General features: G+C 37.1%; 10 protein-coding genes and 1 pseudogene across 25 annotated transcripts; 6 read left to right on the forward strand and 5 right to left on the reverse strand.

The window, feature by feature from the left end:
• Positions 1 to 47,552: 47,552 nt before the first annotated feature.
• LOC130851969 (uncharacterized) lies at positions 47,553 to 48,590 on the reverse strand (annotated as a pseudogene).
• Positions 48,591 to 306,976: 258,386 nt separating this feature from the next.
• Positions 306,977 to 326,603, forward strand: CCDC196 (coiled-coil domain containing 196). Of its 2 annotated transcripts, none has more exons than XM_057733073.1 (11): positions 306,977 to 307,042; positions 309,069 to 309,138; positions 309,243 to 309,395; positions 316,108 to 316,204; positions 316,881 to 316,931; positions 318,926 to 319,003; positions 319,206 to 319,289; positions 319,816 to 319,875; positions 320,248 to 320,389; positions 326,174 to 326,232; positions 326,403 to 326,603. In XM_057733073.1, the coding sequence occupies exons 2-11, from the start codon at positions 309,089 to 309,091 to the stop codon at positions 326,520 to 326,522; spliced, it is 894 nt and encodes a 297-aa protein (XP_057589056.1). In that variant the 5' UTR covers positions 306,977 to 307,042; positions 309,069 to 309,088; the 3' UTR covers positions 326,523 to 326,603. The 2 variants fall into 2 exon arrangements, with proteins under 2 accessions (XP_057589056.1, XP_057589057.1); XM_057733074.1 differs by having other exon boundaries at positions 307,021 to 307,042; positions 309,077 to 309,138.
• Positions 326,604 to 335,434: 8,831 nt separating this feature from the next.
• On the forward strand, positions 335,435 to 932,260 carry GPHN (gephyrin). Of its 8 annotated transcripts, none has more exons than XM_057732172.1 (24): positions 335,435 to 335,911; positions 461,142 to 461,220; positions 569,282 to 569,339; positions 612,998 to 613,090; positions 650,588 to 650,682; positions 692,394 to 692,460; positions 698,303 to 698,575; positions 699,926 to 700,033; positions 726,104 to 726,238; positions 741,677 to 741,733; positions 780,458 to 780,500; positions 822,211 to 822,348; positions 842,880 to 842,972; positions 851,658 to 851,713; positions 857,405 to 857,539; positions 859,022 to 859,080; positions 860,155 to 860,308; positions 876,777 to 876,898; positions 904,186 to 904,273; positions 915,587 to 915,660; positions 919,854 to 919,918; positions 923,186 to 923,289; positions 930,051 to 930,147; positions 931,254 to 932,260. In XM_057732172.1, the coding sequence occupies exons 1-24, from the start codon at positions 335,848 to 335,850 to the stop codon at positions 931,385 to 931,387; spliced, it is 2,391 nt and encodes a 796-aa protein (XP_057588155.1). In that variant the 5' UTR covers positions 335,435 to 335,847; the 3' UTR covers positions 931,388 to 932,260. The 8 variants fall into 8 exon arrangements, with proteins under 8 accessions (XP_057588155.1, XP_057588151.1, XP_057588154.1 ...); XM_057732168.1 differs by lacking the exon at positions 741,677 to 741,733 and adding an exon at positions 773,531 to 773,614; XM_057732171.1 differs by lacking the exon at positions 741,677 to 741,733 and adding an exon at positions 773,531 to 773,614 and having other exon boundaries at positions 857,405 to 857,524.
• Positions 596,212 to 597,076, forward strand: LOC130851615 (chromobox protein homolog 3-like). The gene has a single exon (XM_057732177.1). It carries the CDS (start codon positions 596,525 to 596,527, stop codon positions 597,074 to 597,076), a length of 552 nt encoding a protein of 183 aa, XP_057588160.1. The 5' UTR covers positions 596,212 to 596,524.
• LOC130851616 (ATP synthase subunit g, mitochondrial-like) lies at positions 669,520 to 669,831 on the reverse strand. The gene has a single exon (XM_057732178.1). The coding sequence runs from the start codon at positions 669,829 to 669,831 to the stop codon at positions 669,520 to 669,522; it is 312 nt and encodes a 103-aa protein (XP_057588161.1).
• A 17,270-nt stretch (positions 932,261 to 949,530) lies between the features above and the next one.
• Positions 949,531 to 978,299, forward strand: GARIN2 (golgi associated RAB2 interactor family member 2). The gene is made up of 8 exons (XM_057733268.1): positions 949,531 to 949,540; positions 950,214 to 950,389; positions 952,907 to 953,106; positions 953,803 to 954,337; positions 956,942 to 957,189; positions 969,166 to 969,194; positions 978,111 to 978,152; positions 978,252 to 978,299. Exons 1-7 carry the CDS (start codon positions 949,531 to 949,533, stop codon positions 978,143 to 978,145), a joined length of 1,233 nt encoding a protein of 410 aa, XP_057589251.1. The 3' UTR covers positions 978,146 to 978,152; positions 978,252 to 978,299.
• An 11,256-nt stretch (positions 978,300 to 989,555) lies between these two features.
• Positions 989,556 to 1,085,784, forward strand: PALS1 (protein associated with LIN7 1, MAGUK p55 family member). 7 transcript variants are annotated; one of them, XM_057731386.1, is made up of 16 exons: positions 989,556 to 989,683; positions 1,017,132 to 1,017,212; positions 1,019,958 to 1,020,049; positions 1,022,654 to 1,023,205; positions 1,035,940 to 1,036,148; positions 1,045,765 to 1,045,842; positions 1,046,400 to 1,046,546; positions 1,047,754 to 1,047,915; positions 1,051,210 to 1,051,287; positions 1,066,837 to 1,067,020; positions 1,071,166 to 1,071,237; positions 1,071,602 to 1,071,673; positions 1,074,197 to 1,074,364; positions 1,075,005 to 1,075,207; positions 1,076,160 to 1,076,270; positions 1,082,836 to 1,085,784. In XM_057731386.1, the coding sequence occupies exons 4-16, from the start codon at positions 1,022,839 to 1,022,841 to the stop codon at positions 1,083,010 to 1,083,012; spliced, it is 2,028 nt and encodes a 675-aa protein (XP_057587369.1). In that variant the 5' UTR covers positions 989,556 to 989,683; positions 1,017,132 to 1,017,212; positions 1,019,958 to 1,020,049; positions 1,022,654 to 1,022,838; the 3' UTR covers positions 1,083,013 to 1,085,784. The 7 variants fall into 7 exon arrangements, with proteins under 7 accessions (XP_057587369.1, XP_057587374.1, XP_057587371.1 ...); XM_057731391.1 differs by having other exon boundaries at positions 1,022,918 to 1,023,205; XM_057731387.1 differs by lacking the exon at positions 989,556 to 989,683 and adding an exon at positions 989,695 to 989,812.
• LOC130851292 (U6 snRNA-associated Sm-like protein LSm8) lies at positions 1,056,360 to 1,056,862 on the reverse strand. Its single transcript, XM_057731397.1, has one exon. It carries the CDS (start codon positions 1,056,808 to 1,056,810, stop codon positions 1,056,520 to 1,056,522), a length of 291 nt encoding a protein of 96 aa, XP_057587380.1. The 5' UTR covers positions 1,056,811 to 1,056,862; the 3' UTR covers positions 1,056,360 to 1,056,519.
• A 1,869-nt stretch (positions 1,085,785 to 1,087,653) lies between the features above and the next one.
• On the reverse strand, positions 1,087,654 to 1,100,662 carry ATP6V1D (ATPase H+ transporting V1 subunit D). The gene is made up of 9 exons (XM_057731396.1): positions 1,100,503 to 1,100,662; positions 1,095,922 to 1,096,039; positions 1,094,722 to 1,094,801; positions 1,093,310 to 1,093,377; positions 1,092,502 to 1,092,546; positions 1,091,253 to 1,091,356; positions 1,090,733 to 1,090,799; positions 1,089,476 to 1,089,554; positions 1,087,654 to 1,088,359 (listed from the first exon to the last, which is right to left on the reverse strand). Exons 1-9 carry the CDS (start codon positions 1,100,541 to 1,100,543, stop codon positions 1,088,218 to 1,088,220), a joined length of 744 nt encoding a protein of 247 aa, XP_057587379.1. The 5' UTR covers positions 1,100,544 to 1,100,662; the 3' UTR covers positions 1,087,654 to 1,088,217.
• Positions 1,100,663 to 1,101,129: 467 nt separating this feature from the next.
• EIF2S1 (eukaryotic translation initiation factor 2 subunit alpha) lies at positions 1,101,130 to 1,120,538 on the forward strand. Its single transcript, XM_057731395.1, has 8 exons — positions 1,101,130 to 1,101,289; positions 1,105,274 to 1,105,515; positions 1,111,325 to 1,111,404; positions 1,112,910 to 1,113,061; positions 1,116,784 to 1,116,890; positions 1,118,222 to 1,118,319; positions 1,119,062 to 1,119,205; positions 1,119,991 to 1,120,538. The coding sequence occupies exons 2-8, from the start codon at positions 1,105,275 to 1,105,277 to the stop codon at positions 1,120,114 to 1,120,116; spliced, it is 948 nt and encodes a 315-aa protein (XP_057587378.1). The 5' UTR covers positions 1,101,130 to 1,101,289; position 1,105,274; the 3' UTR covers positions 1,120,117 to 1,120,538.
• Positions 1,120,539 to 1,123,325: 2,787 nt separating this feature from the next.
• On the reverse strand, positions 1,123,326 to 1,147,780 carry PLEK2 (pleckstrin 2). Of its 2 annotated transcripts, XM_057731392.1 has the most exons (9): positions 1,147,291 to 1,147,780; positions 1,133,526 to 1,133,690; positions 1,129,799 to 1,129,980; positions 1,128,586 to 1,128,677; positions 1,128,082 to 1,128,269; positions 1,127,748 to 1,127,849; positions 1,125,898 to 1,125,981; positions 1,124,602 to 1,124,680; positions 1,123,326 to 1,123,853 (listed from the first exon to the last, which is right to left on the reverse strand). In XM_057731392.1, exons 1-9 carry the CDS (start codon positions 1,147,330 to 1,147,332, stop codon positions 1,123,726 to 1,123,728), a joined length of 1,062 nt encoding a protein of 353 aa, XP_057587375.1. In that variant the 5' UTR covers positions 1,147,333 to 1,147,780; the 3' UTR covers positions 1,123,326 to 1,123,725. The 2 variants fall into 2 exon arrangements, with proteins under 2 accessions (XP_057587375.1, XP_057587377.1); XM_057731394.1 differs by lacking the exons at positions 1,133,526 to 1,133,690; positions 1,147,291 to 1,147,780 and adding an exon at positions 1,133,029 to 1,133,497.
• Positions 1,147,781 to 1,153,433: the final 5,653 nt, after the last annotated feature.

Raw genomic sequence — 1,153,433 nt, forward strand, 5'->3', positions numbered from 1 at the left:
AATGCGAATGTTGGTGCGTTTAACATTGTCCCAGAGGTATCTTAGGCTGTCTTCAGTTCTTTTCATTCTTTTTTCTTTATTCTTTTCTGCATCAGTGAGTATCACCATTCTGTCTTCCAGGTCACTTATTCATCCTTCAGCCTCCGTTAATCTGCTATTGGTTCCTTCTAGTGTATTTTTCATTTCAGTTATTGTGTTGCGTATCTCTGTTTGTTTGCTCTTTAATTCTTCTAGGTCTTTGGTAAACTTTTCGATCTTTGCATCCAGTCTTTTTTCAAAGTCCTGGATCATCTTCACTATCATTATTCTGAATTCTTTTTCTAGAAGGGTGCCTATCTCCTCTTCATTTAGTTGTTTTTCTGGGGCTTTATCCTGTCCCTTCATCTGGTACAAAGTCCTCTGCTTTTTCATTTTCTCTATCTTTCTGTGGCTGTGGTTTTCAGTTCTGCAAGACGAAATACTGCTGATACTGCTTGATACTGCTGTCTGCCCTCTTGTGGAGGAAGCTATCTCTAGAATCTGTCTTGAATCACACGCAAGCCTTATGAGGAAGAGGCTGCACAAGCAATCTTGCTTTGGAGACTTTGCATAACTAGGAAGAAATATTTCTTCAAAGCAGGGATAAAGGATCTTTGGCTTTGGGGCCTGTAGAACTGTCAGAGTTTGTGTGTGTGATATTACGTTCATCTAGCTGTGATAGCTATTAATAAACAGGACTCGTGTGTGTACAAATATAAAAAGCACCTCTGGGTTTCTAAATCTATTTGGGAAAAATAAATTTAGAAAAGGCTGAGATTCCAGCAGCAAGCAGAAAGGCTCAGAGCCATGAAGATTTGGATATTATTGAGATTACATCTTTATTCTCAAGCTCACAAAGCCAGAAATATCTAGGATATATGTGCTTACCAATCTTGCCCACCACAAATATGTTCAGTCTGTAAGGCATTGATTTCTTTTGTCTTTGTTGATTTCTTTTCCCCTTTTAAAGCCAATCCCTCTACATGTGACTAGATCCTAATCCTTTCACTTACCCAAAGATTTTGCTCCAGCAATTCTCTTCTTTTTCTTACATCGGCAGCTCTTCTCCTCCTATTGGGTCATTATCATGAGCATATGTGCATGCTATTATTTCTCCATCTTTAAAGCAAACAAACAAACACACAAACATTATTTTGGCCCTATTCTCCCCACTAGCATCCATCCTGTTTTTTGCTCTCTTTTGTATCAAACTCCTCAAAAGCGTTATGTGTACTAGTCAAGCACTTTCCTTCCATTCTCTCTTAAACACTCCAATCAGCTTCTTATTTCCCAAATTGCTCTTATAAAGGTTACCAGTTACCCACACATTCCGAAGTCTAATAACTTTTAGTCCTTTTCTAACTTGATCTACCAGCTGCATTTGGCATGATTTGCCATGCTTTCCTCTTGGACTCACTATCCACTGGCTTCCTGGGAAATATCCTCTCTGCTTCTCCTCCCACCCCCATGGTTCTACTTTTAACTTTGTTTTTCTTTCCTTTCTCTCCAACCTCTTAATGTTAGAGTGGATCTTTTATCTATCTACACTCACATCCCTTGATGATCTGATTCACTCTCATCAATGTTTTAAATCCCATCTATTCCCTGGTGACTCCCAAACTTAATCTTCAGCACAGAACTTTCTTCTCAACTCCAGACCCATATTATATCCAAATGCCCACAGAAAATCTTTACATTTTCACTTAACGTGTATAAAACTTAATTCCTGATCTGTGTCTGAAACCTATTTCATGTACATTCTTTCCTGTTTCAGTTGATGGTAACTCTCTTTTTCCAGTTGCCCAACCCAAAACCCTCAAGTTCATCATCAGCTCCAGTGTTGTTCTTATACTCTCCACATATAATATATCTGGAAATCCTACATTTCAAAGTATATCTAGAATCTGACCATTTTTTACTGCCTCCACTGCTACCACACTGGTCTGAACCGACATCCTCTCTCTCTTGAAAGACTGTAACAACACCTTAACAGCTCTCCTTGCTTCCACCTGTGGCCCCTCCAGTCTATTTTCAACTTAATAATCCCTTTTAAAAGGGAGAAACTGGTTTAATATTCGAAAATCCACCAACGTAGTTCATTGCTTTAACAGAATAATGAGAAAAACCACATAATTTTTTCAATAAATGCCAAAAAGTCATTTTATAAGATTCAAAACCAATTCTTGATTAAAAAAAAAAATCCCACTAAATGAGTAGAAAGAAGTGTTCTTAAAATATGTGCAAGATGAAGAGTATCTTTAAAAACAGAGAAACAAACCCCAAGCTGCAACTTCATACTCAGTGGTGATACAATGAAATCTTTCTCCCCAAGGCCAGGAATAAGATAAGGATGTCCAGCAATACCATTTCTTTTCGACATAGTGCTGAAGGTCCTAGCCAGTGCTGTGAGGCAAGAATAAGAAACACAAGGCTTAAAGATTGGAAAGGAATAAGTAAAACTCTCTTATTCACAGATGACACAATAGTGTATGTTGAAATTCTTAAAGAACATTCAAACTATTACAATTAATAAGTGAGTTGAACAAGGTCACTACATACAAAGTGAACATACCAAAAAAATTAACTATTTCTATATACCAGCAAAAAAACAGCTGGAAAACTAAATGAAAAATACCATTTACAATGGTATCCAAAATAATCAAATACCTAATAAAAATCTAACAAAAGATGTGTAAGACCCCTACACTAAAACCTACAAAACATTGATGAAAGAAATTAAAGAAGATCCAAATAAGGGGTAAGTATTACATGTGCATTGAATGAAAGATTCAATATTAAGATGCCAGTTTTTGCCAAATCAATCTATAGGTTCAACTCACTCCCAGTCAAAATCACAGCAAGATCATTTAAATTAACAAGGTGATTCTAAAATGTATGAAAATGCAAAGAACACACAATAACCAAGAAAATGCTGAAGAAGAGTAACCAAGTTGGAGGACTGTACACTATCAGATTTCAAGACTTATAAAGCTACAGCAGTTACAGCAATGTGGTATGGATGTAATGTAGACAAATAAATCAGTGGAAAGAATGGAGAGATCAGAATACACCACACATGTGTGATCACTTGATTTACAAAAAGCCACTGTGATTCAGTGAAGAAAGAATTGTCTTTCCAAAAAAATGATACTTAAGTAACCAGATATTCTATGAAAAAAATTAACCTTGACTTCTACCCCATACTATACCTACAAAATAATTCAAGGTAGACTATATACCTAGATGTAAAAGCCAGACCATAAGCATAAAAGGAAAAATATAAGAAATTATATTTTTCTAAAATTAAGAATATCTGATGGTCAAATCACATCATTAAGAAAGTTAACTGGCAAGCTACAGACTGGAAGGAGATTTTGACAACACAAATATCTGACAAAGACCTTATAACCAAAATATAACAACTTCTACAAAATAATGAGAAAATAAACCACTTTTTAAGTGAGTAAAATGCTCAAACAGGCACCTTATAAAAGATGCTTTTCAAATGGCTGAAAAGCATATGAAAAGGGGCTCTTACTCACTGGGAAAGTGCAAATTCCCACACCCACCAGAATGGTTAAAATTTAAAAACTGACAATACAAATTGTGGTGAGGATGCGGAGCAACTGGAACTCTCATACATTACAGGAAGGAGTGAAATCATGTCAACCATATTGGAAATATCTATTGAAGCTAAATACCTACCTATTCCATGCCTTAGTGATTACACTTCTGGATGCAATACTCCTGGGTATACATCCAAGAGAAATTAGTGTGTGTGTCCACTAAAAACATGCACAAGAATGTTCATAGTAGCCAGCAATTGGAAACAACTCAAATGTCAACAGGAGAATTGATAAACTGTCGTGTATCCTAACAGCGAAATACTATATATCAGTTAATGAAATTTGCGAACAAAATGATGAGGTGAGCTAAAACAGCCAAACATGAAAGACTACATTTTGTGTGATTTCTTCTATAAAAAAATTCAACAACTGGCAAAATAAATCCGTGATGATAGAAGTCAGAATAGTGGTGGTGGTGGGGTTATGGATTAGAAATTGACAAGGGAATCTGGGGTGCTGGAAAATATTTTACATATTGATCTGGATGGTGGTCACAATGGTATATATATATATGAAGCTGTACTTTAAGTTATACCCCAAAAAGACATTATATAACTGAAATGTCTACTGGTTAAATGATATTATATCTGGAATTCAGAGAGGAGGAAAAGTGAATGGGGGTATAGATACAAAAGACAGACAACGAGTCAGTAATTGTAATTGTATTCTATCTGCTTTTGTTTGTTTAAAATTTCCATAATAAAAAGTTTAAAACGAACCAAAGATTAATGAAAAAGTAAGTTAGTTCATGTCACTCCTGGGCTTACAGTCTGCCCTCGCCTTCCATCTTATTCACAATAAAATGCTAAGTCTATACAATGGCTACAAGGCTCCACGTGCTGTGTTCTTATGGCCCCTGTTACTACTCTCTGTCCTCACCCACCCATCCCAGTGACGTTGGCATTCTCTCTCCTTAGAGTCTTTGCTGGGTCTGTTCTCTCTGCCTAGAACGCTCTTCCTCCACTTACCTACACCTCCTTCAATCTTTGCTGGAATGTCATCTTCTCAATTGGACCATACCGCCCACCATATTTAAAGCTGTAATCCATTTCCCTGAATTCCAGATCCCCTTTACCCTGATGTATTTCCCCGTTATCCCCCATGGAACTAATAACTTTCTAATGTACTGCATGATTTACTTATTTATTATGTTCATTGTTTATTGTCTGTCTTTCCCTTACTTCTGCCCTAAAATGCAAGCTCCTCAAAAAAACAAGTATCTTTGTCTCTTTTGTTTACCAAAATATCTCAAGCACATAAAAGGGTATCAAGTTTGCCCAAAAAGTACCTGGAACATAATATGTGCTCAATAAATACTTTAATAAATCAACGAATGAACAATAACAATAACACAACAGAAAGACTCATTCTGACTTGACCTCCCAAGCATCTTGACTATGGGAAGAGAATGTGCTGGTCATGCCATCATAATTGCTTCTGGTCCATATAAGAGTCATGCTTTTTTTTGTGGTTGTTGTTAAAGTGGCATAGGTCAATCTTTGGTGGTATTACAAAGATGTTAGGTAATGTGCCTGTTATTCTCACCTTCCTGCATATCTTAATGGAGATCTTCAGAGCCCTGAAAGAGGGAGATCTAGGAGCTTGTCTTAGTTCACACTGCTATAACAAAATACCACAGGCTGGAAGGCTTATAAACAATTTATTTTTCATAGCTCTAAAGGCTGAAAATCCAAGATCACGGTAGCAGTGTGGTTGGTGAGGGCCCTCTTCTGGGTTGCAGGCTTCTTGCTGCATCCTCACATGGCAGAAGAAGCAAGGGAGCTCTCCTGAGTCTTATTTATGAGGGTTCCACCCTCACGACCTCCCAAAGACCCACCTCCTAATACTATCACCCTGGGGGTAAGATTTCAACATACAGACTTGGGGAGATATATTCCAACCAGAACAGAGCCTGACTGACTTGGCTTCCTCAGCTCCACTCAGTTTGACTGAGAGTAAACCCAGGACACAGGCCAGTAACAAATCTGACCAATCACCTTTCATCTCTCAAGAATTTGGACCACGAAACACAGAAACCAGTCAGTGTGGTGGATGCTGTATCTGAGTAAGTTGGGTCCTGCACAAGCAGGGAGTGAGGTACATGTAGCAGTCAGGCAAGAAGTGAAGAAGGAGGACCTTGGCCTCTGAGGAACAGGAGGGTGACCTCTGTCCCGACTCTATTCCCACTTACACTCCCTGTCCCCAGATGGCCCAGCAGGACTCTCTCGTCTGGTCTTGGATGCCCTTCTGAATCCTTAAAACAGACCCTGTTTACTGAAGCTTCACTGGCTCTGTGTTCATTGAAAAGGCACTCTCACATCAGGGCACCTAACATGCCTGTTCTGTGGGGCATTCAAACAGAAGCAGTTCCAGCCAGCCTCCCCTTACATCAGTGCTTCCCAGAACACTGGTCCAACATGATCAATACAGACTCGTGGGCTGAATTCTCAGAAATATAGATTCATGTGGAAACAGTAAGAGATAGGGCATAGAATATTCTAATTTGCAAATCAGTTTGGAAAATCACTACAGGTGACTATTTCCAGATACAGACTCTTATCTCATTTCTACAGTGCCAATGCAGCTCTGCTTACAATTTGGGACAGAATTTGCATTGCAAATACAATGTCACATGTTATTACACACATCTATACCATCTCCCACCCCCACTTAAGTGATACACAAATGTGCAAAAACCAACCTCGGAAACCCTCAGGTTTCCCTGAGAAAGGAACTCTCTTTTCTGGCAGTATCACCTTGGTCTGTATATGAAAGTTCATAGAAATGAAAAAGAACAAAGCTCCTCACTTTGTAAGCAGCCAGCCCTGTTCTCGTTCCCTGGAGGTTGCTGAGTCCTACACCAGGGTCACACTGACATAGGGGTGGACAGGGTGGGACTCTAATTTTATGACCTGTTATAACAGTCCAAGTGATGCAGCAGAGATAAAAGTGCTAATCAAATTTCATGCTTCAAAGCATGAGCTGATTACTGCTGGGCCAAGAGGGGATTTATTTTCGGTGGTTGTGACAGGCACAGGGGGCCAATGCTCTCTGCAGCTTCACACACTATTGACCACTTCCAAAAAGGAGGATCCATGAGTCGGCTGCCTGATACCCACCCACTGGGCTTCTGCGGTTTCTCAGATCAGAGGCAGAGGGATGCCATAAGAGAAGGTTCACAGGCAAAAGATTTGCAGAGAAAGAATGACAGGGGTTATGTAGAGTATGAACCTGGGAAGCCCTAGAGGACTTGTATGCCATGTTCTGGTCCAATCTAGAGAGGAAGGAGTATCCTGATGACCTCTGCTCCTTTTTATTTGGTGTCTTAACTTCTGTTAAGAATCAGTTGCACCATCTGTGAAACTGAGATAACATAGTACCTCCTTCTTGAGGTTGTTGTGAAGATGAAAGTGGGCAAGACTGGATTATGGACTAGGATTACAGGTAGTGCCCCCAAAACTATTCAGCTGGCAATTTCGGAGACATCAGAACACAGGCCTTGGCTGCAAGGCAGCTATTCTTAAGCTTAATATCTTTGTGTAGCTAAGATCTTTGGCTCCGGATCAGAGGCATATAGATAGACCAAAAGTCTAAAATGTTTTTAGGGTAATTATAAAGCCAAAGAATCTGTAAACCTAGCAATTATTCAAACCCTAAGGCAATTCTCAGGTCCCAGAATTTGTACCAACAGGAAATGGGCTGCCAACACTGACATCAAAAACTTTATTTTCCCAGTGCTCACCTAGAATGTGGCCACAGAGGACAACAAAGTAGAAATATCCTTCCAGAAGCAGACCTGGGCATTGTGTAGTAACCCAACCATGGGGATATCAGTCATAAATCTATCCTACCTCCAGAGCTCCTCTAGCCTTGGGGAGCCTCTCGGTTGGAACTCAGGTGAAACTAAGCTATACCTCCGAGTGCACCCGTCAAGTCCACTCCAGGGTGCTGGAGTTCAAGCCAGTCCCCCTGCAGGTAGGCTGGTTCCTCTTTCCTCTCCATAACTCATCCTACTCATTCTCTAAACCTTCGATAAAAATCACTCCACCTCTACCCAAAGTCTCTAATCATTCCAAGCCAAAGTACACTTTCCTTCTTCAGAATTCCTTATGACTCTTTATAAGTATCAACATTGTACATGGCTATAATCTCTATCCCTATTAAAATGAACAAATACAAAGGAAATACATTTCAGAGGAAAGAGCTCTGGCTTTGAAACAGGCCCTGGCACCACGACTTGTTACCTCAGTGAACTGTGGAAAGTCTGTATCTTCTCTTAGACTCAGAGTTCTCTGTTAAATGCAGATAATAAAATTTTTCAAGGTAATTTTGAAGAGTAAAATAATACATGTAAATCCCCTGGCACACAGTAGGCATCTAATACATTGAAGCCATTAATACTTGCATCATTTAATTTTTCATATGCTCTGGTTTTATATATCTAACTAAAGTTTAAGCTATTTAAGGATAGAATTGAGCCTTGTACATTTTCATAATCTTCATAGGTTAATGCCCACAATTAGTGTCAAGAAATATTTGTAACTAAGGACTAACATAACATTTGGGACAAGGCTGTTTTTCTTCCCTTTGGGACTTCCAAAATACTAGACTGAGGAGATCAAGCCTAAGTCTGTGTCCATAACAAAAGCAGTGTCCTTTTCCTAATAGTTCTGGAAGCAGATCAGCAGATCAGTAGAAATAAGAAGAGAGCGGGCAAAGGATCCCCAGAAGGAATCAGGACAATATATTCAAAACTCAGAGACCAGTGGTAAGAAAGACTTAAACCAGGTTTTCTGACTCAGGCTCCGTTTTTATGTGGTAGCTGTAGAGACAGGCATCAATCCTGGTCTGATCGCCAGGTGAAGCATGAACCTGGAGGCACCTGACTGAAGTGTATTCCCAAAGCTTACCCCAGGCAGATACTGACATACGCTCTCTCTTAAAAACTAAACAAGGAAGAAAAAAAAAAAAACCTCTGAGGCATATAATCTGATCTATTTTTGATCTTCTCCAAGAGCAGCCATGTTCTCTTTCTATATTTCTTTAAAAAAAAAAAAGTCAGAGAAAAGTATTGAGCTTCCAAAACACAAACATAGAAGGAAAGAGCTACTGCTGTTGGGTGGTATCTAGGAATCCAGTCAGCCTAGTCGTTCCACATTTGCATCCCAGAAAAAGCAAACAGCTATCTTCCATTCATCCATCAACTTCCAAGTAATCCTTGGGCCATTCCCTTCTTGCTTTCAGTGGTTTAATGATCTTTCTTGAAAGACTTCTGTGTGTATCAGGAGTAAACATGCCTCCTCAGGCCAAGCCCTGCTCTCCCATGTCTGGGGTGGTCTCCCTGATTTACCACTAGAGCGCCTCATATTTCCCCACCTTGACTCCCTCTTCTGCCATCACACATTGCATCACCATCTGCCTTGGAAAAGCCTCATAACTCACGATGACAATATTTAGACCATTAAGCCTACATACATCAGCAAAACTGCCTTACTGCTGTCTCCACTCCAGGTTATAAAGATATGTCACAGTGCACACAGGCCCCTCAAGCACTGGACTTGACAGGTTGTGCTCAGAAGGCCACTTCCAAGACCAAAGCCATTTTTCACTCAAGAACGCTGTCAGTGGGGGCCTCAGAATACTGCACAGCTTTGCTGATGGTGATAGCCATGGGGTATCACCCCATAGCTCACATCTCAAAACTGGTGATCAGATCTAGTTTGGCCTATTTTAAAACACATACTCATTCATACACGTACACTGAAACATGAACATCGATTTTCCCTTACTCATGACTGGGGAAAATCCATAGCCTGTAGTATAAGAATTCACTCTCCTGGCTTATGGATAAACTGATCAGAGGGTATGAAGTCAAGATGCCCAAATCAAGTCTAATAATCCCCCAAATTTCCAAATAAGAAGAAAAATTTCTGGAGCCTGTGAAGAAGACATTTTTCCTGGAGCCCATAAAATTTGACCTCTATTGAAACTACCAAATTTCAATGGCCCTTGACCTACAGGCTGCCTTCTGAGCCCCCTCAGCTTCCTCTTGTCAGCCCCACATCCCAACTTCCACCTCCAGGCGGATTAGCAAAAGTTGATGGATGACAGCGTCAAAAACACAGTGATGATTTAAAAGCAAGTGACAGAGTCAAGAGTATTCTCATCAAAATTTGCAAATGTACGTGACATTTGCCTAGAAATCTGTCCACTTTCAGTGCCACTGTATCCAAAATCTACACGAGGATACAATTTCATCTCTTGTCCCTCCTGAGGGCCTGATGATAACATCTTAATTGTGAAGTGTTGTGAAGACTTCAAGATTTTAGTTTAATATACACTGGCATTTATTTTGAATTACAGCTCTCCTTGATTTTCATATCATATCCCTACCAGTTTAAACTTTCATGACAATCTCCATCCAAATCACCATTGTCCAGTACAACTTTTGCAAGGATGGAAATATTTTGTCCAATAAAGAAGACATTTGAAATGTGGCTAGTGCAACAGAGGAATTAAATTTTATTTACTTTTAATAAATTTAGCCACATGAGAGTTGTAACTATTATATTGGACAGCACAAATTCTAAATGCTCATGACGTGGGACTATGTTTGCTTCCCCAGCATTTAGCAAGCCCTAAAGTGATAACCTGGCCCAGAATGGTGATGCATGGGTGAAGAAGAGGAATGTAAATAGAACTCAGACACATCAAATATCGAAATGAATCTATGACAGCCTCCCCAGATTCAGAGTTTACAAAGGAAAAGATTAATTGAACTGGTTCAATGATTTTTGCACCCCCCTCAGCAAGATGAAGGCTATAAAAAGGAATCAAAGTGTAAAGAGGGGAGAGGGTGTGATGAATAGAGTCTTTGGAGAAACTGGCTCTGAATGCTACCTTGTGATCTGTCTGAAATCCTTTCAGTTTGGTAGGACAAAATATGATAAGGATTACCTATAGACACAGGAGGGAGATGGACTAGAGCTGATTAAATCCCACTCAAGAAGACTGCCTGGGAGAGCAAGGGAACTCCAATAGCAGGGGCCTGGGCTAGATGGGCCCAGCGGTGTGCTGATAAATGTTTAAGATCCAACTCTGGGGGAAAAAAATATGCTTTGATTTTTCTGCATTTTGCCAATTTCCCGAGTGTAAATCCTCCCATCATGGCTAATTTTCAGCTACCAGTCTGAAGTCCATGAATGTACAGTCGGGAATGGATGTGCACGATCAGATTTTGCGAAGCCGTGCAAGCCAGCTCCATCCAGCACACCCCTGCATGGACCACCAGTGAGCCAGGCCCTGCCAGGAAGCTTCTTGCTTGGAAAATGGAGGGCATCCCCACAGTGCGAACTTGCACATGAGAGGTTCCCAGTGATGAGTGTGTCTGCACAACCCAAGAGAAAGAATGAGTTTGATTACCTTCCAGACAGTGAGCATAAGTCACCAAGCTGAGTCAGAGCTTTTCTTTCCTCTTATCTGTTCCCTCCTCTCTACCCCTTCAGCCCTTGTAGGATATAAAATAGCAGTTTGGGAGTCTGTGAGAAGGTGAGTGGGAGAAAGAGCAGAAACCAATCACAGTCCCTTCCCTAAAGTCAGGCAGCTGCCCAGGAAAGATGAGGGGAAGTCTTTCCTCTGAATGAAGATGACAGAGGCACTGATTGATGTCATGGACTAGATTTATTTCAGTTACTGAATTGAGACTGTGTTGGGACTGAAAATGACCATAGGACCATCTACTCTCTGCCTTTTTTTTTTTTTTTTCCTGTGAGCAGAGGATGAATTTAGAGGGACAATGGGAGCCAAAACTTAATAATGATAAGGATGAGCTTGTATTACATCAGGAGTTGAATATGCACAGCATTAAAAAATAGAACCAGATTTGAGTGTCCCTTCTTCCCATATTTTCATCTTCACAACATAAGAAATCAACACCAGCAAGGATAATCTGAATCATGTTTTTTATTTAGAGACAAGGTCTACTATTTGGAGCAGGATAGCAGCAAACAGGCCACATATTCTAAAGTCCCTGACTTTAACAATATGTGCATTTGGACAGCGGGTTGGAATTTAAATAAAACCACCAAGATGGGAATGTGCATGACCCCCTGATATGTAGGACCCTTAATCCTATGAAATCTTCAGCTACTCATGTCTGATAGTTTTATTTTTCTTTTTAAAATAATTTTTACAAAGTTAGTGGAAAAGAAAATAGCAGTTATTTCATGAAGTATTCCAAAGCTCTCAAAATTAAAGGAAGGTTTGTTCACCTTCAATCTCAAAGTAAGCACCCACCTCCCTACCCTTCAGGGTGCAAGGTGAAGGTGGTGACCTCATACAGGCAGTGGTATACAGGCAGTGGTAGACAGTCATGGTAGACTGGTCATGGGAGCTGAAACCCCTGGCCAACTTCTGGGCTCCAGTCTGGCTGTCACACCAACAAACCATAAATTCTAAGACAACACAAAAAAATGAGCCTATAGGGTGCAAAGGACCCTATAGTTAGACTAGAGCTACAGGAGCTTATTCTTAAAGGACTATTTTTCTATTTATGGCTTAAGTTTAAATGTGAATGATGTCTGTTGGCCCTAAAGTGATTGATTCATTGCCATCAAAATCCAGCCTGATGACCAGGGGAGAGTTTCATAACTCTTACATCAAAGTCAACAGCTGTCCAACTGGTAAACTTCTTCCTAAAATTCAATGTCTTTGCATGAAGATTTTCCTCCCAGATCTTCTATGGTGAAACTACTAAGAGAAAGAAGAATGCAGGCACTTAACACTATGACATGAGATAAATATGAATGCATATCCATTCTTTTCGTCTGGTCCCAGCTGCTTATTCTGGACATTCTTCTTTGTCTGCTGGCTAGGTACTTTTAGGGCATGGATGTTGCCTTGTCTAAATTCCGATAGAAGGCAAGAATCAAGCTGAGGGCTCAGGAAAAATAGTAAGACTTGCTAAAGTTGGGTAACCACCAAAAGGTGCCAATCTGGAGAGAATGGCAGAGTTTGGTCTGAAAAAATAACCTTTTTTTCTCCCTACCTGAGAGGCAGAAGTGATGGGCGATGTCACACAAAGTACTGCTGCTTCCTCTTCCACTCATGGCCAAGTGCCACCCTGAACCCTCCATCTTCTCCTTCTAGCTTTCTAATTTTAAGCAGAAATTCAAATGATTCTAAACCCTCTGGGTCTTGGAATTTTTTGAGAATTGCCAAAAGTGCTGAGATCCCCAGAATAAGGTATATGTGCCCATATTCAGATATTTCCCAAATCCTGCATATAATTTTAAGAGAGGCTCACAGACAACACTCACCTCTACCCAGAGTCTGTGGACCCAGATTCTGGGGAACTGATATTCAGAAGCCCTGTTTCAAGGCAGGTGCTCTGATGCTAATGCCCTCTGAGCGCACCACCCTGGAAGATTATCCCCCCTCCCCAATTCCTTCCCACCTTCTCCAGATGGCCAGGTTTCAGCACAAGATTGTTTGCCAGCTGAACTGGCACCAAAGACCATTCAGTAGTTGTATCCTGAGTATAGGGGAAACAGCCAAATTCCTTTCAGCAAAACATGTTTTAATTATTGATTTTTTTCCACTTGAAGTTTTGAGAATCCCTGATTAAATCATAAATTGCTGCATCAGCCATCTATCTGCTGCTTCAGTCTCTTGAACCAAACTTCAATTTCTTTGGGGCACTTCAACCCCAATGCAGCAAGTTCTGGATCTACATACATCATTCTTTCACTCATTTCAGCACTAACATTTATTGAGCATCTATTAAGTGCCAGGAACTATTCTGAGCATCAGAGATACAGCCGTGAACAAAACAGACCTCACCTTAATTTATTCTCTTCCAACATAGCAATTCTAACCATTGTTGCTTTTTTAGAAATGATAGGAATTATTATAATAACTACATAAGTTACAGGCTCTGTTCTAAATATTTTATATGTATTATCTCATTATTTCTCAGAAGACTTGATGTAGTAGGTATTATTATCATCTCCATCTTACAAATGTGAAAACAGAACCAAAAAAATCTACTTAAGTAATTTACCTAAGCTAGGGAGGGGTGAAGACAAGATGTAACATCAGCCAGTTTGACTAAACACCTTTAGATTCAATATCCCAGGTTGTAGTTACAAAGCAAAGTTAGAAAATGCAGCACCATTGAAGTGTGAACAGATGTCCCACAAAAAATAGTTTGGCAAGGTGCACGTACTTAGGTAGGCCCAGGGGTTACCTGTGGTTCCCAAGAGTCTCATAGTTAGCATAAATATTATCAGGAGGCACTGACAATTTTGTTAACCAGAGATGATTTGGTGATCCTAGGAAAAAATAAGATGTGCATGGCTGGGAATGCAGTGCTAAGAATTACTGGAGTTGAACTGGCAGCCAAAGGGCAGACAAGTCAAAAGTTATTTAAAAATATGTTTTAAAATTATTTATATTTTAAAAACCACGATGGATAGAAGAGATGATTATAAGTCTAAGGCAATAACTAGGGAAAGTAGCGTAGGTACTAAAAGGACGAACCAGTCTGAAGAAAATATTTTAAAATAGCAGTTTCCTGTATCCATGGCTTCCAAAGATGCCAGTTAGTGCTAACAGACACTGAGATGAAAGTTGGGGCTCGGAATGATTGAAAGTGATAGCTCCTAGATGGGGTGAATTCATGTTTTGCAGGTTCTGAAGGTTGTACAATTTGGGTATCCCTCCATAAAAAATTTTGCTCATACCAAATTAAGTCCAGCGCTTTGAAAGGGGCCCTGAAGCTTCAGCTACATTAGCCTCACAGCAAATCCATCTCTGCCAGAGTGGATATCAGACCCAGAGAGGAGGTTGCTAAGAAACACATACCTCCTTAGCATTAGGATAACAGTGGCTGAGATAAGACTGAAAGCCCAATTTTGAAAACTTTGTGATCCAGAGGACAATTATTTAAAGGCACTTTGATAAGAAGATGTGAAAAAATAGTGGGGGTGGTTTGAAAGGAGCCTTTGGCAATCCAAACCACTGAAAGAGACACTTAATGTAAGTTCAAATAAGATACCAATCTGTCAATTAAAAAAAATCATACTGTTAATTCAGTCCCCACCTAGTACACATAGCACCTACATAGGCACCTATATAGGCAGACAAGGTAAAAAGACAAATCCTCTCTGAGCAGGTAGAGCCTCTATAAGTAAATGTATAGCAATCAGGTGGAGATTTCGGACAAGATAAGAAGCATTTCTTTCTCTCTATGTGGGCCCTCACTTGCAAGGTGCAAAGCTGGGCAAGGGAAATACAGACTGGGTTTCAGCAATAATTCATCTTCTCATCTAGGCACCTTTGTGCAGTATCCAAACTGCACAACCAAAGTGGCAGTCCTGTATCTACAAGCATAGTGATTTTAATAATGCACCTAAAGGGACTTTAAAATGTGCAATTCTCTGGCCCAGAAAGTCCACTTCTTGTAATCTATCTTAAGAAAATGATCAGTAACAGGACAAAGATTTATGTAAAGTAAAGCACACAGATGTAGCATTTATATACTGAAAAACTGAAAACAACCTGTATGTCCAATAGTAGAAAACTGGTTAATTAACTTGTGACTCAGCCTTATAACAGAATAGTGACCATCTACCATTCATTAAAAGACTTTTCAATGACAGGAAGAAATGTTCATGACATGATTCTAAATTAAAAAGCAAGAAAGGAAACTTTGCAGAATTTTAAAATGTGTGTGTCTGTTAAAAGACTAGAACATTTCCAAAACATTAAAAGTAGTATGTATGGGTAGAGAGATTAAAGGTGATTTTTATTTATTCACACTTTTCCATATTAAATCTTTTTTTTTGCTTTGTAAATGTCATGTTAATATCCTCATTGCAAATACACATTTTAAATTGATATAAGACTGCAGGGCAGAGATAAAGTGGGAGCAGGAAGTAAACGCTCTCTTGACGTCACAGGCATATTGTTTGCAACTCATTGATTTCCACTTATCGAGCCCCAGCCCCTGGTTGTCTGGCTGCACTTTGCTTCATTGCTCTCTCTGACCTGAGTGATGGATGGTCATTAAAGGAACATGACATCTCCCTATGATTGTCACTACCTTTCAAAGCCCTAGGAGGTCTCTGTGTGCTTGAGCAGTATGACAAAACAGCTTCGAGTCACTAAAGACACTCATCCAGGAGCCACCGTAGGTGAAGACAATGTGAGCCAGGCTGGAGCAGCTAATTGACTTAGCTACTTACTTCCAGATTTATAGGACACCACTGCTGAATAATTAAATTTACTGAGCTATTTCCACAAGATATTAACTTTACGTAATCCTCACTAAACATAAATAGAGAGCTGAGTTTGGGTTTTGTTTTGCTGTTTTTTCATTTTGGAATCGGTAATTAAAGATTATTCAATTATGATAATGTGTTTCACTTAGGAATGGTTTTTGTAGCTGAAGCCTGATGAACACTAGGCAGCTTGGGTAATAATAACGACGTTAGAAATTCTCCTGTAAAGTTCCAACCAAAGGAGTCGTGCTCTATCATTTTTCTATGGCTAGTTGTTCTCTAAACTTCATTCCAGAACCATCTTTATTTTAGGGCAGATTTTCTCTCCAGGGTTAGAGATGGACAGAGTCGGGCAGCATGTGTTTGTCTTGGAGCCCAGTTACACCTACACCCCCTGGGGATCACTTTCGTACATTGTACGAAATGGGAAAGAGCTTTAATCATGGTTAAATGATGGCATTAAATGGTCAGAGAGAATAGCCCAGGATCCCAGGCCCACAAATCTCCAAAGGATGAAGGAAGAGGGCCCACTTGGGCCACTCTGGCAGGTAGGGCTACACAGCCTGGACTGGCCCCTTCTCTCCCAAATTGCTCTTGCCTCAGGCTTCCCCAGCAAATGTTCATTGAGTGCTAGATGCAGATGCACATAACATCCCCAGTGAGCATGTTATCAGCACTCTTTCTGGTGAGCACTTAGCAACCACTGGAGCAGAAGGCAAATCCAGTACAAACAACTGACAGGCAGCAAAATTACAGGAATCAGATCGCTCTCCTTGTTCTAAGCTTTCTCTTGGAGGATCAGGGTTGCTGCATCATATAGCAGAGGGAACACAGGCTTTTAAATAAGGCTACACCTAGGTTTTATGCTTCCCTATCTTGGTCAAGTTTGTTTTGGTAAACCTCAATTTTCCCATCTATAAAGTAGGAATGATACCACATAACTCCTGGAGAGTATTGTGAAGTCAGCAAGATACCAGATGTAAGTGTGTAGCATGGTTACTGATACACAGTATCTGTTCCCTTCCACAGTTCCCAGCCAGCTATCAGGCTCCTCCATTCATTCAATCCTTGATACCAGTGGCTACACTTTAGCAACACCTGGGAAACTTGTAAAAAATACAGCTGCTTCAGCCCTGTATTAGTTAACTATTGCTGTGTAACAAATCAAGCCACAGTTTAGTGGCTTAAAATACATTCATTTACTATCTCACAGTTTCTGTGGGCCAGGAATCTGGAAGCAGCTTAGCCAGGTAGTTCTGATTTAGTTTCTCATGATGCTGCAATCAAGCTGTCAGCTGCAGTCACCTGAAGCTTGCCTTGAGTGGCAGGATACACTGGCAGGATATACCTCCAAGCTCACTCACATGGCTATTGGCCAGAGTTCCTCACCACGTGGGCCTTTCTATGAGGCTGCTCATGACATGACGTTCAGCCTTTCCCATAACAAGTGACTTGAGAGAGCCAGAAAGCAATGCCACAATGTTTTTATGACCTAATCTCCAAGTCACATACTTTCACTTCTACCTTATTCCTTTCATCAGAAGCAAGACACTAAGTCCTGCCCATACTCAGTGGGAGGGAATTATAAAAGGGTGTGAATACCCAGGGGGAGGATCATTGGTGGCCACCCTGGAGGGTCACCTCCACCAGCCCCATCCCAAAGATTTCAATTTAACTGAATTGGGGCCCAAGCATTTTTTTTTCTTCGCTCTCTAGGTAACTCCAATGGGCCACCAATGTCAAAGACCACACTCTATTCAGTTCCTCTTAAGTTGCCTTCTCTTCAGCCCAATGTTGTCAATTTAATCCCTTCCCTCAGCATGTCCTTAACTGGCTCATCATTTCTTGTTGCGAAATACTCTCCGATCATAAGCATTCGGTCCAGAAACAGGGGCAGCAGGTCCCAGAGAAGTAGGGCCTTCAGAGTGCAGAGATAGGAGCGGCAATGAGGTTGGAGGCCAGATACACACCCAGCACCTGAATTCAAGATGATATAAACACTGGAAGGCCCTGGAGCTCCTGAGTACGTGTTTAGGCAAGGGCCTGGCAAACTCAGACATCAGGAATGCTGGAGGGGCTGTGCATGTGCAGCCAGCAGGCCCAGGAACAGCGACGTGTAACCAGCAGTAAGGCGTCCCCCAGCGCAGAGGCAGTCTGCTGGCTCAGTTCCAGCTCCCTACTGCTCTTTACCCTCACGAGATCCATTCTAAAACACCTCCCTAAAGTGCCTCAGGTGATGCCAGCCAAAAACAGCCTGAAGTGTGAATTCAGAGGAGAACAGACAGCTCCAGCTTCCTGGCAGAGGCAGTTGCCCTAACACAAGCTGCCCTCAAGCCCTCTTCCAGTAAGCAAGCTTTCCTGGCTCATTATAATGTTGGTATTGCCAACCACGAGATGAAAGCTGCCTACCATGAAAACAAACATGAAATGATTATGATATACACATCACTCGGGAGTGAGGTGTCCATCATCACAGATGGCTTACTCATCTTTGTATAATGAAACCCAAATTGTATTTGTATGTAGTTCTAGCCTGATCGCTCTCCCCCCTCACTAAAGAGGTGTCTGACTTTGTCCATCTGATCAATTGCTGCTTGCTCTGGCCCTCTTCTGGTCCTTTGGCCTTTTGTAGCACAGAATCTAGAGAAGAGGGAGCAACAGAAGAACCAGAGCGAGGGCTCAGAGAGGGCTAAGCAGGGGTGACTCTGAAGAGAGGTGGGGAACATTTACCATATGTGAGAAAGCTGGATGGAAGGCAAAAGGAAGAAGAATGTAAAAAGAAGAATGTTTCTTAGGACCAGGAGTCCCTTTAAAATGTTCAAGAATAGCAATTTTTTAAAAACTTAGATATTTGTAAATTTCTTTTTAGTTGATGAACTATGTTTTTTGATCATGATCATGTAATGAGATTGGATCATGGGGGCCCCCACTTTAATGCGGTTACTTTAGTAACCACATTGGTGTCCACATAGAGTGTAAATGCTACAGAGAGCTCGTGGCACTCCAAATAGGCACAATGAATGAGCTGATGGTTAGACAGGAAGCCACATTGTGAACATTTATGCCTTTGAACTGTATCCTGTCAACAGTGGGGAGCCAGTGAAGGATTTCAAACATAGGAGTCGCAGGATTCCATCTGGGAGCTGCGGATGATGGGATGTTTATAGAACTGGAGGCAGGAAAACCAGTTAGTAGGTGTTAGTCCTGGTGAGAAATGATAAGGACCTGTGCTAAGATAGTAGCAAGTGGAAACAAAGAAAGGAACTGGGTATGAAGAACATTTAGGTGATAAGATCAACAGGACTTAGTGATTTACTAGATCTTTGATGGGTACTCTTCGGAGGTACTCTGAAGAAGAGGGAGAAGTGGAGGATGACTCGAGGGGTCCAGCTTTGGTGTCTGGGGTAGGAGGTCATGACAGACTTCATGAACATAAGGAGTTCAGGAGGAGAGCAAGTACTGAACACTGGTTATAGGCAAGACACATTAGGAAGCACTTGATCACACACAGTGACGGTGCATGGTCCTCATGATTCTTGTTACCATCATATTTCAGTGTTTACAACAGGTTTCTCTGAACATTAGAAAGATGCAATATTTTTTTGCAATTTTTTTCAATAATGATTAGGTTCTGCCGTGACTCCCCACTGTTGACAGGATACAGTTCAAAGGCATAAAATGTTTACGATGTGGCTTCCTACCTAACCACCAGTACACTCATGGGGCCTATTAGGAGTGCCATAAACTCTTTGTACACTTGTACCTCTGTGCCTTCATTCAGGTTCTTCCCCCCACCTCACTGCCATTCCATCATCACTGCCAGCACCCCAAGCCTTTATCTAGAGGGGCACCTACTGTGTGTGTACTGCATCAGTACAATTATCAGCCATCCTAGATACAATTAATTCCCTCTTCATTTTCCCCACTGTGCCCCCATAGATAATTCTACCCCTATATTTATAACCTGCTGCACCTATTATTTTGAATCTGTCTCACCCCATGAGGTTGAAACCTTCTCAAGGGCAGGACCTTATCATGATAGTATGTAATAATTATAGCTTTATTGTTATGAATACTATTCATGGCCATTTGTTGGACACCTAGTTTGTGGAAGAGCCAACGATCTTTCCAAAACCATACTGCCTTTTTCTTTTTTTGCCTTTTTTATTCCCTATGCCTAGCAGAGTCTGACATATAGTAGGAGCTCAATAAGCATTTTTGAACAAAAGAATAGGTATTTATTTGTTGAGAAACAGTAATAGGGAGTTTGAATTTGACTCGTTCCTTCTCTTCTTTGGTAGACATGAGGCCTATAAACTGATATCCTACTTCTAACCCCCAAAGTGGGTTTTTAGGAATAAATAAAGCAAATGTAACAAAATCTTTTAAAATATATATCTATATGCTTGTTTCTGGAACAATAACAGATGATTAGGGAATACTTTTAACTGTATTTCAATGAGAGGAAGGAAATACAAATGTGAATATGAACTTTCAATCAAGTATAACCCATAGTGTAAGACATACCAGCCTAGTAATTACATCTTCTTTTTTTGTGTGATTTGATCCTTCAGGTTTGGGGCATTATTGTAAGTTTTTCATGGTGCAATATCTTAATAATTGTTGAATCTGATTTATGGGCATATGAAGCTTTATTTTACTATTTTCTCTGCTTTTGAGTGTATTTGAAAGTTATCACAAAAAGATGAGAACTTTTTAATGCATCATTGTTTAAGGATCTCTCCTTGCAGTAGACTTGATCGTAATCACCTAGTGGTTCCCTGATGCCTCTCCCAAGCCCTTCCTTTTCCTAATGAGCAACCAGACCACCCACAGCAAGGTCGCTCCCGTGAGCGCTAGATCAACTGTGACACTTCATGTATTTTATCTGGTGAAATCACTCTTCAACATGTGCAATGAATTCACTCTTGGCTTGATCTGATTTGCCTGGGTGATGTATGCAGCAGTGACTCAGGCCTAAGCAGTCACCTGGAGAGGCAATCCTTCAGGGGACAGCCTTGGGCATATGAGATGTGGCTATCAACAGGCATGATGACAGCAAGATTTATCTGCCAGGTGGGGATACGGTTAGTGATCTTTTCAGCTCTAGGAGGGGCCCCAGACTCAGCAGCAAAGCTGCTCAAAGTCTGAAGCCTGAAGCAAAGAAAATTTCCCTTAGTCTCGGAAAACACTCAGCCAGACCTCAGAGACCGGGAGAGTTGCAGCTTGAAGCCCAGCAACCCATTAACCACTCCTGAGGGCAGGAGCTGTAATGAGAGGAACAGATGTACACATAAATTTGATAAATCATCAAACTTTCCAAATTCTGGAGGGTGCAAAATTGGGTTCAGATTATTTTGTTGAGTTTTAGTGGAAAAGTAGAAAACGAACACACCTAGAGACTGTCACACAGAGTGGAGTCAGAAAGAGAAAAACAAGTATTGTATATTAACACATATAGGTGGAATATAGAAAAATGGTACAAATCAACTGGTTTGCAAGGCAGAAATGGAGACACAGATGTAGAGAACAAACATATGGATACCAAGTGGGGAAAGTGGGGAGGGTTGAGGGGGAATGAACTGGGAGATTGGGATACCAAATTGTACACTCTAAATATATGCAGTTTATTGTCTGTTAATTGTCTCTCAATAAAAGTTCTTTTTAAAAAAAAAAGAGAGAGAAAACGAACACAGAAAGAAAAGTTTTATTAGAGTGAGTCAGATATAGTCTCATATCAGAAAGGCCACTACCAATTTGTGACCTTGGACCCTATTTAAGCAGCCCGAGTCTCCACTGTCTCAGGTCAAAGATGGTGACAACCTTTTAGAAATAACATATATAAAGAACCAGCACAATGCCTGGAACACAGTAAGTTCTCAACAAATGATACGTGTACTGTTCTAGAAGATTCTGAAAAATGTTTGCAGTGTTCCAAGAGGCACACCAGAGAAAGTAAGTCTTGGCTTTCTAGATTAGAAAGAAAACACTGAGGAGGGCAGGGAAATCATCATTATGTGAAGACAGGAGAAAAAGAGATCAGAGAAATTAACAGATTCCAACAAGAATAGAGGTAAATACCTAAGGCTAAGTTTCTCGTATGCAGATTTCAGTTTTTCAGGACTTGCTCCTGGTTTTACAAGACGTTAAATTATTAATGTTGAGCCAAAGTCTTCTGAACATGCAGAATCTCACTGCATGGGTCTGGAAGCTTTTAGCACTGGCATGTGCAATCCCCACAGAGATGTCCAAGTGCTGGAACAGCATTTGCCTGAATGTTGACCTCAACACCCACTGTACATAAAAAGATGCAGAACAGACAGTAGCTTAGGGGTCGCTAAACCAAGCCATTTTCCTAAGTTATACTTCTTCCATTTCGCCCATCTCTGTAAAAACTTCATAGTTCATTAATTTTGTGGGATTTCAGGATCCCAAGTCTGTAATTCTTGGTTAGCACTGTCCCATATGCTCTGGCAGGGAAGACGAGCATAAACAGTTTCCAGCCACACATCAGTGCCAGCCCAGAGACCCTGGGCTCAGTCCGAGAGATGTGGCTTCAACTAGGATGTTTAACATCTGCCTGATTTATGACCTCCTTGCTTTATTAGGAGAGCTGGTAAAAGCTGTTGGGGAACATTTTGATGACACTTGCATTCATTTTCAGCAATAAATTGTAATGATGTTGCAAAAGCAAATGTATCAGACCGTCTGAGTCTATTATGGTGTAAGGCCAGCAGCATCCTGGGAAAATCACACTATATATGGGATGCAAAAAGCTACCTTCAAGTATCATTTAGGCCATATTTTTAAACACACAGGAAATTAGGAATATGGATATTAAGGTTCCCATAGCCACACTAATTGGGCCACATGATTATCTAACCATCAGGTTGTGTATGGCATTGAGCAGGGCAGATGACTGTCACAATTAGACCCTAAAGTCAATCAACCATCTGCAGTGTGGAACTGTCAGCCTTAATGGTCTGATTACACTTCGTGTTCGTGTATGACATTTTACATGGCTTATGCATTAGCTCGCAACTTGTTAAATAGTGTCATAGTCACATTTCTCCCTGGCTCTCCTTTCCCCAGTTCTTCCCTGGTTCAGGAACCCTCATTGCTTTTTTACCACAAAGCTTCACAATATTCTTCCTGGCAGCAGTCACTGACCCCTCCAATCAATCTTTCTTACAAGTGAAAGCCAAATTAATCATTCTAAAGTAGTTCTCTATTCATATCAACCACTGCTCAAAAACTACCAATGAACTTTCACAGCTACAACACATTTCACAGCTAATCTTCTGTATGGACCTAGTCTTCTGGGCAACCTTCTTCAGAGCCCAACTGTAGTCAATTTTTGTGTCTTCCGCATTTGACATTACTCTCCAATAGCAGAGACAGTGCCAGCATATAACAGGTACTCATTAAATATTTGCTGAGTGACTAAATGAATGAGCCTGTTCATACACAATTCATCTTGGCTGGCAATATGAACTATTAAAAATTCTTCTAGAAAGCAATTTTCAAGTATCAATATTCATTAAAATAGTCATAATCTTTGACCTTAAAATAATATTTCTGAGAATATATTCTAAGGCAATCATTCAGTGGGGAAATGATGTTTATAAAGTATTGCCTGTAATAATGAAATGTCAGAATGAGTTTAAAACAATAATAAGAAAATCGTTAAGTAAATTAAGGTAAATCCACTAAAATGACTATTATAAAGTCAATAGTTATTATAAAAAATTATTAGTTACCGGGAATATTATTATGACTTATTTCTTTTTAAAAAGTATTGAAAATTAAAACTATATCTTGTTTTATCCACATTGCTAGCAGGATGGTTAAAAAATACTTAAAAGTAAAAATGGTAGTATTTTAGAAAAAGTTTCCTTTTATTTGGATTTCTGTTAGTATTACAGTGTAAGTGAAAAGATCATCTTTCTACCTAACAAATGAGCACTTCAATGGCTCCCTATCCTATGGAATAAAATTCAGATCCAGCCTAGCATTCTAGACACTGACTAGCCACTTCTAAACCTATATTTCTAGGCTTACTTCTTTTTCCTTTATGGCTGTGAACAATAATATATAACATATAATAAGCACAGAAATCAAAACTGAGTGGTTCAATGATTTCCCCCAAAGTGAAGTCTGCATGACTGCCACCTAAATCAAGAACTTTCAGAGCCCCCTCCCAGCCCCTACCCCTTCCCTCCACAAAGGAAACCACCATCTTGACTTTTGTTGTAATCATTCCTTCTGTTTATTTATACTTTTGTCACAAATACATTATCCCTGAATATCACAGTTATAGTTTGTTTTGAGCTAACTTAGATGGAAACATTACAATCGTCCCTGGGTATATCCTGAGGGATTGGTTCCAAGAGCCCCTGCAGATAACAAAACCTGTGGATGCTCAAGTCCCTTATATAAAATGGTGGGGTACATATATTTATTTTAAAAAAATCTGTGTATGAATGGATCTGCCTAGTTCAAACCCACATTGTTCAAGGGTCAACTCTATTTAAAATTTTGGGCTTCTTTTCACTCAACATTATGTTGTTTCCATTTATCCATGTTGGTGTGTGTGTCTATATTTCTTTCATTTTCTTGATTGCTTAGTATTCTATCACATGAATATACATCATTCATTTATCCATTCGACTGCTGATGGATATTAGTTAGGGTTCTTTCCGATTTGAGGTTATCATAAACAATGCTGCTCTGAACAGTCTTGTACACATTTTTTGGTGCTTTTGTGTGTGTAATTCTATTGGATATATAGCTAGGAGAGGAAATGCTGAATCATAGAGTATGTGTACTTTTAACCTTAGTAGATAATGTCTAATTATTCTCTAAAGTATTTGTGCTAATTTCCATTCCCACCAGCAACGTATAAGCATTTGTGTATCCTTGCCAAAACTTGGTATTATCACTCTCAGGTTTTAGCCTGTTCCAGTGACTACGAGGCTTTATTTTGTTGTGGTTTTATTTTGTATTTCCCATGAGTAACTAAACTTTTCTATGTTTATCACTTATTTTAATATTCTCTTTTATGAAGTACCTATTCAAATCTCTTGCCCATTTTTCCATGGTGTTGTCTGTTACTTTCTTAATGGTTTATAGAAGTCATTTATATATTCTGGATGCAAGTTTTTTTGTTATATGTTACAAATATCTTCTCTCACTGTATTTCTTGCCTTTTAACTCTCTTAATGACCTCTTTTAATGAACAGAAGTTTTTAAGTCTAACAAAGTCCAATTTGTAACTTTTCCTTTATGATTGCATTTTACTGACCTGTTTTAAAAGTCTCTTCCTACCCAGAGGTCTTATATTAGTTTGTAGAAGTTCTATTTTTTGCTATTAACATTTAGATCTACAATCTATAGCCTGGAATTTATTGGGGGACAGGGTGACAGGGCTGTTTCTTTTTTCTTTTTTTCTTTTCTTTTTTTTTTTCCCCATAATGCTCTTCTGCCCCCCTTTCAGTTCCCTACTTGGAGCTTTTTCTTTCTTTCTGCACACTGCGTTCATACCTTCCTCCCCAACTTTGCATTCCTTTCCTATCACCAGCTCTTTAGGCTCTACCCATCCATCAAGATCTGGCATATATGCAATCCCAACTCCAGTGCTCAGTCCCCAGAATTAATTTCCATGCTCACCTCCTCTCTTCACCATATACTCCAAAAGCATGTTTTTAGTATCTCTCATTTATCACTTAACACATTTGTATATTGAAGACATGTACAAATGATTATTATTAATACATCTAATCAAACTTACTAAATAATAAGTTCCCTGTGGGAAAGTATTGAAACTGAGCAGGACCTTGTGGAGCTCCTGGGCATGGAAGCCTTTTTGTGTCCCCCATTTCTTGTTTTTAGGAACAGACTCCAGCCTCCATGACCTTCCCTGAGTTCCAAAGGGCAGATTTGAATAGTTGCTAATCAAGGAAGGAAGGGGATGCAGAGACAAGGGAGGAGCAGCCAAGAAAGGACAGTGCAGCCTTGGGGCAGGGTCCTGGTTCTGCCTCAAAGGACACACATAACAATATCTTTAAGCTCTTTATAGAACTAAAACCTCCAACAAATGAAAGATGTCAGCATTCTTCATTCCAGAGAAGACCACCTGAGGCCAGATTAAAAGAACCAGATAAGCACATCAGGAGATTACCTGAGACTAGATTAAAGGAGTGCAGGCCCTGTACACACCCTAATCTTACCAGCAACCCAACCTTTGAACTATTACTATAAAACTCCTCACCAAGTCCTCCTGGGTTGGGATACACAGTTTTGGGAGGCAGCAGCCTGCTGTGTCCTCCTTTGCCTGGCAAAGTAATTAGGTTATTCTTTTCTACTTCACCCAAAACTCTGTCTCCAAGATTTGATTTGGCACCAGTGCACAGAGGCCGAGTTTTTGGCATCAGTGTCTGTTTGACTTTTGAGTTATCTGCAAACAATAAAGACCTGATATTTCCTACCAGCTAGGAGCATGAGGGCTCAAAACAGATTTAAACTGATCAGGGAAAATAAAGGAATGCAGAGTTGTGGGATTAGAGCCACACTCCCTTATCTGTCTTATTTTATCCTTAAAACGTTTCAAGGGTCCACCAAAGCCTAAAAGTTCCTCAAAGACAAGATTCAGCATAGCCCAGGGTATGCCCAGAACAGCATGGGGTTTATAAAAGGTATTCAGATACTTGATGACTAATAACCAATAAACTTCTAGAAAGGTATTTTAAGACACAGAGAAGCAGTTAATTACTTAAGACAGCCAATCTCGATTATTGAGGAGAAGTATCATTCATTACTTTACATTTATTCAACAAGTTTTCATTGAGTACCTACTGTGTTCTAGTCACAATTCTAGGTGCTGTATGTATAGCAATAAATAAAACAAAGTCCCAGTCATCATATAGCTGACAATCTCATGAAGAGAAACGGATGATAAACTCATCAAATACAGGCATTGATAAGTGCTATGAGGAAAAGCGAGCAGGGAGAGGAAGGAGAGAGTGAGGGCAGAATGGGGTGGTGGGGCACAGACTTGAGAGTCAGATATTTAGGTGACACTGACTGAATGGCTGAAGTGAGTGAGTGGGTGGTGGGCAGAAATTTGGTCCTGATTATCTCCATTCCCTGGCGTCACTTTCATGAATATGTTGCTATGTTGCGTTTATGACAATGAGTACTAATTAAGATTGCTAATCAGTTGACCTTTAAATAGGGATATTATGCAGGAATATGGACTCAACACATGAGTCCTTCAAAACAGAAAGTTGGAGCAGAAAAGGAAGTGCAAGGACTCAACGTACACTATTGCTGGCTTGAAGATGGAGGGGCAATGTGAGGACTGTGGGCTGCATCTATGAGATGAGGGGCAAAGAAAAGGGAACCTGAGTCCCACAGCCACAAGGAATAGAATTCTGCCATCAACCCAAATGAGCACAGAAGCAGATTCTTTCCCAGATCCTCCTCAGAAGATCCTGGCAGCCAACACTTTGACTTCAACTTTGGGAGACCCTGAACAGAGAACCGAGCCACACTATATCAGACTTCTGACCTACAAACTGAGATAATGAGTAAAGGCTATTCTAGGCTACTAAATTTGTGGTGATTTGTTACTACTGCAGCAATAGAGAGCTATTACAATGGGCCATCTACTCTCTGAGAAAAGGGGGTCTAGCACAAGGAACAGCAGGGTAGCAGTCCTAAGCTGGGAGCACACTCAGCATATTCTAACAGCAAGTTGGCCAATGGGGTAGGTGCAGAGTGATGGAGATGGAGAGTGGTCAGTGATGAGGTCAGAGATGCAGCTAGAGGTCTACTGTGTGGGGACTTAAGATTTTACAGGAAGTTATTGGAGAGTTTTGAGCAGGAGAATGATGTAAGAAGATTTACATTTTAAAATGACTGTAAAAGGATACCTCTTGCTGTCACACAGTAATTCACTACAAGGATGCAAGTGAAGATGCAGGAACAGTTAAGAATCTGCTGCAGTAGACAAGGAGAGAGATCATTATGGCTGGGACCAGTTGGTAAAGGCAGGTGAAGAAAAGTTGAATACTGAATATATTTTGAAGATACAGCCAACAGGACTTGCTGATGGAGTGGATGAGCAGTAACAAAAGGTGAGACATGGAGATTTGAGTAGGTGATTGGATGCACAAGTTTGGAAACTTGTACAAGGAACTAGCAGCGGATAGATGCTATCTAAAGCCATAATACTGGAGGAGATTTCCTAGGGAGTGAGTATAATTAGAAACAAGGACTTCACTCTGTAGCAGGCAATATTTAGAGATCTGGAAGAGGCACAGTGAGCGAATGAGGTACTAGGAAAAACAGAAGGGTGGTGTCCCAGAAGTCAAAGGTTGCAAGGAGCAGGGAGAAGACCAGGAGATTAGGACTGTGGGTGATTCACTGGGTTTGCAGCAGGGAGGGCACTGGTGGCCTTAACGAGACTGTTTTTGTGGAGTGGTTGTGTGATCTCAAGAGGACTGGAAGAAGTGGAGACAGTGAGTACAGACACCTCTTGCTGAAACATTTTACTGCAAAGAGAAGCAGAGAATTGAGGCTACAGCAGAAAAGAAATGCAGGGTCAAGAGAGAAGGTAATTTTCCCTAAGCTGGGAGCTACGACAGCATGTGTTTGATGTTAATGGGAATGACCTAGCAGAGAGCAGGGATTCCTGCAGAAGGAAAACGCCAGAACAGGGATCCAGGGCCTGGGAGAGGAGGCGGAAAGAACAATGCAGAAGTCAGCAGGTTGGAACACAGGTCAGGAGAGTGCAGATGTGTCTGTGGAAATAACTGTAAGCACGGAACACTTATACAGCAGCAGGCACTTTACAGAGATACCCCTTTGTTGCTGCACAGGAGTCTCAGTCTTATTTCACGTGCAAAGACAGAAGTTAAGTAACTTGCCTCTTGTTATCCATCAGTAGGGTCAGAGTCAGATGGTAGGTCTTTGAGACCAACTTCAGAGAGAGGACCATTCAGAGGCTTTGATGAATTGGTTTTCTCGGTCCCGGGGATGATTCCTGCTTAGAACAACTGGAGACTCCTGGAGAAAGTCAGGCCTGGACGGTGAATAGAGCTGAGAAAAATCAGGAAGAAAAAGATCTTGTAGCTTTTGACTCTCACCACAGAGGAGGTGAGAGTCAACATATATTAAATAGGCTAAGGTATGTCAAAAAAGAAAAAAAGATAAAACTAGGAGCAAAAAGCTAGAAAATTCTAATAGAGGCAAGATTTTATAGCTGAACATACTTTATAAGGTTTGTGCTCAGAAAGCTCACCCACTGTAACAAAGCCTCTTGATGTCTGTGCTCCAAATGTTACCTGGATCACATCACAGTGGTTCCAAGGCCTCACTCCCGCTGAACCTTAGCTACCATCACTATTTTTACTTCGGGATACACATAGCTGCCCACAGAGCAGCCTGTCAGCTTCAGAATCCCTGGCTTATGCCTTGTTCTTTCGAGGCTCCTGTGCCTCCCTGTTCATAGCCACAACTATGCTGCGCTTCTCTGCACAGCCTCTGCTGCCCCTGTGCATCACAGGATGCCCTGTCTGGGCCAAGGACTGGCTTCTCTGCCTGGCCATGGGTAGCCAATTGCTGCAGAATCCTCTGCAGAGTCAGGGAGAACATCTTACTTTCCAATCTGGGACACATTTTGTTTCCAGATGTGGGGCCCAGAGCCTCTGTGTTTCATGTGAGGCCCTGGCCTCACCCTTGCCCCAGTCTGCCACAGTCCATTTTAAACCTTAGAGGAGTCAAGCCCAGTTCAAAGGGATGGACAAGGAGTGGACACTACACCATTTCCCCACTGTTCCCTCTTCCCTTCTCATACCTGCTTCCAATCCAAACCTCTCCTTTCTCTCCATTTAAATCAAGGTTGCCAACAGCTGGGGAAGAAGTTGAGGTGCTCTGCATGCCAACAACGTCTGTGCCCCAGAGCAGCCGCAAACTGCTTCGTACAGCTGTGGGTGGACTGGCTGCAGGTACCTGATTAGAGTGAGAAAATGAAAAGAAAAAAATGGGAAAAGATGGCGGTTGGTAAAGAACATCTCACCTTTCTCTTTAAGCTCTGTGAAAGGTTGGGGTTTCCCTGGGTCTTCTTGCTTAGAGCTAGTGAGCAAAAGAAAAAAGGTTGCAGCTGGATTTTCTGTACCTTACAAAGGAGAAGATGCTGAGACTGACTTCCTTTTAGGCTGTAAGCTCCTAAGGGCAAGGACCACTTTTTTGCTTGACCTAGTGGAGTGCCCCAAACAGACAGATGTAAACATTCCACTACACCGCGTATGACTCAAGGGCAAGGAATGTATCTGACACTTTTCTTGTTATTTCCACAGGGTCTGAAGAGTTCTCATTTACATTAAAGGCCCATCATATGCCTACTGACCAGTTGTCATTGGGAAGCAGCTGGGATATCTGGCCAAGAGTCCAGGAGTAGGAAACAGAGGAGCTGGCTTCCAGTCCCAGCTCTGCTCTGTGACCCTGAGCAAGTCCCTCCACCTCTCTGAGCCCCATTTTCACATTTGTAAATAAGGACACTGCCAGTCCCCAGGGCTGTGTGAGGTCAGATGAAACAATGTGCGTGAAATGTCTAGATACAGTAAACGTGACGCACTGGACAAAGAAAAGGTATTTCTACTCTGCCTTTCCCTCTCTCCCACCACAGTGTACAAAAAGGACATCTTAGAAAACCTTGGAACTGGTGAGCCTGCACCTTCCAACCAGAGGAGACAGGCCTACAATTCAAGGCTGTTAGCACAATGACAAAGAGGAACACAGAAAACGGAAGCTACATCCACGCACTCTGGAAGACAGACAGGAGGGCACTGAAGAGAAACCCAGGATCCCAGACAGAGAACTTATCCCCAAGTCCAGGTCACACAGTTGCTTCTGCAGAGGCCAAGTCAGAATTAAGTGAGTGGCAAGTTAGGGGCAACAAGAGGCTTTATTTAAGGAGACACTGGCAGTTTTTACTTTTCCTGCAACCAGATATGTTAGAAATAAAGCCTCATCTGGGGTCTCCCTAAAGTTAATGAGACTGAGCTGACAGTTCATTGACTCGCTTCGCAGAACTTATTTTATGAGTGTCTCTAATGCACATGGCTTCTCTTGGCTTTGGGACTCAACCAAGGGAAACTCCCAAAATCCCACCAGCTTATTTATACTTACCACATCACCTCAGACGCAGTGTGCACTCAATCAACATAAATACTATTCCATTCTGAGAGAGAAAACACTATTTTAGAGCTGACTTTAATCCACATGAGCTTACACACGCATGTATGCAATACACATTTGTGTGTGAGAGAGAGTGTGTGTGTCTGTGTGTGTGTGTGTGTGTGTGGTGTGTGGTCTGAATGCTCAAGGTAGTCAGAAATTTCCCAAAGGTAGTCTACCATCTAGATGAATTTTATAGGGGAAGGCTATCCCCAATTACAAATCAAAGATTTCCCCACTGGCCCAGGAGCAGAAGAGAAAGACCTTGGACCACTGCTCTTTTCCAAGACAATATCCCCAGGCAAGGGCCAGACCTCAGAGGGGACATCTATCTGCATGCCACACTCAGGAAAAGAGGCCCTGGTCCTGGGCTTCCAGCCACAGTGAAGATTCTGATGCCCCAGCACAGTGTGGGAGGTGGGGAAGATGGGACTGAAGCGACCATGGAGATCTCAGAACGGGCTGATTATGTGCAGAGACAACCAGTGCCATTCCCGACACTCTACACCACTTGGGACAGAGGGCTTCAAGGATGACTGAGGTTAAACTTCCTCCTAGCTCAACAAAATGGGAACTCAGGGTCAAAGAAGGTAAATTAGGGCATATAAAAGTAATTTTACACTCTCTGAGTTTATGGATGAGACATATCTATTCCAACGGGAAGATGATTTATTACCAAATGAACACGGTTTGCTAGATTAAACCTTTTCAAACTAAGTGTCCATGGGGAAGAATAAAGGGGTTGAAGTGTGGGGGTTTCTTGGTGGTGAAGACATTGAAAATCAAGTCTCTGCCATAATCCCCAAGCACACGGCACTTTCTCCCCGTTGCTCTCTTTCCTGCTGGTTCCTGCACTCCCGTGAAAGAACCAGTCATGGTGCACTGCTCTTGGGCTTTAGGGGGCAATGCTGACTTGCTTTGCTTCAGACCATCTTTTCATTGTCTTAATTACTTCATCACCACCCCTCCCCACCCCCCCAGGAAAGCTATCTCTGAAGAGCATGTCCAACTAAAAAGCAGGATAAATGCGCTGGCGTGTTTAGCCAGGATCTTTGAGCTGCAAGAACAGAGACCCATTTAGGTTAGTTCGCATTATGGGAGTCTGTCATAAGGATATGCATGAAAACAAGGGGTGCCAGAAAGTCTGGAAACAGCTGCACACCAGGCCTGGAGGGACTACAGAAGCCTAGTTCAGATGTTCTCTTTCCTGAAGAATTTCATTAATCCCCACTCAGAACTCCACCATTAACACTGACGCAGGTCCTCTCCATCTCTGTTTCTGCTTCCCCATAAGCCAAGTCAGTCTCTACCCTAGTGACTCTCAGCTACCTCCTAACTTGCATGCTCATGGTTATGACATACTCCTGGACTCTTCTATAGCCTGATACCTGTATCCTACCTTCTCTCAGGGTGCTGTCCCAGTTCTTTCCTCCTACAAACTAATCAACACTCTCTTGCTAATTCCAGTCCAAATTTCTAAGGAAGACTCATGCTATCCTTGCTCAGCAAAGCTCTCATGCCACATGACATCACAGGCAGCCGTTTGCCAGCCTATGGATCTCCTAATCTACACATCAGACACTTGTTACCAGTCTAATCAGTTTAAGCTGTGGCAGTGAGGTTCCACTATATGGAGAACTTGGCCACTACTTCCATAATTAGAAAGCAGTGCATGGGAATCCCTTCATATGAGGCTATGGGTCATGGCAGACTTTTAGCCTATTTGGAACAATTAGGAAGTCAGAGATCATTTTGTCAATAGCTGAGCATACTTTTGCATATTTCTTGCATTGTGTTAAATAAATAATTTTTAAACCCCTATTTTACAGGAGCTCAACCTCTCCATTTTAAGAGAGAGGATAACTATAGATACTTGACCCAATTTCCACTTTAAAGTTGAAGATATCACTGAAGCAGAAGAGTGGGCTTAGATGTTTGACAAGGGTCCCAGTTTCAGGGGCCTCCTACAGAAGGTTTCTCAGTGTCAGCAGAGGGCACAGCAATTCTCCCTGAATGGGGAAATACCTTTTTCCCAATAACCAAAAGCTCATGCATCTAGGACAGTTCAGAAGAAAACCTGCCTAAAAAGGACTGTCCTTGCCACTTATTTAATTCCACTATCTCCTCGGTCAGCAAACAGAGCACTGACCTGGGGCTGAAGCTGTCATGCGCCTTGTACAAGACCTGTGCCCCAAGCCAACACCCTCTGGCATCAAATCTAAGGTGATAGCCCAGCAGAAAAAAGTCGATTTGGTCGCCAGACGCCTAGACAGTGCCTCTGTGGCCTCCTGGGGCCTGTGGATGGAAGCTGCTGCCTCCAGCCTCCTTTACCCACCAAGTGCCACTTGAGTTGAGCACTGCAATCAAACGGGCTGGCAGAATGAGCGCACTTGTGCTTGGTGGTGCGTCTGGAAATTGGCCTTCTTTGGCTTTTAACAGGACATTTCTCCAGCGGTTTTATGATTACCAAAGACAATCAGGGCAGTTGGAAACCTGGAATATTTGTACCCTTTCCTGTGTTTGGGCCTCAAGCACCAAAAACATTAAGTCAGTGCCCTAGAGGGTCCCTCCCCTTTAGAGAAAATGTATAGTAATTAAAAAGCACTGTATTTCTGTACTCATTAATTTTAAAATATTCCCCAGTCAATATTCTTAGCAATTAACATGATTATTTACTGCTTAGTGATAAGCTGAAGACATGACAACAGTCTTTCTTCTACCACCTTCTGTTTTCTATCAGGAATAAATAATAGCACTCAACTATTCACAATATCTATTGCAGCCAGTGTGATTTTAAATTATAGACATAAACATCTATTTTTTTTGTTTGTTTCATCAACTTTTGGTAGTATTTCCTGACCACCACCTATCACTATAAGTTAAGGAATAGTAAGGACTACTCCTAACTTACTGTCCCTATCACTCTTCTATTCTTATTCATATTTCTGCTGTATATTTTCTTTTACATGATTAATTATAATAACATTTAAATACTCTTCCATAACCTTACTTCTGTCTTCCACACTTTGATTATAGGTTGAGTCTAAAAACTAACAAGCTAATACATACTTTTTTGTTATAATTACTATGTAAATATTATTCACCACAGAGGCAAATGGTATCATATAATTACTTTTCCTTCTCTACAGGTAAAATGTCATAACCCCTGGGACATCTGGAGAAGAAAGTCATTAGTGTCAAGATGAAATAGATTATCTATCTTGACACTCAACCAATGCTCCGATCATCTCACAATACTGTAAACTTTCTGTGTGACCCTTGACTTTGTTATAAAATGATTTGGTTTTTCCCAAGATTTCTAATTGGGTTTCTTCCACTCAATTATAGGGTTGCACGGAATCCCCATTTTACCCAGAGACCACCTTCAAGGACCTTCCCTCTTCCTGTGGACCAATTATTCTCCAGGCCTGATGCATACTTGCTCTGCTGGGACTTTGTTTCACCACCCTATTGGGTTAGCACCACTCTTTACTTAATCATGGCTTTCTTTCCCCTCGTTTTTGCTAGAACAACTCTCTTATTTTGCCAACTAAATAGTCTGAATTCCTATAATATCTAAGAATTTTACCCTCCCACTTGATTGACAGTTTGGCAGGATACAGAAATTCTAGATCAAACTAAATCCAGTTCAAAATAATTTCCCCTTAGAACTTTGTGGCATTGCTCCATGACGTCTATCATCCAATGTTGCTGATGCCAGCTGATTTTTGTTACAATGCAGGCTACCTAACTTGCCAGTTGTTTTACTATGAAGGCTTTCAGGGTGTTCTTTTTATTCTGACCTTTCTAAGTATGATGAGATGACTCTTATGTGTGGATCTTTTTTTTTTCATACTGCTCAACACTTGAAGAGCCCTGTCAAGCTGAAGACTTGTACCTTTCATCAACTCTTGTAAAATTTGTCACAATTAAAAAAAACAACGACCCTATATTACACAGTCTAAATTCTGGAACTACCATTAGTCATATGTTGAACCTGTATTGATCATTCTTTCATGATCTTTTTTTTTTATCATGTTTTCCATCTATCTTTTTCCTTTATAGCTTGGAAGATGGCTTTTACTTTACTATTAAAATCTGCTATTGATTTAAAATTTTTTAACATAATTTTCTATTACAAAAGTTAATTCTTTGACTATTCATTTATTTTATCATTCTGTTCTTGTCTTGAATACAATGTCTTTTCAATTTTCTGTGAGGACATATTCAGATTTTTTAAAGTTACCTTTTGTTTCCTGAAATAGCTCCTCCAGGATCAGTTATATTTGTTTTGCTCCTTCTTTTATATACTGATCTTCTTCCTCATATATTGTTCATTCATATTCTAGAGAAATGGACAAGGCTGATTATTTCAGGTACTTACTATACCTAGAAGTTTCCTTCTGTTACTTTATAGGACTGTATGATTATTTCCCTAACAGACCTCAGCCATAAATTGTAAGACTGACTGTAACTCTTGCATATCTGGATGGGATAGGTTTAATGGCAGGCTTTGTTTTAGGGTGATCAGCGAGAAACAAACTGCCCAAATTCCAGAAGAAAAAAAATGCTTTACTCTGGGACAGCAATACTCACTAAGAGTCTTAGCTCTCTGCAGATTGCTTATTCTCCTTCTAGAGAACATTTTTCAGTTTTGCTTGGTTTGCTTTTGGTTTTGGCTTTTGCTTATTTGTTTTTTAGTAAATTTAAGCTACTAATTGTTTTCTAAAGGGAGACCAAGGAGAAAGGGAGCATGGGGCTGACTTCTGCAGCTCTTATCTTAAAAAAATCCTTTTCTTTTCAGTTCCCTCTCACTACTACTCTCTACACCTATTGACTCAGAGTCTAAAACCTCTTACGGGTTTCACAGGTAAGAATAGCTTCTACCTCTCCTGCAAGCTCCACTTGCCCTGTGGCTTCCTCTGCTTTGCTCACTAATCAACACATTTTCATCTTCCCTCTTCTGAAAATGTCTTGAAATCATTTATTCATCAATGATCTCTCTTGCCAAACTTTTAGCCATTAAATACTTATTCCTTTTCGAGTTTCTCTAAGTGCTGAAATTTTAAGTGGCTCTCAGGGAATAAGGGGAGTCCATGAGTGAACAGGTTTTGAATCCTGAATCAGAAGACCCCCGAGAAGAATCAAGATGGCAGAGTAGGAGGAAGTGCGCTCACTCCCTCTTGCAAGAGCACCTGAATTACAACTAACTGCTGAACAATCATCGACAGAAAGACACTGGAACTCACCAAAAAAAACACCCCACGTCCAGAGACAAAGGAGAAGCTGCAATGAGACGGTAGGAGGGGAGCAATCGCGTTAAAATCAAATCCCATAAATGCTCGGGGGGGGGGGGGTGACTCACAAGCTGGAGAACAGTTATACCGCAGAAGTCCTGAGGGTTCTGAGCCCACGTCAGGCTTCCTAACCTGGGGGTCCAGCAATGGGAGGAGGAATCCCCAGAGAATCAGACTTTGAAAGCCAGCAGGATTTGACTGCAGGACCTCCACAGGACTGGGGGAAACAGAGATGCCACTCTTGGAGGGCACACAAAAAAGTGTGCTCATCAGGATCCAGGGGGGAAGGAGCAGTGACCCCATAGGAGACTGAACCACACCTACCTGCTGGTGTTGGAGGGTTGCCTGCAGAGGTGGGGGTTAGCTGTGGCTCACTGAGGAGATGGGGTCATGGGCAGCAGGGGTTCTGGGAAGTGCTCATTGGCGTGAGCCCCTCCAGAGTCCACCATTAGCCCCACTAAAGAGCCTGTAAGCTCCAGTGCTGGGTCGCCTCAGGCCAAACGACCACGAGGGTGGGAACACTGCTCCACCCATAGGCAGACAAGCAGATTAAAGTGTCACTGAGCTCCACACACCAATTCAGATTAAAGTTTTACTGAGCTCCGCCCACCCAGCCCTACCCACCATCAGTCCCTCCCATCAGGAAGCACCCACGAGCCTCCTAGACAGCTTCCTCCACAAGAGGGCAGACAGCAGTATCAAGCAGTATCAGCAGTATTTCATCTTGTGGAACTGAAAATCACAGCCATAGACAGACAGAGAAAATGAAAAGGCAAAAGACTTTGTACCAGATGAAGGGACAAGATAAAACATGAGAAAGACAACAAAATGAAGAGGAGATAGGCACCCTTCCAGAAAAAGAATTCAGAATAATGAAGGTGAAGATGATCCAGGACTTTGAAAAAAGACTGGATGCAAAGATCGAAAAGTTTACCAAAGACCTAGAAGAATTAAAGAGCAAACAAATAGAGATATGCAACACAATAACTGAAATGAAAAATACACTAGAAGGAACCAATAGCAGATTAACTGAGGCAGAAGGGCGAATAAGGGATCTGGAAAACAGAATGATGGTAATCAATGATGTGGAAAAGAATAAAGAAAAAAGAATGAAAAGAACTGAAGACAGCCTAAGAAACCTCTGGGACAATGCTAAACAAACCAACATTCGCATTATACGGGTCCCAGAAGGAGAAGAGAGAGAGAGAGAAAGGACCTGAGAAAATAATGGAAGAGATTTTAGTTGAAAACTTCCCTAACATGGGAAAGGAAATAGCTACCCAAGTGCAGGAAGTGCAGAGAGTCCCAGGCAGGGTAAACGCAAGGAGAAACATGCCAAGACATATAGTAGTCAAAATGACAAAAATTAAAGACAGAGAAAAGTTATTAAAAGCAACAAGGGAAAAACGACACAACATACAAGGGAACTCCCGTCAGGTTAACAGCTGATTTCTCAGCAGAAACTCTGCAAGCCAGAAGGGGGTGGCACGATATATTTCAAGTGATGAAAGGGAAGAAGCTACAACCAAGAATACTCTACCCAGCAAGGATCTCATTCAGATTCGACAGAGAAATCACAAGCTTTACAGACAAGCAACAGCTAAGAGAATTCAGCACCACCAAACCAGCCCTACAACAAATGCGAAAGGAACTTCTCTAAGCAGGAAACATAAGAGAAGAAAAGGACCTACAGAAACAAAAACAAAACAATTAATAAAATGGTAATAGGAACATACATATTGATGATTACCTTGAATGTAAATGGACTACATGCACCAACCAAAAGACACAGACTGGCTGAATGGATACAAAAACAAGACCCATATATAAGCTGTTTACAAGAGACCCACTTTAGAGCTAGGGACACATACAGACTGAAAGTGAGGGGATGGAAAAAGCTATTCCATGCAAATGGAACTCAAAAGAAAGCTGGAGTAGTGATACTCATATCAGATAAAATAGACTTTAAAATAAAAAATGTTACAAGAGACAAGGAAGGACACTACATAAAGATTGAGGGATCAATCCATGAAGAAGAGATAACAATTATTGTTATAAATATAGGAGCACCTCAATACATAAGGCAAACGCTAACAACTATGAAAGGGGAAATAGACAGTAACGTAATCATAGTGCGGGACTTTAACACCCCACTTAAACCAATGCACAGATCATCCACACAGAAAACTAATAAGGAAACACAAGCTTTAAATGACACAATAAATCAGCTGGATTTAATAGATATCTATAGGACATTACATCCAAAAACAGCAGATTACACATTCTTCTCAAGTGCACATGGAACATTCTCCAGGAGAGATCACATTTTGGGTCATAAATCAAGCCTTGGTAAATTCAAGAAAATTGAAATCATATCAAGCATCTTTTCTGACCACAACACTATGAGATTAGAAATCAATTACAGGAAAAAAAATGTAAAAAACACAAACACATGGAGGCTAAACAATACGCTACTAAAAACCAACAGATCACTGAAGGAATCAAAGAGGAAATCAAAAAATACCTAGAGACAAATGACAATGAAAACACAATGATCCAAAACCTATGGGATGCAGCAAGGACAGTTCTAAGAGGGAAGTTTATAGCGATACAATCCTACCTCAAGAAATAAGAAAAATCCCAAATAAACAATTTAACCTTATACCTAAAGATACTACAGAAGGAGAGCAAACAAAATCCAAAGTTAATAGACGGAGAGAAATCATAAAGATCAGAGCAGAAATAAATGAAATAGAAACAAAGAAAACAATACCAAAAATCAATAAAATGAAAAGCTGGTTCTTTGAGAAGATAAATAAAATAGATAAACCTCTAGCAAGACTCAGCAAGAAAAAGAGGGAGAGGACTCAAATCAATAAAATTAGAAAAGAAACAGGAGAGGTTACAATGGACACTGCAGAAATAAAAAGCACTATAAGAGAATACTACAAGCAACTATATGCCAATAAAATGGACAACCTGGATGAAATGGACAGATTCTTAGAAAGGTATAACCTTCTAAGAGTGAATCAGGAAGACATAGAAAATATGAACAGACCAATCACAAGTAATGAAATTGAAACTGTGATTAAAAATCTCCCAACAAACAAAAGTCCAGAACCAGATGGATTCACAGGTGAATGTTATCAAACATTTAGAGAAGAGCTAACACCCATCCTTCTCAAACTCTTCCAAAACATTGCAGAGGAAGGAACACTCCCAAACTCATTTTATGAAGCCACCATCACCCTGATACCAAAACCAGACAAAGATACTACAAACAAAGAAAACTACAGATCAGTATCACTGATGAATTTAGATGCAAAAATCCTCAACAAAATACTAGCCAACAGAATCCAACAACACATTCAAAGGATCATCCACCATGATCAAGTGGGGTTTATCCCTGGAATGCAAGGATTCTTCAATATACACAAATCAATCAATATGATACACCATATTAACAAATTGAAGGATAAAAACCACATGATCATCTCAATAGATGCAGAAAAAGCTTTTGACAAAATTCAACACCCATTTATGATAAAAACTCTCCAGAAGGTGGGCATAGAGGGAACCCAACTCAACATAATAAAGGCCATATATGACAAATCCACAGCAAACATCATTCTCAGTGGTGAAAAACTGGAAGCATTCCCCTAACATCAGGAATAAGACAAGGATGTCCACTCTCACCACTCCTATTCAACATAGTTTTGGAAGTCCTTGCCACAGCAATCAGAGAAGAAAAAGAAATAAAAGGAATCCAAATTGGAAAAGAAGTCAAAGTGTCACTGTTTGCAGATGACATGATACTATACATAGAAAATCCTCAAGATGCCACCAAAAAACTACTCGAGCTAATCAATGAATTTGGTAAAGTTGCTGGATACAAAATTAACACACAGAAACCTCTTGCTTTTCTATACACTAAGAATGAAAGATCAGAAAGAGAAATTAAGGAAACAATCCCACTCACCATTGCAACAAAAAGAATAAAATACCTAGGAATAAACCTAACCAAGGAGGTTAAAGACCTGTACTCAGAAAACTATAAGACACTAGTGAAAGAAATCAAAGATGACACAAACAGTTGGAGGGACATACCATGTTCTTAGATTGGAAGAATCAACATTGTGAAAATGACTATATTACTGAAAGCAATTTACAGATTCAATGCAATCCCGATCAAATTACCAATGGCTTTTTTCACAGAACTAGAACAAGAAATTTTACGATTTGCATGGAAACGCAAAAGACTCCGAATAGCCAAAGCAATCTTGAGAAGGAAAGACAGAGTTGGTGGAATCAGGCTTCCTGACTTCAGACTATACTACAAGGCTACAGTGATCAAGACAGTATGGTACTGGCACAAAAACAGAAACAGCGATCAGTGGAACAGGATAGAAAGCCCAGAGATAAACTACGGTCAACTAATCTATGACAAAGGAGGCAAGGATATACAATGGAGAAAAGGCAGCCTCTTCAATAAGTGGTGCTGGGAAAATTGGACAGCTACATGTAAAAGAATGAAATTAGAACACTTCCTGACACCATACACAAAAATAAACTCAAAATGGATAAAAGACCTACATGTAAGGCCAGACACTATAAAACTCCTAGAGGAAAACATGGGAAGAACACTCTTCAGTGTAAATAACAGCAAGAACTTTTTTGATCCACCCCCTAGAATAATGGAAATAGAAACAAAAATAAATAAGTGGGACCTAATGAAACTTCAAAGCTTCTGCACAGCAAGGGAAACTATAAGCAAGATGAAAAGACAACCCTCAGAATGGGAGAAAATATTTGCAAACGAATCAACAGACAAAGGATTAATCTCCAAAATACATAAACAGTTCATCCAGCTCAATATCAAAAAAAAGAAACAACCCAATCAAAAAATAGGCAGAAGACCTAAATAGGCATTTCTCTAAAGAAGACATACGAATGGCCAAGAGGCACGTGAAAAGCTGCTCAACATCACTAATTATTAGAGAAATGCAAATCAAAGCCACAATGAGGTATCACCTCACACTGGTTAGAATGGGCATCATCAGAAAATCTACAAACAGTAAATGCTGGAGAGAGTGTGGAGAAAAGGGAACACTCTTGCACTGCTGGTGGGAATGTAAATTGATACAGCCACTATGAAAAACAGTATGGAGGTTCCTTGCAAAACTAAAAATAGAACTACCATATGACCCAGCAATCCCACTACTGGGCATATACCCAGAGAACATCATAATTCAAAAAGACACATGCACTCCAATGTTCATTGTAGCACTATTTACAATAGCCAGGACATGGAAGCAACCTAAATGTCCATCAACAGAGGAATGGATAAAGAAGATGTGGTACATATACACAAAGGAATATTACTCAGCTGTAAAAAGCAATGAAACTGGGACATTTTTAGAGACATGGATGGGCCTAGAGACTGTCATACAGAGTGAAGTGAGTCAGAAAGAGAAAAACAAATATCATATATTAACACATATATGCGGACTATAGAAAAATGGTACAAATCAACCGGTTTGCAAGGCAGAAACAGAGATACAGATGTAGAGAACAAACATGGACACCAAGTGGGGAAAGTGGGGAGGGTTGGGGTGGAATGAATTGGGAGACTGGGATACCAAATTGCACACTCTAAATATATGCAGTTTATTTTAAAAAATTAAAAATTAAAAAAAATTGTATAAAAAAATAAAAAACAAAAAAACCCCAGCAGATTATATCCTAAGAAGATTTGAAAATGATGAAAAAGTCCTGGAAATAGTGGTGATGGTTATACAACATGTGAATGTACTTAATGCTACTAAATTATACACTTTAAAAAGGTTAAAAAAATAAAAAAGAAGAGCCCCGACACTTGTTTTGGGGTATGCAGACAAGATGAGAGCAGTATTTCCCCTCTCGCAGGGCCAGAGAGAGGACATCAATGGTGGTGGCCTGTGGAGGGCAGCTGTGCCCAGCAGGATGGCTGTATCATAAAAGTCACGAGCCACAAAGGCTGTGTGGCTGCAGAGCAAAGAAGCCTAAGTACAAGATCTTAAGAAGTGATTGTGGCTCGTGAGTCAATTTTATGTCAGTCAACTGTCTGCGGAGCTCTCATAAGTAACTGGGGGCCACTTTAAAGGGGGTAGAAAAGAGGGGATTAATTTCTAAAAATGGGCAAGCAGAAGTTCATTTCAACATACACTAGGATAAGAAAAGAAGTGTAATTTTATACTGTAGTCTTGTTGTCCTTTTAAAAATTTCTTCCATAGAAGTGTTAGCACAGTGAAGATCAATCTTTAGAACATAGAAGGCCACCTCCAGGGACAAACTTTTGTTTGGTACATCTTGCCTATTACATAATGTGTAACTGAAGGTGAGGTAAGGAGGGTGTAGGGGAAACCAATACTTACTACAATTCTACTACATGTTAGGAATTTGAGATATATTATTTTGCTCCATCCTCACGAGAACTCCATGAGATTTATTCATTCATTCCATCAACCAACTAAATTTAATGAATATCATACGTATATCTGGAACTGTGCTAGGCACAGGGGGAAAAAAGGCATATGAAAACAGATATTTGTGTTTACAAACTAGTGTAGGAAAATAGACAAATAATCACATGAATGGATGTAAAGTTAAAATGAGAAGTTCTACAAAGTGCTATATGATGCCATAAGAATGCAAAAATTGAGGAAATCTGAGCTAATATAAAGGGAGGATGAGGGAAGGTATTTCTGAGAAAATGACAGTTGATCTGAGATCTAAAGAAATAATGATAGTTAACCAGCTGAAAGAGAAAGGGAAGAGTATTCTAAGTAAAAGACATACCTGTGCAAAGGCCCTGGACAGGAAAGCACGACAGTTTTAGATACATGAAAGAATCACTATTTGGCAAGCACCATAGTATAATTATTTTAGGCAAGAATCACCAATGGATTTTAATATTTGAAGATGAAAGTTTGGTAAGTAACAAGACTCTAGATAGTGTCAGAGTATTTTCTCACAAGATTTTTTTAATTAATAAGGGGAAAAATAGTAACATCATAATAGTGAAACCTGACAGACATCACTTTAAGTGATCAAAGTTAACATCATAATCAACAGTAATGGGAGGGTCAATATCATGTTCCTCTTGATATGATGCACTAAGAAGAATACAAAATTGCTTCTGTGATATTACTGCTCAAAATATATAACCTGTATCTAATCATGACAAAATATCAGACAACCCAAAAGGAAAGACATTCCACAAAATAACCCACAGGATTTTTCAAAAATGTCAGTGTCATAAAAAACAAAGGAAGACTGAGGGACTATTCCAGATTAAGGAGTTGAAAGAGACATGGAACGTAAGTGGAAAGTGTAGTCCGGGATCCTGGAGCAGAAAACATTTTTACTTTTGCTATAAAAGACATTAATGGGATGATTAATGAAATTTGAAAAAGGTTCATAAATTAGAAAACAGTACTACATTCATATTAATTTATTTTGGATTCTCTCAAAAAATTCAGAAAAATATAGTGAATGATACATGAAGTAAAATTTAACATTTGAAGAATATGAATGAAGTGCAGACAAGAATTCTTTGTGCTATTTCTGCAATCTTTGTGTAAGTCAAATTATTTCAAGATAAAAGGTTAAAACAACAAAAAATATGTGCAAGATGACTCCTATGAGTGGAAATCAATAAACAAAAGAAACTAGGAGACAGGATGAAGCTGAACTTGTAGAGAAAGGCCAAACCATGCTGGCCTTGAAAATCATATTGGTCTTTATCGTAAAAGCAAAGGGAAGCCACGGAAAGGCATGGACAGGAAATGACATGATCAGATTAGCATATGAAAAGCTCACTCTGGTTGCAGGACAGAAGAGAGACTGTAGAGGATCTAGAGTAACTAGATGGGAAAGTGTCACATACAGTACAGCAGAGTGGCAGCAGTGGGCCTGGAGAGCAGTGGATGGATTTAAGAGCCACTTGGGTGCTAACATTCACAGTGCTTGGAATAGACTGGAAATGGGAGAGGAGGGTGAAGAATGGGAATGGGAGGAACACTGGACTCCCAGATTTCTGGTTTGCACAACTGGGTGGATAGTGGAGACTCTCTGTCATATAGGGAAGACAGAAAGAAGACCCAGTTGGGTGGAAAGTCAAGAGTTTGATTTTGGATGTGTTGTATTTAAGTTCCCTTTGAGACATCTAGGGAGAGCTGTTAAGTAGGCAGTTGCATCTGAAAGGTGGTGGGAATGAAAGGATGTGGCTGAGATCTCCAGGAGAGCAGGGCCTAGGAGAGAGCCTTGAAGACCTCTGTTGGTCTGTCTGTATATCTGTGTTCTTACCCTCATTTCATAGATGAAAACAGAAGGCAATAAGTGACAGAGCAGAAATTGAAATGGAGGTCTGTCTGACTACAAGCCTTTTGCCTTTCCCAGTAAGCTCTCAAAAAAGAACAAGATGCATTTGGTCCTTTTCCAATTTTATGCAAAATCATCCTGAAGGAATCAAAATGTATTAAGAGAGAAGTGACATGGTAGAAACGGTTTTTAGGTGTTCCTTTCTCCAGATGCCTAGTTAGCAAGATTTTTATTAATTAGGAAAATCAAAAAGCCACACTTTCTTTTATAGGTTTCAAAGTTTGCTTGTACTTTATCTCCAGAAGCTTATTGGAAAGACACTTTTCTTTTTAATGTAAACAAAACCTTTGGTAATGGCATGGAGAGTCAGAAAAATCTATCCCTGCTTTGGGATAAATTTCCATGGTCAGGCTTCGCTGAGTTGGTTCGTCCCTGAACTTTAACATTCATCTCCCATTAACATGTAAGAAATGAGAGAATTGGAGCCTGCAGTGGGCATTTTAGCAGAGACCCCAACATAAAACTGCAGTAATCCTGCTTCCCCCTCTACCTCCTCATCCAAGGTTATGGCTGTATAAGTGAAGTGAGGAGTTTCATGTGTTATTTATAAATTTCACCTGTTACCTAGAAATTTCACGTCCGTGATTCCATTAACCTTTTCTGAGTTAAGCGAAACAAACTCACAGCTATCCTTTGCACATCTCATAAAGAAGCGTGTAATAACTCCTGGCTTATGAGGTCGGCTGCTGGCAAATCCCTCGGGCGCTGTGGTGGAATATGAGAGGCCAGCCACAGAGCCTAGCTAACAGAAGTGCTTAGGGTGGTGAGCTGAAAGTGAGAGATTCAATGATATGAGGCTCTGGGATGACTCAGAAACCCACCTGGTTTTTTTAGACAGTTTTTAACCTTTATAAGTGCATTCACACATTTACTTGATCTCCTACTGGGCTTTGCCAACAGCAAGTACGCCCACATCCATATTCTCGTGTGGCTCTCACGCTAGCTCTAGGACATCTTCCCTAAACTCACAGTTATCTTTTGAAGAACCAGCGTATTTTTTCAGAGAAGCAAATAAATACAGGAGCTTCCAGCCCTGTGCCCAAACTATGTTAATTTGAGTTTACATTCAGCTGTGGTCTTGAGCCCTTTGGTGCTGACCATCCCTTGCACAGGCTTAGACCAAAAACCTCGAGCAGAAATAGCATCTCTTATTCTCACTGCAATACCAAGACCCCCCTACTCAAAGAAGCATCCCCCAAGCACTATTACTAAGCTTAGTCTGACCCAGGATAGAATCCTCATCAAATCTCTCAGGTCTAATGGGTTAACCTGGAGAGGTAGTGGGGCTGATTATGTTGTACCCAAACTCCTCTTTATGATATCCATCCTCTACTTCCTGTTCATGTCACAGAAACACAATTAATTATAATCTGAAAACATGTCAGAACATAAGCACACTGAAAATAATAACAGCTAATATTTACTGAGCACTTACTGAGTGCCAGGTACCATGCTGAGCCCTTCACAAACACTACTTTATTGGTTCTTCCCAACAGCTCTATAAGGCAATTACTATCAGCGTTCCTATCTCACTGATAAGGAAATAAGACTTGGCAAGACTAAGTAACATCAGTCAGTGGTGCCTCCCCAAGGGGTCAGGGTAAAACATAACCCTAAGTAAGCCACTAAATCTCCAGATGGGAACCCCCGAAGCATAATTTCATCCAGTTTCAGTAATGACCAAAATAATTTCATGACCAACAGTCAGCCAGGATAACACTGAACACAGTCTCATAAAATGAAATTCAGCTTGTAAGCTCACTTCACAGGGGTGTCAGCAATCTGATCTTGTGCCACAGCAAGCATTATTTCATAAGTGACTGTAAGTATGTACAACAAAACCACTTAGATCCCTGTAATAATTACTCTTTGTACAAGAGTTCTCACTGAATTTTTTTCAATATTTTTGTGCACATTCACACAGAAGGTGCACAAAACCTAACTGTACAGTTCTACGTATTTGCACAAAGTAAACACACATCTACAACCATCACTGGTCAGGAAACTGAATATTATTAACACACAAGTTTCTCCCCTTTCCTCCCTACATATCAAAAGGTAAACTATTCTCCTGACTTCTATCACCATAGATAGTTTGGCTTGTTTTTTAAATAAATGGAGTCATACATTAGGCATTCTTCTGTGCCCGGCATCTTTTGCTCAGCACTGTGAGATTCATTGTGCGTGGTTGTAAGCCATTCATTTTCATTGCCTCATGGCAATTCATTGTATGAAAAACTATGATATACTTACCCATTCTGTTCTTGACAGACATTGAAATTGTTTCTAATTTTTGGTTATTACAAATAACGTTGCTATGACAATTCTTACACATGTATTTCGGTGCCCATATTATGCATTTCTGTTGAGTATATATCTAGGAACAGAAACAGTAGGTTATAGAGTATGTGTAGCTTCAATTTTAGTAGATGGTACCAAACTGTTTTCTTTCTTTTTTTTTTTTTAAATATATGCAGTTTATTGTATGTCAGTTGTATCTCAATAAAAGTTCTTTGAGAAAAAAAAGAGTACGTTTTTTAAAAAGCAGTTTTTGTGACTAACTTTAGTTTCAGAAATTACATTAAATGTTTCTTATTTTCATAGTTCATCCTTTACAAAGAAGATAAGAAATTTCTGAAGTCCACCTCTGGATTCTTTTCGGATTCACTCTAAGCAACATTTTTAGTTGAGAGAAGTGCTTCTTGGTTTTGTTCACGTTCTTTGAGGGTGTTGACTGTCCAGATGTAGGTGTTCTGAAAATCAGCGCTGGGCTCTTGCCTTTGGAACCAGACATAATCATGATTTAGCTCTGAAGAACTTAGAGTCTTTCTCTCTGGGGTCTTCAGGCTGAGTTTACTCGTGGGAGTGCTAGGATTGCTCTTCAATGCTGATAGAAAGCTTCTACTTTTACCATGAAGTTTAACTGTTCTGCTGCATGTTTTACAAGTAATCAACAATACACTTTTGGAGTCTTTGTACCTTTTCAAAATTTTTGCTTCTTTAAAACTGAGTGTATAATTTCTTGCTTCTCGACTAAGAAGTTTCTGTGTTTGGGTGTCAGTTTGGGTTTGGGTTTGGGTTTGAGGCGCACTCCAGACATACCGTGAACCAGCAACTGGAAAGAGTATGGACATGTTCCTTCAAAAGTGCTTTTATCATCGTGTGACGAACTGTAGACCCAGAGGAGATAGAGGGCCTGGCCCGGGCAGCTATCTTGTAAATTCCACGCCACAGCCTCAAGGTAGTGCTTCCGCCTTGTCGCCACCGCCACCTTTACGCTGCTGGGGCCCGGTGACAAAAGCAGACTCCCGGTACCAAACTGTTTTCTAAAATAACTATTCCAATTTGTACACCCACCAGCAGTATCTGCCGAATGTGAATGTTTTCAATATTCCATATTCTTATAAATACTTGGTATTTTCAGTCATTTTTATTCTAGCCATTCTGGAAGTTGTAGAATCATGTTATGATTTTTTACTTGTATTCTAATGAGGTTAAGCATTGTTTTCAAAGTAACTGGGATTTGGTTTAATCAGGTAAGATATGTAAACAAAGAAATGACAGTCATGAAAAAAGAAGTCTCGATACTCACAGCTCCCTAGAAGCAGCAGGCAGGGCATGTCACACAGGGAGGTACCAGGGTCGCTCAGGAGGCAGAGCGAACTGGGGAAAACGTGAGTAAGAGCGTCTATGGTATTTCTGCCCATTGTCCCCAGGCCCTGGGTTGATTAGGTCATAAGTATAGTGGCCTCGAATGTGAGACACCGATGATGGTAGCTGGGGGTGTGGGCTCTGGATTGGTTGGTTTGCATATGAAAGGTGCCCAAAAGGCAAGTTATTTACTATTTCTAGGAATTAGCTAAACTTTGGAAGGGAAGTTCCTCCAGTCAGCAAGGTCCCCAAGATGTCAAAACACCAGAAAACAGAAAATAAAAAGACATGGTTAACACAAGTACCTTTTCACATGCTTATTGGGCATTTAGAGATCTTCTTGTGTAGCCATTCAAGTCTTTTGTCCATTTTCCTACTGAATTGCCTGTCTTTCTCTTACTGATTTATAGGACTTCTTCCTATATTCTGGATTTGAGAACTTGGGCAGCTATGTGCATCACAAATATCTTTTCTCATTCTATTTCTTTTTCACTCTCTTAGTGCTGTCTTGTGATGAATAGTTCTTAATTTTTATGTAGTTTATCAATCTCTTTCTTCATGGTTAATACATTTGCTTAAGAAATATTTGCCTACTCCAAGGTCACGAAGATATTATCCTCTGTTATCTTCTAGAAGCCTTGTTTTACTTTTCATGTTGAAAACTACAATTCATCTGGAATTTATGTACATGGTGTAATATGGGGTAAAAAAATTTTTTCCATAAAAATATCCAATTTGACCAGTACCACTTATTGAAAATCAATCCTTTTCCCACTATTTTTAGTAGGAATTTGTTATAAATTAGGTGAACATTTATGTGTCTGTGCTTTTTTAGACTTACTATTATGTTCCACTGGTCATTTGTTTAGAAGATTTTGCCAACACTATCTATCTTACCTACTGGTAGTATAAGATCTCTAGCCTTGTTCTTCTTCTTCAGGAATATCTTGATAATTCTTGGTTCTTTGAATTTTTATATGAACTCTAGAGTTAGTCAATTTCCACAAAAAAATAGTACCCACTGGGATGTCTTGAATCTATAGATCAGTCATGGCAAGTTGATATCATTACAATATTAAGCCCTCCAATTGATGAACATGGTATGTCCTTCCATTTATTTGTCTTCTCTAATTTCATTCAGTCTTGTTGTATACTTTTCTTTGTACAGGTCTTACACATCTTTCATTATATTTAGTCCTAGTTATATGTGTTTTAATGCCTGTGGCAGTCATAGAGCTATACCACTTGGGTCTCCCTTCACAAAAGGACTTGCTGTTGAGCTGCGAGAAGTTCTGTTAGCTGACATCCTCCAGCTATTAGCACCTTTGGGATATGCTTCATCTTTTGAGGTAAGAACAGGTTATTCCTGAGAAGTCCCCAGACAATGACTGCATACAGTAAGGATACTTGACTCTGGCCATTTCTGCCCAATAATGGGACCCCTTTAACAGATAATTTTTGCTTCAGTGCTCCCCACTGCGTTGGTCAAGACTTTGTGAGATCATTACGGTCTGAGGCTATCCTTTCCCAGTTGTGCTTCCTTCCTCTTTTATCTTTCATGGATGCTACCTCCCAACAAACATCTTGCACTCCTCAATCTGTCTCAGTGTGTGCTTCCCAGAGGATCCAACTGATAATGCTATTATTAAGGACCTTGTTTATTAAACTTCAATTTCTACTTGTTTGTTCCTGGTACATGAAAGCACAATTGATTTTTACATGTAACTTTGTATCAGCAACATTGCTAAATTTACTATTAATTCTGATTCTTCTGCATTTTCTATGTATTATAGATTCCTTATATCTCCAATTTTGTTTCTCCTGCTTTATTGCACTGGCAAAGACCTATAATAGAATGTTATAAAATCATAAGACAGTGTTACCATTTTTTCTTTAACTAGTTCTTTATATTTTAAAATAAAAACCATCTTCTATATTTACCTAAATACTAACTATTCCAAATGTTCTTCACTTCTTTCTAAAGATCCAAGTTTCCATATGGTATAATTTACTTTCAATCTAAAGAAATTCCTATAGCGTTTTGTAGTGCAAGTTTTCGAACAGTAAATTCTCTTACTTTTCTTTTTTTAATCAGAAAATGTTCTTATTCCACCTTTGTTCCTTTTTTAAAATGGTTTTATTGATACATAATTCATATATTATACAATTCACTATTCATTATAAGTATATAATATAATGGTTTTCAATACATTCACAGAGTTGTGCAACCTTTGCCACAATCAACTTTAGAACATTTTCATCACTTCCTACCAAACAAACCTCATACCCATTAGCAGTCAGTCCCGCTTTCTCCTCCACTATTTCCTTCCAGCCCTAGGCAACCCTAATTTACTTTCTTTCTCTATGTGTTTGCCTATTTCATAAAAAGTGGAATTATATAATATATGGTGATCAGCAACTGGCTTCCTTCACTAAGCACAATGTTTTCAAGGTTTATCTATGGATATTCAACTGTTTTTACGAGTAATGCTGTTATAAAGATTGGTGTACATGTTTTTGTATGGACATATGCTTTCATTTCTCTTGGGTATATGCCTAGAAGAGGAATTGCTGGGTCTTATCAAATTTTTGAGAAACTGCCAGACTGTTTTTCAAAGCATCTAACTGCACCATTTTACATTCCCACCAACAATGTATGAGGCTTCCAGTTTCTCCACATTCTTGTCAACATTTGTCATTATCTGTCTTTTATTTTTTTCTTTCAATAATAGCTATCCTAGTGGGTGTATAGTCTTATCTCAGTGTGGCTTTGATCTCAATATCCCTAATGGCTAATGATGTTGAGCGTCTTTTCATTTGTATATCTTCTCTGGAGAAAGTATCCTTTACCCATTTTTAATTGGGGTCTTTTTATTATTGGGTTGTATAACTTTGTTCTTATATTTTCACTGGATATAAAATTCTGGGTCAAAAAGTTGGCTTTTTGTTTGTTTGTTTGCTTAAGCACTTAAAGATATTACTGCAGAAATCTCCACTAGGCAAATACCACAGCAAAAATTTTCACAGACAAGATCCATAGACAGATACTAATGAAAGTTTGAGGTAAAACAGGATACCTGCATGGTCTCAAAGCATTTCCTACAAGACATTTTTAACTACAAAAGGAAAAATAATAACTTTGCAATGAAGAAACATGACCTTAGCCAACTGATCAAAGTTAACATCACCAGGAATGAGACATTTGACATCATGAACTCCCTAATATGATGCACTAAGGAGAATACAACATCACTTCTATGACATTCTTGCCAAAAGTGCTAATTCCAGTCACCAGAAAGCTTCAGACAACCCCAAACTAAGAGGCATTCCACAAAATATCTGACAAATACCCTTCAAAAGTATCAAGGTAATGAAAGACAAGCAGAGACCAAGGAATTGTCACAGATGTTAGAGATGAAACATAACAAATAAATATAATGTGGGATCCTCAATCAGATCCGGTAACAGGAAAAAAAAAGAAAAAAGGGATATTAGTAGAAAAACTGTGAACTTCTAGTAAGGTCTGTAATTTAGTTAACAGACCTGTACTAACATTAATTTCTAGGCTTTGATAATTAATAATACTTATGTACGCTGGCAATAATTAGGGGAAGCTGGGTGAAAGGTAGACAGAAATTCTCTGTACTATTTTTGTGACTTCTCTGTATTTTCTGAAATTACTTTAAAATAAAAAGCTTTTTAAAAGATGTTATTTCACTATCTTTTGGCCTCTAACATTTCTGATGAGAAGTGAATGATAATTCAAATCATTTTTCTTCTGATATGTCATTTTTCTCTGACTGCTTTCAATATTTTCTCTTTAGCTTTGGTGTTAGCAATTTGCCTTTGATGCAGGTAGACAAAGCTTTTTGATGTTTATCCTTTGTGGTGTTCACTGAGATTTATGAACCTCTAAGTTTATGTCTTGCAATAAATTTGGGAAATATTCAGCTGTTCTATCTTTAAGTACTTTTTCTGCCTCATTTTCTTCTCTCTTTGGGATTTTATTCATATAGATGCTATAGTTTTTGTTATCGTCCCTTAGTTGTCTGTGATTATGTTTATAATATTTTTCAAACTTTTTTTATCTCTCTCCTTCATATTGAATAATTTCTATTGATATATCCTCACATTCACTGACTCTTCTCTCTCATTTCCATGTTTTCAGTGAAGCCCACTCAGTGAACTTTTAACTTCAGTTATTGCACTTTTCAATTTTAGGATTTTGTAGGTTATTTTCTATAGTATTTCTCTGCTGAGATTCCTCTCTTTTAATTTATTACAAGCTTATTTTCCTACACTGAGCATACTCATAATGTCTAATTTTTAAATTTTGTAAGCTAATTCCAAGGGTTGATCTTAAATTTCTCAGTATTGGTCTAAGTTTATTGTCTTTTATCTTAAGACTGAGGCACATTTTCTTGGTTTTCATATGTCAAGTTAAATTCAGTCGTGGATCTTATAAATGCAATGTTGTAGAGACTAGATTTATTTACATGCCTCCAAGAATGTTCATGCTTTGTTTTAGTGTTCAGTTAATTTGATTTGTTCAAATTGTAAACTCTGTCTCTTGCACAACAGCTCAAATCTCACTCTGATCTTTTCACTTTCTTCGAGGTACTTGGAGTATGTCCCAGGTACGTATGGTTCAGGGGTCAGCCACAAACTTGGGCATAGTTTATACAGAGGATTTGAGGCTCTGACTCTCTCCTTTCCAGGATTATAATCACACTTTGCAGTCACTGTGATAATCTGTCCCCTGATTCTTTAGGACAGAAAGACAGATGGACAGGTCTTTTATCAGAGTCTTTGTCATCTTACATAGCACCAAACTGGTCTACCCTCAGACTAAATCATAAAAATGGGGATCTCCCCCTTATTGGTCCCTTCTTTTAGGTTTTATCTCCCCTCCAGACGTCCCCCCTAAAAGACTGTAGTTGTTATCTGTGGGATGGTGACATCCAGTTGGAGCCCATTCACTCTTACCCTTGGCTGCTGTTTCCTGATTTGCTTCTTTCTGGGCCAGTGCCACTTACTACTTTGCAAATGCATCAAAGAGAAGCAACTCAGACTGTTAGGCTCATCTCTCTGCACTTCCCTTTGTAGCAGCATCTTCAAGTGCAAGTTTACTCAGAAGTCTTGAATGCCAATTGTCATATCCCAAGCATCACACACTGTTGAAAACTCTGCTCACCTTTTTTCCTCCTTAGCAGGTGTCTCTTCTCTTACTTTCAGTCCCTCTTCTCAGACCACTTATAAACTGGCAAATATCTCATTTGGAAAATAGCACAGACTGTCACGATTACCACAAAGAGTTTCCCTTCTCTCCAGAATTGAGGCCCTCCTGTCCTGGCTGCTTTGTAGCTCTCCAATGCTTCAAACACCAAGTTTTGTTTTGTTTTTAATCCATGATTTCTCTACCACAAGCTAGTTTGCCACTACTGGAAGCTGAACATCACCCAAGTTTTTAAAATTAGTTTACGTCATTCACTTAGCATATAGCAACAAGAACGCAATTTTGATAAAATATTTATGTAAGATGAAAATAAGTTATAAAAATCAGAGTTTTAAAGGTTTAATTCAAGTCAATGAACTCCTTGCATCATAGTGGATAACAGCATTCACTTTCAAGTAGCCAGAACTGACCTCAAATCCTACTCTGCTGCCTCCTAGGCAAATAACTCTGGGCAAATCACTTAAGTTTTCTCACCTGTAAAAGGGAGATAATAGTACCTATATCCTTGTTATTATGAGAGAACTAAATAAATTATTATTTGTAAAGACCTAAGGATAAATATACCTAAGGTTTAGGTATCACGTGTGTGTATGTGTGTGTATATATATATATATCTTCACCACTACCATCTAAGGACTTGAGGCCTCTTCCTTTGTAAGGTAAATTCTTTGGGCATGGTAACCTAACCATTGTAACCCAAATCAGAGTGGATTAACACAGTTAATGCTATTTCTCTCTCATGTCACAGTCCAATGCAGTCTGGCAGGAAGTATGGGGGAGCCCTATGTTTCACACAGTCATTCAGGGACCCAGGCCCTTTCCATCTTGAGGCTCCATACTCCTCCGGCTCTGTGGCATTCTCTCTACTTAGACGCTAAATGGAGAAAAAGAGAGAAGGCTCACACATGAGAGTGTTTCATCGACCAAGCCTAGAAGTGGCGTATGTCACATCTGCCTACATCTGGCTAGCCAAACTCCAGTCACCTGGCCACGTCTAATTAATTACAAGGGAGCCTGAGAAAAGAGTTGCCAGGAAGAAAATAAAAATACTTGGTGAACAAGTAGCCAGTTTACACAGCAGAGAATATTATATTATGTTGTATAAGAGAGCATATCATATGATGATATTGATAACATAAGACCTGTGTATCATCTATATTCCTAGCTAGATTTTGACATCTTTTAGGACAAGGATTTTGTATCACTTTTTTTAGAACAGTATCTACCACTTACAGTAGTTGCCTGATAAATGTTTGAAGGATGGGTTGTACTATATTGAAGCTAAAAGAGTCCTTGGAGATTTTCTAATCTAAATCCTTAATTTTAAATGTGAAGAATCAGAAATCTAGAGATGCTAAGCAATTTGCCCATGTTTACTGGTAAGGCTGGGGCCCATTTATCTCATATCCCAAATCAAATGGGAAAATCTTTTTAAACCAACTTATCACGCTTCCCACACCAAATGAGACTCTCTTTTTAACCAACTTATCAGAACTCGCACATCTAAACAAAAATTATTTGTTCTAAACAAGTCTCCTTGGAGTTTCTATACTAGTCAGGTACTACTGCTATTTAAAAAATTCACCAAGCTTCATTATAGGAGTTGCTTTCATAGCCTATGGCATTTTCTTTAGAATTCCATTAACAGTGGCTGATAAATACTCATCCCCCTTATGGATTTGATTTTGAGAAACCGAAGTTGTTTGGAATCCCATTTGATAGATAAAGGTGAGTGGAGGTGACATAGCTATGCAATACTGGTTCTGATTTTTTTTAAAAGGTGAGGCTGTGTTACATGATTTGCCAGCCAGTTTAGGGGACAACTGCAGAAGAGGGGCTGTGTGGGCATTTTGAGCAATGGCATCACTGTTGCAACAAGTTCATGGAGTCCTAAGGGTACTGGTTTGAAGAGAAATTAATAATAGTCATCTTAAATGTGTACATTCTAGTTTGTATAACCCATGTCAGAAATGCCAGTGTTGTCAAATGCCCATGTCAATTTCTAACGCCTAAGATTCTAGTAAGAAACTTAGATGATTTTTAGGTCCATACTAGTGGACCTAAGCAGCCACAAGGTGAGAGAAAGAATTGCTATTAGAAGAATGGGGAAAAGGTTTCTGGATAAAATAGCAGCAAGTTGGTAACCTTATCCACCCTTTTCTTGGGAAATAGGAAAATACAAGAACAAAAACTGCAAAATGCTAGGAAATTGTGCAACTAACCCTTCAGTTCAGGAGCTGAGAGGATTCTAAAAGCAACCACATGCTCAGTGACAGGATCCAAGAAGAAAACTTCTGACTTCTCCATCAACAAGCCTCAGATGAGGAGAGATCTTTGCTTCTTAGATGCTAAACAAATAAACAAGAAGCAACAGGGACCTTGATGAGAATTTGCAAAATAAAACAGAAAGAACAATGCTCTAGCAAAAGGTGTCCAGGGTTCTGCAGTAATTACCCTAAGCTAATCTGGGGAAGAAGGAAGTCAGAGTTCAGAATGGTTGCTTTTGTTTTGTACACTTTTATAGAAATGTAAACATCAGTCTCATTACCTTACACTCACACCTGGCCTATTTTGAGACACTCCACAGCATCTCCTTGACAATCAATTGCATAATTACACTCTTTTGGTAAATTACCATCTTGAGCAAAGATCCACGTGGAAAGGAAAGGACTGTTGAGCAAGCGCTTCCTGGGAAAGTGCTGTTGTTCTGTAATAGGAATCTTTTCAGAAGTAAACATTTATTTTAAAAAATAGAAACATGTGAAAGTGTGACCATAAAATAATTACCCAGAAAATTCTTTACCCTCACAGTTACACATAACAAGAACTCACACGATTGATTTCACCGTGTCTAAGCCACCTTTTTCTCAGGCTGAGCTCTCATGCCTCTTGGATGTAGCATTTCCAAGAAAGTGGGAGATATGCAAATACATAGGTGGATGAATTGTCCAACCACAACAACCCAGTTATCTGCCTCACCTCAACAGCTGAGCTTCTTAAAATTCTTTTTTCCCTGGGCCTTTTAGATTACACTTAACTGAGGAAGTGCTGAACCCTGATGTATACTCCTGAAAGGGCAGTTATTCACAGAAACCAACATCAGGGGGGTTCAAATTTCATCACCCTGCAATTACCTCCAGGTTAAATTGTCCTCAGTTAACAGTCAAAAGCTGCCTCTATGTGCCAGTCCTAAAAGCTTCACCTGGGATGAGGGACCCAGCTGTGCTCTTTCCTGCCTCTCACATCTTCAAAAGTAATAAAGCCTCAGCAATTGGAATTTAGCTGTCAATTTTGCTGATGAGGCAGCAGGAAAATTAGAAACCACTTCCTAGCCTATAGCTGTGTTGGACCCAACAAATGCTAACCAGAGCAAAAAGTTGTGGCTGCACACTTAAGTCAGCAGCCAGGAAGGGCAAGGCTTGGAGAGCCTTGACTGAGAAAGGGGCATTTTAGAATAGTTACCTTGCTTCCCAGAACTCCTCTTTTAAAGGGGGCATCTCTGATCATTGAAAGTTGTTTAAAATCCGGCCTTCTCCCTTAAAAACAAAACAAACAATGTAGAAATGCATCAAGCAGATTCCCTGGAGACCAATATAACCCAGAAAATGTAATAACGCAAAGCTTAGGCAGCTGAGTTTTTATTTGTGCCTAGCTTCAGAAAGCCAAACCCCTAAAGGGTCTGAACCTAAGGTTCATTTATTCTTAATAAGCTCAGTTTCAGGGGTGCTGTCAGCCTCCAGCTAATGACAACCCAGCAGCTTGGGTAGCTGGATTCCAAAGAGTGAGGATCTAATTGAGATAAGAAATATGTGTTGATTCCTGTCGGCATTTATTCATGTCCAGACCCCCACGTCTTATGTTTCCAACAGTTCATTCGGCATGGATTCTCCAATCCCCCTAAAAGAGAACACTTCTTGGTGCTAATCAAGATGGCACTGGAAACAGAGGCAGTAAGAGGAACTTCCTTGTAGCTTCCCCTTCCACAGATCCAGTGTCACAGCCACACAGAGGAGCTGATCCTGGCCCACAGGACACACAGGGGACTGCCCAATGTCAGGCTCCAAACTGGCTGTCTCCTGGTCATGAGAGACATCAACCCAGATGATAAGTCATGAACTCATATTTTACTGTCTTCCCAGAGATTTGGTTTCCTCCCTGAGGAATCTGAGGCTACCAGACACCATATGGAGTAGAGAATCTGGGGCAGCAGCTTAGCTGCAAGTCTGGTCAGCTTAGTCTTGTAATGCAGCCACCCTAACACAGGTCTCACTCAAATCACCTTCCCTGGGCTCCCAGACTGAGTAATTCAGGTTGTCCTCCCTATTCTCCTGGTCAGCACCATCTATAGTGAAGGTGAAGCATTTCCAAAATGATGTGAGCAGCAGAGACAGTGGCAAAGGAACAGAGTGAAGTTAACTGGCCCATGGGATTGGTTCCCTCTAGATGGGCATGTGTTGCTTCCCTAACAGAACACGAAGAGGGGTTTCCTGGCTGAGGATACATCAAAGGCAGACAAGAAGACATTCTTGGTAGAAATAGCAGGGTAGACACACTACGTGTAAGAGGCTTTTCTGATTTCTGACTCCTACATGTCTTCAGTCTAGCCCAAGTACAAAGCCTTATGCTCTAGGAAGTCCTGGGGTCTCACTTTCCACTAAACTCAGGATTCTGTAGTCTGACTCACAGAATCAAATCTCCAGTGTGAACCTCTCCTTGGACCTCAGTCTGCAGAACCATTGTCTACTCAACATCTCCACTTAAACATTTCAAATGATTATTGAATTTAACCCATCCAAAATGAAATTTATGATACTTTCCAAACCTTGTTCTCTTCCTATGAAACCTCCATGGACGTGCCAGTCACTTTAGCCAGAAACTAGGAGTTGACTTTCACATATTCCTATCTCCCACCCCTGATATCCAATTGATCATGGGATCCTGTAGATGTTATCTCCCAAACGTCTTTCAAATATACCCTCCTCTCCATCTCTACAGACACTCTCTCTAGTCCATGCAATCGTCATCTTGATCCCAGGCTACCGCCACTAACTCCTCTTTGGTCTTCCTACTTTCACCCTTGCTTCTCGGCATTCAATTCTCCACACAGTAGCCAGCGTGACCTCTTTGTGTACAGATCTGATATATCACTGCCTTCATGCCCTTCAATTGTTTCCCATGGCTCTCAGGGCAAAAGCCAAATCCTTGGTTCAGTTTATAAGGCGTCCCACAGACCGGTTGCTACCTACCTCTCCAGGTCCACCTGCTCCTCTCCAGACACATCAACTGTCCTCAGCTCCTCACAGGTCCCCTGTCTACCTCTCACCACAGGAATTTTACACTCCCAGCTCCACCACCCTGACGTGCTCTTCTCCCTCTGCTTCACAATCGCTACTTCAGGGGCTCCTCTCTGACCTCCTGACTAGGTCAGTCCCCCTGTTACATAAGAATCCTGTGTCTCCCTTTCAGAGTCCTTACCACAGTTAGTTATTGTTTGTTTGTATGACTACTCGATTGGTGTCTCTCCCTTCCAGTGTGCTGTAAGCTCCATGAAGTCCATTTTTGCTCATTACATATCCCCTGTACAATGATGCGCAGCTGGCTTTCAAAAATTGTTGAAGAAGTTTATTGAATTAAGTGTTAGAGGCAATAAAACAATGTCTTCAGAATCTTGAAGGAAAACTGCTATGATCCAAGACATTGCTTTAAATTTTAATTTTACTTGGAATGTTTCACACCCTCCTTGCTTAGAAAAATTAAAATCCTACAGTTGACACTAACAGGGTCTTTGACCACTACCCACCCCCAACACCACACACACAAACACATAAACACATGTGAGTGAGCACATACACACATGTCTGCACACACCCAAAATACCTATTCCTTAAGAGATAATTACTGTCGAAAATTTGGTATGTACTTTCAGAATTTTCTCTATATTTTTACATATACACACATACCCAGAAAAATACTTAATACTAGTTTATGAGAATGAGGGAAAGGTCCCCAAGAATTTTCAAACTGGATAGGATGTCTATTTGGGAAGATAACAAAAAGACATTTCCAGATACACAAGCACTAAAAAAATATACCACCCATGTATCCTTGAAAAAAAAGCTTTTGAAAAATTATTTCATCCAAGGGAGATAAAAAGTGTGATAACAAAGAACTCATGCGTCATCTTCACACAGACTCTAGAGCTGTACTATATGTTTTCAGATGAGGTCTGTGATCAGAGGAAAGCTTTCTTTACCATGTTTCTCATTATTTTTCCCTTTTTGTTTTCACACCTTCTAGTGCCAGGAAATTTGGTCTTGAGCCATATTCCTCACTCCCCAGTGACTGCTAATTTTGTCTAATAACATCATAAAATAATAATATTGCTGCTTCAGTCCTTGCTAATAATGATCAAACTCCATGTGGATAGGATGCTGTCCCAGGAGAATTGCTAGAAAAATCTATTTTCTCTTTTCTCCACAAAAGCATAGCTGCAGGAAGAACATATTGTTCATTTCATTGCCAAGGAAATTGAGATAAGATTAGCTGCTTTAAAACTCATACAGCTTTTTTAAGTGGTAAAGAATAACAAGCCAGATGCTGTCTGTCATTACACTTTTTCTTTTATCATTTTTCATCTAATATCTATGAAGATATCTGTGTAGTTGATGCTTTAAAATCAATACACAAGTGAATTACATTTTTAAATATATATATAAATAAATACCCCCAAAATGTTAATAATTACTATATGTGAATTTAATTATTCATATAAACAAATACTATTGTATGACAAGAATGGAGCAATGGGTAAGACAGGAAAGAAAGGGTGGTAGAATTTTGGCTGCTTTATCTCTATTTTATACTTTATAATAACTTACAATTTCTACAAATTTGAACATTTCTCATACTTTTGGGTTCACTGCCATTAAGCTATTTGTAATATTCCTTTGTAATATTCTTAAACTTGTCTGTATCAGTAGTTTTGTCCTCTGCTTCATTCTTGATATTATTTCTTTGTGGTTTCTGCCCTTTTTCCCCTTAACTCTGCCAGAAATTTGTCAGTTTCTTAATGCTTTAAAAAAAATATTTTAGCTTTGTTAATACCTTTACTGTAACTTTTTCCCCTGGATCATTAATCTTTGTCTCTTGTTGATTATTTTCTTTCTTGTATGTTTTTGGAAGTGTATTCTATTCTTTTTAACTTTGTAGTTAGGATGCTAAGCTTACTTATTTTCAGCGTTGTTTTCTAATATGAGCATAATAAGCTATAAATCCCTCTTTAAGTACCACATACACTCTAGACTGTAAATTTCCTTCTGAGTACCACTAACTACCACATGTTTTAATATGTAGTATTTCTTTGTTGTTCAGCTCTAAATGCAAAACAATCCTGTAAGCAATACCTACAATCTGTATATTGCTAGCAGTTTACAACAATCACAATCTGTCACAGTCTATACCTGATCTAAATTTTCCAATAATTCCCAAACAAGAAGCCATGCAGCACTAAACAGCAATAGCAGTATTATAAGTAAGTACTAAGCTCTGTCTTTAAGATCTGAATACAAAGACTGGCCAAATAGGCTAAGACTACACAGCATTCATTCCCTGTGAAGTTGCCAATCCACTAATTTGGTAAACAACCTAATTACTTTCCCTCATCCTGAATAAAAATTCTTTCTTTCATATCCTTAGGAAGTCATTTTCCTATCTGTATCTCAGGTGTACATCTGTGTTTCTGTTCAGGTATACAAGTCTTTAATAACAATTTGGCTAATGCTCAGTGCAGTTACTGCTTTTTGCTTTAGCACACATTTTTCAATATCCATTATTTCTGACATTTAGATTACTTAGAAACAAGTGTTATAGTATACAAATGTGAGTTTTCTTAAGTTATCTTTTTGGCATTTAATTTCTAGCTTAGCATTGCAGTCACTAAATATGATCTGAATAATACCTAATCATTAAAATTAGTAAAGACTTGCTTGCTTAATTACTTAGAATCAATTTTTATAAATGTTCCATGAGAATTTAATACAAATATATATTTGCTGTTTGTTGGGTGAACTGCTTTATATGCCCATTGGAAGAGGCTTGCTGTTTGTATTGCTCAAATCCTCTGTTTATATTGATTTCTTTTTTAATCTGCTTGATCTATCAAATATTGAAGTGTTTTAAAATCTGCTTTGATTATGGCTTTGTCTACTTCTCCTTGGTGTTTTATCAGTTAAAAACTATGTAATTAGGTGCATTCCAGATTAAAATTGTTATATCTTCCTCTTAAACTTTAATACTTAGACCCTTCTTCATCTCAAGTAAAACCCTTTTGCCTTAAAGCTTATTTTATCTGACAATAAAATGCATAGCTATGCCAATTTTCTTTTGATGACTATGTCTGACTATATTTTTTTCTCATGCCTTTACTATCAACCATTCTGTGTTCCTGTGTTTTAGGTGTGTTCATGTAAACAGTCATTGGGTGGATTTTTTTTAATTCAGTGTGACAAGCTTTGTCTTTTGAATAAAGAGTTCAATTTATGAAAGTTTATTGTATTAATATACTCTCTAATGTTGTCCCTCCTCCTATCATTCTTTCATATCTATCTACAGATAGGTTGCAAAACTAAACCCCTATCTTCCTTCTGGGACTCTGATTAAACATATATTGGAGCTTCTCTTTCTATTGCCATGTCCCTTAATTATCTTATATTTGCCATCTTCATGTCTCCCTAAAAGAAATCCTAGGAAATTTATTTAAATCTATCTTCTAACTTGCTAAATCTCTCCTCACCTGTATCAAATCTTCTATCCATTAGTTTTCTAATTTTTATCATTATATTTTTATTTCTAGAAATTCTATTGTTTCTTTTTCAGATCTGAGAATATACTGCTCCTTCACAGACTTTCAGTGACCACTCTTTCATTTCTTTAAACATTGAACATACTTTTTAAAAATATTCTATCACTGATGATTTTAACATATGCAACCTTTGATGGTCTTATTCAATGGTTATTGGTTTCTGCTGACTCTCCTTTACATCTTTTTTCATCATGTGTTCAGTGATTTATACCTGTAATCTCATATTCCTTGGAACTTTATCTGTGGAATTCATTGAGGCCTGAGTTTAAAGTGAGTCTTATCTAAGACAATTTGCACTTGCTCCTGCCAAGTACATGAGGACACAACTAATCCAGAATCACTCTCAGGTAAATTTTCAAATTGGGGTTTTGTAGGCCAAACAATAGCATGAATTACAACCCTAAATCTTTTCAAATATAAGCTTATGGCTTAGGAATTCATAGGGAGAGTTTTTTCTTTGCCCTTCAACCTGGCCCACAAACAGGGCAGGTTTTTTCCTAGCTTTGCCTCTTCCCTAAGTATGTTGTCTTCCAGGGAGTCTCAGCTCTGCTGGGGGGGAGTATTCTTTGAACTTCCATCTGTTTAAACCCCTATCTTATCTCTGCACTGGTAGGGGCATCTCTGAACATCTACTCTGACATATTGCCAGAATCTAAAACTTTTTATATTTTTTTGTATTTTCAAATTTTCTACAAAGAATATGTTTTACTTTTATAATTTTAAAATCAGATATTTTCCCCAAAGAGGTATATACAATTTTGGATATAACATATGATCACAGCAACATTGAAGAAAATACAACCAAAAAGATTAAAAGAAAATATGCTAAAATGTATTCTAAGTATGAGAATTACAGGAAGTTTTTCCTTCTATTTTTCTGTATTCTATTTTTTTATATAAAACAAATACTTAGAGTAGGAAAAAGACAATTTTTTAATGAAAAAGAATGAGATTAAGAGACAGAAAAGGGTATCGTATCAAGAAACCACTCGTGTGCCCCTCTAGAAAATTATAAAGCTATACTTTAGTTGGAAAAATCCATTTCTAACAATATTAACTCAAAAAGCTGCTTCAACTTGACCTTGGTTATGGTTTCAGCCTATCTTCCCACTAGGTTCAGATCATCCTGAAATCAGAACTGCTCTTTCCTAATGCATTTATAGTGACACGCACTGAAACCAAGGAACATCTGCTGCATGAGGAAGATGTCAGTGCAGATAAATAGCCTAAAACTTTAATTCTCTACAGAAATATTATGCTTATATCATAGGATAAGCATAGTCTACTTTCCTTTTGATTCCACAGCTCTGGAAAATCCTAATCATCTAACTAACTAGGTTTTAAACTGGCATGCATCACACTGAGCCCATGTCTTTTGTATTCTCCTGGAATGTAAGTTTCATCCTTCAACTTATACAAAGGGGGAGTATATGGAAGGTAAACAACACACTCCTGAACAATTAAATAAGAAGGGAAATTTTAAAAATCTATGTCTTCAGAAAAATATAAAAATGGAAACAGAGTATACCAAAACTTAATGGAATGCAGCAAAAGCAGTTCTAAGAGGGAAGTTTATAGTGATAAATATCTACATTAAAAAAAAAATCTTAAATTATGCCTCAAGGAACTAGAAAAGGAAGAACAAACTAAGCCCAAAGTTAGCAGAAGGAAGGAAATAACAAAGATTAGAGCAGAAATAAATTAAATAGAGAACATGAAAACAATAGAATAGATTACCAAAATTAAAAGTTGGTTCTTTGAAAAAAACAAAATTGAAAATCCTTTAGCTAGACTAACGAAGAAGAGAGGACCCAAGTAAATAAAATCATAAATGAAAGAGGAGATAGCACAACAGATAAGACAGAAATACAAAGAACCACAAATGACTATTATGAATAATAATAGGCCAACAAATTGGACAACCTAGAAAAAAAAAATGGATAAATTCCTAGATACATACCACCTACCAAGACTAAATTTGGAAGAAACAGAAAATCAGAACAGACAATAGCAAGATTGAATCAGTAATTAAAAACCTCCCAACAAAGAAAAGCCCAGAAAAAAAGTTAATGCCAATCCTTCTCAAACTCTTCCAAAAAATTAAAGATGAGGGAGTACACCCAAACTCATTTTATGAAGTCAGCTTTACCAAAGCCAGATAAGGACACTATAAGAAAACCACATGCCAATATCCCTGATGAATACAGATGCAAAAATTATCAACAAAATACTAGCAAACCAAATTCGACAGTGCACTAAAAGGATCTTGCACCATCAACTGGAAGTTTTTTTCCCTGGTATACAAGGATGGTTCAACATACACAAATCAACAAATGTGATACATCGCATTAATAGAAAAATAAAAATTGCATGATCATCTCAACAGATGCAGAAAAGGCATTTGAAAAAAATCAACATATATTCATGGTAAAAAAAAGAAAAACCTCTCAATACCACAACATAATAAAAGTCATATATGACAAGCCCACAGCTAACATCATACTCAAGGGTGATAGGCTGGAATTTTTTCCTCTAGGATTGGGAATAAGGGAAAAGTGCCTACTCTCACCATTCCTGTTTAACATAATGCTAGAGTCCTAGCTAGAGCAATGAGGTAGGGAAAAGAAATTAAAAGCATCCATGTTGTCTGTTTGCAGATGATATATTATCTATACAAAACCCTAAAGACTCCACCAAAAAACTGTTCAAACTAACAAACATATTCAGTAAAGTTGCAGGACACAAAATCAACATCCAAAAATCAGTTGCATTTCCATATACTAAAAATTAACCATTTGAAAAAGAAATAAAGAAAATGACCCCATTCACAATTGCACCAAAAACAATAAAATACTTAAAAATAAATTTAACCAAGGGGAAAGAACTATCCACTAAAAACTATAAGTCACTGATTAAAAAAAAACTGAAGACAGTGCAAAGGAATGAAAGATATCCCATGATCAGAGATGAGAAAAATTCATATTGTTAACATGTCTCTACTACCCAAAGCCATCTAAAGATTCAATGCAATCCCCATAAAAATTTCAATGACATTTTTTTACATAAGTAGAAAAAATAGTAATAAAATTTGTATGGAACCACAAAAGACTGCAAATAACCAAAGTAATCTTGAGAAAGAACAAAGCTGGAGGCATCATACTCCTTGATTTCGAACTATACTACAAAGCTATAGTAATCAAAATAGTATAAATGGCATTTTTAAAAAAGACACATGGAACAATGGTCCAGAATCAAGAACCCTGAAATAAACTCACATATACATTTGACTAATATTTGACAAGGGAGCCAAGACTACTCAATGGGGAAAAGACAGTCATTTCAATAAGTAGTATTGAGAAAACTGAATATCCATATGCAAATGAATGAAACTAGACCTCTGTCTTACACCACTCACAAAAATTAACTTAAAATATATTAAAGACATATATAAGACCTGAAAAGGTAAAACAAGGGGGTGACCTTGACATTGGTCTTGACAATGATTTTTTTGGCTATACACCAAAAGCACAAACAATAAAAGCAAAAATAGACAAAAGGGCTACATCAAGCTAAAACTCTTCTGCAAGGCAAATGAAATGATTAGCAAAATAAAAAGGCAATCTACAGAATGGGAGAAAATATTTGCAAACCATATTATCTGATATGGGATTAATATCTACAGTATATAATGAACTCATTCAACTCAAGCAAAAATAATAATAATAATCCAATTAAAAATGTGCAAAGGTTCCAGTGTTGGTTGAGAATGTAAATTGGTACAGCCACTATGGAAAACAGTATGGAGGTTCCTTGCAAAACTAAAAATAGAGTTACCATATGACCCAGCAATCCCACTGCTGGGCATATACCGAGAGAACACCATAACTCAAAAAGACACATGCACTCCAATGTTCACTGCAGCACTATTTACAATAGCCAGGTCATGGAAGCAACCTAAATGTCAGTCAACAGATGAATGGATAAAGAAGATGTGGTACATATATACAATGGAATATTACTCAGCCATAAAAAGGAACAAAATTGGGACATTTGTAGAGACATGGATGGACCTAGAGACTGTCATACAGAGTGAAGTGAGTCAGAAAGAGAAAAACAAATATCGCATATTAACGCATATACGTGGAACCTAGAAAAACGAATAAGTTTAGGGGATCTAATGTACAGACCAACCGGTTTGCAAGGTAGAAATAGAGACACAGATGTAGAGAACAAACATATGGACACCAAGTGGGGAAAGTGCGGGTGGGGGGAATGGGGGGGGTGAATTGGGAGACTGGGATTGCCATATATACATTACTACCAAGAAAAAAAATATCAAATCGTACACTTTAAATACATGCAGTTTATTGTATGTCAATTATATTTCAATAAAAGTTCTTAAAAAAATGGGCAAAGGACTTGAATAGACAATTTTCCAAAGAAGATATACAAATGGCCGGCAAGTACATGAAAAGGTGTTCAATATTACTAATCATTGGGGAAATGCAATTCAAAACCACGAGATACCAACTCGCATCTGTTAGAATGGCTATTATCAAAAAGGCATGAGAGGAGTGCTGGTGAAAAAGGAACCCTTGTGCACTGCTGATGGAAATGTAAACTGGTACAGCCACTATGGAAAAAAGTAAGGAGGTTCCTCAAAAAAATTAAAAATAGAACTACATATGATCCAGCAATCCCACTTCTGGGTATATATCCAAAGGAAATGAAATCACTATCTCAGAGAGATAGCTGCACTTCCATATTCATTGCTGCATTATTTACAAAAGTCAAGACATGGAAACACCTAACCATTTGTCACAGGTGAATGGATAAAGAAGTTGAGATACACACACACACACACACACACACACACACACAGGAATACTATTGAGCCATAAAAGTGAAGGAAATTCTGCCATTTGCAACAACATGGATAACTTTGAGGATACTATGCTAAATAAGTCACATGAAAAAAAGGCAAATATTATATGATCTCATTTATATATGGAATCTAAAAAAGCAAAACTCATAGACATAGAGAGCAGACTGGTGGTTATAGGAGGATGGTGGGAGATGAATGAAGGTGGTCAAAGGGTACAAATTTCCAGCTATAAGACGAGTAAGGTTAGGGAACCTAATGTACAGCATGATGACTATCATTAACAATACTGTGCTGTATACTTGAAAGTTGTTAAGAGAGTAAATTTGAAAAGTTATTATACACACACACACACACAAACAATAACCATATAAGGTGACAGATAACTAGCCTTATTGTGGTAATCACTTTGCAATATATCTGTATATCCTATCATGTTGTACAGCTTAAATTTACACAATGTTATATGACATTTATATCTCAATAAAACTAGGGAAATTTTTTCTGTGTTATTCCATATTGATATAGGGCTGGAGGTAGCTTTATTGTTTTTCCTGAACCATTCTACCATATAGTAGTATATTTCTGGGCATGGGATGGATCTGATTCATATACATTTGACTACTTACCTATATTTCTTTTTCTGTGACTCCCTCCTCACTTGCTCTCCTGCTCTCACCTGCACTGACTGGTTCCCTTTTGGTCTCTTCCTTAGACACCCCTTCCCCGACCCCACTCCAGACTCAGCACTGAGAATCCTTATATTCATCTTAAATTCCCAGGGTCTAACACAGGCCTGAACTGCCGAAGGCCTTCAATAAACATCTGGTTCACAGTAGAAGGGTAATCCCACGGTTATATGAACACTGGACTTCAGTGGCAACTGGAGGATTGTTTCCCCTTACCTACATACAAATAATTCCCCAGTGCAACTAGCCTCAAACTCCACCATCACAGAAACATGCTTTTTTTAATGGCCTGTTGTTTGAGATCTTTATTAAAAATAAAATGCAAGAAGGCCAGTAGCCCTGACAGAAGCAACAAAATCAGTTTGGTTTCACTCATGGCTGCCTTATCTCTAATGAATTAAACTAGGAAGATAATTGGGAGAGAACTATGAGGCTGGATTCAATTCACAATAGTCCAAACAAATGCTTGAGATTGTGTCTGCTGGGAATCAGGAAGGTAGGAACAGGCCAGCTAAAACCTAGAGGCAGGTCCAAGTGGAGTAACAGGCAGGAGGGAGCAGGTTTACTGTAGGGTGTGGGGTCTGCCTAGAAGGAGCTTCAAATGACACTAAATATGCAAAAATCTTGGTGAACTAAAAAGCCATAAGCAAATCTTGGGGGGGTATTATTATTGTAGAAAGAAAATGCGAACTTCTGGAGAAACTGTCACCCCATCCAGGATTCCCGTTGGGCTGGCCCCGATCAGCTATGGGTGGAGGGAAAGCATGGACCCCAGGGTATCTTTGAGAGGCTTCAGACTTTGTGCTCCACTAAGCTGCCACCCTCCTGACAGAAACAGGTTTCCTGTGTAATTCACATCATGGGGAGCGATTACAACACATCCCACAAGTGCTCTCAGGGATTGTGAGTCAACGGGTTGTGCTCCTTTAGCCCTGGTTAGCTTCCCCTCAGAAACCTGAGCACTAAGCAGGTGAATCCCCCGCAGCCCACCCCCCACCTCCACGATCTTTTTAAAGGCACCTTAAAGAGCAATGAGCCAGCAATCAGCCCTTCAGGGCCCAAGGAGTGCTCTGCTTTCAAATGCTTAACCAGCACACCAGGGTGACGAGGGAACAGGAGGCAAAAAACTGTTTCCCCAAGCAGAGCTGCTCTGGTAATTCTCTCAGCTCCACGGCTCCCTCCCTCACAGTTCTTAGCTAGTTTTTTAAAGACAAAGACTAAACAAACAGATGATTCCTTAACACCCAATGCTTTATCTGTTCAACATGAATATGGGAGTTTAGCATAGATAGCGGGAATTAAAGAGGCTTGCATTTGTAGTCTTCCATTAGATGGATCAAATCTGTGTTCAAAAACAGTGGGTGCGAAGGACCACGAAAGAAAACGGAAGGAGAAGTCCAACCCTCTAATAATTGGTCCTTGCCCAGATGTTCTAAACAGGAATTTTAAATATTGGATACTGACAAATTAGTAAAGATCCTTTACCCCTTGCGAACTGTTTGGCAAGGATGGCAGCTTCTTCACAGCCAAGGCCCCTTCCTCCCACTGTGTCTCCTTCTATAAGCCTGTCCTGTCCTCGTGCTGTGTCCCTCTATCACTCATGTTGTGGTCACTTGACAAAAGAAAGCCCAAGCACATCTGTTTGGTTTTCAAGTGCCTCCTTGGGCAGATCCTGCACTGACTTTTCCAGCCTTTTCTCACATGGACTCTGGAACCACATTGCCCAGTGCTAAATCCTGCCGCTGCTACTTACTAGTGGTGACCTTGGAAAGTTACTGGGGTTTCTCTGTGCCTCAGGAGAATACAATATTTCACAGGCGCTGTCTTGACCCAGTTTTGAGGTCATGGCTAAAAAGCTCTCAGTTCTCTTTTGCAGAGAGTTTGCTAAACCCCCACTCCCTTATGGGGCTCTAACATTCCTGAGCTACTGACATACATACCCCAACTGCCAGAGGCCCAGTACCAAACTTCAAAGGACGGCCCCTTCTTCCTTGCACTTGCAGAATCATGAAAAATACCTAGTCCACAAGAAACCTAGGAGACCTAGCTAACCCCACCCTGCTTGTCATACACATGAGCCATGTATGGAACTCCTACAGTTCCAGCCGTCACTCTTTCCCCTGGAGCAACCCCTTGTGCAGCTCTGTGTGGCAGCCTTCTCTCTTTGGGAGCTATAAGTAATAAAATGTTCTGCCTTCCATCTACTCAGGGATCATCATCTTGTGTCCTGCCATTATCTGAACATAACAAATGTTAAAACAAGAAAACACTGTTTCCTCATCTGTAAAATGAGTATAATTACTATTATTGGTTATAGCTACCTCACAGCAATGACACAAGAATTAAAGGGGTTACTATTCATAAACCCCTTAGAAGCTATACCAGTATGCTATATAAAGAAAAGAAAAGAAGACATCAAATCTAACTACAGGAGGCTGCCTGGGCTTAGTAGACATATTCCATCTCTGCTGCTTACTCCAAGATTACTGTTTTTCCCATCCACACTCTTTTTCTGTCCAAACCCTTCCGATTCCATAAGTCCCAGTTTAAATCCCATATCCTAATGTCAATTAGGTTGTGTTTCTCTTGCTCTGACTGGTTTCCTCTCAGAAAGCTGAGCATGAAGCTGGGGAGTCTCCAGCAATCCTCCCCTAATTTCTTTTGAAAGATATTTTAAGGAGCAATTGCGCCAACAATGATGAACTTTGATTTCTACAACCAAAGTCACCTGTCCCTCCATTTAACTCTCATAGCACCTAGCTCTTTGTTGCATGAAATTATGGACCTTTGAAGCTGAAAGTAAGCTAAAGTTCAGCGCATTCAAGTGGAAGCTCTGTCTACCACACTCCCAGCGTGTGGCCTGGCAGCCTCTGCTCAAGAACGTCCTACCTTCAGTTCAACCTTGTAGCTCTGATTGCAGAGGAACGCTGGCACTCCAGAACAGCATCCGATGCCCTTTGAAGCTTTAAAAGGTCTAATGCTTTCTTCTTCCCCTTACCCAAATCCTGGTCCTACCTCCACTCAATAAGGTTCTAGAGTAGAGACTGTACAATGGCAGCTTACAGAGACAAACCTGTGTTGTGTTTATCCTAGGTAGTGATTTTCCACTACCTATTGTTTTTTAATTTGTAAAATTAATTGCCAGCATAAAGACTTGAGAGGTTTCATGTAAATTTCTGTATTTCTGATTCCTCTTGAAAAACTGAAAGATCTGGTTATGTTGAACCCGTAATTTCAAGAGATAATTATCACCTGGCGCTGCCCCTAAGCAGGGCCACGTGCCCCCCACAGTTCTCACCCATCCCTATAGCTTCCCTGACACAGGGCACTTCTGCTTGGCTATGTCACCTAATGGTTTCTTACGAACACTTGAGTTTGAAACGTTTGCCCTTGAGAGTCTGGCTCGTACACACCACATCTACTTGCACACTCAAATCAAAAATATAACTCAGGGAATACATGAAAGAGGAGCATGGTTCTTCCACCCTTGTTGCAAAAAACAATTTCCATTCAAAATGGGGAAAACCACAGAGACAGTGTTGAAATCCTCAATTTCTAGGAACTGGGGAGAATATTTTTATGGAGCCATAAACAACGACACAGGAATAACCACATCCTGCCCAGACAGTCATCCTAGACCTTCATCCTGCCCTGTCCTGCCCCTCCTGAGGGAGCTCTGCACAACCACACAGTGCTAAGCAGAAAACTAGGACAATGGGATTAGAGATGTAGGCTGGATGGAAACTGTAACAAAAATCTCATCCTCATGTTGTTTCCTAGTTGGGTTACAATTAAACAAATATAATGAATTTTCTGCTTTAGCCAGAAACAGTTGCAGATTTAGCTTTCTGGAACAGACACTAATTGCATTAGAAAGAAAGATGGGAATGTAATTTGGAGTAGGAAAGAAAAAAATATTTGAGCTCAAGGGAAAAAAATAAACTATTCACAAACTTAAAATGGGGATTGAGAGAAGCCAGTGACTTCACAAAGGCACCCAGAAGCTATCCACTGACAAAGTGCCCCTCACAGAACCCCAGTGCATTTCCGTGGAACCCCAGGGTTCTAGAAGAAACGTTTGTGAAATGCTGCACTAGCAGTTAAAACAGCAATGGCAGCAGTCATGCTGAGTGAGGCCAAAGCATCTGACAAGAATTACAGACACCTGAGCAAAGCAGTTGAGAGCAGTTGAGGAGACTAACCCTCCCAGGTCAGACACAACACTTCCAGTATTCCACTGCTGCAAATTCCACCCATAGATCTGAATGCAAATCCAGATGCCCTGACTTACCCAACTGAGCAAACAATTTCTCTGAGCCTTGGTTTCTTCATTTATAATAATATTACCTACCTGAGAGGGCAAATGTGAAGGTCAAATGAAGAAAGCACTTAAATGTTCTATCTAGGCACCAGCTCTCAATAAATCTTGGCTAGTAACTGTAATTATTATTGCTAATGTTATCAGAAACTGTAGCATGTTTGGGTCAAAGGGAGTAACTTTTTGTGTTTCTTGCAGTTTAAAGCCATATTTTCATCTATTCTCTGCCTCAACAATCCACAATCATAATGCCAGGGTCTCTCTTTTTGTCCACTGACCTTCCCCTAAACTGGCCGACACTGTGGAAGTGTCTCCTCCTGATGGTTCAGGATTTTTGTTTCAGCCATGAGTTTGTTATCTGAGAGATGAGCTTCTGCTTTTAAATTTTGGGGGTAGGGTGGGGAATAAAAGGTAGGAGATGAAGCCCTTATACTGTCTTATGTCTTTTTGAAGTTTCTTTTCTGAAGTTGCTTAAGCGCTTTGAATCTCTCTCTCCAAGGACACATGAGAAACAATATGGGGTATTCTAGTCTGGATTAATAGTAAAGACCTTTTTTGAGGCCAGCTACAAAGCACTGCTACTCCTTAATGTGATGCTTGTGCTGCGTTTTCAATGCCTGCCCTGTTAAATATACCTTTTGTTTTAAAAAGCATATCCTTGCTCTTCAGTGGGGTTCTGTTGGTGTAGTTTCACTGAGAACAGAAACCTCTAGGATATTAGAGAATCATGTTTTGGGAGCTGGAAATGATCTGGAAGACTGTAGATGTAATAGTTTTTAAAAAGTAAGGCCCAGGGAAATTATGGAAAGTAAGATCACAGGTCTTATCAGAGGCAAAGTCAAGACTAGCACCAAATCTCCTTGGTTTAGATTCAAGGCTCTTTGCATTACCCACATTCAGATAGAGAATGGTCAGGATTTCCTATTTTCCCCAAACACGCATTTACTCCCAGTTTGCTCCTGGATGCCTTGGAGGCAACCCTTGGCGGCAACCTTTGGCCATCACTGTCCACCCCAGCTCTGTGGTGGTGAGAGCTGCCCAGTGACTTCTCTGCAGCTCTTCTTTTCCCATTGCTACACTGGCACTGACATTTTCCAGAGAGCCGTGGTTCCCCAGCCCCACATTATTTGTCCAAATGGAAATGAAAATCTGTATTTTTGACCCCTACAAGAAAGGTTAAAAGCCCTAAGGTTTATTTTCCCTGGTCTCTTCACGGTGCTAATCAGCAGACAGCCTTTGAACTGCAGTGTTTGGATCCCTGCAGGCCTCTGCCACCAGCTGCTATAGATGTTTTGAAGTAAAGAAAGCTACCTAGTTTTGCATCTAAAAAACTGGAATTCCCAGAAACGGGGAGTCTGTTTCCTGAGGAGACTTTCCTCCTGATTGCATTCTGCAAGGAAATGAAGAGGTTCTCTCACTGAGAGCAAGAAGAAGGACCAGAAAAGGGAGAGGGGCTAAAAAACAAAACAAAACTGAGAAATTGATACTAAGACAATAAAAGGCACAGGAGAAAGAAGAGGAGCAAAACAACCATACAAAACCAGGAAGAAATGAGAGAGCTATAAAGTAAAACTGGAAGCTGGTGAGGCTCACATAGCATCAGGGACAAAGATGATGGTTCTTCCATAGAAGAGACCATTGGTAACATCATGGGTCTGAAGTACAACAGAACATGCCGCTGCTAAATATGCCACTTTGGCATAAGGATCATCTTGAGTGAAGGCAACTGAGAAGAAGCAGATACAAGAAAAGCTCTCTGTCCTCTCCCTATTTGTCTACAATCAGGACATGAATTTGTAAAGGTGCCCCTTGTCGCAGCCAGGAAGGACAAAAGTTAATCGCCAGAGACAACTTAAGACCCTCATCAGCCCAGAGATGGCACCAGAGGGATCTACACATAAACCATGCTAATGCTAGCCCTTATCCTCCATTAGTTTCTCCACGTATTTGCCTTCCCATAACTTGCCACCCTACAAACTCAAAGTCCATTTTGTCTTGTCACTTTGCTAAAAAATCTTACTGTTCTTTTGTTAAGATGCTATATAAGCCCAAGTTCTAACCACTCCTTTGAGTTACTCATTGCTAAGTGTTCACTTGTATTCAATCAATTCAGATGCTAGTAAACTCCTGTTTGTTTTCTCTTGTTTATCAGTCTTTTGTCCATCTAATTTACAAGGCTCCAGCCAATGAACCTAACATGGTGCTACAGACAGAATGTTTGTGTCCCCACAAAATTCATATGTTGAAACCTAGCCCCTAACCTGATAGTATACAGAGGTGGAATGTTGGGGAGGTCATTAGAACATGAGACTAGAACCCTCATGAATCGGATTAATACCCTGATAAAGGAGACCCTAGAAAGAGCCCGCACTTCTTCTGCCAAGTGAGGACATGGCAAAAAGATGACCATCACCAGACACTTCCCAGCCTCTAGAACTGTGAGAAATAAATTTCTGTTGTTTATAATCCACCCAGTCTATGCTATTCTATTACAGCAGCCCAAATGAACTGAGACATGTGGACAGAGAGAAAAAGAATTTTTCTTCTCCCATAGGCCACACCAGCCAGGGATGATGGTTCAGCCTTTAAGACAGAAAGGAATTGCACATCTAGACTTCCATGGTTTGACAATTCTTACCACTTCCCCAAGTGAGGTGGGAATACATGATGCAGGCCATGGGGTTAGATATCTAGATATCAAAATAACAACACTCAGTAAATCACAGTTAAAATCCCATCCAAACATCAAATGTCATTTCAGACATTTTGGGGACATTAGGCTAATGCTACTGAAACCATTTCCCAAGGAGGATTTAACTCTCTGTACCCCTGACCCACTCGTAGTAGGCAGAGGCAGGATTACAGAATAGAAATTTGGATATAAAAGGCTGCAGTGAGACATAAATGGGATTGAGTTCTTATGTTCCCAAAGTGGAGGACAAAGTACTCCAGATGATAGGCAAGGCCTTCCAGAGCACTATGTACACGCCTCACACGTCTCAGCCTGTTTCCCTCTCAAAAAGAATAGAAAATCTAAGAGAAAAAAGCGTAAAAGAATAACCCTCCTGGATCAAACACAACACTTCAAATATTCCATTGCTCCAAAGGCCACCTACAACACAAAAGCCTCTAGCTGTCAGATTTTCAGATTTAATTTTCACTCCAAAAAAAAAAAAGAATGAAGGGAAAAAATTCCTTCCATGTATCAACTCAACTTCTTGGGCCTTTCTTTCCGAACAACTCGGCATGCCTGAGGAATTTTTTGAACTTGGAGCTCTGCTTCACAATCCTCCCAGTAGCAGGTTGAGTTTTTATATTTAAGCTCAATGTTTTATAGTCTTACCACTATATTTGCAGTTAGCTGCATGTAACTAATTATGTGTCTTTAAAGACTTAAGTAAAAATTTATTTATAGTATTAAGTGGAGAAACTTTTTAGGATCCCGATTTGAAACTATGGATAAGGGATTAGGAACAGTAAGGCAGATATAGACTGGCTGCCTCCAAACCACTGGCTGCCCCTTTTCCCTTGTTTTCCTCAGCTACAGAAAGCAAAAAGCCAGAACACGTACTTCCCCAGTCTCCCTTACAGCTAGGGGTAGCCATAGGATCCCTGAGGAGCTCTTCCCTTTCCAAATATGAAGAAAAAGTCTCAAAAGGAGAAGAATTAAGGCTCTTCCCCTTCCTTCTACCTGGAATTCAGAAAGAGCTGCCTGGAGACATAGCAGCCATCTTTTTTTTTTTTTAACAACTTATATTGAGATACAATTGACATACAATAAACTCATAGCAGCCATCTTGAAACCACAGGGATGAAACCAAGAATGGAAAGCAGGAGATAGAAGGAGACTGGGTCTAATGCTCTTAAAAACCACAGCAGCAGCCTAGGGCTGCTGAGCTCCAGGCTTCTTGGGACATGAGAAAAATGAATGCCTTACTGATTTAAGCCATTGTCAGGTAAAAGTAAAAATATGAAAGACTTTAAAATGGACCACTTGTCTTCAAAGGAAAGTTAGGCATTGTGTAGTATACTCTTCCAGGTTGTCTGATTCTATGGGGTCTCTGCATCATTCAGTGTTGTTAAACTATTTTACAGCTCTGTAAATTATCTGGAACTGACAACAAGGCAAATGATTCTTGTCCTTAAACATGCAAATGAATTTTGTCTGGCAGAGGTGCAACTGATCTCCCACAGTTCTGCTCTACTAAGCAAACTCATTTTAGTATTCCTGATTGGTTATATATGTCTCTATTCTCTGGATTACCCTTTGAATTGGTTGTAGTATCTTACTGGTTCCCTTTTTAATTAATGAGTTACATAAAATCATTGGCATGTGTTCATTCTATATTTGTATGGATATCATAATTTTACCTTTTTAAAAAAGGTATATTCTTTAACAAGCATCCTCTATTACTTGCAGTCTTACTAAAGTAATCTTAACTGATATATATACCTAGCGTGACTACATATCTAAGTAAACTGGTAAACAGGTGAAAGCTGAAGCCACCACCACCAACACAGAAAAGCACAGCAGGGAAAACAACTCATTCTAGCAGACTCTGATCAAACCAGTGTCATCTTACCACACACAGCCAACTTCCTATTCAACATCCCCCACAGCAGAGAATGAGCAGGGACAGTCTCAAAAAGAGCTGACTTCGCCTACAAATTCCTGAGAAATTTTCACAGAAGGGGAAAACAGCTATAAGAGAGTCTGGAAGAGCCTGTGTGGGTTTTAGTTACCCTGTAAGTGCTGACAACTGAAGGTTTGATTTTGAGGTAGGCATGTGCACACCAAGAGAAAGGAAGCATCATTCCTGCTCCATCCACGCTTTTCCTCTACCCACAGCAAAAGACTCTATAGAAGAGAAGAAAGGTTCATCAGGGTTCAGTCTCTTTGATCTCCGACACAGGGAAAAAAGTTCAAGTGCCCTTCTCCTTCTCTTCTGTATTACTTGTCTGACCCTCTATGGCCCCAGAATGTGTCTTATCTTTCCTTGATGGAAATTCCTTGAGGGCTGGAGCAAGTCTCTGTGATGGATCTCATAAAGCATCCAGCACACTGGGGGCATTTTATTTGAATTAGAGAGCATACTGGTAATTGGAATAAGAAATTAGCATTTTTTTTCTCCCAGGGATGTCTCTGCAACAGTTCCTAGAGATGGGCTAAGTTTTATCCTAATAAACATGGGGACATTTTGCATGAGATTATTAGACCTCGTCATATTCCATCTGACCCCCACCCTCATCTGACCTTCAGGAGGCTCTGTGAAGAACTGAATATCATTGTCTTTGTTTGAAGATATACTCTCTTCTGTATTAACATGTTAAAGGTTGATGCCAGCCCAGAAAGCACTTTCTAGAGTCTTGGGTAAACAAGGGACCAGAGTTTGAAAGGGAATATCTTAACATTTGAAAGAGAATATTTTAACAATAATGCTATGTAAGCCAAACTTGATCTAAAGGACAACCAAAAAACTACCCTGGGAGAAAGAATGCTTAAGAACTGTCCTTCCCTCAGAGATGTGGCTTCTAAAGTAATCCTCTACTAGCTGGACCTGAAGTATTATACTTTTTTTTGGAAAGCCAATTAGGCTTTTAAGATACTAGCATCTGAGTGATGGTAAATGGTCCAGGACAGAGCTGGGGAGTCAGACACAGGTTATTACATTAAATTAGATAAGAGGGGGAGCTTGACAGGATGCTTGGCAGGTAGTACCAGTAAATAATGGTCATTATTGATGAGGCCAGCATAAGTCTATCCAGCTTATATGACCTTACCTTGGAGGACTTGTGACCTGGAGTTAACCAATGAGGTTAATTAGATGAAAGACAATCTTTTAAAGAGAGGATAGTTAAGACAAAATGCACTGGAATCAATTTGAGAGAAATAAAATGAGGGCAAGGACTTTGTCCTATTTACCCTGTGTCTCCAGACAGGGCCTGGCTCACAGGAGGCAGCAAGAGTCACTTGTTGAGTCCCTGAAAGACTAAACAGCATGAGGTCCAGCTCCCTCCTCAGCACTTCTGAACCTCAAGGGGAGGTGGGTTCTTCCGTTTTCAAGGTGATTGTCACGAGCTCCCTCTGAGCTCCATTCCAGGCACATCCGCTCCTCTCTCTTGAGTCTTGTTCACCAAGTGTGGATACATAAGCACTGGCCCCTTTCTCTTTCCGTCCCCCTAATATCTCTAATATAAGGCTGGTGTGTGAAGCTTACCTTTTCTCAACAGCACATGAGGATCACAGCCCAGTTCAGGAAAACATGGCCCTTGGAAATCAGACGGACATTACGGCTCCTCCAGCCTCTGGACTATTCCCGCCACAGGAGACTCGTTTTAGACCAGCTCTCTCCCTCACTCTCCTTTACAAGGGCTCACTGCCCCAGGCGCACAGAAGCTAATACTACGGCATTGGCACCGGCTTTTCAGAACAGAAAGGGCTTTATCTCAAGGTCTACTGGCAAGGAGCCAGGAGACAGGACTCAAAATCTGTCTCTCCGATCTGAAGTTCAGTCAAACATTTTTGACTTGGGGGAGCAGGGTTGGTGTGCAGAAGAACTGGTGGGGCAGGTTTCCACTGGAGGGCTTTGGAACTTCGCCATTTATGGTAACATGTGGCAAACGTTGCTTCGGCAAAAGACCGTCGTGGACGTCGGACCCTCTGCTTCTCAAAGGGTTCCGGCTTTCAGGTTCCGGTCGTGTCCCTGTCCTTTCGTTCCGTGGGGGGGGGGGGGGGGGGGGGGGGGGGGATGGAAAACTTTGGTTCCGGCGTTATTTGAGGTCAAAATTTTCTCCTCTGCGCTTGCTTCGCCTGCGCGAGTGTTATGTCTCTGAAAAACAACTCAGTATCTTGTTGGAAACAGGATACAGCCTGTTTGAACTGGTTCTACGGTTACACCCTGGTTGGCCCCTCAGGTGCTTGGGGCTGGTTCCCGCATCTCCTCCTTGGAGAGACTGCCGTTCTTGGCTCCTACACTGACACACTGAGGGTGGCAGAGTGGACGGAGGGGCTCGATAATTCCGCTTGGACAGAGCAGGGAAACCCCTTTTGCCAAAAACTCTTTCAAACTGCACCAAAACCTTGTCCTTCAGAACCAAAAAGGTTATTACCCTGTTTCTCAATATAATCATCCCTGTTTCATCTCCCCTAATATTACCACACTTACCCTTACCCGTACCCCCTCCCCCAAGTTCACTGGTACACATTTTAACTCTTTCTCTGTTTTTTGGTTGGTTGGTTGGTTGGTTGGTTTTTACTTCCGTATCTTTTAACATGATGCTTACACTGCTATTTCTTTTTTTTTTTTTTTTTGGGGGGGGGTACACCAGGTTCAATCAACCGTTTCTACACACATATCCCCATATTCCCCCCCTTCCCTGACGCCCCCCCCCTCGAGTCCCCCCCACCCTCCCTGCCCCAGTCCTCCAAGGCATCCTCCATCCTCGAGTTGGACTCCCCCCACTATACAACAACTTCCCACTGACTATTTTACAGTTGGTAGTATATATATGTCTGTGCTACTCTCTCGCTTCTTCTCAGTTTCCCCTTCACCCCCCGCCCCCTCCCATACCTCGAGTTCTCCAGTCCATTCTCTGTATCTGCTTCCTTGTTCTTGTCACTGAGTTCATCAGTACCATTTTTAGATTCCGTATATGTGAGTTAGCATACAATATTTGTCCTTCTCTTTCTGACTTACTTCACTCTGTATGACAGATTGTAGTTCTATCCACCTCATTACATATAGCTCCATCTCATCCCTTTTTATAGCTGAGTAATATTCCATTGTATATATATGCCACATCTTCTGTATCCATTCATTTGTTGATGGGCATTTAGGTTGCTTCCATGTCCTGGCTATTGTAAAGAGTGCTGCAATAAACATTATGGTACAAGTTTCTTTTGGGATTATGGTTTTCTTTGGGTATATGCCCAGGAGTGGGATGACTGGATTATATGGTAGTTCTATTTGTAGTTTTTTAAGGAACCTCCAAATTGTTTTCCATAGTGGCTGTACCAACTTACAGTCCCACCAACAGTGCAGGAGAGTTCCCTTTTCTCCACACCCTCTCCAACATTTGTTGTTTCCAGACTTTGTGATGATGGCCATTCTGATTGGTGTGAGGGGATACCTCATTGTGGCTTTGACTTGCATTTCTCTGATGATTAGTGATGTTGAGCATCTTTTCATGTGTTTGTTGGCCATCTGTATGTCTTCTTTGGAGAAATGTCTATTTAGGTCTTCTGCCCATTTGTGGATTGGGTTATTTGCTTTTTTGGTGTGAAGCTGCCTGAGCTGCTTGTATATTTTGGAGGTTAATCCTTTGTCCGTTGTTTCATAGGCAATTATTTTTTCCCATTCTGAGGGTTGCCTTTTAGTCTTGTTTATGGTTTCTTTTGCTGTGCAAAAGCTTTTAAGTTTCATGAGGTCCCATTCATTTATTCTTGATTTTATTTCCATGATTCTAGGAGGTGGGTCAAAAAGGATGTTGCTTTGATGTATGTCAAAGAGTGTTCTGCCTATGTTTTCCTCTAGGAGTTTTATAGTGTCTGGCCTAACATGTAGGTCTTTAATCCATTTGGAGTTTATTTTTGTGTATGGTGTTAGGAAGTGTTCTAATTTCATTCTTTTACATGTTGCTGTCCAATTTTCCCAGCACCACTTATTGAAGAGGCTGTCTTTTTTCCATTGTATACTCGTGCCTCCTTTGTCAAAGATAAGGTGCCCATATGTGTTTGGGCTTACTTCTGAGTTCTCTATTCTATTCCATTGATCTTCCTTTCTATTTTTGTGCCAGTACCATACTGTCTTGATCACTATGGCCTTGTAGTATAGTTTGAAGTCAGGAAGCCTGATTCCACCAACTCCATTTTTCCTTCTCAAGATTGCTTTGGCTATTCGGGGTCTTTTGCGTTTCCATACAAATCGTAAGATTTCTTGCTCTAGTTCTGTGAAAAATGCCATTGGTAATCTGATCGGGATTGCATTAAATCTGTAAATTGCTTTGGGTAGTACAGACATTTTCACGATGTTGATTCTTCCAATCCAGGAACATGGTATGTCCCTCCATCTGTTTGTGTCGTCTTTGATTTCTTTCATCAATGTCTTAAAGTTTTCTGCATACAGATCTTTTGCCTCCTTAGGCAGGTTTATTCCTAGGTATTTGATTCTTTTTGTTGCAATGGTGAATGGGAGAGTTTCCTTAATTTCTCTTTCTGCTCTTCCGTTGTTAGTGTATAGGAATGCAAGAGATTTCTGTGCATTAATTTTGTATCCTGCTACTTTACTAAACTCATCAATGAGTGCTAGCAGTTTTCTGGTAGAGTCTTTAGGGTTTTCTATATATAGTATCATGTCATCTGCAAAGAGTGATAATTTTACTTCTTCTTTTCCAATTTGGATTCCTTTAATTTCTTTTTCTTCTCTGATTGCTGTGGCTAACACTTCCAAAACTATGTTGAATAACAGTGGTGAGAGTGGACACCCTTGTCTTGTTCCTGTTCTTAGAGGGAATTCTTCCAGTTTTTCTCCATTGAGAACAATGTTGGCTTTTGGTTTGTCATATATGGCTTTTATGATGTTGAGGTAATTTCCTTCTATGCCCATTTTCTGGAGAGCTTTTATCATAAATGGATGTTGAACTTTGTCAAAAGCTTTTTCTGCATCTATTGAAATGATCATATGGTTTTTATCCTTCAATTTGTTGATATGATGTATCACGTTGATTGATTTGCGTATATTGAAGAATCCTTGCATCCCAGGGATAAACCCCACTTGATCGTGGTGTATGATTTTTTTAATGTGCTGTTGCAGTCTGTTAGCTAGTATTTTGTTGAGGATTTTTGCATCTATATTCATCAGTGATATTGGTCTGTAGTTTTCTTTTTTTGTGACATCTTTGCCTGGTTTTGGTATCAGGGTGATGGTAGCCTCGTAGAATGAGTTTGGGAGTGCTCTGCCTTCTGCAATATTTTGGAAGAGTTTGAGAAGGATAGGTGTTAACTCTTCTCGAAATGTTTGATAGAATTCGCCTGTGAATCCATCTGGTCCTGGGCTTTTGTGTGTTGGGAGATTTTTAATCACTGCCTCAATTTCTGTACTTGTGATTGGTCTGTTCATGGTTTCTATTTCTTCCTGGTTCAGTCTTGGAAGATTGTATTTTTCTAAGAATGTATCCATTTCTTCCAGGTTATCCAATTGATTGGCATATAGTTGCTTGTAGTAGTCTCTCATGATGTTTTGTATTTCTGAGGTGTCCGTTGTGACTTCTCCTTTTTCATTTCTAATTCTGTTGATTTGCATCTTCTCCCTTTTTTTTCTTGATGAGTCTGGCTAATGGTTTATCAATTTTGTTAATCTTCTCAAAGAACCAGCTTTTAGTTTTATTTATTTTTCTTATGGTTTCTTTCCTTTCTTTTTCATTTATTTCTGCTCTGATCTTTATGATTTCTTTCCTTCTGCTCGCTTTGGGGTTTCTTTGTTCTTCTTTCTCTAGTTGTTTGAGGTGTAAGGTTAGGTTGTTTATTCGATCATTTTCTTGTTTCTTAAGGTAGGACTGTATTGCTATAAACTTCCCTCTTAGAACTGCTTTTGCTGCGTCCCATAGGTTTTGGGTTGTTGTGTTTTCGTTGTCATTTGTTTCTAGATATTTTTTGATTTCCTCTTTGATTTCTGTAGTGATTCCTTGGTTGTTTAAGAGTGAATTGTTTAGCCTCCATGTGGTTGTATTTTTTGCAGTTTTTTTCCTGTAATTGATATCTAGTCTCATGGCGTTGTGGTCTGAGAAGATGCTTGATATGATTTCAATTTTCTTGAATTTGCTGAGGTTTGATTTGTGACCCAAGATGTGATCTATCCTGGAAAATGTTCCATGTGCACTTGAGAAGAAAGTGTAGTCTGTCGTTTTTGGATGGAATGTCCTATAAATATCAATTAAGTCGAGATGGTCTAATGTGTCATTTAAAGCTTGTGTGTCTTTATTTATTTTCTGTTTGGATGATCTGTCCATTGATGTAAGTGGGGTGTTCAAGTCTCCCACTATAATTGTGTTTCTGTCGATGTCCCCTTTTATAGCTGTTAGCATTTGCCTTATGTATTGAGGTGCTGCTATATTGGGGGCATAGACATTTACCATTGTGATATGTTCTTCTTGGATGGATCCCTTGATCATTATGTAGTGCCCTTCCTTGTCTCTTTTAATAGTCTTTACTTTCAAGTCTAATTTGTCTGATATGAGTATTGCTACTCCAGCTTTCTTTTGACTTCCATTTGCATGGAATATCTTTTTCCATCCCTTCACTTTCAGTCTATATGTATCCCTTGGTCTGAAGTGGGTTTCTTGTAGGCAGCATATAGAAGGGTCTTGTTTTTGTATCCATTCAGCCAGTCTGTGTCTTTTGGTTGGAGCATTTAGTCCATTTACATTTAAAGTGATTATTGACATGTGTGTTCCAATTACCATTTTCTGAATTGTTTTGGGTTTGTATTTGTAGGTGTTTTCCTTTTCTTGTGTTTCCTACTTAGAGAAGTTCCTTTAGCACTTGTTGTAAGGCTGGTTTGGTGGTGCTGAATTCTCTTAACTTTTGCTTGTCTGGAAAGCTTTTGATTTCTCCCTCAAATCTGAATGAGATTCTTGCTGGGTAAAGTATTCTTGGCTGTAGGTTTCTCTCTTTCAGGACTTTCAGTATATCCTGCCATTCCCTTCTGGCCTGCAGAGTTTCTGTAGAAAGGTCAGCTGTTATCCTGATGGGTTTTCCCTTATATGTTGTTTGTTGCTTTTCTCTTGCTGCTTTTAATATTTTTTCTTTGTGTTTAATTGTCGTTAGTTTGATTAATATGTGTCTTGGTGTATTTCTCCTTGGGTTTATTCTGTATGGGACTCTCTGTGCTTCTTGGACTTGGTTCATTATTTCCTTTCCCATGTTGGGGAAGTTTTCCACTAGAACCTCTTCAAATATTTTCTCAGACCCTTTCTTGTTTTCTTCTTCTTCTGGGATGCCTATAATTCGAATGTTGGTACGTTTAAGGTTATCACTGAGGTCTCTGAGGCTGTCTTCTAGTCTTTTTATTTTTTTATCTTTTTCCTGCTCTGTGGCGTTTATTTCTCCCATTCTATCTTCCAACTCACTTATTCGTTCTTCTGCCTCAGTCATTCTGCTGGTTATAGCATCTAGAGTATTTTTAATTTCAGTTATTTTGTTATCCATTGCTGTTTGTTTTTCTGAGTTCTTATGAACTGTTTCTTGTACTTTCTCTATTTTGTTATTGAGATTTTGTATCATTTTTACTATCATTACTCTAAATTCTTTTTCAGGCATTTTTCCTATTTCCTCCTCATTTATTTGGTCTTGTGGGTTTTTTTCCTGCTCCTTTGCCTGCATGGTGTTTCTTTGTTTCCTCATGGTTGTCCAAGCTTTTGGGGTTGCTTGTCCTGGTGATAGAGGTGTTTATAGAAGACTGTCCAAGCCTCAGACTAATGTCCAAGTATTGGAGTAGACGAATATTCAGTCGGCTATGTCAGGCTCCCCGCAGCCCTTTCTGGTGTCCAAGGCCGTCTGCTGGTGTTCAGCTGGTTCTCTGTGGGAATGACTGCGTCCTTCCGTGCATTCCCAATGCATCTGTGGAGAGGGATGCACTCCACGTCTCTCTACTTCGCCGCCATCTTTGATCTCTGCTATTTCTTGATTTATCAGTTTTAGACATTACTGACTTCTGTACCAGTCAGACACCATAAACGTATGCCAGATAATTTAATGGAGGGAAATCTAATACAGGATATTAGTTAGAAATTGTTAAAATTGGTGAAAGATCAAACAGAGATCAGTTACTCCAGCTGCTGTTTCCCCCAAGGCTGGAGGGACCAGGAGAAGGTGTTCCCAGCTGCTGGACAGGAGGGGAAACCCATGCGGCCACCTGGCAGGTTATGTAAATATTATTAACTGCTGAGTCAGTACTATAATTACATTTTATTTCTCATACAATTTTTTTTCCTGAAATAATTTCATTTCTTGTGATATGCTTAGTTTATTGTGTAACCAGTGCCAAGTGTTCCCAAACAGTCTGTGAAAACTCTCTCAATGCTCTCCTCCTCTTGGTCCAACACACAGAAGAAGGGATTCAGAACATGCCACCCCAGGATCTGCTGCTTTGGCATATTGATTATTTTGAGCTGAAGGTACTTGAGAAATAACAAATGCAGGAAAGGGGGGTTCTCTCAGCTTCTCCTTTCTACCTAAAAGCAGGTCTTAAAAGTTCCCATGAGAAAGATGCCCTTCCTATAGCAGGAAGAGAAGAGCAATCTCACCACCAGAATGGACCCATGCAAACAAAACTACTAAAATAATCCTTATCTTTCGTTAGTTCCTCCCCCTCACCCATACACCCCAGTCACTGCTCCACAATTGATTGTCCCTTTGTCTTGTCACATCCCCACAATTTATCCTTCTTTGTATAAAAAAGTGTATAAGCTTTAGGGCCTGTTGGCTTCTTTGGGTCTTCATTTTTCCTTTTGAAGATGACCATGTACACAGAAAAATATTAAATAAATTTGCATGTTTTTCTCCCGTTAAAATATCTTATGTCCGTTTCATTCTTAGGCCAGTCAACAGAACCTAGAGGGCAGAAGGAAGGTTTCTCCTCCTACATAGACAAGCCATTGGCTCCCTGTACTTTCCCTGGAGACCCTCCTCCCTTCCTTCCCCTGCCCCCAACCCTCCCTGCTCCTGCCTAGATTGACTGCTTTGGCCGGGGGGGGGGGGGGGGGGGGGGAGGGGGCGTCCTGTCCTGCCAGTATGTCCCATAAGAGAGGCCTCCATAGTATCCTCTTCCTTGATTTATGCCCTTACTGTGCTGAAGCATAAGTTCCACAGATGAAAAAAAGTAGTTTTTGAGTCATGGCTGTCTGAAAATACTTTATCCTATCCTTACACTGGATTGAATTCCAGATTGAAAGTTGTTTCTCTCACAGTATCTTGAAGGCATCACTCCACATTCTTGTAACCTTCACTGTTGCTTTTGAAAAGTTCAATCATATTCTGATTTCTGACCCTTTCTGGCGTCTCTTAGGATTTTCTCTTTAGAGTCTCTTAGGATTTTCTCTTTACCCCTGGTGCTTTAAAATTCACCGTAATGTCCTTGACCTGGGTCTTTGTATATTCATTGTGTTGGCCAATGCAAGGATCTTTTTATCCAGACCAGGAATCAGCCAGCTTTTTCTGTAAAATATGAGATGGCAAATACTTTAGGCTTTGTGAGCCATAGAGTTTTTGTCACAATTTCTCGACTCTATCATTGTAGCAAAGCAGCTGTGGATAAATATGTAAATAAATGTCCTAGTAAAACTCTATTTACAAAACAGGTAACAGCATGAATTTGACCCATTGGCTATTGTTTGCCAAGCCCTGATTTAGACTCTAGATACTCATGACCCTCAGTTCAGGGACATTTTCTTGTGTTATTTCTTTGATAAAATCCTTCCTTCCATCTTCTCTTTTTTCCCTTTCTAGATCTTCGATTAGTCAGATGTTGGCTTTCTTAGATTTTTCAAATATTCTTATCTTTTCTTATCGTCTGTCTTTTTGTTTTACTTTATGGGAGATTTTCCCCACTATTGAATATTTTTGTAATTCTATTTTTTAATTTCTTATATCTCTCTTGTTCTTCGATTCTTTTTCCAAACATTGGCCTGCTTTTGTTTTACAGGTGAAATATTTTTATCTTTCTAAGAATATTACTGTGGAGGATTTATTTTTACATTTTGTTCTGCTCTGGGTGTATCTCCGTTTCCTCTGAATAACTCCTCCCCAACCTTTCCTCAATTGTTTTGGTTTCATTTTGTTTCTCCATCTTTTATGCTGGATGCTTTCCTCAAACTTCTGCTGTTAACTCATATTTAAAAGTAAGGTGGAGAAAAGTGATGGCAGAATAAAGATGACCAAATAGTAATAACTATCAAAAAACACTTCCTATCAGCTCTTATTAGACCAACCCTCCTCCAGAAGACCACTGTAAATCCTGAACAAAATACGACAAACAACCACCTGAAGGCACCATAGTGTGACCAAAAGTAGCCAGATACTGGAGAAGAGTTGACATTGGGAATTACTGGGTCATTTCTCATGTTACAGCTTCTAGCCTGAGAACAAGTCCCAGTCTATACCCTATGAGGGTCAAAATATGAAAAGAAACCCACAGACTTGCTGACTTGCATAATCAAAGTGAGGGGCAATCCAAAAAGGAGAGAATTAGAAAAAGGAAACCCCAAATTCTGTGCAGAAATTCCCACCCCATCTCTGGCTGCCCCCAAATCACAGTGTATCAGGTGGACTTCAAGCAACTCAGCTAAGGCTAAATTCTGGGACCTAAATATCAGCTGCTGCCCACCACAGGGGGGGTTGCAGTTCAAGTTCAGTCGGGTTAACTTCCTGGAGATTTTTTAAAAATAATTAATTTAAAATGAATAAAAACAGAAGTGATGAGAAGTTCTGAATGCCTAGGGCAGGCTTACCAACTTCCAAGGTTTAAGGGAGTCCTCAAACATCAGGATCTTGTAACATTTTCTGTTCAGTTTCCTCAGAGAAGAAGCCACCTCTTCTGCAGGGGTTTAGGCCCTGGCTGCCAGCATCCGGACAGCAAGGCAGGGGAGAGTAGCTGGAGGGAAGACATATAATTGATCCCTGTATTTTACCTGTGTGTGTGTTACCTCCACCACCTTTGGTGCATGACGTCCTTGTAGCCTGAGCCTCTCTTCTATTTCTAAAGAGAGAAGTTGGGAGTGTTAAAGGGAGGAATGTAATTATCCCCTCTCTGCAGGTATCGGGAGGGACTGGGGTTCTAACTGAACCCGGAGAGATTTTCGACTCACAGCCTGGCTCAGACCATGTCCCAGGCCCCCTGCTACACTTCTGGGGCCATCAGCTTGCTTCTCCTTGGTGCCCTTCTCTGTGGGCACTGAAGCCATAGCTTCTCCCTCTCTGGTAAATCAGTCGCCACTCTTTCATTTACTTTCCATCCTCCGAGAAAGTGTTGACATCTTTCCTAGTTTCCCTCATTTGCTCTATCCTATGGCTTCATCACGTTTTTTTTCCCCTTTGGCAGTCACTTTAGTGAGGTTTCAGCAGGAAGAAGAGCTGATTGCATGGGTTGAATGGCCATGTTTAACTTGAAGGAACTATGACTTGGGAATATGCAGGCAACTAGCTGCACACAGTCATGGCATCGGGCAGCCCAGGAGAGGATGTGACTGGAGTGCTGACAAGCTCAGCCAGTGGCTGCCCTGGAGAGGCAGACACAGACGGAGAGATTTAAAGAGTCACTTTCGGAGGTTCATAGTTGTCCTTTATTTCTGTCTGAAGAGCTTAGTAGCTGGACCTGGGGTTTTCAGCTCGAAAGGTCTGATTTGGAGGCAAAGGAAAAGGAAACACAACCCAGTTCCCTGGCAAGTCGTCAGTGGCTAAAAGCCAGGAGTTTTCTAATGTTCTAGTTAAACCTGTCCTCCTTTCCTGGCATCCGTGTGATTTATGCTAGGGCCTCTCTGAGGCGACAGCTGCCCCTCTGTTCTCCAAGCAGCTTTTCTGGCTGCTTCCAGACTCCTTTTGAGGAAAGACAAAATAGCGTTTTTCACAGAACATGAAGGGCCACCTTGGGTCCACGTTTCTTTCCCAATTAAACTGTTAGCGAGGAAAACTGAGCCACCTCCCTCCCATCTGTACCTTTGGCAGTTCTCACACATCCAGAACAGAAACGGAGCCAAACCTGCCTCACAGGTGTGTGAAGATGCAAAGATTTCCCAGGAATTGAGCCTGGCATTCCCTGGGCAGCAACCGCAGACAGCAGTACTAGTGTTGGCTGGACTTTATAGCTGGGGGTGAACTGTGATGCTCACCACTCACCCTTGGGGCCCAGCATAGTGTCTGGCACATGTAGTAAGAGCTCAGTAAAAAAAAATTTGTGAATATAGAAATCAATGAGGCAAGGTTAAGGATCCAACTAAGTCCACGTAGCTGGCTCCCAAGGGAAGGGGAATTGGAAGCCAGGGCTGTCTGACTCCCACGCTGAGGTCAGAACCACAGAGCGGTGTGGACTGGGACAAGGTCTGGGAAGAAAGAGCCTTTTACTTGAGCTGCTGAAGACCTGCAGGCTCCACCCACATCTGACCCCAGCCCAGCCTGAGTCGGCCTGGCTGAGCCTCCTCGTTGCCTCCTTACCTAGCCAATGGTGCAGAGGTTTTCTACAACTTGAGCAGATCAACTGAAGCAAATCGATGTCTTGGATCAAGAGCTGCCACCTTCCACCTGCAGGAAGGCTGCCTTTCAGCAGTAAAAGAAATCAATCCCTCCTGTAGTTGTTTAGCCCGTCTTCTGGGATGATAGCTAATGCAGCATCTCCTGCCCAGACTCAGGTGCTTCACCCAGCAGGGCACAGGGAAGGCATCTGACCAGGGGCCCCATGCAGGCTCTCTGGGGCACTTTCTGGAAGAAATAGACAATGAAATTGGAGGCTGCAGAAGGATGGACAATACCTCCAGTTATGAGCTGTGCCTACTCCAAGCCTCTATGCCCACAGCTTAGGCAAGTCTTCCTGTGCTGACCAATAAACCACTCCACCGGTTCACGCTTCCCCATCAGGGATGTCTCTCATTCCACCCGCACTAAGGAGCCAGAGAGAACCTTCCTTTCCTCAGTAACACCATCTCTGTTTTCCCTGACCACGAGCAGAAAACCAGCCAGTCCCAAACACCCCAGTAGCTCTAGCAAGCTTCTGAAAGTGGGGAGAAAAGCATCAATCAACAGCATTCCTTTCAAAGGACAGTGCTGGAAATCAGCTTCCTTTCAGCATGGACAAAGATCTGCCCACTCTTCTTGCTTCTCTCCTTCCCACCCTTTTCTCCTGCTGACAGGCCATGGTCTGTCTGCTCCAGGAAAAAATTCTCTTTTCTGCTAATCCCTCATGGAGGGAGATTGTCCCTCTGCCGTTTCAGGAGCCTGGAAAGCCTGAACCTCATTTTGAAACAGACCCTAATTCCCAAAGAGCAAAGGGGTCATGCACTTCAGACATAAAATAGGATCTATAGGGGGAAAACATAGAGAAGCATCTGAGCACATGTAACCGCCGGGCCTCTTACCATCCCACAATTCCAGCCAAGTGTCGACAGCCTACATGCTCCATGGCAAGACACCCATCAAAGGGGCCCATCCCAGGACCTTTGTGTCCATTCTCATTTCATATGCACAATAGTTATTTAATACACACCTAGCCAAATGGATGGGAGCTGCACCAAATGGGTGGGAGATCCTAGCATAATAGCACTTAAATTTCACCCAGATGTCTGCTACCTGTGTGTTCCAAATTATCAGCTTTCCTGGGTCACCCTTTTCTTCAATTTGAAAAATTAAATGGATTGAGCATCACTCCCTCATTCCATTAAACTCCAAGATCTCTATGTGTTTTTGAAAGGACTCTTGTCCTCATGGTCATCTCTCCATCTGGTTTCTCCTCCCCACTAAACTCTTCCTGCAGAAGCCCCTCTCTAAGTTAGTGTTCCTTCACTGCTCCACTCCCTCAAGAATCTTGGCAATAGTTTCCCATTAGAACAAACTCCAAAAGATTGTCCACATTTTTATTTAGGACAAAGTTTCCCCTCATTGAATACTACTGATATAAATAGGCCATTGAGAATCACTGGGATGCAGAGACTTTCAGGGCAGTGATATTTGCTATGTGGGATTGCACCCACGTCTGAAATTTTCCATTGGTGTCAAATTGAATTCCTTTCTCTGACCTTCTAGAAAGTGAGATGCAATTGCCCTAAAACATCATTACAATATTTAATGATATGGAGCTATCTAACTCCTCCCCCTAAAGAAGCAACTTCCCTTAGAGTTCCAGGAAATCTGATGAAGACAGCTGTATAGCCATGCACAGTATTAGGAAAATTCACTGACCTCACATGCAGGTTAGCATCTCAGAAGCAGCCAATACAATGTCTCCAAGCCTGTCTCAAAACAGTAAATTTTGTCCCCAAATATACATGGGTCATGTTCTTCTTCATATTATATTTTTCACAATGCCCACTCAGTTCAATATTTCCTGACTTCCAAAACAACATTCTATTAAAAGCAGTAGCTTTGTTATAAACAAAGATAGAAGGACAAGTCTTCAGACACAATTTGTGCCTTATTCAAAAGTGCTTATCTTTAGGCATAGTATCTAATGTTATTTGAGGAGTTCTTGGTCTCTTATGAGAATCTGTCACCCACAGAAAAGGTCCTCAGACAGTCACAAGCATTCCCAATGTCTTGGTTATCAAGGCTATCGCTATATGCCCTCCCCACACAAACACACACACGCGCACACCTCCTCTCAAAAAGGAAAGTGTCCAGCAAACGCCAAGTTCACATAAGTCCTAAAAATCATAGTTGAGACAACCTACTATACCCTAGTGATGAAGATGAGTCTATAAAATGCTCTAAGTGACCTTCAGGGCAATGCAGGAAGTCACTGGGGCAGGGGATTGCCTACCTCAAAAGCATTTATGCGAAGGAAATAAAAGGAAAGAGCATTACAGGCCAAAGTACATGTGAAATGTCTAGTGAATGCAGGACTGCCCCTTAAGCTTGGTACTTTGTATAATTTACCTCAATTAAGTATGAGCATCTCACCTTTTAAGACTCTACAACCTACGTCGCCTAGCTTTGAGACTACCAACTATCCCTGTGTTCAGTCATCATCAAGAACCTGCTTAAAAGAATCCAGCTCGTGCTGGCTGACAACGTGTGAACAATGGCCAGTGCACGAGTCTGTGTGCGCAGGGAGCCTTCGAATCCATTTCAGTTGGGTAGCTGCTTATCAAGACTTTTCCCCAGAAACCAATTTAGCCTAATGATTGTGAGTAGCAATGACTTCTGCTTAATTAGTATAGTAATCAGTGCAAATTCCCCCTAAATACTAGAGATCCATTTGGCAGGTGCCAAGTGATGCTTAACCAGGTGCTAAATAGGTGTGAAAGCCTCAGTTCTGGTCTTACCCAGCTAGTTGCCAAATACATAAAGATGAAATGGGGTTCTAAGTATGCCTGGATGGATGAGTTGTTTACAACGTACCTCTAATTGCTGTAACAGACCCTCCCCATATTCTTGTTGCAACGAGTCCTTGTGAAGGCAGAGACAGCATCAGGGACAGAATAGAGCAAAAGAAAAGTCAATAGCACATTGAAGTCTCTTCTCCCGATTCCCAGTTCCTCCTCTTTCCCAGCCCCAACTCAGTATTCCATTCCTGGTCTAATGTCCTAATTTCTGCCTTTGTACATAATAGAGGAGCTGCCTTTCATGCACTAAACAAGCCCAGGCCTACCATCCCAACTTGTGCACTGCCTTGTCATCCATTCTGATAGGAAGTAAGATTGTGCCTCTGGACCAAAGGAAGGACTGAAGATAAACATTTAAAGAGAAAGGATATTCCATATACAGTCAGGTGTATATGTGTAATTGACCCAAATAATACTCTCTTCATTATTAGGAAAAACTAACTACCTTTTACTGAGGGCTAGCTATGGTCTGGAATATGCCCAGGGGGTTGTACAATTAAATCCTTCCTGACACCCAGTACATTCCATGCTTAGCCAGCCCATCCATGGCATTTCACTGCTGGCAGTTGTCCGTGGGTGGGTATGTGTTCTAAGAGGGTCCAAACAGACGGATGGGAAATGCATTCATTCAACTCTTGGGGCAGAGGCTGTGCTCGCTCCTTCACTAGATGAGAGGGAGAATGCATGTTACCCCAGTTGCTGCTATTGACCCTCTTGCAAACGCAGAGGGAGCCAGCCTGACTACAAAGCTGAAAATCAGAAGAGGACAGAGACAACGGAACAGGAGGAAACACTACTGGGGCCCCAGTTGCATTCTGCCTGGAGCCCTCTTTACCTCTGAACTTCTCCCTATGTGAAGAAACACACTTCCACATTGTTTAAGTCCATTTGGGTTGACCTTTCTGTTATTTGCTGCTGAAAGCATCCTAATTAAAACTACAGCACTCTGGGGAAGGAACTGCAATATCCTGTTTCTAGCTGAAGGACCAGAGATGGAGTGGGGTTAAATTACTTGGCCAGAAAACTGGCCGAGGCAGGGTTCAAACCCAGGATTGTCCAGTGTCTGGGTTGTGCAAGCTGTCTCCCTAGGAGTAAGAAGAGCCTGCGAATACCCTCAAGAGTGGCAGAACTTCAGCCCTGTGAGGGCTAATTTTATGTCTCCACTTGACTGGGTCACGGAGTGCCCAGATAGTTGGCTAACTTTCATGGCGTGTTTATGGAGATGTTTCCGGATGAGACCAGCATTTGAACTGGTGGGCTCTGTAAACAGATTCCCCTCCCCAGTGGGGATCCAACCTGGGGACTAAATACAATAAAAGGCAGAGGAATGGAAAATTCGTCCCTTTCTGCCTGATGTCCATCTTCTCCTGCCCTTGAACTGGGATTTTCACCATCAGCTCCTCTGGTTCTCAGGCTTTCAGACTCAGGCTAAATTACACTACTGGCTTTCCTGGAATGTATTCCTGGAATATATGTATTCCATTGGTTCTGTTTCTCTGGAGAACTCTGACTAATATAATCCCTTACAGTTTTGTTTTGTTTTGTTTTGTTTTGTTTTTTAAATCAAGTAAGTGATTTGGAACCTAGTTTGGAAAATCAGGTGCGTGGTCAGGCAGAGAAATGACATCTTGGCTAAAGTTAGGAGACCTTCTTTGTGGCCAAAGGTGGTCCTGAAGGAAGAGTTCCCAGTAGTTTCTAGCAATGACAGCATGGTTGGGACAAGACCACAGTCTCCCAAGGTTACTACTTTAAAGGACCCTATGTCTCAGATGCACATTCTCCAGTGCATTGAATGCGTCATGGAGTCCTGGCTGTCGTCGCTCTATTTTACACACATTCCAACCCTAGGCTTGAATCTCTGGACACATCTCTGAGTTCTCCCTCTCTATCTTACTCAAACACTAAGTCTTGACCATTCTCATTCCTTCATTGTGTCTTTGGAATTCATCTTTCCCCTTCCATTCTCCTCAACTTTCATGACAAACCCCTTTCTCATTTCCCTCCTCACACTGCAGTCACCACTTCATTGTTTGGCCTGTTATAATAGTTACCCTACCTCCAGGCACTTTCTGCTCTCACATCCCCCAACTTCCATTATTCCTGCCTCTAAAAAGACTCAGAAAACTGCAGTGTAGCAGCGCACAAAAAAAATGCAGGCTTTGTCAGAGAGATGTGGGGCCAAATCTTGGTTCTGCTATTCATTATCTGTGTGATTTTGCATAAGTTCCTCAGTCTTATCAAGCCTCGGTTTTCTCATCTTTAAAATGGAAGTAGTAACAAGTACCTTATTGGATTATTGTAAGAATTATAGTGGGCAATTAATACTTACTGATTTAAAGAGTTGATTAAGTGAGAAATTACATCAAATATCTACTACAGGACCAGGTAAATGTTAGACATTTAATATTGGCACCAATCATCATTACTATTGTATTTACCATACTTAGTTATCATATAGTATACGGTGGCTGTCACCAGTGATCTAACTTCTTGGTTTGGCATTTGAGCTTTACCTAGATTCCTAGGCTTATGCTTCTGCTGCCCTCTCTTACAATAACATTTCACTCAGTCTTACTCTTCATCGTCTTCTAAATATGACTCATACATCCCCAGGTCTAAACTCTAGTTTCTTCTACTACCCCTGCCTACAACATTCTTCCCCAAGTCCCTCCACTTATCTAAATCCTATCCTTCACTCAAGGTTTTTAACTCTCCTCTCTAAGTCATCTCTGACTGCACCAGACCATCTACTAAGACTTTTCTCCATACCGGGCATATTCCACTCAGCCTAAGTGGGTCTTCCCAAATTGAAAATAAACTGCTTGAGGGCCTATACCTCTTGGACCCCACAGTACTTAGCAAACTTCCCAGCACATAGTAAGAACTCAATACATCTTGACCAATATCATTATTATTATTACAATTTAATTAGGCCACGACAAATTTTTTCAAAAATCATTATCTTACAGTACCAAGTATCTATACTAAGCAAAAAGTTTTTATCCCTGATTTTTGAGGTTCTGGGTATGAGTGTACATTTCTGAAGCTAAAAATATTATTCTACTATAAGTTCATTCAAATAGACCTTGAGAGAATTGATATCCATAGAAGCTGTTTTAGGATTTACTGACTCCAACCTCACATGTCTAAAGATAGATATAGATAGAGATTTTTTTTTCCTGTAGTTTGAGGTTTGGCTCATTCACAGGTGACAGCCCTGGAACCTTTGATTGAATCAGTAGTAGCAGAGCCAGCTTCTCTGTTTATTCACGATAAATCAGTATGGAGCAAAACTGCTGAGTTTCCATTCCAAGGAAAGGACCAAGGGAAGAATGAGTTAATGGCAGGGAAAATACTTTGTCAAGTATAAAACAGCAGTCTATGAATGAGTATTTCCATCATCATCACCATTATTCCCCTGATAACAACCAAATCACAAGGATTCTCTTAAGGATGGGGATGATGTTTACTTCTCAGAATCACTCCTATCACCAAACTGGGTTTATTCAAAGACAGCTCAGACTTCAGTACCTCTCTCTTTATAGTGACCAAGTAGGAAAAACTTTGAAAAGTTTTGCTTATTAATAACACTCCCACAGAGAAAGAATATGAGAGCTTAGGTGTGAGTGAATAAATGTCTGTGTGTGTAATAAACGGTCCAGATTTCTTTAGAAATTCCTGGAAAGGAACCCCATCTTCTGAAGGTGTCATTAACAAGCTGTGTGCATTCATTGTCTCCATCCTAGATGCTTTCCACCACGAGCTGGAATCTGTCGTCTGGGACCAGCTGCTCTGCCGAGCATGGATTTCAATGAGGGACTTTGCAATGGGAAGCAATAGCTGCCATTGTTTTTACACTACTAGGGGCTGCTGACTGGCACCAAGGAGGCTTGCCAAGGTCTTGGGGTGTGTGGAAAAAGCAGTATACTGTGTGCAGATAGACTTTTTACATGTTGTTGATACCCAGTGAGAGCAAGCTTTACAAACACAGCTCCTGGCCCTATGAAGCTTGCAAAATTAAACTCATCTGGATAGAAAATACAAAATTAAAACTTAATTTCAATCAAGCTGAATGCCATTGCATTTTAGGCAGAAAAGAGTTCAGTTTTTCATGCAGACCTGTCTTCCCCCCAACCAAAATTCTTCTCAATAAATTAGCGACAGCCAAGATTTGAAGTCAGAAGCTCTGGATTTAAATCCCAGCTCTGTGCCTTACTTATTAGTTGTATGGTCCTGGACTCAAATTCTAGGCATCTCAGTTTCTTCATCTATAAATAAGAATAATGAAAGTAAATTTTTAAAACTTTAATTCTCACAGAATGGCTGTGAGAATTCAGTAAGATTATACTGTCCTGAGTCAGGTTTCCCAGAAGGAGAGCTTGAGATGAGGACTCGTGGGCAAGCGATCCAGTATGAAATGCTCCCAGTAGAAGCAGGCAAGGCAGTGGGAAGCAAGATGGGAAGAGAAAGAAACTAAGCCACAGTGAAATTTCAGGCAAAGCCTTATGGAGAGATACTTCTGCCTGATCCCACAGAGAAACTTGCGAGCATAAATTATGCCTGAGTTTGTTTCAACCCAAGCAAGGGAGCTGGTCTTTCATACTTCACACCTGTCAATTATTGGCTAAGGGCTGCGCCAGGGACCTGAACTCCAGGCCCTGACAACTCTGTGTGGGGACAGAGGACTCTAGTGGCTGGGGACAGTCTTAAGAGAAGAAAAGCAGGAGCAGACTGATGGAAGCAAAAGTACACGGAACCCAGGAGGGAAGTGCATAGTTATGGTGAAAAGGTTATCAAGAGTAGACCTGGCCTGGCACACAGTAGGCACTGGATCTGAACCTGCCAGTGAGCAAAAGGTGCCTCATCTATTCTAGGTCACAAGATGGAAGATTCTATGCAGCTAAATACCAGAAGCCTGCAGGATTTTCTGAACTATTAACCCTACCCGAGAGCTGCATGTGCAATGCCCTGGAGAGATTCTTAAAGATTCTTCCTCATTGTTAGTCAGACTGTGAGTGAGAAATCAAGATGAGGTTGACATTAAAATCATGAACAGGAAGCAATTCAAGGGAAATGAACTCAATTCTTCTTGAACCTTTGGAGATTTTTGGCAAGGAGATGAAAAGGGGTCAGGAAATGGCTCCAGCCTTGCTAAGAGACAAATCCCCAGAGCTGACTCCTGGGACAAACTTCACACATCCTCAGTAAAGACGTCTCTAACCACACCTGTGAAGCTGAGCCAGCTTTGACCAACACGTACAAAGGGGTCATCAGGCAGGCCCCAGCAGACATCTCATTATACCGTCAGCAGCTTTGTGTGGGGCATTTAACCTTTAAGGGACAGGAGGAGCCAAAACTCCAAAATGAGAGAAGCTTAGACATAACTTTTGATTTCATCAGTCTCTGAAATCAGGATGCCCCAATATCCCAGGATCTTTGCCCTTTATCTCTCATGAGACACTGAATTGAAGGATTTATTGGGTCCGTGAAAATTTGACTCCTACTTTGTGAACGAATGACTCTCCAAGCACATTAGTTTTTCTTCTTCCAGGTGGAGAGATGACATGCCAAAAATACTCAGTCTTTCTGGACAGAGTCATGAAGAAGAGAGAGAGCTGAGGGAACAGAACCCTGAAGCTCCACTACAGCCTCACATTTTGCTTCCAATCAACAGATATTTATCGTGCCGTTACTGTATGCTAAGGCTCTGCTACACGCGGGGGCATGGGTGAGCGGTGCACAGCACAGGTACCTCTCGGGAGAATGGACTGACACTGGAGGCAGAGACAAGTATCCAAGAAGGAGGGGTAGCCATGTGGGACAAGCCCCCGAGCGCAGGAGGAGAGAGGGGATGAAGAAAGTCAGAGGGGTTTTGAGCAGGTGGAGAAACCAAGAAGCAAGAGTGGGTGGCTGGTGAAGGAGCAGAAGCAGCAGCAAAGATTGCTTATAGCAAAACGATTTCTCTCTCAGCATTCTTACCTTGAAGCTCCTACTAAGCAATCCTAGCAGAGAAATATCTGCCTTTTGGGGAGCACCAGGGAAAAGAGCTCCTGCCCTTCATTCCCTGCCCTCACTCCCTCTTTCCCAAGGCAGGAGGTACGTCTTCCTAAGGGCAAAAGCACAGCCCAAGCCCTTAAAGATTATCACAAAGAAGGTTCACAATGAATGTTAATGAGGGATTTGGTTTCTAAACAGATGAAAAGGAGAGACTGAAAAAGATACTGAAACAAAGGCTATTGGAGAAGAATCAAAATCTGAAGGTAAGGAGCAGGAAATAGAAATGGTGACAACCGTATGTCCAACTTTTGCTATTGTCCTGGCTTCATTATTAATAATGCCCCCTTTTACTCACAGTGATGTCCCAGTTTGGATAATAAGTTATATGGCCATAATAAAGAAAGTGTGATCAATCAGATAGAAGGGAGAGCAACTAGTCTTGGTAGCAGAACATCTACTCCTCAGATGAAAGAATAAGGAAAAGATAAAGATTTATGGGTGAGAAGTCAATTCAAGTGGCCGAAAGAATAGATTATTATACCAAGCCAAAAAGCTGGTAATCCAGATTGTTTCTAAGGCCTCTTCCAGCCCTAAAACTCTATGTTCCCATGGTTTTTCCCAATAACAAGGGTAGAAAGTAATGTTGGGAACTTTAATGGGTTGGTAGCTTGGCAAAGAGTTACCAAGAGATAATTATCTTCTGATTCTCTCTACCTAGTATCCCACTGGCAGGGCATAACTCCCCACCCCACCCTAAGAAAACCCTAACTGGAAGAGTTTTAATCTCCAAGAAACAACTTGGAACCTAATTAATTGTACAGAAAGTTGGGTGTAAACAGAATGAGAGGAAGTGGTTTTCAAAGAGTCTAGGCAAATAGAGGCCAAACAACAAGAATTTGCTGGCACATTTTCAGCACTGCCCAGAGGATGATGTGGCCTTTTTATGGGCTTGTACTTAACAACTTTTAAAATTTTAACTTATGGATTTGCCTACAAAGAGAGAAGGTACAAGCCAGCGAATTCAATATTTACACACACGCACAAATACACACTCACCCCTGCTCCACCCCCAAAATTTTATGTTCTCATTATAAATAAGTATCTGAGATTTTCTACTCACACATCAAGCTCACATGAGTTTGGTGAATGTGAGTCAGTTCCCTGAGTCTAGCCTTGTCAGAAGAGACAAACTCATATTTCTGAAACCACAAAGCTTAAAGCTGACCCCAAGTTTCGCAAGGTCCCACGAGACCCTGACTGAGCTGCCAACTCACTTCTTTTTTTGGGAACTCTGTCGATTCTCTCTTCAACCCAGGAACTCTGAGCAACTCTGGAGCCTCTGGGGTCCCCTTGCTGTGGGTAAAGACTGAGCAACACAAGGAGGATCTGTGGTAGGACTAGAGCTCTGATTCTTCCTCTCTAAATCCTCCAAGCATTGCTGGACCCATCTTCCTTGAGTTCCCACCTGAGTAGTCTAAAGTCTCCAGCTAACTCCTTTCTCTCTGGGACCAACTTCCCAGAGTGTGTAGACTGCTAGTTCTTGCCCTCCCTTATGTTTTCTGACTTTGAGGAGCCTCCTCGGGCAAATAGAAGTTTTCACTAAAACAGTGTGAATTTCTTTCTTAATTTCTGGTTTTTGCCAACCCCACCTGACTTAGCAAATGTTATTTCCTGCTATTCTGCAAGTCAGGCAAACTTGGCCAGTGCCATGTTCCCACCATTACCCTAGTCCCTCTCCTGCAGTATTCTCTCCCTTCCTTCCAGGCCCAGCCTGAGCGCCCCTAAGTCCAGGCAGCCTTCTCCATGAACTGGTTCCCTTTTCTAACCTCCAAGAGTTCTTACTCATTGCCAAACCAAACAGCTAGCACTTGCCCACACCCCAACAGCAAAGAGAAGCTAGAATAAGGGAGGTGAACTTGGTCAGGGAAGCCTGGAGCCCAGGGTATAATCTAGTAGGAGCTGTGTCACTGGCTTAAGGTCACCCAGCCAGCCAATGGCCATTATAGATTTTTAGGCATGCTGAAAGCAATGCTTTATGAAGGAAAAGGACATTTTCAATAATACACTGGCATAGAATGCTGTTCATGTAGAAAGCAGGCAGGAAATGCCTACTCGTTTAGTATGCCTCTGAGTGACTGCATCTTTCAAGCTTGATTAATACTTAATGTGATTATCTTTAAAATCTGTCACTATTTGGCAGTGATCAAGATGAGTGCCAGTGACAGAAGCACAAATATTTGTACTAGGGCTATGCCATCCGCTAGGGTTATATGATTAATAAGTTTTGCCTGGTCACCCGCAGAGATTTTGTTTTCTTATTTATCCAGCAGAAGTGTTAACCAAAAATGCTCAAATCAATGTGAAAAAAAGGAGAGGAAGGGCAGGTTGTTAGTAGCTTTGGGGGTTTCCCTTTAATTATTGAAAGGGTAGCCCATTGCTTATAGGGACTGGCTGACAAATTCAAAAGTCCTCAAAATCCTGCTGGAACCAGAGCAGACAATCTCGAAACCTGAATTTCTATCAAGGCAGATACAATCTGAAGAGAGCAGGAATGCCAAAGAAATGCTTTAAAATTAAAAGGGGGTGGGGTGGGCAGAGAGAGAGACAGAGATTTTGCTGCTGAGAGAACAATAACAATTTTCTTAACTTTCAGAGAAAATGCACACAAAATACCAGATGCTGTTACTTTAACAATTCAAATAGAGCCACACTAAATATTTCCGAGCAAGAAAGAACTTCCTGAGAGGAGACAGAAAAGAGAGGTGCCCAGGCTGCCGTGACCCTGTGAACAGCTGTGACGTGATGACAGAAAGCTCTGCCTGCTCCAGGCAAATATTTCAAGGTCCAGCTCTGCCTGTAACTCTTCAGTGCTCACAAGGTGGTCACATGGGGCACCGTGTTCTAGTTTTCCTCATTTCAGGTGGAAGAAAGTCCTACAGGAATCTCTCCAGGGCTTCCTGGCTATTTGTTCAAGCCAACTACTCAGAATTGCTGTGTCCTGGAGGGTTTCAGTCACTCAAACCTAGGTTTGAATCCTAGCTCTATCACTTACTAAGTATGTGATCTTGGCCAAGTCACTTAACTTCTTTGGGCACCAGTTATCTCATCTGTAACCAATAAAGACAATACTTGTGTTATTTTGAGGTTTAAATGACCTATAAAATGAAAAACAGTAACCGTTATCCCAAGAGACTCATTCCTTCCAAATCTCTCATTTCTGCCTCCTTTGCTTCCTCTCGCTATCCTTCCCTCCCTCCTACCTTCTCATGCAGCATTAATTTCCAGCCATCCTACCAATACCAGCCCATCAGGTCTGCTGGCTTACCTGGGAATTCATTTCCATGACACACGCAATCAGCTTTCAAGTGCTAATCCAAAGACATTGATCCAAACAAAGGAAGACAGCCGTCCCTAGAGGATACAATGCTAACAGAAAGTGTCTAGTTCAATCATCACTATGTCATCATCATCATCATCATCATCATTAATTAGGTGTCTGCTGTGGGCTAGTTTTATAAAAGATGACTAACCACCCATGTCCTATAAGACCAAGAAATTTCTAGCAAGGCCAAATTACTCTGTGCCAAAAGCCACATATTGTACAGGGTGGTGAGGGTGCAGAAAAAAGAAACCAACAGAGAAGAGGGGTTTGGGCTCAAGGACCAACTCTGAAAGCTGACAATTGCATGAAACGAGGCTAACCAGTAATAAGGGGATAACTCTGTAGATTTTTCCCCCAGCTTTACGGATATGGAATTGACATATAACATTGTATAAATCTAAGGGGTACGACATGATGATTTGATACACATATATACTGTGAAAAGATTACCACAATAAGGTTAGTCAACCTCATCACCTCATTTTTTGGGGGAGTGGGGGTGGTGAGGATTGGTGAGAACTCAGATCTACTCTCTTAGAAAATTTCAAGTATGCAACGTAGCGTTGTTAACCGTTATCAGCATGCACCGCCTTAGATCCCTAGGACTTACTCACCTTATAACTGGAAGTTTGTACCCTTTAACCATCTTCACTCATCCCCCACCCTCCTATAACCACAAATCTATCCTCTGAGTCTATGAGGGCTTTTTTTAAGATTCCATATATAAGTGAGATCATATAGTGTTTGTCTTTCTTTGTCTAACTTATTTTACTTTGCTAATGCCCTCAAGTTTCATCCACGTTGTCCAAAATGGCAGAATTTTCTTCCTTTTTATGGCTGAATAATATTTCACTGAAAAAATATATACACCACATTTTCTTTATTCATTCTTCAATCGACGGACACTTGAAGTTGTTTCCATGTCTTGCCTATTGCAAACGATGCTGAAATGAACATGGGGGCACAGGTATTGCTTCAAGATAGTGATTTCATTTCCTTAGGATGTATGCCCAGAAGTGGGATTGCTGGATCATTCTGCAGCCTTGAAATAGCCAGTGACAGACCCACAATGGAATCACATCCACAACCTAAATCTACATTCCAAAGAAAAATTTTGAACATGATGCTTCAACGTATGTAAAGGCAAATATGATTACACACACATATATAAATACATGTATATACATGTAACTGTGCTAATAATTGTATCTATTATAAAACATACTCAAAAACAGTAATTTAAGTGAAGGGATAAAGAACAGTTATATCCTTAAATAGCAATTCTAATATTTCTTTTTTCCGCCATGGAATCATCTTGTGCAACTTCTGAGATGTATGCACTCCACTTTGGAAATGGTTGTTCTAGCCATCTGAGCCTTCAGCCCCATCAATAAGGAAAGTCTGTTTTCAATCAGTTCTGCTAAGTTGAACAAAGCAAATCCTAAGTATAAACATCTTCTATGAGACCTGCTAATAGTGCTGAAGAGTCAAAGACAAACAAAACAGACTCAGTGCTGGCCCTCAAGGTGTTCACAGTCTAGTGGGAGAAAGCCACAGGAAACAGACCTAGTCAGTGGAACGCTGGAAGTTTGTCTGCAGGCACCTAGCCCAACCTAGGGAGGAAGAGTGAGCAATGCTTCTGGGAGCACACCTGAACCTGGGGGTGGAGCATAAGTAGGAGTCAGGAGTTGAAGGATGCTGATCAGTTGATTGACTGAAAATTTGTGTTTCCATGTAGACTTCCAAAAAACACATCAATGAAAAGGAGAGCACCAGCTAAATGAACCAGAGAATAAACTGAGAATTAAAACCCAGAAAAGAATATAAGAAGGCATATGTAACATGTCTTGACCTCTGGATAATTAATTTGGAATTACATTAAGTCTAAAAGCCAAAATCTTGGCATCCCATTCCTAGCTTGTTAGCCAAATCTCTGAGAAACAGGAAGTAAAAGCATTTAAAACGTCTTGAACTCCATGACCCCATCTATAAAATGGGATGTTGACAAATCATTCACTAACTGTAGAAAATACTTTAATCACTAAATATACAGAAATCTCTTGTAAATGTATTTTGAAGCTTCTAAATCTAATCTAAGACCTTGTCTAAGAATCAATTAACAGAACTTTATGATCCCAATGAGATAAGACTAATTTTCAAAGGGGAAAATTGAGTCACAATATTGGCAATAGCCTATCTACACTGGCACTGCTGAAGCCCAGACTTGTGGTCAAATTCTGTAACATCCATACTCCTACTGTCCCTGTGGTTTCTGCCTTGGGCCGTCTTCTCTACTCTACCCTCTTCCTGGTGCCTTTACCTCTCCCATAAATATGCTGAGAGCTCCCACATCTCTACCTGTAGCCTTGACTTCTTTTATGACTTCCTTACCCCTTTCTCTGACTGCCTTCTGATCGCTGCACTGTTGGATGTCCCAATTGAATTGTCCAAACTGATATTATTTTCGCTCAACAAACCTGACCCCCTTCCTGGTTTCTTACTTGGGGAAATAATAGCCCCATCTACTAGATTCCCCCAGCCAGTTATTATTCACTCCTCCCATTTCTCACCCATCAATCACCTAGGACAATAGACTTCCTCTTCTAACTAGTTCTTAAGTCTCAAATCTCCCACGTATCTCCATCCCTGTGGCCACTGCTACTAACCCATTGGCCTTTGCTGAAATAGCCTTCTTCCTTTCCAATCTATTTTATTTATTATATCATAAATTATTTATTTATTGGCTGTGTTGGGTCTTCATTGCTGCATACAGGCTTTCTCTAGTTGTGGCAAGCAGGGGCTACTCTTTGTTGTGGTGTGTGGGGCTTCTCATTGCAGTGGCTTCTCTTGTTGTGGAGCAAGGGCTCTAGGTATGTGGGCTTCAGTAGTTGTGGCACACAGGCTTAGTTGCTCCACAGCATATGGGATCTTCCTGGACCAGGGCTCGAACTCATGTCCCCTGCATTGGCAGGCGGATTCTTAACCACTGAGCTGCCAGGGAAGCCCCTCCAATCCATTTTAACAGGTAAATTGTATCATGGCATTCTCTTGCTTAAAACCCTTCAAGGTTTTCTATTGCCCTTAGTACAAAGTCCAAATGCCTTAACAGTCCTGTTAAGGGCTTATATGGTCCTTTAGGACCTCTCCTCTCTACATGTTCAGATTCATCTCTCACCTATTCCTTCCTCAAACTCTAAGTCCCAGCCATGTTGAATTCTTTCTACTCCATGAATGCACTGTACTCTCACTACTGGGCTTTCATAGACATAGTTCCTCTGCTTGGAATACTCCTCTCTCTTCACTTGGCTAATTGCTACTTATTTTTCAGATCATCTTCCTCTAGGAACTCTTCCCTCATCCACTAAACTAGCTTGTTAGTCATGTAATGTATTCCCAATTGCATCTATACTAGTCAAGAAAGTATAGGTTGTGCTATGGCAACAATAAACCCCAATGCCTTAGTGACTGAATAACATTTTAATTTTTAAAATTTAATTTGGAAATAATTTGAAACTTACAAAAAGTTGCAAACCTAAAAACAGTACAAGGAACATCCTATACCCTTTACCCAGATTTGCCTATTGTTAATATTTTACCCCCATTTGCTTTTATATTTGAGGGTACATGATATAGATTATGGCCCTTTGTCCCTGAATATTTCAGTATGTATTTCATAAGAATAGAGAGGTCTCTAGAGAGATAGGATCAAGATGGTGGAGTAGAAGGACGTGCGCTCACTCTCTCTTGCAAGAGCACCAGAATCACAACTAACTGCTGAACAATCATTGACAGAAAGACACTGGAGCTCACCAAAAAAAGATACCCCACATCCAGAGACAAAGGAGAAGCCACAATGAGACCGTAGGAGGGGCACAATCACGTTAAAATCAAATCCCATAAATGCTGGGTGGGTGACTCACAAACTGGAGAACAGTTATACTGCAGAAGTCCACCCACTAAAGTGAGGGTTCTGAGCCCCACATCAGGCTTCCCAACCTGGGAGTCCAGCAATGGGAGGAGGAATCCCTAGAGAATCAGACTTTGAAAGCCATCGGGATTTGACTGCAAGACCTCCACAGGACTGGGGGAAGCAGAGATGCCACTGTTGAAGGGCACACAAAACAGCGTGCTCACCAGGATCCAGGGGGAAGGAGCAGTGACCCCATAGGAGACTGAACCAGACCTACCTGCTGGTGTTGGAGGGTTGCCTGCAGAGGTTGGGGTCAGCTGTGGCACGCTGAGGAGATGGGGGCACTGGCAGCAGGGGTTCTGGGAAGTGCTCATTGGTGTGAGCCCTCCCAGAGTCTGCCATTAGCCCCACCAAAGAGCCTGTAAGCTCCAGTGCTAGGTAGCCTCAGGACAAACAACCAACAAGGTGGGAACACAGTCCCACCCATAGTCAGACAAGCAGATTAAAGTCTTACAGAGCTCCGCCCACCCAGCCCTACCCACCATCAGTCCCTCCCATCAGGAAGCACCCACGAACCTCCTAGATAGCTTCCTCCACAAGAGGGCAGACAGCAGTATCAAGCAGTATCAGCAGTATTTTGTCTCATGGAACTGAAAACCACAGCCACAGAAAGACAGAGAAAATGAAAAAGCAGAGAACTTTGTACCAGATGAAGGGACAGGATAAAGCCCCAGAAAAACAACTAAATGAAGAGGAGATAGGCACCCTTCCAGAAAAAGAATTCAGAATAATGATAGTGAAGATGATCCAAGACTTTGAAAAAAAATTGGTTGCAAAGATCGATAAGTTTACCAAAGAACTAGAAAAATTAAAGAGCAAACAAACAGAGATATGCAACACAATAACTGAAATAAAAAATACACTAGAAAGAATCAAAAGCAGATTAACTGAGGCAGAAGGGCGAATAAGGGACCTGGAAAACAGAATGGTGGTAATCAATGATGTGGAAAAGAATAAAGAAAAAAGAATGAAAAGAACTGAAGACAGCCTAAGAGACCTCTGGGACAATGTTAAATGCACCAACATTCGCATTATAGGGGTCCCAGAAGGAGAAGAGAGAGAGAAAGGACCTGAGAAAATATTGGAAGATATTATAGTTGAAAACTTATGTAACATGGGAAAGGAAATAGCTACCCAAGTGCAGGAAGCACAGAGAGTCCCAGGCAGGATAAACCCAAGGAGAAACATGCCAAGACATATAGTAGTGAAACTGACAAAAATTAAAGACAGAGAAAAGTTATTAAAAGCAACAAGGGAAAAACGACAATTAACATACAAGGGAACTCCCATCAGGTTAACAGCTGATTTCTCAGCAGAAACTCTGCAAGCCAGAAGAGAGTGGCATGATATATTTCAAGTGATGAAAGGGAAGAACCTACAACCAAGAATACTCTACCCAGCAAGGATCTCATTCAGATTCGACGGAGAAATCAAAAGCTTTCCAGACAAGCAACAGCTAAGAGAATTCAGCACAACCAAACCAGCTCTACAACAAATGCTAAAGGAACTTCTCTAAGTGGGAAACATAAGAGAAGAGAAGGACCTACAGAAACAAAAACAAAACAATTAAGAAAATGGTAATAGGAACATACATATTGATGATTACCTTGAATGTAAATGGACTAAATGCACCAATCAAAAGACACAGACTGACTGAATGGATACAAAAATAAGACCCATGTATATGCTGCCTGCAAGAGACCCACTTCAGACCTAGGGACACATACAGACAGGAAGTGAGGGGATGGAAAAAGATATTCCATGCAAATGGAACTCAAAAGAAAGCTGGAGTAGCGATACTCATATCAGATAAAATAGACTTTAAAATAAAAAATATAGCAAGAGATAAGAAAGGACTTTACATAAAGATCAAGGGATCAACCCAAGAAGAGGAGATAATTATAAATAGATATGCACCCAATATAGGAGCACCTCAATACATAAGGCAAATGCTAACAACTATGAAAGAGGAAATGCAAGGCAGAAATAGAGACACGGATGTAGAGAACAAACATATGGACACAAAGTTAGTAATACGGGGAGGGTTGGGGGGGAATGAACTGGGAGATTAGGATACCAAATTGTACACTCTAAATATATGCTGTTTATTGTCTGTTAACTGTATCTCAATAAAAGTTCTTTAAAAAAAAGAAAAGAATAGAGAGGTCTCTTACATTACCATAATACAGCTGGCATCTTCACAGGTTGACAATACAATACCTTAAAATATATAATACAATGCTTTAAAAAATCTAATCCAACATTCACATTCCATTTTTATTAGCTAATCTAATTATGTCCTTTGTAGCACTTTTCCCCTTTCAGTACACAATGTATTCTAGGGGCAGATATAGCATTTAGTTGCCTCCTTTAATCTAGAACATTGTCCCAGTCTTTCTTTGTCTTTTATGATGTTGATGTTAAAAGTTTATTTCTCATTCACATCATAGTCTGAAGCAGCCTCAGCTGCCCTCCTCCATTTGTAGCTATGCTCTCTGACATGTGTGGCCTCCAAAGACATCAAGGCTAGGTAAGAGTGAGTATGGAGAAAATATGCCCCAGATGAAGGTGACACATTCCTTCCACTTGCACGACTTTGGTCAAAATTAATCACACAACCCTACCAAATGCAAGGGGCTCAGAAATGTAGAAACGCAGACACATGAGTGAGTCTAACAATCTCTGCCATCCCTCCTACATTTCCTGTATTGTGAAATTTATCATTTTCTATTGTAAATGCTATGGAACTAGTTGTCACACATGCAGATTTTTGACTGCGTCATAGCAGGGTTTCCTTAGTCACTGCCATCTCCCTAGCACCTAGTATAATGGCTGGAACATAGTCAGAGCTCACTAAATATTTGTTGAATGAATGAACGAGCAAGTTTGCTCAGTTTACATGTCATTTCAAGTATCATGCAACCTCAAGAACCCTAACAGCACTAGAATGCTCAGAATAGAGTCTACACGTTGAGTTTGGTCAAAGAAATTTCCTTAAATTCCCAGAAAGACAATCAATCCTAAAAACAAGATGCAAGCCACACTAATGACCATAAATAAGGCCAGGAAATAGTTAATAACCACCTAATTATGGTTTGAAAATTGTTTCTGGAATAGCCACAAATTCTAAGATGCCCACCAACTGCTGGGTAAGATATGTGAATTAAGGGGAAGAAAAGATTCCATTTGTCATATAAATATTTCCAACCACTCTCTTCAAAGCATTTAACGATTTGTTAGAGAAGATTCTCTATCTCTTCCTTTAAAGTCCTTGGTTGGAACTTAATTCTTATGTGGAGGTTACTAAGAATAATATGTAAGACCTTGAAAACCTCCAGCCCACACGGCCGTAGAGACTCACCAATGTCATGAACCTGGCAAAATGAGGCCAACAGCAGAACTGAGACTTCCGATTCCACTGTTTATGATATCCTTCCCTTATACCTGGTGACCTGGTCAAGTTCTAGCCCTGGTGAGCTGTTGCTGCCTCTGTTTATCTGTTCTTATCTCACCATCCAAATTCATTAATATGCCCCCATAGTGCTCTATCTTCAGGTTTAGGCTTAGAAATCTCTCATTGCATTTGAGATTGGCTAATTCCATGTCTGTTTCTCACATCAAGCTCTGGGAGACGGGTCCCCGTTTTCTTCACTTACATGTCCCCACAGTGGGCATGTTAATTGGCCAGAGTTGTTATAGATCTGATGGCATAAACTTGAAGGGTTTTGCACTGTTCTGTGGTTTCCTAGTCAGAAACCTCAGCTTTGAACTACCCCTGAAATTGGAACTGGGACATCTAAGCAGATATGACATGATAGGCAAAGGTTAAGGAAATATATACATCATCCTAGCTCCGTTAATGGTGGCTTTCATCATATATCTTCCCTTAACACAGCACAGTCAGCTCTTTTGTAAAGACTTTGCCTTGAATATCTCTTACTAATTAAGCCCATTCCTTTCTGGCAGTCTCTCTATACTGCAAATCGGATTCAGCACCAGCTGCTGTGTGATTTGCAGCCACAGGAGTTACAAAGAGCAGGGTGCCCAGAGAGCACTCTGGAAGTGGTGGGAGAGGAGGAGGGGTGTGAGAGGAGTGATAAATTGTTTATTTGTTCCAAGCAAAAATTACATATCCCCTCCTGGACTTTCTCACTAAGCACTGAATTGTTTTATTACCAAGTCCTGAAGAGAGCCAGAAAATGAGTATTAGACATGTGGCAAACCCACTTTAAGGGAATAGTTCACCTGGCAAATAATTTGAAACATCGCTTTTTTTCAACCTTGCTTTTTCTTAACAACTAACATACACATGGTGATTATTTTATGCCAGGAACTTTTTAAGCTCTTAATGTATACTAATTCTTTAAATCTTTGTATCAACTTTTTGAAATAGATGCCATTATTATGCCCATTTTAAAGATGGGAAAACTGAGGTACTGGGAGACTGAGTATAGTCAGATCTTATAATGTTAAGGGGCAAAGCTAGAATTTGAACTCCACAGTTTGATTTGAGTCAATGCACTTAACCACTACATCAAATTCTTACAGAAAAAAGATAACTGTCACAACATTTCTTTACTTAGTAAATGTTTTACTTTGAGCAAATTGCTTAATCTCCATCTCTGTCTCCTCACCTTCATGAGGCTAATAGCATCCACTTTGCAGTTTTGATAGAAGAATTAGTGGCTAAGTCTATAAAGTACCTATTTCTGGAACCCATAGCATGAACTCCTTAACAGTAGTTACTCATTTTTGTCATTCTTTATATATCAAGAGGGACTCCACAACAACTTCTTCTGTAAACAGAATCACTGTGCAAGATATAATCATTTATACCCAAGCCCAGAGGCACCGAATAAATATTAATATTTACAGTTTCAGGATTGAAAACCTCACCTCAAGTAGACAAATGTCATGTATCCAAATACCTAGGAGAAATTTCCTAAAATCTTCACCTCAGTCTTCCTGTCACTCATCAGGTTCTGGCCAGTTCCCAGGGCCAGCCTTACCCTGGGGGCACGCTTGGGCAGCTAGGTCAAGTCCGGGCCCTCTGGGCCCATTCAAGATGGGCTTGAGTGTTGGTTCAAGGTCTCCCCAGAGTGTAACTCATTCCACACATACCACAGCATTCAGCCTGGAATCCTCCCCTAGCCCCCCAAGAGCTCTTCAGATTGGGTGTGGTCTAGGGTAACCACCTGGAGAAGATCTAGATTTGAAAAAGCTCCCTTGGGAAGGAGGAGAAGAAACAAAGCATCATCCCAAGGCCCTCAGATTTCCTAGGCCCAGGTTAAGTCTTGCACCAAGTAGGCTAGTCGAGCTCAAAAGTGCCTTTCAGCCTTCATGCAAACTTCTTTCATTGAAGGAAAAAGCCATAAAACACACAGCTTTCAGCCAGGGCCTTGACCACAACAGGCTTTTGGCCCGAGGATGGAAGCCCAGAGGAAATGCAGGTGGTGGAAAGGGAGATTAAACAAAGTGGACGTCCCTTGGAAGCCCAGCCACAAGGAGGATATCCCTGAAGAACAGCAAGGAGGGTCAGACAGAGTGTCTGTCCTGCCTGGGATCCGCTGAGGCAAAAGGAGGGCTCAGAAGCTTCAGACAGCCTTGTTCTTTCAATGCGGGGAAGTCGATGAGCCGCACTGAAGCTGATGCTTTGAGGGTGAAATTGAAAGGGGTAATCCTGATGTGTAGATTTGTCAGAATAGAATAAAAACTGTCACTTAAAAAATAAAATTGCTCATGAAAGGGCATGAGCCTTTCCCGTCTACTCAGAAGAGTGAAAGAAAATGCATCTGCTCAGCTGCTGAACTTTGCTTAAAGAGCAAAGAAAAATCGGTGAACCAGGAGAACCAGCAGTACCTCTGTACAGGGTGAGGATTCATGGTCAAATTAAAACTTCAACTTGAAGAAATTGTTGTTAAAGCCCCTAGACATGAAATTAATATAATTAGGTAGTAGCTCCTGAACTTAAATCTCTCATCAAACGAAGAGTGGGGAAAAGGGAGCTATGCTGGACCTCATTAAAACTAAACGAACAAATGCCGGCTTCCCGAAGAATGCCAACAAGAAAAAAATGCCAACGAGAAAAAAATGCAGTGAATGAAAGCTCAGGAAGGGGCAGAGGCAAAGCCATGGAGCAGAAGGAGCTCTAAATTGGGTGCCAGGAAACCTGGGTTTGGGTCCTGCTGGCAGCTGTAAGACCTTGGACAAATGGCTCAAGCCAGTGTTTCTTAAACTATAGCATAAATCAGAATCCTCTGGAGGGCTGGTTAAAATGCTGGGCCCCACCCCAGAGTTAAAATGCAGATCGCTGGGCCCCATGCCCAGAGTTTCAGATTCCCCGGGTACAGTATGGAGCCTGCATGTCTGCACGTCTAACAGGCTCCCAGGGGAGGCTGATACTGCTGGCCCTGGGACCACACCTTGGGATCCACTAGGCTTACCTGGGTCTCAGTTTCCATAACAATAAAATGACAATGAAAACTAGGTGATCTCTAAGCTCTCCTCCTGTTCTAAAATTCTATGAGATGGACAACCCGAGAAAGAAAAAGAGTAGCAAAAGATTTACTCTGCAACAGTAGGAGCAACTCTTCATGCTGCCTGAACCTTCAGCGAGCTATCAAGAGGAATGTACTCTGGTTCAGTCGATCTACTGAAGACCCAACAGCAGGACAGGACCCTGAGCAACACATCCTAGATGGCAGCAGCAGTGCCGAGCAGAATCAGGCACTTCCTCCCCACCTGGGAAAAAAGGAAAACGTGCAGGAAACATCAGAATTATCATCAGTCAAAAATGATATTAATTTGGTTAGAGTTCCAGTCGTTTGTGAGGAAGGAGCAGCCACTAGCACCTGAGGAAAGATACTCTTAGATCTGATGATCCCAGGGACCAGAGAACCATTTGAAGAGATATATGTGATCCTGTTTTAACTTTAAATGCACAGTCAGTTGTTCATTTTTGTCACTTTCATATGCTTCTATGTGAACATGTTGGCTATGCTTGGCTTTTGGGTAGGAAAAATAAAACAAGTACTGAAAAAAAAATACATAAACTCTAGAGCCCACTCATGGATCTGAGAGCTCATTGCTCACATTGCAGTTGTTCGTTTATCTAAGTGAATAAGGTAATAAACTTTGAATCTTTGATATTCCTTGATTCATCAATCTTTTCCCCTTGTATTTATTAATATACATTTGTATTAATTTATTAATAAATATGTATCTCTTATAACCATAATATGTATGTAGAAGTATGTAAAGTTGACATAGCTAAGGGCTAGTGAGCAAATTTGATAGAAATGTGTATTTTTATTCATATTTATAACTAGTTGAATTTATATATATGCATACAGGTATGTATAATTAAATCTATATACATTTCTTAGAAAAACTTATATAACTTTACATGTAATACTCATATGCTAACTCTTTTACAATGTCTCCCCTGATCACTCACAATCAGTTTCATGTATTAAAAATTCTTGCTTTTAGGTGAGGACCTTATCTAATATATACGTATATTTAATTTTTTGTATGGTTAAAAACCTGACTTTAGAGTGAAGCTGCCCTAAGTTTACATTTTGGCTCCACGGTTTGGCAGCTAAGAGATCTCTCCCTACTAGGAGAGGTCTAGGCAAGTCACTCAACCCCTCTGAAACTTAATTTCCCTCCAGAGAAAATGGGGGTAAAAAATACTTACTTCATAGGGTCATTGTGAGAGTTACATGAGTTAATGTATAATAAAGCACCACATTTATAAATTGGTAGTTATTATTATAAAACAATGTGACCTTTCTTCATTAAAATGTTTAGTAAATTATGTATGGAGCTTTAATAAATATTAAATTAACATAATAAGTTTCTAACTTGAAAAATCAGGTTTCTATTTCCAAGGTTAACTTCAAAAATAATGTGGAACCTGTCAGATGGCTCCCAGCAGGGGAAACGTTGATAACTGTGATAATCTAACAAGCCATGACCGTGACCTAAGGGAAACAAGATCATTCTATGAATTTGCTGGATGGTCTTTGCTGTTAGATTTTTAGCCATGACTTAGAGCCAATGATTCATGTTTGAAATGGTCTTTTTGACCAATTCTCTGACCTTACCTACTTGGGAGTCTCTCACCGCCACTATCTGCATGACATTCCACTGCCCATTTGGTATTTCTGCATACATCCTCTTCCACATTATCACCTGGGCGTAAGTGCCTGCCATCAGCCAGTCACATTTACAGATATCACAATGCTTTGGATTCACCTGCTGTGAGCAAAATATGCATAAAGACCCAGGCTTGCCTTGAGCTGCAGTTTTTGTCTAAGGTCTTCAATTTTACATTTGGTCAATAATTATGTTTCTTAAATTGTCAAGCATTTAGAGAACTGCTCCATGGACAAGGCTCTGGGCTGAGTACTCTGGAGGGCTACATTTAGGGGAAAACATAACCTTAGCATCTAACAGGAGAAATGGTATCTAGATGCACGTAACTATCACAGGTAGAGAGTAGAATGTAATGAGTATCACAAAGGAGTGCACCAAACTAAGACATGCAATTCAGAAGACAAAATCTCTCCCTACTGGGAGAGGTCTAGGAAGGCAGGACACGGAGCAGTTTTGAAATTTTGTATTTCTCTAGAACAGCATAAATTGAAAGAGGAAATTGCAGGATGAGGCAATGATATTTACAAAGATATTGACATATAAAGATGGGATTTCTTTTGGCCACAAGTAACATAGGAAATGTAAAGGAATGGACAATGGTTGATATTGACGTACATTTGCTGAATGCCTGCTGTGTGCTTTATGTACTTTTGTCCATTATTTTGTTTGATCTTTATAACAACCTTATGAAGTAAGTATTAACTGAAACCAACACACTTTCCCATCCTTGAAAACAATACTAGGAACAGGTAGAAATAGCTTAGCTACTTGTTCCTGAAATACTCCTGGAAGATAAGACTGAGAAGCCCATAAAACACCTCACATCAAGACCCTTGCCTCCTGGTACCCACCAATCCAAAGCTACTGTCATAAGCTGCCCAATCCCAACCTCTCCTGCCTTTTAAGACCTGCCTTAAATTTTTGCAGCCCATCCCCTAAAGCACTATAAAAACCCTTTCTTGACTTCCCCCTTCTGAAACACTATGTTGTTTGCTAAGAGGTGATCTTTCCTTAACTGTAGTAAGTCTAATAAACTTAGCTGTGCTTGATCAACAGATTTTTTGGTTGTCTTTTGAGGACAACTGCTAATACTACTAATATTGAGGATGTATTACTATTATATCCCCATTTTACAGATAAGGAAACTGAGGCATAGAAAGGTGAACTAACTTGTTCAATGTTTCAACACAGTCAGTGGCAGAGCAGGGACTGAAACCCAGATTTTCTGATCCTTAAGTCCAAGCTCTTAACCAGACAGTGGCAAGTTGGGGAGTCTGAATATTTTTGGTACTCAAAGGGATGATCAAAGACCCCTCCTCCTAAAGCCTTCCAACTCCTGACTGTTACAACAAATCCCTGAGGAACAACATCTACAACATTGCTAGCAAGAGGCCGTGGAGCTTCTATTTCAACATTTCCAGATACGGGTCCTTGCTGACTCAGAAGACAGCATGGTTCAACAGAACTAAGTGTTCTTTAGCACTGGGCATTTACAAAAGAAAAGAAGTCTATTCATTAGGAGCATGGACTTACCCTGTATTCCTTCACCCTGGCCCAAGAGTAGAAGATGCTCCAGTGTCTTTCTCCTTGGAATGGAGTTGGTTTATGGTGTCGTGACTTTAATCACTCCATCCAAACCATGGTTCAGCTTAGCAGGCCCCTTGATTTTCATCCTGGGGTATCCAGGGAAATAGAGTTGGGCCTTCATACATCACTTGATGCTACCAACCACAGCACTTCCAGTTAGTTCCCAGGGCTCAGATGTTTATGCTGAATTTCCAAACTTCTGTCCATCAGAGCACAGCCAGCTTCTCACTGATCCTTTGCCCCAAAGCTCTTACTTCAGAAGCGCGGAGCATCAGCTAAGGAGGCATGGAGCAAGGTAACTCATTGACTTATCCTTCCTGAAACTCAGGCAGAAGATTCAGGATCTAACTTCTATTTGACCACTTCTTTTTTTTAATTAAATAAGCAAGAGCATCCTTCTGGCTGAGCTGTGCACACTGGTACAAAGTTAACTTTGTGATCACTTCTGAGCCAAAATATAATTAGAAATTCCTTGGCTTCTATCTTTTCCAAAGGGATAAACATACACAAAAGAAAATGATCATACATAAGACGATATCTCATTTGTCTTTTTTCGTTCTACCTCAAGTTTAGAATTTCAAGAAGAATTCACCACTTCAAAGATACTAGCTTAGTTCCCAAATTCACATAGACCATAAACTTGGGCATCAAGTCTTCCACCAAAATCATTAATTTTTTTAAAAAAGCATGAGAGCAATGACAGCTTCTGGAATACATCTCTCTTGGCTCCCTGAAATGAAATACACCTAGGCTCAGAGACTTCAGCTCAGTTTCAGAAACTACACTCTTATTACCACCTCCTAAGTCTTGTGCTTTGGTTTCCTTCATAATTCTTAACTAGAATTGCTTTTCCTTTCTGAGAAATTGATATCTCCCTCCTCCATAAACATATAGCAATTTTTTGATATTTCTATCCTAACACTTACTCCTGCTCTTGGCCATAGTTCATTATAAGCAGCTTAAATGCAGGGGCCATTTTTTATGTCCTTTCAGTACCTACCACTGTGTGGATAGGATCCCCAACACTGTTGGCTTGCTGAATGGAGCTAATGAAAATGACATTTTGAAGGAGTAGTTCAAAATGATTAACCTGGCTGTGGCATGTGGGAGAGCTGGGAAAGTGTGCAGAATAGAAGTAAGAGAATCACTTAATTAGAGATGATGATATCTTAGTGTGAGATTAGAAGGGTCTGAACCAGAGGGGTGGTAATGGAATGGAAGTAAAGTACCAATATGAGAGAAAACTGGGGAAAGAATAGGCATGGTTGACAAGTGATTGAATCCATGGGGTGAATGAGCCCAAGATAACTATCTGATGACCAAAAATTCACACTAACCCAGAGCATCATCAAGAAGTGACTGCCCCACCAGCGACTACATTCCACCCCCCACCCCACCCGCCTTGCACCTAAGTGGGGCCACACAACTAGCTTTTGCCAATAAAATGTGAAAGGAAGTACTGTGTTGCTTCCAGATCAAAGTGGTTAAAAAGTGGGTGAAAAATCCCCATGATTTTTTTGTCTCATCTATCACCTAGAAGGAGAGAATTCCAAGGTCCTGGAGGAGATTGGAGACACCTTGGAAGACGCCTGTGTCCTTGAGGGACCACATGGAAGGCTGCCTACAAACTGAGAACAGAGAACGCTGATACTGTACTTTACATGAGTGAGATGTGAATTGCTATTTTGTTTAGTTTACCTATTACAGCAGCTAGTGTTATCCTAATTAAAATAGGAAGGGGTAGAAAAAGCCATGGATGCATTTTGGTCCCTCATGGCATCCAGTACTTTGGAGCATGGTGCACTGTCTCAATATAATGAGGGGTACCAAGAGGAGGAGCATTAAAGAGGGGAATTTCAATACACAACTGAATGATATCATGATGTGAGGAAGATACCAGAAACTGGAAGTCAGAAGGCTCAGCCCTAGACTAAGTTACTCTGCTTAAAAAGTGTGTCCTTAAACAAATCCCTTAACTTTTCAGCCTCAATTTCCTCATCCAGAGTGTAATATATGATGGCAAGTCTTACAAACAATAAATAGCTATTCCAATGTAAAATGGTATTATTTTAATGTTATCACCCCCTTTTAAAATGACAGGGGAAATTGCAGATCATCTGAGCAAGAAAAATGCTAAATCTCATATATCAGTTACTATACATGGGCACTGTGTTAACTCACATCATTTTCATGACATAGATATTATTATTATTACCATCACTAATTTATAGGTGAAAAAACTGAAACATAGAAGGGCTAAGTAATTTTCTCAAGGTCACACCACTAGTAAGTGGAAAAGTAGGGATCAAACCCAGGCAGCCTGCTTCCCAAATCTGTGCTCTTTACTACCACGGAAAGATATCCTCTCTAGGTACAGCTTCTTCACTTTAGATGTGGAAACATAGGTCATGTCACACAGGTGGTTATGCACTAAATATAGACTACAGTGACAGAGAAGGCAATTTTCTCCCCGGGAAAATTCTAGTTTCTCATAAAAGCCTGGTTCTGCAGAAAATCACTGAGCTGAGAATGCATAAATTACTAAAGAAACTGAGCCAGATATTTGAGCAGAATTTATGTTGATAGGAGAAAAAACAAAATGAGCCTTACCCTTGCCATATCTTTCAAATATAAAACAGGAGGCATAAGCAGATGGATTTATTTAAATGTTTGCCAGGCAAATTTTTCCTGTGAGTCTAAGACATATCAAGGTCCCGAGAGAAGTGAACTCCCGTCCCTTGTACCCTTTCCAATCTGGAGCAGCAAAATGGCCCCAGGGTGGCCACGAGGCCAGATCAAGCTCACTTCTTCTTCTGAAAGCTCTTAGCCTGGGTAAACCAAGTATGAGGAGCTGCTAGGAGGGCCCACAACATGCCTCCTCCTCCTTGATTTCCTGAGATTCTCATTCCTGGGGAACCTGAAAGTCCAAGCAGATCCCGTGACAGGTGAGTGATGCCAACTGAAACTCTCTTTGGACAAAACCAGCTGTGAACAAGACTCTGCCCTCCAGGTGCCATCTGCAGCCACCACATGAAAGAGTGGCTTCTTCTCATGTGAGACCCTTCACACTTGCTCACATTCAGGTCAGAGAAAATCTCATGTATCTGAAAGCCCCCGGGCCAACATGGTTCTCCCCTGGAACCAACTGATGACAGGATCCACAGGGCTTACTCCTTCCTACTGATCCAGTTGGTGGAATGTCATCATTCTCTTACGACACAGGTGGCACATATTAGGTGAATTTCCAGATGGCTAGTCTGCCCCTTTCCATTTCCCACGTTGAAAGAGACGCAGGTCTACTGATGGCTACAGACCCGCACAGACACTTTTGAGTACGTTTGTCATCCTTATACGGACTGTTTATCTCTGACCAGTCAATGGCCTTGATTAATTCAAGAAGACTCAAAAATCAAAACACATTGTCAAAGATCTTTGTTATGAAATGTGAAGAAATAAGATAAAATCAAGAAGAAAAAAAATCATTCAAAAAAAGAGAAGAGAGTTAAGTAGGGGCATTGGGAACCTATGATAAAGAGAAAGAGACCAACTACTGCACAGATTTTTTTCCTCCCATCCCAATGCCAGGAGTCTAAAGATACAGATAACACCTGCCCCTGCATCACAGGCTATTGCATAAAGGCAGAGAGAACTGTTATTTACTTTTGGACTGCACCACTTAAAAGCCTCTCCTATATCTTACCTAGCTGGTTCTCCCAACAACCCATTTTATAGAAAACGGGGGTCAAATTATTTAAGTGACTTACTCTAAGTCACAGAATTCTAACCAGAACATGTCTGCAAATTCCAACCCCAGGTTCTTTGTCCCACAGTACACTCCCTCTTGCATTACCAAGTGAATTTGTGGGGAAAAAGCACAGTTCCTGCCATCAATCAGCTCAAGGATGAATTACAGCTTCTTTAGGGCCTCAGTGTCTTCACTTGGAAAATGAGGTTACTCTAGAAATGGATGATCTACAGTTCTGAAAGTCTATGAATGCAGAAGTCTGTCCTCTATCAAGTTTAACAAGCCAGTATTTTTTAAATTGCCAGTTATAATTTATTCGTGGATCATGAAATTAATTTAGTGGGTAGCCACAATTTCCTCTTTTTTTCTAAGTGACATAGAACAGAAAAGGTTTGAATAGAACAAGGAAGGGTAAGACAGGAAAAAATGTCAGCATGCATCCCATGAAGTAAGGGTGAACACTGTTTTGTAAAACTCAGTATGTGCAGAGTCATAATGTAAAATTTATTTTTTATTATGAGACAGTCAAAAATGATTGAAACTCAGGTTTAAATTATAGAGTCATATGACATATTACAGCAGAGTTTTACTATATTCCAAAAATACATATACACTTGCTTTGGCGGGGTGGGGGTGGTGTTGTTTCTCTGTTTGTTTATTTTTGTTTTTGTGATTCATTTGGCTCTGGTTTGACTTTCTCTTTCCTTTTTTGTTATCTTTTCCCCCAACCAGGAGTTCTCATTCCCTTCTTCCCTTTCTCACTTGCTCAGCATCCACCTTCTTTGGGGAGGCTTCTGGCTGCTGCTAGAGAGGGGAGTTCTGAAGGAAGGGAAGGCATTGAGGTGTTAAGTGGAATTGCAGGTTCTGCTAAGCTCAATGCATCTGGTTTCCTGAAAGGGGGAAGCACAAACGATAAAGAAAGTCTAGTTGGAAGGACACTGAAGGCCCCAGAGATTCTGGACAATCATGTTGTGATCTAGGATGGAGGGGGACTACAGTTAATACATCTCTGTCTCTTCCATCTTCTCCTTGTAGGAGGGTGATTAACATAAATGTGTCCCAACTCTTCAAATAAGGGTCTCTCAGAAGGGGCCTATGTCAAGGGAAGTGGGGGTTGTGTCTGCATTCCCAAGACTGGCAGCCTAAGAGAAATTGTTTAAATGCATACAGGGAATGGAAGTTTGGGGAGGAATTTGAGGACTAGGGCTTCCAGTCTGTTGCTCAAAACCACTCTCTTCCCCCAAAAGACTGACCCCTCTAGTTCAAGTTTAAGCAGGTGAGACATGTAGTTCTATGGGACTGGATAGAATTTCCATGACCCTGGAGCCTCCCACTTGTTGCCCTTTCCTGGATCCTCTTGGGAACAAAAACTCTGACTTACTGTGCAATTCAAAACTTGAAGTCAAGGTCAGTGGCTAGAAAATGGAGTCTGCTCTGCTATCAGATTCTCAGTCATTCAATGACTGAGATGAAGGTCGGTAAAAACATTTGACAGAAACCTTTCATTCTTAATCATTTGGCTGAAAGCACGAGATATGGCATCCTAATTCTTCCTGTCAACCTGGTCTCAGGACAGTTTGGTTTGGAATAATGTCCAGGAAATTATTAATAATGAGAAACTTTTGTTCCCAGCAGGCCCAATCTATTAATAAGGATGTGAACTGTAAGTGTGATCTCACGGGTTCTGCATAAATACTCTTTTGGGCTCTCAATGACAAAAATACCAGTGTTTCCTTCAAGGGGCTGCAGATGGAGGTGAGACCGGGCAGTCCCCACGTGCTAATTGGCTCCCTGCACTGAGCTCTGTGCATAGAGTCACCGTGTCCACTTCGGATCTGCCTGGCAATGATGCCTTGTCGAGGGCTACCATGTTGAAAGGCCCCTGAAGCTTTATAAAATGGTTGACCTACTATTGACCTGTTCTGTGTCATTGCAGCTCAGGAGCAGTCTCTTTGGCTAAATACTTATTGGCCCCATGATAGATTATAATGAAGATTACAAAGGCTCAGCTAAACCTAATGTCTCCCAACTGCCCCACAGTACAAGGAGCAGTTCCTGTTAGAGGAGTTCGGGTGAGCCCCTCCAGGGAGGTTAGGTCAATAGCAGTGACTCCAGAGCTGCTCAGTGACACCCCCCTCCTAACTCCTAACCCTCCAAGGAAAGTCAATGGTCTATCAGGATCAGCCCCACATTTTTTCAGAACGCAAACCTTTCCTTCATTTATTCCCAGATCCAAAAGTGGCTGCAACAAATTTCCACAGGTAAAATCCTTAGCATTAGAAGTGAGTTGCCAGGAATTATCCTTCTATGCTTTCTACTGGGTGGGGATATTTAGCATCATTCCTGCCCTGGCCATAGTCAAATAAGTTCAGCACTTGCAGTTGATAGAACCATAGCACTAAAGAGGTACTTAGGTTAGATAAAATCAGCGTTGACAAGCAACTTCCTGTGTATGACAAGAAGTTCACCAAAGGAGCTGGGTAGCTGCAATAGCTGAACCTCGGTTTACTGAGTATTAAGTTGCCTGGCTATCAACACAGAGGGAGTTTGATGAATTTCCCAGCTTTGTTCGTTCAAAATGAAGGAATTGTGCCAACTCCTCAGAGGAGCACGTCCTTAAGTTTTTACCTACGATAAATTTCTCCCATGAAAGCTTCATAGTAGAGGTACTGAATGGGCGATGCCCTCAACAACAGGAAATGCAGTCACAGTTTCAACAAGGCACTTGTCATCTTTCTTGGTGAAAACCAGCAGGATAACAAAACGCAGCTCCGTGAAAGCAGTCTGCTGGAGGCCAAGCAGGATTGCCTGACCACATCTTTCCTATGGTCTGGCTTGATCAAAGAATGAAGAATAGAATATCTGAAGAAATAAATGGGCCTTTCAGCAGTCCTCTATAAAGAGTACTTTCTTTGTGGAAAATACTAGAGTGGTCAGTCATGGCCTGCCCTACCCTCCAAGTCTCCCTCCCCTAGGGAATATACTCCGTGGTCAAGCCACCATGACCCCACCTGCAGTGGACACAGGTGGTTAGAGCAGGGCAGGCATTTCATCAGATGGTCAGATTCCTTCCTGTGAGGCCTGACTTGAAAGATGAGCAGAGCTAATCAGATTATTCCCCAGGAGCTTGAGTCCAAAGCCCCAGCTGGCATCAGGAATGGTTCTGAGATCAGATGTGGGAAAAGCTGTGATGGCCAAGTACTGAGGTTGAGGAACAGGGAAGGAGATGCCGTATGATATTAGAAAAGACAGCTGATAAAGAGTTAGAACAGAGCACATCTACACACAGAGATAGGAACCATGCAAATCAGAGGCCATGCAGCTCTTGAGAGAGATTGTGATCATATACTCTCCTCCAAAGCTGCCCTGGATCCAAACCACCTCCGATTTCCAGACCTGGGTATGATGATCCCTGGGGGAGCCCTGGATTCTTAAAATAAACTCTCATTTTCTCAGATAAGTTTGACTGGGTCTTTATTTCTTGCAAATAAAGAGCCTGACCAAAATGCAGGCTTTTTAATAAGAGTTGAAAACAGAGAGTACTAGGTCCCAGTCTCTACACTGTAAGCATCACGTTGTAGAGTGAGGGCAGATCCAATGCACAAGAAACCAAAGGCAGATTGTATGACAACAACTTGGATGAGTCTCAAAGACATTATGCTGAGTGAAAGAAGCCAGTCTTAAAAGATTACACACTGTATGACTCCATTTATATGTCATTCTTGAAAAAACAGATAATAGTGATGGAGAACAGATCAGTGGTTCCCTGGGGCAGGGGTGGGAGGAGAGTGTGACTTTAAAGGGACAGCACAAAGGGATCTGGGGGATGATGGTGCTAGTCTATATCTTAATTGTAGTGGTGGTTACATAAATCTATACTTGTCTTTAAAGACATAGAACTGTAAGAAGAAAAGAAAATAGGAAGAAGGAGGGAGGGAGGGAAGGAGGACTCTCTCGAGTTAGCAGCGTTACTGAATGAGATCTTCAGCCAGACCAGAAGGAGGGCCAACTCTAGGCAAAATCATCTTGGCATAGGCTCTTCTCAGTGCTCTTAGCCTTATCTTTTTATCCCTCAATGCCTTCTCTTCTTTCTGGCTGACATTGCCTTCACAACAAAATCAAACCAAGGAAATGAGCAATGAAGGTGGAATTTCAGGTATCAGCCAAGAAGTGAGGGAGGTTTTGAGCTGGGATCAGGTCTTGCCGTCTCTTCTAAAATCTCACTGTAAGTCAGAAGTAGTTCACATGATTAGTTCCAGCTATAGGCTCTTCTGGGAAATTGAGTATCTGGCTTTCATTTTTTGTGCTCAGTTGTCCTCTTTTCCTGCCATTATTATCAAATTCACTTTTCCCTTCTCTTTTTCACCCATCAGCATATTTTTTTTGACCTATTCAGGAAGTCACTTTCTCAGCTTGCTAAAGAGACACTTCATGATATTTTCCTTGAACACAGGACCCAGAGGAAAAGCTTGGACTTGAAGCTCTCAGTTATTTTTCAAGTCTCCTCTTTCCTAGGAGATATTGGTATGTCCTGACCGACAGCAAAAGCTTGAGCAAGATAACTCTGTGTGAAATAAAAGGAAGCCTGTGTTAGCACATAAAATAGTAGCAATCAAAAAAAAAATAGTAGCAATCACATCGTGGAAGATCTAAACTGTAACTTGAACAGAATCCTCAGATAAGCAGCAACAAAGGACTGTCACGATTTTTTAGAGGGGTAGAAGGTAACTCCGCAAGTCAGACAGGACTCAGAAAACGGAGGCGAAGGAGATTGAGAAGACCACATACACCAGGGCTGGCCACCTGCTAGTCACCTGCCATCTTACATGGCCATTATCTTCCCAGCAGCTGAAATGCATGGAAGGTAATGAGGCAGAAGAGCAGTGGCTCTGGAGCCAGGCCCTGGCAACCCCACATCCTAGAACCACGATCTTTGGCAAATTCCTTGGGCAAGTTTCCTCAGCTTCCCCATCTATAAACGGAAATAACAATAGTACCTACCTCATGGAGTTGTGGAGATTAAATGAAATATACATATAAACGTACTTTAACAGTGTCTGGTTCAGTGTGCTGCACCCCCTCCAACACACACACTCACATCATCACCATCACCACAACCACCACCATTGCAAAGTCATTCAAGGGGATCTGGGTGGAGCACTGCCATTGTTCACTGTACAGAAGCACTCAAACATGCTAATTCTCGTGATGAACCCCACAATGAGCCACCCCTGCTCCTCACCAGGAGAGTCAAATGAAATGAATTAGGAGACATTCTCTGTGAGGAGATTTACACCAGTAACATAGGGAGCAGTAAATAAAAGCAACAGACTAGTGCAATATTACTAAATCCCATCATTTAGGTTCCTGCCTGGCAGATTCAATAAATGAGATCTATCTCTTCTTGGGGGATGCAGTAGCAAAAGTACCATCTAAATCAGGTCTGCAGAGAATCAAGTGACCTGATGGATATCTATCTTTTAGTTCAATAGCAGTAATGCATGGAGGACTTGGAGGGATTTGTGCCAGGAATTAGAGAATGCAATGTTTGTCTTGAATTAACTAATTTTTATAATCAATGTACTGTGAGTGATATGCTCCTGCCAAGGTAGATTTGTGACCAGCCTGAAGTACCAATTATGTTCCAATTTATACAGTAAATCTATTTGGTAATATAAGGTGTTGCAGCAATTTTAACACATCAGTAAAGATGGAAATCAATTTCTTTTCCTTAGTAAGCTTTGTAAATAAAAAGGAAAATACATGGTTTCCAGGTCCAAGCCAGCCTTTTGCTTCAGCTTTTTCTCCCTCATGGCTGCTAACTGAGAGCCGGGTTTGTCCCCCCTCAAAATTCCACTCTGACACAAGACCAAGCTGGCACCCCTTGGGCAGCAAACCTCTTGAGTTTTGGGAAAAGTGGGATCTTCGTCAGGACAGGCCTGTTGCTGGGTTGATGGGCTGGAACTGAGCTTTAAAAGTATGTCAGATACTGTCACACATATTATCTCACCTGGCAAAGGAGGCTGGGCAGATATTAGCATTCCTACTTTACCAATAAGAAAACTGAGGCTCAAATTCAACAAGGGACTTACTGAGGATCAAGGTGAGACTCAAACGCTACATCTTCAGACCATAAACCCTGATATTTGTCTATGACTCCACAAAGTTTTTTAATGGTTGAATCTTTGTGTAAATGCGCCCCTGTCTCCTGAGCAGATGAGAACAGGAGGTCACTGACACAGGTAGGAAGTTGCCAAGTGGAGGAAAGAGGAGGGAATCTTGGGCAGAGCAAACAACGTGTGCATAAGCAGGAGGCTTACAAGTGCACGTGAGATGGAGAAAGCCAGAAAGAGCATCAGTCCCACACTTACAAAAAAACCCTTTTACAAAGACTAACGGCACATCCAAAACTTTTCTTGAAACCACCAAAAAGCTGAGGTGGCAGGACAACCAACTCACCCAAAATCTGAGGAAAGACAGGCTCTTGCAAGGAGAAATGAATCGTGAGGTCTTGCTTACTTGGGATGCATTGAAGAATTTAGCTAAAACCGTCAGCAAATTGGAAGAGGACAAGTGGAGTGGTTAGAACCCCTGGGGGAAATGGATTTCCCTGAGGTAGAATCAACACCCACTTGCAGTTTCTTCCTCATGGATCTCACCAGGCACTCACAGAAAAGTCTGGCAAGAGTTCTGAGGAAGCGTCCCTTGTCCCACAGGTTTGTGGGAAGGAAACAGACGCTGATGCAGGAAACATGAGAAATCCCGCCCAGATCCTGCTACTCTATCTCCCCAACAGAACAAAAGCTTTAAACTGTTGGAGGAAGAACAACACACACTGTCACTCTTAGGGCACAGAAGAAACCTACTGCAGCTGAGGGAAGAAAACAGAAAAGATTCCTCTACTCCTGGGGATGGGGTGGGTACACCTGCTGGACCAGAACTACCTCTCGGAGGGGGCAGAAGCGCTGAGCCCCAGGGACATAGCCCCTGTCTGACACCTTCTAATGAGAATGACAGAGAATGCCCTTCCGCTGCCCAGCACTTCCTATGACCAGGCTAACAAGCAGCAGGTAACAAATAACAATCGAGTATTGCTGAGAGACTTACAAAAGTGTGGACAGAGACTCTCCCTGAGGAAAACTCAAAGAGGAGATGGAAACCTGAGGATAGAGAAGACATTAAGAAAAATCCTCTGACAAGCCAGCCCCTACCCTCAACACAAGGCAATGCCAGAGGAATTGTGTCTGCAACGTGCTGTGGCTAACCGTGGCGGCAACAAACCCCCAAGCTCAGGTCACCAAAAGCCTAGCAGAAGGAAAGGTGTACTCATTTACAGGTTCAAAAACTATTTACAGTCTCTACTATACTATATAAGATGGCCAGATTTTCTTTTTTAATTATAAGGCACATTAAGAAGAAGAAAATAACACTGTCAAGAGGTAAAGCCAAAAAACTAGGCGTATCATATTAAAACCGCTGAAAATAGAAGACAAACTTTTTAAAAAATATTTACTAGAGCCAGGGGAAAAGATACATTATATACATAAGAACAAAGATGAGAATTACAGAAAACTTCTTGTCAGAAACCAAGCAAGCTAGAAGACACTGGAGTGACATATTTAAAGTGCTAAAAGAAAAAGACTATTAACCAGAGTTCTAGAACCAGCAAAAATATCTTTCAAAAATGAAGAAAAAATTTTCTCAAAAACAAACAAACCAACAAACAGAAAACAGAGAGAATTCATTGCCAGCAGACCTGCACTATAAGAAATATTAAGGGGAAAATGTCAGGCAAAAGCAATTATAATACCAAGCAGAAAATTGGAGCCACACAAAGAAATAACAAGCCCTGAAAATGGCATGAATGAAAGTAAAAATAAAATTCTTTTTTTTCTTATTTTTAATGGCTCCAAAAAATAGGTGATTATTTAAATAAAAATAGTAGCAATGTATTATATATTTATATTATATGTAAAAGTAAACTATATAACAACAATAGTACAAAGGATGAAAGGAATAAATTGGCAATATACTGTTTTAAGGTCCTAACAGTATACACAAGGAGGTATAATATTATTTGAAGATAGACTCTAATTAATGACAGATATATAAAGTTGTATGTTGCAAACCGATTGGCAATCGCTAAAAAGTTAAGAAAGGGCATAAATAATAAGTGAATGGTGGTAATAAAATAGAATCTTAACATATATTTAATTAATTCAACAAGGGAAACAAAGAGGAAAAAAATTTAAAACAGATGGGAAAATGGGAAACATCTATCTAGATGGTAGATTTTAAGCAACCATATCAATAGACATACTTATAAATGGTCTAAACTGGTCAATTAAACTGTTGAGATTGTTCAGTTGTATTAAATTAAAAAAAGCCAGACCACCTATAACACAAAAAATAGTTGAACTGAAAGGAGAAATAGACTGATCCACAATTATAATTGGAGGTGTCAACACTGCTCCATCAGCAATGATAAAACGGAAAGACTCAGTCAGTAAGGAACAGCACTCTCCACCAACTTAGGCTAATTGGCAGTCACAGGATACTTCACCCAACAAAAGCAGAAAACACATTCTTTTCAAATGAACATAGACCAGTCAGTGTGATAAACCATGTTCTGGACCAGAAAATAAACCTTAATAAATTTAAAGAAAAAGAAGTCATACAAAGTATGTTCTCTAACCAGCGCAAAATTAAACCTAAGTTTTATAAAAGAGGGACAGACAGTTTAACTAGAAACCTTAATTTCACCAGCTTAGGAAGGAAGCTAAATGGGCTTCTAGGACTCTGCTGGTCTCAAAGCACTTGTTGCACATGCATATAAAGACAGGCAAAAGCTTTATAATTTACTGTGAAATTAACCTAGCAGGAAGACTATTTTTGGTTATCACATTCCTCCCCATCTATCAGGAAATACCTATGATTTGCTTTGACTTGAGATGTATATAGAGTCAGCCCTTTGTATCCAACCAACTGTGGATCAAAAATATTTTTTTAAAAAATTCCAGAGTTCCAGAAAGCAAAACTTGAATTTGTTACATGCTGGCAACTATGTACATAGTATTTACATTGTATTTACAACTATTTACATAGCATTTACATTGTATTAGGTATTGCAAGTAATCAAGAGATGATTTAAAGTATACAGGAAGATGTGTGTAGGTTATATGTAAGTCCATGCCATTTTATGTTAGAGCATTTGAGGATTTTGGTATCCACGGGGGTCCTGGTACCAATCCCCTGCAGATACCAAGGGATAAGTGTACAGAGAAAGGCAGTGAAAAATACATTGATGTCTGGGGGCCCAAATCCAGGGCCTCCTGCTAATCATGCCCTGCTTTTTCCTTTCTTCTATCAGACCACACAGGACAAGCAATACAGTGTGATGATTCAGCCCTCAGACCTTAAGGACCCAGAGAGCGAGGCTCAATCCATGCTCCCCTGCTCACCAGCTATGTGGTTATGGGTATACTGCTTAACCTCTCCAAACTTCATTTGCTCGTCTGTCAAGCGCAGACAGCAGTTGAATCTGTCTCAGACAGTTTTTGTGAGAGTGAAATGGAGATGATGTATGACAGTACTTAGTACAGGGTGTAGAGACTGTAGTAAGTGCTCAATAGAGATAGCTAGCACCATTATCATCCATTATTATTATTCCTAAGGAAGACATTCTCCTGGGAAGCTCTCCATAAGGCTAAAACACTTGTGCTGTTTAGAGACTATATTTAAATTTGGAATCTGGCAAGAGGCATAAAATCTATAGGTAGGAAGACATTAAATCTGCTGTGGTTTCCCATTTCCTCTCTGGGAAGGTTGGGGAGAATAAAATGGAGCCAAAATATTGGACTACCCTGATACAGACTCTCACAGGAAGACCCTGTCTCATCCCATATCCCTCCAAAGCTGCTTTCCCTACCTGATTGTTGGTGCTTGAATTCCTTTAACTGGAACCAATCACTGTCATTCCACAGCAGAAATATGACTTAAAATACAAACAGTGCCAGGGTGGGTGGTACAGTGTGTTACATTCCTATTAAGATAAAAATAGCAGATTTTATATAAGGGGAAAAGAGGCCTTGTTTACACGAAGAGTGGGGAATTGGGAGGTCCTCACGGAAAGGGGAGACAGTATATCCTAAAGACCACCTGAAGAACCCAAAGAAAAAGGCCAACAAGTAAAACTAGAAGGCTCCTGGAGGCAGGCAGATTGGAGGTTTCCAAACACCAGCCCTCAGACCAGTTTGTTAGACTCTCCTAAAGAGACTGTGAAATACGGAGACTCCTAGGCTCCACCCTGGGCCTGCTGAATCTGAACCGGTTGGGGTGGAGTAAAAGGATTTTAACAAGCAGGAGGAGCCAGATGGAGGAATCCCATATCAATACCAACCTTTCCTTTCATAGAGGATGAAACTGAGCTCAGGATAACGAGGCAACTTTGCCCAGGTCATTTCACAGTTGTCCTCAATGCACCTGGCTTAGCTGTACTTGTGGGAGTGAGAAAGCAGTGTGAGCAGCAACTCTAGTCACCTTCCCACCTGCCCCTAATGGTTCACTCGAGCATTTAACACATGGACAGTGTCACCTTCCTGTGATCCCAGTCTCTCTGTGCTATTCATGGCGACAACTCTCTTAGGATGGCTGAGCTAAGCCCCACTCCTCTGTAAGTTCAACTTCTTGATTGCAACTTTTCTCCAAACAGAAAAACTATCAGCACTAGAAATGTCACGTTTGGTCAGTAGCTGGCCGTCATGATTGGAGCAGCACGCACTAACAGGAGGAAGTAGCAAGAAGTGAAAAATGAATCTAAAGGGAGCAAAGTGACCTCTAACCAACAAGAAAACACAAGCCAATCAACTGAGAAAATCGATGAGGTGAAAATGGTCTGCTCGGGAAAATCAATAGGGTGAAAATCGGCTGCACTCAGCCCTGTGGCCTTGCACCTGGCCCCAACCCCAAAGTTGAAGCACATCATTTCTGCTTCTCAAAGACATCTCCTCACTCCCACCTCAATCTCCTCCCCTCAGAATCTTCCTATTTACCAAATTTTCTCCCTGAAATACCCTAAATCTTGTCAACACATTAAAATGTGATTCTCCATCCTCTCCTGGCCACCACTTTTGCCCAGAACCTCATCATTTTGTATTTAGATTATTTCCAGAAACAGCTCCTCTGCCTCCATCCTGTCCCATGTAAAGCTCAGAATAATCTGCCTCCTTTGTTTACATCACTCCCTTATATGACCGCTCTGCCAACAAGTAAGATCTCTTCTTTATCCTCGCCTGAAACTCAAAGTTTTTGTTCAGACTGGTCCTTAGAATGCCTATGCTCTTCTCTCTTTGAATATTCAGATCTTCCACCCACTTTGGGGCAAGCTAAAGTGTCCCCTTCTTTACCAGGCCTTCCTGGAACACCAGTAGCCCCCAAATATCCCCTCCTTCTCTCAGCACCTGTGGAACCTCTCACCTGCATCCCTCATGTCTACAGTAAACACATGTCTACATTCACTGTTACAGTGCTGGGGGTGGTGGTGAGGGGAGGTATCGCTACAATATTCTAAACTTCTGGAGGAAGGCGGTGTAGAATGAGAAGTACACTGTGATGAGAATTGAGAGTTCTTGGTCGGGCCCTCCTTTGCCTTTAATTACTGTGGGTCCTTGGGCAAGTGATTGAAACTCTCAAGGCTTTTCTATAAAATGACATGGTTGTATGGGAGAGCTCTAAGTTTCCTTCTCATTCAAACATTCTACACCTCTAAGGCAAAAACTGTCTCTCTTTCATATCGTCCATAACACTTACTAGCTCTTCGCCCTTAATTTTTTTAAACCTCTTAAGATTCTCTTTCCTTATTTATTAAATAGGATTAATAATAATACCTTTTTCATAGAATTTTTGAGAAGCTCAAAGAAGATACTGCTTGTAAGATACTTAGCACAGTCCTGGCACAAAGTAAGGGTTTTATAAGTTTTTGTTATTAGTATTAAAGAAATAGAGGAGCATATTAAGTATCTGTTGAATAAATGAATAAAAACAACTATGCCCCTCCCTCCAAGAAAACCTCAATTTAATTACTATTTAAACAATAAGGTATGTTACCTTTCCTTCAAAAACAGAATGTATTTTCCTTTCCTTTCTCTGAGCTAGAAATTCCCATTTATAACTGCTCTTCTGCGTCCGCATTGAAAGCAGAAGCTCAGAGCTATTTCTGCAAGCCTCTGTGCTGGACAGTGGGTCCCAGGAAGGCTAGGGAAAGATGTGCCCATCCCAGATAGCAAAGGTCAAAGCCGCTGCACATCCCAAAGAGGAAGACCAAACATCCCATTTAAAAAAGCCACGGTTGCTTTAACCTGAGACACGAAGATGGTGTTTCCTTGAGAATAAAACAAGGTGAAGGCTGCAGTTCAGAGGCCCCTGGTCCCTGGTTGGCAAGATGTTAAATGTCAGTGAATTCACTGAGTCCTTTACCTTCTCAAAGTGGATCCACTTGATGATGCATCTCTCAGTTAGAAGATGGAGAAATCTCAAAATCTCACACACTTAGTGCTCATTTCCTCAGACAGCCAAGTCCAAAGCAGAGGAAGTGTGTCCTGAGGTAGGCCCCCAGGGATGAGATCACACCCGGAGCCAACCAGCTGGGCGGAAGAGTCCCAGCTCGACACACTGGAGAGTTTCAGGAGGAACCATGACAAGGCCAGTTGCCCCTGTGACTAAAAGCCAAGACGGTCATGCCAGAAAATAGTATTCACGGAAATGGAGTTAGGCTGCCTGGAATAGATTAGGAAGCCAGAATACATGGCACTCCAGAATTCAAATAACCCAGATAGATTTAGGGAGAGTGGCAATGTCCTCTTCAGAAATGTAACAACTTAGTAAGTCTACAGAACAAAAAGCTTCATAGAATAAAAAAAATTTCTTTACTACTGTTTATGATTCCAAACCTTTAAAGTATTGCTGCAAGTGCTAACATAAATAAGTAAATAAATAAATAATAATCAAACACTTCCTATCCTTTGATAGAATAGGAAGGGAGGGAGACAGGTATGAGTGTAAAATATACAGCATGCTTTAAAAAGAAATAAATACCTTCAAAAATATATTACTCAGTAACTATGTTATAGTTAAGCAATTGGTCAAAAACAATTTGTAAAGGAACAGTTACAGTATCTCTGTAACGTTACTAATGTTGCGTATGCCTCCCTCTTTCCATAGGACACACATCAATCTTGAAGTCTAATCCATTCCGGACCCTTTATAGGTTGATGGCTGAAATGACAGCCACAATGCCTTCCTTCACTGACTCATGGTCACTGGAAGGTAGAAAAAACACCAGGTTCTTTGAAGTCTCTCAATCGGAAGTTGGATGGTGTGATATCTGGGGATAAGGTTAACCACTGTTCGATTGTTTTTATATAGGGTGTGTGTATGATATCAAACATATAAGACACATATGGGAACTTGACCAAAATTACTTGGTGACAAGGAAAGAAATGATGAAAGTGTATATAGTGTACCATGGTGAAGTCTCAGGAGAATAAGTGGGAAAGAGAAGAAACATTATGGGGATGTTACAGAGCAGAGCAAGGGCCCAGAGAATAGAAATATGTCATTGCTCTTCCTCTTGCCAATTTTAGGACCTTCCATAAGTCCTTCATAGTCTCTAAACCTCAGCTTCATCGTTATAAAATGGAGAAAATAGTAACTGTTCTTTGTGAAATCAAAATATTGCTTTTCTCATGCAGGATCTCAGAGAGCAAAGTATAAAGACAAATCAGTGATAGACTCAGAATTCTGATATTTAACAGATTTCTTGATCTGTCTGGAAGATCTGTCTCAGAGTGGCCTACATGGTCCTGGACATGAAATAAAGTATCAGCCCCTGAATCCCTGAGTCCCTCAGTCAGGAAGGCCCCACAATACCGTGAGAACTTGCGCCATGGAAGTTGGGACTGAACAAGTGGGTACTCATGTCTTTTCACCTGTTCTGGCTATTAAGATACAAGGACAAGAATTCGTTTTTATTTTCATACAGAAAGCCTCCTAGGGTGGCCTTGTCTCCTACATACTGATCACATGCCCAAAGGAGGAAGATCAATAGGTTGGTTCTACTTTTGTAACAGACACACCCATGACTCTACTGTATTATGTTCCTCCACAATCTCTAAGGGCACGCACACGTGAGTGTGTGTATATGTGCGTGTGAGTGTGTGTGTGTGTGCATGTCAGCCACAACAGAAGTGCTCTGGGTGTAGAAGGCCACTGACCCTCTGAAGGAGAGAAGGCCAAAGTGATAAACTTAATCTAGGTGCCCGTGGGAATTCCATTTCTGACCAATAGTGACTGTCTCCGAGTCCGTCTCGAAAGTGGTTTCAGCAAGCCTGAGAGCCCTGCCCTCCCCTCAGAGTCCAGCCCCTCTGTTGTGCAGAGGCTGCCAGCCAAAGGACCAATTAGTGTCAACGATGATGTCAACACTTGCCTGGTGGGTCCTGCATTCAGCACATCTTCCTAATGAAGCTCTGGGCTATTTAATTAGTAGCTGCTCTGACAATTTTGTCCTTGTCACATCAGCCATAGATTGGAACACAAGGGAGAAAATTTCCATTGAACCCATGCCACGGCATTTGCTCTTTAAACTGAGATGAGTGGGATGCGTTCACGTTGCTAATGGACAGAAATAAGAGGTAATGCAGTTTCTCACCGTATCAGGTGGAAAGATACAGACACACAGCCGTGCATAAAACAAAGGACTTTGTTTTTCTCCCCATCCAAGCAGTTGTCTGCTCATCTCTCCTTTTTGAGGCATACATGCACTGCCTTTTAGGGCACTGTCCTTAGAGTCAGAGGGACCTGAGTTTAATTCTGCTCTGGCCTTTGTTAACTGCCTGACTTTGGGCTAGATTCTTAACTTCTCTGAACCTCGGTTTTCTTACCTGTTAAATGAGAATAATAATGCCTACCTCTGAGATTGTTATGATTCAAACAAACAAACAAATGAAGCATTAAGCATAAGTACTAAATACTCAAAAAAGAACTTTTCATATTACTGTTACATCTGAATGTCCTGCGTTGAAATAAGATTAATTCCACACTGTGGTGAGTATAGCGTTGGCTTATTCACCTCTCTTCAGTTTCCCACTCCAGACTCTCTTTTTCCAACCCAGCTACTTCTCCACTCCTTACGCAACGTACATTTCAGCCATCTCACCACCCCAATTGTCTTCCTCTATAAATTCCAGTTTGTAGGTAATTTTCAAAAAATGTGGCTCCCAAGTTTAACCCCAAGCTCCCTTTCACAAAGTACAATGGGACTTTTATTTCCCTTGAGCTAGACAACTTGCTGACTAATTCAGTCTCAGATCCCATTAACTTCGCAGCAGCTATTCCACACAGGATGGGAAAGGGCCCTTCTAGCCCAAGGGCCAAGAAAAGGCAATTTATTTGGAAGAAACCACCAGACTCCACCCATTTAAATTTTGATTAAACGGAAAGAAAATGAGATCTTGAGTGATACAATTCATTTGTGATTATTAGAACTTTTGAAAAGGTTAAGGTGCTTACCACAAAATGTAAAACAGAGATCTGCATCTTTACCACTGAAATTTCAGGAAGGAGATTTAGAAATTTTGGAAGGCAACCATCCATTAGAGTCTCGGGAGACCAACGGTGCTGGGATGGAATCTGACAATCAAGGAAAAGGAAGGTAAAGAATAAAGTAGATCTATAACTTCACTGGTTCCTCCCTTCCAGTTAAAACAAAACAGGTCATTTCAAGATGTAAAATTGCCTTTAAAAAAATAAGAGAAACTAAGATGGGAGTTCTTTCTTTTTCTAAAGATGAACTTTTTAAACACTGCCCTTTTACCCTTGAAGCCACCACTCCACCTCCCTGAAGAGGCCCAACCAGATCACGCTGCCTGTCAGCAAAGAAGGACAGTTGCAACCAAGAGATCTATAAGGATCCTGTGATCATAGCACAAGAGGAGATTAACTGGGAGGAAAATCCATTTAGAATATTTTTATTCCTCACTCTGTTTGTACACAAGTCAATAGTAATATGTTTTCAACTGGGCAGGAATTTCCATGTGCCACGCCATTCCAGTGCATTCCATGCCATTCTGCACCTGGCACATGTGTGAAGCTTCACTTTCCCGCAGCGCCAGGCAGAAAAAGAAGAACGTGGCTTTCCTGTGCTGAGCTTTGCGAGAGCCACAACCTGTTGGCAAAAATAGAACCTGACAGTCACAAGAAATGGGAAGTAAACACTCTTACATGCTAGCAAAGGAGCATTTTCACTAATAACTAAGAGGTAAGTAAGAGTTCCTGAACTCTCCCATACAAAGGCAGAGCCAAGAAAGAAGGTAAAATCATCTGTCTCCTCAACCTAAACATGGAACCAGAAATACAGAGGCCTCAGTGCTCTAAGCCAGGGACTCTCTTTGGAAGATGTAACAGGAAGGCAGAGAAAGAATGACAGACAGAGACCTGAGGAGCCCAGAGAGAGAAATGAGACAGAGAAGGTATGATTTAAAGAGATAAAGGAGAGAAAAAGATGGGGAGACAGAAACACACGAGGCCCAAAGTAACGGCAAAAGAAGAGCTGCAAAAAGGAAATCAACATCAGAATGAAAGTTAGAGAAAAGGCATTTGATGGGCAAGCCAAAGGAAACCAAAAGGAAAGGGAAAATAATAGGAATCAAAATGGAAGGTTAAGGATTGCTGGGTGGGCTGAGAGCCACTGAGAACCTGATGAGGCACCTGATGTCCTCCATGCATTTCTTTAGGGGGCCTGGTGATTGCAAAGCAAGGTTACTAACATTTGCTCACTAAGAGTATGGACTTTGGCATCAGGCAGATCCAGATTCAGATCTCTGGACAAGACACTTAACCTTTTGAGTGTTAGTTTGAGCAAATGCAAAATGAGGGTAATAACCTGCTTCACGGGATTGTTGTGAAGATTAAACATGACAAAGTATATGAAATGCCATCATGATATCTGATACATACTGGATGCTCAATGGATGTTAGTTTCCCTTCATTTCACATATTAGTCATTCTATGCTGGCCTTTTTAATCATTAATAATTCTCTGTACTGCCTCCTTACCCCTACTGCAGACCCTGGCTTTCAATTGTAAGTCCTTTAAGGCAAAAACCTGTGTCTTCACCAGAGAATCCTTAGTGACTTTCAGTGCCTGGCACAAGCCCAATAGTCAATAACTAAATGGTCAAGTATTTGTTGAATGAATAAATAAACAAACAAAAGAACTAATGAGTTAATGAATAACAATCTTCTTTGAGAGGTGTTTAGTTACTATATAATCAGAGTTGAGTGCAGATAACAGAAAACTAGTCCAGATCGTTCAAGCAGAGAGCTTACTATTGGGTAATAGGGGCTTACAAAGACATTGGCAGAACTGGAGGAACATCAATCAGCCAGGGAGCTGCCACTAGACTTATAGATTTCAAAGTCACCCCACCATGACAAGCTACAGATCAGGAAGCTGCTGCTTTGGCCCTGGCCACAACTACTTTCATACCTACAAATCTGGTGACTACATATATATATGTGTGTTTGTGTGTGTATATATATATATTCTTTTCCATATTCTTTTCCATTATGGTTTATTACAGGATATTGAATATATTTCCCGGAGTTATACAGTAGGACCTTTTTGTTTATCCATTCTATATATAATAGTTTGCATCTGATAATCCCAAACTCCCAATCCAACCCTCCCCTGCCCCTCCTCCCCCTTGGCAACCATAAGTCTGTCCTCTGTAGGACATGTAGTTTTTTATAGTTTCCTAACATATAAAACTAGAAACAGCATGGAATGAGGATTGGAAGAGCCAATCCATGTCAGGAAGTTCTTTCAATCTAATGAGAAAAAAGAGTTAGTCATGAGAGAGGACAAAGCAAGAGAAGAAATAGGAAGGGCTAAGAGATACACATAATGACTCTATGGCCTTGATTTTCTAGTATGTTCCAATTCAACTCTTTGAGTCTATCATCAGACCTCATGTACCTTTTGGGGGTTTGTAAAACTTGCTCACATCAGATACAGAAGAAAAAAATTCACCCCATTCCCCAAATATCATTTCTGCTATGACTTCATCCATACAGAAGACAGCCAGTTTTCCGGAAAGAAATTACAGTAATTAAGACCGGGGTCTGTCTTGCCAAATGTTTCCTTGGAATCTTGAAAACCTTCCCATCTGTTGCATAGAGGAGGCGGGCTTTCCAAACCAAGATCTGAATGAATCACAAGCTGTGATGGCCATGATAGTGGGGCTCACAAACTTCCAACTGCAGGGAGTGAAACTGCTCAAGGGCCCCAAGCTACTGCTGGCTCTGACACCCACTGAAATGCATCACTGCTGTGGCACCAAGGCCACTCTTCTCACAAGCTGCTCCCAGGGAATGACTAAGCACAGCAAGGAGCCTAAAGCAGGCTCTTTCCTGGGAGAAATGGGACTCCTTTAATGACTCGAGGACTCCCCCAGAACCTTGCCAAACTTTCCTTGGAACTTTCCTTAGCCTGCTCAGCATCTAGGTGCTCCCACGCAACATTTCTTTCCTCTGCCCTTCACTCAAAGTCAGATTTTCTGTGATGGCTCTACCAGTCTCTCTCAGCTTCCTCCCATTGTCCCAGGAATTTCCCTTAATAAAATCCTGTCTTCTGCCCATTTGTGGATTGGGTTATTTGCTTTTTTGATATTGAGGCGCATGAGCTGCTTGTATATTTTGGAGATTAATCCTCTGTCCGTTGCTTCACTGACAAATATTTTCTCCCATTCTGAGGGTTGCCTTCTAATCTTGTTCATGGTTTCGTTCACTGTGCAAAAGCTTTTAAGTTTCATTAGGTCCCATTTGTTTATTCTTGATTTTATTTCCATTATTCTAGGAGGTGGGTCAAAAAGGATCTTGCTTTGATGTATGTCATAGAGTGTTCTGCCTATGTTTTCCTTTAGGAGTTTTATAGTGTCTGGACTTACATTTAGCTCTTTAATCCATGCTGTGTTTATTTGTGTGTATGGTGTTAGGAAGTGTTCTAATTTCATTCTTTTACACGTAGCTGTCCAATTTTCTCAGCACCACTTATTGAAGAGACTATCTTTTCTCCATTGTATATTCTTGCCTCCTTTGTCAAAGATAAAGTGCCCATATGTGTGTGGGTTTTTCTCTGAGTTCTCTCTTCTGTTCCATTGATCTATATTTCTCTTTTTGTGCCAGTACCATACTGTCTTGATCATTGTACCCTTATAGTATAGCTTGAAGTCAGGGAACCTGATTCCTCCAGCTCCATCTTTCCTTCTCAAGATTGCTTTGGCTATTTGGGGTCTTTTGTGTTTCCATACAAATCATAAAATTTCTTGTTCTAGTTCTGTGAAAAATGCCATTGGTAATTTGATAGGGATTGCATGGCATCTGTAAGTTGCTTTGGGTAGTATAGTCATTTTCATAATGTTGATTCTTCCAATCCAAGAACATGGTATGTCCCTCCATCTGTTTGTATCGTCTTTGATTTCTTTCATCAGTGTCTTATAGTTTTCTGCATACAGGTCTTTTGCCTCGTTAGGCAGGTTTTTCTTAGGTATTCTATTCGTTTTGTTGCAATGGTAAAAGGGAGTGTTTCCTTAATTTCTCTTTCTGATCTTGTGGGAAGGAGTCATGAGAGGGAGGGGATATGAGGATATATGTATAAATACAGCTGATTCACTTTGTTGTACAGCAGAAACTGGCACAACAGTGTAAAGAAATTATATTCCAATAAAGAGCTTAAAAAAAAATCCTGTCTTGGCATTTACTTTCTGGAAGACCAGGACTATCACATGAGTCATGCTAGGAGAAGTCTTACAGCTGATCTTTAATATCCCAAGCCCAAGTATGTCCATGGGATGGGAAGGGAGATGTGAAGGAGGTGGGGGAAGAAATCATTACAAGACCATCCAGAGTAAGCCTCATACATAGGCAATGGAACCATGGTTTACATATACGTATATCTAATGAGAGAACAGCTCTCCATCACAGACAGGAGGAAGACAGAGATGAAATAGGAAGAGCTAAAAGATATACATGGCTACTTTATGACTGTGAGTTTCCAAGATTGTTCCAATTCAAATATTCTGGCCCATCACTAGACTTTGTGTACCTTTTTGAGCTTGTAAAACAAGCTCATATCAGGTACAGAAGAACAAAATTTATCCCAATCCCTGATATATACACATCTGTGTGTGTGTGCATTTATACAGAAGCAATTATTAAAAGGAGGACATTTTATATTGTTAATCCTTGCCAAGAAAGGTAAATCTCCATTCTTGAATAGGTAAAACAATTAAAATGTTTTAAAGCTTTTTTCTCCTGCCTGTATTCAGGCAAAATTTTCTTTCCTTTTGATGAGTTTTTTCAGTACTTTTGCTTAAACTGTCACTCAATCAGAGTTTCCCTTGATTATTTTATTTCTAAGTATATTCCTGCTTAGCATAGGGAAGTAGGAAGGTAGATAGATAGATATAGATAGATGATTGATAGATAGATAGATAGATAGATAGATAGATAGATAGATAGATAGATAGATTAGATAGATAGATAGATAGATAGATAGATAGATAGATAGATAGATGATAGATAGATAGATAGATAAATAAGGATAGACAGGCAGATAGACAGACAGGTCTATCTCACTATCTTAGAAATCTAGTCTGCAAACTCCATGTCAGTCTAGTGCAACACTGTCACCTCAGTTCTTAGCACTATGCACACAGAAAGCACTTTAAAAAATTGTTACGTCTCAAGCTTGATCCTTATGAAAGCTGACTTGACTCAACTCACAGAAGATTCTCTTTGCATTTATCTTCTGTCATTTGTTAATCCCCTAAACAAGAACATATCTAGAAGGAACTACATTTGGAGCTGACTTTCACGGCCCAGATCATGTAAAGTAGAGAAAGGGATTGCCACATGCCCACATGGGAACCCCAGTGTTACCAAATAACTCTAAACACGGTCTGTCCAAAGGCAGTGACTCAAACCCTTGTTCAGACACCCTTGGAGATCATTACAATGTGAAATGTTCAGGGGTACCCAGCACCCTCTGATCAGTCTAAGAGGGTCTGGAATTGCTTTTATACCATTGTTTCAGTTCTGGAAGATAAACCTGGAAGCAGAAACTGCTTCTTGCCCAACCGAGATTCGGATTCATTGAGCCCACATACCCAGGGCTCCCTTGGCCGATACAGTTTAACTCTAAACAAAACAAGAACCACGGTCTGGCCAAGATAGTCCCATGACCTAATTATTAGCATCTTTATAGGGTAAATTTGATTATGTAGGCCAAGAATGCCATTTCTTTTAGTAGTCTAGGACTTGAAAAAGGAGAACAAAGAATTTTGAATGACAAAGTAAGACTACTGTGATGAGTTTGCGTCTTTTGTTGTGATTTCTTTTCTTTACCCCTCCTACTATTTTTTTCCCACTCTGGATCCTGCCCCTACTCAACAAGGCACACTTATGAAGTAGGAAAATCCTGACCCTTGGAAATTCATTCAAAAATTATTTATTGAGCTCATACTACATTCCAGGCCTGAAGTTAGGTTCTGTGTAGACCATGATAAGCCAAACTGACACACTTTCTACCATCATTAGAGCTTTAAGTGTGGAAGGGAGGTCATCAGTAATTAAGTAATCCCACAAATCAATGTCCAGTTATACGCTAGAAATGTGTGATAGAGCAGGATGCTATGAGTCATCCCAGAGGAAGTCAGAGATTGAACTATCTGTGAAACAGGAACAGTTAACTCAGAGGAGCCAGGTAGATAAGAACAGGTTGGGTAGGGAGAGTGGCTCCAGGCAGGCGGATCAGCATGTGGAAAGCAGGAAGGTTTAAACACAGAGCATTTCAATAACTGAAAGAAGTCTGCGATGGCTGACCCCAAGCATGAGAGGGAGTGCAGTGAGATAAGACCACAGAAGAGGCCACAGCCAGATCAGCAGGCCCTTGTACACGTGCCAGAGCCCTAAGGATGTTCTCTCCTTTGGCTTTTCTTTATTCCCTTACCCCAAAGCCCAGTGTCCTCCTGTTCCCTCAGATTTGCAACTGACTATACACTCTCTTCAAGTACTTCAAAATTCTCTTACCCTCCTTCCTCCACATGAAAACACACAGGCTCGCGTAGAGCCTCTGTCCTTTTCTGCTATCAGTTCTACCACCTTGGCCTTGCTGCTTTCCCAATTCCAAGTGTCTTGCTGTTTTTTCTCCCCCTTAGCTCAGATTTATTCTCAGATCCTCCCTTTACTGACTTATAAATTCCAGGCTAGCACCTACTGTGTAATCCTTCCCAAGGATAGTGGACATTAAAAGGGAAAGCAGGGGCTCTCTGCTTTAACCCACAACAAGGAATCCCCAGTCTCCAGGGGGTTTGTCTTTCAGGGAGGAGAGACATTTGTGGGCACCACATTTCTGGTGCTCCTTAAATATGCTGTGTAAGCAAGTGCCATTTCCCCCAAACTACAGTTGTCTAGCTCCTTATAGAAAAATGTAAGAGACAAGATTATCTCTAGCTGACTTTGATAAACCAGTGGTTCTTAACTGGGGGTGATTTTGGCCCCCAGGGAATTTATGACAATGTCTGGGGACATTGTTGTTTGTCACACTGGAGTTGGGTGGTGATGATACTGGCATCTAGTAAATAGAAACCGGGAACACTGCTAACATCTTAAACATCCCACGATGCACAAGACAGCCCCCACAGCAAAGAATTATTTGGCCCAAAACATTAATAATCATGAGATTGAAAATCCCTGCAATAAACTCGTCCATCTTTGAAGTGACAGTTCAAGGTTTATACCCCTCAGCCCTGATTAATATCAGTAATTTATCATAATTAATATCATTCCATGGCTAACCACCTCCACAATGCATTCACATAATTACTGCCTATATTTGCATGTATTTTTATTGATTACAGTTTCACCCCTTTTGTCTCTTTAACTTGGATATTTAAGGTCTTCAAGCAGATGATGTAACCCAGTAAGACATGGTTGAGCAGTTGGCATCCAGTAGTCTTACCCTGTGTTGAGAGAGACGCTTAGGTTTCTGAGAGGCACTAGGTCTCCCTTCTGCTTTGCACATTCCTTTTACACAGGACAGGGAACTGCTGCAGGGGAGCCAGGGGCTGCCCTGTGCAGAGGGAAACAAAGGTGTTTACTAGTCAGGGCAGAATTGAGCGCGCTGTTACAACAGTGATCTCCACATCTTGTTGGCTTTAACACTTCACGTGTGTATTGCTCACTCACACTATGTATTCTTCACAGGCCAGTGGGGGGTTCTGCTTCCCTGTGTCATTCAGGGGCCCAGGCTGGTGAACACTCTGCCATCTCAAGACTGGGCTTCAGGGTTCACTTCAGGAGGGAAGGAGATGATAGAGAAGCATGCTCGAGACCAGAACTGATACAAGTCACTTCTACTCATGACTCGGAAATAGCCACATAGTCCCATCCAGACTAGAAATAACAGCAAGAGAACCAGGAAATGTAGGGGAACTAATAGAATATTAGCTGAGTCTGAATTCCAGCTCCGTCACTTACAAGCTGGGGTAAGTTATATAAGCCTCAGTTTCTTCACTTATAAAGTGGCAATAATAATAAATATTTACTTCATAGAGTGGTTGTGAGGATTAAATGAGACGCTTTATATACAACCCATGGCACACTTGAGGCATATAAGATTGGCCCAATAAACGAAAACTGCATTGTTATTACAGTGATGACAGTAATGCAAATGTTGTTTTGGTTCTTCAGGCCACAAGCATGTATAAGTCCAACAGATCATAATATAAAGCAGACCCAAGAAGAGGTCTGCTTTACACACTGACTGGCTTTTTCCACTGGGATAACATGGTGATTTGTCAAATTTTCTTTTGTATTCCTGAGAATAAATAGATTTACTTTTTGTCATTCATCCAACATCATTTTTGAATACCTACTATATTCCAAGCATTATGCAGATGGTACAAATAGGAAGATGAATAAGACCTGTCTTCGAGGGTTCATAGTCTGGAGAAGGGGGGTAGCTGAGGTCCATGGAAGCTCTGTGATAGCACCCCACAGACCAGGGAGGCAAGAGTCAGGTCACAAAAAGCAAACGGATGTTATCAGGGAAGGGGATGGTTTGGACAACGGAGAACAACCTAGCCAAGGAAAGAACATGGCAAAGGTACAGAGAAAGCTTGGTAGATTCCATCATTTAGCAAGTCCAGAGCACTGAGGAGGGGAAGGGGCAGATGTGGAGGGGTCTTCTATACAAAGAAGGGTTCATACAGGACAGTGACATGATCAAGTTTGTTTTTGAAAGAATCTATTAAAGTGGTTACATTAGTCTGCTCAGGCTACCGTAACAAAATACCACAGACTGGGTGGCTTAAAGGACAGAATTTTATTTTCTCACAGTTCTGCAGGCTGGAACCCAAAATCAAGGTGGTGGTAGGTTTGGTTTCTCCTGAGGCCTCTCTCCTTGTCATGCAGATGGCCATCTACTTGCTGTGTCCTCACGTGGCATTTGGTATTTTCTCCGTGGTCTCTGTATCCCTAGTGCCCTAGTGTCTTATGAGGACACAAGGTATATCAGATTAGGACCCCTCCCTTATGACCTCGTTTAATCTTACAAACCTGCTTAAAGGCCCTATCTCCAAATACAGTCACATTGGCGGTGTTAGGGCTTCACCATACGTATTTGGGGTGGTGGGGGGAGATGTAATTCGATCCATAACTGTGGGCAAGCTTGGTTGCAGGCAGCTAGAAAAGTGAAAGCTGCAGCAGCAGCTCAAGCAAAAAGCTGCGTGGAGAAAATGGGAGTAGGGATGAAGAAAAAGGGAAGCATCTGAAAAATAAAAAGTTAGTAGGATTGATGAGACATGAGCCTCATACATGGTGGTATGACTTGGGCAACTGAGGAGGGAATAATCAAAGCAGGTACTGAGATGGAGGGTGTGAAACTGTATTAAGGAAACCAAATTTAAAATTGGAATAGGGAAGCTATGAAGTGCAGGCTCTCGTGCACGTGCCCCTGTGCGGCTTGCTTAGTGCAATAGGAAGAGGGAAGATTTCCTTTCTCGGATGAAACAGTAAACTGTCCTCCTCTGCAGCCAATGAGAAGCTGCCACCACCTTGAACTCTCATTTTCCTCCAATGAACTTTTGTTCAGAACTACCACTCCAACTTTCTCCTTTCCTCTATAAAAGAATGCTCTCCTGTGGCATATATACACAATGGAATATTACTCAGCTATAAAAAGGGATGAGATGGAGCTATATGTAATGAAGTGGATAGAACTACAACCTGTCATACAGAGTGAAGTAAGTCAGAAAGAGAAGGACAAATATTGTATGCTAACTCACATATATGGAATCTAAAAATGGTACTGATGAACTCAGTGAAAAGAACAAAGACGCAGATACAGAGAATGGACTGGAGAACTCGAGGTATGGGAGGGGGCAGGGGGTGAAGGGGAAACTGAGACGAAGTGAGAGAGTAGCACAGACATATATATACTACCAACTGTAAAATAGTCAGTGGGAAGTTGTTGTATAACAAAGGGAGTCCAACTCGAGGATGGAAGATGCCTTAGAGGACTGGGGCGGGGAGGGTGGGGGGGACTGGGGGGGGGAGTCAAGGAAGGGAGGGAATACAGGGATATGTGTATAAAAACAGATGATTGAACTTGGTGTACCCCAAAAAAAATTAAAAAAAATTAAAAAAAAAAGATTGCTCTCCTCATTGGTTCTCCAGGCTTGCCTATGGTTCACATAGTTTGTACTAAATTGTGATTCCTCTGCTATTCCCAAATAACTTCTTTTTTTTTTGCTTAAATAAAATTGCTCTTCGCTCTGTTTAAGGTTGACAAGGGAAAGCAGTAGGCAGGGGACAGAAGAAGTGTTCATGTTTTAACTGCTCATTTTGAGATTCCTGGGGGACATACCAGTGGAGAAATTAAACGTGTTGTAGGTATGTGGTCTGGCTCCAGAAAGAAATCTAGGCTGAAAATACAGATTAGGGAATGGTCAGCATAGATTGGGGCTGATTAAGGACACAACAGTGGATGAAATCACCCAAGGAAAGTGGGCAGAGTGAAAAGAAGAGGTGGCCGATGGCCAGAAGCCAAACCTCAGAAGAAGAAACAAAATTTAAGAGTAGATAGAATGAGTTGCTTGTGAAGGTGCCCGAGAAGAACCTGGAAGGTGATTGGGAAATCAAGAGCATCTGAGGTCACGAAAACCAGGTGAGGGGAAGATTTCGAGAAAGTCCTGGTCAGCAGGGTCCAAAATGCCACCAAAACATTAACAATGTGGATCTTAAAATGGACTAAGCGTGCAGATATCACAAGTGACCCCCATCAGAACAGTTCTAGCACAGAGCGTGAGGCAGAAGCCACGCTTGGGAGGGTGTGAGCAAGGGGCATGAGGAAGAAGGGATGCTGAGGTAACCAACCCTTTCCATTTGCTTGTGTGAAGGAAATGACAAGGAAAGAATGGAAACTAAAGGGGAACTTAAGAGCAAATTAAGGACTTGCTTTTGTTCAGGTAAAAGGCTTAGGCACATTTATATGCTGAGGGGATGTGCCAGCAAACAAGCAGATTGAAAATATAACCAAGTGAAAGAAACTGATAGCATAAAACCACAAGGAAGTAAGAGGATGCCATCCAGGGTCCATGTGGAAGAAACAGTATCAGGTATAAGGATCTTTTGCATGGACCCAATTACATTCCAGAAATCAAAAAAGAAAATCAGTACACCCAGGCTCCAACCTCTCCGTCCCCTGTCTACTCAGACATCCCCCTCCTTCTCAGGGCAAACTCATTTTTCTAGGTGGGGCTATTGTTAGCTAGATATCTGGGACTTAGCATAGTCCCAAGCACTATTGAACCTAGTAGGTTCCATAAATATTCACTGAATAAATGAATCTAGGAGCAGAATCTTAGCCTTTTCAGTGCAGACCTTGTACCTCCCCATGGTCACCAAAGAGTGGACCATATCGTGGTCAGGTGAAAAGAAAAGGTAGGCATACTTGCAGGGAAGGTCTCTAGGAAAGATTCATTATTCATCCCACAAACCTCTACTCGTTGCATGGTGCCACCCTCGGCCATAGAACAGATGGCCCAAGGCAACGGGTCGCAAGGACGCTTCCAGACTGGAGGATTCCCTGCTTCCTGCAAATGACAGATTGGTGGCTTCTCCACACACCCATCTGCTGTGATCTGGAGCCCAAATGTTCTCTCTAAATCCCCAGCATTGGGAAGCGAATCACTACCAATTTTTCTTTCTGTCAACAGGAGCTGAGGAATAATTATGCCCAATTGACACAGGCAGCTCCAATTGCCTTCAGAATTTGGCCTGAAGCCCAATTATATTTCTCTAGCTTGTGCCACAGTATATGAACAGTACAATTTATCTCACTTCTTTCTCTTGCTTCTTAGAATATTCAAAAAATTTTGGCTCAGTGAAACCAACCAAGCATGTTCTTTAAGAATAATTTTGAGCACAACGCATAAGCCAAGTTAATACGATATATTCTGAGAAATTCAGTTGAAAGCATCTAGATGTATTATTTTTAAATTATATGCACATGAGTAAAGTATACTGCACACAAATAATTTTAAAATGCTATTGCTAGGTTGAATATAAATCAAGGTTGTAAATATATACATGCACACACACATGGTCCCAAATTCACCAATGAGCTGTTTTGTAAAAATTATTTCCTAAGCTGGTTATTTGAAATTTACACTGTATGTTTACAGAAATAATGCCGTGAATGGTGAGCAGTTTCCAGCGTTATCTCCAAAAACCCCTCACCTATATCATTCAGAAGAATTGGTGGGACTGCTCTGGTTCCTGGGGAGAGCGCCCTGTGTGTTCAGAAGGGAAGAAAAAGAGGATAGGAGAGTATAGAATTGAAAAAATGATATCAGTCCCAGCTAAAAATTGTTAGAGAGTGGTGGTCTGTGCACCCTCTCCTTCCCAAGACCCCCATATTGCCCTAATTCTCAGGTTCTGGAATCCTTTCTCCAAGCTCAGACGTCCACTTGATACCAAAGGCTTCATGCACCAACTGTGCTCATTCCTGCCCATGACCAAAAACCACATTCCCTCAGGAGCACAAATCTTACCCTATAACAGAGCAGCACTGCCCATGGGCTTGTCCTCAGGACAGGTCCCAGTCTGGAGCTGCCTGGTGACTCTCACGCCAAGGGAGGGTTCGTTTGGCTCATTCAGTGAAGGCTTGTTCAGGGACTTCCCTGGCAGTCCAGTGGTTAGGACTTCCTGGTTCCACTGCCAGGGCCCGAATGTGATCCCTGGTAGGGGAACTAAGATCCTGCAAGCCGCGTGGTGCGGACAAAAAAGAAAAAAAAAGAAAAAGAAAAAGAAAAGACAATGGAGGCTTATTCAGTCTTGTTCCCCTCCCCCCCCCTTTTTTCTTTTTTCTTCAAACTGTATAGCTGCTAACACTAAAATCAGGAGTAGAGAGTAGATATTATTAATGCTCACCAACCTCCACTTCAGCTTTTCTGGACCTACTTCCCAGTCTCTTGGTGGTCAGTAGGGCCACATGACTGCTTCCAGCCCATGGACTGTGAGCAGAAGTGACATGTGTCTTTGAGACAAAGTCAGGGGAAACTCCTGTGTGTGTTCTCTACTCTTTTTGTTTCTCAGTGTATTGGTTTCCCAGGGCTGCTGTGACAAATCAAGTGGCTTAAACAACAGAAATTATTGCCCCACAGTTCTGCAGCCTAGAAGCTTGAGATCCAGGTGTTGGCAGCACCAGGCTCCCTCCGAAGGTGCAGGGAAGGATCTGCTCCAGGCCTCTCCCCTCCCTTCTGGCAGTACCTGGGCCTGTGGCAGCACAACCATACGTCTTCACATGGTGTTCTCCCTGTGAGCATGTCACAGTGTCTAAAATCTCCCCTTTTTAGAAAGACACCAGTCAAGTTGATATAGGGCCCACCCATTGGTCTCATTTTAATATGATTACCTCTGTAAAGACCTTATCTCTAAATAAGGTCTCATTCTCAGGTACTGGGGATTAAGCCTCCAACATATCTTTCTGGGTGGATGCACATCAATCCACGACACTTGGCCACTGGTTACATGGAAACCTAGTGTTGAGCTGGTAGAGCTGGCTTGATGGGAGGCAAGCTGCTCTGGAGACTTGCCCAGACTCCCAGAGAACTTCACATGAGGGAGGAAAAATGTTCGTTAAGCCACTGGGACTTGGGCTTATGTTTGTTATCACAGCATAGGCTAGCCTAACCAACCATCGATACAAGATTATTTCATGTAAAAATCCAGATCTCTCCCTTGGATGATCTAGCCTGCTGGGCTTACATCTCACACTGGCAGCTGGAGAATAGTAGTTTCACTTAGACTGAACACAAGACTGCTCCCCAGTCCCCAGTTCACTGCACTCCCCACTGCTCCCTATCACCGCCCCCAACCATGACATCCATCACCATTTTCCATTACATGTCTGTTACTATTTCTCTTCCTCTTACCCTGCTTTCTTTGTTTATATTACCTGCCTGGCCTCTTTAAGCTTGTGAATCTGCCACCCCTGCTTTAAACTGGTCGTATTATTCATAGCTGCCTCCTTACTTCCCTTTCTGAAACTTTAAATTATAATTTTTGTGTGTGTTCTCAAATAGCTCCCTAGGTAGCTGCAGGCGATAATGGAGGAGTAAATCCCTTCTAGCTCAGAGTTCATAATTATCTGTTTTTCCTGTTCTCTTTTAATGGAGAGGCATAAACACGTTTCAAGGGCAATTTCAAATATATGTTGAAAAATCATCATAATATCACAAAGAAAACTTCATACCTATTTTCAAAGCATTGTTATACTAACAATTCTAAGTTAGAGGTAGACGTATTATTATCATTTCTTTATCAATGAAGAAACAAAAGACTAATGAAATCAGGTGATATAACCACAGTCCCAGACCTGGTGATTGCTGAAGATGGGATGAAGTCTGCAGCTCTCAGGACTCAAAGGCAGTGTTCTTTGAACCTCTGGGTCTCCATTTCCTCACAGAAAAATGAAGTTATTAGACAAGAAGTAGGAGTTTCCAATTACGTTTAGTTGTGTATGTTTTATTCTGGTCAAAGCTCACATAGAACAGCCAAAAGTACACAAGTGGCTGTGGCTGAAGTAGAAGTGACCTTCTGTGTCAGAAAAGTGACATTTTGATATTGGCAGATGTTTTGACCAAGGAACATTTTGACTCAGGAGAAAATACAGCCAATTAAACTTTCAACTTGAAAAGACAATTACCAATTTTCTTTTAAAATTACCAAGTGTAGGGGTTCAATAATGGCCCCCCAAAATGTATATCCACATCCTAATCCCCAGAACTTGTGGGTATTACCTAATATGATAAAAGGTTGAATGTTACCTTATTTGATAAAAGGTCTTTACAGATGAACTTAAGGACTTTGTAGTGAGGTGATTCTGGATTATCTGTGTGGGCCCTAAATCCAGTGGAAGTGTCTTTATAAGAGACTGAAGAGAAGCCACGGGCATAGAGGAAACGGCCATGTGAATACAGAGGCAGAGACTGGACTTTCGCAGCCGCACGCCAAGGAAAACCTAGAAGAGACAAGGAAAGATTCTCCCCCAAAGCCTTCGGAGGAAGCACAGCCCTGCTGACACCTTGATTTTGGAATTATTGCCTCCAGAATTGTGAGAGAATACATTTCCATTGTTTTAAGCCACCCAGAGTGTGGTACTTTGTTACAGCAGCCCAGGAAACTAATACACCAAGTAACGTGAAACATCAGTAAGCTCACCTTATACCTTAGCTTTACCACACTGCCAGTACCATTCCAGGAGGAAGAAGTAGGGGTGAGGTCAAGATGACAGATGTGGTGAGGGTGGATGAGGTTCAGAGACGGGGTGAGACCCAGGAATTCTTTAAGAATTTACTTATACCTCGGCTGTCTCAAATTCTCTCATTCAAGCATCAGAGTTAAAGACACTGTGCATACTGATATTCAGCCCCTTATTCTCAGCTCCAGACTGCGCAGGAAATTGCCAATTATATTTCCAGCAGTTCTCTCAGAACTCGTGATAACATACGTTTTCATTTCATAATATTCCCATGTAACTCTGGTTTGGGGAGATAAGCCTGATGCTCCTAAGAACCTATCCCAGTGTAATCAGACTTCTAAGAAATATTTTTAATATTTTTTTCTGAAGAAAAGTAATAAATATGCATAAAATTCAAACAATAGATAAGTGAGCGAAATAGAAAATGAAAATCACCACAACAGGGGTCAGTGTTGGGACAGAGTAAGGATCAAGGGTAGCCGTGCACACTTTACTGATGATAAGGGCCCGGGGTTTTATGATTTTACAGGATCACTTTGTGCAGCCATGCCGTGCCATAACACCTGTATCAAATAATATATAATACCAGCTCAATCATCTTGATTGACCCAAGATGAATTTTGTATCATGATAAGCATGTCAGAATGCCCTGCTTCACCCATAGAACTGTATACTGTCTGACCTTCCAATACTCAGAAAGTCCCTTAAGAGATTTCCAAAAACCCCTAACAGACCTTTGGGCCACAGTTTGAAAAATGCTGGGTGAGGTGTCCTTCAAGTCCCTCTCAGCTATAACTCAATAAATGTGTGTGGATGTGAATGCATTTGATAGACAGTCGTAAAATAACACAATACAACAGAAAGCTATTGGAATGGATACCCATAAACCAGTTAATGCCTGTCAGCAATGAGAAAACTAGTAGCTGCTGCCTCTACTGATACTTGCAATTCCAACTTAATGAAGTTTTTACTTAACTGATGGCAGCTGTCTCCACGAGAAGCTATTAGCACATTAGGTCTTTATTAAGACTGGCAAAGTAATAAATAATGTTTGTGACTTCTCTTTTGTTCACAAGGTTAATTGTTGCTTAATAATATTCTTGTGATGTATTAAGAGCTCCCAAGAAATTATGTATGCAAACCGTTAGACTGAAAATGGAAGTCTCAACAATCTACTAATTTACAAATTGTTGATGGACCCAAGACACACCTGGCAGTAAGATATTGGGTATTATGACAATTACCCAGGATTTTGCATTCATTCTGATTTTTTCATTTCAATTAACAGATACTTATTTAGCAAAACACTAAGTTAGAAACTCTGGGAGGTACAAAGATATATACCACCAACACTCTCCAATGTTGCTAAGGAGGAAAATATACATGTGTTAAGTGAATTATTGAATTATTGAATTATTCATAGGATGCAAAGAGAAAACTACTCCAGCTTGGTTGTAATATGTAATCTTTTTTACACATAACTGAATACACTTTGCTAAAATTTGCTTTCAGAACTTTTTTAAAATCTATGCCATTTGTTTAAGTCACTGTTAATTGGTTACTTTGTTACTTGCTGCCAAATACACGCTAACTTACTTAGGTGTGGTCCGTTAGACACCACTTCCCTTAAAGCAGGACTGGACCTAAGAGATCATTCATTTCTACCTCTCTTTCCTACCAAAGAGGAGGGTGGAGCCTGGGGAGATGAAGGGATTGGTCCAAATCACATGACAGCATCAAAGCCTAGACCAACCAGGGTTCAGGTCAGGGTTCAGGTCACTCAATTTCTTATTTCCTTGAGGTCTTAGAAGATGGACTCACTTGTGCTAATACTGTCCCTTTTAGTTTGCCCAGTTTGGACACAATACTTCAAATTCCAACACATAAATTAGATACACAGGCAGAAAAAAAAAAAGATGGTGATGATGGTCATAGTGATGAAGACGGTGGTGGTGGTGGTGAAGAAGGAGAAGGAGAATGAGAGGAAGTAGAAAATATCTCTATTGAGAGTATACGATAGACCAGGTGCTTTACAAACACATCTGTTATAATCCTTATAGCATCTTTCTGAGGTAGCTACTGAAATGATTCTAACTCTACGGACAAGGACACAGTGACGTTGAATGCTGAGGTTGCACAATAAGTGGCTGCTAGTAAATGTGAAATCCCAGACTGGTCTGACTTCAGAGCCTGGATTCTAAACTGCAACACATATAACACTATAGGCTATGCAATTTCTGAAAAACCCTGCTTACCCTACCAGTCTGAGAGGGACAAGACAGGGACATGGGACGGTCTTTGCTGGTGTCTGAGAAAGCCCTAAGAAAGACTCAGATTGCGCCAGCAGCCCCAAGTGGTATTTCTAATGTTCTTGCTCTCTGTGGTGCTTTCAGTTACCGAGACAATCATCTCTAATAGGAATTCCAATGAAGCTCAGAGCAAATTAATTAGCCTTGCTGCAGACACATTAAAACTCTGCAAGCAGTTATCATAGTAGGTAACCTTGCATGTTTTACAAAGTGTGGCATTTTTATTTCATCTCACGTTGAATAATGAATAATTTTCCCTGCCCCCTACTAAACAGTGAATGATGAGAAGCCCTTTGGTAATTCAGTGATGTTGAATTAAATTGATGGTAGAATATCCACATTTTCCCCTAGGCTGCCATTCCCTTTTCTTCTTTCCCTCCCCCACAAATTCCATCACAGACCTTGAAAGGAGATGGTGCTACATTCCTGGCTACAGAGGCAGCAGCTGCTGGCAACACTCAGCTGGAGGCAGGCTCCTCTGGGAATTTGGAGGCCACCAGGCACTCCAGGCAACCTAGATGCGGTGGTACTTCCAGGGACCTCGGCACCCACTCAACCCTCAGAGCATCACCTCTGAGGAAGTCAATTCCAACATTCTCTGTTGCTCTCTAGTCCCTGCCCTGCTTTATTTGTCTTTAGAGACGTTATATATTTATTTGATTTTAATTTTATTTTTCTCCACTGGTTATAAATATCATGACAGCAGGGACTTTGTTTTGTACTGCTCTGCTGGGGAGAAAGCACCTAAAGCAGTGCCTAACACATGGAAGGAATGCAGCAATATTTGCTGAATGGTTGAATGACTGCCAAAAACATTGGCCAATAATGTCAATTTTACTGAGGATTTCCTGGGGAAGGTAGACGAGAAAATGAAATCACATTCCACGTAGCAAGACTTCACCCAGTCCCCCACTGGACATCTTCCTCTGATATAACTCCTCTCCTTTTCCCACCCAACCTCCACAAATGCACTTCAACTGTCCCAATAATTAAGGAATACCTACAAAATATCAAAACAAAAGCCTAGAGTCTCTGCACATGTACCCCACCGCAACTGCCACCTTAGACATCACTTCAGCCAAAGACAAAACATCCCAAACATCAATAGGGAACTGACTAGATAAATTATGGTACATTCATAAAATGGAATAATATGCAGCCATTACAAAGAATTTGGTCAATGATAGATAGGTAGGTAGATAGATAGATAGATAGATAGATAGATAGATAGATAGATAGATAATGGATAGAAAGAAAGAAAGAAAGAAAGAAAGAAAGAAAGAAAGAAAGAAAGAAAGAAAGAGAGAGAAAGAGAGAGAGAAAGAGAGAAAGAAAGAGCAGAAAAAGAAAGAAAGAAAGAAAGAAAGAAAGAAAGAAAGAAAGAAAGAAAGAAAGAAAGAAAGAAAGAAAGAAAGAAGGAAAGAAACAATGGCCAGGACATATTGTTTAATGAAAAAAGCAAGCTGTAGTACCACATATATAGTATGATTATATAGGTGAAAGAGAGAGAGTAATACACATATATTAATATATACTTAGTAGATCTTTGGAAAGATACATAAGAAACTGCTAATGGTAGCTGCCTATAGGGAACAGAACTAGGAAACTTTGTGTCAAGGGAAGAAAGAGATTCTACTTTTTAGGGGGTTTTTGGTACTGTTTGAAGTTTTAGTTTTTGGGGGGGTGGTTTTGGTTTTGGTGTGTTTGAATATTTTTACATACACTAAATAAATGTAAATAATTAGAAATTAGGAAAGTGTGGGTGGCAGGCAATCAGACAGTTAAGCAAGCCATAGATCAATTTCACCATGCCCCTCAACGACTTCATCCAACCAAACAGGAATATCATGCCTTGGGGGTGTCTGCTAAAAAGTTAGACTTGAATCTTCACCCTTCCAATCTCTGCCAAAGTGAAGCCTCAGAGCATGTAATGGCACCCACTGGACCCCAAGGCCAAAGAAACTCAGTGAGCTGACAATTAACTTATTGCATTTGCTCCACAAAAACTATTTTTCTTCATAAAAGTTATTTTAATGTAACTATGAGGTTGGTCTCCCCAGAACTTTTAGTTTCCCCAGCCATTCTTTTCATAGAAAATAATGCTTAAAACCAGAGTGAATTAGCTTTTGTGATAACAATATAATGTAATGAGTGTTTGGAAATGTTCTATTTATCAAAGGAGTCTCCAGTCACATCAGCTTGGTTTTCTGGAATGTACATCTTACCAAAGTATTGAGTATCTGCTAGTCCTGTTGCCTGTATCCACTACTTGCTAATATGTCCTATAAAGTTGCCAGGTCAATTGTTGAAGTAAGAGAGAGAGCAAGGGCAGGGATTTTCCAATTTTGTGCTAACCCCCTGGGAGGAATCCTGCCTCCCCTCAGAAGGGTATTGGGAACTCTCCCAAGGTGTGGGGGTGTTGACTCCCTACCAGGGAGACCCCATGCTGGCTGACGACCACCCTCAGTGGCTGACCACGCCATGCTCCAGAGCCACGGACAGAAGGCAGAGAGTTAAGTCAGGATCCAAGAAACATTCAGTCCAAGCCATCCTCATCTCCCACAGATTCTGCCAGGCCCTTCATCTATGTCTATACCTACACTTACACCTAACCTGTACCAAGATATCTATACCCTCTCTCTTTGACCGAGCCGGACCAAAAAAACCAAGGGAGATTGAGCAGAGACAAGAGAAAGAGAAGGCTGGTGAAATTCACTCCTGAGAGGAACAGGGGAAGCCCTTCTTTGAAAGTGATTCTACACTATTCAGCACCATTAAGAACACCATGGTGGAAAGAGCAGTTCCTGTCTGACTGCCAAGGAACAAACACGATGGGATTTTATACCTCCAAGCCAGCTGAAAAGAGAGGGGGCTGTGATAAAACTGAAGAGAAAGTCTTCTTCTATGAAATTCTGGATAAGTCAGGTGAGATTGTCAGCAAAATTAGATGATTTAAACAGGGCAAACAAGTGTAGGTTCATATCTTCGTAACTTTCTATTTTGTATCTTCCTAGAATTAAAGAAAAATTGCTAACGTAATCAGCAAATTCCTAGATCACTGACAATTCCAGAGGATAAATGAACACTGGCATTTTAATTTAGGAGCTGATTAGCTAATAAAAGAGGTTCTATTTAGAGCTAGACGATCCTGTGTTTCTAGCCTTAGAGCTTCATTCCTCTAATTTAAGGTCTTAACAATCACTTACAAATCATTCAAGACAGAGCCCACTTTAAATCATCAGTCAATCACATCTAAAGGTGAATTAATATAGTTTAGATCTCCCCTTAAGAATAGTTTTGTACAGGAGGAAGAGGGACACAATGTGGTGCTGCGTGTTTGAGGGAGTTGCAAAGGAGGTGCCCACACAGACTGGAGTAACCAGGAAGAAAAGATGGGAAGCATAGAATAGGCACCAAACACAAATTTCACTACTTTCTTGGGGAACAGGGCTTTCAGGCAGCAGAGAACTTTGCCCACCTTACATGCCTCTGTATTCTGTCCAGTGGCAGAGAGCATGGTGGTTTTCTGACATCTCCTGATTCATATCTTTATCTTTAGATCTTTATGTGAAGTGGAACCTCGTTCAAGGGTATATGTCAGCCCCCCACACTGTGGTAGTGCTTGGCCCATCCTGCTAACTAGCAGCAGAATAGCATCACCTCACTCTGAAGTTTCATTCTCTGCTGCAGGGTATCACCTCCTTCTGGCCACTCCCTCTCCTTCTTAACCACAGTAACATGACCTTGAGCATCCTTATAATACAATAAACATAGAACTCATAATGGTTTATGAATTCATCTGCATGGTCTATTATGGGCAACCTCTTGAAGAATCAACCCTAATGTTAAACATGACTTCATTAAGAAAGCTTTTACACTAAAATCAAGCAGGCTCCTATAGCCAGAGACCCAACACTTAGGGAAATTTTTGTCCCCCAAATTCGTATGTTGAAGTCCTAAACTCTAGTACTTCAGAATGTGACTGTATTTGGAAATAGAGTTTTTGTAAGTGATGAAGTTAAAATGAAGTCATTAGGGTAGTCCCTAATCCAATATAACTGTGTCCTTATAAAAGGGGGAAACTTGGACACAGGGATACACACATACACACAGAAAGAATGCCACATGAACATGAAGGCAGAGATCAGGGTGCTGTGTCTATAAGCCAAGAAACAACAAAAATTGCCAGCAAACTACCAGAAGCTAGGGAAGAGGTATGAACAGTTTTTCTCAAAGCCCTCAGAAGAAACCACCTCAGTACTAACACCTTAAGTTCAGACTTCTAACCTCCAGGACTGTGAGACAATCAATTAAGCCAAACAGTTCATGGTACTTTGTTACAGCAGCCCAAGCAAGATAATACACTAAACTGCAAAGCCCTGGCTCAAGATCCATTGCCTTAAACCCTAAAATCTAAAACTGTTCCTTTCTCTACTTTGCCCAACCATTCCAGGAATCAGTCTTCAGCTAAAAACTCCAAACTGAGACAGGTCTTGAGTTTCCAACTAGGGAAAGATAAATTTGGATTTTAGTCCTCGTTGACACTTTGGGTGAACTTGAACAAGTTATTTCATCAGTTTCCTGATTGTCAAATGAGGAGGTTGAATAAAATTCTGCTTGGCAAATAGATGGCATCTCTTGTGCCTATTCTAGCTGAGTTGTGGCAGCTACCTAGAGCACTATCTTGAGGACTCTAAGAGGACCGTATTCCTGACCCACTGGTTCTGCTCATCTCATTAGAGGACTTCCAAATAATTTAATGAGTTCTACCCATTCTTTTCACAGTGTTCCAATAGGCTGCAGGTGAGACTCTTCATATTCGCACAGAGTTCTTCAGCTATGGGATTACTCTGCCTTGCCACTCAGATGCCTTGACTGAATAGAAAGAATACAAGATTGATCAGCAATGTCTGCTGTGGACACAAGATGGGAAATTTGCCCCACGTGACCTATGTACTTGCCGTCCCTGGACTGAATCAAAAAACTTTACAGTTTCTTTCTCCACTGATCCAGAGCTTCTTGTTATTGCCCTTAATATGACTTTCAACCATTGCTGCTGCTTTATGCTATTCTCTCCCAAACTAGCTGCTCTTTCTTTTTCCTTTTTTCTCTCCAACTGTGACGATTAATCTAATGTGTCAATTTGACTGGGCTAAGGGATGGCCAGATAGCCCATTATTTCTGGGTGTATCTGTGAGGGTTCCTCTGGAAGAGGTTAGCATTTGAATAGGTAAACTGGGTAAAGTGGATCCCCCTCGCCAATGCAGGTGGGCATCATCTAATTTTCTGGGGCCTGGAGTAGAATTGAAAGACAGAGGAAGAATAAATTTTCTCCCTGGTTGCTGGGACATCCATCTTCTCCTTCCTTTGGACATTGGTACTCATGGTTCTAGGGCCTCTGGACGCCACCCAGGGCTTACACCATTGGCTTCCTTGGTTCTCAGGTTTTGGGATTCAAACTGAATTATACCACAAGCGTCCTTGGTTCTTCAGCCTCCATAATCATGTAGGCCAATTCCTGTAATAAATTAATAAACCCATCTTTCTATTAGAATATATGCATATATCCTGTTGGTTTTGTTTCTCTGGAGAACACTGCTCCACCAGCCTTTTCTTACTCTCACTCTCCTATGCTTTATGGCTTTGGTGCTGCTGGGTTTGCCTATTGTAGCTATCACCAGCCAATGAAAATACACTTTTCCTTCTGGGCTGGTAAAATGATCAATTACAGGACATTATCTATGACCTTTTTGGCTTAAGCTCTTGGCTGCTTTCCTCAGTGGTTATACTAGTCTTTTGTTGTTGTTGTTGTTAAGTCTTCTAAGGGTTTGTGGTAGTCCTAGGTGGTTACAAGAACTGGATGCTGATACACTGGGGCAGTGTTGTGATACCACAAAGAGACTTCCTAACACTCAGTGATTGACAGGAGGTAAAGCCACATTTATGATTTCTGAAACGGAGGTGATTACATTACAGCAACAAAGTTCTATCTTTATCTAGAGCTTTCCATACATTATCCTGTTTGATCTTCACAACTTTGTGATATAGGCAGGACAAATATTCTGTTTTTCCCACATTACATTTAGGGATCATAATCAGAAAGACTAAGTGACTCAACTACACAGAATTAAAAGATTTCAGGTTGTGACATCTTACCAATCACTCAGCAAATCATTTAATTTCATTCACAGAGATGTTATCATATGTGAGTAGACCCTCTCTGACAGCCATCAAGATCCACCAAATGAGTAGCGGTAGATGATATTGCATTGATTAAAGACCACCTTTAATGGAACCTTAAACTGTGGCCAAACAGCTTTTCCCCAAAGCAGCAGGATGGCTTCTCTCTGAAGTACTCTCTCTTTGAGTGAACCAGTTTGCTATAATTTCATGCCTGATTCACAGGCTCTGCTTGCCTCATCAGGTGTGAGTCAGATAAATTAAAGAAATAAATTCATTTTGCACATGGTTCCAGGTCAATAGGCTCAGAGTGAGGGCCCGTATTTTACTCTACACTTATCCCACAAGGGTAATGGGCTTTGGGGTCAATGTTTTCCTTGCTACACAGTTGCCCTTTACACTATCAGTCTAGAAACCATCAGTGTATCTGGTAATCAAATTCAGCATAAGTATACAAACACTTTGCCAAGTGCTCCCAAGGGAAGCAACCAATCTTTAATGTTTTCTAGGAATATAAGGAGATCATAATGAGGTTTATGCTTAAATATTGGCAAACAGAAATAACAGGTTCTCCTTTAGCCTAAATTTTCCTCTGTACCATTAACTAAAGAAAGCTACCCTGAGAGTTTAAATAGTACAGGCTTGCAGTGAAAAAGCACACATCTCTAGGATGAGAAATGAGCATTTTCTCTGCCTCCTGGCTCTGGGGAGACATGCAGCATCAGAGGGAGTTCTGTGGGATGAGCAAGGCAAGCTTGCCTCAGGAGGTGCAGCTGTGCTCTGGCTGAGAACACGAACTACAGGTTTGCTCCCTGAGGAGCCAGTGAGTATTGGAGGGAGCAGGAACACCACCATCCTTTTTTGCTCTTGACAGGTATTACCCAAGTTATTTGCCAAAAGGACACAGCACAGGTTTCAAATAAGTCTTTGAGGTTGAGATAGCACAGAGCTCATGATCAGATTAGAGACTGAAAGCCACCAGGGTGATGGCTGCCAGGCAGGCCTCCCACAGCCTTGCATCACTCTTTCTGAGGCTGTCCGCCCACTCTACTTCCCAAGTACGGCCATCCATCAAGTGTCTCCGGTATATTTGTGAGGCTCAAATGACCAGAAACTTTTTAGGTCTTATTTTGTCAGACTTTTCATCAGATAAATCATATTTGATCTTTCTCTACTTCTTTAAATTCTCTTTCGTCTCTGCATCTATGACACTATACTCTCATGGGTATTTTTCTACGCCTTTGACAACCTCTTCCTAGTATTTCACTCATACATCCCCCTCCAACTAACTTCCAAATGCTGGAGTTCCTAAAAGTGCATTCCCAGCCCCTATTCTTTTCTCTATCTAGACTTTCTTCTAGGTGATCTCATTAATTTCATCATTTGAAGTGTTATTTATATACTGCTGTGCCAAAAAAAAAATTTCTCCATGGAGATTCTTCTTCCTGAGGTCTAGATTCTGTTTATCCAACCACTTTTCTATTATCTTACCTGAGATGTCTCAAAAGCTTCTCAAATTTAACAAAAGGAAAACTGAAGTCTTGACCCAAAAAAAGATCTGAGACTTCCTGCACAGATTTTGATCAAGGACAGACAGCCACCTATTCCAGGAGAATCACTTCTGGTAATGGGGGATTAGATAAATCAGCCCAACCCTTTCACTGAGAACAGCTACAAAAGCCAGAGAAAATACTTCCATGTATGTTTGAGGGCCTCAAAGAACTAACACAGCAGTGAATAATTATGAGGCCAAGATCCAAGAAAAGAAAGAAATCCAGAGAAATGAGCCTAGCTCTGAGGACTATTTCCCTGGGGAGATCTTCCAAGCCACATAGAGATGGCTGAGAAGCAGAGAAACTGAACAAAGCATTTAACGAACTGATAAGGCAAGGGGACAAAAATGAGAGTTTGGGGCCTTCCAAGGAAGGGAACCCTCTTAAATTTCCCTAAGCTTTGGGGTTTGATTTGGGACCCTGCGTTATTCAGGGTTCTCCGGAGAAACAGAACCCATAAGGTGGAGAGAGAGAGATTTTAAGGTATCATCTCATGCAAGTTTGGCAGTTGGCAAGTCAGAAATCTGCAGGACAGGCAGGCCAGCAGGCAGGAGACCAGAGGAAGAGTCGATGTTACAGCTCAAGTCAGAAGGCAATCTGCAGGTAGAATTCCCTCTTCCTCAGGAGACCTCAGTCTCCTTCAACTGATTGGATGAGGCCCACCCACACTGTGGAAGATAATCTGCTTTACTAAAAGTCTACTGATTGAACTGTAAATTTATCTAAAAAATACCTTTACAGTAACATCTAAACTGGTGCTTGACCAAATATCTAGGTGCAGAGGCCTTCGCAGGTTGACACACAAAATCAACCATCACAGTTCACAGACCACTGCTGACTCAAGAACCACACTTTGAGTAGGACTAGCCTAAGACTGTTGCATTACAGTCAACCCTTGGACAATGGAGGCCCACTAATATGCAGATTTTTTTCAATAAACACATACTACAATACCACACGATCAGCAGTTGGTTGAATCCACCGATGTGGAACGACATATATGGAGGGCTGATTATAAGTTATACTTGAATTGTTTACTGCATGGAGGGTTGGCACCCCTAACACCTGTGTTGTTCAAGGGTCAACTGTATTTGGTATTAGGAAAATATGTTAATTTATATTAGGCTTTAATAAGTCAAGGATATATAATGTGACCTCTAGGATAACCAATAGAAGAAGAGTAAAATAATGTTTAACTAGGAATAATAGAAAATAATCTAAAAACAAAGGAGGATTAAAAAAGAACATAAAATAGATGGAATGAATAAAAAAGCAAATACTAAGATAGTAGATTTAGGCCCAAATATATCAATAGTTCCCTTCAATGTAAATGAACTAAACATTTCAATTAAAAAAGAAAGATTATCAGGATGGATTTAAATATACATGTGTATATATACATATAAAATATATACATATGTATACGTATATATGTATATACATACACACACACTGCTTAAAGACAGGTATTTAAATATAATATAGACAGGTCGAAAGCAAGAGGATAAAAAAAGTATACCATGAAAATACTAACCAAAAGAAATTACAATAGCTATACTGCTAACAGATAAATAAAACTTTAGAATAAGAAACATTATTAGAGTTAAAGAAGAACACTGCATAATAGTAAAGAGTTCAATACACCAGCAAGATGCAACAATCCTACATTTGCTTATTCCTTGGAACATAACTTCAAAACACGTAAACAAAAAAATACAGAAAGAGAAGTCTGTGAATCCATAATTACATCAGAAGAGTTTAACCCACCTGTCTCATAGTTAGAACAAACAGTCAAAAAATTGAGTAGGAATACAAAGATCTAAACAACACAATCAAACTTTTCCTAATGGATGTATTTATAGAACACTGTACCTAATGACTGCAGAATACACATTCTTTTCAAGGACACACAGGACATTTGCCAAAACTGACATATTCAGAGCTGTAAAGCAAGTCTCAACATATTTCAAAATCAAAGTCATATCAGAATTTGTTCTTTATTTTCAGTGGAATTAAGCTGAATAAGTAGAAAATCCCCCAATTTGGAAATTAGGAAGTAAATTTCTAAATACCTATGGGCCAAGGAAGAAATCACAAAGGAAATTATATAACCAATATTAACCCAAAGATTTTTTTTAAAAAATACATATTCAATATCACACTTATATGAAAATTTATAGCTCTATGGATATACTATAGAAAAGAAGAAAGGCTGAACATTGATGCACTAAGTATCCACTTCAAAAAGCTAGAAAAAGAACAGAAAAGTCAGCCCAAAGAAATAAGAAAGAAGAAAATGATAAAGAGAAGAACACACATTAATGAAAATGAAAACAGAATAGTAGAGGGGATGATCTAAGAAAACAGTAGGTTTGCTGAAAAAAACTAATACGGTGATAAACTCCTTCAAAAAAAGGCACAAATAATTCATGTCAGGAATGAAAAGGGGATACCACTGTATATCCTACAAACAATGAAGGAATAATAAGATTTTTTTAACTACACGCCAATACCTTTGAAAATTTAGATGAATTAGGTGGTATATTCCATAAAACACATACACAACCTAGCAAAACTAAAAGTAATTTAAAAAAGTAATTCACTGTTTAAAAACCTTCCCACAAAGAAACCTATAGGCCTAGATGACTTTGCTGTGAATTCTACAAAATATGTCAAGAAGAAACAATGGCAATTTTTCCACATATTCTTCCAGAAAAGAAAAAAGGAAAGATCACTCAGTTCATTTTTTAAGGCCAGAATAATCTTGATACAAAAACTGGCCAAAGACATTACAAGAAGAACATTCATGACCCAACTCACTTAGGACATTGATTTTTTTTCTTTAAATTCTAAACAAATTCTAGCAAATCAAATTTGGCAATGTGTGAAAAAGATTATACATAACAACCAAGCTGGAAATGCAAAAACTGCAAAGTTTGTTTAACATTCAAAAATCATTCAGTGCAATCTGCTGGATTAATAATATAAAGGAGATGAATCCTGTGACCATCTCAATAGATGCAGAAAAAATCAGTTCAGAGGGAAAGATGGCAGTGAAGTAGAAGCACATGGAATGCATCCCTCTCCACAGATGCATCAGGAATACACCAAAAGATGCAATAATTCCCACAGAGAACCAGCTGAACTCCAGCAAATGACCTCGGACACCAGAAAGGACTGCAAAGATCCCAACATAACTGGGTAGGACAGGGGGAAAAACAAAAAAAAAAAAAGGAGAAAGAGGAGGAGAATAAAGGAAAGGGATGGGTCCCACACCCTAAGGTGGGGGGATCTGAAACAGAGGGGAGTTTGCCGAACTCAGGGAAACATCCCTTATCTGATGGGGAAACTCTGTCTCCAATGGGAAATTTCCCTGGGTCAGAAGGGAGGCATTTAGGACTGTTCAAAGAGGGTGAAGCGGCTGAGCTATGGCAGATGGGAAAGAGTGAGAAACACATGGAGGGTCTGGAGGGTCTGCACCATGGCTCAGCGTGTCCAGACTGAGTCATCAATTCACAGCTGAACAGGGGGTCTGGGAGTTGGAACATGGGAACTGCAGAACTGATTCAGGGTGTGAAACATTGTTGGCAGTGCGGAGATAGACTGAGAGAACAGGAGGGAAGAAATCCACAGCAGAGAGTGCCTACCATGGAAAGCTGCAAGGCCATAGTGGCAGCTGGATACTGCTGACTCCCAAGCAGAGGGGAGGAGCTGCGGGTGTAGCCTCTCTCTCAGCACCTGTGACAGACAAAGGAAGGACCCCTGTGGGCCTAGCTAACACACTCAGGGATAACAAAGGCCCCCTGGCAGGGCTGGCCTAGAATGCCTGCAGCTGAGAGCCAAAGGCCCGCAGAGTGGCCCAGCTCTGGAGACATTCTGTTTACACCTGAGCCAGTGGCATCCCTCTGCAACAGGCACCGCCACAGCTGACTGAGCCACCATGACACAGGCAGGGCACCGCAGTGGAGTTGTAGCAGGGGAGAAGAGCCACGGTTGGAGTCACTCTCTCCGCCGGAGCCGCCCAAGCCACCGTGACCCAGCCAGGGTGCCACTGCTCACTCACTCCCAGGGGACGGAGCCACTATTGTACCCTCTCTTTGCCCACACATCAGCACTTACAGATGAACAATAAAGGAAGCTCTGCTGGTTGCAGAATAATACAAAAAGCCCAAGGCTCATAGAAGGACGCTTACAGCTGAGACCCCAAGGAAACAAAAATATTAGTATTAATTCTATTGATCTAGTCCATTCTGGGGTCAGTTCTAGTTTCCTTTTTTTTTTAATTATGATCTTAGTCCTAAGGGATCTACATGTTTTATAACATATTTTTTTATTCTATTTTTAGTTTTTGGTCTTTTTATATATTTCTATTTCTAGCTAAGTTTTTTGTAGTGCTGGCTGTATCTCTCCTATCTTCTTTTCATCTCTATCTTTTATACATTTCTATTTCTTTCCTTTTCTTTTCATATTTCCAGTCACACTACGCTCTTCTGTTGCCCTGTCTTCTATCCTTTTTAAGTTTATTTTATCTTAACATACTTGAAAGCAATATTATTGGTCTGCTCTGTTTCCTTGCTTATTCTCCAGATGACACACTGCTTTGGTATTTATTATTAAGTTTTGCCTTTATCTCAGTTCTAAGTATAATTGTCTGATTTCATTCTGAGAATCTTCAGTCTGTCTGGTGGTACTCTTGCTCTTTATTATATTTGATCTTAGCTTTCAAAATCTCCCTGGATTTGTGTTTGTGTGTGTGTGGTGCGTTTTTGTTCTTGTTTTTGTTTTGCTCTGTTTTGGTTTTGAATTTCTGTGGTTTACTCTTTGATTGTCTGATAGCATACTGGGGTTCTTCTGTCAGGTCTTTCTAGTGCCTTATGATCTATTGGATTCAGTATTTGTGTGTCTTATACATGTATATGTTTCCTTGACTTAGTATTTGTTTGACTCTACACTCTGCCATTAGTCTGGGGCTTGGACAGTCTTCTTTAAACTCCTTTATTGCCAGGACAAGCAACCTCTGAAGTTTGGACTACTCCATCAGAAGTCAAGTAGGAGGCTCTGGGGAGATAGCACTGAATCCAGGATGCTAGACTACTAGGGAGTCCTCAGACAAAGGGAAGATTAACTGCAGAGAACTCTCACAGAGCCTCATATCAGAGTTTAAGACTAGGCTTCATCTGACTGTCTGCAAATGCCACTGCTAGACACATCACATTAAACTACAAGCAAGACAGGAACACAAACCCACCCATCAGCACACAGACTACCTAAAGCCACATTAAGCTCACAGATACCCTAAAACACAACACGTGACATGGCCCTGCTCATCAGAGAGAAAAGACACAGAGCCACACACCAGAAAGCAGACACCAGACCCCCCCACCAGGAAGCCTACTCAAGACACTGGAAAAACCCCACCACAGGTGGCAGAGGGAAGAAACAAGAGGAATTACTACTAGGCAGCATAGGGAAAGGAGACAGCAAATCCTATAAATTAGACAAAATGAGAAAACAACGAACCACCATGCAGGCAAAGGAGCAGGAAAAAACCCCACAAGACCAAATAACTGAAGAGAAAATGGGAAAAATGCCTGAAAAAGAATTCAGAGCAATGATAGTAAAGATGATCCAAAATCTCAATAACAGAATACAGAAAATACAAGAAACAGTTAATAAGGATTCAGAAGAACTAAAGAGCAAACAAACAGTAATGGACAGAAAAATAACTGAAATTAAAAATACTCCAGATGGTATAAACAGCAGAATAACTGAGGCAGAAGAACGAATAAGTGAGTTGGAAGATAGAATGGGGGAAATAACTGCCACAGAGCAGGAAAAAGAAAAAGAATAAAAAGAATGGAAGACAGTCTCAGAGACCTTGGTGACAGCATTAAGTGCAACAACATTTGAATCATAGGCAACCCAGAAGAAGAAAAAAGGAAAGTGTCTGAGAAAATATTTGAAGAGATTATAGTGGAAAACTTCTCCAATATGGGAAAGGAAATAATTAATCAAGTCCAAGAAGTGCAGAGAGTCCCATACAGAATAAACCCAAGGAGAAATACATCAAGGCACATATTAATGAAACTAATGACAATTAAACACAAAGAAAAAATATTAAAAGCAGCAAGAGAAAAGCAACAAATAACATATAAGGGAAAACCCATAAGGATAACAGCTGACCTTTCTGCAGAAACTCTTCAGGCCAGAAGGGAATGGCAGGATATACTGAAAGTCCTGAAAGAGAAAAACCTACAGCCAAGAATACTCCACCCAGCAAGAATCTCATTCAGATTCGATGGAGAAATCAAAAGCTTTACAGACAAGCAAAAGTTAAGAGAAACCAGCACCACCAAATCAGTCTTATGACAATTGCTAAAGGAACTTTTCTAAGTAGGAAACACAAGAGAAGGAAAGACCTACAAAAACAAACCCAAAACAATTAAGAAAATGGTAATAGGAACACACATGTCAATAATCACCTGAAATGTAAATGGATTAAATGCTCCAACCAAATGACACAGACTGGCTGAATGGATACAAAAACAAGACCCTTCTATACGCTGCCTACAAGAAACCCACTTCAGACCAAGGGACACATATAGACTGAAAGTAAAGGGATGGAAAAAGATATTCCATGCAAATGGAAGTCAAAAGAAAGCTGGAGTAGCAATACTCATATCAGACAAATTAGGCTTTAAAGACTATTACAAGAGATAAGGAAGGACACTACATAATGATCAAGGGATCCATCCAAGAAGAACATATCACAATGGTAAATATCTATGCTCCCAACATAGGAGCACCTCAATACATAAGGCAAATGCTAACAGCCATAAAAGGGGAAATCGACAGTAACACAATAATAGTAGGAGACTTGAACACCCCACTTGTATCAGTGGACAGATCATCCAAACAGAAAATAAATAAGGAAACACAAGCTTTAAATGACACATTAGACCATCTCAACTTCATTGATATTTATAGGACACTCCATCCAAAAACGACAGAATATACTTTCTTCTCAAGTGCACATGGAACATTCTCCAGGATAGATCACATCTTGGGTCACAAATCAAGCCTTGGTAAATTCAAGAAAATTGAAATCATATCAAGCATCTTCTCTGACCACAACACCATGAGACTAGATATCAGTTACAGGAAAAAAAATCCTATAAAAAATACAAACACATGGAGGCTAAACAATATGCTATTAAACAACCAAGAAATCACTAAAGAAATCAAAGAGGAAATCAAAAAATATCTAGAAACACATGACAATGAAGACACAACAACCCAAAATCTATGGGACGCAGCAAAAGCAGTCCTAAGAGGGAAGTTTATAGCAATACAGTCCTACCTCAAGAAACAAGAAAAATATCGAATAAACAACCTAACCTTACATCTTAAACAATTAGAGAAAGAAGAACAAAGAAACCCCAAAGTGAGCAGAGGAAAAGAAATCAAAAAGATCAGATCAGAAATAAACAAAAAAGAAATGAGGGAAACAATAGCAAAGATCAATGAAACTAAAGGCTGGTTCTTTGAGAAGATAAACAAAATTGATAAACCATTAGCCAGACTCATCAGGAAAAAAAGGGAGAAGATGCAAATCAACAGTATTAGAAAAGAAAAAGGAGAAGTAACAACGGACACCACAGATATACAAAAGATCATGAGAGACTACTACAAGCAACTATATGCCAATAAATTGGATTACCTGGAAGAAATGGATACATTCTTAGAAAAGTACAATCTTCCAAGACTGAACCAGGAAGAAATAGAACATATGAACAGACCAATCACAAGTATGGAAATTGAGACTGTAATTAAAACTCTCCCAACAAACAAAAACCCAGGGCCAGATGGATTCACAGGCGATTTCTATCAAACATTTAGAGAAGAGTTAACACCTATCCTTCTCAAACTCTTCCAAAATATTGCAGAAGAAGGAACACCCCCAAACTCATTCTACAATGCCATCAATACCCTGACACCAAAACCAGGCAAAGATGTCACAATAAAAGAAAATTACAGGCCAGTATCACTGATGAATACAGATGCAAAAATCCTCAACAAAATACTAGCTAACAGAATCCAACAGCACATTAAAAAGATGATACACCATGATCAAGTGGGGTTTATCCCTGGGATGCAAGGATTCTTCAATATACACAAATCAATCAACGTGATACATCATATCAACAAATTGAAGGATAAAAACCATATGATCATCTCAATAGATGCAGAAAAAGCTTTTGACAAAGTTCAACATCCATTAATGATAAAAGCTCTCCAGAAAATGGGCATAGAAGGAAATTACCTCAACATCATAAAAGCCATATATGACAAACCAAAAGCCAACATCATTCTAAATGGTGAAAAACTGAAAGCATTCCCTCTAAGAACAGGAACAAAACAAGGGTGCCCACTCTCACCACTATTATTCAACATAGTTTTGGAAGTTTTAGCCACAGCAATCAGAGAAGAAAATGAAATAAAAGGAATCCAAATTGGAAAAGAAGAAATAAAATTGCCACTCTTTGTAAATGACATGATATTATACATAGAAAATCCTAAAGACTCTACCAGAAAACTGCTAGCACTAATTGATGAATTTAGTAAAGTAGCAGGATATAAAATTAATGTGCAGAAATCTCTTGCATTCCTATACACTAACAACTAAAGAGCAGAAAGAGAAATTAAGGAAACTCTCCCATTCACCACTGCAACAAAAAGAATAAAATACCTAGGAATAAACCTAACCAAGGAGATAAAAGACCTGTACTCAGAAAACTATAAGACACTCATGAAAGAAATCAAAGACAATACAAACAGATGGAGAGACATACCATGTGCTTGGTTTGGAAGAATCAACATTGTGAAAATGATTGTACCACCCAAAACAATTTACAGATTCAATGCAATCCCTATCAAATTACCAATGGCATTTTTCACAGAACTAGAACAAGAAATCTTACGATTTGCATGGAAATGCAAAAGACCATGAATAGCCAAAGCAATCTTGAGAAAGAAAGATGGAGTTGGTGGAATTAGGCTTCCTGACTTCAAACTATACTACAAGGCCACAGTGATCAAGATAGTATGGTACTGGCACAAAATCAGAAATATAGATCAATGGAACAGAATAGAGAACTCAGAGAAAAACCCACACACATATGGGCACCTTATCTTTGACAAAGGAGGCAAGAATATACAATGGAAAAAAGACAGCCTCTTCAATAAGTGGTGCTGGGAAAATTGGACAGCAACATGTAAAAGAATGAAATTAGAACACTTCCTAACACCATACACAAAAATAAACTCCAAATGGATTAAAGACCTACATGTAAGGCCAGACACTATAAAACTCCTAGAGGAAAACATAGGCAGAACACTCTATGACATCCATCAAAGCAAGATCCATTCCACAAATGGGTAGAAGACCTAAATAGACATTTCTCCAAAGAAGACATACAGATGGCCAACAAACACATGAGAAGATGCTCAACATCACTAATCATCAGAGAAATGCAAGTCAAAGACACAATGAGGTGTCACATCGCACAGGTCAGAATGGCCATCATCAAAAAATCTAGAAACAACAAATATCGGCGAGGGTGTGGAGAAAAGAGAACTCTCCAGCACCGTTGGTGGGAATGTAAGTTGGTACAGCCACTATGGAAAACAGTTTGGAGGTTCCTTAAAAACTAAAAATAGAACTACCATATGATCCAGCAATCCCACTACTAGGCATATACCCAGAGAAAACCATAATTCAAAAAGAAACATGTACTGTAATGCTTATTGTAGCACTATTTACAATAGCCAGGACATGGAAGCAACCTAAATACCCATCAACAGATGAATGGATAAAGAAGCTGTGGCACATATATACAATAGAATATTACTCAGCCATAAAAAGGAATGAAATGGAGCTATATGTAATGAGGTGGATAGACCTAGAGTCTGTCATACAGAGTGAAGTAAGCCAGAAAGAGAAAAACAAATATTGTATGCTAACTCATCTATACAGACTCAAAGAAAAAAAAATGGTACTGATGAACCCAGTGGCAGGACAAGAATAAGGATGCAGATGCAGAGAATGGACTGCAGGACATGGGGTTGGGGGGGCGGGGGGCAAAGGGGGGGCAGGGGGCAAAGGGGAAGCTGGGACGAAGTGAGAGAGTAGCATAGACATATATATACTACCAACTGTAAAATAGATAGCTAGTGGGAAGTTGCTGTATAACAAAAAGAGATCAACTCGATGATGGGTGATGCTTTAGAGGGCCGGGATGGGGAGGGTGGGGGGGAGTCGCAGGAGGGTGGGGATATGGGGATATGTGTATAAATACAGCTGATTCACTTTGGTGTACCTCAAAAGCTGGTACAAGAGTGTAAAACAATTATATTCCAATAAAGAGCTAAAAAAAAAAGTTCATAAAATTCAACATACGTGATTAAAAAAAAGAAAAGCTAGTAGCAAACTGGAAAAAGAAATTAACATCCTTTATCTGATAAAGCATATCTACAAAAACCTAAAATAAAACTTAGGGCCTTAATCATCTGCTCCAGAGCCACTCTTCTTCAAATCTTCCCCATCTCAGTAAAATGACATCTCCATCCATCCAACTGCTAAAGCCAAATATCTGAAAGTTTAGAGTTCAGTCTCTGTCTCCTACCAGCCTCATACCCAATCCATTGTCAGTCTATTGATTCTATTTCCAAATATTTCCAGGGTTCATGAACTGTTTCCATCTCTTTCATTACCACTCTGGGCTACTACCATCTCTCACCTGGATTGCTACCATCGACTTTACAACTGGGCTCCCTGTTTTTATTCTTGGTTTCTCCCTCCAAACCATTGTTCAAATCCACAAAGCAAGCAGAGTGACATTCTTAAATCGCCCATCAGATTACACCATTGCCTGTTTAACAACTCTCTAAGGTGGTTGGGAAAAAAATCCAAAATCCTTACCAGGGTCTACATGCCTCCATGCCTCATCCTAGCATCACTTTCCCCCTCACCCACTGTGTCACGCTGGCCTTTTTCAGTTCTTTGCATTTGCCCAACGAGTCCCCTCTTCAGCATTGCTCCCCCTACTGGCAGTGTTTGCATCCTCTCTTCCCACTGGGCAACCTGACCACCCCTTGGTTTCCTTTCTCAGAACCCTATACTTTCCCTTCAGAATTCTGATCATAATTTGCAAGTCTATATTATTCTTTTACTTCTTAAATTTCTGTCTTCTTCACTATCATAAATGTCACAAAGGCAAGAATCATGGCTGTTTTGTTCTCTTTCGTTTCATCTTAGGGCCTAGTACCTAATAAGCGTTCAGTGAATCATTGTTAAAAAAATGAATGAATGAATAAATGAATGAATGAATTCTTGTATTCCAAGTATATTAAAAGTGTGTGCAGTTTTTTCAGTAAATTCCTCCCATCATGCATAGTTTGAGTCACCATTGCTAATAACTCTGACTGTAAGCAGTTTCAGGCATATAACCTTGAGCTTCAGACAACCTGAAGCAAATGGGCACTGTGTCTCACTTAGACCCCTGCAATTAATTCTAACTCCTAAAAAACCTTATCTACTGACACTATGGCTTGCTTTGCCTGGATCTTATGGGAAGTTATTGCAAACAGGCATAAAAGCAACCAAAGACAACATATCAAGAGTTAAAAGCTTTTATTCAGCTACAAATACAGTTTTCTAGCTGAGCAGACTTCAAAACCTTCATTTTCATGGTAAGTAAATAATGTTCCTGAAGTAAAATAAAATGTGCAGCCAGTGATATTTATTTACAAATGCCCTATGACTATCTTCTAAGAAATGCTAGATGATGGTAAAACTTCAAAAGACATCAGTGCAACCAACACCATCGTTCCGATAAAAATATTTTCATCTTTATGCGATAACCCCAGGAAAACAATCTTTATTAATCTCACAACTAATCACGAACTCCAGAGTGATGTAAAATTAATTTGGTTATGCCTTAGTACCTCATTTTTTCTACCTGCAAAAGGTGGCAGCTAATGCTATGTGAAAATAGAATCTATAGAGACCCCGTGTTCCTAATACACTTTAATGGTGGGGTCAACTCCCCCAGTATCCCAGAAAGAGAGGAAAGAAAATTTTCATTTTTCTTCATAGGTTCAAAGGCATAGCCAGACTTTGTACCATGATTGGAACCAGTTCTTTCTAGGATTAAGCCAAAATCAAAATCACCAGGTTGATCACATGATCCAAAAAGGTAGTTAACAGTCCCATAGACAGGGGAAAAGGAAAGGCATCAATCACTCATATCTTTACTCGAAGGAAACAAGAAGAGTTCAAATTATCAAGCTGTGGACTCAAGGGCACTTAAGGTTCTGGAAGCTGCAGCAACTGGTGAGGGTGACAAGGGCTTTATATTCTCGTGGTGATGAATTCAAACCCCTGCTCCTCCACATGCAAGTTATAAGTCCCTAAGCAAGTTACCAAACCTTACTCAGTTTCAATTTCTTCATCCATAGAAAAAGGAGAACAATGCTGTCTCAAAGTTTCCTTTGAGGAATTAGAGATTATCTACAGAAAGTACACGGCACACAGTAGGAGGTCAATAAATGGTAGTTTTTCAGTGGAAGAGATATTGGCCTTTCTTTCTATTCCTCATTTGTTAAAAACAAATGAAGGAGGGGCTTCCTAGGTGGCGCAGTGGGTAAGAATCCACCTGGCAATGCAGGGGACACGGGTTCGATCCCTGTTGTAGGAAGATCCCGCATGCCGCAGAGCAACCAAGCCCGTGCACCACCACTACTGAGCCTGCGTTTTAGAGCCCATGAGCCACAACTACTGAAGCCCACACGCCTAGAGCCCGTGCTCTGTGACGAGAGAAGCCACGGTAATGAGGAGCCCGCGCACCACAACAAAGAGTAGCCCCTGCTCGCCGCAACTAGAGAAAGCCCGCGTACAGCAAAAAAAGACCCAACACAGACAATAAAATAAATAAATAAATAAATTTATAAAAAATAAATTAAATAAATGAAGGAAAGGAGAATGAGAACTAGCAAAAGCTATTCTTAAATACTAACATTCCTCCTGGGGATGTTCAGCCCTGCCAGAAAACCTAAAACCCATCCGAAAAGGAATGTGAATTAGGTATAAAACATAGCTGATCCCTAGCACTTTGTTATCTCACATCCCCGAATTAACAGCATCTAAGAAACTCCATGACATCAAATCTGTATTACACTGAGAATAACTTTCAGAACCCCACCAGTAAGAGATAGAAAGGAAGGGAGGAGGGGGCGGATATGGAAATAAAAGGGAGGGGAAGGGAAGACAAGAAAGAAAGAGAAGAAAGACAAGAGAGAAACCAACCAATTCCATCTGGATTAAAGTTTGCTTATAAACAGAACATTGGGACTTTCTCCTTTCTGCTCTGTTCCCTGTGAAAGTTAAGACCGTAGCTGCTTTGTTCACTTCTGTATGCCCAGTAGCTAAAACACTGCCTGGAACATCATAGGTATTTAATAAATAATTGTGGGATATACAAAAACATAAATGAATGAGTGCTGTGTATGTCTCCGTAGTCATAAATATTCACCCTGCATCCAAGAACTTGAAAACACAAAGGACTGATTTTATGCATTGACTCCGGGTACTTGGAACTGGAATTCCAGATATGAGTGTCCGCAGGTGTGCACCATCTCTCTGGCCCTGCAAAATGGCTTTTTCAAATAAAGATTTGAAGGTCCTGTGGGGTGGCCTCAGTTTCAGCTCTCACTCTGCCAATGTTCTCAGTTGCTTTATAATACAGTTTCTGGTACTAGATATTAAAATGCAGAAAGAACTTTTTAGAGACTCTGACTTGTATACAAAAAAAAAAAAAAATCAAAGATAGAGCTGAGCAGTTAGAAATCAGTCAATACAGTGTGCTCATTATTGAGAGATGCTTAATCTCATTATTCAGTTTTGGGAGAGAACAGAAGGCATGTAGTGAAATTCAATAAGGACATAATATATAGCTTCAAGTTAGCCACAGATAGGTTAATGTCGAAATTACCAATTTCAAAATAAGTTTAACTGTCAATAATTATAACTATCTAATCAAAACGCTGTAAGAATATTTTTGGTATATTGCATACTAAAATTTTTTAATGTGTGAAACACAAGTCAAATGCCCCATAAAATATAGAAGGGCTACAGAAATTTCACCTGGTTGATATAAACCACTACATTTACATTTGGGGACTTTTTCTAGAACAATTCACAAAACACAGCTCTGAGGATTCAATTTAATTGTGTGTGTGGAAGCATTTTGCAACATTATGTCTTTTTTTTTCTCAGAAAGATCTAAGACATTTTTGTTTCTCTCTCAGCCAGCTTGCATGTAACATGTAATGGAATCAGCTTCCATTTTTACCTGCCTCCCTATTAGAGGCAGGATTTTTCTTCTTTCCCTCTTAAACTAATTAGATTGTGAAAAAAGCAATCTCATCCCATCAGAAGCCACTGTATTTCAGAAATGAAGTGATTGATGGGTGGTAATCGCATTTACAAAATGTTTATACATCATTTGGGCATTATTCAGGGGAAAAGGTAGAGTGTGTTGCTGCTGTTATTAAACCCCAAAGACCCATTGATGAAAACTATAAAGATCAACCACTTGTTTTGTTAAGTAATTAACTTAACGCTTCCCCATAGCTCCCATTCAGGCTTAGAACCATCCAGTTTCTCATTGGAAGGAGAGTCCCCAGCAATGTAGTGAAAAGGGCTACTAAAAGGTGATGCCAATTAATTGCCAAAAGTAATTGTCATTCTGTAATCACATTATTATCTAATTTGCTGCCACTAGATCATTAAAGTGCCAATTATGCATCTCTGCTTTAATGTATTAATAAAAAAGCAATCATGCATTTATTGCCTTTATAATTCCTGAGATAATTATACAACAGGCTGAAGGTATATTTCTTCTGTGATGCAGCAAACTTAGCAACCACACTGGAGACTCCGATGGTTAGGAAATTAATACACCAGAACTGACTATTAGAGCTAAAACCAAATATTCTCAGCTTCTTTATTCAAAGTGCCATAGGGACATTGTATGGAATGGAATTGTGAGGAAGTAAGCGTTTGCCTCTGTAAAATCGTCTCTATTCCCTCCTCCTCCATTCTCTGCCAGGGGGGAGTCAGATAGAAGAAAACCTTGTTCAGGAACAAGAAAATGGTTTCCAGGTTGGTTCTTTTCTTTTCTTTTTTTTTTTTAAATGAGAATCAAGAGAAGTGGTCTTAAAATCCAGGTTGGTTCTTGAATGGCATGTGGCCCAGGAGAGGCTATACGTCTCAGCTGTCCAGTGAACCACTCTCATCTGGAGTAAGTCCCATCCCTGCCTGAGGAGAGGTTAAAGCATCTCTATAGCATGGAGAAGGAAGTGCAGGTTGGCAGGGGCGGGGGTGAAGTGGCAGTCTGGAGACATTTTCAAGTTTGGCTTCATTATTTTTCTTGAAATTCCGTGAATACCCAGATCATAAATCTCTTCCTTAACATAGATATAAATCCATTCTGCAGATAAATAGAAATAAGTTAAGAAATCTCTATTTTGGATTATTTGTTCTTTCTATTCTTAGTATAAATATGAGTTTTAATCCAATTGAAGTGTCCTTTCTTACCAAAAAAAAAGTTATGGCATTGCACATTTTTGGTCCACTCTTCTCCATATTTACCACATTTAAGACTGAAGTGGAAATAAAAACACAAATAAGTCAGATCTAATGAAACTAAAAAGCTTTTGCACAGCAAAGGAAACCATAAGCAAGACAAAAAGACAACCCTCAGAATGGGAGAAAATATTTGCAAACGAATCAACAGACAAAGGATTAATCTCCAAAATATGTAAACAGTTCACGCAGCTCAATATTAAAAAAACAACCCAATTAAAAACATGGGCAGAAGACCTAAATAGGCATTTCTCCAAAGAAGACATGCAGATGGCCAAGAGGCACATGAAAAGCTGCTCAACATCATTAATTATTAGAGAAATACAAATCAAAACTACAATGAGGTATCACCTCACACCAGTCAGAATGGCCATCATCAGAAAATCTACAAACAGTAAATGCTGGAGAGGGTGTGGAGAAAAGGGAGTGCTCTTACACTGTTGGTGGGAATGTAAATTGATACAGCCACTATGGGGAACAGTATGGAGTTTCCTTGAAAAACTAAAAATAGAATTACCATATGACCCAGCAATCCCACTACTGGGCATATACCCAGAGAACATCACAATTCAAAAAGACACATGCACCCCAGTGTTCATTGTAGCACTATTTACAATAGCCAGGTCATGGAAGCAACCCAAACTTCCATCGACAGATGACTGGATAAGGAAGATGTGGTACATATATACAATGGAATATTACTCAGCCATGAAAAGGAATGAAATTGGGACATTTGTAGAGACATGGATGGACCTATCATACAGAGTGAAGTAAGTCAAAAAGAGAAAAAAAATAATGCATATATGCAGAATCTAGAAAAAATGGTACAGATCAACCAGTTTGCAAGGTAGAAATAGAGACACAGATGTAGAGAACAAACATATGGACACCAAGTGGGGAAAGCAGAGGGGCAGCTGGGGTGGGACGAGTTGGGAGATTGGGATTGCCATGCATACATTACTAATAAGAAAAAAATACCAAATTGTACACTTTAAATATATGCAATTTATTGTTTGTCAATTATATCTCAATAAAAGTTCTTAAAAAATAAAAACAAACAAACAAAAAAGACTGAAGTGATTGTATTAAGTGTTCCCTGTAGCTACACATATGGAAGAAGGATTCCCCAGCATATTGCAGTGGCCATTCTCTTCTCTCAAAAAGGATTCTGTGCAAGTTGCTTCTCCAGCTATCACAATCCCACTGATACTCCTTTATTCATTCCTGACATTGTTCTAGCGTAGAGGTCAACAAAATATAGCCCAAAGACCAATCCAGCCCCCTCTTATTTTTGTAAATAAAGCTTCATTGGAATACAGCCAGGCCTATTGGTTTACATATTGTCTCTATTTGCTTCACTCTACAACAGCAGAGCTGAGTAGTGCAACAGAGACTGCATGGTCCATAAAGCCTAAAATATTTGCTATCTGGCCCTTTACAGACAAAGTGTGTCAATCCCTATTCTGGTGGGGTTTTTTTCATCCGACTATTACAGAATCTCCTTCCCCTCAAATAAAGACCTTTATTTTTACATTGCTTCATGTTTTTCTTTTCTTCTCTCTAGATAATTCTTTCTAAATTACAGCATATTCTTTAACTTCTGAAATTTAAATCTCTGCAACATTTCATCTACACACTCCCTGGCTGCTTTGAGAACACGTCCCCAAGGATGCTCACAAAGGCGATTGATAATGTCTCCTTTCAATCTGCAGCCTAATAAGGAATCACCCTCTGAATGGATCTAAAAATTTCATTCATGCCATCGAGTAATAGACATTTGACGTAGGTCTTTTTTATGTGACAGGCACTGATGATAGATACAAAATTCCATAAGACACAATCTCTCCCTACCTAGAAACTCACAACCTGGCAGAGAAGACCTCATACACATCAGGGTGTTATTGTCTTGCAACTGTTGTTTGTTTTAACTCTTTCTGAGTTACATGCCAAGAACTGTGTTAAGAGCTTAACATATATTAATTCATTTAATCCTTCTAACAATCCTATGAGGAAGATGCTATTATTATCCTCATTTTAAAGATAAAAAAATTCAGGTATGAATAAGAGAACTTAATGTAAGGTAGGAGTATAGCAAAGGTTTAGTAATTTGCCCAAGGTCACATATTTTTTAAGTATCAATAGCCAAGATGGGATTTGAACCTACGCAGTCTGGTTCCAGAGTCCAAAATCCTTACTTTATAAGTACTAACATTTATTTCCTCTGCCCAGGACCTGAAAGGAGACACCCCCACATGGGACACTCCTGAATTTCCCATCACATAACATGCAGAGGATCTGAGTTGTGCATTCTTGACTGAAACAAAAAATGCACAGTGTGAGAGCTGTGACTTTCAGGTTTATTTGGGGACCTTTCTGAGGACTATAGCCTGGGAGACAGCCTCTCAGACAGCTCTGAGGAACTGCTCCAAAGAGTTAGGGGAGGAGCCAGGATTATATGACTTTTTTCTGGCTGGGAATTACATGTAGTCAAGGGATTCATCTTGGTAAAATATTACTATTAATCACACGGAAAAACGGATATTTCACGTTAATGATTTTAGTGCCTATCTATACATGGGAAGATGGAAGACTCTGGGGTCATTGAAATTCTTCCTTAGATATGCATTTTAACTATCTAGGAGCTCATGTACCCAAAACATGAAATGCTTCATCCTGTTTTTGTCCTGAATTTCTTTCAGGGCATGCTGAAGGCAGCAGACAACCATGGCTAATGACTTGATCCTTGTAGAACTGGATGGCAGGCACTTTCTACACCCTGCAGGGTCACATCACTTGGCAGCATCATCCTGCTTCACTTGAGCACCAGCACCTTCAGACTCCCAGTGTAAGGACAGGCAACCTGGGGATATTCTGATTTCCCAGATAATGATTCTTTTCTCAAACTAGAGCCTCTCTAAAAAGAAAAAGCTGGGTTTTAATTTCTCTGTAGTGGGAGGGGGAGGACTACTAACCATGAGCAAAACTGACGGCAGCTACTTCTGATTTCTAGGGGAGAAGCAAAATGCCTCTCCAGAGAGACAATTCTTTAGTCTAGGAAAATACTTTGATGCATCTTAACGGGGTGTTTTTATTTAGCTCCTGGTTTCCGTTCATTTAAAAAATTCTTTGCTGTTACTGTAGGCACCTGAGTTTAAATGGATAGGAGTGGCTGAGACCATGAGAGTTGAACTGCTTTGCGTAATAAAGTGAAGAAAATTTTGAGGGCACCCCAGAGATATGATAAGAGACTTGACTGAAAATGGAAGAGGTATAAGGCCAACCTCGAGAGAGAAAGAGGCTCAAGAAGATGCCCAGGCATTGGGGCCATCAGAAGAGAAAATTGGCCAGGGAGAAATCCCCCATAGGGAGATGGTCAATGGTCTTTAGGACAATGTTGCCTGATACCAAGTTTAAAGTTGTTTGCTGTGCTATGTGATCCTGAGAGAGGGCAACAGCCCCAGAGGAGATTAGGAGCAGTGATGGGGGAGGGGAAGATAGTGGGAGCAAGACTGGTTATAAAAACAGCCTCCTAACGTGATCAAGATTCGAAAGGAAGAAGTAACTCTATCTCTATTTACAGATGACATGCTCTTGAACATAGAAAATCCTAAGGAATCCACAATAAAACTATCAGAACTAATAAAAAAATTCTACAAAGTTGCAAAATATAAGATTAATATATAAAAAAATCAATTGCATTTCTATGCACTAGCAATGAACAATCCAAAAATGAAATTAAGGAAAGAGTTCCATTTACGATAACATCAAAAGAAATAAAATACTTGGGAATAAATTTAACAAAAAAGTACAAGACCTATATACACATTACATTGTCTGTAAACAGACCATTATTGAAAGAAATTAAAGAAGGCTTAAATAGAAAGACATCCTATGCACATGGAAGACATTATGATTAAGATGACAATTTACCCCAAACTGATCTACAGATTCAATGCAATCTCTATAGAAATTCCTGCCTTGTTCACAGAAATTGACAAGCTGATCCTAAAATTCATATAGAAATGCCAGGGACCCACAAGAGCCAAAACAATTTTAAAAAACAACAAAGTTGGAGGGGACTAGTAATTCCTGATTTCGGAACTTACTACAAAGCTTCAGTAATTGAGACAGTGTGCTGACATAAGGATAGACATACAGCAAGAGAATACAGTTAAGAGACCAGAAATAACCTCATATGCCTATGGTCAATTGATTTTCAATAAGGCGAGAGAATTCAGTGGAGAAGAATAATCTTTTCAACAAATGGTACTAGGACATGCAACAGAATGCATTTGGACCCTATCTCATACCACACACGAAAGTTAAGTCAAAATAATGCAAAGACCCAAATTTAATAGCCAAAATTATAAAACTCTTTGAAGAAAACATATGCATAAATATTTGTGATTTGGGGTAAGGCAATAGTTTCTTAGACATGACACCAAAGAACAAGCAACGAAAGGAAAAATAGATAAATTGGATTTCAAGAAAATTTAGAATTTTCATGTTTCAAATAGTATCAAGAAAGTGAAAGAGAAGCCCACAGAACGGGAGAAAAATTTTGCAAATCGGGTATCTGACAAGGGACTTGTATAGGGAATAAAGAACTCATAACTTAGCAATAAAAATCCAATCCAACTGAAAAATGGTCAAATCACTTTGCTATTTCTCCAAAGAAGATACACAAATGATCAAGACGCACATGAAAAGATGCCCAATATCATCAGTCATTAGGGGAATGAAAATCAAAACCATGATTATACAATTCTCATCTACTAGGATAGCTATAATCAAACAAGTGCTAGGGAGGATATGGAGAAGTTGAAACCCTCATAAATTGCTGGTGGAAATATAAAATTATGCAGCCACTTTGGAAAACAGTACGACAGTTTCTCAAAAAGTTAAACACGAAGTACAATACGATCTGGCAATTTCACTCCTAGATAGATATCTAAAAGACCTGAAAACATACATCCACACAAAAATGTGTACATGAATATTCACAGCATTATTGCTTTTGGCCAAAAAGTAGAAACAACTCATGCGCCCATCAGCTAATGAGTGGGTAAGCAAAATGTGGTATAGCCAAGTGATGGAATATTATTCATCAATCAGAAAGAAAGAATGATACATGTTACAATATGGATGAACCTCAAAAAGATTAAAGAAGCCAGACACCAAAGGCCACATATAGTGTGAGTCCATTTACATGAAATGTCCAGAATAGGCAAACTCATAGAAACAGAAAGTAGAAAGGTGGTTGCCAGGAGCTGGGGGGAGGGAATAATGAAAAGAGGCCACTGATGGGTATGAAGTTTCTTTCTGGAAAGATGAAACTGTTCTGGAATCAGATTGTAGTGATGGTTGCACAACTTTGAAACATACTACAAACCACTAAATAGTACAACTTTAAAAGCACGAATTATATGATATATGAATTATATCTCAATTTAATAACATTCTTTGAAAGATTTCTTTTCACCAAATACAACCAAAAGAAGGTGACCCTGCTAAAAAGGTAGGAAAACAGTTGGTAGGGGAGGAAATCACCTCATTCCTAGAGAAAGACCCTAAAAAACAAGTATTCTTTTTTCTTTAAATTCAAAAGAATTAAAGTTGGCTTCTACGGCATTCACACTTGAAGTACTGCACCAAATAGCAATTTCATCTAGCTACAAAGTGGTTTCAGACAGTTCTGATGGAAAAGGAAAAGAGACTTCCAAAATGCTGCATTGTGGGCAGATGTTTTTGGCTTTTCAGAGTGCCAGGAGTTCAAAGGAGGTGTGTGTAGGATTCTCTGGCTGCAGAAAAACCTTTGATCTCATAAAACTAGGAATGTGCTCAGAAAGAGCAGCCCCAGTTAGGAGTCACCCCAGCAAAGTGGGAGGGAGCTCAGCCCTGGGCAGGCCCAAGGTCTGGCAAGAGGAATTACCTGGGCAAGGCTGCCCCGCCCACCCCCGGCCCACTGCCCTCCATGGACCTGTGTTGGGACTTGTCGGTTCACGAGGCTGCAAACCACGAAGGTACCTCGATGAGACTGTGACAGAGCCCGCTTCTGCGACCTGTGACGTGGTTCATTCCTTGAGCAAATAGGGGAAAATGAGCGTTCTTTCCAGTTCAGTCCTCAGTTCCCCAGTTTACAGTTCTCTTGTCACTAGAACTTACTTTCCGGAATGCTATGTTAAGAATGTTTATAATTTAGGGAAAGCCAAGTTTAGCACAATGCATTTTCCCTGGTTTCTGTTTCAACACCAAGGCCAGGCAACCTGACCCCTCCTCCACTCGCCCTCTCAATAAAGTAAATAAAATCCCACTGAGATGGTCTTTGCCAGAACAAGGAGGGATTGCATACATGACAACTCCCTGGCAGAGAAAAGAATGAAGAACCAGCAAGCAGTTAGATGTGTCTGGAAGCAGGGATCCCCCTGCTTAAGAATATTTCCCACTTCCTACCAGGCAGAAATTCACTTTTTCCATAGGTGTTGAACGAGGGTCATGGCTGCTGGCTGTCCTCACCTCTGTGTCATTTGTTTTCATCTGATCACTCATTGATTGAACAGTCTCTGGGCTTGGGGCTAGGAAGCCAGAAAGAAAAGAAAAAGAGACCACACAGGAAGAAATAAGCACCTATGCAGGTCAAAATTTGCTACTAACCTTGTGAAACCAATCAGGGCTCGATGGGGCTTGAGACTTCATTCTTCCTGAAGGGAAGTATGGACACTGAAGGAGGGAGGAGTTAAAGGGAGAGGACGGCAGAAACCAAGTTCAGGGGGAACTTCCCTCGTGGTGCAGTGGTTAAGAATCCACCTGCCAATGCAGGGGACATGGGTTCAAGCCCTGGTCTCAGAAGATCCCACATGCCAAGGAGCAGCTAAGCCCGTGCACCACAACTACTGAGCCTGCGCTCTAGAGCCCATGAGTCACAGCTACTGAAGCCTGCATGCCTAGAGCCCATGCTCCTCAACAAGAGAAGCCACTGCACTGAGAAGCCCGCGCTCTACAACGAAGAGTAGCCCCTACTCTCCACAACTGGAGAAAGCCCATGCAACAACAAAGACCCAACGCAGCCAATAAATAAATAAATTTATGCAAAAAGGAAGAAAGAAAGAAACCAAGGTCAGCAGGGTGGGGTAGAAGATACGGAACACCCTCAGAAGACCTGAGAAACATCCCATGGGCACCCCAACACCAACACACACACACACACACACACACACTTTATTCCTACCCTCCACCCAAGCTGGAGGCCTCTTTCTGACACAAGAAAAAGTAAGAGGTAGCTAGATCAACACCAGAACACCAGCATTTGAAAACTGAGCCATAGGAAAAAGGTATCACCTACTCCTGCCTCTTCACCAGGGAGCGGCAACACTCACCAGGGACAGCCAGCAGCACAGTCTCTTATCTGAAGCTCAGCCAGAGAATCAGCGAGGCCCACATCTCCAGCTTTTTCCTCCTCAGAGGACACCCACCACTGTTAGGGAACCGTTGACCGAAACCACCCGCCTTGGCCAGGCACGGGAATAGCCGCTTGCATGAGTTGCCTCACAATAGGAGGTCCCAATAAGGAACAAGGAACTGACAGCTGCCACCAAAACCAACCAGAAGAATCTGGGAGGTGCCAAAAGGAGGGAGGAGTCGCCAGCTCCTGATATGTCCTTCCAACCTCCCAGAAATGCTCACGCTGGAAACCATCTTGACTGAGAGATGCACGTGCCACCAAGAAGGGCAAGAAGGGCCCTGGGCGGGGCCAAATATGGGCACGAGCAAGATGATTGGCCAGAGACAACCCGGAAGGCAACTCCCACCACCATAAAACCTGAGACTCGGGAGTCAGGAGGCAGAGCAGGTCTTCTGGGTTCCTTTACCCTGCTGCTCCCCTCAAGTGCCCTTTTACAATACAGTAAGGTCCTTTGCTTTGTCAGTATGTGTGTCTCCTCAGACAATTCATTTCTGAGTGTTAGACGAGAGCCTATTCTCAAGCCCTGGAAGCACTCCCCCACCCCCAGCACCACCACCGTATGACACAAAGAGAAGAGGTCGACTGCTTAGGCTCCAGCCCCTTTACCTTGAGCATCTACAGAACCACCTTCTGTTAATGTTGCAGGCTTCTAGCTCCAGTTCTGAAATCAAGTAGTCAAATATGGGCACAGTTCAAGCCTCAGTTCTTCTAGCAAGCTAAATAACCTTGGGAAATTACCTTCTCAAAAACATCTAAGAGGAGTTGTCAGGTAAGCATACAGATGTACAGGTTTGAAGCTGAGGGAACTAGAACAAAGGTATAAACTTGAAAGTCAGCTGATATTGGAGGTAATCGAAGCACAGGCTTAGGTGAGATTGCCCAGGGAGAATGCAGGATGATTAGAGAGCTCAGGACTGTCGGAGAAAATGATCAAAACCTCATAAATGGGCCACAGAGATTACTGAGATCTGGACATTGTCCAGTGGACCCTCTGGAGATTATCTGATTCTGTAGAGCTGTGCACACCTTTGATTGTCTTCCTATTGGCCAGGCTATTTTACAACTTTCTGAAGATAGAGGTTAATTTGTAGAAAACTGATAGTAATGCAAGTGATTCTTGTCCATAGCATGGTGAATAAATTGTGTCCCAATAGAGAGACAACTGATTTTTACCCTGTAGAAAAGATGCCCCCAAGAATTACATTTTACTGTTCTATGTTAACCATTTTGCAAATTCATTTCAGCATTCCTGAGTATATATGTCTGGTTTTCAATTTCTCCCTGAACCTGATTTTAACACCTTCCTGGTTTCATCATTAATTAATGGGTTACATAAAATCTTTGATGTGTCCCTTTCCCATTTACGTGAGACTCTTGATTTTCCCTTTTTGAAAATGCTTTAGCAGGACCAAGTCCTTGAGGGAGACCAGCAGATGGTGGAGGAACATGATCTTACAAAGGAGGGAAGGAAAATGCAGCCAGGGAAGCAGGGGAAAGAAGCAGGAGGGTCTGGGCACAAAAGTCAAGGTAAGACAAGTGTTTTGAAAACAGGGAGTGCACAACGAAATCCAAAGGGTAATTAACTTTCATCTGACTTGACCACACAACTGCATGTAGCACACAGCCCTCCTGCTGCTATTCTGCGCCAACCATTCCTCCCACCGGATGTGAGGCAACCTTTTCTAAACCATTCAAAGCACAGGATGTCCTGTCACTCCCTTCTATTGGGACCAGAGGCCAACTCATCTGACATTTACATAACCAAGGGAGCCTACTCAAGCGTCCTTTGTAGAACAAGGAACATTTACTTCAAGGTGATTTTTTGTTCCCAACTTGAATCAAGTGGCACTAAAAAGAAAAGAAAAGGCCTCATTTAATTTGTCAGTACACCTCTTTAGAGTATATATTTAACTGCTACTCTAACATCCTTAGAAGTTGTCCCACCACCTTAACACCTTTGGAGAACAATCAGTTGGCAAATTCGATCATTCCCTTCATTTTCAACTCACAGGTGGGAAAACTGAAAAGAATTATGCAGCTGTGTCTGGACATGTGTAAGTTACTTACCCCTCAACCTTGCTCTTACTTCTTATGTAAACTTGAGATCTCAATAAGCCTAATTTGCCCCTTTTTCCATGCTCTGACCTTCAGATAGATTGCATATATCATAGCGACAATCTTCCCCTATCATTTTCCAACTCCTACAACCTGTAGAAAGCAGGAGCAAGTTGTGATAAAAATCACTGAAATCCAACCAATAGGGTTTTTTTTTTTTTTTAAGCAAACCCAGATGTTCTCTAACCTTTAAAAAGCACAAGCCACCAGGAACGCTTAAAGATGTTCTCATTTTTTTTCATCCCCATGTGTCCAGGTTGAAGGGAAATCCCCCAGCCCCCAGCAGGCATCATTACTTTTTATGTGTTGAGCACCCAATGGACAGATCAGCCTTGTGAATTGGGTGCGCTACTGCACCACCTGCTATGATCTTTCCAGGTGCACCTGCAAATGACACTTTAGCTAACAAGCCTGAAGTTTGTCTGCTCATCAGAAGGGTGCTTTAAGAAATTACCCATTTGTCTAGAACTGGAGGCGGCTGCAGTCACTGGCATCCCAGATGGTCCCAATTTTCAGCATTACAGATTCTAGGGGAGGAACCTGACAGCACAGTATATCTCCCTCTCCAGCATCCACCTTCTCGTCTGCTTCCTAAAGACAAAGATGCGCTGGTAGTCGTTTTCAAGCTTTAGAGTTCTTAGTATTATTACTGAATAACCACAGCTCAAATTTAGGTGGCATTTGTGAGTGCGTGCAAGTAACACCTCTGGTAAATTGCAACAGTTGCCATTCTTCAGCTTCACAAAATGTTGAGTAATTCCACTGAGTAGCCACTAGATGGCAGGCTTCAACCTCCTAAAGGATCTCCAACTCTTCCAGTCTTCTCTGCCTGCAGGGCTGGGGGATACTGAAATGACAAGCTGTGGGCAGAGGCATTTCTTCCTTTTATTAATATTCCCAGGCACAGCTCGAGCAGCTCCCACTTTACTTTAGGGAGCTGATCTGTTTGGGTGTTCATTTGGTTTAAGAAGAAGAATTCCCTAATCACTTGTCAGGTGACGTAATTTTACATTTAGCTTCTGCCTTTATAGAAAAAAAAAATGTCTACCTGGAAGATTCATGATAAGGGATGTGTATGTGTGCAGAATAGTAACCTGTGTGTTTTCCAGGGGTTCCAGGGAATATAGACTTTACCCACTGGCCAAATAAACGTGGATATATATTACTGGAACACACATACACAAACCAGAAAAAAAAATCACTTTAACAATAGCTTGTGAATACTGTTTCAAGTTCCAACCATAATTATAACGTTCACCATCAACCTTGCTTATTCTTTCTGACTTCTAACGACTCAGTTGCCTACTCAAAGATGAGAAAATAAATGTGCAAGAACTTTTAGTATAAGGTGTCCAGTCACATCTTCAAAAAGCAGAAAACAAAATCTTAACCAACTTGTTTGGAAAGAGAGAATTATGCACCTGTTCCCATAGGGAATCTACCAGCTGGGGAGGGGGCTGATGAGGAGGGAAGGCAGGGAACAAATGAGCACAGGGGTCTACACTGGGGGCAGTGGTTACACAGACGGAAATAATCAAGGTTCTCTTGGACAAAATGAGGAGGTAATTTAGTTGTAGCTGGATCAAGATTTCAGAGCAATAAGAATCAGATAAGGCAACAGAGAAAGTTAATAGGGGACAGTTTAGACTCACAATAAAGACATAATTTCCTTAGGGCCTTCAAAATAATAAGTTTCAGAAGGTAATTAGCCTGCACACTTGGAGATTTCTTCAGCTTATCCTGTTCATCAAGACATACACATGGGCCCACCCACAAGAGCCAGTAATTAGATTCCACCACTCCCTGTCCCAAGTGGTCTTGGACAGTGACCATTAAGCCTCCGCTCCAGAGGCAGGAGAAGTGATCTGGGAATGCTGTGTGCACAGGCCAGGGTTCATCACGACAGTAGCAAGTACCCTCCCTCTGAGTGTGTGCCTGCCTCAGGGGGGACCAGTGCACTTGGCACATTAAAGAGCATTTATAAACAGTAGGTTAGAAGAGCTCAGGGGAAGACGAACCGTATAATGAGCGATGGTTATTAATGGCCATTATTATCCTAGTTCTGACCCAAGAACGATTCCTCTGAGAATGTTTACTTAGTATGCAGGACTGGAGCTGAGTCAAACATGAGGAGCTGTTTTTAACTCTGCTATGAATCCACCAGTTTTACAGAGAAAGGAAATAGCACCACGAAGTGAAGTTCTCTTCTTAAAAATTGATATATAAAAGTGAAAATTTTAGAGTCCCCATGTTCCACCAGAAGAGAAACAGATCGATTCTCTGTGTGGCGAGTCACATAATGGAGGGCATTAGGGCAGGTTTAACGTGAATAAGATATTGATTTCCCCTTGTTACTTGATTCAACTTTATTCCTTTTGGACTGCCAAAGGCCTCTGTGACAACACAGGCTGTATTCTGGAGGGCAATGGGGAACTGTATTCTCTGGTCCTTCATTTATTCATTAAAGTTTTGCGCTAACAACCTCTGAGTGAAAGAGAGGTTCAGTTAAGCCAACAAGTATGCCTGAGCCTTTTCAGACTGAAGAAAGAGTGAACAGGTTAATTACCGAGAAAAGGGACAGGCAGGCCATTCTCAGTACGGTTTATGATATTTTGGAGGGGTTTGGTTTACTTATTGATTTTTTTGCTTGTCAAAACTTCATAATTCATTAATACGATTCTGTTAATATTTCATATCATACAAAAAGACGGTGAGGAAAAAATGAGCATCGTCTTTCACACACATGCTCCCCTCTCCCAATTCATACGTCTTCCCTAGGTAATGCTCTTAACACTTAGATATGTCTCCATCAAGGATTTTCTATGTACTTGCATCCATATACACATATATAGTTTTGTTTTCACAAAAATGGAGCCATACCATACATATTGTTCTAGAATATAATATGTCTTGGAGATCTTTCCATGTCAGGATAGAGAGACCCCTCGCACTTTTTAATGGCTACATGGTATTCCCTAATGTGAATATGCCTCATTTACTTAAGCCTTCTCCCACTGATGGGATTTCAGAATGTTTCCAGTTATTACTGCAGTGATCCATAGAGATCACACATCTTGGCCTCATCGAAGGTCTCTTGACACATGGGTGGCCAGAGGAGAGGCAAAGTGGTGGTAGGATAGGTCTGTGATAGCAGAGGTATGTCCTGGGACCACCATCTCCTGCTCTGGTAGCCTATGGCCCCAGAGATAGGTTCAGGACAAGATCGGAAAGGTTTCCTACTCTGCCCTGCCTGACTCCATCCTGCCCCTGCGTTGCTCAAGACAGATACACAGGAGGCTGAGAGTGAGCTGGTGGCCCTGGCTAAGAAGCCTCACGGTTAAGATGAGGGTGTTGAAGTTTAGTAAACTGGTTGGATACAGTGACCCGATACAAGGGGTGGCATGGAGAGTGGACACTTCAACAACAGACATGGGACATTCAGAGCTAATGTAACAAAGGAAAAAGAGACGTCAGCAAAATCCAGAGAGGACAGATACCTCTGTGTAGGGCCACAGCCTGGTGAGAAAGGCAGGAGGGAAGAAAAGGAGAGGAAAATAGGAATTGCTTGAGTATTTATTCAAAAGAGACTGAATTCACCTGAAGACTCCCAAATTTGCTTTGAATTGGCATGATCAAGTTTATCACCATCATTGAAAAAAGAAGATTTGAGCATTATATTGGTTTGCTAGGGCTGCAGTAACAAAGCACCACGAACTGGGTGGCTTAAACAGCAGAAATGTACTCTCTCATGATTCTCTCAATTCTGGAGGCAAGAAGTCCAGGGTCAAGGTATCAATAAGGTTGCTTCCTTCCAGGGTCAAAAAAGAAACTCTTCCATGCCTCTTCCCTAGCTTCTGCTGGTTTGCTGGCAATCTTTAGTGTTCCTTAGCTTTAGAAGCATCACTTTGATCTCTGCCTTCATTGTCACGTGGTGTTTTCCCTGAGCACATGTCAGTGTCCAATTTTCCCCTTGAGGTAAGGACATAGAGCATATTGGATTAGGACTCACCCTAATGACCTCATTTCAACTTGATTCCCTCTGTAAAGACCCTGTCTTCAAATAAGTTCATGTTCTGAGGTACTAGAGGATTAGAACTCCAACATATCTTTTTGGAAGCACAAAATTCAATCCACAACAAGTGTTAAGTTCAGCTAAAGAGAAATAAAGTTCTACTTTTGCATACCTGAATTATGTAGACTGATATTTGAACCTCCAAAACTCTTTCACTTGCATTAAGAAACAGGAAAACTAATGAAGAGGTCTATTCTTGAAAATGTTTGACCTGTAGCTTAGAATGTATCTCATGCTAGATTGTCTCTAAGTTTAGCAGGATTTGAAAATCCACTGCCTCACCTCTACAGGGGTATGACCCTCTAGGCTCCCAAGAACGCTCCTCAAGGAAGACCCCACAGGCCACCAAGCTCACCAGAGAATCAGCCCTAGGAGGCAGCACAATAAGTTACCATGTGTTGGGTCTTACACTGAAGAAGTACCAGAGGAGATACCTAAGACCAGCCAAGGGGGCCTCCCAGTGTGTCTGCGCAGAATGGCGATGCCTAAGAGCAAGGAGCAGGATAGAAGCCAGGAAGTTCCCATGAAGCATCCATTTGACATGCAGCTTTCTTAGGCTCCTAGGACTCTTCTCATGATTCACTTCCTTGTTCAACCCAGGAAAAGCCAGAGAATGGATTCAGGAGGTGGGCTTCAGGCACCTGCTCCAAGGAGCAGTCCAGGTGCCCATGCCAGCTCTTTGAATGATCAAGTAGAAAGCAGGGAGCTTCCAGCCCAAACTCAGAGAGGAAGAAGCTTGTCAGAAGTCAATCCACTCTCAGCTAGTCAAAATCTGAAATGAAGGCATCAACTCGGCAGCAGCAGGCATTTTGTGGAGCTTCTGAAGACTGTAGTACCTGCCATTCTGTCTTGACAGTTTTTATAAGACCTCGTCCAGTTAGGGAGTTGGTTATGGAGCTTTGTGCAAAGCTATCATTTTCTTGTATGTGTCAGAGGTTGACAGTTCTTGGAGAGCGTTTTCACCACAACAAGTGGTTGAACTGTTGGAGGCTCCTGCAGTACCTTCTACCCACGAGTGGAGCTTGGACAGCCTCTTGTGACAAAGGCAACAAAAAACACAGAGACAAACCACCAGGAGTTGGTGAGAGGCTCACACCTACCTGCTAGATGGGGTTTTCTCCAAAAAGCACAAATTGTGTATCATGGGCATTGCAGGCTAGGAGTGCTAGAAAAGCAGCCTCAAAGGATGACCAATAGAACGTGGTAAATAAACACCCAGCTCCCACTCCAACTGGGAGAACTCCAGGCATCCTTTGGACAATGGCTGTAGAGTTCCCCCAGGGCATAAACTCTAGTTGCCCAAGTGGGCGCTTGATAATACCGCTTTACTGGCCACCTCCCTTCCCTGTCTCACTTCCCTCTTCCTTTACTGATGTTTCTTGGAATCACTTCCCAAATAAACTCCCGGTACCCAAATCCTTGTCTCAGGGAAGACCCAACCTAAGACAACCACCTGCTGAATCGGATTTTTCCTATTTCACCAAGATGTAAACCCAGGTCTCAACATGGATTTGCTGAGAAACCTACTCTGTGTTCAGCACTGTGTGGGCTGGGGAAACACAACCTAAGCAGAAGACAACCTCCAGGACAGCAGGTGAGAACCATGGTTGAAGGTACCGAGAGAAGTAGGTTTCACTGAGGAAGAAGAAAATGGATGTAGAGGAGCCATTTTCTCCTCTAGTCCTGAATCAGATCTTAGAACAAAAATGTATGCCCTCTACCCCCATCTTCCCTTTGAGTCCCATCTGCCAATACAGGGAGGTGTCCTAAGCATGGAGTAGCTGTCATTGGCTCTCTTTTGGATCCAGCCCGCCACATGTCTCAAGGAGTCTCCAGACTCCAGACTTTTCCATGCCTTGAAAGTCTGCCTTTTACTGCCGTGGAATCTAGCCACCCTGTTTGTGATGGGGTCATAAGTTCAATTCAGATGGAGAAGACTATTCTCCTTGGATTGGAATAAGGCAGGTGCTTTGAGCCCTTTTGGACTCCTATGCCTGGTCCTCAACTGGTCCAGGATCCAGGCAGCAGACAACATGAATAGTTGGCTCCTTCAAACACCTACAGACACCAGATATGCTACTTTCATGATGGAACAGTGAGAGGAGAATATTTTCACTTACTGTGTTGGCAGAAGGACTGTTTCACTGCTACATTTTGTGGGCAGAAGGTCAGATGATCAACCCAGGAACAAATTAGCAGCAGCAGGTGGCAGGAGTCACATAGCTCAACTCCAGCTGCAAACACCTGGCTTCACTCTGACTCATTTAATGAAGATTAGTTCTCCTCGCCTCCTCAAGTCAGCTCCACTGGAAAGCAGGTCCACCTGATGGGTGGCACAGGAAAGAGAACTATGCATGTGTCCTTAGCCAAGCCATGTCATCTCTCAGGGCTGCAGGGAACTCCCCTCCCTTCCCCTGCCTTCTTCCCCAATTCCTAATTGCCTAGGTCTCCAAGAACAAATGTGTTTTCCTCTGCCAAGTCTTTTTCCCCTTGACCCTGAGCTGCAGTCAGAACCTGAAGGGTCTCACAGCAAAGCCATCTCCAGTGGCACAGGTAATCCTGACCCCCTTCCAGCTTTAGAACTCTATGGCTCTGAGTTCCCAGAATCCCTTATACATAGAACTTCTTTACACTTCAATTCCCCAGCCTGGGAGTCACTGCCCTTCTCCCACCTGGAAGTTGTATAACTAACTATAAATAACTCCCTGAAAATCCACTGCAGAGGCCCAACCCCCAAGGCTCCAGGGAAGACCCTACTGGTCACCAAGTTCACCAGAGAGGCCCTAGGAGGCAGCAGGTTACGTTACTACATGATGCATTGCGCACTGCAAAGGACGAGAGCCCTGTGCTGTGTCACCCAGGCGTGAACAGAGAGACAGAGGTAGAGACAGGGGCAGGCCATGACCCCAGTAGACTCTACTCCCTTTGAACTATCAGAAACTCATTTCTATGAGAAGGATACAGGGAGGAAGGAATGTTCCACCACAGTGAAATCATGTGAAACAAGTATTTCTAAGCCCCAGGCGTTGGCCTACGTAACTCAAGTGTGGTTGACGTGCATTAACACCAAGGGAGTTTGGCCAGGCGTGGGGAGTTCACCATCATGGGATTTGAGCAGAAGTATGTTCTCCCCTCCTCCTAGGTACTCTCATTCTCCATAAGCTGACACTCCAGGAAAGCCACCAAGCTTTCCACTGGGGCAGACCATGAGGGAGGGCCTACACCGGAGCACAAAGATCAGAAGAACTGGAGCAATTCTGAGCCAGGAGAAAGGACACCAACTAGTTGTCCTTCCTCTGTGAAATAGGCACAGTTGAAATTTAACACAGCAGATGTTTTACCTCCAAGGTAAACATCTGAAGTGTCATTTATGCTCTCTGACCCAAATGCCCTTTGACAGTGTGGGCAAAAATGATGTCCCCTTGGCCTAGGGCCTTTGACTGCTTCTGCCACCTTTACCATCAGGTTGGACTTTGAGGCTTAGTATTATACTTAGAATACCATTCTCTGCCTCCACCGTAGTTATTCATGCTCGTATCTTATCCTTAGCCAAGGGGTGAGGAACCTGACTGGGAGTTGGGAACTCTGGGTTTGATCTTGGCTCAGCACTGAAAAGCTAGAGATCAAGAGGAAAGCTTTTACCTGTTCTAAATTCCACTTCCCTACTTCAAGAAATAAATGGATAAACCAGGAAATCTCTAAGGTTTCTTCTATCTCCTAAAATATCTCTACTTTTATTCAATTTAAAGACACACAATGGTTTAATTGCTTGCATAGGCCATATTCAGGAACAGGGGTAAAAGAGGCAGATGGCTGCGAATAACACCTTTTCAAGACACCATTAAAAAGTAATTTATATTTCAAGACTCCCATTCTGTCTTCTTGGAAAGCCTGAAAGAAATTTCTTCTTTTATCTGGTTGCCAGACAACCTTTCTATTGAGGCTTTCATTTCCCTTTTTTTAAAAGAAATATAAATCCGGCTTTGGATACCTGGTTAGGAGTGAAAGCTGAGTTCAGGTGTCCCTCAGCAAGAATGTGAATTATTGTTGCCTATCAGGAGTTTGACTGAAATTGAAAGAATTTAAGGAGAATGCTTTAAGGCAGCTGATGAAACTAAAAATGGCTAGTAGATACTGGAGGCTAGAAAAGGCTATAGAAAGACTGATAATTAAATGGTGCATTGTATTTAGTGATCCTCTATGTTGCAAAAATATCTTCCCAAATTATATTTCATCCTCATATTAGCCTCTTGAGTAAGAAGGACAGAGAGTCTCTTTTTAACTGACGGGCAAATTACACCCAAAAGGAAAATGACTTGCCTTAATTTTCATTTCTAAGCAATGGCAGAGCCCAGGTTTGCAGGTTTTCCAGTTTGGTGCTTGGCTTTTGGGTAAGCATCTGTGGAAGACAAAAAAAGTTTATTTTCATCAATCAGCTTCCCTCAGACGAGCAGTCCAAGAAGAGCCAGGACAGAGAAAGATGAGAAGCACCGAGGCAGATTAGGCCATGTACCTCTAGGCCGGAAAAACCAGGGTTACTTTTCCAGGGGACAAAAAGAACCACGTTTCCCTTGTCTCTCAAGTCCCTGCCCAGCCCCTAGGAGAACATTCCCTTCTAGGCAACCAGGGCACCTACACTTGTCAGGACTCAGCACAATGGTTTCTGTTTTTGTTTTTGTTTAATAAATTTATTTATTTATTTATTTTTTATTTTTTATTTATTGGCTGCATTGGGTCTTCGCTGCTGTGCGTGGGCTTCTTGTAGTTGTGGAGATCAGGGGCTACTCTTCATTGTGGTGCATGGGCTTCTCATTGCAGTGGCTTCTCTTGTTGTGGAGCACGGGCTCTAGGCATGCGGGCTTCTGTAGTTGTGGCATATGGGCTCAGTAGTTGTGGCACACGGGCTTAGTTGCTCTGCGGCATGTGGGATCTTCCTGGACCAGGGCTCGAACCCGTTTCCTGCATTGGCAGGTGGATTCTTAACCACTATGCCACCAGGGAAGCCCCAGCACAATGTTTTAAGAGAAAACAGAAGTTTATCTTTTGCGGCCCTAAGATTAGGGCAAAGCCAAATTCAGCAGAGATCATTGTTTTATTTCAGTTCCCTAGCACCACCCTGCCAGTCTATAGAAATAAGAACCACTTGTCACATTGTAATATATTTGTTTATATATCTGTCTTCCTATTAGACTGTAATCCCACTGAAGGCCAAAGACTGATAAAGCATACAGGTAGGTTTAAATTGGCAGGGAGAAACCACATTTGCTTAATCTGTAAGGTTACGTGCCTGATTTCCTTGGCCAAGAATGCCAGAAGCAGTGGGGCAGCCACCCAGAGCAGAAGCAGATGAAGCTGTTTTTCGCAGCTTCCCTTAGTGCCCAAAGCACCTGAGGGGCTGGGGGTCATGGTGTGGCCCATGTCTAATCCTTTTATACCTGGGACTTGCATCACTATTCAAGAATATATGCAAATAATTCATACCTTTGATAGGAAATATTTCCAGATACCATCATCCTTTTGTTTCTTGAGTCAAACCCAGCATCAGCAAGGCCATATCCAGAGGTAGAATTGGGGTGAGATGGGAGGGAAGAAAATAAAGGCAAGTATCCAAGCTTTTCCTGGATAACATCCTTGCTTCCAGGTGCCCAGCAGACTGGAAAGTCCATTTCCCTGCCATTTCTTATTCTTCCTGTTTCCCAGTGTCTATATAATATCTGGTCCATGGTTTGTACTTCAAGTGCATTTTTGAATTGACTACTGTAGTTTTGTCTTAGACGGATTTCCATCTATACGCCTTTTTGCTACCATCCTAACCACACAAATATGAGCTTTGGAGACATTAAGTGATTTGAATAATGACCCAGCTAGTTAGTGGCATAATCCAAATCTACAAGCATTAATTCCATCATTTTTTTCTACTCTACCACACAGCTCCTCTGCTTCTAAAAACCCACAGTAGCTCCCTGTGGGTTCTAAAAAGCTATAGGGGTACCTCATGGTTACTACATCAAATTTAGATGTTTCTGCTCTTTTCTTTTTTTTTTTTTTTTTGGGGGGGGGTACACCAGGTTCAATCATCTGTTTTTATACACATATCCCCGTATTCCCTCCCTTCCTTGACTCCCCCCTCCCTCGAGTCCCCCCCACCCTCCCCGCCCCAGTCCTCTAAGGCATCTTCCATCCTCGAGTTGGGCTCCCTTTGTTATACAACAACTTCCCACTGACTATTTTACAGTTGGTAGTATATATATGTCTGTGCTACTCTCTCGCTTCGTCTCAGTTTCCCCTTCACCCCCCGCCCCCTCCCATACCTCGAGTTCTCCAGTCCATTCTCTGTATCTGCATCCTTGTTCTTGTCACTGAGTTCATCAGTACCATTTTTAGATTCTGTATATGTGAGTTAGCATACAATATTTGTCCTTCTCTTTCTGACTTACTTCACTCTGTATGACAGATTGTAGTTCTATCCACCTCATTACATATAGCTCCATCTCATCCCTTTTTATAGCTGAGTAATATTCCATTGTATATATATGCCACATCTTCTGTATCCATTCATTTGTTGATGTTTCTGCTCTCTGTCTTCTCCCCCAAATGCTGCCTATCTCTCCATCTTTTTCCCATGTCACAAAATGCTCTCTTTGCTAGTCAATCATACCTGCTGGTCATCTCCTCATTCTTTCATTCTTATAAGCCCTTCAAAGGGCTGTAAAATATTCCCCTGCCTCTTTCTATGAATTCATGTCTCTTTTCCTTTTTTTAGAAGGCTAGGTCAGATTGCATTCCTCCAGGAAGCCCACCCAAACTAGTACCACCTCTCTCTGCTCTATTCTGACCACTCCCGTGTCAGCATCAGCAGTACTTATATTCTGTTCATGGTTCATACTGGCTGACACACAGCACAGACTGAATAAACTTGTTGAGTGAATGAATAAATAGATCCTGTTGATTCTGTCTCTGAGCCATCTCTCAAATGTGTCCCTTCATCCCAGTTCCCACGGTCACAGCCCCAGGTAAGGCTCTCATCACTGCTCCCGTGGACCATCCAGATAGTCTCCAAAGAGCTTCCCCTCCTTGCCATCTTCCCTCTATTCAGACTCCACAGTGCCACCTGAGTAAATTTTCTAAAAGAAATCTGATCATATCTCCTATTTTTCATGGTTCCCCAATGCCTTTGGGATAAAGTCAAAAGTTCTTAGCATGATCTTTAAAGCTCTTAACAATCAAATCTCAAACAATTCTTCCTGTCTCTATTACTTCTCACTACTGATATACCCATCTTTGAGTTAACCCTTCAAGCACAGGGTGTGGGCCTTGTTAATGCTGCTCTGTTTATCGGAGGCATCCTCTCTTCTTTTCTACCTGCTGAACTTCTGCTTATGTTTTGGGGTCTATCACACATATTACCATCATGGCCTGGATGGCTGCCCCATCTCAGCCCAGAGATAAGCCTGCCCTCCTCTGAACTCCCAGTGATTTAGTCTCGGGGTTGGGTAGGGGCGGGGCACACTGAGTACAGTGCATTTTAATTGCTAGCTGCTCAGTCTTGCTCTTGCTTTGTGAGCCTCTTGAAAGCAGGACCAAATGTTCCTGTCTTTTGTATCCACAGCCCCACTAGAGTACTTAGCTCTTAGGATGCTCTCTGTGAATATGTGAACAAAGCAGTTTGTTCACACCATGTTAGTCTTCATTCACTTGAAACCATACACTTTTAGAGCTGAAAAAGATATTAGAACATGTATTTTCTAACCTGCTCATTTTTCAAATGAAGAAACTTCAGCCTACAGGGCTTTAAGGGACTTGCCCAAAGTCATAAAGCAACAGCAAGGGCATTGACCCTGGTCACCTGACTCATACCACCTTCTACTTTATTGCAAATGTAAAGCTGTGATGCCAAAAGACAGAGTAAGCTCCTCAAGGGAAAAAAAATGAGTATCTTCTTTCTTTTGCATTTTTCTATACAGGGCACTGTACACCCTCATTTAAATTCAACAAATGCCACTGAATTAATGACATTTACAGACCTGCATCTCTGCTTTGCAATTGTGCAGTTACCCCTTGATATAATTTTGAAGTGCATTTTATTTTTTTTTTTAAGCTCTTTATTGGAATATAATTGCTTTACACTCTTGTATCAGTTTTTGAGGTACACCAAAGTGAATCAGTTGTATTTATACATATATCCCCATATCCCCTCCCTCCCATGACTCCCTCCCACCCTCTCTGTCCTGGCCCTCTAAAACATCACCTATCATCAGGTTGATCTCCCTTTGTTATACAGCAACTTCCCACTAGCTATCTATTTTACATCTGGTAGTGTATCTATGTCTGTGCTACTCTCTTACTTCATCCCAGCTTCGCCTTCGCCCCCCAGCCCAGCCCTGTGTGTCAAGTCCATTCTCTACATCTGCATCTCCACTCTTGCCCTGTCACTGGGTTCATCAGTACCATTTCTTCAGATTCCATATATGTGAGTTAGCATGTGGTATTTGTTTTTCTCTTTCTGGCTTACTTCGCTCTGTATGACACTCTCTAGGTCTATCCACCTCATTACAAATAACTCAATTTCATTTCTTTTTATGGCTGAGTAATATTTCATTGTATATATGTGCCACATTTTCTTTATCCATTCATCTGTTGATGGGCATTTAGGTTGCTTCCATGTCCTGGCTATTGTAAATAGTGCTACAATAAACATTATGGTACATGTTTCTTTTTGGATTATGGTTTTCTCTGAGTATATGCCCAGTAGTGGGATTGCTGAGTCATATGGTAGTTCCATTTTTAGTTTTTTAAGGAACCTCCATACTGTTTTCCATAGTGGCTGTACCAACTTACATTCCCACCAGCAGTGCGGGAGAGTTCTCTTTTCTCTACACCCTCTCCAACATTTACTGTTTCTTGATGTTTTGATGACGGCCATTCTGACCGGTGTTCCTGTCCCACTGGGTGTTTGGCCTGAGGTTTCAAGCACTGGAGTTGGTAGGCTGTTGAGTGTAGCTGGGTCTTGGTGTTGAGGTGAGAACCTCTGGGAGACCTCACTCTGATGAATATTCCCTGGGAACTGGGTTTCCCTGTTAGTCCAGTGTTTTGGACTCAGAGCTCCCACCTCAGGAGCTCAGGCCTGACCCTGGGCTTGTGAATCAAGATCCCACAAGCCATGTGGAGCAGGAAAACGAAAAAAAAAAAAAAAAGTAGGAGAATAGCAGATCAATAGCAAGATAAAAAATACGATAATAGGAAACTAACAGATGTGTTAGAAAAAATTTAAAAAAAAAAAAGATGGAGCAACAACTGGAAGGAAAAACAATTGCAATAGCCTAAGTGAGGAGGTGGGAAGAAAAAAAAAGAAAAATAAAATAAAATAAAAAGCCAGAAAAGGCCTTGGCTGTGGAGGGGGAGGCTTAGACAAGGGCGGGGCCGGGGCGGGGGGAAGGTTAGGCACTGGGCAGGGCCTACGCTTAGGAAAGGCCCTGGGGGTGGTGGGGAATGGGGCTTAGGCCCAGTGAGGCAGAGGGGCCCAGGAATGCCTCTGGTCCTGGGAGCAAAGGACCAGGTCCATGTACCCAGCGGGCTCCCTGGGCCCAAGTTGGTAGGAGAAATGCTAGGCACCTCCCCTAGTCCTGCAATCTCGGAGGGTCCCTCCCCCTTGGGTTCTCTTCTTCCTCACCCCTTCTCTCCTATTCCCCAAGGACCCTCACAGCTTCAGGAGGCACTGGAAGGCAGGAACCAGACTCTGATGCCCAACAGGCTTCCCAGGGCCACCTGGGCTAGGGTAAGGCCTGCGGCACTTCCCCAGATCTCCCAGTCTCGTAGGGTCCCTGTCTGTCTCTCTTCCTCTCCCCTGCCCCCCACTCTCCTAGGTCCCAAGCAGCTGGAGGGGGCCCTGGAGTGTGGAAGACCAGGTCTGTGAGCCTAGCAGGCTTCCCAGAGCTACTGGGCAGGGGAAATGCCTTCTTTGCCTCCCTTGATCCTCCAATCCCAGAAGGCCCCTTCCCCTGCCCGCCTCTCCTCTTCTCCCCTGCTTTCCTTCTACACCCCTAGGACCAGTGTGACCTAGAGGGGCCCCTGGAGGACCGAAGACCAGGCCTGGGTGTTCAACAGGCCTCCCAGTGCCAAGTGGGTAGGGAGATTTCCCGCAGCATCCCCCCGATCCTCCGGTCCTGCAAGGTCCCCCCCACCGCTGTCTGCCTCTCTTTCTCTTCTCCTCTCCTCCCTCCCTCCCATGCCTGTACAACCCACTCAGCCGGAGAGACCGAGAGACCAGACTCAGGAGCCCAGCAGACCCACTGGGCCCAGGTGGGCAGGGGAAAGTTCCTTCACACCTCCCCCAGTCCTCTGCTCCTGGAACGCCCCACCACCAGTCTGCCTCTCTTCCTCCTCCCCTGCCACGCTCCAACGTCCCTGGGACCAACGCATCTGGGAGGGGACCCTGGAGAGTGGGAGACCAGGCCCGGGAGCCCAGCAGGTTTCCCGGGTCAGTGGGCAGCGGAAATGCCTTCTGCTCCTCCCCCGATCCTCTGATCCCAGAGGGTCCCTCCCCACTTCCACTTCTCTTCTTCCCCCGCCCCACCGCTTCCCTCCTATACTTCTAGGACCAACAGGTCGGGAGGAGCCGTGGAAGGTGGAGGACCTGCCCAGAAGAAATACCCGGCGGCGCCTCCCCTATTCTTCTGACCTGGTGAGATCCCTTCCCACCCCCACTGTCTGCCTCTCTCCCTCCCCCTCTCCCCCCAGGACCCTCGCGCCGGAGTGGGGCCCAGAGAGTGAAGGACCAGGCCCGGGAGCCCAGTCAGCCTCCCTGGCCAAGAGGGCAGGCGAAACGCCCTCGCGCCTCCCCCTTCCCACACTTCCCCATCCCGCAATCTCAAAGCCCCCACCCCCACCTATCCACCTCTCCACCTCCTCGCCCCTCCTCCCTCCTTTGCCCAGGACCCAGGCAGCCCGGAGAGGCCCTTGGAGGGTGAAGGACCTTGCTGGAGAGCCCAGCAAGCCCCCAAGCTGGGGACCTCAGCAGGCTTTCTGGCCTCCTGGGTGGGAGAAACCCAGTTGTGGGTTCCCCATCTTCCCAGCCCCCAATGGTCCCTCCAGGAGGGAACCTCCCCCCTCACACAGCCACCCCCCCCCAGGGGTGCCGGTCCCGTCTGGCTTCCCCTTCCCCGCTCCTCTGACCTCCCCCAGGTCCTACCCAGTTGCTCTGGGGTTCCTGCGGTCTGCTTGGGCCTCAGGTCCCCTGCTGGCCTCTGGCAACTTGAAGTGCATTTTAGTGAGTCAATTCAGTTGACTTAAATTTTTTAAAAATTCTTCAGATATATTGAAATTCTGCAAAACTCCTCTTAGGATGATGTATATTAAAATACTGAAGTTAAAGTGTTGGCGGGGATGTGGAGAAAAAGGAACTCTTGTGCACTGTTGGTGGGAATGTAAATTGGTATGGAGAACACTATAGAAAACATACAGAATTTCCTCAAAAAATTAAGCATATAACTACCATGTGATTCAGCAATTCCACTTCTGGGTATTTATCTGAAAAAGAAAAGAACATATTAACTGGAAAAGGTATATGCACCCTCATGTTCATTACAACATTATTTAAAATAGCCAAGATATGGAAACAACCTAAGTGTCCATCGATAGATAAATAAATAAAGAAGATGTGGTACATATATACAATGGAATATTATTCAGCCATAAAAAGAAGGAAAGCTTGCCATTTGCAACATGAATGGACCTTGAGAGCATTATGCTAAGTGAAATAAATCAAAGACAAATGCCACAGGATCTCACTTATACGTGGAATCTAAAAACAAAACAAACAAACAAATAAGAAACCAACTTCATGGATACAGAGAACAGATTGGTGGTTACCACAGGTGGGGGTTGGGTGTACAAAATAAGTGAAGGGATTAAAATATACAAACTTCCAACTATAAAATAAATGTCATAGGGATGTCATATACAGCATGAGGGCTATAGCAAATAATACTGTATCATATATTTGTAAGTTGTTGACTGAGTAAATCTGAAAAGTTTTCATCACTGGAAAAAATTTTTTGTAACTATGTATGGTGATGGATGTTAACTAGACTTATTGTGGTGATCATTTCACTGTATATACAAATACTGAATCATTAGGTTGTACAGCTGAAACTATATAATGTTATATGTCAATTATATCTAAATTTTTTTTAAAAAAGAAGAAGAATGGTAAAGCAAGCAATATCTGAACCTGAATTTTCCCATAAATTTCCTTTGGCCCTCCTTTATACTTTACTGTTCACAGCTGAAAAACTTTGTATTTGCAGACAATTCCTTCAAATGTCCCGTTAATGCTTGAAAGGTATTTGCTTTCTACATAAACTGCACATCTACAATACAGAAGTCAAGCTTAATTTTGATTCTGTTTTGCTTAGATTTGATGCTTATTTTTAACTCCTTGTTTTATGTAAAATTAAATAGAAATTAAATGGCCAAAATACTGGCCAAAAAAAAAAAAAAAGGTTTACCTTAAACAATTATGGACACTGACTTCTAATACCCAAGATCAAATTACAAAGTTCCCAATTTGTGCCATTAACGTAGACAAACACCAATGTCTAGCTATTCCATGCAGACTTCCGTCTCACAATATGATGCCCAGAATAAGCTGCTCTTCTCAGATGGGAAAAGTCAAAGAAAGATGATCCTAGTATAATCATGGTAGTAACAGACATGTGGAGAAGCAAAGGAACTGACACTGTCAATCAGTGGGAAAATAGGGCACCCAGATTCGTCCGTTTTTCCAATCTTCTACAACACAAAGAGAAATGCTTTTTTTTTTTTCAGAAAAAAAAAAGAAAAGTAAATGAATTCAGGCTTTACTCTTTTGAGCTGTGCAAGGCACTGTGCCCTCAGGATCATCACTGCTTCCTGCCTGTTGACCCCACCGGTCACGAGTTTGCGTTCTTCTCACAACAGACGGCAAGTGTGTTAAAAGGTTCTAAGAATTTTGTTCAAGTAAATACACAACAAAGATTTTCATTCATTTGCCATTGAAAGGGAAATGGCCACTTTAGAGAGATTTAATAGCTCTTAACAGCATATCCGTGCACTGACATCTGCATAGCCTGCAAACGAGGAGGTTATCTTCTACACTCTTGCTAATACACTCCATTTCCCCCTTTGTCCTGCTTATAGTTCAAGCAGGCTTCAGTAGTCACAGGGCTGTCATTTGGTGCTATCTCAAAGTTAAATCATAATGAGCTTTGAGATTGTTAGTTGTTTCTCTCTTGTTTCTGCAGAAATGCAGGCTCCTTTTCCATTTTGGAAGATCTGGGCCTCCAGGTTTCTATGATTGCCTCTCACGCCTTCGCTCTCCTTTTATTCTCTCCTCTACTTTGGCTCAAAAAGCAAACTCATTACCAAACCAAATGTATAAGCCTCCCACACAGAATCTGGAAAAGAAAGTCATCTGATTTAATTCAGAGGAGCCTTTTCAGAGGATCTCCATGGTCATCCGCAGCTTCACAGCCTGCAGGCCACGTCACGTGTCACCTGACTACATACAGGACTGTCTCTTCAGCGCCTGCTCTGTTGTCTGAACAAAGTCACTGACATGGAAAAGTAACTAATTTTCTATGGAATACCCTCACTCCCAAACAGTTTACCATCTAAAAATTAAAATTAGTACAATAATAATTACAACGATACTAATAACAAACACATTAGCACTTTGTGTTGGGCGCTCATCAAAGCGCTTCACATACGTTACCTCATTTAATCCTCACAACAGCCCTATGAGGTAGCTGCCCTCATTATCCCTATTTTACCAACAAGTGAAGTGAGGCTCAGAAAGGTTATTAACTTGTCCAAGATCACACAGCAGTGAATGGCAAATGCAGCCTAAATTTCATACACTCTGGTGCCATGTTCATTCTCTTTACCACTATGCTGTGCTGTCTCAAATTAAGGGACAAATGTATCCTTTTATAACAGAGGCAATAATAAAAATAGTAAGAACAAACATTTATTGAGGGCTTATTATGTGCCAGATACATAACTTATAGCAACTTTCTGGTGTTGTCATTACCCTCATTTTCCAAATGAGGAGAGTTAGGTTAAGTAGCTGGCCAACAATCACACAGCTAGTAATTGTCAGAATTAGGAACTGAACTCATGCACCCTGACTCCTAAGTCATTTTGGTATACTTCTTCTCCATCTTACTTCCATAAACATGAGGAAAATGAGGCACAGAGGGGTCTAGTATTTATATAATAATAACCTGATCTGATTATTTTCAAGGTAGTTTTTCAAAAACTCAGACCGCATTCCAGGTCTTCTGAGTCTCAGTTTTGTGCTTTTCTCATGACCGCTGCCCTTGCTATGTCCCTTCTCAGTGAATGGGGCCCCTCCAGCACCTGGGAGTCCATGTTAGACTCCGGAAATCATTCCTAGTTCCTCTGCAATGCTCAGCAGCCTATAGCCAATTTGTCACGAGGTTCCACTGAATCTACCACCAAACGCTTCTTCAGTCTATTCCAAACTCCTTACTGTAGCCACTTAAGGTCCTTCACAGTCATACCTCAACCTTCTTTGGAAGTCTCTCAACACCACAACAGACCCCACCCCACACAAAACTCACACACACACACAAAATGTACATTGCACAGTAGTCATGCTAAGCTACGTGAAAGCCGTTTCTTTACACGCATGTTTTTGCAAACACTATCCTCTTTGTTGGCCATACTCTTTCCCAACCTCTGCATTTTGTAAACTCCTATACAATCCTTAAAGCGTTCTTTTACTTACCCAGGCAGATCCAGTCTCTGCTTCCTTGATACTCCCATGTCACTTTTACAGTATTTGTCACACCGTGTTGTCATTTCTTATCAGACTATAAATGCTAGGAGGGCAAGAATTTTGTTTTAAATTCCTTTGCATCTCTGTCACCTAACACCATGCCTGCTTCATACTCAAAGTTCAATAACTGAGAGTTCAATTAAATTGAACTTCTCTTCCACAACAGCTGCCTTTATTGGTCTAGCTCCTTGCTACTCAAAGTGGGGTCTAATAGTAAGGCCCTATGGGACTAGTATTTGAATCTCCTTTGTATTTAGTTACAACTTGAAATACTCTGGAATGTTTTTTCCTTTCTTACCCACGTAGTATAACTGATATTAATTTTACTAATACCAGTCCTCTAAAATTTGTGGGAGTTCACAGATATGCAACATTTTGCAACCAGACATTACTTCTTTAGGCTTGGCCAACAATGAGATACTATATTAAGGTAACTTTCTGCTCTCAGTAAAAAACAAAACCATTCACAAAAAATCAGAGTTATATTGAGGAGGATAAATAAAAAATTTAAAGTTCTCTTTCAACAATAGGAACAATAGAAATATAAATACTCCAAGTTGAAAGTTTAAATTGGCCTTGGAATTCCAACTAAATTAACACATGCATTAAAATACACAGAGTATGTTTCCTTATCAGTTTTTAGGCACAGAAGATGAACAGCAGAAGGAGTTGATAGTGTTTCACAGTTAGAACTGCGAAGAACCTAAAAACGTTTTTTTAATTAGTTTTTCTTCCCAATTCTGGGTGGCAGGACCATATGGCTTCCCATTCATTTTAAAGATGAAGAGAATAAAGCACAGAGAGTTAAATGATTTGCTGAAATTACCCACACTACCACCCTCTGGTAGTAAAATAGTAGTAACCACCTATCAGGACTTCTTGTGTGGCTGACAAAGTGCTAAGACTTTGTATGAATTATCTTGGTCACCGCATGCATACCATGAGGCAGGTGCTGGCCTTCTTCCTCAACTGTAATATCCTTTTATTAAAAAACATTTTAACATCTCGAAAATAGGTGAATTTTACAATGTTGTGTCATAGTTTGATTGGCAGTCATTTTTCTTCATTAGTTGTTAAAAAGTAATGTTAGCATCCTAGATCTAAGAAAATACAGCCCCATTTCTGCAGGTGAGGAAGCGTAACCTTGGAGAAATAACATTAGCTTATCCAAAGTCAAGCAACTAGTAGGTGGCAGAGCCAGGATTTGAACCCAGGAATTTGACTGTAAGCCTGCATGCTCAGCCATCTATGGTACCACCTCCCATAGGTAATTCACTCTCACAACATCTGAAGTTGCAGGTACAGTAATCAATGCTCTACATTGCCCCGAGAAGACAGTCATCTCTGGCTGCCAGGGTCATTGGAAGAGTGATGACTGATGAATAAATGAAAAATTGTTTCCCTTAGCAGGTGGCCTTTTGACTTCTTGTGGGTTCCTGCAGTGATAAAAGCATCTGTTTGTAGGAAAGGCTGTGGGAAGTGCATGTTCCCAGAGGCTACAGTTGGGTAGCAACACCTTCTAGCAGGTGCCATGGTGTCACACCCCTTGCTTTCATCCCCCAGCTTTGCATCTCTGTCTTGCAAAGGTAGACAAGTAAGGACCCAGCTCTGATTAGATCATCATCTTCTATGAACTTACATCCTCTACTTCCTAACATAAAGCCTGACTTTTCTCTAATCTGTGAAAACCCCTCTAAGACCATAGTTGTTTCCATTATTGGTTATGTTTTAGAAAACAAACTTGGCAAGATGTAAACCTGGCAATAACAAAATAGATCTATATTTTTCACTAATGAGAGTTAGAATGCAGTTGTCTGCAGGAATTGTCTGTGTCAGCTGCACGGAGAGAGACACAGTTGATCCGGGCAGCAGTGTGACTAATTAGGTTTTCTTTTGTGAAGGAATTGGTTTGTATTGATTCATTTATGTCTGATGTAACTCAGCAGTCCTTTGCCTGCCCAGGGAAGCCTGCCTGAACTGGTACGTGATAAGAAGACTGAGTCATTGGGGCTATGTCTACCTCACTGGTAAATCTAGTTTTCAGGGCCACAGTGACCAGATCACCTTTGCTGGTGTCCATTCTCTGCTTAGACACAGGCCAGTCCTATCCCTGCTAGCTGGATATGGAAGCCCTAACACCAGGGCTGCCTTGAAAAGTCACTGGAGAATGCTCAGACTCTAAGCTACAGAGAGTTTGTGCTTTCCTATTCAATAAACTAAACCAAAAGGGACCCATCCTATAACTTATGTTGGGAAAAGCTCACTGCCTCTCTAGGCACAGGGCTCTACCATCATTCCCATCACAGGTAGGAGAATCTCTCCAGTGACAGAACTCAGCACTAGAGTTAATATATCAAAAAACTATGCAGACAAAGCATTCAAAGCAACTTTTAGGATCAATAGTGCTTTTCAAAGAGAACTAGGATGAGTGAAAGTCAGATATGGTTTTGTAACTAATGAGCTGAATGTCCTTGGTCAATTGACTGAACTTCTCTAGGTCTGTGTCTTCTTGTGACATTTCATGGTAAAGATGACACCAGTAAATTAATCATCTCCAGAGCCCGTGCAGAGTCATTTCTCCCAAGAGAGTAGTGGTTTTTGCACTGAGTTATCCATACTCTTTTGTCCATAAACTGTTGTCTTCAATACACACCAGTACAAATTCACTAAGAGCAGTCTGAAGTTCTGCAGCCATGAGTAGCATTTATTTCTGTAAAAACAGGCTCAGAGAGATTAGGTAAAGTCACCCATAAGTAGTGAGAGTGAGGTGCTAATCCATGTCTGTCCCAATCCCAGAGTCACTCCTTTGTCACTGCTCTACTGCCAGCAGGCTATGGACCTGGGAGAGAGGAGTCCTTGAAGCAGTGAATCTCCAGGAAAGGAGAAGGGAAACCCTGCTTGGGCATGCCATGGAGTTTATAGAGAAACTAGAAGACTTTTAGAGAAGCCACCAGAGACAGAATGCATAAACTTTTTAGTACCAAACAGGTGGTAGAACAGAGGCAGTTTCCTGGGAATGGAAATGTCCAAAGAAGGCCAAGCCCAGGTCAAAGTAACCAGCCAGGCAGAGCATGGGAAATGCTGCCAGATCAGGTTCAAGTGAGCACAGAGAGAACAGTTTCATCCCCACACTCCGTGAGCAATCTTAGGACCCAAGCAGAAGGGGCTTTGTCATCTTACTGACCATAAGACCCTGCCCTTGGCAGCTGTGATTTCAAATAAGTAAGGAACTGTATTGATTAAGGTTCTTTGGCTGCAAACAGCAGGAACTGACTCTAGCCAATTTGAACAACAAATTAAAAAGAAACCTGGGGAAGTACATGGGGCAGTACACAAAAATTAAAGGAAAGCTAAACTTTAGATTTTAGAGCAGTTCAAAATAAGGGCTGCTTAAACCATCTCAATAGCAGGACTACTAGACAGTCACTTCAGATCACTCCTCCAAACCCAATCCATCCTTGGGTCAATTTGTTTAAGATTTAAATTCCTGAAGAGATTATCTGATCAGGCTGGCTTTTCGTGTGTGTGTGTGTGTGTGTGTGTGTGTGTGTGTGTGTGTGTGTGTTAGGTCTTAAAAGATTATACTAATTATTTAAAGTAGTTATCAGCTTCTGGGTTATATAAACAAGTTTAACAGAAACATTCAAGAGGGCATCTTTCCCATTGCTCCCAAGATATCATCTCTTTCTGCTGCTATAGGCATAGATGGCTTCACTCCATTTTGTCTTCTCTGGACCATGACAGAATTTCAGAATTTCTCACATTTCTTGTACTTGGAGAAGTGGAACACCTTTCCCTGTCATAATTACTTTCATCCAAACATCTATAGAAGTATCAGATTCTGACAAGCACATGTGTGCACACAAAGAAAGGACATGCTTCAGGTGGAAGTCTCACCAAGAGTTGCTTACAGTGTGGGAGAGGTAGTTTTACTAGCAGGAGGGAAAGATGCAGGGCAGGCAGAAACAGTGGGCCTCCACTGCAGGGTCCCTGACCAGCAGTTCTACAACAGAACTAAGAGGGCAGATTGTGAGATTGTGTGCCTTTCCAGGAGCTATACCTGGAAAGTTCCTGGGAACCAGAAGCTATGCAGAGCTGCAAGAAAATGCACGCATGCAAGTAAGTGCTGGGGAATAGGAGGGACTCAGGAATCAGATATTCAGAGCAGAAGTGGTGGACAACAAGCCTGGACAGTGTGACAAAATGCCACCTCAACCAGAATCATCTTAAATATGTCTTGCTATGGTTGGGTCCATACAGAACCTGGGTTAGTTGAGAGAGAGAGAGAGAGAGAGAGAGAGAGGCAAGGAGGGAGAGAGACGTGAGCTGTTTAGGAGCTGGGTAATGGAAAATAATAGTAAGTCTTGCCAATGATAAGATAGAGGAAGCTAAAACTAGTTCTGGAGAGCAGGTTGACTGGAGTCAGGGCAGGAGTTATCTCTGGGAGCCCCTGGTTGTACCCCAATGCACACTTATAGACACACACACACACACACACACCCCACCACCATCACCACCCTGATTACCCCCGATAGATGCTACTGTCCTGTTTCTTGCTGTTGTTCTTCAAGAACTTAGTGTCCTTGACTTTCAAACTCTTCTCCCTCATGTTTTTTTATATTAGCAAATTCAATCACATGTTATGCTTTTGCATTTAAGATATTATCTTTTATTCTAACTATGGAATAAAATATTTTATTGCTAAAATACAGTGGGAAGAATATCTTATTTGGTGTTAGAGGACTTGGGTTTATGAATCTAGGCCGGACATGTATCAAGCTGTTCTCCCCTTCGTTCTCCATCACTGCAGGGTGAAGGGCAAGGCGAGGAACTGTGTTCCCTCATCTTTCTCTCTCCTTGGCCACTCCACTCCTCGAGGTCTAGCCTTCATTCTAAGCTGCTCTACCTTATAACTAAATCATGCCCAGCCCAAGTGAAGACGGTGTGGCATAGAGGAAAGGATCCAATTGCCCCAGTTCAAGCCCTAGCTCTACCACTGGTGAACTGGAAAGCTTTAGACAAATTACTTTACCTCATGGAGGCTCTGTTTCACAATCTGTAAAAGCCTCTCTTTAAGAAGTTCATGAAATAGTTTATGCAGAAAGAAATGCCCACTGTACCACCTGATGGCTATTATCATTACCTCTCACACAAAGCCTTCCCAGACCAACCCTTTCCACCCATCTCTCCTTTCTCTCCATACCTTTGGATGAATTCTCTGTTATCATTTAGATAGTCATAAAATGCTCTGGGCTGCTAAAATATTACCTTTCTTCTAACACATACATCAAATAATGTCCCCAATGTATTGTTTTAAAGACCTATTTGACAATGATCTGGTGTCTTCTTTTTCTAGGAAATATCCTTTTAATTAAACCCTCCCATCAGCATGAAGTCCTATGACTTAGCAGCATGAGTAAGATGTTTAAAAAAGACCATTCTGAGTAAGAGGTTTATAAGTATATGCTAAAATACCTAAGACTGCTCCTTTTCCCTTTTAATTTAACCCAGAAAGCATCTTCATGCACGTATACTCTTAATTTCTGAACCTTGGGGTAAGCATGTATTTCCTTACTACCCAAAGTTAGTCGCTTCTCTTTTCCTGCTCTTAATCCTGTCTGCACCATCCACAGCCTGGTGGGCCTGTGTCCTAGTTGTGCACCTCACCCTCTGTGTTTCATTTGTGTTCAGCATTGGGATTTGTTAACGTAGGAAAAATGCAGAAGTGGGTGGAAATAAGAACCAGGCTTTGTTTGAAACCCTGCTTCCTCCTCCCCTTTTACACCTCCCCAGGCACCACAGCCCTCTAAGGAGTTACTGAATTTGAGTCTCATTTCATCAATTTCATCAAAAGTCCAGCAACAGCTGCTTCATTTGAGTAAAAAGGCAATGAGTGAGGAAGTTTAGAGCCCTAATATCAATTCAGCAAGTTCAAGTCAGAGACATAATCTGGCTTTCATGGAAGAGATGAAAGGGCATGGTTGATGGCTTCCCTGGGTGGGAGGGAAATGAAGTCTGAAGGCTGTTTCTGCTGAGTGTGCTTATTGTCAGGTGCCTGGGAAAAGATCCCTAAAAGTTGAGCAAGATCAAAGGACTCATCAAAGAACTATTCATCAAAGCTGGAATCCCATGCAGTCTGCATTAGAAACCATGTTCCCTCTTCAGACCCAGGAGAATCTGCACAGGTGAAGACAGTCTTCACTCCTGCTTATTGGTGTAAGTCAATGAAACTCAAAATGGGTAGGGGAGAGAAAGATAAATGCCAGGAAAATCAAGGTCTCTGAGAGCTTCGTGGCCTTTTGAAACTCTTAAGAAAACCTCTACCTCCTTCCTTCCTTTTCTAGGAAGGCTCTCACTAGCACCAAAAATAGGTTTATAGTTCTTACTATTTGCAAAAGGTAACACACTGAATGCCAGCAGTGATATCACACAGTGTACAGTGAGATCCGATCTCTATTCTGTGGGCTCACATTCCCACTGAGATATAAATGAGAGAAAAGAAACAAAGGCCCTCAGGAGCAAGTATGTGCATAGTATTTACACATGTTTTCTTGCTTTCTCCACCAAGCTGCAAGAGAGTGGTGAGCTCTGCATCCAAAATAGCCCCTTGCCTTTAGGAGGTTCTGCAAGAATTGGAAGAAGAGAAGTTGCACTTTGTTTTAGCTACTCTTGAATGCTAGATGAAAACTGAGGGGAGTTGCCATGGTCACAGACAATAGACAGATAGGCAGAAAGGAAATGCCAGAGGCTACATCTATCTATGATGAAGGACAAAGCCATATTTGGCACACAAACGTCCCACCACATTTTCTTCCTTTTTTAAAAAAACTATTTATTTATTTATTTGACTGAGCTGGGTCTTTGTTGCAGCACACGGGATCTTTGTTGCAGCATGAGGGATCTTTAGTTGTGGTATGTGGGATCTTTTAGTTGCAGCATGCATACTCTTAGTTGCAGGATGCAGGATCTAGTTCCCTGACCAGGGATTGAACCCAGGCCCCCTGCATTGGGAGCATGGAATCTTAACCGCTGGACCACCAGGAAAGCCCACCCCCCCCCCCCCCCCCCACATTTTCTTGAGAAGCAGAATGAGTGTGGTGAAAGATTGGTTTGGATACAGACTTGCAACAGACTTGATATTGCAATTAAAGTTCATGATCTTCACATGATCTCCAAGCCCAAGACCAAGTGGAAAACAACAATGGATGAAATGTTTCTCCTTAAAAGATCTTGGTGAGACAATAGTTGATGATTCAAGGTTATGGATTAAAGATTATGAGCCCAGACGTATTTTCCAATAAGGACAGAAAAATAGGAGTCAGTTTTGGACATTGCCAAACAATGTGATGCCTTCGCCAGACAACTCTTGTCTTAACGTCAAAAGCATTTGAGAAATGGGATGCTTCTCTACAGTATAGCTTCCCGTATTTTTCACAGAAGAAAACCAAATGTGCAATTTGAAGGAACCAAAAATCATACCGTCCAATTAACTTTCCAAGTGAGAACTGAGTTCTCTCAAATGAGGTCTTTTCAAGAGGAAACTGGATCCTCATTTCCTACAATATCTGGAGCGTGGCTACAAGTAGCCTTCTCTTCCTATGGTCTCTGACTCTCTTCCAGGAAGTAACAGCTAAATGCAAAATTAGGATATCTTACTGGGAGGGCAGTCACAACTGGAAGACTGTTCCAGGGAGTAGTGCCTCTGGAAAATAAATCCACACACTTCAGTGACAACAGTGGGAAATGCTCTCAACAGACTTGCTACACAGCAGCCACTGTGAGTGGGGTGGGGATGTCCCTGCCTGTCAGACACACAGCTTTTACTTATGTTTCTTAGGAAAATAGTACATGGCCTTCCTGTTTCCCACTGAGAGTGAATTACTCTTGCCTGCGCTCAAGCAGAGAGAGGCTGACAGGGCTGGGAGCATTCAGCTACAGCCTATTAAACTTGCCTTTAAAGTTGGTTAATGATGAGAAAAACTCTGTGCTCCCATCTATCTATATATCCAAGCTCAGATAAAGGAGAAAAAAGTTGGTGCACAAAAATGCCTTCATTTGACAAATTTAAATATGTTACTGACTTGATATCTAAAAACTCTTAAAGTTGTTGAGATGAAAGTTAAAATGCAGCCTGAAAATGATTAAATCTATATTCTCTGATAGTTCAAATGTCTTGCCCACTTGCACACACACCCACAAACAAAGTGACTTTCCTGGAGGTCAAACTGTACACAGCCTAGTTCAGCAAAGGAAACAGCAAACCTTTCCTCCCACTCTGCATCATTATCTTTGGTGTTTAGCATTTACACAGCACTGCACTTTGGCTGTTCTTTATAAGCATTCCTAACAGCTGACCCTGTGCAGCAACCTTCTTTTAGATGTCAGGTCAGAGAATGCCAGTTTGCAAATGAGACACATAGATGCCAAGTTTTGAGCAGAATCTCAAATCAAGAAACAATATTTGGGTACATATTTTTGAAACAAGAACTAAAAATAAGGTAGATAACCCATCACACCCCCCAACCTGGTTGTTAATCGGTTTGATCGCTTCTTTTAGAAAAATTTTCAGACCAAATCCATAGCAGTTTTATCACTCAACTCCTAGTACCTTTGTCTTTATTCACTATTACAATCAGCTCTAGGCACTTCTAAGATGAATTTTGTGTTATGAAATAGCATTAATATAAAGCCTACATACTTGAAATTATCCTTCCATCAGTCTTACAAAGCCTGGTTTTATCTGTTTTGCTATTCAAAGGCCATATTTGTAGCTTTTTTTTAATTAACAAATATTTTTATTGTGGTAAAATAGATATAGCATAAAATTTACCATTTTAACAATTTTAAAATGTACAGTTCAGCGTATTAAATATACTCACATCGTTGTGTAACCATTACCACTACCCATCTCCAGACATTTGTACCTTAATTGTCCAAATCAACTGACCTAATTATTGTTGACATATTTAACCATTGTTTAATTAGTCCAGATAAGTAAGAGTTGGTAACTGTATATGTCCCTGTCACAATTTTAAAAGACAAAGGAACAATTTCAACATTTAATAATTTAGTATTAGCTTTTAAGGGAAAGTAGAAACAGTAAAGAAAAAGAAAAGCAAACTTAGCATCACATGCCATGATTCATGGACTGTAAAGCACAATACAAATGTTGGTTGGTGTTGATGCTGGTGAAGGGAATGATGAGGAAGAGGAGAAAGAGGAGGAGACAGTTGTCATTTCCACAGAGAAGTACCAAGCATCATTTCTGGCCCTTAGTTTCAATGACATAGACAATCAGCCTTGACTAATCTCAAAGTGGTTTTGAAAATTTTAGAGGTACAACACAGCTGGTGGCCTGGTCTGGGAGTCTAAACTTCTGACCAGAGATAAGTTGACCCCATAACATAGGTATTTTATTGGAGTGACAGGATCGCAATTGTTTATCTAGTCTTTGACCTTGGAACTCCCCAAATGGCAGAAAGATGCAGAATGTCATAAAATCTAGCTGGAAATAACCTGAAACTAACTTGTTCTTTTCTGACGCAAAGGACACTGAAAACATCTGGTTCCTTTTCAGAATCAGAACATCCAATAACCTGCAGTGATTTTAGCCAGGTACAAAATGTGAACATTTTGAACTCAGATTGTAACCCATTAAAGCTTTCCTATCTGAAATTCTGCAGCAACCATGAAAACAAGCACTAACTTTTGTACTTTGGGCCTAAAGAAAATTAGACAATAAGCTGCAAGTAGCTAACTCTGGTTTCTTTCTTTGTGCTATTCCCATGAATGTCTGTACAGATAGCCTATAAACATCGTGCAAAAAGCACCTCCATCCCAATCAAATGCCCTCTTTTCTGGTACAACACCCATTCCCATCATTACCTCCAAGTATTTATTTTCTTATGCTGCTGCCTCTCCACCTACACACCACCCTCACTCTACCCCCAATTCCAGTTATCTGTCTCAGATCATTGACTCTGAATAACTGCCTGATCAAACAACCACTTCTGAGACATGGGTAGTAAGGCTGTGTCATGTGGTGAAAGGGCCACAGACTCTGGAGTCAGACTGCCTGGGTCCAAATCTCAGCTTTGCCAGTTTCTTGCTACTTGACCTTGGGCAAGTTACTGAACTTCTCTGGGTCTCAGCTTCCTCCTCTGTAAAATGGGCATGATAAAATTGCCTCCCCCAGAGGCTGTCATAAGGATTGAATGAGTGAATACATGTAAAGTGTGTGGAATGGTACCTAGAATATAGTAAGCATTATACAAGTCCAAGATATTTTTCATCATTAAGGGCAAATGTTGAACAACCTTGCTGATGTCCTATTTCTGAAAAATACTCGGCCTCTCTCTGGACAGGCAGGCAGCTCTCTGAACAACTTTTGGCCTCTGACACTCCCTGGCCCTCCCTACCAGTGGGACCACAACCACCAGGCTGTCTAGTACAAGCACTCCCTGGACTCTGTTCACCCAGCTGTCACTCAAATGCCTCCTAACCAATCCCTGTGGCCACCACTACTCACAGGTGTCTCTAGAATGGGTACAGATTCAAGTAAAATTTTGTTGGGCAATGAAGGAATAAGATTGCTAATATTAGTAAGAGAACTAAAGCAAGGCTTCTTGTCTGTCTCCTGTCTGAATAGTCCAGAGAGTAAATAGCCTAGAACTCCAACACGTCTTTGCCAAGAAGCACTTTCCTTTCAGCATCATTCATCGTGTGATACTGCATAAACATTCTGCCCCTCTCCTCCTCCTTGGCAGGAACATCCATTCTGTTCTTCTCTAGCCAAACCCCTGCTGCTTGCTTAGAGGCTGGATCTCAGCTATCCCTATTAAGGCTTTTTACCCTCTCTGAAAAGCTCTAAATAGGCCCACTTGTTCCCAACATTTCCTGCAGGTAGAAATGTAAAGCCATGAAGGAGGAAGGAAACAGAGTCCAGTGAAGAAATGATCTTAAGCGAGCTGCATTCTCATTGCACCTTACATTTCTGAGCAGCCAGTTTCTGAGCATGCTCATATCACATTTGCTACTTGTGCTGTTTCCTTAGAAGGAACCAGAAGAAAGATAGTGACTAGGAGTGGTAAACACAGCAGGTGCATTTTGAAAACTGACTTTAGAATGACTTTTTTCTAACAGTAAAGATTGGAGAGCAGATATCAACATGCAAAGTGCTGGTTGTTTTCTGCTTATAAAAATTGAATAACAGGATGTAAAGCAACCTGTCCTGTAATATAAGATGTATTATGTTCTACCATGAGGAGGAAATAGTAAAAAATATTTTTGAAAATAAGATCTTAGGATCCTCCAGTATCCACAAGGCACTTAATTACAATTTTCTTTAATTTTGTGACTTTACGGCAATTACGTCTTTAAAAAAATAGTGTAGGCATTATTATAGACTGAATGTCTGTATCCCCCCAAATTCATATGTCGAAATCTAATCACCAATGTGAAGGCGTTTGTTGGTGGGATCTTTGGAAGATGGTTAAGCCATGAGTGTGGAGCCCTCACAAATGGGGCTGGCACCCTTACAAAAGAGACCCCAGAGAGTGTCTCTGCCCCTTCTGCCATGTGAGGATATAGCACCAAGAAGCCAGGCCTTCACCAGACATCAAATCTATTGGTGACTTGATCTTGGACTTCAGCCTCCAGAAGTGTCAGAAATAAACGTTGTTTTTAAGCCACTTAGTCTATTTTTGTTACAGCAGCCCAAACAGCCTAAGACAAACATATTCTGGATCTCTGGCTTCCAAAGTCTCAAAAGCCACTAAAGATTGAGAAATCTGTAAAACAGTTCACTCTTGAACAGAAAATACGGGAAAAGTGTATAAAATAAACTCTAACAGATGCAGATGAGAAAAATGGCAGCCAAAATAAAAGTATCTTTGAATCGGTTCTCTCATTCTTTTTATGAAAATTCTCAATTTTAGTTCAGATAGCGTCACTTTTGCACACTCTGTCCACAATTTTTATGGGAAAGATTTTGCCTCACAGTCAACTCAGGTGATTCTAATAACAATTTCCAAGCCCTGTCTCATGTCTGATTAGGCTCAGCTGAAGCTGATAACCACATTCCGCGAGTAGTTCCACCTCTACCTTGTAGTCTCTCCGAGATTCAGTTTCCCACTTGTGAAATGGAGATGGTGGTTTGAAATAGAAGTTCTTTGTCAACTCTAAGTGATGCTTGTATTCTAAGACAACGTAGTGTTCCAAGGGGCATGTATACTCTCTGAAAAGGCTACAAGGGCAAATACTCAACTAACTTTTTGTACTTAATTTTGGTTTGAGGTTTCCCAGTCCTTGATCCTCTAAATTATTTTAGTGAAAGATGCATCCCTCCCTTCTTCTTGAATCCTTATGAATAATGGAAGGTTTTTACTGGTTATTAGGGGAGGAGAACAGCTATTCCCACACCAACATTTTACAGAACCAGAAAGGTAGGCCAACAAAAAGAGAGATCGCTAGGTTATAAACTGAATCAAGATACGGAACAAAAAGAAAGACAGGAATTTCTTTAATCACAACCTCCATAATAAAATCTCTCCTCTCCCATTAATTAATTGGCTCAGCCATCTTTTCAACAAATATTGCTGGCAATTATGATCACAGGCACTATCCTTGGCCCCAGATATCCAGCAGTGACAAAACCAAGGCCCTGCTCTCATCAAATTTACATTCTAGTTGTGGGAACAGGTAGAAATAGATAAGAAATAAACATACCAGGTGGTGCAAAGTACTAGGAAGAAAAATCAAGCAGGCTTAGGGAGCAGAGTATGATGACAGGAGGGGATGTTATGCAGGGTGGTTATTATGCCTTTCTCATTAAGCAAGACTGCAGCTGAGGCTTGAAGACTGCAAGGCAGCAAGAACCTCAAATGTGTGGGGGCAGCATATCCCAAACAGAACAGCATGAGATCCTGGAAGCTAGAGGGTGATTGGCATGTTCTAGGAAGAGTCAAGAGGTCTGTGTGCCTGGAGTGGTGGTAGCGAGGGGACAGGGATGACCCATGAGGTGAGGGAGATGGCAGAGGGACAGGGGTGTGCAGTCTTAGAACTCATGGTAAGGATTCTGCATCCTATTCAGAGTGATAAGAGAAGATTTATAGGTTTTAGTGCATAGGAGTGACGTGATCTGATTTATATTTTTAAAAGATTCCTCTGTGGAATATATATGGGGAGCTGGAGGGGGTAGGGAGGAGCACCAATGGGGAGGAGCACAGGTAGAAAAAGAGAGAACAATTAGGAGGCTGCTGCAACAGTCCAAATGAGAGATGATGATGGCTGAGATGAGCATGGTAGCAGTGGGGGAGGCGGAAGTGAGAATTCTGATTTTATTGCGAAGATTCCATCTCTGGGGGGTGCTAATGGACTAGATGTGCAGCAAGTGAGAAAGAGGGGTCAACTGGGGGAATGGTGATGCCATTGCCCAAGGTGGGGAAGACTACAGGGGGAATAAATGTGGTGGGAGGAAAGGAAATCAAGATTTGTTTTGGGTGTGGCAAGTCTGAGCTCCTGTTAGGAATCCAAGTGGAGATATTGAGGCTATAAAATATGCAAGGTTGTTTTCCCATCTGTAAAATGTTCAGGAGATTTAGGCTGGAGATAGAAATTTAGCAGTCATCAGGGAAAAGACTGGATGGTCAAGGTTGCCAGAAATAGAAAACAAAATTACAGGACTAAAAAATTATTGGTTGTCTATCTGAAATTCAAATTTAACTGGGAATCCTGGATTTTATCTGTCAGCCTTGTGGGTGAGGCTCGCTGAGATCACATAGGAAGTTAGTGCAGACAGAGGAAAGAGTAGTGGCCCAAGGAGTGAGCCCTTAGGCATTGCAAGAGAGTAACATTGACATATATACACTACCATGTGTAAAATAGATGGCTAGTGGGAAGCTGCTGTATAGCACAGGGAGCTCAGCTCGGTGCTCTGTGATGACCTAGAGGGGTGGGATGGAAGGGTGGGGGTGGGAGGGAGGCTCGAGAGGGAGGATATATATGTATACACATAACTGATTCACTTTGTTGTACAGCAGAAACTAATACAACATTGTAAAGCAATTATACTCTAATAAAAAATTAAACTAAAAAAGAGAGAGAGAGATCAGGAAGGCGAAGGGGAGCCAGCAAAGAGTCTAGAAGGAAACCCAGTAAAAAAAAAAAAAATGAGAGAGCGTTTTAGAAACCAAGTAAAGAAAGAGTTCTAAGAAGAAAGGAGTGATCAACTGTGTCACAGTTGCAACTAATGGTACAAGGAGAGGAAAGTCTGACTGGAGTGGATTCAAGAAAAAAATGGGAAAAGAGAACAAGAACATAGGCAATAGTTTTTGAGTCTTACTACAGTGGGGAATATGGAAGTGGGCAGTACCTGGAAGGTAATTTGGGGTCAAAGGAAGTGTTTTTATAAGATGAAATAGTGGCCAGCAGCCAGCACAGGTGACTGAATTGGCATCCTGTCCCCAGAGTGGCCATGCACTTGACACAGAGAAGCTGATACTCTCCTGTTCATAAACTCAGAGCTTTGGCAGCCAGGTTGGTGTGGAAGAACCACAGTGGGTCCCAGACCAGGAGTGTCCGAGATGTGCACAGTGTAACAGCAAGTTTAACTTAATCCCCAGAAAGTACCACTGTCTCTGGGGTAGGAAGTGCTTCTGCATATAAATCCCTTGCTCTGGGGGTTTCTGGTGGATGTGTGGCTGAGCACCTAGGGCGCTAGTATCTCTGACTGCTGGAGAATAAGAGAGATCTGAAATAACGGTTTGTCGTTTTTTCAGCAGTCAGAAATCTTGCTTCTGAATAGAAACAGGCATTATGGAACTGAAATTACATATAGTTCTACTGCTTAGGGCTTTGAAGAGGCAACACAAGATCTCAGGCATGTCCTTGCAGTATTCAGGTGCCAGAACAGAGGATGAGACCCAGATGAAGGATGTACCTGGGGGAGACTCGAGGTCCAATAGGAGACAGTTGCAGGGCTGGCAGCCATTTACAGGGCAGCCAGGTGCCTCCATGACTCATGGGACAGAGATGAGAGGCACCAATGAGTCCAGTGACCTAGCTAACAGAGCAATCTGGCACCATCATACACCTTCCCCCTATATCCTCACAGGTGATGAATCTTATCAGTGCTGAGAGACACAATTCAAGAATTTGGAGAAACAGGTGTGTACATGTTTCTTCGCATTGAAGAATGTGCATATTATCTTTCTGGTACTTTCTTAGGAATGGGAGAGTCTAAGCTATACTACTTCTAAACTTATTTTAACATTACCTGTATCAAAGCTATATGGTTTCCTAAGTTTACTAGAATTTTATGGTCTATCATTGTTGATTTTATTCAATTCTTCCATGGAAACCTGATAATAATGCCTGTTTCTGCTTCATATTGGAGTCTATCCAGCTTTAATATAACAACTAAGATTTGCTTTAGCCTGAAACTCATTCATTTTTCTTAGTGGTTCCTTTCTTCTACCCTCTGGGAAGGTCACTACTTTATATAATAACCTTGCGTGTAAATCTTTTTTTTTTTAATAAATTTTTTAATTTATTTTAAAAAAAAGATTTGCTTTAGCATATTTTATAGATTGTCTATTGTGTCACTAATTTTGAGCTTTGAAGAAACGTTTTATACTTCACTCAGGGAGAGGATCCAGCTTCATGTTTTGCACTTTTTCACATAATATTTTCCCTTATTAAAATGACTGTAGAGCAATTTGTTTATATAGCTTATAATTAATACCAATACTGAAATTTTTTTAAAGATGGGTTATTGCAGCACGCATGTATGTTCATGGTAATGGTTGAGTAAAGGAGGAGGATCACGCAGGAGAGAGTGTACAATTGTAGAAGTGTTGTCCTTGAGTAAGCAAGGGTGGGGGAGGTGCAGGAATCTAGCCCACAAGTGGAAGGACTGCCCTACACAAGTGCAGGGAGAGCTCACCCACTGCAGCAACATGAAGAGCAGGTTTGCGGGTACATGTGCAGCTAGGTTATGAATTTGGGTGGTGAGAGCATATGGAATTTCCTTTCTGAGTGCTTGTATCCTTTCACTGAAGTGAGAAATTAGGTGAGGAGTAGGGAGGGATGTTGGAGGCCGGAGGGGAGAAGGTATGAGAAGTTGTTCTAGCAGAGATGGGGGGAATTGACTAGGGAAATGCTGCAAGACTAGCTGGCTACCCTATCCACTTAAGGTTGTGATAATTAATTCAGAGTAGGGTGATGGAGAAATAAGGGGGCAAGGGAACAGAAGATACCTGCCAGGGAATTAGAGGGGGTGTAAAGACTTGAGGGGAGGTAATGATCAGTGCAAAGGGGACAGGGTCAAAGGATTGGAGGTGAGGCAGAAGAGCTATTGGAGTCCAAACTACTGAAGGGAATGTGGCTAACAAATAGGAGATGGTGGTAGGACTATCGAAACATCTGAAGTTGAGATTACGAAGGGAATGCATTTCCATCGACACTCTCATTGCCTGCCATTGTTTCTAAGGTTCAGTAAAAGTCAGTTTGATATTCCCCAAGAAGACTGCACAAATGCCAAGGGACGTGGTTCAGAAAAATTTTCCCTTCCTACCCTCCTTCTTACCCCTTCTTTCCATCCCCTTTCCTCCCTCCCTTCACCCATCCGCCTCATAAATCTGAAATGGAATAAAACTGCTCAAATTTGAATTTACGTGAAACAGACTAAAACCAACCCCTGATGAAAGAGCATGTTTCAGTTGCTCTGAAGATGTAGAGAAAACACAAAAAGAGCACGTTGCTGATAGAAGCTGAGAGGAAAAACACAGGAAATAGTTGTCTCTGGCATCTAAGCAAGCCTGATGCTGGGTGGTTTTAGATTTATATAACTGATAAATAATACAGGATTCCCTGTAGAGGACAAATCCAAGTGAAAAAATAACCAGTTGAGAAGAGAGGTATGTGGTTAGCGATCTCAACAAGAAAAGATGAGCTACTCTGAAATCCAAGATATCAAATGATGATTTCTCATTTGTAAAATTATACCCCTGGCAATTATCGAACTGCCTCTCCTCTCTCCCACTTTCTCTCTCCCCATCTCTTCCCTCCCCCACCTTAATGGATTTACATCTTTATCCAATTAAACTGAGGTCCCATGTGTATTAGCAGGAATTAATCCTGGAATGTTATTTTATTTAGAAAATTCTTTGTTTTTTTAAACCTTTCTGTTTTTCTTCTCATTCAAACATTTCAGCAAAATTCTTCTCCATATCTGGCGTTTCCAACCCGTGGAGTAGGGGGGTGGGGCAGGGATTACTGTGCTTTTCCTTGGGAGTGATCTAATTTCAAAAGTGAAAAAAAAAATCCATCCACTTTTTTTTTTTAAGTGCCAATGTTGTTTTATATTTTTTTCATTCAACAAGTATTTATTGAATATCTTTTTTTTTTTTTTTGCTTCTTAAATTTTTTTTTTAAACTCTTTATTGGAATATATTTGCTTTAGAGAGAAGTAAGCCGGAAAGAGAAAAACAAATACTGTATGCTAACACGTCCACTTTTTTATACTAAGAATTAAACACTTGGACTTTCGTATTTAGCAGAAGAAATGCAAATGGTTAATAAATACATAAAAGGATGTTCAGTATCACTGGGATGCATTTATTTAACTCATACAGTGCATATTATGTCAGGCACTGCTCTAAGCACCAGGCACCATTCTAAATCTTTACAAATATTAACATAATTAATCCTGTTAAGATATTATTTTGCAGATACTATGATTGTACCCATTTTCAATGGGAACAATGAAACTGGGTCACAGAGAAGCTGTGTAACTTGCCAAGGTCACACAGCTAGTAAGCAGCACAGCCAGCCAGGTGGGCTGTGGGTCTGTGTTTTTAGATGCTGTACTGTACAGTCTTGCCAAGGAAACGTAAATGCAAGCAAGCTACCACTTTCTATCCAACAGATTGGCAAAAAACTTTAAAGATGGGTATCATCAAGTGTTGGTAAGGATACAAGCAAATGAACACTCAAATATTGTTACACCCTTTTTAGAAGGCAATCTGGCAGTATTCACTAAAATTTGCAGTACACAGAACCCTCTATATAACATTCTACTTTGAGGACTGTGGCCTACAGAAATAAAAGCATCAGTCCATAAGGCTGTACATGAAATTGCAGCATTGTTTGTGGTGATGACAAAACTGGAAATAGCACAAACGTCCATCACAGGAGCTATGGTTGAATAAATTATGTTATAGCCACACTATGAAATATGATGCAGCTATTTTAAAAGACTTCAATCTATATCTATTGATCCAGAGAAAGCTTTAATAATGTGTATAGTACAATCCCACTTTTGGGGGTATTTTTCTAAGCATATTTAACAGTTATCTCAAGAAGTAGGATAGGGCAGACCAGACTATTAACTTTCTCCATGTATATTTCTGAATTGTTTGACTTTTTATACAACCTTGTATTGCCTCTGCAATTTAAAAATCTAAGTTAAAAATAGTTATAACATAAATGTAATAATCAGCCTAGAAAATAGGTTTAAGATCTTTAGTTCCACCTAAAAATTATATAAATAATATAGCCTTTCAGATCAAATGTGAAAGACAGATTTATATTTATGGAGACCTCATGTACAGGCATTGTAATTTATAGTCCTCAGCAATTACAGAATAAACATTAATTTTCTTTACAGGGCACTTCTGGCAATAGAGAGCAGAAGGGATAGTCTCCTCATTCTTTGCTTAACAATATAACTAGCTAGTGAAGGGTAGTATTTTAAAAATCAGTGTATAATCTACAATCTCCTTTTCTATTCCTTCAGTTTCACCCTCAAGTAGAGAGAAAATCCACATTTAGGAGGGAAATGGAGGGGCTGGTGGTGTTGAAAGGTTTAAAAATTCCTTTCTTCTTTGATAAAGAGGATTAGGCAGACATTTGGGGGGCTTCCCTTCCTTCTTTCTGTACTCTGCAGTGTAGGGCACAAACAGGCAAAGTGGAAATCTGAAATAGTGGCTGGAAATGTTGGTGGGGCTCAGGGAAAACAGAAAGATTGCCCGCGTCATTTGATTTCTGGTTGTGTAAACCACAGGCCCTTCCTGGGCTGGTGAAATTTAAAGTGCTGCTGCCATCTTCAGGAGTTCACCACTGTCATATTTGAGCAAAGTTACAAGTAAGTTAGATACAGCCTATAACCCACTCCAGGAGTTCTGAATTGCAGCTATAAAACAGACACCCCAGGTTACTGTAGTTTCTCCTAAAAGCTTAAGACAGTTACCTAGTAAGGCACTTTTTGGTGTATATGTTTAACATTATGAAGTAGTAAGTCTCTCCTTTTGAGAGGCAATATGAATTAAATTAAGATTTAGGATCCAAAAAAAAATCCTAAAATGTGACTGAGAAGTAAGCTAAAGCTTTATAAAAAAAAAAATTAAAAAAAAAGGGCAAGAGGTTAAGTTAGAGCAACTTGGTTGCACCTAGTGGCTCTGAAGCCAATCAAGTCAGTCTCCTGGAGGACCACATCCTTAATTTCCACAGCCAACATTAAGTTTAGAGAACAGTTGATAAAAAAGGAATCTGTGGCTTTCCACTTTTACCCGATTTCTTGAGTGGTTTGTTCATTAATTCTGAGCTTGTCTCTCTTCTCTGATTTCTTGAGCTACAGCTAATGGATAGGAAAGGCCAAACTGTCTAACAGTACTCTCAGAACAAAGCTCCACTTCTTCTTTCCCAGAAATAATTTTACTTCACTGCATTGTGAAGAAAAAGTAATTAAGCCCTAAAGCGAAAATAGGTCCATTCCACTGTCTTTCTCCATGATGGTTAGAGGTGTCCGCAAATAGTACAGGAAGTCCGTGAGAACAGGAATACCCCTGGTGGCTCTCAGAGGGGCAGTAGTCCAGTCTTCAGGTCACGACATCACAATATTTTCTGCAAATGCCCTTTTGAGACACTGAAGTGTTCAGAGAGCTCACTTCACACTGTTTCTTTTTTGTTTATTCATCATTTTAAGCAATCTTATGTTCTCATGGCAAGTTGGAATGTACCTTATAGAGTCCATTTTTGCTCTTGGTTTACATTATTAAAAGCAGCGAGTTAAGTCCCTTTCAATTCACCTTTAGAAAAATTTCACAATGTTTTAGATATCCAAGTTCCCTTTCACCACAAATCTGGCAGTTAAGAAATGTATATTGAAAGAAAGTGTTATAATACATAGCCAATGCTATACCGCATATGTAACCAGCATGACACAATGAAACTTTGCTGTATTTGGAAGACTGCCCATGTCTTCTGAAATGGATACCTTTAATATGCTAGATATCCTGCTAGGTACTTTTTATATGTTTTCTGTTCATTCTTCACAATGATTCTGTGATGATCACACACTCCCATTTAGCAGATGAGGAAACTGGGATGTAGGTAGTTTAAGTAACCCGCCTCTGATGGCTTAGGATTAGAACCCAAGTGTGCCTTACTCTTATGCCTTCACTGCTTGCACAATAGCATTGCCAAAGCCAGGAACATTCTGAGCTCTTTCCTGCCTGCTGTGATTATGAAACAAGTCATTCAATGAACAGTTGACTCTTTGCTACATTCAAGGCATTGTGAATTTTTATTAATATATCAGTAAGAGAGGAAAAAATAAGTCAGGCCTAAAATTAGACTAAAACAAGCAAAAGTGATAAAAATGGAAAGTATGACTCAAAACATATTGAGCTATTTGCGCTCACTGCCACTGGGGGCATTGCGGACTTAAAAGTGGACGGACGGAGGACAAGTGAACAGATTACACACCAGAGAAATCCCATACCCTTAGGATAATTTTCAACCCATCCTCAATGCCACATAGGAAAAAAAATGTTTAGGTAAAAACCTAAGACATACTGAAATGTACCACACCATATTTTGGCATCTGGGCCAGGGTATAGATTATAATTTTTATTTCTACTTTACTTCCTATCCCTATTACACCTGACCACTTGAAATGGGAAAACAAATGCTCCATTGAAAAATTTATCCCATCTTGTTTTATGTATGATGCTGTTACTATTTCTGGACCTCAGAGCCTATAGCTTTAATTCAATATTAGGGCAAATCTGGCCGTGTTCAATTCCACCACACTCACTGTTCTTCCTATAGAGCTCTAAGTGGCCCCAGATAAAGAAGTTAAACAGTGAAGCCACCATCTCAGCCCATTGCCCTAAGAAGCCTCTGGTGCCACTATACAGCTGCTTACAGCTTAATGAACCACTGCTTAGTGTGGTGCTAAATGAGGTTGCAAAGAGCAAACCATCTCTAATGGCATCAGCCTTTCACTCGAGGAAAGCAATTCTCATCACTTACCAGACTTCACCAGAAGGACAAAAATCCCCACCCCCCAAGACCTTTGCATTTGGGTAAACTGGAAACTCTGTAAGGAGCAGATCTGACTCTACCTGCTGATCTGACTTACTGCTCTAGCAGCCAGCATTAATATTAATGCTAACTTGGAAGGAGAGACATTGGGGTCCTCAGGCAGAAAGTCAGCACAAAAGGCTGAATGTGAATTAGCCAGGATAGATGGGCCACATTGAGTGCTAATAATGATGAAAACTTTATATTGCTCGAGTGCTTTTTGAAGAGCACAGACAAATGCTACCCTGATTCAGCCTAAAAGCAGTGAAATCACTAGTCCTGTAATGACATTACACACAGAAAAATGAAAAGTTGAGGAAATCATTTGGATATCTGTCTAGTGATACGCTCCACGTTCAAGGAGACCCTCTACCCTAGAATTGCCAGGGCCATTTATCTGAACCCCTTAATGGAAACGGCCTCAGACATTAGGCATGTTCATTTTTTCTTATCACCGCAACCTCAGCATGTCTAGAATATCATCTGCAGCATCCCAGCCTCCTTCAAAGCTCACTCATTACCTCAGCCATCCCAGTGTATCCCCAGCCTCAACAGTGGGCTCTCCCCCACCCTCTGCCTTGGCCCCAGCATTCAGAGTCATCAAGTCTTCCTCAGTGAGGTCAATTTGAGCGTCCTTCCACCTGCCTTTCCCCTTGTCCAGATTCTCACCATTGCAGTTCTGATTCTGCACTGACTTGACCCTGATGGGAGCAGAACATGCCACCCCAAAACAGGCCACTGTGGTATATTAATTATTTTGAACTGTAGGCACTTGAAAAACAGCACGTGCAGGAAGAGGCTTTCTCTGAACTCCCCTTATCTGCCAAAAGTCAGATCCTCCGAAAGGATCTCACTTGTCGTAAATCTCCTCCCCAGGAGTTTTCATCAACAAGAGAAGATTGATTTTTATCATAGGAGAGGAGTCTAGAAGTCGACACCACACCCAGACACACTTTGTCACAAACTATCAAACTTCCCATCTGTTCTTCTAAAGGCTCGTTCATCTTTCCTAAAAACCATTTAGTCTCCCCTTAAGAGGCCTATGTAACCCTCCTCTTTCTCTATTAAGATGGTATTTAACCCTGAATTCTAAGCCACCTCGAAGAGTTATTCATTTTTCCCTGGGCATCTCCCATGTACACGTGAGGGCTACATGTTAATAAATTTCCATGTGTTTTCTCTTGTTAATCTGTCTCTCACTACAGAGATCTCAGCAAAGAACTCAGAAGGGTAGAGGGAAAATTATTTTCTTCCCCTGCAACCCACAATCAGTCTCCTGGCCTTGTAGCATCCTTCACAGATTTAGTTTCCTAATGTGCCACACTCCCCCATTCAAACACCCTCTGTGGCTCCCAAGTCCTCAGAGTCTAGTTCTGACTCCTCAACCTGGTAGTCAAGGCCCCCACGAGCATCCCAACTTACAGCTTCAACTAATTCTCTGTGCTCACACAGCTCCAGGGAGACCAGCCTCTCTTCCTGCCCCTGTAAACGGACTCCATCATTTCCATCCACTATTATTCAGGCCATTCTGCCTGCCTCTTCTCTCATATAAATCCTACTTCTTTTCAAAGACAGAGCTTACACAAGTCACCACCAGTAAGTCTCCCCAGTTCATCCTTCTGTGTCCTTTTCTTGTCAACACGACTTCTTTATTTATAACACTGTTTCCCAAAAGGATTTACAGCTAACTCCTGCAGGATTGCGGACTATGCCACTCGTTTACCACTTTCCATAATAATAGTAGCTAACACATACAGTGCTTACTAATGCCTGGCTCTGTATAGTGCTTTACATATATTAATCTATTTAAACCTCACAACAAACCTAGGAGGCAGGTACTATTAATATCTCCCTTTTACAGATCAAACACTGAAAGCTCTCACAACCTGCCCAATGTTGCCCAGCTAAACAACTGCACAGCCAGGATTTTGACCCAGGCAGTCAAGCTCCAAAACTATGCTTTAATAGTTAATCTTTTATTATTCATTAACTTTTTATCCCTGCTCCTATCTTTCCACATAGTAGTCACTATGTCTCATGCCTCATCTTACCCCTTCCCATAACTAGTACAGAGATTTGCACATAATTCATTCTTTACAGTTTGCTGATCTTATCTGCATTAAAGTAGTCTTAAATTCTTTCCGGGGAAAAAAAAAAGATGGATATAAGCAAATAAGTTATGAAGTCTTTCACACACCAGTCTCCCTGGAAATGTAGGACCAGACCTTATAAAGACTTATCATCTTCTCTGAATCATGAATGCAAATCACATAGTCTGGAAAATCTGACTTTCCAGAATATATGAATTCTAGTAACAACGGCTGTGAAGTGAAACCCCCTTCCATACATGCACCAATTTCCAATATGATATTAAAAAGTATTTTCACAGGGAAAACAATTCCCAAGAAAATAATTCTCAGATGCGTTAAATACAAAATTATTGCTGAAGGAGATTTGGGGAGGGTAGTCAGTCTCTTGCAATGTTATCCTAAAAGAAGTTTTTGCAGCATTTAGATCTTTAGAAGTTATTATTCAAAATACATAATCACCTATGAGGTCAAGAACATTTTCTGACATCACATTTATATTGTCCAAGCACCTAGCATAGTGATAGACACATATTAGTTCTTTAAAAATTCTCTGAATTGATTTCTCCAACTTTGGGGTTTTCTTGCCATCACTGGTTGCTTTTCCTATCCTCCCCTGGGATATATTCATTTCTCCCTAGCCTGTGGATGCCTCTCCTCAACCCTTCCAGCTTCTGCAGATTTGTTGTCTTTGCTTATCTTTTCTGGGCCATTCCATCGCCTACTAGAGTTAGCCTGTAATATCATATTTGCCAGCAGGTGCTGCCATTCGCCTTAGGATTTGCTAAATTTTCAAAATTCCCTAAATCTGAGACTCCAGATTGTGTAAAATAGTACTGTGCCTAATTTATCAACTTGGCAGGTTTGAAATGCTATAAAATCAGTTACTTAAAATGAGTGAAACTTGTAATGTGCTGCACAGTTTTAATGAGCAGAGCTCCACTGCTCCATTAAGACAACAGGAGACCACATTGAGAAAACAAGCAGCAAGACTGTGTGGTTAAGAGAATAGCAGGAAAACCTGCTTCTTGCCCACAAAATCCCAGTGGGGACAATATGTTCAACGAACAATCGACCTTCTCCTTGGCAAGTGAAACAGACTCATCTTAATGTCTTTCATATCTGTCCTTCCTCTCCATTTCCATACAAGGTCAGACCTTTATTACCTCCTATAAAATTATTCCAGTCGCCTTATGTCTTTGCTCCCTGCCTCCAGGCTCTTCCCACTCCAAATCATCCTGTGCATTGCTGGAATAATTTTCCTAAAATGAGGCTTGCATAAACACCTTCAGTGATGCCCACAATCAAGGCAGCCCTCTTCAGTGTGACACTCCAGGCCCTATAATCCAGTCTCAGGTTATCTGTCCAATCTTTCTTTTATTCCTGGATTCTCCACTTTGACAAGGCAAGGGATTTTATTGTTCGCCACAGATTAAGCTCATTCCGGTTTTAGCGCCTTTGTGCCTGCTAATCCACACACCTGAAACGCCTTCCTTCTTCTCTTAACTCCTTAGTCAACGCTATCGCTATAGTAATTTCCCAGGAGTAATTAAATGCTTGGAATATTGCTGGTTAACATAATTCCTTCTCCCAGTGTCCCTGGGAACAACTGAAATGTAGGACGAGCACTCTCTGACAAAACAATATTAATGAAATACAACACTGTGCAGCACTTATACAGAGCACTGAGTGAGCAGACAACGCACAGATAATTCCTGAGGGACCTCAGTCAGCACAAGCCCTTCCACTTGCTGATTTTTGCATTCCCAGGTGAAACGGGATTTCAAAGGAGCCTCCCCACCTTCTCAGGGCTTGCCTTGATTGCGTAAGTGGACTCTTAGAGGTAACAGGACGAACTCTCTGCTCCATTTTAGCTCTATCTTTCCTCTCTGCCAGCCCAACCCATGTTTTCTTACTCTCCTGACTTCCTGAGAGTCACAGGCCACACCATGTTGTTCCCTACCCCACTCCTCTGGACTTAAGACACACAAATCATGACATCCACTAGGATCACCAGAAGGAGGGCCAGCTCCATAATGTTCCCCTTTTCAATATGTTCATATGCTGACCAGAGTCACTTCCCAATTCTAGATATCCTCCAAGAGCCTCTCCTGCCCACCCAGAGCCAACAACTCTCTCCTCTATGACACATCCTTTATTTATTGTTTTTGGATGAATATAGTCTACTTGGAATCAGAAATCAACAGGGTTAGATTTAAGTTCAGCTCTGCTACTTTCTAGCTGATGTATTTGAACCTCTATTTCCTTAGTGATAAAATGGAAATTATAATTTCTATAAATTATCCCTGGCAGTCCAGTAGTTAAGACTCCATGCTTCCACTGCATGGGGCGCGGGTTCAATCCCTGGTTTGGGAACTAAGATCTCACATGCCACATGGTGCAGGCAAAAAAAAAAAAAAAAGAAATGAACTCAAAGAAGGTAACATATATGAAGCACACTGAAAACTATAAAGCACCATACACAAGTACAATGTCAAGTATTTCTGCACTCACTTGGTAGCAGTCACAAACATACAGTTCACTCCATGAAGAAAAGACAATATGAACAAATCTAAGACCATGATAGGAAGGATAAACTCTCTAGTTATTTTTGCCAAGCACCATTATGCTATAGAAACAAGAATTTGTCCACCAGCTCTATCTGAATGTCATTCAGTGGGCACAAAGTTCTTATGAGAATGGAAGTACTGCAAATTCAAGTGATGTTTCCTAAGGTATGAACCTCTGTCAGTATTATTAACACACAACGTGAGTTGTGTATTCAGCCTTAGGAGAAGACAAATTAGTGGCCACCTATGAGGTGCAATATAAAAAATTCTGGATAAGGTTCTGTTTCTTAGTGATTCTCCTCCCCCATTCTCCAATACCCCCCAAATTTCATCATTAGAGCTTCATTTATTCAAGCTTTGGAAGGTTTTTAGTCTTCAAATGTTCCTTATTAAAATTAAAAAATCTGGTAGCCCTTAAAACTCTTCCATCTCAAACCTTAGTAGAGTTTAGCTGAAGGTAAAGAAGAGCAAAGTCATACAGGAATAGGAATCAAGAGGGGGAGGGAAGAGTGGAGGGCCTTGGAGGGTCATGAGAGCATCAACGAGGAGACTATGAGGACCAGAGACAAAGTCCATACTCACCTTATTTTTGCTTTAGCCAGACCTTATTAATATGTTGTTTGCCTGATTTTCATTCTTTTTGTATCCAGCAGCTTACAGTTAGCCTTGACAGCTGATGAAGCCTATATTCAAGCAAAAGTGAAAAGAACATGTATTTTTTTTCAAGTTTTAAATGTATCTCTGGAGCTATCTTGGCACACACACAGGCCAGAGAAGAGGGTGGGGGCTGCGGGCAAGAGGGAGACCTGCCTTATGATTTGAGTCCAAAGCTGATGGGGCTTCCCACCAGCAGCCCTAGTTCAGCAGCGTGGCACTGGAGGCATGCCTCTTTGGAAACGTATCGGAGCCCCACTTAGCTGTGTCTGCTCCTCCTCAACATGCTTCCTTTTCCATCTACAGTATTTAGGAAGATGAGAGACAACGCTGTGAAGAACACAAGGCTTTTGCAAACCGTCTCTGGCTTCACATTCAAAGCTGTTGCTATCAGGGTTGGATTTAGCAACTTGGCATTCACTTCATAGGACCACCCCTGTTGGCGGCCATCTGGAGTCTTTTGCAGAATTTTTAAAGAGACACTGCTTGAAGAGCTTTTTGTACTGGAGAAAATATTAGTGTTCAATCCAGGAAGCCTGGTCTGAGCCTGCTCTCAGTAGCTACGTGGCCTTGGGCAGTCCACTGCACTTCCTTGAACCTCTGTTTCTTCATCAGTTCGGTGACTTGTCAATTCCTTGCAAGATTTAATAGTCTAGGGCAGAGGACCCCAAAGTACGGTCTCTGGAAGAGTGCTATCAGTACCACCTAGGAACTTAGCAGAAATGAACATTCTCAGCCCCCACCAAGGTCTCCTAAATCAGAAACTCTGGGAGGAGGACCCAGCAATCTGTGCTTAAGAAACGCTCCAGGGAATTCTGACACACAGTCAATTTGGAGAACTATTGCTGTAGGGTTCCTTGTTCTCCTTTTGCTGTTCCTAGTGTGCCTGGGTGACACTGATTTGCAGCTGGTCAAAAGTGTGCTGACTGGTGGCCAAAGGAGGCACTCACTCGCAAACGATGGCTGAACAGGCAGCTGCAGAGGTCCAAATCAGAGTGTCACGGATCCTGAGGGAGACCTTTCCATCACTTTCTCAGCCCTTCCCATGGCCAGAGTTCCAGAAAACTCCAAGACTGTCTACAGAACAGATATCTTTTGGGCCATGGTCTCACAGCACATTTTTACAACGTCAAAAGAAGCAAAAGTGGTTTTTGTTAATGATGCCAGCCTCCCCTCTGACTATTTTTGTCTCTAGTCTCCATAGATACATGTCATTTAGTGCTGGGCAAGGAAAATTACTTCCTTCATTTTAGCTTTCTGTTTTTCCCCCTACCTTTTCTGACAGCTCTTGGCTTCCTCTAAGTTATCAGGGACAACTTGTAAGTGTTGTGCTGGGTTCCACCAGGGAACTGTGGTTTCCTAGCAACAGCCAGGGCCTGCTGGGCCATTCTCTGAATCACCAGCTCCGGGCAGCTCCTGATAAGCTGTGTGGCTTGCAGAGGAACCCTCTGAGGACCCCGCACTGGAGCCTGCCTCAGAGGGTGATGGGATCTGTGGAGAATAGACCATCGATAGGACCTAAAGAATGACATAAATAGGGCATTGTTTATTCTAAACTAAATGTATCCTTCTTCCTGATTATTCCATGGTGTGTTAAGAAGGGAAAGAAAGGAGGGAGGGTAGTAAAGGCAGAGGTAGAAAGAAAAGAAGGGAGGGAGGAAAAAAGAAATGTTTTCAAATAAACATCCCCTGAATATCTGCAATGTATACTTTAGCTACATACTGGAGGTGCAAAATCAAATAAGATGTAGTCCTTGACCTCAGGAAGCTTGTCATCTAATGGAAGAGTTCAGTAAACTCAATTTGCATTCAATGCTAATAGATGTCATACTCCTGTTTCCATGACACAGTATAACTGCAGGGCTTCATGAGCCATAATAAGACCTCTTTTAGTTTTATAATATTTTTACTTCCCTCTAAAATCATCCTTACCATTGAGATTTTTAAATGTCTGAGGATTAAGTCATATACAGTATTGCACTTACAATGTATTTAATCTCTGTATCTGTGGTTATATTACCTTTCTTATTCTTAATGCTGTGTATTTGTGTCCTTTCTCACTTTTTTGTGATAAGGTTTTCCAAGAGTTTGTCTCTTTTATTGATCTTTCTGAAATAGGCTTTTGGTAAATTTATCAATTTCACATTTCTTTCAAATGTATTGATTTCTGTTTTTGTTTTTATCGATTCCTTTCTCCTGCTTTCCTAAGATTATATTTGTTTTTTATGTCTCCTTGAGTTGGAGCCATAATTGAATCCATTTATCTTCATTTTTCTTGTGTATTAATAAAAGCACTTAAAGCTGTGACTACCTCTGATTTCAGGTTTGGCTGCTGCTATATGTCTTAATATGAGCTCTTGTTGAATGTCCTTATTTACTTTTGTCTGCTTGATCTATCACAGGGATTAAAGTCCCCTTCTATGATCATGGTTCTTGTGGATTTCTCATATTTCTAAGAGGTTTTGATATATATATTCGATGCATGCTACTTAGCACTTAAAGTTTCAATGATTCCTTCGTCTTTGTTATGGATTGCATCTGTTGGTAACGGAAAAAGAAAAAGAAAAACCCTTCTTCGTCTCATTTAATGGCCCAGGCCTTGAATTCTACATCATCTGATATTAATTTTGTCACCACTGATTTACTTTTATTGTCTATACTATCTTCTACTTTAACGTAGAGGTGTGTCTTGTATCTTGACCAAGTGGACTTGGTCCTAGACCTGTTTTCCCTCCGATTTATTCCTTGTCCTTCTCTCACTTAGCTCTGCATCATAGTGGGGTCCCTACAGACTGTCAGCTAGCTTCCCACTGGGTTTGGCCAATGGAAGAAATCAGTGAGAGAAAGAATAAGCAGAGGTATTCCTCTTCCCCCACCTCTTATGTATTCTTTCTTCAATAGCTGCAGCTCGCTCCGGCTCCAGCTGGGCTCCAGCTCGGCTCCAGCTCCTCCTGAGGGAGACTGTTCTGCCTTCTCCCTTGTCTTTCTAAAGATTCCTGGATAATAATTTCCTGAGGTTGCTAATCTCCGGGCTGCCTCACTGTCCCCTGTGTAGCTTCCATACTCTTCAATCTCCTGTGTAACTGACTTACTTCATTAAATTCCCTTTGTGGTAAATATTCAGAGTGGCTTTCTTTTTCTTAAGTGAGCCTTGATATACCCACCCTTTTTATGTTAATATGAAGATTTAACCTACTCATTTTTGCAGCAAGTACTGTGGGTTGACTTAACATCAATCCTAAACCCCCTTTGCCTTGCCTGCCTCTAGTACAGTGGTTCCCAACCTTTTTGGTACCAGGGACTGGTTTTGTGGCAGACAATTTTTCCACAGATGGGTGGGGGTGGGGTTCAGGTGGTAATGCAAGCAGTTGTGGGGGGATGGTACAGATGGTAATGTCAGCGGTGGGGAGCAATGGGAAGTGGCAGATGAAGCTTCACTGGCTCACCCACTGCTCACCTCCTGCTGTGCAGCCTGGTTCCTAACGGGCCATGGAACCGGTATCGGTCTGGGGCCCGGGGGTTGGAGACCCCTGCTCTATTATAAAATCTGCAAAACCCAGAACTAAACTCTCTTTCAGCAAGCAAGGCCATGTAACACAATGACATATGTAGAAGACTACCAGGTATTTTTGGAAAAGTCTTGCTTTCCAAAATAGAGATATCACCCTTTCTTTCCCTAGCCCTTCTTTTTCCTGTCTGGACACTGGATTTGATGGCTAGAGCTTCAGCAGCCATTGTGATACTATGAGGAAAAGACAACTAGAAACACAGTGAACTGAGGCCAGAAATCCTTGAGCCACTCTTGAACCTATACCAGCAACCTCCAGACTTTCTGTTACATAAGGAAAAGAAAATGATTACTTGTTTAAACAATTAATAGTAGGATTTTCTGTTTTCCTCAGCAGAATGAAATTTCTAACTCAATATTTCCTAAAAAGGACATAATGGCACGGTGGGCTGGTCAATTCTTTATCTGTAGGGACAGACCTACAAATTATAGGATATTTAGCATCCCTGGCCTCAGGTACTAAATGCCAGTAACACCATTCAAGTATTATGCAAATCTAAATCTCCCCCCATCCATTTCATAATGCCTTTGGAAGGGTTGTGTCCTTCCAAAAATACAATGTGCGTACACAGCAGACACAGGAAATTTTGTTTTTTTAATATCATGTCAGAATTACATGGACCAACTTCCTCCCCACTAGGAACTCATCAATCTTCTAATGAAATCATTGTTGTAAGGACATAAAGTTAGATACTTATTACACTTTGGGGGGAGTATGAAAGGTTTTAAAAATAGAAAACTACAAGAATAATATAACAAACACCCATGTATTCACTGTTCGGAATTAACAAATTGTTAACATTCTGTCACTGTGCTTTAGATTTTCCTGACTAAAAGAAAAAAAAAATATTATAAAGTTGAAGTCTTTTATTTCAAACCACAGTCTCAAAACTCTCCTACCCTTCTTCCCCAACATTTTTGACTATCATGATTTTGGCATATTTCCATTTAGTTCTTGTTTCTTACTGTTAATTGCTGTCTGTGTAGGCAAATTCATAGTAATATGGGTATGGCTTTGAGTGCTTGTTAAATGTGCATGAATGCTAGCATGCTATTCATACTATTCTGGAGTTTGCTCTTTTTTTTTTCACTAACTTTATGCTTTTCATATTTAGTTAAAACACAAATGTAGTTCACTAATTTCAACTAATGTATATATTCAATTTTGTGAATTAATCAAGTTTATCTATTCCCTTTGTGGTGGACATTTAGATTGTTTCCACTTTTTCACTATTACAAACAATGATATCGTTGGAAGAGTTCATGAGGAAGCACATTTACAAGAGTTTCTTTAAGATGTATACTTAGAAGTCAAGGGACTTCCCTGGTGGTACAGTGGTTAGGAATCTGCCTGCCACTACAGGGGACACTGGTTCAAGCCCTGGTCCGGGAGGATCCCACATGCAGCAGAGCAACTAAGCCCGTTGTGCCATAACTACTGAGATTGCTCTCTAGAGCCCATGCACCACAACTACTGAAGCCCATGCACCTAGAGCCCATGCACCGCAATAAGAAAAGCCACTGCACTGAGAAGCCCGTGCACCACAATGAAGAGTAACCCCCACTCACCACAACTAGGGAAAGCCCGCACATAGCAACAAAGAAACAGCCAAAAATAAATAAATAAATAAATAAATAAATAAATAAATAAATACATCTTTAAAAAAAAAAGTCGAATTACTGAGTACACACATCTTCAATTTTGCTTCATAGTACCACATCTCCAAAGTATTAGTTCTAATTTAAAGTCTACTGAAATATTAAGAGAGTTTCTTTTTCCCCATATGGTCACCAACACGTGGTATTGTCAGACATATTAATCTTTGGAAATCATATTGATGGATAAGAATTAATATGTCTGTTATTTTAATTTGCATTTTCCTGATTACTAGTTAGATTGAGTATCTTTTGGCGGGAGGGAAGGGGCATTTGGCTTTTATGTTCTTCAAATTGCTGTAAATTGAATTTTCCTTCATCTTTCTATCAAATAGTCTTTTTATTATTGTTTCATGGGAGTTTTAAATTCTAATTGATTATAGAGATTTGGCAGACTCTTTATTCATTCATTAAGCACCTACAATATGCCAGACACTATTTTAAGCCTGGGGATAAAATAGTAAACAAATCGGACAAAACTTACATACTCACAGAGCCTCTATTTCCTCTCTCTTTCCTCCACACTCTCAAGTTTTCATCTGAATAATCTGTTTTTTGGATTGGATTATTATCATTTTTCATATTTTTGCTAAATTTTATAATGTTAACAGCAATCATTTATACATTTATTGGTTTCATTTCTTGCAATAAGTTCTGTGATGCTCTGGCTTCCTCCAGTTTGAATTATTTATTTTGATTTCTTTCTTGAACTGCTATAGGACTTCTTCAAGGAATTTTTCTCAGGAAAAGGAATATTTTATGAGTTCTTGGACGTGTGAGACTAGATTTTTCTATTGCTGTCTCACATAAACCAAATAAGAAATTCTCAGGCAGCAATGTTTCCTTCAAAATTCTATGTATGTTATTCCGTGTCTTTCAGAAATTAGTATGGTAGAAAAGTAGTATGCAGGTGCTCTTTTTTCCCTTTTCCAGGTAATCTGTTTTGTTGTTCTTCCTTGAGAGCAGGAAGGGACCTGCATTGGGCTCTATCTTAGTGCAGTAGTCTATACACTAAGTTTACCTGATTCCTAGTAGGTGCTTTCAGTCTTTTTAAGTTTAGATTTTTTCTATTATTTCTTTTTTTTTTTAAGCTCTTTATTGGAATATAATTGCTTTACACTGTTGTGCCAGTTTTTGCTGTACAACAAAGTGAATCAGCTGTATTTATACATATATCCCCATATCCCCCCATATCCCAGCCCTTTAAGTCAATACCCATCATTGAGCTGATCTCCATGTGTTGTGCAGCAGCTTCCCACTAGCTATCTATTTTACATTTGGTAGTGTATATATATATCAATGCTACTCTCTCACTTCATCCCAGGTTCCCCTTTGCCCCCCAACCCCCACTCCATGTCCTCAAGTCCATTCTCTACATCTGCATCTTCATTCTTGCCCTGTCACTGGGTTCATCAGTACCATTTTTTTAGATTCCATATATATGCATTCACATACAGTATTTGTTTTTCTCTTCTGACTTACTTCGCTCTGTATGACACTCTCTAGGTCCGTCCACCTCACTACAAATAACTCAATTTCATTTCTTTTTATGGCTGAGTAATATTCCATTGTATATATGTGCCACATTTTCTTTATCCATTCATCTGTTGATGGGCATTTAGGTTGCTTCCATGTCCTGGCTATTGTAAATAGTGCTGCAGTGAACATTGTGGTACATGTATATTTTTGAATTATGGTTTTCTCTGGGTATATGCCCAGGAGTGGGATTGCTGGGTCATTTGGTTGTTCTATTTTTAGCTTTTTAAGGAACCTCCGTACTGTTTTCCATAGTGGCTGTACCAATTTACATTCTCACCAACAGTGCAGGAAGGTTCCCTTTTCTCCACACCCTTTCCAGCATTTATTGTTTCTCGATTTTTTGGTGATGGCCATTCTAACCAGTGTGAGGTGATACCTCATTGTGGCTTTGGTTTGCATTCCTCTAATGATTAGTGATGTTGAGCATCTTTTCATGTGTTTGTTAGCCCTCTGTGTATCTTCTTTGGAGAGATATCTATTTGGGTCTTCTGCCCATTTTTGGATTGGGTTGTTTTTTTTTTGATATTGTGCTGTGTATTATTTCTTTATTGTTACCATTTCTGTAGGTGTTCTCTCCTTTTGGTATTTTTATTATGCCTAAGGTGGATCTATTGGGTTTATTCCCTGTACATGTTTCCTTTACATGCATTATGGTTAAGTTTGTATATTTTCCTCTGTGATCTAGGAGAATTTCTCAACTTAATCATCTAATTCACCAATTCAATTTACTGCAGGATTCAATTTTCTCTATACTGCCTTTATTTAGAATTTTAATTTAAAGATTATATTGCTGGTTTTATGGCAATATTTCCTAACCTCAGATTGTTCCATTTTCATAAATGCAATGTCCTTTCTAATCTTGTATTGAAATATTAAAAGGAATTGGTGATTCACCTAAGTTTTTTCTTCTTCTAATTTCTTGGAATAAGTTCACTTCAGAGGAACCATTTCCTTGGATTGCTCTAACTGGCCTCTCTTCTTTGAATAATTTAAATAATTATTGAATAATTTCTCAGGCCCAGCCCAGTGGTTTTTCCCTATTTACCCATCCTTGTGGCTCCCTGATTGCCCCATGTTTTCTTTTGTTTTGTCTTCAGGTGTTTGTATATGATGCAAAATCTCTGAATGAAATCTTCATTCTAGCATAATGCCTGGCACATAGTAAGTGCTCAACAAAAATTTGTTAACAAGCGAATGTATACATTTTTCCTGTTTGGGGATTTGAAAAGTGGCTTATCGAAACTGTACAGGTCTCTATTCAAACTGTTTCATTTCAGACAAAGGAGGAAGGGAAAATTTCATATTTTTATGGCTTTATTTTTATAAGATTGGCAGTCTATTTTGTACCTAGAAGTTAGGAAAAAGTGTATGTAAAAAAGTTTGTCTGCTTAGCCCATTGTACTTAGGGGATGCTTTTCTATTTTTGTTGTGGTCCCCCAAGCCAGCCCCTTCTCTGACTGGCACAGCTTTCCTTAGTACAAACCTGCTGTGAGGATGCTTCCATTTTACTTGATGTGGCAGTTCATGGCAAGGATGGAGTCAAGGTCCAACTTCCCAAGGTCATTTGTAGGGTTCAGGTGTGTCCCACATTTACTTGAGCCCCTGTTGCCTGAGTTTGGAGATTATCTGAGGCTCTGCTAAAGGAATCTACCCACTTATTTTTCAGGTGAGTCTTTTCTTCATATGCATTGTAGTCACTACTCCTCTAAATCCATTTTTTAAAGTCTTCAATCAAGCTTGCATCAGTTTCCTGAGGCTGTCATAAATTGCCACAACCTGAATGACTTAAAACAGTAGAAATTTATCCCCTTATAGTTCTAGAGGCTGGAAGTCCAAAATTAAGATTTTGTCAGGGCCATGCTCCCTCACAAGGCTCTAGGGAGGAATCCTTCCTCGCATCTCTCTAGCTTCTGGTGGTTGCTGGCGTCCTTGGCGTTCCTTGGCTTACAACTGCACCACTCCAATCTCTGCCTCTCTTGTTGCATGGCCTTCATTCCTGTGTGTCTGTTCCAAATACCCCTCTTCTTATAAGTGCACCAATCATTGGGTTAGAGCCCACCCTCATCTAGTATGACCTCATCTCTGTTTGATTACATCTATAAAGATCCTATTTTCAAATAAGGTCACATCATAGGTACTAGGAGTTAGGGCTTGAACATATTATTTTGGGGGGAACAACTCAACCCACAACAGAGCTTTTAAAAACAATTCATAAAGTAAGAATTTTTCATTACTAAATTGTAAGGCCCTAAATTTAGTTTTATATAAACTATAGAAATGTCTCAAATTTCTGGCCTCTGGTTGCATCATTTTCTGTTTTCTAGTTCTGCTGCAGATATTTGTTAATATTTCTTGAGCCATTTCAAATGGAAATGGGGTGAAAAGAAGAGTTAAATGTGTGGATTCAAATCCCTGTCTTAAGTGAAATAATGTTATTTCACAAACTTTATCAACTTTCACCTAATGATAAATATTAAATGGGATTAATAATGCTACTAGGAGAGAAAAATGGTGCCATGGCTTTCAGCCATTAAGAAAAATACAGATAAAATGATTGATGTTATCAAAAACCTCTGCCCTGAGATTTTACTGAGCAACAGCTCAAGGCACACTGCTTCCCTCTGCTGAAGAATAGTTTTCTCCCAGAGAACTTGCTTAGCTGCCTAGCTTAGAAAATATCTAAGGGTGTTTCTCAAAATTTTTCTAATGTCAGTAAAAATGGAAAGATAATGTGCAGTGACATTTTCTCATTCTTCCTGCTAAGGGAGGAGGGAGGCCTCAAGCTCAGGTTGAACTTCGGGAGTACTGCAGAGGGGGCAGCATGGATGAGGCAGGTGGCTGGAGGTGAGGAGAAACCAGGCACCTTCTCTGTGCCCACACTTGACCAGGCACTGTTTGTAGTAGACTAATTCCTTTCAACTTCATGAGCCTGGAAGACGAGTGGTATTAGTTCTGTATTTACAGATGAGGGACCAGGCTCAAAGGGGTTAATTTCCTCCATAGACATATAGCAGGTAAGTGGCAGAAGCTAGGGGAAAGGGGTGGGTTGCTGAGATAGAAGTAAGTTCTGGGCTGAACAATGAGGCAGGGATCCCATACCTTAGACACATCTTTGAAATCAGACATGCCTCCTTCAGTCTTGCTTCTGCCAAGTACCAACCAAAGAAAAACTTTGCACTCATCTTCTCTGAGCCTTAGTCAACTCATCTCCAAAATGGGAATAACACCCACCTTGCTGGGGTTAAATGAGACAAAATATGTGATACCTATTTCAGAAGAACGTTAGTTCTCCTCTCCCACTTTTTCCAACCTAGAAGGGGAAATGTCTCCAAGTGAATCCCAACCTGTCTAGCTTTGTTGTGTGAACAATACTTTTTCCTTTCATTTTCAAAGTACTTTCATATGCATTATCCTAGTCATTTCTGGTTAGGAAAGTCTGACACCCACCCCACTGCTCTGGCAGATGAAGAAACAGTCTCAGAAGCATTGAGAAATCATCCCAAGGTCATAAGCTCTGGCTGGAACTGGACTCCAGATCACCTGACTTCTGGTTACAGCTACACCTAATGGAGCTGTCCCAACAGTCTGACACCCACCCCACTGCTCTGGCAGATGAAGAAACAGTCTCAGAAGCATTGAGAAATCATCCCAAGGTCATAAGCTCTGGCTGGAACTGGACTCCAGATCACCTGACTTCTGGTTACAGCTACACCTAATGGAGCTGTCCCAAAGAACCGCATTTGCTGAATTACAAAGTGCTGTAGCTGTACATCAAAGCCAAAAGCTATAACAAGGTGCTGTGACAGCAATTTCAGGTTGAGTTTCTATTGACCTGTTAGCTGTCCACCCTGACTAAGGCATCAGCTATCTCACCTATTCTGTGTACAATGTGGGTCTTCAATAAAGAGATAGGTGGGGACCATCCATCAGTGTCACCTGCTGTGTCTGGAGGCTCTCTAGGAGACAGGAGTGGCGGGGGAGCAACACTGCCCACAATATACGAGCTGGGAAGCACGCTCACGTAACATTTGAATTGCCGCTCCACGGGGACTTGGCCACCTAATGCCACCTCTCAGATAGAGCCTTATTTAGGAGATAGAAATGAAGACCCCTGTCCCCTTAACCCCACAAGTAAAACAAAGAATAATCATAAATTATTATAAACAATGTGGAGTAAATCAATCATTATCTACCATTATTTACCTTGCATTCTCAGATTTCTACACCAACTACTTAATCTCTGTCTCTGTCTCTCTCTCTCTCTCACACACACACACACACACAGTTAGAACTCAGGTTCAAGTTTGCTGGTGTACATTTATCTTGACTTTCACAGAAAACAAGGCAAATGTTAAATCCTTCTTCCCATTTGGATCCAAATCAATAATTTTTGAGAGCCTTAGCTCTTAATACTTGGAGGCAAGCTCCAGAGCAATGCTCAGTTAAAATGCTGCACAGCCAGCCTCATTTCCATCGCAATATCTTAAGCTCCTGATTGTTAAACCTTCTGTGATGGGAATCCTTTGCTTACTATCCCCCGCATGTGCAGCCTGCACGATTAGCTGCTCAAACGTGAGTCATGCTTTATGCCAAGGTGATCGCAGGCTACTGCACACATTACACAGACTTTGCATATCAAGGGAATAAATCTCAATGACCCTACAATCTTTCCCTCATAATCAGTTTTCTTTCCTATAACTGCATCTCTCTGAGGACTGTCTGGAGCTTTACTGCAACAAATAAGTTAATATAGGAGAGGAAACAGATGGGCTTGACTGCATTCTGGGATTTTTATAAAGCAACTCATTTTGGAAAGTGTAAGTAAGGTTTTGTCTACAAATTCCCCAAAGGCGTGAATAAAGAATGGGAATTTGGGTCCCAAAATAACAAGAAAGGACAACAATTATGGTACCAACCCACAAGTGACCTGAGAATGCAATCAATAGCACTGAGGTTCCAAATGCAAATTCCAGATGGTCACTAACTCACTTTATGATCTTACACAAGTCAGTTAAAACTCCACATTGGGTTGGAGTTTTCATTTGCAACACAGGTTTGATATTACAAATATCTATTCAAAGTGAACATGTTACTTTTTACTAGCCACTAGAGATTTTTGTGCCTTGTCTTAAAGAAAAGTTTGAGGCTCAGTTTAATTTAAAAGAAATAAATTGTCATCAACGGACCACTTCCATGACTCAGGACTATTGATCATAAAGGTGGTATGCTGGGGCTGAGGCAGGGGTTAGACAGAAGGGAGAAATTCCAAAAATACCGAGACCACTCCTTCTTTTCTGAGAACTGTTCCATGGTGGGCCTCTACGTGACTGTACCATGTGACCATTGTATTCTCACACACAACTGCCCATCCCCAGCCTGGGCCATATTGAACAAAGTAGGTACCTGACCTAAAGGGAACCCATCCTGAGATTGAAATGGGATAACTGGATTCTAGCCCCTAGAAATCTGGGAATCCAAAAAGATGCACCCACTATGGAAAACAGTATGGCAGCTCCTCAGGAAGTTAACAGAGAATTGTCATATGACCTAGCGATTCCATTCCTAGGTAAAGAATTGAAAACATGTTCCTGTAAATACTTGTACACAGATGTTCATAGCACCATTACTGATAATAGCTCAAGAGTGGAAACAACTTAAATGCCCATCAGCTGATAGATGGATAAACAAAATGTGATATTTCCATATACTAGAATATTATTTAGCCATAAAAGTAATGAAATACTCTTACATGCTACAACATGAATGAACCTTAAAAACATTATGCTAAGTGAAAGAAGCCAGACGTGAAAGTCATATGATTGCATATACATGAAATGTCTAGGATAGGCAAAGCCAAAGGGACAGAAAGTAAATTAGTGGTTGCCAGAGAATGTGGGGGAGGGGATAGTTGGGACTAGGTGCTAAGAGATACAGGGTTTCTTTTGGGGTGAAGGAAACGTTCAGGAATTAGATAGTGGTGATGGCTGGACAACATAATGGAAATACTGAAAACCACAGAAGGGAACACTTTAAATGGTGAATCTTACATTATGTGAAGTGTATCTCAATTTTTTAAAAAATACTATATTAAAAACAAACATTGGGATGAAGTCAGATAGAGATGGGCTGTGGACAGGAAACTTCCTATAACTCAGAGTCTAAGGGTACCATTTACGGGTATCCATAATGAGCCAAACACAAGCTCAACAGAAAAAGCTGGTCTTCAAGGGAAGCAGAGAAGGGGCAGATTGTCCAACAGCAGCAGAAACAAGGTGACTGGCAGCCCATGGGGTGCGAGCTCTCCAAGTCCTAGTGTGGCTGTTCGTGAGATCCGGCTGAATAGCCTATCCTTGGGAGATACCCCTGTACTTACTTAATAGGCCCCCTACTTTTGCTCAAGCTTGTTTGAGAGGATTTTTGTTACTTGGAACCAGACAAGCACTGAAGTCCAAGACAAACACCAAGTAAATGGCAATACAGTTAAATCATGTATCCCGCTCCCCACCCCACTGAGGTGTTAAAAGCACTTTCCAGGCTTCTTAAACACCCATATGAAAATAGAAGTACCATCAAGTACAAAATACCCAGTTCTATTGTGTTGGTCAAAAGGTTCATTCAGATTTTTCTGTAAGATGGCTCTAGTAGCACTTAGTTGTCTTTAACTTCATTCAAAACAATTTTGTGACAGATGTCATAACAGCATGCATTTTAAAAAACTTATCAAAATTGGTGAATTTTTGTGTAGCCATTTTAATATTGATGATGGAAGAAAAAAAAGCAACATTTTCAGCATATTATAGTTTATTATTTCAAGAAAGGTAAAAACACAACTGAAACACACACAAAAAGACTTGTGCAGTGTATGAGAAGGTGCTTTGACTGTTCAAACATGTCAAAAGTGGTTTGTGAAGTCTTGTGCTGGAGATTTCTCGCTGGATGATGCTCCATGATTGGGTAGACCAGTTGAAGTTGATAGAGATCAAATCAAAACAATAATCAAGAACAACAAATGGTATACCATGCGGGGGATAGCCGACACATGAAAAATATTCAAATTAAGCGTTTGCACCAGCTTGGTTATGTGAACCGCTTTGATGTTTAGTTTCCACGTAAGTTAAGCAAAAAAAACCTTCTTGACCATATTTCCACATGCAATTCTCTACTGAAACGTAATGAAAATGTTCAGTTTTTAAAACAAATTGTGACGGATGATGAAAAGTGGATACTGTACAACAATGTGGAATGGAAGAGATCATGGGGCAAGCAAAATGAACCACCGCCAACCACACCAAAGTCCAGTCTTCATCCAAAGAAGGTGAGGTTGTATATGTGGTGGGATTGGAAGGGAGTCCTCTATGATGAGCTCCTTCCAGAAAACCAAACGATTAATTGCAACAAGTACTGCTCCCTGTTAGACCAAATGAAAGCAGCACTCGATGAAAACTGTCCAGAATTAGTCAAGAGAAAACGCATAATCTTCCGTCAGGATAACACAAGACCACGTGTTTCTTTGATGACCAGGCAAAAACTGTTACAGCTTGGCTGGGAAGTTCTGATTCATCCGCTGTATTCACCAGACATTGCACCTTTGGATTTCCACTTATTTCAATCTTTACAAAATTCTCTTAATGGAAAAAAATTCAATTCCCTGAAAGAATATAAAAGGCACCTGGAACAGTTCTTTGCTCAAAAAGATAAAAAAGTTTTAGGAAGATGGAATTATGAAGTTGCCTGAAAAAATGGCAGAAGGTAGTGGAACAAAAGGGTGAATATGTTGTTCGATAAAGTTCTTGGTGAGAACGAAGACTGTGTCTTTCAGTTTTACTTAAAAACTGAAGGCACTTTTTGCCTACCCAATACTTGAAGAAAGGGAAGCTCACTTTCACTTAAAAAGCTCTGAGGCCCAACATAGCAGGAGCTTAGAGGAACATGTGTCTAACCCAAGGGGCAAGGGCATGAAAGACACAGCAAATACTGGTCTCACATGATTCCTCAATTAGGGCTTGAAGAAGTCCCCCTTCAGGGTAGCTGCAAACTACCCAGAGAACCCCTCTCAAGTTTTCTCCTCCAACTCTACCTACCCTGGGGATATCCTTATTTCCCACTGAAGGGCTAAATGGTAAATGTCAGGCAGGACACTCAGTCAAGTATAGTAGAGAGGGTTGGGCCATTCCCACGTCTGTCTTTTTTTTTAATCACATACATAAGATCTTAGCTGTTCTCTCAAAGCATAAAGTAACGTGATATATGATAGGAGACAGGCTTGTTGAACACCCTTCCTAATAGCATCCATGAAAATTAACTTTCATTGATCTGCTATTAAAATTCTACATCCATAACTACTTTGTATAATGATTTACTCAGTAAGGCTGATTTTGAGTCATGAGCTGGCAGGTGCATAGGTACATTTATAGCAGAGAATTCAATCCTTTTAAGGATGCTGGGAGATGCCTAAACTCAGCATCACTCTTCACCCCAAGGCTCCTGAAGATTGGAATCTCAACATCTTCCAGAGATGCAGCTTACGGAAACTAGGCTTGCAAAATCAGAATGTTGCCTGTGAGGTCATTGGACCTTGGCCTAAATCTAATTTGAATAATTACATTTTGTTCCGCCCTGAGTCAGTAGAGGCCCGTGATTAATAATCAGCATTTGCTACATGCCATTGAAGTGTTTGCTGCTATAAATAGACAGTTAACAATCTAATTAACTATAGGAACTGGCAAGATGAACACTCCATTCAGGGAGAAAGATAGATGACAATATTTTTAAGGTCTGTGAGCACTGAGCCGTCCCTGACCCTAATCCATTAGCAGTTATTGTCAAAGGTCACTCTGTTAACCCTCATTTTTAAAACCTCCTTCCAAAAGCTGTCACCTTTTCTTCCTGAGGGCAGGCATTTCAGTAATAAATATTCTGTAATGATACTATAGAAACTTGAGGTGCCTAAGGATAAAACATGACTGGAGAAGCATATGTCACTGTCATTCTAACACTTCTAGCCACTGATAGTTCACAGCCCTTGGACTTGCTGTACTCAGTGACCAAGGCCCATCCTCTGGGCCAGGCGGGGACAGTTCTGCCATCGACTTTTTCATATCAGTGCTTGGCTCTCATGGAGTTTCTTTGATGCTTTCCTCTACCCAGTTGTAATGAAATAAAATCCAGTAAAGGGCAAGCCTCCTGGCGAAAGAGTGTGTTCTATTAAGTGATTTATAATCTAAGCTCCCACTCCGATTTCCATCTGAGAGCACCTGAATTTGGTCTACTACATAATTAAAATAAACATTTTGCCAACAATAGGACTCTTGTCCTTTTTTTCTCTCTCTTTTTCTTTAATTTGCGATAATCTGTCTCCTTCCCTTGTCTTGCCCCCCAACAAAGGATGCCTGAGCCTTAGAGTACCAAGTCAGGTAAGCTGTGGCCTCACCATTAAGTCAATCTCTGGCCTTTATAGAATGTTCTAAAGACAGGATCTTGGTTTTTCACACACTAACTAAACGCACATATCACCCCAGTGGCTGTGAGCCCAGGGCCTGAGGTCCATCTTCACATTTGGCCTTAGACTATATTTCTCTCCTTTCTTATTATCAAACCTCTTATTGAGTGGTGCATATCTGTTGCACTGGGCTTCTGCCTTCACTGCGGCATCAAATGTCGCCAGTGGTGTCCTAATGACAAAACCTCATTTCCATGGCTTTAGGGAAGCATCTGCCACCACTGAGCACCTTTTGCATTCTTGTAATTCTCTCCTCCCTTGGTTCAACTAACATTCTTTTGATTTCCATTAACTTTGGTGATAGGGTTGCCAGATTTAGCAAATAAAACTACAGGATACTCAGTTAACTTTGATTTCAGGTAAATATGCATGGAATGTATTTATACTAAACTGTTATTTGCTAGTTAACTGAAACTTGAATTTAACTGTGTCCTGTATTTTACCTGGCACCTCTACTTGATGATGATATTTCTTTGCCTTTCTCCATCCAGGCTTTAGTCTTTGTCCCTATCATTTCCTTTATGTCCACGTGCCCCTCTATAAATGTATCTATTCTACCAGGCTCAACCATCATATCACTTCTAGGTCACCTCTCTCCTTCCCCTGAACTCCTTAAACATTTTTGGCAATTTAATATTATTCCCTGTCACATACATCTCTTCTGTTGTCTTAAACTATTATTTGAATCTTTCATGTGTTCGTTATTTATTGCTTACACGATTTTAGATTCCTAGAGGTCAGGATTCTTCTTCGTATACCAAGGTCTGCAGCATGGCTTCCATGGATGGGCTTGTTGACAAATGTATAAAATTCCCATCCTTTGGCTTCTATTCAAAAAATAACCCCTTACCTTTTTATATTGGGTTGGCCAAAAAGTTCATTCGGGTTTTCCTGTAACATATTATGGAAAAACCCCAATGAACTTTTCAGCCAATCTAATACACTGCCGCCTGAAAATCCTACCACTATGCTTTCTCAGTCCTTTCACTCTCCCACACTTCTGAGTGTTGTACCTCTTCATAATTCCAGCTCCTCCCCCTCCTCGCTCCTAGCCGATGGTCTTTCTTCCTACCTTGCTGGGATAATGGAAACATTCAGAGAATACTTGCACAGGCTCTCACCTGTGTCACGAGCAACCTACTGGTGTCTGTACCCATATATTCCACCTTTCCCCCTGTGACAATGACTCTGCTCTGTGCTCCTTTCCAAAGCTAATCTCTCCCTTATTCAGTGGATCTCACCTCTCCCACTGACTCAAGGACATCACTGCAGCAATTCTTTCTCTCCCCTGTACATTCAATTTTTTCCTTTCTAAGGATTGTTACCATTAACTTGCACTAGTATTTCCCCTCTTAATAAGCAAAGAGACAAACCAACCTCCCCCTTCCTTGACATCAAATTACTCTCCAGTTACCGCACTATTTCTCTGCCCCTCTACAGCAAAATTCCTCCAAAAGGGCATGTATTTTCTGTCTCCACTTCCTCTCCTACTCTTTTCTCCTGAATCCACCGCAATCAGAATTTGGTCCCACCTACACCTAAACTGCTTTTGTCAAGATTGCCTATTAATTACTTCCAAGTTGTCATAATAGGTGGAAACAACTTAGTCTCACGTACCTAGGGCAGTCAGCATTATGTGAGTTGAGTTCATTGCTTCAGCAATTGTCCCCCTCTCTTCTGTGTGGTAAGTTCCAAAACATTCTTAAAACAGCATCTCCCCTCAGCTTCTACATCACTCTCTTTTGGTTTTCCTCCTTCCTTACTGGCTGTTCCTTCTCAGTCTCTTCTGCCTATTTTTTCTCATACTCCTGACCCCTATAAGGAGGAATGCCCCAGGACTCAAGCTCTGAACATATTCTTTGTCTATATGCAACCCCTTAGGTGATCTCATCCAACCTCATAGACTTAAGTACTTTCTACATGCTAACAATTCCCAAGGTTTTGTCTCTAAGCAGGACCTTTTTCTTGAGTTTCAGACTCATGTATCCATTTGTGTACACAACATCCCTATTTGAAAGTCTACAATGAATCTCAAGTTAAGATGTGCAAAATTACATTGGTCTCCCCACCCTTACCCCAAACCTACTTCTCTCATAGAATTCACCATCTTAATCACTCTTTTTAAAGCCATTCTTCCGGTCACTCAAATCAAAACCTTGGAGTCATCCTTGACACATCATTTTCTACCACACCCCATAGCCAATCAATCATAAAATCCTGTCGGTTCTACCCTCAAAATGTATTCAGAATCTGACCACTCTCACTACCTCCACAAACTCTTGTCATTGATCTGTGACGGTCACATAATCTGGCATCCCATAACTTTCTGACCTCCAATCCACTTCTTCCAACTGGCTTCCTTGCTGTTTTTTTGACAATCCCAAGAAAACTCCTTGGAATCGCTTTTTATTTGCTACTTCCTTGGCCTGAAATAGCCTTACCTAGCTATCCATCACTTCCTTCACAGATCTGCTCCCAAGTCACCTTATCAGAGAGCCCATCCTGACTACTTAATGTAAAATAACATCCTACCTCCCCTCTCTCCAACCCCATAATCCATATCTCCACTATTCTGCTTAATTTTCTCTCTAAAAATTTCATGTCAAGACAGAAGTTTGTTTACTGTCTATCTCCCCCACTAGAGTGTAAGCTGTACCTGAACAGGGACTTGGTCTATTTTATCACTGCTGTATGTCTAGCACCTAGACCCATGCCTAGCACTTGGTAAACATTCCACAAATATTTTTTTGTATATAAATGAATGGAACTGTATATTCTGTACTTTAGTATCGGACCTTAAAAAAAACAGTTATTTTACCAGCAAAATAAGTTTAAGAATAGTAGGGAATTGCAATTCAGGACAAGCAAACTATGGCAAACCATAGGCAAGTCTGGAGAACAGAGGAGAGTGGAAAGGAAAGAAGGAAACTGAGGAGGGCTGTGATGGTTTTTCCCTGGCTGCAGGCACTGGGCAGCTTGTAGCTGTTGGGTGGGAGGGAACCTTTCCTCCTGCTGGCATCGATAAGCAGTGGTGAGTGATATGTGTGTGAGAGCTCCCCTTCAGGGCTTCCTGACTGCATTTTAAATGGGGTTCCTTTATTCATTTGCACAAATAGATTAGCCCTCTCTCAGCTGAAATGCTTTAAAATATTCACATGTGTAAGTATCAGAAGACAAAGATTCATCCATTCCTTTATTCATTCCACAAATGCATATTGAACATTTACTATGGACCAAGTGTTTTCCTAAACACTAGATAGTGAAGCATATAGACACCAAAGTCCTGTCCCGAGGATTTACCAGCTATGTTGCCTTTGACAAGTAAACAGCTTCTCTAAATTTGCCTTGATCAGCAACATTAGATCAAGAAAACTATCCACCTTGTTGGGAAAAACAAAGAAGGTAATGTTTTACCAGGATGTGCTTTGCAAACATTTTAGTGGCATGTAAATCATCACCGATCCTCATCACAATTTTATGAAGTGAACAGGGCAGTCCTTTTACAATAGTCCCACTTTTTAGCTAATTTTTAAAAACTCATAAAGGTTAAGTGATTTGCCCCCCAATCACAGAGCTAGTAAGCAGCAGAGTTAGAGCTACATCTCAGGTTTCCAGGCCTGTGTCCTAACTCTATCTCCATGGTACTCTTTCACACAGTTCAAATTATGTTGCATGGATTAATGGAAGTATGTTTATAATTCCTTCAAATGTCTTCAGCGAAAGACCTAGAGAAGTATCTATATTATTTTCCTAGGGCTGTGTGTGGTTAGGCCATTTAAGGTGGCTGTTCTCTTGCTCTCTCTACATCGCCTGCTCAACCAGTCCCTGCTTTACTCACAAGACTATCCAATCGTCTTAATTATAAGCCTTAATTAGCCCCTGGGAACTAACGAGCCCATAGGACATTAATACCTCCTATAAATGGCAGCCTCGTTCTCCCTCATTTGAGTAGCAAAGACAGTTGCTGTGTCCTGCTTGCCATCTCCCACACGCAGTGGGGTGTCACTCCAGGTATGTAAGATGCCCAAGTCCACTAAACCACAGATGTCTCTGTCATTGACTCCAGGCTCTTTCTTCTGTCTTGAAGCTGGCCAACTGCAAGGCTTGCAGGCCTGCAGGGTGCAGCCCAACAGGCTGCCATAAGTAAGTATCACAAACTAGGTGACCTGAGACCACAGAAATGTATTCTATCACAGTTCTGGAGGTTAAGAGTCTGAAGTTAAGGTGTTAGCGGGGCTGTGCTCCCTCTGAAGGCCCTAGATAAGACTCTTTCCTTGCCTCCTGATAGCTTCTGGTGTTTGCCCACAATCCTTAGAATTCCTTGGCTTGTAGAAATATCACTCCAATCTCTGCCTCTGTCATCGCGTGATGTTCTCCCTATGTGTCTGTATGTTTGTTTAAAATCTCTCTTCTTATAAGGACACAAGTCATGGGATTAGGGCCAACTCTATCCTGCAATGACCTCATCATAACTCGATTACATCTGCAAAGGCCCTATATCCAAATTAGGCCACTTTTGCAGGTACCGAGGGTTAAGACTTGAACACCTTTTGGGGGGACACAGTTCAACCCACAACAGTATTTAAAGGGCCTAGAAACATCTTTCAAAGAACATGCCAGGGAGGAAGTTAACATCAGTGGAAAGTATGCAAGTCCAAAGACAGTCCAGCTATACACTGCTCAGACACAAGTCAGAGTTTCTCTTGCAACTGACAAACACAAAACCTAAAGGCATGAAATTGTCACCCTGGTGGAGAAGGGTTTGGCAAAATGCCCTCATTTCTCTGAACGGCAGATTGATTCATAAAGTAATCTACCTTAATCAGCATTATATAATCCCGCAAAAGGACGTGCAGTGAAAGCAACGATGCAAGCAGGGCAGAGCTCAGGGAGGAACTTGCCCTACATTGTTATGCGGTGCCACTGCGCAGCTGGCACACCTTCCAGCTTGCTCTGCCTCTAGCACCTCGCACAGCAACTAACCCAGTTTAGTCAGACCTTCCAATGTTAAGGGAGCTTCTATATTTAGACAGTGTTCCCTGCCTGAGGATGAACTGTACTGGCTGCAGTGTCACACCTTAACACAGCTCTGTTCCTGCCCTTTATGTTTGTTGGGGGAACCAGCAGCCTTCCCTGGTGTGTGGACTTAAGGTATCCTTAGAGCTAGAGAGACCCCCAGAAGCTCATCTAATTCAACTTTCTTTTAACAGCATCCACGTGCGGACTTTGGGTTTGAATCAGAGTCCCAGCAATTCCTAGCTGTGTGCCTTTGCCTCAGTTCCTTAACCTCTCTGTGCCTCATTGTTCTCATCTGTAAAATGCAGGCAATAGAAGTAGTATTTACCTGAAAGGGTTATTGGAAGAATACATAGATTCATGTAGGGTACTTAAAGTAGTGCCTGGCACATAGTGAATACAAAAGAACTTTTAACCATCACTGTTTTCATCCTTTCAGATGAGTGCCATCAGGCCCAGAGACATGATGTGGGCTACCCAGCTTAACCAGCAACCAAGTGCACAGTCAGACTTGGAATTGGTCTGCTGGGGCAATACCCTCTCATTTGGTCCACAGTTAGCGCACTTAAAGTAGCTCCTTTGAGACGGATAAGAAAGGTAGGAGCCATGCCTCGCCAGCTCTACTGCTCTGTCTTGAATTTGTTTCCCAGATTGCCTGATTCTGAATGTCAGGAGATGGGCATAAGGGGATGAGATAATAATAAAAATAGCAAGTTAGACTGGAGGGGTGTGAGATTAAAGGCAAGGGAACCACTTAGTGGCCATTACAGTAGAGCAGCTGGTAAATAATTAGATGAGAAGGGAAGAAAGAATGGGGAAATAGTTTATTAAAAAAAAACCACAATAAACTAAGGTGGTTTATTACCAGCAAAAGTACAAAGCAAGCAAGTGAAAGTATAAATGTCTTCCTGGATCAGACCATGAAGGAGGACTCCAGGCAGGTAAAACTGGTTTGGTAAAAGCATGTGATCACTTCAGCTTGTTAAAGTTAGACGTAAGGTTGATCTGCTGAGGTACCCAGGTGGAATCTTCTCAGGTTTCAGCAACTATTTAAATCATATGAGGAATGAGAGAAGAGAAACTGTAGGAGGATTTATTCCTTCACTCTACATCTAAACAATTGAGCGCTGACAAGCCTAAGAAAACACCCTGACCTTCATAACATAGGAGAGCCTTGTGTGGCACTGAAAAGCAAGGTATCTTGGGGAAAGGTACAAATGAATTTTTCTCAGGAAAAGAAAAACTAATACTTTAAAAATATCTCTGAGCTCCAGACATGTCAATTCACCTCGTCAAATTGAATGAGACCTCAAATGATAAAGGGGTTAAGGAAGTGTGTCCCCACTTTATGAGGAAGGAGTGTTGATAGAACCTGGTAAATTATGGGATGTGGGGGTAAAGGGAAATAAAGCCTTGAGGATGACACCCAGAAGAAGGGTATTTTCCTGAGTTTGGAATTAACAACTCCACATCACTTCTCATTTCTCCAAAGTACCTTAAAAGACAGGTAATCACAATAACAAACATTTGTTTTTCATACCTACTTTCTTTAATCCTCAAAAGATCTCTACTAGGTAGACTTATTCTTATCTTTATTTTACAAATGAAAGAATCAAGATTCAAAGAGGTCGCAGAACTCTCGTTTTCTGATACCACATTTGCTGACTCTCAGTTCTGCCAGGGTGAAGGCAATGAGTCTTGTGAGGATGGAGAACCAAATATGGCACTAACTGAGGAAGCCACGCTCAGAAACTTTGGCTTTGAAATGCCATATCTATCAGGGCCAAGAGAACATTCTAGCTTTACACTCAGAAGGTGGGCCTCTAGAAAATCCTGACACAAATTTATTCATTCATTTGTACATTCAGAGATACTTCTTGAGTGCCTGCTTTTGCCAGGCTGGTCCTGTTCTAAATGCTGAAGATACAGCCAAGGACAACACAGAAAAGGGTCCAGTGCTTTGGCTCTTAGATGGGGAAACAGATAATAAACAAGTAAACAAATAAGATCTTCAGACAATGCTGCAAAGAAAGTAAATCTGAGGCAACTGGTACAGGGGTTCTGAGAGGGTCTTTAGTGTCATGAGGTGAGTGGGTCAGAGAATACATCCTTATCTACATAGCACCAGAAATTCTTGTGCAGGAAAGGAGTCAGCCTGGCTGAGAACTCAGTAAAGCACTTTCCAGGCAAAGAGATGGACAGATACGAAGCCTGAGGCTCAGCCAAGTCAGAGCTAAGGAAGGACAGTAGCAGATGAGGCTGGAGAGGTGGGCAGGGGCCAGTCTACATAGGTTTTGTCATGGTCATAAGTTTAGATTTTATTCCAAATTAAAAAGAAAACCAGTGGAGAATTTCAGGTGAAAGAGTGATATTATCTGATTTGTTTTTAAAAGAATCCTCTAGTTGCCATATGGAGAATGGATTGGAGGGCAGCATGAATGACAGATGGGAGACCAGTTAGCGTATTCTACAGCCTGAAAGGAGAGAGGATGTAGCTTGGATTAGAGTGAAAGCAGTAAAAATGGGAAGAAGTGGATGGATATGGCACATCCCTTTTTTGAGCAGATAGCTAATGAACTAGATGTGGAGAGTAGAAGAAAAAAGGGACTTTAGCAAGGATAATTCACGGAGCTAAGTCTTTGCTGTCTGTTCTGGTGAAAGAGAACACCGTTAAGCCTAGGCAATGAATGCAGTAAATCGATGCAACCAAGGCAGCATAGAAGATTAGGAAGGACTCAGGCTTTGGCTACAAATCTAACTCAAGTTCTGGTTCCATCACAAGTAACTAACTTTGGGTGAATTTTCCTATGTCCCTGAGCATATACTTCCCTCATGTATAAAATGGTAATGATAGTGCCTTTTCTCCTAAAATTGTTGCTAGATAATTCATGGGAAATACTTAACACAGTAGTGGCATATAGTAAGTGCTCATTAAATGCTAGATTACCATTCTTTTCCATTAAGAATTTTACTTATAGGAAAGCAAGCTGACACCTCTTTGTGCTTAGCTTCCAGGTCTCTTGCTTCTTATCACATACCAAATCACATCATCCTCGGATCCGAAAGCAGCATCTCTTTGAGTTGGGTCCACAAAAGAAAGGCAATTGATCACCCACTCTCTGGGTGTTCACCTTATAGTAAAAGGCACAAGGTTTCTGGGTCTGCCCCAGGCATCTTTGCCAGGGATTTCTGGCAGGTAAGACATTTTCATAAGCTACCCCTGGCCAACTCTGCTCAAGCCAACTAGGAGTTCCTTGACTATACTTGGCATACTCAGAAGCAGTACTCAAGTGTTTATGCTATATAATACATAATGAAGCTTGGTTATTCATGAATGGAGTCATATTGTGATATAGTTGCACTAGTCATCTGCTAGATCAGCATCTTTGGAAAAATGTTTAACCATGATCTATAGTAAGAAATACATCATAACCCAGTAAACAGTGTGTAATAGAACAAACCATCATGAAACAGCATTTATTCTTACTACACATGGTGCACTCTGAATATGTCCTGTTCCTGTTCCCACCTTTTGTTTCAAATTCTGGTCAAACCCATTAAATTGATTTCATAGCCTGTTAATGGGTCATGACTCACAGTTTGAAAAGCTGTGCTGGAGGCTCACAGCAGACTGTTCTATAGCTGAGTATATATTTATTTCTCTAAACCCCCTTCTTCAGAAAGTTTGTTTCTCTAGCCTCACCTTGTGTGGTTTGCTGTGATTTTCATGTGTTTGAACTCTCTACATCTGTAAAAGGCATTCATTGCTTGTAATTTTTCAAAGGATGCTTCTAACTCAAGTGTTAGCCCATCTGTTAAGACCTATTTATTGCTTTTTAAAAGAAAAAAATTAAAAGCAAATTAGGAATTCCAGGCTTACACTAACTAGGATTTTTTTTTCTTTTTGTAAAAGCTTTCCATCTGTCTGCCCTCTTTTGGACATAACTCAAATAGGAGCATACATCTCATCAAATCAAATGTGGGCGCTGTCAAAAAGCTGCCAAAATATCATACCAGTTGCTTTATTTTTTAAGGAGAACTCAAATCAGATTTAACATAATGAGTTGTTTGTTTTGTTGCTTTTCTTTCCATCCATTATAGAAACATGGACCTCAATTTACTGCATGTAAGTGTATGCAGTAGCCTTCCAGGGGCTGTCCCAAGGTACTCTAAGATAAATCAGGATTACATGATTCTGCCAGGGCAAAGATTAGTGGTGGTGAAACAAACCACTGGAGAAGCTGAGGTAGATCAAAACCTCTAGCTCTGAACACTAGGAATACCAGGGTGGGGGATATTATCCCATCTGACTTGTTTTACTCTCTCCCACAGAGCCTAGCCCAGAGGAACTCAACACCCTCCAATTCCATTCTCCTGGCAAGTCATTTAATCTTTGACTAGTTCTCTTTCTTGACCTAACCTTGAGATTTAAAATAATAGCTGTCTATCTATTCCCCCAAAGAGCTTCTAAGAATAATTAGGAATTAAAGAGTAGAGTATAAGTAGATAGAGGGACCAAGAAGTTACTGCCCAGTTATCAAATGACAGAGCCTGAGGCCTCTCAGAGAGATCTCCCTCTCTTCCTCCCCAAGATGGGTGGTCTCAGGACTGTGTACTCAGGACTACTACCCTACCACCAACAAGGATGCCACATCAGGAGGGGAGTCTGTTGGTATGCAATGGTTAAGAGGGATGACTCTGCAGTCAAGCAGACCTTTCTGTTCAAATTCTGACCCTACCGTTTAGACCTGTACGACCTTGAAAAAAAATCATATAATCTCTGTAAACCTGTTTCCTCTTTGTTGTGGGATTAAATAAGAATAAATCATATATAGCACTTAACATTCTAGTGAAAAAGAAGCCCACAAATAGCAGGTGCTATTATTTTTGTTATTGTTACTGTTATGAAAGGAAGAAACTTTAAGTATCATGTAGGTAAAGAGCAATCAAAATATAGAGAAATCTGTAAGAAGAGAGAGATGGCATGCTCATGATGAGTATGATGAGAAAGCCAAATGCTTAGATTTGAAAAGCGATGACATAATACAAAATAAGTGATTGATGAAGCTGAAAAAGGAAAGCTGGAAAATTATTTTAAATGGAGTTTTTAGGAAGAATTGCTTCCCTAAATCAGCCTAATTAATGTCTTGGTGGTTGGGCCTTATTTAATCATGCATATATCTTGTTACCTAATCATAGGGGTTCATTAAAGCAGAAGCTTATTTTTCAATTTCACTTCACATCATTTTCATCTCTTTTTGTCACATTCTCATTCTGAAGAGTCCTTCACAAGAAAGCTAATTTTTGTTTATTCAAAATATGCCTGTGATGGACCCTATCACTTCTTCTCCACTAATCCTTTAATATTTTATGATGTTAAATCTCCTTCTGTGGTTCTAATCAATGTACCTCTTGAGTAGTACCTGGGTATCCCATGCATATCTGAAATAGAAGCAATTAAAGGGAAGTGGGGCAGGGGATCTTTAAGTTAGAAGACTCTGATAGAGTAAATATAACTATGACAACATTTTTAGTCGATTTTGAGCAGCATTTCTTTACCTATAGAATTTAGTATAACCTATTTACCTGGTCTTCCTATTTCATAAATAAGAATCTTGTCTCTGGTTTTCATTTCAGTTCAATGACTCTGCTAATGACATCTGACAGGGTTCTTTTCAATGCAGGGCTTCTAAAATACATCTCCTGACCACCTAGGCAAGAATACCTTTCCAGCCCAAATCAATCCACTTCTAGGATACATGTATTTGTGGAAAATGGAATATATGTAGTTGTATTTTCCTGCGATTTATTTTATTTCTCCAGAAATTCTTTATCCTCATTTCTGATTGATCGGCGTTTGGCCGTGGTTCCCCAGACTCTCCATCAAGTAACTAATGATCAATAAACAAAATATGCCAAGGAAATTGTAATTTAAAGAAATCTTGCTATTTAAGAAAATTCATCTGTAAAATAAGTATTACTTTATAATGTAGATAAATTTTTTGTTAGACTTCCATAGAGCACTTTTCTTAAAGGGGAACCTCAAGACTACATCATAAAGGAAAAACAAGCCCATATTAAAATCCCAGTTAATGTCTCTTGTGTGTAGTCTTGGACAAGGTATTTAGCTTGTCAGAACCTCATTTTCCACATCTGTTAATGGTAATGATAATGGGTACCTTGACTGTGGTAAGGATTAAAACTGATAGCTAACACAACATTGTAAACCATCTGTACTTCAATTTTTAAAAGGTGATAATGTTCCTGGCACATATTAGCCACTTAATAAAGGCTAGCTATTTTCTTTTAGAAACTCTGGTCATAATGATAAGAGACGGCATGATGGAGCTGAAGAGTAAGTCAAGCAGGAAAATTATTTTAAGTGAAATATTCAGGAAGATCTACTTTCATGAATCAGTCACATGTCTCTGTGGTGCCAAATCATTCAGACTAAGCAACCAACCACCATGTACTCAATGGTGTGGCCCTTCAGGGGAAATCCTGAAAGCTTAGACTTCTGTCTCATTGGAGAACTTTGCTGCCATGCTGATTTCCTCCTGTGTCATTTAGTAACCAACCTCGTTTGATTTACCCAAGTATTACCTGGGTCTGATTCTTTATTGGAAGCTAGTACTGATATTTGTTAATGTGGTGGTTAAGCAGAATTAAATGGGATAATGCAAGGCTGGCATCTTAAGTGCTCACTTAATATTATTATTTCCTAGCAGGTAAAAATAGTTGGATAACATGACCCCTGAATTCTCTTCTATTTTTTAATGTTTCATGATTTCAACCCAAAGGACACTAGCATAACTCACTGAATACTGTGCAGTCTTTTATCCACAATTACAAAACACAAAGTGCTCTTAAAACTGAAAGTTTTCATAATTCATCTGTCAGCAAACTTGACCTGAATGGCTGGGAAGCTATTTATAGTCCTTACACATTTCACTGCAGAAATATTCATGCATTTGATTGCAGAGTACTTGCCCCCGACCCTGCTGGCTGTGTTATATAATATACACAGATTGTGTCATTCCTTTACAGTGGCCTGTAAACACTATAATCCAGGACCATATCTGGAAATCCTGAGATTCGCCTGTCACCAGCTCTTTTCCTACAGAGTTCAGCACAGTGCCTCACCTATGGCAACCTTCCCCATGCAACTGATTAGATTCTTGTGAAGTATATTCCTGCCTTGCAACTGTCCCTGCAACCCAGGTTTTAGCCACTTGACTCAACAAATTAAAGACGGGAAAGAGAAAGGAACCAAAATTAAATCAGTAAGTTTGTCTAATTATTGGGGAAAAAAACCCATTTTTTTAAAAACCTGAAATTATTGGTAAAAAAATGAGACAGGCATTATATGGAGACTTCACACAAACATCTTTCTAAGACACTAACACCACTCACCAGACATTTCACTAAGTTCTTTCCAAAGAACTTCTACATACTATCTTCCCCAAAGTGTATATAGTAATTATAGAAAACATAACAATTTTTACAAACCAAAAAACCTAGACCCAGCACAGTTTTCTAATTACCATGGTTAACATCAACAACAACAAGAATGTCTTTGTGTGAAAGCGTACAGGTTACTGGCAGACTGACATACGGTGATTTACTGTCTCAGTTTGCCTGGCATGAGGGATTTCCCAGAACTGTGGGACTTTCAGTGCTAAAAGAGCAAAGTTCTGAGAAAACTGGGAGGAGTTGTTTATTCTCCTCCTAAGCTATTTTAGTCATGATTTCCTTCTACTCTTTCTCTGCTTGGAAAAATAGCCATATCACTTTTGAGTAAGTAGCTAGCATATAAACTGCAAGAGAAGGTCATCACAAAAACTACTTTCAGATGCCACATATATGCAAACTTCATATTTAAACATTATCCTGTGCCAGGTAAGAAGCACAGAATAAGACTGGAGAAACAATTTACTACTAATAGGCAGACTTTGTTTTTATTGTTGTTGTTTTCTTCAAGCTTATCTCTGTATGTTCATTCTTTCATAACAGTCATGCCTTATTTAAGCTTTTACAAAATCATCCTGTCACCGTATGATCCAGCAGTTCCACTCCTAGGTATATACACAAAGGAACTGAAAGTAGGGACTCAAACAGGTATTTGTACACCAGTTTTCATTATAGCATTATTCACAATTAACAGATAAATGAATAAACAAAACATGGTATATACATACAATGGAATATTATTTAGCCATAAAAAGGAATAAAATTCTGATACATGCTACACCATAGATAAACCTTGAAGACGTTATGCTAAGTGAAATAAGCCAGGGACAAAAGGACAAATATTGTATGATTCCACTTGCATAAAATACCTAGAAAAGGCAAATTCATAGAGACAGAAAATAGATTAATAGTTACTGGGAGTTGCCGGGGGGGAATGAGGAATTATTGCTTAATGATTAGAGTTTCTGATTGGGGTGGTAAAGTTTTGGAAATAAATAATGGTGGTTGTTGCACACTTGTGAATGTAATTAATGCCACTGAATTGCACATTTTAAAGTGGTAGATTTTATATTACATATATTTTACCACAAAAATACCCCCCAAAAAAATCATGTCTAAAGACTGAAAAAAATGAATTAGGAAAATGTAGGCAAAGTATTTGAAGTCTATGGCTAATGCATTAATAGACCATTAAACCAGTTGGGTGTGCTAAACCCAGAATTATAACTGATAATATAGGAAATATATCTTTCTTTCATTCCTTCAACATATCTCCCCTTTCTATATACAGGTCTCTAGTCAAAGGTTAAACATTTTGAAATATAGTCAGAGATTTCTTCTATATTCTTTATTAAAAATAAGTACTTAGTGGGGGTGGGAGTCAGGGGAGGGAGGGAATACGGGGATATGTGTATAAAAACAGATGATTGAACTTGGTGTACCCTCCCATAAATAAAAAAAAAAAGTACTTAGGTATTGTGGGTGAGATTAACTGTTTAAAATACCAGAGGAGAGGCAGCTTTTCAACTCAAACTAAGTAACAAATTATGTACTTAAGAACAATAATCTTCAAAAATAAAAGTTATCCCCGGAACTTGAGGTTCCTCAGAAATGTAATATACCAGGAATAGACCTTGCCCAGGCATCATCCTCTAAAGCTCCAAAACCCCTGAGTCTTGTTTCCAATTGTCCATTCATACAGTGACTCTCTTCTAAATCACACCCGAGGGATTCTTTTTGCATATAGATATTCAATTTTTCTAAGACATTTGCTGTAAAGATTAAGTTTTCTAATTAAATAACTTTGGCAATTTGTCAAGAATCAGTTGATCAAATATATTAAGGTACATTTTAGACCCTCTATCCTGTTCTGTTGATCTATTTTTCTATCGTTATGCCAAAATCACATTATTTTGATCATCTTAGTGTTAGAGTAAGTATTAAAATCAGATACTGTAAGTCCTACAACTTTGCTCTTTATTTCCAAAATTGTTTGTCTATACTAGGTCTTTCATGTTTCTGTATAAATTTTAGAATCAGCATGTTAATTTCTACCAAAACAAACAAACAAACAAAACAAAACCTTGCTAGGATTTTTATGTCTACAATATTGAGTCACTCAATTCATGAACATGGTATACTTCTCTGTTTATTTAGGTCTTTAATTTCTCATAATTAAATAGTGTGTATTTTTCAGTGTACAGGTCTGGTACGTGTTTTATTGAATTCATTCCTAAGTGTTACATAGTTTTTGATGTTATTGTAAATGGTATTTTTTTTTTAATTTTCGATTTTTCATTTTGAGTACTGTTGATTCTCATTTTTGCAGTAGTTATGTTCTATGAAGTCATCACAAACACTGAATTAGTGCATACTGAACTTTTGCTCCTAGGGAAAATACAGAATTAGGTTCCTGTGCACCTCTGTTCACAACATTTCCATCAACTGATCAACAGATAAGATTGTTTTATGTCTATTTCTGTTTAAAGACATCTTAATATACATTGTTGTCTCCTTAATGTTGAACTCACAGCCAACAGCACTATAAGTCATGCCTGAATAAAGCTTATCCAAACCAAGTAAGTGTTTCTTGCACTTAGGAACACTACACAACATTTTAACACAATTTTTGGTGTCATTTTAAACAGCAAATTCATCAACAAAAAGCAAAAAAAAAACAAAGAAAAATGTGACATTGGAGCCCAAAAAGGAAACATTTATAATGTGAGAGCTGAAACAAGAAAGCAAAGCATCACCTTATTCAGCTTCATCTGGGAATGTGAGTGTTGGGTGACAAATTTTTCACTGCTCTGTGCATGTCTACAAATGATCACAAAAGCACTATTAAGTATTGATTTGGGGGTTATAAGTAAGTAAATTTTAATGAGTAAGCAAGTTTGCAAATACAGAATCCAAAAATGAGGATCAATTGTATTTATTTATTTATTTTTAATTTTTATTGGTGTATAGTTGATTTATAAAGTTGTGTTACTTTTTGCTCTATAGCAAAGTGAATCAGTTATACATATACGTATATCCACTCTTTTTTAGATTCTTTTCCCACATAGGTCATTACAGAGTATTGAGTAGAGTTTCATGTGCTATACAGTAGGTCCTTATTATCTATTTTATATATAGTAGTGTGTATATGTCAATCCCAATTTGTCCCTCTGCCCATTTCCCCCCTGGTAATGATAAGATTGTTTTCTACATCTGTGGCTCTATTTCTGTTTTGTAAATAAGTTCATTTGTTTAGATTCCACGTATAAGTGATATCACATGATATTTGTCCTTCTCTGACTTACTTCACTCAGTATGACAATCCTTAGGTCAATCCATGTTGCTGCTAATGGCATTATTCTGTTCTTTTATATGGCTGAGTAATATTCCATTGAATATATGTACCATATCTTCTTTATCTATTCCTCTGTCAATGGACATTTAGGTTGATTCCATGTCCTGGGTGTTGTAAATAGTGCTGCAATGAACATTGGGGTGCATGTATATTTTCCAATTATGGTTTTCTCCAGGTATATGCCCAGGAGTGGGATTATTATATCATATTGTAGCTCTATTTTTAGTTTTTTAAGGAACCTCCATACTGTTCTCCGTAGTGGCTATACCAATTTACATTCCTACCAGCAGTGTAGAAGTGTTATCTTTTCCCACACCCTCTCCCGCATGTATTGTTTGTAGATTTTTTTCATGATGGCCTTTCTGACTGGTGTGAGATGGTACCTCATTGTAGTTTTGATTTGCATTTCTCTAATAGGTAGTGATGTTGAGCACCTTTTCATATGCTTTTTGGTATGTGTTCTTTGGAGAGATGTCTATTTAGATCTTCCACCCATTTTTTGATTGGGTTGTTTGTTTTTTTGCTATTGAGCTGCATGAGCTTTTGTATATTTTGGATATTAATCCCTTGTCAGTCACTTCATTTGCAAATATCTTCTCCTATTCTGTGGGTTGTCTTTTCATTTTCTTTATGGTTTCCTTTGCTGTACAAAAGGAGGATGAATTATATTTAGAAATCCAATTGGTTTTTCAAGTTGTATACACAATGGACATTTACCTTTACTCCTGTGACCTTACTAAACCTATTGATAAGGTTTAGCAGTCTTTTTGGAGATTCCTTAAGGTTTTCCACGTTGATAATCATATAGTATGCAAAGTGTTCTATATCCTTTCTGATATTCTGTCACCTACTGCTATCAACTCTGAGAGAGGAATATTGAAATCTATGACTATAATTATTGATTTCTATTTCTCCTTTCATTTCTATAAGTTTTGACATCATGTATTTTTTAATCTTATTATACATCAGCATACTTAGGATTGTTATATTCTCTTGATGAATCAATCATTTATCGTTGTCCATGATAATATTCCTTGTTTTGAAGTTTACTTTATCTGATATTAATAATAATCACTTCAGCTTTCTTTAAATTAGTATTTGCATGATATGTCATTATCCTTTTATTTTTAATTTATCTGTATCTTTAGAGTTTAGACACTTTTAGATAATATATCATTGGGACTTTATTTTTAATCCAATCTGACAACCTGGGCCTTTTAGTTAGATTGTTTACATTAGTATTTACATTAAATACTATTAATGATTATTGATGTGGTTGGATTTATATTTACCATCTTGCTATTTGTTTTGTATTTGTTCCATCTGTTCTTTGTTCCATTTTTCTCTTTGCCTGTCTTCTTTTGGAATAATTGAATATATTTTATGATTCCATTTTATCCTCATTTTTGGCTTATTATACTTTGACAGGTTGCTCTAGATTTGTGAAGGGAAGATGAGACCAACACTCAATACCTGAAATAAAAGAAAAATAGAAAGGAAGAGCTTTGTTGATCAGGCACAGTATCTCAGTGCAAAGCTGATTACTGATTTTGTATTTAGTTTGGGGAGGTGTGGCATTCAGGGACTGGTGGACTTTGAGGGGTAGAAGTCGAAATGTGATAACTCAGGTGAAATTATTGTTGATTGGTTGACACTCAGTGTCATGTTTATGGAAGTGAAACTGATAGGTGTCATTTCAGGGGTGGGGGCGTGGCTCCAAAGAACCTGGTCCTTCATGTGCCAGCACAGAAAGAATTCAGCAAGAGGCAAAGTGATAGATAAGAAGCAATTTATTAGAATAGGAGACTGGTGAGGCTTAGAAGCAGGCAGGCAAGAGGGTGCCACACCCTGAAAACTTAGTGGGCTACAGTTTTATAATCAAAAGAAAAGTGTAGGGTGGGGGGAAGGCTACTTTATTCTTCATTCTTGAGTAGACGTCATGTTTCCATCATCAGCTCCTCCTCCAGGTTGGGCAGGGGAGTTTTTTGTCCCTACATGGTCAAGCCAGGACTATAAAAATTGTTTCAGGTCTCTGTATAATCAGTACCTTTCCATAAATTACTGTTTTTAGTGTGTGTGGAGGAGCATGTCCTAGGGATCATTAACTTACTGAGCTCACTGGGCAGGATGTGGGTCTCATGCCACCATTGTTTTATTGTTTGGGGACATGTCTCGTGCTTCTGTCTTGTGCTTCTGTCTCGTGTATTTATTAATAGGCAAGCCTGCTTGGTTTTGTGGTTAAGTAAACCTGCTTTCTTGAGTGATCATTAACTTACAGGAGTCTCCCATACTTTTTTCTTTACTTGCAATACCCTAGTGGGATTAAATATTTAATTACCTAATTTGTCCCTTTGCTCTGTCCCTATCAGAAGTGAGCTCATCCCAGATTAACCCACTTCAGTAGTGAGGAGCTGGCGCTGATTGGTTGGCTTGTGAAAGCATGTTCACTGAGGTGAGTTGTTGATTGAGTAAACAGGTCTAAAGCCAATTTTTAAAAAACATTTTAATTTTATTGGAGTACAGTTGATTTACAATGTTGTATTAGTTTCAGGTGTACAGCAAAGTAATTCAGTTATACATATAGTCATTCTTAGATTCTTTTCTCATATAGGTTATTACAGAATATTGAGTAGAGTTCCCTGTGCTATACAGTAGGTCCCTATTGGTCATCTATCATATACTGGGTTGGCCAGAATATTCTTTCAGATTTTTCCGTAAGATGTCACAGAAAAACCCAAATGAACTTTTTGGCCAACCCAATATATAGTAGCATGCGTGTGTTCATCCCAAACTCCTGCTTTATCCCTCACCCCTACATCTCTCTTTTGGTAACCATAAGTTTGTTTTTGATATCTATAAGTCTGCTTCTGTTTTGTAAATAAGTTCATTTCTACATTTTTTAAAATTAGATTCCATATATGAGTGATATCATGTGACATTTGTCTTTCTTTGCCTGACTTACTTCATTTAGTTTAATATGATAATCTCTAGGTCCATCCATGTTGCTGCAAATGCCATTATTTCATTCTTTTTTATGGCTGAGTAATATTCCATTGCATATAAGTACCACATCTTAATCTATTCCTCTGTTGATGGCATTTAGGTTGCTTTAATGTCTTGGCTATTATAAATAGTGCTGCAATGAACATTGGGGTGCATGTATCCTTTTGAATTATATTTTTTCTCCAAATATATGCCCAGGAGTGGGATTGCTGGACCATATGGTAGTTTGGTTTTTTAAGGAAACTCCATACTGTTCTCCATAGTAATTGTACCAATTTACATTTCCACCAACAGTGTAGGAGGGTTCCCTTACTCCACACCCTCTCTAGCATTTATTGTTTGTAGATTTTTTTGATGATGGCCATTCTGACCATTGTGAAGTGATATCTCGTAGTTTTGACTTGCATTTCTCTAATACTTAACAATGTCGAGCATCTTTTCATGTGTTTGTTGGCCTTCTGTATGTCTTCTTTAGAGAAATGTCTATTTAGGTCTTCTGCCCATTTTTTGATTGGGTTATTTGTACTTTTCACCATGGCCAAAGACCTTTTATAAGTTTGTAGGAACTTTTTTATTCTCAGATTTAAAACATATATTGTAACTTACCACACTCTCTAATACTTTCAAATAATATCATACTTCTTCATGTATATTATAAGAATCTTACCACAATACATTTCCATCTCTCCCCTTTCATCCATTGTGCTAATCTGGTTCTATATTTTATTTCTACAAAATTATTAATCCCAAAATACATTGTTATTATTTTAAAATAATCATCTCATAGAATTTTTAATGCGAAAAAAGTTTCTATATTTACTCATATATTTGCTGTTTACAATCCTTTTTACTTCTTTGTGTAGATCCAAATTTCCATTTTCCTTCTATGTGAAGAAATTCCTTTTACATTTCTTACAGTGTAGTCTGCTGGTGATGAATTTGTTCTATTCTTGTTTTTATGAAAATGTCTTTTTTGCCTTTGTTTTTTGAAATATATATTTAGCTGGGTATAAAATCTTAGGTTAGGTTGTTTTCCTTCTGTACTATAAAGATAGTCTATTGTTTTTTGACTTGCATGGTTTTTAACAAATCTGTTATCATTTCTTTGTCCCTCTTTATATAATAACTTTTATCTCTAGTTGCTTTAAGATTTTGTCTTCATCACTGAATTTCATCAATTTGATTATGATATTGTAACAGGGAAGAGCTAAATTGGACTCCATGTTGGATCTGTTTCTTTGATTTTAACCTTTGCTTTTTGCTGCTTTTTCTACTATAATCATACATGATGGCCTGCCTCAGGGACCTCTGCCCCTCAGCTTGAATGTTAAACTAAAGTGCCTCTGTTCAGCTCACAGGCAGACAATCTGCCCTGCCTACCTGTAAATGGCTGCAAGAAAGAAGAAATTAACACATCCCCTCACCAAGGCTTGTCATTCCTGGAGATGTTTTGCAAGACTGATGGCCCTTTTACTTTACTTCCCTGCCACTTCTCCCTCTCTATTCTGCCTTTTTACTTTACTTCCTCTCAGCTTCAGTCCCTCTGATTCTATGAAAGAAACTGGCATCCAGACCCCAATACTATAAGATGGTTTTACAGAGACACTAGTGTGCCATCTTCTCAGTCTGCTGGCTTTACAAATAAAGTCATATTCTTTGCCTCAACACCTATTGTGCAGCAAGCAGAGCAAGCTTGGATTCAGTAACAATATGGCTTGTGGTTTTCTTCCATTTCTACTACTTGAGGTACATTGAACTTCTTGGATCTGTGGAATTTTGGGGTTCATTAAATTTGGAAATTTTTTACCATTAGTCAAATATTTTTTGCCATCCCTTCTTGTTCTCTCTTTCTGGTTCCAATTACAGGTACATCAGGCCATTTGATAATGTCTCTGAAATCACTGATTTCTTGTTACTGATTTTTTTTTCTCTGCATGCTTAATTTTGGATGGTTTGTACTGTGAGATATTCAAATTCGTGGATCTTTTTTGCTGCAGAGTTCTAATTATCAATTCCAGTCAATCTGTTTTTTATTTCTGATATTGTATGTTTCATTTCTAGAAGTTCAACTGAGATGTAATTAATCTTTCTTTTCTCTTACTTTCATGCTTTCCCTTCTCAAACATATGGAGATGAGAGTTTTTATTGACTTTGACAGATATAATTCCATCATCTCTGTCATTTCTGGGTATGCTTCTATTGATTTTTCTCCTAATTATGGATACTATTTACTGCTTCTTTGGATGTCTGGCAATTTTGGGGGGGGCAGGGGGACAGGGATGTAGGCCCTTTGTATTAGAAATTCTTACCAGTCTGGCTAGTAGAACATCCCAGCCCTATGAAATCTACCTACTTTTTTCCAGAGTTCTTTCCCTGACCTCAGGTAATTTTTTCAAATGCAGAAGTAGATAATTACTCAACCAAAGACTCAAGGAATTCCTTCTACAGATATGTAAAGAGCTCTTTCTGTGAAGTTCTCACCTCTCCCACATCTTTTCCTGAATATTCTGACCACCTTGGTCTGCCTAAACTTCAGACTGTCTTCTCATCTCAGCAGGACTGCTAGTCCCTGTTTGGATTCCCCTTCCCTGTGCTGCAGTCTGGAAAACTCTCTCTAGGTAATAAGCTGTTATAATTACAGGACTCACCTCATTTGTTTCCCTGGTTTCAGGAAACAAATCGTGCCACCTGTTGTCCCATGTCTTAGACCCATTGATTCATTTTGTCCAGTTTTATAGTTGTTTAAAGAAGGTGAGTGAATATGGTCTCTGTTACTCAGTCATGGCCCTGAGGGGTTCTTTTAAGTGTGAGACATTTTAGAGATAAATAAATGTATTAACTGAAACTAATTGAACTGCTTTTTGAAGATAGGTATTTTGTTTTGTTGGTTTAATAAACAATTAGCTAGGACATAAGTTAATGTTTAATCATGCATAACAGTTCAGTGCATGGACTCTGGAATCAGGTTGTCTCAGTCTTGGTGCTGCCATTTATAAGCTGAATGAGACTGGTCTGTGTTCTCATTCCCTCTTTGCCTCTGCTTCCCCATCTGTAAAATGAGAGTGATAATGTTACCTATTTTATATGGTTGTTGTGAACCTTAAGTAAGCCATATGTGCATAAGATGCTATAGCCATTACCTATTGCTGAGTAACAAACTTCTACAGCCAGAGTGTGGATAATTTTTGACACACCCTCATATAACAGAATACTCTAAAACCAAGTGACTTCATATATGCGGAATATAGAAAAAATGGTACAAATCAACCAGTTTGCAAGGCAGAAATAGAGACACAGATGTAGAGAACAAACATAAAGACACCAAGTGGGGAAAGTGGGGCGGTTGGGGAGGAATGAATTGGGAGATTGGGATTGCCATATATACATTACTAATAAGAAAAAAAATATCAAATTGTACACTTTAAAAAAAACAAAAACTTAATGACTTAAAAAAACCTACTCAGCTCACAATTTGGTAGGTCACAATTTTTTAAAAATTTATTTTATTGAAGTATAATTGATTTACAATGTTGTGTTAATTTCTGCTGTACAGGAAAGTGATCCATATATATATATATATATATACATGAATATATATATTCCTTTTCACAGTCTTTACCATTATGGTTTATCACAGAATATTGAATATAGTTCCCTGTGCTATACAGTAGGACCTTGTTGTTTATCCAGTCTATATATGGTAGTTTACATCTGCTAATCCCAAACTCCCAATCCAGCCTCTCCCAACCCCACCCCCACCCCCCGTGTTAATCACAAGTCTGTTCTCTATGAGTCTGTTTCTGTTTTGTATATAAGTTCACTTGTATCATTTTTTTAAGATTCCACATATAAGTAATATCATACAGTATTTGTCTTTCTCTTTCTGACTTACTTCACTTAGTATGATAATCTCTAAGTCCATCCATGTTACTGCAAATAGCATTATTTCATTCTTTTTTTTATAGCTGAGTAGTGTCTATATATATAAGGGTGCATGTATCTTTTTGAATTACAGTTTTGTCTGGATATATGCCCAGGAATGGGATTGCTGGATCATATGGCAACTCTAATTTTAGTTTTTTGAGGAACCTCCATGCTGTTTTCCATAGTGGCTGCACCAATTTACGTTCCCACCCACAGTGTAGGAGGGTTTCCTTTCCTCCACACCCTCTCCATATTTGTTATTTGTAGACTTTTTAATGATTCTGACTGGTGTGAGGTGGTACCTCATTGTAGTTTTGACTTGCATTTCTCTAATAATTAGCATTGTTGAGCATCTTTTCATGTGCCTGTTGGCCATCTTATGTCTTCTTTGGAGAAATGTCTATTTAGGTCTTCTGGCCATTTTTCAATTGTGCTGTTTTGTTGTTGTTGTTATTGAGTTGTATGAACTGTTTGTATATTTTGGAAATTAAGCCCTTTTTGGTTGCATCATTTACAAATATTTTCTCCCAGTCTGTAGGTTGTCTTTTGGCTTTGTTTATGGTTTCCTTTGCTATATAAAAGCTTGTAAGTTTGATTAGGTCCCATTTGTTTATTTTTGCTTTTGCTTCTGTTGGGTAGGTCACAATTTTGATTGTACTTCTCTGAGTGTTGCAGTCTCAGTGTGGCTTATGCATCTACAGTCAGTTGCCAATGAACTAGTTGACTCTGCTTCTGGGGTTCAGCTCCTTTTTGGCTCTACTGATGGGAGTAAATGGACCAGATGTCCCTCATCCTCCCACATGGTAGCCTGAGGTTGTTCATATGACTGCTCAGGGTTCCAAGAGCAGCAATAGTGGCAGCTCCATTGCTCAAGTACTTCTCAATTCTCTGCCTCAGTCAAATTTTCTACTTTCGCATTTACCAATACAAGTCATATGGTGTAGCCCAGAGTCAATGAAGGAAGACACCATCAGGAGGTGTGAATAAAGAGAAGGGGCTAATTTGTGGCCATTTTTGCTATATACTATAGACTCTTAGCAAAATTATAACTGTTTAATACATGTTAGTTATTTTTTATTTTATTGTAATATATTACAAATACAATAAGCACATAGTAGTTATTATTTACAGATAATAGACATTAATAAGAACCAGGTAGCTGCGGTATTAACTGTTAACTCTATCTCATCAGTATATGGTTACAGCTAAAATAAATGTGTTTGTCTTGGCTCAGCTGATATTTTCACCCTGCTTCTGTGCAATCATTACAACTTCAGGGGACATCTCTTGCCTCCAATTGCACAATCTGCTGGAATTTTGCACGCTCTGCTGCAAAATTCCTTCTCTCTGCACTCTTCAGTGGGAACAGTTGTATAAATCACCAGAATGTTGGCAAGAAAAGAGCAACTTCTGAGCTGAGTGCTTTTTGAAAAAAATCTTCCCTGCTTACCCAGAAGTCATTTACATAGGTTAATTCCTGGGAGTTGATATCCACAGCACCCCTTTTGCTGTAGCAACTGTGGGAGAAACTTTTTTTTGCAGCATCACAGAGGGTTTACTGCTTAAACATTTTATGCATACATATGTGGGAATGCCTGGCAACAGAAATGCTATGTATTGTTCCTGTCCATTTAGGACTGAAAAGCTCTCCTTTTCTGGATGTGTTACTCTCCTGACACCAAATGCCACAATTACTGTCCAGATGAAGTATTGCCTGAATCTTCCAGGATCAAGCACTCATCTGCAAATCATTGGTCAGTCTTTCTCTGGCCCTACATTCCCAAACTTGATTCAATCATTGATAGTATGTGCATATCCACAAGTCTTCACTGAACCTCAATAACCTACAAGTCGGGACTTCCCTGGTGGTCTAGTGGTTAAGACTCCATGCTTTCAACACAGGGGGTGTGGGTTTGATACCTGGTCAGGGAACTAAGATCTCACACACCACACGGTATAGCCAAATAAATAAGTAAATGAATAAATAAAAAATTTAAAAAAATAACCTACAAGTCACCTTCTTCTCTGTGGCATGATGATTCATTGAGATATTAATTTTACCTTGTTCTTGCTGCAATAGGAAAATGCAAAGAATAAAAGGGAAATTTTCCTCATCCTGCCCCCATTCCAAGAATAATCATGCCCCTGTGACCAGCCTCACTTGCACTGTGGGAATTATTTTAGTAGCTTTTTTGTGATTCAGAAGAGATCTTGAAAGCAACACCCCTCTCACACCCAGACCTCTAAGAAGAAGCTGGTGCTTGGAAAACAAGGATTAATGGCCTGAATTCTGAAGAAAGAGAAGGATTCCTGTAGAGTGGGAAGTTCTTGGAGGGAGGAGATAGATACTGTGTGTTTCAGGTGTAGATGGGAGACTTGGCCTTTACTCCCATGCAGTGGCCCAGGAATGGTCAGACCCCTTATGTGGCAACACATGGAAACCAGGTATCATGGTCTTTGGAGACATGACCAAGTTTGGTACAAGGGAGTGTTCATATTCAAAAGGACCAGATAGGCTTGGGCAATAAACATCTTAGCAGCAACTATAATAGAATAAAAACTGAAGGCCTTTCTCCAAGTTTCCTACATTGTGTAAATCCTGGTGGGAGAAGAGCCCTGTCCCTTCTCACCTGTACCATGTGCCTGCAATTAGATTTGCTGCTAGACCTAACGTGACCAAGCCAGTAAACAAAGCATGAATTACCTTTCTTACATCTTAGCCAAAGTGCAAAATTACACTGATATACTCATGAAAATGAAATCTTCATCAACAACTTCCTAGGAGCTGGTGCTCTAAGGTATTTTCCATCCTCGCACTTTTTGGTTTCAAGCTAGTCACCAGAAATCCCTGGGATAATATGATACAGGAGTTGGTAGGAGTCTAGTGTGTCAGTGCTAAAATCTCCTCTGGATCTGGTGCACAGTAACTAGCTAACTGGCACCAATAGGCCTGTTAGCAGGTGTGAGATAAAAAGGATTCAGATCCTAGCATGCCTGCAAAAGAAATTACACAGAAATGTTGCTGCAGGACTTAACATTAGAAACTCTCCATCAGTTCTAGTTGGCTCTATCCACTAGTCCAAAGGCAATTTCCTTCCAAACTTTTAGCATTACAGATTCCCTCTTTCCCCTTGAACTTGAAAATCCAGCTGTGTTCTCTCGCCTCTGACATCAGCATTATTGGCTTAGATACAGCCAACCATCTGGTTGATGAAGCATGAGGCAGAGTGGAATCCAGCTCACTGTTCCCTGCTGTTTCCACATGAACACTACCAAATCAACTGGCATCAATATGGATGGTGAGCTGTGACTCAGACTCACAAAGAATGAACGTATTAAATGACCCTGGGCCATAATTTCCAATGACCATCATTGACATTTTCAGGTTGAGAATGAGGCATCTGTTCTTGTGATATCATAGAACTTTTAGAGGATGCTTTTAGTTAGGTGATCTCCCCAAGAAGTTTACCAGATGATGGGAGATCTTTAGATAATCGCATAGAGATCTAGAAAACTGAGAAAAAGAGCAAACGTTTTTAGCTATTTTATTGTTTAAGTATGAAATGTATCTCTTCATTTACTGTTTGAATCTATATTCCTTCTAAAGCTGCTCTTTATTTTTTTTTCTACTCCTTTTCAACACCTTATCTGTAAGTAGGAAAGTTCTACCCATTGGCATTAACCATTTTCTTCACCTCCCACCCACGATAACTCACTCCCCCAGCTTTCCCGTCATTTATAACTTGGGGAGTCATAAAGGGAAAAGAGAGGCAGCAACCACTACAGAAAAGGAGTAAGAGTACAAAGAGCCAGCATGATGGTGGAAACATTTTGCAGTCAGAACCTGGATTTAGTCTTCATTCCGCTACTTACTAAATGATTGTATATCTTTCTGCAACATCATTTGAACTCTTTTCACCTCAGATTCCTAATCTATAAATTAGGGAATAATAAACAAGGTCAGGTGTGGTCTGTGCAAATCCTTATTGATATTATTTATTAAAGGAAAATTGAGAAAAGGATTTTGAACTTTATATTAGACCAAAAATAGAGGCAATAAAATGAAAGTTGCTAAAGAAAACTAGTTTCTCCTTCTCATTCTCCCCATGAGCAATGAAGTAGTACTTGTTTGGTTTAGCACTTTCATTATGGAGATGAATTCTTTGAATAGATTTTCCCTGGTAGGGTGAGGATTTCTCTCTCTCTTCAGGGAATAGAAATGTAGGATTTAGGAAACAACACCAGGCCCTCTACTTATTTATCTGCCTGTGTCCCTGGACTGTCCATTTGCCCTTCTCCAGCTCTCCTTTGAAACTGAAATGTGAAAAGCAAAGGGCCATCCACAGCCCTTGCCCAATGTGACTATGCAAACCTTTTTCGTTCTTACTTTGTATTCAAGACACACACGCTCCTCCTCCTGTAGTATTTGCTGATATACTTTGCACTCCAGCTGCTGCAATATTTAAATCAGTGATCAGTACACAAACCACACGAAGCGCCACTACACTCCAACAAGCAAGGTCTGTCTCTCCGTGGGGACAGAGGATCTAAGCATCTGTCATTCTCCTCCCGTCGTTTATAATTAATCACACACCCCTTTACACACATAAATATTTATGTGCAAAAATAAAACTCCCTGGTGCTTTAAGCCAATCTCTCTTCTCCTCAGTGAGCTTTGAAAGTTGCCAAAATGAAGGTTTTACTTAATTTGAGACTCTATAAGAAACTCTTTAGTGTGAAGAACTTATAACATGTAATTATCGTCCCAGAAAATAATTTTAAAACATTGGACTTAGTAGTAGGATACATGCAAACTTCTAGAATGTGAGCTCCATGAGGGAGCAATCTTTATCTATCTCATTGATACACCCCAAGTGTTTAAAATAGTCCCTGGTATAAAGTATGAGCTCAATGAATATTTCTTGAATGTTGAATGAATGAATGTACAGAAAGCCCAACCATGAGGCATGATTCTGCTGTTTAGGATGAAAAAAGACTAGAAAGTCTAGACAAACATTGTGGAACCTGAAAATAATAAATAAGTGGGGGAGGAGTAATCCCTCACTTATTTATTAATTGACTCAACAAATCATTTAACTGTTGTCAAGCAACATTACATCAAGTCCTGAAAATTTTATAAAAAATAAATAATGGTCCTTACCCTCAAGGAATTCTTGGCTTGTGTGTGATTCTCAGAGGATGGTCCATGGATCTCCTATCAGTATTTGTTAAAAGTGCAGATTCCCAGGTCCCACCGCAAACTAACTGAATCAGAATCACTGAGGATGATCCTGGGAATCTGTATTTTCAACTTGCTAGCCAGGCACTTACAAGCACTATTTGAGAAGCTGGTATAGTGGAGCTTGTGTTATTTTACTGTTTCTCAGCAATTACCGTTCAGGTAATATTTACATTGTCACAGCCAAACATCCCTTAGTGAATCAATAGAATGTAATAATATTAAAATAACATGACCGTTTTAGATTAGTTGTTCAGTATCGTATTGATTGGAGCCTACGAAATGGTCCTCTTTAAAACCAGTCCTTACTGGGACTGTAATTTGAGGTGAGTTAAAAAGACAAACATGTGGCACATGTAGACTTTCAGAAACAGGTCTAAACCAAATTTCCCGCGTGTACACCAAGGTCCTAAACTTTTGCAAATAGCGTTTGAAACTTGCCTCAGGCCTCATCAATTTCAAGTATTCCAGTGTCTCCATTAAACTGTCCTGCTCAGTACTAACTCCAGAATTGACTGACACCTGCACACCTTCTTGAAAAGACTAATTAGGTCCTCTGTGCCCAAGGTATAATCAGAGTCAACTACCATCTGTCTCAGGATGACACAGCCTTAACATTCTGAATGTTTAGCTTTAATTATGTGTTTGTGTAATTTAATGCAAGTTTTTATGACTACTGACATAGCACATCTTTAAACAGCTTTGCTGACCTCCTGTGCAGTATAAGATCTGTTTCCCAATTGTTCTTCCCCATTGGAATATCTTCTTGGACCTGGCTTCAGTGGGCAGAGCCTTTTACATCTTTAATTGTATAACGTCTTGTTCACTTCTACTCTTGCATATTTCCACATTGTTCAACTCTGTGATTTCTTCTGGCTCATGAATCATATTCTTTATAGATCCTGACATCTTTAATAACCACTCTCCCCATTTTAACATTCATGCCAATCTTTCTCCAATTCCTCACCAATTATTTTTAAATGATTTGCAAAAGTTTAATATTTAATTATTTTCCTAGTTCTATGACTCAGAACTGTGTTGTTCATTTCACTAAGTAGAGAGTACAAACTAAGAGTTGATCACATACTAGCATTGGTTATTATTTATATATTAGTATATTATACTCTTACCCTTTGTGGGAAAGGTATATTAAATTTAATGCCAGCCAGAAAAATGAAAATGCTTTGGGGATTGCAAACATTGGTCACTGAGCTAGCTGCAAACACCTCCTCAACATTTTAAAAAAACAGATTAATAATTATTTGAGATAGCACCATTTAATGTCTTAATGTTAAACTGTTCATATTTGCTGTTAATCAAAACAATTTTTTCAACTCAAAGTGATGGTACTTAATGTTCTGTTAATTATGCAAGGAGCTAATCAATTTGTCCCTTAAATGGATGTTCAACTGATTAAGAGAAGCTAATCATCAGTTATGAAATCCACATGGCTCAGATGAGTCAGTGATAAAATGCTTTCTGCTAACTTGGGGCCAGTAACTCTATCTCCTTAAATTACCTTTTATTTCAGTTGGGAGGAGTTTTTTTCTTTTCTTAAATATGTAAGTGTTATACTTTTACTTGTAGATTGGAAATTAAAGCCCAAGTTACCCTATAGTTTAGTAATCAAACTGAGGATAATGCTATGGTAATTCAATTTCTTGTGTAATCCCTAACTAGGCACAGGAAATATAATCCAATGTTAGAATAGATTACTGCGAATAAAGACTATTTATAAGTTTAACTTCCCTCAATGCTATAAACAGGGGTTAGGTATGTAAATTGTTCAATACTCTAAAAAGATCATTTTTCTGATAGTATCATCCATTCAACAAATTTTACTAAGCATCTATTAAATATCAGGTACTGTGCTAGATGCCGAAAATGTAAGTAAGGACATATAAGCCTAAGTTCCTGATCTTAAAAGGCCAACAAAGAAACAAACAGCAACCACCATGGTAGAGCTTAAAATCGCTCATCACAAGAAAAAAAAATCCTATCTATGTATAGTGACAAATGTTATCATTTCACCATATATACAAATGTCAAATCATTATGTTGTACACCTGAAACTAATATGCTATATGTCAATTATACCTCAATTTAAAAAAATTTAAGCAACCAAAATGATAGATACATTTTTACCTACGAGTCACTCAAAAGTAAACAAATAAAACAAAAAGAAAGAGAAGCAGAGTCATATTGCAATGTGCTAAAGTTTATACATCAGAGATTAACAGGTGGATAAAAGCTACTCATGTCAGAAAAAGGCATAGTTCAATGACTCCAAATTCAATTGACTGGCAATCAGAATGCCTGGCCTCTAATTCTAGCTTGTAGCTGTCACTAATGTCCTATTTAACTTTGGGAGCATTTAAATTCTCTCTGTATTTCAACTTTTTCATCTGCAAAAAAGGCAGTGAACTTTCCACCATGCAGGATAGGTCAATTTTAGATCACTTGGAGGAAAACCAGCACATCCTCAAGGGCTTCTGTACTCAGAATCAAATGTAAAGTGCATTAGTCGATCAATCATTCAGTCAGTAAGTATCTATTGATTACCTACTGAGTGCTCTTCAAGATGCCAGGCCCTGTGGGGGAAGAGGAAATGAAATGATTATTTTCTTAATTAGCTGCCAGCCTTGTTAGAAGAGAAAACAATTAATATACAACAATAATGAAGAAGGAAGGAAGTAAATGAATGGTTATTGGGTGACTACTATATGCCAGGCAATGTTATGCTCTTTAGATTGTAAGGCTTTTTCACATGCTATGTTATTTTAAAGTGAGCAAGCGTATACAATCAAATATTAGACTGTGTAGTCTGTTAAGAGCTGTATAAAGTTGGAGCAGAGAGATACTAGTTATTGCTACATTCAGGGATGGCTGCATTGAAGTTAGAGGATTTGAACTGAGCCAAGATGTTGAACTGTTTGGAGCAGATGAAGTTGGATAGAAAGCAGCACATTCCAGAGGAAAGGGATCAAATCCAAAGAGGCAAGGAGCAGAAGCTGATTGTGGTGTCTTAATGGGCATATTTACTGAAACAGGGCTTATAAACAGATGATGGGAAACTAGAGGTGGACTTTGAATGCCTAATATAAATTTTGCAGAAACGTCAATTCAGGAGAAAGTGTGTAGAAAGAAAGCAAATATTTGAAATTGGGATAGGATGAAATTTCTAGAGTACTCACATGATAAAAGAGATTTAAGGGAGATTGATCTGGTAATGGCATATTAACTAGATTTTAGGGTTCAGCAACTAGACCATCAGGAGATTGGCTTTTTCTGATCCCATATTTCCGATTTTTGCAACACCCGAATCACAGATTTTGTCCTTATCTTTTGTAGAATAACATATCACTGAGAGATTTTAGATCTGCTATTTGATTAACTGAACCTGCGGTAACAGATGGCTCATGCAATATAAAGCGTTAATCCTACTTTGTCCAATTTGAGATTTGTCATGCAAAGATTTTCTCAAAAAGAGAACAGTTGTTTATTTGCCCAACTTATATTTTTTCATGGTCTTCCTATCTATCTTTTGGTTCAGGGTTGAACTAAAACAAAGTCAGCAAAATAATGCCATTAATCCTTTTCTTCTGTCAATATCCAGGCACAGTGAGTGCCTGGATGAAGTGAAATGGGGCCATGACTCCTGTGGGGTCCTCAAAGCTTTTCCTGAAATGAGAAGGTGGAGGTCAAAGAATCAAAATGAAAGTTGCCACAGCAACTGCTCTCTCTGCACAATGACTGAAGAGGGCTTGGAAAGAAGAAGAAGGGAGGAGCAGTAAACAAGAAGAAGAAAAGTGGAGATAAAGTGGGTATTCTTTTCAAGTGTAGAAGAGGAGCCGTGGGGCTAGTTCAAGACACAAGCTCAGTTCAGCAACTGCCTGGAGCATCTTAGGAAACTCTTGGGCAACACAAGCAGCAGAAGCATTCGCCTTCTGTCTTTCCTCCTCTGTTTCCCCTCTCTGTATATATCTCCAACCCACAACCCCCCTGCTCTGCCAGAAACCAGCCCTTTTCTATCCAGACCTACTATTTAGAGGGGAAAAGGGAGAGTTCTTTGGTTGCACACAGGAGAGGCTGACATTTGATTTTTATGAAGAGTACATTTTTATAAGTTATGCTTTATGTCTGTGTACCTATCTATCTATACGTCTATCTAAATGTGTATTAACCTGATGCCCTTTTACAAGCAGGGCCATAGGAATCTTGATTTAAGGAATCCTCAAAGATATTCCTTACTGCTGTATTTTGTCCCTTATTTTTCCTATCCCTTCCTCCCTGGCTCTTCTCTCCTCACTCTCTTCTCTTCTCCATTCATGGCAGAAAACACACAAAGCAAAAGAAAATATAGGGACTTCGCTGAAGGAATATTGGCTCTAATAGAGGAGACTCACTTTCTGGAAAACATAGACTGTGCAGGGGGACACCCAAACAGCACACTCTTGTTTCTTCATCGTCTTTGTCAATGGCCAAAGGACTTCCCTCTTTCCTACACTGATGAATCTGAAAGTGGGTCACTTTAACTACGGCACTATTCATCAAGGTTTCAAGAATCACTGTGCTGCAACCCTCGTACTCTTTTCTTGCCTCTCACAGAATCTCAGTGGGGATAAGGTATTCTCACGTCTACCAGAAGTGGTTTATCACTCAGGCATGGGCTCCTGGCCACTGAACATTACACAGAAATGCTGAGATGTTCCTGTGTTGGAGAGTTAGAAGAGAAGATCATCTAGTCTAGAGTCTGGATGGAACTTTCTGAACTCTTTTAATATTCAGTTTTTTGATTTCTGAAATCAGACATATTCCTATCATTTCTAATTTTTTGTTCTCTTTCCTCCCTCTCCCCACTCCCTCTGTTTTATACACACACACACACACACACACACACACACATTCTTTTATTCTATTTTACAGCAAAGAACTCCTATCTAGTTCCCTGTATTTTCCTCCATTTTGATTGCATGTAAAAACATCAGCAATGATTCTAAAGCCATAAAGTTTATGATTTGGAAATACTATATTCTAATTAGGTAATAGGCATGGAGCATCTGTACACTGTTCCAGACCAAGTTTTGACTACTATGTTTCCAATAGTGCCATAAGCCCACTCTGTGGTCAATTTTGTAATAGGAAATGATAAGTTTTAATAAATATTATTCAAGCTTACCCATTCTGAACTGGTCTTCAGATTTCTTATTAGTCCCTGGTTTTCCAACTTACAGGTATTCATGAAGTAATAGTTTTCTATTGCTAATCAATAATAATTTTCCATTAACTAATCAATGAGTTTCCTCATAAGAACTTTGACAGATATTGGAATATCAAAATAGAGGAATGGAAAAAAAAATAGAGGAATGGGATGGAGTAGAAAAATCAACATTTTTTTTTTTTAAGTTATTTAGGCCTACATCAGATACGTACAAGTTTTCATCTTAACCTCATTGTGATGATTTGAAAACAGAATAGGACTCTAGTAGCCAAGGATTTTTTTTAAATTAATTTATTTATTTATTGGCTGTTGGGTCTTCATTGCTGCGTGAGGGCTTTCTCTAGTTGCAACGAGTGAGCAGGGGCTACTCTTTTACTCTTTGTTGAGGTGCATGGGCTTCTCATTGCAGTGGCTTCTCTTGTGGAGAACGGGCTCTAGGTGGGTGGGCTTCAGTAGCTGTGGCATGCAGGCTCATTAGTTATGGCTTGTGGGCTCTAGAGTGCAGGCTCAGTAGCTGTGGCACATGGGCTTAGTTGCTCTGCAGGATTTTCCCAGACCAGGGCTCGAACCCATGTCCCCTGCATTGGCAGGCAAATTCTTGACCACTGTGCTACCAGGGACATTCTAGCCAAGGATTTAATGGCTTAAAAATATACTGGCTCTATTTGTCCTACAAGTCTGACAAAGATATATTTTCACACTTTTTTTCTAATGCAATAATCTAGTATCATACCCGTTATATTAAATGGTATTCCATTTTAACCTATTTAAAATTCATTTTTAAAATTAAAAATACTTTTTGACTCTTCTGAGAATGTTTCAGACACATACATTAGACACATTTCACACCCATATTAATCAAAGCTCAGAGAAATTATTACTAAAGATATGAGATTGATAACACTATCTTTTGAGACATCTAGAGCAGACACCATACTGCATAGAAGATAGTGTTCAACCCAAACCTCCATCTGCCCTCCTTCCATTTCTCAACAAATCTCTACGAAAAGTTTTTACTTATAAGCCAAGGAAGCCACCACTCGAGATAAGAGAAATTGTTGACATCTTTACAACCAGATCTATTTTTTATTTTACTGAGTAAACAAGCAAAACAAAAGAATCATCAATGGCAGATGTGGTTATATTGTAGAAATGTTGCCTAGTTGGAAAAGTCCAAGAGAATGGAAGTTATTTTTCCCCAGAAAGCCATATTGCTCTCCATTAGCAGTGATGTTGTCATTTACTTTTACAAAGCTCATTGACATCAAGGGTCAGCAATGTTTTTCTTGAAAGTGCATTCATTCTTTACTCAAAAAATATTTGGCATCTATTATGCACACAAATTCAACATACTGGGGATACACCAAAGCAATCTTGAGAAAGAAAAACCAAGCTGGAGGTATCACACTCTGACTTCAGGCTATACTACAAAGCTACAGTAATCAAAACAATATGGTTCTGGCACAAAAATAGACATATAAATCAATGGAACAGAATAGAGAGCCCAGAAATAAACCTATGTGCTTATAGTCAATTAACCTGCAACAGAGGAGACAAGAATATACAATGGGAAAAGACAGAATCTTCAATAAGTGGCACTAACTGGACAGCTACATGTAAAAGAATGAAATCAGAACATTTTCTCATACTGTATGCAAAAATAAACTCAGAATGGGTTAAAGACCTAAGTATAAGACATGGTACCACAAAATCCTAGAAGAAAACACAGGAAGAGCACTCTTTGACACAAACCATAGCAGTATTTTTTTGGCTCTGTCTCAGACTAAGGCAAAGGAAACAAAAATAAAAATAAGCAAATAGGACCTAATTAAACTTAAAAGCTCTTGCACAGCAAAGGAAACCACCAACAAAATGAAAAGACAAACTGCTGAATGGGAAAAAATATTTGCAGATGTTATGACCAATAGGGGGCTAAAATCCAAAATATATAAACAGTTCATGCAACTCAGTATCAAAAAGCCAAACAACCTGATTATAAAATGGGCAGAAAAAAATAAATAAATGGGCAGAAGACCTGAATAGACATTTTCCCAAAGAAGATATACTGATGGCCAGCACATGAAAAGATGCTCAATACTGCTAATTATCAGAGAAATGTAAGTCAAAACCACAATGAGATATCACCTCACACCTGTCAGAATGGCTATCACCAAAAAGACCACAAATAACAAATATTGGCAAGGACGTGGCAAAAAGAGAATTCTCATACACTATTGATGGGCATGTAAATTGGTGCAGCCACTATGGAAAACAATATGGAGGCTCCTCAAAAAAATAAAAATAGGATTACCATATGATCCAGCAATTCCACTCCTGGGTATATATCCAAAGAAAACAAAAACACTAATTCAAAAAGTTATATGCATGCCAATATTGTAGATAATAACAGCATTATTTACAATGTCAAAGATATGTAAGCAACCTAGGTGTCCATCAATAAATGAATGGATAAAGAAGATGTGGTACCTATATACAATGGAATACCACTCAGCCATAAAAAGGATGAAATTTTGCCATTTACAACATAAATGGACTTGGAGGGTATTATGCTTAGTGAAATAAGTGGGACAGAGAAAGAAAAATACTGTATGTTATCACTTATATGTGGAATCTAAAAAATAAAACAAACAAGTATAACAAAACAAAAACAGACTCACAGATATAGAGAACAAATTAGTGGTTACCAGTGGAGAGAGGGGAGAGGGGAGAGGCAAGACAGGAATAGGGGATTAAGAAGCACAAACTACTATGTATAAAATAAATAAACTACAAGGATATATTGTACAACACAGGGAAAATAGCCAATATTTTATAATAACTTAAAATTGAGTATAATCTATAAAAATTTAGAATCACTATGTGGTACACCTGAAACTAATACAATATTATAAATCAACTATACCTCAATAAAACGTTTTTTAATTTAAGAAAAAGGAAAACCTGTTTAAAAAAAAACTGGGGAATACAGGATTCCTCTTTTTCTGGGACTGATATTGTAGTGCAGTATTATATAATAGAACTTTCTGAAATGATGGAAATGTTCTATATCTCTGCTATCCCATGTGGTAGCCACTAGCTACACCTGGCTATTAAAAACTTGAAATGTGACTAATGCAGTTTGAAAACTGTAGTTTTTATTTATTTTATTTTGTTTTAATTAAATTAAATTTATATTTAAATAGCCACATGTGGCTTGTGGCGATATGTTGGATTGGCCAAAAAGTTCGTTCAGGTTTTTCTGTAGGATGTTACAAAAAAACGGAACGAACTTTTCGGCCAATCCAATATTAGTGTGGTTTAGTGCATGCATGAGTGTAGGGGATGTGTGTGTAGTGAGGGGGCAGAAACAGACTCCATAAATACTTAACTGAATAAGAAACATCAAATTATACTAAGTGAAAAGCAGACAATTAAAGTAGGGTGATGCGATAGAGAGTGTTTGGGAGGTTATTTTAGAATGGGTAGTTGAGGAAGGAATCTCACAGAGCGGCGTTTAAGCTGCCATCTGAATGACAAAAAGAATCCATACAAAGACCAGAGAATGAGCATCCTAAGGAGAGGGAACAGCTAGCGACAAGCCCTGAGATGGGAACCAGTTTGATGTTCCAACACCAAGGACAGAAGGGAGGCCAGTGTGGCTGGAGGGTAGAGAGTAAGAGGAGAGCAACAGAGTTGAAGCTAGTGAGTTATAAATACACCTGCATTTGTTTCCTAAGGCTGCTGTAACAAAATACCACAAACTTGGTGGCTTAAAGAGTGTAAAGTATATTCTCTCACAGTTCTGGAGGTCAAAAGTCTGAATTTAGGGTGTCAGCAGGACCTACATCCTCTAAAGGAACCAGGCTCTAGGGGAGAATCTTTCCTTGCCTCTTCCCAGCTTCTACTGGCTCTCAGCAATCGTTGGTGCTACTTGCCTTATAGCTGTATCACTCCAATCTCTGCCTTCGTCTTCATGTGGCCTTCTTCTCTGTATCTCCTCTGTCTCTGTGTCCTCTCCTCTTCTTATAAGGACACCAGTTATTGGATTTAGGGTCCACCCTACTCCAGTATGACCTCATTTTAACTTAATTACATCTGTAAAGCTCCATTTCCAAGTAGGTTCCAAGTAGACATGAATTTTGGGGAGGACAGTATTTAACCCCCTACAGCACCAATTTTGTAAGACTTTGAAAGCCAGAATAAGGAGTTTGACTTTTATGTTAAATATGATAAGAAGCTGTTGGGAAATTCAAAGTAAGGGAGTGACTAATATGCTTTACTCTTTCAAGAAATCATTTTGGCTATAGGGAGGAGAAGTAAGGTGGAAAAATGGAGACCAGAAAAGAAACCATTGCAGGAGGCCAAACATGAGATGACAGTGGCTTGGATGAGGCAGTGCTGGTGGAAATGGAAGAAGTAGGCAGACTTGAAATATGTTTAGGAGGTAAAGAAGATGGGATTAACTGATAGATTAGATATGGGAATGAGGGGAAAAGAAAAATCAAGGAAAACTTTTTTCTTCTTTTTTCCCCCCTGAGGAAAAAATCAAAGATGTTTATTAACAATTAAAATCGAACCAAATTTGGTTTTTGGGTGGTCAGATGGAACAATAACAGACAGATTTCAAAGGCAAGGTAGCCAATATGCTGTTTTCTTGAAGAAAAGGACAGTGGGAACGTTTCCTGTGATCTGATGTCAAGAATTATCAAAAGAAAAAAAAATGGTACTGATGAACCCAGTGACAGGACAAGAATAAGGATGCAGATGCAGAGAATGGACTGGAGGACACAGGGTTGGGGGGGCGGGGGGCGAAGGGGAAGCTGGGACGAAGTGAGAGAGTAGCATAGACATATATATACTATCAACTGTAAAACAGATAGCTAGTGGGAAGTTGCTGTATAACAAAGGCAGATCAACTCGATGATGGGTGATGCCTTAGAGGGCCAGAATGGGGAGGGTGGGGGGAGTCGCAGGAGGGAGGGCATATGAGGATATATGTATAAATACAGCTGATTCACTTTGGTGTACCTCATAAGCTGGTACAAGAGTGTAAAGCAATTATATTCCACTAAAGAGCTTTAAAAAAAAAAAGAATTATCATAAGGCTATAGTTTTCAAGATAAGGGGATCCCAATGTAGGGATATTTAAGGAAAACTTTTAGATTTGGGGTTTGAGCAAACAGTAAGTGGCGTTGCCACTCATAGGCCAGGGCAGAGGAGGACTAAGGCAGGTTCTGTTGGTGATGTTAAGTTTGAGATGCCTTTTAGATAGCCAAGTTGAGTTACTGCTAGGTAATTTCACATGAAACTATAGAATTCTGAGTAGTCAAGTCTGGAGATGTTGATTTGGAGACTCAGATGAAGAAACTAAGGCACAGAGAAGCTAGGGAAGTTTCCCCAGGTCACACAGCTAGTAAATAATGGCAGAGGTGGAATTAGAGCCTGAGAAGTCTGGCTCCAGAATCCATTCTTTAACCACTTTGCTGTACTACTCATTAGCACTTAAAAGGAACTAACTGGATCATAAGAATATTTCCAATAAGAATATACTCAATAAGAATTCAGCAATGCCCTGATCAATTACAGTCACACAAAAATATTTATTTACACCAACTATCGGAATTTAGTAACTAAACTGTAGCAACAGTTGATGCCATACCTTATAATTAACACAGATCAATTTTTAAAATGACATGCAGGATTAGTGACAAATAGTAAAATACTTCAGTTTATAGTCACTGTATTTACTACCAAGAGAGAATGTGGCATTGGTAAAAAATTCAAACTTTTGAAAAAGAGAAAAGTAGAAGATTTTAGGAAGATGTAGTGTGCACTGTAGACTCTTTTCTGTAGGAACTTTCAGGAGGCAACAATGCACAGTGGTTAAAAGCACAGATGGCTCTGTGCTATGCCGTGTCCTCGATGTGGGACACTGGGAAAGTTATTTAAGTTCTGTTGCTATCTCTTAGAGTTATGGTAGGAATAAAGTGAGATAATACACAGAAAATGCTTACAGCACTGCCTGGCACATAATAAATACTCAGAAAATGTTAACCATTTTCAGATTCCCTCTGCCTGTCTTTTTGGCCTTCATCTGAAATAATTGTCTAAGTATAAGGTGGCAAATGTTAGACCCTCTTCAGAAGTTCCGCTGGTATGAAAGGGTCCACTCAACTACCTGTGTCTCTTCCTTATCTCTGCTCTTGGGAGCTAAATGTTTTCTTCAGGAAATCATTCAAAATCCCCATTGTCAATCGTGAAATTCCACTTTTAGAATTTGCTAAATTTATTCTAAAAAAAGAATGAAGAATTTATGCTCAGATTTAGCTGCAATGTTGTCAATAATAGCGAAGAAATGAATTCAGAAAAAGTTAATAACAACAGAGGATTGTCTGGATAAATTGTGGAGCACCGCACACATGATAGAATCTCAAGCAATTCTAAAAAGAATGTACAAAAATAATGAATGACAGGGAGTTCATAATACATATTTTTTTAATTTTTAAAAAACTTGCTACAATGTAGCATATGCTCTATGGTGCTATTTTTTCATGTATAAGTAAATATAAGCATAGAAAATGCCTCGAAGGCTTTCACCAAAGTGTAGAACATCATCTAATCACTCCTCCCACTAACACTGCAATGGTCTATAGCTAATCTAGAAAACCAGCCATTCTTGTGTAAACTCAGCCTAATCCTTCTCTTGCGAAGCAGAGACTGGGAGAAGAAAGGGGACCCACTGGTTTCAACTAGAAGGAAGGAGCAGCAGTCTGCACCTTTCTAATTTTTCCCTGTATACCTCTTCATTTTGAAGGTTTTTCTGCTGAGGTTTCTCTTGTGTCAATGGCCACAAGTAGCTAAAGGAGTCATGGATGACAACAGAAGCAAAAGTTATTATATTTCCTCTGTAGGACTTTGCCTATAGACACTGCTGAGATTCTAGGACCATTGTCCTAGCCCTGACCTAGGCTGTTCAAATGATTTTATGATTATTCAGGGATTTGAAATTGTTCAAATAGTGAATGATCAAAATTAATCTCCCTGCCTTGTATCACTAATGGCAGTATTTTTAAAAACAAATTATAGATTCAATTTTTTATTGTATTCTTAATTATGAAATACATGCAATCCTTTTTAACCATAATAATTGAGAGTGCTTGTTTTAACTTCGGAAATGGAAGGGGCTTCTATGTGTTAATCAATATTTAAGGTCATTAAATCTTTTTACAATACATTCAGATGGTCATTCCACAGTCTCTGGTAGGAGATTTATGATTAGCCATAAAAGTTCGTAGTAAAAATGTCAGCTTCACATATTTTAATGAAGATGCTATAATATTTGTTCTAATTTTTGAGATCAGTTTCAGTCCCTGGCATTTGGAAGCAAAAAAGAGCCCTTTTAATGAACATTAAAGTACATTTTCTCCAAGCTTCAATGTTGCCATCACTTGGAACTATAGGCATAAATGAGCTGGTAATTTATAAACTAAGATCAAACCAAATGAAATTGGCAATTTTTGACCTACAAAAAAATGACAATTTCATGTGATTCATCCAAATATGATAATTAAAGGTATATAAATGATTTTTAAAATAAAGCCTCCTAAAAATATTTTTAAACAATTAGTTTTACCCAGATATATTTGTTACATACAACAGATTTATTTTTTTGTTTGTTTGTTTCTAATCTGAAATTTACCTAAAGTTTTATAATCACTATGTTCTGAAGGAAACACGAACAGGGAGACATTTAGTATAAATCATGTAACTTGCTCTAGGAAGCAAACGGGTTAAATGGGCAACCAAGGAAAGAGCCTCAGAGCTAAAATAATCTTTTTTATCCATTCAACAAATATTTTTTGAACTTATATATGTGGCAGGCACTGTACCAAATGCTGAAAACACACCAGTAAACAATTCCCTCATGGAAATTGTGGTCCAACTTTTTTACTTAATTTTATGCAAATATTTTTGCACTAGTATATTTCTTGTTTAGATTCTAGGGAACATTTAGCTACTAGTTATAGGTTTTTCTCACATGAATAAAACATTATTTTTATTGTTTATATATGACATCAAAAATATTATTTTTTGCAATGAGTTTATATTCTTACTCATGTACCACTGTCACCCCTGTTGCATTTTTTTTTAATTGTAGTAAAATGCATAGAAATGTACTGTTTTAACCATCCTGGTAATATGGTTTTTGTTATCAAATGTGTAAGATAAGTGTTTAAACTATGTGCATTTAATTCTATAGCGCTATGTGCATTGGACATTGTGGATCTGTCTAATGCAGTTCCAAAATTCCAAAAAGTAGGAAGCTAAATCAAGAAGAGAGTGTACCCTTTGGGCAACTGGCAATCAGAGCATGGTAGGAACTTGGCAGCAAGTTCTAGATCAGTGTTTCCCAAACATGTTTGATCTCATTATAATGTGGTGATAAAAAATCAACAGGAGCTCATAAAATATAATAAGCATTTAGATTAAAGTAGACAGTAAAAAGAAAGGTCTCTAGAAAGACACTGGAACTCACCAAAAAAGACACCCCACATCCAGAGACAAAGGAGAAGCCACAATGAGACGGTAGCAGAAGCGCAATTGCGTTAAAATCAAATCCCGTAAATGCTGGGTGGGTGACTCACAAACTGGAGAACAGTTATACTGCAGAATTCCACCCACTAAAGTGAGGGTTCTGAGCCCCACATCAGGCTTCCCAGCCTAGGAGTCCAGCAACAGGAGGAAGAATCCCCAGAGAACCAGATTCTGAAAGCCAGCAGGATTTGGTTGCCGGACCTCCACAGGACTGGGGGAAACAGAGACTCCACTCTTGGAGGGCACACAAAAAAGTGTGCTTGCCAGGACCCAGGGGGAAGGAGCAGTGACCCCATAGGAGACTGAACCAGACCTACCTGCTGGTGTGGGAGGGTTGCCTGTGGAGATGGGGGGGCAGCTGTGGCTCACCAAGGAGACAGGGGCACTGGCAGCTGGGGTTCTGGGAAGTACTCATTGGCGGGAACCCTTCCAGAGTCCTCCATTAGCCCCACCAAAGAGCCTGTAAGCTCCAGTGCTAGGTGGCCTCAGGCCAAACAACCAACAAGGTGGAAACACAGCCCCACCCATTGGCAGACAAGCAAATTAAAGTTTTACTCAGCTCCACCCACCAAATCAGATTAAAGTATTACTGAGCTCCACCCACCCAGCCCAACCCACCATCCCTCAGGAAGCACGCTCGAGCCTCCTAGATAGCTTCCTCCACAAGAGGGTAGACAGCAGTATCAAGCAGTATCAGCAGTATTTCATCTTGTGGAACTGAAAACCACAGCCACAGATAGATAGAGAAAATGAAAAAGCAGAGGACTTTGTACCAGATGAAGGGACAGGATAAAACCCCAGAAAAACAACTACTTGAAGAGGAGATAGGCACCCTTCCAGAAAAAGAATTCAGAATAATGATGGTGAAGATGATCCAGGACTTTGAAAAAAGACTGGATGCAAAGATTGAAAAGTTTACCAAAGACCTAGAAGAATTAAAGAACAAACAAACAGAGATATGCAACACAATAACTGAAATGAAAAATACACTAGAAGGAACCAATAGCAGATTAACTGAGGCAGAAGGGCGAATAAGTGACCTGGAAGACAGAATGGTGAAAATCACTGATGCGGAAAAGAATAAAGAGAAAAGAATGAAAAGAACTGAAGACAGCCTAAGAGACCTCTGGGACAATGTTAAATGCACCAACATTCGCATTATAGGGGTCCCAGAAGGAGACGAGAGAGAGAAAGGACCCAAGAAAATATTGAAAGAGATTCTAGTTGAAAACTTCCCTAACATGGGAAAGGAAATAGCTACCCAAGTGCAGGAAGTGCAGAGAGTCCCAGGCAGGATAAATCCAAGGAGAAACATGCCAAGACATACAGTAGTCAAACTGACAAAAATTAAAGATAGAGAAAAGTTATTGAAAGCAACAAGGGAAAAACGACAATTAACATACAAGGGAACTCCCATCAGGTTAACAGCTGATTTCTCAGCAGAAACTCTGCAAGCCAGAAGGGACTGGCATGATATATTTCAAGTGATGACAGGGAAGAACCTACAACCAAGAATACTCTACCCAGCAAGGATCTCATTCAGATTCGTTGGAGAAATCAAAAGCTTTAGAGACAAGCAACAGCTAAGAGAATTCAGCACAATCAAACCAGCCTTACAACAAATGCGAAAGGAACTTCGCTAAGCGGGAAACATAAGAGAAGAAAAGGACTTTCAAAAACAAAAACAAAACAATTAAGAAAATGGTAATGGGAACATACATCTTGATAATTACCTTGAATGTAAATGGACTAAATGCACCAATCAAAAGACACAGACTGGCTGAATGGATACAAAAACAAGACCCATATATATGCTGTCTACAAGAGACCCACTTCAGACCTAGGGACACATACAGACTGAAAGTGAGGGGATGGAAAAAGATATTCCATGCAAATAGAAATCAAAAGAAAGCTGGAGTAGTGATACTCATATCAGATAAAGTAGACTTTAAAATAAAAAATGTTACAAGAGACAAGGACATTACATAAAGACCAAGAGATCAATCCAAGAAGAAGAGACAACAATTATAAATATATATGCACGCAATATAGGAGCCCCTCAATACATAAGGCAAATGCTAACAACTATGAAAGAGGAAATGCAAGGCAGAAATAGAGACACAGATGTAGAGAACAAACATATGGACACCAAGTGGGGAAAGCAGGGAGGGTTGGTGGGGAATGAATTGGGAGCTTGGGATACCAAATTGTACACTCTAAATATATGCTGTTTATTGTCTGTTAAGTGTATCTCAATAAAAGTTCTTAAAAACAAATGGTCTCTAAATAAATGTAACTGCTGTCAAACATAATCAAAATTTTATCTGTATCACCAACAAGAATAATATAGGCTGAAGATCATGGGAAAGTCGACATATATTGCTGTTTTGATTAAGTTAGCAAAATGTTCAAATCTGACCCTGCATTAACAAATTGAGCACCAGTTAATGATGCTTCAGGTGACACATGCAACTTCCTTTGCTCTTAGAATTGCCCACCATTTCTTGAAGACAGACTTTTGCATAAAAAGAGCAACAGAAATGTGCTTAGTGTTCTTCTCACATATATTTTTGAAATGCACTTTTGAAGTAAATATTGCTAACACCAGGTTTTGGGGGTTGTTTCTGTTTTTGCTGAACCCATTAATATCTTAAGACTGTTTGGGGACATCGTTTTATATGCCATACAAAGCTATAAAGGATTAATAAAAAGGTTTTGATCATGTGTGGCACCTCACCTTACTTTTTTCAAAAGGTTTTATGAACACTGAGAACATCTTCCAACTTATGTGGCTGTAAGTGATCTCCCCCACTTATTTATCAGGTTGGAACATTATAGAAAGCTAAGATGATCAGTTAACTAATTCAAGGGTTCCTTCTTTAGATTACAAACTTGGAGAGACAAGGAGAGAATCACCTCCTGTTTTATATCCCTAATCAGCTCCTTATTTAAAGTACCTAGCATCATGCCTTTCAATGCTTGTGAGAAAGAGGCAGTATGGCCCAGTCAGACACACCTGAATTCAAATTCTAACTCAATCTCTTAATAGCTGAGCTACAATGGGCAGATTCATTAATCTCAGGATTTGTTAATCCTGTTTTATCTGATGGTGACAACTTGTTCCACAATTGCTGTGAAAATTAAGTGAGGTAATGCATCCAGTACAAAACTTGGGCACACAATGGGGACTCAATGAATGTAGGTCCTTTCCCTTACTTTACGTGTTCTTCATACCAGAGTCAATCCTAGAAAAAATTATAAAGTGAAGCCCCTTTGCACTTTCCCTTTTAGTACCCAAAGACATTTTCACTTGTGGTGGGTTGATTTGGGCTAAGGTACAATTCTTGGATGTTCAAATTCCCTCTTTTGTCATTACAGTTAATTTGTTGAAAAAGGTGGTGACCTTTAAGGTTTCTTTCAGCGCAGGAATTCTTTCAGCTCATCATTCCCCTCCTCTCCTTCCTACCAAATTTCAACTTAACCTGATAAACTAGGCATCAGGGAAAACCTACTGCATATTGCCCAAGGCTTCCAGAGGCAATTTTCTGGGCACAAGCAATTAGCTGCCCTAGGCAAAATTGCACAGTAGGCAAAGCTTGCCTCCTCCCTCTCCTGCGGTATCCACCCCCATACCTGCAGGATTCCTCAACTGCCTTCAGCCTGCCAGAGCACTCACCCACCGACAACTTTGACTTCTACCAGAGCCTCAAGCTCTAAACTTTCTCCCTTTATAATCTATCCTCTCTTTGGAGTTCATCTCAGCTAGGTTATACAAGGTAATCTGATTCAAACTTTTCTGATTGACACCTGCATTTTAAAGAAGAATGTGTTGGCATAAATAGTGAAATGTTTATGGGAAATATTTCTGAACCCTTGAACCATTAAGATGCCCTTTGCATACTCTAGGCTACCAGATCTTGCTCTACCAGTTTTCTCTCTTCAAAAGAATAGAGGCCATTTCTTATATCCTTGTTTATGAATATTACCAATTATTATGATGTTATTTTTTTGTTATGATTCCTACTCATCTTGTGTGAACCTCACAGGATTTAAGCTATATTAAGTAATTCAAGATGGAGTCACAATGGCCAAAGCGAACTTCTGTATTAGTTGTTTTGAAACGTCTGGTATAGGACTGCAGTGTTTCAGTCTAAAAAAGAGGGCTACTTTAGATAAGGAATTTGTTAATGTCCAAGGAAAGACGTCATTAGAAAAGAAGGAGGAAATGGAAGAGACAAGAGTCCCTGGGGCATGACAGTTACACCCTACTGGCAGACTCCTTAAAATGAGACCACTGAGCCCAGTTACTCTTTGCTGGAGAACCTCACTCCAAGCTGCTGAGATGCAGATGGAGGATGTTAGAGGCTTCTCCTTGGAATGGGTAGTGTTCTCATTTCACTACTTTGACTAACCTTTGTTGTATGCTAATTGTGTGCAATAGACCAAGTAATTCATAAATTGAATATTAGCTACATTTCCTCCATCTCCAATCTCATGATTCTTACCGGGCCTTACTGCTGGGCCCTGTGTCAAAACACCAGTCCTCTGATAAATTAACCAATGCCAGTAGAGTTCTTAGCGAATACGCAAGTGTCAGTGACTTCTTTATCATATTACCCTTCAATCTGTAATGCCTCACAATCCTTCCTCCATCTGTATAAAATCAGGGGTCTCAAGCTGGTCACCTAGGATTTCTGTAGGGCCCTGGATATGTTTGCTTGGCTATTTCATTGGGCCTATAAGGCAATGAAGCACATGTTATTCTTACCCAACAATATAAACAGCTTAGCACCTATTGTGTTGTATCTAGTCTACTTCACATATTTATGTTAACTGCACAAGGACTTGAGTTTGTCAACCCGTAATCATCCTTCAAGACCTCTCATCCTAAAATCATCTTTTCATGAAGATTTGAGAATCAATCTTTTGCATATTTACAGCAAGTTAGTTGCTAGTTGCATTAAGTTAAAGTGCCTAATCTTACACAAGGTTCTGAATAGAACAGTTGACTGCAAATGCAACCCAATGGGGTAGGTGTCATGGTGGAGATTTCAGACTGTGGCATCCAGGAAGCAAGAGGTATTTTGAGGCTAATTGAGCTTTTCTGTGCCCTTAAATTGCCCAGTGTAGGATCTAACCCCTTTACATCTAGGAATGTCTAGTACAGCCTTGTACCTTCTAGTGGCTCTAGAGGCAGTATCTACCCTTATATCCAATATATACTGTGTCAATATTTATACAAATTTCATTTGCATTATGCTAACATCACTTTTCCCCCTCACATGCATAAGCTGAACTATTTGGACCATTTGGACACAGCCAGGACCCACTCCTTTGTTACCCTTCCCCTCATCTAAGCAAAATAAGCAAAAACAGCACACATCCTGCCCTCAATTCCTTCCATTGCCATGACCCTCCCAAGAGGATAAACATAATAATAATGAAAGTAATCACAATTTTCTTTTTAAGGCATAAATCTAGTGTCTTGGAACTTTTCTTTGGGCCTACCGTGTAAGAACCATTCTCCTGGTATTTTGGTAAGTGAACCTCCTTGGACTGGAGATTGAAAGGACATAATATTATTCTAAACCATATTCTTTTGCAAAAAGCATAATGGCAAAATTCCAGCATAATAATACTGGACATTTACAAAATGCCCTTTTTTACAGGCATTCATAGTGCTTTGCAAAATTTTTATGCATTTTTTTCAATATTAGATAAGAAGAGAGGGGAAGATGATTGATTTTAGATGGGGAAAGAGGAATAGGTAAAGCCTGGGGAAAAAAAGTGTGAAACAGAAAGCTTAACAGTGGATTACTGACTCTGCACCTAATGTTTGTTCTCTCCATTATCCTTCTAATAGCAAAGGATTTTTTTTCCTTGAGTCTGCTATTCAATAGAACCAAGTGAATATTGAAAAGCAAAAGAACATTAAAATGGCCCTTAGAATTGGTCACAGACGAGACGTTTAGAAAGCAGGGTTTATTAAAAACAGGTCCCAAATAAGCCTATTTTTTATGAATTAAGAAACCAATAGCAAGTCAAAATTAGGGGAAAATATTACATACCCACAAAACAAGCTGTATCTTTGTGTATCCTAATGATGGAAGATATAGGAAATTGTTAACTAAAAAAAGACTAGATTATCCTTAAATAACTTAGAGATAAGCAGTAATGAATTACAATCCATCTGATACATTTCTCAAAACAAAAATACATCCAGCTTGGACTCACTAGGGATTTTTCAGAATACAAGATTTAGAAGGGAAAAACAAAGTACCTGAAATAGAAAAGTGGGGTGGAGGGGGGGAGGTAAGGAATATATAGAGTGATTAAATTCTGAGCCTGATTTAAAAAAAAAAAAGGCAGTAAAAAGAACTAGTGATGTAATAATAGCCCTAAGGATTTAAAAAGAGTTTCCTCAAATATATCTGGGGGATAAGAAATATTGGTGAGAAAACAGGCCCATTAATAAATGACAAATGAGATGAAATGAGATTTTGAAATAGTTGGGCTACTGAACTGCTTTTTTAAAAAATAGATCTTTTAAAAAGAAAAACAAAAAAGGGGATAAGGACAGAGAAGGAACAAGACTTGTCAGCAGAATGCTGATAAATAGCAAGCAAGGAAATTCAGTCCTTGCGAAAAATAATCCAAATCAGCAAACTTGGGGGATATGCCTTCTACTGGAGATAAGAAAGAATTGAGTAATGTACATTCTGAAGCACATTTTCTTTTGCATCTTCTTCTGGCCAGGATGATCAAACCATATTATCAACCCCAGAAACTAGTTTAACTTCATGCAAATCACCTGCATTGCCTTCTCACTTCTAATATCCTCAGATAATCTCACATGCTTTTAATAAACATTAATTATTAGTGCCAAGCACTGTATTAGGTACTGCAAATACAAAGACTGAAACATTAGCACCTATTCTAATTCATCCAGCTTACCTTGAGCCCCTCAGTTTTGTTCAGGACTCCATCTGCCTTTCGACATGCACACATAAGAACACAGGCACACACACATCAACCCAAAAGCATACAAGTTAATACCTTTTTTTCCTTTGTATGACATTTACTTATCTTCATTCTCAAATTGAGGACTCTGGAACTAAATACCCGTGACCTTGAACAAGCCAAACATAGCCCTGAAGCTCTCAGAAAGCCAATCAACTTTCTTCTAAAACACATCAACAAGTTTTAACTGAAAAAGTAATTAATGTATATGGTTAACATTTCAGACTCTCAAAAGGATCAGTATATAATTAAAAGTATGTATTTCCCTCTACCTAAATCACCAGACCTCTTCCCCAAAAGTCTCACTAGTGATTTATTTATGTAGTAGTCTTCCATATAATTTTCATTTACAAACATAGGTATAGGAATAATTTTTTTTAAAGAAAACATAAATGAGCTGGTTTTAAACCCTGTTCTGCATTTTTGTCTTTTTTTTTTATGTTACACTGTATCTTGGGCAGCCTTCCATATCAGCACATAAAGATTTTTTATAAAAACTGCATTAAAAAGTAGCTGCATAATATAGTATTTTACTGTACAGATTACTATAATTTACTTAACAAGTCTCCTATATTTCACATATTGATCACTTCCTCTTTTCTACCATTACAGCAAAGTATGTTGTTTATGAATTACAAAAAGGAGATAATAATATACTTTTGTGCAGAGTTAATGCAAAAATTAAATGAGATAATTTATGTGAAAGCATCTAGAATCCCTAGGACATGTTAGGCATTTTTGGTATGTGTTAGCTAAATGAATGAATTGAATGAGGGAATAAATGAACCAACAATACTCCCTGTTTTGTTTCCTGACCGATGTCAGTCTCCACCCACTAGAGTGAAAGCTTTATGAAAGTAGGAATCAATCTTGTCTGTCTTTGGTCATGGCTGAATTCCTATAGCTTAGAATAGTGCCCTGTGTATAGTAAATGTTTAAATAAATAATTGATGAATGAATGAATATCATCAGCCATCATTCTTAGTTTCCTGTTACTCAGTTTTAACTTCAAGATAAAAGGGCCTCTTTAAGATGAGAAACAGCACAGCCTCCTTTCAAATGAGATTATTTGTAATTTGATTCTGAGAAGAGTTAAGGAGCAAGGCCACTCCCAGATCAGTGTGGGACCCTGGCAACTCAAACTGTCCTGCCTGCCCACGCTTATCTCACTTGGGAGGAAGTTACACTGTCAGCAACTTTCATAAGCCTCTTGGGATATCATTATAGGCAGAAGTTTTGAAAGTGATTTTAATGACATTCGTAAAAGAGGAATAGGTGTAACACCTACACAGACCAGCCTCCAAGTATGAGGCCCGGGGGGACTACCCTACTTGCTCTACCCCAGGGATGAGCCTGTTAAGACAGCCATCATTTGTGAATTAATCACTATTTTCAAATATGGATCAAAGTCCAGTCAAAGATGTCTTTATAACAATATTATATTCACTTTCTGTGTTGCCAAAAGAAAAAAAAAAATGACAACCACTGGTCTAGAATAGGGCTATTTAACTCACGTGAGAAAAAGTTGGTCAGATCTCTAGAGCCATGTAACTACATATCTGGGATAAGCAAAGTCTTAAGTTTGGGAATGATGTGATAATTCAATAAACTGTGTTGGGCCTCACTTGGCTCATTCTCCATTTGTTCTCATGTACAGGCACAAACAGCTGGGAAGTCACAAAGTAATTATTAGTATAATACTGTATTCTTTTCACTCATTACATCTCCAGTGGAGAAATATATACCTCAAAGTGGAGAGTGCATGCTGAAGGCACAGTGAGAATCTTTTAAGTCTTTCCTCCATTGCTGTCCCTTTCCATAACCTCACACAGAAGGCAGCTGCTCCCAAAAACATTGTCTCAATTCCCAGCTTCTCCAAAACTCTACCCGACACCTAGACGGTGAGTTTCTCTCTCTTCTTCCTCACCTCCCTGATGGCATTATCAGTCAGTCTGCTCTGTCCTGTACTCACATGGTGCATAGTTTTCCCTTCTTGACTTCAATGCTGATTGAAACTGAAGTGACTTGAAGGGTTTTTGTTTGTTGTTTTTTAATTTTGTATTATTTTTCTAAATATAGGTGTTTCAGTATTTTCTTCCCTTTTCTTCATTCTATTTTTTAATTAGAATATATTGATCCTATAATTTTAGAAAGTTTTTAATTTTGAAAGTTTCTACATGCCCATTTGAGAAACTTTAGAAAGTCCAGAAAAATAGAAGAAAAATATAATCACAGAGAGAACATTGATTTTAGTGTATCTTCTTCAGTCTTCTAAACACACACACATATATACACACATATATAGACTATGCTCTTCCATATTTTTTATTTCATATTGTATCTTGAGTATTTTCTCTTTTTATTAAATACCTTTCAAAGTAAGATTTCTGTGGCTCATTGCATTCTGTTGTATGGATATATCATAATTTATTCACCCATTCCCCTGTTGTTAGAAATTTAGATTGTTTCCAATTTTTCATGGCTTTGTAATGAATGTTCATTAATCTTTGAATCTGTAATATTTCCTTAAAATAGATCACTAACAATTAGAATTCCTGAGCCAAAAACAACAAGAATTTCTTAAAAGATTATGAAAATTTCAACTGTAACCCAAAGTAGGGAGACCAGTATAATGAATTTCCCTATGCACATCACCCCACAGTCAACATTTATCAAAATTTTTGCAACATCTTTATTTTTAAGGTTATCTATATGCAGTATATTGTCAAACCACTTTGCAGAAGTCTGCCAATCGTTATTCTCACCAGCACTATGAAGCTCCCACAAGTACTCTAATCAGTTTTGAGTATTTTCAATATCTAATCTCTGCTGGCTAATTTGATCAATTATTTCAAACCTAACTTGTCAGGATCTGGCATTATATTGTCCCAGAGTCCAGTTCAGATCGTTTGAGAATTCATTTCATCCCACAGTGCAATTTCTATTTTTCCAGATTGCCTGCCTATCTTCAATTGAGCAAAGGAGCTCAGACTTCATCTGACAGTCCTTCAGCCTCTGGAGAATGGATGTAGCAGCAGCTCTGTCTCGATGAGACTGTTCTCTGTGTACTTGGGCAATACCACTGATCATCCTGTTACTCATCAGCACTCACTGTGAGTAATGATGATTGAAGGTTGCTGGCAGCTTTTAATCTCATACTAACAGTTTCCATATGTCAGCCTTCTTCAAGGTCTGCATCTTTGCTGAATAGACTAAAATTTAGAATATATAATTAAGTGTGACTTCTTACATGCATTATCAGAACTAGGTCAGTCTATTTATAGAGAAATTGAATATCTTACGAGCTTAATGTTATATTTGAGGCTAGATGTTCATAAGCAAAGAATTATTATTGTTGTCGTTGCTATTGCATAAATAATATAATGGCTTTATGTTGTATTGGAAAGATCACTAAATTGGGAATAAAGAGTCAAAGTGTAGACTTGACTGTGCTATGAATTAGGTTAGTTTTAAAATCATTTAAGATTTAATTTTGCTCTACTTTCCTAAAATCCTTACAGTTCTAAAATTCCACAACTTGAGAATGTCTTAATATAATTCCTTACCCATTTGTTATTAAAAATTAATTTTAGGGACTTCCAAGGTGACGCAGTGGTTAAGAATCTACCTGCCAATGCAGGGGACACGGGTTCGATCCCTGCTCCAGGAAGATCCCACATGCCGCGGAGCAACTAAGCCCGTGCACCACAACTATTGAGCCTGCGCTTCAGAGCCCGTGAGCCACAACTATTGAGCCCATGTACCACAACTACTGAAGCCCACGTGCCTAGAACCAGTGCTTCGCAACAAGAGAAGCCATGGCAATGAGGAGCCCATGCACCACAACAAAGAGTAGCTCCTGCTCGTGGCAACTAGAGAAAGCCTGTGTGCAGCAATGAAGACCCAACACAGCCAATTAAATAAGTAAATAAGTAAATAAATAAATAAAAATAAATTTTTAAAAAAATGCATTTTAAAAGATGATTGATAGCATAGTAGGTATTATTTCTTACCTATAGGAATAAGGTAAGTCACCCAGTAGTGTGTTGCTGATAAATGTTTAACAACCGGCTTTCTGGGAAAAAAAAAAAATCCTGATATGTATCATTGGCCTAGTCCCATAGTGTAAATAGTCCCATCATAGGTGATTTAAAGCTACTGACAGCAGGATTGGGAAGAGACAGGCACAGTCATCTCACCAGCCAGTGTGAGCCAGTTCTAGCACGCCACTGACCCTGCATTTATATGGTATTCCAGGTAGAGGCATTAAGCTGCAAGCAACAGGAAATCTAGCTGTCAGTGGCTTAAACAACAAAGGCATTTAATTTTTTCATGTTATAAGAAGCCTGACAGTAAGTGGTTCAAAGGTTGCTTTCGCAGTTCTACCTTGTCAGGGCGCTGGGTTAGTTTTTTTTATAATTCTCCAGATCTTCTACCTCGTTGTAAAATGGCTGCAGTAACTCCAAGCTTTCTGTCCTTTTAGGACAGTGTCCAAAGTAAGAAAGAAAAAGGTAGAGAGTACCCTTGTCCTTGCTTTTTTATCCTCTCCTTTTATTAGGACAGATTTTGCCCAGAAACCCCAGCAGTCTTCCCCTTGAGTTTTGTTAGCTGGAACTGAATCACATGTCCATACTTCAATCTATCATTGGCAAAGAGGATCTGACCAGCTGTGATTCCAACCCTGGAACTGGACACAAGGAAGAAAGAGTAAGTAGCATTGTACATAAACAACGGTGTCTGCTACATACAAAAAGATTTCAAGCTGAAAAATGCTGATGTTTTCAGCTGTCAATTTCAATTCGATAATTCTTGAATCTGTTCAGCAGGCAAGACAAAAGAATGTATGTCTCTCTTTCCTCATGATCACATGCTCACGAGTAGTTTTATAGAGAACTCCCCAGAAGAGCCATTAATATTCTCAACCTTTTTAAAGCTTTTTTATGTTCCAAGGGAAGTAGTATTTTTAAATGCCAATCCATATCATAACTTAAAATCCAAAGAACTTTTACTTAATTAATGTGAAACTCTTAAATTAAGCTTTGTGACCATTTGGACACAGGAGTAAACAGTCCTTAATTGAAAAATTGAGAGTTAGCATCTATTTTCAGGACTTTTATTGTCATGATACATTACTACATAATGCACTTCATTTTCTTTTTAGTAAATGCTGCTTGGTTTACAGATAAGTTTATAATACATGTACCCCAGTAATAACACTTCTTTTATGTAAAACCATTCTATTGTTCAGAAATAATGTTTTATTTGATGCCTCATTTTGTAACATTCAGAAAGTTTGCTACAGTGCACTCACACTAAAATTGGAAAGGGAGTCTGATTTGGTATTTTAAACAAGTCTCTGAATAAAATTTTTTGTGCATGGAAAATAGCAGCTTATAAAGCCAGAAGATTTTCAATTTTGTCACCCAGGACTACACAGCCTTTAAAAAATTACAATCCCTGCTCAGATTTTGTGTCTTTATATTTCCTAATTATCATTTGTAATCCTCTATTTATTTTCAAGTGCAAATGAAAAAACAGAAAAAATGCTGCAATGTAGAAGAAAGACAACATGATAAATATCATCTCTTATTTTTAGTATTTGATATTGAAGCAGTATAGGTGACAAGGGTACATAATTTGGTATTTTTATTTTGTAGTGCCTAAAATCATACGTGGTTATTATTAAATTTTTAAAACTTCGGTAGAGAGATACTTTAGGTTGTTTGGTTTCTTCAGCTGAGGTCTCATATGAGCCTATACAAACAGCTAAACCAGAATCAGAGAATTCTCTGCTCAGTCTAGACTACTGAGCCTACTTCTGATTTTGGCTATGCAATATGACTAGATTATCTAATTTGAGATGCATTGTATACCCCCTAACCCTTTACAAATATTACATTTTATCTATGTAAGATTTTTTATGTCCCCTATAAAACGCCTAACAATAAATGTCAAAAAATATCTGTTGTTTTGGGAGTATGGTTTTCATTTTATTTTGCAGAGTGTAACCTCTGTCATTCACTCTCTGACATACTGAATCTAAACATATCAAATTAGGAAATGAGATCAAACAGGCATTTCATACAATTTAAGCAAAACACTACTTACATTACCTGGATCTAAATGCCTTCTTTGAAAGTGATCATTTCAATACAAGAAGAAAAAAAAAAGAAAAGAAAAAGAAAGAACAGAAAACAAATTGATTTATCCTGAATTGTGGTTTCAAAATGGCAGTCTGCAGGCCAAATGAATCCCATAAATGTTTGTTTGGTTCATGCAACATTTAAAAATCAAGAGGTAACATAAAAATTCAGATTTTCATTTTCTCTTGAAAGTCATTAAGAACTGGCAGGAGTGGGTCTGCATTTTCAGCCGGAGCTGAGTGGTGGCTTCCATCCCCACACTCACTGTAGATGAGGCCTCTGCTGCCCCCTACCCCCACACAGTCCCCACCTTGCAATGAGCTCCAAGTATACACTTAGCACCCATACACCCCAGCTTCTCTCACCCAGGAGGCAAGTGAGGGCTGCCGCATCCCCTGCCCTTGCCAGGCCTTGCACCCGAGGAGCCTAATTGCCAACACAGGACATCTGTTTCTAATTTACGAAAGGAGACCCATGGCTAGCAGCTCTTGCAGAATCCTGGTCTATGCCTGGAAAGTCCCAAGAGCAAGAATTTTACCTTCTTTGTCTCATTTGACTTTGTAACCCTGAGACTGGGCACGTCTAGGACATACAACAGGGTTTTTAAAATATAGAACAAATAAATAATCCTTGAATACATACCTCTATCTTCTACCCTCTACTAAACATTATTCTCAAGGACTCCTAAAAATTTTAAGGTATATTTGGTGGACTATTGGTACCTTCAGTCACCTGTCTGTAGGACCTGGGCCTCTTTAAGGTGAATTTTGTGGCCATCATATCTCCTTATTGACTGATGAGACTGCTCCATATTAAGAGATTCTACTTTTCCTGTTTGCTATGTACTGCAATTCCTCAGTGGAACTGAAGCCTGAGCACCAGCTAGTCTCCCAAGTTCATCTAGTTTGTCCAGCTCCCCCCATCCCATTTTTCCAGTTGTGCACCTGAAATCCCAATATGCCTTACCACTGAGTACACCCAAAATGTAACAGTAAATTTCATCAATCCATTCTCTACTTCCATAAGCAAAGCAAACTTGCTTTGCAGATGTATACACACACCCACACACAAATACACACATAGATGAATGAAACTAGAAAATGTTTTGGTTCCAATCTATTGTATCCATATGTATTTAAAATATATACAAACCAATAATTTTTTGCTATTTGTTTACTTATTTGTACTTCTCTAGAAAGAATTTGAGGTGATCCATTAAAATAATAAAAGAGGGAAAAAGTCATTTCAAAATCAAGACCCAGAAAAATATTAATTAGGTTAGAAGGTCATAAGCAGGGGTTAGGACCCAAATGTCCAAAGTCACAAAATATCTCTGAGAGTCCTAGTAAACCCGAAGAAAAGAAAAACAAAACTAGTTTACTGACTTACCCCTAAGGAAAACTACATACCGATAGTTCTCTGAAGAAACAACACTTTCTTTAGTACCTAATTCTGAGTGAAATTTGTCATGTGTGGTCACCTGTGGGCAGCAATGGTGGCCGGGGAGAGTAGGTGAGAGAATGATGTCTTGGATAATCTTCTTTACAAATGCAGGAAGGCTTCATAAAATGTAGTCAAGACATCCCAAGTGAAAGGTGAAGGTGTGACACAAAATATGACTCAGACGAGGCAGGCAGTTCTACAAATGGCCCAGGAAAAAAACAATTCAAGAAAAAGCAGCTTTCTGCTGATGCATTGTGATCTAAGAAGAAAACTTGAAGTGATATTTCTCAAAGGCAGGTCCACAGATCACATATCAAATCACCAGGGAGTGCTTGTTAAAACTGTACTTTCTCCAGATCTGCAGAGTAGGGATCTCCGGGGGATGAGCCTGGAAACCTGCACCTTTTATAAGTTTCCCAGGGGATTCTTAAATACATCAGAGCCAAGAACCATTGCCCTGGAGCAGTGGTCTTTAGACCTATTATTTTTTGCTTGTCTATTCTAAAAGAATTTTGAAACACTAGGAAACTAGGTATCATTTCACACGTTTTTAGATTGACATCTAAACTTTTTGATTGTAAGTTTAAGTGGTTAAAAAAATACAATTTCTGAGGTAATATTGATGTTTTCAAATAAATCTTTTATATCACTTTAAAATGTATACAATTAATCTTAAAAATCCACATCCAATAAAATCTAAATACATGAACAAGCTCTTCTTTCGCATTCAAAATTTTTACATTTTCTCCTTTGTCTCCTGAAACTCAAATTTCCATCCCATTTCCCCCACAGAATTTTATTCAAATGCAATGTATTTTATGCTTGAAGTCTTTTTTTTTATCACCCCATCATTCTTCTCTGCAAAATATGTATGTACATGGAAATTTTATTTTTTTATTTCCTGTGACCTTGTTTCTAAATGTTAAAATTTCTTCAGAATTGCATTAGCATTGTAATTATTAGTAGTGCACAGTGACAAAAACCAGACATTTTCATAATAATTTTTAATTATAATGAGTTATTTTGGAAATGCTTCTGTTAATTTGATGGGTAGACTGTTTTCCCCGCATTTAATTTTTGTATTCATAGGTGAATATTATCTATGGCTAGAATAAGACAGACTTTAGCATCAATTTTATTCATATCTTTTGCTTTACATACAATACTCACTGAGAAAACTTGTTTACACAAATAAGCAGATAGGAATGGAAGGTGCTTTGTTATAGTAGTGTCACTCAGATCTTTGAACTCCTTCTAAATTATAAGCCAAAACCCATATAGTAATTTATCATCAAAATTTATATTTAATAAATTTAAGCTGACAATTTGATTAGGTCATTCTTTGATTTTGTTGAAAGCAAGGATTGGAAACCATGACCTGCAAAAGAATTTGTAATTCAGTCATTAATAATCATTCACTCTATTTAACCCCCACACCAACATTATGGTCCCTTGAAAACTACCCTCATTTCCACATTTCCTGAAAAGTCATTGTGAAAGGTCACATACCTCAGTTTGAAGACCATTGTACTAAGTGTTTGGACACATTGAGAGAATACTTCACTTTCAAAAAGACCTCAACAATAACAGAGAATTCAAGAGTTCCAAAATTTAATCTCCATCTTCTTAACTAGCTGGATTCACTCCAAAGGTAGGTACACCCTAGCCTGGGACAGCTAGAGCACAGATTAAAGTGAAGTAGACCACAAAATGGTCCCAGCATACAACACAGGGAGACATGGGTGATCTTGAAGTGCCTGCAAGTTTTGCTATTATGATTTTGCCAGCACTTTTCTCCTCATTTTAGTTAATGGAATTCTTATAATCTCCTCAGGGGTTGAACTGGCTCTGGGTCAGAAATGAGCAGAAGGTCCTCATGTTTCTTCCCTGAGGAATTCTGTAATTTTGTTGCTACAACCAAAGCTGAGGGTGAGGAGGATAGGAAAACTTTTTTCTTTTTTTGCTTTAATGTGAAAATAATTGCCTCTGCTCTTAGAGACCTGGCTTAATTAAACTAATCTGATTTTCTACTGGTAAAACTAACACAAAAATGCTATTGCTCTGAGTTCTCTAATTATAGAGCAATCACACTTTTTCTTAACAGATACTAAAATCAAATGCTATAATGTTGCATGAGGTCATTGTGAATAGCTTGTTATGAGGCCTATTTTGAGGTACCACATGAATTTCAGTGAATATTATGCAGTGACAGAAAGCAACAGAAAGCTTACAGCAAAAAAAAAAAAAATTATGAATTGCTACTAGAATTTATCTAAATAATGATGAGCTTCTACAATTTATTTATTTCTACATTTATTTCATGTTCACCGACCATAACCTCTTGTTCTTCCATCCCAAGCTCCTTAAATTCAGCCCCTTCTTGATTTTCCCCTAGCTACCCGATTCTTCATTTTTTCCCCTGCATCACCTGAACAAGGTGATCAACCTTTTGATGGATACTCTCACCAGCACTCTCAGCCTCCTTACTCCCTTGAACTTCTGCACATCCATTCTGCCAAGTCGAGCTCAGAATCAAACAGCCATCTGCTCTCTCTGCTACTGCTTCTAGTTTGCCAAGTACTGCTGGTGAAATCGTCTGACTGCTGATTCATCCATGACAGATCTTCAAGTCCCAAACTGACCTTAACCCTTAGGACTACTTGGCAACCCTTTCACTCTTGCCTGGTTGGGTTTCTTTTCCACTGCTCAGGTGCTATTCCAAACCTCAAGTTATTACTCTTCCAAAGTTTCCTACCATGCTCCCTCAATCAACAGATGCCCTAAACGTCTACCTCAGGAAAAATTAGTGTTCAACTTCTTTCCTTTCCACTTCTAACACTATAGCTTCACCCTCCCTACCTCTGTCCCAGAGATAATGTAGTATGTCAATTATTCCCCCTTTAATACTGTTGTTTTTGTTTGTTTGTTTGTTTGTTTGTTTGTTTGAAGCTCTTAAAGTCTGTGAACAGATATTCTTCTTGGAAGTCATATTCCAAGTTGAAGAAAGAGGCATCAGAATGTTAGGAAATTAAAGGTGCTGATTGGCTGTAGAAGAGAGCACGTCAGAATAGCAAGTGTTCTACTTTCAGTCATTCCCAACCAAGGACAGAAAGGAAGGTGAGTTGAGATGCTGCCTGTGCATTAAATGTTTTAAAATTCGAACATAGTTCTGCCAACCAAATGTCAACATGAAATTTAAAGAGGTCATGCTTTAGTGATCAATGCCATTTTTGTCCTCTATTTGCTACCACCTGCCACATCTGCAGTCTAAAAAGCCACTACCAGCAATTAGTCACTTTGTTCCTTCTTTTAACCGAGTGGAGTTTGCTCATCCTCATTCAATCCAAACTTTTCATGGGAACTCCTAGGGCAACCAATGTGAATTACATTATGTTTCACTTGATATGGCTGTTCTAATTTAATGTCATATTACACTAGCTATCGTATAAAACTTACAAGTGACACATATACGCTTTAGAAAAAGTATTTGTAAAGACTGCCTAAAGAGAGATTTTGATGTAGAAAATACTTAAATACACCTTAAAGTGTATATAATTGGGGGAGTTCTCTCCAAAAAAGAATACAAATTATGAATAGAAAATGAGGCACAGGGCCTTTGGAAGAGGTCTGTGAAAATAAAGGGCTCTGAAGCTTAAGCTTCATTAGCGTAATATAAATCAGCTTTTTTGTACTCGACCTCTTAGGACATTAAACAATCCCTAAACCCAAACCATCCAAAAATTCACTAAAATGTAAATACCTGAATTCTCACAACAAACCTTCTAATTTACCATTCTCATTTTTATAAAAGTGGAAACTGGGACTTAGAGAATATAGTAACTTGCTCACAGTCAGCCCACTGCTCACAGTGAAGCTGAGATTCAAAACAAGATCTGACAAACTAAATCTTGTGTTATTTTCATTACAATACTCTGCCTTTAAGGTTTCCCAAAAGACTACAATACTCTGCCTTTAAGCTTTCCCAATACTCTGCCTTTAAGTTATTTTGGAGAATGCCCCTAGTAAATCCCTGAAAAGGCTCAGTTAATACTTGAAATTAACATGACAATTCACATTTGAGAACATCATTAAAAATATTGCCCTAATAGGATGTTTAAATAACATAAAAGGGAATCTCTTGGTGCTCCAGTGGTTAGGACACTATGTTTTCACTGCGTGGGCCTGAGTTTGATCCCTAGTCAGGGAACTAAGATCCCACAAGCTGCACAGTGCAGCAAACAAACAAACAAAAACAAAACCAAGAGAGCATAAAGAAGCAAATGTATAACTCAGAGTTCTCTTCTGGTCACTAAGTGAATAGATGAGGTTGGGAGATGTTATGGTCTAGGAGAAACATGATTCTAATAAGGAGAGGAAAATGGAAGCAAAATCAGAATCTGGAGGTAAGTCTAGAATTACAGCCTCTCAGGAAGGAACTTGGATATGGAATGACATACTGACAGTATGATCTTTCACAAATTATATCTTCTTGTTACATGTCCAATATGATTCTACCTTGCCATTGTGATATATCACGTTTTAAAGATAGGCAAGTAATGACAATTGGCTCATGTATTATATTACTCAGTATTATACCCATACCTTGTATTTGCCAGTTTGGCCTCTATTTTTTTTTAATGTATCCTAAAGGTATCCCCTCTTCCTCCTAAGACTCCCAGAGGTAGGTGCTTTGTCTTTATCTTTTCCTTACTAACAGAATCCAGTGCTCTGTCCTACAGATAGGAGGTATTCCATGGAGGTCAATTGCCATGGAAGATAGTGCTGATGAGTTATTTTTGACAAGCCATCATTTTCTAACACAATAGGAATTCCATAATAGAGATATGTTATAGTTCTAGCCTATTCAATCAAAGACTTCACAATAAAACTTTTGGCACTGGTTAAAGCTAAGGCAAGAACTGATCAGATGTAGTTAGTAGTATTTTCAGTCAACAAGCTGTCACTGATGTTGGAGTTACTTAAAAGATCTGTTAAATCTGTGGTCTTAGCACCATTGTGACCTCAACCTGTAGCTAAAATCAGTCCAATGCAACAGGAGTTTCAAGAACAGCAGCACAAAAATGACTTAACTTGAAAGGAACAAGAAGGCACATATTTTCAAGAAGACCTTTTTTATTCTTAGAGTAGAAGTTTTCCTTCAAGATGACAAGTGCTTCAAACTCTCCAGGATCTTACTTATCCTCCAAAGCAAGGTGAGTCTTTGATGGAAGATGCCAAGTGGTAAATATCCAGGAGGGAAAAGAGGGTCTCGATTATTAGCCCAGTCTAAAGACAAATATAGTGTCTCTTCCCACAGAAGTTCTAAAACAGATGACAACTACTTGAAGGAGTTGAATGAGGACTTAAAACTAAGGAAGCAGGAACTGCTACAGATGCTAAAACCTCTAGAAGATAAGAACAACCTGTTATTCCAGAAGTTGATGTCTAACTTGGAGGAAAAACAAAGAAGGTAAGGGTTCCCTCCTCAGGATTTCCTAGAAGGGGAAAGGCAGGAGAACTTTAATCCATAGGATTTAGCAATGATTATTTACATTCTCTAAAAGGTTTAGACATTCAGCTATAATAAATTAAAAAGAATGTAACCACAAAATCAGTGGCAATTAATTCTTTTTCTTTTAGTAGAATTAAATATGACGCAGCTAATCTCACAGAGCTTTTTCTTCCCAAGAAACAGATAAGAGACTTTAGTATCCTCAGTCTATCATGGTCACACAGATAGCTTCTCATTCATGTTTGTGGAATCACTTTAGGATAGATAACTCTGCTCTTCCAGTGCCAAGCAGTGGAATGGTAATAGTTTCTGAGCATCAAAGTCCTCTGGATTAGGGTCTGGCATTACCAAATGTACTAGGCAGTCTTAACTTTGCTAGGGCACCCACTGTTCCTGGGATCCACTAACTCTCTTTTTCCTTTCTAGTCTCAGAGAATCTCACCTTAATGTGTCTACCTTTATTCTCTACCCTTACCACAAGCATCTCAGGTAGCTCAGACCTTTGGAGAGTGAAAGCCAGGCAGAAAGTTGTGAGAACAAAAGCCAGGCAGAAAATTATGGTCAAGTACCAGCTGTTTACAACCCAGAAACTCAGCCTTCTCAGGGCAAGAGAACACAAAGCCTTGCTTCTCCACTTATAATTAGAGAGGGAAAAGTACAAAGAACATAAGCATAATTAACTAACATCTTTAAAGAATATCCTCTCTTACAGTCATTGATTTGATATTGATTCAGATTTTGTCAGAAACTTCTTGATGGCTTGATTCTCTAGAGGCTACCATAAGTGGGTTCCCCAACTAACTCAAATATTTTTTTTTTTTCTCCCCTCCACCCTCCCTGCCCCAGTCCTCTAAGGCATCTTCCATCCTCGAGTTGGACTCCCTTTGTTATACAACAACTTCCCACTGACTATTTTACAGTTGGTAGTATATATATGTCTGTGCTACTCTCTCGCTTCGTCTCAGTTTCCCCTTCACCCCCCGCCCCCTCCCAAACCTCGAGTTCTCCAGTCCATTCTCTGCATCTGCGTCCCTGTTCTTGTCACTGAGTTCATCAGTACCATTTTTAGATTCCGTATATGTGAGTTAGCATACAATATTTGTCCTTCTCTTTCTGACTTACTTCACTATGTATGACAGATTGTAGTTCTATCCACCTCATTACATATAGCTCCATCTCATCCCTTTTTATAGCTGAGTAATATTCCATTGTATATATATGCCACATCTTCTGTATCCATTCATTTGTTGAGGGGCATTTCGGTTGCTTCCATGTCCTGGCTATTGTAAAGAGTGCTGCAATAAACATTATGGTACAAGTTTCTTTTGGGATTATGGTTTTCTTTGGGTATATGCCCAGGAGTGGGATGACTGGATCATATGGTAGTTCTATTTGTAGTTTTTTAAGGAACCTCCAAATTGTTTTCCATAGTGGCTGTACCAACTTACAGTCCCACCAACAGTGCAGGAGAGTTCCCTTTTCTCCACACCCTCTCCAACATTTGTTGTTTCCAGACTTTGTGATGATGGCCATTCTGATTGGTGTGAGGGGATACCTCATTGTGGCTTTGACTTGCATTTCTCTGATGATTAGTGATGTTGAGCATCTTTTCATGTGTTTGTTGGCCATCTGTATGTCTTCTTTGGAGAAATGTCTATTTAGGTCTTCTGCCCATTTGTGGATTGGGTTATTTGCTTTTTTGGTGTGAAGCTGCCTGAGCTGCTTGTATATTTTGGAGGTTAATCCTTTGTCCGTTGTTTCATAGGCAATTATTTTTTCCCATTCTGAGGGTTGCCTTTTAGTCTTGTTTATGGTTTCTTTTGCTGTGCAAAAGCTTTTAAGTTTCATGAGGTCCCGTTCATTTATTCTTGATTTTATTTCCATGATTCTAGGAGGTGGGTCAAAAAGGATGTTGCTTTGATGTATGTCAAAGAGTGTTCTGCCTATGTTTTCCTCTAGGAGTTTTATAGTGTCTGGCCTTACATGTAGGTCTTTAATCCATTTGGAGTTTATTTTTGTGTATGGTGTTAGGAAGTGTTCTAAGTTCATTCTTTTACATGTTGCTGTCCAATTTTCCCAGCACCACTTATTGAAGAGGCTGTCTTTTTTCCATTGTATACTCGTGCCTCCTTTGTCAAAGATAAGGTGCCCATATGTGTTTGGGCTTACTTCTGAGTTCTCTATTCTATTCCATTGATCTTCCTTTCTATTTTTGTGCCAGTACCATACTGTCTTGATCACTATGGCCTTGTAGTATAGTTTGAAGTCAGGAAGCCTGATTCCACCTACTCCATTTTTCCTTCTCAAGATTGCTTTGGCTATTCGGGGTCTTTTGCGTTTCCATACAAATCGTAAGATTTCTTGCTCTAGTTCTGTGAAAAATGCCATTGGTAATCTGATCGGGATTGCATTAAATCTGTAAATTGCTTTGGGTAGTACTGTCATTTTCACAATGTTGATTCTTCCAATCCAGGAACATGGTATGTCCCTCCATCTGTTTGTGTCGTCTTTGATTTCTTTCATCAATGTCTTAAAGTTTTCTGCATACAGATCTTTTGCCTCCTTAGGCAGGTTTATTCCTAGGTATTTTATTCTTTTTGTTGCAATGGTGAATGGGAGAGTTTCCTTAATTTCTCTTTCTGCTCTTCCGTTGTTAGTGTATAGGAATGCAAGAGATTTCTGTGCATTAATTTTGTATCCTGCTACTTTACTAAACTCATCAATGAGTGCTAGCAGTTTTCTGGTAGAGTCTTTAGGGTTTTCTATATATAGTATCATGTCATCTGCAAAGAGTGATAATTTTACTTCTTCTTTTCCAATTTGGATTCCTTTAATTTCTTTTTCTTCTCTGATTGCTGTGGCTAACACTTCCAAAACTATGTTGAATAACAGTGGTGAGAGTGGACACCCTTGTCTTGTTCCTGTTCTTAGAGGGAATTCTTCCAGTTTTTCTCCATTGAGAACAATGTTGGCTTTTGGTTTGTCATATATGGCTTTTATGATGTTGAGGTAATTTCCTTCTATGCCCATTTTCTGGAGAGCTTTTATCATAAATGGATGTTGAACTTTGTCAAAAGCTTTTTCTGCATCTATTGAAATGATCATATGGTTTTTATCCTTCAATTTGTTGATATGATGTATCACGTTGATTGATTTGCGTATATTGAAGAATCCTTGCATCCCAGGGATAAACCCCACTTGATCGTGGTGTATGATTTTTTTAATGTGCTGTTGCAGTCTGTTAGCTAGTATTTTGTTGAGGATTTTTGCATCTATATTCATCAGTGATATTGGTCTGTAGTTTTCTTTTTTTGTGACATCTTTGCCTGGTTTTGGTATCAGGGTGATGGTAGCCTCGTAGAATGAGTTTGGGAGTGCTCCGCCTTCTGCAATATTTTGGAAGAGTTTGAGAAGGATAGGTGTTAACTCTTCTCGAAATGTTTGATAGAATTCGCCAGTGAATCCATCTGGTCCTGGGCTTTTGTGTGTTGGGAGATTTTTAATCACTGCCTCAATTTCTGTACTTGTGATTGGTCTGTTCATGGTTTCTATTTCTTCCTGGTTCAGTCTTGGAAGATTGTATTTTTCTAAGAATGTATCCATTTCTTCCAGGTTATCCAATTGATTGGCATATAGTTGCTTGTAGTAGTCTCTCATGATGTTTTGTATTTCTGAGGTGTCTGTTGTGACTTCTCCTTTTTCATTTCTAATTCTGTTGATTGGCATCTTCTCCCTTTTTTTCTTGATGAGTCTGGCTAATGGTTTATCAATTTTGTTAATCTTCTCAAAGAACCAGCTTTTAGTTTTATTTATTTTTCTTATGGTTTCTTTCCTTTCTTTTTCATTTATTTCTGCTCTGCTCTTTATGATTTCTTTCCTTCTGCTCGCTTTGGGGTTTCTTTGTTCTTCTTTCTCTAGTTGTTTGAGGTGTAAGGTTAGGTTGTTTATTCGATCATTTTCTTGTTTCTTAAGGTAGGACTGTATTGCTATAAACTTCCCTCTTAGAACTGCTTTTGCTGCGTCCCATAGGTTTTGGGTTGTTGTGTTTTCGTTGTCATTTGTTTCTAGATATTTTTTGATTTCCACTTTGATTTCTGTAGTGATTCCTTGGTTGTTTAAGAGTGAATTGTTTAGCCTCCATGTGTTTGTATTTTTTGCAGTTTTTTTCCTGTAATTGATATCTAGTCTCATGGCGTTGTGGTCTGAGAAGATGCTTGATATGATTTCAATTTTCTTGAATTTGCTGAGGTTTGATTTGTGACCCAAGATGTGATCTATCCTGGAAAATGTTCCGTGTGCACTTGAGAAGAAAGTGTAGTCTGTCGTTTTTGGATGGAATGTCCTATAAATATCAATTAAGTCGAGATGGTCTTATCTGTCATTTAAAGCTTGTGTGTCTTTATTTATTTTCTGTTTGGATGATCTGTCCATTGATGTAAGTGGGGTGTTCAAGTCTCCCACTATAATTGTGTTACTGTCGATGTCCCCTTTTATAGCTGTTAGTATTTGCCTTATGTATTGAGGTGCTCCTATATTGGGGGCATAGATATTTACCATTGTGATATGTTCTTCTTGGATGGATCCCTTGATCATTATGTAGTGCCCTTCCTTGTCTCTTTTAATAGTCTTTACTTTCAAGTCTAATTTGTCTGATATGAGGATTGCTACTCCAGCTTTCTTTTGACTTCCATTTGCATGGAATATCTTTTTCCATCCCTTCACTTTCAGTCTATATGTATCCCTTGGTCTGAAGTGGGTTTCTTGTAGGCAGCATATAGAAGGGTCTTGTTTTTGTATCCATTCAGCCAGTCTGTGTCTTTTGGTTGGAGCATTTAGTCCATTTACATTTAAAGTGATTATTGACATGTGTGTTCCAATTACCATTTTCTTAATTGTTTTGGGTTTGTATTTGTAGGTGTTTTCCTTTTCTTGTGTTTCCTACTTAGAGAAGTTCCTTTAGCACTTGTTGTAAGGCTGGTTTGGTGGTGCTGAATTCTCTTAACTTTTGCTTGTCTGGAAAGCTTTTGATTTCTCCCTCAAATCTAAATGAGATTCTTGCTGGGTAGAGTATTCTTGGCTGTAGGTTTCTCTCTTTCAGGACTTTCAGGATATCCTGCCATTCCCTTCTGGCCTGCAGAGTTTCTGTAGAAAGGTCAGCTGTTATCCTGATGGGTTTTCCCTTATATGTTGTTTGTTGCTTTTCTCTTGCTGCTTTTAATATTTTTTCTTTGTGTTTAATTGTCGTTAGTTTGATTAATATGTGTCTTGGTGTATTTCTCCTTGGGTTTATTCTGTATGGGACTCTCTGTACTTCTTGGACTTGGTTCATTATTTCCTTTCCCATGTTGGGGAAGTTTTCCACTATAACCTCTTCAAATATTTTCTCAGACCCTTTCTTGTTTTCTTCTTCTTCTGGGATGCCAATAATTCGAATGTTGGTACGTTTAAGGTTATCACTGAGGTCTCTGAGGCTGTCTTCTAGTCTTTTTATTTTTTTATCTTTTTCCTGCTCTGTGGCGTTTATTTCTCCCATTCTATCTTCCAACTCACTTATTCGTTCTTCTGCCTCAGTCATTCTGCTGGTTATAGCATCTAGAGTATTTTTAATTTCAGTTATTTTGTTATCCATTGCTGTTTGTTTTTCTGAGTTCTTATGAACTGTTTCTTGTACTTTCTCTATTTTGTTATCGAGATTTTGTATCATTTTTACTATCATTACTCTAAATTCTTTTTCAGGCATTTTTCCTATTTCCTCCTCATTTATTTGGTCTTGTGGGTTTTTTTCCTGCTCCTTTGCCTGCATGGTGTTTCTTTGTTTCCTCATGGTTGTCCAAGCTTTTGGGGTTGCTTGTCCTGGTGATAGAGGTGTTTATAGAAGACTGTCCAAGCCTCAGACTAATGTCCAAGTATTGGAGTAGATGAATATTCAGTTTTGGAGCTAGGACTTGCAGCTGGCAACTGGGCAGTGATTCAGGAGGTAGCTGAAGCTTACCGCAAATGGTCAAGTTCCAAAGTCCTGTCAGTGCTTCTGCATTCCAAACCCCATCCCCCCAACTCATAAAGTTTGACTGCATTGAAGTGTACCTCCTGTCTCCTTGCTGGTTGACCCCACAATAAACTTTTTTCTTTTCTCAAAAGCCTGTGCCACTGTATTGGCTTCTACGTCAGGCAGCAAGCTTTTTGCTTGGTAATGAGACAGGAGGGGATCAAATATTTTTATATGGAGAAGCAAAGTAGGGGATATGGACAGAGATGGGGTAAGGAATAATTCTGAGATTTATCCTTAAGACAACAGGTTCTTCAACCTCCTTCTTCACAGAGGTGAAAAAAAAAAAAAAAAAACAAACCCAAAACAAAAAACAATGCCCCTTTCTACCCCAAAAGTCATACACCAAAACTTTCTTCTGAAGGGGTGGAGAGGAGTTTCACTAGCTGTTGGAGACCTAAGTTTTGAGCATTACAGAACACAGAATTCATTATAGAGCACATACCTAAGGCAAATGTTGATTAGGAATGAAATTGTCTTTTGGAGATCTTCTATGTCCAGAAGGACTTCCGTAACTCCTGTAATTTCAGCTGCCATCTCCCCCTCATGGTAGAGTAGTTTTTGACTACTTAATAATATTTCTCTTTAGGAAGTATTATGTTTTATGGTATCTCTTCTTTCTAGTCTACAGATCATGATGCAGATCATGACAGGGAAGGGAAATGATGAGTCCTCAGTCATCGAGCTCATTAAGGAAGCAGAAGAGATGAAGCAGAATCTGGTGAGAGGTTGCTGGGCCCTCCAGGGAATGGCCTTCTGAACAGGGCTCTCAGTTCCACTGGTGTCAGACAGAGTGCTCATCTCCAGCACTGGGGTCCGACATCTATAGGTTCTTGATCTAGAAAGTCCTGGGTGAACCGAAGGGAGTCAGGTGAATTGTTGGGAAGAGTAAGAACTAGCTAGCGAAAATTCTATTTCTCTGACTTTTAGAAAAACTTTTCATCTAAAGGTTAATGAATACAAGCATATTGACCCCTCGCATTTCAAAAGAAATAGAAAATACCAAAGTAAAAGAAAGGAAGGAGTTTGCTCTGAGAGATTCTTTCAAGGTGTTTCAAAATCAACAATGTAAAGGATCTTAAAAATTAGAAATCAGTGGTCTAAGCCCCAAAGAAACTGCCATCTAATCAGAACATCTTAAGTGTTTCGATCGTGAGGAACTCACTACCATATCAATACACCACAATTACCATAATGAGAGTTACAATTCCAAACTGTTATTGTTTTTTATCATCAGCATCAAGCTCATCTCTCATGTTCCTGGGGTTGGGGCCAGGCCCATTTAGTGCCTTCCTCTGTGGTTTACCATGCCCCTGCCCCCTAGTCCACCTATTAGTAATTTCTTCCAATGACTAGACAAACATATTTCTGTTTGTTTGGTTTTTCCCCTCCAACAGGAAAGGAAAAACAAGATGCTTTGGAATGAAATGGAGATTCTATGGAACAAGGTGTGTGTGCCTCTAAGGATCTCTTGAAAGTGTCTGTCTTACAAACCATAATGCAAAGAAACTTCCCTTTTTTCTGGTCCACATCCTCATTTTTTCATGTCTCTGATCCCACCCATGCCTCATTCCAATTCATTCTTTGATCTTATTTAAAACAATCAAGTCTTATGAAAACCCTTTGCAGCCATTCCTTATTGTGGCATAATCTGGCTCTTGCCTACCTTTCTAGTCTCCTCTCATAGAAGTCCTCCCCTCCCGCACTGGCCTCCACATGCTAAGAACTTTCCTTTCTCAAGGCTTTTGCTTTTTCTTTTGCATTATTCCTGGGCTGTAATGCTATTTTCTTATAATTGGCTCATTCTTGTCCTTTAGGTCTCCACTTAAATGTCACCTCCTTATTCACCCCATTTGAAAAAGAGAAAGGGAATCATCCCCTCCCCCCCCACTTTCTTTTATTTATTTATTTATTTATTTATTTTGGCTGCATTGAGTCTTCATTTCTGCGCACAGGCTTTCTCTAGTTGGGGCAAGTGGGGGCTACTCGTCGTTGTGGTGCACAGGCTTCTCGTTGAGGTGGCTTCTCTTGTTGCAGAGTATGGGCTCTAGGTGATGGGCTTCACTAGTTGTAGCATGTAGGCACAGCAGTTGTGGCTCACAGGCTCTAGAGCTCAGACTCAGTAGTTGTGGTGCACGGGCTTAGTTGCTCTGCTGCGTGTGGGATCTTCCCCGCCCAGGGATCGAACCCATGTCCCCTGCATTGGCAGGCGGATTCTTACCCACTGCACCACCAGGGAAGTCCCCTATTTTCTACTATACAATTCTGTTCATGTCTTCCATAGCACTTTTTATAATATAAGCTCATTATTATTTTTATTTTATTGTGGTATTATTATGTTATTTGTTTCTTGTCTCCCTGCCCTGCTCTGGAATACATGCTTCTCCAGTATCTTGATTGCTTTTTTCAGCTTGGAATCTCTAGCATGTAGCACAATGCTTGCCACGTAGTAGACAATTGATAAATGCAAGTTGAATGAACAAATAGCTAATTCTAATTCCCCTATGACTTTGCAACAATCACAGCGTTGTTTAGTATAAAAATAGTATAGCCTTTTGCTGGGAAACCAAACAGGGGTAGAAATTCCTTCATGGACTAAGCCTTTGGGATCCAAGTGCTTTTTCACAAATTATGAGACTAGAATAGCAGATTGTCTTGTGATATAAACAGGTGTGAGTGTGATCTCTGACTGCTTTTTCTATCTCACCTTTCCACAAACAATTATGATACTATCAAACCCTGCATTTGTACTGAGATCTGCTCCTAGTTCTCAGTGGCAGCTACAGATCAATTCTTGTGTGAGAAGTTTTAGTTTCTGATTCTTGAGTCCTGGTGATAGGAAATATGCCAGCACCATTACTCTGTCAAAATCCAGTTTCTCCAGAGCTCCCAAAAGACTTTGTATAAGGGATGTCCATATACCTGAGCTTGTGATTGACTTTCCCTCTCCATACTTTTAGACAATGAGAAATAGAGAGACAAGGTCATATGCCTAGTGGTTAAGAAGACAGGCTTCAGAGTCGAAGAGATCTGGTTTGATTTCCAGCTCTGTACTTTCCTACTGGAGTGACCCTAAACAAATGACATAACCTCTCTAAGTCTCAGTTTTCTTACCTATAAAATGGAAATAAGAATAGTCCTGCAAGGATTAAATGAGAATGTTTGTAATGTAGTAGCATAAATAAGTAATGTAGTAAGTAGCTTACAGTAGTGATTGCCATATAATAAAAGTTCAGATAATAGTTTTTACTATTATAAGGTTCTCTCAAAAGACCAGATGGAAGGGCTCACGCCATTCTGAACTTCCTTTGGTAGTACATTTTTCATATCAGGTCCTGAGAGGTTTCTGACTGGCAGGAGCCAAAAGCCTTTGCCCCTATTGGCTTTCCACTTCCCTTATGAAGTCCCAGTAATTTGACACTTTGCCAAAATATCTCTGCAGACATTCAACATGGAAGAACTTGGCGATCAACCAAAAGCACTGCTAATAAAGAACAAAGCAGACGTACAGGACAGAAAGGCAAGTGGACTGCATGGTGCTTAGAATTTCAAAGTTGTTGATGCCACACAGATGGAAACAGCCTGTTGACAATCGGGACTGATTAGGGTAGACATATAGGTAGAATATGGGCCTTAAGGGTATATTGGACTTACTGTCTGCGGAGACATTGCATTTCTTTCCTGGGACCTCCTATTCCTTTAGCTCTCTTCTTTCTTCCCAGGCTCCTAAAACCCCCTCATCATCTAGGAAGACCAAGAATGAACTGGAGACACTGTATGCAGAGAAAGTGAAGGAAATAAAGAAGGTAGTATGATCTTTCTGAAAGTAGTGGCTTTTAGAGCTGATAGATTAGAAATCTTTAATGCAGCAATGATCTACCTAAGTGTGCTCCTGAACGGATACAAAATTTTATAGGAGATTGGTTCCCTTGGGATATTACATTTGAGTCAGAGTGACACTGCGTGTTTCTGGTAAATCATGATAGCTAGGGCAAAGTCGGAAAAGCTGTACCAATAATGACAACTTCGAAATAGTTATGTGATGTCAAAACACTTGTTAATTTGTTTTTGAACATTTATTTACAGATATTATGCTTGTATCTAATCTTTCCACAACCCACTCATTGATAGAAAATGATCCTATTCATTTAGCTTTTAGCTTTTGAGAGTGGGTTGTACAGGTGGAGCCAATTAAGAGGACTGTGCAGTTGAAACCAATATATGAGTGAATCTATGACACTATAATTTTGCTACAAAGTCTTTGCAGCATGTTGAGAAAACTGATTTCTGATCTCAATTTACTTTGTTACCAGAGGCTCTTTCTTCCACCAGGAAAAGCAACAGAGGAAAGTGGAATGGGTCAGGTATCAGGAACAAGTCAACATCATTCAGGTACAAAGTCTTCCAAGGCTGGACATAGGGTACAATTTCATTCATGTAATATAGAGGCTTTTAGTTTCCTAATGGTAAAACTGATCCTCTCAACTGGATTACCAGTTGTCATGCTAAAAGAAATGTTTTGTGGGAAGGTGATTGGAGAGACCTATCTCCAGCTTCACCTTGAGTATAGCACTTTTTTCCTTATGATCTTGATCTTGCTGTATTTGAAATGGGAAAAAAAAAATCACAAATACTTTCTGCCCACTTTTAAAGGCTGAGCGTGATAAGATCATTTTTAAACTTCTGAGTAAAAAGGATTCAGGTAATAGTGGAGTTAGAGAAGCCAATACTATATGAGTAGTTTTGAAAAATGTTCTCTTATAGAGTGACTTTAATGGCAAAGTGATTGAGCTGAGAATTGAAGCCTTGAAGAACTATCAGAAGGCCAATGATCTAAAGTTATCGCTGTACATACAGCAGAATTTTGAACCAAAGCAAGCATTTTTGAATCTTCCTGGGTCCCAAGGTAGTTAGATTATCATAGGTACACAGTTTGTCTTGTCTTACATTGGAGATCCCATTACTTGTAAAGTGATAATACAGTGCCTGGCACACAGTAAGTTAGTTAGTAGGGTTATAATAAAAGTTATTACTATCATCACCATTATTACTACACTGAACCTCTTGTATCAAGATAAGGATTCCAGACTTCCCTGGTGGTGCAGTGGCTAAGAATCCGCCTGCCAATGCAGTGGACACGGGTTCAATCCCTGCCCCGGGAAGATCCCAGATGCCACAGAGCAGCTAAGCCCTTGAGCCACAACTATTGAGCCCATGTGCCGCAACTACTGAAGCCTATGCACCTAGAGCCCATACTCCACGAGAGAAGCCACAGAAATGAGAAGCCCATGCACCACAATGAACAGTAGCCCCCGCTCACCACAACTAGAGAAAGCCCATGTGCAGCAACAAAGACCCAACACAGCCAATAAATAAATAAATAAATTTATTTTTTAAAAAAGATAAGGATTCCTCTAGAGGAAATAAAATTTTCCCTTGTAAAGACTGAGTAGTATATTGTGTACTTAGCACACACAGATGACACCTGATAAAATATTAGTTTTCTCCTCACCTGCTTCCCCTTCCTGGGAATTACAGTAGCTTGATCTCACAAATCTTTTTGGAATAGATTCTGCTACTTCAGAATAGAAGGCCAAAGAGACATCTGACAACGTTCGTGAGTTTCACCAATCCAAATATTCCTCTGGGAGTTTCAGCATTTCCCTACCCCAAAGAATTTATGGCATCATTAGAGGAAATCATGTAGCTTACCATAAAAAGATAAAGGAATGGTTCCTGAGGGTCAGCAAGAAAGGGTTCTTAAATTTTCATGGATCTATGAACCTGAACTCTGTAATTTAGAAAAGAGACATGCAGTAAGAAATCACAGCTAAGGGATGCCAATGTTTTATCAGTATTAATATGTATGTCTTTAATTTCTTCTCAATCTTATTCCATAAGGGCTTGAATAGCTTATAAAACCACACACAGCACAAAGAGCAAATAAATAGATGACTAAATCAAGACAAAGGGAAAATAAGTTCAAGCCAGGTAAATACATGAAAACGTATAATGAAATTGCTATAGTTGGTACTGGTAGGCTTCAAACTTGGTTCTGCATTCCCCAGAAAAAGAGACATGGATTTATGGTGTCCACAAAATAAAAATAAACCAACTGCTCAGAAGAAACATAGCTTTTACTGGTACTGAAATAAGGCAGAAATTTCTCCCCCAGATCCTCCTCATGGGGACAGGACACTCTATGTGTGTCACAGTAGCTAATGTCCTCAACAATATTTCTAAAGTGAATTCAGAATCTAAATTTCCTAGGCTTTTTCTTATCTGTTCCTTGGCACAATATGACAAGAAATTACTGATTTGAAATTTTTGCAAAGCGAAGCATGAGCTAACGATGATTTGGTCCAGGTCCATAGCACTCTGTTGGTCTGACTTGATGCATATTTAAAACTTAGAAAATCTAGAAGATTGGAGGAATGACCTATTCTTCAGCCAGTGTTCCATTCACGTTTTTCTCTTAACTGTTGTTTTGATAAGAATTGGAAAGCAGAAAGCTTGAGGTTTTCTTCTCCAATAAGAACACTGAATACAACCAGAAACAATATAAAGTCATTAAGACATGAATTAAAAAGATAGAGGAGGGGAGGGTGACGAGGGTAAGAGATCCATGTCTTATTTCATTTAAAATCAGCTGAAAGTCATCTCAAGGGATCCATAGAGTAAGGAGCCAAAAATCTTTTCGTTCTGGATTCAAATCAAGCCGAGATAAAAAATAGTGAAGGGTTCCATTCAACATGATCACCTCAGAAGATTTTTTTTTTTCTCTTGCTTGCAGAACACTGAATCGTTGAACTCTGAGCTAGAATAGCCCACAGATCAACATCCTCTTTTCTCTTCTCTCTGTTCATGCTTCTGGAGTATTAAGCTATAGGGCACTAAACTGTTCAATTACCACAAGTGCATGTAGCCACAGGCATGCACGACCATTGCTTGTATGTTATTAACTGCACATGATTGAGCACTGTTTGTAGGCCAGTTTCATTTTCTGACACACACATATACAAAATCTCTGAGTTTGAGCCCAAGTGGATCTGAAATCAAAGTCCTAGATTTTGGTTATATTGACCTATTTATAACCTAGTGCTTAATTATTGAAAATAAAACAAAAGAAATATTAGTTTTCTTCATTGAGGGATTTTTAAAGTAATTATATTAAGATATTATTACCAACAGTGATATGATAGGGAGATGGTTTGGTGGTGCTCAGTGTTTCCCAACTTCTGTGTCACTTGGACTATCGTTTATTTGGTATTTTTCTGTTTACATGGATTTCTTATTTCTTAAATGCCCTTGGAAATAAAACTGTATTGCTGTTTTAAATGAAAAACAAATGTGGTTTTCTATAATAGAAAGGAAACATAATAAGTGTACAGAAAAAAAAATTTTAGTATTCTAACATGATGCTGAAGCCTAAGGCTTGTTTTATCTTTATTAGGAAGTGAGATTAACAAGATGTAGAGAGTTTTAAAGAAAACCAGCACCAAAGGGAAACTTTTTCCCTTGATGCCATCAAGGCATCAAGTTTGAAAGAACCAAAAAAGGAATAATTTTCTCCCTGTGATTTATAGTATTTAATGCTGTGTTCCAGCACCTCCTAAATTTATTGCAGTTGCCTCCTAAAATAATCTCACCATCAAATTTTGGGCAATAGCAATTTACAGGGGAAAGCACTGGATTTAGAGTCAGATATATGAGTAGCAGACCTTACTCTGAGGCTAACCATTTAGATGACCTGGACTAGTTATTTTGCTTCAGTGTTTCTCTTTATCTAAAACAAACATAACATATTACAGAGCATGTTGAAAACATTGTTTTGTGAAACCCTCACAATGACTATATGGGGTAGGTATTATAGAACAAGGAACTAGTTCAGAGAAGCCAGGCTTCTGACCGCATATCCAAAGCTCTCCTCCTAAAATATGCTATAAAGTGACAGTATTCCAGTATGTGATTTCTGATGATTCTTCTACCGCTAAAGGCCATGATTTGAATCCAAGCTTATCACTTGTTTAATGTATAATCCTCCCAATAAATAATCATACCCCAACATTAATTTGTTCAGTAATAAAAGAAATACTAGTTCCAAAAGGGATTGACAGATTTGTAATTCTGCATTTATCCCAGTAGATGGCACCAATCACATCCAGGCCTCTAGTCCACAAATGGTGGTAATTCAGGAAACTGCCGGAGCTATTGGTCTTCTATTGACCTTAGGACAAAATATGCTACATTTACATGCCAAATGAAAAAATTGAAAAACCTATTGGTGTTTTCTGCCATGCTTTGTGACACTGAGGTGTATTACTGGCAACCTTGATTATACCATATTAAATTCAGTATTCTGGGGCAAAATCTGCACCTATTATTCCACTCCATGAACCACAGTGTCCTCCATGCCAAAAACAGCCACTGTCCTGCCCTCCACAAACCCTATCTAACACTGCTTGTTTTTTTTCTACCACAGATAAATCAGGCGATTAGGGCAAGGAATTTTTAAAAAATCAGGCAATTGTGCAAGGTGGTAATTTTTTGAAGTTTAAATACTTAATAGTGTTCCTGGATAATGTTTCTTTTCCTCTAGTTTCAAAAGAATTGAAATTTCACAAACATGTCTTAAAGGAAGGATGGAATGTAATTTTGGACACCTCTTCCAGCAAATCAGGGTACAGGCCCTTCTGTTACAGGCATTTCCAAGTAGAGGGAATGTTTTTTCCCATTGCTCCTCGCCAAGGATTCCTCCTCCCACATCAATTGTCCTGTGTGCTGGTTGGCTGCATTGCAGTAGTGTGATCTATTTGGTTGGCAAAATATAATCCTGTGTTAACACTGACTTTGTAACACTGCAAGCAATCCCAACTTGCAAAATCCCTTGAGGGCCAGGTTGTAGCATTGTCGTTGTCAGTCTCATCTGTTCAGCATACTGCATCACCTCGTCTTACAGAGGAGAAAAATATTTTGTGCCCAGGGTGGAGTCTTTCCTTTTGATCTTTCCAGACAAGGGTCACATTTGAGGGGACTTACTTCCAGACCAGTATAAAATTACAATTTAACCCAGCGTGTGTGGCAGCACTTCCTAAGCTTCTGTAGAGTTAAGAGAGCAGTTCTTGACCTTTGGCAGTTACCTATCTTAGAGAGCACAGGCTTGAAGCAATCTTTAAATTCAGCTGAGTTTCCCATCACACCTACTAGTGCTTAAAGGAGAGGTTTATCTTCCGTAATAATAGAACTGGTGAAAAGACATTTAATTCTGACAGCCTTGCTTTTCTCTCCTCCCCTACCCCACCCCCTAACCCCCACCCCAACTCTTAGCATTTCCTTGAGCTCTTTTAAGAAGCTGAAGGTTGCGTGTGAATATTTTGCTACATTTATAAATTCAGATGAAAGCCCAGTGCAATGGGAAATGAATACTCTTGAGACCTTATTTATTCTATAACTCCCTCTGTTCTGAAAGCAAGTCATTCTCCCTAGCTTTAACCTTTACTTCAGTTTAGTGTTACTCTTCCTGATGGCTGAAATATACTCCAGCAGGTGCTGCTGAAAGGAAAATAATAGTGTTAAGCTAAAACTCTGAAAGGCAGGGGCGGAAACCTGCAGCTAGCTCAAATCCCGGTCCTTGATAAATAACATTGCTCTCAAATACAGGATTTTTAAAGCTTTGCAGCAACTTGAACCTTTTGAATGTCAGCATTAGGTTCATGGTATTAGTAGGTCATGAAGTTAATTTCTAAACTAGGTCATTCTTTCACTTCTTATAAAATCCCACAGATGTCCGGAGAGAACAAAAGTCTTCTTTCCTAAACATAAATTTTGAAGGTTGAAAAAGAAAGTAAACTGTACCGTTACTAATAGTATGATTATTTCAGTAAGTGACAATAGCTTCTAAACTTTTATGCACCACACACTCAGGAGAGCAGAAGGTTGTCTAGGATTAGGTTGCCATATTTAGTTAATAGAAAGAAGATTCCCAGTTAAGTTTGAATTGCAGATAAACAATAAATTTTGAGTTTAAATATGCCCCAAGTATGGGACATACTTATACTAAAAATTATTTGGTGTCTATTGAAATTCAGGTTTAACTGGGTGTCCAGATTTTAGTCTGACAACCCTCACCTAGGACAGACTCACCACAGAGCCTGTTTAGCTCCCTTCCATCCTCCCTCTTTCCCCTTAATAAAAAGGCAGTAAAGCCTCCCGTCTCCCTTCCTCTCTTAGTCTGTGCTGATCTTTCTCTCTGCCTCCTCTTTCTTCTCCCCATTCCCATCTTTATCTTTTGTTTGTTCTCTGTTGTCCACGGTTGGCCATTTTTGTGGAGTGTGTATCTAAGTTATCAGAGGGTGTGCAGATATGGCGTCACTTATCTCATTTCTTCATTTAAAAGTTGAATTGGAAGCACACTTTGTAGGCTCGCAAATAAAATTGTTTTTACTTGATGTAATCCTCAAATGATTTTTTTTTTCCTGTGGGACATGAGCTCTCAACAGAAAAAAAGTTTTGCCACTTTGACTTTAAAAATATTGTTTGATGAAGTTATTTTCTAAAACAATTAGAAAATCCACATCAATGCTAATAATACCAGAGTCAGTCCTACAATGATATGCTAATAGCCTTGCAACTCAAAACTAGGTTTTTTTTACTCAGAGAAAGCTCTCATTTTCCTAATTTTCCCCATCAGGTGCCATGGACACTACAACTATGAGCAGAGAAACTACTGGCAAAAATAAATCTAATGTGGTGAGAATTACTTTGATTTTCGAAATCATTTCAAAGGCTTGCATAGATAGTGGGTGTAGAATTTTGGAATGCATTTGTTAATGCATATTTAATATTTTTAGAGGATTTACAAAGTAAGTACCAGGACACTTGGTGTTTTAGCTGTCATTTTTGTCTTTTTCCTGTCTTAGAGGATTCTGGGATCAAAGACATACACAGAACAACAAGGAGCTAAAGGAAGTCGATTTGATGATGGAAGAGGGAGGCTCTTTTTTCTGAGGTCAAGGCCAGACGAAGCACTGAAGGATTAGAAAGCTTTCACTCCATTTGCTTTGGACAGATTTAAAGACTAGGCACAGCCTTTTGTGTTAGTTAAAATCTCTCAAACCTTTGTTTTACTGCTCTTTCCACTCCTTCCCCCCTCCAAAATGGTTGGGAATGCTAGTTGGATGCTTGGCCTTAAGCATGTCAGGAATTTAGTCATTTAGGGATTGTAAACAGCCTCTGATTATTTTGATAGCTTTTGATTTTTGAAATGACTAGATTCAAACCACATCGTATACTGTTAACAAGTCCATAAAAACCTGTTCCTCTCCACCTCTGAAGTGTTTAATTCTGGGCAGATCCTCCACTGGCAAATGAGCAAAAGAGTTACAAAATAAGGAAATAATACTCTGTAGACTCCTCTTACTCTTCCATCCACCACATCCATCTGTCCTGTTGATACTGCCGCCTAGTTATCTATTCCTTGAATATCTAGTACTCTCCTAGTACCACTATTTTAGTTCAGGCTCTCTTTCCTGCCTGGATTACCACAGCCTCTTAATTAGTTTCCCTGCTTCCAGCCTGTCTGACCCATCTTCCACAGCATCACCAAAACTATCTTTTCTAAAAGAGAAATGAGATCATGTCACTTCCCTACTGATTTCCCCTTGACTTTGGTATAAAGTCTAGACTCCTTCACAAAACACATAATGATCTGCTTCTTGCCTACATCCCCAGTCTCATCTTTCACTGTAACCCCCTTCCCTGATACACCTAAAGTGAGATGTACAGAACTAGTTGCAGTCCTCCTGATGCACCGTGAGTTCTATTAGCTCCATGCCTTTGCACAAAGCTGTTCTTCTGCCTGAAAGACTCTTCTCTTCTTGTCTGCTTGACCATTGCCTATTTATTCTAAGGACCAAGTTTGGTACCCTTCTTCTATCCCAGTAATTCTCAATCCTAGTTGATATCCTTGGGAGATTTTAAAAACACCAATTCATTAAGCCCCTTTCCAGATCATTTAAATTATGATCTCTGAGAGAGAGGGCAAAAGCATCTGTATTTTTTAAAAAGCTCCCCAGGAAATTCTTATGTGCAGCCAGGTTTGAGAATCATTGTTCAGGCTCTCTTACCTCTATCATAGCACTTATCGAACTATGTTGTAATTGTTTGTTTACCCAGCTATTAATCTCCCTTACCAAATTGTGAGCTCTTTGAGGCCCAGGACTGTGTCATCTTCCTTTCATTTTGATCACCTAACACAATACCTGAGATTTGACAGAGTCTCAGATATTGCATGAGTTAATTCCAAAGTCCCAGGTTTCTTGACACCCTGTCTTGTGTCAGTATGATACCACTGGATCATATTGTAGTCCCTGAGATCTTCAGATCTTTTCTTTGATTAAGTTGTCATTAATTTCTTATCTCATGTCAATAGGGGGAAAGATGATTTGTTACAAAACACTACATGACCTGTAGGAATCCCTCGTATGGTATAATGAGTAAAGTAAGCCAACCAAACTAAAAAAAAAAAAAAAAAAAAAAAAATCTTCCCTCTCCCAAGGGACATTTACATTTTTAAAGGTGGCTTTAAAGGTGGAATTTTTAAAATGTACTTTTGGACTGGAAAACTTCACATGAAATCATAGATTTTGGGCATTAGATGGGATTTTAAACAAGCGATAAGTCTCTGTCACTTTACAGAAGAGGACACTGAAGTTCAGGGTGTCCAAAGGATCACAGTTAACTGAGGCTATTAACAGTTAAGCTAATTCCAATTTAACTCATATCTTTCCTCTCTTGTCCACAAAAATAACAGGCTCTGCAGTCTTGAGACAATTAGTTTCATGTTCTACCAACTGAGTTAACTGAGTGTGTAATCCACATTCTGTTTCAAGAAAGCCACCTCTGTTCTCATTTAGGCCCTCTGTGCTTTGGCAGTCCTGAAAGATTTTCCAAGTCAATTGGATTAGACAGAGCAGTGAGAATAAAAATCAGGAATATAAATCTGATTGTACCACTGACTATCTTGAATAAGTCATTTAATCTCAAGGCCTTAGATTCCTGTTTTAAAAGTTGGATTAAAAGAACACCATTCAAATGTTTTAAAATCGTTTTTATGTTTGTTTGTTTTTACCATTGAAATGGGTTGAGATGAGTACCTGACCTTTTTACTCAATTTTTATTTTGTTGTTAACCAAGGCATGAAATAAACAATTCACTTGCTAGCAGAGATGTATAACTTCTTTAAAAAAATGAATTATTTGTCATCTCTAAACTATTAAAATTGTATGTTAATTACTACTAGGCTTATGGCTTTTCCCTCAAAAGCTCCAAATCTTTCAATTTCTTCAAAACACAAAACTGAAATATTCTAGCCTTTTTTTCTACTGTCTTTAAGACTTCACATTGGATTCCGACTTTCACCTATATGGCAGTGCAAAGTTATCAGACTGGCTGGCTGTACCTGCGTGTCTGCATTTTGATAAGTCTAGAATATGGATCTCAGCTTTGTGGGTACAAATTTATTTGGTCAACTTACCCAACAGATCAGAGACTCATTTGAGATACCCAAACTCCCAAGAGAATCACTGATAAATCCATTATTAGTTTAAATTACAGAGAAGGCTATACCTTCCAATGTGGCTGGAATATGTCTATATTTAGGGCATTCCCATCTCAGAATCAAATTATTAGCAAAACTGAATTAGTAACCAGAAAATATCGATGGCACTGAAACATTACAATTTTCTTTATACTCATAATATTCCAGTTATGTTTCTCTGAGAATAAAATCCCTCATACTCTTGTCTGTATTTGGGAGATACTCTTCAATTTTAAGTTCAACTGAGGAAAACTCTAATCCATCAGCAAAACATTTAATAACCATAATCTTGGATAGTACTGTTTTTGTGGCTTAATTTATTTTACCTTGACATTCTAGCTATGCAAAGAATATCTGCTAACATTTCACCCCCAAAATTTGCCTTTTTGCAATGATCACCAAGTGATTGGTGATGTTTGTCATACTTCTTTCCTAAATGAAATAAGGCCAACAACAACAGTCTGCTATTTTCATCTTTAGTCTAGAATTGCAGTTATCAAAGGGGCAAGGGAGAGCATGTAACATTTTGCCTTATGCTTTTAGATCCGGGGCAGAAAAATCCAGCTTTAGTATTGTTTGTGTGAACTCTGGCCACGTTAGGCAGCATCTCCTTTTATAGGCCGAGGCTTCTGCAAGCTGTTACATGCCAAGGCAAATTTCTAACAGCCCCTCTGGTACCTTGGGAGGAGCCTGTATTGCTAGCAATTCAAAGTCCCTATTGCTTCATATGTTCTGTATTTAGTCATCAAATATTAGGAAATGGGAAGAAGACAAGGTTCTGTGTTGGAAAGGGATACTTGCTCTGCACCCAATCAATCCCACAGCAGGCGATACACAGGCAGATAAATATGAAATGTAACTATTACATGGTAAAATGAGATTTTTCAGGACAACTGAAAAATCTATCATCTCTGCTTCCTTCACCAATTCATTGATGCTTTCTAACATTTCAAAATTCTACTGAAGGTTCATTTTAAGCTAAAATACTGTATAAAAATTCCTATCAACCATATTTCCTCCAATTTTAAGTCAACCTGGGAGAAAATGAGGTTAGTTAGGTTAACAAAATGACTTTTTGTTTCTTTTATAGAGACAAAACGATTTTTATAGGGTAATTGGGCTTTGATTATATGGATACCAATTAATAATTTAAGAAAAGCATGATGCTTTTGATTTTTTTTAAAAACTCAAACTCGATCCATGTCAGTGGTTAAGTTTTGGACTATTTTTCCTTTACTTGTGTATACTGAATCCTAAAAACTGAAGGCCTTGTAGACAGAGCCCTTTTAAGAAATCAAATAGCTTCTGGACACTTAATGTTTCTTTTCCATTTAACAAATCTCATTCTCCTTTCCCTTACCTAATAATTCCTTCCTCTTCTAGCAAATACTTTCCTCCTCTCGTCTACACTTTCTTTGAATTAAGGAGGGAGGAAAACCAGTGCTTTCTTTAGAAACAAAACTTTTTTGTTTCTGGTTTCCTTCTTTATCAGGTAAGCAGCCATATCAATAAGTGGTGACCTTGTACATTTGTAAATTGTCAGGACACACAGGGAAGAGCTTCTCTAGCTTATGAATATTAACATGAAATAATGTGGGTGGTATCAAAGGTATAAATTAGAGCCCTCAGAAAAGATGCAAATCTATAGCAATGGTAGAGAGCGATAGGAGGGTGTGGTGGGGGGGCGGGGGGGGGTTATACATTTACTTTCCCAACAGTTATTCTAATTTAGATACCTTAATGGAAGTATCATCCAGCTTTTCCACTTTTTATTACCAGAAACAATTTTAAGTCTCAGCTGATATTTCAGTTTAAAGCCATTCTAACTACTAACCTATCAAGGCACTAGCCTTACATATGGTACCCAGATGCATCCTCCCTTGATCTTTGTCTATTTGGTAGGGGTTCAGCTGATCCTGATCTTCTGGGTGAGTACATGACTGAGACCTAACCAATCAGAAAATGCTACTCTCTTTGCCTTAGTGCTTTGGGATGGAAACATGATCTAAGCCTGTGGTTTCCAAGATTTTGGTCTCTACTCTTAAAAATTACTGAGGACTCCAAAGAGCTTTTATTTGAGTAGGTTATACCTATTGATATTTACTATATTAAAACTTTTAAAATATAGAAGTATACAAACATACATTGCATTAGCTATCAGAGTGATGATATCACTACACATCATGTAGCCGCTGGAGAATTCCATGGTATCTAATGAGAAAATGAGAGGAGAAAGACACATAATGGCTTAGTATTAGTAAGAAAATACTTTTGACTTTGTAGACCCTCTGAAAAGGTCTTGGAGTCTCCAGGTGTCCCTAGATGGACTCAAAAAGTACTGATCTAAATTATAGCCTACAGAAGTCAATACTTGTCTGACCTTCCTAGCTGCGTGAGCCAATGAATTCCTTTTGGCTTAAACTAGGCTCAGTCACTTGAAACCAAAAACATCCTCATACATCTGGATTTCCAGTTGGGGACCTCAGAGGAAGAGAGTAAGTGTGGGGAAAAATACAAAGGACAGTGGCACAAAATTATTCAAGCAGCAATCTGGGCAGCAGAAATATAATATCAAAAGCCCAAGGAAGGAAAAGTTCAATTTATTTTAATAAACATGGCAGATGTTGGAAAACATTGTTCTAGTTGTTCCCAAATAAGTGTCATCAGACTCCATGAGAAATTGAGGTGGCTCAGCTCCACTTCACTAAAAGATAACAGGGGCATCAGAACTAAAATCAAAATGTCAATTTCATTAGTAGGACTGAATACATTTATCTTATTAGACTTTAGAAATTTCTAATTTAGAAAACTACTTCTGGGGGAAAAGCATTAGGCTATTTAGGTCAAATATCAAAAATTTCTGCAGTATTCTTTATTCTATAGAACTGTATTTTCTCTAAAAATGTGTCTAATTTCTAAATCTCAGCTTTTAAAAAAACTTTTGAACATTCCTTCTAATAGGCTCAATTTCTAATTTATATGTTTACACAGTAATGTAATCTGTCACTGCCTGTACTGAGTTGAATAGTATCCCCTCAAATTTCACATCCACATACAACCTTGAAATTTGGAAATAAGGTCTTTGGAGGTGTGATTAGTTAAGATGAGGTCATACTGGATTAATATGGGCCCTAAATCTAATGACTAGTATCCTTATAAGAAGAGCAAGTAAAAATACACACAGGAAAGAAGGCCATGTGAAGATAAAGGCAAAGACAGTGATGCAACTATAAGCCAAGGAACGCCAAGGATTGTAGGCAACCACTGAAAGCTAGAAGAGGCAAAGGAAGAACTCTTCTCTAGAGCCTTTAGAGTGAGCATGGCTTTGCCAACACCTTGATTTTAGATATCTGGCCTCCAGAACCACGAGACAATAAATTTCTGTCGTTTTAAGCCACTGCGTTCGTGGTACTTAGTTATGGCAGCCCTAGGAACTAATACATTGCCTAATTCAGTCAGTCAAAAGTTCATCTTAACTCTATCACACTTCCTTTGGGGAAAATACTGTTAAAATCAATGAGAGCTTCATCTCACATCCATTTTTAAAAGAAAATTGTCCTAAATACACATAACAAAATTTACCATTTTAATCATTTTAAAGTGTACAATTCAGTGGCTTTAAGTATATTCAAAATGTTGCTTGCACCCATTTATAATCCACTCAGTTGTGGCTAGTAGCCAATCAGGAAGGAGTTGCAGGAGGGAGAAGATATGGGGATATATGTATAAATACAGCTGATTCACTTTGTTGTACAGCAAAAACTGTCACAACAGTGTAAAGCAATTATATTCCAATAAAGGGCTTAAAAAATACATAAATTAAAAAAAAAAAAGAAAAAGGCAAGAGTAGAATAAGCCTTAGCCAAAGAATAATCCATTACCAAATTTGTTCTTGCTTACATCTGGTGCTAATGAGAGTCTAACCCCAGAAAAGCCAATAAACTTTTGCCTTATTTATATTGAAAGTGTGATTAACCACAGGAAAACTAAAGTATTAGGAGGGCTAAATGTAAATACACCATTACCAGAGAAACTCAACTTTCCTTCATTCAGTAATCCATTTCTACTGATAAACTTTCCTCTTTATAATGAAAGTCATTATGACAGCCAAATGTTTACCCATCTTTCATGTTAATTCTCAGTTAGTGTAAACTCATTTAATTTTCATTATTAAAATCTCAGGGATGGAGAGACTAAATCCCTGGGCACTTCTAATTCTTTATATACAAACTCAACTTTTTCACTTTCTACCCCTCCCTCCCCATATGTTCCTGAGACATTTATCAATCTTTGGAAACGCTACTCTCTTCTTACTTTCCAGAAAGTTTTGTTTGTTGTAACACTTGATTCAAGGATGAATTCTGAAGAAATGTTACACAGTAACAGGAGTTAAAAAGCATGTGCATCTGCAATATTCATTCAATAACCAGCAGTAAAAGAAACTGCTGTCACACTAGGCAGCAAGGTCACTGGGCTTTTCCTGTGTAAATTTTGTTACAGCTTCCTAAATTCAGAGATGAACATACTTGAAGAAAATTGTTGCAAGACAAGCATCTATTATAATTTGGTCCATTTTAAATTCTATTAATATTACTTCTTTTCAGCAATTTTAGTAGTTTTAACAAACAAACCTCCATATACTTTAAAAGGCTTAATTCATCTTCACCCTTCTCAATTAAATTTTAATGAATTTCACCATTACCTCTTTTATAGATAAAGACCCTTGTTTTCTATTTGTGAAACAAAAGTGCCAGTTTCTTTCCGTGAATAATAATGGAATATTCTAAATTGAAAGGGTGTTTATCTACCAGCTTATTTAAAGGATAAAGAAAAAGGCCCCAATTCATTTAAGGTTACAGAACCTATAGTAGGCAGGATTAGAATTTCTCTCTGAAAATTCAGGATATTTTAAAATCATTTCAAATTTGGGGGCACTAGAGGGAATAAAGATAGAAAGGTAATGTAACCAACTATTTGCTCATCCTTAGTTTGAAATAAAGAAAACACACTTTCACATATATATCTCTCATCTGAAACCAGTTAAGAATCCATTGGCTCCCAGGCTCTACGGTGGTAGATTATCATAAGAAGTGGGTTCATGATCTGGGTTCAATTTTAAAATCACTGTCAAAAATACAAGCAATAAACATACTCAAAAGAAATTTTACTAATTAATTTTACCCCACCTCAATTCCAACCATCATCCCCTTTGTACTTCCATTATTTAAAATGAAATACATAACAATGTGAATCTTCAGAGGATAAGTTCACGTTCTAGCTGGCACAATAAAACTCATAACCATCAAACTGAGATTTTAATTGTATACAAATGTTGATGATTAAACATTTTTTGGACATTTTGCTTTTCATTTTTATGCTTCCCGGTTTTACCATAGCTGAGAAGAAAAAAAAAAATATACCTGTGTGTGCATGTAATGTTTTTTTATCCAGAAGTTGAAACGGCCAGAACGAAAGGGAACTAAGAAACCGATGTGAAATAGCCACAGGTGATTAATAACACACTTCATGAAAGACACATGAAAGTAAGTGGCAACAAAAGCTATTTTTGTGGTAATCTCACATCCCACAAATACCGGAATGAAAACTGCCATCACCGGGGTTCTATTTCCAATTTCGTGACTGTGGCTCAGGTGGGAGGAACATTCCCTAATCTCATTCTCAAAGACTGGTGCTTTTCACCTAAAAGTAGAGCCTTTAGCGAAGAAGCCCGATGCCGCAAAACTGTGGGACAGCGAGAGAAAGAGAAGCAAGGTATCTCTCTTCAAGCTGCTCTGCCGCAGGCTCCTAAGCTTCGCTAATGAGGATCCTCCTGTAGATACAGCTCTGGAGTTGGGAAATCCTCCGGTAGGGCGAGCCGACTTAAAAGCAAGCGGGACGAAGAGGCGGGATAGGATTCCGCCTCCTTCGCCCACCTCGGGCTGTCACAGTAGCTGCATTTTGCCACCCACGCAGCTTTCTAAGGCACCTCCAGTCTCCCTGGAGCCTTTCCTCTTCCTCTCGGGAAAGCGACTCCGCCACTCCAAAAGCTGGGCGGGGGGAGTCGCCGGCAAAAGACAAGGCGCCGGGCTCGGCAGGGGATTGCTTCTGTCTGGGGCTCGGCGGAGGCAGCGTTCGTGTCTCGCGCGCACCCGCTACGCGTTCTCCCAGCCAATCCGGGGCTACTCGCGCGCCCAGGAGCGCTCCCCGGTCCTGCTCGGGCTGGGCCGGCTCCTTCCCGCTCCCAGCGCCCTGCTGCCGAGCTCTTGCTCCTCCCCTCACTCTCCAAGAGTACCACGATTCTGGGTGTAGCTCCGCCCCTGTCCCCGAGTCCGCCCCCGCAACCTCCGGAGCTTGTGCTCTCCTTTCCCCTCAGTCTCCTGCCGTCTAGTCAGCCTGGGTCTCGCGCTCCGCAGAGCGGCACGAGTCGCTCCCGCCTCGCTAGTACGCCTCCGCGCGCTCTCCCTGAGCTCTCCCTGAGCAGCCACCGCGTAACCCACCCGCAGCTCGCCGCCTCCGATCCGGGCTCGGGGTCGCGCGCCCTGACTCCGCCCCTTCGCCCCCCGCTGCGGACTCGCGCACTCCGGGCCCGGCCTCTCACTCGCGCAGGCCGCCGAGCGCTCGGCCGCCTCCCCCCACTTCCCCGCTCGCCTCACGCTCCCCGGCCGCTCTCGCTCTCGCGCTCTCCGAGGCGAGCGCGTTCCCGGCCCGCGCGCTCTGGGCTCGGGCTTCTCCAGGCTCCTGTCAGTGCAGTGACTGCGCTGGGAAACATGGCGTCCGAGGGAATGATCCTCACTAACCACGACCATCAAATCCGGGTCGGAGTCCTCACAGGTAATCGGGGAGGAGGCCCAGGATAGCCGCGGCCGCTGTTCCCGGCTTGCCTCAGGCTTCTCGCTTGTGGTGACCCTTCTCTGCGGCCTCGGGCGGAGGGAAGGCTGAGGAAGGGGACGGGGTTGGGGGGTGGGGGGGGGCGGACGTTTTACAACCGTTGACAACTGCTGGAGGTTGGGGTGTTCCCGCGGGGTCCCCCGGGAGCTGGGGCCGGCTCCGGGGGGTGTCAGGCCCCAGTGCCTTCGCAGCCGAAGTCCTGGGCCCCTGGGGACAGAGGGGCCGGTGCGGCGGGCGCTGCGGGGCTCCTTGCTGCCGGTGCAGGCGGCGGGATCCCAGCTCCGCAGTCTGAAGCACGCCGCTCTCTGCTGGCCCGCGCGCTTCCTCTGTTGCCGCTCTTCCCAGAGAGGGGGGAATCCCATTCCCACCCCCTCCGTCCTCTTCCTTCCCCCCGACCCGGGAGGCCCCACGCTGCTCTAGCCGTGCTTTCGCGGGGCACCGGCCGGAGACGACACGGGTGCGCGTTAGGCGAAACTGCTCCGACTCAGGCTGCCCCTCGCGAGCCGGGAATCCCCTCAGCCACCCATGGGACACCCCTCGTCTCCCCCGGGAGGTGGGGGACCGGCTTGCACTCGGACCTCGGAAAGTGTTTGCATTCCGCCTTCCCAAGCAAAGGGCCCTCTGCCCGCCTCTTCGTTTTTTTAGAGGGACAGGCTGTAGCCTGCGGCCGGAGATCCAGCCCTTCTTACTTGAGAGGGAAGGATTCCCCCACTCGGGCTCTTCTATCCCCCTCCCTTCTGGGACCCCCCCCCCACCACGATGTTCCCGAGGCTTGTGAGGAGCTCACTTTTTCCGGGTAGCGTTTCCCTCCCTCGCGGAAGCCGTGTGTGCTCTGCATGTCTGATTCCGTTGCGTTGTATTTGGATAATATCCCTCAGTTCGGCGACAGGCAGTTGCTGCAGGGCATGACTTCCGAGATGAATAGCAAGCGATTTGTAGGGTTTTCTGCTGTGGTTCTGTAGTTGGTAAGGTTTATATGTAATTGAGTGGCGAGGTTAGGGTTAAAGAACTATATTTGGAATCTGAGGGCTTAGTTCGGAGTGAAGGAAATCCAAGACTTACTGATTTCGGAAAAAGAAGCCATGTAGACGAGAATCCTGGTGTTCTCCTCGCCGCTCCCGCCCCCGACACACACACACACACACACACACACACACACACACACACACTTAAAATTTTTTTTTCGCTTGTCAAATTCTGACAGGTTGAATTGAGACTGTGCTCGAGAAAGGACTAAATTGAATGAGACTTGCTTTTATTATTAGGTAGGAAAAAATATGTGTTGGTAAGATGAAGAATGCAGAGCTTAATTTGGCTGCTGAGTTTTATGAAAAAGATATCCATAGTACGCCTTCCTCTCTTCTAAGTAACTGAGTCGCCTTTCTCGGATATTGTTTCCAGATGTTAATGGTAGTTTATTGAATTTTCCTAATTGAAAGCCCCTGCTATGGAGAAACTAGTCTAAACCAGTTGCAGGGAAGGGAACCAAACACCCCCACCCTCCACCCCACCCCCATTGGAAGATGCGCTGTTCCCTTCTTTTGGTGCTGAAGCTCTTGTCTTGTGTGAAGATTCAGTTGTAACTCAGAAGTCTTGGAGTTGACATTGATGATTTTCAAAGAACCTAATTGCAGGGTGTAAAAGTGTATACCCTATATCAACCCTCAACTTGCACTTTAAATTCTAACCATGCTTTGAAAATCAGAGTAGTGACAGTGAAGCTTAATAGAAACCAAAGTATGTCAGCTGTCCATGGAAATGAAAAGTAATAGATGTTTTAAAGTTAAACCATAGAGATTAAAAAATTTTCTTTTCGTTTATTTAAGCTCTCTCTAGTAGTTTTATTTAGTGACTCATCTTACCTGGGTCAAGTGACATTGTAGATAGCTGTTGTGCCGCATGCTTTGAAAGATGCAGCCCTTAATCTATGTCTCTTCAGTCCGATAGGGATGACATTGATATGCAAACAACTGAGGAAACAATGTATGTAATCACTGTGCTAAAATTGTCTAAATAAATTACTTGTGTGATTGAGAGCTAAATGTAAAAGGTATTCCATACCGAGATGGATTAGGAGCAAATGTGATTACTCGAAGGGAGAATTTGTTACCTTTACCAAGGGTAAGAAGAAACTGACATTTTAAAGGGGAGTTGAAAGTCAGTGGCAACCTTATAAATGAATACGTTGCTGAGGGGTGAGGCTCTTAAGTAGAATAAAAAATGTAATGCAAAGGCCCTGGAATGCCCAGGTGGGTGGCATGAGCAGAATGTCAGTGAGAGAAGATAACTTTGGCAGTTGAATTTAAGACAATTTAGGGAAACCATCTCATGAGAATGAGGTACAGTAGTTAGGGGAAAAGTCTAGGATCAGGAGTAAGGATACAGCTGAAGAAATGAAAAGGAAGTTTCACATTTGGGAGAAGTGGTAACAGAGGACGATAGGATTTGGTGGTAAAATGGATATTTGAAGTCAGAAATAACTTTGAGAGATTTTTACTTAAAGTTATTGATTTAAATATTGTCTGCTATGATAGAGCCTGGGAACATGGAGAAGAATCAGAGGAAAGAGCACCAGCCCCCAATCTGTGAATAGTGGATTTCACTACAAACAGCTTAATATTTATGGTCTTAACATTCCATGTGATTTTGCACACACAAAACCTACAAAAATAAAGCCATGTTGCACAATTTTGTCTTCTGGGATTTCTAACTATTGCAGTTCTACTGTGTAAAATTATTCTTTACTGAACTTAAGTACTATGATTTCATGCTTAGGAAAATTGAATTGAGGCCACACTTAAAATCGTGATTTTATGAGTTATAATTTGTGGCTCTCTTAAAGGTGGAGGGCTTGTTTTATGAAATATCGTCTCCATGCTTCATAATAGTGATTTTAAGTATTTTATCTAAGTTTGTTTTACAGAGGTTTTAATGGTTTTTCATATTTTAGAGGAAATGCATAGATTTTACAATATGTTAGTATTTTGGTGAATTGTGTTGTCATTTCTAAAATCTTTAATTGACTTCATTGTGACATCTTTGATTATCTCTTGAAAGATAGTTTTTATACCACTTTGAAACTTTTCATCTTCTAGATGTTTTTGTAATCTTTATCTCAGCTATGAATTTGGCAAATGTGATACGCAGTCTATTGAAACTGCTTATCAAATGAATTAACTGTTAGAATTTTGAAAGAATATGGTAGGGCAAGATTTAGCAAAGGCATTTCTTTTCTGTGTGACTATCTTGAATCATTCAGAACTTGGAAATCAGAGTATGATAGTTAGTGTAACATGGATATTTTAGTTGTATTATTTTTTTGTTCAGGAAAATGGGAACATTTACATAGGTTATCATGGAAACATTTTATGTTGAAGATTATTGTCCATCTCTAAAAACAATATCTTTAGTAGTAACTATTTTAAGTTGATTTGTTAGAAATGAAAGTTATATGGTCTTTAGTGATCTAAGATCTTGCTTTTAGTGTATCTGTGTCTAATGTTCTTCTATTACTATTTATAACAGACTAAAGACAACGTGATGATGAATAACATGAGGCAAATAAACAAGTATCTATTGCTTTGAAACTTACAAACAAAATGTAGGAATTTTTACTTTTTATTTCTTTTTTACAACTTCAGTAGTAATTATACTTATAGTCAGTCTTAACAATTACACAGCAGGCTAACTATATCAAATGTGTCACTTTTCACCTATTTTTTTTTTTCTATTTCTAAAGAAGCTGTTTAGCAAGGGAGCACACTACTTCTACCAGTGTAAGCTCCAGGGAACATCAGGAAGATCATGAATATATATATGTTTGTGATATAGAATGGGATACATTATGTTCCATTGGGTACTAAATATCATATTAGCTGGCCAATGCTAATGTTTGGTATACCAAAGCATCTTAGCTAAAAATGATAATCTGTTACCTAAATTTTCATTAACAGTGGCATGGATGAGAAAAAGACGCATTTTTTAGGAAAGAGCATTTTAAAATCATGTTTTTGCTCTAGTAATATACATTTTATTGCACTGTTATATATTTGTAATCAGTAAGAGATATTAGACATATATAAAACTAGATAAATAGAGATTAGATAAAAGACTAACTGTAAACTAGAAACCAAAAATATTAGTTACATGTAGGGAGTATTTCAGTCATTTATAAATAGTCATTCAAAATATTAAAAAAAAAATTTCTAAGCCACAGAGATAATAATCATACGACTCTGGAATTGTTCAGTCATTCAATTTTATTTCATTCCTCATGCTTATCCTTGTACATTATGTGTGTCAATATTATGAAAAGCCCACTTATTGATAAAGATATATAACTATATCTTTTGAGAATGCATGTCGTCAAGTAAGGCAAATGACTGTTGCAGATAAAACCTATATCCTATGAAATGGAATTGTATGTACTGACAAACATACCAATATTGATCTGTATGGCTATTATTAAAAAGAAGCCTATTTCTCAAACGAGGTCATTCTTTCATGAATTTTTGGTTGGAAACAATGTATTTGTGGTTAAAGTAAGAAATCATTACATTAACTTCTATTGAATACATTTAATACTATCACCAGTGGCCAAAGACTTTATATACTAGTTATACATAAACATAGTTAAGAGTTTTAACTATATTAAAGATATATGTGACTATTTGGCTTTAAGGTATGTGGTGGAGAATCAGCAGTATGTTATTGGGGAGGAAATGAATGAATCTTTTTCTCTTACTGGTGATAGATTCCTGGTTAAGGTGAATAGGGTGCTTTTTTGATACAGTGAGTAAAATAGAAAGTCTATACTTTGCACCTGTAAGTAGGATTGAAGAACTAAGCATATTTGGAATTTGAATTGTTAAAAAAAGAGATCCTAGGTGCAGAGAATGGGCTGGAGAACTCGAGGTTTAGGAGGGGGCGGGGGGTGAAGGGGAAGCTGAGACGAAGCGAGAGAGTAGCACAGACATATATATACTACCAACTGTAAAATAGATAGCCAGTGGGAAGTTGTTGTATAACAAAGGGAGTTCAACTCGAGGATGGAAGATGCCTTAGAGGACTGGGACGGGGAGGGTGGGGGGGACTTGAGGGAGGGTGGGGGGGGAGTCAAGGGAGGGAGGGAATACGGGGATATGTGTATGAAAACAGATGATTGAACTTGGTGTACTCCCCCAAAAATAATAAATAAATAAATAAAATTAAAAAAAAAAAAAAAGAGAGATCCTAAAAAGGAAAATAATGAAACCACAAGGGGTTTCTTCCTTCACATCTGGGCAGAGAAGATAAATATCAAGGAAGAAGAAGAGATTATTTAACTTGTTTAAAAGTAGTTGGATCTGTTGTTAATATGAATAGCATGCAACCTTACTTAATTTTTGAGTGACCTCCCCCAAAAGCAAATGTCTGATGAGGTATTGTGATGTATAAATTCCATCCAGGTTGTTTAACGAGTTCGTAAGTGAATTTGTATTTAATTGATTTAAACCAGGTAAGTATGAGGGTTAGTCAAAAATTATCTGCACTCCGGTTATATTAAAACTTCTGTTGGCCACACTGTCTTATCAGCGCTTTCTGTTTGTGGCAGCTGTCTCCCCAGTCACTGCTGTGCAGATGTGAACGTGTTACATCAATTCATTTGTAACTGTGGTGAGAGCAAAAATGGATGCCCCACTTGTGATTTGCATGAAAGAAGAGCAGTGTGCAGTGATTCATTTTTTGTGGTCTGAGGGTGTACCTGGTGCTCTTTTTTATCGAAGACTTTGTGTACAGTATGGAGAAGGCGTTTTGTCACGAAGAAGTGTGTATGAAAGGTTAGAGAAGTGCAAAGAAGGTCGCACAAGTGTTAGCCATCAAGAAGGAGCCGAATTTACTTCTGATGAAGTGGTGAAGACATTGGTACATTCGTGGCTCACAGTAACGTAAAACAATTTTTAATGAGCGAATATGAAAGCTTGTTGACAGATGGGCAAAGTATATTGAAAAGCAAGGAGGTTGTGTCGAAAAATGATGTATTTGTCTTTTCTAAAAGTTAATTAAAATAAATTCTGTAGCCAGAGTGAGGATAATTTATTGACTCACCCTTGTAGAACTTCTTGAAAATGTTGTAATTAAAATAAACAACTCTAACAACTTTTACTATAGCTTTGCCAGAAAGTATACATTTTGAAAGAATGGAATTAAACTTACTGTGCTTTAAAAAAAAGGTTCTAATTTGAAAAATAAAGGAAAAAGTAAATGTGAAAGGAGCTTTACACAATTTGTGCCCGGCTTCTGGAGTTGGGATATGTGACATTGTGTTCAAGGGATACTCTAAGGATTCTAAGCCTTAGAATCTAAGCTGTGGGAACAAACATAATAATTATTGAAGTATCAATTTTACTTAGAGTACGTAATTTAAACCACTTTAATATTACGGTAAGTATGAGTAAATTAGGCATGAATGTAGAATTTTGAAGGAGCTTTTGGATAAAATCTAACTTCAAAGACATTTTGAGTGAACCTATTATATAACTGCAGACCTCATTGTTCTTCTGTTATTGGTACTTTGGTGAGAAGAAATTAAGGAGCACAGGGCCACAGAAAGAACTCTAGAAGACTGATCTAATAATGCTAGTCTGGCCAGTAAAGTTCTGTAACTTTGAGCAATACTCTTTAACTCTCTCCCTCAGCTTTTCTCGCCACTAACATGAAAGAGGCTTGCATGGCAATATGTTTCTATTCTTTAGTCTCTTGACCAGCTGGAAAGAGAAATATAGAATATTAGGCTTAGGGTTGGTTTCTTTGGTTGGTTTTTTAAGTCTTTATAATGGGAGTCATTATGGGGGTGGGGTAGATTATACATTAAAAATGCTAGAGAGGACTTCCTAGGTGGTGCAGTGGTTAAGAATTCGCCTGCCAATGCAGGGGACATGGGTTCGATCCCTGCCCCAGGAAGATGCCACATGCTGCAGAGCAGCTAAGCCCGTGCGCCACAACTATTGAGCCTGCGCTCTGGAGCCTGTGAGCCACAGCTATTGAGCCCATATGCCACAACTACTGAAGCCCACATACCTAAAGCCTGTGCTCTGCAACAAAAGAGAGGCCACCACAATGAGGAGCCTGTACACCACAATGAAGAGTAGCCCCCCGCTCACTGCAACTAGAGAAAGCCCGTATGCAGTAATGAAGACCCAACACAGCCAATAAAATAAATAAATTTAATAAATAAATAAATAAAAATGCAAGAGAATACAAAATGGAAGAAGAGATGAAAAATTTCAATGATTAGGTCCAGTCAGTATAAACCCAAGGGAAAATATTTAGATTTTTTTCCGTTTAGAAATTTTTGTGGTATTAATCACAAAATTAACAGTAGTTTCAGTTTTACACTTAATTTCAGACTCAGCTTACATTTCATTTCTCAACAAAATCTTTCCTAGGAATTATTCTCTACAATGATGTCTTTCTTTGTTTTCCTAGTGTTTATAAATGTTGCTATACTCTGTAATCATGCACATGTGGGAGGCTGTAAGATGTAGTTTAAAGAAGGAAAAAAAAAGGACTTTGGAGTCAGACTTGTATTTCAGACCCTGATTTGCCTTAATTTTGGGAAGTTATTTAACCTCTCTAAATTTCAGTTTCCTTCTCCAGAATGAAGATGGCGATGCTTACTTCACAGAGTTGTTAAAAACTGGGATAATGTATGTGAAAATGCCTACAGTTTATGTCTAACTTGGATTTTACAGCTGACTCTTGAACACTGGGGGGGATAGTAGGGGTGCCAACCCCTCCCACCCCACTCCCCCCTTCACCTGCAGTCCAAAAGCCGAGTTTAACTTTGTAGTTGGTCCTCCATATCCAAGGTTCCTTATACATCGATTCAACCAACCTTGGATTGTGTAGTACTGTAGTACTTACTGAAAAAAATCCTGCTGTGAGTGGACCTGTGCAGTTCAAACCGCTCTTGTTCAAGGGTTAATTGTGTATGCAGTAGTCTTCTTTTCCTCTGCATATGTTGTTTGGCACAATTTGCTAATAGCTTCATGTATAAACATCTTATTTAAAGTAGATTTTCAAATTCTTGAAACAGGTATTCATGTTCTTCACTTCTGTGCCCTTTTGTCATAGCACCTATTAATGAAGTATTTGCATAGAAGATGTTTCATTAAAGAAAAAAATTGGATGGTGTGACAGACAGTAGTTTAGGAAGCAGCTACCCAGAAACATTTAAACTAGATCTTCACAATTATTACTAAAAAGATAGTTCAGAGTAGATGGAGTAGAGTTTAGTATTTTTCTATATATTTATTCCTGGTAACAGAATGATATCAATGATGTGTGTTTGAGATATTTTATACTGTCAAATTTAATATTTTATATATTTTGTTTATATTTTTCTTATGTATTTCTTTATATATTTTATATGTTTTCTAATTTATATATATATTCTTAGTTGATGGGCATAATCTGTCTGAGGATTATTTTAGAGTAGTTTTAGAGTAATTTTTAAACTGTCATCTTAAAAATTAAAATTACAGGTAAAAGATTCTGAAAATTGTTAATTTTGAAGGTTAATTCCGGTGGTCAAAATAGCATAAAATAGGAGTCAAAAGTTCTACATCTTCTTCCACTTTCAAGACATTTAACCACATTTTACCTCAGTTTCCTTAGCTTTGATATTTTTTTTAAATTAATTTATTGGCTGCGTTGCGTCTTCGTTGCTGCACATGGGCTTTTTCTCTAGTTGTGGCACATGGACTTCTTTCTAGTTGTGGTGTGTGGGCTCCAGAGCACGCAGGCTCAGTAGTTGCAGCATGCAGCCTCTCTAGTTGTGGCTTGCAGGCTCCAGAGCGCGCTGGTTCAGTAGTTGCTGTGTGTGGGCTCTCTGCTTGTGGAGTGTAGGGGCATGCGGGCTTAGTTGCCCTGTGGTATGTTAGTTCCCTGACCAGGGATTGAACATTTGTCCCCTGCTTTGGAAGGCGATTCTTAACCACTGGACCACCAGGGAAGTTCCAGTTTGTGATCTTTGCTCATACATATTCTTCTTCTTTTTCCATGATATCTTGGACAGCTTTTCATATTAGTGAAAAGAATAATAGTTTATTGAGAGTTTACCAAGTGTGAAATAATTTTTTAGAGCCTGCCATAGAACCTGTTAACTTGTTTAATCCTCATAATAGTATCACCATTTTACACTTGAGGAAGTTGTAGCAGAGAGGGATTAAGTAATTTCCTCAAATTACTGAATAAGAGGCCAAGCTAATAAAAGGTCAGACTGTGAGTTGAACCCATGTAGTCTGTTCCTAGAAGGTAAGCTCTTAACCACTACATGATACTCCTTGGCATTTCATAATTATTTCATATAGATACACATCTTTCTTTTTAATGGCTCTATAATATTGCATCATAGGTTACACTACACCTCAACTGATGAACATAGTGGTTTCTAATTTTTCATATGACAAATGTGATAGAAAATAACATTATACATTTATTATTGCATATTTGTGAGTTTTTTTTAAATGTAAGATTAATTACTATAAATAGAATTTTAGGGTCAACAGTATTTGTTTAAAAAATTTGTTAGAAATCACACCCTTTTTGAAAGACGTTTGTACTAATTGTAATTAATATTCTCACTGTCAGTATTATTTTTTTAATCTTTAAGAGTGCTTTTGAGTTGCAACTCTTTCTTGAGTTATGTACGTGGATTAGGGCCTTAAATTGCAGACAGCAGACACCCAGCTTACAACTAGCTTAAGTGAGAAGGGGAATTCATAGAGTATAGAGGAGGAACTGACTTTAGATACTCAGGCAACATGACCAGGGAATTATTGTGATCATGGACATTTATTCTCCATTTCAGTGCTTTGATTTTTGAGTATGTTGCAGCTAACTTCCTTTATGTATCCCAAAATGGGGTGGGGAGGGGACAGGTTAGGAGATTATAGTAGTAGGCAATCAGGTTTTCCCTACCCAACTAGTGAATCCAGAGGGAAGATTTTCTTTTTCATGGCATTTGTGTATAAAATTCCAGGATGCTTCTTCACCTGGCTTGGCTAGTATGTCCATTTTTGGGCCAATCATTGTGACTAGGAAAGTGAGGACTGTGATTGGCCAGGTCTGTATTTCATGTCTGTTTTGGGATTGGGACACTAAATAGGCAGCCTGACCAGAATCACATACAGAAGGGGACAGGGAAGCCTTCCAAAGAAGAGTTTCTGCCACTAGAAGGGCAGAAGTTAGAGGTTTCCTGAAGTCTTGATGCCTTTTTGCTTTTCTTTTTTTCCTCCCTAAGAATATAGTTTATCTGCCCCATTTCCTTTCTCCTGTTTCTTCCAGGAGAGAGGTCCTCTGGTAGATAGTTCTAATTGGAACTGGAACAAGTTAATGTGTGAGAACTAGTGGGTTAAACTCAGTGCCCCCTAATGTCAACAGTGGTTAATTTATTAAGAGCATACACAGTGACTTAACTTCCACTTTTTTATACACTGCGTAAGTGTGGTTATCTAAGGACATTTTAGAATAGTAGTATGCATGTAATAGTAAGATTTTACTAGTTTGTACAACAGCTTTTATGCTGCTTTATTTAAATTTTTGATCAGCTGTGAGTCTTTAGTCTTTTTTTTTTCCTACAAACGATCCCTCCCAGTGTTTCCTAAGTTTCGTTCTAGTAGCACTTATCTGGGAAATGTTATAATAGGTGTGATATTAAGAGATTTTCATATGGTCAAATAAATTTGGAAAGTACTATATAATATATCCCTCCTTATGGAGATTAACAGTATACTAGAGCATATTAAGATATTAAAGATGTGAATAATGTTACATTTGTGGAGCCTGTTGAATTTAGTCAGCAGGCTCCACAAGTGGAGTTAGTTATTTAGTCTAGTATTCCCAAAAGTTTTTGAAAATGGAACATTGTTTCAAGACATATCAGAATTCTGTTCAACTCTTCTTTGGGAAATAGTGGTCTTTCCCCCTGCAGATGGTCATTTGGAAGTCTATATAATACCTTTATATTTTGTTAGCTTTTTGCTGTAGAAATAGTGGTTTCCTACAGTAATCTCTACTATGAAAATTAATTCTTTTCTTCTGGATTTCTTATCTTTCTTTTTTTCCCCAGTTATCTCCTCTGACTTTTTTTCTTTTTCTTTCCACAGTATAAGATTGGCTGAATATATTATTCAGAATATCTATGATAGCAAAGACCAGTCTTGCTTCTGTTACTACTATATGGGAAAAGAACACTGGAATAAGTTCTATTTTGGATTTTTCCAGTGGGCGTTTAGTATCATTATTTGTAATATGTAAAGATGAAGAGATGCTTTCTAAAATCTCTTTCAGCTCTAAAATCTTAATCGCAATCTCAGGAACATACCTCATGTTTACCATTCTCTCATTGCTTGTATTCACGTTAACTGCAGTCTGTTACTCACAGCAAAATTATTGATTTGAAATGTCTTCCTTGGTTGAAACAGGAAAAACTGCTAGAAAAAGACACTGACATTCATACCAAGTGTAAATGGAAATAATAAATGTCTGTTACTTCCATTGCAAAATGTGTGCGATTTTTATTTCATTCACTGTCACATGCTACAGAGAGTTCAAATTGCAAAATGCTTAAGATTTAGAATAAAAATTACATATATGTAAGTGTAATAACTGATTCATACAAGCTTAGAAGAATAATAGTGATTTAGAGGTTTTGAGGTATTAGCTTTTTCTTTTAAAATTTAAATTGTAGTGATATGCCAGAGACCTGGAAAGCAAAAATTAGTATCCCTCCAAATGTTATGATTATTTTGCTATTAAATATTTAAAATGAAGCTGTTGTAAGAAAATAGGACATGTATCTTCAATGAACAATATTATATTTTAGGTTCACACAGTATTCAGGATAGTAGGTAAGCTCTGGATTAGACCGCCTGGGTTTATACCCGAGTTACTTAATTTCTCTAAGCTTCAGCTTTCTCATCCATGAAATGGGGAATAATCCGTTGTCTGCCTTAGAGGGTTGTTTTGATAAGTGAAATAATAAATGTAAATGTTGACCGAGTGTGCCCACGTAAATACTCTTTAAGTGTTTGTTATATATTGTAATAAATTTGAATCTAATTACCTTTGCAAACATGATTAACAGAAAGCAACCAACATAACTTTTAGATATCTGACCCAATCATAGTTTATTTCCATGCTGTTTTTATATTTTATTTTATCTTATTTTAGGAGCATCATTAAAGATCATTACTGTACTGGGGTTTTCCCTGACCTAAATTCTTATTTTCTAGCTTAATTTTGTTGACTCTAATTGTTGTTAGAGTCAGAAGATGCTATTTGTAGTGTAGTAACTAAGGACAAGAATTTGAGTTTTTTGAGGTGTAGGTTTAAAGTATATATGGGAAACTGCTTCTCTAAGGCTTGTTAAGATCTGTGAAGAAAACTGCCTCTACATACAACTATGTAGGTATTTTAGTTATGGAATACTATACTATAGTTAAGAAAGTAGAGAAGTTTTAAGTGTTATACAAATGGTGCAGTAACACAGGGTGGTAAAGTGATAGCAAAATGAAACTATTTACATAGATAATTGTTGATTTGTAGAAGAGCGAGTTTTAATTGATGTATGAGGAAAACAGTAAACCCCAGGGACAGTGAGCCAAGGCTTAGACTTTGTTGTGTTTGGGTTGACTTGAGGCATAAGGCAAATGAATATTATATATAAAAGGAGAGAGATACTTTATAAAATATCAGATACCAAAAGAAAATCTATGGAATTTAAAGCATCACCAAAGATGATTTTGGGCAGAAAAGTTTGAGAATCATTTTTTTTTATTTCAATCTTTATTGGAGCATAATAGCTTTATACTGTTGTGCCAGTTTCCACTGTACAACAAAGTGAATCAGCTGTACTTATACATATATCCCCATATCCCCTCCCTCTTAAACCTCCCTCCCACCTTCCCTATCCCACCCCTCTAGGTCATCACCAGTCATCAAGTTGATCTCCCTGTGTTAATGCAGTTGCTTCCCACTAGCTGTTTTACATTTGGTAGTGTATAGATGTCAGTGCCACTCTTTCACTTTGTCCCAGCTTCTTCCCCCCTCCCCATGTCCTCAAGGCTGTTCTCTACATCTGTGTCTTTATTCTACCTCTGCCACTGAGTTCATCAGTACTATTTTTTTTGGATTCCATATATATGTGTTAACATACAGTATTTGTTTTTCTCTTTGTGCCTTGCTTCACTCTGTATGATAAAATCTAGGTCCATCCACCTCACTACAAATAACTCAATTTCATTCCTTTTTATGGCTAAATAATATTCCATTGTATAGATACGTCACATCTTCTTTATGCATTTATCTGTAGATGGACATTTAGGTTGCTTCCATGTCCTGGTTATTGTAAATAATGCTGCAGTGAACATTGTGGTACATGTATTGTTTTGAATTATGGTTTTCTCTGGGTATATTCCCAATAGTGGGATATTGACTTTGGTCAATATTGGATTTTCTAGTTTTCTTTGCAGATGGGTCTATGAAGCATTATTAACTTTAAAAAATTGTCAATTATGCATCATAATGAAACATCCTTTCTGATTATTAATGCAATTCAGAAGTGGGTCATATCTAATACATGAGAAACTTGAAATATAGAACCCCTCCCACCTTCATAAGTAGGAACTTTTAAACAGCTAAATAGTTATGGATCTGATTTTCTTACTGTTGTTTTCCTGGCCTGTCATTTCTTGTTGATTAATCTGTTAGTCTAACCATAGCCTGACTTATTAACAGACAATGCAGTCCAATTCAGTAACTGTCTTAGTCTATGTAGCTTGCTGTAACAAAGTACCATAGACTGGGTAGCTTGTAAACACAGAAATTTACTTCTTACAGTTATGGAGTATGAGAAGTTCAAGATCAAGTTACTGGCAGATTCAGTGTCCAGTGAGGGTCTACTTCCTGCTTCATAGACAGCCATCTTCTCTCTGTCTCCTCACAAGGCAGAAAATGGGAGGGAACTCTCTGGGTCTCTTTTATAAGGGTCTTGATCCCATTCATGAGGGCTGTGTCCTCATGACCTAATGACTTCCCAGAGGCCCCATATCCAAACACCATTACACTAGGGAAATAGATTTCGGCATATGAATTTGGGGGGCTGGACACAAATATACAGCCTTTGGCAAGTATGTGCCATGTGATGTGCTTTGTGTTTTGTTAAACTAAAACTACTGAATGTTTATAGTGTTATCTTTTCGGTATGAGGAGTTGCTTGTAAAGTAGGTTTACAGGTTTAGTCATTTATATATTAAGACACTTGCCAAGTACTGCATGACAGGGTTTATTAAACTTTTTCTGTAAATGGCCACATAGTAAATATTTTAGGCTTTGTGGGCTATGTGATTTCTATCACAGCTACTTAGCTTTGCCCTTATAGCATAAAAGCAGCCATAGACAATATGTAAATAAATGAGCATGACTGTGTTCCATTAAAACTTTGTTTACAAAAAGAGGTGGTTGGCCAGAGTTGTCCCAAGGGCCATAATTTCTCAGTCCATGCTCAAAGACATAGTCTGTGTTAGGAAAGCGTAATTTTAAGTTACCTGCATGTGAACTAAACTTTTATATTAAAATTATAAACCACCACAAAACTTAGTGGCTTAAAACTACAATTTAATGTTTCTCACATTTCTGTGAATTAACTCAGTAGTTCTGCTTTATGTGGCATTGGTTGGGGTTTTGGTATAGCTGCAGTCATCTGGAGGCTTGATTGGGACTGTTGTCCAGGGCCTTGGTTCTCCTGCATGTGGATTTCTACACATGGCTGATTCATTAGCCTCATGGTATGATGGCTGAATTCCAATAAGTATTCCAAGAGCAAGCATTGTGAGAGGGAGGAAACAGAACTGCCAGGACAATTAAGGGGTAGGCCTAAAACTGGCACAGCCTTACTTCTGACATTATTCTATTGGTTAAAATACTCAGAGGCTCAGTCCAGAGTCATCGTGGGAAGAGACTAGGAATACTAGGAAGCATGATTAATTTGGGATCATCAAAGTAACAGTCCATCACAGGATTGTTTTGGTTGCCAGTGACAATTCAAATTGGGCTAGCTTTTAAAAGGGGAAATTTATTGTAAGAATAATGGGGTGTCTATCTCACAGAACCTAAATATGGGGTGAGGCCCTAGAAATATTGGACCCAAGGTTTGAAGGTCCTCAGGACTGTTTCTCATCTTTGCTTCACTCTGTGAGGTAAGCTCCATTTTCTCTTACCATAGATCTGCCTTTTTCACAACAGAAAAAACAATACCATTGACTGCTCCTGAATTGTTTACATCTTCGCGTTTCAGCCATGCAGAGAAGGACTGACTTTATTTTCGCAGTTGTGTTTCTAAAATACTTGAGGAAGAACTTTGTCCTGTGATCAGAGGATAAAGGTTATGTTGTACCAACCATGTGGGCAGGAGCAGGGTCAGTTAACAGAACAGGGATGCTGAATATTTAACCCCCAAATTGTTTGCTTGCTTTCTCCCTAACCATCTATTCCTGATGTAAAATAATTTGGTAATTATTTTAATAGTTTGTTTCCCCATTTCAGGCCTAATTTACTTTTTTCTTCAGCTATCTGCCTTTGGCTGTTTCATTGTTTTACTGGAGAGTAGTAGTCCTTACTAAAAGTAAGGACTGGAATTACTTCAGTATTTGAATACTCATTGTAATTTCTTCCTGCTTTGAATAGGGGACAGCAGCATTTAGTATCTATTATTTCACTTTGCCACCATTAACATAGACTCAGATAGGAAGGTGATCTTACTACTATGCTGTTATTCTTTGATTTCTAAGGTTGATTTGGGTGATCTGGTTGGCTGAGTGAGTATATCCTTCCTCTGGAAAGGGTCCACTTGCATACAAGAATGCAAGGAACTATAATACAGAATGAAATAAGAGCTATAATAGAAGTACAGGCAACATACTGAGGGTGCGCAGAGTAAGGAACAATTAAGTTTGACTAAGTGGCTGTAGGAGGGGTGGTATTTTAAAGGAGATAGTTTGAGCGGGGCCTGGAAGAATGAATAACCCATCCTTAGAAAAACAAGGAAAGGTAATCTGGCTGTCAGATTTCTTGGCTGTTGAAGGGGTGGCACCAGAATGTCTTGGCTAAAGTAGATGAGCTTAAATATAGGTATAGAGGATTCAGGATAAACAGCAGCATGTACTTCTTTAAACCTTCTTCAGTTAAAATGACAAGAGCTAATTTGGTTTTGCTACATTCAAGCCTTAGGTAACTATGTGGTAGTTTTAAAAATTTGAGAATCTGATTTTTTAAATGAAACAGTTTATCTCAAAGACCTAAATTTTTAGATATAGAAAGAACTTTAAGGATTATCTGCTCTAACCCACTCTAGTATATAAAGAAACTAAGACCCAGTTAAATGACTTATTTAAGGTTACACATCTAAATGATAGAGTTGGAGCTAAAATCCAGGCTACCTTATGGCTAGTCTTGGTTATTTAAAAAAAAAAAAAATTAAAGCGAGAGAGTAGCACAGACATATATATACTACCAACTGTAAAATAGATAGTCAGTGGGAAGTTGTTGTATAACAAAGGGAGTCCAACTCGAGGATGGAAGATGCCTTAGAGGACTGGGACGGGGAGGGTGGGGGGGACTTGAGGGAGGGTGGGGGGGGAGTCAAGGGAGGGAGGGAATACGGGGATATGTGTATAAAAACAGTTGATTGAACTTGGTGTACCCCCCAAAAAATAATAAATAAATAAATAAAATTAAAAAAAATTATATTGTGTATCCTTTGTAATAAGATTTGTCCCAATTATCCCATTTGAATTACCTACTGTAGGAATTTTAAAATTTGAGATATAACATATATAGTAAAATGCACAAATGTTAATTATACAGTATGGTGAATTTTTCATATGTATAGATCCTTGTGAGTACCACCCATGAACATTTCCAGCACTCCAGAATTTTCCTTCATGCCTTTTACTAGTCAGTATCTAATTCCTCTGCCACCCCAAATAATCACTATTCTGATTTTTATCATAAAGGATTAATTTTGCCTGTTCTTCACTTTATATTAAGGTAGTGACTCTGTCACTCATCATTATGTCTGTGATACTATCCACATTGTGTGTAGCAGTTACTCGTTCTTTTTATTAATATGTGGTATTCTACTGAACGAATTGGATTATAATGTTGAGCACCTTTTAATGTATTAAAAATATATACATTTTTAATAGGGCTGTCTTTGTCTTATGGATTTGTAGGAATTCTTTATAATTTTGAATATGGGAACTCTGGGTATATGTACAGCAAATATCTGTGGGTAGTCTTTTCACTCTCTTAATAATGTCTTTTAATAAATGAAAATTCTTAAGGAAGTTCAATTTATTAAATTTTCTTTTTATGTTTAGTGGATTTTTTGTGTCTTGTTTAAAAAGTCTTTGCATATTACAGGATCCTTAAAATATTATGTAAAACTTTCTTGAAGCTTTGTTGCTTTCCCTTTCACTTGAAGTTCTGTGATATGTTTCAAATTAATTTGTATGAATGACATGAGGCAGAGATCAAGAATTTCTTTTAAATTGGAAAGAAATTCTTGATATAGCATCGTTTTTTGAAAAAGGCATCCTTTTCCCACTGGATTGTAGGGTATCTTTGATATAAATCAGATGGATTTGTTTCTAGAGTGTTTCTGTTCCATTGGTCTATTTGTCTATCTTTGTACCAATATTACCCTGTCTTAATTACTGTAGATTTATACTAAGTCTGTTATCTGGTAGTATATGTTCTCCAGAGTTTTTCTTCTTCTTCAGCTCTTTTTTTGTGTGTGTTTTGTTTTTTGGGGGCAGGGGGCTGCACTCCATCATTTGTATTGTCATACATGTTTAGAATCAGATTACAATTTTAAAAATCTGTTGGTATTATGACTGGGATTGCATTGAAGCTGTAGATCAATTTGGGGAGAATTGACATGTTACAATATAGAGTCTTCCATTCTGTGACTATAGGTTTTCTGTCTATTTCCTTTGGTCTTTAAGTTCTCTCAGCAGTGTTTTATGGTGTTCAGTCCAGATGTCTTGCATATCTTTTGTTAGGTTTGTGGCTAGGCATATAATTGAATGAAAGATTCTTTAAATTCTATAGTGCTTTACAGTTTTCAAAAGTTTTACACACATGGTTTCATATAATCCCATAAGAACCCTTTTCCTCCACTCCTTTATTGCCCCTCCCCAGCTTTCCTCTCCTCTGGTAACCACTAGTTTGTTCTCTATATCTAAGTCTGCTTCTTTTTTGATTTATGCACTAGTTTGTTGTGTTTTTTTAAAATTAATTTTGATTGGAGTATAGTTGCTTTACAATGTTGTGTTAGCTTCTGCTATACAGCAAAGTGAATCAGCTATATGTGTACATATATCCCCTCTTTTTTGGATTTCCTTCCCATTTAGGTCACCACAGAGCATTGAGTAAAGTTCTTTGTGCTATACAGTAGGTTCTCATTAGTTATTTATTGTATATATGGTAGTATATATATGTCAATCCCAATCTCCCAATTCACCCCCCCCCCACCTTTGCCCCTTGGTATCCATATGTTTGTTCTCTACCTCTGTGTCTCTCTTTCTGCTTTGCAGATAAGTTCATCTGTATCATTTTTCTAGATTCCACATATAAGTGATATACGATATTTGTTTTTTTCTTTCTGGCTTACTTCACTCTGTATGACAGTCTCTAGGTCCATCCATGTCTCTGTAAATGACACAATTTCATTCCTTTTTATAGCTGAGTAATATTTCATTGTATATAGGTATCACATTTTCTTTATCCATTCCTCTGTTCTGGACATTAAGGTTGCTTCCACGTCCTGGCTATTGTAATTAGTGCTGCAGTGAACATTGGGGTGCATGTATCTTTTTGAATTATGGTGTTTTCTGGGTATATGCCCAGGAGTGGGATTGAAGGGTCATATGGTGGTTCGATTTTTAGTTTTTTAAGGGTAACCTCCATACTATTCTCCATAGTAGCTGTATCAGTTTACATTCCCACCAAGTTTGTTGTGTTTTAGATTCCACATATAAGTGTTACTGTGTCCAAGCTCATACTGCTTGCCATGCAACAGGCCAGTAATTCGAGAGGTGACTTGTTGGGGCAAGGAATAGTGACTTTATTTGAAAAGCCAGCAGACTGAGAAGATGGTGGACTAGTGTCCCAAAGAACCATCTTGCCTGAGTTAGAATTCAGGCTTCTTTTATAGTAAAAGAGGAGGAGGTGTGGCTGGTTGTGCAAACTTCTTGATGCTTTGTTCCTGCAGCTGTCCACTAGGTCTGGTAACAGTGTTCCTATAAACCTCCAACAAGACAAATGTTATTCTCTGTTCTGCAACTTTTATCTCTATATGAATGGAAAAGTTTTAAAGGTCAGAGCCTTGAGAATGGGCTATCCTGTATATTTCAGGCTATAGGCAATATTCTTTTATTTATTAGTTTGTAGGAAAAGCAGTAGAATACAAAGGTTAAAGTAAATGAAACAGATCCAATATGGAGTCAGATTAGTTCTTCCCTATTTCATAAGTGGTATCATACAGTATTTGTCTTTCTCTGACTTATTTCACTTAGAATAACGCCCAATAAATTAGCTTGTTTTTAATATTTAGTAGTTTGTAGATTCTTTTGTATTTCCTGTTTATAACCGTATCATCTGAGGACAATGATAATATTACTTGCTCCTTTCTAGTCTTTCTACTTTTTTCTTTGTTTTTCCTTATTGCAATGATCAACACTTTCAGAACAATGTTTAGTAGAAATAATGATAGTTTTATTCTTGAACTTAGGAGGGAAAATGTTCACTATTTCAACATTAATTATCTGTAGGTTTTTGTAGGTACCTCTTATCAGATTAAAGAAGTTTTCCATCTATTCCTAGTTTCTCACTAGCTCTTTTCTAGTTTTCTGAGAGTTTTCTAAATTATTAGTGGCTAAATTTTATTTAAATGTATTTATATTTCATTTAAATATAAATTAATTATTAATGGTTACACTTTATGAAATGGGTTTACTGCTTTTACTGAGATAAATCATATGATTTGTGTCCTTAATTCCATAATATGGTGAATTACACTGATTTCAATATTAAACTAACCTTGCACTCCTAGGATAAATCCCACTTGGTTGCAATGTATTGTATCACTGGATTCAACTTGTTAATATTTTGTTTAGGATTTTAATGTCTATTCATTAGCCTGTAATTTTCCTTTCTTGTAAAATTTTTGTCAGGTTTTGGTATCAAGGTTTGCTGGCTTGATAAAAAACTATTGGGAAGTCTCTGTCTCTTTTTTATTCTCTGAAGGAGTTTGTGTTAGATTGGTACATTTCATCTGTGCTAGCTAGAAAAGAATGTTTATTCTGCAGTTTGTTGATGTTAGTGTTATGTGTCAACAAGGTGAAATTCGTTAATCATGTTGATCAAATCTTTTAATGATTTCTAATGGTTTTCTTGTTTTGTCAGTTATGACAGAAGAATCTTAAAATTACAAACTATGACCATAGATTTTTCCTTTAAATTCTTTCAACTTTCCTTTATGTATTCTGGAGCTCTTGTTAGGTGTATGAAAATTTAAGATTGTTATAATTTACAATTGAACCATTATGTGATTATAAAATGTCCTCTATCTCTAGTAGTATATCTTGTCTTGAAGTCTACTTTAGAATTTCTGTTAATATCATTGCTCTTTCATCAGTATTTCTACAGTTTATTTTTTCCTTTTTATTTCAATCTATCAGTATTCCTGTGTTTAAGGTATATCTTTTGGAAGTAGCATATTATTGGGTCATGTTTATTTGATCCAGTTTGACAATCTTTGTGGTTTTTTTTTTTTAACTTTTAATTTTTTTATTTTTTACAATAAACTGCATATATTTAGAGTGTACAATTTGGTATCCCAGTCTCCCAATTCATCCCCCCCCCCACCAACCCGCCCCACTTTCCCCACTTGGTGTCCATATGTTTGTTCTTTACATCTGGGTCTCTATTTTTGCCTTGCAAACTGGTTGATTTGTACCATTTTTCAATAGTCCACCTTATATGTGTTAATATACAATATTTGTTTTTCTCTTTCTGACTCACTTCACTCTGTATGACAGTCTCTAGGTCCATCCATGTCTCTAAAAACGTCCCAGTTTCATTGCTCTTTACAGCTGAGTCTTATTCCATTGTATGTATGTACCACATCTTCTTTATCCATTCATCTGTTGATGGACATTTAGGTTGCTTCCATGTCCTGGCTATTTAAATAGTGCTGCAGTGAACATTGGAGTGCATGTGTCTTTTTGAATGATGGTGTTTTCCAGGTATATGCCCAGTAGTGGGGTTGCTGGGTCATATGGTGGTTCGATTTTTAGTTTTTTAAGGGTAACCTCCATACTGTTCTCCATAGTAGCTGTATCAATTTACATTCCCACCAGCAATGCAAGAGCTTTCCTTTTTCTCCACACCCTCTCCAGCATTTACTGTTTGTAGATTTTCTGATGATGCCCATTCTCACCGGTGTGAGGTGATACCTCATTGTAGTTTTGATTTGCATTTCTCTAATAATTAGTGATGTTGAGCAGCTTTTCATGTGCCTCTTGGCCATCCATATGTCTTCTTTGGAGAAATGCCTATTTAGGTCGTCTGCCCATTTTTTGATTGGATTGTTTGTTTTTTTGTTATTGAGCTGGATAAACTGTTGATATATGTTGGAGAGTAATCCTTTGTCTGTTGATTTGTTTGCAAATATTTTTTCCCATTCTGAGGGTTGTCTTTTCATCTTGCTTATAGTTTCCTTTGCTGTGCAGAAGCTTTGACGTTTCATTAGGTCCCACTTATTTATTTTTGTTTTTATTTCCATTATTCTAGGGGGTGGATAAAAAAAGATCTTGCTGTTATTTACGTCGAAGAGTGTTCTTCCTATGTTTTCCTCCAGGAGTTTTATACTGTCTGGCCTTACATGTAGGTCTTTTATCCATTTTGAGTTTATTTTTGTGTATGGTGTTAGGAAGTGTTCTAAATTCATTCTTTTACATGTAGCTGTCCAGTTTTCCCAGCACCCCTTATTGAAGAGGCTGCCTTTTCTCCATTGTATATCCTTGCCTCCTTTGTCATAGATTAGTTGACCATAGTTTATCTCTGGGCTTTCTGTCCTGTTCCAATGATTGCTGTTTCTGTTTTTGTGCCAGTACCATACTGTCTTGATCACTGTAGCCTTGTAGTATAGCCTGAAGTCAGGAAGCCTGATTCCACCAACTCTATCTTTCCTTCTCAAGATTGCTTTGGCTTATTGGGGTCTTTTGCGTTTCCATACAAATCGTAAAATTTCTTGCTCTAGTTCTGTGAAAAATGCCATTGGTAATTTGATGGGGATTGCACTGAATCTGTAAATTGCTTTCAGTAATATAGTCATTTTCACAGTGTTGATTCTTCTAATCCAAGAACATGGTATGTCTTTGATTTCTTTCATTAGTGTCTTATAGTTTTCTGAGTACAGGTCTTTTACCTCCTTGGTTAGGTTTATTCCTAGGTATTTTATTCTTTTTGTTGCAATGGAGAATGGGATTGTTTCCTTAATTTCTCTTTCTGATCTTTCATTGTTGGTGTATAGAAATGCAAGCGATTTCTGTGTGTTAATTTTATAACCTGCAACTTTACCAAATTCATTGATTCGCTCAAGTAGTTTTCTGGTGGCATCTTTAGGATTTTCTATGTATAGTATCATGTCATCTGCAAACAGTGACAGTTTTACTTCTTCTTTTCCAATTTGGATTCCTTTTATTTCTTTTTCTTCTCTGAGTGCTGTGGCAAGGACTTCCAAAACTATGTTGAATAGTAGAGGCGAGAGTGGACATCCTTGTCTTGTTCCTGATCGTAGAGGGAATGCTTCCAGTTTTTCACCATTGAGACTGATGTTTGCCGTGGGTTTGTCATATACGGCCTTTCTTATGTTGAGGTAGGTTCCCTCTATGCCCACCTTCTGGAGAGCTTTTATCATAAATGGGTGTTGAATTTTGTCAAAAGCTGTTTCTGCATCTATTGAGATGATCATGTGGTTTTTATCCTTCAATTTGTTAATATGGTGTATCACATTGATTGATTTGCATATGTTGAAGAATCCTTGCATTCCAGGGATAAACCTCACTTGATCATGGTGTATGATCCTTTTAATGTGTTGTTGGATTCTGTTGGCTAGTATTTTGTTGAGGATTTTTGCATCTAAATTCATCAGTGCTATTGGTCTGTAGTTTTCTTTTTTTGTAGTATCTTTGTCTGGTTTTGGCATCAGGGTGAAAGTGGCTTCATAAAATGAGTTTGGGAGTGTTCCTTCCCCTGCAATATTTTGGAAGAATTCAGGAAGGATGGGTGTTAGCACTTCTCTAAATGTTTGATAAAATTTACCTGTGAATCCATCTGGTCCTGGACTTCTGTTTGTTGGGAGATTTTTAATCACAGTTTCAATTTCATTCCTTGTGAATGGTCTGTTCATATTTTCTATGTCTTCCTGATTCAGTCTTGCAAGGTTATACTTTTCTAAGAATCTGTCCATTTCATCCAGGTTGTCCATTTTATTGGCATATAGTTGCTTGTAGTAATCTCTTACGGTGCTTTTTATTTCTGCTGTGTCTGTTTTAACTTCTAATTTTATTGATTTGAGTCCTCTCCCTCTTTTTCTTGATGGGTCTTGCTAGAGGTTTATCGATTTTATTTATCTTCTCAAAGAACCAGCTTTTCATTTTATTGATTTTTGCTATTGTTTTCTTTGTCTCTATTTCATTTATTTCTGCTCTGATCTTTATGATTTCTCTCCGTCTACTAACTTGGGGTTTTGTTTGCTCTTCTTTCTCTAGTTCTCTAGGTGCAAATTTAGATTGTTTATTTGGGATTTTTCTTGTTTCTTGAGGTAGGATTGTATTGCTATAAACTTTCTTCTTAGAACTGCCTTTGCTGCATCCCATAAGTTTTGGATTGTTGTGTTTTCATTGTCATTTGTCTCTAGGTATTTTTTTATTTCCTCTTTGATTTCTTCCGTCATCTTTTGGTTATTTAGTAGCGTATTGTTTAGCCTCCATGTGTTTGTGTTTTTTACAGTTTTTTTCCTGTAATTGATTTCTAATCTCATAACATTGTGGTCAGAAAAGATGCTTGATACGATTTCAATTTTCTTGAATTTACCAAGGCTTGATTTATGACCCAAAATATGATCTATCCTGGAGAATGTTCCATGTGCATTTGAGAAGAACGTGTAATCTGCTGTTTTTGGATGTAATGTCCTATAGATATCTATTAATTCAAGCTGATTTACTGTGTTATTTAAAGCTTGTGTTTCCTTATTAACTTTCTGTGTGGATGATCTGTCCATTGGTGTAAGTGGGGTGTTTAAGTCGCCCACTGTGATTGTGTTACTGTCAATTTCCTCTTTCATAGTTGTTAGCATTTGCCTTATGTACTGAGGTGCTCTTATATTGGGTGCATATCTATTTAAAATTGTTATCTCTTCTTCTTGTATTGATCCCTTGATCTTTATGTAATGTCCTTTCTTGTCTCTTGTAACATTTCTTATTTTAAAGTCTATTTTATCTGATATGAGTGTCACTACACCAGCTTTCTTTTGAGTTCCATTTGCATGGTATATCTTTTTCCATCCCCTCACTTTCAGTCTGTATGTGTCCCTAGGTCTGAAGTGGGTCTCTTGTAGACAGCATATATATGGGTCTTTTTTGGTATCGATTCAGCCAGTCTGTGTCTTTTGGTTGGTGCATTTAGTCCATTTACATTCAAGGTCATTATTGATATGTGTGTTCCTGTTACCATGTTCTTAATTGTTTTGTTTTTGTTTTTGTAGGTCCTTCTCTTCTCTTATGTTTCCCACTTAGCAAAGTTCCTTTTGCATTTGTTGTAGGGCTGGTTTGGTGGTGCTGAATTCTCTTAGCTGTTGCTTGTCTCTAAAGCTTTTGATTTCTCCTTTGAATCTGAATGAGATCCTTGCTGGGTAGACTATTCTTGGTTGTAGGTTCTTCCCTGTCATCACTTTAAATATATCGTGCCACTCCCTTCTGGCTTGTAGAGTTTCTGCTGAGAAATCAGCTGTTAACCTGATGGGAGTTCCCTTGTATGTTATTTGTTGTTTTTCCCATGTTGCTTTTAATAAGTTTTCTCAGTCTTTAACTTTTGTCAACTTGACTACTGTATGTCTTGGCGTGTTTCTCCTTGGGTTTATCCTGCCTGGGACTCTCTGTGCTTCCTGCACTTGGGTAGCTATTTCCTTTCCCATGTTACATAAGTTTTCAACTAGAATCTCTTCCAATATTTTCTCAGGTTCCTCTCTCTCTCTTCTCCTTCTGGGACCCCTATAGTGCGAATGTTGGTGTGTTTTACCTTGTCCCAGAGGTCTCTTAGGCTGTCTTCAGTTCTTTTCATTCTTTTATCTTTATTCTTTTCCACATCAGTGATTTTCACCATTCTGTCTTCCAGGTCACTTATTCGCCCTTCTGCCTCAGTTAATCTGCTATTGGTTCCTTCTAGTGTATTTTTCATTTCAGTTATTGTGTTGCATATCTCTGTTTGCTCTTTAATTCTTCTAGGTCTTTGGTAAACTTTTCTTGCAACTTTTCGATCTTTGCATGCAATCTTTTTTCAAATTCTTGGTTTATCTCCACCATCATTATTCTGAATTGTTTTTCCAGAAGATTGCCTATCTCCTCTTCATTTAGTTGTTTTTCTGGTGTTTTATCTTGTCCCTTCATCTGGTACAAAGTCTTTTGCCTTTTCATTGAATGTGCCTTTCTGTGGCTGTGATTTTCAGTTCCACAAGATGAAATACTGCTGATACTGCTTGATGTTGCTGTCTGCCCTCTTGTGGAGGAAGCTGTCTAGGAGGCTCATGGGTGCTTCCTGATGGGAGGGACTGATGGTGGGTTGGGCTGGGTGGGTGGAGCTCAGTGATATTTTAATTGGATTTGGTGTGTGGCGCTCAGTGACACTTTAATCTGCTTGTCTGCCAATGGGTGGGGCTGTGTTCCCACCCTGGTGGTCTTTTGATCTGAGGCTACCCAGCCCTGGAGCTTACAGGCTCTTTGGTGGAGCTAATGGTAGACTCTGGGAGGGCTGATGCCAATGAGCACTTCTCAGAACCCCTGTTGCCAGTGCCCCTGTCTCCTCGGTGAGCCACAGCTGCCCCCCACCTCTGCAGGTAACCCTCCAACACCAGCAGGTAGGTCTGGTTCAGTCTGCTATGGGGTCACTGCTCCTTCCCCCTCGGTCCTGGTGAGCACACTTTTTTGTGTGCCCTCCAAGAGTGGAGTCTCCGTTTCCCCCAGTCCTGTGGAGGTCCTGCAATCAAATCCCGCTAGCTTTCAAAGTCTGATTCTCTGGGGATTCCTCCTCCCGTTTCTGGACGCCCAGGTTAGGAAGCCTGATGGGCTCAGAACCCTCAGGACTTCTGCGGTATATCTGTTCTCCAGCTTGTGAGTCACCCACCCAGCATTTGTGGGATTTGATTTTAATGCGATTGCACGCCTCCTACCATCTCATTCCAGCTTCTGCTTTGTCTCTGGATGTGGGATGGTTTTTTTTGGTGAGTTCCAATGTCTTTCTGTCGATGGTTGTTCAGCAGTTAGTTGTAATTACTGTGCTCTTGCAATAGGGACTGAGCGCACCTCCTGCTACTCTGCCATCTTGATTCTTCTCCAATCTTTGTGTTTTAATTGGAATGTTTATTTACATTTAATGTGATTGCTAATATAGTTGTGTAGAATTCTATCATCTCACTGGCTCTTTTCTATCTATCCATCTGTTCCTTGTGCTTTTTTTTTCATTCTTACTTTCCTGCATTTTTTGATTTGTCAACTTTTATAAATTTCATTTTTACTAATTAACTTTTCAGTTATACATTCGTCTGTAATTTTTTTTAGTCATCCTAGAGATTTTAATAAACATGTTTGATTTTTTAGTGTACCTTAATACTTTTACCACTTCCCAAACAATGGAAAACCTAAGACAGTTTAATTTCATTTACTCCTGTGTGCCCTTTGTGCTATTTCTTCATATATTTTAGTTCAACATGTGTTATGAACCACATAGATATAATTTTTTAAAACTATGTATATACTCTTTCTAGTGGTCTTCATTCATTTTTACAGTTCTTTGCTATTATCTGGGCTAATTTTCATTTATCTTGAGGTAATTCCTTTAATGTTTCTTATATTGCTGATCTCTTAGAGGCAGTTTTTTTAGCTGTTGTTTGTCTGCAAACATCTTTAATTTTTCTGTTGCAGAATTCTCGGTTGGCGTCTTTTATTCTTTCTACGGTACAAATATGTCATTCTTTTTCTGGTTGTCATACTTTCCTTTGAAAAGTCAGCCATCAGTCTTATTGTTGCTTCTTTAAAAGTAATATGTATTTCTTCACTGCTTTTAAGAATTTCTTTTTGCTTTTAGTTCCTAACAGTTTGACTGTGTGATATCCAAGCATGGTTTTATTTGCATTTATCCTTTTTGGCGTTTGCTGGGTTGATGTTTTTCACTAATTTTGGGAAAAGTTTGGCTTTTATGTCTTTGTTACTTCTACTCTAATCTCTCTCTTCTCTCCTCAACCTTGTTAGATGTTTTGACTCTATCCCATATGTTTCTTGTGCTTGTTCTCTTTTCTCTCTGTGGGTTATTTGGGTATTTTGTATTCATTTGTTTTTTAAGCTTACTCGTCTCTCTAGATGTGTCTAGCCTAATACTGAAGTTACTTCAAATACCTTATTTTTTCAGTTCTAGGAATTAAAAAAAAATTGAGTCCCATTTCTAAAACAGTCTTTTAAAATAGATTCCCATTTTTGTTGACTATCTTTATCCCTTCATAACTTTTTCTAATTGTTTTCTTTCATGAAAATATTGATAATTGCTATTTTAAAGTGTTTGCTTATTCCACTATCTCATCAGCTCTGACTGCTTCTGTTTTCTAGTTTTTGTTTTGATTATAGGTCATATTTTCTTGTCTCTTCACATATGTTGTGAAGGAGGGAAAAAATATACCTTGAAAATATTGATGAAAAGAGTGGTTATATTAATAGAAGTTCAAATTTTTTATTATATACTGAGCATTCTATATTATAACTTAACTATGTAGATGCTGAAGAGGTTAGGTTATCTTCCTCCACAGGATATCTTCTCTTTTTCAACTGTTAAGCCAAGTAGGTGAGGTGCTGACACCTTAATTTAATTAAGTATTGAGCTGGATTTAATTAGGGTTAGTCTGGATTGCAGTTAGAGTAATATTTTAGTAAGATTTAATCATTTGTCAACCTTGCCCTACTAGATTTTTTTTTGATTTTGTACTTTTTTTTTTTTAATTATTTTTTTTTGGGGGGGGTACACCAAGTTCAATCATCTGTTTTTATACACATATCCCCGTATTCCCTCCCTTCCTTGACTCCTCCCCCCTCAAGTCCCCCCCACCCTCCCCGCCCCAGTCCTCTAAGGCATCTTCCATCCACGAGTTGGACTCCCTTTGTTATACAACAACTTCCCACTGACAATCTGTTTTACAGTTGGTAGTATATGTATGTCTGTGCTACTCTCTCGCTTCGTCTCAGTTGATTGAGAGACTGTCAGGTGTCTTCTCCACAGTCCTGAAAGTCTACAGGAGATTCAGGTCTGTTCTTTGGAGGTTTTGAGGTTGTCCCTTTGATCGCTTGCTTCACACTGCTTCAAATTCAGGCAGTTTGGAGACCTGTCATGTTTTGCTCCTGTGATTCTCCCTTTTCTAGCAAGTTTTCTCCTAAGTACCATGAAAGTAAAGGGAATTTCACTCTGCAATTCTAGCTCATTCCCCTAGCCTCCTGCATCACTATAGAACTCAGCAGATGTCCTTTTTAGCCTTGTATTTGGAGCTTTCTAGTTTTCCATCCATCACACTTAAAAACTCTACTGCTTACTGTTTTCTCCAGTCCTCCTGACTGGGCCAATCTCAATTCTCAATCTATGCCTGGAATCTTTAAATGCTGCTAGGAAAGAAGTAGCAGGTGATTGTCACCTCACCTAAAGAGAGCTCTTTTCTTTCTGGAATTTCAGTTTATCTACTTCTTGTTACTTCTTAAGTTCTCTGATGTCTTAAAAATATGATCACACTTCCTTTATTTTTTTCCTCTAGTTGTTGTTGAAATATTATATACCTACTGTCCTTAAAGATTGAAACAGTGAAATCTGTTTTTTTCTGATTATAGAAGTAATACATGCTGTATTAACTTTTGCTAACTTATAATGCATAACAAATGACCCCAGTATTTCACTAGCTTACAAGAACAAAGGTTTATTGTTTGCTCTTACTACATGTTACCTGAAGGTTGGCAGTGGCTTTGCTCTTGCTCCATTATCTTCTAATTCTGAGATCCAGGCTGGAGAACAACTCCTATTTGTGCCACTCTGTTCTTAAAACAGGGGAAAAAAAGAAAGAGATTTGGCAGAAATACATCTGGCTCTTAAATCTCTGCTTGGATGTTTGTTTATATGCCATTGACTCTTATTCTCAATGGGGCAGAGATGTTTACTCCTATAAAAGCACTATGTTACATAGGAACAAGTAGAGGTGATTATCCTTTTGAAGGAAGATAGAATGAATAATTCCAAATTGTGATAAAACTTACTAGCCATGCTAACGGAATATAAATACAGAGATATATAATATTTATAGTTGAATTCTACCTTCTGTCTTCCAGGGTCATCAGTGATGATATTTTGGTATATATTCAGGATTGAAGCCTTTTTATTGTCCTAACTTGATGGTTTCTTTAAAAATAATAGTCTTGACATAAATTATAAATAAGACCATTGTCTTTTCAGCCATTTACTCAATAACAGAAGAGCCCTCAAACTGGCTACATTTAGTTCTTGCTTTGCCAAGTAGCTTCAGAGTTACTACAGTGTTCAATTTACATTTCTAAGTATAAAATATCTTTAACACAAGTTTGGGTCTGATTCATGGCTTGTAGTGTTATCACTTTCTCATTCTCTGAGAGAAGATAAAATTCTGTATTGTAGGATTTTATAAAGGATATATTTAAGGGAGCGAGTGCTAGAAATAATAAGTCAATAAAAAGTTCTTACACAGCTCAATTATTTTACCTAATATGGTTCACATTGGAGTTTAAAGTGGGTTAACCAGACTCCCTGTTAGAATGAGAATACCCATGAAGAGGATTTATTTAGCCATTTATATTTATAGATATTGGGTTGGCCAAAAGTCCGTTTGGGTGCATTCATAACATCTTACGGAAAAACCTGAACTAACTTCAATATTTTTAATTCAGAGCAATTCTTAGTGGTTCAGATTTTCATGAAGGGGGGTCCATTGGTAGGGAAAAATGAAAGTAATTTTGTATAAATTGGGAGAGGGTAAGACTCATTTGTGAGTTTGGACACTGAAGGGCTCTTAGCATTTGAGACATGAAAGAAGAGGGAGGTGAAAGAGGCCTGGGGAAAAAATTGTCTAACTTGTAATTTGTTTTAGATCCAACCTGGCAGAGGGTGTCATGCCAATGAAAATCAGATGTACAAGACAGCTTGGTGCCATTGGTATGGAAAGAGTGACTTGAATAAAGCACATCTGAGTTCATATTCTGATCCAGTTATGTAACTGAAAAGATGTGTGATTTGGGCAACTTAAGTCTTATTTATAAGATAGAGATAATTGATTTATTGCTTCTACCATCTTTTAATTTGTCCCTCTGTCCCTTGAGTCATCACTTCCTCTTTTATCCAACTTAAATTTCATGGTCCTTCATTATTTGTAGCATGCATTCTCAACTGCGTGGCATGTACCCTTCACTTTCTTGTCTCACTCTAATCTGGTCCCAGTCACTTGGAAAAACTGTAACCCAGATTAAACCCAGGCTTCTTTTAACTCCAGTCTGTATCTGTGGAGCTGTATGTGCCTAGAGGAAGATGCAAAATCATGCTGACGAGTTTTACTTTAATTTCATCTCAAACATCAAGTGAATCCTTAATATTACATTTTCCTAGATCACTTATTTTCTGTTCTCTTAAATGACTGATTTCATGTTTTCTCTTATCATACCTTCCAACAATCTCTCATCCCCCATCTTGTCCTCAGCTGATGATTTTGCTTCCTACCTCACTGAAAAAATTGAAGCAATCACAAGAGAACTTGCATAGACTCCTTTTTACCACATCTACCTACTGCCAACATCTCTTGTCCCTATAGTCTGTATTCTCATCTGTTACTTTCTACCATTCTAAAGCCAATTCCCTCTGTTTCTTTATGCCTAATTAAGGACATTAGTGCTCCACTCTCACTATGTCATAAAGTTTTCTCAATACTGCATCACTGTCATGAGAAGCCAAAACCTACTGCTCTTTCTATCTTTAAAACATCCTTTTTTTTTTTTTTTGCCCTACTTACTTACCAGGTAACAGTTTATTTGCTCCCCACTTACAATAGACTCCTTGAAAGAGTTGTCTATGTTCACAGTGTCCAATTCTCTTCTTCCTATTTCCTCTTAAATCCAATACAATTAAGCTTTTGCCATTACCATTTCATTGAAACTACTTTTGATAATGTTACCAATGACCTTCATATTGTTAAATCTCAAGTTAATTTTTCAATACTCATCTCCCTTGGTTTAGCAGCAGCATTTGACAAAACTGACCATTCCTTCTTACCTATACCCTCTTCACTTAGCTTCTAGGACATTATAATTTTTAAAAACATTTATCACTTGTTTTCCTCCTCTTCTCAGTCTTAAATATTGGAGTATTTGTTTTAGGTTCTCTTCTGTATCTGTACTCAATCCCTTGATGACCATGACTCTAAACACCAAGTATATCCTGAAAATTCCTAAGTTTATATTTACACTTGACCCTTGAACAACATGAGTTTGAACTGTGTGGGTCCACTTATACTCAGATTTTTTTCGATAGTAAATACTACAAGTACTACACGATCCACGGTTGGTTAAATCTGCGGATTCAGAACCAAGGATACAGAGGAACCTCGGATAAGGAGGGTAAACTATAAGTTATACTTGGATTTTCCATCGTGTGGAGGGTCAGGTGCCCCTAAACTCTGTTGTTCAAAGGTCAACCATATATCCCCATTTAAGAGCCCTCTCTTGATTTCCAGACTCCTATATACTGTATACAGATCCTCTACTTGACATTCCCATTTGGATGTCTAATTAACATCTTATAATTAATGTCTCAAAACCGATTACTTGTTCCCTGCTCAAAACTTACTCTTTCCACAGTATTTTTTAGTTCAGTAAGTGTTTACTACATTTTTTCCAGTTGAAGCCATCCTTGATTCTTCTTTCTTATTCTCACAACCAATTTGTAATCAAAATCTTGTCAACCCCTACTTTCAAAATATGAAAATATATTTAAGATATGTCAGTTTCTCCCTACCTAAGTGGCTTTCACCCTGGCCCAAACCACTAGTATCTCTTGTCTGGATTACTGCTGTAACCTTGTAATTTGTCTCTCAGTTGCCCTCTTACATGCCCTCTAACAGTCTTTTCTAATCATAGTAGCTGAGTGATCCCTTCAAAAAGTAAGTAAAATATTTCACTTCTCTGCTTAGAACTCTCCATTGGCTCCCAGGAACCACACAACCAACTTCTTTAAATGTCACCATCTCAAACCACTGTAATTAGAATTGCATCCTCATCTCTTTTTCACATATACACCTCCCCTATATACCTCTAATCCCCCTTACCTGCTCTGTTTTTTTCTATAGCATTTTTTTGCCATTTTACACATTTCTTAATTTACATATGGAATTCATTGTTTATTATCTATCTCTTCTGTTTGGATAAGCTTCACCAGGGTAGAGATCTTCATCTGTTAGTTCTGTTTACTAATATATTCTTAGTACCCCAACAGTGCCTAGCACATAGTGCCCAGTAAATATTTGTTAAGTGAAAGAATTGCCTACTTCTCAAGATTGTGTAGATATTAAATGTGATATTGTACTTGTATGAACCTCATACAATAACTGGCAAGTTGTACATGCTTTTTAATTTTGTTCTCTTTCATCCCATGTTTCTTAGTTACCGATACTTTATGTAGGTTATCTGGAGGTATTAGCAGTGCTGTAGTCTTCTAGATACCATATTTTATCCCATTCTCCCTGGTGTAGCCTTTGCAACTGAACCCAGCTTTTCCTAAGTCTTCTTTTTGCTCTCTTCCTCTATCCAGCAGAGGAGGGAAGGGGTTAGAATTAAAGGAGTAGAAAGAGGAGAAAGAGGTCTCTCATCTTCTTGTAGATGGGTGAAAAATTGATCAGACTTCTTTTAATGATTTCTCTCTCTCATTTTAGTAGGTCTCTTTTTTTTTTCTTTCTCTGCATATATTTTCTGGTTCACAGTTCCTAGCATGTAATTGATGCTCAACAATTTTTGAATGACCATATTTCCACTGTTCAGTGGACTTGATCTTTCCAAGCATAGAAGAACTTTTCTATGGATCAAAAGAAGCAGAAGATTCTGAGAACTAGGGGGTTAATTCAGAACAGCGAGTAAAAAGCTGACATAGTCCTATGCTACACGGGCCAAGGGGAGAAAGTTTAGTTATGCAGTGAATCAGAGGTAAACAGGTTTTGGCACAAACAAGGTGTTTGAAAAAAGTACAGCCCCTTAGGTTTTGTAAGTCATTTTTTGTTTTATTCTTACAAAACATTTTGTTATCACAGTATTATAAATGGGGAAACTGAGACTCAGAGTTGTGATATAGCCTATAAAAAGTCAAATAGTAAGTATCAGAGTTGGTGCTCAAAATTTGGTCCTCTTGATAGCTAATTTCATGCTCATTCTAGTAGAACAAGGAAACAATGAGGAATAACACAAAAATAATATTCTGAGGCATTTATGATCTGGCTCTGCAGGTTATAGATCAGATCACATTCTTTCTCTGAGCCTGATAACATTTTACAGGGTGATGGTTGTGAGATTTAAATGGGAGGATGAATGTAAAAGTGCTATAAAAATGTTGTGTTGTTGCTGTTATTATTCTATCACAGGGTGGCAGACCATGACTGTACTGATTATAGGAAATTGTATGACTGAATAGAAGCAAGTAAGAATAAAGTTGTATCATGCTCCTAGGAGAATGTCACCAGAGGTGAATAAGAAAAAAAAAATGGGGCTGATGAATCTGAAGAACATTAGTAAATATTAAAATGAATGAAAATAAACGAGAAGTTAAGGGAGAAAGAAATAATTTCAGAATGAGCAGGGGAAAGAGATGATGTGGGCTCCTACTTTAATAAAAGAGAATGTGAGTTTTCTCCATAAGCAGAAATTCTCAAACTGAAAGAGACCTTAGAGTCTATCATTTTATAGGTAAGGAAATGGAGGAGTCTCAGAAGTCAAGCAGATTGCTCAAAGGTGTAACAAGTGGTGAAATTAGAATTTAAGCCCCAATCCAGGGCTTTTCCTATATAACAGGAGAAATATTTTAATAATCATAGTTAACACTTACATCATTATGATTAGTATATATCAGGCTTTGTACTGAGCACTTTATATGTATTAACTAGGTTAAAAGTAATCATTACCTAAAATACTATGGCTTATTCAGTTTTGTCATGTGAGGAAAATGAGGCACAGAGAAATGAAGTGGTATATCTAAGTCACAGAGTTTACTGGTGGAGCTAGAATTTCAACTTGGGTGGCTTAGGTTGTCCACATTCTTAACCCCACTACATTATATTACAATTTTACTTCATTGAGATAAATGAAATAATGTTAATAACATAATTAGCTCTTTGAATGAAAGTAGTAGTTTTGAAAATGATTAGGTGATAATTTTAAATGTGTTGGTATAACTGAAATTAAACAGAAGATGGCATTGAAATACCTGCTTTTCCAGTGAACCTGGTAAAGTGACTCACCTGTCTTTTCTAAAACAAGTGTTATCAATTTGAATTAATACAAAAGAAATATCACTGAAATTTTATTCCTACAAAATAATGCTAAGGTAAGATATTGCCAAGCATGCTACTATTAATAAGTCATCCAGTCTACTTTGGTAGCATTTTGTGAAGTCCTTGAGTTACATTAACATAACTAAAAAAAAGTCAGGTTTTATTTTTTTATTTTATTTTTTTATTAATTTTATTTATTTATTTATTATTTTTTTGGGGGTACACCAAGTTCAATCATCTGTTTTTATTGGTTTTATTTTTAAATGGAAGTTTAGGCAACCCCATTTAGGGTTTCTCATGGTAATTATTTCAGTAGTAAGGATAGATGATATGCCATTTCCAAGGCCCTTCATTTCTTCTAAAGAAATCCTCATCAAGTCTCAGCTTCCAAGTTTCTTGGTTGTTTTTTGGTACCTAATTTACACTTGTTCTTGGGTCCTGTCAGCTTCACTTTATGTTTTGATTACTGTCGACTCTTTGGCTTCCCTGTTAGGTAAGCTACCTCTTTTTTCTTCTGTATCTTTTCTTTATTAAACATACTGTGATAAATTGCAAAAATGGCCACATTTTTTTGTATCTCCTCCCATTGTGAGATAGGGCCTTTTATCTCATCTCTTGAATCTGGGCTTGTCTTGTTACTTGCTTTGAGAATATGGCTAATTGTGCAAGTGCTGAACCTAGACCTCAAGAAGTCTTTTGCTGCTTTTTTGGAGCTTCTCCTCTCCTGTTGTGTATAAAAGCCTGGATGAGCTTTTAGCATGATGAGATATGCACGTGACCCCTGTTGCCCCACGTGATAGCCTACATACTGGCAGACATGTCAGTGAGGCCATCATCCATGTACCAGCTGACAATACCAGTTGATATATGAGCAAGCCCAACAGAGATTTGCTGCTAACTTTTTTAACACATATAGGATAAGCCTTTTTTAACCCTTATGGGTAACTTTTCCTATAATTTTTCCTGAACTGTTCAGTTGTTCCACAGGATTTTGAAGTAATTAAATGGTTAAATTTTTTAAAAAATTAATTAATTTATTGGCTGCGTTTGGTCTTCGTTGCTGCGCGCAGACCTCTAGTTGCAGCAAGTCCGGGTTATTCTTCGTTGTGGTTGTGCAGGCTTCTCATTGCGGTGGCTTCTCTTGTTGCAGAGCATGGGCTCTAGGTTCATGGGCTTCAGTAGTTGCAGCACATGGGCTCAGTAGTTGTGGCTCATGGGCTCTAGAGTGCAGGCTCAGTAGTTGCAGTACGCAGGCTTAGTTGCTCTGCTGCATGGGAGATCTTCCGGGACCAGGGATTGAACCCATGTCCCCTGCATTGGCAGGCAGATTCCTAACCACTGCGCCACCAGGGAAGTCCCTAAATGGTTAATTTTTAAGCTAACTGAGTGTTAGAGTGGTTTGTTAAACATATAGCAGAAGGTGAGAGATACACTTGCTTTCCTATTTTGTCAAAACTCTCCCTTGATTCCATCACCCACCTCTGACTAATTTTAAAGTTGTCTCTTTTTCTACCCACAGGTGAGTCACCAGGTTCCATATCCTATCTGAGGGCCAATGAGCTATGTTTTCTAGTTCTTCTTCATGAAAGGATAGCTTCTTTCTGACTTTTGGCTTTGTGCAAGAAGGCCAGTGCCAGCTATCCTCCAACTGCCATTCTTTTGGGAGTAAGCATTAAGATTTACCTACAGGGGCTGCTGAGTGTGAGTCCTACTTACTACTGTGGGTTTGAGTTTCAGTTTTGCTTCTGGCACCTACAGATTTTCTTTTCATTCTCTCACATTCATCTGCTTATCTTGATTTAAAATCTCCACAGGATTTGATCTGCTACTCAACCAATTCTTTAAAACTTGTTTATCCTCTCTTTCAGTGAAACTGTTCTTTCCCTGCTTATCACCTATTTTTGTGGCTAGTTCTCATTCTTTAAGGTGTTTTTCTTCCTTTGTACTAACTATCTGTGTTTATTGGAGCTCTATCCCTGGTTCTTAGCTCATCATACTTTAGGTATTACTTTTGGATAACCTTTCCTATACTTACTACCTTAACTACCACTTTTATGTTCTTGCCTCCTATCTAAGCTTTAAGCTAGAAAGTTGTTGACTGCCACATTCTTACATTACATTCCCTATTCTTTTTTCCACTTGATTATTCTTTTTTTTAATATATTTATTTATTTATATATTTATTTATTTATTTTATTGGCTGTGTTGGGTCTTTGTTGCTGCACACGGGCTTTCTCTAGCTGTGGCGAGTGGGGGCTACTCTTCATTGTGGTGCGCAGGCTTCTCATTGCCGTGGCTTCTCTTGTAGAGCACGGGCTCTAGGCGCGTGGGCTTCAGTAGTTGCAGCACATGGGCTCAATAGTTGTGGCTCACGGTCTCTAGAGCGCAGGCTCAATAGTTGTGGCGCACGGGCTTAGTTGCTCCGTGGCATGGTGGTATCTTCCTGGGGCAGGGATCGAACCCATGTCCCCTGAATTGGCAGGCATATTCTTACCCACTGCGCCACCTAGGAAGTCCCTCCGCTTGATTATTCTGTAGGCACCTCTACATGCCCAAACCAAAACTCATAAACTTTATGCTTGAAACCTTCTTTAACCGTAGCCCCCAGTGTGGTTAAGAGAGACTGATAGCTCTGTAACACAGAAAACTTGAAGTCATCCTAAATATCTCCCTTTCATTCTTCTCAACGTTTATTTACTCATTAGTGCCTGACTCACTAGTATGTCTGGAAATCTATTTACTTTCCTTATTTCTTTCCATATAACTACTACCACAGGCAAGGTAAGAATATTTCCATCTTCTCAGAAAGTTCTCATATTTCATACCTCACACTTCCTACATCACTCTGTCTCTCTCATTCTCCACCTGACCCACCCTGTTTCCTGGTTCCAGTTTTCCAGTGTAAGACCTTACAACAATATACAGTCATCCTTGGTATCCAGGAGGATTGGTTCCAGGACCACCCGCATACCAAAATCTGCAATTGCTCAAGCTCCACATATAAAATGGCATAGTATCTGGGTATATCCTATGCACATCTTCCCATTTACACTTTAAATCATCTCTAGATTATTTATAATAACCTAATACAGTGTGAATGCTGTGTAAATAAACAGATGTAAATATAATGTAAATGCTTTGTAAGTAGTTACCAGCACATGGCAAATTCAAGTATTGATTTTTGGAACTTTCTGAAACTTTTGTTTAATATTTTTGATCTGCAAATTGAATCCGCAGATTCGGAACCCATGTTTACAGAGGGCTGATGGTAATTCCATTTCCTTGCCCCTTTTTGTGTGATTTTTCATCACATATTTTACTTCTCAGTATGTTATGAACCCCACCTTACAGTGTTGCTATATTTTGCATTTAACAGTTATTTGACTTTTAAGTGATATAAGAAGAAAGAAAACAGAGTCTTTATATTTACCCACTTATTTACCATTTCTGGTACTCTTCATTCCTTCCTTTAGATCTCAGCATCCATTTTGTATCCTTTCTTTTTGACCTGCAGGGCATCCTTTAGCGTTTCTTATAGTGACGATCATGTGGCAAGTATTCATTCTCTCAGCTTTTGTTTATCTGGAAATGTCTTTTTTCACCCTCATTTCTGAAGGATATTTTACTGAATATGAAATTTTAGGTTGCTACTCCCCGCTCCCAGTACTTTAAAGATGTCATTCTATTTTCTTCTGACCTCTGATGAGAAGTTGTTAGTCATTCTTATCCTTGTACATGATGTGTCTTCCCAACCCTCTTTTTTTCTCCCTTTACTGGCTGCACTCAGGATTTTTTTCTTTATCTTTGGTTTTTATCAGTTTGACTATGATATGCCTAGATGTTGTTCTGTTTATATTTATCCTGGTTGGGATTGGCCAAACTTCTTGAAATTGCTGTTTTTCATCATATATGGGAAGTTTTCAGCCATTTATTTTTCAAATATTTCTTTTGCCCCACACTCACTGTCTTCCCCAATGCAACCACAGTTGTACATATTTTAGATCCTTTGATAATGTCCACAGGTTCCTGAAGCTTAATTCATTTCTCTTCATTTTTTTTTCCTCTCTGCAAGGTTGGTGATTTTAATAATTGGTCTTCAACTTCAATTTCTTCTGCCATCTCCAGTATATTATTAAGCCCTTCCAGTAAAGTTTTAATTTCAATTAGAGTACTTTTAAGTTCTGGAATTTCCTTTTGGTTCTTTTTATATTTTCCATTTAGTTAATTTCTCAGTTAATCTAAATTATTGGCTTTTATATGAGTAGTTCCCTGACTTCTTTGTCTTCCTTTTGTTTAATTTCATCAAAAGCCCTCTTATTTCATTTCATCTTGATTATAAAATGGTACTAGATATAATTTAGTATGAATTAAAAATATTTGGCTAATTATCTAAAAGTTTACATTTTGGGGATATTTTACTTTCCTGAACTTTCTGGTTTTTATTGTTTATAATATTTATTATTTGGTTGCACTGGGTCTTAGTTGCAGCAGGTGGGCTCCTTAGTTGTGGCATGGGAACTCTTAGTTGCAGCATGCATGTGGGGTCTAGTTCCCTGACCAGGGATCGAATCCAGGCCCCCTGCATTGGGAGTGCAGAGTCTTAACCACTGTACCACCAGGGCAGTCCCTGGGTTTTATTGTTTAGAAACCACATGGATTTGCGATTTATTTCCCGGGATGGGTGTGTGTAATCAAGGGCAGAGACGGGGACAGAAATGAGATTAAGGTTAGATTCTGTAGAAAGGCCAGTGTGACAAATGGGGCTATCGCTTTAATGATGTTTTAAATTAGGTACTGGTCCCAGTAAATGATTGGATTTTACCTGTGTTTTTATCTTATACTGTCAATTGTACAGTTAGGGAATCATAAACTTTTAGCGCCTGAATAGTCTTTAGAAGTGATCCTAATAACCTCATTTTCATTCTTTTTTTTTTTTTTTTTTTTTTTTAAATTTATTTATTTATTGGCTGCATTTGATCTTCACTGCTGCTCACAAGCTTTCTCTAGTTGCAGCGAGCAGGGGCTACTCTTCATTGTGATGTGCAGGCTTCTCATTGTGGTGGCTTCTCTTGTTGCAGAGCACAGGCTCTAGGTGTGTGAGCTTCAGTAGTTGCAGCACATGGGCTCAATTGTTGTGGCTCATGAGCTCTAGAGTGCAGGCACAATAGATGTGGCACATGGGCTTAGTTGCTCTGCGGCATGTGGGATCTTCCTGGAGCAGGGATTGAACCTGTGTCCCCTGCATTGACAGGCAGATTCTTAACCACTGAGCCACCTAGGAAGCCCGTCATTTTCATTCTTTAAAAGTATGTAAGGATTTCATTCACACTAAGTTGAACAGATAGGTGAAAGATACTTCTAATGCAGATTGATAAGCAAAAATACAGAGTAAGGGTATAATATAAAGATTTCAATAGTTTTCAGCCAAATTGTGGCAGGTAATATAATTAATAGATTTAAAATATTTGAACAAAGAATTTGAAGGATAAACAAGTCACTAGTTTAAAAACAGAAAGCAAAACCCAAAAGATAGTAGTAGCATAAGCACCTAATTTTTTTTAATACATCACAAAATAAAATTTCTGTAGCAGATTGTGAATATATGGTAGATTCCATAGCATGGTATGTTACATGTATGGTATATTATACCAAATATATATATGCACATTTATTTATGTACACAGTTACCTAAGTTATATTAAGTTCTATATTACCAAGTAATAATTTTCATCTTCTTTCCTATATTGATATAGGATTCCATAGATGTTTATCAATAGGGAATGAAGTAACTATTTTGCAAATATGTATATTATCACTCTTATCTCCCTGGCATTTATTACAGTGTCTGGCTATGGTAGATGGTTAATAAATATTTATTGCATGAATAAATGAATGCATACAATTTTTGAAGAGTCATTCTTTTGAAAGAGTGCATAGAGAGATGGATTTCATTTTTGTACTGACTGTACTACCAAATACATTATTATCATTATAAAGTTTAGGCATAAGCCCACACAAAATGCTCTGATATAGAACTATTATCCTCAAAATTTGGGGTTTGTCTTAGTATTTGGGATTTCTCTGTAGTCTCCTTCATGAACATTAACTTACTTGTTAATGGACAGGTAACAGCTAAAAGTTTTTTATGTGATGTGTACCTAAAATTTTCATGACCTTTTTAACCCCCACTTTCAATGGTTTTTATTCACTTTGGCATTTAATCACCTTTTATCTTGTATTATTTGCTATTTAAATGTTCCATGTATATGAATGTTATTTAACTAGGTTGTGTACTTCTTAAGTATGGAGACTCTCTTTTATACAATTATTTGCCACATAGCATAATATTACTCATGTAGTTGATGGTCAATACATGTTGAATGATTTAAAAGGAGGTTACAGAGCACAAATATGTTTGAGAGTTGAGTGGCCTTTAAGCCTAGACTCTAAAGAGATGTTAAGTGCCTTTCTACCCATATCTTTCTAAGGGAAACAGCTTCTTTACTGTTATATAGCCCCTGCCAAAATGGTATGCTGAGGCACAGTGCATTTTTGTATCCCTTGATACCATTCTTTCCAGCTATAGCCATTTGGATTTAAGAGGAGGCACCTGTTTCAAGAGATGCGCAATAAATAGACTGGCCTGTAATGTGTTTATCTTCTTGTGTGTAAAGATGATTTTATCTAATCTGATGGGAATTAAAATGAATTATTTAGCAGGACAGCTGAACTAATGAGATTTCATGAGGTTGAGTTAGTTTATGTTAAGTTGAGTCTTGTACTAGCTGAAGTCATAGGAAGCAGAGAAGAGAAAGGATAGAAGGTAAAGTAGCTTGTTAGTAAAGCGATCAGGGCAATAGCTATGTGAATACTTAGATATTATGACACATAAACTGGCTTCACTTGAACTGTTATGTTTTAAATTATATACAATAGGGACTTAAGTATTTGAAGTTTTATACTTAAGAAAACAGGAATGACATTGTGATGTCAAATACTTATATGCCTGTTTTGTGACTCATCTTTTGTGATCTTATTCAGGATTAATTTTAGGCTCTATTAGGGCAGATTTATTTTACTGTTGCTCTTGTTCCATGTAGTCCTAAATCCAGGCCATTCTGAAGTCTCAGCTTAAAGCCTGAGGTACTTTATCAAGGTCCTTTTTAACTCAAATTACATTCTTACCAACATTGTGTAACTACTGAAACCTCGTCTCAGATCTTTAGTTTCCCAGCTGTCATTTTCTACTGGTATTCTTGGAGTTTTGCTCTGTGCATGTGAAGGTTAGGAGTAAGTCAACAACAGGTTTTTAGGCTCCTATTCTGGAATTCCTTTAAAGTCTTAGTCCCAGTAGTGGTTTAATAATTGTTTTATTTTTTTTTCCCTCAGCCTTCTTTTCAGAAGCTAGGGTTGTGGTGGTGTGGTAGTGGTTTGAGGTGTAAGTTCAAGCAGTGAGTTTAGCTGTAGTCTTTGCTAGAGCTAGAGAACTTTAGTTCCCATTACTCTACAGGAATTGACTGATTATCTGCCACTGCTTTCTTCTGTACAGAGGAGCTCAATAGGTCTGTAGCTTTAGCTCACTCACTTTACGTTTTTATTTTATTTCCAGACCACAGGATAGGAGTGGGGGGAATATGTATACGGTAGGCCCTTGAACAATATGGGTTTGAACTGTGGGAGTCCACTTAATATGCAGAGTTTTTTCAATAATAAATACTATAGTAGTACATTATCTGAGGTTGGTTAAATCCATGGATGCGGAATTGTGAATATGAAGGAGTTAAGGATACAGAGGGCCAACTCTGTGTTATACACGGATTTTCAATTGTGTGGAGTGAGGGTTGGCACCCCTAACCCTACGTTGTTCAAGGGTCACCTGTATGTTTGTGTGTGTGTGTATATACATACACACATAAGTATGTATATATAAATATAAAATATAAATTCATAACTATAAAATAAGTATTTTATGCAATATTTATATAAATATATTTTTTTAATGAATTTTGAGTAAAATTGACTTTTTTGGTACAGTCTGTGAATTTTAATACGTGTATAAATTCACATAGCCATGACCACTGTCAGCATACAGAACAACCTCATCATACCAGAAACCTCCCTTGTGCTGTCTCATTTTGGTCACCTTCTCCCCTATAACTTCTGGCACGACTGATCTGTTCTTTGTCACTATAGTTTTATCTTTTCAAGAATGTTATTTCAATGGAATCAGACAGTATGTAACCTTTTCTAGACTACTTTCTTTCATTTTGCATAATGGCTTTTGAGATTCATCCAAGTTGTTGTATTTATCAGTAGTTCATTTCTTTTTATTGCTGAGTTGTATTTCATTGTACAGATATACCACAGTTTATCCACTCACCAGTTGAAGGACGTTTGGGTGTTTTGTTTGTTTTTTGTTTTTAACAAATCTGCTCTAAAAATTCATATTTGGGTTTTTGTGAACATACATTTTCGTTTCTCTAGGGTAAATACCTGGGAGTGGGATTGATGGGACCTATGGTAAGTGTATATTTAACTTTTTAAAAAACTGCCAAACTGTTTTCCACGTGGCTGTGCCATTTTTGTCCCCTCCAACAATGTATGAGAGTTCCAGTTGCTCTGCATCCTTGCTATAGTACCTGTTCATGTAAATATTTTTTATTTTAGTCATTCTTTTAGGTATATACTGGTATCTTATTGTGATTTGCATTTCTCTGTTGGCTAATGACATTGAACATCTTTAAAAATGTACTTATTTGACATCACTTTATACTATTTGGTGAAATATCCGTTCAGGTCTTTTAAGTCTTTTGCCCATTTTTCAGTCACAGATTTTTCTTTTTTTTTTTTAAGCCAAGCTAAATATCTTTTTTCCCCCTTCCCAATTTTGTTTTCTCTTTTCAGTCACTACCATGTGTTTGTGTTTGGAGCTGATGCAATGAGTCTATGTATAAACTCACTATACCCTTTTTTTTTTTTTTTTTTTTTGGCCATGCTGTGCGACATGTGGGATCTTAGTTCCCCAACCAGGGATCAAACCTGTGTCTTCTGCATTAAACATGGAGTCTTAACCACTGGACTGCCAGGGAAGTCCCGCTCACTAGATCATTTTGATAGAAAGTTCAAGGCAGAATATCTTCAAAGGCAGAATTTTTCATATGAAGGGATTGCAAAAAAACTACAGGAGTGGAAATGGAAGCACGTAGTCAGGAATATCTAAATAATCCCCCCTAAATATTCTTTTGCAGGTATATATCCTGATCTAGAAAATGGAATGAAACTTGTTTTTATTCAGCTCAATATAAGATTTTGAGATATTAGTTGTAAGCCTAACTTTTGGTTCCAAAATTTTAAATTCCTGTATTTAAAAACTAGTTTTAGAGTCTGTTTATATAGTTTGGTATTAAATATATTGAACATTTAACATTGACTTCATTGAAGAATAACAGAAGTACTGTTGTACTGTTATGTCATATATGTCAGACTATGCTGACATATGTTTTATTTCATTACCACTTTAAATTGGCGTTCCTTCATGGCAACTGCCATAGTATCTTTGGGTACTAGAATATACAAAGACTTCTACTTCAAGCGTTTGTTCCATGTCTTAATTAAACAAAGACTGATAATGTTTAGTGAATACTAAGATATTAAAATGTTTTCCCAAGCTTTGTTGAGAATATAATGGTAAAATGACAGTTTAATGCAAAAGCAGCTTGTAATTACCACTTTCAGATAAAAGACAAGTCATCACTGATTTAAGTGAACAATGACAGATACTTGGCACCTGTAAATAGAGTGACTGCTTATGTAAATTATATCTTTAGGAATTTGTCTTTAGTTGTATTGGCAGAATTATGATGATTTCTAAGGGAAATATTCTAAGGGAAAGGAGATAACATTTTTTACATTAAGTCGTAAGACGGAACATGCTACATAGTTTTTGAAGGCATGGTTTTGAATTTTTCAAAGCCTAAATGGTTTCTCATGAATAAAACCAAAATATTAAATTACAAGAAAAGAAAGGTCTCACTGTCAGATTATCTGTATGTTCTCTTATGAATACACTGGATTCTGTGATTTAAGTGTGTTTAAACAAGACTGTCATCAAAAGTCATCTTGACTTTTTAAAGTGTATTCTACTTTGGAATTATATGTAGAATAAATCCCTTAAAACTGAGTTATTTTCCAGTTATGTGAGTTACTACTATAGTAGTTGTGGAATTCCAAATTGTGATAATCCTCTGGCTCTTGATTCTCATTTTGGTTTGAGAATATTTCTTTGACCTGGCTGCATACTAATAACTATCCACTGGAGACATTAAGTAGATAATCATTATTTTAGGAGTTTAGTAATTTATTTGAAAAATTACTAAAAATCTTCACAATAAAATATTTCTAAAAACCTGAAAAAATGACTTTTTCCCCCCTCTTAAATGAAATCTTTCAAACTAACATGGGATAGGTTTCCAGTTGAAGAGTTTTGGTAATCTTCACTACTGTGTGCTAGCAAGTGTCACTATATAAAAACTAAAGGTTTGTAGATTCCTGGAGAACCTATAGCATCATGATAACAAGTATTCCCACTCAGAATTTATTTTAAGAAATGACATAAATACCGTGTTATAATTGATCTCTTGTACAAAGAGTACTTAAATACAGTGAGGGGAATACACAAAGAAGACAACATACAGTCTTTTTTTTTTTCTTTTCAACATACAGTCTTGAAGATCAAAAACATTTTTTCTGTGAAATTCTCTACTTTGAACAATGAGAGAGAATGTGTCAGAGTGAAAAAAAAATCTGATTTTACTGTCTGTCTTAGATAATGATACTCATCAGATCCATATATATTTTTTTATAAATTTATTTTATTTATTTATTTTATTGGTTGTGTTGGGTCTTTTTTTTTTTTTTTTTGCTGTGCACAGGCTTTCTTTAGTTGCAGTGAGTGGGGGCTACTCTTCGTTGTGGTGCACGGGCTCCTCATTGCTGCGGCTTCTCTTGTTGCAGAGCACGGGCCCTAGGCGTGTGGGCTTCAGTAGTTGCAGCACATAGGCTCAATAGTTGTGGCTCACGGGCTCTAAAGTGCAGGCTCAATAGTTGTGGCACATGGGCTTAGTTGCTCCATGACATGTGGGATCTTCCTGGAGCAGGAATTGAACCGGGTCGCCTGCATTGGCAGGCGGGTTCTTAACCACTGTGCCACCTAGGAAGCCCCCATAAATTTTTTAATATGGCTTCTTTCAAAAAAATCTTTGTTTGCTCAGCCCTGAAATTTGATCCTTCTGTTAGGGGCTTTGTTACATATTTTAAGTCATTCTCTTAATTGCTTATGTCATTTAGTATAGATTTCATTGTTATAAATGCAATTATGTAATACTATTCTCATTAACAGAATCTTAAATTAATAGCTCTTTGTATTTTCTGTTTAATCCTCAGGTTTCTGGAGTCTAGGATAGTATTGACTATAATTGCTGTTTTGATTTATTTCATAACAATTGCTCATGGGTTTCATATTACTGATGAGGATATCACTCTCCTAATGGTAAAGAAATAGTTTACCCAACATCACACAGATATTTAGCTGTTAGACTGTGGCTAGAATTCAGGTTATCTTATTCTTAGTCTAGTGTTTTGCTTTATATATGTTTGTATGTGTATTATCTCTAAAAATAAACTAAGTTGAAATATCTTAATTTATAAAACTGAAGTTAGAGAACATATATTATGTTTCCAGTTGCTGCTGTAACAAATTATCACACAAATGGCTTAAGCAATACAAACTTTTTAGTTATAGTTTTGTAGGTCAAAAGTCCAACATGGTTCTCAACTGCTCTAAAGTCAAGGCGTCAGCAGGGCTGAATTCCTTTCTGGAGGCTATAGGGGAGAATCTGATTCCTTGCCTTTTCTAGCTTCTAGAGGCTGCCTGCACTCCTTGGCTAATGGCGTTGTTCCATCTTCAAAGCCAGCAGTGATGGATTGTGTCCTTTTCATACTGCCATCTATCCTGTTTTCTTTCTTTGAAAACAACTGAGAAGGGTATCCTCTTTTAAGGACTCAAGTGATTAGATTGGGTCAACCCAGATAATCTAGGATAATCTCCCCATCTCATGGTCCATAATCTTCAGTACATTTGGAAAATCCCTTTTGCTATGTAAGGTGACATATTCCTAGATTCTGGGGGTAGGATATTTACAGCTTTTAGTGGGGAGGCACATACAATTTTTTTTTCTTAAAGGATTTTTATTGATTTAAATGTAATCTGTGAAGAGGTTCTTATTAAACAAAATGTAATGCTCCAGAGCTCTCTAAGAATAAAAAATTTTAAGACTTAATGAACTTAGTTTTTTGAATGCTAGAAACATAATTTTAAAGAATAATACAGGGTGTAACATCTAGCATGGCTAATTTTGTACACACTAAATTAAGATGTAATTTAAGCCTCATACTAGTATGTAAGGTTTGGTACTTAGTGGGTTTATTATATACATACCTAATTCTTTTTTGATGGTTTCACTTTTGTCCAGAAAGCAGAATGAAGAATTCTTTATTATTTCTGAATGCTAGGTTTCATTTAAATGACTTCACCCATTTTCCTTTTAGCTCTCTAAAGTTTTCATCTGAGGCTGTTTAATGCTCATTTGAAAGTTAGGTGAGACCTTAGTATAGCATCAACTTCTTTCTAGATAAAGGAAATGTAAGCAATCCTAAGTTAGTAACTAAGCTTGTTATTATATTCTTCCTTTACATCCCAGTTCTAATATTTTTCTTTATATCTTATAACCAAACCGTTTTCAGTACTTTGGCTTCAGTAATACGTATTATGTCTGATTCATCACCACCTCTTTGGCCAACTCATCTTGGTGATTCTGCTTGACTGCTTGCATTTTTTTCATTGGACACTTGTATATCTCTTTCTAATCGCAATTGCTGGCAATTTCTAGTCTGGCTTTCCTTGTCCGCTGACAAATCCTTGGTTCTGCTGTTCAGAGTTTAAGTGAGACCATAGCAAGTTTTTATTAATGTTTTACGTTACTGTCAGTGTGGGTACACAGAAAGTACTTGATGAATAAATTAAGTGCATGTGCCATTTGAAGCATTCAGAGGGCATGAAGATATATTCTTAATAATTTCCTGATGACTTCTCAAGTTCCTATTCATCTTTGTACCTTTGGAGAAATAGATAGCTATTGCTATATAGATGTGGTTCCTTATTAAAATACAGAAAGATTTAAACCTTTCATTGGACTCAAAACATAACACTTACTTTAGTGGTTGGATTTCATGGACTAGTAAAATGTATTAAAAAGTTTGGAGAATGGACAAAGAAGTGCCAACTTTTTATTTTTCTGAGAGCATAATAAAAACCCAACTGTTATCAGCTATCACTGTCATATTATAAAGGAATGTTTGAACGTCTGAAACAGGACAAAGTCACTGAATTTAAAAAAGTCCTCTAAATTTAATAAAGTTAGTTTTATAGAAAAACTCAGTACATTGTCATTTGCTTTTCTAAGTTTACTGAGAATGGTGAAAACTTAAAAAGAATTGGTCTTGGGTATGACTAATGTAATTATTCCCTTTTATTAAAATATATTTTCTTTCAATGGTTGAAAGAAAAGGCTAAGAGGAATTTAGAAGTATATAGCAGTCTTTTTCCTAGGAGGACTTGCTTTGATTATATATCCAACATTTTGATATAGTAAATAGCATTTTATCCTTTCTGCTTCCCCTACTCTCCATTTCCTATGAAAATATCACGTTCGCCACTATGTATTGAGTACTGTGTAATCCTCTGTATTTTGCATACCCTTGAGCCTTAATTTTGTTGTTGTGGCTATCTAATGCTTCTTTTTTCATGGTCTGCTTGGTACTTTCTGATTTATTTGATGTATACACACATCCAGTATAGCACAGAAATGTTTAAAATGGAAACATTTTCAACCTCAATCCCTTGTCCCTTTCTTTAAAGGTAATCACTGTAAATTTCTAGCATAACTTTTTAAAAAACATTTTATGCATATCCCAGTAGCTGGCTATATTTAAATATGTCTTCTAATATATACATCTATTAAAACATACAGAAATGGGTTTACACTTACGGTACATTTTTAGTTTTATTCCTGGCTCTACTTTGGCCTCACCCTTGTTTTTCTGTTTTTAAGAGTTCATTTAGTTTATGCTTTCATCACATATTTTTTTTTTTAACACACTTGTATTTTAAATTTTTCTTGGTACAAGTAAGGATACAAACAAATAGTACTTTGTTATATTTTTGGTATGCTACAATTAAATCTAGATGGGTAATTATTAATTACTCCTTTACAAGTGCTAATGATTATAAGCCAAGAATTTTTTTTTTTTACCAATTAAAAGTATTAGAAAGCATTATTCCTTGGCATGTATATCATTAAATCTTTTCCTCAAATTTTATAACAAAGTTATGTGTAAGAAGTAAAATTTGCTATTTCTGGTTAGTTTCTGTGTTGGGTGAGTCATCTATAAAGTGGGGAGGAAGAGAAGGGTAAGTTTGTATGTCAGATTTTGTTTAATTTAGGAAGGTATTAAATTGTCACAAGGAGAGGGTATATTATATGCCAACAACCATGCCCATTCATAAAAATGCGATTTATCATAGCAGTCATAGTATAAACATTTGGTTCTTTTTATTATATATGTATCGTCCATTCCATTTGCTTGTGTTCTGTGGCTAAATGTTATGTACTGTTTTGATTACATTTCTCTTTCCTACTGAGATATAACTAGTTTGAGCAAATTGTTGAACTGTGGGCTGAGACATCTTCTCTGATAACACTGGACATCTTTCAGAACAGAGTGGTACTTTGAGCATCATAGGCCTGTTTTATCTGGACTTGACAGGTTTCCTAGACAATGAATTTGGTGTCTTGACGGAAGAAATCTGCTAAACTGGTGTAAGATGCATATGTTTTTGGCATATTGTTTCTTATTGTGTTAGTTTAATTTAGATATGACATTTATATTGAAAATCATTTCTCAGACAGAAGCAACTAATATGAGATTTAATGCTGGGTGTTTGACCTTTCAAGATTAAGTAACAGTAGCTAGGTGAAAAAAAAAGTTTCCCTGTTTATAAACTGGATAATCCTGAATGATTACACAATCCAACCCAGATAATCTTGAATGAATTGGTTGCATGGTGTAGTTTATTTATTTATTTATAATAGTATTTTTTAATAAATTCCTAGTATTTACAAATTGGGAAAACTATTACTTGCTCTTAGGCATTGCCTGATGTACTTTATATATTAACAAAAATATACAAATAAAAGATATTTTTAAAGGTTATCTAGCTTGAATACTGCTTGTCAGATTTCTTTTTCTTAAGTTCTAGTTTGGCTTAAAATGAATGTAATTATGATTATGACTTAATATATTTAAAGGGACATATAGGTTAACTTTACAACATTCAAAGTTAGGCAGGGAATTTCTGCTTTGTAGGGTATGGGAAGCTAATGTTAATTTATTGTCAGGGAATAGAACTTAAATAATAGTAGTTTTTTGATTTTGATTCTGAACTTTTGAAAAACAAATTTTTAATGAGCTAGCAATATGATTATTGTATTCATCAGCTAAGAACTGAATAACTGTAGTTTCAGCCCTGAGTCTGTCATTACTTAGTTGTATGACCTTGGGAAAATCCCTATGCGCTTTAGTTTCTTCACTTTTTATTTTATTTAAAAAAAAATTTTATTTGAAGTATAGTTGATTTGCAATATCTTGTAACTTTCAGATGTATTGCACAGCAATTCGGTTACATATATAACTGAATATAAATATATATATATTTTCTTTTTCAGATTCTTTTCCCTTATAGGTTATTACATAATATTGAGTAAAGTTCCCTGTGCTATAGAGTAGGTCCTTGTTGGTTATCTGTTTTATACATAGTAGTGTGTATATGTTAATCACAGCCTCCTGATTTATCTCTCCTTCCATCCTCCTTTCCCCTTTGGTAACCATAAGGTTGTTTTCTGTGTCTGTGAGTCTCTTTCTGATTTGGAAATAAGTTCATTTCTGTCTTTTTTTTTTTTTTTAGATTCCACATATCAGCAATATCATATGATATTCAGTTTTTAAATAGTAGGATTGAATTCCTAGTTTATCTCTGAAATACAGATCACTTCTGAAAGTTGGTGACATTTTATGATTCTTACCCCCCAGGCCAAAATAGTTTTGAATTACATTTAAACTTACATATATATATGTGTGTGTGTGTATAGGACTTAGAAATTGAGAGGGTATAAGTTCTAAACCAGAGAGAATCTCCTTAATAATCCCTTTGCTGACCACAGTGTGTGACTTAATGAAGGAATTAAGGAATTAGGGGTTCTAGGCTAGTGTGAGGTGGGAATAATATTTTATGTGTATGTATGTATTTAAAAGCATGTATATACATGTATGCATGTAAGTGTATATAATTCACGCTCCTACTATCAACTAACGTTATCATTAAGTTCCAGTAGGCAGGCATTGTGAACCTGGATATAGGGATTAAGGCCTTTACAAGTGTTCCTGTCCCTCTTCCAGCTGTAAGGCTGGAACTAGCATGTGTTCCTGCTCCTCCAAGAGTAGAGTCATCCCTTCCCCCATGCTTCCCTCTCCTAGCTACAGTGAGTTTCCACCAGGCTATTATGGTTTTGATGTACTTCTCCCTATATATTAAGGATTCTGCTCCTTACGTTAGTGCAGGGTAGGTTCTTGTTTCATCACAGAAAGAATTCAGATGACACATGGAGGCCAGGTAAGCAAAATGAGAATTTATTGAGCAACAGTACAGTCTCAGAAGGGAAAGCCGGCAGGCTCAGGTGAGCAGCTGCCCAGAGTCCCTTTTGGCAAGATGGTTATATGGGATGTGAAAATGATGAGGTGGAATATTCATTGATGAGGGAGGAGTTTTGAGGGTAATTTCCTGCTTTTCATCCCAGCTCCACCTTCCTAAGGGGAGGGAAAGTTTTTGTCTTTATTTGATCTTCTTGAATCTGCCATGGTGTCAAGTACATGATGGCTACTGCTCTGGTTGCAATGCTAATTCTGTGGAAATGAGGGAATAATAAGCAAAAGGTTACTTTCAGATTCTGGAGGTTCCTGCCCTTCTTTTTTTGCCTCTAGGACCCCTGTTATCACAAGATGTATGGTTTCCTGTCACAAGACCTGTGCCTTCCTTCTCTGCTCATATCTGGCTAACTGCATGCTCTAACACTTAAGGGATATAATCCAGATGAGTCTAGTGAAAGTTTCCCACCTACATTAATTAGCAATTTTATTCCAATTTGTATTTGAACTAAATTATTTTTTGACTTCTTAACTTGCTTTATTCTGTCGGCTAATGTTGAAGCATATTTGTTCTAGGGACTGACAATTTTAGAGATATTGGAACTGACCTTCTTTGGCCTGGATGTACTTTGATTCTTTTGATCACAATGAGATTTAAATTTCAGTACACTAGGAAACAGAAACCTATGAAAAGGTTTCTCCCACCCTTTATTTCCTATCCAAAGGAATGCAAACAGTACCTCAACTTTTCTGTACCCACCTGAAGATGGGAATTGTCCAAAACGTCCTTGTACTGAGAACTAGCTTTATTAGCTCAAAAATCGTAGGTTGACCAATAGGAGACTTTTGCCTTTAATCTGTAGGTTGACCAGTAGGAGAGTTTTGCCTCTAGTCTGTGTCCAGGCATCTGTAGATACTAGCAAATAACTGCTCCCGCAAAAGAAAATGTTCTGACCTTTATGGCAGAAATTGTGGGGTCCAGTGACAACTTCTTTTTGCCTTATTTGGAAAACTAGGAGATGTGTTTGTCCTAATGTATATAGGGGGACAAACATATCAAACATGAAAAGGGGCAATAGGAGATATTTAAACAGGAAATTTGCAAAAGTTATTCTTTTTCCCTTAGGGGAAAAATATAATCCATCTTGTAGGAAAGGGTGCAGGGGCTTTTTATACCTTGCCTGGGAATGAGTGTTATGATTTGCTAGTCCTATTTGTTTCCTTCTACAAGGTCAAATTTTTACGTGATGGTACAAGGAATCTTAGACCCCAAGTATTATTTCTTAATTAATATAAAACTAGAGAGCTAAAATATTTTTAAAATAGAGAATATTTTTATCTAAATTCTTGAGATATGAATAAGAGGACCTAACAATTTGTTTTCTTTTGTTCCATTGGTGAAAGAAAAATGATTAGGAATAAGGAGATGTTTCTCTCAAATTTTTAGTTAAAATTATATAACTTCTGATTACCATGAGATTTTTGTTCCAGACTGTGAAGGCACTGAACACTGAGATGCGTGGTCAAATAATTTTATAACTAATATGTTAACAGTTTTACAGTTAAAACAAGAGTATCTTATGTTTCAAAGTATAAGGTAAAGTTTGCTTTACTATTGTAACACTGCCATGTTCTTACCTATTATTCGTTGGCATTTAATTGTAGAGAATTAGGCTTTGTTCCTTAGAAATATATGACCATTGGAAATAAGAATCAAAGGGTTTTTTAGTTTGTGTTTTGGTCCTCCCTCCCAATTTTTTTTTTTTTTTGGTAGTACTAGTTTTTGATCTGTTTTGGTAGTTGCCAAAAGTTCACTCTAAATTTCAGGTAAATGCCACAAAGTAAGCAAAGTAAGAAAAACAGCATAACCTCTGATATGCCATTATTAGTACTGAGTTGCAAAAGCAAAGCAAGGGCTTGAAACACACAGTATAGTCATAAAATGTTAGGACTGAAAAGGGCTTTAGAGATTATCCACTCTTAACTCCTTCCCTTTTAAAATTATCATCTTTGTCTAGATGACTAACCGTTTTGAAGGTTGATTTACTTTTTTATCATTTGGCAACAGACTTGTTGAGCCTTATCTGATTGTTAGGATTAAAGTAATTAATATAGATGATGTTGTAAAATGTTAATGATTATTATTGTCATAGCTATTACTACCCTAATTTTTAAAAATCAAGAAAAACTGTAGCAAACGATATCACACATAAAACTACAAAACATAAGTAACACTTGAACTGAAAGTTTTGACTCCAGACCCTTCCTTTTGTGTGTGAACTAACAGATATTAACTTATACTTTTTATTTTTAATTTCATCTTAGTCATTTTATTGCACTGCTACATAAATAATCTGAGATTTAAAGTAGGTAAGGAAATACTGAAAACATGAAACAAAGTGTTAGATTTGAGAAATTCTTTCAAGACTTTCAGGAAAAAAAGGAAGCAGTATAAGAGGAAAATGAAAGAAAAAACAAAAAGAAAACTCATATTTCTACTTTATTTTAGGATTTTCTGTTTTTTAATACCACCAGTTTATCGATCCTAAAGATTCTTCTTGTCTTCATTAGGAGTGATAATAATTTTTAACACCTACCAAACTCATATCGTCTCATGTCATTTTTTTAAAAAAAATCTTCCTTTGATCCCTTGCCTTTAAATTTTATATTATTGGGAATTTAGTTAATTCATCTTCTTGCCTTAAAGAACCTTAAAGTATTTTTGACATTTGAGTTATCTTTAGCCTACTTTTAAAAATCTCTGGAGAAAGGGATTCCACCATTTCACTGAAATCCATTCAAGTATTTAATAGCACTCATTGAAGAGATATTTCCATTTAATAAAATAGCTGGGCATGAAAGAGACGTAAATCCTTGTATCTTGGGTATTTTCTTAATTCTGCAACTGACTTCAGAAGACAGCTAGGCTGTTTTAAGAGGGAATAAAAATACTAAGGAATTGTATTGACTCTGACACATAGTAAGCAGATAGTAAGTATTTTTTTTTTTTTTTGTCTACGTTTTTCCCAGTCTAGGTTGTATGGGTTCCTAAACTATCCATACTGTTAACTTAGTGTAAATCTTTTGACCCCAGTAGGCTGAACTCTTTGAGAGAAGGAATTTCTTCTTCATCTGTAAGATCTTTAATTAGGCCCAGCACTGGGAGGTAGTCATTCAGTTTTTATTCGTTGGTTTGTTTTCTGAACTGGAGATATTTTGAGTTTTAGAGGCTTGAGTGTTTATAGACTCCTAAACATTTTGTAGAATAAAGCAGAGGACATCACCTTTTGGGGCAATGACAAGGTTTCCCTTGGCAACACAGGGCTGTTGACAGTTAAGAAGTGTGAGACTTAACAGAGACTTAGCCTCTTTGAAACTTTGTAGCATAGATTTGCCTGTAAATGCCACTTTGGAAAATAAACCAAATAGGCAAGAGGGTGTGGCAGGCTAGGTTGTTTTTAAAACAGTGTTGTGGGCACTACATTTTCAAATGGAGCTAGCACCAATCAGGTAGGCAGGACATTTCAGGAAATTGAATATACGTAACCATCATGGAGGGATGTAATTATTACCTTGGAGCCAACTTTTGGCATTTAGCAGAGTCCTGGGATATGAATTCAGAGCCCCAGATAAAGAACTGGCAAGAAAACAGAAGCAGGCACAAAAGCAAAGTACAGCCCTGGAATTTTGTGCATACTGGGTTAGAGAAAGCCAAGATTCCAGAGCAACATTCGAGTCTAGAGGTGGTATCTTTTCTTTAAGGGGACTTGGGGTAGTGGCGCAGCTTCGTCAGCAGTGACTGACAGGGTGGAAGGGTGACTAATGCTAAGCCCTAATGGGTAAATAGGTAAGGCTATTAATACTGAATTGCTGTTCATAAGAACTCAGAAAAACAAACAGCAATGGATAACAAAATAACTGAAATTAAAAATACTCTAGATGCTATAACCAGCAGAATGACTGAGGCAGAAGAACGAATAAGTGAGTTGGAAAATAGAATGGGGGAAATAAATGCCACAGAGCAGGAAAAAGAAAAAAGAATAAAAAGAATAGAAGACAGTCCCAGAGACCTCAGTGATAACATTAAACGTACCAACATTCGAATCATAGGCATCCCAGAAGAAGAAGAAAACAAGAAAGGGTCTGAGAAAATATTTGAAGAGGTTATAGTGGAAAACTTCCCCAACATGGGAAAGGAAATAATGAACCAAGTCCAAGAAGCACAGAGAGTCCCATACAGAATAAACCCAAGGAAAAATACACCAAGGCACATATTTATCAAACTAACGACAATTAAACACAAAGAAAAAATATTAAAAGCAGCAAGAGAAAAGCAACAAACAACATATAAGGGAAAACCCATGAGGATAACAGCTGACCTTTCTACAGAAACTCTGCAGGCCAGAAGGGAATGGCAGGATATCCTGAAAGTCCTGAAAGAGAGAAACCTACAGCCAAGAATACTCTACCCAGCAAGAATCTCATTCAGATTTGAGGGAGAGATCAAAAGCTTTCCAGACAAGCAAAAGTTAAGAGAATTCAGCACCACCAAACCAGCCTTACAACAAGTGCTAAAGGAACTTCTCTAAGTAGGAAACACAAGAGAAGGAAAACACCTGCAAATACAAACCCAAAACAGTTAAGAAAATGGTAATAGGAACACACATGTCAATAATCACCTGAAATGTAAATGGATTAAATGCTCCAACCAAAAGACACAGACTGGCTGAATGGATACAAAAACAAGACCCTTCTATATGCTGCCTACAAGAAACCCACTTCAGACCAAGGGATACATATAGACTGAAAGTAAAGGGATGGAAAAAGATATTCCATGCAAATGGAAGCCAAAAGAAAGCTGGAGTAGCAATCCTCATATCAGACAAATTAGACTTTGAAGTAAAGACTTTTACAAGAGACAAGGAAGGACACAACATAATGATCAAGGGCTCCATCCCAGAAGAACATATCACAATGGTAAATATCTGTGCCCCCAACATAGGAGCACCTCAATACATAAGGCAAATGCTAACAGCTATAAAAGGGGACATCGACAGTAACACAATAATAGTAGGAGACTTGAACACCCCACTTACATCAATGGACAGATCATCCAAACAGAAAATAAATAAAGACACCCAAGCTTTAAATGACAGATAAGACCATCTCGACTTAATTGATATTTATAGGACATTCCATCCAAAAACGACAGACTACACTTTCTTCTCAAGTGCACACGGAACATTTTCCAGGATAGATCACATCTTGGGTCACAAATCAAACCTCGGCAAATTCAAGAAAATTGAAATCATATCAAGCATCTTCTCAGACCACAATGCCATGAGACTAGATATCAATTACAGGAAAAAAACTGCAAAAAATACAAACACATGGAGGCTAAACAATTCACTCTTAAACAACCAAGAAATCACTAAAGAAATCAAAGAGGAAATCAAAAAATATCTAGAAACAAACGACAATGAAAACACAACCCAAAACCTATGGGAAGCAGCAAAAGCAGTTCTAAGAGGGAAGTTTGTAGCAATACAGTCCTACCTTAAGAAACAAGAAAATTATCGAATGAACAACCTAACTTTACACCTAAAACAATTAGAGAAAGAAGAACAAAGAAACCCCAAAGTGAGCACAAGGAAAGAAATCATAAAGAGCAGAGAAGAAATAAATGAAAAAGAAGGAAGGAAGCAATAGCAAAAATTAATAAAACTAAAAGCTGGTTCTTTGAGAAGATAAACAAAATTGATAAACCATTAGCCAGACTCTTCAGGAAAAAAAGGGAAAAGATGCAAATCAACAGAATTAGAAATGAAAAAGGAGAAGTAACAACGGACACCACAGATATACAACAGATCATGAGAGACTACTACAAGCAACTATATACCAATAAATTGGATAACCTGGAAGAAATGGATACATTCTTAGAAAAATACAATCTTCCAAGACTGAATCAGGAAGAAACAGAACATAGGAACAGACCAGTCACAAGTACGGAAATTGAGGCAGTGATTAAACATCCCCCAACACACAAAAGCCCAGGACCAGATGGATTCATGGGCGAATTCTATCAAACATTTCGAGAAGAGTTAACTAAACCTATCCTTCTCAAACCCTTCCAAAATATTGCAGAAGGAGGAACACTCCCAAACTCATCCTATGAGGCCACCATCACCCTGAGACCAAAACCAGGCAAAGATGTCACACAAAAAGAAAATTACAGACCAATATCACTGATGAATATTGATGCAAAAATCCTCAACAAAATACTAGCTAATAGAATCCAACAGTACATTAAAAAAATCATACACCATGATCAAGTGGGGTTTATCCCAGGAATGCAAGGATTCTTCAATATATGCAAATCAATCAACGTGATACATCATATCAACAACTTGAAGGATAAAAACCATATGATCATTTCAATAGATGCAGAAAAAGCTTTTGACAAAGTTCAACATCCATTTATGATAAAAGCTCTCCAGAAAATGGGCATAGAAGGAAATTACCTCAACATAATAAAAGCCATATATGAGAAACCAAAAGCCAACATTGTTCGAAATGGGGAAAAACTGAAAGAATTCCCTCTAAGAACAGGAACAAGACAAGGGTGTCCACGCTCACCATTATTATTCAACACAGTTTTGGAAGTGTTAGTGACAGCAATCAGAGAAGAAAAAGAAATAAAAGGAATACAGATTGGAAAAGAAGAAGTAAAATTGTCACTCTTTGCAGATGACATGATATTATACATAGAAAACCCGGAAGACTCTACCAGAAAACTGCTAGCACTAAATGATGAGTTTAGTAAAGTAGCAAGATACAAAATTAATGCACAGAAATCTCTTGCATTCCTATACATTAACAACGGAAGAGCAGAAAGAGAAATTAAGGAAACTCTCCCATTCACCACTGCAACAAAAAGAATAAAATACCTAAGAATAAACTTGCCTAAGGAGGCAAAAGATCTGTATGCAGAAAACTTTAAGACACTGATGAAAGAAATCAAAGACGACACAAACAGATGGAGGGACATACCATGTTCCTGGACTGGAAGAATCAACATCGTGAAAATGTCTGTACTATCCAAAGCAATTTATAGATTCAATGCAATCCCGATCAAATTACCAACAGCATTTTTCACAGAACTAGAGCAAGAAATCTTACGATTTGTATGGAAACGCAAAAGACCCCGAATAGCCAAAGCAATCTTGAGAAGGAAAAATGGAGTAGGTGGAATCAGGCTTCCTGACTTCAGACTATACTACAAGGCCATAGTGATCAAGACAGTATGGTACTGGCACAAAAACAGAAAGGAAGATCAATGGAATAGAATAGAGAACTCAGAAGTAAGCCCAAACACATATGGGCACCTTATCTTTGACAAAGGAGGCAAGAATATACAATGGAAAAAAGACAGCCTCTTCAATAAGTGGTGCTGGGAAAATTGGACAGCAACATGTAAAAGAATGAAATTAGAACACTTCCTAACACCATACACAAAAATAAACTCCAAATGGATTAAAGACCTACATGTAAGGCCAGACACTATAAAACTCCTCGAGGAAAACATAGGCAGAACACTCTATGCCATACATCAAAGCAAGATCCTTTTTGACCCACCTCCTAGAATCATGGAAATAAAATCAAGAATAAACAAATTGGACCTCATGAAACTTCAAAGCTTTTGCACAGCGAAAGAAACCATAAACAAGACTAGAAGGCAACCCTCAGAATGGGAAAAAATAATTGCCTATGAAACAACGGACAAAGGATTAACCTCCAAAATATACAAGCAGCTCATGCAGCTTCATACCAAAAAAGCAAATAACCCAATCCACAAATGGGTGGAAGACCTAAATAGACATTTCTCCAAAGAAGACATACAGATGGCCAACAAACACACGAAAAGATGCTCAACATCACTAATCATCAGAGAAATGCAAGTCAAAGCCACAATGAGGTATCACCTCACACCCGTCAGAATGGCCATCATCACAAAATCTGGAAACAACAAATGTTGGAGAGGGTGTGGAGTAAAGGGAACTCTCCTGCACTGCTGGTGGGACTGTAAGTTGGTACAGCCACTATGGAAAACAGTTTGGAGATTCCTTAAGAAACTACAAATAGAACTACCATATGATCCAGTAATCTCTCTACTGGGCATATACCCAAAGAAAACCATAATCCCAAAAGAAACATGTACCATAATGTTTATTGCAGTACTATTTACAATAGCCAGGACATGGAAGCAACCTAAATGCCCATCAACAAATGAATGGATACAGAAGATGTGGCATATATATACAATGGCATATTACTCAGCTATAAAAAGGAATGAGATGGAGCTATATGTCATGAGGTGGATAGACCTAGAGTCTGTCATACAGAGTGAAGTAAGTCAGAAAGAGAAAGACAAATATTGTATGCTAACTCACATATACGGAATCTAAAAATGGTACTGATGAACTCAGTGACAAGAACAAGGATGCAGATGCAGAGAATGGACTGGAGAACTCGAGGTTTGTGGGGGCGGGGGGTGAAGGGGAAGCTGAGACGAAGCGAGAGAGTAGCACAGACATACATATACTACCAATTGTAAAATAGATAGCCAGTGGGAAGTTGTTGTATAACAAAGGGAGTCCAACTCAAGGATGGAAGATGCCTTAGAGGACTGGGACAGGGAGGGTGGGGGGAACTCGAGGGAGGGCGGGGGGAGGAGTCAAGGGAGGGAGGGAATATGGGGATATGTGTATAAAAACAGATAATTGAACTTGGTGTATCCCCCAAAAAATAATAAATAAATAAAAAAAATTAAAGAAAAGTACTGAATTGCTTTCATCTGGAATCTTCTGGGGCCCTTTTTCTCCAGATATAGAGGAAGAAAATGAGAGAGGAGAAGGATGTATAGCTGATAAATCTAGGAGGATTGCATTGATTCCTGTTTAAATTCCTAGGGATTTGTTTGGATCTTGACTGTAATGTTACATAGTACATTGTGGGTTCTCAGAAACTGTTTGTTGAATGACTGACTAAATGTAAATGGTCACTTCAGTGTCCTCAGGCCATTAATACAATCTAATTTAAGTTACGTGGATCATTTCCTTTATGTGATTATGGGAATAATAAACTCATCACCTCAGAACTTGAGTATAAAATCTCAAGTTAAATTACTGATCTGGGTAATAGGTTTTATTGGTATCACTTTTGTTGCTTTTGTTCATTGATATACACCCCATTCAGTAAATAATTATTGGATACATTTTGTTGCTGTATACTATGTTTAGTGATTGATTTTATTTTTTGCCTTTGTTCAGTAGCTGTTTTTTGAGGGTCATGTGTGTATGTTCATGTACTAAGCACTGTGGGATCCATAACGTGTAAGATGTACTCTCTGCCAATCAGGAGCTTAAGTTACAGTGGCTAACTCAGAGGAAGTTAGGTAACTATGCAAGTCAATAAATGAAGAGTTCAGTGAGTGATGTTTGAGAAGAAAATAGTTGTAACTATGCATTCAAAACTTCATAATGGCAGCCTAGTTAGTATTTTGAAAACATTATTCTCTAATATTCTCTTATTTTTAACAAGGCACTGTTAAAAGAAATAGAAAGTAGTGTTATTTCACATTTTAATTAGAGGAAAGAGAACCGATTTATTTTTCAGTAGAGGTGTTATTAGATCACTTGTTAATATTTCCAAAAGAAAATTTATAGAATTGTAGTTAAAAGCTGCAGTAGGAAAGAAGTAAATAATCATTCACTATATTTAAGATTTGATTGGTTCAGTGCAGTAATTAATACAGATGTTCAGGATACTGTTTTACATTTTTAGTAAAAGCACATTAGTATTGGTTAAGTTTGTGTGCCCTGTTTTTTGTATTAGATCCGTTTTGATTTAATGGGAACAGTACCATCTACTGAGTCACGAACATGATATAACATCTATTATTTACAAGGAAAAAAAGAGGGAAATAAACATTTATTCAGTTATTTTTATTTCTTATTTTATTTTAAAATTTGTTTAGTCTCAAAAGAAGTTTTAATGAAAAAATATGAGTAAACAGGTGCTTTGATGCTAAAAAAAATTCCTTGGTTGGAAATAGCAATTGAATTTGAATTTTAAATACACAATTCTTCAAATACATTAAACAGATTGAATACTGTCAAAAGCCTCTTGAATTACTTGTAGGATATATCACTATCCATTGTCACCCCTATGCTTTTACTTTTATACTCCATATGCCAGAAGCATATTTTTTTTGCTTCTTAAGTCAGTGTTTTTAATAATGGATTGAATTCTTATCTTTTCAATTCAGTGGGATAATTCAGTGAACTGTGAAAATTATCCTGATATCCCATCATCATATAAATTCATTCATAGCATGTTTATGAACACATGGTTACATTTGGCCTTGAAAAGATATTCTAGGAAATCGCTATTTCCAAGAATAAAAAAGCACTTTGAAGAAAATATGTTGTGATATATATTGTAGCTAAATTCAAATCATTCTAAGCACATGAAGTAGTATATAATATATATATTTTTTGATTTGCCATTCTTAATTTATTGGTAACGTTGACTGTTTAAACTCCTCTGTTGATAGTTATAATCCATGACTAATAAAAAAGTTACTCTTCCTCAGAAACGAACCAAACCTGTTTTCCCCTGCATAAATAAATCTATCGGTATCCTAAAGAATTGGTTATACACAACTGAAAGGGAAAACTGTCACTATCATTGTGAAATTGAATTAAAATGTGGTAGATATCACTTTTCTCTGTTCCATATACTTCTCTCATTTCTGTTAACAGACCCCCTTCCTCCCCCCCCCCACCATTGTGTTTTTGTTGAGATTACCAAACAATACTCTACTCTTGTTTACTGAGGTGGGGACTTAGTCTAGATGTAGTGAATTATAATGCCCCATCCCACTGGCTATGGCAGTATATCCGGGGCGAACATGAGTTCTAACCTACCAAAGGTCGTGCTTACCTTTCCATCTCCCACACCATGTAGATAGATAACCTGTGTTTATTTTTTTTAAGCTCTTTATTGGAGTATAATTACTCTTGTACCAGATTTTGAGGTACACCGAAGTGAATCAGCTGTATTTATACATATATCCCCATATTCCCTCCTCCTGCGACTCCCTCCCACCCTCCCTGTCTTGGCCCTCTAAGGCATCACCCATCATTGGAGAGAATGAGATCCACTCACAGAGAGACTGATGAGGCAGAAATAATCCTGGTTGCGCGGTCAGTTCGTAGGTTCTAGTTCCTCTTGTCCCTATAGTGGCCCTGTATCTGGCCAGTTTTTAATACACTGAGATGTCTAGATATCCTGTAATAACCGTACCCTACCCCTCTTTTTAAAACTTAAGATGTGTCATTTACAATCAAAACAAATCTTTATTTTTCATACTTAATGTTGCCAGTTCATTTTTTAAGTACATTTGCTGAGAAAGCCAACTCTGCCTTAGTCCTCAAATTTAAATCTTTCTCTATGGGCTAGAAATGATAAATGGCCTCCATTTTATCATTAAGTCAAGAGTTTAGAAACAAAATTTTCAGCTCAAGGGTTACTTGTGTTTTGTATTTTTATTGCCACTCTTCTTTCAGTCTTAGAACATGTGTAATACTTCTGATTAGTTCAGAAATGAGGGTGGGGATTTGGGAGGAAACCTGTGAAATCAACAGATGTTTGAGATTCCAGGCATGGGACAATTCTTGTAGTAATAAAAGAAGTTTAGAAAATTCTCACTATGGAAGGTTCTGAACACAGCCACCTTCCTGAGAGGATCCTCTGCCTCTCTACCCTTTAACTTGGGACAGTCTTAGAAATGTGGGTGGAATTCTGGGTGGATATCTTTGGCAGCCTTCTCCTTGTGGAGCATTTTTGGGCAAGTTATCTCCCTAAATGTGTATGGCCCTTCCTTCCCTGCTTCCTCCCTACCAATCTCTTGTCCTTCTGACCTTAAATAAAATGTCAAAAGGATTGCTTTGCCTTAAGCCTTTCATTTGACATCTGTCTTCACCGCTGTTAGATTGAGAACTAAGAAATTTCAGAGTCCCTAAAAACAATTCTGAATATTAGGTTAGTCACTTACTGTCTTGATCCTTAACATTCACATCTTTAAATGAATAAGTTAAACTAGTAGGTTATCTCATGAGTCTTTTCAGCTCTAAGTCAACAATACTAAATAAATTGCTTGTTTTAATGACTTTTCGGTTCACTTAAACATATCATTAGGTGCTTACTGTATACCAGTTACTGGACTATGTGCTCTGGGGAATTAAATATATTCATTTCCTGTCAATAGAATTTTAAGCTATTTAGGGGATTAACCAGAGAAATGTTAATTGAGACATATGGTGTGGTGTAGTGTTTTTCAAAGCGTGTTACATTCAGATACTTGGGATGATGATAGGGATGTTCGGGACAGCATTAAATAACATGACATTGCATAAAAAGCTTTTCACCTTCTCTCTCAATCCTTTTCATTGTATCTATAATCATAAGCCCTTAACACCTCTTAAACACTTACCATTCTCCCTTTTCAAAAAAGAGGGGCTCAGGCTCTCAGAACTTTCTGTGGGCAACATTCTCTAGTAGAATTTAATGATATTCTACTGTTATCTTTACTGTTATCTTTTAAAAAGATTTGTATTGGAGTATAGTTGATTGACAATGTTGTGTTAGTTTCTGCTGTACAGCAGAGTGAATCAGTTATACATATACATATATCCATTCCTTTTTAAAAATTTTTTTATAAATTGGGAGATTGGAATTTACACAAAAACTGTTATCTTTTATGGCAAGCCATACATTTTTCTCATTTGTGGTAATGATGTAAAGGTTTTGTTTGGAAATTTTTGTTTTAAAAAGTGAGTTGAATAAAAATGGCAAACATTGGAAAGCTGGTATACTGTTTTAAGAACTGCACCTTCCTTTTCTTGCCTGGATTGTTTTAATTTCTTTCAAATCACAACAAAATAGAAATTTTAGGAGAGATGGTTCAAAGATACTCATTCTTTAGTCCTTATCAAGTGTAATGTCTTTTTTTTTTTTTTAACAGACAATAAACAGCATATATTTAGAGTGTGCAATTCGGTATCCCAATCTCCCAAGTCATTCCCCCCCCAACCCTCCCTGCTTTCCCCACTTGGCGTCCATATGTTTGTTCTCTACATCTGTGTCTCTATTTCTGCCTTGCAAACCGGTTGATTTGTACCATTTTTCTATGTTCCGCATATATGTGTTAATATATGATATTTGTTTTTCTCTTTCTGACTCATTTCACTCTGTATGACAGTCTCTAGGTCCATCCACGTCTCTACAAAGGTCCCAGTTTGTCTGCTAACTTTGGGTTTTGTTTGCTCTTCTTTCTCTAGTTTCTTTAGGTGTAAGGTTAGATTGTTTGAGATTTTTCTTGTTTCTTGAGGTAGGATTGTATTGCTATAAACGTCCCTCTTAGAACTGCCTTTGCTGCATCCCATAGGTTTTGGATCATTGTGTTTTCATTGTCATTTGTCTCTAGGTATTTTTTGATTTCCTCTTTGATTTTTTTTCTGTGACCTGTTGGTTATTTAGTAGTGTATTGTTTAGCCTCCATGTGTTTGTGTGTTTTACAGTTTTTTTCCAGTAATTGATTTCTAATCTCATACTGTTGTGGTCAGAAAAGATGCTTGATATGATTTCAATTTTCTTGAATTTACCAAGGTTTGATTTATGACCCAAAATGTTATCTGCTGGAGAATGTTCCATGTGCACTTGAGAAGAAAGTGCGATCTGCTGATTTTGGATGTAATGTCCTATAGATATCTATTAATTCAAGCTGATTTATTGTGTCATTTAAAGCTTGTGTTTCCTTATTAATTTTCTGTGTGAATGATCTGTCCATTGGTGTAAGTGGGGTGTTTAAGACCCCCACTATGATTGTGTTACTGTCAATTTCCTCTTTCATAGTTGTTAGCATTTGTCTTATGTATTGAGGTGCTCCTATATTGGGTGCATATCTATTTATAACTGTTATCTCCTCTTCTTGGATGGATCCCTTGATCTTTATATAGTGTCCTTCCTTGTCTCTTGTAACGTTTTTTATTTTAAAGTCTATTTTATCTGATATGAGTATCACTACTCCAGCTTTCTTTTGAGTTCCATTTGCATGGAATATCTTTTTCCATCCCCTCACTTTCAGTCTGTATGTGTCCCTAGGTCTGAAGTGAGTCTGTTGTAGACAGCTTATATATGGGTCTTGTTTTTGTATCCATTCAGCCATTCTGTGTCTTTTGGTTGGTGCATTTAGTCCATTTACATTCAAGGTCATTATCGAGATGTATGTTCCTATTATCATTTTCTTAATTGTTTTGTTTTTGTTTTTGTAGGTCCTTTTCTTCTCTTATGTTTCCCACTTAGTGAAGTTCCTTTCGTGTTTGTTGTAGGGCTGGTTTGGTGGTGCTGAATTCTCTTAGCTGTTGCTTGTCTCTAAAGCTTTTGATTTCTCCCTTGAATCTGAATGAGATCCTTGCTGGGTAGACTATTCTTGGTTGTAGGTTCTTCCCTGTCATCACTTGAAATATATCGTGCCACTCCCTTCTGGCTTGTAGAGTTTCTGCTGAGAAATCAGCTGTTAACCTTATGGGAGTTCTCTTGTATATTATTTGTTGTTTTCCCCTTGTTGCTTTCAATAACTTTTCTCTGTCTTTAATTTTTGTCAATTTGACTACTGTATGTCTTGGAGTGTTTCTCCTTGGGTTTATCCTGCCTGGGACTCTCTGCGCTTCTGCACTTGGGTAGCTATTTCCTTTCCCATGTTAGGGAAGTTTTCAACTAGAATCTCTTCCAATATTTTCTCGGGTCCTTTCTCTCTCTCTTCTCCTTCTGGGACCCCTATAATGCGAATGTTGGTGCGTTTAACATTGTCCCAGAGGTCTCTTAGGCTGTCTTCAGTTCTTTTCATTCTTTTCTCTTTATTCTTTTCTGCATCAGTGATTTTCACCATTCTGTCTTCCAGGTCACTTATTCGCCCTTCTGCCTCAGTTAATCTGCTATTGGCTCCTTCTAGTGTATTTTTCATTTCAGTTATTGTGTTGCATATCTCTGTTTGTTTGCTCTTTAATTCTTCTAGGTCTTTGGTAAACTTTTCGATCTTTGCATCCAGTCTTTTTTCAAAGTCCTGGATCATCTTCACCATCATTATTCTGAATTCTTTTTCTGGAAGGGTGCCTATCTCCTCTTCATGTAGTTGTTTTTCTGGGGTTTTATCCTGTCCCTTCAGCTGGTACAAAGTCCTCTGCTTTTTCATTTTCTCTATCTTTCTGTGGCTGTGGTTTTCAGTTCCACAAGATGAAATACTGCTGATACTGCTTGAAATTGCTGTCTACCCTCTTGTGGAGGAAGCTATCTAGGAGGCTCATGGGTGCTTCCTGATGGGAGGGACTGATGGTGGGTAGGGCTGGGTGGGCGGAGCTCAGCAAGTCTTTAATCGGATTTGGTGGGCGGAGCTCAGTGACACTTTAATCTGCTTGTCTGCCAATGGGTGGGGCTGTGTTCCCACCCTGTTGGTCATTTGGCCTGAGGCCACCTAGCACTGGAGCTTACAGGCTCTTTGGTGGGGCTAATGGTGGACTCTGGGAGGGCTCACACCAGTGAGCACTTCCCAGAACCTATGCTGCCAGTGTCCCCCACCTCCACAGGCAACCCCCAACACCAGCAGGTAGGTCTGGTTCAGTCTCCTGTAGGGTCATTGCTCCTTCCCCCTGGGTCCTGATGAGCACACTTTTTTGTGTGCCCTCCTAATGTGGAGTCTCCGTTTCCCCCAGTCCTGTGGAGGTCCTGCAATCAAATCCCGTAGACTTTCAAAGTCTGATTCTCTGGGGATTCCTTCTCCCGTTGCTGGACTCCCAGGTTGGGGAGCCTGACGTGGGGCTCAGAACCCTCACTTTAGTGGGTGGACTTCTGCAGTATAACTGTTCTCCAGTTTGTGAGTCACCCACCCAGCATTTATGGGATTTGATTTTAATGTGATTGCACCCCTCCTACCGTCTCATTGCGGCTTCTCCTTTGTCTCTGAATGTGGGGTGTCTTTTTTGGTGAGTTGCAGTGTTTTTCTGTCGATGATTATTCAGCAGTTAGTTTTAGTTTCGGTGCTCTTGCAAGAGGGGGTGCAGTGTCTTAATATTTATGTGCTCTGCTTTCAGTCATCTGTGTGAACGTGGGACTTGTCCAAAGGGTGTTGGTTCCAGATATGATACAGTTCCTTCAGTGATTAAGGGTAGAGGAGTACAGAAGGATTGTGCATAACCTTTACTAGGATAGATATTGTGGGTCCTATAGTGAAATTTAGTCATAAGTCTGTCCCTAGTGAAATCTCATTAGGCTTCTCCTCAGGCAAAATTCCTTTAGTTTTTTTCTTTTGCTTTATTTGGTAAGCAATTGGATAAGTCTCTCTCTAAAATATCTTACAAAGAGACTGGTCAAAACAGCAGGGAGCAGAATTTCTTAATTTCAGAAGGAGAATTTGTATGTGTTATTCATTTTCCCTTTGTGTAGGTGTGACCAATGTAATTTAGACCTTGATTGGCAAATCTTGCCATAATTTAATAATACGCTAGGTTACTTGAAGAAGGAATGACTGTACCATGACCTATTTGAGGGATTTTGGATTCCCTGTATAGATTTAATTGCCTTGTAATTGCATATAAGTAATTGAAAATTGAGAAGCGCTGGTGTAGTGGAAAGTGCACGGAATCTGTTGTTAGGATAAGTTGGATTTTCTTTGTCTTTACTATTAGCTATGGTGAACTTATTCAGGACCCTTAAGTTCTCTCTGTTTTTTGATGGATTATAAATTTTGTGAAGCCCTTTCCAGCTCTAAAGTTTTATAATAACCTACTATATACTCTGTTTTAAGTTCGTTGCTACTCTTAAGTGTAGCCTGTTGGCTAGTAACAGTGTCATCTGGGAGTTAATTAGAAGCGGAGTCTCAGGCCTCAATCCTAGACCTGCTGAATCAGAATCTGCAATTTAACAAGATTCCTGGGTGATTACATGGAAATGAAAGTTTGAGAAGCACTGCTGTAAACTACTTATGTATTTTAGTTTTTATTTGAATGTTCAGTTGCATCCAAAGAATATAGATGAAAGTGTATTAGAAGGCATAGGAATTGGTTTGAGAAAAGGGAAATGTGGAGATTTATGTTCCTTAAGATTGGCATAACTGAAGAACAATTTAACTTAATACTACTTAAAATTATTAATTATTTAAATGGTTAGAATTAATTTTGGAGAAAAAAGGGGATTAAGAAAGTTCATCTTTTTAATATGGGAGAGAAAGATGATAGCATTTATTAAGAATATACCAGTTTTGGGAATTCCCAGGTTGTCCAGTGGTTAGGACTCCATGCTCTCACTGCCAGGGGCTTGGGTTCAGTTCCTGGTTGGGGAATTAGGATCCCGGATGCTGTGCTGAACGACCAGGGGGGAAAGAAAAAGAATATCCTAGTTTTAATTACATGAATGTATTATTCTGTTGGTAGCACCATGGGATTGACATGAGGGTACTTTAGCTTTTCCTGTTATTTCCACCAAAAATTCCCACCCCCACCAAATCTCCCAAGTAAATTTAGATTGCATATAGAAAGTGTGCTTGCTGTGAAAATTTAAGATAGTCTTTTAGCTTTATACTCTTGCAGGCAGATTTCTATCCTGGAGTCCCTCTTATATAAATATCACTGGCATCATTATACACATTTTCAAGATAAGAAGACAGGTTGCAGAGGGTTCTAATAAATTGAGTAAGGTCTCTCAATTAATAAATGGCTGAGCCATGATTCATATCTGAGGCTTACTGAGTTCACTTTTCCTACCATTATACCATACTGTTTCTCTCTTGAAAAAAAAATTCAAATTTATTACAAAATAGCTAAAGGCTGAACATTTACTTTATAAAAGAATTATGCTTCCTTTAAAAACCATCACAAGGCTTTCATAATCCTTTGTAAAACAAAAATGACTTGCAACTTTTTAATTTGTCTTTAACTTTTAGGGATACAGGTAATGGAATAAGTGAAGTATGTCTGTATTATCAGTCAGAGTTCAGTCAGGGAAGCAGAACCATCATGAGTGTTTTGGAATCAAGGATGTATTGCAGACATAAAACCTTGTATAATTGTGGGAGAAACTGGCAAGTAAGAATCCTACAAGGGGAATTGGAAGTGCAGAGGAGAGTCACTAATCACCTGTTCTGAGACAGTGATGTGGGTGTATTAATTGGAGCTTGCAAGGGAATATGGGAAGCCAGGCATTTCAAACTATTAGAGTGGGATCATAAAAAATAGCTACTGGTTAAGTCTGTGGAAGGCTGTTGCCTGTGCTTCTGTATCTCATCACATCTAACCATGTTGATCTTCAGAAACTGATGGTTGCTGCTTTACATCCCCCTTACAGGTCTCACACACGTTTCTATGGATTAGCCCAGAGCTAATCGGAGAAGAGGATTTGGGGAAACATAGTTTTGGCTTATCCAAGTGGACATTATTAAATCACTACAGCGTGTCTTATGACCTAAAACTGAAAAAAGTTGCTAAGTAATTGGTTGATGTTGTTACGAACTATCAGCAAGGAATATATTGACAAACTCCTTTCATGAATAATTCAGTGTGAGATTTTGGGTGAAACAGCCGTACTTTGGGGACTTCAGATTCTAATCATATCTTAGATTTATGGCCAAGTTGCTTAATTGTAGTCATGTTCTCTTCTATAAAAAGAGCCAGCTTCATTTGATAAATATTAGTAAAATAAATAAATAGAAATCTCTCTACTTCCCCCTAAAACTTTATTATAAAAATGTCCTAACATACAGCAAAGGTGAAAGAATTTTACATTGAATATCCATATAACACCATCTAGATTCTGTTACTAATATTTTATTTTTCTTGTTTCATCATGAATATCTAGCCATCTGTCTATCCCACATTCTATCTATTAGTCCATTTTATTTTTGGTGCATTCAAAGTAAATTGCAGACATCAGTATAGTTCTTCCTGAGTGCTTCAGCATGAGTATTATTAATTAGATTCAGCATTAATTTACAGGGTGTTTTTTTTTAATGTAAAATTTACATACGGTGAAATAAACAAATCTCGTCTTTTTTTTCCCTAAGTTTTGACATGCTATATCTGTATAATTGCAATCCATGTTGCCATAGACTGTGTCCCCCGCCACCCAAATTCATAAATTGAAACCTAATCCCTAATGTGATTGTATTTCAAGTTGGGGCCTTTGGGAAGTGATTGGTGCCCTTATAAAAAATTTCAGAGAGCTCGCTTATCCCTTCCACCACAGCAAGAACATGGCAGTCTGTGAACTAAGAAACAGGTCTTTGCCAGATACAGAATCTGCCAGTGACTTGATCTTGGACTTCGCAACTATGGGAAAAATTTCTCTGCCCACAAGATATATATGTTTTACTATAAAAGCATTATAATTTTAGACCTATTTATCGCAAATTAATTTTTGTGTATGATGTGAGGTAGAGGAAACCTCTATACTTTTGTTGGACCAGTGAATGGTAATCACTGTGGGTTGTATTTTACCCAAACACATTAGGTTTTATTTTTCCCCCAAATATGATAAAACAGATGCTGTGGATGTTATTTGTTTAATGTGTTTCTGGGTTAAAAAATTTGAGAGTGGAAATGATCACAAATCATATGACAGAGTCTTTATAGCTGTCTCTAAGTTGACATTAGAAAATCAAGACCACCCTGGGAAGAGAAATCTACATGTGGTAAATAATTCTGCTAGAGTAAGGGGCTGACTATGGTGAATGACCTAATATAATTCTGGTATAAAAACACCGTATATGAACTTTATTCTGATTTAGTGTCAGAAATGAAATGCCTGCTTTAAAGTGACCAATTATGTGTGTGTTGAGACATATTTTCTTATATACTTTTATTTTTTCAACAGACAAAGCAAATGTGGACTTTCAAAAAAAACTAACAGGAGTATTATCTGCTATTGTCATACCTACTAGGTGATTCAGTTTGTTTACCTTTGGTGGTGAGTTTCATAGCCAGCAAAAAGTGTCATTGTCGAACTATGTAAAGAAGCTGCTCTAGTATTGAAAAGTTTATGTCAAGTTGTATAAGTGTTTTAATCTGCTTCTGATGTGCATTTTATCTTTCTTATACCAGGCACAAAAATATTAATTTTAGCAATTTTTAGATCACAGTGTTATTTACGAGTGATAGGAAAGAAATATAAATGTAATGAATGAAAAATAGCACTAAAATTACTCATTTAAGTATATTTTTCCAGTGTTTGGGTCTTAGAAGTTATCAAATTTTTATAATTATAAAATCTTTTATATGTGTAAAAATTAAAGTTTATGGTAAAAGTTCTTGGGCATATAGTAAATGCAACCATTATATTAGCAAAATTGTCATTTTTCACATGTCCTCTTTAGAACACTGAGATGATTTCTGTTTTTGTTTTTTTTTTTTTCTGGGTTAGTTGATATTTTCATATCAATTTTCTGCCATTGATAAGGCAGATTACACTGATTTTTTTTTTTTTTTTAATTTCTGAGTATTGAACAGTCTTGCATACGTAGACTACATCCCATTTGGTCTTGTGTAATTTTTTTTATGTACTGTTATTCAGTTTGTTAATATTTTACTGAAGATTTTTTTGCATCAAAGTTCATGAGAGGTATTGCTGTGTAATTTTCTTTATACTATCTTTGTTTTTGGGTTCAGGGTAATATTAGCTTCATAAAATGAGTTGGGAAGTGTTCCTTTCTCTTCTCTGTGTCGGGAGAGATTTTGTAAAAATGTTCTTTAAATACTGGTAGAATCTGGGCCTGGAGATTTTTTTTTTTTAACTTTTTAAGTTATGAATTCAGTTTCTTTAATAAGAAACTAATCAGATATTCAGGACTATTTCATCTTGATTGTATTTAGCAGCTTGTGGTTTTGGAGGAATTAGTTCATTTCTTGTAGTTTGTTGAATTTGTGAGTATAAAGTTATCTGTAGTATTCCTTTATTACCTTTTAATGGCTACGTGATCTTTACTGCTGTTATGTTTTATTCCTGATTTTAATTATTTGTATCTTCCCTATTTCTTTCTTTGTCAGTTTTGCTTACAGGTTTTAAAATTTTATTAAGCTTTTCAAAGAACCAGCTCTGTTTCATCGATTTCCTTTATTGTTTTCCAGATTTTAATTTTAATAATTTTTGGTCTTATAATATTCTTCCTTTTGCTTGCTTTGGTACATTTTACTTTTTTTTTTTTTTTTTTTAGTTTCTTGAAATAGTAGGAGCTTGGGTTACTGATTTGAGGCTATCCTTTTTTGTGATATAAATGTTAAGTGTTATAAATTTTCCTCTTGGTACTGCTCTGGCTGCACCTATAACTTGATAAGTTGTATTTTCATTTTTATTTAGTTCTGTGTATTTTTTAATTCCTTTGAGGGTTCTTTCTCTCTCACACACACACACACACACACACACACACACCCACACCCACACCCACACACACACACACACACACACACACAGCCCCGGGTTATTTAGGAGTATGTTCATTGATTTCCAAGAGTTTGGAGGTTTTCTTGTTGTTGTTATGTTATCGATATCTAGTTTGATTCAGTTATAGTCAGAAAACATACTCTGTATGATATCAATCATTTTAGTTTGTGAGTTTTATAATCCAGGATATGTCTATCTTGGTGATTGTTCCATGGAAACTTGAAAAAAAATCCTTATTCTATTCTTATTAGATGGAGTGGTCTATAAATGTCATTTAGATTCTATTGCTTGGTCATGTAGTACAGGTCAGTTCCTTCATATTGTTGCTGATTTTTCTGTCTAGTAGTTCTTTCTTATGCTTCATGTGACATCTTCAAGTCCCCAACTAAAATGTGACTATGTCTATCTCTCCTTTTAGTTCTCAGTTTTTGTTTTATGTATCCTGAAGCTCTGTCATTTGATTTATATACATTTAGGATTCTTATGGCTTTTTGATGGGTTGATCCTATTATCGTAAGGTAAGATCCTGCTTTGTCCCTAGTAATTTTTACTGCTCTGAAGTTTATCTGATAATAATATATCCATCTTTGCTTTTTTTATTATTAATTTTTGCATGACATCTCCTTTTACATCCTTGTCTTTTAACCTACTTTTTTTGAAGTGAGTTTCTTGTAGATGTACAGTTTAGTTATGTTTTTTAAATCCATCTTGCCAGTTTCTGCCTTTGTGTGTGTGTTTGTGTGTGTGTGTGTGTGTGTGTGTTTGAACTGTTTACATTTAAAGTAGTTATTGATATGTAAGGGCTCACCTCTGCCATTTTATTTTTCTCTTTCATCCCTTGTTTCTCATTGTTCTATTTCTGTTTTCTCAGCTTCCTTATGGATTACTTGAACACTTTTTAGAATTTTGTTTTAATTATAATATATATAGTTATAACTCCTCCAAAACCAAAACGATAACCTTTGTATAGTTTTCATAGTGGTTGTTATAGGTAGTAAAATAAACATACATAATTTATTATAATCTACTGGTAGGTGTCAGCATTTTACCATTTCAAGTAAAGTATAGAAAACTTAGTCATTTAGACCACTTTGCCCTTATATTTATATTTAAAATATAATTGTTATAAGTATTTCCTTTACTCGTATTGAGCACAAGCGGTTGTGTTATAATTTTTGCTTTTGCCATCAAATATGATTTTATAAATTCATGAGAAGGATAATCTGTTATATTTATTCCTATCATTACCTCTTTCCTTTCTAAATTTCCAAGACTTCTTTTCTATTTAAACACCTTCTTTAATTACTCTTTAAAGGTATGTATGCTAACGACAAGTTTGTCTGAGACTGACTTTATTTCCCATTCCCTTCTGAAGGATATTTTTGCTGAATGTAGAATTTGTGGTTGATGTTTCTTTTCATTCAGCGTTTGAAAAATGTTATGCCACTTCCTTCAGGCTTCTATGATGTCAGGTTAGAAATCCACTGTCATTGGAATTGGTGCTCCTCTATGCACTGTTTCTTTCTGATCTCTTTCTTCTTAAAAATTTTTTTAAAAATTGAATATATTTGATTTATAACGTTTCAGGTGTACAGAGTGATTCAGTTTTATATATTTTTCAGATTTTTTTCAGTTACAGATTATTACAAGATATTGAATATAGGTCCCCATTCTATACAGTAGGTCCTTGTTTGTCTATTTTATATATAGTAGTGTGTATATGTTAATCCCAAACTACTAATTTATCTCTCCCCTTCCCTGCTATTATCCCCTGTAGTATCCCCATCAGTTTGCTTTCTATGTCTGTGAGTCTATTTCTGTTTTGTAAATAAGTTTATTTGTATCATTTTTTTTTAGATTCCACATATAAGTTGTATCATATGATTATATGTTTTTGTCTGACTTCACTTAGTATGATAATCTCTAGGTCCATCCATGTTGCTACAAATGGCATTATTTCATTCTTTTTTGTGGCCGAGTACTGTTCATATATATATATATATACACACATACACACACACGCATATACATATACAGATATATACACACACACATATGTATATATGTATATATACACACACATACATACACATATACACCGCATCTTCTTTATCCACTCATCTGTCAATGAACGTTTAGGTTGCTTCCATATCTCAGTTATTGTCAATAGTGCTGCTGTGAACAGTGGGGTGCATGTTTCTTTTTGAATTACAGTGTTCATCTTTTCCAGGTATATGCCCAGGAGTGGGATTACTAGATCATATGGCAGCTCTATTTTTAGTTTTTTGAGAAACCTCATACTGTTCTCAATAGTGGCTGCATTAGTTTACATTTCCAACAGTGTAGGAGGGTTCTCCACATCCTCTCCAGTACTTACTATTTTTCTGATTTTAAGATTTTTTTCCTTTGACTTTTATTTCTAGAAGTTTAATTATGACATGGCTTGGAATGGATTTTGGGGAGGTTATCATGATGTGGCTTGGCATGGACTCTTTTGGGGGTTTGACCTATAGGCTTTATGTCTTTTGTCAAATGGGAAGTTTTCTCCCAGTATTTCTGTAAATTCTTCTCAGCCTTTTCCTCTTTCTCTTTGGCTCCAATGATATGAATTTAGGTCTTTTGATATTATCCCACAGATTCCTCAGTCTCTGTGTATGTGTTTTTTAAAGTCTGTTTTTGCTTTATTGTTCAGAGAGCTTAATTGCTATTGTTTTATCTTAAGTTCACTGTTTCTTTCCACTCTCATCTTCCTTTTATCAAGCCTATCCAATGAGTTTAAAATTTTGGTTACCATATTTTAGAGTTCTGTAATTTGCATTTGTTTTTTTCCTGTATTTTGTATTTGGTAATATTTCAAGGAATATTTGTAATTGTTGTTGAAGCATTTTTTTAAGATTTTTTTTTTTTTATGTAGAGCATTTTTAAAGTCTTTATTGAATTTGTTACAATATTGCTTCTGTTTTATGTTTTGGTTGTTTAGCCACAAGGTGTGTGGGATCCTAGCTTCCCAACCAGGGATCAAATACACACCCCCTGCATCAGAAGGGTGAAGTCTTAACTACTGGACTGCCAGGGAAGTCCCTTGAAGCATTTTTATGATGGCTACCTTAAAATCCTTGTCAGATAATTCCAACATCTGATTCCTGATAGTATTTGTTGATTTTTATTCTCATTAAAGTTTTGATTTTCCTTGATCTTGTATGAGGAGTGTTTTTTGGTTGTGTCCTACTAGTGTTGGATAGTATTGATTCTATTTAAATCTTCTAATTTAGTAAGCAGACACACTGTGTCAGTTTAATGTATAGGTCTTGGCCTACTTTTGGGAGCTGTGGTTCCAATTACAGTTTAGTGCTCAGAACTTTTAATAATGCTATTCTGGTCTCCTTCTTTCGCTTAATGCTGCTGTGCATCCTGTTTGATCCTTAATGGTGCCATCCTCAGGTGTGGAATGAATGTCCCTGGTCTGGATCTGCTAAGGTCAGAGGCAGATGTCAGGCCTGTGGGTGCAGAAAACTCTTCCTCTGGCTTCCTGCTGCTGGCAGGACTCCCACTCCATCCCAGTTGGTGCTTTTGCTGGAGCCTAAGGTGTTTCTCAACCTACCTGGGCTGCCTTTTACCCCTGAGTGTCAGATTGGATAACGTCAAGCCTGGGGTGCCTTTTTTAGTTAGGTGATAGATTGAGAATGCTGAGTTGTTCTTAGCAAGGAGAAGCATGGAGAGATGAGTCCATGACATTTTGCCCCAAACTGAAATCCTAATGTTTTTAAATAATAATTTTCAAAAGGTAGTAGTACTGTAAATGAGGATTTGAGAGTTTTTTTGGTGATGCGTATATGTTTAGCAATATTAACCATTAGATTTATTTATTCTACTTTCTTAAATTTGCTTGGATTTTTTTTTCAGAGATAGAAAGTACTAAAAATGGGTTTTTTTAATAGCAAGAAAACACAATAATCAAAAACAAACTTAGTTTTCATGTAGTACCACTTTAAATCATATTATATTGGAGAGTACCATTAAAGCAAATTATTCTGAAACCAGATAAATTTTAGATGTTAATTCATTTCTGCATCTTATATTCTGTATCCCTTCAGTCATCTATGTGTTTTGGCTGCACCTTATTATTATAGAACTGAAATGTGTATGATATTGGATTAGCAAAAAAACTTCAAAGTGGACCTAATAAAAAATATTGGTAATGTTATAATTAAAGAACAAAACCTTTTGTTAACACATTCACTGAGTGAACCTTTTGTTTCTGGGAAGCAACAAAATTTTTTGATAACTAGGATAAAAGTAATTTGATGACATGGTAACAAGCCGTCTTTTTAGTATGTTTGTTGATTTTGTGGTTAGTGGATTCTCTCTTCTTTGAATAAGTACAATTCAGTGGTATTTAGTATATTGTATATATTGTGCAATTACTGCCACTCTCTACTTCCAGAACATTTTCATCACTCCATAAAGAAATTTTGTACTCATTAGCAGTCACTCCCCATTTCCCCCTCACTTCACTTCCTGGCAACCACCAATCTACTTTCCATATAGATTTGATTATTCTAGACATTGCATATAAATGGAATCATACAGTATGTGTTTGTTTTGTCTAACCTTTTCCCCTTGGCATAGACTTCGGATTTATCCATGTTGTAGCATATATCAGTACTTCATTTAAGTGCCAAATAACATCCCATTTTATGAATATACCACATTTTGCTTATCCATGGATCAGCTGATGGACATTTGGGTTGTTTTCACTTTTTGAGTATTATGAATTATGCTGGAAGGATATACAAGTTTCTCTATAGACATGTTTTTGTTCCTCCTGAGTAAATACCTAGTAGTGGAATTGCTGTGTCATACTGTAACTTTGTGTTCAGTTTTTTAAGGAACTGCCAAACATTCTGAAGTGGCTGCATCACTTGATATTCCCACCAATAAATGTTTGAGGGTTCCAGTTTCTCTACGTTCTTGTCAAGACTTGCTATATCTGTCTTTTTTATTTTAGTCATTCTGTAGTATCTTATTGTCATTTTGATTTGTATTTCCCTGAGGACTAACAATGTTGAGCATCTTGTTGTGCACTCATTGTCTATTTTAATATCTTTTTTTGAGGACTATCTATTCAGGTTCTGTGCCTACTTTTTAACAATAGGGTTTTTTTTTTTTTAGAGCAGTTTTAGGTTCAGCAAAATTGAGAAGGTATAGAGATTTTTCATGTCACCCTGCCCCTACATATATACAGCCTTCCCCACTCTCAAAATCCCACACCAGAGTGGTACCTTTGTTACAACTGATTAACATACATTTATACATCATTATCATATCATATCATATCATATCATATCATCAACCGAAGTCATAGTTTACATTAGGGTTTACTCTTGGTGTTGTATGTTCTATGGGTTTTGACAAATGTATAGTGACATGTATTCACCATTATAAAATCATACAGAGTGGTTTCACTATTCTAAAAATCCTCTACACTCTGTCTACTTGTTCCTCTCTCCCATAGTCTCTGATCCTTGTACTGTCACTATAGTTTTGCTTTTTTCCAGAATGTCATACAGTTGGAATCATATGGTGTTTAGCCGTTTCAGATTGGCTCCTTTCACTTAGTAATATGCATTTAAATTTCCTCCATATGTTTTCATGGTTTGGTGGCTCATTTATTTTTAGCACTAAGAAATATTCCATTGTCTGGATGTACCACAGTTTATTTATCCATTCACTTACTGAAGGACGTCTCGGTTGCATCCCAGTTTTGGCAATTATGAATAAAGCTGCTATAATCATTCGTGTGCAGGTTTTTTGTAGGTATAAGTTTTCAGCTTGTTTGGGTAAATACTAAGGAGTGCAATTACTGGGTTATATGGTAAGAGTATGTTTAGTTTTATAAGGAACTGCCAGACTGCCTTCCAAAGTGGTTGTACCATTGTGCATTCCTACAAGTAATGAATGAAAGTTTCTTTTGGTCCACATCCTTGCCAGCATTTGGTAATGTCACTGTTTTAGATTTTTGCCATTCTAATAGGTGTGTAGTGGTGTCTCTCTGTCATTTCATTTTTTAAAAAATATTTATTTTTATTTGTTTGCACCAGGTCTTCATTGTAGCTCATGGGCTCTGTAGTTGTGGCACATGGGCTCCTTAGTTGTGGCAGGAGGACTCCTTGGTTGTGGCGTGAGAACTCTTAGTTGCAGCATACACGTGGGATCTAGTTCCTGTGACCAGGGATTGAACCCGGGCTCCCTGCTCGGAGTCTTAATCACTGTGCAAGTAGGGAAATCCCTCTCTTTTATTTCATTTTGCAACTCCCTAATGACGTATGATGTTGAGCATCTTTTCACATGCTTATTTGCCACTTGTATATCTTCTCTGGTTAGGTCCAATAAAGTCTTTAGCCCATATTTTAATTTGATTGTTTTCTTATTTTTAAGTTTTAAGGGTTCTTCTCCTGTGTATCTTCTAGGAGTTTTATACTTATAGTTTTATGTTATACATTTAGTTCTATGATGTATGTTTAGTTAATCCTCTGCCCATTTTTAAATTGGGTTGTTTTTATTGTTGCTGAATTGTAAGAGTTCATATCCCTCCTCATATAAATGATTTGTAAAATTTTTCTTTCATTCTGTAGCTTGTCTTTTCATTTTCTTGATGATACCATGTTAAAATTTTGATGATGTCTGGTTTGTCTGTTTTTTTCTTTTATAGCTTGTGCTTGTGGTTTCCTATTTAAGTAACTATTGCCTGATACAAGTTCATGAAGATTTACTCCTATGTTTCCTTTTAACAGTTTTAAAAGGAAGTCTGTTAAAACTTATCTCTTACAGTTTGGTCTATGATCCCTTTAGAGTTAATTTTTTAATATAATGTGAGGTAGGGGTTCAGCTTTATTATTTTGCATGTGAATATCCAGTTGTAATAGCACCATTTCTTGAAGATAGTATTCTTTCCCGATTGACTGGTTTGGCACTATTATCAAAAACCATTTGACCATAGATGTATAGGTTTATTTCTGAACTTTCAGTTCTGTTCCATAGATCCTTAAGTTTATCCTTATGCCAGTAACATACGATTATTATTCCTGTAGCTTTCTAGTAAGTTTTGAAATCAGAAAGTGTGAATCCTCTAGCTTTGTTCATCTGTTTCAAGATTGTTTTGACTATTCAGAATTCCTTGCGGTTCCTTGCAATTCCTATGAATTTTAGGATAAGCTTTTACATTTTTGCAAAAAAGGCCATTATGGTTTTGATAGGGATTGCACTGAATCTGTAGAACATTTGGATTATATTAATGTCTTAACAATAGTGAGTTTCTCAATTCATGATTGTGCAATGGCTTTCCATATAGTCACATCTTATTTAATTTCTTCAAAAAATGTTTTCTAGTTTTGGGGCTTCCTAGGTGGCGCAGTGGTTAAGAATCCGCCTGCCAATGCAGAGGTCACGGGTTCAATCCCAGCTCCAGGAAGATCCCACATGCCGTGGAGCAACTAAGCCCGTGTGCCAAAAAAAAAAAAAAAAAAAAAAGTCCTACAGTAGGGCAAAAAAAAAAAAAAAGTTTTCTAGTTTTCAGTGCACAAGTCTTGTACTTAAAAAAAAAAAAGCCCTAAATATTTTTTTCCTTTTGTTAATAGAATTGTCTACTAAATTTGACTTTTGGATTATTCATTGCTAGTGTATAGAAATACAATATATTTTGGTATATTGATCCTGTATCCTGAAATCTTGCTGAATTTATTAGTTCTAATAATTTTATTGAGGTTTTCTATGTAGTTTCTGTGTACATGATCATGTTTCCACAAATATAGATAGTATTTTAGTTCATTTTCAACTGGGATGCCTTTTATTTCTTTTTCTTGCCTAGTTGCTCTCGCTAAAATTTCTAGTACAATGTTCAATATGTCATAAAAGTAGGCTTTCTTTTTCTTGTTCCTTATCTTACAGGGAAAGCTTTAACTCTTTTACCATTGAGAGTAATGTTAAGTGTGTTTCTCGTAAATGCTGTTTTCATGTTGTGTAAGTTCCTTTCTGTTCCTGGTTTATTGAGTGTGTTTGTCATGAAGTGTGTTGTCAAATACTTTTTTTTGCATCAATTGTGATGATCATGTTGGTTTTTGTCTTTGTTAATGTGGCCTATTACATTAGATCTGGTTTTGGCTACATTTCTTTATCCTTATCAGTTTCAGTTTTCTATAGTATTTCATTCTTTTATTAAAAAATTTTTTTGTACATTTGTTAGCAGGCACTGTCCTAGACATGTACTCATCATTTTTGCCCAGTTTTAAAATTCTTTTATATATACTGTTGTTTTATACTGTTTGTTTAGATTTGCCTTTATATTGATCAAGTTTTTCAGTCATCATTTTTATTCACTTTGAGTTTTCTTTTAAGGACATATTTCCTCTTCTTTGGCATGCTTTATTGAGAAATTCTTTTTGAAAGCTTGACAAACTCATTTATCATTTATCTGAAAATGTCTTCGTTTTGGCCTTGCTCTTAGGGAGAGATTTTCCCCTTTCACCAAGGTACACCATTACCATTTTAAGATGGTAGTTATTTTTTCTTAGCATTTTCAAGTTGTTATTGCATTTATCTTTTAGCTTCATTTGAGCTATTAAGTAGTCTTTCATCAATCTAATTGTCATTCCTTTGTAAGTGATCTGTCCTTTTACTTGGGCTGCTTTAAAGATCTCTGTCTTTTTGTAATACAGTTTCTGTATCATATATCTGGATTATATTATATATAGTATGGATTTCTATTTGTCATCGTTTATTCTTCCTGTATCTGTGGATTCAAGTCCTTGATCTGTTGTGGAAAACTCTTTTCCATATTCTTTTTGAATGTTGCTATTTTTTTATTCTTTCTAGTCTCTCCTTATTGTGCCAAGTACTATGGTAAGTAATTTGCTTGTATTGTCTCATTGAATCCTTACAACTGCCCTTTTTTACATATAAGTATACTGAGATTCTGACAAAGACATTAGTTAACTTGTTCATGGTTATATGTCTGGTGAACCCAACAGTCTTACTTTGGATGAATGTTCTTAGCCAAAGGACACAGTGCTCCTTCTCTCCAGTTTCCACCCCTGAAAGCCAAAAGTAAAATAAAGAAATGGAAAGAAACTCAGTGGTCATTTTATCCAACCCTGTAGTTTATGTGGTCTTTAGCTAAACACTGTAATAGTTTGGGAGGAAAGGCCATTAGTATAGTTTTGTGTATGTTGAGCTTAAGAAGCTTTTGAGACATGAATCTTTGCTAGTTGCCTTACTTTCAAGTATAATATTTTCCAGGCTCATTTTGTGCATTTGGAAAGAAGTTTTTTAAGTTTTCCTTACTCTGAGTTCACTTATTTCTATGCTATATATATGCCTTTGTATTTTATTTTATTATTTTCATTATAGGCAGAGTCTTCTCTTCATTTTTTTATCTAAGTAGTTTTTTTGGGGGGAAGGTATATATGAAATTATATACTTCCTATATGTTAATTTTACATCTTATTTACTGATTCTCTTGTGATTTGTTATAGATTTTTATTGGTTATTTTTGCATTTTTATGATGTAATAAATTATACCATAAATAGATTGCTCTAAGTAGAGATTGCTTTACGTCTTTTTTCCATTTTTTTTTGCCTCTGGTGTTTTCTATTGCATTGTTTAGTACTGCCAATAAATATTAAATAATAGAGGTGATAATGGACATCCTTATCTTGTTCCTTGAGTGAAAAAGTATCTAGCATTTCCCATTAAGTAAGATGCTGGTTCTTTAGAGACACACACACGTTCAGGTTAAAAAAAAATCTCTAAATTTCTATTTTAAACCTTTGGGAGTTTTTGTTTGTTTTTTGTTTTTTTGTACATGAATCATGTTGAATTTTGTCAGTTGAGTTTCTAGCAGTTATGAAAATGAATATATAAACTTTCTGCTTATTTCTGTTAATATAATGGATTTTATGAATGGATTTTTGAATATTGAATTACACTTGAATCTCTGGACTATACCCCACTTTTTCATGGTTTTTTTTAGTGTTTTGGATTTTTTTTTGCATAATATCTTAAGACTTTTACTTTTTTTAAAAATAAATTTATTTATTTGCTGCATTGGGTCTTCATTGCTATGCACAGGCTTTCTCTAGTTGCAGTTGCTGCACACAGGCTTTCTCTAGTTGTGATGAGCAGGGCCTGCTCTTCGTTGTGCACGGGCTTCTCATTGTGGTGGCTTCTCTTGTTGCAGAGCACAGACTCTAGGCGCATGGGCTTCAGTAGTTGTGGCATGTGGGCTCAATAGTTGTGGCTTGCAGGCTCTAGAGGATTCTCAGTAGTGTGGCACATGGGTTTAGTTGCTCTGCAGCATGTGGGATCTTCCCAGCCCAGAGCTCAAACCCATGTCCCCGCATTGGCAGGCGGATTCTTAACCACTGCGCCACCAGGGAAGCCCTTACATTGTTTTTCATATGTGTGATTGATCTGTAATACTCTTTTGTAGTTTTTGTCAACTTTTGGCATCAGCCATACTTGTTTTATAAAAATCATTTGGAAATATTTTTGTATCTGGTGTTTATTTTAATTTTATTCAGGCAGTAATTCAACAGAGGTTTGAGTACCTGCTATGTGCTATGTGCTAAATAACAATTAATGGTAATTAATACCAAGCTCTCACTATGTATTTGTCAGTATTCTAAGATACTCATTAACTTGCAGTAGTTTTGTATTATAAAGATGCCACATATACTGACTTAGTAGATACTGAACCATTGCTCCTAGAGGAATTGCAGGGATAGGTTCCTGAGAGTCTCTGGTCACAACATTTTGGTCAACTGATCAATATTTAACCTTCTTTTATGTGTGTTTCTGTTTAAAGTACCTTATTTAATGTGTAGTTGATTCATTAGTGTTGAATTCATGTCCAACAGCATTGTGACTCATGCCTGAATGAAGCTTATCTAACACATATTTTCCCCTTAAAGCATATCACAACCTTCTTGCACTTTGGAACACTAAGTAGCGCTTCAGCACGATGCAAGGGGGCCATTCTGAATAATGAATCACCAACAGAAAGCACAAAAATGTGGCACTAAATAGACCGTGTAAAGGATACTGGTTTACAGTATGTGAACTGAAACAAGAGTATCACCTTATTCGACCTCAGTTGAGGTCATGTAAGCCCACTAAAGTTTTTCTCAATTCTGCATATTTCTGCAAAATTGCAAATGTACAGTGAGTATTGATGTTGGGGTTACAAATAAATTTTAGTGAGTAGGGGAATTCACAAATACCGAGTCTATGAATAATGAGGAGTGACTGTGTTTCTATGCATTTAATATGTATTCATTCATTTATTCATCACAGTAATCCTGTGAAGTATATTCCATTGCGGGACTCTGCAACAAAGAGGTTAAGTAGCTTTCCCACTGTTGAACAGTCAGTGAATGATGGACTTAGGACATTGCTAAACCAATAGAACTGATACCAAGACATGGTATCTGCCCTTAGGGGTCCTTTCTGTGTAAAGAGTTAATAAGGTGTTTTGCTAATATAACTAAATTCAAAGTAATTTTTGTTAAGTAGCATAAGGGTAATACCACCAAAGTATAACAAATATTCAGAGGAAGGATTATTTGAGAGATCTTGGAGGGGTTTTGTGTAGGTGATAGTATCTAAAATAAGCCTTGAAAAATCAATAAAAATTTCACTAAGTGGGCTTCTGAGGATGGATGAGATCACTTAAATTCAGAATGTGCTCATTTTTTACATAATGGCTGGTTCTAGTGTTATTGGAGTAAGGAAGTGATAGTGGAGGGTCAGCTTCTTTAGTTTTCAGGATTCATATCATCACTTTGACCATTTTTCAATTGCTGTCTCTTTTTTTTCTTGTTCTTGTAATGTCAGAGGATAAGACAATAGCACCCTTAATTGGAAGAGGAAAATGGCAATTTGAATGTAAATCCATGAGTTTCTTATTATGGAAGATGGAGAAATATTGGCTAGACAGAAAGATTGGCTGAAACCAATTGGCATTTTCAAGTAGGACTGCAAAGACTGAATGTTTTGTGGCAGAGTGAAACAAACAAAAAAATTCAAGTAATTATTAAAAATTGCTAAAATACAGAGATTTTTTTCCCCTAGACTCATTGTCTTCAGCTACATCTTATTAAACCATACCTTTTAATTGCATCGTAAAACCCAGAAAATTAAGAGGAGAATTTTTTAAGCTCTATTTTAAACCAAATATTTTAATAGGCAAAATTGTGATTATCTTCTTGGAATTGGGTTCTTATAATTTAGTTGATTGATAGTAGGTGGTATATGTTGAAGTCTACTGGAGTATAAATTAGTTGAGGCAAGAATTGTGGCTTTTTATCTTCTACATTCCTAATGCCTAGCAAAGTTTTTATCACATAGAAAGCCCACAGGAAATATTAATGATTAAATGAATACATCCAAACCCTTTGTGACTAATGTAATTAGAAGTGACACATATAATTAGAAATGTGAATGTTATTCTCATTTGTGTATGTTAAGGAATTCAATTTTACTTGTTACTTAAATCTTCATAAAATCTTAAGTTAGTGAAGGAGCTTTAGAAGTTATTCCAATTCCATTTTAATGCCTATAGTAATAAGCATTTATTTATGATAAAGCTATTTAATTTAGTTAAGTAATAGGTAAAATTTAAGGTCAGAAAGGCAAATTACCACCAAAATAAAGAAAATAGAACATACTAATATGACTTGCAAGAATCTTGGACTCAAATATTTTAGGGAGGAGAGGTGAAAGATGAAGTTTAAGAATCACAAAGACTTCAGTCTAAGGCCAAGAAAATTGAACATTTTGAAATAAGAGTTATAGACTACTTAGTATTTGTTCTTTGTCCAATTTTTTTTGTCTCCCAAGACATTGTTTTTTGATCCAGTGTTCGGTTTGGTTCTGTTAATCACAACAGGTTCATGAGGCTGAAATGGAGATCACTGAGCATGTATTTCATCAAAGAAAACTGAAAAAATTGTTTTAAAGCATGGGATCCCGTTGTGAGTCTCATAGGCTTTGAAATCCTTGTGGTAGGAAATTTATATGTGGGCAAAAACCAAAAGAATAGGATTTCTAAAACTTCTAACTTTTAAATAATAAAGTAATAAAATTTGAGAAATGCAAGATACACAGAGAAGAGTAAAAATTCTTGTAACCCCTCTATCCAGAAATAGTCATAACATTTTGATGTTTTTCCTTCCAGTTTTGTTTTCTCTGTGTATTTTACAAACTTTGACTCAAAACGTAGGAACTCTTTTGTTCCTTGCTTTTTTCAGCTTCGTGAACATTTCCTAATGCTATTAAAAATTCAGCACAAAATCATTTAAATGGTTATATAATTTTGTATTGAATACCTGTATCATAATATAACTGATCTCCAACAGTTGGACATTAGTTATATCCAGTTTTCAGTATTATACGCAGTGATATGCTGAGCATTATTCATAATTTTTATATACTTTTTTAAGATGAGTGGAATGGGATTTTAATTCATGTATTATGTCTTGCAGCTATGCTTCTATTTGATCTTAAGTATTTTCAAATTATATCTTTAAATATCTATCTTGGTGATATGTATTAAACAAATACTTGATAGATTAGGTCACTTTTGTCTAAGGCAAAATGTTGTTTATTTTCATTTTTCTATTTTTAACCTGTCAGTTGTAGATGTATGAAGGAATCTTTTCTTAAATCTGAAACTTTTAAATATATGGAAGGAAGCTTATATTTCTTCACATCTAACAATTTGATTACACATCTTATCATCAATGTTAATAGTCCCTGAGAAGAATATTCCACTGTCCTTTATGTACAGTCAATTGTACATTGTCCACTGTGATAAAATATGCCTCTGTGATATCCTCTGAATGTATTAGTTGTCAAAGTCTTAGGTTATGAACACTTTGTTTCAGTATTAGCCAGTATGTCAGACTAAGCATTTTAATTGGATTATCTCATTTAATTTTCACAATATTACATGAAGCTAAGGTAGTATTTTGTAGATGAATTCTGATTCTTAGAGATTTTGCCAGAGTTTGTACAAAGTATAAGTGGTAGAATCACTATTAGAATGTAGGAATTGGCTCTAGCATCTACATTTGCAAACATACAACAGAAATGTATGTCACAGTACTGTTTTCTTCCTTCTACTCTCATTTAGGTTTATTTTCTGAAGCTTATGGTTAATCTTGTGGATTATCTCCATTAGTGCAGATTTAAAAATTTACTAGATATACAGGGATGAGTCAAAAATTATCTGCACTCTGGTTATATTTAAACTGTAAATTCTACAACCAGAGTGCGGATAATTTTTGACTCAGTCTTGTAATATCTGGGCATATATTTCTGTGTATGTATTCAGGTGTAACTATACATCCACAAGCACAAGTTAATGTTAATATTTTAATATTAAAAATATTTAAACAGTTATTTTGTAGACACAAGTTATAGGATAATATCCATTAAATGAAGTCTTGTTTCTGGCTATAATTGGAGTATAATTAAAATACAAATTTAAATGTCTCTTTAAAAAATATTTCAGAAAAACAGATTTTACTATTTTCTTCAGAAAATTATTTCAATTATGTATGTAAGTATATTTGTACTCAGAAATGCTTATGTCTAATTTAAAATTATCCTTCAGTTGTAAGCTAATATTTTTGTTGTCATTAGGATGGACAGTAGTTATTTGTCCTTATAAAGCCCTTCAAATAATAAAAGCAGATTTCATGATTATGAATTTGACCTTGAATAGAAATTTTCCAAATGGAGAACTAATATAGACTAGGGATACGCAGGGTGATTTTTTTTTTCTAGTAATTTGGTTATGTGTTTCTTTTTTTTTTTTTCCTGTAGAAGTTGCATGAGGGTAGTGGTTACTTCTGTTGACTAAGGTTTATTGCTTTGAAAGTAAAGCATTATTTTCATGGCTAAAGCCATTGGTGGTGGTGATGGGGCTTGTAATAAAGAAATTTATTGGATAAAATGCCTTTAACACCAGTATAAATTCTTCTTGTTTTAACAGCATTTCTGTAAAGGCAGTAAAGCATAGAAAGTATACTTACTGCTATTTGGGGTACTTTGTTGCAAATCTGGAATCCCTGCTTGTGCTTTTATAGTAGTTCCATAACAAGGCTATTTTTAAAAACAGCTTACAAAACTGAAATTCCAACATTAACTGAATTGACACTTCTAGTTGTAAATTAACACTTCCAGTTGTAAATCTTGAGGAAATTGGCATCAGACTTCAACATATTCTGTTTTCATTTAGTTAGTGTTCTCAAGTATTATATTGTGCTAAAGAGAAGAATCTCAGTGCTTAAACCTCTTTAAAGATATATAACTTGATATTTGTTCTGCTGAAAATCTTAACCATCAATTACCAATTCAAATGCCTGTGTCCCTATTCTTCCTGTCATTGCCTTGTTACAGCATTATTGTCTCTCATAGGGACATGATAATGCTTCCATACTATCCTTCATATTACTGCTAGATTAAAAGTTTCTAAAGTTAGCTCTAATTTTGTCATTTCCAGATATGAATGTGCAAAATCATTTCCTGTTGCCCAGTATGTTTTCTGTGGCCCCATGTTTTAGGTTGTTTTGATGATTTCATCTTCTACCTACTTTTTCAGGTTTATCTCTCATTGTTTTCTCTTGGCCTTATACTTTAGCGAAACTGTTCCCTAAGTAGCGCAACACCAGTAGTGCTTTTGTGATTTTGTTTACACTGTTTTCAGTTTCCACATCATGGACTTACCTTGGCTTTGCCTGTAAAAAATCTACCAAATCTACCAAATATATTCAGTTCTAATGACTTTTCCATGAAGGTCTTCAAATCAAGTTATCACTTTAGCTGTTTTACTTTTATAAAGCTCATTTTCTCTCCTGTAGTTACTCTACATACTTGCTCCCCCTATTATTTTTTAAACTTTTCATTTTGGAAAATGTAGGGAATATAAAAAAAACCAGTATGATATACCCCTCTGTACTCATCACCCAGAAATAGCAGTTAGCGTTATGACATTCTTGTTTCATTAATATGTTCTTCCACTTTCCACCTTCCACTCAGTTATTGTTAATTACTTAAGATAATGTATATACATTAAAATTCACAAGTATTAGCTGTATAATGTTGACAGTTATGTGCATATGTGAAACTCCTCCCCTTTCATAATACAGAATGTTTCCATCTTTCCAGGAAGTTTCTCCTGCCACTTTTCAGTCAGTCCTCCCACACTGAAGCACTTTAATTTTTTTCACCATATATTTGTTATACCTTTCTTATTCTTTCCATGTAAATGGAATTATACTCTTTGTGTAGGGCTTCTTTTGTTCAGCATAACTTTTCTGATATTTATTCCTTGTTATTCCATTTTATTGCTGAGTACTATTCCTTTGTATGACTATTCCACAATTTATGTTTGGTTAATGGACATTTGGGTTAGTTTCAGTTTTTGGCTGTTCTGAGTACAGCTGCTATGAATATTTGCATATGTCTTTTTGAATATAGTTGATTCTCATTATTTGCAGTAGTTATGTTTTGTAAAGTCACTGTGAACATTGAACTAGCTAATACTGAAGCATTTCTTCTAGGGGAAATACAGGGTTCAGTTCCTGTGAGCTTCTAATCACAATATTTTTGTCAGCTGATCAATACATAGCCTTCTTTTATGTGTGTTTCTGTTTAAAGACGTTATTTAACATATTTTGTTGATCCATTAACACTGAATTCATGTCCAGGAGCACTATAACTCATGCCTGAGTGAAGCTTATCTAATACTTGTACTTTCTCTTAAGGCACATCATAGCCTTCTTGTACTTAGGAATGCTAGAGAACACTTCAGCACTATGATAGGGGGACATTCTAAACTGCAACATCACCAACAAAAAGCAAACTAACGTGAAAAACGTGGCACTAAAGAGACCACAAAAAGGACTCTCATTTACAGTATGAGAATTAAAATGAGACAGAGTGTTGCCTTGTTCAGCTTGAGCTGAGAATGTTTGTGTCAGGGAACTCAAAGTTTTCTCCATTCTGCACATGTCCACAAATTATTGTGAGAGTGCTGTAAATATTGAATATTGAAAAGTTCAAATGAATTTTAGTGAGTAGGTGAATTCACAAATATGGATTCTTTGAATAATGAAAATCGACTGTATGTGTTTTCATTGGTCTTGGATAAATATTTACAACTAGAATTACTGGGTCAAATAGTATCTTGAGCTTTATAAGATACTGCCAAACCTTTTTCCAAACTAATTGTACCATTTAAAATTTCCACCAGCAATACATAAGAGTTCCAGTTGTTTCATGTATTCACTAATATTTAGTATTATCGGTCCTTAATTTTAACCATTGTTGTGTTCATTAGGTTTTTACTTGCTGTAGTTATTTGATCATATCTTTCCTTCCCCTCCCACGTGGAAACTTTTTGATGGCAGTATATAATTCACCTTTGTGTTTTCCAAGTAGTGTTTTTCAGAGGTACTATATAGCCTTGTTGTTAAGTGCAAAAACTTTGGACCCAGATTGCCTAGATTCAAAGCTCACCTCTTCCACTTACAAGTTTTGAGAACTTGGGCAATAAAAATAGCATAGTATTAAATGAACTTTTCATAATTAATTAATTGGGTCTCCCAACAGGTAATTAATTTTGGAAATCAAGCTTCTTTGAAGTTAAGTAACTTGTCTCAGAGCCAATGAGTGGGAAGTACTAGAACAACATTTCAAACCCAGGCTTAACTGACTCCAAAGCGTATTCTCTTAATCACTATACAGCATATTGCTGTCACCTAATCCCCACTTGAAAACCTACTATATATCAATAAATTACTGTTTACTATCCTCAATTAAGATGTATATGAATGAAGGTACATCTTTAAATGTTGAGCATTCCAATCCATGAATTTGATGTATCCCTTGTTTTAGATATTTTAATTTTTTTGAATTAAATTGCATAATTTTCAGTGTGGAAATTTTGCATATCTTTCTATGGTACCTGGTTATGTGACATTTTTGGTGCCTTTGTAAATGATGTCATTTTGAAAATCTCTATTCATAATTGTTATTTTTTTTTATATTGACCCTATATCCTTCAACCTTGCTAAATGCACTTACTAATTCTAATAGTTTATCTGTACATTCTTTGCATTTTTTTGCCATGTTGTACTGTCTAGCACCACCAGTTCATTTTTGAATAGAAGTGATAATAGCAAATATTTTTGTCTCATTCCCAATTTGAAAGGGAAAGTTTTTAACATTTTATCATTAAGTGTAATGTTTTGCTTTTTTGTAGATATCTTTTGTAGATATCAGACAAGGATATAACTAATTATAGATATCAGACAACTTCGTAGTTGGCTCAGAGTTATTAACATGAATGGATGTTGAATATTCTTTAAACATTTTTTCTTTAATTTTCTTTTTTTAAGATTAAATTTATTTATTTTTAGCTGCATTGGGTCTTCATTGTTGCGTGAGGGTTTTCTCTAGTTGTGGTGAGTGGGGGCTACTCTTTGTTGCAGTGTGCAGGCTTCTCAGTGTGGTGGCTTTTCTTGTGGCAGAACATGGGCTCTAGGTGCGCAGGCTTTAGTAGTTGCAGCACGCGGGCTCAATAATTGTGGCACACAGGCTTTGTTGCTCTGTGGCATGTGGGGTCTTCCTGTACCAGGGAGCGAACCCATGTCCCCTGCATTGGCAGGAGGATTCTTAACCACTGTGCCACCAGGGAAGTCCTAAACATTTTTTTTCAAGTATGAAATGGTCATATGTTTTTTCCCCTTAAAAAGGAAATATTGATATAGCAAGTTACATTGATTTTTTTTAAGCCCTTTATTGGAATATAATTGCTTTACACTGTTGTGCCAGTTTGATTTTTTAAAATATTAATCCAACCTTATATTCCAGTAAACTTGGCTGAGGTGTATTTTGTAATCACAGGATGTAACATGCTAATATTTAGAATTTTTCTAATATGATTATGAGAAAGGTTGTCTTTTTTTTTTGTCTGATGTTGACATCACGGTTATATTGGAAGGGGTCACTCTTTTTTCTGTTTTCTGGAAGAGTTTGTATACGACTGGTGCTATTTCTTTCTTTCTGAACTTTATTACTCTTGTTTGTCTTTTTGTATGTTATTACAGTGTCTAGGATCTTCAGTACAATATTGAATAGGAGTGGTCAGAGTGAATATCCTTGCTTATTGCCAGTTATTAAAGGGAAAGCCTTCAGTACTTCAGTATTATGAGCATTTGGTTTCTTTATTGGATTTTATTAGGTGCTCTATACTAGATTGAGGAGGTTTGCTTTTATCCTTAGTTTAATGAGAGTTTCTTTTTTAATCATGAATTTGTGTTGAATATTTTCAAATTTTTTTCAGTCAGTATCCATTGAGAACGTTATATATTCATTGATCTGTGTAGAGGTTTTAAAATGTTAATCCAATTTTGTATTTGTGGTTTAAACCCAGTTGGTCATGATGTATCATCCTTTTTATATATTGCTGGATTTCATTTTCTATTTTAAAATTTATTTACTTATTTTATTGGCTGTGTTGGGTCTTCATTGCTGCACACGGGCTTTCTCTAGTTGCAGCGAGCAGAGGTTACTCTTCATTGTGGTGCTTGGGTTTCTCATTGTGGTGGCTTTTCTTGTTGCAGAGCATGGGCTCTAGGCGCGTGGGCTTCAGTAGTTGCGGCACATGGGCTCAATAGTTGTGGCTCACGGGCCCTAGAGCACACAGGCTCAATAGTTGTGGCGCACGAGCTTAGTTGCTCCGCAGCATGTGGTATCTTCCTGGGGCAGGGCTCGAACCCGTGTCCCCTGCATTGGCAGGTGGATTCTTACCCACTGCGCCACCTAGGAAGTCCCATTTTCTATTTTTTAAAAGGATGTTTGCATCTGTACTCATGATGGGTACTGGTCTGTGTCTGTTTTTTGTTTTCTTGTGATGTCCTTGATCATTTTGTTGTGGGGATTATGCTGGCCTTATAGATAAATTGGAAAGTTAAAAATTTAATTGAATTTACCAATAAAGTCATCAGTGGCTGGAATCTGGGTTTGGAGGTTTTGTATATGGTTTTTTTAGATGGGGTGAGGTAGGTGGAAATTTCTTAATTAGGGAGAGTATCATTTCAATTTTCTGTTTCTTCTTGCGTCAGTTTTGGTAAGATGTTTTTCATGGAATTGATCCATTTAATCTAAGTTTTCAAGTATATTAGCAAGCAATAGTTCATAATTTCCCCTTATTATACTTTTAATGTCTGTATAATCTTTCATGATGTATGTGAAATCTTTTAATCATAATATTGATTGTGTGGATTTTTCTTTCTCACTTTTGCCACAGGTTTATTAACTTTATTAATGTTTTCGAAGGCCCAATTGTTGATATGATTTTTCTCTATTTTTGTCTATTTTCTGTTTCAATGATTTCTGTTCTTTTATTATTTCCTTCCGTTTACTTTGGGATTAATTTTCTCTTCCTCACTCCACCCCCTAGCTCTTAAGGTAGAAACCTAGATCTCTGATTTAAAACTTTCTTCTTTTATGATATAGGGCTTTAAAACTCTGAATTTTCCCATCAAATGTTTTATATATCTCCTGAAATTTTTGATATGTTTATCATTTGTTTGAAATATGTTCTATTTTCTCTCATGATTTCTTCTATGGCATTGTTATTTAGAAATACATTCTTAAATTTCCCATTATTTGGGAAATTTTCTAGTTACCTTATTATTATTTATTTTTTAAAACATAATGGTCTTGAGATCAGAGAATATACTTTGTATAATTGCAGTCCTTTGAAATTTATTGAGACTGTCCTTCATTGGTTGAATGGTTAAATGAACTCTGGTATTTTCAAAGAATGGAATAGTACTCAGCAATTAAAAGGAATGAACTATTGAAACATGAAACAACCTGGATGGGCCTCAAGGACTTTAGGCTTAGCAAAGAAAGTCAGTATCAAGCGATGATAACCTATATGATTCTATTTATATAACATTCTACAAAAAAAAATATCAATTGAGATGAAGGACAAACTAGTGGTTGCCACAGGAGCAGGGGCAAGCATGGTGTGGGACATAGGTATTAATACAAAGAGGTAATATGAGAAGTTATTTTGTAGTTTATAGTATTGTTCTGTATCTTGATTGTGGTAGTGATTAAACAAATTCATACATGGTATAAAACTGCGTATAACTATGTAAGCCCATATACGCTAATGAATACATGTAAAAAATATTGAAAACAATAAGATTTGTAGACTAGTTAGTTTGTAGACTAGTTTGTAGACTAGTTTGATGTTGTACTATATAACATATCACCATTGGGGGAAACTAGGTGAAGGGGACACAGGACTGTAGTATTTTTGCAACTTCCTGTGAGTCTGTGATTATTTCAGGATAAATAGTTACATTATGATGACATTTAATTTATCAGTTTGTTCTCTAATGGACTGTGTTTTGGTATTCTAAGAAATCTTTTGCTAAACCAGGGTCACAAATATTTTCTTCTAGGTTTATTTGTAGAATTTATACAATTTTAAACTTTAGGTCTGTAATCTATTTTGAAAGATTTTTATACATGATGTGAGGTTTGGATTGAAATTCTTTTTTTTTCTTTCTATATCTTGTCCAATTTTCCCAGCATCATTTGATGAAAAGACATTTCTCTACTTAATTTCTTTCACCTTTGTCTAGAAACAATTTTTTCCACCTACGTCAGGGTCTGTTTCTGGACTTTCTCTCTTCCTTTGATCTATTAATCTGTTTTTACACCAATACCACACTAGTTTGATAGCTGCATCTTTATGATAGTTCTTGAAATCAGATAATGTTAGCCTTCAGATTTCATTCTTTTTTCAGATTTTTTGTGGGTATTCTAGAACTTTTGCATTTCTATATGAATTTCAAAAGCAATTATCAAATTCTACAACAAAATCTGCTTGGATTTTTTACTGGAATCCACATAGATCAATTTTGGAACAATTGGCATTGAGTCTTTTACCCACAAACAAGGCATGTGTCTTATTTATTTAGATCTTTAATTTTTCTCAGTAACTTTGTGTAGTTTCAGTGTATAAGTGTTTCACATTTATTGTGAGACATATTCCTAAGCATGTCTGTGTTTTTGACGTTATTATAATTGGTACTTTAAAAAATTTCCCTTTGTTCATTGATAGTATATAGAAGTACAACTGATTTTTTTGGTATATTGACGTTGTATTCCATAACATTACTAAACTTACTGTTAGCGTTAGTAGCTTTTATGTAGTTTTGATGAGAGATTGGGATGTTGATAGAGATGTGGCTTTAGGGAGGAAGGACAAATTTCCCCATTGGCTAGGTTAAGAAACGTGAGAAGATTCCCTGGGACCTGATAGCCAAAGCTTTCACCTATGTGTTGAGCATGAGGGCTGGGTGGGGAGGGAATTCCCCCCTTGTCCTACTGATTAATGGTGTATAGAGGTTAAGCAGTGAGTTCAAAGATTTTAACAAGCTGCCTAAATGGTACTTTGGTGGTTCATTCTCTTCTGTGTGGAAGAAAAATGGAGGTTATCCTGATAATGTGGTAGCAAGCCCTGCAGCCCTAGTCAAAAGACAATATTGCTTGGCTGCTGAGTCAGCAGGTCCCCCAACCTGAAACAAATTGTGTCAGCTGTGAGGATATAGACCTTTGGGTGAACTATCTAATATTAGAAGTTGGTTTGGTTGAACCATGGGACTGGCTGCTCAAAACTGAAAGTTAATGCAAAGGCATGTTTATTGTTGTGTGCCACTTTCTCAGCCTGCATCCTCTTATCCTATCTTCCCCGTGTACCTTGACCTCAGATGCTTCAAAGGAAAAACTAAGTGCTCTTGGGAACTCTGAAGGAGAGGAGGGACTCAAACTTTTATGGCTCCGTTGAATACAGGTGCTGAATACACCATCCTTCCTGGTCCTATGTAAGGAGGAAAGGATGGCCACAGGTGTTGCTAAAAGTGCCAGCCACTGAAGGGAAGAGCCTCAGTGATATGTAGGTTCCCTGAGCTGGGGTGCTTTCCAAGTATCGGAAGTTACATAAGGGAGGAAACAATGTCAGAGCTTGAACCCAACTGTGGAGGGTGCAGCTGAAGGAGAGAAAAAGCCTACCTACAGCTCTTGGTGTCCCCATCATCCTTTTTCTCTCCTGCTACCTTCTGTTCCCTGCAGTTACACCTGGGAGTGTCATAATCATTAGTGGCTATTACTGTAGCTCCTGTTTTGTGCTTATGAGACATCTTGGTCATGTTTTGGTAGGTGAAAAAGTACCTGAATTCAACTGGTAGATTGAACAAAGTTTGCAGCTGGGAAATAATGTTCAATTGACCTTCTGGGTAAAGCCCTCGGACTGGTTACATGTACAGAGTTTACCTTAAATGTTTGGGCCTGGTTCACTGATGATTCAGCTAAGTGAAAAGCTGATAGTGTCCACTGGGTGGCAGCCACTCTCCAGCTCCAAGGATAACTCTGGAAGACCAATTGTGGTAAGGGCTGATTATGGTTAGCACAATAGCTAAATTGAAAGTTGTTTTGTTTACCTTAGATCGGGAGTTGGCAAACTTTAGCCCATATACCAAATCTGGCTGCAGCCTGTGTTTGTGCTGCTCTTGAGCCTGGGAATGTTTTTTGTTTGTTTGTTTGTTTGTTTCTTACAGTTTTTAAAGTGTTGGGAATAAAATGAATACACACCAGAGATTATATATGGCTTATAAAACCTAAAATGTTTACTGTTTGCCCTTTTCGAAAATAAAAAAAATTAGCCCATCCCTGCTTTAGACAATACTCCAAAAGATCAAGTATGTTATATTTTTCCTGAGTGGTGGACTATCGACTGTGGCCTCACTTGGGTAAAATTACAGAGTATCAGATTAAAGGCACATCTTCAATGAGACCACAAGCTATGGAAACAAAAAAAAGCTGCCATTTGGAAGGTCTTGGTCACTTATGTTGATGCTTAGAGTAAGGGCCTGTTTTTTCATGAGAGTAACTGGAATCATACTGCTGATTAAACCTGCACTCCCCAGGTCACCACCATGGCCACCTGAATCCATCATTGTACTGGGTGTGGTTAATGTATCCACCACTGTAGACAGGCCAAAGATATAGTATTATGTGCTTATAATGTACAAGCCATCACTGCCTGCCAAACTTGTTATCCTGGCAGAAATTAGCCTGTTTTTCTCATGGTGAAAGACTTTTGACTCCATCTTGTGTCTGTTGTTGGTGCTTCAGATAACTTTTTCAGGAATGGTTTTGTTGTCCAATCAGATCAGATTTCAGGAATGGCTGTATACCATTGTGACCCTTGAAACAAATGTGTCATATTTTTGGCCTTCTGAACTGTTTACATTCTGACATTGGTGTTCTTTTTGTCACAAAGGCCAAACTTGCTGGGCTGATAGTCAAATTGATGGAAGTTCTGTGTTTGGTACTATCCACAGGCATCTAGTATTGTTGAGCACTGAGTTGGCCTCCTCCAACCTCAGCTCAAAAAGAATTTTGACTGACTCAGCTCCACCTGGTGCACAAACCGTGGTAAGGCAGTGTGACACTAAATGTGGCCCTCCTCAGAAAGTGATCCTCTCTTTACTGCTTCCTTGCTAATAATGATCAGGGCTAAAGGGGCAGAAGATTATGTAGACCTGTTTTGAAAATTCAGGATTTTGCCTTAACTATTCCTCAGCATAATGCTTCTTTCTTTCCTCTAATAGTTTCTAGGCTATAATGGTTGGTATACCCTCAAGGTGTCAGCTTAGCCAAAACGGGGAGAGTTGGATGGCAGGTGCAGACTTTCTTTTGTGGCTGGGGTTTTAGAGAGTCTAACCATCATGCTAGCCTACACTTGTCTTTAAATATTTGTTAAAATTTTTCTGGTTTCTTCTTGTCCCCATGGTGACTTCTTCCTGTTATAGCTGTTCCAACAAGGATGAAAGGAGCTCTTCCCTTCTTCCATCGTCTGGATTTTACTTCATTTAGGTTTCTTTGCCTCCTAGCTCTATGGTTTATTTTTTTTAAATAATGACTTTTTGGTTTATTGAACATATTCTTATTTTTAGGTTGAGAGTGATACTCTCTTGTGACTGTAACTTATGCAGAAGAAGTCTCTAGGGAATGGCTTTCAGATGATATAGAGCATAGAAAGCACTTTGGTGTGACACAAATAGGAAATACTCCATAAATGTTAGTTTTTATTTGTCTCATTGCTATTGTTGTTACTGATACTATCCTTATCTCAAAGAAATAGATTATGCAGTCACATTTCTTTTATTATGATCCCCTCTGTGATCCAAACATTGTAGCTAGGCAGAATCAGGTAAATAGATATGGAACAATAAATATTTTAAATCAGATAGAGAAAATGAGTATCATTTTAAAAAGAATATTTTTTTCTGTGTTTTTATCTTTGAAATCAAGGAACTGCATTGATATTAAGTATTAAATGGAAATTTTTATCATGAAGATTCAAAAGCAAAAGAAAAACACATTTTGTTACTTAAAAATGCACTGTAGCTGTTGCTGGTAAGATGTGACAACTTTTTAATATCGTACCAGGTATCATGATAGGGTGGAAATCAGAGAACACATTACCAAGATGTTTGATACTACAAGAGGAAAATCAGAGGCAGAAAAATATGACTTTATATAGAATGCCAACATATTAGAGTTAATTCCCTGGGCAATATATCTAATCAGAACTTTGATAATTATATGATATTCACATGGACTATTTTCTGAACTATTTTCATAATTCTTGCCAACCTATTTGGTTATTATCTATATGGATATCAAACATTATACATAAAAACTTTTAGATCCCAAATTTATTTGTCCCCGTTGAAAAACTAGGCTTCATATGACATGATTGTATTTTATCTAAAATCAATGCTTGTCATTTGGGGAGATTTTATATATAAAAGTAAGCAGTGCTCATCATATTTGTGTTTAGAAGGGTAACTCTTGAGTCTATTGGAGGTTAAGTTATGGCCTCTTAGAAGAAAGTTTAAATGTAGGGATTTAATGAGGGATTAGGGATGATAGGGACTGGAAAAAGGCATTGGTTTTAAAGAAGAGGAAATGCCTAGGTGGAGTGGATCATATTATTTTGTTTATTCCTGAGTTGATGCGTGTGTGTGTGAGATAATCTTTTTTTTTGGCACAAGAAGTGGTTTTAGAAGACATCTGTAATAGTTGTTTTCCTAGGTCACATTAAAAATTAATATAAGATTGTTTAACTTACTTTAAATATTTTTTATCCTTTAGAATTTTAAAAGTGTACCACTACCTTATTATTAAGGTGCCACTAGAACTTGCTTATTGGGGCAAAGATTATTCAGAGACTAAGTTTGACTTTGAACATCATTTTGGATTTAATATAGGCTTTCAAGTTAAGTATTTGATGATGTAGAAACCTAAGTTTTGGAACTGCTTTTGAGTGCAGTGGAGTAGCTGTCAGCAAATGGGCATTCTTACCTAGAACAACAGGATAAAATATAGACATCACCATTCGCAGCTGAGTTTATGTTAGGGGCATATTTTAAGTCTTAGTTGCCTCTGTGGTAAGTCTCAGTCTACCTATTCTGCTCTAATCATATGGGCAGTTACATTACATATAAATAGACTAAAATTCCAATTGAAACACTAAACTTGTCAGATTATATAAAAGAAAACAAAACCCAATTATATGCTATATTCAAGAACCACATCTTAAAGACCAAGGGAGGTTGAAGTAAAAGGATAAAGATCTGCCGTGCAAGCTCTTAAAGGAAATCTGGTGTAGCTACACTAATGTCAGACAAAGTAAACTTTAAAATCAAGACTAGATATGAAAGATGGATGATTACAATGATAAAAGGGTCAGTGTTTTAGGAAGCTATCACAATCCTAAATCTACATGTAGATATTAAGATATTTTGGCATTACATATTTTAAAACTTGTTAGAAACAAAAGAAGAACTGGACAAATCCCCAATCATAATGGGAGAATTTATGATACCTCTATCAATAGCTGATAGAAGTAGATGATCAAAAAATAAGAATATAGAAGAATAATCAGTGACCTAGTTAATAACTCTACAACATGTCACTGTAAAATGATAGAATATACATTCTTTTGAAGTTCATATGAAATGTTAAATTGACCATATAGGTATATAGATTAATAGCTGTAAAGACTAGTGTAATTCCAATTAAAATGTCACATAGATTTTTTTGTTTGTTTTTGTAAAATTGATGATCTAGTCTAAAATTTCTTTGGAAATTCAAAGGGCCAAGAATAGCCAAGGAAATCTTTTTTTTTTTTTTTTAAGAACTTTTATTGAGATACAGTTAACAGACAATAAACTGCATATATTTAGAGTGTACAATTTGTTATCCCAATCTCCCAATTCATTCCGCCCTAACCCTTCCCGCTTTCCCCACTTGGTGTCCATATGTTTGTTTCCTACATCTGAGCCAAGGAAATCTTAAGGAATAACAAAGTAATTGGAAGACTTTAGAGTACTGGATATTAAGACTTTCTGTAACACTAGAGTTACTAAGGGTTGTTGCAAGGGTAAACTAATAGAACAGAGTAGAGTGTTCATTATAGTCGAGAGAATAATGGTCTCCAAAGATGTCCAGCCCTAATCCTTGGAACCTGTAATACGTCACATTACATATATACAAATTTGTCTATAACTATACAAATATAATTAGGGATATTTAGATAGAGGGATGATCTTGGGTTATCTGGGTGTGCCCAATCTAATTACATGAGCCCCTAAAAGCAGAGAACTTTGGCTGCAAGCAGCAGAGACATGTGTAGCAGAAGTTGGAGTCGGAGAGATTTCACGTGTTGGGAGGAGTCTATGCACTATCATTGATGGCTCTGATATTTAGGTGTCCGCGTACAAGGGCTAGAAAGAGGCCTCTACTTGCTAAGAGCAGTCCCCAGCTGACAGCCAGCAAGGAAACAGAGACGTGAGTCCTGAAACCCAAAGGACCTGGATTTTGGAAACTTGAATGAGTGTGGAAGTGGATTCTTCCCAGAGCCTCCTAATAAAAGCCAAGCTGACAGACAGAAAAACCAGCCAAGCCAACCCAAGCTTCTGTGAGATGGTGAATTGGTGTTGGTTTAAACTACTAAGATTAAGTTAGCTGTGTTAATTTGTTACAGTAGCAACAGAAAACTGTTAAATCTGGGAAAGGATTTATACGCGGGTGAGTCAAAAATAATCTGCACTCTGGCTGTAGAATTTTAATTAACTTTTAGAAAAGACAAATACATCATTTTTCGACACAATCTCCTTGCTTTTCAATACACTTTGTGCATCTGTCAACAAGCTTTTGTATTCCCTCATTAAAAAATGTTTTAGGCTGAGCTGCGAATGCACCACTGACTTCACGTCTTCACGTGGATGGGCATCCGGGTCCTTCTTGATGCTAACACTTGCACGACCTTTCTTGAACTTCTCTATCCATTCATACACACTTCTTTGTGACAAAACACTTTCTCCATACTGTGCACGAAGTCTTCAGTAAGTAACAGCACCAGGTACGCCCTCAGATCACAAAAATGAATCACTGCATGCTGCTCCTCTTTCATGCAGATCACGAGTGGGGCATCCATTTTTGCTCGCACTGCAGTTACAAATGAACTGATGTAACACATTCACACCTGCACAGCAGTGACTGGGGAAGACAGTAGCCTTGAACAGAAAGTGCTGATAAGACAGTGTGACCAACAGAAATATTAATATAACCAGAGTGCGGATAATTTTTGACTCATCCTTGTACATGTAGTATCGTCTGATTTACAGCAAAGATAACACTGGATATCCTTATGGAAAGGACGGACCACCACTTCACATTGTGCACAAAAATTCATTTCAAATACATCATAGGTCCAACTGAGAAAGATAAAAAATAAAGCTTTTAAATGAAAACATGGGAAAATATCTTCATGATCCTGGGTTAGGCAAGGGTTTCTTAAACAGTAAATAGGGAAATTTGATAAATGGGATCACATTATTACAACTTAAGGAAAGATACCATAAAATTGGATCACATTAAGAACTTTAGGAGAGATTCTATAAAATACTAAAATGCAAGCCTTAGAATGAAAGAAGGTATTTTATTTATTTATTTAATAAATTTATTTATTTATTTATTTATTGGCTACATTGGGTCTTTGTTGCTGTGCACGGGCTTTCTCTAGTTGAGGCAAGCAGGGGCTACTCTACATTGTGGTGAGTGGGTTCCTCATTGCAGTGGCTTCTCTTATTGTGGAGCACGGGCTCTACATGCATGGGCTTCAGTAGTTACAGCACGTGGGCTCACTAGTTGTAGCTCACGGGCTCTAGAGTGCAGGCTCAGCAGTTGTGGTGTACGGGCTTCGTTGGTCCGCGGCATGTGGGATCTTCCTGGAGCAGTGATCAAACCCAGGTCCTCTGCATTGGCAGGTGGATTCTTAACCACTGCACCACCCAGAAAGTCTGAAGATATTTTAAATACATATATTCAACAAAGGATTCATTGCTAACAACCCAGTTATAAAATCAAAAGATGTGTGATATACTTCACAAACAGTATGTGGTCAATATAAACATGAAAAGGTGCTCAACACCAATAATCATTAGAGAAATGCGAATTAAAATCACCACAAAATATATATCTCTATACTTTCACCATGGTGGCTGGATAAAAAGATGGCATTTCCAAGTGTTAGGAAATTATACAGTTACCTCATACACAAATTGATACTACCATTTTGGGAAGCTGAACAGTGTTTGCTAAACCTAAACATATTTTCTGTGATCCAGGAATTTCACTTATAGGTATATATCTAGCAGGAATATTTGCTTATGTTCACCAAAAGACATGTGCAGTGTGTTTATAAGCAGTGCTGTTTGTAATAGCCTAGGTTGAAAACAACCCAAGTGTCTACCTGTGGTAGAACAGATAAATAAATCATTGCATTTTCATGTCTTGGAATACTATACAATGAGAATGAACAGTGTACAATTAAATTTAAAAACGTAGATGAATCTCATAAGCATAATGTTTAGCAAAAGGCACTAGGCAGAAAAAGCGTGCCTATAGTGTGATTTCACTTGCATAAAGTTCAAAAATAGGTGAAACTACTGTGTAGTTTCAGAAGTCAGATAGTAATTCCTGCTGTTGTGGGTGGAGTAGTGACTGGAAGTTTTGTTTTTTTAAAAAGTAAAGATTTACACCCTGCTTACAACCATATTTATGATTATACTATGGTTATATTAATATATGGTTATATTATCCTCTAATATGGTTATATTAGAGGAATTGGCCTTTTAATTCTTTCATTTTCTTAGGTATATGATATATACAGTTTATTTTCTGTTTCACTTTTATCAGTTTAATGGTACTGATTATTTACACTTTTACTTGTCTTGTACCTGTGCCAGGCAGGTACTTAGGAAGGTATATGCATAGTCAAAGGTAACCAGCTGAGATTTTATGTATAAGTAATGGGTTAATTCTATTGGGATTTTCTTTTTTTTTCTTTTCTTTTTTTAAAATTTTTATTTATTTAATTGACTGTGTTGGGTCTTCTTTTTGCTGTGCTCGGGCTTTCTTTTTAGTTGTGGTGAGCAGGGGCTCCTCATTGCCGTGGTCTCTCTTGTCGCAGAGCACAGGCTCTAGGCGCGTGGGCTTTAGTAGTTGCAGCACATGGGCTCAATAGTTGTGGCTCACGGGCTTTAAAGCACAGGCTCAATAGTTGTGGCACACAGGCTTAGTTGCTCTGCGGCATGTGGGATCATCCTGGAGCTGGGATCGAACCCACGTCCCCTGCATTGGCAGGCGGATTCTTAACCACTGTGCCACCTAGGAAGCCCTCTACTGGGATTTTCAATTACTTCTTTTAATTAACCAGATTTTTAGCCTTCATTGGAGTTTACCTTTAAAGTTGCCTGACTGTTGAAATTTGGATTTCTCTATTACTTAGATTTATGATTAGTTGTGTAAAATTTCCAGTAAGCCTTGGGTTAAATTGTGCATTGGGGAAGAAGTGATTACAAGTATATAGTAAGGTTCTAAAAAAAATCTGTGTATTGCCGATACCATCCTTCTTAAATTTGTGTATATAAATTATAGTGTAATCTAGTGGTTCAGTATACTTTTTTAGATATTCATGATGCTTTCTGAGACTAATTTTGTTCTCTGCTCACATTAGTATCTTTTCTGATTGCCTTGTTAATTAGAATAAACCTTTAACTGTGCCACGTACCATCAAAAGTGTTTCACTTTTGCTTTTATCCTTTTAAGGGAATTTATCATAAAGCCAAAGCAGAAATAATAGTAATGATTATAGTAATAGAAATAATAGCAGCAAACATTTATAATGTATCTGGCAGTATTCCGATCACTTCATCTATATTGACTTATTTACTGCTTGCAACAACTCAGAGAGGTGCTATTGTTAGCCTCATCTTAAACATGAAAAAGTCAAGGAACAGAGGTTAACTTGCTGAAGGTCACACATCGATTAAATGGATGCTAAGATCAAATCCAGGTTGTCTGGCTTTAGAGTCTTTGTTCTTAACCGTTATACAAGTAAAAGAAGGATAAGGAAATTTTAAAATTAAAATTCAGTCGCTAAGTAAACAATTCAGAGGTTTTTACAAGTTTTTCAAAGTTTTGAAGAGGTTAATGATTATATTTAAATAGAAGTGGTTATTCTTACAAAAATTTATAATTGCATTTTTAAAATACTAATTTAAAATTTACAGTAAGACATGCAAATGTTTACTACACTTATTTCATGTTTAGAGGTTTTGCTGTGATTATCTTTTCTCTGTTGAAAGAAAAAAGTAATTCATAGTGTATCCTATGGAAGAATGGCAGGTTGTTCTGTAGCTCCATGTGATGTAGTTGATGTGGAATTCTTTAATTGCTCCTTGGAAATTCCTGAGTATTTAGGAACTTTGTAAGAGTATTCTGGAAGCAAGCATTAAATGGAGAACATGGTACTTAAAAATCTATGAGGCAAATGAAAAATGGAAAAGAGTTGATATGAATGATAAGAATGACACTAATCTGAAAGATATTTATCTGGCTCCATTTATCCAGGTTTTTCTGATTTATTTATTATACATCCCAATCCTCAATTACTTTCCAGGTTGATACATCTTTATTTTAAAATTTTCAAAGCTTTGTAAACTGATTTGGATGCAGCATGTATTTATATAACTTTATTTTATAGTTTCACAATTGTCTTGTTTGATATTCAGGCTACCCCATGAGATCAGGTAGGGCACATATAATTGTCCCTATTGTATAGCTGAGGGGCATAATGCTTAAAAAGATTATATTGTATATACAAAGTCACCCTACAAATAATGTAACATAATGGCATTTTGAAATGAGATATCCTCCCTTCTGATGCAGTGATTTTTTTTCTACTGTTATGGTTATTTTCCATATGATTAAAAAATACTTACATATGATTAAAATCACATTGTTAAGAGTTATAATTTAGTTGCAAAAGATTAAATGCAACTTAACAGTGAAAATCAAATAATTGGATTGAAAATGGGGAAAAACTTAAATGGACATTTCTATAAAGAAGATACAAATGACCAACAAGCATATGAAAAGATATTCAACATCACTAATTATTAGGATAATGCAAAATAAAACCACAGTGACATATCACCTCACAGCCATTAAGATGGCTACTACCAAAAAATCCAGAAGATAACTAGTGTTGGTAAGGATTTGGAGAAATTGGTACCCTTATGCACTGCTGGTAGCAAAGTAAAATGGTGCAGCCGTTATGGAAAACTGTATGGCAGTTCCTCAAAAAGTTAAAGATAAATGATCATATGATAAAGCAATTCCACTTCTGAGTAGATATCCAAAATAACTGAAAGTGAGATCTTGAAGAAATATTTGTAGACCTGTGTTCAAAGCATCATTGTTCCCATTGGCCAAAAGGCAGAGGCAACCCAAATGTCAGTTGGCAGTTGAGTTGAGTGGATAAACAACATGTGGTATATACATAGAATGGAATATTATTCAGCCTTAAAAAGGAAGGAAATTCTAACTCAAGCTACAGCATGGATGAACCTTAGATATTAGGCTAAGTGAAAAAAGCCAGTCACAGAAAGAAAATACTGTATGATTCCACTTACATGAGATTCCTAGAGTAGTTAAAAGCATAGAAACAGAAAGTAGAACTGTGGTTGCCAGAGGCTAGGGGTACGAGAAAATGGGGGATTGTTGCTTAATGGGTATAGAGGTTCAGTTTGGAAAATGAAAAGTTCCTGAGATTGGTTGCACAGCAATATGAATATATACTTAAAAATGGTTAAGATGTGAATTTTATGCTGTGTATTTTACCATAATTAAAATTTTAAAAGTGAATTGTATACATTTTTAAAAAATGTAAATTGGATTATGCCAACCCTCCAAAGCCTCCCAGTATACTTTAAATAAAATTTAAATCTTTAAGAAAAAGATCAGGGACTTTCCTGGTGGCACAGTCATTAAGAATTCGCCTGCCAATGCGGGGACGTGGGTTCGATCCCTGGTCTGGGAAGATCCTACGTGCTGCAGCACAACTAAGCCTGTGTGCCACAACTACTGAGCCTGTACTCTAGAGCCCATGAGACACGAGCCACAACTACTGAGCCTGTGCGCCTAGAGCCCCTGCTCCACAAGAGAAGCCACCGCCAAGAGAAGCCACCGCCATGAGAAGCCTGCACACCTCAGCGAAGAGTAGCCTCTGCTTGCCACAACTAGAGAAAGCCCTCATGCAGCAACAAAGGCCAAATGCAGCCAAAAAATAAAGTTTAAATAATAATAATAATAGAAGGAAAAAGATTAAAAACTGTACAGTAAATGTGTATGTGTTTCTTACAGTTAGGTCTGCTCCTTCCCTTGTATAAAAGATCTTTTAATTTTTACAAGAAACCAAATGTCAGCAGGTCTTTTACTTTTGGATGTATAACAAGTCAAAATACTTTATGAAGTATTTATGTGTGTTAAATGGAGAATAAAGGAAGATTTAAAATATATATATTCAAATATCATCTTAAACAGATTGCTGTCTTGATTTAAAGATCCACTTGCAATGGCAGTCAACTTGCAAATCCAAGTGAATTTGCTATTACCTGTATTTTTTCAGTTTTACCACAATGGAGCTGTTCATAATGTGATATCAGAAAGTTAAGAATCATGGTTTGGTGGTATGTATGTAGATCAGTTGATTTTGGAACCAAATAACCCGAATGTTACGCTCTTTTGGGGATAAGTTTTATGACTGCAAATAGTTGGAAATGATTGTGAATGATGTGGAGGGAAGGATTTTAACTGGACACTCAGACTTTGCTGCAGTGAGTTTAACTCTGTATACTGAATACAAAATGAATGAGGGAAACAGAGCTCTAGTGAAGACAATTTGGGATTTGCATGATTCCTCAAAGTCCTTTACTATAAAGGAATCCTTACTGATGGTCATTGTCATGTTAGGAGAGATTTTTTTTTTTTTTTAAGGAGAGATTTTTAAGAAAAGACATATTCAGAAATTTATAAAATAATTATGTTTACTCTTGAAAATATTCAATAATGTCAGTCAAAGGAACCTTGAATATAACTATACACCCATTGTACATTTATCAGTCCTGTTGATCTCTTTGCATTAGTAATGTTAATCATATATCTTATTTATATGGTATCTCACAGGTCTCAGCATGCTTTAACATATATTACCCATTTTCAGCAATTCTGAACATTAGGTAGTACAGATATTCTTATTCCTGTTGTGTATATAGGTGAAGAGTCTGAAGCTCAGAGATTAAGATATACATTCATGCTCATGTGGCTAGTAAATGATAGAACCAGACTTAAGGTAGGTATTCAGACTTTAATCTTACTGTTCTTTCTATTGTACCATTAATTTTAAAACCTGACTATACCCCAAAATCTTAACTCCACAATTGCTGTGTCAGAAGGAGGTTCTGGTACTTAAAAAAACAAAACCCCCAAAATTCCCTAGATGTTTCTGATGCATGTTATGGTTTGAGAAACATTGCCCTTTACTATAGTTAATTAAATTGATTGCAGCAAACATTGCTCTTAAACTTTTTTTCAGAATACAATGTACAATTTTGGGGGCATCTTTCCAGGAGATTTGGTGACTACTCATTTTATTCCATAGCTAGTTATCTGAGATTTGTCTTCTAGAAGAGAAGGAGGTAGAATTTCTGCTGCGCCTGCATTTCCATATAGAGAAAACTTTTGATTGCTTAAAAGATCTTACAAATCAGAGTATTTTTGTCTTCAACAGAAGTCTCAGGACTGATTTCTGATTCCATGTGAACTGATAGTAGACAGGACTTTTTATTTATTTATTAGAAATTATGATCTAATAATTTCCACAAGGTGGAAGCAGGTACACACACATGCAGACACACACACACACGCACGCACACACGAATAGTTATTGTTAAAAGCATTCGGTACACTTTACTGTAATTGAGTACTAGATTTGACTCCAGGTATCCTGGGAACCAAGGAAAATGGGAACAAAAGAAATATGTCCTATGGATATCATTATCTGAAAAGAAGAATCATATCAGTTTTTCAGGAGAGACAAACTTCTCTCTTAAAAAAGAAAAGTTTAAGAGAAATATTCAGCATAAACATTTTAAAAGCATAATGGATAAAAGGTATTCAATTATGGACTTATAAAAGATACATAAATGTTTTTTTATCACTTTTACTATTATGCTTTGGTAAGGAGGTGAGCAGCAGAGGTCTTTCTTAAAAGGAAGAAGGTTTGACTGTTTTAAAATACATGCAGACATGTTTGGTTGTTCTGAAAAAAGAATTTTTGGTAGCTTCTCCTTTCGCTTTTCTGACAGGATTTTTCACGCAGCAGAAGTTTTTAGTTTTGATGAGATACAGTTTATATATATTTCTTTTTATGGATGGTACTTTTTGTTTTAAATCTAAGAATTCTTGCCTAGCCCTAGCCGATAAGATTTTCTCCTGTTTTTTTCCCTAAGATTTTTATATAGTTTTACATTTTCACATTTAAGTCTATGATCTAGTTTGAGTTATCTTTTCTTTAAGGTGTGACACAGATGGAGGTTAAATTTTTTTGCCTATGAATGTCCACTTGTTCCAGCATCATTTGTTAACAAGATTGTTTTTCCTTCATTGAATTGCCTTTCTACTTTTGTCAAAAATGACTTGGGCGTATTTGTGTAGGTCTATTTCTGAATTCCGTATTCTGATTTATTGACGTGTATGCTTATCCTTCTGCTAATACCACACAATCATGATTACTGTATATGTCTTGAAATCTAGAAAAGTGATTCCTCACACAGTTCTTTTTCAAAATTGTTTTAACTATTCTAGTTCCTTTGTCTTTCTATATGAATTTTGGAGTGATATTGTCTATGTATACAAAAAATTCACTGATTTTGATAGGAAGCATGCTAAATCTGGATATCAGTTTGGGAAGAATATGTATCATTACTGTGCTGAAACTTCCAATCCATGAACACCGCATGTCTCTCCTATTAGGTCTTTGATTTCCTTCACCAGCATTTTGTAATTTTCACTATACAAGTCCAGTACAATATTTGTTAGATGTACTTATAAGTATTTCATTTTCTTTTGAACAATTGTAAATGGTATTATATTTTAACTTTAATGTTTTCATGGCTAGTACATAGAAATACAGTTGATTTTTATATGTTTATCTTATATCCTAAGATCTGGACGAACTCACTCATTAGTTTTAAGAGTTTTTGGTAGATTTTTCTGTGCTGCTGCTGATGTTATCTGTAATGAGGTGTAGCATACTTCTGTCTTTGCAATCTGTATGTCTTTTGTTTCCTTTATTGTCTCTTGCACTGGCTAAATCTTCCATTACTTCGTTCAGTAAGAGTGATGAGAACAAACATCTTCATTGTATTCCTGACCCTTAGGACAAAGCATTCAGTCTTTTTACCATTGAGAAGATTTTTGTAAATGCTGTTTATCAAAGTTGATGAATTTCCCTTTTATTCATGTTTTTTTTGAAATTTTTTTAATCATGGAGGGATGCTGAATGTTGTGAAATGCTTTTTCTACCTCAGTTGAATGATCATGTGATTGTACTTCTTTAACCTGTTACTGTGTTGTATTACATTAATTGTTTTTCAGATTTTGAGACAGGCTTGCATCCCTGGAATAAACCCCATTTGGTCATGGTTTGTAATCCTTTTTATATATTGCTGAATTCTGTTTTGTGACTTTTGCTTAAGGATCTTTTGAGTCTATATTCACATGGGAAATATTTGTGGGATTCTTTTGTTTTGTTTTTTGGTACTGTCATTGGTTTCTGCATCAGGGTAATTGTAGCTTCATAAAATCAGTTTGGAAGTTTTCCCTCCACTTGTTATCTGGAAGAGATGGTAGAGAATTGGTATTAATTGTTCCTGTAGGTATTTGGTAAGATTTTCCACTAAAGTTATCCTAGCCTGGAGATTTCTTTTTTGGGGAGTTTTTAAATTGCAAATTCAATTTCATTAATAGTTGTAGGACTATTCAAGTTATTTATGTCATGTTGGGTAAGTTGTGAGTAGTCTGTGTCTTTTGAGAAATTGGTCTATTTTCTTTATGTTGCTAAATTTAACTCCTTTAGAGTTGTTTGTAATATTCCTTTATTATTATTTTGATTTCTGTGGAGTCTGTAGTCATATATCTCCTGTTTTATTCCTGATACTGATAATTTATGTCTTCTATTTTTTTTTTTTGTCAGTCTTATTAGAGGTTTGTCAACTTAATTGATCTTTTTTCAGACCCAGCTCTTTAGGGTATATGTGCTGGTGATAAATTTTCTTAGTTATACTTCATTTGAAAATGTCGTAATTTCTTCTCCACCTCTGAAGAATGTTTTCACTATATATAGTATGTAGGCTCACAGTTCTTTTATTTGAGGACTTGAAAAAGTGCTTCCTTCTGGCCTCCCTGGTTTCTGATCTGATTTGAATTATTTTTCCGCTATTGGTAAGGTATAATTTCTCTCTCACTGTTTTCGAGATTTTTTCTTTGTCTCTAGTTTTCAGAAGTTTGGCTATGATTTGTCTTGGTACAGATTTCATTGATTCCCCTGTTTGAGGTTTGCTCAACTTCTTGCATCTGTATATTTGTGTCTTTTGCCAAATTTGGGAAGTTTTCAAGCCATTATTTCTTCAAATACTTTTTCAGCCCTCTACTTTTTCTCTGCTCCTTTAAAACTCCAATGATAGGAAAGTTAGGTTTTTTATTATTGTCCCATAAGTCCTTGAGGCTTTGTTTGTTTGTTTTTTGGTCTATTTTTCTCTGATTAAACATCTTTACTATTTTGGTGTTGGCACCTATCAGTTATCTTTTTCATTCAGTTTGAGATCTTCCTGGTTCCTTTTATGACAATTGACGTTTTATCTTTTTTTTTAATTGAAGTATAGGTGATTTACTATGTTGTGTTAGTTTTTGGTGTACAGAAAAGTGATTCATTTTTTTTTTTCCCCCTAAGTTCTCAATTTTATTTATTTATTTATTTTATTTAGGCCGTTTATTGGAATATGATTGCTTTACAATGCTGTGCCAATTTTTAAGTTACACCCAAATGAATCAGCTGAATTTATATACATATACCCACCCTCCCTATCCTGGCCCTCTAAGTCATCACCCATCATCGAATTTGTCTCCTTATGCAGGAACTTCCCATGAGCTATCTATTTTACATTTGGCGGTGTATATATGTCAAAGCTACTCTCTCACTTCATCCCAGGTTGCCCATTGCTCCCCCCATCCCAACCCGTTCTCTAGATCTGCATCTTTATTCTTGCCCTGTCACTGGGTTCATCAGTACCATTTTTTTTTAGGTTCCATATATATGAGTTAGCATACAGTATTTGTTTTTCTCTTTCTGACTTACTTTGCTCTGTATGACAGACTCTAGGTCTATCCACCTCATTAAAAGAGACTCAATTTCATTCTTTTTTATGGCTGAATAATATTCCATTGTATATATGTGCCACATCTTCTTAATCCATTCATCTGTTTATGGGCATTTAGGTTGCTTCCATGTCCTGGCTATTCTAAACAGTGCTGCAGTGAACATTATGGTACATGTTTCTTTTTAGATTATGGATTGCTTCAGGTATATGCCCAGTATTGCGATTGCTGGGTCATATGGTAGTTCCATTTTTAGTTTTTTAAGGAACCTTCAAACTGTTTTCCACAATGGCTGTACCAAATTACATTTCCACCAACAGTGCAGGAGGGTTCCCTTTTCTCCATACCCTCTCCAGCATTTATTGTTTTTAGTTTTTGATGATGGCCATTCTGACCGGTGTGAGGTGATAACCTCATTGTGGCTTTGACTTGCATTTCTCTAATGATTAGTGATGTTGAGCATCTTTTCATGTGTTTGTTAGCCATCTGCAGGTCTTCTTTGGAAAAATGTCTGTTTAGGTCTTCCGCCCACTTGTGGATTGGGTTATTTGCTTTTTTGGTGTTAAGCTGCATGAGCTGCTTGTATATTTTGGAGATTAATCCTTTGTGCATTGCTTCATTGGCAAATATTTTCTCCCATCCTGAGGGTTGCCTTCTTGTCTTGTTTATGGTTTCTTTCTCTGTGCAAAAGCTTTGAAGTTTCATGAGGTCCCATTTGTTTATTCTTGATTTTATTTCCATTATTCTAGGAGGTGGGTCAAAAAGGATCCTGCTTTCATTTATGTCATAAAGTGTTCTGCCTATGTTTTCCTCGAGGAGTTTTATAGTGTCTGGCCTTACATGTAGGTCTTTAATCCAATTTGAGTTTATTTTTGTGTATGGTGTTAGGAAGTGTTCTAATTTCATTCTGTTACATGTTGCTGTCCAATTTTCCCAGCACCACTTATTGAAGAGGCTGTCTTTTTTCCATTGTATATTTGTGCCTCCTTTGTCAAAGATAAGGTGCCCATATGTGCGTGGAGTTTTCTCTGGGCTCTCTATTCTGTTCCATTGATCTATATTTCTGTTTTTGCACCAGCATCATAATGTCTTGATCACTATGGCCTTGTAGTGTAGTTTGAAGTCAGGAAGCCTGATTCCACCAACTCCGTCTTTCCTTCTCAAGATTGCTTTGGCTATTTGGGGTCTTCTGCGTTTCCACGCAAATCATAAAATTTCTAGTTCTTGTTCTGTGAAAAATGCCATTGGTAATTTGATAGGGATTGTGTTGAATCTCTGAATTGCTTTGGGTAGTAGAGTCATTTTCACAATGTTGATTCTTCCAATCCAGGAGCATAGTATGTCCCTCCATCTGTTTGTGTCGTCTTCAATTTCTTTCATCATTGTCTTATAGTTTTCCGAGTACAGGTCTTTTGCCTCCTTAGGCAGGTTTATTCCTAGGTATTTTATGCTTTTTGCTGCGATGGTGAATGGGAGAGTTTCCTTAATTTTTCTTTCTGCTCTTTCGTTGTTAGTGTACAGGAATTCAAGAGATTTCTGTGCATTAATTTTGTATCTGCTACTTTACTAAATTCATCATTTAGTGCTCGCAGTTGTCTGGTAGAGTCTTTAGGGTTTTCTGTGTATAATATGTCATCTGCAAAGAGTGATAATTTTACTTCTTCTTTTCCAATTTGGATTCCTTTTATTTCTTTTTCTTCTCTGATTGCTGTGGCTAACACTTCCAAAACTATGTTGAATAATAAAGGTGAGAGTGGGTACCCTGGTCTTATTCCTGTCTTTAGAGGGAATGCATTCAGTTTTTTACCATTTAGAACGATGTTGGCTGTTGGTTTGTCATATATGGCTTTTATCATGTTGAGGTAACTTCCTTCTGTGCCCACTTTCTGGAGAGTTTTTATCATAAGTGGATGTTGACCTTTGTCAAAAGCTTTTTCTGCATCTATTGAGATGATCATATGGTTTTTATCCTTCAATTTGTTAATATGATGTAACACATTGATTGATTTGTGTATATTAAAGTATCCTTGCATTCCAGGGATAAACCCCACTTGATCATGGTGTATGATCTTTTTAATGTGCTGTTGGATTCTGTTAGCTAGTATTTTGTTGAGGATTTTTGCATCTGTATTCATCAGTGATATTGGTCTGTAATTTTCTTTTTTTGTGACATCTTTTTCTGGCTTTGCTATCAGGGTGATGGTGGCCTCATAGAATGAGTTTGGGAGCGTTCCTCCTTCTGCTATATTTTGGAAGACTTTGAGAAGGATAGGTGTTAGCTCTTCTCGAAATGTTTGATAGAATTCGCCTGTGAATCCATCTGGCCCTGGGCTTTTGTTTGTTGGGAGATTTTTAATCACAGTCTCAATTTCCATACTTGTGATTGGTCTGTTCCTATGTTCTATTTCTTCCTGATTCAGTCTTGGAAGATTGTACTTTTCTAAGAATTTATCCATTTCTTCCAGGTTATCCAATTGATTGGCATATAGTTGCTTGTAGTAGTCTCTCCTGATCTTTTGTATTTCTGCAGTGTCTGTTGTTACTTCTCCTTTTTCATTTCTAATTGTGCTGATTTGTGTCTTCTCCCTTTTTTCCTTATGAGTCTGGCTAATGGTTTATTAATTTTATTTATCTTCTCAAGGAACCAGCTTTTAGTTTTATTGATCTTTGCTATTATTTCCTTCATTTCTTTTTCATTTATTTCTTCTCTGCTCTTTATGATTTCTTTCCTTCTTCTCACTTTGGGGTTTTTTTGTTTTTCTTTCTCTAATTGTTTTAGGTGTGAGGTTAGGTTGTTTATTCGCTATTTTTCTTGTTTCTTGAAGTAGGATTGCATTGCTATAAACTTCCCTCTTAGGATTGCTTTTACTGCGTCCCATAGGTTTTGGGTCATGGTGTTTCCACTGTCATTTGTTTCTCGGCATTTTTTGATTTCCTCTTTGATTTCTGCAGTGACATCTTGGTTGTTTAATAGAGTATTGTTTAGCCTCCATGTGTTTGTATTTTTTACAGTTTTTTTTTTTACTGTAATTGATATCTAGTCTCATGGCGTTGTAGTCAGAGAAGATGCTTGATATGATTTCAATTTTCTTGAATTTACCGAGGCTTGATTTATGCCCCAAAATGTGATCTATCCTGGAGAATGTTCTGTGTGCACTTGAGAAGAAAGTGTATTCTGTAGTTTTTGGATGGAATGTCATATAAATATCAGTTACGTTGAGATGGTTTAATGTGTCATTTAAAGCTTGTGTGTCCTTATTTATTTTCTGTTTGGATGATCTGTCCATTGATGTAAGTGTGGTGTTCAAGTCTCCTACTATTATTGTGTTCCTGTCGATGTCCCCTTTTATGGCTGTTAGCATTTGCCTTATGTATTCAGGTCCTCCAAGGTTTGGTGCATAGATATTTACAGTTATTATATTTTCTTCTTGGATTGATCCCTTGGTCATTATGTGGTGTCCTTCCTTGTCTCTTGTTAATAGTCTTTACTTTAAAGTCTGATTTGTCTGATATGAGTATTGCTACTCCAGCTTTCTTTTGACTTCCATTTGCATGGAATATCTTTTTCCATCTCCTTACTTTCAATCTATATGTGTCCCTAGTTCTGAAATGGGTTTCTTTTAGACAGCGTATATAAGAGTCTTGTTTTTGCATCCATTCAGCCAGTCTGTGTCTTTTGGTTGGAGCATTTAATCCATTCACATTTAAGATAATTATTGACATGTAAGTTCCTATTACCATTTTCTTAATTATTTTGGCTGTGTTTTTGTAGGTCTGTTTCTTGTTTTGTGTTACTGCCTAGAGGAGTTCCTTTAGCAGTTATTGTAAGGCTGGTTTGGTGGTGCTGAATTCTCTTAACTTTTGCTTGTCTGGAAAGCTTTTGATTTGTCCTTCAAATCTGAATGAGATTCTTGTTGGGTAGAGTATTCTCAGCTGTAGGTTTTTCTTTTTAAAGGCTAATTTTAATTATCTTCTGCCACTCTTTTCTGGCCTGCAGAGTTTCTGCAGATAGATCAGCTGTTATCCTTATGGGTTTTCCCTTATATGTTATTTGTTGCTTTTCTCTTGCTGCTTTTAATATTTTTTTCTTTGTGTTTATTTTTCGTTAGTTTGATTAATATGTGCCTCGGTGTATTTTTCCTTCGGTTTATTCTGTATGGGACTCTCTGCACTTCTTGGACTTAGGTTACTGTTTCCTTTCCCATGTGAGGGAATTTTTCCACCATAATCTCCTCAAATATTTTCTCAGACCCTTTGTTTTTTTCTTCTTCTTCTGGAATGCCTATGATTCGAATGTTGGTATTCTTCATATTATCCCCGAGGTCTCTGAGACTGTCTTCCATTCTTTTTATTCTTTTTTCTTTTTCCTGCTCTGTGGAAGTTATTTCCCCCATTCTGTCTTCCAGCTCACTTACTCGTTCTTGTGCCTCAGTTAATCTGCTGTTTATACCGTCTAGAGTACTTTTAATTTCAGTTATTGTGCTGTACATTACTGTTTGTTTGCTCTTTAATTCTTCTAGGTCCTTAAGTTTTTCTTGTATTTTCTCTATTTTGTTATTGAGATTTTGGATCATCTTTACTATCATAACTCTGAATTCTTTTTCAGGCAGTTTTCCAATTTCTTCTTCGTTTATTTGGTCTTGTGGATTTTTATCTTGCTCCTTTGCCTTCAAGCTGTTTCTTTGTTTTCTCATTTTGTCTAATTTATCATGTTTGCTGTCTCCTTTCCCTGTTCTGCTTAGTAGAAACTCCTCTTACCTCTGTTATGTTTGGCTTGCGGTGTCAAGCACTGGAGGTTGCTGGCCTTTGATTGGGTTTGCAACTTGTGGTTGAGAATGGGAACTCTCGGGGAGCACTTTCTGATTATTATTCCATGGGATCAGGAGTTCTCTGGTGGTCCAATGTCCTAGACTCCACTCTGCTGTCTCAAAGGTCCAGGTTTGGCCTTGGCCAGGGCACCAAGACCCTGGAAGCTGCATGGCACAGAGGAAAAGGAGGTAGAAGCAGAGCAAAGAAAAAAAGGAAGAAATAAGGGAAGAAAGGGAAAGGGCAGACAGATCCCCAAGATTGGTGGTGAAAACAACTGTAATCAGTCAAAATCACACAAGGAGATGTGCACACTTGCACTTGCAGAAAGAGACGAGGAAAAGAAACCAATGAGAAGAGAAAACGGGAGAACAAAGAAGATAAAGGAGAGAGTACTCATATAAATTACAAGCAAATCCACATGCACATATGTACAGTAAATATTTAACTAATGAATACCTAAAACCAGAAATAAAATAAGCATACCAAAAAGTCCTCCAACATTTCTAGGTATGGCTCTGCCCCTGCTGTGGAGAGGACTGTGGAGAGCTCAGACTGTGATCTGGAATTAGTCTTGTGTGTATTTGTCCCCACAGTCCCCAGTTGTCCCCTATGTCTGCAGTCTCTGTTGTAGAAACACTCATCTAATCAGGTGATCCACAAATCTCCAGGATTGCTTGCAGTGGCAGAGTTCAGTGGGCCTGAGATGTTGGTGGGATTCCCCTGATGCCAGGAGTGTGTGGCCAGTAACTTGCTTTACACACAGGGCCCTTGGTGGCTGTGGCTGTACTGGCTGCGGACCGGCGGTGCGGCAGGGGCAGGGAGACAGGCCTGTGGGCAGGTGGGCGGGCGTTCAGTGGGACCCAGCGGTGCACAGCGCTGGCTCGGAGCTGCGGACTTTTTGAGCCGGCAGCCATGAGTCACATTGCTTCGCTGCCGCCTGTGGGTCTCCTCAGAATTGTCTCTTTTTCTTTCCCCCTTCTTTCCTTTGCGCTACCCGATTACGTGGAATTTCTCTTGCCTTTTTGGCAGTCTGAGGTCTCCTGCCAGCATTCGGGAGGTGTTTTCCAGGAGCCACTACCCAGGTGGTTGTGTTTTTCAAGTATTTGTGTGGAGGAGGGTGATAGCCATGTCCTGCACCTCCGCCATCTTTCTCCCTCCCTCGATTCAGTTTTATATGTGTTCTTTTTCTTCTTTTCAATTATGATTTATTATAGGATATTGAATGTAATTCTCTGTACTGTACATTAGAACCTTGTTCATATATTTTGTATATAGTAGTTTGTATCTGCTAATCCTAAACTCCTACTTTATTCATCTCCAACCCCTTTGGTAACCATATTTGTTCTGGTTTTGTTTTATAAATAAGTTCATTGTATCGTATTTTAGATTCCACATATAAGTGATATTATATGGTATTTGTCTTTTTCTGTCTGATTCACCTCACTTACCATGATAATCCCTAGGTCCATCCATGTTGCTGCAAATGGCATTATTTCAGTTTTTTTTATGGCTGAGTTGTATTCCATTGTGTATGTATATGTATGACATCTTCTTTATCCATTCATCTGTCAGTGGACATTTAGATTGCTTCCATGTTTTGGCTTTTGTAAATAGTGTTGCTATGAACATTGGGCTGCATGTATCTTTTTGGATTAGAGTTTTGTTTGGATATATGCCCAGGAGTGGAATTCCTGGATCATGGCAACTCCGTTTTAGGTTTTTTAAGGAATCTTCATACTGTTCTCCATAGTGGCTGCACCAATTTACATTACCACCAACAGTGTAGGAGGGTTCCCTTTTCTTCACACCCTCTCCAGCATTTGTTATATGTAGACTTTTTAACGATGGCCATTCTGACTGGTTTGAGGTGATACCTCATTGTGGTTTTGATTTGAATCTCTCTAATAATTGGTCATGTTGAGCATCTTTTCATGTGCCTGTTGGCCGTCTGTATGTCTTTTTTGGAGAAATGACTGTTTAGATCTTCTGCCTGTCTTTTGATTGGGTTGTTTGCCTTTTAGATATTGAGTTGCGTGAGCTGTTTGTATATTTTGGAAATTAAGTCCTTGTTGGTTGCATTGTTTGCAAATATTTTCTCCCATTTTGTAGGTGGTCTTTTCATTTTGTATATGGTTTCCTTTGCTGTGCAAAAGCTTATGAGTTTGATTAGGTCCCATTTGTTTATTTTTGCTTTTGTTTCTATTGCCTTGGGAGACTGACCTAAGAAAACATTGGTACAATTTATGTCAGAGAATGTTTTGCCTATGTTCTCTTCTAGGAGATTTATGGTATCATATGTTATATTTAAGTCTTTAAGCTATTTTGAGTTTATTTTGTGTATAGGGTGAGGGAGTGTTGTAACTTCATTGATTTACATGAGGCTGTCCAGCTTTTCCAACATCAATTGCTGAAGAGACTGTCTTTTCTGCATTATATATTCTTGCCTCCTTTGTCAAAGATTAATTGACCATAGGTATGAGGGTTTATTTCTGGGCTCTCTATTCTGTTACATTGATCCATAATGACAGCTGATTTTTTAAAAATTAATTAATTAATTTAGTTTATTGCCTGTGTTGGGTCTTTTTTGCTGTGCGCAGGCTTTCTTTTAGTTGCAGTGAGTGGGGGCTGCTCGAACTGTAGTTTGAACTCAGGAAACATATCTGTTGCAAATTTATTGGGAAAGGAGATTTTGCTTCTTGTTTTCACTTTTCTCAGGGTGGGAATGTGTTACCTTTTGACAGCAAAGTGCATAACAGCTTGAAATTACTTAAAATTACTTAAGATTAAAACAACATTGGTATTTGTGAAATGACTATCATAGTAAAAGTTTTGCATGTTAGCATTATTTTGGCTTGTAATTTTAGGTTGGATATATTAAGAAAATTACTTAATTTCCATCGTGACAGTTTGCTCAGTAATAGTTCTTTGTAATTACTTTGCATCCTTCTTAGGAGAATTCAGGGAACTTTTTTCCTAGGAGGTAGAAAATGGTAGGACTTAGACATGGGGAAAGTTATAAAGTGGTATATGAAGATAAATAATTGGTAATAGTTTTAACATGAATCTACTTAAAATGGGGACAAAATTTGGTATAAGAAATGGATTAGAATCCTGATACTCATATGGAATTGCAAGGGATGCTGAGTAGCCAAAAATATCTTGAAAAAGGAAAAGTTGGGGGACTCACAGTTTCCAATTTAAAAACTTATTACAAAGCTACAGTAATAGAAACAGTGTGATATTAATATAAGGGTAGACATATAGATCAGTGGTATAGAATTGAGTCCAGAAATAAGCTCAGTGGTTATGACTATTCAGTTTTTCAGAAGAGTGCCAAGACCATTCAATGGGAAAAGAACAGCCTCTTTAATAAATGGTGCTGGAACAACTAGATACCCACACGTAAAAGAATCAAGCTAGACTCTTACCTTCACACCGTGTACAAACATTAACTCAAAATGAATGAAAAACCTAAATATAAGAGCTAAAATTATGAAATTCTTACAGGAAAACATAGGGGAAGTTCTTCATGACCTTGGATTTGGCATTGGTTTCTTAAATGTGACACCAAAAGTACAAACTATCAAAGAAAAAACAGGCAAATTGAACTTCCTCAAAATTAAAAACTGTTGTGCATTAAAGGACATTATCTAGAGAGCATAAAGACAACCCTCAAGATGGGAGAAAATATTTGGAAATCAAATGCCTGGGTCTAGTATCCAGAATTTATAAAGATGTCTTACAACTCAACAACCTAATTAAAAATGTATAAAGAACTTAAATAGACATTTCTCCAAAGAAAGTATACAAATGGACAACAAGCACATGAAAGAATGCTCAACCTCATTTATCATTAGGGAAATATAATCAAAACCACAGTGAGATAATACTTCACATTGCACTGTTATGACTAAATTTTTAAAAGACAGACAACATCTGTGGATGTGGGGAAATGGAATCCTTGTACATTGGTGGTGGAATGTAAAATAGTGCAACTTCTTTGGAAAACAATTTGGCAAGAAGTTAAACATGGAATTTCCAGATGATCCAGCAATTCCATTCCTGGGTATATACCACAAAAAATTGAAAACAGGTACTCAAATATTTGTATGTGTATGCTTATTTAGCCTGTTCACAATAACCAAAAGGTAGAAACAGGTCAAATGGCCAACAGAGGGTGAATGGATAAACAAAAGTGGTACTTACATACAGTGGAATATTATTCAACCATAAAGAGGAATGATTTTTCTCTGTACATGGATGAACCTTGAAAACATTATGCTCAGTAAAAGAATCCAGACACAAAAAGTCATATATTGTATGCGTCCATTTGTATGAAATATCCAGAATAATTAAATCCATAGAGACTCAAAACAGATTGGTGGTTGCCAGGGATTGGTGGAAGGGATGGGAGGAAAGGGACTTGCTGCTTCATGGGTACCAGGTTTTCTCTTGGGATGATGAAAATGTTTTGGAAATAGACATGGAGGTGCACAACATTGTGAATGAACTAAATGTCACAGAATTGTGCACTTTAAAATGGTTAATTTTGTGTTATATGACTTTCATTTGAATAACAAAAATACGGATTAGAGATTTATCTTAAAAAATGAAACCAAGAATTATGGAGTTAGTCTGATTTTTCTTATATCAGGTATTGATTGAACTGATATATTTTCAAAATAAATTAAAACAAATTAAGTGCTTGTATTTTAGGGCATATTTTAAAATTACAGCATACTGACATTTTCCACTAAACATTTAACTTTCACACTGTGATCATAGAAGGGGACATTTTTTGAAAAATATGTATGTTTCTAAGAGCCAGCCCTTAATTTTGTAATATTTATTCATCACTGGAACAAAGAGCATAATAATTCCTTTTGTTGGCATATATGGGGGGAAATCAACAGAAAAATATGATGACCAAACTGGTTGATTTTGGCATGATTTACACATGAAAAAAATATGTTCACTAGCTTCTTAAAATGTGTCATGTTCTTATTTATAATTCAAAAACAAAATTTGTTGCATTGGTGAAATATATCTTAAACTAAAAATAATAACTGTATTTTATTAGGCAGGTGAAGTCTCAGAATATTTGTTAAGAAACTATTGATATTTCTTTAGATTTCTTGCTCCATTTTTAACTTAAAATTTGGATGGAATATGAACTTTAGAAAGAGCCTCCTTTAGCAAAACTCATTTTCACTAGCTGATTGACAAGGTTGTGTTATAGGAGCAGAGGTTTATTCTGTTTCAATTAAGCCTCCAATACTTTCAGGCTCTTGAAGTTTTTAAGCTCTCATATTTGTCAAATTATTTGGTCAAGAAACTTTGAGAACAAATTTTATAGTATATAATATAACTTCAATATTAGTTCAGTGCGGCTGGAAACCAACTTTTCTTATAGTGTGGCAACTTTTTTTTTAAAGCTCTTTATTGGAGTATGATTGCTTCACACTGCTGTGCCAGTTTCTGCTGAACAACAAAGGGAACCAGCTATATTTATACATATATCCCCTCCCTCCTGTGACTCCTTCCCACCCTCCCTATCTCACCCCTGTAAGTCATCACCAGTCATGGAGTTGATCTCCCTGTGTTATGCAACAGCTTCCCACTAGCTGTCTATTTTTTTCCTTTTGGCTCTGATTAGGAAATGGTGTAATAATGAGCATTTATGTTAAAATTATGAAAAGCAGAATATTAGTCTCAAATCTGTAGGTTGAAATCAGTGTCTGTTAAATATGGAAAGAAAATTATATATTGATCAAAATTACTTATCTCGTGGAAAAAAAAAGTGGGGGATATCTTTTTCGAGTTAATAAAAAGAATCCAAACTTGATTTCAATTTCAGATCCTTTAAATGCATCTTTATATACATTTATCATTTATGTTAGAGGCAGATTCAGATTTAGGAAGCTTATAATTTTGAGCTGTAAGAAAAGGGAATATAAAATCCAAATAAAATATTAGGTAATGAATCTTTGGAAGGAACAAGGCAAGTGTTGTATTCTTCATGCTCTTTATGAAGATTTGAAATGGCTAGGAGATACATAATAAAACTGTTAAATTGAAATAGAAAATAATCACTTAATATTTATGCTAACAAATATAAAAATATTTTATGAGTAGAGTTTTATTTCACCTTTAATTTCAGGATGGTTATTTTATCAAGGTGTAGACTTAGATTCTAGATTTTCCCCCAACATTTTAACTATATTGTTCCATTGTCTTCTGTATTCCATAGTTTATGTTGGGTACTCAGCTGTAAGTTTTATTGTTTTTCCTTTGATGGTGATGTGTCCTTTTTTCCCTTTGCTGTTTTTAAGATTTTCTTGTTATCTTTGATTTTCAGCAGTTTGACTGTTGAGTGTGGTTTTCTTTCACATTTTCCAGTACAGGGATGGCTATATTCCCTGAGTCAGTAAGTAATGTATCAATTTTGGAATATTCTCAGCTGTTTTTTCTTGAAAATATTGCTTCTTGCCCATTCTCTTTCTCAACTACGAATACATTGGCTGTTTGAGTCCAACATGTCTCTTACGTCTCATGCTCTGTTCTTTTTTTTTTTCCCTCTCTTTTTGCTTCAGTTTGGGTCTTTTCTGCTGATCTCTTCAAGTTCACTAATCCTGTGTTTTGCTGTGTTGAGTTGGTGCCCAGCCACAGATTTCTTAATTTCACACACTGTGTTTCTCAGTTCTAAAGTTAATATTAGATTCCTTTACATAGGCTTTAATTTTCTATTGAAATGTTCCTATATTCATCTACTGTGAACATTTTTCTATATCTTCTTTAATTTACAGTTTTCTTTAGGTTTTCTTAAAGTCCTTGTCTTCTAATTCTGTATCATCTGTGGGTTGGCATATACATTATTTTTTCAACTGGTTATTGGTCACATTTTGTGCCCTTTCCTCTACTTTGTAATTATTATTGTATAGCAAGTACTGTTTATTATAGGATCATAGAAATTGATGTAAATGTTATTTTCTCACAATATTGTATTAGAAAGAAATGATTAAGTGTTAACCATCTCAACTCAACCACAGACTGAGCTGGGTGGTTTGAGTGACAGCTTTAGGTACACTCAGTCTAATCTCTGGTTATAAATGTCTTAGGGGCCAGACCTATTGTGTTGCAGTTACTTCTCTCTGCTGTGGCTTTGTACTAATGCACTGTGAAATTGTTGGAGATTTTACTGTACCATTTGGCTTCTGCTCCCTTTTACTCATCTTGCCTCTCAAGGTGGGATGCTTTTGATTGAGAACAGATATCTTGAGAGGAGACCTATTGAAATTCTACACTGAAAGTGCTAGGCTCCATCTGTTGTAGTGTGACTTTAACTTCTATTCACTGCAACACTGCAGAAAACATTATTTGCCCTGTGTCCCATTCTCTTCTTCCCCCAAATCCTCTTGTGCACTCCTAACCCTTAGCAAGTCTCCCAGAAGAAAACTGTGTTTTGTGGGTCCCATAGGATTCCAGTCCGTCATTGCTAGCACATGAACTATCACAAATTATGCTGGTTTCTCTTTACCCTGGTAATGTCCCTCTCTCTGATTCTTAGTTCTAAGTGGCAAATTCTCCCAGAAATGAACCGATCAGCAGACTCAGGTTACATAAGAAGAGATAGCACTTTTCTCCTAATTTATCCTTTTTGTATCCAAAGTTCTCCATTATCTTTAAAAATATGATTTTGGGGAATAGTTTGTTTTTTTTTTCCTAGTTGTTGTGGAAGCAGTGACTTGTCACCGTGGACTGGTAAATTAACCTTGTAAAAGTAAAATAAAATTTAGACCCATATGTTTATTCTTTTATGTATTGTATTTATATAAAGTCTGTGTGCTTAGATTATTAGCTTGTTATTGAATGTTAATATTTGCTGGTTAATCTGCCAGGCCCAGAATTTGATCATTCTTAATGTTCAGAAAAACCCTATCCAGAGAACCAATTTTAATTTCAGAATTCCTTTGGACAGCAGTAATTTAAATGAAACAAAAATTAATTTTCTTTTTCTTTCTCCTTTCCCTGTTTAGTGAGTGATAGTTGCTTCAGGAATCTTGCAGAAGATCGCAGTGGGATAAATCTCAAAGATCTTGTACAAGATCCTTCTTTGTGAGTATTTGGTTTTCAGTATTAAGTATAAATTAAAACTTTATGATTGGCGTGACTTTTTTCAAAAGAGTTGTAACTGAGAACTGATTTAAGGTGGAATAATTTCTTTTTTTCTAACAATTTGTGTTGTGTATAGTGAAGCACATAGAACAGTTTAAACAGAAGTGAAGTTATGAAATACTTTGTTTAGAAATAGAGATTTTAGAAGAAGAGATAATGTTGTGATTAATGATTGACTTTCAAAGAGTATGTGGCCGTAGATACTAGGCAGGGAAGATGATTAGTAGTTTATTTGCTTCGAAAGGCAAGATCGAATTTGTTTACATCAATTTTAAACTTTTTTTGAATAATTTATAATAATTGTAAGTATAATTACAGGTGTTATTTTTAATAACAATATACTTGACTGTATTGAATATATTTCTGATATTTTACATTAGAAAGCTGTATATAGTACCATATTTTTGAAGAGTTTTATAGGTTTCAATTTTTAATGTTCTTGCTCATGAGTCAATTCCATTCTTTATCAGAATATATTTCATATCAGAATATAATGTCACTTTCTATTTCTATTTCATGAATCAATTTTTTGCAGTTTTATATTAACTGCAAATCATGTATACTGTCTTCTGTAGGAAAATTTCCTTCCAGTAAGATCACCTTTTATTAAAAAAATAATCAATACTAGTTAAGCCCTGGGCAGCAGGGAAAGAAAACTGAGTGCTGACAGATGCTTTCTTTAATGATATTTAATGCATTCAGTAAAATATAATAAAAAATTAGTTATAATTCTAAATCACATGTAATCTGTACTCATTCAAGTTTTACTAGTGATTCATTTAAAATTTTTTGAGGAATAAAACACAAGAGTGTATTGAACCTGGAGGTTATTGATTTCACGATTATTTTCCAAGTAATTTTAAAAAATATAGTTACAAGACAGAATGGTGAAAATGATTGAATATTGAAGTTATTATATTGAACTCATTATTGTAATGAGTTTGGAAATGAATTTCCAATCCCAACTCTCTAAATTTTTTTTTAAATGTCTTTCTTTTCCTCATTCAAAAGGATTGTCAGTATTCTTTCTCCTTGATTTTTACTGAATTGAAGATTGACAAGTTGTCGCTTCAGTTCTATAAATATTTAATGAAGAATAGAATTATTCTATGTGGATATAAATATTCTCAGTAAATTAATATTGAATAACACGTGCATAAGAATATGGGAAGAAACTTTATGATATTGAAAGATTTCACCCATTTGAATGAATAAAATAAATTATTCCATTGTATTATTTGTAAGTTACATTTTTGGTACAGTGGAATTATATATCTTTTTAATGCAGTCTTTGTGGGGGAAAATGTGCTTATATGGACTTCAATGATATAAAAGCTGTGGAGAATTATACTTGAAAAATTGATTATAATAATGAGTTGTAGTGTTTTGAAATACTTGGGGTACTTCTTCCTAGAATGTAAAATAATATTAATCATGTCACGTATCACTAAAATATGAATTTAATCTTAGAGAAAATTTCTAAGAGAAGTTTATCTCAGATCACTATTTCATTGGGTGAACAAAATAATTGAGTCTCTTTTTTAGAGTAGCCAGATATCTTAACATCATTCTCTTAACATGGCATTGATCTTTTGACATTAGTCTTGAACGTAAAGAACTCAGTGAGTAAGAATTTGTCTTTGCCCTTGACACTTGGATTTGGAAAGAATATTTTTCTTAATAAGAATTGTCAAAATGTACTATTAGTGACTCTAATTCATATTTTAAAGATATGTTTCTTATTTGGTAAAAATCTTTAGGGAAAGAAATGCCTTGTGTGGAAAGATAATGTATTTTTTCAGTTGTTATGATGGGAAATACTTTATTCTGAGTTACTATTCTATAGCAATATTCACTTAGTACATACCTCATGGGTAAGGATTTTTTTTTAAAAGCCAATTCCCTCTTTTCTAGCTCAGACTCCCAGACACTTGGCATAATTCTTTACTATTTGCTCATCAATTCACGTACACGACTATATGGTTCTATATGAATTGTTTATGTTGTAACATTAGGTAGGTAATATGTCAGAAATAACTTTTCTGCAAAAATCCCTGCAAAAAATCATTTGATGAGTATTCCTGACACGTGTAAGAGTTGCTAAAATTGTATAATGTTATTTTAATAAATGTTCCAAATAAAAAATAATATTAGAGTAAGATATGTGTATTGAATGAATGCTTTATGTGTTAATGTGCCTGGCAGATCTATGTGTTAATGTGCCTGGCAGATTTGTATTATGCTTCACCTACGTGAGCTCCTGATGCTGAAAGGAGTTGATGTGTGAAGAAAAATTAAGTACTGTATTTCAATCACTAATGCTTTTACAAAGGAAGACAGAATAAAGGGAGAAGGAAAAAGTAGGTTGAGAAGAACCCAGGCTAATTTGATCAATATTGACTCTCAGAGTGGTGTGTAGAGTGTTGTAATCAGATAAACAAGCAGGTATGGAATATCTGTGGACAAAGTACAGTGATAAAACTGAATTGTGTGTGTGTGTGTATGAATGAATGAATGAAGTTTGAGGAGGTTACTGCCTCAGAGGAGAACAAAGGGCAGAATCAAAAGTGACTGATTCATACTCTTATATCTGTGGCAACCTAATGGAATAATATTTTAGATCCTGTGTTGTTTGTCTAAACTGTGTATAGTACACAAACCGAAGATGTTTAGTAAAATCGTTGTAGTAAAAGTAATATTGGGCTTGAGTGAACCGAGTGAGCTGCATTGTGTGAACATGATGGAGGGATGCCATAGGAAGAGAAAAGAAAAGAGAAAATTGTGAATTTCTAAGCAAGACTTTTTGGTCTTATTTCTAACTTTTTATCTGTTGTAATAATAAGAGCAGAATCTGACTTTTGTGGCAGGGTTGTGGTGAGGGGAATACCTGATGAGCTGTCTTCTTTGGGTAGTTACTTTAAGAATATTTGTTTCTGTTGTAGTCCTGTAGGTGTTACGAGTAAGTTCAAGTAGAGGAACTTGACTTTCACTTTTTGCTAATAACAGTGCCTGAGGCTTGTTTGAATTAGTGATTTGCATGCATGTAAAATTTTGAAATAATTTAACTGTTTTAATTATCTTCTGTTTATGATTATAAACAGTTTAAGAATGATTTCCTCTGCTCTGTGTGTGATTTCTCAGTTTGTGTCTTATGAGACTTCTTGTTTTAGTTGTGGTCTTCAATGACACATTGAAAACTGTTGTCAGATTTAACTTGGATGTTATCACCATGTTAGAAACGTATCTAATGTGATACATAATTTTCATACATACAAGAAATTATTCTTAGCATGATACAATTAATTTTTGTTCTCTTTAAGTGGAGAGTTATGTGCAACTTAAATCATAAAATTTTATTTATGCTTTTTCTTGTTATCTCTACATTCTATGAAAAAGAGATACTGTATATAGCATACTTTATATCAATTATGTTCTCTGTAGTGATAATTCTCAAAAATGCTTTCAAATTTCCATTGTCTACTTGCTGAAGATGAAAGATGAAACACATTACCATATTTATGCTTTAGATTTGTTATTGCTTATTTATAAACTATTTAGCACAGATAATTATTTGAACTCAGATTCATTTATAGAAATCATTAAAAGCTGTTTAAGAATCAAAAGAGGAAATATAAGAATGAAAAGGACTAACAGAAATTGAACACCTGTTTGTACTACTCATTGTGTTGATGCTGATTGTGTGTGTGGTAGGGGGCGTAGATGGATGAGTCTTGTTTAACTTGCAAAAGCTCTTAAAAATTACATCCATCATAGATATGTGATATGTAAATCAGTTAGAGGAAGAATTGTTTAATTCGCAGAAGAATAGGCCATCTCTGAATACTAGAAATATAATTCATAATGTAGGATACTAGTAAATTTCTTTATAGGGCTGATAGGGAAAGTTTATATTCCTTGAGAATTTTGCAAGCATGACACTTACATCAGTCTTTGTTGCTTTTCTTTCTGTTACTCAGAGTATATTTTCAATTGTTGCAGCGATGTCAAGACTTTGAAAAAGATTTTTACCAAGTTATGACCTCTTGTGATTTTTAAGAAAGGATGATTCAATAAAATAAAAGAGAACTTAATTATAAAGCCTGGATAAATTGTGTTATGGATGAGGAAATACTTCTTGTCAATATTCTTGGTGTGTTTTTTTTTAAATTGTAAAATAAGAGTAAAATTTACCATCTTGACCAATGTTACAATATATAAGTGTACCGTTCAGTAATGTTATGTATATACAAACTGTTGCAAACTATCTCTAGAGTTTTTCATCTTCCAGAACTGTAACTTTATACCCATTAAACAATAACTCCTTATTTTCCCCTCCCCCTAGCCTCTGGCAACCACCGTTCTTTCTGTTTCAGTAGTTTTGGAATACTATAGGAATCTCATAAATGGAATCATACAATATTTGTCTCTTTGTGACTGGTTTATTTCAGTTAGCACAATTGCCTCAAGGGAGTTCTAGCATGTGTCAGAATTTCTTTCCTTTTTTAATGCTGAATAATGTTCCATTATGTATATATGTCACAGTTTGTTTACTTATTCCTTCATAGATGGGCACTGAGTTGCTTCTACCTTTTGGCTGTTGTGAATAATGCTGCTCTCTATACATGGGTGTGCAAATATCTCCTTGAGACCCTAGTTTCATTTCTTTTGGGTGTATACCCAGAAGCAGAATTGCTGTATCATATGGTAATTCTGTTTTTAAGTTTCTGAAGAACTTCCATAGTGTTTTCCATAGTGATTGCAACAGTTTATATTCCTGCCAACAGTGCACATGTTCCAATTTCTCCACTTCCTCACCAACGCTCATTTTCTGTTGGTTTTTGTTTTTTAATATAGTGGCCATCCTAATGGGTGTGAGGTGATGTGTTCTTGGTATTTTTAATTGAACTTCACTTCTTTTATCTTGTCTTTAATAATTTTGATGCAGCTCATCTAGAGAGTAAAGAAAAATAAAAGGTAGTCTCTCTGATTATTATGATCCTTCGGTACCTTGTGAAGTAAACTGTGTTACTTATTCAGTAAAATAAAAATTCTTTCCACTATCATTACAAAGATTATAAAGTACAGATACATCCAGGGTAATTTTGTAACAATAGCATTTTAATCAATCTTCCTTGTTGTGTATTGTATTACTTGTATTACTACTGCTCTTATGTCTAATCTGTAAAGGATTATTTTTGGGTAAAAAAATTTTTTCTTTTTCAGTTAGAGGTGCCAGATTGGAAATGAAGCATACTAATTAGATAATGACAGAAACCTGCTAGCTGAAATGTATTTTGATAGTATAGATCATTAGTGTTTGATAACGGCATTTAATGTTTAAGAACAAAGATAAAATTGGACAAAATGGTTGTATCTGATTGTAAATTTCTTAGACGTGAAAATTTTATTTACCTTTATGTGCTTCTTTACAAATCTTACCACCTTTGGTGGAAGCTATTCTTTTCATGGTTCTGAAACACAGCCTCATCCCCCTGAGTATACTTGTCTTCACACAACAATCTGATTGAATGATATTTTGGTCCCTTGGATCATGACATTAAATATGAAGGAAAGGCAGGATTGCCGTCTGGAAAGCAATCATATCTAAATATAGCCTGTACTTATCTGCTGGTGTTAAGACAGGTTGCTGTGGTGAATTGAATTTCTTAAAAATGCCAGTCAGCAGAGGATAAACAGTGGTTTTTGAAGTGGTTATTTTCCGTAGAGCTGTACATTCTCATACTGCAGGTAGATGATTTTAGTTAATGTTTTTTATTGCTTATTTATTAAATTTCAATTTTAGGGTATCTTGAGACCTTTAATATTTATTAAACAAAATAGAAGAGTTTTTCTATTGTTATCCTTTGTGTCTCTGAAGATAAATTTCATTTAATGTGGAAATGATTTTTCCAAGGACAGCATTTTAAACATTACAACATTCATTTTGCTCTGCTGCCAATAATTCTGCTAAATCTAAGGCAGATACCAAAGCTGTCTTGTCTGTTACAATATCTCTAACTGTAAGTTTTTATCATTTTAAATCAGATTCCTTTTTGGTTGTATGGTTATTGGACTATAAAGTGTATATTTGGACAGTACAGCTTAATCTAAGCTGGTGCTAAGGTACTACAGTATTGTGCTCTATGTCAGAACGGCAAATCCAAACTTTTGGATTTTACTTTACTTTTAGAAGACTTTTTCTCATTTCCATCATTCCATATATTCCTAAGAATGTATGTTACAGTTTTTGTGGGTTCATTTAAGAATTTAATCAAAACACTAATAGATGTTCATCTTACATTCTTCAGCAATTAGGTTTAATTGACATTGTTCTTGTAATTAAGGAACATATGATTTAATCTGAGTTGTCTGCCTGAGGCATATAGATGACCAATCCAGTATTAGAATTTTTTAATGAAATCAATAATGTATTGTTTTTATTAGTTGATTCTTTCATTTTCAGGATATAGACATGTAAGTCAAACTAGCTTAAAAAGCTAGTTTGTGATTTGATTGGCATATGTAACTAAGGAGTACTTCTCATGGAATCAAGAAAAAGTGTCAGAAACCAGGTCAAGGGTGGGAGCCTCAAAGAATAGAATTAGGGAGTTTGTGCAACTGGGTTTGTTTCTTTCACCTTCTGTCATCGTCTCTGGTTTTTCTTGGTTTTAGTCTCACTTATGGCAGTCAGGCTTTCTCCATGAAACTGGCAAGATGGCTGCTAACTTACTCTAATTCTCTTCCTTCTAGCTCCATGGTCTCTCTTCACTTCAGCTCTAAAATGTAAAATCTCATGGAATAATTCTGATTTTGTTAATTTGGTCATGTACCCAAACCTCAGCCAATCACTGTGGCCAGGGGTATAGGCTATCTTAATTGCTCAGTCATGGGACAGATACCTGTGGTCAGAATGGATACCCTAATTAAATGGGAGAGAAGAAAGTCCCAGAAAAAGAGTAAAACTAAGTGATATCGCTCCCCTGGTGACGCAGTGGTTAAGAATCCACCTGCCAATGCAGGGAACATGGATTCAATCCCTGGGCCAGGAAGATCCCACATGCTGCGGAGCAGCTAAGCCCATGCACCACAACTACCAGAGTTTGTGCTCTAGAGCCTGTGAGTCACAACTATTGAGCTCATATGCCATAACTGCTGAAGCCCACATGCCATAACTACTGAAGCCCACACACCTAGAGTCTGTACTCTGCAACAGGAGAAGCCACTGCAATGAGAAGCCCATGCACCACAACGAAGAGTGGCCCCTACTTGCTGCAACTAGAGAAAGCCAGTGCTCAGCAATGAAGACCAAATTCAGCCAATAAATAAATAAATAAAGTTATTTAAAAAAAAAACAAAAACTAAGTGATAAAACTAAGAGATGTCTACTGTATTGATACTCAGCTGTTAATTTAAGGACAAATTGATACATTGTCAAGAATTGTTATTATTTAAAAATTTTTAAAAAATTTTTTGGCTGTGTTGGGTCCTCATTGCTGTGTGTGGGCTTTTCTCTAGTTGCAGTGAGCGGGGGCTACTTTTCGTTTCTCATTGTGGCTTCTCTTGTTGTGGAGCATAGGCTCTAGGCGCGTAGGCTTCAGTGGCTGTGGTGCGCCAGCTCACTAGTTTTGGCTTGCGGTCTCTAGAGCGCAGGCTCAGTAGTTGTGGCACATGGGCTTAGTTGCTCCATGATCCTTGGGATCCTGGCCAAGGGTTCGAACCTATGTCCCATGCATTGGCAGGCAAATTCTTAACCACTGTGCCACCAGGGAAGTCCTGTTATTATTTTAAAATAGAACATTTTGCTTGCCTACACATATCACCTCAATTAGATAGATATTGGTAGTAATAGCTATAATAATTTTAAAGGACTACCTAGTTCAATTAATTGATAATAGTTGTTCCCTATTTCCTTATATTATTGACTGTTCAAGTAGTACACACGCACAAATGTGAAATGACTCAGATGAATTCATTACTTTAATTACAACTGGCTAGACAGCAGGTGGAATAACAGCAGATTATTTCTTTCTTTGCATACTTTCTTCTTTCTTAAAAAGAGAAACTTTACCACTATCAGTCAAAAAGGGAAAATGAGTCAAAGATTCTCATTCCCCATTCCATTATAATACCTTAACTGAGGAATATTATTATAGAGGCATATAAAAGTTTAATGGGAGCACTGACAAAGTATTTTAAAAAGAGGTGATCCTTGAAATGAAACTTCTGTTAAGGGGGAAAAAAAAAGAAAAGTAGAAAAAGGAAAGGAGGAAGGGAGGGAGGAAAGAAGAAATAACAGAGAGAGGGTGAGAGACTGATTATGAGGTTGAATAGAAACTCCAGGGGTATATTATGCGTTTTAGAAACTCAGTTTGGCTGATGATGAATGAGAGTCTATGAGATTAAAAGTTTTGATATCCGTGTATTTCATTTAACAAGAACACACTGATACACCTGATGGTCAGAGTGAAAAAACAAATTATTGCATTGTCTACTTATATTAGTTTTATATTGCCAGTTTAACAAATTACCACAAACTTTCTGAAAACATGCATTTATTATCTCAGTTTCCATGAGTCAGGATTTTGGGCACAGTTTAACTGGATCCTCGGCTCAGAATCTCCCAAGATTGCAATCTAGGTGTTGGCTGAATTGCATTTTCTTCTGGAGGCTTGACTGGGGAAGATTGCTCCAAACTAATTCAGGTTGTTGGCAGAATTCATATCCAAGTGTTGTATTACTGGATATCCTGCTTTTTGGTGGATGTTGGCTAGTTTCCATCTGCAGCTTCCGTCATCTTAGAATTTATTGCCCAATACATTTGAAATTTCCTTTTCTACATGGGAATTATACTCAGTTAGCTTAGCTCTGTCAATTTAGAGATGTAAAACCTAAAGCTCAACTAAGTTGTGATTTAAGGTCCTAAAACTACGTAGTAATGGGCCTTCTAACAACCAGGCATTGTGTTCTTTCTACTGCTTGCCTTAGTTTTGACTTTCTTGGTTTTGTTATCACAGTAAAATTTGTTTTCCAGTTTTATTGAGATATCATTGATGTACAGCACTGTATAAGTTTAAGATCTGTAGCATGATGACTTCACATTTGGTTTTACTTTGTATTGCTAAGTTTATTAAAAATGTGATGGACTAACATTTTAGCACTGGCCACCTAGGAACTGACATTAAAATGTTTGAAGATTTTTTTTCTGTATGGCCTGGAAGTATATGATTTTTGATCATTTAATTGTTCTCTCACCATGAACTTTTTTTTTTTTTTTTCTCAACTTTTGTGAGGAGGAGAAGGAACAGTGTTTTTGTTTCCTTTGGTTTTGGTTTATGTTGGTATCTGAAGTGTAAAACTGCAGAGACTAAACATGAGATTGAAAGTGAGATTTAACACCTGCGAGTGAAAAGCCTCAATAAAATAATGACAGTTGAGTCCTATATATGAACTCCTCTATGGGTTTTTCAGTGGAAGGTTGCTGGCTGTGGGCTGGGAAGACAAACAGGCAGGTAAAGAAGCTTGCTAATCAAAAGTCTGCATTAAGTATGCTTCCCTAATGAGTTTCCTAAGAAACACCTGCTTGTGACTCAGCCCAAATGAGGAAAATAATGACAAAAGTAAAGCTAGGAGAGACCCATTTGTTTCTTTTCTAGATGTTTTAAGAGTTTAAAGTTTTAAAATACTATTCGTTGAGAAATTATGAAGAATTAAATTACCTCTACCCAGCTAGGAAAATGTCCATAATACTAGACGACTGGGCAGCAGTTTCAAGGAGACCAGCCCTTGCTGTTCTTTCTTTCCACTCCTACCTGCGGTAAATGTTAACTACCCTAATCTTTATTTACCCTCTGAGAGAAATTAAATGAAAGTTAAGTTTAGAAGGAAGCCTAAATTTTAACTTTAGGGTAATCCATTTAGGGAGGAAGGATGGTTGAGGTGATTGAGCTTAGGTTTTTATTTCCTGGAGCCCTCTATGATCTCCCATGTGCTCCTCTTACATGTTGCTTAAGCTCCTATCATTGCTTTTTACACTATATTATCATTGTCTGTGTATGTATTGTTGTATTTCTCAATAAATTATAACTTCCATAAGGGCAGAGATTGCCCACATTTTAATCTTACATAGCTACCACCTACAACAGCAGACCCAACCAGACATATTCCTTAAATAGATGAGTGAAGGAATGCATGTGTAATTTAGTGACTAAGTGAAAGAATGGGTAATGAAAGAGTAAGAGAGTAACAAACTGGGCTTGCGATTTTCCCACTTTTTGGTATTATGAATAATACTGCTATGAACATTAGTTGTAAAGGTTTTTGTATGGAAGTGTGTTTTCTTTACTCTTTAATATATAGCAAGGGATGGAATTGCTTGGTCATATGGTAACTTCATGTTTTAACCTTTTAAGGAGTCCCCAAGTCATTCCTTTTCCCCCCAAATTTTTTGTATTGTGGTAAAATACACATAATAAAATTTACCATCTTAACAATTTTTAAGTGTATAATTCAATGGTATTAAGTATGTTTGTATTTTTATGCAATTATCACCAACATCTATCTCCAGAAGGTTTTCATCTTCCCCAAATGAAACTTTGTACGCATTAAGCACTAACTTCAGTTCTGTGCTTCTCTCCAGTTCCCAGGAATTGCTCCTGGCAACCAGCATTCTACTTCTATCTCTGTGATTTTGACCACTCCAGAAACCTCATATAAGTTGAATCATACAATATATGTTGTTTTGTGACTGGCTTATTTCAATTAACAAAATATCTTCAGAGTTCATCCATGTTGAAGCATATGTAAAAATTCCCTTCCTTTTTAGGGCTGAATTATATTCCAATGTATGCAAATACCACATTTGGTTTGTCAGTGTACACTTAGATTACTTCCACATTTAAGCTATTGTAAGTACTGCTGATGTGCACATTGGTATACACATATCTCTTCAAGACCCTGCCTTCAATTCTTTTTTTTGTTTGTTTTTTGTTTATTATTTTTTTGGGGGGGTACACCAAGTTCAATCATCTGTTTTTATACACGTATCCCCGTATTCCCTCCCTCCCTCGACTCCCCCCCACCCTCTCTTGAGTCCCCCCCCACCCTCCCTGTCCCAGTCCTCTAAGGCATCTTCCATCCTCGAGTTGGACTCCCTTTGTTATACAACAACTTCCCGCTGGCTATATATTTTACAGTTGGTAATATATATATATATATGTCTGTGCTACTCTCTTGCTTCGTCTCAGCTTCCCCTTCACCCCCCGCCCCCACAAACCTCGAGTTCTCCAGTCCATTCTCTGCACCTGCGTCCTTGTTCTTGTCACTGAGTTCATCAGTACCATTTTTAGATTCCGTATATGTGAGTTAGCATACAATATTTGTCTTTCTCTTTCTGACTTACTTCACTCTGTATGACAGACTCTAGGTCTATCCACCTCATGACATATAGCTCCATCTCATCCCTTTTTATAGCTGAGTAATATTCCATTGTATATATATGCCACATCTTCTTTATCCATTCATTTGTTGATGGGCATTTCAGTTGCTTCCATGTCCTGGCTATTGTAAATAGTACTGCAATAAACATTATGGTACAAGTGTCTTTTGGGATTATGGTTTTCTTTGGGTATATGCCCAGTAGTGGGATTACTGGATCATATGGTAGTTCTATTTGTAGTTTTTTAAGGAACTTCCAAATTGTTTTCCAGGGTGGCTGTACGAACTTACATTCCCACCAGCAGTGCAGAAGAGTTCCCTTTTCTCCACATCCTCTCCAACATTTGTTGTTTCCAGATTTTGTGATGATGGCCATTCTGATTGGTGTGAGGTGATACCTCATTGTGGCTTTGACTTGCATTTCTCTGATGATTAGTGATGTTGAGCATCTTTTCGTGTGTGTGTTGGCCATCTGTATGTCTTCTTGGAGAAATGTCCATTTAGGTCTTCTGCCCATTTGTGGATTGGGTTATTTGCTTTTTTGGTATGAAGCTGCATGAGCTGCTTGTATATTTTGGAGATTAATCCTTTGTCCGTTGTTTCATAGGCAATTATTTTTTCCCATTCTGAGGGTTGCCTTCTAGTCTTGTTTATAGTTTCTTTCGCTGTGCAAAAGCTTTGAAGTTTCATGAGGTCCCATTTGTTTATTCTTGATTTTATTTCCATGATTCTAGAAGGTGGGTCAAAAAGGATCTTGCTTTGATGTATGGCATAGAGTGTTCTGCCTATGTTTTCCTCGAGGAGTTTTATAGTGTCTGGCCTTACATGTAGGTCTTTAATCCATTTGGAGTTTATTTTTGTGTATGGTGTTAGGAAGTGTTCTAATGTCATTCTTTTACATGTTGCTGTCCAATTTTCCCAGCACCACTTATTGAAGAGGCTGTCTTTTTTCCATTGTATATTCGTGCCTCCTTTGTCAAAGATAAGGTGCCCATATGTGTTTGGGCTTACTTCTGAGTTCTCTATTCTATTCCATTGATCTTCCTTTCTGTTTTTGTGCCAGTACCATACTGTCTTGATCACTATGGCCTTGTAGTTTGAAGTCAGGAAGCCTGATTCCACCAACTCCATTTTTCCTTCTCAAGATTGCTTTGGCTATTCAGGGTCTTTTGCGTTTCCATACAAATCGTAAGATTTCTTGTTCTAGTTCTGTGAGAAATGCCATTGGTAATTTGATCAGGATTGCATTGAATCTGTAAATTGCTTTGGGTAGTACAGTCATTTTCACGATGTTGATTCTTCCAGTCCAGGAACATGGTATGTCCCTCCATCTGTTTGTGTCGTCTTTGATTTCTTTCATCAATGTCTTAAAGTTTTCTGCATACAGATCTTTTGCCTCCTTAGGCAGATTTATTCCTAGGTATTTTATTCTTTTTGTTGCAGTGGTGAATGGGAGAGTTTCCTTAATTTCTCTTTCTGCTCTTCCGTTGTTAGTGTATAGGAATGCAAGAGATTTCTGTGCCTTAATTTTGTATCCTGCTACTTTACTAAACTCATCATTTAGTGCTAGCAGTTTTCTGGTGGAGTCTTCCGGGTTTTCTATGTATAATATCATGTCATCTGCAAAGAGTGACAATTTTACTTCTTCTTTTCCAATCTGTATTCCTTTTATTTCTTTTTCTTCTCTGATTGCTGTGGCTAACACTTCCAAAACTATGTTGAATAATAATGGTGAGCGTGGACACCCTTGTCTTGTTCCTGTTCTTAGCAGGAATTCTTTCAGTCTTTCCCCATTTCAAACGATGTTGGCTTTTGGTTTCTCATATATGGCTTTTATTATGTTGAGGTAATTTCCTTCTATGCCCATTTTCTGAAGAGCTTTTATCAATGGATGTTGAACTTTGTCAAAAGCTTTTTCTGCATCTGTTGAGATGATCATATGGTTTTTATCCTTCAATTTGTTGATATGTTGTATCATGTTGATTGATTTGCATATATTGAAGAATCCTTGCATCCCAGGGATAAACCCCACTTGATCATGGTGTATGACTTTTTTAATGTGCTGTTGGATTCTGTTGGCTAGTATTTTGTTGAGGATTTTTGCATCAATATTCATCAGTGATATTGGTCTGTAATTTTCTTTTTTTGTGACTTCTTTGCCTGTTTTTGGTCTCAGGGTGATGGTGGCCTCGTAGAATGAGTTTGGGAGTGTTCCGCCTTCTGCAATATTTTGGAAGACTTTGAGAAGGATAGGTGTTAGCTCTTCTCTAAATGTTTGATAGAATTTGCCTGTGAATCCATCTGGTCCTGGGCTTTTGTGTGTTGGGAGATGTTTAATCACTGCCTCAATTTCTGTACTTGTGATTGGTCTGTTCATAGTTTTTATTTCTTCCTGGTTCAGTCTTGGCAGATTGTACTTTTCTAAGAATGTATCCATTTCTTCCAGGTTATCCAATTGATTGGCATATAGTTGCTTGTAGTAGTCTCTCATGATCTTTTGTATTTCTGAGGTGTCTGTTGTTACTTCTCCTTTTTCATTTCTAATTCTGTTGATGTGCATCTTTTCCCTTTTTTTCCTGAAGAGTCTGGCTAATGGTTTATCAATTTTGTTTATCTTCTCAAAGAACCAGCTTTTAGTTTTATTAATTTTTGCTATTGCTTCCTTCCTTCTTTTTCATTTATTTCTTCTCTGCTCTTTATGATTTCTTTCCTTGTGCTCACTTTGGGGTTTCTTTGTTCTTCTTTCTCTAATTGTTTTAGGTGTAAAGTTAGGTTGTTCATTCGATAATTTTCTTGTTTCTTAAGGTAGGACTGTATTGCTACAAACTTCCCTCTTAGAACTGCTTTTGCTGCATCCCATAGGTTTTGGGTTGTTGTGTTTTCGTTGTCGTTTGTTTCTAGATATTTTTTGATTTCCTCTTTGATTTCTTTAGTGATTTCTTGGTTGTTTAAGAGTGAATTGTTTAGCCTCCATGTGTTTGTATTGTTTGCAGTTTTTTTCCTGTAATTGATATCTAGTCTCATGGCGTTGTGGTCTGAGAAGATGCTTGATATGATTTCAATTTTCTTGAATTTGCCGAGGTTTGATTTGTGACCCAAGATGTGATCTATCCTGGAAAATGTTCCGTGTGCACTTGAGAAGAAAGTGTAGTCTGTCGTTTTTGGATGGAATGTCCTATAAATATCAATTAAGTCGAGATGGTCTTATCTGTCATTTAAAGCTTGGGTGTCTTTATTTATTTTCTGTTTGGATGATCTGTCCATTGATGTAAGTGGGGTGTTCAAATCTCCCACTATTATTGTGTTACTGTCGATGTCCCCTTTTATAGCTGTTAGCATTTGCCTTATGTATTGAGGTGCTCCTATGTTGGGGGCATAGATATTTACCATTGTGATATGTTCTTCTGGAATGGATCCCTTGATCATTATGTTGTGTCCTTCCTTGTCTCTTGTAAAAGTCTTTACTTCAAAGTCTAATTTGTCTGATATGAGGATTGCTACTCCAGCTTTCTTTTGGCTTCCATTTGCATGGAATATCTTTTTCCATCCCTTTACTTTCAGTCTATATGTATCCCTTGGTCTGAAGTGGGTTTCTTGTAGGCAGCATATAGAAGGGTCTTGTTTTTGTATCCATTCAGCCAGTCTGTGTCTTTTGGTTGGAGCATTTAATCCATTTACATTTCAGGTGATTATTGACATGTGTGTTCCAATTACCATTTTCTTAATTGTTTTGGGTTTGTATTTGCAGGTGTTTTCCTTCTCTTGTGTTTCCTACTTAGAGAAGTTCCTTTAGCACTTGTTGTAAGGCTGGTTTGGTGGTGCTGAATTCTCTTAACTTTTGCTTGTCTGGAAAGCTTTTGATCTCTCCCTTAAATCTGAGTGAGATTCTTGCTGGGTAGAGTATTCTTGGCTGTAGGTTTCTCTCTTTCAGGAATTTCAGTATATCCTGCCATTCCCTTCTGGCCTGCAGAGTTTCTGTAGAGAGGTCAGCTGTTATCCTCATGGGTTTTCCCTTATATGTTGTTTGTTGCTTTTCTCTTGCTGCTTTTAATATTTTTTCTTTGTGTTTAATTGTCGTTAGTTTGATAAATATGTGCCTTGGTGTATTTTTCCTTGGGTTTATTCTGTATGGGACTCTCTGTGCTTCTTGGACTTGGTTCATTATTTCCTTTCCCATGTTGGGGAAGTTTTCCACTATAACCTCTTCAAATATTTTCTCAGACCCTTTCTTGTTTTCTTCTTCTTCTGGGATGCCTATAATTCGAATGTTGGTACGCTTAATGTTATCACTGAAGTCTCTGGGACTGTCTTCTATTCTTTTTTCTTTTTCCTGCTCTGTGGCATTTATTTCCCCCATTCTATTTTCCAACTCACTTATTCGTTCTTCTGCCTCAGTCATTCTGCTGGTTATAGCATCTAGAGTATTTTTAATTTCAGTTATTTTGTTATCCATTGCTGTTTGTTTTTCTGAGTTCTTATGAACTGTTTCTTGTACTTTCTCTATTTTGTTATCCAGTTTTTGTATCATTTTTACTATCAGTACTCTAAATTCTTTTTCAGGCATTTTTCCTATTTCCTCCTCATTTATTTGATCTTGTGGGTTTTTTTCCTGCTCCTTTGCCTGCATGGTGTTTCTTTGTTTCCTCATGGTTGTCCAAACTTTTGGCGTTGCTTGTCCTGGCGATAGAGGTGTTTATAGAAGACTGTCCAAGCCTCAGAGTAATGTCCAAGTATTGGATTAAACAAATATTAAGTCTAGGAAACACATACATGTATAAGACACACAATTACTGAATCCATTAGGACATAAGGCTCTGGAAAGACCTGACAGAACCCCAGTGTGCTATCAGATATTCAAAGAGAAACCCAACAGAAATTGACAACTGAAACAGAACAAATCAGAGACAAAAGCAAAAGCAAACAAACAAACAAATAACACCTTACACATACAAACATTAATCCAGGGAGATTTTGTAAGCTAGGATCAAATATAGAAAAGAGCCAGAGTACCACCAGAGAGAATGGAGATTCTCAGAATGTAATTAGACAACTGTACTAAAAACTAAGATAAAGACAAAAGCCTAATATTAATTACCAAGGCAGTGCGTCATCTGGAGAATAGAGCAAGGAGTCTGAGCAGACCTATAGTGGTGCTTATATGTATGTTAAGATAAAATAAACTTAAAAAGGCTGGAAGAAAGGGGAACAGAAGAGCGTAATGTGGTTGGAAATATGCAAATAAAAAGAAAAGAATAGAAATGTATAAAAGATAGGGATGAAAGGAAAGTATGAGAGCTATATTGTCCGTACTACCAAAAACTTAGCTAGATATAGAAGTATATAAAAAGGCAAAAAAAAAAAAAGAATAAAAAATATCATTAAAAAATTATGTTATAAAACTTGTAGATCCCTTAGGGGTAAGATCGTATTTAATAAAGAGAAGAAAAAAAAAGAGAGAGAAAAAGAAAAAAAAAAAAATCCAGAACTGATCCCAGAATGGACCAGTTCAATAGGTATTGATACTACTATTTCTGTTTCCTTAGCGTCTCAGCTGTAAGTGTCCTTCTCCTTGCCTTGGGTTTTTTTGCATTATTCTGTGACCAGCAGAGGTTCCTTTATTGTTCGTCTGTAAGCGTCGGTGTCTGGGGAGGGAGAGGGCACAATAGTGGCTCCTTCTCCTGGGAGTGAGTGAGCAGTGGTGTACTGTTGTTTCAGTCGGGCCTGGAGGCGCCTGTTGCAGAGGGACGCTGGTGGCTCAGGCATAAACAGAAAGTCTTAGAGTTGGGCCTCTCTCGGGGTTTTTTTTTTGTTGCTGTTGTTGTTTTTTTTTTCTCTTGGCAGCCTCCCTGCTGCTGGTGTTGCAAGGGGTTTTAATCTAGCCCCGCCCAAGCGCCTGAGGGTGCTTGTTATCCCTGAGCACCTTAGGTGGCCCGCAGGGCGTCTCTCCACTGCCTGTTGCAGAGGCGCTGAAAGAGAGAGAGAGGCTACATGCGCGGCTCCTCCCCCCCCCCCCCCCCCCCATGAGCCTGCAGCCTCCAGCCGCCATCATGGCTGGGCAGCTCTCAGGGACGGGCACTCCTCTCCGCGGGCCTCCTCCCTCCTGTCCTCTCGGTCCATCACCCTACCGGCAACAATGTTTCTCACCTTGAACCAGCTCTCCAGTTCCCACGCTCCCGCTCCTGGACCCTCCGTTCAGCCGCGAATCAACGACTCGGTCCGGGAACGCTGAGCTGCGCTGCGGACCCTCCGTATGTTTCTCACTCCCTCCCGTCTGCCACAGCTCCGCCGCTTCACCCTCTTTGAGCCTTCGTAGATGCCTCTCTACCAGCTATGTCGGGCTCCCCGCGGTCCTTTCTGGTGTCCGAGGCCGTCTGCTGGTGTTCAGCTGGTTCTCTGTGGGAATTACTGTGTCCTTCTGTGCATTCCCAATGCATCTGTGGAGAGGGATGCACTCCACCTCCCTCTCCCAGTTTGATGGAGAGGTCTTATTTAGGAGATAACCCTTATCAATCAGGCTAGCCTGAGCTTTTAGTTTTCTCCTGGATCTTTGTGATTGTCCAAGCTGCCATCTTTATTTTCAGTGGTTTCTAGTAGTTGAGGTATGCCAAGTCGCATTTCAGTGTTGGTAATATGTTTATTTTCTTGTTCATCTAAGGTGTAGAATTTACTTATTTTCTGGATTTCTTTTAGAGGGAGTTGCTTTGTGGGTAGCTGTAAATTTGGTGTGTCCATGGTAGGTATTAAGATCAGGAGGCTCCTATGTTGCCATCTTGGCCAGCTGTATTGGGGTTTAGTACACTAAGTAAGGACTGGGTGTTGATAAAATAAGTATCCCTTAAGGGCTTTTAGAGTTCACTCCAAGATGATAACATAGGAGCCTCCTGAACTCATCTCTTCCCATGAACACTGAATGTACAGTTAAACATGGAACAATTTTCTTTGAAAGAAATCCTAAAAAATTCTTTATCAGTGCAATGGAAAACTATTACCTAGTACTCTGTTTTTCTTTATGGGAGGAGATGAGAGAATGAGGTTTAGTTGGATGTAAATGTGAACTTTCAAAGGGAAAGACAATTAGCTATTGTAAACTCAACTCATATTTTTATTTTTAGCTGCAAGTACTAGACTTTCCAGATAGAATGACAAGTAAAATAATTTTACAATTAAGATTCAATGGGGGAGAAGAATCAAGATGGTGGAGTAGGAGGACGTGCACTCACTCCCTCTTGCAAGAGCACTGGAATTACAACTAACTGCTGAACAACCATCGACAGAAAGACATTGGAACTCACCAAAAAAAACCATCCCACATCCAGAGACAAAGGAGAAGCTGCAGTGAGATGGTAGGAGGGGCACAATCGCATTAAAATCAAATCCCACAAATGCTGGGTAGGTGACTCACAAGCTGGAGAACAGTTATACCGCAGAAGTCCTGAGGGTTCTGAGCCCCACATCAGGCTTCCTAACCTGGCGGTCCAGCAACGGGAGGAGGAATCCCCAGAGAATCAGACTTTGAAAGCTAGCAGGATTTGATTGCAGGACCTCCACAGGACTGGGGGAAATGGAGACTCCACTGTTGGAGGGCACACAAAAAAGTGTGCTTGCCAGGACCGAGGGGGAAGGAGCAGTGACCCCATAGCAGACTGAACCAGACCTACCTGCTGGTGTTGGAGGGTTACCTGCAGAGGTGGGGGGCAGCTGTGGCTCACTGAGGAGACAGGGGCACTGGCAACAGGGGTTCTGAGAAGTGCTCATTGGCATGAGCCCTTCCAGAGTCCACCATTAGCTCCACCAAAGAGCCTGTAAGTTCCAGGGCTGGGTCAGCTCAGGACAAATGACCACCAGGGTGGGAACACAGCCCCACCCATTGGCAGACAAGCAGATTAAAGTGTCACTGAGCTCCAGCCACCAAATCAGATTAAAGTTTTACTGAGCTCCACCCACCCAGCCCAACCCACCATCAGGAAGCACCCATGAGCCTCCTAGACAGCTTCCTCCACAAGAGGGCAGACAGCAGAATCAAGTAGTATCAGCACTATTTCATCTTGTGGAACTGAAAATCACAGCCAAAGAAAGAGAAAATGAAAAGGCAAAAGACTTTGTACCGGATGAAGGTACAAGATAAAACCCCAGAAAAACAACCAAATGAAGAGGAGATGGTTACTCTTCCAGAAAAATAATTCAGAATAATGATGGTGAAGATGATCCAGGACTTTGAAAAAAGATTGCATGCAAAGATCGAAAAGTTGCAAGAAAAGTTTACCAAAGACCTGAAAGAATTAAAGAGCAAACAAACAGAGATATGCAACACAATAATTGAAATGAAAAATGCACTAGAAGGAACCAACAGCAGATTAACTGAGGCAGAAGGACGAATAAGTGACCTGGAAGACAGAATGGTGAAAATCACTGATGCGGAAAAGAATAAAGATAAAAGAATGAAAAGAACTGAAGACAGCCTAAGAGACCTCTGGGACAATGTCAAATGCACCAACATTCACATTATAGGGGTCCCAGAAGGAGAAGAGAGAGAGAAAGGACCTGAGAAAATACTGGAAGAGATTCTAGTTGAAAACTTCCCTAACATGGGAAAGGAAATAGCTACCCAAGTGCAGAAGCGCAGAGAGTCCCAGGCAGGATAAACCCAAGGAGAAAGATGCCAAGACATGTAGTAGTCAAATGGACAAAAATTAAAGACAGAGAAAAGTTATTAAAAGCAACAAGGGAAAAATGACAAATAACATACAAGGGAACTCCCATCAGGTTAACAGCTGATTTCTCAGCAGAAACTCTACAAGCCAGAAGGGAGTGGCACGATGTATTTTAAGTGAAGACCGAGAAGAACCTACAACGAAGAATAGTCTGCCCAGCAAGGATCTCATTCAGATTCGAGGGAGAAATCAAAAGCTTTAGAGACAAGCAACAGCTAAGAGAATTCAGCACCACCAAACCAGCCCTACAACAAATGCGAAAGGAACTTCTCTAAGCAGGAAACATAAGAGAAGAAAAGGACCTACAAAAACAAACCCAAAACAATTAAGAACATGGTAATAGGAACATACATGTCAATAATCACCTTGAATGTAAATGGACTGAATGCACCAACCAAAAGACACAGACTGACTGAATGGATACAAAAACAAGACCCATATATATGCTGTCTACAAGGGACCCAGTTCAGACCTAGGGACACATACAGACTGAAAGTGAGGGGATGGAAAAAGATATACCATGCAAATGAAAATCAAAAGAAAGCTGGATTAGCAGTACTGATATCAGATAAAATAGACTTTAAAATAAAAAATGTTACAAGAGACAAGAAAGGACACTACATAAAGATTGAGCGATCAATCCAAGAAGAAGAGATAACAATTATAAATATATATGCACCCAATATAGGAGCACCTGAATAGATAAGGCAAATGCTAAGAACTATGAAAGAGGAAATCAACAGTAACACAATCATAGTGGTGGACTTTAACACCCCACTTACACCAATGGAAAGATCATCCGCACAAAGTTAATAAGGAAACACAAGCTGTAAATGACACAATAAATCAGCTAAATTTAATAGATATCTATAGGACATTACATCCAAAAACAGCAGATTACACATTCTTCTCAAGTGCACATGGGACATTCTCCAGGATAGATCATATTTTGGGTCATAAATCAAGCGTTGGTAAAGTCAAGAAAATTGAAATTGTGTCAAGCATCTTTTCTGAACACAATGCTATGAGATTAGAAATGAATTACAGGGAAAAAAAATTGTAAAAAACACACAAACACGTGTAGGCTAAACAATACACTACTAAATAACCAACAGATCACTGAAGAAATCAAAGAGGAAATCAGAAAATACCTAAAGACAGATGACAATGAAAACACAATGATCCAACACCTATGGGATGCAGCAAAGGCAGTTCTAAGAGGGAAGTTTATAGTGATACAATCCTGCCTCAAGAAACAAGAAAAATCCCAAATAAACAATCTCACCTTACACCTAAACAGACTATAGAAAGAAGAGTAAACAAAACCCCAAGTTAGTAGATGGAGAAAAATCATAAAGATCAGAGCAGAAATAAATGAAATAGAGACAAGGAAAACAATAGCAAAAATCAATAGAACGAAAAGCTGGTTCTTTGAGGAGATAAATAAGATCCATAAACCTCTAGCAAGACTCATCAAGAAAAAGAGGGAGAGGACTCAAATCAATAAAATTAGAAATGAAACAGGAGAAATTACAACGGACACCGCAGAAATAAAAAGCACCGTAAGAGATTACTACAATCAACTATATGCCAATAAAATGGATAACCTGGATGAAATGGACAGATTCTTAGAAAAGTATAACCTTGCAAGACTGAATCAGGAAGACATAGAAAATATGAACAGACCAATCACGAGTAATGAAATTGAAACTGTGATTAAAAATCTCCCAACAAACAAAAGTCCAGGACCAAATGGATTCACAGGTGAATTTTATCAAAATTTAAAGAAGAGCTAACACCCATCCTTCCTGAATTCTTCCAAAATATTGCAGAGGAAGGAACACTCCCAAACTCATTTTGTGAAGCCACCATCACCCTGATAACAAAACCAGACAAAGATACTACAAAAAAAGAAAACTACAGACCAGTATCCCTGATGAATTTAGATGCAAAAATCCTCAACAAAATACTAGCCAACAGAATCCAACAACACATTAAAAGCATCATACACCATGATCAAGTGGGGTTTATCCCTGGAATGCAAGGATTCTTCAATATACGCAAATCAATCATTGTGATACACCACATTAACAAACTGAAGAATAAAAACCACATGATCATCTCAATAGATGCAGAAACAGCTTTTGAGAAAATTCAACACCCATTTAGGATAAAAACTCTCCAGAAGGTGGACATAGAGGAAACCTACCTCACCATAATAAAGGCCATATATGACAGACCCACAGCAAACATCAGTCTCAATGGTGAAAAACTGGAAGCATTCCTTCTACGATCAGGAACAAGACATGGATGTCCACTCTCACCACTCCTATTCAACATAGTTTTGGAAGTCCTTGCCACAGCAATCAGAGAAGAAAAAGAAATAAAAGGAATCCAAATTGGAAAAGAAGAAGTAAAACTGTCACTGTTTCAGATCACATGATACTACACATAGAAAATTCTAAAGATGCCACCAGAAAACTACTTGAGCGAATCAATGAATTTGGTAAAGTTGCAGGTTATAAAATTAACACACAGAAATCGCTTGCATTTCTATACACCAACAATGAAAGATCAGAAAGAGAAATTAAGGAAACAATCCCATTCTCCATTGCAACAAAAAGAATAAAATACCTAGGAATAAACCTAACCAAGGAGGTAAAAGACCTGTACTCAGAAAACTGTAAGACAGTAATGAAAGAAATCAAAGATGACTGAAACAGATGGAGGGACACACCATGTTCTTGGATTGGAAGAATCAACATTGTGAAAATGACTATACTACCGAAAGCAATTTACAGATTCAGTGCAATCCCCATCAAATTACCAATGGCATTTTTCACAGAACTAGAGCAAGAAATCTTACGATTTGTATGGAAACGCAAAAGACCCCGAATAGCCAAAGCAAGCTTGAGAAGGAAAAATGGAGTTGGTGGAATCAGGCTTCCTGACTTCAAGCTATACTATGAGGCTACAGTGATCAAGACAGTATGGTACTGGCACAAAAACAGAAACAGCGATCAATGGAACAGGATAGAAAGCCCAGAGATAAACTATGGTCAACTAATCTATGACAAAGGAGGCAAGGATATACAATGGAGAAAAGGCAGCCTCTTCAATAAGGGGTGCTGGGAAAACTGGACAGCTACATGTAAAAGAATGAAATTAGAACACTTCCTAACACCATACACAAAAATAAACTCAAAATGGATAAAAGACCTACATGTAAGGCCATACACTATAAAACTCCTAGAGGAAAACATGGGAAGAACACTCTTCGATGTAAATAACAGCAAGATCTTTTTTGATCCACACCCTAGAATAATGGAAATAAAAACAAAAAATAAATAAGTGGGACCTAATGAAACGTCAAAGCTTCTGCACAGCGAAGGAAAGTATAAGCAAGACGAAAAGACAACCCTCAGAAAAATATTTGCAAATGAATCAACAGACAAAGGATTACTCTCCAAAATATATAAACAGTTCATCCAGCTCAATATGAAAAAAATAAACAACCCAATCAAAAAATGGGCAGAAGACCTAAATAAACATTTCTCCGAAGGAGACATATGGATGGCCAAGAGGCACATGAAAAGCTGCTCAACATCACTAATTATTAGAGAAATGCAAATCAAAACTACAATGAGGTATCACCTCACACCGGTGAGAATGGGCATCATCAGAAAATCTACAAACAGTAAATGCTGGAGAGGGTGTGGAGAAAAAGGAAAGCTCTTGCATTGCTCGTGGGAATGTAAACTGATACAGCCACTATGGAGAACAGTATAGAGGTTCCTTGCAAAACTAAAAATAGAACTACCATATGACCCAGCAATCCCACTACTGGGCGTATTCCCAGAGAACACCATAATTCAAAAAGACACATGCACTCCAATGTTCATTGCAGCACTATTTACAATAGCCAGGACATGGAAGCAACCTAAATGTCCATCAACAGATAAATGGATAAAGAAGATGTGGTACATACATACAATGGAATATTACTCAGCTGTAAAGAGCAATGAAACTGGGACATTTGTAGAGACACAGATGGACCTAGAGACTGTCATACAGAGTGAAGTGAGTCAGAAAGAGAAAAACAAATATTGTATATTAACACATATATGTGGACTATAGAAAAATGGTACAAATCAACCGGTTTGCAAGGCAGAAATAGAGACCCAGATGTAGAGAATAAACATATGGACACCAAAGGGGAAGGTGGGAAGGGTTGGGGGGGGGAACAAATTGGGAGACTGGGATACGAAATTGTACACTCTAAATATATGCAGTTTATTGTAAAAAATAAACAAATATAAAGTTAAAAAAAAAAGATTCAATGTAAGAAGTGCATTTTTAATTTAGATTTAGGGGGAAAATCTGACAGTAATATAGTAGACATGTTGGATCTTGTTTTGATTTTATTTCTCTATTATAAGTTGATTTATATATGTTTTTGTACTTAGTATATTATTGCTTTTGTACAACTCTTCTGGACTCTTTCTGGCCTGAAGTTCTTTATTTCTTTCCCTAAATTTGTATTGTGTTACTCTTTTTGCTTTTAATCATGTATCCTAGAATAGGATAAATGTTCACTTAAAGATTTTTATTGTTTCTCAGATATTTTTATTTCAGTTCTTTTGGTAGTATGTAATATGTGCTTGTGAAGCTACCAAGCACACACACAAGGTTTCTGCCCAGCCAATATATATGCATTGTGTATGTGTTCGTGCACATCTCTTTTTTAATAGCTTCATTGCATTTCGTTCTGTGGGTATGCTGTAATCCAATTAAGCAGTCCTCTATGGTCGTTTTAATATTTGCTACTCAAATATTGATGTAATAAAAATGCTTGTGCTAATGCCACATTTTTTATATGTGCTAGTGTGGAACTATAGGAGGCATTTCCAAAAGTAATTTGTAACATAGAGGAAATGTAGTCAAAGTACATTGTGACGTGTTAGCAATAACATCATCACTGAATTCTTTCCAAAAATTCCAGTTATTCCTGCAGTTCATATTAGAAGGGTCATAATGTTGATTCTTAGAATACAACATTTCATTCAGTCTTAAGCCAATTTTGCTCTGTTTAACATGATTACAGCAGTGAAGTTTGGACTCTCTCTGTTCAATTGGTTAGTGAACTGGGGTCAAATAGATATCAGGCAGTTGACCTGTAGGCAAAATGTATAATTTATCATTCCTAATAATGTCATGTTTGAGAGAGAAAAGGACTTTAAGACAAAATTATAAATGTTTTGAAATATATATTGACCAAAAATTTGGATTTTATATTAGTAGATCCATAAAACCAGTCTACTGAAAAACTGTCTTCAAAAATAAAACCATGTCTTAAAAAATAACAATTAGGCATGTACTTTAATATGACAGTTAAAAATTTTATATATAGTGATTATCAAAAAAAAGTGACAAAAGAATAATATTTTGTACATATTTAGATACTTTCAGCCGTTTTTTAGCCATATCAATCTGTAATATTGTGTCACTGGTATTTTATTAAAAAGTATAATATTCTTTGTTTAAATTTTTAAAATAAATTGCCTATAATTTTCCACAAAAGGTTTTGAAATGTTTGTTTTAGCCCAAGTACTTTTACAGGCAGTGTCTTTTGTTGCTCCATTCAGAATTCCTTCCTTTGACACATATTTTTAGAAGATTAAACTCCTTAAAATAACTTGTGTCTATGAGTCTTTGTAATGTTTTACCATAGTAAGATGTTACAGAATTGTAGGCTTTCTCAGTTTTATTCAATTCTGTACAAAATATAGATTAATTTCATTTGAAAATGAGAGCTCCATCAAAAAGACTCTTTTGATAAGTCTAGATACTGCAAAGCACAACTATACAACTTCAGAATTAATTCTTTTATCCTGTATGGGCTTTTATTCTTTGAGTTGTCAAATTCGTCCTTTGCTTTTTAAAGGATGAATTTCAACTTCTTCTGTTTACAATTCACTAAAAGGTTTCAAAAACTATAGTTTTGGTGCTCCATTAATTGAGCACACTGGTGAAAGTTTTCCAGCTGATTTTGGAAAACATGCACCCACATTTAAATGATTCATTTATAGAAGTGCTCAGTAACATTGTATGGCACTTAGTTGATTTACAAAATAGTTCTTCAAAAGGCTTAAGCTATTTTGTTGTATTTAATTTGGAGGCATCTCAAAGCTCCAAGTCTTTCTTTAAAAAACAGTGAACCCAGCAGACTAAAGTTTATCCTTCTTACTTGTCTTTCCACCTTCCCCCCATTGTTGGGGGATATAGTAACATTAGAGAGAGACAAAAGAGAGAAAAGCCTGTAATACTGTTTAATATCTGAAGTATTTTGAGAATTTTTGAGAGAACATACAGTAGGTGAAATATTACCTCATTATATATATGAAAATTCTGTTATCAGTTTAACGCCTTCTGTCTATAGGTCACAAGAATTGAGCCACATTCAGACACAGCCATCAAACTTTTCTTGAGCATTAATTTACAAGATAAAATAATTCCCTTACGAGAAACACACATTTTACATGTTTAATAATGTTAGTTTGTAACAAAACATGATAAGAAAATATGAAGAGATATAAATCTATAGTTGTAATTTACTGTCGGAGGAAAAACTTTTCCTCTTTCCTCTTTATTTAATACTGTGAATTAAACTAAGAGATTAGCAAGACAAAAGACATTTAATTACATATATATGTACCAGAATCCACAAAAAAAATGTGACTCAAATAGGTGTTAGAATTTGGGGCTTATATACTTGTCTTAAAAGGGGAAGGGGAGGAAAAAAAGAGTGCTTATATGAAAAAAATTACTTTTTAGAAAGGGAGGAAAAAGGTCATTGATGAGAAAACAAAAAACTTTTTTGAAAGACCTACAGGCCCTTGGAAGAATAGATGGGAGATATAATAGTTTTGTGACAAGGTCTGGGTAGTGTTGCCTACTTCTTTTCCAAGATTATATTTGCTTGGGGGTGGGGAGGGTGGGGTGAGAGAGTGGGGGTAGTGTTATGACACTAGTTCTTTTTGAGTTCTTTTGGGAGGCTCCACTTTTAGGCAGAGAATTGATTTCAGGAACTCAAATGCCTTCAGCTCAAAATAATTTTTATGTTACATTGGCCTATTCAGGACCACTTCAACTGAGTCTGAGAGTGAGAGGTTGCCAGTTTTCTTGGATTTGCCTGCTCTTCATTATTTAGAATGGAGTCAGAATGTTGTTATTTTATATTTTTAAATGTTAAATTAGTAGGTCTAAATAGGTAGTTTTCATATAATATTATGAATCTGTTCTTACTGGTAAACTACATGGTCACCTGTTTTTCTTTAAGTAGAATTTAATAGGAAGGTCACTATCACCAATACTTTATATTGAGAAAGCCTTCCTAATGATTAATAGAATATTAAGCTTTTAAATTAGTGGAAGTTGAACATCTGAAAAACTCTTAGTGTCTCTTACACATAGGGAATCAAAACATAAAGTAATTTATAAAACGGATTCAAACTTTAAAAAAAACACAATGTAGTATAATGTTTCATGAGATCATCACTTTAAAATGCTTATTTTTGAGAAAGTTAATTTTTCTAGGAGGATAATATATAATGTCTGGTAAAGTTCTTATTATGGCGTTATGGTCTGATAGTCTTTTTACAAATTTAGATTAGTGGAAGATTAGCAGGCTTCTGCTCCCCCTGGAGCTTGTGCAATCTTAGTTCCCAGACCAGGGGACCAGGGATCAAACCCAGGCCTGAGCAGTAAAGTGCCAAGTCCTAACTGCTCCACCACCAGGGAATCCCCTAGGAGGCTTTTCTAAATAACCATTATTTAAAAAATAAAACAATACTATAAAACAGGATTAGAATTCCTTATCAGATTGAAGCCATTCTGAGGGGAGGAACCTCATCTATCACATTCAAACTGTTTCTTCATTGCTTGACAGTCCCTCACACTTAGTAAAAAATTTTCTTAATGAAGTAAGAATGCCTGATTTTAAGTTTTAGCCCTCCCACTTATAAGATGTGTATCAAAAAGAGGTGTAGAGTATTCCAAAGGAAGAGTCTGTCTCCTTTTGGCCAAAGGCTTCATTAAGGAAAGAGTACTTGAATTTTCAATATCCAGAGATATGGTGGATTGTAGGAACACAGTTGTGGCTATTTAAAAAAAAGAAAAAAAGAATAGGAATAGTTTGGGAAATAATAAATATCCAGAGCATTAAGTATATAAAAGTGATGGGAAACTACTGGAGGAAGGGACTTGAATAGCAAAGAAAGGAAAACTTTTGAGCAGGAAAGTCATATTTGGAGTTGTCATTAAAAGGATAATTAACTGACAGTAGTGTGCATGAAATGGGCTGGGTCCAGGAAAGCATGGAAGTTATTAATGCAATACTTTTCTGTTCCCATAAATCACCCTGGGTTCTAAGTTATTGATATTTCAAAAGTTAATAGCTTTGTATATTAAGTTGCTGAAATACTAGAATTACTTCTACAATACAAGTATATGGTACATAGATTCCAGTCATCAATCTTGTAATAATTTGCTCCTCTTTGTTTATAAATCCCAGAATATGTTCAGTGTTTGGAATCTGAGAAGTCTGTTTTCCAAAGCACTTTACGTATTATATGAGCTCTGTTAAAGTGAGTCTAATCTTAGTCTGTGCATCATCACATTTCAGAAGCTGCTGGTAAGGCAAGGTCGTGATATGTCTTTTTCACATATACATGAGTATAAAAATAGCACTATATGTATAAATTTTCTTTTTAATGTGCTTTACAAATATTACTTCTCCCTATATTTTATACTCCCTTTTATTTTATTTTATTTTATTTTATTCTCCCTATATTTTATTTTCTCCCTGTATTTTATATTGCTTTATTTTTTTCTGTAGTGAACTTAATCAGATCTGCTTCCTTACCCTCAGGTAGAACATCTGTTAAGTAGTGTTGATGGTGCAGTAGTATCTGGGAAAATAATTGACATGGGAGACAGTATAGCACAAAAGTTAAGAGCATAGATCCTAGCTTGACAACCTGGATTGAAGTAGTATGCTTTCCACTTAATAGGGCTTCTTAACCACTGGGCCTCAGTTTCCATGTTTGTAAAATTGGGGTAATAATCTTACCTTAAATGTGAGGCTTAAATGAGGTAATATAAGTAAAACCTCTTAGAACAGATGCTGCTAAGTGGAAAGCACTCAGTAGATGCTGTCAATCATTTTTATAATTTGAGTTATTTAGATAATCTGAGAAAGCACTATATGTACTTTACTAAAATAGTTCTCAAACTTTATTGAGCAAATTTTATTGTACAAATGTTAGGAATTTATATATTCCTAAGTCATGGCTGAGAGATTCTGATATTAGAATAGGGGTAAATTCCAGAAGTTTGCCTTTTTAAGAAGTATCACAGGTAAACCCATTATTGAACGTATTTTCAGAAATTTTCCTTGAGTGTCAGAAAAAGTAACACTTGAACTGTTGTAAAAATTGATGCATTGGATATTACTAGTTTCCATGTAAATTATACAACTTTGGAAAGAATTTTGGCATTTCTATCAAAAGCTACAAAAATGTTTCATGATTTGATTCAGTAAGTCCATTTTTTATTATTTTTACTAAGAAAATAATCCAAAATGTTATATTAGATCATCTTTTATTTTAAAATTTTGATATCAAATATGACAATATCTAAATATAGATTACAATCTAAATTGTTGTTTATCTGTTTAGTGGATCATTGCATAACCAATTATAATTAAATTTATAATTGTAAGTGCTACAGTATCATAGGAAAATATATAGAAAATTCAAAAGCATAATTTATGCTTATATGCACACAATATTTGCAATTGTGTGAAAATGTAACTTGGCAGGTGTTACAAAGACTGAAAGGAATATGTTCAAATTGAAAATAGTTGGCCTAAGACTAATTTAAAAGGAGGGTATATATGCATATGAACCCATAGTAGGCCATTTGGACAATGTATGGATTAAATTCAATGAATTATCCTTTTAGACTCAGCTTTCTTTGTATTGTATAGCCTCTCCCAAGATAAAACAAAAGCAAAACTTCACAAGTTTTATTGTGAACACTTTGCTATAAACTTAGAGATGCTGGGTCCTCTCTAGGCTATTTGCTGAGTAGAGCCCTGATATCAGGGATCCCTCTGACTCTCAAAGATAGAGAAAATGTATTAATTATCAGCACAATTCTGGAATGTTACATTAAGGATTAATAATTGCTTTCTACTCGTCTGCTGGCTTATGAAAAGAGAGCTGACAGGCATTAAGGATATGACATTACACACACACACACACACACACAAATGCAAATACCATAAGCCCAAACATAGCCAGTTAGTATGAATTTGTTACTCCCACCCCTTGCTGTTATCTTTTAGTAGATGAATAATCAATTAGTTAAATGACAGCTTTGATGGTAAATGGTAAAGCAGAAGATAGGGTATGGCATGATACAAGAAAGGTTCTGTTTTCTATCATATAGGTTGTTTTTATTTATTCTTGTGGGACAGTTTGAGTCTTAAGATCTTTCTGGATTATCATTCTAAGAAAGTTAATCTACTAAATTGTGTTTTTGTCAATTAGAAAACAACAGAAAATGCAACTCAACTTGGCTTAAACAACGAAAGGAATATATCAGTTCATAAAATTTAACAAGTTTACAGGTAGTTAGGCTTCAAGTATAGTTTAATCAGAGCTCCAGCTGTGTTTTTGGTTTTGATTGATCAATTGGTTGATTAGCTTATTTATTTTTTATACTTCTCTCAACTCTGCCCTTTCTCAGGCTGACAAAGTAGACAGCAATTCTAGGTTATTGATAATGAGAGAAAGCTTCAATGTCTCTGAATTCCCAGTGGAAGATCATAGACTCACTCTGATTGTATTGGCTGGCTTAGGTAATACACCTGAAGTGATCACTTTGGCAAAGGGTTAGAATGTGCTGATTGGTTTAACCTACTTCATACTTCAGCATTGAAGCTGGAAGTCCAAGATCAGACTACCACTGTGTGAGGACAGCAAGGTGGCCAGGCAGACCAGGAAGAGAGCTCTCACCAGAACCTAACTTTGCTGGTGTCTTGGACTTCCATTTTCCAGGACTGTGAAAAAAGCAATTTCAGTTTTGTAAGCCACCTAATTTATGTTAGTTTGTTATGGCAGCATGAGCTGACTAACATACCTGGCAAGCTTAAATGTTATACAACTGTCAAGTTTAAGGAGTGTGTAGTTACTGGTATCTTGATTTAGTTGAGTCTTTATTTAGTTCTGATCTTTTCCCTCATACTCCTAGCCTTTACTGGAAAATAATGTGTTTCACAGTGTGGCAGTAGATCCTTGAAAATAATGTTTTTAAGTGCAGAAAAGACTGGTCGTTTTAATTGTCCCATTTCTACATTCTTCTGTAAATACAGAATATTGAATCTAGTTTTTGAGTATTAGACTAAAATTTTCCCTCAGGTTTCTTAAAAGAAAATATTTTCATTTTTAGTGTTTGGCTTAGAATTGCAAGATGATCATACAATTCATACATGGTACTAAATAGGTCAGTAAAGCCTTCTGACAACTTACTGTTGAAATCACTACTATATCTTGACATTTATAATCTACCAACATGATAAATCTGGTCCTTAGCATCATGATCACTATTTTTGTCATCAGCTCTAAATCAGTTTATTATGGGTTCTTAAATCAAAAGAGGTGAAATAAAGACTGTTATTATTTCAACTGAAAGACATACAAATAACAGCTACTGCCAAAGATTTTTAAAATTAGAAAACATAAATTATCAAACAGTGCCACAAAGTAAACACTTCTTTGGAAGACAGATTAAATATGTCTTACCTGTTCTCTATTAAATTAATACGAATACGCTATTCCTAATCATGTGCTCTGGTACTTTCTTTTTAGCTTTATTCCAGAAAAATATGGAATCATTAGCACTCCAGGCTCTCAGGATGGTGTCTGTCAGTAGAAGCATAACAGCAGAAGTGGAAGCATTTTGAAGTTTATAAAATGTAGCACTTAATTAAATTCACAATAAATTCTAATTAGAAGCTGGTGGTGTTATAAAGATGAGTTCTGATGAAGAGCTAGTAATTTTTTTCTATCAGTGATGAGCAAGTCAACCCCAGTAATGAGTTCTCCTTTATATTTTTCTTTATTTAATTGCACTTGCTAGGTAATCTTCCAGAGATATTATGGAATCCGTTAATTATTATTGGCTGGAGAAGGGATAGAGTACTGGTTGATGATATGATGATTTTATGTTATTACCGGTTTGCATTTATATAGCATGCTTCCTCTTAGGAGGTCAGATATTTCATAAAAGTTAGCAGTTAATATCAGAAAATCCCTGTGAACACAAGAGAAATACATATAGCTAAGAGAAAATCCCTACTTGCTCACAACTACTAGAAATAATTTACTTATCTGTCTGTTAAAAAATTATGAATAAATATCTGGTTTGTGTGTAGTAAGTTGCAATCTCAACTCCAAAGCAAATTGAATAAATTGTGTAATCTTAATATTATATAATATAATTTGTGGTGGTGGAAATCTGAAATTGGGGGAGAGGAAGTTCACTGGAGAGGGTCATGTGGAAACAGTCTGGGGTGATGGAAATATTCTGTATCTTGTTTGAATGGCAGTTTCACAAGTATATATAATTGTCAAAATGCATCGAATGTAACACCTAAGATCTTTGCATTTTCTTGTATGTTAACTTCTTATTTGGGTAGGGGTATAATATGATTAAATTTGCATTTAAGATCAGTTTAGCAAAGGTGAAAAAGGTGGGATATATGGAAAAAAAGGTTATGTCTTTTGTGGGCACTAGTGGGTTGTCAGAAAGAAAAGTGACAATTACTTTTTTTTTTTGGTATGAAACAGATTCTGATAGAAAATGTGTATATACACTGTAATTCTGGTCTGATTTCTCACCAAGATTTTATAAAGGAGTGAAAACCTCTTCAACTTTCTGCCAGTAATTTCATTTGTCAAAGCCCTCCAGCTGGTGGTCCCCAGGACTATTGTATATCTACTCCTGATTAAGTTAATTAAAAAAAAAACGTATAATACTGATAAATATGTCAACATAATATTGATTGCTGCAGCAAGGGAGAATATATATAAGAGGAACGGGGGTACCATGGTAAGAGGGATTTAATAGGGATTTATCATAGGATTTAACCTTGTGCCTACATGTGTTTCCCTTGTATTCAGTTTCCTTAACCCAGAAAGTCTGCTGGGCTCCACCTGGGTTCCTACTCCTGAACCAGCCACCTGGAAATTCTCTCAAGGCTTTAAAATAGGCATAAAGTGTAAGGCTCATCTACCTGTTTCCTGTCTCTCTTAGATCACCTTCCTTCATGCTTGAGTTCCATTATTTGAGTAGTGTGGTCTTATATATTTTGCCTGATTTTTTTTATGCAGTAGGGATAATCCAGTCTCTGTTATTCCATCTTAGTCAGAAGTAGAAGTTTTGGTTGTTTTTTTTTTTTTTTTTAATTATTGGAGGAGGAGGATGTGTGGGTGGACAAAAAAGTTAGTATGCCAGTGCTTTTTTGGAAGACATGAAAGGCCACAAAAATAAAACGACAGTAGAAAAGTAATATTAAAATAGCCATAGGTAGTTTTTTAAAATTAATTTCAGGAATAGATTTTGATCTGTGGAAAGAGATGCATTTTAGCTAAGTTGTACTAAATAATAAGCATGTATGAATTAATGAATTGCAAGCACTTTCAAAGGAGTATTTATTGATTTAAATCTGAACATGTTGCATATTTTGTTTATATATTGAATGCTCAGTAAATAAATGTTGAATATGTGTTTCCAGAATCAGAGATCTAGCATTCGTAATATTTATCCTGTCTCTTGAGCTTAATGAAGATCCATTTTTAGGTAAGATGAGAATTAATGCTTATTTGTATAAATCCAACCAAATATATGATTTTACATTACGAGTTTTAAATTTTACTCAGTTTTTAAAGTCTGTTCCTTATTCTAATCTCTCTTCATCTGCTGATTATCAACTTTGTCTCTAAATATTCACTCATTTACTCATTAACTAAAGATTTTGAGCACTTACTTTAGTGATCAAAGATTAATATGATTCTTGGTCTTCTGGAGCTTATAGACTAGTGGAGAAGGCACATATTAATCAAATAATCACTCTAATTTCTATATAACTGCAGACTGAGATAACTATCACAATTAAGGAAAACCTTTTGTTAAGACTGAGAGAATCTATTAATTTTAATATGTAGGAGAGAAGGTGTTTTGGATGGTATTACCAAAGGTAATTTAGCATCATCCTTATAAAGAACAAAGAATATGTTTTAAAAAACATAAGAGCATGTATTAAATAATTTTCAAGCAGATAGTTACAGTTTTGAGTTGTTTTGATAGTAGGTTATTGAATACCAGGTACATAATAATCCTCCCTGGTTACTGTACAAATCTTTCTCCATCATTCTGTTTAATTTCAGTAAATGGAACAAACATCTACCTAGTTACTCAGTCCCCAAATCTAGGAAACACTTTTGATTTTTGGTCCCTTTCCTTTGATTCCACTGCCACAACCACCACCACCACCACTCAGTCCATTATCAAATCCTATCTGTCCTACCTCCAAAATGATATCAAATATATTTATTTCATCTCTTATACCACCATCCTGGTTCAAGTGAATGTTATCTCTAACTTTATTGCACTACTTCTAAATATCTGTTTCCATTCCTGGTATCTTCTAATCCATTTTCCATACAGCAGCCAGAGACATCTCTTAGAAATCAGATCATGACCAGTTCTCCTCTTAAAATCTTTTAATGGGTTTCTATCAATATTCAGAATAATATCCAATCTATTAAAGATTCTCTAGTATTCCCTCTGTGATCTGGTTCCTGACCTTTTCTCCATCTTACCTCATTACCATTTTCTCACTCTCTTCGCACAAGATATGCTGACTTCCTTTTTATTGTAAGAACTTCCTTTTATTCAAAGCCCTTTTCTATCTTGGTGCCCTTCATTTAAAAAGCTGTCCATTGTTCTTTACATGGCTGCCTCATGATGTTAACTGATGTCATCTCCTCATGTAGACTCTCAAATTTGCCTAAAGTGGTTTCTCACTGTAACTTTACATCATTGACCTGAGGTTATCCTATTAATGTATTTGTTTTCTTATTTAATTTTTACCTTCCTAAATTCCATGAGAACTGCAGTTTCTTTCTGCTTATAGTGGTTTTAGCTAGAAGAATTTTCACTTTAGTTGCTTAATAAATACATTTTTTGCATGAGTATTTCCCCAGTCTTCTAAGTCTAAATTATAATGCAGGATCATAACCACAGAAGACAGTAGCATAGCATTCATGTGAATTAATAACATTGAAAATTGATGATTTCTGAAAATTATAATCCATGTCAACAGTTTTAAGGTAGTGAGCACTTTGGATTATAGCTGAAAAAAATCCTTAATTTTTAGAATAAAGAAAAAGGTAAGAGTTGATATACATTCACAAGTGTAAAGTTATTTGCTAGTTCAATTCAACAAATTTTTTTAAATTTATTTATTGGCTGCATTGGGTCTTCGTTGCTGCACATGGGCTTTCTCTGCTTGCGGCAACTAGGGGCTACTCTTCATTGTGGTGCATGGGCTACTCATTGTGGTGACTTCTCTAGTTGCAGAGCACGGGTTCTAGGCACGTGGGTTCAGTAGTTGCGGCACACGGGCTCAATAGTTGTGGCTCATGGGCTCTGGAAAACAGGCTCAGTAGTTGTGGCGCACGGGCTTAGTTGCTCCACAGCATGTGGGATCTTCCTGGGGCTGGAATCGAACCCGTGTCCCCTACATGGGCAGGCGGATTCTTAACCACTGCACCACCTAGGAAGTTCCAATTCAACAAATATTTTAATTCAGTATATACTTTGTTCACCATTGTGTTAGGCAAGCTGTCTAGCTTGATTAAAGGACAGGAAATGTTCTCAACATGCATTCTAAATGTGGCAGGTAATTGGTATAGAATTTGGGTGAAACTCATTATTTTCACAAATCATAAACATCAACTAGTTTTAGTTGTTATTTACTATGAGAAGCCATAAAATAGACCCACATTTTTCAAGGTCTGCACCAGGATACCTCAGGTTGCTGCCCTACCAAACTCTAAGGGACACTGTATGGAATAGTTAAAAATTTTAAGGGAAACTCAACAACATTTGTCAGATACCACACAAAAAAAGTACTGGCTCAAGGAAGTTCACAATTTCAGTGTTGCACCTTTGATGATGTCAAGTTTTTGTGATGATACGTGCAGTTACTGTGATAAAAAGCAGACACTGCAGAAAAATCAATCTGAAACAGCAAATGAGGGCAGTGGTATCCAGTATGATTCCAAAGTTTTAGGATATGTGCAGGGCTCAACAGGTGTACCCATTCCATTAGTAAGTAAAATTAAATGTTATTTTTCTTTTCATTTTTGTCTTCTTTTCTTTTTAAATAGCTACTAAGTTGTTATGACATACAGATGTATTAAGTTGTTTGAAACTAACTATTTAATAAACAGAGCCTTAGTAGTTCTTTTGACTTGGGAATGCCTTGAAAAAATTATTAAGATTCTAAGGACACCTTGAACTGAGAAAGTTTGGAAACCTCTCATGTGGCCAAATTTGCATTTTTATCCCCCCAAATATGATTTTAGTCATTTTTGATGACATTTTTCTAGAGATCTTGTCTTTGGCAGACACTCTGGAGGACATTTCTGTTTATAATAACTAGTGTCTAAAGTGCTATGGAAGCACAGAGAATGAGATAATATTTTCTGGGAGCTTATTACTCATAGGCATCATTTTTTAATCTTGGTTAATACTCAAAGCAATCCCTGAGACATGAGTAATATTCCCATTTTATAGGCAAGGAACCAGAGGTCAAAGAAATTAAATATTTTGCTCAAGGTCACACAGCTAAATGGTTGAAAGTAGTATTTAAATCTAGTTCCAAACCTTGTTATATTTTCATGATAAACAACAAGTGCTTTTCATGTTTATGGGAACCCTATAATGAAGGCTTCTTGAGGTGATACTTCAGGTATTATTTTCAATATAGGGAAGTTATTTGGGCGGGGGATCAAGGGAATCAAGATCTACTATCTTAGGGTTGGAAGTAAACACATAATATTGGATTTATGTGTTAGTTCTTAGTCCCTATTGTACATACTAGCTTTTTGCTTCATTTGCTGGTTTATTAAATTTGTTTATCTAATAATTCTGATACTTATAGTTTTTTAAGGTCAGATTCTGTAGCTCATTTCTACATATACTTCTTGCAGTAATTTTTTGTTTGCTTTTAATTTGGTGACTTTTGAATGTGTGGAGTTTGCTTCTTTATGAGAAATGTGATTCTCCCGTGCACATGGGGATAGTACCAGTCTGGAACCACTTTAAATTTTGGGGTGGTATGAATTCAGGCCATAAGCCTGCATAAATGTGGTTATTAATTATCATGGGAGTCTTTTTTTCCTTTTTATTCTACCCAGACCCAGGGCAGACAGGCATGTATCTCTGGCAACTCACTGTTTGGGTTTTTGTATATTTTTTTGTTTTTCATAGTTTATGATTTGGAGATTCTTGACTGTGTGTGGATTTTATATGGTATGGCTTCCTATCCAAATTGAACTCTTAAGTTCCTGGCCCTCAAAAATGGCACTCTTTAATACCTACACTCTAGGCCACACATCAGCAGATGCCACCGGGGTCCAGCAAATATTGGCCTCAGAACTCTTTAGCTATCTGGATTTCTGCCCCTTTTTTTTCTTATGGTCCTTTATAAATTCTTTAGTTTTCAACCAGCCCAGCCATGTGTTTAATAGTTTTGTGGGGTTTTTTTAAATATGTTTTATTCAACATTTTTAGATAGTAGTATGCTTGGAGAGGAGCTAACTGAATATCTTGGTCTGCCGTAGTACACAAAGACAACCCATTGGAACCCTGACAGTAATCTGTGCTCACTGGAGTCAGAAGCAAGTTACAAACATTAGAGCTCTTCTGTATGGATTTGCTGTTACTTTACCCAAAGGTAGAATTAGAACTCTTTGACTGCCCTGGCCTTAGACAACTGACTCCTACCTCTAAGGAACATTTAAAATGGTGCAATTTTCCTAAAAAATATATCTCACAATTATAAGGCTATTGCATATTTTGAAAAGATACACTGGGGTAGTAGTGGTGATAGGAAACCCGTTGTTAGGTGTTCTATATTCATTCTTTAATATTATGCCAAAACAGTAACATAAAATTCAAGCTATAAATTCACTGTTAATTCAAAACTGTCTTTTCTGTTTTATATTAAAGTGTTAAGCTAAAACAGATTTTCTTCCTACCCCAAAATAGTTACATAAGAACAGTCTGTTGTCACATAAGTCATCCTATTATAAAGTTATTCTATTATAAAGGGTATAGTCTTTATTTAAAATGTTAAGCTACAAATATTTATCCTTTTGAACCATCTGCTCTCCTAAATACCCATAAGTATTTTAGACTAAAATCTGAAAAATGGAAATAGTTGAAAACCTTTGCATTGTTGACTCGATTTTTTATAGCATGTGTCTTGCTTTGAGTAGAAATAGATTGATTCAGTAGGCTTACTGGCAAAACATTACCCCTATTAAAAAACAAAAACAAAAAAAACAGTTTTAAATCCTCTTATAGAAAGGACTCTCTTTATCTGAATGAAATTATTTTATTAAAAATATCTAATTTGTTATCTAACTAAACAGATAAAAACTCAATGTATTTATTCCCACAATAAATATATTTAACTCTTTTTTTGTTTGCTCTTGACATTTTGTATATATATTTAACTCTTTAAGTTTAAAATTCTGTTAGGTGAAATTATATTTAAAATCATTACCTTAATTAACTAAGAAAGTTTCTGTTAGGAATGTGTGGAGGAAAGTTTGCTTCTTACTCCCTCCTAATGAAATAATTTTAATGTTGTCTTTATAACTCCAGGGAAGTAGTCTTTAATTAGCCATCTTATGAATATATGTTTTATTGAATGTTTACCTCATGTTTCCTTTTTGGATTTCATTTCTCTAAACATTTGGAGAAAGATTAGTCACTCTTGTACTACCTCTACTCACCCATCCACTCACCCCCCCCACCCCACCCCCAAACACAAACAGACATATATCCATTCCCAGAAGACTGAAAACTGGAAAGAAAGATGCATTACAGCTGGACAAAATAGGGATTTAAGAAAAGTACCTGAGAGGTAGTAACCATGATCTTAGAATGAATTTTCAATTCAAATTCTTATCACCTGGACCGTACAAAAAACTTAAATGTGTAAATGTAGTTTAAAGCAGTTCGTGATTGGTAGTGCTTCTGAGCACCTGACAGAAACAAATGCAAATGCCCTGGTGAATATATTTTATCCTAAAATTCAGAGAAATACCACAGTTTATTTCCTAATGAATATGAAAAGCCACAAGGAAATAATGTACCATGAATGAAAATTACCACAAACACTAGACAAGTGTGTGTAGTTTGATTTGGAGGCATTTGCATTGTGGATTCTATTCTGTTTGGATGGGATTGTATATGCCCCCAAGGCAAGGAATTTATTAATCTTTTACTGTTTAGTAGCTTATCCCCTATTAGGATTCATTTGTGGAAGCAATGGTCCAGTATCCAGCAGCCATGATAGTGTCCTGAGGTTGGAGAAATGTGTTCCAGAGTCTAAGCCATGCTGTTTATTCCACTAAAATATAATAGTTATTTTTCCTGCTTCCTTTGGAGTTGATTTTGTTTCCACTTGTCTTCTAAGCCTGACTTTTCTGGTCTTAATTTGGTTTTCCAAGCTTCTATTTCTTGTTTATGCCCTTTTTTGCTTAATAAAGATAGGGTTAGTTTCTTGGTTGTTTACAACCAATTATTCTGATTGCTGCACCACTGCCTTCACATTAGAAGGATGCTGTGCATTTTCTCAACTGTTCGCTCCTTGTGAACACATACCAGGAAAACTTGCCTCTCTTGAACTGTGGTCCCTGAATAAGTCCATAGGTCCTCCTTATGTAGAGAGGATTTTTGGTTCTTTTGTTTGTTTGTTTGGTTGGGTTTTTGTTTGTTTTTGGTTTTGGTATTTTTATGGCTCCAGTTTATACTTCTGGTTGATTTTTAATCTCTATTTTCCCCTCAAAGTCCCAGTGAGCCCCACTATCAATTTAAACACTGATAGTGTTCTATTTTATATCCAAACACTTAAAAAGACAAAACTCATTGCTTTTCAAGGTAACATATGCCATTTCTTTTTCTTTTTTAAAAAAATGACTCCAGTGTATTCAGCAACCTCTCTAGTATTGAGCCCAAATTTATCTCATTGCTGATTCTAAATCACTGAGCATCCAGAAAAGCTTACTCAGTCTTCTATATGAAAGCTCTTTAATTACTTGAAAATAGCTAACAAAGTCTTAACTCCTTTTTTTCCCTCATATTATCTTGTCAAAAGGGAAAAAACTTTAGAAAAAAATTTAATGTTTGGCAAGTCAGTATAGGGATAAGTCATCATTAGTGAAGAATAAACATTAACCATATTGTTATTTTAAACAAAAGTTACGTTTTATTTTTGCCTTTAGAATTCTACCTATTTACTGCTTCTCATCCTTTTTCCTAAAGTGTCCCAAGCTTTCAGCCATCTCAGTTAAAGCATAACTTACAATTTTAACTAGCACAACTATATGTAGTTGGTTGATGCTACCGAATCCAATTGTGTATGTTCTGTAGCTTTCTATCTACAACTTGATTATAAAATTGCTTTAAGTAAGAGACTAATGAAGGCCTACTCTGAATTACTATAGTATACAAAGTTTAATTTTATTACCTCTACTTTCCTTTCCACATCCTTTCTCTCCTATCCTCATTGTCTTTGTGATATCTCCCTCTTCCTTTTATTAAATCTTTTCTCAGGAAAAGATCTGATCAGCTAGTTGATTAAAGATTTAAGTGGCTGGTGGTCAGAAACAGATTCTTCCTCTGGACTCTCTGCAGTTTAAACAAGGAGTGAAGTCATATACTGTTTTTTTTTTGGGGGGGGGGGTGAGATATTTTCATAGCAACCATTAAATCACACTATGCATACAACTGTCTACTTGTAAGTCCAATGCTTAGAATAAGCAGTGAGTTATTTAATACATTTTGCAATTTTTTTATACCCTGAAACAATGTATTGGTACTCAGTTCTTCCATATTGATTAATTGACTAAAATTTCAGAATACTAAAAAGTTAGGCATTGTAGTTGACAAAATATTTTAAGGTGCTATTATACACAAGTTAACAAAAACACTGGTTCTCCAGATTGGACTCTGTGTTGATTGATACTGTCTAGAAAAGCAGTCACATACTTGAGCAGTAGTTTAGTTGCTGTTTCTGTTGGAGATTTAATATAGTAATGAATAATTTATCTCAGAAAGCTTCTTTATGAGGGATTGTGATCCCATGTAGTATTTGACGCTTGGATAAAGTATTGTATGGTATAGGAGCTTCATCTCCAGTGTACATGCCTATAAAGCCTTAAGTCAAATTGATTCTATTTACACTTCAGATAGAAGGCCACTTAGGACAAAAGAGAGTGAAGAGACTAAACTTTCAAGTGTAAAAAATTCTACATCTCAGTAGAGGTTGTAGATACTACATTAAGTTTATTGGTTGTGAATTTATTATTTTCTCCTTTTTATTGTTGTTATCTCTCAACTCTTTATTTTTTCAGCTTTTTATTTTGAAAACTTTTAAGCTTTCAAAAGAGTTGAGGGAATATGATGAACACCTATACAGTGCACACCTAGATTCATGAATGTTTATATTTTCTAATAATGCTTTATCTATACATATATATGTCTCACTTTTTTTCCCTCTACTACTTGAAAATATTTGCAGATATCATGACATTTCATCCCTGCATACTTCAGCATGTGTCCCTAAAAATACATGCATTGTTCACAAAACCCTTATCGTATGCTAGAAATTTAACATTGGTGTAATAATATCACCTGTTATACAGTCCAGTCTATATTCAGGTTTCGCTAGTTTTCCAAAAATATTATTTATAGATTTTTAAGTTCAGTATTCTGTCAAGGATCATGAATAGCAAGAGACAGTAATATCTCTTCACTCTATACAAGTTGTCAGAAATTTGATGTAGAATAATTCCATGTTTTAGCAACTATGAAACGTGTCTTTCCAGTCATGAAAAAAAAATATAAATCCAGGTAATTTAGAAGTATTCCACTATAACTTTTATGATATAATTGAATTTATTATGTAAAGTGACTTAACATTCCTTGAAAACAGTTTACTTATAGATGTATATGTTCGTGTTGCCCTAATTAAAATTCTATTCTCTTTTTAAACATTTATTTTTTAAATAATAATATAATGAAACTGACTTTCTTTTCTAATTACCACTGCAATCAGAATACAGAATAGTTCCATTATACCCCCAAATCTTTTGTATTATCACTTCATAGTCACACCATGACATTCTTATCCTATGTCTGACAAACACTGATCTGTTTTCCATTACTATAGTTTTTTTTCTAGAATGTCAAATAAATTGAATCAGATAATATGTACCATTTTGTGACTGGCTTCTTTCAGCGCATTGTCTTTGAGATTCATCCAAGTTGTGTGTATCAGTAATTTATTCATTCTTACTGAACAACTGTGGATCACAGTTGTTTATCCATTCATTCATTGAAGGACATCTTGATTGTTTCCAGCTTTTGCCTATCACAAATAAATTTGCTGTGAACATTTATATATAGTTTTTTATGTGAATGTAAGTTTTCATTTCTCTGGGATAAATACTCAGAAGTATAATTGCTTGGTCATATAGTAAATGTGTATTTAACTTCATAAGAAACTGCCAAACTGTGTTCCAACATTTGCATCATCTTGTCGCTGGAATTAGTTGATCGTCTTTTTCCGTGTGAATCTGTATGCTGTATTATTTTATAAGACCCTGGGTCTTATTTAGGTCCTATGAATAATGATATTTTTGTGGCCTTCTGTGGGCTGTGATTCTAATATCAGCTCTGTTTTACAAGACTTTGCCATGCTGTTTGGGTTTGTCCTTCAATGCACCCTTAATGGCCACTCAGGACCTGCCTGTGGATTTACTCATTACTAAAGGTTCTTTAGATCTTTGATATGCTAATTAGGATCTCAGATTCATCCATAAATCTTCAGGTCAAGAATGAGTCTGGCAGTTCACAACAGCTATATGGGGTTGCTTTCTTGGTCTCCCTTCTCAGTTGTTTCCCAGGTATTCTCTGCTTCCTTGGTGTCTGCTGTTTGTTCCTCCGGGAAGAAACTGCTCTGTTCTGCAGTTGCACTACATCCAGAGCTGTGTGGTGGGAAGACAGTGACATACAGAAAAAACCTGCAGGGTTTGGTCCTCCCCTTTTGGTGTCACTGCCTCCCTGAGAGTTAGTTACACCTTCCTCAGAGTTTTGGCTCCTGTAGGCTCTCATTTCTTGGCCTCCCTTATCCCAGGGGTTGTGGTATGGAAAAAAGGAGAAGGAAAAAAACTAAAGAACCTAGGGATTTCTCCAACTCTTTCTTTCTCTGTGCTTTAAGAGTTTAGAGAATTTCTCCTGGATCTTACCCGCAACACACAGTACTCAATTCTGGGTTCCAGGCTTCATTGAGTTCAAGCAAGAGGTAAGAGGGGAAAAAGTATTAAATTCACCACTGCTTCAGTGGTATTTTGAATTTTGATATTCTTTCCTGATCTGCCTGTTAGCATTTTCTTTGCAGTTTTCAAATATCCTATCCAGGTTTTATAGTTGAATTGGTGGGAGATAAAAGGAGACTGATCTTTATTCCATCTCATTGGAACCAGAACCGCTAATTGAATTTTTAAACGGTATTGAGGATATAATTTACCCATCTACTTCAGTAAATAACTTCTAAGCTATGGGAAAAGCAAATTTAAAACAAAATCAGGCTTTTTTTGTTGTCGTTGTTATTTGTACCTTTGACATGAGATAAAGTTTGTGGAAGGTGTAACTATCATAAGAAGAAATTGATCCCAAATGAAATATTAATTCATTAATTTATTCATTCAGCAAAAATTTAATGAATAGCAGCTCATGGCCTGGGACTGGATATATGATAATGAAGAGATAGGTAGAGTTTATTTTCTACAAGGGGTAACAGATATGGGACAGGCATTTATAGTACACTGTAAAAACAGTGTTTAGAAGTGTGAAGTGAACCCTTAAATTTTTTTTTTTCTTAAAGTATTTTATCCTTTAAGACACAACTTCTAAGGGTTTGGGGCTATATTAACGTCAATGTGCATTCATACATTTATATAGGAAATAGCTGAAGATTTTTAAAAATTCATTTAAAATAATTTTATAAATTAAATAAACAATTGGGCCAGCAGCTAAAAGGAAGCTATTTCATATTTTTGTAATGAAGCCATATATATTTTTCTTTCAAAACTTTAAATAGCCACATTATTTACTTAGGTAGTGAACTATAACTTCAACATTAAATATACAATTTCCAAGCTTCTTAACTGCCAGACTGGAAAACAGAAGTCCATAGTCTTTTTAAATTGTCTTTTATCAGTATATAAAAACCTTATATCATTGTGTACATTATACTTTTTGTCCCTAGGTAATTTTCTTTTTAAGCTCTTTATTGGAATTTAATTGCTTTACACTCTTGTACCAGCTTATGAGGTACACCAAAGTGAATCAGCTGTATTTATACACATATCCCCATATCCCCTTCCTCCCGCAACTCCCCCCCACCCTCCCTGTCATGGCCCTCTAAGGCATCACCTGTCATCGAGTTGATCTCCCTGTGTTATATACAGCAGCTTCCTACTAGCTATCTATTTTACAGTTGGTAGTATATATATCTCTGTGCTACTTTCTCACTTCATCCCAGCTTCCCCTTCACCCCCCGCCCCCACAACCCTGTGTCCTCCAGTCCATTCTCTGCATCTGTATCCTTATTCTTGTCCTGTCACTGGGTTCATCAGTACCATTTTTTTTTCTTTAGAATCGTGTATATGAGTTAGCATGCAGTATTTGTCTTTCTCTTTCAGGCTTACTTCACTCCGTATGACAGACTCTAGGTCTATCCACCTCATTGCATAAAGCTCCATTTCATTCCTTTTTATAGCTGAGTAATATTCCACTGTATATATATGCCACATCTTCTTTATCCATTCATTTGTTGATGGGCATTTAGGTTGCTTCCATGTCCTGGCTATTGTGAATAGTGCTGCAATAAACATTATGGTATATGTTTCTTTTTGGATTATGCTTTTCTCTGGGTATATGCCCAGTAGTGGGATTACTGGATCATATGGTAGTTCTATTTGTAGTTTTTTAAGGAACCTCCAAATTGTTTTCCATAGTGGCTGTACCAACTTACATTCCCACCAACAGTGCAGGAGGGTTCCCTTTTCTCCACACCCTCTCCAACATTTATTGTTTCTAGATGTTTTGATGATGGCCATTCTGACTGGTGTGAGGTGATACCTCATTGTGGCTTTGACTTGCATTTCTCTGATGATTAGTGATGTTGAGCATCTTTTCATGTGTGTGTTGGCCATCTGTATGTCTTCTTTGGAGAAATGTCTATTTAGGTCTTCTGCCCATTTGTGGATTGGGTTATTTGCTTTTTTGGTATGAAGCTGCATGAGCTGCTTGTATATTTTGGAGATTAATCCTTTGTCTGTTGTTTCATAGGCAACTATTTTTTCCCATTCTGAGGGTTGCCTTCTAGTCTTATTTATGGTTTCTTTCACTGTGCAAAAGCTTTGAAGTTTCATGAGGTCCCATTTGTTTATTCTTGATTTTATTTCCATGATTCTAGGAGGTGGGTCAAAAAGGATCTTGCTTTGATGGATGCCATAGAGTGTTCTGCCTATGTTTTCCTCGAGGAGTTTTATAGTGTCTGGCCTTACATGTAGGTCTTTAATCCATTTGGAGTTTATTTTTGTGTATGGTGTTAGGAAGTGTTCTAATGTCATTCTTTTACATGTTGCTGTCCAATTTTCCCAGCACCACTTTTTGAAGAGGCTGTCTTTTTTCCATTGTATATTCGTGCCTCCTTTGTCAAAGATAAGGTGCCCATATATGCTTGGGTTTACCTCTGAGTTCTCTATTCTATTCCATTGATCTTCCTTTCTGTTTTTGTGCCAGTACCATACTGTCTTGATCACTATGGCCTTATAGTATAGTTTGAAGTCAGGAAGCCTGATTCCACCAACTGCATTTTTCCTTCTCAAGATTGCTTTGGCTCTTTGGGGTCTTTTGCATTTCCATACAAATCATAAGATTTCTTGCTCTAGTTCTGTGAAAAATGGCATTGGTAATTTGATCAGGATTGCATTGAATCTGTAAACTGCTTTGGGTAGTAGAGTCATTTTCGCTATGTTGATTCTTCCAATCCAAGAACATGGTATGTCCCTCCATCTGTTTGTATTGTCTTTGATTTCTTTCATCAGTGTCTTATAGTTTTCTGCATACAAGTCCTTTGCCTCTTTAGGCAGGTTTATTCCTAAGTATTTTATTCTTTTTGTTGCAATGGTGAATGGGAGAGTTTCCTTAATTTCTCTTTTTTGTTGTTAGTGTATAGGAATGCAAGAGATTTCTGTGCCTTAATTTTGTATCCTGCTACTTTACTAAATTCATCGATTAGTGCTAGCAGTTTTCTGGTAGAGTCTTTAGGGTTTTCTCTGTATAATATGTCATCTGCAAAGAGTGACAATTTTATTTATTTATTTATTTATTTATTTTTAAGAGTGACAATTTTACTTCTTTTCCAATTTGGATTCCTTATATTTCATTTTCTTTTCTGATTGCTGTGGCTAACACTTCCAAAACTATGTTGAATAATAATGGTGAGAGAGGACACCCTTGTCTTGTTCCTGTTCTTAGTGGGAATGCTTTCAGTTTTTCACCATTTAGAACGATGTTGGCTTTTGGTTTCTCATATATGGGTTTTATTTTGTTTAGGTAATTTCCTTCTATGCCCATTTTGTGGAGAGTTTTTTTCATAAATGGATGTTGAATTTTGTCAAAAGCTTTTTCTGCATCTACTGAGATTATCATGTGGTTTTTATCCTTCAATTTGTTAAGATGTATCACGTTGATTGATTTACGTATATTGAAGAATCCTTGCATCCCATCCCCTAGGTAATTTTATATCCAGTCTCTAAGAGATGAAATTGGTCATCAGGCATTTTCCTAAATCAGTATTTTGATGTAGAATTGATAAACCAGATATTAAACTTACAAGAAAATATTGTCTTAGATCTGTCAAATGTAATATGTTACTGATGACTTTTTAAATTATAAAATATTAAAGATTAAGTGAAGTTGTAAGTTTGGAATTTGGTGACTTTTGCTAAGATCATTCATCATGCCCTTTCGTAGTTACCTCCATTTCTCAGGGCCATTTCCCCCAGTATCATTTCTTTACTATACTTTACTCAGAATGCACTTCCCAGTATTTCTGACTTAAGGTATTTCTCTATACCAGGACACATATTTCATATAACAAGATATGGGTATTCTTATTGCCATTTTATAAAGGCAACTTGATGAGTTATTAAGACATCTCAGCTTTTTCATTCTTGCAGTAAGCATACATAAATCTCTTCCTGTAGTTGGGCATAGTTCTAGGTTTTGGAGAAACAAAGAAGTAGTTCCTGATTTTAAAGACCTTGTGTGGGAAGGTAGAAAACCATGATGATAAAACAGATGAAATAAAATAAATAGCAAAAATAAGGAATACAGGGTATAATACATGCAAATTTAATAAAATTCCCTTTAACCAATTAACTTATTTTCTTAGTTGCTTCTGTGAAACACACTGACAGATGTTTGTAATATACTAAACCTTTGCCTTTAGAATTACATGCTACTCTCTAGCATAGCTGCATACTTGTTCCCGGCAACTGGCATTTATGCTTCCTAGAATCAGTTGTATTTATTCCAGACCAGTTTATCCTGATAGAACTTTTTATTATAATTCTGAATTAAACAATAAAAACTTGAAATAATTCATTTGTGTTAAAACTAAGCTTTAGAAAGATTGTAAAGTTGGGTTACTTAGAAATTTCTTTTAAAATTAGATATTATATTATATGGGATAAAATCATACAAATCTATTCTAATGTTAGTTCCATAAGAAATTATAGATAATTATCAAAAAAACCTGATGCAAAACTCCAATAAGAAGAACCATACTCAGAGAAAAACCTTAGCCCCACATCAGAAGATTGGTGAGTAGATGTTCATTTATATGTTTTAAGGTAAAATAAAATGTGTAAGGAATTGTTTTTATAATTCCTTACCTTAACTAATTTTATTGATTAATCAACCAACACACCCATGTTGAAATAGACAGCTTTCATAGTCAATGAAACAATCAGTTCTGCTTTTTCTAAGGACTTCTGTTTCATTGCTGTATGAAGCATTTTCAGAAAAGATTTTGAATATTAAACAAGTGTGAGGCTTTTTGTTAGTCTTTTTTTTTTTTTTTTTTTTTCTCCCCTTAGTTTTTGTCTCCTGAGTCCATATGCCTTTCTATTCAGTTGAATACTAGTATCTTTGGAGCAAAAGTTTAGTGATTACTTTCCATGGCACTAGTAGTCATTAACATACAACCCAATTACTTTGTTCACTCTTTTTTTCTAGACAGTTTCTGGCAGGTTAAAAAATGTGCCTGGTATTATCTCCCTTGATGTCTATTCTACATGTCATGTAACTAGGTGACAAAAGCATTATGTTGAAGTAGAATACTGGAATAGGAGCCAAGAGATATGATTTCTATTCCTGGTACAATGTTACTGGGATGACCTTGGACTTAGCATTTATTTATGACTTTTATCTAAAAGAGTTAAACTAAATTACTTCGGAGCTATTTTTCCTTCATAAAACCCAAACAAAATAACCCAAATAAATCCAATTGCCCTTTTATAGATTATGACTTCTTTCACAAGGCATTCCTTTCTAAGGTTCTAATTTTTGACACTGCAAAAAGCATCACTATTCTGATACTAAAATCAGACGTACAATAGCTCTGTTTTATGGATCTGGAAATGTAGAAAGGGCACAAATTAGTAGCCATGGTCTTATAGGAAAATGTGTTAATTTGCGGGGAGTGAGGAGGATGGTTTCAGTGCCTTTTTTTTTTTAAACAGAGGTAAAGTTGACTTATAATAATGTCAAGCTTTATTTTGTTCCTACTACAAAAGAAAAAAAAAGTACAGACTACTACTTTTGCAACGTATAGTTCTGCTGTACAGAACAGTGCTGCTTTTAGGGGCCTTCAGAAGATCATGATCAAAATGTGAGTGCTGCCAGTTTTCAGTATCATTGACTGCTCTTCTGCTGTTCACTTTTTAATTTCACAACTTCTAGAAAAAAAGAATATTATAAATATGAATCTTACATTGATATCAAAGTAACACATAATTAGTTCTGAACCAAATCTAATAAAACCAGAAAATCAGCCAAATGATATCCCAGGAACACAAACAGAAATTTTACTCTCAGAACAATTGTTCCTGCTTGCCTGGCTTGCTGGAATCTAAGCCAAAGCTGTCTACCACAATTAGGAGTAATAGTAACATGGGAAAATAAGTCAAAATGATGAAGTCTTAGAACATATTCAGTCCAGTCTCAGAGTCATTTAATTGAGGATTTAATCATCAGATTTTTCTGCATGGATAAATGCTCCTAAAAGAAGCATTGTTCTGTAGTACATTGGTCTTATAATACCTATCCTTGTTCCTTTTTTAAAAAATTTTTTTCTATAAATATTTTTTATTGAAGAATAATAGTTGATTTACAGTGTGTCAGTCTCTGCTGTACAGCAAAGTGACTCAGTTTCATGTATATATATATACACATACATATATATATATATATATGTCTCCTTGTTTCTTTTTATCTTTTTTTTCTTTCTGTACTTGAAACAAATTCTGGTTAGAGGAGAGATTAGGGTACCTTCCTCCTTTTACAAGCTTGTGGGCATTTTGAATCTTGTATTTAGAACCAGAGGTCCGCAGCAGTTTTTGTCCAACTATGATCTTGGACCACGTACATCAGAATCACCTGGAGTGCTTGCTTAAAATGCTTATTTCTGGCCCTCATTCAAAGCCTGTTGAATCAGAATCTGCAGGGATGGAATTCAGGAATCCGGATTTTAACAAGATCTCATGTGGTTCACAGGCCCACTTAAACTAGAGTAATGGTCTCTGAAAGTGGGTGGCATGTACTCCAGAGTACAGCTTTTTGAGACCATTGTGGCAAAGACTAAATCCTTTACACCAAAATCTACTCTCCTTTTCTTCCTTCCTAACCTTCCGTGCAGTTAGGTATAGCCATGTGCTGACTGCCAGCCAATGGAATATGAGTTTACATTATTTGCTACTTCCCCTCCTGGCCCTTATAAACTTCTATGCATATTCTTTTGTTTTTTTTTTTCTTCCTCTTGCTAACCAGAACTGAGATGACCATTATTAAAAGCTTAGAAGCAAAATGTTGAAAATAGTAGAGCCTTGTCACTGAATTTTGGGGGAGACATTATATCGTCTTAGCCTACCTACCCTATCTAATATGTAATGTTTCAGATTGGGAAGAAAATGTTAAAACTTACATTTATATTTATTTTTATGGTTTGTTTTTTTTAATTGAGGTATAGTGTGAGTCAGGATTGGAAAGGTACTAATTTATATATGGTGTACTGTTATTGTCTGAAACAAGGAGAAGGAAATGAATAGTTTAAAAGGGAGGTTTCTAAAATGGTACCCCAAAAAATACTTGGGCTGGTGAATGACCAGAAGTACAGGGTAATACATGTCAAAGTTTGCCTCAGGTTCCGACCTTCAAGAATTTCTCCCCACCAACTTATCACAGTTATGATTAATTAATATGTATGCAGTTATGTGCTTAATGTCTCCTTCCTTTTATTATAAATTAAATGAGTGTAAAGATTGTCTGTCTTAGTCTCTTCTTTACCCCCATTCCCAGAACATTGTCTGATACATGGTAGTATTTGCTCAAAAAAGTTATTTGTTAAAAAAATTCATGAATTTGAATGTTTAGCTTACAAATTAATTTAAAAAGTACTTATGGAGAAATTGTAGATTTAGTGTGAATGCTCATTGCATGTTTACATGTCAGTGTTTTAACAGCTAGCAATTATTTAGTGCTTATTTAGAGGCTGTAAATGCCGTAACACTTATTATTTGTTGTCAGTAGTCCTGTAAGGTAGATGATAGTACTATTTCTGTTTTACAAGCAAGCAATGTGCAATTTAGATAGAGCAAAGAGTTTGCTGCAAGAACACATAGATTTATAAATGACAGATTCTGGACTTGAATGATTTGTTTTTAGTATCTTTTGGATTCTTATACTAACTTTGTATCATATATGCAGTTGTTCATTAACTAAGGGATGGTTGCAAAGTTAAGGTGTATATAATTATCATTAAGGTATACAAATAAATGAGTAGTTTGGATTATTTCACAGGTGCCGAAAATAATAGTCATCTTTGATAATGAGCATGAAATTTCATAAATTAGGTTGTGTTCATTTAAATATGAATTACATAAAAGAAAACAGAGCAGCCTTATTTCTGAATTAATTCTGCAAAGCAGAAATAGAAATCCATGGCAATTAATGAAAAAGGAGCACATAGTGTTCTTTGAAGTACCTAAGTTATTGTCTTGCTTGTTCTGCAAATACTTGAGTTCAGCTCATTAAATTTTCTATTATTTCTTTAAAACCAATGCAATAGGCAATAATACAAGGAGTGAAAGGAGATGAAACTGAGTAGAACAAAATATGTTGAGAGTGTGCTTGTGTGAGATGGAGGTGGATAATCTAGGAAAAGCCATGGTATGAAAAAATAAAACTTTCTAGTATATTTAATTTGGACTGAGAATCTTTAAGAACTAAAGAACTAAGAACTAGAGATATAAAGGTATTCATTATATAGGATCATTTTTTTGGAAAGAATATGTCAATCTTAATTACTAAAAAGTTTGCAGAAGTGGTATAAAAAGGAATAAAAAGGAATTTTTGTATAAAGAAGGAATATCTGTGTATATATCTCTATCTATCCTACACAGTTGCTTTTATATGCATAGAGGAGCACATAGGAAACTGGTGTATCAGGATAGGGAGGAAGGCTTTTTACCATGCTCTCCTAACTTTGGATTTTTTTCCCCCAACCATTTGAGTGTATTAGTTATTCCAGAAAGTAATTTAAATGAAAAATAATGATTTCTTAAAACAAGTTAATTTTTCTACATGATGGGAAAAAACTGTAATAAGATCGAATTTGTGATTTTTATGATTTTCAATTGAATTTTTTCTGAGAACTTTCTTTTTTAGTTATTAGCAATTTTGATATTAGCCATGGTGTTTTTATAGATCTATTGTGTTCTGTTTGATACTAATAAAAATGTTTAAGATATATCCTTTTTCTTTACCTTTTTTAAATAGCTGTTATTTTATTCAGTTCTGCCTGTGAACTGAATTGTTTGTTCCTCGTCACATTAAGTATATGTTTGACCCCTTTAATTATGCGTGAAGCCTATTAATAATTATTAACTATTTTACTTTATATCAGAAATGAAGTTATAGAATTTTTTAGCTTTATTGAGATATAATTGATATACTAAAAATTGCACACATTTAATGTATGCATCTTGATGAGTTTGGGCTTTTGCAAACGTCCATGAGACTGTCACCATAATCAAGGTACTGAATATATCCATTACTTCCAAGTATTTCTGTGTTCTTTTGTGTTGCTATTTGGTAAGAACATTTAATATGAAATCTGTCCTCTTAACGTAATTTAATAAATACCATGTAGTTAACTATAGATTCTATGTTGTACAGTAGATCTCTAGAACTTACCTTGTATAAAGAAACTTTATATCCGTTGGGAAGCAATTTTTCATTTCTCTATCCCCCCAGCCCTTGGCAACCACCATTCTATTTTCTGCTTCTGTGACACTATGTTAGATACCTTATATAAGTGGAATCGTGCAGTATTTTCCTTTTCTGACTGCCTTATTTCACTTAGCATAATATCTTCTAGGCTCATTCATACTGTAGCAATTTTCAGGAATCCTTTCATTTTTAAGGCTGAATAATATTCCAGTGTATGTATGCACCCTGTTATCCTTATCCATTTATTTGTCAGTTGACATTTGATTGCTTCCATATCTTGGCTATTGTGAATAATGCTGCAGTGAACATGGTGCAGATCTCTTCGAAATCCTGATTTCAGTTCTTTGGGATATATACCCAGATGTGGGATTGCTAGATCATATGGTAGTTTTATTTTTAATATTTCATTTCTCCACACTCTGTCCAACACTTGCTAGACCTTGGTTTTTTGACAATAGCCTTCCTAACAGGTGTGAAATGGTATGTCATTGTGGTTTTGATTGCCATTTCCCTGATGTAACCAAGAACATCATTAGTGCTGATGAATGGTTTCATATGTCTGATGGCCATGTGTATATCTTCTTCTTAGGCAAGTCCTTTGTCTCTGTCTTAATTGGCTTATCATTATGATCATCATTTTTTTTTTCCTATTGTGTTGGAGATTCTTAAACATTTTGAATATTAACCTCTTATCAGATAAATGGTTTGCAGATATTTTCTTTCATTCTATAGAATACCTTTTCACTCTGCAGATCGTTTCCTTTCCTATGCAGAATCTTTTTAGTAATGTAGTCTCTTCCACTTGTCTATATTTTTGACTTGTTGCCTGTGCTTCTGATATCAAATCCAAGAAGTCGTGGCCAAGACAAATGTCAGCAAGCTTTTCCCCTGTGTTTTCTCCTTGGAGTTTTACAGTTTCAGATCTTACATTTAAGTTTTAATTAATTTTGAGTCTCTTTTTTATATATGGTATAAGATCAGGGTTCAATTTCATTCTGTTGCATGTGGATATCTAGTTTTTCCATCATTTTTTGAAGAATCCACCCAGTGCCATTTAATATTATTAGCACTTTTGTCAAAGAAAAGTTGAATGTATGTATGTTGATCTATTTCTGAAGTGTCTGTTCTGTTTCACTTCTCTGTGTTCTGTTTTTGTGCCAGTGTCATACTGTTTTTTTTCCCCTTCTAGTTAATTTTTTAAGAAGTTTTATTGAGATATAATTGACATACAATAAACTGCATATATTTAAAGTGTACAATTTGATTTTTTTTTCTTATTAGTAATGTATATATGGCAATCCCAATCTCCTAATTCATCCCATCCCAACCCACTCCCCCCCCAGCCCCGCTTTCCACCCTTGGTGTCCATATGTTTGTTCTCTACATCTCTATCTCTATTTTTGCCTTGCAAACCGGTTGATCTACCATCTTTCTATATTCCGCATATATGCATTAATATATGACATTTGTTTTTCTCTTTTTGACTACTTCACTCAGTATGACAGTCTCTAGGTCCATCTGTGTCTACAAATGTCCCAGTTTCATTCCTTTTTACAACTGAGTAATATTCCATTGCATATATGTACCACATCTTCTTTATCCATTCATCTGTTGTTGGACATTTAGGTTGCTTCCATGACCTGGCTATTGTAAATAGTGCTGTGATGAACACTGGAGTGCATGTGTCTTTCTGAATTATGGTCTTCTCTGGGCAGTGTGGACATTTTAACAATATTAAGTTTTCCAATCCATGAACACATGATTCCTTTCCAATTATTTGTGTCTTTTGAAATTTCTTTCAGCAAGGTTTTGTAGTTTTTACTGTATGTTAGTTCTTTTTGTAAGTTTATTTCTAAATATTTTATTCTTTTTGATACTGTTGTAAATGGAATTGTTTTCTAAATTTGCTTTTCAGATAGTTCATTGTTAGTGTATAGAAATGCAGCTGATTTTTGTTTGTTGATTTTGTTTCCTGCAACCTGGCTGAACTCATTAATTAGTTCTAACAGGGTGTGTATGTGTGTGTTCTTTTTCTGTATAAGTTTATGTTGTGTGTTGGCTTGGCCAAAAAGTGCTTTTGGATTTTAAGTAGAAATAAAAGATACATTTTTCATTTTCACCTAGAACTTTATTGAACAATGTATTCACCCTTTTGTTCCACTACCTTCTGCCATTTTTCAGGGGACTTCATAATTCCGTCTTCCCAAAACCTTTTATCTTTTTGAACAAAGAACTGCTCCAGGTGCCTTTTACAGTCTTCCAGAGAACTGAAATTTTTTCCATTAAGAGAATTTTGTAAAGACCAAAATAAATGGAAATCCGAAGGTGCAGTGTCTGGTGAATACAGCAGATGAATCAGAACTTCCTAGCCAAGCTGTAACAGTTTTTGCCTGGTCATCACAGAAATATGTGGTCTTGCGTTATCCTAATGTTGGCTGATACCGGACGCTTTTCATCAAGTGCTGCTTTCAGTTGGTCTAATTGGGAGCAGTACTTGTTGGAATTATTCGTTTGGTTTTCCTCATAGAGGACTCCCTCCCAGTTTCACCATGTACACAACCTCACCTTCTTTGGATGAAGACCGGCCTTTGGTGTAATTGGTGGTGGTTCATTTCGCTTGCCCCATGATCTCTTCCATTCCACATTATTGTACAGTATCCTCTTTTCATTGCCTATAACAATTTGTTTAAAAATGGAATGTTTTTGTTATGTTTAAGTAGAGAATCGCGTGCAAAAATATGGTCGAGAAGGTTTTTTTCTCTTATGTGGAACTCAAACATCAAAGCGATTAACATAACCAAGCTGGTGCAAGTGATTTTCAACGCTCACTTTAATATTTTGAGTATGTCAGCTATCTCTTGCATGGTATAACATTGATTGTTCTCAGTGTCACAGTTTGATCCCTATCAACTTCAACTGGTCTACCCAACCGTGAAGCATTGTCCAGTGAGACATCTTTAGCACAAAACTTTGCAAACCACTTTTGACATGTTCAGTCAGTCACAGCACCTTCTTCATACACTGATCAAGTCTTTCATTGCATTTTGGTTTTGTTTTTACCTTTCTTGAAATAATAAAGCATAATATGCTTAAAATGTTGCCTCTTTTCTTCCATCTTCAATACTAAAAAGGCTAGTCAAAAATTCACCAATTTTGATGTCTTTTTTTAAACGCATGCTGATAATGACAGCTGTCACATACAATCTAAAAATTGTTTTGAATGAAGTTAAAAACAACTAAGTGCTACTAGAGCCATCTTATGGAAAAAAATGAATGAATCTTTTGGCCAACACAATGCAAACATAGACAGTGTCATATTTCCTTTCCAATGTGGATGCCTTTTATTTCTTTTTCTTGCGTAATTACGCTGGTTAGGACTTCCACTATTATGTTGAATAGAAGTGGTGAGAGTAGACATACTGTCTTGTTCCTGATCTTAGAGAAAAAGCTTTCAGTTTTTCACTGTTGAGTGTGAAGTTAGCTGTGGACTTTTCATATATGTCCTTTATTGTGTTGAGATATATTCCTTCAGAATTTAATTTGTTGAGTGTTTTTATCATGAAACAGTGTTAAATTTTGTCAAATATTTTTTCTGCATCTATTGAGATGATCTGGTCATTTTTATCTTTTTTTCTGTTAAATGTGGTGTATAACATTAATTGATTAGGGTATGTTGAACCATTCTTGCAACCCAGGTATAAATCCCACTAAATCATGACATAATGATTCTTTGTTGTCATGGTGAATTCAGTTTGCTAGAATTTTGTTGAAGATTTTTACATTTCTATTTTTAGAATATCATTTTCTATTTCTGTTGGTTTCCACTATCTTTGTATAGTCTCTTATCACATATGGTTTGGAATATTTCACTATCCTTCTGACTTATCTGTCTTGTATCTTTCACTAATTAGATCATTTTGCATGCTATTCTTATAAAAGTGTTTTCCACCTTAGTCAAAAAACCGTAAGTTCCCTATGCTTTCATAAGTTAGTCCCTCCTTATTTACATATATTTATTTTCCACTAAATTTTGCACAGTTCCAGTGTTTTGCTGCCTTCTGTTTTCCACATGTACAATTTAAATTTCTACCTCTGGACTTTAGTTCATATTCTTCTTTCCCGTTTCAGGGTTATCTCCTGCTTTGTCCAGTCATATCTGGTAGAGACATAAATATATTAAAATATTTGCAACATTCTCTAACCTTTATATCTCCCAACTCCATTTCTGGATAATAGTTAGAAAGGCAAATGGGAAAAGCCACTAAATTGCTTCACATAATAAAAAGGTGGCTGAAGAAGGAGGAATTGAAAGGAGATAAAAACATTAAAGTAAGAGGTAAGTTTTGAGTAAGTTTTGGAGAGAAAGGAGGACAGAGATTGCAGTTAACTGATGACACTCTTCCCTAAGAAATTGATGAAAAGACCTTTTAAGAAATTTTGCTCTGTGCAGGTAGTAGGCATTGTAATTCCTTCATTCACATATTTTATATTTAAAATAGTTTTTCCTCATATTTTTTCATATATGTGAATTTTTCTCATACACATGAGAAAATGACAAAAATATATTAATATAAAGTAAAAACATTACATTTTATGTTATACAATACACAAATATATATACAGTTACATAGTTTTGCTTCTCTATCAAGATGATAAAGTTCATGGAGCCAAAAACCATCACTTTGTATCCCACTCAGAACCCTGAATATTACTAAAGTGAGTTTCCATTGCTTACTCTTTTAATCTTTGTATTAAAGAGTATATCTTTCCATCTGTTTGTGTCATCTTCAGTTTCTTTCATCAGTTTCTTAGAGCTTTCTGGGTACAGGTCTTTCACCTCCTTAGGTAGCATTATTTCTAGGCATCTTATTCTTTTTGATGCAATTTAAAATAGGGTGGTTTCCTTAATTTCTCAGTTTGTTGTTAGTTTATAGAAATGCAACAGATTTCTGTATGTTAATTTTATATCCTGAAACTGTACCAAATTCATTGATGAGCTCTAGTGGTTTTTTGGTGGCATCTTTAAGATTTTCTACGTAGAGTATCACGCCATCTGCAAACAGTGACAGTTTTACTTTTTCCTTTCCCATTTGGAATTCTTTTATTTCTTTTTCTTGTTTGATTGCTGTGGCTAGGTTTCAATACTGTGTTGAATAGAAGTGGTGAGAGTGGTCATCCTTGTCTTGTTCCTGATCTTAGAGGAAGTGGTTTCAGCTTTTCTCCATTGAATATAATGTTAGCTGTGGGCTTGTCATATTATAAATGAATGTTGAATTTTGTTGAGTGCTTTTTTTTTGCATCTATTTTGCTGAACATCTGATTTTCTGATTTTTTTTTCCCTTCAGTTTGTTAATGCCATGTATCACATTGATTGATTTGTGGGCGTTGAACCATCCTTGCATCTTTGGGATAAATCCCACTTGATCATGGTTTGTCATCCTTCTTATGTGTTGTTGGAGTTGGTTTGTTGTTGAGGATTTTTGCATCTATGTTCTTTGGTGATACTGGCCTGTAATTTTCTTTTTTGTATGATATATTTTCTCATTTGGTATCAGGGTAATGCTAGCCTCATAAAAAGCTAGTGGAAATTACTTTCTAAAGTTCCAAAAGGCTGGGGTAAATAGATACTTTACTTTTAAAGGGCATACTCAAATGAGTTTGGAAACATTCCTTCTTATGCATTTTTTTGTTATTTTTTTTGTCTTTTGGAATAGTTTGAGAAGGATAGGTTTAACTCTTTTCTAAATGTTTGGTAGAATTCACCTGTGAAACCAGCTCATCCTGGACTTTTGTTTGTTGAGAGTTTTAAAATTACTGATTCAGTTTTATTGCTGGTAAGTGCTCTGGTCATGTTTTCCCTTTCTCCCTGGTTCAGTCTTGCCAGATTGTACATTTCTAGGAATTTGTCCACTTCTTCTAGGTTGTCCATTTTATTGTCATATATTATACTTGTTCACAAATCTCTTATGATCCTTTGTATTTCTGTGGTATTGGTTGTAACTTTTATTTCATATCTGATTTTATTGATTTGGGCTCTCTTTTTTTTCTTGATGAGTCTGGCTAATGGTTTATCAATTTTCTTTATCTTTTCAAAATCCAGCTGTTAGGTTCACTGACATTTTCTCCTGTTTTTTAGTCTCTATTTCATTTATTTCTGCTCTGATCTTTGTGGTTTCTTCCCTTCCACTAACTCTGGGTTTTGTTTGTTCTCCTTTTTTTAGTTCCTTTAGGTGTAAGATTAGGTTCTTTATTTGAGATTTTTCTTGTTTTCTGAGGTAAGCTTTGTATTGCTATAAACGTCTCTCTTAGAAGTACTTTTGCTGCATCATATAGATTTTGGGTCTTTGTGTTTTCATTTTCATTTGTCTCATGATATTGTTTGATTCATTTGTCTCCTCTCTGATTTCTCCAGGGATCCATTGGTGGTTTTGTAGCATATTTTTTTAGCCTCCACATATGTGAGTGTTTTGCAGGTTTTTGTTGTTGTTGTAGTTAATTTCTAGTCTCATTACATTGTTGTCAAAAAAAGATGCTGGATAGAATTTAAATTTTCTTAAATTTACCAAGGCTTGTTTTGTGGCCTAGCATGTGATCTGTTCTGGAGCATCTTCTATGTGCACTTGAAAAAAATGTATATTCTCCTGATTTTGGGTGGAATATACATTATACACACATACACACACACACACACACACACACACACACACACACACACAGAGTCAGTCCATCTGGCCTGATGTGTCATTTAAGGCCAGTGTTTCTTCATTGATTTGCTGTCTGGGTGATCTCTCCATTGATCTAATTGGGATGTCAAAATCCCCTACTATTATTGTGCTACTTTTTGTTTTTCTTTTTATGTGTGTTAATATTTGCTTTATATATTTAGGTGTTCCTATGTTGGGTGTGTGTGTATTTACAGTTGTTACATCTTATTCTTGGATCGATCCTTTGATCATTATATAATGTCTGTCCTAGGCCAGAATCTGGCCTGCTGGTGTGTGGGCTGCATCTGTAGGCTGTAAGGTTGTGGTTTTGTTGTGCCTGGTATCTACCCCCTGATGAGCAAGGCTGGTACCAAGGCTAGAGCAGGCTTACAGAAGGGTGGGCCTGGGGCCCAGGGGAATCTGGGGCTGGTTCATGCCCACTGGTTGATGGAACTTGGTCCTGGAGTCTCTGGCTGGAGGGCCCTTGGGTCTTGGTTCTAGTGCCTGTGCATTTGTTTGTGGGGACAGGTTCTGGGCTCTCTGGTGGGCAGGGCTGTGTCCAGGGGAAGTTAAAGGCTCAATGGGTTGTAAGGCAGCCTCTCTGCTGGTGGGCATGGCTGTGTTCCTGCCCATTTAATTGCTTGGCCTGAAGTGTCTTAGCAGTGGCAGCTACAGCCTATTGAGCCAGAGCAGGACTGAATCCTGCTAGAGGGAGGATTCCAAAATGGTGCTTGCCAGCACCAGAGTCACATGGTAAAACAAGCTACCAATAATGGTTGCCGCTAGTGTCTAGGCCCCCCGGTGGGCTGCAGTTGCCTCCTGCCTCTCCTGGAGACTCTTCAGGATCAGCAGGTAGGTCTGACCCAGGCTCCTTCCAAATAGTGTTTCTTCCCTGGATCCCGGAGCTTGTGAGATTTTGAGTGTGCCATTTAAGAGTGAAGTCTCTGTTTACCCCAGCCTTTTGGGACTTTAGAAAGTAATCCTCACTGGCTTTCAATGCCAAATGATTGGGGCCCCCTTTTTCCTGGTGCAGGACCCCTATAATGCGGAGTCCAACATGGCGCTTGGACCCCTCACTCCGTTGGGAGAACCTCTGCAGTTGTAATTGTTCTTCTGTTTGTAGGTCACACACTCAGTGGTATGGGAATTGACTATATCATGACTCTGCCCCTCCTGTCTCCTGGTGGTTCCTTCTTTATGTCTTTGTTATTGATCTTTTCTAGTAGGTTCTGGTCTTTTAAATCAGTGGTTATTGATTTTAGTTGTAATTTTGGTGTGCCCATTAGAGGAGGTGAATTCAGGGTGTTTCTACTCCGCCATCTTTGCCAATTTCCCATAAAATTACTATAAAACTAAACCATTAGAAATGAATATATATGAGTATTTGAAATAGTTTATTACAATTCTTTAGTAAGTTTTAGTTTTAACAGAAGGAAAATGTGTAACTGTATAAATCTGATCTAATAGCAGATAAATTTTTATTTTTATTTTTTAACCTATTATAAGGAAATAAAAAGATTCTAATAAAAAAGTAATTTAGAGGAGAAAATTTATGTTACTGGAAAGCTCTCAGTTGACACCCTCTTTTTCCTTTCCAGTAAGAATAGCTGGGCATGGTAGAGCTGCTGCAGGTTTATTTTTGCAATTGTAGCAGATGGTTATCATTATTCTTCCTTAAAACAGTAAAAGAAGAGACTAGACATTAGAAAGTAAATTTATGCAATGATTTATTCATGTTTTTGTTTTATGAAGAACAGTGAAAATAGGAGACTTTTGATTAATGGGGGGGAGTCCATTGCCATTATAAAAGTATATCTGTTGTCTTGCGTAAATGTTTTAGTCAGACACTTAAACACCATGCTTTTTAAATAGCGTTTTTGAAAGAATCTTCATAACTTCAGAGATTTCTTATGGCTTTAACTATAGAATTTTTTTTTTTTATGTTAAATTTTCCCTTTTTTCACTCAGTGTAATTTTCCCTTTTATTGCCTATTTCTTTCCTTTTACCACCTTGGAGAAATTTAGCTTGGTGTCAATTTTTCTAGCCTTTGATTGTATCAGTCAAGATTCAGCCAGGAAAAGAGGAATCACTCTGGCTTTTTCAAGCAGGAAGTGATTTACTGGAATTAATAATTTACAGAACTTGTTGAAAGGCTGGAATGAAAGTCAAGTAAGACTTTTACTAGACCTTAGTTTTACTGCTAATATTTAGGGCATCAGGAAATTGAAGCAACTTCAGGAATTTTAAGGGATGATTATTGCTGCCTCCAATGCCAAATGTGTAACTTGTAGAAAAACACCTAGAAGGAAGTGTTACTGAGTTAGCAAAAAATTAGACACTATAGTAAAATATAAAAGGATATATTTAATTTTTGAGAGGAAAGTTAGCTCTATAAATTCTGTTAATGGGCTAGGATAGCACTTGGTTTTTTTTTTGTTTTTGTTTTTGTTTTTTTTTAGTGCATCATGTTCCATGTGGCTATTTCTCACACTTTTCTTACTAAGCCTATATATTGTGACTCAGTTGGAAGTCACCAACTCTTTGCTGTCTCATGTCATTGAATCCCAATCGTATTGTGCAGTTTTTTTTTAAACCATGCAGTACTGAAGGTAAACCAAATATGCCACATTTACAAGATGGGACTATTGAATGTGCATGAAAAGGAAAACTTTTTTCCCCAGAAAAAATATTCAAGTATTAGTAAAAGTAAAAAATAAAGGAGAATATCATCAGGTTCTTATATTACATTCAAAATTACCATTTGTTGCTCAGCTTTAAGTTTTCTACTGGAGTATGAGAAGAAAAGCCGATGGTTTCATAGACATTGAAAAGTGCAAGTACTCAAAATTTCAAAAAATCACTAATTTGGAAGGCTGTGTAACCTATCTTAGTCAGTTGCAGTATGATACACAAACCTTTTCATAGAAATCCTAGAAGTCCCCTTTTAGGTGCTTACTGTCTTTGTCATTTCACCTCATATAAGATTCTCTATAGGAGAGAAGATTTATCTCATTCTGTCACAGCATTCCTGTTGATTCTAAGTATTCAAGTGCTATAATTATAAATGCTTGAACAATGTTTATTAGCATGGTTGTGACCAGCATTTTAATTAACCATGACAATAAGTGAAGAGACAAGAAGAAAAGGGCTGTACCTTTTTTTGAGTGAGATTGTGAACATAAGCCAGTATTCAGAAAATCATTAGAACTCCAAAGTGAATTTGACCACAAAAGGCAAGAGAATGTTAGATTTGAGAATTTTAAAACCTAATAAATTTTCTCTTTTAATTATGTAGAGATCAAGTAGTTTGGTCTTTTTCTGGGAAGTCAATACCCATTTATTTACCCATTGAAAAAAAATCTCAACTAAACAAAGGATTTTTTTCCTTCAAAATCACAAATATGTCTTCATCGTAAAGAAGACAAAATTGATCTAAAAGGGAATTTCAAAATTTTATTTCTACTCTGAAGTGTTTCTGTTTTTCTTATAACAATTATGAAAATCATTAATACTTACTGAAATGGAAGTAAGAATAGTTATAAAGACTTTTTTTCCCTATCCTTATTTGTTTTAGATATTTTCAGTTGGTCTCAGTAACAAATATTTTTCTTGGTATTTTTATGTCAAGTGTGTATTTCTTTATTAAATTTTACCTTCACAATAAGAAAGATTTGTTGATGGAAAATGCTCCTGTGGGTGAAAGGTGAAATTTGTGCTTACCAGCTTCAAAATTTAGGAAACCAAATTAGATAATATATGTGAAAGTATTTCTTAATCTGTAATTGTCATAGAAATGTTGTGTTTTTATTAATCCCTACTGAATAATCATTTAAAATTGACAGAGTATTATGTTTCTCTGTTTCAGGTCCTAAATCAGGAGTCACAAACTCAGGTGCCTATAGGAGGGTATTAGAGTGGCTCAATGCAATAGAACTTTCTGTGAAGATGGAAATATTCTATCTGTACTGTCCAATACTGTAGCCACTAATTCTCTGTGACTGTTGAGCACTTGATATGAATGAGTATAACTGAGAAACCAAAATATTTTACTTTAATAAATTTAAATAACCACAGGTAGCTAATGGCTACACTATTTGGACAGCACAGAGTTAGAGTAACACTAGATTCTATACAAATAAACCTAAAATTTCAATGATTTAAGTTTTATTTCTTTTTCATGTAATAGTGCAATGTGAATATTTCTCTATGTCTGAAGCAGGTCTTTTTCTTCTTGTGGCTTCATCCTCCCTTAAGACCTTGGAGCCGTTGCTTCCAGATGGTAAAGGAAAGGAAAGCCCACTTTTTAAAAAACCCCAGCCTAGAAGTCAAAAAGATCACTCTGCTCATATTCAATTATTGAGAACTTGTCATGTGGTCACATCTGGATCCAAGGAAGTGGAAAATGTAGACTAGGCAGCCACTATCCAGCAATATATTTGACACTGTTATAGGAGGAACGCAAATTTTTGATGTCCTCTTCTGCCAGAAAAGACTAGGCAAGTAATATACAAAAGTGAAATGGGCCAGATATCAATGCATATGCATTCACTGTGTGAGGGGAGGCAGAGCTGTGGCACGCCCTGTTCATAGACAAGTTGCTATTCATTATCAGCTAGTGTCCTCTCCCGAGGACATGTCTGACCCATGCTGCCAGATCTTTTAGTTTCAGGGGTTTGTGGTTTTTAATGAAAATTTGAAACCCCTGTTTTTATGTGAAGACTATGAATAAAACTACTGTAAACATTCATGTATAAGTGTTTCTATAAACAAGTATTATGTTTAACTTTTAAAAAATTGTCAAATTGTTTTCGTAAGTTTCTGTACCACCTTACATTCCCACCAGCAATATATGAGGGTACTAGTAGCTCTACATCTAAACTTGCTGTTGTCAGCATCTTTTATTTTAGCCATTCTGAGAGGCATGGGGTGGTATCTTATAATGTTTTATTTCACTATCATATTGGCTAATAATTTTGAACAGTTTTTCCTGCGCTTATTTGCCACCTGTATATCAACTTTGGTCAAGTATTTATTCAAATCTTTTACCTATTTTTGAGTTGTTTGCATTCTTGTTGAATTTTAAGAGTTCTTTTATATTCTTTGTAAAGATATATGCAAGCCCTTTGTTGGATTTGTGAGTTGCTAATGTGTTTTTCCAGTCTGTAGTTTGTCATTTTCTTAACAGTGTCTTTCACAGAGCAGAAGTCCTCAATTTTGATGAACTCTTTGCCTAACTCTAGGTCACAAAGATTTTTTTCCTGTATTTTCTTACAAAATTTTATAATTTTACATTTAGTTAATTTTTATACAAGTTGTGAAGTTTAAATCAAATTTCATTTATTTGCATGTGGACGTCTAATTGTTCTAACACTATTTGTGGTAAAGGAAATGGATTTTCGCAGGCTGCCAGGAAGGAAAAGATATTTCTTAACTTCTCTATTCTCACTAGGGAACTTCCTATAAGGTTTTATCGTTCCCATTGTGTAGCAAGCTCATTTACTATAATGTGTTGACATTCTTCAGAAATGCCTAATTTTAATCAAGAGCATGTGTGTTTACTAATGCTTACCATAGTAAATTCTAACTATGCTATTCCTTTCCCATATCATTAGATCATGCGTGTAAGCCTATAACCAAATGCTAGAGTTTATCTTCTAGGAAACATGTGTAAAAGGCAATCAAAAAGAATTTAGAAAGCAAATGTTTTAATACTTTAAATGTGTAAAATATATAGTTATTTTGGACATTATGTACACAGCTGTTCTAACACAAATGTGGTTTATAATCTCCCTGAAATCATTTAAAAATCAATAAACAAGTAAATATTTATTGAGCATCTGTTTTCTAGGAATTGTGTTATGTTCTGTGGAAGATAAAAATACATACTTCTAATGTCCTTAGAAATTGTGCACTCAAGTTGACATATAGTAAAATCTAGACCTACAAACTCAGATGTCTTCAGTTTCCAGAGAAGTATTATAAACATTCCAAGTTCCTTTGTTAACCTAGAGAGTTCATTCATGATTAAAGGCATTCACATAAAGAAACATACATACAAGCGTTCAAAGAAATCACTTTAAAAGATTGAATCCAGCCTAGGCTATAAGTTTGCAGCCAATCTCTGACTTCGGGGATCAACCTTTAGATGTCTGGAAGGACTCTGAATTTGAAAGGAGTGCCTTTACAGATATGTGCATGTGTACACACATATAGCTTTCTTTGGTTAAAAAGCAGATTTTTCAAATTTCTTATTAGCTTTATGTATGGGATGTGTGTGTGTGTGTGTGTGTGTGTGCGCGCGCACACACACACGTGCTTGTGTTTGTGTATTTCCTGTAGTGAACATAGTCCTTTTATTCTCTTGCATTTTCTTTTTTCTTTCTTTTTAATATTTAATTAATTAATTACTTTGTGCCAGGTCTTAGTTGTGGCAGGTGGGCTTCTTAGTTGCTGCTCACCTGCTCCTTAGTTGCAGCTGGTGGGCTTCTTAGTTGCAGCTTGTGGGCATCTTAGTTGCAACTTACAGGCTCCTTAGTTATGGCATGCGAATTCTCAGTTGTGGCATGCATGTGGAATCTAGTTCCCTGACCAGGGGTTGAACCCAGGCCCCCCCTGCTTTGGGAGCTTGTAGTCTTAACCACTGAGCCACCAGGGAAGTCTCTCTCTCTCTCTTACATTTTCTAATTGGTCATTTATTGGTATTTTGAGTTTTGCTTGTTAACTTTCCAACTCTTACTTCTTCTAATAAGCCCTTTAATATGAATTCAATTACAATTGAAGATAGTATGCTTTCCTGACTTTTTTTAGTGAGAATGTTTCTGACTTCTCACCATTTAGTATGATGTTAATTTTGATTTCTTGTTTATCCCCTTAGGAAATTTCCTATTCCTAGTTTACTTGAAGCTTTAGATTTTGTTTATTTAAATCAGGAGTGTATATAGAATTTTATCAAGTACTTTTCCAGTATCTGTTAAGATTGTTTTGTGTTATTTAATTTACATCAAACCCTACTCTAGAGATAAACCTTACTTGGACATGTTATTTAATACACTACTAGAGTCTATTTAGAATTTTTATATCTGCACTTTAAAAAGACATTAACCTGGTTTACTACTGAATTGATGCTAGCTTTAGAGAACACGTTAGGCAGCTTTCCATCATTTTTAATGCTTTCGGATTGTTTATATAGCATAGGAATTATCTATTAATTCACTGTTTTATAAGACTCGTGTAAAAACCATCTTGCTTCTGATTATGATGCTTTTTTAGAATTAGATTTTACCTGTTTTTTTAATATCTTCATTGTTGCTGGCTTTTTAAAAAACTTCTAACCTTCATCCTGTATCAATTTTTATCATTCATATTCTCCTAGGAAATCTTTCATTTCCTTTATATTTTTCAAATGTTTGACCATAATATTGCATATCAAATTATTGGATAACTTTATGTTTTGTCTTTTCCTTTTATAATTATCTCTTCAAAGTCAGTGTTCTTCCCACTATACTACAGTATTTCCATATCATCTGTTTTGTGTAAATCTGTAATAAGAAAATACATGTAATTGAAGGTCATTTTTGTATTCAGAAATGTATATAACAGACTATCAAAATAGGTCCATATTTATTATAATTATTAAAATGATCAGATACTGTTTCAGCTTTTCTTAATTTAAATGACAATAATAATTTCTATAGCCTTTAATTAGACTTTATAAGGTATATGTATATATATTAATTAATTTGCTTCTGGCAACAAAGGTGTGAGGTAGGCAGGTTAGTCACAATTTTGCTTATTTTACCAATAATAAAACCTGAAAGATTAAGCAGTTTACCTAAAGTCTTATAACTTGTTAGTAAATGGAACTGTTATTAAGCTGGGGTTTTTTGATTCTCCGTCTGGTGTTGTGCAGACATATCTGAACTATATATTTCAAACTTTTCCTAAACTATTAAGTGCAAAATGTTTACTCTTCCTTTTTAAATTTTTTTAAACAAACAAGTCCTGAGTGTTCTCCCTTAATTTAGTGTTCCCTGCTTCTCTCTTCAGGCATCCCTCACTTTACTGTGTTCCTCAGATGCTGCGTTTTTTAAGAGGTTGTAGGATTTTGGCAACACTGTATTGTCAGATGATGGTTAGCATTTTTTTAGCAATAAAGCATTTTTTAATTAAAGTGTGGACATAATGCTAATATACCCTTAATAGACTACAGTATAGTGTAAACATAACTTTATATGCACTGGGAAACCAGAAATTTGTGTGACTCACTTTATTGCAATATTCATTTTATTGCTGTGGTCTGGTACTGAACCCACAGTATCTCTGAGGTATGCCTATAGTCTGTTCTTTCTTCTAAATCAGAGCTTCATTATCACATACTTGAATTATTGCAGTTACATCTTTTCTGATGTTTCTGTAAGCATTCTTCCTTACACTCCAGTACTGTTTTCAGACTAATCTTCCTGTGGTGACTTAATTTATTTGTCAATTTGACAGGCTTAAATAATGCCCAGATATCTGGTTAAACATTTCCGGTTGCATCTGTGAGAGTATTTCTGGAAGAGATTAGCATTTGACTCAGTAGACTGAGTGAAGAGTTCCTCTCTCACAAATGTGGGCAGGCATCACCCAATCTACTGAATACCTGAATGGAGCAAGAAGGCCAAAGAAAGGTGAGTTTTCTCTGTTGAGCTGGCACGTCCGTCTTCTCCTGCCATTGGACACTGGAGCTCCTGGTTCTTGGGCCTTGGGACTCTGGGACTTTCACCTGCGGGCCCCAGGTTCTTAGGCCTTCAGACTCTGTCTGAATGATACCACCTGCTCTCTTGGTTTTCAGGTTTGCAGATGACTGATCGTTGGACTTCTTGGCTTCCATACCCATGTGAAGCCATTCTTGTAACAAATCTCTATCTCTGTATCTATATACATGTCCATATGCTATTGGTTCTGTTTCTCTGGGGAACCCTAATTCACTTCTTAAATCTGCTTTCGTATGTTATTTCTGTCTTCAAAGAAATGTCAGTTGCTCCTTATTGACTTCATAATAATGGCTGTTAGCTTAACACTGAAGACCTCATTGGTCCTGCCCCCTTCTGTTTTCCCAGCCCTATAGACTACTTCATTTGAATATCCAACTTTTGCTCTAGGTAATCTCTATAGCTTCTTACTACCTTAATTCATACTGTGCTTCTCACATCAAGTACTTTTCTTCTTTATCTCTGCCTGTCTAAATAAATTCAAATGATTTTAGGTCAAATAAGTTTTATTTTCTCTGTCAGGTCTTGAATAGCCATTCTAGTGCACCCTGATTTTTTTCTGTATTCTGTATTCTACTACTATTTGATAGTTCTCAGTATCTGTATCATTCATTTTAGGTTTAATTACATGTTATTATAATTAATTATATCACATTCCCCTAACTATTGGCAGTTCTTGTTAGACAAGGATGATGACTTAAACTACTTTGTGTTCTAAACTTTTTTAAAATTCAGTACACAGTATGGTGCTTTGTGTATTATAGGTGCTCATTACAGTTTTTGAATTAAATAAATGAAATTACATACTTATTGTTACAGTTAAATTAGTATGTTGGAAAGGAGAGACTGGGGCATAACTAATAGACCTTAATTTGTATCAGAATCCATGATAAATATATTGTAGATACTTCTAAGAAAATTTTCTCATTTCCTATTTGGCTTCTCTATTCCTTTAATGCAGGATTTCTCAGTCTCAGCACTATTGACATTTTGGGCTGGATAATTGTGTGAGGCTCTCCTGTGCATGGTAGGATGTTAAGCAGCATCTCTGGTCTCTCCTTACTGAATGCCAGTATTACTATCTAAGCTGTAACTAATGAAAATATATCCAGACATTGCCAGATGTTCCCAGGGAACAAAATTGTTGCCAGTTGAGAGCCACTCTGGTAGTTTTAGCAGACTTTTTTTTCAACTGAGCATAAGAATGTAGATAAAGCAATTAAAATTATAATCTTATTGAAAATACCTTTGAGGTTTTTTTTTAAGCATTTTGTTGAATTTCCATGCTATTACAAATGCGTGTTGCTGAACTATAAAGAATGCTATAGGAATATGCTCCTTCAGTGCTATTCAGATTTATAATTTCAGTAGCTTATAATGTCTAAGGTAAATTGTCAGAATGTTGAATTAGCTTTGGCAGGAAGCCTGGATGAACCATTTAGCAGGGAACAGGGAAAACATAGGAATAGAGAGAAATCAAAAGAAGAGAATGAACAAGTTCCGTCCTTAATTGTTCATCTTTCTCAATGCAAAACGTCTCCATATTATTTATTCAAGTTATATATAAAGTGCCTTATGTTTGCATACAACAGTGCTAAATACTGAATATAAGATCTTTTTTTAAAAAGTTAGGTCTGTGTCTGCTAAGTAATTTTTAATGCATTATGAAAATAACACACACACACACACACACACACACACACACACACACACACACACACACACACACCAGAAACAATAACAAAAATAAGACAGTATGTGTGATTACGTGACAAATGAATTGGGATAACCAGTGAATGTGAAAAGTCTATAGAGAAAGGATATCATCTTGTTTTGGAATGGTCTTTTTCAAAGGAGTTTTCACTTGGAGCATTTTGCTTTTACTTTGCTTTTTCTCTAAAAATCAGACTGTCTTTGTACTATTATACTCCTCATTCAAATTTTTACCAGAGTTTAGAGCTCATTTCATGGACTTGAAGTTGGGATATTCTCCAGCCACACATTCCTCTACCTACAAGTTTCCAGTCAATAATATGGGTTAATACAGTACTATGAGTTCTGTTAACCTCTCTGCAACTAACTTGCAAGTGAAAATAAACTATTTTACCGCTGAAAGTCATGATTAGCAGACCTTTCTTCCTGATAGTCCTATTGCTTATTTTATAGTGTTAGAATTTGAGAGGGAAGAACAAATATGTTTGAGGTGAGGAGAACAGAAAAGTTTGAAAGATAGTTGCTGGTTAATGCTAAAAATAAAAACAGTGAAAAGATCAGCTATAGCTCAGCTTAGGTGAATCTTCCACTCTCACTCCTGGCAAACATTCAAAGAGCAAACAGATTTTTCTAACATACAACGTGTTTAGTTTATGTTGTTTTCCTTTTTGTTTAACTTAATTCTTATTTTTCTTTGAATTAATGCATTCACACGTTGTAAAAAACCAAACAATGCTAAAACAACATTAAAACAATAAAAACCAGCTATCTGCTTTTTTCCTGCTGCTTCCAGAAGCAACCACTTTCTTGTAGTTATTTCTTTTGATATTTGCATATATATTTCACACTGTGCCCTTTGCTGTATCTGTTGTACTTTAGACATTATATGTTGACTTCTGTGTTAGTTTTCTTTGGCTACCAAACAAATTATTATAAATGGCTTAAAGCAACACGTATTTGTTATCTTACAATTTTATAGTTTAGTAATCCTATACAGGATCTCACAGGCTGAGATCAGAACGTGGGCAGGACTACATTCCTTTCTGGAGCCTGAAGGGGAGAATTCATTTCCTTGCTTTTTACAGCTTTTGGTGGCCACCTTCTTTCCAGGGCTCATCACCCCCTCCAACTTCAAAGCGAGCAACATAAGGAGGCCTAGTCTTCACACAGCCATTTCTCTTCTGCTTTTAAGGTACCCTTATAATTTTACATTGGGAACCACCAAGATAATCCAGAATAAATTCCCTGTTTTAAAGTCAGCTCATTAGCTTCATTCCATCTGCAAGTTTAATTCCACTCTACCATGTAGCTAACATATGCACAGGGGCATTATTCTACCTACTATACTTTCCCATTATGATAGATAAGAATATTATTAGCTCTCTTAACTTCCCCTCACTTCTACCTATTGTCCCTTTATAGTTTATGTCACATTTTTATTGAATCCACATTCAGCATTTTCATTGTTTAGGCCTTATAAATATTAGTGGCTGAACCAAGTGGTATACTTCATTTATGCACAACTTTTTGTTTTTCCTATTATGTATAACAATCTCATTTTTTTCCTTGTTAAAAATGTTTTTCAAATTCTGGCTACATTTTCTCACTTCCTTCTACAGCTTTGTGAAATCTGTCTCAGTACTTTTTACCACTTGGTCAAACTCATTAAATAATCTGACTTCTGCTTTTTACCTGGAGACCTCTCTCCTGTTCCTTCACCATCAGAGTAAGTAGTTGTTTACTTGTACTGAGGACCAAAGAGTCTTTATATATAAGCAGTCTGCTAGCTTATGATTCTCCACCTTCTACAGTACCCTGTACCTACAGTTCCTGAGTATTCAAGGAGTTCTAAGATGAATCACTTTGTCATTGGTATTTCCTTCTGCAGGTGCTTTGGTGATGCCTGGGGTGACCATACAGTTGATCTTTATCTAAACACGGTATAATATAGGAGTAGGAAAGAGAGATAAAGGAAAGGCAAAGAGGAAGGAAAGGAGGCAATAGAGATAAACTCAGATTACTTTTAGCCTAGGCCAAGAGATACAGAAATATACAGTCTCACTTATTTAAATAAAATGTAGATAAAGTTGGCATTTAAAATAGAGAAATTTTTGAATTATAAATTTTTGCTTATTTTTAGAATAGCTTTCTAACTTTAAATATGGACAATAAATATCAGACCTTATTTTAAGTTATTACTTTCTCAGAGCTTGACTAGTACTATCCAATCTTGTGTATACTAACAAATCATGCTGGTTTTTGTGTTTTCTTTATAGCACTTACTGGATTGAAGTTTTCTTATTTATTTGTTTATTGCCTGTATCCCCCGATAGAATGTAAGATCCATAAGTATAAGTACCAAATCTGTTTTGTTCATTGCCTTCTCTCTAGTATGTGGAGTAATACCTAGCGAATAATAAGTACTCAATTAGTATTTATTCAATGGATGAAAAAAAGTGTTTAGGCATGTTATTTTAGCAAATAGATTAACAGAATTTCAGTAGCATATCAAAAGACCCTTAAGGCTTTAGAGACTCACAAATGTTTCTGCCTTAGATAATTTAAATAGTACTCTCTAATGTCATTCAATTATACTCTTTGCATATCAACAAGAGGTTAATTTATGTTAATCCTGAGCAAATTATCATATAATCTATGAGTTCTTCATGGTTACAGTAACTATATTATGTGAAATACATGCAATGGAATTTCACTAGTGTTTATTAAAAATAAGACTACAAAACAAAACTGCAAATAAGGGAAACAACATCCTTATATATAAAGGCTTGTATCGAATATACTAACTAGTAGTGGTTTATGTCAAATTGTTAAAGATCTTAAAAAGATTTTCTAACTTCTTCCTAAATTTCTCTATTTTAATTTATAAGGCATAATAATACAAACTAATTGTATTCCAATAGTCAATCTATGAGAGTTGTTTGAAATTAAGAATATATTACAGATAATTAAGTTTTCTATTTAAATAAACTAAAGTCCGAAGAATATTCTCAGTCTTTAGAATAACATTTATATATGAAAACTTATTTCTAAGAAACATATTTTCTGACGCAGGCAAGTATGACTTGGTAAAAATAAAAGTTTGGTCATTCTCCTTGCTAGCTGTCTATATCCTTAAGCAAATTAACCTTTCTGAACCATAGAGACTATACTGAAACAGTATATGTAAAAATGTCTAACAACGCCCATTATAAATAATAAATTCTAGTTCTCCTTCCTTCCTAGATGAAGTAGGAACAGAAAACTCTTCTCATTTACCAAAATAGTGGAGAAGAATGACGAGGTTAAAAAATACCCGTTTAACCCCACTGTGATTGGCTATGTTCACCTATATCAAAAGACAGGAATTTCTAATGAAAGCCATTTAGGAATCAAAGTTTGACCATATTTTAAAAAGATATCTCATTTATTTTTAACTAATTTTGGTCTCATCTGTCTCATTTATCCTTATTTCATCACATTCAGACATGTTCCTGCACCAAGGCTGATTTGAGTTTTAAAAACTCAGAAAGTTAAAAGTCAGCCAACCTGGATACATCAATCTGTAGCTAATAAGGAATCTTTGGGACTGATTTCTTGATTTCATTTGTTCAGGCAGAATTCCAGTGACTTCTCTGATGCAACACAAACATCTCTAAAAAATAGTTTCCTAGACCTGTGGCCCTCAAAATGTAGTAGGCACTCATTTGGAGCTCCCTGAGGTCAAAACTATTTTTATAATAATAAGATGTATTTGTACTTATCACTGTTGGAATCCTTAATGTTTTAAGAGTAAAGGGGTTCTGAGACCAAAAGTTGGAAAACCACCTACCATGACATTTTGAAAAGTTTTAAAGAAAAAATATGTGAAAGTGGGGTTTCTAGAGCAGCTAAAATTTTATCTAGGATTGTGTGAAAAAAAATTATTTTGGTCTTTAAGCCATAAATTATATGACAATACAGTTCAGAATGCCCTCTATCCTTAATTATGGCTATCAGATGGAGCTGTTTATTGGTGGTTAGATATACAGAGTGGCTATAAAATCTAGAAACATAGATAATATTATTTTATCACAAATTGTAATGTGATATATAACCCTTTATTAGATATTCAACTAATGTTCTAGACTTAGTAGCCACTCACAAGAATTAAGGGTTGGAGATACAGATTTGACTTAGGCCAGCATGGGAGTAAGTGAGAGAACATCTGAAGAGAGTATACAAGGTGAAAAAAAAAAAAAAGAAGGGAGGTAAGGAAGCATCATTTAAGTGATGAGTACAGGAAGAGTACCAAGCAGAAGAGACCAAACATGATGTCATGGAATTCAAGGGTAGGAAGTTTCAGGAAGTAGGGGTGGTTAATATCTAGCTAAAGAATGTGGTGTTTGTGTGTAAAAGTGGATAATAGAAAACAACGTAAAAGAACACCAATAGGTGAGTGGTAAGTGGTATATTCAGAAATTGAATACTATACATTGGGGAAAATGAATGAGCAGAGTTCCACGTATTAACGTGGATGAATTTCAAAGACACAATATGGAGAGAGAAAAAAGCAAATTGCCAAATGATACTTATATTGTAATACCATTTAAATAAAAAAAAAAAAAACTAATTACTGTTTAAGGTCCTAGGAGGTAAAACTGTGAAGAAAAGATTTAAACTACATATAGAATAGTGGGTGCTTCTTTGGGTCAGGGAATTGAGGATGATTATGTGATTAGAAAGGTCTAAATAGGGACCTATAACTGTATTAGTAATGCTGTATATCATAATTTAAGTAGTGAATACAGGATGATAGTCATATTGTTTATTGTACTTTGGGTATTTCTCAAAATTTTTATAATTTAAAATTTTCTGAGACCAGGAAATTGTTCATAAGAATTTTTTAAAAATCTATAATTTTAACATATTTAAAAGAATATGAAGCCTTGGTCTCATTTTTTTCTATAGGTATAAATCAGTGAAATCAGGTGTAAGTCAATAAATCAGTGAAATTCTTGATACTGGTGATCTAGTGAAGTGATCTAGTGAAACTAGGAGCATTTTAAAATTAAAAATGGATTAGTGCATGCAGTATTCTTGCTATTTTAAAAATTGAAAGGTGGTAGAGAATATTTATTTCAGATTTTCACCTTCAGCATATCTTTGAAACTATAGAGTTGATTCTGTTTGTTTAAAAAGTACTTTACTTTTAATTTGATCCCAGAAGTTTAAGTTCAGTGTAACATTTGATATTAATTGAATTAATGTGAATAAAGGACAAAAGTAAACTAAACCAAAATTAAGATCAGGGCTCTGGACAAGAGGGCAGACAGCAGTGTCAAGCAGTATCAGCAGTATTTCGTCTTGTGGAACTGAAAACCACAGCCACAGAAAGATAGAGAAAATGAAAAAGCAGAGGACTTTGTATCAGCTGAAAGGACAGGATAAAACCCCAGAAAAACAACCAAATGAAGAGGAGATAGGCACCCTTTCAGAAAAAGAATTCAGAATAATGATGGTGAAGATGATCCAGGACTTTGAAAACAGACTGGATGCAAAGATCGAAAAGTTTACCAAAGACCTAGAAGAATTAAAGAGCAAACAAACAGAGATATGCAACACAATAACGGAAATGAAAAATACACTAGAAGGAACCAATAGCAGATTAACTGAGGCAGAAGGGCAAATAAGTGACCTGGAAGACAGAATGGTGAAAATCACTGATGCAGAAAAGAATAAGGAAAAAAGAATAAAAAGAACTGAAGACAGCCTAAGAGACCTCTGGGACAATGTTAAACATGCCAACATTCACATTATAGGGGTCCCAGAAGGAGACGAGAGAGAGAAAGGGCCCGAGAAAATACTGGAAGAGATTCTAGTTGAAAACTTCCCTAACATGGGAAAGGAAATAGCTACCCAAGTGCAGGAAGCACAGAGAGTCCCAGGCAGGATAAACCCAAGGAGAAAGACGCCAAGACATATAGTATTGAAACTGACAAAAATTAAAGACAGAGAAAAGTTATTGAAAGCAACAAGGGGAAAACGACAAATAACATACAAGGGAACTCTCCCATCAGGTTAACAGCTGATTTCTCAGCAGGAACTCTGCAAGCCAGAAGGGAGTGGCACGATATATTTAAAGTGATTACAGAGAAGAACCTACAACCAAGAATACTCTACCCAGCAAGGATCTCATTCAGATTCAAAGGAGAAATCAAAAGCTTTACAGACACGCAACAGCTAAGAGAATTCAGCACCACCAAACCAGCCCTCCAACAAATGCGAAAGGAACTTCTCTAAGCGGGAAACATAAGAGAAGAGAAGGACCTACAAAAACAAAAACAAAACAATTAAGAAAATGGTAACAGGAACATACATATTGATGATGACCTTGAATGTAAATGGACTAAATGCCCCACCAAAAGACACAGACTGGCTGAATGGATACAAAAACAAGACCCATATATATGCTGTCTATAAGAGACCCACTTCAGACCTAGGGACACATACAGACTGAAAGTGAGGGGATGGAAAAAGATATACCATGCAAATGAAAATCAAAAGAAAGCTGGAGTAGCAATAGTCACATCAGATCAAATAGACTTTAAAATAAAAAATGTAACAAGAGACAAGAAAGGACATTACATAAAGATCAAGGGAACCATCCAAGAAGAGGAGATAACAATTGTAAATAGATATGCATCCAGTATAGGAGCACCTCAATCCCTAAGGCAAATGCTAACAACCATGAAAGAGGAAATGCATGGCAGAAATAGAAACACAGATGTAGAGAACAAACACATGAACACCAAGTGGGGAAAGTGGGGAGGGTTGGCGGGGGGAGGAATTGGGAGCTTGGGATACCAAATTGTACACTCTAAATATATGCTGTTTATTGTCTGTTAACTGTATCTCAATAAAAGTTCTAAAATATATATATATATCTTGTTGCCCTTGCAGAAAGAAGTTTCGGTTTCTTAGTGTGGGTGGAGGACCAGCCTCTAGGTTCTTGACCTCCCAGGACCACCACATGCATTCTTCTTCAGCATCTCCTCATCTGGGTCACATTCTAAGACCACTCTTCTTTTGATAATTGAAATGCCAACACACAACTCTCTAAGGACTGTTTTCTATTCCCGTAGTTCCTCTACACCCTCAAAATCCCCTAAACTCAAAAAAAAAAAAAAAAAAAAAAAGGAAAAGAAAAAAAAGATAAGGGCTCTGGAAAAAGATAAAAGAATTGGTTTAAAGAAGTGAGAATAAACCAAAGAAAATTCTTAAAAATATAGAAAAAATACCTCATGCTTTATAGACACTTCAACTTTTCAAATAAAATTTTATTATTCTAGAAGCACCGAGAGAAATATGCTTCCAGAAAAGTAAAACAGTCTACATAATTCCCTCAGTAATATGTAGCAAAACTAATTTTATCAAACCCTGTATTTTTCTTAAGTAGTTGAAATAGTAATTAAAAACATAAATATCATTTATAGAAATACAATTTAAAATAAATTATTGCTGACTGTGTAAGAACTACTAATGCTTGTGGAGGTGAATTGTGTGTGGGGAGTGAGAGGTAGAGGATTAAAGAAAGAACACTGAAGGGGGGTGGAGTTCAGTGAGGTGAGGAATATAGGAAATTGTGGAAAAACCACAGAGTTTTTAAGGAATTGCCATTGGTTTGAATGATATAATGATAGAATTGTAATATGTGGCTTCAGAGACAGGACCCAGATTATAAAGAGCAAAGGAATTATAAATTTGTTTCTTTATTGTGGTAATATATACCAAACATAAAATTTACCCTTTTAATCATTTTTAAATGTAAAATTCAGTGACATTAAGTACATTCACAATGTTGTGGAACCATTGCCACGACCTGTTTCCAGAAATTTTGGATCATCCAAAACTGAAACTCTGTACCCATTACGCAATAATTCCGCATTTCCCTCTGACTCCAGCTGTTGGTAACCCATAAGCTACTTTCTGTCTCTGTGAATTTAACTAGTGTAGGAACCTTATATAAGTGAAATGATACAAATTTTTTTTTCTGTACTGACTTTTTTCACTCAGCATATTTTCAAGGCTCATCCACGTATAACCTGTATTAGAACTTCGCTCCTTTTTATGATGGAATAATAATCCATTGTATGTGTATGCCGCAATTTGTTATTCATTCTTGTGTTGATGGACACTTGAATTGTTTCTGTGTTTTGACTATTGTGAATAATGCTGTGAGGAACATTCATGTACCTGTTTGAGCTCCTGTTTAAAATTATTTTGGCTATAATACATAGTTCTAATATTAACCTCTTTTGAGAAATTGCCAAAATATTTTCCAAAGTGGCTGCACATTTTATGTTCCCACTGGCAATGCATGAAGGTTCCCATTGTTCATATCCTCCCCAATGATTGTAATTTGATTTTCTTTTTGTAGTAGCCATCCTAATGCACATGAAGTGGTATTTCATTGTGGTTTTTGTTACATTTCAGTAATGACTATAGATGCTGAGCATCTTTTTATGTGCTTATTAGCCTTGCATCTATCTTCTTTGAGAAAGTATCAATTTAAATCCTTTGCCCATTTTGAATTGGGGTTTTGTTTATTGTTGTCATTTCTATATTCTGGATATTAATCTCCTTTCAGATATAAGATTGCAAATGTTTTCTTATTCTGTGGGTTATATTTTCACCCGCTTTACAGTATTCTCTAATGCACAAAAGTTTATAATTTTCTTGAAGTCCAGTTTATCTGGTTTTTTTGTTTCTCATGCTTTTGTTCTTATATTTATTAAAACATTGCTAAATCTATGATCATGAAGATTTTTCTCTATGTTTTCTTCTAGGAATTTTATTATTTTAGCTCTTAAATTTAGGTCTTCAATCCATTTTAGTTAATTTTTGTGTATGGTGTAAGATAAGCATCTGGGTTCATTCTTTGCATGTGAATATCCAGTTTTCCCAGAACTGTTCGTAGCAGAGACCAGTCTTTGCCATTTGATCCTCATTAAAAATAAATCAGCCATATGTGAGGGTTTATTTCTGGCCTCTCAATATTATTACAGTTTTTTGTATGTCAGTCTTTATACCAGTACCACACTATTTTATTACCATAGCTCTGTAGTAAATTATGGAATAGTGAAGTATGAGTCCTCCAATTTTGTTCTTCCTTTTCAAGACTGTTTTGTCTTTTGGGGTCCTCTAGGGATTTGATATAAATTTTAGGATGGGTTTTTCTGTTTCTGAGCAAAACTCAATTGGGATTTTGATAAGGATTCCATTGAGTGTGTAGATGGCTTTGGGTAGCATTGTTATCTTAACAATAAGTCTTCCAGACCATAAACATGGAATCCTTTCCATTTATTTATGTCTTTTTTAAATATTTGAGTATGTTTTGTAGTTTTTGGTATACAAGCTTACCTCCTTGGTTATCTTTATTACTAACTATGAAGATGAGTCAAAAATTATCTGCACCCTGTCTGTAGAATTTATTTTAATTAACTTTTAGAAAAGACAAATACATCATTTTTTGACATAATCTCTGTACTTTTCAATACACTCTGTCTGTCAACAAGTTTTCGTATTCTTCATTAAAAAATATTTTAGGCTGAGCTGTGAGCCACAAATGTACCGCTGTCTACACTTCTTGATCAGAAGTGAATCTTCATCCTTGTAGGGCTCCTTTCAGGGGACCAAACAGGTGAAAATCCGATAGTGCAAAATCAGGATGCTTTAGCACCTCAAAACGAAGTAATCCACAGCAGACTTAGATCTCTAAAAGTTTGTGCAAGAGGGGTACCGAAACAACTCAGGAAGAGCATAAACAGAAGTGTTTGGATATCTGCAAACAAAATTTGGACTGATACGCTAAGGAAGATGAACGTTTCTTGAAGAGAATCTTTACTGGTGGCAAGACATGGATTCATCACTACAAGCCTGAGAGTAAACGACAGAGTACGGGATGGAAACATCCTCAATCACCGACCAATAAAAAATTCAAAAGTCAACCATTAGCTGGAAAATTGATGTTTACAGTTTTCTGGGATTCTCAAAGGCCAGTATTGGAACATTATCAGGAAAAAGGTTCAACAATCAACAGTGCTCATTACAGTGAGATGCCTATTGAAGATCTGAAGCCTAAACTTCAGATAAACACAGAGGAATGCTGTCCAAGAGTGTTGTGATCTTGCATGACAATGCACATCTACAGACTTCTGCCCACACTTTCGACACTGCAGAAACTTCATTTTGATATGTTAAAGCATCCTCCCTATAGTCCTGATCTTGCTCCATCAGAGTTTCACCTGTTTGGTCAACTGAAAGCAGCCCTGCAAGGACGAAGATTCACTTCTGATAAAGAAGTGATGACAGCAGTGCATTCGTGGCTTGCAGCTTAGCCTAAAACTTTTTTTAATGAGGGAATAAAAAAGCTTGTTGACAGATGGACAAAGTATATTGAAAAGCAAGGAGATTATTTTGAAAAATGATGTATTTGCCTTTTCTAAAAGTTAAAATAAATTCTACAGCCAGAGCGTGGATAATTTTTGACTCAACCTTGTATTTTAGTCTTTTTGATACTATTATAAATAAAATTCTTTCTTAATTTGCTTTTCAGATTGTCCTTTGCTAATGTGTAGAAATACACCTGGTTTTTGCATGTTGATTTTGTTTTCTGCATCTTTGAGATATGTTCCCTCTTTACCAACTTTGATGAGAGTTTTATCATGAATGGATGTTGAATTCTGTCACATGCTTTTTCTGAGTGCCTTGAGATGGTCATGTGATTTTTATCCTTTTGTTAATGCAGTGTGTATCACATTGATTGATTTGTGGGTGGATATTCAGCCATCCTTGCATCCCTGGGATAAATCCCACTTGAGTTTGGGGTATGATTCTTTTTATGTATTGCTGGATTCAGTTGGCTTGTATTTTGTTGATGATTTCTGCATCTGTATTCATCAAAGATATTAGATATTAGATTTCTTCTTCTTCTTTTTATAGTGCCTTTGTCTGGGTAACAGGGTTACGGCAGCCTCATAGAATAAATTTGGGAGTGTTCCATCTTCATTTTTTGGGAAGAATTTGAGAACATAGGTATTTTCTCTTTTATGTTTGGTAGAATTCCCCTGTGAAGCTGTCTGGTCCTGGAATTTTGTTTGTTTGTTTATTTATTTATTTCAAATTCAGTTTCACTACTAGTGGTCAGTCTGTTCAGATTGTGTATTTCTTACTGATTCAGTCTTGGAAGGTTGTACATTTCTAGAAATTTGTCCATTTCTCCTAGGTTGTACAGTTTTTTTGGGCAGATAACAATTCATGGTATTCTCATATTTTTGTTTTTGTTTTGTTTTTTGTGTCTCTGTGTTATTGGTTGTTAATTCTTCTCTTTCATTTCTTATTTTGTTTATTTGGGTTCTTTCTCTCAGTGCACCTGGCTAAAGGTTTATCAATTTTGTTTATCTTTTCAAAACCCACCTCTTGGTTTTATTGATCTTTTCTATTGTGTTTATGGTCTCTTTTATTTATTTCCTCTTCCTGTTGACTTTTTGCTGTTTCTACTTTTTCTGATTCCTTTAGATGGAAGCTTAGGATGTTTATTTGAGATTTTTCTTGTTTCTTGAGTTAGGCCTGTATCACTATAACCTTCCCTCTTAGAACTGCTACTGCTACAACCAATAGATTTTTTGAAAGTTGTGCTTCCATTTTCATTTGTCTCGAGGTATTTCCTGATTTCCTCTTTGATTTTTTCATTGATCCATTGGTTTTTAGTAGCATGTTCAGTCTACACATTTGTTCTTTTCCCATTTTTCTTCTTGTAATTGATTTTTAGTTTCATACTGTTGCGGTCAGAAAAAATGCTTGAGGGAATTTCTATCCTCTTGCATTTGTTGAAACGTCTTTTATGGCCTACCATGTGATCTGTCCTGGAGAACATTTCACATTCCATGTGCAATTGAAAAGAACGTGTATTTTGCTGTTTTTGGATCTAATGTCCTTTAGGTATCTGTTAGGTCCAACTGGTTTATTGTGTTATTTAGGACCACTTTTTTTTTTTAAAGTTGTTAAAGTAAAAGCTTTATTGATGATTTTTATAGATGATAATGGTATTGGGGTTATTTTTTTTTTTTTAAGTTTCTGTTCTTTAGAAATACATGCTAAAATAAAGAAATGCTTTTTTAAAAAATTTTTATTGGAGTATAGTTTGTTTACAGGACCACTCTTGCCTTATTGATTTTCTTTCTAGATGATCCATCCATTGATGTAAGTGGGGTGTTAAAGTCCCCTACTGTTATTGTATTGTTGTCAATTTCTCCCTTTATGTCTGTTATTTGCTTTACATATTTAGGTGCCCCTGTTTTGGGTGCATGTAAATTAACAAATATAGTATCCTTTTCTTATACAGATCCTTTATCATAGTATATTGCCCTTCTTTGTCTTTTGTTATTGACTTTGTTTTAAAGTCTATTTCGTCTGGTATGAGTAATGCTATCCCCACTTTCTTGTCATTTCTATTTGCATGAAATATCTTTTCCCTTTGCCTCACTTTTAGTCTGTGTGTGTCTTTAGTTCTGAAGTGAGTCTCTTGTAAACAGCATATAGAGGGGTCTTGTTTTTTTCTCCAGTCAACCACCCTGTGTCTTTGATTGGAGCGTATAGTCCACTGACATTTAAAGTAATGAATTGTATATATATGTGAGCAACTGTTACAACTTCATTGATTTACATGTGGCTGTCCTTGAGGTGTTTTCTAATTTCCTTTGTGATTTCTTCTTTGATGCAGAAGGGTGTGTTGATTAATTTTCTACATATTTGTGAATTTTCCAGTTTTACTTCTGTTACTGATTTCTAGTTTTATCCTGTGGTCAGAAAAGATACTTAGTATGATTCTAATCTGTTAAAATTTATTGAGGCTTGTTTTGTGACCTAACATATGGTCTGTCCTGGAGAATGTTCCATATGTATTGGAGAAGAATGTATATTTTGCTGTTTAGTGAATTTTTCTGTATATTTCTATTAGGTCAAAGTGGTTTATAGTGTTGCTCAAGCTCTCTGTTTCCTTATTAATTTGTCCATTTATTCTATCCATTATTGAAAGGGATGTATTAAAGTCTCCAGCTGTTAATGTAGAAAATTTTATTCTTCTCTTCAGTACTGTCAATTTTTGCTTCATATATTTTGGGGCTGTTTTGTTAGGTGTGTAAATGTTTATAATTTTCATATCTTCTTGATGTATTGAACCTTTTATTAGTATAATTTCCTTCTGCATCTATTATAACCATATTTGGCTTAAAGTTTATTTTACATTATGATAATATTGCCTACCCACTCTCTTTTGGTTTTCCATTATTATTCTCTTTCTCCTTTATACAGTCCTGTGTATTAGGGATATGATAATTGTGTTTTTTTAAACTGAATAATGCTAAGCAGTTAGTACATGCTTTATCTAGATCATTTATAGCTTTCAAGCTTATAATAAACAAGAGCAATGTTTCTGCTTGCAAAATAGGGAAAAAATACTGATGTGTTACAAGAGGGACTACTTCAGCAGTGCTGTTTTGTATCTTTTGATTCATTCAGTATACACAAATAATTATAACAGATGAAATAATATTAAATGTGAGCCAAATGCTCAGGTAGGAAACACAAGAGTGGTTATAATTCTTTTATCTTTTATAGAAGGATCTGTTTATTAGACAGTATTTCAGAGTAAATATTCTTTTCATACTGCTTTTGATAAAGTGCCAGACTTTTGTGTGACAATAGCTTCTATCCATCATCTTTTCACACTAATAATTGGTAAAGAATGACAGAGAAATAAATTATCTACCAGTATTTGTTAAGTGGGCTCTTGAGGTCCATGTTTGAAGTGATATCTTGTAAGTATTTTTGGTTTAGGTTGATCTCTCATGCCTGTAAATCTTTATGTGAAAGCACACTTCAGAGTTACAGATAAGGCCATATATTATCATGAGGTGGATGATTTTTAAAGGACCTCTTTAGCTCAATTAGGTATCTACTTACTTGCAGAGTTGTGAATTCATTATTATTGAGATGTATATTTCTCAATGCTTTCATTCTTTCAGGAAGATTGCACAAGCTGTTAAAATGAGTATAAGCAATAATTCCCTGAGTGAGCAGTATAGTATGTTGGTTAAGAACATAGTCTTAGTGGTCAGGCAGCTTAGCTACTTAGCTGTTTGATGCTGGACAGATTACTTAATCTTTCTGTGTAAGAATTTTCTCAACTATAAAATATTACCTATACTACAGGATTTTTTTTTTAAGACATATTCATATAAGACAGTGAATGGCACTTAGTAAGCGCTCCTTAAGTGATAGTTGATATTATTAATATTGCCAGGCCCAATTGTAGACACTGGAGAGAAATGAATAATATATTCATTCCTGTTGTGAAACCCCAGGAAGTAGTAGAGACAAATAACTAAGAAGATAATTAAAATTCAGTGAGATAAGAGCAATTGAAGTATTGTATGTATCTTGACTCTGCTAATCAGGTATAGTCTGTAAAGTTCAAGCACTCATATAGTGCATTTCCTGGAGATGATTCTAAAACTTAGAATTTTGAAAATGACTGAACTTGCACTCTAATGAAAAAGCAGTATAATTTCTTATCTATGTGCATAGAATTATCTTTTACAATGAAATATATCTCTAGATAATTAATATCAGTTGATATGCAGTTCTTTGCATCAGTCTTTCTCATTCAAGAAATGATGGTAGAGACTCCAGTTCCAGCAATGACAGAGTTGCTTGAATTGAGTAGCCTTTGACTGAAAATAACTATGAAAGCTGGGTAGAGTATTGGGTTGACCAAAAAGTTCGTTGGGTTTTTCAAAGAATCTTATGGAAAAACCCAAATGAACTTTTTGGCCAACCCAATATATAAAACAAGTGTTTGATGGAGTTGAAGAGCAACCAGTTTAAGCAGGACTTGAGAGATTATGATGCTTGGGAGAATAGAAGCATGGGAAGTGAACCCCTACATTCACCCTGGCTTTTTCCCTGAGGACAGTTTTTAGTTCCTAGTATAGAAAACTAGAACCCAAGTGAAAATGAGTCTTACCTCATTAGCCAAATTTTACCAACTCTTAAAATCTGTATGTACAGGTTGAAATTCCAGGAAATTCATCAGAAACTGGTCTTTCGGAAGGCTGAAGAGGTTAGTAGAGATTTCAGCAGCTGCACAACTGAAGGAAAGGTTGAATTTAAGCCCTGCCAAGATGGAAGGGCCTTTCTAAACTATACAAACTTAGTTAACACCATGGAGGATCACACACTTTTAGGAGTGAAGGCAAAATATAAAATACATCAACCCTAATAATGACTAAAACCACTGGTACTCCCTCTGCCTGCCAGAAGAAAACTGTAACCCTTTTGTATGACAATAACATCATTCAGAGTCTATAGAATTTCTCAAACTTAGTATCAGTCATGGTCATCTCATTAGGAATTAAAAAGCATGCAAATAAGCACTCCTAAGTGATTGAAAATCAAGAGGGAAAAACAGAACCCCAGGTGATTCAGATGTTGGAATTATCAGATATTTAAAAATAATTGCAATTAATATGTTATAAAATTAAGGAGAAAGATGGAGAATTTTACCTGAGTTAATCTGGTGTGGTTTTTTTTCTTAAAGAGTTAAACGGGAAGTATAGGAGTGAAACACTCCTTAAATGACATGAAGAGTTCATTAGATAGGTTTAGTGCATGATTAGGCACAGAGCAATAGTGAATAAATGAGCAGAAAGAGACTTGAGTCAAAAATAGCCATATTGAAACACAGAAAGAAAAAAAAAAGATAAAACCAGAAAGGATCGTAAGACACATATGGCATATGGTGAAAATGTCTAGCATTTAGAAAGAGAATGATAGAGTAGCAATATTTGAAAAAATACTGATTGAGAATTTTGTAAAATTTAATATGTCAATCCACAAATTCAAGAAGCAAGATAAATATTATATGTATATATACACAGCTAAGCATGTTATAGTCAAGCTGCTGAAAAACAAAAACAGAGAAAATTCATTGACTTTGTTTTCTGCTTATTCAGTCTTTTGGAATAGTCAGTACCTTTAGCAACAATAGTTTTCCTGTTTAACTCCAATCTTATCTTCCATTTTAGGGAAATTCAGCATTCCTGTTGATGGCTTCCAACACAGCTTCTCAGCATCCTTGTTCCTAAGGATGCTTCATTATTGCCTTCGAAAGAGTCACAGCATATGAGCTGTTAACTTCCATAGTGTATCAAACCGTTGATTCACTTTAGTGTACCTCAAAAACTGGTACAAGAGTGTAAAGCAATTATATTCCAATAAAGAGCTTAAAAAAAAAAAGTAAAGAATTATTTAAGGTATCTTGGGATGTACAGTAAGCATTCTACTCAATACTAACTTTACTCGAGTTAGTTTAAGACAAGAAACATAAATCTGTAATCCCCTTAGCAGGTCTTAGGTTAATTAAGTTTCTCATAAAGTGCGACTGACTAAGGTTCTCATATTTTTAAACACATTTTACTGGTACAACACAGCCTCTGAAGTCAAACCAGCTACTTCATTCTTGGCTCAGTTAAAAGAAGCAATAGTCTGTTTTGATTCTGAAAGAAAAACTATGTCTAAGTTATAATATTGAGGAAGATTGTGTGCGAATTTTCACAGTTATTTTCTGAGGTATTTTTGAGGACAATTTTGACCTGTTTTTTGCCTTACATGTTGATTTCAAGTAATATGGGATTCACATTATTTTTTTCTAACTTAAAAAGGTTTTCAGTCTTTTTCTTTTTTAATTTTTATTTCATATTGGAGTATAGTTGATTAACAATGTTGTGTTAGTTTCAGATGTACAGACAAGTGATTCAGTTATACATATACATGTATCTATTCTTTTTCAAGTTCTTTTCACATTTATTACAGAATGTTGAGCAGAGTTCCCTGTGCTATGCAGTAGGCCCTTTTTGGTTATCTATTTTAAATATAGCAGTGTATATATGTCAGTCTCAAAAAAATTCATGTAATTTAAATGTCTGCCTTCAGGATATCAACTTTTAGGACCCTTTTCTGACCATTACATCTTATTTGGATCTTTTTCCAATTTTATTTTTCCCATGAAACAGGTTTTTCCCATGAACTTGTCATGATTTCCAGTTCATTGATTCTTTACAATTCCTTTAGTTTTTATGGTTGGCTTTATTACCAGCCAAACCCCAGGATCAACCAATTCAACAGTTCATTTACTGCCACATGTAGGCTCTCCTTCCCTGGGATTTTGGTCATTTTCATATTTGTAGTCACTAGCCTAGGTTATTTTTCTGTAACGTTCTTTCCATTTTTAATCTGGGCTGTGAAGGAGTGCTGGAGAGATTATCATTCTATAGATTTGTTCCATTGCTGACTCACCTTTTTCCCCACAGAAAGAAAATAAAAGAGTGAAGATACACAGAAATTCTACAATTGAGCATGGATAAACAGAATATTATTAGTAACACCTGTCATTTTAGTAAGACAAAAGGCAAATTTGCCTGATGAAAGTAAGAGAGATAAGCATGGTTTAAGTCTTGGGCAAAAATGGAAGTTTAGAGTACTTGGTATCATATGCACAAGTAATGTATGAGCTGGTCGTATATAATCAGAATAACTGTTAAGCATTAGTCATGTCCAAGCTGCCGTTAAGTAGCATAAATTTATAATAAAATCTATCACTTTCTTTTGTGTTTCCCACGTGTATATAACAATGTTTTTACAAAGTAGGTGCTCAAAGGATAATTAAATAAAAGTAATTGTTAGTAGTATTTCTGGAAATTACTAAAGAAGAGAATACTTGCGTATATCAGGGAAAACATCTAACACTCACATTGAATAATGTATTTTAAGTTTATAATAAAAGTTTAAGAACAGTATAAATAAGGATAAACAAATAATTTCAATTGTTTATTAATTTAGGATATGGATCTATTTTATAACTTTGGAGATAATTTAGAAGAGACCTATAGGAATACTCAAAGATTTAGAAAGTCAAATTTATGATAAACTGGGAATATTTAAGTTACTGGAGAGAAAGCTGAGAAATGATTAACCATCTAGTACACAGAGTTGACATATATATATATATATATATATATGAATATCTGTTTGGTATATACACCAAAGACAGAACAAAAGAATTGCAAAATGAGGGATTTTTACTGTATATCCTAAAGGGAAAAGTATACACTATGAGATGCTGGAATAGATTACTACAGAAGATTATGTAATTTCTTCTCTAAATTATTAAAAATTACAATAGATTTTATAAATTTATTTCATACCTACCTTACTGAAAATTAAAATAGATTTTATATGGTTATGTCATACCTATTATTATAAATACTAGGCCAAGTTCTGTAATAGACACCGTGTTCCTGACTTTTCAGAGTTCTATAGGGGAGAGTTATACAAGCAGTAGGTTTTAGAAAGGGACGTTTTATATTGATAAATTAACAGGGAAAATTAACAGTTATAAACATACACATGTATCTAACAACAGAGTTGGCAATACATGAAGCAAAAACTGACAGAATTCAATGGACAAGTAGATAATTCAGTAATAATAGTTGGAGACTTCAATACCCTTCTTTTAATAATAGAACAACTGTGTATAAGAATAATGCATTACAGTCTAGATTTATAAAGCACAACAATAGAAATGATACGCAGTGTAGATAAACTGGAGTTCATGATTAACTACTCAAGGGGGAAGGAGTAGCAGAGGGGTAGGAGAGTAATATCCAAAATATTTTCCCGGAAAAATTGACTTTCAGTTTAAAGAACGTATAACTGTCTGCCAGGAAGACCAATCAGAGAAGAATATTGTAGGCAATGTATACAAAGATATGGATGTGTGAAAAGCTTTGGCTCTTTGGGCATCTACGTGTGGTTTTAAGTTGTTGAGACTTCTATAAGTGCATTGAGGTGGAGTAGGAGAAGCAATAATACTGGGAAATGAGACTGAAGAGTTGTTATTCTGTTTCAAAACAGTGAAGAATATAGGTAATTTACAGTATTTACTTACAGTACTTTTAAAAAATTGCTAAGCATGTATGAAATATGAAGAAATTGAGTTAGAAAGGAATCAGTTTTTAATTCTTACTGTTCTTTCACTTCTTGAATATCCTAGTTATGATCTTGTATCTGATATATTTTTAGAAATAATTTTAAATTTTTGATCTTGTGTGGGGTTTTCTTTATATATTAACTTTAACACTGAAACCTATAAACCCTGACTGTTGCTCTGTAGAGAATTAGAACAAAAATCTATTGCAGTCCTTCTATTTGCAGTTATCACAGCTTTCTGCTTTTACTAGTAACTAAGATGTGCATATTTGTTAATTCTGCATTTTTCATACTATGTTTTATGAAACTGATATTCTAAAGATATTAATAAATTATTCAAGTGGGAGGAATAAAAGAGTTTGTAGGTCTCTCATTTCCTTTACCACCTTTCACCCAGTGATATCCTTCACCCTTTCTGAACCACTGGTTCCAATGATCATACCCTAAAGCTTTTTTTATTACTAATTACTATAACCCCTCTATAATTTTTATTTCAGTTATCCCTCTCACCAGTCACCACTTCTTCCTCTAACTCGTTTAGTAACTCATCTGCAGTTGGTCTCACTGGGACCTCCAATTCACTGCCCTTGGATTAGTTCTTTATCCTTATTTCCTTTCTTACCTAACTCACATTCTATGGTCAATCTTTATAATTATTCCTTTGAACACATCTTTAATTTTAATAACTTACTCGTTTCACGGTGTTCACTTGGCTGGAAAATGTTCACTCAAAGATAAATGATACTAATCCTTGGGACTTTTCTACCTTATGATGAAAACAGGTATCTGCAGATATGATTAAGTTAATGATCTTGAGGTGGGGATATTATTTTGGATTATCAGGGTGAGCCCTAAATCCAATCACAAATGTCCTTAGAGAGGTAGATGAAGACTTCATACAGACAAAAGAAGACACAAACATACAGGAGAAGGCCATGTGAACTGAAGCCTAAGATCAGTCATGTGGCCCATAACCAAGGAATGCCGCAGCTACCAGAAGCTGGAAGAGGCAGCAAAGAGCAGATTCTCCCCTAGAGTCATTGGATAGAGTATGGTCCTATTGACACTTCAGTGATTATCTTGTATCAGTGATTTCTGATTTCAGATTTTTGGCCTTGTGAACTATGAGAGAATACATTTTTGGTTGTTTAGCTACCAGTTTTGTGGTGATTTGTTACAGTAGCCATAAGAAACTAATACACTTGGCTAATTCATAAAGCTGATGAAATCCTACCTCTCCGTCTATTTTGGGCCTGCTTCCATGCTAAATATAACTAGAAAAAAACATGTAACCGTACTGACTCATCTGTCCTTAGATTCATGTTTGCTGAATTCATATGGGTCTGTCTATTTCAGCCTAACAATTTATTTCTCTAGTCCAGAAGTTGACAAACCTTTTTTTGTAAAAGATAGTAAGATTTTTAAGACTATAGGCCATATGGTCTCTGTCATAACTATTCTACTCTGCTATTATAGCACAAAAGTAGACACAGACATATAAGCAAATGAATGTGCCTATTTTCCATTAAAATTATTTTTAAAAACAACCAGCAGGGCTGATTTTGCCAAGCCCTGCCCTAATACATTCTCTCGCACACAATATTAAATGGCAGTTGTGCCTTCCTCTAGATCTTTAATTCTCCAGCACCTCCTTCCCAATCCTCTCTGTTAGCTTGTGATCTTGTTTCTTACGGAGTAAAGAACAACAATCTAATACAACATTCCTATTTTTTCATCACATCTATCTATCTTCCTTCATCTGAATCCAGATAACTCTGCCTTCTTGTGCATTACCTGTGAAAATACATATACATGAAAAACCATGTAGGCTTCTACCAAAGTTCAGGCCGTCCATTTGTGTACTAAATCTAATCCCTTTTCATCCATCTAAATATGTAGCACTCAAAATTTACAAGTCTTCTGGATCTTTTCTCTTTCTACTTGATTTTTCTCCTTAGCATACAGTTAAGCTGGTATTTTCCCACCCTTTAAAAAGAAATCTTTTGATTCCCTTTCTTTTTACAGTTATTGACTCATTTATCTTTTTTCCTTTTTAATAAGTCTTCCCTTTATAGTAAAATGCTGTACTCTCTATCTGTAATTCCTCTCCTCCCATTCTTTTTCTCTCCTTTTAAAAATTGTGTAAAAATTCAAACGTGTAAAAGAGAGACTACTGTAATAAATGCCAATTTACCCATTACACATCTTCAACATTTAATAATTTATGGCCACACTTGTTTCATTTCTACCCCTATTCACTACATACACCACTGGTTTATATTCAAGGAAATTCCTGTCATCGTATAATTTAATCCACAAATATTTCAGTGTGTGTCTCTCAAAGGCGAAAACACTTAAGCTTTTAAACATAATCACAATACCATTGTCATACCTAAACAATTAACATTATCTTGATTAACTCAGTATATGTTTAAGTTTTTCTGATTTGTCTCATAATCAAACAAATCTTCATTTTTTACTGTTGAATTTGTTAGAATCAGTATCCAAACAAAATTGTTTTGACTTCATGTGTTCAAGTATTTTTAAATCTATTCCTCAACTTTGAGGAAAAGCTTTCAGTTTTCCACTGTCGATTTTGATGTTTTTCATTGTGGACTTTTCGTATATTACCTTTACTATGTTGAGGTACATTTCTTCTACACCCAGTTTGTTGAGAGTTTTTTCATAAATGTGTGTTGAATTTTAAGTGCCTTTCTGTATCTATTGAGATAATCACATGATTTTTATCCTTTATTTTGTAAATATGGTGTATCACATTAATTGACTTGGTTATGTTGAGTTATTTTTGCATCCCAGGGATAAATTGCACTTGGTCATGGTATATGATCTTTTAATGTGCCATTGAATGTGGTTTCCTAGTATTTTGTTGAGGATTTTCGTGTGTGTTCATCAGGATTATTGGCCTGATATTTTCTTATCTTGTAGTGTCTTTGTCTTGCTTTGATGTCAGCGTAGTGTTGGCATCATAAAATGTGTTTGGAAGTGTTTCCTATACTTAAGCTTTTTTTGAAGGGTTTATGAAGGATTAGTATCAATTATTTTTTGAAAGTTTTGTAGAATTCACCAGTGAAGTCATCTGGCCTGGGCTTTTCTTTCTGGGGAGATTTTTTTCATTACTAATTCAGTTAATTTACTAGTTAAATGTCTGTTCAGGTTATGTATTTCTACATGATTCAGTTTTGGTAGATTGTATGTTTCTAGGAATTTATCCATTCTACATTACACAATTTGTTGGCCCGTAAATGTTTATATAGTAGTGTCGTGATTCTTTTTATTTTTGTGGGATCAGTTGTAATACTTCCTTTTTTATTTTTATTTTATTTGAATCTTTTTCTTTCATAGTCTAGCTAAAAGTTTGTCAATTATTTGTTTTTTCAAAAAAACCAACTTAGTTTCCTTGATTTTAAAAATGGTTTTCTATTACGTATTTTATTTCTGCTTTAATATTTGCTATTTTTTTCCTTTGACTAACTTTGTGTTTATTTTGGGTTTAGTTTATTGTTCTGATTCCTTGAGGTGTAAAGTTAGATTGTTTATTTGATATTTTTCTTTTTTTTGACATACAATAAACTGCATATATTTAAAGTGTACAATTTGATATTTTTTTTCTTATTAGTAATGTATATATGGCAATCCCAATCTCCCAATTCATCCCACCTCAACTGTCCCCCTCCTTTCCCGCCTTGGCGTCCATATGTTTGTTCTCTACATCTGTGCCTCTGTTTCTGCCTTGCAAATCGGTTGATCTGTACCATTTTTCTATATTCCACATATATGTGTTAATATACGGTATCTGTTTTTCTCTTTCTGACTCACTTCGCTGTGTATGACAGTCTCTAGGTCCATCCATGTCTCTACAAAGGTCCCAAATTCATTCCTTTCTACATCTGAGTAATGTTCCATTATATATATGTACCACATCTTCTTTATCCATTCATCTGTTGATGGACATTTAGGTTGCTTCCATGACCTGACAGTTGTAAATAGTGCTGCAATGAACATTGGGCTGCATATTCTTTCTGAATTATGGTGTTCTCTGGATATATGCCCAGTAGTGGGATTGCTGGATCATATGGTCATTCTGTTTTTAGTTTTTCAAGGAACCTCCATACTGTTATCCATAGTGGCTGTATCAATTTACATTCTCACCAACAGTGTAAGAGGGTTCCCTTTTCTCCACACCCTCTCCAGCATTTATTGTTGTAGAATTTCTGATGATGCCCATTCTCACTAGTTTGAGCTGATACCTCACTGAAGTTTTGATTTGCATTTCTCTAATAATTAGTGATATCGTGCAGCTTTTCATGTGCCTCTTGGCTCTTTTTTTTTTTAATGTAATATTTGTCACTATAAAACTCCCTCTTGATACCACTTTTTCTGTATCACATAAGTCTTGGTGTGCTGTGTATTTCTTTCATTTGCCTCAAGTTATTTTCTAATTTGCCTTTTGATCTATTCTTTGGCCCAGTGGTTTCTCAACAGCATGCTGTTTTCCCACATTTTTGTGAATCTTCCAATTTTCCTTATGTTATTGATATCTAGGTTCATTTCATTGTGGTCAGAAAAGATACTTGCTGTAATTTCAGTGTTCTTAAATTTTTTGAGACTTGTTTTGTGACCTAACATGTGATCTATCGTGGAGAATGTGCTGTGCATACTTGAAAAGAATGTATAGTCTGCTGATATTGGATAGAATATTCTGTATATGTGTATTAGGTCTGTTTGACCTATAGTGTTTTTGCAAATCTACTCTTTCCTTGCTGATTTTCTGTATGGATATTCTGTCTACTGTGTAAAGTAGGGTATTGAAATCTCCTACTATTATATTGTAGTCTGTTTCTCCCTTTCAATCTATTAATATTTGCTTTATATGTTTAGGTATTCTGATATTGAGTGCATATATATTTATAATTGTTATATCTTTATGCTGGCTTGACTCTTTAACATTATATAATGGCCTTCTTTGTCTCTTGTGACAGTTTTTATTTGAACTCTATATTATCTGATATAAGTACATCCACCACTGTTCTCTTTTGGTTACCACTTGCATAGAGTATCTTCTTGCATCCTTTCACTTTCAGGCTATATGTGTCCTTATTTCTAAAGTGAGTCACTTGAGGACAGCATGTAGTTTGGTCTTTGTTCTTTTCTTTCTCTTTTTTCTTTTACATTGAGTCACTCCACGTGATTTGATTGGGGAGTTTAATCCATTTACATTTAACATAATTATTGATAGCTAGGACTTACTATTGCCATTTTGTTCATTTTTTTCTAATATTTTGTAGTTTTTGCTTCCATTCTTCCTCTCTTGCTTGTGACTTGATGGTCTTTTGTTATTGGTATGCTTTGAGTCCTTTCATGCATCATATGTTTTTGTGGTTACTATGAGATTTTCATTAAATATATTTATCACAGTCTATTTTAAGATGATAACAGCTTAATTTCAATACCACACAAAAACTCTTCACTTTTACTTTTCTCTCCACCATACTTTGTGATTTTCATATCATAATTTGCATCTTTTTTTATGTATCCATCTCTAATTTTTTAAATCTTACTGCTTCTTTTAACTTTGATAATAAAATTAGAAGCGATTTACATACCACTGTTGCATTATTATGCACTTATTGTGTTATTATGATAGTCTGTATTTGTCTATATATATATATATATATATATCTTTACCAGTGAAGTTTATACTTTAATATGCTTTCATGTTACTATTTAGTTTCATTTTGTTGCAACTTAAAAAACTCCCTTTAGCATCTCTTGTAATTCAGGTCTAGTAGTGATAGGCTCCTCAGCTTTTGTTTCTCTGGGAATCTTTATATTTCTTTCATTTTTCAAGGATAATTTTGTCAGGTTTAGTATTCTTGGGTGGCAGTTTTTTTCTTTCAGCACTTCATTGTACAATTTCCTAGTGCCTTTATTATGCTAATGAGAATTATGAAGAATATATCCAAAAGAGAGATTTATCATGTTGGCTTCCTGTGTTCATTTGTATATTTAACTTTGGAATAAGAAGGGAGTGTATTTATTAACACCTCAAAGAACACAATTGTGGGAGTGCTACATGAATTTAATTATTCATTCGATAGAGATTTATTTAATACCTGTATGGCATTAACCTAGACACTATATGGAATTCAAAAATGAATAAAATCTTAATCCTACTCTCAAGGAGCTTACATTTATTCAGTCTTTTCTAAATATGATTTAATAGCTGGCCACATTAAGAAAATTAGTGTAATGACCTTTATAATCAAAGGATAGTTTTTTCTTTCCTCCGTCCTCTCTTTACATGTGCATTATACATACTGAAGACTGATAACATGGGTATAATTGAGAACCATAAATATTAGACATAAGAAGATTAATCACTGTCCTGTTAAGATCCACTTTCCAAACTGTTGCTTTTTTTTTTAACTCCATTAAATAGCACATTTACAAATTATACCTGCATTTCAAAATGACATTGAAGTATATACTTCTTTAAAATCTGGGAGAATCTCATAGTGGCTTGCTTTTATAAAGTTGTATTTTCCAAGGACTGTTGATTTATAGACTTCTCTCTGAAGAAACCATTTTTGAAAGATTGATGCATATTAGTATTTTGTATTAAGTATGACCAATTATATTTGGACTTAGACATTGTTTAATAATTCACTTTTAGAAAAGTGTGGTTTTTCAAATTTTTTGAGGTCTCTCTGCAGCAACTGGTGATTTTCTAGCATTCAGTAAATGTTCTGTAAGTTGAAAGTATTTTGAGAAAGAAATAATTGTTGAATGAAGCAGTAAAACAATTTAATAACAGAAATATAATTGAGAAGACTCCCAGTTTCTTCATTTGATAATTTTACTATTCATTTTCTTAATATTTTATATTTTAAAATAAATCAGTAATAAATCATATTATGAGGAGATATAATTTCTTGAAATAGTTTTATTTTTTTAAAGATTTATTTTTTTGATGTGGACCATTTTTAATGTCTTTATTGAATTTGTCACAATATTGCTTCCGTTTTTTATGTTTTGGTTTTTTGGCTGCAAGGTATGTGGGATCTTAGCTCCCAGACCAGGGATCAAACCTCACCCCCTGCATTGGAAGGCAAACTCTTAACCATTGGACCTCCAGGAAAGTTCCTTGAAACATTTTTAGATTTGAATTTTAATTAGAGCTGGAAGCAGGACTTTATTACCTACAAAAGAGACTTAAGCATAGAAAGCTCTAAAAATAACCATTTATAGAATTTATTGAATATGTGTGTATTAAGTTATACTAGTAGTCTCACTTTTGTATTTAATAGAAGAAGCTTTCTAATGGGATTAAAAACTAGCATTATTTAGACAACATGAAAAAAATAAAATTGTTACTTAATTTTAAAGTGACATTTGATAACTTCTACAAATGGCAGGAACCAAGCCAAGTGCAGAGATATTTTTAGAACATTGTCTAAGTAATAGTGATTCATTGAAGTTTAATGTATGAATCAATAATGTGGCTTCTTATGAAAATCACTAAAGATATCCTGCTTGCTTCTTCAGTCAAGTTTAAAGCATTGAGAATATAATACTGTTCAAACTAAGGTGTCAAAAAATTATTTTATAAAAGAAGTAAGTTTGCATAACCTTGTGCATACCACAACTGTATAATAATATTAAAATAGAGATAATGATTTTTATTTTTTATTTTTCAAATATAATTGACTAACAATATAATATTAGTTTCATGTGTACAGCATATTGATTGTATGTTTTTATAGTTTATACTCCATTTAAAGTTATTACAAAATAATGGCTATACTTTTCTGTACTGTACCATATAGCCTTGTTGCTTATTTATTTTATACATATACCTTTCTCTTTCTGACTTATTTTACTAAGCATAACATCCTCTAGGTTTATCCTCATTGTTGCAAATAGCAGGATTTCATTTTTTTGGCTGAATAATGTCCCATTGTGTATATAGTTACCACATCTTTATCCATTCATCGGTTGATGGGTACTTAGTTTGCTTCCATATCTTGGCTATTGTAAATAATGCCGCTATGAATATTGGGGTGCATGTTCTTTTTAAATTAGTGTTTTCATTTTCTTTGTATGTATACACAGAAGTGGAATTGCTAGATCATATGATAATTCTATGTTTAGTTTTTTGAGAAACATCCATACCATTTTCCATAGTGACTATACCAATTTACATTCCCACAAACTGTGCAGAAGTTTCCTTTTCTTCACATCCTTGCCAACATTTGTTATTTGTATACTTTTTGATGTTAGCTAATCTGACAGGTGTGAAGTGCTATCTTGTAGTTTTGATTTGCATTTCTCTAATAATTAGTAATGCTGAGCATCTTTTCATGTGTCTGTTAGCTATCTGTATGTCTTCTTTAGAAAAATGTCTATTTGTGTCTTCTGTTTATTTTTTATATTGGGTTTTTCTTTCATTGAGTTGTTTGAGCTGTTTATATATTTTGGATGTTAACCCTTTATTGTTTGTGTCACTTGCAGTTATTTTCTCCCATTCATTATGTTGTCTTTTCATTTTGTTGATAGTTTCCTTTGGTGTGCAAAAGATTTTAAGTTAATTAAAATTTACTTAATTTTAATTGATGTCTTATTTGTTTATTTTTACTTTTCTTTTGACTTAGGAGATAGATCTAAAAAAATATTGCTGTGATTTAGGTCAGAGTGTTCTGCCTGTGTTCTTTTCTAGGAGTTGTATGGTTTCAGATCTTTACTCCATTTTCAGTTTATTTTCGTATATGGTGTTAAGAAATGTTCTAATCTCATTTTTATACATGCAGCTATCTAGTTTCTCCAGCACCACTTATTGAACTATCTTTCCTCCATTGTATATTCTTGCCCCCTTTGTTATAGATTAATTAACCATAGGTTTGTAGGTTTATTTCTGGGTTCTCTGTTCTGTTCAGTTGATCTGTGTGTCTCTTTTTGTGCCACTATCATGCTGTTTTGATTACTGTAGCTTTGTAATGTAGTATGAAGTTAGGGAGCATGATACCTCCAGCTTTTTTCTTTTTTCTCAGGGTTGCTCTGGCAATTCTAATTTTAGAATGATCTGTTTTACTTCTGTGAAAAATGTCATGGATATTTTGATAGGAATTGCATTAAGTCAATAGATTGCCTTGGGTAGTGTGGACATTTTAACTATTCTTCCAATCCATGAACATGGGATATCTTTCCATATTTTTGGTATCATCTTCAATTTCTTTCATCAGTGTCTTATAGTTTTTAGGGTATAGGTCTTTCACATCCTTGGTTAAGTATATTCCTATATATCTTATTCTTTTTGATGTGATTTTAGAGGGATTTTTTTTCTTTTGGCTTTCTCTTTCTTTTCTTCATTTTTATTTTTTATATTGTTTTTTATTTTTGGCTGCATTGGGCCCTTGCTGCTGCACATGGGCTTTCCCTAGTTGAGGCAAGCATGGGCCACTTCTCAATGCAGTATGCTGGCCTCTCCTTATTGCGTTGTGCTCCCCTGTTGCAGAGCATGGGCTCCAAGCATGTGGGCTTCAGTAGTTGCAGCACGTGGGCTCAGTAGTTGTGGCACACAGGCCCTAGAGTACCTGGGCCCAGTAGTTGTTGTGCATGGGCCTGGATGCTCCACAGCATGTGGGATCAAACCTGTGTCCCCTGCATTGGCAAGTGGATTCTTAACCACTGGAGAAGTCCCTGCTTTCTCTTTCTGATAATTCATTATTAGCATATAAAAAAGCAACAGATTTCTGTATGTTAATCTTACCTGCTACTGCTTTACTGAATTCATTTATTAGTTCCAAGAGCTTTTTGGTGGAGAATTGAGGGTTTTCTATATAAAGTATTATATCATCTGTAAATAGGGAAAGTTTTATTTCTTGCCTTCCAATTTGGATACCTTTTATTTATTTATCTGGTAAATTGTTTATTTCTGTTTCATTATTTCTTCAGGGGTTTTCTATTGTTCTTTCAATTGAGACAAATCCCTGTGCTTTTTCATTTTTCTGTCTTTGTGAATTTAGTTACCTGTTGCAGTTTTGAAACACTCCCTACGTGGGAGTGTCTGTATACATTCTGTGTGTGCCCAGTGCCTTTGGTGAGAGAGCTAGATTTGACGTGAACAGAAGTTACATCTTTCCTCAGGGTGTAGTGGCAGGTATCACCTTGGTAGGGGCTAGGGCTGGAGATGAAGGGGCTAGGGCCAGAGCTAAGTGTAAGGCAGTGCTTCACCTCTGCTTAGTGTGCCTCTCTGCCCTATTTGGGGTGAGGTGAGATCCCAAGTTTAAGGAGCAGAAGCCCTGAGCATTGATTATAAGCTGGCTTTGTTTCTTTAAAGTGTGTGCTCTCTCCTCTTTCAGCACCTGGGATCCTTGCCCCAGGGGAGCAGTGCTGGAGCAAGAGCAGCCATGCAGGCTCTGGGTTCATGATGGGGCATGGGCTTCTGCAGGTTGGCCACAGACAGAGTTCCATGCTGCCTCCAATTTGCTGCCTGTGATGGCAGTCCCCGCTGCATCTGTGTCTCCTTTTTCCCCCATAGCCACACACTCCTCCCCAGTCTCTACTAACCCTGTACTGTTGTAGGGCTATGTTGCAGGGCAGGCAGGAGCCCACATGGCCTCTTGATGTGTATCAGGAGGCAGGCTGTGACAGTCTGGCCAGTGTCAGAGATTGCTTCTGATAAGCTTTCTCAGTAAGCACCAGCATTGGCCACCATGCTGTGCTCAAACACTGCCCAAGTCTGAGTCATCTCTGCATTCCACACCTGAGCCTTCCCAGTTGTGGCAACCCTTACTCCAGCATGAAGCTTTGAGGTGAAGTATAGTGTGGGTGGAGCATTCTCTCAGCTCAGATTGGGGTGCACGCTGGGGCCATTGTGGGAAACTGGGTAGCCACTCATGCTGTCCTAATTTTCCCTCTCTGTTCTGTAGTGGGAGCAAGGCAGTGCTGGTTCACTTTTCACAAATAAATTCCATACTGCCTATAGCCCTCCTGTTACCCAGCAGAGCTCAGCCAGCCAAGGGGGCTTATCTTCCCTGTGTCAGACTCCAAGACTAGGGCCAATATGTACCTGGAACCACTCAGTCTCCAGGGTGAATCTTCACCCCTATAGTCTCCCTTTTCTTCTGAGTCCCTTCTCAGGGGCACAGTTCCTGACCTGATCACTTCTCTTCCCTTGCTACCTGATTCCCTGTGCATCCGTCTTACGGCCTTTGTTGCATAGAAGTCTTTATGCCAGTTTTCAGTTAGTTTTTATTAAGAATTGTTCTTCCTATAGATGTGTATTTTTTTTTATTGGAGCATAGTTGATTTACAATGTTGCTTTCTGCTGTACAGGGAAGTGAATTAGTTATACATATATCCACTCTTTTTTAGAATCTTTTCCCATATAGGTCATTAAAGAATATTGAATAGAGTTTCCTGTGCTACACAGTAGGTACCTGTTAGTTATCTATTTTGTATATAGTATATATATGTCAATCCCAATCTCCCAATTTATCCCTCTCCCCTTCCCCCTGATAAGCATAGATTGTTTTCTACATCTGTGACTCTATTTCTGTTTTGTAAATAAATTCATTTTTTCCATTTTTTTAGACTCCACGTATAAGTGATATCATATGATATTTGTCTTTCTCTGTCTGACTTACTTTCCTCAGTATAACAATCTCTAGGTCCATCCATGTTGCCGCAAATGGCATTATTTTGTTCTTTTTAATGGCTGAGTAATATTCCATTGTATATATATACCACATTTTCTTTATCACATTTAGTTTGCTTTCATGCCCTGGCTATTGTAAATAGTGCCACAGTGAACATTGGGTGTATGTATCTTTTCGAATTATGATTTTCTCTGAGAATATGCCTAGGAGTGGGATTGCTGGATCATATGGTACTTCTGTTTTTAGTTTTTTAAGGAACCTTCATACTGTTCTCCATAGTGGCTGTACCAATTTATATTCCCACCAACAGTGAAGAAAGGTAAGAGAGAAATTAAGGAAACAATCTCATTTATCAGTACATCAAAAGAGAGTAAAAACACCTAGGAATAAACCTATCTAAGGAGGCACAAAAACCTGTACACCTGTACTTGGAAAAAACTATAAGATACTGATGAAAGAAATCAAGGATGATACAAACAGATGGAGAGATATACCATGTTCTTGGATTCAAAGAATCAGTATTATCAAAATGACTGTAGTACACAAAGCAAGCTACATATTCAATGCAATGCCTATCAAATTACCAATGGCATTTTCCACAGAACTAGAAAAAAAGTTTTTACAATTTGTATGGAAACCCTAAAGATCCCAAATAGCCAAAGCAATCTTGAGAAAGTAAATGGAGCAGGAGGAATCAGGCTCTCTGATTTCAGCCTATACTACAAAGCTACGGTAATCAAAACAATATGATACTGGCACAAAAACAGAAATACAAATCAATGAAACAGGTTAGAAAATCCAGAGATAAACCCATGCACCTGTGGTCAACTGACCTATGACAAGGGAGGCAAGAATATACAATGGAAAAGAAAAACAAACCTGTCTCTTCAATAAGTGTTTCTGGGAAAAAGAACACTCTGTGACACCACACACAAAAATAAACTCAAAATGGATTAAAGACCTCAGTGTAAGGCTGGATACTATAAAACTGTGAGAGGAAAACATAGGCAAAACACTCTGACATAAAGCAAGATCTTTTTTGACCCACCTCCTAGAGTAATGTAGATGTGTTTGTGCAGGATGGTGACTCCCACATCCTCATATTCTGCCACCTTGATTCAAAAGTCTGAAGATACTGCTTTTAAAAAAGACTTTATTTAAGATCTTGGTGGAAATTCACATGTCTAGCTCCTCTAACCTCATTCATTAATTTCCAAATGTGTGCTGATTTCTCAAGCTTTAAGTACTCACTATTTGCCAAGTATAAAAAGTAATTAAAAGTATAATCTGTACCTTCATAATCTAGTGGAAAAAATAGATCTCTAAGCAGATAATTACAACAGTAGGGCAAAACTATAATGCAAATATGAGTAAGACACTATTCACAATAGAAGAGGTGCTTATTTCTGCTTCCAGAGTTTGTATACATGTTCTGAAAGTGGTATTTGACTTCTGATGGGTGATTTGGAGTTTTGGGGTGGAGAAAAGTATTCAAGATGCAAGTAATAGACATAAAGCAAGGGATTGTCTTATGCATTTATGAAACTAGTGACAGTTGGCATGGTGAAAACAAAAGAGGTACTGTGAAAGGGTGACAGGAAATGAAACAAGAAATGGACTCAGGAATTGAGCCTATAAAGGGGATTTTCATCATACTGCTTAAGATATTATCCATTAATTAATTAGTAAGTATATGACATGACAAAAATTACATTTTAGAAAGATATGGCTTGTACAGCTATGATGAGGATACTATTAAAACTGTGGTTAGAAATGATAAAATCTTAAAGTACTAAAGTGGAAGTGGAGGAATGGATATTTTCCAGATAAATTAAGGCCAATAAAAATATGACTTATTCATTATTGTAGGGACTGAGAAAGATACAGACATTTATAAGATTTCCACACTTGACATAAGCTACTGGGTCAGTTAACATTTATCATGACAAAAACTAGGGAGAACTGTAGAAGAAGCAGATTTGAGTTGGGGAGAAAATGAAAATATATCTGAGCAACTTTGAATTACCTTTAAATATTTCTATTCCTAATGAATTTGGACCAATATTTTTTCTTCTGGAATTGTTTTCAGTAACAGCAGTAATCACTATCTACAAATTCCTTTGTTTTTATTACATAGATTAATTCATTCAGAAAAGTCATATAATTAGAAGCCTATGAAAGGAAATTACATGAAGGAAATGTATTATCACATTTAATTATTAGAATAAACTAACAGAGACAAGCACAGTCATATTTCAGAAGAGAATTGCTGATAATATACAAAGGAAGACATGGAACATTTTACAGGATAAACCAAATGTTAGGCCACAAAAAAAAAAAGTCTCAGTAAATTGAAAGAATTGAAATCATACAAAGTATTTTCTCTGGCCACAGTGGAATGCAGCTAGAAAAAAACAAAGGATGGAAACTAGAAAATTCACAATATATGGAAGTTAAATAATTCACTCTTAACCTAATGGTTCAAAAAGAAATCACAAGTTTAATTAGAAAATACCTTGAGATAAATGAAAATGAAAATATAACCCACCAAAAGTTGATGGGATGCAGTGGAAGCACTGCTCAGAGGGAAATTTACAGTGATAAATGTCCACACTAAAAAGGAGGAAACATCCTCCCTAAATATGCTATCTTTATACCCTGAAGGACTACGGAAGAGAAAACTAAATCCAGAACTAGCAAACTTAGCTGTGACAACAGCATAAAAGTGGGAGGATAGACTTGTATAGGAGCAGACATTTTGCAATGCTAATTAAGTTGTTATCAATCAACTAGGTTGCAATAAATTTAGGATATTAAATGTATTCCCCATGATAACCACCAAGAAAATACCTAAAATATATAAAACAGGAAATGAAAAGGGAATTAAAATGATTCACTGCAAAAAAAAAAAAAAAAAAGGAAAAAATCAGCTGAAACACATGAGAACACAAAAATTTAAGGAAGGGAGGGAGGCAGGGAAAAAAGAAAAGATTAAGGAAGAAAATAATAAGGATCAAGGTGGAGATAAATAGAGAATAGAAAAACAGTACACAGGCAACAACAGAAAAAATTTGTTCTTTGAAAAGATTAACAAAATTGGCAAGCAGCTAGATTGATTAACAAAAAAGAAAACACAAAAACATCAGAAATAAAAATGTGAATATTACTACTGACCTTACATAAATAAAAATGATTATTAAAAAATCCTGTGAATAGTTGTATGCCCACAAATTAGATAGATGAAATAGCCAAATTCCTAGAAACACATGAATTACCTAAACTGACATAAAAATAAAATCTCAACAGATCTGTAACAAGTAAATAGATTATCAGTAATTAAAAATCTCCCACCAAACTAACACCAGTTGTAAAACAACTATGCTCCAATAGAAATTAATTGGAAATTAAAAAAAAAAATGAACCCTCCCACCAAAGAAAAGTCTAGGACCAAATTACTTCACTAGTAGATTATTCCAAACATTTAAAGAAATAACGTTATACTCTTCAAACTCTTCCAGAAAATGGAAGAGGAGAGAATACTTTCTAACTCATTCTGTGAGGCCAGAATTACCTTGCTACCAAAGCCAGATAAAGACATCACAAGAAAGAAGAATTATAGGCAATATCTCTTATGAATATAAGTGCAGAAATATGCAGAGAAGTATTAAGCACTGAATCCAGCAACACATTAAAAGGATTATACACTGTGACCAAGTAAGATTACCCCAGGAATTCAAGGATAGTTCAACATAAGAAAATTAATCACTATAATAATACCACATTAATGGAAAGATTGAAAAGCAAAAAACTACATGATCATCTCTTTTGACACAAAGCATTTAACAAAAATCTATCATCCTTTCATGGTAAAAAAAACATTCAGAAAACTAAGAATACAAGGGAGCTTCCTTAACCAGATAAAAGACATTTGTGAAAACACCACAACTAATTTCATGTTCAGTTGTGAAAAAAGGAAAGTTTTCCCCTGATCCTGGAACAAGACAAAGATACCTGCTTTTACCACTGATACTGAACATTGCACTGGATGCTCTAGCCAAGGTATTTAGACAAGGATAAGAAATAAAAAGGCGTCCAGACTGTTAAGTGAGAAGTAAATCTATCTCTGTTCACAGATAACAGGATCCTGTATATAGAAAATCCTAGAGAATCCACCAGAAAGTTACTAGAGTCAATAAACAAGTTTAGCAAAGTTACAGCGTACAAGATGAACACACAAAAATTATTTGTTTCTATACACCAGCAATAAACAATCTGAAAAGGGTTCAAAGCTACTCCATTTAAAATAGCATCTGAAAATAAATGCCCAGGAATACATTTAACCAAGGTGGTAAAAGATTTCTATACTGAAAACTACATAAAGATAGATCAATAGAATAAAATTAAGGATCCAGAAATAAACCCATATCCATGAAAAATTGATTTTACACAAGGATGTTAAGTCAAAGCTTTGACAACAGCTTTGGGAAAGAAAATCTTGTCAACAAATGGTGCTAAGTGATTGGATTTCCACATGGAAAAGAATTAACTGGGATCCATATCTCATACCATATGCAAACATTAACTCAAAATGGATCAGTGTCCTAAATAGAAGAACTAAAACCATAAAACACTTCGAAGAAAACATAGGGATAAATCTTCAAGACCTTGATTTGGCAATGAATTCTTATGCATGACACCAGTAAGGTGAGCAACAAAAGAAAAAAATACATAAATTAGACCTCACCAAAATTTAAAGATTTTGTGTCTCAAAGTCTATTATCAAAGTAAAAAGAAAACATACAAATGAAAGAAAATATTTGGAAATAATATCTTAGATAAGAGTTTAATATCCAGAATATATGAAAAACTCCTAAAACTCAACAGCAAGAAGACAAAGAACCGAATTTAAAAATTGCCAGACCACTTGAGGGACTTGCCTGGTGGCACATTGGTTAAAACTCTGCGCTCCCAATGCAGGGGGCCCTGGGTTTCAATCCCTGGTCAGGGAACTAGATCCCACATGCATGCCACAACTAAGACTTTGCATGCCACAACTAAGGAGCCTGCCTGCCACAACTAAGACCCAGTGCAACCAAATAAATAATTTTTTTTTTTAATTATTGGAGCACTTGAATAGATATTTCTTTAGAGACGATATACAAGTGGCCAATAAGAACATGAAAAGATGCTCTGTATTACTGCTTATTAGGAAAGTGTGAGTCTCAAAACTATGAGTTACTAGTTTACACCCATTAGGGTAGCCGTTAAAAAAAATAGAATAACAAGTACTGATGAAGATGTGGATAAATTGGAACCCTCATGCATTCTTGGTGGTAGTGTTAAAAGGTATAGCCGCTGTGGAAAACTGTTTGGCAGTCCTTCAAATGGTAAACATGGAAGTACCGTATGGTTGAGCAATTCCACCTCCTAGGTGTATACCCAAAAGAGAGATGCAGGTATTGTATGCTAATGTTTATTGCAACATTGTTTATGGTGGCCAAAAAATTGAAACAGTCTGTGTCAGTTAACAGATGAATGGATAAACAAATGTGATATATACATACAGTGGATTATTATTCAGTCAAAAAAGGAACGAAGTTCTGATACATGCTACAATGTGGATAAAGCTCAAAAACTCTGCTGAGTAGTGAAATTTGCCAGACACAAAAGGACAAATATTGTCTGACTCCTCTATGTGAGTTTCCTAGAGTAGTCAGATTCATAAAGACAGAATTGGTTAGGAGTTATCAGGGCCTGGGGGAAGGGGAAAATGAGGAGTTATTCCTTAATGATACAGAGTTTCTGTTTATGTTATGGATGAGTTTTGGAAATAGATAGTATTTATGGTTGCACATCATTATGAATGTAATTGTCAATTGTACAATTAAAAGTGGTTAAAATGTTAAATATATTTATTACAATAGAATAAAAATGAAAATAACAACTAGTGGACCATAAATGTGTTTGTTTCTAGACTTTGAGTTGTTCTCTATTGCTTTTATATGTCTGTCCTAATGCCAGCTCCGCATTGCCTTGATTATTGTAGCTCTGTAGTGACTTGAAATCAGAAAGTATAAATCCTCCAACTTTCTTCTTTTCAAGATTGTTTGACTATTATGTGTTCCTTGAATTTGCTTATGAATTTTAGAATTTGCTTATCAATTTTTGGAAGTGAGTTCTTAAACCCTAATTGTGGGACCTTTGAAAAATTGCTTACCTCACTTTTTTTCATAATCCTTATTATAGGTTATGAGAGTTAAATGAGAAAAAAATATATAAAACCTGACAATTTAATGCTTGGAGTATAGTAACTACTAGTGTACTACTTGTGGTAGTATTACTACTCTAACTACCACTGTTACTGCCAATGTAATACCACTTTTAGATATTGACTAGAATAAAAGAGCACTCTACCTCTAGAATGATTCTTCCTTTAGTGAGGAAAGCAGTGTGTTGTAAGGGAAAGAACATGAAATTTGGAATCAGTTGGCCTGAGTGCCATACTATAGAATACTGATGATTTTTTAAATTAATAGGTATTTTAAACCTAGGTGTGCTTCATGGTGCCATGAAAACAGAAATGTCTGCTATTGTTCTTGATACATCTCAGCTGTGACAGAATCTATCAGTAAGGGTGGCAGTTTGAGCATCATTAAAACCATCAATAAGAGAAGTTTAATTGTGGTTAAAAATCTAATTTATGTTTCCTCTTTCAGTAGTCATTCATTATCTACCTTTTTAACTACTACATAGAAAACCTGAGTACAAAATGGTTGTTTTTCCTCCATGGTTATTGGGGTGGGTAATGGGCAATTATTGGTGGTACTCTGATGCTGATAGCAGAAATAGTCCTTGTTTTTAATACACTGTTGCTGGTTTTGAGAATATTTTTTTCTTCTAATTTCAGGTTGGGTGGGACTATATCAGCATACAAGATAGTACCAGATGAAATAGAAGAAATCAAGGTATAGTATGGCATTTTTCACCTCTACAAAGACTTAATATCTTGGTGGGAAGGTGGGCAAAGAAATGTTTTTTTCTTTATACTGTTGAATCTTTGGCTGTGTTAGGGCACCATTTAATTCCCAATTATCCTGTTTGTATTAAAATATACATATCAGATAATCATCATGAGATTTCATCTACCATCATCAATACATGTTAGGAAAATCAAAAAAGAAATTCTTCCTTGTAAAATTCTTTGAGAATTTACTTAAGAAAGCACTGTATATAAGCATTAGTATGCCTAATGGATTTTTTTTCATCTCGTTTTAATTTCTTTTCCCTAGAATCTTTCACCAATTATAAATAATAATCTCCTGGTAAATATTTCCTGTTTCCTTTGATAACACAGTAGGCCAGTTTCAAATTAAAATTTACAGTACAATAAATGAAAAATTGACCTTACTTTTTGAATATTACAGCATTGGTACACTTTTCTGTCTCTAACATTTTACTAAATCCTGTGGACTATTAGTCTTCCAGCATAACGTGGCCCATCTCTAAAAGCAGTTTACAGTCTGAGAACTGAACTTACTGTCTTTTCCATGAATAAAATTTAACAATTGGATAGCAACAGTCAAGGGTAAACAAGACTGAGTTAAGCTGTTAACAACAACATGTAAAGATCTCAACAAATTATTGTTTGATTTGATCAAACTTTTCTAAATCAAGTTCAATAAATTCAAGACAGTAAATAGTTCTTTAAATTGGTTACATTATTTTTAAATAAGTTAAATTCATTGATCTTTATGTTATATACTGTTACTCTCAGTATCTCAGGTATTTTGTATAGGCATCAGGAATTAATACCATGATTATATTCTAGCAGTAAGTAGGGAAAAAAAGGAGTGTCAAGAGGCTCTTTCCAACTTGATATAAATTCATAAAGTAGTTTGGCTGGGAGGAACCTTAAGTCTAATCCAGATCTCTCATTTTTCAGAAGATAAAATGGGAATTAATAAAGGTGAGCTTGTTGAAATTAATTTTTTGTGATGCTTAAAGGTGCTCTGTCTTATGTTACAGTCACAACGTGTGTTAGTGATAAAGGTAAACAAAGTATTCTATGGAATACATAGGAAGGATATTTGGTCATTCTAAAAAGATAATCAGTAAAATCTTTCCAAGAGGTATACTGAGCAAATTGGAATTCTGTACAGAAGCAGAAGCACTTGTGAAAGCATAAATAGGAGATAATATGACAGCAGATCACAGGGTGTAAAATAAAGATTGTTGAGATGTAGAACTTATCAGTGGACCTTTATGCCATGTTCAGAAATTTCAACTTTAAACTGAAAACTATGGGGTGCCATTATGTGATTTTAAGAAAGGAAAGTGGCATAATCAGCTGATGATTTTATTAGATTTTTCTTTGATGAGTAAGAAAAATTATTTCAATAGAGAAGAGTAGGTTCCATCTATAAGAAAGGAGACCAGATTGCGGGAATATAGGCAGTGATTGAAACTTGAACTAAAGCAGTTGCAGTAAGGCTGAAGAAAAAAACTCAGGTTCAAGAAATATTATTTAAGAAAATAAAATCAACAATACTTGGTAATTTATTGGATGTTTAAGGGAAGATGGAAATTTTGACCCACGTTTCTGCCTTGGGAATCTCAGTAGATTGTGTCGCTCTTAACCTAAAGAGGAAATACAAAAGAAGGAATAAACTTGAGAGGAAATATGGTAATTTTTGGACTTAAAGAATTTGAGCTTCCTCTTGGAAAACCATATATCCACTAAGCCATTGGGTAAATCAGTCTGTGACTCAGAAGGAAGATAATTCTGTCTTTCAGTTGATAATTGAGATTTGTCATTATGCAAAAGTTAGCTGAGGCTATGCTAGTAAGTGGAATTGCCTAAGAGTTTTATGAGATCATAATAGTGGACCAAAACTGTTGCTGTGGGGAAGGCACATCCTAGAAACAGAATAATATACTCTTTTATTAGTTTAATTAATTAGCAGAAATATTGCCTACTTTTTAGTAGTGGCTACTCTCTAAAGGAGTAGTTTTTTTGCATTGTGGTTTTTTTAAATTCTAGAATTATAACAGTTCTTCCTCAAGAGATTCCTTGAAAAAAACATGGTTCATGGATGACATGTAATAAGTGGGTGACATGGATGACATGTAATAAGTGGAAAACATGGTTCATGGATGACATTCCATCAGTTTCTGTTATTGTATATGAAACAGCTTCAGAGAGTTTGAGGCCTGAGGCATAAAAAATGTGAAATTGATTCTTCCTTTCAAAAGTGTTGGAAGAAAAACTGTCATGAAATATTTCATCAGTATTTGTTGGCACCATTAGTATTTCCAGCTGATATCTTTCTGTTTTGATTGGAGGAAATGTGAAATATCTGGTTGTAATGTTTATTTGGCTAATATATGAGTAATTTTAAATTATCTAAATAGTACAATTGAGTTTAAATTTGAAATATACTCTCTATAGTATACCATGTATAAATAAATATACATGTGTATACTTACTATTAAAAAGATATAAAATGGCACTGATGAACATAGATGCAAAAATCCTCAACAAAATACTAGCTAACAGAATTCAACAGCACATTACAAAGACTATACACCATGATCAAGTGGGGTTTATCCCTGGAATGCAAGGATTCTTCAATATACGCAAATCAATCAATGTGATACGTCATATTAACAAATTGAAGGATAAAAACTATATGATAATCTCAATAGATGCAGAAAAGGTTTCCGACAAAAATTCAACATCCATTTATGATAAAAAAAACTCTCCAGAAAATGGGCACAGAAGGAAATTACCTCAACATAACAAAAGCCATATATGACACACCAACAGCCAACATCATTCTAAATGGTGAAAAAACTGAAAGCATTCCCTCTAAGAACAGGAACAACACAAGGGTGCCCACTCTCACCTTTATTATTCAACATAGTTTTGGAAGTGTTGGCCAGAGCAATCAGAGAAGAAAATGGAATAAAAGGAATCCAAACTGGAAAAGAAGAAGTAAAATTGTCACTCTTTGCAGATAACATGATATTATACATAGAAAACCCTAAAGATTCTACCAGAAAACTGCTAGCACTAATTGATGAATTTAGTAAAGTAGCAGGATACAAAAGTAATGCACAGAAATCTCTTACATTCCTATACACTAACAATGAAAGAGCAAAAAGAGAAATTAAGGAAACACTCCCATTCACCATTGCAACAAAAAGCATAAAATACCTAGGAATAAACCTGCCTAAGAAACAATTTGGAGGTTCCTTAAAAAACTACAAATAGAACTACCATATGATCCAGTAATCCCACTACTTGGCATATACCCAAAGAAAACCATAATCCCCAAAGAAACTTGTACCATAATGTTTATTGCAGCACTATTCACAATAGCCAGGACATGGAAGCAACCGAAATGCCCATCAACAAATGAATGGATACAGAAGATGTGGCATATATATACAATGGCATATTACTCAGCTATAAAAAGGGATGAGATGGAGCTATATGTAATGAGGTGGGTAGAACTACAATGTCATACAGAGTGAAGTAAGTCAGAAAGAGAAACACAAATATTGTATGCTAACTCACATATACGGAATCTGAAAATGGTACTGATGAACTCAGTGACAAGAACAAGGAAGCAGATACAGAGAATGGACTGGAGAACTCGAGGTATGGGAGGGGGCGGGGGGTGAAGGGGAAACTGAGACGAAGCAAGAGAGTAGCACAGACATATATATACTACCAACTGTAAAATAGTCAGTGGGAAGTTGTTGTATAACAAAGGGAGCCCAACTCGAGGATGGAAGATGCCTTAGAGGACTGGGGCAGGGAGGGTGGGGGGGACTCGAGGGGAGGGGAGTCAAGGAAGGGAGGGAATACGGGGATATGTGTATAAAAACAGATGATTGAACCTGGTGTACCCCCCAAAAAAACAAAAATAAAGAAGGGTATCTTTTTCACACTAAAAAAAAAAAACAAAAACAAACAAAAAAAAACCTGCCTAAGGAGGCAAAAGACCTGTATGCAGAAAACTGTAAGACACTGATGAAAGAAATCAAAGACAATACAAACAGATGGAGAAACATACCATGTTCTTGGATAGGAAGAATCAATATTGTGGAAATGGCTATCCTACCCAAAGCAATTTGCAGAGTCAATGCAATCCCTATCAAATTACCAATGACATTTTTCACAGAACTAGAACAAGAAATCTTATGATTTGTATGGAAACGCAAAAGACCCCGAATAGCCAAAGCAATCTTGAGAAGGAAGTTGGTGGAATTAGGCTTCCTGAGAGACATACCATGTTCTTTGATTGGAAGAATCAACATTGTGAAAATGACTATACTACCCAAAGCAATTTACAGATTCAACACAGTCCCTATCAGATTATCAATGGCATTTTTCACAGAACTAGAACAGAAATCTTACGATTTGTATGGAAACACAAAAGACCCTGAATAGCCAAAGCAATCTTGAGAAGAAAACACGGAGTTGGTGGAATTAGGCTTCTTGAATTCAGACTATACTACAAGGCCACAGTGATCAAGAGAATATGGTACTGGCACAAAAACAGAAATGTAGATCAGTGGAACACAGTAGAGAGCCCACACACATACGGGCACCTTATCTTTGACAAAGGAGGCAAGAATATACAATGGAAAAAAAGACAGCCTCTTCAATAAGTGGTGCTGGGAAAATTGGACAGCAACATGTAAAAGAATGAAATAGAACACTTCCTAACACCATACACAAAAATAAACTCAACATGGATTAAAGACCTAAATGTAAGGCCAGACACTATAAAACTCCCAGAGGAAAACATAGGCAGAACACTTTATGACATAAATGAAAGCAGGATCCTTTTTGACCCACCTCCTAGGATAATGGAAATAAAATCAAGAATAAACAAATGGGACCTAATGAAACTTCAAAGCTTTTGTGCAGCAAAAGAAACCATAAACAAGACAAGAAGGCAACCCTCAGAATAGGAGAAAATATTTGCTAACGAAGCAACTGACAAAGGGTTAATCTCCAAAATATATAAGCAGCTCATGCAGCTTAATATCAAAAAAGCAAATAACCCAATCCACAAATGGGTGGAAGACCTAAAAAGACATTTCTCCAAAGGAGACCTGCAGATGGCTAACAAACACATGAAAAGATGCTCAACATCACTACTCATTAAAGAAATGCAAATCAAAGCCACAATGAGGTATCACCTCACACTGGTCAGAATGGCCATCATTAAAAAATGTAGAAACACTCAGCAATCCCACTGCTGGGCATATACCCAGAGAACACCATAATTCAAAAAGACACATGCACTCCAATGTTCATTGCAGCACTATCTGCAATAGCCAGCACATGAAAGCAACCTAAATGTCCATCAACGGATGAATGGATAAAGAAGATGTGGTATATGCATACAATGGTATATTATTCAGCTGTAAAAAGGAACGAAATTGGGACATTTGTAGAGACATGGGTGGACCTAGAGACTGTCATGCAGAGTGAAGTGAGTCAGAAAGAGAAAAACAGATATCGTATATTAACACATATATGCGGAATATGGAAAAATGGTACAAATCAACCAATTTGCAAGGCAGAAATAGAGACACAGATGTAGAGAACAAACATATGGACACCAAGTGGGGAAAGCAGGGAGGGTTGGGGGGGAATGAATTGGGAGATTGGGATTGCCATATATACATTACTAATAAGGAAAAAAATATCAAATTATACACTTTAAATATATGCAGTTTATTGTATGTCAGTTGTATCTCCATAAAAGTTCTTTAAAAAAAAATGTAGAAACAATAAATACTGGAGAGGGTGTGGAGAAAAGGGAACCCTCCTGCACTGTTGGTGGGAATGTAAGTTGGTACATCCACTATGGAAAACAGTTTGGAGGTTCTTTAAAAAACTAAAAATGGAACTGCCATATGACCTAGCAACCCCACTTCTGGGCATATACCCAGAGAAAACCATAATCCCAAAAGAAACATGTACCATCATGTTCATTGCAGCACTATTTACAATAGCCAGAACATGGAAGCAACCTAGATGCCTATCAACAGATGAATGGATAAAGAAAATGTGGCACACATATACAATGGAATATTACTCAGCCATAAAAAGAAATGAAATTGAGTTATTTGTAATGAGGTGGATAGACCTAGAGAGTGTCATACAGAGCGAAGTAAGTCAGAAAGAGAAAAACAAGTACTGTATGCTAACTCATGTATATGGAATCTAAAGAAATGGTACTGGTACTGATGAACCCAGTGACAGGGCAAGAATAAAGATGCAGATGTAGAGAACGGACTTGAGGACACGGGGTTGGGTGGAGGGCGAAGGGGAAGCTGGGACGAAGTGAGAGAGTAGCATTGGCATATGTACACTACCAAATGTAAAATAGATAGCTAGTGGGAAGTTGCTGCATAACATAAGGAGATCAACTCGATGATGGGTGATGACTTAGAGGGCTGGGGTAGGGAGGGTGGGAGGGTGTCATGGGAGGGCGGGGATATGGGGATATATGTATAAATAGAGCTGATTCACTTTGGTGTATCTCAAAAACTGGTACAAGAGTGTAAAGCAATTATATTCCAATAAAGAGTTGTAAAAAAAAAAAAAGATATGATTGGTTTATGAAAATTCAATTTTTGTCAGATGTGGTAATCTTTCACAATGTTTCTGGCACCAGAAATCATTATTTAGTTCATACCTAGTTTGAATTAAACATACATTTATTAATTACAATTAACCACCTCATAGTGAATGGCTGCTTGGCCAAAGCCTTAAGTGATAAAAAGCAAATACATTCCTGGCCCAATCACAGCCATCTCTTTCACCCAATATCCTGAATTTTTATCCTTCTCAGTTCCTTGCTTTTATTTAGTTTTACTATAAATGTATACATACCTAAATATTATCATTTATTTTTGTTTCTCTTAATTTTTTGCTGTAAAATAGTGCATTGTACCACAAATTATTGAGACATCCTTCTTTTGCTGGACATTCAACTTATTTCCATTTGGAGCTATTATGAAAAAACGATGCTATAAAATTCTTATAAAAATATCCTGCGTAAGAGTTTCTCTGAAGTACACAGTGAGGAATGGGATTCCTGAGTTTTAATAATGCATATTTTCTGGATGAAATCAAACTATTTTCTAAGATAGTTATGCCAATTTATATTGCCACTTGGGTGAATTTAGAGATATTTGAATATTAACTCTTTAATCTATTTGTAATTTATATTAGTATAAATTTGTTTTTATTTACAAATGGGATGACTATACTTTCATAATATTTTCCAAAATGTCTATTTTCCCAGCCCAATTCATTGAAAAATCAATCTTTTCCCCCATTGGTTTGAATTGCCTCGTGTACCATATACTAAATTTTCATATGCCTAGACACACACATACACAAATCTCTCTTTCCCTGAACTTTTGTTTCATTGATCTATCTATTGTTCCTTTGCTAGCACCATACTATGGTGATCATAGTGCTTTTTTTGGATATTAGGAAAGGTTGAATGTTGTTTTTCTTTTTTATTCTGTTGCCTCATGTATTAATTGTTCCAGATAATATTACACTAAGTTTGTCAAGTTCAAAAGTGTACCTACTGAGTAGACTTCTGGTTCTAGCCAAGGCGGAGTAGCCCTGTTGCTCCAAAATCTTTCCTCTTACAATTAAAAATCCCTGGACATTAAAAAATAAACAAGCATAGAAAGACTCTGAAAAGTAGGAAGAAGAAAGCTGACTGCCTAATGACTTCAGGATTTGAGGAATGACATGGCGGTGAGTTACCTGGGTTTCTTTTTGTCTCCCGTTTAATCCAGCCTCCAACCTGGAACCACCAGCAGGCAGAGAAGAAAAGCACCTAGAAAAGTCTGTTCCCTCCAGCCAGAGGACCAAGACAGGGGTGGACTAACAGAACAGAAAGCCTTTTTGGCATACCCTCCCTACTCCAGCCAGATGACAATGGGGAAACTACTTAACTTCCCCACAGTTTCAACAGACTCAGGCAGGGAGCTGATCTTCCACCTCACCCCCTGCCACCCCACAGAAGCAGGAGGCAGATCTCTGATCCACTCCCCCTCCTCCCAGGGTGATCAGGGAGTTAGTTATCCTTCCATCTCTTGCATGGCAAAATAGGCAGTTCTCTAATTTCCCTGCCAGAATATGGAAGGGGGACCAAGTGGGCAGTTGATCTTCTGTCACCAGCACAGTGGAAACAGGTTATGCTCTGATTCCTCCTGCAGGGTAGTGTCAGTAGGTTCCAGTGATGAGCCAAGACTCCCCCCACCCAGCAGAAGTAAGGCAAAGAGATATTGCAAGACTACTGCTAAGAGACAGTAGTCACCACTCTACTTCACCCTCCCTTTACTGTGTTAATGAGAGCTTTAAGGGAGATGACACTCCACCGTCGTATGCATCAACATCAGTGGAGATGTTGCTGCACTCTGGGTATGAGTGAACCTTCTGCTTCTCCTCTCAGTGTTAACAGGGTCCAGCAGCGAGCTGAACATCTACTCATATTAACAACAATATGGAGCAAAGCGATACCTCACTTTCACCGGAAAGGTTTCAGCAAGGTTAAGAGAAGAGCTAAACTTCTACCTCAGTGTCTTCAATGAGGCAGTGGGAATCAGTGTTTCACTTTTGCCGGAGTGGTGTCAGTGGGGCCCAGCAAGAAGCTGAACATATGGCCCTTATACTACAGCTCAATAAGAGAACGTCTGTTTAAAAAGATTAAATAGGATTCACAGTCTCATAATATAATATCCAGAACATCCTGGGAACAGTCAAAAGTCACTCATCATACCAAGATCAGTGAAAATCACAACCTGAATGAGGAAAAAACAGTCAACAGGCATCAACATGAAGAGTAATCACGTGCTGGAATTATCTGTCAAGGATTTTAAAGTAGCTAATCATAAAAATGTGTCAATAACCAATTACTAATTCTCTTTGAACAAATGAGGAAAATAGAAATTACAAAAAGGAACCAAATGGATATTACAGAACTGAAAAGTACCATCAACAATAAAAAACATTTAAGGTGGGCGGGGTGGTCATTGACTCCAGAGGGAAGTGGCACAACATTTTTCAAGTGCTGAAAGAAAGAACTACCAGGCATAAAGTCTACATCCAGTCAAATTATCCTTTAGGAATCAATGGGAAATAAGCAGGTACTCAGACAAAAGAAAAATAAAAGAATTTGTCACTAGAAAACCTACCTGAAAGAATGGCTAAATAAGTTTTCCAAAGAGAAAGGAAATGATAAGAGAAAAAGGCTTGAAAATTCAGAAAGGAAGAACAACAGCAGAATGGGTAAATAGATTAGCTGATATTTTCTTATGATTTTCTCAAATCACATTTGAAGGTTGAAGCAAAAATTATAACACTGATGTGGTGCACAACATATGTTAAGTAAATAATGAACATAATCATATTTAAAATGTGAGAGGGTAAAGGTGCCTAAATGGAAGTAGAGTTTCTGTATTTCTCTTGAAATGATAAAATGCCAATACCAGTAGACTGTGATAAGTTACATCTGTATATTGAAACACTCAGAGCAACCACTAAAGAATTCAAAATAGTGTACTCAAAAACACTGTAATACCTAGGAATAAACCTGCCTAAGGAGGCAAAAGATCTGTATGCAGAAAACTTTAAGACATTGATGAAAGAAATCAAAGACGACACAAACAGATGGAGGGACATACCATGTTCTTGGATTGGAAGAATCAACATCGTGAAAATGACTGTACTACCCAAAGCAATTTACAGATTCAATGCAATCCCGATCAAATTACCAATGCCATTTTTCACAGAACTAGAGCAAGAAATCTTACGATTTGTATGGAAACACAAAAGACCCCGAATAGCCAAAGCAATCTTGAGAAGGAAAAATGGAGTAGGTGGAATCAGGCTTCCTGACTTCAAACTATACTACAAGGCCATAGTGATCAAGACAGTATGGTACTGGCACAAAAACAGAAAGGAAGATCAATGGAATAGAATAGAGAACTCAGAAGTAAGCCCAAACACATATGGGCACCTTATCTTTGAAAAGGAGGCACGAATATACAATGGAAAAAAGACAGCCTCTTCAAAAAGTGGTGCTGGGAAAATTGGACAGCAACATGTAAAAGAATGACATTAGAACACTTCCTAACACCATACACAAAAATAAACTCCAAATGGATTAAAGACCTACATGTAAGGCCAGACACTATAAAACTCCTCGAGGAAAACATAGGCAGAACACTCTATGCCATACATCAAAGCAAGATCCTTTTTGACCCACCTCCTAGAATCATGGAAATAAAATCAAGAATAAATGAATGGGACCTCATGAAACTTAACAGCTTTTGCACAGTGAAAGAAACCATAAACAAGACTAGAAGGCAACCCTCAGAATGGGAAAAAATAATTGCCTATGAAACAACGGACAAAGGATTAATCTCCAAAATATACAAGCAGCTCATGCAGCTTCATACCAAAAAAGCAAATAACCCAATCCACAAATGGGCAGAAGACCTAAATAGACATTTCTCCAAAGAAGACATACAGATGGCCAACACACACATGAAAAGATGCTCAACATCACTAATCATCAGAGAAATGCAAGTCAAAGCCACAATGAGGTATCACCTCACACCCGTCAGAATGGCCATCATCACAAAATCTGGAAACTACAAATGTTGGAGAGGGTGTGGAGAAAAGGGAACTCTCCTGCACTGTTGGTGGGCATGTAAGTTGGTACAGCCACTATGGAAAACAATTTGGAGGTTCCTTAAAAAACTACAAATACAACTACCATATGATCCAGTAATCCCACTACTGGGCATATACCCAAAGAAAACCATAATCCCAAAAGACACTTGTACCATAATGTTTATTGCAGCACTATTTACAATAGCTAGGACATGGAAGCAACCGAAATGCCCATCAACAAATGAATGGATACAGAAGATGTGGCATATATATACAATGGCATATTACTCAGCTATAAAAAGGGATGAGATGGAGCTATATGTAATGAGGTGGATAGAACTACAATGTCATACAGAGTGAAGTAAGTCAGAAAGAGAAAGACACATATTGTATGCTAACCCACATACACGGAATCTGAAAATGGTACTGATGAACTCAGTGACAAGAACAAGGATGGAGATACAGAGAATGGACTGGAGAACTCGAGGTATGGGCGGGGGCGGGGGGTGAAGGGGAAACTGAGACCAAGCGAGAGAGTAGCACAGACGTATATATACTACCAACTGTAAAACAGTCAGTGGAAAGTTGTTGTATAACAAAGGGAGTCCAACTCGAGGGTGGAAGATGCCTTGGAGGACTGGGGCGGGGAGGGTGGGGGGGACTCGAGGTGGGGGGCGTCAAGGAAGGGAGGGAATACTGGGATATATGTATAAAAACAGATGATTGAACCTGGTGTACCCCCCAAAAAAAATTAAAAAAAAAATTAAAAAAAAAAACAAACACTGTAAATTAAGATGGAATCCTAAAAAGTGCTCAGGTAATCACAATAAGGCATGAAAGGAGAAATAGGAAGGAATGATAAACAGAAGATACAAACAAAAGGTAAATAATAAAATGGCAGTTTTAAATCCTAAGGTATCAACAATTACCTCAAATAATCTAAATATACCAATTAAAGGACAGGAATTGATGTAATGGATTTTTAGAAGTGATCCAACATATGCCATTCTCAAGAAATTCATTTGAAAAACAGTGACATAGGTTGAAAGTAAAAGGACAGAAGAAGATATACCATGAAAACACTAATTTTTAGAGAAGAGGAAAGTTCTCCAGCCAGTAATCTATGTTTCTTCCTCAAGAAACTAGATAAATAAGAGCCAAATATAGTCAAAGCAAGAAGACAGGAAATACTTAAGAATTGGAATCAGTGAAATTGTGAACATTAAAACAACAGGGGACAATCAATGAAATTAAAAAGCTGGTTCTTTTAAAAACTCAATGAAATTAATAAACCTCTTATTAGACTAAGAAAAGTAAAGAAACAATCACCAATATCAGGATTGGACAAAGACTATCACTACAGATCTTCTAGTCATTAAAAGGTTAATTAGAAAATACTTCGAAAAACTTTATACTCATAAATTGGACAGTTTAGAAGAAATGGACCACTTCCTCAAAACCCACATGTTACCAAAACTAACCACGATATAGACAATCTGCATAGTTGTATAACCATTAAAGAAATTAAATTTGTAATGAAAAAGCTCCTAATGAAACCTGCAGTCCCAGATGGTTTCACTGGAGAAGTCCACCACACATTAAAGAAGAATTAATATCTATTTTACTCAATTTTACTGAGTCATTTCCCTGCTTGTTTTATGAGGCTAGTATTACACTGATACCAAAATCAGAAAAAGTACAAAAATGAAAACTGCAGACCAAGATCTCTTATGAAGTTAAAATCCTCTTATAAATGTTACCAAATCAATCCAACAATGTATAAAAAATTATACACTACTACGAAGTGAGATTTATTTGAGGTAAAAATTTGTTCAACATTGGAAAAGCAGTCAATGTAATTATCATATCTACAAGCTAAAGAAGAAAAATTATATCAATTGATGCAGAAAAGGTGTTTGACAAAATCTGAAACCCATTCTTGAGAAACTACAAACTAGGGATGGGGGGAACCTCCTAAACTTGGTATAGAACATCTACAAAAAATTAGAGCTAACATTATGCTTAATGATGTAACAATGAATGCCTTCCTGCAAAGATCAGGAAAAAAGCAAGGTTGTCTTCTCTCACTACTTTCCTTCAACTGAGGACTAGAAGTTCTCAGTAGCACAAGCCAAGAAAACGTATTAAAAGGCACAAAGATTGCAAAGTAAGAAATAAGACTCCTTATTTGCAGATCACATGATTGTCTATGTAGAAAAAAGCGTCTGTGAAAAACTACAACTAATAAGTCAGTTCAGTTAATTTGGGGCAAATAAGATCAACATCAAAAAAGCCAATTTGATTTTTATGTAATTACAACAGTTGGAAGCTGAAATTTAAAACAATACCATTTACAAGTACTTCAGACAAAATTAGATCACACTTAAGAACACACATCTGTATGCTTAAAAGTACAAAATGCTGAAGAAATAAAAGGACACTTAAAGAGATGGACAGACATACCATCTTCTTGCATGGAAAGATTAAACGTAGTAAAGATATTAGTGTTCTTCAAATTGACATATAGGTTAATGAATTTTGTATTTAAAAACCCAGCAAGTTTCTTTTTAGACATATAGTTACATAACTTTATTTTAAAATTGTATGGAAAGGCATAGGTCCTAGAATAGCTAAAACAATTTTGAAAAAAGAACAAAGGGAAGGGCTGGCTCTACCCAATGATAAAGTTTATTGTTATCTACAGTAATCAAGACAGTGTAGCATTGGCAGATAGATAGCTATATCAATGAAACAGAATAGATAGCCCATAAGTAGACTCACACAAATATGTTCAATTGATGTTTAATAAAGCTACGAAAGCAATTCAGTGGATAACCTTTTCAACAAATAATGCTGGAATAGGTGGACGTCCATAAGCAAAGAAATTTAACCTCACCCATTTTAAACTTCTTACCTTATACAAAAATCAACTCAAAATGGATTATAGACTTAAATGTAAAACAAAAACTGTTAGAGATTAAGTGGGAAAATGTTCAAGACCTATGGGTAGGCAAAGAGTTTATGTCCTATTTTTTGTTTCCTACTACAAATGGAATGCTTCCTCTATTTTTATTTTAACTCCTCCTCTTTTTTTTAATTGAAATATAGTTGATTTACAGTGTTATGCCAGTCTCTGCTGTACAGCAAAGTGACTCAGTTTCACACATATATACATTCTTTTTTAAATATTCTTTTCCATTGTGATTTATCCCAGGAGATTGGATATAGTTCCCTGTGCTATACAGTAAGAGCTTGTTGTTTATCTATTCTATATATAATAGCTTACATCTGCTGACCCCAATCTCCCACTCCACTGGCAACCAGCAGTCTGTTCTCTATATCTGTGAATCACTTTCTGTACTGTAGATAGATTCATTTGTGCCATATTTTAGATCCCACATATAAGTGATACCGTATGGTATTTGTCTTTCCCTTTCTGACTTACTTCACTTAGTATGGTAATCTCTGGTTGCATCCATGTTGCTGCAAATGACATTACTTTGTTCTTTTATGACTGAGTAGTGTTCCATTGTATATATATACCACATCTTTATCCATTCATCTGTCAGTGGACATTTAGGTTGTTTCCATGTTTTGGCTATTGTGAATAGTGCTGCTGTGAATATGGGGGTGCATGTATCTTTTTGAATTATAGTTTTGTCTGGATATATGCCCAGGAGTAGGATTACTGAATCATGTGGTAATTCTATTTTTTGGTTTTTTTGAGGAACCTTCATACTGTTTTCCATAGTGGCTGCACCAACTTACATTCCCACCAAATGTAGGAGTAACCCCTCCCCATCTTGATGGAAACTTCACTCTGAGTAGATGTGGCCTAGAGTATGAGGCTCCCTATCCCCTCAGCTCTCAATTAAGCATTATGGTATCTCTCCAAGATGGGCAGGCCTTCATCATTTCTCATGCCTCCAACTCTTGACTTGCAGAGGTTAATTCCTGATGAATGCAGTTGAAAGTCAGGGGCTCCCTTCCTTTACGCAGCCCCCATTCATTGGATGGTAGCTCTAGTCCAGATGTAGCAGGCTGAGAATACTGGGGGCCTTATCACCCTCACTCCAGCTGGCTCATAGGGCAGAACATCCACATTAGGAGAGGCAACCCAAGCAAACCACCGCTACACAGCACTTGTAACAATGGCTTAAAGATTTTATCCAGGGTAGTCCATAAGAACATATTACTTTGAAGCTATTCCCAAAGGAAAGGCATTATTTAAAACAGAGTGTGGGGAAGTTCAAGCCTAAGGTCACTTTCAAAAACAATGGATATTTTGGTGGTAAACAATTCAGAGTAGGCTGATAATCTCTCTAAAAGAGCAAGAAGCTAAATTAGTTTATCAGAATGAACCTGGGAAAGAGTCAGCTAAAAAGAATCCTCCTTGGATCAGAACAGATCTCAAAGATGAACTGAAAAGCTACTGTCTGAATTTAATTGATCAGCCTGAGGAGCAGTGTATGTCCCCAGGCATTCTTCATCACAGTAGTGTCATTAGTGGAGCATAACAGCTGGATGTGCTAGCAAAGAGGCAAATAGCTTAACAGATCAAGGAAAGAAAAAACAGTTGAAGAAAACCCTACTAAAACCACTGTCTTCCCAAGGTGACTTTGTGTATGCCTTGGCCGTGCTCTCTGAGGAGTAATATCAGAAGTTTCCTACAGGGCGAAAATAGTCTTTTTAAAGTAGTGTAGCCAATTTGGTAAACAAATAAGCAAACAACAAAGCTTCTGAAGAGGGAGAAAGGTGTCAGTATCCCAAGTTGCTACAGTATATTATATAACATGTCCAATTTTCAACAAATATTTTAAGGCATACGAAGAATAGGAGAGTATGCCCATACACAGGAAACAAAGCAGACAACAGAAACTGCCTGTGAGAGGTTCTAGGTGTTAAATAACAGATTTCAAAGCAGTTTATTTAGATATTTTTTTTAAAAGAAAGAAATCTTATAGGAAGCCATACTGAAAAAGTAAAGAAGCCATGATGACAGTGTCTCATCAAATAGACTGTTAATAGAAATATAAATTATTTTTTTAAAAGAACCAAGTGAAAATTCTGGAGTTGCAAACATAATAAATGAAATCAAAGATTTACTAGTGGGGCTTACTCAACAACAGTTCTGAGTTGACAGGAGACTTAAAGATAGGCAAATCAACAGAGCCTCAGAGAAGTGTGGAACACCATTAAGCAACACGAACATATGGATAATAGGAGTACAAGAAAGAGATGAGAGCATAAAAAATACTAAGAGATAATGGCTGAAAATTTGCCAAATTTAATTATAAACACTAATCTACACATCCAAGAAGCTCCACCAATTCCAGATAAGATAAACTAAAAGAGATCCATACCCACACACCTGGTCTTAGTAAGTTCAGGCTGCTATAGCGACGTACCATAAACCAGGTGGCTCATAAACAAGAAAATTCATTTCCTGCAGTTCTAGAGGCTGGAAGTCCATGATAATGCTGTCAGTATGGTCAGGTTCTTGTGAGGACTTTCTCTGGGTTGCAGACAGCTTTCTTCCCATTCCTCACATGAAAAAGAGAGCTAGCTAGCTCCCTCACCTTTTGTTATAAGGGCACTAATTCCATTCATAAGGACTTCAGCTTCATAACCTAATTGCCTCCTAAAGACCCCCACCTGTCAAATACCATAACACTGTGATTAGGGTTTCAACATAGCAATTTTGATGGGAGACAAACTTTCGTTTCATACCACAGATCATAGTGAAAGTGCCAAAAGGCAAAGATAAAAAGTTTTAGGGCAGTAAGATAAATGATTCCATAAAAAGAAGTGAACCCTGATAAAATTAACATGACTTAACATCAGTAAAAATGGAGGCCAGAAGTATGACATATTCAAAGTACTGAAAGAAAAAAACCTGTCAACAGACTAAGAATCTTATATCCAGGAAAACTGCCTTTCAGAATTGAAAATGAAATACATTCCCAGGGAAACAAAAACTGAGAGAATTTATTGCTAACATATTCACCTTGCAATAAATACTGAAGAAAAATCTTCAGGCTGAAAGTAGATGGCCACGTAAAGTAAATGCACACACAGAAAGAGCACTAGTAAAGGTAATTATGTAGTTATAAAAGACAGTATAAATGCGTGTTTTTTGTCCTTTCTTCTTACTACTGATTTGAAAAGCAATTGTAAGATGACTAATAAGAAAAAATATCAAATTGTACACTAAATATATGCAGTTTATTGTATGTCAATTATATCTCAATAAAACTTTTTAAAAGGAAAAAAATAACAATTGTATAAAATACATATACAACTTTTGTTGAGCCTATAACATAGAAATGTAACATATTTGAAAACAAAACAAAGAAGCTAGGTGAGAGAGCAAAGCTGCATTAGAAAAAGTATATAATATCAGATGATATCTTGAATCCACAAGAACAAGTAGGAGAACCATAAAAGAACCATAAATAGTCAATAAGAAGGTTAATATAAAAAAGCTCTATAAATATATATTTGTTCTCTTACTTTTCTTGGCTTCTTCTATAAACATAAATTATATAAAATCTTAATTATAGTGAGGTATTATTGGATTTGATGCGTGTTTGTATGTACAAATGTGTGTGTGTGTGTGTGTAATGTGGATAACAATGATAGCAGAAAAAAGAAGACAATAGAACTATGTAGGAGTAATGGTTGTATATCTCATGAAATTAAGTTAATAAACTCTAAATCTGAAGTAGATTTTGATAAGACATAAATAGTAAACCCTAGTGCAATCACTAAGAAAATAGCTCCAAAACATATATAGTTTCTTTTTATGGGATCTAATTTTATATATATGTGTATATGTGTGTGTGTGTGTGTATAATATATATATATTAGGCCTTTTGAGACTGTCGCACATATCTGTTTTGTTGTTTGTTCATTCTTTTTACTTTCTCTAAATCAATTTGTACTTTTTTGTTGATTTGTCTTTGAATTTAATATTCCTTTTGACCTGTGTTTACATTCTTCAATCCTAATAAACCTACCCATTTAGATCTGAATTTCAGCTATTGTAAGTTTATGTCTTAGTATGTCTAATTTTTTATAAATTCCATTTCCTGATGAAATTCCCCATCATTTTATCTATTTTATTTATCGTTCTATTTTCTTGAATATATTAATCATAATTTACTTTAAAGTTCTTGGCTGCAAACTCCCCATGCATCTGTTGTGGGGTTTTTCATCTGTTTTTTTCTTCTTAATATTGTGTCCTATTTTCTTGCATGCCAAGTAATTTTTATAAATGTATTGTCTGTGTAAAAGAACCATATTGATTATAGACAATTTATCATTTATCAGTGTCTCTCTCTCTACAGGGAGGCAGAAAATATGAGAAAGTGATCACCCTAATTCAGTCAGGAATTTCACTAGGTTAGAGCTGAGTTGGGAATATAGTGCGTTTTCATCCCTTCCTATTACAATAGGAGATTTAGCTTTTTAGTCAGGTTCCAGCCTAGCTCTCTTGCCTCCAGCCTAACCAATATAAGCCTCAAAAACTAGCAAATATCTTGAAGTGGAAACTTTCATTGTTCTTTGGTCAGGCTTATTTCCCTAGCAGATCTTTCTTAATTAAGCACTATGAAGAATGCAAAAGATTTCACTCTGCCTTTCATAAACTTTGTGTCTAGTTTTACAGGCTTGTGTACAACACTGCCATCCACAATTGTTCCAAAGGAAGAAACAGCCATGTGTTTAAGTGTATTCAAGTTTCCAACTTCTGAATGTCTAAAAGCTTTCTGGTTTCTCTTCCTCCCAGCAGAGGTTCCCTGCCTAGAAAAGCTGGTGATCAGCCCTGTGACCAAAATCAGCAAAACCCCCAGTGTAGGTGGGTGTGTAGGTAGGAAAAGCTAGAGATTATCAGTTGAACTTAGAAAATTTTCCCCATTTCTAAAATTTTGTCTAATTTATTGGCTCTGTAGATCGTCAGTGTGTTTTAAAAGTAGGATTTTTGTAATTATTTGATTGTCTCTACTCCTTAGTGTATGTATTGACCTGCTATGATCTACTGCACTGTACCTGAAAGCAGAACTCTTGTGTTATATTTTTAACTCATTATTACTAAGGTATAGAAAAGCTGTTTGATTGGTGTATAAATCTTTTACCTACTTTTTGTGAAACGTTATTATATCTAGTAGTTTTTCAGTTGATTGACTTAAATAAACTTTAGTAAAGTGAAATCACAAAGTCAGATCCTTTTGCCAGGACTCTGGTTTGTTTGTTTGTTTAATGTTCAATGTATCAGGCACAGTGGTAATTGCTTTAAAACTACTAACCCATTTTAATCCTCATAACAAACATGTGAGGTGGGTATTATTATTGTTCCTATTCATAGGTGAGAAAAATGAGGCAAAGATCATTAAGTGATTTATCCAAGGTCACACAGCAAGTACTGGTAGAGCCAGATTCAAGCCCAGAGTCTGAATTTTTTTATGATCATGAGAATTAATAGTAGCGTAGATACAAAATATCATTCACCCAATCTTTCTACATGAATACTGCAAGCCCACTTAGGAAATGTTTACTTCAATATGTGTTACTTTCTGATACCCCTTCTCTTAATTGGATTGCTGTTCTTAATTTTCTTTAAATCTCTCATTTATCCATGTATTTATTTGATAATAGTTTATTTAGCATTCATTTCTTCTGTACTTAAAGTCACTTGGTTATCTCATCCAGTTTCATAGCTTTTGTTTGGAATCCGTTTCCTAAAATAAACTTTTTAGTGAAGTATAATATTCAATATAAGTTGTACATAAAGGACACAAATCATAAGTGTAAAGCTTGTTAAATTGTCACAAAGAGAACACATCTGAATATCACCACAGATAAAGAAATAGAGTATCACCAGCATCCCAGAAATCTCCCTATGGCCCCTTCCAGTCACTACACCTTCCCTCTTCCTCAGAGTTAATTCCTATCTGATCTCTATCACCATGAATTGTCTTTATCTGTATCAGACTTGATAGCAATGGATAATTGCTGTGTTTTTTGTTTTATTAAATGTACAATTTAGTTATGAAGGATGTTTGCATTATTTCCAGTTAGGGGCTTTTATAAATAATGCTGCAATAAACAGTCTTGAACATGTCTTTTGGTGCACATATATACACATAATCTCATTAGATATCCACCTAACAGACAAGTTAGATGTGACCTAGAGATACTGGGTATATAAATGAATAATTTTACTTGATTCTGCAGTTTTCCCAAGTACATGTATGAATTTATATTCTCTTTAGCATTTTAGGAGAACTCTAGTTAACTTCACATTCCCAATAATATTTAGTATTGTCAGTCTTTTTTCATTTTAATCATTTCAGAGAATTGGGACCAAAAAATGTTTTTAATATATGTATTTCTCTAATAGCTAACTAACGATGTTGAGCAATTTTTATATGTTTATTGGCCATTTAGGTATCCTCTTTTGTGAAGTGACTGTTCGTGTGTTTTGTGTTTTAAAATTTAGGTTAACTGTCTTTTTCTTATTCATTAGTAGGCATTCCTTATATATTCTTGATGAGTCCTTTGTTTGATATGTTTATTGCACATTTATTCTCACACTCTGTTGCTTCCCTTTTTACTCTTTTAAAAGTGTTGAATAGAAATTCCAAATTTTAATGTAAGTCGGCTTGTCAATCTTTCCATTTATAATTAGTGATTAAATATTTGTTGATTAAATGAATGATCCTGAAGATGTTCAGTGTCTGGTGCAAGAGACAATCTTATTTACTATAAAATGTAATTTTTATATTAAATGTATATATTAAAAAGTATTTCAGAGAGCAGAGGAGACAGTGACTAATTCTGGCTTAGAGGGTAAAGGAATTCTTCATGAGGAATATGATAAGGGCTTCTAAGCAAAAAAAATAAAAGTTTGAGCCAAAGACACTATACATGAATAAACAAGGTTTTTGAGAAATGCAAGTTTATCTAAGGTCAAGGGATTATTAAGAATAACTTTAGTAGATGATGCTGGAATATTAAGTTGGAGTCACATTGTAAATGATTTGTATGTCTTAGGGAGGGAAACTTTTAAAGATTTTGAAACAAAGACATTTTCAGGTATATTTCAGAGGATTTACTGTGCTTATCAAAATGAATTGGAAAGAAGTGTAGAGGCAGAACACTTAGGATGCTCTATACCAATCTAGATGAATGAAGATAAGGACAAGGCTCATATCTTTCCAACAGTAATGGAAAGTATGGGAGGTACATCACAGTGGTTAGTAAAACAGACTCTGTATCTTAATTGGATTGTGACCTTGTGTGTTTCTTAACCATTCTGTGTTTTCCTAAAAATATGAATAAAATAAACCTACCTTTGTTGAATTACAAAACCTGCTGTTATTGTGAGGATTAAATATTTATTTATAAAGTACTTAGCACAGTGCCTGGTACATAGTAAACATACAATAAATGACGCTTATGTGATATGATCCAAGTAGACTTGAGAAGTGAGGAATAGAAATAGATTGATTCAGATTTTTAGTTTAGACGACTTCATGGAGATAATGCCAATCCCTGAGCTAAGGAATTAAAAGGAAAATATTATATTTGGGAGGAATAGTGAATATTGGGGGTCTTTAAGGCATACAGGTAAGAACCTAAAACTGGAAGTTTATTCACCTCCCTACCCAATTAATTTACTGCTTTTGTCTGGTTTGTTCACTGTTGATGATTTTCATCTCTTCTTTTCTGGTACTATTCAGTTAATTGAGAGCACCTTTTCCTATGTTGTCTTCTCAGGATACGGGCACCCAGAGGAATGATGGAAAAAACACATATATTTAAAATATTAGAAATATCAAATTGCTGCAGGTTTTCTCTCTACATATTTCTGATCATTTAGTCCCTTAAGAAAAATCAAAAGACAAAAACAAAACAAAAAAACCAGACCTAGCCTTACCATTGTATTTTGTGGAGTAGGTAATTTTCCTCTCAACATCAGAACAATCTGATCTGGTAAAAGGAACAGTTCTTGGCTGTCTTTGAAAAGATAGTTTAAGCCTGCCTCTCTTTCTGCTGTTTTTTGCTGCCTATAGATAGATCAATGTTCTGTTGTTTCTCTTACTAATTATTACATAATATCTTTACACAGCAGTCTTGGAAAAAATTCCATCCAAATACTGTACTTTATTTAACCTTACTAAAATGAATTTCCTCTGCTATTCTTTACTAATAGACATATAAATTATATTGTAACATCTTAAAAATGTTTTTACCACTGATATTCTTATTGAAAACTAAACCATAGTGATAGTTATTACTACTAAAGTTATTAAAAATCAGACCTTTTATGTTCCACATATGGCTAAATATCACTGACTAAAATTGTTTTGAGATCACCCTTGTTAAGGAGATTTTTAAATAGAATTAAATGAATTACATAATATATGTTATCTATGTTCAATTATTTACCTAGCTATATTCAGCCTGGAGTAAAATGTTCAAAGGAAGACCACTTTGTCAGAGTCATATCATTGATGTTTGATAGAAGGCAATGTAATTAAAAAAGAAATTATTTTATGTCTTACTTGTTATATAAATACAAAGATGGATTTTCACACCAAATTTTATACATGTCAGTAATAAATAATGTGGTTTGACCAAATATCTTTTCTTTCTTAATAGTTTTATAATGTGTATGCATGTGCATCCATGCACATACAAACAGGCACTTATTCTTTAAGTTCCTATTATATACCCAGAATTATAATAGATGTTTTTCATGTTTTCATTTACTTTACTCCTCTTAACAGTGGTCCAGCTTTCAAAGAGTTTCAGTAATTTGACTGTGGACAGAAAGCTAGTAAGTCGACTAGAACTGAAACAGGCACCCAGGTCTGTCTTGCCTCCAAGCCTGTTGCCTTTCTATTACCTTTTCTTCTGCCCCAGTGGCTCACAGTTAGAAAATTTATAAAGGTAAATAGTGTTGTTTATAGATGTGAAAAACTGAAAGCAGCATAAATATTTATCGATAGGGTTTTTAAATTAAAATATATAGATGTATATAGATTTAAAAATCATTATAGTGCACTTATTGATATATTGTCAGACTGAAAAATGAAGTTAATAGCACAGGTGTGTGTGTGTTTATGAAAATTTGTATAGAGGTATGATTAACAGGTTTTAAATGGGTTATCTGGTAAAGTGTTGGTGATTTTCAATTCTTTATACTTTTTTATTTTGATTGAATTATTTTTTCTTTTTTTAGTGAGTATGTATCTTTAGAATGATAAAAATCACTAAGGCTATTCTCACTTGGGGCCCCAAAACTAAAAGTGTTACAAAAATAGGAAAGGTTAGAATACAAAACATTTATTTTTTTCACCAACTGTCATTTCTAGAACCTAGTTTGTAGTTGTATAACAGATGATACATGTAATCAGACTTCTCTCACATAGCCATTTCTTTTTTTTTCTTTTTCTTTTTTTTTTTTCATATTGCCTATTCTACAGCCATGAGTAGAATGGCTTTAAATGCCAGATTCATAGAGGTGATACTAAATTTTATTGATAAACACAATAATGTGTTTAAACTGCTTTGAGAGGAAGCTCTATTCCTGGACATCACAATAGCTCCTATTAGAAGCCCACATCTATTTTCACAAATAACAGTTAAAACTCTGGACCCAAAAAACATAACTACCTGAAAGCACTGGAGAGTGACCAAAAGCAAGTAGATTCTGACATTTGGAAGAAGGGACTAGTTGGGTATCCCATTTTTATAATGCTTAGCCACATAATAGGCCCCAGTTTGGCTTACCTGGCAGCTGAAATCTGCAGGCTTACAGGCCAGAAGAACAGATTTTGGGCAATCACAGCTGCTTTAAAGTGAGGGAGTACCACATCACACCAGTCAGTTGGTCATTGTTAAAAATCTACAAATAGCAAATGCTGGATAGGGCGTGGAGAAAAGGGAACCTAGCTGCACTGTTGGTGAGAATGTAAATTGGTGCAGCCACTATGGAAAATAGCATGGTGGTTCCTCAAAAAACTAGAGTTGCCATATGATCCAGCAGTCTCACTCCTGGGCATATATCAGGACAAAACTATAATTCAGAAAGATACATGCATGCTTCTGTTCATAGCAGCACTATTCACAACAGCCAAGACATGGAAACAACCTAAGTGTCCATCAACAGATAAATGCATAAAGAAGATGTCATATATATACACATGGGAATGCTACTCAACCATAAAAAAGAATGAAATAATGCCATTTGCAGTATTACATGGATGGACCTAGAGATTATAATACTAAGTGAAGTAAGTAAGAAAGAGAAAGACAGATACCATATGATATCACTTATATGTGGAATCTAAAATATGACACAAATTTGAACTTACTTGCAAAATAGAAGCAGACTCACAGATATAGAAAACAAACGTGATTACTAAGGGGAAGGAGGCTGGGGGAAGGATAAATTAGGAGTTTGGGATTAGCAGATACAAACTGCTATATATAAAATAAACAACAAGGTCCTACTGTAGAGCATAGGGAACTGTATTCAATATCCTGTAATTAACCATAATGGAAAAGAATATGAAAAGAAAAGTGAGCAGGGAAATCCTGGAAAGGATAGAGCCAAAGAGAGGAGCCTCAAATTCTGTAAAGAAGCTCCCTAGATCTCTGGCTGACCTCTGAACCTTGAATATACTGAGTAAACTACAAGCAACACAGCTATGGCTAAAGGAATTAAATTAAATATTGGATTGCCATCTACTTCAGATAGAGTTTTCAGTTAGGTCTACTCAAGTCATCTGCTTAGTGAAATAGAAACAAATCAACATTCTTTGAAATAATATAACAAAACCTAGTATCTCTTCTACATATCATTCATCATGTCCAGGATGCAATCCAAAATTATTTAACATATAAAGAAATAAGAAAATACGACCCATTTTCAAGAGAAAGACAATCAACTGATATTAACCCCAAGATGACCCAGCTGTTGAAATTAACAGACAAAGATTGTTAAAGGAGCTCCTATAACTAGGCTCAATGAGTAAAGGAAAATATGCTTATAATTAGTGAAGAGATATGAAGTCTTAGTAAAATAGAGACTATTAAAATGAACCAAATGAAAATTTTAGAGCTGAAAAATACAATAGCTAAAAAGTGTTTTGAGAATATCTTTTTATCTTTTTTTTAAATTTATTTTATTTATTTATTGGCTGTGTTGGGTCTTCGTTGCTGCACACAGGCTTTCTCTAGTTGCTGCAAGCAGGGGCTACTCTTCATTGTGGTGCACGGGCTCCTCATTGAAGTGGCCTCTCTTGTTGCAGAGCACAGGCTCTAGGCATGTGGGCTTCAGTAGTTGCAGCACACGGGCTCAATAGTTGTGGATCATGGGCTCTAGAGCACAGGCTTAATAGTTGTGGTGCACAGGCTTAGTTGCTCTGCAGCATGTGGAATCTTCCCAGAGCAAGGCTCGAACCCATGTCCCCTGCATTGGCAAGCGGATTCTTAACCACTGCACCACGTAGGAAGTCCCTCTTTTTAACTTTAATTCAGGGTCCCACATAAGCTAATTTAAGATTGAGAGCAATAAGATCATGTAATAAATGTATAGAGTTATTAAATAAAACTATAGCATGTTGGAGTCACTTTCAAACCAATAGAATTCATGCTTAGTTATTGGCATTTGGAAAGTTTTGGTGTTGTTTATTACTGGAACAATACTGTGGAAATGCAGAATAAAAGGAAAACTGGAAAATATTCACAATTCTTACCCTGAGAAATTACCTTTGGGTATGAGACAGAGACCACACTAAAGATAACACACTGTTTTACCCTGGCAAATTTCTTACATAATATAGCATATCTATTTGGAATTAATAGTGGATAGCAGAATAGCTAGTCTTAGAGCTTTGAGCTCCCACCCCTCCAAAGAAACACTATAAAACAAGCAGAAACTGATTGGAGAGGATCAAGATGGTGGAGTAGGAGGATATGGAGCTTACCTCCATCCACAGACACAGCAAAAGTGCATCTACATGTGGGAGAATTCTCACAGAAAACCAACTGGAAATTGGCAGATCTCTTATACAATGAAATCTTCAAGAAGGATAACCATGTAAATGGGTAGGACAGGGGAGAAAAAGGCATCAGGATGGGATCATCAACCCTGGGAGGGATCTGTGATGGAGGGAAGCTCCACATGTACAGTCCCTTGCCCTAGGGAGCCACTTTGCCTGCTGGAAGGACTGCTGAGATACCTAGAGGGGCTGAAGGGGCCATGACCCTGCTTGCAAGGAGTGTGCTCATTAGCAATCAGGATAGAGATCTACACTGACAGCTGCCATCTTGCTGCGCTTGCCAGCCCAAAACCTGCACTGGGCAGAGCTACTAGTATGCACAGAGGCTAGGTGCTGAATCTCAGAGGGAAGAGCTCTGGAAGAGGACTCAGTCTAGCTGCACAGAGGCTGGAGGGCTTGGGGCACAGTCCAGGCCAAACCTTGGAGCCCATTGTCAGTGTATGCACAGGGAAAGGGCACAGATCCAGCATCAGAGCCATGGTTAACACTCGTGGTGAGGGCAGGTCCAACAGCCAGAGTTTGTTGGTGCACACACCAGGTGGAACCACAGAAACTTACATCTCAGGTGGACAGCCCCGGAGGAGGAGTACACAAGTGGTTAATTTTCCAGCAGGAGTACACCAGTTCTGTCCATCCTACGCCAGTGCTTGAAGACAGGTCCTGAGAGAAGCCTGCCACGGAAGCAACCCAGGTCCTAGACCATAGCACAACCAACTCAATTCCTGCAGTGACAACACCCTAGCCCCCAGCACCAGCCTAGTACTGGGTCTGGGATGAACACAACAGAAAAAGGGATGCAACCTTGGGCTGCTTCTGGACAAAACCACAGACGCCTGCACAGGCAGCACATCGGTTTGCTGTGACCACACAGGCCTCACTAGCTTCAGCGCTCTCACCTTCTTAGGGACAAATCATGCACTTAAATGCAATGGAGCCTTATAAAACCCAACCTTCAGGGCTTCTACTCCAACTACTGTGAAACAGACCTCGCCCTCTACAGGGCTGTGAGCAAAGAGGAAGCCCCACCTAACATTCAGTGCAAGCTCTGAAAACAATAACACCAATTATACCCTATCAAGGGGATAATGGCCAGCATACTCTGAGGAAAGATGTGGCTGGCATCCATACCAGAAACAGCCCTTGCACCAAAAATATTGAACTCACACAATATTGAACTCTATTGAACAAATATTTAACTATACACAGGGATGCTCCCACATAAAAACACCCCTTCAAGAGGAGACTTTGGTCAAGGCTCCCACCCACCCTCTTCCTCTCTCTCCCCTCCGGGGACCACCAGGCGCCACGCTGCGAACGTAATAGCTCTTCAAGTCTGCAATGAAAAATGGCCTCCAATAAAACTACATTGCAAAAAATGAGAAAGAAACAGAATGGAAAGAATAAAAAAGTTGAAGAGGCAGAACCTGAAGAATTTGTAGTAGAAAAAGTACTGGACCTACATGTAGTGATTGGGAAGTTGGAGTATTTCCTGAAGTGGAAGGGATTTACAGATGCAGACAATACTTGGGAACCTGAAGAAAATTTAGATTGTCCAGAGTTAATGGAAGCATTTCTTAATTCTCAAAAAGCTGGTAAAGAAAAAGATGGAACAAAAAGAAAATCTTTATCTGACAGTGAATCTGATGATAGCACATCAAAGAAGAAAAGAGGTGCTGCTGATAAACCAAGAGGTTTTGCCAGAGGTCTTGATCCAGAACGAATAATTGGTGCCACAGACAGCAGTGGAGAATTAATGTTTCTCATGAAATGGAAGGATTCAGATGAGGGGGACTTGGTGCTAGCAAAAGAGGCAAATATGAAGTGTCCTCAAATTGTAATTGCTTTTTATGAAGAGAGACTAACTTGGCATTCTTGTCCAGAAGATGAAGCTCAATAATTGTTTGCATTGCTTTTTATATGTATTTTTATATATATACATATATATATATAAAATCTGTGTCTTGGCTTTTTTGATTTATTAGTGTGAAAAAATAACTATTCTAATGAAAATCAAGTTTGATATGTTCTTTTGCAGTAGTATTGGGGAAGTTGTTGGATTTTTGTTTTGTTTTTTGCATCTGTAGTGCTGGTTACGTTGAACAAATAAAAGCTTTCTGTAGTTGCTTCCTTTAGCAGAAAAAAAAAAAGCACCCCTTCAAGATCACAGTAGATAAATGTTTCTCCTAAATTCATAGAAACAGAGAAAGTTAAATAGAATGTAAAAGCAGAGGAATTAATCCCAATTAAAAGAGCAAGAGAAATCCCCTGAGAGAATAATGAAACATCTTACTAGTCTACTAGACCCCGAGTTCAAAAAGGAGGTAATTAAAATGCTAAAGGAATTAAGAAAGATTATCAATAGAAATGCTGATTACTGTAACAAGGAACTAGAAACTATGAAGAGGAACCAATTAAAATTGGAAAACTCAATTGCCAAGATAAAAACCAATCTAGAAGTAATGAATAGCAGAATAAATAGCAGAACAAATAAGTGATCTGGAAAATGGAATAATGGAAATCACCCAATCAGAAGAGCAGATAGAAAGACACATTAAAAAAAAAATGAAGCAACATGTGAGATCTGTAGGATAATATAAGGCATGCCACCCCACCCATAATAGGGGTTTCAGAAGGAGAAGGGGGGATAAAAAATGTATTTGAAGAAATTATGGCTGAAAACTTCCCAAACCTAAAGAAGGAAACAGATGTCCAGAAACAGGAAGAACAGAGGATACCAAACAAGATGAATCCAGACAAACCCACAACAAGACATACCATTATTAAAATGGCAAAAGTTAGGATTCTAAAGGCAGCAAAAAAAAAAAAAAAAAAAAAAAAAATGCAGTCAATTACAAGGGAACTCCCATAAGGCTATCAGTTGATTTTTCTGCAGAAATTTTGCAGGCCAGAAGGGAGTGACATGATATATTCAAAGTCCTGAAAGGGAAGAGCCTGCAACCTAGGATACTCTACCCATAAAGATTATCATTTACAATAGGAGAGATAAAGAATTTCTCAGACAAGATCATTCTTTAACACCAAACATAAAAATAAGCTGAAAATGGATTAAAGGCCAAAATGTGAGACGGGACACTATGAAACTCCTAGAGGAAAGCAGAGGCAGAACACTCTCTGACATAAATTGCAGCAATATCTTTTTCGATCCATCTCCCAGAATAATAGAAATAAAAGCAAAAATAACTGGGATCTAATTAAACTCAAAAGCTTTTGCACAGCAAAGGAAACCATAAACAAAATGAATAGACAACCCACAGATTGTGAGAAAATATTTACAAATGATGTGACCAACAAGGGATTAGTCTCCAAAATTTACAAACAGCTCATGAGGCATAATATCATCAAAACAAACAACCCAATCAAAAAATGGGCAGAAGACCTAAATAAACATTTCACAAAAGAAGACATACAGATGGCCGAGAGGCACGTGAAAAGATTTTCAACATCGCTAATTATTAGAGAAATGCAAATCAAAACTACAATGAGATATCACTTCACACCAGTCAGAATGGCTATCATCAGAAAATCCACAAACAATAAATACACTGTTGGTGGGAATGTAAATTGCTACAGCAACTATGGAAAACAGTATGGAGGTTCCTTAAAAAACTAACAATAGAGCTACCATGTGACCCTGCAGTCCCACTCCTGGGCATATATCCAGAGAAAAACATGGTCCGAAAGAATACATGCACACCAGTGTTCATTGCAGCACTGTTTACATGGAAGCAACCTAAATGTCCATCTACAGATGAACAGATAAAGATGTGGTGCATATATACAGTGGGATATTAGCCATTAAAAAGATTGATAGAATGCCATATGCAGCAACAAAGATGGACCTAGAAATTGTTGCACAGAGTGAAGTGAGTCAGACAGAGAAAGAGAAATATCATATGATATCCCTTATATGAAGAATCTAAAAAGAAATGATACAAACGAACTTATTTACAAAACAGGAACAGACTCACAGACTTAGAAAATGAACTTACGGTTACCTGGGTAAGGATGGGGGGAAGGGATAGTTAGGGAGTTTGGGATCAACATGTACACACTGCTGTATTTAAAATGGATAACCAACAAGGACCTATTGTACAGCACAGGGAACTCTGCTCAATGTTATGTGGCAGCCTGGATGGGAAGGGAATTTGGGGGAGAATGGGTACATGTATATGTATAGCTAATTCCCTTTGCTGTACACCTGAAACTGTCACAACATTATTAATTGGCTATACTCCAATATAAAATAAAAAGTTAAAGAAAAATTTCTCAGACAAGCAAAAACTAAAAGAATACAGCAATAGTAAACATATCCTAAAAGAAATATTGAAAGGTCTTCTCTAAATAGAGAAGAAGCAAGAATCTATAGGAAAGGGAGGATCACAGTAGGAAAGGCAAATTTATAAAAAGAATTGAAGATCACTTAAATAAGCTAGTATAGAACAACAACACAACAACAACAAAAAACCCAATCGAAAAATGGGCAGAAGAGCTAAATAGACATTTCTTCAAAGAAGACATACAGATGGCCAAGAGACACATGAAAAGATGCTCAACATTTCTTACTAGAGAAATGCAAGCCAAAACCATGATGCAATATCACCTCACACTGGTCAGAATAGCTATCACCAAAAAGTCTACAATAATAAATGCTGGAGATGGTGTGGATGTAAGGAAACCTGTACACTGTTGGTAGGAATGTAAATTGGTGCAGCCACTATGGGAAACAGTATGAAGTTTCCTGAAAAAAACTAAAAATAGAGCTACCATATAATCCACCAATTCCACTCACTCCTGGGCATATATTCAGAAAAGATGAAAACTCTAATTTGAAAATCTGTGTGCACTCCAATGTTTATAGCACCATTATTTACAATAGCCAAGACATGGAAACCACCGAAGTGTCCATCAAGAGACAATTGGTTTAAGAAGATGTGGTGTGTGTATATATATATAGTGGAATATTAATTAGCCATAAAAAATGAAATATTGCCGTTTGCAGCAAAATGGCTGGATCTAGAGAATATCATACTCAGCGAAGTAAGACAGAGATAGACAAATATTACATGATTTCATTTATATGTGGAATTTTTAAAATAATACAAATGAATGAATATAGAAAACAGGAACAGACTCACAGACATAGAAAACAAACTTATGGTTACCAAAAGGGAATGGGAGGGGGAAGAGGGATGAATTAGGAGTATGGTATTAACAGATAAAAACTACTAAACATAGAATAGATAAGCAACAAAGATACTGTATAGCACAGGGAACTACATTCAATATCTTGTAATAATGTATAATGCAAAATAATCTGAAAAAATGTATATAACTGAATCACTTTGCTGTGTACCTGAAACTAGTGGAATATTGTACGTCATCTATACTTCAATTTAAAAAACAGAACAATCCCTTTTTAAAAAAAACCAAGCAGAAACTGTTAGAATCAATTTTTTCAGAACTGTTTCAGAAAATAGTCAAACGTTTATAGCAGCCAAGCAAACATTGAATCAATAATTTTGATTTGGGGTGATGAAAAGAGATAGTCATGATAGTTGTACTGCATTGTGAATGAAATTAATGCCACTGTGCCACTGAATTGTATGCTTAAAAATAGTTAAGATAGCAGGTTTTATTATATAACTATTTTATCACAATAAAAAATTTCTCGAAAAAAAAAGTAGAATTATGTGTTGGTAATTTGCTACAACATGTATGAGTCTTGAAATCATTATGGTAAGTAAAAGAAGCCAGTCACAGAAGACCACATATTGTATGATTGCAATTGTGTGAATGTCTACAATAGGCAAATCCATAGAGACAGAAAGTAAACTTGTGATTGCTTGGGCCCTCCCAATCTGAGAAGTAGTGACTGCTAATGTTTGCCAGCTTTCTTTTTGGAGTGTTGGTAAATTCTAAAATTAAATTATGGTAATGGTTGTGAATTTATTAACAACCAGTATGAATGTATTGACAACCTTGTGAATTTATTAACAACCAATGAACTGTATACTTTAAATCTATGGCTTTATATATGTGAACTATATCTCAATAAAGCTCTTTTAAAAAAGAAAGATTATGAGCTCACACAAATACACAAAGTTTTTTAAGTAAGCCTAATCCATGGCATGGACTAAATAACAAGAAAACATAAAAGGTAAAAGGACCAGTAAGTGATAATTTAATATAGATCTTAAGTGTGTATAATTAGTTTTACCATTCCTGGTCTTAGTGTATTGGAAGCCGATCAGGATGTACTGGAGTCAGGAAATAAGAAGATAGCCAAGAAATACTTAATTATATAATCGGGATACATATTCACCCTTACACTGTTTACTAAGTGATGTGTCATTACTGCCTGAATGTTTGTGAATACTGTGTGGCCTGCTAGAGCTGTTATATTTAATTTTTTGGAGGTTATGTATACTTTGACCTCTGTCTCTCCAGAAAATCCTCATAGGTATATACTTTTGGATATGATTTTACAAGAAATGTAAATCATGGACCATGGTGAGAAATAGAGCCTTACTCTAATGCAATAGTCTGAATTGAATAAAAGAATTAGGAGTTTTTGAGTGAGAAAATTGATATAAAGAAGTAGGTACAGAGAGAGAAATAATGTAAGACAAGAAAAGAGGCCTCTAAAACCATGGTAAAAATGGGTAAAGAGAGACCAAATTTTTATTATTGTCGTCTACCACTACTAATTGAACAAATCTCTTTCTGTAGAAGAACAAGATACATTGGTAAAGCATATGATTAGGGATAATGAGTGGGAAGAGTACCAGTAGTGATAGCAAAAATAAAACCATATTCTAATAAACATCTGTGTTTGCCTTCTTAACATCCCAACTGTTCATTCTAATATTATTTGCCATTGCCTCACTGAAGTGTGGAAAGTATACTCTTCAGGAAAAAAATAAAAAACATAGAACAAATATAATAAAAACCTATAAAGATTTTAATTCATCTTTAAAAAGATTCCCTGAAGCAAGAGTTTATAGACTGTTTTCCATTGGTTTAAGATTTGAGAATCTTAAGGCTAAAGGTCAAAGAAGATGCCATCATCCCTTTTTCTTGTAATATCTTTAATATGTAAACAAATTCACACATATATTGTCATTCCAAATGTTCAACCTTGGAAGCAGCATTTTCCAATATTTCTGTTGACTACACTGATATTGTAATTTAGAATCTTACTAAACTTTGATCATTATCAGGCTAGTCATATAAATATCTCATAAATTTAGTGTGATATCTCTATAAAATGGGATAAATATTCTTGTCATTATCTCATGGGATAAGCAGACTTGTCCTTACCTTGCTGAGTTCTTTAGCAGTGGGCCACAATATAGCTGATCTAGACTTAGAAATTAAAGAAATCTAGATGTATCTATAGTAGAAAAGGAGTGATGGTACAAGTAACACACACACACACACACACACACACACACAAATTGAGCAAAACCTAAATATTTTAGCAGTGTGTTCTACATGTGAATGTTGTTTCTCAGTTGTTTTTAACAACTTTGGGGACCTTGTATACTAATGTGATAAATGGTTCTCTCTCCTATTTTCAAAGCCCTCTTAGTTTTGATTGAAATATACTGAACACCTAATATTGAATTGCTCTCAAACTATTGGTGGTATATCTGTTTTGTTTTTTAATTTATTGGGGTATAGTTGCTTCACAATGTTGTGCTAGTTCTGCTGTACAACAAAGTGAATCAGCCATATGTATACACATATCCCCTCCCTTTTGGATTTCCCTCCCATCTAGGTCACCACAGAGCATCGAGTGGAGTTCCCTCTGCTATACAGCAGGCTTCTCACTAGTTATCTATTCCATACATAGCAGTGTATAAATGTCAATCCCAATCTCCCAGTTAATCCCATCCCCCTCTCCCCGCCTCAGTGTCCATATGTTTGTTCTCTTTGTGTTTCTATTTCTGTTTTGCAAATAGGTTTATCTGTACCATTTTTCTAGATTCCACATACATGTGTTAATATATGATATTTTTTTTTTCTCTTTCTGACTTCACTATGTATGACAGTCTTTAGGTCCATCCACGTCTCAAGTGACCCAATTTCATTCCTTTTAATAGCTGAGTAATATTCCATTGTGTATATGTACCACATCTTCTTTATTCATTCATCTGTTGATAGACGTTTAGGTTGCTTCCATTACCTGGCTATTGTAAATAGTGCTGCAATGAACATTGGGCTGCATGTGTCTTTTTGACTTATGGTTTTCTCAGGGTACATGCCCAGTAGTAGGATTGCTGGGTTATATGGTAGTTCTGTTTTTAGTTTTTTAAGGAACCTCCATACCGTTCTCCATAGTGACTGCATCAATTTACATTCCCACCAACACTGCAAGAGGGTTCCCTTTTCTGCACATGCTCTTCAGCATTTATTGTTTATAGATTTTTTTGATGGTGACCATTGTGACTGGTGTGAAGTGATAACTCATTATAGTTTTGATTTGCATTTCTCTAATAATTAGTGATATTGAGTATCTTTTCATTTGCCTCTTGGCCATCTGTATCCCTTCCTTGGAGAAATCTCTATTTAGGTCTTCCACCCATTTTTTGGTTGGGTTGGTTTTTTCTTTTTATATTGAGCTGCATGAGCTGTTTATATAATTTAGAGATTAATCCCTTGTCAGATGACTCATTTGCAAATATTTTCTCCCGTTCTGAGGGTTGTCTTTTCATCTTGTTTATGGTTTCCTTTGCTGTGCAAAAGCTTTTAAGTTTCATTAGGTCTCATTTTTTTATCTTTTATTTTCATTACTCCAGGAGGTGGATCAAAAAAGATCTTTCTGTGATTTATGTCAGAGTGTTCTTCCCATGCTTTCCTCTAAGAGTTTTACAGTGTCTTACATTTAAGTCTTTAATCCATTTTGAGTTAATTTTTATGTATGATGTTATGGAGAGCGAGCTGATCCTAGAATCCTAAGGGAAACTTTGAAAGGAGGCTTTTTTGTTTAATTTCCATATTTCAGCCATTCTCTTTTCCTAGGCAGCAAATTCTTGACTGATTGGGGAAAGCCTGAAATTGCATTTGTCATTTTAGGTAGGCTTCTCAGGATTCCTATTTCAGTCATCTTGAGATAATATGTTTGATATACTATTATTTAGTTTCAATTATTTATTTCAGTGTCCTTTTAGAGGTCCAGTCAATCTTAGGAAAAGCTTTATGTCGGTAGAATCATCACAATTTATTCAGGTCACCTATTAAGATCACTGAAGAGTACAAATATGCCTAAGATTTGGCTCTTAAGCTCAGTGGAGGCCTTAGGGAAATAGGATAAAAAGGTCAAATGATCTCTCTTAAATCCATTTAGGTCTACAAATCATTTGATTATTCTCTTTTGCAGTTTATCTTCCTTTTAAAAAATGTCATTTCAATTTTTGACCTGTCATGCTGAAAAGATTACCATGAACCCTGAACTCTACTTAGATCTTCTAAGGTGATTAAGGTTGTGGAAGAATTCCATACCTAGTGTAACTCTGACAAAACTAACGTTGAAAAATAATAAAAGTAATCATTTATTCATCCCTTGCTATGTCCAAAGTACTCTGCTAAGTGCTTAACTTACATCAGTGAGATTCCATTGTTAAGAGCAAATCCTTGGTATTCTGTGAAACAATTCAAGTTACTAATTCCTCATCATAACAGTGTTCCCACACTATTGTGATGATTACAGAATGTGGACCCAGATTACCTTCGTTCAGAATAATACACTGGAGATGCCCAAGCACGAGTTAATTATGCTTGAATAATTAGGCATGTGAAGCAGTTGCATCTAGTCATTTCTGTTTCTTTCAGCAGTGAGAGGATTAATATTACTGTTATCTAGTTAAGAAGAGAAAATCATATATTTAATAGCACAAGAAAAGGATTATCATAAATAATAGTGATCTGCTGTCCACAACCATTTGACACAATCATTGCAAGGTCTTACGTTACATTAATTAAGACCAGCAATGGTTAGAACTCTTTTTTTTTTTTTTTTTTTTGGTTAGAACTCTTAATCATTCATATTCTTTAACACATCTTTATAAGTAGTACATACAGTATTTGAAAACGACAGTGTTTGGTGTCTAAATGAATAGAAATAAACTGAAATTGGTCCTGGGGTTAAGAATCAAATGACTGGAATAAAAGAACAGCCTTCACTTTCTTGTTAGGGAAAAGATACAATTCGCCTGAAATAGCACCTGGGTTGACATTTTTTGTGGGTGTATGAGAATAACATGATAATTTGAAGTGCAACACAATCTTAGTTTAGGGATATTCTCTAGGTAAGAGGTGTCCTAAGGATTATGTAAACACATGTATTTTTTAAAAACTAGGTGTAATGAATGCATATAATATTCACATACATGCAAGTGGAAAACATGAATGGATGAAAAATAATGGGTGAATACTTCTTGGATAAAGTCACCTGCTTCCTTTTTATCTGTACAACCCACCAAATATTCCCAGGAACCCTTATATTTGTCATTTTAATCACTTGCTATGTCCTTTAGAGTAACAGATGATAGCTATTGTTTGCATTTACTTTTTAAAGAACTTAGTGAAAGCTTCAACTATGTTAACAAATATTTAGAAAATGTGTTAAATGTTTTCTCCAATGAAGAAAAGTTATCTTTAAAAGGTTTTAAGAAAATGTATTTTAGAATATTTTAAAGTGGTTTAGAGTAGGTTTACAAAGCCGGAAAGGACCATAGAAAGAAATTTTAAGTCCAGATAATACATGAATACAGATAGGATTATACTAATGGACAAGGAATGGGAGAATATGCTTAGAAAAATAAATGAGAAGTTAAAATAATTTAGGAGACAACTTGGAAAATAAGACGTGAAAGAAAATCTTAGAAAATTTTCCTGAAATATTGAAACATGCTTAAGATACTTGGATACTTAAAATTATTCACATTAAGTTATTTTGTTAGTGGAAATGATACTGTGTCATTTATGAAAAGTAGCAACTGCACACTTTAAAAAAATCTAGGAAATAATTCTAACCCATTTAAAAATTTTCCATTTGAAGAGTTTTAGTGGATTTTGAACCCATTTGTTAATATTTAAAAAAAAATCATGCAATTATTTTATAGGAATAACTAATTAGTATCATAAAAGATGGAAATGTATTAACCCCATTTCAGAAAGGAATTTGCATGTTTGGTGGATGAGATTGAAAAATTAATGTTGTGTAATGATTTAGTAAGTATAGGTAATGTACTTCCATTTCAGTCTACTTTTAAGATTATTTTTTACTTTTTAATTACTATATCACAAAATATCAAACCATGGTTTTCTAAAATAATGCATAGTAATCACATTGCTCTCACAAAAATTGGGAGCTTTTTGTACATTTAATTAGTAAAATAAAATGAAAAACTGTTTAAAATATTATGTCATCTTTATTTCATCTGTGGTAAATGCTTTACTCTAGTAGTATATGAAAATAACATTCAGAAATTGTTTACTGATAGAGATGCATGATCACACTTTTGGGGATCACTCCCAGAGATGAGACATGTAAACTTAAATTTCAGTAAACTGTGAAAAGTGCTTTCCAAAGATATGACTAGGAACACAAACATGGGGAACAAATTGCTTGGAGGAGTTAAAGGAGACTTTACTGAGATGACCCTAAAACTGTGTCTCGTTATTTACAGATAGGAATTTTTTAGGTGGTTATTTCACAACTCTTTAATAAAAGAAAAATGTAGCATTTCTCAAATGATTTTATATTGGTGAGGTCTGCTTACTTCAATGATTCACGTTTCTGGCAATAAATGTAGAGAAAAGAAAATATATTTTAGATTAGATCTAGATGAGTATGCGACTTCAAGTGGATGTAGAGAATGGTGGCTTGTCTAAACTTATTTCCTCTTATCTCTATTACTGTCCCATTTTTCTCTGTATTGGGTTTTTTACTCTTGGGCAAGAGAAAAATATTGCTACAAACCTCTGTAGTGATAGTTTTCTTCCTAGTTATGGTAAAGAAGATGTTATATGTTCATAAATATATAATATTTATAAAAATTTTCTTAACATGGGCATCCCTCTTTCATGGCCCTTAACCATGATATGTTAATGTTCCATATTATATTAATTTGTTCATACCGGTCAGCTCTTTGATATCAAGAACATTTGTCATGCTTTTTTTTTTCCATTCCTACATTTTCCTGGCACATACTAGGCATTGAAATGTTTCTTAAACTGAATGATTAAATGATACAGTCACTTTCTTGAGACTTTATGCCAGTTTATTTAAATGTAACTCACATCAAGTTCACTTTCAAAGCTATTTGGAAATTTATTATAGAGGATATATAAACTTATGACTAATAAGATATAAATTGGAAGTAGCCAGAGAAAGATGCAAAGTTGCTAATTATGAAAGTATTATCTGTATTGTATTGTTGCTTAAAAACCACCACAAAAATTACTGACTTAAAACAACGACATTATTTCTCACAAATCTGTAGATTTGCTGGGCTCAGGTAGGTGTATCATCTTCTTGTCTTACCTGGAATCATTCATGTGGCTGAAATAATTCGTCAGCTCAGCTGTGGCTAGAGAATCTAAGACGGCCTCATTCAGATGTCTAGGGCCTGCTATCTGTTCTGCTAGGTCTATCTCTCCACATCATCTTTCACCATTCCATTATTTAGCCTGGGCTTCCTGTCGTAATAATAGAAGTTTACCAAAAGAATGAAGGCCGAAACTGAGGCCTTTTGAGACATAGGCTTCAGAACTGACACAACATGACTTCTGCCCCATTCTGTTGGCCAAAGTCACAACTACAGTCCAGATGCAAAGGCTGTATAAATAGATTCCACCTCTTGATAGGAGGACTCACAAAGAATATGAGGCCATATTTTCACAATAGTATGTAAATTGTTGAGTATAAAATTTGTTTCTGAACTGGCTAAAAATGAGGGGAAAATGAGACATTAAGGTACTAGCTACCAGAATGAAGAACTAATACCAGAAGAGTCCATTTTCTTCTTCCAGTTTTGTTGAGATATAATTGACATACAGCGGTGTACAAATTTGAGGTGTGCAACATAATGATTTAACTTACATATATCATGAAATGATTACCACAATAAATTTAGTGAATAGATACATTAAAGAAATAGAAAAAACTTTTCTTTGTGATAAGAGTTCTTATGATTTATTCTCTTAACAACTTTCATATATAATGTATAGCAGTGTTATAGTTATCACATTGTACATTATATCCCTAGTACTTATTTATCTTATAACTGAAAGTTTGTACCTTTTGGCCACCTTTATCCAATGCCCTCTTCCACCACCCCCACCTCTGATAAGATAACCACAAATGTGATCACTTTTTCTGTGAGTTTGTTTGTTTGTTTGTTTTGAAGTATAATTGACTTACAACACTATGTTAGTTCCTGGTACACAACAGAAAATGAAATTTTTTAAATCCCTTTAATTTTTAATAGTACATGCAAATGATAAAGAATTCCAAAAATGCAAAACAAATAAAAAGAGAGTAAAAACTAAAATGCACTTCAAATCTAATTACCCAGAAATAACCATTATTAAGATTAATTATAAAACATTCTAACATCTTTCTATGCCTGTATTATAGATAGAAAAATGGATGGATGAATGTTTGAGTAAAAAATGCAGCTATATGAAATTAGGATAATTCTCTAAAGCTAATAGAGAATAGCATTTTATTTCATTTAAACAGGAAAAAAAGTGAATGAAACGAGCACATTAAACAGATATTATTTGCTAATCAGAGATCTGTCTAAAGTTAAAAATATTTAGGAAAGTCATTAATAGGTTACAGTCATAGTGTTAACTTTTTAAACCTTAGGATTGGTTGAAAGATAAGGATGTTAGCACTGTTATATTTCTTTCTAACTACCCTCTCCTTGCCTTCAAATTTCTGTTTATTATATGATTACCCAAAAATAAAGAAAACCTGCTTGAATGATATCCAGTCTTCGATCTGAGCTTATTTCATAACCATTGCAGAGATGTAGGAAGAAAGATAAAGGCAGCCCAGACTATGTCAGATATGGACAGACTTGCACAGAGAAAAATAGAGGAAGCTAGGAATCAGAGACAACATATCATCTTCGTTGGAATGCTCTGTTTTTCTCTGTAAGATTTTATTAAATGTCCAGTACTAGAGTTTTTCTACCTAGATAAGGGTTTTAACTCACTATTCGGTGGGGGTATCATTAGGTTCCAGAGTAGTTCCCCAATTCAGGGTGCATTTTTTCCTGGAACCTTCAACTTGATCACAAAGATTTAACACCTTGTTTCATTTGTTTCTCACAGCAGTTGCTTTCAAGATGAAAATAGTTTCTTTCAGTTTACATCTCTCTACATTTGAAGGTATTAGTGAGAATTTTTATGACTTTGATAATTCACAATTATGACTTCTTTGGGAGCCAGAACAGCATTAGGAGCCTCAACTCTGCTGCACTATGCTTCTCAAAGACCTTTTATTTCTGTCACTGACCACCCAACTTTTGAGATTTATGACCTAAAGCTGTATACTTTTTCCCATTTGATCATTGCTAGTGGAAGTTTTTTCCTCTAGTTTTTACACTTTTTTTGTTCATTTTTGATTGATACCAAGAGACAGAAATTCTTTGGTAAAGCTTGATTCTACTGTGCTAACCTTAAGCTCAAGGCAGTAAATTTGTAAAGAATCCCTTTACGTAAGGGAAAATAATCATTAAGATAGACAATGCCTTCAGCCTCAGTTTTGCAACAGATGCCGAGGAATTTTTTATAATGATGATTCATGTAGAAATCCTCAGTGGCATCCTACCTGGTAGCAGCCAAATATTAAGGTGTACCTCAAAATGAAAGGTATCTTATAGGTGCAGAAACATATGAGATAATTGTCTTCAGGTGATCTAGCATGTTAGAAAAGTAAGACTTACAATATCCTGAGTGGTACGTGGTTGGAAAGCATGGCTTAGTCCAGTTTAATGTGTGTACATAGCACCTTGAGGAATCTTTCTAAAAATGCAGCTCTTGAATCAGTAGCTTGGATGGGACCTGAGATTCTATATTTCTAACAAGCTCCCTGATAAAACAAATGTTGCTCGTCTTCAGATCATACTTTTAGTAGCAAGGTTCTTAACAGCTATAGACTCAGAGCATCTATACCTGATTAAATCCTTGAGGCCAGGGACTTTGCCTTATTCATCTTTGGATCCCTGTTATCTAATGAAGTGCCTGAATAAAAGTATGCCCTGAAATATTTTCATAAATGAATTGATGTCTTAAATATATGACTACTAGGTGCCAGGAATACTTGTATAGAATACAATACTTGAACATATCCTTAACTGAGCTCAAGATATCAAATTTTATTTAAATGAAAGGAAGAACATCTATATAGTATGTGTTATCAATTATCCATCCTGGGAATAGAAAAACTTAAGTAATATTCCTATGATACAAGTAATCTTAAGCTAGGACACCTTTGTGGGCCCACCCAGTTGAATTAGCTGTGAAATTTACCTTCAGATAACTGAACAAATTCTCTCTTTAAGATAGTAGTTCTCAATTGGTTGGCAGCATTTTAAAACTACCTGGGAAGCTTTTTAAAATCCCAGTTTCCAGCGTGTACCCCAGAAATGAGACCCACACATCAGTATTTTTACAAGCTCCACAGATAATTCCAGTGTACAACCAAAGTTGAGAACCATTACTTGACTGAGTGCTTTAAAATCAGGGTCAGTCTTTCACGTACTTTTTAACACCTAATACGTGGCATAGGTACTCAGTAAATGTTTATTTAATCAATGGATGAAATATGTTATAAGAATTATTGCCTGTTACCAAACAATAGCGTTCTTCAGTCTAAAGGGACTATTTTGACTATCTTTATTGGCATCTTGAAATTTGAAAAGTTTGAATTGCCTTCTTGGTTTTGACAATTGGTATTTGATATAGTGGGTTTTTTTGGTTTTTGGTTTTGGTTTTTTTTAGTGCTTGAGATGTTGTGTAGTTACAACGTGGATTTCCTGTCACTTTTTATCAAGATCTGACATAAATGGAGGTGTGGTCAAAGATTAGAATGCTTTGGCAGAGACACTCCAGTAATGTGGAACGTTACAAGGAAATCTAAAAGTTTCTAAGATCTATTAGTGGGAAAACAAGATCAGTTCATCTCATTGCTGAGTTATGGTGTCAGCTATTTTTTTTTTATAGGCCAGAAATAACTACTTAGAATGATGAGTATTTTCGCTTTTCTAATTTTTAAATAGAAGAGCAAGACAATGGAAATTTTAAGTTTGATTTTTGAAACCACCACACAATCACCTTTATTATAATAAAACCATCGATTTTTTTGTGTGAGCTTTTCTCAGAACAAAATTATTACTGTATTAGGGGTGGAAGTTCTTCAGTTAGGCTCTCAGTAGTCTATATTTTATGTCTTTTTAGAAATAGTTTGTTGCCATTAATTAATCACAGCAGGGAAAAGAAATCTCCTTCATTGGGAGTTTTGCACTCTCCATTCCTGTGATACCAGCATGAAATAAAAGCGAGTGCAAATAGGAAAAAAAATCATTTAAAAATCCTGCATTATCCTTCTGAATAATCATCATGAATTTTGTGTCACTGACGAATTTGAGAACTGAGGACTCTGTATTTTACATTTGGATGTCAGCCTGCTACTGGTATTTCACATCTAATTATCAGCACATAAGTAATATAATTATATTATTAAATTTTAGACCTGAATTGTATAAAGATAATGAAACAATAAAATACCAAAGCAAGTATTTAATTACAATTTAAATGAGCACTTAATAGTTCTTTTTAGTAAATAGCTAAAATGTAGGAAGGATGACTAAAACTAGCGTAAGCAGAAGTGTCCCACTTCTTTACAAACTAGCTGGGTAACTTTGAGTAAATTATTTAACCATATTGTACTCCAGTTGTCTTATCTGTAAAATGAGGAGGCAAATCTACTAAGGTCTCTACCAACTCCAAAATTTTATAGTATGTAATTCTAATCTCAACTAAGTGTTATAATACTGGTGTGGAAAAAAAGAAACTTTAGGCAATCATTTATTCCTACAGCTTTCTTTTAAGGCAACTATGTAAAATAAAGTCCTGAAAAATGTAAAACTTTCATAAACACCTTGAAACTTAGCAAAAAAAAGAAAAAATTGACTCAATAATAGGCAGAATATAGAGGAACATATGTTGAGGGTCCAGCAGATCTTCGTTTAAATTTTAGCTCTTTCCCATTCTAGTTTGTGAGCCCATAAGCAAGTACATTTCTTGATCTGAGTCCATTAATGAAAAAAATGAATGTCTGTTTCCTTAAATATAAAATTGAAGTATGAATATTTACCTGACAGGATTGCTATGCTTACTGAATAATGAGATCATATAATTAACACATAGTGCTCAATTTTTTTAACCTGAATGTATTTTGAGTGGCTGAAAAGATCTTCAGACATGCCATTTAAATACATAATGAACATTAATTATAAACTATGCTATTTCCTGTGTTTCATTTACTTTCAAGAATTTGATAATTGCATCTTCATTTTCTGTAATGAATAAAATAAATACCCCAAACTGCAGTCTTTTGATTAACAGTGAAACTGTTCCATGAATTGTGCTTGAAATTTTTCTTAATAAGTGTTGAAAAGAATGTTTCCTCACTGTATATGAAGTATTTCAGTATGTGGATGTTTTGAGTAGGCAGGCAAGTCCTTTTGCGTGTGACAATATTAGTGTTTTCTTTCAGGAAACCCTGATAGATTGGTGTGATGAAAAGGAACTTAATTTGATATTAACAACTGGAGGAACAGGGTTTGCACCACGAGATGTCACTCCAGAGGTGAGATAATATATGCTTTTCTGATATTCAAGGATTAGACTATTCATGTTATTTTTATATATTTTTTGTAATTTTGCTGGGCAGAGCAAGAGACCTGTGGTTCTAAGAATGTGAACATTTTGCTGTACAAGAATAATTATATTAAAAAAAAAGTTTCTTGACTTTTCTTTGGACTTAAACTATAAATTTTCTAAAATGAGGAAGATTGAACTTGTCGAGTAGGTAATCCTGCAATGTTCTGTGGTATCAGCTGAATTTCAGGCATATTGCCAAAGGAAGTGATAGCAGAACTCTGAGTCAGCATGGCATCTAATCTGCTTATATCAATACTTGTGACATTGTTTCCTTTACCTCCTAAAAAAGTGTTTCTTGGCTGAATTTCAGCTTACTGTTAACCGTTTTGTTCTGTCTTTTTTATTTTCAAATCAGTGCCCCATTGTGTCTACTATCTTATTCATAACAAGGTACTTTTGCTCTGTACCTATTAAATAATTATTGTCCTTTTTACTCTAATATAGCAGTTTTCAAACTTTAGCCTGTACCACAATCAGAGGTAAGACAGATTGCTGGGTCCCACCCACAGTGTTTCCAATTCGGTAAATCTGCAGTGGGTCCCAAGATTTTGTGTTTCTGGTAAGGCCCCAAGTAATGCACATGTTGCTGGCCCATAGACCATGCTTCCAAACTTTGGGAGCCATTGCTGTAGTATATGAAAATGCAAATTGTATTAACAAGTTGTAAAATATTTTCTGTTCTTCTGTGTAAAAATCATGACACAGCAATTTTTGGAATATTATTATGATTAGGCTTATAAATAAAATGGTTTTGTTTTTAAAGCAATCAGAATAGAGTTGTTTTGGGAGATTGTTAGCTTCAGCTGCTTAAAAAAAGTCATTCTTACATAGCTTCTGGGTCCTAAGGGGAAATGGTCCTTTGGCCAATTTTTACATTTCTTTTAAACTGTGAGACTAACTTAAAAAGTACTATTGGAAGGAAGCCATCTTCTGTAAAGGTGTGTTTATGTTTCGTTTTGTTTCTAAGAAAATTGCCTACGTACGTGAAAACACTGATTTTTGGAGTTTGAGTGTTGTGTTAAATGTTGAAGTAAATGACCTTGGTTTTGTATATCCCTATTGTTTGTGTAATGGTTTGATATTTTCATAATATTATTTTTATATCAGAAAAGTAGAAAAAAGTTATGTGGAATTCATTCATAACCAGTTAACAATATCATTTTTAATTGTGGGAAAATAATTTGCATCACAAAGTTAAGTATTTTGTATTCCATGGAGTTTCAAGTTAATATCAAAACACTAGGTTGCAAATTCAAACTTTTAAATTCTGGCTTTGATACTTACAATACGGTGACCATAGACTAGTCATTAAACCATTATATGCCTCAATTTCCTGTAAGATGAGGGAAATGAAAGTGCCTATCTACCAGGGTGGCTGTGAGGATTCAGTGAAAACTATTCCTGGCATTTTAGTAAGCACTATGTAGGGGTTAACTTACAAGGGTTAATTTTGTTGTTGCTGTTGTTAGATATTACATAACTACCAAAGTGGACAAATTTGTAGTATTTTTTGTATATAACTATCAAATGGGTAAAAAAATTCATATACTAGATTTAAAGTATATCCATGAAATCTTCACAATCTTATTAATTTTTTTAAAATTTTGATATAATAAGCTTCCTATTTTATCTTTTCCATCTCTGTATAACTCAAAGGTCTTGAAATTCTACCATTCTAGTATCTGTTATCCCCCAACCTTTTTTTGCTACTGTTAGTTAACAAGAGTCTGTGTCTTTCCATGACCGTGTATATTTCATTTTATCAGTTTATCTATTCTTCAGTGAAGGTTTTCAGTTACCAGAAAGCCTTAGAGGTTCTCTTATATTTGTATATGCCTATAGCAACTACCTGGCTAAAATTGCATTAGGGTTATTTTTAATGAGTTTAAAATATATATGTCTTCTCTAATATCTATTTTTGAAAACAAGTAACTTACCTGATTGTGATTGTGAATATCTTGATCTTTAATAGATTTACTGTATTTCATATTATACACACACACACACACACGGTATGATTATATACAGCAAAAGTCCACAGGACTGTTAAGCCTTTGAAAAATAAACATAAAAGCAATATAGGACCACCCAAAAATAATTCTACTAATTTCTCCTAACCTTTAAATAATTGCAATTCTTATGATATCTAAAACATAACACTAGGATGTCAGCTAGGAATCCAGAAATAAAATTTTGGACCTGTAATAATGTAGTTATTTGTCTTTATCTTATTTATCTTAGATAATTGTGCCTAAAAAGAGAAACCTGTTTGTAGACCATATGTACCTATATACAACTTAAGATTGCAAATATTTTTAAATAGTCAGAAGTTATTGACAGAAAACACAAATATTAGTGATAAAGGTAAAATAATATGGAACTTCTCCCTTAAGTTACTAATATTTTATAGTCAGTAATTGTCAGAAATAAGTTTGATCTACAGACACAAAGGACAGTTGTGTATGGGTCGTGTGGGTTATTTAAAAAAAGGGGGAAAATGATAAATTGAATGAGTGAAATAAAGCAATCTAAAGTTATTGTCACTAGGTATGAACCTTAGAGAAAATGAAAAGTTTAATAGCCTTAGAGTTCTTTCCAGGTCTATTAACAGAAAAATGGAAATAGCAAGTTTAGTAAAGTATATCTTATTTACATATTTTAGACGAATAAGGCAACCAGAATTGTTTCCTAAATTAAGAATTTGCTTCTACTTTTAGGCCCTGTATCTTAGAATGTGGTTCATCCGATAGTCACATGCTTGTTGTCTGCTCCTTGCCTCTAACTGTGAGATACTATCCAAGCTTACATATAGTAGCATAATAATTCATACTCTACAACTTTTTAGAGTTTTATTTGACATGAAAATCTTTATTTTTAATAATAGATTATGTTTCTCTGATCTGATAAAAGTTGGATATTGGTGACTGTTGACAGTGGTGAAATGCTGGTAATAAAATTCTATAGGACATAAGAACTCATTGCTGTACCAGGTATTATTTCTTCATGTCCCATTACCACTTAAAAACAATGTATATCCAAAATAGGTATTATTACATGAATAGTATTTTATTATTCTTAAAATGTAAGAGTATAATTAGGGACATATAAGTGAGGTAAAGTGAAAGCCCTTTAGACATAAAGCCTAGAAAAGATTAAAAGATTAAGAAACATTTATTTTATTTTATTTATTTTTTTTTTTTAATTATTATTTTATTTTTTTGGGGGGTACACCAGGTTCAATCAACTAGAAACATTTATTTTAAAAAGAACATCTATGTAATTACAAAGAAATGCTTGATACTATGTAATCATAAATTAGAAAATATTAAACTATTTAATATTTATAAGGTAAAATTAATTTCAGCACTTTTAGACTACTAAGCTACACCAGGATAAAAGGTTGTATAATAATATATTATTTTGATTATGATTTAAAGAGTTAAATAAAAGCCTAGCGTGCATCTTAGGTCTCATTTGTTTATTCATTTATCAAGCTTTTTATTTTTAATCCTTGATATGTGTATGATGCCATGCTGGGTGCTGAAGTTAAAAATGAATAAGACATGATCCCTGTCCTCAAGAAACTCAGTCTATTGCAGGGGTCAGCAAACTACGGCCTGTAGGCCAAATTCAGCCTGCCGTATTTTTTTGTGTGACTTGTGAACTAAGATATTTAGCATTTTTAAATGGCTGAAAGAAACCAAAAGGAAAATAATATTTTGTGACACATAAGAGTTATTTGAAATTTAAATTTCAGTGTCCGTAAATGAAGTTTTATTGGAACCTAGCCACACTCCATTCATTGACCTATTGCCTGCGGCTACAACAGTAGAATTGAATAGTTGAGTGAAAACCATATAGGCCTGCAAAGCCTAAAATATTTACTATCTGATCCTTTGTAGAAAAAGTTTGTCAACCTCTGGTCTGTTAGATGAAAATAAGTCATCTTTACTCACATTTTTAACTGACTTTTTAAATTTTTTACCTTTTGTTCTTTAGTAATTTGAAATGATGTTCTCATTTCTTAGATTTTTACTTTTAGAAGGAGCAAAGAAAAAACACTTTTCTTCCGTAATGAAATATCTTGCCCCATTGTCTCAGTAGACAGTATAAAATAATAAAAGTAAAGATCCCTCATTATAAATAATATATGAAATTTTGAACTTTCAAAATTGATCAAATTATTGGATTTGTTATACATTAAAGTCTCACTCTTAAAAAATTTTCAAGCTATTGTTCTTAGTAGTAACTCCTAAAAAGTATCCTGATAAAATTTGTCATTATGAAATAATAAAACTAAAGGAGGAATTGCAAAAGTTTCAGGCAACTATAAATTTGATATAAAGGATATTCATTTAAATGGGTTTTTATGGTTCATTTTGGAAGTGAAGAGGCATCTGACAAAATGCTGAAAGGGGTAAAATACTCATAATCTGGCACAAAGGATGAATTTCTGGGAAAAGATTATGAATTCCAGAACACATATTTTGTTTATCGCCTAAAATATTTACGTTTCTTTGGAGCAGATTACTATCTAAGCCTTTCTACAAATATTTTCCACTTGGTTTATTAGGAATTTTTTTACAAAAATGTCAAGTCAAGGATATATTACATATTTTATAAAATTTGTTTTGTGATCAGGATATTGAAATTAAAGTATTTCATAATTTTAAGTGTGAATGTACTGTAAGTCAGCTATAATTTTATGTGGTCATTAACGAGTTTTCTTTCTTACATTATAATGCTTCAAAAACAAGAATACTGTGTAAGTAAAAGGAAGGAGACATAATTGACCTGAGTTACTGACTATATGTTAATAATTCTTAATTTGTGATTCTTGTGAAAATCAATGAGAATTTACAATTAACAGCACCACCTAAAAGTTAACATTGGACATTTTAAAAATCAGAAGAACTCCTACATTATAGCAGAAGTATAGCAAAACACCATGTGTAATAATTTCTATTTTCGGAAGAAAATTTGGTCACTAATGTAGGTCATTTAAATTATATAGTTGCTTTCAAGTACATATCAATATTTTCTACAAAACATTGTTTATTTCCCTAGCAAAATATCATATACTGATACTGTAGAACTATGAATATTTATTTTGTAATTCTAGCATTGTTATGACTAAAGTAAAATACCTATTATACATGGTAAAGCTAAAAGTAACCATATTGAATTAAAATTTTGAGTATTTAAAAATTGTTCTGTATAAATAGGATAACTAAACAATATGAAATTGGTAAGAAGGCAGAATACTAGAAACTCTTATACTGGAAATACTTAAAACTAGATTCAATAAAATATACTTAAAACTAGATTCAATAAAATATACCATCTCTTTATGGTCAAATGAGTTTATATTTTACACCATATGAAGGAGCCCTTTTTATAATTTTGATGAAATAGTCTTGGACATGGGAAGTATGTTTTCATGTCTTACCTTTGTCTAAATATGTTGGGATGCAATATGTCTATATCCTGATACACTGTAGAGTCAGACAGACCTGAATTTGAATCTTTACCACTAGCTAACTATGAAATTAAAGCAAATTAACCTATTTAAACTTCAGTTTTCTCATCTACTCAATTAGCTAATGCCAACTTCTCAAGATTGTTTTTTCTAATAATTGATATAATAAAAGTAGTCAATAATAATAATTAACAAATATATATAGCACTTAATATGTGTCAGGAGCTATTTTAAGCATATGTTAATTCATTTAACCTTGAAAACAACCATATGAGGCAGGTACTGTTGCTCTATTTTAAAATGGGGAAACTGAAACAGATCAATTAATCTACTTGCCCAAGGTTATCCAAGCTAGTAAGTGACAATAATGCATGTAAAAGCATCAGGTATAAAGTCTGGCATCTTTGTAGATGCTCAGTAAGTGTCCTTTTTTCCTTTACCTTTTTCTTCCTCATTTAATTAATAATATTACTATTACCTCTGATTAGATATGGCAGCCCCAGATATTTCTGCTACTAACCGTTGTACTCTGATACCTGTTGTTAACTATTAACATACCTAATGATTATGTCTAAAAAGAATGTTAGTCAACATTTTCCCACTACTACTTTAGGGCATGGGCAAAGGAACAAGAATAAAAATTTCTATAATCTATATTATATGTGGGTTATTAGTGCAGTTGCATTAAGTACCTCCTGATATGCTACCTGAACCTATTTAGTTTTTTCCTCTGTAGTATAAAATTTTTGGAATATGGCTTGAAATGGCCTAAATATGTGACACTCCGGATAGCCTTTTAGTAACAGTCCCTTTTATCTGGTGTTTATATTTATTTTGCATTATACATTATAAAGTAGTATATGTCTCAGAGCATGAGCACATTTATGACCTGCCAGTTTGCTAAAAACATTTATAGTCTTTGTTCAATTTAACAAGTATTTATCAAGCACCTTGGGCTTTATTGAGCGAATGCTAAAGTACATGTAACTCCTAAAATGGTCACCTGACAAATCAATACAATATAAACTTAGTATCAGAAATGCTCAGCCAATTCAGGCCAAAAAAATTCTTTAAAGAGAAAGATTAAGAGAAAGCTAAGCAATCCATGAAATTTTTATACAAGTAGAATTTAAGCTAAATTAAAGGAGAAAAATAGGATTTAGATTAGGAGAGAAGACAGCGTTACTGATGGGAGTAAGAAAGAAAGGGAAATGTATGATCAAGCTACAAAGAAAGATGAAGTTCAGAAAATCTTCCTGGCTAGAACAGAGGATTCACTTTACATAGAAGGATGAATAAATTAGAACTATGTTATTTTAATCTCTTTCTTAGAACAGCTAGAGTACTACCATCTGTGGAGATGAAAAACAGCAACTATCATTATTCAGAGATTCCTAAGAAGCCAAAATTTATAAGACTACTATCCACCAATACACACAATGAAATCATGCCATCAAGGCTTTCTAAAAGTAAACCCTTTTGAGAATTGGCACTTATTCAAATGTACATCCCCCAGTAAGACTAACATCATTCTTTTTGAAGACTGTAAACAATCCTGGTTTGGTTTTATTTTAAGTCCCGATGTAATCTGCAAACCTAGTGACTATCCATACCATTATTTGTATATAAAATTTAAATTGCTGTGAAGCACCAAGTTGCAGTTTTGTTGCTTTGTTGTTCAGAAACCTTTTCAGTCAATACTTATCTTAAAACAAGGATTTTTTTTTTATCATAGCTTTTTGTCAGTGCTGTACCTCGAGTTGGCTTAATGTTTCATATAAAATTGCTAGAGAAATCACAGTATCTCATAGTTTGATGAGGATTCAAAAGCTTTTGTGTTCAAAGTCCTAGCATGACCTTTTCATCATTCCAGCCTTTGTGTGAATATCTCAATCATAGCTTCTTTCATCTGAGAGTTCATTGCTTGTGTTAAGTCTGATTATTTGAAAGTCCAAACCTGCCACCTTACCCAAGACATTTACCCTCTGTTTTATTTATGCATTAAAAGGAAAAGCTCCTTAGTGTAATTATGCCAGTTGAAAAGTAACAGGTATTAGACCATTTAGATAATTAGAGCAATATGTCACATTGCATTTAAAAATTATGTTGAAAGGCTCCTGTTCCACATAGCAACACTACAGAGGGAAGCATACATTATTCCTTGAGGTGGGGATTTTGGAATTTTAAGCGTAAGGCAAAAAAGAAGAATTTCATATATGAAAAACCCATAAATAAAATGCTGTCTTCATTTTCCCTTAAATACATTTCTTAATTGCATGCCTATGCTGCATCAGAACATGTTCTCAGCTTTTAGGGGTTCCTAATGGGGAAAAGAGATCAATCATATCAGTAAACATACAAGTGAGTACAAATATACTTATTACAGTAAATTCTATATCTAATTAGAGCTCTTACTAGAAGAGTAGTGTTGCCCATATAACCATTTGTGAGGCAACATATCATAGTGGTTAAGAGCACAGACTACTTGAATTTGAATCCTAGATTCACCTACTACCATGTGACCTTACACAACTTACTTTACTGTTTTCTTATGTGTAAAATGGAGAGCATAAGAGTACCTACCTTATAGGGTAGTTATATTATGTGAGTTAATGTAAGTAAAACACTAAGAGCAACTTTTATTTGCTGCATAAATATTTCCTATTATTACCTACAATCTAAATAGAAAGAACTTTAGCTTAAAAAGTAAGTAGATAGTGGCTGAGTAAATATTGAAAGAATTTTTCTCTGGGGAAAAATGTCAGGCAGGATAGTACCTTAAGTATACAATACAATAGTTGTGGAAAAGGAAAAAGAAACAGAGATGACATGCTAAATGTTTATTTTTACCTTGAATTTACCAGAGTAATAAAATCTTGAAATCAGTGTTCCAACTCACCCTTACAACCTACTCTCATAAAATGAGCAGAGGCTGGCATACTAGAATAGTTTTGCAAAATACATGCTAAGATATTGACAGCAAAACATCATTAAATATTTTGCAAATATAAAATGCTAAAAGCATGTTTAGAGTTTCAGGAATGAAGATTTCAGATATCCCTTTCTTCATTATTGTCTGAAATCAAGAATGTGAATTCATCTTCTTTTATTAGATCTCCATCTATAAAATGGACTTAATGTCACCTTTCACACAAAATGTAATATGATGACAAATGGATTTATATCTATCAAGTCCTCTGAGCTTCTTAGAATGCTATCACTGAATAAGAGCAGAATATTTGTAACTCTGTGTTATTACCAGGCATAAAAGGAAACTGATAGGGAATAAGAAAATGGACTCAGGTAACAAAATAAACTGGAATTATTCTATTAATTTTACTAGTATTATTTCCTTATATTGGAACTTGGGAAGACCCTGGCTGCTATTAAAGAAAGGCAGACTAATATCCAATAGAGAGAGTAACCATTTCAGATAATCATAATAACAGATACACAACTGAGAATTTACAGGAAGAATCCAAGTTCCTTCAAAAGATGCTGAAGAGAGAAGCAGTAAAGCTGTTGGAGGTATGGAGTTTGAAAATGAACTGTTACCAGAGAGAGACATCAAATATCACAGTCAACAATGCAGAAGAAGCAGTTGATTGTGCTGGAAGGACCAAATGATGAGGCAATATATTATAATCCTCTATGAAAACTGAAGATAGCATTATAGTGATGGATGTCATTGAATAATTTGTTTTCCTCTCACTTTCTTCACTCCTTCCCATAAGTTTGATTGCAGCATATGATATATTACCCTTGCGCGTAGTAATCCTCGGGGTGAAATTTTATGAGAAGATAGGTCAGTTTTGATTAGGAGGTGATTTTGAGTAGAGTTTTGCACATTTTTAAAATACTTTTCTACAAAATGTAGACATTTGAAGCAATGACAAAATAACTTAATTTTGAATATTGTATAAATATGTGACTTACCTCATGGTCCAGTGGTTAAGACTCCACACTTCCAATACAGGGGGCACGAGTTCGATCCCTGATCAAGGAACTGAGATCCCACATGCCATGTGGTGCAGCCATAAATAAATAAATAAATAAGTAAAATGAGGTCTTATTATAATGTTTCTCATGCTTACAATCATTCACGACTATATTTTATAGGAGACCTGAATTATAAAGGGGACACTTTAGTATAACTCCATTAATGAGATTCAAAAGAGATTCACATCATCCCAAATTTCCCACTATTGTTAAACATGGTATTTAGAGGTTTGGCTAATTATGTGATACTTTGATATGAGTTCTATTTGTGGGTCCTATTTACTTCCCTTTCTCATTTACTCCCTTTTTGGCATTTTTCAAGACTTACCTGTCCCTTAAGATGGGAGTGCTCTGTGGGGTGGATAGATGAATGAATATCATCATCAGTATTAAATAATATTTAGAGGAATGAGAGGTCTGCTTTTATATAATATTGAAAGCCTATCCTAATATAAATGCACCTTCCATCATAGCTGTATCTGTGCAACAGTAGCACAGTATTAATAATAATTCTCCAGTTTATCTTTGTTCAAACTTTAGTTATTACTGTTTGCCTTCTAAATATAAAATACCTTAGAAGAGGGATCTTCTAAGAGGTACTACTTCTTTAGACATAGTAAATATTTAGAGGTAATAAATATTTTAGGCTTTGTGGGCTATATAGTCTCTGTCATAACTACTCAACTCTGCCAGCCCTGTAGCACAAAAGCAGCTATATGATAATATAAATGAATAGGCCATGCTGTGCCCCAATAAAACTTTATTTATGGACACTAAAACTGGCTTTCTCTTAGTTTTCATGTCATGAAGTATTACCATTCTTTTGAGTTTTTTTCCAATCATGTAAAAATGTGAAGATCACCATTAGATTGCAGGCCATGCAAAAAAACAGGCAGCAGGCAAGATCTATCCCATTGGCTGTGGTTTGCCAACCCCTATTTTAGAACATTCCTGACCTATAGTATACTAGCATATCCTTTGTTAATCAAACGCGCATAGTGTGTAAGCTTTTCAGAAGAATGCTCTGAGAATTTAAGACAGAGAAAGTTGCCCTACAGTAATTAACACTTCATAGATTCAAATATGTCCTGAGTGCCTACTGTGTATATACCAGGCACTGTTCAAAATATTGGGAATACAGCAATGAACAAAGAAGTCTAAAGACTCTGCCTTTATGGAATTTGCATTTTAGTGGGATGTCACAAATTTAAGTAAATTAGTAAAACATACAGTTTTAGAGATGGTGAAAAGTACTATGGATAAAAATAAACCAGAGAAAGTGGATAGGTAGTGCAGGCAGGAAAGAGGGTTATAATTTTAAATAAGGCTATCAAGCAAAGCTTCATCAAAAAGGTGACATTTGAGCAAAGACCTAAAGGAGGAGAAGGAGGCAAGCCATGGATCACGTAGAACCTGTGTGTTACCCTTAGTATAAATGGAGAGTTTTGAGCAGAGGTGTAACATAATGTGACTTATATTTTAAAAGGGAAACCATTTAGGAGGCTATTGAAATAATCCAGGTGAAAAATGATAGTGACTCAGACCAGTGATAGAGATAGAGATAGTGAGAAGTACATTATTGTTATATATTGAGGGTAGAGGTAACAGCATAAGAGAAAGACAAGAGTCAAGTATAAGACCCAGGACTTTGACTTGGGCAATTGGAAGAATGGAGTTGCCATTCAGTGAAATGGAGAAGACTATGAGAAGAGTAGATTTGAGGAGGAAGATCAGTTTTACTCTGGTCGCGGAAATTTGAACTGCCTTTAGCTATCCTAATGGAGGTGTTAAGTTGGCAGTTAGATGTATGCATCTGGAGTTCAAAGGAGAAGTCAGGGCTTAGAGATACTATTTTTTTAGAGGCATCAACATCTTAATGGAATTTAAATCCATGACAACTGATGAGATCATCAAGATATTAATATTACTATTTATTTATTGATATTACTACCCCTGCTTCCTTTCTCATCCACTTTCAGTGAGGTAGTTTCTAGTAACCTGTCCCCTCTGCTCACTCACAAAGGGTGAAAGGGATCCCACTGAACAGGAATCTGTCCTACACAAGAAGTACTATTAGTTGGCTATCCTGAAATTTTGCCATGGTGTAAACATGGGAGTGAATTTTCCCAAGTACCTCCTTGCTGGAAACTGTTTGCACTGGAGGTAAGTGTGAAAGGGGAGGTTGTGGGGAATGATGGGGTGAGGGCTCCCTAAACCTTTCCCAAACCTCATGAATGGCTTGATTCTGAGGAAGGGAGAAGGTTCAGGCTGGTTCTTATTTTCCTGAACCAGTTTGTGTAGCCCTAAATTTGACCTGCTTTCCTCAAACTGGGATTCAGAAATCCCTTTTCTCTTCTGTTTTTCTGCTGCAGAAATTCCCAACATTCCCATTTTGTGGGCTCCAGAAAGGGGTAAGCGAAGACTTCAATCCCAGCCAACCATTTCCAGATTAATAATTTTTAGTGTTTTGGTTTCTTTTATCATCATAAAAAAAAAAATGCTTGGACTCATTTTACCCATCTGTTTAATTTTCTTGTGGATTGTTATGTATCTGTGTTCTAGGGTCATTCCGTATCCCTGGGCAATAGAGTTCAGATCCATCTGCTATCTCCATTTGTGTGCTATTTCTCTTGTGGATTCTCATATGCAGTTTATTGATGACTGTTTCCTAGATGGAAGACACCCCATTCAGGAGACTGCTTCACTCTTAATCTCATCTTTTCCTGAATGGTGTTTTTTTCTCCTGCTGACAGCTTTTCACTACCCTACCCAACTGCTTCTGATAATCTGTCATCGCTTCTCTGCTGTTCTGTCTTCCTGTTTGACTGCCTTTGATATTTGTCTCTACTTTTTGCCCCCATTACTTAACTGCTGAATGATTTGTGTTCTTCACTCACTGGTGCTTTGTCCATCAGCAAATGGCCTGGTACTACATATTCATCTGCTATTTTAGCATTTTAGACTGCCCAGCATTGTCTATTGGCTCTCCTACCATTCTCCTATACCATGGCCTTCCAGGTGCTGTGCTATCTGTCTGCCTGATCTTGCCCTACCCAATCTATGCCTGTAATATTATAAGTAGGTTCAGATTATTTAGCACTTCTGTTACCTATGTCCACTTGCCTTGTGCCACTGAGTTGGACTGCTGACTGAATTTGCTTGACTACTATTCTTCTCTACCTATTTGCTGCACATGGCTGCCCCATTAGTTGACTTGAGACATTGCTTTCATCGCCTATGTACTCAGCCTTGCAATTTGCTGATTGGTCTGTATTGCCTCCTTTATACTTCTCTGCATCTGATAAATCACTGGCATTGTTCCTCTTTTGTCTTGTAGCCCTGATCAGATTTTATTTCCAAGAGAAGTGTTGCCTACATATTGTCCAAACATATCTTAGCAATAGGAAAATGCTGCATTATTTAAGTCCAGTCTAATTTACTCCTAAACTGACTTATAAATTCACTACCACCATCCTTTCTGCTTTTTTATACAACTCCACATTCTTCCCTCTATTTAGGAATAGGTTTTTTTTCTAAATAATTTATCCTCTTTGCCTTAACTGACTTTTCATATCACCCATTATGTACTTTTGTTCCTTGTGTATGGGATCTGTCAATAATTTTCCTTATGCTAAGTTTGTTTCCTAATTTATTTTCCCTGATTTTTTGAGGGCTTCATGAGGATAAATTACTCCTATCAATTTTATCCTTTTTAGTTAAGACCAGAAGAATTTTTTGAAACTTTAAACTATCATCTCTAAAAATAATAAATTCAGTTGTCTTATAGTTTTTTATAATTAAGATTAAATAAGCTTTCCACTCTGCTCCATTTTTTCCTTTGAGAATATCATTTCTCTGCCACTCCATAATTTATGTAATATCATTTAGAGATCCTTTTGATAAATTTATCTTTCCCTCCTAAATTTTAGGCTGTCTTCTTGTGTGTGGGTAAACTTTTAAAATTGACATTTTCCTTTATTTAATAAGTATTTGGCATCTACAAAGAAATTGGAATAAAAATTATCTGTACTGTAAAGCTTATTGTCTTATTCACTTGTATTTAAATGAAAGACAAGATCAAACAAGAAGTAGAGAAGAATTTTGGTGAAATTTTCAAACAATTTCAAAAGTCTAAGGAGATTTAACGTGGGGTGTGTGTGCATGCATGAAAGTGTGTATATGTAGACCTTAAGTGTTCTGTGTGTGTATGTATGCACAGCATCATTGTGCTTCACGTGTGGAAAATGCTGAGTATCCATAGTAAATTTTATTTTATTTTTACTAAAAATGAGAGGGAAAGGAAAAAGGAAAAGCTAAAAAGAGAGTGGTAAACAGGGAATACAGAAAAAGGTATAGATAGGTTTTCCTTCTTCTTCTCCTCCTTCTGCTTCTGCTTCTCCTTGTGCTTCTGCTTCCCTTTCTCTTCCTGCTTCCCTTTTTCCTCCTTCTTCTCCTTCTCTTTCTCCTTCTTCTCCTTTTCCTTTAGTAATAGAGATAAAATTGATATGAAGCAAAAGACTGCTCTAGGAAAGTCAAGAAAATTACTTTAGTGGGTTTTTATTTTTTTATTGTGGTGAAATACGTATAACATAAAACTTACTATTTTAATCATTTTTAAGTATACAATTCAGTGGCATTAAGTATGTTCACTCTTTTGTATAGCCCATCACCGCTGTCTATTTCCAGAACTTTTCCACAATCCCAAATAGAAACTCTTTACATGAAACAATAACTCCCCATTCCTCCCTCCCCCAGCCCCTGGTAACCTGTATGTTACTTTCTGTCTGAATTTGCCTATTCTAGGTACCTCATATAAGTGGAATCATACAATTTTTGCCCTTCTATGTCTGACTTATTTCACTTAACATAATATTTCCAAGGTTTATTCATGTTGTAGCATATATCACAATTTCATTCCTTTTTAAGACTAATATTCCATTGTGTATATATACAATAGTTTGTTTATCCATTCATCTGTTGATGGGTACTTGAGTTGTTTCCATCTTTTGGCTCATGTATTAATGCTGCTATGAACATTAGTGTGCAAGTACCTGTTTTTCTTTCCATTCTTTTGGGTATTTACCTAGAAGTGAATTTAGTAGCTTTTAATACTTTTGTCCAAGAAGAAATTAAATTAGTAGCAAAGACATCAGGGAAACTATATAATTAACACAAAAGATGGGTAAGTCCAAGATACTGTATTAGGAGTAGAGGAAATTATAAACTTTTAGAAAGGCCACAGAAGACCAAGTGAGATTTAGAAGACCCTATATTCTAAGAATAAAAGGGAGGAGCCCTACCTACCATCAGTCCCTCCCATCAGAAAGCAGCCATGAGCCTCCTAGATAGCTTCCTCCACAAGAGGGCAGACAGCAATATCAAGCAGTATCAGCAGTATTTCATCTTGTAGAACTGAAAACCACAGCCACAGAAAGATAGAGAAAATGAAAAAGCAGAGGACTTTGTACCAGCTGAAGGGACAGGATAAAACCCCAGAAAAACAACTACATGAAGAGGAGATAGGCACCCTTCCAGAAAAAGAATTCAGAATAATGATGGTGAAGATGATCCAGGACTTTGAAAACAGACTGGATGCAAAGATCGAAAAGTTTACCAAAGACCTAGAAGAATTAAAGAGCAAACAAACAGAGATATGCAACACAATAACTGAAATGAAAAATACACCAGAAGGAACCAACAGCAGATTAACTGAGGCAGAAGGACGAATAAGTGACCTGGAAGACAGAATGGTGAAAATCACTGATGCAGAAAAGAATAAGGAAAAAAGAATGAAAAGAACTGAAGACAGCCCAAGGTACCTCTGGGACAATGTTAAACACACCAACATTTGCATTATAGGGGTCCCAGAAGGAGACAAGTGAGAGAAAGGACCCGAGAAAATATTGGAAGAGATTCTAGTTGAAAACTTCCCTAACATGGGAAAGGAAATCACTGCCCAAGTCCAGGAAGTGCAGAGAGTCGCAGGCAGGATAAACCCAGGGAGAAAGACACCAAGACATATAGTAGTCAAATTGACAAAAATTAAAGACAGAGAAAAGTTATTAAAAGCAACAAGGGAAAAAGGACAAATAACATACAAGGGAACTCCCATAAGGTTAACAGCTGATTTCTCAGCAGAAACTCTGCAAGCCAGAAGGCAGTGGCATGATATATTTCAAGTGATGAAAGAGAAGAACCTACAACCAAGAATACTCTACCCAGCAAGGGTCTCATTCAGATTCGAGGGAGAAATCAAAAGCTTTAGAGACAAGCAACAGCTAAGAGAATTCAGCACCACCGAACCAGCGTTACAACAAATGCGAAAGGAACTTCTCTAAGCGGGAAACATAAGAGAAGAAAAGCACCTACAACAACAACAACAAAACAATTAAGAAAATGGTATTAGACATCTCGATAATTACCTTGAATGTAAATGGACTAAATGCACCAACCAAAAGACACAGACTGGCTGAATGGATACAAAAACAAGACCCATATATATGCTGTCTACAAGAGACCCACTTCAGACCTAGGGACACATACAGACTGAAAGTGAGGGGATGGAAAAAGCTATTCCATGCAAATGAAAATCAAAAGAAAGCTGGAGTAGCAATACGCAGATCAAATAGACTTTAAAATAAAAAATGTTACAAGAGACAAGGAAGGACATTATATAAAGATCAAGGGATCCATCCAAGAAGAGGAGATAACAATTATAAATAGATATGCACCCAATATAGGAGCACCTCAATACATAAGGCAAATGCTAACAACTATGAAAGAGGAAATGCAAGGCAGAAATAGAGACACAGGTGTAGAGAACAAACACATGGACACCAAGTAAGGAAAGCGAGGGGGGGGGATGAATTGGGAGCTTGGGATACCAAATTGTACACTCTAAATATATGCTGTTTATTGTCTGTTAACTGTATCTCAATAAAAGTAACTCACATATACGGAATCTAAAAATGGAACTCAGTGACAAGAACAAGGAAGCAGATACAGGGAATGGACTGGAGAACTCGAGGTTTGGGAGGGGGCGGGGGGTGAAGGGGAAGCTGAGACGAAGCGAGAGAGTAGCACAGACGTATATATACTACCAACTGTAAAACAGATAGTCAGTGGGAAGTTGTTGTATAACAAAGGGAGCCCAACTCGAGGATGGACGATGCCTTAGAGGACTGGGGCAGGGAGGGTGGGGGGGACTCGAGGAGGGGGGGAGTCAAGGAAGGGAGGGAATACAGGGATATGTGTATAAAAACAGTTGATTGAACTTGGTGTACCCCCCCAAAAATAATAAATAAATAAATAAAATTTAAAAAAAAAAGAAGAGGGAGAATAAAGTTGAAATAACACAGATGTTAGATGTTTGAATGACAGCAAAAGTGGTTCTGGAGAAGGTTGAATTTAAAAAATATTTGAAGTGGAATAATGCAAACTTTAAAAGAAGGAAAGAGGTAAGCATTTGAAAGGCGAAGTCTAAATGCAGTTAATGGAACTGAGATGAGGCAACCAGGTTGTATTTATAAGAACCAGCAATGGAAACAGAAATTCATTTCAATTCAGTGGCCTTCAGCTCTGGATATGCAGCTTTCTACCTAAATTGAACTCTACACCATAGTGTCCTAAACTTTACAGGAGTTATAAAGATTGAAAAGAATTATTCCTTGTCTTCAAGGGTTTTAAAACTGGAGTACTTAAATATGCAGTAATAATAGGTTTAGGAAAGAAGACTTTCAGTCCTTTAGGTGATAATGTTTTCACTTGTTAACTCAGCAGTTTCTTGGTGTTTTCATATACTATATCCAGCCTTTCTTAGCCAAGGTTCCTCATCTAAAGTATCAAACACAGAAAATGCTTTGAGTGACTATCTTCTCAGTTCTCCCAAGGGTGGTGGATAAACTAGTACTATTCCATATGCATAGGAGAGAAGTTAACTCAATACATCCAATAATTCTCTCAGAATCTATTGAAAAAGGCTTACTCTGTGCAATATAGTCTGTTAGGTGTCTGTAACACAAAGATAAGGCCTTACTCTCAAGGTACTTACATTCCAAAAGTGGAGAAAAGCCGTTTAGCAAAAAAAATACATTTCTAATATCATCCACAAAAGTTTGTTATTTTCTTCTCATTCTTCAGGGAAAATGTTCAGAGTCAGAGTGATTATATATGAGGGAATCCTTTCACCTCTTCTAAGCATTATTGATTCAGGAAAAAGAATGTCTTCTATATTAATGCCTTGTCACAGCTGAAGGATTCTGCTAATAGTTTAAATGCCAATAAGAATCTCTTTAATTTTAAAACCTAGAGCATTCAGTGACAGATTAGTGATTTCATTGGTAGCTGTTAATAAACAGCATTATCTAAAACCAAGTTTATTGGTTTTATAGTGGAAGAATAGAGAATGGCTAGAGATAAATAGATAATTAATGTTGAAAAGGTTGTTCTTAAATGTAATTCTAAGCTCAATGAGAGATTTTCCCCCCTGAGGTACAACTATATACTAATACTGAAAAGGTTCAGTAGTTTATTCTCACTATCAACTAAAGCTTACGTGAATTCCTGGTGTCAGAAGGTTCAGTTATATTCGCTGGTTTTTATTATGGATTTGGTTAATTAGTCATTTGAACTAGGAATTTATTTGTCCTCCCTATCTTGATGTGTGCCTCCAAACTTGAGAATAATTAGCTTCATTCCTATTGGGCAGTACTTCACAGTGATTCCTTTAATCTCTTTAAAGTGCAACACTTCAAATAAGTTTTAACCTATTTTTCCTCCCATCCCCTGATGTCCTACTAAAAATATTTATTTTGACAACACAGCTATGGGAAGATCAAAGTTCTCATGTCAGGAGAAAAGCACTAAAATAGAAATTACATCCAGATTTAACTTTGTTTTAACAATGATGAATAATTTTAAAAGATTTTGTTTTTCTTCTGTTCATTCTGAAAAACATTTAATGAAAAATATATTTAGGTATTTTAACGTATAAGAACTGGGATAAAGGAAAATATGAGTAACATCATTTTATTCAACTTGTTTTATTAGTTATAAATATACTTTTTCTTGTGACATCTGAACTTCTGTTTTTATTTTGAGGAAAGCTCAATTGGAAGTAGAGTTGTATAATGTACTTCTTTTTGGTAAAGGTTAACCTGAAAAGGCAGTATTTCTGTCATACCTTTATTAGTCTTCAAGTACTTTTTATATTTAATAAGATCCTCTAAATTTCTTTGCAATCAGGAGATTCTTTGTAGGCAGCTACTCCTAACAAACAAGTTGTCATGTAATTTTTCTTTTTTTCCCTTTCTCTCCTGAAGAGCAGTAGATCATATTGAATTCCTTGCAAAGGAAGATACAGCTTCCTTACATGAACATTTTATGGAGGAAGTTTCATTCCTCCATAAAATAAGTATAGGCAATGACAATAGCAAGCACTAATAACTGGTCTCTGAAACCTAATCTCTTTTTCTCCCCTTTGTCTCCTGCATCAAATATTTCAGTGTTGTTGCCAATAACTTAACATATTACACGTGTGGCACAAGAGATCCAGTGGCGTGAGAGAGATCATTGAGGGAAAAGTCAGTTGCCTTGAATACAGAAACTGTTTGATACAAAGCTTCTTCATGTATATTTAACAGTATTTTATTACATGAACATCAAAATCAATACTTGAGAAGTTCATTAGTTAGATATTTGGATGTTTATAAAATACAAACCACTCTAAACTTTTTGTATTTATGTCTGAATGCTTTTAGATTTCTTGTAATATTTATTACTTATGAAAAAATTGAGATTATTTTCTATTCATATTAGCAGCATAAAAACATCTTAGATGTTCAGAAATCAATTTTTCTTTGGTTTAACCAGATTACAATAGTAGGTGTGTACTCACTGTGCAATGGGAGGTAATAATCTCCTTATATAGATCTCGAGCAAATATTCTGAAAGAAAATATCTCTTATAAATTAAATTTTCTCATTCCCCAACTGGATGCCCTCTGGTCAAAATTATGATTGATCTTGAGAGAAGGGTAAAAGGCAAAAGCCATTTTAGATGTCCTATTTCTCATGATGATTAGTAACTAAAAATAAAACTTAAGACCATCTGCAGAAAGCTCCTATTTTATTAACCAGGAAATCTGTCTTCAATTTTCCATAATTCCTGGTTTGTGTTAGAATATTAGGACCACAGTATTTTGCATATTATAGGTGTTTAATAAGAGCATAAAAATGGTGACCTTTTTATTAAGACATAGTATTAAAGCTGAGATTGTAACTGAAAAATATGCAGTCATTTAAGATAAAGAAAAGACAGATGTTTTATGACTTAAACGCCTTTTATTAATAGCTTTAAATATTTTTTCTGAATATAGATTTCTAAATATATTTTGATTTTCTTGCTTTTTCCAAAAAAAATAATTTGGGAAATACAGAAAAACAAAATGAAGTAAATAAAAACCACCAATAATCTCAACATATAATTATTAGCTAGGACTAATTGATTAAGTTGCACAATAGGGAATCCATCATATATTAAGGTTTATATCTTGGGTTTCTTAATAACATCATCCCAAGTGATATCATAACTACTAAAACTTATTGTGCACTTACTTTGTGCCAGGCATTGTGATAAATACTTTATGTAATGTCTTATTTAATCCTTACAGCAAACATACACAAGAAGTACCACTTTACAGACAAGAAAATTAGATTTAGAAACATTAAATCATTAATAAATAAGTTAACCCACATCACATAGTAGAAGATAATAGAATTAGAATTTGAACAAGGTAGGCTTGACTCCAGAGCCCTTGTTCTTAATCACTCTCATTTTCTTATAAAGTAAGCTTTTTTCCGTTTTATAAGTGTTCTACAAAAAAAAGGAGGGGGGGATGTGGCAATCACTACAGAGTATAAACAAACTATGAGTAATTTAATTTCCCTGTCATTGATCATTTAGTTCCTTTCTTATTTCCTATCATAAACAACCACTTTAGAAATATTTCCTTAAAATAGAATAACAGTCAAGATTGTTAAGTCTGCCAAATTTCCCTCTAGAATATGCACAAATTCATATATTCATACTATCAGTTTATGAAAGTACACATCCATTATCATTTTTAATCTTACTAATTTGAAAGGTGAAAATTGTATGCCTTTATTGGCATATTGTAGACTAATGAGATTAAACATTTTTCTTGTATTTTTCCAGTTTTGATTCTTTTATTAACTGTCTGCTTTCTATATTCAGTTTTGGCTCAGCAGCCTGTTCTTGAAGACTGATCCTAATTGCTTGTCAGGAAATAATTTTTGCAGAGTCAGATTTATACTTTAACTATATCATTTTGACAGATAAATACAAACCAATTCATTTTCTCTTTTCTCAAACTCCATTAGCATAATAGTACTCAATTATTTCACTACTCACCATCTTGCAGCAGAGGTCAAGTTCAAAACACATCCTGAATCAAAGACATGCAGTTTATAAAGTGCAAACACATTATTTTCTAATAAGCTAGTTATGCCCTTGATAAAGTTTTCTTTTCATAGCTGATGGACAGTATTTTCTAAGTATTCTTTTCTTATGGAATATCCACATTAAATATTTTATGGATAGAAAATTATGAACCTTAATATTTTAGAATTAATGGTCCATTCAAATATACAAACCTTGCAAAATAATTTATAGTTAGAATATTGAATACATATAGCTACTATTAGCAGTCATTTTTTAAAACACCACAATATACAGTCCTATTTACACAATTATTTTGCTTGGCAAACTCATTTTTCTGCATAGAATTCCAAAGGAAAACAATATCCTAGCATGTAATTAACATGAATTACATTTGATTATGTAGACATTTAAGGCATTTTATAAACTTTTCCTGACAGAGCTTAACTTCCCCTCTAGTAAAAGAGCCTACTTTTTTAGTTGCCCCCAGCAAGCAAAGAATGCAATGCCAAAAGTTTTTTGGTAAGTGAATTGTTTAACACTTGGCTTGGGAATTCACTGGTGGTCCACTGCTTTCACCGCAGTAGCCTGGGTTCAACACTTGGTGAGAGAACTAAGATCCCTGCAAGCCATGCAGAAAAACACATGGCTTGTATTTTTCGACAGAAACATTTTTTTATATAGGTGATTGTCAAGCAGGGGCATTTTGGTGCCCAGGGTACAGCTAATGCTTGGTGACATTTTGGTTGTCCCAGCTGGAGGGATGTTACTGACATTGGGTGATTAGAGGCCAGGAATGCTGCTAAACATCTTCCAATGCACTGGACAGTCCCCACGACAAAGAATTCTCTGGCCCCAAATGTTAATAGTGCATAAATTGAGAAACTTTTATTTACATAATATTAGTGAGTACTCACTGCCAGGCACTGTGCTGTGGCATGGGGATACATGCATAGAAAGTTATAATCTTAATATTCAGGGAAATTCATTATAGAAATTTATGATCTTAATACTCAGGAAAGAATTGGATAAACAAAATGTAACATGATCATCAGTATAACGTTGGTGTATGTGTAAGGTAAATTTTATCTGAGGGACTTAGGAAAATTTTCAAAAAAGTGATACTAGAACCATTCTTATTTTACCTTTTACTTAAATATACAAAAAGTACACAAATAGTATAGTTACAATTTCATGGATTTGCAAAAAATGAGCATACCCATGTAACCAGCATTCAGATCAAGAAACCAGAATAATCTTTTTTAGTTTCTTAATATTTTATTTTTTTAATTGAAGTATAGTTGATTTACAGTGTTGTGTAAGAAACCAGAATATCATCAGTCCCAAAAGATTCTCTTGTGCCCCCTTTTCATCACAACCCAACCCTTGAGAGTAACTACAGTTCTGACTTTTAGCATCATAGCTTTTCTAGGTTTGTACTAATCATTATATAATTGAAATTGTCTGGTATGTAATCTTTTGTGTCTGGATTCTTTTGCTTAACATTGTATTTGTAAAATTGATTTATACTGTTGCATGTAGTTGTTTGTTAGATCTTATTACCATTATATAAATATGCCAGTATTTAATAATCTACTATAAAGAATTGGTTAATTCTACAATAAAGGCACAATGCTGAAATCATAAGTCTGCCAATAGGTCAGTCTCACTGCAGAATGGGTTTTGAGGAGGCAGTGGCAAGAAAGAACCTGGAGAGGGGTAGAGTCAACTGATGAAGGCTCTCTATGTCATAAAAAAAGGCATTTGAATTCTTTCTAGTAGGAAATGAAGTTTATTTTTTTAAGATGTTAAACAGCAATGAATTTAATGAAATTTACTTTTTAGGGAGACCACTTTCGCAGCAGAATAAAGAATGGGTTAAATGGGAGTAAACTTAGCTACAACACCAATTAGGAGGTTATTGGAATATGCAAACAAAAGATACTGAAAACCTAAATGTAGGTGAGGGTAGGAAAGGTAGGTTACTCTCTCAGGGTAGAATTTATAACACTTTTTCCATATGACCCAGCAATCCCACTACTGGGCGTATACCCGGAGAAAACCGTAATTTAAAAAGACACATGCACACCATTGTTCATTGCAGCACTGTTTACAATAGCCAGGTCATGGAAGCAACCTAAATATCCATCAACAGATGAATGGATAAAGAAGATGTGGTACACATATACAGTGGAATGTTAGTCAGCCATAAAAAGGAACGAAATTGGGACATTTGTAGAGACATGGATGGACCTAGAGACTGTCATGTAGAGTGAAGTAAGTCAAAAAGAGAAAAACAAATATTGTATAATAATGCATATATGCAGAATCTAGAAAAATGGTACAGATCAACTGGTTTGCAAGGAAGAAAATAGAGACACAGATGTAGCAAACAAACATATGGACACCAAGGGTGGAAAGCAGGGGGTGGGTTGGCGTGGATGAATTGGGAGATTGGGATTGCCATATATGTATTACTAATAAGAAAAAAAATCAAATTGTACACTTTAAATATATGCAGTTTATTGTATGTCAATTATAGCTCAATAAAAGTCCTTTAAAAAAAAAGAATTTATAACACTTTTTGACGAACTAGGAGATTGCACAGTAGTTTCCTGAGCCCCCTTTCAAAAACCTATGTGTGTTCCTGACATACAAAATGTGTGCAATGAAGAAAAATAATAGAATTCAATCTTAGTAATTAAAATTGAATTCAAAATAACATTCAAATGTATCTATAGTGCTTGAACCAGATATCATTAGTTGAAAATTGATTGGAATCTTTATGGAGAATATGTAGGAAAATTGGTAGCAGTTTAGATGAAGTTTAATGGCATTGGCCCCTTGTTTTAATTTTAACTTAGAACTTAGGTCTTCCTTTTTGTTGTTTCAGAATTTTGCTATTTTTACTTTATTTTTATTTTTTACGAAATTCATACATTTAGTCATGAATAAGGTGGTTTGCAGTTCAGGAAGGAAAAATAAGAGAGGTGTGTGTGTGTGTGTGTGTGTGTATACTGAAAGCACAAGTTGAGAAAGGAAAGGAAGAAAGAGGTTAAAATATTGCATCTCTATGAATAATAAGGAAATTGTCTGACATGGAATTAATAGTGTTCCCAGATCTCTAGGTGGGAAGATCATTGTGTTTTAATTTTGTTTGTGTATCCATCCCTAAAAAGAATAAAGGACTCAGTGAGTCAGAAAGTTCCCCATAGTCACCCATAATAGCATCACTTCAAAGATGCATTGATTGCTATCTGAGATGGTAGTTAAGCCAGTTGTCTCTTTGTGACCTAGAGAATTAGCTTTTGATAACAGAGCACTATTAATGTTTTTGAAAATGAAGAACTCTAAAATGAATTTTTCTTAAAGCTATAAGCGCTTTATTTATGGATATGAAAACCCCAAAGAATCGGTTGAAAAGGTATTAGAGGCAAGAAAAGTTCAGGATGGCAGCTGAATATGAGTATTTTATAAACATCTATGCTGATATTACTTAAACTAGAAACAACCCACTAGTAAACATTTTGGAAAAAGAGTTCATTTGCAATAGCAGAAAAAAGGAAATTTCATAATGCCTAAGAATAAACTTAAGCCATTTGCCAGACAGACCTGAAAAAAGAAAACGTAAAATATAGCTTGAGTGATTAGAAAGTCATGCCATGTTCTTAGATGCAAATATTTTTGTGAAAATATTTTTGTAATATTTTGTGTAACTTACCTATTTACCTTAAGTTCATTAATACATGTGATATAATTCCCACTGAAATTTTGGGGGAAATTTTCATTCTAAAATTTCATTCTAAAATAGCAAATGTATGAAAACAGCTAGTGATTTTTCTCAAGTAAAATAACAGAATATAATGCACAGTGATTACAGAAAAGTAAACTCAGAGATAAATGCAACCAAATGATATTTCATTAACATACCTATGTATAAATAGAATTTAGCATAATATAAATATGATATATCAAGACACTGGAGGAAAGAAGGGTCATTCAATAAAAGGTTTTGAGAAAATTGGCTATCCATTTTAGTGGAGAAGATTGATCATGCAGTACAAAATTAAACTACAGACAGATTAAATATTTAAACATTAAAAACTACAAACTTATGATTTAAAAAATAGGATGTTATTTTTCTGATCTCTAGGTTAGAGAAAAGTTTCCAGGTGAGACTTGAGCCCAGAAAATATAATAAAAATACTAATAGAACCCCTTGTATAAGCATTTGAAACCTCTTAATGGAAATGTCAACTGAGTAAAAAGTGTAACAAATGTCAACTTAAAATTAATATTTGCAATAGATTTAAATGCCAAAGGTTTAATATTTTAATATATTGTTTTATAAATATTAAATAGGAATAACATGGCAACCAGTAGAATAGCAGGCAGAGGATATATACAGGCCATTTGCAAGGGAAAAGAAGCACCTTAGTTTTAAATATGTACTCATAACTGGTAAGAAATGTAAACTTTTAAAATATTCTGTTGCTTTGTACACATCAGTTAAGTAACTATTTAAAACTGAGATTGCCTAGAATTGGCAAGGTTTAGATGAAAAGAGCGTTGTTGTTTGGCATATAAATTATTAATATCTTCTCATAGGGCAATGCGCACTGTATCAAAAACCTAAATGTAATAATATAAAAGACATTCATTTTATAGAGGAATAAAGCAGTTTCCAAGTAATGTGTTGCCTGGAATAATATATTAAAAGCTATGCTTCTCCCACATCATAATTTGCTTCTCACTTATAATAATTTTGCTGCTTTATTTAGTTGAAAAACTGAAAAATCTTGAGAGGAATCCTTAGAATGATCTTAATATGCCAGCATTGAAAACTCTCATTTTTGAGACTAATGTCAGTTATCCATAGTTAACCAAAAGCAGTGTCCCTTTATCTGTAAAGATATATGCCCAGAATATATCATGTTAGATTTAAAACAGTATAGTGTCTCATATTGCTGTGAAGTAAAAACTAATTTTGAGGTTACTTTTCAATTATGATAATGATTGTATCATATCATATCATTTGTCCCTTGCTTTATTTTTTTAAATTTTTTTATTGAAGTACAGTTGATTTACAGTATTTTGGGTATACAGCAAAGTGATTCAGTTATATATATATATGTATACATATCTATTCTTTTTCAGATTCCTTTCCTTTATAGGTTATTACAAGATATTGAATATAACTCCCTGTGCCATACAAAATAGAAATGTGTTGTTTGTTTATTTTATATATAGTAGTCTGTATCTGTTAATCCCAAATTCCTAATTTATACCCCTCCTTTCCCCTTTGGTAACCATAAGTTTGTTTTCTATCAATATATCTGTGAGTCTATTTCTGTTTTGTAAATAAGTTCATTTGTATCATTTTTTTTAGATTGCACATATAAGTGATATCATGATATTTGTCGTTCTTTATCCTACTTACTTCACTTAGTATGATAATCTCTAGGTCTATCCATATTTCATTCTTTTTTATGGCAGAGTAATATTTCATAATGTATGTATGTGTACACACACATGCCCCACATCTTTATCCATTCCTCTGTCGTTGGACATTTAGGTTGCTTGCATGTCATGGCTATTGTAAATAGTGCTGCCATGAACATTGGGATTCATGTATCTCTTCAAATTAGAGTTTCTGTCTTTTCCGGATATATGCCCAGGAGTGTGTCCCTTGCTTTAAATAGTCTTTATTGCTTTTAACAGATAATGTTTTGGATTTCTATTAATTATTATTTATTTAGCTTCATAACCTTCCTCTGCCAATGACACAGGAGCAACTCAGATCTAATCTCCACTTCTATCAATAACTTTAAGAGTAAATCTCCATTTGCCCTGATTGATTTAGGCCTTATTTATTTTGAGATGCTGGAAATGAATACTATAATTCTTTTTTTCTGACTTCTTCCAAGTTTGAACAACTACTCTTTCTCTTTGATGTTTTCTTGTCATTGCTCCTGGAGATCAGAGACAGGTCAGGAAGATTAAGGGGAATATTCCTTAAGTGGGCTCATCATAAAAAGCTTTATGTTACATAAAGTTGTAACATGAAAAGCTTTAAAAAAAATAGAGAATTTACAGAGGTGGTGGTATCTGAAAATAATTCACAGAAAATTACAAAAGTCTGATAATTTCTGGGAAACTTGTGTTAAAAAAAGAGGAAGGTGGGGACTTCCCTGGTGGGGCAGTGGTTAAGAATCTGCGTGCCAATGCAGGGAACACAGGTTTGATCCCTGGTTTGGGAAGATCCCACATGCCATGGAGCAACTAAACCCATGCACCACAACCACTGAGCCTTCACTCTAGAGCCCATGAGCCACAAATATTGAGCCCACGTGCTACAACTACTAAAGCCCGCACACCTAGAGCATGTGCTCTGCAACAAGAGAAGCCACCACAATGAGAAGCCCACACACTGCAATGAAGAGTAGCCCCCACTTGCCACGACTAGAGAAAGCCCACATGCAGCAACGAAGACCCAATGCAGCCAATACATAAATTAATTAATTACTTAAAAAAAAAGGAGGGAAAAAGAAAGACTAATCTGGGAAACCAGGACACGACAGAGTCTAATGTTACCACTTTTCACATCCCTACCTATTTGTTTTCTGTCCTTTCTCTAGAAACAAACTTGGTTAGGTATAGAAGTCTGCCCTTCCTACAGTATTGATTGAGCAAAATATCAACTTCCACCTGCCCCACTTAACGTTCCTGCTTTGGTTACCTTCTGCTCTTGGATACTTATTTTTTATTATGTGAAGAGAAGATCTGAATTACTCTGTTCATAGTTACCTATCTGGTTACAAAATCTTTCAGCTTTGTTTTAGAAACCTGAATTTTTTATATCCTTTCTTTGTTGATTCTTGTGAATTTAGTTTGGGCCTAGCATATCCTGAGCTACACTTAAACTTTCTAAAGCATATAATTGGGCTAAAACGAACATCAAGGTAACATTGAAAGAGACAGTGTTGTAAATGAGCAGTCTCAGGAGTGTGTGTGTATATTTTTGTGTATGTTGTCTGCATGTTAGTATGATCATTTCTGCTCATTCTGACTAGGTAATGGGATTTGTTTAGTGGTGGTACATACAACCAACTTCTTCCTCCCCACTCCCACCAGTCAACTATTCAGTTGCCTGTAGCCCTAACCTAAAGAACTCAGCGCCAACCCTAAGACATGTACTTGTGTGTACACACACATGCTTATGCTCAGTTTTATGAAGTATAATTATTTTGTTCAAGGATGGATTCTATTTTGACTTCTAAATCTCAGACTTGAAGGCAACATAGGCTTTATTTGGATAGTGAACTACCTTATTCTAAGCACCACAGTCTGGATATTCTGAAAAAAGTTTGGGCTCTTCAGAGCTTAAATTATAGATCCTGATTCTGAGATATCAACCCTAAGTTCCATACCAGAAATATATATGTGTGTGTGTGTGTGTGTGTATACCTGTTTGTGTACAGAAAGGCATACACACACACAAATATGTGAGTTATGATTTCTTGGAGGAATCTCATAATTATAGAATAAAATATTTCTTTTATCTTTCATATTAGAATGTATATAAGAGCTGTTATGTAACTTTTTAAGAAGTTTTTATTTTTATGATCTTTTTTGCATTCCTATAGTTTTACCTTTTTCATTGGCAAAGGATAGCTGCACTTATTTTTAGAACAGTTTTTAAAAATTGGTCCTCTCATTATTTTTAAGTCCTTGTTAAGAGATTTTTCTTTCATTATAATAAAGGTAAAGATTTTCTTTCATCTGATTATATCAATTTTATTTAATAAATAACCTTTTCTTCCTTTTATATGTCTTCCAGATTGTAACTCACTGAATTATTTTTTATTTTTCATTCTTTTTTTTGAGAGACTCTTATAAAGTATATTTTTCTACTATGAAGTATAATAATAGTTGATTTTAAATGATTATGATAAGACCACTCTATTTAGTATGAGCAGCAGAGCATTAACTTGAGTGGAGTCGAACATTGCCTGTTCATGTTCCCCTATTTTACAGCATCCTGGGTCTAGTCCATCCTGACTTCTTGTCAGGCTGATGTTATTTTTATAGCCTTAATTTGTAATGTATGGTTGTTATGGAAATTTTTAAAATTACATAAACTTATTTGACTTACCAATTTGAATGATTTATTTACCACAAGTAGTTATGGATACTTGCTTATGTTTTTTCATCTTTGCTTAAGTGTATAATTACATTGCTGTTTTCCATTGGACTTAGGTGAAAGCATAAATGCAAGAGGTGTTGTTAGTTCTTTTTTCTTCAAAATATATTTATAATCTTCTCACTTTCTTTTCCCAGTTTACTTTGGAGGTTTTATGGTAATGTCCAAGGCTACATTCCTGGTAATTGGTATCTCCAAAACTGCTGTTTCTTGATAAATCTTCATTAAGTTTTCAAGATTCTTGCTGGCATATTGCATTCTTCAAACATCTTCTGGTAATGCACACACATTCAAAAACAAACATGCCCATAACTTCTATTCTGTATTGCTTCTGATACAACTATTCAATTTCCACAATAGCTTTCACTGTAGTCCATAACAGCAACTTGTACGACATAGGTGACTTTAGATTTGTGTTTTAGTACAAATCATAGTATTCAACAATTTGTTAAGCACTTGCTATGTGTTAGGAATGATACTGAGCATTTTTATGTCCTTCGCATTTAAGCAAAGTACAAAGATCCTTCCTATGTCTGAATAGAGTGTAGTGCCTTGTAAACTGAAAAAAACATCATAGATGTAATGGATTAATATCAGAATTGGAGTCTATAGGCCTAATTTTTATTGATTTACTGTGTGGCTTTATATTATTCATAGAATTTGTTAGTGTCTATTTCTTCACTTACAAAAAGATAATAAAATATGTCTCCTCTGTATTATGTAATATAGGAATATGTTTTGTTTAAACAGAGAATATCTATAGATGTTTTATAAGAAAGGCACCATAAATAAAACCTTCTGGTGTGAATATTTCTCCTATTATTAAATTATGTCGTTAAATAATAGTATTCATGTTTAGCTCTCCAGTGTAGTAAGAGAACTTTTTCACATTTATAAATTTGTTGTATATAGTGTTATCATACTAGCATTATAAATATTGTGACATCCTTCTAGTTAACTAAAATTGCTTTATAGTGTTAACACTTTAGTTTCATAAGAAGGATATCAAATATCATTACCCCTTTTTACCAATGGAAAACTGAGAGAGAGAAATTTCTGGAGTCATAAGAACAAAAGCTGCTCTTTACTTAGTGTGTGAATAATAAAGGACTGTCTGGTTATAGGTGATGAATAAAAAGCCTGATCATAAAGTGAGAGGTTAGTAGCTTTAAAATTCATCTTTACATGAGCAAAACTGTAAGAGAACAAGTTATTTAACTCAAGCTACAGCATGTCATAGCCTTCAGATACTTATGTGTATACATTTTTTTCTCATCTTTACTATTGAAACTTCTATTAAGTTAGCTTATCTCAAGACAACAGCAATATTGGATTTCTTTGCTTTTAGGAAGTACTGTACTCATTTCCATCTTTCCCAATTGGCCAGTAATTTTAAAACTGGGGGTGGTTACGAGAAGACAAAATGCAACACCTTATAATAATATTTAAAGTAGGAATGAGCTGTTTTGGTTTTTCTCTTTCCTTAGCAGTTCTTCTACTTATTCTGCTTCCTTTACCTTACCTGTTTCTTCTTCCTCTCACTTTCTCACATGTGCTTGTTTTGGTGAGAATCTAGTTTTTTTGAAAGAGAACTTCAGATATGATAATTACATGTTTCTAATGTGAATACTTTCTAAAGAGGCCACCAGTGAGAATTATTGTATCTTAAGGCAAAATAGCAAAGTTTTAGGTTTTCTAAAATCAATTGGCAGTGAGTCATTTGCAAATAGTACTTATAAGCCCAAAGTAGGAGCTTATTTCTTTTATTCTCTATTAAGATATTTAAGCACAGCTTATGTTGTTATATGAACATTAAAAACTTACACTGCTTTAAGTAAACAAAGTAATTATCTGTGATCATTAATAAAGTGGAAATCCAATGTGTAGATTTTTTTTAGGTAGCTGTTATGTTTCTACTTATAAACCACTAACCACATTAAAAAAACAAAATTCCAAAGTAGCTGGAGTAAAGAGGCTGGGTTATATATTCACCAGTTAACTGACTAGCCTTTCAGTACAATTTCAAATTGGATCATCTTTCTACTTCATCTTTCTTCAAATTTGAGAAACAGGATATTTTTCCGTATCTATATATCAGCTTTTGAAAAACGTGAATGAGTAACATTTTCTCCTCTATAGATTAAAAGACATGTAACCAACAACCTACAATAAGGAACTTTATTGTTTTTCACATAATGCCAAAAATGAATAAATGTATAATGATGTATAAAAATGCTAATAATCCATAGAAATACTACTATTCTCTCACCTTCTCCTGGAATGATATATATGGTAGCACAATTTGTAAGCAGACCATAAAGATAAGTGCTATTCTTGTGAAAATCTATGATAAAAAATAATTCACTCATTTGAGTTCCCTGATTTTTTGTTTGATAATTTTACTATCAAATTAATATTTAGATAAATGAGGGAAATAATATGAAAAAGTACTCACTGTGTAAAGAAATTGTAAAGCTTAGGAGTACTCACTGCTCTATATATACTCAGCTTGGTTATTTAACAAGGGTTGGGATCTCAGTGTTAGCAAATAGGGTGAGATTTTTCATAGTTAAAGTAACACTTAGAAATCTTTTAATCACCTGTGATGTATTTGTACGGCTAACATTGAAGTAAATCTTATGGTTGAGCCAGATAAATTGGTTGGCTTGCTTTAAGGGCCATGCTGTACGAGAAATACTTATCTTTAAACGTTAGAACCTTATCTAGCATGGTGATACAGTAACTCAGTGGTGCTTATGGGAACTGAGATGAACAATGGAAACAGTAGACTCTTCACTCAGTATCTCATGCTTACTGAAGAGTACATGTTTGTTGAATGGAATGGAAGATGACATTGCCTGCAATACTTAAATTTTTAATTTTTTTTTGCTTTTTCTCTATAATTATACTGTCTCCTTTGATCTTTCATCATAACCAGATCTTACTTAAATATTGTACAACTTTAACTGAAAAACTAAATGGAATATCCCCATTTTGAAAAGCTTTCTGCTTCTTCCAGGAGTGAAAAAATATGTAAATATTTAAAAAGGTTAAAGCTCCAAGAAAAGAAATACATTATCAATAGGTTCACATCTCCCAAGTAAAACAGGAATAACTATTTTCATTGCTTGGTTGCAGCTTCTCCTTTGTAACAGTAGTCTTTAACCACATGGTCACACTGTTATGATGCACTGATGTGTTATGATTGGTTGAAAGGTGTTTGTAATTAGTAATATAACATTAACAAAATCTGTAAATGAATGCTTTTAATTAATTAGAAGAAATTAAAGACTACCCTTATTTTAAAGTGTAAAATAAAATTTATATGTTTGAGTCAGAATGTACTTAGCTGGCATTAATGGATAGAATTAGGAAAGTTTAATTGGCTGGCATTAAACTGCCTGTTTTTACCTAATTTATCTCCTCACTAGGTCTATTATTTTGCTCTGATGAAGGATCCTCACATTTATTTCGATCTGTTTTATAAAGTTGAATATAAGGTGATTATGAATATTAGAACAAGTTGTGCACATTATCATTAATCTACCTCATTCCTTCTGTCTGCAGTGTGTTTTTCAAAGTGTAGTCCTCTGACCAGCATCACAAGCATGACCTGGAAACTTGTTAGAAATGCAAAATTTGAGACCTCAACCAGACATTCTGAATCAAAATCTCCAGCAATCAGCATTTAACAAGGATTCTAGGAGATCCTGATGCACACTAAAGTTTGAAAACCACTGTTCTAATCATATCCCACCTTGATAGCTTAACAAGGTTATTAGTATCCATTAGATAGTGTTTCAAAGATAATCTGTTATTTAAGATTATTTAATCAGCAGAGGGCACTGTAGTAGTTGTTAGGAGGAAACTGTATTGAATCTACATAGTCAAGTAACAAGCATATAAATATTAATACACAAATGCCTTTTGATAAAAGTATGTCTATAAAAATAAGTAAAAGCACTATACTGAGTGATTTTTCACGATCATCATGCATACAAGAAATTTCTGCACATTTTATTTAGCTATTGTGTGTCCTAAACATCATTGCCTGTTAGCGATCATGTTTTTTAAGGTAGTTTTTCCTATGAAGCTAAAAATGGACCTGAACTTCATTGACAGATTCCCTGGGCTATAGAATCATTATTTATGACACCCTTTTTTGCAACTTGAGCAGTCTTTGAAGCGTCTTTCTGACTTTAATGTTATCTTCAAAGTGTCAAGGGTAAAATAAAAGGATCACAATAAGTGATTCTCCACAGGAGATTGCAACCTTCAAAGCTTAGAAAATATTTGGAAGTTAAAAATAAACTGTCTTACTTAAAGAATATAGCTAAATCCAATTAAACCTCATTATTTTGGAATCTACTAGTCCAGAAAAGGTTATATCTGAAGTAAGACTATAAATTTCTACTATTGCTCAAGGAAAAAAAGAATTTGGTAATCAAATTAGTAATTTATAAAAGAAAAAAGCAGAAAACAGAACTGAAGCTGATCAAGAAAAAATGATTTCAAACTTTTAATGGCTTTTTTTTGCCATTGATTACGAATAATCCATTGATAATTATTGCTGGTTATCTACTTGTTAACAGGTACTGATAACCTTCATTTCTCTATACATGTTGTCCTAGTATGTATGATTGAAGGAATAAAGCTACATTTGTTATAACCACTCTTCTCTTTGGATTTGCTAATAATTTAGACAGTTTTTTCTCATTTTATTCGAAGTTAACTTTTATTTTCTTGCTCTTTGCCTTCTAGTTGAGCCTCCCCATTTACAGTTTATAGTTGTTTTCACCCAGCTCTTGCTCTTCTGTCCATCTTCCAATTTCCACTTCGTTTGGCTGCTTGTTCCCTGCTTGTACCATTACTTCAGTATTCTTCTTCCTGTCCCCCACTTGCCAGTGTTCTTATGTTTAGGTTCTCGCACTGTATTCCCTTTCCCCTCATCTTTAGTTCTCAACCACTGTTTCTAGGTTTTGTTTCGGATTTTTGTACTATTTCTCTTCTCTAACTGGTATAATCTAAACTGCAAGGATGTGAGAATTGGAAAGCAGAGGCATAGAGAAAATTGACATGTATTGAATGCCTACTCTGTGCTAAGTGATGTACTTACATCACTGAATTCTTATAAAATGTAGGTATGCTTTATTATTAGCTCCATTTTATTCATAAGTACACTGAAGCTCAGGGAGGTTAAATGTTGTGTTCTAATTCACAGAGCAACTAAGTGATAAAGCCAGGTTTCAAACCTATATTGGTTCATTTATTCACTCCTTGTATTCCACAAATATTTATTGAGTACACATTCTATATGTTGGGCACTGTGGTAGGTGCTTCAACAGATCCAGTCGTTACTCTCCAGACTTTAATTGTGTTGTGGTATTGTCTGACTTCACAGATGATGACCTTTTTGCTACATCAAACAGAGGAAGAGAAAGTAAAAAGTAAATAGAATGGTTCTGATGTTTTATGGAAAAGACATATTTGATATAGATATAAGAAAGACTATATTTGCACATTATTTAGGAATATATAGCAAAAGGATTGCTTTACGTCTAGACCTAGAGAGAGTCTCCCTCCTCCCTCACCCCGTCAACACCAGTACCTTTTAGTGGCATCACCACAATATATATTTTCCTCTTATGTTCTATACTGCACAAGATTTATGTCTGTAGGCCAACATTCTCTAGAAAGTCTTCAGAAAGAATTAACTGTCCTCCCTAAATTATGTTTGGAAACAAATGAAGACCTCTGTATAAGAATACATACATTCATCCATCCATCTATCATCCATATATTTACTAATACACTAAAAATATTTAAGATGGTTTAGCCAAATACATAAAACACATCAGAACTTTCAATAAGATAAATGTGGAAAAATAGGTAAGGAAAAATAAGATGAAATGAGGTTGTGTTCAGTAAGCCTACTAAAAAAAATTCATAAATTTGTCTCTGTTCTCAAGGGTAACTTGATTCACAGTCATCATAATTTTAAAACAAATTGGTGTCACAGAAGAGTACCCATTCCTAGTTGTAATGCTTAAGAGGAAGTTTCTCCTACATGTCCTCCTAAAGAGGACCTCAGTACAGTGTGGTGAGCAGTGGCCTCAGATACTTGCTAAAATAAATATGAGTTTCACTGAGCCATTTAATTGTATCCAGTTGCATACCACAAAAGCAAAGCCCAGTAAAACAATTCTTTTAAAAGTGGAATAAGCCTTTTCAGGTAGACCACTGTGGTTTGGCCAAATCCAATGGTATATTTTAGAGGATCTAGAATAATGAATGAATTGCATCTCTTTTAGGTAATTCTCATATGTAATTTTTCAACAAAGTTTTTCATGTCTAGATGAGTACATGAAACTAATAAGAGTGAGTTTACACACTCTCATAAGTTTTATTCACTACTGCAACATTATTGCATAGAATACTACCTAGTACATAGTAGGTGCTTAATAAGTATTGTATGGATGGATAAATGCTGTGCTTTGAAGTATCTAAGTGAAAGACTTCCTCTCAGCTGTCTGTTGATATTTTCTTCCATTGTCCTTAAATAAAGTGTGCTACTATACTTTGGAGTACATCTTCTTTGTGTGGACCCCCAAATTCATTAAATGTGAGACATTGCTTAGATGACTTTTTCAAACAGATAATGAAATCAATATTAACCCTGTGCAAAGAGCTCTTTTAAAGTTGTTCTTAGTAACATCCCTTCTGTGATTTTTAGGGCTCTAAGATTTTAAGGTCCCTAAGAAATTGTAAACTTCAGTAAAGCAATTTTAACATGGAAATAGTGTTACTTTTCTCAAAATGATACCAGATTTATTGAATTTGGAAGATACGGGATAGATTCTGTATAATATTAGCTTGACAATTTTTAGCTGTGTATTGATATTTTAATGAAAGTAGTTAACTCCCAAATTTAGGAATTTAAGAATGTCCTTTTCTCCTTTCTGCTGACCCTTTATTTTTAAAACAGGTTTTATTGAAAAGCATATGGTAGTGTTAGTTTTCCTTTAAAATTTCTGACATTGTTAAATATTGCATTATGCTGAGAGTCAGTGAACCAGTAGATTACATCAATTTCAGTAATCCTTTATTCAATATAATTATAAGCGATTAATTTATAGGGCATCTTAAAAGTTTATTTGTAATATCAACAGGCATGTAACACATACTTGGTGCATTTTAACTGCTTTGCCCAGATTTCTTACTCTATGAAAATCTGTTGACATAACAATCTGAGGCTTCATTTTAAAATTTAGGTTATTAGGCTAGAAGAGACATTTATCAACCTAAATTTTGCCTAGAGCAATGATCTTATTTAGGATGATCACTCTACTTCTAATGAAATATTGAAATATCAACCTTTCACTGTATTTTTCCATAACTTTATTTTGTTTGCCTTTCTTATTTACTGTAGTACTTTATTTTGCAAGCTTTCTTCCTATGTTGCTCCCAAATATTGTAACCTACTACATATGTAGAAAGAGGATTAGAAATGGATTAAATCATATGTTTTACTCCCAACTTTAGCCTAAAGCATATCTTTACCATCACATTATGATAAATATATACCTATTTTAATAGACTGACCTTTAGAAAATGAAATTTTCTTGCCTCCTTCAGTACCTTATTCCAGGTTTAACCACACTTGTCTTAAGAATGCCCTATCTTAAAACTTTTATAGTTAAAGCCTATCACTTCATTAATCCTTTTTTAAAACAATCAGTTAATTTATATTGAAGATATGGAAATGGTAAATCTAGAGTTTTTCTTCTACCTAATTTATGGGGAAAGTTGACTTGATAATTTCTTGAGTTCCATTTATTGTATCATAAAATCATAGAGCTAGGAGATATATATGTTTTTAGGGACTAATTATTTCAAGAGTAATAGACAAAGAAAGCTACCCAGATTTCTTACTGTATGAAAATCTATTAAGCTGTTATAGCAATCTGAGGCTTAATTCTAAAATTTAGGTTATTAGGCAAGATGAGATTTCTATCAAAATTTCTATCAAAATTTCTGTCAAAATCTTGTTGTAAGGGGTAAGAAAGGTCTGCTAATATAAAAATTCCCTTGATATTCTGGTCCTCAGCTTTTATTCAGTGGTCCCAAAGAATTGAAGCTTGATGCCTTAAAAAAATAGTTGGAGAACTAAAAAATATGGTTTATAGATAGCATGGTTTGTAATTATTTTTAAGTTAATTTTACTACTCTGCTTTCCTTATTTTTCATTAATTTCACTCAGTCTGCTATTTAATCTTTAATTACAGGCCACAAAAGAAGTAATAGAACGGGAAGCACCAGGGATGGCCCTGGCAATGCTGATGGGATCACTTAATGTTACACCTCTGGGCATGCTCTCTAGGTAAGAAAGTCACCAACATGTTGCAAAGAAAATCCGTACCACTAATTGCAATAGACCGATAAACCTAAGAAACTTTAGTCATACCACTTAATTTTGCCCCCCTTATTTCCCAGAGTTATGAGTCTCAGTATCCTGTCTAGTTAAATCATGGCCACAGTTTGTTTCAAGTTCTTTTTTTTTTCTTTTTTTTTTTTTTGCATATTGTGTTGAAACTTTTAGAAAATATTGTGTTACTGATAAAAGTTATCAATTATAACCACAAGAAGAGTCCAGCTTATTAAGATTAAAATATTATTTTTTTGTGAGTATAATCATCAATTAATTTTCCTTAGTTGTCATTAAATACTAATTTAGTAAAACTAAGCAGTAGAGTCTTTTTTAACAAGTTTTCACAAGTTAGGAACTTCATTTCAGTTTGTAAACAGGCATATTGATGTGTGGTCATGAAAAGAAGCTCAATCAATAACATATTACTAGAATATTAAATTAGTATATTTAAAAGTATGCCTTGTTGACCTAGATGTTGACATCTATCCTCAATTTGATGGTTTAGTTATTTATTTGTTATTATTTTAGCAATTCTTAGATTAAAATGCCCTTTAATGTGAATAGCATACACCATTTAAGTTAAAGACAGAAATATCAACTTAGTGAGAATCTGTTGATTCAACGACCATTGATTAATACAATCTAGAAAATACACAGCAACTTTATAATTGCAGGGTTTCACAATCATTATTTATAGCCATTTATTGACCCTGTATGCAACATGAATATAAAAGTAAATATATCCATTTAATGCATAGAATATGAGTTATAATGCCCCTTCTGTTATTTAGACGAAATTTGTATCCCGTAAATGGCAGCCACTTGAAGCACAGCTACAGGGAAATGTGAATGCATCATTAGTTACTGTATTTTCTTTCCTGTTACAAGTACTATGTTACAACATTTCATTTTAATAAGAGCCAAAAAAGAACTAAAATAGCTTGATAGAGATTTTGAATTTAAAAGTCCATGCTGGTCTTTAACTAACTCACATTGATTCTTTTATGCTGTTCTTTTTTAATTTTTACTTACATTACCTGCCCATAGGAGATGAAAGGTCACATTTGGTCCTTTTTCTCTATGGAATTAAGTAGTAGTCTTTGAATATAAAAGAACTCTTTCTTGGCATACAAGGAATATAGTTAAGAAAGAATTAAACAAGATAAATCTCTTGTTAATTATTTTATAATAAAAATCTAATTCAACAAACATAATAATACTCTATTTGCCAGGCCTTGTATTAACTATTAGGGATACTAAATATGGGAGGAAAAGTAAGACGTGATCCTTACCTTAAGGGTCTGCAGTTTATCTGGAGAACTTGTTTCTTGCAACTGTTAAGGTAACTCTTTAAATTGAATATAGCTTTCTCAGTCTAGTATAGAAATAGGACTTTTGCCTTATTGAAAGATTTTTCTGGATTAATTTCTCCTCTGCCTTCTGAATCCACATAATTACTGAGCACTGGACTGCTTAGCAAATGGAAAATAAATCAGCAGGAGGTGATTTTAAGTATTTTGGAATAAGTCCATCATCTTTAGGCTGAAGGCTTTGAAAATTAAAACATATACACAGCATGGTAACAGATTCTTCTGGCTTTTCTTTATGTTCAATATCTGTTGAACTGAGAGTTTTTTACAAATTTGAAACAGATAATAATCGGCATGAGTTATGGAAAAGAGAATTGTGGACTACTTCCCTTAATGTTTATTTTTGTGTGCTTTTCAGATCATTTAAAATAAATTTTTAACAGCCATAATTAGATTGAGTCTTCCTTTCTATAGCATTTTTGCCTTGTATATACTTGGGACTTTGAACTTTGCTTATATTATAGCACATGCTATATTATAATTATTTACTTTCTTGTCTGTTTTACCTAATTTATATAAAATCTAAATTTGTGTTAACAACAGCAGCTTTACCTTATTCATTTTACATCCTCAGCCCCAAAACAATTTCTGACATATAGTAGGTACTCAAAAAAATGCTTATTGTTATGGTTACTATTGATAAATCAGTGTTTCATCCTAGCTGTCATAGAATTTTTTTCAAGGTAAAGTAATGCATCAAGTTGGTGCCTTGCCCTCCTACTTTTATCTCTAGAGAGCAGCATTAAATAAAATTAATTTTTAAAATTACTAAATCTGTTTAAGTGGTTTCATCTGCTTGGTTAACTTAATATCTTGCAGGGTTTTTTGTACACATAAGTTGAAAGATTGTATCAAATAATGGTTAAGAGCATCATCTCCAAACTCAGACTGCTTGGGTTGTATTCTGGCTCTGTTACTAGCTACATAACATCTTTCTTTTTCTCATCTCTGTAATGAGGGTGTTAGTAGTACCAGCCTTCTTGAATTAAGTAAACTAGTCCATTTAAGTCCTCAGAACAGTTGATTCATAGTAAGTTTAAGTGTTGATCACTGTTGTGTTGTTATTGTTCAGAGTTCTAGATCTTAGAGCAAGTCTGCTGGCAGAACTTTTTAATGCTTTCCTTCATCTGGAAATGTCTTTATCTTACCTTAATTCCTAAAGGATATTTTCACTATATACAGAATTCTGGATTGACTGTTCTTTCCTTTCAGCATTTTAAAAAATGTTATTCTACTCTCTTCTGGCTCCATGGTTCCTGTGGAGAAATCCATAGTCATTTGAACTGATATTCCCTTATATGTATGCTTTTTTCTCTGGATGCTTTGAAGATATGCTTTCTTTATCTTTGATTTCAACAGTTTGATTATTCTGTATCTGGATGTGGTTTTCTTTGAGTTTATCCTTTTGGATTAAAAGAGCTTCTCGAATCTGTAAACTTACGTTTTGAATCCGTAAACTTATGTCTTTAACCAAACTTGGGAAATCTTTAGCTGTTGGTTTTTCAGATTTTTCTTTTTCTGCACCAATCTCTTTCTCATTTTCTTCTGGCACTTTGTAATGTGAATTATACATCTTTTGATAATGTATCACAGATCTCTGATGTTCACGTTTTTATTCAGTTTTACCCTATTCTTCAGATTTTTATTAATCTGTCTTCAAGTTTACTGACATTTTTCATCTTCATTTTGCCTTTGAGCCTATCCAGGTGAATTTTAAAATTACAGATACAGTATTTTTTTCAGTTCTAAAATTTCTATTCGGCTGTGTTTTATGGTTCTATTTATTTGCTAAGAACTTTTCTTTGCATTTATTTCAAAAGTGTTGACCTTTATTTCATGGAAAATAGTTATAATAGCTGCTTAATATTATTTTTCTAAAAATCCCAGTATCTGAATCAGCTCGGAGTTGACATCTGTTGATTTTCTTTTTTGTGAGAAGTGATCAGATTTTCCTGATTCTTTTCTACATTCAGTAATTTTGGATTGTACCCTGGACATTTTGAATATTGTCTTTTAAGACTCCAGACTCTGTTAAAATCCTCTGGAGAGAGTTCATTTGTTCATTTGTTTGTTAGTTAGTTAGTTGGTTAGGTTTGTTTGTTTGTTTGTTTGTTTGTTTGTTTCAGGAATCCATCTGATTAGATTCAGATTGAAAATTCTGTCTTGCCTTATGTGGATGGTGATTCAGCCTTTGCTATACTGTTTGGATCTGCCCAGGACATGAACCATGCAAGAGTTAGTTTGAGATGTAGGCAGTGGAGTATATTATACTTATGTTTTTAAAAAGCCGTTCTTATACTTCTTTGAGTCTGGCACACATGCTTAGCTCAGGAGTGAGCCTGGGACTTGTGTCAATTCATTTGCAGAATTAAGGAATCTGCCTTCTCCAGCTTTCTCCTATCCAAGAATTTCCCTGCACTCTACAGTTCCCAGTTAATACTCTACAAGAAATAGCTTCTGGCTAGAGGAACTGGGAATAGAAGATATTTCTTGCAGTGTATTAATCCCCTGTGCTGTTATGCAGTTCCATACAATTGGACCACCTTCAGGGCAAAGGTAAAAGAAAAGGAAAAAAATAAAATAAATAACAGAGCTTCCTCTCACCCAAGCTTTTAGACTTTAGCCAGAGAGACAGATCTTCTCACTGGGTTCTAGTGCTTGCACCATCATGGTCACAGTGGTGCAGCTCTGTAACTGGAATTAGCCCTATTAGGGGTTATTATCCAAGTTCTGACTTCAGTCTGCAATCTGTCTGCTACTGTTTATGTTCACAGTTCTCAGGTAGTCACTCTTTGATTTTCTGTCCACAATGAGTAGGAGAAAGAGCCATAATTAAGGTTCTACTATCTTGGTCAACACCAACAGAAAAATAGCTCTATTTTTAAAATCAGATCCCGGAGATTATATCCTGGCATTTACTAGCATTTACTATCCATGTGACCTTGGGAAATTTACTCAGCTAGGTTTAGCACTTCTAGTCCCAGTATCTAATTGAACTGCCCACAAAAATGCAGCATATAAACTCTCCAAATCTATAATTTATGCCCCACTCACTTTTTAAGGAGATAAAATACTTTTTGTTCTAAATGTCATTGACAATAATAGAGCAACCACTGTGGTTACACACTGAGGCATAATTTATCCTGGTTTTATTCTCAGTTCGGTCATTAACTTGATTTGTGATCTCTACTCAGCTTTTTAGTGACTTCACATAGCTCATGGAAATGTTACAAGGTCCTATATAGATATAGTCACTAAAAAAAAAAAAAACTATTTTATGAATACCTAAATTCATAAAAGGAAAAAGTTATAAGCAGTTTTTCATTTTATGAAGAGATTTACCATTGTAATACTCAATAACCCATCTTTCAATTGTGTTTTAAATATTCAGCTTATTTTTTTGTTATGTAGAATTTTCCATACTATATCTATCTTATGAAGTAGAAGATGAGATCTCTAGTTAGTTTTTTTTTTTTTTGATAAATTTATTTTATTTATTTATTGGCTGCATTGGGTCTTCATCGCTGCAGACGGGCTTTCTCTAATTGCTGAGAGTGGGAGCTACTCTTCATTGTGGTGCTTTTCTCATTTTAGTGGCTTCTCTTGTTGCAGAGCATGGGCTCTAGGCACGTGGGCTTCAGTAGTTGCAGCACACGGGTTCTAGAGCACAGGCTCAATAGTTGTGGTGCATGGGCTTAGTTGCTCCATGGCATGTGGAATCTTCCCAGAGCAGGGCTCACACCCGTGTCTCCTGCATTGACAGGTGGATTCTTAACCACTGCACCACCTAGGAAGTCCTCTAGTTAGTTTTTAATGTATGAAGTAGGACTAATCTTTTTTTCTTACACTTTGCCCCACTATCTACCATTATTGCCAACTTGACCGCAGCTTCATTTAGTCAGTAATTGAACATAAACACTCAGATACATGCACTGCTATTGGGGAGGAGTTAACTTTTTCCATTCAGTGACAAAAATGGGTTCATACTAATATTGTTTAAAAGTTTTTTAAGGAAAAAAAATACTGGATTTAAATTTTTATATCAGTGAATTAAATTATCCCTAGTATTATTTAAAACATGTTAAAATAACATGGATCATTTAAAATAATAATTGATAATAACAGTATTATCATCTTGAAGTGCTTCTAATTTTTAACCTAAAACCAAATATATTTAGCATATAAAAGGCTGTAGAAGGGATCTGGGCAGAAGATAATAGAGAGGAAGTAACAGTAATCCATTTCATGACCTAGACAACGGTTGGACTAATAACAGAATCTGATATAACAATTTTGGATATCTAGAGTGTATTCAAAGGCTTGAAGCTTCCAGGAATAGGTTTGGTTGGTAAATTGTGGTTAATTTCAGTCAATTTTAGCCCAAAATAATAGTAACTTTGCACTCCCCAATCCCTCAACCCCATGGCAGGCAACCACACTAGCATGCTTGTGGGAGCCAGAGTGCGCATTTAGGACCTTGTCTTTCAAGTATCCAGAATCCAGGTTCTATTTGCGGATTATTGCTTTGGATTATAGAGGTAAGAACAAAGGCAGGTTGCTGTTGTTGTAACCCTCACCAAGTGAAGTGACTTCAAGGAGAATTAAAGGGACAGTGCCTTTGGCTTTCCCCTACATTTTTCTCTTTTCCCCCTTTTAGGAGCCAGACATTTAAGGATTAGGACACTCAAGAGCAACCAGATACATAAGGAATATTAAAAAGTCATTGCACATGCCCAAAGAAAAGTGCAGGCTCAGAAAAGAGCTGGGTTGGCCTTAGATTTAAACCACAGGCTGATGCCAACACAGAGACACTCTACAACAATCAAAAATATGGCAAACCCTGGGGGGAGGAGGAGAATATTATTTCTAGAATTTACCACATTAAAAGATTCAGACGTCCAGTTTTCAACAATAACGACAACGACAACACAACACAAGATATAAAAAGAAACAGAGAAGTGTAGCCCATTAAAGGAAAAAAAAATTGACAGAAAAGACCCACAAGCATGATCAGATGATAAACTTACTAGACAGAGATTTTTTAAAAAACAGTTGTGTTAAAGATGCTCAAATTACTAAAGGAAGATATGAACAAAATCAAGAAAATGATATGAGTAAAATGTAAATATCAATAACAAGATAAAAAAAAGAAGGCAAAAAGAAATTGTGGAGTTGAAAAATACAACTGAAATAAAAATTTCACTAAAGGGAATCAGAAACAGATTTCAGTAGCCAGAAAAGGGAATCAGTGAACTTCAAGATAGGGCTATTGAAATTAGCAAGTCTGAGGAACAGAAAGAAAAGATATTGAATAAAAGTGAACAGAGTATAAGGGCCCTGTGGAACACCATTAAGTTCTTGGTCTAACACCATTAGGCCATGCTTTGTGAGAATCCCAGAAGAAGAAAAAGAGAAAGGGGCAGAGATTATTTGAAGAAATAATGGCTGAAAACTTCCCAAATTTGATGCAAGATATAAATCTGCAAATCCAAGATACTTAACAAACTCCAAATAGGATAAGCTGAAAGAAACCCATATAATAATCAATCTGTCAAAAGCCAAAAACAGAGAATCTTGAAAGCAGCAAGAGCAAAGACACTCATCATATACAAGGGATCCTCAATAGGATTATAAGCAGATTTCTCATCAGAAACATTGGAGGCCAGAAGGGAATATGGGAGTGATATTTTCAAAGTAATGAAAGGAAAATACTGTCAACCAAGAATTCTATAACTGGCAGAAGTGTCCTTCAGAAATGAAGGAGAAATGAAGACATTCTTAGATAAACAAAAGCTGAGCAAGTTGATTACTATTACACTCATTCTACAAAATAGGCTAACAGGGGTCGTTAAGGTTGAAAATAAAAGGACACTGTACAGTAACTGAAAGCCTTGTGAAGAAATAAAAGATCTCCAATAAAGGTAAAAATATGGACAAGTATAACAACTAGTATTGAAATTTTGGTTTATAATTCCACTTTTTATTTTATTTAAATTTTCGCAATTTAATAGCATAATAAAATTATTAGTATGTGTTTTGGAGAACACAGTGTATAAAGATGTAATTTGTGACATCAATAACTGAAAAGGAGTGAGGCTGGAGCAGTTTAGGAACAGGATTTTTATAAGCTATTGAAGTTAAGCTGGTATACATGTAATTTTACTGTTAAACTTTAGAATGTTAAATACAATTATTATGATGACTACAAAAAAAAAAAGCTATAAAATATACACAAAAAGAAATGAGAATGGAATTAAGATATTTCACTAAAAAAATCAACCAAATTCAGACTTCCCTGGTGGTGCAGTGGTTAAGAATCTGCCTGCCAATGTAGGGGACACGGGTTCAATCCCTGGTCTGGGAAGATCCCACATGCCATGGAGCCTGTGTGCTGCAACTACTGAAGCCCATGCACCTAGAGCCCATGCTCCGCAACAAGAGAAACCACCACAGTTAGAAGCCCACGCACCGCAACAGTGAGTAGTCCCTGCTCGCCACAACTAGAGAAAGCCCATGCACGGCAATGAAGACCCATTAATTTAATTTAATTTACTTATTTAAAAAGTCAACTAAACTTAAAAAGAGACACTAATATGGGACATGAGGAACAGAAAAAATTGTAAGGCATATAGAAAACAGTTAACAAAATGGCAAAAGTAAGTTCCTCCTTATCAGTAATTATTTTTTAATAAATTTATTTTATTTTATTGTTGGCTCTTTGCTGTGCATGGGCTTTCTCTAGTTGTGGTGAGTGGGGGATACTCTTTGTCTCAGTGGGTAGGCTTCTCATTGTGGTGGCTTCTCTTCTAGAGCATGGGCTCTAGGCATGCAGGCTTCAGTAGTTATGGCACGTGGGCTCAGTAGTTGTGGCTTACAGACTCTAGAGCACAGGCTCAGTAGTTGTGGTGCACAGGCTTAGCCGTTCTGTGGCATGTGGGATCTTCCTGGACCAGGGCTCAAACCCATGTTCCCTGCATTGGCAGGCAGATTCTTAACCATTGCACCACCAGGAAAGCCCTCAGTAATTACTTTAAATGCAAATGGATTAAACTCTCCCATGAAATAACAGAGACCAGCAGAATGGATAGAAAAGCATAATCTGATGACATACTGTGAACAAGACTCTTGCTTTAGATCCAAAGACACAAATATGCTGAAAGTTAAAGGATGGAAAAAGATATTTGTGCAAATACTAACCAAAAGAGCTGGTTGGCTATACTACTATCAGATAAAATATACTTTAAATTTTAAAAGGTTAAATATCCTAAATCAAAAAAAGTTACATGAGACAAAGATATTTATATGATAATAGAAGTTTCAATTGAGTAGGAAGATACAATAATGATAAACATTTATATACTTAATAACAGACCATCAAAATAGGTAATGGTGGAATTGAAGGAAGAAATAGATGGTTCTGCAACAGTAGTTGGAGACTTCAATTTCCTACTTTCAATAATGGATAGAAAAGCCAAAGAGAAGAAAAGTAAGGAGATATGAGTTGAGCAACACAATAAATCAACTCTATCCAACAGGCATATAAAGAACATACCACCCAACAATAATAGAATATACATTCTTCTCAACTTCCCATGGGACATTTCCAAGATAGGCCACAAAAAAGTCTCAATAGATTTAAACAGGTAAATGTCATATGAAGTATATTCTCTGACCACAAAAAGATGAAGTTAGAAATCAATGACATCAGGGATTTCCCTGGTGGTCCAGTGGTTAAGATTTTTGCACTTCCATTGCAGAGGACACAGGTTCAATTCCTGGTCGGGGAACTAAAATCACACATGCCATGTAGCGTGGCCAAAAAAAAAAATTAGTAACATCAGGAAAATTCACAAATGTATGGAAATTAAACAAATACACTCTTAAACAATCAATTTGTCAAAGAAGAAATCATGAGGGGAATTAGAAAATATGGACAAATTTAAATGAAAACAGACTACCAAAACTTCAACGATTAAGGAAAGTTATAGCTGTAAATGCTTACATTAAAAAAGAAAGATCTCAAAACATCCACCTTACATTACAGCTTAAGGAAGCAGAAAATGAATAACAAACCAAACCCAAGAGTTAGCAGAAGGAAGAAAGTAATGAAGATTAAAGCAGTGTTAAATAAAAGAGAAAATGGAAAAACAATAGAGAAAATCAACTAAACCAAACATTGGTTCTTCAAAAAGATGAACAGAATTGACAAACTTTTAGCTATATTGACTAAGAAAAAAGATGTGACTCAAATTGATAAACTTAGAAACAAAAGAAAGGATTACTACTAATTCTACAGAAATAAAAAGGACTATAAGAGAGTACTGCAAACAATTGTATTTATAACTAGATGAAATGGACCAGTTCCTACAAACACAAAACCTACCCCAATGAATCACAGAGAAGTAGAAAATCCAAATAGATCTGTAAATAGTAAGAAGATTTATTCAGTAATCAAAAACCTACCTACATACCAAATTGTACATTCTAAATATATGCAGTTTATTGTATGTTAACTGTGTCTCAATAAAAGTTCTTTAAAACAACAAACAAACAAACAAACCTGCAAATCAAATGCCTGTACCAGATGACATCCCTAGAGAATTCTACCAAGCATTTAAAGAAAAACGGACACCAGTCTTTCTTAAACTCTTCACAAAAATTGAAGAGAAGGGAACACTTCCTAACTAATTCTCTGAGGCCAACATTGCCTGCAGATCAAAAACAAAGAACTGCAAGAAAAGAAAACTATAGACCAATATCCTTTATGAACATTGATGCAAAATAATCTTCAACAAAATACAACCAAATTCAGCAGCATATCAAAAAGATTATACACCATGACCAAGTAGGATTTATCCCTAGAATGCAAGGGTCACTGAACATAAAAAAGCAGTCAGTGTGGTAAACCACAGTAGCTGAATAAAGGAAAGGGAAAGGAAAAAAAAAAACTATGAAACTTTGCTGAAAGAAATTAAAGAAGACATAAATAAATAGAAATACACCCATGTTTATGGATTGGAAGACTTAATATTGTTAAGATATTAATACTACCCAAGGCAATCTGCAGATTTAATTCAATCCCTATCAAAATACAGCAACATTGTTTTGCAGAAATAAAATCTGTTCTATAGGGACTCCAAACAGCCAAAACAATCCTGAAAAAGCTCAACAAGATTGGAGGACCCACACTCCCTGATAGCAAACTTACTACAAAGCTACAGTAATCAAAACAGTGGTAGTGGAAAAATAAAAATCAACAAAAAACAAAAAACGGTGGTAGTGGCATTAAGTCTGACTTTTAGTCCAGTGAAATGACAGGACAAAAAAAAAATAAAACCCCAAAAAACAGCAATAAACCCTCGCATGTAGGGTCAGGTGATTTTCAAGAAGGGTGCAAAGACAATTCAATGAGGAAAAATAGCCTTCAAAAAGAAATAGTAATGGAAAAAATGGATATCCACATGCAAAAGAATGAAATTGGACACTTACCTAACACCATATACTAAAATTAACTCAAAATAGATCAAGACCTAAATGTAAGAGCTAAAACTCTACAACTTATGGGAGAAAACATCAGGGGAAAGCTTCATGACATTAGATTTGCTGACATTTTATTGAATATCACACTAAATGTGCAGGCAACAAAAGGAAAACTAGATAAACTGGATTTCATCAACATTAAAATCTTTGTGCCTCATAGAACACTATCAGCAAAGTAAAATGGCAACCACCAAATGGGAGAAAATATTTATAAATCACATATGTGAGTTACCATATGAGCCAGCAATCCCACTACTTCTCATATACCCAGAGAACATCATAATTCAAAAAGACACATGCACTCCAATGTTCATTGCAGCACTATTTACAATAAATAGCCAGGACATGGAAGCAACCTAAATGTCCATCAGCAGATGAATGGATAAAGAAGATGTGGTACACATATACAATGGAATACTCAGCTGTAAAAAGGAATGAAATTGGGACATTTGTAGAGACGTGGATGGACCTAGAGACTGTCATACTGAGTGAAGTGAGTCAGAAGGAGAAAAATAAATATCGTATATTAACACGTATATGCAGAATATAGAAAAATGGTACAAATCAACTGGTTTGCAAGGCAGAAATAGAGACACAGATGTAGAGAACAAACATATGGACACCAAGTGGGGAAAGCGGCAGCGGGGGGGAGGGGGTGCGGTTTGAGGGGGAGTGAATTGGGAGATTGAGATTGCTGTATATACATTACAAATAAGAAAAAAAATCAAATTGTACACTTTAAAGAAAAAAATCACATATCTGATAAGGGTTTAATATCCAGAGTATATAGAGAACTTCAATTCAGAAGCAAAAGCAACCCAATTTAAAAATGGGCATGTTCTAAAAAACAAACAAACAAACAAAAGGGCATGTTCTAAGCAATAGACAGAGAAGTCAATTTTGTCTAGAATTCTACTTCAACCTAGATCTCAAAGATTTCTCATAGATAAAATTCTAAGGAAATTAGCAGGTCATACATACAGAATAAAAGTTGACCAAAAAACATAAGAATCAAGGCATTTTAAGGAATGAGAGACTACAGTTGGATCCCAAAAGGCTTATTAAAATCCTGGTATTATCAAAAGAATAAAAATAAATAAATATAATATATTTAGAGAACTAAAATAGAAACTTGAAAATTACCTGTGAGGAACACAGTTCAAAAAAGAACTAAACATACATTTAGGTATGTAAAATATAATATGAAAGTTTAAAAACTTAATAGATGGATTAGAATACAGATTATACACAATTGAAGAGAGAATTAGGGAACCAGATAGAATTACTCAAAGAATTATCCGAAATTCAGCTCAGATTAACAGAGACATAAAAATGAAGGAAAAATTAAGAAACATGGAGGATAGAGTAAGAAAATATAAAATATACTTCGAGTTCAGAAGGAGATAATAGAGAATGAAGGAAAGGAGGTGGTTGAAATATAATACCAAAAGTAACCTCAAAATCTTGAAAGACATCAGTCTTCAGATCTGGGAATCCAAACAAATCTGTAGCAGGATGAATAGAAAGGAATCTATACCTATGCACATGGTAGTAAGACTGTAAAATAACACAGAAAAATAGATACTACACATTTCCAGAAAAATGAATTGTATGGTATGTAAGTTATACTTCAATAAAGTTTTAAAAAATGGAGTTTTCTATATCTTGACATTATATAAATTTGATTCTTTTTCATTGTGATAAGCAGTAAATGGAATGTCATTATTTACATGTACATTTCATTACTTAATAGCATTATTAAACATTTTACATATGTTTCTTGACTATTTATATTTCCTCATTTGTCAGTTGAATATTCACATCGTTTATCAATTTTTAGACTGGTATGTTTCCTTATTGATTTTATGAGTTTTCTGTGTAAGATTTTAAATTTCATTTGTAATTTTTTTTTCTAATTAGTCATGCAGACTTATTTTTATAGTATTTTGTCAAATGTAAATTTCAGTTTTATGAAGATAAATCTTTAAAAATAAAATTGGAGAGAGAAAAAATACAGAGTACTTAAAATTAGACACCAATTTGACTAATTGCTAACTCTCAATAAGAATATTTAAAAAGAAGGTGCTGGAATAATACCTGCAATGTGCTGAAAGAAAATAACTGTTAATCATGAATTTCACATCCGGCAAAGTTGTCATTCAGTTATGAGGGAGGGGAAAAAACATGTCATCTTCCTACTAAGACAAATGGGCAGATTTTACAAATGGGCAGATTTTATCACCAAAAGAATTTCACTTAAAAGAATTTAAAGGATATCCTTCTGACAGAAGAAAAATTATATCAGCTGAAGAGTGAGGATTCAAGAAGGAAAAGAGAGTAATGGTTAATGTCTGGTTTATGGAAGAAGAAAAAAAGACACTGAAACAAGTTCTTGAGAACAACAACAACAAAGTTGGGATGTTATGATTATAGTTAAATATTCTAAAAGCCCTGTGGTTTTTCCAGGAGATTAAAGATACTGATTAATTTTTTGAAGTTAATGTACATGGTAAAATTGTTAGGGTAATCACTAAAAGAATGAATGTAGTATATAATTTTCAAAAACAAAGGGAAGAAATGAAACGAGAACAATCAAAATAAGGTGCTGAAAGGAGGGAGAAAATAAAAAGAAAAAGGCAGGACAAGTAGAAAGCCTATAAAATGTTTTTTCTTAGTAAAGCAATTAAAATACAGGCAGACCATCAAAACATCTCCCAAGATAATTTCTCAGTAAAACACTTGGTTTTTTTAATATTCAAATTTTATAAATGTGTACCTCTTGGTATACCTTTGACTGATATTTACATATGAAAATATTGCATTTACATCTATAAAATTCAGTACATTTTTTAAAAATTTGTTTTTAATTAAAATTTTTTAAAGACAATTGTAGATTGACGTGCAAATATAGGAAATAGTACCTAGAAATCCCATGGACCCTTTATCAAGTTTCTGCTAATGATATCACCTTGTAAAACTATAGCACAAAATTATAAGCAGGATATTGACATTGATATAGTCAAGATACAGAACTATTTTATCCCCACAGGGATCGCTCCTATTACCCTTTTATTTCCACACCCACCTGTCTCCCACTCAGCTTCTTTTTCTAATCTTTGGCAACCACTAAGCTGTTTTCCATGTCTATATTTTGCCATTTCAAGAATTTATGTAAGTAGAGTAACAATATATAACTTTTGGGGTTGGCTTTTTCCACTCAGCATAATTCTCTAGAGATTCAACCCAATTGTTACATGAATCAATACTTTATTCCTTTCTATTATTGAATAGTATTCCCGGGAATGGTTGTACCGGTTTGTTTCACCATTTAAAGATATCTGGGTCTTTACTAATTTAAGGCTATTATGAACAAAGCTGCTATGAATGTTTATGTACAGGTTTTCAGGAACATGTATGGAATTATTCCTCATTATCAGCATCCCCCTCCAAAGTGGTACCTTTGTTAACAAGTGATGAAACTATATTGACATATCATAATCACCAAAAGTCTATAGTTTACGTTAAGGTTTATTCTTGGTGGTATACATTCTATGCGTTGGGTCAAATGTATAATGACATATAGCCATCTTTATGGTATCATTCAGAGTATTTTCACTGTCTTAAAAATCCTTTATGCTCTGCCTATTCATCCCTCCCTGCCTGTCAACCCCTGGCAACCACTGATCTTTTTACTATGTTCATAGTTTTGCCTTTTCTGAAATGGCACATACCTGGAATCATGCAGTATATAGTGCCTTTCCAGACTGGCTTTTTTCACTTAGTAATATGTATTTAAAGTTCCTCCATGTCTTTTCATGGCTTGATAATTCATTTCTTATTAGCACTGAAAATATTCCATTGCCTTGATGTACCACCATTTATTTATCCATTCACCTATTGAAGGACATCTTGGTTGCCTCCAAGTTTTAGCAATTATGAATAAAGTTGCTATAAACATCTGCGTGCAGGTTTTTGTGTGGACATAAGTTTTCAGCTCCTTTGGGTAAATATTAAGGCGCACAATTACTAAATTTATGGTAAGAATATGTTTACTTTTCTAAGAAGCTGTCAAACTCTCTCCCAAAGTGTATATACCATTTTGCATTCCTACCAGCAACAAATGAAAGTTCCTGTTGCTCTGCATTCTTAACAGCATTTGGTGTTGCACTGTTATGAGTTTTGGCTGTCTGATAGATGTGTAATGGTATCTCATTATTGTTTTAATTTTCATTTCCCTGATGACATATGATATTGAGCTTCTTTTCACATGCTCATTTGCTGTATATTTATTCTTTGGTGAGGTGTTAAGGTCTTTGGCCCATTTTTGAATTGGGTTGTTTGTTTTCTTATTGTTAAGTTTTAAGAATTTGTTTATTTTGTGACTATACTACCCAAAGCAATTTACAGATTCAACGCAATCCCTATCAAATTACCAATAGCATTTTTCGCAGAATTAGAACAAGAAATTTTACGATTTGTATGGAAACACAAAAGACCCCAAATAGCCAAAGTAATCCTGAGAAGGAAAGACGGAGCTGGAGGAATTAGGCTCCCTGACTTCAGACCATACTACAAGGCTGCATTGATCGAGACAGTATGGTACTGGAACAAAAACACAAATATGGATGAATGGAACAGAATAGAGAGCCCAGAGATAAACCTACGCACATATGGGCACCTTATCTTTGACAAAGGAGGCGAAAATATACAATGGAGAAAATACAGCCTCTTCAATAAGTGGTGCTGGGAAAATTGGACAGCAGCATGTAAAAGAATGAAATTAGAACACTTCCTAGCACCATCCACAAAAATAAACTCCACATGGATTAAAGAGCCAAACGTAAGGCCAGACACTATAAAACTCTTAGAGGAAAACATAGGCAGAACACTCTATGATGTAAATCAAAGCAAGATCCTTTTTGACCCATCTCCTAGAATAATGGAAATAAAAACAAAAATAAACAAATGGGACTTAATGAAATTCAAAAGCTTTTGCACAGCTAAAGAAACCAAAAACAAGACAAGAAGACAACCCTCAGAATGGGAGAAAATATTTGCCAACCAAGCAAATGACAAAGGATTAATCTCCAAAATATACAAGCAGCTCATGCAGCTCAATATCAGAAAAGCAAACAACCTCATCCAAAAATGGGCAGAAGATCTAAATAGGCATTTCTCCAAAGAAGACATACATATAGCTAACAAACACATGAAAAGATGCTCAACATCACTAATCATTAGAGAAATGCAAGTCAAAGCCACAATGAGGTATCACCTCACACTGGTCAGAATGGCCATCATCAAAAAATCTAGAAACAATAAATGCTGGAGAGGGTGTGGAAAAAAGGGAACCCTCCTGCACTGTTGGTGGGAATGTAAATTGGTACAGCCACTATGGAAGACAGTATGGATGTTCCTTAAAAAACTAAAAATAGAACTACCATATGACCCAGCAATCCCACTCCTGGGCATATACCCTGAGAAAACCATAATCCCAAAAGATACATGTATCACAGTGTTCATTGCAGCACTATTTACAATAGCTGGACATGGAAGCAACCTAAATGTCCATCAGCAGATGAATGGGTAAAGAAGATGTGGCATATATATACAATGGAATATTATTCAGCTATAAGAAGGAATGAAATTGAGTTGTTTGTAGTGAGGTGGATGGACGTAGAGTCTGTCATACAGAGTGAAGTAAGCCAGAAAGAGAAAAACAAATACCATATGCTAACTCATATATATGGAATCTAAAAAAATGGTACTGGTACTGATGAACCCAGTGGCAGGACAAGATTAAAGATGCAGATGCAGAGGACAGACTTGAAGACACGGGGCAGGGGGTGGGGGGCGGCGAAGGGGAAGCTGGGACGAAATGAGAGAGTAGCATTGACATATATATACACCACCAAATGTAAAATACATAGCTAGTGGGAAGCTGCTGTGTAACACAGGAAGATCAACTCGATAATTGGTGATGACTGAAAGGGATGATATAGGGAGGGTGGGAAGGAGTCACAGGAGGAAGGGGATATATGTGTAAATACAGCTGATTCACTTTGTTGTACAGTAAAAACTGGCACAACAGTGTAAAGCAATTACACCCCAATAAAGAGCTTAAAGAAAAAAAAGCATTTGTTTATTTTGATTAATATTCCCCTAACTGATGTGTTTCTTCTAAATATTTTCTCCCAGTCTATGGCATATCTTCTCATTTTCTGAACATCGTCTTTCACAGAGCAGAAATTTTTAATTTTAATGAGGTCCAACTTATTGATTATTTCTTCCAAGGATTATGTCCTTGTTGTATCTTTGCTCCTTTGTCAAAGATCAATTGACTATTTAGGTTGGTCTATTTCTGGACTCTCTATTCTGTTCCATTCATCTGTTTATCTGTTCTTTTGTCAATATCACACTGTGGCTTTATACTAAGCCTCAAAGTTGGAATATTAGTTCTTCAACTTTGTTCTCCTTCGGTATTATGTTGGCTACTTGGGGTCTTTTTTTTCTCCATATAAACTTTAGAATCAGTTTGTTGATATCCATAAGATGACTTGCTGGGATTTTGATTTTGATTGCATTGAATCTGTAGATCAAGTCAGGAAGAACTGAGATCCTGACAATATCCAGTCTTCCTGTCCATGAACATGGAATATCTGTCCCTTTATTTAGTTCCTCTTTGATTTATTTATTTATTTATTTTTTTCATCCTGGGTTTTGTAGTTTTCCTCATATAGAACTTGTACATATTTTGTTAGATTTATACCTAAGAATTTGATTATGGGGGGTACTAATATAAATGGTATTATATTCTTAATTTCAAGATTCTGTTGTTTATTGCTGGTTTATAGGAAAGCAATTGACTTTTGTATATTAACTTTGTATCCTGCAGCCTTGCTATAATCACTTATTAGTTACAGGAATGTTATTTTATCTTTAAGAATTTAGGGATTTTTCAGTTATCTTCTTGCTAATGAAGAAGTTTAATTTCTAGTTTAATTCCATTGTGGTCTGAAAGCAGACATTATATAATTTCTATTCTTTTAAATTCACTAAACTGTGTTTTATGACCCAGATTGTGGTCTGTCATGGTGAATGTTCTATATGAGCTTGAGAAGAATGTGTTTTCTGCTGTTGTTGAGTGAAGTTTCTAGAGATGTCAGTTATACCCAGTTGATTGATGGCGTTGTTGAGTTCAACTGTGTCCTTACTGATTTTGCCTGAGTTGTATCTGTTCATTTCTGACATAAGTGTGTTGAAGTCTCCAACTATAAGAGTGGACTCATGTTTCTCTTTGCAGTTTTGGGGTTTTGCCTCACATAGTTTGACACTTTTGTTAGGTGCATACACATTAAAGATGATTATATCTTTTTGGGGAATTGATTCCCTTATCATTATGTAATGTCCTTCTTTACCCCTAGTAACTTTCCTAACTTCAAGTTTGCTCTGTTGGAAGTTAATATAGCAACTCCTGCTATTTTGATTAATGTTAGCATAGTATATTTTTCTACATCTATTTACTTTTAATCTGTATGTGTCTTTTATATTTAAAATGGATTTTTGTACACAACATATAGCTGGGTCATGTTTTTAATCCACTGTGACAATTTGTGTCTTTTAATTGGTGCATTTAGACCATTGATACTCAAAGTGATTATGATTTGAGTAATGTATACCATATTTGTTACTGTTTTCTGTTTTTTGCCCTTTTTCATTCCTTTTTTTGTCTTCCATTCTTTTTCTGCCACTGTGGTGTAATTGAGGCTTTTTTTTTTTTGCACGTTGTCTTATTTTATTCAAATAGCCGTCTGCTCACACATGGTCCAAGGACACCCACATAATAAAGCAAATATAATGACATGTTAAAGATTGTTCTTCAAACATCATAGCCAATGATGCCACGCTTGCCTGTGATCTCGTCAACATAAAACCACATCCACACCTCAGTGGCCACCAAACCATTCAGAAGAGGTTCCTTAACTGTAATCTGTTTGAAGCTACTGGTTTGAGCACTATTGATAATTTTTTTCAAGCTCTGAATAGCTATAGGGATCTCAGCAGGGGTTGGAGGAACCAGCTCAACCTTGGCATAGTGCCAAAATGTGACCAGTCGAGGCTTCGAGTAATTCACAGCAGCGTTGACCAGCACTGGGGCCTTCTCCGTGAGGTTATGGACAGACTGGGCCATGGTTCTAGTAGCTAATTGAGGCTTTTATGTGATTTAATTTTTTCTCGTTTCTTAGCATGTAAGTTAAACTTCTTTTACCTTTTTTAGTGGTTGCCTTAGAATTTGCAATATACATTTACAGCTAATCCAAGTCCACTTTCAAGTAACATCATACTACTTCACAGGTACTATGAATACCATATAATAATAAAGTTATCCTAATTCCTTCTTCCCTTCTCTTGTATCATTGCTGTCATTCATTTCACTTATATATAAGTATACATAAACCTATATATACATAAATATACATAATTAAATACATTTTAATATAGTTTTGAAGAGACTGTTACATGTTAGCTCAATTAAGAATGAGAAAAATAAAAAGTTTTTATTTTACCTTAACTTACTCCTTCTTTTATTTTCTTCCTTACTTTACGTAGATCTGAATTTCTGATCCCTTTTCTCTAAAGAACTTTAAAAAAAAATTTTTTTTATTGAAGTATTGTTGATTTACAGTGTTGTGCCAGTCTCTTCTGTACAGCAAATTGACTCAGTTCTACAGATATGGACTTTTCTAAAGAACTTCTTTTAACATTTCTTGTGAGGCAGATCTCCTCTTAGCAGATACCCTCAATTTTTATTCTGCACTTTTGAAGCATAATTTCACAGGGGATAGTATCGAAGGTGGTTTTTCTTTTCTCTCAACACTTTAAATGTTTCACACCACTTTCTTCTTGTTTGCATGGTTTCTGAGGAGAAATCAGATGTAATCCCTTTCTTTGTTTTTCTTTAGGTAAGAGTTTTTCCCCTTTGGCTTCTTTCAAGATTTTTTTTTTTTATAAATTTGTTTATTTTATTTATTTATTGGCTGCATTGGGTCTTCATTACTGCACACGGGCTTTCTCTAGTTGCTGAGAGCAGGGGCTACTCTTCATTGCGGTGCGCAGGCTCCTCATTGTAGTGGTTTCTCTTGTTGTGGAGCATGGGCTCTAGGCGCGTGGGCTTCAGTAGTTGAGGCACAGGGGCTCAGTAGTTGTGGCTCACAGGCTCTAGAGCACAGGCTCAATAGTTGTGGCACACGGGCTTCGTTGCTCCGTGGCATGTAGGATCTTCCCAGGGCAGGGCTCAAACCCTCGTCCCCTGCATCGGCAGGCGGATTCTTTACCACTGTGCCACCTAGGAAGTCCCTTTCAAGATTGTTTTCTAATCACTGATTTTCTGTAGTTTGAAATGGTACACCTACATGTAGTTTTCTTGGCACTTATTCTACTTGATATTCTCTGAGCTTTCTGGATCTGCAGTTTGGTGTCTGACATTAGTTTGGGGAAATTCTGAGTCATTATTGTTAGAAATATTTCTTCTGTTCCTTTCTTTTCCTTCTAATATTCTCATTACGCATATGTTACACCTTTTGTATTGATAATTATTCCACAGTCATTACATATTCTGTTTTGTTTTTGTCCATTGTGTTTCTCTTTGTTTTTCAGTTTTCAGGGTTTCTGTTGATATATCCTCTAGGTCAGAGCCTCTTTCCTCAGCTGTGTCCAGTCTACTAAGGAGCCCATCAAAGACATTCTTTATTTCTATTACGTTGTTTTTTTTTTTTATGTCTAGCATTTCTATTTGGGTCTTTCTCAGGATTTCCATCTCTCTGCATACATTGCCCATGTGGTCTTGCATATTGTCTACTTTATCCATTAAGCCCTCAGATAGTTGTGTTAAATTTCTGATCTTATAGTTTAAGCATTCCTGTCATGTCTGATTCTGATGTTTGCTCTGTATCTTTAAATTGTGTTTTTTGCCTTTTAGTATACCTTGTAATTTTTTCTTAATAGCTAGACATAACGTACTGTAAAAGGAATTGCTGTAATAGCCCTTTATTAACTTAGTGGTGAGATTTGGGGGATGTGTTATGCTCTATAAAGTTCTTAAGGTGGGAGCTTATCTTATTGATTGGAGACTTTACCTCTTTTTTTTAATAAATGTATTTATTTATTTATTTATTTTATTGGCTGTGCTGGGTCTTTTTTGCTGTACGTGGGCTTTCTTTTTAGTTGTAGTGAGTGGAGGCTACTCTTTGTTGTGGTGCGCGGGCTTCTCATTGCTGTGGCTTCTCTTGTTGCGGAGCACAGGCTCTAGGCGCGTGGGCTTCAGTAGTTGCAGCACATGGGCTCAATAGTTGTGGCTCACAGGCTCTAAAGCGCAGACTCAGTACTTGTGGCGCATGGGCTCAGTTGCTCCACGGCATGTGGGATCTTCCTAGAGCAGGGATCAAACCCGTATCCCCTGCATTGGCAGGCGGATTCTCAACCGCTGCGCCACCTAGGAAGTCCCTGCCTCTTTTTTAATGTATTATTAGAAACACTGTTTTAGGTGAATCTCACAGATTTTGGTATGTTGTCGTTTCATTTTCACTCACTTCAGTATTTTTTTTTTTCATTTCTTTTGACACTTCTTTGATCCATCAGTTATTAAAAAGTTTATGAACTTGGTTTAGGTTTGAAATGTATGGGAATTTTTCTGTTATCTTTCTATTAGTGGTTTCTAATTTTATCCTTTTGTGGTTAGAATACACACTCTGTATGATTTCAATTCTTTTAAACTTGCTGAGGTTTATTTATTTTTATGGTCCAGGATATGATCTGTCTTGGTGAATGTTCCACGGGCCTTGAAGAAGACTGTAGATTATTTTGTCAGGTGAAATGTTCTATAAATGTCAGTTAGATCCTATTGATTGATGGTGTTTTTGAGTTCTTCTATATCTTTGTTGATCTTCTGTCTAGTTCTTCTATCATATCTGAAAAAGAATTTACATCAAAAATATACAAGGGGACTTCCCTGGTGACTTGGGTTACAAATCCATCTGCCGATGCAGGGTACACAGGTTTGATCCCTGGTCCAGAAAGATCCCACATGCCATGGAACAACTAACTACTGAGCTTGTGCTCTAGAGCCCATGAGCCGCAACTGTTGAGCCCGTGTTCACAACTACTGAAGCCCATGTGCCTAGGGTGCATGCTCTGCAACAAGAGAAGCCACCACAATGAGAAGCCTGCACACCACAACAAAGAGTAGCCCCTGCTCACTGCAACTAAAGAAAGACCACACGCAGCAACAAAGACCCAACACAGCCAATTAATTAATTAATTAAAAATATTTTTTAAATATACAGGGAGCTCCTAGGTATTTACACAATTGATTTGAAAATTTGTGTGCATGCAAAAAATTCTGCATGTGAATGTTTATAAGAATTTTATTCATGATTGCCAAAAGCTGGAATCAACTAAGATATACGTCAGTAGATAAATGGATAAGCAAACTGTGGTACATCCATACAATGGAATATTACTCAGTGATTACAAAGAAATAAGCTACCAAGTCATAAAAAAAACCATGGAGGATCCTTAAGTGCATACTGCTAAGTAAAAGAAGCCAGTCTGAAAAGGATGCATGCCATATGATTCCAAGTTGATGACATTTTGAAAAAAGTAAAATTATAGAGACAGTAAAATGATCAGTGACTGCCAGGCGTCTGTGGGAAGAGGGGAATAGATGCATGGATGAGTCACAGCAGCCTTTTAGGGCTGTAACAGTATGCTATATGATATTGTAGTGGTGAGATATGGAAACATGAGGTTATGCATCTCTCAAAACTAACAGAACTTTGTATCACAAAGAATGCTTAATATATGCAAATTTTTAAAAAACATTACATAGGCATAAAATAATGCCTACTCTGACAAGAGAATCTAAATATCTTACAAATACAGGAAACAATGTTACGAAAGGGATAGAGGGAAAAGACACTGATCTAAATCACTTGGGTATGAGTGGTGTTTGTAAGACTGAAGTGAAAGCAACTATACCATAAGCATTTTTATTGATAATATTGTAGTCCATATTGGTATATATTATCAATTCTATTACTATATTTGTGCAGATCTTCCTCAGTTTGACATGGGGTTATATCCCAATCAACCCATTCTATCCTAAGTCAAAAATGCATTTAATACATCTAACCTACCAAACATCATAGCTTACTAGCCTATCTTAAATGTGCTCAGAACACTTATGTTAGCCCACATGGGAAAAATTATCTAACACAAATCTTGTTTTATAATAAAGTGTTGAGTATCTCAAGTAATTTATTAATTGCTATACTGAAAATGAAAAACAGATGGGTTATATGGGTAAAGAATGGTTGTAACTGTATCATTTTTTACTCTCATGATTGCATGGCTGACTGGGAGCTGCAACTCACTGCCACTGCCAAGCAGTAGCAGAGAATATCAACTGCATATTGCTAGCCCAGAAAAAGATCAAAATTCAAAATCTGAAGTATGGTTTCTACTGAATGTATATCCCTATCGCACCATCATAAAGTCAAGAAATTGTAAGTCAGAAATCGTCATAAGTTGGAGCCCTTATTGGAATTAAACAATTATGTAAATGGATGATGAGTGGTGGGAAGCACGTTTCTCACTGATGCAGTAGGAATTCACTTAGTTACAAGCATGGGGAGGAGACTAGGAGGATCCATGTGATATAATGGATCAGAGTTGTAGGAATCAGTATGGATTCATGTTGAGTTTAATATAGATACAAATGAGATATATAGAAATATTTGCAGACATTTGTATATATGCAGGTTAACATGCATACATATATTCCTTTGCTCTATCAGCAGGGAAGGATCTAAAAGAAACAACACCCTAACAGCAACAACCATACCTAGTGCTCAGTTATTGGTTTCTATTACCATTTGCTGATAAACGGAATTTCTCCTCAGAGAAGTGACTGATTCTAGGATGGGGGCAAGAAATATACAAAGTGAGCCTGGAGTATCTTGTAGTGCTGGAAAGTAAGGAAGTGCTCAAAAGAAAGAAAAACAAAAACCAACATTATGGATGAATGTCATAGGAACATAGGAGCCAACTGACAAAGCTTCTAATGGCCAAAGAGAACAATTTGAGCAACAAAATAAAGTAGTATTTGATTATAACCTAAAGTATAAAATAAATATTCATGAGTCCATACTGATATCAATAAATAATTGAATAAACTAATAGGGAGAAGAGATTGATCTCTTTTACAGATTTCCAAATAATTTATGTAGACATTCCACCCTTGAGGGGGTACATAACTCCCCAGTCCTTGGCATGGGCTGCACACAATGACTTCCTTCCAAAGAGTACAGTATGGAAAGGAGAGGAAAAGAGTAACTTTACTGTGGAGAAATCTCACAGATACCTCAGCTAGATAATCAAGATTAATAACATTCATAAATCATGTTGATTGCATGGAACTTTGGTATGATGTGATGAAAATAACACCTTACTTCTATGGTCTTCCACCCTAAATCCCATAACTCTAGTTTTATGAGAAGAATATCAGGCAAATTCAGTAATGGGGCACTCTACAAAATGCATGACCAGTACTCTTCAAAACTGTCAAGAGCATGTTGGTGGTGTAGTGATAAGTATATGTGCCTTCTAAAACTGTCTAAAGCATTATAGCCAAAGAAAGTCTGAGAAATTGTCACAGCCAAGAGGAGCATAAAGAGACATGAAAACTAAATGTAAGATGGTTATCTGGATGGGAACCTGGAACAGAAAAAGGACATTAGGAGATATGAATAAAGTATTGGGGAAGCTGGGTGCAGGGTATATATGAACTCTCTATACTGTCTTCTTAATTTTTCTGTAAATCTATAACTGTTCTAAAAAATGAATTTTATTTTTTTTAAAAATAAGTTTAGTTCATTTTAGAGGCATAATCTACACAACTTTCATGGAACAAATCCAATCTTACATAAGCTGTTCCTGAGAATAGTAGAAATGTAAACATTTCCTATTCATGTTATGAAACTAGCATAATCTTGTTATCAAAACCAGAAAAGGATAGTAGAAAAAAGGAAAACTATAGGCTAATGTCATGATGAACATAGATAGAAAACTTCAAAAATAAAATATTAGCATGCTAACTCCAGCAATGTATAAAAAATGATATATCAAGACCAAGACAGGTGTATTTCAAGAATACAAAGATGGTTCAACATTAGATAACTGATTAACATGAATCACCTATTAACAGAGAAAAGGAGAAAACCATGTGGTCTTCTCAGTGGGTTCAGAAAGAAACATTTATTAAATTTAATGCCCAGTTATGAATAACAGCTCTTAGCAATCTAGGTTTTGAACAGAGAACTCCCTTAATCTGATCGAGCAAATAATTAATAATTAGATGTTATTAGTCTTCTCTTTAAAGTTAGGAATAAGACAGAATCCTACTATAACTACTTTTATTCAGTATTGTACAAAGTAAAAGAAATGGTATAAGCATTGAAAAGAACAAAACATAGCTTCATAATTATCTATATGGAAACATATAAGAACTCACTAGTCTTTTAGAACCAGTGGAAGAGTTTATAAAGTTTGTTAGATAAAAGATGAAGTACATACACCAGTTGTTATCTTATACACCAGGAGTCCCCAACCCCCCGGCCATGGACTGATACCAGTCCCCACAGCGAAAGGTGAGTGGCTGGCAAGCAAGCAAAGCTCCATCTGCCTGTTGCTCACATTACCACCGGAACCATCCCCCACCCCCACCCCTGTCCATGGAAAAATTGTCTTCCATGAAATTGGTCCCTGGTGCCAAAAAGGTTGGGGACCGCTGCTATAAACCCAAAATATATTTTTTCAAAATAGAAAGGCTTATTTGTAAGGCTTATTTCATGTTTATTTCTTATTTCATAATGTGGAGATTATAACATTTTCACAATTTTCTTCCCTCCCCTTGTTTTGTAAAAATTAAATTAAGTACATAAATAAATGATCGTGACATTGTACTAGATGCTATATGAAAAGGTCCATGCCTGCCCTCTAGAAGTTTACAATTCTTGGGCACTCTGCACAAACAGATGGAAATACATAAATTACAGAGGAAAAATAATAAGTCAAAACATAAATAAACAATATTGTACTTATACAGAGTCCTAGTACATTTCTAAGGGTGGGAAATAGGATAAATATAGCAGACAGGAAATTTAGAGTAAATCAGTAGGATATCCATGTCCAAACTGGTCAAGGTGAAATATGAAATTCTTTTCATAACTCTATGGACACTTCTTAGGCAAGGTGGTATTTTCAGAGCTGTTTATAGGATAAAATCAGTGAATGGTGGTTAGAATGAAAGGATCTTCCAGTATGGTATTGCTTTGAAAAAAACTCTTAGAAAATTTAAGTTAAGGTAATTTTACTCCAACCTTTTATTATGGAGAATATCAAACATATACCAAATTGAATTTTACAATGAATACCTCTATGTATTCTAACTAAATTCTACCGTCAACCTTTTACTGTAGTTGCTTTATCATTTATCTAGATATCATCTATTCATCCAGATGTTTAAAAAAATCCACTTCTGGGTGTTTATCTGAAGAATATGAAGTTACAGTATGAAAAGATACATGCATCCTTATGTTCACTGAAGCAGTTGTTTATAATAGCCAAGATATGGAAACAACCTAAATGCTCATCAATGAATGAATGGATAAAGATGATGTGTTATTTATATATATGTATGTATAAATACAATACAGCCATAAAAAAGAAGGAAATCATGCCATTTGGGACAACTTGGATGGACCTTGAGGGTATTATGCTAGGTGAAATAAGTCAGATGGAGAAAGACAAATATCATATGATTTTACTTATATGTGGAATCTAAAATATGACACAAATGAACTTATCTACGAAATAGAAACAGACTCACAGACATAGAGAACAGACTTGTGGTTGCCAAGAGGAAGGGGGTTGGGGAGGAATGGATTGGGAGTTGGGGATTAGCAGATGAGAACTATTATATATAGAATGGATAAACAATAAGGTCCTACTGTTTAGCACAAGGAGCTATATTCAACATGTTGTGATAAACCACAATGGAAAGAATATGAAAAAGAATGTGTGTGTGTGTGTGTGTGTATAACTGAATCGCTTTGCTGTACAGCAGAAATTAACATTGTAAATCAACCATACTTCAAAAAAAAGAGGTGAGGGCTCCATTTCCCATGAATGGGGGTGGGCAAATAAATAAAACAAAAACGACAACAGATTGGAGGTTACCAGAGGGAAAGGGGACTTGAGGGTGGGCAAAACAAATGAAGGGTGTCAATTATATGTTGATGGATGATAACTAGATTTATGGTGGTAGTCATTTTGAAGTGCATACAAATATTGAATTATAAGGTTGCACACCTGAAAGTTATATAACATTATATACCAATTTTATCCCAATTTTTTAAAGTAAATTTTTAAAAATAGAACGACTGCTAAACTAAAAAAAGAGACAAAAACAGAAAACTCTGTCAATATCAAGCTTTGTCAGGATAGACAGAAATACTGCTGCTGATAGGAGTGTAGATTGATATAGACACTATGGAAAATGATTTGTTTTTATGTAGTAATGCTGTAATCTGCTTATAACCCAATACCCACACACATATGTATATGTATGGCTCTGCATATGTGACTATATATATATATGCATATATATGTATATAAACATATGCACACGTATGTGTTTAGAAGGTACAAGTTTTTGGAAACAATATTTATCCTAACTACAAGGAAGGAATTTTGACATTTTCTTTTCTATTTTGTGTGTGTGTGTGTATGCATGCTACTTACAACTATTTGTCAGTGTACTGCTCTGTTAATTGGTTTTGACCTGCAAGTTGAAGAACACTGCCTTAGAGAAAGACTTGCACACATACACCAAGAGAAATGTAAGGGAATGTTAATAGCTGGATTTGTTGTAATAGCAACAAATGGAAACAAAAATATCCATCAGCAGAAGAATGGATAAATAAATTGTGGTATAGTTATGCAGTAGAATACTGTACAGCAGTAAAAATGAGCCATAGCTATGAACATCAACGTGGAGGAATCTCACAAATACAACATTGAGTGAGAAAACCAAGTTATATAAGAATATATACAGCACGATTCCATTTGTATAAATCTCAAAAACACGCTAAACTGAACAATATATTTCTGTAAACCTATGTACAAAAGTATTTTTTTAAATAAACGATGACTGACATATACTCCAACATGGATGAACCTTAAAACATGAAGTAAGAGCAGCCAGTCTCAGAAGGCCACATGTTATATGATTCCATTTATGTGAAATGTCCAGCATACACAGGTCTATAGAGACAGAAAGTAGATCAGTGGTTGCTCAGGGCTGAGGGTTGGGAGAAAATGTGGACTGCTGACAGGTATGAGATTGGAGGGGGAGGCAGAAAATATTCTAAAATTGATTGTGGTGATGGTTGCACAACACTGAAATACACTAAAAATATTAAATTTTTTTCACTTTAATGGGTAAGTTGTATAGTATGTGAATTACATCTCAATAAAGTTGTTATAAGTAAGGGAATGATTTTTAAACTCAGGAAAATAGTTGTCTGAGGAAAATTGGGACTTGAGATCAGGATAAGACACACAGTAGTCCTTGAAAATATAATAATAGTCTGTTTCTTAACCTAGATTGTAGGTACATAGGTAGGTTTTTTTCGTTATTGTCTACATTTTATACATACATTACAAACTTGTATGTATTTAATACTTAATAAAAATTTCTTTTTAAGGGAAACAAAGTTGTATTTTTCATATTATTTTTTATCCATGCCTATTGTGATCACGTTTAACACAGAATATCAAAATTCTGGTATTTATCTAGACTAGGACTTAATTTTCATTCAAATATGTCCCATTTTAAAAAATTATTCTTTATGTAATTAGATTTACAAAAATATATATATTTTAGGATTAAAAGGTTACTGTCTTATTATATTCTCAATACATGTAAAAACTATAATCTGTCTATTTTTCTTCATCACTATTGCAACTCATCTCTCATATTCCAACATTCTAACTGGTTTCTTTGCACCTTTTCAGTCAGTTTTCCACATTGCAGTCTAGAAACATCTTTTGAAAGCACAAATATTAGTATGTTATTCCTTGGCCTAAAACTTCAGTGGTATCTCATTTTTCTATGGATGAAGACTGAATTCTTTAAGATTACTCGCCAGGGCCTATATAAGTTGTCTCTGCTAACTGTCTTTAGCAGTCTCTCACACTGTCTTAATTTGGGTCACTATAACAAAGTACCAGAGACTAGTAGGGTGGCTTATAAACAACAGAAATTTATTTCTCACAGTTCTGGAGGCTGGAAGTCTGAGAGTAGGAGGTCAGCATGGTCAGATTCTGGTGAGAGGCCTCTTCCAGGTTGTACACCACTGAAGATACAAAAAGGAGCTCACATAGTAACAGCTGGGGTGCTCTAGAGCTCTCTTTGGAGTCTCTTTTTTAAGGGCACTAAATCACATTCATGAGGACTGTACCCTCATGACCTAATTACCTCCCCAAAGCGCCAACTCCCAATACCATCACGTTGAGGGTTAGGATTTCAATATATGAATTAAGGGAGGATACAAACATTCACTCCATTAAACCCACTCACCCCCCCCCCCCCCACTGTTGTTACCACACACATCAGGTTCTCTCGCTAGCTTCTGAGTCCTTTGTTCATGCCATTTCCTCTGCCTAGAGTGTTCTTCCCACTCTAACTGTATAACATCTGTTCTTCAGGTAGCAGCTTAGGTTTTCTTCCTTCTAGAAGCCCTCCCTAACCAACCCTTCCCCTCCCCCACATAAGACTAAAATGCCCATCCTATTGCTTCTATAGCTATTAATATGCCTATAACTTACTTAACTATCTTAACACTTATTGATATTTTCCTTTAAATCTGTTAACTCCCCTAGGGCAACACTGTTTGCTTATTGTTATAGCCCCATTACCTATATAGCACTACCATGCCCATGGTAAGTACTCAGTAAATACTTACTGATTGAATTCATTCATTCATTCTGATAACCATACTTTATATATTTTAGAAGGTGTTTTTAAATAACAAATTTATGTTAAATTATCCCACAATTAATCAGCAAATAGGTTCAGGGGTTTTTTGTATTTGTTTTTTGTTTTTTTTCCCCCCGGTAGTTCTCCATTAGAGGAGTTTATATTGGACTTAATGGCAGTTCAATCTATCATTTAGATTTGAGCACTGGCCAAGTTCACCTGATTTTTAAATATATTCTTTATTTTTTAAAAATCTACCTTTACATTACCATTTACTATTTCTGGCTTTTATGCATCTTCTTATTTGATATTTTTAAAGAAGACAAAAACTAGAGCATTCTTTTAAAGGAAACAAACAAAAATCCTTATTCTATTTCTAATTTCCTTTTTAATTTCTGAGATTTATTTTGTAAGTATAAATTCAGGCAAGTATATCTCAGCCTTTCAGTTTTTCAAAATAAAATGTTGCTATTCTAACTATAGTGCTGACAAAAATAATTTAGCTTCTATATCAGATGTAGAAATATTTAAAAATTAGAGCTAAAAGGCAAGTAATATCTGTCAAAATTGACAGTAATTTGTATTTACATGTAAAAAACCAGAAGGTAATATACTATTGTATACATACCTCGAGGGGTTGTTTTGTGTGTAATATAAAAATACCAGTAAAACACATGACATATAACAAGCACTAGTCAAATGTTAGATGTTGTTTTGCACAAGTCTTCTTAATCTCATTACCATATCATTAATAGCAAAAGAAAAAATCAGGTATTACCCCCTTTCTCCCCACAAAAAAAGGAAAGTGAAAAAACAGTGGCAAAGGAAGTAAGATTTGTCTAGAAAAAACAAGGTACTGCATGAGGTACTGAAACAGACACATCACAGAACATATACCAAGAATCATTCAACTTATATTTAGTATTTTCTATTACCAGACTTTCTTTTCTTTATATCTTATATTATCCCTTTTCAGTTTATCTTAGACTGTTATTCCTCAAGTAGTGCTGAATTATATTAAATAGAATCCATCAGTGGTCCCCAATACCTTGGAATACATTCTAGCTCTTGATAGGGAATTTATGACTTCCAGTGTCTAATCACAATGTACTTTCTAAGAGAAAAAGGGCCAGATATTTATTAAGTATTCATTAAGTACTATACTGTACATTATGTATCTACTGTGCTATACATTATATGTCAGGGATTATATTAATGCCTACAACAACTCAGATTTTGAAAGCTATATTAAAAAGGTTCAGTAACTAAGGCAAGTTTACACTGATAATAAATAGTAGTACCAATATTCAAGCATAGTTTATCACCGTAGTTCTCAAGCTTTGCCATGGAACAAAATCGACTAGAGAGCTTAGTAAGATACTAAGTGCTAGATCTCACCTCATAGTTTTTGATTCAGTAGGTCAACCGCAGTGAGGAAAGGAGAAGGGCAATGTGGGAGGTTTTACATTTCTAACAAATGGTGCATGTGTTGCTGCTGCAGAGACCACACGTTGAGAACTATTAATCTTTCAGACTGCAACATCTTTCCACTGGTACTTATCTCACATTACTCCTCTGAGTACAATGTGCTCTCACTAGATGAAGGACTTAATATACCCAAAAAGTACTTGGTGGTTTTTTTTGTCTCTGTGGCCTTATCTTGTTTTTTCCCCTACACTTAGAACTATCCTCTTTTCCTTGCCCTTCCCTCCCTTTGCTACCTGTTGAGGTATTTTCTTTATAAAATCACTCAAGTGCTATCTCTTCCATAAAGACATACTTCATACGCTCCTGTAGAAATTTACTGCTTTTATTTTGAATCATGGTATTTTAGGATAATTTGTGTCATCACCTACTATCTTGTAGTTGTTTATATCCTTTCTTGAACTGTATTAACATTTGTAAACTCCTTAAGGAATTGGCTTGCATTTATCTCGTAATACTTATTGCAGGTTGTTTAATAAGTTTTGGAATATGCTAAGAATATGGTGCTTATGTTTTTGAAAATTATCAAATAAAATAGTGTTTGTAAAAATACTTTATTAACCAAAAATATTCATATAAATGAGAAGTACTTTCTTCTTACAATAACTCTAGACATTCTAGAGATGAAAAACCACATCTCAAAGTTAATTTTTAAACATTCAAAAAGAGCAGGGAACGAACAAAGAATTTTTGTTAAGTCTGATCTAATTTTTTTTTTGGCAAAATAAAAAGCCAAAGAGATTAAGGGGAAAAAAACAGGTATAATTTCTCTTAGCTGTATACCAAGGCTTTTAATTATATCAGACATACACATGTAACACACACAGAATTAGTGGTCTAGATATTATAACTATTATATACATACAGTACTGAAAGAAGTTTATACCCATAGTTTTATTAACACTGCTATTTGGGTATCAACCTAGAGCAGATTAAGTATTATTGAAGACATAACAGGCCTGGGCTTGATGACCAAAAATTTGGAATTGAAAGTATTGACTGAATTTTCATTTGTCGCTAACCTCGTGGTTCCACCAACTTGGAACATTCTTGGAAACAACTTATTGAAAATATATTCCAAGTTTTATAATACTTGATAAATTAAAAATGTATATAGACCCAACATCATTATCAGTAAGGATAAATTTATGACCAGCGTATTTAGAAAAAGAAATGACATAAAAGCACAGATAGAATGAACTTGCTTTGTAAAATTACAAAGATTCCAGAGACATGTATCAATCCAACTGTCTGTTCCTAAATACAAAACCTCAGAAAAAGACCTTAATGAAGCAGAGATAAATGGTTTACCTGAAAAAAAGTTCAAAATAATGGTCATAAATGTACTCACCAAAGTCAGGAGAACAATGCATGTACAAAGTGAGAATTTCAACAAAGAGAGAATATAAGAAAGTACTAAAAAGAATTCACAAACCTGAAGAATACAATAACTGAATTGAAAATTTCAGTAGAGGGGTTCAACAGCACTAGATAACGCAGAAGAAAGGATCAAGGAACTTGAAGAGGGCAATGGAACTCATCCAGAAAGAGGAACAGAAAGAAAAAGAGTGAAGTTAGCTTGCAGGACAACATCAAGCAGAATAATATTCACATTAGAAAAACCCCAGAAAGAGAAAAGAGCGAGGAAGGGACAGAAACCTATTTGAAGAAATAATTAATGGCTGAAAATGTCCCTAACCTGGGAAACAGACATCCAGATCTGGGAATCTCAGAGAGTTTCAATAAAGATAAATCCAAAGAAACCCACCCACACAAAGACATATTACAATTACATTGTCAAAAATTCAAGACAAGGAGAGAATTTTAAAAGCAGAAAACAACTTTTTATATATGAGGGAACTTCTATAAGACCTTCAGTAGATTTTTTTAGCAGAAACTTTGCAGGCCAGAAGGAAGTGATATATTTAAAGTGCTGAAGTGAAAAAAACTGTCTACCAAGAATACCCAAGAAAGTTGTCCTTCAGGGTTAAAGGAAAGATGAAGAATTTTCCAGTCATGCAAAAGTTGAAGGAGTTCAGCACCAGTAGATTGGCCTTACAGGAAAAGTTAAAGGGACTTCCTTAATCTGAAAAGGAAGAATACTAACAGGAAAGCATATGAAAGTATAAACCTCACTGGTAAAGGTAAACAAATAGTTAAATTTAGAATAATGTAATCTTGCAATGGTGGTGCATTGACCACTTATAAATCTAGTGTAAAGGATTAAAGTAGTAAAAATAACTGTAACTACAGTAATTTGTTAGTGAACACTCAAGTTAAAAAGATGCAAATTGCAACATCAAAAACATTAAACATGATGGGAAGAGTAAGAATGTAGAGCTTTAGAATATATTTGAACTTAAGTTGTTATCAGCTTAAAATAGACTTATAAATAAAAGATGTTTTACATAAGCCCAATGGTAACCACATAGCAAAAACCTATGGTGAAAAAAAAAAAACCTATGGTGGATACACAAAAGATAAACAAAAAGGAGTCTAAGCATACTACTACCAAAAAAATCACCAAATCACAAAGGAAGGGAACAAGAGAAGAAGAAAGTAACAAAGGAATTATGAAACAGCAAGAAAAGAGTTAACAAAATGTCCATAAGTCCATACTTATCCATAATTACTTTAAATGTAAATGAATAAATTCTCCAATCAAAACATAGTAGCTGAATGGATTTTTTAAAAAAAGCACCCCACTATATGCTGCCTAACTTCTCACATAAGGATACATACACACTGAAAGTAAAAGGATGGAAAAAGATTTTGCATGCAAATGAAAAAAGAAAGCTAGGATAGCTATAATGGTGTCAGACAAAATAAACTTCAAGCAAAAGACTGTATAAGAGGGACTTCTCTGGTAGTCCAGTAGTTAAAAATCCACCTTCCAGTGCAAGGGACACAGGTTCAATCCCTGATTGGGGAACTAAGCTCCCACATACTGTGGGGCAACTAAGTGCACATGCTGCAACTACTGAACATGTGAGCCACAACTAGAGAGCCTGTGTGTTGCAACTACAGAGCCCACGTGCTCTAAAGCCCATGTGCCACAACTACAGAGCTCATGGGCTCTGGAGCCCATTTACCACAACTAGAGACACTGCACAGCAACAAAGATCTTGTGCAACTAAGACCCAATGCTGCCAAAAATAAAATAAATAAATAAAATGTTTTTTAAAAACTGTGTAAGAGACAAAGAAGGCCACTGTATGATAATAAAGCAGTCAGTCCAACAAGAGGATATAACATTTGTAACTGTGCACCCAACATAGGAGCACCTATGTATATAAAATATATAAAGCAAGTACTAACAGAACTTAAGGGAGAAATAGGCGGCAATGCAATAATTGGATATTTCAGTACTCCACTTTCATCAATGGATAGATCATCCAGACAGAAAATCAATAAGGAAACATTGGACGTAAATGACACTGTAGATCAGATGGAAAGCAACAGAATACACATTCTTCTCAAATACACATAGAACATTCTCCAGGATAGAGCGCATGTTAAGCCAAATACAAATCCTGAAATTTAAGAAGATTAAAATCATATCAAGCATCTTTTCTGACTACATTAGTATGAAACTAGAAATCAATTACAAGAAGAAAATTGGAAAAGTCACAAATATATGGAGATTCAACAGCGTGCTTCTAAACAACCAGTGGGTCAAAGAAGAAATCAAAAGAGAAATCAAAAAATATCTTGAGACATATGAAAATGGAAATACAACATACCAAAACTTATACGATGCAGCAAAAGCAGTTCTAAGAAGGAAGTTCATCAATGCCTACATTAAGAAAGAAGAAAGAGCTTAAAGAAACAACCTAACACTACACTCCAAAGAATTTTTTAAAAATAAGAACTAAGCCCATAGTGGAATAAAGGAAATAACAAAGACCAGAGTCAACAAAAATGAAATAGAGACTAAAAAGACGATAGAAAAGATCAGTGAAATGAAGACCTGATTCTTTGAAGAGGTAAGATAGACGAGCCTTTAGCTAGACTCATCAAGAAAAAAGATGCAAATAAAATTAGAAATGAAAGAGGAGATGTGACAATGAATATCACAAAAATACAAAGAATCATAAGCGATTACTATGTACAAATACACACCAAGAAACTGGACAACCGAGAAGATATGGAGAAATTCCCAACTCCCACAAATCCATCAGTATGATAGACCACACTAACAAAGTGAAGGATAAAAATCATATGATCATCTCCATAGATGCAGAAAAAACATTTGAGAAACTTGAACATCCATTCATGATGAGAACTTTCAGCAAAGTGGGTGTAGAGGGAACATATCTCAATGTAATAAAGGCCATATGTAACAAGCCCACAGCCAACATCCTCAATAGTGAAAACCTGAAAACTTCCTCTAAGATCAGTAATAAGACACGGACAACCCACTCTTACCACTTTTATCCAACATAGTAATGGAAATACTAGACAGAGCAATTAGACAAGGAAAAGAAATGTCACCCAAATTAGAAAGGAAGTAAAAATGTCTCTCTTTGCAGATGACATAATATTGTTTGTAGTATACTCTACAGACTTCAACAAAAAAAAAAAGTTAAAACTAGTAAATTCAGTAAAGTTTCAGGGTACAAAATCAAAATATAAAAGTCAGTTACATTTCTATGCACTAATAACAGATTATCAGGAAGAGAAATTAAGAAAGCAATCCCATTTACAATTGCATCAAAAAGAATAAAATACCTAGGAATAAATTTAATGAAGAAATTGAAAGACCTGTACACTGAAAACTATAAAACATTGATGAAAGAAATTGAAGAATTCAAAAAGAAATGGATACATCATTCAAACATAAAGTCAAAAAGGAGACATAGTCCTTAAATGAAACATTAGATCAATGGACTTGAGATTTTTTTTTTCAGTTCTTTATTGGAGTATAATTGCTTTACACTGTTCTGCCAGTTTCTGCTGCACAACAAAGTGAATCAGCTGCATTTATACCATGTATCCCCTCCCTCTTGAGCCTCCCTCCCTATCCCACCCCTCTAGGCTATCACCAATCATCGAGTTGACCTCCCTGTGTTATGCAGCAGCTTCCCACTAGCTATCTCTTTTACACTTGGTAGTGTATATATGTCAGTGCTACTCTGTCACTTCAACCCAGCTTCCCTTCCTCCTCGCACCCCCACCCCCCTGCATGTCCTCAAGTCTTTTCTCTATATCTGCATCTTTATTCTTGCCTTGCCACTGGGTTTATACAGATCATTTCATCCAAATGCAGCAGACTACCTATTCTTTTTAAATGCACGTGGAACATTCTCAAGAATATACCATACATTGGAACACAAAACAAGTCTCAATAAATTTAAATATTGAAATCATACCAGGCATCTTTTCCACCACCATGGCATAATCAACTATTGATATAAGAAGAAATCTGGAAAAATCACAAATATATGGAGACTAAACAACATGCTACTGAACAACTATTGGGTCAATGAAGAAATCAAAAAATACCCGAACACAAATAAAAATGAAAATACAACATATCAGAATCTATGGGATGTAGCAGAAGCAGTACTTAGGGGGAGGTTTATAACAATAAGCCTACCTTAAGAAACAAGTATCACAAATAAACAGCCTAACTTTACACTTAAAGGAACTAGGGGGAAAAAAAGAACAGTCTAAAATCAGTATAAGGAAGGAAATACAAATCAGAGCAGAAACAAATGAAATAGGGACTAAAAGGCAATAGCAAAAGTGAATGAAACTAAGAGCTGGTTCTTTGAAGAGAGAGACAAAATTGACAAACTTGTAGCTAGACTCACTAAGAAAAAAGAGAAGGCATAGATAAATAAAATCATAAACAAGGAAAAATTACAAACAATATCACAGAAATACAAAGGATCATAAGAGAATACTGTGAACAGCTATACATCAACAAATTGGACAACCCAGAAGAAATGGATCATTTCTTAGAATCACACATTCTTCCAAGACTGAATCACATGAAACAGAACATCTGAATAGACCAGTCACTAATAGGGAGATGGAAACAGTAATCAAAAACCTCCTAAGAAACAGTGTCCAGGACCAGATAACTTAATTGGTGAATTCTACCAAACATTTAAAGACTTCATACCAATTCTTGTTGAACTATTCCAAACACTAGAAGAGAAGGGAGTGCTTCATAACTCTTTTTATGAGGCCAACATTACCCTAATACCAAAACCAAACAAGGACAATACAAAAAAAGAAAATTACAGGCCAATATGTCTGATGAACATAGACACAAAAATTCTTGAATAAACAGCAAGCTGAATACAACAATACATTAAAAGGATCATACACCATGATCAAATGGGACTTATTCCAGGGATGTAAAGATGGTTCAATATCCACAAATCAACATGATTCAGCACATTAACAAAAATGAAGGATAAAAATCATGATTATATCAAAAGATGCAAGGAAAACAAATGCTTTTGGCAAGAGTCAATACCCACTTATGATTAAAAAAAAACCCAATAAAATGAGCTTGGAAGGAGCATACATCAGCATAATAAAAGCCATATGTGACAAACTCACAACTAATGTCATACTCTGGTGAAAGTTTTTTCTTAAGATTGGGAACAATAGAAGGATGCCCACTCTTGCCACTCTTACTCAACATAGTACTAAGTCCTAGCTAGAGCAGCTAGGTAAGAAAAAGAAAAGAAGTCCAGATAGGAAAAGAAGAAGTAAAACTGTCACTATTTGTGGATGATATGATTTTATATATAGAAAACCCTAAAGATTCCACAGAAAAACTTTTAGAAATAATAAATTAATGCAGTAAAGTTGCAGGATACAAAATCAACATACAAAAATATGTTGCACTTCTATACGCTAATAATGAACTAGCATAAAGAGAAATTAAGGAAACAATTCCATTTACAGTCACAACAAAAGAATAAAATACCTAGTGATAAATTAAAGGAAGTGAAAACTATAAGATGTTGAAGAAAATTGAATAAGACACAAAGAAATGGAAAGATAGTCCATGCTCATGAGTTACAAAAATTAATATTGTTAAAATATCCACATTACCTAAAGCAACCTACAGATTCATTGGAATCCCCATCAAAATACCAATGACATTTTTCATAGAAATGGAACAAAAAATCCTCCAACTTGTATAGAACTGCAAAACACCTTGGATAACGAAAGCAGTCTTGAGAAAAATGATCAAAGTGGAGGTACTACACTCCCTAATTTCAAATTATACTACAAATCTATAATCAAAACAGCATGGTATTGGCAGAAAAGCAGACATAAATCAATGAAACACAATTGAGAGCCCATAAATAACCCATACATATATGGACAATTAATTTACAACAAAGGAGCAAAGAACATACAGTGGAGAAAAGACAGTTTCTTCAATAAATGGTGTTGGGAAAACTGGCCAGCACACGCAAAAGAATGAAACTAGACCCTATCTTACACCATACACAAGAATTAACTCAAAACGGATTAAAGTCTTGAATGTAAGACCTGAAACCATAAAACTCCTAGAAGAAAACATAGGCAGTATTCTTTGACATCAGTCTCAGCAATATCTTTCTGGATATGTATCCTCCAGCAAAGAAAACAAAAGTAAAATTAAACAAATGGGACTACATTAAACTAAAAAGCTCTGCACAGCAAAAGAAACCATTAACAAAATGAAAAGAAAGCCTACCAAATGGCAGAAGATACTTGCAAATCATGTATCCTTAAGTAATTAACACTCAAAATTTATAAAGAGCTCAACAACAATTTCTTAAAAATTGAAAAATGGACACAGGATCTGAATAGAACTTTTTCCAAAGAAGACATACAGATGGCCAACAGGCACATCAGATGTTCAACATCGCTAATTCAGGAAATACAATTCAAAACCACAATGAGATATCACCTCACACTCATCAGAATGGCTGTTATTAAAAACAAGAAATAACAAGAGTTAGAGGGGATGTGCAGAAAAGGGAAGCTTCATACACTGTTAGTAGCAGTGTAAGTTAGTGCAGCCATTGTGGAAAACAGTATGGAGCTTCCTAAAAACATTAAAAATAGAACTATCATATGATCCAGCAATTTGACTTTTGGGTATTTAGCCAAAGGAAACAGAAACACTATCTCGAAAAGATATCTGCACCTCCATCTTTACTGTAGCATTGTTTACAGTAGCCAGGATATGGAAACAACCTAAGTATCCACTGAAGGATGAATGGGTAAAGAAAATGAGATACATATATGCTATGGAACATTATTCAGTCCTAAAAAATAAGAAAACCTTGCTACTTGTGACAACATGAATGGACCTTCAATCCATTGTGCTAAGTAAAATAGCTCAGACAAAGGCAAATACTATAAGATCTCACTTATAATTGCAATCTAAAGATAATCAACTCATAAATACAGAGAACAGATTGGTGGTTGCCAGAGGCAAGGGCTGGTGAGTGGGTAAAATGTGTGACAGTCGTCAAAAGGCACAAACTTCCACCTATAAATCCTGGGGATGTAATGTACAGCATATTGATTATAGTTTATATATATATATAATAATGTATAGTTGAAAGTTTCTAAGAGAGTAGATTGTAACAGTTCTCATCACAAGAAAAAAATTGTACTATGTGTGGTGATGAATATTAACTAAACCTATTGTGATAATCATTTCACAATATATACGTATATCAAATCATTATGTTGTACACCTAAAGCTAATAAGTGTTATTTGTCAGTTGTATCTCAATTAAAAAGAAAAGTGTTGGGAGGTTGGGATTGCCATAAATACATTACTAATTAAAAAAATACATAAAATTGTACACGTTAAATACAAATAAATAAAAGTGTATAGAAAGTTTTAAATAGCTTTGAACTCTGTTAATAGGACAAGAAAAAAACAATAAAATATAAGACAATTTTAAGTTAATTCAAAGAGTTAAAGTAGTTAAGGAAGAAACTCAATCAGAAGTCTTACAAAAACATTCTGATGAGACTTGCAATCTTAGTTGTGAAATTTTAGAAATAGACTAATCTAATCTAGTCCTTTTTTTTCAAATGATGGAAATGACATCGTTACCAGGTCAAAGTAACACAGCCAGTTATTGGAAGAGCCATGATTTGAACTCTCATGAAATTTAGGCCTTCAATCTTTATTCCAGTTTTCCGTGCTTTTCCACTGTTTACATTTCTTATCTAACCACTTGGTTTAAAAGTGGCCTGAAAATTTATAATGATCTCTGAAAGACCTTTCTAATTTATTTTTTATATAAATTTATTTACTTATTCATTCATTCATTCATTGGCTGCATTGGGTTTTTGTTGCTGCGTACGGGCTTTCTCTTGTTGCGGTGAGTGGGGGCTCCTCTTCATTGCAGTGTGCAGGCTTCTCATTGCAGTGGCTTCTCTTGTGGCACACGGGCTCTAGATGCAGTGGCTTCTCTTGTGGCACACGGGCTCAATAGTTGTGGCTCAAGGGCTCTAGAGCACAGACTCAGTAGTTGTGGCACACAGGCTTAGTTGCTGCATGGCATGTGGAATCTTCCCAGCCCAGAGATCGAACCTGTGTCCCCTGGCAGGCGGATTCTTAATCACTGCAACACCAGGGAAGTCCCACCTTTCTATTTTAAATTGAACTGTTTATCATTGAATCAGTTAACAACTGAACTCTCTAAACTCTCTCTGTTGCTACTGATTTATGAGAGATCTGTCTTACTTTAAAACTTATCCTGAAAAGCAAGTGTTTAAACATCTCACTCAACTCGTGAGTGCCTTACGTGTTAGACTTTTGAACATAGATATTACTATACTAGTCATTTTTAATATGCTACCTCATTGAATTCTTAGAACTATAAGAGATATGAAAACTCTGAAGTTAGAAAAAGAAGATAATTTGGCCATTATTTCTTTAAAGTGGCTAATTTATTGATTTCAGATTCATTGCATTTTTCTAATCCACCACACTAACCATTATGATAAAAACCTCAGCCAGAGTGGCCAATTTGTATAACAATTGGTGAATCTTAAGCTATAACAATTTTATTCCTAAAACAGTTGTTTGCATACAAAGTACAATGTTTGATCTCTGCTGTTGAATGTATTTAAATCAACCATCATTCTAATTTAGTATTCATCCAGTTTCTCTTTCCTTCCAGGCCTGTATGTGGAATCAGAGGGAAAACTCTCATAATTAACTTGCCAGGTAGCAAGAAAGGATCTCAGGTAAGCAATCTTGAAATTCATATGGTTTAGTGTAAGCAATTTTGGCCAACTGTGAGAGATAGCCGAACAGAAAGTTGGAGCACTCCACAAGGCTACCCTTACTTCTGACATCAGTGCATTCCCAAAACCACCCTCAGTTTCAGTAATTCACAAGGTAGATTCAGAGAACTCATTGAAAGATGGTATACTCATGGTTATGGTTTATTACAGGGAAAGGATACAGATTAAAATCGAACAAGGGAAGAGATGCATGAAACAGAATAAAGGAGAGGTACCAAATGGAGAGCTTCTAATATCTTCTCCCTGTGGAATCATGAACACGTTGCTCTCCAGGCATCAGTGTGTAACAATACAGGAATCATTGCTTATTAGGGAAGCTCTAAGCCCCTAGCATCCAAAATTTTTATTGAGGCACATCATATACTACCCATATACCTGTAGTCTCCAAGACTTTCCAGAGGCAGAATTGATACCACATCAATTTCCAAAGCCCCCGTCATAAATTATACTGTTAGACTGTCTGGTGGCCAAAGTTTTCAGGCAAACAAAGACACTCCTTTCATTTCCCAGTAACTGAGGTCAAAGGCCAGACTCTCTTTGGGTAGGATTAATTCTTCATTACACAAGGTACCCCCTGGCCTCTGGCCAAGGCTTTCTTACAACAAAACAATCATATTTGTCTGGCTGGGCATCTATATTTAGTATAGCATTTATATTATACACACAACAACAGTAGCAGTGTGAATATGCCTAAGATTTGGAGGCACCAGAGTGGGATAGGAATAGATTTAGAGAAACAGGTAATTTATCCTCTAAAGCCATTATACAGATTTTCATATTTTTGTACTCATTTACTGATTTTCCACCTTGATCTACTATTATTTGTACCCTATGATACATTCTCACAGAACTGTTTACCGTAGAAATTAGCTCTCTTGCTCAGGCCAGTCATTTCCCATTGGTATTGCATTTTGAGCAGGCTTTAACTTAAATTCCCAGTACCTGTGACCATCAATATCAGCATTATAATCTTACTAACAGTGCCTGTATTATAACATATCATAGTATATTAGTAAATGTAATATGAAAAATCAGTCAAAAGATACTGGTACATTACTGGAGTCCTACACAGACATTAACAGTTAGGCTAGTTGTCATCATATCATATGATCAAAATGTGTCCCAGAGTGATGCGTCTCAGATTTACAGACTTGTCAGGTTCCAAAAGTCTCAGCAACATATGGCTTTTCTCTTTCTGGCATCTGCTACAGCTGAGCCAAGAAACAATATCATCTCTTGTTCTAGAGTAGTACTGTATTTCCCTTGTTCCATAACCCCTTTACTCATTCCTTTACCTTCAACGGCCATTCCTCCTCTTCATTTATACCCAAACATTTCCTTTGAACATCTTTGAAACAGTTGGTTTGGCCACTGGGCTGGCCCGGATTGCCGTCAGAAATACTAGTTTAGCAAGTACTTCCCACTCAGTCCATTCCATTCATATAAGATAAGGTTAAGGTTACATAGGTACAGAGCTAGTGGGCAGTCTGAAACACCAGGCAATATAACTGCATTTACTGTCAAGCCCAATTTGGCCAGATGGAGTAAAACACAAGTCTGCACCATCAGGCCCTTAGGAATTCTGACATCAAGATTTAAAAGTATAGTTAAATTCATAAGTTTCAGCTTATGAGTCATCCTTCCTTCTGGCACCCACATTGCAGTCCTGGTCCTAGGACCATTGTATCAAGTAGAAAAGAGGACAGTTGAGGTTATGTGGGGAAAAAAGAAAAAGGATAATTGCAAAGAGAAAAGTATAGTTGTAGAAGCATCCTTTTCCATCCCCTCTTCCCAGAAAAGTAAAGGAATCTGTCTAGAAGGAACCCTTACTTAGCCTCCCTATTGTTGAGTGTGGTCACACATTAATGAAAGCTTCATGACTTTGTCTCCTCCCATTTTAGAAAACAGATGTTTCAATTGCCCATTTCAATTTTCTATCATATTATTGCTCTGAAGATGAAAGTGTGTTCCTTGGTCTAACAAAAGTTCCATGGTCATTGATACAATGTTCTGTTCTGGTCATTTTATAGTACATTGAGCATTTGCATCTACTCCAGGATAAGCAAAACTCATACCAGAGTAAGTGTCTATACCTGTTAGGACCCATTTGTAGCCTCCAGGGACTAACAGCATCAGTCCAACATGCCAGCTATGTGTAGGATGTTTCCCCTGTAGAATTAGCTGCATAGCCCTCTGCCATCTGTCTTTCTTTTTAGCAGACAAAACAGTTCTTATTGGCATCTTGTGCCTCAGGGTGTAAGAGGAACATATCTAAATTCAGCCCATCTCTGCATTGCTATGAATTTCCAGTGTCCACTCATCTCATGGGCCCAGGTGGCCATGTCAAGCAAGTACACCAGGATATCTGCTCACCAGTACCAATCAACTTCTAGTTCTGGAAGGGAGTTCTTCTCATGAGCATTAACGTAGTCCACTTTAACATACCCCTGACATTCCCAGAGTGATTTCCATAGGGCCATGCCCCATGTAGGTATCCATTGCCTGTCTGCCTGACCATACAGCCAGGCCATTTGGACACTTCCCATGAGTCAGTAAAAACCCAAACATAGGGCCAAACATGTAGTTCAGCCCATCGAGCTGATTTGTTTTTACCTTCTTCAATCAGAGTGGCGGCCTTCCAAACAGGATGCTGTCCCTTCACCTTGGAATTGCCATCCATAAACCAAGCAGCTCTTTGTTGATCAATAGAAAGCTGTTTATAGGGCACCGCCCAAGTGGCCCAAGTGGCCATAGGATCCAGCAGCTCCTCAGGTGGTTCCGAAGTCAGCCCTAGGTGAAAAGAGGCTGCCTGCTCGTGAGTACCTCCTTGCATTCTCCTGGTAGCATGATTCTATATGCAACATTTCCATTTTATTATGGAACTCTCCTGGGCATTGCCTTCGCCATTAGAGCTTTTCTCTGAAATTACCCAAGACATTATGGATATTTCAGGTTTCAGGATTATTTTGGGTCCTTTAATCATAAGGGCAGTCTCAATTAAAGTGCAATAGAAGTAGTAATTTTCTCTCAAATGGAAATTTTCTGGTTCAAAATCCCACAGTTGTTGTTGGGTGGTACTCAGGTTTTTGCTATAAGCCCCAGCCTGCACTCCACACAGGGCTTTTGTACAGCAAATTAATGGCCTGTGTGCTCCCATTTAGCATGCCCAATTATATTGGTGGAAGAGTGGATTTACGTGCCTGCTGTTTTACAATATGAAGTAGGGGAGGAATTCTCCAGTCAAACACAACATCCATCCCCATAATACATTCAGGTAAAGGAGATTCACCACTTCACATACAGTTCACCATCCAAACATTCTAATTCTTATCCTTAATCCCATCAACTGTTGCATTCCTGTGTCTTCCCATTTTAACTGTACCCCCTCCCCGATTTCAACAGGTTTTAGAATCACAGTACATGGAGCTCCCATGTCAAGGAGTCCCAGAAAAGTCTCTTGTCTCCTGATGATTTTAGCTGTTTATGTGCATGTGGCCTTGGAGTTCTAAGGCCTGGGTTGGGCCAAGGGATCCACACCCTTCTGTCAGACCTTATATTGATTAGATTATGGGTCCATCACTTAAGGTGACTCAAGGTAAGGTGTCTTTGCCTCCTAGCTTTTTTAATTCCTCCAAATCAGGGTAAATAGAGATTTGTTTAGGACCCCTTAATGTTAGGAGACCAGCAGGGTCTCCCATCTCTCTACTTAACCCACCACAGTGCTTCTTTAAGACCTCTGTTTTACCCCCATCAAAGCTCACTTTATTCATACATTTCTTAATAACCATTTAAATATTTCCACCCTGCTAGGACAAGTCCCTTGAATTTCTTATTTCTCCTTCCCCATTTTCTTATGAATCAGTCCAACTTTATTTACTATTTATTGCTTCAACATAAATTTTTCCTTGGGAAGCAGATCTGAGGCTAGCAGCTATATGTCAGACCATCCAGAATCCAAGCTTGGCCCAGCCTCAGGATCCACCCGAACATTCTCCATTACTTTTGTTTTAGCTAGTACAGATACCATTAACCGAGGAATTGTGTACTTACCTTGTTTCTTGTTGTTTTGCATTTCTTTGTGCATTGACATAACTCCTTAAGAGTTAAATCTTTCATTTTAAAACTTCATTGCTAATTTTATCTCCAGTAATTAAATGCAGTACAGCTGCAATTCCATACTCCAGGTGACCATGTGTTCATCTAGGCTCTAAAGAGTCGTTATCCCCCACCCTCTCTTCCTTCCTCCTCCCAGATCACAAGTTTCAGTGAGTCAGGGTCTTTCTGTCAAATCCCACTTCTTAGCACCAACTATAAGGAGCTTTGACCAACTGCAGAAGTTAGCCAGCTACAAAGTTGGAACACTCCACAAGATTGCCCTCACTTCTGACACCAGTAGCATTGAGGCGATTTCTAAAATCACCCTCACTTTTAATAATTCACTAGAAGGGTTCACAGAACTCACTGAAAGCTGTTACACTCACAGATATGTTGTATTACAGGGAAAGAATACAGGTTGAAATCAGCCAAGGAAAGAAGCACATATGGCAGAGTCTAAGAGAGATACAAACAGAGAACTTCTGGTCATCCTCTTCCATGCAGTCAAGGACAGCATCACCTCCTCTTAGTCATAATATGAGACAGTATGCACAGAGTATTGCTAACTACACACTCTCCTTTGCCTTTGGTGTTCAGAGTTTTTATTGGGAGTTAATCACATATTGCCCACATGGTTGACCAGTCAGCCATTCCCAGTTCTTTCCAGAGGCAAAACTGAAATTATGTTTCCTAGAGCCCTCATGATAAACCACATTGTTAGACTGTTCAGTGACCAAAGCCCCCAGGCAAGCAGAGACACTTTTATCAGGCATGACGAAACAGAGACCTAGAGATCACCTCCCAAAAGCTGAGAGTAAAGGCCAGACTTCTCTTTGATTAAGGTTAAATTCTTTATTTATAGTAAAATAAAAACTACTATACAATTTTTTTCCATTAGGTTAAAAGATTAGATACTTTCCAGGTATTCCAGTAACCCTCCATAAATTTTAAGATATTTCTTTATGTATTAGATTTTAAGGTAAGTTATTTTAAATGTAAAAGAGAAAGACCTCTGCTCAACCATATTCCCCAAACATATCTGGCCTTATGTTCTGATTTTAAAGTTCTCACCTATTTTCTTTTGGTGATACATTATAGGTAATAATGGATATATTTTGAGCATTAGCTGCCTCTTCTGCTTGCTTGGCACCCTGCAGTAAATGTTGTACTTTCCTTCACCCCCATCCCCAAAGACCAAGAGACTGTATTGACTTTTATGCTATACAAACTTATATCTATTTTTACATATTGTACAATGTTGTCTAGCTGTACTTTATGATTGTAGTCGGAACTTTAGCTCTCTGAATAAAATAGTTCAGTACTCAGTTGGTTTGTTAGTTCCAGTATCCTTCTCTAACCAGAAAGGTAAAAATTGTTACCTGCTGTCTCATAATGTATCTTTAAACTGCAAAGTTGTGTAGAAATTTTACTTTAAAAAAATGTAGTGTTCTTACATAGTGTAGTTCTTCAGCTTATGGAGAATACTGTAATACATGCCATGCTTACTTCATATTTCACATTGCAAAGACAATACATTAAATATGATTCATTTTTAAGACAGATGGACAGAAAATCACAAATAAATCCAAAATTTGTGATCCAAGATTACAAGTAAACTTGATTGCTACCAATTTTGTATGCCTATAAAAATGCTTTACCTTCATTTTTTTCTTCCTCTTGCATACAGGAATGCTTTCAGTTCATACTGCCAGCCCTACCTCATGCCATTGACCTTTTACGTGATGCGATTGTAAAAGTAAAGGAAGTGCATGATGAACTTGAAGATTTACCTTCCCCACCACCACCTCTTTCCCCTCCTCCCACAACTAGCCCCCATAAACAGACAGAAGACAAAGGGGTTCAGTGTGAAGAAGAGGAAGAAGAGAAGAAAGACAGTGGTGTTGCTTCAACAGAAGATAGTTCTTCATCACATATAACTGCAGCAGCCATTGCAGCCAAGGTAAGCCTGCTAAGAGAGACCCAGAGATCTAAAGGACCCACAGGTAAATGTATCTATTTCATCTCTCTTTCTGTCTCATTCTTCCATAAGTTAAATACCACTTCAGGGCATCCTTTAAAAAGAACTGGGATGTCCATGACACTCCACAGCTATATTCCCACTATCATGTAGAGTTCTTGAAAGCATTGAAGTTTTGTTCTGAGTCCTGAGGCATTAAAGATCTGCTGTTACCTATTGAAGTAATAGCTCCAGTGATAAACAATGTGACATTTAAGAACTCTTTGAAGGTGTCATTTTTGTGATCATATTAAATATACAATGTTCATGTATTCAGAACATCAAATACTGACAGCTTCTTAAAGGAGCAGCAAACTGAAGGTAAGAGACCTAAGATAGTTCAAGAAATTAGTTGAGAAAGATTAATAAATTTTTTTTTTAAATACAAGACTCCTCAGAAGTTAACTAGTGCTTATTTAACTGTTGGACACAAATTACCCCAGTCATATAGAGTAGAAATGGATGTAAGATATTTGCATTTTTAATTTAATAAAGTATTAAATATTATTAAAACTGCATCAAAGAATTACATGTTCTCTTTGAGCAATTCTGGAAGTAAATAGAGTACCATGAAGTACTTCAGTAAATTTAGTCATTATCTTAGAGTCACAGAACATGATTTGCATTATTATCCATATCTAGTATAACCCACCTTGTGTACTTTAAAATCTTCAGACAGTAGCAAGTATATCACTTCTGGGAATAATGATTGTTCATTGGCTGAGAACATAAAGATTGAAAATCTAATCACTACATGAAGTAATTTCTAAAGTTTTATGCCTCGTGGATACTTTGGCTATGAGCATAGCATGAGAGGATTTTCTGACAACATGTATATTGGAAAGGATCATAGAGACCCTTTTGAAGTATCCATTTAGACAACCAGTAGGTGCTTCTTTCACTGAAGACTGGGTTATTGTGTCTCTAGATCCATTCAGTGGTCCGTTAAGCCCTTACTTAAGGCTAGTAAGTATTTAAGTTGTGTGGGGAGGTTTGTTTTATTTTGTTTTGTTTTGTGTTTATGGAACTGAATGATGAAATAGGTAGATTACTAAATCATCATATGTTCTCTTTTACTCTTAATTAAAAGAGCTAAAAGTACCATCAGTTTCAATCTTAAAAAATGCTTTGTACCATTTGAAATCTAAGCTGATTTTGCCATTCTACATTTGAAAATTTTTGACATTTCATTGTTCCATTTGTTTTCACCCTTTTTCCTTTCCAGTCATTTTGCTTGTATAGTTTCATGTTCTCCTGCCACTATATTCATAGTTATTATGTGTTGTGCATTAGAAGCATCCATTCTACACCAGTCCTGCTGTTATCATGGCACACGGTGAGCAGCCCATTCCTGGTCTCATCAGTCATTCCCATGATGCAACAGTCAGTGCAGAGGAACCGGTAAGACAAGAGGCTTTTGCATTAATGATTTTGCAAACTTACAGCCTACCTCCTGTCCTTGGAGGTAGCATATTATGGTAGTGTGTTATGGAAGATGTGTTTTATTCTGAAGGACCTTCACTAGTGCATTTTTGTGAAAATGTGAGTGCCACTGAGTATCTTCCATCAAGGAATTTAATTTAATAGACTTTTTCCTGTACCTAAAGTACTCTGACGTAATTAAGATTTTGTAGTATGTGGCAATGAACTTTCATCACATGACTTCCAAGAAATTCATGGCTCAGAAGTTATTTTTTTCTTTAGTAATTTCATCACATACCATTAAATAAATTGCCTGGCTTAATTAAGATAATCCATTAAGAGGATCACATTAAGTTTTAAAATCTAAGCAGATTGGTCAAGATAATATTTAATTTGTATTAATCTTGCTTTTTTTCCTTATGATTTTGCATCTTATTTTCTTTTCTTTCACTGTGTTCTCATTACAACCATTTACAGAATTGAGTCTTTGTACAAATTCTGACATTACTTATCTTCAGATAGAAACTTTTAAGGGTATGTATCACTTATTTCAGTCATTGGCTGAGTGATACCTTGTAAAAAGTGTCAGGTTAGAAAAGATTAAACTGGTAAGTGTAGCTGAATAAGCAGTGACAATTTAGACCATGGCTGCAAAAAACAAAAACAGAAAACAAATAACAACAACAACAAAAACACTCAATCCCTGGTATGAATATAAAATGAGAAGAAAAATAAGTAGTAAAGTGTAATTTTGTTTTTAATCCTTGGGAAGAAAAAACACCCAGAATTTCAGGGGGATGCAGGGAGGAAAACTAGTATCACTTGAGTCTTGGGAGAAAAACTACCGGATGATGACTTTAACCCTTTTATTCAACCAGCCATGCCTGGCTGGAAACAAACTTAGCTAAGTCAAAGGCCAAGTAGAAAATGTAAATATTGATTAATAAAATTATGAATGAATTTCAGTTGACAACTGAATTCTCCAGCTATAGCTTTGCTATAAGTTATAAACATTCCAAAATGTACCAGACTATCTTTTGTATTCTTATATTACAAAGCAGCCACAGCAACTATAATAATTATCCAGGTTTTCAAACTGAAATATTTTTAAGTTGTGTATTTATAACCAAGCTTTTAAGTTATCATATTCTGAGTTTCATGTTATTACAAAGAAGATGATTTGAGTAACACTTCAGTAGTTAGTTCCTAGTGATCTGAATACTGGTTATTGCCAAACTGATCAACTTGCTTTTTCAGGAAACAAAGAGGCTTGAGGAATGCCTCTCATAATGGTATTTGTTAGTTGCCTCTCCAGCAGCCATTTCCCATTCCCTCTTTCTAACACTACACCACATTTCCCAGTCACATAGTTTGGGTGCTCTTGACTAACCCTCCAGGGTAGATTGGTTGTGTATAATCAGCATATCCATTTCACACAGCCACAGTTTTTAGTTCAAGGAACACATAATTCAGGTCAATAAGAGCAAGTGGATCTCATCTCTTAGATTTTATTTGAACTACTAGGAACATAGATTCTCTGTTTCCTATGGCATATGAATGAGGAAATATAGAACTCTAAGAATTGCTATCTTGGAACCATGAAAGTAATACCTGCCAATAATGGAGCCGACTATAAAGAAGCAATCCTAAGAAATGGGAGAGAGAGAGATACTCAGTCCTGGTCACTTTGTTCAACCACTTGCTCAAGCCTCTGTTGAACTATACCTGACTCCTGACTTTTCAGTTACCTGAGCCAATACATTACTTTAAAAAAACTAATTAGACACCAAGGGGGGAAAGCGGCAGGGGGAGGGGGGCTTAGAGTGGGATGAAGTGGGAGATTGGGATTGCCATATATACATTACTAAAAAGAAAAAATATCAAATTATACACTTTAAACATATGCAGTTTATTGTATGTCAATTGTATCTCCATAAAATTCTTTTAAAAAAAACTAATTAGAGACAGAGATAGGTAAACCGTTGTCTGCAACCAAAAAGCATCTTAACTAATATATCTCAATATGCAGTGTCTCATCAAAGAGCTGAAAAGTCTTCCTTATAATAACTGAAATGCATCAAATACAAATCCCTGAAGTTTCATATTTGAATGAGAAACCTGATTCAAGAGAATAGAGAGTAGGGGAGTGTGATACATAGGAGGAAAAAAAGGAAAATAAATCTTTCCCCTCGGTGATTACTAAATAAGTATAAAGGTCTTTTCAAGGAGACTGGATCCAAATCTGAAGAAATTACAACTATACTTTGCATAATGCTTTCATTATGCTTGCAAAACTCCAAGCATAATGAGAGGCAAGGAGGAATTAAGACAAAGATAGCCATGGAGATACATATTAAGAAATCTTATCTCACTGACAGAAATTAAATCTTCTAAAGAAATCCCACATAATAATGATGGTCCCCAAGCTCCATTGGATGTAAGAAAATCTGCTGCTTGCCCTGGGAAGAAAAAGAGTTGCTGATTTCCTTTTGGGAAAGGATATGGAGAAAACAATATGTTAGATTGATATGGCCAGTCAGGAAGAGTCTGTCTTCCTAGAGCATTTATTTGGAACTTAAGAGAGAAAATGCTAAGAGTTAGCAACAAGCCACTCTTATAGATTTGCCTGGAGATAAATTACACCATTACAAAAGAACAGAGACGCTTACAACGTTTTGTTCAGAAAATTGAAGTATATACATATATATGTATATCTTCATATATGTATATGGTTTTATTGTTTCTTCCTATCAATGATGATTTTAGTATATTAAAATAATATTGTGTCAGTCACTCTTCTACACATTTTACGTACACCAACACTTTACATATATTGTCATTTTACTTATGAGAGAATTGAAGCACAAAGAGGTTAAGGACATATAATCAGCTAGAGACTACACTGGTATTCAAGTCCAGATAGTCTGGCTCCTGAATCATCACTCTTGACCTCTCTGCTTATAGCATCTCTCAGTGCAAGAGAAAGAAAAAGAATGATGTTCTGGGAGATGACTAGCTAGTTACAAATTCTTTTCAAGAATGAGAATTAGGATTTTTGGATCTTGGTTTGGAATACTTGAATGATAAAATGCATTGCACAACCCAAGAACTGTGAACAATAGGATATATTTACTCTGGAAGTTTGCTACTCCAATCAACAAAGGTTTAAGCTATAAGCACAGTTGGAGTCTGAAATATATTTAGATAAATCCATGAAATCAAATACTTTGGAGAAAAAAGCATGACATGTTCAAGGAATAATATTTTTAAGGGTTGAATCATAACATTCGTAGAAATATAAAATAAATGGTCAAATATTCTACTTAATTAATGAGAGAACAGTAAGCTGTTAAACCAGTTCAAAGAAAAAAAATCAAAGGACACATACATATATTAACAGTCACAAAGACTGAGATGAATTTTTTTTTATTGGAATATAATTACTTTATAATCTTGTACCAGTTTTTGAGGTACACCAAGGTCAATCATCTCTATTTATACACATATCCCCATATTCCCTCCCTCCCTCGACTCCCCCCCACCCTCCCCGTTACAGTCCTCTAAGGCATCACCCATCATCGAGTTGATCTCCCTTTGTTATACAACAACTTCCCACTGGCTATTTTACGATTGGTAGTATATATATGTCTATGCTACTCTCTCACTTCGTCTCAGCTTCCCCTTCACCTCTCGCCCCCCGCAAACCTCGAGTCCTCCAGTCTATTCTCTGCATCTGCATCCGTATTCTTGTCTTGTCACTGAGTTCATCAGTACCTTTTTTTTTTTTTCAGATTCCGTATATATGAGTTAGCATACAATATTTGTCTTTCTCTTTCTGTCTTACTTCACTCTGTATGACAGACTCTAGGTCTATCCACCTCATTACATATAGCTCCATCTCATCCCTTTTTATAGCTGAGTAATATTCCATTGTAAATATATGCCACATCTTCTTTATCCATTCGTTTGTTGATGGGCATTTAGGTTGCTTCCATGTCCTGGCTATTGTAAATATTGCTGCAATAAACATTATGGTACATGTTTCTTTTGGGATTATGGTTTTCTTTCGGTATATGCCCAGGAGTGGGATTACTGGATCATATGGTAGTTCTATTTTTAGATTTTTAAGGAACTGTTTGTAACAAATTGTTTTCCATAGTGGCTGTACCAACTTACATTCCCACCAACAGTGCAGGAGAGTTCCCTTTTCTCCACACCCTCTCCAACATTTACTGTTTCTAGATTTTGCAATGATGGCCATTCTGACCAGTGTGAGGTGATACCTCATTGTGGTTTTGACTTGCATTTCTCTGATGATTAGTGATGTTGAGCATCTTTTCATGTGTTTGTTGGCCATCTGTATGTCTTTGTTGGAGAAATGTCTATTTATGTCTTCCACCCATTTGTGAATCGGGTTATTTGCTTTTTTGGTATTAAGCTTCATGAGCTGCTTGTATATTTTGGAGGTTAATCCTTTGTCCGTTGCTTTGGTGGCAAATATTTTTTCCCATTCTGAGGGTTTCCTTCTTGTCTTGTTTATGGCTTCTTTCGCTGTGCAAAAGCTTTTAAGTTTCATTAGGTTCCATTGTTTATTCTTGATTTTATTTCCATGATTCTAAGAGGTGGGTCAAAAAGGATCTTGCTTTGATGTATGGCATAGAGTGTTCTGCCTATGTTTTCCTCTAGGAGTTTTATAGTGTCTGGCCTTACATGTAGGTCTTTAATCCATGTTGAGTTTATTTTTGCATATGGTGTTAGGAAGTATTCTAATTTCATTCTTTTACATGTTGCTGTCCAATTTTCCCAGCACCACTTATTGAAGAGGCTGTCTTTTTTGCATTGTATATTCTTGCCTCCTTTGTCAAAGATAAGGTGCCCATGTGTGCTCGGGCTTACCTCTGAGTTCTCTGTTCTGTTCCATTGATCTTCCTTTCTATTTTTGTGCCAGTACCATACTGTCTTGATCATTGTGGCCTTGTAGTATGGTTTGACGTCAGGAAGCCTGATTCCACCCACTCCATTTTTCCTTCTCAAGATTGCTTTGGCTATTCGGGGTCTTTTCATTTCCATACAAATCGTAAGATTTCTTGCTCTAGTTCTGTGAAAAATGCCATTGGTAATTTGATGGGGAATACGTTGAATCTGTAAACTGGTTTGGGAGGTAGAGTCATTTTCACAATGTTGATTCTTCCTTTCCAAGAACATGGTATGTCCCTCCATCTGTTTCTGTTGTCTTTGATTTCTTTCATCAGTGTCTTATAGTTTTCTGCATACAGGTCTTTTGCCTCCTTAGGAAGGTTTATTCCTAGGTATTTTATTCTTTTTGTTGCAATGGTAAATGGGAGAGTTTTCTTAATTTCTCTTTCTGCTCTTCCATTGTTAGTGCATAGGAATGCAAGAGATTTCTGCACATTAATTTCGTATCCTGCTATTTTACTAAACTCATCAATTAGTGCTAGCAGTTTTCTGGTAGAGTCTTTCAGGTTTCCTATGTATAATATCATGTCATATGCAAAGAGTGACAATTTGACTTCTTCTTTTCCAATTTGAATTCCTTTTATTTCATTTTCTTCTCTGATTGCTGTGGCTAACACTTCCAAAACTGTGTTGAATAATAATGGTGAGCGTGGGCACCCTTCTCTTGTTCCTGTTCTTAGTGGGAATTCTTTCAGTTTTTCACCATTTAGAACGATGTTGGATGTTGGTATGTCATATATGGCTTTTATTATGTTGAGGTAATTTCCTTCTATGCCCATTTTCTGGAGAGACTTTATCATAAACGGATGTTGAATTTTGTCAAAAGGTTTATCCGCATCTATTGAGATGATCACATGGTTTTTATCCTTCAGTTTGTTGGTATGATGTATCACATTGATTGATTTGTGTATATTGAAGAATCCTTGCATCCCAGGGATAAACCCCACTTGATCATGGTGTATGATCTTTTTACTGTGCTGTTGGATTCTGTTGGCTAGTATTTTGTTGAGGATTTTTGCATCTATATTCATCAGTGATATTGGTCTATAATTTTCTTTTTTTGTGACATCTTTGCCTGGTTTTGGTATCAGGGTGATGGCGACCTCGTAGAATGAGTTTGGGAGTGTTCCTCCTTCTGCTATATTTTGGAAGAGTTTGAGAAGGATAGGTGTTATCTCTTCTCTAAATGTTTGATAGAATTCGCCCATGAATCCATCTGGCCCTGGGCTTTTGTGTGTTGGGAGATTTTTAATCAGAGCCTCAATTTCCATGCTTGTGGTTGGTCTGTTCATAGTTTCTGTTTCTTCCTGATTCAGTCTTGAAAGATTGTATTTTTCTAAGAATATATCCATTTCTTCCAGGTTATCCAATTGATTGGCATATAGTTGCTTGTAGTAGTCTCTCGTTATCTTTTGTATTTCTGTGGTGTCCGTTGTTACTTCTCCTTTTTCATTTCTAATTCTGTTGATTTGTGTCTTCTCCCTTTTTTTCCTGAAGAGTGTGGCTAATGGTTTATCAATTTTGTTTATCTTCTCAAAGAACCAGCTTTTCGTTTCATTAATTTTTGCTATGGTTTCCTTCCTTTCTTTTTCATTTATTTCTGCTCTGATCTTTATGATTTCTTTCCTTCTGCTCACTTTGGGGTTTCTTTGTTCTTCTTTCTCTAATTGTTTTAGGTGTAAGTTTAGGTTGTTTATTCGATAATTTTCTTGTTTCTTGAGGTAGGACTGTATTGCTATGAACTTCCCTCTTAGGACTGCTTTTGCTGCATCCCATAAGTTTTGGGTTGTTGTGTTTTCATTGTCATATGTTTCTGGATATTTTTTTATTTCCTCTTTGATTTCTTTAGTGATTTCTCGGTTGTTTAATAGCGTATTGTTTAGCCTCCAGGTGTTTGTATTTTTTGCAATTTTTTTCCTGTAATTGATATCTAGTCTCATGGCATTGTGGTCTGAGAAGATGATTGATATGATTTCAATTTTCTTGAATTTGCCGAGGTTTGATTTGTGACCCAAGATGTGATCTATCCTGGAAAATGTTCCATGTGCACTTGAGAAGAAAGTGTATTCTGTCGTTATTGGATGGAATGCCCTATAAATATCAGTTAAGTCGAGATGGTCTAATGTGTCATTTAAAGCTTGTATGTCTTTATTTATAATCTGTTTGGACGATCTGTCCATTGATGTAAGTGGGGTGTTCAAGTCTCCCACTGTTATTGTGTTACTGTTGATGTCCCCTTTTATGGCTGTTAGCATTTGCCTTATGTATTGAGGTGCTCCTATGTTGGGGGCATAGATATTTACCATTGTGATATGTTCTTCTGGGATGGATCCCTTGATCATTATGTAGTGTCCTTTCTTGTCTCTTGTAATAGTCTTTACTTTCAAGTCTAATTTGTCTGATATGAGTATTGCTACTCCAGCTTTCTTTTGACTTCCATTTGCATGGAATATCTTTTTCCATCCCTTTACTTTCAGTCTATGTGTGTCCATTGGTCTGAAGTGGGTTTCTTGTAGGCAGCATATAGAAGGGTCTTGTTTTTGTATCCATTCAGCCAATCTGTGTCATTTGGTTGGAGCATTTAATCCATTTACATTTCAGGTGATTATTGACATGTGTGTTCCTATTACCATTTTCTTAATTGTTTTGGGTTTGTATTTGTAGGTGTTTTCCTTCTCTTGTGTTTCCTACTTAGAGAAGTTCCTTTAGCACTTGTTGTAAGGCTGGTTTGGTGGTGCTGAATTCTCTTAGCTTTTGCTTGTCTGTAAAGCTTTTGATTTCTCCATTGAATCTGAATGAGAGTCTTGCTGGGTAGAGTATTCTTGGCTGTAGGTTTTCCTCTTTCAGGACTTTCAGTATATCCTGCCATTCCCTTCTGGCTTGCAGAGTTTCTGTAGAAAGGTCAGTTGTTATCCTTATGGGTTTTCCCTTATATGTTATTTGTTGCTTTTCTCTTGCTGCTTTTAATATTTTTTCTTTGTGTTTAATTGTTGTTACTTAGATTAATATGTGTCTTGGTGTATTTCTCCTTGGGTGTATTCTGTATGGGACTCTCTGTGCTTCTTGGACTTGGTTAATTATTTCCTTTCCCATGTTGGGGAAGTTTGAGATGAATTTATAAACATATATAAAACCTGGTCACTATGCAGGGCAATAATTAGTCGTTCCTTCTCAGGACAAAATTTATTTGCATTTCTGTAGATAATAATTTGCATTAGTATTAGTTTTCTGTAACTTGCAGAGTTGTAAAATCATGAAAGTAAAAAGTTCAGATAACCCAGAAGAGTATACACTCAGGGCATTTAATAATCTTTCTTGCCCATTTTCATGACAACTCTCTACACCCCCTATCATAATAATCTCAAAGATGATTTTTGATGCAAAAAATGGCTGCTCTCATTAATTTTGGCTTGATTATTTTTTTAGCTGCCACAAAATATTAATTAACCAGATAGCCTTTCTGAGTTTGCTTTGCAAATCCTGAGGCTGCAAAATTTATTTCTGTCTGGAAGTTTTCATAGGGAGCCTCAGATTTCCACCTTTAAAAGTTTCTATTTTTGCCATTCCGAGTTTAGGAAGCCAAGCCCCAGACAATCTCTTCACCCTATTTTACCTGCAGGTACCTATTATTGGATGAATTTCTCTCTTCTCCAATTCACCAAAATTTCACTACCATGTATAAGTGACCTTCCTTACCACATGCAAGGCTAAGACCCCCTACTCCAGGTACCAGGTCGTTTTTTCCTGGGAGGGCTTTGTAGCTATTAGCTTCAGTGAGTGCAGCCAATCTTTGTTCTTCCAAAGTGGTATTCATATCTGATTAAATGGGCATCATTCTCAAACATGACACTTATAAATCCTTGGTTCCACCATCAATTTGTCCAATTATATCCTGTTAAGAAGGAAGACATTCTTAATAAATCTATGGAAATCATTGTATTGTCAAGAAAAGTCAGCAGACCTAGTAAGAGTTTCTGATTTCTTAGGGACTCCCTGAGAATCAAGTATATTTAGTTTTAAGAAATCACCATCTATTGAGAGAAAGATGGCTGAGTAGGAGGACATGCGCTCACTCCCTCTTGCAAGAGCACCGGAACTACAACTAACTGCTGAACAGTCAGCTTCAGAAAGACAATGAAACTCACCAAAAAAGACACCCCACATCCAGAGACAAAGGAGAAGCTGCAATGAGACGTTAGGAGAATCCGCAATGAGACGGTAGGAGAAGCCACAATGAGACAGTAGGAAGGGCACAATCGTGTTAAAATCAAATCCCATAAATGCTGGGTGGGTGACTCACAAGCTGGAGAACAGTTATACCACAGAAGTCCACCCACTAAAGTGAGGGTTCTAAGCCCCACGTCAGGCTTCCCAACCTGGGATTCCAGCAACGGGAGAAGGAATCCCCAGAGAATCAGACTTTGAAAGCCAGCAGGATTTGATTGCAGGACCTCCACAGGACTAGGGGAAGCAGAGACTCCACTCTTGGAGGGCACACAAAAAGCTGTGCTCACCAGGACCCAGGGGGAAGGAACAGTGACCACATAGGAGACTGAACCAGACCTACCTGCTGGTGTGGGAGGGTTGCCTGCAGAGGTGGGTGGTGGCTGTGACTCACTGAGGTGACAAGGCCACTGGCAACAGGGGTTCTGGGAACTACTCATTGGCTTGAGCCCTCCCAGAGTCTGCCATTAGCCACACCAAAGAGCCTGTAAGCTCCAGTGCTGGGTAGCCTCAGGCCAAACAACCAACAAGGTGGGAACACAGCCCCACCCACTGGCAGACAAGCAGATTAAACTTTTACTGAGCTCTGCCCACCAAATTGGATTAAAGTCTTACTGAGCTCCGCCCACCCAGCCCAACCCACCATGAATCCCTCCCATGAGGAAGCACCCACGAGCCTCCTAGATCGCTTCCTCCACAAAAGGGCAGACAGCAATATCAAGCAGTATCAGCAGTATTTCATCTTGTGGAACTAAAAACCACAGCCGCAGAAAGACAGAGAAAATGAAAAGGCAAAAGACTTTGTACCAGCTGAAGGGACAGGATAAAACCCCAGAAAAACAACTAAATGAAGAGGAGATAGGCACTCTTCCAGAAAAATAATTCAGAATAATGATAGTGAAAATGATCCAGGACTATGAAAAAAGACTGGATGCAAAGATCGAAAAGATGCAAGAAAAGTTTACCAAAGACCTAGAAGAATTAAAGAGCAAACAAACAGAGATATGCAACACAATAACTGAAATGAAAAATACACCAGAAGGAACAAATAGCAGATTAACTGAGGCAGAAAGGCAAATAAGTGACCTGGAGGACAGAATGGTGATAATCCCTGATGGGGAAAAGAATAAAGAAAGAAGAATGAAAAGAACTGAAGACAGCCTAAGAGACCTCTGGGACAATGTTAAACGCACCAACATTCACATTATAGGGGTCCCAGAAGTAGACAAGAGAGAGAAAGGACCCAAGAAAATATTGGAAGAGATTCTAGTTGAAAACTTCCCTAACATGGGAAAGGAAATAGCTACCCAAGTGCAGGAAGCGCAGAGTCCCAGGCAGGATAAACCCAAGGAGAAACACACCAAGACATATAGTAGTCAAATTGACAAAAATTAAAGACAGAGAAAAATTATAAAAGCAACATGGGAAAAAGGACAAATAACATACAAGGGAACTCCCATCAGGTTAACAGCTGATTTCTCAGCAGAAACTCTGCAAGCCAGAAGGCAGTGGCATGATGTTTCAAGTGATGAAAGGGAAGAACCTACAACCAAGAACAGTCTACCCAGCAAGGATCTCATTCAGATTCGAGGGAGAAATCAAAAGCTTTACAGACAAGGAACAGCTAAGAGAATTCAGCACCACCAAACCAGTCCTACAACAAATGCTAAAGGAACTTCTCTAAGCGGGAAACATGAGAAGAAAAGGACTTAAAAAAGACAAAAACAAAACAATTAAGAAAATGGAAATAGTAACATACATCTCGATAATGACCTTGAATGTAAATGGACTAAATGCACCAACCAAAAGACACAGACTGACTGAATGGATACAAAAACAAGACCCATATATATGCTGTCTACATGAAACCCACTTCAGACCTAGGGACACATACAGACTGAAAGTGAGGGGATGGAAAAAGATATTCCATTTAAATGGATATCAAAAGAAAGCTGGAGTAGCAATAGTCATATCAATAAGATAGACTTTAAAATAAAAAATGTTACAAGAGAGAAGAAGGGACATTACATAAAGATCAAGGGATCAATACAAGAAGAAGAGATAACAATTTTAAATAGATATGCACCCAATATAGGATCACCTCAATACATAAGGCAAATGCTAACAGCTATGAAAGAGGAAATCGACAGTAACACAATCATAGTGGGGGACTTTAACACCCCACTTACACCAATGGACAGATCATCCACACAGAAAATTAATAAGGAAACACAAGCTTTAAATGACACAATAAATCAGCTGGATTTAATAGATATCTATAGGACATTACATCCAAAAACAGCAGATTACACATTCTTCTCAAGTGCACATGGAACATTCTCCAGGATAGATGACATTTTGGGTCATAAATCAAGCCTTGGTAAATTCAAGAAAATTGAAATCGTATCAAGCATCTTTTCTGACCACAGTGCTATGAGATTAGAAATCAATTACAGGAAAAAAACTGTAAAAAAACACAAACACATGGAGGCTAAACAATATACTACTAAGTAACCAAAAGATCACTGAAGAAATCAAAGAGGAAATCAGAAAATACCTAGAAACAAATGACAATGAAAACACAACGATCCAAAACCTATGGGATGCAGCAAAGGCAGTTCTAAGAGGGACGTTTATAGCGATACAATCCTACCTCAAGAAACAAGAAAAATCCGAAATAAACAATCTAACCTTACACCTAAAGAAACTAGAGAAACAAGAGCAAACAAAACCCAAATTTAGTAGATGGAGAGAAATCATAAAGATCAGAGCAGAAAGAAATGGAATAGAGACAAAGAAAACAATAGCAAAAATCAATAAAACGAAAATCTGGTTCTTTGAGAAGATAAATAAAATCGATAAACCTCTAGCAAGACTCAGCAAGAAAAAGAGGGAGAGGACTCAAATCAATACAATTAGAAATGAAACAGGAGAAATTACAATGGACACCACAGAAATAAAAAGCACCATAAGAGACTACTGCAGGCAACTATATGCCAATGAAATGGACAACCTGGATGAAATGGACAGATTCTTAGAAAGGTATAACCTTCCAAGAGTGAATCAGGAAGACATAGAAAATATGAACAGACCATTCACAAGGAATGAAATTGACACTGTGACTAAAAATCTCCCAACAAACAAAAGTCCAGGACCAGGTGGATTCACAGGTGAATTTTATCAAAATTTAGAGACGAGCTAACACCCATTCTTCCTGAATTCTTCCAAAAAATTGCAGAGGAAGGAACACTCCCAAACTCATTTTATGAAGCCACTATCACCCTGATACCAAAACCAGACAAAGATACTACAAAAAAAGAAAACTACAGACCAATATCGCTGATGAATTTAGATGCAGAAATCCTCAACAAAATACTAGCCAACAGAATCCAACAGCACATTAAAAGGATCATACACCATCATCAAGTGGGGTTTATCCCTGGAATGCAAGGATTCTTCAATATATGCAAATTAATCAATGTGATACACCATATTAACAAATTGAAGGATAAAAACCACATGATCATCTCAATAGATGCAGAAAAAGCTTTTGACAAAATTCAACACCCATTTATGATAAAAACTCTCCTGAAGGTGGGCATAGAGGGAACCTACCTCAACATAATAAAGGCCGTATATGACAAACCCACAGCAAACATCATTCTCAATGGTGAAAAACTGGAAGCATTCCCTCTAAGATCAGGAACAAGACAAGGATGTCCACTCTCGCCACTACTATTCAACATAGTTTTGGAAGTCCTTGCCATAGCAATCAGAGAAGAAAAAGAAATAAAATGAATCCAAATTGAAAAAGAAGTCAAACTGTCACTGTTTGCAGATGACATGATACTATACATGGAAAATCCTAAAGATGCCAGCAGAAAACTACTTGAGCAAATCAATGAATTCAGTAAAGTTGCAGGATACAAAATTAACACACAGAAATCTCTTGCATTTCCATACACTAATTAAGGAAACAATCCCATTCGCCATTGCAACAAAAAGAATAAAATACCTAGGAATAAACCTGCCTAAGGAGGCAAAAGACCTGTACTCAGAAAACTATAAGACACTAATGAAAGAAATCAGAGAAGACACAAACAGATGGAGGGACATACCATGTTCTTGGATTGGAAGAATCAACACTGTGAAAATGACTGTACTACCCAAAGCAATTTACAGATTCAACGCAATCCCTATCAAATTACCAATGGCATTTTTCACAGAACTAGAGCAAGAAATTTTACAATTTGTGTGGAAACGCAGAAGACTCCAAATAGCCAAAGCAATCTTTAGAGGGAAAAATGGAATAGGTAGAATCAGGCTTCCTGACTTCAGGCTATACTTCAAGGCCACAATGATCAAGACAGTATGGTACTGGCACAAAAACAGAAATATAGATCAATGGAACAGGATAGAAAGCCCAGAGGTAAACTACGGTCAACTAATCTTTGACAAAGGAGGGAAGGATATACAGTGAAGAAAAGGCAGCCTCTTCAATAAGTGGTGCTGGGAAAATTGGACAGCTACATGTAAAAGAATGAAATTAGAGCACTCCCTAACACCATACACAAAAATAAACTCAAAATGGATTAAAGACCTAGATGTGAGGCCAGACAGTATAAAATTCCGGGAGGAAAACATAGGAAGAACACTCTTTGACGTAAATCACAGCAAGATCTTTTTTGACCCCCCCCCCCCAGAGTAATGGAAATAAAAACAAAAATAAATAAGTGGGACCTAATGAAACTTCAAAGCTTCTGCACAGCAAAGGAAACTATAAGCAAGACGAAAAGACAACCCTCAGAATGAGAGAAAATATTTGCAAATGAATCAACAGACAAAGGATTAATCTCCAAAATATGTAAACAGTTCATGCAGCTCAATATCATAAAAACAAACAACCCAATTGAAAAATGGGCAGAAGACCTAAATAGGCATTTCTCCAAAGAAGACATACAGATAGCCAAGAAGCACCTGAAAAGCTGCTCAACATCACTAATTATTAGAGAAATGCAAATCAAAACTACAATGAGGTATCACCTCACACTGGTCAGAATGGGCATCATCAGAAAATCTACAAACAGTAAATGCTGGAGAGAGTGGAGAAAAGTGAACGCTCTTGCACTGTTGGTGGGAATGTGAATTGATGCAGCCACCATGGATAGCAGTATGGGGGTTCCTTTCAAAACTAAAAGTAGAGTTGCCATATGACCCAGCAATCCCACTGCTGGGCATATAACCCAGAGAACACCGTAATTCAAAAAGACACATGCACTCCAATGTTCATTGCAGCACTGTTTATAATAGCCAGGACAATAGAAGCAACCTAAATGTCCATCAACAAATGAATGGATAAAAAAGATGTGGTACATATATAGAATGGAATATTACTCAGCTGTAGAAAGCAATGAAACTGGGACATTTGTAGAGACATGCATGGACCTAGAGACTGTCATACAGAGTGAAATGAGTCAGAAAGAGAAAAACAAATATTGTGTATTAACACATATATGTGGACTCTACGAAAATGGTACAAATCAACCAGTTTGCAAGGCAGAAATAGAGACCCAGATGTAGAGAACAAACATATGGACACCAAGTGGGAAAAGTGGGGAGGGTTGGGACGGAATGACTTGGGAGGTTGGGATACCAAATTGTACATTCTAAATATATGCAATTTATTGTCTGTTAATTGTATCTCAATAAAAGTTCTTAAAAAAAAAAACAAAAGAAATCATGATCTATGAAATTGTGTGGGTTATATATAGGTTGAGAAGATAGAAAAAATTTCCTCACATATCCCAAAAGTAGAACATTTGAAACATCAATAATATTCTAAACAGATATCCAGAAAAAAAATTTTCTGTTTACTCAGTCCTATGTTGTTAATTCTCATTCCACTAGATCTTAGCTTAGCAGTTTGCTTTCATGAAGCTTTCAGCTCCTAGACTAATAAGAGTTTTGGAAATACTAGCTCAGTCCACTGTTATACTCTAAAAGTTATCTAAGGAATATCACTTCAGTAGTCTGTACCCAAGAGTATATTCTTTGAGGTGTCAGTAGTTGGAAGTATCTGGTACAGTTCTTTCTGTGAGGCGTGTGAAACTGTCCTTCTTTGTTAAATGCACAAGCTCTGGTCTATAGTTTATAGCATAACTTTTAGGTAAGCATCAAAATCCATCTGTAGATGACAGGGACTTAATGGGTGTAGCTATTACTGTAACTAGTAATATCAGAATGGAAGGGAATAAAATTCTCTATTGAGGGATGGAATATAACTATTTCAAGAGTTTTAGGCAGTGATTCCCCTTAGAGTAAAAACATTAGGGACTGGGGATAATTGACAGTTCTCCAGGGACTTTACACAAAGCACACAATTAGTGAAATGGTTATATTAGCAATATTTTGCTTATATAAACTTAACCTAGAGAAGGCTAGGCTTCTCTTTTGGTATGACAACTTCCCATGAAATTTATGGTTGTAACTCAAACAAATCTATCTTTCATCACTCCTTATCTATACTAAAAGAACAAATTTTTGTAATTGATAAGAGTCTGCCGGAAAATCTCAAAGATAATTTTAAGTGAAAGATACTCTGAAATTTTTTAATAATTTGTTCTATACTTAGGATTTGATTTAGAGTTGTCAGAGGAAATTTGGACACAATTTAAGATAGGATCATGGATGCATGAGAAATAATTTTTGGTTGCCTTTTTTAATTAAAATGACAATAAAACATTTTTAAAAGCATATAAGATAACACCATTGTTAAGAATGAACTCTTTCATAGCTGAGGAACTTTTTGTTCTTTTTTCCCTTTAATACTTACACATATAATAACAAATGGCAGAGAAAGTTGAGCACGTGCTCTGTTGCTTCTGTTGTAGTCTCAGTGACTCGTATTAAGTATAACTTTTAATGGAAGTAAGTCATTTCTGTTTCACAGAGAAAACTTAAGGTAGATAATAAAGAACTATCTGACATATGCATATTTTAGCAAATAGAAAATCTCATGAACATGTATAATATAATTTTCTACAGCAACGTGCAATCCTTTGACTACTTGTTAAAGTAGCAAAAAGGAACATGTTCATAAACATGACAAATTTCTAGCATCTATATAGCAAATAAAAATAAGCAAAAGTATATAAATTTAAAATTATAATTAGTAATCAATGCAACAAAAGAAAAAACAGATAAATTGGACTTCATCAAATTATAAACTTTTGTGCATCAAAGGATACTGTCAAGAGAGAAAAAGACAATCTACAGAATGAAAGAAAATATTTGCAAATCACATGTAAGAGAAAGGATTAATATCTAGAATATATAAAGAACTCCTGCAGCTGAGTAACAACCAAAAAAAAAGAAGAAAAAAAAGAAAAAGGAACCCAATTGAAACATGGGTGAAGGATTTGAATAGACATTTTTCCAGGGAAGGTATACAAATATACAAATAGCAATGTGCACACAAAAAGATACTCAACATCACTGGTCATTAGGGAACTGCAAATCAAAACAACAATGAGATACCACTTTATATTCATTTGGGTGTTTTATCAAACCCCCTCCCCCCAAAAAAAATTAACCCAGAAAATAAGTGTTGGCCAAAGATGTAGAGAAATTGGAACTCTTGTGCATTGCTGGAGGGAGTATAAAATTGTGCTACCACAGTGAAAAATACTTTTGTGGTTCTTCTAAAAGTTACACATGTGATCCGGCAATTCTACTTCTAGTTATATACCCAAAGAATTGAAAGCATGAACTAGTACACCAGTGTTTATAGCAGCTATATTCACAATGGTCAAAAGGTGGAAACAGGCAAATACCTACTGATAGATAAATGGATAAACAAAATTTGTTATATACATATAATGGAATATTATTCAGCCATAAGAAGAAATGAAGTTCTGATACATGCTACAACATGGATGAACATTGAAAACATTATACTGAATTTAATAAGCTAGGAATAAAAGGACAAATTGTGTATGAGTTCACTTACATGAGGTACTCAAAGTAGTCAAATTCATAGAGACAGAAAATAGGGTAGGTGAAAGTGGGGAGTGGGGAGTTCCTGTTTAAAGGGTATGAAATTTCTTTTCAGGATGATGAGAAAGTTTTGGAAATGGATGATGGTGATGTTTGCATTACATTGTGAATTTGCTTAATGCCATTTCATTGTACACTTAAAACTGGTTAAAGTGTTAAATTTTATGTATATTTCACCGCAATAAAAAAATTTAATTATGATTAATAATTGATGTTTCCTATTTTATCTTATTTAAAAATTATCTAGGCTTCTAATGATTATCCATTTTAATTAGTTTAATTTAATGCAGTCCAAAGTTTGTTACCTAAAAGTCATAGAAATTATGTTCAAGCTGACATGCATTATGTAGGAGTAATGTCAGCTTGTTCAGTCAATAAACTTGTGTATGTTTAGGGAAAGCAACCCAAGAAAAACAAAATGTATACTTGTATTATATTTAACATTTAAAAGATTTGAAGACAATTTTTAAACCAAAATTATTAAACTAGTCTTATTTGCCAAAGATTTATCCTAATTGTATGAACTTAGATTCTCAAAATACTTATGAGTTAGTGTCTATAGTTTTTTTTTAAGTCTAGTATATTTGAAGTATTAGAAATTCAGTTTATTTGGGGAAATATTAGGAATAATTAACTTATTTAGGCATTTATCTCTGTAAGCCAGTCAGAACAGAGCTCCTTTAACTTCAGAGACAATACAGTTTTATACTTTCCAGAGATTGGGAAACATTTCACAATGGTAAAGGGTAAAGGTCTTTCTAAATTACTGACAAACACAGAGAGAGCTCATAGTTTCAACTCTACAGCTTCAGCCACAGGTCCAGAATAAATACAGAAACACGAAAACTCATCCCCACTGCCCCCTACAAAAAAAAACCCAAAGACCTGTTCTCCTTCCCAGAGGGCACCAATTTCTTAATTGTTTTGAGCTCAAAATGGAGAAATAGGCACATAAATATTTGTTAAATATGAATAAATATTTGTTAATATTAATGGATATTTGTTAAACCACCTTCTCATCTCATTCTCATTTGCTTTCATACACACCCCAGAAGTAAATACTTTTTAATGTTAGAGGGGTATCCTTTAAAACTTTATCTTTTTCTGTACAAACATAGTAAATAAAATCCTAATAGTTTTTATGTGACATGTATGTGTTTGTGTATATTTAATTAAGAGAGGGAGAGAGAAACTTGACAAGCTGCTTCTAAAACTTATATGGAATGGAAATGCAAAGGACCAAAAATAACCAGGATACTCTTGAATAAAAAAATGAACAGAGTGAGAAGATCTGCTCTATAAATATCAAGACTTAAAATGATATAAGGTAGTGCATTATTGCTACAAGAATTAACACTTAGATCAATGGAACAGAATAGAAGCCTTAAAAATACCAACACATATGGACACTTGGTATATGACAGAGTTTGTACTACACATTAGTGGAGTTTTTCAGTAAATCATGTGAGGACAACAGACTGTCCTTATGAAAAAAATGAAATTGATTCTCATATCCCATACAATATCCAAAAATCAGTTCAAAGTTTTTTAGAAACCTAAATATGAAAGACAAAACTATAAAGCTTTCATAGATTTATATAGGAAAAAATTTTCATTGTGCTGGATTAGGGAAGGATTTCTTTTTAAATATAATTGAAGTAAAATTCACCATTTTTAGGTGTACAACTCAGCGGCTTTTAGTACATTTACATTGTTGTGCAAGCTTCACCTTTATCTAATTCCAGAATGTTTCATCACCCCTCAGAAAATACCACACCCAGTAAGTAGTCACTCCCCATACCCCCACCTCTCATCCCTTATGAACCACTAATTTGCTTAGCTTTGTATTTGCCTATTCTGGACATTACACATGAGTGGAATCATACAATATGTGGCTTTTCATGTCCAGCTTCTGTCACTTCATATCATGTTTTTCAGGTTCATCTGTGTTATAGCAGATATCAGTGGTCCATTTTATGGCTGTAAAATATTCCATTGTATAGATGTACCACGTGTTGTTTAGCCATTGATCAGTTGATAGGCATTTCAGTTGTTGACAGTTTTTGGTTATTAAAATAATGCTGCTATCAGCATCCTTGTGCAAGTGTTTGTTTGAACACCAGTTTTTGATTCTCTTGGATGTACACCAGGGTAGAATTGTTGAGTCATGTGATAATTTTGTGTTTAACTTTGTGCGGAACTGCCAAATTGTTTTCAAGAGCTACACCATTTTATATACCTAACAGCAATGTATGAGGTTTCCAATTTCTCTACATACTCAACATTTGTTATTCTCCTTTTTTAAAAAAATTATAGCCATTGAGTGCGAAGTATCTTATTGTGGTTTTGATGTGCATATCCCTAATGACTAATGATAATGAACATCTTTTCATGTTGCTTGTTGACCATTTGTATATCTTCTTCAGAGAAATGTCTATTCAAGTCTTTTGCTTCATTGCTTAAAATGAGATTTTTTTTTTAAATGGGTTGTCTTTTGTTGTTCAGTTGTAAGTATTTTTTATATATTCTGGATACTAAACCATTATCATATATATGATTTGCAGATATTTTCTCCCATTCTCTTCTGTTTTCAACTTTTCTTAATAATGTCCTGTGATGTGCAAAAGTTTTTAATTTTGATGAAGCCCAGTTTGTCTAAATTTTCTTTTGTTCCTTATGCTTTTGGTATCATATCCAAGATCAGTTACCAAATCCAGAGTAAAGAATATTTATCCCTCTATTTTCTTCTGAGAATTTTATCATTTTTAGCTCTTACATTTATGTCTTTGATCCATTTTGAGATAATTTTTGTATGTGGTGTGAGGAAAGGGTAGAACTTCATTTTTTAAATATGGGTGATCAGTTGTTCTGGCACAGTTTGTTGAAAAGATTATTCTTTCCTATTGTCTTGGCACCTTTGTCAATAGTCAGTTAACCATAAAAGTATAAGAGGGCTTATTTCTGGACTTTCAGTTCTATCCCATTGATCTATATGTCTATCCTTATAGCAGTATTACACTGTTTTGATTATTGCACCTTTGAAATAATATTTAAAATTGAAAAGTGAGTTTTCCAACTTTAGTTTTCAAGATTGTTTTGACTGTGTGGAGTCCATTGAGATTCCATATGAATTTTAGGATGGGCTTTTCTATTTCTGCAAAAAATTGTTAGAATTTTTTTCCAATTTTCATGACTTTTTGTTTTTTTAATTTTTTATTGGGGTATAGTTGCTTTACAATATTGTGTTAGTTTGTTGGAACTTGGTAGAGATTGTATTGAATCTGTAATTCCATCTGAGTAGTATTGCCATCTTAACAATATACGTCTTTCCATTTATTTGTGTCTTCTTAATGTTTGGTAATATTCAGTGTATAAGTCTTGTATCTCCTTGGTTAAATTTATTCCTTAATATTTTATTTTTTTTGATTCTGTTGTAAATAGAATTTGCTTTCTTAATTTTTTTTTTTTAATTTTCAGTGTTAGTGTATACAAATACAACTGGTTTTGGTGTGTTCCTCATGTGTCCTGCAACTTTGCTGAATTCATTAGTTCAAATATTTCTTTCTGTGGGGAAAAAAATATATATAGTGTCATCTATGGATAGAGATTGTTTTACTTCTTCCTTTCCAAGTCGGATGCCTTTTATTTCTTTTTCTTGCCTAACTTCCCTAGCTAGAACTTCTAGTATAATGTTGAAAAGAAATGGTGAATGCAGACATCCTTGATCCTAATCTTAAAGGAAGCTTTCAGTCTTTCATTAAGTAGAATGTTAGCTGTGGGGTTTTCATAGATGCCCTTTATCAGGTTAGGAAAGTTGTCTTGTATTCCTAGTTTTCTGAGTGTTTTTATTATGAAAGGGTATTCTATTTTGTCAAATGCTTTTTCTACATCATTTGGATTTTTGAATCATGTGGATTTTTTCTTCATTCTATTAATGTGTTGTAGTACACATTATTATATTACATATTGATTGTATTTATTGTGTTGAACCACCCTTACATTCATAGACTAAATCCCACTTGGTCATAGTACATAACCCTTTTAATATGCTATTGGATTGTTTTATTGTATTTTATTGAGGATGTTTGCCAGACATCAATATTCATAAAGGATGTTGGTTTGTAATTTTCTTTTCCTGCATCATCTTGATTTGTCTTTGGTATCAGGGTAGTTCTGGCCCTGTAAAATAAGTTAGGAGGCCTTTCCTTCTCTTTTCTGGAAGAGTTTGTGGAAGGATTTATGTTAATTCTTCTTTAAACATTTGATGGAATTCTTTAGTGAAGCCATCTGCTTCTGAGCTTTTCCTTGTTGGAAGTTTTTTTCTGAGTACTGATTCATTCTTTGTACTTATTATGTCTATTCCAGATTGTCTATTTCTTCTTGAATCAGTTTTGATAGTTTCTGTGTTTCTAAGAACTTGTCTGTTTCATCTAGATTACTGAATTTGTTGGCATATAATTTTTCATGTCATTCCTCTTACAATCTTTAATTTTGTGAGATCAATAATAATGTCCTCATTTTCATTACTGATTTTAGTCATTTGAGTTTTATCTTTTTTTCTCTTGGTCACTCTAACTGAAAGATGGCCAATTCTGTTGATCTTTTCAAAGAACCAATTTTGATTTTGTTGATCATTTCAATGTTTTTCTGTTCTCTATTTCGTTTATCTCCACTGGAATCTTTATTACTTCCTTCCTTATCTTTTTTGGGAGGTTAGTTTGCTTTTCTTTTTCTGGTTTCTTAAAGTGGAGGGTTGCAGTATTGCTTTGAAATCTTTCTTCTTGTTTAAAGTAGATTTTTGCTACTATATATTTTCCTCTGAGCACTACTGTTGTTGTATCCTGTAAGTTTTGGTATGTTGTGTTTTCATTTTCATTCATATCAAAGTATTCTAATTTCCATTGTGGTTTTTTCCTTGACTCATCAGTTGTTCAAGAAGTGTTTAATTTCCACATATTTGTAAATTTCTCAGTTTATTTCTATATTGATATCTACTTCCATCATGGTCAGAAAAGATGCATTGTATGACTTCAGTATTTTGGTGAGACTTGTTTTGTTCTATCCTGTAGGATGTTCCATGTTCTCTTGAGAAAAATTTGTATTCTACTGTTATCAGGTGGATTGTCCTCTGTATGGTTACTGGGTCTAATTGGTTTATACTTTTGTTCACATCTTCTGTTTTACTTGTTGATCTTCTGACTAGTTGTTCTAGCCATTATTGAAAATGTTGAGCGTATTGACATCTCTCAGTTTTATCGTTAAAATTTTTCTCTCTCTTCCGTAGTGTTTGTTTTTGTTTTATATATTTTGGGGCTCTAGTTAGGTTTATAAGGGTTTTATCTTCTGATGAATTGACCTTTTTATCATTATCTGAGGTTTTTGTCTCCTGTAAGAGTTTTTGCCTTACAGTCCATTTTGTCTGATGTTACTATAGCCTACTCCAGCTCTCTTTGGATTACTGTTTGCATGGACTATCCTTTTCCACTTTTTCACCTTCAACCAATGTGTGCCTTTGGATCTAAAGTATACCATTGGATCATGTTTTTTTTTATTTTGTTTTGTTTAAATCTATTCTGCCAGTCTTTGCCTTTTAATCGAGTAGTTTAATCCACTTACATTTTTTTTAATTAATTTATTTATTTTACTTATTTATTGGCTGCATTGGGTTTTCGTTGCTGCACACGGGCTTTCTCTAGTTGCTGAGAGTGGGGGCTACTCTTCATTGTGGTGCACAGGCTCCTCATTGTAGTGGCTTCTCTTGTTGTGGAGCACAGGCCCTAGGCACATGGGCTTCAGTAGTTGCGACACATGGGCTCAGTAGTTGTGGCTCATGGGCTCTAGAGCACAGGCTTAATAGTTGTAGTGCACGGGCTTAGTTGCTCTGCAGCATGCGGAATCTTCCCAGGGCAGGGCTCGAACCCGTGTCCCCTGCATTGGCAGGCAGATTCTTTACCACTGCACCACCTAGGAAGTCCAGTCCACTTACATTTAATGTAATTACAGATAAGGTAAGATTTCTTCCAGCTTGCTATTTTTTTATATAAATTTATTTATTTATTTATTTATTGGCTGCATTGGGTCTTTGCTCCTGCACACTGGCTTTCTCTAATTGTGGCAAGTGGGGGCTACTCTTTGTTTTGGTGCACGGGCTTCTCTTTGCAGTGGCTTCTCTTGTTGTGGAGCATGGGCTCAATAGTTGTAGCTCACAGGCTCTAGGGCACAGGCTCAGTAGTTGTGGCGCATAGACTTAGTTGCTCCGCGGCTTGTGGGGTCTTCCCAGACCAGGGCTTGAACCTATGTCCCCTGCATTGGCAGGCAGATTCTTAACCACTGTGCCACCAGAGAAGTCCTCCCAGCTTGCTATTTGTTTTTAATGTCTTTTGTTGATGTTCTTGTTTCTCATTTCCTCCATTACATCCTTCTTTTTTGATTAATAGATACTTTCTAGTGTACCATTTTGTTTTCCCTCTCATTTCTTTTACCACATATTTTAGTTATTTTCTTAGAGGTTGCTGTGAAGGTTACAGTTAACATCTTAATTTATCACAATCTAGTCTTAATTAATACCAAGTTCGTTTAAGTATTATGTAAAAACTTTGCCATATCTTCCTCACTTATATTTTCATTTTAACAAATTATATATTTATTCATTGTGTGCCCATCAATGCAGATTTATAATTATTGTCTTATGTAGATTTCTTTTTAAAGTATATAGGAAAAATACAGATTCATGACCCAAATTATACACTAATAGTGACTTTTATATTTACCTATGTAGAGTACCAGTGTTGTTTATTTCTTTACATGAATTCCAGACTCATATTCGCAATAGTTCATTCTATATTTTCAGACTAGTAACCCAAAAGTATGTACCTCACAAGTTGAACTTACCTTCTTCCTCAAATATCCTACTCTTTTGTTTATTGGTGGGAGGGGGTGAAAATAGTATGTGTGTGAGTGTGAGTCTGGAAATATATATCACACTTACATACTACTTTGAGCAGTTGCTTCATTAGGTACTGGATGTAGAATTGTAGCAAAACCACATTTCCATCATCATGACAGTGCATTCTGGTGTGGGAGACAGACATTGATCAAATTAGCATACATATAAATGCAGTGTAAGTGTGGGCAATTTCTGTGAAAGAGAGAAATATGGTATTATGTGAAATATAATAGGGGCATTTGACCTTTTTCTTTCCAATACATGGCTTTTTAAACATAAGTGGCAAATGTAGCTCTTCTAAATTAGACTATCTACCTCCATTTCTTTAAAATATTTATTACAATTCAGTATTCAAATGTACTAACAAATGGAACTATTTTTCTTCTCAGAATTCCCATTGCTTTTCATCCTAGTTATGTGGCTATTGTTCATAAATCACATAAATTGTTAGGCCCTGAAATGGTAGCGGTACCTTTGGTATTGAGGATGTAGATATGGAAACTAAATAAAAGAGCGTCTATAGAAATAACATGTGCTTTGTGAGAAAGAGATGATGTGTAAGATAAAGAGCACCTTTCTTGTCACAGTCTGGCTGCTGTTTTCTTCTTTTCACGTAGTAAGTAGTATTTGTTGATTGAATGTTAATTGCTTATTCTTTTATGATATACTTTTCCCCTCTTGCACATAAAACTTGAAAGCGGTCAACTTCTCATTTTGAGAGTAGAAGACCTACACTCACTGGTACTAGCCCAGAACATGAACTAAATTATGCACAGCCCTGAATGATAAATTTTATAATCGATGTAAATATTAATAATTTTAAAAATAATCCACATTATTTGTCCTTACGTTTGTATGTTTTTAGAGTAATGATATTCAGTTACATCAGTCTTTATCCTGTTGATAGGTATAACTTAATAACTAACAATAGCCAACATTTATTAGTTGTTAACTACTTGTGTTAGATAATTTATATGCATTGCTTTATTTAACCCTCAGCAGTAATCCAGTGAGGTGCATGCTATCATTATCCACATTTTTTAGATAAAGGAAATGGCAATTTAAAAAATATATCCATTAGTATCCCAGTAGAAGTCACAGCATACTTAAATGGGTAATTGAGAAGAGTTTAATAAAGGACTGTGATATTTACCAAAGTATGGGCAGATTTTAGGGAAAGCAACAAAACATGATGCAGCACCCTGGGACTAGTAACAGTGAGAATCATTAATACTCCTAGTCCTAATGGGGCAAGGGAGGGAGCTGCTATTGGAATCCAGAAAAGGGCCATCTGATAAGGGCTGTGATCTTAGCCAGCCTACGGTGACCTGGCAGACAAGGAGCCAGGGGCATAAATATCAGACCTTGCTCTCCTCTAACTCTTCAGTTTCCTGACAGTGCCTCATATTTGCTTAACCCAGGTAGAAACCAGAGAGCACAGAACAGCTTGTTGATTCTATCTACACAGGTTAGCTTGAAGCAGAGAGGGTGAAGAAGGGTGGAGAATGAATCCGAGAGGGAAATGAGAAGTGTCTAGGAATTAAATAACTATCAAGTGACGGAGCCAATATATGAATGCCAAACACTTTACTCCTCACTACAATTCTATACTGCCTCATACAAACTTTGATGAACTGTTATTTGGCCAAGGAAAATATTTTAAATCTGAAGGTTTCTACCCTATCGCATATTGTTCGATGTGTTCATACCTAATAGTAAGTGAGACAAAATATCTGAGAGCTGAGCAGCAAAGAATGCCCCGCCAAAAAAATGTTTGGTGTGGGTATTGATTTTACATGTTGTTGGTATTTTCAGCATATTAAACCATACTTTTTCCTCTTGTTCAGATTCCAGACTCCATCATTTCTCGTGGCGTTCAGGTGCTTCCACGAGACACAGCCTCCCTCAGCACTACTCCTTCGGAATCTCCTCGCGCTCAGGCTACATCTCGCCTTTCTACAGCTTCCTGCCCGACACCAAAAGTAAGTGCGGTTCCTTGGCACCTTACACCTGCTCTGCTGTGTGAATCTGGGAAAACTAACCAATATTTCCCTCTGCTTGTCAAGGATGGATTGCATGCAAGATAATACGATGAGAAATTAATGGGCTATAATATAGTTACCACCTAATGTTTCACAAATTGTCATATTAGGCCAACAATAGAACAATAGAAATTTCATTCAAAATGCCTCCTACCTCACAGCTACAGGTATCACTTTCTGTAGCTCCTGTTTCTTTGTCGTAGACATTATTTTTTAGCATACTTATTAGTATAGATGTGAAGTTATTTATGCAGAGGATGAATGTGTTTTTGGCCAGTAAGCAGCAAGATTAACAAAATAAAATAATGTCACCAAAGGGATTTTTTTTAACTTGTCCAGGCGGGGGTAGCTCCCGGCTCTAGTATCATTCCAAATTTTTTCAAACATATTCAACTTGGAATGTTGCTGCCTAATATTTGGAAACAAATCTAAATTGATTAGAAAGTTTTAATGCCAACCTTTGGGGGAGGGAGGAAATATCTTAGTTTTTTGTTTGTTTGTTTTTTTAATAATTTTTCCTAAGTACTGAAGTGTGTAAGGGGGTGGGAGAAGGATTAGAAATTTATTTGCTGCCTGACATATTCATGTATGTGATAAATTGAATAGCAAACCTAATTATGACTGTGATGTTTTTCCTGGACTATCTCTTTCCTAGTAAAGTTAGTCACTTGTGCTTTCAAGTTTTCTGTGCGATGAATCCACTATTGGCATCAAAAGCTTAACAGTAACATTCCTTCATATTTAATAGGAGATAATGTTAGGTATCAGGCTATATAGTAAATTTATTTCAGGGATCTATAGGTAATTTTTCAAACTGTGGCTTTTTCACTGTCATCAGATTTAAGGACTTATATAGCTGTCTTTCTCAATTCCAGCTTTTCTGTGAGTTTTATGAACGTTATCATTGAATTTAATAAGAAGTGATCTCAAGCAATTCTTGATATGTGTAGTGCAGTTGCTTTCACATTCCATAGTACGACCTTTTCAGCAAAGTCTTCAGTTAATTGTTGTATATCATTGTTCTTAGACTGTGTCAAAGAGCTGATATTAATTTTATAGTTTAAAAAAATTGAGGTCCTAAATCTTCAATAAAGAAAAACTCTAAGAACATTCTAGATAATAAAATGTATGTTATACATTTATACATCAGGTGCCAGTCAGCTACATCTTCAACTGGATGAAAACATGCAGTTCTCAAGACATAAATTGGGTAGAAGAATCTGATCCATATCTTATGAATTTTAAAAACAAAATAATTTATTGTTTGACTTCATTAAATTCCAGCTGTACAAGTTGTACTCATTTATAAAGTCTGAGAGATAATTAAAGCTAAATGTTAAGTCCACTATAAAAGTTTACTCATTCACCAAATATTAAGACCTTATTGACAGGAATACAGAATTATCTAAGACAGTATTTTTTTCTTAGAGATGTACTGTGTACATAAATATTTTAAGCTAAGTATAATTATGCATAGTAGTTCTTGAGCCTTTTTACAGCTTTGCAATTACATCTTAATTACAAAGAGAATATTAAATACAGTTTTAAAAATCACTCTGAATTTCTATATTTATTAAGTTAATTTGCTTATTGCAAAACTTTAGGAGAGCAAGTGGCTTGTCTTGGTATTTTTTCCATAGTTAACACTTAGCTGTTAAATTGATAATGAATTCCAATAAAACATTTGAATATCTTTTTTTCAGGAATTTTTTTCCTGTATTTTTGTCTAGGAATAAGATTCTGTTTCTTTTAAATAATTTTTACTAGCACCAGAATATAACCTCAAAGATAAAATTATTCTTTGGTGTAATTTTAAAATTAAACTTTTAAGGTTGAATCACAATAGTAATATAATAGAAAAATTAGTTTGAATACTTATTTTTTAAAAAGAAGTGAAGACAATCAAATTAATCTTCCTATTAAAAGTCTCAAATTATAAGACTGCTTAATTGAATGTAAACTAGATGCTTTTATATTGTACTTTTATATTAGTGACAGATATAATCTCTGCCCTAGTGGGGTTTACAGTTTAGTCAGTGATATACTGAAAAAAATAGGTATTTTAAAATAAATTTATTTAAAATAACTTTTAAAATTACAGTAAATATACTTTTACAATAACTTAATAATGATGCATTGAAATTCACACTAAGAAGTGAAAAAGTATAGTGATAGAAAATAAAAGGAGGGAAACCTCACTTAGATGGGATGATCCGAGAAGGCCACTCTGAGGCATAACATTTCACACCAGGGACATGAAGGATGAATAAAAACAAAACAAAAGATTTTTTGCTAGGTGGAGGTTTTGAGAATTATATTCAGCAATAATTACCACCTTAAAGGCAGTATTCTGCCTTTAAAGGCAGTTCTTTAATCAAGAACTCTCAGATTTAGCACATAAATCTGTTCTAGATAAATTCTTTATTTTAACTTTATAGCATAAAAATTTAGGGCAGAGAAGGAATCAAAAAGAAAGTCAGGTTTCTAATTTGAGGTATGGGTAAATGATGTTATTAACTATACTAAGGAATAAAAGAGAAAACTCAAAGGAGAATTGTTAATACATTTTGGTTTTGAATGTTTTCAATCTAAGATATGTATGCGACATCCCAGGAATGATATCTAGCACAAAATTAGAATACAAGTTGAGTTGGACATTGTTATTGTTACTGCATCTTGGATGGTTTAATTATAGTTTAGTACCTATTACTGTTAGCCAAACCCCATAAAAATCCCCCTTCCATGTTTCATATTAGGCATGCAATCTGTCATGTGTAGAAATATGTGTGCGAATACATTTTCTTTACATCAGAAATACAATACAGTCTTGAAAGATCAGCACTAAAAAGAACACTTGACTTGATAATAGAAGACCTTGTTTCAAATGCTGGCTTCTCTACCTAATAGCTACATTGCATTAAGCAAGTTGCTCAGTTTCTCTGAGCTTTTTGTCTATGATAAAACTGGTAATCCTTGCCTCCCCCACAGGGTTATTAATCTATTAAATAAGTGTTTGCTTGGTTCTGGGAAAGCAGTGGTGAGCAAATAACATTGTTCTTGGCTTTACAAACAGATAAAACAGGCAACTATAAATTATAATAAGGTATAATAAGTGCTATGATTTATCAGCAGGAGTACAGAATACTCTGGGAATAACCATCAGAAACACTTATCCTAGTCTCTGAAAACACAGAAGGGTTAAATAACCAAATTATGATTAAAAACTAACAATTCCAACCTTTCCCTCTGTAGCTTTTTATCACGGGGCAGCATTTAAGCTGAAAACTTTCTGTCCATTCATATGTGTGCATCTATTCCTGTTAGGTCAACAACTATAATATTAAACGTTATTTTGCATTCACACTTTATATGCTCACTGCAATATAATATCCTAGATTGTGCTTTGATCCTTTAAGATTCTCCAGCTATAGTAAGAAACGATCTGTAAGACATACCAAGTTTGGATTTCCTTTTCAGTACACTCATCACAATCTAATAAAAACAACAATCTTTTCTAAACAATTCTTCATAGAATGGCATTATCTCCAGCAAAAAATTATTTGCTGAAATGACATATTATTTTTCTGTATATTCTCTTTTCTCTTTATAAAGTCATTTCTCTTTTATATCAGATATTTTCTTTTAATGAAATCTGACTGAAATGACAAGTGATTGTCACTTTTCTTGCTTGAGGACACAGTGAAGTATATTTTAAGAACAAACTTGGGATTTTAGCCTTTCCTTGCCCTGAGGAAAATAGTGCCTAAGCCAAAAAAGTCAAATATGTAGATTCTATGAATGGGCGATATTTAGAGGACTCAAGTTCTAAAATGGTAATAGTCTCCCAAAAATGTTTTGCTAAAAGAATAATTCTATAAGAAATTCTGTTTTACAGTGTGTGTGATCCACAACTTAAATGAGTTCTGATTTTCAGATATAAAGGCAGCAGCATCTCTATTAGAATCAAGAGGCTTGATGTAGAGAATAATGACCAGAACAAAAAGGAAAAAAAATCCACACTTGCAATCAATTCACCATGCCCTATAGATGTTATTAAAATAGAGGGACTTCCCTGGCGGTCCAGTGGTTAGGACCCTTCAATATGGGGTGGGGGTGGGGCCTAGGATCCCACATGACTCGTGGCCAAAGGGCCAAGGCATGGAACAGGGGTGGTGTTGTGACAAATTCAATAAAGACTTTAAAAAAAAAAAAGATCCACATCAAAAAAAAAAAATCTCTAAAATAAAATAGAAAATTTTTTACAAAGACCAGTTCAATTTTCCCTTTATTTCCTAAACATCTGAAGTTTGACTAAAATAAATAAATGAATACATGTAATCTCTCATCACGTATTCCCTTGTAACTCAAAGGTTAGAATAGACTTTTGTGCCCAGACTAACCAGCAAGTTGTTATTTTTTTCCTCTTAGGAAGAAAATATAAATTCTACCTATCTAATTAAACTAAAGTTTATAAAATAAATTAAAATGTATATATTGAAATATCTTTATGTAGTATGTGTTCATTTAATAATTAATAATAATGTCTAATCTTATAGTCAAACAAAATGCAGAATTATGACTTCTCTTTAGGCTTTTGTTGTTGCCTTTGAGCAAAAGAATTTAGATTTCTCTAGATAAAGACTATTTTCTTAACTCATTTTTTAATGTGTATGTCTGAAAGGCAGTGTAATTTCCTTTACATATAAAAATGGTATTACTTGATCCAGTATCAGGGTAATGTTTACTCTGAGGTTTTTTCCTAGTGATTTAGTTTTTACAAACGATTCCATATAATCACCATTTTCCTTTGTGAACACCAGGGTGATTGTGTAATATGGCTAACTCATTGGTTCCCAAGTCTCTGGAGAATCTCATGAAGTTGCTAAAATTCTAGCCTAGATCAAGGCACGGAGGCCTGCAAATTATTTTCTACTATTTTTGAGAGCCTAAATAAAATCAGGAAGACTACACTAAGCATCAAATTTCCTTGCTTTTGTCTGAAGTCATATCAACATTGGTATAGAACAACTGTTCAGCTGTTAATGACATTGTAGAAATGTATGGGTTCTATATGTGGAGTCAACAAACACCAAAAGGTTGGAAAACACTGAATTAATAGCATTAATTAATGTAATAAATTACATTCTCTTGACATAAAAATATAAGTGTTTTTGTGAAAAGTTAACTGTCCCATCAGGGGCGTGGAAGGGTTATTGAGCAATAATATTCTCAACATTATTGGTCAGATCCAGCAGTTCTCAAACTTAATGGTCTCAGGACCTCTTCACACACTTAAAAATTATTAAGGACCCCAGATGGCTTGTTTATGTGAGTTATAGTTGGCGATATTTACTGCACTGAAAATTAAAACTTAGAAATTTTTTAAATGTTTATTTATTTGCTTCAAAATGAGAATAATACGGCCTTTCTATGTTAATATAAATAATATTGCTATGGGGAAGATATTTTCCAAAATTTTAAAAATCTACTCAAAAGGATGGCATTGTTTTACAGTTTTTCATATTCATTTTGATGTCTGGTTTAATAGAAGACAGCTAGATTCTCACATCTGCTTCTGTACTCAATCTGTTGTGATATGTTATTTTGGTTGAAGAATATGAAGAAACAAATCCAACCTCACAGTTATGTAGTTAGAAAAGAAAGGACTATCTTAATAACATTTTCATATGATTGTGGATATTCTTTGATACTACACCAAAGTTTTTCAGCTGATAGTCTATTAAAAGTTAGTTGAAATATGGACACCAAGTGGAGAAAGCGGGGAGGGTTTGGGGGGAATGAATTGGGAGATTGGGATACCAAATTTTACACTCTAAATATATGCAGTTTATTGTATGTTAACTGTATCTCAATAAAAGTTCTTTAAGAAAAAAAAAAGTTAGTTGAAGTGTTGAATCTAAAACCAGGTCAAGGACAATTTGATACTCATATATTAAAATCCATGGGACACACTATTGTATATAAAATAAACAAGGGCCTACTGTATAGCACGAGGAACTGTATTCAGTATCTTATAATAACCTATAATGGAAAAGAATCTGAAAAAGAATAGATATATATATGTATAACTGAATCACTTTGCTGTACACCTGGAACTAATACAACATTGTAAATCAACTATACTTCAGTAAAAAGTTGTTCTGGGGGGAAAAAAATCCATTGGTCTGTCCTGAATATTATATCCAGGTATGATTTTGTAACATGTTTTTTTGATCACATGGAAAATATAAGTTCTTCCAAGTGTTGACTATATCAGAAATCATTTTCATTAATATAACCACCAAGCTCATTAAAAACACCTTGGAAGCATTGGAAGTTCTCAAGCTCATGGTGATATACATTTTCCACAATTCTAATTTTTGCTTAAAACCTAGAGTTTTTTCTTTGGGAGGGGGGTTAAAAAAAACAAAGTGTCCGTTTTCCTTGAATTGACAGTCTCATTTCATTCATTTTCAAGTAAAAATGGTGTTCTATGCAAAACCTGGCTAGTTCAGCTTGCAACTGTAACTATTGCCTACGACAGCTGTAATTCTTTTTTATGCAGCACAAGTGTTTTATTTCATACTTCCCATTTTGTCACACTCAAGGGACAAGTTTTAATTAAATTTAGTATTTACTATTTCATTGAGGACAGTCTTAAATGAAACTGTTAGTGCGTAGTGGTGAATAATACAATAACTATTCTCACTGTTTGGATCCACTGCCTTGAATTTTACTACAGTACCAACCCACCATTGCTTTTGTACCATCAATGCAAATGTCAACATAGTGTAAGAGGCAAATAATGTCTTAGTATTATTTTTAAAATAATTTGGCCTTGTGGACCCCCGAAAGGCTCTCAGGGACCCTCACAGGTCTGTGGACCACACTTAAAGAACCGCTAGTATAATCAAATGAGCGGAGTGGTTTATGTTTCTTGAAAACATCCTGGGTCAAAATTATGTGTATTGAATTTTATTTCTCTTTTTCATTTAGACCATGTTGCAGTGGTATTCTCATTCCACAGATCTTATCCTTTATGTAAATGACCACCAGTACTATGCTTAATATAAATGATTCACCCTCTGATCCAGATTAATTCTAGCATAAGGAACAGAGTTTCTCCTCTCTGATTCAAAATATAGATTTCACAAAGTCTTTTGAAGATACAGCCAGAAAATGTAATTCCCAGCTAACTTTACCCATTTCCAATATCATACTACTTCTGTGTTTGTATAGCAACTAACGTTTCCCTAGATTCTCTTTTCTACTTATGGGTACACAAAGAGCCCTCTTTTAAGTCATACCCTAGTTGATGGAAGATAATTTTATTAGGGATATCTTTGGGGATGACCTCTTTTTTTATAATTAGTTTGGAACATTTAAAATTGGTGAGATTTTAAATAAAAATACAATTTTCAGCTATTTCTAAAAAAATCAGATTGACATTACTGGGCCAGCACGACATACATCAGTACTCAGCTGGCATTCTTTATGCCCTCCAGGCTACTTTGCTTACTTGCATTAAATGCCTGGCTCCTATAGACTTTTGAGTAACTGATTTCCACTCTCATTCATTATTGTCTAGTTTCTCCTCAATTACAACAATATATTAATTTTGTTCTTTGGTTTGATAGCAAAGCAGATTTTTGAGACTTCAAATAAAGGATTATTTTCATATCCTTTATAGGAAAGGCACTAGCCAGTATGATAAAGTGTTCATATTTTGAAGAACACTAAAATCAGATAGTAGTAATATATTTTAGCTATGAATTTTGAGTTTACAAATTATTTTAAATGGTTGTTCTATGACATTCTGCTAAGTGTATAGAATTTTACTTTGATTTCTGTTTCTTCATTCATCTGATTGTGTCCCCTCTACCTTTATGTACAATGAAAATTGAAAATGGAATTCTCCCCATCCTTTTCTTATTTCTTAATGTTCACAGAATTATATTTATCATTGAAACTAAGTAAACTTAACTGTGAAATGTACAGTCACCACTTTGAAATCTGAGTTACAAATGAAATTTGATTAGCTAGCCTGAGAAGATGTAGCTAACCAGAATTTATTAGCTATAGAGTTAACAGTATTTTAGCTTAAATACTCTGTAAGTGGCATGGTCTATTTTTTTATTTTTAAAAAAAGTAATATACATGCTCATTTTAGAAAATTTTTAAAATTGATATAAGCAAAAAAAAAACTTCCTATAAGACTGCCTTTAATAAATAACAAAACTGTTAAAACTTTGCTTATGTCATTCTGAGTTTTTTCCTATGCATCCAGATATTTTATATGAATGGACTGTGATGGCAGGGCAGTGATTAAGAGTTCAGGTTCTGGAGTCTGACAGACTTGGCAATGAATCTCAGCTTTATCACTTACTAGATGGTGTGGCTTTCAGAACGTTACTTCACCTCTATAACCTAAATCATCTGTAAAATAAAAAATAATAGTTTGCTTCATAGGGTTGTTTTAAGTTTTAAATTTTAAAATGCATATGAATCACTTACCACAGTGTTTGAAATATAGGAAATGATCACTAGATGTTAGCTACTGTCACTAAATTATATAAATATTTTAACCTATCTCATTCATTTAGTAACATTCTTTCCTTTCTATGTCATGTACATCTTTACATGTTTTTAAATTATCTTCTACAACATTAATATCAATTATTGTTCAATATTCTAATTTGTGGGTATACCATATTTTTTTTCACCAGTCCCTATTTTGCATATTTTAGTTGCTACCTATTTCCTGGTTTTAAAAACAATGCTGTGATAATCTTCTGGAAGTTAAATGTTTTAGAATCTTCTCTTAATTAAACTTAGCAACTTGTATTAATTCTACTTTTGTTGAAAGCATATGCCAAAATTTTAGGTCCATGGTTCCCATAAGTCACATGGATATCAGGAAGAGATCATTTTTTCATCTTCATGAATTCAATTTAATGATATTCTGGAAGAAGCAGTCTTTAGCATTTGCATTTGACTGATTTACTGACAGATATTTTTAAAATTATGATCCAAAGCTGTTTGGAAAGTCAGCAGTACTGAGTATGTAAAAGTGTTGCACTATCGGACAGATATTGAGTATCAGCCTTAGTCTGCCACTTTATAACTTGTTAGAACTAGTAGACTTCAGTTTTTATATCTGTTACATCGTGATACTAAATTAAGTAGCCTCTAAACTCCCTTATAGACCTGTAATTCTATTCTTTTGAAATAAGTTTCTGTACAGACTAAATAAATATTATCGTTCTCTTTAGCCCTTCTCTCTGATATTATGTTAATATCCAATTAATGTAAAATACTTTACATTTATTTATTTCAGCTTTTGCATTTCATGCTACATAAAGTTCAAGATTAACAACTGAAAATGTTCTAACTTCATTTAAGATCTTTCTCATTTAGGTCAAGCTTTGTCTCGGTTAAATGGAATATTGTTATCTCTTGGTATTCACTAGCATTTTGTTTAAGTTACAGGATGATAGGGAAGTGAAAACTGTAGAAATACAAGGAATCCTCAGGGATCTTACAGTGGAGCAGATGTGAAAAAAAAAATTACAACAAATCTATCGGAGCTTTGATAGCCTAAAAGTGCTCTTCTAATCTTATAGAGAAAAAAAAGAAATAAAATGAGTAAAGGGCAGAAATAGCCATTTCATAAAAAGAAATAAATTCAGCAAATAAATACGTGGGGGGGGAAATGTACCCTCACTAGAAATCTGTTAATTTTGTAGTCATATTTATAACTATTTTTAAATTATAATCATCAGTGCTATAATGAGCAATGATATGAATATTCCTAGTTACACTGGTAGGAATATAAACTTGTATAACCTTGCAAGCAAACTATATATATAAAAAAATGTTTATGTTTTAACCAATCTTATTGTTTCCAGAAATTTTTCAATGGAAATTATCAAAAAGGGCATGAAAGACTTACGTACAAGATTATTTATTACAGCATTATTCATATTCACGGAAAATTAGAACCAACCTTAATGTCAGTGGTTAAGTAACTTGTATAATAGTATGTATATATATGAGTTATTTATATAACCTAAAAAATCATATCTTTGAGAATAATGACATAGGAAAATGCTCAAAATAAAATATGTAGTTTAAAAAAGTAGTAAACAAAATTGCATAGGGATTAAATTACAGGTTATTTTATAATGTATATTATTTTTTAAACCAGAAAAATACAAGTTTTGTTGGTTTGTTTTGTTGTTTAGACAGGATCTGGTAATGACGAGCATGGATGTCTTTTGCCTGCTTTTCAGATTTATGGCAAATCTTCATAGAGCCAACTATTTGTTTGTGTTTATAATTGTATTTATACCAGAGCATTTTTATATGCAGGCTGAGCCATACTATTCTTAACCTTGCTGGGTAGAAAACTATATTTCAATGGAAGTTTGAAAATAAACTTTTTTCTGTCTCCTACACAAATAATAAATAATTCTTAAGAACATACAATGTACTATTTAAAACTTATCTATTTCAAAGTGCCTAATTAGCATTTTATACCATACCTATATGGGGTTCATAATTTCTTTTTAGACAGATAAGAAACTTGGAGAATAAAAGAGCATGAATTGAGTTATTCTATGGCTAGTGGGCAGGAAATAACTTGCCTAAAAGTCTAATTTTGTATGAATTGTATTATTTTGGAATTAAAGCTATTATAGAAACTTAGAGATCAAAATTATAAGTGTATAATAAAATATAAATAAATATTTGAAATGTTAAACCATTGGAAATTGAAGCCTTTGAAATAAAGGATTTCCTAAGTATAAAAATTTTTTGTAAGTGGGGGCAGTTGGTAGACCTGTGACTTGCTACCAAGATTTGAATTTTTGACTTCTTATTTCTTCATTATTCTTTGCAATATTTCCTTAATCTTCTCTATCCTTTTATTTGTTTGTCTTTCTCCAAAAATGCATGAGAAGTATTTAATTTTCCCTGACACATTTATAAAATTATTGTTTCTCTTACTTTCATTTCTTTCTCCCCTCTTTTTACTTTGCCTTAATAAATCACAAATGAAACAGGATTGTTTTACAATGAATCACCAGTTTTATTGAAATGACTGAAATATGGTGAACTGAAATACTAACCAGATCCCCAAAAGAATTTTTTTATTTACAAGAGTTTAAATTTTGAGTTCTCAAGCAAAACTTTTTTAAAACCTGCTTCTCCAATCATAACTACCAGAAGCAATCCATAGCTGTACCAATATCTACTGAGTGATATTGGTTGGAAGATAAACAGTTTCTAAGAAAAAAGTTTTATTTCCTGTCTTTCATACCCATACTTTAAAGAGTGGCATAATAAAATAGGATTAAAAATATCTGTCTTTCACGAAGCGAGAGAGTAGCACAGACATATATATACTACCAACTGTAAAACAGATAGTCAGTGGGAAGTTGTTGTATAACAAAGGGAGTCCAACTCGAGGATGGAAGATGCCTTAGAGGACTGGGGTGGGGAGGGTGGGGGGGACTCGAGGGGGGGGAGTCAAGGAAGGGAGGGAATACGGGGATATGTGTATAAAAACAGATGATTGAACTTGGTGTACCCCCCAAAAAATAATAAATAAATAAATAAAATTAAAATTTTAAAAAAAATGCAAAAAAAAAAATCTGGCTTTCAGGGTGTTTCTGAATGTAAATTAGATAATTCTAAAAATAAAACTATTCAGCCCCTACTACAACAGAATTTTTTTTTAACCTATGCAATCTTATTCAAAATCAATGTAAAATATATCAGGAGAGAAAAAGGGGAACTCTACATTAGTCATTCCGTAGATGAGAGCCCAAATTTATGAAGAGACCTGAGAGCCAGAGAATTTAATATCAGCTATGCTTTTTTTTATTGATATGTCTCCAGAAAGCTACTGAACCTCTCTAAGACCTGAGTTCTCTCATCAATAAAACAAACACGCAAAATATATAACCTTTTCTCATAATTCTTCACCAAACACCTTGCAATTAAGAGAAGTGTTAATACGTATATCCAGTGATATGGGTGCCTGCCTTAATGTGGCTTCTACAACCCCTAAATTCTTGAAGATTCATATTTTATTTCAAAAATTAATATAAAGTTGGCTTTCTACTCCAAAATCTTATGTTTGCCTTTAAAAAAATATTACGCTTACAACTATTTATTATTGGCATGCAAGATGAGGGTGAGATGGAGTAATTTTCTACTTTGTTAATAATGGAAATAATTTTATAGTGAGCTCAGTTTTGGAGAACTGAGCTAAATTAAAGGAATCAACAATCCGTAATGTATTAGCATCCAGGCAACTTCTTTTGTTGCATGATATATCTAGAATTCAAGCTCTTATTTTAAAAAGGTGAATATAAATAGCAGTCATTTCACTGCTTTAGAGACTACATCCTGGTAATTAATTCCTGAGGATAGATTACCCAGTAATTAATTCCTGAAGAAATATTCCCAGAATGTTGCAAAAGAGGTGATACAGTGCAGTCTTTTCAGACAGTTTTTAATGGACATCATGTTAAATATATTCCAGCTGAGAGGCTGAATAGAAGATTGAAATGATTTTGATCCTCTGATTTAGGTCTTACAATCTCAGTACAAATATTTGTAAAAGGATTTCTTCAGGGTACAAAAATCATTAGTGATAATTTTTTTTTTCCAGGTAACATTTTAGTTTTCAATATATGTAAATAAACTAATAATCTCAACCAACCCATAATCCCTACAATTCTTTACGTCCAATTCTCAAACTTCATTTATATTGCAGTGATCTTATATGTAGTATAAATATTTGCAATTTTGTCTCTCTTAGTTATTGATACAGAATGTTTAGCCTCAGAAAAATATGTACAAAATTAGCTAATGATGTGAGGCTTTTATAATTACCATGAAGAGTAAATTTCATTTTATCCAAATGCTTATCTTGTGTGATTTCCTTAAATTCTAATGAAAGAAAAATAATAATCAGGTATCTGGATTAGCTGTGAATTTCTTTTATTTATTCTACTCCATCATAATTGATGATTAAGGATTGGCTAGAAGAAATGAGAGCATTACATTTCAAAATCTATTGATTTGACTTTTCTCTACAACTCAAGTTTTAGCATATGCAACAATCTTTTTCAAATTCTTTCTGAAGTTTTTCAATATTAGGGATTATTACCTATTTCAAGAGCCACAAAAAAAATCACATGACACTTGAATTACAGCCTGTGGTTTTATGGCTTTGATATCCACATTGATTTTCTAAAGTCTTCCTCTTAGGAGTTAAGAATTCACAAAATCAGATATAAATACAGAAAATTGGTGTCAAGCATTGACAGATGAGCTGTCTGCTCCTAAAAATCTTTGTTTAAATTGATATATAGTCTGTTTTTCATGTTCAGAGTTCAGTGGTAGTTGTCTTTTCTCTTCTTATATTTCATTCTTTAAGCTTACGTACTTGCACTTGCATTTGGAATTGAAATGATTTAGGAAAAATTTCTTCCATACATTAATATAGTAACATAAAATTTCTTCCATAAATGAGATAGATAGGCAAACAGACACACAGGGACATGTATACATATATGTCCTCTTATAAGCATCAGTTTTTTCCCAACCCATTTATTTCCAGGCCTATTAAGGGAATACGGCTTTAAAGTAGAAATCAGGAATGGTGGATGTTGGTCTTAGATTTGTCATTAACGTCCTATGTTACCTTGAAGAAACTACCTCATTGTTGCTGGACTTGATGTAATTTTAAGCCTTCCAGAAATAAAAGACAATGTAGAAAATGGTGTTCACTTATTACTATATAACAATTCAGTTTCTAAAAGTCTTCAGAAAGCAGCATGAGGCATTAGACTCTATATTTTTTATAGAAAACTATGTAGTTTATCTTTATAATCAACGTGTCAATTTTAAATGCAAAATAACTTTTGATATAAAGATGTTCTCTGAGATCAAAGAAAATAACACAAGAAAATAACTAGATGTTATGAATCACTGTCCATCTAGAGGCCCTTTCTTATAGACTGTTGCCATTCTAGTTAGTATCCATTGTCTCTAAATTTAAGAATAATGTGCAACTAAGAAGAGCAAGAATCAGTGATTATCTTTAGGGTATAACATTTAATTAATGTTGAAGAATTAGTAAAAACTATATCAAGTAAAACCAAAGTTAACACAATTCTTATGGATCAAGATGCTTTTTTTCAAAGTGAAAATCCAGTTTTCTCATGATTATTCCTAAACAATCTCCTTATGCTATCAGAGATGTCTTAAAAGGGATAAGACAGTCTATAGCCTGCCTCCAGAAACTATAATTTTGTAGCATGGTCAGATTTCTCATTTTTTCCTAAGTCTTTAACACTGGGAATTTGGCATCATGTTAATACTTCATCTACTGTCTCCTAATACAACCAAGAGCATCAAAACTAACTTGAGCTATACTGGCCTGAATGGAGACTGTCATTCTGCACATGTAGGAATCCATAATGTAAAAGCACTTGGTCTGAAACTTCCTTCCAATCTCCCCCCCCACTACTCTTTTTTTGAGATTGTCTTCCTCTTTAACCAAAATATTAGTTATTGTTACAGCTGTATTAAAAATCAAAGGGATTTCTAGTTTATACCTCATCCAATAAAACACTTTGGGTTTAGAATCTTCCTTTTCTCATTTGCAGAGTGATGTGAAACAAATTTTTTAAATAGCAGTTTTACTTTTCTTTTTTCCTATCTTACCCAAAAGGAAAATTCAACTGCAATAACTAAAAGCTTTGAGGGAGTTGGTATATCTAACTTTGGTCTGGCATTAAAATTTTCTGGTTGGGCAGCACAATTGTTTAATTGGGAATCTCAGTGACAGCTGAACAACCTCAGTGCTTGGGTCAACAAGCAGAGGAGCTTCACTCTGTCACCTGTCAAGAATGATGCTTGTCAGGACTGATCTTTCCACTTAAGGAACGCTCATGTTGCTAGTCTTACCACTGATGTTTTCTGATATCACAATGGAATCGACACTGAAAGAGACAAAGTTTTCTGCATAGGTATATTTGTAATTCTTTGTTTTTCGTAAGCCAAATGCAAATGTAACACTACTCCAGATACTGCTTCATGAGAAGTCCCCAAGATAACCAAAAGTAAGTGCCCATTTCTTCATCTTAGGAGTAGTGTCATAACAAAGACTGAATTCTAGTGACCACCCTATTTGCAGAGCATGTCGTATAGCCTCTGGGTTAGTTAACTCCTAGGCCTCCTAAGATGTATCTCAAAGAGTCAATTGATGTTTTTGCATGTATTATTTACTAATGTTTAGAAAAATTTTTAAGTTCACTTTTTCTTTATTCTGTCTTTTTTACCCATCTTCCCTCATTGTAGCAAATTAGACGGCCGGATGAAAGCAAAGGAGTTGCTAGTAGAGTTGGATCCCTCAAAGTAAATATGTTTCTAACATTTTTTGGCAAGATTTTGTCTATAGCCTACACTTCTTCCTTTTTGGAGGGTGGTGGGAGGAGAAGGGGGCTTTTTCCATTTTTCACCATCCCATTTTGTTTTATTTTAATATTTTTATTGGCTGTTGGGTCATATTTATTTTTTGTTTCAGCTACACATAGAGCAACCAGCTGAAGGCAAGCTGCCAAATAACTAGCTTTGAGTGGCACCACAAACAAGAGAAAGGGCAACTGCCTCATTACAGGTGCCTATAATTTGGGGTTCTAGAGTAAACCGTTCCTCTGATTGATGTCACTGACTATGTATTAAGTTCCTGTTACACACAGAACTAACATTTATTTTCAGAGTATTATATCCCCTTTTTACTTTTTTTGTTAAAAGTAATTAAATGTTACTTTAGGGTCATTACCATTTGTAGTTCATTCTAGAAAATAAATATTATGAGTTAATAACATGTATTATATATATGTAATCTGAAGAATTAGAGGAAAAAGGAATTTCATATAATGCTAGTATAGTGGGCTCACATATAGCTAATAGTAAGCACTCTTAATCCCCTTTATTTTGTTAAAAGTTAAAAAATTGATGTAACAATCAACAGAAACTGATATTTACATACATGTTTGCCCATTTGTGTATGTGGCCTACTAATATACCACTTAAAGATTTCTGATCTAATGGTCCCATTTGATAGTTGTTAAATATCCATTTGATCAATATATCTTGGGCACTCGATATTCTAACATTTAATCATGATGAAAAGGTAAATAAGTTATCACCCTTAAGAGTCATAGACATAGCCAATTAATCACTCTTAATGCTGCCACCATAAATGCAAGGTAGAAAATTTGCTGAATTTTAAAAATGTACAGAGAAATCTTCAAAATTAACCACTTCTATCTCAGTCCCATTTGTCCTTACAGCATTAGTAACTGCTAAATTAATCAAAATGACATAATTCACTGTACTGGGATGCCCCAAAATTCAATAACTACTTTGAGGCTAATATTAAATCATTTTAAAATTTTACAAACTTCCAATTTATTTCCATTTAACAATTTATGAAGCACTAATTTCTGCACTCTTTCCTCTCCTTGCCTCTTCTGCCTTCTTAAGTTTACTTTTTTGTTGTTGTTTATTTATCTGTGTGTGTGCACACACAAGTGCACATGGATGAGGATGTGTCTGTATGTTTGTGTCCTTTATTCCAAACAAGCCATCTTCTCTGTTCTCTAACACTGCTGTATACTGGGTAGCATTTTGTTGTTGTTATTTCACTAAGAATAATCAGAGGGGATGGGAAGTATTGATTATATACCTATTTCAAAAACAAGGCAAGCTAAAATTATTGTCAGAAAAATATAACTTTATGTGTCTTCATCATGTATCAGTAGCATTCCTCACTGTCTACCTGTGAGGTATCATTTTAATTTTTTGAGGGGAGATAAATCCATTATTGTTGAGGCTATGGATTATGACTCAGATTCAGATGAAAAGGTGCAGTTTAACATAACTTTTTGGAAATGACTGATAGGAAAATAAAGGTATAATGGCATCCATACCTGCAGCACCAGCTGCTATAAACTGGATTGTGTGTGCGAGTACATGTGTGTTTATCTCAAAGTTCAGCTTTTGGATGTGTAGAACTTCAAGTTGTAATTGTATGTTTATTGTTGTTAAGTGTATATATGGTATGATTATGTATATACACATAAATATGTATAAGAACAAAACATACATTTTAGGGTTCAATCAGTTTACTTAAATATGGATGCAGCCTTAAATTAAAAAGTGTGTTTGAGAAAGAAAGGCAAATTTCTTAATTTTTAAATATCTTTACTCCATATTTCTACAAAATAGAAAATTTTGAAGTGAATCTCTAAGGGATTATAAGGATAGTTAAGGTATTTATTTTCTCTAACACTTTGGGGAGAAAAGATGCTGTAATTAAAATATTCTCTTCCTAGTCATGGTTTATTGAGCATGTATTCTTGCACTATACAAAGATCTTTGATGTTTTGAAATGTTTGCCATAAGGCAGTGAGAAATGTATAATGCTATGATCTTATTTTTAAAAGGAAAAAGGAAAACTGAAAAGAGAACAAGTTGCTTTTTCAATTCATTTTCTGATGTTTACATGTAGCTCCATCGAAAGCTGGAGGAGCTCAGAGATCACCTAGAAGGCAATGTGAAAGGATACTCTCTCAGAGTAAATGTACGATTTCACTTGGTGATTTTTTTTTTCCTAAACTTCTGCTGACTGGTAATTCCACATCTGATTGGTTTGTCCCCTCATCTCCATCTTTTTTACTTTCTGTCTCTTTTCTCCCTCTTTCTTTTCTAACTGCAGCTTCACGCTCACGTTTATGAAATAAAGCTTAAAGTGGCAGCGTAGAAGACCTTTAAGCCCCACGAACACTGCATTTGATTTAATAGCATTCTGGCTCCAATGCAAATTAAAACTTTTTTTTTTTTTCCCAAAATCTGTGTTTCTTATACAATCATATAATTTTCTGAGGATCTTTTCATGACACTTCCTTTGGAGCTTTTCCATTCACTGTGTCTTCTGTCCCTTGTTGGATATGTCAGCAGGATTATAAATTATGGGCTGGATCCAAGTGATAGAGCCTGGATGATTCAATTTCAGTTGTCAAAAAAAATATTCGGTGTTAGAATCTCATCATAGGTAATCTGGCAAGTAGACACATCTATTCTGAGTTAATAGACTTCTCTTAGCTCAGACTCTTTGGGAATAACTAAGATATCATTTTTGGTCTAAAAATAAGAAAATTAGGCACTAAGAACCTTGACTATGAACACTGTTATGTAACATCTTACAAATACTTGAGATAATGGCTGATACACCCAGGACAAAACTTTGAAGGAGAACAGTACCTTATAGCCACTCAATATGGTACATATATCATATAGGCATACTAACAATAGTAATTTTTTTGACAGTTCAAACTCAGAATGCTTGGTCCTTCTCCCAAATATATCTTTTCAAGATAGATGGAATTAAAATCACTAAAATGGTATATGGGATAAATATGGTAGAAGAAAAGCTAAAATATAGCAGTAAATAATTTCTGTCTCTCTTTAACCTTGACCTCCTATTTCTGAGGCTTTATAAAAAAGTTCCTATGAAACAGCCTCAATTTACTTCTCCCAAGATTATTGCCATACATTTAATTCATGTTGCTATAATAGTTTGTTATGAAGGATAGAATAAAAAATAATAGTGCTATGATAATTCTCTGGTTTCTCAGCTTTGTTTTTAAGTATATACTGTGTGTATTATGTATATCTCTTCATTAAATTTCTGATTAGTAAAGGTCAAAGTTTTCTATTAATATCAGTCATTAAATTCTGATAGCTAAACAGAGAAGGAAATTAATGTTTCTCATTTTTCTACTTCTTTCTTTTGAATCAGTCCTTCTTTTCAGTCATATTCTTAGAGATTTTGAAAAATTATCCACATTCATCCCCAGAATCTATTCCACTGTTTTAAAAAAATAAAAGAGATTGATATGAATTTTATGATTAAATCAGTCTGGATATATCTGGATGACATTCTGGAAACTCTTAAAAGATTCTGACAATGTATGTATGTAGTGCCATACTCTTCCCTAACCAGTTGTAAACAGTGATATTATTTTTCTTTCAATGAAACCAAGACCAGAAAGTTGAGGCTTGCTAAGTCTGTATGGTAGGGAGTTAGTGTTAGATCAGGGTTAAACTGAAATCTCTGTGCTTTGAAAATTGGGTTTTCTCATGCCACTCTTTAATTTCTATTTTTCAATACCTGTACTGCATGGTAGAGTATGAATAACTAGTCTCAATGTCTTCATCTTTTGTTTCATTTCACTGGGTCACACTTTGTTCTGATTACCTTTTTTCTAAAAAGATTGAATATAAGGTATATCATTCTAAGATTCCTATTAACTAGAAAAGTATGCAAAAACAAAAAAGAAATTGTCAAAAAGCAAATAATAGTATCTTCTTTACAGAGTTCAGCTAGCAAAAGACACAAATCAAAATCTTGGTTGAGTGTTCAGTTTCTCTCCTTCCCTTTAATCCTTCTTGCCCCAGAATGCCTTAAAATATGCCTTGTATATTAAAAGTTGTTGCTTAGAAGCAGAATAAAGTTATTCTCAGTACCATAGGCTATATAAACAGATTTTGTTTCTAAAATGAGATAAATTGGCATATAGTGACCATTCCATTTTGTGAACATTTATTGTAGGTGTCCACACAGAAGAGCAAGTATATGAGTGCCTTTTAATTCATTGAGACAGTGCTAAATATTTCAATGAGATGAAAGATTCAGAACCATGTCGCCACTTAAATATTTTATTTAATAGTTGAGGAAGGTGAGACATCATTCAGAAGTTTGGAGTAAGGATTTAATTAAAGCATTCATGTTTCAATTGGTGTCATCTATATGACAGATTATTTTTTAGAGGAAAAGAACCCTGCATTTTTATTTATTACATATAATCAAGTGGTATAAAGTAGACTATTGTATTAAGAGGTAATTTTTAGAACAGTATTAAATTTTGTTTATTTCTCATATGAAAGCATACTTTTTTATTTTACATGGAATCTTCTATAGCAAAAAGTAGAGTACATTCGATTCTTGAATTCTAAGTTAAGAATGTATCATCTTTTTCTGTACCTTGTACACAGTTGAAGTATTCTGAACCCTAAATGAGTTTTTAGTAATTTTAATAATAATAAAATTATCATCTTGTATCTAAACAGAGTTTGCCTAATTTAACTACTGCAAAAATAACTACAAATCCTTAGATTGATAATGTGTTGAGAATAATGACTGTAGAATAAAACCACATAAAGGAAAAAATTAGTTTTCCATGTAATCTAATGCATGAATCTAGTAGGAAGAATATAAATCAGACAGAGAAAGACAAATACTGTATGATATCACTTGTGTGTAGAATCTAAAAAATACAACAAACTAGTGAATGCAACAAAAAAGAAGCTGACTCACAGATATAGAGAACAAACTAGTGGTTACCACTGGGGAAAGGGAAGGGGGGAGGGGCAACATGGGGTCAAGGATTAAAAGGTACAAACTATACATGCAAAATAAGCTACAAAGATATATTGTGCAATGCAGGGAATATAGTCAATAGTTTATAATAACTGTAAATGGAGTGTAAGCTTTAAAATTATGAATCACTATACTGTATACCTATACTTTTTTACATCAACTATACTTCAATTAAAAATTAATTAATTAAAACGTAATGCACAGGATTGAAGAACAGTGCAGAATGTTGATAACTGGAAAACATAAGATAATGCAAATGAATTCCTTTAAGTAATATACATCAAGGTAAATTTATAAAATTGAAGTTAATTCATTAAAGAGACCTGGGAAGCTTGAATGTTAAAACATTCAGAAAAAAGTAGATAAGTGTTCATGAAATAAAGACAAATATAGAAAGGAAAGGAGAGGAATAAAAATACCTCAAAGCCACAAATTTTGTATTTTCACTCAGTCTATGTAATATGATGATACATTTCATTCAGCAACAAATATATACAGAAAGGTTTTGGATAATCAAATATGTTAATTTTTTAAAGGCTTTAACAAACAGTAAAAGGGAAGATGACTTATGAAGACAGATTATTGAAACATAACTGAACTAAGAAGAAAGGTGATGACCTAGAAGGACTATGATAATTATAAGTACTTGCTATGCTAACACAAAAAAAGGGATGGTACTATTTGAAGTGGAGAAAGTTAAGGGAGGAGTTATCACTTAAAAGAAGACTATATTTTTATTAAGTTTAAGAAAAGTGTTTGAATCAAGCCAGAAAGTAATGTCTTTTGCAGAATAGTTTTTAAATGTTTAATAGTTTCCTGAATGCCAATATAAGACTAGTATGAAATCGGGTAATATAAATAATGAATTAAATGATTGTGATTTTATAGATCTTTTAAGATGAGTATTTTCATTCCAGCTTTAGTTCTAAACTAACTCACCTTATATTGTTGATGAATTGTCTTTGGGTTTTTTGCACTTTTTTATTCATTAAATTAATACTATAACTCGGTGTCAGCAAACTACAGCCCTTGGGCCAAATCCTGTTTCTCTTTTGTGGGACCATGAACTAGGATAATTTTTGCATTTTTAAATGATGGGGGGAAATCAGAAGAATATCATTTTGTGACATGTGGAAAATTATATGAAATTCAAATTTGTGTCCCAAAAATAAAGTTTTATTGAAACATAGCCACACTCTTTCATTTGCATATAATCTGTGGTTGCTTTTGCACTACAGCAGCAGGGTTGAATAGTTACAGCAAAGACCATATGGCACATAAAGCCAAAAATATTTACTATCTGACTCTACAGAAAAAATTTGTCAAGACCTGCTAAAACTGGTTATTGTGTCAAGATGACAGTGACAAAAAATTATTAGAGACTGTATGAAATTATCTTCATTTCACAAGCTGAGAAAAGGAGAGCTGCTCATTTTTTCTGGGGATGGTTTCATTCTGCATGGAAGCATGCACTTAAAAGAGTTGATCCCCTGAAATTTTCTACCTTTATGTTTTTATTCTTCCTTTTTACATTGTTTTTCCTAGCTGCTCTCTCTTCATGTGCCAAACACACACACAGGCACACAAGGTAAACTCACCATGGAATTACATTAAACCCTTCAAATATAGAACTATCGTATGGATGAAATATAGATTATAAATTCCTCTTCTTTGGGGGGCCCCCTTACAGAGATTTAAAGATAAATTCCATTCTTGCTTTTTAAACTTTTTTAAAATGTGTTTTTAGAGTATTTTTGCTGTACACATTTTATTTTTCAGTTTATTACCTCCTTTCATCTTAATAAAGATATTTCTCCTGAAAACCATGATCAACTTTTGATTTCTGCTAAATTTCCTATTTGACCTCACCTAAAATCATACCTTCTATAGGAAATTTCGTATAACTAGGAAAGACACCCTGAAGTGATCAAGTAACAAGTCATGTAGTGCTTAAAAGTTTGGAAGTGTCTACATTTAATCAGCCTACTTTGATTGAAGTGAGGAAGAACAGCTGGAACATTAGTCCTTAGATGAATAATCTTTTAGTAGCTTTTAAATGAGTAAACATCAGTTTGTTTATGTACTCTACTTTTTTTAAGCAAATTACAGGGTTTTTTAGTTCTTGTATGTAGAACATTGAGCCTCCTAAGTCTTCCCTGTTTGACATTTTGGCATTTACTCATATTAATAGTATGTGTTTATTCACTATTTAATTTATAACATGTGACAGCCTGAGTATCTTGGTAGATAATGTTTTATCATATGACCCAATAACAATAATGATGAAGATGACAATAAATGAATTTTAAGATTATCTCTTTGGAAAACTGACTAATTTTGCTATCTTTCACTTTATTAGAATTCACTAAACATGTAAAGTTAATTAATACAATTCTGAAGTTCCAGTTCTACTGAAAAATAACAAAAATCTTTCTTCTACTTTGAACCATCTGATACTTATAAAATCGCCTGCAATAGCCTAAGACATCATTTGGAGTGTAAGTGACACATTTTGTGAGGTGTTTAATGCTTTCTGTGGAATTGCCCTTCACAGACCTGACTTTAATACAAAAATAAGATACTAATAAAAGATCTCCCTGACAAGTAAATTTCCCTAGTAATTGAAAATGGAGAAGTGAGGGGGAAAAAAGATAAGACTCAAACTATTTTGAAAAGATAAAGTTTTTCAGTTTTATGGGTATAGTTATAGGAACAGAACTAGAACTAGTATCCTACTAAAGAAAATCAGATGTGTATGTGGTTGAAAGAAAGGTTTAATTTCCTAATATGTATAGAATTGATCATATTTTAGAAACTACCTCATAGTAACTCAAGTGGCAGTAATATATTTTATCACAAATCTTTGTGATGGTGAATGTAAAACCTTCTGAATATTATTTCACACAATTCAGTTTTTGAGGATAGAAGGAAGAGATTTTGCATATTCACTCATTCAATAAGCCCTTATTGAGTGCCTACTATATTCTGCTCTGCTGGGTGCTGGAAATACACTTAAAGATCAAATCAGATAATAAGGACATTTTTTATTTTACCAGTGTGCCATCTTCTTTTGTACCTTATTTCCCCACCCTAACTTTGTATTTTGGAAGTTCATGAAGAATTTGTAACTAGAAAATTCATACTTAAATATTTAGCTCATATGGCTTTCTGACAACATAGTGAAAGAAGAGGCCACAAAATTGAACTTGGCAGTGTCACAACAGGCCAGGGAATTATCAAGTGAAAGTCATGAAGATTAAACATGGTATTAAGTATAAAATAGTTGTCACAAAAAAATGAGTGAAACATTTTGATAAAAGATAGGTCTGGAGAAGAGTTTTGTGTTTCAGTTTTTTTAATATCTTTTTGGTGTTGCTATTGGCTTATTTGTTTATTTAGATTCAGTAATGAGAATGAAATAGTAGGAACAGGAAATCAGAATCAGAATACTGAGCTGGCTTTGGTGCCCTCTTTGAAGAATAATATGAAAATGTACAGTAGAGTCATTCTATAAATAATCTCAACTGTAGTTTGCTAATGTTAAGACAGTGAGATCAGGGTGGTACTATAGGAAAAAGTGACCAAGACTCCTCTTTCCTGTTAACCTTAAATGAGCATCTTCTCAGCAAGATCATACCAGATTCTGACTGGGGGAGTCATCTCCGTCATGGATTTTTTTTAAGCCAGGTATTTTTTTTATCACAAGGTTCGCCTGAAATAGTATGAACCTTGAGATCTCAAGCTCGAGTGTCTGTTTATAAGGCTGTTTTATTATCTGGCAAATGTGTTGGTGATGGAGCCTTCTAACTTCTGAGACCTTTACTGTGCTATCATTTCCTCTTTAACAGTGTTTTCTCTTCCCCACTGCAAAACCAGGCTCGGCTTCCCTCGTGCTCATCTACCTATAGTGTATCTGAGGTATACTTTGCACGTGTTTTCTTACATGATCAACAACATGCTCGCCCTCACCATTTTTCTTATTTTATTTTCCTTTTGCCTTAATTTATTTTGCCTTGCACTTTGCACTTGGCTGAAAGGGATGAAGGTAGCAAAGGGGAAAGGTTAGCTGTTTTAGGGGGAAATTTCTATATTTTCATACAGCACTTTTTTCTGAGTAACTTTTTTTTGGCAATCACTGTATCACATTCAAATGGTTAAAGCCCAAACAGTCAACTTGATTGTTGCCACCACCTTAATTCCATAAAGATTCCTTCGAACTGGGTCATTTGTTATTAAACTCATATTGGCTAATGACAGATTCCAGTTTGCAGACCTGTATAGGTTTGTCTCTGGTAGCTGAAGATTTACATTAAATTAGTAACAATTCTGTCCCGTTAACCATAGACAGAGGAAAGCATCCAAATTGAATATTAAATGAAAATTTAATATGATTCTCCTATTTATATATAAAATAGAAGACTCACTCCCTTTTAAAAAACTGATTAGGTTACTCAGGAAAATAGTCATCTTGATACTTGTATTTGTATAAGGTTCTTACAATCTAGAAAAGCTTATCACTCATAAGATTCATGTTCTTTTAACAGAATACTTTACATAAACTTTGACCTATGATATTTGCCTTTTAGGGGTTTAATTTTTTATTCTTACTGTGTTAAACCATAGCATAAATGGGTTTTCTGGTTGTATAAACCAGAGTCACTGAAATATTATTAACGGGCTTTGAATATCCTTTAAGTCTGCTATTCAGAGCAGAGGCACTATTGAATAGCTAAGAGAAAAGTGTGTATGTACCTCAAAATATGACTAATAAATAACAAGATTTTAATAGCCTGTGAACTTTAATGTAAATTTTTACTTTACGGATATAATATATTTCTGTACATATTTACTTTTTGCAGGCTGTTATAGCTACTATGTGCAGGCCAGTATTGTCAGCTTAATTCTGATTGCAGAAATATTATCTCTGAATGTCATGCAAAAAACAGAAAGATGGCGCTGTCTAAAATACCAGGTAACATGTGCAGAACCACAGGCAGAATATCATCTATTGACTTTAAGACCTTATAAAAAGCCTCGAAAGGAATAGCATTGCTAAACCAGTAGCTTCACGAAGTTGAATTTATTGAGTCAATAGAATTACAGCCATCTTCTTTAATTTTTTCCTTTGCAGGTTACAGCTGTTGTAGATTTTTTTTTCCTCTTAAAACCCAATTTCATGGAGAAATGATTTCTTCTTAAAATGTGTATTTGTAGGGAGAAACAAAGTAATGAAAGGCAAATGAATTACTTATGATATTAGCAAAGACTTTTGAAAGAGAAGACTGATATCATCTCATTACCACATTTTCCGTAGGTCTTTTCTTAATACCCCAGGATTATGATTCCCAGTGTAAAAAATATATAACCCATTTCTTTCTACCACTTCATCCAGGCAATTCTCCATTTCCCATGAGAGTGTTTAAGAAGTCTACCATTGGCATCATCTCCAAACACAGCCTTCAGCATCCATCAGGGTATTACTTTCTCTGTGACAGCATGTTTACAGGAGGGCTCTCAGGTTGGAATGTGGAACTCGTTTCTAGGGGGATGGGATTGTGTATGCTGTGGCCTTTGCTCTGTAGCACTCAGCTCTTAAATGAACTCTAGCTTCACCTGGGTTTGTTTCTTTCACTGTGACACATGAGCTTTATTTACTTGTCATGAAGTGTGTTTCTCCTTTTGTCACTTGTGGTAGGGTTTCTACATTTCTATACTCAATGCCACGTCTCTGTGGACTACATAAGGGGTGTTTATGTTTAATTTATGATGCTATAATGACCAATACCATGAAGAACTCCTTAGAGAATCTAACATTCATGATAGTCCTGTAGACAGAAATAGCCTTCCATAATTGTTTCCTGTTTCATTTTAAATTGGTAAATGATTATTTCACAAAATTTTAGACTATTAGCTTTAATAATTAGAATTTCAAGGAATGTTCTCATGTTCCTGTTTTCCATATGGAAGCCTCTTGATGGAACTGTTATTTATTTTATAGCATCACTATGGAAGTAACCAAACCTTCCATGCCTCCGTCTCTTCTTTCCCTTACATTTACATCATCTTCATTTACCTCCACTGCTGAAGAAATAAATTCTCCAATCCCTAATGTAGCACACTGATTTTACCAATTTCATGTCACTATCTTCTGTGACATTCATGAGACCAAAAATGTCTTGTTCAAAAATGAATCTGTCCATGAAATGTACAAAAACAAGATCATTTCTAACCTTACCTGGCTCAGCAAATGTTATTCCATGTGTTACTGAGTCCAGGCTTGCTCTGCTTGCCACAGGACAGGCCAGTAAATTGGGAGACGAGGTGTTGAGGCAAGAAATAGCTTTATTCAGAAAGCTGGCACGTGGAGAATATGGCAGACTAGTGTCTCAAAAAACCATCTTATCGGGGTATGGATGCCAGTTTCTTTTATGGAACAGAAAGGGGGAGGAGGTAAATGAAAGTGAGGAAGTAAAGTAAAAAGGCCATTTTTCTTGCAGAATATCTCCATAATTGACTGGCATCAAGGAGGGGATGTGTTTATTTCTTCTTTTCTGCAGCCATTCACAGGTGGGTGGGGTCAGAATGTCTCTCTGTGAGCTGAACAAAGGCACTTTTGTTTAACAGTCAGGCAGAAAGGCATGGTTCCCTGTGGCAGGCCATTATGTGTGCTTACAGCTATAGACTGATTATAATAACAAAAGCAATAAAAACCAAAGGTTAAAGTAAAAGAAACAGATCCAACATGGAGTCAACTACCTGTTATACATGTAGTTCACAGCCCCTTTGTAAAAAATACAGTTCTCTTACTGTGTGACAAGCTCTGTGTTTGACATCTCACTTACTCAGTCTTCACTGTGGCTCTGTTTGAAGAAGATATTATTGTCTTCCTCATTTTGCAGATGAGGAGACTGAGGCTCACAGAGGTTAGATATCTTGCCCAAAGTTGTAAAAGCTGCCAAGTGAGTAGCAGAAAATCATTTGTCTTAAATTCCATGCTTTTCGCTTTTCGGGAGTTATTAAAAGTCATCAGCTCTCTGAATAGCATGCAGTAGTCTTGTATTTTCACAGTATATATTTACCTGGTTCAGGTTGACTATATAGTTTTAGATTTTATTTTATAAGAGGATACAGGTATTTCTATAAGATATGAAACTTTAATTCAAGGAAATATTAGAAAGGCATTTCCTTGTGTACTTTGTTATTATTTTTCTCATAGTCATTTAATAAATATTTATTGATCACCTACTATGCCTTACTTAAATATAATTATAATCCTCTAGCTATTTCTTGATCTTTGGAATTGGCTTCACATTTAGAATGCATAAAATATTATGAATGTAATGAGATCAATGTCTTAAGTTATACACTATTGTTCATCCCTTCAAGCCAAGTTATAAAAAGGAGGGTCAGGGGAGGAGAGGAACTCACCTTCCAGATTTCTAACTAATCTTCAACTTTGTTCCAGCAGCGTTCATTTTTTTAAAGTCCTTTGAGAAAATTGCTTTAGAATTCCCGTAGCTTAAACCAAAGCCAGAATTAGCACTAACTTGATAGAAATGTTGCGGAAATCCAATCAGCCTGTTGAGAAACCAAGCACCACACTCGGAGGGTTGGAGAACTCAGGTTTATGAAGCCGGCGGTCCCAGACGAGCTAATGCTCTAAAGTTCTGGGGCCCCGAGCTCAGGATGAGCTTTACTTTTATAGGGGTCAGGGCACATGGTTACAGTTAGCATTGGTTGATTGGTTACCTGGTTACTATAGGTTACGGGCAGTTATGGAGCACGGGATTTGCTATGGGTTACGTGCAGGGGGTTTCCAAACAGAAACTTTCAGGAGCAGGAGCAGAACATTCCCTACTTATCAGAACATCTTAAGGTTGCAGTTGATTGCTAGGTCATCTTGTTCTTATTTCAGTGCAACAAGCAGATTTTACAGAAGCAGAGCAAGCATGAAGTTATTTCTAGCTGAGTGCAAATTTCTGATTTTCCTCTTCAGAAATAGTGTTCTTTCTGACTTACTTGAAAAGCTGGAGTATATACTAGATATAAATCTTTTATGATTTGTAACAGTATCTAAACCAAAAAAAAAAATTAATAAACATTGATCCTTTTGAAATCTTGTTTTTAATGTCTTAGATTTCCCAGTAGCAAGATTGATTTAGATAATTTGAGATTTTGAAGCTAAATTGATTTTTCCTGTTGAGTGGACAGAGACTGAAACTTAATTATATTTTTACTTAATGCTTCTAAGAACTTTTACAGGACTTCCTTGAAGGTCCATGCTTCCACTGCAGGGGCACCAGTTCGATCCCTGGTTGGGGAACTAAGATCTGGAACCCGGTGCAGCAAAAAAAAAAAAAGAAAGAAAGAAAAGAAAAGAAAAAAGAAAGAAAACTTTTAGCTACCTAAAGGAAAGGTAGCATTTTTAAGTTGTAACATGCAAAACAGTTGCTGTTTGAACTCTTAACCCACTATTAGCATATCAATTCTGATCTAAACAACCTTGAGTGACTGACAATTTGGAGCTTATACAAATAGAAGTTTTAGTTGAATTTCAAATAGGAAATTCAAAGAAGGAAGGGAGGAAGAGAAGGAATAAAACTTGACTTTAAGCACTGTAGCATTTCCTGATTCAAAAGGAAAAATGAGGGCATTTTTTAAAACACCAACAGGACCACAAAATGTTTAAACTGGAGGAAACTAATAAAATATTCATAAAATGAATATTCTGCACTGTTAGATAATCACATAAAATTTTCTACTTTACAAAATGTCACTTAGAAAACCTTTATTAATTGATTTCTTATTTATTTCAGTATAGTTGTCTATGATGTTCCACATTCCTTTCACTCTTATCTGAATTATTTTTATACTGTTTCTATATAATAGTTGGGAATTTGCAGGTAGTGTAAAGAAATCTGTTGGCAATGTATCTTGCAAACACTGCAACTACTGCTACCAAAGTTTCTTAACTCCTGCCTTTTTTGAATCTTTAAAAATGAATTGGAGTATATAAATTGTTTGTGTCAAAATAAGAAAATTAAATACATATTTCTCTCTAACATCCAAATAAGTGGCCAGCCATAAAGATCGTGGGAAAACACATTACTTTTTCTTTCACAGGGATATTTGATACATATAATCAAAACATTCTTGGAAAAGAATTGAAAAGAATTGGTTACTAATTTTTGACAAAAGACAATGGGTACTTCTCCCTACTTGGGCATACGTTCTTAAATTTCCATAATAAAAAGATTTTTTAAACACGCTATTGTAGTTGACAGTAATGAATTTTTGCTTATTCTCATATATTGCCTCATATACTGTGGTCATTTGAAATACATAAGAGGGTCATCAATGGAAATAAGACATGAGAATCCTAAAGTTTAAGATGAGGAAATATTAATGCATAGGTAAGTTTAGGACATTTTTGAAGTAAGTATCTTTAAAATATAAACTGTATATATCTTTGAGAGAGAAAAGATAGAGCTATAGATAGATAGAGATATAGATAGATAGATAGGAAGGGAGGGAGGGAGGAAGGAAGAAAAGAAGAAAGGAAGAAAGGAGAAAGAAAAGAAAGAAAGAAATCTCTTCTCCCTGTGTGGAAATCCAGCTTTCTACAGAGATTAGCTTATTGTCTTGATGTTATCATTTTTCCTATGCTATAGAGAATTTACAAATGTAATAAATTAATTAGAGTTATGGATAGAGTCCAAATAAATGTTGGCATGTTGGCATATACACTAAAGTGACATAGCTCACTTGCATTCATACTTATATTTCCAGCTGCTGTTTGAATATCTTTTTATGATTTCAAATTTAGTACATCCAACTTCTGTCTAAATCCCTCTCTCTGTTGTGTTCTTAAAGTTTCTTAGATCATGTTTTTAAAGTTTACCAGCATATAAATCTTCTAGTTATTTTTTACCCTTCCTTATTTTTCATCTTTGGCAATGTGCCATTAAATTTTGTCGTTTTTGTTATTTCTTCCTTTGAATTATCTCCTTTGAGTTATTCTTACTTCTAACACATGCAGTGAACTTTGTAGCCAGATCTGCTTTCAAATTCTGGCTTTAGTAAAACAAATAATGAACTTGGTGTGTCATATAGAAGGCACTCGAAAAATATTTGGGAATGATGAGTTACTATTCAAACAGATAAATCAATATTTCTAACATTTATACAGTTTCTACATCTGGGTGTCAGGAAGAATTGATAATTTATGTAAAATCTAGTAGAGTACCTGGGACATAGTAAGGATTAAATAAACATAACTTTCTGTTTCATCTCTAACTTGGATGTTTAAGCCCTAATCACCTCAGACTTGGATTACAATAGTAGCTAAATAATTGGATTACCTTTGTATAGTCCTTCTTCCCTCTAATTTCAGACTAATCTTCCTAAACACTGCTTTAATTCCTTTTAGTTCCCTAATCTAAAAAGCTGTAATAGCCTACCTCTGAGTTGTTGTATCAAGAGTAAATGCCTCTCTTGCCTCTTTCAAAGTCCTTCATTCTTTGGCCAGCCACTGTTTATCTAGTATTATTCTCTAGTGACCAGCTCCTCCTAGTTTGCCTAGGACTTTTCTCATTTTAGCACTGAAGTACCATGTCCTGGGACCGTCCCAGTTTTAAAACTGAAAGTTCTGCATTCCAGAAATCCCCTTACTCCCTGGCAAACAAAGACCATTGGCCACTTACTCCCTATCATGTGCCTACCACTCCAGTCAGGGTGAACCTTCTTGTCATATTATGTTCCTTCTTTCTTGTTGGCCATTATGTGTGCTAGTCTGTTTCCCGGAAATGCCCTCCTCCACTTCCTAGTTCCTGTCCATATTCCTCCAGAAAGCCTCCTTTACCAGCTCTCATTCATCCTAATTATCCTATCAAGGGAGTTTCAATTGTGCCTATAAACAGTATTACCCTATATTGCTTTTCCTCTTGCCTATTTGACTGTTTTTCTACTATTCCTTACATGTTGGTGATCAACTGGATTCTTTCCCAGATTCTCTTGATTTCATTTCTCACTGTATATCTGCACTGTCCAAAACAATAACCAGTAGCTCCATATGACCTTTAAATTAAAATTCATTAAAATTAAATAAAATTTAAAATTTACTTTCTCAGTTGCAACAGCCACATTTGAAGTGCTCAGTAGTCACATGTGGCTATTGGCTACCATATTTAAAAGTATAGACATAAAACATTTTCATTATCACAAAAAGCTCTGTGGGATAATGGTGCTCTGTATACTTCTGGGTTGATCTCATAATCAACCATTGTTATTATGATCATCACCATCCGTCATCATTATTGTTACTTCTGCTTATGACAGAACACTTAAACTTTGGACAGAGATCATTTTGGAAGCTTCACATATATTACCATTACATCACTATATGGTAACTACCTTGGCATCAGCTCCTATTTACAACCCACATCTTTCTCCAGAGCTGTAAGCACCTTGTACATAACTCAGCCCTTAAATTTGAACCTTCATCCGCTATTTCAATATATGACAGTACCCAGTCACCAGACTAGAAACCTGGGAGTTATATCCCTTATAACCAAGCAGACGTGAGTCTTAAAGATTCTTCCTCTTTTGTATCTCTAGAATCTATGCCCTTCTCTCCAGAATCACTGTCAATTATGTAGTTGGATTTTTCATCTGAATTACTAGATTAATATCCAGACAAGTTCCTCTACCCTCCTTATTTATTCCATAAATATCTCTAATCCATCTTCACATGCTTACCAGAATGAACTTTTTAAAATGTTAATGTAATCATGTCATTCCACTTTTTAAACTCTTTTCAATGGCTCTCCATAACCCTTAGGAATTGGTCCCTACCTACCTCATCAACTACCCCTCTTACCACACCCTATCATGGTTAAAACTAGCTTCAGCCATGCTTTTTTGCCATTTCCCAGTTGTCAGGAACCCTCACGTCTATGAATTGAGCTAGCCTTTTTCTCTGACTTTCCCATCTTTTCTTTACCCAAATTATAATTGTCCCTTAAAACTGTGCTCATATATCCCAGCTCCAGGAAACCCTTCCTGATAACTTTCCCCCTTCCCCCACCCCCATCTGAGTTAGGAGCATCTCTTACATATCCCCATAGCAGTTTGTACTAAATTCTACTACGGTATTTATCATGGTGTATTGTAATTGTATGCTTTACTCATCTTTATTGTATTGTGAACTCCTAGAGACCGGAGGCTACTTTCTTTTTAAACTATAATTCACAGTCTAGATTAGTTTGGGGCAAACAGTAGATAGTAAGTGTAGTTTGAATGAATGACATTAATTATGCCTTTATTGCTGTATCTATAATAATATTCACTTTGTTATTAGATTATGAAACTTGTTTGGGTGAAGACATTGATTTAGCTACTTTACCCCATCTTGCACACACTAAATGTTTAATAAACACATGTTAACCAAATCATGAATTACAGCCCAGTCTCAAATATCCCATTATATATGTATCAAATGTCCCTAACTTTACTAATTGCCTGAAGCATGTATTAATCTATGTCAGTGCTTCTAAATTCTACACTGCCTGACTGTTCCTACAGTCTACTCTAATAACCCATTTTTAAATAAATAACAGGGGTAGCTGGCCCAGTTTTTCTTCAGTGTGGGCTCAAACAATATCGAACAGTTATCCCAGTCTCTACAACTTTAATTCCTTGTTGATCTTAGATGTAATAAGAGCGAAGAGTCTCAAACAGTAGAATTGACTTTCTTGCCCTATTGTTGAAACTTGAAGTTTACGTAGAGCAATGCAGCTTTGTTCTCTGTGACCCCAATCAGTCTCTTTGACATCCTTGAAAAACATTGGAAACTAAAAGTTTATGAGAAGTCACACTCTCATAAATTCACATGGGAATTCAGATGGGAATCAGAATTGGTACCCAAGCAAAAAAATAATAATAGAAAGCTGAGGTTTATTGTTAAGTCAGTAAGTATTTCTTAGTTAGCTTTCGACAAAATTGTAGTCAGAATCTAATGTTATTGATTGATAAATAAGGTGTATATAGGCCTCTGATTAAAGCTACTTCATCTATTATCAAGACACAAAAGGAGTATTGGCAGGCAATTTAAGTCAAAGAAGACTCAAAATATAAATTTCCAGTGGCTTTTGTTCTTTTTTTTTTAACTCTGTATCCAGTAGTGAGGGAAATTGACATCAAAGTGATTTTTACTTCCCACTGGGATAACCTGTCATTCTTTTCCTTCATGTAACCTTATGTACCACAGGCCAGCACTGTGTCTCCATTTTTCTTTTTCTTTATTAACCCAATTGTCACTTCTGTATAGGAGGTAATACCAATGCATGCTTGCACAGCTTCCTGTAAATTACAGAGGTTTAATGAATTCTGAGCAGTTCCCATGCCCTGATGTGGTTCATTCCCATAGATTTACAAACAGGTTTAGTTTACCACCAATCCTGTTCTAATTTTTAAAGATTCAGTTAAATATCTTCTTGACTACTATCAATGTAAATTTTCTTTTACTTGTTTTCAAAAGTATGCATTTGGATACAATGGAATATATAGCCTGGACTTCAGCAAACAAAATTATCAGTTTTCTCGAATCACCTTATTTTTCCCCTTTGAAAAGCACTTCCCTTGTCAACCAGCATTCCCCATCTAAACCACAGTACAAGAAGTGATTTGTGTGTCTGTTTTCTCAAGCTCCTGTGAAGATGGTGCCATTCAGATTCATAAAAGAGAAGTTAATTTATTATATACAATGGATGTGTAGTGCATCAGGGCTTACTTCTCTCCCAGAATTGAAAAAGATATAGTAATTCTTTCTTTGCTATTTAAAGAAGTTCAGTGCTTTTTAAAGCCATTTGTTATTTAAAGTCGTACTTAAAATTTCTTCTTTGGGAATTCTCCCTATTGCCTTATTCTTTGAATACTAAAATCTCTAAATAGCTTCATGCTTACCATGTGCATTTAAGAGTTGAGAGTATGAGGCCATGTTTTTATTTGAGAGGTTTTTTTAATTAACTTTTTATTTTACTGAAAGAATCAAGAACTTTAACCAACTTCTTAACATATTCCAAAAATGTTCATGCTTTGGTGGTAATTAATGTGTTATTGGTTGTCTCACTGTGCTTAAAAATCTGAGATTGGGCTAGATTTGAAACCCAGCCCTACCTCTTACTAGCTTTGTAATCTTAAGTACTCGATTGTTAACTTGTCTGCACTTCATATTTCTATAAAATGGGAATGATATCACTTTAAGGATTGAATTGATTAAGACTGCTTGGTGCAGTGCCTGATATGAATAAGTACTCAATAAATAGTAATTATTATGATTATCAGTACTTATTATCATACTAAACGCCCAAAGGTGAAGTTATTTTTAGTTTGAACAAACTCTGTCAGACATATTATATGCTACATTTGTCAGAGTAGAATGTGTTTTACATATGATTATTAGCCACAATCTGACTGAAAAATCAAATATTGTTAGCTCCACTATCAACTTGACAGAAGTTAATGTCAACACTTGTGCCATTCCTGCCTTGCTTCTTTTTCCTCATCATTGTCAAGTGTGTTGAAGATGATATATATGAACATATATCTATGAGATATATCTTTTTTTCATTCAATGAGTTGACTGTCTTCTCCAGTTTTTATCTTGCCTTTTTCTCCAAAATCACTTTCCTATTTAGTGGCTGGATTATTTATACACATACACTCCACTTCACTGAAGATTATGGCTACAAAGAATAGTGCTTTTATTATCATTATTTAGGGTAGGAAAAAGTTTTCCTTGACCCTTTTAGGATCCCTGGTTGGGTCTGAAAATTAAACTAACAAAGATTAACAAGAAGAAGCATACAAATTTATTTAATATAAGTTTTACGTGACATGGGAGTCTTCATAAGAAAATGAAGACCCAAAGAAATAGTTAAATCTGGGTGTTGTTATGCTAGCTTTGATGAAGAGAGGACTGTCATGGAGAAATATGATTGGGCATAAAGTATGAGCTAAGGGTAGTAAACTAAAGAAATTTAGTAAGGCCTGTTCATTCTTACTCTTCTTGGTGTCCTTCTATCTTGGAGAAAACGATGCTCCTTTCCTCGGAGTATAAGGAGGACACCTCTCATTTGAGGGTCTTATGACATTTTTCAGGGGAGAAGGGCAGGGGAAGACACGAGACCTTCTTGCTTTCATCATTTTCTCATACTTCTTCTTTAATTCAGTATGCCAAGGTGCCATATTTTGGGGTAGCACGTCCTGAACCCCATCATTATATTGTCCTTAAATTCCATTATATGTCATACTCTACAAACAGTCATCAACTTATAAGTGGGGCAAAGTAGTTTCCAATGAAAACAACTTTTATAACTGGTTACCAGCTATCTAGGCTAGTTCTCAAAAGTTTATATAATCTTTAATAAGCTGAAATGGTGCTATGGTTTATCTGAATTGAGAGTCAAATAGACATATATGGATTAAGGTAGGAATCTATGTACTATTTGTAACATTATTTCTTGAGAAAATGCTTTTTAACCTCTAACAGAATCCAGCTTACTCCAAAGTATTTTTACCCTGGCAAATTCTGAATGGCAACAGGATCTTACATTCTGTTTTCTTCTTCCAACAGCTCAAATAGGACATCTTCTTTAGCATACTCATTGTAGTGGAAGGTAAAGGGGGAGGGAAACTGGCAGTTTGGGGCAAGGACTTCTTCACACTGATCATCAATCAGTGTTTGTTGAATGAATTTATAAATTGAATATTTATATCAAGGATTTATGCATATATAGTTGTTTCAATAAGCTTTCTATAGTATGGTATTATTATTTCTAATTCCTCTTTCTAGTGAATGCCGATTTTTCTGACTTATTAAATGCCTTCTGTGTCCTTAGCATCTTGTAAGCAAGATATAGGTCTTTGAGCCAGCTAAGCAAAGTAAAACAAATATATGACTGTGAATTAAAAGAGGTGATTTCTGCTGCATGGTCTGTTCATGAGAAAGCTAATATATCATGAATGTAGCAAACAAGATATTTAATCCTGTTAAATATTAATGGTATAATTTTAATTGGATTTGGGGATTGGATTTTGATTATCTTGTATGCATTTTGCTTTCTACTTGAAAGTTTAGTCAGAGTGCCAAATACAGATAAAACACATACTTTGAACTTGAAAGTCTATAATGGATCTTGATGCCCTGAATTAATGTAAAAATTGGAATCGATATAATAGTTGTTTTTACTTGATTGTTTATGCTTCCAGGATTATTGCTGACCCTACCAGTAGGTCACAATTAGTCATCAAGTGTCTGTTGAGCATCTACACTACAGAGTGGATATTACTATATGAGGTATATAGAGAACATAGCAAAAATTAAAAATGGGGCCTCACTTAAGAATTTTACAAATTGGAATATTGTCTGTTTTTTAAATCGTATTCTCTGTATACAGGCTGTGGTGTTCAAAAATATTACTAGGGAAAAATACCTTTGGCTTGAAAACTAAAGCTATTTAGTGTTAGCGTCAAGGAAAAATCTATAGGAAAATTACCATTTTGGAGTCCTGTGTTCACAGAATAGTCATGGAGGATTTATTCAAAAGTTTACCTAATTACTGATAAGTCCCAAAAAAGAACTTGCATAGGGCAGATTTTCCTAAAATAGATCTGAGTTCTTGGGGTCTTATTTTATAACTTTAAAAATGCCATAATATTTCTTTAAGACACACAGAGATGGTGTCAGTTACTCTAAGTTGGTGGTAAGGCTTATTTATTTGCCAAGTACACACCTCTTTGGAAAGGAGAAATAAAAGCAAAGCATGATATTATTCTTTATTTACATTACTTATGGAGGGGAATGCAAATTTTCACCCCTCGAATGCTCTTCTCTGCTCTGCTAAGTTATCTGATGCATCCGAGTGGTATAAGAGACCCTGGAAGAGAGAGGACTCCAGTCAACATTATAAGTCAGGATAGCATATGCAAAGGAGATACAGTTTATGAAAAGGAATTTGATATATTTTTTTAAGTCCACTCAATTGAATTTAAGGGCATGCTTTGAATCCTGTGGAATCCATTGTAATCATACTGATAGTCTTTCGCATTATTTTAGGCACTTACCTGTGTTATCTAGTAACACCATATTTTACAATTGCAGCTATCATTCTCCAAAGTAGATTAATCTATAATATTCACAGTCTTGTTAATCCTATGTGTACTTTGTTTATTATTCAAGAGTTTTTTAATGGTATTCTTTTGGGTTTTCACAGCATCTCAGACAGAGTTTTCAGTTTATTCTTATATTATCAGAGTGATTCATAGGGTATGCACATTTTATCATATTGACTGACTTCTCTTCAGCTTAAATATTTCAGGAACCCAGACTCATGTTTAGTTTTTCAGTGAGATATTTTTTTATCCATGAATAAGTATCCGTGCATTATGATGAATTGAAATCACATACAGCTATTGAAATGTGTACTTATTATCATTTATGAATCTACCTTTTAAAGTGCTTTTGACTTAGTTTCCATATAACTTTTGTTACTACAGAAAGCAAAGAATTATGAAACAGTAATGTTATTATATAAAATAACATTTTTAATATAACACAGCTCGATGTGTATTATGAATAGGAAAACTAGAATTGCATATATCCCTTAGAATTGAGAGGCGAGAAAAAGTAGGTATGTTGGTACTCAAATGTTTTGCATTATAAGAAATTAGAAAAAAAGAAAAAGAGAAGTAGAGGGGCGAGGGTAAGGGAAGAAAGGGAGAGATGGAAAAAGGAAACAAGCCCTGGTTTTTCATTCCTTTTTCTGCCTCATTATGTTAAAAATTGGTCACTTATTCTGACTTTACCATATTAAATAGTTGCAAAGCATAAGCAAGAACTTATAGAACAAGGGTGAATTCAGAAAGACCTTAAAGATGTTTTTAGATTCCTGTTCCATGAAACCCTGAATGGAATTCAGATTCATATGGACTTTTATACCCATAGTTTTCAATTAGCAATTTTCCTTGTTCTACTTCTAAGTCTGCCTTAGGATAAGAAAGAAAGGGTCTATTTTTGAAATTTTGTCCTTGCCATTCTGCAGTCAATATTCCCTACAGTCATAAAAATTGGGCTTGCTGCCTTTTTTTTTTTTTTTGCTCCCCTCCCCCCACAGCGCCCCCCCCACACACACACAGCCCCCAGCAACTTGCTGCTATCCCAGCACACAGCAATTAAATCTAATTCTGTTTGGGCTGCCATGCCTAACTGTTCTTGTTGAGAAGCATGGCATGAACTAACGCATGGCTCTTTGAGAATGCTGCTGTGTATATCTGCACTGAAAGAAAACTTCTGTAGCAATCTAGCCCTTGGAATTTTGTATTAAAGCTGCAGTAATTAATGATGAGTTCCTGTACAGTGCTTGATAGAGAAGGGAATTCCCCAGGAATAAAAGTGGAAACTGAGGGAAAAAATATCTTTTGCAGTCAGATGCTGCTAAATTAGTCATTGGTACTTTTCATTTGAGGAGGTAGGCATCATTTCAGAGCACGCACATGAGTGAGCGAGTAGGAAAGAGAAAAAAGGATGCCACTGAGACCTGGAAGAGGTTGTATGAGAAAATGTTGAGTCAATTTTTAATCTCAAATATTTGGCTCAAGAGCCTGAAGTAGTTTGGGTGAAAATGAGACTGGTTTTAATTGTCTTGCCATCAGATTTCACAGCCTAATCATCCAGCATTAAATAAACTGAACATGACTTAACTCCTTCATATCCATGACAGTTTCAAACTGGTTTTGTAAACAACCTTGTAATTGCCTTCAGTATTTAAATGTTTATTAGGAGCATTGGTTTAATGATCAAGTGATCAGCATCCTTCGTTATTTCCACTAAGCATTCATCTTGTTTCATGTATGCATTTTTTCTTTACTAGAGAATAAACTAGATGCTATTTTTCCAAGTGAAAAAAAATCTTCCTTCTTCCTTTCATATTACAGTTTGATCTTGAAAAGGTGGGAAGCAAGTGGATGGTCCTGAAGTTGGCATTTAACTTTTATATTCCTAAACAATTTTTCTGGGCATGAATTATTAAGTTTAACTTAATTTATATCAGGATATTCCCAAATAAATATAAGTACAGTAATTGAACCATACAACTGTCAATTACTCCAACCTTGATATGTGGGTTGATGAAGTTTGAACAAACAAAAAATACTGTATGACAGGAAGTTCAGTATTATCTAAATCCCCTCCTTTAGCTCATTTCCCTTTATACGTAACAAGTTTATCTGTAATATCCCCAGTTCATCTGTTTTAGAGTCATGTAGCACAGTTCAGGAGTTCAAAGGACAAGTCAAAATAGTATTGGGTTATTTGTTCAACCTTAACTGCCACCGTACATCAAGGATCTCTGTAGCCATTCTCACTATTACAGGTCAGTGATAGTAGCATTTTTAAAATGTCCATATAGGTACCACTCTTTCAGTCCACCTGTATCAGTATCCTTTCACTTGCAATTATCTGTCTTTCAGACATAACTGACCTCTATTTCGAGACTTTGGTCTGAAATATTCTCCAGCTAGAGTTACCTACTTGGGCTTTGCTTTACTGAATCATTTATCCTGGTAGATGTAGTCATACTGTGTCTTGCTTCAAGTTGTGTTTGAAATCACTTTGGTTTCCTTTTAAATATCCCATCCATAAAGGGAAATTTTGCTACTGCTCTTAAGGTTAGTGATAATGTGATTGAAAATACCTATCTTCTTTCTTACACACACAGTTTTTTTTAAATTTTATAAGCTATGCCTTTTGACTTTAAAAGACAATTTCAGATCAGGGATGACACTTGCGTTTTTAAGGTCTGCCATGTGTTTTGAAAGTTGGAATGAGAAGTGTGAAGGGGAGAATAATCTATAAGAATCCCCATTCCGTTATTTATTATTTCATTTCTGTTCACCTACCTTCTTAGTGCAGTTCCCTACACGTCACTCTTTTCTGTGCTTCTCTCCCCTTTCTTTGTATGTGTGTTTTGTAATAGAAACTACCTGCCTTCTTTATCTAGCTGTTTCTTATTTTCCTTTCCATTTTCAATGAAAACCCATCTCAGCCACTGAGAAAGAGTATAAACATTAATAACTGTTGTTAAAATGAATATGTGTATATCATTTTGCTATAAAGGGACAAAATGGAATGAACATAGCTGCTCTAGTGTTTAAATATGGTGACCCAACCATATACTATGCCTAAATTCTAAGCCAATTAGTTCACAGCAGTATAGGAGAGGTAATTTGGATGAAATGAGCATGAATGAATTAGCTATAACATCTCTACAGGTAAAATTTCTAAGTCTAAAAGACAGTGACCCTGTGAAAAGGCTAAAGTATATACATGCCTTTTTCAGCTTAGATGAGTTAAAACATAATGCTAATGAGTCCAGGGTTACAATTTATAAAATCAGTTAGCTTCACAGCTGTTCTATGATTATAGACTGTAAACTAATCCTAAGTATCTTATTGCAGATATGTATGCAGAGGAAGGAAGGACTAAGGAAGGATGTGTTGATGGTTCAAAATAAACCTATCAGCAATTGACTGAGACTGACTTGAACAAATACTGTAATGGTCAATCTATATTATACTAAAAGGTTTGAATTTTAGAATTTTTTTAAAAATCAAATGTCTATTATTTTATATGACAGTTTCTTTTTTCTTTCATTTTCAATAACTTTTGTCCTGTTTTTCACGTGTTTGGTAAATAATATAGATAAGCAAAGGGGGGAAAATCACCCTTGAACTCTCCCATGTTAATTGCTATTAACATTTAACAGAAAGAAATAATACGGATGGTGAATTAGAGAAAAGAGGGAAGAAAGTAGGGAGTTCTGTAGAGACTATAGAGTAAGTAAAGAATAAGGAAGCATGTATAGAAGGAAGAATAATTATTGAAGAATTACCTATGTGGAAAAATTTTAAGAACAGCTAGCGTATAAGAGATTTAAGAGTTGGGAGGCTCTGATGGATGCGTTTCTGAGGCGTTTACTTGTTTGTATTCCTAATGTAACAACTGAGCAATGCAAGACACAGCAAAGCCACCTGAAGCCACCCTAAGAAAAGATGAGGGAGTAAATTGGCTAATGGTGAACCCACCAAGGACAGTGGTTACAACTTAACAGCATTCTCAATTCAATATGTACTTAGTGAAGAGAAAAAATGATGAAAAATATTTAGGTTGAAATCGTTGACACTGGTTATTCTTAGACTAAAGAGAGCAAAAGGGTATCCAGATGATCCCAAATTCTGAATGTAAGAAATCTAAGCCAAAGGATTTATGAGTATGGACAGCATCATGTCACTGTCCTTTGGTAAATCAGTTCCTTCTTTTCTTTTTTTATAGTTCTCAATTTTTAATGAAATATTTCAAATATACAGTGTAGAATATAGCTAACAAACACCCATACACTGCCCACCTCAGTTTAATAAATATTAAGGTTGTTCTCTTTCCCTTAGGAATTTTTCATGACTCAGTCTTGACAAGATAAGGTTTATATTCAAACTGAGTTTTCACTGGACTTGGGTGAAAAAGAAAACTACAAAAATATGTGTATATTAAGACTTGGCAGTTTTATTTTAAGTCAGATTTTTTCAAATGCAAATTTCATATAAACTTATTCCATTTTTTCAATGTAGTAAACTTACTTTAATATTATAACCAGCACAAAAACTGAAGTCCATTTAAAAGTTACTACAGTAGGTATTTCATAAAATCTTAGAAACCAAAAGTTATACACTAGAGGAAAAACTCTCAAAAAAATAAACACCAAAAATTAGGACTCAGTTAACAGACATAGTTCTATTAATAGGTACTCTCAGATCAAAAAGTTATCAGGTAAAATTGTGAAAGACTGAAATACATGAAAAAGATTATTGCCTGTCTTATCTAGGGCATCCTTCTGAGTCATCTCCTCCTTTTATCATCTGAGCTATTGTACAGCATTACATTATAGTATATGAATAGTAATGTAAATGATCCTAATCCATAGAAATGCACATTGTGTCCAGTTGGAGATGCAATTGATTTTTGCTCAATTGATCTGAAAATTCGTCTCAACATTCCTGATGATCCATGTATGTATGTTTTTTCTATTCTCTTTTGAACCAATTAAAATATCTTCCTGGTTCTCTCATTAGTTAACTCTTTAGATAAAATCTTTAACACATGTTCATTTTATATTTGTGTGAGAGTCATGAGTTTATCTTTTAAAAAAAATTAATTTTAACAGCTATGCCTTCTCTGTAAGCTAAAAGTTCTGCTTTAATGGCAGTGAATTTTCTGCCTTGCCTTTGATTAAACCTGGACATCCAAACTTGAGAATTCAGAGAAAACGGAAAGGACATATATAATGTAAACAAGAGTCTAACAATAATATCAAACTATATCTGTTAACTGTTTACTTGGTTAGGTCATAAGAGACGTGATTAACAATATAATATACACCAAACGTGACTGCAGTATAAGGCTTCAGAAGACAGCTCTTATCTCCAGGCCTCAAGGGAACTTCCTAAACATTTTCTAAGTCATTGCTACTTACTAGTATATTTTAGAAATGTCTTTGCCTTTGTACATCTTCCATGTGCCTTAGGAATGGTAATTAAGTATTGAGAGAAATAAAAGTCACAATTTTTTTAACCGACGCTGTATTTGAAAAGAAACAGTAGGCCCAAAATGGAGTCACTTGTGCTAAACCCTACATCAGCAAACCAAGACTTAATACCTAATTGCTTTTTCAGCCTCTTCCAGGAATGTAACCTTTAACTTGTCAATCTGGAGTTTCCTGGCCAGCACTGGTGAGGCAATCCACCTGAAAGACACCTGCCTTCCCCCACCCCCTCCACCACCCCCAAGGAAGATAGCCTAAAATATTCCTTTCTTTTGTTAATGACTTCCTTGTCTTACTACCTTTCTGCCTTAAAAAACTTTCCATTTTGTACAGCTTCTCAGAACTCCTTACTGTTTACTAGTTGGGTTGCTGCTCAATTCATGGAATGTTGAATAAAGCCAAGTAGATCCTCAAATTTTCTCAGATGAATTTTGTTTTTTAACAACTGCAATGCAACAGCCTTTGACTTAGAAAGAAAAACAATGCAGCCATACTCTTACATGGTGTGTTACACTCAGTAGAAATAGTAGGTTGTTTTGTTTTAATGAATAAACAAGTGATGTGACATGGCATTTAAGAATATGTAGCGGAGGCAGATCACTTTTCATGTACCTTTCAGAGTTCTTTGCTGAGACACCTGTGATAAAAGATTAATGAGAGGAAAACAAAAATTTGTTAACATGTATACCTCATGTTTACTTGGGAGGTACCCAGAAAAAGATGAGTAACTAAGATAGCCTAAACTACCAGTTTAAATATCATCCTCAACTAAAGACAAATGAAAGGTGGGGGCAGAAAATCCAATTACAGAGAGGTTACCAGGAAAAGCACAGTAAACAAGAATAAAGTTTGTTATATAGATCAAATCAGTGCCTTCTCCATTAATAAGATTAGCTTGTGATTTAGAGTCATCCTTCGGTTCCAAGTCCAGAGGACTGAGACCCCAGTATAAATGGAAATTTATTTCATAAATGTAAGTTTACATTACAAAAGGGTAACTTCTACTCTGTTTTCAGAGATTCTTATATGTCTGCTCTTTCTCAAAATAATCTTTATGCCAGAGCCACATTTTGGGGTGGCATTTCTGCTGCCACTCAAGGAAAACCAAGCAGAATATTAAATCTAGTTAAAAGTTCAGCATTTCAAAACATGTTTAATGAAAAGTAATGCAATTTTCTTCTAAAAGTGTCAGAAAATGATAATAATTACAAGTGCTCAATAATTCAGCTTTTTATATTATATTGACTGTATCTTTCTCTTAGGCTTTATTTCATAAGATTTATTAGTTTTTTTTTAAACTTTATGTTCAAATACTTACCTAAACTAATCTTACTTGATCTTATTTATGAGAGCTGTCAGAATCACGGAAGAAATTAGACAACATTCTTTTTTGTTTGTTTGTTTTTTTTTTACTGATTTCCAATTTTCTTCCCCAAGCCAAACAGCACATATTCTTGGGGCCAAGTCTTCTTTCTCATGTGGGGAGAAATGTTAAGTAGAATCATTTCAAGGCCCAAGAGAACAACAAGAAAAGCCATTTCTCCTTCTCTGTCCCCTCACACCCACACTCCAGTATAGTCTGCACTTAGACAACATGCTTTATTACAGATCTAGAGTACCATCCGAACAGAAGAAGAAGAATAGCATTGATAACAGCAGCAAACATAGTAATAGCTGATACTCATACATGGTTCACTCTGGTGGACAGATACTCTTCTAAATAAACACTTTATACGTATGATTTCATTTTCTTCACAGCAACCTTATGAGTTAGTTATTGCTGTTGTTCTCATTTTATACATAAGAAAACAAAGACATAGAGAGATTATGACTTAAATCCAGTTTTAACAGCTAATAATGACAGAGCCAAGATTCAAATCCAGTTTGGCTCCAGAGTGCTACCCCCAAACTGCCTTCCATTATATCAGTTTTTTTTCACTCCTACATTCACATGCCTATTTTAAATGGTTTTCATGGCTAAGAGAAATAGTCAAGCGCAAAAAGTCAATGAAAATTCAAGGTCTAATTAGGAATGCAGTGATTGCCATTGGTAGGTTAGAGAGATAAGGTCATCTACTGGTGTACAGAGAAATGGGTTTAGAAGTCAAGAGGACTAAGTTGCATTACTTCTTTACTGTGTGATATAAAGCCAGTAACAATACTTGCTTTCTCATCTCTAGAAATGAAGATACATTGCTCTGTAAAATAAGCAGTTATTCATCTGAAGATTGAGAAATGGTGTCATGAGTGATTCAAAATTCCTACTAGTCAAAAGTATTTTATTTAGGTTTGATATATATATATATAAAATTAGGCAGTATATTTTCCTCATATTGATGATAATTAACCTTAGCATTCCCAGAACAAACATCAACTCACAAATATTGTTGGTACCAAGGGAAGACCAACCTAGGACTCACAAATTTTCTAGAGGTCATTAAGAGTGACTCAATTTAAAATTAAAGCTTTAAATAGGAAATACATTAAGAATATTCACCATTGATGTTCAAATTCATATTCCTTTGAGTCGTGGCATGATCAGTTCTATTCTTAGATATGTTCTACATATTATAGTATTCTCTTTGAGAATAAGGAACTCACAGTGTTACCTATAAAGCAGCATAAGTAGACTTTTCATTTTTAATGGTAATTATTCACTTCACCGGCTGTGTAACCTGCCATAGTTCAGCTTCTTTTAAAAGAGGTTAATACTGAAAAAAGAGAAATTCTTCACATTTACCTAGGACTTAGGAAAGCTAACTGGAAATTAAGAGAGTAGTAATTCAAATGACAGTGGGAAAACATTTAAGAGTGGTCCTCTGGAGGGAGGGTTGGGGGTGAATGAATTGGGAGATTGGGATACCAAATAGTACACTCTAAATATATGCAGTTTATCGTATGTTAACTGTATCTCAATAAAAGTTCTTAAAAATAAAAGTTCTTAAAAAAAAAGAGTGGTCCTCTGGAAAAGATTTATAAAATTATGTTGCTTATAAATATTGTCTGTATGCCTACAACTGTGATGATTATTAAATGATTATTCTATTTAATTAATCTAAACCAATGGGAAAAGAACAAGTAAAGCAGAATTTTTTTTTAAGTCTGAGGTCTTTATAACTTTTTAATACCCATGTTTCTTTTTTGTTCTGAGTTAGTCTGTCTATTAAATGGGCAATTGCTTAATTCAGTGACCAGTATATAATTTTCTCAAAAAGAGGACTTCTTCTATATGTGGTTTGATAAAGGGCAGCAGATGGAGGTGGTAAAGATTTCTTACAGCAGCAAAATCCTAGAGATAAAAGGAAGCTTAGAAGTTATCTAGTTCAGAGTTTTTTTTAACCTTTTTGCTCCCATAGGCCCATTTGGGAATCTGGCTTACAGACTCTTTTTCAGAAAACTATTTTAAATATATATAAAATAAAATACATAGGATTACAGAAAACTAAATTGGAATCATTAGCAAAATACCTATTACAAATCATGATATAATAATACTACCTTTTAAAAATGCATTAAATAAAATCTAGCAGCAAGTCATTAGACTACTGTAATTTGAAATCTTGGTGAACATAAACAGTTTTTTAAATATCCATAATAATTTGAAGCAGTAGATTCTGCTAATATTACTGTAGTTTGTCACCTAAGCTCATAATGAAAGAAAATAATAAAATTTAATTAGGGGGGACTTCCCTGGTGGCGCAGTGGTTAGGAGTCTGCCTGCCAATGCAGGGGACACGGGTTCAAGCCCTGGTCCAGGAAGATCCCACATGCCACGAAGCAGCTAAGCCTGTGTGCCACAACTACTGAGCCTGCACTCTAGAACACATGAGCCCAAGTGCTCCCCAACAAGAGAAGCCACCACAATGAGAGGCCTGCACACCACAACGAAGACTAGCCCCCGCTCCCCGCAACTAGAGAAAGCTCGCACATAGCAATGAAGATCCAACACAGCCAATAAATAAATTATAAAAAAAATTTAATTAGGTTGGTGAATATAAAAATTGTGATTTTTTTCTCCATCCCAGTGAATGGACCCCTCACTTTTATCCACAGGTTCTCTCAAGGGGTCCATCAACCTCAGTTGAAACCCCTGAAAACATCCTCATTTTGCAGATGAAGAAGCTAAGTCCCATAGAGGTGAGATAACGACTAAAATCATACAACACAGAATTAGATTAACCCATGCAGTGGTAAACTCACACCTTAACTCAGCCTTTTTTGAAGCTTTAGTCTAGAAATTGGCAATTATAGTCTATTATTTGTGATTGATTTGTGGCATGATCTGGAGCAAATTTTTTATTCTCGTGCCTCAGATTCTACCTATATAAAATGTAGATGACTTGAAATGTACATAAGGGTAACAATGATAACTTAGATTTGTATTGCTCTCTTTCATTTACAATAGATCTTACTCTTACATCTATTATCCTACTTAATTTTCCTCACTTTATGGATAAGGAAATTAAAAACTCCGTGATGTTGAATGTCATGTCTAAGGTTATACAGATCAGAAAAGGAAAAACCAGTATCAAAAACCACATCAGTGGACTCCAAAGGATGTTCCTTTATCATGCTGCCATTCACATTATAAGTAAAGCTGCCATTCACAGTATAAGTAAAACAAAACCCTGAGTTCAGTTGCATATGTATTGTGATATCATAAACATAAGTTAAACACAAATAAATGCTCATCAGCTTCAGATGAGCCAAATACTTATATCCTAATTAATCCAGATAAAGTGATAGATGAATAGAACTATGAAACAGAGCTTTTCTAGACCGTCTCCATTTTTGCAATAAGTGAGATGATAAAGAAATAGAATTTAAGAGTCTAAGATTGTAGAGTTGTTGGCTTAATGTTTAAATCAATCCTTTCTTTCCTTCTCTTTCAAGGTAGGCTAAGGAGGCAAGTAACCTGAGTAAATGCCAATGAGGTCCTTTTTCTCACCCTCTTCAAGTTTTGCTTTTATGAGTAAATGGTATTCGATGAAGTTTGTTCTTTCAGAGACAGATTACTCTTAAAAAAGTTTAATAAGGTAGAGAAATTAAAGTCAAAGGAGCCATGGTACATCAAATATCTGTCATTTCTGTCATTTTAGTGACCTGACCTATGAGATACAGAACATCCTGTTCTCTTAGAAAATAAGAAATCTTCTTTATCTGACTTAAAACCTTTGGTATAGAATAACCTTTATTGGACTCCAAATGTCACTATTTGCTTAACCTTAGCAGTATTAATAGTAATCTCTTTTCCAAATTCTTACAGTCATTCTATAGGATATTCAGATATTTCTTTGCTATAATCCACATACTTTTCATATTATATCTCTTAATATTACTGGGTCCAAAAGGAATAAAAAACATTTTAAGATAGTACAGGAATAGCTATTCTCATATTTGTACTATAAATAATAAATTTAAATCTGAGATTGAAAAAAACTAAAATTACTACAAAATAAACATTCAGGTTTGGCAAATGTTTACTCTGTAGAAAGCACTATATTTGACGTAGTAAGAAATATAAAGAGAATTAAAGTCATGGTCCTCTCCCTCCAAAAATGTACAGTCTATTTGGGAACCTATATCAATAATTGGAATGTAAGTAACTATAATAACTCTTATAGAAGTTCAGTTAAGAGGCTTTAAGAATTTAAATAAACCTAAAACTAGATTGTGGCGATTGTTGTACAGCCATGTAAATCTATTAAAAGCTATAAAATGTGTACTTAAAATGAATGAATTTTATAGTAAGTAAATTGTGTCTCAATATGGCTGTTAAAAGAATTCAGGGAAAGAAGAGATTATTTCTGATCTTGGGGAATATTTTTTGTTCCAAACACAATTTAAGCAGTATCTTAAACAACACGTAGTATTTGGATCAGAAAATAAGAAACAGAGTATTCTAGAAAGAGGAAATAGCTTGTCTAAGGTCTAAAAGCTTGGGAGTACAAGAAATATTCTAGAGGAGCTAGTTCAGACCTTTGCTCCATGCCCTGGTTTATGTGGCTTGCATTCCTACCAGTACATATGGCTGTGTGGCTATGACATTTCCAAAAATTTTGGTCAATCCCTATTGAGAAAAACATATAACTGTACATGGATTTTTTTTTTCTTTCCATCAAAAATAAGAATTTGCCTCCATTTTGAACTGATGAGAAAGTTATAATGAGGAGGGTATATAATTCAGAATTATTTAACAGCTGTCAGTGGCTCCCCTGATCATAACAACTACTGACATTTGTTTCCGGCTTTATAGCTTAAAATCACTCATACATATATTATCTCCTTTGAGCCCCATAACAGTCTTTATTTTCCCTGATTAAAGGGAAAATAAGATTATTTTCCTTTAATAACATTATATCTGCTTTAAATAAGATTAAAGTAGAACCCAGAGCCTAAAATAATAAAGACATGCTAAAGGAAAGGTTAAGATATTCTGGCCTGGATAGGATGTGGGGGAGAAAATGGTAATATAAATAAATGATCTTTAAGCAATTAAAAATCTGCTAACTAAACTTCAGGCTACACATGAATCAGTACCCATCTCATATGAAAAATAAAACAGCTCAAGTTAACTACTGGCATCAATAATAGGAAACCAAAGCTGAAATTTTTTCTAATGAGCTGATAGAACCCTCTTACTGACAAGAACAGCCCATGTTAAAATAAGTTTTATTGACAGTAAAGAAAAGTACATAGGGAGCTTACTAACAATTTCTAAATAGGTAGTCATCTTTATTTGCTTTTTAAAATTTAAACAGATTAAAATTTAAACCAAACCGTTGACATAGAATTTCTCAGATTATATAAGTAAGCATATGTGCAGAAGCTTAATTTTTAATTTAAAATGTAACTGCCAAACAGTAAAAGCATGCTAAAAATAGAGAGGGCTTCTTTAATGTCCATCAAAGAAGATGACTTCTTTTTGTTCTTGACTTTGACCCCGTGTGACCAACTGTTCAGAAATTTTAAATATCAGCCATATTGTGTACATTTAGTCCAAGTTTTTACAAGGAAAAAGAATACAAATTAACCTGGTGAGCAGCAAAATAGAGGCAGTTTTTATGAAACCTGAGTTGTGTTAACCTGCGATCAAATGTAATCTCCATTTTAACATCTTTATATTGTTATGAACCTATTCTTAACATGGGTTTTATTTTATTTGTTTCTCTCCTCCCTCGCTTCTGTGAAATGCAGAAGGGAAAGGGTGTTTGTTATTCACACATTTGTACCCCGCAAACTGGTGTTACACATCTGGCTTCCACTGGAGAGCCCCTGACATCGCAGGGAACGGTGATCAAAATTCCACACACTAGCTTCAAGCTGGGGGCTCGTAGCTACTGCAGCATTGAAGGGGGTCTTTTCTTGGCTTCTTTAAAATAAGCATGGTGATGGGATGGTTTAAGGAAAGAACACCTCTCAAATCACATGACCACTGCTGCGCTTCCGTGTGTCCTGCTTTCTTCATAACAGCTTGGCACTACATTCTTTCCCTGTATCTTAGTGGGCTTGTGTGTGTACAGTGGGATGGGGGTTGGGGTGGGGGCTGTCAGTGGATGGTTATACGTTATGCATGCATCTTTCAATGTTAGAGTGATGTGCCTTCCCTTATGTGTCACAGATTATGGTCACAGATTAAATCTTCTGTGTTCCTGAGAGATTGAGCTCTCTCTCTCTTATTGGTGTGAGATTCATGTATTTTGATGTTTATACCCTCAAATGTTCTTCATGTTGCATTAAACATAAGTTGAAATGTTCTCCCATAAGAGTTAGCTTTTCATGTTGGGCTGAAAAAGTCTTCATTTCTGTGTAGCAATTCACGTTATTATAACCTATGGCTTTCAATTGTACCTCCCATAATGAAGAGCTGACTTTAAACACTGTGCTATTCTTGTTATGACCTAAGCATAAGGTAAGTCACTTCTCTAACTGTATCTAAAGATTGTGGTTGTTCGTTAAAGTTTTCTCAGCTTTGTTTAAAGCATTTTCACTTTTTTCCTTACCATTTATTACATGCTCTCCCCCCTTTTGTTTTCTGTTTCGTTGCTTAAGATTTCCTAATCGACAGTGTGATATTCAGCAAAAATTATATTATACATGTAAACACATGTTGAAATGAATTAAATGAATTATTTGATGTCTGAAAGCAGTCTTGATTAGTAAATGAATACCTATATTTTCAGTAAGTCTCTTATGTTTTTTATTTCCTCCATTGACTTTAACATAATATACTGTTTCCACACGTTATTTTAGTTTTGATTTCAGTTGAAAGGGGAATTAATTGTCAACACCATAAATGTTAATCTTAGTGAAATAACATAATCCAGTAGAATAAAGTAATAGATCATCCAACACTTACTTTCATTTTTAATCCCTGAAAAATTGGGTAAGATAAACAACACCAGCAAACCATAAAACTTGAAACAGACCTGTGTTACCTTCTTTATAGTTCATATTGCGAGAACAAGAACAATAGTTCTTTCTCAACTTTATTCTTTCAAGTAAATCACAGTACATTGTGAGGTAGGCAAAATCTTCATATTGAGATTTTATTAAACTAAGTCAGTATTATAAAGACAACCAGTTTCATGGTACAAAAAAGAGGGGCATCCACTGCATGCATAAGTATTAAAATGTTTAAAATCAGTTTCCTCAATTTTTTGTTTTATACTCAAAATCACTAAAGTAAAGAAGTTCATTTAATCATTGATTTTTTTAAAAGTGATTTGCCTCAACACTGTGTCAAATAGCCAATGTAATGTAAATGAGAGAACATTGGTTATCCTGATGTTGGCAATTTTTGAACCTAGATTCACAGATTCAAAATATTGAATTTTTCTCATCATCCAAATTTCTCTTCCAAAACCATTTGAAATATATCATTCTAAACTGATGTGCCACAAAGCAAGACTTGGGTTTCTTTATTAAATTCACGCTATGAATGAATTTTTTGTTAATTTTTTAAACCACCTAAGGAAGGGAGAGGGTGTTTTCTTTATTGTGATTTTGATTTGGTTTGCTTTTTTTGGTAAAGCCAGCTAGTACTTCACCTCCATTTCCATTTAGACATTATATAGATCTGCTGAAACATTTGATGAGACAATTTGAACTACTCATCTGAACTGCTTTGTTCATTGTCAATCTCTTGTTTCTGTCCATACACTAGCTCCACTCTAAATTGGAAGGGCTTAAAGATGAACTCTGGAGGAATAGAGGATACGACTTAAGAGTAACTATTACTGATCAAAGGAGCTGCTTTCCATTCGCAAACATTGCTTTGCGCTATGGGTTTGGGCTCCTTCTGTTTCTACATCTTGTTGAAGACTTTCTTGACTTCCATTTGACTTCTTTGAAATCTGTTTTTGTCTTTCAACATTTTCCCCTTTCTTTTCCTTCTCTCTCCCAGATTTTTCTCTCACTCTTTTTAGCTATCTCTTGTGTTCTTTGAATCGCTTTTTAAAATGTAGTTTATCTCTTTATTAAGCTTGTCTATTAATTTGTCTGTTAGTGTTTGTTTCTTTTCTCCTTTAAGGCTGTAGTGATATAGTTGATAGTTATTTTCATTCCATGGTATGCCAACTTGCTTGTTTATTTTGCAGCAAGTTCATTAATCATTCTTACCCTCTTGGTATGAATTTTCAATAAGAAATAGCAGCACTTTCTGCATTTACATATTGTCCCCTTCTATAAGGCCATAATTTCTTTTCCGTCTTCTAGATTTACCCCCCTCAAACCTCTCTCTCTTCTTTTCCTTTTCCTTGCTCTCGTATCTTCCTTCTCATGTTATTTTCAAGTAGTCATTAATTTCTTTCCCATTTGGTCCAGAATTGTTCTTCAGTAAAACTTCAAGTAAAGAATATAAGCATATTGTCTTCCAGATTAGCTTCTTCATTCTAGTGTGTTTAAAGCTAACTAAACAATCTGGGCCAAAAGAGAATAACTTTAACATCTGGAATTATTCCCCTCCCCCCTTTTTTTGGTGTGTGTGTGTGTTTTTCTTGTGTGTATGTTTGTGATTTTTTTTTTATTATTGTTGTTTCTTTAAACATTAACAGTTGTTTTTTTCAGGGAAGGACAACCATAACCCACCCTAAGTTGCAACATTCCTTTCATAATTTGTTTCATTACAATAGTAGACTGTGTTAAGCGATAGAAATTAATTTGTCGTGTATACCATTTGGGGCAAGCTGCTGCGGAGTGGGAAGAAGAGGTGTGGAGTTTAAAGACAGTTTCCTCTGAAATTAACAAGTGTCAGTGCCATCCAACATGGCCCTTGAATCCATCAGTTTTGCAACATTTAAAAGAATGTTCCAATTTGACCTAAAATATTTGGATCAGCCTGAGTTTCTGGTTGATAACTATATACACACTTAAGAACTGGCAAATAAATGACTTCAATTTCATTGATTTCCAATCGAAACATCTTTCATAACTAATATTATAATTATAATCAATTATTATAATCAGTAAATAACAAAGGTCATTAGACTCACATGTAAATATTGTATATGAGGATTTCTCTTTTCCCCTCATTAACATACATAACTAAAAAGGACTACCAAGGAATATTTGATTACAACTTTATTACTTGAATTGCATTATTATTTTAGTCAAGAGATATGCACGGTGCCTTTAATATTAAGGGTCTGACTTCACAACTAAATATGTGGTAACTTGAATTTTTTCCTATATACTAATTTCAAATACACATCAATAAAAAAAAAAGTCTTCAATTTTACCTTTGTCCCATCTACAGTATTGTGCCCCCAATTTTTTTTGTAGAAATCAGTCCTTTCTTTAAGAAAAGGATAAATTAAAAATATATGGAATAAATGTAACATTTTTATTAACATGTTATGATATGTGAGATATATAAAGCCTTTGCTCCTAGACCTCAGGAGTTTGCCCGTTAAATATGCATACATATCTGGCCATCTCTGTTATGAGCCCTCAATTACTGAGTTTATGCTCTTTCTGCAGGTCCAGTCCAGGTGCAGCAGCAAAGAGAACATTCTCAGAGCCAGTGAGTATATCATTATTTCAGATGGACTACTGGATTAGAACTTGTAGTTCAACAGGAGGGAAAGCTAAAAATGACATTTTGGTGAAAGAATGAAGAAGAGCAATGGGAAGAGTTTATGTCAAGAATACGAATTTTAGAGCTTTTGCCTTCTAAAAATATCAGTATCAATATATTAATGAATATTTCCCTTATCTCAGTTGTTTTTGCAAGTTCTGACATCAGAACTTTGATAGCACTGCTGGTTAGGGTGGTAATGAGCTCCTCTGTGACTCTGAGAACCCTCTTAATTGCCCCACTGCCAAAAAGTTATTTGAAAACAGACTAACGGAAAATAATATCATATAAATCCACTAAATGAATCTAACTAAAAAAGAAAAAAAGGACTCCTAAGAAGGTACATCATAATCATTTTGTGAATATTAATTTCTAAAAGATCTTATCTTCACAGGCAGCATGTTTTAGAACATAGTGCCCTAAACCAAGGATGGGGAAAGCTTAATTTTATTTTTCTGTTTTATCACTGATAACATTTGCATGGAAGTCATTTGACTTTGTGTATTATTCATTTTCCTGTCTTATAAAAAGGAAATATAAATAGCTTTTCCTTACCTGTATCCTGGAAATGATGTGACATCAAAGGTTGTGCCTTGAAAGCTTTGGGATTCTAAGAGAAAAGTGCTGTATAAATGCTAATTTTTTAGATATTATTTAGATCACTTAATGGTATCACCCTATCTTCTTCCTGATCATTATCAAGAGAAGGAGTACAGGAAGACCATACTGAACTGGGTCCTTAATTACACCACTGGGAGTTTTGGTAAACAGAATGATTTCTATTTCCAGTAGAGTGTCTGTATTATTTAACAATTTAAAAAAAGTACTTGGAGAACTTCAAATAGGTAAAATTTTGTTTTATTTTCTTTTCTTTAATGTAAGATTTTCCCATTTCTGTGTTGTGAATCTGCTACCTTAGCTTGAAAACAAGTTATTAATAGGCAAGCACACTGCAATTGTTTGTCCAGGACCTTCATATTATCACATAATTTATTTATTTTTATTGGCTGTGTTGGATCTTAGTTGCTGTGCATGGGCTTTCTGTAGTTGCAGCGAATGGGGGCTACTCTTCGTTGTGGAGTGCGAGCTTCTCATTGCAGTGTTCCCTTGTTGCGGAGCATGGGCTCTAGGCATGCGAGCTTCAACAGTTGTGCCTCACAGGCTTAGTTGCTCCGTGGCTTGCGGGATCTTCCTGGGCCAGGGATCTAACCCGTGTACCCTGCATTGGCAGGCAGATTCTTAACCACTGTGCCACCAGGGAAGTCCCCTTTTGTGAGTTTTTATAACATCTGACAGACATGTGAATCTGAGGGGGGGTCTTCAATTATAGGAGATCTAAAGTCCTATAACCCCTTAAGACCTAAGGTTGAGAAAACGAAGAGTCAGGGAAGAGGTGATTGAATATTTACTAAAATAAAACGATAGAAATATATGAAATTTTAAAATGACATTTTTGATGATTACTGTATGATTTTCATTTATTATTGATCGTTAGATGATGGTGGGTCATTGATAGTGATTGTGGTGATTAGGAACAAAAAAAAATTTCTTACTGAGAACAGATTTCTTTGAAACCTTTTCACCTCTATCATGGATCTTTGTGCTGTTAGAACTGCTTTCATTTCAGTTATACTCTTACTGGCTTGTTAGCTATTAATCACTTTGGGTGGACCTTATGATGGTCTGGGCTTTTCTATTCATCTTTTCTTAGGATGAAATAATCATGTAGGTGGTCCATATAGCCATTTAGATCCATGTAGAGAGCCCATCCAACATTGTAGCCTTTTAATTCTGAGTTCTGTAAGTTTAAGGTTATTCCTCTCAATACTGCTTCAGTGACTCATACTCATGCCCATAGCCACCCCTGGGACTTTTTCATCACCATGAGCTGTTCTGCCTCTGAACTTCTTAATCTCATTGCTTTAATCTACTTTTTTTTAACATGCAATACATGTTAACTTTTATTAATATTCAACAGCTAATTACATCTTTTTTGACACTTTTTTTTCTGTTCCTCACATAGTTGAGGTTCAAAAATTACTTGTTCACTTAATTATTTTTTTAGCTGTTTATTGGAATATAATTGCCTTACACTATTGTGCCAGTTTTTGCTGTGCAACAAAGTAAATCAGCTGCATCCATACATATATCCCTATACCCCCTCCCTCCTGCGACTCCTTCCCACTCTCTCCCATCCCACCCCTCTAAGTCATCACCTGTCATCAAGTTGATCTCCCTGTGTTATGCAGCAGCTTCCCACTAGCTGTCTATTTTGCATTTGGTAGCGTATATATGTCAATGCTATTGTCTCACTTCCTCCCAGCTTCCCCTTCACCCCCCACCCCATGTCCTCAAGTCCGTTCTCTACATCTGCATCTTTATTCTTGCCCTGTCACTAGGTTCATCAGTACCATTTTTAGTCTACTTTTATCTCCCTTTTTTTTTCTTTCTTTGCCATGTAGTACTATATTGCAGTCATATAGACCCTATTAGCTATTCCCGCATTCTCTTAGTGCTATGTCCTGCCTCTATTCCTTGGGACCCTTTCCCTCACAGCATAAAATATCCATTCCCCTTATTTTCCTAGAAAACTCTTCCTTATCCTTCCATATTCAGTTCAAATGTGATCTCCTCTGTAATGGATTCTCTGAGTTCCCCCAAGGCAGGGTGACTAATCCTTCTTGTTTAACCCCTACAGTTTCTTCTATTTTAATCATTTTTTTTCATTTACTTGCTGAATTAACTATCCTCAAGGAAAACATTTCCAAAATATAGCTAATAAAAACTATGATCAGCTTCTTTTTTAGCATATATAAAAATGTGTCAAAACAAAAATCAGCAGATCCTAGAGAAAGGAAGAGAGTTAGCACTTAACAGAGCTTGTTCAGAATTGTCCAAGGAAGACTTAACTTTAATAACTGTTTAAGTAAGAGGTAAATTTCCTTTAGCTCCTCAGAACTAATGGGGTAGCCAAAAAGTTCCTTCAGTTTTTAAGTAAAAATAAAAGACACATTTTTCATTTTCACCAAGAACTTTATTGAACAACGTATTCACCCATTTGTTCCACTATCTTCTGCCATTTTTCAGGCAACTTCATATTTCCATCTTCTCAAAACTTTTTATCTTTGAGAAAAGAACTGTTCCAGGTGCCTTTTACAGTCTTCCAGGGAACTGTAATTTTTTTTCCATTAAGAGAATTTTGTAAAGACTGAAATAAATGGAAATCCAAAGGTGCAATGTCTGGTGAATACGGTGGATGAATCAGAACTTCCCAGCCAAGCTGTAACAGTTTTTGCCTGGTCATCAAAGAAACATGTGGTCTTGCATTATCCTGATGGAAGATTATGAGTTTTCTGTTGACTAATTCCGGACACTTTTTCTCAAGTGTTGCTTTCAGTTGCTCTAATTGGGAGCAATGCTTGTTGGAATTAATCATTTGGTTTTCCAAAAGAAGCTCCTAATAGAGGACTCCCTTCCAATTTCACCATATTAACAACCTCACCTTCTTTGGATGAAGAGCAGCCTTTGATGTGGTTGGTGGTGGTTCATTTCACTTGCCCCATGATCACTTCTGTTACACATTATTGTAAAATACCTACTTTTCATCACCTGTCACAATTTGTTTTAAAAACTGAACATTTTCATTACATTTCAGTGGAGAATTGCAAGAAATACAGTCAAGGTTTTTTTCGCTGACCTTATGTGGAACCTAAACGTCAAAGCGATTCACATAAGCAAGCTGGGGCAAATGATTTTCAGTGCTTGACTGGGATATTTTGAGGATGTCAGCTATCTCCCACATGGTATAATGTTGATTGTTCTCAATTAATGTCTTGATTTGATCACTATCAACTTCAACTGGTCTTCCCAACTGTGGAGCATCATCCAGCGAGAAATCTCTAGCACGAAACTTCGCAAACCACTTTTGACACGTTTGATGAGTTACAGCACCTTCTCCATACACTGCACAGATCTTTTTGGAGGGTTTCAGTTGTGTTTTTACCTTTCTTGAAATAATAAAGCATAATATGCCGAAAATATTGCATTTTTTTCTTCCATCTTCAATATTAAAATGACTACACAAAAATTCACCAGTTTTGATAAGGTTTTTTAAATGCATGCTGATAATGCAGCTGTCACAATACAGTCTAACAAAATTGTTTCGAATGAAGTTAAAGACAGCTAAGTGCTACTAGAACCATCTTAAAGAAAAAAGTGAACGAACTTTTTGGCCAACATTGAAACAACCTGTAGATAAAAAGCTGAGTTTATTCTTACTCTGGTAAGGGAGAGTGCCACTTCAACAAAATCTTAGTCTCAGAGTCTCAGAAAGGGAATGGCAAAGTCAGGATATTTATGGGGGTTTGAAGTTTGATTTAAAGCAGTTCTTTTAATGTGGTTTTAAGTAGAATTAAATAAGGATTGTGATATAATCATTTAGAAACCATGGACATGGCAAGGCAAAGAGTTCTGAGAGTCTTGGTGTGTAAACTGTTTGTTGGTACTTTCTATTTAAGAAGTTTCTGGAATGAGCAATAAAGTTATTTACAACTTTTACCTTCCAGTGAAGAATTTTCTGGAATAGTAAAGTTAAGTTGGTAAAGACAATGGAATAATGATATTATGCAAATGAAGACAGTACGCTGTGTATTTTTACAGATGGTTTCAGAATCAGAGTTCCCCTTGTGATCAGTCTTCAGCCTAAGCTGAAAGATAGACCATTAACATCTAAGGATGTGATCAATCAATCAAGCTAAACCTTCACCCCTACTTAAGGAATCACAATAGTACATCAGCTCTCTAGGGAAGTTTTTTCAACTTTCATAGGTGCCAACTTGCCTGCATTTGTTATTGTTGGATGGTCATTTATTGAACTATTCAATGAGACAGCAGCTATATAGCAGCATTTAGGACTATGGATATCTCACGTCTGAACCTGCTGTACAAATGTGAGAAGGATTATGGTCAAAATTTGTAGTCCTTTTTTCAGCCAGGAACCAGAAGTGTCCAAAATTAAGCCAAGAATAACTGTGTCAACAAACTGGACAACCTAGAAGAAACAGAAGAACTCTTAGAAACATACAATCTATCAGGACTGAATCAGGAAGAAATCAAAAATCTGAAGAAACTAATTACTAGAAAAGGGATTGAGTCAGTAATCAAAAATCTCCCAACAATGAAAAAGCCAAGAACAAATGGCTTCACTGGTTAATTTTACCAAATATTTAGAGAAGAATTAGCACTGATCTTTCTCAAACTCTTACCAAAAATTGAAGAGGAGGGAACACTCCCAAACTCATTTTATAAGGCCAACATTACCCTGATAACAAAGCCAGGAACAGATACTGCAAGAAAAAAACTATGGGCCAATATTTCTGATAAATATAGATGCAAAAATTCTCAATAAAATACTAGCAAATTGAATTTAGCAGTACATTAAAAAGATCACTCACTAAGATGAAGTAAGGTTTATCCCTGGGGTACAAGGACAGCTCAATATATGCAAATAAATAAATGTGATGCATCACATTAACAGAGGAAAGAAAAAAATCATATGATCATCTCAATAGAAAAAGCATTTGACAAAACTCAACATTTGTTCATGATAAAAGAAAGAAACTCTTAACATATTTCTAGGTATAGAAGGAAGGTACCCCAGCATAATAAAGGCCATATATGATAAGCTCACATCTAATATCACACTCAGTGGTGAAAAGCTGAAAGCTTTTCTGTAAAATCAGGTACAAGACAAGCGTGCTCACTCTCATCATCCCTACATAACATGTTACTAGAAGTCCTGGACAGAGCAGTCAGGCTAGAAAAAGAGATAAAAAGCATCAGAACTGGAAAAGAAGTAAAATAGTATCTATTTGCAGATGACATGATTTTATATACAGAAAATCCTAAAGACTCCACCGGAAAACAGAACTGACCAACAAATTCAATAAAGTTGCAGGATACAAAATTGACATACAAAAATTCAGTAGCATTTCTATGCTCTAACAATCAGTTATCTGAAAAAAATATAAAGAAAATGATCCCGCTTACAGTAGCTTCAAAAAGGATAAAATACTGAATAGATTTAACCAAGGAGGTGAAAGATCTCTACATTGAAAACTACCAGACATTGATGAAAGAAGTCAAAGAAGACACAGAAATGGACAAGTATCCTTTGTTCATAGGTTGGAAAAATTAATATTGTTAAAATGTTCATACTGCCCAAAGTCATCTATAAACAGTAGACTATTCCTATCAAGATTAGAATGGCATTTTTCATAGAAGTGGAAAACAAAAATTCTAAAATTTATATGGAATCATGAAAGACCGGGAATAGCCTGAGTCTTTCTATCCTGGGAAAGGAAAACAAAATGGAAGTCATCACACTTCTGGATTTTAAGCTATATTATAAAATTATAATAATCAAATAGTATGGTTCTGGCATAAAAACAGACACACAGACCAATGGAACAGAATCAAGAGCCCAGAAATAAATCCATGCATATATGGTCAACTAATATTTGACAAGGGAGCAAAGAATACTCAATGGAGAAAAGGCACTCTGTTCCATAAGTGATACTGGGGAAATTGGATATTCACATTTAAAAGAAGGAAACTAGACACCTGTCTTACACCACTCACAAAAATTAACTCGAAATGGCTTAAAGACTTAAATGTAAGACCAGAAACTGTAAAACTCGTCGAAGAAAACACAGGAAAAAAGTTCCTTTACATGGATTTTGTCAGTGATATTTTGGATATTACACCTACAGGACAAGCAACAAAATAAAAAATAAACAAATAGGACTACATCAAACTAAACAGCTTCTACATAGCAAAAGAAACTATTAGAATGAAAAGACAACCTATAGAATGGGGAAAAATATTTGCAAAGTTAATACCTGATAAGGAGTTAATAATCAAAATGTATTTTAAAAAACTCATATGACTCAATAGCAAAAATAAATAAAAAATCCAGTTACAAAAGACCTGAATAGATATTTTTGCCAAGGAAGATATGTGAATGACCAACAAGCACATGAAAAAGACACTCAACATCACTCAACGTCACTAATCATAAGGGAAATGCAAATCAAAATCATAATGAGATATCACCTCATGCCTGTCAGAATGGCTACCATCAAAAAGATGAGATAACAAATGCTGGCAAGAATATGAAAAAAAGGGAACCCTCATGCACTGTTGGTGGGACTGTAAACTGATGCAGCCAACATGGAAAACAGTATGGAGGTTTCTGAGAAAATGAAAAATAGAACTTCCATACTACTCAGCAATGCTACTTCTGGGAATATATCCAAAGGAAACAAAAACACTATGTAGGAAAGATAACTACATCCCTTATTCATAGCAGCATTATTTACAATAACCAAGACATGGAAAGACCTTGTGTCCATCAGTGGATGAATGGATTAAGTAGTTATGTGTTATACACACACACACACACACACACACACACACACACACACACACACACAATGGAATATTATTCAGCCTTAAAAAGGAAAGAATTCTTGCCATTTGCAATAACAAGCAAAGACCTTGAGGGCATTATATTAAGTGAAATAAATCAAAGAAAGGTAAATTCTGTATAATCTCACATGTGAAATCAAAACCCACCAACCAACCAACACATAGAAAAAGAGATCAGATTTGTGGTTACCAGAGGCAGGGAGTGTGTGTTAGAATTGGATTAAGATGGTCAAAAGGTACAAACTTCCAGGTATAAGATAAATAAGTACTAAGGATATAATGTATAACATGAGGACTATAGTGAACATTGCTGTATGGTATTTTTGAGAGTTGTCAGAGTATAGATCCTTAGAGTTCTCATCACAAGAAAAAAGTTTTTTTCTTCTCTTTTTGTATCTATATGAGATGATGGATGTTAACTAAACTTATTCTAGTAACCATTTCACAATATATGAAAGTCAAGTTATTGTGCTGTACACCTTAAATTTACACAATGCTGCATGTCAATTATATCTTAGTAAAACTGTGGAGAAAAACTAAAATAAAATTAAGCCAATCTGAGGAGCCTTTAGAAGAAGATACAGGGTTGTTAGCCAAACTACCCAATTTTCTGATTTCTTTGTTTGCTTACTGGATCTTTTTAGTAGTATAAATGATCCCAGAGAAGTATACAGGCATATAAGAACAAAATTCTTATCTAAAGGCAGCGCATGTTTTTCCTTGAAATGCCAATATTATATCTTTTTTTAATAAATTTATTTATTTATTTATCTATTGGCTGAGTTAGATCTTTGTTGCTCCGCACAGGCTTTCTCTAGTTGTGGCAAGTAGGGGCTACTCTTCGTTGCAGGCTTCTCATTGTGGTAGCTTCTCTTGTTGCAGATCATGGGCTCTAGGTATGCGGGCTTGAGTAGTTGTGGCACTCGGGCTCAGTAGTTGTGCCTCACAGGCTCTAGAGTGCAGGCTCAGTGGTTGTGGCACACGGGCTTAGTTGCTCCATGGCATGTGGGATCTTCCCGGACCAGGGCTTGAACCCATGTCCCCGGCATTGGCAGGCAGATTCTTAACCACTGCACCACCAGGGAAGTCCCCAATATTATATCTTAAAGCAGCTGAGCCACTGCCACTGTAATTTCATGAAACTTTGAAGTGAGGAGTTCTTTAGTCTTGGTTGCATTATCAAACTCACCTGGTAGTCTCTGAATCAGAGCATGTAGCACGCTCCCTACTTTTGGAGCCTCTTGTGAAGCTTGAAGTAAAGAGGCTTGAGAAAGGCAGAAAGAAATCCAGAATTTCCCTGGAATGATCATGATTTTTACTTTTAAATCAAGGTCCACTTTTTCTACTTTTTTAAAAATTAAATTGTCTAACTTTTTTTTCCTTCAAAAAGAAACTGATGGCTTAAAAATGGATCTTCAGTGATGTTGGGGACTCTACTGAAGGCAGACATCAGTTTACAAAGATAGTAAGATCCTATCCAGTCTGTGGGTAGTAGCTAGCAGGCTTTTGTACCACAAATCCAATACCAGTCATTGGGGAACACCCAATAACCTATTTGGGGCCAAAATACTCATATGTGCTTATCAAATATGTTATAACATTTGGAGCCACTCATCAAAAATAATTCTGCACCGTACAATAAAATGTAAAGTGTTGAGACCATTTAGAAGATCTGAAATGAAAGAAAAATAGTACCTTAACTTGTAAGGTATATAAAAGTGAGACAGCCTCCAAGTAGTACATTGATTCTTAGTTCCCTTACAAGTTCTATTTCTTTTAAAGTTTGGTTACAAAAGCTAATTCTCACCAAAAAAAAAAATTAAAAATTCTTTTGGTGGGGTCAAGAACCTTGTCTTCTAAGTATGACTTAAGAAAGAGTTTTAGATTTCCATCTCTTTAGCCTGTTTTATAGTTTGTCATTGGAAAAGTCACCTAATAGTTGAGTATAGTTCCCCAGGAAACTAGCAGATTCATTACAAGGAAGTGGAACCAAAAGAATCTGGGTGGTTACCAAAAAAAAAATAATAATGTAGTGCAAAACCAGTTTAGCTAGTTCACAAGTGAATAACAGCCAAGTATTAGATACATACCAATGAATGATTAAGGATGCAGCCGAAGTACAATATTAATAATAGGGCAATATAGATAACATAGTTAAAAGAACCAGGGAAAGAAAGGGAATAAAATAATAATGAAAATAAAGAATAGAATGCAGATAAAAGTTTGCCAATCCACTATCTTATTCTGTGGATCTTGGATAGAAACTCCCTACAGTCATGTGGTCAGAGGTCTTGGATGGAAGATGTCTCTTTCAGAGAATTGTCTGTTTCTAGAGTATTCCTAAAAAAACTCCTCGACTTAAAATCTACAAATTCAGGAATGGATTATCCCTGTTTGGGAAGACATGAATCCAAAGATTAAACCTTTAGAGTTGTATTGCTGTGCTAATTACTAACAGTACTTGATAAGGCCCAGTGGGGTTCCAGAGCTGTCTCTGAGGTCTCTTCCAAAAGACGACTTCTCTGGGTTTTAGGTCATGCAAAGATTATTTTAAAGGATGTTGAGGAAAGGCTGCTCATACCTGTTTATAAGACTTTGGTGTATGGCATGAATAATTCCTTGCAGTGTTTAGCCATGTCTGCTTTCAGTAGTGTGGAATTTGGAATCAAAGATGATATGCCTAGAAGAGGAATGAAGAGTGGAAAAGTGGAAGGGTTGATGAACCACAGAAAGGTTTGATCTCATTGGCATTAAAGACAATGCCTTAGGCCATGGAAATTCAAGCATCTAAGTTTAGCTGATTTGATTTTCAGATCTACATTTGTTCTCTCTACCTTTCCTGAAGATTGGGGGTGAAATTGACAGTAAGGTTTCTTCGTAAGTGGCAGGGCTTTCCAAAACTCTTTAGTAATAGGCCCAGTAAAATGGGTGCCTCCATCACTAGAGAGAAAGCTCAGAATTCCCTGAATTAGGAATATAAAATCAAGAAAATGTCACTGCTATTAGAGTAGTAGCTCTCTATCAAGGAAAGACTTCAAACCATCCCAAGAATAAGCAAACAACAACCAAGACATATTCAAAACCCAGAGAGTAGTTTTGTGAAACCCATTTGGAGGTGTTTAAGGGGACCCTGAGGTTTGGGCTCTTATCCATGTCCCACCTTTATAGTCTTACCAGGATTATATTGGTGACAGATGAGATAGGGTAAAGCTTTCCCATCAATGTTAATTATGTTCAGTGGCAAATTTCTTCTTTCACTGGTGGGTAATTTCATGTAAAATTTTTACAAGATTCCACCTGAGATCCTTCAGTGCTGCTAAATAGCTAATAGTGCAGTTTATATCCAGCTTTCTCCTGGTACCTCTTTTCTAACTCTGGAGCTGATGGCTGGCATTCTGTAATAGAGGCTTTGAACTCAATTTGCTTTTAAATCAAAGACTTGGTCCCTTGGGGTCTTATAAGGGCTATAATTTTACCGAGGGCTCTCTGTCTGGCATGATGATTAGTCAAGACATTTCCTCTAGCCTCCATATTATCTCCTTTTGTTTGAGCTCCTATTTTTATAATAGACATTTCCTCAGGAAGCATTAGAGCACTTAAAAGTTCTATAAATTGCTAACCATTCTTTTTTTTTAATTCATTTATTTATTTGGCTACGTGGGTCTTAGTTGCCACACGCAGGATCTTCATTGCAGCATGTGGGATCTTTTAGTTGCAGTATGCGGGATCTTAGGTTGCAGCATGTGGGATCTAGTTCCCCAACCAGGGATTGAACTCAGGCCCCCTGCATTTGGGAGAGTGGAGTCTTAACCACTGGACAACCAGGGAAGTCCCTAAATTGTTAATAATTCTTAATTAAGATTCCTGCTGAGGTCAAGAACCCTTCCTTGTTTCCAAAGCATTTCAAAATTATGGAATAACCCAAAAGCATATGTACTGTCAATGCATATATTAACCCTAATATCTGTAGGCAACTGAAACTTCTGATGTACTCACAGAGTTCTGCCATCTGGGAAGATTTGTCTCTGGTAAAGCATCATAATCTAGGGATGAAATTTTATAATAATTAGGTAGGAAGTTAGTGAAGAGCTAATTTTAACTCACAAAAAGACCTGTTCATGTTTGATGCCTAGGGAAGAGGTTTACTTAAGTCTTATATTGGCATGGCAATTGCAGAAAAGTTGGGAACCCATTGCCTGCAATAGTCAGTGAGACTCAAGAATCCTTTTAATTATCTCTTAAAGTCCATATTCTGTCAGGAGTGAGAGATTTACTTCCTTGAGAGAAATCATGTTCTTGGTAATGAACTTTACTTAGACAAAATTTTAACTTCTCTTTGTGAGTTAAAAAGGTAAGTGGATAGATGGAATCAGTCTTAGAGCTCACTCCATCTTTAGAACACAATAGAAGTTATCCACATGTTGAATAAGAGTAGAATCTTATTAGGAAAATATAGTCTTTAAGGTCCTGGTTGAGGACTTGTGAAAAGTAGGAGAGTGTTTCGGTAAATCTTTGCAATGTAACAGTCAAAGTATATTTTGTAGTTTCTCAGGAGAAGGCAAACAAATATTGACTATTTTGACCTAAAGGGTCATTAAAGAAAGCAGAACATAAATCTCCACAGTCGAATATGCAACCTCAGGAGGCACTAAAGATAAAATAGGTTTGGGGATTGGTACTGCATGGAAGTGGGAAATAACTGTTCTTTTATGGGCCTGTTGTGCTGAACAAATCCACACCCTCACCTATGCAGCATTTTGACTGGGAGGATAAAAGTGTTACAAAAACTAGTACAACATATGTTGAATCTTTTCTGTATTTACTTTTACCTATTAGTTTTAGTGCTTCTTTAGCTTCTGGTTCAAGAGAGTATTTTACACTTTGGGATTTAGGTTTCGATGGCTTGATTTGAATACTAATAGCTTTAGCCCCAGTAATCCTCCCTATATTCCTTGAATTTTTGCTCACAGAATGAAAAAGTCTGGCATCTCCTTGAGATCTTCAATTTAGGGTTGATTTAAACACAAAGATACTGGTAAATCAATTTCCAAATTAACTGTAATGTTTTTGCAAATAAGGGAGTCCTCAGGGATTTCAAGAAAGAAACCATCAGGACAATATTTAATCTAATGACTCCATGATAGTACACCCTGCCTAGCAAGTTAGCAGGTATGATATCACAGAAGAAGAAAGAATGTTACTGTGTTAAATGTCCAAGGGTAACAATTATGAATGACATGGAACTGGCAAGCATTATTAGAGATACCCCCTGAGAAATTTTTTTAACCCAGTGGAGGAGATTGTGTAATAGTGGTTGAGTTTAAGACTGATAGCGTATGCCTCTATTTATCAATAAAAAGCAACTTTTTTTTTGGCAAGGTTGTCCTTTAATATTTAGAGAAATTTCTCCCTGGGAATTTAAGGGTAAAACAAAAAATCCCCCTCATTAACTCACTTTTTTCCCCCTTTAGCTTGTTAGCTAACACAAGATAGTTCTTTTTCCAATGTCCTTTTTTATATAGTATCTATAAGTGTCTTTATCAAGAGATTCCCTCTTTGGGGATTTGCTGACGCTGGTAGGAACATATAGTTGTTTTATCTGTAATGCTTTCAATTTATTCTGAGGGTTTTGTTTTTGTTCTAAGACTCTTAAAATATTCAGCAAGGTACTTGAGTCCTGGCAATGGCATAATTCCCCATACCAGTTTTTGCTTACCTACTAAATCCCCTATTTCACTTAAGACGGTTTACAGAAATCTAGGGGAGAGTTAGGAAACACAACTGCTTTAACATCTACTCTTGAGTCTTATCTAAAACTGTTGAAGAGCCTATCCCTGAAGTCTCCAATGTTATCCTTTCCTTGCTTGTAAGACTGAGTCAGAGCCCAGTCTACTTTCTCAGGAAGGACTTTGGAAATAGCTTCCAAAAGACTTTGACCAACTTCTATAGCTTTTCTAAACCCCTCTGATTTCCTATGCAATTTAGGTTCTTCTGAGTTACCCTCAGGTTCTTCCCATTCTGCTTTTCTCATGGAATTTTTTGCATCTCAAGCTTCCACAAATATATGAACTAATTGTTATAGATCTGGAAGCCCTGGATGTGTTCTTAAAAGTATTCCAAATTTCTCTGCAAATTTCACTATGCCCTTTCTAGGCTTTGGAAAGTCATTGATGACTCTCAGCTCAGAGGAAGAACAGAGCTTAAAATCAACCATAAGGGGATATTTTTCTGTTCTGAAGGAAGTTATACTAAAAGAGGTAACTGAGCTTTGGAAGTTTCTTGCCTGCCAAAAAGAAAGGGGAGTGGAGCAGAGGGAGAGGTGGGTGGAGGGAAATGGAAGAGTATAGGATGGGGAAAGAGAAATAATAAGATAAAATCCACTAGGTTCAAGATGTGATTTTGGAGGATCTAAACAAGCATTATTTTAAAGTTTTTCACATTTTTATTGTACCTTGGCCAAGGAATTTCTTGAAGTGATTTTGGAATCTGAATTTCTTTTGGGTATTTCCTCATGCCAATCAAAAATATCCAGCCCATTAGATGTTTGGAATTTTGTTTCTTTTTTGTCCTACAGCACCTCTCAAATGATTTTGTTCATAACAAAAGTTCCCCAAAGTGGCCACTATAATTCTAAATTATCCTTGGCGAAATTAAAGATGAGTACACAGATTTGGGGGTATAACATAAATGCATGTAAGAAGTAGGAGTCTGGCCTGGAGGAGGTATAGATTTAGGTTTAGACTAAAGCAAACAAGAACCTGTGAATAGTCCATTTAAAGTGTTGCTTGAACACCTCATATATCAGATTCCCCAACCTAATGAGTGGACTGTCCAACTACAAACTAACGTATTTGTAGTTCCAGAGCATCAAAAGGTTTGAAGAGGAGCTCTCTTCCATAGCCAGACTCTCACTAACAAAATAATGACAAGAAGGGAGTTCCCTGGTGGCACGGTGGTTAAGACTCCACCCTCCCAATGCAGGGGGCCCGGGTTTGATCCCTGGTTAGGGAACTAGATCCCACATGCATGCTGCAACTGAGAGTTCACATGCCACAACTAAGGAGCTGGCAAGCCACAACTAAGGAGCCCACCTGCCACAACTAAGACCTGGCGCACCAAATAAATAAGTAAATATTTTTTAAAAAAGGTAAGAACAAGGAAAGTTCTCAGAGGTTGATGGATAACCCAGGGCAAAACTTATTCAAAGGACACCACTTTGAGGAGAAACCTGAACTTCTTAATTCCCAGAGTCAGTTTGGGAAATAGACTTATTGGGGCCTATGCCCGTATTTTTCCACATGAATTTTCCCCTTATAGAGGTATAAAAGAAAATGACAAGGCTAGAAAGAGACAGGTAGTAATGTTGTTAGTAATAAGACCGGTTCCTTGTTCCTACAAGACAAAATAAACATAGCTATTGGGGAGCTCAAAGAAAATAAATCAATGTTCAGTCTAATGTGAGACTTGCTTATCTCACTGTAGTGATTAGAGACACTCCCATTCCCCAAAGCAGGAGGGTCAAGGAGTCTCAGAGGAGCTTGCTGTTGTCAAATCAAGGATCTTGGGCTTTGGTGGGAAGGGGTCAGTCCTGACTGGGCCTCCCTGTGGCCTCTATGATTGTTAAATGCTGGCTCCCCACACATAAGAAGTTAGTATAACCAGGGGGAACACCACTTTAACAGAGTATTAGTAGCATCTCAGTGTGGGCTCTACGTTGAGATATTTATATTTTGAAGCTAGGTTTAAGCTGAGCTTTTCCACTGTGACAGTTTGATTAGAATTGGATAAAGCAGATGTAACAGTTTAAGATTAGTGGACATAGCAAGGCAAGGATTCTGTGTGTATGGTGTGTGGCTTTGCTTTGTTTTACTTTAATTTTGGCCTTTCTACTCTACAGAATAGATTTGCATGTAAGCAAAATTAATTAAAACCTGAGCAAAGCTCAAGTTGAGCAAAAGGGTCAAGGCTAACTCCAGGAAATCCTACAGGGGTACCCAGGAATAAAGACAACATGTTAAAGTCGTGACTTGAACATATTGCTTTTTTTTTTTGGTGTATTCAGTCATTTAGCTACAGTCTTCAGGTGTCAGTCAGCATGAGTATCCAGGACACAGCTAAGGCTTATGTTAATAACAACCTAACCAATCTAGATAGAGATAAGGAGCTATATTTATCAAAGAAATGAGTCATTCCAAATCCAAAGTGACTAAAATAATTCATTTCATTCATACTCAAATTCCTCAGAGATGAAGTGTCATCTTCCATTCCAAGACTGAAGTCTTTAGGTAATGTTTCAGATGCTTTCTAAACTAAATGTCATATGAATACAGGATCCATAATTTCTCTAGCTGGTAGGTTTCTCTGGTTTCTAGAACATCAGATGAATTACCATGGCTGCCAAAGTCCACATAAAGCCAATCATCAGTGTCCTTCCTTTTAATTTTTTAAATTGAGATGAAATTCACATAATATAAAATTACTAATCATTTAAAGTGAATAATTCAGTGGTATTTAGTAAATTTATAATGTTGTGCAACCACCACTTCTGTCTAGTTCCAAAACATTTTCCTCACCCCAAAGGGAACCCCCATACCCTTTAAGCAATTACTCTTCATTCCCCAGCCCCTGACAACCACCAATCTGCTTTCTGTCTCTAAGGATTTGCCTACTCCGAATGTTTCATATAAATGGAATCATACAATTCCAGATGAATATAATATGTGGTGATTTTTATCTAGCTTCTTTTATTCAGCTTAATGTTTTCAAGTTTCATCCATGTTGTAGCGTATGTTAGTATTTCATTCCTTGTTATGGCTGCACAATATTCCATTGTGTATTTATACCACATTTTGTTTATGCATTGGTCAGTTTATGGACATTTGTATTTCCACCTTTTGGCTATTGTATACAGTGCTGCTTTGAACATCCCTATACCTGTGTTCATTTGAGTACCTGTTTTCTGTTCTTTGGGGTTTATACCGAGGAGGTAGAATTACTGGGTCATATATTAATTCTATGTTTAACTTTCTGAGGAGCTGCCAAACTATTTTTCACAGTGTCTGAACCATTGTGCATTCTCAATAGCAGTATACAAGGATTCCAGTTTCTCCACATCCTTGTCAAAATTTTTGTTACTTTTTTTTTTTCATTATAACCATTCTAGTACAAGTGAAGTGGTATCTCATTTTGGTTTTAATTTGCATTTCCCTAGCGAGCAATTATGTGGAGCATCTTTTCATGTGCTTCTTGGCCATTTGTGTATCTTCTTTGGAGAACTATCTATTCAAGTCCTTTGTCCAGTTTTTATTCAGGTAGCTTATCTTTTTGTTGTTGATTATAAGAGTGCTTTATATATTCTGAGTGCTAGACCTTATCATATGTATCATTGGCAAATATTTTCTCCCATTCTCTAGGTTATGTCTCCACTTTCTTGATGATATTCTTTGATGCACAAAATTTTTAATTTTGATGAAGTTCAGTATATATGTTTTCTTTTGTTGTGTGTGCTTTTGATATCCTATCTAAGATTTCATTGCCAAATCCAAAGTGATAAAACTTTACTCCTGTGTTTTCTTCTAAGAGTTGTATGGTCTTAGCTCTTATATATTTAGGTCATTGATCCATTTTGAATTAATTTTTGTGTATAGTGTGAGGTAGTGATCCAGTCATTCTTTTGCATGTGGATATCCAGTTGTCCCAGTGCCATTTGTTAAAGAGACTATTCTTTCCCCCATTGAATGGTCTTGGCATCCTTGTCAAAAATCAATTTACTATAGACGAATTGGTTTATTTCTGGACTCTCACTTCTGTTCCATTGATCTATGTGTCTGTCATTATGCCAGCATTACACTATTTTGATTACTATAGCTTTGTAGTAAGTTTTGAACTCTGAAAGTGAGAATCTTGCAACCTTGTTATTTTTCAATATTATTTTGACTCTTCCGGGCCCTTTGCCATTGCATATGAATTTGAGGCTTGGCTTTTCCGTTTCTTGGGAGGAAAAAAGGCCTTTGGGATTTTCATGAATATTACAGTGAATCCATAGTTTGCTTTGGGTAGTATTACCATCTTAACAATATTAAATCTTTCAATCTGTCTTCCTTTGAATCTTAAGGTGAGGCTCGCTTTTACATCTCGGATATTTGTACATTTCACAGTGAACTAGGTAGGCCATGGCATGTGAGTATCTGATGGAGATTTCATTCCCAGTCACAAAGTAATCTGTATATTTCATCTCTGGAGGAACTTTTATCACACAAATACCTCCTTCATTTTCTTGCCTTAAAGTGAAACCAATGTATCAATGCCAAATTTGGAATTAATATGACCTGCTGTGCCAGACTCCAGACACCCCTCCCCAGTTTTTCTCCCATCTGCTTTTCCAGCCAGGGCTTAGGGCCAGGCAGCCCAGGCCGGTTGCTAGTCCTGCAGTAGGCCACCTCACGGCCCGTGGTGGAGGCTAGGGCCCTGTGCCCACAACCGCCTCACTCCCTGGAAAGGGGCTCTGCACCACAGCAGTGGCCAGGCCGCCTCCCATGCAAAGATTTGCAGATGAGGACTCAAAAGAGTCTTGGTGTTTAAACTGTCTTTGATACTGTCTATTTAAGAGCTAATGGGTCTTTCAGGAAAATCCTAGATTGAGTAATAAAGTTATTTGCAGTTTTATCTTCCTGGGCAAGAAGTCTCTGGATTAATAAATTTATGTTGATGAAAACAATGGTATAGTAAGATCATGTTTCAATTCTTACTCTAACGTAGAAGCCAACATTAGTTATCTAGGCAGAAATATCTCTGGGATGCAAAACAGTTTATCTGCACCCTAATTTGGTGAAAAGGCATTCTTCTTTATTTAACTATGTGTAAAATTCTGTGCTAATTTCTGGAGATTCTTCTTTGAACAAACTGTAAAATAAGTAAAATAGAGGCTTCAGGGTTTGGGTTATATAAAGACAAAACTGCGTTTCTTCTTTAAATGAATTAAGACATTTTACTACTTCAGTAGCAAGAAACTGGAATAATGATTCAGTCAAGTCACTACTGTAGTAAGGGATTTCCCATGGTTCTATTTCAAAACTGACTCAGCATTGCCCTTCTTTTCAAGCAACTCTTTTCTTCCGAATTGTTTTGCCAGTTCTCAAAGACTAGCACATTCATCCCAGGTTTCAAATAGGCTTTTAATTTTAATTTCATCTTACAGACACATTTACTTGAAGCCATTACTATTTTATTGGAGGCATTCAATATATAATAGAACAGGGTTCAGTGGGATGCAGATGAGACTAATGTCATTCATTAAAATTCTTACCGGAACTATTAAATGAAAATTCTGAGGTGTGTTAGTTTATCTGCAGCTCCTAACTTTCTGTGAGGCTTTGCTTTTTCTACTTTATGCATAAAAGTTTGCTCGTCTAATTCTAACCAACTGAATTTTATGATTTTTTTAGGGTTTCTCCCACTGATCTTAATACTCCAGGCAAAAGTTTCAGAAGTTAGATTTACTTCTACTTTATTTTATAATTAATGATTTTCTATCTATAACCTTACTTATATCTTCTTCTTGTTCACATACTTTTAATATCCATACGTAAATGTTAGATACTACTTTTACGTATGGATATTACATGCGTGACATACATAATATCCATACATAATGGGTCATCTTTTTAATGATGCCATCACCACTTTAATGGTAGTGATCTTAAATATTTGTATGGAACCTGTCCAGCATCCCACTACCATCAGGTTTGATAAATATTTCCTGTAATGATAGACCTAGTCCATTAAAACCCTTTGGTATTTAAAGTATTATAAATCCCAAATGTTAATTCTAATTTAAGAAAGCAGTGAAACACTTTTCAATAAGCAAGATTTGTGATGTAACAAGCCTGAACCCTCTAAATTGATGTGCTACTCAAATTCAGGCACATACATAAGCAGAGCGAGTGGTTGCCTCTTTTATAGTTTTGAGATACAGTGAAAAATCTGTAGATCTCAGACACCTGTCCTCACTGGCTCATTTTATACAGAGAAAACACACTCTAGTGTTCAACTACCTACAATCAAATCTTGGTTTCACTGCTTACTAGCAAGTGCTTGGTATCTCTTGCCTTCATTTTCTCATCTGTAAAATGAGGGTAGTAAGAGTACCTATGTTATAGGTTGTTGTGAGGATTGAACTGTGAAATGTTTGGTAGACAATAGTCACTCAATAAATGTTAACTGCTATTGTTATTATTACTACGAGTACTACTAATATTACTGCTATTATATTAATAATCACTCTTTAGAGTGAAGGCATTGTCTCAAAAAAAAGCTACCACTTCAGGGACTTCCCTGGTGGTCCAGTGGTTAAGAATTTGCCTTCCAATGCAGGGGATGCAGGTTCAATCCCTGATCGGGGATCTGAGATCCCACATGCTGTGGGGCAACTAAGCCCATGCACTGTAGAGCCTACACGCTGCTGCTGCTGAGCCTGAGCGCCACGAATAGAGCAAAGTCTGCACACCACAGTAAAGAGCTCACGTGCCACAATGAAAGATCCCACAGCCACAACTAAGACCCAAGGCAGCCAAATAAATAATAAAATAATTATTTTTTTTTTTAAAAAGCTACTACTTCAGTGAAAATCTTTTAACTGCATTGGGTAACAAATTAAGCCTTTAGAACCCATTAATTTTAGATAAATTTATCAGATAACCTGGCTGCAACCTCTAGGGGTTGAGCTTTAAGAAAATGGGTGCATACAGAACTATTATTAGGGTATAAGAAAAAGGGAAAGCCTAAAGGGGAAGGTAGGTCAAGATTGGGTACTTCTTTTAATCACTCCCTCCTTGAAACAATTATCTTCCTTGGCATTGTCCTCTCCTCTTAAAATATCTGTTTCCTTTTTTTCCAGCTTCTCTGAAGTCTCCTACTTTTGGCCCAGTCATTATATATCAGTGTTATTCAGAGTTCTCTCTTAGACCTTGCATTCACGCTCTGTATTCTGCATGTGCAAGGTCATCTACTCACAAAGTTTCAGTAAACCTATATTTTTCCCTGAACTTCAGACTTATTTCCAGCTGTCCATTGTGGATCTCTTCTTCGATATTCCACAGGTATCTCATACTCAGCATGACCAAAACTAAGTTTATAATCCCAATCTGTTCTTCTTCACATCTCAAAGGAAGGACATCACCGTCTACCTAGTTGTCCAAACCAAAAATCTTTACAGTGTTCATCTTTTATTCCTCTTCCTGCAACCATTTTTATCTTTCAAAAATGCAAATCTAAACCTGTGATTCTCCTTTAGTGACTTTCATTCTTTAATAGTTTCTTCTTGTTCTTCAAGTCCCAAATCCTTGAAATTGCTTACAGTCTAGCTTCTGCTTACCTCTAGTTTTACCTCTACCACTCCCACCTTGAATTCAGTGCTCCAGCCATATGACACTTTCAGTTTGCAAATAGTTCCCTCTTTTCCAAAATGTTGTTGTCCCTTCTCTTTCCCTGGAAAACTTCTACTTATCCTGTATTTCCTCAAGGGGAAGCTCTCAAATCTGAGCAAATAGCCCCTCCTGTGTTTTTCCCTAGTGCCCTGTAGTCCCTTACCTTATTGCAAACCTATTTGTAGTAAGGTACTCTTTTGTCTTCTTCAGTTTTTCTTCCATTCCTCCCTAAGCTCCTTGCAATAATACCTCATCTATCTTGTTCACCAGCACTGTTCCCAGGATCTAGCACAATTACTGTCTCTCAATAAATGGGTTAAATGGGTAAGTGAGTAAATAAATTAGAGGAAAACCTTGAGCAAGCAAAGAAGGCAAGGGACAGCAGAACATCCAGAGTAAGAAATCAGAATGGGAGCAGAGAAGTAAAACAATAGACATTAGCAGAAATGCTAACCTCTTCATTACCAATACTATTTTTCTTAACTGCTCCTTCTCTTTAACTTATTTTATGCTTTTATTCTGGCCCTTATTCCTTCACTCATTCTCACTACTGTCACCCGGATTTTGGACCTATTACTACCCTTTACCAGAAGTATATTATCATTACTTTTTGGGTTTAGTCTTATGCCACTCCATCTATTCTAGATAGATAAATCTTCTAGTTAATTTTCTCACACCTTGCCATAAAAAAACTTGAAGTTTTCCTTTTTCTTCATATTTCTCAGAAAAGAGGATTATGAAATAGTTCTTGAAGAAATATGGTAGTTTCTTCTAGTTCTTATTTGTAGAAAAATTTTCCTAGTTCTCTCCCTCTGCAAACTAATTCCTTACTCCCTTAATTGGCACTTACTGGATCAGACAACAACTGCCTATCATCACTTATTCAATTTTTCTTTACATAACTAAAGATAATTAGCAATTCACTTCCATAAATATTTATTGACGTACTGTTTATAAGCACTGCCCTTCTCAACTTTCTCATCTAATCTCCTAAATCAATCAACCGTTTCTTTCATATATCCTCATATAGTTTATTTACCAAGTTCTCAAATATTTTTTTATTTGTAAAACCTAATAATTCCATAAGGAGTATTTATCTTCAATTTAAATTTGATCTCACTTGCCTTGTTTCCCTAGACTATCACATTTTTATTTTATATGAAAAATTGTGACTCGTTTATTACTTTTAGTCAATCTTTTTCTCCTTTTCATTGTCAATATTATATCTGGTATAGCTAAAAACATTAAGTTAACAGATTGCAGAATAGGAAGTCCTACCCTTCTTTCCCCTACAGACACCAACTTAACAATGTATGGACCAAAATATCTTTATGAGAACTTCAGAAACCATTTAAGATATTGCAGTACCCAGGTGTGGGCAAAGCCAAGAACAAGCAAAGAGCAGCTGCATTAAAATGGGTAAGAAGAGTCTTTTCACTTTACCTGTGATCTCTCCTCCCCCAAGCCAGCACAGCTCACCATGATCTGCAGAGAACACCTGGCTTAGTCTCTCACTGGAGGGAGAAGGAGAGAGAAGAGTAGAATGTGCACCCAAGGTTCCAGCTTTTCACAAGGCTGCCCAAGGAACTGGTTTCTGTCTTGCTTGATGCAGTGCTAATGGAATCGGCAAAGTTTGGGTCATGGGGGCCACTGAAAGGAAGGGAGAGCAAAAGCAGCTTGCACTGACACCAAAGAGTCTGAAATGGTGCAGAGGCCAGCATGGCTCAGTACGATGGGGAGAAGGCACCAAACTCACAGTTTCTCCTTTGGGCAGAAGGGAGAAGAGTAGAGCATGTGTCCAGATTTTGGGGGATGGAGGTTGCCCGAAGGACTGGTTTTTGCCTACCTGACTCAGGACACTTGAGCCAGCATACTTTGGATGCCTAAGAATAAAAGAGTAGGTTGGTTTGCCAATGCAGCACCAGAGAGCCTGCAACACTGCAGGCAGACACCAGAAGGAATAAGAGATTATGGACTTCTGAAAAAGAAACTGGCAAACCTCTGACTGGGAAGTTACATACACAGCCAAGAGAAGTCATCACCCAAAAAAGGTTTCAGAGACTTCCAGAATCTTTAGCCAGGCTGATTGGTGAAAGTCTTCACTTATACAAAGCCGGTTCATAAAGACTGGGAGATGTGGCTAGTTTTTCAAATGCATAAAACTCACCTCCCAAAAAACAAGAACAAAAAATTCACAGGGCACATGAAGAAACAGGGAAACATGGCCCAATCAAATGAACAAAATAAATCTCCAGAAACCAATCTCAGAGGCACAAAGATCTATAAATTTCCTGACAAGGAATTCAAGGTAATTTTCTTGATGCTAAATGATCTGCAGGAGAACACAGATAGACAACTATGCAAGATCAGGAAAACAATTCAGGAACAAAATGAAAGTATCAACAAAGAGATCGAAACTAAATAAAGAATTAAATAGAAATTCTGGAGCTAAAGAATACAATAACTAGATTGAAAATTCGCTAGAGGCATTCAATAGCAGGCTTAAGCAGAAGAAAGAACTTGAAGAAAGATCATTTGAAATTACAAGTCAGAAGAGCAAAAGGGACAAGATGAAGACAAGTGCAGAAAGCCTAAGGGACTTATAGGACTACATCGAGCATATTAATATATGCATCATGGGAGTCTCAGAAGGAGATGAGAGAGAGAAAGGGACATAGAGTTTATTTGACAAAATGATGACTGAAAACTTTCCAAAGCTGAGGAAAGAAATGGAAATTGAAATTCAGAAAGCTCAAAATATTTCACCTAGAAATAGGAAAGTTGGAAAATTCATAAATTTGTGAAAGTTAAATGAACTCTTGAACAACCAATGAGTCAAAGAAGTCACAAGAAAATTAGAAAATATCTTGAGACTAATGAAAATGAAAGCAAAACACCAAAACTTATGGGATTCAGCAAAGGCAGTAATAACAGGAGAGTTTATAGCAGCAAAGCCTACATTAAAGAGGAAGAAAAATCTCAAATCAGTAACCTAACTGTACAAATTAAGGGACTAGAAAAAGAAGAACGAACTAAACCCTCACATATGTGGTCAAATGATTTTTGACAAAGGTGCCAAAACTACACAATGTTTAGGAAAAGGACAATCTCTTCAACAAAAGATGTTGGGAAAACTTGATGCAAAAGAATGAAGATTGACCCTTATCTTATACAATATACAAAAATTAACTCAAAATGTATCAAAGACCTAAAGGTAAGACCTAAAACTATAAGACTCCTAGAAGGAAACATAAAGGGAAAGCCTCAAGACTAGAGTGGGTAATGATTTCCTGGATATGACACAAAAGCACTGGCAACAAAAGCAAAAATAGACAAAATAGCACTGCATCAAACTTTAAAACTTCTACACAGCAAAGAACACAATCAGTAGAATGAAAAGGCAACCTATAGGATGGAACAAAATATTTGCACACCATATGTCAGATGAGTTAATTTCCAGAATATAGAAAGAATTCCTACAACTCAGTAACAACAATAAAAATGATTTAAAAATGGGCAAAGGACTTGAAGAGACATTTCTCCAAAGAAGATGTACAAACATATGAAAAGATGCTCAACATCACTAATTATAAGGAAAATTAAAATCAAAACCACACCCATTAGGATGACCACTATCAAAACAACAGGAATAACAAATATTGGTAACAATGTGGAGAAATCATAACCCTTGTGTACTGCTGGTAGGATTGTAAATGATGCAGTTACTGTGGAAAACTGTAAAGAAGTTTCTCAAAAAGTGACATCGAAACTACCATATGATCCAGCAATCTCATTTCCAAATAAATAATCGAAAAGAACTGAAAACAAGATCTCAAAAAGATGTTTGCACATCCGTGTTCATTGTAGCATTAGTCACAATAGACAGGACGTGGAAGCAACCTAAATGTTCATCAACAGATGAATGAATGTATACATACAGTGGAATATTATTTAGCCTTTAAAGACAAGGAAATCTGTCATATGCTGCAATGTGGATGAACCTTGAGTCATTATGCTAAATGAAATAAGTCAGTCACAAAAAGGAAACTACTGCATGATTAGACTTATCTGAGGTATCTAAAGTAATCAACTCATAGAAACAAAGTAGAGTGATGGTTTCCAGGGTCTGGAGAAAAGAGCATCATTGTACTTATTGCGGCATCGTTGTTCCATAAGTACAGAGTTTAAGTCACACAAGATGAAAATGTTCTAGAGATTTGTTGTACAACAGTGTGCATACAGTTAACAAGACTATACTGTACGCTTATAAATTGTTGAGTGTAAAAAAAAAAAAGAAATGTGTATTATTGGATTTACCAGCTGTACGCTGCTGATACTTAAATATAGGCCTACCTTCTCTCCCAAACTCCAGACACTCCTTGCTGTTGCATATTGGAATTACCTCTTGATGTACTGCTGGTATCTCACATTTCCCTCATCAGTAACCAAATTTAGTACCCTTCCATTCCAAATTCTTTCTATATTGCTTAGTTAATGACACTCTCACCTATCCTAATCACAAACCTTGAAATCTCACCATAATATTTATCTTCTCCTTCCCAAAGCACAGTCACTCATAGAACCCTTTGTTATGGCTTTTCTAAATATCCTTTATCCAATTTCTGTTGTATTGGTTCTGGCCTTCGTTGTCTTTCACCTTTAAGATTGCAGTAGCATACTAGCTGCTGTGCCTGTCTGTAGGCTGTCTTCCTTACAATCTACCATCAGTCAAGTATTACATTTTTATGTATCACTTCTCTTTAAAAGGTCTTGAATTGTTGTCCATTTTCTACGCTAAGTACTTCAAAATTTGTCCTTAACTGAATTGACCAGTTTATATCTTATATTTCATCCTCTCCATCCAACCGCTAACCTAATTATACAATTTCTTTCTCTAAAAGTACTTTCAAATCTTTTTTGTTCATTCAGATGTTTCAAATGTTCCTCCCTTTTTCTTACTGTTTAAAGCTCAAATCGTTACCTCCTCTATGAAGTTTTGCAGTTTGTTCCATAGGAATTAGTTATTCCCTTTTCTGTGTTATCATACCTAGTATTTTGTTTTTACATTAAAACATAAGTATTTACAGGTTTTTTACTCTTTCCTTAAAACACAGCCTGATTTGTGTGTTCCATGAGACTATAGGAAATTGGAATCCCATCTTATTTACCTTAATATCACTCCCTAATGTTTAATAAAGGGCCTTATATAGAGTATTCAATTTATATTTAGTAAATGAAGTTGAACCAAAGAAATTTCCCGTAGTATAATATAAGGGGAAGCACACCAGACTAAAAATCTGGAGATTTGGTCTTTTCATCTTGACCTACTAACTGTTAAGACATGTGACTTTGAGCTAATCTTTTAAACTTTCTGTAGTAGAATTTGTTTTCTACAAGAAATCTTTATAGACATCACACCCAGGCTTAAAAACTTTAAAATATTGGCTTACATGATGAAGTTATGTAAATGGTTTTCCATTAACTTACATGATAAAGTTCAAACTCCAAAGTCTAGCATTAGGAGGCCTCCACAGTCTGGTTTTAGTTACTATTCTGGTCTCAACTCCCACAAACAGAAGGCCAAGGGAATAAATGCTTTAGTTCTGTACTGTTTTTCTGCTCACCACTCTCTTGCCAATACTTTCCATTGGCTGAACTCAAGCAGAAGCCACAGGGACAGGGAGACCATTGGTCCTATTCATAAACACTTGCTCCTTGAAGGCACAGAGCAGGGTAGAGAAGTGACAGTGATGAGGAGGAACAAATGGAGCTGCTTTATTCAAACTATTTTCCCTACCTAAATTTAAGTCTATTTATCTCAGATGACAACTCTATAAAAAAATCAATTTAATGCAGGTATTTAACATTTATGGAGAGGTTACCATGGTCCAGGCAGTTTGACAGGCAGATGGAGGAGGAGGTATAGTTTAAGGAGGAGGAGGAAGAAGGGAATGAGGGAAAAAAGAGGCTGAAGAAGTTACCAGATCATGACCTCCAATTGGCCATATAATTTTTGCAGATGAACTTCCTAATTGCCATGCTAATGGGTTTGGACCCTACTGTAAAGAACAATAAAGGAATTTAAACATGGAAATGACAAGATCAAGTTTGAGCTTTTGAAATAATGTCTGCTACTGTGTGGAGAATGAATTGAGTCAGGGTGAGATCAGAATGAGCAATCCAATGAGAGCTTGAATGAAAGCTGAAGCAATAGTAATGGAAAAATAAAGCATGGTTTTTGAAATATTAAGGAATCAAAACTGACAGGATTAGAAACTGAATGTGGAAGTTAAGGAAGTCAAGAATGACCCCCAATTTCTTACTTGGGCAACATAAGAATTACAGTACCATATATTGATAACCCACACCTTATCTTCATAGTCTTAAAAAGATAAGCAAGTATTTGCTATTTGGACTAGAAGGTCAGTTGAGACAGATATGTGACAAAATCATGCTGTGTACTAGAAATTATTGTTTACTATGGCTAGCGTATGGGTATGTGTAAGAGCAAAGAGAGAGAGGGTTGAAGAGAAAGAACAGGTCATGAAAGGCCTAGCACATTACTCTAGGCAGTCTGAACTTTATCCCTAGAACAGTAGGAAGCTTTTGATGGTTAAAAAGCATAATTAAATCGGATGCTATTGAGAAATTTCCCTAGAACCCTAGAATTTGAACAATGTGTTTGGAAGATATTGATTAGGGTTGACTAAGAACACAATTATTTCAAATTAAAAAGCATTTATTAAATATTTTTAAGTGTTGTAGAATCAGTCAAGAATCTGAATAATAAAAGTAGGGAAAAAAATCACTCTCATCCTATTACTTAAAGATAACTACTACTAACGCATATAATTATTTTCTTCCAGTATATACATTGGATTGTACTTTATTTCTACAGTTATAATCATACTGTATGACTTATACTTTTTTTTAGTCTACAGTATTCATATCAGCAGAATTAGTGGTGAATTAACCCTACTTTTTTAGGTCTATGGAAAGACCTGGATCATATCAAGTGCCCAATAAATAGAAACTACATAGTTTTTATCTACACATTATACAAAATACCTTAAAAACTGGATTTGTTTTCATCAATGACACTAATTCAGTCTTCACATTTGCCTCATTCTGTATGATCACCTGTTCTAAGTTTTCCTTTCTCAGCCATACAGATTAACATCTACTCTTTGCCTGAAGACCATGTTTAACAATGTTTATCTCTCACAAAATATGAACCAAAGTTTACTTTCTTTCTTTCTTTCCTTTTTTTTTTTTTTTTTTGGCTGCATCAGGCCTTCATTGCTGTGCACAGGCTTTCTCTAGTTGCGGTCAGTGGGACTATTCTTTGTTGCGGTGCATGGGCTTCTCACTGCGATGGCTTCTCTTGTTTTGGACCATGGGCTCTAGGTGTGCAGGCTTCAGTAGTTGCAGGGCGTGGGCTCAGTAGTTGTAGCACACAGGCTTATTTGCTCCGTGGCATGTGGGATCTTCCCAGGAAACCCATGTCCCCTGCATTAGCAGGCAGATTCGTAACCACTGTGCCAACAGGGGAGTACCAAAATTTACTTTTTATTAGTCTATCATTGAAATTAATATATAGGGTGGGCATTCTGGAAGCTGAAGCTTTTGCGCTTATACCTAATAATATGAAAAACAACACCATATATGAAAGATTCACTAAAAGAAATGAGACTGTTCTGAGCTGATAAAATTTCTCTAATAGCAAAAATGACTTTGGACTTCTCTTGGTCCTTTTTCTCAGGCCATTATAGAGACTAGTAGTTAATACTTTAAAGAACTTTAAACAGAACTTGTCAGATTCTACTTTTAGAGATATAATAGCTTATGATTTCTTAAGAAAAATTACTTTTTCTCTACATTTGTCTAGAGAATGTTTGAAACAATGACCTATTGAAGAAAACAAAATTCTAATTTTGCATTTTAATACCAGTGACACTTACAATGAAAACATTCCAAATAGAAGCTGATGGCATGTGTGTGTTTGTGTGTATATGTGTGTGTGTGTGTGTATAGATAGGTATCGATATAGATATATAGATACAGATGAAACTGCATCCTGACAGCCTCTTCGGAGAATAAGTGAATTCTCAGTCATCTTTTTTTGACTACTCAAGGTTAAAAGGGGGTTCTTGGCAGCCTAACAAAGGGAGCTAGAGTTCAGAGACCCAAAGTGCACCAAACCAGAAGTCAGATAGCAGGACAGGAATGAAAAAGGGAATATAAACCAAGCTCTGAGGTTTATATTCCTGAACTAGAATAACAGCAAAGCAAAAGGTAATTGCCAAGAGTCTAATTACCAAAGAGAAAGATCTGAAGAAAGATGGGGACAGGAAAGGGGAAGATTGTGTCTGAAAGCTGGTCGTTTTAATGTATATAAAGCACTAGTGCTGCTAGTAAGGGTAAGAACCCAGGGATCCCAATTTGAGACCTTCCTCAAGAGCCCTTAGTCTTGAAGAATACCTTGCTGTGAAATCCAGCCCTGTAAAGATACTCATGAAAAACTACTGTTGATCATCTAAAGCCACCTCAACTCGAAAGAGTTTGCTTCCTTTGTTAGGAATATTGGCACTTGATTCTTACATTTAAAGCTTTTTAAAATAATTTTATCCTTTTTTAGTGTTATTTTAGCTATTCTCTTTAATCATTATATCTTCTAATACTGTTTTTTTTTTTCACTTCACCTCTTTTTACACTGTTCTGTCAGCTTTTACCTGTTTACTTTTAGTTCTGTGTATTTTACTTGTATGTGACAAATTTAAAGTACAAGCCAAAGGAAGACAGCTGCCAAGACATTTCATACCTGACCACAGGAAATGAATTACTTTTGCCTCCTTTGGGCCTTATAATTTTTCTGTAGATAAACCTCTTGATCTCAAAAATAACCTGTAAGGATTTACTTACAATGTTGCTTACAGTGTTATCATTTAATCTTCAAGTTAGGTGGTACCTGAATTGAATGAAGCTAATTTTCCATTTCCCTGATTATGTGACCTTAGCTAAAAGTGATAATTATCATATTTTTCATTCTCTTTTTTCTTTTCCCTACTGCAGTGACTCACTACTTTTTAACAAATAGGTAAAGAGAGGAGTACCTAGTTTTCACTCCATTGTTAACAAATGTTTGCAATTGTCTTTAAAAAAGGGGCAATTCTGATCAGGAAGCACACAGGAGGCTCCTAGATAGCTTCCTCCACAAGAGGGCAGACAGCAGTATCAAGCAGTATCAGCAGTATTTCGTCTTGTGGAACTGAAAACCACAGCCACAGAAAGATAGAGAAAATGAAAAAGCAGAGGACTTTGTACCAGATGAAGGGACAGGATAAAGCCCCAGAAAAACAACTAAATGAAGAGGAGATAGGCACCCTTCCAGAAAAAGAATTCAGAATAATGATGGTGAAGATGATCCAAGACTTTGAAAAAAGACTGGATGCAAAGATCGAAAAGTTTACCAAAGACCTAGAAGAATTAAAGAGCAAACAAACAGAGATACGCAACACAGTAACTGAAATGAAAAATACACTAGAAGGAACCAATAGCAGATTAACTGAGGCCGAAGGACGAATAAGTGACCTGGAAGACAGAATGGTGATAATCACTGATGTGGAAAAGAATAAAGAAAAAAGAATGAAAAGAACTGAAGACAGCCTAAGAGACCTCTGGGACAATGTTAAACACACCAACATTCGCATTATAGGGGTCCCAGAAGTAGACGAGAGAGAGAAAGGACCTGAGAAAATATTGGAAGAGATTCTAGTTGAAAACTTCCCTAACATGGGAAAGGAAATAGCTACCCAAGTGCAGGAAGCGCAGAGAGTCCCAAGCAGGATAAACCCAAGGAGAAAGATGCCAAGACATATAGTAGTCAAAGTGACAAAAATTAAAGACAGAGAAATGTTATTAAAAGCAACAAGGGAAAAACAACAAATAACATACAAGGGAACTTCCATCAGGTTAACAGCTGATTTCTCAGCAGAAACTCTGCAAGCCAGAAGGCAGTGGCACGATATATTTCAAGTGATGAAAGAGAAGAACCTACAACCAAGAATACTCTACCCAGCAAGGGTCTCATTCAGATTCGAGGGAGAAATCAAAAGCTTTACAGACACGCAACAGCTAAGAGAATTCAGCACCACCAAACCAGCCCTACAACAAATGCGAAAGGAACTTCTCTAAGCAGGAAACATAAGAGAAGAAAAGGATCTACAAAAACAAAAACAAAACAATTAAGAACATGGTAACAGGAACATACATCTCGATAATGACCTTGAATGTAAATGGACTAAATGCACCAACCAAAAGACACAGACTGGCTGAATGGATACAAAAACAAGACCCATATATATGCTGTCTACAAGAGACCCACTTCAGACCTAGGGACACATACAGACTGAAAGTGAGGGGATGGAAAAAGCTATTCCATGCAAATGAAAATCAAAAGAAAGCTGGAGTAGCAATACTCATATCAGATCAAATAGACTTTAAAATAAAAAATGTTACAAGAGACAAGGAAGGACATTACATAAAGATCAAGGGATCCATCCAAGAAGGAGGAGATAACAATTATAAATATATATGCACCTAATATAGGAGCACCTGAATAGATAAGGCAAATGCTAACAACTATGAAAGAGGAAATGCAAGGCAGAAATAGAGACACAGGTGTAGAGAACAAGCACATGGACACCAAGTGGGGAAAGCAGGGAGGGTTGGGGGGGAATGAATTGGGAGCTTGGGATACCAAATTGTACACTCTAAATATATGCTGTTTATTGTCTGTTAATTGTATCTCAATGAAAGTTCTTAAAAAAATTTTTTTAAAAAATAAAATAAAAAAGGGGCAATTATAATAAAAAGAACATTGAAATTAATGACCAGAATAGAGTTTCAATTGTATGTAGTATATATCTCTACCACCAATCTACTTTGGCAATCTATATATTCTAGACTGATTAAAATCAAGCGTTTAGGGCTTCCCTGGTGGCGCAGTGGTTAAGAATCTGCCTGCCAATGCAGGGGACACGGATTCGATCCCTGGGCCAGGAAGATCCCACATGCCACAGAGCAACTAAGCCTGTGCACCACAACTACTGAGCCTCCTCGCTAGAGCCCACGAGCCACAACTGCTGAGCCCACGTGCTGCAACTACTGAAGCCCATGCACCTAGAGCCTGTGCTCTGCAACAACAGAAGCCACTGCAATGAGAAACACACGCACCACAACCAGAGTAGCCCCTGCTCTCCACAACTAGAGAAAGCAGCAACAAAGACCCAACACAGCCAAAAATAATTAATTAATAATAAAATAAATCTAAATAAATAATCAAGCATTTAGAAACTCATTCACCAAAAATTTCTATATGACCGTTATGTGCACAGTATCATTGGGCCTTGACTTAAAACATTTTTTCCATTCTCAAAGAGCTGATAATCTAGTTAAGAAAACATGTATATAAAAAAGTGTAATTACTGTAAGATATATAGTAAATACAATATGCAGTGATAACCCTGAGATATAGTATTTTATAGTACTTCAGTGCAAAAAAAAATAGAATGGTCATGCATTGCTTCATAAAGAAGGGACTATTGCGGTAAAGAATCCGCCTCGCAATGCAGGGGACAGAGGTTTGATCCCTGGTTGGGGAACTAAGATCCCACATGCCACGGCATAACTACGCCCAAGTGCCACAACTACTGGGTTTGCGTACCTCAACCAGAGAGCCGCAAACTACAGAGCCCACTCACCCTGGAGCCTGTGCAGCCACAACTAGAGAAGACAAAACCCATGCACCACAACAGAGAGAAGCCTGCATGCCGCAATGAAAAGATCCCACATGCTGCAACTAAGGCCCGATGCAGCCAAAGAAATAAATCAATAAATAAAAGAAAATAAAGTTAAAAAAAGAAAAAAACTTTCTTAAGAACTGAGTAAATTACGGCTTAAAGAGATTAAGAGATTTGCCCAAGGTCATAGACCTAATATGTATGTAGTAGAGGAACCACAATTCAAGCCCCTTATAATAATATAAGAACAACCCTTTTTAAATAATTCTAAAATAATAAAATTCAAATTTATAATTTTAAAAAATAAAGAAGGGACTATTGAAAAAAAGCTTAATTTTTTTTTGAAATGATTTCAAACTTCAGAAAAGCTGCAAGAATAGTACAGTTCCTGTATATGTATCACCCAAATTCCCCCAAGTGTTAGCATTTTGCCACATTTGCTTTACCATTTCTCTCTACATATATTAATATACATATTTTCCTGAACTACTTACGATTAAATTGCAGACATGATGCCTTTTTACCCCTTATATTTCCTTTTTTTAAAAAAAAAAAAGGAAGAAAAAAAAATATTCTTACCTAATCACAGTACAATTATCAAAATCAGGAAATGAACCTTACCATAATACTATTATATAATCTTATTCAAATTACATTTTGCCAATTTTTCTAATAATGTTCTTTATTATTTTGCCAAAGGGAAAAAACATTCTCTTCTTCTGATCTGGGATCCAGTCCAGAATCATGCATTGCTTTTAGCTATCATGTGTCTTTAGGCTCTATTATCTGGAACAATTCCTCAATTTGTCTTTCATAACGTTGACATTTTTGAAGAGTATAAGAGAGTTATTTTGTAAAATGTCCCTCAAATTTAGACTTTTCTGATGTTTCCCGATGATTGGTTTAGGTTATGCATTTTTGACAATAATACCTCATATGTGATTTTGTGTCCTTCTTAGTACATCGTATTAGGCATTTCATGATGTCATTTTGTCCCAACTAGTGGTGTTAACTTTGATCATTTGGTTAAGGTGTGTCTGCCAGATTTCTCTACTGTAAAATTATTATTTTGGTTAATAATCTTGTGGGGATGTATGTAGAGACTATTTAAATAGGTTGTTTTTCTTGAGGTTTTCGTCTTCTAGTTTTAGTATCCATTGATGATTTTTGCCTGAACCAATTATTACTATGAGAGTTGCCTAGTGGTGACTGTCTACTTCCTTCTCTTCATTTATCAGTTGACATTCTGCTATAATGAAGAATTTTATTAAATCATTATTTATATTACTATATACTCATGGATTTTAATTTTTATTATATTAAAGGGATTGTATTATCTGTTAATATCCTAGTTATTTTGATGCTTAAGTTGTCCCAGCTTTGACCTAAGGGAACCTTTTCATGTTGACTCCAAGATCCTTTGACATGTTTCCATCATTATTTGAGTACTTCCTTACCAAAGAAAGTTGTAAAGGAAGAATAATAATTTCCCAGGAAAACAAAAAGATGAGAGAAAACTTATTCTAGGCAGAGAAAACATCATATACAAAAGCAGGAAAATATGAAATAGTGCAGCATATTCCAATATCCATAATATTATCAATTTTCTAAACAATGGAGTAGTGATTGATAAGGCTGAAAAGGAAGCAAAGAAAGGTTCTGTATGCTATTCTAAAGAATTCGAATTTTATCCTGTTGGTGATAGTGAACCATTGATAAAAATTAGAGAGCAAACATTTTGTGACAACAATGACTTATTTTATAATCTTGATGCACAGAAATTCCAAGGGTACTTTCTTTTCATATTTCTCATACAGCCCTAGAAAATATCACAGTCCTTTCAGCCATGGTTTTTAGGTTTTGTCAGATATATTATTCATTATCTTGAATAAACAATAGAAAAACGTTGAATAAGCAAATAGAAAAAGACTACTAAGTTGAAAACAATATAAGAAATTATTTTCAGATATACAGAATGCCCTGTAGACCTGAGCCTACAGATGTTACCACTGCCAATGTTTCCCTAGAGCTTTGGACCTGATTTCTCTTAATTTGATATTTATATGAAAGACTAAATGCTTTATATTTCTGAACTGCACATTCTCTGAATTACCAAAGGCCCTAGCTGTTTAACCTGAATAAATTACTATCATCTTTGCTTTTTCAGCGTCCTAGGAAAATTATTCATTATCTTAGGTGGTTTGTATTCAGAAAGATCCAGAAAGTAGAAATATAAGAAATTCAAGCTGCAGATACCATGGGAAATAGAGGTAGTAATATTAATAGGGCAGGCCAGGTCTCTCCCTTGAGATTTTCTGTATCTAAGGAATGAATAATAATTTACACTTTAGGTAGTTTGGAGAACTCTTTTACTGATTGTTTGGAAGAATAAAGTTTCCTCTTGAGGTTTTGAATTTAATCAAGAAGAACCTGCATGAACATTTTGTTTCTATTCTGTTCTATCACCTGAAAGCATCTTTTCTTCATTTACTTCTATTTTTTTTTTTGGATTGTCTCAATCTTCATTTCCTTCTAATTTAAAAAATGGATTTTCGAGCCATTGTATATTGAAACATTGTATTTTAAGAATTGGCAGATTAAAAAGGATGCATTTGAAGTGGGAAAAAGTCATCCCATTGGTAAAAACAGCTTCATTTAAGATGGCCATACCATAAGAAAAAGGTTACTGCTATATAACAAAGATCCTTAGTTTACTGAGTAGAAAGGAGTCCATATGTACTTTTTTGTCCCTTTGAAGACCTTGTACATCATAGACCCTGCCATTAGTATTTAAACATGTCTTTGATGATGGCAATCCTGAGTGAACATCATATGTAGTCTTTTTAGTGGTTATAAATGCTGCATGGAAGGTAGGAAATCTCAGTAATATTTTGAACACTTTACCTGCAAAGATTCTGAACTCAATAATATTTTGAGTACTTTACCTGCAAAGATATAATCAATCCCATGTCTGGACCTATACACAAGGAAATATAAAAGAGACAAGTTAAGTTTTACTAATGGAAACCTAGGCTTATCAGAGAAACATCTAGATCATCAATCTGTGGCTAATTTAGAATTTTTTTAATCCTATAAATCTGCTTCAGAAAATTAAACCCATCATATAAGAATGCTGTCAGTTTAGATGTTATAATAATTCAGCCTGTTACTCTTTGTTTAGTTCAGACATCGATGAGTAGGGACGATGTCTAGACTTCCTTTCCCCATCACCACCCCTACTCCTATAGAAGGATCCCATATCCTAAAGTACTCTGTAGTTTATTTTTGTTAAAGTAGCTAGTCTACCTACAAATTTATCATTACCATATATCACCAGCTAATTTTACTATTATAAGTTTAAATAGGGCTTCCAAGGTGGCGCAGTGGTTAAGAATCCACCTGCCAATGCAGGGGACGTGGGTTCCAGCCCTAGCCTGGGAAGATCCCACATGCCGCAGAGCAAACTAAGCCCGGGCGCCACAACTACTGAGCCTGCACTCTAGAGCCCGAGAGCCACAACTATTGAGCCCATGTGCCACAACTGCTGAAGCCCACGCGCCTATAGCCTTGTGCTCTGCAACAAGAGAAGCCACTGCAGTGAGAAGTCCGTGCACCACAACGAACAGTAGCACCCACTCACTGCAACTAGAGAAAGCCAGCGTGCAGCAACGAAGACCCAATGCACCCAGTAAATAAACAAATAAATAAATTTAAAATAAATAAAATGTTTTAAAGAAAAGAAAGAAAATAGTTGAAATTATGTATTTTTTAAATGGAAACAAAGAAAGGAAATGTAACTATTTGCTTACCTGATTTATTTTGGAAATGTACACCTTCTAAAAATGGGCTGCCCTGTGCCAGCCCATGGGAGGCCTGCCTAAGAGCCCCTGAGCCATACGTGTGCCTCCAGCTGCCAGTGCCTCTGTGTGTGTGTCCCTGGTGCTGTCCCTCAAGCATGGCTTATCCACTTTTGATCTGAGAGTGAGAGTACTGCATCACCTAGATCAATGGTTTTCAAATTTATTTTAGCTAGTCTTTTGTTAAATGGAATGTTATATGGACACATAGTCATCCTACATGTGGCGAGGGATACAACAGAACTAGGTATGTTAATGTTATTTAATAATTCTATTTACATAAAAAGAGAAGCTATTAATTATTAGAGAAATGCAAATCAAAACTGCAATGAGGTATCACCTCACACCATTCAGAATGGCCATCATTAAAAACTTTACAAATAACAAATGCTAGAGAGGGTGTGGAGAAAAAGGAACCCTCCTACACTGTTGGTAGGAATGTAACTTCCTACCAACAGAACATACTGTTCTCCACCAGCAGTCTCTGTGGAGAACAGTATGGAGGTTCCTTAAAAAACTAAAAATAAGAGTTACCATAGGATCCTGCAATCCTACTTCTGGGCATATATCTAGACAAAACTCTAATTCAAAAAGATACATGCACTCCAGTGTTCATTGCAGCACTATTTACAATAACCAAGACATGCAAACAACCTAAATGTCCATTGACAGATGAATGGATAAAGAAGATGTTGTGTGTGTATATATATATATATGTATACACACACATACACACACACACAAGTGGACTACTACTCAGCCAAAAAAAAAGTAGGAAATAATGCCATTTGCAGCAACGTGGATGGACCGAGAAATGATTATACTAAGTGAAGTAAGCCAAAGACAAATATCATATGATAGCATTTATTTGTGGAATCTAAAAATATTATACAAATAAATCTATTTACAAAACAGAAATAGACTCGCAGACACAGAAAACAAACCTATAGTTACCAAAAGGGATGGAAGGGTGGGAATAAATTGGGAGTTTGGGATTAACGTATGCACAGTACTATATATAAAACAGGTAAACAGCAAGGACCTACTGTGTAGCACAGGGAACTATACTCAGTATTTTATAATAACCTATAATGGAAAAGAATCTGAAAAACTGTACACTTGAAACTAACACAATATTGTAAATTAACTATACTTTAAATTTTTAAAAAAGAGCAGCTGTTATTTCATTAATTATATTCTTGTGTGTGGAAGGTAAGTAACAAATACTGTTTTTCTCATGTCTATATAACCAAGTTAGCCCTTCTTTACTGGTGAAGTAGCTGACTATTCCTACTTTGTCATCTTGGGTGGGTCTTGAGTGTGAAGAAGCCACTCAGCACATAGAAGGTTCTCAGTAAACACTTGTTGAGAACACACACACACAAACATACACACACACCTGCTAATGTGCCAGAGAATTAAAATACTCCTCCTTTCAGACACTTCTTTCAGTTAATTTATTTTATATCCAGAAGACCCCTGTGATAACATGCAAATAGTTTAGTGAGGAACCAGTATTAACCCATTAGCATCAAAATTTGGATTATTTATCCAGTGATCTGGATTATTTATCTGTCACTTTGTGACAGAGAGTTTATAAATATGGAAGGGCCTAGAGAAGCAAAGGACAGAACAGAAAATGCCACTTTGAATCTCCCTTCCCAGCTTTTGGCTTTGTTTGAAGGATTTGCTATTCATTCCTACTTCAAGTATTTATTCAGTACCTACTATAAGTATAAGGAAAGCATTGCTCTAAAAGTAAAAAAGGATACACAGATTAATAAGATATAGGTTCTGCCTTCAAGGAATTTACGATAGACTAACATAGGTATGGCAAATACTTAAATGTCTATAACATAAAATGGAAAGTGGTAGGTGCCATAAGAAAGATATAAACAAGGTACAGAATTATTTTAAAGACAGGAAAGATTTTTCCAGGCTGGTGGAAATTGGTATGCATTTTCCAATTTAAAAAAAATATCAATCTCTATAGTTAGAAAACCATCTGGTAGTTTACTATCCTCCTGCCCTTATTTTTTTATTTACTTACATGTCTTTGCTTTCTGCTGAACTGAAGCGTTCTTCATGGCAGGGTGTATCTTATTCTGTGTATACCAAGTAACTGTACCTGCATCATAAAGTGCACTCAATGAATATTTGTTGAATGGATGTGTGTATCACTGATAATCAAACTTGCTTTCTAATAAGAAAAATTCCATTACAAAGCATATTCAACAAATAACTTCTATACAAAGTGCAATTTTCTCCTTAGAAACCAAACATTTTAAAAGAACAGCTTTTAAAAGATTGTACATAATTTCCACCATAAAGAAAATAAAGAATATCTTAGAAAAGATCAGATCTGAGATCTATAAACCTGAATAAAATGCAGAAGCACCTGTCATTCTCTTCAATTACACTGGTTGTGACAATTTGTATGTATATTTAATGGCATGGCAGGGACTTCAGTGATAGTGAGTTATGAATAAATTCACATTTCAATTATAGGTAAATGATAAATCATACATAATCCTCCCTTAAGTGTTCACCTTAAAGTAAAAATTTTTTTTTAATATTTAGCACTAAATAATTTCTAAGGTCCTTCAGGCTTTGAAAATTTTGTAATTTTGTGATTGCCCGTAGGTGAGAAGTAAGTATAAGCATATTGTATGTCTTTTTCTTTAACTACTTATGACAATGTCATTTGTCTTAGAATGAAAATTCTTTGGGATAGTACCTGTACATCAGTTCAGTGAATATGTCTGAAGCAGCCACTGGGGTTTGGGTAGGAGGACTAAATTTAATACATTGCAGTGACCAGGAACTTACAGACTACTAAGGGATAATCATTATAAAATGGATTAAAGAAATAGGGGCTTATTTGTGTCACATATCAAAAGTCTGGAGATAGGCAGTCCAGGGCTTGTACAACAGCTCAACATTGTCATCAGAGACTCTGCCTGTTTTTCTTCTTGTGTTTCTAATACTTATTGTGTGGGTTTTCATCCTCATGGTTGAAAAATGGCTATAGAACCTCCCAGTATCTAGCCATGCTCTCCTCTTAAAGCTGTATCCCTTTATCTTTTTATTTGTAGTAGGAAGCGTGCCCTCAAGACTTAGTCCTACATCTCCCTGGCCAGAACTAGATCATATGGCCAGTCTTAGCTGAAAGGTGGCTGTGGAAGCAGGGAATTGGGAATATCAGTTACGATAGCCAAGCAACAGTGTTTGCTCTTACTCCTTTTATGTTTATCCTTTGGGCTATAGACTTTTAAGACTCCAAAGAAAAGGCCAAGTTGTTTATGCATGAGGATATTGTGCTCTAAGAAGTCCTTTTTTGTCATTAAATGATTCATTCATTAATTCAACAACTATTTATTTTTTATTGCCTAATATGTGTCAGATACTCTTCTAGGTACTGGGGATGACAACAGTAAATAAAAAGACAAAGTTGCTGCTGTCATGAAGCTTACATTCTACATAGATGAAGGTTATAAACAGCTAAGTGTAAATATATATTATAGGTGTATAGATATCAATATCCATATATATGTATGCGTGTATATATATATATATTTTTTCCCATGAGGAAAAGTAAAGTAGGGTAAGGAGAATAGAGAGTGATGGTAGGTAATATCCTATATAGAATGTTTAAGAAAGGCCTCTGATGAGGTGATATTTTAGCAAAGACCTGAAAGAAATGAGGGATGAACAGAACCGTAATGTCTGGGAAAGAATGGTGCAAGTAGAGGAAACAGCAAGTATGAAAACCCTAAAGGGAGATGTATTTGGCAAGGAACCGGTATGGCTAGAGCACAATGAACAAGGGTGAAATGATGGAAGATGAGAACTGTGTGGGCTACATAATATGTTGGGCTTTGTAGGCCATAGCAAAGATTTTACTCTAAGTCCATTGGAGAGTTGTGAGCAGAGATTAGCACAATTCAACTTACAGTTTACAAGGACCCATTGTAACTACCGTGAAGAGAATAAATTATAATGGGTCAAAGATAGAAGCAGGAAGACCAGTTAGGATGCTATTCAATTTCCTAGGAAATAAATGATGGTTCCAGTTATTGTAGTAATTGTAGAGATGGTGAGTAATGATCAGATTCTAGAGACATTTTAATGGTAGTTTAGACATGGTTCTGACAAAAATAGAATAATCAAAGATGTCACCAAGGTTTTGGATTAATAACTGAGTGAATGGAATTTCTATTTACCAAGTTGGGAATTGCAAGAGAATAAGACATTGTATAGGTACGTTAGGAAGGTGGGTAGGTTAGGAAGGTGGGGGATCAAGAGTTTGATTTTGGATGTTTGGTTTGAATTGCCTGTTGCACATTCAGATGCATGTTTGATGATTTATAGCCTTGTAGATATATGCTTTTATCCACCAGCTATTTGGATGACATAAAAGTCTAGAGGTGAAGGCAGAGGTTGGAACTGGAGATATAAAATTAGGAGTTTTAGTGTATGGATGATATTAATACCATGAGACTAGATAAGGTTACATAGGGCATGAGTAAATAATAATATTTTTCTGTGACTTTTTTTTAGAAGAAAGAAAATTTCCTATGAAATACCAAATAAATTCAAGTTTGTATATTTCATTTCACTAACTAGCTCATTAAGTGTTCAAAGTTCAGTATAGTAGTTAAGAACGTGGACTAAAGCCTGGCTACCTGGGTTTGAATCCTGGCTCTTTGGTTTCTAGCTTTGTGATTTAGGCCAAGATATGTAAACTTCTTTTTCCTCATCTGTAAATAAGGATAATAATGATTCCTCCCTTTAGGTTGTTGTGAATATTAATTAGAATACTGCCATGACACATTGTAAGCACTCAAAAAGGATTAGCCAATATCATCATTAAATTTCACCAACTTGGATACATGATGTAACATAACTAAGTTGATTTAATGTTCCACCAAAGCAGGCTATATTTTGGAAGCAGGAGAAAATTTCTCACCTTGTAATCTTCCTTTCTGGACATATGAAATTGAGAATTGTTGCTATGTATAAGCCTTTCCCACTTTTTAATCAGTGTTTCAGCATCATGTTCTTAGTTAATTATTTTCCTGTTTAGGTCACAGTGCTGTTGATATCACCAAGGTGGCTAGAAGACACCGCATGTCTCCTTTTCCTCTAACATCTATGGACAAAGCCTTTATCACAGTCCTGGAGATGACTCCGGTGCTTGGGACAGAAATCATCAACTACCGAGGTACTGTTATATTTGCCCATTGCCTTTTATTTTCATTTTTTTCCAAATAAGATTCTTTTAACACTAATACACAGTTTTCCTGAAAGAGAAATGTTATCAACCATTATCGCTATTATTATCATCTTTCTTTTTGCTTCTTATTTGTACTGAACTCTAAGATCAATCTTAATGGTAAAAGAGTAAAATACCCATAAAGCTTCCTTTACATTTTAAAAAAAAAAAAAAGGAAAAAAGTCACCTGTGTTTCTGCTGTTCATCAAACTATCAATACTCTAAAAAGAGGGCTGTTAACACTGAGTAAGGAAAATAGTTGACTGAGTCTGCCTTATGTCCTTTCTGAAAGAAATGGGAGATAACTAGTGTGTCTCATAATTGTCTTCATTTGTGGAAATCATGTTTTTAAATGTAAAATGTAAATACTACATTAATTTCTCTATGGATCACTGAGCAACCAGTCTGATCTCAGTTTTTCTGCTTCATCTGTCTTATTTTCTGCTCTTAGTTTAGTAGCACATTGAGACCAGCTTGTGGAAAGATAATGGAAAGGTAGTGTTCCCCAGTGTTTTCACTTTTTAATCAACTACTTCCCTTTCTAAAAATTCAGTTCAAAAAAAAAAATTCAGTTCGGGTGCAGTCTGAATAAAATGTAGTTTCTTAATTGTTTTTGTTATACAGATAAAAACAATACAAAAGAATTGATTTTACAAATAAAAGACTTTATTCATAGATCATAAAATATTCAGATTTCAATGAACATTAGAGAGCATCCATACAAACACCCTAATTTTTCTACAAGAAAACTCAAACTCAGAACAGCAGAAGAGAAATAGGGTTAAGGCTCAAGACTTAACATTCTTGGGAATTTCCCAGCAGTCCAGTGGTTAGAACTCAGCACTTTCACTGCAGTGGCCCGGCTTCAATCCTTGTTCACAGCCAAAAAAGAAAAAAAAGACTTAACATTCTTCTTTTTATTGCATAATAGCGTTCTTCTTCCAGTATTAAAATATAAAAAATAATAGTAGATAGAGTAACAAATTATGTTAAAATTAAAAAGCCTAAAACTGGTGAAATATTAAATGCCAGGTTCTAGCTCTTTTGTCCCTGACCCTACTTAGACAAAAATTATTTTTATATAATTTACAGCTATCCTACATCTTTGACTTACATTCTTTTAGATATGTATATTGTTAGGTTTAAACCTTTTTTTGTTTGTTTTATTCCTCATTAAAGGAAATAAAGATAATAAAACTGACTAGAGTGGAGAGTTAGGAATTAAGTACGTGATTTCAGAAACCAATTTTAATGAAATAGTTTTCTTTCTATTATTAAGTGCAGATATTTAGATATTTTTATGTCAGTCGACACTAAGACATCTTCAGGAAATATGAATGTAAAACTAAGTTGGAAAGAATTTAATAATACTTTACATACTATAAAAATAAGTTAACCATCCCTGGCCTCTTATAATGTCAGAGTAGTTTCTCTTAACATCAGTTCTTAGAGAAATCTCACTGTGATGCCAAGTCACATTTAGACAGAAATTCTAGTCCTTTTAAGGAAAAAACAGAACTGGAAATGGCCATTTCTGTTTCTCCTCTAGGAAAAAAAAATGCTGTCAGATGGATTCTCTTTTCCCTTCATGGGCTTGTTTCCCCTTCATTTGCTCATCAAATCAGTTGTCACTCATAAGCAAGCAAACTCTTCATGGATGGTTAACTTCTTGTCAAGTGTTTCCACCCATGATGATGAAAAATAATAGTTAGGTTTGCATTCAACCTTTGAGTTGGATCAAACTTGATTTTTAATGCAAAAGAGCATTATAATAATTAAACTTCCTATGCACTTTAATTAGGTATTTAGAAAACAACACCATATATAGAAACATAATTCAATTTTTTCAACACATATCTATTAAAAATCTAAATGTCAGGTACTATGTTAAGTCCAGATATGCAAAGATGAATAAAATAAAACCCCGCCCCATGGATCTCACTGTGTAGTGCAGGAGAGAGACAGGTAAACAATGTGGTACTTGTCTCCTTTATTGGCTTTTTTGTAAGCTTGCCTTCCTTTGTCAATTCCTTGAATATAAACTTTCTTTAGAGTGTTTGTCTCTGGCCCTTTTCAGATCTTACACATTCACTTCAGATAACCTCATGCATACCAGTTTCAAGTACCATCTATTAAGTGGTTTCTAAATCTGTATCTTTGCCCAGACCTTGCCTGAGCTCCATACTCATACAGCAAATGTATACCTGCTGCTAGTAAATTTAACATGACCAATACTAAGCTTATTTTCTTTACCTCTACAATACTCATTTCCTCTACATCCTCTTGAATCTATCTCTTGTTTGCCATCCCCACTGCTATCATTTTAATTTAGGTCTTTATTATTAGCCTCCTGGATTATTGTAACTGACTTCCCTCCCCCAGTTAGCATCTTCCCATCCATTTTCCAATTTGATACCAAAGTAATCTGTTCAAATGGCAAATTTGGTATTAAGTTCCTGCATACAACTCTTCAGTGGTATTCTTCATAAGCTCCAGATAAAATTCAGACTCCTTGATAGGTCGTATAAGGCCCTTTATAATCTAATTTCTTCCTATTTTTTTAAGTTCCTTCTCATCATAACTTGCTTTTCCCTAAACTTGCCATGCTGTTTCCTACCTCTTATTCTCTTACCTCTGAGCCTTTGCCTATGCTGTCTTTTGCTTGGGACAATTTTATCCTATTTCTCTGCTTGACCACTATGTATTCTTTTTTTTCCTGACTCTATTGAGACATAATTAATAAAGTAAAATTGTATATATTTAGAGTATACAACATGATGATTTAACATACATATACATTGTGAAATAATTATAGTAATCAAGCTAATTAATACATTTATCACCTTATAGTTACTCTGTGTATGTGTGTCTCTGTGTGTGTGTGTGTGTGTGTGTGTGTGTGTAGTAACACTTAAGATTTACTCTTGTAGCAAATTTCAAGTATGCAATACAGCATTATTAACTCGAGTCACCATGCTGTACATTAGCTACCCAGAACTTACTCATCTTATAAGTGAAAGTTTGTACTCTTTGACCAACATCTCCCCATTTTCCCAGTACATGTTTTTTAAGATTAAATTTAAGAAGCTCTCCTCCATGAAGACATTTCTGGTGTCCACTTCTCCCTTTCCCTAGCTGGGTTAAGTATCCTTCCTTCATGTCCCCATAGCACTTTGTTCATTTGTTTTATAATAGAAATGACTGACATATTTGATCATGCTCTGTTATAAATGCCCTAATAAACAATATAGGTATTAAAAAGCTGAGTGATCTAAATGTGAATCACTATAAATTGAATTGTGAGTTTAAAATGGCCTATAATTCTCTTACTGAAAACAAGAAATTTCTCCCCAGAAAAAAGATTAGAAACTCATTCTCACTATACTTTGTGTTATCTTTTCTAAGGATGTTTGCATTTTAATGAGCAAACCTTCATAGTTCATTTTGATTTCAGCTAGTTGCACCTCTAACTATTGAATTTCATCAGGGTAAGGAGGACTGAAAGTCCTTTCACAGTTCTCTGAAATCCCAAATATCTTGCCTTTGCAAATACTGACACCTACAATTATAGAAGCCTATAGAAGAAAGCCCATGTTTCCTAAGAGAGATCTAGAACCACTGAATTATGAGGCAGTTTGCTACTGTATGATCTCTAAAATTATTTTTTGTATGTCTGTGAAAGTTCAACAATAATCCCAGAAAACTAAGAATAAATCATGTATTCAGAAGTGCTAAAAGTGATTCTCTCAAGGTCATACACATAGGGTAACTCTGTGAAGGAATGTTACAGAATAATATATGAAATACTTATAATATTACAATAAGAAGGTAACTTGGAGATCAAGTAATCTCTCTTACTTTAGAGACAAAGGAATTTAGGACCAAAGAGGTGTAATAATGTTCTTAGAGTTAGACAAATGGTTATGATTAAAAACAACGACAGGACTTCCTAGGTGGCGCAGTGGTTAAGAATCCGCCTGCCAGTGCCAGGGGCAAGGGTTCAATCCCTGCCCCGGGAAGATACCACATGCCACAGAGCAACTATGCCCATGCACCACAACTATGGAGCCTACACTCTAAAGCCTGTGAGCCACAACTATTGAGCTCATGTGCCGCAACTGCTGAAGCCCATGCGCCTAAAGCCCATGCTCTGCAGCAAGAGAAGCCACCACAATGAGGAGCCTGTGCACCACAATGAAGAGTAGCCCCCATTCACAGCAACTAGGGAAAGCCCATGTGCAGCAACAAAGACACAACACAGCCAATAAATAAATAAATAAATTTATAAAAAAATAAAAATAAATAAAAAATAAAAAAAACAACTAGAACCTAGGATTCTTGATTCCTAGCCTACTGTTCATTCCACTATAGCAGAGTACGTGTCAAATCATTATGATAATTATTCTTCTAAAGCAAGCGCCTAGATGTGCATATATGTGTAAAATGTCTTGTTTGTTTTAATCTGTTTTGACTACAGATGAATTTTCTGTTGTCTCTGGTCTTCCCTTTAGCATATCTACAAAATATTTTCAGCTCCTATCTGCAAGCAAGGCCTTTAAGGAGCAAGTGCTCCTCTGATTATAAATACATTCCTTTGGTTTCTTGGGAGGGGTATACCAACAGATAATATTTGTAAGACTATCATCTATGATTCATCTTTGCTTATAAAATGATGACATGAACACATTACAAATTCACACTTGGTGCAGTACTAGATACTGAAAGGCAGATGAAAGTATTCTAGAATTCCCTGTAATCCCCAGTATCTTTCAGTTAACAATGGGAAAACTATAAGCTTTGAAGAGAAAGGATTCTGTTTTCTTAGGAGCATTATTTTATAAGCTCTAGGCTTTTTTCTTTTTTAAGATTTCTTGACCAAAGACTTTAGCATCTCTGACCTCAATTCTTTGTATTTCCACAAAAGACAAGCAATTCTAAACAAGGAATCTTTAAGTTTTGCTGAACTCAGTTTAAAGCAATGAAGTATGCTTTTTAGAATACTGACCACAATAGAGGTAGTTCTCCCTGTCTCTGACCTAAAGTGAGATATATTTATAATATTTTTTAAAAGAAAAAATTATATATAAAAATATGTAATGATATGCATGGAAGGAGGTATGAAATAGGAAGATTAGTCCACCTCGTTGTGACATAGGAATAATTCAGCGAATGTTATAGGTCTGATTCCTTTGTAAGTGAGTTGATTTTACTCAGTTGTGTAACTATAAAAATAACTCCCCCACACAACGGGGTTTCATGAGTGCCTAAGCAGTCATAATATCTAGTTGAGAAGTTACTGCTGCCTGAATCCTTTTCTAAAACCACGTGCCCAAAGTTTATTCAAACACTAATCCTTGGGCTCCACCTATGGGCAAAGAAAAGAGAATGTTTAACATCTAAGTATTTATATGTATGCAAGAGAGACTGCCCCATGTGATAAAGTAATTTGCAGCACTAGTACATACTCTTTAAGTTCCAAAATCAATAATCTGGTGAGACATTGAATGAAATCTGATATTGACTGCTTGGAAGAGCTATCCATTGCCTAATCCATGAATCCTATTGAGATATATGTATATAGTTGCTGATGTAGCAGAGGGGTGTATCTGACATTTATCGCTTCAATTCTCTTGTATTTGCTGCCAACTGGGAGCCCTGACCATTTTCTAATTGATTGCATATTGCTCTTCAAATCCTTTCTCTTGCCTTAGGCTTTTAGAAAAAAAACTTGAGGTAATGCATGTTTTTCTCTTTGAAGAGACTTAAACTGTGCTGGTAAGTTAACTTGATACCAACTCCAAAAGCAGAACAAATCCAATAGGGATCTAATTTACCTTAAAGATAGGAACCCCTATATTTAGCATGAGTAGAAAATAAAAATCTGGCCAATTTTCTCTTATTAGATTTATATTGATAACCTTAAGCATGAAGCTGTTATTTCTTTCCAGATGAAATGTTTTATTTTTCTTTCCAAGATATTTCAAAGATCTATAAAGAGCAGGTGGTATATGTGTGCTTCAAATATGACTTTTCTTGACTCTTCTAAATATGTCACAATGAGAGAAATATTCTTTTTTAAAAAAAATCTCTTATTCTTGCCCTTTAAAAAATAATAGCATTACTGAAATACAGCTCACATACAATGCAATTCACCCACATAAATTATACAGTTCAGAGGTTTTTAGTATATTCACAGATGTGTGCAGCCATCACCACAGACAGTCAGCTTTAGGACATATTCGTCACCTCAAAAAGAATCCCATCCCCTTTAGCTATCATCCTCCTCCTGTTCCCCAGCCCACTTTCCAACCTTAAGCAACCACTAGCCTACTTTATATCTCTATAGATTTACCTATTCTGGACATTTCACACAATGGAATCATATAATATGTGGTCTTTTATTACTGGCTTTTTCTACCTAGCATAATATTTTCAGAGTTCATCCATGTTGTAACATGGATCAGTAACTCATTCCTTTTTTAAAAAATTATTGTGGTAAAAAATATATAACATAAAATTTATCATCTTAACCATTATAGTTCACTGGTATTAACATTACATTCACATTGTTGTGAAACATATCTCCAAAATTTTTTCATACTGGATATCTGAAACCCTTTACCCATTAAACAACAATTCCCTTTTTCCTCCTCATCCCAGCCCCTTGTAACCACCACTCTACTTTATATTTCTAAGAATTTTGACTACTTTAGATACATTATATAAGTGGAATCATGCAGTATTTGTCTTTCTGTGGCTAGCTTATTTCACTTAGTATAATGTCCTCAAGGTCTATCCATGTTGTGCCATGTGACAGTATTTAGACATATACACCACATTTGTTGATCTGTTTATCTGTCGATGGGCATTTGGGATGCTTCCAACTCTTGACTCTTATGAATAGCACTACTATATGAACATGGGTGTGCAAGTATCTCTTCAAGACCCTGCTTTCACTTCTTTTGGATGTATACTCAGAAGTGAGATTGATGGATCATATAGTAGTTCTGTTTTTAATTTTATGAGGAAACTTGTTTTCCATACTGGTCGCACTGTTCTATAATTCTACCAGCACTACATAAGGATTCCAATTTTTATACATTTTCATCAACATTTTCAGATTTTTTGGTAGTAGCCAGTTAATGGGTGTGAGGTGATATCTCATTGTGGTTTTGATTTGCATTTTTCTAATAATTAGTGATGTTGAGCATCTTTTCATATGCTTATTAGCTATTCAGACATAATCTTTGGAGAAATGTCTATTCAAGTCCTTTCCCATTTTTAAAAAGTTTTAAATTTTAGTTAATTTTCCGTGTTAGTTTCAAGTGCACAGCAAAATGATTCAGATGTATATGTGTGTGTGTATATTCTTTTTCAGATTCTTTTCCACTATAGATTATTACAAGACATTGAGTATAGTTCCCTGTGCTATATAGTAGGTCCTTGTTGTTTACCTATTTTATATATAGGAACATATATACATTAATCCCAAATTCCTAATTTATCTCTCCCCCACCTGCTATCCCCTTTGGTAACCATAAATTTGTTTTCTATGTCTGTGAGTCTATTTCTGTTTTATAAATAAGTTCAATCTAAAATCAATAAGTACTTGAGAGGGTGCAGAGAAAAGGGAACCCTCCTGCACTGTTGGTTGGAATGTAAATTGGTACAGCCACTATGGAAAACAGTATGGAGGTTCCTTAAAAAACTAAAAATAGAACTACTAGATGACCCAGCAGTCCCACTACTGGGCATATACCCAGAGAAAACCGTAATTCAAAAAGGTACATGTACCACAATGTTCATTGCAGCATTATGTACAATAGCCAGGACATGGAAACAACCTAAATGTCCATTGACAGATGAATGGGTAAAGAAGATGTGGCACATATATACCATGGAATATTACTCAGCCATAAAAGGAATGAAATTGAGCTATTCATAGTGAGGTGGATGGACCTAGAGTCTGTCATACAGAGCGAAGTAAGCCAAAAAGAAAAAAACAAGTACTGTATGCTAACTCATATATATGGAATCTAAAAAAATGGTACTGATGAACCCAGTGACAGGGCAAAAATAAAGATGCAGATGTAGAGAACAGACTTGAGGACGGGGTGCTGCGCGAAGGGGAAGCTGGAATGAAGTGAGAAAGTAGCATTGACATATATACACTACCAAATGTAAAATAGATAGCTAGTGGGAAGCTGCTGCATACACAGGGAGATCAACTTGATGAGTGGTGATGACTTTAGAGGGGTGGGATAGGGAGGGTGGGAAGGCGTCACATGAGGAAGGGGATATGGGGATATATGTATAAATACAGCTGATTCACTTTGATGTATGGCAGAAACTGGCACAACAGTGTAAAGCAATTATACTCCAATAAAGAGCTTTAAAAAAAATAATTCTCAGAAAAATAGATCAGACATGTGGTTACCAGGTGGTGGGAGGAGTGGGACAGGGGGATTGGATGAAGGTGGTCAAAAGGTACAAACTTCCAGTTACAAGATGTAAGCACTAGGGATGTAATGTACAACATGATGACTATAGCTAACACTGTTGTTTAATTTATAGGAAAGTTGTTATGAGAGTAAACCCTGAGAGTTCTCATCACAGGGAGAATTTTTTTCCTTTTTTTCATTTTTCCTTTCTTTTCTTTTTATTGTATCTATACAAGAAGATGGATGTTAGTGGAACCTATTGTGCTAATCATTTCACACTATATGCAAACCAAACCATTATGTTATATGCCTTAAATTTATACAGTGATGCATGTCAATTATTTCTCAATAAAACTGGTAAATTAAAAAAATAAGTTCATTTGTATCTTTTTTTAGAGTCCACTAATAAGTGATATCATATGATATTTGTATTTCTCTGAATGACTTACTTCACTTAATGTGATCATCTCTAGGTCCATCCACGTTGCTGCAAATGGCATCATTTAATTCTTTTTTAAGGCTGAGTAATATTCCATTGTATATATACACCACTTCTTTATCCACTCATCTATCAGTGGACATTTAGATTGCTTCCATGTCTTGGCTGTTATAAACAGTGCTGCTGTGGACATTGGGGTGCATGTATCTTTTCGAATTAGAGTTTTCTCTGGATATATGCCCAGAAGTGGGATTGCAAGATCATATGGTAACTCTTATTTTTAGTTTTTTAAGGAACCTCCATACTATTCTCCACTGTGGCTGTTGCACCAATTTATATTCCCACCAACAGTGTAGGAGGGTTCCCTTTTCTCCACACCCTCTCCAGCATTTATTTGTAGACTTTTTAATGGTGGCCATTCTGACTGGTGTGAGGTAATACCTCATTGTAGTTTTGATTTGCATATCTCTAATAATTAGAGATATTAAGCATCTTTTCATGCACCCATTGGCCATCTGTATGTCTTCTTTGAAGAAATGTCTATTTAGGTCTTCTTCCCATTTTTTGATTGAGTTGTTCAGGTTTTTTATATATATATATTAAGCTGTATGAGCTGTTTGTATATTTTGGAAATTAATCCCTTGTCAGTATAATCATTTGCAAATATTTTCTGTCAGTCCATGGGTTGTCTTTTTGTTTTGATTATGGTTTCCTTTGCTGTGAAAAGATTTTAAGTTTAATTGGGTCCCATTTGTTTATTTTTCTTTTTATTCCTATTACTCTAGAAGACGGATCCAAAAAAATATTGTTGTGATTTATGTTAAAGAATGTTCTGCCTGCATTTGCCTCTAGGAATTTTATAGTATCTAGTATTACATTTAGGTCTTTAACCATTTGGAGTTTATTTTTGTATATGGTTTTAGAGAATGTCCTAATTTCATTCTTTTACATGTGGCTGTCCAGTTTTCCCAGAACCACTTATTGAAGAGACTGTCTTTTCTCCATTGCCTCCTTTGTGGTAGATTGATAGACCATAGTGCATGGGTGTATCTCTGGGCTTTACATCCTGTTCCATTGATCTGTAAGTCTGTTTTTGTGCCAGTACCATACTGTTTAGATTACTGTAGCTTTGTAATATAGTCTGAAGTCAGGACTCGTGATTCCTTCAGCTCCGTTCTTCTTTCTCAAGATAGTTTTAGCTATTCACAAGTCTTTTGTGTTTCCATACAAATTTTAAAATTATTTATTCTAGTTCTGTGGAAAATGCCAAAAATAATAGTTTGATAGGGATTATATGGAATCTGTAGATTGCCTTGGGTAGTATGGTAGTTTTAACAATATTGATTCTTTCAATCCAAGAATATGATATATCTTCCCATCTGTTTTTATCATCTTCAATTTCTTTCATCAATGTCTTATAGTTTTCAGAGTACAGATCTCTTGCCTCCTTAGGTAGGTTTATTCCTAGGTATTTTATTTTTTTTGATCCAATGGTAAATGGGATTATTTTCTTAATTTCTCTTTCTGATCTTTCATTGTTAGTGTATAGAAATGCAACAGATTTCTCTATATTAATTTAGCATCTAGCAACTATACTGAATTCATTGATGAGCTCCAGTAGTTTTCTGGTAACATCTTTAGGATTTTCTATGTATAGCATCATGTCATCTGCAAACAATGACAGTTTTACTTCTTCTTTCCCAATTTGGATTCCTTTTGTCTCTCTTGTTTTTTGTTTTGTTTTGTTTTGTTTTTGTTTCTTTTGTTTTTCTCTGATTGCTGTGGCTAGGACTTCCAAAACTATGTTGAGTAAATGTGGCCAGAGTGGTCATCCTTGTCTTGTTCCTGATCTTAGAGGAAATGCTTTCAGCTTTTCACCATTGAGTATGATGTTACCTGTGGGTTTGTCATAGATGGCCTTTATCATGTTGAGGTATGTTCCCTCTATGCCCACTTTCTGGAGAGTTTTTGTCATAAATGATGGTGAATTTTATCAAAAGCTTTTTTCTGCATTTATTGAGATGATCATATGGTTTTATTCTTCAGTTTCTTAATGTGGTGTATCACATTGATTGATTTGTGGATGTTGAAAAATCCTTGCATCCCTGGGATAAATCCCACTTGATTATCATGTGTGATCCTTTCAGTGTATTGTTGGAGTCAGTTTCCTAACATTTTCTTGAGGATTTCTGCATCTATATGCATTAGTGATATTGGCCTGTACTTTTCTTTTTTTGTGATATCTTTGTCTAGTTTTGGTATCAGGGTGATGATGGCCTCATAGGATGAGTTTGGAAGTATTCCTTCCTCTGCAATTTTTTGGAATAGTTTCAGAAGGATAGGTGTTAACTCTTCTTTGATCATCTTTACAGTCATTATCCTGAACACTTTCTCAGGTAGATTGCCTATCTACATCACTTAGTTCTTCTTCTGGGGTTTTATCTCATGCCTTTGTGTGAAACATCTTCCTCTGTCACTTCATTTTGTCTAAATTGCTATTTGTATTTTTATGTATGTGGTAGATTGGTTATGTTTCTTGATCTTTGAGAAGTGGCCCTCTGTAGGAGATGTCCTGTGTGTCCCAGCAGTGCACTCCCTTCTTGTCACCCAAAGGCCAGGGGCTGGCTGGTCCCAGGTAGTATCTGACCTTCGTTTACAGACTCGACCTGCAGGCTGCAGGACTGTAGTTTTCCTGCCTCTGGTGTTTGTCCCCTGGTGGATAAGGATGGTCTAGAGGCTTGTGCAGGCTTCCTGGTGGGTGGGGTCAGTGCCTGCCCCCTGGTGGGTGGAGCTGGGTCTTGGTCTTCTGGTGAGCAGGGCCATGCCTAGGGACGTTTCTAGAGGTGGCTGTGGGCCCAGGAAGTCTTTAGCAGCCTGTCTGCTGATGAGTGAAGCTGTGTCCCCACCCAGTTGGTTATTTGGCCTGAGGCATCCCAGCACTGGAGCATACATGCTATTGTGTGGGGCCAGGTCTCTGTGGCAAAATGTCAGCCTCCAGGAGGGCTCACTCAGATGAATGCTGCCTGATATGTCCATCACCAGTGTCTATGTCCTCAGGGTGGGCTAGGGCAACCCCTGCCTCCTCAGAATACCTTCCAAGACCAGCAAGTAGGTCTAGGTTAGGCTCCTATGAAATTACTGCTTTTGCCCTTAGTCCTCACACATGTGAGATTTTGTGTGTGCCCTGTAAGAGTGAAGTCTCTATTTCCCCCAATCCTGTGGAACTTCTTCAGTCAAGCCCCTCTGGCCTTCAAAGCCGAATGCTCTGGGGGCTCCTATTCCTGGTGCCTTTCTCATTTTTTTTAAACTTTTTATTTTTTCATTTTTTACAATAAACTGCATATATTTAGAGTGTACAATTTGGTATCCCAGTCTCCAAATTCGTTCCCCCGCCCCGAACCCTTTCCCCACTTGGTGTCCATATGTTTGTTCTCTACATCTGTATCTCTATTTCTGCCTTGCAAACCGGTTGATTTGTACCATTTTTCTATAGTCCACATATATGTGTTAATATACAATATTTGTTTTTCTCTTTCTGACTCACTTCACTCTGTATGGCAGTCTCTAGGTCCATCCATGTCTCTAAAAATGTCCCAGTTCCATTGCTTTTTTTTTTTTTTTTTTTTTTTGCCATGAGATACTTTTTTTTTTTTAATTTTATTTATTATTTTTGGGGGGGTACACCAAGTTCAATCATCTGTCTTTATACACATATCCCTGTATTCCCTCCCTCCCTCAACTCCCCCTCCATCCTCCCTCGAGTCCCCCCCACCCTCCCCGTCCCAGTCCTCTAAGGCATCTTCCATCCTCGAGTTGAACTCCCTTTGTTATACAACAACTTCCCACTGGCTATCTGTTTTACAGTTGGTAGTATATATATGTCTGTGCTACTCTCTCGCTTCGTCTCAGCTTCCCCTTCACCCCCCATCCCCCGCCAAACCTCAAGTTCTCCAGTCCATTCTGCGGTATAACTGTTCTCCAGCTTGTGAGTCACCCACCCAGCATTTATGGGATTTGATTTTAACGCAATTGCACCCCTCCTACCATCTCATTGCGGCTTCTCCTTTGTCTCTGGATGTGGGGTGGTTTTTTTTGGTGAGTTCCAGAGTCTTACTGTCGATGGTTGTTCAGCAGTTAGTTGTAATTCCGGTGCTCTTGCAAGAGGGAGTGAGTGCACGTCCTCCTACTCCGCCATCTTGATTCTTCCTGCCTGCCTTTCTCATTTTTAATTGGGTTACTTGATCTTGTTTTTGAGTTGTGGGAGTTCTTTTTTTTTTTTTTTTTTTTAAAGAACTTGTGTTGAGATACAGTTAACATACAATAAACTGCATATATTTAGAGTGTACAATTTGGTATCCCAACCTCCCAATTCATTCCCCCCAACCCTCCCTGCTTTCTGAGTTGTGGGAATACTTTATATTTTCAGATATTAACTCCTTATCAGATATATGATTTGCAAATATTTCTCTCCCATTTTGAAGATTGCCTTTTCACTCTGTTGATTGTGTCCTTTTATGCACAGAAGTTTTTAAGTTTGATGTTGTCCCCTGTATCTATTTTTGCTTTACTTTCCTGTGCTTTTGGTGTCATATTCAAGGATTCATTGCCAAATCCAATGTCATGAAGCTTTTCCTCAGTGTTTTCTTCTAAGAATTTTATAGATGTAGGTTTTACATTTAGGTCTTTAATCCTTTTTGAGTTAAGTTTTGTATATGGTGGAATATGAATGCAACTTCATTCTTTCAAATGTGGCTATCTAGTTTTCCCAACATCGTTTTTTGAAAAAGCTATCTTTTCCCCATTGAGTGGTCTTGACATCCTTCTCAAAGGTCATTTGACCATATATGTGAGTGTTTATTTCTGGGCTCTCTATTCTATTCCATTTGTATTAGACAGAGTTACAGAGAAACAGAATCAATAGAATATATATAGGAAGATATGTATTATAAGGAATTGACTCACATGATCATGGAGGCTGAGAAGTCCCATGATTTGCCATCTCGAAGCTGGAGACCCAGGAAAGCTGGTATTATATTTCCAGTCCAAGTCCAAAGGGCTGCAAACCAAGGGAGTTAATTGCATAAAGCCTATCCAAGGGCAAGAGAAGACCAATGTCCCAGGTCAAACAGGCAGGCAGGAAGCAAAAGGGGCAATTTTTTTCATACACCTTTTTGTACTATTCAGATGCCCAATGAGTAGAATGATGCCACCCACATGGGGAGGGCAGTATACTTTATTGGTTCCAGCAATTCAAATAGTAATTTCATCTGGAAAAACTCTCACAGACACTCCCAGAAATAATGTTTAATCTGGGTATCTCATGGCCAGTCAAGATGATGCATAAAATTAACTATCAAATCATTGGTCTATTTGTCTGTCTTTATGCTAGTACCATACTGTTTTTATTACTGTAGCTTTGTAATATGTTATGAAATCAGGAAGTGTGAGTCTTACCACTTTGCTTTTTTGTATAATTGTTTTGGCTGCTCAGGGTCTCTTGAGATTCCATATGAATTTTAGGATGAACTTGTGTATTTCTGCAAAAGATGCCATTTTCATTTTTATTGAGATTAAATTGAATCTGTAGGTGGCTTTGAGTGGCATGGGCACTAAGAATATTACATCTTTCAATCCATGAACAAAGGGCGTCTTTCCATTTATTTGTGTCTTCTTTGTAATTTCTTTCAGCAGTGTTTTATAGTTCCCATTAGTACCTCACTCCTTTTTATGGCCAAGTAATATTTCACTTTATGTATATACCACATTTTATTTATCCATTCAATTGATGGACTATTGGATTGTTTCCATCTTTTGACTGTTAATGAATAATACTGCAGTTAATAATTGTGTGCAAGTTTTTGCATGGACATGTTTTCATTTCTCTTGGATTTGTCCTTGCTTTTTAAGAAGAACTGAATTTAAATAATAGCAAAGACTCCTCTGGAAGTCTAGGCTGCTAAAAGACATTTTGAATATAACCTGTATTTGTTGCTTTGATTAGACATAAAGAAAAGAAAAATACAGTTCTCTTTTTTCAGAAACTTAAGAAACCAGACCCACAGTCTTCTCACACTCACTACCTTGATAATTCTTACACACAATTTTGCAAGTACTTGCTGATATATTACTAACTGAATATACAAGAGTAGCTTTCAGAGGGGCAATAATCAAGGAGAACCTACTATCTTAAATGGAGTCTTGAAACAGATGATGGACATATATTGATAACAAAAAGGAAAATGATAGTCCAGGTTGAGGGAAGTCATGACTGTAAGCATGGAGGTGAGCATCAATTATATGAAAAAATTACTTGCTTAGAGGAGTCTAAGTGGGGAATAATGAGACTAGAAGTTAGCAAGATGTCCTTCTCTATTTTATGAATTCTTTGGATGAAGTTGGTTGTATTTGATTGATATGACCTTTTTCTCTATTTACCTGACATTTCTTTCCCTTCTTAGTCCTAATCATTAATGTACTTATTCATTGACTCAGTCATTCAACAAACATTTACTGGGTGCCTTTTAAGTATCAAGCACTGTGCTTGGTACTGGGGATACAGTGATGGTTGAGGTATGCTGTGACAACAAGGAATTCACAACCTGGTGGAGAAGTCAAGGTAGTTTCACATATAACCATAACGTAATGTGGAAAGTATACCATAATAGATGGATACAAATGATTTAAGAATATGACGACTAAGTACAATCCCTCCAAACTATTCTGTATCTTGTCACTGGACAAGTTCATAAAAAGTTCTATTATCTCTGAAGAGACTTAAACGCTGCTTGGAGATTAATTTGAAGTCATTACGCTACTTAACAATCCTTCAGTGGATTCCCATTTTCATAAGATTAAGTTTAAATTCCCTTGATCCTGCTTCTGTTGTCTAAAATGCCCCCTCCCTTCTCCTATTGGTTTTACTTAAAACTATAAAACTCAGCTTAGATATCATCTCATCTAGGAAAATTTTCTTGATGTTTCACAAATTGTTGGTTAGGTGGTTTTTTCTGTATGCTTCCCGTATTGCCATGATCTGTCACTGCCTGTGTCATACTATCTTGTAATCATATTTTTATTTTTCCATATTCCTGTTTCTCACATGTACTGTTACATGAGAATTCCTTGAGGAAATCAGCCAGGTCCCACGTAGTATTTTTGTCCCCAGTGTCTAGCATATAGTAGGTTCCCAGCATTTGTTGAATGGATAAATAAATCAATTAATGAACTAACTTTTCTTGTTTAGAGACAAAAGACCAAAGACATGACATCTGAGCTGAAACTTAAAGGTTGCCTAAGATTCATTAGGGGGAGAAAGGAGGAAGGAAAAAAAGTATTCTATCCAAGGCAACATTATTTGCAAAGTCATAGAAATAAGAAAAAGCCCACCATGTTTAAGATGTGGCAAATCATTCTTTGTATCAGAAACTGGACACATGTCAGAAATAAAGCTCAATCTCAGTATAAACGTTTTCCAAATTATGCTAGGCAAGTCTTATGCTAGCACTACAGAATTCTTAAAATGGGATCTGTGTATTATTTTGTAGCCTGATGAAGCTTGGGTAGATCGTGGCATTTAAATAACTTGCTTATAGGATATAGAGAAAAGGGAACCTCCTCATACACTGTTGGTGGGAATGTAAATTGGTACAGCCCCTGTGGAAAACAGTATGGAAATTTCTCAAAAAACTAAAAATACAACTGCCCTATGACCCAGCAATTCCACACTTGGGTATATATCCAAAAAAGCAGAAAACACTAATTCAAAAAGATACTACACCCCAGTGTTCATGGCAGCATTATTTACAATTGCCAAGACATGAAAGCAACCTGAGTGTCCATCAACAGATGAGTGGGTAAAGACGATGTTACACACACACACACACACATACGCACACACACACACAGGACTACTATTCAGCCATAAAAAATTAAATTTTGCCATTTGCAGCAGCATGAATAGACTAGGAGGGCATTTTGCTAGGTGAAATAAGTCAGACAGAAAGACAAATACTGTATATCACTTACATGTGGAATCTAAGAAATACAATAAACTAGTAGATATAACAAAAAAGAAGCAGATTCACAGATATAGAGAACAAACTAGAGGCTACTAGGGTGGGGAGGAAAGAAGGAAGGAGCAATATAAGGGTAGGGGAGTAAGAGGTACAAACTATTAGGTATAAAATAAGCTACAAGCATATATTGTACAACACAAAGAATATAGCCAATATTTTGTAATAATTATAAATGGAGTATAACCTTTAAAAATTGCAAACTACTGTATTGTATACCTGTAACTTATATAACATTTATAGCAACTATACTTCAATAAATAATTAAACTCACTTATTCCTTGTCATACGTACATCTTCTCAATCCAAAATTATTATTTGAGTCTCCTCAGATTTGAGGGCTATTTTTTAGTGTTTATATATATGGGGGCGGGTGGGGTAGGGGGGCAACTATTATTGGAAACTTACAGAACAAAGTTTTTGCTTTAGTTTCCAGATTCTACTTTTGTCAAATTATGATTGAGTAGACTCTGTACCTTAGGAACCCTCCAGAATGGAATTGCACAATAAGATATGAGTAACTCAGGCATTAAAGGGAGAAATCAAATCAGCAGATGCTCGTTTCTCTAAATTGGCTGTCAATGAGACCTTAATTAACTTATGTTAAGCCACTATGATATTTACAACTGTCAGTAACAACAGTCTTTCAAACTTAGCATTCTAAGTGTTCAACCTCTTTCTTTCTGGAATATAGGAATAAAAAGATCCATGGTGAGTATGTATCACTTCTCTTGGCCTACTGGCAAAGACTTAGGTAGGAAAAATAACATATGCCAGCAGTTCTTTGTGGATTTTTGTGGTGGTGGTAACACACACATAAAATAAGATTTACCATTTTAGTTGTGTTTAACTGTACAGTTCAGTGGCATTAAATACATTTACATTATTCTACAGTTATCACTACCATCCATCTCCAAAACTTTTTCATCTCCCCAAACTGAAACTCCATAGTCATTAAAAAATAACCTCCTATTCCTCCCTCTCCCCAGCCCATGGCAATCGCCATTCTACTTTTTGATACTATGATTTTGATTTTGAATATTCTAATTACCTCATGTAAGTGGACTCATACAATATTTGTCCTTTTGTGACTGACTTATTTCATTTATTTTCACTTATTTCTTAATGTCTTCAAGTTTCATCCTTATTATAGCATATGTCAGAATTTCCTTTTTAAGGTTGAATAATATTTATCTATATTATATATATATATGTATATATACACACACACATTTTGTTTATCCATTCATCTGTCAGTGGACACTCGGGTAACTTCCACTTTTTGACTACTGTATTGTGAATAATGCTGCTATAAAAATGGGTGCACAAATATCTGTTCAAGTCTTTGCTGTTAATTCTTTTGAATATATACCTAGAAGTGGAATTGCTGGATTATATGGTAATTCTATGTTTAATTTTTTGAGGAATCACCTTGTATTTTTTTAAATGTCAGGTAAACAGAGGAAGGGCAGTACGTGGAGAGTATGTAGCTATTGCCATTGTAGTAATGATTGACGTTCTAAAATCTAAATTTCAATCCTACCTTAGCCACCTGTGAAGTATATGACCTTGGGTAAGTTATTTACCCTGTTTAAACTTCTGTTTATTCATCTGTAAAATGAATATAATAATGCTTACTAGATTTTTGTAAGCATTAAATGAGATTATATATGTGATATTACTTAGTAATTTATAAAATGCTATATAAACATTTACTAGATTAACTGGACCAGCTGCCAGAAAAACTCAGCCCTGGTGCCATCTTTGATTGTTAACCACTATTACTGAGCTATTCCAAATCCCAGGAAATTATTCTCTTAGGATCTGAACTGGTGTAGCACTTGTATTTTCATTCACCACACCAGACCAGAATAGTTTCAGATAACAAGCTACCCCAGGTATTGTGACCCTGGGCAGATGCCATGGGAGTCACTACCAGAGACTGCCTGTTGCTTCAGGTTCATTTGGGAGTTAATGTTGTATACGTGAATACAAACCAGACCCTCTGGTCCTATCACTTCCCTGGTCTTACAAAGTATGTTCCATAGCTCCAGGATAGCTCCAGAATAGCTTCAACCTCCGGGAAGTACCTACAGCTAGAATCTGCTAAGAAGTTCTCCCTTCCAATTCTGGTGTCACTTTCCTTCAAAAGAAAGAGTCAATATCACTATCACTGTGGATCGAAGTACAGAATTTAAAATCTGGAAACCAGAGGCTCTAGGTGGCTAAGAAGGACAAAGCTAAAAACAAAAAACAAACCAAAAAAGACTCACCCATCCTGCTCTGGAAACAATGGAATTTTCTAAATCTATACAAACATCTTATGCAAATCAAGTTCTATATTACTTATAGTCTTTGGAGAGAAGCTTGATTTTTTTTTTCTCCTCCTTTTCTTGCTTCTCTATCTCCTACTAGTTATTCTATGACTTCTTTAAAATAATAACAATAGTAATAATAATAATGACAGATTCTGACAAGAGGATTTAAGAAATTGGTCATGACTCTTGAAACTTTTATATTTTTTGACACTAAATCAAACTCCTGTAGACTGTAGCCAAATGTAATTGTCATCTAAAGTGGATGAATAGTGGTTTGAATAGTCACTTAACACAATAGGTTACTGGTGCTCTTCTTACACTCACTACTTTTTTTAGGTTAATAAAGCCAAAATTTTGGCTAACGTTAAATTGAATGGTAAGGAAACTCCTTTCTTTTCTTTACTTTTCTAAAGGAAAAAAAGTTATAAAAATTACATGTGATCATTATAGAAAACTTGGAAGTTTTCAGAAAAGTAGCAAAGGGTATAAAATTATGCATAATTCTAACATACTACAGTAAACAAATACTTTATATTTTCATGTATGCCTTTCCCATCTTTTTCTGTTGATCTATACACATATATCTTAACATAGTTAAGATTATATGTTACATGTACAATTCTGCATGTTTTTAAAATATATGTAATAAGAATTTTCCTGTGTCAATGAATTTTCTTCATAAATATTACTTTAGCCTGTATAATATTTTATCATAAGGATACATCATTATCTGTTTAAATTTCTGTATTGTTAATCTTTTGATTTCTTTCTGTTTCTCACTGATGTAAGCAACTCTGAAATAAACATGTACAGAAAGACTTATCCATTTTCTTAGGATAGATTTCTAGAAGTGAAATTATTGGGTCAATCACTATGACTGTTTAAGAATTACTTTTTAAAGAAAATCATTTTGGGGTTGTTAAAGAATTAATGACACATAAATTTGAACAGATCTTTGATGACTCTGTAGCTACTCATATTCAAATAATCCCTGCAAGCATTGCTATTAATTGACTGAATCTAATCTTTCCTTTCAGACACTAGTATGCACCTCTTCCTTCTGTGGCCTATTCCTTGGGATAGATATCAGGAGATCTGACTGAGCCCTAATACAAGCCTTGTCAGACAAGTACATATGTCCATCTTGTTTAGGACTACCTATTTAACCCACTGCACTCAACATCCATATTTTCCTTCTTTTCTCTTACAGATGGAATGGGGCGAGTCCTCGCTCAAGATGTGTATGCAAAAGACAACCTACCCCCATTCCCAGCATCGGTGAAAGACGGCTATGCTGTCCGAGGTAAATATTTTGGTTTTCTTCAGTATCAGCATACTCACATTGTTTTTTGTGTTTTTTGTCTGTTTGTTTGTCTGTTTTTCAGATTTTGGGCTCAGACCAGGAACCTAATTACTATTATATCTGTTTCCCCCTTGGTTGTCAAAATAATTTTATTCACAGAAAACAATGGTAACCTACGCCTATGTATTTTCTGGCATATTTTGATTAAAACTTTTCAGTGAAAGTACTATAGTTACTTGAAAATTCTTACGTACAAATAAATGTGTAGAGGTTGATAAAGACACTGTACCACAATTTATTCTTTCAACCTCTGCACATACCAGATAGCAGACAATCTTGGTCTGGAAGTTTTCCAAATATTTTATACTGAAAACATCTATATAGTGCAAGAAAGAAGATCAAACTCTCAACACAAGGATGAAGTGGGGCGGTTTTCTTCTCCTGCTTTAAACTCAAACATCAATAAGGGCTTCATAGAAAGCAAGCATGAGGGAAGCCTCTAATTCCCTAAAAGATTCCATATTTCAAAGCTCTGAAGCCCCAGATGGTACCAGCAGCTCATGCCTTCAGACTTGCCTGGAATTGCATAATGCTCAAAAGCAAATACTAAATAGCATTTGCCTGCCTAAAGTCCAATCTAAGAAAGAACCCAAAATGAAAATGCAACTGAATTGCTTAGAAACTATTATTAGTTATTAACTCAAGGCTGATATGGAAGAAATGTCTAAAACCATTTCCCAGTTTATCAGAGCTGTTAAGAAGGCCAGTTCCTTTTTAATGGTCATTTATGGAGTCCCTTACTTGGTTTTTTGGTTTTGGATTTTTTTTTTTTTACTCTTATCTAGCCATTAAAATAATTTCCTCTTTCTTGTGATTAAATACATTCATTGACCTCTTTCATGTTCCATCACTCTCTCATAGCAGTATCTTTCCCTTTTGGAGACAGTAGAGCAGATGATTTAGGTTATGGACTTTGAGCAAAATAAGTGATCTGGGTTTTAGTACCAGTTCCATCTATGTAACTTTGAGCAAATCACTTAAACTTTCTGACCCTTGGTTTTCTCATCTATAAAATGATAATTATAACAGTACTTATCCCGACAGGTTATTGTAAGCATTAAGTGAGACCATAGAAAGCCTTAAGTATCTGGCACAGAAAAAAAAAAAGCACTCAATAATTGTTTTTTTAATATTTAATAATAGTACCTATTATTATTATTATTATCCTCACATTTACTTAAACCATCTCTGAAAAAAGGATAACATTTTCTGAGCTGTTATTCTCATAAAATGATAGATTAATTCCTACTACTGTATTCTTTCTCAGGACACTGTCTTAATTTACCTCATTCAGTTCAATCTCACAAATTAGAGTATTTATGAAAACATAAATAACAAATCCCCAATACCTCCTATGTTTTCTCTTCCAGTTCATTTCTTCTGTGTAAATTCTGTTTGAATTTGTAATTGGTAGCCATATTGGACTGCTATGAAATGACAAAGAATTCTTACTTCCAGAGTAGAACAAACAACTACAGCAGATGAAACACCAAAAGGACAAGAAGGCATATTTTTTACATTCTTGGTAATGTAAAGTAGGAGAAAATGAGAAAATAAATTATATGAGGCAGAATTATTCTGAAACAGAATGTTGTTCTGTGATTTTTACATGAGATAGCAGCAGCTCAATAAAAAAAAAACTGTTGCTTTTAGCTTTTCTCGTTAGCCCACATAAGCCATGAAAGAGCCTTTCTGTAACTGTAGAATCTGTTAAAGAAATTTATATGTAAAATTACCATTTAGTATATCATATTTGTTCTTTTGTTTTAGAGTTGTGGTGTTTTTAGTTATTTTACCCACATATGCAAACACACACAGACAAACATTTAAAATGACATCTCACAGTATAAAAGGTTCAACAGATAAGCCACCACACAGCTAATTCACATTATTTCTTTCCTATGAAGCGTTGCTAATTCCCTCAGATATGGAACATAGAGACATAACAGATAACCATCATGGATATGATTAAATTTCAAAGTAGGAATATCTGGTTAATTATAATCAACATCATAATTAAGGCAGCAAAAGTCATCAGTGAATAAAAAGGCATGGGCTTAGTCTTTTCTGTGTTATAATATCACTCTCAGGCAGTGTTTTGGTAAAGAATATCCTTGAGGCTATTGTTGTAGATCTCTACCACTCTACTTTGTATACCTTCTTCTCTCCACCCCGTCTTCCTTTACTCCCATTCCTTTCTCCCCACTCCCTTTATTTTCCCTGTTTTTCTTCTCCTCTGCCTTTGCCTTAGGCCTTCCAGTAATAACCAGTGGCAGCTGTGAGCATTGCTAACCCTCTAGGTGTAAAGAGGTTGCTAACTTGCTCTGGATCACTGAGTGTTAGCCAGTGTTCTTCAGAAACATGTGGGATAAAACTCCAAACCAGTTGGAGGATCACTTGCTTTAAGATATGTGGGTTGAAAAATCAAGACAATAACAAATAGCTAAAGAAATAAGGTATAGGAACAGCTTTTAAAAAATAAGAAAGTTTTAGCCACAGCAATCAGAGAAGAAAATGAAAGGAATCCAAATTGGAAAAGAAGAAGTAAAATTGGCACTCTTTGCAGATGACATGATATTATACATAGAAAACCCTAAAGATTCTACCAGAAAAGTGCTAGCACTAATTGATGAATTTAGTAAAGTAGCAGGATACAAAATTAATGCACAGAAATCTCTTGCATTCCTATGCACTAACAACAGAAGAGCAGAAAGAGAAATTAAGGAAACTCTCCCATTTACCATTGCAACAAAAAGAATAAAATACCTAGGAATAAACCTGCCTAAGGAGGCAAAAGACCTGTATGCAGAAAACTATAAGACACTGATGAAAGAAATCAAAGATGATACAAACAGATGGAGAGATATACCATGTTCTTGGATTGGAAGAATCAACATGGTGAAAATGACTCTACTACCCAAAGCAATTTAAAAATTCAACACAATCCCTATCAAATTACCAATGGCATATTTCACAGAACTAGAACCAGAAATTTTACAATTTGTATGGAAATGCAAAAGACCCCAAATAGCCAAAGCAATCTTGAGAAGGAAAGATGGAGTTGGTGGAATCAGGCTCCCTGACTTCAAACTATACTACAAGGCTACAGTGATCAAGATAGTATGGTACTGGCACAAAACCAGAAATATAGATCAATGGAACAGAATAGAGAGCCCAGAGATAAACCCAAGCACATATGGGCACCTTATCTTTGACAAAGGAGGCAAGACTATACAATGCAAAAAAGACAGCCTCTTCAATAAGTGGTGCTGGGAAAATTGGACAGCAACATGTAAAAGAATGAACTTAGAACACTTCCTAACACCATACACAAAAATAAACTCAACATGGATTAAAGACCTACATGTAAGGCCAGACACTATAAAACTCCCAGAGGAAAACATAGGCAGAACACTCAATGACATACATCAAAGCAAGATCCTTTTTGACCCACCTCCTAGAATCATGGAAAGAAAATCAAGAATAAACAAATGGGACCTCATGAAACTTCAAAGCTTTTGCACAGCGAAAGAAACCATAAACAAGACTAAAAGGCAACCCTCAGAATGGGAAAAAATAATTGCCTATGAAACAACGGACAAAGGATTAACCTCCAAAATATACAAGCAGCTCATGCAGCTTCATACCATAAAGCAAATAACCCAATCCACAAATGGGCAGAAGACCTAAATAGACATTTCTCCAAAGAAGACATACAGATGGCCAACAAACACATGAAAAGATGCTCAACGTCACTAATCATCAGAGAAATGCAAGTCAAAGCCACAATGAGGTATCACCTCACACCGATCAGAATGGCCATCATCACAAAATCTGGAAACCACAAATGTTGGAGAGGGTGTGGAGAAAAGGGAACTCTCCTGCACTGTTGGTGGGAATGTAAGTTGGCACAGCCACTATGGAAAACAGTTTGGAGTTTCCTTAAAAAACTACAAATAGAACTACCATATGATCCAGTAATCCCACTACTGGGCATATACCCAAAGAAATCCATAATCCCAAAAGAAACTTGTACCATAATATTTATTGCAGCACTATTTACAATAGCCAGGACATGGAAGCAACCTAAATGCCCATCAACAAATGAATGGATAAAGAAGATGTGGCATATATATACAATGGAATATTACTCAGCTATAAAAAGGGATGAGATGGAGCTATATGTAATGAGGTGGATAGAACTACAGTCTGTCATACAGAGTGAAGTAAGCCAGAAAGAGAAGGACAAATATTGTATGCTAACTCACATATACGGAATCTAAAAATGGTACTGATGAACTCAGTGACAAGAACAGGGAAGCAGATACAGAGAATGGACTGGAGAACTCGAGGTTTGGGAGGGGGCGGGGGGTGAAGGGGAAGCTGAGACGAAGTGAGAGAGTAGCACAGACATATGTGTACTACCAACTGTAGGATAGATAGTCAGTGGGAAGTTGTTATATAACAAAGGGAGTCCAACTCGAGGATGGAAGATGCCTTGGAGGACTGGGACGGGGAGGGTGAGGGGGACTCGAGGGGGTTAGTCAAGGAAGAGAGGGAATACGGGGATATGTGTATAAAAACAGCTGATTGAACTTGGTGTACCCCCAAAAAAAATAATAAATAAATAAATAAAATTTAAAAAAGTAAAAAAAAAAAAATATAGCTGATTCACTTTGGAGTACCTCATAAGCTGGTACAAGAGTGTAAAACAATTATATTCCAATAAAGAGCTTTAAAAAAAAAAAGGGCAGTCCACGAACCAGCTGCATTAGCATCAGTTTGTTAGAAATGTAGAACCTTAGGGCCTGTCCCAGACCTACTGAATCAGAATGTATAATTTAACAAGATCTTCAGATGATTTCTATTCACATTAAGGGTTAAGAAGCACTGTTATAAGGGAAATGGTAAAAATGACTCCTCCATTGGTACTAGGGACTTTCTGTAATGTTGGTTGACTGAGCCTTCCTTAGCCAGCAATACAAAGGCATGTTTCCCAGATGGAAATTTTCAAGGCAAAGTGGAGAGCATAGTTAAAGTGAGACATATTCTCTCCCCAGTCAGTGTACCTTCCTTGGTAACAAAGCATCTTTCTTCTTAGAATCACTTAAGGGCTCCTTCAGTTGTTGGCCTCTAACGCTCTATACCAGCCTTACCCCAGGTGATCTCTAGCCACTCACTATATAATGGCATTTGTTTGGAGCATTTGTGCAGAATACTGATATGAGCATTTTGAGTGTATGTACATTTGCATGTGTAGGGGAACAGGTGACAAGAGGAAGACTGAAGAGCAGAGGGTTTCAAAAAAGAAAGGGAGTGATCCCTACCTCTAAGGAGCTCATTATCTAGCTGAAGAGAAAAACACATTTATGAAATTATTTAAGAAAATTTACAAAGCACAGTACTAATGAGTACAAGACAGTTTACAGTCTTCCCACCTAAGTATTATGGAAGTGCCAAATTCATTTCTTTATTTTAACAAATATTTACTGAGCATCAGTGATGAGCTAGGCACCATGCTAGACATTATCTAAGGTATATAGAATGAATCAGAGCAGTCTTTTTAAACATTCTAAAAATGGTGAATCTTGACTTGTATTTTGAAGAAAACAATGTACATGAACCTGCAGAAAATGGAAAGCATTCAAAACAGCATTTTGCAGTGGAAAATATTATTTATTTATTTTTCATTCATGCATGCATCTTTCTAAGAAGATTCTTAGGAGCTACAATCATTCATTTCTTGAATTTTTGAATACTTCATATATTGAATATTTGTTGAATACCTGTTATTCAGCAGGTACCAGGAATTTCCCTGAGACAAATAAGCAAATGATTACAAATACATTAGGAAGCCATAATTAGAGTTATTTCAGGAATACACTGGAAAAACAAAAGAGGAAGTAGGTGACTCGAGGGGAGGGAGTCAGATGTGACTTCCTAGAGAAGATGACACTTGAGCTGAGTCTTAAAAGCTAAGAAGACTTTAACCAGAAGGCAGGTAGAAGGAAAGGACACTCCAAGCAGTGGGAGTAGCATATGTTATGGAGCTGAAAATGAGTCATCTTTGTATTCTCAGGTACTCCCAAGAATAGCTAGACTCTAAGATAGAGGGAGGATATGAACCAGACATGAACCAGAGCCTTTACACATAGTTTTCTTCAGGTGAATATCTTTAGGTGGAGCATCTCCATTTCCTCTCTCTCTCCCTCTCTCCCCCTCTCCCCCTCTCCCCCTCTCCCTCTGCCACCCTCCACATACATACACACACACACACTTTTTGCCTACTTAGCTTTTACTGATCCTTCATTTTCAAAACATAAATCCTTTTATCAGGGTGGCTTTCCCTGACCCTCCGATATAGTTCAGATACTTTCAGTGTATGCTCTCATAAAACCGTGTTCCTTTCCTTTAGACTGGTTTTCTTAATTTGTATTTATATATTCATTAATGTGACTATTTGATTAATATCTATCTCCCTCACTACATCAGTGGCTTTAAGTTTTGTTTTCACCACACCCATAGAAAGACACACATTAAACACATTAGACATCACAAACCAATGATATACACATACATATATAATACATATAAATATATATGCGTGCATATATATAAACAAAAATAAGTTTCTTGAAACAATATTCATCTTTACCATGTGTGATGAAATATATTTTCTATTCTTTTTCATTTAAAAAGTTGTTTACAGATGATTTTACAGCCTACTTCTATTTGTGATCTAGAGTTTGAAAAACATTGCAACAGATTGCATTAGATTAGAAACAATATCTAGTTTTACTCTCTACTCTGTCCCAGCATCTAATGTGACACTTAGGGCATAGAAGATACTCAGTAGAAATTTAGTGAATAAATGAAAGGAATAAAATGTCTTACAAGGTATTATTTTTAAAGTATGGTTATTCCCATTTTTATCAACAAGCAAACTGAAGGTTAAAGAAAGTTTTAGTAATTTGCTGAAATTCCTAAGGCTAATCATAGGCAGAACCAGGATTCAGATTCAGCTTTTACTCTAAAACCATGCTAATTTCCTATTGTGCAAGTAAAAAGAGGAAACATATAGGTTGCTTTTGGGAGGTGGAAAGCTGGTAATATCTGTAGCAGAGAAATAATTAAAAATAAGTTTATTCAGATTTGAGATGCAGTTAGTGCAGAACTCTGAAAGATAATTGACTTTTTAATTTTCTACAGTAAGAAAATTATGATTATCTTTAGAATACTGCAAAAAGAAGTGTGGTATAGATGAAACAAAATTGGTTAACTGTTGATAATTGTTGAAGCAGTGATTTCTATGTCTGTTTTAAATTGTTTCATTAAAAAAAGAAAGAAAAAAGAACTCATGAAAGCAGCACAATAAGGATACCATTGCAGGAAAATTACAGTATTCTCTTTTTTACAAGTGAACACTGAAAATACAATAGGATTCCAAAAAACACCAGAAAGCCAAGAGTTTATTAACTGAGACAACGTCTAAAAAGCACAAGATAACAACATCTAGTAAGTAGAAGACACCCAGTGTTAATTTTTGTTCCTCTTCACATCAGGTTAACCAAAGCCAGCTGTGCAAAAAAAGTGACTTATTATAAACAGCATTGTATATATAAGCCTTTAGAAAAAATACTGCTCTGTAGTCACATAAAGAAGCAATGAATTTTATATCTCCTCTCTAAAAGAGGGAAAATACTTTTTATTATTTATCAGCATGACTGCAAATGTGATTTAAATCTTCATATAAGTATCTTTATCTTTGTTGTGTATGTGCCCCGAAACCCTTGCAGTATGCCGATTACAAGGAGGTAATGGTAATTAGGTATGCATTGCCTTGCCAGTAGTATTGGTCTGAAATCCACATCATATGTGAAGAATACCCTTTTGAATACATTTATCTCCAGGAATATTTTTTCATCCAGCCATTACTACACTGTATATAGAAAAAAAATTTGATAAGAAGTTTTTTGCATGTCAATTCTTAATGTGTTTCTTCCAATTTAAAAATAAACAGTCAATGGAAATTGTAATGCAACACTGCCAATGTATTTTGATTTAGAAACAGCATTTTGATCCATCATAAAAAAAAATACTATATTGGAAATTCAGGGACTGGGTTTTTAGTCCTAGCTCTGCCACTAACCATAACTTGTTAAAGGTACTGAACCTTTTCTATCTGAGTTTCTTCATTCTGTAACTCATTTCCTTCAGCTGTCAAATGAAGAATAGAATATATGTTCTTCTTACTTCATTTCCTATTTTATGTATGTGTCTCCGTGAGTGTGTACACACACGTCACACATACATACCCATTTATTTAGGAGAATAGGCTAAAAGAACTTCCTAGTAAGAAGTGCAAGAGTGGAAATTATGGACCAACAAGAAAACTATCTCCAGAGACACCAAGAAAGGGCACAATTTGGACCACTTCTAATAGTACTTGCGTATCAAACTAGTAGTAACAAAGCCCTTTTCTAAACTAGGAGATCAGAAAAGTATTCCACTTTCCTGAAGCCTTATCTGATCATCTGAATCAAATTTTAGAATTCCAACACTAGGTTCTTATTCCTTGCTATAGGTCCATTCTGATGATTGTTCTTGGTTCTGTTCATCTCACAGCTGCCGATGGCCCAGGAGATCGTTTCATCATTGGGGAATCCCAAGCTGGTGAACAGGTGAGATTCATAAGCCTGAAAGGCCCTAAAGATTTAGTTTCATGGACTTTCAGCATCTAATTCTAGACTGCTGCCGTTGTTGTCATGGAAATCTTAGAGAAGGATTAGACAGATTATCAAAGAGATGAAAGGATGGTTCCCATGAGAAAGAACCAAGTGGATTATTTCTTAACTGAAAGAATCTGCATCTGTTAATATACAGCATGGTGTTAGTATGTTTCACAGACATGCCCCACAAGCATTTTCCAGCCCTGTGATTGGATGAATCTTTCTTCCAGTATAAACATTAATGTTCTGAATAGAGCTACACTTTCTAAGTGGTCTTCACAGACTTTTCCACAACTCGTGTTACAAACAAGGAAATTTAGATGAAGCAGATTATTTAATCTTTCTAGCTAATCATTTTGATTAATTTTTCTCATTAGGGAGCTAACCAGGGAACAGGTATACATATATTTCTATTAAGAAATGAAGCACTAATGGGCCATAGTGGAAGTACAATAGAAGTCCTCTTATTAATGCTTTTGATGCCACTAATTGGTCATTTAACTGGAAATAAGTTACAAATGGGAAATTATCTTTTACTTTTAAAATAAATATAAATTTAACTTAAATGAACATTTATTTGTCAATAATTCAATGGAGAGCCAAGGCTTTTTTTTAATAAGTATCTGCTATTTAAATTTCTGTCATACCCAAAAAGGATTATATGTGATTTCCAGTTTTGATTTCTTTAAAGTGGAAAAAATTTTAAGGGCCTTTGCAAAGTATCTAAGTATAGAATCCGTCTAGATTTTTTTTATATTTTTACAATTTTTTTTATCGTTGCTTCACCCACTCCTAATTTGACAGCAGTTCTTCTTAGCAGCTTTTTTTAAATGAGTTTTTCCAAAGATTTAACTTAATTTTTATAGGGAAAAAAATAACTTTTTACAGTCATGTATCATTGGTTTATGTAATATTTATTTAAATAACTTAATTCAGTAGCAGCTATTGCCACAAACTGCTCCAAACAAGTTTGGGAACAAACTCAGTTGAATCTTAGGTATACAAGAGAAGAGTCTAACATTTTCAAACTTACAGTGTGCTGTAGGCATCATTATGTTCAATAGGAAATAGAGAGCATATGTTAATCCAGTGAGTTGTGAAACTTGGTTAAAAGAGCTCCTTCCTTATTGACTAGAACCAGAGGAAGACAAAACACTTTTCTCTTCTTCTACCACCAAGCACTCATAAGCATTATATAAAAATAAAAGAGGAAATAATAAATAAATAGGGCAGTTTGAGCAAAAGCTATGTCCCATGCCTTAGCATGTACTCCCATGTGTACTAAAAATAGAGAGAGGTTGAGGAAGTATATAGGAGAAGGATGGTGCCAATGGTGGTGACCCTAGCTCCCTCACCTCTACATCCAAGCATTGAGGAGTACTGTGTACAGGTCTGTGAGGCTAAGCCTGGCACTGTAGTAATTAGATCCTTGTCCATGCTGTACACAGGCTGGTTTTGGCCTTCGTGGCTGTTTTCCTGACAAAAAGAACAACTAAGCCTGAATCCCTTTTTTATAAATAACTTGCATGGTAACTTCATAACTTACTTGACCTCTTGGTATGTATATCCATCAGCAGTGGACATCTAAAGCATTTATTTTTTTTTAACAAAGCCCCAAAATATCAATTATTCACTTCTCTGAGCTTCTACTAAGTCTATCCAACATTTATCAAACATATCTACTGTTTGTACGAAGCACTGTGCTATGTTCTAGGGATATAAAATAGGTTAATACATGATTACTACTCTTAACAGTTTATATCTAGTGGAGAACACAGAGTATAAACAACTAAATATAATACAATATATTAACTGTTAAACTAATGCTGTCAGTCATGCTATGGAACATAATAGAGAGGTTGAGCATTTCTTCTTAGAAGTGCTAGGCAGATGACATTGGAGCTGGGCCTGAGAGTTTTACAAAAAAAGAAAAGAAAAAGGAGCATCCCAAACAGAAAGAACAGTATAAGTCAAGACCCAGAGGTGTTTGAAAAATTGCATGGTATTAGGAAATTGCAAATAGTTTCTGGTAGTTACAACCTAGAATACTTAGACATAGGTAGCGATTGTTAAGAGCCTTAAGGACCCTTAAACTTTATTTACTAGTTAAGACTTCCAATTGATTACTATAAGCACAAGAAAAGTTGTGAAATTTAAAAATTACTAACTTCTTGTAAGTTCTCATAAAAGTTTGATGGGAAAAAAAGATCAAAACTATACAAGAAAAACAGGGTTTTTCCTCAAGTTACCTGTGATGTACTTTGTCTATAACAGATGTATCATACACATACAGACTTCACAGCAATCTCAGAGATCTTGCAAGAGCCAAATTGCTCACTTATTGAAAGTAAATATACTTGAGCACTAGGGTGCCATTGCATACACTGAGACAGTTACAACATGATTTATTGGTATACCAAAATACTTGATCTTAAAGCACTTATAGTTTGGTCCCATTAATTAGCATTCGACACTTTCAATTTCATTTATATAATTATGAAGTACTATCATTGGACAAAGTTCAAAACACTCAACTCAATATCTCTATTAAGGAAAAAAATCAAGATTTTTATAGTTCTTTTATAAAGTATATAAGGTACTTATATGAATAAAAATAAAAAGTTAGTAGTCTTCACAATCTAAAGGAAGTACTTCATGTATTGCTAGAGTTTTTCCAGTTGATTCAATTCAATTGCAGTTTATATGTCTACTCTAAGTCGATATATAAATGTATTTATATATCCAGTAATATCTTCTACATTAGATTTAATGTAAGTGAGCTGGTAGGAATCCTTATACCACCTAGAACTACTGGTTTTGGATAGGAGCCAACTTTTTTCTTAATAGCCACACAAAAACATTTCTTAAGAGTTGGTTTAAGCCAAGATGTAAAGAAAATTACAGGTATAACTTTAAGTAAAACTTAAAGTAAATTTACGTAATGTGGTACATTGAACCAAACTAAATTGAGGCAGGGCTCCAGGCTAACACACTTCAGCTTAAGAAGCAACTACCCTGAAAACTCACTTTGTGATTCACTTTCTGCCTTAGCCAAAAAGATACTTTCAGAAGAAAGAAAGAAAAAGAGGACTTCTTCAGGCCTATATTAAGTATTTTTATTGCACAGTCTCAGAAGATAGTTTTGATATTAGCACCTCTACTAACACATATATCAAAACATTGATGCTTTTCATCAAAAATCACTGCACTGGGGCTTCCTAGGTGGCACAGTGGTTAAGAATCCGCCTGCCAATGCAGGGAACATGGGTTCGAGCCCTGCTCCAGGAAGATCCCACATGCTGCAGAGCAGTTAAGCCTGTGCGCCACAACTGTTGAGCCTGAGCTTTAGAGCCCATGAGCCACATCTATTGAGCCCATGTGCTGCAACTACTGAAGCCCACGCGCCTAGAGCCCGTGCTCCGCAACAAGAGAAGCCACAGCAGTGAGGAGCCCACGCACCACAGCAAAGAGTAGCCCCCACTCACCACAACTAAAAGAAAGCCTGTGCACAGCAAAAAAGACCCAACACAGCCAACAAAATTAATTAATTAATTAATTTAAAAAAAATCACTGCACTGCAGAATGGTCATGTTTAGTGAACTAAGAGATGCACCAGATAGTAGTATCTGGGGTTGAAAAAAAATTAATGCATTGAGCCCTAAGCTTTTTTTTTTTTAATTCTATGCATTATCTTGATAGAAAATTACATTAGAATGTAACAATTCTGAATAAGCCTGAAATGTCTTTTATTCAAGTAACAGAATAAGGGGATATAAAGTACATAGCTTAGTGCCAGATCTGATCCCAAGAATCTTTCTCCAATGACTTGGGGAAAAAATCAGTGAGAACATTGGAGTTGTAAGCCAAGAAAGATTACATGCTTCATGTAGTTGTGATAATAAGATCATGCATGCTTATTCATTCATTCTGGAAATATTTATTAACTATCAACTTTGTGCCAGACACTTTCTAGGCTTTGGGATGATAGAACAATAAATATGTCTGGAAAGGGGGTGATTAAAGATTAATGCAAGGTTTCTACCCAAGATATAGATAGGATTAAGGGAAACTAAGAAAGGAATGTGAACCACTCAGGTGCTAGCAGCAGTGACATTCCTTTACCACCTCTAGGTCTGAAGGGGCAAAGGGAGAGAGTGGTATCTGGACCTGGGGAGATTGATAGCTATGGGAGAGGGCCACCTAATAGGAGATGTGACATCTGTAGTAGAAATGACATAGCCATCACCAAACTGCAGCCCAGCAGGGAAAGAGCAAGGGGAATAAAAACTGTACTTCTCTCTCTTTCCTACCCTCTGAATCTCTTGCTGGCCCCTCCCATTAGCTGAATCTAACCAGAAGCCAGAGTGATGGGAACTTGGTTGAAACAGTCCATAGAGGTCAGCCTTCTGGGCCACAGCACAGGATAGAAAGTGATGATGTGATCTAGAGAGGCAAACAGAAAATGAAACAATTTCTGTCTTTATAAGGCTTATATTCTAGAGTATAATAATACACTTAACACTGAGCCTAGCATAGATTGAGTGTTCAATAAATATTAGCTATTGGTGGTATTGTTTACAGCAGTAACATTATGAAAATAAGCTTTTTAAGGCTTTTCTAACAAATAAATTTCCAGTTTTACTTTGATTGTACATCTAGTGAAGAGTATTTTTCCTTAATCATTCCCTAATTTTTTTAATGTGGTAAAAAATGTATAACATAACATATACCATTTTTAAGTGTACAGTTCAGTAGTGTTAAGCATATTCACATTGTTGTAACCTAAAATTTTAAATACTTAAGAAGCAGATATCTTTGGCAAGGTAGTCTTTTTTTATTGGGAAATTAATGTTATCTCAGAATTTTCTTTTGGGGGAAATTTAAAGCATTCGTTTTCCCAACTCTGACCTAAATCATGGCCCATGACAAGTGACTCTTCTGAGGCCAGATCAAACCTATTAGATGGAACTGACAGAAATATGCTTTTTCCTATGCTGGGAGAGGTGTGCAGGGCAGGTCCTATATAGTCAGTTTCCTATACCATTCATATGAAGGCTCAGGCAATGAAAATCTTGGACATAATATTTAACCCAAATCATTACAGACACTGGAATCATTTCTAAATTATTTAATTATATCTGCTAGACATTTATTATTATTTGCAAGGTGAACTAATATACTTTATAAAGATTTTCAAGAGCAATAATTAAAATAATTTTTCTGGCTTGCCTTTACTTAACTAAAACATGATTGATAAAATACTACATTTCTGAAACATCAGAACTTCAGTAAATGATCAACCTGCCGGTTTTTTATAATTGCTATTCATAAAATCATATTGCATGGCATTTTTTAAAGACTGTCAAATCACTTTATATACATTAAGAAAATTCACATTGAATAAGAGACAAAAGGAAAGCAGGGCATCGAGAAAGACATCTAGTAGTCATTACCTTAAGTCAAGTGAAAGCCTCTTTGGTGTAAGTGTAACTGTTTGTGACTTTTATTACATTTTCCCAAAATGAATAAGACTATAAGATTTTCCTTTTATGGTTTGTTTCAAAAATTGTTACATCTCCTGCAGACTTTTCCGTTGTAGCAGCAAAGTAAATCGACTCTTTTCTTGTATCTTTGTATTTCCAGCCAACTCAGACAGTAATGCCAGGACAAGTCATGCGGGTTACAACAGGTGCTCCAATCCCCTGCGGTGCTGATGCAGTAGTACAAGTGGAAGATACTGAACTTATCAGGGAATCCGACGATGTACGTCATTACCAGGTCTTATGGCTCCATTCCTATGGCAGTATTATAAGTCATTCCCATTTTCTGCAGTGTTTATGAGATTAGCCCAATTTTTTTGGTTATGTTAGGACCTTACATTGCAGTGTATAGTAAATAAGGAATTGGCTTCGGCTTGAAAACCTTTTGTTACAGGAGATGTTTTTATGATCATTACTGTGATTACAGCAGAATTTGAACCACATTTGAGCCAAGAAATTGCATATGCAAGCAAGGAAAGAAACTACCTCAAGATAGAAGAGCAGAGATATTAACTGTTGACCTACCATCTAGCTGAGAAATTTGTTCCTCAAGGCTAGCTTCTGCTAAAATGTGAAGGAGATTTTAATAGAGAATTTAACAAAGAACACTTGGGCAAATTCTTGAATATTACACTAAGCCAAGCATTTAAACCAAATGACCCTTTCAGCTCTGGTTTTCTATAATTCAGCAAAATCTGTGCCACCAAATTACAGTCTGGAAACATTAAATTTACGTCAGTTTCTCCTCTATTGCCTAAAATAAAGGACTCTGTTCTAACTAGGCCTTTATCTCACAAAACTAGTGACAATTATTGAAACCAGAGGATCAGTCACTAATAAAAGAATAATTTCAACTGAAGTTTTAATGACTGGCTGTCTTACTTGTTTTGTGAAGAAGTTTAAGATACCTTGTATTTTTAAAGTTAGAATTAATGACAAATATATATTCTCCTGGGCTGGGTATATAGTAAAATTTGGCCATGCTGAGACACACCCTCTCTTCTTGATTTAGGGATTTTCTCTTTAATCACCTTCCCATAAGTAAGGCTTATAAAATTCAACTCTTGGCATACGAATCGCATTGCCCTGCTGTTAAAACTGCCCAACAAATTTATTGACATCAGGGAAGCCAGCAGAGCATTGAAGTCCAGAACACATGCATCCACAGACTCTGCCAGATGACAAGACACAGTTCCAGTGTCACAAATGTTATTCACAGTCCATAAATGTAAAAATGAGGATCACCAGTAATTTATAGAAATCTACTACTAGACAAAGTATAAGTCCTTCACTGAAATTTCTGCAGGTATTTGGGAACCTTGGCATAGTATTGAACCCATGACTTATGGGAACAGAGAGACAGGTTATCTCCACACACATTCACTGTATCTATTAGGGTAGACATCTATATTTTTTTTCCTTGAAAATGCTACTTAAGAGTCAATATTTGAATTGGTACATTTTTTAGAAGCATGAGAATCAATGAAAATGTTTGTTTGTTTGTTTGTTTGTTTATTCCTTGGCATCAAACCTAATTTTTTAGGAACCTGTGGTAGAAATTCATCATGTTCAAAGGGTTTAGCAAAGGATTTTCTGTTCCTCTATGTTTTATATATTCTGGGCCTATATAATGACAAAAGCATCTTTGTAGCTAAATTCTGTTGGTCAAAATTCAGTTAGATTGTTCTGTTTGAAATTACATGACTTGCTTTTATTACAGGGCACCGAGGAACTTGAAGTACGAATTCTGGTGCAAGCTCGGCCAGGCCAAGATATCAGGTAAGTTTGTAACACATAGAATGTATAGCCAACTTTTGTTTCTACCATGATCATGAACTCAGGAGAGCATGACTATTATAAACTCACAGCTCGTCAATTAACCATTAGCTTTCAGGGCTTTTAACAAGCAGCAAAATTAATTTTGTGAATTCTATATCCCATGTCTTCCCTACCTACTTTGTTTGTAAAGTTGGTAAAAACAAATGAAATATTCAAAAGCAACATGAGAAGGAGGCAAAGTCATGAGCCTACATAATCCACAGTTCATCCTCCTCCTAGATAATCCAGAATTACCCATCCCTACCCCTAGGTAATGCAGAATTTGATATTAACACACATACTTTCAGAGTTGAGTATTTATATAATTAGCTGAAAGCCCCTTCTCTACTGACACCAATAATAATGGAATAATGTGCTACTCTTTATGTACAAGGATGAGACTGTGGTAAGACATTACCATAAGTAGTGTATGTACTCCAAATGATTTTTGCCCTTATTTCATTAATGCTAATTTTGTTTGCCCTGATTTCATTAATGCTAATCTGCTCATTGTGTAACAAAGCTTCATTTCTCCCATTCCTATGGCAGCAGGCCAAGGTGAATGGACCTCTGTGGCCACAGAACTGGACCAACCTAAGTGGTCTAAATGGAAATTATCTCTATGACTGTAACCTCGTTGGCATTATTCTCCTCACCACAAAGCTAACAAGCTATGGACATGGCATTAGATATTTTCATATAAATGCTTGCCTTACATCAAAGAAAGTTTGCGTTGGTGTTTTTGACTGTAATGTGGTACAAAACAATTTGTAAAATAATTTTCAAACAAAAAGTAATATTCCTGTTTAACAGCAATAGACACAAATCTATTTCTGTCTTCTATTGTGTGATTTAATTTTTTTAATTAAAAAAGCATAGAGTTTTTCGAATCTCTTATTTTTAGTGTTCTGCTCCTACCTCACCTCTTGACTTTTCCCCTTTGAGTATCCTCTTTCTCTGACACTAAAGTTTCCCTCTAAGTTGAGAAAATATTGTTCTTAGTCATACTGCTTATGGTTCTGCTTTGACTTTCAGACCCATTGGCCACGACATTAAAAGAGGGGAATGTGTTTTGGCCAAAGGAACTCACATGGGCCCCTCAGAGATTGGTCTTCTGGCAACTGTAGGTGTCACAGAGGTTGAAGTTAATAAGTTTCCAGTGGTTGCAGTCATGTCAACAGGGAACGAGGTAAGAAAAATAAAGGGGGTGAGGGTGGCAGCAGGGGAAAGGTGGCGGGTAGAGGGGCTTTCACATGAAAGCATTTCTGACATTCTTTGTTCTGTGTTATAAATAGAACATTAAGGATTATAGATCTTACCACATTTCTATAACATGGAAATAATAAATTGGCCTCAGGATAGTTCAAGTACAGAAGATGAAAAGGAAGAACTAGAAATTACATATTAAGAAATGTTCCCTTCCATTTACTAGAATGAAATATTACAACCAATGGCCTTCCGCACAGTACGTATAAACAAAGAATATTGACTGCTAGCTGTAGATATTCAACTGTGCAAACCCAGTACTTAGTCTATTGGGACAATGAATTGTGCCTACCCTGCTGCTGAGATGATGGGCCACCTCTGTGTGGGAAGTAATTCAATGAATTGGGACACCATGGCTAGCTCCTTTTCTTGCTAAACATTCCATGTGATCTTTAATCATCAGGAAGGATTTGAAAATCAGGATTTGGTTTTTTTTTCCTCTAAAGATAGCATCTCTAGTGGCATGCTATTCAGAATGTGTCAAAATGTCATTTCAGCCCTAATTTAGAAAGGGGAATTTAGTCAATTTTTGTATCAGAACTCTTGAAAAACTTCCTGTTCCCTGTTTGTTTAGGTTATACAAAACTTCAGTTGGAGGCTGTAAGGTCAAACTGGGAATATCAAAAAGTGAATGTGCTGGAAATTCAAAGCCTAAAAGCAGAATCAGAAACCATTGAGATTTTTTTAAAGTAATTCCTTTAGATCTTATACTATTTTTAAACAGATTAACAAGATTTTTTTTTCTCTTTTAATCTCTAAAATCTCTCTTTGTTCTGAAAGTAAGCCATTTGCTACCATTATTTTTAATTTCCTAGAGTCTTGGAGATGGACATTTTCAAGGGTCTATTACCCTTAAAGTTCTTTTGGAAAGGGCAAAAGAAAAGAATATTTCGTTTTGCTAATGGAGAGGTAAATCAGCATTCTAGATTTGCTGACTTCCCAGTATAGGTGTACTAGTCATTCCCGAAAACTATTGACTGACCCAAAATAAATATTCTTTTCAACTGATCTACATAGTGATGATTTTAATATCCCTAGGACCAACTGACACTATGTTTAGCATCAGAAAGAAATTTCTGTTAAACTGGTTGACTCAATGGACTATTCTTATTTGAGATTTATTTATATGCTTTGTGCATCTAACTGACTTCATGGGGTTTAGGGAAGCTAAGTAGAATGAGCAAACTAATAGATAACTAATTATTAGGCAGCTTTGTTTAAGCTACATTTATTGTGTTCTTCCTAATGACTTTGTAGATCTGGATTAATAGTCTCCGTTATCCCCCAGAGTACACTGGTAGTATTTTTTTAAGCTATCTTTTATACTCTTTATTAAAACTACTTACTAGTAGTAGGGAAAAGTGACAGGGTGAGAATAGAGATGGTACATACATGGTAGACCCTAAAGAAGATTTTGTAGTCCTAGTTCCCTGAACCCATAGACTTGGTTATCCTTGGAGAGGCTTTGTTAGATTTCCCTATGTTTTCTGGCCTGCTGTACTTACATGGTTTTCCAAGGGAATACTGCTTCTAAATTCCATGATGTCTGGTTCCATGTAATTTGACACTCCTCCCTACTTCCATCCAAGCTGTTATTATGACTTTCTATCACCATATAGTTTAGTTCAACAAATGTTTATTGAGTACCTCTATGCCAGACACTATATTGGAAACTAGAGATAAAAGAGATAAATAAAGCATAGTATCTCTACTGAGGCTTGAGATCCTCAGATAGCTAGAAAATAATAAGAAAAAAATTATTCATTTATTTCAGAGAGGCCATAAGAAATTACATTTGTTTATTAATGTGACAAGTCTATCATTTACTCAGTCACAGCACGAACTCCCCTTAAGTATTAGTTCTGATTTCCCCTGATATGTATGGCTTCACATATGCCACCTCTTGAATCCAGAGGTAAGCAGAACAGTGGCCTTAGCCAACCCAAAGAATGCCATACAAGATGTCTATGTATTGTGTGTATTTTGTGACTCTGTATTTTGTGACTACATGAGCTTATTCAGGATGAAAGAATTATTTTAAAATTTGAGGGGTAGAATTGTAAACTATAACTAACACAGAATAGCTGATGTAGGTATTTGTTGCTTTTGACAAACTATGCATGTTGAAATTTAGGTAATACCTTTCAATAATTACATAATTGTGGTCATACATTTCCAACCTCATGCATTTGTTTAAAAAATGTTTATTGAGCATCTGTTACACACTGGTGGAAAACCTCACCAGAGGTTCTCGTAACTAAACATCAGACTTAAAAGATACGAATATACTATATACCTTGAACCGGTTTACTTAGAAAGATATTGAACAGGAAACTCGGCATCCAGCAGGGGATCATCAGGCTTTCTTCAGTGGGACCAGTCATCTTAGCAGTTCACACATCTATCCAACAGCTGTTCTCTTTGTTCTTCAAGTGACATTTAGGTGCAAGGGAACAAGAATTCTACTAGGAGAGTATGGGAACCACTAACTTAGAAGCACTATGTCCTACACAGGAATCAGTATTTCTTTTAACAGGCTTGGGCAGCTTCCAGAGTCCCTACAAGGGAAATGCCCAGTTTCAAGTATCACCACATTCATGGAAGCCCAAAGCTTGGCTTTCCACTAGGGATTTATAGTTCATTTGTAATTTCTTCCATGCCATATGCAACTTACTAACCAGAGACCATTTTTACCATAAGAAGTGTTGTATACTAACAAGTTGACATTTTTCTTTATCAAATTTCCAAAGGAACCGAGCTAGAAAGTTAACCTAAGTTCAAATTTGTCCTTAGAGATGGAAACAGCATTTTGTTAATCCTTTACCTTCACATAAAAGAATGCAGTGTCTGCAGAAAATTAGAAAACAGTAATAAAACTAACTACAAGTCATTCTGTTCTTTATCATCAACATGGACTGGCAATTCTAAACACTGTCAGTGATAAAATACTCCTTTCCAGGGAGGCAGGCCTCTCTCACAGCCCCTCCCCTCTTAGCACGCTGCCATACTGATGCCAGGCACTGTTCTGACTACTGAATATACAACAGCAAGCAAGAGAGACAAAGCCCCTGTTCTTACAGAATTTATATTCTAATGGGGGGTGGGGGGGAGGAATCAATAAACAAATAGTGGTAAATGGTATGACTTTTTAAAAAGTGAGTAAGATAATAAAGAATGCTAGTAGAAGAGGTGTATGCCAGGTATTATCTACTGAAACTTATTCCACATCAGCCCTTCTATTCTCTCCCCTGTACAATAAAGCTGGAAGCCTGAAAACACAGTTGCCCAGGCTCTCTTTCCAGCTGTGGTCCAGTTAGGTTTTCCATTGGAATGCATTAACATGATACTAGAAGGTGGAAAGAAGGCAGCAGGAGTATAATCTCCTCAACTCAGTAACATCACTTTCCTCCAACAGCCCTGGGGACAGTGGTGACTTCCTGCAGTTACTGATCTTTAGTAATACACTTTTCTTCTTTTATTTCTCCAACTCTGCCAACACATTTGTAACCAATACCATGCATTAAATCCTTTCTTCTCTCACCCCCTCTATTTGAAATACCTAGAGGAATTTTGGTTTTCCTGTCTGGACCTGATTGGTAGGCAAGTAGAATCCTCTGTTTTACAAAGGCTACTCTGGCCTCACTGATGAGGGGAAATTAGAGTGGAAATCTGAAGGCATTGAGGGTATATGCCACGTGAGTGGAACTGTGTTCCAAGCAGAAGGGACAACAAACACAATAGCCCTGGAGTAGGGTGCATCCTCATCAAGTCTGAGGAACAGCAAGGAGGGCAATGTAGCTGAAGTATAGAGGGAAAGGAGCAAAGTAAAAGGAGATGAGGTTGGAGAGAACAGAAGCAAGATCATTTTATTCTAATGAACAGTTTGGAGGAAGCGAAACAGCATGGAATATAAAATGTCTTAAATTTCTAAATGCTTACTCTGGCTTCTATACATGTGGCTTGGCATATGGGAGAGAAAAGGTGAAAGGCTGGGAGGCCGGTTAAAAGGATATGCAGTGGTTACTGTCTGTACCTCTTTGAAGCTTGTATTGTTTGTTCACTACTGTATTACCAGGCTAATAAAATTGCCTCTCTCTCTCACACACACATGCGTGCACACACACACTATTAAAAATTAAAATAAATTAAAAATTTTTTAAAAAAAGGACATGCAATACTGCAGCAAGAGATTGGGACCAGAATGGTAGTGGAGATGGTGAGAAGTAATCAGATCCAGGATATATTTTGAAGGTAAAATCAACAGGGTTTGCCAGTGAATTCAAGGTCGAAGATAAAAGAAAGTGAGAAGTCAAGATGAACTCCATTCTATAGAATATATTGTTTCCCTTGAAACTGTAGATGGTGACTTACAGGTCTTTAAAGTGGACATCAATAAGCCAGCTGCCATTAGCCTTAGGAAGTCGACTGTATGCTTGTTATCTAGTTACCCAGAATACTAGCAATAAGTATTCCTTCCATAGATGATGAGTTTTCTTCTAGTTTCAGTCACCTTCAGCCATATTGCATAACTCATTCATTCATTTCTATTCATTCTCATTCTCTCTCCCTCCTCTTTCCCTGTCTTTCTCTCTCTCCCTTTCTCTCTCTCTCTCTCTCTCACACACACACACAGAAGTAAGTGTATTTATCTCCACTATGCCTCTGCTTATTTTATTCCATCTTTTATAAATCTCTTGGCCACTCTCAATAACAGTTGTCTGTACAAATAAGTTTAAACTTTAGATATATAAAGTCTGTCTAAAATCTCCATATACTATTCTTTGGGAGCTACCACAAGCAGCTGTTGTTATAAAAGTAGAATCTTTAAAATCTTTGTCCTCACTAATAAGAGAAGGAATAGGAAATGGACTGTCTACTATGACCAGTACCACTATGTGCTTTATGATTAAAGCAACACTATGAAGTTAATATAATTATCCTTCCTTTTACGTAAGAGAAAATTGAAGCTCAAAAACAAAGCAACTTACCCAACATGATATATGAAGCCTGGTTTCACGCCTAAGTCTTTTGGCTGTCATGACTTTTTTCTACTATTCCACAGTGCTTCCCACTTCCTTAAATTTCACTTCCCGAACTTTTTAATGGCAGTCTCTGAAACCTATCCGGTTAGATAGTCCATTACTTTCTTCTAGCCACACTATGTTTCTTGTCCAGATTAAGGACTATGACTCACCACTTTAAAGTCTCCCTCACTAACACTTCAGATAGCTTTGCTCCTTTAATCTGTTCCTTTGCTTACTATGGTAATACCCAAAATGAATAACTCTTCACTTTCGCCATTTTTGCCCCCAAGCAGAAAAACATTACTGAAAAAATTCACAGAATTATGATTACCTGAACAACTACAAATTACCCATTTAATGGCAACCTGACACTTAAGTTGTTCAGTAATTCTGATGTAACTGTCTTGATTTTCTAGTACATTCTTCCAGTTCCAGTATGATAGTTCATTCATATATTCTATACCCTCTTTTTTTAAAGAACTTTTATTGAGATACAATTGACATGCAATAAACTGCATATTTTTAAACTGTACAATTTGATTTTTTTTTTCTTATATTCTATACCCTCTTTAAACCTCAGTAGCAGCCCTACTTTGTACTCTTGGCAAATGACCTAACCACCTTTATGGGAAAAAAATGAAGCTAAAAAATAAATATATTTGTCAAACTGAACTAGATGAGGGCTCCCTCTCCTTCTCTTCTCATTACCTCAAAAATCTCCCCATTCCTTTAGCTCTCCCCCTTTCTTGTAATCTAAAAGGAAAAGGTACTTCTCCTTTCTAAGAAGAATTCCTCTACTTCTACCTTTAAACCCACTTTTTCTCACCTTCCTTATAACTTTGATTTCTAAATTATTTCCTAGGTCTTCTGTGTCCTCTGATTATTTTCTCTCTGGTGGCTCATCCTCCTTCTACAGACAAATAGGCAAAGATTACCACTGTCACAAGAGAACCTATATTTGAACACCCTCTTGCCTGCTTAAGCTACTGCATATTCGCCTCCTATCCACTACTAGATTTGTCTGCACATACTGCCGTTCCTTCCTCACTCTCCACTTTCTCCTCTAACTCCCAGATCTCATTAGTGCCCCCATTAGTACAAAAACTGCTTTCCTGAATACACTAATCACCTCCTAACCTCCAAAACTTCTGATATTCATCCTTCTTAACCTATGTCATTTGACATCAGTGGCATTCCTCACCCACCACCTTCAAACTTTCTCTTTCCTAGGGTTCTATGACTGTTCTCTCTTGATGCCCTGACAACTGCTGCTTTCTTTCCTCATCGCTCTTTATCTTTCTCCCATTCCCTAATTGGAATATTCCCCTAAGATGCTGTTCGCTGCTGTGTCCTCCACTCTCTCTAAATTCCCCCTTAGAGTTTTCCTCTCATGTCAAATATATGCAGGTAACTTCCCATATCTACATCCCTAACCCTAACCTCTTTTGTAAATTCAGGCCTTCATTTACAACTTCCTCTGGATATTTCCCCCTGCTATTCCAGCATTACCTAATCTCACTCACCATCTTTCCCTTCCTACCATGAAGAGTGGAATACTTCCTTCCTGTCTTGCCTCTTTTTTAAAAAGCACTATTCCCTGAAACTGTTACTGCCAAGGTCATCAGTTACATTTAATTTTTTTTTCATTTTTAATTATGGTAAAATACACATAAAAATTTATCATTTAACTATTTTTAAGTATATGCTACAGTAGTTTTAAGTACATTCACATTGTTGTGCAACCAATCTCCAGAACTGTTTTTATCTTGCAAAACTGAAATTCTGTACTCGTTAAACACAGCTCCCCACTTCCTCCCTCCTCCCAGCCCCTGGCAACCACCATTCTACTTTCTTTTTTCCTTTTTTTTTTAAATTTTCAGTTGTTTATTTATTTATTTATTGGCAGCATTGGGTCTTTGTTCCTGCACGCAGTCTTTCTCTTGTTGCGGCAAGTGGGGGTTACTCTTTGTTGTGGTGCGTGGGCTTCTCATGGTAGTGGCTTCTCTTGTTGCAGAGCACCGGCTCTAGGCACATGGGCTTCAGTAATTGTGGCTCACAGGCTTTAGAGCACAGGCTCAGTGGTTATGGCACACGGGCTTAGTTGCTCTGCAGCATGTAGGAATCTTCAAGGCCAGAGATTGAACCCATGGTCCCCTGCACTGGCAGGCAGATACTTAACCACTGTGCCACCAGGGAAGTCCCTCTACTTTCAATCTATATGAATTTGGTTACTCTCAGTACCTCATATGAGTGGCATCATATAGAATTTTTCCTTTTGTGTCTGCCTTATTTCACTTAGCCAGATGTTCTCAAGGTTCAACCATATTGTAGCATGTGTCAGAATTTTCTTCCTTTGTGAGGTTTCTTAAAAGAGGTGAGTCTTAAAAAACTACAAATAGAACTACCATATGATCCAGTAATCCCACTCCTGGGCATATACCCAAAGAAAACCATAATCCCAAAAGAAACTTGTACCATAATGTTTATTGCAGCACTATTTACAATAGCCAGGACATGGAAGCAACCTAAATGCCCATCAACAAATGAATGGATAAAGAAGATGTGGCATATGTATACAATGGAATATTACTCAGCTATAAAAAGGGATGAGATGGAGCTATATGTAATGGGGTGAATAGAACTACAGTCTGTCATACAGAGTGAAGTAAGTCAGAAAGAGAAAGACAAATATTGTATGCTAACTCATATACAGAATCTAAAAATGGTACTGATGAACTCAGTGACAAGAACAAGGAAGCAGATACAGAGAATGGACTGGAGAACTCGAGGTTTGGGAGGGGGCGGGGGGTGAAGGGGAAGCTGAGATGAAGCGAGAGAGTAGCACAGACATATGTATACTACCAACTGTAAAATAGATAGTCAGTGGGAAGTTGTTGTATAACAAAGGGAATCCAACTCAAGGATGGAAGATGCCTTAGAGGACTGGGGTGGGAAGGGTGGGGGGGACTTGGGGCGGGGGGAGTCAAGGATGGGAGGGAATACAGGGATATGTGTATAAAAACAGTTGATTGAACTTGGTGTACCCCCCAAAAAATAATAAATAAATAAATAAAATTTAAAAAAAAAAGAGGTGAGTCTTGAGCCTTCAGTATAGTTTTTAACAGTGTAAAAAATGATCATGGATTGGCAGACTGGAAGACAGTGCTGAGTATAGTTGAAGAGGAGAGTCATAAAATTGGTGTTTGAGAAAGAGCATTTCAGTAGATATGTGCTCCTGAGCAACAGAAATGTCGAAACCCCCATACAAAGACCACCAGAGACCTGGATAGGACTCATTAGAATTTGTAATCTAGGCAAGTTGCTGGAACTAGACAGTCAGTAGCCTTATCTTTGGAACGTATGAATCTATGTAGAGTTGCTATTAAGTCACTTTGTTCGTGATCTTAGAACATGTGGTTCTGTTTGAGCTGTCGTTAAAAAGCAATTTCAGCTAAGACAGTTTGTGTTCTGTATTATGGCTTGGCACAATTTAACTGTCTTAAAAGTCATAGCATACATTTGCAAGTTCTGATTTCAATTTTATTTCTCAGTGCCCCCACTTCTGGTCACTTTCAGCTGAAATTAGCCCATTATCTTTGAGTTGTGATCAATTCAGATCGGTACCACTTTTTGATGGGCTATGATTGTGTATTAGGTTTTCTGAGGCAGTTGTTTTGATCTGAACATGCTCCATGCCTTCACGTACTCTTTATTTCATGATAATTTGTTGAACCATATAGCTTACAGCAAATATGCAGTAGCATTTAAGCCTCTAGAGATTATATATTTGGCCACTGCCGTACAGACAAACATTAAGACAAATATATTATCAAAGTTTGCAAGGTACTTCAAAGCAATGATTCTAGACTTCCAAACCTGGACATGAAAATATGTCAAATATTTTAGCATTGTTCCATGTACAAGAAGAAGGGAGCAAATCTTTGTATTATGTAGAAGCCAGCCAGGAAACAAAAATTGCTTAAAAGGTATAAAAGACAACAGCTTTATTCCAAATTTGGGAAAGGCAAAACCATGAAGCGTTGTCAGAAGAAACAAGATATTAATATGTCATAAATAAAGACAATAAATATTTATAGACATTTTTTAATCAATAAGTAACCATTATTATTAGAAGCTTTTGATTAAAATTATTTAAGAACATGCCATAAATCAGAGAATTAACAGAATATTTTTGGTTATAAAAAGAGACCTTTGGGGGCTTCCCTGGTGGCACAGTGGTTAAGAATCCACCTGCCGATGCAGGGGACACAGGTTCAAGCCCTGGTCTGGGAAGATCCCACATGCCACAGAGCAACTAAGCCCGTGTGCCACAACTACTGAGACTGTGCTCTAGGGCCCGTGAGCCACAACTGTTGAGCCCATGTTCTGCAACTACTGAAGCCTGTGAGCCTAGAGCCCATGCTCTGCAACAAGAGAAGCCACCACAATATGAAGTCCATGCACTGCAATGAAGAATAGCCCCCACTCTCCACAACTACAGAAAGCCCATATGCAGCAATGAAGACCCAGACCCAATAAAAAATAAAAAATAAATAAAATAAAAAATAAAAAAAGGGACATTTGTTATCTGGGCACAAAATAACTTAGCCATTTTTAACAAAAGGAAAATCCAAATTCTAGTAACAATTTACAATAAAAGATCCATAGGCCTTTTTTCCTTATGAGTAAGCCCATGTCTTGTAACCAAGTTTGTCAATATTTTTAATGCATATTATTCTTCCTGTATATTCATTATTTGTAGTTATTACTGCCAAGCAATGTCATTTCCCTTCAGAACTTCTATACTTGCTGTATAACATTCCTAAATTTACTTTTTACTATCTTCCTTCATATTTGGGCACAATCAGATAATTTTTACTTTAAGAAAAACATTGTTCTGTTTTTTCCTCATAAATAAAACATAATCATTACCTTACACAAGCATTCCTCTACCTTCATATATCCTTTCTAGCCTGTTAATGATAGTTATGTTAACCTATTAATGATGTATTTAATAAAAGAAGCACTGGTATATTAAACGTTACATTGTCCACATATCCAAGATTATTTATCAGTTATATTAATATTAGTTTAAGGTCTTAGATTTAACTAAGGATCTGGCAATTAAAATTTAATTTCTTGTAAAGTCATAATTTAATGGAAGCATTATAAGAATTCATCTTGTAAGGAAGGGAAAATATTTTTTTCCTCTACCCTTCTAATTTCTCAAGCTGTAAATTTTGGTACCTCTGTAACAAAAGACAGATTAAAGGGAGAAAAGCATAGCATTAATTTTTTTTTATAAATGTATTGTTTATTTATTTATTTATTTATTTATTGCCTGCATTGGGTCTTTGTTGCTACACACAGGCTTTCTCTAGTTACGTCGAGCAGGGGCTACTCTCTATTGCAGGGCGCAGGCTCCTCATTGCAGTGGCTTCTCTTGTTGTGGAGCACGGGCTCCAGGCACGTGGGCTTCAGTAGTTGTGGCACATGGGCTCAATAGTTGTAGCTCACAGGCTCTAGAGCGGAGGCTCAGTAGTTGTGGCACACGGGCTTAGTTGCTCTACAGCATGTGGGATATTCCTGGAGCAGGGCTGAACCCATATCCCCTGCGTTGGCAGGCGAATTCTTAACCACTGCGCCACCTAGGAAGTCCCGCATAGCATTTATTTAATGTAAGTTTTATGTAATACAAGAGCCTTCATTTAAAAAATATGAAGACCTGAAGAATCAGTTAAACCTGAGCATTTTTTTTATTAGGTTTGATGAAGAATGGAAAGTCGTGGAGAAATATGAAAGGACAAAAGGCATGAGGGAAGTGTAGTAAACGGAGAATCTGTTCTTTTAAGATTGCGCCCTCTTCAGAGTTAAGCATGCTCCTTTCCTTGGGGCACAGGGAGGGCACCTCTAACAGGTGGGGTTTTTGACATGTTTCAAGGGAAAGTCAGAAAGTCCTTCCTGCACGTACCATTTCTCAAATTCCTTCAGCTTAAAATATTCACTATGCCAAATGCCATATTTTGGGGTACTGTCTTGAACTTCATCAGTCTCTTTTCACAGAGACATTCCATATCATCATCCCCATATTTAGATGAACACAAATTTTGCTATTTTCTAGAAAAACCAGTAAAGAAAATTTAGAAGGTTCAAATTAGGATTTTTTAATAAGAAAATAGGGAATTCCCTGGTGGTCCAGTGTTTAGGACTCCGCACTTCCACTGCAGGGGGCCCGGGTTCAGTCCCTGGTTGGGGAACTAAGGATGTCACAAGTCACATGGCGCAGCCAAAAAAAAAAAACCTATTAAGATTTTTTATATATGTATATGTATAACTGATTCACTTTGCTGTACAGCAGAAACTAACTCAACATTGTAAATCAACTATACTCCAATAAAAATTCATTAAAAAAATTTTTTTTTAAATAAAATGTCTTTAAGAATGGGAAAAAAAAAAAAAGAAACCCAAGGCTTACATAACTAGAATATTGTACTAGTATAAGTTTCTTACATGGTGGTAAAGTTAGGGGAAAAAAGCACAGGACAGTTTTTAAACTAAAATTGTCAAATCAGTCTAATATGTCCAGAATCATGATAATAGAAATAGAATATGATTTTTTTCTAATAGAATTTGTAAACCTCTGTATTCATAAACCACGTTTTCACAGACTCTTTAGATTATGTTCAAAAGCTCTGCATGTTCCTTTTTCTTTCTTATCTTACATCCAAGCAACCAAGGCAATTAATTTAACTCTCAATTAAAACTTTTTTTCAGAGTTTAATTAAAAGCCATTTAGAATAGGACCATTAGAGTTTATAATCTGACTTTTCTCACCTCTTTTTGTGTTAGATCTGTTTGTCTGGACTACCTGGGTATTTCTAAGATGTGTCCATAATGACCAGAATTGAATTTTGATCAATAAATTCAGTTTTCCAAAAGAGGGAGAAAGAAAATAAGAATGTATAAGGGAGCTGTTTGCAATGGATATCGAAGTAGTTACTGACCTATAAAAGTCTAATACCTTTCCTTTGCAAAGAGGGGAAAAGTCTTAGATCCAGACAAACCCATTTCAATGCATTAGAAAAGAGAGAAAATCAGTCATTATAACCAGTCTTAGGCCCTTTGACAATTCCATCAAGGCCATAGGATTAAATCTCTGAAGAACAGAAACAAAGAGGGAGGTGTCTTAAAATAACCTAAGTGATTTCTCTTTTAGACAAATAAGACAGAGAACTTCCTCTTGAGGGTTTAACAAAAGAACTTTTAAATGTTTTGCATTTTTATTTAAATTTCATTTTGAAGCAATGCATAATAAAAGTGATAATCACTGAATATTCAGAATTATATTTGCCCTTTGTTCTAAAAATGCTTTCAAGTGAGTAATTGTCGTGTCAAAAGTACTCCAGAATGACCACTGCAGTTCCAAATTGTCCTTGATGAAACTATGCTTTCTAGAAAAATAAATGCAAGAAAGATAAAACAGAAGCCAAGTTATGCCAGGAAAAAGGACAAGTTTATTATTAGATAAATCCTTGAATTCATTAGCTAAAAGCCAGTCAGCAGGGAAAATATCACTTTATGTCTAAAGTATCTAAAAGTCAGCATGCCAGAATGGGTAGATAGATCTCTCTGAAAGCCAGTTTTTCATACATAAACAAAGCAAAGTTATTACAGGCACATAACAATGTAGCCAATTGACAAACAAGATGGTTAGTGTCAAATCAATACTTTAGCAAACCAACAGTAAGGAAAACAAAAATCCTTACAAATTCAGTCAGATAACCAAAAAGTCTTGGGAACCTTACTCTTAAACTATTGGAGTGGAAAAATTTTCCATCTACCCTTCTAAGTTCTTTGGCTGGTCTAGTAATTAAATTGACATAAGACAGATTAACAAGAGAAAAAGTTAATTTTGTACATACAGGAATCCCATAAAAATATGAGACCCAAAGGCAGTCAGGTAATTGAGGTTTGCATGCCAGTCTGAGCTAAGGAATGGGATAGGGGCCTGGGGCTTCAAAGGGGAAAAGGACAGTTCACAGGAAGATGAGAAGAGCAGTTGTTTAGTATTCAGACTTTTGCTCTGCCATGCAGGTAAGTCTTGCAGATAAAAAGTTATCTCTAGTAATGGCTGTCTTTCTGGGCCAGGCCCCCATCTAAATTATTTTAGGAAGTTAAGGGAGTGGTAGAAGTTTTTGTTGAGTCTACAGGGTATCAGTTGCCTTCAGCTCAAAATAATGCACTTGCCAAAGGGGCACATTTGGAGGTGGCATATTCTGCTCCCCTTCAAAACAAAATGCATTTCAGCTAACTTTGAGAACTCAATAAAAAAGTATCAGAGCTTAATGTAAGTGCTGAATTTAGCATCATAGATAAAGACTCCCCTGAGCAAAGAGGCTCAGAAGACCTCAGTGAAGTGCAGTGTAACCAATATGAGAATGCTGGTGACAGGAGGTCTTGCCCAGGTGTTGGTGGGGACCTTCATGACCATCATAGTCCTAATACAGAGACCACCAGGGAAACCTGTTTATCATACAAAGCTGGATATATTAAAGTTTCTGAGCAAGGAAGAGCATCCTTGACAGAGTCTCAGTAGTGTCTCAAAAGGAGGAAGCTACAGAAGAATACTTATAGGATTTTGAGGACTGGGATTGGTCATGAGGTGGTTTTAAAGTAGTTAGTAAATACAATCTAGGCAGAGATTGATCATGTTTTGTAAAATAGGTGAGTTGCTGAAACAACTTCGTTTTATCTTTGGAGCACAAGTCCATGTGGAGTTACCATGGTCTCTATTTGTCCATGATCTTATAGGAACACATAGGTCTAAACAAGCTTGTGTTATAACAGTTTGACTTAAGATAGTTTGAATTACATATCATAGTTTGGTACAGCTTACCTGTTATGCAGGTAATTGTACAGTTTTGCAAGTTGGTTTGTCTGTTTTATTTCTCAGAAGGAAAGAGTTTGTCGGCAAGACAGCCAATTATAAGGCTTTTACAGAAATGCGTGAAATTGAGGGGGATGGGAGGGTTTATAAGAGAGTGAATGAAAACATAGGGTCAAGGAAGAGAGGGATTCCTGTGTATAAAGCAGCAAAGCATTTAATAAAAAAAAAAAAAGAGATGGAGTAAGGATTAAGGATTGAAAACTTTACAAAGACGGAAAAATCAAAGGTTAAATGTTTGAAAGCTAGAAATACAGTGGCACCACTGACAATAACAGAAACAGGAAATTGAAAGTTAGTATGTGGTAGATAAGACAGTAACAAGGTATGAAGATAATGGGTTATGTTTTGTTTTATTTTATATTGTATTTTTTCTTTTGTATTTTAACTAGAATAAGTTTCAGGCATCATTCCAGAGATGACCAGAAGCATAAGATGCCAGAATGTAACATTCCGTTTCAAGGAGGACTATTGTCAACTTATTCTATTACATGCAACCTTATAATCTTCCATTCAATTCTGTATGTTTTCTTTGAAAATACTTAAAATGCACTGGAAATCCCATACCCTCACTTAAATAGCTATTATTTCCTTATTTCAATTTTACAGACAAACAACTGGTTCTCCAGTGATCTCTAATTGTTCTGTTATTTCTGGAACTGTGTGCAGCAGAATAACAGAGAGGAACATGAATGGCAAAGAAAACACCCTAATAACAGGGAGATCTTATTACTTAGTTGGCGGTCAGTACCCTTTGTGAAAAAGATATTATATAACCACTCAGTTTTCTTTCTGCAGCAACTTGTGTGATTAATAGAGTCAAAAAGCTGTAAGCCTTGGCCTTTATAAAATTATAGATTCAATAACTGTGTGTTAATTAATACCAGAAAATTAATCTATATTAGTACCGCAATAGCAGCGTTCAGTGACTAAGGATGAAAGTGGGTTGCGTGTCACGTGGCATGTGATTAAGTTAGATTAGTGCAGTTTTTGAAGGGAAGTCTCCCAGGTGACAGCGAATAAGATGAACATTTTTCTCCAGGTATTTTAAGCAGACAGTTGGTTGCAAAACTACTGCTTTTCCAACATAAAACCAAAGGTCCAGCCACATGGTATCACTAATGAGTCAGAAGGAAGACGGAAGGGGCTTGAGGTCATTGTTTGGCAGAACTGAGATACGGAACCCTGGGTATTGGCCATATTAACAGCCTGAGCATCTGAAACATGCAGGCTTGCCTTCAACCTCCTAAGATAATATTCCAGATTTTCTCACTTCAAAGATACACTTTTTTTTTTCATTTTGTGATTTTCTGAAATCAAAGCACATCTGAAAGTTGTATAAATTAAAATTGCGTGTTGTGTGTGTCTGTGTATGTTAAGGACCTTCTACTCTTAAGTATTTTATAATCTAATAAATGTAAATCTGTGTTCACATTATAAACTAATTCCGTCTATACTAGCATCTAGGAATAACAATGTGAGAATAATTGGGGAATTAGGTACTCTTTCAATATCACATATCATAAAGAAGGGACAGAGAATGGCATTTATTATATATTTACGTTAACTGTGTTCATTATCTCAATCCTAACAACTGCCTTTCAAGGTAGTTATTACTGTATATTATAAATGAGAAAATCATGGCATAACGTGTTTGGGCAACTTGAATTTGAACCTTATCTGAATAAGGTAGACTTGCTACCATGCCACACTGCCTCGTCGGAACATCCTAATGTAAAATAAGCTTCTTATAATTTTCTTCATTGACATACAATGGTAGATATTAAATCTCTAAAGGGTGATTCAATTCAAAGTCATGGAATTGTGGGTGTGCACAGTTAAGTATTACCTGTGTAAGTTTGATAAGAGACAAGATGTCTGGCTCCCGTCCTTCAAATAAATTTAGTAGATCTATTTTTTATTTCTTCGGTACTACTGATCCCACTTCAGAAAAGAGATTATAAAGTTTTAAAGAAAAGATAAATGATCGTTCTCTTTAGACTCGAGACTGTCATGTCACACAGTCAGATATTCTCAGTGATGGACAGATTAGAAAATAATAGTGAGAGGAAAAAACAAAGTTGGTTTTTTCAATTTGACCCAATAAACAACCAGTAGGAAGGCACCTATCTCCAGGGCACTATTTCGTCAAATTGTATCCAAAGCTGGTGTGATATTTGACCTGCTGTTTAGCCACCACTTAAACTCCTGCATGTTTTTTAATTCCAGAGGAATGTTTTTCTCATCCTCCTGTGCTTTCAATATTTATCAAAGATCCTTCGAGCATCTATCTTCTACGTGCCAGACACTGTTGTAGGTGCTAGATGTGCTAAACTGTTTACTAGATCTATTTTTTTTCCCATTAACAATAGGTAATATTATCCTAAGAAAATAATTTGTGGTGGGTTTTTTTGGCTTTGTAGCTGCTAAATCCTGAAGATGACCTCTTGCCAGGAAAGATTCGAGACAGCAATCGTTCAACCCTCTTAGCAACAATTCAGGAACATGGTTACCCCACAATCAACTTGGGAATTGTGGGAGACAAGTAAGTATTGGATTTTATTTTGAAGCTGTTATTGTGCAAATATGAATTTTGGGAGTACTAACTAGGTGGGATTGTTGCTGAAGAGAAAGAAATTTAATACTATAATTTTCACTTATTTCATTCTTCAGGAGCCAAAGAATTGTGGAGATGTCTGTGTCCTTTAGTGATAGACATTTTCCTGGAATACCTTTAACAACAGGAGAATATGTTGCTCTGCTATGGGTGTTATTCCTATTCACATTTTTACTTATGTCAAGAAAGATAGGGAAGACATGGGTGAGAAGAGTAAGAGGGAAATGTCAAAATCAACACTAACTGATTCTTTGAAGTTTAAGTACAATTATTTTCTAGGACTTTTATATTGATTTTTGTATTCTTATATAACCTGAGTTTCTCCAGGCTTCACCCACTTGTAAGTACAAAGGGAGGCACATTGACTATAATTGCCTGTCTCTGAGAGCATGTTACCCCATTTACTAAATTAACTCCGCCCTCTGCTAAATTCCCCAAGTATTTCTGTAAATCTCCAACCGCATCTCCAACTTGAACTGCACATGCAATCAAAAACAAGTCTGCTCTTTCTGAACATCCCACTTGCATGCAACACTGCTGCTCAGCCATCTTTCACCAGGCACTATTTCCAGTTCACCAGAGGTGTGCCTGCTTTTAGTAACACTCAAACATCAGCCTGCTGGAGACAAAGCTAGGAGACAAATCTGAGTGATGGATACCCTGAAGTATCTGTCACCCATAATTGCCCCTTTCTGTCTTATCACTACCTTGTCATTGAGCAAAGCTCATTATGCCTGGATTCTTCTTCCCTTAAGATCATTACCTTCCCAGGGCTCAAATATGCTTTTGAAGAGGCTTCGCCCTACCATTTCATAAGGTATGCTTGGACTCCTATAAACCCCAGCTTAGGCTCAAACTGGACACAGTGTAGTCCAAACCTGGAATACAGTGTCTTGCTAGTAACCTGAAAGGTAGCAGTTTTTATCTTAATCTCACCTTTTAAAGTTTTCTTCTTTCCTCCTGATTTTTTTCTTTTTCTGTGGACACTGGAGTAGAGGCTGTTAGACATATTTTCAAACATCATTTTTTTTAAATTTACCATTTGTATTTACCTGAAAGTTTAGTTCTAGAGAAGTCCATAGGTAAGTAACCAGCCAACTTAGAACCCATGCTGGTGAAGCCAGTACTGCAGGTTACCTAGTATCACACTGATTCAGGTTCCTTAGCCCTGGAAAGAACCCACTGAAGAAAAGGGAGGAGGGTTGAATTTGGATCTGACTAGTAACCCATCCTTTCACATAAACTTCAAGCATCTAAAATTTATCCTGATGCAGATACACCTTTAAAGAAGACAAAAATTAATTTCTGAGAAGAGGTAGGATGACCCCAGGAGTTCCAATAGCACAGACAGGCCTGAAACTCTAGGGAACAAACTCACCAGATTTAGAATTTGTTTCCCATCCACCACTGGCTCTGGCCCTGCCTCCAATTGCATTAATGAGCTCTAAGAACTATTATAAAGTAAAAGGTGCTTTTTGTTTTTGTGTATCATTTTTACCTGTTCATCATTTTATGCTGTTCTAGACTATAATTCTGTTCATTCTCTCCTCCTAATGTTGTACTTTTGTATTTAAAAAAAAAAAAAAGCTAACATGGTATATACTATATATGCTGCCATTACCTTACTATAAAGGCCAAAACACCACTGAAAGGTTCCTGTGTTGATGTGCTAATGTTTTATCATCTAGGGCCAGGTGTTGATTTGTTGTAGGCATTTCCTAATAATTAATATTGCTTTTACATATAACTTCAAAATGTACCTTGATAACAGCATGTAAAGAACAATAAAACTTATAAGCAAGATATAGGCAATTCTGAGAATATGCAAGTCTTTAGTATATTTTCTTGGACTGAACACCTTACATAAAATGGAGAACAACTTTTAAAAAATACAATTGATGCAAATCTGAACTTTCTCAGTCTTAGAGTGCTACATTGAAGAGACACAGAGTAAATGGTTTAAAATGCAGAGGTGGAAGGTGGGAGGAAAGAATTTATAACTGTTCAGATGGAAATCTGTGCAGGAATTTAGCAAAGGAAACAGGTACATTTAATCTGCAGCCTGTTGATATAATGTGAAGGTTGCCTCCCTCTTCATTCTTCTCTTTCCTATATAGCCATTTGCTAATGAAAGCAAATGTTGTTATACAGAAGCTTCTATGTGAAGCTCTCCAGGGAAACAAGCAGGGTCATAGGAGAAACTACCCTGTTTAAAGCAGAGAAATTGCTCAAGAATGTCACCAAGCACAGAACCCTTACTCAGCTATGGCATAGAGGAGTAGGTCTTATGAGTGCTATTCTTATTATTTTTAAAAGATTTCAGTCTGGGTTTAAATTCTATTTGATTCTACTTCAGCTCTTATTCTTATCACCTACCATAACTTTAACAATAAATGTTAAAATTAAAGCTTTTGTATGATATCTTTGTTTTGGTATCAGGGTGATGCTGGCCTCATAGAATGAGTTTGGAAGCATACTTCCTCTGCAATTTTTTTGGAATAGTTTGAAGAGGACAGGTGTTAATTCTTCCTTAAATGTTTGGTAGAATTCACCTGTGAAACCATCTGGTCCTGGACTTTTGTTTATTGGAAGTTTTTGGTTACTGATTCAGTTCATTACTGGTAATTGGTCTGTTCATGTTTCTAATTCTTTCTAATTCAGTCTTGGGAGTTTGTACATTTCTAGGAATTTGTCCATTTCTTGCAGGTTGTCCATTTTATTGGTACATAGTAGTTGTAATTTCTTATGATCCTTTGTATTTCTGTAGTATCAGTCATAACTTTTCCTTTTTCATGTATGATTTTATTGACTTGGGTCCTCTTTTTTCCTGATGAATTGGCTAAAAGTTTACCCATTTTGTTTATATTTTCAAAGAACCAGCTCTTAGTTTTATTGATCTTTCCTATTGTTTTTTCAGTTTCTATATCATTTATTTCTGCCCTGATCATTGTGATTTCTTTCCTTCAACTAACTTTGGGTTTTGTTTGTTCTTTTTCTAATTCCTTTAGATGTAAGATTAGGTTGTTTATTTTAGGTTTTTCTTGTTTCCCGGGGTAAGCTTGTATTACCATAAACTTCCCTCTCAGAATTTGTCTCCAGATATTTTTATTTCTTCTTTCATTTTTTCAGTGATGTATTGGTTGTTTAATAGCATACTGTTTAGCCTCCATGTTTTTGCAGGGTTTTTTTTTTCTTGTATTTGATTTCTAGTCTCATAGCATTATGGTCAGAAAAGATGTTTGATATTATTTCAGTTTTCTTAAGTTATCAAGGCTTGTTTTATGGCCTAGCATGTGATCTATCCTGGAGAATGTCCCATGTGCACTCAAAAAGAATTTGTATTCTCCTACTTTCAGATGGAATGTTCTCTATATATCCATTAAGTCCATTTAGTCTGATGTATCATTTAAGTCCAAAGTTTCCTTATTGAGTTTCTCTCTGAATGATATTTTCATTAATATGAATGGTTCGTTAATGTCCCCTATTATTATTATGTTACTGTCAGTTTCTTTCTTTCTGTTTGTTAGTATTTGCTGTACATATTTAGGTGCTCCTGTGTTGGGTGCGTATGTATTTACAATTGCTGTATCTTCTTCTCATATTGATCCCTTGATGATTATGTATGTCCTTCTTGGTCTCTTGTGCAATCTTTATTTTAACATCTATTTTGTCTGGTATAAGTATTGCTACCCCAGCTTTTTTTTTTTTTTTCCATTTGCATGGAGTACCTTCTTTTCATCCCCTCAAATTCAGTCTGTGTGTGTCTTTAGATCTGAAACAAGTCTCTTGTAGACAGCATGTATACAAGTCTTATTTTTTTATTCATTAAGCCACTCTGTGTCTTTTGATTGGAGCATTTAGTCCATTTACACTTAAAGTCATTATTGAGAGGTATGTGTTTATTGTATTTTGTTACTTGTTTGAGAGTTGTTTCTGTAGTTCTTTTTTGTTCCATTCTTCTTTCGTTCTCTTCCCTTGTGATGTGATGACTCTTGTTATGGATTCCTTTCCTTTTTCTGTGTGTATCTATTATAGATTTTTGGTTTGTAATAATACACGATTGTTTTAAGTTGCTGATCACTTAAGTTCAAACACATTTTAACAACCCTGCATTTTTACTCTCCTCCCCTCAAAATTACTATTTTTAACATCATATTTTATATCTATTTGTTTTGTGAACCCCTTAACTGCTTATAATGGATATACATGATTTTGCTGCTTTTGTCTTTTAACCTCCCTACTTGCTTTGTATGTGGTTGATTTACTACCTTTACTGATTATTTACCTTTACAATGATCTTTTTCCTTTCATAATTTTCATTGTGGCCTTTTCCTTTTCGCTTAGAGAATTCCCTTTAACATTCACTGTGAAGCTGGTTTGGTGGTGCTGAACTCTTATGTTTTTCTTGTCTGTAAAACTTTTGATCTCCTCATCAAATTTGAATGAGAGTCCTGCCAGGTAGAGTATTTTTTTATTGTAGGTTTTCCCCTTTCATCACTTTAAACATACTGTGCCACTCCCTTCTGGCCTACAGAGTCTCTGCTGAAAAGTCAGCTGGTAGCCTTAGGGGAGTTCCCTTGTATGCTTTTTGTTGCTTTTTCCTTGCTGCTTTTATTATTCTCTCTTTATCTTTAATTTAGCCATTTTCATTACAACATGTCTTGGTGTGGTCCTCTTTGGGTTGATCCTGTTTGGGACTCTCTATGCTTCCTGGGCCTGGATATCTGTGTCCTTTCCCAGCTTGGGGAAGTTTTCAGCTGTTATGTCTTCAAATATGTTCTTTACCCCTTTCTCTCTTTCTTCTCCTCTGGGACCTCTATAATGAAAATGTTAGTTCGTTTGATGTTATCCCAGAGGACTCTTAAACTGTCCTTATTGTTTTAATTCTTTTTTCTTTTTTTTCTTCAGCTTTAGTGATTTCCATCTTTCTGTCTTCCAGCTCACTGATCCATTCCTCTGTGTCATTTAGTCTACTGTTGATTCCTTCTAGTGTATTTTTTATTTCAGTTATTGTGTTCTTCATGTCTGTTTGGTTGTTCTTTATATTTTCTAAGTAATTGTTAAAAACGTCTAACTTCTCACACTGTTCATCCATTCTTCTCCCTGGTTCTTTGATTATCTTTACGATCATTACCTCTTTCTGGGGTGCATTACCTATCTCCATTTCACTGAGTTCTCATTCTAGGGTGTTATCTTGTTCCTTCATTTGGAACATGTTCCTCTACCACCTCATTTTTGCCTAACTTGCTGTTTTTTATTTCTATGTATTTGGTAAGATTGGTTACATTTTCTGATCTTGGAGAAATAGCCTTTTGTAGAAGACTTCCTATGTATCCCAGCAGTGCACTCTCCTCTGGTCACCAGAGCTATGTGCACTGGGCGGGGGGGGGGGCCCTGTGTGGTCTGTGTAGGGCCTTCTGTTTCAGCAGGCTGACTACTCTGTGCTATCTGGTAGGTGTGGCTGGCCCCCATTTTGTTTGTTACCAGGCCCTGCTGTGTACAGAAGCTGCCAGCTACTGATTGGTAGGACTGGGTCATGAGACAGCTAGCTGCAGAACCCCAGGGTGCCCGGGGCTAGTGCTGGCTCACTGGTGGGTGAAGTCAGAGTCCAGGACACCTTGGGGTTGTTGCCTACCTACCAGTGGGTGAAGCAAGGTCTTGGGGCTAGTGCTGGCCCATTGGCAGGGTTTAGCTGCAGGGCCCAGTGGTTCCAGAGCTGGTGTCAGATCACTGGTTAGTGGGAACATTTCCTGACACATCTGGCTATGGAGTCCAGGGTGTCCCAAAGCTTATGTTGGTTTGCTGTTGGCCAGTACAGGGACCCAGCCAGTCCCAGTGCTGGTGGTGGCCTACTGGTGGGTGGTCTGGGTCCTGCCACAGTGGGCTGTGGAGCTGTAGTTGTCCCGGGCCCAGCATTCTCATCCAAGGTGCCTGCTATTGGGTGAGACTTCTCCTAAGGCTAGAACAGGCACACTGGTAGGTGGGGTCAGGGCCCAGTGGATTCTGAGGCTGGTGCCTGCCCACTGCTGGGTGGAATTGGGTCCCAGTATCTCTAGCTGCAGAGCCTTGGGGGTCTCACATTTAGTGCCTCGGCAGCAGTATGCGGGGCTAGGTCCTGTGCCCTCTGTTGGACAGGGCCATGTCCAGGGGTAGCTGTGGGCTCAGGGGATCTTAAGGCAGCCTGTATGCTGGTGAATGGAGCTGTGTCCTGGCCCAATTAGTTGCTTGACCCAAGGCATCCCAGTGTCTACAGGCTTGTTTGGGCAGAGGTGGGGCTGGGAACTGAGGCTAATAAGCTAGAGGGAGGATTCCAAAATGGCATTTGCCAACACCAGTGTCCACATGGCAGAACAAGCTCTCAACAATGGTGATAAACAATGTCTGTGTATCCCGGGGTGAGCTCCAGTTGTCTCCTGCCTCTCCAGGAGACTCTCCAATATCAGGAGGTAGGTCTGACCCAGCCTCCTTTCAAATTACTGATTCTTCCCTGGGTCCCAGAGCTTGTGAGATTTTGTGTGTGCCCTTTAAGAATTTAGTCTCGGGACTTCCCTGGTTATCCAATGGTTAAGATTCCACCTTCCAATGCAGGGGACACGGGTTTGATCCCTGGTCAGGGAACTAAGATCCCACATGCCACAGGGCAACTAAGCCCACATGCTGCAACTACTGAGCATGTGAGCCACAACTAGAGAGCCCACACACCACAACTACTGAGCCCACACACCACAGCTAGAGAGAAGCCTGTGTGCTGCAACAAAAGATCCTGCATGCCGCAACGAAGATCCCGCGTCCCGCAGTGAAGATCCTGTGTGCCTCAACTAAGACCCCACACAGCCACAAATAAAATAAATAAATAAAAAATTTTAAAGAGTTTAGTCTCTATTTCCTACAATTCTCTGAGACTCCCAAAAGCAAGCCCTGCTGACCAAAAAAGCCAAACGTTTTGGGAGCTCATCTTCCAGATGCAGGACCCCCAGGCTATGGAGCTTGATGTGGGCCTCAGACCCCTGGCTTCCTAGGGAGCACCTCTACAATTTTAATTATTCTCCCTTTTGTATATCACCCACCCAGGGGTATGGGTCTTGACTATACTGTGACTTCACCCCTTCTACCCATCTCCTTGTAGTTCCTTCTTTATGTCTTTAGTTGTATATAGAGTATCTTTTCTGGTAGTTTCTGGTCTTTTTCATTGCTAGTTGTTCTGTAAATAGTTCTAAATTTTTTGTGCATATAAGAGGAGGTAAGTCCTGGATCCTTCTACTGTGCCATCTTGGGAACAACTCCCTTTCCAGGTATATCTTTTTAATGTGACTTTTTTTTTGGCCGGGGGGCGGGGGTGGACTGAGCTACATGGCATGCAGAATCTTAGTTCCCTGACCAGGGATCAAACCCACACCCCCTGCAGTGGAAGCATGGACTCTTAACCTCTAGACCGCCAGGGAAGTCCCTAATGTGACTTTTTAATCTTAGAACAAATAAATATTCATTGAAGAAAATTTAGAAAATATAGATTTTTTTAAACAAAGGGGGTTAACACATAATCCTGTTACCCAATATTATTCCTCTTCTATTCTCTAATTTTATGGATGTATACAGTTTGTGTGTATGTGAATGTGTGTAAAAAAACAAAGAAATTATACTTATTTTTACCTTCAATTTTCCTTCCATCCATTTTTTTTACTCAGTATATCATAAACATCTGTGCATATCATTACATAGTACTCTGCTATGTCATTTTAGTGCCTACATATGATTCTCTAGTAAAAAGTATAATTTGACTGATGTATACAATCCCTTGTTGTCAGATGTTAGATTGTTCTGAATCTTTCTCAATTGTGAGTAATTGATGAAGATCTTTATAACTAAATCTTGGCATATACCCACAATTATCTGAGAGTGTTTTTAAATTTTTATTTTATTCACTTTATGACCATTTGTTGAGTATCTGCCGTATGCAAACTTATATTGATACCAGGAGTAAAATGATAATTAAAACAACTGCTTCCTCAACTGCTTGCTGGTAGGCATGTGAAACAAGTTGTACATGTGTTTATCCTTAGCATTTAGAACATTGCCAGCACATGGTAGCTACTCCAAAAATGCCAGGAAGTAACAGGAAAGGAAAGGGGGGCCACTGAATATGGTCTGAATATGAAACTAGTCAAACCTAGAGATTTCAGACTGGCACAGGTTAGTGTGTATTTACAGGGATAAGGTACAATATTTCTAAACTCCATCCTATTTCTACTTTGAATATGGAGCAGTAGATATCCTAGTTTTATTTTCCCCATGGCTGGCTCAATAACCTGTTAGCCTCCTTTTGTCCTCGTAGGCAGCATGAGCTATTGTTTCCCTACTGTGGAGGAAGTCTGGAACAAATGAGGATGTTTGCATACGTACATGAGTACAGAGTACTATATGTGCCAGCCATGACAGTTGTGGCCAGACTTGGTTAAGATGTTGGTCATTTGGCACATATGTGCTTCTCTATTTTTACATTTTTTTCTCTTTTCCCTCAGTGTCCTGATAGGGCCTAAACAGGGTGGGAAAAGGCTTTGTTCATATTGAGCCAGTATTGTTTTCTTTCCCAACACACTATAAGCGCCATAAAAGCCAGGACAGTGTATGTCTTGGTAACCCTATGTCTATAGCACTTAGTAGGAGTACCTCTTCTAGATTAGACAATCCTGCCATCTTTTCCTGTACCACCCTCCTTTTCCATGGAACCTAGAAACTTACAACTGTGCAACTGTCCAGAAAAATCTTACAGGGTCCCTTCAAAGTGAGTACAAAAACCTTAGCCATAGGAGCAGACCAGAAAATATGGCACTGATGACAAAATTATATTAGTAACTGAGGCACATTGCAAAAAAACGCACAGTGTAAAGCTTTGCACCTAGGATGATTCATTTTATATTTCTGAAGAATGTGGGGTAGGATGGGGGAGCAGAATTCCAAATAAATTTAGGAAGCTCCTAATTTTAAAAGTTGAGGAGCTGCTCACACTGGCTTAGACGATCTTACAAATTTACCTCTTAAATATAACAAGCAGTAATCATGATTCAAATACACAAAATCCACTTGAGGAAATTTTTTTAAATAAAGTTCAGTATTGGTTGAATTTATATCATTCCTAAAACTGAGTTTAACTACTGAGCTGTTTATATTTCTACATCAATTTTAAAACAGTTTGGTAATATAGCTACCAAACTGTTGATTTGGACTTTCTAGCCTTTCAAGGCCTGAAAGGCTGGGAAGTTCTCTTAATTGAAAAAAGAATTCCCCCTTCTGGAAAATTGCTATCACAGAGGCCTGCCCCACTCAAATCATGCTGGGCTTGCTTAGTTCTGTCATAAATTGGTGTTTTGGATTTAAATTGCCTGCTCCTACTGCTGCCAATTTGTGAAGCTGCCTCTTCGCATTAAAGCATGAAACAGAAGGGGAACAAGCACTGAGACAGCAAATTGGAATCTTATAAAACTGGCACATTTAGCAGGAATTATCAAGATAGACTTAACAGTACAGTGATTAGTGGAGCAAAGCCCAGTGCCTTACATCCTCCAATTTGTGAACCAAACATATCCTAGCTTCCTAGTGCTTAGTTTATAAAACTAGAAATTTCATATTATCAGACAGAATTTAGATCTGAATTTAATTGTTTCTTGTCCTCTTTATAAACTGCCAGCTTCCCTTACGGAATAAAGTTTTAATTTTTAAGTCAACATAATAGATTTATTTTCTAATCATTTATCAACAGAGGTTTCTCATTTTCTATTGGTTAACCAAAAATATTTTTTTACCATAACAAACGTGTTTATTGACAAGAGATTCTTCCCATTTTTAATTGCTTTTTAGTGGCTACTACATTTGCCTTTCTTAATCCATAAGAGTTGCTATTACACTTGATGTTTCTGTTTCTTCCAAGAACTACCTCTAGGTATTACTGTAATTTTAGAAAAGTTTTTCTTACATGACCTGACCCCCATAAAAAGCAGTATGTCGAGAAAGCCTTCCTAATTATCCCAAACCAATTCTGATCATTCTATTCCACTCAACATTTATAACATTTCTTTTTTTATGTATTTTCACTTTAATTAACATATTGATTAACATAATTAACATATTTAAATTCAATCAGTGTTAACTTAATTGCTCGTTTTGTTCAGTTCTCTAATTTTTGTCATGTTTTCTGCAGTAATTTGTAAACTTAAAGGCAGTGACCATGTTTTGTTCTGATTTATATGACTCCATAGTACCTGAAAACCCAGCGGGACTGAAGGAGGACTAAATGATGACTGTATGTAGTATATAGTTTGATCCTATGCATGAGGTAGACACCCAGAAAATATTTATAGTTCAGGAATTTATCCTTGACTTCTGAAGAAATTAGCATATGATTAGTTTATTCTTAACTATTTTTTTTTTGTTATCTTGGTATGATCAACAGCCATTATTTTTTAATCTCCAAATCCTAGAATTTTTTCTCACTATCCTACTGTCACCTTCACTCATCTTAAAATGATACATCTCACAGTTGGTGTAACAGATGAAACAGGAAACTAATTAGTAGCTGTTGTCCATCTGTGTGTTTATATTAAATATTTTAAAATAAAACTGCATTTGCATTCTGAATACTCTCTCTGAAATCCATAAAATCTAATCTTGGGTAAAGGATCTGTCTTTGTTTTGACTTTTATAGTAGACTACATGGTAAAGCAAAAAGAAAATTTATGCCAGAATCAGGATTACAGTAACTTAAGGTAGATAATTTTTTCCAGTTTTATTGAGATATAATTGACATATAGCACTGTATAAGTTTAAGGTGTACAGTATAATCATTTGACTTACAGTAGTTCTATATTTAGTTTTTTTTTAATTTTTTTCTGAGTATGCAACTTACGCTAGCTCATGAAAGAACATTTAGAAGGTATGAAAGACAAGAGAATATTTAGAAAGGATGAGAGAATTTTTTTAATTAATTTATTTGTTGGCTGTGTTGGGTCTTCATTGCTGCTCACGGGCTTTCTCTAGTTGCAGAGGGTGGGGGCTACTCTTTGTTGTGGTACGTGGGCTTCTTATTGCAGTGGCTTCTCTTGTAGCAGAGCACAGGCTCTAGGAGCACGGGCATCAGTAGTTGTGGTACACGGGCTCAGTAGTTGTGGCTCGAGGGCTCTAGAGTGCAGGCTCTATAGTTGTGGCTCATAGGCTTAGTAGCTCCGTGGCACATGGGATCTTCCCAGACCCGTGTGCCCTACATTGACAGGCAGATTCTTAACTACCACGCCACCAGGGAAGTCTTGTATTTTTTAAGGAACCTCCATACTGTTCTCCATATGGTTGAACCAATTTACATTCCCACCAACAATTCGCTTTTCTCCACACCTTCTCCAGCATTTATTGTTGGTAGATTTTTTGATGATGACCATTCTGACAAGTGTGAGGTGATACTTCATTGTAGTTTTGATTTGCATTTCTCTAATAATTAATGATGTTGAGCATCTTTTCATGTGCTTTTTGGCCATCTGTATGTCTTCTTTGAAGAAGTGTCTATTTATATCTGCCACCCTGGGCATATATCTGGATAAAATCATAATTTGAGAAGATACTTGCACCCCACTGTTCCTTGCAGCACTATTTACAATAGCCAAGAGACAGAAGCTACCTAAATGTCCATCGACAGAGGAATGGATAAAGATGTGGTACATATATACAATGGAATTTTTTTTTAAGAACTTTCATTGAGATACAGTTAACGGACAATAAACTGCATATATTTAGAGTGTACAATTTGGATCCCAATCTCCCAGTTCATTCCCCCCCAACCCTCCCTGCTTTCCCAACTTGGTCCATATTATACAATGGAATATCATTCAGCCATAAAAAAGAACAAAATAATGCCATTTGCAGCAACATGGATAGTCCTAGAGATTGTCACACTGAGTGAAGTAAGTCAGACAGAGAAAGACAAATATCATATGATGTTGCTTATATATGGAATCTAAAAAAATGATGCAAATGAACCTATTTACAGAACAGAAATATAGTCACAGATGTGGAAAACAAACTTATGGTTACAAGGGGGGAAAGTTGGGGGAGGCATAAATTGGGAGTCTGGGATTGACATATACGTACTACTATATACAAAATAGATAACTAATATGAACCTACTGTATAGCACAGGGAACTCTACTCAATACTCTGTAATGACCTATATGGGAAAAGAATCTAAATAAGAGTGGATATATGTATATGTATAACTGATTCACTTTACTGTATCCCTGAAACTAACACAACATTGTAAATCAACTATACTCCAATAAAACTTTTTTTAAAAAATCATCTGAGTGGGGCTTCCTAGGTGGCGCAGTGGTTAAGAATCTGCCTGCCAATACTGGGGACATGGGTTCGATCCCTGCTCCAGGAAGATCCCACATGCCGCAGAGCAACTAAGCCCATGCGCCACAACTACTGAGCCTGCGCTTTAGAGCCCGTGAGCCACAACTGTTGAGCCCATGTGCTGCAACTACTGAAGCCCACGCGCCTAGAGCCTGTGCTCCAACAACAAGAGAAGCCACGGCAATAAGGAGCCTGCGCACCACAACGAAGAGTAGCCCCCACTCACTGCAACTAAAGAAAGCCTGTGCACAGCAAAAAAGACCCAACACAGCCAATTAAATAAATAAATATATATATATATTTTTAAAAAAATCATCTGAGTTACATACATCAGTGAAATGATTACCACAATAAATTTAGTGAACATCCATCATCTCATATAGATATAAAAGAAAAGAAAAAAACATTTTTTCCTTGTGATGAAAACTATTAGGATTTACTCTCTTAACAACTTTCATATATAACATACAGCAATGTTAATTATATTAATCATGTTGTATATTACATCCCTAGTACTTATTTATCTTGTAACTGGAAGTTGGTACCTTTCCACCACCTTCATCTATTGCCGCTCTCCTTCCACCTGCCTCTGGTAATCTCAAGTCTAATCTCTTTTTCTATGGGTTTGTTTGTTTATTTTTTGTTGACGTATAATTGACCTACAACACTATGTTAGTTCCTGGTATACAACTCAATATTTCTATACATTACAAAATGATCACCATAATAAGGTTAGTTACCATCTGTCACCATACAAAAGATACTATATTATTATTGATTGTATTCCCACAGTGTACATTTCATCCCTTTGACTCATTTATTTGTAAATTTGTACCTCTTAATTGCCCTCACCTATTTCACTCATCCCCCCTCCCCTCCCCTCTAGCAACCCACCTGTTTATTCTCTGTATCTATGACTCTGTTTCTATTTTGATATGTTTGTTCATTTGTCTTGTTTTTTAGATTCCACATATAAATGGGATCATACAGTATTTGTCTTTCTCTGTCTGACTTATTTCACTTAGCATAATACCCTCTAGGTCTATCCATGTTGTCACAAATGGCAAGATTCCATTCATTTTTATAGCTGAATATTATTCCATATGTACTATATACACACCATCTCTTCTTTATCCATTCATCTGTCAATGGACACTTCAGTTGCTTACATGTCTTCACTATTGTGAATAATGCTACAGTGAACATAGTAGTGCATATATCTTTTCAAATTAATGGTTTTGTTTTCTATAGAAAAATACCCAGAAGTGGCATTCTTGGATCATAAGGTAGTTCTATTTTTAACTTTTTAAGAAACCTCCCTACTGTCTTCCATAGTGGCTACACCAATTTACACTGAAACAACACTGCACAAGGGTCCCCTTTTCTCCATATCCTTGCCAACACTTGTTGTTTGTTGTCTTTTTTATAATAGCCATTCTGACAGATATGAGTTGATATCTCATCATGGTTTTGATTTGCAATTCTGTGATGATTAGTTATGCTGAGCATCGTGTCATGTGCCTGTTGGCTGTCTAAATGTCTTCTTTGGGAAAATATCTATTCAGGTCTTCTGCCCATCTTTTTTTTTAATTAACTTTTATTGGAGTATAGCTGCTTTACAATTAGTTTCTACTGTACAGCAAAATGAATCAGTTATACATATACATATGTCCCCTTTTTTGGATTTCTTTCCCATTTAGGTCACCACAGTGCGTTAAGTAGAGCTCCTTGTGCTATACAGTATGTTCTCATTAGTTATCTATTTTATACATGGTATCATTGGTGTATATATGTCAATCCCAATCTCCCAGTTCTGCCCATTTTTAAATCAGGTTGTTTGTTTTTTATATGGAGTTGTATAAGCTGTTTATATATGCTGGATATGAACCCCTTATTGGTCATATCATTTGCAAATATTTTCTCCCATTCAGTAGTCTGCCTTTTCATTTTATTGATAGTGTCCTTTTCTGTGCAAAAGCCTTTTAGTTTGATGTAGTCCCGGTTGTTAATTTTTGCTTTTGTTTCCCTTGCTTGGGGAAACATACCTAGAAAAATATTGCTACAATAGATGTAAAAGAGCATACTGCCCATGTTTTCTTCTATGAGTTTTATGGTTGCTGGTCTTACACTTAGGTGTTTAATCCATCTTTAGTTTATTTTTGTATATGGTGTAAGAAATTAGGCAAGTTTGATTCTTCTGCAAGTAACTGTCCAGTTTTCCCAGCACCATTCATTGAAGAGACTGTCTTTTCTCCATTGTATATTCTTGCCTCCTTTGTCATGGATTAATTAACCATAAGTCTGTGGGTTTATTTCTGGGTTCTCTATCCTATTTCATTGATCTAGCTTTATAGTATAATTTGAAATCAGGGAGCTTGATATCTCCAAGTTCGTTCTTCTTTCTCAAGATTGTTTTGGCTATTCACAGTCTTTTGTGTTTCCATACAGATTTTAAAATTATTTATTCTAGTTCTGTGAAAAATGCCAAAAATGATATTTTGATGGGGGTTACATGAAATCTGTAGATTGCCTTGGGTAGTATGGTACTTTTAACAATATTCTTCCAATTCATGAACACAGTCTGTGTATCTTTCTACTTGTGTCATCTCCAATTTCTTTCATCAGTGTTTTATAGTTTTCCAAGTACAGGTCTTTTACCTCCTTAGGTAGGTTTCTTTCTAGGTATTTTATTCTTTTTGACACAATTGTAAATGGGATTGTTTTCCTAATTTCTCTTTCTAATAGTTTGTTGTTAGTGTATAGAAACACAGCAGATTTATGTGTATTAATTTTGTATCCTGCAACTTTACTGAATTCATTTATTAGTTCTAACAGTTTTTTGGTTTTGTTTTTGTTTTTTTTGCTGGTGTCTTTAGGATTTTCTATATATAGTATCATGTAATCTGCAAACAGTGACAGTTTTACTTTTTCCTTTCCAGTTTGGATTCTTTTTCTTTCTTTCTCTTGTCTGGTTGCTGCAGCTAGGACTTTCAATGCTATGTTGAATAAAAGTGGTGAGAGTGGGCATTCTTGTCTTGTTCCTGATCTTAGAGGAAATGCTTTCAGCTTTTCACCATTGAGTACGATGTTGGCTGTAGGTTTGTCATATATGATCTTTATTATGTTGAGGTATGTAGCCTCTATACCCACCTTATTGAGTTTTTATTATATATGGATGTTGAATTTTGTCAAAAGCTTTTTCTGCATCTGTTGAGATGATCATATGATTTTTATTCTTCAATTTGTTAATGTTGCATATCATAGTAATTGATTTGTGGATATTGGACCATCCTTACCTCCCTGGAATAAGTCCTGCTTGATCGTGATGTATGATTCTTTTTAATGTATTGTTGATTTCTGTTAGCTAATATTTCACTGAGGATTTCTACATCTATGTTCATCAGTAATTTTGGCCTATAATTTTCTTTTTTATGTGATATCTTTGTTTTGATATCAGATGATGCTGACCTTGTCTATAAGTTCGGAAGCTTTCTTTCCATCTCAGTTTTTTGGAATAGTGTGAGAAATATAGGCATTAACTGTTCTTTAAAAGTTTGGTAAAATTCACCTGTGAAGCCATCTGTTCATGAACTTTTGTTTGGTAGGAGTTTTTTTTATTACTGATTCAATTTCATTACTGGTAATTGGTCTGTTCATATTTTCTCATTCTTCCTGAGTCAGTCTTAGGAGATTATACATTTGTAGGAATTTTTCCATTTCTTCCAGGTTGTCCATTTTATTGGCATATAATTGTTTGTAGTAATCATTTATGAACTATTGTATTTCTATGGTGTCAGTTGTAACTTCTCCTTTTTCATTTATGATGTTATTTATTTGTGTTCTCTCTCTTTTTTTCCTGGTGAGTCTAGCTAAAGGTTTACCAATTTTGTTTATCTTTTCAAGGAACCAGCTCTTAGTTTCATTGATCTTTTCTATTGCTTCTTTACTCCCTATTTCATTTATTTCTCCTCTGATCTTTATATTTCTTTCATTTTATTAACATTGGGTTTTATTTGTTCTTTTTCTGGTTTCCCTTTAGGTGTAGGTTAAGTTGTGTTTATTTTAGATTTTTCTTGTTTCCTGAGGTAGGCTTATATCACTATAAACTACCCTCTTCAAAATGCTTTTACTATGTCCCATAGTTTTTGGTTGTTGTGCTTCCATTTTCATTTGTCTTTAGGTACTTTTTTACTTCCTCTTTGGTTTCTTGGTGATTCATTAGTTGCTTAGTAGCATATTATTTAGCCTCCACATTTGGGGTTTTTTTTGCAGGTTTTTCTTTTCATATAGTTAATTTCTAATCTCATAGTGTTATGGTCAGAAAAGATGTTTAATATGATTTCAGTGTTCTTAAATTTATTGAGACTTGTTTTATAACCCAGTTTGTGTTCTATCCTGGAGAATGTTCCACATCCACTTGAAAAGTATGTGTATTCTGCTGCTTTGGATGAAATGGTCCATACATATCAACTAAGTCCATCAGGTCTAATGTGTCATTTAAGGCCAATGTTTCTTATTAATTTTCTGTCTGGGTGATCTGTCCATTGATGTGAGTGGGGTATTAAAGTCCCCTACTGTTATTGTGTTGCTATCAGTTTCTTTCTGTATGTTTGTTAATATTTGCTTTATGTATTTAGATTCTCCTATGTTGGGTGCATATATATATTTTAAATTGTTATATCTTCTTGTTGGATTGATCGCTATCGTTATGTAATGTCCTTCTTTGTCTCTTGTAACAGTCTTTGTTTTAAAGTCCATTTTGTTTTATATTAGTATTGCTACTCCAGTTTTCTTTTCTTTTCTATTTGCAAAGAATATCTTTTTGCATCCCCTCTCTTTTGGTCTATGTGTGTCTTTAGATTGAAGTGAGTCTCTTGCAGGCAGCATATACATGGGTTTTGGTTTTTTTTAATTTATTCAGCCACTATATGTCTTTTGATTGGAACATTTAATCCATTTACATTTAAAGTAATTATTGGTAGGTGTTTACTGATTGCCATTTAGTTACTTGTTTTTCAAGGTCTTTTTTGTTCCTCTCTTTTTTGCTCTCTTCCCTTGTGATTTCATGGCTATCTTTATTGTTATGTTTGGATTCCTTTCTGTTTTTGTGTATCTATTATAGATTTTTGGTTTGTGTTTACCATGAGGTTTATATATGGCAACCTACATACATGACTATTTTAAGTTGATGATATCTTAAGTTCAAATGCATTCTAACAACCCTGCATTTTTACTTTCCCTCTACGTTTAATATTTTTGATGTCATATATTACATCTTTTTGTTTTTATATTCTTAACTACTTACTGTGAATATAGATGATTTTACTACTTTTTTCATTTAACCTTCCTACCAGCTTTGTGAGTAGTTGGTTTACTACCTTTACTGTATATTTGCCTTTACCAATGAGATTTTCTGCTAGTCTTCAGTCATTATCATTGTTAGTGTCTCTGTGAATAGTTGTGATTTTAATGTGCCAATGGGAGGAGGTGAGCTCAGAGTCTTCCTACACTGCCATCTTGGCCCTATTCCAGACAGAAATTTCAAAAAGCAGACTCTGAGCTGAAACTGGACCACCCAGTATGGACTGAAATCTGAAAAGATATAATAACCAAAAGATATCATACCTTCTAAACATATTCCTCCTTCACAGAAACTGATTAGTATATAAAGTCTTGAGAAAGCCACGTTCATTTTCTGATAGAGTTATTTTGAGATACACTTCTTTCTCTTTTATCTACCTTTTTATTATTTTTAAGCTTTTTTGATGTCTAAGTTAAAACTCTAGGAAGAGTTGTTATTATTATTGGTGACCATCTTCTAAGATGAAGGTGAATGTCATAGCATTGAGGAGGAAAAGTGAGAGGGAGACAAGTGTGATCTACAAGATGATTGTTATATTACCATACCTGAGTCAGTGTCTCCCTCTCTGGTTCAGTCTATACATGAAGAGAAAATAGTCATTGTGTTTATTATATAGATTTTGCTATTTCCACAGAATACAGTATGTTAGAATTGAAAGGAATTTCTGATGTTAGCTTCTCCAATCTTTTACCCAGTGGAGGTGTTACAGAAAATTTCTAACAGCTGGCCATCGGTTTTTGTTTGATGCTTTTAGTGAGAAAGATATCATTTGCCTCATGAGGAGCATATTTATTGTTGGATGGCTGTAATGGGAAGGATGTTTTTGTATTACACTGAGCCAAAGTCTTTACCCCTGTTTCTCTCATCCATTAGTTCTAATTCTGCCTTTTGGAGCAACAGCAAATAAATTGACTCCCTCTTCTACATGACAGCCTCTCAAAGAAAGTACTATTTATGATTACGTAAATGTTAAGTAGTATCTTCTCTTCCATCCACAGATAATATTATTTGTCCATTAATCATTATAGTTGTAACTATTGTACATGGTTCATTCCCAGAGCTACTGTGGAGAGATTAAGTTGAGGCCAGGGTTCATTCAATTCACTTATTGAGTGCCTACAATGTGCAGGGACTTGGCAGGGCAATCAAGAAGCCTAGGAAAAATGAGACTGTGACTTGTGAGACAGTCATATATTATTGTATCAGCTTTATAAATTTGCCTTTTATCACAATTAGTTTCCTCTCTTTATCCTTTTTAGTTCTTTTGACTTTAAATTCCACTTGGACATTAAAATGCCATTCCTGCTTTTTTGCACATTAACATTAGCCTGGTGTCTTTTTGCCATACCTTTTATTTTTATTCTTTCATCTCTTTTAAGTGTATTCCTTATAAATAACATCCAAATGGGAATTGAGCTTTAAAAAACTCAGTCTTGCATTTGCCTTAAGTTACTCTAACGCTGATCCTACCTTGAAGTTCATTTTGCTTTTCCATGAAGTTTGGTATAAATTATTCACTTGATATTTTTTCCTTCCACCTTACTTTATTTTTACTATTAATAGAACTTTGTTATTTCTTCCTTGTCCTTCTCCCTGTTGTTGGTTTGATCCAGGTGCTATTTGTTCACTTTCACTCATTATTTTGGGAGGTATGTTATACTCTACCATCCCCCTCATGCTTTCCTTCTAATTTCTGATACTAATAATCAAATACGCGTTTCTCCAATATTTCTTAAAAGGTGCTCATTATATCCCTCCTACAAGGCCTTCCTGTTTCCTCCGTGCACCCCCTACACCAATGAGAATACTTTTACTTCTCCCATCTCCTCCCACTCCCTCAGCTTTTAGGCATTGCTGAGATAATGTGTTTAAATCTATACTATTACTGTTTTCTTTTGCAGTATATCTCTACAACTTCTGGAAAATCTATGTTTATTACATATACTATAATCCCCCAGTTTATTTGATTGTTTCTCATTTACATTTAGTTATGTGGTTTATAAGTGTGTGTGTGTGTGTGTATTTTACTAGTGTTTTCTCTACTCTTCATCTTCCCCTATCTTGAGATCTCTGATCTGGTTAATTTTTTTCACTTAGAGTCATTTTTCCAGAACATTACTGTTGATATATTATCTAGATTTTTGCATTTTCACAAATATTATTCTTCTATCCTGACAGGTACTACATGGTGTCTGACTAGGTATAGGTTTTGCGGGTTGCAACCCTTTTTTCTCAGAGTACATTGATGTTAATCTGCTGTTTTATAGTTTTTAGTATTGTAGGTAAGAAGTCCAGAGTCAATATTCCTTTTTTTCTTTCTTAGTAAATCTAATCTTTCTGATAGTTTGTAAGTTTTTCTCTTCATCCTTGAAATTATAAAATTTAACCAGGACATTTTTAGGTTTATAATTTTTTGTCACTCTTACCCAGAACTTAGTAAATCTTTTCAGTCTTCAAGCCCAGATCATTCCAAATGAATGAAATTTTCCTCTATTTTCCCCCTCTATCGGTTCCTTTTTTCCCTTATGGGATTCCTATTAAAGATATGTCAGTGTCTTGCTCTGTCCTCCAAATTTCTTATTATCTCCTGCATGACTTTTGTCATTTTACATTTTTGTACATCTCTTTGAGACATTTCTACCACTTGGTGTTCCATGCCACTAATTGAGTTTCAACAGGGACTAAATTCACCTTCATCTACTAAATTTTAAATTTTGAAAATTACATTTTTTGTTCCAAAACATCCTGTTAATGTTGTAAATGAATCTCCATTAATGCTTTAATTGTGTGTTGTTTTTGTTGTTGTTAAAATTATCTATTTCCCCCAACATGTTGATTTTACTAAGAGTTGTCCTAACTATTGTTCTTATTCTTTCACCCTCCATTTGCTGGCAGCTTAAATTGCTGGTATTTTCCTTTACCTACTGAGAGTTCTGTTCACCGTCAGCCCTCAAGAAGCTGCTAGGGTGCCATAGACCTGATGGGAATGTAGTTGTAGTGGAAAAGAGGATCAAAGTGGTAAAAAGCATGGAAGTCACAACTCCTGAATTGGGAAATCACCAATAGCAAGCTGCCAGTCTTCTATTAAAGTATCCAAAAAGAGCCTCTGCTTCCTGGACATTTAGTTGTGAAGGTTGGGGCTTTCCCAGGTATTAGAGTTAGGGCAGTCTTAGTTTTTTTTAAGTAGACTTCTGGGTCAACTTAAAAATACCTCTGTGCTTAAACTGGATGCCAATCAGCTTCTAGTGCTTTAAATCAGTGAATGTTAGACATGGAAAGGACCTAGTCCAAATATTCTCATTTTACAAATAAAGATAATGAGACCCTAAAAAATGATGTTCAGTTTTCGAAGTCATCTCAGCCGTAGAGACAGAACTGGATTCTAGGCCCTGACAAACTCAGGCCTTAAGTTAACAGTTCTGTTTTCTGTCACTGAGTACTTAAATTTTTAGCATTTAGCACTAAATCAATGCTCTTATGGAATGTTTTCATATAATATTGGTACTCTCAGAGAACCACAGGTAGGTACTTATTTCAAGTGAAAATGGATAAAAAGTGTTACTAAATCAAGTTTAATGCTAGTATTAGATTTATCTTTAAAGAAATGGTTAATCACCCTTCAAATCTAATTAAAACTCCAATTTTTAATGAAGAAAGAATTAAGTGATATCACAATGTCCCTTTAAGATTTGATGCTCTTTGAAAAAGGGAAGCTATTGGTATATACCTAGAAAGCTTAATCTGCTTAATTGAACATCCCTTCCAGTGGCAGTGGTGATATTTCAAAGGTAAAAAATACAAGTTATTGGGACTTCCCTGGTTTAAGACTTCACCTTCCAATGCAGGGGATGCAGGTTCGATCCCTGGTTGGGGAGCTAAGATCCTACATGCCTTGCAGCCAAAAAACTGAAACATAAAAAAGAAGTAATATTGTAACAAATTCAGTAAAGACTTTAAAAATGGTCCACATTTAAAAAAATCAAAATCTTAAAAAAAAAAAGCCCAAGTTAGTGGTTTTTGATCAACGCTATTTGGCATACACAGATAAAATTTATAGTCTTAGATAAAAATGATAAATAGCTTTTTTTCTAATGATCTATATAACAAAGTGTCTTTCACAATGTGAATACTACTGTAGTTTCAAAGAATAGTAGAATGAACATAGGTGACCTTGAACCTGTCACTACCTCTGTGAATTTCATTGACCTCTCTTGTCCTGCCTACATCATAGAGTTGTAAAATTAACACATTAAGTGTGATAGTGTATTGTTCTTTTAAAACATGAGAATTATTGTCAATTTCATTTCTTAAACATCAGCTGATCTTATATATAGGAAATAATGTCATATGTAAGACATATAAGGTCATATGTTTTCATTTTACTCTCCTGTCTTTGAGAAAATTAATATGCTATGCTCTCTATTTAACAAAACTGAGAAAATCATGAATTATTTTTATCCTGCTCTAATATCCATGATTATAATCCTTGCTGCCTATTTTTTATCATTATTCAAAGTAATCTCTTAGTCTTAGCAAACTCAGTTTTTATTTCTTAAAAGTAAAATGGTTATAGGGAGGGAATATGAAATAAAGATGGGAAAATATTAGCATTTGTCAAATCTGAGAGATGGATACATGGGTGTTATACTATTGTGTTAGAAATATTTCATCATTTAAAATATAATGTGAGGGCTTCCTAGGGGGCACAGTGGTTAAGAATCCGCCTGCCAACACAGGGGACACAGGTTCAATCACTGCTCCAGGAAGATCCCACATGCCACAGAGCAACTAAGCCCGTGCGCCACAACTATTGAGCCTGTGCTTTAGAGCCCGTGAGCCACAACTGTTGAGCCCACGTGCTGTAACTACTGAAGCCTACGTGCCTAGAGCCTGTGCTCTGCAACAGGAGAAGTCACCACACTGAGAAGTGCACACCACAGTGAAGAGTAGGCCCCACTCGCCGCAACTAGAGAAAGCCCGTGTGCAGCAATGAAGACCCAACACAGCCAATAAATAAATAAATAAATAAATAAATAGCAATGTAAGTTTAAAAAAAAACCTAATTCTAAAAAATAAAATATAATGTGAATCACAAAAAAAGAGAGCAAATTTATGACTTGTAAGCCAGCCCTAAGTTTTTTAATCAAGATCTTATTTAGTTTTCACCTGAATATAGGATTCAGAACTATGTTTCATTCCCCAGAATTATACTAACATGTCCACAGATGTGCTTTTCTTGTCATCCCTGACAGATCCCCACCTGCTGCCTTAGCATCCTATGTTTGATGCTTTTGGCACAATGGTCCATTCTCATGAGAATTTCCCTTGTGTGACATATCATAGGCCTGAAAAAACTAGGCAGTCACTCTGCTTAGGCACTTGGCAAGGAGACAGAGGTTCTAGTCCTAGCTCTGCCACTTAGTGCTCCACCTAGCCTTTAATATGCTACTTTGCCTCTCTGAAGATCACTTTCCTTTTCTGTAAAATAGGTATAATCATACTTGTTCAGTCTACCTCAGAGATTTATTGTGAGATAATAAATGGAGTTATATCATGCAGTATAAGTGAAGTTACAGATCCTCTGACAATTGCCATACATTGGTCCTTGTCCCTGTAAGCTATGATCTCTTACTAGATCCCACACACCAGTAGTATGCAACTAAAAGTAGAGTTAAAGAGATGGGTGAGGACTTCCCCAGTGGTCAGTGGTTAAGACTCCGAGCTTCCAATGCAGGGGGCTTGGGTTTGATCCCTGGTGAGGGAACTAGATCCCACATGCCGCAACTAAAATCCTGCACTCAGCATTGAAGATCCTGCGTGCTGCAACTAACACCTGGTGCAGCCAAATAAATAAATAAATATTTTTTAAAAAAGAGAGAAAGAGATGGGCAGAGAGAGATAGAGAAGGGCAAGCCCCAAAGAGTGCTACCAGCTGTGCTACTGAACACAATGACCCCTAAAGACGTTTCCAACTTTAAGATTTTGTGAATCCACCAGCCACGGAGAAGAAAGCAGCATTGAGCATTTTCTTTGAAACATAATAAATTATAGTAAGGACTTAGTTGGTATAAAATTCCTTTTAGTTTATTTCTGCAAGTTAGAAAATTTCATGTGCAGAGTTGATGACTCTGCAGTTTTACAAAATAGGAAAAAAATCTTTCCCAGGTAACGTGAAAATAGGGAATAAGGGGGAAAAAAATCACTGAAAAGTATGTTTATTTGCAGCCATCAGCTATCCTGTCTCAGAAACTTTATCCACCTACAAAGATATCAGTGTGTATATCACTGCTGCTTTGTTTCCAGTGACTTTAGCATAATTCCATAGAGTCGACATGCTATATACTAACACAAAATTGTATGTTGTGTTGATAATGGTCGTTGTCCATTCATCTGAACCACATTCCCATCACCCTGTGTTTGTGACGTTTTTCCCATTTACTCCATAGGCCAACCATTTGGCTCAACTTAATGCTCCAGCAAGGCAAGGGGACCAGAGTGCTGGGCATGCAGTGATCAGGAATCCATCACATACATATCTTATAGTATTTCAATACAAAAGAATACTTTGCTATCTTTTTCCCTAAAGCAAAATGAGAAAGATTGATGAAAGATCTGTCCAAAATACGTAGTTCAAAAGTATTTTAAATACACCCATTTTTTAATATAAAATTCCTGTCAGGGATTTTTTAAAGTTTGGATGTTTTTGGCTTTTTAAAATTTATTTAATTAATTTTTTTGGCTGTGTTGTGTCTTTGTTGCTGTGCGGGCTTTCTCTAGTTGTAGCAAGCGGGGGCTACTCCTGGTTGCAGAGCACCGGCTCTAGGCCTGCGCAGGGCTACAGTAGTTGTGTTACGTGGGCTCAGTAGTTGTGGCTCACGGGCTCTAGAGCACAGGCTCAGTAGTTGTGGTACATGGGTTTAGTTGCTCCATGCCATGTGGGATCTTCCCAGCCCAGGGCTCGAACCTGTGTCCCCTGCATTGGCAGGCAGATTCTTAACCACTGTTGCCACCAGAGGCGTCCCAATTTTTTTTTTTTTTCACACATAGATCCTACCTTCATTGAATACCGGGGTATCATTTTGGCTGCATAAGCAATTAACTGGATGATTTCAAAGGATCTCTTTGTTGTAGACTGAACCTCAGTGAGCCATTTTTCAAATTTTACTATTGTCCTGTCTCCTTGGGAGCTTGCTCACCAAAGCCAGACAACCTCTGGTACACTCACAGACAGGCCAGTGCTTGAGGAGCAGGAGAATTTTATCTAGATTCAATGAGAGAACCTACTAGTAAATGGAACTATTCAGGCTGGAACCAGGCCTGGCTTATTATTGAGCCATTTGGGTCTTTCACGTATAATTCGGTGAATGTATTTGAGGTCCAATCTATGATTTTCTTCTGTGTTAGTCATAGATATTCCCCCAAATAAAAACTGTCAAATATGCTAAAGTTGAACTCTGCCAGGTTGTTAGGTTTGTTTGTGTGATAACTTTCGTCAGTACTGCAGTAATAATAACCACCACCAACAACCTTTCTTGAAAACTTGGTTTGTACCAGGTACTATTCCATAAACTTATATATATTATGTTGCTTAATCCACATAACAACCCTATATTATCCCTACTTTACAGATGGAAAACTAAGGCAAAGAAAGGTTAAACAACTTTTCCAAGGTTCTACATCTAGCAGGTAGTAGCACTAGGATTTAAATTCAGGCGGTCTGACTCCATAGTTCTTACTCTTAATCTCTGTACTATGCTACCTCTCAACTTTGTCTCTTTTAGAGCCTCTCGGGTAGGTCTCAAATTCCTCTGCTTACCTCTGTCACCCCTAGATAAAATGGATAAAATTTGTCCTAGTTACACATCTTCTCCTTCTCTCCCTTCTGTTCCTCATCCTCATCCTCCCATCAAATAGTGCATCAACAGAAAAGGATATGAACAAACTTCACTACCATGAGAGATTTGGGAGAACGTATGCTATTTCATTGAGACATCATTTGATTTCAAGTTAACAAAAACCTGCCGAGTCTACTGTAAGCAAAGGAGGGATTTATGGGAAGATTTAGAGTTGTCTTCTGGAACCCAAGACCAAGAATAGGCCTCCAGAAGGACTGAAAGCAAGAACTAGAGCATCAGAAGCCAGGATTTTCAGGTGTATTGGGTGTGCCAAAGAGTTCATTCGGGTTTTTCCATAAAATGTTACATACGAATTTTTTGGCCAACCCAATACATGCTAGATGTCTGTGGGGAAGAAAGGGAAATACCTCCCTTCTCCACAGGGTAAAAAGTTCTTAGAAAACAAGGGTTTAGGCTGAACAAATATTCCTCAAAAGGCACCTTTTCTGTATTCCATCATTTGAAGATAAATGCAAGCACAGTACACATTGCCCAGTAGCTTTGTATGCATTTAAAATTGTGACTAAATAGTCCCTTTCAGCTATTCCCCAATTTCCTGTCCCTCCAGAAACTCTGATGCCTGGCACTTTTTTTTTTCTCACTTGATCAATCTCAAGTTAGGCCTTTGCAACCCTTCTAACATCCATAAGATAAGATTCTTGATTTCATGCCATCCTTCCTCCCAGGCCTTCCATCTGTACAATCAGAGGGCCTGGTGCACTTGTCTTTTCAGCTGACTGTCAGGAATCCGCCTAATTTCAATCCCTAACATTCACCCTGTCCCTTTACCCTCTCAAAATATCTCATACTGTCTCTGCCTTCCTTGTTCTTTTTTTCTCTACCCTTTTCCCAGTAAACACCTACTGGCTCTTCATATTTTTAAGGATACCCCCCCCACCCCACACCCTTTTCCCATTAGATGAAGTTCAAATTCTTGAGCTTAAGGGCCCTCCTAAATCATGTCCTACACCACCTATCCCAGCTCTTCCAAGTCAGGTCCCTCACTCAAGCAGTTCATTTTCCCCATTGATCTAGAACACCACAGGCTTCATCACAGGCTAGTCCTCTTGCTTACAAGGTGCTTTCCCATTCCTTTCTACTGTAAAAACTCAGGCCATTTCTCAAGGCCTAAGTAAATTAAGTCATATTTCCTCTAAAGAATCCGATGTCTCCAACACCAAGAGTAATCAACTGTCCTGGTGTGCCTGAAATTTCCTAGGACATGTAACTTTCAGCACTAAATCCAGGATATTCCTAGGCAAACTGAGATAGTTTAGACAGCCTACCTACACCTCACTGTCTCCCCTCATTATGCTACCTTGTTGAGTAAAAAGCCCGTAAAAGTACCAGTAACCAGTATTTCCACACTGACAAGTTTCTATCTCCACACTGAGTTATGCTTCTATTGTGCAGAGACCTTTTTGATTCCTCCTTCATACAGAATTTAGTGCTGTACTCATGTTAATGCCTACTCATTGAATAGGTGGTTTAGTTTTTAGTTGGCACTGTTTTTAAAATCTTTTCCTTGTGTGTTAATTTATTTGTCTTTATTTTTTTTCCAGCCCAGATGACTTACTCAATGCCTTGAATGAGGGTATCAGTCGTGCTGATGTCATCATCACATCAGGGGGTGTGTCCATGGGGGAAAAGGTATGAAAAGATGGGATTCATGAAATATACCATTGATTAACAGTGGTCTGGAAGACATCTGGTATCCCTAACCAGACCCCCACAAAGCTGAAAATCCGTAGGGCTTCAGAAATGTCTGGGCATTCTAAATGTATGCAGTGCAGATAAGTCAGAGAGCTTACCATCTCAAATTAACTCCAGGAGTGAAGGTTTTAAAATGTAGGTAGGTATTCTCTTTACAGCAGACAGATTGCTGGGTTAGTCTTCCCTCAAAGTCTCCTAGAGGTCTTGAGCCCTGGGTAGAGCAGGTTGCTGCAGTCCTCTCCCGAAATCACAAAGGCTAGGGGCTGAGGTATGCATTGCAGCAGACCTAGAAGAAATAATTTGCAACATGTCTGTTTTCATTACCATCAAACTGCCTAAGGTGCGCTGAGCATCACAAGAACAAGCCCTAAAGTTAAGAGTACTTACATTTTAAATGTATTATTTCCAGGGAGTGTTTCATATAAACTTATCTTGGTTGCTTATGAACTTAATTATGGGACCGTACCTATTTGGCAGACTGAAAGTTTGCTTTTCCAGTACTTCTGAAGAGGCAACAAGCTTATAGCTTACACAGGCTTGGCAATTGTGGCTCAATTATGGTAAAAACAGACTTCTCAACCTAAACCTTCTTTATTAGTGCCGACAAAGATGTCATTTATCCTAGGGATTTGCTCACAGGTAAACGGCCAATATAGTAAAGCATGTTGGTTTTCTTTATTTTACTCTCAGTGTGGTAAGATATTTACACTAAACCTTTAATTTACTAGGAAGGAGATTTTGGGAACTGGGCATCCCAGAGTATTCCATAAGAGCTAATAATTGTCCTTCCTACCTCCTTGAGGGGGAATGAGATGAAAGAAGAACCAGGAAGAAAGAGATAAAGCATCAGTGCAGCAAACTCCTGCCAGCCTGCAAATTCTAGTCCCCAAAAGAATTCCAATGTACTTCAGTAGCAGAAAGAAAGAAAAGTGTAAGAGAGAGAATATCTGCTTTAGCTCAAGGGCTGAGCCTGAAAACTCATCACTGAAAAGAGAGGGAAGTCAAGGAAAGATCCAGAAGCATTATGTAGCAGGCATGAATTTTAAATACAGAAACTCAGGTATGCAAGAAATTATCTGATTCAACTTAAATTCTACTATGAGCACCCATGCTACAGAACTGGCAGGAAGTTTTATTTAAGCCACTATGGGACTAATCCCTCCAAGAATGAAGCCAAAGAACTGGGAGAGGCTTAGGAGGCAACAAAACATCAAGGAGACACATCTGGTGACCAGTCTTTGCTGGATAGATCTAGAGTGTCCTTGTCATGCCATTAGATCTCAGGTCTTTGCTTTTTGGGGTCATACTAATAGCACTGGGATCATGGGGAGGCTGAGAGCCTTAGGGCAGAGGGAAGGGTCCCTGCTGCTTGTGGGACCCACAGACCTCTATCCTCTTCTCAGCCAAGGAGAAATGACTCTTCCACAGTTGCTTCCCTTAAAATCTCTCCCACCCCCACCCCTTCCTGTTTCACATAGCCTTTTCAGAGAGTTTTCATTTTTATAAAACACCAAAAGTTTCAGGTAAACAGTATCTGCTTTTTGCCCTAAAAATGAAAGAATTATATGCATTACTATAAATTTTCTGCCACCTACAGAATTGTAAAATACCTCAAAGACGATGAAAGGTATAGATAACCAATAAGGATACGCTAGACTGGACACCCAGTAATTGTTTCTTCCTATTTCAGAGTCTCTTAATTTTTCCTAACAGTGTCTCCCCCACCCCACATGATCAAAGTAATCACAAAGATCATTACTGATCACAAAAAAGGCTGATCTTAAAGGTTTGCCCTGATTATTTAGCAACAAAGTACAGTATTAATTAACCATATAAGTCTCCTTGAGTTTCTAGAGCCATATAGCAATAGAATATTAAGACTAATAAATAATATTCCAAACAAATAATTTGTTAAAATATTTTTTATTTCCCTTGTCATTTCATTTAGTCCTGTATTATTCTTGTTCTGCTAGATCTTGGGTTAGCAGTCTGCTTTCTTAAAACCATCTGCTTCCATTCTAAAGAGTCCTGGAATTTCTGACTCAGTTCACTGGTATTGTATTAAAATTATGTAAGCTATATCACCTCAGAAGCCTGTACCCTAGAGACTATTCTTTGAAGCATCAATAGTTCAAAATACCAATGATGGTCCTTTTCCCTAGCGCTCTGAATCTGTCTTTCTTGCAGACATAAACTATTTACTTTAGCTTAGGCGAGCTAAGTAAAGGCGAGCCTTCAGGCGAGCATCAAGGTAAAACAGAAACTTTCTATATGTGTATATATATATATATATATATATATATTTATTTATTTATTTATTTAAGCTCTTTATTGGAATATAATTGCTTTACACTCTTATACCAGTTTTTGAGGTACACCAAAGTGAATCAGCTGTATTTATACATATATCCCCATATCCCCTCCCTCCGGTTACTCCCTCCCACTCTCCCTGTCCTAGCCCTCTAAAGCATCACCCATCATGGAGTTGATCTCCCTTTGTTATACAGCAACTTCCCACTAGCTATCTATTTTACATTTGATAGTGTATCTATGTCTATGCTACTCTCTGACTTCGTCCCGGCTTCCCCTTCGCCCCCCACCAACCCCGTGTCCTCAAGTCCATTCTCTAGCTGTACTTAATTTATTACTGTAACCAATAATATCAGAAGAAGAAAAGTAAGTTTCTCTATTGGGATACAGTATGTAACTATTTCATAAAAGTTTTGGTCAGTGTTTCCCCTGAGGGTAAAAACATATGGATATTATGAGCATTGTCAAATCTCCAGACACGTCCCATAAAGCATACAATTTCTGAAATATTATATTAATGACATTTTACCTGTGTGAATCTAACCTAGAGCACAGTGAGCCTCTCTTCTCAGATGTAGCAGTGTAACTCTCTTACCATGAAACTCCTATAATGGTAACATATCAAACAAACCTAACTATTTCCAACATCTCTTTTTATAAGATGAAAGAACAAATCTTCATGACTTTCTGGGAGCCCTCCAGGAAATTTCAAACGTAGTTTTAGGTGTAAAAGATATTCTGAAATAATTTTTTCTAAATTTAGGTCTGATCTTTAGAAGGCAAAATCAAAAGAGTTGTCCAAAAAAAAAAAAACTGGGCACTTGATTAAGATAGGATCATGGGTACCTAAGAAGTAGTACTTGGTTACCTAATTTTTCAAAGCAACAATAAAATATTTGAAACCAAGCATAGAAGGTAACATGATCACAAATAATATTGGCTCATTCATAAATTAGGAACCTTTGTTCTATACTTTTTTATTTCCTTAAATAATCAAAGACTAAATAAAGTAAACAAAAAGCACAAAAAAGCAGAATACACACAAAGAATAGCCTTACATATCATACAGAAAGCATTAATCAGTAAACCAAAGAAGTAAGCTCATCAAAACTGAGTGAACTTACTAAAATTTTAATATATTTCTCAGCTTCATTTCAAACACAAGTATTGTAAACCAAGGCAAATCAAAGTCACTTTCAGAGTTTTGTCCTTTATTATGCTTTTTTAATACTTTGGAACAAACTGACACTTCACTTTAGAACTAAGAGTGGTCCCCAGGCCCAGGAGGGTCCTTGAGATTCTCTAAGTGGGTCTGCAAGGTTAAAAACTATCCTCATAATAAAACTAAAACTTTGTTTTATTTTTCTTCTCTCATAAGTGTATAGTGAGTTTTTCCAATATGATGTATGATATCTCATCAGACTGAATACAGAAGCAAATAAAAGAATCCACCTGACTTCTATTAAGCTGAACATTAAAGAGATTTGTTAAATTATAAAACAATGTATAAACCATAAGTTACTTATGCTAACATGAAATAGCTTCATCATTGCTATTTCGAAATGAACCAACAAATAAATATTTTTAACTTCTTAGTTTTAATTTCTAATACAGTAGATATCCATAGATATAACCCACATAGACAAAAGCTCTAGGGATCCTTAATGGACTTTATTTTTTATTTTATTTTTATTTTTTTGGCACACGGGCTTAGTTGCTCCGCGGCATGTGGGATCTTCCTGGAGCTGGGATCGAACCTGTGACCTCTGCATTGGCAGGCAGATTCTTAACCACTGCGCCACCTAGGAAGCCCAATGGATTTTAATTTAAGAGCATGTAAAGGGTCCTGAGACCAAATATTCTGAGTACTGGACTTTTTAAAATATTTTTTTTCGTGAAAAATGAAAGAACATGCATGATTATACTTGTCTGTCATTATCATGCCTAGCACAATTACAAGCACCCATATTCATCATAATGTTTAAGAAACTAATTTCTATTTCACAGTGGAAACTAGGGGGCATAGATAATTGACAAATCATACGTAAGCATTTTAGTAGACTAGCAAAGTTCATAAACACACAATACAACTTTGTACAGCCACACACATCCTTTGTACCTTCTTAATGTAGCGAAATGAAAACATATTCATTAACACGACCCAAAGATATATCTTCTTTATGGCATATTAAAATAAGAAGCAAAGTGTATTAAGTTAAAGTCATGCTTAGTAAACAGTGATCGAACATTCTATCTTACGTAGAAATCGTCTGGGTATCTCATGATTATTCATTAATTAACCAATTTAATAACTGTTCAAGATTTTAAATTACTTGGAGATCTTGAAAATTATTTTTAAGCTGATATTCTACAAACATAATTACTATTGAAATTAAGTCTCTCAGAATAATGATTCAATTACATTGAACCAAATTTTAGATTTTTCACAATCTTAAGTATTATATAAGAATAGCATTAGCTTATTTGATGAATTAACCTATATAATTTTAGGAAAAAACAAACACAAGGGAAATAAAATGTATCTGTCTACTTAGTACTGATAAATAAGAGAATGAACATGACTAGGTTTGCTTATTAACCAGAATAATTAAGCTAGTCTCATTTGCCAAAGATTTATCGTAACTATGTGAACTTTGATTCTTAAAATTATAAGAACTTTTTTTAGTGTAGCATATTTAAAATATTATAAGATAAATTTTCTTATTATTTGGGAATTTTAGAAATATTCTATTTATGTAAGTACTTATCTCTCTCAATGAATCAGAATAGAGCACCTTTACTTTAGGAGACAGTAGAAGTGTTTTGGTGTGTTGGTTTTTCTCCCTCCGGGCAAAACAAAGTTTATTGTGGGCCTAAGATTAGGGCTCATCTTTCCATGTCCTGCTGAAACCAGAGAGTTGGGGATGAGAGGGTCTTGTGTTGCCCCCACAACACCTCTATCACTATCAAATTCAGATGGAGATAGGCAGGATAGGGGACACCCTGAATCTGCAGCATACTCCGAGGAATGCCCACTCCACATGGTGGTCTCACAGGCATATAATTTATGAATACCTTCCAGAAATAGAAAAACATTTCACACTCACAAAACAAGAGAAATGCCTTTCTGGATCACAGGCACATGGACACACAACCACATAAAGAATATTTCAGCTCTACAACTTCAACCACAGGTTAAGAGTAAACACAGAAACAACAACAAAAAATTGTTAGTCTACAAAAAAAGAGCTATTTTCCTTCCTAGAGTCACAAAATTCTTAATTGATTTAGGCTCAAAATGAGAGTGAGACAAATACAAAGAAAGACTAACAAACCAGATTCTCTGTCTTCTCTTTCCTAACAGAAAATAGATATCAATCATCCATTTATAGAAATCACTAAATGGTCAGACCATAAAACCAAATTCTAAATCATTACTGCTACAAGAGGGAATACCCTTTTGGCCATGCATAGAAACAAAATTAGAACCAAAATTAATAGAGGAGGCAAAAGCGGAGAAACCAAATGTTAGCAGATTTCAAGTTTTATTGCTACTTCACATACACTCCAGAAACCAAAGAAAGATGTATCCAGGTTTAAGCCACTCATAAAGTCTACTTTTCTGGTAATTGAGTTTACTTGGCTTTGTCAGATAAATCAATATGGCATCTCAGTGGAGCCTTCAGATTTGTTACGATATAGTTTTTTAAAGATTAAATCATGAATCTCATAAACTTATTGTATTTTTTTATTTTATAAAATGAACATGTCAAAGATTTTATTTAACTCATTAATTAATGAGGGAACCATAAGATCCTGCGACTGGTTCTAAGTATTCAAAGAACAGGGACACATATAGGTAATCAGAAATGCTGAAATCAGGTTGCTGATAGATGCAAAAATGTTCTATATCCACAGGAGAATAAGCAATTACATCCTCACTGACAGAATTAATTTGCATTTCTTTGGATACTAATCATGTTCACTATCAGTTTTCTACAGCTTAATTTTTATAAAATAGCTCAAAGACAGTGAAAGGCACAAATAACCCAGAAGGTTGTTTGGACATCCAATAATCTTTTTTGCCCATTTCAAAGTCTTTCACAATTTTTCTGACATTGTTTGTCCTTACTTGAGTTGAGGGAAAGACCTGTCTCCTTCATCCATTCGTGTTTCTTCTTCATATCTGGATCTAGCTTTCAGAACATCAGAGATCCTTGCTGCTTCTATAGGTAGACAAAACTTAAGAGCAATGATGATTCTCACCCTTTATTGCTAGGTCTGGTACAAGCTTTCCGTCACAAGAAACATGAAGCATTTCTTCATATTCAAAAAGAATGAAAAAGGGCATTTTTACAACAGAGACTTTTTTTTTCAAGAAAAATAAAATACTTTCATTCATTTAATAAATATGTAATGAGCATATATGTTTTCCAAACTCTGTATCATTATCCTTAAGGCCCTACATATACGGCCTCTGCCTATCTCTCCAGCTTCCCCTTATGCCTCTTTCCTACTCATTCACTACCTTCCATTGTCTTTTCAGTTCTAGACACACTCTTTACTGCTCTCAAAGCTTTTGTATGTACTTTCCTCTGCTTGGAATTCTCATCCCTCCACACTTCACATGGCTGAGTACTCATTCTCACCAGCTCTTTTAAAATGGCCTTTCCTTATTCTCCACCTTACACCATTGTTCTCTATCCCAGCACCTGCTTTTTTCCTTCATAGCATGTAGTTTATAGTTATTTGTTGGTTTACTTATTTTAGGCTGTCTCCTCCCCCAGTAAACTACAACAGGACATCGTTGTCCCAGGGACCATGTCTAACTTGTTCAGTATTAAATCTCTAGCACAAATAGAATTCCTGATACAAAAATAGTTGATGAGCTAGCAAATGAATGAATGAAAGGCATGTGATAATCACCATGGACTCATATGTATACAGGGTTCCTGTTCTCACAAACTGTATAGTACAATAAAGGATACATGTCAGTTATCAGGCAATTGCAGTATTACCTAAGTGTGTGATGTCAGGAGGACAGGTATTATAAGAGCACATAAGAAAGGCCACTACTATGATGGAGAAGCTTATTTGGATTACCAGCTCTTCTACCAGGAACAACTATAAAAGCTGTACAAATTTTTCAAAATTTTAAAATTCTTTAAAGAATAAGAAAAAGAAAAAAAGCAGGTGTCCAAAAAGAATAATTAAGACAGATGGGATTAAAGGCACCAAGATTTCAGAGAAAAGTGAACCACAGAGAAGGTGAACTGAAATTCTTCACCATATTTTTCCTCAAGGCATTTACTAATTCCTAAGCCAGGAGGGACGGGAAGGTGTAATGGTCAAGAGACCAAGAATAAGCATAACAGAATAGCTAAAAAGCTAAGAAAATAAGCAGAATTTTCAACAGTCTTAAGCGTTCAAGACCTGCCATGGAGGAGGGACCCTGGCAAATATCTCAGGCTTCCAGTGTAAACCCTTGAAGTACTATGATCTAACAATGAGGACAAATGGAAATAAACCAGTCTTCACAAATTGAGCCTCAAATTATCTCAATCTCTGATTATATCAAGGTAATCCTAGTTAAGCTGCCAGAATAAATTAAAGTCTTTCTGAAGGAATATATCCTCATTCAGAACCTCTGAATTTTTTTCATGGATAATGTTTGGACTTTACCAGAAATACCAGAGGTAGGACAAAATAACTAAAAATTTAGAAGGGAAAACCAGCTAGTACAACCCTAAAAATGATCCTGGCATTTATATTGTCTCATATGGACTTTTAAAAACTGTAATTAATATGTTAAAGAAAAAGAAATGACATTCCTGAAACTCTCTTGACTCAAATTTGGGAAGAGTAAAAAAAAGTTACTTTTTTCATGACAAACCACAACCAAATATTGAAGAATGCTCAACAAATAAAGCTAACTGAAATACAAAAGGCAATATTGGAATATTTGTGGACACAATAAAACCCAGTCCTAAAATACTACTTCAACTTGTAATAAAATGAAAAAAGAAAAAGAAATAAAGAAATGACAAAGTGAAGAATTTCACTAGAAAATTAGAATCTGTTTATAAGAACCAAATGAAAATTTTAGAAAAAGTATGGAAAAGAGCATAAAAGACATATGGGATTTGGTGAAAGGTGTAATATATGTGTAATTGGAGTCCCAAAAGGAAAGGAGAGAGTGAGCAAAAGCAATATTTTAGAGATACTGGCAGAGAGTTTTCCAAACTAATAAAAAACATCAAGCCAGAAATTCAAGGAGTTCTGTTAATCTCAAGCAGGATAAATACAAAGAAACCATACCTAGGTAGTCATAGCAAAATTACGAAAACCAAAGACAAAGAGAAAAATCTTACCAGAAGGACACGTTACCTTCAAAGGACCAACAATAGAACAGCAATGATTTAAACAGAAATTATGAAACTCAGAAAACAATGGAATGGCATTTGTAAAGTGCTGAAAGAAAGTAACAGCTAGTGTGGAACTATATATCCAGCAAAAATTTCCTTCAAAAATGAAGATAAAGACATTTTCTAAACAAAAACTGAACTAAACAAAAACTGAGCAGGGAATTTTTCAGGTGGAAAGATTATAGAAGCATGAAAATGCAGAAAGGACTAGAGAGCAAAGGAAAGGGTTAATATGTGGGTAAATGTAAATGAATTGTTGATTATATGAAACAATATCTTGAGGCTTAAGTGTATATAAACATTACATTTTAAATATATAAATATAGAGTATATATTGTTTGTGTAATATATGTAGAATGTATATATAATAGTTATATATATACTCACACCTATTTCTAATGTATATAGAATATATGTTACATGATAGCACAAGAAGCAAAGAGGAATAAATGAAGTCAACATGTTTTAAAGTTCTTACGCTGTTTGGGAAGTGATAAAAATACCAAATTATGATAGACTGTAGCAAGTTGAGAATTCTTGTTGTAATCTCTAAAATAATCACTAAAATAATAAGAGAATGTGTAATTAACAAGCAAATAGAAGAGAAAGAAAATTAAATAGCAAAAAAATTTTGGTGAATTGAAAGAAGACATGAAAGAAGAAAAAAGGAAATAAAAACAAAAGTGACAAATAGGTAACGAATAAGAGGGCGATAATTTTTTTTTTTTTTTTTTTGGCACACGGGCTTAGTTGCTCCGTGGCATGTGGGATCTTCCTGGAGCTGGGATCAAACCCGTGACCTCTGCATTGTCAGGCAGATTCTTAACCACTGCGCCACCTAGGAAGACCCAAGAGGGCAATAGTTTTAAACCCAAATATAGCAGTATTTATATTAAATGTAAATGGACTGAGTCCTCCAATTAAAAATTATCATTCTAGATTTTAAAAAATAAATTGTATGATGCTTATGAGACCCACCTTAAATATAAGGACACAGCTAATTGAAAGTAAAAGATGAGAAAAAAATTGCAATGAAAGATAGCTGATGTGGCTGTCTTGATATCAGAGAAAATTAATGTAAAAAGGATTACTAGATATTAGGAGGAGGGACATTCCCTGTTGTATCTAATAATATAATCTAAAAATAAATATAAATCAATAATCAATCTAACTGTCCACCCCTGGGAATTCAGAGGAGGATGAGAAGATGACTGAAATTGAGATAAGGGTGGAGCAGAGAGAGGAGGGTGGAAAGAAAGAGTATTCCAGACAGTAGGAAGAACATTTTCAAAGATTTGAGGCAAGAGAGTGTAAAAACTGACAGAAATATAGTCTTCCTGGAATGGAGAGAGAGAATGAGGAAGAGGAATGGGGCTGGTGAGAAAATGATTGCTGATAAGAGCAATGATTGGCAAAAGGGAGCTAGAAAATACAAGAATCATAGCTATGACATTTAAAAGATGAGACTTTTTTCTGTAAATCAGAAAGTTTTTGAAGTATTACATAGTGATTTGATCAGATTTGTTTCCAGAAGGTCTCTTACTACTGTGGGGGGAATGAATTGGAGAAGGGCAGGACTGCTTGCAGAGAGACCTATTTCAGTCATCCAGGTGAGATGATGTTGGCTGAGGCTGTGGAGATAGAAGGAAACAGCTTTTAAAAATAAAGTGCCCCATAACTTGTGAAATACTTAAAATTTTAGTAGGTTACTAGACTCTCTCTTGGATTAGTGAGCAGGAAACTCAGTAGCAGACCAAGAGGTTGTATTCTTAAGAGAAGTTTTTTAAACTGTAGTATTTTTCTTTATGTCTACAAAACCAGCTATAAGGCAGTGTTGCCTCTCCTTTCCAAAGGTCAGGTTTTGTCAGATTGCACTGGGTTGATCATAACCTTAGGTTGGTTGTGTTTGTAGTAGCAGAATATAAAGTGGGAGCAATGAAACACCCTTGACCACCTGTTTTAGAGCTCCCTCCCTACATTTTATTTTAGACTTAGATTTGGTAATCTGTGGGCAAATGTCCAAGTCTCTCCTCAAGGAATGTACATTATTTTAAGTCTATTAGGCAGAATAGTGTGGGATACATACATGTGGCTTCTCTGCCCAGGCACAACTTCTTCTGCCATATTTATTAACATCCTTTCTCAGACATAAAATTTTGTCTTAAAAGAAAGACAACAACCTATCAAATAATGATCTATGTGTTAATGTGGTTATTTGGTTTACTATCTAACTACTCCTATTAGAATGTACTTTTTATGAGGGAAGGAACATTGTCTTTTTGTTCAAGGGTATATCTCCCTGTACATAGATTGATACTCAGCATATACCAGGTGCTCAATAAATGTGTATTGAATGAATAAATGAATGAGGAATGAAGGAATCTTTGTCTTAAATCAACTTTACTAAAATAAGGTGTTTCTTTTCATCTTAATATTATAATTTTTTTTCATTTGAAGTTTGAAAGTCTGATATTAGAATGTTTGAAAGTAAAGTGATTATTTTTCATATTTGCAGGACTATCTCAAGCAGGTGCTGGACATTGATCTTCATGCCCAGATCCATTTTGGCAGGGTTTTTATGAAACCAGGGTATGAAAATAATCTTGTTATCTAATATAGGGGTTGGTTTGGCTTGCTTTGAGTAACAAAGTTTTTAAATGCTTTCTTTTTACATTTTCTATTACGGATTATTTATTCTAATGAAAGAAATATTATGATATTAGAGTTCTTTGAACACATGTATATCCTATCTGAAATGGGAATTCATCTTCTTTATAAATCACTGGGTCTGGTTTAAACAAAGCAAAGCAACTTTCCAGACCTTTCTCCCTTTAATTCCCATGTCTAGTTCTTTCCTTCTCTTTTTCTGCTTCTTTCTCTCACTTAAAAAACATTTTAGTGTGAAAATTCTCAAACATACACAGAAGCAGGGAGTACAAAGAAACCCTCATATACCCATCACCCAGCTTCAGTAACTATCAACATTTTTCCATAATTGTTTTATCAGTCTCTCCTTCACCTTTCTTGGGGGACAGAGGGCTGGATTGTTTTAAAGCAAATTCTAGACATGTCATTTTAGTATACATCTCAAGTATTAATAACAACAGAAGTATTATCTTACATAATCACAATGGTATTATCTCACCTAACAAAATAAATAAGAGTACCTTAATATCATCTAATACCCTGATCATATTTGAAAATTCTCCCAAATGTCAAAGGAAAATATGCCTCCTTACATATGTTTTGTTTGAATTAGGATTCAAGTCACGTCTAATGACTATATTTGGTTGTTAAGTCTCTATTAAACAAGAACATTTATTACACCCTTTACCCCCACCCCCCCATTTTGGCACACCATTGACTTGAAGAAACTGAATCTTTTGTCCTAGTGAATGGATTTGGCTGATTGCTTCTTTGTGGTGGCATTTAACTTGTTCCTCTCTCTCTCCAGTATATTCTGTACATTGGAAATTGGATCTAAAGGTTTGATTAGATTCAGATTCAGATTTTTTTTTCCTTGTAAGAATACTTCATGAATAGTGTTTCATTCTGCTTCTTACTACCTCCCAAGAGGAGAGAAAAGTAACCACATACCTAGATCTTGCATATCTCCTGAAAACTAATAACTCCCTAAGGAAGGGCTAATGGAGGTTCTGTAATCCATTGTAAATCCTCAAAGAATGGGAACATTGGTGTAGATAAAATATGTGTGGCCCTGTCTTTAAGCAATAGCCTGCCTGTTCAGACCCCTGCTGCTCTATAAACCTGTGATACATAAAACATTATAAAAACACTATTGAAAGGCCTCAGTGTGTGCGTGAGCATTCCAGCACACCTCCGTGCTGTGAGGGACAACAGTAATAATGCTTTAGTTCAGGGTTTTAGTCTGATGGGTGCTCATGTAAGCCCTAAGAGGGAGTAGAGGTGGGACTTGCCAGCTGTTACAAGTGAGCCATGGAAACTAGCAGCACGTTCCAGAAGCCTTTTTAAGTGTCAAACCAGCCCTCCCAATCTCCCTGATTTATTGGGTACCTCATAGATGTTCTAAGACAGAGACCAGGCTTTATATTTAAGTATGAAGTTAAGATTATCCCTAAAGATTATCTCCACAATCTAATAGAATTTAGAATTCTTAGCATTGTATTTCTATAGCTACTCCAATATGGCTGCCACTGACAAGGCCCTTTTATTTTTACTGTTGAAGCTGTTGGATTGGGATCATTCTTATTAAGAATATTTTGTCTTAAGAAAATATTATTATGCTATGAGTACACAGGCTTTTTTTTACCCTGTCCCCATGGGCAGTACTAATTTGATTACAATACAGAAGACATCCCCAAAGTATATCAATGTACTCCCTACTAGCCTCAAAAATTGAATTGATTATTCCTTTGCAGTGAGAAAGAAGCTGGCATTACTTGCCCTCACCTCTAGAGAAGAAATATTTGTGTAATATCTATTATTTAAATTAATCTCAGCACCCATGATGCATAATTTTGGTACTCATTTTTAGTCTGTTATTTACCACTTACTTCAGCTGTAGGAGGTCATCAGTTCCTACTGTTTATTCTCCTCCCTTAAAGTCATAGCACTCTGTGACTTCAGTCATTGTATAAAAGCTGTTACATTCTGATCTCAAGGGAAAAAGTGAACAATAGGTATTGAGTTTCAAGGAAATGGCTTTCCAGATCCTAAACAGAAACTTCACAGTCTAGCAATAAGACACTCATGATAGCAATGCACAATAACAAAATGTTTTATTGTAATGGAATCTTTTTAAAATAAGTATCTTTAGAGAAACAGTACCTGTCTGCAAGAGTCAAAGGTGATTTAAATTGAGGCTTTAAATACAATAGAAGGAAGGTGTTATGCATTCCCTCTTCACTCTTATTATGTGTGTTAGTTTGCTATTAAAAAAAGTGGTTTAGAACTTTAAATGGTCTTCCTTTAATTGGCCAGAATTTTATACTTGTCTGAAGATAAAAGAATTTAAAGGTAATTTCTACTTAATAGTAGAACAAGAAGAAATATAAAAAGCTCAAGAACAATTTAGCTTTGCTATTCCCACATACAGTGCATTCAGAATGCAATTAACCTCTTTCATTTCAGACACAGAGATACTCACAAAGCATTTGGAATATTATCAACCAGATCTACCAATCACAGTTTTTATGGGTCATCTACAGTGAACATAGCTGTTTGTTGAGAAAGAATCTTAGAAATTATTTTCATCACACAGTAACAATCATTGGCAAATAACCTAGCTATAAATGGATATGACAGTCTAATCTCAGTTTTCTAAAACATAGCAAAGAATCAGGAAGTAAGCAAAAAAGGCCTTGAGATAGCCAAAAATAGATGTTACAAAGTCCACATAATAACACTTCACAGCGTATAAAAGCCTTATCTAATTATAAGCCATAAAGTTAGAAAAACCTTTGTTCAAATCTTTGTTTCCCCATTTAGTATCTGAGTGTATTGGCCAAATTAATCTCACTGAGCCTCACTTTCCTCATCTATAAAATAGGATGATAATTTTCACCTCATGGGATTATTGTAAGAATTAAATGAAATAATGGATTTAATGTTTAGATGTTTCTTTAAAAATAGTAACTTCTATTATTATTATTATTATTATTATTATTATTATTAATCAGTCTAACAATAGAACTGTTACCACTGTTCTCTGGTTCCCAAACCTAAGGCCGGCTTTAAGGGTCTAGTGATGGCAGTCTAGCATTAAGGGGACCCACAGAAAAAAACTAGGGGAAAAAAACAGAAACAAGAACTGTAGAAACACAGCAGTGTGTTTAATATGGTTTAATACCCCTGTGACCCAACATCACTGTATATCACAGCAGAGTAGAACTGGTTAATAATGATGGCTGCAATTCATCAAAAATGTTAATGTTCATCATATTATTGCAAAAGGTAGTGAGTTAGTGATCCTTTTTTCTTCCAACCACCCAGCAAAAATAGTAAAAAGAAAAACAATTTGGGTACTTAAAAAGGGTAATTTTTCAGCTATATGGAAGTTTCAGCATTCCCTAAGAATTTTGCATCACTTAAGTTTCATTAACATAATACACAATTTTTAGCTGAAATTCTATATGAAGGGTAGTCAGTAGAAAACAATCAGTATTATTAACTGCCCATGCCCTTCACACTCACACCCCTCTCCACACCCCAGGGATGAGGCTTCATGTCAGACTCTTGAAGAAGTATAATTTGGGAATATTTTTTAATTACTGTTGCTTTAATCTTGTTCTAGTCGTGCTATTTTATTTATTTTGACATTTCAAAAACTTCCCTTCATAAGAGGGAAGCTTTTATGTTTATTGCTGAGTATAGTCTTAAAGGGCTGAGTAATCCTCATCTTGAACACTAGGTGGTTATCTGATAGACATGTGTTATAGGTGGTCTCCTGGTAATAAGAATGTTTATCATTCTGCAGCAGAAAAAAACATATAGACATTGTTAACTACAGGGTTGGAGAAACTCTGGGATTTGGGATACACTTCTGTGGCACTGGCAAGAAGGGGAAAAAAAAGTAAATTACAGAAAACCAGCAAGTTTGGTTACTTGAAAATAGAAGATGCTAAAAATGAATTAATTTAAATGCTTCAGTTTATAAAGGTTTGAAGGAGAGTCAACAGACAAGTATTTCTGTATGATAAGTGATCTGTATTAAGAATCATGTAACAAGAAAACCACAGTATTTAATTTCTTTATCAGGTTGCTTCTCATTCACTAACAAATAACCTCTGTTTTTCCTCTAGCCTGCCAACAACATTTGCAACTTTGGATATTGATGGTGTAAGAAAAATAATCTTTGCACTACCAGGTGAGAATAAATGAAATAGTTTCTTTTGCTTTTTCTGGAAAACTGACCAAAATCTTTTTGTATCTCAGGTGACCAGTCCCCTATCAGAGCACATGATTTGGAATCTGAAAGACCTGGGCTCAAGTCCCAGCTTTTCATACTATATGACCTTGGACAAATCACATAACCTCTCTGAGGCTGTTTCTTCATCTATAAAATGGGGCTAATATATACTTCATAGGGCTAGTGTGAAAGTCAAATTAGATAGTATCTTTCAAAGCACATTGCAGACCCTAAGATGATAATCAAGTGTTACCTGTCACTACAGTCTTTCTGGGGCACCTACTTTTGCTTACAGGAAAGTGGTCACAGTTAGCAGTATAATCACCTCCCACAACTAGAGTATTGTGCTCAAGGGGCCAAAGAGCCTTGAATCACCCATGCAGATACTAGAACCAAAAAATGCAGAACTGCCTTTGGTTCTTGCCACATTTGGACTGGTGGGGGAGAACGGCAGCATGGAGGGAGGGGCTTCAAGTACTGGTGCTTCTCAGCCAAATCCCAGGCATCATCAGTCTGACCACATCAGTATCCCCATTCTCTCCCATGTGAGCAGAAACTCACATGTTCAGATTATAGAAAAAGCAAAGTGGTTCAGGGTACAATTTTTGGACTTTGGCTGTGCATTTAAAGCTATGTTTTAAAGCCATTACTAATCTTGATAAATTCTAAAGCAGTTGAGAAGTTTTGTGTATCTACCTGTTATTTTTTCAACTTTTAAAATTATCCTCTGATCTGAAAATTATTCTCTATTTTTTGGCATAGATTCCTTCAGAAACTAACCTACTTATTCTTTTCAGATGTACAAGTCTGGTGGTTTGGGGATGCTTATATGCTTTTTTATACTAAATAAATTTCAAAATAGAGATAGAAAAGAAGTCAGGCAGAAAATTTTAGAACTTTAAAAACATTTTTAAAGCCCCTATCTGTAAGCATAAAAAAGGTTAGATTTCTATCATATAGGAGATTTTAAGAGAGAGGACATGTAAGTAAAGTTTTAGTCCTCAACATGTATCTGTGGTATAGAACTCATTATGACCTTTAATATATCCCTAGATACTCTGAAAACCATTATATACAGAAACAAGACCCTCCTCCTAGCTTCGTTTTGCCTAAAAGAGACTGTTTAGAAGATACGACTTGACCTACTGAGTATGTTATCCTAGGAGCCTATTTTGCCATTACTAACAAAGTGTTGGTGATCTGCCAAAGAAGTTACAATTAAATAGCCTACTTTTCAAATTGCTACTTCATTTTGAGATTTTCTTTGCTCAGCATGAAGGTGCCAGAAGAGGGCAGCAACAGCTCACATGTTCAGATTGTAGACCCAGCAAAGTGCTTCTTTTTACAAGGATTTGAAAACTCAGAACTGGATTTTTGCTTTCTTAAGGTCCTTGCATTTAAAGCCATTACTAATCTTGATAGGGTCTAAAGCAGTTTAAAAGTTTTGTGTATCTGCTTGTTCTTTTTTTAACTTTTTAAAATTACTATAGTAACATGTGTTCACTATAAAAACATTAGAAAATACAGATAAGCCTTAAGAAACCTCCCTCACCCTGAAATAACCTCTATTTGCAATTTTTTGGTATTGGTCCTTCCAGTCTCTTCTCTTATATCGAGTAGTTCATTTTTTATAGAGTAATTTTATAAAGCAGTAGCATTACAAGAATACTGTAATGATTATTGAACAATAGCTTTCTTTTTTCTTTTTTCTTTTTTTTTTTTTTTTGCTTTTCCAGAAAATTTTCCAGCTGTTTATATTTTGAGGCAAGAGGAAAGCAATTGATTCTCATTAAGAGTCTGCTGTTCTGTGAGACAACTCATTTTTTCCGTTGAAATAATTAATGTCACTCATCATTTTACAACTTAAAAAAAATCTATTCTTAACTGCTTTTGTAGGTAGAAGAAAATTAAAGGTATGAACTGGCCATTGTCTTTTATTTTGATGATGAAATTAGCAGCACATAGCCAGGCCAAGGGAGCCTAAAATATAACAGCTATCCCCCAGTGTGTGTGTGTGTGTGTGTACACACTCACATACCACTGGATAAAATACTAGTAACATTAGAATTTTAGAACCAAAAGAGATGTTGAGAATCATATAATCCAAACCTTTCATTCTGTGGATAAGTGAAGTTAGACCCAGAAAGGTTTGGAACTCTTTCCAGGGTCACACAGCTTGGTTAGTTAACAATACCACACAAGAAGCCAAGTCTGTGGTTCTCAGCTCAGTCCTTTTTTCATAGCCCACCTTACCTCCCTTTGAAGTGCGTGACACACCCAGATTTCTTCTCCGAGAGGTGCAATTGAATTCCTCAGATTTTTCTTATAACTGTGAAAGAACTTGGTATTTGTATTAATCTGCTCAGGCTGCCATAACAGAATATCACAGACTGGGTGGCTTAAACAACAGAAATTTATTTTCTCACGGTTCTGGAGACTAGAAGTCTAAGATCAAGGTGCCAGAAGGTTGGTTTCTGTTGAGATCTTTCTTCCTTGCTTCCAGATGGCCACCGACTCTCAGTGTCTCCACATGGCCTTTCTTTTGTATGCACACAGTCCTTGTGTTTCTTTCTCTTTTTATAAGGACACCAGTCCTATTGGATTAGGGCCTCACCCTTATAACCTCATTTAATTTTAGTTACCTCTTTAAAGGTTCCATCTCCAAATTCAGTTACATTGGGGGTTAAAACTTCAACATATGAATTTGGGGGAACATAATTCAGTTCCTAAAAGTATTCATCTTCAAGTCCTTCACATTTTAATCGTTTAGTTTGTTTTCTTTTTTTAGTTTAAAGAAATTTCTGGGTAGAGGGAGTATGGATAAATTTCTTTATGTTGATCCTACTTGCTAAATTTTTTTTTTTTTTGCACTGAGCATGTATTACTGTGATAAATTTAGAACATTTTAAAAAATAGCAAGTACAAACTGATTAGTAAAGGCTTTCAATGTATGGCTCTCAGGAAAGCAGAAATAAATGGTGTTAAACAGCTTCTGTTCATCAGAAATCTCTGTGTTTTGCTGGTAGATCCAAATATTTACAACCTCTGTGGCATTTGGTTGACTACAGCTCTATTCTGGCATCCTTTTGGGTTCAAGGTGATTCAGAAGAGGAAGGCTGGTGGTTAGTCACTTCACTCTCTATGATACCTGAAGGTATAGACAGTCATAATTATTTGGCAGATTTTTATATGTGTACTATAAATAACTGCTTGGTTGACTTTCAGGGAATCCTGTGTCAGCTGTGGTCACCTGCAATCTCTTTGTTGTGCCTGCACTGAGAAAGATGCAAGGCATCTTGGATCCTCGGCCAACCATCATCAAAGCCAGGGTAATGTTTTCTAATGACCAGAAACCAGAATTGAAGCCTGATAACGAATATGGATATGATTTTTTAACTGCCCAAGATAAATATCTAGAATTTTTTATTAGTTTCAAGGGAAAATGTGTTTATATTCCCCTCTTTATGACAGACAGTGGAGGGAAAGGAGTCCCTTTTATTCCCTTTCCACATTATTCCATGACTCCTAAAGTGAATAGTTTTCTCCAGCTACAAGTCCATTTAGGAGTGGATATGTAATGACAAAATGGTCAATAGAATACTAAGCTAATACTAAACCTATATGGAAGGAGGGACAAGAATTCCCTTTCCCGTATGTAAACTTACAGAGAATAGGAATTTACCTAATCACTTTTTCTGTGACCCTGCTGATAAATTTTAAACAGTTCAGAAAAGGACAATTAAAGGAAAAGAAAGAGACTAGTGAATCAGAAGAAAAGGGTGACCATGTTGCTTAGAAAAGGACTACTAAGGCTGAGGAATTATACCTACAGTAAAAGTCACTCAGAAATGAGAGTCCCCTTCTCCACCAACACTAACTTCAATTCGGTTGACTACTAGTCAACTAATTATGTAACACAGTTTCTGTGTAACTAATCAACAATTTTCCTGGCAATTTAAACTATAATACTAAACCAGTACTTCTCTTTCTTTTACACTTTACTGGGGTATAATTGACATACACAAATTGCATGTGTTTAATGTAGACATTTTGATGAGGTTGGACATAATGCAAATACCCATGATACCATCACCACAATCAAGATATTAAACATATCCATCACCTCCAAAAATTTCCTTGTGTTCTTTGATTTGTCTGTTTATTTGTTTGTTTCATGGTAAGAACTTTTAAGGTGAGAACTATCCTCTTAAAGTATTTTAAAGTGCACAATACCACGTTGGTAACTATAGGTACTATATTATACAGCAGAACTTTAGAACTTATTCACCTTGCATTACAGAAACTTTGTATCCATTGAGCAACAATTTCCAATTTCCTCCTCCCCTCAGCCCCTGACAACCACCATTCTATTCTCTGCCTCTATGAGTCTAATTATTTTAGATACCTCCCATAAGTGCAGTCATGCAGTAATTGTCCTTCTGTGACTGGCTTATTTCACTTAGCATAATGTCCTCTAGATTTATCTATGTTGCTGAATGGAAAACAGAATGGAGTTTCCTCAAAAATTAAAAATAGAGCTACCATAAGATCTAGCAATCTCACTTCTGAGTATATGTCCAAAAGAATTGAAATCTGGATCCCAAACAGATATTTGCACCCAAGTGTTCATTGCAGCATTACTCATGATAGCGAAGAAGGAAACAACCCAAATTTCCAACAAGTGAATGGATAAGGAAAATGAAGTATATGAGTACAATGTTGTTGATCATGAAAAGAAATAATTAGATGTCTGTTACATGAGAATATATATGGCCTATGGATTGATTAAAAAACAGATATTGAAAATGATTTATAAGAAATGTAAAGCAGTTTTATTATTATTAGGAGATGAAAAATATAACTAGGTTATAGAAATTTTGGAAAAATGAATTTGAAACTGATTCATACCAGCAGGTATAAGAATTTTAAAGTTATGTGATAAATTTTAGATGATTTATAGGGCAGATGAACTCGAGCAGCTCTGTTAGACTAATGAAATTAGTGCCTCATAACTTCTCTAGTACTTTTAAAAGTTAGTGTAAAACTCCTTTAACCATTCTTTGGAAGCTTTGACCAGACTTGAGTCCAGACCCTCAGCACCAGCCAGGGCCTGGAACACGTCACCTTGGACCTCCATTCAAATAGAATCCTCTCTGGTCATCTGTTTTCTTACAAATTCTCTTCTTCAGTCTGTGCAGCTCTTAGACCAGCCTCTTCCCCTGAATCTTCTGAAGCTTTCACCTTCCCCTCGTTACCACCAGCAAACCTTCCAAACACATTCAGATCTTTGGCAATTGTCTGAAAGCCCTCTTCCCTGCCTCACCTCTTATCATCAGTTGCTTTATTTCCATAACTTTATTTCTGCTTCAGCAACTCACACATACATCCTTTCCAATACCATGAATTGCCCCATCTCAAAAATCATCAACTCTCGTATACAGCTTAGGAACAATGGCAAATTACACTCCAATAACACCTGCCCTTTTCCCTCGGTCCATAAGCCCCTTCTGGCCTTTACCCCTTTCCTTATCCAACCTAAATCCTGTGGTATATCACTTCAACTTTTTTCTAACACCCACAATTTTTTTTTTTTTTTTGCCTCTCCTTCCTTCCACTACAGTCACTCTAAGAATCCACAAACTTGGATCAATCTTCCCTTTTTTGCCCTTCACTTTTATTCCCAGGACACCGAGTACAACTAGAGAAGAGCATACAGCTGTTCAGCTTATCACTTCCAATTTACAAACCTCAGCAGGAGCTAAAGTTCCCCTTGACAATCCTTTCATATCCTGTGGATCAGCTTTTTCCATTTGTTACTGCAGTCTCCCCAGTCTTCACCATTCTCCTAAAGCCCCCTCCACCAACCACATCCCCTGTGTTTTGTAGCCAAATAAGCCTGATTTGAATGATGGCTCCAACATTTAATGGTTTCTCTTCCTCTAATCTTGCCTCCTTTTAAATCCCTTTTCTGTCTAACTCGAATCATGTCAGCATCTCCAATTAAAATTCTTCAATGCTTCCCATGACCCCAGGGTTAAATCCAAACCGCTCAAGTGAGCACAGGAGGCCCTCCATCCCAAGGACTGTTTTTCCCTCTGGCTTCATCTGCTTCCCATCCTGCACTTTGACCATACCAAGCTTTTTACTGCTTCCAGGATGGATATGAGATCTCCTTCCTAGGAGGTTCTCTTCTAACCACCACCATCTCTTTTCTCAGCTTGGGAAATTCCTTAGTCCTAAGACTCAGGCATCATGCTCTCTGTGAAGCCTTTCTCAGTGTCCCTAAGAAAGGTTGATTATTTACTTCTTTGTGCCCTTTTATACCATATAAATAGCTCTATGTTAACATTATTACACTGTAATTGCAATTAATTACTATATTAGATAATTCTTTGAGGTCACTTCTCTAAAAGATGGACAGGGCAAAGAGGAAGGACAAAATATTCTCCCATTTTTTTTAAGTATGAAATTTTGTTTTTTAGAGCACATTTAGGTTCACAGCAAAATTAAGCAGAAAGTACAGAGAGTTCCTGTATTTCTCTTCCTCCCCACCCCATCCTCATGCACACACAACCTCCCCAGCTATTGACACCCTGCACCACAGTGGTACATTTATTACGATCAGTGAACCTACACTGACACATCATTATCACCCAAAGTCCGTAGTTTACATTAGGGTTCACTCGTGGTGCTATATATTCTGTGTGTCTTGACAAGTGTACAATTACATGTATCTACCATTGTAGTATTTTATAGTTTCACAGCCCTAAAAACCCTATGTGCTCTGCTTATTCGTTCCTCCCTCCCTGCTAATACTTGATCTTTTCCTGTCTCCCTAGTTTTGCCTTTTCCAGAATGTCATATTGTTGAAATCATACAGTATGTAACCTTTTCATATTGTCTTCTTTTACTCAGATAATATGCATTTAACTTTCCTCGATGTCTTTTCATGGCTGGATAGCTCATTTCTTTTTAGTGTGAAATAATATTCTGTTCTCTGGATATACCACCGTTTATCCATTCACCTACTGAAGGGTATCTTGGTTGCTTCCAAGTTTTGGCAATTATGAATAAAGCTGCTATAAACATTTGTGTGCAGTTTTTTGTATGAAAATAAACTTCCAGTTCACTTGGGTAGATACCAAGGAGTGTGATTGCTGGATTGTATGATAAGAATATATTTAGTTTTGTAAGAAACTGCCAAAATGTCTTCCAAAGTAGCTCTACCATTTTGCATTCCCACTGCAGTGAATAAGAGTCCCTGTTCTTCCACATTCTCAGCAGGATTTGGTGTGGCCAGTGTTTTGGATTTTTGGCCTTTCTAGTAGGTGTTTAGTGATATGTTGTTGTTTTAATTTGCAATTGTGTGATGACATATAATGTTGAACATTTTTTCATATGCTTACTTCTCATGTGTATATCTTCTTTGGTAATGTGCTCAATTCTTTGCCTAGTTTTTAATTGGGTTGTTCATGTTCTTATTGTTGACTTTAAGAATTTTTTGTATATTTTGGATAACAGGCCTTTATCAGGTGTGCTTTTTACAAATATTTTCTCCCAGTCTGTGACTTATTATCTCATTTCATTGACCGTTCCTTTGACCTTTTTTTTTTTTCTTTTCTAATTCTCTCCCTTAAACATTTACATGTAGAGCATACCATATAATACTACACCAAATAGTATACAGTTTTATCTCTTGAGTGACTACTACGTGCCAGAAAAATATTCAAAGGAAACAGAGGACTCCTAGTCCACAGCTCACTGCCCAATTTTGAATGAGTAGAAAAAATCATCAGAAGTGAAACACCCACCATTTGCAGTGTTCTTCCACCAAAATATATGTGTATGTTTACTCATGGAGCATCATTCTTATAAGCACTGAAGCTCATAGTAAATAGGTGCTTTCTTTAGCTAACTGATGTACTATACCAGAACTATAATGTCAGTACAACTAAATATATTGGTGAATAAAGTATTCTGCATTTCAGGAAAATACCATAAAAATCTAATTAGCTTCAGGCTTCCTAGGTGGCATAGTGGTTGAGAATCCGCCTGCCAATGCAGGAGACACGGGTTCTATTCCTGCTCCAGGAAGATTCCACATGCCACGGAGCAACTAAGCCTGTGCGCCACAACTACTAAGCCTGCGCTTTAGAGCCCGTGAGCCACAACTGTTGACGCCATGTGCTGCAACTACTGAAGCCCACGTGCCTAGAGCCCGTGCTTTGCAACAAGAGAAGCCACAGCAATGAGGAGCCCGCACACCACAACGAAGAGTAGCCCCCACTCACCGCAACTAAAAAGAAAGCCCACGCACAGCAAAAAAGACCCAACACAGCCAATAAAATAAATAAACAAACAAACAAACAAATAAACAAATAAATAAAATCTAATTAGCTCCATTCTCTTGCTGCAAAAGGAACAGCTGTTTGTGAGGCTGTGAAAAAATTTCACCTCAATTTGATGCAATTGATTCTTGTTTCTTAAGTTAACATAAATATCTTCATTTAAAACAAACAACCCCATTTTGTAGATGAACAAACAGGTATGAGAAAGCAAAATAACTTGCCAATACAGCACACCAGTTGACAGTAAAACTGGGAGTAGAACCTAAGTGCCAAGTATCTTCCCAGTCCAGTATTTGCTCCACGGTACTGCCATGAGCCAGTCAGTGCCATTGCTGGGGAAAACCTTAAACACTTAGCAAATGACACAGCAGCATGAATAACTCTTGTGGTTTAGTTCTGGAGAACAGACATAACACACATACACACAGAGAGAGGTTGAAAGAGAGATTTTTGTCCTCAGGTAAGCACAGAATAATTTAGGCACAATGGCAAGTTATCCCCCAGTAGATATGAAATAGGGTATAAATGTACGAACTATCATGTGAAAGAGTTGAGTGTGATTTAATCAAGGAAAAACATCCTAGAACTGAATTTTATCCTGGATGCCAGAGGAAAAGCATAGATTGTCAGGATGAATAATTAGAATATTTTAAAACAAAATAACCAGGATGGATTGGAGATAAACTCACTTCAATCAAAATTTCCAGGATATTCAAGTTTTAATTGTATCATTTAATCTAAGCAATGTTTGTTTTAGTTGAGTAAAAGATTTCTAGACCATTTTAAGGTAGAATAACTTCAGTGATTATTGTGCTAATAGAAAATGTTAATTCTTATACACTGGAACGAGTCTTGTTTTCACTAATATTGAACTAATCTTTGATGGGCTATAGATCATAATTATGTACTGTATAAACTTGTTCAAGGAATACCTCTTAGGCATCTGCTACCAACACATTATCACTTTAACTGATCAGATTTCAGGATGAATTTAATGACATAGATTAAAAAAAAAAAAAAAACAGTGGCTCCAGGTTGAAGGTTGATTGGTTATTCTGTATAGTGTGTGAGCAGAAATTGGCTGTGTTACAAAGATATGAAAGATGCCATTCCATAACAAAGACTCATTCAGAGGAGTTCTTTTAGTACCAAGTGATGTGGCCAAATCAAAGTGGTATAAATTTTAGTAGAGACTACTTATATTTGCTTTAATGAGATTGTGTATCAGCACTGGGAATAATTAAGAGAAAAGAAAGTAATTATCCCTTTTATATTAAAGATAAGTATATGAATGGGTAGCTGAATAGTGCCTCAGTAAATCTTTACTGGGTGGGTGGATGGACGGACGGATGGATGGATGGATGGATGACATACAGATAAATGGATATTGAGCTTGTTTGTTTGTTTAGGTCTACCTCCTTTATTTTCAGTGTTAAATTATCTGCTTTGATTTCTCAATTCATAGGTCAGAGGTAAAATTAGACTTCAAAAATAGACTTTATATTTTTCATCTGCCCTTTCCCTACTACAAATACCAACTTCTTAGCCTTCTTTTCTCTTTTCACCAGAGCAACCCAACCTCTGGACTTCCTGTATTAAGAACATAAGGTGGCAGTGGTGGAGACAGCAGAATGCCAAGATATTTCCGTGTTCACTGCACTCTTTGCACAACCACCACCACCGTGTAGTTTTAAGAGATGATCAGGTGATCGTTTGTTTTCTTTTCCTCTTTTTTTCTGTAGTTATCGTGTGATGTAAAACTGGATCCTCGCCCAGAATACCATCGGTGTATACTAACTTGGCATCACCAAGAACCACTACCTTGGGCACAGAGTACAGGTTAGTCATTCACACCTGCAGGTATCTTTATGCACCCATTCTTGTTAAAACACAAATTTATATATAGCCTCCTTCCTTAGTATACCTAATTTTGTAATTATTGTACATTTTCCCTTTTGAAAGATTAGATGTTAAATTATTCCTAAACAGTGTAGCATAACAAGACAAGAGTAAAAAAAATTAATAAGGTTTTAGTTATTCCATGGAGCCATATTTTTGAGATAAATATTTGAAATACAAATCTAGAATTACAGAAGATTTTTATCTGTTTGTTCAACCAGTAAGTTCTGAGCATAACTTTGATTATAGGGAAAGGAGGGGACTGTGGCTATGCCACCCTGAAATGTGAGATTAAATTACAGTGCGATTCTCTGTAGCCTTTACTATACCCTAGATATTGGTAAGTTTTAAGGATGGAGAAATCAACGTTGATAATTCAGAGTTCTGTAGTTACCTGCTGTAGACTTTAAACTTTTATCCCCAACTTTTCTAGTCATATTTTACCTGACTTTTGATGTGATTCCAGAAAAAATTTAAACAAAGGTCCTATCAAGTGCAAACATCAGCTAACAGTGAGTAAGTACATGGCCTTTGCCATCAGAAACCTGCATTCAAATTGGCCACCAACTAATTAGTAGGACCCTAGGCAAGTTATCTAACCCCTTTGGAGTCACTGAGAATTAAATAAGTTAGCTGAGTAAAATGCCTATCACCTTGTCTGGTACTTAGTAAATACTAAAGAAATGGTGGCCACTGCTGTTGTTATCATTATTATTTTAATAGGTTTTTAAAAGCCTCTCTTTTCAGACACACAAAACATTTTAGCCTGAATTGAGAAATCCTGTGGCATTTTCCACAGTGCTGTAAAATTTTGGTTTTGTTCTTTTAAGCAATAATTTTTAATGTTTATTTTTAAAGTTCAGTGAGAAGGTAGTAGGTTACAGTAGCAAGGTCACCTGAAAAAGGTACCTGAAATCTGATCATCTCTCTTCCTCTTGAAGACCTGTGTTTCTGTTCATCAGTTTCTATTTTGAAAAGAACTACAAGGGCTCCGCGCACATACACCGCGCTGCTGCTGCTGCTGTAACGATAGTGTTTCCTCGCAGGTAATCAGATGAGCAGCCGTCTGATGAGCATGCGCAGCGCCAACGGGTTACTGATGCTTCCTCCAAAGACAGAGCAGTACGTAGAGCTCCACAAGGGCGAGGTGGTGGACGTCATGGTCATCGGACGGCTATGATGGTCACCAGCAGGAGAAAGCTTTGATGCATGTCCACATATCATTGACTGTATCCTGTAATATGCAACGGCACAGCTAGTTTTTCTGATTTGGATAAAAGTTGATCTGTATAGTCAACACCTTGAACTATATTTCAAAAGAATTTAAATACCTTTTAAAGAAAAAAACACCTAAAAATAAATCTTAACAGACAGCTCTATTCTAATTCTATCAAAGCAAATTTTTCCTTTCTTGCAAATTGCTTTGTGTGTTCAATGCTAGGTCTGATAGCGATAGCTTTTAGTAGACAGCAGTAGGTGCCTGCAGAACTTGTGTTTTTCTCATCTTTAAAATACAACTACTTATGCTCTTAAATCAAGACTGTCTGCTTATTTATACTAGCGTAGGCGACACTTGGATTTCCCTTCTTAGTATGCTTCATAACTGCTTTACAGAGAGCTTTTGCTTGTTCTTTATCATGTATCTCGTGTTTATGTGCACAGTGCCAAACAAAGAGTGACTGGATGGTGGCCCTGCCCTGCCTCAAGGAGAATCATCCCCACAGAGTGTCCGGGGAGGGGGTCTCTCATCCCAGTAGCCTCATGGCACAGTACTCTTGGGCAGTAACTGGATACCTTTTATTTGAACAAACAAACTGGGGGGGAAAAATGCTTCCTTAAGTGCTGACAGCCTTTTTAACCAATACATTTAAAATTGTACAGAACAAAAAATAAAATCAAAGACTGATCTTGTACAGATATTAGTGTTACCAGCATTCATGTGGAAATCAAGAGCAAAGAAAAAACAATGTTAAACAACTCTGTACCATAACATTTTCTGTAATGATACTGAAACTTAATGAATAAAAAAGAAAATCCTTGATCATTATTTAAATCCATTGTGTTGGCCTTGTTATTAAAAAAAGAGAAGATTGTCATGCCATTCAGATGGAGTTCTGCCTATATAAAAGGAATAGTTTTGAGTGGTATAAAGGAGATTTTTTTTAAAAATATAGATTAGTCTGTATTTTACTGTAGCATTGTGCAAATATAGATATGAAAGTAGGAGAGAACCTATAGTCGGTCTGGTCTTTCCAGTCATAGCTGGAGAATAGCAAACCAATTTAGAGGAAAGATAGTTGATAATTTAGAAAAACAACTAAATTTTTACCTCAGATGTCATAAAAACAAATTTCAAACATCTATAGTTCTTTGGAATAGAGGAGAAAAATAAGTAATGAACCAGAAAATTACAGATGAGTACCTGGACATTTTTTTTATCATGTTTGGAAGTCAGAAAAGGGAAAAATCTGTACTGACCATAGAAAATACAACAATTGAAATATATGCTCTCCACAATGGCTTCTTTAATAAAAACTTAGGGGCACTTTTCAAGCAGTGGTAACAGGGGATATTAAATATGCTGCAGAGTATACTTAGTAAAGCAAACAATAAAAATTAGCATACTAGTAAACAGGGTGCCAAATGATGAATGAAGCCAAGTTGTAAACAATACATATTTGATACTGACACTTGGTATTTCCCAAGTCGAAAATAAAATGTTCTATACTTTACATTTATTTTATATTTTCAATTAAAGAAGATAAGGTTAATTAACAGAGGTCAAATGAAAGCTCATGCACAGAGTGCTTTATCTAGTTTCATCCAAGAAATATTTATTAAGCATGTACTGTGTGCATGCTTAGTAAGCATGCTATACTGTTTACAAGGATGAATAGGGATAATAGTTGACATTGCACTCCATCAAGGAAGATTAAAAAGAAGTGCAAGTAAGCATAATACATGATATGTTTGATATTTGATAATACACGGTAGAATGTGTAGAATGTGATAAATGCTATCATTCAGATTTAAAGAGTTGGAGGAGTTCAAGTGAGAACCTTCTGCAAGGTAAGACTTCAAGGGGTAAGAAATTTTAGTGGGTCTTGAAGGAAAGGTAGAATTTTAAAGGTGATAATGCAGGAGGAAGGGTATTCGAGAAACAGAGAATTATGTGCCATTAATAACAATTGTTATTTTTATTATAGACTGTAAGATCCACAAGGACAGTGGTTTTTGTTTTGTTTACTGATGTTATCCCCAAATTCTTAGAGGTCCTGGCAGATGTGCATATGTGTGGGCGTAAGTAAATATTTGTTTCATGAAACACATAACATAGAGCGTACTATGTGCCAGGCACTTTTCTAAGTACTTTTCATATGTTTAATTTTTACAACAACCCTGTAAGTGTTATTATTTCTATTATAGATGAGGAAACTGAGGCACAGAGAGGTTAAGAAACTAACCTGTAATAAAAGGAGGAGCCAGGATTCAAACTTAACAATCTGGCTTCAGATTCCATATTCCCAAACACTAAGTCATAGAAACAGAAAATTGATATGTTTGTAAGACCAAAAAAGTACATGTTTGAGGCCCAGACTATGAAGTTCTTGAATACCAGGGTAATGAATCTAGATTTATTCTAGAGATGATTAAACCATTAGAGATTCTTGATCAGGGAAGTAATTAGGATCATTTGGAGGAGGGGGGGAACGCTCAGGCAGCATTGAATAGAGTAGATTGGATTGAGGAAAACTGAAGAGAGACACCAATTAAGAAGTGATCATGGGACTTCCTAGGTGGAGCAGTGGTTGAGAATCCGCCTGCCAATGCAGGGGACACATGTTCCATCCCTGGTCCGGGAAGATCCCACATGCCACAGAGCAACTAAGCCCGTGCGCCACAACTATTGAGCCTGTGTGCTGCAACTATTGAAGCCCACTGCAATAAGGAACCTGCGCACCACAATGAAGAGTAGCCCCTGCTCGCAGCAACTAGAGAAAGCCCGTGTGCAGCAATGAAGACCCAATGCAGCCAATAAATAAATAAAATAAATAAATAAAAATTTTTTTTTAAAGTGATTGTGATTGTGCACATGAGGAGTGATGACAACCTCAACCATAGCATTGGAGGTAATGATGATGGGAAAGTCATGACATCTGAGCATGCCTCTGGACATCAAAAATGGAAAGAATTCTATGACTGATTACAAGTTTTGAAAAGGAAGTTGGACGAATAAGAGATGAGAACATGTTCAACAGTTAACAAAAAATGTCAGAAAAGTGGACTTTGTGGAGGAGCTGGCAAGTTTGGACATGTTGTGTTTGAGATGTCAGAGGAGCCCTCAGGTAACCACATCCTATTGGCATTTGAAAGTATAGGTTAGGAGTTCACAAAAGAGATACTGTCCGAATATAATCTTGGGGGTCATTCACATGAAGGAGGTATTTGAAATGTAAGAGTAGATAGGAAAGATTATCAAGGAAGAGCTTGCCAAGAAAAGAGGACGGCCTTGACGAGCACTGTATTTTGGAGTGTTGGAGGAAAAAGCCATGAATGTGGTGAAAGGAAGAGCAGTTTGTAGAAGAGAAAAAACAGGGTACTGCAGTGTCCCAAAACCAGGGAGGAGAGTTTCAAGAAGGAAGGATAATCAACTGTCAAAAAGAATTGTTAAGAAGGATGAGGGCTCAAAAGAATGTATTGATCAGGCCATCATTTGTGAGCTGAAAGAGTGCAGTGTCAATAATGGGTTGAAGGCAAAAGCCACACAGCAAAACAGAAACCGTGACTATCAATTCTTTGAAACTTGGGCATGAGAAAAGAAAGACAGACACAGGATGGTAGTTTGAACTGATAACAGGATGAAGAAAAGATTTTTGTGAGTTTTGAGAAAGTAAAAACAATAGTAGTGGGAATATTAAAAATTTGAGAGTAAGGTTCCAGATGGGGAAAGGAGAAGAGGAAGGAAGGGCTGGATTAAAGGACCCGGATGGCCCAATTAGGCTGGAGAAGAAAAGGAACATTTTTCCTTCTGAGTTAGTAAAGGAAAAAACAATATGAACACATTTGAGGTAAATTCAAGGGAAATTTAAAAGTTAAGGGTCAATGAAATACTTCTACTTGGCACAGTAGAAGTCAATGTCATGTAATCTATTTGCATTATTTGACCAAAATTATTTTAAAATTATGCGTGTGTGACGTATTATGATTCTTTGACTTAGTAGTTGATATCTAAATAAAAGATTATAAGATGTTTTCAGATTCTTGCTTATAGCTGTGTGGAAGTTAAGCAGTTCCTTTGTTCCATGTTTGTTTTTTCTTATAATTATACAAGCAGTACATACTTATCCTCCAAAGTCTGCAGAAAGCCTACCACCCCCACTAAATTGACAGAGCTCCCTGCCTGGCACCCAGCCCCTTCTCTAGATCATAGTCAAAGAAATGCTTGACCCGCTTCTGTCAAGGACCTACCTTGCTGCCCAGGCCCTATACTCTGCTCTATCTCACTTCTGTTGTCACCTCTCCCTGCTTACGTGCTTTCCCATCAGCTTTATATATCCTTAAAATTCTCCTATGTCCTAAAAACAAAAATGAAAACCTCCTTTACCCCCGCCTACCCATAGCACCTACCTGGTCTTTCTTGTTCCCTTCAGAGCTTGACTTTCAGAAATAATTGTATATATTTACTTAAGTAGTTACTGTTTTTGATGCTCTTCATTCTTTGGTGTGGATCCACATTCCATCTGGTATCATTTTTCTATTGCCTGAAGGAGTTCCTTTAAGATTCTTGTTGTGTGGGTCTGCTGGTGACATTCTTTCAGCTTCTGCATGTCTGAAAAAGTATTTATTTTGCCTTTGTTTTTGAGAGATATTTTTGCTGAGTATAGAACTCTAGGTTTATAGTGTTTTCCTTTCATTACTTTAAAGATGCCTCTTTTCTTGCTTGCATTGTTTCCAGTGAGAAATCTGCTGTCATCCTTATCATTGTTCCTCTCTACATAGCATATATTTTTTCTCTGGCTGCTTTCAAGATTTTTTCTTTGTCATTGGTTTTGTTCAGTTTGATTATAATGTGTCTTGGTGTAGTTCATTGAGCTTGAGGTTTGTTGAGCTTCTTGGATCTATGGATTTATAATTTTCATCAAGCTTGTAAAGTTCTCAGTTATTATTCCTTCAAATACTTTTTCTGTTCCCCCCACTCTCTTCTGTCTTTCAGGTACTCCACTTATCTGTGCATGAGGGCACTTGAAATTGTCCCACAGCTCACAGATGCTCTTGATTTGGGGGGACTCATTTTCTCATTGTGTGTTTCATTTTGGATGGGCTCTGTTGCTATGCTGTAAGTTAACTACTCTTTTCTTCTGCTGTGTCTAATCTGCCCTTAATCCCATCCAGTGCAGTTCTCATCTTTGTTTTTATTTTATTGAAGCATAGTTGATTTACAATATTGCATTAGTTTCAGGTGTACATCATAGTGATTCATAGTGATTCACAGGTGTGGGGTTTTGCAGATTCATTATAGGTTATTACAAGATATTGAGTATAATTCCCTAAGCTATGCTAAATCCTTATAAATGGTTCCTTTTTAACCTGCTTTTTCAGTTCTGTGCTTTGGTTGTTTCAAATCATGAAACACAATGAAAAAACAAATATAAGCAGTAAATGCTATTAAGTGATGCTGCATATTACAGCAGGTAGATTCTTTGTATAGCTTTTTGTTTCTCTTAAGAACTTTTTTTGAGATACAGTTAACATAAAATAAACTGCATATATTTAAGAGTATACAATTTGGTATCCCAACCTCCCAATTCATTCTGTATGGCTTTTATTTTTTAAATTATTTGCTAACCAACCAAACTGTGTGGATCTAACCCATAACCAACTCTTGATCTTCATGAAACCCTAATAAGTCATTATCATTCCTAATTATAGAAAGTATGGATTTATGTAAGTACAGAATTCAAAGCGAATAAATTATGTATCTTGTTATCCCAATGATGATGGGTCTATGTTAAATAATGCCTTGTATTCTAACAGGCTTATAAGACATGTTGAGCTTAACTCTGTATAACAGTGTTACATTGTTATAGAGTTCATTAATAACTTGGCATAGAATCAATAGGTTAAAAAATTGCTCAATTCTGGCCATTTTGTATGGTCAGTTAGCTATATTTCTCCTGTAGTCTTTTATAATAACTCAATAATTTATTTAACAAGCATGTATTAAGTTCCTACAGTATGCGAGGCTCCATGCTAGGCTCTGGGGATACAGTGATGAATGAGACAAAGACTCATATCCAAGAGGAGACAAGACTATGAGAAAGCCAAAAAGAAGAAAATTTTTTTTTTGAAATACAGATTATGAAAAGTCTACAAGGAAACTCCTACGTTAGAGAGTAACTGGGCGGAGGCCTAAATCATATTCAGTTGTCATGTAAAATCCAGCCATTAAGAAAGGCAGAAATCGCACCAAGAGACTTTAGTGTAACAATAAGTTAAATCTGTGTTGGACATCTGGAAAAGCACAAAAAGAAACATTGAGATGTCACAGATAATAACTACAGGAAGCAGATACCACAACTAGGGCTGGGGAGGTGGGAGAAAGAGGTTAGAATTATCAGAATCTGGAAGCTCAGAGGTCAGACCCCTTGGAGCTAGGGCTCAACCCTCCAATGAAAGGGTGCTGCCCAGATGCTAATTCTGAGAATGGGGGTGGGGGAGCTGGAACCAGTTGCCATTGCCAGGGTGACAAAGAGACTCAAGAAGCAATCAGGAAGGAACACAAGTCCTTTCTTCCCTCCCTCTGCTTTCCAAGTTACCCCTAGTCTAATGCAGCCTATTGTTGAACCTAACAGGAAGCCAGCTGACAAAAAAAGCAATGTAGTCAGCTGAGGTCCAGCCCCAGCATCACCATGCAGAATGCAATGGTGGATCTAGAGCTGAGAGTCAATCACCTGTCCAGGAATTCAGGAAAGGGTTCTCTAAAGAGGTGACATTGAGGTCAGATCAGAAGAATGAAAATAAGCCCCACACGTTAAGAATTGAGAGACGACCACTTCAGACAGAGGAAAGGGCCTAAAGAATACAACATCAGGAAGGAGACAGAAGCATGATAAGGGGGAGGGGAGGGTTCTGGAGAGAACTGAAGCCAGGATGCCGTCAGATCATGCTCACACATGTATAGGCTCTTAGGTGTAACACACACACACACACACACCTCTTATGATATATGTCAGACAGCCTAAGAGCATGGGAAGGCACTGAAGGTTTAAGAAAAAAGCCTCTTATTTACTAAACACCTATTGAATATTGAATACAAGGCACCATGCTAGACAAAGGCTCCTACAAACAAGGAACTCATCCTCCCTGCCTCCTACACCTGTTCCTCTGGCTATATTTTGTTTCCTGGTTAGTGGCACCCCCATCTACCCAGTTTCCCAAACCAGAAACCTCTGAGTCATTTTTTCTTCTCACTTCCCACATCCAGTTAGTCACCAAGTTCTGTCAACTCTACTAACAGTTCCTAAATTAACCCTCTCTTTTCTAGTCCCTCAGCTACCATCTTAATCTGTACGCCTTCAGAACTGCCCTCCCCAAGTCCTTCCGTCACGCTGCTACCAAAGCAATCAATCCAGAGAATAAATCTCTCTGTGCTAAAACTCCCCATCAGAAAACTGCTGCAAAAGATGAAATCTAAGCCCCCAGTTAGGGTGTTTAAAGTCCTCTATGGCCCCTCCCTTGTCCACCTTCACTTTTCCCCCCTCCAACTTAACACCAGACCATTTGCAGTTACCCCTTCAAACCATGTCATTTTATGCCTCCATGCCTTTGCTCAGGCTGGCTGATCTTCCGAGATTAACCTTGAACATTAACTCCTGCAGGAACCCTTCCTTAAATCCCCAAATTGGACTAAGTGCCCCTTATCTGTGCTTCCACTTATCACTGCATCCCACTGAAATAATCTGCTTACATCACCCCTGCTCTACTTGATGGCAGAAACTGTTCACCTCTGTAGCCCCAGGAAATAGTAGGTACTCATTACTGTACTGACATTATATAGCACTCACCAGGGAGCCAGAGACAGAACCTGGCAGAAAAACTTCATATCTTGCTTAGGACATGCAGCAGAGAGGACCCCATGCAGGCATGAGCGAGTGGGCACATCTCATGAGGGACAAGGACAGAGGGCTAACTGGTCATGGACCTCACTTAAACAAAGTGCCTCAAACTCAGAACTATGGCATCATTTCCAAGTAAAGTTATACGTGTGGTTTAATACTCTGTGCATGTTAAAAAGCATTAATATTTTAAAGATAAATATTTAAAATACACCATGATTTTTATTTCCCTCTTTTGCTATTTCTTCATTTTTTAAGATACCAGTAGCCTCGAAAAAAAATGAAAGTGAGAAACAAAGAGTTTCAGCAAGGCGTCAGAATTGCTAACACCAACATGGAAGAGATGAGATCAGATTTATGCAAAAATGTTCCTGGCCCTGAGTCAGGAAGCACAGAAAATGGCAAGTGATCATGCAGCAAATATGCTGAATGAAGAAATGGGTGACAAGAAATCTAGCGAATGGTAATCACACAACCAGAGGAAGAGCCTGTCCATCCGAAAGAGGACATACAGGATAAAGGACGGGAAAGGGAGTGTCTGAGGCAAAAGTAACAGGAAACCCTTTCCTGCTCATGTAGAGGCTGCCCTCGTCTGCAGGCTGAGCCAGTTATACTCATCCTATGGGAGTGGATGCCATAGTCTCCCTGACCCCAACACCTGATCCCACATGGAAGTTACAGGTCTTAAGGAAATAGGAACCCTGTCATCTACTCAAAAACTCAAATGATATTTATACTGAGAGACTGAATATCCTCTGGGCCCTGTCCAAAGCGAGTGTTTGCGTCTAGACTACAGTGACCCAAGTGAAGTGAATTCACCAAGGTAATGCCCCCCAGGCCTGAGTGGTCAGTTAGTACCTCCTTGTGCCCTTCCATCCTCAAGAGCAGGTGACGGGGTGGCTAGACAGGTGGGTATCTGGCGCACTCGACCACAATACAAAGGTGAAGGACAGTCTGCCAGGGAAGCCACACAGAAAAGCAAAGAGAGAGAACCTAATCACCTACCTTCAAGAGAGAGGAGAGCTGCAGAGACAGAATACCATGTGTTTCTTTACTTTCATTCATTCATCCAACAAACAATTACTGAGTGCCTACTATAGCACGTATCAGAATATATTAGAAGCTGGAGGTATGAAGATAAAGAGGCCTCTGCCCTCTAAGAATGTTACCTTTTTTAAAAATTTATTTATTTATTTATTTATTGGCTGCGTTGGGTCTTCATTGCTGCACATGGGCTTTCTCTAGTTGCGGCGAGCAGGGGCTACTCTTCATTGTGGTGCGCGGCCTCCTCATTGCAGTGGCTTCTCTTGTTGCGGAGCATGGGCTCCAGGAGTGCAGGCTTCAGTAGTTGTGGCACATGGGCTTAGTTGCTCCACAGCATATGGTATCTTCCTGGGGCAGGGATCGAACCCATATCCCCTGCATTGGCAGGCAGATTCTTAACCACTGAGCCACCTAGGAAGTCCCAATGCTAGCTTCTTTTGAAGTTTTTCTCCATAGAAGCACAAAGTGGCTTAAATATGTTCAAGTCTCTGAAAATTGGGATGTAGGTAGATTGAATGATAAATTATCACTTGGATGATAAATGATAGTGTTTCCAATTTTCTCAGTATGATGTCTTTTCCATGGTGCTCCTATGACTAAATTGGCTTTTCTCTCCAGGGAAGCCTCTGAAAACGTCACAGGCGGCAACCAGAGCTACCACTTGTGAGCTGTGCGGGCTCCACAGGAATGCCAGCAACGCCCAACCCCAGGGGCTGACCTTCAGGGCTGCTGCTTCCCAGCGCTCTTCTCTTACTTTAGAGACTATGTCAGCACATTATGATGCAGGAGCCTTAGAACAACACCCAGGGCAGCCTGGCCTCCCGCACTTCTTTTACAAAGTGGTTAGTTGCCTGCCGGGTAGACTGAAAACACCTCTGCCAAAGAAATGTGAAAAGGGTTGGAAACGTGCCATTTGGAGACTATTCTCCTAGTAGACATCCAGGAGATCTCCAGAGATCTGTTTCATCCTCATCTCTGTGTAAGTGACTGTCTGCTTACCGCAATTTTGGTGTGAACCTGGGGGAGAAGGAAAGGATAGTTCAATGGATTCTCATAATTTGAGGGCAAAATGTCTATTCTCTTTCCATTTTCCTCTTTTCCTTATAGTTTCATTTCCTTCTAGTTTCAACCAGAGCAAGCAAGAAATCTCAGAGACTTAGCACCTGGTTACTGTATTTCTTTTTCTTAAAAATAGTTTCATTGAGAGTTTGTTTGAAAACGCATTTTCTGGATGATTTTTAAATTTTGACTTTTCAGACTGTTACCCCAATTTTCTCCCATAAGTGACTGAATTGAATGAATTTATAGAAAGATGGTCATTTTAAATTATTCAAATGGGAGAGAAGATCTAGAACACAGGGCTTTTCTGTCCAAAGCTGGAAGGTTAGCTGGGGCCCTATTGTCAGAAGAGAGGGAGGCCATAACAAATCTTCTCTAAGGTTCAACCAGAACTGCATCTAGGATTGTGTTGCTGTGTTAAGAACCTTAGAAAAAAAAATCTAAGTAAATGCTATGCTTCAGAGTGCTACAAAGAACTAACTTCCAAGCGCCAAGTATCACAAAGACCAGCTCTAATAAGTGACAGGTAAACCCCATCATTCAAGAACTTTCACGTAATTACAGAAGTAACACACACACAAGAAAAAGACAAGAGAATCTACATGGTCGGTATAGGGTGTTCACTATAGAATTCTCTTAGCTTTGTTATAGCTTTGAAAATGTTTTATATAAAATATCAGTGAGGGGAAGACTACGTGGTAAATAGCCAACACTTAGAACATTTTGGGGGTATTTATAGACACCCTCTCTGATTTCAGTAGTCAGGAAAGCCAAAGAAAACACTTCCACGCTAGCTCCTGGACTCCCACTCTCTCCCCTTCCCAATTTCCATTAAAACTCAAGCTGTCAAAGGTCCAAAAATTTCCCAATAACCAATAACCAATAACCACATCATTACCACCATCACAGGGTGAAGAGACCTCATAGCTACACTATCTTTAGCACTAATGGGGCCTTGGTCATTCTTGAAACATGACCCACACGGGTGGGGATCATGAAAGTCTGGGGCAAAACTGAAGTAGTTCCATCCCTGAAATGTTACAAGTCATTGCTTCTCTGTGCTTGATTTCCCCATTAAACCACTGGCATTGGTTTCTGGTCTGTAATCAGATTTAATATGGAATCTGTTTTCTTTTACTAAAAGTAGTCAACAATACTTTTTCAGATGAAAATTTATACTGTAATTCTGCAGAAAAGTACAACCCGATGTAACTATCTGCTGAATTAATCTCCATTCAATTGGAACCAAAAAGAGAAAAGAAAATTGAGGGGGGGGGGGGAAAGCACTAATTAAAAGAAATAAAGGATACAAAGAATCTGCTAGTGATAGGATACATTAAGGTCCATTTCAGATAAAACTAGATTCTTTTATGTTGTCCTTGCTCAGCAACACACAAAAAACCTTCCTCTATAATATCACTCCATAATTGCTTGCTTCATTAGATGTATAAGACATTTAATGGACCCAGCGAAAGGTGTAAATTATTGGAAAAATATAAACATGATTGTGAAAACTAATGCACAATCCTGGTAGGACCCAGTATAAGGAAGGAGTCTGTGCATCTGTGAAATGAGGCTAGCTCTGTGTTCCCACCATGGCCTACAGCAACCCTACTTTGCTTCTCTGCTTTAATTCACGCATTAATTCAACACATATTTATTGTAATTCCATAATATCCACATTCATTGGCCCTTTAATATTATTAAGCTATTTTTAATACTAAAATTTACTTTTCATTTGAGTTCTATATTATAGGCCTCTACTGTACACGTAATGGTAGTAAAGCAAAATAGTATGAACTTTCATAAAGAATTTGCATAAATGTTTTACTTTTAAAATATAGAACCTACAAATGTTCAGCTTATTAACATGAATAATATTATAGCACATTTCCCTTGCAACATCTCTGCTCTGACTTCTCATCATAAAGGCCCTGTTCATATCATTCATTCTCTAACATGCAACAGATAAAAGAGAGACATAAATGCACTATTCATGCTTTTCATTTATCCTGACTAAAAATTTGTCCATGGTTAATGATGAGAATATTCTAAAGTAGGGTTGTGGTGATGGTTGCACAACCCTGTAAATACACTAAAAATCATTGAATTATACCCTTTAAATGAGTGAAGTTGATGGTATGTAAATTATATCTCAGAAAAACTATATTAAAAATGCATCTGTGGATAAAATTATTAGGAAAACAAAACTATCTGTAAAAGTCCAGCCCACACAAAATTATAGAGTTATTTTGAATCACCAAAATTAATAACTATTTCTGTATGCGTTTCTCATTGGCTAAGAGGGCTGGGGGCTGTGAGGTGGCTGTCAGGCTGCTATTCTGTAATCTCCCCACAAGAAAGCAGCGCAGAGCACAGGGGTCTCATCCGAGGGAGAACCTTGAATCATCTACTGCACTTTAAGAGAAAACTATTTCCTGAACATCGGTTGAACCACTGGGTGCAATTTGTTTTGGCACATCTTATAAGAGATTGTGATGTTCCAAATAGGTCCACACCATGATTGGTAACTGCTGTTTTTTAAAATATTTAATGTCATGGGGAAATATTAGTATATATTATATTATATATATAAAACAATTTGTGAAACTGGAAAACTATAAGCTATATATGGATATATGGAGATATGTATATATATCAAAACTTTAATACTATCTCCGGGTATTAAGAGTAGACCTAGCAAATAATTAACAACTGATCCTGCTTTTGGACCACTGACAAAATGTGTGGTGGGGTGTGTGTGTGTGTGTGTGTGCAGTCACACAGGTGGTTTCACAAAACAGTTCATATGCCTTAAGAACAGTGCTGTCTCAATTAATGAACCAGGACAACTGAAGAGGTTAGGAATGGGGGTTTTGGTATACAGAGTGATAATCTCAAATCACAGTTACAACAAAGCTAGTTAAAATTCAGCACACATTTACCATCCATACACATATATCAAAAGTATCAAAGTCTTTCCAGAACAAATATTTAGCAACAAACAATAAAAACCATCACAGCAGAGAAGATCAAAGATTTGGTTACATTTTCTGTTCCTTAGCTGCCCCCCTCCTTTGTTCCAGGGTTCAAAGGGGATAAGACGGGCAGGTCTGGTCTTGGCTGCCAGTCCCCTGGAGCCCTTCCTGCTTCTCATTCTCTCCTCCCTCTCTGTGGCCCTGGATCTGCAGCTACATCTGCTCCCCTGTGAGATCATCTGCTCTCTGGAGGAGCTGTTCTCACATCCAGGGATTCTGGAAGCCACAGGAATGACTGCGCTGGGAGAGGGCCACAGGGCATGTACAGAGTAGCGTGTGTTTGTGAACAGTAGACATACCCTCAATACGTGGATGTTATCACTTTGTTGAAGTGATTTTTTTCTTCCGAAAATGTGTACTCTGTCACCGACTTCTAGATGAGCAAGAGTTGACTACTGCATCTTATCAGATCTGAAGTCCAGCAGTTATAAGATACATCATTATAGTGTGGACCCCTGAGAAAGAAACAATGAAGCTAATTATATAACTCAAAGCTTTCTTACTACTTGGGATGTTTCCATGCAATATTTATCTGCCACTCTCTGTGCCCTCATCCTCCATGCATTTCTTAGAGGAGTGCTCCACTCTGGTCTCTGGGACCTTCTTCCAAGCCTCTGAGGTGCATTCTGCAAATGTTATACTGAAATTCTCTTAATCTTACCAGAAGGTGTCAACAAAAGATTTTCAGGTACCCAATAGGAACACATTTTAAGTGGCAATTAAATGCAACCCATGCAGTACAACCAATGTACATAATATGAACACCCATGATTAAGTCCCTGCATGTGCAGCAAATGACAACCACCATGCGACCGTTCTCCCAGTGGAGAGTGCTCACGAGGTACACTCCACTTCTTCTCAGTTTTTAAGCTGAGGAAAAATACATCCCTTAGAATGAATGAAACTTGGGAAATATGAAACTAACAGTGATCAAGAAGGAATCCAGCTGAGCAAACACTGGCAAGATTATACTTTTGGCCACAGGGTCAGGTGTGGTGGACCAATGCAAGCAGCATTCAGGTGCTCACTGTGCGATAGCCATGATATTCAGTGTTTTTTATGCATCGGTCATCCGATGGTCCCAACACTGAGTTAAGTTGGGTGGTTTTATCCTCATTTTACAGACGAGGAAATTGAGCTCAGAGATGTTAAGTAACATCTCTTGGCATCTTGACCATGCCAAGGTCACAAAGTAGCAGGTGACAGCCCAAGTGTGAACCCAGATGTGTCTGACTCCAGAATCCTTTATATACCCACCACACCAGTTTCTATACTGGCCTTACAGCACTTGAGTTCTGAGAGCAATTATAGTTGTAGTTCACCTGGTCCCCGATATTCCTGAAGGGGTTACATCAGAATTTTATGGAGAGGAAAAAGAATTGTCTAGAGTGCCTGCAACCACAATATGGTGTGAGAACTACATACTAGTGACAAAATAGTGAGTATGAGCATATGTAAGTGTATATGTACACACAACTACCAGTTGGGAAGGTAGAGAGTTGAAGAGGGTACTCTGGCTCTTTATTGGAAGACAATCACCCAGGCTTCTTAGGACCTTCCATTGCACAAGGGATGAGTCTATATTACTAGCTTTGTCACATTATCAAATATCCTCATTGACTATAGGAGCCCAGGATTTCACTTGTTTGGCAGTTTCAGGACAGCTATGAACTATGGACTCATGCTGTCTGGTTCCACTCACCAAAAACCATGATTGGGACCACCGACTGCAGCTCAGCTCAGATAGAGACAGCAACTCTCTGACCACTAGTGTAGTTAGAGGAACTCTTTTTTTTTTTTTTTTTTTTAATTTAGGTATGGGCAAGTGCCTTTATTATTTATTCATTTATTTATTTATTTATATTTATTTATTTTTGGCCGCTCTGCACAGCATAAGGAACCCTAGTTCCCCAAGCAGGGATCGAACCCATGCCCCCTCAGTGGAAGCGTGGATTCATAACCACTGGACCACCCGGAAAGTCCCTAGAGGAACTTTTTTTAAGGCTTCATGAGGTAAATGAAAATAAGGATTAGTATTGAAATTTTCTTCCTTTCTACACTTTATTTTCCATTTCTTGTTTCCTTCACAAAAGATTTCATCATGAAAAGAAGGAAGTCCAAACTGAAATGAGTTAAAACTTTGTCTCCAAGAGGATTGTGCCTTGGCCCAGAGTTGAGGTAAGAGGTGATGGTGCATATGGGGAGGGGGGTGGGAGGAGAGGGGGGAGGACCACGTGGAGCTACATTGTCACATGCGCTCCCTCCCTCAGTCTCTCTCTCCCTTTCTCTCTCTCTTCTCTTTCTACCTACTTCACTTTCCAGGCTTTCTGTTTCTCTTTCCCTCTTCTGGGAAAGATGCTGTACCAAAGACATTGCTTACAGGGATCGGCTTTTCTAGACCTCAGGCAGACACGTGTGGACTTACAGGAGAGAGTCTGGGCCAAGGGACAAAAGTGTAAGAAGTCACAGCTGTTCTGGGAAATTAAGGGTGAATGGCAGCTGTGATATTGCTGGCAACCCTGAACCAAAAGGCTGCTGACCTTTGCTTTCCTTCCTCCACCCTACCTTGCTCTATTCTAAAACTACCCTTTTCTTATGATTTCTTGCCATATTCTAGGCGATCCCCATATATTTAAGCCCTAAAGAATCCAGTTGATGTTTTCAGGACTTGCTGTGTCCTCTGATTCTCTAAGGCAGCTTCATTGTTTCTCAACCACTCAGTGGTGATGAAACAAATGCCTTGTCCTGCTGGATAAGTCATGGAGGAGAGAAAACGTAGGTGACAATGGGCCATTATGTGCCTTTTTCTTACCATCCTATTGCTGTAAGGATTCTCTCATTGCTACTGCAAAGCTCTCTCCTTGGAATCCTGAAGTAGCTAAACACAGCCTTTTGCACTCATGGCCAGACACTCAGAACTCATCCACCTCCCCTCCTCCATCCTCTTGTCTATACCTTCTTTTCCTTCCTCTTTCCTTGTGTTATATAATATTATATTTAATATTTGATATCCCATTAAAAGTTTTAAACAATCACAAACTCACAGAAATATTGCTAGAGACTCTTTTTCTTTAAGATTTTGAAAGTAATTTGCCAACTTGGTACCCTATTATCCCCGTATACAATCAAGGACATTCTCCTACACAACCAAAATACAACCATCAAAATCAGGACAGGAGCACTGCCTATCACCACCATCTAATCCTGAGACCCCACTCAGCGTTTGCCAGTTGCCCCAGTAGTGGCCTGCATGGCCAAAGCATCCAGTTCAGAATTGCTGCCATGTCTCTTTAGCCCACTTCAGTCTGGAACAGTTTCATACTCTTTCTTTGACATTTTTTTTTTTTTTGGCACACGGGCTTAGTTGCTCCGTGGCATGTGGCATCTTCCTGGAGCAGGGATCGAACCCATGTCCTCTGCATTGGCAGGTGGACTCTTAACCACTGCGCCACCTAGGAAGCCCATTCTTTGACATTTTTTTAAGATCACATGCCAGTTATTTTGTAGAATGCCCCTCAATTTGGGTCTGTCTGATGTTTCCTGATCATTGGATTCAGGTCATGCATCTTTAGGAGGAATATCACAGAATGATGAGTGCATCTCATTGCATCCTGTAAGGTGGTATGAAATTTTGGTTTTTTCCATTACTGATAGTGTTCACTCATCACTTCATTGAGATGGTGTCTGCCTGACTTCTTCACTGTAAAGTTACTTTTCTCCCCTTTGAAACTGATAAATATGTTGGTGAGAGGTACTTTGAACTATGTAAGTATTCTGTTCCTCCTCGAACTCTCAATTTATGTAGAATCTCATGGTCTCCTATTTTATTAGATCAATTCCCCTGTATGAACCAGTTATCCATCTCTCCCTCCGTCCTCTCTCCCTCTCAGACCCCCTCCTCATGCTGCTTGACCGTGATTTGTTACACTGGGCTGCACCCCTCTCCTGGCAGTAGATGCCCTCTTGCCTCCCTTGTGTTCTGAGCTGTGGCTCCTCACTCCCCCAGTACAGAGTCCTGCCTCCCTTTGTCACAGCTAATGGGTTCAGGAAGGGAAGGGAATGGGAAGAAGGTGAAGGCACCTTCTGTTGTCCTTGGTTTCCCCTCCTTTTCCTCTTTCCCATCGTCTTGACCTATTCTGACCCCTCTCACCCTGGCCAACTCTCACATCCATCTTTCCAAGCACTCAAGGCAGGACTGAACCTTAGGCCATGGCATAAGCTCCTCTAGTCAGACTATGGGGTTCTGATTCCTGGTGTGGAGACTTATAAGCTGTGTGACCTCGGGTAAGTAACTTTCCCTCTCCAAGCCTCATGGTGTATAAAAATGAGCATCTGAAAATGCTACTTCATAGTGCTTTTAGAACCAAATGAGATAGTCCCTGACACAAAGTAAGCACTAAATAAGTTTTGTTGATTATTTTCCATCCTGTTTCAGTTGACTGTCATTTTATCTCTCTATTTTTTTTTTCCTTTTGTCTCATTCTTTTTATATTTTGGCTCCTCTGGACTATTTCACTTTCTCTTGACTCATTTTACTTTCCCTATATTCTGTGTAAGATGTGCTGAAGGGAGGCATTGTGTTGTCACCAGCAGAAGTTCTGACGGGAACTCCCAGAGTCACGCGCTCATGGGATATCAGACAGCAGTGGTCTCTGTGCCCCACGCCCTGGCTGGGACAGAGATGAGACATGTTCACTGCTACCCTCTAGCTTGGCTAGGGAAAGGGAAAGAAGGATCTCTGAGAAAGGACCGAGGTGGAAATAAGTATTCAGAACTTACCGCTTGCAAATTAAGGACCCTTCCTCTAACTGGCATGGAGTTTGTGAAGACAGAAGAGTGATCCTTTGAAGGTTTGAACAGAATTGCATTTTGGGGCCTTGTTCCCTTGGAATTCTGTGATTTCTGGTAGATGAAAGGTGAAATCCAATGATGTAGAGCCACTGTTGTCTACTGAAGCAGTTTCTGGAGAGAGAGCCAGAGCGAGAGCAGGAGATGCACAGCTGTCAGAGACTAGTAGATACTCACTGTTCACTAAGCCTCGGTCACGGGAGAATGGTCAGGAAGAGATGGTCTCAGGTTACTATGGTTTTGATACCCTACTTACAAAAAAGGACTTGAGACCCCTGCATGATGGGAAGGATAGAGGTACCGTTAATTAAGAAGATGGATAATAATGGTTTGGGGAGGGAGATGTGTGCAGAGAGGCCTCCCTTAACCACCCTAATTAATTTCTGCTGCCAGCCCCACACCATACCCCAGACACTTTTTATCACATGGAGCTGATCCAGAGTCTTTGTAGCCCTTATCATCCAACATTTCCTCTTTTTTTTAAATATTCATTTAATTAATTAATTTATTTGCTTGCACCGGGTCTTAATTGCGGCAGGCAGGCTCCTTGGTCGGGGCATGTGAACACCTAGCTGCGGCATGCACGCGGGATCCAGTTCCCTGACCAGGGACCAAACCCAGGCCCCCTGCACTGGAAGCCAGGAGTCTCAACTGCTGCACCAGCAGGGAAGTCCCCAACATCTTCTCTTCTACATGCTTACTCTGTTTCCCCAGAGAGTGCCGCCTGCATGAGGGCAGGCATCTTCTCAGTCTTGTTCACATGGCTCTCCAGTGCCCAGTGCAGGGCCTGCAACATCGTACATGTTGATCACGTTTGTTGAATTAGTAAGTGAGGCGACTTTATTATATTACATTTTCTCTGTCTCTGTTCACTGTAGTTCCGTTTCTTGGATCTCCTGAGGTTTATACGTAAGCACAATGAAGAAGAGTAACAGGAAGTCTACCACAAGGATCGATGAGCATGAGGACATCTGTGTCCCAGACGCCGAGGACCCAGGAGAGCTTCAGAATATGTTGGACGGAGGAGAGTACGCCCCCTTTGTATCTCCTCCCATATTAGAGAGCAATTTTATCCAGGTACATAATAATGGAGCCCTAACGTAAGTTCCAATAACTTCAGTACTTAATTTCCTCAAAGGCAACGGAAAAGGTGGGAAGAATTGTTTTAATGTGACAAGGGAATGTGTGATACAATTAAAGAGAACAGTTTGGGAACTTCAAACAACCTAAAATAATTATAATATAAAAGGAAAATTCATTTCAAATTTTCCCAACAAACTCTTACTTAAAAATTTTGTCCCAACTCTATGGAAATTGTCATTCTATCATTATCTCCCCAAAATTACACAAAGAGATTATAGTCATTTTTAGAACATTCTGCCACAGAAAAGCATTCAGATAACTCCTTTTTTAATTTAGGAGAATAACGTCTATGACACAACTAGGGATTAAAATGTATTTCAGTTCTTAGTTCTGAAGGTAAAATATAATTGTCAAATCATCTCAGGGAGAAAAGTTTCCTTCTCCTAAAAATGTACCTACATTGTGAATGAAACTACACTTCAATGCGTTTGGGAGCAGTTCTAACTTTCCTCTAAACATTCAACATTACAATATTCAGGCAGGGGCTTCCCTGATGGTCCAGTGGTTAAGAGTCTGTGCTTCCACTGCAGGGGACATGGGTTCAATCCCTGGTCAGGGAAGCTCTGTATGCTACAAGGTGTTGGGGGGAAAATTTAGACAAAGAAATTGGGAAATGAGTTAAATGGTGTGGGCCATACCCTTAACCTTCATGGAAATGTCATGACCAAGTCTAACATGCAACACACCCATTTGAGCAGCTCCTTGGCTGATTCTGTAAAGGGATGACAGGAAAAACAACATACACATGTTCTCTGCACTGATGGGAGGAGACCTCCTCACCTCTAGGCACCATGGCAGGGAGGTGACGCCTCGGAGAACGCTAGTGTTTAAGTCATGCCCCAGAACATACGTGATGTATGAGTTGACATACTTTACCTTCTGTGTGCTTCTTTCCTACTCATAATCTTTTAATTTTACTTTTCACACTTCTGCACCTTTTTCAAATAACCATTTTCAAGCTCTAATGAACAGTGGGGGAGGCAGTCAGCATTTTATAAATCAGACACGGCCCCATATCATAGCTGGATAAGCTATTCCCTTTAACACACACAACCTCTTGTGGTTGCTATGTCTCTGGCAGCAACTTACCAAGGTTCCTGACTCAAGTGTGAGTGAAAAAGAACAATTATGTCAAGTAGAGTGAAAGAGCCACAGGACATCAGCTCACTCACGGGAGTCATCAGGGACCTGAGTTCCCTCTTTTTTTCTGTCACCTTCAAATTCACTCCCTTTAGGACATCACATGCAAATAGGACCTGACAGCTGCCAGCAATGGAAGGGAGGCGTCTCGTGCTTGAACGGTTTGTGAGGGCTGAGAACCCTTTCCCGGAGCTGCCAGGAGGCCCCCAATAGTGTCTCACTGACCAGGCCTTGCCGAAAGCAGTCACTGGCCAGGAGACAGGGTCACCATGACCAGTTTAGGTGGGTCAGGGTTTAGCTCCTCACCTGGGGCACCATCCTGAGGGGTGGATACTGGACAAAACCAGAATTCTAGTAATCAGGAAGAATAGGAGCATGGCTTTGGGTAGGTAATCAGTGGTGTAGGCTACAATCTCTTTCTAAACATATTTGTTTTTAAGTGATTTATTTTTTTGAAGCAGTTAATGTACAACTGAGAAACCAAGTGTTGTCCCTCTCTGGCTTCCTTCACATCCCTGTCCACCCACTTTCCAGTGTCCTTCTCTTCCACCTGGCAGAGACGCTCCTGGGTACCCAGCCAGTCTGTGTCCCACACTGTGCAGGTCTCAGCTAGAGGTCCTGTCTCAGGGAAGGTTTTTTCTGACCCTATGGCCAGGGTGTGCTGGAGCTGACCGACTGGTAAGTGTTCAGGAAGTTTACAAGTCAGTTGTTAAACACAGCCATCATTAAGAATTAAATTATATAAACTTACAAATAAAACTATATTCAAAACAAAGGCAACAAATACTCAGAACTCATCATTCCTATTGTATTACTACATTTTACTTTTATCTTGAGCTTATGGATACAAGAGTTTGACTTCTGGGAGAATCAATTGTCTGTATGGATTTAACATGAGGAGTATAGTATGTCATTGTCTGTAAATTGTGTGCTGCTCATCTTTTATACCGGTGAAATTTATAATAAACTTATGAGTATCTTTTGAGAGACAGCAGTTACACACTTACCAGCACACCACTGGCTTCCTCCCCCCAAGTTTTCTGTGATGTGCCCCACAGCACAGCACCCTAAACTTCTACTCAGTAACACTCACAGCAACACTTAATGACATACTTGTTTGATGTTCGCCTTCCCCAGTGGACCCCAGGGGTCAGGGACTGGGTCTGTCTGTTCACTGTGATGTCTCCAAGCATTGACATGAACAAAGGCATCATGGTTCCTTTCTCCTTTATTCCTCTACTGCTTGGGTAAGCAAGGTTGTCGGGACCACACACTTTATCAGAAAACTTCTCTTCCTGTTCTCTGCCTCAGGTCAACAGGAGAGGTGAATCCATTTACCTTCACAACCGAGCCAACTGGGTGACTGTAGGCATCTGTTCTTCCAGTCCCACCCTCAAGACCCCCAACGTGATGCTGCTGGCACATCTGACACCCGCTGCCCAGAAAGATTCAGAACCCCTGTTTAAAAGTCTCTTGACATCTCCTTCTCCAGAGAATCTGGTGCTCACCAGGTAAGTTACAAAGGGAAGAGGATACAGACCTCTAAGAAAATGTGCTTTACCTGTGAGGAAATGAGAATAGAAACACAGATGACAAGTGCTCCGAGGGAGCACCTCATTTGTGCTCCTGACTGCAGATGACAGAGTCGCATCCTTAAAGTCTGGGGAGATGGTTTGACAACCTGGCGGTCAAACAGGTGGTTCACTTCTCAAAAAAATTAAACCTAAGTAACAGGAACTGAAGGCTCATAATAAAATGCCTCTTTAGAACATGCCCCACCCCACCCCCCTTCCAACTTCCATCAGAATTAGCTCTGGTCTTGTCTCAAGCCACCAACTTGCTGTAGCACCCACAGCAAATCACTAACTTCTCTCAGTCTCAACCTTGCAGGATTAACTAAATGGGACAACTTCTCCTACATAACTAATAAATAGTTGATGCTCTAGTTGATAGTCTTGGGATTATGATTCAGGTGAGATGGCCCTCAGGAACCTGATTACATGTTTTGAGCCTCACAAGCTAAGAATCAGACCTGGGAACATCTGGTCACAGAAGGTTCTGCCCCAACCCATGCCTGCCCCTCCCCAGGCCTGTCAGAGAGGCACACCTATTGTCCTGAGCCTCAGTCCACAAACTTCTACGATAAAGGAAAGGCCTTGTGATAGTTTCCAGTCAGGCCTCCAGATAATGTTTGCATCTGTCTGCAGGTTTCTTCCTCTGCAGTTTGTGACTCTCTCTGTGCATGACGCTGAGAATATGCGCATCAAAGTAAAGCTGGTGAGTGGCCGAGCCTACTACCTACAGCTCTGCACCCCTCCGTGCAGACAAGACTCCCTATTCTCTCAGTGGGTGGAACTCATCTCCCTCTTGAAAGAGGAGAAAGCCAAAGCTTCCAAAGTGTCGGAAGTCTCCAGCCTCTCGAAAATCACAAATAGCACAGATATCACAGGCTCAGTGGACATCATGGATATTGCAGCCTTCACAGCTGTACAGACCTCACACCTGTACACATGTTCAGACCCCATCAATAACATAGAAAGCATTGATTTCTCAGAATTCACAGACATCACCGATGTCACCGACGTCACGGATATTCCAGAAAATGAGGTCACCGAGGCCCCAGATATAAAAATTGTCACAGAAGTCATAGAAGTCACAGATGTCTGTGATGTCACAGTGGGCTCAGGGGTCACAGTGGTGTTTGAAAACGATGACATACTCAGGGCCAAGCGAGAGGAAAAGGTATGTGACATGGAAGACTTTCATTCTCTAATAATCACTTTCTATCACTCTCTTTGGTAAGCTACCTGACATCGATTATCGAAATGCTATGGAACTTACTCTGAGTAACCTAATATTAATAATGAGATCTGATCCCTGAACCCTGGTGTAAAAGAGTTGTAAGATGTCCCCTGAAATAGGCAGTGACCGTCCATACCATAAAACTTTACCTTGTATCAGAAAGCTATGGTGGGTTAGATAGACTTTGGTATCAGAGTCAGAAGCCCTGGGTTGGAACCTGGACCTGATGCATATTAGTTTGGCCAAGTCACTGACCCTGAATGAGCCTGTTTCCTCATCTCTCAAATGAGGATGTGAATATCATGTAAGGGCTATATCAAGGTTTAAATGTACACAAAATTACGAAGTATACTGAAGCATGGGGTGAAATTTCAGTATGTAAAAGTGAGGGTGGAAATAAGAAAATAAAATACGCAAAGTGAGGAGCTTTAGAAAGAGCCAGGAAGTAGAAAAACACAGAGCCACATACAAGGATAGATCAGTTTGGCTGGAGCATAATATATGTGGAAAATAGTAGGATATAGGATTGGAAAGTTGCTTGCAAACCTTGAATGCCAAAATAAGAAGTGTAGACTCAGTCTCTGGGCAAACCTTAGCCACAAAATCTCTGTGTAAGGGAGTGAAGGAGCTCTATTTTTAAAAGATTAAGTCTGATGGCGGGATGGATTGTAGGTAAAGAGATCAGTGTGCAGACTGCTGCTGAGAAACCTCTGCGGGGCCCACGATGAAAAATGGCAGAGGGCAAAAATGGACATCTCCAGAAGAAGAAACCACTAGCTAATAAATTTAGTGGAAAAGTTTAACCTCATTAGTAATCCAAGAAATGCAAACTTGAAAAAAATTTCACCTATAAAACTGATAATTAAAAGAATAAAAGCAGTCAGTGTTAGTAAGGGTGGGGTCACCTTGGAATTTGTAAGGATTCATGGTAAAGTGAGAATTGGAACAAACTTTCTTGAAACCATTATGAGTCAAGAACCTAGAAATGTTGACACCCTTTGACTCAGTGATTCCACTTTTAAGAATCTTTCTTAAGGAGTTAATCATCAATAGGAATGAGGATTTAGCTATAAAGATGTTAATACCGCATCCATGCCATGTTTATAAAAATGAAATAATGAAGATACAGAAGTAACCTAAATGTCCACCACAGAGGAATGGCTAGATGAACTTAAATCCACGAAGGGCAGGTGCCACGTTTATCTCATTCAGGAGCAACCATTGTGACTGGCAAGAGCCTAGTCACTCAGTACATACTTGTTAAACAAACGACTATTCCGTAGCTGTTAAAATTGTTGGAGAATTTTTCTTTACTTTGGAAAAATGTTTGTGATGTAAAGCTGAGTGAAAAATGAAGTAAAGAATATGATCCTTATTACATAAAAATGCATGTAGACACACAGACAACAGGAGGGGGAAAGATATTGTTAATAGTTTATTTCTAGATTGTAGGTTTATAAGCAATTGATATTTTCTTCTTTATATGTTTATGAATTTTCTGCTTCCTACAATAAAAATAATTTTTAATTAGAAAAATTTAAGCAGCTTTACATGGTTTTTAATAACATGGGGAAATTTTTATAATAAATCATTAAGTGAAAAATGTGGGATATAGAACTGCAATATGATCGCAAAGCAGATACATTCAAAATAAATAAATGGACAAAAAGATCAGAATGAAATGTGCCACAGTAGTTATTTCTGGCCTGTGGCATCAGGCCAGCAATAGTTTTCTCCCTCTAACTTTATATCTTTTAGAATTTTCTAAATATTCTATGAATACTATAAGATATTATAAATATTCTAAAATATATAAATATTTATTACTTTCATTGTCAGAAAAAAATGTTTTAGCTTTAAAGAAGGTTATTGCATTATTTTCAAGGAATGGTCATAGAGGTAAGGGATTAGGTAAAGACAAAGGGAGGAAGAAGGTGCAGATATGAGGGACATCAGAGAGACAGAGTCTTTGTGACCAGCTGATCTATTGCTCTGAGGCCTGAGAGAGAGATTCTGAGGAGGGTTGGGAAAAACGGAGAGGTGGTACATTAACAAAGGACATTAGGAGAACTGGAGAGATTTTTGGGTACTAAGTTTTAGATTCTAAGTCTTTTGAAAAACAAACTCTTTAGTATTATTATGAACCTCCAACTCCTGTCACCCATTAGATGCTCTTAAATCAAGAGCAAGCTTGGATTGGGGAGCAAGTGGCAAGGCAATTCTAGAAAACTTCCCTTTCCCTGCCAATTCAGGGAAAGGAAGTCCTGTAATTGAGTACTAATTTTCTTGTGTGAGGTGACTTTGGTGTACCTGACCACATGAGTTTTAGTATGTGCTGTGTCAGGTCCCTATGCTGCCAGCCTCCAGCGCCCGCCTGGGCTCTTCTCTCAGTGGCTAACACCAAGCCTCGCCCCCTCATCATTGCGCCTGCGCACTCAAGGGCACTCAGTAAATACGAATGAAATGATTACTGCTCCATAAGTAATCTGTTTCTGTATGATGCTCTTCTGTTACCTGATTGGCTGCTGCTTATTATTTTCAAAGGAAAAAATGGAAAACATTCTGAAGTCTGGGTGTCTACGAGATACAAAAAGTAAGAATGAGTTTAGAGAATCCTCGAAACATGTCACCATCTCAAACCTAACGCTGACTTTCGAAGGTGAAAGATGCTTTCAATCTACCTTGACTGCAGAAGAAGATGAGACAAATAAATCCAAAGAGGTTAGCAATAGACCCTCTGAAATAAGGACAACTGACTCTAAAAGCACGGCTCTCAAGGCCGAAGAATCCAGGTATGTGAGGCAGGGAAATGACAAGTGATGCTAAGACATGACATATGTAAATAAGTGCATGCTTTAAAGTCCCTGCAACTCGGGCATTTGTTACTGAAGATTCTCAGACGTACATACAATGTAACTGAATGATGACATACATAGTCAACTCAATTATCCACATTTGGTTCAACCTTGTCTAATTTTTATTTTCACACCAATTTCTCACACCATTCAGTTGGCATCCTGGGCTATCTGCCTGGTGTCAATGGTGTGTGCTGAAGGAAATAGAATAGAATCACAGTGTTCATATTTTGGAGTTAGGGTCATTGATCTCTAGAGTAATTATAGGTACTTTTATCTTTACACTTCTCTATATTTTCTTTTTTTTTTTTTTTTTATTATTTTATTTTATTTTTTGGGGGGTACACCAGGTTCAATCAACTGTTTTTATACACATATCCCCATATTCCCTCCCTTCCTTGACACCCCCCCCCTCGATTCCCCCCCACCCTCCCTGCCCCAGTCCTCTAAGGCATCTTCCATCCTCAAGTTTCTTCTCTATATATCCCTTACATTTTTATACATTTCCAATCAATAACTTAATAATCTGAAAGACTATTTTTATAATTGTAATACCCAATTGCAAGATGAATGTGAGAGACACCATGGTATTATAAAGATAAAAGTTAATATGATCATTCTAGAATAACAGCTAACAGGAAACCAGAGAAAAATATAGAGATCTAAATGCTGTGTTAGCAAGAATGAAAATGAGGACCATCATGAATTATAGACATAAAGTTCTTTTTAAATATGAAAAGGAACAGGGGAAAACAGGGAAATAATTTTTTAAAAGTTTGATTCGTTCATTCAATAATATTTACTGAGCACCATCTATATGCTAGAGACTGGGCATACAGCAGTGAAAACATGTCATGGAGTGTTTCATTCTAGTGGAGGGTAGAGATAACAATCAAATAAAGTGTATTATGCCAGCTGGAATGTGCTATGAGAAAACAAAAAGTAACAAGGATTTGAGGAGGGAGTAGGGATATTTTATGTAAATGGTCAGGGACTGCTTCTCTGAGGAAGGGCAGGGATCTGAAGGAAGGGTGGAGCTCTGGGGGAATAGAGTTCCAAGCTGACTGCATAACAGTTAGATGTTAGGTGATCAGTAAACCATCATTATTGTTACTATTAATTCATCTCCAACAGTGTAGATAAAAGAAAGTTGGCTATTCTGTCAAAATATGTATATATATCTTAACACAACATTGTAAAGCAACTATACCCCCCAAAATATGTATATGTGTGTGTATATATATGTCTGTCTGTATATATATATATATTTATCTTAATCGACTGAGGGTTAAGTGTCCAAAACTGTCTTCCATTTTAACCTTCTTTCCCAACTAAGTAGGGGTCCAGGGAAGCAAAGGAATATGGATGACCCTTAAAGGTTCACAAATCTTGAAGTCAGAGTAATATCTGGGCAGCCACATTTCTCGCAGTTCTAGAACCTCTACATCCTAGTGCCAGTGCATTCAAGATTGTTGGTAGATCTTGATTGTGAATTCAATACTTTCGGTTGTCTGCTTAAGCAAAGTATCGTGTCCTATCTAGGATTTCTATACTCGTGGTTCTTAATGTGTGGCTGGTCAGCAGCGTCACCTGGGAGCCAGTTGATGTTGTAACTTCTCAGGCCTACCCCTACCCTGCTGAATCATCAGCTCTGGGATGGGCTCAGCATTTTGTGTTGTCATAAGCCTCCAAGTGGTTCTAATGTACAATCAGGTTTGAGAACTGCTGCCTTATGAGAAGCCAGTCCTAGCTACAAAGTAGGGCTGAGCAAGGATTCCTCTCTTGTGAGGGCTTCTCCGAAGGCCCCAGAGCCAAAATGAGGATTCCCCTTCATAGCCGTGGGAAGAACTATCAGCTCAAACTCGAAGGAAGCTTCTTCAGAAATTTTTCCTATATGACCAAGGGCTCAGAAATTTGGATTAATAAATATTATGAACAATTCATTTCTTCCTCTTCTCTGATTGCCATTGCTAGGACTTCCAAAACTTTGTTGACTACAAGTGGCAAAAGTGGACATCCTCGTCTTGTTCCTGATCTGAGAGGAAAAGCTTTCAGGTTTTCGCCACTGAGAATGATGTTAGCTGTGGGTCTGTCATATATGGCCTCTCTTATGTTGAGGTAGATTCCCTCTATGCCCACTTTCTGGAGAGTTTTTTTTTTTTTATCATAAATGTGTGTTGAATTTTGTCAAAAGCTTTTTCTGCATCTATTGAGATGATCTTTTGGGTTTTATACTTCAGTTTCTTACTGTGTGTATCACACTGATCGATTTGAGAATATTGAAAAATCCTTGCATCCCTGGGATAATCCTACTTGATCATGGTGTAAGATCATTTTAATGTTGTGTTGGATTCCATTTGCTAGTACTTTGCTGAGGATTTTCACATCTATGTTTATCAGTGATATTGGCCTGTAATTTTTTTTATGGTACCTTTGTCTGGTTTTGGTATCAGAAGATGGTGGCCTCATAGAATGAGTTTGGGAGTGTTTCTTCCTCTCCAATTTTTCAGAACAGTTTTAAAAGGACAGGTGTTAACTCTTCTCTAAATGTTTGATAGCATTCACCTATGAAGCCACCTGGTCCTGGATTTTTGTTTGTTGGGAGTTGTTTTTTTTTTTTTTTAAGCTCTTTTTTGGAATATAATTGCTTTACACTCTTGTACCAGCTTTTGAGGTACACCAAAGTGAATCAGCTGTATTTATACATATATCCTCATATCCCCTCCCTCCCGTGACTCCCTTCCACCCTCCCTGTCCTGGCTTTCCAAGGAATCACCCATCATCAAGCTGATATCCCTTGGTTACACAGCAACTTCCCACTAGCTATCTATTTTACAGTTGGTAGTGTATATATGTCTAAGCTACTCTCTCACTTCGTCCCTACTTCCCCTTCACCCCTGTCCCCCAACCCCCAGTCCTCTAGTCCATTCTCTGCATCTGCATCCTTATTCTTGCCCTGTCACTGGGTTCATCAGTACCATTTTTTTTTAGATTCCATATATATTAGTTAGCATATGGTATTTGTTTTTATCTTTCTGGCTTATTTCACTCTGTATGACAGACTCTAGGTCTATCCACCTCATTACATATAGTTCCATTTCATTCCTTTGTATGGCTGAGTAATATTCCATTGTATATACGTGCCACAGCTTCTTTATCCATTCATCTGTTGATGGGCATTTAGGGTGCTTCCATGTCCTGGCTATTGTAAATAGTGCTGCAGTAAACATTATGGTATATGTTTCTTTTGGGATTATGGTTCTCTCTGGGTATATGCCCAGTAGTGGGATTACTGGATCATATGGTAGTTCTGTTTTTAGTTTTTAAGGAACCTCCAAACTGTTTTCCATAGTGGCTGTACCAGCTTACATTCCCACCAACAGTGCAGGAGATTTCCCTTTTCTCCACACCCTCTCCAACATTTATTGTTTCTAGATTTTTTGATGATGGCCATTCGGACCAGTGTGAGGTGATACCTCATTGTGGCTTTGACTTGCATTTCTCTAATGATTAGCGATGTTGAGCATCTTTTCATGTGTTTGTTGGCCATCTGTATGTCTTCTTTGGAGAAATGTCTATTTAGGTCTTCTGCCCATTTGTGGGTTGGGTTATTTGCTTTTTTGGTATTGAGCTGCTTATATATTTTGGAGATTAATCCTTTGTCCATTGCTTCGTTGGCAAGTATTTTCTCCCATTCTGAGGGTTGTTTTCTTGTCTTGTTTATGGTTTCTTTCACTGTGCAAAAGCTTTTAAGTTTCATGAGGTCCCATTTGTTTCTTCTTGATTTTCTTTCCATGATTCTAGGAGGTGGGTCAGAAAGGATCTTGCTTTGATGGATGCCATAGAGTGTTCTGCCTATGTTTTCCTCGAAGAGTTTTATAGTGTCTGGTGTTACATTTAGGTCTTTAATCCATGTTGAGTTTATTTGTGTGTGTTCTAATGTCATTCTTTTACATGTTGCTGTCCAGTTTTCCCAGCACCACTTATTGAAGAGGCTGTCTTTTTTCCATTGTATATTCTTGCCTCCTTTCTCAAAGATAAGGTGCCCATATATGCTTGGGTTTACATCTTGTTTCTCTCTTCTGTTCCATTGATCTTCCTTTCTATTTTTGTGCCAGTACCATACTGTCTTGATCACTGTGGCCTTGTAGTATAGTTTGAAGTCAGGAAGCCTAATTCCACCAACTCCATTTTTCCTTCTCAAGATTGCTTTGGCTATTCACGACCTTCTGCATTTCCATACAAATCGTAAGATTTCTTGTTCTAGTTCTGTGAAAAATGCCGTTGGTAATTTGATAGGGATTGTGTTGAATCTGTAAATTGCTTTGGGTAGTACAGTCATTTTCACAGTGTTGATTCGTCCAATCTAAGAACATGGTATGTCTCTCCATCTGTGTCATCTTTGATTTCTCTCGTTAGTGTCTTATAGTTTTCTGTATACAGGTCTTTTGCCTCCTTAGGAAGGTTTATTCCTAGGTATTTTATTCTTTTTGTTGCAATGGTGAATGGGAGAGTTTCCTTAATTTCTCTTTCTGCTCTTCCATTGTTAGTGCATAGGAATGCAAGAGATTTCTGTGCATTAATTTTGTATCCTGCTACTTTACTAAACTCATCAGTTAGTGCTAGCAGTTTTCTGGTAGAATCTTTAGGGTTTCCTATGTATAATATCATGTCATCTGCAAAGAGTGACAATTTTACTTCTTTTCCAATTTGGATTCCTTTCATTTCGTTTTCTTCTCTGATTGCTGTGGCTAACACTTCCAAAACTATGTTGAATAATCATGGTGAGAGTGGACACCCTTGTCTTGTTCCTGATCTTAGCGGGAATGCTTTCAGTTTTTCACCATTTAGAACGATGTTGGCTTTTGGTTTCTCATATACAGCTTTTATTACGTTGAGGTAATTTCCCTCTGTGCCCATTTTCTGGAGAGTTTTTATCATCAATGGATGTTGAATTTTGTCAAAAGCTTTTTCCGCATCTATTGAGATGATCATATGGTTTTTATCCTTCAGTTTGTTGATATGATGTATCACATTGATTGATTTGCGTATATTAAAGAATTCTTGCATCCCAGGGATAAACCCCACTTGATCATGGTGTATGATCTTTTCAGTGTACTGTTGGATTCTGTTAGCTAGTATTTTGTTGAGGATTTTTGCATCTATATTCATCAATGATATTGGCCTGTAATTTTCTTTTTTTGTGACATCTTTGCCTGGTTTTGGTCAGGGTGATGGTGGCCTCGTAGAATGAGTTTGGGAGTATTCCTCCTTCTGCTATATTTTGGAAGAGTTTGAGAAGGATAGGTGTTAGCTCTTCTCAAAATGTTTGATAGAATTTGCCTGTGAAGCCATCTGGCCCTGGGCTTTTGTGTGTTGGGAGATTTTTAACCACAGTCTCAATTTCCGTACTTGTGATTGGTCTGTTCCTATGTTCTATTTCTTCCTGGCTCAGTCTTGGAAGATTGTATTTTTCTAAGAATGTATCCATTTCTTCCAGGTTATCCAATTGATTGGCATATAGTTGCTTGTAGTAGTCTCTCATGATCTTTTGTATTTCTGCGATGTCAGTTGTTACTTCTCCTTTTTCATTTCTAATTCTGTTGATTTGTTTCTTCTTTTTTTTAATGATGAGTCTGGCTAATGGTTTATTAATTTTGTTTATCTTCTCAAAGAACCAGCTTTTAGTTTCATTGATCTTTGCTATTGTTTCCTTCCTTTCTTTTTCATTTATTTCTGCTCTGATCTTTACGATTTCTTTCCTTGTGCTCGCTTTGGGGTTTTTTTTGTTCTTCTTTCTCTAATTGTTTTAGGTGTAAGGTTAGGTTGTTTATTCAATATTTTTCTTGTTTCTTGAGGTAGGACTGTATTGCTATAAAATTCCCTCTTAGAACTGCTTTTGCTGCGTCCCATAGGTTTTGGGTTGTTGTGTTTTCATTGTCATTTGTTTCTAGATATTTTTTGATTTCCTCTTTGATTTCTTTAGTGATTTCTTGGTTGTTTAATAGCATATTGTTTAGCCTCCATGTGTTTGTATTTTTTACAGTTTTTTTCCTGTAATTGATATCTAGTCTCATGGTGTTGTGGTCAGAGAAGATGCTTGATATGATTTCAATTTTCTTGAATTTACCGAGGCTTGATTTGTGACCCAAGATGTGATCTATCCTGGAAAATGTTCCATGTGGACTTGAGAAGAAAGTGTATTCTGTAGTTTTTGGATGGGATGTCCTATTAGTATCAATTAAGTTGGGATGGTCATTTAAAGCTTGTGTGTCCTTACTTATTTTCTGTTTGGATGATCTGTCCATTGATGTAAGTGGAGTGTTCAAGTCTCCCACTATTATTGTGTTACTGTCAAATTCTCCTTTTATGGCTCTTAGCATTTGCCTTATGTGTTGAGGTGCTCCTATGTTGGGGGCATAGATATTTACCATTGTGATATGTTCTTCTTGGATGGATCCCTTGATCATTATGGAGTGTCCTTCCTTGTCTCTTGTAATATTCTTTACTTTAAAGTCTAATTTGTCTGATATGAGTATTGCTACTCCAGCTTTCTTTTGACCTCCATTTGCATGGAATATCTTTTTCCATCCCTTTACTTTCAGGCTCTATGTGTCCCTTGGTCTAAAGTGGGTTTCTTGTAGGCAGCATATAGAAGGGTCTTGTTTTTGTATCCTTTCAGCCAGTCCGTGTCTTTTGGTTGGAGCGTTTAATCCATTTACATTTCAGGTGATTATTGACATGTGTGTTCCTTTTACCATTTTCTTAATTGTTTTGGGTTTGTTTTTGTAGGTCTTTTCCTTCTCTTGTGTTTCCTACTTAGAAAAGTTCCCTAAGCAATTGTTGTAAGGCTGTTTTGGTGGTGCTGAATTCTCTTAACTTTTGCTTGTTTGTAAAGCTTTTGATTTATCCATTGAATCTGAATGAGATTCTTGCTGTGTTGGGAGTTTTTAAATCACAGATTCAATGTCAGTACTTGTGATTTGTCTGTTCATATTTTCCATTTCTTCCTGGTTCAGTCTTGGGAGATTGTACCTTTTTAAGAATTTGTCCATTTCTTCTAGGTTGTCCATTTTTTTGGCATATAGTTTACTGGAGTAGTCTCTTACAATCCTCTGTTTTCCTGTGGTATCAGTTGTAACTTCTTTTTCAATTCTTTTTTTATTGATTAGAGCCCTCTCCCTTTTTTCCTGATGAATCTAGCTAAAAGTTTATCAATTTTGTTTATCCTTTCAAAGAACCAGATTTTAGTTTCATTGACCTTTGCTATTGTTTTCTTTGTCTCTCTTTCATTTATTTCTGCTCTGCTCTTTGTGATTTCTTTCCTTCTACTAACTTTTGGTTTTGTTTCTTCTTCTTTCTCTAGTTGTTTCAAGTATAAGGTTAGGTTGTTATTTGAGATTTTTCTTGTTTCCTCAAGTAAGATATATTGCTATAATCTTGCCTCTTAGAACTGCTTTTGCTGCATCCCATAGGTTTTAGATTAACACATTTTCATTTTCATTTGTCTCTAGGTATTTTTTATTTCCTCTTCGATTTCTTCAGTGATCCATTGGTTGCTCAGTAGAATATTGTTTAGCCTCCACATATTTGTTTGGTTTTTTTGCATTTTTTTTTCATTCTAGTTGATATCTAAGCTCATAGCATTGTGGTCACAAAAGATGCTTGATATGATTTCAAATTTCTTAAGTTAGGAGGCTTGCTTTGAGACCCAGCAGGTGATCTACCCTGGAGAATGTTCCATGCACACTTAAAAAGAATGTGTATTCTGCTGCTTTCAGATGGAATGCTTTTCTCTTTCTCTCTCTCTCTCTCTTTTTTTTTTTTTCTGGATGGAAGAAACTTTCCTGCTCCAGCTTGAGGGTAGAGAAGTAGCTGAAATAGAGAAATTTCCCCCCAGAACACTGATTATTTCTTGATGGTAACAATGAGTTCTTTCAGTGGAACTAAATAATGACCAGGAGGACTACTGGAAGTCTGATGTGTTAGAGGAGAAAGAAGGAAGGGAAATTTAAAAAGTAATCATCAGTCAGAAATAGTGAGAGGACTTCCCTGGTGGGACAGTGGTTAAGAATCTGCCTGCCGGTGCAGGGGACATGGGTTTGATCTCTGGGCCGGGAAGATCCCATGTGCTGCAGAGCAACTAAGCCCATGCATCACAACTACTGAGCCTGCACTCTAGAGCCTGCAAGCCACAACTACTGAAGCCTGCATGCCTACAGCCCATGCTCCGCAACAAAAGAAGCCACCTCAAGGAGAAGCCTGCGAACAGCAATGAAGACTAGCCCCATCTTCTGCAACTAGAGAAATCCTGTGTGCAGCAACGAAGACCCAATGCAGCCAATAAATTAATTAGTTAATTAATTTAAAAAAAAAGAAGTAGTGAGAGAAAGACAAAGGAATGTAAGAGGCAAAGGTATAGAAGCAGGTACCACTCAATAGAAAATGTACCTTTTGCTATGTATGAGTATGACTTTCATAGAAAAGAATAAGATTTCTAAAACACAAACAAGATAAAAATGAATTCATACAATCTAGCAATTTGTCCTAAATGATAATTAATCAGGTCTGATCATTCTGACATCTTCTTCTGCTTTATTTCATTCATTGTGTCTCAAATTCTGTCCCACCCTTGTCTAAGGCTTCAGAAACACACAAGTAAAAATCAAACAAGATTAACTGTTTAAATCATTTCGATTTCTTCTTTCCTTGCCCTTTTGCAAGTACTAGATGCCCTGAAGCACTGAATTAACTTTTACTGCCTTTAAAAACAAACAAAAAATAATAAGCTTTTTTAAAGTACGGTTTCAGATTTACAGAATAATTGAGCAGATAGCACATACAGCCCCATATACCCACCACACTGCTACCTCCTCACCCTCTCCTCACCCCCAGTTTTCCCTATTATTAACATCTGCATTAGTGTGGTACATTTGTTACAATTAATGAACATTGTTACATTATTATTAACTACAGTCCCTAGTTTAAGGTTCACTCTTTGTGTTGTAGTTTTGTGGGTTTTGACACATGCATACTGACATATATCCACTGTTACATACAGAATAGTCTCACTACCCTAAAAGTCCTCTGAGCATTAGATTAGCTTTTAGCAGCTTTTTAAAATATTAAAAATTATAAGGATAACTTAAGTTTTTAGGTTGAAAAATGATCTACAGGTGTGAAGTTTTGTTAGTCTCACTATTATAATCACTATTAGAAATGATGAGAAAATGCATGCCTATATAAATTGCAAAAATCTTAGAATTTTAAAGATTAAAAAGGATCTTGGTTAGCAAATCCTAAATTCTTCCAGGCCCTGCCCTTCAGTCTCTCAGCTTCCTGTGTCATTTATCTGCTGAGTCTACCATAGAGAAAGAAATAAATAAAAACAAAGCAAAAAACAAATTTTCGTTCCAACTAATCCTCTTAAGTCCAATTGAATCAAGCATAGATTATATTTTATTGCCTGTTTACATCAGGAACATAATTACTAGCTAGAGCTTAATTTTTTTTAAAGCTCTTTATTGGAATATAATTGCTTTACAGTGTTGTGCCAGTTTTTGAGGTACATCAAAGTGATAGAGCCTAATTTGAGAATGTTCAGTATAAATGAAAGATGTAATAAAATCAAAGAACAGAAGGGATTCACTGATGCTTAATCCTGGGACATTTGTAGGACTAAGTCAAGATACTCTGAGAGTGTGGGAAGCTGCTACAGAGCACAGGGAAATCAGCTTGATGCTTTGTGAAGACCTAAGGGGGTGGGATAGGGAGGGTGGGAGGGAGGCTCAAGAGGGAGGGGATGTGGGAATATATGTATACATATAGCTGATTCACTTTGTTGTACAGCAGAAACTAACACAATACTGTAAAGCGATTATACTCCAATAAAGATTTTTTAAAAATTCTAGTATACATTTTTCTTCTCCAAGACCTTGGATTTCAGTGACACTTTCTAACCGTGTACTTTGGAACAGTGAAAAAAAAATTAAACAATGATGACCTTGTCGAATATTTTGCCCTCAGATTCATTGGTCTTTAATATGTAAATTGAGCAATTTAAATCTAGATGAGTAAAAGACTGTGGAGACTTCTATAATGTCACTTTAGGTGCTTTAGAAGTGAAGGATTTACTTTATAAAGCATTTATATTCCTCCTCATACCTTGGCAATAGTGCTACTGTGACGCTTCCCTTTGTTTTAAAGAGGATAATAGCAGACCTTATTTTAATTTGCACCTATTTTTTTTAAAGAACACATACTTGATATTTCTCTCTCTCTCTCTCTCTTTTTTTTTTTTGGTATTTTTTTTCTTTCTTTCTTTTTTAAAGCTCTTTATTTGGGGTATAATTGCTTTACACTGTTGTGCCAGTTTTTGCTGCGCAACAAAGTGAATCAGCTGTATTTATACATATATCTCCATATCCCCTCCCTTCCATGACTCCTTCCCACCCTCCCTATCCCAGCCTTCTAAGTCATCACCCAACATTGAGTTGATCTCCCTGTGTTATGCAGCAGCTTCCCACTAGCTATCTGTTTTACATTTGATAGTGTATATATGTCAATGCCACTCTCTTACTTTGTCCCAGCTTCCCCTTCGCTCCCCGCCACCCCTACACCCTCAGCCCCCATGTCCTCAAGTCCGTTCTCTAGTGATATTTCTCTTGAAAACTTTTATTGTTAAACTCAACCTTTTTTTTTTTAAACTTCTATTGAGATACAGTTAACATACAATAAACTGCATATATTTGGACTGTACTATTTGGTATCCCAATCTCCCAATTCATGCCCCCCCAACCCTCCCTGCTTTCCCCACTTGGTGCCCATATGTTTGTTACCTACATCTGTGTCTCTATTTCTGCCTTGCAAACCATCAACCTTATTTGAATCATCAGACTTATTTGGTAAAGGCTACATGAGTACTTATTTGCAAACTTCTCAGAAAATTACTAATTTAACCTTTACTTTGTAAAGATCCATTGTAGAACTTTAACTACATGGATTTGCCAGATCCCTTAAATGCATCAGAATTATGTCTTTGTACATTTATCTGGGAAGATATTATCTAAGGATAATTATTCTTCCCAAACCCTTTTACTCAAACAGAAATACTTCCAAACTAGTTATTGAAATGTAGCTAAGAAACAAAGATTTGGTGGAAATTAACTGACAAGTTTATATTTTAGCAAGTCAATGAGGTTAAAAAAATAAGTACTTTAATTATTGATATTAATTTTAAAAATCAGGCATGCAGAAAACAAACTTCTTTATCCAAAGACATCTCTGAAAGTGAAATAGTCGGAAAAACTGACAGCTAGTCTCCTATTTATCCACTAAACTGTAAGAAATGTAATAGCTTGGACAAATAATTGGGTATGTTATTCATCTACAATATTCCCATGAGGGCCATGGAGACTGTGATGAAGAGCTAGCAGAAGTGGGCAACTGTAACCCTGGGCACCCATTCATTCCAGAATGTACCCCACATGTCTATGAGAGCCTGTATTCCCAACACAACTGACTCTGTTTACAGAAGCCTCTGAGCAGCAGCAGTTAGCTTCTTTCAGTCTCAATCCCAAAGGAGTTTTCAGAGGCTGGAGCAGTTGCAGGATAGGGATGCTCACAGCCTCATTGACTGACAGGTGATAGTTCCAATAAAAATAGACTATATGTAATTACATACAAGTCCCTTTTATAGCTTTTACAGGTTGGATAGCTTGCATGTTACAGAAATTTTGGTAATTTTACTCTAAAATGTATTATAATGAAGAATATCCTTGGCTTACTGAATATGTTTCATTAATACCTACAAAGTACTTAGAGAATGGCTGGTTATCTCATCCCTAGTAATTCTTTTCTAAATATTTGTGGTTATACTGGCAAAACTTTGAAATGTGCTGTTTATTTTTACAGGAGCAGGAGAACTGATTCAGACACTTCAGGTATGGAACAAATTCCACTACATTTCTTTGTGATCCCTGGTATCAAACAGTCACCTCTGGGTCCTAGAACAGAGTAGTTAAGAGCAAAAGGAACTCAGCTAGATGTTTTCATGCACTCCCTTTCCTGCCTTTGCTCCATTCCGAAAGCCCTATCCTGCAGAAACTTCCTCAAATACTCTACTCATGCTATCTGTAGTGGGAGGCATCCCTGTGCTTTCTTCTGTGCTGACAGAGTCCCCTAGTTCCCTGAATCTCAAACCTATTGGATGTAAACCACTCCCAAGCTAGCTCTGCAGGCAGACCCCAAACATGATACGACTCCTTATTCCTGCTGATTTGGAAGGAAAGTGATCCACAGCTCAATTTCTTGGTAAATCCAAAACCACTAGCCCCTCTTTTCTTCCTGCTTACCTCTTTGGCTTCTGCTTTGCTTTCAGGTGATACCATTTAATGTTTATTCTGGCAGTTTTTTCCTTATATATTCCCACATCTGGGGATCTTTAACTTGCAACAAGTATCTGAAATAGAGGCTGTCATGTAGGCACTGGTGGAGATTTCTCCCCTTGCTTGCTGCTGACCCTCTTCTAAGTCACTTTCTAATCTCTGGGGGGTAGAATAGGCCTCAGCTCCAGTCATGCACCTAAAGGAACATCATGGAAGGAACACAGAAGCACATTTCACTGAACTTAAGTGGAGAGAAAAAAATACCAAAAACACTTGAAGGCATTTGTAGTCACATTTGCAAGAGTCCTACAAAAAAAAAAGAAAAAGCAAATGATTGGTGGGGAGGGCTATGTGGATAAAGAGGATTAACTGTATGGTGACAGATGGAAGATAAATGTTTGGTGGGGAGCACATTGTAGGATATACAGAAGTAGAAATATAATGTTGCACACATGAAATTCATATAATGTCACACATAAATGTTAGCTCAATAACATTTTTTTAAAAGCAAATGATTATAGGGAAGCCATTTATACAAATGGGATTTGTCATTAGGCCTTCCCACTGGACTTCAGTGTCCAAAAGCACCAGATGAACATCAATGTAATGTGGTTTTACCTATACTCCAATCTACAGTATTGAACCTGAAAACAATGTAGCAAAATGCTATCATAGTTTATATGAAAAATACAAAATTTCCTTCACAGTATATAGAATTCTTATCTACAAATTTCTATCCCGAATTTTATTTCAAAAAGAAATCAAATCTGCAAAAATTCCAGAGATATTCAATACAGGCAAATATTTTCCTCTTATTTTCTAAAGGCAAAGCTAAATCTAGCAATAGCCTTATCACTAATACATAATTAGTACATGAGCATATAATTAGTACATTCTTTGTACATTCTGAAGCACTCCTTATTTAAGCCATGGAAATTTAAAATTAATGTAGGACACTGATACTTTTATTTTCATCTTATATGTGACTGATTCTTTCACCTGTCTCCTGGCACAAACTCAGTTTTGTTCAACTGAACAAGCATTCAATGCCTATCTATTATATATAAGGCACTATGACAGGCTCTGGGAGAGATTAAAAATAAATAACAGTTCCTAGACCCACTAATAAATTTGAAAATATTATTGAAATAGGCAATTTTCTGAAAAATTATCAATATTGACTCCAAAAGTAAAAAACATTTGAATAATAACCATGGAGAAATAAAAAATACATTATTAAATTAAAAAAAAAAAGAATAGATTTTGGCAATCATTGAAGTCACCCACAGACCCTGAGGAATGTTGATAGAACCTGCAATAGAAAATTTTTACATGGTCTGTTAGATGTTTTACAGAAAAAAGGCAGTGCTATACAGAGCTGGGTTCCTGACACTATTTGCCATTGATGAATGTTGTCTGGAAGGCTCACAAGAAAATAAATAAAATAAAACTGTATCAAATAAATAAATAAACAAATAAACAAATAACAGGACATATTACCTGGCCTCAAGACACGTGCACAAATAACATAAATCGGAATGTTATAGGCCCTGTAAGAGAAAAGTGGAGAACCTAGTTTTAGCTCAAGAGAGAAAAACATGAAAGATACTATGAAGGAGGCAGGCTTTGAGTTAGGAAAGGGGAAACAAGAATATCCTGGAGATAAGGAACAGTGTGGGCAAAACCAAAGGAATGAGACACAGTGCTGGGCATATTCAATCTAGGAGCAGTGAGAGATATAGCTGGAAAGGAAGGCGGGAGCCCGACTATGGGGGTGGTCAGGCCACACTAAGGAGTTTGTATTGTACTGCTTGGTAGGTAAGGGGGAGCCACTGAAAGCCAAGGAAATGATAAAATTAGTATTGCATTTTAGGATGATTACCATGACTGCAGTCTCTAAAAGAAGCTGGAAGAGGCTAGAGGCAGAACGTCTTTATTATAGTCTAGGTGAAGGGTACCAAAGTCTTGACCATGGAAGATGCAGTGAGATGAAAACAAGGGCATGGACACACAGTCAACAAGCTTTAATGACTAACTACCTGTGTGGACAAGAGAAAAAAAAACTGGGGAGGACAGTTTGGGAGGCAACATGACTAGGAGGTAGTGAGTCCATGAAACAAGCCGGGAAAAGGAAGAAAATCTGGAAGGAAAAGATGAAGAAATCAGCTATGAAACACTGAACTTAGAATCAAAAGCCCTAGGTTTGAGTTCTAACTGCACTTCCTGTTTCATGAATGTGTCATTTAATCTCTCTGGGCCTCAGATTCCTCAGTTTCCTCATTTCCTATCAAATGTGTGTGCATATGGGTGGGGGAATGAGGAGGGCATGACTGGCTGTCTCAAGGCCCTTTCTGCTGTTATGATTTTATTAGCTCATGTTTGTGGTTCTGGTGGCCCATCTATGTAAATTTAGCAGGCAGCTTGAAATGGGGCTCTGGAAATCAGGAGTTGAGGAAAGATACAGCAAATGTGCAGCAAAATTCCACTCTGAGCTTGTTAAATCACAAAGATGTTACAATATACAAATTTGGCATGCAGTTTTCACAGAGTATTAATTATTTTCCCTGTTTTCTTTCATGTACTTTCTCCTTCTTTCCTCTGTCCTTTCCTGTATCCTCTCCCTTTTCCTTACTTAGGATTATACAGTTTTTCAATTTTCCCTCTGATTAGCATTTCTTTCCCCCTTTTCACACTCCTATGAATCACTCTTTTTTTCCCTTTCACACTCTCTTACTCATACATAACACTCTTCACCCCAAGAAAAGCAAAGATTACTAGAATTTTAATCCCTTGTCCCATTGAATTTAGACTGAATGTACACTGAAAATGAGTTTGTAAATCCGATTTCTATTCTAGACAGAAGCCAGAATAATAACTGCTTCCACGGCAGTAAAACAAATCACTCTTTCTATTAACCCCATCAGATTCACATTCACACAACTCCTGGGCAAGGCTAATTGGAGACCATGGTCTCCAGTTCATCTCTCCAACCTCTCAGCAGTTTGAAAGAATCACAATTCTCCTCCTTTTTGTAAGGTTTTGGGTAAAGTGGCGCTTCAAATGTTCTGTTTTTATGAAAAGGCTACAAGGCAGGGCCCAGGCTAAACCCATCTCTCTGGATCTGGGTCCATCTTTCTCTCCTTTCTTGACTTTGAATTTCTTACCTTTTTAAGCTTTATTCTCCTTAATTTTTCTGATTTCTTTGCAGTGAGCCCAAACAATAGGCTAATCTATGATCCAGTGGTATGTTTCCAAGTTGGAAAGAAATGAAACAAAGGACAGAGATTCAAGAGAAGAAAAGAGAGGAAAATCATTTAAGAAATACTGGGAGTGTCCTCCCCTCCCCTCCCCATCTTTCTTTTCCACTTTCCTCTTAACTATAGCAAATCAAACTCTTGGAATCCTAAGCAGCCAGGTTCATTCTCTGTTCATGAAACCAGGGCTAAAAAGAGAAAGGGGGGAGAAACCCTAAATGGGAAACTGTGAAATTTAACAATGGGCTCCATTGGAAAGAATAAAGATATTTTTGATGAGGAGGTTAGAACATCACTTGAATTTAAGATTCAAATTTAAGTTCTCTCTCCTTCTGTTACTTTTTTCTCTCCTCTTTTGGCTTTTTTCTTTCCTCCTCACTTCCTCTCTCTCTCTAATGATCCCTCTTCCACTTTGCCCCACTATTTTCTGGCTCTCTTCTCTCCTCTCAAATCCTCTTCTGATTTCCTCAATCTTGTGCCTCATCTGTCCTCCCTTTCTCAGGGGAATGGATGTGAGGAAAGGAAAGGAAAACAGAAAAAGAAAAGGCCAATGGAAAAAACATGTAAGACAACCTAAAGGTAACTTTTACAATTCTAAGTCTCTAGATATAAATGACAGACATGACACTTTCACAACAAAAAAGGTGTCAATAAACTGTATCTTTTAACATTGAATCTTATTACTTCTATTGTAGTAATAATAGAGGTGGAATGGAATGTTGAGGGTTTTGTTGTGGTTTCTGCTCTAGAACCCACCAGGGGTCAAAATGTAACAGCAGCACAGCGTGAGAGGGCGCTTCAGGTGAGGCACTGGAAGAGAATTATTGCTGCTGCTTTTACAGTGATTCCTTTCATGCTTCTTGCTATTCTTCCTCTTTCCCCCCTTATCATAACTCTTTCCCAACCTGCTTTCTCAGATTAGCCAACACAGCCAAAGCCTCTTACTTTCATACCAAAATTACACAAATATTGATAGAGTCCCACAGGGCTGCTGAATGCAATTGTGCAGACTGTACACTTCACAGAATTGGGGGCCCCATTCACAATGCAGTCTCTGTGCAATGAACAACTCGCACAGCTGCAAGTTGTGCAATTTCTTTGAGACACTAGCTTTATAGTGAGTTACTTATGAATGAAACTTCTCTCAGTTGCCTCTCCCAGTACAGCTAATGCTATGTGTGTATGTGAGTGTGTATGTGTGTGTGTGAGAGAGAGAGAGAGAGAGAGAGACTGTGTGTGTGTGTGCATATGCACATACATGCATTTAAGGCTGAATTCACACAACTGAAGGGAAGGTTGGTAAAGCTGGGGTGGCTTCAGCAGGAAGCACATACCCATATTATCAGGGCTCTGATGATGAAATTGAGGTGCCCACCCTTCTGCCACCAAAGTCAGTTTAGCATTTGAGCATTTAGTTTATTAACAGGGCCCCACCCAGATGCACACCATGGGCCAGAGGTAATGCACCAGAGAAAAACAATGTGGCCAAAAAATAACAAATGTTCACACACAATAATCCCCTGGCTTCCACATACACTCCTTAGTCTGTGCTGTTCTTTTGTCACTTCTTTCTCCCCTTAAGCATATTCTTAATAGTGTTCTGTGGTGGTGAACAGTGAAGGGATGGCACTCAGGGTGATGTGCTGGTTCCTATACCCACCTAGGGAGAGTCTCAAGCCCAGCTATTTTTCAATATATTATAGCATTTAGAGAGAGAGATTCCTTTAAAAAGCTAACCCAATATTCTACAGTGATTTCATCCTTTGATTGATATATTCTATAACATGAAATTTCAAATATTGTGGTCTCATTAAGAGAGATCTGCCAATGAAAGAGGAGCAAAAATGATGATATACATATTTAAATCTTGACTTTGGAAATTTAAAAAGTGGCTCCCAAATATTTAAATTGTGAATCACTAATAGATGGGAAAAGGTAGATGATTTTTTTATGTGGTGAAAAAAGCTTGCTACTAATAAGGACTTCATATCATTACAACTGAATTAATGTGAAAGTTACTTGGCACCTTATTTACAATGAGCATAAATTATGTGTATATAAATCTCACATACATATGACTTATTTCAGGACTCAGTTTAGCACAGATCAAGAACTTGCAAATAATTCAATAACAATATCTAAAATAAGTCAAAGAATAAAAGTCCATAATTTTACTCTCAACTTCTTGATTTATTAGATTATTACATGGTAGAAATAACTTCTAAAAACAAAAATTTTAAGAAATTAAGAAGTTCCTTTAACATTGCATCAACTTCTAGATTTAAAAAATGAGATCTTTGTGGGATACAAAATTAACACACAGAAATCTCTTGCATTTCTATACACTAACAATGAAAGATCAGAAAGAGAAATTAAGGAAACAATCCCATTCACCACTGCAACAAAAAGAATAAAATACCTAGGAATAAACCTAACCAAGGAGGTAAAAGACCTGTACTCAGAAAACTATAAGACACTCATGAAAGAAATCAAAGATGACACAAACAGATAGAGGGACATACCATGTACTTGGATTGGAAGAATCAACATAGTGAAAATGACTCTACTACCCAAAGCAATTTACAGATTCAATGCAATCCCGATCAAATTACCACTGGCATTTTTCACAGAACTAGAACAAGAAATTTTATGATTTGTATGGAAACGCAAAAGACCCCGAATGGCCAAAGCAATCTTGAGAAGGAAAGATGGAGGTGGGGGAATCAGGCTTCCTGACTTCAGGCTATCCTACAAGGCTACAGTGATCAAGACAGTATGGTACTGGCACAAAAACAGAAATATAGATCAATGGAACAGGATAGAAAGCCCAGAGATAAACTACGGTCAATTAATCTATGACAAAGGAGGCAAGGATACACAATGGAGAAAAGGCAGCCTCTTCAATAAGTGGTGCTGGGAAAACTGGACAGCTACATGTAAAGGAATGAAATTAGAACAATTCCTAACACCATACATAAAAATAAACTCAACATGGATTAAAGACCTAAATGTAAGGCCAAACACTATAAAACTCCTGGAGGAAAACATAGGAAGAACACTCTTTGACGTAAATAACAGCAAGATCTTTTTTGACCCACCCCCTAGAATAATGGAAATAAAAACAAAAATAAATAAGTGGGACCTAATGAAACTTCAAAGCTTCTGCACAGCAAAGGAAACTATAAGCAAGACGAAAAGACAACCCTCAGAATCAGAGAAAATATTTGCAAACGAATCAACAAAGGATTACTCTCCAAAATATATAAACAGTTTATCCAGCTCAATATCAAAAAAACAAACAACCCAATCAAAAAATGGGCAGAAGACCTAAATAGGCATTTCTCCAAAGGAGACATACGGATGGCCAAGAGGCACATGAAAACGTGCTCAACATCACTAATTATTAGAGAAATGCAAATCAAAACTACGAGTTACTACCTCACACCGGTGAGAATGGGCATCATCAGAAAATCTACAAACAGTAAATGCTGGAGAGGGTGTGGAGAAAAGGGAACGCTCTTGCACTGCTGGTGGGAATGCAAATTGATACAGCCACTATGGAGAACAGTATGGAGGTTCCTTGCAAAACTAAAAATAGAGTTGCCATATGACCCAGCAATCCCACTACTGGGCATATGCCCAGAGAACACCATAATTCAAAAAGACACATGCACTCCAATGTTCATTGCAGCATTATGTACAATAGCCAGGACACGGAAGCAACCTAAATGTCCATCAACAGATGAATGGATAAAGAAGATGTGGTACATATATACAATGGAATATTATTCAGCTGTAAAAGGCAATGAAACTGGGACATTTTTAGAGACATAGATGGACCTAGAGACTGTCATACAGAGTGAATTGAGTCAGAAAGAGAAAAACAAATATCGTATATTAACATGTATATGTGGACTATAGAAAAGTGGTACAAATCAACCGGTTTGCAAGGCAGAAACAGAGACACAGATGTAGAGAATAAACATATGGACACCAAGTGGGGAAAGTGGGGAGGGTTGGGGGGGAATGAATTTGGAGATTGGGATACCAAGTAGTACACTCTAAATATATGCAGTTTATTGTAAAAAATTAAAAATTAAAAATTAAAAAATAGTAATAAAAAATAAATAAAAAATGAGATCTTACCTGCCCAAAGGACGTTTATTGTTATATTAAGAAGAAACGTGATATTATAAATGTAATTTTACTTATTTCAATCAGTTATTTTACTCGTTTAGTTATTTAAAGTTTTATACTTAACAGTAATAACTTTAAAAGATTCTGTATTTCAGACTTTTGAATTAATTGAACTGACTCCGTCCTTTTTTCTTTGCCAAATAAATACAAACTACTAAATTAAAAAACAAGCACAGCTCAAGAAATAATAATTGAAGGAAGGGAAAACAAAGCAGTGTCTTCCATGTGGCAGAAATAAAGGCTACTACTAATCATTAAGCATTTTTTTTTAATTTTATTTTTTATTATTTTTTGGGGGGGGTACACCAATCATTAAGCATTTAATCCATGTCAATCTAATTTCTTAAACCTTAATTATTGTAATTGTGGACATTGATTTTAAAGTAAGTAGAGAACTATACAAAACTATAAGATTTTCTATTCATAAACTCAATTTTTATCTGTAGAACTTCTTTTCTTTGGGGTTGTTGGGTAAATATGTTATTCTCTTTGGTTTCACTTTTCTCATTTGGACATTAGCCCACCACTGTGTTGTTTCTAACATCGGGCACTCTGAGATCCTTGAAGGCAGGACCATGTTCTTTCCTTTTTTGTGTTCCACTGAGCATCTGGCCTGATAGGCAGTACTTACAGAATCAATGAATGCCATTTTCAAACAGGTTTTTAAAATTCTCTATACTTTTAAAAATAAAAAAGAAAGTACAGACAGTCCACATCCAAAGAATCGTCTGTATTTTAAGTCACCACTTATTCGTTTTCAAAAAGCTGCCAGTCATTCCACAATGTGCTTTGCACTCAGTCTCAATCTTCACAGTAATCTGAGAGGTATCATTACTTCCCTGTTTTACAGATGGTGATATCTGAAGCGTAGAGAGATTAAATTACCTGTTCAAAATCATATAGCTAGATATATATATAGTTTTTTTTTTAATTTCACACAAATAGTACTGGTATTTCTACAGTGACCTGAGTTTCAATAATGAATATGTCTCACCTCCATCTTTCCCTTCCTGTCCCACAGACAGCTCTCTAGAACTACATGGTCCTGTATGGTAACAACTGGGTATGTATGGCTCTATTGAGCACTTGAAATGTGGCTAGTGCAACTGAGAAACTGAATTTTAAATTTCTTTTAATTTTAATTAAATTTAAATTTAAAAAGGGACTTCCCTGGTGGCACAGTGGTTAAGAATCCGCCTGCCGATGCTGGGGACACGGGTTCGATCCCTGGTCTGAGAAGATTCCTTCTGCCGCAGAGCAACTAAGCCCATGCGCCACAACTACTGAGCCTGCGCTCTAGAGCCCATGAGCCACAGCTATTGAGTCCGTGCGCCTAAAGCCTGTGTTCTGCGACAAGAGAAGCCACCACAATTAGAAGCCCCCACTCGCTGTAACCAGAGAAAGCCCACACGCAGCAACAAAGACCCAGCACAGCCAATAAATAAATAAATAAATAAATAAATAAATTTTAAAGACTGAAGCAGTGTACAATTTTTCTTCATTAAACATAAATACTGTTTTGGTAAGGCTACGTTTTTTCACTTCAACTGTTGATAATTTAGCATCTGTACTGTGATAAAGTGTAAAATACACATCGGAATTTTAAGTCTTAGTATGAAAAAAATTAAAATATCTCACTAATTAGTATATTGATTTGTTTAAATTATAATGCTTTAGCTGTATTGGGTTAAACATTTATAAATTAATTTCATCTGTTTCTTTTTACTTTTTTAATTGGTTACTAAATAGCATTTCAAAAAATTACATATGTGGCTCACATTATATTTCTATTAGACAGTGCTGTTGTAGAGGAAAATCCTCTACCCATCCCCCTTGGCCCACAGCCCAGGGGATACGTCTTCCTTCTTTCCTTGCTGTTCCAAAGACGAAAGAGATTTCTTTCCCACTACTACAATCAGAAATGAAATGGGGGCAACCAAGATAAGATTATTATCAGGGTCATTTTTAAGTTATGAATATATATAAACCAACAGTTTCTAATTTGGAGATGGCTGTCTCATTACAGGAAATACTTCCTTGAGAGTGATTATCTGGAACAAATTGATTCTATAGGGAAGAAAGGCACAACTAAGACTGAGTACTATTACCTACTAACAGAGTCCTTCAAAAGGCAGTACCAGCCCACACCAACTGTAGGCGACTATGTGAAACAAATAGATCTTTTATACATCATGGCCCCTGTACAACCACTTTGGAAAACAGGAAATGCCTTACAAAGTTAAGACATTCTTATCATATGACCAAACAACCCTACTCTAGGTATTTACTCAAGAAAAATAAAAACATATTCCCAACAAGACATATGTCCAAAACAAGACATACACAGATGTTCACAGGAGTTTTGTTCATAATAACCAAAATCTGAAAACAACCCAAATACCCACCAACAGAGAAATGGTTCAACAAACTGTGGCACTGTATATTCATACAGTGATACTACTTAACAACAAAAACAGATTCAACAACAACAAAAATGAAGTCAGATACAAGAAGAATACATACTATATGATTCCATTTAAATGAACATTCAAAAGGTAAAACCAATTTATAGAGACAAATTAGATCAGTGGCTGCATGGGGTTGACATGGGCTTGAGGGTATTGACTGCAAGGTGGTAAAGGAAATTCTTTGAGGTGAAGGAAAGTTCTACATCTCAACTGGGGTGGTAGTTACATTGGTGTATGCATTTATCTAACCTAACACTTTATTTTTTTTTAATTTATTTCTTTATCTTATTGGCTGTGTTGGGTCTTCGTTGCTGTACACGGGCTTTGTCTAGCTGCAGCAAGCACGGGCTACTCTTCGTTGTGGTTTGCAGGTTCTTCATTGCCGTGACTTCTCTTGTTGCGAAGCACGGGCTCTAGAAGCATGAGCTTCAGTAGTTGCGGCACACGGACTCTAAAGTGCAGGCTGAATAGTTGTGGTACATGGGCTTAGTTGCTCCACGGCATGTGGGATTTTCCCGGGTCAGGGATCTAATCTGTGTTTCCTACATTGGCAGGTGGATTCTTAACCAGAAGTCCTTAACTTAACACTTTAAAGTGGGTGCATTTTATTACATATAAATTATATCTCAATAAAATGATTTTTTAAGGCAGTACCATATTTTTATAGAAAAATAAGAACTCAAGGAAGTTCAGCCTGCAGTTGCAAATTTTTATTAGGTTTAAACATATACACACACACACAACTTGCTTGCTCTTAATAATGTACTACATTTTTTCTCTTAAAAATCCAATTTTTGGTCAAAGAAAATTCATAAATATTCCATAATTGGGTTGTTTCAACTTTCTGCAATATTCATTACTCTTTGTTATGTAACACATAAGACAGGTTTATACCACTTACCTAAGCTTTTAGAATTTTGTACCAGTACTCCTTGATATTATTTTCCACATTGTCCTGCTATAAAAATAGTTCATGGGATAGCACATTTTTTTAAATTAATTTATTTTTCACTGTGTTGGGTCTTCGTTGCTGCACTCGGGCTTTCTCTAGTTGTGGCCAGTGGGTGCTACTTATTCTTCATTGTGGTGCACGGGCTTCTCAGTGCGGTGGCTTCTCTTGTTGTGGAGCACAGGCTCTAGGCTCACAGGCTTCAGTAGTTGTGGCTCATGGGCTCAGTAGCTGTGGCGCATGGGCTTTTTTGCTCTGTGGCATGTGGGATTTTCCTGCACCAGAGACTGAACCCATGTCTCCTACATTGGCAGGCGAATTCTTAACCACTGCACCACCAGGAAAGTCCCTGGGACAGCACATTGATTCCTTAGTACAGCACTGTCCAGTAGAATTTCTTTGGTTATGAAAAGCTCAATATCTGTGCTGTCCAATATGATCAGCATAGCCTTAGAACACAATTCTTAAAACAAGGCCTATTATAAGGAAAAATATGTTCATGATTCATTCCACTTTAAAACAAAAAATATTTTAAACTATACTTTGGAAATCTGTCAATAAGGGTGATATTACATGTCATTGGATAAATAAGTGGTACATATAAATACCAGATATTAATCTTGAGCATAACTGGCTGTCAAGGTAGATAGAAGGGTCTGTTAATGTCAATATTTAAGGAAAATTCAACTAGAGATCAATAAGCTAATTACATGGCTGATGCAAGTGAGTGCAGTGTTACCTTTCTAGGAAGTAGATGATCTCCATGATTTAGATATAAAGTCAGTCCTTGTATGTATAATATTTGTTAGAAGAGCCTTTAGATATGAACAGGCTGAGACATCAGAAGTGCACACTTGTCCTCTGTCACTGCTACTGCTACAGGACTCCAAGCCACAGAAACAGCTCTTACCTTCCCTGCTACTGGAAATGCTACGGGCACCACTGCATGGGACCAGCACAAAGTAGAGGTGTCCAGGATTTTCTGGCTGGAGAACTAGCATGAGTACTACAGGAAGCAATCAATTCCCACAGTAATATGTTTTAACTTGGAACACATTTTCTGATGCATTGGTGAAGTTCCATAAGAGCAATATTATAGATCAAATAAGGTTTTTTGGTTTGGGAACTGATATAAAAAACCTCACCATCATTATAACTTGTCTGTTATTTGAGGGATCCTTGTAACTTTAAATACATCAAGCAGATCTAGAGTTTGCAGGGCAGAAAGCCTCTGTGGCTCACTGAACACGTAGTGAAGCCTTACTAGGGGAAAAGCAACATGACTTCTGAAAGGGAGACTCATGCCACAGGAATCTATCAAAGTTCCCTAAGGCTAAGTCTGTGTGAAGACAAGGCAACTTTATAGAATTTTAGAGTATGTATTTATTTGAACTGTCCACACCTTTTGACAAAGTGCCATATCAAAAGCGTTTTGCTATGTGTGGAAAGCAGCCCTGCTGTGGGAGTATGACATTTCCTATGCTCATAAGAAAGGAAATAGATTTTCTGCAAGAACTAGAGTAGGTTCTGCGTGAGTTTGGGAGAGAGGCAAGTAATACAGCTATTGTTAGAGTGAATGTAGACACAGACAATAGATTGTGAAAATGCTTTAAACATTATTTGATTTTATCTACCTGATCCTAGTGGTCGCTGCTCAGAGGACAGTAAAAAGCTCAAAGCTCACAGATAAAATATTTCTCAGCCCTAAATATGTTAACATGTAATATATTGATGTCTAAATTACTTACAAAATGTTGGATTACCGGGCAGTTGTAAAAATATGTCCACAAATACTTGGTACTCCTCCTTTCAAGAGACAGAATGTGTTGCCCTTGCCTTGAGTGTGAGCTGGACTTAGTGGCTTGCTTCAAGCGGATGAAGTGGCAGTGGTGGAGTGTGGTTTTGGAGGCTAGGTCATAAAAAGGCCCTGCAGTTTCTATGTTGGTTGTTTCTCTCTTGGATTGCTTATTCTGGGGGAAGTCAGCTGTCATATCCTAAGGAAAGGTCCACGTGGCAAGAAACTGAGGCCCCTAACTAACAGTTATGTGAGGAAGATTCCTGGGAGCACTTCCTCCAGTCCTCGTCATGCCTTCAGATGGCTGCAGGCCCAGCTAACATCTTAACTGTAACCTTAGGAGAGACCCTGAGCCAAAGCCACCCAGCTGAACGAAGCTCCTGGTCTCCTAACCATCAGAAACAGATTACATTTGCATGTAATTTTGCATCACAAAATCTCAATTAACCCTAATTCTGCTATTAGAAGAGCTTGTCCTACTGGGTATATTTTATATGAGAACTTCTAGATGTTTTGTGAAATGTGTTAACACATTTTGGACACCCTTTAAAACAGCTCAGTCTTCTCATTAAAGCTAATTCAAATGTGAGAGAAAAAATAATTGTCCTAACATAGCATAAAGGAAAGGTAACTATTAATCTTCTAATGCTTTACAAGGGGTCGGCTCTTTTCACTGCTAAACACAATCATGCTAAAAGATGGTTTTCAAGGAATAATTGTTAAACTAGGTTTTGAATAATGGCTTTGACTTCTAGGTTACCAGATAAGAAGAAATAGGAAACCCTGAGTTTTTGCATACTTTCAAAAGCCTTTAAACATTTGGCTTATGTATATGGATGTTTACAAATCATCTATTTTTAAAGTTAAAAAACCCCCCAAAAAAACCAACAGTTAGTTCACACATTTTACCATGATCCTAGGTATATTCATCTCCTATTCTAGACTTAAAAAAAATTTAGTGCATTTTTATTTTTGTTGCCAAAGTATTCTCAGATCTTTTGTGCCTTGAACCAAGATCACACGGCTTGGAATACTCTTGTTTGCTATTCCATCCTCTAGCATTTGATTCAAGTGTTATCCAGGGGCTATGAGGCCTGAGTTTTCAGTCTAAGTACTTGGTTAGTCAGGCCCTGGCACCAGCTTCACACTATTTAGTTTTATTTGACTTAAAACAGTTTATATTCTCAAATATGGTTTGAAAAATTCTTCTAAAAATACTCTGGAAAACAGGGGGAAAATACCTTTTATTCTCAGTGGCCCTAAAGGGTCCCCTGTGGTACTCCAGATCTTTCATTCAACCCAACACATTTTTTAAAACTTAGTTGAGGGCCAGTGCATATTTTGTTTCTCCTGGACTCTATCACATGTCAAAATTAGGACTTTTCCATGAGAAAGAAGTTTGTAAAATCCCAGATATAGGTTTCCACTGAGTTTTTGCAAATTCCTAGTTAGAACTATCTCCTATATGTGATCTGTAATTTCCATCAGAAACTCCCTTCCTCAGGCTAAGGCTTCCCCTACCCTGTCCCATGGCAGGAGTATGTATGCTCTGAACTGACACATCTATTAAAGGGTCACACATATAATAAGCCCTTATAATCTGTCATCCATTAAAGGGTCACAAACATAATAAGCCCTTAGATATAAATAAGATATCTAGGCTTGTCAGAGTTGTGTAAATTAAGAAGTAAAAGTTAAGTGCAAGGAATTAGTTGCATCTATTACTAATTTATTTTAAGATTTTTTTTTTTTTGATGTGGACCATTTTTAAAGTCTTTATTGAATTTGTTACAATATTGCTTCTGTTTTATGTTTTGGTATTTTGGCTGCGAGGCATATGGGATGAAACCGACCAGGGATGAAACCTGCACTCCTGCATTGGAAGGCAAAGACCACAAGGGAAAACCCTCTATTACTACTGTTGAAGGAGACTTTTGCTTTCTAATTCTCAGCTCTATCAATTAGATGAAGATTTATTATAGCAACTGGAATGACCTATGAAGCATAGGAAGGAGGTGGTAAAGAATAAATAGTTTTCCTTTTTGTATTTCTTATACTGTCTCCCTCCCTCAACACAGAGTACTATACCTAAGAGCAAAAACACTCATCTTTAGGCAGAAATTACTTCTCAGGCAGACCAGTCATAGGCCAAATAAGTTTTTCTTTGACCCTTTCATCATCCCTATTCCATGTACTCATGTCTATTTCATTCATTCAATCATTCATCAAATATTCACTGAGTATTGTCTATGTGTTAGGTACCGTTTTAGATACTGGGGAATCTAAAAATAAGTAGTGGTAAGTAAAATACACAAAGTCCTTGCCATTACATTCTCGTTTGGGGATACATAACAAATATGCAATATGTCAGATGGTAAATCAATACAATGAAAAATAAAGTTAGAGAGAAGGGATAGGAGTGCTGGGAGGTGAGGCGTGAGAGATGTTCTAGATTTTATCTAGAATAAGACAGGCTTCCCTGATAAGATAACATTTGAAATGAGACCTAAAGGAAATGAGGGAGAGTACGCATGTGGAGACTGGATATTTCAGGCACAAGAAATAGCAAACGCAAAGCATCTGAGGCAGAAGCTGTTGGAATATGTGAGAAGCAGCAAAGATGCCAGTGTGGCTGGTGTGAAATGAGAAGGAAAAGAGTAGTAAGAGTTGAGGTCAGGGAGATCAGCCCAGGCAAATAGGCGACTGAGCGGAGCAGTGGCTTGATCTCACTTTTATTTCAGCAGCATCACTGTGGCTGCAGTATTGATGGAGAAGAGAAAATATGGGTGGGAAGAGCATTCTGCAGTAATCCAGGCAAAAGATGATGATGTCTTGGAGTAGGGTGGTAGCAGTGGGGTTGGTGAGAAGTGTTTAGAGTCTGGAAACATTGTGAAGGTAGAAATAAAAGGATTTCCTGATGGATCAGATGTACAATGGGAAAGAAAGCCTGAACAACTGGAATAGTGGCATTACCATATACTGAAATGAAGAAAACTGGATGAAAATGAAAAGCTTGACGTGTTAAATTTGTAATGCTCATTAGAAATGCAAATGGAGATGTTGAGCCAACAGTTGAATAGGTAATTCTGGAGTTTAGGGCAGAAGTTCAGGCTAGAGATAAACTTGGAGTTTACAGTGTAAAGATGGAATCTAAAGCCACTGAGACTAGATAAATCATTATCACTAGGGAATGAGTGATAAAGAACATGATAATAAGAATAAGGACAAATAGTTAAGGCACATGGGGCACTGTTCTAAGCACTTAACATACACATTTCATTTAGTCCTTATAACCACTGGAGGTGGCTACTTTTATTATCTTCATTTTACATATGAGGAAACTGAATCCTGGAGAAATTAAGTAACTTTCTTCTGATCAAATAGCTAGTAAGTGGTAGGGCTGTTTGTTCAAACCCATGCAGAAAGAGAAGTAAAATATTGCACATGAGAGTCCTGGGACAGTCCAACTTTCAGCATTCAGGGGGATATAAAAAAAGAACCAGCAAAGGAGACTGAGCAGGAGGATCAGGTGGGGAGGAAAAGAGCTAGAGTGGTAGCTACTTCAGGAGCCCAGAGGACAAAATGGAGAAAATGCTCAACAGTGTCAAATGCTGCTGGCAGGTCAAGGAAGTAAGGACTGAACACTGACCTTTGCACTCAAGAAGTACTGTAGCTCTTGACAAAGGCTGTTTTGAAGCAGTGGTGGAGTTAAATCTCAATCAGAGTGAGTGCAAGAGAGGATAGAAGAGGCATTGTAGTTCAGCTCTTTGGAATTCAGCACAGGTAATACCACTCCATAGTCAGTCACAGACAGGTATTCACATATGGATACGAATCAAAGTGACAGGTAAGAGTAACACACTAACAAAACAGAGATTTGATTGGGAGCTTGGTGAAGAAAAATGTGGGTAACTTTATAGCCCTTTTTAAGGAGAACAAAATTGATTAGAAAAAATTCCAAGCTCCAAATTTGCCTACTTCCTCTCCCCAAAATAAAAATTCTCCTGGGTCATGTTTTATTTGTCTACACATCCTCAGCCTAGCACAGGACTGGCTAAGAAGGGTACAAATAAAAGTGTGATAAATGACTAATATCCACAGAGCACCTTATTTTCATTTACCATATTTTCCCTTGTATTTTACCTACATGAACCTGTCCCTTTCCTCACCTTGTCCCTTTCCTCACCTTGTCCCTTTTCCCCATGTGACAGTGACTGTCACATCTTTTGACTGCCTACAGCCGAGTGCTTAGCACACAGGAAGTACTCAGTATATATATTTAAAGTTAATGAGTGAATATTTAAGTCAATTGAGTTGAATGATGCTAACCTATACTGAATGATAATGATGCTAACTGCAGACAGTGGGACCTCCCACTCCACATGGCAACAACTGCATAGTGTTCTTAGTTTAGGGACATAATATTTTTAGCTAGGTTTATGAAAGGTTAAGAAGTACTATAACATATCAAAATAATAACGACTAAACCCAATTAAATTAGAAAACTTTATGGTTTGCTGGTTTGCTTTCTGGGTTTTTGATTTAAAACATTTTAGATATTTGTTTAATAATTAATGTGTCTACTAATTTGTTGTTTCATAACTTCTTATATCTGAATCAGTGAGTATCCTGCTTTTAATTTACATTATTCCTGACCATCTGGTTCATACAATTATAAAGTGATTAGGCTATTAATTCAGTTATGAAAACTCAGATTTCACTAGTACACTGAGGTGATAAAACCAAAGGGATACAATTGCTTTAGTTAAGAATTTCAAGTTATCTAGGGAGAAAAAAAAATGAATTTCATATATAATGGTTAATGGTAGAATAATTTTTTTTAAAAAATATCAAATTGTACACTTTTTAAAAAAATTTATTTTATTGGCTGTGTTGGGTCTTTCTTGCTGTGTGCAGGCTTTCTTTAGTTGCCATGAGTGGGGGCTAACTCTTCGTTGTGGTGTGCGGGCTCCTCATTGCTGTGGCTTCTCTTGTTGTGGAGCACAGGCTCTAGGTGTGTGGGCTTTGGTAGTTGCAGCACATGGGCTCAATAGTTGTGGCTCACGGGCTCAATAGTTGTGGCACACGGGCTTAGTCACTCCACAGCATGTGGGATCTTCCTGGAGCAGGGATCGAACCCATGTCCCCTGCATTGGCAGGTGGATTCTTAACCACTGCGCCACCTAGGAAGCCCAATGGTAGAATCCTGAAAACTGAGATGTCAGACCTGTTGCAAACATCTGAAATGCAATATTAGTATCTTTCCCCCAAGCCTTAAATGAAATAAAATAGCATAACACTTTATTACATCAATGTAATAAAAGCTGTAAAATAGCACAACTTTATTACATAAGTGTAATAGAAGCTGTTGTCAGATGATAGGTTAAGCAGATGCCAAGATGAAGAAGGAGGAAGGGTGTTTACTATGGTTACTCTCCACTGTACACTTGATTTTACAGATTCGCTTTCTTTACTCATTTAAAGTACTTCGTTACAGATTTGCCAGGGTAATTTAGTGGGTAAACTGCCTTGTGATAAGGATAGACCACTCTTCTGACAGTGGGGTTTAAATCACAGATTACCTATTTCATTCTATATTATTTTGGGATGAATATTATATTTTCTTAACCCCCTTTGCTATCCATGTTAGAGTCCACATGCAGAGGCTACCAGAATCGTAAAACTAGAAAAAGAAAAAAGTAGTTAACTTGTTAAATTACGCATGAGAAAATTTAGGCCCAGGAAACTTGTCAGGCAGTCAAATCACAGAACTAGTTAATATCAAAGCTAAAACTCAAATCCAATAACTTTCCCTCCAGTTTCTATACCTTCCTATCTTCCAGCTACCCTTCATTTTTTGCACACCAGACCAGTAATTTGAGTTACTTGGGGATTCTGGGAATAGCTCTATTCACCAGAAAATATATTTTTTATTTGTCGCAGGTTCTACTCTCTTTTAAGATGAAAATACCTTTAGGAAGTAAAAATAATAACATTTGTATAGCACTTTACAAAGGAATTCCGACATAGTTTGAAGTCAGAAGCTGCTATCTCACAGATAGTTGTTGGCATTTTATTAGGATGGGGTTCTGTGACAGAGGAGTTCAAGCAGCTGGGGGAGCAAGGCTAGGTAGCTGGAGGGTTCATTTGGGTGGGGTCTTTTGCAAAACTGCTTGAGGACAGGCAATTAGAAGGGATGGGTAAACAGAGACTACTTTCTAAGGAGGTCATTTCTTTGAACAGCTAGATGAGTGGTTCTCAACTGGAAGTGAGTCTGTCCCCCAGGAGATCTTTGACAATGTCTAGAGACATTTTTGATAGTCACAAATACGGGTGGTGGTGCTGTTGGTGTCTAGCGGGTAGAGACCAGGGATGCTGCTACACATCCCAAACTGCACAGGACAGCCCCCAAACAAAGAATTATTTGGTCCAAATGTCAATAGCGCTGAGGCTGAGAAACCCTGAGCTAGAGGGGAAAAAAACAAACCCCAAAACTCACTGAGGCGCTAAAGGAAGATTCTTGAATTATTACTTATTTTATGCATTTAAGAACTTAGAAAAGGAAATAGGTCTCTCTCTACACACACACACACACACACTCTCTCTCTCTCTCTAACCTTTTTTTGTTTCGTTTTTTCCTTTCCTTTTTGGATATAGCTGTTTCCAGGGAATCCTGAAGACTGTGTATCTGGATTTCCTTGCATTGGATGTGGGTTGGCCCACGTACTTGAGTTTTGTGAAACAGCTGTGGCCCTTGGCATCCTTCCTGACTGGTTTTCAGAACTCGGTCCTAGCTGCTAGCTTTGTGGCATCTTCCGTGGTAGCAGAGACTTCTTTTGTGGGACACTACACACATCCAGGTGTTCAGGTCTATCATGGTTTTTTTTTTACACAAATGTTAAGATCGTGTGACGTGCTTCACAGGACATGAGGAGTTGCCTCAAGGGGAATCAGGTTTTCTTCAGGGAGAGAAGAAAGGTCGGTGGAGCGTTCACCCGCCCATCGCCTCTTAGGGAACCCTCACGTCCTCACATAACCCGGCCCGCCGCCCGCTCTAGCCCAAAGCGGTTCCCTAGCGCCTGAGGGTCCAGAGCACTTCGCGTTTTCCACTTGAGGCGCGCGACTGCGCGCGCGGCCGGGCCGGGAGCTGCGGAGCGGACCAATGAGCGGGCCCTCTCTCCGCGCCGGTTCGGGATTGGGCGAACCGCGCCAGCCTCTCTGCCTAACAGCGGGCCCGCGCGCCGAGAAGCGACCGGGATAGGCGCGCCCGCTGCGCCAGAGTCCCGGGAGCGCGTGCGCGGTCTCGTGGCGGCCGCGGGGGCCGGTCTCGCGCGGTCTCGAGGTGGAGTCGCTGGCGGCGGCGGCGACGGCGGCGACTGGCGGTGGGTCGGGGGCGGGGACTAAGGATTGTGAGGTGGGGAATCGCGAGTTTCTGGATTCTTTATCCGGTATTTTAAGCGCCTCTGGGGAGCAGTCGGTTCGGGAGGAGCGGCGGCCGCCGTGGCGCGGAGGTAAGAGGCGGACCGGCCGCGGCTCGGTGTGGAGGTCTTAATCCACAGGTCCCCGCGAGCGGCTGCGGGAGGGGCGGCCGGGCTCAGCCCCTCCCCCACGCGCCGGGCCCGGGCGGGACCCCGGGCTGCTTCTCGGGCCGCTCCAGGCCGCGGGAGCCGAGCCGGCAGCGGAGGGCGGGAGCCCAACCTTTGTCCCCTCGGAGGAACGCTGTCTGGCGGCGCCCGCTCCCTCTGCCTTGGCGAGCCACCCGCCTTGGCGGGGGCTCCTGCCTGCCCGGCCCGAGGTGCGGGGAGGCTCCTGCCCTCTGCGCCCGCGCCCCCGAGGTCGCGACTCTCAGGACCCTGTCCGGCCGGGTCCGGGAGATCGCGGGACCAAGAACACTTTCCTTGAGAGGACGGAATGTAGTCGACGGTTCTCTGCTTGACTCAGCTGCTGGTATTCGGCAGCTCGCTGCATTCTTTAAACAAACAAACAAACAAACAGTTCCTCCTTCCTCGTAACCATTTTTAACTGACCATTTACTCTGTTTGCAGGGTGAACTTTGAAGCCTGTAAACTGTTGTAAGATGATTTTAACGAGAGGCTTTAAACAATCTTTGGTGCAAATTACGTAACTTCCTAATGATAGTAACTCACCTTCTGTTTAGTTGATTGACGTACAGTAAGGTGTTCGGAATTTAGGTTTCGGTCGGAGGGTTTTTCTTGGCAGTTGGCGCTCAAATTAAAATCTGATAGCTAGAAGGTTTTTAGAAGTAGTACATTGTTTTGTCTCCGTACTCGTTTAGCATTGTGAGAATTTAGATTTGGAAAGCCCGTAGAACAAGAATTTTGAAATTTTGATTTTAATGACAAGGTGAAAGGTTAGTATTTCTGTTTTTTTTAAAAAAGCGTTATGTGTTGATGACAGTATTCTAGTTACGCTTTTAGATTATACCAGAAGTTAATAACCCAATAAATTCTGCAGTAAGAACAAATGGTATGCTGGTTATTGGTGTCTTTGAAGTGTAAGTATTGGGATAATGAAGTTGTTAAGTAACTTTTTTTGTATAATGAACTACTGATTTTTTACTAGAGTCCTGTAGACTTGGCATATTACAAGTTTTAAAAGGCCTTTTTGTACTCTTGTAGCAGGCGGAATCTGTTAAATTATAATGTCGGAACTCTATAGATGAAACAGGCAAAAAATAGGGAAGGCAATTCATCATTTTATGTTTGTTAAAACAAAAGCACGTAAATCTTACAATGTACTTGAATGACTTTTGACCAGACAGACCTGAACTTGACAAGATGGACTCATTAATATTAACTTGTTTTAAAATGTTAAAATGCGAAAGGATATGTAAGTTTTACTTGAGGGTTACCCAAGTCAGTAGGGTGAGTTTAGGAGTTTTTTTATGGTCTTTCTGAATTATTACTATCTTGATTAAAAAGCTCATCACAGACATAACAAGAAATTTGTTCCATTTTTTGGTATCAGTATTCTTTTGAGTAGTAATAATCTTAGTCTTTGTATAGTCTAACCTCTTCATTTTCCAGGAAAAGGAAAGTGAGGTTTATAGACAGAGTAGTTAGTGGCAGAGTTGGAACTAAATGCTAAAATGCTTGCCTTCAGATTCCAAGTACAGTGTTCTTTTCATTATATACTATTGTTAACTAAACAAAACCAGTACATTATCCTTCTCAAAATCGTATATGGAGCCAGCAGGATTGACTTTGTTTTTTCCTTATGCATGTTTTTCCTTTCCCTTTTTAAATAACCACTAACCACAATTAATTCATACCCTGACTGAAGGGTTGTTTTCAGTTTTTCAATATTTCAAACAATGTTTAATGAACATCCTTGTGCATATCTCCTTGAGCACATTTGTGAAGTTTTCTCTAGAATGAATTGCTGGGCCATAGGTTGATGTGCATTTTCAACTTTACTAGCCACAGCCAAATTATCCACTAAAGTTGTAACAATGTACATACCTGCCAACAGTATATGAGTCATCCTTGTCCACACTTGCAATTGTCAGATTGGCATTGTCAGGTTTTTAAATTTGTGCAATCTGATGGGTGAGAAGTGATATAATTATTTTCCTTCTTTCACAAAGGTTTTAACCTTAATTTTAATTTACCTGAAGTGAAATTAACTCTTTTTGTTGTGCAATTGTCTTGACAAATGCATAGAGCTGTGCAACTACCAAAATCAAGATACACAACAGTTCCAGCACCTGAAATTCCCTTGAACTGCTCTTTTGTAGTCAACTCTTCCCCCAACCTTAACCCCTGGCAACTAATGATTGTTGTCTTTCCCTGTAGTTTGTTTTTTCTAGAATATCAGGTAATGGAATCATGCAGTGTTTAGCCTTTTGAGTCTGTTTTTTTCATTTAGCATAATACATTTGAGTGTTCGTCCATGTTGAGAGGATCAGCAGTTGCTTCGGTTTTATTGCTGAATGTAGTATTCCATTGTATGGATGTATCACAATTTATTTATCCATCCACCAGTTGAAAGACATTTGAGTTTTTTGTTTGTTTGTTTGGAGTATGAATAAAGCTGCTATAAATCTTTGCCAATAGGTTTTTATGTGAACATAAGTCTACATTTCTCTTGGAGAAGCACCTCCAAGTGAAATTTTGGGGTCATGTGGGAAGTGTAACTTTATGAAAAAACTGCTTATCTTTATTTTAAAAAAAAACTGTGTAGGCAGAATAATGGCCCACAAAAATGTTCTAATCCCTGGAACCCATGAATAAATTAGGTTACATGGCAGAGGTGAATTAAAGTTGCAGATAGAATTAATCAGCTGACTTTGAAATAGGGAGTTTATCCTGGAATTATTCAGGGGCTGTGCCCAGTGTGGCACAAAGGTCCTTAAAAGGGAATGAGAAGATAGATGTTAACAGTGGGAGCAGGGACAGAGAGATGCGAAATTCTTGGTTTCCAGGTTGGAGAACTTGGGGCACAAGCTAAGGAATGTGGTGGTCTCTAGAAGCTGGAAAAGGCCAGGAAATGAATTAACCTTTAGAACTCCCGGAAAAGAATGCAGCTCTGCCAACAACTTTATTTTAGCCCAGAGAGACCTGTGTTAGATATTTAACCTACAGAACTCTAAAATAATAAATTTATGTGGTTTTAAGCCACTGAATTTGTGGTAATTTGTTACAGCAGCATAAGAATAAGCACAGAAGAGATGCTCATCATCATTATTCATGAGAAAAATGCAAATGAAAACCACAATGAAATACTGCTATATACTGTGTATCTTCTTTGGTGAAGTGTCCAAATTCCAAATCTTTTCCCATTTTTGAGTTTAATTTTCTTATTGTCTGGTTTTGAAAGTTCCTTGTAGTCCTTTGTCAGATATGTGATTTGCAGAGATTTTCTTCCAGTCTGTGGCTTGCCTTTTCCATCCTTCTTGATGGTGTCTTTTGAAGTACAGAAATTTTACATTTAGATGAAGTACAAAGTACCAGTATTTTCTTTTATGAATTTTAGTTTTGGTATTGTATATAAGAACTCTTTGCCTAACCCAAGATCACAAAGATTTTCTCCTGTGTTTTCTTCTACAAATTTTATATTTTACATTTAGAGCTATGTTACACTTTGAGTTAATTTTTGTATAAAGAGACGTTTAGGTTGAGTTTCATTTATTTGTCCAGATGTTCTATGACTGTTTGTTGAAAAGACTGTTCTTCTCCATTAAATTGCCTTTGTCTCTTGGTCAGAAACCATTTGATTACATTTGTGTGGGTCTATTTCTAGACTCCTGTGTTCCATCGATCTATTTGTCTTTTTTTTTTTTTTGCCAATGTCATAGTGTCTTTATTTAGGCTGCGCTGGGTCTTAGATGTGGCACATGGGATCTTCATTGCGGCATGTGGGGTCTTTAGTTGCGGCATTCATGTGGGATCTAGTTCCCCAACCAGGGAGCAAACCTGGCCTCCCCTGCATTGGGAGCACAGAGTCTTACCCAATGGACCACTGGGGAAGTCCCCTCATAGTGTCTTGATTAATATAGCATTAAAATTAAGTGTTGAAATCAGGTAATATGAGTTCTCCAACATTTTTTTCCTTCAAAATTATTTTAGCTATTTTAGTTCTTTTGCCTAAATTTTATTTTAAAAATTTTTTATTTAATAAATTTATTTTGTTTGGCTGTATTGGGTCTTCATTGCTGCACACGGGCTTTCTCTTGTTGCGGAGAGTGAGGGCTACTCTTCATTGCACTTCACAGGCTTCTCATTGTGGTGGCTTCTCTTCTAGAGCATAGGCTCTAGGAATGTGGGCTTCAGTAGTTGTGGCACATGGGCTTAGTAGTTGTGGCACATGGGCTTAGTAGTTGTGGCTCGTGGGCTTAGTAGTTGTGGTTCACGGGCTTAGTTGCTCCGCGGCATGTGGGATCTTCTGGACCAGGGCTCGAACTTGTGTCCCCTGCATTGGTAGGTGGATTCTTAACCACCAGGGAAGCCCTGCCTAAATTTTAGAATCAGCTTGTTGATATATCAAAAAAAAATCTGCTAGGATTTTGATTGAGATTGTATTAAATCTATAGTTTAACTTGATATTGACATCTTAACAGGATAAAGTTTTCTAGTCTATGAACATATTTCTATTTGTTTAGGTCTTTGGATGTTTTGTAGTTTTCAACATTTAGATCCTGCAAATATTTTATTAGTTCTATACCTAAGTATTTCACTTTTTTAGTACTATTGTTAATGGCCATTTTTAAAAACTTGGGTTTCCAATTGATCATTGCTAGTATGTAGAAATACAATTGATTTTTGTAGGTTGACTATGTAGCCTGCGTTTTTACTAAACTCATAACTTCTAGGAGCTTTTTCCTGTATATTTCTTGGGCTTTGTTTAAGGAGACAGCCATGTCATCTGTGAATAGAGAAGTGTTTATTTTTTTCTAATCTGTATGTCTTTTCTTTTTCTTGACTTTCTTGCACTGTCTAGGAGTTCCAGTGAGATACTGATTAGGAGTGTTGAAAGGGGACATCCTTGCCTTTTTCACATTCTTAAAGCAGTCTTTCACCTTTAAAATATGTTAGGTATAGGTCATTTTGTAGATGCTCTAAATTAGATTCAGGAAGTTTCCTTCTGTTCTGAAATTGCTGAGGGTTTGGGTTTTTGTCTATTTGTTTTTTAAATCATGAATGGATGTGGAATTTTGTCAAATGCCTTTCTGCCTCTATTGAGGTGACCATTTGAATTTTTTTCTTTAATCTGTTAATATGGTGAATTACACTGGTTAATTTTTAAATGTTGGTGCAGCCTTGCATGTTTCCGGGAATAACTCCAGAGTTGGGCAGGCTAAATCATTTTGGATTATTTCTCTTTGACATTAACATTTTTCTTAAAAATAAACAAGGAAACTGATTTTGTGAACCAAATGTTTATAAAGTCAGATAAATCAAGATATTTATTAACAGTTGTGTAAATTTTACATGTTGGTAGGACTTAAGTTTCCTTTCTTTAAAAAAATATTTATTTATTTATTTATTTATTTATTTATTTATTTATTTGTCTGCATTGGGGCTTAGTTGTGGCACAGAGAATCTTTGTTGCAGCATGTGGGATCTTTTAGTTGCAGCATGCAGTTGTGGCATGCAGGATATAGTTCCCTGACTGGGGATCGAATGTGGGCCCTCTGCATTGGGAGTGCAGAGTCTTAACCACTGGACCACCAGGGAAATCCCAGGACTTCAGTTTTCCTGATCTGTCTACACTGGAGTTTCTAGACTGTACTTTACCACTAGAGGACTCTTGTTTAAAATTACTAAATGAAGAAAGAAAATAGTATTTGTGGCACTGTAATCAAGCATTCCTCATGCTGGCTTAATTTAGACAAGTTGTTTAAATGTATTTGGATAGTGAAGTGTACTTTGAATGAAGATAAATGATTTAATTAGGATTTTTTTTACTTGAAATGGAAACAGTGGAAATTTCACAACAACAGAAAAGAAAAACAGACTCCTTCCTCAACACCAGAAAATCAACTATAGACCCTTGAGTAATCACATAAATGTTTGTCTTAGTCCAAGTATAATGAATTCAGTGAATGTATTAAAAAGTATGTAATGAAATATAAAATAAAGTACTTACAAGAAAAAGCCCAGCTCTGTTTTGCTATACTGAAGCTATTCTTTCATGAAAAATGTGGGTAGATAGTAAAAAGATACATGCTTATTAAATATATTTTAATATGTTGAATTTTGAAGTTTTTCCTCCATCAGCTCAAACTATAGAAGACAGTTTAATTGTTAAGAATAAGGTTTCATGGGAGTTCCCTGGCGGTCCAGTGGTTAGGACTTTGTGCTTCCACTGCAGGGGGCATGGGTTCAATTCCTGATTGGGAAACTGAGATCCCACATGCCTTGTGGCATGGCCAAGAAAAAAAAATTTCAGTAACTTTGTAATCAAGCTGTTTAATTTTATCATTTTTATAAATATGGGCTTATCACATGATTTAACCATTATAAAAATTCAAGCGAGGCTTCCCTAATGGCACAGTGGTTGGGAATCTACCTGCCAATGCAGGGGACACGGGTTGAAGCCTTGGTCCAGGAAGATCCCACATACCTCGGAACAGCTAAGCCCGTGCACCACAATTACTGAGCCTGTGCTGTAGAGCCTGTGAGTCACAATTGTTGAGCCCATGAGCCACAACTGCTGAGCCCATGTGCCACAACTACTGAAGCCCTCACACCTAGAGTCCATGCTCGGCAACAAGAGAAGCCACCACAATGAGAAGCCTGTGCACCACAATGTAGAGTAGCCCCCTACTCGCTGCAACTAGAGAAAGGCCTTGTGCAACAATGAAGACCCAATGCAGCTAATAAATAAATTAATTAATTAAAAAAATTCAAACAATCTCTCTCATATAATTTTAAAGTTACTTCTTAAGTTAATAGTTGTCTCAAGGACCCTGAACATTCGAGGCGTCTGAGGTTCTTGGTATTTTTGATCCTTTAAGGCAGGGGTTGACAAATTTCTATAAAGGGCCAGATTGTAAATATTTTAAGCTTTGCAGATCATATCATTTCTGTTGCAGGTACTCAGTTCTGCTGTTACAGGGCAAAGATGGCCAAACAAATGAATGTGACTATGTTCCAGTAAAAATTTGTTTATAAAAACAGGGTATGCCTGATTTGGCCTGTGGGCTTAGTTTTCCTACTTTGTTTTAGGGCAGAAAGTCAGCAGGAGAAATAAAAATAATTATAGTAATGTAGCAGAAAGACCCTTAGGGTCAGCTGAGTTGGGAGGTTATTCTGTGCAGTAATTCCCAGCCAAGCCCGCACTGTCCTTACCTTTAACATGTGGCCACTTCGTAAGATGATTGAAGAAGTTAAAATAAGGTATGGAAGGCACCGAGCAAAATATTCTGACACATAGTATATACTTCATAAGTATTTGCTCCAACCCCCTCACTGTTTTATGGTATTTTACAGTGTGTAGTATATCTAATTTGTTATTGCAAATATTAGAAATTATAGTTGTGTTTATATTTATAGCTAAATTGTCTTTTGAATTATGCTTTTTGGGCATGTAAGTTATAACTGTTTGGCTTCACAGTAGTATCAGGAACTTCACATGAAAAAAATGAGAATTTGTGTTGAACTCTAATTTCATGTTTTGAGGATTTTATGTTGTCACAAAAAATCTTTGATAATGTCGTTTAAAATGTATTACTTTGATTTGACCTAATAAGTAGGTTTTCTGTATTTTGTGTGCTTCAGAAGTGCCTTGGGACTTCCCTGGTGGTCCAGTGGTAAAGAATCCACCTTCCAAAGCAGGGAATGTGGCTTTGACCAGGGAACTAAGATCCCACATGCTGTGGGGCAACTAAGCCTGCATGCCTCAACTAGAGAGCCTGTGGGCCACAAGCTACAGAGCCCATGTGCCCTGGAGCTTGCACACCACTACAAAGAAGAGAAAACCCACACGCCACAACTAGAGAGAAGCCTGTGCGCTGCAACGAAAGATCCCGATTGCCTCAGTGAAGATCCTGAGTGCTGCAGCTAAGACCCAACACAGCCAAAAAAAAAAAAAAGTTTTTAAGACTGCATTCATTTAAATTAATTGCCTCCTGTGAGTGAACTAGGTACTCTGCTAGGATTTGGTTGTACTTAAAAAGTACCCATATTTAGGTACTCATTTTTGTGTAATGTTTGGGACTTCAGGGAAGCTTCAGAAAGTTGTTTTTCTTTCTTTCTGAATTTCTGTCAAGATAGAGCTCGATTTGAGATTTTTAACTCCCCGCTCCCCTAAAAAAATAAAAATAAAGAATAAAACATCTGTGCTCCTTCACAGATCAGAGGTAGAGATGCCACATAGGTGGCCGCTGGAATAATTTTGCACCACTGGGGCTTCCTAGGTGGCGCAGTGGTTAAGAATCTGCCTGACAATGCAGAGGTCACGGGTTCGATCCCAGCTCCAGGAAGATCCCACATGCCACGGAGCAACTAAGCCCGTGTGCCAAAAAAAAAAAAAAAAAATTTTTGCACCACTAGTTAGTGGCAGGGTTGGGGTTGGATCTCACATACCAGATTCATAATCTTTTTAGTTCTCTTTTCATTGCACCATTGCCTGTTTTGTTAGCTCTGTTATTACCTGCCTCTGGACTCCCAGAAATCTGGTTTTCTTGTCCCGCATGCTCCGTTTTCCACCTAAAGCTTAAAAAGAAGCTGTTGTAAAGTCTTATCAGCTTTTACTAAGAAAACTTTATATTATTGTTTAAATATAGTTATAACTTAGAATAATTGTTATACTTAACGTGAAAGAAAGTTTGCTATTTTTAAGCAGATTTTAAAAATTCTGCTTTACATAAATGGTTATATTATCTGTATGATGTTTATGTATAGGGAGTTGGGTTTTCTTTGTTTCTTTGTTCAACAAGTAATCATCATTCGCTTTTGCTCACTTTTGTCTGCCTCAGATTCCCTAACTAGTTTACTCAGAGAATTATATGTGAATACAGAATATTTACAATGTGAAAACTTTGGGCAGGATATAGAGAAGTATTAGATGAAGTCACTGCCCTCAAAGGTCTGGCTTTGAAATAAGTATGGACAGTCCCTTAGAGATTAGGTTGGATTAAGAGAATTTATTAGTTGTTTGAAACAGACAGAATCATAGAACTGCTCAGATAATATGCAAATAAATTGTAGGATTGTATTTATAATGTTGTAGAATTATAAGTTTATTTAAAAAAAAATATACCACAATTTATTTAACTGTATTACTGTTGGTGAGTTGTTTCTAGCTTTTGGTCATTATAAGTGTTGTTACCATGAATGTTCCTGTACGTTTAGTTTATCAGGGTGCATGTGTACACGTGTTTCTCTAGGGCTGTGCTCTCTAGTATGGTAGCCACTAGCCACATAGGACTATTAATTAATTAATTTATTTATTTTTAAGCTCTTTATTGGAATATAATTGTTTTACACTCTTGTACCAGCTTTTGAGGTACACCAAAGTGAATCAGCTGTATTTATATGTATATCCCCATATCCCCTCCCTCCCACGATTCCCTCCCACCCTCCCTGTCCTGGCCCTCCAAGGCATCACCCATCATCAAGCTGATCTCTCTTTGTTATACAGCAAATTTCCACTAGATATCTATTTAACATTTGGTAGCGTAAATATGTCTATGCTACTCTCTCACTTCGTCCCAGCTTCCCCTTCGCACCGCTCCCAGCCCGTGTCCTCCAGTCCTTTCTCTGCATGTGCATCCTTATTTTTGCGCTGTCACTGGGTTCATCAGTACCATTTTTTTTTTTTTTAGACTCCATATGTATGTGTTAGCATACGGTATTTGTTTTTCTCTTTCTGGCTGGCTTCTCCCTGTATAACAGACTCTAGGTCTATCCACCTCATTACGTATAGTTCCATTTCATTCGTTTGTATGGCTGAGTAATATTCCATTGTATATATGTACCACAGCTTCTTTATCCATTCATTTGTTGATGGGCATTTAGGGTGCTTCCATGTCCTGGCTATTGTAAATAGTGCTGCAATAAACATTATGGTACATGTTTCTTTTGGGATTATGGTTCTCTCTGCGTATATGCCCAGTAGTGGGATTACTGGATCATATGGTAGTTCTACTTTTAGTTTTTAAGGAACCTCCAAACTGTTTTTCATAGTGGCTATACCAATTTACATTCCCACCAACAGTGCAGGAAAGTTCCCTTTTCTCCACACCCTCTCCAACATTTATTGTTTCTAGATGTTTTGATGATGGCCATTCAGACCAGTGTGAGGTGACACCTCATTGTGGCTTTGACTTACATTTCTCTGATGATTAGTGATGTTGAGCATCTTTTCATGTGTTTGTTGGCCATCTGTATGTCTTCTTTGGAGAAATGTCTTTTTAGGTCTTCCGCCCATTTGTGGGTTGGGTTATTTGCTTTTTTGGTATTGAGCTGCTTATATATTTTGGAGATTAATCCTTTGTCCGTTGCTTCGTTGGAAAGTATTTTCTCCCATTCTGAGGGTTGTCTTCTTGTCTTGTTTATGGTTTCTTTGGCTGTGCAAAAGCTTTTAAGTTTCATGAGGTCCCATTTGTTTCTTCTTGATTTTCTTTCCATGATTCTAGGAGGTGGGTCAGAAAGGATCTTGCTTTGATGGATGCCATAGAGTGTTCTGCCTGTGTTTTCCTCTAGGAGTTTTATAGTGTCTGGTGTTACATTTAGGTCTTTAATCCATTTTGAGTTTATTTTTGTGTATGGTGTTAGGAAGTGTTCTAATTTCATTCTTTTATATGTTGTCCAATAGGACTATTTAAATTTAAATTAAAAATTAAATTAAAATTAAAAATTCAGCTCTTCAGTTACACTAGCCACGTTTCAAGTGCTTGATAGCCATATATGGCTAGTGGCTATGGTATTATTGCACAATGCAGATATGGAATATTTCCATTATTGCAGGAAGTTCTGTTGGACATTGCTGTTCTAAAGTATATAATTAGGAATGAAATTACTGGATGATAGGATAGGGGCATGGTCCGCTTACTAGATAATGCCATACCCTCTTTCACTGTGATTCATTTTACTCATATACATTTCCAGCAACAAACTATTGAGTTTCTTCAAATTGCCTCACGTTGAAAACTATAAATTCTACTTTATAAATCCTGGAACTGTAAACTTAACTGTCTGTTAATCTTTTGTGAATCTTGTGGTCACTTGGCCCTTCCCCTGAAACACGCACACTATTGTGCATATACCATCAGGGAATTCATGGAAATTAGATCATGAACCCCAGAATTAAACTTCTGACCCAAGTGATTTATCTGAGGACTATACAAATAAGCTGCAGATGTTTTTCAAAATAATGATTCATTTAAGAGTAATCAATAGATACCTAAGAGTTCGTGAAAGGAAATTTGATGATTCTTTGTAGGCATCTCAAATGGAGTGTTCCTTTTATATATCTTCCCTTTTATACTTTACACCTTATCCTTTTCAACTTAAATTTTATAGTGAGAGTAGTAGTTCATTTGGCTAAATAACAGTACTTTTTGCTTTCCCCTAACTCCTACCCAGAACTGTATCCCTTGCCCCATCTCTTAATGTGTCATGCAGTATGCTATATATTGTTCTAAACATTAACAACTTTGTGACTGAACAGAGGCTCAGAGAGATTTTATCCAGAGTCCTATTGTAAATGATAGCAGGTATTTGAATTCAGTTTATTTGACTCCAAAGCCCTTGGATTTTTCTACTTTGTATTTTAGCCTGCTTTAAGACTTACCTTGTTTAACACTGTCATTTTGGTGAGATTAAAATCTTTTTTAGGAAAACAATCTTTAGTGTTTAAATTGTACTTGAATTAAAGTAAAGAATTCTGAACGTGTAAATTGTAAGCTCCTTAAGGGTAGGGGCTATGTCTTTTTATTTTAATATCTTGCTCCTTAAGAGGACACATGGTAGATGCATGTTATTCAATTTGCACTTTTTAATCATCTACTTGTTAAACCTTTGTGAGTTTCATCCCAGAGACTGTTCTAACCTAGTCACTTCCTGTAACCTGAAAGAATTTGAGATTCAAAACAATCCCGTTTATCCTGTGTTGGCTATAAATGTGTTTAATGTTGGGTGGGGATTATCTAACCTTCCCCCCCCCCCCCCTTTTTTTTTTAAATTTGGCTGCGCTGGGCCTTAGTCGCAGCATGCGGACCTTCATTGCCACATGTGGGATCTTTAGTTGCACCATATGAACTCTTAGTTGTGGTATGTGGGATCTAGTTCCCTGACCACGGATTGAACCCGGGCCCCCTGCATAGGGAGCATGGAGTCTTAGCCACTGGACCATCAGGGAAGTCCCCACACGTTCTTGGTTAACTTCCTTTACAAAGATAGAATAGTGAGCAGATGAATTTGCTCATGGTTTTTTTTTTGCTTTTCTGTGGGCTCTTACTGATAGACATTATAGGTACAAACCTTGTACTGATTAAGTACTCAGACTGTGGAGTCAGACTTGTGCTGAAATACCTTCTTGGCTTGTATGTGACTCTGGGCAGGTTAACCTGTGAAAATCTGATTCCTTATTTGCAGAATGGGGCTTGTACTTGTGCCTGATTCAGAAGACTGTAGGGGAGGAAAAACCTTTTTCTCTTTCCTCCAGGGTTCACTATCTGAGGCCCTGCAAGTTAATCTGACAAAAGACATTTTAACAGGAGAAATGGTTTATCACTTATGCATATGGAGGCCTTCAGAGAAAAGAATTGAAGACCAAAGAAGCAGAGAGACTGAGTGATAAATTGTGGAATAGAGACAAGACAAAGAAAAGAGGCTTTTAGGGGCTGTGAATTGTAGGAAGGTAAATATGTGGGGGGAACAAATGGAATATAAAGGTTATATTAGTAACGTTTGTTATGCGGATTCAAGTTGGTGTCATCTGCATTGATAAGCGTCAACTCCCAGGATTGAGTTCCTCTTTCTGGTACCTTTACAAATGGAACTTCATGTTACCTTTAGAAAGGGAAATTTATGCCCTGATTTTTAAGCCTGGTAAGAGACTGCAGAGAAGTTTTTTGTTTTGTTTTGTTTTGTTTTCCCTGTGTCTGCTGTTTCTTAATTACCTTTAGCTCAAAATAATCTTTAGGCCAAAGTGTTATGTTTTGGGGTGGAATATTCTGATTCCCTCAGAGTCTTATTTGGAGCATTAACTGAGATGCTGTATCAAGAATGATTAGCATAGTACCTGGTGTATATTAAGCACTTCATAAATGCTTACCCATAGATAAGAGATAGAATACAAACCTGGTTTATGATATTTACATGGAATAGCAATGAACTGCATTATGTTTTAATAAATATATTTTGAATAGATTGTGTGATTATCAATAATTTGATTAAGCAATTTTATAGGAATTGTGTGAATTGGTTGTCATAGACTGAATCAGTGATGAATAATTATAATTGTGTATTGAGATAAAGCTTTTTTCATCTCTAAAATAATAGTGAAAGGCAGTGGGGGGAAAACAATTTGTTGCTCTATTTATGAACAGCTTACATGTGTGGTGAGGTCAAGCTCCACTCAGCTTTATCAATTTCTCTTATTGACTCTCAGGCATTACCCTAGGTCATTTTTACTACACATTTTAAAATAGGCTTGAAAAGTAACATAGTTTGCAGAGTTGAGTTTCATTATGGAGATTTAAAATCTTATGTTTAGAAAGCATGTGTTTAATTTTACTCATGTCAGTGTGCTTACATTAGTGTTTTATTTACTTTTTTTCCTTTTGTGTAATGGAAACCGTTCATATCTGTCTTGGATCTTATATCTTTCCCATTTATACAAGTTTTCTTAGAATGTTCTTCCTCTACAGGTAATTCCTTTAGCATTTTCTGCAGCTGCAGTACAGCACTTACCAAATAGCATTTCTGTTCTATAGGGGTTTTCTTTGTTTGCTTGTTTACTTATCTGTTTTCCATACTAGAATTTAAGTTCCTTAAGGAAAAAGACTCCCTTAGCAGTCTTTTTCTTGCCAGTGACTATCCCAAGTTTTTGTACTAAATGGGTACTTAGATTGTTGAATGAATGTGTAGTTTAGTAATCTTTTATAACTATAGGATTTCTGTACAGTAATCTTTAAGACTGACCTTTTGTTCTTATTTCTTGTTGCATAATATCCCCTTTATGTTTTCCTGCCTTCTAAGACTGTCTGGTCAAAATCAGAATGTTACTCATACCCTCAGTCAGCAATTCTGTAGTACTAAAAGTTCAGTGGATTTTAAACATGGTGACATTTGTGTCCTCATTAGTCTTCTTCATTCTCAAATTCTCCTTTCCTGTTTTGATGACACAACTCTACTTCTGGTTCTGAAAATACTCTTTATTATTAATTTTGCTTAATATTCTTGTTCGATAACTCTGAAATGGTCATGTGGTATTTCTTCGATGACAAGACAAATTCTTTTTTTTATGGCCAGTTGTTGAATTGTATACCAGTAAGCCATCTAGGTAGAGGTAATCATCTACTAATTTGCTGACCTTTGGAGTATATTTTTTTTCCTCTAGTAAGCTATAAATCACTTGAGGTCAAGAGCTGGTATCTCTTACAGTGCATTTTTAGAGACCTGCAACTTGTGACGCGTATTTCAGGGAAAGTGATTGACTAGCGAATTGACACCTAAGATTAAAGGGGAAGGAGAAAATCTATATAAAATAGGCATAGAAATAGGCATCTAGAAAGCAAACAAATAGCCATGTGAGTTTGGTAATTAGGATTCTTTGAGTTTGTGATTGCACATTATTAATATGATGAAAGATGAATTTGATTTAATATATTGTAAAGTGTTAGTGGTCTCTTGGGATTTTTCTTAAAACTAATGCTCTTATTCCTTTGGTAAACTGGTTTCCTCACATTTTTAAATCAAAGATGTAATGTATTCATTTTTGTATGGGTAGAGGAAGTCCTGACTTCCGAAGAGTCATGATCCTAATGATTGTTTAAGTGCTTTATTTAGAAATTCTTATTTATTGTTGCATTGTTTATAAAATTGTTTAAGGCCTTAGAGATAATATTTTGATTTCCTAATGGTTCTAGAACTCCTGGAAGCGTTTTGTTGCTTCTGCTAATTTTTATGTACTTTAAGAAGGTAGTTGTAATTTTTAAAGTTTCTGTGTGTTTTTTCTTTCAAAAAAGTATTATCTGTGTGTTTTTTTCCTCAAATATTAAAAGTAACACTTTTTGGGGTCAAAATTTTGTAAGAAATCCAAATTATACAGGAAGTAAGACCTGAGAGTTCTGTTATCCTTACTTTTCAGAGATACTAAGTGAAAACAGTATTGCATATATTCGTCCAGATTTTGTTAATAACTTTATAAACATATTTTTATGTACATTTATAAAAATGGGATGCTATATAAACACCATTTGGAAACTTAATTTTTTCACTTGCCTTTGTTCCATGTCAGTTCATATAGGGCGTCATGCTCTAGTAGCCGTATTAAAAAATTTTGAAGGAAACAGGTGACATTCTTTTTTTTTTTTTTTGGCTGTACTGTGCAACTTGCAGGATCTCAGTTCCCCAGCCAGGGACTGAACCCTGGCCACAGTGGTGAAAGCCAGAAATCCTAACCACTAGACCACCACGGAACTCCTTTTATAGTATATTCTGTTTAACAAAATGTCTAAAAATTACTACCTCTACATGTATTAAATACAAAAAATAATGAGATGTTTTACATTCATTTTTTTCCCCACACTGAGTCTTCAAACTCTGGTGTGTATTTTATACTGATGGCATATCTCAATTAGAATGATAAACTTTCATTGGAAATACTTGATCTGTATTTAGATTTTTTTAAACTTTACAGTTGAAAAAGTAAAAAAGAGTAACATACCCAAATTGTTCCAAACATACTTCATAGGATAAGTCTAGAAAAGGAATTGATAGTATGGATTTATTTAAAATTTTTAGTATATCGTTGCAAAATTGTCCTATATAGCATTGTACTGATTTATGTGAGTCAACAGTACATAATGTCTGTTTTCCTATATTGTTTCTAACACTGGACATGATTGGTCACTCACACAGACACACAAAAACCTTATACCAAAGTGAATATTTTTACATATTTATGCTACCTTCTTTTCTTCCTACTCTAACTGGAAGAAAAGGGCCACTCTCACTATAAATATTTCCTTACAGAGAACGACAAAAAGGCAGAGCCAAAAGTCATGAGCAGCTGTGAGGAATTAAGGTTTGGGGCAAGGATGCAAAAGAATAACTCAGAGAGGATGTGGTCTGCTCTAGCACCACGTAAATCAAGGCCTTAAAATTTTTACCTCATGTACCCTTTCTGAGAAAGCTATTGGAGGTCTCTCAAAAAGAAGGGAGTAGATAAAAAGGAAAGAGGTAAGGAGAATTTATCAGGGTAAGGATGAACAAATGAAGATGACTTCGAGAATAAATTCAGACTGGAGTGTGTTTTTGTCAGATTCCATACAGAAAACAGTTGGCAAAATCAACCTGAGAAATGGAAGAGAGTTGAATCAGTGGCTGTTCGCAAAGGTGTGGTTTGGATTAAGGGAGCTAACAGGGATGGTGAAGCATCCCAGGGTTAGCATTAGTAGGCAGCCTGCTAAGCCTGGGCCTAAAAGGGCAAAGGCAGAAGTAGTTATTGGCATTTACAAGAGCTACTGCTATAGGAGAGAACTGTGGCCTTAGAAGAGCATACTGCCTACCAAAACCACAGGAGGAAGTGAGGGGGATAAAGAACCCATCTACCCTCTCTTCCTTCCCAGTGTTTACTTCCCCCTGGCTGAACCCATGGGAAGCCAGAGGACAAGAGAACATGGGTAATACAGTCTGTAGAGGTCAGCCTTTTTGGATGTGAAGCTGATAGAGAAGGATGGTGAGTGGATCTGGGCAAGAAGAAATAGCCAGTTTAGAGCTGGAGAATGGAGGGCTCCAGAAAGGATGTCACTAAAAAAAAGAAAGAAAGAAATTGATGTTACCTGATTTGTTTGAATATGTATATTAAAAAGTAAAATTGATTAATCTACCAGAGAGTATAGCGTTGTATTAGTGACTTAACTAAAAAGTGAAATATAACTTATGGGGAGAGGGAAATGTATAAATAAATGCTACAGCAGAGGCATAGATTAAGTACCCTAGAAGGGTAGGGTTGGTTGTGGATGGGAGCAGGCAGAATTAAGGAAGATTTCAGAAGACACTTAACGGAAGAGGAAAATTTTAACAGATAAAGAATTGAACAAAAAGGACGTTTCCTCCTGGTGTGAGAAACAATAAGTCAGAGTTGCAGAGGAAAGAAATTACAGGGCTTGTACTGGAAATGGCAAGTACAGCTGACCCTTGAACAACTTGGGGGTTACCGGCACCCCTTCTAACCCAGTCAAAAGTCTGAGAATAATTTATAGTCTGCCCTCCATACCTGTGGATTCAGCCAACCTGAGATCATGTAATATTGTAGTATTTACTGTTGAAAAAATCTGCATATAAGTGGACCTGTGCAGTTCAAAGCCATGTGGTTCAAGGGTCACCTTTAGTTTGATATGGAAGATAGGGGAGGGAGAGATAAAGTGGGAAAAGTATTCTAGGACTGAGTCAAGGGGAGCCGTATGACTGCCAGGCTGAGAGACTTGAAATGTGTTCTACAGAGTAGTTGTTAAATGCCAGAGTCAAACAGACTTCAGTTTGATACCCAGCTCTGCCATTTAGCTTTTGACAACGGACAAGTTACGTATGTTTGCTAAATTACAAAATTGAGCAAGAAGATGGCTGTGAGGGTTAAATGAGATATTTCATGCCAGGTGCTTAGCTCAGTGAATGAATGGTACATAGTAAACCAACCCTCAGTAAACAGTAGCTTAAGATAGGGAAAAGGCAACAGAAACCTTTGAAAAGGGATACAGTCATGATCATACTTGTGCTTCAAGGAAAGTTAATCTGGCAGTACTCTAAAAGATAAAACAGTTGGCAGCTAGAGACACTGAGTTTGGGGTGACTATCAAGAAGTTCATAGATGGACTTCCCTGGTGATCCAGTGGTTAAGAATCCGCCTGCCAATGCAGCAGACACAGGTTTGATCCCTGGTCCGGAAAGATCCCAAGTGCCTTGGAGCAACTAAGCCTGTGAGCCATAGCTACTGAGCCTGTGCGCCACAACTACTGAGCCTGTGTGCTGCAAGTACTAAAGTCTGTGGGCCCAGAGCCTGTGCTTTGCTACAAGAGGACCCTGTGCACTGCAACAAACAGTAGCTCTTGCTCACCACAACTAGAGAAAGTCCTCATGCAACAATGAAGACCCAGTGCAGCCCTCCCCCCCAAAAAACATTCATGAAAGAAATAATGTGTATAAGATATTAAGGTAGTAGTATGAGACGAGAGAAGCTGAAGGTATATGTGAGCTATCATGGGAGGAGAATTGATGGGAGCTGGTATAATTGGTTATTAATATAGTTAGGGGTATTATGGTTATAATTTTCAGTACTTAAATTTGACCCCAGGTATTCATTTTTCAAGCTATACATTAATATTTTATTATTAAAACAGTTGTCAAGATAGGATACGTGGCTCATTTTGGCAGGGCATACTGAAATTGGGGCAATCCAGAGTAGAGAATAATATTTTTAAAATGCTACTAGGAAGTTGGAATGTTGGTAGTTTAGTTTCAGTTTTCAAATAGGTCAGAAAATTCACTTGCATTTTCTACTGTTTCTCCACTTGACTACCTCTGCTGGTTGACTGAGTATTTAGAAACTGAGCAATAGGTGTTATGCTGCCACAGTCTGGCACTGTAGTAACCTTGTAGTCTGTTAACACACATAACAGTAAAATTAACTATCAGATTAAAATTCATTTTATGAAGCAGTCAGTTGAGGAGAGGAGATGAATTTTCTATAATCATGTTTTAAATGTAAAAGAATAATGTAATTATGTGATATTTAAAAGGAAGCCTGTAGTCAGTATGGTATTGTCTTACAGAAATAGAGCTAACTTAGTGCTATGGATCCACATAAAGGTTCACTCATCTGGATTTTAGTTCCTATTACTTCTGGCTCTGTGACTTAACTTGCAGTGCTTGCATATCTTCTGGAAGATGGGGATATCTCACCTGCTTACCTTTCAGGGCACCTGTGGAGATCAAATGAGATAATGTGCTTGAATTACTATAGAAACTGAAAAGTTTTACACATGTAAAATGTGAATACGTAAATCACTTGCAGATTTTCATTTCTAGCCTTTGGTTCCTTGTCTAGCAGTTAACAGCCTGACAGAATTCCCACTTTAAATGTAATACTTCTAAAATGGAATTTATTGTTTTTCTGATTCTCCCCCTCCTCTTTCTCTCCCTCCCAGGGAGAAAAACCTTATTCTCTGAATTTTCCTATTTTAAAGTCCCATAATTTCTGCCAAGTTCAATTGTCATGCTTAATATTTTAGAATTGCATTTGGTTTCTGGTCTCCAAAGCCTGTCAAATCATCCTTTGTTATATGTATTGTTTGAAATTGTCCCCTTTCCTTTCTTCTGCTGTTTCCTTTATCCTCCCATACATAAAGTATTAAAACATTGTCTCTATTGGCTGCTCTCCTTATATTTCCCCTAGTCAACTCTGGTTACGGTGTAGAAAAGATTTAAGATGTAACTTCCTGAAAAGTTTTTTAAAAAAGGTTTTTTGTTTTTGTTTTGTTTTGTTTTGTTTTTTTGTTCTTTTAAAACTCAGAAACCCATAGTCTCCCATTGCTTGCAGGAGAAAATTCAAACAACTTAGCTTGCATTTAGAGTCAGTTCTGGCTTTATCTTCTATCTCTTACACTGGCTGTGTTCCCTATCAGAGACTGTTCTTGTTCTCCAGCTAGGCCATATATATTCTTGATTGGTAGCAATATTACTGAAAAGCCATATTGCAAGTAATTTTATCCCATAAGTTTAAAAATCCATTTCTAGTTTGAAAATGTTGTAAATTATCTTTTGTCTTAGTGCCTTTTTCAGAAACTTTACTAACCTTTTGGATGCATTTAATCTTTCATTACCAAGTTGTTGAAGGTGATAATGGGGCAGTTCAAGTAACCAGCCATTTGATATCTTTGATACTGTTTGGCTTTTAACCAATTCCTACTCTGAGAGTGCGGTCTTGAATATCTCCAGAGACCTTCAATTTTGTGTTTGACATAAGCAAATGGAGAATTTCCCCACTGAATTAAAAAAAAAACCCACAGTACTTTTCACTTCAGAATTACATAATATCTGGTTAAAAAAATGATTTGTTGTTCCTCCAACAGGTCTTAATATTGCAGGGTTCTACTATAACAGGATACTATCCAGATCTGTAAGGGAGCATGGTGAATGATTGTTTATTATGTAGTCACATTGGTCCCTGGAAATAATTATGGCCAAAGCTAAATTTTAAGCATAAAAAGCAAGAGAGGGCTATTAGGTATTTGGATCTGCAGATGTGTTTTTCATAGAATTTCACTGTGTAAAAGAGAGACTCTCTATGGACAAAGTGAAGGAAGGCTCAAAACACTAAACTGAGAATAATGAATAGAAGTTTTCTTTCCTCTTAGTATTGGATAAGACTAGATAAAAGTAATGGCAGGAGTGAAGAGCTTCTATTCTGAAGTCATACAGACTTTATATGAGTCTTGGCTCTGTCATTTAGGTTTATAACCTTGGGAAGCAACTTAACCTCTTTATACTTGTTTTCCACATCTGTAAACTGAGCATAACTTTGAGGAGCTGGAAGGATTAAATGAGAATGATATATTGGCACCCTGCCTGGCAAGAAGTGCTACTGCTTTTACATCTATTAATACTAACCACTGTCACCATCACTGCTACTCAAAACCATTTAAATAGTTCTACTTTTGTCCTCTGTAAAATACCATATAAGGATGTTGTAAGGATTACATGAAACAAAGGACTTGAAACCATACACTTAAGAGTGCATGTTATAACTGTTGAGTGTTTATTTTGAGGCGCTCTTTGGGCAAAATACTTTGCTTCTTTAAACCCGTCTTCCCTTTTGTCATTGGGAATGACAGTAGTACTTAAACTTGTAGAACTGTTTGAGGATTAACTATATAAACTATGGCAGCACAATGCTCAGCACACAGAGAGAGTCAATAAATAATACTAGCTTGACCATTAAATGTTTTGTCTACACATTTTTTAGTCTTGTTTGTGCCACTCTTAATGTAAATATTTATTGTTTTATATGCATGTTTAGTCTCTGGCCAGATTATAATAATTTGATGGTGGTGAGGGGTACGTATCATATGTTGGAATATGTTATTAAAATTTTATTTGCTTTCCCACTCAGGTTCCAGTGTGCAATGCAAGGCAGTTTATTTGGCAGTAGTTTTTATTCCATTTACTCTGTTGCTATTTTGTTGGTGATCGTTACCTTGTTTTTGGGTTTTTTTCCCTTAAGGTTATTTATTTATTTATTTATTTATTTATTTATTTATTTATTTATTTTTGGCTGCATTGGGTCTTTGTTACTACGTGCAGGCTTTTCTCTAGTTGTGGCCAGCGGGGGCTGCTCTTCATTGCATTGTCCATGGTTCTCATTGCGGTGGCTTTTCTTGTTGTGGAGCACGGGCTCTAGGCAAGTGGGCTTCAGTAGTTGCAGCACACAGGATTAGTAGTTGTGGCTTGTGTGCTTAGTTGCTCTGAGGCATGTGGGATCTTCCGGGACCAGGGATCAAACCTGTGTCCCCTGCATTGGCAGGTGGATTCTTAACCACTGCACCACCAGAGAAGTCCACAAAAATGTTTTAAGAAGAGTCAAGGTGATATTTATAAATAAGTCTTTGATAAATTTCGGTTAATGAATATTTTAGGATATAGATGTTTAACAAATGGTAAGTGCAGCAGTATTTTTCCAGCAGATTTTTTTCATGTTGTCTTATTTTTATCTCAAGGCAATTATATGGCCTAAAATTACAGGGTGAGCATAGGAACTTGCAAACTAAATCTTTCTGTTGCAGATATGTTTTATATACAATTTTTGACAGGAATGTTCAAAACTGCTAAGTCTCTGAAAGTTTTCATCTGAGAAAGATGTGTCTTCTAAGCTGTTAACGTTGCCTTATTGGTATCCAGTTAAATTAAGCAGGAATCATTCTTTTGTCTGAAAGAGCAGATGAATAATGTGGCTTTAAGTTATATGTTGGCCGTACTTCCCTTTGAAATCTTTATTCGTTTGATTTCTACTTTGAGGATTTTATCAAATGAAGGAATTTTGCTTCCATTCTATATAAATTTATCTGACATAGTATATTCTAGATATAGCAGTAGTTTTAAAGCTGTGAGGATAGCAGTGGCTTCTTTGGAATGCAGTTATCTGGATGATTTAATAAAGGTACCTTTATCTGAAGCTTAAACCATGAGCTAGGTAGAATATTAGAAATGCCCTTATAGCATTTGTCAGAATGTTCCATTAAAAAATAAACCCAGGACATTTGCATTTGGTCTTTTTCTTAAGTTAAGGTTTGTCAGTGGTATAAATCTGTTTTGCAGCTTAAAAAAAGTTTTTTTTACATTGTACCTATTGAATTCAGTTTACTTCAAATATATTATTTTTTATTTTAAAAATATAATATTTAGTTTTCCATAAAGAACAATTGAAAAAACTAGTTTTTCAGTTAAATCTTTGGTGAGTTTATATATTTTTGCTTAAATTGTTGTCAATAATAATTTCTAAGCTAGTGCTTTTCATGAAGACTAGCCGAAATACGGTTGATCCTCAAACAACATGGGTTTGAACTGTGGAGGTCCACATATAGGTGGATTCTTTTCAGTAGTAAATACTACAAGTACAGTAGGACTCATGGTTGGTTGAATCCATGAATACAAAACTGCGGAGATGGAGGAATCACCTATAGGGAGAACCGCCTGTACGTTATACATTTTCTACTGCACAGAGGGTTGATGTCCCTATACCCGGTGTCATTGAAGGGTCAACTCTGTTTGAGTTTTGGCTTGTATTTACTTAGTTTTAGTTACAGCTACGTTTCTTCTCTGTGAAGGTGATTTGCAGGCCATTCATTGTTGGAAACTAAAATTTGTGCATTGAGTTAAACATTTATTGAGTAAAAGGGTTTTTTATGTAATGTCAGTATATGACTTGGTCTTTTTAAAAAATTGGTTTTGTTGAGATATAATTTACATGTAATAAGGTGCAATTTTAAATGTATAATTATAAATTAGCTCAATAAGTATAACTTACATTAAAATTCATTAATTTTAAGTGTTCAAGTTGATAAATTTTGAAAACAACTTTATCAAGGTATAATTTATAGTCCATAAAATTCACATGTTTTACAGGTACAGTTTAGTTTTATTAAATTTATATCATGTAGATATCACTGTTATCTAGTTTTATTACTTTTCCCATCACATGAAAACATTCCCTCATCTCCTTTTATAGCCAGTTTCTGCTCCCACCCCCAGCTCCAGGAAACCACCAAACTGCTTTCTCTAACAGCAGTAATTTTGCCTCTCCTAGAAATTTCATATGATTGGAATCATACAGTATGTACTCTTGTGTCTGGCATTACGTTTTTCAGGCCATCTGTATTGTTGTATATATCACTAGTTCATTCTGTTTTTATTACTGAATAGTATTCTGTTTTTTTATTTATCCATTCACCAGCCAAAGGACATTTGGATTGTGTCCAGTTTTAAGCTATCATTATTAATAATGCTTCTATGAATATTCCATATAAATCTTTGTGTTTTTTACAAATAAAAATATGTATTTATTTCTCATATGGGATCACTGGGTTATATCATAAATGTATGTTTAACTTTTTAAGAAACTATCAAACTGACTACCATTTCACATTCTCACCAGTATAGGGTTTTAGTTTCTCCACATCCTCTGCAAAGCTTAGTATTGTCAGTCTTTTAAATTTTAGCCATTTTATTGTGTTTATAATGGTATTTCATTGTGTTTTTTAACAACTTTATTGAGTTATAATTTACATATATGAACAATACGGATGGCCTGAAAAACATAATGCCAGACACAAGAGTACATACTGTATGATTCCATTCATATGAAATTTCTAGGAAGTTTAAGTGTACAATTCAGTGGCTTTTAGTATATTCAGAATTGTGTGACCATTACCACAATCAGTGTTAGAACCTCTTCATCACCCCTCAAAAAAAACCTGCACCCATTAGCCATAATACCCCTCCCGCTCTAGGCAATCACTAATCTACTTGCTGTCTCTCTAGATTTGCCTATTCTGGATATTTCATAAATGGAATCATATAGTATGTGATCATTTGTGACTGACTTCTTTCATTTCTGTTTTCAAAGTTCATCAGTGTTGTAGCATGTATCAGTACTTTAATTGCCCAATAATATTTCATTTTGGATATACATTTTATTTATTGGTTGATGGACGTTTGGATTTTCCCCCCCACTTTTTGGTATTAATAACGCTTCTGTAAACATTTTTAGGGACTTCCTTGGTGGTCCAGTGTTAAGAATCCACCTTCCAATGCAGGGGATGTGGGTTCTATCCCTGGTCAGGGAACTAAGATCCCACATGCTGTGGCACAGCTAAGCCTTTATGATGCAACTACAGAGCTAGTGAGCTGCAGCTAGAGTGATGCCTATGCACCACAACGAAGATCTCGTGTGCCGCAACTAAGATCTGAAAACGAAGCCAAAAATAAAATAAATCAATAAATATTAAAACAAAAAACAAACAAAAAAACCCCTACTTCCCTTAAAAAACACCCCACATTTTTGTACAAGGTTTTTGTATGGATATGTATTTCATTTCTCTTGGTTGTATACCTATGAGTGGAATTGCTCTGTGTTTAGCCTTGTGAGGAATTGCCAGACTATTTTATAACGTGGCTGCACTATTTTACATTCCCAACAGAAGTGTGTGAGAGTTTCCGTTTCTCCACATCCTTATCAGCATTTGTTTGTCTTTTTTGATTCTAGCCATCCTAGTGGGTGTTGTGGTGTCTCAGGGTTTTGATTTGCTTTTCTCCAATGGCTAATAATGTTGAGTATCTTTTTATGTACCTATTTAATAAAGCCATTTGTATATATTCTTTGGAGAATTCTCTATTCAGGTCCTTTCCCCATTGTAAAATCAAACTATTTGTCTTTTTATTATGGAGTTGTAAGCATTTGTTATATATTCTGGATACAAGTCCCCCATCAGAGAAATGATTTGCAAACGTTTTCTCCCATTGTGTGCATTCTTTTTGAATCTTTTTGGATCCTAAACTTCTCATTTTCTTGGCCTTATGAAACTATTTATAAGGTTTAAAATTGATCCAGAAGTTGTAGTTAAAACAAAGACAAAAACCAAAACTGCATTTTTGTTTGAGCCTTACCTAGAGATAAAAGTCATTAAAAGTAATCTACAAAAAGGTCTTGCCCTTTTAATTTTTTTAATTTTTAGTTTTTTGGTTTTTGGGTTTTTTTTTGTTTTGTTTTTTTCCTTTTAAAAAGAGTTTTATTGAGATATAATCGACATACAATAAACTGCATATATATCAAGTGTACAGTGTGATATTTTTTTCTTATTAATCATCTCTTTTATACCTATTAATGTATATATGGTGATCCCAATCTCCCAATTCATCTCACCCCAACCCCCACCATAACCCCCCTACCCCACTTTATCCCCTTGGTGTTCATTTGTTTGTTCTCTACATCTGTGTCTCTATTTCTGCCTTGCAAACTGGTTGATCTGTATCATTTTTCTAGATTCTGCATACATGCATTAATATACGATATTTGTTTTTCTCCTTCTGACTTACTTCAGTCTGTATGACAGTCTCTAGGTCCATCCATGTCTCTACAGATGACTCAATTTCATTCCTTTTTATGGCTGAGTAATATTCCGTTGTATATATGTACCACGTCTTCTTTATGTGTTCATGTGTCAATGGACATTTAAGTTGCTTCCATGACCTGGCTATTGTAAATATTGCTGCAGTGAACATTGGGGTGTGTGTGTCTTTTTGAATTATGATTTTCTCTGGGTATATGCCCAGTAGTGGGATTGCTGGGTCATATGGTAATTCTGTTTTAGTTTTTTAAGGAACCTCCATGCTGTTCTCCATAGTAGCTATATCAATTTACATTCCTACCAGCAGTGCAAGAGGGTTCCCTTTTCTTCACATCCTCTTCAGCATTTATTGTTTGTAGATTTTCTGATGATGCCCATTATAACGGATGTGAGCTGATACCTCAATGTAGTTTAGATTTGCATATCTCTAATAATTTGTGATGTTGAGCAGCTTTTCATGTGCCTCTTGGCCATCTGTATGTCTTCTTTGGAGAAATGCCTGTTTAGGTCTTCCACCCATTTTTGGATTGGGTTGTTCGTTTTTTTGATATTGAGCTACATGAACTGTTCATATATTTTGAAGATTAATCCTTTGTTGATTTCATTTGCAAATATTTTCTCTCATTCCGAGGGTTGTCTTTTTGTCTTGTTTATAGTTTGCTGTGCAAAAGCTTTTAAGTTTCATTAGGTCCCATATGTTTATTTTTTATTTTTTTTATAAATTTATTTATTGGCTGCATTGGGTCTTCGTTGGCTGTGCATGGGCTTTCTCTAGTTGCAGTGAGCAGGAGCTGCTCTTTGTTGTGGTGCGCTTCTCATTGCAGTGGCTTCTCTTGTTGCGGAGCACAGGCTCTAGGCACACAGGCTTCGGTAGTTGTGGCACACGGGCTCAATAGTTGTGGCTCACTGGCTCTAGAGCACAGGCTTAGTAATTGTGGCACATGGGCTTAGTTGCTCCACGGCATGTGGGATCTTCCCAGACCAGGGATCGAACCTGTGTCCCCTGCATTGGCAGATGGGTTCTTTAACCACTGGCCACCAGGGAAGCCCCCATTTGTTTATTTTTGGTTTTATTTCCATTACTCTAGGAGGTGGGTCAAAAAAGGTCTTGCTGTGATTTATGTCAAAGAGTGTTCTTCCTGTTTTCCTCTAAGAGTTTTATAGTGTCTGGCCTTACATTTAAGTCTTTAATCCATTTCGAGTTTATTTTTGTGTATGGTGTTAGGGAGTGTTCTAATTTCATTCTTTTACATGGGGTCTTGCGCTTTTTAAAAAGCTTTTAAACCAGTTATGTTTACCCCTTTCTCATCATTGGCGTTGGTAATTTACATTGATTTTAATTGATGTTCATTAGAGATGGGGGTGTGTGTGCATTTTTATTGCTTTATACTGAGAAATCCTGGTCATCTGCAAACAGAATTGTATATCATATTGAATTACTTTTCTTTCCCATTCCCTCCCTCTAAAAGGCACTACAGACTTTTACACTTGATTGTCTCTTTTTTGTTTTACAGAGTAAGAAAGTTAGTCTGAGTTCTGTGAAAAATCATAAAAGAACTAAGGAGAGTGGACAAGGACTTTCCAGTTTGCATAATGTAAGTTTTTTTCACTATTCTTGGCTTGAATTTTGTGTTAGCTGACAAAGCTGTTTCTATGGAAACAAATAGTGCAATTTCTTAGAATGTCAGAGGAATGCTGATCACTTAAAATGAGACTTTCCAGCTGCTGGTCAAAGGGCATTACTCCTGGGAGTAGGGGAGGAAGGATGAATTGGGGGGAAAAGATTCTAGACTTCCAGATGCTAGTGTAGACTGTCTGTTTATGCACATGAAATATATGTTTTACATTTCCAACTCTGCCTAAAAGTTAGGATACTGATTATATAGGCACTGGTCTTGCTGCTAACAGTTCATGTTTCCCAGCTCTCACAGAATGGTTTTGTTTCTTGCTGTGGAGTTTTCAGTGGGCCTGTATCCCTCAGGCTACTTCTTGGGGCCCACAATCTCAATCATTTGTACTTATTTAGCTTCTTTTTTACCCCCTTCTATATTCAGTTCACGTAAGCAGAGCCCTTTCTATCCCACTTAGTTTGAAGTTAGCGTTGAAATAGCTTTGGCCTGGAAGCCTGAAAATTCATTTTCTTTTGTGGAATACGTAAAGAGTTTTGCTTTGTTTTTTAAATTTTTCCTCCCGTGGCGCACCCCCCCCTCCTCCAGCCATACGGTGGTGGTATAAGCTGGGACTTTGAGGAGGATTTTTAATGTGGGCCTTTGAGGCATTTTTAAAACAATTTGTTTATAATTAGAGGATTGAGAAGAGAGGAATACTCTTAGGGCCAGCAGCTTGTAACTGCATTTATCTGCATAAGGCAGTCTTTTATTTACATATAAGGAGGTAATTCTCTAGTTCAGTCGTTTACCAGCCTCCAGATTGTCAAACAAAGGACTGCTGGGTTTTCTTTTTTTTTTTCTTTTCTCTTTTCTTTTTTTTTGAGAGTGAGAGAATTTCTTTGGACTGGTACTCTTTCATTGCTTATTGTTATGTTGACTACATAAATGAGCTAGATATTCATGGTTTGCCCGTTTAAAAATTATAATTATCTTTAATGCTAAGACTATGGGACACCGCATAATGTTTCTTTGATTCTGGAAGAATCTGTCACGGACCTCATGAGTTAGCTTGTCAGCATTATGAAGTTTTTTGGAGTGTTGGTATGGTGAGATCATTACTTAACTGGGGTGATCTAGAAAAAATTCTTGAAGGAATAGTGACTTGTGGTAGATCTTAAAAGTAGAAGATAAAAGGAGAAAGTTCGTATTTTTTAGTTTGTAAGACATTTCAAAGGGCAGGAAGAGAAAGATACGGGATAAGCAGGCACAAGTAAGAAAACTAATTTAGAAGCCTTGTACAGGAAAGTAGTACAAGATAGAAAGATTGGATTTACCTTGTGAGTTTGAACTCTATTCTCTAGGCAATATGAAAGCCATCAGATGTCCTGAACATAGGAGTAATTTTCTCATATGTTTAATTAGGCATTTATCCCTTACTAGTTATCAGGTCTTTAGAGATCAGTAAGACAAATCCCTGCTGATTAGATCATTTACCTGTATGACATATAATCACCTTGAAATTATGTCTAAAACTAAACCTGTAATACCCTCTGATTTCTCTCCCCTTCGTTTAATTCCTTCTCTTGAATTCTCCATTCTAGTTAATGACATTGTGTCCACCTAGTGCCCCAAAGATAGTGGCCATGAAGTCACACTCCCTGGGTTCATATTCTGAAGCCTCCAGTTTTCTTGGTTCTATGCTAGGCAGTGTCATGGATCCAGAGGTGAGTCAGCATGGTTCCTGACTTCCAAGGATTTCTAGTCTGGTGGAGCAGACAAAGATACAAATAGCCGTAGTCAAGTTTGATGAGAGATGTGATAGGGATTGTGGGATTTCAGAGGAGGAACATAGCCAGTTTGGGAAATTATGGAAATCTAGAAGAGGATGTGTTTGAGCTGAGACTTAAAAGGAAAGTAGGCAAGGATTAGATCCTAGGCAGTCTGGTTCTGGAGACTGTACTCTTAAACGTTATGTTGTCTTGGGTAACTGCATTGATGTAGTGGCATTAATTAGAATTGAGAATGGTGGAAAAGGATCAAGGAGAGTAGATGGGATTAGAGGGAAATATGAGTTTAATTCTGGGCACATTAATTTCTGGATCCCTGTGGGACATTTTGGTAGATAAACTAATGGGCAGGGATCCTGTCTCCATAATCTTAGTACCTAGCCCAGGGGTAAGTGCTCAATTAAATTTATATTCAAATCACCCGTCTTTTCTAAGTCTTTGATGGTTTTCTTACTGCCTTGAGATTAAGGACTTAATTTAAGACCTTTCATAAGTTGGACTCAGTCAAATTTTCTAGCCAGTATTCTCTTGTATGAACTGACTGCTGTAGTTCAAGTAGCCTTGTTTGTACTTTTCCCATACCTTTTATTTTTCTGTCTTTAGTTCATATGGCCTCGTTTTTACTCCTTCATTCTGTCTTGAAGGCCTACTTCAGTCTCCATTCCTCATTTATAAAACAAGCATATTTAGACCTCCTTTTAGAGTTGTAGTGAGGATTAAATGAGTGAATACTGTGTGAAGTGCTTACAGTAGTGTCTGACATAGAGTTATGTGCTCAGTAAATGTTGTAGTTGCTATTACTACTACTACTACTTCTACTGTTACTACTTCCTTCTCTTCTTTTTGCATTGCTATATGAAATATAGACACCAAGTTTTAGTAATTCTGTTACCTACATATTTCTTTAATATAACGTGTCTTCATTCTCACTATCTTATTTCAGGATCCCAGTTCTTACAGTTTCCCTCAGACTGGTCTCATTGCCACCCTTCAATCTATCCTCTAGTCTTCTACCAGTGTGATATTTCTCTAAAAGTGAGTGTGATCATGTTATCCCCTGCTTTAAATCCTGTAATGATTCTTACTATAAGTTCTTTCAGGATAAAGGTCAAAGTCTTTAGCTGTTACTTTTCTCCATCTGGCCCCCTGCTTGTCTTTCTAGTTTTATCATTATTCATATATGACATGCTCCCATTGTCCCATCCAGCCTTTTTGCGTTCTGTTCTATTTTCTGCAAGTGCCATATTCTCGAGCTCTTCCTTCCTATTGGTCTTGTGATTCCCTCTGCCTGGAACAGACTTTTCTATCTGGCTAATTTTTAGTTGTTTTTTGAAATGCTGCTGAAAGAAATGTATCCTTATATTTTGAGTGTTTGCTATGACTCTATCACAGACTAAATTCTGGAACCCATCATCTGCGCATCATCTGTGAATTTACGACATTTCTAAGTTTAGTTGAACAAATATTTGATGGGCATTTCTTGTATGACATGTATTATGTTAAGCACAGGGAAGGTATAAAAATAAGACATGAATGACCCGTTTTTAACAAATTTAGAAGCTAATGAGGAGAAATTACCTGGGAAGCATAATCATTCATTTTCTTTGCTGTCTCTCCCAGTGGACTGTGGACACTCTAAGGGAGATGACTAAAATGGAGTTTTAAGTGGATTAATATCAGCTTGCAGAAATTTTTCTGAGAGTAGAAGACGAGATCCAGATAGACAAGCATGATCATATTCCAAGCATGAGAACCTGATTAAGATCACCTGGCCTGGTTTCTCTTGCGTGATTATAATTTCTACCCCCATGATTTAGTATAGTGAATATGGACACAGTCTTATAGTTTTTAAGCTAAATTTTAATTTCAGATCATAACTTTTTTAGACTAACATATATATAAGTAAAAAATACTCATGATTAAATTTGATTTTTAATATCCCATAAATGCTGTAATTAGAGAAAGTTGAGAGTTTTAATTTTTCTGGAAGTATATATACGCCTAAATTTTTAAAATTAAAATTAAACGTAGTACTACAGTAACTCCTACATAAATTTCTGCTTACTTTTAATGAAAATATTAAGTTCGCATTTGCATATAATCAATATTATAAAACTTAAGAATTATCTAACATAATTCTAATAGCTCTCCTTGTAATGAAAAAGAAAGCAATTTAATGATAAATAAGGTGTTTATGTGTAGATCGCGTAGTTACAAATAAAGAAGCTAAAATTTAGATGGAAGACAGAAAAGTCTACCAAATTCTTGTGAAAAATGTAATTCTAGTGGCTCATGTAGATTCCATCTATTTTCCTGATTGTTGGTCTAGTGCTTTTCCTGGTAGTGTAGGTGGGTTTGTGTTAAGCGGTCTGTGACAAGATGTTTGCTTGAGAGAATATTAGAAATTACGCATATTGTCTGAGAACTCGGCTTTTGCTTAGTTGGCATGTTCTCCCACCATCCTATTTACTGAAGTGCTACTCAACTTAAGGAGGTAGTAGGTTTATTATTGTAAATATTTTTAAAGTCTAGAGCAAAAGAAGACTAATTAGATTTAATGTGTGGGTTTACACATATATAAACAATCTGCCTATTTATGCCCAAGAAATGGCTTGATGAAAAGCCATTGTCATCCAGTAAAATATTTTTCTTGTCTAAAATATGAAGGATTTTTAAAATAGGAGAATTAAATTAATTCTAAGAATTAACAAAGTATAAATATTTTTTAGTTCTAAAACTTTATCTCATTTAAAACTCAGAACAATTTTATGAATAAATTTTCCAAAGGAATCTGAGGTTCAGAGAGAGAAACTAGTCTTAAATCATAAAGCTAGAGGAAGCAGCAGAGCCAGAATTAAAATTCAGTTTTCTGGTCTCCAAGTGCAGGGTAATCTTATTTGCTGCACAATATGACTTTAAAGCATTTTTGAGCAGTAGCAGATACTACTGTTTTCTCTAAATGAATCCTTGCAAAGAATTAAGCCTAGTTCTGTTTTAGTATGACCAGTTATAAAGACTGATAAGTGACATAGTCTTTTTCTCAGTTAATGTGGTTTTATCCTGTAGGTGTCTTAACTGCTAATTAAAATTTCTTTTTTATTGAATATCTTCTTCATCTCATAAACTCCTAAAAGTGAATTGTCTCCCACAATGCTGCCTTTATTTCAAGTGAGTCAACACCATGGCTGGCTGTATGCCAGATTCTCTAGCAGCTAACTAGGAAGGGATTTCAATCTCATGTATATTAATTGAGCGTAAAGTACTGTGTTGAGACAACTGTAAAGATGATTAAAATGCTTTTATACCTTAAATATCTTATTCTCTACTAAACTGGTACCCAGAACTTTCTTATTTTTCTGCATTGCTAAACTTTCTAATACATCATTTTTCTCAGCTGTAAAACTAAACAGTATGCTTCAGATATTTAAGAGGGTACTTTTTTTTTTCCTTGAAACACTTTGATTTCCTCAGATCTGTAAAATGAAAGAAAATATTTAATCTATATAGCAAGATAATATTATATACTTATGAGATATTTTCTATATTGTGTAGAGATATAGAGATTGGAAGTGGACTATGTAAAAAAATCTACTTTTATATTGTAATTCTTATACTTTTTTTCCCCATCTTTCCCCTTAGATTTCCTTCATGGATACATTTTCATAGCATTATTATGTGATATGAGAAGTTTTTTTTTTTGTTTTTTGTTTTTATTTTTTGTTTTTTTTGGTGAAGTAACATGGATTTTATACTACAGAATCAAGAGATTGGCTTTATAGGAAAAATTGATTTATAAAAAGTGGTACAGGTTTTTATAAATAACCATGACAACATCCCATATGAATGGGCATGTTACTGAGGAATCAGACAACGAAGTAAAAAATGTTGATCTTGCATCACCAGAGGAACATCAGAAGCACCGAGAGATGGCTGTTGACTGCCCTGGAGATTTGGGCACCAGGATGATGCCAGTACGTCGAAGTGCACAGTTGGAACGTATTCGGCAGCAACAGGAGGACATAAGGCGTAGGCGAGAGGAAGAAGGAAAAAAACAAGAACTTGACCTTAACTCTTCCATGAGACTTAAGAAATTAGCCCAAATTCCTCCCAAAACTGGAATAGATAACCCTATATTTGATACAGAGGAAGGAATTATCTTAGAAAGTCCTCATCATGCTGTGAAAATATTAGGTGAGTAAAAACAGAGTAACAGAAAATGTTTTGCTTTTGTTTCTCTTGCCTTAACATAAATGTTTATAGGAAGGAAGAGGATATAAGAGAATGTAAGTAATAGCAATTTGAATTCAGACCAAGATCAGTTCTTTTCTTGGAAAGGCCATATAACCATTGTTTACTGTTAGCCGTGTAGAGCTAAAGCATATATCCTAACTGTTCAGTCTCTACAACATAATTTTTGTATCTAATCTTTGAATTAAAAATTTCTATATGAGGCCTAACCTTTAAAGCCTTGAAATTCACATTTCATTTCAAACTCAAACTTTTATATTAAAATTACTGAAAAACAATTTTCAGATTTTGAAATTCTGATTTCCTTAAGGTTTGTAAAATAGTAGTAAAATTAATATCTGTAGCTTAACATTGATTTTCTTTAATTAATGGCTGTTAATGTGAAAAACTGGTGCTATTCCTATGGCATAATACACATAAAACATTGCTTAAAAGTCCCTATATTAACTATTCCCAAATTTCATTTTGTGAAGAAAACAAAAAAGCTAGTGCCATGAGATATTAATAGATATAAATAAAAAAGAATTCTGTGATCAAATGAATTTTGAGAACACTGGGTTATGTAAGTTAAACAGCTTATTACAGTGCTTCTTACAGCCTTTAGAATGCTAATAGGCATTATGAATCTATAAGAGAAATTGGTGTCAGATGTGTGTTCCCAAACTTAAAATATTTCATAATTGCACTTACTGCCCTCTCTTCCTGCACACACATAGGAGATATCCCTGAACTCTAGTGTCAGTGATATACGTTAACTTGTGTTCCCTTAAAACCAGGCTAACTCAAAGGAAGCCTTTTATTTCTTAGTGGTTTATTATTTATAGATGTGAAAAGAGAGACACTTCACTTTTCTAGGGAAGGAGAGGGTTTTCGTTGTTGTTGTTTTGCCGTTTATTTAAGTGTCTGTTGAATCCTGTACTAGATGCTACAGCAAATGCTTTTCTGTGTATATCCACAATAGTTCTGTTAACAGGGCTCTGTAATATCCATTACAGAAAAAGAAATTGAACCTCAGTTAAATCACTTGTGTAAGATTCCATGCTAAGTGGTAGGGCCAAGTTTCAATTTGCCTCATCTGGGTATGCAGTTGGTGTACTGCAAAGAGCAGAGGGTTGGAGTGAAGACTGATACCCAGCCTGCTCTTCACTCACTGGACCAGAGCTTTAGCTACCAAGAGTAGAACACCTTTTTCTGATTTACTCAAAGGCACCATATATACTATATATCTATGGTATACATAGTATACCATAGATATTAAATGTATATGTATAAAGTTATCATATATACTATATATGGTATATATAGTATACCATATATACTAAATCTAGTCTAGAACAGTTTCTACTGTATCATTTGCTTCTTTTCTTTGCTGTACATTTACTAAGGATCCACATTTGACAGAAAGCAGTATGCATCCTTCCCTGTGATGTAAGAAATCACAGATGTGTTCAGTCATAGTGAAGTCTGCTAACTGCCTTCAGATGAAAGGCATTAATTATAGTGAAAACAGAAAGATTACATATTTTAAAAAATACATTTATGTGGAGGAATTTTATGCTCTTTTTTCCTAAGAGTTTTGTTAGAGTAAAAATATTTCGTTCCCACTTGCCTCTTATTGACCTTCATCTCCTACCACTCCATTATTTTTTATTAATATATTCTGTATATATTCTCTGTGAGTTGGAGAAAGCTTACATTGTAACATATCCAACCCAAGCTGGATTGAGCCTTCTGGGTTCTGTTTAAATTTATTTAAGATTAATGTATTTGTCCATTTGCTTTTAACTGAATCAGGCATAAATGTCCATCTGATAGACAATATTAATGTAATCTCCTTAAAGAAACAAATAGAACTTAAGCCAGATTCACTTAGGGAATTTTTATTTATTTTTTTGCCTAGCCACAGAAAATTGGAGACCATTTCTCTTAAATTTTTTGCTTTTTTCCTATTTCTTTTTGTATGCTGCTTGGTTAATTTTCCTACAAGTGTAAATTAAAGGACAGCTATATTTTCTTCCAGCTTGCAATCCACTGTGGTTTTAAAAATTATCTTTGTGCAATCCTTGAACTTAAGGCTGTTTTACATATTTTAAAGTAATTTGAAATGTAGTACCAGGTATCTGTACTTTCATATTTTGAGAAATAAGTGATAGATTTAATTTTAATACACTCAGTAAAAATGTGTTAATTGCCAGAAACATGAAAAGTTATCGTTAGTTATAAAGTTATTTAGGTCAAATCTTCATTTTTTTAATATACCCAGTTGTAAATTTTCATTTTAAAATGAAGTATAATAGCTTTGTAGCAGACATTTTTTTTCCTGTTTATAATTTGCTAACACATCAAACTACAACAGTACTCCCTTATAGTTGGGCGAGTCTCCCTGCCAGTGTTTTGATTAATACACACATGCCAGGAGACAACTTCTCAGCCTTTTTCACAGCCAGAAACAGCAACCTTGTTTTAAATGAGGGAAGGATGGGGCAACTGATTTGTTTCTTTGAGGGAGCCTTCAGTTTCCAAATGATACATCATCTTTTATCTGTGAGTAGAGGAAATTCTCCTTAAAGAATTAAAAATGTGATTGGAAAGGTTAAATACTTTGTCTGGGTGGTGGTTTTTAATGAATGTATTTATAAATTTGACACTGTATAATAATAAAAGTGCAGGGATGGAATTAATATAAAATCTTCAGAAAGGATGAACTGAATTTTCTTGTTTAAAAGCAGAATCTTACTGAAAATTAGAAAATGGTGATGTGGAAATTTCAAATGAATAATTAATATTAGTAGTATAAATTATAAGAATTTTGATATATTAGGGATGCTTTCCTTAAAATTGCATGGTTATCAAAACTTGCTTTGCTACAAAAAGATATCATTGTCTTATTCTCTTTCATAAGTAAAGCAAACTACCTTGTGAGAAAAATCCTGAGAAAAGAGCAGAAGGCAGGTTAGAGTAGGATGAGGTAGAGTAGAATCATCTTCAGATATCCTTAGATTATAGATTTCACTGTTTGACTGATTTTTTTAGTCACAGATCAGTAATTTGGGGCCAGGATTGTGGACAAGTAAATACAGTAGACAGAATATTTAAAGGGAATAAACTAGGAAACATTAATAATTACATAGTCACATCTAAGATAACACACTTTTGAAGAGACCTTAGGAAAGACACACACACCCACCCAGCAGACAGCCACAGTGAGCTATCTGTTTTGTGGCTAATAAGGAGATTCTTGAAATTTGTGATTACGGGCTTTCTAATTTACAGCAGATGCTATTAGTGTTAAGAAAAAATTAAAAAGACACACCAAGGGGAAGAAAACTAGGATGAATAAAATATTTTCATAATATTAATAATAGTTTCAGTCTTTATTAGTACCTGCATATTTTTTGCCAGCTATCTCTGAATATTTAAACTATTAAGTGAAGAGTATTCTTGTATTTGATGTTGTAAAGTTAAATATTTCCTCCACATCTCTTTCTGATGTTATTTGATTTTTGATTGACCATGGGAAATACTGGAATTTTGCTGGATTGTAATAAACTTTTTTTAAGATTGGCTTTTAAAATAAAGTTATTTAAAGCCAACAAACAAAATTCCAGTGCCAATAAACCTTGAGTTCATACTATTTCTGAGAAGTTAATTATTTTTGCTATTAAATTTTTTCTCAACTGCTATAGGTATTTCCAAACTTTATTAGCCATTCTTTGAGGGACTTTTTTTTCCAGGAAATGAAATGATTAGACCTATTGGTACTAGGTTTAATGTTTAAAATGTTGGGGCCGTTTGGCGATTTTTTGATTTGTTTAGATTGGTAAAATTAGAACTAACCTAAAATAAAGATTAAAAAATTCTTCAGAATATGTGTATAGTCATGTAATGTTTGGTTATTGAATATGCATAATGCTACTGAAAAATCATAACTGCTATACCATTTACTCTTTGAAACAATGTGTCAAAACTTCATTCCACCTATTAAGGATTAGTAGGTTTTAACTTTTTCACCCTTGCGAAGACTTGCATCATTATATGTTCAGAAATGCATGACATCATTGTATATTGGAAAGTACGGGGATGCCTGGAGTCAAATGTAGAGTTTAAATACTTTTTACTTTCACTTACTATTGACCTTTGACAAGTTATTTAAGTTTCCTGAGCCTCAGTTTCTGTGTTTTCTTGAGGACCAAGTGAAACACATGCATAAGCATGTTGCAGATTGTAAGTTTGACTAAAATTTAACTTTTGTAATGCCAGAAGCTACCAGAGATCATCTAACCTTTTTAGTCCATGAAATTAGTTTGTGGATCTTAAACAGTAGTTTATTTCATTTTTTAAAAATAACAGCTTTATTGAGATAATTCATATACCATAAAATTCACTCTTTTAAAGTGTACAGTTCATGAGTTTTTAGTATATTCACAAGATTGTGCAGCCATCACCATTGTATAGAGTGTTTTCATTACCTCAGAAATAGACTCTGGACCCCTTAGCATTCACTCCCTATTCTCTCCTCCCCCAAACTCCTGACCACCCTGATCTACTTACTTTCTGTGTATTTGTTTATTTGCGACGTTTCATCTAACTGAATCATATAATACGTGGCTTTTTGTGACTGGTTTCTTTTCACATAACATCATGTCTTCAGGGTTCATCTGTGTTGGAGTATAAACCAGGTACTTCACTCCTTTTATGGCTGAATAATATTCCACTGTATGGAAATATCATGTTTTTTTTATCCATTCATCTGTTGGTGGAACATTTGAGTTGTTTCTACCTTTTAGCTATTGTGAATAGTGCTGTTATGAATATTCATGTATAAGTTTTTGTTTAAACACCTGTTTTCAATTCTTTGGGGTGGAATTGCTGGATCAAATGGTAATTGTGTTTTAACTTATTGAGGAACTGCCATATCTTCCCCGGTACCTGCACTATTTTACCTTTTCACCAGCAGCATGAGAGGGTTCCAATTTGTCTGCATTCTCACTTCTACTTGTTATTATATCAATATGTCTTTTTAATTTTAGCCATCCTATCAACCAGTAGTTTTTTTAAGAACTGGAATAAAATAGAAAATATTAAAGTATATTATAGTGCACATAAGTATTCATGAATCTTTTATTTCAAATAGGGATGTGTATACTGTGTTGAGAAATAAAAGATACACGTTTTTAATGGATCGCTAACAAAAGTTTGAGAAATAATATCCAAGTCAAACCCACTCATTTTATAGAGAGGCCCAGAGACTTGAGATGGATTTTCCAGTGACATATATTGCAGATAATAACTGATCCAAGCCATAACTAGGACCCCGGTATTCTGACTTCAAATTTGGGTCTTTTTCTTGCTCACCAAACTCATTTCAGTTTTATCCAGAGAAAAATCATGCTTTTGTACTTCATTGAATTGTAGTCATTTCAATGATATTCTTCCATTGTCTTATCATATTTAGAGCTAAGGTTTTTGCTCTACCATCTCTCTCAACTATCTTTGCTTGTATTCTTGTCTAGAATTCTTTTTAACTTGTAACCCAATTAGTTAATAATTATTGCTCCGTGTCTTTCATGAGGTTCTGATTATTTTCAATAAGTGCATTTTAACCTAGTCCACTGAAAACCAAAGCTCAGAGATCTGAATTTTATATTCTTAAATTTAAAAAGAAAAAAAGAAAAAGGAAAGGCTGTCCATCCCTAATTAAGCAAAGATTTTGTAAATGAATGTTCTAATTTCGGTTCAGTGGATAGATGTACTAGAAACTAGTATAATTTCTTCATACTCAATACTGTTAATAGTCAATTTGTACAGTTTAGGGGAAAAAAAGAAATCTTTAAAAGTTTTCAGGAAAAAGTCATGAAGTTCATTGAAATTTCTGAGGATAGGGTAAAAGGATTGCTATTATTTAAACAATGAAATGGAAGAACCTTAATGCTAGAATAGATCTCTAGGAACTATCTGTTTTCATGTGGGGTAAATGATAGCAATAAGTGAAAATAACAAAACTAATCCAGGGTAGATAGTTATCTCCATTGCTTTGAAAGATCTCCAGAACCAGAGATTCCTTAGCTTCCTAGAGTAATTTTATTGTTTACCCTTATAGCCAAACGATTCTCCAGAGTCTTGGGTGTTTGAAGATAGAATTTTCAGATAGAGCAACTCTTGGTGATTGCTTTCTGTTGCCTATTTTTAGAGTCTTCATTGTTCTACATTTTAGGTGACCAGGAGGGAGCCAAGGGGAGAGGAGAACATTCAAGGGGTGGATTTGTGGACTTATGTTTGTGTTTGTATTTATCTGATTTATTGTATCCCAAAGCCAAATGTCAGTGATTTTTCTTAAATATGTCCTGTCTTTTAACATAAATAATCAAGATTTAACTGCTGTATAAAATGTTAAAGGAGATGATGGAAATTTAAAACAATGTCTACTGAGCGTCAAATAAGAGAAAATAGATCAGACTGCAAGACAAGGAATTTGAACTAGATATGAAGAACTTTCCTGTAGAGAAGTTATTACAGACCAGAGTTTATCACCAAAGCCAGATTTGCCATGCCTCCTTTGCCTTCACTTTGGCACAGTGTCCCCATTTCTGTCTTCCCTCCATCCTGCCTTGTTCTGGGTATGCTCTTCCTCAGTACTCCCTTCTTTGTTCACTCCCCACTCTAGACTTGTATCATTCCGTGTGGTTCTTTTTCCTTGTGCCTGTTGTGTCTCTGTGTATGGGAATGGGGAAGGGAGCCTCTGATCCCTGTGTATGGGGAGTCTGTTCTCTTTATAGTCTGTCCTCTCTTTGTTGTCTATCTTTATCATTATTATAGAAGAGGTTACATATCTGACAGGGTGGATTTAGCTATACCTGATTCAGTTTTTGAAATTCCCTCTGGAACTGCACAGAATTTTGAAGAACTTAGGTGATTTTAGTTTAAGTAGCATATAATCTAATTACTACATCAGACAATGGAACATTTCTTAAAGTGTGTAGAAAATTTGCTGTTCTTGCATAACGTGTATTTGTAAAGTATTTTTAAAGATAGAAACAAAGGTTTTTAAACCTACAACAAAATACCTTTTGAAGTTAAGAATTTTTATATGAAACTAAAATGAATGTGTACCAGAATGTGAATCCCAGAGTTGATATTGCCAACAGTTATTTTTCATTATGACATCATACTTAATGTCAAAGAAAAGACCTTTTGTCAGCATTCCATTCAGAATTTTCCAATAAAATATATCATAATCAATCTTTAAGACTAATGCTATCGATATTTTTTGCTTTCTATGTGACCTTTTTAAGGTCAGAGGCAGGATTATTGGACAGAGGGAGGATCACTTTTACTTTCTGTTAAAATTGATAAACCCCCTGATGAAATTGTCTTTATAAGTAAATTTGTATCATTTAGTGCTTCATATTTTCTCTTAAGTATTTGTTTGTTTCAGCTACATATGGTTTGGTCCATATCTTCTTGTCAAGCTACATATATTGAATGAAGTTTCAAAAGCTCTTCTGAGTGTCTGATAACTTAATCTGTTCTCTTTGTTCATTAAACATTTTTCTTGGAAACATATTTGAACCTGAAACATGAGAGTACTTGGGGAAGCTTTCCTGCCTAAGAGTGCTGTATGGAAACTTTCACAGCTAAATTGGCCATGAAAACAAATATGGAATTTATCTGAAAGCTGTCCATTTAAATCATAAATTATCAATTTTACTGTACTATTTAGTTACCCAGGCTAGTGCTGCACTATCAAAGATGTTTTTATAATATTCCTCAAAAAGATACATAGCCTCTACATTTACAAGAATTGCAGTTTTGGTTTCTTTTGCTGAATTTTTCCAGTGTACTGCCTAGCATACTATTGTGATTAAATCCCTTGGTATGGCAGAAAAAGCACTGCCTGAGAAGTTGAAGAAAAAGATTCTTCACCCAGGTGCCATTTTTGTGTATGACTTCATTTTCTCCATCTGTAGAGATTTGATCTGAATTATGTATGTCTCAGGTTTTGGTGAGGTTTTTTTTGTTTTTTTGAACTGGGAAAAGTTTCTCAGATTTTATGAAGATTAAATAAAATAATAGATATGTATATATGCCTATAATACAGATATTGTTCTGTATCTTTGTATTCAGCATTGGCAGTGACCAATGTGTAATTCAGGCCAAATACATATTTGTAGTTTTTCAGCTACAAATAATGATTGGTAAATATTTCATTGTAAAAAAGCTGAGCTTAAGTGCAAGTGATCTCAATTTAGTCTGGTAACATTGATTAATGCAGTAAGTCTGGAGACAGCTCCTAAAAAATAATTTCAGTGAAAATAGTTCTTTTTAATTAAAAAATGTGAATAGGACTTCATAGAGGTTAGTAAAATTGTAAAGGATGAAAATTAACAAGTTTAAATTGGTCTTGATGCTAACCTACAAAATTTGAACCTTAAACTCAGTTAAATTTGTTATTTCTAGTACTTGGCGTGGTCCTTAAGTTCTCCCAAAATCCTTTGCTTAAGTAGATAGGTACTAACTCAACAGCCTCTTTGGGACTCAGTTGTATTATTTGTCTGCTTTCAGCCTTCCTATTCCTATAGATCTTATCTTGGTCCCTGACCTCCTGAGAGAAAGACATTTCCAGTTTGACCCTGAGATTTTTTTTTTTCCTTTCTGGAGTTTAAACTGTCCTGGATGGTCTTTATTTCTTTAGAACTCCCCAGTATGAACACAATATGAACAAATTGACCAGATTTAATCTTTCTCTGGAACCTGTGTTCTTTACCTGAGTTCCTATCAACATGAGAAGCCTACTTATTTCTTAGAAGTTTAAAACAATCATCCTTTTTGGATTAACCACAAAATTTCCTATTTCCTGTCTGTGCTGCATCTCAACTGTTAACTGATCTCCTGAAATAATGTCATTGATCTCCAGTTTTCTTTCTTATTAAGCCGTTCCTAGTTTAGATTACCCTACCTTACTTTCCCTATTTCCTTTCTGGCTTATGGCTACAGTATTTTATTTGTGCTTAAAACATTCTAAAAATGAAAATTGCATGCTGTTTACTACGGAAGTCAGAGAGGGCAACAAAAGGAAATAGTTGCAGAGGAGGAAGTAGAATAACTATAAAGCAGACACAAAAATTAAATGTAGCAATCAAGGTTATTTAGTAGAGAAGAAAATAGGTTTGAGTGCCTTAGTTATTCCCAAGTATATCGTCTTAAAATATTATAACTGCTATTAATAAAGTCAGTAAATCATTGGTTCTTAATCAGAAGGGTACATAATCAACTTTAAAGTTAAAGAAGACACAGGAGATTCCGATTGTGTTTGAGGTAGAACTTAGGACATAAATATCTTTGTAAATTTCCTTAGTAATCCTCATAAATATTCTTGATTAAAAACCATTGTTCTGATATAGCAAGAAAATTATATTCAGTACGTTCTGCTTAAGGCTGCAGGGATATTTATATAATCAGTGTAATTCTAGTCATTAAGGGAAAAAAAATCTAGTAAAATGGCCAAAAGATAAGCAGAAAATTGATGAAAGAAGAAATATGTTACTGTTAACCTTGTGAAAATACATTAAACCTCACTACTAGACAAGGAAATACATATTTGCCTAACCAGATCACCAAAAATGAAAACTTTGGGCTGTTTGTAGAAACAAGCACTTAAAAGTTCTTCGGTGTTAGGAGTGTGAATTAGTACAAATCTGTAGGGCAGTTTAGCAATATGTATCAAAGTTTTAAATGTTTTTATTATCTGATGAATAATTTTATCCTAGGAATTTATTCTAAAGACATTGGAAAATATCAGATTGCAAAACAACATTTACGTGACCTCCGTGTTTAAGACCAGCATTTTTTAAAAGTCTGAAAGGCTATGTAGTATCACAAAATAATACCAGTAGTTATAGCTGAAAGGTATGACTACTGGTAAAAAAATGTTTTTTAAAATGTCAGTATTTTAGATTATGCAGAAGTTCCTTTGCCTCTGAAACTTTAAATCTCCCTGGGCTTGAAGAGACACAGTGGGGAGTTTGTTACCTTCTGGGCTGACTGAAATTGCTTATTGATTTCAGTCAGCAGTGAGATCTGAAACTCCTGATTTTCTCATTACCCTGACAACCAGGCTGAGCCCCTTTAAAAAACAATGACTAGAATTTTAAACAGGAATCTCATTTCCACCCAGAAAGTCTATAGTCTCCAAAAGAGTGTAGTCAGTTACCTTAACTACTCTGTTGGTTTTATAATTCTTTTTCCTTTTAAGATATTTAAATTTTTTCCTATTTTGCTCTAAAGATACTTTAAGGCTATTGAATTCTTTATACTCAGGGAATTCTTTATACACTTAGGTAATTCTGTGGTAACTTCTTTGAATTTAATGAAATCTGACACTCCATATCTCCCCCTCCCTCCAGCTTTATTGAAGTATAGTAGGCAAAAAAATTTTATATATCTAAAGTGCACAGTGTGATATTGTGAAATATTTACCACAATTAAATTGATTAACACATCCGTCACCTCACATAGTTAGCTTTTGTGTGTGTGGTAAAAATGCTTAAGATCTACTCTCAGCAAATTTCAGGCATGCAATACAGTATTATTGACTGTAGCCACCATGCTGTCCATTATATCCTCCTATTCACATTAAAACTGACAGTTTGTGCTCTTTGACCACATCTTTAAATTTCCCCTATCTGTGTTCTGTCTACTCTTGTAGATATCATTAACTTAGGGTTAAATTCTGGCTATTTGTCAAGTTTTGTTTAGTTCTGGATCGCAACGTCTTAGGTCATTCAAATGACAGTTTTGACTTTCTAATTTTTTTTCCAGTTTTTTGGCTACATTTTAAGTTACTAAAGAGCATTTATATCTTTTATACGGAAGGCTAAAGCTATTTTGATTTTGGGGGGGAAGATAAGAAACTTCAGAATCAACAGAAGAGCTCTTCTAACCTATATTTAACAACTGTTAAGTAGTAGGATACAAGATAAATAAGAATCAATAACTTTTCTGCATACCCTATATGAAGAAAACTAATAGAAAGACTTAAACCAAGAGGTTTTTTTTTTCCATGTGACTATTTAAGACACCTATATACACGGATACTATCTGCTGTTTTCCCCAGAATCATTTACAGTTTTAATTTTAGTCAGCATCTCAGTAGGTTTTTTGTTTTTGGATGAATAGGAAATAGAGAGTGAGGAGGTATCTTAAAAATGATTCTGTAGCTCATTTTAAGTCAAGACATTTTTGAAAAAGTAATGAGCAAGTATTTGTGATATCAATATGAGCGAAGACTATAATGTGGATGTAATAGACCAGTGGACCAGAAACAGACCCTGATATGTGTGAGAATTTGGTGGTATCATAAATCAGTGGAAAAGAAGGAGATTATTCAGTAAATTGTGTTAGAATAATTGGTTAACCATTTGGAAGAAAAAAATGAAGTTAAAATTTCCCCTCATATCTGTAACAAAATTAATTCCAGATGGATTGAAGTTAACTATGAAATAGAAGCCATAAGAAAATTTAAATGTAGGTAAACATTGAATGACCTAGGGGGAGGAGTTTATAAGTATAAAAACAGTGAAAGAAACCACACAGGAAAAGGTGGATCGTTCTTAACACATAACAGCCGAAAACTTCTACAATAAAGGTACCACAAATACAATTAACAGACAGATGGAAAAATTAGAAAACTATTTCCAACAAATGTGACAAAGTGTATACACGTGCACATATCTGCCTCTCTGTTGGGGGTCAGAGAAGAGACAACCTGTGGTTCTTAACCATTTTGGGGGGTAACCCTCTTCCAGAAAAATGTATGTGCTACACATGCACACTAATAGGAACACGCGCACATACACATACCCCAAATTTTCAGTATAATTTTAGGAGACTCACATGTTCGTAACAGTTCTGTGGACCACAAAACAAATGCCTGAGTAGACGTCAACCTCCCTGTTAAAGAAGTGGAAGGTTTTTAAAAATGGTAATTTTGAATATTTATAAAAATATTGGTAATGGGATGTAAATTAGTAAAGCCTCTCTAGAGACTCTCTGGCTTTTAAAATGTCAGAATCTTATTTAAAAATTTTTCTTGGAATTATTTTAAGAAACATCAGAATCTCAGACATATTTTTACACAGCAGTGATCAGTATATACAGAAATGCTTATTGCTTATACAGCAAAAATTGAAGCACTCTGAATGTCAATTTAGTGTAATGGTTATTCTCAGTTATAGTTTAGGCATGTAATAGAGCATCATGGAGCCATTATAAGTTTTTAAAGACTGTTTGGTGGTGTGGGAAAACAATTAAAATGTCCTGTTAAATGAAAAAAGGATATGCTGAAATTTTGTTTTTTTATGTTGTTTCTAAGTGATGGGACTAATGATGGTTTAAAATTTTTTTTCATTTATGTATTCTACCCCTCATTTATTTTTGTAGTGGTATGTATTAGTTACATAGTTAAAATGCTTTTGAAAAAATGTTATTTTATTCTGTTGTGTAATATTTAAAGAGTCTTACTTAAAAATCAATAAAATGACAGTGACTTGACACTCAAAAATATATGCAAGTTTTGTTTTTTTCCAAAACTTTGTTACTAATTCAGGAAGTTTTATCTTAAAACACATGGAATTAAGACATCAAATTAATTTTTGGATACTTTTTCCTTTTCCTACTAGAAGTGGAAGACTTGTTTTCTTCACTTAAACATATCCAACATACTTTGGTAGATTCTCAGAGCCAGGAGGATATTTCACTGCTTTTACAACTTGTACAAAATAAAGATTTCCAGAATGCATTTAAGATACACAACGCTGTCACAGTACACATGAACAAGGCCAGTCCTCCATTTCCTCTTATCTCCAATGCGCAAGATCTTGCACAAGAGGTATGTATTCCGAACATCTCATTGACATATACAAAGTAATTGTTAGTGATAGTAAGGCAGTGCTTTTGGAAAATACTGGTGTGAATATAAGGTTAGGAAAAATTTGCTTACATGTGTTTGATCCTGAGAAAATATATACTTAGTTCAGTCAGAGCTCTGTTTCATGAAAAGAAGAGCATTAGTTTTATGTATACAACTGCATATTTGCATAGTAAGAGAAATATTTATCTAAATTACTAAAGGCAAAATTTTTTTTAATACTTTTAGTATAGTTTTATTTAAGCATTATAAACTGAGATAAATGAATACTGATGAGATTGTTATATTCGATAATCAGGTATCATAAATATGTAACTTCTAAGATTTGTTACTTGTATATATTTTGAAGTTTTTCCTCTATAGATACCACATAGAAGATACAAAATAATTGTTTTAATGTACAGTGAGAGTTTCTCATGTTAACATGCTGATATTTAAGTTCTAGTTTCTGCTGCTTGTTTATATCCAGTGTTTAATGTTTTGCAAACATATTTTAAATTGAAGGTTTTAAAAGGTTGTAAATAAGCCATCTCCTATTTTTTGGGGGGTGGAGGGGGTGGACATTCTGTCCTTATTATAGAATTTTAAGTTATTTTGATGTGATAAAAACTAATAATTCTGGAAGCCCATCAAGTAAATCTATTTCACTGAACCCGGACACAAAACAGAAAATGGGCTGAGGGAAGGGTGGGACTTCCAGAGCTACAGACATGTAAAATAGGTTAGAAGGCACTTTTTGAATTAGCACAGAATGTATTTTCTTCATTTAGATGCCTACAGTGAGTGAGGGTCCTGTGTGCAAGAGTGGCCGAGAGAAGTCTCGTGTTGCTCAGCACAGGAGTGTGCCTTAGGGACCTGTTCCTAGAGAGGAAATTCTGTATCCACTGATTTAAAAGACCTAGTTGAGACCTATTCTTTTTGCTCATTTTTATTATTGAAATTAAATATGCAGAATTTTTAATTAATAAATTTTCCTTGTAGTTTTACTTATAGTTTAAATGGGGTTCCTGAAGTAACTGACTGTACTTTGATCTTATTTATTCACAGAGTAACTTTTATTGTGTAGGGTTGGGAGGAATACATAATAGATAATTGTAATCTTTCTCTTCCCATTTAGGAGGAAGGTTTGTCCAGCTAGCTACTGGGCCTTTGTTTTGTTGAGAACAGCAGGTAGAAAAGAGAATGATATAAGCAAGAGAGATTTAAATTGCTCCAATAGAAGAAAGTGACAAAGACAACAGAAAGGGTGGAAAGAAAGGAAAAAATGAGGCAACATAGCTTTAAAAGGTTTTAGGAGCTGAGAGGCGAAGAGCTAGAAGTGGCTTAAAGAGTGATGCTTTGAGCGAGAAGTGGTTAAAAAGGACTTTAAAAAATCAATTTTAAATATTAGTTTTAGCATAGTTAACATCTATATACATGGTTCACAGTTGTAAAAGTACCATATCAAGGAGATTTCCTGAAAGTTTACTTTCACATCCTTCAGTAATACTTGAGAATTGTGTTGCTTTGGTGGTGGTGGGATAGTAGGTGATTAGTGACATTAGGCTGAGACTGGTCTTAAAATGAATGCAAAATGACAAATCTAGTCAAGGCAACAATGTATGGTTGTGCTGCAAAGTGAATGATTTTCCCTGGAGTTGTGTGTGCACAAGTGTGTGGCAGCCCTGGCTTATACTGCTTAGCATGTGAGGAAAGGATGTACTTGGAACTCATCAAAGAAGAGGGTTAAATCTTATAACAAAATTTTAAAGGTTAAATGGACTCATTGCTTTTATTTTACAACTGGAAAAAGCTTAGCAATCACCTGATGCAGTCCTTCTATTTTTTTTTCTGAATATTGAGGCTGGATGAGGTTTTGTGACTGGGATGAGACTAACTAGGCCTGATTTTTTGCTTTTTAGCATTCATAATTCCAGCTTTTCTTATGTATGGTATTTAAAGGAAGAAGTTACCTCATGTTTCAGTTAGTATATCATTTTTAAATGGAAATTTAATCCGAGTAAGTAAAAACACTCAAGGAATTTGATGAATGTCTTAAAGCATTAGGAAGTGTTCTTTGTTTTTATAGCTTAAAATATCAATTAAACATTAAATATATAATAGATAATACAGCTTTTGAAAACTTCAGGTACTGAGATCCAGATTATATCTTTGACAATCCAGGATATTCGTTAATAAATGTAAAACAAGTTTGTTGGTCATTAAAGTGCTTTTATCAAGAAAAGATTGACAACCTGGGTTTCGTTTAATGAGCTTTTGCTTATCCAGTAAAAATGCAAGCCAAGAGATTAGAAAATGATATTTGATTATTTGATATTTAGATATTGAGGTATATACATGTATAAATATATATGACAAAAAGTTGCATCTAAAAGAATTCTCACAAATTAACAAGAAAAAGACTACTCAAGTGTTCTTAAATGGGCAAAGAATTTGAACAGACACTTCACAAAAAGAGGAAACCCAAATGGCCAATAAGTGTGAAAAGGTGTTCAGCATCATTAGCTAATGAAGAAATGCAAATTAAAACAAAGTGAGATACTATTGCATAGACACTAGAATGACTAAAACAATTTTTTGGAAGACTGGCAATATCAAATCTTAGTGAATTTATGGAGGAACTGAAACTCATATATATTACTAGTGGAGTATAAATTGATACTGCCACTTCAAAAATGTTTGGCAATGTCTACTAAAGCTAAAGTACCTATATCTATGACCCAGCATTTCTGTGTCTGGGTATGTACCTGAGAGAAATGAAACATATCCACACAAAGGCTTAAACATGAACTTTCATAGAAGCCAGATCATCTTTAGAAACTGGAAAGAACCCGGATGCCCATCAACCAGTGAAAATTGAGTTAAACTATCACTGTGGAAGATAAATGAGTAAACAATTACGGTCTAAGGAGAAGTACTGCAATAGCAGTATGAAAAAGTTACCAAGAGCATAATGAGATGTGCCTAATTCAGTAGGGGTGGGGGAGAGGCAGATGTGGCAGGGGAGGAGATTTGGGAAGAAAGAAGAAACAGAAAATTTAATATGCTAAGTCTTGAGGGACAACTGGGAAAAATTTACTTGAAAGCCCAAGAAAGGAAAAGGCCTTTTCTATTGGCAAAGGGTACAAAGATAGTAGTGACTGAGAAAGCCTGGCGTTCTTGAACAATGAGTAAGGGGTAGGATATGATTTTCAAGATAGAGTCCAGATCCTAAATGCCAGATAAGCCATATTAATAAGTTTAAATTTTCTTTGATGGATCCACATTGGTAAACATTTTAAAATAATTAACTCACATGAATAGATGAAAGGAGAAAACCATATGATCAACTTGACGCAGAAAAGACTTCTGAAAAAAAATTAATACCTTTTCCTTGATAATGAAAATTCTTAGAAAACCAGGTGCATTTTGTTAACTTGATAAAGAATAATTTCAGAAATGAATAGGGAACATCTTACCTAATGATGAAACACCCAACATGTTGGTTTTTAAGCCTGGAATAATATGAAGAATCTACAGACTCTCACTACTAGTATTCAACATTTTTTCTGGAGGTACTAGCTAGTGCGATAAAACAGGAAAAAGTAATGAAATGTAATGTTATAGAGGAATAAGGAAAATGTAAATAGATTGAATTAGTTACTTTGAAAAACAAAAACCTTGATTCATTTGGTATTCAATATGATGCCTATTAAAGTATAGATAAAATGTGTATATACACAAACTGATATCCTATTTAAATATGCAGGTAAAAGATACTGGGAGAAATAATGAATTATTAGCAAGGCTATCTGGGTGGTGGATAAGTAATTTTCTTGTTTAGATGTTAATGTATTTCTCAAATTTAATACACAGAAGTCACTAAAGGAAAGTTTAAAGCAAGAAATTTCTAAGTGATTGCAGAGCTAGTGAAGAATTTTAAATAAGAGTTTATATAAACAGGCTTCCAACTTAAAGTATTATTCTTATAACATTGTGGGAGATTGAATGAGATCAAGAATGGAGTCCAGCTTAGAGTATGGAGGCTATTGTAATTGTCCAGATGTAAGATTTGGAATAGCAGTTGAATATGAAGGGAAGAAATATTTATCTTATTTTATTTTTGTTATTTTTTATATTTTATTTTATTTTTTAATTAATTTGGCTGCATTGGGTCTTTCTTGTTCTGTGTGGGTTTTCTCTAGTGTGGTGAGTGGGGGCTACTCTTTGTTGCAATGCTCGGGCTTCTCAGTGTTGTGGCTTTTCTTGTTGTGGAGCATGGGCTCTAGGCTCAGGCTTCAGTAGTTGCAGTATGTGGACTCAGTAGCTGTTGCATGCGGGCCATAGAGCGCGTGGACTTCAGTAATTGCAGTGCATGGGCTCAGTAGTTGTGGCACACGGGCTCTAGGGTGCACGGGCTTCAGTAGTTGTGGCTTGCAGGCTCAGTAGTTGTGGTGAATGGGCTTAGTTGCTTCATGGCACGTGAAATCTTCCTGGACCAGGGATTGAACCTGTGTCCCCTGCATTGGCAGGCAGGTTCTTAACCACTGTGCCACCAGGGGAGTCCCAAATGAAGAAGTATGTATGTATGTATGTATTTTTAAATATATTATTTATTTATTTATTGGCTGCGTTGGGTCTTCGTTGCTGCACTTGAGCTTTCTCTGGTTGTGGCGAGTCGGGGCTACTCTTCATTGCGATGGCCTCTCTTCTTGTGGAGCACAGGCTCTAGGCCCGTGGGCTTCAGTAGTTGTGGCACATGGGCTCAGTAGTTGTGGCTCATGGACTCTAGAGTGCAGGCTCAGTAGTTGTGGCACATGGGCTTAGTTGCTTTGTGGCATTTGGGATCTACTGTGCCCAGGGATCGAACCTGTGTCCCCTGCGTTGACAGGCGGATTCTTAACCACTGCTCCACCTAGAAAGTCCCTGAAGAAGTATTTAAATAGAAAATTAATAGGACAGATTGTCCCCATGTGGAGAATAAAGGTAAAGGAGGTATCAAGGATGACTTCCTGCCTGCTCTTCCTTGTACTGAATTCATCAAACATTGAGTGCTGTTTGCCAGGCATTCTGCCAATAGCCAGATACAAAGCTGAATACGGTACAGTTCCATCTTCAACTAGCTCAGTCTGCTGGGGATACAGTCACATCAACAATTTTAAATCAAATGCATTCAGACTTATGAGTACGTTATCTAGGCAAATTGAATAAGGCAGTTTAGGTAGAGGGGACAGCTAGCATAATCGCAGTCATCGTGAGCAGACAGCATAGCATATGTAGAGAACAACAGGCAGTAATGGCTGGACCAGAAAAGGTTAAGGCATGAGGAATGCCAGGAGATAGGGCTGGAAAAGAGGCAGGAATCAGATATACTAAGGATAATGCTTATAAGGAGCTTGGACTTGATCCTGTAACAGAGAGCTAACAAGAACTAGAATGGTTATATTTCTATTTTAAAGGTGAAAAGGATATTTAAAGATAGAAAAACAAAATATTTTAATAATTAGTATATATTGTTATATTGTTATAAAACAGTGTAAGTAGCATGATCTCATCCTGGTAAAAGTAAGAAGTAAAAGATATACACAAAGATTTTCTCATAGTTTTGAGGATATGGGTATATTATTTTTGATAATCAACTTTATTGAGATACAATTTACATATACTTAAAATGGGTATGCTTCATTGTATAGTTCAGTATATTTTGGCACATGTGTTCACCTGTGTAATCTACCACCACAGTCAAGTTTTGGAAACATCCATGACTCAATAAAGCTCCCTCAATTTCCTTTGTAGACGATAACCACCTCCCACTCCTCAGGCCCTAGGCAGCCTGTTTTTTTTGTTTTTACAGATTTGCTTTTTCTGGACATTACATATAAATGGAATAAGATAATATGTAGTCTTTTATATCAGATTTGTTTTGTTCAGTATAATGTTTTTCAAATTCATACATGCGTTGCATATATCAGTAGTTTGAACTTGTTGAGTAGTATTCCATCATATGCATGTCCTACAATTTGTTTAACCATTCCCCTATTGATGGATATTTGGGTTTTAGCAGATGTGTATTAGTATCTTGTTTTAGTTTGCATTTCTGTATGTTGAGCATTTTTTCATAAGCTGTTTCCCTATTTTATAAAATATTTTGTCAGATCTTTTTCCCGTTTTAAATATCATTGTTAATTTTATTGAGTTGTGAGTGTTCTTAATGTATTCTAGTTATAAGCCTTCTATCAGATAGATATATATCTCTCGATGAATATTTTGGTAAAAACAAGTATAAAAATATAGGAGGGTATATACCAAATGATCATCCCTAGGTTTGAGGATTATGGTGAGTTTTATTTCCTTCTCTTGGATTATCTATTTTCTGATTTTTCACATTTAACATATACCATTTCTATAATTTAAAAAAATTAGTTTAAAATGCTCTGAAGGAAAATAAAGTATTTCAGTTAGATAACAGTACAAGATCAGGAGAGAACTTTTTTTTTACAATAAGAGATTAGAGCATTTTTATAGTCCAGTGGAAAGGAACCCAGTATGATGTAAGAATAGCCTTTTAATTCCTTAGACCTTTGTAGAAGTAGCTGATGTTGTATGTTGACACTGAAATAGGCAACAATTGGATTAATAGGGAAAGGAAATAAACACTTAGCAGGTGCTGATATTTCTTTAAAAGGGGGTACCTCAGAGATGTTTAGGAACTGATTTAAAAGTAAAAATAGGAGGGAATTCCTCTGCAGTCCAGTGGTTAGGACTTAGTGCTTTCACTGCCATGGCCCCTGGTTCAATTCCCCGTCAGGGAATTAAGATCCTGCAAGCTGGTAGGCGTGGCCCCAAAAATAAATAAATAAAAAGGTAAAAATAGGAAAAAATGTCTACACACAAAATTATTGAGTTGACGATACATTTTGTTCACCTTGGGTAAGTTTCTAATCCAAAATTTTCTTTCTCCCTCAGAATCACTTTTTTAGGGACTATAAATTTCATTTTAAAATTAACCAAGATGTGATATATTTAAAAAAGAAAAACACCCTATTTTAAAAATCAGCATTTACTTATTCACAGTTTTGGATTACTGCACTTGACCATTAGTAAGACTTTAATCGAATTCTTGAAGAAGATAATAATTGCTGTGACCCCCTGTTTATACATATAGAACTCTACATTTAGAAACATGTTTTTCTAGGTACCAAAACCAGATGACAGGCTAATTATGATGCTGTCATTGCTATGATCTACTTGTGGTCAAATTAGTTAATCCCCAGATTATCATATCTTAGGTTTGATAGGGGAATTACTTAAAAAATTATTTAAAATAAGCATAAGATGTATTAGAGAATTACTGGATTCCTGTTTTAATCATGAGTTACTTTTATTAAAAAATTATACTGTATATTAATTTACTTCTGTATGTTTTCATTAATGATGATAATTTTGGTTTTGTTAATCTGCATTGTTGCAAAGTGCTCAGTGGTACTCGAGTTAGGAAATAGAAAAAGGATGAAAATCAGAGGTATTGATAATGAGAACATATATGGTATAATCTTTGAGGAAAAATAGTCCACAGAGCAAATTTGTACCTTTAAATATTTATGGTAGAAGAAAAGATTGAAAATAATTCAACTGAACATACAGCTCAAGTGATTAGAAGCTGACAAGGGAAATAAACTAAAGCAGAAAAAAGAAATTAAATTATTTAAATGGAAAGAACAATACATTTAACATTAAAAGCTGGTTTTTTGAAAAGTACAAGAAAATAGAGAAACCTTTGACAAGTTAGATGAAAAAAATACTGATAACGTTAGGAAGCATAAATGCAAACACTAGAGAGTAAAAAATTATAATTACAGCTTTATGTCAACATGAAAGTTCTGTGAAGTGGTTGGTTTTTGTAGAAGATATAAATTGTCAAAAGTGACTTAAGAAAAGATAGCCCAAAAAAGTAGTAACTATAGATAAAATTGAAAGTTAGAAATCCACCCCTAGAAAAACTACCAGGCCGAGATAATTTTATAAGCTCTATCAAAACATTAAGGAACATAAAATTCTCATGTTAAATAAACTTTTCACACATAAGTATTGACTATTTCCCAACTCATTGTACTAGGATAATATAACCTAGATGCTAAAAAGAGTAGTTCTGTAAACCAGTGTATAATATGACTATTCTCACTAAGTAGAGGCCAATCCCAGTTTATGAAAACTAATATAGAAATCTTAAAATATGAATAACACATTTAGAAATATTTATTTATTTATTTATTTATTTATGGCTGCATTGGGTCTTTGTTGCTGCCCTTGCTGCGCTCGGGCTTCCTCTAGTTGCTGCTAGCAGGTGCTACTCCTCCTTGCGGTGCTTGGGCTTCTCATTGTGGTGGCTTCTCTTGTTGTGGAGCTCAGACTCCAGGTGTTCGGGCTTCAGTAGTTGTGGCACACGGGCTCTAGAGTACAGGCTCAGTAGTTGTGGCACACGGGCTTAGTTGCTCTGCGGCATGTGGGATCTTCCCAGACCAGGGATCGAATCCAGGGATGGAACCCATGTCCCCAGCATTGGCAGGTGGATTCTTAACCACTGAACCACCAGGGAAGTCCTAGAAATATATTAAAGTAATAATTTACTTATGTGCTAGGTACTGTGCTAAGCAGTTTGTGTGGATTATTCCTATCTTTTAAGAACCTTATGTGGTAGGTTCCATTCTACAGGTGAGGAAACAAAAGCTAAAAAAATTCTTCATAATCAAGGGGAAATTATCCTAGCAGTGCAAGAATTGCTTGACTTGGGGAAACTTTTTAATGTAATTCACTCTATTATGGTGGTTGTTTCACTACTCTCATATAAATTTATCTTGTTAGTCTGTAACTTTATTTTTTTAATAAATTTATTTACTTATTTTATTGGCTGTGTTGGGTCTTTTGGTTTGCAGTGCACAGGCTTTCTTTTCAGTTGCAGTGAGTGGGGGCTCCTCTTCGTTGTGGTGTGTGGACTCCTCATTGCCGTGGCTTCTCTTGTTGTGGAGCATGGGCTCTAGGCGCATGGGCTTCAGTAGTTGCAGCACGTGCAGCTCAATAGTTGTGGCTCATGGGCTCTAAAGCGCGGGCTCAGTAGTTGTGGCACACGGGCTTAGTTGCTCCGCAGCATGTGGGATCTTCCTGGAGCAGGGATCGAATCCGTGTCCCCTACATTGGCAGGCGGATTCTCAAACACTGCGCCACCAAGGAAGGCCTTGTAACTCTTTAAAATGTAGTTACATAAACATATGATTAAAAAACTATAAAACAGCAACATAACTGTTAGAACAGTTCTTCCCTTATATCATCATTATTAGTCTGTTTTATAGTATATTTGCAGAAATTTACAAGAAGAAAATACCTCATTCATAGGCATAAATAAAAATGCTATTGTTAATCATGATAACAAGATTAGAAACTCTGAAAAAAATACGTTTTTAAAATTATAATTCTCTTTAGTGCTTTTCTTTTTTACAAGTAGTTTTTACAATTTTAAATCGTACTTTTTCTAAAAAAAAAAATCTTTATAAATGCTGGTGATATTTTCTGTAACCTAGGAAGAATAATCTTTGTTTCTTAGGTACAAACTGTTCTGAAGCCAATCCACCAGAAGGAAGGACAAGAATTAACTGCTTTGCTGAATGCTCCACATATTCAGGTAGAAAATGGACAGAGCATTATATATGTGGCTTTTCCAGCATTCAAATTCACTTTGAGTGAGTCTCTTGGGCTAAAAGAGACCTCAAATGTTATGAGCCTGTTTTGATTACAACTCCCACCACAAAATAATTATTGTTGGATTATATATTTTTGTACTTAAAATTAACCATATTATTTTTGAAACAACTTCTTATTCTGTACACATTCCTCCCTTTTTTGGTTGTATCTTTTCATAAATTTTAATTATCTATGATGTTGGACCCTTAAGATGCTTTTGTTTTTATGAAGTTTAATAAGCATTTTAGACTTTCATAACTCATCCCAGAGTATTCCCTGTTATACCTAACACATCTTTAGTTATTGTTAGCTATAAAAGATACAGGGTTGCATCTGTACTTCAGTTGGAAAGTTTGGAAACAGATCTGAATATATAATTAATTACAGCACTACTTTTAAAGGTTTAATGAGGATACTATGTACATGATTAGGTTAAAAATCTCTCTACAAAAATAAATCATGCTGTTACTTTAAATGCTATGGGTTTCTTTGAAACAGGCACTTTTACTGGCCCATGATAAGGTTGCTGAGCAGGAAATGCAGCTAGAGCCCATTACAGATGAGAGAGTTTATGAAAGCATTGGCCAATATGGAGGAGAAACTGTAAAAATAGTTCGTATAGAAAAGGCTCGAGATATTCCATTGGTAAGTGTTCCACATCTCTGATATGAAATTCTTTCTACACAGGGATCTTCTGTATGGTAGATAGTTGAAGACCCTTTACATTTATGATAGTTTTTCCTCTTTTGAAGCTAATTTTTTGGAATTCTTTTCTGTTCTTCCTCGTACTCCTTATTCGGCTAAGAAAAATTTGTTCGTCTTCTCTCACCCATAATTTGATGAAAATAATAGCTTGTGAAGTAATTGCTGAACAAAGAAGGAACAAGTAATCTGCTTCGTTATTCTCCCAGCTTTTTAAAAAAAAACAATAGAAATTCTAATCTTTTCATTCAATGTAATTACATAACTCACATATACTTAGAAGTATAGAAGTATGCATTGTTTAATGTTAATATTTTGTAGCTTCTGTGTGTAAAACTTTTTTCTCTTAGTCTGCTCTCATTGACTTAATTTTCTTTCTTTTATTTTCAGAGAAATATTCTTGAATCCTGAGGTCTCAAATTGTCTTGCATAGTGTGGTACATGAAATAGGGACTGTATTTTATTAAAGGGCAATTTATATAACTATGTTTTTTCCCCACCTGAAAAAAAGAAACTGGAAAGGTTATAACAAAATTTTAATATAAAAGTTCAGGAGAAAAGTGTTACAAACTGTCTACTTTCAAGCTTTATCCTATATTTCATATTTCCATTTTTTGAGTGTATACATTTCAGTTGTGCTTCCAATTTGTATAATAAATATTAATGTTTAATACATTTTAATGTGAATTAGATGCAGCTATAATATTTAACATTTTGAAAATTAATTAGATTAGTAATCATCCCTTCATGATATTTTGAATTTAACATGACTTTTAGTTACAAGTCATGTTTACTAATTATGCCTAAATATAGTATAACCATTTGAGTAGCATCCGGCATATAAAGAACAAATTTGATTATAGACTTTCACATTGTTTTTGAGCAAGTGCATTTTTATGCTGTTGTATACTTCAAAAATCAGATTTTAGCATTTTAACGAATAGGGTGCTATTGAAGCAGAAAACATGGGGGAAATGATCAGCTTTCAAACCTAATTGCCATGATTACTCTAGCTGTGTAAATAAGTTTTTTCTCAAAATAACTTAAGGCTGGTATTGTTGAACAGAAAAAAGAATTTAAAAATGAGGAAACGTTTAACAAAAAAAATTGCGTTTTTATTTAAAAATTGGCTATTGGAATTTTTTTTAAGGGTGCTACAGTTCGTAATGAAATGGATTCTGTCATCATTAGTCGGATAGTAAAAGGAGGTGCTGCAGAAAAAAGTGGTCTGTTACATGAAGGAGATGAAGTTCTGGAGATTAATGGCATTGAAATTCGGGGGAAAGATGTCAATGAGGTTTTTGACTTGTTGGTAAGTTGACACGGGTAGAAGAATAATTGATAGTGTCTCAAAAGGTGTTTTGTTTGTTACTAGACTGCAGAATAAAATATTAAAAAAGCATTTTAAAAGTAACTGTTAAGACCTCTATACAATTGCTAGCATAATTTTCACATGATATAATTGTTTCCACAATATTTATTAGTAGAATTTTATTCTTATGGGGGTACTACTGATTTTTTTTCTTTATTACTACTAAGTATATTTTATTTGCCTCTGAAATCACTAATAATAACACATTAAATCATTCAAAATATATATATTGAATGCCTGCTGTGCATGTGCTAGCTGCTAGAGAAACAGTAACAAAACAAAGTTCATGCCCTCATGATTTTTATGTTCATTTTTTTTTTTATTACTTACAATTGATTGTTGTTTCCCTAACAGTATTAGGTAATAGCAGTGGCATAGATCTACATTGTTCAGTGTAATAGCCATTAGCTACATGTGCTAGTTATTTCTATTTAAATTAAGTAAAATTTAAAATTCAGTTCCTCATTCTTACTAGCTGTATCTCAGATGCTCAAGAGCAGTATGTTACTAGTGGCTATCATATTAAGGTGTAGATATAGGAATACGGCGTTCTGCAATTTCAGTCCGCTGATCAGAATTCTGTCATAGTAAGTTCTGTCAGACAGTGCTCATATGATCAGGAGGCCATTTAGAGTCAACTTTTGAGAGCAATTTATGATCACTTCATATATACCCATCAGTCAGATTTATAATCTTATTTACTTAATATCACTTGTTACATTAGAATCTCTCCTATCTGCTGATGTCTACTGAAGAATCTAGAAAACATCCTTACATCCTTATTTTCACCCAGTCCCATTCATTGCTTTGATAGCACAAAGTGCTAGTTGTCATTGTTCTTAGCCTTTGTTTTATTTTTTTTTATTTTTTTATAAATTTATTTATTTATTTATTGGCTGTATTGGGTCTTCACTGCTGCATGCAGGCTTTTCTCTAGTTGCGGAGAGTGGGGCTACTCTTCGTTGTGGTGTGTGGGCTCCTCATTGCCGTGACTTCTCTTGTTGTGGAACACAGGCTCTAGGCACTTGAGCTTCAGTAGTTGCGGCACATAGGCTCAATAGTTGTGGCTCACGGGCTCTAAAGCGCAGGCTCAGTAGTTGTGGCACACGGGCTTAGTTGCTCCGCGGCATGTGGGATCTTCCTGGAGCAGGGATCGAACCCGTGTCCCCTGCATTGGCAGGCGGATTCTTAACCACTGCGCCACCTAGGGAGCCCCTAGGGCTTGTTTTATTCGCTGATATCTTTAGATTGAGTACTGCTCCCTGCTGTCTCAGGACCAGAAGTGTGACTGCTGTTTAGGCTGGAGGTAGCTGAACAAGGCAGGCAGTAGTGTACAGTTGTCCGTTGGTATCCATGGGGGATTCGTTCCAAGGCCTGCATGGATACCAAAACCCATGGATGCTCAGGTCCCTTATGTTAAATGGCATAGTGCTTGCATATAACCTAAACATATCCTCCAGTATACTTTAAATAATCTCTAGATTATTTATAATATCTAATACAATGTAAATGCTATATAGTTGTCTGCAGGTGGCAAAATCAAGTTTTGCTTTTTGGAACTTTCTGGAATTTTTTTCCATCTGCTGTTGATTGAATTCACAGATATGGAGCCCATGAATACAGAGGGCCGCCTGTACTGGGAAATAATAGAGAATCTAGCAATAAGACTCTATACTGCTAAAAAACTACAAATAGAACTACCATATGATCCAGTAATCCCACTACTGGGCATATACCCAAAGAAAACCATAATCCCAAAAGAAGCATGTACCATAATGTTTATTGCAGCACTATTTACAATAGCCAGGACATGGAAGCAACCTAAATGCCCATCAACAAATGAATGGATAAAGAAGATGTGGCATATATATACAATGGAATATTACTCAGCTATAAAAAGGGATGAGATGGAGCTATATGTAATGAGGTGGATAGACCTAGAGTCTGTCATACAGAGTGAAGTAAGTCAGAAAGAGAAACACAAATATTGTATGCTAACTCACATATACGGAATCTAAATGGTACTGATGAACTCAGTGACAAGAACAAGGACGCAGATGCAGAGAATGGACTGGAGAACTCGAGGTTTGGGAGGGGGCGGGGGGTGAAGGGGAAGCTGAGACGAAGCGAGAGAGTAGCACAGACATATATATACTACCAACTGTAAAATAGATAGCCAGTGGGAAGTAGTTGTATAACAAAGGGAGTTCAACTCGAGGATGGACGATGCCTTAGAGGAGTGGGACGGGGAGGGTGGAGGGGAGTCTAGGGAGGGAGGGAATACGGGGATATGTGTATAAAAACAGATGATTGAACTTGGTGTACCCCCAAAAAATAATAAATAAATATATAAAATTAAAAAAAAAAAGACTATACGGCTAAAAAATAGAATGAATGACAGAGACAGAGCATCTGGGAAATAAGAATATTTGTATATTTGTATCACTTCTCTAATCCTACTCACAATTACTATTTCAAATTCTAGTGTATTAAAATCGATGTAAGGGACTTCACTGGTGACGCAGTGGTGGCACAGTAGCTGGGAGTCTGCCTGCCAGTGCAGGGGACATGGGTTTGAGCCCTGGTCTGAGAGGATCCCACATGCCGCAGAGCAACTAAGCCTGTGTGCCACGATTACTGAGCCTGCACTCTGGAACCCGTGAGCCACAGCTGCTGAGCCCGAGTGCCACAACTACTCAACCCTGTGTGCCTAGAGCCCATGCTCCACAATGAGAGAGGCTACCGCAATGAGAAGCCCGTGCACTGCAATGTAGAGTAGCCCCTGCTCACCACAACTAAAGCCCGTGCACAGCAATGAAGACCCAATGCAGCCAAAAATAAATAAATAAATAGTTAAAAAAAAAAAAAAATCGATGTATGTCACAGTAGATAACCCAGAAGTGCTGTAGTATCTTCCAGCCCTTCACTGTGGAATCCTCCTGTACTTAAACTGAATGGAAGGTAAAAACCCAAGACTCATGGGCTAAGTGGCTTTCCGCAGTGAACCAGAGGACCAAAATTGCAGAATACCATATTCCTGGGTAGCTCTAATATAACGGAGTCCATGAAAGGCATGATTTGTGCTTCCTTATAAAATGAGATTTGTCTTTACCCAATTTTTTTAAAGTCTTCTTGGGGTTCCTGAATAGTCCAGTTTAGGGACTATTGATCATAAGATCATGGAATGATTTTCATAAATACAGCTTTTTAAATAATGTACTTTTTCTGTTACAGTCTGATATGCATGGTACTTTGACATTTGTTCTGATTCCCAGTCAACAGATCAAGCCGCCTCCTGCCAAGGAAACAGTAGTAAGTGATTTTTTTTAATGTTTGTTGTTTATTTTCTGATGGCTGCTATTTACTTTTTTCTTAACTTAATAAACTTTATTTTTTAAGAGTAGTTTTAGGTTCACAGCAAAATTGAACAGAAAGTACAGAGTTCCCACATAATATTTTTGCCCCCCACATATGAACAATCTCCCCTGCTATCAACTTGCCACACCAGACTGGTATATCTGTTACAGTAGTGAATTGATGGTTTCATTGTTATCCAAAGTTCATAGTTTACTTTAGCATTCGCTTTTGATATTGTACATCCCATGAGTTTTGACAAATGTATAATTACATATATCTTCCATGATAGCGTACAGAATAGCTTTACTGCCCTAAAAATCCTCTGTGCTCTGCTTATTCATCACTACTTCCCCCCTAACCCATGGCAATCACACTGTCTTGACTGCCAGAGTTTACCTTTTCCAGAATGTCATATAGTTGCAATCTTACAGTATATAGCCTTTTCCGATTGGCTTTTTTCACTTGTGGTAAGCATTTAAGTTTCCTCTATGTCTTTTCATAGATTGATAGCACCTTTCTTCATAGCCCTGAGTAATACTCCATTGTCTGGATATACAGCAGTTTACCCACACACCTACTGAAGGACATTTTGGTTGCCTCCGAGTTTTGGTAGCTATGAATAAATAACCCTGTGGAGGTTTTTGTGTGGACATAAGTTTTCAGCTCATTTGGATAAATACCAAGGAATTGAAAAACCTCGAACAGAAACTTGCACAGGGATGTTTATTATTTCAGTATCAGAAATATCACTTTAAATATTTCTTGTACTCAAGTAAAAACAGGTAAATTAAGTAGATTTTATTTAAATAAATATGAAATATTAATATTTCAAATTTAGTAAACTCAGAAAAGTAAAAAATAGAAAACACTTCTTTTTCAGAATTTTTATGACATCACATTCAACGTTGTCTTTTTCTGTCATTATAGATGAGTTTATTTAACTTAAATATGCTTAGTATAGTGGGAAAAAGTACTTTTTACAAAGTATGCACAACTCTTAATTTAGAATGTATATTGTTCTTTATGTTAAATACTTACTCTAGTTAGAGTAAAAGACAGATTTCATTACCATGTGAACCTGCAGTTCCACTCCTAGGTATATATCCAAGAGAATTGAAGACATACCTCTTCACAAAAACTTGTACATGAATGTTCATAACAGCATTTTTCATAGTAGCCAGAAGGTGGAAACAACCCAGATGTTTGCCAGCTGTTGAATGGAGAACAAAATATGGTATATCCATAGAATGGGATATTATTTGGCAATAACCATTGGTTACAGTGCTCAGGAGTCTTGTCATCTTCCTAGATTACTGGCACATTGGTCAGAGGAAAACACACACATCGTTTAAACTGCAGTTTCCTTCTCTGCATTGACTGAAAAAATAGATGCAGTTCTCAGAGAAATGTGTATAACTTTAGATTATTCCACAATATAATTGAAATAATATTGGAGGGAGGAAATAGAATATTTGAGCTATAGGCACTTTTTTTGTCTAGTCTAATGCCCAAATATAAACGGGAGTAAATTGAAATATAGGGGATCGCACTACTTATTAGTGATGGAATATGCACTAGAAAATTCAGATTATTGATTGTCCAATAAATGTTAGCTATTATTATTTTTATTTACATTGTGCCAGGCACAACACTGATTGTCTTACGCGTGTTTTCTCATTTCATCCTCATAGTATCCCTCTGAAATGTAGCTGTCTTTATTATTCCTATTTAACAAGTATTGCAGCTAGAATTAGAAAGGTCAAGTTCATTGCCCAAACCCACTGCTGGTGAGTGACTGAGCCAGAACTAGAACCCATGCCTGTTCCAGAATGTATGCTCTTAACTGCTGTGTAATATAACAGGTAATGTCCCACAAAGCCACTAAATATTAGAAGGTTTCTGTATTACTGTTTATTATCAGTCCAAAGAAAATAATTACAATACCATGATAGAAAATTGTAACTATAGATGAATTAACCTCTTAGTTGCTGTACACATGATGGTGAGCCTGGATTATGAGTACAATAAAAGCATATTATGAGACTTTAGTATTTGAAATTGATGTAGAATCTCTTCTGCCGCTAGGAGACTTAATAACTCTAATAAGACTGGGAGCATAACTGGAGTCTCTTGATTTTGGGGGTCTGGGCTGGGAGTATAGGAGAGAGATGTAGTTTTAGGGGAATTTAAAGGCTTAGGAGGTTGCTAAAATCATAGTTCAGGGATACAAACCACAGAATTAGCCACTTGCCCAGTGGTATTAATAACTGAAATATTAAGGGTCACAAATAACTGCTTTCTTTACAGTGAATGTCTGCTTGATCGCTTTTGTGTATTAGGCACTGTGCTAATAAGTGCTAGCTTTATAATAATGAACATGACATAAATTAATGATAGTTTGCCGTAAGTGATAAGATGGAAAGCAATAGAATATAAACACTGAGAATAAAAAGAAGTGGGATTGATTATATAACAGGAAAAACCTCCTGGAGGAGGCAACATGAAACTGAGACCTGTAGGATGAGATGAAGCCAGGCTTGTTAATTTCCAGAAGAGCTTTCAGGTATAATTTCTAAAGAACTTTGTGTTTGGAAAGCCTATAGGAGTGGAGCAAAGTAGGGGAATAGAAAGGTGAGGAGGGAATTCTAAGAGATGAGGCTTGAGAGGTAGGTAGAGCCAGGTCAAGTAGGTCTTCTTGGCTATGGCAGGGAGTTTGGATTTCAAATACAGTATCATGATCTGATTTGTATTTAAAAACAAAACACTTCTGGCTGCTAGGTGGAAATTGAATTAGCAGAGCCAGTAATGGAAGCAAGGAGATTTAGGAAACTGTTGCTGAAGCCGTTATAAAGTATGATGATGGCTTAACTTTTGACAATAGCAGTGGCAGTGGAGAAAATCAGTCAGGCTATGCTCTGGAATTAGAAATGAGAGGATCTTGTGATGAATGTGGAGAGTAAAGGGTAGGGAAGAAGCAAGGATACTTGAACAACTGGGTGGATAGTGGTGCTGCTTACTAAAGGGAAATGTGAAGGAAAAGCTGGTTTGGGGAGAAAAATCCAGAGGTTTATTTTATAGGTTTGAGATACCTGAGAAGACATTCAGGTGGAGATACCAAAAACTTAGAATTGAATATATCATTGTGAAATTCTAAGGAGCAGTCTGGATTGTAGTTGTATTTATTGTGGGGAAATCAGGTCGGGGAGCAGGCTGTTTATATGTACTTTATGTGTTTACAAAAAATTCTACAAATTTTAAAAGATGTTAGGTTAAGGATTGTTCACAGCCTGTGAAGATCACTGGGTTGAAGGGAAAGGTTGAGAACCACTGCCATTCAGTATACTTACTTTTCTCTTAGCGGTATAAAATGTATTATATAATTTTCATCTTAATTTTCTCTCATTTGGAAGAAGATCTGGAATTTTATAATGCAATAAAACTTTCATAATTGTATATTTTATCAGAAGATGCAAAAAATATTGAAAATTTCAGTGTACGGTATATTATTAGATGGACATCCCCTTTCAGGTTAGTGCAGTTGCTCTGTTAAGTTTGCTGTTACCCTGAGGTTCATATTTTTGTTTGCCTACTACTAAACATCAATTGGATGCCCCACAGATTTCCCCAGTTTCTCCTGTTAAAAATGGAAGAGAGCAAATAATAAAGATATTCCTTCTTGAATGGACGTGAGAGAGGAGGCATCTCAGGATGAGGAGGAGGAATTTGAAAACTGTTGCTTGACAGTGCAAGGGCTTTTCTTGATGCTGCCCTTAGTTTTACAGCCTGCCTTACAGTAAAATTTAGGCCAAAGAAAAAAGAAGACACAATTTCACTATTTTCTCTTCCACAAGTAATTTTAAAAGTTAGAGATAAATCTAGTATAAGAAATACAGAAATAAAAATTACAAGGAAAATTATTTTTGAGCATTGAATCCCTTAGGAAAGATGTAAATAAATTAATGAATCATTATTCCTTTACCGTGTTCCCATCATTAGGACTTCAAATGTGAATAGCTTACAGGTGCTTTAAAAAAAAAGAGCGAGAGAAATGTTGGACTAGAAGATAACTGTGTCTAAACAACCCTGTAATTTAAAATTTAAACATGATTTTGGTTGGATTAGATACCAAACATTGTTTTGGTAGCTACACTGTACTGGTATTACAGCATTGTTAAACCCTGGAGCTTTCCTATAGCGGTCAGCGTCTCTTCTTCATTTAAAAAGGGCTCTGTTTTCTTTTGTATGGGAAAGGAAATAAATTAACCACCAACAGAGCTAAAGAGGAAAGATTGCTGGAGATAACTTCTAGAACTGATAAGAACTGCAGTGGAATACAGGCATACTTCAGAGGTATTGCAGGTTCTGTTCTAGACCACTGCAATAAAGTGAGTCACACAAATTTTTTAGTTTCCCAGTGCATATAAAAGTTATAATTATATTGTTCTGTAGTCTAAATAGAATACAAAACATTGTCTAAAAAAACAACATATATACACTAATTTAAAAATCACTTTATTGCTAAAAAATTCTAACCTTCATCTAACCATACAGGGTTGCCATAAACCTTCAGTTTTCAAAAAAACACTGTATCTGCAAAATGCAGTAAAGTGAAACACGATAAAACAAGGTAGGCCTGTATGTAGATAGAAGTCACCTAGTACATGTCAAGACAATATTCAGACTTTTAACTCAGTCAAATGGTTAATTTCTCTGATGTGAAATAAACTTTGCTCTCAATTTTAGAGTACATTTTAAACACCACTAAATAAACTTGTCACATAAACAAAGCATGTCCTCTGTACTCCTCTTCCTAGCCTACACAGAGGCCTCATTCCAAACCAACTAAATCTCAATAGTCAAGGGTGAAACCTAGGCAAGAGTAGAAAGAAAAGCATCTCTGGGTGATTTTGTTTGCCCTCTGGCAAAGGTCATAGAGTTATATGAAGCATTCTCACTGGTCTGTTTAGTTTCCCTCAGTGTAGTAGTTCCCTCAGATTTTAGGGTACTTCTTTTTTTTTTTTTTTTTTTCAAGAAAATGTAGAAATATTTTAATTTACATATCATATTACAATGAATCAATATGGGGTCAAAATCCACAATTACACATTCATAAAAATTCTGCACATCATCCTCAGAATAATGTTTCTGTACAAAGATTTACAGATGTCCAATATATGTAGTTTCTCCTCAGTGTGCTACAGAGTTCAAAGGTTCTGCTCGAATATTCCCCAAATCAAGTGCAGAATCTGTCTCTTCATCAATTTCTCCAATGACTGCAACATTATCGCCTCTTACAATGTATAACCCTAGTACCACTTGTTCTACTCCCTGTGAAGAGCTGAACACTCGTTCGTGGCTTTCATCCAAAATCAAATTAATGGTCTGGTCAAAACCTTTCAGTGTTCCCACAATCATTCTCCCATCAGAAGTAATGACAGCAACAGTTCGGTTGATGTAGTTCTCCAAGGCAGAGGTCATGATGTGCGGCCCGGCACCTGGCAACACAGCAGCACCAGCCACAAGAAGAGCTAAAAAGTAGGGTACTTCTTAAACAGCATGTACGTAATAGTTATCCAGGGAACCTAATTAAAATACAGAGTCTGAAAGTTTGAGTTGTGGCATAAAAAGTAATAAACATCCTAGAAGGTGTTCTGAGCAAAACATTTTGAAAACAGCATGCTGGGTATTGATTTCAGACAGTGATTTAATAAAATCATCAATCAGGCTGACAAGTAGTCTGATTTCATAGATCTCTGAAAAGCCTGAAAATAAAATGGCCTCTCCACCACCATAAATGATGCCTATAATTTCATGTTCAGACTTCCAAGATTGTTTGGCTAAAAAGCAACAATTTAAACAGATTTAGAAGAATTATCGATTAATAGGGATGGTACTCAAGCAGAGATTTTTTTTTTTAAGCTCTTTATTGCAATATAATTGCTTTACACTCTTGTACCAGCTTTTGAGGTACACCAAAGTGAATCAGCTGTATTTATACATATATCCGCATATCCCCTCCCTCCCGCGACTCCCTCCCACACTCCCTGTCCTGGCCCTCTAAGGAATCACCCATCATCGAGTTGATCTCCCTTTGTTATACAGCAGCTTCCCACTAGGTATCTGTTTTACAGTTGGTGGTGTATATATGTCTATGCTACTCTCACTTCGTCTCAGCTTCCCCTTCTCCCCACGGCCCCCCAAGCCCATGTCCTCCAGTCCATTCTCTGCATCTGCATCCTTATTCTTGCCCTGTCACTGGGCTCATCCGTACCATTTTTTTTTTTTTTTAGATTCCATATATATGAGTTAGCACACAGTATTTATTTTTCTCTTTCTAGCTTACTTCACTCTGTATGACACACTCTGGGTCTATCCACCTCATCACATACAGCTCCATTTCATTCCTTTTTATGGCTGAATAATATTCCATTGTATATATATGCCACATCTTCTTTATCCATTCATTTGTTGATGGGCATTTAGGGTGCTTCCATGTCCTGGCTATTGTAAATAGTGCTGCAATAAACATTATGGTACATGTTTCTTTTTGGATTATGCTTTTCTCTGGGTATGTGCCCAGTAGTGGGATTACTGGATCATATGGTAGTTCTACTTTTAGTTTTTTAAGACACCTCCAAACTATTTTCCATAGTGACTGTACCAACTTACACTCCCACCAACAGTGCAGGAGAGTTTCCTTTTCTCCACACCCTCTCCAACATTTATTGTTTCTAGATGTTTTGATGATGGCCATTTGGACCGGTGTGAGGTGATACCTCATTGTGGTTTTGATTTGCATTTCTCTAATGATTAGTGATGTTGAGCATCTTTTCATGTGTTTGTTGGCCATCTGTATGTCTTCTTTGGAGAAATGTCTTTTTAGATCTTCTGCCCATTTGTGGGTTGGGTTATTTGCTTTTTTGGTATTGAGCTGCTTGTATATTTTGGAGGTTAATCCTTTGTCCGTTGCTTCGTTGGCAAATATTTTCTCCCATTCTGAGGGTTGTCTTCTAGTCTTGTTTATGGTTTCTTTCACTGTGCAAAAGCTTTTAAGTTTCATGAGGTCCCATTTGTTTCTTCTTGATTTTCTTTCCATGATTCTAGGAGGTGGGTCAAAAAGGATCTTGCTTTGATGGATGTCATAGAGTGTTCTGCCTATGTTTTCCTCTAGGAGTTTTATAGTGTCTGGCCTTACATGTAGGTCTTTAATCCATGTTGAGTTTATTTTTGTGTATGGTGTTAGGGAGTGTTCTAATTTCATTCTTTTACATGTAGCTGTCCAGTTTTCCCAGCACCACCTATTGAAGAGGCTATCTTTTTTCCATTGTATATTCTTGCCTCCTTTGTCAAAGATAAGGTGCCCATGTGTGCTTGGGCTTACCTCTGAGTTCTCTCTTCTGTTCCATTGATCTTCCTTTCTATTTTTGTGCCAGTACCATACTGTCTTGATCATTGTGGCCTTGTAGTATGGTTTGAAGTCAGGAAGCCTGATTCCACCAACTCCATTTTTCCTTCTCAAGATTTCTTTGGCTATTCGGGGTCTTTTCATTTCCATACAAATCATAAGATTTCTTGTTCTAGTTCTGTGAAAAATGCTGTTGGTAATTTGATGGGGATTACGTTGAATCTGTAAACTTCTTTGGGTAGTACAGTCATTTTCACAGTGTTGATTCTTCCAATCCAAGAACATGGTATGTGTCTCCATCTATTTGTATCATCTTTGATTTCTCTCATCAGTGTTTTATAGTTTTCTGCATACAGGTCTTTTGCCTCCTTAAGCAGGTTTATTCCTAGGTATTTTATTCTTTTTGTTGCAATGGTAAATGGGAGTGTTTCCCTAATTTTTCTTTCTGCTTTTTTGTTGGTAGTGTATAGGAATGTAAGAGATTTCTGTGCATTAATTTTGTATCCTGCTACTTTACTAAATTCATCAATTAATGCTAGCAGTTTTCTGGTAGAGTCTTTAGGGTTTTCTATGTATACTATCATGTCATCTGCAAAGAGTGACAATTTTACTTCTACTTTTCCAATTTGGATTCCTTTTATTTCTTTTTCTTCTCTGACTGCTGTGGCTAACACTTCCAAAACTATGTTGAATAATCATGGTGAGAGTGGGCACCCATGTCTTGTTCCTGTTCTTAGCGGGAATGCTTTCAGTTTTTCACCATTTAGAACGATGTTGGCTTTTGGTTTCTCATATACGGCTTTTATTACGTTGAGGTAATTTCCCTCTGTGCCCATTTTCTGGAGAGTTTTTATCATCAATGGATGTTGAATTTTGTCAAAAGCTTTTTCTGCGTCTATTGAGATGATCATGTGGTTTTTATCCTTCAAGTTGTTGATAAGATGTATCACGTTGATTGATTTGCATATATTGAAGAATTCTTGCATCCCAGGGATAAACCCCACTTGATCATGGTGTATGATCTTTTCAATGTGTTGTTGGATTCTGTTAGCTAGTATTTTGTTGAGGATTTTTGCATCTATATTCATCAGTGATATTGGCCTGTAATTTTCTTTTTGTGTGACATCTTTGCCTGGTTTTGGTCTCAGGGTGATGGTGGCCTCGTAGAATGAGTTTGGGAGTGTTCCTCCTTCTGCTGTATTTTGAAAGAGTTTGAGAAGGATAGGTGTTAGCTCTTCTCGAAATGTTTGATAGAATTTGCCTTTGAAGCCATCTGGTTCTGGGCTTTTGTGTGTTGGGAGATTTTTAACCACAGTCTCAATTTCCGTACTTGTGATTGGTCTGTTCCTATGTTCTATTTCTTCCTGGTTCAGTCTTGGAAGATTGTACTTTTCTAAGAATTTATCCATTTCTTCCAAGTTATCCAATTTATTGGCATATAGTTGCTTATAGTAGTCTCTCATGATCTTTTGTATTTCTGCGATGTCAGTTGTTACTTCTTTTTCATTTCTAATTCTGTTGATTTGTGTCTTCTCCCTTTTTTTCATGATGAGTCTGGCTAATGGTTTATCAATTTTGTTTATCTTTGCAAAGAACCAGCTTTTAGTTTCATTGATCTTTGCTATTGTTTCCTTCCTTTCTTTTTCATTTATTTCTGCTCTGATCTTTATGATTTCTTTCCTTCTTCTCACTTTGGGGTTTCTTTGTTCTTCTTTCTCTAATTGTTTTAGGTGTAAAGTTAGGTTGTTTATTCAATATTTTTCTTGTTCCTTGAGGTAGGACTATATTGCTATAAACTTCCCTCTTAGAACTGCTTTTGCTGCGTCCCATAGGTTTTGGGTTGTTGTGTTTTCATTGTCATTTGTTTCTAGATATTTTTTGATTTCCTCTTTGATTTCTTTAGTGATTTCTTGGTTGTTTAGTAGCATATTGTTTAGCTTCCATATGTTTGTATTTTTTACAGTTTTATTTCCTGTAATTGATATCTAGTCTCATGGTGTTGTGGTCAGAGAAGATGCTTGATATGATTTCAATTTTCTTGAATTTACCGAGGCTTGATTTGTGACCCAGGATGTGACCTATCCTGGAAAATGTTCCATGTGCACTTGAGAAGAAAGTGTATTCTGTAGTTTTTGAATGGGATGTCCTGTAAATATCAATTAAGTCGAGATGGTCTAATGTGTCATGTAAAGCTTGTGTGTCCTTATTTATTTTCTGTTTGGATGATCTGTCCATTGATGTACGTGGGGTGTTCAAGTCTCCTACCATTCTTGTGTTACTGTCGATTTCCCCTTTTATGGCTGTTAGCATTTGCCTTATGTATTGAGGTGCTCCTGTGTTGGGTGCATAGATATTTACAATTGTTGTATCTTCTTCTTGGATTGATCTCTTGGTCATTATGTAGTATCCTTCCATTTGCATGGAATATCTTTTTCCATCCCTTTACTTTCAGTCTCTATGTGTCCCTTGGTCTGAAGTGGGTTTCTTGTAGGCAGCATATAGAAAGGTCTTGTTTTTGTATCTGTTCAGCCAGTCTGTGTCTTTTGGTTGGAGCATTTAATCCATTTACATTTCAGGTGATTATTGACATGTGTGTTCCTATTACCATTTTCTTAATTGTTTTGGGTTTGTTTTTGTAGGTCTTTTCCTTCTCTTGTGTTTCCTGCTTAGAAAAGTTCCCTAAGCCCTTGTTGTAAGGCTGTTTTGGTGGTGCTGAATTCTCTTAACTTTTGCTTCTATGTAAAGCTTTTGATTTCTCCGTCAAATCTGAATGAGATTCTTGCTGGGTAGAGTATTCTTGGCTGTAGGTTTTTCTCTTTCAGGACTTTCAGTATATCCTGCCACTCCCTTCTGGCCTGCAGAGTTTCTGTAGAAAGATCAGCTGTTATCCTTATGGGTTTTCCCTTATATGTTATTTGTTGCTTCTCTCCTGCTGCTTTTAATATTTTTTCTTTGTGTTTAATTGTCATTAGTTTGATTAATATGTGCCTCATTTCTCCTTGGGTTTATTCTGTGTGGGACTTTCTGTGCTTCTTGGACTTGATGAATTATTTCCTTTCCCATGTTGTGGAAGTTTTCCACTATAACCTCTTCAAATATTTTCTCAGACCCTTTCTTTTTTTCTTCTTCTTCTGAGATGCCTGTGATTTGAATGTTGGTGCAATTAATGTTGTCACCAAGGTCTCTGAGACTGTCTTCCATTCTTTTTATTTTTTCTCTTTCCTGCTCTGTGGCTGTTATTTCCCCCATTCTATCTTCTGACTCACTGATTTGTTCTTCTGCTTGAGTTATTTTGCTGTTTATACCATCTAGAGTATTTTAAATTTTGGTTATTTTGTTGTCCATTACTGTTTGTTTGCTCTAGTTCTTCTGAGTCCTTATTAACTGTTTCTTGTATTTTCTGTATTTTGTTGTTGAGATTCTGGAACATCTTTACTATCATTACTCTGAATTCTTTTTCAGGCAGTTTTCTTATTTCCTCTTCATTTATTTGGTCTTTTGAGTTTTTTTCCTGCTCCTTTGCCTGCATGGTGTTTCTTCGTTTTCTCATTTTGTCTAATTTATAGGATTTGCTGTCTCCTTTTCCTGTGCTACCTAGTAGTAATTCCTCTTGTTTCTGCCCACTGCCCCTTGTGGTGGGATTTGTCCAGTGTCTTGAGTAGGCTTCCTGGCTTCCTGGTTGGGGGGGTCTGGTGTCTGCTTTCCGGTGTGTGGCTCTGTGTCTTTTCTCTCTGATGAGCAGGGCCGTGTCGGGTTTTGTGTTTTAGGGTATCTGTGAGGTTAATATGGCTTTAGTTAGTCTGTGTGCTGATGGGTGCATTTGTGTTCCTGTCTTGTTTGTGGTTTGGTGTGTGGTGTCCAGCACTGGCAGTTGCAGATAGTCGGACAACGCTGGGTCTTAGACTCTGATACAGGGCTCCGTGAGAATTCTCTGCAGTTAATCTTCCTTGTGTCTGAGGAATCCCTAGTAGTCTAGCATCCTGGATTCAGTACTCCCTCCCCAGAGCCTCCTATTTGACTTCTAATGGAGTAGTACAGACTTCAGAGGTTGCTTGTCCTGGTAATAAAGGGGTTTAAAGAAGACTGTCCAAGCCCCAGGCTAATGGCAGAGTGTTGAGTCAAAGAAATACTAAATCAAGGAGACACATGCATATACAAGGCACACAAATAATGAATCCAGTAGGACATAAGGCACTAGAAAGACCTGGCAGAAGAACCCCAGTATGCAATCAGACAATCAAAGAGAAAACCAATAGAAATTCAAAGCAAAAAAAGAAAAAAGAAATAAACACCGCACACACACAAACACCAATCCAGGGAGATTTTGAAAGCTAGGATCAAATACATAATAAAGAGTGAAAGTACCACCAGACAGACTGAAGATTCTCAGAACGAAATCAGACAATTATACTTAGAACTAATAAAGACAAAACCTAATAATAAAAACTAAAGCAGTGTGTCTTTTGGAGAATAAAGCAAGGAAACAGAGCAACTGATAATATTGCTTATAAGTATATTAAGATAAACTAAAAAAAGAATAGATGATAGGGCAACAGAAGAGCGTAGTGTGACTGGAAATATGAAAAAGAAAAGAAAAGAGGGAAAAAATAGAAATGTGTAAAAGATAAAGAAGGAAAGAAGATAGGAGAGATAAAGTTAGCACTACGAAAAACTTAGCTAGAAATAGAAATATGTAAAAAGTCTAAAAATAAAAATAGAAGAAAAAATAGAAGAAAAGAATAAAAAGATATGTTATAATTCTTGTAGATCTGTTCGGACTAAGATCGTAATTAATTAAAAAAAAAACACACAAACAGATATCCAGGAAAATTTTGAAAGCTAGGATCAGATATAATAAAGAGCAAGAGTACAATCAGACAGACTGAAGATTCCCAAAACAAAAGGAGACAATTATAATCAGATCTAAGATAAAGACCAAACCTAATAATGAAAACCAAAACAGTATGTCATCTGGAGAATAAAGGAAGGAAACAGAGCCGAGCGATAATATTGATTATAAGCATATTAAGATAAACTAAAAAAGAATAGAAGACAGGGCAACAGAAGAGCGTAGTGTGACTGGAAATATGAAAAGAAAAAGAAAAAAATGAAATGTATAAAAGATAGAGATGAAAAGAAGGTAGGAGAGATACAGTTGGCACTACAAAAACTCAGCTAGAAATAGAAGTATATAAAAAGGCTAAAAATAAAAATAGAATAAAAAATAGAATAAAAAATGTTATAAAACGTGTAGATCCCTTAGGACTAAGATTGTAATTAATTAAAAAAAAATTTAGAACTGACCCCAGAATGGACCAGATCAATAAAATTAATAATAATATTTCTCTTTCCTTGAGGTCTCAGCTGTAAGTGTCATTCTACCCACCTGGAGCTTTTTGTATTACTCTGAGAGCAGCAGAGCTTCCTTTACTGTTCATCTGTAAGCGCTGGTGTGTCGGGAGAGAGAGGGTACAATAGTGGTTCCTTCCCCTGGGATTGAGTGAGCAGTGGCGCCCTGCCTGGGTCACGGTGGCTCAGGCGGCTCGAGCAGTGCCTGCTGTAGAGGGACACTGGTGGCTCAGGTGTAAACAGAATGTCTCCAGTGCCACTCTGCAGACTTTTGGCTCTTGACTGCAGGCACTCTAGGCCAGCCCCACCCAGGGGCCTTTGTTATGCCTGAGTGCGTTAGCCAGGCCCAGAGAGGTCCTTCCTTTGTCCCTTGCAGGCACTGAGAGAGAGGCTACACCCGCAGCTCCTTCCTGCTGCTTGTGAGTCAGCAGTATCAAGCCGCTGCCTTGGCCACCCATCTTTCCACGGTAGGATTCTCCTCTGTGATTTTCTTCCCTCCTGTCCTCTCAGTCCGTCTCCCCACTGCCAACAATGTTTCTCACCCTGAGCCAGTTCTCCAGTTCTCACGTTCCAGGTCCCAGACCCCTTGTTCAGCTGTGAACTGACATCTCAGTCCAGACACGCTGAGCCATGAGGCGGACCCTCTGTGTGTTTCTCACTCTTTCCCGTCTGCCCCATATCAGCCACTTCACCCTCTTTGAACAGTCCCAAATGGCTCCCTTCTGACCCAGGGAAATTCCCCATTGGAAGAAGGGGTTTCCCCCTCAGATAAGGGACGTTTTTCCAAATTCGGCAATCTCCCCTCTGTTTCAGATCCCCCCACCCCAGGGTGGAAAAAATTCTGCATACTGCAACTAAAGATCCCATGTACCACAGCTAAGACCCAGCACAGCCAAAATAAATAAATTAATCAGTTTTAAGAAAGAATAAGGCTCTTTAGGGCACACTCCAGTTGGAATGCAACAGAACACTGTTCAGTTGAGGTATTTTAAAGATACTTAATCCAAGAGTGTGTACTGTGTGATTCCATTTATACAGGGGAAACTAATCTATGCCAGAAATCAGGATGCTGTTTACCCTTAGAGGGCATAGCCTGACTGGAGACTGAAAGGAATGTGAGGCGGGGCTTCTGAGGTGCTTAATTTAGGTGCTAGTTACACAGGTGTGTTTTGTTTATGAAAATTTATTGAGCTATATACTTATGATTTTGTGTATTATTTAAACTTATGTAGGACATCAATGAAAAGCTACCCCCCAAAAAGCAGACTAGCATTTAAGTTATATATTTTTAACTGGATCACTTACTTTACCTCAGTGTTGTTGTTTATATATTGAGACTTAGATTTCCTCATTTCATATTTGTAGTAGTTATTAAAATATTTTTCTGAAATTAAAAAAATATTCTTTACCTAAAGATATCTTCAAACAAAATTTCTGAAAGAAGCTGTTGCTTTCATGAGGATTCTTGGTTATTATATTGGAGGGATATGTATGTGTGTGTGTGTGTATATATAACTTAAAAAGTTTTATCAAATTTCATATAGTCTATCATCATTGATCGAGAATAGTCAATTTTTTAAGTGTTTCAGGAGCTGAAAAAATATACTGTTCTCTCATAAAATAGTTTTTGAAGCAGACCAGGATTATCTTTATGATTGGTGGCCTCAATTATGGTGAGGGTAAAAGGCTTAAGGAAAGTCAAATAACAGTTGGATAGAAAAGGACTCAGAATTATAAAATTCTTAGGCTGTCAATCAAGTGTTTGGCTCATTGAGCCCAAACCTGAAATATAACGTGTGTGGGGCAGAAAAGCTCATTGAATAGAAGTGCAGGATTTTGTTAGTTGAAAATGGGCTTCTTACAGATTTTGGAAATGCCACATGCCACTTGACCAGGTTGGATAAAAATTACAGATAGAGGAGTTAAAGAGAATATTAATTCCTTTGTACCTTCTAAGAAGTAGGAATACTTTGTTATATCTTATAGAAGTATATTGGAGAAAATAGTGTAGGAAATAACTTAGCTTTCAGTAAGATTCATATGAATTCTTACCTACCTTTAGTACTAAGGTATAGCAGTTTTTAGATATATGCAAAACAGCAAAAATTTTAACTTGTACCACTAGTAATATTTTAAACCCTATGTATAGAACATGATTGGAATTGATTATAAACTTGATTTAGATAATTTTAGCAGTTTGGGGTGTGATTGTTTATGAACCTAACATATCACTTTAGAAGAAGCTCTGAAAGAGATTTAAGGCACAGTCACACTAACAGGGTGATCAAGAAGGGATGATGGCACCAGGGAAACAGACACTCACCTGCTTAGATAGTTTACAGTCTACCTTTCCTAGTAGTAGTGGTTTAGAAATTACATATACCTTACTGCAGAGTCATTGTTTTCACAGGTCAGGAATGGAGGGGAAGGGAGTCTCTATTACATTCCTTCTGCTTCTATCAAACCTTTGAGGCCCCTTAGCACCTCAGCTTGTTAGCAGCTAACAGTGCAGTATTTTGCATACTCTTGTACATGTTTGCAGTCAATAGAAGGACTGTTTTAATTGAAGAAAACAGAGAGTCTGAGAAAATTCTCCCCCCAAAATAGTTACTAAACTAACCTTCTTTCTTTCAACTCATAATATCTTTGCACTAATGAAAAATTGTAACATTTTAATTATATTTGTGCTAAATATTTTGTGTTGCCATTTCATTATTGTTGTTCTTACTTTTACCCTTTTTATCTTTTAGATCCATGTAAAGGCTCATTTTGACTATGACCCCTCAGATGACCCTTATGTTCCATGTCGGGAGTTAGGCCTGTCTTTTCAAAAAGGGGATATACTTCATGTAATCAGTCAAGAAGATCCAAATTGGTGGCAAGCCTACAGGGAAGGGGATGAAGATAATCAGCCTCTGGCTGGGCTGGTTCCAGGTAAGAGACAGTATGCTAGAAAGTACAAAGTTTTAAAAAACATTTAAAATACAAATCTTCAAAGAGAAAAACTCACTTTTTCATGCCTTTTGAAAAGTGATGTAATTACTTTTTCATGTTGTTGGGTTTTTATGTTGTATCTGTAACATAAGTATCTTGAATATAAATATGCCCAATTTGTTGGGCTTTAGAATGGAATTACGATATAATCTCATCAACCAATCCCGTGTTGTGATACATTCACTGTAGGTACATTAAAACCACCCTGTTTCCAAGGTAACAGAACTTGTATTGAACAACAGTAGCATCAATGCAACAAAATTTACACTGTAACAGGAGATTATCATCAACTGGGGCATCAAACTTGATATCTAAATAGGAATTCGTTAAGATACATCACTTTATAAGGAATCAGGAGAGTAAGACCACTGAATTTATCTCTCCTAAGATATGTTAGGGTGAAAATAGGATGCCCCCAACTTTTCTTTGAAGAAAACTCTCTAATTTATACTATATCTAAAATAAAACTTTAGCTTACATTGGACATTAAGATTATTAAGGGAACATATTTCTTCTGAAGAGTGAAGATGATACTTAAAGGAATGAGGTGTTTAGATGTAATTTTTCCTACAAATTGTTCCTACAGTTCCCAGGATGTAGGTATGGTGTAACGAGAGAAGGAGAACCAAGGGAAGTATTCAGTTGGCCAAAAGGTTCATTTGGTTTTTTCCGTAAGATGGCTCTAGTAGCACTTAGTTGTCTTTAACTTCATTCGAAACAGTTTTGTTAGAGTGTATGTGACAGCTGTCATATCAGCATGCATTTAAAAAAAAGATTTATCAAAATTGGTGGATTTTTATGTAGCCATTTTAATAATGAAGATGTAAGGGAAAAAGCAGCATTTTTAGAATGTTACACTTTATTATTTCAAGAAAGGTAAAAACACAACTGAAACTCAAAAAAAAAAGATTTGTGTAGTGTATGGAGAAGGTGCTGTGACAGATCGAACATGTCAAAAGTGGTTTGCGAAGTTTTGTGCTGGAGATTTCTCTTTGGATGATGCTCCACGGTTGGGGAGACCAGTTGAAGTTGATAGAGATCAAATCAAGACATTAATTGAGAACAATCAATGTTATACCACGTGGGAGATACCTGACATACTCAAAATATCCAAATCAAGCGTTGAAAATCATTTCACCACCTTAGTTATGTGAATTGCTTTGATGTTTGGGTTCCACATAAGTTTAGCAAAAGAAACTTTCTTGACCGTATTTCCACGTGCGATTCTCTACTGAAATGTAATGAAAATGTTCCTTTTTAAAACAAATTGTGACGGGTGATGAAAAGCGGATGTTGTACGATAATGTGTAATGGAAGAGACCATGGGACAAGCGAAATGAACCACCACCAACCACACCAAAGGCTGGTCTTCATCCAAAGAAGGTGAGGTTGTGTATATGGTGAAATTAGGAGTCCTCTATTATGAGCTGCTTCTGGAAAACCAAATGATTAATTCCAACAAGTACCACTCCCAATTAGACCAACTGAAAGCAACGCTCAACGAAAAGTGTCCAGAATTAGTCAACAGAAAACGTGTCATCTTCCATCAGGATGATGCAAGACCACATGTTACTTTGATGACCAGGCAAAAACTGTTATAGCTTAGCTGGGAAGTTCTTATTCATCCGCCATATTTGTCAGATATTGCACCTTCAGATTTATTTTGGGCTTAATGGAAAAAATTACAATTCCCTGGAAGACTGTAAAAGGCACCTGGAACAGTTGTTTGCTCAAAAAGATAAAAAGTTCTGGGAAGATGGAATTATGAAGTTTCCTGAAAAATGACAAAATGTAGTAGAACAAAAGGGTGGATACGTTGTTCAATAAAGCTTGTGGTGAAAATGAAATGTGTCTTTTATTTTTACTTAAAAACCAAAGGCACTTTTTGGCCAACCCAATATAAGAAGATATTAATGAAGGCAAAGGAATACTTAAGTATGATGGAATGGGAATAAAGTGATAATTCATCATCTAAGTCACTCAACAAATACTGTTATATCAGCACTGCTTAAGGCACTGAGATAAGTTTCTCTTCCATACTTGACTTTAAAGCATATCCATTAATACTTTAATTGTACATTAATGTACAATAGGTTTTTTTTTTTCTTTTTTGTGTTCCCTACTTCATAACACTCCATGGAATTGTGTCTGTGTATCTCTGTTATAGTACTTGGTACCTTATATTCTCAGTTTGTAAACTTCTAGGCCAGTGACTATATCTTATTTATTCTTTTAAATCTAGGCAGTATCTGCTAAATTAATAGACAGAAGGTGATTTTTAAAAATAGTTCTGCCAGAACTTGTGCTGCTGAATTGGACCTTCTAAGGCTCTGTTTTTTGTTTGTTTGTTTGTTTGTTTGTTTTTAACTTTTCTGAGCTTTGTCTTTTGCCTATAACATTTTTTAGGGATTATACCTCCTATTCAAACCTTAAGATTTTAAGCATAACAGATTTGGCTATAAATTTGGCTTATGTTGAATGTGACAGGTAATACATTATGTGTGTAATAAAGTCACAGCCACAAATCATCTGCTTTAAAACCCCAGAGCTGGCAATTCTGTGTCTGCTTGGTCATATATCAAGGACAGAGGAATAGGCTTCTTATATTAAGTTAAGAGGATGATACTTTACCCTTGATTGTTCACAATAACAGCTACAGGAACAATCCTCTAGAATCCTGGAGTATCAGGCAGCCATCATGGTTCATAATGCTTGGGCCAAATATCAATTTGGTATCTTTTCACCATGTCAGCTTTAGCCCATAAATACTTAGAACGAATATTTACTGACTGATTGATTACATTAAGTTTCTGAAAATACATAGGTAAATCAAGGAGATTTTAATGATACCATTTGTAAGTCTTTTTGTAGGACAAATAAATGGACCCACCTTAGTTTGAGTTTGATGGTTTTCTGTCAGAAGGATTTCTAAAAGGTCATAATGTCCATCTCCCACTTAATGTCTGCTTCTATTTCAGAAACAGTCTACATATGTGTGTACTGTAAAAATGTGTCATAGCAGTACATTACTGTATTGTAAATTATTAAAATTATTTTGTCTCTTTTTTCTAAATCTGTTAAAGTCAAAATGCTTTTTTAAAAAATTTAATGCTCTTAAAAATTTCCCTATAGTCATAGTTTACTTGTTTTATCCAGAAACACAATCTGTACAGCTTTTGGAGATAACGTGATTTCCTTTAATACTTTCTATGTATATCAAACTCAGTGTTTTTGCTTGTGCTCTTATAAAATGCACTAACAAGTTCAACAGATTATCTCAACATAGATGGAATTTGCTTATTGATTTCTAAGAATCTCTGGCCTGAGATGGAAAGAATTAGATATAAAAATTAATATAAAAGTAGAACTCTAATTCAGAATTTTGTAACTAAAACCACTTTTATCCTTCAGAAAAAAATACATTTGATTCTAAGGTAGATGTCTGAAAAGAAGATGAAAATCAGAAACCTTGAAAGCCTCCTACATTAAAAGCTTCATCCTGAGAGGAAGAATATAATAGGTTTTTCATTTATTTGTATCATGGGTAGCTTAAGGAGAAATGAAAAATCTTTAAGACATATACATACATACAAAGAAAAACAGGGATTGAAAATAAATGCAAGGGAATATGTTGTATGGCATCTTGGAATCAAAAACTAATGAATGTTTACATATTATTTTGGAAAGTTAACTCAGAATTAATTTACTTGATATGTGATAATTCAGATGATCAGAAGCATTTTAAGATCCAGTGCAGTACTTTCCACACAGTAGATGCTAAATGAAAGCTTCGTAAAAATTGGACTATTAAATTTTCTAGCATAGGTTTATTATTTATCTTTTTTAATAGATGATATATAGTCTAGTAATACATGTCCTAGGATTGGTTGAGAGCAAGGTTGAAACTTAATACTTTAAACATTTGGAGCTTGTAATCATAGTTGACATACTCTCATGTGGTGGCAGGGTGATTTAGAAGAGAATATAAATGAAGAGTTACTTCTGGTATTGCCTGTTGATTTTTTAAAAAACACTTCTATCCTTTTGTCTTAACTATATTACTCTTTTTCCTTTCTGCTTATTAGGGAAAAGCTTTCAGCAGCAAAGGGAAGCCATGAAGCAAACCATAGAAGAAGATAAGGAGCCAGAAAAATCAGGTTAGACAGTTATATTTGACATTAATGAGAGGTTTCTTGGGTCTTCATCTGGAATCAGGTTTAAATTCATCTATCAGAACTGTCAGGAAAGATGTATTCATGGCAAGAGTGATGTGAGAAGCAAAACCAGTTATCTTAGGACTGTAAAGAAAGGACAGGATTTAAGTATTTAAAATTATCTGTCTTATTATGTAATATTAATGTAAAATTTTAACTACTTCACTGAAAAATCGTTTTTCTGTGGACGATGTAATACGTCTATAAATTTAAATTTAAAACTATTTGAGTTCTTCAGTTTGAAATATGTAGCTTTATTCAAGGAAAGGAATACTACATTTATACTTATGTTTCTGATTGTGAACAGGAAAGCTATGGTGTGCAAAGAAGAATAAAAAGAAGAGGAAAAAGGTTTTATATAATGCCAATAAAAATGATGGTAAGTTCCACTCTCAGTATAGCTGTATTTATATCTGAAAGAGGTCCATACCTAACATTTGGAAGAAATTAAATGTATATTCTCAGTGAATTTTATTTCTTGTCCTGACCTCTTAATTTAACATATGTGCTTAATAAAGCCATTTAGTAGAAATTATTTTCTTCTGGCGTCCTATGAGTGATGCAGAGTTTTGAATTCTGAGAAAAACCGGTATAAAAATTAAAGTATGATTTTGCATGTATAGTTTTATATTGATAGTTTCCTCTTAAATTTTTTTCCTACTTAAACTCTTTATTTGAAGAATTAATGCATGTTTCTAACAAATTCTAACAATATAGCTGTATTTTAAGTAAAAAATGAACATTTTGTCTGCAGTAACTTATGTCACCAAGGCAACCCATTCCATAGAGCCTGCTGGCTGAGTCAGGCACAAAGGAGAGTTTTTTGTTTTATTTTAATTTATTGTTAAGATTAAAAAAAATTTAAGTTGTAGCTTCTCTGAAAATCAAAAGCTGTAATAACACTGGGCTCATATTCCCATGTGACAACGGTCTGCTGGACCTGAATGATGGCTGTTGCCTTTATACTGGGCACCTATCTTAGTTCAGCAGTCTACGCCACATCCAATGTTTTATAACCCAACCTGATTTAGTGCTTTCATTACCTTCTTGGTTGGTCCTTATGGGCTTTAGCATTTGCTACCCCTTCTTAAATTCACAAACCAAATTATAGAAACAAACCAAATAATAAAGCAAAGGAATTCTTTAACTTCTTATACAATTTATAAGGCTTATTTTTATTTTCTCAATACCTTAAAATTTTTTTAAGCAGCATAAATTAAATTAATGAAAATAAAATGTTACAGATTATTGAAAAGTTTGATATAAAACTAAACCTGAGATTCCATGTACTGTAATAAAATTTTTTTCTAAAATAAACATCCTTAATGCTAATTGATAGATTATGTAAATAACTAAGATGATTTATTGGAATTTTAATCCTTTCCTCTATATTTGGCTATAAGTGATTAATATCTCTGTATGTTTATCTCTTGAAACACACTGAAATTAACTGGTTCAGCTCTAATAGCTATTATAGTATAGAAAATTTGGAAATCTAAGTCTGTGAATCAGAATGCTTCCACATTCTGATTGTACATGTTAGAAGGAACTTAGATTTTTCATAGGGAAAAGTATTTTGAGAAGGGAAGGAATTACATTTCTGTTCATAATGCTGTTATCATAATTAATATTTTTATTAATAACTATCATTTATAATTATTGTATTCCAGGGGCAGTAACCTTCATCCATTTAGTTCTCAAAATAAATTCCTTAAGATTACAGGTTAATAAATTCAAGTTCAGGGGCTTCCCTGGCAGTCCAATGGTTAAGACTTCGCCTTCCCAAGCAGGGGGTACGAGTTTGATCCCTAGTCAGGGAGCTAAGATCCCACTTGCCTCAGGGCCAAAATACCAAAACAAAACAGAAGCAATACTGTAACAAATTCAATGAAGACTTTTTAAAAAAATGTTCCACATCAAAAAAAAAAAATCTTAAAAATAAATAAATACAGGTTTAGATATGAAAGTCACCTGCTTAAGTTTTTACAGCTGAGACATGGTTGAGTTGGAATTTAAACAAATAGAGTTTGAGTTCCTACTCTGTGCTCTGTGCTAAGCACTGACAAGATTAAGATGGTTCCCTGCCCCCACGGAACTTACAGCTGACAGTCTGACTACACATCTCATGCTCTTACCCAGTCAGGTAAAGAAATTTGAGTGAGGAGAAGGCAGGTCGCTAGTTGTCTGCCTTTACCACCTGACAGCTCTGATTTCATCTGGATTATAGGCTTTAGGAACGTTACCCCACCTGTTATAATTTATACCTTTCCTTGAATCGTGATCTCAGGTTAGTATTAGTATTCCAGAATAAAGTAAACATAAATGTAGGAAGTTGGGTAGCATAGATATGCAGTGTTTTCAAGTTATGTGATCACAGAAAAGTATTCCAGCTTTCTCTGATAACACTAGTTGCAGCACTATTTGTAGATGTTTGTCTATGCCAGGTATTGTTTTCAGCATATACTTTGCTCCTTAAACCAACCCTCTAGTTAAAGTATTAGTATCCTCATTTTACAAAAATGACAGCTGTTATTCTCATTAGTTTATCCGTTGGTGCCTCACCCTCTGTCAAAGTATTGGCTGCAAACTAGTTATTTTATATGAATCAGTATAGTTATATTAAACATTCAGACACAGTATGAAACAAGAGAAGCAATAAGCATTTCTAGGAGGATTAATATATTACAGTATTTGATTTATTTTCAGAACATCCTGGCAAGGATACACTGACATGGGAAAATACTCATAATGCTACCCATTTATTTCTATCTTGATCTCAAAAGTTAAGCATTTTTAATGATAAGAACTTGTGCTTTTTTCAATTTTTTGGAAGATCTATGAGTATATCTTTATTACAAAGCAATAATTCTATCTGAAGGCCTAACTTTTTCTTTTTTCAAAGATTATGACAATGAAGAGATCTTAACTTATGAGGAAATGTCACTTTATCACCAGCCAGCAAATAGGAAAAGACCTATCATTTTGATTGGTCCACAGAACTGTGGCCAGAATGAATTGCGTCAGAGGCTCATGAACAAAGAGAAAGACCGCTTTGCATCTGCAGTTCCTCGTAAGTTTGGATGCATTCCCATTTTCCTGTGTTTTTCCACTTACCACCTTAGAACCTAACTGTAGGGAAGTTTTTCACCCATTTCATCAAAACAGTGTTGTCTAAGAAAGAGGAACTTTGTTTTAACCAAATCTTTTGAGAATTTGCTACTAAAGATAGTCATTCTTGAGAAATACATATTTTTCCTAAGAGTATGATGCTAATTACTTTCTAAATGAATTTCAATTTGGACTTTTTAAAATCCCCTGTTCAGTATGGAATCAGCTCCTGGTTTTTTCAACTGATGCAGAAGATAGAAATTTAGACCTAATTTCTGAACACAGAAGTTCTGTTTAAAGATTGTATAGTACCTAATCTTATGGAAAAACTGAGTGATAGTGTTTTAAATGAAATGCAGGATGAAGTAATTTAAAGTATAAGCATAAAACATTAAACGTTAACTGTTATTAAGATACTAAAAACACAGTTTTGTTCATTTCAATCTAGAAATAAAACCAGTCATTGTTAAACATACAGCGGTCTAACATTTCCTCAATTCATTGTTTTTTAATGTTTTACAAATTGTTTCGAACTAGCAGAATTATCCCTCATCCTTACACTGATCCACACCCATTATTTTTACCTGATTTTGTTTGCCTAGATACAACTCGCAGTCGGCGAGACCATGAAGTAGCCGGTAGAGATTACCACTTTGTTTCACGGCAGGCATTTGAGGCAGACATAGCAGCTGGAAAGTTCATTGAGCATGGTGAATTTGAGAAAAATTTGTATGGAACCAGCGTAGATTCTGTACGGCAAGTGATCAACTCAGGCAAAATATGTCTTTTAAGTCTTCGTACACAGGTAAAAACTATTTTGGTTGAGGGTATTGAACTTGAGGGTATTTTTTGCAGAGTAATTTTTAGTGGAAACTATTGTGGTCCAAGAATCACGGGACCTAATTAAGTTCTCATACAGTTTTTTCACACTGATTCCCTACGTGAAATCAGACAGGTTGCTAAATCACTTTCAGTTTCCTCAGAGGGGAAAATACATATATTACACACCTCCATACATACACATGTACGTATTTTCTGAAACTTAAAATACAGTAACTGTAGTGCTGGTAGTACTTTAGTATTTTAAAGGTTATAAAAGAATTTCCCTTTCCTGATTCTGATATGAGAAAAATTAGAATAGAGGTCATTTTTATGGTTTTAAATGCCATAGTTCAAGTATTAGCAGGTATCATAATGAGTGTGCTGGGTTGTATCTGATGAAACGTCCATTGCTTTCTATTATCTGTCATACAAAGCAAAACCTTCAGAAATTACAGTTGCTTTTAGATTTCCATTAAAAATAAAATTTTAGAAATTTGGTATTTTCAAGATTGTGTTGTGAAAAATCTTTTTTTCTTTTTCTAGAGTGTACAGCTTTAGCAAAAAACTTTAGGGACACACAGTCATGCAAAGGCAAGGTGAAAACCACAGTCTCTTAATTCAGACAGTCTGCTTTTTTTCCTTGGATGTGCTTTTGCAGAATTTTCTTTTGTTTGTGTATGTGAAGTTTTTCTCTGATTCTTTTTGCATTTATTCCCTGGCACGTGGTAAGGTGACTGCCCATTTATAATTCCTTCAAGGTGGATTTTTAATATGGCTGTTATAATCTGTGATCGTATTAGCAAAGTATTTTATCATCACATAGTTGTAATCCTTCATTCATTTTTATTTCATTACATAAAATGAATAAGCCAACATTGTTTGTGTGTTATAGGTACATAATATATTCTTATATAGAAACTATGTTTTCTTTACAGTCATTGAAGACTCTCCGGAACTCGGACTTGAAACCATATATTATCTTCATTGCACCCCCTTCACAAGAAAGACTTCGGGCGTTATTGGCCAAAGAGGGCAAGAATCCAAAGGTAGTTATACTGTATTATTCCATTGAAAGTAAACATGAAACAGTCACGGCCTAATATGTCACAGTGCTTACAAACTACATCAGACTAGGCTTTCAAACTGATTATTCTTTCTGCCATATCACTTTCCCCAAAACTGGCACAATTGCCTCTGGTTGGACTTCGGCAGCTCTCCAAAGCAGGGGGCTTCTCTTGTTGTTCCACATACATTCCCTATTGTTACTTCAAATGTATGGTAACCTTTGGCATTTCTTAGAACTGCCTTTATCTTCTTCACACGGATCTTTGTTTCTAACAAGGATTACATAACACCCTCCCCTCAACCAAATATTCTTAGCAGATTCTTAGGGATTACCCACTTTTTTCTGCAGGTATTCCACATATGCAAGGAGCCAAAGTTGAGTGTTCTTGCTTTTCTCTTCTTTTTTCTCATTGAAATTTTATGTTCTATTTGTCTTCTGCCTTTGATCTTTTCATATGATCTGAAATGGAAATTTTTTTTAAATTATATTAAATGCTGTGTGTGGTTGAGGTAGCCCATATTATACCAAATAGTACTAAAAATTAAATAATACAGATATATTAATCAGAAAGCATTGACATTTAAATGTATGAAAACTGTGAAGTGACATGCTATATCAAAGTAACAAATACTCTTCCTTGTTTTTTGCCAATTTCCTAAATATTTTTATTTTGCAGAGGAATCACTTAGATCTCATTTCATTTGCTGTGCCTCTAAATCTCCTTAAAAGCCATAAAAACACATACTGCTCCCTAAAATCTCTTCAGAAGTCATGAAAAGCACAACAGCACTCCTTTTCTTTGATTCTTGACTGTTCACCACATCCACCAGCCCTTCTTCTTCCTCTCCAAGATATCTTTTTCTACTCTAGGTCTGCTTACATTTGTTATTCAATCTATATGTGAAGGTGGTATTCTTCAGTTTCTTAGACATCAGGGACTTTCCCATCCTATGTGTTCAGCATAATTCTGGTTGCTTTGTTCAGGCTAAGTAGGCCAGCTGGTTAATGTAGTGTTTCACTGCTTTTTCATTTTTGTAACACAAGTGTAAATTCATAAATAAGTGGGGTCAGAGTATCTGCTGTCCTTAGCACTTAAGATGATACAAAAGAAATATGAGACATGGTCACTGGCTGTTCTTGAGGAGCATCACAAGGAAAACTAAACTGATAGTCTACAAAACTTGGTGCCCAGTTAACTACTTTGGTAGAACAGAAGTACTGTGGTGGTTCTGTTGGCACATAAAGGACCAAATGGACTCCATTGTACTTGTTCAATCTAATTTTCTATTTTCTGACATGCACACTTATTTTTTGGTAGGTTATTCTTTGCTAGCAAGAATTTAATACCACGTCAAGGGCCACATACCATTCCAAAACATGTTAAGCAACTTTCTTTTGATTGGTGGTCTCTGGCAGTGCGTTCATGGAATTTTTTTTTTTAAATAGATGCCATTACCAGATTTCTCCTTTTTTTTTTTTTTTTTTTCATTTCTCACTGATTTTATTTTTGGAGGTATTTCTTTTTTTATTGAAGTATAGTTGATTTACAATATTATATTAGTTTCAGGTGTACAACATAGTGATTCAGTATTTTTATAGGTTATACTCCATTTATTTACTCTTTTACTTTTTAGGCTGTGTTGGGTCTTCGTTGCTGTGCACAGGCTTTCTCTAGTTGCAGTGAGCAGGGGCTACTCTTCGTTGCGGCGTTCAGGCTTCTGATTGTGGTGGCTTCTCTTGTTGCAGAGCATGGGCTGTAGGTGTGTGGGCTTCAGTAGTTGTGGCTCACAGGTTCTAGAGCGCAGGCTTAGTAGTTGTGGCACACAGGCTTAGTTGCTCCATGGCATGTGGAATCTTCCCAGACCAGGTATCAAACCCATATCCCCTGCATTGGCAGACGGATTCTTAACCACTGCGCCACCAGGGAATTCCCGTCTCATGAAATTTTTTTACTTTATTTTGAATTAGCTATCCCAGATTGAGTGAGTTCTAGAAAGAATACTGGTAACAGTTGACCCTTGAACAGGGTGGGGGTTGGGCACCAAACCTCTGCAGGGTTGAAAGGTTGAAAAACTGCGTGTAACTTACAGTCTACCCTCCATGTCTGCAGTTCCACATCCTCTGGATTCAGCCAACTGCAGATAGTTAGTACTGTAGTATTAACTATTGAAAAAGGGTCCATTAACAAGTGGACTGCGCATTTCAAACCTGTATTGTTCAAGGGTCAACTATATATATACATGGTTTTAAAGCAGGAACTTAATCAGTACCAGAATTTTTTAACAGTATACAGTATGCTTGATTTTCTAAATATAATTTTCTAATTTTAAAAAATTAACTTTATTGAGGTTACTTTACATACATGCATTTTAAGTATATAATTTAGTGAGTTTTGGCAAAATGTATACCTGTGTAACCACCGTGCCAGTCAGCATTTAGAACATTTTCTTCACTCTAGAAAAGTGCCCCTTTGAAAATAATACCGCTCTACTCTTTCCTACATAACTACTTACCTACTTTCTGTCACTATGGATTTATTTTGTCTGTTCTAGAAGTTCATATAAATGGAAACCATATACTAAGTTTAACTTTGCATCTGGCTTTCGATAAGCATAATGTTTTTAAGATTCATCTATGTTGCATCCAACAGTAGTTCTTATCTTATTGTTGCTGAGTTGTATACCATGATCTAAATATATCACAGTTTGTCCATTCACCAGTTAAAAACCATTAGGATTGTTTCCAGTTTTGAGGTAGCGACTAAAGCTGCTCTAAACATTCATGTCTTTTGGTGGACATATGCTTTCATTTCTCTTGAATTGCTGGATCAAATGATAAGTATGTTTTAAGTGTATGAAAAGTACAAACTTATTTTATAAACAGTTGCCTTTTTACACTCCTACTTTGGTTCCATTTGCTCTACATCCTTACCAACTTTTGCTGTTGTTTTGTAACAACTTTTTAGCCATTCTAATAGGTGTGAAGTGTTACCATTATGGTTTTCATTTGCATTTTCTTGATAACTAATGACAATTAGCATCTTTTCATGTAGTCATTTGGACAAATTCTTTCGTGAAATGTCTCAAGGTTTTTTTTCTTTGAGTTTCTTATTGAGTTGTAAGAATTCTTTATATACTCTGGATATAAATATTTTTTCAAAGTTTTTGTCATTTAAAATGATTTTTTTGAAGATCACAATTGTTTAATTTTAATGAAGTACAGCTGTCCCTTAGTATCTGTGGGAGATTGGTTCCAGGACCTGCTGCAGACACCAAAATGGAGGATACTTAAGTCCCATAATTGGCCTTCCATTTCTGTGTTTCGTGTCTGCAGGTGCAACCAGCTGTAGAACTGTAGATCATGTAGAACTGTATTTATTGAAAAACATCTGTATACATACAGTTCAAACCTGTGTTGTTAAAGGGTCAACTGCGTATTTTTTTCATTTTTCTTATGGTTAGTGATTTTTGTGTATTGTCTAAAGAAATTTGCCTACTCCAAGATTATAAAGAGTCATCCTATGTTTTCTTCTAAAAGCTTTCTTGTATTAGCTTTCACTTTCAGGTCTATAATGATCTCAAATTAATCTTTATTTTAGTGTGAGGTAAGGGTTTTTTTTTTTAATCACACAGTTGCTTTAGCATCATTTCTTGAAAAAGATTATCCTTTCCTCCATTGAATCACACCAGCATCTTTGTCAAAAATGACTTGACCAAATATGTAGGGGGGAGGGATTATTTCTGGACTCTATTGTGTTTTTATGCTAATATCACATTGTCTTGATTACTGTAGCTTCATTTTGTCTGGAAAAACAATCATTAAAATAAAGTACTGATACATGGTGCAACATGGATGAACCTTGAAAACACAAGTGAAAGAACCCAATCACAAAAGACCATATTTTTATGATTCCATTATTTGGCATGTCCAGAATAAGCAAGTCTGTAGAGGCCTAAAGTAGATTAGTGGTTGCCTAGGCCTGGGGGTTGGAAGAAAATGGGGAGTGGCTGCTAATGACTGGGGGGTTTGGGGGGAACTGGGTTTGGGGGGGGGAGTGGAAGGTGATGAAAATGTTCTAAAATTGTGGTGTGGATTGCACAGCCCCTCTGTGACCATACTGAAAACTACTGAATTGTCCATTTTAAGTGGCTGAATTTTATAAATCCACCATTGAATTGTTTCCAGTTCACCATTAAATGGGTGAATTGTAAATGAATTGTATCTCAAGAAACCTGTTATTGGGGGAAAAAAAAATCCCAGCGGGCTTTTCTGTAGAAATTCAAAAGATTACTTTAAAATTTGTATGGAAATTTTAAAGAACCACCAAAACACTTTAGAAAAGGACCTAAGTTGGAAGACTTTTGTCTTTGTTAATTTTCTTTATTGTTTGTCTGTTTTCCATTTGACTTATTTTTTTTCTTTCCTTTTACTTTTTTTTTTTTCCTTTCCTTATACTTACTTTGGCTTTATTTGCACTTGCTCTAGTTTCTGATGAAAACTTAGATGATTTTTAAACCTTTATTCTTTTCTAATAAGAAGCTCTAAGTTTTCTCCTAAGCAGCTCTTTAGTTGCATCTTACAAATTGAGGTTATATTGTTCATTACCATTTTGTTAGAAGTATTTTCTAATTTCCTCTGTCATTTTCTTCTTTAACCCATGAGTTATTGAGAAGTATCTTATTTCCACCTATTGGAGATTTGTAAAATATTTTATCGGTATATAATTCCATTGTGGTAAGAGAATACATTCTGTAGGATGTTAGTCTTTCAAATTTTAATGAGTCTTATTTTATGGCCCGTGTCTGTTCTATCTTGGTGCATGTTCCCGCACACCAGTAAGAATGTATATCTTACAGCTATTGGGTAAAGGGTGGTGTATCTGATTGCTTCTTATGTTTTGTCTCCTTTGGTATTTAATAGTGCTGTATCACACAGTAGAAGTGCTGAGAACAAACAAATCTTCAGTTTTAACTCTATGAAATAGTGCTAGCTAGGAAAGTGATGGTATTCCTCACTGAATGCACAATTTAAATAATTTGTCAGTTATCTTGTACTGTGAATCTGCTCTGCTATAATGGGGGCTTGAGAGTGGTAAACTAATAGCAAGTTATGGTCAATTTTGCCTATAGACAATTTTTTCAGGCCAGAAATTTTTGAGCAAAAACATTTTGTTTCAATTTTGTCATGAATTGTAATTTGAAAAATTAAAACAAAATACCAAATAAGTCATTTTGGCAAAAGACGAGTAATACTTCAATTTGATAAAGAAAAACTAGGTGGATTAGATATTCATGTTATCCTATGTAAGATGTGGGGCTTAACATTTACATTTCAAATCTAGTAACACAAAGTTAAGATTCTGTTTTGAGTTCTAGAATGTTCTTTCAATAATCTTGAGCTTTGAGTAGACATAAGTTTTAACCAGAATGTCACAGTGTGTTCAGTTACAATGGTGTAGTAGAGTCGCTGCTGGGAAACAAAGGACTCTGTGTACCAGAGCCAGATGCACAACATTCCAGAATGAAAATTAGAGAGCCACACAAGAAATTGACTCAGGACAAGCCAGAGCTGTCATATTTTTAGTATGTTTTCCTACTGTTAGAAAAGTTCAACCAGTTGAGTGATATAAATTGTTTGGTATTGTGGGTCCAGTATAGTATTGATGTGTGGCCTTTATGTCTGAGACATTTGGACATTTAATTAGTTCTCTTCATTGCCAGGGGTGATTTGAGGGCAGTTTCACTTTCTTGGACTCATGTCCCTAATAATCAGAAGGTTCTGGATAAGTTTTGCATGTAACCTTGCCACCTGCTTGTCTGTGAAACAGCTGTTTCCTTTATGCATTATTTCAAAGTAGCCTGCTCTATATGGCTTCCCAAACTCTCCTTAGGATACTTGTTTTTGTATCTTGAAGACCACCTTTGTGTATTGAAAACAGAGAAGCAATATAAAGAATGAAGCTATCTCCCTCAAAAACATATATTAGATTATTAAAATCTTGGGTTTCCCAGTAGTGTTTTCATAGAAAAAGATACCCATTCTGTTGATCCTTTTTTCTCGGGTTGTTTGCTCTTTTTAACTCTGCAACAGATATAAAGGGCGGGGCTCTTTGTAAAAGCCAAGAGTAGGTGGCACTTAGGGTCTTGCCAAGAAAAGTTCACTCAGTTACAGATGTTATTTTTAGGAAGAGGTTATGATGCTCTAAAATGTTTGAAAGTGAAATCTGTAGGGAATTCAAAGTAACAGTCTTTGGTCTTGAAGCCTCTAGTCTTGTAGATAAGACAGAAAGATATAAAAACCTAAATAGCTGTATAAACAGGTTATTATGAGTCTCAAATGAATTGCAACATGAGTGCTGAAAATGCCAGAGCAAAGGAAATCCCTGTGGCCATTACAGGATTGGGGAGGAGGTCTCGAGGTTGAGTATTTTGAGATACAGAAGGAAAGCAGTGTTAAGGCCGCTTCTTGTTCTTCAGCCATATCTGGCTCTTCGCATATTTTGATAAGGAATGGATTACCTCATAGTTTTTATCTTCTCTTTGCAGCCTGAGGAGTTGAGAGAAATCATTGAGAAGACTAGAGAGATGGAGCAGAACAATGGCCACTACTTTGACACAGCAATTGTGAACTCAGATCTTGATAAAGCCTATCAGGAATTGCTTAGGTTGATAAACAGACTTGATACTGAGCCTCAGTGGGTGCCATCCACTTGGCTGAGGTGAAGGAAACATCCATTCTGTGGCATGATTGGACTTGATCTGGCAAACTGCCACTAGGAAGATAGCCCTGATACTTGAGCAAGTTTCTGAGAAGGTGGCAGGCAGTGTAAACTGTAGACCTGTTCTTAGATCTTCAACTAGTGAGAAGAAAATCCCCTTAGGCAATTTGTCAACAGCTGTCTTTATTCTCTGTACGTGGCTTTAGAGGTTCTTGCCTCATTTGGGGATTTTAAATGGAAATTTTCAGCAGAGCCGTTCCATTGTATCCATGTAAAAACCTTTTAATTCTGTTCTCACCTAACAGGATTTTTTCTGCCTAGTCATATTTCCATGGAAAGCTTGTGTGTATATACACAACGGTCCATGTCTCACATAGTAATAAATCTTGATGTTATTTAACAGTTAACTTAAATGACTTCATGGGAATTTGGGGGCGAGGGGAAACTGCTTCTCTGCACTGGGCAGGACAACAGTATTTGGTTAGAAGAGTGGTTTAGTCATCAGAACTACTTAAAAAAATGGTGCCACTTTGTTCTGGAGCTACTGTTAGGCTTGAGTTCATTTGTATGTGTCTTAATTCTCAAAAACATTCCATTAGAAGCACCAGTTTTTTAGCTCAAACTTTGTAGATCAGACTTCACTGCACACTCTGCAGACTCTGATCTAAAACATACAACATATGCTGATCTTTTTGAAGGTATAATGATTTTCTGAATTTATTTCTTTAATTGTCACAACTGATTTGGTAACTTTTACATCCTTTTCCTGCATAGTACAACAGAATGTATAAGTTACATTTTTATGAATGGCAGATATTCATATAAACTGTGTTGACTGTTAAAAAGTTTCTTCCTCATGATGCAAATAATTTTTTACATACATGAGAGGACATAGCACATTTGACAGTTTTTGCATTTTTATATATGAGCACAGGATAATTTGATGACTGTGCTATACATATAGGTAATAAACTGGAATTCTGTGATCACTATAGCTGCTGTACTGTATATTTAATAGATTGACAAGTGATCATTGATTACACTTGTTCAGCATTGGAATAAAATTATATGAGAGAAATGATCTGATAGCTGACTTTGAGATCAGAAGGAAGAGATGACCTGAAAGTCATTTGAACATTTTAGGAAAAGAACATTACACGGGGAAAGTTAAGCATATGGAAACAAGTTTTTATCTTAATAAGGTCTGCCTCTTATGACCAGAATGCAACAAGCTAAATCATAAAACATTTAAGCTAATGGGATTTTCATACTGTCTCTATAGCTTGTAGCTTTTAATTCAACTTCTGTAATGGGCATGGTAAGTTAATTTGTAATCTTTTGAAGGCTTAAGGGATGGTGTGATGTGTGACAAACAACCTCAAATGTGAATGTCTTGATTTTATTTTTATGATGACTTTAGCTACAACAATTCCTGTTCCCAAAGCTAAACACTGGAAAAATACTGAATTGTCACTTAATTTAACATAAGCAACTTTTTTTTTAATGAGTAGTTTGTCTGTGTCATGTATATATTTGAGTTTTTCTCTTTTGCATAATATTATTTGAACAAATGTAGACAGTTTATATGTTGCCTTCTATTCAAATTTGCATGGCCTCTAAGTTGGCTATGGAGTATGTCTTATGTGGAAATACTTTAAAGATAGTGTTCCTTAGGAAGAAAGTAACATTCCTGGGTTGAGGGAAGGAATGCCATACATACCGTCTCTTCAGGTCTGAAACACTCCAGTTTATGGCAGGAAAATGGAAAGGTCACGGTGGTTTTCAGCACTGAAAAACAAAGGACTAAGTACTGAAAAACAAAGGACTAAGACTTAATGTTTTCAGCTTTCCAGCTTACTTTCTGCTTAGGAATGAAAGGTAGTCTATGGTAGACAGCAGAGTTTTAACTGACAACTGTTTTCAACCCTAAGATCTAAAATATTTGCAGTTTGAGATTTCAGGTGGTGTAAGTGGCTGCTGTGCTAGTTCCCGAGTTAGCCTGCAGACCATAGGGCCACAGGAGGGGTCATGTGCTGTGGAGACTCAGGCATGGCTTTAAAAAGCAAGTCCAAGTCCCATACGGAGGCACATGTCATGCCATAGTGTACTTCTTAAAAGGGGCATCAGTGAAGTCCTATATAATTCTCTCCTTCCTCATCAGGAATGGTAGAGGGATAGAAATATTTATGTCCCAAACTTTCCTCAGTCCTAGTGATATGGATGTGCTGATATTCAACACAGTCCCTACAAAGTCAAAACTGGGTTGTTGCTGACTTCCTTGAAAGAAAATGGGAAAAAAAGCCTTGCTCCCCACCTAGCTGTGCTGTACACCGTTCTGGCCAATTCCATTTCCCGTCCCTCTGTGGTTCTGATTGGAGACCCCAGTATGGGGGAAGTCTTTACCACTCATAGGAATGATACCAATCACTAATAAAATGCAAGTTAGTTCAAATAAGTAAATAATCTTCCTTTACTAAATTTTCTTAAGTCAGAACAAACAGAAAGGAGAATAGTGTTTAGATTAATCCAGATTTGCTTTCTATGAAAATCTAATGTCTGGATTTTTTTCCCTTTTCTTATGGCCTAAGGAATAATTTGAATGTAATTTTGTGAATGTGTATGGAAAATATAAACCAGGGATTTAGCCTTAATAAAGGTAACCTTTCTGACATCTATTGTTAATTCTCCTTTGTACTCTTATCCTGCTTGTATCTGCACTCTTTTATTGAGATGTAATACTGCACACTATAATGTAAAAATAAAAAGCAAAATTATATTTCAAATTTAAAAAGCCCCTGAGTACTTTCTTCTGCTGTGTTTATATCCTCTGCCATTCAAGGTTTCAGCACATCTAAAGACCCACCCCTGCCTTCAAGTTTTGCCAGAATCAAGTCCATTGGAACCTCTGAGTAAAACACAAAATATGTTTATTCTTCATAGTTGGGGACGTGCCCCCTATTGGCACAAATGTAGGTTTTCCTTAATTGTTTGTTTAACTATCAGTATATTAAAGATAGACAACTTAAAGCTGTGAACTCTAAAAGTTTTCTGGGGAAGAAGGTATGTAATACTCAGGCAAATTCCACTACATGCAACCATGGATTTGAGAACACTGAGGACAGGATGAGTTATTGACAAATATATAACGTTTCATTTCTTTATCCTTCATCCCTCTCCTTTTTCTACCATACCTACTCTGTATCTCCCAATGGAGGCCAGTCATATACCAAAAAGTGTCACACATACACACACCTGCTACCCCAGTCCAGCTTTCTATTCATATTCCTGATCTACTCCCTTCCCACACAGCTCAGATCACCCCCACCCTACTGTCTACTGTTGTCTCGATTTCTTTTTAACAATATGCGAAACCATAAAATCACCTGCAGTTTCGTAGGGAGGTTAGCCAAGGCCAGTAAGTACCAGAGGTTTATGAAGCCACAGGAAAAAAATCTAGGGTACGTCTCTGGTTCAGTGCTTTAAGGTGAACATAAATTTATCTAAATGAAAACCCACTAAATCTGCCTGTCTTCATCTACCTTCCAGCTAATCTTTGCCTTCTACAGAGCAGTACATACCACCTAAGAACCAAGGCTCTGGTGAAATCAAGATACATTTAGCCTGCATTCCACCTACAAAATGGAGATGATATTTATATCTCACTGGAGCGCTGAGAGGATTAAATATTAAGCAGTTCACTGTTTCCTATTTTCAAGACTTGTGAACTCAGCTGTTGGTTTTCCAATCACTACTGAATTTACATTGACTCTGACATTTTATTCTGTGAGCGGCAACAGGATTTCCTAAAAATCAGCTCCTCCAGGATAGGCCTTATGTCTTACCTTCATCCAAAATTTTAAATATAGGGGACACAAAAAGGATTGAAGTTAAGGATGTAAAAATTCTGAAGGTAGACTGCCTGGATTTAAATCTGGGATTCACCACTTTCTAGCTTTCTGATCTAGGTTGTGGGATTCTTCATTGAAATGTGGGATTAAAGTAAAATATGCACCTCTTAATGGTGGTTGTGATAATACAGATAAAACATGTCTAACTGGCACAACTAAGCTATTTTATAGCCGGTGTTAAATGTTTGCAAAATTACTTGGTACTTTAAAATTAGCCTCGGCTGTGATATCAGCTGATTTAAACACAATACTGTTAAGGCTAATGTCACAATTTTCACTAACTAAAAACTGCTCCAGGGCCAATCATGTAAAAAATGCCTACAGCTGAGTGCAGGAAGGCCTGCGTGATCACGGATGGCTCACACCAGATCAAGCTACCCGAAAACCTCAGTCACCTGATATGGCTGTTCAACTGCCTCAAGTTGTTACTGCTTACAAAACAGTACAGCACCTTATTGCTCTCAAATGGGAATTAGTATTTTTTTCTTAGAAAAAACAGCAGTATTACTAAGCCGTCTTAACTCACTGGCAATCATATATTTATTAGTATCCCCAAATTCAACAATCACCTCAGTAAGCTTATTAGTAAACACTGAAATATGACCGGGGGGCGGGGGTGCTACCCACTTCATACATGTCTGCAGAGAAGGCTTTTTTTGGAGGCCAATCCCATGTGCCAATCTGAGCATAAGAACACAACTTACTCTCAGCAGTAAATTCATTAAAAAAGGAACAACTCAGTTTTAAATCATTTTACTGTTATATACCACAGTCACATTTGAATTGGCAGAACTGTTCCCATGACAGAAAGACAGAGACCTGTCATTCAAGGAAGAATAAGTGAAGGTTTTCATAAAGCTTGAGAGGAGTCCCGCAGTAACTAACACAAGGATGGCTGCAGCAATCTCAGACAATGGTGTGCAAGTAGGTAGGAACAAAGGGCGTTCCAACAGTAGCTGGCCTACATGTGTTGGCCTGAGGCCACTGCTGTTTCCTAAGGGGAATTTCTTAATATGTTTGGTAAGCAGATCACTTGCAACAGACATATAAGTGGAGTAGGGTGACACTTCTGCAGAATAAATTATACACGTTTCTGGGCAGGTTCTAGAAATCTCATTGGTGATAAATGGTTGCTGAATTATGATTCTGCAAAGGTAATCCCATAAATGGACATCCAGGGAAACTTTACAACTGGTGAAATTCTTAGGCCAAAAAATAAATAGCCACACATACCAAACCTACACACCATGAATTAAAATGGTGCCATGTTAGGCCTTCTGAAAGAACCAGAGCAGGAAAGACTATTCAAACAGAAGATCCTCATCCTTCTCTTCAGCCAGAAGATTAGCAGGCTCCATCACCTCTCCAGCTGCCCTCCGTTGCTCCAAGTCCTTCTCAGACTTTTCCTTGAGAATCTTTTTCTTCTCCTGTATTTTCTTTAACCTGTAAAATAAAGGAGGGAATTCTCTGAACACTGTTTCCATACTAGGTAGAACTGATTTCTTATAGTTTTATAACAAGGATAATAAACACCCACAAAGTAGAACAAAATTCTACCTTTATTCATTTCAATTTCAGTAATATACTTGTAACCCATTTAAAAAAAAAAAGATTTGAGGTAGAATACACAGACATTTTAAGCTAATAACTGATTTCAAAAGCTCCCATCTCAGGGTGAATAAGCTTTGATGTCCATCCCCTGAAACATCCATGAACAGATTTTGGGCATTCAGACATTAAAATTTTGGATCATTCAATTTGGATTACCACAACCCTGCACATCAACTGAAGCACAAACTAAATTTTGATAATTAAGATTATAAATCATACTCAGATGCTACTCAAGGTCCAAGACAGCCGTCTCCTGAATATGCCTGCATTCACCTATCTCCCAACTTCTCTGAACCTGGCACATGGACCCCTGCACACCAGCTATTTAGTATTTATTGTCCCTACTAGCTCTAAATGTTCAGAGGTAATTCACGTACATGCATCATTTCCCTCCAAGTACTCTGACTCTCTAATGGTAAGATTTACATTATTATGTAATGCCCCCAAGTACTTAATGCTTTCTCCTGGAACATTTTCAACATGCAATACATGTTTGTTGATTAATTCCAGTTTCTTTTTACATGGGAGACACCCAATCTAAATCATTGTTTAATTTTAAAGAATTATCAAGGCCATTTATAGTTTCTCTGAAGGGCCTAAGTTTTCAGAGATGCCATATTTTAGGTATGTGCAAAACTTGGCACAGATCTGTCTCCACAGCCTTTGGCAATATTATTTCTTGCTTCCTGTCAGAATAAAATACAAGTTGTGCTAATTCTTTTTTCTTTTTTTGGCCGTGCTGCACGGCACGTGGGATTTTAGTCCCCCCACCAAGGATCAAACCCATGCCCTCTGCAATGGAAGCATGGAGTCTTAACCACTGGACCGCCAGGGAAGTCCCAAGTTGCGCTAATTCTAAAGAACCTAAGCCGACAAGTCTCTGAGCAAATCGAGCCTTGGGAATATGGAAAAACAAAAAATGATCAATAACTGCCAATTCCAACAAACCTATAGAACTCTTCTCGCTCTCTCTCATCCAGCTCTGTGATGATATAAGCAAGAGTACGTTCAATCCGGGGAATGATGACTAGGGTTTAAAAAAACATATAGTGAGAACTTTAAACCTCCTTTTTTCAAATTGCCAGTGCTATTTGTATAACAGCAACTTATTTTTTCTAAGTGTAAAATAAATGTACATTTAATGCAAAAAACAAAAACACAAAGAAATAAAATGAAGTATAATCTAACCACCCTATAGTTAACTATTATAAATATTTTGGAATATGCCCTTGTTCTGTCTTTTCTATGGACAGGTAACACTGGACCATGATATATATATACATCACTGAATATACTGAATTTAAATGAATATATAACACTGAACCACTGATGTTATTTTAAATGTAACAGCAATCCACTGTTAAAAACTGGAGCATCGAGCAGAGAGAATACAGGAAGTTGAATTTTGTGTCAATCATAAGATTCTCCTTTACACAGATTTTGCCTATTTTACTTCTAGAATGTGAATTGCGAACTGCAACTGTTACCTTATCCATTTTGTTTTGCTTGCAATTCCATGCAAGAGGCTGGCACAAGCAAGCAGTCAGGAAATGTGTTTTTGAGTTTTTAAAAAATGAGATAACTTCCTCTTTAACACTAATAAGAGCCCAAGCAAAATAATTTCCCTGCCGCTCAAATTTTGCTCATTTCTTACTTTGAAACTGAATAAATGTTTCTTTAATGAAAACTGAGTTTCTTAAAAAAGTACTGTAGCAACACTCATGAATCATAGTTTTAAAATAATGAAATGAGAGATGGAAAATAAATGCATCCAATGGGAAAATTTATTTTTAGAAATCAAGCAGAACAGCACAAGAACAGGACATAAGGCCTAAGAAAGAGAGATTTAAAGTTAAATACTTCATGTGTTCAAAAAGATTTATCAATCAATCATTGGAAAGAGCTTACAAAAACATTAGGGCTCTTGAGTTTTACCTTTTATTCATGAATAATCAGAAATGAATAAAACATTCCATAATTTTTAACTCACCACTCTCCTCTAACTCCCCCCAAATCATACGCATACTTCTATCAGAGGATTTACTAACACTTGTCTGTACTGCTGACTCACTGCCCTTCCCACCGTGGGCAAGGGCAACAGCTTATTCACCAGGCGATCTGCCCCTGATTCCCAGCAGATCCGTGACAAATGTGGAGGTGCGGACAAGAGGGTGAACAAAGAGCCTCACAGCAGCTTATACTCACCATGTTCAATGGCATTTACACGCCTGTTGGTTATCTTAATAGCTTCATCCAAAGTAACAAAGGAAGTCTAAAATAAGAGGATAAATTAATAATGTAAGCACAAAGTCTTCCTAATTATGCCTGTCCACTTGCCTTCACTCAGACAGCACTTGTAGAAAACACCTGGAAACCAAGACTATTTCTTTTCAACATACTTAAAAAACAGAAAATTCTTATGAGACTTCCATAGAGCTAACATGATTTCCATTCTAGTAGAATTTGTTTATTTCAGACTCACCTAAAGTTATAAAAATGGCAAGAGGAGAGAATCATGCACTAATGACCTAGAAATATATTAACTGGCCTCAAAGGGGGGAAAAAAGGCTTTCATGCATAAAACCATATTATATTTGCATTTAAATCTATAATGACTCTGAGTGTTCTCATCTAGCCAAGAGTGACACTATACCACTGCACAAACATTTTGTTAGGAGTAAAAAATAGGGACAATGGTGGAGAAGCCACCATTTCAGAAACTTACCTGCAGCGAAGCTAGTTCCACCAGTAGTTCCACTGCCTTGGCATAATTCCTCTTCAGTTTAGCCAACTGTTCCCCACCTCTGGCTAAACCAGTCAGTTCATAACCTGAAAGAACCAGTCAGACGACATTTGTATTTAGAGTGTAATCTTCCCTATAAACTTCCCAAAAGAAGATAAGTCAGAATAATACCAAACACAGAAAAACAAATTCACTAACCCTGTTAAATGCAAATGGGAAGTGCCCATTTCACTCCCCCAAAACTATAGGACACACTGCTGAATAGTTTTGCACAAGGATACTATTCTAAATCTAACCATAGGAGATGCTTTTGACCAACCTTCACTTCCCTGGCTCACTGGATTAACCAGTGCTCTCCTTCCCTTTGTAGACTATACTGCCTGATGCCCCAGTACAGTGACCCTCTCTGTTAACAGGTGACTCTCTAGAATATTCTACGTCTTTATTCAAGCAGTACTAAATATTCTATGTGAACCAATTAAATATGAGGGCCAAAGAAAGAATACTGTTGTTTCTATGAAAAAAAGTTGATTACTTTGTAAAGACTCAACAAAGAAGCATTACTACCTAAAACATGCTGTCAAATTAGGAAAAAGTGAGACAGTTATAAAAAGCTAGGGCGGGCTGGCTATAAAAGTCTAGGAGGATTCAGCATTCAGACTGCATCACAGTGTCTAAGATCTTACTCTATTTTAAAGAGACCCAAACTGGAAATTATAAGCAATGCATTATGGGTGTGGTTCGTGCAGAAAGACAACATGGAAGTCTAATCTGTGGATTCATACTCAAAAAAAGGCCATGGCCTTACATTTTTAAAATTGCAAATGACTCCATATAAATTTCTCGGTTGAAATAAAATATTTTAAGCAACCCACAATGTTTTATGACTCCCTGCAATAACATTTTTTTGATTAACTGATAAACTACTGTCCCAACTGCATCTGATAAGAAGGCTTCCAGAACTTCCCTGGTGGTTCAGTGGTTAAGACTCCGCACTCCCAATGCAGGGGGCATGGGTCTGATCCCTGGTTGGGGATGTAAGATCCTGCATGCCGCCCAGCAAGGCCAAAAAAACAAAAACAAAAAGCAAACAAACCAAAAAAGACTGAAGGCTTCCAAGACTGGAACTCCTGAACTCTAAGAAGGTCTATCATCATTTTCCAGAATAAAGTTCATTTAAAGAGGAACTGGAAGAACCCTGAGACACACACATAAAAAGTTTCACACTTACTGTCAGTTCCTTCATGGTAATGTTCAAATACTGGCAAAGTAACACCTGTTAAACACAGATACATACATGGATTCACAAACATGTCCTTGAAGTACTGTTTCTTACCCACTGTTTTCCTATGTTTCAGCAAATACTCAAAAGTCAAGAGATTGCCTGGAACTGTAACTGGTTTCAATGAATGAATTTAGGAACCTGCCTTCCTAAGTGTTCATTCCTATTCAAAAGTCAAATTATCCTTAGTAAGGATATCCTTAGTAAGGGATCTGGTTGTTACAATGTTTTTGTTTTTTTTTTCTTTCAGCTTTGAGGTATACTTAATACACAAAAAATTGCACATATTTAATGTATACATTTTGATGAGTACAGACATATGCATACACTCATGAAATAATCATCACAATTAAGGTAATAAACATATCCATCACCTCCAAAAGATCTGTGTCCCTTTTCCTCTGTGTGTGTGTGTGTGTGTGTGTGTGTGTGTTAAGAACACTCAACATGAGATCTACTTTCTCAAGTTTTTAAGTGCACATTACCATATTGTTAACTATATTATTGTACAGCAGGTCTCTAAAATGTATTTATCTTGTGTAAGTGTAACTTTATATCCATTGAACAACTAGCTCCCCACTTCCCCACCCCCAGCCCCTAGCAACCAGCAGTTAACAACAGTTTTAACATGTAAAGCCAATCAACTTTGTCTAAGGAGAAAAGATTAACTGAGCCATCAAGATCTTGCTGTATAAATGGGTTAATTTAAAAATGTTATCTTTCCTCAGCCAAGAGTTCTAAAGGGTTGAAAAGTTACCTGCTACATTATCTTTCTTTGCTCTAATCTTCACTTGGGCTTTATTTACATTTTGGATAACTGTGGTGCTGCAGAAAAAGAAAAGGCCTTGATTTAGTTGAGTTTTTAGAGGGAGAAATAAACCAACAGATCAAGAGATTTCAACAAAAAAGTAAGATGTCATAATTCTGTTTGATGATTGTCTTTTTTTCAGAAAAGGGGAACAATCACTGCTACCAGAGGAGGGCCTCAGAGAGCAAAGTATGAACAATATTCAAACGTTAGCCATAAGAAAACAAAGAATGATTTTCATGTACACGGACTGCTTAAGTTTACAATCAGACATGTGGCGCATGGATGTGACTTTAGGGATTTTCATTCCACTAATGTAATTTGGAGAAAATGTTCCATCTTTCTGGGTTTGCTGTTCAAACTTTCTAGGTGTGGCTAAGAAAGAGTTCAATTCCTTTACCCTGGAATCTATCTAATTTCCATCTGCCTTTGTCTGACTCCCCACCAGTCACTCCCCATAACCACCCTAAAACACTTTCACATACCACTTACACACTATTTACTCCCTTCCTCTCATGGGAAAGTCAATGCAAATTGTTTTCCTACCAACAATGGCAAAAATTAAGAGTCTACTGCTTCAAAAGGTCTTATGCCTCTCAAGCTGTAAGACTGTCCGTAGGTAATGTTCCCAGATAACACAAACTCAGAGTTGGAAGCACGGTGTTATTGGTAAAGAAAACCAAAATCAAAAACTCTGAAAACAACTTCCACTCTTGCCCCTGAGTAGTCGTTTAACTTTGGAAAGGCACTGAATTTAAACTGAGAATAACAATGCTCGCCTGGTCCATCTCACAAGCTTATTTGGAGAATCAAGTGACATAACTAAGCATAACACGTAAAGCAAGAACTAAACCATTTTCTATGCTTTGTAAAGCACATATCGACAAATTCCATAAAGTCCATCCTTTTAAACAACCAATTCCATTCTCAAAAATTTTCCTAAGGAAATAATTCAACAGAAATGAAAGTACATACACATAAAGATGCTCACGGTACCTTTTCTAATAATCCAAAAATCTGAAAATCAACCCAAAGGCCCACCATTACAGGAAAACGTTAATACATTATCATACATCTAAAGATTATTCAACTAAGTGAAAACAGGGGAAAATGGTTATGATACAGTATTAAATGAAAATGGACTATAAACTGTTAAGTATGCTGCTACCACAACCATGTAACAGATACACGTGGCTGGTAATAAACACAAAAATGTCAGGGTAATGGCGTCAAAGTGTTATTATTACTATATCATTTGTCTCTGATGCTCTTGTATTTTTTTAAAGTAAAAGTGGCTTTTAGATGAAATTATGAACATGAAAGCACTCATTTTTCAAAACACCCCACTTAAGTGTTCTTACCTGAAATCCCCTGCTGTGAACTTGGCCTCAGCAAGTGAAAAGGCAGCTTCTCTCATCACTTCACCCATCAACATTTTAGTCTGGAAAAGCATAAACCAACAGCTGATTCAACCAAGTTGTTGTTGTTGTTGTTGTTTTAAATAACTTTATTTATTTATTGGCTGCATTGGGTCCTCGCTGCTTGTGGGCTTTCTCTAGTTGTGGCGCACAGAGGCCACTCTTTGTTGTGGTACTTCTCATTGCAGTGGCTTCGGAGCACGGGCTCCAGGTGCACGCGGGCCTCAGTAGTTGTGGCTCACAGGCTCTAGAGCACAGGCTCAGCAGCCGTGGTGCATGGGCTCAGTTGCTCCGTGGCATGTGGGATCTTCCTGGAGCAGGGATCGAACCCGTGTCCCCTGCATTGGCAGGCGGATTCTCAACCACTGCGCCACCAGGGAAGTCCCTCAACCAAGTTTTTAATGGGGAAAAATCGTATAATAATCCTGTTCCTTTAACAACCATCAGTATTTTACACCAGGTGTACATGTTAACATCGATTTGGTAACAATAAAATAAATATATCCAATTTTGCTTGAACAGTTTTGGTTATGGTTACTAACAATGTTGCAAAGCCATGAGTTTTATAATTAAAATATTAGAATAAAGACACTAAGAAACAGAAAACTGAATCTTTACTGAAGGGCCTCCCTTATTCCTGAATGAGTCCATGCTGATTTGCTCAAATTAATCTTTTAAATTCACTATATTACAGTCTAAATCCTAATGGCATAGTGATTCTAAAATAAATCTGGAATATTTAATGTTTGAGAATACCTAATAATTTTTTTTGAAAGAGAAGAAAAACTGGGACAGGTGGATAGAAAGTTACCAGACAGGCCAGAGGAGCAGTTATAAGAAATACTAGGGAAAGAGCATTTCAGGCAGAAAAAACCGCTAGTGCAAAGGTCCTAGAGGAGGATGTTAGAAAAAACTCCAAATGAGATCAGAGGGGCAGGCAGGGGCCAGAGCAGAACAAGTGGGTCTTCAGAGGCAAGAGTAAAGAGTTTGAATTTTATTAAATGAACTTTCTGAAACTTGTTACATTTATAATGGCATTTTTACTTTTGAAGGAAAAAAGTTTAATTAAAATGCCAACAGCCATGCTGGCTTTTCCATGGATACTTCTAAAATAAATACAATTCTAAGCAAACTTCATTCTACCTCTATTATCTTCTTAAGGATCTGTCGAAATCGAAGAGTTAAGGCATCAGATTTTTTCTTCAGCAGGTTTCGACCTGTCTGTGCTCCTTTTAACCGAGCCTTCATGATGGTCTGTGCCCTATGTAAACAAAAGTTAAAGACATTTAAAATAAAAATACTCCCCCAATATGGTGTTAAAATTATGCTTAATTCCTGATGTCATGAGAGCAAGAATATATAGCATTTGTAGCTGACAGGATTAATTGATTTCTCAATACTGTAGATATCCAGCATCAGTGTTCCATAAATGAGAAGTCTTTTTTATTTAAAACAGAAACAATCCTTTAATAAATATTTATTAAATCACAACAAAATTTACTAGGAGCCCTATTTTATGATGCCAGCATAAATACTTGCTTGATTTCTGAGTTAAAACAATATATGTTTCCATTAGGGATACACACTAAGGATTAAAAAAAAAATCTGTCCACTAACATACATCAAAATTTGAAATGCACTTACTATCAGGACCAACAATTCCACTTTAAGGGATTTATCCCACTGATTTACTCCATGTACACAAAAACATGTGCAGGATTAAGATTGAGTAATCCAGCCTTATTGGTAACAGCAAAAGGGAGGAAACAAGTTAAATGCTCCACAAATCATGGTTCATCATACAACGTAATGATACGCAGCCATGAAAAAAAAGAGGAAGGTAGACCTGCATGTGCTCCTGATATTACACTGTCTTAGTTATGCAAAGTAAGAGATAATGTGCTTATACAGATACAGAGAACAGCTCCAGAAAAGGTGCACAGAAAGTGGTAACAGTTTCCTTTGGAAAATAAGGCTGACTGAAAAAAATGGATTTGCTTTTTACTAGTATACTCTGTTTCACTTCTGTATTTTATACCACAATCATTTATCACTTTTTCCCTTAAAAGTGTGGCACTGAAGGGACTTTCTAGGTGGCACAGTGGTTAAGAATCCGCCTGCCAATGCAAGGGACACGGGTTTGATCCCTGCCCCAGGAAGACACCGCATACCGCAGAGCAACTAAGCCCGTGTGCCACAACTATTGAGCCTGTACTCTAGAGCCTGTGAGCCACAACTGTTGAGCCTGCATGCCACAACTACTGAAGCCCACGTGCCTAGAACCCATGCTCTGCAATGAGAAGCCACCACAATGAAGAGTAGCCCCCACTTGCTGCAACTAGAGAAAGCCTGTGTGCAGCAACGAAGACCCAACGCAGCCAGTAAATAAATTTATTAAAAAAAAAAAAAAAAGTCTGGCACTGAAGTGTTTTGATATCATCCATTAAGACTCTACTACCAATCCCTTTATTAATTTGTAAATGACTCTAGGTAGCAAATGACATATAAGTAAACACTTCTGAGAAGTGACAAACCTCTGAAGTCTCCTTACCTCCTTATTTCAATCTTTTCCCATCAGGAACCCCAAAACCAAAGTCAAGAAAGCAACAGCAGAAACTGACATTTCCATTCTTGCTACCATATGCCAGATAAAATTTAATAATGAGGGGGAAAAAGTGGGTAACAAGATTCAACAATCAATTGTATAACATATTTAAAGTGATCTGTTTAAGGGGATATAATTTCATATGACTGGTGTTATAACCAAATGCAAAGTAGTTTTTGCTAAACTTCTGACTAAATTCTTAGATTATACTGAATCTTCTACCAGAGGCCAAAGGTTACTACGACAGCTCTATAGCTGGAAGGGCCTTTAGACATATCCTGAAAGATAGGAAAGTGAGGCTCAGAAAAGTGAAACAACTTTCCCACGGCCACTCAGTAAAGAGAAGGCAGAGCAGGAACTTGCACCAGATTTCTGACTCCAGTGATTTAACCAAGGTTCAAACTAATGCTCAAACCTAGGTCCACTGTACCCTAACTGTGTGCCATACTGCTTCACCTACAGATTATAAACCACCTCGGGTGAACAGTTCTGCCTGTGAAAAACGAGCTTTCAGTGGCTGAATTTGCACTGACTAGCCTCACTGGAGGTGTAACCAAGTGAAGCTGGTTCAGTTTCCAGCCTGAGCAGGAGCTGTGCTCCCCAGTGTGTACATTCAACATACCATGTTGTTGACACGAACCACCAGGCTTTGGGCTCAAAGAGTTGAACCAAATTTAAGTCAAATCCTAGTACTAGAGATTGCAGCAAGTTTACAGTAAAAAGGTGAACTTGTTCACAAAACTGAATCCACCATGCTAGTTCTAATTTCCTCCTATATTTAATTTCTTTCCTCATGACATAGACAAATTTTAATTCTTGAGACTCAGAGAGTGACTTGCCCAAGGGCTTATAGCCAGTATGCAGTAGAACCTGGATAGAACCGACCTCTGTTGACTCCAAATCCTTCATGCCTCTTTTGCTTCCACTCTAAACTTGTTTTGCTCTCTCTGGTGCCTAAGTGGGTGACAGCCCCATTTCACAGGATACCACTGTAAGGAGAAGTGTCTGAAACAGAAGTCTCTAGTGTATTTTCTAGCCTAGCTCTTAAAAAACTTGTTCTTAAAACACTTTTTTTTTTTACAAGCTACAGGGCTGCTTGGCCCTACAAAAAAATGTTTGACCTTCAGCTAGGATGATGACTTTGCTTCCAGCTGAATCAAAGACATCTGACTACATGACAAAATACCTGATGATAAGCCTTGGGGAAAACATTTAGAGAAGCAGTTACTTCCTGCCCCTGATTTTCCTCTTAATCAGCAAGCTGAGTGCTCTCAAACAGCAATTTTCACCTTCACACACCTATCATTCTTGTCTAAGCATAAAGAAGTGTATTTTCACCTCTTAGTCTAAAAGTAAAAACAAAACAAAAAAGTTAACTTTTTTTTTTTTTTTTGTATCTTATTTTGTATATTTGTCTTTGGAACCATGTAGCTGTTAATGTTAACATTTTGACTACTATCAAAGATAAACAAGCCAGGCATTAGTTAAAGCCTTGAAAACAGACATTATTCAGTAACCACTGACAGCAGGGGAAAGAGCTGAGCTCCCTTCTGACCGTGCACAACTGATTACGTGTTTTAAAATGAGTGCGGGGAGCGAGAGTGGACGCCAGTCAGAGAAGAGAAAAATTCCAAAAGGCTGGGCATTGGAAATGCCGTAAGGCCAGCTGTGTCTGCTAGCAGGCAATTAAGTAAGGGAGATCAGGGGTACAGCCTCAGGTGTGGCATAGGACAAAGCAAATTCGAGGTCCGATGAGTTTTCTCAACTAGGCATTTTCCTGGGGGCTGGAATCAGTCTAGGAACATAGCCTTAGGCTACTAGAAGCCATGCTAGAGTCTGGTGGTCTCTCAGTGCAGAGGTTTGGATGGAGTCAGAGTCATTAAGTGCTGGGAGTTCTACAGCCCTCACGACCCCAGGGCGGTCCTGATCCTTCACAGGCATTGCCTTTCTCCACAACTGACTTGCTTCCCACCTAGGACAAAAAACTATTAGGAAATCAACAGGCAAAGGTAGAAACCAAACAAACAAAAGCCCCTTCATTTCATTAAAAGCTGTAGCCACCCAGGTAGAGACAGAAATCTAGGTTTGGGATTTAAATATAACTCTCATATTAAGCGTCCTCAGATTGAGAAAAAGAAAGAAAAAAACAAAAAAACAGAACACCCCCAAAGAGACAGGATCTAAAACTGATTTTATGCTCCTCAATGAAAAGAGAAGAAAAGGGGGAGGAGAGGGCAAGTAAGAACAACTTTACCTTCCACACGCTGTTAGGCACATTTGAGAAAACTTTAAAATTTTCTCCTGCCAAAGAATTCAGGCCAAAAAAAGAAAGGAGGCCACAACTGAACAGATTCCACGGCATGTGTTCATTCAAGTAACATTTTTTTGTGGACCTTCTATGGATTAATAATTAAGACATCTGTCATCCTGGAGAGAGCTCACAGTTCAATGGTAAATATACATAAACCAACATACACTTTACAATGTGATGGGTGATATTAACAGAAGTCTGAATGAGATGCAATGGTGATAGAACAAAAGGAGTGCTCAGAAATTCAGCTATAGCTTCCCACCGCAGGCGACATTTCAGGGGATCTTGGTAAATGAGTATGGGTATCCAAGATATAACCTGATGCCCACGTTACGGCGATTCGACTCAACCCCCAATTTAGCTTAGAAGCCTGCTTCCCACTGCAGTAAACGTCCCTTCTCAAACCACTTATCAAATCTCGTCGGTTTGTCTATCTCTCCACTAAACCGTGAACTCTGTTAGGGCAGGAGTGGCGACGATTCACAGTTATATAAATCCAGTGCCGGGATCAATATGCGAATATGGAATGAATGGCTGGACTAATGACTGAAGTCATTGGATCTCCACAAAAGCCAGAAGGCCGGGCCCCTGTTCTCACGGGCTGGACTCGCTCTGTCCAGTCTGGTTCGCTCAGAGGAATGTGTAAGGGGCCAGACAGGGAACCTCGCCCTGGACTCACGAAAAAAAACTAGAGAGAACTCAGGGTCGGCCTAAGAAACAAGGAGCCCCGCTGCTGGTCCAGGGTATGGAGAGACAGCGGCTCGGGCAGGTCTTCCTGAACACCTGCTCGTTCCATTCTTTTACTTACATACGCGAGGGAAAGATTTCAATTCGGTCTTTGCCCGACATTCTGACGATGACTGTTCGGCTCGGGTCCCTGGTCGGGCAATCCTGGCTGCAACAACCGCAGCCACTGAGTCTTTCTCTATCGGAGTCAGCTGGTTCTATCACATGACCCCCGCGCGTTGCTAAGAGGCAGCCAGGATACGCCTTCTTCACTTCCACTTCCTGTTGGTGGGTGGTATGGGGAGGGCGAGGACGGGAAGAAGGCGATGCCCGGATGTTGAGGCGCGCGCACCCCGGAACCGTCCCTCATTTCCGGTTCGTCTTCTAGCCCCTCCCCCTCCAGCTCCCAGGCTGCTGCGCAGAGTTCTGCCCGCGGGAGGCGAAAGAACAGGGAAGCGTACACGCCTCTTCCTCCACTTTTCATCTTTTGTCACAGCGCCACCTCATGGCTGACTGAAGCATTCAGCGAGGATTTATTCTTCAGGGACAAGGAATCAGAGTCCTCCCTCTTACCTGCGCCTGGAAGGTTACTTAGCGAAAGCTAAAGATAGCGAGAAAACGTACTTCTCAGGTCCTCCTAAGGTCCACATTCTTCTTTGTTCTCGGAGGACCTGGACTCTATGGTCAGTGATGAAGAGGGGCCTCCATCCTCTTGGCGCGTGCGTGCTTGCGAGGTGGTTCCGCATGCGCGCTGCGGTCGAGCGAAGCGCACGCTGAGGAGAATCGGCTGCTGCTGCGGGTGGATCTGATCTCTCGGATTGAAGAGCTCAGCGCGGGACCCCACTGCGGGATTCACACACATACTTCAGGTGACTAGTCTCCCCGATCGGTTTATCCAGGAATTCACTTTGGTAGTGTCCAGTGACGCGGGTGGTCGGTAGAGGGTAGGCCCCGGGCTAACACCCCCTCCTTTTCCCGTCCCTGCGCGGGAAGTGTGTGGACACGACTGCCACCACCCGCCGGCTCCGTGTGGGTCTCCCAGCGTAGCAGAGGGGCCATGGTATGAACGCAGAACTCTCGCGAAGGGAACTGGCGCAAGTGGCTGAGCAGCCTTTTCAGTGTGCTTCAAGCGGGGGTGTCCCGAGGTGGGGCGGCCTCGGAGAACGCCGTGATCCCCCCCGCCCCAGGGCCCTGAGCGCTTTGCTTTCTCCTGGCCTGAGGATTCCATCCTTTTTTCTTTTTTTTCCTTCTGCGCCAGCAAATACTGTCAATTGTAACCAGACCGGACACTTCAAGGAACCCGTGGATTGGGTAACGATATTGACGAGAGTTGGGTTAAAAAAGATCCAAGTTTGTTCATCTGATAACTAATATTAAAAAATGGAAGCGCGTATCTCCCTGTTGCTGGAGTTGAGCGTTTCTGTAGAATGAGTCACTCCTTAAAACGAACCTGAAAGATACTACTGAAGAGATTATGAGTCTTGGTTATCGGTTTGGCGTGTTTCAGCACCGATGAGAATAGACTTGTAGAATGTGCGCTGTGATCTTACGGTTAAGCATTACTGAAAAACATAAAATACGGGAATTTTAGGTCCCTTTTATTACCGCCCCAAACTGAGGCTACTTTAGTTTTCATTAAACAAGAAACATTGTTTCCTGGGGAAAAGTTGTAGCAAAGAAGTCTTGTTTTTTCTCCCGATTGAAGCTGTTATTCAAGGGGGGAAAAATCTTGTAACTTTGTGTCTTTCAGCAGTTTGGAATTACTTACATAGAGCTTTTCACTGCCTGTTCTCAGTTCATCGGATGCCAAATGACAGTGATTCTCAAAAGATAGCAAAAAGATGCACAGTAATGTTTTTAGAGATTGGTGCTTCCTATTTCAACTACAGTGAAATAGTTTAAAAGCTTTTTTTGTGTAGCACTTCTATACTAAAAACGAGCATTCGGAGCGTAACTGATAAGTATTAGAGTCGAATTAGAATTACCACAAGAGCTGGCTCTATCACATCATACTTTACTTTGGAAAGGAATGTGGACTTCCTGTATCCATTATGGCGACTTGACCGTGCAGTGGTTTAAGAGGTCCTACCTACTATTTGACCAGGCAAAATTACTGACAATGCAGGGTATTTGAAATTAGCTTGGAGTTCAGTTAATGTATTTTAAAAGATGGGTGTTCTTTACTGGAGAACACATACTCTGACATATTGTACTCTGACATATTGAGGCTTTGTGGGTTAAACTCTGGGTTTAATGTCAGATAACCTGTTTAGCTTCTGTTGTAGTTAGTATGCACTTGTCTTTGAGGAAGTTATTTAATACTTTATTTTAATAATAATTTTTTGATGAATTAACTTACAAAATGGAAATGATACCTCCTTTGCCTTTAATATCTTTGTATAGCACATTATACATGTATATTATTTCAATTTGATACCCTCCACAAACCTGTGAAGTACATGGCACACACTAGAAACTACAGTTAATGGGAATACATTTCCCAAGCAGTCACAGCTAGTAAGTAGGAGAGCAAAGTCTGGAACCCACGTCTAAAACTATTCTTAAAGTCAGGCTGTGCTACTTGCCTGACTTGAGGACTTATTGAGGCCCAAATACAGTAAATCAAAGTGCTTTGAAAAGTTACATAAAGGGCTGATGGATACCTGGTGTGTGACTCCTAATTTCCTGACTGATTTTTTTTTCAAAGTTAGTGTTATTGTTAGCACAATATCTCCATAAATAAGGAGATAGGTTCAGAATCTATCAACCAGTATACTGGTGCTTTGCGAAGTAGATTTTTTTTTGTACTTATCCACTACTTTCTTTTACTGTGAATGACATACAATCAGCAGTATTCCTTTATTTACACATTGCAAAGAGATTTATACCTCCTGAAGCCTTAGCATTAGTATTTCCCTTCAGCATTCTTTTACATTATTGCCTATGTTATTTTACAGTCAAATTAAGTCTTCTCCAAAATTATCAACTTTGCTATTTGAAGAAACTTGGTGAATAAAAGTGGTTAGCACCTGTTAAATCTCTTAAAACTGTTTCACACATTGCCATAATATTTACTTTTATACCCAGTTTGAAACTTTTTTAGCCCTCAAATTTTAGTCCTTTACATACAGATATTTGACAACAGTTGTCCAAGGTGGAAAAAAAAGCCCTGTTTAAAAATGAAACAACCAGCTCAGCTGTTTCTTGGTGGGTAATTCTGGCGATGGAATGTCTGCTTCCTTTTATTTGCTAAATGACTATTTTGTCAAGCTTCAAAGAGACATACATCTCTGCTGCTATTATTAATATGTAGCTTTATTTTATGTTAAACAGGATAGGTTAATACTAAAAGTTTGCACCATTTAATAGTTTATGCTCCAGCACTGAATATGTCCATTGATAGTGCTTTTTGTTTAACATGTTTCTGATTGTCAGGTGTTTATCAGTAATATTGAGAGAAAATATAGTCTGATGAGTAAGACACAAACTATGGATTCAAACTTCATAGGTCCAAATTCTGACTCTGTCACTTGTTAGCAGTATATGACAGAACAAGATGCTTAACCAATGCTTCATATTTTTTATCTATAAAATGGGGAAGACTAGGGGAAAAGTGGTACCTCAGGGAGATAGGCAGTGGCCAGATTATATAGGACCCTATAGGTAGTGGGAAAATGTATAAATCAGTGGGTAAGCCACTAGGAAGATACATATGGGTACAGTTAGCAGCTTCCAAACTGCCCTGAAGCAGAACTCTGGTGTTCTATGAGCTGGATGTAGGTGTTCCATCTTTAAGATAAGTAATGACAGTACTATTTCCCAATTAATAAGAAAAAAAATAAGTTAGTAGGTGAATTTTCACAAGTTTTTCATAGGACTTTAAGTCTTATTATGGCCTAACTTCTGAGCTTTGACAATAGTAAATTAATGTTAGCAGAAAAACATGGAAATTATCAACTGTGATTAATTTGAGAGCTTCCTTTTATAAATTTGTTTCTACTTATGGTATGATTTTAGGCTTGTGGGTCAATAAAAGGAGTGGTGTTGAAAGTAGGTTGGGTGGATGAAAGGGAATAAATATAGTTTTAAATATATTTAATGTGTGGCAGTTAAGAGAAGCTTGAACTTTATAGTAGTGGGGATCTATAAAGCTGTTCCCAAGATTGGGTATACCTATTAAACAAAAGAGAAGAATATTTGGAAGTAATGGGAAAAGTGGAAGCTAAAAGTTATGGTAGTTGTGAATTAAAGTTTGTTTTAAGAGGAAAACAATTCAGAGAGAAGGATACATTTTAGTTAAATTTAGTATCTTGTGATTAATAATTTTTTTGTTTTTGTCTTGACGTGATACTGTAATTTTGGCTATAATAAAGAATAGAGTATATCATTTGATACATGGTTAGGATTAAGATTTAATTTGTTGGAAGAGTTTTCCTTTATACAGTGATTGGTAGCATATCCAGGCCTAGCTGACTTGAAGGAAAAGTAGCTCTAGTTTTGCTGATAGATTTATAATAGTAGTGATGCTTCCTATCATTTGTTATTTCTTAAAGTATTAAAATATTTTACTCTTAGGGTGTACCTTTATCCTTCAGTGTCACTACTTTATAAATGGTCATTTTTTATGATTCCTCTGAAACTGATAGCAGCGAATTACACAAGCCTTACAAAAATGTGAAGCAAAATAAAAAAGTTGGTTCCTGAACATTCATCTGTTTTCTGGCACCATTTAAGAAGTTTAAAGAGTTGAGAAGACTAATAATTTCTTCCAGTGGCAAGGTGTGGCAAGATGTGACATTTTTTTATTTTGACCTTAACTGAACATTTACTTGATTCTTTTGTTTAAATTGCAGAATGCCGGGTCTGAGTTGTAGATTTTATCAACACAAATTTCCTGAGGTGGAAGATGTAGTGATGGTGAATGTTAGGTCCATTGCTGAAATGGGAGCTTATGTCAGCTTGCTGGAATACAACAACATTGAAGGCATGATTCTTCTAAGTGAGTTGTCTAGAAGGCGCATCCGTTCTATAAACAAACTCATCCGAATTGGCAGGAATGAATGTGTGGTTGTCATTAGAGTGGACAAAGAAAAAGGTAAATGAGAAAGATTTAAAGTAATTTACATTTTAATAATTTATATCATTTATTAAATATAAATTCATTTTATACATATAAATTATATGTTAAATAATTTATATCTGAATTTTCTGGTTTAAAATAATTAATTTTAAAATATATTTTTCATTAATTGCCTACTGTAGTAAAAAAACACTTCCTTTTACACTTGAACTCTTTTACATACAGAGTTGTTAGAGAAGAATGCCCATTAACCATCTAAACAAGAGAATATTTTATGTCTTTAAAAAAAGCAATGCAGATACACACCCAAAACCCAGTATTGTATGTCTCTCTGGTATTCAGAATGTTTGTGACCCCCAGATCCTATGGGATCTTTCAGAGATGAGTAGGTATTCATTTATTTATTCTTTGGGTGCCCCTTTTTTGGACCCCATGTAAATCTTGACCTTTGTGATCACATTTTTTTTCTAAATGCATTGTACGATGCCATTGAGTAGGTTTGGTCTTCAACTGGCTTAACATAGTTAACATAACTGGTTTCAGCCATCTCACTGTTATCCTTTAGGTGTTAGTTTCAGGCAAGTAGTTAACCATCATGCTTAAAAGACCATCAGTCACCCTGACTGAACTTGTCTTTCTGAATCTCCTCAGCCATCTAGTTAATTGATACTTCTACAAATGAATAATTTTATGCCTGACTTTTTTTTCTTATTATAACCTTAGACAATGAACTCTGGAGACAGCTTATATTACCCCTTAGGTGGTGCTACCACTTAGCGCATTGATTATTCTGAATGCTTTGATATGACTTTCTTGTAGCACCCTCCCCAGCTTCCATTTATTAAATTGCTTGAAGACTGAGATTATTCCTTAAACTTGTGTTTCATCATTGCCCCAGTAGGACCTCAAGTGGTGTCTTAACTTATATTGCTTTCCTGTCATATAAAATATATACACAAAAAGGAATCAAATACATTTTCATCTGCAGTCAGAAAAAGTGTAAGGGTATAGCCATATAAGTACAGTAGGTAAACGTAAAAATTTATTTTAATAATAAGCATTGTTTGTACAGTGTTAATTAAAAACAAGAATTAACAATCTAGGGACTTCCCTGGTGGCACAGTGGTTAAGAATCCACCTGCCAATGCAGGGCACATGGGTTCTATCCCTGGTGTGGGAAGATCCCACATGCCGTGGAGCAGCTAAGCCCGTGTGCCACAACTACTGAGCCTGCACGCTAGAGCCTGTGAGCCACAACTACTGAGCCCACGCGCTGCAACTACTGAAGCCCACATGCCTAGAGCCCATGCTCCGCAACATGAGAAGCCTGGCACCACAACAAAGAGTAGTCCCCACTCACCACAGCTAGAGAAAGCCCTCATGCAGCAACGAAGACCCAACATAGCCAAAATAAATAAATTAATTTAAAAAAAAAAGAAAAATAATAGTCTAAATTGTGGTTAAATAAATCATGATGCATCCAAGCGAGGCAGATTTATACAGAATGGGATATGAATATTCTGATATGAAAAGATCTCCAGGATAAGATAAAAAAGCAAAGTACAGAAGATCCTGTAGAGGGGATCCATATCTAATACTAGAAGATTAAGTCCTGTTGGATAACCATTCAACATAACTGCTATAAACCCTAAACAAGTATCTGAACAGGCAGTAAAAATTATTCAAAGACAATGGGAGCAATTGAAAGCAGACTGAAACTGAAGGCAGTTTGACACTTGGAAGGAAGGAACTGCTGGATAAGTTTTACAGCTTTTTGACTGAGTGCATGTTGCAGACAGCTTCCAAGCAGGGCATCAAAAATTCTGGGGAAAAACCTACAGTCTTAATGGCTTGAGAGCCAGAGATGAGAGTTCTAGACAAACACAACAGTTGGAAAGTGGTGATAGGGATTAGAGAAAGGAGAGACACAGAGGGAGAGCCCTTAAGTTTATATATAAATTCCGCTCATATCTCTGGGTGACCCCTGAAACTACAGATACACAGGTTAGACTACAAGCAGCTCAACAGGGTAGAAATCTAAACAAGTTTTGTTTGCTTTCCATCCAGGGAGACAAAGCTTATAGTTTTGAATTCAGACAAGTTAACTGCTAAAACAAAAATTCAGTGTCCTTGGGAATTCCCTGGCCATCCAGTGGTTGGGACTCCAAGCTTTCACTGCTGAGGCTGCAGGTATGATCCCTGGTTGGGAGACTAAGGTCCCAAAAGCTATGCGAAGTAGCCAGAAAAAAGAAAAAATTCAGTATCTTTAAGAGGAACCTAAAGGAATTCAGAGTCTTGCCACATATCTTTCCTAATGTCCAGGATACAACTCAAAATTACTAAATATTTGAAGAAATAGGAAAATATGACCCATACAAAAAAGATAATCAATGGAGACTGACCTAGAGATGACTCTAACGTTGGAATTAGCAGATAAGCATTTTTTAAAGCAAATGTTAACAACTGCTCAAGGATATTGGGAAAATATGCTTATAGCAAATGAACAAGATGAAATATCAGGAGAGAAATTAGAAACTCTAATAAAGAACTAAATATAAATTCTAGAAATGAAAAATATAATGTCTAAAAAATTCACTGGATGGGCTAACAACAGATAAAAGATGACAGAAGGCTCCTTGAAATTTGAAGGTAGTTGGTTTAAAAAGTGCCAATCTGAAGAACTGAGAAAAAAAAAAGAGCAACCTATCAACTATCAAAAGCTCTATTCCAAAAGAAGAGAAAGAAAGAACAGAAAATATATTTGAAGAAACCAAAGTAGCCGGAGGAAGATGATGTCATTTACAAGGGAACAGTAATACAAATTACTGTGGCATTCCTGTTGGAAATAATGTAGGTCAGAGCATTGAATGATATCTGTAAAACACTGAGAGAAAGCTGTCAAACCAGAATTCTGTATCTAAAGAAAATATTCAGCAACAAAAATCAAATGAAGACGTTTTCAGGTAAGTAGAAACTAGGGGACTTTATTACCACACAGACCTGCATTATAAGAGATGGTAAAGGAAGTTGTTCAGGTGAAGAGATGTGATGCCTGAATTGGAAAATATGTGGGTAAAGGTAAAAGACCATTTTCTACTTCTTAATTCTTTTTTTTTTTTTTTGATTTTTTATTGGCGTATAGTTGATTTACAACGTTGTGTTAGTTTCAGGTGTACAGCAAAGTGAATTAGTAATACATATACATATATCCACTCTTTTTTAGATTCTTTTCCCATGAAGGCCATTACAGAGTATTGGGTAGAGTTCCCTGTGCTGTACAATAGGTCCTTATTAGTTATCTATTTTTTTTTTCAACTTTTTATTATGAAAAGTTTCAGATATAGAGAAGTTTAAAGAATGGTACAGGGAACACCCAGAGAACTTGCGTGCAGATTCTACAACTGCTAAGTAATATTTTGCCAAGTTATCTATTTTATATAGTGTGTATATGTCAATCCCAATCTTTCAATTTATCCCTCCCCATCTTACCCCCGGTAACCATGTTTGTTTTCTACATCTGTGGCTCTATTTCTATTTTGTAGATAAGTTAATTTGTACCCTTCTTTTTTAGATTCCACATGTAAGTGATATCATGTGATATTTTTCTTTGTCTGACTTCACTCGGTATAACAATCTCTAGGTCCATTCATGTTGCTGCAAATGGCGTTATTTTGTTCTTTTGTATGGCTGAGTAATATTCCATTGTATATATGTACCACATCTTCTTTAGCCATTCCTCTGTTGATGGACATTTAGATTTCTCCCATGTCCTGGCTATTGTAAAAAGTGCTGCAGGGAACATTGGGGTAACCCCTCTAAATTCTTTAAAATACATTTAACTACTTGTCTCAGTTTGTACCCATGGCACTTTCATTTATGGAGGTGACTGGTGACATGGAGAGGCCAATGCCATTGAAAGAAGATTTTTATTACTAAAGTTTCCCAAGAGATGGGGGCCCAGCATTTTGAACCAAGCCACATGGGGAAGCACCAGTTTTGATCAGGAGGCAGAAAGAGCAAGGGAAAAACCTGGGCCAGAGCCTTTATCGAGGTTTCCATGAGAAAGGCAAGGCATGTTGAAGTAAACAGTTTAGGATTGGCTCATTTGGATAGTTCGGACAGGGCTTGGTGCATTGGGGCTGTCCCTAGCTGTCAGGTACCTGCCGCTATGTTGGTTTAGGGCATGGGGTAATATTGGCCTGCTGTGAGGAACTTTGATGAGATGGGTGGAGGTGTGGGCTCTGTGTTGCTTGATTTGCATGTGAAAGGCAGCTCCCGTTGAGCCATTTGCCAGCTCTAGAAATTGGTTGGTGCTGGGCACGGGAGTTTCTTCCCCAGTCAGCCAGGCCACAAATGTCAGAGCGTCAAGAATTCAGAAGGAGTTCCCTGGTGGCACAGTCGTTAAGAATCCGGCCTCCTCCAGGCATCTCATCCTCACCTAACAACTCCAAACACCAGGAAGGAGAAAAAAGGCCCATCCCTTCTAAAAGGAAACGGAAACCTTTTTCTAAATCTCCACCCACCCACCTCCATCCCTGCGTTCTCCTGTTTCATTGGCCAAAACAGCATCATTTGCCTAATTGTAAATCGACCAAGAGCAAGAACTGAAATACTATGATTATATTAGATCCTTAGAGGATCCTTAGACCAAGGATCCTCTATCCTGGCTGCACATTTTAATCGTCTGGGAGTTTTTAATACCCAGTCCAAACCACTTAAATCAGAATTTCTAGGAGCAGGGCCCAAGTATCACCATTCTTTGAAGAGCTCCTCAGGTGTTTTTAATGAGCAGCCCAGGTAGATCATCATTGTTTGGACTAATGAAGTTTCACCAGCTGGTGCTGGGTAGGATGCCTGAGGAAATTCTGGGTTCTGCCGGCAGGAAAGAAAGTGGATGCAGGCGGATGCTGGGTGGGTCATAGTCAGTCCCATCGGCAAGACTCAGAAGATATGAAACAGGATAGGAAAATGTGCAAGGAAAGGAAAAGAAGTGGTAGGCAACGCTGAGGAGGGAGGAAGGAAACCATACACTATGACCAGGGAGCGTCTACCTGGGAGGGTATCACAGTATGTGGGGCCCCAACGTTTATTCTAAGCTCCGTTAGGATCTCACACATCACGGGGCATCCTGTGTATCACCCACTCCTCTCAGGCCCATCCTCAGCATGGTTCTGAGCGTTTCCTCCTGCATCCTTGGTACCCAACAACACTGCAAAAATGTTGATGAGCCGTGGGGGAGAGTTGCGAGAGCTTTGGGACAGCAGCCCTGGGAAAACACGTCTTGGGAAGTAAAAATACTGAAAAGAAAAAAAAAAAGAGAATCCGGCCTACCAATTCAGGGGACACGGGTTTGATCCCTGGTCCCAGAAAATCCCACATGCCATGGAGCAACTAAGCCCGTGCCCCACAACTACTGAGCCTGCGCGCCACAGCTACTGAAGCCCGTGCGTCTATAGAGTCTGTGCTCCACAACCAAGAGAGGCCACTGCAGTGAGAAGCCCTCACACCTCAACGAAGAGTAACCCCTGCTCGCCGCAACTAGAGAAAGCCTGTACAGAGCAACAAAGACCCAATGCAGTCAATAAATAAATTTTAAAAAAAGAGAAGAAAAAGAAAAAATACAGAAAATACAATGCAGTTGACCCTGTGATGAATTGGATGCCAAACGCATTTCTAAAACCAAAAATCTCTTATCTTGTACTTATGCAGTATTTTATTGTTACAGTTTTAGTGGGTGTGCCAACCCAACAATCTGGTTGTGAAAATTGTCACTGCTTCATTGGCACCTGGACAGAGATAATTTTTTCAAATTTTTCTCATATAGGATATATCGATTTGTCAAAAAGAAGAGTTTCTCCAGAGGAAGCAATCAAATGTGAAGATAAATTTACCAAATCCAAAACTGTAAGTTGATTTTTTAGTCAAATTAGTCCACTATTTGATGTGTTTCATAAATAATGTGCATGGTGTGTTCCTGGCAGAAACAAAACCTACATTTTCTGTAACTATATTTCTATTTTCAATTCTGTGTTACATAGAAAAATAGTTTGAAGACTTTATTTCAAAAGAATATGACTTCAAGTGTTTTTGTCACATGATGTTATTACTACTTTAAAGCATTGCTTGATGTCTAATAATCTCAAATCGGTACTGGACCATTAGTGTTTTTAAGCTATTTTAGGTAAATTAACTGTAGGTTATATCAGCTGATTTGTCTTATCATCATCATGTAGTTTTTGACTTTCACCTCTCATCTGGGATAAGGATCACAGAGACAGCCAGCTATTGTTTGTTAAGAGTGAGCAAAGGTTTGTAAAATGTCTTCAAATCCAGAAAAAGAAGGCAGGGGCCTGTTACTTAGTGTGGTTCCCCACCCCAGCCCTCACCGGCCTTAGTTTGTTGGTTTTTTTTTTTTTCATTTTCTTATTTTTTCACTGTAGTTTCCTACAGTAAGCAAGAACAGTCATTTCTCCATTCTCAGCTTTCTGTATTTTTCTGTTCTATGGTCCTACTTAGATTTTCCTTTATTCTCTAGATCCTCAGTGCTTAATGGCAGTTTCTGTTGTTTCTGTTTTCTTTACCCTTCTCTTGTGTCTTTTGTTCTTTTCTGCCATGTGTGTTTCTGTCCTCAAGATTAAATGCCAAGAAAACACTGTTTAGCTGAAGAAAAGATTTTTAAAGTCTTGCTTAACCCCATGAAAGAGAGTAAAAATCTAAAAGCCATCAGACCATTACCCAAATCTTTCAAGTCCCACCAAGTCCGAATTTGAGAAGCACTGCCCTAGGAAACTTCCATTTTGTTTTGTTCCGCTAAGATATTGTAAAATGAGCATATTAGTAGATCTTATTAGGATAAGATGATAGAATGAAATAGCCAATGTTAGTACCTTTCCTCACTCAGTTGTTGTGTGTAATTTAACATGAAGACCTCCTTTCTTATACTCTTTGTCTTCTTTAAGCCCTTTTACTTTTAGGAGATTAGGAAAAGAGTTTGGCAGCAGTGGGTAGGAGTTGGGTAGGATTGAAGGATAACTGTTAAATGGTAACAGAGCAAAAGAAATACTAAAATCTCCATCCTGGTTCCATGCTCTCATGGAGTAGTAGTAATAATGTTATTCAGAGAGGTTTGTTTGTCCCACAATAGACTTGATCTGGGTCTTAGGTTGTAAATGCTATACTGTTTCTACTTGTTATACCCGCTTGAGTTCATTATTATGGAAAAGCAAATAATTCTCTATTGAGAAAGAACTTGTTATATGGCAATCTTTTGTTGTTAAGGAATTATTGTAGTCAAATTAACCAAAGGTTTGTTTTTATATGCTACCTGCTAAAATGTAAAAGTATCTTCTTTTTTTTTAATATATAGATCTCTTACCTTTGAATTGTTGAGCTCTTTACTTCATTTCTAGGTTTACAGCATTCTTCGTCATGTTGCTGAGGTCTTAGAATACACCAAGGACGAGCAGCTGGAAAGCCTGTTCCAGAGGACTGCTTGGGTCTTTGATGACAAGTACAAGAGGCCCGGATATGGTGCCTATGATGCATTTAAGCACGCAGTCTCGTAAGAACACCTTCTTAGCTCTGCTTCTCCCTTGATGTTATAGCTGCTAGGTCTAGCACACAGGTTGAGAGCCTGACATTTAATAGCACAACATCCATGTATAAAGTCCTTGCCAAATTTAGATAAAAATATTTTAGTGTAAAAGGCCCATGATATGGGCCAGTCCTATAAAGCTGAACCTACATGATTTGGTGTGCTGTAGTTCTGTAGTTTTGTAAACCATATGGTTTCATCTCACAGTACTGCCTTATATATTTTCCTCTCATAGTTTTGTTGTTGCCCTAGGTGACTTCAGGGCCAACATAGCTGTTTCCTTTTAAAACTGTAACCTCTTGTTTTCTTTACCTCAGTTGCTTAGACCTTCAACCCATGCCACATTAGCCAGTCTTCCATATGGCCTCACCTTGGGTCTTACTATCACCAGGATTTGCTCTGTCTCCAATACCTTTAATTCACACATGCTATTCTTTTAACCATAGCCTCCTGTCCTTCCAGCTCCCACATAGTTAGTCCTGCTCTGTTTTGTTTAATTCTTATATCAGGCTCTGACTCCAAACCTTTTTTTTCCCTCCCTTTTTCACCCTGTCCTGCCTTCTTTTTCTTATTCAGCATAGACACACCATGGCCCATCATTTCGATGACTTTCTTGCCAATGTCATGAGTTTTGCCTTGTTTTTCCTTCTGTTACATCCAGCCTTGGAGTGGTGTTCCTGCCTTCTCTGCACTTGTAGACTGCTGGGTGCTGCTAGGAAAAACCACAGTCTTGTAGGTTGGTGCCACTGCATATTCATGGTCTCCAACCTCAGCTGGGTCTTAACTGCTGCCCCACATTCTCTTTGCTCCTGGTCACTTCTTCCTCCCGTTCTTAGGTTGGCTATTTTAGAACTTCTCCACACTCTTCCTCAGATACCCACTCTGTCCCTCTCCCCTCACTCTCACCTGGTGCACTCACTACCTAAAAAAGAAAATAGAAGCCATTGCATAGGATCACCTCTACTTCCTTCCCCTATCTCAGCAAACTTATCTCCATCCCACCTGTTATTACCTCCTGTGCTCCTGTCACACTGGAATTCAGATCCTTCCTGCTCTCAAAGTAATCTTACCACCTGTGCCCAGCTATTCCTAAGGGATGTCTTTCCATCTGTTATTCTCTCTCTTGGGTCTTCAGCCGTTTTCTTTATTGGTTTTTCTGCATCAGTATAAAAATATGCTGAGATTGCTCCCATTTATGCTGAAAAAATAAACTTTTCAACCTTCCTTCTACTTTCTCCAGTAGCAGGCACTGTGTCCTTTCTTTTTAACAGCCAGATTTCTTAAGTTCTCTCTACTTACTCTCTCTGCTTATACACCTCCCACTCCTTCCTAGATGTTAATACTTCACAAGCAGCCTCACCACTGCATTGTTACTTTCCTAACCCTTGTGCTGCCAAGGGATATCGGTCTCCTCAGCCCTCAGAATGGCCAAGAGGGACTAGAACTGTTAGAATCTCCATCAGGCCTACTCACCTGTGGCTCCAAATCCCTTCTAGTTTACCCCCTCCCCTCAAGTGACTTGTTTTTTTTTCCATATCACTTTGTGGGAAAGGTGAGGATAATAATAACAGGTAACATTTATATAATTCTCATAACAGCCTATGATATGTGCTATTATTATTCCTATCTTATAGATGAGGACATTGAGGAGAGATTAAATTGTCCAGGTTCACACAGCTACCAAGTGGTAAAGCCAGGACTCAAACACAGGCATTGTAGTTCCATCCAGAGTTTATGCTGTTAACCATCAAGCACTGCTTTATATTTCTGTCCTCCCTGACTTCAGTCCTGGACTCCTCAGTCAGAACATCTCTTACCTCTATTTGCTGTCATCATCAGCCCGGCTTACCTCTCTAGCTTCTGCCCCCAGCACCTTCTCCATGACCACTCTGCATTAACATTCTTAACGAATTAACGTTCATCTTAACGAGTTAAGATTCACTCATCACCGTTCACATTTTTCTCTTGCTTCATCAGACATGTTGTAACTGTCCAGATTTAACTCATGATAATTCTGTGCCACATGTGCTTCATTTTTTTTTTCTTTTAATTAAAGAAAATTTCTGAGATAGTTGGAAACAATATTTTACTCCTCCCAAGCCGTTCTGGTCACTCGTGAGTGGTGACCACTGTTCTGCAGTTAGTATGTATCATTATTTATGGTTTGAATGCATATATGTGTGTGGGTAGCTTATAAAAAGTACGTATAGAACCTTTTTTATGTTTAAGTATTTAATTTGTTTAAACAAAAAAATTTTTATTTTTTCATTGTAACAAGCTTTCTATACTTTACATCTTTACTCATAATGCTGTTATTGACTAGGATTTCTCCAAATTGATAGATGTATGCCTACTTCATATTAATTTCTGTATAATATTTAGTTGTGAGAATACGCTTTATTTGTTCCTCTATTAAGAGATGTTTACATAATCTGCCCGCCCCCTTTTTCCCCCTATTTTTCAAACAGTGATGTACAAATATCCATGTACATGTCTCTCTGTACAGTGTTTGGGAATTTCTAAGATACATACCTAGGAATAGAGTTGTTGAGTCACTTAAAACAGTTCTACCTTAGCTTGTTAAAATCCTACCATTCTTTTAGTGATCATTTCATTTTTTCCATTTGTTTATTTGTTCAGCAAACATGCTAATGACTAAGACCCTGGTCCCTATTTGTGGCATTTACAAGAGTCAGATGAAATGCCACTTTATCCATGAAGCCTTTCCTGACCCCACTAATACCTTCCTCTCCTCACCCCCAGGGATGCACTACCCCCCCCCGCCCCGCCCCCGGGTTTTTGTTGTTTTTAAGCCCCTTGAAGCAGGGACTGCTAATTACATGGAAATGCTTAATTATAGTGATGTATAGGCCTATAGAGATGTATAGGCATAACTCATGTTATTGCACTTCACATATACTGCGTTTTTTACAAATTGAAGGTTTGTGGCAACCCTGCATCAAACAGTTTTCCAACAGCATTTGCTCACTTCATGTCTCTGTGTCACATTCTGGTAATTCTTGCAATATTTCAGACTTTTTCATTATTTTGTTACCATGATCCATGGTCTTTGATGTTACTATTTCAAAAAGATTACATCTCCCTGAAGACTGAGATGATGGTTTACCATTTTTTAGCAATAAAGTATTTTTAAATTAAGTTATATACATTTTTTTTAGACATAATGCTATTGGACACTTAATAGACTACAGTAGAAACGTAACTTCTGTAAGCACTGAGAAACCAAACGTGTGACTCACTTTATTGCTATACTTGCTTTATTGTGGTGGTCTGGAACTGAACCCACAGTATCTTCAAAGTATGCCTGTATAGGAGACATTTTAAATTGCTTGCATTAGCCAGATCTCTAAAATTTTTTCTTTTAATAATAATCAATTGGGTATTTTCTATTTGTCATACAGGGCTAAGTGCTTTACTTGCATTATCTTACTTAACACTACAATCCAGTGAGATACACTGTTTTTGTTCTCATTTTACAAATTTGGAAATCAAGGTCTAGAAAAGCCCAAAAACAGTTATTAAATTGTGAAGCTAAGATTTGAACTCTAATTCTGACATTGAAGCCTGTGCTCTTAAACATTATTCTGTGGTATTATGTTTGGTGTCCTAATTATAAGTAAAGTAACATTGACATTTTGGTGTGTGTGGGTGTTTTATTTTTTCATCAGAGACCCATCTATTTTGGATAGCTTAGATTTGAATGAAGATGAACGGGAAGTACTCATTAACAATATTAACAGACGTTTGACCCCACAGGCTGTCAAAATTCGAGCAGGTAAATGATTTTTTAAATGATGTTTGAAATATTTTATGTGTACCAAAAAAGCTGTTATATAATGGGCCTCACCACAGATATGTTCCTACATCAACATCTACCTTTTTCTAAATGTTTTTCTTAACAAAAGTTGAAGAAATTAAGTTGTTTTTGCTTTTACTGAATTATAAAATACATATATACTGACACAAGTAAAGTTCAGATAACCTTAAGTTAGACCTTTTTGGTGGGGGTGGGGGGGATTATTTTGCTTTAGCGCATGCTTTAAAATTCTAAGTGCAATAGTATCCTCCCAGGCCTCTGGATTAACCACTGTTAGCTTGGAATATATTTTTTCAGCAGACATTTTTCCTATATACATATGGTGTATAGGAGTATATGCTGTTTATATTCAGGTGTACATTTTTATGTTTTTATAAGGATGGGATCATACCATGCAAAATTTTCTTCAACTAGCTTTTTCCACTTGGTGTAGCATGGCTTCCCTTCCATGTAGAGCATGGGGATCTTTCTCATTTTGAATAGCTAGGTAATATTCCATAGAATGATAAACCTTGAAATAAGCCAGTCTCCTGTTGATGAATGTTTAGGTTGTGCCAGTCTTTTTACTGCATTTGACCCTTGAACAACATAGGAGAGTTAGTGTCGCCCACCCTCTGTGCGGTCGAAAATCCGTGTATAACTTAGTCAGCACTCTGTATCTGTGGTTCCGAGTCTGAGATTCAACTACCATGGTTTGGGAATGTTGTAGTGTTTACTATTGAAAAAAATCTACTTGTAAGCTGACCATGCAGTTTGTCTGTGTTGTTCAAGGGTCAGCTCTATTACAAAAAAACACTGCAAATTAACATCCTTATACACGTACACTTACCCATTTTTGAAAGTGTTCTGTAAGGCAAATTCTTAAAAATGGAATTGCTGGATCTGAGGGTATACAATTTTTAAACTTTTCTAAACAATTTATGGTTATTATTTCATTCAGTCTTCATCACACTCCTCATCTCCATTTTACAAATAAGGAACTGAAACACAGAGGGGTTGATTTTAACCCAGACGTAGCCAGAATTCAAGGTGTTTGTTAAGTTTCTCTGCTTTTTTATAGTTTCATCATTCAGGGGCTTGATGTGGATGAGAAAATATAATTGCACTGCATATTCAGATATTTTTAGTTCTGAAAATTAATGGTTGGGATTGATTTCTAATTGAAAGGATGATGAAAGCTTTCATCAGTTTTTGAATGCTAGTGTGTTTGTTATGTTTCTGATTTCTTTTAAACCTCTAAAAATTTTTTTGCATTTTTTGGTATAAGCTTTGAATTTTTACAATTTTAGATATTGAAGTGGCTTGTTATGGTTATGAAGGCATCGATGCTGTAAAAGAAGCCCTGAGAGCAGGTTTGAATTGTTCTACAGAAACCATGCCCATCAAAGTGAGTAGTCAGTTTTCTCCCTCCCTCCTGAAATATCCACCTAAACCAAATCAAATCAGATTTCTTTAATGATCATGTTTCATAACAAGCATTATGAAAAGTGGTTCTTGATATGGTATTTCTAGGGGATGTTTACAATTATGTGTAGGCTTTTTGTTGTAGCTACTGCTACTGTCACAGTGGATGGAGATTCCTATTGGTATTTGGTGCCAGGGGGCCAGCTATGCTAAACCTCCTTTACAGTAAAGAGTCATTGTGCCCGTTATGCTCATAGAATCTTGAAAAGAGCAACATATTCTCTCCTATTCACACACAGCTTTTAGGAGGTTTGGCTTGAATCTTTCATTAGTGATAAAATTAACTGGATGGTTGTTATTCAGAATCTCTTAGAAGAATTTCTTCTATCAATTCAGTTTAGAACCAGATAGAAATTTTTGTTTTAGGGACAGATATTCCATTGTGCCAATGATGGCTAGTTAGTTTAGCCACCAAAGACCCTGAAGTCATAATCCTTCATATTTTGTATTACAGTAGACTGTTTATACTACTAGATTAGATCATAGTATCAATTGGCTTCTACTACATTAACAAACTACCCCAAATTGCTGTGCTACAGAATAAGTTTTGGGAGTAAGTTTTGGGATGATTTCTTGTTAAAGCAGCAGATTAGCAAAACGATTCTCGAACATCATAATTGTGTGTTCTGTAGGTACATTCATAATTGAACTTTTGTCTTCCTTAGATTAATCTAATAGCTCCTCCTCGGTATGTAATGACTACAACCACCCTGGAGAGAACAGAAGGCCTCTCTGTCCTCAATCAAGCTATGGCTGTTATAAAAGAAAAGATTGAGGAAAAGAGGGGTGTCTTCAATGTTCAAATGGAGGTGAGGTCAATACTGGGGTTTTTTGCTTTGTTCTTAAAGTTTTTAAGAAATTTAAATCATCTGAGTGATTTGCATTCTAAAATATCTAATCAGAGACTTTTAAAACGAGATACGTCTAAGATTACAACTCCCCTAAGCATAAAATAATCATTGACTCAGTTCCTAAAAGAGTTTTTTATTTGTAAATAAGAACTATCATGGGATGGTTGTTCAGGACTGTGGTCTGTGGACCCCCCCAAAAAAGGAAAAAATATAGACAATGAAAATAAGTGGCTGTTGTCAGAATTTAATGTAGAATGCTTAAAATTTGATTTCAGAATTAGAAACAAGAATAGTCTCATACTTTTCTCATCTCAACAAGAACAAAACCTAATTTTCATATGTAATTTTCAAAGTAATTTCTTCTGTGGAAAGGAATAGTAATTTATTTTGAAGCCAGAAGATGCATTTCTACAGGACATCTTTTTGTGTGTTTAAAAAATAGCCACTGCAAATATTTTCATGTATTTTCAGTTTTAGCTTGTTAGAAATTACATAAAATGTATTAGATTTTAATATATACATGTTTCCTTTTTCTGTATTGTCTTATTCTCATAAATTTCTTTTATTATTTATCTCATGGGATTTATTGGTGTTATTTCAGCACTCAGAAGTGAACAGATAGGGCAGAGTTGTTAGCAGAATGTTTTTTTTTAAGAGTTAAAATAGCAGGCAGTAATAATATTGAAATTGAATTTTGTACTATTTAACTGCTTCACTTTGAAATTGTACCTCTGTTTCCACAGCCCAAAGTGGTCACAGATACAGATGAGACTGAACTTGCAAGGCAGCTGGAGAGGCTTGAAAGAGAAAATGCAGAAGTGGATGGAGATGATGATGCGGAAGAAATGGAAGCCAAAGCCGAAGATTAACTGTGGGAAACAGAGTCCAATTTAAGGAACACAAGGCAGCCTTCCTGGCTGTAAACCCTAGACTTGAAAGTTTTCCAGTATTGAAAACTTCAAAGCTGAATATTTTTTATTTCTAAGTATTTAAATGTTCCGACAGACTAAAACGTGAAATGCCCTCCTAAGCGTCAGCTGTTTTCACACAGTAGCTCCAACACCTTGAGCGTTTTTTAAGGGAGTGGCCTGATTTCACTAGAGACAAATCTTTAAGAACAGTCATAAAATCGGGCTTGTGATTTCCATTTCTGATGTCTCCAGATTGGCACCCCTTTGTAGTTCAGTGCCTCCGTGAGATTTACCAGGGCACCCAGAGCAAATAGTCCCAACCTTTCTACATAAAATGTATCAAGCAAACATTAAATAAATTTCTGGGATATTTAACCATAGGTTTCTTCCTTATTGTCACCAGTTAAAAACATTATGATTACTAAGACCCTAATTCTATTACCTTCATTTTATTTGAAATGTAGTAATATAAGGGCAGGTGACCAAAGGATCAATATAGCAGATCCTTTCAACAGGAGGGTTTAGAGAAGATAATTAGTGAATGTTTACTCCTAGGGGAGAAAAGCCTTAAAATACAACTAAAGAATTACATTGGTTGTGTGCCTTTTACCTATTTGAGACTGAGGACGACATGTGGTATGAGGGAGAATTTATTACACTGGTCCTTGTTGGTGTACTAAGCTGCTTGCCTTGAGTTTGTAATTCAGGGTGGTAAAGGTTTGGGGGGTGGTTTTTTTTTTTGGTTGTTTTTTTTTTTTTTTTTTTAAAGAGAAAGATGCTGCTTTTTAAATGTAGTTATTTTGAGTATCGTTACCCAACTTTTGATTTTTTTTTCCCTCAGTAAAATATTTGCTAGGTGCCACTAGAGCTTCTCTTCATGACAGAATAGGGATCTGTTTGAATACAATTACAATGGTTTTTCTGTTTCCACCATTTTTTTCTTTAAGAGCTGATTGTTTTAAAAGTAAATAAATAATATATACAAAGGTAAATATATTTAATAGATAACACATGGTTTGCAGTTATAGCTACAGTAGCCGGGGTGTAAAAAAGTGTTAACTTTGGTCTGCTTCATAAATTTAATCTCTTAGGATACTTGAGGTACTAGAGAAATTAATTTTACTAATTATTCCCAAGAATAGCTTTTTAAAAACTTAGATTAAACTTAACCCACCTTAGTGAGTTAGAACTAGATTTAACTCAGTGTTAAAGGGACTGGAGAATAGAAGAGTGCTTTGGTGAGACATTTGAGCCATTTTTGAAGGTTTGTCCCTTTATTTAATTTAGCAGCCTCTTCTAGCTCTTTAAGTCCTAAAATCTAACTTCATATAACCGTTTCCACAAGGGAGGCTTGATTGCTAGCTTGCATACTGGGAATATTTAGAGGAGAATCTGGCACATAATTTTTCACTTCAGTCTTTCTGAGGAGTCAAAGTCTATAAAGCTCACAGCATCAAGCATATTCTCAAATAATAAGTGCTCCTTAAATGTTTGCTGAAAGCAGAGGAATTGAATTTTCACTTTGTTTACTGAATTTTTAATACTTCAAAAGCCATAACTGTTGAGAAATACTGGTGGCATCTGTGGTGAGTGATTTTATCCCATGCAGGCCTTCTGCTCAGTTTCACAACAATTTGGCAAATTTATGACCCTTGCCAGAGAAAAGATCAATACCTCACTGATCATGAAGGAGAGAACAACTAAACTTACCCTGCTGACCTAAAAGTATCACTTTCGAATACGAGAACAAGGTCACACCCAGCTCCAAATAACTTGAACAGATTGACAAAGATAATTGACCAGTTTATCCAAATCTTGGATATCTCCCCACAAAGACCCTTCATTAAAAACTGACAATTTCATCTCCCCATTCTGCCTTTGAGGTCAAGTGGTTATCGACTCATAACTGAAAATTAGCAATAGTTTGAGTCTCATTTAGGCATAATTAGTTGAAAATTTTAAATGGCCAGGAAAAATATGAACACAAACCATTTTTCATGTTTTCTAGTAAAACGAGCCAACACTTAATGTGGCTAATGCTCAAACACTTTAGTGGAAACCTACAGAGACATGCTAAGCAGTACAGTTACTATTCAGCTGCCATACTTGACCAGCTACTTTTACATCAAGAACAATATACATGGTTCAGGATTTTTAAAAATTCAAGTGCTAGTACCCTTAGTGAGAGTTGTCCCCTGATTTGCCTCAAGGTGACAGTCAACTACTTTTCAACACGTGATACTGAGTCCATAGCGAGCGGGGTGTAATTGTGCCAATTAAGAGTCAAGAAACCAGTTTAATTCAGATAAACGCCTGTTGATAACAAAAAGCAATAAAGAAACTAATTCCAAGGGCATAGACCTTGGTGAAATGCCAAATGGAAAATGGTGCTTTAAAAGGCAGTCTCTTACAATGTAAGGAATAAAATAAAACCTCATTAGCTTGGAATTCCTGATCATTCAGATCAGACATTCTAGACAAGATTAAGAGGAGACAGTTCAAACTATTGAAGAGAATGAATTTTTACTTAAGCACTTTGGAAGTATCCACTCCCCTTAAATGTAAGTTACATATCTATTCATTAAAGGAAGTCTAAGCACTTGTACTTAGCAGATTACTGTATTAAACTTGAAAGTAATAAAAATGTTTTTAAAGATATTGTATGACACAGACTTTTCACTACTTCAGGTTAACTTCCTAACTGGTGAAGCTTCTGGGTACATATTTGTCTCCATTAATCTTCATTCTAAACCCCAAAATTTCATGCCTTCATTCAATTATTTTCCCGTTGACATCTTTCTCTGTCCTTTAGAGAGCTCCTGTTCCTGTCCTTCAGCAAGCTCCTGCTCTGCATCTTTCTAAATGACACTTTTTTTTTCCCCACAGAAAAGCTATAATTTTACTTTTTTGTATGTGTGACTAACCTCTCCAACTGAATCCCTGGTTTCTTTTCTGCAATATATAATACTTATGAAGGCTTATTTTTCAAATCAAAACAATATTTTGTTCAAAACTTTGCCACCATCCCCACTTTAAGATGAGGTATGTTTTAGTGACAGATCACTTGAGATGTTTTTATAATTGGCTTACCTAATAATTCATATAGCCTTAAGCATGAAAAACCTTTGAAAACTAAAACTCTGTATAGGAGTTCTAATAGCCAGGATCAAATGTCAATTTGTATTCATTCCAAAGAAGGAGTTGGGTTGCTGACAGCATTTCAGAGAGCGCCACCATGAGACTATAGTGTTTTATTTAGTATTACAACATGGCCAGTTAGTGTGACAAGGAAACCTACTTTGGTACCCAAGGAATGGCTGGTTGTGATGATGGGCAAAAGTCAAGATGCTTATTGCCTAATGGCTGTTCTAGCATTTCCACGTTGACTTTGAAGGTGAGGAAGGAAATAGCACCACTGCCAGCTGTAATCTAAGGAACTCTTCAATCTCACTCCAAAGCAGTACAAAATAGAAGAAGTTAAAAGTCTTAACACATGCCCATTTTTCAGGAAATCCTATGTCATCTGCTAAGAAGGAGGAATCCTGGTCCTGTTCCCTCAGGTCCTTGTCACGTTAGCTTTTTGATAGCTTCAATCCACTCTGAACGCTCAGCCTTGCTGCTGGCCTGGATATAATAGTGTGTGTCATCCTTAGTAATCACTTTGAAGAGATTTCCCTGGACATTTCCTTTAACCCCTAGGCAGGAAGAAAAGAAGAATCAGTGACTTGTATATCCATGTCTGCTTTCAGCTGGGAGTAGCTAAAAGTCAATTGAGACATAGACAAAAACACATATAATGAAGTTTTCCTTAGTACAAATGTATATGGTTAGGAAATCCCACCAGATGCATGCTTTCCTATCTTCCTCCCGTCTGTCCCCCTCTCCCTCACCTGTGCCTTAAGGCCTGCCAGTGCTATGTCTGGGCGTTTCTGGAAGCCCTCTTGGCCTGCCCTCTATGCTAACGACAGGTCTAGTCACATTCACATCAAAGAGTCCAGTATGTTTATGTTAAAACCAGGGACAGATGTGGGATGTGACTTGAATTGTTTAGCTACTTTGACTCAATCTCTACATCCATAAATTGAGAATAATACTATTTTCCTACCTTTACCGTCCATTGTGAAATTAGTGTGATAATAGATATTAAAGTGTGCTGTCAGTCCTTAAGCACTATGGTAAACTATTGTTCTTAGGTAGAAGCTTATGGGCCAGTAAGCACAGAAAAGGATGGGAAAGAATATTAAAGACAAGGATTATTTAGTTGTTGTAAAACACTAAGAACACTCGCCCTTTCTCTAATCCTGAAATTGGCTTCAAAGCTCACACCATTCATCATCTCACTGAGAAAACCCTACTCGGCTCCCACAGCTTAGCACTTCATCAGCAGAGCCTTACTGAGAGCACAGGCCCCTGCGATCAGGCCAGGGCCAAAGCTGCCCTTACCAGCAGGGACGCCGTTATCCTCCAGAGCAGACACGAGTGAACCACGAAGAGAAAACCCGCCCACTGGCCGGTTCTCTTCCTGCAAAGGAAAGGAAACCTGATTAGGCATTGTGTGAAGACGCAAAAGAAGAGTCACACTCTCATCTATAACCACCCTCAGTCAGGCCTGCTAAAGTAGCCTGTGAGGACTTCCCTGGTGGCACAGTGGTTAAGAATCCACCTGCCAATGCAGGGCACATGGGTTTGATCCCTGCTCCGGGAAGATCCCACATGCCGTGGAGCAACTAAGCCCGTGCGCCACAACTATTGAGCCTGCACGCTAGAGCCCGTGAGCCACAACAAGAGAAGGCCGCACAATGAGGAGCCCGTGCACAATGAAGACTACCCCCACTCGCTGCAACTAGAGAAAGCCCGTGTGCAGCCACAAAGACCCAATACAGCCAATAAAAATAAATTAATTACTTAAAAAAAAAAAGTAGTCTGTGAGAGTCATTTTGTAACAGAAGATGACACTGAACTTGGACATCACGTGGCAGTTATCTGCAACCAGTGAGGAAATTCGGGCTTCATTCCACAGCCAGCAGCAGTAGCGCCACACCCCTCCCCGTCTCTCGGCCCTCCCTGTGGTCTAGCAGGGTCCGGGCGGGGGGCAGCAGTAGGGGGCTGCTTCAAGCTCCTTAAGTTTCTCGGCTTAGGGTGGGGTTCCTGGCTGAAGCTCAGTGAGGGAGGAATGTCCATTCTTATTTCAAAAAACAAATGGAAAATCACACGTCTACCAAGACAAGGCTGAACAGGCTGACTAAAAGGACATTTTTCTTCCCTTTTGATTGGAATTAGATCAACCCAGCATGCAGTAATACTTATTATCTGAAACTCAGAATTATGGCTTAAATATTACATGGTAAAAGAAATCTTTCGAAACACTGGTGGGGACGAGAGGCTGAGGGGGCAGAATTCATGGACTCTTTGGGCAGAAGGGGGTGAAAGAGGCTGGAAAGCACCACTCAGGAGTCTATCAGCCCACCTCACCCTCCCTCGCACACAGCCAGCTTTGGAGAAACTGAAGGATGCTTTTCCTCTCAAAACAATGTAGATCCACCGAGCAGGGCGCACTGGGCAGGCAACAATGTGATGAGAGAAAGGAGTGGTCAGGCTGTGAGGGGTAGCTTGCAGCGTGGAAGGGAAGGCACAGTGGCTGGGAGTCATGGTAGGGATGCCGGGAGGAAGGGCAGAGGTGGAGCCAGCTGCCAGCTCCGCTCTGGAGAGATGCATCTGGAAGCAGGACAAGGCACTCACTTTGGAAGGGTCGTAGTAGTGCAGAAAAGCTGGCTCCTTCCTCAGAACAAAGCGCCGCACCTTCCAGTTTTTCCTCTTGTGCCCCTGCGGCAAGGAAAGGGTGCAAGGCTCATTGGTGACAGCTCTCGGTCACTTCCTCCCACCTCCGGGCCTCTAACGCCAAACCTCGAACCTCCCAGCCAGCCTGCTCCAACAGAACTGCTTTCTAAAAAGAGTATTGGAGACCCAGGGATCACAGTGACATGTCATGGACGTCCCCGCTCAGCGACACTTCACCAACAGCACTGTCACCTTTAGTCGAGGCGACAGAGCCAAAGAGGGTCCGTGCTGAAAGAAAGGGGGAGCACTGCCTGGACACCACTCAGGGCGCACAGAGGACAGGGAGGTCACAGGTGTCAACTGGACTGAGAACTCACAGGCAAACTTGAATCCAAGGGCACCAACTTTTAAGTGTCAACTCAGTCCAAAAACAAACCTACAGCTATAAGTATATGTGCACTTATATACAGTAAAAACCATGTTAACATTCTGCATCAGAAGAAGAGTAAGACACAGAAAACAAACTTCTGGTGACCAAAGGGGAAAGGGGGTGGGGGAGGGATAAGTTAGGAGTTTGGGACTAGCAGATACAAACTATTATACATAAAATAGATAAGCAACAAGGTCCTACTGTAGAGCACAGGGAACTATACTCAATATCCTATAATAAACCATAATGGGAAAGAATATGAAGAAGAATATGTATATATACGTATAACTGAATCACTCTGCTGGACACCAAAAGCTAACACAACCTTGTAAATCAACTATACGGCAAAAAGAAGAAAAAAAAAGGTTAAGAAGTGATCAATTATATGTTAAAACCTAAATGTGGAAGATGAGGCCGTGCGCGTGACTGCGGCTTCACCCCTAGATCACAAAGCCTCCTTAGCGCTCTCGTCTGGAACACCCCGAGGCCACCCCACACCCTCCTCTTCTCCCAGGACCTCCCGACCTCCCGTCACCAGACTCCCTCCAGACCCAGCAGAGGCGGAGCCCTTGGAATAAACAGGCAGTTGCACGGATGGTAAACAATCTAAAAGCAGAGGCGGATCCTGATCTGCAAGAAGCAGGTGACAATGATGACGAGAGCTCCAAGTAGACGGCAGTGGTGCTGAGCAGCGTTCTCATCCACTGTACAGACACACACATTCACATCGCGCGTAAGAAGCACACAGACACGAGAGGTGCGTAGGAGGCTGGCTTACACCTCACGGGCCGGGACGTGGCAGCTGGGTTTGCCGGCACGGGTGGACATGCCGCAGGTGTGACTGTGTCCCGGCTGCCTCCTGCTTGGTAGGAGCAGTGGCCATGGTCAGTTTTTAAACACTGAGATTACACTGCAGAGTTTCACCTTCAACCTACTGATGTAGGTGGAGAAAATACTCATCAAGGGGGCATGCAGAGTCCCACAAAAGCAGGCAGAGACCCCAGGAAGCCTCGGGGAGCAGAAAGAAATGTAGAATGCCAATCGGTAGGCAACGCCCCTCCAGACAAATAAGTGAACTGGGCAGTGACACAGGCATTGTCTTCTCAGGCTGTGATCATTACTTGTGCATACCTTTTCCCTGAATGCCCCCTTGATACCTTTTCCCTGAATGCCCCCTTGTCTGGGACTCGTGTGCGCGCACGTGGGCACATGCATACCCCTTGATTTGCTCCCTGTGGCCGCCGCTAGACCCTGACTTTAGCAGATTCTGCTACAATTAGTGCCCTCAGGCAGTTTCAGCCCTTCCCACCCTTTGTGGGGATTCCTGCCTCCCCCAAGTTTGAGAACTGTCCATCTCCTCCCTGCTCCTAGGCGGCCATACCTGCTTGGCCAGATAGCCTTGTTTTACCACTGTGCCACTTAACTCCATGGTGCTGAGGCTGATTTCTTCCTTAGGACTTGTCTTCTTCTTGTGGCTCTCAGCCTAGGGGGAAGGAGAGAGCGAGGACTCTGTTACCAAAGAGTCCCCGTTCCAGGCTATGGGGGCTCCCACGGGAAAAGGAACACCCTCCGTACAGAAACCCCACTCCACCTGGCGGTGAAGCTGTTCCCCTGAACCTTGGCCTCTCACCCATGACTGTGGACCCCTGCCTCCTACTCTGTTGCCTCTTCCTCTCTCTGCCCCTGTGGCAAGAGGAACCCACTCCCTAACTTACAAAAGTGTACAGGGCTGTGGAGTCATCCAGGAACTGCTCAGCCAGATCCCCAGAGCGAACGGCTCCCAGGCTTCGGGTGCCTACTGGCCTAAGGAAGTTCTCCTCCATGAGCACGGAGGCCAGGGTTACGGCCTCCAGACGGCTGGCTGCAAAGCTGTTGGAGATGAGCCAGTCCACCAGGGAGGAGCCTGCATCAGGTCAAGGGCAGCATCGGTCAGACGACAGGCTCCAGACCAGCTTCCTCAGTGGTGCTTGGCTGTGACCTCCTTGACCTTGGCCTCTTGGGCAGCCTTGAACAGCCTTGGGACTCTGCCCTAGAGCAGACCGAAGGCCACACCTTGCTGCCCAGGGCTGTGGCCGCACCCATGTGTGGCCATCTCAGTCCAGCCCCTTGGCTGGCAGGCAGCTCTGGCCTCAACCCAAGCCGGTCAAGTACACTGAGTCCCGGATCACCAAGCCCCAGGTTTCCAGTGCCTGGCCCGGCCCCCGAGAGGGGAGGCTCACCTATGAAGGTCTTTTTGTAGGTGCTTCCCTGCTCCATGTTGGGGCTTGGCCGGATCCCGCTGCCGCTGTCGTGCATCTTGTCCACAATGCAACTACACGGACGAAAGCAAAGGAGAGGGACCCTTGTCACACTGACAGGTATGAGGGAGGGTCCAAGAGTCACTGCTAAGGGTACAAAGCTCATGGCAAACGGTATGATACACATTGCAATAAAAGGGGGATTCCATTATGCATCAGAATTTGAGAGGTAGGATTTGGGGATGTTTCTTTTTCTTATTGGTCATCTAAATGTTCTAATATTTCTACACTAGACAGGTATTTCTTTCATAGTAGAACTAATGAGCTGTGGCTTTTAATTTAGAAACAAAAGAACGTACAGTCACCATGGTTTAGCTGTGCCCTACTTGCACAATCAAGATCCCAGAACCTGGTATGAAGTTTTTTTGTGAACCCAGGAAGTTCTACTGCCTGGAAGGTTAGAGGGTATTTCCTGCAGATGGGCTGATGTAACAGTTTCCATGATGGGAACTCCTTTCATCTGTCCCCTACTTTATAGTATCACCTCCACCACTGACCTGCTTTCCTTCTGTTCTGTGGGATGATTCCTGCCACCAAAGGAAGATCTTTTCTCATTCTCTATTTATGTACTTGGGCTGGAAAGTCCCTGAGATGAGACTTTTATTCCCATTTGCATGAGCACCTAGAGCGATGTATGGCATGCAGCAGGCACTCAATAGCTGTTTCTTGAATGAATGAATAAATGAGTGCCTGGATGAATGGATGGAGAATCCCACAGAGCAGGAATGCAACTGCTACCAGAACACATTGTTCTTGCCACCAGGCTGCAAACAAGACTAATGACTTGGTGAGCAGAGATTCCTGGGGAGCTGCCACATAGCCCTGAGCACGCTGGCTGAAACTAAACAGAGGGTGTCAAGATACTGAGGGGGGCAGGAGCAGCAGAGGCCCCAAGAGATTACCAGGGCAGTTAGGTAGGGCCACTCCCAGGCAGAGAAGACAATGTAGACAGGACAGTGACAGCAAAAGGCCCTGAAGCACAATGGTGCTACCAGTCAGGCCTGTGTAGCAGTCACAGACCCCCTTCCACCTCCCCGCTCCATACCCCTCCTCCCTCACCCCTGTTCCTGCTGGGCACAGACAGAAGAGGCTGCAGCAAAGCCAGGTAGGGCAAGGGCAGGACCCAGGCACTCACTGCAGGCTGATGTGAGGGGGCAGCTTGAAGGAGTTTTTCAATATGTGGAGTTGTTGGACCTTCCCTGGCTGCCCCGCATGAATAGCTCCTGTTATCTCGAAGGCCCAGGCGTCCCTTTCCTCTCGAGAACAGGCCTCCAGGAAGTATTCTGTGGATGTTTGAGTTTTCAGCTTAATGAGGAGCTGTGGGAAGAGACAGCCAGTCAGACCAACAGGCAAGAGAATGCTGGCTGGGCAGCAAACATGACGGAACCGAAGCGAATCTGGGAGGCCAGTGGTCCAGTGACTGCCGAATGCCCGACCCCTCGACCACAACCCAGCTGGTGGTCTTTGAGGATCCTCTGTACACCTCCAGTGATGGGGAGCTCACTCTTTCCCTTTTGGACAGACTCATTAGAATAGGGTCTGCTTCCTGGGCACTTGGTCTCTCTGCTCCTGATTCTACCTTCTCGAACCACTCAGATTAAGCTCACCTCCTATGACAGCCGCTGTGCTGAAGTGGGAAATGCACAGGCTTCCAGGTCAGACAGATCTGGATATTTAGCTATGGACATCTGGGCACATTAAAGGACCCACTGACCCTCAGTTCTTTCATCTGTCACTTGAGGCTATTAACGCCTACCTCAAAGGAACTGTTAATTCTGCTTCTTTTCATCCTCTTTTTAATCAGGACTAATCATCCCAAGTCTTTCACACATTCCTCATATGATACTGTTTAAACTTTCTCAACCAGTTTACGCCCTGCTAAATGTTCTGCAGTTGGTTCAACATTCCCATTAAATATGACCCTTGGAATGGAACAAACTGCTCCAGGGAAGGTCTGGGGGTGGGATGCAGGGCGGCATGGGTGACAGCCTGAGGTTGCATTGGCAGTGGTAGCCTCGGGGCCCCAGGAACTCACGCTCAGTGCAGTGAGCTGAGAGTCTTTTTCAGCTGGGCCACATCTTCTCCACCCTTTAAATGTGCATTTAGGGTTTTTTTTCAAACATTGTGGGATTCTGCATGTTGACCCTACAAAATGTCATCTGAGTAGACTGGGCCTATTCTGTCTCATGCTGATTCTGTTTTCCAATGTATGAGCTCCCACCTCGCTTTGCTTGCAAACTGCATCAAGTCCCTCATCTAAACAGAAAACATGGCAGATAAGACAAGGCTGGCTCATGGTCCCAAAGAGCACCGTGCAGCTGTCCCTCCAAGTTAACATGGATCCACTCACAACACTGTGGGAAGATGAGTTCAACCAGCTCCCTGTCAGTTTATAGTTCGCCATGTTTTGTAGACATTTGTAGCACATTTATTTATTTATTTTATTTTTATTGGGGTATAATTGATTTACAATGTTGCAATAGTTTCAGGTGTACAGTAAAGTGAATATATCTCCACTCATTTTTAGATCCTTTTCCCATATAGGCCATTACAGTATTGATTAGAGTTCCCTGTGCTATACAGTAGGTCCTTACTAGTTATCTATTTTACATATAGTAGTGTGTATATGTCAATCCCAATCTCCCAATGTATCCCTCACCCTCCTGACCCACCCTGTAACCATACGTTTATTTTCTACATCCGTAACTCTATTTCGGTTTTATAGATAAGTTCATTTGTACCCTTTTTTCAGATTCCACATATAAGCAATATCATATAATGTTTGTCTTTCTCTGTCTGACTTATTTCACTCAGTATGCGAATCTCTAGGTCCATCCATGTTGCTGCAAATGGCATTATTGCAGTTCACCATTTTAATGAAAGGATCTCAGGAGAGACTATTAACTTCCACATGAAATCCAGACACTCTTTTACAGCTTCCCTAATTAAAAATAAATTATACACACACACAGGCACACACATACATGATATACTTTATAACTTGTTCTTAGTGAACCTACTGACTCCTCTTGGCTTCTTCCAGCTCAAGTAGTCATGACCCATGCAGAGGACAATCTACTTGAGAATTTTTGGAAGAATTAGCATGAAACTCACAATTCTAGCTAGCAGCTTGTTTCCTTTTCTGAAATGTAGAACCAAGTTTTCCTATCACCAGCCCGCTCTACCACCACTTCTCTCTACTCTTAAAGACTATGAAGTGGTATCAGGTCAACAAGTTAACCTAAAAGTTCTGGGATTTAATTTATTGAGACCTAGAGTCTTAAATGCACTTAGAAAACTAGGTTTTCCTCTTAAAATTGTCGCACTTATCTGTAAATCTTTCTTTTTTATTAAACATTTATTCAATAAACACTTACTAACCATCTACTATGTGCCCAGACATTGCATCTGGTCTGATGAGGCTACAAGGAAGAAGATGCAGACCCATGTCTTTTATCAGGCTCAGTGCTCCCCAGCCATCTCATCCCCTCCCCAACAGAGAGCTACCCCATCTCTTTTCATGAGAGGCATTGCAGTGGAAATCACAGAATAACATTTTACTTCTGCAGCCTCTTAGGCTGGAACGGCATTCGATGCCTCCCTCTCCCTTGCCCTCACCATCCAGTCAACTAGGTCCTGTCAATATTTCCTTCATGATGTTTCCTTGTGTTCATCCCTTCTTTCTGCCTCATTTCATGCCTGATTATTTTAACAGCTCCTCTTGTTTTCTATTTAAGAAAAACTTTAAACTATAAAAGAATACAAAACAAATACCAGTAAACCCACTACCCAGAACTGACTATCATTAATGTTTTCTTATACTTAGAGGATTCATCAATTGGTCTAGAAGAGTCAAAGAAGAAAAACATGGCAAGAAAGAAGAAAATGCTAAGACCCCTTCTTTATGGAACTAGTCATCTTATTAGGAACTGAGCTTAGGTCTCATTTTGGTCTTCCTAAGAGAGTTTTCACCAGTCCCTTCTCCCAAGCAAGACCTCCAATGGCTCCCTGTTACATGCCCCTGGTCCCAGCCAATCTCCCAACACTCCTTCAGTGAACATACCCTTTGGCCACAGTGGCCATCCTCATCTCCAAATCTATCCCTACCTGCCCCCTCACTTTTACCCAAGACCTTCTACCTGCCTGGAACCTCTGCTCTTTCTTCTTTCAGATCTTTGCCCAAATGTTTATCCCTCTCAAAGCTGTACCTGCGCCAGAGAGCCTATAATGGCATTTTCCTCCCCTTCAGTAATATATTGTTCGCTGTGGCTAATAATGGTTGTACCAACATTTAGAACTCTGAATGTTTTCCAAGTAACCACTTGCTTTCATAATAAGATCATTAGCTGAAAGAAGCAATCTTACCATTTTCTTCCTTGATGCCTCCAAACCTAGCAAACTTCTTGGCACTTAATGGGCCCTCAGTAAATGATTAATTCAGATTCGTTTTTGATGGTACAGTTGAAGCTGCCCTTGGCTTTTGGAACACGTACCCCCTGGGGGATGAAAGCCATCCTATGGAACCCCAAGTGGCGTGATTACGCACATCGTGTAGTGCCTCAGAGCCTGCGGGGGGCTTCGACCCCCCAGTGCCTTCATGACCCTCATCACGGCCGTGAGAGAGGGAGAGAGTCAGGTGTCATGACTTTACCCCATTTTATAGATGAGGAACGAAGGCTCAAAGAAGTTCAGTTCCTTGCCCAAGGTCACAAGCCTGGGATGTGGTGCAGCCAGGATTTGAGTCTAGGTTTTTCAGTAACTCAGCTCTTCCCATGATCCACACCACCGTCACCAAAGAGGTCGGAGACGGGAGGGTCCAGGGAGTGGGAAAGAGGAGCTGGGAAGCGGTGGCCTTCACGTACCGGTCGGTTTTCATACTCCAGGCAAGGGCAGGTGATGATGCAGCCATCTAGAAGGATGCGGCCCTTGGGAGGAGTCACTCTCCGACCCCCCTCAAGCTTGTAGTACAGCAGCATGTTCTGCCGAAGGATGAACCATCGCACCTTCCAGTTGTGGACGATGTGACCCTGAAGACAGACAGGAGAACCATGAGGTGAGGTGGCTGAGGAGATGACCTGGTGTTCACGGAGAGGTGTCCCATTGCACAGGTGGCCAGACTGTGCCATGCAACCAGCTCTCTATTAAGGGGACAGCATTCTCTCTTTTAGCCTAATTTAATTTTTTTATTTTGAAATAATTTCAATTCACAGAAAAGCTGAAGAAAAGTATAAAAAACGTTTTTACAAAACCATTTGGGTTAGTTTTTAATATGATGCTCCAATCACTTCTCAATAGTTTATTGTGTATCTCCTACCAAAAGATAAAAAGGGTATTTCTAACAACCACAATACAATCATCAACATTAGGAAATTTACATGAATATATTATTTTCATCTGTTCCACAAACTCCATCCAAGTTCCACCAATTACCCTAGCAGTGTCCTTAAAAGCCAAAGGATCCAGTTCAGAATCATATGTTTTATTTTCATTTTCATGAAGAAAGTGTGAGCTTTGGATCTCTATGTCATCTCTTTTGCATATGTAACAAAGACCTTTGGCACTGACATTCTAGTTCCCATTTGGTCTTTTCTTCTGACTATAAGCCTTGAAAGAAACTGTAAAGTAAACAGAAGAGAATATACTACTAGTAGGAGACAGCCATTGTTAACATTTCGTATTTCCTTCTGGTCTTTTTTCCTTTTAGTTTTTACTTTCTAGTTTTTTAAAAAAAAATCAGGATGATGTCACATATATGAGTTTTACTTTCTGGTTTTTCTTTTGCTGACTTTGCCTGGTATCTTCTCACACCATTAAACTTTTGTGTGTGTGTGCGCGCGTGTGTGTGTTTGTTTTGTTTTAAGCTCTTTATTGGAATATAATTGCTTTACACTCTTGTACCAGCTTTTGAGGTACACCAAAGTGAATCAGCTGTATTTATACATATATCCTCATATCCCCTCCCTCCCGCGACTCCCCCCCACCCTCCCTGTCCTGGCCCTCTAAGGCACCACCCATCATCGAGCTGATCTCCCTTTGTTACACAGAAACTTCCCACTAGCTATCTATTTTACAGTTGGTAGTGTATATATGTCTATGCTACTCTCTCACTTCGTCCCAGCTTCCCCTTCGCCCCCCACCCCCAACCCTGTGTCCTCCAGTCCATTCTCTGCATCTGCATCCTTATTCTTGCCCTGTCACTGGGCTCATCAGTACTATTTTGTTGTTGTTGTTAGATTCTGTATATATGAGTTAGCATACAGTATTTGTTTTTCTCTTTCTGGCTTATTTCACTCTATATGACAGACTCTAGGTCTATCCACCTCATTACATATAGCTCCATCTCATTTCTTTTTATGGTGAGTAATATTCCATTGTATATATGTGCCACATCTTCTTTATCCATTCATTTGTTGATGGGCATTTAGGGTGCCTCCATGTCCTGGCTATTGTAAATAGTGCTGCAATGAACATTACAGCACATGTTTCTTTTTGGATTATGGTTTTCTCTGGGTATATGCCCAGTAGTGGGATTACTGGATCATATGGTAGTTCTGTTTTTAGTTTTTGAAGGAACCTCCAAACTGTTTTCCATAGTGGCTGTATCAACTTACATTCCCACCAACAGTGCAGGAGAGTTCCCTTTTCTCCACACCCTCTCCAACATTTATTGTTTCTAGATGTTTTGATGATGGCCATTCTGACCAGTATGAGGTGATACCTCATTGTGGCTTTGACTTGCATTTCTCTGATGAATAGTGATGTTGAGCATCTTTTCATGTGTTTGTTGGCCATCTGTATGTCTTCTTTGGAGAAATGTTTATTCAGGTCTTCCACCCATTTTTGGATTGGGTTATTTGCTTTTTTGGTATTAAGCTGCATGAGCTGCTTGTATATTTTGGAGATTAATCCTTTGTCCATTGCTTCATTGGCAAGTATTTTCTCCCATTCTGAGGGTTGCATTCCTGTCTTGTTTATGGTTTCTTTGGCTGTGCAAAAGCTTTTAAGTTTCATGAGGTCCCATTTGTTTATTCTTGATTTTATTTCCATAATTCTAGGAGGTGGGTCAAAAAGGATCTTGCTTTGATGGATGCCATAGAGTGTTCTGCCTATGTTTTCCTCTAGGAGTTTTATAGTGTCTGGCCTTACATTTAGGTCTTTAATCCATTTGGAGTTTATTTTTGTGTATGGTGTTAGGAAGTGTTCTAATTTCATTCTTTTACATGTTGCTGTCCAATTTTCCCAGCACCACTTATTGAAGTGGCTGTCCTTTTTCCATTGTATATTCTTGCCTCCTTTGTCAAAGATAAGGTGCCCATATGTGCTTGGGTTTACCTCTGAGTTCTCTATTCTGTTCTGTTGATCTTCCTTTCTATTTTTGTGCCAGTACTATACTGTCTTGATCACTGTGGCCTTGTAGTATAGTTTGAAGTCAGGAAGCCTAATTCCACCAACTCCATCTTTCCTTCTCAAGATTGCTTTGGCTATGCAGGGTCTTTTGCGTTTCCATACAAATCGTAAGATTTCTTGTTCTAGTTCTGTGAAAAATGCCGTTGGTAATTTGATAGGGATTGTGTCGAATCTGTAAATTGCTTTGGGTAGTACAGTCATTTTCACAATGTTGATTCCTCCAATCCAAGAACATGGTATGTCCCTCCATCTGTTTGTGTCTTCTTTGATTCCTCTCATCAGTGTCTTATAGTTTTCTGCATACAGGTCTTTTGCCTCCTTAGGAAGGTTTATTCCTAGGTATTTTATTCTTTTTGTTGCAATGGTAAATGGGAGAGTTTCCTTAATTTCTCTTTCTGCTCTTTCATTGTTAGTGTATAGGAATGCAAGAGATTTCTGTGCATTAATTTTGTATCCTGCTACTTTACTAAACTCATCAATTAGTGCTAGCAGTTTTCTGGTAGAGTCTTTAGGGTTTTCTATGTGTAATATCATGTCATCTGCAATGAGTGACAATTTTACTTCTTCTTTTCCAATTTGGATTCCTTTTATTTCATTTTATTCTCTGATTGCTGTGGCTAACACTTCCAAAACTATGTTGAATAATCATGGTGAGAGTGGACACCCTTGTCTTGTTCCTGTTCTTAGCGGGAATGCTTTCAGTTTTTCACCATTTAGAACGATGTTGGCTTTTGGTTTCTCATATACGGCTTTTATTACGTTGAGGTAATTTCCCTCTGTGCCCATTTTCTGGAGAGTTTTTATCATCAATGGATGTTGAATTTTGTCAAAAGCTTTTTCTGCATCTACTGAGATTATCATGTGGTTTTTATCCTTCAATTTGTTGATATGATGTATGTATCACGTTGATTGATTTGCATATATTGAAGAATCCTTGCATCCCAGGGATAAACCCCACTTGATCATGGTGTATGATCTTTTCAATGTGCTGTTGGATTCTGTTAGCTAGTATTTTGTTGAGGATTTTTGCATCTATATTCATCAGTGATATTGGCCTGTAATTTTCTTTTTGTGTGACATCTTTGCCTGGTTTTGGTCTCAGGGTGATGGTGGCCTCGTAGAATGAGTTTGGGAGTGTTCCTCCTTCTGCTATATTTTGAAAGAGTTTGAGAAGGATAGGTGTTAGCTCTTCTCGAAATGTTTGATAGAATTTGCCTGTGAAGCCATCTAGCCCTGGGCTTTTGTGTGTTGGGAGAGTTTTAATCACAGTCTCAATTTCCGTACTTGTGATTGGTCTGTTCCTATGTTCTATTTCTTCCTGGTTCAGTCTTGGAAGATTGTACTTTTCTAAGAATGTATCCATTTCTTCCAGGTTATCCAATTGATTGGCATATAGTTGCTTGTAGTAGTCTCTCATGATCTTTTGTATTTCTGTGGTATCCGTTGTTACTTCTCCTTTTTCATTTCTAATTCTGTTGATTTGTGTCTTCTCCCTTTTTTTCATGATGAGTCTGGCTAATGGTTTATCAATTTTGTTTATCTTCGCAAAGAACCAGCTTTTAGTTTCATTGATCTTTGCTATTGTTTCCTTCCTTTCTTTTTCATTTATTTCTGATCTGATCTTTATAATTTCTTTCCTTCTGCTCACTTTGGGGTTTCTTTGTTCTTCTTTCTCTAATTGTTTTAGGTGTAAGGTTAGGTTGTATATTCGGTATTTTTCTTGTTCCTTGAGGTAGGACTGTATTGCTATAAACTTCCCTCTTAGAACTGTGTTTGCTGCGTCCCATAGGTTCTGGGTTGCTGTGTTTTCATTGTCATTTGTTTCTAGGTATTTTTTGATTTCCTCTAACTTCTTTAGTGATTTTTTCGTTTAATAATGTATTGTTTAGCCTCCATGTGCTTGTATTTTTTACAGTTTTATTTCCTGTAATTGATATCTAGTCTCATGGCATTGTGGTCTGAGAAGATGCTTGATATGATTTTAGTTTTCTTGAATTTACTGAGGCTTGATTTGTGACCCAAGATGTGATCCATCCTGGAAAATGTTCCATGTGGACTTGAGAAGAAAGTGTATTCTGTCGTTTTTGGATGCGATGTCCTATAAATATCAGTTAAGTTGAGATGGTCTAATGTATCATTTAAAGCTCGTGTGTCCTTATTTATTTTCTGTTTGGATGATCTGTCCATTGATGTACGTGGGGTGTTCAAGTCTCCTACTATTATTGTGTTCCTGTCGATGTCCCCTTTTATGGCTGTTAGCATTTGCCTTATGTATTGAGGTCACACCATCACACTTCAAAACATGTCTTTTAACGGCCACTAGGTGGATGCATCGTTTACTTGTTCATCTCCAGTTGTCTGTAACTAAGGTTGTTGCCTTTTCTTCACGATTAAAAACAATTCTGCAATGAATATCCTCGCACATAAATTTTGATCTGCATCTCTGATTTTTTCCTTTAGGATATATTCCCCAAAAAGACTATGACTAGTTGAAGGATGTGGGCAAGTTGAAGCCACAAATTGTTAAGGACCCTAACATTTCTACCTAGCCTGGTGTGACAGGCCTAAAAGGGGAGTTTGGGGGGGCTCTCGGGTGTGTCATGGAACCAATGGACAGGATAGTCAGAGGACAGCAGAGAGTCTGTTTCTGGAACAGACCAGTGGAGGAGGGATCATCTGCTGAAGAGTCAGAAAGGAACGGTTTTATACACGCTCACTGAAGCAAGTTTCTTGGCATGTTTCCCAGAACAGAGCCCAATTAGGGCTGGATTCTAATCAAGAAAGATGCACTTTATCTGAATCAGAGACTGTCCCCGATGCACTGGTTTCCTGACCCAGCATTTATTAATTTCAAAGGCCCCTTCCGTTCTCACATCTGTGGTGCTGCAATTCTGTTCCACACTCAGCATGTGTGCACTGAGTGTGTTAGGAAACGGAAAACTGTCAAAGGAGTTGACTGTGTGAGCACTGGTCTACGCTAAACGGAATATACTGTGGCAACTAAATACAACTTTGAACAAAGTTAATCTGACAAGGGTTTATTCATGGGACTTCCCTGGTGGTGAAGCGGTTGGGAATCCACCTGCCAATGCAGGGGACATGGGTTCGATCCCTGGTCCGGGAAGATCCCACATGCCATGAAGCGGTTGGGCCCGTGCGCCACAACTACTGATCCTGCACTCTAGAGCCTGAGAGCCACAACTATTGAGGCCACGTGCCATAACTACTGAAGCCTACACACCTAGAGCCCGTGCTCCTCAAGAGAGGCCACTGCAGTGAGAGGCCGGCTCACCACAATGAAGAGTGGGCCCCGCTCCCCACAACTAGAGAGAGCCTGTGCATAGCAACAAAGACCCAATGCAGCCAAAAATAAATAAATAATAAATAAATAAATCTTTAAAAAAAAAGAGTTTATTCATATGCCTAAGTGTCACCACGTTCCATGGTGAGCGAGCTGAGCCCATGGGAGTGCTGATATGGTCAAGGTGAATTTTACAGTTTTGCTCTGTCCACTCTGTCCTGTACCAAGAATCCACATCATGTGACAGCTGTCCTTGACACGGGCAGACGCATTTAAAGAAACGACGATTCGGCTCCGACTCCTGAGCAATTACAGTCCTGTACTGCCCTTCACATGGTCCAGACTCAGGTCTCCTTGCCCAACAACCCCCTGCAGAGGGGCTCCTGGCACAGTATTAGCAGTAAAGGCAGGACGTTGCTGGCACACGGGCGTGGCTGGTGCAGAGAGAGGAGAGGAGACTGCCCTCTAAGTGATGGCATGGGGTCCTGCATGCAGCAGAGACGGGAGGGGGCAAAATCACCTTAGAGCTTAAAATTGAGGTGTTCTGAGTTGAATTATGCCCCCTGACTATTCATATGTTTAAGCCCTAACCTCCCACGACCTTAGAATGGCACTATATTTGGAGACAAGACATTTAAAGAGGTGATTAGGGGCTTCCCTTGTGGCGCAGTGGTTAAGAATCTGCCTGCCAATGCAGGGGACACAGGTTCAAGCCTTGGTCCGGGAAGATCCCACGTGCAGCAGAGCAACTAAGCCCATGTGTCACAACTACTGAGCCTGCGTGCCACAACTACTGAAGCCCATGCACTTAGAGCCTGTGCTCCGCAACAAGAGAAGCCACAGCAATAAGAAGCCCGCGCACTGCAATGAAGAGTAGCCCCCGCTCTCTGCAACCAGAGAAAGTCCGCACGCAGCAACAAAGACCCAACACAGCCAATTAATTAATTAACTTAAAAAAAAAGGTGATTAGGTTAAATGAGGCCATTAGTTGGGCCTTAATCCAATCTGACTGGGGTCTTCACAAGAAGAGGAAATGTGGACATGCAGATATCAGGGAGGCAGGCACACAGAGCAAAGGCCGCGTGAGCGCACAGCAAGCGGTGCCACGCACAAGCCCAGGAGAGACACCTCAGAGGAAACCAAACCTGCCTACACCTTGACCTTAGACTCCAACCTCCAGAACTGTGAGACAACAAATCTCTGTGGTTTAGGCGGTCCTGTCTGTGGTATTTTGTTACAGCAGCCCTAACAAACGAAAATAACAGGGAAAGGAGAAGGGTGTCTGGAGATGTTAGGGAGAAAAGTGTAACCAACAGATGTTGAGAAGAACAAACCAATACAGAGATAAGGCTGTGTCTCCTGGACAAAACACTACATTTCCCAGAATCCCTGGCATGAAGGAACAGGGGGTGGCCGGGCTGCTGCCAATCCTGTGCGTGGGGGGCTTCGATACATGTTTCGCAGCCACCAAAGTGGCAGGATAGCGGTGGAAGGACAGGTTCTTCTGACACCCAGTCCCCAGTTACCAGGGACAAGTGACAAACAGTGTCGGCAGTGATGTTTCCCCTAGGAACATCTGGCAGTGCTGTTGGATATTTTTGTCTGGCTGCATCGACCCGGCCCTCCCAAATATTCCTGAGTTACTTGATATTTATTATTCTCTATGAAATCCCATCTGTTGAAACTTGCTAGAGTAGACTGCGTTATGAGCAACGAAGAATCCAGACTGCTAGCAAAGAAGAGTGATCTGAGAAAGGCTAATGAGATAGGATCTACTACGTAGGTAGAAAATGCGAAGCAGCTGGTGACTTCACTGTGGCCGGAGGGGAATCCCTGAAGACTTTCCAGCAGGATGACAAGCTTAGGTTCTCATGTTAAAAGATCACCAGCCACACTGCAGCAGAACAGCTGAATAAGTTCTGCCAGACTGGAGTGGGCAGCTCAGCTGCAGGTTCCTGTAGTAATCCACAATTTGGGAAGGAAAGCCCATTAGCCCTGCTACAGATAAACTTAGCGGGCATGAGGGACTCATCCAAAGTCAGCAGGCAAAGGGTGTCAGGTGCCAAACAACAGTGGTATAAGCTGAAAAAGAACTCAGGCCTCCCTTCACCTGGGCATCTTCTTCCCTCTCCAGGCTCCTTGTCTGTAAGTGGCTGGCTGGGACCAGAGGTCAGTTGGACCATGAACGGCTTAGAGCCCTTTTAGGGGGAAAGAGGAGAGTCCATAAATTGGGATGTAACCCTGGGACTGGGCTTAAGAAGCGCAGAACGTGACAGCTGGAGGACCCTTTGAAAAAGCCTATACTCTACTCCCTAACTTTAATGAGGAAACTGAGCCCCAGAAAGGCCTTGCCCAAGACCCTACAATCCCAGAGAAGCAGCGATGGCACCTGTTGTGGGTTGAATTCTGTCCCCCCAAAAGATATGTTGAAGTCTTGACCCTGAGGACCTGTGAATGTGATCTTATTTGGAAATAGGGTCTTTGCAGAGGTAATCAGGTTAAGATGACATGGTATTGCATTGGGGTGACCCTAATAACACTAATATGATTGATGTCTTTATATGAAGACAAAAATTTGGACACTGAAAGACACACAGGGAGAAGATGGTCATGTGATCACGGAAGCAGAGATTAGAGGGATGCATCCACACGATGAGGAACACCAAGGAGTGCCTGTGTGAGGTAATAGAAAATACGTATATTGGTCTCTGCCCCTGGTTCTTGGTACAGAGCTCCTGAACCCCTTGTGATTTCCTGGGTGATTGGGGTATCTTTTGTGCTAACGAGGCAACCCTGGGTGGGCTCCTGGGCGCGGGCTAGTCACTGCAAAGATCACACTATGAGTAGAAGCTTGGAATTTTCGGTCCCCAACCCCCATTCTCTTGAGAAGAGACAAGGGCTGAAAATGGAATTCACAATCTATCATGCTTACGTGATGAGGCCTCCATAAAATCCCGGAAGTGTGGGATTTGGAGAGTTTCTGGGCTGGGGGACATGGGGGTGCTGGGAGAGTGGTGCACTCACAGAGGGCACAGAAGCTCCGGGCCCCTTCCCACATACTGTGCCCTACACATCTCTTCCATCTGGATGCTCATTTCTTTTTGATCACATGCTTTAATAAGCTGGTAAACATAAGCAAGTGTTTCCCTGGAACCTCTGATCTACAGCCAATTGGTCAGCGTACAGGTAAGAACCCAGGCTTTTGACCGGTGTCTGAAGCATGTGTGTGTTGGGGGATGGGGGAGGGTTGGAGAAGCAGTCCTGTAGGACCGCACTCTTAACCTGTGGGATATGATGCTGTCTCTGAGTAGATAGTGTCAGAATTGAGTTACATTGTATGACACACGCCAGGTGTCGCAGAGAATAGCTTGATGTAGGGAAAAAACTCCAAATATTTGGTGACCAAAAGAGTAAGATGTGTTGTTGTAAAAGTAAAGGAGCCAGAGGTAAGCCCAAACACATATGGGCACCTTATCTTTGACAAAAGAGGCAAGAATATACAATGGAAAAAAGACAGCCGCTTCAATAAGTGGTGCTGGGAAAATTGGACAGCTACATGTAAAAGAATGAAATTAGAACACTTCCTAACACCATACACAAAAATAAACTCAACATGGATTAAAGATCTACATGTAAGGCCAGACACTATAAAACTCCTAGAGGAAAACATAGGCAGAACACTTTATGGCATCCATCAAAGCAAGATCCTTTTTGACCCACCTCCTAGAATCATGGAAAGAAAATCAAGAATAAACAAATGGGACCTCATGAAACTTCAAAGCTTTTGCACAGCCAAAGAAACCATAAACAAGACTAGAAGGCAACCCTCAGAATGGGAAAAAATAGTTGCCTACGAAACAACGGACAAAGGATTAACCTCCAAAATATACAAGCAGCTCATGCAGCTTCATACCAAAAAAGCAAATAACCCAATCCACAAATGGGCGGAAGACATAAATAGACATTTCTCCAAAGAAGACATACAGATGGAAAACAAACACATGAAAAGATGCTCAACATCACTATTCATCAAAGAAATGCAAGTCAAAGCCACAATGAGGTATCACCTCACATCGATCAGAATGGCCATCATCACAAAATCTGGAAACAACAAATGTTGGAGAGGGTGTGGAGAAAAGGGAACTCTCCTGCACTGTTGGTGGGAATGTAAGTTGATACAGCCACTATGGAAAACAGTTTGGAGGTTCCTTCAAAAACTACAAATAGAACTACCATGTGATCCAGTAATCCCACTACTGGGCATATACCCAAAGAAAACCATAATCCCAAAAGAAACTTGTACCATAATGTTTATTGCAGCACTATTTACAATAGCCAGGACATGGAAGCACCCTAAATGCCCATCAACAAATGAATGGATAAAGAAGATGTGGCATATATATACAATGGAATATTACTCAGCTATAAAAAGGGATGAGATGGAGCTATATGTAATGAGGTGGATAGACCTAGAGTCTGTCATACAGAGTGAAGTAAGTCAGAAAGAGAAAGACAAATATTGTATGCTAACTCGTATATACGAAATCTAAAAATGGTACTGATGAACTCAGTGACAAGACAAGAACAAGGACGCAGATGCAGAGAATGGACTGGAGAACTCGAAGTTGGTGGGGGGTGAAGGGGAAGCTGGGACAAAGTAAGAGAGTAGCATAGACATATATATACTACCAACTGTAAAATAGATAGCCAGTGGGAAGTTGCTGTTAACAAAGGGAGTTCAACTCGAGGATGGATGATACCATAGAGGACTGGGATGGGGAGGGTGGGGGGGACTCGAGGGAGGGAGGGAATACGGGGATATGTGTATAAAAACAGATGATTGAACTTGGTGTACCCCCCAAAAAAAATAATAAATAAATAAATGAAAAAAATAAAATTAAAAAAAAAAAGTAAAGGAGGGACTTCCCTGGTGGTGCAGTGGTTAAGAATCTGCCTGCCAATGCAGGGGATGCGGGTTCAATCCATGGTCAGGGAAGATCCCACATGCCGCAGGGCAGCTAAGCCCGTGGGCCACAACTACAGAGCTCACACACTGCAGTTACTGAAGCCTGCATGCCTAGAGCCCATGCTCCGCAAAGAGAAGCCACCACACTGAGATGCCCACACACCACAACAAAGAGTAGCCCCCACTCTCCACAACTAGAGAAAGCCTGTTCATAGCAATGAAGACCCATCACAGCCAAAAAAAAAAAAAAAAAAAAAAAGTGAAGGAGACTCACAGGATAGAGAAACACACCAGTAGGGAAGAACTAGGTTTTTCCCACATAGGAAGGAAAAGTCTGAGTATTTCCTTTACAGCCTGCAAACACCAGAAACAAGAGACAAGGAAGGATTCTCCCCTGCAGGTTTCAGAGGGAGTATGGCCCTGCCAACACCTTGATGTGAGACTTCTAGCCTTCAAAACTCCTTTTAGCCTTCTTGCTTTTTAATTCCAAGCAAAATTTTCCCTTACTCATATACCATTTATATTTTTACTTTTTGGATTATAATATTATAAACATTTTAAACATCTGCATAACCATAATTCACTTGTAATCATTTGTTTAGTTAGGGGGACATGTAGGTAGTTGCTAGTTTTTTCACTACATAAATAACACTTTGTTCCTCAAGCTTCCATGGCATTTCCTGAGGATAGAGTCCTACAAATGAAATTTCTAGGCCAAAGTGTGTTGACCCTGCCATGTCATCTTCTGAGTGTTGTTTGAGGTATGAGCCAGGCAGCAACACCTGCTGTGCTTCAGCTGCTCCTTCAGGGAAAAGCAGCCCTACCCACTCAGATCTGCCTGCCTTCCCCTCACCCTCCTTTACAGCCAGGCCAAGTGAGCACCTGCGTTTTTGCTGGGAGCTTCGCTTTTCTTGTCTGGGCTGGATTAAGAGCCAAGTGTCTCATGCCCCTGCCCGTCCTCTGCCTTGCCCTCACGGGCCATGACTGTTCTGTACTCTGGGTTTCCAGCCTGGGCCCTGCCACGTTTCTGGACCATAAACCCTCCTGAATCTGTGGAATCCCCCAGTCGCAGCCCTGCACCTTCTCCAGTGGACAAAGGGCTGCTGTTGCCAACCAGGAGGAAAAGGCAGATGGGGGAGAGGGAAAGTCCCACGGATCAGTAGGCAGAGACTGTTGGCAGGGGCCAGGGGCCCCATTCCTCACCTTGCAGGAAAGGGTGTGGCTTCTGCTTGCCTCAGGGTCAGGTTCCAGCTCCAAACTTTTGTCTTTGGGTTTGGCTGGAATGTGCTTTAGGTATTTCAGCTAAGCCCCTCTGTTGGCTTTTGGGGCCATATCTGTTGACTGTCCTCACTTCTCTGTACCCTGGACTCCCTACGCTGCCACCCTGCACTGGGTGGCCCGTCTGGAAGAGAACTCACATCCTTCCATCCCTCCAGCCCTCCACCGACTCTGCGTGGTGGTGGTGCAGAATCATGTAAGGTAACCCTCAGGAACAGGGGGATGCCCAAAAGCACCCATCTGAGAGGGTCTGTCCTCAACAGGCCCCTACCAGGGCTCAGCTATTCTGAAAATCAATATCAACCGGCCCCTACCAGGGCTCAGCTATTCTGAAAATCAATAATGTCCACCAAAACCCCTGCCCAGCCCCCTCTCCCTCTCACCTCATAAGCTGCAGGAAAAGTTCCCCACAGGTGTCTCTCTGAGGGGCAGCTGCCTCTACAAACCGTGAGGGACCAACCTAGCACTTTAATCCCAGTGGCATGAAACGGGCGTGGAATTTTGTACCTGCTTGTATCCACTCTGACCCTTGATCCGGCACAGCCTCTTACACCTCCTCCTGCTTACAGTTCTGAGCAAACAACACACCGCCCTCCTATGTCAAATAATGTGTAAAATACCACGGCTACATTACTTACTGAACCGAAAATGACTTGAGACCTCAGGGTTGATCGGGTGGCCAGGGGAGGCCATGGGACGGACAGTCCCTTCACCCCTCTTCATTCATCACCCTCCCAAAGCTGTAAACTCAGTAGAAGGGCCAAAAAGCTCATCCCCAGATTTTAGGCCCTGCCTTTAGTTTAGCATAAATGTTTAGTATGAACATCAATGTCAAAAGAATTTTTCAAAATCTAATTTCCTCTTGCAGCTGCTTTTTCATTCCTTTTCTACCTTGATCCTATATGTCGGGTTTCTGTCTGGACTCCTGCTGTGGGAAAGGCCACGTGGGGTGACGTGGAAGGAATGAGGATGCAGGTTCCAGTCTCAGCTGTTATTAACTCTGGGAAAGCGATCTCATCTTTTGGTGCCTCCGTTTCCTCCTCTGTAACAGAGGGATTGCAATACCCACCCTGTGGTGGGCAGGAAAAGGTTTGGAGTCCGCCTGAGTGGGTTTGATCCTGCTCTATTCCCCGCTAGTCCAGATTCTGAGCAAGCTACTTCACCTCTTTGCGCTCTGTTTTCCCCTTGGAGAAAGCGGGGTGATATGGTACCACCGACCTGTCGGACTGTTTGGAGGATTCAAAGAGACAATGTCCAGGACTGGTGTCACAGTACGGGCTTAAGAAACACAAGCTTCCTCCTTGCTCACAGGTTATTGTGAAGAATATAGAAGAGGATGCACTAAGTGGACGGGCGCTGGGGACTACAGAACACACTTTTGTTGTTTTAATACATCATATTTAAATCCTATACGCTTCGTATTTCAGTAAGTTGTTTTAATTAAGATGTCCACTACGGTAGCCGCCCCCCGCACCCCACACGCACCAGCCAGGCGGGATTCTCCCCCTTGCCTGTGCCCTGGCCCCTCTTTTCTGTCTACGGCTCACGCCCCACCCCCGTCCACCCGGCCCTCCCCACCAGCGGGGCCCCGGGCCGCCCGATGGCGGCTCAGGTGAGCCGGCGCCCGCCGCGGGCCCGCCCGGGGCTGTGTCCGGAGAGGCTCCGGCGCGCTCACCCTCTTGACGAGGAAGCCCTCCTTGAGCACGCCGTCCTCCATGCGGCCGCCGGCGCGCCCTCCCCGCTGCGTGGTCCCGCGCCTCCCGCTCCTCCGCGCGCCGCCCGGCCCCGGCTGCGCCCAGGAAGCACCTCCGGCCCGGCGCCGCCCCCCTGGCCCGCGCCCAGAGCCCGCGGCCGCGCGGCCTCCCGGGCAGGAAGTCAGTCCAGGTCGGGATTTCTGACGTGGTTCCCCCGGTGAAGGTGCCCTGGGGTCCGTGGTTTGTACTCAGGATGCAGCGTCTTCCAGCTGTTCGAGTCCCGCCCGGGTGTCGCCTCCCGCAGCCTCCCCCGCCCCGGCTCTCTCCATCTAGGTGCCTCCAGCGCGCTCTGCGCCCCTTACTCTTCCCGTCTTGGCCCATCTTCCTCCACTCTCAGCCTTAACCAGGTGCCTGCCGGGCACTTAGTACGTTGCTGACGAATACTTATGGAATGAAGCTGAACCGAAAGGATTTCAAAGATTTGGGGTCATCCCTGATCTCCGTGGAAATGGAGGTGGGAGAGTGGATGAGTTGGAACTGGCCTGGGAACTTTATCCTGGCCTCTGGTGGGGGTAGAGAAAAGTTCCCACTCGCAAGGTCACAGGTTTAAGGAAGCAGGCACAGTCTGTTCCCAAAATACACCTCTCTCCCGGAAAGGTTAGAGCTGAGGTTTCCATTATTAGGGGCAAAATTTAAGGGCGTGCCAAGGAACTCAGTAATCTAGATAAATAACATTTTAATGCAATATTTTAAAATATGTTAAATATACATATTTTTTAATTTTAGTAAAAATTAATGCAAAAAAAATCCATGATGAACAAAATGTTGAAAATTTAAGTGAGGACTGGATGGACAAGTCATATTGGAGCCTGAAACAAAAGTAAGCATCAGTAAAACTGATCCCATCTGCTAGTCCTTAGGCCACGGTCAGTTTATTCATTGCTTGCCCTGCAGTGTGAAGGGCCCTGTTAGGACTGTTCATCAGGAAGGGGAAAGGCCCCAGATGCCTAAAGGGGAAGAGAAGGCTCTAGATTGGGAGATGGTGCCCCTGGCTGCCCTTCAGAACCAGCCTGGAGCCCACTCCCAAACCACGCCAGATGCCCCTGTCCTGGAAATGGCCCATTTCAGCCTCTCTACACAGACTGACTTTCGGATCTCAGAGGAGCCCAAAAGCAATGGGGCTTCCTCTCCACTTCAGAGTGAACATCGGCTCAGCACCTGTTGAAGCCAGGCCTGTATTGGGTGCTGGGTTCTATTTAATGCACAACACGCCATGAGGTGAGTTTATTATCCCAGCTAAGGAAACTGAAACTTGAAGCAGTTAAATAACTTGCCCAAGGTCACACAAGCTTGGATTTTAACCCCAGGGCAGTGTGAATGCACTTGTTTCTTAGGTCAAGAGGTGGGAAGAGGAGGAAAGAATAATCTGAGCTGTGAAGACTTGCTAGGCTCATACTCAGGACATGAGGGATTGGAATGGGAAGTTATCCTCTTTGGCTCTAACTATGGTCTGTTATTCTCCTTCTTCCTCCCAGATGCTGGGGAGCAGCCAATTGGCACAGAGGCAGTTTTGGCCTTACCCAGACATAACCTTCTGAGGCTTAGAAGAGGTGGCATTTTCTTTGGCAAGAGCGGCTCCTGAATGAGTTCACAGAAACGGGAAAGGGAGAAAGATTGGTTCTCTCTCCTGGTGGTGTCCCTACTAGGAGGGAGCTAAGGCCTCCGCATACTTAGAACCTGCTTCTTGTCCTAGGGAAGCCCCAAGTCTGACTCACTGGACCCAGGGCATGAGTCACACTCCTTCCTCCCCAAGGAACCACACTGACATAAACCAGACTCAACCACAGGGAAGAGGATGGAGACAGAGGAAGCAGATAGACAGTGGTGAACAGCTGAGACTGGGCGAAGGAAGCAGGGAAGGGAAGGAAACTCAGGACCAAGGAACTTGTCTTGTTCGTCCAGAGAGACACCTCTCATCTCCCTTTCAGGGCCAGAGGCTGATGTGGAAGGGACCCTGATTCTCTTAAAAGGGCCAGCTAATGTCTAGAATGTGTCAACTATAGAGAGCTATAAGGTCAATATTTGGGTATAGGTGATTCACAGTCTGATGTGAAATTCTACCATGAGAGAGTCACTCCTTTAGCTATAGCTAAGAATCCCATTTAAGATACAGCAGAAAAGGATAAATCATGGAGCCTTATTCACAATGACTACTTTGACCCAGTGAATTTATTAGAATCACAGAATCAAAATCTAACCCTTAAATCATCTAATCTAGTAACCTCATTTTATAAATGAGGACCCCAAAGCCCAGATAAATAAAATGACTTGTCCATGGTCCCACAGCCATTTAGTGACAAAGTCAGGACCAAAGCTAACAATGTAAGGCTTGCTCCTGGCAAATGCAGGGGCACTTCCCCCCAGCAGTGTCCTACATCAAAGCAGGCTGCAGTGAGGGAGTGACTATCTGCAAAACAAGAAAAGACTTTAAACAATGTTTTCTATATTTTTTTCTGATCATAAAAATAATCTGTGCTCATTATAGAAAATTTAGAAAATACCAAAAAGGATAAAACCACTCAAATCCCATCACCTAGACAGATGATGAGTATTTTTACATGCACATATATTTTTATTAAATTTTATTTTAAACATTTAAACCCTTCCTTTTTCATTTGTAATAGCTAATAAACATCTTATCAAATCATTAAAAACAATTCAAAATTATAACTTTAATGGCTGCATAATATTTCATCATGCCTATTTCATAATGTATTTATTTAATCACTTCCACTTATTAGGAAATGATTAGGTTGAATTTCTTGTTTCACTGTGTAAATGATGCTACGATAAATATCTCTGTACATAAAGATTTTGCTACATCCCTGATTATTTCAGATAAATATCTAGAGCTTAATTTTAGGTTAAAGGGTATACATTTTTAAAATTCTTGATACATATCACCGAATTGCTTTCTAGAAATGTACCACATTTCTAGATGCCCTCACCAGCAGCATATACTAATGCTGGTCTCCAGTGTCTATCAGACCCAACACAGACCATTCTCAGTTGCCTATGCTCTGTACTATCTCTGTTTTACCTCTGTTGGGAGTGGACCCTACTCCCCAGGGACAATCAGCTGGAGGGGTCCCCCTGGAAGAGACTCAGAACTGGGAAGTTGCTGGGGAAAGGGGCAATGAGAGGCCCAGAGTAGGGCGCCACTCACAGGAAAAGGAGGGCTTGTGGGGTCCTGAAGACATTTAAAAGCTTAGGCAGACACAAAAAGCGGGAGGTGAGAAGAGCTAGAAGTGCAGCCAGCAGGAAAAGCTGGAAGAGAAATTGTGCCCAAATCTTGGCTTTGCCCAAGGTCATCAAATTGCCTTTACAGTGAGAAACATATTCATTCATTCATCCATCAATCCATTCATTCATTCACTGGGGCAGAAGACTCATATTAAGTGTATCCTGTGTACAAGGCACAAACCAGTTGCTATGGGCAATATACACTCTGCTCTACCCCCACCCCACACCCCCAGGCCTCACCCATCAGTGTAAACAAGGTATCATTTTGATTAACCACAAATATGTCCCTTGTCTGCCGCAGCGGACAGGGCAGGCCCACCAGCACATAATGAGTGCAGTGTTCCAGAGCACTGCCACTCACACCATCTGTGGTGACCACCAGTGATTTTCATTTCCTCTGAGTCACAGACAATTGTGTGGTCCTACTTGCATGACCGCAACAGCCTCCACCACATGCAACTTACCAGAGACTTCTAGATCACCCTAACTGGTCTGTATTCTGTTCAGCAAAATAAGGCCTTCAGTCATGCACTTGAATGGCATGGCAATGTCCAGCTGCCATGAGTTTCCAAACTTACTCTGTTTCTTTTCTTATCTACCAAACAAATCACTCTTGAAAAGCATTGCTCTGGAGCATGGGTCCTGGAATCTAAAGCATGGCTTTAGATCTTACTTCAGTCACTGCATAACCTTTGGCAAGTTACTTATCTTCTCTGATCCTTATTTTCCTCATCTATAAAATGGGGTAATATAGTACCTACCTCACAGAGTTATTAGGCAAAATAAGTGAGATGATGGAGGTAAACTGTGTGGTGCAGTGCCTGGCACGTAGTAAGGACACAATAAATTCTCTCCATTCCACTTGATCCCGACCCTGTGAGGCTAGTAGAAGGAGTCTCGGTAATAAATACCTCCAGAGTTATGGATAAAATACAAAAGATGGGCAGGGGGTAGAGTAGGGAGTTTGTATTTACTGTATTCCTACTATGTGCCAAAGACTTAACATTTGGCATCTCGTTTAAGCCTCAAAATTTCCCTGTGAACTAGGTATCATACCCATTCTGTAGATGGAAATGAAGATTCACAGAAGGTAAATAGCTTGGACAAGATCACACAGCTAGTATGTGGCTGAGTCCAGGTGAAAACCTGGACTGATCTGATTCCAAGCCCTTTTCTTTTCACCACTTCGCACTGTCTCCTTTGGCCAAAGGATGTCCTCTCTTCCTTAGAAGGAATTCCCTTGGCCTAAGTCAGGGGCCCACTGTGGTAGATTGCATTATTGTTCCCGATTATTCACGGCCATGTCCTTGTGATAGAATTATACATCCCTTCTCCAAGTCACATGCAAGTGACTTGGGATGGGTCGCAGGACTTGCTTTGACCAGTGAAACATCAGCTGCATATCCCAGTGAACACTTTAGGCACCATCACTTGGTTCCACCGTTGCTCTTTCCCCGTGCCACAGCCCAGCATGGCCCTAGAGGGGCTCTTCCTACAGCTTCGGTCCATGAATGAAGACAACTTGGGAAGAGAGCGGCAGCCAAAGTGAGTGAGAAGTAAGCCTTTGCTGTTGTAATCACTGAGGTTTGAAGGGGGCGTTGTTAGCTGCCATGTGGTGTAACAGTGAAAACTGACTGATACACCCCCCTCTCTATCCCAGCTGCCCGCTCTCACCACAGCGGATGCTGCAGGGCAGTGCCAAAAGAACTGCATGGGACTTCCTAGGGGGCACAGTGGTGAGGAGTCTACCTGCCAACGCAGGGGACACAGGTTCGAGCCCTGCCCTGGGAGGATTCCACGTGCTACAGAGCACCTGAGCCCATGCGCCACAACTATTGAGCCTGTGTTCTAGAGCCCGTGAGCCACAACTACTGAGCCCATGTGCTGCAACTATTTTTTTTTTTTTGGCACACAGGCTTAGTTGCTCCGCGGCATGTGGGATCTTCCTGGAGCTGGGATTGATCCCGTGACCTCTGCATTGGCAGGCGGATTCTTAACCACTGCACCACCTAGGAAGCCCCCTGTGCTGCAACTATTGAAGCCCATGTGCCTAGGGCCCATGCTCCACAACAAGAGAAGCCACTGCAATGAGGAGCCTGCGCACCACAATGAGTGACCCCTGCTCTCAGCAACTAGAGAAAGCCTGTGTGCAGCGGCAGCAACGAAGACCCAATGCAGCCAATAAATAAATAAAATAAATTTATAAAAAAAAAAAAGAAAAGGAATACAAAATTGGTTATAAAAATAAATTAAAAAAAAAAAAAAAAAAGAACTGCATGACTCGGAACATCTCCCAGACATGAGGGGGGTGGAATGCCCTCTCATTAACACCCTGAAACCCACCTCCCTGTTCCACTGCAAAGGCTGGAACGCCTTGAGGGGGGTGTCACTCTCTCCAGGGCGCTCAGCCAGCCTTTGGTAGGGGAGAGCCCAGACTCCCTGCTTCCCCACCAGTACCACCAACCCTGTGTACCCCCCAGAACACAGTCCTGAAGGAGAAATGCCCATTGGCAGCTGTCTCACTTCCAGGAGGTGGGGCGCGGGGCAGGACAGCTACCGTGACTCAGCTGTTCTCGCAGGCAGAGCTGGACCTGTTTAGTCCAGATAAGGGTCCTCCCCTGCTTCTCTTCCCTCCTTTGCTCCCTTCCCTAAATGTTATTCCTGGAGGTTAGGCTTTCTTTTGGTTTATTTTGTGTGGGTAAAAAGAAAGGGGCAGAACCTAGGCCTGGGAATGTGAGGAACCCCAGCAGGAAGTGGGTGGCCATGGTGCCATGTGTTGGCCAAGATATATCACACCTGGTCACATTTGCTCTCCAGGCCG

This window comes from Hippopotamus amphibius, chromosome 4, assembly GCF_030028045.1.
Source record: "Hippopotamus amphibius kiboko isolate mHipAmp2 chromosome 4, mHipAmp2.hap2, whole genome shotgun sequence".
Taxonomy (NCBI): Eukaryota; Metazoa; Chordata; class Mammalia; order Artiodactyla; family Hippopotamidae; genus Hippopotamus; species Hippopotamus amphibius.

Bases quoted from the DNA above. Each gene is read 5' to 3' on its own strand.
- ATP6V1D (XM_057731396.1), bottom strand. From the start codon at position 1,100,543: ATGTCGGGCAAAGACCGAATTGAAATCTTTCCCTCGCGTAT. The intron at 1,093,378-1,094,721 runs GTAAGAACACTT...CTTTTTCTGCAG, and splicing joins TTCACAGCAGGGGATTTCAG to CACCACAGTTATCCAAAATG. The intron at 1,089,555-1,090,732 runs GTGAGTATAAGC...TTTAAACCCTAG, and splicing joins TGTAAATGCCATTGAACATG to TCATCATTCCCCGGATTGAA.
- LOC130851615 (XM_057732177.1), top strand. From the start codon at position 596,525: ATGGCCTCCAATAAAACTACATTGCAAAAAATGAGAAAGAAACAGAAT.
- PALS1 (XM_057731386.1), top strand. From the start codon at position 1,022,839: ATGACAACATCCCATATGAATGGGCATGTTACTGAGGAATCAGACAAC. The intron at 1,036,149-1,045,764 runs GTATGTATTCCG...TTTGTTTCTTAG, and splicing joins CGCAAGATCTTGCACAAGAG to GTACAAACTGTTCTGAAGCC. The intron at 1,071,674-1,074,196 runs GTAAGTTCCACT...CTTTTTTCAAAG, and splicing joins TAATGCCAATAAAAATGATG to ATTATGACAATGAAGAGATC.
- EIF2S1 (XM_057731395.1), top strand. From the start codon at position 1,105,275: ATGCCGGGTCTGAGTTGTAGATTTTATCAACACAAATTTCCTGAGGTG. The intron at 1,105,516-1,111,324 runs GTAAATGAGAAA...TTTCTCATATAG, and splicing joins TAGAGTGGACAAAGAAAAAG to GATATATCGATTTGTCAAAA. The intron at 1,116,891-1,118,221 runs GTAAATGATTTT...TTACAATTTTAG, and splicing joins GGCTGTCAAAATTCGAGCAG to ATATTGAAGTGGCTTGTTAT.
- LOC130851292 (XM_057731397.1), bottom strand. From the start codon at position 1,056,810: ATGACCTCTGCCTTGGAGAACTACATCAACCGAACTGTTGCTGTCATT.
- CCDC196 (XM_057733073.1), top strand. From the start codon at position 309,089: ATGACAAGTGCTTCAAACTCTCCAGGATCTTACTTATCCTCCAAAGCA. The intron at 320,390-326,173 runs GTAGTTAGATTA...TTTCCCCATCAG, and splicing joins GAATCTTCCTGGGTCCCAAG to GTGCCATGGACACTACAACT. The intron at 326,233-326,402 runs GTGAGAATTACT...TTCCTGTCTTAG, and splicing joins GCAAAAATAAATCTAATGTG to AGGATTCTGGGATCAAAGAC.
- GPHN (XM_057732168.1), top strand. From the start codon at position 335,848: ATGGCGTCCGAGGGAATGATCCTCACTAACCACGACCATCAAATCCGG. The intron at 857,540-859,021 runs GTCTTATGGCTC...CTTTTATTACAG, and splicing joins ACGATGTACGTCATTACCAG to GGCACCGAGGAACTTGAAGT. The intron at 860,309-876,776 runs GTAAGAAAAATA...TTGGCTTTGTAG, and splicing joins TCATGTCAACAGGGAACGAG to CTGCTAAATCCTGAAGATGA.
- PLEK2 (XM_057731392.1), bottom strand. From the start codon at position 1,147,332: ATGGAGGACGGCGTGCTCAAGGAGGGCTTCCTCGTCAAGAGG. The intron at 1,129,981-1,133,525 runs GTACGTGAAGGC...CTCTTCCCACAG, and splicing joins TGGAGTATGAAAACCGACCG to CTCCTCATTAAGCTGAAAAC. The intron at 1,128,270-1,128,585 runs GTGAGCCTCCCC...GACCTGATGCAG, and splicing joins CTACAAAAAGACCTTCATAG to GCTCCTCCCTGGTGGACTGG.
- GARIN2 (XM_057733268.1), top strand. The intron at 950,390-952,906 runs GTACATAATAAT...TCTCTGCCTCAG, and splicing joins TAGAGAGCAATTTTATCCAG to GTCAACAGGAGAGGTGAATC. The intron at 957,190-969,165 runs GTATGTGAGGCA...TTATTTTTACAG, and splicing joins CTCAAGGCCGAAGAATCCAG to GAGCAGGAGAACTGATTCAG.
- LOC130851616 (XM_057732178.1), bottom strand. From the start codon at position 669,831: ATGGCCCAGTCTGTCCATAACCTCACGGAGAAGGCCCCAGTGCTGGTC.